Raw genomic sequence first — 1,153,433 nt, forward strand, 5'->3', positions numbered from 1 at the left:
AGAGAGCTTAAACCACTCTCCAGAGCTACACAACACTGAAGGGGTGGAGCTAGGATTTGAATCTATGTCTATCCGTTTCAAAGTCTCTCCCATCACATCACTATAGCTTGGGAACTTGGCCCAGGCCAAGGATGGAATGGCTCTGGCCTGGCCTTCTCCATCCAGGCACATCTGGGCTCCCTTCTGGGTATCAAATAAGTTAACCTGGAGCAGAGTCAGAGGAGACAAAGAGAGCAGATGCTGGATATATTTGTCATATGAGAAATGATAGCAGGAACTAGAGTCTTTCGGCTCTGGGAAGAGAACGCTCTAGGGATGTGGCAGCTGTCTTCAAATATTTGAAGGGTTGTCATGAGGAAGAACGATTATTATTCTGAAAGGCCTCCAGGGGCAGAAATAAAGGTGATGGATGACAATGACAGGCAGTCAGATGTCAGCTCAATAAATGAGAGACTCTCCCACCAGGCACAACTCGAAAGATGGGCTGCATGGGGAAGATGAGAGCTCCCTGTCACCAGGGTGTCCAAGAATGGGCAAGTTGACTCTCTGGTGGCAAAGCTGTGGAAGGAGCTCAAGGACTGGTGGGCCAGAGGACCCAATTCTCTTAAAGGCCTTTGATGGCTCTGATCCCATTCTGTGGTCTATTATACTTTCGATGCCCTAGTATGACTTGAAATAACAATGCAGTTAGTAACTCCAGCCCCATAGTTAAATGGCGCCCCTAAAGAACATCCCTGGAAGTAAAAACATAGTCTTCACAGTGTCCCACAAGGTCCTACATACGATGGCTCCATCTCTGTCATTCCACTTCAGACACAGGGGTCTCCTGGCTGTGCTTTGAACAGGCCAGACGCACTCCCACCTTAGGACCTTTCTACTGGCTGTTTCCTCTCTAACGCTTCACCCAAATAACCCTGTGCTTACTTCCCTGGCTCCTTCACATAGTTTCCCAAATGCTCTCTTTTCAGAGATAGCCTCCCTGAAAATTCTGTTCAAAATTATTTCCCACCCCTACATTCCACATTATTTCCCATCCCTCTTACATCTGCTCAATTTTCTTCATAACGTTTTACAATTTTCTAACATACTGAATAATTTGCTTATTATTGTGTTATTATTTATTGCTAATCTCTGCCCCTCCCCCACCCCACTATGATGAAAGCTGCACCAGGGTAGGATTTTTTTTTTAATCATTTTGTTTACCATTGACTCCCAAGCACATAAACAGTGTCTGACACAAGTACTCAACAACTATTTTTGGAAATAGTGAATGAATGAATGAATGAATGAGAATTCCTTTAATGCACATTCTCCTCCTTGGGAGGAAGTTCTTTGGTCAGCCTAAGCGAAGAGGAAGAAACTGCCCAGCATGGTAGCACATCTACATTCAGCTGTGAAACATGGTCCAAGTCAGCAGGAAGAGTTGTTTTAATAGATATTCCAAGAATTCCCTTTGTGTTTTAGTGGTAACAAATCCAACTACTATCCATGAGCATGCAGGTTTGATCCCTGGCCTCCCTTGGCGGGTTAGGGACCCAGCATTGCTGAGATCTGAGGTGTAGGTTGCAGACACAGCTTGGATCTCAAGTAGCTCTGGCTGTGATGTAGGCCAGCCGCTGTAGCTCTGATGTGACCCCTAGCCTAGGAACTTCCATATGCAGAAGGTGTGGCTCTAAAAAGACAAAAAAAAAGATATTCCGTTCTGTAGAAAATGGAAGGTATTGTCTCCTCCAGCGATGAGCTGATCTTAAGGACTGGTGCGAACCAGGGTACTGTATGGAGGACAGAGGGATTACTGAGAAAGTAGATGGAGAGAAATCGTAAAAAGGAGGGAATTCCTGGATGCTCCTCCATGGGGCACTCAGCATAGATGGTAACAGGCATTAACCATTTAGAGACCTAATACATGGCAGGCACTCTATGAACCCCTTTATCATGGTTATCTCTCCCTTTAATCGACCCTATGAAACATGCCCTATTATTATCCCCATGTTACAGATGAGAAAAGAGGCATGGCAAATGAATGATTGTCCCCAAAGTCATTCAGCTGCTGAATTCTAAATTCCAAATCTTTTTTTTTTTTTTTTCTTTTTCTGTCTTTTTGCCTTTTCTAGAGCCGCTCCTGCAGCATATGGAGGTTCCCAGGCTAGGGGTCGAATCAGAGCTGTAGCCGCCGGCCGACACCACAGCCACAGCAACACCAGATCCGAGCCATGTCTGCAACCTACACCACGGCTCACGGCAACGCCGGATCCTTAACCCACTGAGCAAGACCAGGGATAGAACCTCATGTTTCCTAGTCGGATTCGTTAACCACTGAGCTGCAACGGGAACTCCTCTAAATCCCAAATCTTAAATCCTCTTAGTGGCAGGGGGTCCCAAGCTTGGCAGTCTGGTTTAGGAGCCTGCACTCTTAACTGCTAAGATATACTACCTGAAAAAATGAACAATTAAGCATTAGTCTCTGAATTTTGTGTGCTCCTGTCATTGGCTGAGAGTAAGGTACCCCAGCTGTCAACTGTACCTATACTTACTCTGCCAGCAACATGGGCTTCCCCAGCTACTTAACAAAGCCGTCCTGCTTTCTCTGACTTTCTGAATGGCATGGCATTCAGCCTGAAACAGATTTCCCACTGGCACAGACAAGACAAAAACACGAACATTTGGATAATATTTTAAAACTTATAAATAGAAATATTTTAATTTGATCCTCACAGCAAATATGTGAAATATTATAAGCAACCTCTTTCAAAAAGGAGAAATCTAACACACACAGCTGATGAGCTAGGGAGTGCAGACTCCGACCCCAGTCGGGGTCAGCGCAAGATCTGGTGGTTTGGCCCAAGCTCCAATGCTTTTCTCCGTCACACTATGCTGCTTCACCACACATGCTTGTCTATACCACCCCAACCTCTAGAATCCCCGCTAGTCTATTGGAAATGGGATATTGACTCTGAACCACTGATCTTAGATTAGAAAGGAGCTGAGTACGATGCAGCTATGCTTAGGTCTTCAGAGGCTCCAAGGTAAAATTGGTGAAAGATGTGAATCTGGGCCTATTTATTCAAAGGATAAATTTGATGACTGTATACAATGTGTTAAGCCTGTGTTATCCAATGCAGGAGCCACTGGCCACATGTGGTTTTTTTTTTTTTTTTTTTTTTTCTGTCTTTTTGCTGTTTCTTGAGCCGCTCCCGCAGCATATGGAGGTTCCCAGGCTAGGGGTCCAATCGGAGCTGTAGCCACCGGCCTATGCCAGAGCCACAGCAATGCAGGATCCGAGCCGCATCTGCAACCTACACCACAGCTCATGGCAACGCCAGATCGTTAACCCACTGAGCAAGGGCAGGGACCGAACTCGCAACCTCATGGTTCCTAGTCGGATTCGTTAACCACTGCGCCACGACGGGAACTCCCACATGTGGTTTTTGAGCAGTTGATTTAGTAGTTGACTAGTGTCACTGGGGAACTGAGTTTTTACTATTACTTCATTTTTGTTACTTTATATTTAAAATTAAAAATGGGAACAATGTAAAATACATTTCTATTAATACAGTTTTATTGTTTTGGTAGAAGTATCTTTCACTTTAGGTTTCCCACTGCACATGTATAGTAATGCCCTTATGTGAATGCCTTGTTTCTACTAATACACATAAACACAACAATGATCTAGCAGGATGGCTTGAATAATTTTCTTCTCTACATGCAACATTGTAGTATGTTTCTTGGAATGCTTTATTCCAACAGCTCCAATTGCAGGGATAACTATGTAAACGGTAATTTATAATTGAACTGAAACACGTGCTAATATTTTAATTATGCTGCAATTAAATTATTCTTTAGCATAAAAATAAGCATGGACAAGATTCTAAAATTTAAAACAAAAGCAGACTACTGATGCAGAACTGAGTGGAGATAGAAAAGCCAATACTATGATCAGAATAGAAAAGAAAATAAGACACTGGAAGAAAAATACCGTAAATTTTACAGAGAATGGCGGTTGCAATTTGCCACAGCAGAAAAAAACAAAGATGATTTCTGTTTTGTTTTAAAAAAAAAAGATAATAGACAAACATTAGAGATATTTATAGCAAATACGGTAAATTAGATAAGTTCCTTCTCAGCAGTCAAAAAATAATTGACTAAACTAGTCACCTGATATCAGAATTAAATATCAATCCATAAAAATTTTAAAGATTTTTAACAGACTCTGAGCTTCTAATTTTGGCTAGCTATGAAATGACTTAGATTCTTATATACGCATACACAAAACTATTTTTGACAGATAATAGAATGAATTATTATTCCAATTCCGAAAAAAATTTTTGGCTGTGCCCATAGCACGCAAAACTTTCCAGGCCAGGGCTTGAACCTGCAACACAGCAGCAACTGGAGACACAGCAGTGACAACACTGGATCCTCAAACTGCTAGGTTACTGAGAAACTTTTTTTTTTTACTTATGAAAATTATAAGGAAAATACTAAAAGCGACATTATATAAAAAGTGGAAGATCTTTAATTAAGTTAGCAAACTATTGTCCATGGGCTATAGAGCTCTAACAACATCAAAGATCGATTATTACAAATTTGAAGGATTTTTTTCAGCTTTTAATGAACTGGGAAATCTAAGAGACCCTGCTCAATTAATACGTGCGCACATGTCATTTCAAATTTATAATAAATTTTGTCAACCTGTGGCCTAAAGTATGGAACTTGTGGCCCAGATAGTTTTTCATCTTTTGTACATATCAAAGAAGAATTTTACTTAGCTGTAGGAAGGAAGAAATGTTTCAGTCACAACACACGATGCTTTAGCTACGCCAGATTTTTTTTTTTTTTAATCCTGATTTTTTTGGAAGTTTTAAACAACGGACTGATAGTCTATTGTTTCATTTCACTGTATGATATATATTGAAAACATCTGGACTAAGTTTCTGAAGCAGTCTTTATGAAAAGTGTCATGTTTGCAGTTGTTAGAAGTCTTTAGTACATATATGTAAATGTTATGAATCACTGTCAGTTTACAAATCTGTTGAAAAACACCAAAGACAATGAGGTCAATGATCTTGTGGGGTTTTTGTCCAGTTGAGTCATGTTGTAAAAATTTACAGTAAACTCCAAAATTTTCTTGAAACAAAATTCAGTAAGTCAAAGACAAAGCACGTCAGTGTGATTAACCCTTCCTAGCCAATATCACACTACATATGAATGAGCCAAACTTGAAGTTTCATGGAAAGGAAAAGCTTTGTGACCCAGGTTTATTGGTATGAGAATTTGCTAAGATAAAAATTCCATTGCACGCACATACCAAATAAATAAATAAATATTCCATTACACATATCAATAATAATTATTTTACACATTTTTCTAATGGAAATACATACACCACAGTTAGTAACTAAAATTGAATGAATTATGTACTTTGGCTGCAAAAATGACAAGAACAATTTGAAGGACTATTTTTGGAGTAAACTTAGAACTGCTTTTCAATTTATACAATATCCTTTTGCACCCAGGGTTAATACTGTGTTTACACAAGAGTTAATGAATCTATTATGGACAGTCGTAGTTTTGAAATGGATATGCAAGTTAGCTTCAAAGCTTAATTAATTGCTCTAAAAATGATGGGCCAGTTTTGTCCATGTGAGTTTAAATATTAAAGTAAAATAATATTTTTGGTATTTAATTCCATTTTTAGAAAACTTTTAAGTAAGCTTGGAACAGTGCAAGTATATGACTATATTTTTTTGAGAAGAAATTTTATGAACTCTAAATGTGGATCCAGTGTTTCTGATGAAACTTTGGTTTCTGAGTTGAGATGTACTGGAAGTGTAAAATACCTATCAAGTTTTGAAAACCTGATGTGATAAAAAGAATGTAAATGATATCATTGGTTATTTTCCACACCAATTAAGTAGTAATGTTTGGATGTACTGGGTTAAGTAAAACATTATGAAAATGAATTTCCTTTGTTTCTTTTTATTTTTTAAAGTGGCTACTAAAAATTTTTAAATTACATGTGTCTTGCATTATATTTCTATTGGACAATACTAACTCTTTGAGTTGGTCAAAGAGGATAGAGAGGTGAATAAGACCTTTCTATCAAGAAGAAAGCTAAGCACAGACATCCTATTGTAAAATCATGTGGAAGTTAAGCGACAGACTCCAAAAGACGTGGAAGAAGTCTCAATGAGAGTGCCTAACTCAGATTGGGGAAAACATGGAAGACTTCTTGGAGGAAGTGATAGCAGGATACGGCCTTAAAAGAGGAGTAAGTAATAATAAATAAGAAAAAATAAAAATGGCTTTCCAATTGAGTAGTTATTATCCGCAAAGACCTAAAGAGGTAAAATTGTATACTCATGTAGGGTATAAAAGTGGATCTGGTTTACTAGGTTGTAAATGTGAGAGTGTGGCCAGAGACTAGGGTGGAGAGGTAGCTGGATCCTGATAGGCCTTGTAGACCATGCTAGCCTTGGGACTAATTCTGGAGGTGATGGCTCATGGCTTAAGTTGGATACTCAGGCAGTAAACTCTGTAAACTCTAATTCCAGGAAGTTTTTCTTTCCTAATCTGTTTCACTGGGGAAGTGGGAGCACTGATCATTTTCACTGGTTGGATGAACAAGAATGGTAGGGACCATTCTTGTGAGATGAAATTTTATATTGTATGGCAGCTGGTTTCATGTCATTGGATTCAGGTCTTCCCCATGCATATGTCAAACACAGCTGATTGGTTTCAGAGCCTGAAGTCTTAAATTTCCGCAATTATTTATTCCACTGATTGCTGTCTGTTATATATTTGTTTGTGATTTAGATTGACCCACTGGAGTATAAATTTCACAAAGCAGTGTCTCTGCTGTGTTCACCACTGTATCCCTAGCACCTATGATAGAGCCTCACAGATAGTACGTGCTCAGTAAATGTTTTTGAATAAGTAACACATTAGATAAGATGGTAACACCTACTGGTAACATGTAGTAGCCCTACTGCAGTCTGTAGATACCTGGATAAGACACCTAAAGAAGGCAAATTCCATCAACACATTATCTTTGAAACATGTTGACTTAACAGGTTCAAAAAATGAAGGCAAGCAGAAAGCCAAGGGAGGAAAAAAATGCACATCCAGAGAAATAAGGGAGCCTAATGTAGTGGAAGAATGAGGACCTCACACTCAGACCAACACGGGTTTCAGTTCTCAACTCAGGTTTATACTTGCTGTGTGACACTGTGTAAAGTAACTCACATCTCTGAGCTCAATTTCTTCAACCTTAAAAAGGGACAGTAAGAGTTCCCACCGTGGTATAGTAGGTTAAGGATCAGGGGTTGCCACAGCTGATGTGTAGGTCACAGCTGTGACTGGGATTCAATCCCTGGCCTGGGAACCTCCACGAGTGTGGCTGAAAAAGAGGCAGGGGCGGGAGGGGGCAGAAAAACCAGCAGTGTTTTGACACTGGAAATAACACATTTAAAGTGTGTGTGCCAAAGGACAGCTAGTGTTAGCTTCTGTGTAAGACAATGGAAAGTGAGGGGTTTGCTTGACTGTTTCCAACTTTTCCTCCTTCATTCTGGTCTAGGAGGAGCCTTCCAATCATTCTCATGCATGTGGCTTTTCAGAGGAGGTAGTTTCTTTGCTCAGTGCACAATTGGCCATTTCCTGGCCTTGTATGACAAGTGAATAAGGCCAAGCATGGATTGCCCAGGCTGCTGATACCAGAAACCTCTCTCAGGATATTTTCCAGGCACTAGGAAATCAATATCCACTGTCAGGCAGCTTCAAAGCTGATTACCTTGAAATGAATGGTCATGCCTCCTCTTTAGGTCTCCATTCTCCCCTTGTTCAAAGGATTGGCTGCAATACATTAGGTCCCTAATTAAGAAGGATGATGCTCAGCAAATGACTCCTCTGAGCAGAATACTAAGCCACTGGAAAAGTTTTGGGGCAGGTCTTCTGGTATCCACACAGAGGGACCATATGTGAATAGAGTCGATGCTGCCTTAATTGGTCATGGTGTAGGGATTATATTTCACCGCTCTGCTGGGAGTAATAAAGTCTAACGTTCTAATCAGTGTGGCAGCCAAGAAATGGAAACTTAGAATCTGAGCTGCTCTGCTATTCAGCCAGAGCCGGTGAAAAGGAAATGGATACTGCCTCAGCTGTTTGAAAATACAGACCCTTCACCTAATAATAAAAACACCCTCAGCAGGATGAAACCAGACCCTACATCTAATAATAATAATATTTCTGGAGTGAAGCCAACCTCGACTCAAACCTTTTGTCATTTACTATCCGTTTAGCCTAAAGGATTTTGTTTGGCCTTTCTCATATTTGGTTTCAACATTTATCAAATGGGATTATGAAAAGTACGTTAAATAAATAATTTCTCATAACTGGCAAAGTTTCTGGCACAGAGAAAGCTTGCAAACAATGTCTCTTTCTCTTTCCCTACTATTCACAATGTCTTTACATTTTTCAGAAGTTACCAGCTTGAGGTTTGAATGGACATGAGGGTCTTTACTGATAAGCATGCCTATGGTTTTGAGCAGATTCCCTAAGGTTTTTATTTTTCTTTTCTTTTCTTTTTTTTTAACCTCAAAACAAGGCTATCACTTGTAAAAATCCTGTAAAAATCACTGGTCTTTATCTTTCTTTTAGGGTCTGGTTCCTGCCTCTCTCTGTACCTTTCTTAACTACTGTTATCTTCCTCATTCGTGGTACTGTGGCTAATCTAACCCTCTCTGTTCCCAAACATGTCAAGTTTATTCCTGCCTCAGATACTTGTTGTTTGTATTCTCTCTGCTCTTTAGCTCTTCACATGATAAACTCAGACTAATGTCACTTCTTGGTCTGGTTTTTCCCTCATCTCCCAATCTAAAGAGCCTCCCCTAGTCACTTTCTATAAAATGTGTAATTTGTCTACTCAGGCAGTTATAGATTGCTGTATAGATTGAGTGGCTTAAGCAATAGACATTTATTTCTCACAGTTCTGGAGGTTGGGAAGTCTGAGACCATGGTGCCGACCAATTCAGTTTCTGGCGAGAACACTTGGTTTGCTGATGGCTATCTTATTGTGTCCTCAAGTTGTGGAGGAATAGTCATCTCTTGTTCTTCCTCTTCTTATAAAGCCACTAATCCCATCATGAAGCCCCCACCCTCATGACCTCACCTAACCTTCCATCTCTGGAAAGTGCCATCTCCAAATACCATCGCATAATGGGTTAAGCCTTCAATATATGAATTTTAGGGGGATACAGTCCAGACCATGGCAGTACCACTACGTTTTATTGACCCCAGAGCATTTATCCTTACCTTGTCCACTAGTGCATTCTCTTACTTATTTTATTATTTCTCCAGTGCCACATGAGGCATGGAAGAATGCTCCATCCATGAGCATAGAAACGTAGTCTTTTCACAACTGATGCATAACAATTAGAACAATAACTGGCATATAGTAGGTACGCTAATTACTGCAAGAGTGGATAGATGGATAGATGGATGGATGGATGGATGGATGGATGGATGACTTCTAAGTGTATCCTTGTGAGGGAAGGAAGAAAGGGGTTCCCGCCGCACATATTTATATATGGGGAATCTGAACCTTGGACAGGTTCAATGCCTTGAGAAAGGTTTGGGCACAGTGATTAAGCACAGTCTCTGCAGCTGACCACGTGGTTCAAATCCCAGCTTTGCCACTTTCCAAACTATGTAATTTGGGCAATACTTAACCACTCTCTTCCTCAGTTTCCTCATCTGTAAAATGTTAGTAAGAATAGTATATTATGGCAGACTTAGAGCTGCTTGCCAATACTCTGGTTTTCCTCTTTCAGGTAGATAATAAGACATCTCTTCTATGCCCACTCAAAGTTAAGTAGAGCCACAAAATGAGAGCTAAATGACTGAGTTATTTCCATGTGGACATTTTTAAGAGTCAATGTCTGATTTGTCTTTTCCTTTTATCCGACATGAAATCTGAAACATTCTAGATGGAGGTTTCTCTATTGGCTTGGGTCCTGGGGTAAAGAGAAGGTGGAACAGAATGCCTATGGATGTACAATAACATAGAGCATGAATGAGAAACAAACTGAGATTTGGTAGTGATTTGTTATCCCAGCAAAATGTAGCTTAGCCTGACTAATACATATACCAAATCCTTGAGCTCCTGTGATGATTAAATCAGTTAATGAGTATCATGTTTAGAACAGTGTCTGGGACATAGCAGGTACTATGTAAGTGGCTGCAATTATCATTACCTTGTTAATGTCAAAGCTGGGATTGGAACTCAAGTTTCCTGGCTGTTGTTGTGTCATGATTTTCACTGCATTTTGGTTATTCCAAAATCTATGGAAGAATACCTGAGAGGAAGAAGAAAGACCAGCAGAAGCCTCACCCTCACATGCCTGCTGCTTCTGGTTCTAAGAAGCCCAGCTCTGGGAAGGAAGAACTGCTCCTGGACAAGTTTCTAAGACCGTGCAAGAGCAGGGCCACTCTGGGCAATGATTTCATGGTTTGGGGAGAAGGGAAGTGATCCATTTTCATGGGTTTCTTCCTCAGCAGATCATCCTTGCCCATCTTTCCCTCTCTCCTTGGGACCCAGATTAAAATTGTGCCTTGAAGGGAAATTTCCAAGCAGCACTGAATGGCTGGGCTCTCTCTTGTCAACAGAATGGACAGCTCACAGTATGAAAGGAGGATAAGAACATTTCTTGGCAATTCACTCTGTGAGGAAACTGGGTTCGAGAATTGTGTTGATGCCTCTGGAAAGCTTGGCGAGGCTTGAAAGAAAATTACAGTGCATGATCCAGTCTGGTCTGTGTTCTTTCTAATATAACAATGACGGATTAATAAGCATCAAAATAATCAAGGTTGTGGGTAATAAGAGTGATAACTAGCTACTATGGAGTGCTGCTGAGAAATACGCCAGGCCCTGCTCTGAGTGACTGTGCACCTTAACCCACACATTTCATCTTCATGGAACTATCTGGGAGTTAATAGTATTATCATCCTTATTGCATGTACAAGAAACTCAAGCACAAAAGAGCCAAGGAACTTGCTACTGGCCACCAGTAGCAAATCCCAGCAGTCTAGTTCCAGGGTCAGTGCTTCCTATCACCATGCTGTGCCATCTCCCATCTGTTTTGTTACACAGTTCCGCATTTCCAAGGCTTGGCACGTGCTGTTCCCTCTGAATTTTAAAAACTTAGATCCGGGGCTCTCTTATTGTGGAGCCTGCTATGACCTCTACTCTCACACTCCCCTTTGTCTTTCTCTTTCTCTCTGCCTTTATTATGACGAATTTCACTCTAAGCCATGTATACCTTAGTACGTCTTAATGATCTTAGCATCCTTTGTGTCTCTTGCAGACCCTGGCACAAATAAAGGCTAAAGCAGTGATACCAAATTGATACCTAAGGATCTGAAAACCATGGGAAAGCAGCAGAACATGGCAACAGAGAGCATGTGCTCTGGAGTCAGTCTGCCTGGCTTCAAATCCCAGCCACTGATTTTCGTAACCAACAGGGAGGACCATGGCATGTTTATTTATATTCTTCTGTGCCTCAGTTTGTTCATCTATATAATGGGAATGAAAATATGCATATCTCAATGAACCCTTGCAAGGATTAAATGAGATGATGTAGCAAAGAGCTTAGCCAGGGTCCCAACACATAGTAAATACTTAATAAATGTTAGCTCCTCCTGCCTGAGCATCCTGGTACATTTCACCCTGAAGATGCACTATATCTATGCCTAACACTGACAAATAAGAAAATAGCTCATAAGACGTTGGCCAAATGATAACAACATGGCAGACTGAGAGGTATAAACCGATTGATCTGTAAAGTTGCTACACCTCAGTAATTTAGTTCATGCCCAACAGCAATCAGCATGTGCATAACATTTTTTTCCATTCAGATGGATGGAGGTTGAGCAGTCAAAAATGGTGAAAAAGAAATAACCCTGAGAAAACTGATTATACTATTACCAGTTATTTCCTGGAAACATAATAATGCAGCTTTCATTTTTTCTTTTATATGCCCATCTCCTACTGCAATTGAAAATGGTACATGCCTTTCAGACCCAAAAAGAAGCCTAATTCTGAAAAGAAATGGAAACAAAACAGTGGTGTTTAAGCACATCCATTCTGATTGGACATGAATTATAATGTATTATGCTCAGACTGCAAGTGGTATTTCAAGTGAAGAATGTTCAGTATTCAAGTTTAGATTATTGACCCAATAAACAAAATGGATTATCCAAATTATTTTAATAACTGGATCACAGATTAAGACAGGAAACCAAAAGGCATCACATATCCTAATCTTTGTGTTAAGATTAACGGATAAAATACACAGAGCACGTGTTTGGGATCAACATGCTAACTGTGCTAACTGGAAAGGGAATGGAAAAAAATCCCTTTGCTTCCTAGTTCCTCAAAGAAATAGATGAAAAATTTGGAAATTTATCTTGTTCTACGTGAGGCTGCTACAGCCCAATACTGAAAGAAGATTTTTAACATAAAATTCTCTTTGGGCCTAGAAACTCCCTTTGAGCACCACCTTCTCTCTATAGAAACACTCCTTCCATATCCAGCCCGCCTCCTACACCGCTAGTATTGGAAAATCAAAAGTTCTGAGAAGCTGCAAGCTGTGTTTAAGGGTCCAGATTTTTAATCTAGTAATGTAGATCCAAAGCTAGTCTCAAGGCTTAGTTCTAAAATGCTATGTGGCCCTGGGAAAGTTACTTAAGCTCTCTGCTCATGAGATGTCTCACTTTATGATGGAAATAATAATAGCACCTAGATCATGGTGCTGTTGTAAGAAAATAGTAAATCAATATGTCTCAGACAAACTGAGCTCTCAATACATTGTAATCATTATTATGTGTCTTGAATATATTATTCATAAATATCCTTAACAAAACAGAAAGAAGTAATAACAACAGTAATACACTATACTTTCAATGTTATAGATTCAGTGTTTATCATTTTTTTGGTATGTCAATTCCTCTTTTGGGGGGATGTGCCCACGGCTTGCAGAAGTTCCTGGGCTAGAGATCGAACCCAAGCCACAGCAGTGACAATGCAAAATCCTTAACCACTAGGCCACCAGGGAACTCTTATAGGTTAAGTCCTTTGATCCTTATAATAACCCATTGAGGTAGTCCTATTGGGTAGATATGAAATGACTTTTCCAGGTCACACAGCTGGTGACAAGGGATGTGAACGCTGACAGTCTGATTCCAGAGCATTAAATCTATATTCACTTCTTTTGAGCACTATGATTGAATTTATTCACCAGTCACTCAAAAAATATTCATTGTGAGTCTACTCTAGATCAAGGAACATTCCAGCTTTTGCAATACATGACTAAAGAAGAGCAACACAAGGGCTTTCCCTTACAAAAATTTTAATATATGTAATAAATATGTATATAGATGTACTGTTTTTTTTAAGCTTGTCCATGTTCATTTCATTCATAGGAAGGTTGATGAATAATATCTGCCAGGTCTACAGGTCTTTATGAAGCCTAAACATTTATTTCTTTAACCTTTCCCTCTCCAGCTGAAAGTATCTGTACTTGAAATCCTAAAATCTTGTAAATTCAGCACCAGGGACAGCAGACTAACTCTCCTGGCATTCGAAATACATCTTGTTTTTCTTTCAGAATTCATGAAGATCTGGTACTTCAGAACACACACACACACACACACTCTTAGGTATTCAGTCCTTGGAACAGAGAGGGAAATTTGCATCCACAAAGCCACACAACTGAAGTCAGGAGCTCAGTTCCTAGAACTAATCTATTGATAATTCATCCCACTTCGAATGCACTGTCACCATCAAGCAGAAGAATTACGTATACATTCAGTGACATGGGTGTGGTATACGATGACAATTCCTTAAATAGGAATCAAGGTACTCTGATTTAAGCTCCAGAGGACTCATTATTTAGTCATTTAGAAAGATTTATTTCCTAATATTATTATTTACAATTTCCTACTTCCTGTCTGTTTCCTAATATATTTGAAAGCATGGGTGAAAAGAAATTTCAAGGTTCATTAGAGGAGAAACAGATCCAAATTACTACTGACCCTGCCTTAGACACTGAATTTCTTGAACCTCATTGAATATATGAGAATTCTTTCCGGCTTATCAGTCTTTATTAGAGATGATGCTGTCTAATCATCCCACAGGAAGGTGACTCACTCACAGTAAGTGTGTTATCAGTCTCTAAAGACATGTCTAATCTAGATGACATCATTTTGTCTGGAAGATACATTTTAGGTGGATGGTCCCCAGAGCTCATGAAAGGAAAACTTTCCACTTACTGTGCTCCTCTAATCCCATTCAATTAAATAGCTCTCAGACGCTGGAAGGGAAAGGAATGTGATTCTGTGAATGAATAAAGAATTATAGATTTAATCACTCAAGACTATATTATAACAGTGCAAAGCTCTTTAAGGAAGTCTCTATAGATATAAATAAGGATATCATAAATCTTTTTCCTCCAAGCTATTTTCAACAGTCATTCAAGTTCTACTACATACTAGCTATGTAGTCATGGAAAGTTACCAAAGTTCTTTGACCTTAAGTCACCTCTTCTGAATAATGAGGACTGTTTGACCTACAGTTCCTCATTGGGGCATTAAGAGGAATAATGAGATAATTTGCCACCACTGGTGTAGAATAGTGGCAAATAAAAGCAATATGAGGAAATGAGATACAGTTGACTAACTCGCCTAAGGGAATTTAAATACATTTGCTGAGAAAAAGAATGAAGGAACTCTCCCTAAAGACTGGCATAAGGATTTTCCTTGTTCTGCCAATGAAATTCTTCAACTGCTCCAGTGCTAAAAAGCTATGAGCTTTGGCTTAAGAACTGACCTCAAATTCCATCCCTATCACATATTAGCTACCATGCCTCCCACCTTTCCAAACATTTACTTCTCTGGGCTATAAAAATATAATTATTTTATCGGAATATGGTTATTATTATATTTTGATAAAGAATCCAACCAGCTACTTGGATTAAGAAGTAGAGAAACAAGAGCCTGAACTATTAACCATTATGATTAATAGTTCAGGCTCTAGCAGCAGTTTGGGTTAAATTCTATGGTTAACCACTTTGGGTTTAATTCTATGGTTAATAGTTCAGGCTCTAGCAGTGGTTTGGGTTTAAATTCTAATTTCGCCACTCATAAACCAAGTGACTTTGGACAAATTTCTTAATCCATCTGAGCCTGGATTTACTCATCAGTAAAATGGGAATAATATCAATAACTATTGTATGAGGGTGTGATGATGATTCAAAATATTAATATGTGTAAAGCACTTCGAACAGTATCTGGTGCATCATAAGGACTCAATAAAGTCAGATATATAGAAAAACAAAGTATGCCAGACCAGATATAAAGTAGTCCAGGCCTTTCGGGGGAGATATCTCCCTTTATATAGTTCCCAGACAGAGGACTAAAGACAGAGAATCCTTTCTCCTCTGTTTATTATGAAACTATGTCTTATTTTTCATTCATTTATTTTTCTTCAGGCCATTCCTTGCTCAGATGATGACTCATATGGTGATCATGATTACAGGGGGAAAATCATGTCAAAGATAATTTACGTTACAATGATGATGCATGAAGGAGTGGAATTCTATAGAGAGATGAAAGGGGGTCTTTGGGAAGGAGCAGAAGACCAGGCTATAAAGAAGAGTGAGAAAGAAGACATGAAACAAAGCTCCGCGCTTTCCTCCTAACATTTACAAATGCTAGACCTCTGCTGATTCAGCCAGTTCACCCTCTTTCCTGTTGACATCAGTTCAGAGCATAGACACACACGATGCATCACCAGAATGAGCAGATAATGGACCTGGAAGAGGTCCTGACTCACTCCTGAGAAAGGGAGAGAGACCCAGGAAGGAAGCTCCTTTTTAGCAGAGACGTGAGGTCTGGAGGCCCTCCTGGTGCTGTGGGAGGGTTACAGGAATATTATTACAGCGGCATCTACAGGATTGTGGTCTGAAGGACAGGTGCTAACCCCACACACATTTCAAGGAGACAAGCTTCACTAGTAGGTCTATGTTCCCGGGCTCTATATTCTCCACTCCGCCTCCATGAAAACTTTTTTTGGCCGCTCCCACAGTATGCTAAAGGCCAGGGATAGAACCCACTCCACAGCAGTGACATTGCTGGATCCTTAACCGGCTGAGCCACCAGGAAACTCCTAACATTTTTTTTTTATATTGCCCATTAATTAGTGGAGTTTTGGTCTGCTATGCCACTTATTAGGGTTTTGTGGTAAAATTCAGAACATGAAGAATGTGAACGGAGAGACAATCCTGGAGATCCAAAAGAAAGAGAAAGAAGTAAAAATAAAAGCTGCAAAGAGTGGGTGTTAGAGTCCGAGGGATTTCATGAGAGTGAAGGTCAGGAGCATAAGACGGGTGAGAAAGAGTGAAGAGAAAGATGAAAAGGGATTTTAAAAAGTTATTCTGGGAGTTCCCGTCGTGGCGCAGTGGTTAACGAATCAGACTAGGAACCATGAGGTTGCGGGTTCGGTCCCTGCCCTTGCTCAGTGGGTTAACGATCCGGCGGTGCCGTGAGCTGTGGCGTAGGTTGCAGACATGGCTCGGATCCCATCCGCGTTGCTGTGGCTCTGGTGTAGGCCGGTGGCTACAGCTCCGATTCGACCCCTAGCCTGGGAACCTCCATATGCCGCGGGAGCGGCCCTAGAAATGGCAAAAAGACAAAAAAAAATAAATAAATAAAAAAAAATAAAAAGTTATTCTGGGTTATAAAATGGATTTTTATTGGTCTTCAAGAGAGCCAGGCATAGTTTATAATTCCTTTTGACTGTTAGACTGGCCTTTTAAAAATATGACTTTCTTTCTCTCTCTCTCTCTCTCTTTCTTTCCTTCCTTCCCTCTTTCTTTTTCTTTTCTTTTCTTTTCATTTCATTTCCTTTCTTTCTTTGTCGCACCAGCAGCATGGGGAAGTTCCCAGACCAGGGACTGAACCTGCATCACAGTAGTGACCTGAGCCGATGCAGTGACAACACCGGATCCTTAACTTGTTGTGCCACAACAGAACTCCACCTATGACTTTATTTAGAGACTGATCCAGTGTTCAGTAATCAGGGTGATGTATGCGCACCCTGAACTTTGAGCTTGAGCCTCACTCTCTAAAGACATGGACTGGGATATGCAAGCCCCTTGGCTCTATTTAAGGCAAGTTCCTTTGTTTTACTACCAAGAACTCCTCGTGAAGGCAAATGAGAAAATTTCAGCAAAGTTTATTTAAGCTTTGGAAATAAAGTTTAAAAATGAATAAATCAAAGCCCTCAGTCTTTTCCTGATCCGAAATAGGCAACATCTCCCTTCTACCCCTATTCTCTATGGGGAAGAAAAGCCAGTCGATAGCCAACCTGATTAAATTGGATGAGAGCTGACATGATGTTTGCATCATCAGGGAAATTACTAACTCTAATGATAGGACACGTATATCCCTTGATACAGCTGCAGGAAAAATTGGTTTTCTCCCTTGCCCACAAATGTCCATGCTGAAGACTCACAGACGGCGGGGTTCAGCTCGAATGGGAGACCACCCAGGGGTTTCACAGACTGGTGTTTGATAGCCAGGATCGAACAGCCTTGGCTGGCATAAGCAGGCTCCAAGAATTGATGAGAAAGTGTCTTGGGGCTACATCCTGTGTCTTGGGATGGGTGACGCTGGGCTGTGACTTCAAGTTGGGACAGAGTCAGAGCTGGCCTAATGAGAGGATGCGACTGTGCCAGGGTGAGAAGTGGTCCATCATCCACTATACTTACCAGTCTGAACTGTATACAAGAACCTCCAGGGAATGTTTTTTGGAAATAAACCTTCCTGTGCCTTACCTGTTAGAGACCCTGATTCAGAAGATTTCACGTGAGGCTTGGGCATGACCCTTTCATAAGCTTCTCAGGTGATTCTGGTGAAGCTTATCCACAGGGTGGAATCTGAGAACTACCAGTTAAGACAATCACAACTATTCTCTTTCAGACCAACCAATTACGAAAAATGATTCCACTTGCCACAAATTAGTCAAGCAGGGACTTTTGTCTTTGATTTCTGCAGGTAACTCTTTCCAGGACAAAATGAAGGAAAGTCTCACAGTCTCTCTTAAAAGGCCATGCAGTCTTCTCTTTAAAAACATTTCCCATCAAACATCAAACAGAACTTTATTGTCAACTTATATTAAAACAAATGTGTTTTGCCTTGTAGGTGTCCTCAAGCAGATCTTAAGAGACGTTCATACAGACCCAAGAATGCAGTATTACAGCCATGAGGGAGTCGGGGTGTTAGGGGGAGTGCAGAGAAGTGGAAACCAGAAACAAACATCTCAATGTCAAGTATAGATGGTTCCCCTCAGGATTTGGGCTATAAAAGACCAGCATTGCTCTAAGCTCAAATCAGAGGATCCAATCAAGATCAGGAAATCAGGGCAAGTCACTGCTCACACACGCACACACACTGCTCAAGGGCAGTGAGTCCAGGAACTTAAAGGTCCCAGGTGACAAGAACCAGGAATAGTGAGTGTAAGAAGGTCAGGGCCTTGATCTCATTGGGACAAGCAAAGAAACATCATCTCTGATTGGCACACAGCAGTTCTCAAATGCTGGCCCCTGGACATCAGCAATAGCCAAGGAATGAGTTTAAAATACAGATTCCCAAGTTTCCTGGTGGCCTAGAAGTCGAGAATCTGGCATTGTCACTGCTATGGCTCAGGTCACTGCTGCGGCTCAGGTTCAACTCCTGGCCCAGGAACATCCACATGCCATGGTCACAGCCAAAAAAATAAAATAATTTTAAAAATAAAATAAAAAATAGATTCCCACCTCTTCACCTTGCTACCTTTTGTCTTATTTATGCTAATCATTCAGTAAATCCGTAAACACATATAAAGTGCCTACTATGTGCTTGCCAGGTTGCTCACTGCATGAGAATAGAGACTGCATCTGTCTTCTTCAACCTCAGTGTCTAACACAATGACTGAAAACAACATGCATTCATTTCAAAAAGGGTGGTGAGTGCTTACTATCTGCCAGACTGAGCTGGGCACTGGGATAAAATGATTAATAACACACTCCCTATACCAAGTCTAGTGAGGCAGACATCCCAGAGGTCTGGTTCACAGCAACATGACCAGTGCTTGGACAACATGCACAAATATTTCTTACCTTCTGAATCCGCTCCACACAGGAGCCACGGAGTTTATATTAAAACCTGAATCTAGCCATGGCATTGCTTCCAGGCAGTCAATACAGCTCCTCTTCTACATGGAGTCCCATGCAGACAGATGTCTGGGAAAGAAGGTTTCACCACCAAATAACTCTGGAAGACTCTGGGAAATATTAAATAAAATAATTCAAGTTTCTTGAAGGTAGGACTTCTTGGACACTGTGACACAAATGAGCCTTGTAAATCTCCAAAAGGGAAGGGAGTGGTATTTCGCACTTTCTCAGTCTTCCCTCACAGTGGCCCTTTTTAGGTACATCTTTTTTTCTTTTTCTTTTTAGGGCCATACATGGGGCATATGGAAGTTCCCAGGCTAGGGGTCCAATTGGAGCTACAGCTGCTGGACTACACCACAGCTCACTGCAATGCCAAATCCTTAACCCACTGAGCGAGACCAGGGATCGAACCTGCATCCACATACATGGTTCGTTACCGCTGGACCACAATGGGAACTCCCTCTTTTGGGGGCACATCTTGAAGGATTAGTTCTCAGAGAACAGATTTTGGGAAATTCTACTGACTGCATCATGGACCAGCTCTGTGGCACAACCTCTTCTACTCCCACCATCTCCTGCCCCAGCCTCTGCTCCCACTCTCATGCTTGCACTTCAACAAAACTACAGCCTTTCTCATTTCTGTGGGACTTCAAGGCTTCTCCAAGGAAATAAAACTCAAAAAACCTCTGGCCGAGATAAGAATTGCCAGACCCTTATCAGCCCATCTGTCTCACTGTAATTGTTACAATGTTACTAAGGACTGCCCCACCCCAGCAACTCCCCACCCCTACTCCTTACCTCGCCCCTATGGGGGCAACATATGACCCCAACCAACCAGCAAGTATATCCAAAGACCCCATTCTTCTCCAACCAATCAGCAGGTCAGCAGGTATATGGCAAGACCACTCCCCGCACGCCTTTGCCTCTGGGCTATAAAAACAGACACACTCATGTGCCCGGAGTCGGCTCTCTCTGATTATCAGGATGTTAACCCACCGGGTTAACAATGTCTCTTGCCTCAATAAACTTGTCTTTTCTACATCTTGGTTTAAATCCGGAGAATTCTTTTTCCACCCGCATGCAGAGACCACAATGATTTCCAAGCTTTGCTCATGCTCCCGTCACATTCCCCAAGCCCCACAACTTCTTCCAGGACATACAGAATTTGCCTGAAGGCTATGGGTATCTATGAAGAACCAGCTCAGCCACGGCTCCCCCAGAAGCCTCTGCTGTGTGGGTGCCTCTCTGCTTGTCCTCGAAGCGCTCTCTCAATCTCATATAGCACCCCGTGTGCCTTGCTGTCATGGTCCTGCTAGACCAAGAGCTTTTGGAGGGAAGGAATCTTTACCAGGCTTTGCTTCTCTCTGATCTCTGACACCCGAGCTTCCAAACCTTGACTGGCTAATTCTTTGTTGTGGGAGGATGTCCTGGGCACCCTAGGATGCTTAGCAGCATCCTTCACCTCTACTCACTAGATGCCTGTAGCACCACACCATCCCTGAAGCTGTGAGAACCAAAGATTTCTCCCGACATTGTTTGATATTCCCTGGGAACAACATCATCCCTCGTTGAGAACCAGTGTCCTGTATTCAGCATAGTGCCAGGCATTCATCAAACCCATACTTACTAAATATGTACTACTTCAGGCTCTGTGCCAGGCACAGGTAACACAACTCTAAGCAATCACATGCCCTTGTTTTCACAGTATTGAGTGGCAGGAACTGAACAGTAAACAGACATTATTAAGATTGTGATAATAGTCATAGTTCCATGAAGACTGAGACAGCCTTGCCTATTTTGCTTATTTTTATAGCCCCCCTTGTAAGACAGTGCGTGGTAGATACTAAGTGCTCAATAAATATTTCTTGATGTATCAGCTTAACTAATATTTATATTTATTATGTGCTGAAACTGTTCTACACACTTTATGTATATTAAATAACTTTAGCTTCTATGAGGCTCTATTATTATACTTATTTTAAGGGTAAGCAAAGTAAATCATAGAATTGCAGGTAACTCGACCACGATTGTGTAGCACGTGCAAGGCAGAGCCAAGAATCAAACCCAAGCAGCCCAGTCGAAGCTCAAGGGCCCCATGTGTTGTTTCCAAGGATGACGAACATTGACTGAACTTTGCTTTTTGCTAGGCGTTATAACACAATCAGCTGTGTATTTTATTCTCATCCTTATCATTTTATAAATGGGAAATTTATAAATTTCTCATCTGAGAAAACTTGAAGTACAGAAAGATGAAGTAACCCGCATTCTCTTATAAGTGTCAAGGGCCTGAGTTGACATTTATGCTCTGTCTGATCATGGGGACTTATGCCCTTAACTACAATGCTTTACCTGCCTTGAATATAAGGGAGTAATAAGTAACTCTTAGATGAGCGAGGAACAGTGTCAAAATGCTTTCATCTCTCACAAAGCAGAGAGCCTGATACATGCATGGTGTCCCACTCATATGTCCTGAAATGATGGCAACGAAGCATGAGGGATGGGACACTAGCCTGGGTCTAGTCACATCTGACTTGCCCTCCTGGCTCCACCTCAGAGTTGTTGCGTGACCTTAAAGACTTCACTCCCACCCAACTCGAACCTCACAAAACGAGAGAGGTTGGATTTCCTAAGTTCCCTCCAGCTCTGATGCTGATTTCAGAAGCCACAGTCCTGAGTCAACCCAGAGAGCCCTCTTTCTATCTTGGAGGTGGACCAGGTAAAGCTCCTCCTCTGACAGTGCTGATTGGTTTATTCATCTCCTGATGCAGGTGCTGTTTTGGTTGCCTAGCAACACTTGGACAGAGACTGCCAGTTCCCAGAGGAGCAATAAATGAATGAGCAGAGATATGCACGCTGGGAGCCGTGGCCATAGCCAGGGCGGAGCATTGCAGAATTTGTAACTCCACTTGTCCTAAATGTGCTTTTCCTATCATGCTGCTAGAGCAGCCTAATGGGGAATATTTGACTGGGGCAGGAGGAAGAGAAAGTATTTTCATTCTGGAGGTGGCAAAAATCCTTCTGCACAGTCTTGGGGAACTGTGCATCATCCCTTCTGCACATTCCCGCCCACCTACAAGGAGGTGATCGTATCACAAATATCACAAGCACAGGTGTGTATTTCATTTTCACTAATAAAAGATCTCCTGCTCTCTTCCATGTACAAAATTACTGTCTCCTCTGTGCTACCTGCTTATAAATGTACATCCCAGGTTCTGAAATCCAGGACAGGTCATCTAAAAACTGGCCCGACTGATCCTCATGATCACCCTGCCAAACAGGCAGAACTGAAATCAACAGATAGGAAAAGCTTCAGAAAGGTTAAAAACAACGATTCTGAAATAATGCAGAGGTGGGTTCAATTCTTGACGTTGCCACTTAGAAAGTATGCCATGTTGAGTAAGTCTCCGAGCTTCTTTGAGTCTCAGATTCTCAGTAAAATGGGGATATTAATACCTATCTCAAAGTGTCATTGAAAGAAGACAAGAGAGGTTGGCTAAACTCACAGAGGCTGGTGCATAAGTCCATCATCACCATCATTAATGTTATTGTCGTCTAGGATAACACACACCACTTAGGTATACAGCTGAGATTTGAACCCAGATCTCTAGTCATACCAGGGTAGAATTTTGTCATTATGCCATATCTCCTTTGCAGTCAAATGTTCTACCACTGAGCTATATCCCACTTCATACATCCTTTGAAAGGAAAAACTCTAAAAATGTATTCTTTGAACAACTATTTATGAACTACTATGGGAGAGTGATGAAAATTATACCTAACTTTTAGATAGTAGTTTATAGACCAGGGACTGCAGACATCCACTCTCTAAATATCATGGTGATTTCTCTGATGTCTGGATGGAGATAGTTTTGGGAAAAGCAATTGTCTGCCTCTGCAAGTTAAACTGTTCTTCTCCCAAGGGCTTGAAAGTCAGGAAAGGGAGCCCCATCCCCCAGTGCACTGAGCACCCCCCTGGGGGTGGAACTCAGCATCCAGGCTCCAGGACACATAGAAAGGTCACTCATTTAGTGTTTCTCTCTTCTGTTTGCTCTGACCAACATAAAGAACTCGAAGTCCATCATGGAAGGACCACTGTGAGCCCAGATGTCTAGAGTCTGGGCTGAATCTATTCTTGCTGATATTGAGGTAGAAATATCCAGCCAAGAGTCTCTTTACCGCCTCCATTAACACATGCACTAAAATTTAAATCCAATTATCAAGTTTCTTTTATTACTCGCTTCTGCTTAGAAGAGCTGAGCTGAATGGAATCTTAGAAATCCTATTTCTCTCTCTCTCTTCATCTCTCTCGGTCTCTCCCCCTCCTTCTCTCTCTTTCTCTCTCCTCTCAACCTTCTCTCCCTTCTTCTCTCTGTTTACTCCCAGCCCTTCTCTCTCTAGGTCTCTCTCTACAAGTCCTGATCCACACCCCTCCCCACCACATGCACACAGATTGCAATGGCCCCGAGCTACCTCTGGAAAACACTAGTGCCCTGGGAAGTACAGTCAGAAAACCATGCACCAGGCCCAAACTCCTCCTCACTCCACCAAGAAAGAACAGAGACCCACAGAGGAGAAGTGACTTGTCCAAGGTCACACAGCCAGACAACCTGACTCCAGGTCTAACGCTCTTCCTTCTGCATAGCACTAAATATGGAAACTTCCAAGTTTCCATTCTAAAACCTCCCATTTAAAAATATCTTAAGGTGGGATTTCCTGTCGTGGTGCAGTGGTTAATGAATCCAACCAGGAACAATGGGGTTGCAGGTTCGATCCCTGGCCTTGCTCAGTGGGTTGAGGATCTGGCGTTGCCGTGAGCTGTGGTGTAGGTCACAGGCATGGCTCAGATCCCTCGTTGCTGTGGCTCTGGTGTAGGCCGGTGGCTACAGCTCCGATTCGACCCCTAGCCTGGGAACCTCCATATGCCGTGGGAGCAGCCCTAGAAAAGGCAAAAAGACAAACAAAAACAAAAACAAAAACAAAACAAAACCCCAAAACAAACAAACAAACAAAAAAAACTTAAGGTATTGTTTGAATTAAAAAAAATGCAAGGATTGGAGTTTTTAAATTACATTTTGATTGTATCAATAATAATGCAAATATGGGAATTCCCGTCGTGGCTCAGAGGAAACAAATCTGACTAGCATCCATGAGGACACAGCTTTGATACCTAGCCTTGCGCAGTAGGTTAAGGATCCAGTGTTGCCATGAGCTGAGGTGTAGGTCACACACATGGCTTGGATCTAGCATGGCTGTGGCTGTGGCTTAGGCGGGTGGCTACAGCTCCAATTTGACACCTAGCCTGAGAACTTCCATATGCCGTGGGTTCGGCCCTAAAAAGCCAAAAAAAAGCCAAAAAAAAAAAAAAAAAAAAAGCAAATACAAGCTTATACAAATCTGAATATTACAGATAAGGCTAAAGACTTCTTTGAAATCTACCCACACAAACACACATATAATGAAGTTGTCTCCTTGCTATCTTAAAAAATAACCATTGCTAGCAACTTTTTTGTGCTCTTAGAGTATGTGTGTGTATGTATACATATATATGTGTGTAGGTAGGTAATATACATATATTTATAAATGAAACAAATTATGTACACTGCCTATATATATACTATCTATATCTATATATACTACGTCTGTCTGTCTGTCTGGATCTGGACATCTCTATGTCTCTACATCTAGATAGATAGATAGACACATACTATAACATTTTTCTCCAGTTTGCCTTATGCACTAAGTAGTTTTCCTGGACTATTATTAGAACATATTAGCATGGATCTACCTCATTATTTTTAGTACTTTACAATAGTACACATATTTGGACCTACTGTGCTTAGCCATTCCCCTACTGAAGAACAGTTAGGTGGTTCATCATGCCTTGAAGGACATCTTTGTACTGTATACGACTCCTTTTGCATGTGAGCGAGCCTGTCACTAGGGAAAGATTCTAGAGATGAAGTAGCTGGATCATGGGATATTAAGTTTTTAACATTTTGATGTGGCTTCAACTTCTTCCTGTTGATACACATGGTCTCTTGAGGGGGACTCCTGACAAACTCCTTCCACACCAAATAGGAAATGAAATAAAATATCTTCTTGAGTAAATAATACCATATGCACAGGAACAGATGGGTCTGGAACACAGAGGATACACAGAAGGAATACGCTGATGTGTACGACAAAGGTGCCTTATTTGAAAGGTGCCCAGAGCCCCAGCCTGAAGAAGTCCAGCCTGAAATTGTGTCCCAGAGTTCCCCCATAAATGGGAAACTTTGGGAAAAGGCATTAAGTCTCCAGAAAGTTCTTGTGACCATATAAATATCCTATCTTAGAAGGGTGACGCCTGAAGCCATTAGCATGGATTAATTGATCAGTTTACCCAACAAAGAGGTGTAACAACTGGAGCACACAAGTTCACTTCTCTGAACAATGATAACTTATTATTGTTACAAAACTTCAGAGCATTTTGTAAAGTCAAATAAAATAAAATATGTAAAATGCCTTGAAAGGACCTGACAGTACACACTTGCTATAACATAGTTTTGAATATTGGCTCAGAGAAACAAGGAACAGAATAGATACATCAGGCTGGATAACTGGTTAGGATTGGAGAACATTTGGCTCTGGGGTTCCTAATCCCATGTTGGTTTTAACTCAAATGCAGCTAATGTTGAGATCACAGTACTTGCTAGGCACTTTCGTGTTTAAGCTTCACAACAGTCCTGTAAAGCCAGTTAGATTACCTTATTTTACAGGTGAAGAACCCACAAATTGGACAAGCGAAGAGGCTGGGCCAAGACCACACAGCCAGATAGGAAGCTGTGGATCTGGGACTCAAACCTCAGTTCAGTGGTTCTCAACCCTGATTATACAATGATGTCACCTGAAGGCTGACCAAAAATGCCTCTGCTACCCAGGCCCCATGCCCTGTCGACTGATTTGGTTGGGGCATCAGGGACCCAGGCATTGGAGCATTTTAATATCCAGAGGTGATTCTAACGTTGAACCAGTGGTGAGGACCAGCGACTAGGCATTTTTATTGCCCATCCGTTGGACGGAGGCTGGTCTTAGTGTCTTGCTGCAGCTGCTTTCTCGTGAGTCGCAGAGGCAGATGCATTAGAATATTACCTTGAAAGTGACTTGATCAGCTAAAACCTTCAAGTGCCCTTAATTATAAAAGAACACCCACTGACATCTGCCTCCCCTTAAGGGGAACTCCAAGGACTTGGAAAGTTATTTTCCTGGTTGCCATGACAATCTTTTGCAACGTCAGCAGAAATGCTCTGCACTACAAACAGGCAAGCATGACACCTTTATCTCAGAATCTGCTCAAAACCTTTAGCTTAGAATCGGCCTCTGCTCCAGACCAGGTCACATCCACTTTGAGCCTTTACTTAGGCATTCGGAAAAACAACCATAGGTGTTAGGACAGTAGAGCCCTCCCCTCATTTTACCAGAGCTCAGAGATGAAATGAATTGCTTCGTGTGAAGTAGTAAATCAAAATTTTAAACTCTTCTTTTATTCTATACTCCACCTTCCCATGTTCCCCAAATAATTTTTAAATCCAAAGAGGAAACAGGTGTAATTGAAAGGTTTTTCCACTTTCACCTTTTATATTTTTTGTAGGCCATTTTTTAAATTAATTTTTTAACACCTGAAGAGTACTTAATATATGCCAGGCATGCTCTAATAACTTTCTATGTTTATTTATTTTTCTTTCTTTCACTCTCTCTCTCTCTCTCTCTTTTTTTTTTTTTTTTTTTTTTTTTTTGCTTTTTAGGGCAGCACCTGTGGCATATGGAAGTTCCCAGGCGAGGGCTCCAATCGTAGCTACAGCTGCCAGCCTGCGCCAACAGCCACAGGCTGTACTTGTAGCATATGGAAGTTCCCAGGCGAGGGGTGGAACCCATGCCGCAGCAATGACCTAAGCTGCAGCAGTGACAAGGCCATATCCTTAACCTGCTGAGCCACTAGGGAACTCCGAACTTCCCATGTTTTAATAAATTTTGTCTTTACTACAACTCCAGAAGGTGTTATTATTGTTGATGTTATTATTATTTATCCCAATTTAAAAGTTTGTAGATAAGAACCCCGAGGCAGTTACAGTATGATTATTTGATATGCATATACGCAGTGAAATGATGACTACCTTAACACTCTCTAGAGAGACTCCAGAGCTGTTCTACTCCTCCAGCTGAAAAAGGAGCATTTTACCCCCCACAGGTATATGAGCATTTTGTCCCTTAATCAGTCTTCAAACATAGCAATTCCTCTCTGACTATGAGGATTTTAAGCACCCTGATAGGTAGAGAGCAGGAAACATGAAGCGAATTTTCTATGACCTTAAAAATCTCACCATAGATGGACAACCAAATTAACTCCGCTCTCGTTGACAAACGTAAACAAGCTATGGTCAAACGGGATGCAAACTTTCCTGCCTCAGGACCTGGGTTCCAGTTACAGCAATGTTTCGCACTAGCTGTATTATGTGACACCAAGCTACGTGTGTTAAAAGCATACACGACCTTTGTTGCCGACACAGTACTGAGTTTGACTTCTCACCTAGACCATACATCATACATCTTGCACAAGCCTTTTTTCACCTACGAAATGAGAATAATATCTCCTTAACAGGGTTGGCATCTGGATATATAAAGCACTCAGCACAATGCAGTACACAAAAACAGTTCAATAAATGATAGCTATTGGAGTTCCTGCTATGGCTCAGTGGTTAACGAACCCAACTAGTAGCCATGAGGTTGCGGGTTCGATCCCTGGCCTCACTCAATGGATTAAGGATCCGGTGTTGCCGTGAGCTGTGGTGTAGGTGGCAGATGCGGCTTGGACCTGGGCTTGCTGTAGCTGTGGTGTAGGCCAGCAGCTGTAGCTCTGATTCAGCTCCTAGCCTGGGAACCTCCATATGCCATAAGTGCGGCCCTAAAAAGACCAGAGACAAAAAAAAAAAAAAAAAAAAAAGGATAGTTATTATTAACATAATCTATAAGCCAGGAATTACCATATAGAAATGTATGTATATAAAGTGAGGGAATTTATTTGAAAGGATTTTGCAAACTACAAAATTTATATACAGGAAAGCTTATTTCTGCAGTAGTTTTGGTTATTATAAGGGCTTGACCATGTTTTTAAAAGATCTATTAATAATAGCAGATCTGGGTTCTTATCAAAAATATCCTTTTTAACCACCCTTACCACCGCCCCTGGAGTTGTATTTCTTAGCGAATGGTAAGAGAATGTGTATATATCTGTCATCATGTGTGCACCTGTAAGTATGCAAATTCCTGTGCTGAACTGTTCCCCTTGGGGAAAGTGTTCTATGATGCAATACATATCTTTCCTTCCTGGATTCATCAGGATTGTTGGTTAAAAACAAGACAAACAATTTGAACTACTAATACAAGAAGGGACCTTAGCAGAGGTAGGAGATTCACAAAATAAATGCGGATGGGAGACAGGCAAAGCATGAAGAGACAAGAAACCGGCAGAAACCAAGGGAATTCTGGAGGCTGGCCAACAAGATTCATGACTGAGTAAAGATCACTGGTCCAGCCCCTTCAGGATGCTGCTGCTGCTACCACTACCATCCCGCTGATCCATCTCATGCCAATTCCTATCTCTCCATCCTTGTTGCTTTCTGGAGAGACAAAGCCTCAGTAGTGAGTATCTAATTGGCTCAACTTAGATGACATCTTTGCCTGAAGGATTTTGGGGGAGTGAGAGGTAGAAAATTGTGGAAGGATCTAGCCCTGGGAATTGCCAGATCCCCACACAATGGAACCCTCCCACCTCCAAATGTGGAGGTATGAATACAAATATTTTCAAGGAAAGCCATCTTTGACCAGCAGTCATTTTACTGATGGAGAAGGTTCAGAGAGGTTATTCAGTGATGGTGTGTCTCGTCTCCTGGCTCTCATCCTCACGTTCTCTCTTCTACACAAAACCCAGTGATTTATAAAATCATAAGCTGCTTCTTCAGCTTTAAAATGTATCTCAGGTGGGGACAGAAGGGACTGATGCTAGGGAGAGCAATTATCTGTTTTCAGGCTCTTTTAATTACCTAAGCCCAGCAATAAGAATAAATAATGCTAGAGGGTAGCTGACCTCCAACACATGATGGGAGAATCTCATTATTGCAACGCCTTTGGTGATATATGGAGAGAACTGGCTACAATACATTGAATTTTCAATAGAAACCATTAAGTGCTCCTGTATCTAATTGCCTTATTTTCTTATTCATAGTGCAACAAAAATATTTTCATTTTCTGTGTCACAATTTGCCTGGTTTCTCATCTAAACGTTTATCTCACTCCCTCTTTCCTCTTTTCTTCTATGTTTAAAACTGATACTAATGATGCTTTTTGAATTTACGGACCCAGTCAAGAACACTCCTTCTATTTCTCCACAAGGAAGTTTCTTGTGCATATTTAAAAACCATTAAAAAAAAAACTATTGTTATGACATGTCTGCAAATGTTAGAATTGGGAGGACCCTTGGAGGAACACTGTTCTGAGCTCCTCATTTTACAAGTGGGGAAACTGAGGCTTAGAAATCATATGCCAGGTGCGTTGAGGCAGAGACTGGCCAAATACCATAATGACTATGCTGGGCTTCTAGGTCAAGCTTTCCTGGGTCCTCTTATGTACAACTATTGCCATCAAATGTCCAATCTGGACAGAAACCATTCAGGAAGTTTCTGGAAAGGATCTGAGGTATTAACTAATCCAGAGTGGAAAGTAGTAGCCAAAGGAGTAAATGCTACTCATATGATATGTAGGTTTTTTTTTTTTTTTTTTTTTTTTTTTTTTTTTGGCCATGCCCATGGCATGAGGAAGTTTCCAGGCCAGGGTTGCAACCTGTGTCACAGCAGTGGACCCAAGCCACTGCAGTGACAATGTCTATCCTTAACTTGCTGAGCCACAAGAGAACAAATAAATAGTTTTAAATTAATTGCCAAATTTAAAAAATCTGCAGTTTTAAGATAATCTGAACTTCTGGCCCTTTAATAAAAATCATCTGACAACTTAGGGTCCATGTTCCCATATAGCAAAAATCAGCTGTTGCTGAGTAATGATTGCTCCCTTAGGCAGGTGGGCAGACCTCAGCCCCCACCCCTCCTTGTTCTACCACATCCTGCCAACTTCACTTGCTACATTACTGCCTGTCCTTGACAGTATTAGAGGGTGTGATCCCTGATCAAGTTGGGTCACTCCTTCTTATTTTTGTTTTTTTTTTTGTTTTTGTTTTTTTTATTATTTTCCCACTGTACAGCAAGGGGGTCAGGTCATCCTTAGATGTATACATTGCAGTTACAGTTTTTTCCCCCTTATTTTTGTTTTTGTTTTGCTTTTTAGGGCTGCACTTATGGCATATGGAGATTCCCAGGCTAGGGGTTGAGTCAAGCTATAGCTGCTGGCCTGCACTACAGCCATAGCAACGCAGGATACGAGCCACGTCTGTGACCTACACCACAGCTAATGGCAATGTGCGATCCTTAATGCACTGAGCAAGGCCAGGGATTGAACCTGCATCATCATGGATGCTAGTCAGATTCGTTAACCACTGCGCCATGACGGGAACCGAGTCACTCGTTCTTATTGACTGAGGTCACTTAGTAAAGGTCATGCAATAAATGGAAGATGTTGGAAGAGAAAGTTGGAGGGTCTCAGCCCTTGGCTCTCTTCTCACACTGCACGTTCTCTCTGGGTGGTTCCATATAGACAGGTCAGGGCACCCTCCAATACAGACTTCAGACTCTCACCTGTGTTCTAGACTTGGGTATCCAGCCACCAACCTTGGGCAGGTCACTTCACCTTTCAGGGCCTTCATTTTACCCACCTGTACTATGGGGATAGCGAGTGTACTTTTCCATCATACTGTTATTATAAGAATTATATAGACAATTAGTTAACATATGTGAAACCATTTGAAGAGAATCTGGCACTATTGTTTTGGGATATCTAATAAGGCGCACAAATGCCAGCAATGGAGCCTTAATTTTCCTCTGCCTCCAACCTGTCTTCTCCATGGTGGTGACAGCACCATGATCCTATGGGTAGCTCAAGACAAAACACCTAGGAGTCATTCTTCATTCATCCATTTTCCTCCTCCCCTAAGTCCAATCCATCAGCAAGCCTTTCCACGATCCTCTCAAAATGTATTTAATTCGGTCCACTCTCCCCATCTTTGCTGTCACCACCTTGGTCTAAGCTCCCATCATCTCTTGCCTGGACTTCTGCAATAGCCTCTTGCTATGCCCTAAACTAGGTACCCCCCAAATTTACATGCAGAAGCCCTAACCCTCAGCATGATGGTATTTGGAAATGGGGCCTTTGGGAGGTAATTAGGTTTAGATGAGATCATGGGGACGGGGAGATCATGATACGATGAGGGCTCTTGGAAGGAGAGACACCAAGAGAGCTTGCTCTATCTCTCCCCACCACGAGGACACAGGGAGAAGGCAACAGCCTACAAGCCAAGCAGAGAGCTCTCACCAGAAACTGACCATGTTGGTACCTTGATCTTGGACCTCTAGCCTCCAGAACTGTGAGAAATTAATTCCTTTGTTAAGCCACCTAGTCCATAGTACTCTGTGATGGCAGTGCCAGCATTGCGAGACTAAGACACCTCCTAACTGGTCTCCCTGCTTCCATTCTTTCTCTTCTGAAATCCGTTCTCCACACAAAAAGCCAGAGTAGTCTTTTAAAACTGTCAGAGTTCTGCTTAAAACTCTTCAATGGCCTATTTTTGTCCTTACAACAAAACTGAAGCTCCTCACCGTGGCCCACGCAGTTCTGGGTAACTTAACTCCCTCCCACCTCTGGCGATGGCCCACTTTCCCCTTGCTCACTACACCGGGCCATACTGGACCACACTCCCAGACTCACAACCACGGTGCGTTTGCTGACCTCAATCAGCCCTGGAATTGCTGGAATCTCCTAGTTCAAAGTGGCCTCGGCGACCATCTCGTTTATACTATCCTAGGCCCATTTTATTGACAATACCCTCCCCTCATAATGCTCACAAGATCTGGATCTGACATTGTCTTATTTGCATATAGCCTGCCCCGACCCCCACCTCAGCAAACACCCTGAGGGCGGTGGACTTTGTCCAGCTCCCTGACGCCCACCCCTCGCCCCCCGCCCCAGCGCTAAGTGCCAAGCACAGGCCAGAGACTTTGCTGTGGGATTTCTGAAGGCGCCTCTTGAGGGCCAGGGAGGTCAGGTGACTTTTCCAAAGCAGGCTTTCAGGGACACGCACTGTTCACACTCCCCAAGGGGCGTCTAGACGCTCTTGGGATGGAGAGTTTGTACCTTTCTCGGTTGCTTGAGCCGGTGAGAGCTGAGTCTAGAAGAAGCACTTTTCCAGCTTGAGGAGAAGAACCCCGTAGGGGAGGCCAGAGAGGCGGGAGAGGCAGGAGGGGCGGGGCCGTCCGTGGGCGGGGCCTAGCTGCTCGAGCCAATGGGGCTCCGCGGCGCGGGGAGGGCGGGCGGCCGAGGGGAGACGCTCGCTCGCCTCGGGGTGCGGAGGCTGAGCGCTGGAGCGGAGTGGATCGACTGGCGGCCCCTTGGCGGAGGCACCCATCCGGCTCTGGGTTCCTGGAGGCTCGCACGGTAAGCAAGGCCCGCACCGAAGTAGACTTTGTGGGGTTTCTGGCAGCAGGGAGTCCCCGCCACCTCCCGCCGGGGCTGCTGGTGGCGTCCGCGCGCCTGGCTGCGTCTCCCCAGGCGCTCCGGCTCTGTGCCCGCGGGATGCGGGGAAGCAGAGGGGCCCGACAGGGAGGCTAGGAGCCGCGGCGTCGCGCTCCCTCTCCGGGCTGCTGCTGCCAGGTCCCGGAGCCAACCCTGGGACAGACAGGTCCACGAACAGGGATGCCTGAGAGTCCTGAGAGCCAGAAAGGCTCAGGATAGTGGCTTCCAAGAAAATCTCCACCTAGCGCCAGGGCCCGGGGAAGAGCTTGCGGGAAGCTGGCGACTACAGCGGCCGGACTTCTGCTCTCCCTAGGTCTTCAGACGCCTCCTGACCTGTTACCCCGGGGGCTAGCGGTCACATTTATCATGCATTTCCTATTTCCAGACCTCCTGGGGCTCAGGAAAAAATCTCAGAATGGTCCCGTGGCCAAGCTAGAAGCAGAGAGACTAGCGCTCGATACAACGCCCCATGTATTTATTCAGCATTTATTGGGCTCCTATTAAGTGCCAGACACTATGCTAAGCCCTAGCATCAGGAAGAATGGCCTTGGAGGAACCCCTGGGACTGAAAAGGACAATAGGAGGAACACTTGCAGTGCACTGTAGTACAGGGCACAGGAGGTGGAGAGGAGGACAAGCCAGGAAGGCTTCAGAGAGGAGGTGACTAGTGGGGGCTAGAGGAGTAGGAGGGTTTGTCATGCTGAAAGCTGAGTGTGTGTGTGTGAGAGAGAGAGAGCGCAAGTGCAGGAATTCCAGATAAATGTTCTTGGGCAAAGGTAAAGAAACTGAAAAAGTCCAGTGTCCTGACTTAGAGCATCAGATAATGCTGTACGAGCTAATCAAATAGGACCAGGGCTTTCGTGGGTAGGAGATGAGCTGTCAGTATGACAGGAGCTAAAACATGCCCAGACATTAAAATGTAGCCTTAAGACTGTTTAGAATTTTGTCTTGGGCTCAAGGAGGGCAGTAAAAGAATTCTGGCAGCTTTGTAGAAAACCGGACAGAGCAGTAGAAAGCTGGTTAGTTGTAGCTAATAATTTTGGCCCCTAAAGTCAGCTCCATTCACCCAGGAACCCTGCTTCCTGGCTTGCAGGCATGGATCATTCAGGCAGGGAGATGGTGCTCATGTGATGCTTGCCTCTGCAACCTGCAGGTCATTTTCATATTGTTTCTGGTGGCTCTGACCTGGACCTTGTCATCAGGGATGGCTCCTGGCGGATTGTGAAGGGTACCTCTGCCTACCTTTTCTGATCTTCTGCTTTTCCCCTCTCCCTGGACTCTTCTTTCTCCCTCACAGAGACACAGCCTCAGGCTGTTGTGAAGAGCAAAGCCTAGCCTGAGAGTCAGATCAGAAAGACACTGTAGCCCTGTGCCTTGGGGACATTATTGACCTTTCTGAACCTCAGTTTTCTGATTTAAAAGGAGATCATCGGAGTTCTCCTTGTGGCGCAGTGGTTAACGAATCCGACTAGGAACCATGAGGTTGCGGGTTCGGTCCCTGCCCTTGCTCAGTGGGTCAAGGTTCCGGTGTTGCCGTGAGCTGTGGTGTAGGTCGGAGACGCGGCTCGGATCCTGCGTTGCTGTGGCTCTGGCGTAGGCTGGTGGCTACAGCTCCAATTCGACCCCTAGCCCGGGAACCTCCATATGCCGCAGGAGCGGCCCAAGAAATGGCAAAAAGACCAAAAAAAAAAAAAAAGAAGATCATCATCTCCACATGTCATAGGTTGGGTTCCCTGGAAAAAGGCTCAGAGTCTCTGAGAATTGCGTGCCGGATGATTCTTGAGGAATGGCCTCACTCTCCAAGGTAGGGGGTGGGTGAGGGGAGCAGGACAAGGCAGAGGGAGAAGTTGATCTGCGATGCAGAGCAAGAGAGGCCTCAACTGGTCTCCTGAGGCGTGAGCCCAGGCCTTTGAAACCCCATGCTGACCGGCCAGTGGGTGCAGGCTGCCCCCAGGGAAGGAGGCATAACTTTGGGTGTCCCTTCAGCAGGACAGTTCCTCAAAAGGAACTCAGCTGTGAGCCTTGGTCTGGAAGGGGGTGACTGGCAGCCACCTTGCAGGATGGGCCTGGGAAGTGGATGAGATAACTGACAGAAGGTGCTTTGCCCTGTGCCCAGAGCAGAGCAGGTGTTTAAACAGTGGTCCTTTTTCTCACCTTTGAACTTCTTGGCTTTGTCTGAAATTGGATTTTGGAGTTCGAGTTGAGCTTATGTGAGGGAAGAACCTTTGCTGACAGTGGCCACAGTGACTACTTTTGAGTGTCTGTTATGCACATGTATTCTCTCCTAGTTATCTGGTGACAATCTAGCTTAGGTACTTTTATTCTCATTTTACAGTTTACCCAGTGTTTTCTAAGATCCAACAGAGATCGGCATCATTTTGCCATAAAGTAATAACCATAACAACAACAGCAAAAATGATAGGACTTATTATGCTCTATCAAGTGATTTCATTGGTGGACTGATTAATTAATTTATCAATAATTAATTCATCAATGTGCACTGAGTGCCTCCTAAATGGTACACACTGTCCTAGGTGCTGGGAATACAGTTCAGTCTATTAGGAGAGACAGAGACCAACAGTAAATACTTTGAGTCTTTCAAAGCAAACTTTGAAGGGTGGGACATTGCACTGCATAGGCAGGGTGTGATGGAGGGTAATAGACCATTTTCCCAATTGATTCTTTCCTGTCCTTCAGTTTCAATATAACCTCCTCAGAAAGGCCTTTTGACCATCTTGTGTAAAGCAGGTCCCCAGCCCCTTCAGGGCACTTGCTCATGCGTTTTATTTACTAGTCATTGTTCCTCCCCACAGGACTGAAGGCTCCAAGAGATCATATAGCACTTTATCCCAGCACAGTGTTTAGCACAGATTTTTTTTTTTTTTTGAGCAAGTGAAATGAATGAAGGGTAGATCCATTTAATGGAGTAGTATCAGCAAGAAGTGATATTTACCCTGAGGTCTGAGGGATGAGAAAGGTCCGGCAATGCCAAGATCAAGAGGCAGAGAGAACAGCTTGCCCAAGATCCAGGAGGTGGAGGAGTGGAGCACAGCGTGACTGGGGAGCAGCTTGAGATGAGTTTGGAGAAATGGATGGGGCCTTGGAAGGCCATGCTGAGCTTGGATTTTATTCAAAGGGCAGTGAAGGGTCTGTGTAGGATGATAAGCCTATTAATGACCATAATATACATTTGTTTGCTGTCTGTCATGCCTTTAGGAGGTAAGCTCCATGAAGAAATGTGCTCAGTAAATATTGCTGAGGTGAATGGATGATATGGTTTATGCTCCTACCAGGTGAACGATGGAGAGGGGAGAAGGGTGGGATCTGGTCACAGATTAGGAGTTTGGTGAGAGAGATGTTGGTGTCCTGGCTGCACAGTAGCAATGGTGTTTGAAACGTAGAGATCGGAGCTATAATTTGGCTGTGAAATGGGCAGGACGTGCTGATACATTAGACGTCAGGAGTATGACAAAAGGAAATATCAGGAAGGGCCCCCAGATTTACGATTTAAGATCGGGTGGTTGCCAAATGCCCATCAATAGGGGATTGGATAAACAAAATGTGGTAATACTTAACAGTGAAATATTGCTCAGCCATAAAAGGAAGGATGTGCTGATACAGGCTACCAAGTGCATGAACCTTGAAGACATGTGAAGCAAAAGAAGCCAGGCACAAAAGATCACATATTATATGATTCCATTTATGTGAAACATTCAGAATAGGCCAATCCATAAAGACAAAAAGCAGATTGGTGTTTTTCAGGGGGGTGGGGAGGAAGGATAAATGGGAGATGACTTTTCAAGGGTAAGTGGTTTCCTTTGAGGGTGATGAAAATGTTTTGAAAGTGGATAGAGGTGGTGGTGGCACACTATTTTGAATGTACTAAATGCTGCTACATTGTATACTTTAAAATGGTTCATTTTCTGTTATGTGAATTTCACCTCAATTACCCCTACCCTGAAAAAAGAGATTGTGTGGCGGGGAGCCCGAATCCCAGAAGGCAGGAGACTAGGTGAGGGATAGGTCATGGTTAGGGGAGAAAATTCACATGCTTTCTTGGAGATGCCCGGAAGACATCCTCACGGAGACTAGCGGGGTACGTCTGGGCTGGAGATGGAAATAAGGGAGTTGTCAGCACTTAGATGTCAAAGAAAATGGATGAGATCTAGGGACAGAGAGTGTAGAAGAGCACATCAGAGCCTGGACCAGTCTTTAATTTGGTCCTCCTAACTACCTGTGAGGAAGGTGCTGCTGTTCTCATTTTCAGATGAGGAAACCAAGGCTCCTGCAGGAATGAACTTGCCCAAAGTCAGACAGTTTGTTCATGTGGTTCCCCTGGCTTCCAGTCCTTTGCCTTTCCCACCTCAGTGTGATGCTATTTAGACCTTCAGCAAAGACCTTCCCTCCCTTCCTCCTTGCTTCTTCCTTCATCCCTCCCTCCCTCCCTTCTTTCCACAGTCCTGACTGAGTGCTCATAGTGGGCAGTTAACTGTGCTGGGTGCATGTTGGTGAAAGGTAGAAACGGCTCTCATCTTGTGGAATTTACCTGGTGAACAAGCAGCTGCAGCTCAGAGATACAGGGGACCGCAGGAGCCTGGAGCAGGGGCATCTATTCCAGATTTGGGGGTGGGAGGAGGCTTCCTAGAGAAAGTGACAGCTCAGCAAAGATTTGTGGCAGAAGCAGAAGAATCGAGCCTGAGAAAGAGAATGAGTCTCTGGAGAGGTCAGATCCTGAACACCTGCTGTGGGAATTTGCCATTCCCCAGTTCTTCAATTACTGGCATTTTCCACTCATCCAGAGGGTCTGTCTTTTCTATTACCCTAGAAGCAATAAGTAGACAGATAGCTTGGTTTGATTTCAAGTGGAAGCTTCAAAGGAGTAGCATGGTAGGGTACAAAGAGCCTGGCTTTCAGAGCCAGGCTCTGTCTCTGTGCAAATGACTCTGAGCAAGAGACTCTGTCTCTCGGAATCTTACCTTTTATACCCATAAAAATGGAGCCGGTCACATCCACTACCCAGTACAGGAAGTGAATGGGATGATGTAGTAAAGTATTGGGACCATAATAAATGTTCAGAAACATGTTGTCTCATTTATTTTATGGAGGGGAAGACTTTCCGAATAGACCAGCGGTCTCCAGACTCTGTACACAGTTAAAACACAGAAATCCATGCTCCCTGTGAAGAATCTGGTTTAGATGGTTTGGGGGCGGAACACTGAAGTCTGTAGTGAGGTGCTTTAGAAAGCGCCTCTGATGATTCTGATGAAGCAACATCCCGGAACCATTGCTTTCGACCCAGTGCTGGAGTCTTTGCTGTGATGCACACGAAAGAGTTAAGCACCTAGAAGCAGAACGTTGCCTTCGAGGAATTATTAGCCAATGATGGTGCTGACTGATGATGTAATGTCTTTGGCCAGCACTCCATTGGTTAAGTGTATTGTTTCTCTCTTTTCAGCTGTGTGAGGAGCAAAGCTGGAGCCCAAGGGTTAATAAGTCTGTGGCAGCAGATAGAGCTATTTTTTCCCCCTTTTCCTCTTCTGCTAGATGTGAGCTTGTAGCATGGCTCAGCTGCACCTTCCTTCTTACCTCCTCCCAAGCACAGCACGTGTCTCCATAGTACTACGGAGGGTGGGGGGGAGGAGGGGGGGGAGGAAAGTGGTCAGGATTGCGTAGGGAAGGGGAACCCTTTCAAAGTTCCACCCAGCAGTCTCTCCTTGCCACAGGGGACAGACACGGGGCACAGATCCTGCTGCTCTGGCCCTCAGAGGTACCACTGGATGAATTGCTAAATGGCCACCTGCTTCTGAGCATTGTTCAAACTGGCGGGATCCTCAGAGCCAGGAGGTGAGCCCAGGGTTTTGGAAGGAAGAATGGGCCTGGCGGGGAGGAGCCTGGGGTGGGTGGGTGGGAACAGCTCTAGAAGGAAGGTCAGACACTGGCTCCTTGCGAAGCCGGCCCCACCTGCAGGGTGAGCCGGGCCCAGAGGAACTCCCTCTCCGTCTCTTTGCTCGAGAACACAATGTGAGGCCGGATGAGGGAGACACTGGTGGGGCGTGTGCTATCCACAGGCGTGCTCTCAGTGTAGCTTTCTGCCAAATGCTTCTTTCTGGAAGGGGAATGCTTTTCTCTGGGAATCAGGGGCAGGAGCGGGTGTCAGGTGAGCACTGTCTCCCTGGAGCCAGCTCTAACCCAGACCCGTCTTTATTTTGTCTGGGCTCCCGCTCGGCCAAGTGCCCTCACTGGACTCTGGGCTGAGGTGTGTCCGGAAATACCTAAATGGTCTCAGGGCTTTTTGATCGTGTCTTTTAGGGGAACCTTTGCATCCCTGACCCTTGAGTTATGGGCGTCTCTTCCTGAAATTGGGCATGTTCCAGGTCGTCTCATGCTGGGGCTCTTGGGGATGGCGGTGGGGGTGGGGGATGAGTTTCTTTTCCTATTATGGCAGTACCGTTGTGAGGATTTTCCTGATTGTGTTTAAGGGGGCGTGCATTATTGCCCCCACCTGAGACTTCTCATGGTGTCTGGAGAGGATCCTAATGCAGGTGTCTGCCTCAAGGTGCAAACTGAGAGGAGTCAAGATGGGGTGGGGGAGGGGAGCGGAGTAACTGGGAAGGGCTTGCTGGCAAGAAACTGGGCTTCATTTCACAGGAATTCAGGGAAACCTTGCATTTCATAGACAAACTATGATGCTATGTCTCTCTTGCAGCCCTCCAAAAAATATGTAAATAAAAGTTCTATTGTTTTTACTTTTCCGAATTTGGTTATCTGTGGAGTATCCTTAGTTTCTTTAGGGAGAGCAGAACCTGCAGTTTTCTCTCTGTGTCTTGTATGACCCTGGGTGTGTATCTGTGGAGTGAACTGCGTTCTTGGCAAGTCGCTGTGCCTCTCTGGGCCTCAGTTTCCTCACTTGTCAGTCACAGAGGTAGGAGGGAGTTGGACTAGCTGAGCTGACTTTTAGGGCCCTACTACTCTGGCTGTCTGCACTCTGGATCATGAAAAGCCTCAGAATCTGAGTCTGTTGGTTAAGTGGATTGGCTGGGTAAAGGGTATTTGCATAAAGGGACATATAGCATGTGTCCTCTGGGTGTTGGGGGCTTTGCGCACGATTTAACTCCTGTCACCCTCCCCATAGACCTGGGGGGAAGTGTGATGAATGATCTGATTTACAGATGAGAGAATCAAGGTTGAAGGGGTTCAGAGACTTACCAAGATCATCACTCAGCTACGGTGGACACTGGCACTTGAACCTGTGCTGGTCACTATGCTGGGGCGGTGGTACATGGCAGAATAATGGAAAAGCTGAGGCTGGAATCCTTATCCTCTGGTTCCTTGCATGCTCTTCATTCTGTTGGAAATCACGCACTCATTTTCAGATTGACTAGTTCTGCCAGATTATTGTGGATTATCCAGTTTTCTTTCTTTCTTCCTTCCTTTCTCTCTTTCTTCCTTTCCTTCTTTCTGTCTGTCTGTCTTTCTCTTTTTAGGGTCGCATCTGCAGCATATGGAGATTCCCAGGCTAGGGGTCAAAGCAGAGCTGTAGCAGCCGGCCTACGACACAGCCACAGCAATGCAGGATCCAAGCGGCGTCTGCAACCTACACCGCAGTACACCGCAGTGCTGGATCCTTAATCCGCTGAGCAAGGCCAGGGATCGAACCTGTGTCCTCACGGATGCTAGTCAGATTTGTTAACTGCTGAGCCATGATGGGAACTCCAGAGTATCCAGTTTTCTGTGACAGCAGACAGTCACTACCATCCTTTGGACCAGGCCCCTCAATTTCTCTCTGGGAAAATGGTCTAGAGAGTTAGGTTACCTTCGTCCATCACTCAGTGAGTTGGTAGATGGCAGGGATAGAGACCAAGATAACTTGCCTTAAGCATTTGAAGGGATATTATTATTAGAGTTTTTTTTCTTAATCGCCACACTTACAGCATATGGATGTTCCCGGGGCCAGGGACTGAATTTGAGCTGCAGCTGCTATTTACACTGCAGTTTTCAGCAGCACAGGATCCTTTAACCCGCTGTGCTGGGCTGGGGATGGAACCCAAGTCTTCCAAGCCACCTGAGCCACTGCAGTCAGATTCTTAACTTACTGCATCACAGCAGGAACTTATGAAAGAGATGAGATCTTCAGGATCTTTTGAATTTAGTTTTGAAGTGCTGGAAGGTTAGAATAAGACTCCTTATGCACCTACTCTATTTTGGCATTGAGGCAGGTGTCTGAGACACAGATGTGGTGGTAAGCAAAGTGTGAGACCTGGTCAGTGTCCTAGAAGGGACTCAGGATGCAAGCTTTGTTTCATGGGTCTAGCTCACAGGTCAGCCATCTTTCCAGGTGGAGGGGCTGCAGTCCTGACCCTTTCTTTCTGTATGGGGCTGGGACTCATTTCTACCCCTGAAAGAACATTTGCCACATGACATGTGATCTTTGCTCTTTGTCTTCCCAACTAGGCTGCATGTTTCCAGGGCACAGCTCCCCAAATGTGGAACCTAATCAGTGGAGCTGCCTCCTGAGGAGGTGGGTGTCAGTATCTTAGATGTGCAGAGAGGTACACCTACAATTAAAAACCACCAAGAAACTATTAAAAAGCACAGTGCAGGAGTTCCTGCTGTGGCTCAGTGGGGTAAGGATCTAGCATTGTCTCTGCAGCAGTTCAGGTGGCTGCTGAGGTGTGGATTCAATCCCTGGCCCTGGAACTTCCGTGTGACATAAGTGTAGCCATTAAAAAAAAAGAAAAGTAAAAGAAAAAGGGCAGGGCGTATATGTGACTCTCTCTCCTTTTTTTTTTTTTTTTTTTCTTTTTAGGGCTGTGCTTGTGGCATATGGAAGTTCCTAGGCTAGGGGTCGAATTGGAGCTGCAGCTACGTCACAGCCACAGCAAATCAGGATCAGGTCTGTGACATACAGTACAGCTTGTGGCAATACTGGATCCTGAACCCACTGAGGGAGGCCAGGGATCAAACCTGCATCCTCATGGATACTAGTCAGGTTCATAACCCACTGAGCCACAACGGGAATGCCTATGACTCTTTTCTTAATCACTATTATGTTAAGAAAGAATTATCCTAATACTTATAGTTATTCTGCAAGGGTGGTGAGCAAAGCTAGCAGCCATGGGTGTGGAAGTTGGAGGGGAGCAGATGGCAGGTAAATGGAGGAAAAATGTGCTGCTGGTGGCACCTGTCCGGTGGGCAGGGATCCAGCCTCCTTGCCCTTGTCATGAGAAGTGGGTGGTAACCTTCAGGCATTGCTCATCTCTAATTTCCCTCCTAGATTTCCTGATCCTCTCTCAAGCAGGAGTAAAGGAGAGGAGGCCAGGGGTAAAACAGAGCTGTGTCTTACTTGTTTTTAAATCCCAAAGCCATAGTATGGGGTGGAAATCATTCACAGCCAAAATACCCTTGAAAATATTCTCATTGTCCGCCAAATCGCGTTATATGCAGTTTTCCTCTGTGCAGACCTGAACAATAATTTCTATGCTAACTAGTGTGTAGAACACAACCAAGAATGGAACTAGAAACTCACACACTAAGTGAAGTAAGTCAGAAAGAGAAAAATACCATGTGATATCACTTATATCTGGAATCTAATATACGGCACAAAGGAACCTTTCCACAGAAAAGAAAATCATGGACATAGAGAATAGACTTGTGGTTGCCAAGGGGGAGGGGGAGGGAGTGGGGATTTGGGACTGATAGGTGCAAACTATTGCCTTTGAAATGGATAAGCAATGCGATCCTGCTATATAGCGCTGGGAACTATATCTAGTCACTTATGATGGAGCATGATAATGTGAGAAATAAGAATGTATACAAGTATGTGTACCTGGGTCACCTTGCTGTACAGTAGAAAACTGACAGAATACTGTAAACCAGCTACAATGGAAAAAATAAAAATCGTTATAAAAACCTGAAAAAAATTTAAAAATGAAAAATGAAAATAAATGCTAACCAAGACTGAAAGAAGTAGCAAAATGAAATTTATATGCAGCTGTCTCGGGTTCCTACTGCTCTGTCTTTGAGGTAACTGCAACATTTTTAACTGGCAAGAAGGGAGGCTACAGGACTGCCAGGTGCTCTTGTTTGCTTGCAGGGTTTGTGCCATTGCGTTTGGATAAACAGCCTCTAATACTTCATATATGTAACTTTTTATATGATAACGAAAATTAAATGAGATAATACATGTAGATACCCCAAGCCCAGTTACAGAGCAGATCTTCAATACACTTACAATGGAAGGTGCGCTGCATCTTAGTTTAGCAGACTTGCCAATGCTGATCTTTGAAAAAAAATTTTTTTTCGTCTTTTTAGGGCCACACCCACAGCATATGGAGGTTCCCAGGCTACGGGTCGAATCAGAGCTGTAGCCACCGGCCTACACCACAGCTCACAGCAATGCCAGTCCTTAACCCACTGAGCGAGGCCAGGGATTGAACCTGCATCCTCACGGAGTCTAGTCAGGTCCATTTCCGCTGAGCCACAACAGGAACTCCCTGGTCTTTGAAGAGTTTTGGTGAAGAACCTGGTCAGCTGTGTCCAGACTGGCGTTTCCTATTGGAGGAAACCATGTCTGTTTGGCTTCTCTGGATAGTTCTCACTCTCACGCCCCTGACTACTGCTTCTAAAATCCAAAGTGGACAAAGAATGAGGTCGGACACTGCACAGACCTGAGTTCAAAGCACCAGACGTTACCAGTAGTTGTGTGACCTTGGGCTGGTTACCTCACCTCTCTGTCTTTGGGCTTTTTCACTCAGGAAAATGTGATCAGTAGACCCCACCTCAAGGGTGGATGGAAGTTTAAATGAGAACCTTTAGGGAGTGCCGGGAACATGTAGAGTAGGCGTCCTGTAAGTGCTAATTTATTCCTTCTCCTTGGAAAGGTGTTGAGGAGAGGTGGTATATTTTTTCTCTCTTCAATCTCACCTCCAACTTCTTTGCCCACATTAGTAGCACTTCTAGATAGCTTTTTACAAGCCCTTAGGAAACCCCGTGTGGCATTACTCTGAGACCGTGTATGCTTACAGCCTTGCCCATCCTAGCACTTCCTCATGCTCGTTACCCATCCAAGCACCGGAAAGCTGCCCTTGGAAGGGAGATGTTGAGCTTAATTCATTTTGAAAGCACCAAGAGCTGAACTAAATATTCTAGGCTGGGGCTGCCTTACTCAGGGGCCAAGTGGCAGGTGATTTGAGGCATGCTACAAAGAAGTCAAAGTATGTCTTTGAGAATTCCGTCATTGACTGTTCATCTCTTGAGTTTAATCATTGAGCATTTAACAAATATTTACGGAGCTCTTATCTTGTGATAGGCAATGTCCCAGTTGCTGAGGACATAGTGATGAATGGTACAGACAAGATCCCTACCTTCATATATTTTATATTCTGGTAGGGAAGCAGAAACTAACTACAAAGCACGTGACATCAGTTAGTGATCAGTGCCATGAAAAAAATGAAACAGGAGTGGCTGTTCCCTTGTGGCTCTGCAGGTTAAGAACTGGACATAGTGTCTGTGAGGATTCAGGTTCCATCCCTGGCCTTGCTTAGTGGGTTAAGTATCTGGCGTTGCTGCAGGCTGAGGCTTAGGTTGCAGATGAGGCTTGGATCCCATGTTGCCATGGCTGTGGCACAGGTCTGCAGCTGCAGCTCCTGTTAGACCACTAGCCCAGGAACTTCCATATGCCACAGGTGCAACTGTAAAAAGAAGAAGAAGAAGAAGAAGGAGAAGGAGAAGGAGAAGAAGAAGAAAAAACAGTGTGAGGGCATGGGAAATGCTATTATAGAAAAGTCAGTTGAAGTCTCTTTGAGAAGTTGATATTTGAGTAGAGGCGGGAAGGAAGTTAGGAAGTGCGTTTTGGAAATATCTGGGGAAAAGAATTCCAAGCAGGGGGAACAGCAAGTGAGTCTCAGGGTAGGTAGAGGCACAAGAAGGGAGAGTGTGAGATGTGACCTGAGAGGTACCTGAAACCAGATTGGTGGGAATCATGGGTTCTGGAGAGAAGTTTGGATTCTATTCTAAGTTGGAGGTTTTGAACAAGGAAGTTACGTGGTTTGACTTATTCTTTTAATTGATTTTATTTTTTAATTGCCATGTGGTAAAATTGACTTTGCCTTGGCCTACAATTCCGTGACTTTTAACAGGTGCATAGTTTCATGGCACTACCAACACCTCAATGAGGACACAGAAGAGTTCCTTCATCCAATAACTTCCTTCCTGCTATTCTTTTATTACCACAAACTCCCCACTTCTAACACTTGGCAACTGTAGCTCTACTTTTCATCACTACTGTTTTTTCCTTTTGTGAATGTCATTTAAGTGGAATCATACAGTTTGTAACCTTCTGAGGCTGGCTTCTTTCCCTCAGCGTAATGTCTTCAAGATTCATTCACGTTGTTGGTGTATCAAGAGTTTGTTTGTTCTTATTGCTGGCTGCTATTCCATTGAAAAGACATATCACAGTTTGTCTATCCATTCACCCCTTGAAGGACACTTGGCTTCTTCCCAGCTTTTGGCAATTATTAATAGAGCTGCTCTAAACATGTGTATTCGGGCTTCTGTGTGAACATATATTTTGCTTCTCTGGTGTATATAGTACCTAGGAATTGGATTGCTGGGACATATGATAAGTTTACATTCAATTTTTATAAGAAACTGCCAAACAGTTTTCTGCCATGGTTATAAGCATTTTATATTATCTTCAGCAATATTTAAAAGTTCTGGTTGCTCTATATTCTTGTCAACACTTGGTGTTTTCGATTTTTTTTTTTTTTTTGTCTTTTTGCCATTTCTTGGGCCGCTCCCGCGGCATATGGAGGTTCCCAGGCTAGGGGTTGAATCGGAGCTGCAGCCGCCAGCCTACGCCAGAGCCACAGCAACGCGGGATCCGAGCCGCGTCTGCAACCCACACCACAGCTCACGGCAATGCCAGATCCTCAACCCACTGAGCAAGGGCAGGGACCGAACCTGCAACCTCATGGTTCCTAGTCGGACTCGCTAACCACTGCGCCACGACGGGAATGCCGATATTTTTTATTTTAGCTATTCTGATAGTCTAGCGATAGCTCACCATTGTTTTAATTTATGTTTCTCTAATGGAAAATTATATTGAATATCTTTTCACGTGTGTTTTAGCCATCCTTATATCCCCTTTGTGAAGTGTCTGTTCAGGTCCATTATTCATTTTTAAGTTGTGTTTGTGTTTCTTACTGTCGAGTTTTTTTTTTTTTTTTTTTTTTTTGTCTTTTCTAGGGCTGCTTCTGCGGCATATGGAGGTTCCCAGGCTAGGGGTCTAATTGGAGCTGTAGACGCTGGCCTACGCCAGAGCCACAGCAGTGCGGGATCCAAGCTGAGTCTTCGACCTACACCACAGCTCACAGCAATGCCAGATTCTTAACCCACTGAGCAAGGCCAGGGATCAAACCCACAACCTCATGGTTCTTAGTCGGATTTGTTAACAACTGTGCCAAGATGGGAACTCTGAGTTTTTTTCTAAATAATGTTTTCTATTTTTTTTTATTATAGCTGGTTTACAGTGTTCTGTCAATTTTCTACTGTACAGCATGGTGACCCAGTTACATATACATGTATAGATTCTTTTTTCTCACATTATCACGCTCCATAATGTCACTAGATGTAGTTCCCAGTGCTACACAGTAGGATCTCATTGCTTTACTCTCAAGTTTTGAATATGCTTTATATCTTCTGCTTACTGGTGGTTTCTTGAATATGTGATTTGTAAATGTTTGATTTGTTTTTAAGGAATTATTCTGAATGCCGTGTGGACAGGAAGTTTTAAGGCACAGGAGTTCAAGTGGAGGGATCAGTGAGTGAACCATTGCACTATTACCAAACCAAACTTGGGTTCACTCCCCCACGCAGAGTAAAGCCAATCTACTACCTCCAGGTTGTGATGGAGGAAAATTAAGCAGTTATCACAGGGCATCAGGCAAGGAGTCCAGGGAATCTAGTAGTCAACACGCCCAAACTCCCCCTGGTTTCAGCAAAGCATTTTTGAAGGCAAGTTAAAGGAGGAGCACCGCCGGGTATGTGATCGGCTCATGCACAGTTCTCTGATTGGTTGGCTGATGGGGAGGTAATAGGGCCACGTCACAGGGGTTAATATTGTCAGTCCTTAGGCTTCAGTAGGCCTGAGGGCTACGTGGTCCTGGTCATCAAATAATAGTGGTGGCTTTAGCATCTGCAAAACAACTCAGGAATTGTACATTGGATACTGTTACCTAAGTCCTTCCAAGAAGAGCTAAAACAGAGGATATGAGGGAGGGTTCTGTCCTGGGAAGGCCCCTTAGAGTCCTTCCCAGTTATAGCAGTAGTCCATGGGCAGAAATGATGGTATTTTGGAGTAAGGCCATTGGGATGAAAGAGGTGAGAAGTGGTCAAAACAAATCTTTTGAAAGTAGAACCATCTGGACGCGGTGATGGATGGAATATGAGGAAAAAGAGGAGTCAAGGATGGCAACATTGCTGGAGGGGCTGAGAATTTCAGTAGAACTCAGGCACCCTCTCTGTCCTCAAGTAGCTCACAGTGGGGTGAGGGGAGATGAACCATAAGCTGTTCACCTGGAACATGACCAGGTGCACTCATAGAGCTCATGTGAAAATTACTGGGGAAGCCCAGGTGACAGAGAAATTGTCAAATGTAAGTTGTGCAAGGCCAGCTCTCTGGGCAGCCTCTCTGAACGTCAGTGTGTATCAGAGATGGCTAGGGAGGTTGGCGACCATGCAGCTGGCTGGGTTCCACCACAAAAGTCAGAGGTCTGCGGTCAGTAATCACCACAAATCACCCAGTGTAGGTGATTGACCGACCACCCTGTGAGAAGCCCCCAGAGGACCTAGCTGGAGTGATGTTACAGAAGAAGTGATGTTTGAGGCGGGTGTCAGTTTTTAGGAGGAATTCTGGCTTGGAGAAAGCTGGGGAAAGAGTGGCCAGGAAGAGGGAAAAGCACAAGCAGAAACTTGGGAGTGATAGGGGCTGGCTGGAGCAGAGAGGAAATGGAGGTTGGGTGATGATGATGAATGACCAAAGGGTACCTGTCTGCTTAGTGATGGGTGGGAGTCACATGACTTCCTGTGCTCAGTGGGTCTAAAGGGATTGCAGCAACTCATCAGCTCCCCCTTTACTAAGCAGTACCCAGCAGTCCAAGAGCTGGGTGTGCAGAGGGACTGCTGTGTTTTCAAAGTCTCTTGTGATGCAGCACCACTGAGGAAAGCCGTGGCTACAGTGAACAAGCTGGCTGGGGTAGAGTAGGCAGAGCTTTGCTGCAGGATGCCCTGTACCCAGTCCTACCACGGGCCTTCCTCAAAGCTCACAGACTCTGCAGCTCCTTCATGCATATCATCCTGGATGCCAGAGCCACATCTTCCGGGGGCTTAACTACAAATATATCGCACAGTTGAGGTGGGCCAAGCCTCCTTCAATGCGTTTTACATGGATTAACCCATTTCATTCTCACAGTAAGCCTGTGGATGAGATAAAATTATTTCCTCTGTTTTAGGGTGAGCAAAGTGAGATGCAGAAAGAGGAATGACAGGCCCAAGGTCACAGTGCTGGGAAATTGAAGTTCAGGAAATTAACTCGAGTAGTTTTGACTTCAGAGCCTGTGCTTTTAACGATTATGCTGCATAAACCCTCTGGAGCATCTGCAGCGTCTGAGGAGGAGAGGTAGTAGTAGCAGCAATAACACACATACAGTAGTTATTGTGTCACTGTTGTGTGTTATTCTTAGGGTTATTCCACATAGGGGCTACTTTTATTTTTTACTTATTTTTTTTTCTTTTTAGGGCCGAACGTGTGCCATATGGAAATTCCCAGGCTAGGGATTAAATTGGAGCTGCAACAACTGGCCTAGGCCACAGCCACAGCAGTGTGGGATCTGACCACATCTGTGACCTACACCACAACCCACAGCAATGCTGGATCCTTAACCCACTGAGCAAGGCCAGGGATGAAACCTGCATCCTCATGGATGCTGTTGGGCTCATACTGTTGTGTTATGACAAGAACTCTTCAATGATAGTTTTATGTTACATAGATTCTTCTTTTCTGATTTTAGCCTTTGGGTTAAAACTTAATGATTTTTATTCTTTCTTGTCTAAATAATAACAGTATATAGTCTATCTTTTTTGAGGTTTGAAAGAGCAACATAAAATGTTATAATACATGATGGTCCCAGAAGTTATTATATGTGCAACTGTTTGCCCTGTGTTACCGTCCAGAGTTCTTGGCTCCCTTAATCAATAGAAGCTGATAAGAGGCCAGGTGAGAAAGTCAGGCAAGGCTTTATTTGGGGCCCCTGCTGCAGCAGGGGGAGCAAAAACAAGCAACAGGCTCCCTTGCTCACTCACTCACCATAGGGAAGGGGGGCAAGCTGGTTTCTTATATGGGGTGAGGTCCAGGGGTCAGGCCAGGGATGGCTTAAGTGGTTTGCTCACCCCTTTCATGTACAAAGGGCATGCGTAGTACTCTGCTTTTGCTCTCTGCTCTTCAGGAGTGGGAGCTGGTCTTTTGGTTTTTTGATATCTTTCTGTCTGTAATTTGCCCGAACTGAGTATACATGCGGTTGTTTTTAGTCCCTTGTAATTTCTTTGTATTTTGTTGCTTGAGGAGATATTTGTCCAGGTGTAGGCACTGCAGCTATTGCAGCCAAGGGTCCTAGGTCCCAGGTCCCAGCCTGTCTCACTGAAATGAGATGGCCCTAGATTATTATGTTTTTAGAGTTCTTCTAAATCTGTCTCTCTGGAGTTCCCATCGTGGCACAGCAGAAATGAATCCGACTAGGAACCATGTGGTTTCGGGTTCGATCCCTGGCCTCGCTCAGTGGGTTAAGGATCCGGCATTGCTGTGAGCTGTGGGGTAGGTCACAGACATGGCTCGGATCTGGCATTGCTGTGGCTGTGGCGTAGGCTGGCAGCAACAGCTCGGATTAGACCCCTAGCCTGGGAACCTCCATGCGCCGTAGGTGCGCCTGTAAAAAGACAAAAGATATAAATCAATCAATCAATCAATCAATCAATCAATCTGTCTTTCTGCTCAACTTCCCCTGCTTTGAGTAGCCAGTGTACTTTCCTGCTGCTTAACTCTTTCTGATTTTCCATGTGTATTTGGCTGAAGTCAGGGCAGGCAAATGACCAAGTAGGTACATGTGCATTGTTTCCTAAGGAAGAATCAAAAGAATCTAATGGGCTTTTCTCCTTTTGTAAAATATAGAAAAAGATGCTGTAAACTTGTGGGCTTTGGGACTTTTTCTCCCCTTATTTCAAGGTTCTCAACAAGTTCTAGCTCCTATAATAAATTACCATAGACTGAAGGCTTAGACAACAGACATTATTTCTCACAGTTCGGGAAGCTGGCAAGTCTGCCATCAGGGCGCGGGTGTGGTTGGGTTCTGTGAGTCTGCTTCCTGATTTGCAGATGGCCATCTCCATCTGGTAGAGGACAGGGAGAGAGGACGCAAGCTCGCTGTGTCTCTTCTAATAAGGGCACAGTTCCATCATGAGGGCTTCACTCTCATGACCTAATGACCTCTAAAGGCCCCATGTCCTAATACCATCACCCTGGGGATTCTGGCTTCATTATGTGGATTTAGAGGAGGGGGATACAAACATTCAGTCCATAGCAGTTGGTTGGTTGAGTTTGCTGTGCAAAAGACATCCAGACAGTGCAGAAGGAAAACTACATTACCTGGGAGTGTTTTTGAAGTTTCCTTTGGCAGAGGGACAGAGGGAGATCTGGGGAGGCTTCCTGAGGGAGGAATAGCTGAGCTGAGTTTTGAAAAACGAATGGAGTTCACTAACCCCGTGAGATGGGAGGTGGGGCTCAGAGGAGAATGAAAGAGGATGGCATTTCAGGGAGTGGAAACCGCATGGGCAAAGCCATACGGCCGCGTGGCAGGAAAGCAGATAAGAGTTGGTGAAGATGACATGAGTGAGGGGCACCTTGGAGGGAGAGGAGGCTGAGGCTTCACCTGGCTCCGCAGCAGCAGGGTCTCAGAGCTGTGTGCAAAAGCTTGGATGTTCATCCAGGAGCAGCTGCGGTGTTTAAGCAGGGCAGTGACGTTAGATTTGTGTTGACACGATATGCTATGGAAATGGGGTTTGGAGGAGACCTAACTGGACACAGGGAGACCAGGAAGGAGGGTTTTTGCAGAGGTCCGTGAAGGAGATTGTGCGTGTCTGAGCTAGAGGCGGAGATGAAGGGAGGGTCGAAAGCATTTCTTTCATTCATTCGCACACCCAGAATAATCCCTTTTGAGGCTGTGTAGGTGGATTTGATGCAATCCCTGTCCTCACAAAGTTTATCACACAGGAACATGAAACCACTCACCATACAAGAGATGGATTCACTCCGTTTCTCGGACTCTCACACATCTTTTGAATGCCTACCATGTACCAGCCCCTTCTAGTTGGTGCTGGAGATGCAACAGTGGGAAAAAATAGAAACAAAACCCAAATCTCTGACATCATGGGGCCCACATTCATGTTGGGGTGGGGGCACAGAAACAATACACTACAAAAGCAAAAACATGTAATATATTGGTGGTAGGGGGGTTTTGCAGGGAAAACTAAAGAAGAGAAGAAGATAAGGATTTGGGGGGGCAGATTTTCAAAAGGACATTTGAATCAAGAGCTCCAGGAGGTGAGGGAGCATTATCTTAAGTATACAAATGTAGAGTCTAGAACACCCACCTGGAGGCATTGAACAGGGGCCTTTGGGCGGAGCAGACCTCAATTTGAATCCCAGTTCCATCCCTATTGGCTGGGTGGCCTCAGACGTGTCCGCTCACTCCCTTGAATGGAGATTTCTTTAGACATTTGATGGGGTTGATGATGCCCATCTCGAGGGATTGCCAGGAGGCGAGACAGAGACCTTTAGTGCGCCGCGCTGAGGCTGGCACCCTGAAAATGCTCGTTACATGGTTCATATTCATGATGGTGGGGACGATTCGGGGGCGGGGGGGGGGGCATTGCCACGGCTTTATGGGAAGGGAGCCCTGGAAGGTGAACCAGGGAGTCTTTGGAGCAGGATTTCTTGAGCAGGGCGCTCTGCTCTGCTGCAGGCTCGGCAGAACAGCCCTGAAGCCCAGAAGCAGAACAAGTCCCAGCAGAGCCCCAGGCTTCCTCCAGCAACCCAGGGGTCGGGCACCACCACAGCTAATCAAGGTATGATCCAGGGAGGGGAGAGAGGTTGAGCTGTAGCCTGGCTCCTAGTCCAGATCCCTAACTTAACCCTTCTGTGAAATGGGATGACTGGCTGTCGGGGTTCAGGTCTCAGGGGCCAAGGGATTTCTTGGTTCCTCCCTCCACCCCGCTTCTTCTCCAGTAAAGAAGGTGCCGCAGCGCTCTGTGGCAGGGGGCGCTGTGGGGCCCGATGTCAGGCCTCGTTCTGAGGCCCTTGAAGGGCTCCTCCTTTCCTCGGAAGGCTTCTCTCCCTAGGCAGGTCCCAACCTCCTGGGAAAGGATGTGAGAAAAGCTTTTTGTAATTAAAAAAAAAAAAAAAAAAAAAAAGTGGAGGTGAAAGCACTGGTGGGCGTGAAGGCGAGTCCGACTTCTTTTCAGCAGTTGGAGCGGCGAGCGCAGCAGAAACGCCTGTTTTCTGCAGGTGCTGGCAGAGCAGCCATCTCCATCGCAACTGTGTGAACACCTCTCCCTGCCTGAAAGTGACAGCTGGAGAGGGTCACAGGGCCGTACTCTGGAAGGGTCGACAGGGCTGCCTGGGGATGTTTGGGTGGAAATCAGATGCGGGGATATGAAAGCTCTGCTTCGGGGGGGCGCGCTCCTCTGAATGTCACATGTCATCCACTGTGAGGTATCATAGCGCCTGGCCTGGGGTGGGGATTACTGCTGCTTGGGTAGGGCCAGCTGCTTCCCAAGCTTAGTTGCTCCGGAGGAGGGAGGGGGAGAAACAAACAGAAAAAACTTGTGGTTAAAGGCCTAGGCTCTGACATTAGACCAGCCTGGTTAGAGTTCCGAAGCTTCCCTACTGTGTGACCTTGGGCAAGTTACTGAACCTTTCTGAGCGTCAGGTGCTTCAGCTGTGAAATAAGGAGACTGGACCTTTCCTTGTAGGATTACTAGGGGTACAGGAGAGAGTGAGGATGCAGGTACAGTGCTTAACTGAGTGCCTGGCGTGGAGCAAGAATTCTGTCCGTGTTATTATTGATATGGTCTGACAAGTATTGTTAGATATCGGGATAGAGGAAGGCAGAGAAAGAAACCACTTTTCTGTGTCTTTCTCTTGGAAGTGAGAATCAAAAATAAGCATCCAAGTTTTTCAGATCTGAGCTCCTCCTTTTACAAAGGGGAGAAGCCCATGGGTGGGGGGGTGATGGAAGGGCTTGCCTGGGGGGATACTGACAGTGGGGTGAGGAGCTAAATCCAATCTGGGCCAAATCCTGACCCCGCACAGAATCAGGGTGACACCTGGGCAAGTTACTCCACCTTTCCGGTCCTTACTTTCCTCCGTATGGGAAGTGGATAATAACAAAGGATTCCTATTAAGACTATTTGATTCACTCTGTAAACACAGTACAATATGTAGGAATCATTCTGTAAATATTATATATTTATAATATCATTGCTGTTATTATCACTGTTATTGTATTGCTATATTTCTGTTCATATTGTTGCTATTATTTTTATTATTACTATCATCATTATTTTTAGGGTCACACAGCGAGCCAGTGGAGGTAACTGCCACCTCTTTTAGTGAAAATCTGCATGCCAGTCTTGCCCACCCTTGCTCCTTCATGTGACCATGAGGTTGCCAGCCTCCCTAGTCTGCAAGAAGGGACTGTGCTCCCCGAATGGCAGCTGAGCCCCCTGTTCCCAGAACGTTCTGAGCCAGTGCTCAGTCTTAGGCTCCCCAAGATGAAGGACAGTGCAGAACCTGCCTCTGAGTGCTGTCCAGTAGGTGCCAGGCCGTCAAGGAGTGTCACATTGATATTGCTGTCCTGATTGTTGAGAGGAGGGGTTGGGCAGCAAACCAGGGTATCACAGTGATTGAAGAGCTACATCTGGAGAAGGACTAGACTGATCCAGAGGCAAGATTTAATTTTGCCACTTATCTACCTGATGTTTTGCAAGTTGCTGAATGCCCCCCCCAGCCTCAGTTTCCTCATCTGTAAAATGGGGCTTATAGTTGTATCTGCATCACAGGGTTATGTGAGGATTAATGAGATGATGCTTGTCATTAAATTAATGCAGTAATTGAGTAAACAGTCAGCCACATAGTGGTTACAAGTATTTTTTTTTTTTTAGGAGAAAAATACTTCCTGGAGAGGGTGAAGTGAGGGATTAGCAAGTAGGCACTGATATCCTGAGAGTTTTAATTTAATTATAATAATTGTGGAGCCAGAAAAAAGCCACTGGCCAAAGACTTAGGTGACCTATGTTCTGTGCTTGGCCTCATCCCCACTTCGCTAAGTGACCCCAGGCAAGTTACTTCCTTGTCTGTACCTCATCCCTCCATCAGGCAACAAAGTGGTGGGAGCAGGGGTGCCCCAGTGAATGGTTCTGTGTGATTTCACAGGCATCCCCCACCTCCCCAGGTCCAGCCCTCCAGGTAGCTGTGTTTCCGCCAAGGTATAGCCCCCAACCCATGGGGTCCCAGAGTCCTTTGACAGGTGATTACTGGGCGCCCAGGGTGCCAGTCCTGCATCCAGGTCCTGCATGATGTGCTGGAAATAGAGGACTGAGGTCCATGTCGTGAGGGGCCTGTCGAGAGGTGAAGCCATTCCTGCTCTAAAGAAGTTGCTGCAGGGTGATGGAAGAAGATGGAGTTGGTGGGGCTAGGGGTCTGGGATGAACATTGAATGGAGTGGTCGGAGAAGAGCTCTGAGGAAGTGGCACTGGACTTGAGACCTGGATGACAAGGAGGTGGCAAGGAGATGAGACAGGGGAGAAGGTTCTGGGCAGAGGGAACAGCAAGAGCAAAGGCCTGAGGGCAGGGGTGGTGCTGGGGAAGGAGGCTGGTTTGTTGGAGAGGCAGAAGGGAGGCCAGTTTGGAGTGAGGAGAAGGGCGCCAGACAGTGTTGGCTTGCAGGCCTTGAAAGAAGCTTGAATACCATCCACACTGAAGGGGGGCAGGTGGGGAGGCCTGAAGAGAGCTTCTAGTTTGGTCCAGGTGAGGGCTGATGATGGTTTGGATGCTAGTGGTGACCTTGAAGTTGAAAGAAGTAGGTGGCCTGGGTGTGGGAGGCTCCAGAGGGAGGAATCTACATCTCTCCACATTTCTAGTTAAACCACTCAATGGGGTATTTATTGAGATGGGGAGGATGGGAAGGGGGCAGTTTGGGTAGGAGAGATGGTAGGAAACCAGGAGTTCTGTTTTGGACCTCATAGATTTGAGGTGCCTAATAGCACACCTTTAGAGTGAACTTGCTAAATTCCTCATTAGGGTGGCACCTGGCCACCAGAAGCACCGCCAGGCTGGCCATCTGCCCTGTGGATGCTCAGACAGAGGCTGTCAGAACTGAAGGTGATAAGATTAAAAGCTGCAGTGCTTACAGTCTCTTTCTATCTCCCTGTCTCTGCCTCCATCTTTCTAGCTCTGTCTCTCCCTGTCTCTCTGGCTTTCTCTGTGTCTGTGCCTCTGTCTCTCTTCTCACCCTTGAATACCTTCATTCAGGTATTCCAAGTGGCTGGTGTTTACCTTCACTTCAGCCCTTCCTTTGCATCTTCAGATACCTTAAAGGCCTGAGCAAGCCTCCCAAATGTCTCCTTTGTCTCTAGGAAGAGTACTTATTTGGCTCCATGTGTTTTCTGACCCAGCAGACAGGACTGCCATGGCTGGACTCTCCTTGACTCTGGGTGCCCTGCCTGCCACCCTCTCCAGCTCAGTGAGTCTGCCGCCAGACCTGGTTCTTCCCATAAACCCACAGTGACGGGCATGCACAGGGCTCCATGGGGACACAGAGCACTTCCCTTAGTTCTAATCAGTTGGTGAGTGAAGATGGTGTCAACCAAAAAAATATGCACACCTTGAAAGCTGAGAGTTATGATTTATATGGTGGACAACAATGAGAACTTAGGCCTGGAGGCAGCATCTCAAGTAACCCTTAGAAAACTGCTCTGAGGAGGCAAGAGGGAAGAGCTAGGATATGCAGGAGTTTTGCAACAAAGGGCAGGTAGGCAAAACAAAAGATGACTTAATAAAAGAAACCTAGACATCTCAAGTTAAAGAATTTAGCGCTTTTCTCTGTATGGGAAGATACCAGGGTCTGGACTCACTGAAGTCATTCCTTTGATGTGCACCTCCGCTCTCTGGGGCCTTACCGGGGTTTTCACATCCTGCGTTTCCTCAGGCCTCACCAGCTCCCTCTGGCAGGTGGCTGCATTCATTGATGACTCTGAGGTCCTTTACTGATAAGGCAGGTGCTATTTGGAAGCCTCCCCAGAGAAGAAGGGGCTGAGCTGAGTCCGAATGGACCGGCTGAAGAATGTAGGAAGGCAAAGGGGAGGCGTGCCAGGCAGAGGGAGCGCGGAGGTGAGACCATTGCGTGTGGGGCAGGGCTTAGGGGCTGGGGAACCTGCAGCAGATCTGGTAACTGAGCTAAGTTTAAGGCGCCCGAGAAGACAGATTCCAGGCTCACAGAGGCCTGAGGCCCCGTGATGTGATGGAAAATCAATAGGCCTCAGACAGACCTGTGTTTGCATCCTTATACCGTGGAGGGGCAGCGCCGCTCAGGGGTTACGACTGTGTCCGTAGGAGCCAGGTTGCCAGGGTTTGAATCACAGCTCTGCCCCTTGTCAGCAGTGTAACTTTGGGCCTCAGTGGCCACGTCTGTATAGTACAGGTAAGAGCTGCACACCTGCCTCATAAGGCTGGAGGAAGGATGGCGTGAGTAAACAGGGTCACGTGCTTAGAACAGTATCTGCCAGACTGTAATTATAGTTACAAGTGGAGTTCATTATTTATCATCTCTGGACCTCAGTTTCTTCTTCTGTAAAATGGGGGTGGTTGTACTTCCTGAACAGGGTTGTTGTGAGGCTGGGGGACCTCTGGTGTGCAGTGCTTGGCTCCTGGCAGAAGGTCAGTAAATGGAGCCACCACCACCAGCTACACTCCCATTACTACGGCTGTTATTATACTTCTGTGTTGGCAGTTCTGGTACCGAGTCCCTGCTTATTACTTCTTCCCTCTGTCCAGCAAGCATCATGGGTTGTTCAGCCTGGAGACTGGATGTTAGGTGCTATTAAATCTGGGCCACGGTTGCCCAGAAGCACTGTCTGCGTTTTGCCAAAGCACTGTGTTTGGCAGTGATTCAAATGCTTTTCTGGCCATGCTGGCAGGTGTGTTGTCTGCCTTCCCCAGCCATGTGAAAGGCCAGCAGCAGGGCCCTCCCTGAGCTGGCGCAAATTAATGAGCATTACACAGCTGACGTTGGGGCCCAGCGCCTGCAGGGATGGAGCTGTGATCAGCACAGGGAAATCCCGAGGCTATTCCACTCTCTGTTTCCTCCGCTCACATGGAGCTTGATTTCAGTCCTGTTCACCGTGAACCTGGTGAGGACAGGGCAGGCTGATGGCTGTCACAGCTGGGTTCCCCATGTGCTCTGCTCTGCTTCTCACCCAGTCTTCATCTTAGGAAGCAGCATAGGGTAGTTAAAACTGGACCCAGGGAGACCCAGACTGCCTGGGTTTGAACTCCGTCTCCACCTCCACCACAGCAGGCCTTGGGCAGGTCACTTCATCTGCCTGTGCCTCAGTTTCGACATCTTTATAACAGGGGTGAGGTTAATAATGGCTTATATCTTCTAAGGTTGTTATGATGATTAAATGAATCAGAGTGAAATGAAACACACTTCTCTTTGATGGGCTCTTGTCCCTTTGTTCATACACTGAGGGAGTTAAACTGGATCCTCTTAAAATTCCACTTCAGAATTTTCGGCACTGCAGTATGGGGAAATGAATTTTTCGTCCACTGACTTGCTGTCCGATCTTGAAAAAGTAACTTAACCCCCTGAGATTTTCATTTTGCTATTTTTTTTAAAGGAAATGAAAACACTTACATGGTGGATTTTGATTAGTATCTGAAGTAGACTATAGATACAGAAAGATGTGTGTGTGTGTGTGTGTGTGTGTGTGTGTCCCAGCAAAGTGTTTGGCACTTCATAGGTGCCCAATGAATGACAGCAATTAACACTGTAGAAGGAAGTTCCACATAGAATAAGAAACAGCATCAACTCCCAAGTCTTTTTCAAATTCCAGATTGGTTCCCGAAAAAGTGGAGGAATGGAAGATAAAGAATCAGAAGGAGGAAAAGAAGGAAGGGAGGGAAGAGGGAAGGAAAGAAAGCACAGAATTAAATGGGATAAAAACAAAAAGATGGAGTAGAAGCTGCCCCACGTGCATTTTCTGAGCAGCCCTACATGCAGAAGGAGGCATGGGGAGCTCTGCTGGGGAAGACTCCAGATCTCTATTGCCCACCATCCAGGGACCCCACCACCACCCGCCATGGCATCCCCTGCTCTCAGCCACACTCTGCACCCCAGCAGCATTCCCAGACCTCAGAACTTCCTGACTTCATTTGGAGAGAATCCAAATGTTCTGTTCCCTGAGCTGCTGCTGCAGTGACATGTGAGAGGCCGTGAGGGGAGGAGAGAGATGGGGTTGGATTCTAGAGCCAGTTCAGAGACAGAATCCACGGAGCACCAGAGAAGCAGCAGAGGGGGAAGAAGCACTAAGGGGGCCTGTGAGTGAAATGGCATTTGGGGGCTTGAGCCAGATGAACGTGACTAGGAGAGGGTAAGGGGGCAAAACTGTTCACCCTCTGGACAGAATCTCGCCCCGAGGGGTCAGCGTTGGAGATGGTCACCAAGGCAGGCACCTCTCCAGCTCCCGCTTAGAATGAAAAAGCCTAGAAATAATACTGTGAACTATACCCCCCCAAACCACATACGGTTTTTATTTTATTTTACATTGGTTTTGAAGAGCGCACCATGGACAGCAATCAGGAGGGCCCCAGGGGACCACTGAGCTTCAGACCTCAGGTTTTCAGGGCCTGCAGATTAGGTTTTTGACAGTGACCTTCAGAGGAAGGTCTTGCTAATCAGAGACAAGCTGGTGTGATTGTCAGACGATGCCAAGCTTCCATCCCAGTCCCACCTGTGCTGCCCGGAGAGCTCTATAAATTCTGTTTGTAAATAAATATCCTGCGACTATTTTCTGGGTAACACCATTACAGTTGCTTTACAATTTTAGGTTAAAAGCTTTAATTTGCTAAAGGTAAATATTCATGGAGTTCCTGCCATGGCTCAGCAGGTTAAGGACCTGATATTGTCTCTGTGAGGATGCAGGTTTGATCCCTGGCCTTGCTCGGTGGGTTAAGGATCTGGCATTGCCGGATCCAGTGTTGTCATGGCTGTGGTGGTGGCCCCAGCTGCAGTTCCGATTTGACCCCTGGCCCCAGAACTTCCATGTGTCACGGGTGTGGCCATAAAAAGAAAAAGCAATAGTCATAAGCACGAACATTTTTAGTGGCCCCCCTGGCATGTCTGCATTTGGATAGATTTCCGGTTGGGGAAGGTGGTTTCTGATAAAGGGCAAGATCTCACTTCTCTTGACCTCAAGGAGACCCTCTCCCATGAAATTTCCTGACACCCTGGCTGTTCTCCAGTGAGAGGAAGGGGGTCGTTGGTGCAAAAGCCCACTCACCTACAAATCTTATCTCTGAAGCCTGAATCCTTGGCTGGGAACCCACAGTGTCCCCTTGCCACTCACAGGAGACAAGGCCGGTGTGAGTGGACTTGAACTCATCAAAGACAGCACACGCTTTCATGTGGCTGGGCTGGGACAGAGCTCGGAGGATGAAAGACCCAGCAGAACTGTTATGTGGAGGCAGAGCTGCTTCCTAGGCAGATGCGTGTGTGACCTTTTTGCAGGAAGTCAAGCATCTCTTAGCTCTGCAACTTGAGCAGCACACGCTCTGGGTCTGAAGGCTCACCCACACTCATCAATATATGGATGAAGCTCAGCCCATGTTGTTTCCATGAATTTTTAAACTTTGGGCTCAGGCAGAAAGGGTTTTAGCAGCTGTTAATTACCCAAATGCTGGTTCCTGGAGTGGGGGAGTGAGGAAAAAAGGGTATCTTTCAGCACTCATTGAGCTAGAGATAGAATTTATGAGTCTCAGTGTTTTTTTCATGGGGAAAGCTCCCTAAGAAATGAAATCAGATACCTCCTTCCATTATTCCAACTTTGGTCCAATTTAGACCAAATTTAGGCTTCTCTACGTCACATAGTCACATATTGAGTCTTTGCGAACCAAAGCTAAGGATGGTTTCATTTTGTTCCTGTTATTTTAAACAAGTTGACTCAACAAATATTTATTAAGCCCCTACTATGTGCAAGGCACATTTCTAAGAGCTAGGGATATAGCAGTGAGCAAATCAGACAAGGGTCTCTGTTCCTGGGGACTTACATGCTATCAGAGGGAGCAGAGAACTAACAATAAGAAAAACAAGTAAATTGGATAGTTTATAGAAGGTGATGCATGCTGGGGAAAAAAAAACAAATGTGGAGAGAGATCCAAAGAAACAGATGTTTTAATGGTGGTCAGAGGAGGCCTCGCTGAGAAGGTGACATTTGACCAAAGATCTGAAGGAGATGAGGGGTGAGCCATGCACATGTCTGTAGAAAGAATGTTCCAGGTAAAGGAACAGCCAGTGCAAAGACAACTGATGAGCAGGCGGTTCAGTCATTGGAATTCATCTTCTCCCTTAATGTTCTAAGAAGTGTGCCAGTCCTTGAATATTCATTATCTGATGTCCCCTTGTAGGAGAGCCAGGCGTGAGCCTATGAAACACCATGCCGTCAACATTTGTGGAGCACTTGAAAGATTAAAAAGCTATTTCCCTTGGAGTGATGGCATTTTTCTGTACCCTGGTTGTGGTGGTGGTTCCATGAATGTGTTAAAATTCATAGAACCATACACCAGAAAGGTCACATTTACTCTACAGTATCTCAAAAAAAAAAAAAAATGTTGAAAAGCAATTTACTGCATTTAATTTTGGTCTACTTAAAGACCTGTAGAGTCGGGAGGCCAAAGATTAGCATAGCCACTTTACAGATCCAGAACCTGTGGCCGAGAAATGTTACCCAGCTGCAAGAGGCAGACCAGCTCTCACAGTCAGATCCGTCCACAGCCCATTCTCATATGAATACGGCAATCCATAGGAATACTTGCCACACTGTGTCCCAAATGAAAGTTGACCCTGCTGCCTGGCCTTCTGGCAGTGGAAACACAAACTGTCCAAAAAGCAGGCAGTGTGATAACAGCAGCTGTGCCAGCTCAATTCTACACACTTTACATATATTGTCACCTATTCTCACAAGAACCCTATGACATAGGGTGTTATAGCTAGGAAACTGAGGCACAGGGAAGTTAGGAAACTTACCAGAGGCTGTGTAGGTGATAGGTAGCAGAGCTGTAATTAGTCACAGACAGTCAAGTTCCAGAGTCCATGAGCTTAAGCTTCAGGCTTACTCCCTCTCCCTCTGTCCAGCTGTGTCCAGCACCAGAGTGCTAAGGCCATGGTGGTCCTTCGTGTGGGTTTGTTAGGGAGTCTTGCACTTGAAGAATATTTTTTTTCTTTTTTTTTCAGTAAGGCTTTTTTTTTTTTTTTTTTGAGTGTAAGGTTCACAACAAATTGAAGGAAGCCACAGAGATTTCCCATATACTCCTTGCCCCAACACATATATTGCCTCCCCCATTATTATCCCCACCAGAGTGGTAGTTTGTTGCAATTGATGAATTTATGTTGATATGGTCACCCAAGATCCATAGTTTGCATTAGGGTTCGCGCTTGTGTTGTACCTTCTATGGGCTTGGACAAATGTATAGGAACATATATCCATCATTATGGTTTATTATGGTACATGCAGAGTATTTGCAGTGCTCAGAGGTCCTCTCTGCTCAGCCTCTTCATCCTCTCCTCCACCCCCGCCACAATCCCCAGCAACCACAGATCATTTTGCTCTTTCCATAATTTGGCCTTTTCTAGATGTCCTATGGTTGGAATCACACTGTACCATAGCCTTTCAGACTAGGTTCTTTCACTTAATAATATGTGTTTAAGGTTCCTCCATGACTTGTCATGGCTTCCATAGCTCATTTTGCTACTGTCCCTCCTGAGGGGGTTCCCAGCAAGGGTCCTCTGTCTGGTGTTGTTTGAAGGGATAGAAGGAGACCCTTTGGTTCAGAAACAAAAGAAAGTTTTATTCTTTGATCAGAGAATGGAGAGGTACTAGCTCCTGCTGTAGAATATACACCCTCAGGGAGAGGCTGTGGGCAGGGCTGATTTATAGGGGTCCTGTCTGCGGGAAGTAGGGCAGAGGTCCCGCGGGTCCAGCACAGCTGTGCCGCTTGCTGTGCTCCAGATGAGCGTCAAGCACAGGGCTTCTGCACCCCGTCCGCAGCCATCCTGATTTAAGGTGCCCTGCGTGCCCAGGGCTTCTGCGACTGGCCTGCCGCCATCTTGGACTGAGGTGCTGTGCCCGGGGCTTTAGCAGCCAGTCGGCCACCATTTTGGACTGAGGGGCCGTGGGCGTGGCTTCTGAGCCCTGTCAGCGGCCGCCATCCTGGATTGAGGTGCCCTCCCCAGGGCTGCTGTACCCCATCCACCGCCATCCTGGACTGAGGTGCCCTGCTGAGGGCTTCTGCCCCCTGTCAGCGGCCGCCCTCCGGGACTGAGGCGCCCTGCCCAGGGCTTCTGCGCCCTGTCAGCGGCCGCCCTCCGGGACTGAGGCGCCCTGCCCAGGGCTTCTGCGCCCTGTCAGCGGCCGCCCTCCAGGACTGAAGTGCCCTGCCCAGGACTGCTGTACCCCATCCACCGCCCTCCAGGACTGAGGTGCCCTGCCCAGGGCTTCTGCGCCCTGTCAGCGGCCGCCCTCCGGGACTGAGGTGCCCTGCCCAGGGCTTCTGCGCCCTGTCAGCGGCCGCCCTCCGGGACTGAGGCGCCCTGCCCAGGGTTTCTGCGCCCTGTCAGCGGCCGCCCTCCGGGACTGAGGCGCCCTGCCCAGGGCTTCTGCGCCCTGTCAGCGGCCGCCCTCCGGGACTGAGGCGCCCTGCCCAGGGCTTCTGCGCCCTGTCAGCGGCCGCCCTCCAGGACTGAGGTGCCCTGCCGAGGGCTTATGCGTCCTGTCAGCGGCCGCCCTCCAGGACTGAGGTGCCCTGCCCAGGGCTTCTGCGCCCTGTCAGCGGCCGTCATCCTGGACTGAGGTGCCCTGCCCAGGGCTTCTGCGCCCTGTCAGCGGCCGCCCTCCGGGACTGAGGTGCCCTGCCGAGGGCTTATGCGTCCTGTCAGCGGCCGCCCTCCAGGACTGAGGTGCCCTGCCCAGGGCTTCTGCGTCCTGTCAGCGGCCGCCCTCCAGGACTGAGGTGCCCTGCCCAGGGCTTCTGCACCCTGTCAGCGGCCGCCCTCCTGGACTGAGGTGCCCTGCCCAGGGCCTCAGCAAACCCGGTCTGCTGCCGTCTTGGATTGAGGTGCTGTGTCGAGGGCTTCATCCCCTAGTCAGCCGCCGCCATCCTGGACCGAGGTGCCCCCTGCCGCCTGCCACACTGAGGTGTGGGCTGCAGCCATTTTGCACGGGTACCTCTGGCCGGAAGGGCTGGGTGTGAGGTCTCTGCAGGTGGTCCCCTCTGCGCAAGTGAAAGACTAAGCACAAGGAAAAAAAGGTTAGATTTTATTTTATTACCCAGACTCTGTTTTTATCTCCTGGGAATTGTTAATGAACTTTGTGCTGGTGACAGTTTCTTTTTAGCACTGAATAAGTTTCAGTTGCCAGATACCACAGTTTACTCACTTCTGAAAGACATCTTGATTTCTTCTAAGTTTTGGTCAGTGGGAATAAACATCCTCTGTAAATGTCCTTGTGCAGGTTTTTGTGAGGACATAAGGAGCACAGTTGCTGGTAGTATGTTAAAAGCGTGTTAAGTTGTATAGAAACCCCCAGACTTTCCTCCAAAGTGGGTGGGTCATCTTGCATTCTTGCCGGCAGTGAACAAGAGTTCCTGTTCCCCATCTTCACCAGCCTTTGGTGTTGTCAGTGTTCCAGATTCTGGCCTTTCTGATAGGTGCATAGTGGTATCTCGTTGTTTTAATGTGCATTTCCCTACTGGCAGATGATGTGGAACATTCTTCCTGTGCTTATTTTCCATCTGCCTATTTTTAGTAAAGTCTCTGTTAAGGTCTTTGGTCCATTTTTTTAAATTTAGCATCATGTGAACCCAGACTATGACAGGAATGGTGGAGGGGAGAGGATGATAGTAAAGATGCTTTGGGAGACAAAATTGACAGGGCCTGGTGGCTGAGTGGCTGAAATTGCTGAGGGTTAAGGAGGAGCAAAGTGGAGACTCAAGTTTCTGGCCAAAGTGAATATGTGGATAGTGGTACCTCCTGGAGGAAGCGGGTTGGGGGAGGGGAGTGCAGGTGCAAAAATTCTTCTGCGGATGAGCAAGGAAGTGAGTCTGGGTGTCTAAGATACCTCTGAGCAGAGAAGTCCAATCTCCTATCCAGTTCATGACCAGTTGCTCATCTTTTCCCAAAGTGGCTGATGCCACTGTGGGGCAGCTCTCACTCTATGGAGTTATTCCTGCTTTGATGCCAAACCTGCATCTCTGTGATTTACACTTCTGTCTTGTGGCTCCATCAACAAGTGAGAAGTCTCCAACCTTTTAAAAATTCTTCACAGTAAAATATTCCTTCCTGCCACAGCCTGGAAGTAAGCCTGCAAAGTTGCTTTCTTTGTGGGGTAAAAAAAAAAAAACCTGCTTTATTTCTCCTGTCTGGTGTGGTCACTCCTTCCCTCTAGTGGCCATTAGTGGAGCTGCATGGGGCTGAGCACTCAGCTTGCTTACTGGATTCTGAGGATTCTGTCCCAGAGCCTTCCTGCTCTTCTGTTCCCACTGCTTTCCTTCCAGAATTCCCCTCACTCCACCTTGTCCCACCAGCAAATTAAGTTGTTCCTTGAAGATATATGCAGTGTGTAGTGTCACAAGAAGCCAGTGACTCACAGAACAGGGAGACACCTCGCAAATCACATAATCCAAATCCCTTCTATGTCCAAGGATCCAAATGATTGTAACAGCCTCCTAACTTGCCTGGATGCTTCTATGCACATACTTTACAATCTGTTTTCCACATAGGGACTGGTCAGACTAGATTATATCTCTTTTGCTTATAACCATCCAATGGCTTACTTTCACACTTCAAATAAAATCAAAACTATTTTCAGGGTGGCTCTTCACGATCTGACCCCTCTACTTCTCTAAACATTTTCGTATAAAAATCTTCTTGTTTCCTGTTTGAGCTGGTCTTCCTTTTGTTCTTCAGAGGTGCTTAGCTCTTTCCTACCTCAGGGCCTTTGCATGTGTACTTCCCTTTCCTCTCATCCTTAAGGCTCAGATTAAAGGTCACCTCTTCAGAGAGGCCTTCCCTGACCATCCCCATGTTAATCTCTATGACAGCACTCTGTGTATTCCTTACTAGCTCTTGCCCCAGTCCATAAATATGTGTCCATTTTCTGCTTCCTTTTACCAGACTGTAAGCTCCCCTGGGGCCTGCAGTGGAAGAAATTATAGAAGGAGACTTCGACTGACATTGGAGTTGGTCAAAAGGTAATGAGATGACTCTTAATAATGAAGGTGGGAAATTCCCACTATTGTTAAGGTCCACCAAAATTCCTAAAGAAGGGATTGTCCTTCAAATCTAATACTTTGTTACCTTTTCTATCCAGTGTTTAAAAGATGGAAGAGATTCAGATCCAATAATAACTCAGCAGCTTGTGTTCGCCTAACTTTCATAGATGGTTATTATAAACTTTGAATAAAGTATTTAAAAGAATCTATTTGAGGGAATTTCTGTCGTGGCTCAGCAGAAAGGAATCTGACTAGCATCCTTGAGGACACAGATTCGATCCCTGGACTTGCTCAGTGGGTTAAGGATCCGGTGTTGCTGTGAGCTGTGGTGTAGGTCACAGATGTGGCTTTGATCCCTCATTGCTGTGGCTGTGGTGTAGGCCATCAGGTACAGCTCCGATTCAACCCCTAGCCTGGGAACCTCCATATGCCTTTTAGGATGCAGCCCTAAAAGGGAAAAAAAAGAATCTATTTGAGGTTCCTGGAGAGAAACAAACGTAGATGGAATCTGAAGGGGATTTGACCTTTTAAAGAAGGGAACTGCACCCACTTAAGTAAGGTTCATATTTATGTGGCCTTTCCCTTAAAAGCACTCCCCAGTCCACATGGCACGACACAGCTAGAACCAAAGCAGAAAGCTGTAGTTTTATTGATTTGACAAGGAGCAGATAGAGTGCAGGCTAACAGAGTGGCTGAAAATGAGGAAATCTAAAGAGATGCCCCTAATCCATGCTCCCAGTGAGATTAACTGAGGCCTCTGTGAAACCTTTTTTCCAGTTTAATCCCTCTTTCAGCCCATTTGCACTTTTCGTGCTGCCCCCCATTTAATCATGAAGGCATTCACCAAAAAACTTTCTGTTTCCAAATCATCCTGGCAGAGTCAGCTTCCTGGGAAACCTGACTTCGCAACAATCTAGTTGATGTTTATAGAACATTATACTGCAATGCAAAAATCCATGTTCTTTTCAAGTGCACATTAAATATTCATAAAGATAGACCATATTGAGCCATAAAATTAATTTCAATGACTGTCAAAGATGTTGAAGGGTTAAAACCTTATAGACTGTGTTTATTAATCACAAATGAATCATATTAAAAGCAACAACAATATGATATCTGAAAGAGCATTGGAGCTTGAAAATTAAACCTGTTTAAATGACACATAGGTCAAAAATAATTAGAAAAGATAAAAATAATTTGAATGATAATGTAAATAAATACATGTCAGATTTCTGGGTTTAGCTAAAGCAGTGCATAGAGAGAAATGCATTGCTTTAAATGCTTGTATTAGAAAAGAGGAAAGTTTTAAAATTAATGATTACATTTAAGAATCTGGAAAAAAGAATGAATTAAAACCTTAAACCCAAAGTAAGAGGCAGTAATAAAAAGCAGATAGAGGTGAAATAGAAAACAAAAGAAAAAATAGAAAAAGCTACAAATTGGTTCTTTAAAAAACTAATAAAATTTATAAATTCCTACACACAGATTAACCAAAAAGACAGAAAAAGAAAATTACCACTATCAGGAATATCAGGGGAAATTACTATAAAGTCTGCAAAAAATGAAAGATTAATAAATATTATGAACAACTTTATGCCAATAAATTTCGTAACTAAGATGAAATGGACAAAATTGTTTGAAATCACATGTTGCCAATATTGAAGTAACAAGAAACAGAAAATACGAATAGTTTATAAAGAGATTGAGTTAATTATTAAACATTTTCCAACAAAGAGAAAATTAGCTTCAGATGGTTTCACTGTTGGATTCTGCCAATAATTTAAGGAAAAAAATCAACATTACACAGACTCTTTCAGAAAATGGAAAAGGTGGGAGCACTTCTCAACATATTTTGTGAGGTCAGCATTATTCTGATACAAAAACCTGGCAAAGACATTGACACAAAAGAAAATTACTGCCCAATTTTTCTCATAAATATTGACATTAAAAAAGTCCTCAATAAAATATTCTTAGATTGAATCCAGCATTTTATAAAATGTAATTCACTATAACCAAGTGGGATTTATCCTAGGAATGTAAACGTTTTAACTTTTTGAAAATCAATCAGTGTAATTAACCACATTAAGCAAATAAATGAGTTTTAAAAAACATAATCCTCTCCATTGATTTAGAAAATCACTTGGCAAGTTCAACATCCATTTGTGATAAAAAATAAGACTACAGGGACTGTCCCAATCTGATAAAGTGCATTTACAGAAAACCTACAACTAACATTGTATTGACAAGAGATATTGAATATTTTCCCTCTAAAATTAGGAACAAGGCAAGGTTTCTGTTTTCATTATTTCTATTCAGAAATAGAAATAATGGAGGAGCTAACGACTGGAATCAGAGAAGGTAAAGAAGTAAAAGATTGGAAAAGAAGAAGTAAACGTCTCTATTTGTAGGTGACATGATTGTTTGAACATAAATCTTAAGAAATTTATAAACAATCACGAAAAACAATAATTGAATTTATCAAGCCAATATATTGCTATTTGGCAAATATATGATGCTGCAACAAATGGATAATAAAACTTAGAAAACAATATATTTTATTATTTTATTATTATTATTATTTTTTGTCTTTTCTAGGGCCGCATCCGCGGCATATGGAGGTTCTCAGGCTAGGTGTCTAATCTGAGCTGTAGCCACTGGCCTGCGCCACAGCCACAGCAACATGGGATCCAAGCCACATCTGCGACTTACACCACAGCTCACAGCAACGCTGGATCCCTTAACCCACTGAGCGAGGCCAGGGATCAAACCCACAACCTCAGGGTTCCTAGTTGGATTCGTTAACCACTGAGCCATGACGGGAACTCCAGAAAACAATATATTTTAAAATACCATCCAAAAAAGCCCCCTCCCCAAATTGTTAGGAATCAGTTTAACAAAATGGGTGTAATACCAATGTATTGAAAAATCACAAAACATTTCTGAGAGAAACTAAAGATTTAATGAGTAGAGAGCTCTACCATGTTTATGAGGCAGAAAATTCCATATTATTGTTATGTCAGTTCTATCCAAAGTGAGCTAGATTCAATGTTATCCCAAATAATATCCTAACAGGCTTTTTTATACAACCTGACTTTATAATGCATATAAAGGTAGGACCTAAAATACCCAAAACGGTCTTTGTTTGTTTTTTGCTTTTTAGGGCAACACCTGTGGCATATCAAAGTTCCCAGGCTAGGGGTTGAATCGGAGCTGCAGCTGCCAGCATGCACCACAGCCACAGCAACACGGGATCTGAGTTATGCTGTGTTTGCGACCTACACCACAGATCAGGATACCACAGCCTATGGTAGCTCTAGATCCTTAACCTACTGAGCGAGGCCAGGGATTGAACCCACATCCTCATGGAAACTAGTCAGGTTCGTCATTGCTGAGCCTCAACAGGAACTCCTCAAAACAATCTTGAGAAAGCAAGTTTGGTTGGAGGACTCACTTTACCCAATTTTAAGACTTCCTATAGAGACACAGTAATCAAGACAGTGTAAGTATCAATGGAACATGGCAGAGAGTCCAGAAATAGATAATATTTCAGTCCATGGGTGCCAATAAAGCCACCAAAATAATTCACTGGGGAAAAATAGTTTAATAAATGGTACTGAAAAACTGGATAAATAAACCTCAACTCATGCCGCTTAAAAATCAAGTTTTTGTGGACTGCAGACCTAAGCGGTAAAGCTAAGACTATAAAGCTTCTATACGAAATTATAAGACCATATCATCATGATCTTTGGTTTGGCAAGGAGTTTTTAAAGTTGTCACAGAAAGGACTAAATGCAAAAGAGAAATTTGTTAAATTGGATTTCATAAAAATTTTAAATTTCTGCTTATGAAAACATGTGCAGGGAGTTCCCATTGTGGGGGAGCAGAAACAAATCTGACTAGTATCCGGGAGGATGCGGGTTTGATTCCTGGCCTTGCTCAGTGAGTTAAGGATCCAGCATTGCGGTGAGCTATGGTGTAGGTCATAGACGCAGCTCGGGTCTGGTGTTGCTGCAGCTGTGGTGTAGGCCAGCAGCTGTAGCTCCAGTTCAACCCCTACTGGTAACTTTCATATGCTAAGGGTGTGGCCCTAAAAAGCAGAAAAAAAAGAAAAAAGAAAAGATGTGCAGATAGATGTCATAGATATTATATATGTACATATAAATGTGTATATATATATATATGCACATATATATTTTTGTATGCATAAGATAATATTCCTAATAACTAAAATATGGAAGTGTGGTCTCATCCTATGGTGTAATTTTTTCTCATTGGGTTTTTTTATCTCAAGACCAATTTGTTTTTCGTAAGAGTTATTTTATTCTGCCAAACTTATGATCATGAAGGAAATGAAGTGGCAAGCCAAAGACTGAGAGAAAATATTCGCAGTATAAATATCTGATACTTACATCAGATATTTCAATTTACAAATAAATTGAAAATATAAACAATTCTTTTAAAAAAAAAATGGAACAAAGACTTGAACAGACACTTCACCAAAGGAGATATATCAATAGACAGTGATCCCATGATAGTTGCTTATTCTCATTAGATATCAGAGAAAATAAATAAAAAACACAATGATATCCTTTTTTACAACCACTAAAATGGCTAAGATTAGAAAGACAGACAACAGCCAAATGTTGGTGAGGATGTGGAGCAACTGGCACTCGAATGAAAGGTGTGAATTAGCACAACGACTGTGGGAAACTTTTGGACAGTTTCTTAAAAAGTTACATATGCCTCCTCTATGACCTAACAAATTAATTTCTCAAAGAAAAAGACAGCGCCTTCCACCTCGCTCCCCACGCTCTCCTTTTCCTTCTCTCATTCCCTCTCCCATCTCTTTCTTTCTCTTGCTTCACAAAAATTCTTAAATAACAAATTCTTAGAGAAGTTCTCTTCAGAATACTCCCCCCCCCGAAAAAAGTGGATATATTTCCGACATCCATCAACAGGAGCATGTAGTAATAGTTCGTGGTTTATTCATCTAGCAGAATACTGTTCAGCGATAAAAAGCAGAATGATACACACAGCATAGCTGAGTCTTGAATCCATTATGTGGAGGGAAAGATGCCATTCATAAAAGGAAAATACACAATTACATTTATTTATATGAAGTTCAAGAATAGTGAAAATTAATATATGATGACAGACATCAGCAGAGCGTCTGCCTGTGAGGACATGTGGATTGGTTAGAAAGGGGCACAGGTGATTGGAGCATAATAAATCTTATTATGCCGTTGTGTACATTTATCAAAACTCCATGAATTGTACACTTAACAGACTGTGCATCTCTAAGTAAATTCTACTTCAGCAAATGTTCAAAATAATCTTAACAAAAAATGTCGCTAGAGTCTAATGGCATGATATAAACAGTCATTTTTCTCAAGGAGATATTTGGATTGCAAATGAACTTTAAAAATCCAAAATGGCTTTTTAAAACTTATACTGTTCAGGAAAGTAATACATGTGCTTATTAATCTGCTGGAGATGCCATAACAAAATATCACAGACTGGCTTAAATAACAGAAATTTATTTTCTCATAGTTCTAGAGGCTGCAAATCTGAGATCAGCATGCCAGCATGGTTTGTTTCCGGTGAGGGTTCTCTTGCTGGCTCGCAGATGGCTGCCTTTCCCTGTGTCCTCATGTGGCTCAGGGACCCACGTGGTAAATGCTCTGGTGTCTCTTTTTATGAGGACATTAATACTATCATGAGAGCACCACCCTCATGGCCTCATCTAACCCTAATTACCTCCCAGAGGCCCCATCTGCAAATACCAACACATCCACATACGAATTCGAACACAATTCAGTCTATGGCTATATATTCTTGAAAATTTGGAATATATAGGCAAGTGGAAAGAAAAAAAAAAGAGCCATGTAGTCACGTTATCCAAATATAATCGCCGTTAACATTCTGATATCTTTTCTTTCCTAAGTTTTGCTATTTCAACTTTTATGGTTTGTAGTCATTCTGTACCTATGATCTTGTATCCTGATCTTTTAAATTACAACATGAATTTTTTTCTATGTCATTAAAACCCCTGTTTGAAGTTCCTCTTTTTAATAGCCACATGAGATTTCACTGAAGGACCATGCTGTAGTTTACACAGTCATTATCTGTGGTCCAACCTTGAGATGCTTTCCAGCATTTTGCTAGTGTAAATCATGCTGCGATAATTGTAGTTGTAGAAGAGGCTTTTTCTGTAACTTCGATTTCTTTTGGGGGATTGAATTCCAGAAAATGGGAATTGTAGGTTAAAAGGGTATGCTCTAATTAGGTGTCGCCAAGTTCCTTGCCAAAAAGAAGTCCCTCTTTACATTGCCCACAGCAGCATGAAGGACAGGGCATTACCTGGTTGCTCTTAAGGGGCTAAGGTTGTTTCCACTAATGTGTTTGCTGGCCTGTTTCCACAGGTGAAAAAAAGACAGCTGCAGCTCCCTTGTGTGCGGCTCCCCTGGCTCTTCTGGCCTAAGACCCTGCCGCTCCCTCTACCTGGCAGCCTGTGTTCTGGGCCTCACCTAGACAGTCTGAGTAGGAACAAGCCATCTCATCCATCACAGCCATGAATTTCCTCCGGCGACGCCTCTCCGACAGCAGCTTTGTGGCCAACCTACCTAACGGCTACATGACAGACCTGCAGCGCCCAGACAGCTCCACCAGCTCCCCTGCTTCCCCGGCCATGGAGAGGAGGCACCCCCAGCCCCTGGCAGCCTCCTTCTCCTCTCCAGGATCCAGCCTTTTTAGCTCCTTTTCCAGTGCCATGAAGCAGACCCCACAGGCCCCCTCTGGGCTCATGGAACCTCCGGGTCCCTCCACGCCTGTTGTTCAAAGGCCCAGGATCCTGTTGGTGATCGATGATGCCCACACAGACTGGTAAGCAGGAACCTGCAGGTGCCCCCACCGCAGGGCAGGAGATGAGATGGGGCTATCTCACTCTTGGGAAAGAGAGGGGAATTGCTGTGAGAGGCTCTATGGTATCAGACTAGCAGGAAGGAGGGACATCAATGCCAGGCATCATGGCAGCTACCTCATGCCACACTTTGTCCAAAGGGCTTTATATTTATAGGTCTGCAATATCTCACTTACACATCCAAAATCCAAAAAGCTCTGAAAGCTAGAAAATATTTTATAATCCATTTGACAGTAAAGCCTAACCTGAAGGAAAGTTAGACTGTGATAGTCATTTTGCCACTCACCGTGCTTGTTCATACGATTCGTTGCAAACATCTATATGTTTGATATGGGGTGCTACCCAGAGCCCACTGAAAGTATCATATAGTATATGGTAGATGCACTATATTAACTTTCTAAAAATGGGAAAATAGGAGTTCTCTTGTTGCGTAGCAGGTTAAATATCTAGCATGTCACTGCTGTGGCTTGGGTCACTACTTAGCTTGGGTTCAGTCCCTGGCCTAGGAATTTTTGTATGCTGTAGGTACAGCCCCCCCCTCCCCAATTTTTTTGAAATGGGAAGCTTAAAATCAGCAATAACTCTGTCAATTTTCTTAACCTGTTTCAGCTTTAGCCATGATCCCTCATTAAATGAGGTTGCTATGAGAGTGAAAGAAGCCAACAGAGGCCCACAGTCCTTACTGGAAACCCTCCAGACCAGTGTGCCTGAGTTTGCACCCCTGCTCTTCCATGTACTGGCAGTCTGGTTCCAGAACCTGTCCCCTTAACAGGAAAAGTGGGCATAAATGACATCCCTTCCAGCCCCTTCTCAGGCACTCCCAACCCTGATAGATGGTAAGTTCTTTGGGGAGCAGAGACTGGACACATGTATCAAGGTCATTGTAGCAGTAATTCCATAGGTAGTTACTGAGCACTGATGGAGTGCAAGTAACAGCCTTTGGTACTCAGGTAAGTAATGAACAGGCCCTGCACACACAGAGCTGCAGGTGGAGGATAGGCATCTCTCCAAATTTTTGGTAGGGAGAGATGATAAACATTATCAGTCCAGTTGGAGACAGAATTTGCAGTCTAGGAAGTAAACCCCAATGTGGAGACATGAAAGCACTATCCAGGACAATTCTGACAGTGGATTATGGATGGCCATGGGGGCTGGAGGGCAAGGTTTCACGCATGTGCTTCCAAAGCTGCCACAGTGGGCATCTGGTAAATGTGTATTACATGAATAAGTTAATCACTCCGTTCTCTTACCATGCCAGATACTTGGTTATTCTACCATGGGTGGGTATACTCCCACTGATTCCTTGACCAGTTAACTCAAGTTGGGATGGTTGAACCTGTACTTTGGAGTGGGAAACATTTACAGTTTATAACATATTCAATATAGTCAACATTAAAGCATATTCAGTGGGTTCAGACATCAGCCTTTATTTTTCCACTAAGAAATCACTTCATCTTCACCAGGGGTGTCCTGTGCCTGGCCTCTGCTCGAAGGCAGTCTGAGTTGTCTTCAGTGATGCTGTTTGCTTGAAGGGTCTTATATGAAGCCTGTTTATCTCTGCTTATGCTCTTATGTAAAGTACCATCTTTAAGGGGTTGATTTCTGTGGAGGTGTTGCTTCCAGGCACCCTGGCATGTACAGTTGTGCTGCTGATCTGCCTGGTAATCAAAATTCCTGCATGGCCTTGGTAGTCCTCTGTTTCTCTTTAACACAGTTCTTGACCTTGATTTTGAGTGTTCTCTCCTGATTGTGTTATCCCTGGCTCAGTCAGGGTTTGCCAGAATATGGTGATGAGGGCTATTTGTCAAAGACAGTTACTTCCTGTGTGGAGGCTGAGCTCATAAATGGCAGCAAGGTGCAATGGTTAGGAACTCAGACTTCAGAACTACGCTGTCTGGATTCAAATCTCCTAAGAGCTGTAAGACCTTTTAAAGTGACGGCACCTAAATAGGAATAAAATAGTGCCGAGAGTTAATATATGTATGTAGGGTTAAAATTTGAGTTTATGTAAATGTTTAGGATGTGTCTAATAGTAAGTGCTATTTAAGTGTACATTATTATCACAGACTATTGTGACCTTCTGCACAATATTAATTGTCTTGACAGCAGGCCCTTGTAGGCATGTGTATTTAATTTCTTTATGCCCAATATTGGGCAAAGTGGATTAGGATTTACCCCCATTGTGCTAAGGTTTTCTGCTGGTTACTCTTCCCTGCTAGCTCTCAGGTAACAAAGTTGGGTCTTATTAGTTAAACTCTGTTCCCTCGGTGCCCATGGAATATGGAATATGGTGTAGGGGCATAGTGAATGAGATTGAAATGCCATGAATAGCCCCAGCCAAGTAACATTTAAATTTTGACTTTGGTCTTCCATCTCTCCAATCTACAGGCATGACTTGTGTGAAGTTCAGGGTGTGCATTGTGGTGGGGGACACAGTTTTAGCCAGAGGAATTTCTCCCAGTCTGTTTCAATCATGCCTTATATGCCCATCAGTTAATTACGTATTGAGAACAGCAGTCTTTTTCTTGCCTCTCAGTGGGTAAAAAGTAGAAATGTGAGAAACTGAGACTCATTAAGTCGCCTGGAGGTTGGCTCTGCACTCACTGGATGTTTGTGATGAGACTTCCTGCCTGCAGACTTACCAGCTTCTCGCATAGAACTCCATCAGATTCTTTAAGAACCCTGCGAGCCTTTTCAAATCTGTTCCCAGCTTTCCAAATTGACAATGGCTGCCTTAGAACTTCCTGAAGAATTCCTTAAGGATGCCTGTCACCCCATAGTAGCCAGCAGGTGGCGGGCCAGCCCCACTGTCTCTGCATAGCTTTGGCAGAGCCTGACTCCCTCGGGGTCAGCCTCCTGCCCAGCCCCTCCTTCATTGTGCGAACTGTCTCCCCAAGAGGAAGAAGTTGTGGAAGGCGGAGAAGCCAGCTCACACAGCCCCTTTCTTCCTCCTTTGAGATGATAATGAGGGGGGAGATGAACCACTGTCTGGACTAAGAGTGAACCCACCGGGAACAATGCGGCTTCCTTTTCTCCCTTGTCAACCACTGTTCCTTCTCTCTGTCATCTCTTTCCCTGTCCAGGACCCTCTTGCAAAGAATCAGGTTTCTTTGGGGTGAGAGAGTTGCAGGAACTTCCCACTCTTGCTTCCTGGCAGAGGCCAGCTTCCAGACTCTCTGAACCAGCCTGGGGCCCCCAAGGATGATCTGATACCCCGCCTGTGAACAGGGTTGAGGAGTGAGGGAGAGGGCTTTTTATCTTCTAGGAGACACAGAGGCCCAAAGCAACCTTTGTTGGGAAGAAGGACTCACAGCTGAGCATTTTAAGATCCCACACCTACTGGGGTTGCCACAAAGGTGAGCCTGGCTACAGCAAGGATGTTGGAGGCCTTTGGACCAGGCCTACCCCCCATTAAGGTCTGGCTTAGTAGTAGATATGAACTAAAGCCAGTGCTCTGCTCTGGGAAGAGGGGAGATCAGTCAGCCTTGGGAACTCCAAGGGAACGGAGAAATAAATGGATTTCATGGTCAGTTTTCTTCACCCCTACTACCTCTCCACTCATTCTCTTGCCTAGAATTTTCTAGGAGTTTCACTCATTCTGGGCCTCTAGTTTTGACTTCCTCTCCTGGTTACCTTTCATGTTACCCTCAGTAACAGCTTCCTGAAATACTCATCTGATCAGTTTCCTCTCAAACCCTTTGGTGGTACATCATTGCCCTTGAGTTCAAAGTCAAAATGGTAAGCATGTCTGCCCTCCTTCTAGTTCTGCCTCCAGCTCTGCTTCCTGCTCTGCTGATTATTCTGTAGGAATAGCAAATGACTTGTACACAAGTTTTCATTTTTTTTTATTTTTTATTTTATTTTATTTTATTTTATTTTTTTGTCTTTTTGTCTTTTTTGTTGTTGTTGTTGTTGCTATTTCTTGGGCCGCTCCTGCGGCATATGGAGGCTCCCAGGCTAGGGGTTGAATCGGAGCTGTAGCCACCGGCCTACGCCAGAGCCACAGCAATGCGGGATCCGAGCCGCGTCTGCGACCTACACCACAGCTCATGGCAACGCCGGATTGTTAACCCACTGAGCAAGGGCAGGGACTGAACCTGCAACCTCATGGTTCCTAGTCGGATTCGTTAACCACTGCGCCACAACGGGAACTCCCGACTTGTAGTTTTCAAACACACTTCCTTGCCTTAGCACATTTTGTGTCTCAATACCTGGAATACCCTTCCTTATCTCGTTCACTGGACCAATCTCCATCATCCTTAAGAACCTCCCCAGGTGTCATTTCTCTGAGGGCTTCCCTGACACACATACCCTGCCAACAGTGCTAATAACTACCACCTTTGATAACTTAAAATATACGTCATTGTGCCACTGTCACTGTATTATAATTGGCTTTAGACGACTGTCTCTTCTGCAAAAACAATACCTGTGTCCCTGGTGCTCAACACATAGTAAATTTTCATTTAGCAAATGCCACTGTGTTCAACCCAGTCCAATCAGGGTAACCTTTATTGGGCATCACTTTACTTTAGGCGTCAGCAATATAGTAACACAGTTGAGGGGTTTCCAGTTTTACTCACCCACGTATGTTCCAGTATGTAGGTAGAATAACTGTAAGGCAGCTATTTGAGATTGTCAAAAAAGACTGAATAGGCAGGTTTTGTTTGTTTGTTTGTTTTACTATTACCACAGGATGTATTGGAACCCCAAAGTTGATTTTCGAAATCAGAACATTGAATATGACCAAAAAAAAAAAAAAAAGAAAAGAAAAGAAAAGATTGTTCATAACCAGGCTCAGGTTGAGTTTACTTGCCTTCTCTCAGATTCACCTGCCGGGTCTCTGGAGCCTGAGGGGCTTAGGGATGGGGGATGTTAGGATGAAGGGAACATAGAGTAGCTAAGCCTTGGCCCCCACCCCTTCCTCGAGTGGCCTCTGGAACCCTCTTCTCCTCTCACTTCACCAGTGGCCCTTTTCCCAGAATGTCTTCTATTTTCTTTCTACAATGACCTATTGTTAACTTCCCTTTTATTCTCCACCCTTCCCTAGAGTTTCTTTTTTCTTTTATTTGTTGAGGAGGAAATGAAAAGGTTTGAAACACCCCTTAGCTGCTTTCCTTCCAGCCTGGAGTTTGTGAGGCTAACACCATCCTACTAAATGATGGTTAATGATACTCATTAAAGCACCTTGTGCATTTATAGATTCACTGAGAGAGTTATTACGCTGTGTGATAATTTGTGTCCTCATCACTCCCACCCCTACCCATGCCTACTTGCTGTCTTTGTATCCCAGTGCCTAGAATAGGGCAGCAGGTAATAGGTGGTAGGAAACGCCTGTTGATGAATGAGTGATGTTGGAGGTAATGTTATTGGTAATGACAAGGGTGATGGTATGACAGTGAAACAGAAGAGTGATCTTTGTGGCATTCTTCCACCCTCTTTCCCCTCTATCACCTACTACTCAGTCAACAGAAAGTCCACTGACCACAGTGAGAGCATTTACACCATGGAAATTGGCAACCGCTACAAACCAGGGCTTTTAGGTCTCCCCTGCGAGCTGATTGTTAAGCATTAGCCAACACATTACTGCTCATTGCACTTCCTGATTTTCCTGGGGAGCGTGTTACAGGTGAGGAAGCAGAGCACAGAGAAACCATGCACTTGCTCATGGAGCCATAGCAGGAGAGTGGTAGGCTGGGACTTGAGTGAGACTAACTTTTTTTTTTTTGCTTTTTAGGGCTGCACCTGTGCATATGGAGGTTCCCAGGCTAGGGGTCCATCAGAGCTATAGCTGCCGGCCTACACTACAGCCACAGCCATAGCAATGTGTGATCTGAGTCGCATCTGCAACCTACCCCACAGCTTATGGCACTGAGGGATCCACTGAGGGAGGCCAGGGATCGAATCCTTATCCTCATGGACACTAGCCAGGTTCCTCACCCACTGAGCCACAACTGGAGCTCCTTAAAAGGCCTTTCTGATGGTGACCTGCCTCCTGCTGACCAGGGCTTCAGTGTTTGGCATGATGTACATGTTGAAAAGCCTTGCTTGAAAAATGAACACACAAATGAATAAACCATGAGCTCCTTGGGAATGAGATCATGACCTCATCCTCGTATGGCAAACATTTGTGTACTTCCATGACCAGACATTGTGCTAAATGGTTTTCATAGATTCTCTAATTCAATCCTCCCAACAACAGTATGGAGTATGACTACTGTTCTCATTTTATGAATAAGGAAAACTGAGGCTCCAAGCCCAAAATGAGAGCAGGCACCAGCAGCATCTGAGATTGGCTCAGGGCATCCAGCCGACAAGCCTGAGCATCCCTGTTCTCTTGTCATTCTTCCTTCTCCCACTGGAGCACAGTCCCTTGCGTGCTGTGTCAGCCCACAGGGCAGGGCTCTGGAGCCTTGTATGTGTGCACAAACCCGCACACACTTGGAATCTGAGGGCGACAGGAGGGAACAGGTGGCAGGACTCTTTGTTAGAGCCCAGTGACCAAGCATAGGATCCTGGTGACCTCACCCTCAGAGGAAAACGTCCACCTCCAGCCAGGTGGCCCACCCGCTGGTGCCACGGACAGCCAGAATGTTAAGGTGCCAGGAGAAGAGGGGGTTCCTATTTCCATCCAGACACTTGTGAGCTCAGGCTTGGAAATTGGACCCATTTGCCGAAATTTCCCTTGAACTATTTTCCTCCTTTTAAAACACCAAGGGAGCTCCGACAGGGTTTTTTCTCTTCTTTTCCCTGTATTTTGATATTAAAGATACGATTTCCTAACATATGGCTGACATGTTTCCCCAAGAGCATTAAAAATGGAAAAGAAGATAAAACGTAGAGAACTCAGGGCAGGCAGGTGGGAAGTTGGGACTGAAGTGCCAGCTCTGCTGCTCATCCTCTCTGTGGCGTCGGCTAAGTGCCTTACCTTTCTGAGCCTCGGTTTCCTCATCTGTAAAGTGGGCTCATATCCTTCACCATACCGCTGGGCTCACAGGGAGGTATGAGACTCCAGTGAGAGCACTCTGTGCCTCTCCTTCACAGGCACTTTTCAGTGTGACAGTTTATTTACCTATAATACAGTTTTGCTCTGGAACATAACCTCCAGGAGGGCAGGGTTTAGGCCTCTCTTGTTTAACGGCTATATCCTCAGAGCCTAGCCCAGTGCCTGGAACTTGGTACAGTAGACTAGATGGAGGATTTAATTAACAAGAAAGTGGGTGCTCTTCCAAGGCTGTTATTATTGTTAAGGGGAAGTTCAGGATTCTGCCCTGGAAGAAAGTCTTTCTCAGAAAGCACTCAGCTGCCCCCAATGTACAGAGAGTAGCAGATACTTCTGTGCTAATCCCCAGGCTCCCTCCTCCTACCTGCCAAGCTGATAACTCAAAGCCTCCAGCCTTCACCTGAGAGGTTGAGCTGCTTCTGGCTGCTTGAGTGAAGGTGTGAGGACTTCAGGGTGCCTTGGCAACCCCTTGAAGCCTTTCCATGGCCTAATTGGTCCCAGGGTGATCAGGACCTTCTGCTTCTCACTGTGCCACCTTTAGAAAGGTTTAAACTCAGAGCTGGCATCCCCAGTAGAGACTCTTGGGTAGAGTTGCTAGATTTGGCCAATAAAAATATGGGATCCCCAATTAATAGTTAGATAAATAATGACTCAGTATAAGTATATCCCATGCAATATTTGATATAGATTTATGCTGCAGAATTATTTGTTGTTTATTTGGAATTCAAATTTAACTGGGTGTCCCTTAGTTTATCTGGCCATCCTACTAATTGAGGATGGCACTGAGAGACAGTGCCCAGCTCTGCTGATGCCAGCCCAGGGAGAGGCTGGCCTTTGCACATCCTTGCCTTCTGGTTGGGGAGCCAGACCAGGCCCTCCCAATCAATCTCATTCTAAGGAAGCAGCTTTCCCTGCCTGTGATGAGGACTGAACAGTCTCAGTCACCAGCATGGCAGGAGCAAAACCAAGTGGACAGTCTGGAGGCAGATGGGCCTCAGCCCCTGTTCTCTTTCACTTATGTGACCTTAGGCAAGTCTGATCTCTGAGCCTCACATTCCTCAGCTGTAAGGCAGGATCGTGGCACATCTAACTGTAAAGTTAGAGATGATGGCATGGGTGGGGCTGGTACAGGGCCTAGCTGCCATAGCAGGCATTGAAATGGTCACTGTTATTAACAATTAATTGCAATCACTAATTGCTAGTGAATATAATAGTACTGGGAGCCAAGGGAAAGGAAGCCACTTGGCATGTTTCTCAGTTCAGCTGGATAGGCTGGAGGGCTGTCTTCCAGAAGCCCTGGAGGAGGGGTGTCTGGTTGCTGGTAGGCTGGCACACTCTCTACTCTAAAGATGGCAAGATGGGGGCTGGAGTCAGTCCCCTCCTCCGTGAGTTTGCCAGAGGCTCAACGCAGGATACACACCTCTTTGTTGAAGACATTTGCTCTAGGATACAAAATCCTCACAGCTCGCTCCACCACTTCCCTATCCCTTAAGACTCTCCTTGAATGAGGGCAGGCCCAGCTTGTTTCTTATGGGGAAATCCAGGGGTGGAGGAGAGGGAGCTAGGAAAGGCCTGATGGGGGCGTCTGGCCACCTTCCTACTCCCTTCATTTGCTGATTTGCACGCACCACCCCATGCCACCTGGAGTGGCACTGGACTTCTGGATGCGTCCTTCCACTCTGGCCTCCCTCCCACTCCCCCCTCCCTCCCGTGGTGCCTGGGGCAGGAGGGGCCTCAGGCATTCCCCAGCAGCCTGCCCTGTCGCCTAGACACCGGTGCCGTTTTCCCAGGCCCGGCCCCTTTTATCAGGGGGACAATGTACGCACACAGTGAGGGCCTTGTGTGGCACCCAGGCCCCGAGCCCTTTGACTTGAGGAATTTTTCAAGTGCTGACCTCTCTCCGTGAGGTCTCCCCGCCATCCAATCCTGAGGCCTCTACCCCTGCGGCTTCCTACCCACTCTTGCAGGGAGAGAGGGCGGGAGGGGAAAACAGTGAAGAGTTGTCTCCTGCCCTGGTAGAGTCTTCATCCTCTGACACTGTGGCTGGGAAATCTGGGGGAAATGTCTTTGAGCAGAAGGGAATGTGGGGAGGAATCTGATGGATGCTGTTTCTTCCTAAGTTCCCCCTTCTCTGCTGATGCCGACTGAGATCTTTCCTCCGTTTCCATATAAATCAAACAATGACAACAGACTAAGGTCCTGGTCCCCAAAAGACTGTTTCCATCAGAATGACATTGAGACTACCAGGCACCACCCTACACCTTCTGTATTAGGGATTTCTTTGTTTGTAAGAAAAAGAAATGACTTTGGCTGACTTGGGCAAAATGGGGGCTTCCTGAACATATGTGAGGGGCTCACCAAATGAAAAGAAAACATGAAAACCCAAGTTTCAGAAGGATCAGGACCCAAGGTTCCACCTGGACCTAAGAGGCAAGGACTTGCGGACAGTGTAGAGAAGTCAGCTCTTGTTTCCTCCCAGCCTTTGTCTCTCTGCTCAAAAATCAAATTCCTAGGCAAGAACAAACCTGGCTGGTTCTGCAGTGAGTCCTGGGGACACTTGGGAACAGCCCCACCAAGTCCGTGTGCAAGAGGGAGGCTTGGTTTTATGAACACAAATGGAGATGGAGATGCTGCTACTAGGAGTCAGAATGCATGCAGGACCCGTAACACTAGGATGGCCCGCTAGAACTGCTGAATCAGAATAACTAGAGGGGAGCCCAGGAAACTATTTTTTTTTCTGCTTTTTCAGGCACACATGGGGCATGTGTAAGTTCCCAGGCTAGGGGTCCAATCAGAGCTACAGCTGCCACCCTATGCCACAGCCACAGCAATGTGGGATCAAAGCCACATCTGTGACCTACACCATAGCTCATGGCAACACCAGATCCTTAACCCACTGAGCGAGGCCAGGGATTGAACCCACATCCTCATGGATACTAGTTGGGTTTGTTACTGCTGAGCCACAACAGGAACTCTGGGACCTAATTTTTTAAGTAATAAAGAGCCAAGTTTAGAAACCATTGAACTAGAGGACCAGGTTCACATTGGTTCCCAACTGGTAGCCAGTGGGGCCATTGGGACAAACAGAGAGAGAGACGTGCCAACTCAGTGTAGCGAGTGGGAAAGTCATCCAAAGACCAGCTGGGCTGCCCGGGGAGGGAGTGAGACCCTTGTCACTTGCAGGTAGTCCAGCACAACTGGAGTGGCCATTTGGGAGAAACAGTGCAGAAAAGGCTCAGACTCTAAAGGGGTCAGCCTACAAGTCCTTAAAGGAGTCTCGGACTTGAAGTTTTTCATCTTTGCCTCTCTGGCTTTGTGTCTCAGTCACTTGTCCTGCCATTGCCCTGCTTTTCTCTGAAGAGTTCAGCTGCTGTGAGTCTTCCCTCATCCTCCAAAATGTGGTTTTTTAGCTCAGGTTCTCCTCTTTCAAAGGAGCCCCTTGGACGCCATGGTCTCTCCTAGCAATAGCTGTTCCTAGTCTTCCAGACTTCCTCTGCCTGGCAGAGGCCAGCCTCATTACAGAACATCTCTCCTCTTGGGGCCTGTGGAAGCCTGCCTGGGACGTGTTTCCTCTGCAGGACGGAGGCTGTCTGATGGCAAGAGAGGGGATGGTGCTTTGTGTCCATTTTCCTGACTTCCCACCTTGGATTTGCAGAAAGGCAAGGGTGTGGTCTTCCTGGAGATTTGCACTGAGCTAATTGCCATCTTCAGAATGAAATTAGTTACGTTAGGGGTTGCCTGGGCAGCTGCTCACGGGAGGCAAGGTGGTCAGTGAGTGAAGGGGCAGGTGTTAGGAAAAGGCACAGGCACAGAGAATATTTCCCTGCTGTAAGGAAAACAACAGCACCAGCTCTATGACAAATATATCTGCCACTTGGTTCTGGCTACAGAGAGACAACAGGGAGCAGCGGGGACTGTCAGGCGAGAACTGATGCCCCTCTGAAGGTAGCAGCGGCCATCCACTCAGCCAGTTTTTGCAATTGTGGGAATACACTGGTGTTGACGAGTTATTGATTTTCAAGGGAAGCCAGGATTTTTCTATGACTATTTTATATGAATTTTCTATTTTAAAATTAAAAGTGGGAGTTCTCACTGTGGCTCAGTGGTAATGAACCCAACTAGTATCCATGAAGATGCAGGTTTGATGCCTGGCCTTGCTCGGTGTTGCTGTGGCTGTGGCTGGCAGCTGTAGCTCCGATTTGATCCCTAGCCTGTGAACTTCCAGATGCCATAGGTGCTGCCCTAAAAAGCAAAAAAAAAAAAAAAAAAAAAAGTATATCATTTAAGTCTAACAAAAAAAAGACTGTGGACTATGAGTTTTGCCTCTTGGCAGCTTTTGATGAAGAAGGCAGGAGTAGATATTCCTCATTTGGTTCTGTCTCTCAGCTAAATTGTAAGCACCAGAGTGACAGGGGGCTGTTTTGTTCAGCACAATTCCTGGGAACTAGCACAGTTCTAAGCACATAGTAGACCCTGGATGGATGGATGGGTGAGTAAGTGACAGGCCCCACGTGCCCTTTCTTTCTCTCTTTCTTTTTTCTTTTTAGGGCCACACCCTCAGCGTATGGAAGTTCCCAGGCTAGGGGTCTAATCAGAGCTGAAGCTGCTGGCCTTCACCACAAATTCTTGGAAACCCCAGATCCTTAACCCACTGAGCAAGGCCAGAGATCAAACCCGCCATCCTCCTGGATACTGGTCAGGTTCGTTACTGCTGAGCCACAAATGAACTCTGCCCCACACCCTCTTTTTAAATTAAATGCAATATTCCCATGGTCCCCTCCTTCTCATTCTCTTTATACCATCTAAACCTCTTTTTTTTTTTTTTTCCTGAATGATCAGGTATTAACCACTTGCACCTTGGTATGAATTATCTTTCAGTGTCTCATCTTTCCCATGGGGATTTCCCTAGGTTGGGTTCTTAATAGATGCTCATTTAATGTTTACTGAGGGAACAGCTTAGCCTTATAAATGTGAACTGGCTTGGTGGAGTGAAGGCAGTGGACTTTTAGAATTTTGTGGAAATGAAGGTGACACAATGTTGTGTCTTTGGAGAGGAGAGGGCCATGGACTGGGAGGTAACATTTAGCATGATCTCTGCAATCAGGGTGAGTGACTGACAATTTTACCCTAAAGGCTGGTGCTGGGGAGGAAGAGGAGCTCCCAGAGGGCAGCCAAGACAGGTTTCCATTCTGCTAGACATGAAGCAGGAGTTCCATTTAGAACAAGGAAGATGCTGCCACCGCCCTCCTCTTGGCATGAGGAAATGCTATTTTACTTCCCCAGCTATTGAAGGACAGGAGGAAAGAGATGAACATTAAACACCTGCCATGTGTCAGGGATATGGTGTCAGGGGGCCTTATGGCAGACATGGCAATGTACTTATTTTTGCAAATGAGACTGGGGCTCAGGAAGGTTGATGTTTGTCTGAGGCAGCCCTAGGAAATAAATAGCAGAGCTGGAGAGGACCTGGGTCTGTTCTGACACTAGCAGTGCCACCCACCTCTCTACCTGAAGGGTGAAGTATGCCCCAGCACCCACCAGTGAGCAACCCACCTGCTGGCATGGATTTGGCAGGTCTCCAGAGGCCTTCATATCTTTGTCCTCACTTAATTCTCATGACTCTATGGGTAGTTCTTCCCATCCCCACCCTGTAGATAAGGAAGCAGAGGCTGCCCCAAATCATGTAGCAGGTGCCAGAGCTGCCAACTCAAATCTAGGTCTTCTGATACATGACTGTCACTCATTTTTCCTGCACATTTAGGGACATGCCCTAGGAAAATTCATCAGCCCCCTGAGCACCTCCACTGTTGCCCAACTCATTTGTCCTTGTCTGTACCTTTCACACAAATACACACACATCCAGACCTTCTCAGATTCATCTTGGCAGCCTTTGGTCCTGGCAAAGGATACGTACCAAATATTGGATGGATGGATGGATGGATGGATGGATAAATTGGACCACTTTGCCAAGGAAGCAGCCCAGGCCCTCAGACTGGGCTGAGTCCATTTCTGTGGGCTGAGTGGTTCATTGCTCTTTATGGGTCTCTCCCTGCTATTAGGTAGTAAGCCCCCTGAGGCCGAGAACTGAGTGATCTTCCCTGTTTGCTTAGAGCCTGCAGGTTTTGGCACACAGTAGATGGTTAGTACAAGCGTTAGTACAACCACCCCAGGTCAGATCTCCCTGCTCCCACATCCTACCTTTAACCTCATTCATTGCATTCATCATTTTCTTTTCATCTGGTTAGTTTCCTGACTTTTCCAAGAGCCTGTTAGCTCCACAAGAACAGAGACTGTATCAATCTCCCCTCCCCAAGCCTAGTAGGGTGCCTAGTCCTTACGGGGCTCAGTAAATAGTGGTTAAATGAGGGAGTGAATAAATGATGTGATTGTGACCAGACACCTGCCCATACAAGTCTTCCTTATTGCTATCAGAAACCAGTGGGGAGACCTCAGCACATCCTGTGGCCTGGGACCCTAGTCTGACCAACCTTACCTTCACAGATCCCTGTGCAGGAATGAGGAGCCTTGTTACCCTCAGAGGGTGCCCCCCATTCTAACTCACTGGAGCCCCCCAGTTGCAAAGAGGTATGACAAGGCTGTTCTGTCATTGGTGGGCCCCATCTGGGAGTGGGAGGGGACCAGGAGTTTTAGTTATTCTTGGGAGTAAATAAATGGAGCTAGAATTGTATCTCTGAGTTGGCCCTGCTTTTGCCACACCTCCACCCATCCAACCTGGCATGTGCCCCTCCTCATCTTGCTAACTGGGAAAACCCTGAGGGTGTCCACCTTCAGAGTTCTCCTATGGGGTCTGTCATCCATCTCCCCCAGCTCTGTCCAGGCTGCAAATGTGCAACGGACATGTTGCAGTTGCATCAGAAACATGAAAATCTGTTTCTAGAGCTGGATCCCTGCCTCCCTGCCCCCCGCTACCCCCCCAACAGGCAGGGCTCTGCCTGAGACAGAACTTTCCTGACCCCTCTTCCCTGGTAAGGGCATCGCCAAGGCCTAGCCACACTGACTCTCCATCCCAGACGGATTTATTAGAAAGACGCTGCTTGGACACAGGTGGATCCTGTTTGTGCTAATTTTCCTCTTCCTTCTGCCCCTGCTACAGCCATGAAAGAGCTCGGTATCTCTCCCCATAAATCTTGCTCACACACCACATCCCGCCTCCCCAAACCAGGGATTTCCCACCCCAGGCAGCACTGGTTTTATAATATTCTCCTTCCTGGTGCCTCTGATGTGGCAGTAAAATATGAGACCACCCACAGAGATGGAAGCTTTATAGAATCAAGAGCTCCCCCCCACCCCTTCCCAAGGCCAAGGACTTGACTGATTGGCCTGCGTATTCAGGGAGCTCATTATGAGGATAACATATTAGGGCATTAGGAAGAGGCCTGCATGAGGGAAACAGAGCCCTCAGGCACAGTGGGGTCATCCATTTTGCCTGAGGTCAAATAGCCAGGCAATTATAGAGGCAGCAACCCCAGCCCCCAAGGCATCTAGAATTCCAGACCATCCCTACCCTTCCCTCTGCCAGACAGAACTGTTCAGAGGCTGCTCAAGCCTGAATGAGCCCCAGGCAAGGAGGCAGCAGTCTGTGTGGCCTGTCAGGAGACAGACTTCTGACTCCCGGCCAGGCAGGGGGATGGACCGCCTGACCCTCAGCTTCAGCCTGAGTCCGTCTGGCAGGCCCTGCAGTAAACATTCCAGAGATGGGCAAGTGTTTCTTGCCCAAACAAGTGTTTTTCCTGGGAAGGTGAGGCCCATGGAGGCCAGAGCTGCTTGGGTGGTATTGGTGTAGGGCAGCATGTTCTGGGTTCCCAGCTAGGATCACGTTAAGGGCTGCTGGTTGTGCATGTTGGACCCTGAATGGTGACCCCACTTTGTGATGGGTGTGGATTTGTGTGTTACAACAGTGTACCAGTAGATGGCAGTAGAGCACCTGGAGCAGGGGATGCCCCATGGCCTCTCCCTGGAAACATTATTCATTTACCCAGTCAGCAAACATTCCTTAGACATGTGCCTGTGCCCTGGCACGTTGTGCCGGATACTGGGGATTCAGTGAGCACTGAGACACGGTTTCGGGTTTCCAGGAGCTCACAGACTAGGTTTGTGGGGGCAGGGGACAGCAAACAACATGTGATTCCAACACGGAGTGGTATGTGTTATAGGGTTGTTAAGCAAAGCCCCCATGGGAGCTCAGAGGAGGAATACGAACCCAGCCTTGTTAGGGGGGTGCTTTCAAGGAAACAGAAAGAGGTAACCAAGCAGAGGAGACAGCAGCACATGCAAAGACTCAGAATCCTACAAGCACAGGAGTCACAGGAAGTTGAGTGTGCTCATGAGGTGAACAGAAAACAGGAGAAGACATGGGCCATAGGTCAGCAGGGTCCAGATTATGAAGGACCTAGAGGGTCTGGACCGAATCCTAAAAATCTTAAAGCACAAGATCTGCCTCACCATTGCTGCTTAGGGGCTCTGTGTGACTTTGAGCTTGTGGGGACTGGTCCCAGCCCTACTGTTCCTAGGGGTTGACACTGGGGTCAATAGGAGGAGGGATATGATGGGTGCGCAGGCCTTCTATGCCAGTGCCACCTGTTTATCGTCAGCATCATCATCAATCACTTATTGCACTGATGGGACAGATCAACATGAGGTGTTCCATTCTGTAACCTCCATAAGGGTAAAGATTACATTTGGGGTCCCTGCACATGGCGCCCGGAGCCACAGAGTAAACACTCAGTGGTTCTTTGTTGTCATTGTCAATTCTGTTTCAGGCCCTGGGCTGTATACTTTGGAGCTTACTATGTGCCAGGAACCATTCTAAGTGCCTTGTACGTCGTGTCTCATTTAATCCTCATTTAACATCCATGTGGAATAATTACTGTGATTATCCCGGCTTTCCAGATGTGGAAGCTGAGGCACATGGATGCTGAGTGAGTTACCCAAGGTTGCACAGCGAGCGAGTGGTGATGCTGGGATCATGTCGGGTGGTCCACACACTCTACTTAGTACCACGGGTGGGGAGGATCTAGTGAATTTCTCACCACACTTTGGCTGGTAGATGTTATCACCACTTGACAAATGAGGACGCTGTGACCTGGAGGGGTTAAGTACGTTTTAGAGTACGCCATGGGTAAGCTAGAGAGCTAAGATTTTGCCCAAGCCTCTGTGGTCCTAGATCCATGCTTTTTCCGGTACACCATTGAATGTACTCATTAGATACCATCCTGAGGTCCCAGGATCATCCAGTAGTTCTAAACCCAAGCCGCAGGGACCCCTGCCCTGAGTCCTGCTCTGGCCTTACTAGCCATGCCCCTTCTGACAGCAAAGGAGGACCCTGCAGATTGCACCCTGAGATCATGCAGTGGGTACCCAGAACTGTAGAATTCACTTCCCATAGGGACCCAGGCCCAATTCCAGGCCGGTTCCCTGATCTATCCTCCCCAGACATGGCCAAAAAACTATTGATGAGAGTGTGAGTGAGGAGATGAAGCTTGGCCACCTGGGCTGGGCTACCCATAAGTGTGCACAAGAAGCCCCAGTGATGCAGAGAGGAGGATGGGAGGAGAATTAGGGAGGATGATGGCAACCAAGAGCTGGCAACTCTCATGCCACCATACTCTGGGTATATCTCCAAGAATTCTGAGAAGTTTAAACTCTGACCCTTCCAGGTCATTATGAAGTTGTATTGGTCAAGGAAGGAAGGTAGACATTTTATTTAAATGTTTCCTGGCTTTAGAAATTTCAGATATTAGGCTTGTGATACCTAGGCTTCTACTTATTATTTTGCCTCAGGCCCTACAAACATTAGAGATGAGCTTATCCCAGTGTTTGGGGTTTATCAGCACTACCTTTAAGGATTCATGATAAAATTCACAAACTATGTGAAAGATTCCCTTTGTATGAGGCTGGTTAGGTGGGATGTCATTTACTGATTATGGGGAGACAGAAGTAGGGGGTGGGAGGAAAGGTGATGGAAGGGTGGTTAGATAGATGGATGGACAAAAGACAAATGAGGTCTGCTTCATTGGACAGATGAACAAATAAAGAAATGAGGGGATGGATAGGTCAATTTAATAAGTCCTTTATAGATTCTATAGGGTCTAACTCAAATCCATAATTACTTCTGCACTATTTGTTTATGTGGGATTCTTTATCTCTTTTGATCCTTAAAATAATGTTTAGAAATAGGGAGTTCTCTTCATGGCTCAGTGGTTAATGAACCCGACTAGGATCCATGAGGATGTGGGTTTGATCCCTGGCCTCACTCAGTGGGTTAAGGATCCAGTGTTGCTGTGAACTGTGGTGTAGGTCGCAGATGTAGTTCAGATCTGGCGTTGCTGTGGCTGTAGTTTAGGCCAGTGGCTACAGCTCCAATTCGACCCCTAGCCTGGGAACCTCCGTATGCCATGGGTGCGGCCCTAAAAAGAAAAAAAAGTTTAGAAACATACCATGTAGTTATTAATCTCTTCCTTTTACAGAGGTTAAAACTGGGATTCAGGGAGGTAAAGCAACTTGGCAGAACCAGAACCTGAGTCTGCAGTCCTCCCCTCCAGTACTCTTTCTCCTCTCCCACGTGACACATTTAAATAGTGAAAAAATCATCCACCCAGGAGGGAGGAGAGAGAAGGAAGGTAGGGAATGTGTCTGGACATACACCTGTGGAGTAGTACCTTTGGGAGAAGGAGAAAAGAGTGAAGCAGTCTGCATCCTTACTCAGTATATTTCTTCTTCTTCACAGGGCCAAGTACTTCCATGGAAAGAAGGTGAATGGAGAGATTGAGATCCGAGTGGAACAGGTAGGTTGGAACTGAGTTGTGCTATTGCCCTGACATTTTCTATACCTGGAGCCATTCCTAGGAGCAACCTGTCCCCATCTTATGTGACTATAATGAGCCAAGATTACCAGAAAAATCCTGGTTTATATCTGGGAGTCTTGTTAAATTCCAGAATTATTTAGTTCAGTGGTTTTCTACCTTTTTGTTTTAGCAACAGAACCTTTTATTCAGAGGGAATCTCCAGAAGACACCCATTTTACAAAACAGAGACACATAGAACTTCTAATGGAAAGAGGCATAGGGAGCCTCAAAGCTCCTTCCGTTCCCCACCATGGTCCTCAAGGCATCTCCCTGAAATCACTTAGGCTGGGCCACACAATGTAGGAGCACAGTGGGTTTTGAATCCAGCTCTCCCATTTTCTAGGCATTAGGCAAGTGAGTCTTTCTGTGTCTCATTTTCTTTGTATCATTGTTGCTGGGACTAAATTATGTAAAGCCTCAAAAGAGATTAGAACCTCAAATACTGGCTCTTGTTATTACCACCAGTATCAACAACCACACCCCTCATTTTATGGGGAAAGAAGCACAGACTTGCCCACGGCTACATAGGAAGTCAGAGGCAGAGTAAGGACTAGACCTTGTGCTCTCCAGATTGAGGGCTTCTCCCCTTCATTCCATGAACATTGTTGAGGACCAACTCAGTACCAAACACTATGCTTATCCTTAGGAGAGCACAGCAGAGCATGAGCTCTGGAACTAGATTCTAGGTTCAAATACCAATTAACTGTGTGATGTTGGTTGAATAATACTTAAGCTCTCTAAAGCTCAGCTTCTTTACTTGTACAGTTGGGGTCATCATAGCGTCGTCATCTTCAAAGGTAGCCGTGAGGATCAAATGAGTTAGTCTAGGAAAAGTACTTAGAACAGCACCGGGTACGTATCAACATTTAGTAAATGCTGTCCATTTATCATAATATCATCATCACCATCAAAGGCAAACAGTTAATAACATAGAAGTTCTTGCTATAAGATGAACTCAGAAAAACACCATAAAAAATAGTGGGGTGTGACTTTTCCAGCACTCTTTGAGTTTGGTGTGTTGGAGGAACAGAAAGCCTTTTTGAGCATCAAATTTGAGTTGGCTTAGTATTAAAACACCTACAGCTTGAATTTCAATTTAATCCTGTGGCTTTCAAGTCAGTCCAGTGTCTACTGGTTTTCCTTCCATGGCAAAGAGCAGGTTATTTTTGTTCATTTAACAAATATTTGTCAAATGTCTACTATGCTAGCTAGCTACCATGTGGGGAACGAGGATATAGAAGCAGAGGCTCTGTCCCAAAAAGCTTGTGGTCTCAGAAAGAGGCAAGATGAGTCTTCACAGAATCTCAATCCAGGTGGAATCCAGGAAAGAGAGGTCCAGACTTAGTGCTGTGGGCACCAGAGGCCACAATTAATTGAGGGAGTCAGAAGTGACTTCGAGGAGGGGGTGGAATTTGAAATGGACTGTAGAGGATGGATAGGATTGCAGCAAGTGGAGATGGCATCAGGAGGAGTGCGTGAGACTGAAGTAGCGTGAGCAAAGACAGGGCGACTGGACATATAGGGTGTGGAATGAGGTGGGGACACACCATCTTCCTCTGGCCTCAGCCCACTCACCCTCCCAAATTCTCTCTCTCAATGACAGTGACCCCGAGTACCTTGCACCTTACCCAGAAGCCGGCACAGTCTCCTGGTTGCCTCCTCCCCCACCACCACTACATCCACCCAGTTAATAGATGCTGCTGCCTCCACATCCCACATCTTAGCTTCTGTCCACTTTTCTCCACTCCCATGATGGCCTAGGTCTTTGGCTGAACCATCATCAGCTCTCATCCAGTCTTCTTAATTGGTGGCCTCCTAACTTCATCTTTTCGTCCACTTCCAATTTATGTTTTGTACTAAAGCCAGAGCGATCTTTGTAAAGAAGCAAATTAGAGTCTTAAAAGGGTTATTAGCTTTAAAATTCTTTTCTCAAAGACCCTTTATTTGAGCCCTCCCATCTCAGTATAGATCAGGTAACCTGATTATTTCCTTTCAGGACACCCCAACTTTTCCTTCCTAGCCCTTTCAGAGTTTTTAATGACATATTTTTTTATTTTATTTTTATTTTTTTGTCTTTTGTCTTTTTAGGGCCACACCATGGCACATGGAGGTTCCCAGGCTAGGGGTCGAATCTGAGCTGCAGCTGCCAGCCTTCGCCACAGCCATAGCAATGCGGGATCCAAGCATGTCTGCGACATACACCATAGCTCATGGCAATGCTAGATCCTTAACCCAGTGAGCAAGGCCAGGGATTGAACCTGCATCCTCATGGTTACTAGTCAGTTTAATTAACCACTGAGCCACGATGGGAACTCTGTGACATATTTTGATGTGGGATTATTTGCGTGAGGATAGGGACCATGGCTGTTTGCATCTTACTCTGTTAAGTAACACAGGGCCTGGGACATACCAGAACGGAAGCAAATATTTGCAGAATTAATCACTGATTGATTCCACAGATTCCAGGCTGCTTGTCCATTTCCAATGGAGATAAATCACTGTTCTTTAATCTTCTCTCAAAAATATGAGTTTTCCATAAACCATCTGGTAAATGTTCAGTTGCTGGCTTAGCTAGCCCTGTCTCGTCCCATTTGTGAAACCCCCAGGAGCATGTTTTAATGTTGTTCTTTATCTCAGTTTTGCCTCTGGCCCAACTCATGTAGATGCAGGAACACCAGAAGAAATTGCCCTAAGAATAACTCACCTATGACACTGGGGACACTCAGCCAGTCTATGAAGGCTACAATCACGCTGGAAAACATTGGCTAATTTAGTCATCTTACTTCTTGTCATCTCTCTCCCATGGCAGCCAGGAGGCAAATCATCCAGGAGACCAATTATCAAGTCATTTGGGCATTTTTCCCTGGAAGATAGCCTTCCTAAACTCATCTTTGAGTCTGAATTGTTTGTCTTTTCCCATCTGAATCGATGGGTGGGTCACATAAGCAACCCCTAGGAATCTCACATGCATCCTCTAGTGCTTAGGAAAAGTCTTAGGATGGAAGCCACTGTTTAGTCTGAGCTGGCCTCACATTTTGGAATTCTGTCTCCCAACTAAGGGCCAAATTAACCAGATAATTGCACTGTCTGGGTTTTGCTGGACAGAGCAAATGAGTTAGTTGTGGTTGGCCTAGAGGAAGCCTCTGCGCCTTCTCTCCACCCTCTTCCCCCTAGTTCAAAAACTGTTTGCCTCAGCTTTTGCAGAGCCAGAAATCAAGAAACCCTGGGGAGGTCAGTGGGGGAACTGCCTCATGTTGCATTCCATTACCCAGAATGCCCTGTTGGCTCTGCAGGGACTCACAGCAGTGTCCTCATAGGGTCGGAGAGGTTCCGGCCAGGGTGGTTGGCATGTCAAGCTCTCCTCTGTTTATATTTGCGGCAAAGGGTCTCTTTCTCCACAGGTACAAGTCACCCCTCTGTGGGACTCGGCAGTGAGGTTGATGAATGGATTAATATCAAGTAGACTCACATCACAGTTCTGAGAGTAGTGCACGAGGACCTGATGGGCAGGCCTTGGGCCTCATTCTTCTCCAATAAAAAGGCTGAAATTGCGATAGACAGTCTTTCCTTGGTTAACGGAGGTACTAAAGCATAAGGAATGACAGTGCCTTGCTCCAGAAGATGGAGAGGAAGGCAGGAGAAGGTGAGGATCCTTTTCTTCTGAAGCTGGACAAGCCACAGATTTACATTCAAACGCCGCTGGCGCCTTTGGAGTGCCAACTTTGTGTGATGCTGGAGTTGAGATGGGGTTAGGTAGATGTATAGGATCTCAGGGAAGGCTGTTGGTTGGAATCCTGTTCATTTTCTGCCCTTTGTACATTTCCTCAACTTAAATGTCTTCTGGAAGCAAAGGCAGAATTTCTCCCTTACAATAATTTAAACAATCAAGACCATTTATTTTTTCTCATACCCACTTCAGCCCACCATCCACAATTCTTTCTTAGAGTCGACCCTAACTGTAGTTAGTGTCATAAAAGCCATGTTATATTTCAAGAAATAATTGTCGAGGAGATAGAGAATGGAATTTGGATGTTAATTCAGTTTTGTGGATTGGTAACAGGTTGGACATTACCCCCATTAGGAAATGACGACTTGATAGTAATTCACCTTGAGAGAAATACATCTAATGCTTTGCCAAAGAGCTCTGCCCTTGGCTCTGCTCTGCTTCTCCTTCTTAACTGTCATTTATCAAATTACATTTGCCGATGACTTAAAGTTAATGGGAGAGAGAGTACACTGGATTAAATTTGATACTATGAAACCGAAGACGGGTGCAGTATAAGGTCCTAACCAAAAACTCAGCTGAAGAAGAGCAGGATTGGGAAGACTTAGCTTATTAAAATGACATGAGGAAAAAGAAAACCTAATTTTTTTTTGGTCTTTTTATATTTTGTCTTTTGGGGGCTGCACCTGTGGCTTATGGAGGTTCACAGGCTAGGGGTCCAATCGGAGCTGTAGCTGCCAGCCTACACCACCACCACAGCAACTCAGGATCTGAGCTGCATCTGCAACCTACACCACAGCTCAAGGCAACGCAGGATCCTTAACCCACTGAGCAAGGCCAGGGATTGAATCCGTGTCCTCATGGATACTAGTCAGGTTCGTTAACCACTGAGCCACGATGAGAACTCCTTAAAATTTTAACTTAACAAATTCTTGATATTTGTGAGAGGAAGTATGGTATGGAGGTTAAGATTGTGGCTCCAGAGTAAGATAAACTGGGGATGGAATCTCAGCTCCACCATATTTCAGCTGGATTGACCTTCCACTTAGAACATCCCTAAGCATCAACTTCTTCATCTGAAAAATGAGGATAATAATTTCTGCCCTCTAGAGTTAATGTTGGAGTGAATAAGTCAGTGTGAATAATAGGCTTGGCAGAGTTTCTGGCATGTATATTAAGCACTCAGTAGCTGTAGTTATGGCTATTACTCTCCCAAAACCTGATGCCACTTCAGGCTGCATTATCACAGTATAGCATTTAGAATCCAGGAACGGGATGGTGGCATATATACATACTCTCTCACATGCTTTGAGTTGGACTCTAAGGAGAGGTCCAGTTGTAGTGTCACACTGGGAGGGGACAGTAGCAACTGGAATGCCTTCTGAAGACAGTGGCTAGAGTAAGAAGCAAAAGATCCGTGCCAGGAACTGGAGATGCTTGGTCCAGAAAAGAGAGGGCTTTGGTAAGACCCACTCTACTTTTTGGGAATATCCACCACCTGAATGAGTGGTTAGAAAGAGTAAGAGCTACCAGATGTTGTGTTCTTACAAGATATGGATAAATGGTTTTTATTGTTGGGAGGGGTACTGTCGTTGCCTCCCTCTTACAGAAACTGAGGCTCAGAGGGAATAAGTGGTTTTCCCAAGGTTGCCTGATTTATAATTGGCAGGAACCTGTTTTTGAACCCAGGCAGTCTGAATTCACAGTCCTCCTTTTATCCACAACATTTGTCTGGTGGTGTTGCTGAGGTCAGGAACAACAATCAAATGTATTGGTTAAATTGCTTTACAGCTATAATCTTATTCCAACCTTACCACAGCCCTTTGCGATGGGTACTATGACTTTCCCCATTTGGCAGGTGAAGAAACTACGGCCCAGAAAGGAGGTTAAATACCCTGCTTGAAATGAGTGATGGAGGAGGACTTTGAACCTAAGTTTAATTGGCACATGTGCTGAATCACCAGCCTATGTGTTTCACTGAGATTAGAGTTCAGGCTAGTGGTACAGTCATACAAGAAGATGGATTTTTAACTCAGTCTAAACAGAAACTGTTCAGCAGTGCTAAGTAATGATGAATGGACCACATCTTTTTGGTAGTTAGGGAGTCCCTGTGCTGGAAATGCTCCAGCAGAAATTAGATGGTTAATTTGGGAAATATCTCACAGGAAATGTATGTACCTAATTGGAAATAACTTTCATTATTTTCTCTTTTCTTTTCTTTTTTTGTATAAGGGTAATGTATTCAAACAGTCAAAAATTGAAAAGGTAAAAAATGGTACCTGGTGAAAAGTCTGCCTCCAACCCTGCCCCCAGCAATCTAGTTCTCTTTAACCATTCATTTGACCATTTATTAGCCAGTTCATTTAACCATTGTCACTCATTCCTTGGGCAACTTTCCAGAGAAATTTTAAATGCAATAATCAAATACACATATATGTTTATTTTCCTTTGCTTTTCATGCATGATAGTTGGTTAGAAAGAAAAAAAAAAAACACCACATAAAGCATTGTGTTTCAGAGGAGTATTGACTAAGGAAGGTTGATTCCAAGTGGGTCGAAAGGGGAAATCATACTACCCGGGTTCACCATGGTCACTGCCACTGTTGCTGGTGGATGATGTGAGCCAGCACTCCCACTGAGGCTGCAGGAGTTGCTACCAGCCTCCTCTAACTTCTGTTGCTGTTGGTGAAGCTTCTGTTGCTACCCCAAGAAGCAGAATGGTTGCCACCAACTTCCTAACTTCAGCTCTTACATGAAGGTCTCCCACTGGTAGAAACTAGCAGGAATCAGTTGTCCAAAAATCTGGGAAGTGTAGAGTTAGGCTTCCAGCCCTTGAAGTACAGGAGAGAATATGGAAGGGTAGGTGTGGGGCTGAGTGGCATAGTCCATCCCTTTAGTGGCTTGTCATCCATACTCACCCTTCTACTTCCCCATACTCTTCTGCACCCTGACTTTCTGCTTAATAAGTCTGAGAGTTTATTCCATGAAAGTATGTGCAGAGCTGCCTCATTCTTGTTAATGACTGCTGAGGATGGTCATCTGGATACACCATAATTTCTTTTCCATAATTTTACTATTAGAAATAATGTCATTTGAAACATTTTGTTAGTATATCCATAAGATTTCTTTCCAGAATAGAAAACTAGTTATAGAAGTATTGCATATATGGGTGTTGTAATGCGCCTTGAGGAATGAAGGATTTTAGCCCCAGCTGCGGGAACCAATACTGGAAGACAGCCCTCAGCTCTCAGCCCTCTTTCAGAAGTGCCTCACTTAGGTGAAAAGAACTGCTTTGCCCAAGGGCGCATCTCTTGTGACCTTGGCTGGCACAGGATGTAAAGACCTAGTTCCTCTACTCCAATTTGAGACAACTCCGAAGGGTTGTCCCAGCTTCAGAGCTCCCTGTGGAGTTGGTGGAGACCTCTGCTGAGACAACAGTGCAGCCCAGCTTTTCCCTCTGCCCAGTCCTGCTTCCTTCCCTTTCCTTCCCTTCCAGGGGCAATGATTCCTAGAATATTCCCTAATGAACCTCTCACAGGCTAATGCTCATCTCCGCCTCCCAGGAAATTTATAATTCTGATAGATATTGACAACTTAGCCTCCATAGCAGTTATACAGATGATGTATAATATCCTTCAGTTTTGGATTTCCAGGACTTTATATGACCCATGGGTTCTGAGTAGAATGTACTAGGACTTTGTATGACCCATCCTTCCCAGAATGCTTTCCTGATTATGGCCCCAGTATTGATGCTGAATTCTGAAGTGCTCCATGATTTGATCTTCCTATTTGACCTCCTTGTGTTTGAAATTCCCCAGAGCTTGGCTTTTCTTTGCAGGGCTGAGTCCGGCAGAACTTCACCCGCTCTGATCCACTAAGCCTTGTTTTGTTAACACAATCCTGCAAGATTTATTTGTTTGGCTTGGCTTAGCCTGACCTCAGACATTCTGTTTTGTATTATTTTTAAAAGCGTGCAGGTCTCCATGGAGGTTTTTTTCCCCTTTTCAAATCTAAGAACCAGCTGGAGGAATAAAAAAAAGCAGGTGGGACCCTAGGGCTATTAGCTGAAACATAACTCATTAGAGAGCAAGTGTTTCTCTCCTTAACCATGACATTGATTGATGTGGGTTTATCACCATCTTGGGCCTGCCTTTAAGCTCACTGACTTAAGGTAATAGGGAAATGGAAAAACAATAATCATGGTGATAGTTGCAAACTTTTATCGAGCATGGACTTTATTTTAGGGGCTGTGTTATGTTCTTCCCATGTGTTAATTCATTTAACCCTCACAATATGCCTGTTGCTGGTGAAACTGAGGCTCAGAGAGCTTAAGTAAATTGCCTGGGCAGGATCACACTGCTAGTAAGAATGTGGGTAACTGGGAATTTGAACCTAGGTTCAGGCAACTCCAGAGTCCCAGTTCTTAACCGAAGTAGATATATCAACATATGTGTTAGGTCTTGAATTTGCCTTTGTCAAGTTCTTTTTTTTTTTTTCATAATATTTTTTCTCTTTCTCTTAATTTCTTCCCCCCCCCTTTTCCTCCCCTTTTTAGGGCTGCACCTGCAGCATATTGAAGTTTCTGGGCCAGGGGTCAAATTGGAGCTGCAGCTGCAGCCTATGCTACAGGCACAGCATTACCAGATTCCAGCTGCATCTGCGACCTATGCCACAGCTTGCAGCAATGCCAGATCCTTAAGCCACTGAGCAAGGCCAGGGATTGAACCACATCCTCATGGATAGTAGTTGGGTTCTTAACCCACTGAGCCACAACCAGAGCTCCTACTTCTTTTTTTTTTTTTTTTTTTGTCTTTTTGCTATTTCTTTAGGCCTCTCCCGTGGCATATGGAGGTTCCCAGGCTAGGGGTCGAATCGGAGCTGTAGCCACTAGCCTACGCCAGAGCCACAGCAACGCGGGATCCGAGCCGCGTCTGCAACCTACACCACAGCTCACGGCAATGCCGGATCGTTAACCCACTGAGCAAGGGCAGGGACCGAACCCGCAACCTCATGGTTCCTAGTCGGATTTGTTAACCACTGCGCCACGACGGGAACTCCGGGAGCTCCTACTTCATCAAGTTCTTTGCCTTTCCTCTCTTTGCTCAGGTTCTTTGAGCATCATTTCACCATCACAAGTTCTTACGAAACATTCTTCCAGGAAAAGACTCCTCCTTTCCTGACTAACCTAATGGCTCTGACTAATCATTCTGATGTTTTTGGCTTATTGCTGCATAGTTCCCCTGTTACCAGTTCTGTTTGTTCTTTGTTTTCCCCCAAGAGTTAATGTTTACTGTTTGTCTTTAGGTGTAGCTATATGTCTTTAGACTACACAAGTAGTGTTTATAGCTTAGACTCTGGCACCAGACCACCTGGGTTTGAATCTCAGCTCTGCCTCTTCCTGAGTGACCTTGAGCAAGCACTTTGTCTTCTCTGCACTTCACTTTCCTTGTGTGTAGCATATAAATTATAATACTAACAACAACAATAAATACCTATAGAGCTGTGAGAATGAAATAAATGATCACATGTGAAAAATGCAAAGCAGATCATGGCACATAGAAAGTGTTCCATAAGTGTCAGTAACTATTTTTACAATCACCTTCATATCATTGAATAGAATACATGTTGCTTGAGTGGTTTCTAGGTGAGATTGCTCAGAAATGGAAAGAATATACTCTAAAGAATTTTGCTGTATAGTTGGGGGATACGAAATATGAATGGTTCATGTTTATATGTGTGTTTTTATTATTGATATGTTTATCCAATACCATTTCCCATCGAGACATGGCACTCAGCTGACACCTAGTGTGAACTTCCAACTTTTCCTTGAGAGTAGATAGCACATCCTGGTCAAGATATTCAGTGTCTGTTGAGTGAGTGTGTGATGATGGTGGTACAGTCAGGGAAAGGTGGAGCTAGAAAGGGACTTTAGAGATCATGTAATTCAGAGGTTCAGAGAGGAAGTGACTATTCCCAGCACACACATCAGTTTACTGTTGGAGTTCAAAGTGTGAAGAACCCAGGCTCCCATCTCCCACATCATTGTTTTTCCCACTATGTTTCTCCGTTTTCCAATGTTGTCCTTTGCGTTCCCTTTTAAAGAAACTACTAGTCCCTTCTTATGATTTTTATAGCAGACAAATTAATATTACTCTCCAGTCATGCAGTTCATATATTCCACATTTACTTGCAAGAGGCTTTCTTCTTTGAGAGAGGGCAAGGGGGTTTGTCTAGGAATGAGTGCTGAGCAACGGCTAATAACCAATGAAGGGCTCCAAACAGTGCAGCAGGGGCAATATTGAGGCTATGGTTGGATGAAACCTGCTAATTCTAAATGTAACAGGGACTGCTTTGCCAGTTGGATGACCCTTCATGGCTCACCTCCCTGGTGTGGCTGTAGAAAGGAGCAATGGGCATGAAAGCGAGTCCATCTTCTTGCACTGGGAAGTGCTGGCTTGTTCCTTAGCCTCTACCTGCCATGTTTGCAATTTACCCTTCCTAACTAACTACCACTCCATTAGCACTGGCCCTGGCCCCGTTAATATCATTGGTAGCTGAGACTCCAATGGAAATTAAGTAGGAATTCTGAAGAAGTCAATAAGCCCTTTAATTTCTTGAGGGTTGTATAATAGAAAAGTAAACAAAATCTGTCTTATCTTAACCTGCTCTTTCATTTCAAGAAATGCTCACCGAGCACCTGCTTTGTACTTGGCCTTAATGACAGAGCCCTCCACTCTCAAAGTGTTCTTCTGGTGGGAAGTTAGACACTGGGGGTGGTGACTTCATACGCTGGCGTGAGGGCTGTCACAAAGATCTGTGAAGAGTATAGAGGAGCACCGGAAAGGGAGGGATTGCCAACCTTGCCTTGGGACACTCTTAGGAAAGGCTTCTCAGAGGCTTGGGGGTGGGAACTAGCTGGGTGACAGGCCAGGAAGGAGCAGATGTGAACATCAGGGCTTCCCACTAAAGAGCATGTTTTAAATCTCAACTTGTCACATGTGGGGGAAAATAGCCAGAGTGTAGGCTGCATGCAAAAGGCTGGTGGGACATGAAGCTGGGAGAGAAGATAGGGAACAGTCTCTTTTCAGGGTGGGCTTTGTAGGACAAGGCATGAGACTAGAAATTGTGTCCCAGAGGCAGTGGGACATATTTATTGAACTTTTTAAGCCATGGAGTGATGTGATCATGTTTCCATTTTTTGATGCATGGGCCGATAGTGGTTTTAGAAGATAGACTGGTCAGGATTGGTGACATGAAACTGGAGGTGGGGAAACTCAGCTCTGGATTGGGTGAAAAAGACATTCTATTCTTGAATATTATGCTTGGGGAGGAGGTTCACGGAAAGGACTTGATAAAATGCATGCGTATTCCTGCCTCTGCCTTCTTTAGTTCTTTAAACTTCATTCTCATACCTGTAACTTGTATTTGAGAATAGGAGAGGTGACTTATTATTTTCCTTAAAACAGAGAGGATGGAACCAGATGCATAAGATGTGTTTGAGCTGGCATTACATAAAAACAAACCCGTCAGCTGCGTTTTATTCACCAACTTAGTCCCGTCCACTTGCTCTGACCCATTTCACACCCGCATTCCAGCTTACTCTCAACCTACCTAATCTCTGGCCTCGTGATTCCTTCAACTTCTTATGTTCTCCTTCCTCATTCCCTTCTGCCCCTCCCCACACCACTTCTCCAGCTTTGACCTTCAGCTTTGACCTTCAGCTTTTGCTGGGCCACTCTGTACATTTGCAGTCAGCTCTGCTGTCATTTCTGCTATTTGAGGTCTGGCTCACTCCCTGATGAGAGGAGACCCGCTGGGCTCACCCCAGCCCTGCCAGCAGCCCTGCCCGGATGTGCTTGCACACAGGCTTTCAGTCTTTGCACTTCAGTAGGAATCAAGGGTTATTAATTAACCCAGGGTGGAACCTATTATGAAACATCCCAGAAAGCTGGAACAAACCAAAGGGACTTCTGAACTCACAGCAGGAAAAATGCCTTTTAATTGACTTGGATGACTTCACCACAAAAATCTGTCTGGCTGTTATGCTAAACTGGAAACTAATCTATTAGATTGTCTAAGGAATCTCCCAGCCCACCCTGGCCAGAATCTCCTGAGGAGGGGAGTGGGGCTGACACATAAACAGGACATATGCTTTGAAATGGCTTCTTTTGGATCATACCCAGTCTAGCTGCATTTTCCAGGCCCTGGGAATGAGAAGAAAAGCTGATATCTGAGAATGGAGTTTCTATGTCCTACAGTATGTATATTTAATATCACATAGGAGCTTTCCTCAGATACTGCTTCCTTTAGAATCAATTCAGCCTACGCTGAACCTGTCTTGGACCACTTCTTCCAGAGAGTTTAGAGGGTGACATGAGATAATTTCCACGGATGGTGTTGTCATGTGCATGATAGCTGTGGAGCCTGGACTCGGAAGGTATTAGTGAAAATAGCCAGTGTTTAATCACGTGCTTACTAAATGTCGGGCACACGCTGAGCACTTCATGCAGATTAGTTTATTTATCCTGAACACTTCCCTATGAAGAGTAGGTACTCTAAGTTTCCCCGTTCTTCAGATGAAGAAACTAAGATAAAAGAGGTTATGTGGCTGACCCAAGGCCACTTGCAAGTGGCAGAGCTGGAATTCACAGTCTAACTGCAGGTGCAGTTTTACTTAAGAAGGTGTATCCTGGAGAAGTAGAATCTGAAGACTTGGTGAATTTCTTCTTCTTTGTAAGGGCTGGCTTGTGCATTAGACTGCTGCTGGACCCAAATGTGGCTTACAACGTCCTCTGTGAGCTAGCCGCTGCCTACCTTTCTTCAAGGTTTAGCTCAGCTATTTTGACTCTGCTTCTCCTGAGCACCCCGTCTACCCAAGCAGGCGAGGTGCCTCTTATCCCTGCTCACATACCTTGGGCATGTTACTGCCATCACATTTACTTTGAAACTATTCGTTCACTCACCTGTTACTCCCTCCAGACTCTGGGCCTATAGAGAACAAGGGCAGTATCTTTATTCAACCTGCAGATGTTTACTGAGTGCCTGCTAAGTGGTAGGTGCTAGGGCTGCAGCGGCAGTTAAAACAGATGTAGTCTCTACCTGATAGAGCTTACAGTCTAATGGAGGAGAGACATACTAATCACATAATTGATCTCTCCCCCCACCCTCTCTCTTGCACGCATGTGCACACATGCACATGCATACACACACACATGCACGTGCACACACACACTGTAATTACAAACTGACTAGCAACCGTGGGAAAAAAATATACAACGTTATGGTAGCATGCAGTGGGTAGGATACCACTGGGCACATATTCAGGTGCTTACTAGGTGCTTCAAGTACCCAGATACATAATATGTGTGCAATAAATACTTGTCTAACTTATCTGAAATAGGGGAAAGTGAAAAAGCTACAGAGAAAATATTGGATCTGGTATAGAACTTCCCAGGAAACAGACTCACCCAAGTATTCTTCTACACAGTAAATGACACAGGTAAAGCACTAATCTGACAATAGTGATACAGGTAAAGCAATGCTTGTCATTAGGTGAGCACAGGTTGCCAGCCACTGTCTGAGTTTATCTGTATACATTTAATCCTTTCCACGACCCCACCACGGAAATATTGATGGAACTGAGACTTAAGACATTGAAGGTCCTGCCCAGAGCCACCCAGCAGTTGGTGGGAGAGCTGAGATGTAGGTGATCCAGAAGCCCTGGAGCCCACACCACTGACCCTGCATTTATCACCTCTCTTTGTCCTTCTCTCAAACTGTGACTAAACACTGGATGTTCCTTGTTCAAAGTTATGGTGCAGGTTAGAGTAGAGCCAAACCACTCTCCACCCTTGTCTCCTCCTTGCCAAGTTAGGCTTTGGGAATTCTTAGGGGAAGAATTTGATAGTGATAAGAGGGCAGTGCCAGACAGAAAGTGGAATTGAGCCCCATATAGGGGCTTCAAGAGTTGCATTTTGGGGGTTCAATGTTTATGGTAAAGGAAAGAAGAAAATTTTATTATTGAAGGTCAGTTATGTGCCCTTCATCACTCTAGTGCTTCTCACATATTGCTATGCTTAGTCCTATTATTGTTCAGATGAGGAACTTGAGCCTGGAAGTGGTAAAGTAGGTATTTGCAGGGTCGGAGGCAGAATTGTCATTGGAACCTGTGTCTACCTGGTTCTAAAGCCCAATTCCCTTGTCTCACCTGTTGCCCAGCCAGATCTGGAAAAAAGACTTGCTTCCTCCATCCCACAGCACTTTTTCAGATTGATTTTCTCAGAGTCTACAGGCAGCCCATCTGGGTTTTCTAATCTGTCTTAACCTGTGTTGCTGCAACTATCTTTGCTCCCCGAGCAACAGCCCTGGGGTTTCCTTCATGAGCTTCTGGGTGCATTCTCAGCCTGTTTAAAATGGAACTGAATCAAGTGACCTCCCCACCCACCCCACCTTGGGAACTACATTCTGTCCAGACAGGGAGGAGACAGGCAGCCCTCCCCTCTAGCTGCCAGGAAAAGCAGGGGAAACAGAGGGGTGGAACCTCCCATGGCTGGGCCAGCCAAGTGCCAAGAACCCCAATTTTGCATTCATTGGACAGAACCTGGTTTTGATCACCAGTCACACTTTGCTTATTCTTATGCAGCTGCTTCGGTCTCTCTCTATTCTCCATGGTCCAGGCTCCTTGATGTCTATGGGATGAAGGCCAAATTCTCTAGGCAGCACAAGGCCCTCCCCAAAGGCACCATCCTGGCTTTCTTACCACCTCTCTTTTCCTCTCTCTGCTCAGTGGTGCCTCCAAGGGTCTATTGGAGGAGCTAGTACTTAATTCATATTGTCTCTCATTTATAGTGGCTTTCCCTGAAGTTCTGCATCTTGGTTTCCAAATATGTTGTTTCTGTGAATATCCATCTGTCTGTTCTTCCATCCACCCATATACCTGTTTATCCATTTACCCATTTCTCTAAAAACTCTCTCCCCACTCCTTTTTTTTGGGGGAGATCTCTAATTAGTTTAGAAATGGGTTGCTTTCTATAAATACCTTCACCAAATTTGTATTTCATAATATTAGTAACAGTGATAATAAAAATAAACAACTCCCAAATATAAGTGTTTGGTACACACACACACACACACACGCCTGATGTTCTCCCAAGATTTTGGTATATATAACCTCACTTTATCCTTACAGTGACCTTTGGAGTTATCTATTACTATTACAGAAGAAACTAAGGTTCAGAGAGGTCCAGCAATGCAACTTACAATTGGCAGAGCCAAGATTTGAACTCCTGGCTCCCAAGCAGCCCAGACCCTGTATAACACTGTATTCTCCTGACTCCCGCTGCTAACTCACCCCTCATTTAGGATATGCATTCGATATCCCTACCACTCTCTGTGTGGCTTCTGGCTTTTAGTAATCCTTACTGCTCTTTGCATATATTTATTGGGCAATGACATTAAGCGTCTGAAAGTAAACAGGCTCATTTCATTAATTCTTATTACTACTCTGTAGTATTTTACTTAGGTGAAGCAAAGTTTTTATTGCTTCTAAAGAGAGATGAAATATTTCAGGACAACTTGATGTGATGGACAGAGCTGTGCCTTGGGTCAGAAGAGCAAGGAATTGAATCCTGCATGGCTCTTATTACTATGGCCTTGGGCATGTGATCAGAGTGTTCTAAGCTTCAGTTTTTTGAAATGAATGTATACTACTATGTTCAGCACATTTGGGAATTTGGTTTATTGTAGTTAAATCCAGGAGGGCCCTGGATCTGTGGATCTGGGCTGACTCATTTGTAAAGGAGGAACTGGCAGGTGCATGAGTGTTTCCTACCTGCCAGCGCCCCCCCCCCGCCAGGAGAACCCCGCTCAGTGAAGCAGGCTCCCACTGAGTTAGCAGCCTCATTCTCCCACGCCCAGGGTGGCAAGAAACTCACTGGTACCAAGAATTTTGTTCTCACATTCTGTGGGTTTGATATGTGTCTACTTAAAAGGGATGGTAAATTATGGATAAGGTGGTTGGATCCTGGACAGATGAGCTGAATTGGTAAATACATGATAGGAATGAACTAAGACCCACCAAAAACAGAATGCTGAAGTCCACTAGAGCAACTGTTTTCTACTTGTACCCTTTAGAACCAGGTGTTCACAGGGGTACCTGGGGTAGCAAACTGTTGAGCATTCTTGGAAGAAGAGAGATAGGGAGAGAGAAAGAAGGGGGAGGAAGAGGGTAAGGGAGAAGAAGAGGAAAGAGAGGTGGAGAGGAGAAAAGAGATACTTCTTCTGTATCAGTAATTCTCAACCAGGGGTAGTGCCCCCCGCCAAGGACATTTAGCAATGCCTGGCAATCTTTTTGGTTGTCACAACAGGGGGATGTGACATCTGTGGGTAGAGGATAAGGATGCTACTAAGCATCTTACCACACACAAAGAAAACCTCCCACAACAATAAATTAATTATCCAGCTCAAAAAGTCAATGTTCCAAGGTTAAGGAATCTTGATCTAGACTGAAGCAGCTTCAAGACTATACCTTTTGTGCAGGGAGCCCTGTGGTACCCTAAAGACAGGAGGTTACCATCCTGTTTCTGATGATGTGGACATCCCAGACCACTCCAGAGAAACTTCACCTTTCACTCCCTTTCGGTCCTCACAGTGGCTTCAGTACAGGATAGGACAGGGAACTTCTTCATTCTTATAGACCTAGACACCGAGGCAGAGGCTTCTGTGATGTCCCTAACATCCCACAGCAAGGAAGTTCCAGAATGGAATAGAAACCCCAAGCACAGTGATCTTTGCAACACTGCCCATCTCAGTAAGTGTGTCCCCTGGCTGGGCACCCAGCAGTCCGACAGAGACCCAGAATGAGCTAAAATCTTGAAGGGCTGGACCAGAGCTGTGCCTTGGGTCAGAAGAGCAAGAAATTGAATCCTGGCATGGCCTCTTATTACCTATGGGCCTTGGGGCATGTGACTCAGAGTGTCTGTTGTAAAGGTACCCAGTATTTGTTTTAGGGGATAAGACATGCGGACACAGAAGGAAATGACTCTTATGAAGGAATAAGTGTATTATATTCATAGTCTCCTAAAAGCAGAAGGCACGGCACACCATGATGTCAGGGCCACATGGGGTGGCACCATGGCTGGTCAGGAGGCAGAGGGAGCCGAGGGCAAGAGCCTTTATTGTGGTTTCCCAGCAAGGAAAGGGTAAGGCATGGTAAGCAGGTTCAGGATTGGCTAATTGGAATAATTTCAGCAGGCTCTGAGGTATAGGGATTGATTGTCTAGTCCCTGGTCCTGGGTTGTTAGGGAACAGGGAGTGGAGAGAGGATAGCGGCCTGGAGTGTGAGAGTCTGGTAGGGGAGGTAGTTGCAGTGGGCTCTGGATTGGTTGTCTTGCATTTGGCAGGTGCTTTCTATTTATTTATTTATTTAAATTTTTTTTTTTTTTTTTTTGCTCTTCAGGGTGGCACCTGTGTCACATGGAAGTTCCCAGGCTAGGGGTTGAATTGGAGCAGTAACTGCTGGCCTACGCCACAGCCGCCACAACTCGGGATCCGAGTCTGCAACCTACCCCATAACTCACAGCATCACCGGATCCTTAACCCACTGAGCAAGGCCAAGGATCAAACCTGCATCCTCAGGGACAGAACCACTGAGCCTCAATGGGAACTCCTGAGGCCAGTGCTTTCTCTAGCAAGTCTTTAACCCCCTCTTGTACTGGTTAACTTTGCGAGAGGCAGTCTGTCCAGGGTCAGTGAGGCTCCAAGGTGTCAAAGCATGGGAATACAGAAAATAAGACCTGGTACTTAAAATAATACCCTGCCTTAGCTCCAAAGCCTCACCACACTGCTGCTTTTTAAGAGTCTTTTAAACAGAACTTTTTTGTTTCAAACTAAATCTTATAGAAAACCCAGTATTTAAGTTAAAAAATAAAATTAGTGCTCCATTTGATGTAGAACTCCCTGAATCCTTTGAACCTCCAGGAAGTGTCCGAGGCCCATCCTTAGACAGCCTCTTCAGAACTTAGTTCTCCCACAGTCTTCATCCTGCTGCTCTACCTTACCTTGGGTTCTTTTTTGGAAGAAGCCTAGCAGAGGAATTAAGAGCAAGGGTCTTGGAGCCAGATCACTTGTGTTTGCATTCTTAGTCTGTCACCTTGGGTAATTATATTTAATCTCCTTGTGCCTTAGTGCTCCCACCTATAAAGTGAGCATAATGATAATAGGACCTACTTTATGGGGTTACTCTCAGAAGCAGTTGAGTTAACAGATGCAAAGCCTTAGAACAGTGCCTGGCATAGAGTCAGTGCTTAAAAAACTTACAGATTGTAATCCTAATATAAATATGAATCATGATATTGGATAATAAATAGACCATATCACAATTCTTATATTGCTGCTAGAACTACAAAGGTGAAACAGACCATTGCCAGTCCTGCTGCCACTAGTCATGCTCTTAGTACTATGACTACTTTCATCTCTACCTCTCCAAAGACCACAACCACTGCCTCTCCTACTTTGCTTCTATTGCAGCTGCTTATACCATTGTTCCTACTGGGATAACCCATTGGCCCCATTGCCATGGGACATCGCTTCCACCAAGTGAAAACAATGTCATCTGGGTCCTTAGAGTCAGAGCCAATGAGAAGATGCCAAAAATGATAGGAGCCATCACAACTGGGCCACATGACACTCTTTCCCTGTGTCTCTTGCAGCCTCTTTGCACTTCCCTTGCTCTGGGTTTAGGGGATGTTTATAAATAGCATAAAGTCCCCAGACATGTAGAGCTGATGTTGATGAAGTTGTACAGTGATTCTACATTTATGAGGTGTTTTCTCTGAGCTTGCAGGGTCAGAAATGACCCAGTATAGCTCTTTGTGGCACTGGACATGCAAGTGCCATCATGAGTCAAGAATATCATTGGTCCAGTAGCTCAGAGAGCTCCCCGCTCTCTGGAATGTGGAAAGAGAAACCTTGCTGCCTCTGCTTCTTGACATGGGAGTTTATTGACTGCAGGGGGCTCTTCCCTGACTGCCCCTTGCCATCCTCATTTGGGGATTAGGTTCACACTGGCTCTTGACTCTATCTTGGTCATGCTGTCTTGGAGCTACTGTGGCCTCTTGGGAAGAAAATGAGCATATGAGAAGGGCAACTCAGCCTTTCAAAATGTAAGTCTCTACTGAGGAAAAGGAATTGAGGAAACATCCCTTCTGCAAGGAAGAAAGCCGCCTTGGGCTCCCCTTTCCTGAGCCCAGCCTTAATCTGGAGATATTTTACAGTGGACTTTTGAAGGGGTGACCAGTTCATACCAAGCTGCCTTAAATGCTTGGACAAAAGCCTATGGGGACTTGCAAATCAACCCCGGGAAGAGAAATTAGCTATGTCTTGTCTCAGAACTCCCAAAGCCTGCTCCAAAATAAACACATAAGCTGTGCCGGCAGGGAAAGCATGAGCCTTTTTTCTTCTTCATTTTAGAAACTCCATGTGTGCATTATTTTAAATAGGCGCCAGCACACGAGGCCCTTTTAACAAGATTGAAAACAGATGGGGCCTTAGGCTGTTCAGTAGCTCTTAGAAACTGACATGGGAAGTGCTAAGCCATCTTGTGTCCAGGCGACGTTCATTTTCTTCTTGAAGCACAAGTCTGGCCAGGCCTCTCATTCCCAGGGAGCAGGAGTCTGCTTCCTGCATCAGGTGTGTCAACCAGGGGAAGGAAATATCTCCTTTCACTGCATTTACCCGTGTTTACATTTACTTAACCCTTTGGCAGCTTGGGAGAAAAGAGGATTGTGCTGGCCTTGGAGGCCCCATGCTTCTGGAGCTGGAAGCATTAAGTTTTAACTTCCTTATTATAAATGGGATTATGACCCTCCATAGCTCAATGCTCTCAAAAAGCTCCCAGTCTCACTCATTGATAGCCTGTCCTTTCCGTGTCTACAGGCCCTTCATGGTTAGACCTCTCTGGCCTCTTCCTGCTCCTATCTTTCTTGCTGACTCTGATCCAGCCATACTGGCCTTCTCAATTTCCTTAAAATCAAACAGCAGAAAACAACAAATGTTGAGGGTGTAGAGAAACTGGAACGCTCATACATTGCTAATAGGAATGTAAAGGGTACGGCTGCTGGAGAAAACAGTAGGGTGGTTCCTCAGGAAGTTAAGCAGAATTACCATAGGGTCCAGCAATTCCACTCTGGGTATATACCCAAAAGAATTGAAAGCAGGGACTCAAAACATGTTTGTAAATCCATGTTCATAGCAGCATTAATCGCAAGAGCCAAAAGGCAGAAGTAACCCAGGTGTTCATCGACAGGCGAATGGTAAACAAAATGTGGTATATCCATGTATTGGAATGTATTCAGCCTTTAAAAGGAAGGAGATTCTGGCGCATGCTACAACATGGACAAACTTTGAAACCATTATTCTGAGTGAAATAAGCCAGACATAAAAGGACAAATACTGTATGATCCCACTTGTATGAGGTGCCTAGAGTACTTAAATTCATAGAGACAGAGAGTACAATAGTGGTTACCAGGGGTTATGGAGAATGAGCTACTGTTTTGTAGACACAAAGGTTTTGCTGGGGAAAGATGAAAAAGTCCCGGGAATGTGGATGGTGGTAATGGTTGCACAACAATGTGAATGTATTTAATGACATCAATTTATACACTTAAAAATAGTTTAAATGATAAATTTTACGTTGTGATTATTTTACTACGATGAGAACAAATTTTAAAAAACTCAAGCAAAGAGGTTCCTGGTGGCCTAGCAGTAGGGACTTAGGTCACCGCTGTGGCTTGGGTTTAATCCCTGGCCCAGGAACTTCCACACGTTGTGGGCGCAACAAACAAAAACCTCAGACAAGCACGCACTGCCTTAGGGCCTTTGCTCTTGCTATTCTCTTTGCCTGGAACCCTCTTTCCCCAATGGCTCAGGTTCTTTGCACAAATGTCACCTCCTCAGAGGCACATGGCCACCCTCTCTGAAATTGCACCCCACACCACGCACACTTCTCAGTTGCTCTGTGTCATGTCACCTGCTTCACTTCTCTTCAAAGCGTTTAGCTGCTGTTTCCAGAGTGTCCACTACCAAGCCTGGGCTGCCAGAGGGCAGTAGAGCCTCCACATCTGGCATTCAAGCGCAGCTACGTTCCTCAAGGCCCAGGCGGAGGGAGTGGCCAGTCCTCATCTTGGTGCAGAGCTTTATCCTGGTCCTCTGGATGTGCAGACTAGATTGAATGAAGGGAAAGTAAGAGGGGAGACGGCTGGGAGGCAGCTCCGGGAAGAGGAATGAGGCCCATGTGCTGGGTAGCAGGAGGTAGAAAAAGAAGGCTCAATGCTGTTTTCACTCCTGTAACACTGAAGATGGTGCTGGACCTGTAAAATGAAAATAAATAAATAAATAAAAGCCTGTTAAGGTCCAATAGATCATTTTATTTCTCTGAGTTTTGATGGATGAGATGTTCCTGTCATCACATTACAAGTTTCAATTTGGAAAGAAAACTACAGAAATTGAATTACATCAGTCTTATTCAAGCTCTTTCAGTGTCTCCCCTCACCATACTTGGCAGGGTCATGCCCACTGCATCTCTGGCCTGGTACCGTCCCAAGCAGTTCATCCCAAAGCTCCAGCCCCACAGTTACCTTCTCACCTTCAGTTTGGCACCTGCCTGTGATACAACCACTGAACATGGACTCTGCTTCTGCCCCCCAATAATCTCCAAGTCCCTGAGCCCATCCATCATCCACCTGGGGAAATGTGGGGACACTCACATCTGCTTTGCTTAGTCCTTTAAACACACTTTTCTGAGCATTCAGCAGAATGGTGTTTAAACCTCTGGAACCCAGCTCAGCGATGAGGAGAAGTAGATGTCAAGGGGATATGACCCGTCATTCTTTTCTGTGAAGCCAGCTAAGCTCTGCTCTTAAAATCTCTGAACCTTTGCCCCATCTTTCACAGGCAGCAAAAATTGTTGCAAGTGGCAACATTTGTTCCTAGGTCTCTCAACCTTAGGGAAGCTCTGGAGATGGGGAAAGATGAGTCTCAGGTTGTCTTCCCACTCTGTCTCCCTTCTTCTCCCCCCCTTCTCCCCCCCACCCCGGCTCCTTCAGTGAACACCTCCTATACTTGGGACAGCATCAAAATCTCTCCCTCCTTGAAGTTTTTCCTGGCAGAGGGAAAAGGACAATGGATGTTTTACTCTGGTTCTCAGGTGCAGTTGTTTCTTGGGGATCTGAACAGGAAGGGAGTGACTGTCAGGAAGGAATTAGGGCATGCCTGAGTCTTCTGGCTGCCAGCCACCAGAACCCTACCTTAACCCCAAACAAATGTCTATCTAGGCTTTGGAGAAAAAAACCTGGCCAATAAGAAATTCCTTAAGGAGTTCCTGGCATGGCTCAGCAGTAACAAACTCAACTAGTATCCATGAGGATGCGGGTTCAATCCTTGGCCTCGCTCAGTGGGTTAAGGATCAAACGTTGCCATGAGCTGTGATGTAGGTCGCAGACCCGGCTCTGATCTGGCATTGCTGTGGCTGTGGTTTCTGCCAGCAGCTGCAGCTCTGATCCGACCCCTAGCCTGGGAACTTCCATACAACATGGGTGCAGCCCTAAAAAAGAAAAAGAAAAGAAAAGAAATTTCTTAAAGATCAGAGTGATGCAACTATTGGTGAATTTTCTCAAACTCAAATCCTTGATTTCTTGCCTTGCTAAATGTGATGACGATGACAGTGATGATGAGGATGAATCACTGATATAGGTGAAGATGATGATGTTGGTGATGAAGATGGTGATGGTGCTAACATCTTACTGTCTCATGCAGAATAAATTCCTTACCACGGTCTGGCTCACTGTCCCCTCTTTGACCTTGTCTCTTTCCATTCATGCCCTCACTAGCCCTGTTCTAGGCACAAAGCTTCCTTGTTGTTCTTTGGACTCTGCTCACTTGCTCCAGCCTTAGCGCCTTTGTGCTTGCTATTCTCTCTGCCTGCAAAGCTCCCTGCTTACTGATATGGTCTCCCTCATTTTGCTCATATCACTGATCAAGTGCCACCTTTTCCTGACCCCTTGCTATTTTCCTCTCCTGACATGTTATTTATTGTTATTGGTTCATCTGCCCCATTAGATACATTCTGTGAGAATAGGGATTTTTGCCTTTACTTTTGTTCTGTGTCATCAGTCCCTATTCTTGGCATAGTAGTTGTTCAAAAATAAGTTGTTAAATGAATGGACTGATGGATTTTCAAGTTCTCACTCTCTTGTTCAGAGGCTTTGTGATCTTGGCCAAATCCTTTGCTCTCTCTGCTTTTCAGTTTCCTCATCCACTAACAAGGATGCTAATACCTACTCTCCTATCAAGAGGTCATTATAATGATCAAATTAACATAATCATGAGAACTAACATTGATTACCCACTCATTTTCCCTTAGGGACCTCACCAAGAGCTCTTAAATGGATTAATTCATCTAATGCTCACAACTGCCTTAGCAGGGGACCATTCTTAGCCTCATTTACAGATGAGGGACTGTGGCATAACCTAAAGTCACATAACAAGAAAGGGGTAGAGCTCAGATTAAAACTTGTGGGGTCCAGTTCTAAAAACCATTATACACCAAACAATTCTAAATTGCAAATCACTTCTGTTGATTTTTATAAAAAATAATATGGTGAACTCTAATTTTGGGCATTTCATTACTTGAACATTTAGGAATCTAGGTCTTATCATTTATTTTTCTGTATGTTTTGATATGTTTTTGTGTATTTGTCTCTTCCTTCCCTGCCTTCCCCACAAACATACACACACACACAGGAGTATTATGATTTTTTGATACGCAGAAAGTACCTTTGCATCTGCCCGCGTAAATGGGTGCTTTGCATGGCGGGTGGGCTGTACTTCCAGGCAGCACTCACTGACCTAGTGGCCCAGGCCTTCACTAAGATGCTCTGTGCAAGATTTCTTCCTCTGGAAGGGCCACTGAATGAGTCTGCAAACTTTCAAAGCCTCTTTTGTCTGCAAGGTGAGTCTGTACCAGCGGAAAAGAGCTCAGCCCTGAGATGCCAGCCAAGGAAGTCACTGAGCCCACCAGGCTCTCAGAGCTAAAAACACGGCCTGTGCTGGGAAACTGACAGGAAGCAGTTCTTGCCGACAGCAGGCCTTGGGCTGCCTGCCAAGTTCTTGCCCAAGTGGGGCAGTTAGAAGAAGCAGAATGGTAAAGGAGGGACCTGTGGGCTTCCCCAGCAGACACTGTATGCTGACGTGCAGAAGACACGGGAAGGTGTAAAAATGACAGCTCTGAGAATTAGCACATGAGTCACCCCAAGTAAGTCACTTGGTGCAGTGTGTAGGGTATCGGCCTGGGTTTGGATCCCAGGCTATAACTTTGAACAAAGTCACTCTGCTTCTGGCCTCACTTTTGATGTCTGCAAAATGGGCATCTGTTCTTTTGATGATATTCACAGAGGACTTGTGCTGTTTTGCCAGACGCTGGTTTAGGTGCTGGGATAGAGCCCTGAGCAAAACAGACAAAATCCCTGCCCCTCTGAGGCTTCTATTCTAGTGAGAGAGATGGACAATTAAATATTTAATTGGGATGATTGTAATTACTTATGGCAGAGAAGGGTAAGTGCTGTGGGGGAAGTGTAAGCAGAAAACAGAGCTCTGGAGTTCCCGTCATGGCTCAGTGGTAGTAAACCTGGCTAGTATCCTTGAGGACTCGGGTTCAGTCCCTGGCCTTGCCAAGTGAGTTAAGGATCTGGCATTGCCGTGAGCTGTGGTGTAGGTCATAGATGTGGCTTAGATTTGGTATTGCTGTGACTGTGGCTAACAGCTACAGCTCCAATTGGACCCCTAGCCTGGAAACTTCCAGATGTCACAGGTGTGGCCCTAAAAAAACAAAATAGACCGAAAAAAAAAAAAAAAGAATGAAAATAGAGCTCAGATTCAGTCCTTGGCCCAGGAACTTCCATATGCCACTAGTGTGGCCATTAGGAAGAAGGCAGGAAGGAAGGAAGGAAGGAAGGCAGGCAGGCAGAAAGAAAGGAAGGAAGGAAGAAAGAAAGGAAGGAAGGAAAAAAAACAAAGCTTGGAGCACAGCAGGTGCTTTGTGGGGAGGTACCATGGAGCAGAGGTGTGCTGCCAGCTGTGGGAAGCAAGGCTTAGTCGTGGTGGGGGGAGGGGAAGGATTGGCGGCTCAGTGTGTTTGACGGTGGAAAGGAGGCCAGTGTGGAGATGACAGAGTGAGTGGGAACAGGGGAGCACAAGGTGATTGGGGGCAACATCAGAGAATCTAAATCATGTAGGACCTCACAGCCCGAGTAAAGCTTAGTCTTCTGTATTTAATACTATTTTTATTATTATTGCTGCTGTTGTTTATCCTTTAAGGAGACTCTTAGACTCTGTGAGATGCTATGAAAGAACTTAAGAAGTGGAGAAGATCACAGTACAGGCAGAATGCTGATTTTTAAAAGGAATTTGTTAATGACACAGTTTCCTTCCCAAGAGTAAACATAACAATCTGTTAGGGATTAAGGTGGAATTTTGATGAAAACTTGCTGGAGGACTCAGGAATGCCCTAATCCTACCTTGACAGTCACCACCACCAGTTCCTACAGTAGCCAAAAACACAAGGAGGAAGAGCAATTAAGAGTTGGAATACCACTAAGTGTTAGCTGACCAACACCCCCCACCTCCACCTTGACTTTGCAGGGCTGTCTGATAAAGCTGCCCTGAATCAGCTCCATACCAAAGCAGCCTCTTACCTGCCTTTAAGGCTAAAATCTCATTTTTAGATGTTACCTACTATGTATGTATTACTAAATAGTTCCAAGGTACAACAGACACAATCATGAGAAGAGAGAGCAGGACATCTGAGCCTCTTTGGAATCGGAGGGAGAGAGTGGCTGAGAGCTAGTGATGGGTGCTGAGGTTGGCTCCTCTGAGGAGCTATAAGGCAGGAGAGAGTAAGTTAATGTGATGACCACACAGCAGGAGGCACTCAGCTTCAGAGAAGCCAGAATCACACATGATTGCCTGGCTTTTCCACCCAGCAGTAACCCTGCCCACTGTGTAATGTGGCATTGTGATGTCCTGACCACTAGATTAACAGTTCCTCTTCGTGAGGAGCAGTGGGGAAGGTTAGAGAATAGGGAAGAGGGTGAGACATTGTCCTAGCCTTAGGAAAGGCACCGGAGGCTGCCCACCTCTGCTATCAGCTCAGTATCTGTGTTCTCTTGTCTCTCTGCTCTAAGGGCGTCTAATGCCATGGAAAGGGTCATGCTCTAAGAGTGTAGGGTACAGTCTGCACCAGATGGCTCTTCACTAGCCAACAGGAATTTCCACTATCTCATCAGCCACCCTTGGATTCCAGAACAATCTGTCTGCCAGCATGTTGTCTTTCTCAGGAACTCTGGACAACATGTCTTTGTGTCAAAATCCTCCTTCAGTCAAGCTTCATGGTCAAGGATGATAGCTGCTACCTCCATGTTCTCACACACATTTTTGGTTTCTTGTGAGCATTCCAGTCACTCATCCAATTCCAAGTCCCAATTTCAGTTTCTTTCCCATTGATCTGGTGGCCTAATAGCATCCTTCAACTTATGACAATAAAGATGATTACAATCCTCTTTGTCTACCCTGTCATCAATATCGTTATCATCACAGATGCAATTATTGGTAACTAAATATGAATACCTTGTGCTTTCAGTAATGTTATCTGCTTGGCATCACACACTTGCCAGGTGCCAATTCCAGTCAGAATCAGCAAAAGTCCCTACAGGAAACTGAAAGCATTCCAGTGTGTGTGTGTGTGTGTGTGTGTGTGTGCGTGTGTGTGTGTGTGTGTGTGTGCGTGCATGCGCGCGCGCGCCCGCGCATGTGCTCACGTGCACTTGTGGGTGTGTGTGCATGTGATTTTTTAGAACTGGACATGTGTTTAATTATAGACAGGTACTCATGTTTCCTTCTGATTTAGGGTGCTATAGAAGAGATTTTGTTAATGGATATGATTTCATCTATATCTAGCACTGATAACAGAGCCTGGAACTTAGAAAGTGTTACATATTTGTGCTTAAATATCTATCACTTCCCTATTCTGTGGCCCTTAGTGTTTTCCAGTGGTCCCCCAAAGATGACTACACCCTCATCCCTGGAACCTGTGAAAATGACACTCAAAAGGGAGTTGAAGATGTTATTATAATAATGGACTTGTTATATATTGTAATAATGGTTATCCCAGTGGGCCAGTCTAACCACAGAAGCCCTTCAAAACTGAGCACTTTCTTGGGCTAGAGAGAAATGTTGCAGAAGGAAAGTCAGAAAACTGGAGGAATGAGAAGGATGTGACTTGCCATTACTAGTTTGAAGATGTAGAGTGCAACGTGGCAAGAAGCATAGACAGCTGTAAGGAGCTGGGAGAGGGTCCCAGCTGACATTGGCAAGGAAGTGGGACCTCAGTCCTACAACTGCAAAGATCTCTGATAATCTTGGAAGCAGATTCTTCCCAGAGCTTCCCAACCCAGTAAGAGCCCAGATGTCTGATACCTTGATTTTTAGCTTTGTGAAACCCAGAATTGAGAAACCAGCTCCACTAATATCGACTTCTAACCTTTAGAACAGAGAGATTATATATTTGTGTTTTCTGAAGTTGTTACATTTATGGTAACTTGATATGGCAGCAATAAAATACTAATGCACTATAGAATGGCATTCACGTTCATTCACAGGGAATTCATAATCCTTCTGAATTGGTCTCCCACCTACCTTTCTAGCTTTGTCCTATTGTGTTCTTCCATATACTCCATGCCCCAGCTGCAAAAGACATCTTACCACTCCATTGACTGGAGAATCCTGTGTCCTCACCTGTGCTTTTGTCCATGGAAACTTGGATTGTGCCTTTCTCCTCCTCTCTGCCTGGAAGCACCCTCCCCATTGTATGGTCTAGTGGATCTGGCAATGGACAGAGTTTCAGAAGGCAAGTTATTTAGCATATGTGTGTTTCCATTCATCTATAAAATATAAAAATAACACTTCAATCTATATATTTTCAATACCTCCCGTGTAGCAGGAGCTGGGTATAAAGTGGTGGACAGCTTTCTAATAAAAATATAATTGTGTGGCATTCCTTTTTCTAAGTGCGCTGTGATAATAGTTTTTTCCTTCTGTGATCATTGGGAGACAATGGTTGCAAAAGAAAGAGAAATGAAAATAAAAGGAACCATGGATATAATTGACCCAATTGATTATAACTTTCATTTTGAAGATGAAGAAAACTAAAATGGGAAGAGAATGTGGGGGTTGCCTAAGGTCATACACTGGGTCAGTGTTAAGTCCAAGATTTAGATCCCTGGACCCTAGACTTCAAGACCAACTTCTTTGCCATAATTCTTTGATTCTTCCATGTGCATATTTAATAAAACATAAACAAATAGGAAAACTAAAGATAGTTCAGAACTTTCAGATATCTGAAAACTTCCCATATCTGGTTTTAACAAGGGTAGCAAAATACAGAGGCCCTATATAGCACTGATATTGTGCCCATCTTTAATACTGTCCAAAGATAATATCCTTCAAACATATTACATGGCTAGTTTCCCTCCTAAAAACAGGATCTTGACCATCATAGCCTTCATTTTCCAAAGCCATTGATGATGACATTTTTCTGTTAAAAATGAGGGAAATTTTTTATTTTTTTATTTTTGTAATTTTTAATGGTTTTTATTTTTTCCATTATAGCTAGTTTACAGTGGTCCGCCAATTTTCTACTGTACAGCAAGGTGACCCAGTCACACATACATATATACATCCTTTTTCTCACATTATCCTCCATCATGCTCCATCACAGGTGACTAGATATAGTTCCCTGTACTATACAGCAGGATCTCATTCTTATCCATTCCAAAGGCAATAGTTTTCATCTATTAACCCAAAACTCCCAGTCCATCCCACTCCATCCCCTTCCCTCTCCCCCTTGGACCACAAGTCTCTTCTCCAAGTCCATGAGTTTCTTTTCTGTGGAAAGGTTCATTTGTGCCATATATTAGGTTCCAGATATAAGTGATATCATATGGTATTTGTCTTTCTCTTTCTGGCTTACTTCAGTTAGTATGAGAGTCTCTAGTTCCATCCATGTTGCTGCAAATGGCATTATTTTGTTCTTTTTATGGCTGAGTACTATTCCGTTGTGTATATATACCACATCTTCTTAATCCATTCATCTGTCAATGGATATTTACGTTGTTTCCATGTCTTGGCTATTGTGAATAGTGCTGCACTGAACATACAGCAAAGAAATTCCTTTAAATACCCCGCTAGCAACAAATAGGTAAAAAGTAATGCAGATGAGATAGCGGGCTTGAGCTTTCAACAAGGTAGGAAGAAGTTAAAATAATAGGGGATGTTTAAAACTGTGCTGAAACTTAAAAGTTCCCTTAGAAAGCAAAGAGAAATTTGTACGTAAGTGTGGCAAAGGTGGAATGGCGCAGGCGCCATCCCTCAGTACAGGCAAAGACCCAAGTCACAGAAGTGCTGGCTTCTTCATTTATCAACCTCCCAGCTGGCATCACACTAACAAGCTGTTGAGAACTGTTTTCACTGTCAGGGAGGCTGAGGGGGCGGAGCTCTTCAGTTCTTTTTTTTTTTTTTTTTTTTTAACATTTAAGAGAGATGGGGATTTCCTGAGGATCTCTGGGAGGTCTGGCTGCAAGGGTGGATTGTGGTCTCATTTAGTGAGTAGTAGAGCATATTCTGCCTGATGTTACATCATAAGGAAACATCCAATCAGTTTGTTCAGGGCAGAGCATTTGAGGTGCTCTGGTTGCCCAGTGTCTGTGTGTATTTTGGAGGAGGTGAGTAGGAAGACTTTTTATCTGATTAGCAGGTGAGGGGACAAGAGGTGGGGTCATCCTACCTTGTCTTCGGACCTGTTATCCCTGGGGAGTATTTGGACTGCTTTGCTCTTAGAATATTATACTACTTGATGTGAGGACACTGTCAGGCTGCAGTAACTGAGACAACTTGAAACAGACTTAAGGATAAACAAATAGACTAATAGAACAGAATAGAGAATTTGTAAATAGACTGCCAGATATGAAGTGACTTGGTGTTTGGCAAAGGCATCAATGCAATTCTATTAGGAAGGAATGGTCTTTTAAAAAAATAGCAACAAGTTATTTGAATGACCATACGCAAAAACAACTTATCTTACATCTTATGCAAAAAATTAAATCTACACGGTTATAGACCTAAATGTGAAACATGAAGCAATAAGGCTTCACGTGACCTTAGGATAGGCAAAAAAATTTTAAGATAAATACAGTAAGACACTAACTTAAAATCATTAATTTTTTTATATTCATACATATGATTCATATATGAAATTTTCATTTTAAAAATTAATAAAGCAGCAAGTTCCCACTGTGGCACACTGGGTTAAGAATCTAACTGCAGTGGCTTGGGTCACTGCAGAGGAGTGGGTTCGATTACCCAGCACTGTGGGTTAGAGGACCTGGCGTTGCCACAGTGGCATAGGTTGCAGCTGCAGCTCATATTCAGTCCCTGGCCCAGGAACTTCCATATGCTGTGGGTGTGGCTATAAACAAAAATAAAAACAGATAAAAATAAAGCCAACAATTGAATATCAGAAACCAAAACATATTTTAAAAAATTAAAAATTATAAAAGTAAGAGGACGAGCCACAGACTAGAAAAAGATATTTGCAAATGAATGTATCCAACAAAGAATGTGTATCTAGACTATATCTTAACATACCTATTATATACTTATTAATAAGAATACATATTAGTTAAAAAGTGCAAACAAGAAATTACAAATATGAATAGACTTGAACAAGCATTTCCTCGAAGAGATTATCTAAATTTCTAATTAGCACTTGACAAGGTCCTTAACATCACTAGTTATTAGAGAAATGCAAATTAAAACTACAATGTGCCACCACTTAAACCCCTATCAGAATAACACTGGCAATACGAAGTATTGAAAAGGACATGGAGGAGTTCCCGTCTTGGCAAGGCAGAAACAAATCCCTCTGGGAACATGAGGTTGTGGGTTCAATCCCTGCCTTCACTCAGTGGGTTGAGGATCTAGCATTGCTGTGGGCTGTGATGTGGGTCGCGGATGCGGCTCAGATCTGGCGTTGATGTGGTTCTGGCTTAGGCCGGCAGCAACAGCTCTGATTAGACCCCTAGCCTGGGAACCTTCATGTGCTGCAGGTGCAGCCCTAGGGGGACAAAGGACAAAAAAAAAAAAGAAAAAAAAAAGAAAGAAAGAAAAGGAGAAAAAAGAAAAGAAAAAAGGACATGGAGCAACTATAATTCTCATATTGTTTGTAGGTGTTTAAACTTACTAAACCACCTTGGGAAGTTTTTCAGTGGTATTTTCTCAAGCTAAATATATACCTGTCCTTGACCCAGCAATTTCACTCCTAGGTATATACCCAGAAATGAGTGTCTTCTCCACCGAAAGAGATGCATAAGAATGTGCATAACAACATTTTTCTTAATAGCCAATGACTAGAAATAGTCCAATGAAACACTACACAGAAACAAAATGATTGCTTCTAACCACAACTGCATGGATGGCTCTCACAGATATAATGATGAGTGAAAAAAGGCACATACCAAAGAGTACATACTGTGAGATGCCATTTATATGAAGTTCAAGAACATGCACAACTGAGCTATGGAAATAGAAGACATTAAAGTGGGAGCATCACAGTATGAAAGTTGATATCAGCTATAATGAGGATGAGGGAACATTCAGGGAAGCTGGAAATGTTCTGTGTTGTCATCTTGAAATGCATTATACAAGTAGAAATCAATGAAAATTCATCAAGCTTTAAACTTAAAATTTGTGAACTTAATTTAACTATGCCTCTTTTTTTGAGACATTCTTCTAAGTTTACACTATGTGTCTTTAATTTATCAAGATCTATCTTTAAATAATTTCACACCATTTCACAAATAGTGTAAGAACCTTTTAACAGTATATTACCATTACGTTTTCGTGTTCTTGTTATATGTCCTACTTCTGTATGTGTTATAAGCTCCCATAATACAGCTCCAACAATACTATTCTTTTGTTTAAACAGTTGCTTATTCACCTTCAGATACAGAGAAGTACACTGAAGCAAAAGAACATACTTCCTAGAGTACTTTCAAATGCACTTAAATTTTTTTGTTAAAGTATGGTTGATTTATAATGTTCTGTCAATTTCTGCTATACAATAAAGTGACCCAGTCATATATATACATACATATATACATTTCTTTTTCTCAAATTATCTTCTATCATGTTCTATCACAAGTGATTGGATATAGTTCCCTGTGCTGTACAGCAGGACCTTATTGCTTATCCATTCTAAATATAGTAGTTTGCATCTACTAACCCCAAACTCCCACTCCCTCCCTCTCCCCCTTGGCAACCACAAGTCTTTTCTCCAGGTCTGTGAGTCTATTTCTTTTCTGTAGATAGGTTCATTTGTGCCATATTTTATATTCCACATATAAGTGATATCTTGTTCTTTTTTATGACTGAGTAGTATTCCATTGTGTATATGTACCATATCTTCTTTATCCATTCATCTATCAATGAACATTTAGGTTGTTTCCATGTCTTGGCTATTGTGAATAGTGCTGCAGTGAACATCGGGGTGTTTGTATCTTTCTGAATGAAAGTTTTGTCTGGATATATGCCCAGGAATGGGATTGCTGGATCATATGGTAGTTGTATGTTTAGTTTACTGAGGAATCTCCACACAGTTTTCCATGGTGGTTGTACCAATTTACATTCCAACCAACAGTGTAGGATGGTTCCCTTTTCTCCACACCCTCTCCAGCATTTGTTATCTGTAGACTTATTAATGATGCCCATTCTAATAGGTGTGAGGTAGTATCTCAATGTAGCTTTTGATTTGCACTTCTCTCATAACTAGTGATGTTGGGCATTTTTTGATGCCTGTTGGCCATGCATATGTATTCTTTGGAGAATGTTTATTAGGTCTTCTGCCCATTTTTTATTTGGGTTGTTTACTTTTTTGCTGTTGAGTTGTTTGTATGTTTTGGAGATTAAGCCCTTGTCAGTTGCATCAAGTGCATTTTTTATGGAAGAATGTAAAGTGAAAATGAGGTGCCTACATGTATGGACGCCTATGACAACTTGATCCTAATTCAATTAAGAAGAATTTGAAGAAAACAGTCATCAGAGAGATTAGAAGTAAAATAAGATAGTATACATTGTCCAAATGATTATAATTTCCTATAGAATCAATTTGCTTTCAGAAATATAAAAAAGTTGATTATTTTATAGACATTTTAAACAGAAAAAAATTGTATTTACCCATATTTTTACCATATACAAAATTCTTCATTTTGTGTCAATATAAATTTCCCTCTGGTATTATTTTCCTCCTGCCTGAAGAACTTCCTTTAACATTCCTTAGACTCGAAACAAATTCTCTCAACTTTTATTTGCTTGAAAAAGTCTTTAGTGTACCCCGATTATTTTAGAAGGTATTTTACTGAATATAAAAGTCTAGGTTGACATTTTTTTTCTCCCAGTACTTAAAAGAAGCTGTTCCACTGTCTCTTAATTTGCTGCTTTCTGACAAGGCATTGGCTGACATTCTTATCTTTGTTCCTCTTTATATAAAGTATATTTTCCCCTTCTGATAGCTTTGAAATTTTTCTCTTCATCACTGGTTTGTATTAAGCTTATTATTATGTGCCTTGGTATGATTTTCTTTATGTTTCTTCCTTGGGACTCATTAAATTTCTTGGGTCTGTGGATTTATAGTTTTCATCAAATTTCAAAGATTTTTGGCCATTTTTCTTATAATGATCTTGATCATAAGGAAAGATCATTTTCCTTATGCTCTTTCCTCTTCTTCTTCAGTTACACATATATTAAACTGATATTGTCCCATAGCTCACTGAGGTTCTTTTTTTCCCAGTATTTTAAATCTGCCTTCATTTTCTATAAATTTGTATTGCTTTCTCTTCATGTTCACTAGTATTTTCTTTTATATTGTTTAATTGATATTAATCCCATATAATACATTTTATATTAAAATATTAAATTTTTAATGTGTAAAAATTTTCTTTTTCCATTTTTTAATTTTACATTTCTCTCTGTCCTCTACATTGTTGAGAATGTGGGATATATTTATAATAGTTGTTTTAACTTCTATTTCTGCTCTTCCCATCATCTCTCTCATTTCTGGATCTTTTCTTGATTTCTCCTCAATATGGTTTATATTTTCCTGCTTTCTTTCATGCCTAGTAATTTACAATCAAATGCCATAAATTTTACATTGTGAATTTAACATGTTGCATGCTGGATTTTGTTGTATTCCTTTAAATAGTGTTGTACTTTGTTTTTACTTGTAAATTACTTGAATAAATTAGATCCCTTCAGGGCATGCTTTTTAAGCTTTTCTTAGGACAAATCTAGATTGAGTGATTAATCATCCCAGTCTGCCTGGGAACAAGGGGTTTCCCAGAACATGGAACTTTCAGTTAAAAACTGAAACTGAGGGGGCTTCTGAGAAGTGGTACTTTCAGTTTTAAAATTGAGAAAGCTCCAGGTAAACTGGGACACACTGGTCATCCTAGATCTAGGGTATCCTGCAGTCCAGGTCTAATTAGCCCCACTACTAAATTTTTGAGAACTCTACTCATATTACAAGGTCTTTACATTCTAGCTGGTGAGAACATGAACTATCCCCAGCCCTGTGTGAGTTCTGGAGAATGTTGAGTCTACTGTTTGTTGATAGTTCTTTCACTGGCCCTGCAAACTTTCCTTTCATACGTGCTCAGATTAGTGCTCAGCCAAAGACCTACAGATCTGCCCATGGAGGTCTTTTTCTGTGCAACTGTATCTTTACTCTACAAATTCTAGCCACTTCAGCCTCCCTAAATTCTGACCTCTGGACTCTTCAGCCCACTGAGACTGCTGGGCACTGATGGCATTCTCCCATGCCTGGCAACGGCCTTAAGGCAGCCAGCTAGGGCAGTCTCAGGGATAATTCCATTTGTTTCCTTTGTTCAGTGGTCACAGTCCTGCAATGTCTGCTGTTCAGTGTCTGAAAACTATCACTTAGTATATTTTGTCTGAGAGCCTTAATTATATTTGCAAAGACCCTGTTTGCACACAAGGTCACATTCACAGGTATCAAGGTTTGGGACTCGGACATATCTTTAGGAGGGTACAGTTCAACTCACTATAGTTTCTATGAGAGGTCTCCAAAATTGGCTGGTCTTTAGGACTCTACCAGGAGGGTCATCATGCCGTCTTGAAGGAGAGATGGCTGGATACTTGTATGTTCATTTCCATGGCTGTTGAAGGTTTCAGAAAGCTAAATACAGAAGGGTGCCCTTTCCTTCTGTACTTGACCCAACAGAGGCTTGGTTCTATATATAGGCACCTACCCAGGCATCTACCTCCTGTAATAACTCATAAACCAGGACTAGGAAACAACTGTAGACGCACAGATCCAAACAAGATGAACTTCTGACTTGTATACCTAGCTTGAGGTTGTCTTCTACCCGGATATTTCTCTTTCCATTTGGGCAGCAAGACAGTCCCCTGGGTCTTTGCCATTTATAAGCTGGAGGTCCTCCCATCCAAGATTCTGATTCACTCCCTTTTATCATATATTTAGTACTGAGCTATCCTGTGTTGCAACTTTCTTCTAATTTCTTTTTCTCCATTTACACAATTAACAACTTTTCTTTCTAATTCTTTGTAATGTTGCCAGTAAAGTATCAACATGATGGGACTGAATTTTTAAGACATTAGATTTAATAACTAGGTCATTACCACTATTTACCAACTTGGCCTCATTAACAGGGCTCTTTGCTTTTTACCTTGCCACATCAAAATGAAGTTATTAATTAGAGCAAGAGATGCAAGCACTCTGGGTGTGCTTTAATGCCATCTGGGGAGATGCATAGGTCTTTGGTCATAATTCCTGGTAAGTAATTCCAAGGGGATACATTTAAATTGTCATCAAATGATATTTCCCTTCAATGTAAACTTGTTTCTCTCTTTAAGTATGTTATTTTAGGTACCTAAAATTCCCAGTTGTAATCCACTTAAGGCCTTGCCTTATTCAGCTAAATGGTAGGGACAGTGAGGTGTAGCAGTTGAAAGCACAGGCTGGAGCCAGACTGCCTGGCATTAAATCCTGGCTCTGCTACCTACTGTGTGACATTGTACAGGTTATTTGATCTCCCTCTGCCTCAATTTTTCATCTGGACATGTGTGAGGATTAAGTGAATTCATACGTATAAAATGCTTAGGGCAGTACCTGGCACATAGTGAGTGTTTCATGTATGTGAGAAGTTATTTTTATTCATTAAATCCAAAGAAGTAGCTTTTGGCTTCTTTGTAAAAGGCAGTTTAGTACTGTGTATTTTTTAGGATGGGGTTACAGATTGACTTGTATCTCCCTGAAATTTGTATGTTGAAGACCTAACCCCCAGTACCTCAGAATGGGACCTTATGTGGACCTAGGCATTTGGAGATAGGATCTTTAAAATGGTAATCAAGTTAAAGTGAGGTCATCAGAGTGAGTCCTAATCCGGTATGACTGGTTAAAGAGGAACTTGGCTACAGAGGGAAAACGTTGTGTTGAGACGTAGGGAGAGGATGGCCATCTACACCCTAAGCAAAGGAGCCTGAAACAGGTCCTTCCCGCACAGCCCTCGAAAAGAACTAGCTCTACCCACACCTTGATTTTGGACCTCTAGCCTTCAGAACTGTGAGAAAACATTTTCTGTGTTTAAGCCACCTAGTGGTGGTACTGTGTCATGGCAGCCCTAGGAAGCAGATGGTTATTAGCAAATCGCTGTTACCAGGGAGCATATAATCAGGTGGAAGGGATGTTCATAGGATTTTGGTCACGAGCCACAGAAATTTACTGAAGCTTGCACAAACAAATAAGCCAATAAAAGATGAGCTTAGAAGGATATATAATTGTAAAATCCAAGTGCAGGATTATAGTTGGCACATAAACATCAAGAGTACTCCTCCATCTCTTGCCTCTGCCTCTTTCTTGGTGACCAAGAAGTTTCTCTCCATCCCCACTACCCCACCTGACCCCGGTTTTCTGTGCTTTCCCAATCCAGACAGAAGAAAACATGGTCCCCACCTGTGCCCAGATTTGTGTATTAAGGATACAGCCCCCTAGAAAGAAACTCATGGATCAGTCTGAAGTTCCAAATTCTCATGGAAGGGCATTTTATTACTCCACGCTGAGTCAATGCCAACCCCATCAACCATGACCAGGAACAGTATTTCAGTGCTCAAATGTGGGACTTCCATTGTTACCACGTGGATGGAGTAAGGGGAGGGGCCATGACCAAAAAAGGAAAGAGTGGGCAGATAATTTGAGAAGGGTTCTGTTAACTTGATAAGTGACCCCATAACTGTGATGCTGTATCAGTGCAGAGCATGAACTGCAGAAATCCAGAGAAGATGATATATTGAGTAGCATTTGGCCCTTGAACTCTTGGAGCTAGAGTTGCTTCTTCCACCTTCAAGGAGGTAGAAATTAGTAGTGATGTAACCCTACAGGTCACCATGCCTCTCTACACCTCAGCTTCCTCATCTTTCCAAAAAGGAGATAAATAATATTCCTCATTTCCTAAATTTAAGGTGAGGTTTAAATGTGTAGTTGGCATATTCAGGTACCTGATAAATGTTAGAAGTTGTTGGTGTCACTAATATTTGATGAATGTTTATTGTTTTACTTTCTCTTTCAGGCTGAATTCTCAGAATTGAACCTAGCCGCCTATGTTACCGGGGGCTGTATGGTGGACATGCAGGTCGTGAGAAATGGGACCAAGGTTGTGAGGTAAGGAGGACTATGATGCAAAAAAACCTTCATTTGAGAGATGTGTATGGGATACCTCACATGGCCAGCCTCTGTCTATTGCTTGCAACCTAACTCCTGTACTGCATGTGCTTTCACATACAGAGTGTCTGCTTCCAGAGAGTTTTAGGTGTTATTGCATAGGAATGACTAATGGCGCAAATAATATAGGGAAGAAACCATGCCCTGGGCTTGAAAGAAAAGACTTGGGCTTCATTCCTGGCTTTGTGGCTCTATTAGGGAATATTATTTAGCTCTTGCCCACTGGTTCTCGTCTGCAGCATGATGATAGCCCATGGAAGTAGAAAGCATGTATGTGAGAACACCTTCTATTCTAAAATGCTATACAAATGTAAGAGTTTTTTAGAATAGGCTGCATCCTGCTTCCAGCAATATGGCAGAATAAATGTTCAGAGAATCCCCTCCCAGGACACCATATTGAAAAGTACTGGATATAATATTTTTCAAAGAATCTGTTTATAGTATATGCTGAGCTGGAGGAGAAGTGAGGAATTCTTCAGAAGCCCAGAAATGTCAAGAAAGTATAAATCTACAGGAGAGATAAATGTATATTAAAATATTTCTATCTAGTTAAGCACCCAGAGAAAGATACAGAAGAAGTTTTTTGAGAGTTTAGATTAGGGGAAGAAATAGGATTCAGATTTGGGAAAGTGAAGAAAACAGGAAGAAATTTCAAGAAAAGGTGGCATTTGATCTGTCAAATGGTAAAATATGGGTATTCTGTTTGTTCTAAGAATAGGAAACAATATTTGTACAAACAGACAAGCAAAAACAAGGAGAATGGGAAATTACGATAATGCAACTAATTCAGCCATCATTTACTGAGTCCCTGCTGTGTGTCAAGGAAGACGTTATGTGACTTCCTATTTCTAGTAATGGTAGACCAACTCTAGATTATCTGAAAACAATATAAAGGTGGTTTCATATAATGATAATCTTTAAAGGCTTTAAAGAATTGACATGCAGTATGGAATTATGAGGAAAAGAAGAATGGGGAGATGGAAATACAGAGAGATCAATGAGTACAAAAGCTAAATTTTTCTAGAGTATTTGCAGAGTATAGAAAATTTGAACATTGGTTTTGACAGCCTAGCAGGTGCAAGGGAGAAAGAAATCAATTCCCAGGATTACTCAAGGTGTAATGGTAGGCTGTACCCCAAATAAGCTGAGGTCCCAAAGGACTACATCTCAAGGTGAATGCAAGTCACTTCAGCTTGAATTGCACTTTGCTTGGTCTTCTAGGAAAGCTCAATTATTAAACTTAGTTTATGATAATCTCAGACATGCCAGAAGTAAAAGTAAATCCTATGTAGTGGAAAGCATTTTCATCCTAGGCTTAAAATAATAATTCAAATAATTTTTTGTAAAATAGCTAGCACAGAGTCAAAAATAACCATGCACAGACACCACGAGTAAGAAGAGACAGGAGCTATATTCAGAAAGAGACCCTCAAAGACACCAGATATTAAAATTATAAGACACATGCATTTTTAAAAGAAAAAAAAATCCTACTACTAAGTTGAAAAGAAAATCAGGTTGGAAAATATCTGCAGGGAATAGGAAACTATAAAGATGGCACAACCAGGACCCTGGTGGCTCAGCAGGTTATGGATCAGGCATTGTCACTTCTGTGGCTTGGGTTACAACTGTGACATGGGTTTGATCCCTGGCCCAGGAACTTCTGTATGTTGCAGGCACAGCCAAAAAAATTTAATGACAAACTAATTTTATTAAAACTGAATAGAACTTATAGAAATGAAAACTATAGTAGCCAAAATTACTGGAAGTGTTGTAATTAATGGTATATTAAACACCATTGAAAAGATGTTAATGAAGTGAAAAGTAGATCTAAAGAAATTATCCCAAATAAAGCACAGAGAGAAAAAGATTGGAAATTCAAAAGGGATGGTTAGATCTCCTGAGAAGGTCTAACATTCATTTAACCAGAATTGCAGAAAAAGAGGGAAAAGTGAATGGAGCAGAGGCAGTATAATAAGAAATGATGGCTAAGAATCTTTCAGGAAGATACCAAACCACCAAAATCATAAGCTGAACAAATTTCAAACAAGATCAACAAAAAGAATTCTACCACCAAAACAGGATAGTGTAAGTGCAGAAAGATGATGAAAAATAAAAAGTTAGCCAAAGGAAAAATCAAGATGATTACTTGATTGGTATAACGGACTGGCTCCCAGGCAGCAGGGATGCAAAGATATCTTCATTGTGCTGAAAGAAAATAATCGCCATCCTCAGGGAAATGTATTTTCTGAAAGATGGCAAAATAAAAACACAGTTTTTTAAACTTCTCTCTTAGTGAGAGAAGCCCCTCACTAAGGGGAAATTGTAAAGTATGGACTTTAGGCAGAAAGAAAATGATCCCAGAGTAACATAGATTAGTGAGAAGACATGAAAAGCAAAGAAGGTAGAAATGGTAATAAGCATTGTTTTCAAACAACAGCAACAATAATAATATCTTACATATTTAAAAATTCAGGAAAGATTAAAATACACAATAGTCAGTTAGTAGGGCTGGGGCTAAATGGAATTAAAGTATTCTGAGGAAGAGAGGAAGGTCAATGTATTGATTAATAACAGATTTTGAAAAATTGAACATGAAAATTAAAGAAAAATTAAATGTAATCTCTATGGTAATTTCCAAAAAGATAGACACAGAATGTAGTACTTTAAAATGATGGGAGAGAGAAATAGAAATAATAAAAGAAGATAAGAGAGAAAAACCAACAAAGAACAGGATTTATAAATAATGACGAAGATGATAGATTTAAATCCATATATATCAGTAGACTGATATTCTGAATGATGTGTACAGCAGTACTGGTTATTAAAATATTGAAACTGTTCTGTGCAAATTGCTAAATAGTCTCTGCCCTGAACCCACTGAATGCCTTTAGCCACCCTTACTTACCCCATGGATGGGTATGGCCATTGGACTACTCTTTTGTCCACCAGTTCACCACACTCCTGTCCCCAATCCCATATCCCTGTTTTGCCCGTGGTCAGAGGATGCCGAACATTATAGGGAAGATACACCTTTGGAAGCCGTAGTGGAACCCATAAAGCAAATGCCTGGTTCCCTTTGTCCTTTCACGGCTGTTTGCCTGGGAGTCCTGTAGAGTCGCCCTCTCATGGTCACTTGTGAGAACTACAACTTCCTCAAAGTATCCTACAAGGTGCTAAATATTTGTGTCACCAATACATATCAGTGATTATATTAAATGTAAATGAACTGAAGGCTCTAATTTACAGAGCATCTGCAGCAATATTTTCAGAGTATATTTCTTTAAAATAAAACTGTATTCCCGTCAAGAGAGTCATCTAAAACATAAGAATATAGAAAGTTTAAAAGTTAAAAGATGGAAATAAAAATACACATATTAAATAAGAGTATAAATTAAATATTAAATAAAGTATGAATAAGTTATATATATACACACACACACACATATACATACACATACATGCACACACCATGTAACTACGGGGCAAAGGAAAGCTAGCCAGCGCAGTTGTACCGATATCAGAGGGAAAACAGACTTCTAGGTAAAAAGCATTACTAGGGGATAAGAAGTAACCCATTAGGATAAAGGATTCCTGGACATCCCAAGCCTCATTCTTGACCTGCCATCTTCCAGAATTTATTAAAGTGCTTATAAAAATAGATTTATAAAGCTGTTTCAAGTTATTCTTAATTAGCTAGTCTCCCAGCATTTAGGAATGGCAGGCTTTGAAGATATTTATAATGGGTTGAGTTGTGTGCCTCCAAAAAAGACGTATGCCTAGTTACCCCAGAGTGTGATCTTATTTGGAAGTAAGGTCATTACTAATGTAATAAGATAAGGTCATACTTCAGTAGGATGGGCCTTTAATCCTGAATGATTGGTATCCTTATAAGAAGTGGGAAACGTGGACACAGACACAGGGAAAAAGCCATGGGATGATGGAAGCAGAAATTACAAGCCAAGGACTGCCAAGGGTTGCCATCCATCACCAGAAGCTAGGAGATGGGCATAGAACAGATTATCCATCAGCCCTCAGAAGAAACACCAATGCTGCTGACACCTTGATTTCAGACTTTGAGCCTCTAGCACTGTGAGAGAATAAATGTCTGTTGTTTTAAGTCATCCAGTTTGTGGTACTTGCCAAAAAAGCCCAAGAAAATGAGTGCAGTAGTGCTTTTCAGATTTTAATGTGCATACAAATACCCTGGAGATCTTGTTGAAATTCATCCCCATCCATTAGGTCTTCAGGTAGGACCTGAAATTCTGAGTTTCCTACAGTTCCCAGATGAAGCCAATGCTGCCAGTCCTGCAGAACTTGATTTGAGCACAGAGGTTCCCAGATGCTGCTGATGCTACTGATAGAAGACCCTACCTTGAGTAGCCAGGGCCGTGAGGACAGTGCTGATATAGCCAAAGCCCTGGGTTCAAGGGTCCATGGGGACGTTAAGATTTATTTTGTCCATTCCCAGGATGGTGCGTACAGTATCAGTCAGGTTGCTTGTTTTGGCAAGCCACAGGTTACCAAGTGCCAGACCTGCAAGAATGTTCACACAAACCAGGTAGCCCCATCCTGACTCAAACTTTGTCCTGGTGGTGAAGAGTCAGTAGAATCTTCCTCTGCATATGGCGCCATACCAAGTCCTAGCAGGAATATCGAGCAGTGCTCTTGATTTGCAGTATATTCTTCTGAAAAGACTTAGGTGTTGCATTGCAAATACCCTTAAGCACTTCCAAGTATGCAGTAGGGGCAAGGCCTAGATCTTACAAAGTCTCGCTCTTGGGGAACACCTTCAGGGAAGATGACCAGGAGGGATGATAGAGCAGACCACTGCTGTTTTTCTCTAGCACCTATTCCTCCTGCTTTGGGGAATAGCACCTAGCTTTCCCATTGGGGCAGCACCTACCCAACTTGCAATCTGTATGGTATCTAGAGCTGACAGCAATAACCAGCCCTAGAATCAGAATATCACACTGGAAGGAAAAAAAAAAAAAAAAGACTGGGACCCAAGCCAGGCCAATGAGAATTCATGTGAGACTTTCACTGGAACTCTTGGGTGTGAGACACATGTGTTCTGCTGGGGCTGCTTAGCTGGTAGGATGGACTCCTGGAGCTGCTGTGGCCATGGCTCTTTCTCCTTGACAGGGGGATATGCTGAGAATGAAGCCAAGGCAGAGGAAAACAAGGCCAAGATAGAGAAAGAGAATCAATGACCTGATGATATTATTCAAGGCCTTGGATCCAGACTCATCTCCAAACTGGAGCCAAAAAAAAGGCCTTTTGGATGAAGCCAGCTTGAATTGCATATACAGAATTCATGAATTTTTATTTATTTAACAAACACTTTATAGCATTTCCTACATGCTAGGCACTGTTCCAAGCACTTAACATGTATTGACTCATTTCATCCTTTCAACAACCCTATAAAGTTTGTACTATTATAATCCACTCTTTCTAGATGAGGAGACTGAAGCACCAATAAGTTGGGCAAAGGAATCAAGGTCTTCAGCCAGTAAGGAACAAAACTAGGATTCAAGCCTAGGCAGTTGGTCCCAGAGCCTTTGTGTCTCCACTTACTGGACTGCCTCTTTAACAAGGGGGAGACTGTTTCATATTTAGAGCTACTTAAAGAGGCAGTGATTTCCTTATTATGAGTAGAATGCAAAAGTATAATTACTCAATAGCCAAATATTGAAGGGATCCAAGAATCTGAATTTTAGGCAGTGGGAATTTAGTTAAAGGAAAGGGCACTAATTAGTAAAATGAAAATGTGAAGTATAAAACTAACTGATAAAGGTAAGTATTTGGTTAGATTAGAATACTACAACAGTGGTGTGTAAAACACTTCTAACTCTAGTAAAAAGGTTAAAATACAAAAGTATTGAAAACAGCAACTGCTACAATGATTTGTTAATGAATATACAATATAAAAAGTATAAATTGTAGCATCAAAAACATAAAATTTAGGAAGAAGCAAGTAAAAGAGTAGTTTTTGTATGATTGAGGTTAAGTTGTTATGAGCTTAAAATATACTTATAACTATAAGGCGTTTTATGTAAGCCTCATGGTGACCATAAAGCAGAAACTTTGGTACTTACACAAAGCAGAGCACACCACTACAGAAAAGCATCAAATGACAAAGGAACCCAGCAAGAGAGGAAGAAAGGAACAAAGGAATGGCAAATCAGCCAGAAATCAATTAACAGAGTGGCAACAGTACTTTAAATAACTACCTTAAATATAAATGGATTAAATTTTTCAATGAAAAGGAAAAAGAGTGGCTGAATGAATTAAAAGAAGAAAAGATCCAACAATATGCTGCTTAAAAGAGCATAACCTACTTTAGCTCACTTTAGCTCTAAAGATACACATAGGCCAAAAGTGAAGGAATGGAAAAAAAGATATTCCATGCAAAGAGAAAACAAAACAGAGCAAGGTAGCTATGCTTATTTCAGACAAAATAGACTCTAAGTAAAAAACTGTTATAAAAGACAAAAAAGACATTATACAATGATAAAGGGGGTCTGTTCAAGAGGATACAACAATTGTAAATATATATGCACCCAACACCAGAGCACCTAAACATATAAAGCAAATATTAACAAATATAAAGGGAAAAGTAGACACCAGTACAGTATTAGTAGAGAATTTCGGGACCCCACTTGCAACACCAGATAGATTACTCAGACAGAAAATCATTCAGACAGAAAACATTGGATTTGAACCACACTTTAGACCAAATGGACCCAACAGACATACACAAGACATTCCATTTGAGAGCAACAGAATATACATTCTCAAATGCATATGAAACATAAATCATATGTTAGGCACAAAACAAGTCTTTAAAAATTTAGGAAGATTGAAATCATGTCAGGTATATTTTCAGACCACAGTTGTATGAAAGTAGAATAAATCATAGGAGGGAAACTCATCTAAAACTAAAAAAATTCTGCACAGCAAAGAAAATAGTCAACAAAATGAAAAGGCAACATACAGAATGGGAAGAAATATTTGCAAGCCTTCTCTCTGAAAAGGGGTTAATATCCAAGATATATAAAGAACTCAAACAACTTAATAGCAAAAAAACAAGTAACCTGATTTTTAAAATGGGCAAAGGACCCGAATAGACATTTTTCCCCCAAATTAGACATACAAATGGCCAACTGGTATATGAAAAGATACTCGGCATCACTAATCATCAGGGAAATGCATATCAAAACAACAATGAAATATCATCTCATACCTAGTAGGATGGCTGTTATCAAAAAGTCAAAGGATAGCAAGTGAGGATGAGGAGGTGGAGAAAAGAGAATCCTTGTGCATTGATGGGAGTGTAAATTGGTACAGTCATTCTGGAAAACAACATGGAAGTTCCTCAAAAAAATTAAAACTGGAGTTATATGGCTCAGAAATCCCACTTCTAGTGATATGTCCAAAGGGCATAAAATCACTATATTGAAGAGATATCTATGTGCTCATGTTTATTGCAGTACTACTTATAGTATCCAAGGTGTAGAAACAACCATATGTCCATTGGTGGATTAATGGACATGTGTATATATGTACATACAGACACATATATAGGAATATTATTCAGCCTTTAGAAAGTATGAAATCCTGCCTTTTGTGATGACATGGATTAACCTGGAAAACATATGCTAGGTGAATTAAGCCAGACACAGAAAGACAAATACTGCCTGATCTCATTTTTATGTAGAATCTAAAAAAGTTGTACTTATGGTAACAAAGAGTAGAATGGTGGTAATTAGTTGCTGGCAAGTGGGAGAAATGGGGGATGTTGGTCAAAGGGTACACACTTTGAGTTATGAGTAAGTTCTGGAGATCTTGATAATAATATATCATATACTTGAAATTTACCAAGAGGGAGTTCCCGTCATGGCTCAGTGGTTAACGAATCCAACCAGGAACCATGAAGTTGCGGGTTTGATCCCTGGCCTCACTCAGTGGGTTGAGGATCCAGCGTTGCTGTGGCTGTGGTGTAGGCCGGCGGCTACAGCTCCGATTTGACCCCTAGCCTGGGAATCTCCATATGCCATGTGAGCAGCCCAAGAAAAGGCAAAAAGACCAAAAAAAAAAAGAAAGAAAGAAATTTACCAGGAGTATTGCTCAAGTGTTTTTAGCACATTAAAAAAAAATGTTTCACTCTGTGAGGTGATAAGCATGTTAATTAACTTGATCATGGTTGTCATTTCATAATGTATACCTAGATCAAACCATGTACCCCTTAAATATATGACAAAATATGTTGTATGCCTTAAATCTATACAACTTTTATTTGTTAATCATACCTCACTAAAGCTGGGGTAGGGAGGAGAAGAAAAAGACAACACTTGGATTTGAGCCCGGGCCTCTGAGTCTATGCCAAGTGTATTTCCAGTGTCTTCAAACCCTGGAATGTTATTCTCTTCCTTACATTACCTCTGTCCACACCACAGCATCTGGTCCTGTTGAGCCCACCCCAAGTTGGCATGAGTGGACTCTGAGTCTGTGCAGAAAGCAGGAGGAAATAGAAATTTCTCCTGGTGCTGAGTGTGGCTCAGGTCCACTTGGGGTGCAGGATGTGTGTGTTATTCTCTCTTAGAAATCTGTCACTCAGACCTCAGATTCTACCTCTCTGAATGTCAGATTTTTCATATGTAAAAGATAATAGTATTATATTCTACATAGTTTTTATAAGGATTAAATGAGATGTTGTATGTGAAAGTTTGTTCCTTCATTCCACATATGTTTATTAAGGGCCTACTATGTTCCAGGCTCCATTCTAGATATTAAGAATTATATCAGACAAGGGTTAGGCGGAAAACAAAAATCACCCCCAAATAGTTTAGAGAGATTCTAATGAAGGAATCACTTACAGAGGCATATGTGGAGCTCAGAGAACATGAGGCATCGAATAGTAACAGCAAGAAGCGTTATCATCATTAGGAGAGGAAGGAGAATTATTAGACTAAATCTGGTAGGTTTAGGCTAGACTTGGGCAGGAGGGACATGCAGTTGAAGCAATAGTTTTAGAGGAACTTGGCTACCTCCAAAGTCATGGCGCTGAAGCCGGAAGAAGCACCACCACCTCTGCCCTCCATCTCCTGCTGGGGCCTCACTTGGCCCAGTGAGCAAGAGAGCCGATTGATGCTGTCTACAGAGGGGCTCAGAGCAGCGCAGAGAAGAATGGCGTCGGGGCGGGAGGGTCCCCAAAGAGAATAACTCTCAGGAATCACCAGTAAACAAAACAGTCCGCTTTTCTGCTCGGCCACGTTCTACTAGTGCTTTGTAAATCGCAAAGTATTGCACACGAGTTGATTAAATCATGAATAATTATAGTAATTAAGTTGATAGCACCCCTTGCTCTGGTTTCTGTCAAACACCCAAACCGAGGGTGGACTGCCAGCCAGCTCGAGGTGCTCAAGAGCAACTCAGACAATCCAGGTTCTCAGTAAAGTTGCATAATTCTATTTAGAGAGCAGAGCAGGGGCCATTCCAGGGCATGTTAAGATTCATGCCTTGTGGATGGCTGTGGCCATTCTGGGCCCAAATTCAAGCCTGGCTTCACAATGGAGCAATAAAAAAAAAAAAAAAAAAGGGCAGCCGTGTCCATACAGACAGATGGGATTCGAAATACAGGACAGGAGAAAGCAAGAATGAAAAACACCCAAGGAAGCAGACGTTAATGAGGCCCCAGCCTAATTACGCAAGCCCTGCTTTCAGTGTCCAACATTAGGCAACACTAAATTACAGGCACCCGTTCAAACCACAGCGGCTGATAATGTGTCTCTGCTCATTAGAAGGTCAGACCTCAGAGAAGGTTGAAGAGAGGGAGCCAGAAAGCAAAGTAACATAGGACCTTGCAGAAAGGCATTGAAGACTCTTAAAAACTCTACCCCCATAGCCACCCCAGGCTTTTAGTTTCCAGGGAGGATGTTTGGGGCAAGATGGAGTTGTGTGGGCCTGTCCCATAAGAGAATTTATTTTACAAAATCTTAGAGGTCCAGAGTTAGTAGAGTTCCTTAGAGTTTTCTGTGTGTCCTCTTTTTACAGATGGGCAAACTGTGGCCCAGGAGGCAGGGAGGAGGCTGACTTGTCTGAACCCTCCTAACACATTAGTTTTTGTGTCAGGATCAGCTCTCAATCCTGAGAACTCTCAAAACATCCCGTCGAAGAACATTATAAAATAATGTTTACTTCACACATAATTGTTCAAAGTCTTCCAAGCTTCCTGAACTTGGAATTTCAAATTCCAGATACTCATTCATTCGACAAATATTTATTGAGCAAGTTCAGAGTGCCAGGCACACTCCAGCAAGTCACAAAGAGCTCAGTTTCTGCTCTCCTTTCTTGGTGCCTGTGTCTGTTTGGAAAAGTGTTCCCTTCAGTTCTCCTAAGTGGTTACATACCTACTGAGCGTTTCCTACTTTCCGTTTTTTTTTTTTGTTTTTTGTTTTTTGTTTTTTTTTTTCATTTATTAAAGATGTGCCAGGGGATACAACCGTGAAAAAAATAGACAATAGCTTTTGTGGAACTGAGATTTAAGCTACAGAAAACTGACAACAAAAAAGAAAACAAATATGCGTTCTAATGGCAGATCATGAGAAAAGGTTGAAGGAAAAGGAGATGGAGAGTGACTGGTACTTGAGGTGGGTAATCAGGGAAGCCTTCTCTGAGGAGGCAACTTGAGTAGAAACCTAAATAAAGTGAGCAGAGTGAGCCCTGTGGATTTGGAGGAGGAGCTTCCCTTCTCTGTCTTTGTCTCTCTGTCTCTCTCTCTCCCTCTCTTGACTGAATGGATGTGCACACAGGTAAGGGGCAGCTTTGGGGCCAGAAGAGGCAAAGAAGGAAGGCAGAGACCTCCCTTGGCCTGGTGCACTCCTGTCCCCTTCTCTGCCTTCTTCCCCGAAATCGAATTTGGTGCCCCTCCTCTGTGCTCATAAAGCATCTAGGACTTGCCCAGGTAGGCTGCAGGTCTTCATGGCCAAAAGCCCACTGTGTGGCAGAGCAGACTGCTTGGGATGGGTCCAGCTCTCCCTTCTCAAGCTGGGAGGCCTGCATTAGTCTCTCCACCTTTCTCACTCTTGGTTTTCCCCATCTGTAAAGTGGGAGGAAGTAGTCCTTACTTCCGAGAGTGATCCCTATGAGGCAGGTAAATGGCGCCTGGTAGGCAGTCCTTGCACCTGCTCTTCCTCCTTCCTGAAACACCTTACAGATGTTACCACGTTACACATTACACCTCTCACTTCCTTCCAAATTTCTGATCAAATGCTACCTCCTCAGAGAGACCTTGCCAGACTATACTGTCCCTGCACTTGAGGCTCAACTGTGCTTTTTTTTTCCTTCAAGCATTTATCACTGCCTGAAATTATAGATAGGTAAATAGATAGATGGATGATAGAAGATTGATTGATGGCTGATAAATTAGATATATTAATATACTGCATTAATGCAATATTATTGTAATAATGTATAATATATAATAATATTATTATAGATTATATGCTTTGTATAATTAGATACATACATTAATATAATAATATTAATATTATAATTATAATGTATATTATATAGTAATTATGTATTGGTAATATAATTATTATACTGAAGATACAGATAAAATATACTATTATGTAATTTATTTTATTGTATTATTTTCTAGAACAGAAGAACAGGTAGGCAGTGACTTTGTTCTGCTTTACTGTAATCTCAGCTCCTAGAACAGGGCCATCAGTTTCTCAATAACTGTATGTTCAATGAGTAAAGGGATGAGCCAGCCCTGAACCAGTGGCTCTGTGTTCTTGCTCTTACTGCTCTTCCTGGATTGTGACAGATTCAGGAGAGCAGTAGTCATTACTTACTTCTCATGTCTCCTACTGGACTGGACCTTCCTTGAGGATCAGGTTAAGGACAGTTTTTCCAAGTTTTACCCTCAGCGTCTGGCACAGCGCCGAAATCTTTGCTGAAGGCATTCAGGACCGGCTGACTCTTCGAATGAATAAGAATCTCACAACTTTGCAAAGTAAAAAGCTCACGACTGAGAAGACTCCAGCCAGCTTGCACCAGGCGCGGACTTGCTGACCGGCACGCCGCCCACCGCCTTCTCTCCCGGGGAGGGGACGGGGTCTGGGAGGCCAGGGACAATGAGGCATTGAGGGTCCCAGCAGAGCAGCCTTGGCGGAGGAAGGCCCGATCTATCTCTTCGCCCAGGGCCTTTGCCCTCGGCACTGCAGGAGAAAGCAGAATCCCTGGGGACTTACAGAGGTGGGGCGTGGGAACGGGAAGAAAGCAGCCCAAGAAAGAGACAGTGAGAGCCTGTAAAGAAATGCCAGGCTCTGCTGCCCATGTGTCTCTGGCCAACAGGCCAGTGGCAGATCTGCCAACTCCCCCAGGAGAGGGAACGGCATGCTAACAGAGAAAACCAGTGTGACTCCTGATTCCCAGGATCATAGAAATTGGGGATCCTATCGGAGAGACCTGGGAGGCCACTGGAGAACCCCTGCGTTCCCTCCCAGGAATGGCTCCAGCGCTGGGCCACACTCTGCCGTCTCAGGGCTCCTGCTCCCAACCTGACACAATCCACTGCAGGAGGAATTGCCCCATGGTCACTTCCCCCTTTTGCCTTTGGCATCCTGTTTCTCATTCAGACGTAATCACCTTTTACTAAAAGGCTACTTGTGCCTAGGGACTTCTCAGTGGCAGGTAATTTGATCCCTTTTTGAAAGAAGTGAAAGGACACTTTCTGGGAAAGGTAATGCCTAGGTCCAAGGTCACACAGCGAATGAGGAGGGGAGTGGGGTTCAGACTCCCATGATTTCATATCACACCACCCTTCCAGCTGGTCACACACCTTGGTACTGGGAACAACACTGGCATTGGTATCAGGCAGTCCAGGGTTCACATCTCAAGTCCCTACTCGCTGTTTGTATGCCTGCACAAGGAACCTCACTCCCTGATTCCCACATTATTCAATTGTAAAATGCTGGTGTTGCCTACTTTGAGGGCTGAAAGAGGGAGTCTGCGAATGCCGGAAACAGAGTGAATGTTCTCTACATGGCCAGCCTTCCCCTTCCTTGCCCTCCCACCCTGCATGCTCTTCCTTTCCTGACTGCTTTTTATTTTATTTTCTGCATTTGGACCTATCTCCCCAACCCAGACTGGGAGGTCCTGGAGGGCAGAAGTTGTGCTGCTTTCATCATTGCAACCAGCTGGTATTGTGGTACTTGATAAGTGTGGACTGGGTGCCAGGTTTGAGCCCCACCCTGTGTGAAGCCCCAAGCTTGCTTTCTTAGAAATGCTTGTGGTCCTCCTTTGCTCTGAAATATATAGTGACTCAAAATGGTATGTAGCATCCCCATACTGCAGATGCAGAAACTGAGTCACTGAGTAGCTAACAACTCCCCTAAGAAAGAGGAGGTTACGTGACAAGAGTTGGAGGCAGGATTTAAACCTAGGAAGGCTAATTCTACACCCATGCTCTTAAGAGCTCTACTATAGTGCCCCCGTGTGATTGAGTCCTTGGTCATGACTAGTCCATTTTGTGCCATTTCATAAGTGCTCTATGCCTGCACAACCTATTTCCTCAGTTAACTCAGCTTTGTATCTTTGGATTTTCTTTTAAAACCATCTTTGTCACTTACCTTAGGCAAGTTGATGATCCTTTCTGTGCCTCAGTTTCCCCAGATACAAAACAGAGATAATGATAGTTCCTAACCCGAGGTGTGGTTGAAAGAATGAAAGAAGCTAATTCACTAAAGGCACTTACCACAGGACCTACCAGGTACTTAGCATTCACTATATCTTAGTTGTTATGAGTTATTTCCCTCAAAGCATGAAACTTAGCTTAGCCTTGGGCTGTACACTCCGATAAATACTTTTGTCTCTGCCAATACACAGTGGGACTTTGAACTTGGATACTGATACTGTTTGCCATTCTTGTCAGTGTCATACACATTCTTTTGCCTTCTGCCAGAGTGAACTGAATACCTGCTTTGTGTCAGGCTCTCTGTGAGGTACTTCCTATGTACTGCATTACTTTGTATTCTTGTCCCCATAACGCAGATGGAGAAACTGAAGCTCTCAGAGCTTATGTAACTTGTCCCTAAGGAACCCAGCAAGGCAATGGAAAATCTTAACTAGTCCTCCACATTCTCCCCACCCCACCTCTAATCTATTCTCTATACCACAGCCAGACTGATTTTTTTTAATTAATAGACTTTATATTTTTTGAGGAAAAGTTGGTATTTTTATTTTTTAATATTCTTTCTTAAAATATTATTTTCCATCATGGTCTATCCCAAGAGACTGGATATAGTTCCCTCTGCTGTGCAGTAGGACCTCATTGCTTATCCATTCTAGATGTAATAGTTTCCATCTACTAATCCTAAACTCCCATCCGTTAGACTTTATGTTTTTAGAGAGGTTTTAGGTCCATAGCAAAATTGAGAGGAAAGTACACAGAGTTCCCATATACCCCCCTGTCCTCCCCCCCACACAACCTCCCCCATTATCTACATCCCTATGGGTAGTACATTTATTGCAATTGACAAAGCTACACTGAAACATCATTATCACCCAAAGTCCTTAGTTTATATTAAAAATTGGTGTCATACATTCTGTGGGTTTTGGCAAATATATAACAGCACAAATCCACCATTATAGTATCTTATGGAACAGTTTCACTGCCCTAATAATCTCCTGTGCTCTGTTTATTTGTCCCTCCGTCTTCCCTAACCCCTGGCAACCACTAATATTTTTACTGTTTCTATTGTTTTGCCTTTTCTAGAATGTCATAAAGTTCAAATCATACAGTAGTGTATACTCTTTTTAGAGTGAGGGTTTGTTTTTGTTTTTATTTTTGTTTAATGGCCACACCCATGGCACATGGAAGTTCCTGGGCCAGGGATTGAATCTGAGCCTCAGTTATGGCAATTCCAGTTCCTTTAACCCACTGTGCCAGGCTAGGGATCAAACCTACACCTTCGAAGTGACCCAAGCTGCTGCAGTCAGATTCTTAACCCACTGCACTATAGCGGGAACTCAGAGAGTGAGCTTTTCAAAACACTAATTTGATTGTGTCATTCATCAGTTTAAACTCTTCCATACATTCCTTGTATTCTCAGACCAAAGTCTTTACTGTGGCTCCTGTGGTCTGGCCTCACACACCTGCCAGCCTCTTGCTCTCTCTGTATCCGCCATATCAAATCTTGCTCAGTTCTTCCACACTCACCCTTTCTTTCCCGCCACAGGTTTTCACATATTCTGTTCCTTCTGCCTGGAAAGTTCTTTCCTCCCCATTTCACCTAGAAAACTCCTGCTCATCCTTCAGATTTCAGCTCAGGTGTCACTCAGGAAAACCACTTAACCTTCCTATATGATATTCACTGTGCCTTGTACTCAGCGGCTTGGAGTCTGTCTTCATTGACTATATTCCTTAAATGAAGGAACTATATGTATAGCTATTTAAAGTATTTACTGTGTCTCAGGCACTGCTGGCCTAATTCTTACATCCTTCTTGCATGGTCAGTACATAAACTATATTTTATAGATGAGAAATTGAGGCTCAGAGAGGTTCGGTATCTTACCCAAAGTCCCACAGTCATGAGGGGTGGAGTTGGCATTTTTATCCAGCTCTGTCTGAATTTAAAATCATGTTCTTACAACTATACCATGCCGCCTGACTTTTTCTTAATGCTGGAGTCCATGTTTGAGCCTGTATTGGTGGCAGGGTACTGGGACTTTCTGAGTGGGTGGCTGGCTACTCATTTCCAGGGGCTGGGGGTCAGAGAAGAGGTTGGTGCCATTTAGTAATGTACAGCAGCAGCTCTGCAGTTGGGCAATCACAGCATTTGTTCACCATATGATGGTTTGGCTCCCATTCAGCTCCCCAGGGAGAGCCATACAGCCATCTTTTATTACCACCCTCTGTGCTGAGAGAAAGAAGCACAAAGAGATAAAGTGACCCTGTGGCTTGCATTTGCTTTGGGCGATCATGCACAGCTCTCTGACTGCACAGCCTACATCCTCCTTCCCCTCATTGAGGGCTCCTACCTACATCAGGGCAAGGCTGAGACCATTCTTTGTCGCTTTCTTCCAGCCAAATTCATACTCTCCCTGAGCTTCTCCCACCTAATGCTGAGGCAGGAGAATAGTAAGGGTCATTGTGTAAGGTTGTGCATCTTGTGCACTGCTCAAAGACATATACGATGCCCTTCAAGTGGGGGCTGAAAATTATCCAGTTCTCTGCTCATCTATGCCTTAGCTTGGATCTGCCTCTGCCCTTTTCCTAATAAAGACCATCAGTCAGCCCTGGGCTCTGACAACCAAACACCATCTCTCTCTGCATGGAATCTACATTCACTAGGATGTCAGTCTCTAGACCCTGCTGACACCAGAACTCCTGCAGCCATAAATCACTCGTCATAGTTAATGTTGACTACCCTTCCGTCTAGGTTTGGAACTCCTAAGCAAACTACTGGGACTAAGACTCTGACCTTTGGGGTCAAGAACAAAGCATTTTTGACTAAGTGTTAAGATCACAGGCTGCAAAGTTAAATAAACCTGGATTCAGGTCCTCCTTCCACTACCTACTGACTGTGTGACCTATGGACACTCACTTCACCTCTCTGAGCCTCAATTCCATCATCTGTGAAACAGAGTGGTGCTTATAAAAATTAGATATAATAACTAAAACTGAAAAAAATGTCTAATATCAGCTGGTTACTATAGACTTGCGTCTGTTCTGTGCATTTTTTGTTTTGTTTTGTTTTGGGGACCACAGCAGCAGTATATGGAGGTTACCAGGCTAGGGGGTCGAATCAGAGCTGCAGTCACCGACCTATGCCACAGCCACAGCAACGCCAGATCTGAGCCGCATCTGCAACCTATGTGGCACCTTGTGGCTATGCCGGATCCTTAACCTACTGAGCAAGGCCAGGGATTGAACCCAAATCCTCATGGATACTAGTCGGGTTCTTAACCTGCTGAACCACTATAGGAACTCCTGTTCTATACACTTTTATGGAGATTGATTGCTTTAATTCTCTGAACAATCTGTTTTCTGTATGAAGAATCTGAGGCACAAAAAGATCAACTAACTTGCCCAAGGTCACACAGCTGCTAGATTGGTGAGGCTGGGATTTGAATCAGGGCTCTGATCAGGCCTCTCTACTGACTCTCAAGCAAAGCACATAGAGATCAAGTCCAGACCTGGCATGAAGAAGGTGCTCAATAAATAAAAGCCATTGCTGTTATCAGCAGTTGCAGCTGTAGCTGTAGCTTCCAGGATCAGAAGCTACCAGCACATGAAATTTTATAAATCATCTACTGTGTCATGTGGTGCTCAAACCCTATTCCCCAGAGGTACCTCCTGGTCTCTTTTCAGATTGTTGCAGGGGTTTAGTGGGCAGGATTCCAACTCCCCCTTTTCCCATCCCTGCCACTTTCACCCAAAGAATTAGTTCCACTTTTATCGATGTGTTAAAATTCCAAGTAAAACTTTGTTGAAAAAGTATTCTGCTGCCAAGCAAGAGTTTTAAAATGGGCCCCAGCCTAATCCATTTATCTTTAAATAAATGTGCCACAGAAAGGGCAGGCATCTTACTCAAAGACACACAGCGAGTCAGTTGGAGACCATGCCAGAGCAGAGCTATTTCCTGATTCCCAGAGCAGTGGCTTTTTGCTAAGCCTCGTTCAAGGTCTTGTTTTTTCCCCTCAAGTGGCAACCAGGAGAATATATTTTGTTCACATTTCCCAGACCCCCTCATTCCAATGCGCTTTCTCCCAGTCTCCGAGCACACCGCCTGTGTCTGTGTCTGACCTGGGTGCACCCTCTAATGCAAATGCTGACAGGTGCCCCCAGTCCCAGGCAGACTGACCCCAACACCGCCCTGCTTCACAAAGGCAAGCTGGGGAGGCTGGCCTTGCACTCCTGGCTCCATCTCTCACTGTGCCAGTCAGACCTGAGCTCAGAGAGGAGGGAGAGCTGACCAGTTCGTAGTGTTAATGGCGTACATTTGAGAAATGCTAAACCAACAGTGTTTGGAAATTCGGGCCAGCAGCCAGGTGCAGAGCCGGCCAAATTTCAGCTGGGTTGGGAGGGGGTGGTTACTCTGAGGCGGAATTAGTGTCTTTTAAAAACTGGATGAAGACATTGTTTATTCAAGACCCTGGGAGCACAAAGATAAAACATGCATAATGGATTTGGGGTCTTTCCGCAGACAACTCTCCTAAACTGTCTTGATCATCATAATAAAGAATCAGGGCTGTCCACTGAGGCCTGTTGTGTGCCCAGCAGCTTTGCATGGATCCTCTCCCAGCAGTAAACTGTATGGCACAGGTTTGGAAGCTGAGGTTCAGAGAGGGGAAGGAATTTGCTCAGGATCACACAGCAGATGGAAAAGAAGCCAGAATTTAATCAGATTTCTCCAACTCCCAAATCCTCATTCTTTTGATTAAGACTTGGTCTGAAAGCTAGGACCCTGTCCTCTAGGGTTAAGAGCAAAGTGGTTTAGCCTGGGTGTCACGACTAACCACTGGATTTAGTTGAAGACCATTGAGGTACTCTAATATGGGATGAGCAGCATACTAGATACAAAAATTAAGACAGCCTCAAAACACTCCAAAACAACCAATGAATTTAGGCTGTTAGGGCAGATTATCATGGCAAGGAGACCCAAGACTCTGTTAATGGGTACAGAAGTAAGACTGGACATTCCCAGGTAGGGTCTATCTAATTATTTCTCTAGGCTTGATTGGCCTCAGCACAGTATTATATGCTAAGTCTCATCTACTCATCCATCAGTGAACATTAATGGAAAGCCTTCTGTGGGCCAAGCAGGAGGCATTGGTACCCATCGGGGCACAGGGTATACATAGCCATGCAGAGTTGACAAGTTTTGGTATTCAGAGACACACTTGGGTTCATATCCCATCTCTGTTCTTTTGTGACTGTGGGCATAACGTCACTCTGAACTTTCATGCCAATCACGTATTCCACAGTGGTTTAAGGGCAGGGGCCAGCATGCTTTTTCTGTAAAGGGCTAGATAGCAAATATTTTCATCTTTGCAACCCATATGGTCTCAATCCCCACAAAGTTCTGTGGTTGTGGCATGAAAGAGGACATTTGCGATACATAAACGAATACGTATGACTGTGTGCCAGTAAAACCTTATTTACAAAAATAGGTGGTAGTCTGGATTTAGCCAGATTTGGCATGTGGGTCAGTTTACAAATGTCTTGTTAAGGGTGTGGCCTCTGGGTTCTAATCCTGGCTGCACCCTTTGCTGGCTATATTGACATCGGACAAATTACAAAACGTCTCTGTGCTTTAGTTTTATCATTTGCAAAGTTGGGGGTGATAATGATTCTTCCCTTATAGGAAGGTTGTGAGGAACAAAATAATACTTGTAGTACTTTAAAAAACCATGTCTGGCCTGTTGTCAGCCTACATCAGCATTAGCTACCCATAGGGAGAGTAGTAGATGTGAGGTGATAATACCAGCCCTTTGGGACCTTGGGTGGGAAGGACCAGATGATGTCGTTTATGTGAGCTCCATTAAGGCATGGGTTTTTTAGTGTTTTGTTCTTTCTTTATCCTCCTCTAATAAAACTTATTTACAAAACAGTTGCCCAGACATGGGCCATACCTTATCAATTTGATTTTTTTAAATGTTATTTATCTTGATTAAATTTGGGGGCACCACCCCTTCAAATTTTGTGACCAAGTGAGAGCTTCACTCATGTCACCCTCATCCTGGGCTGGCCAGAGCTTAGAGCAGTTCTGGCAATAGTAGACATTCAGCTAATATTTGCTGAATGCATGAGGTGCCCAGGCACAGGGTCTGGCACCAAGTGGATCTTCAGGTAAACAGAAGCTTATATAGTGTTTGCGTGTCACAAGGGTTCAGAACTCAAGTTTGGGAGTCAGACCGCCAGGGTCCATATTTGGGTCCAGCCCCTTACTGTGGGACTTTTTAAAGTTTCTTAGCCTCTCTGTGCCTCAGTTCTTTTATATGTAATATAAAGCTAATGACAGTACCTACCTTATAACGATGCTGTGGAAATTTGTATGAGTTGATCCACCTAATGTGTTTAGAAAAGCACGGGACACATGATGAGCACTCAATGGATACTAAGCTCTTTATTATTTTTTTCCTGGAATTACAAGTATTATTTTATTCCTGATAAGCAAAATGGCAGACATAAATAGGACATCTAAAGGAGAACTAGCTAGAACTGTTTCAGAAAAGTGGAATTTTCTGTTCTTGAAACCTTAGTGAGCATCAAAACTAGCTGATAAGCTTGTCTAACCTGCAGATTCCTATTTCCCACTCCTAGGATTTGGATCCATTATGTTCATGGCCCCCAAACCCCCTTTTACATCTTGCCAGGTGAGTGTGCTGCAGGACTCTCAGCAGCACAAGTTAAGGAAACGCCAGATCTTTGGTTTCCAGGGAACAGGATCTCTCAGGCCTTACAACTTCCTGAGAACAAGCAGATCAGCCACTTCCTGCCTCCTTTTCTCCCTCCATGTCCCTGGGCTGGGGGGAGGGGGGAGCTTTGCTTCCAGATGGGGTCAGTTTGTTTTAGTGGCTGCCAGGCCTTTCCCCAGGGCCTCCAGCTGTGCAAACCTCTGCCTGTCCTCTCTCAAGAACTTCCAACTCATGTATTGAGGGCTCCGCTACACCTCTCAGCTGAATGGGGGACACTTCTGCTGGGGGCACCCTGCAAACTGAGATGTCCCAGGAGACCTGACCCTGTGGTTCTTGACTGTCAAAGGGCAGGATACCAGCATCTCTCCTTCAGGAAAGCTGGAAGCTGGGGACAGAGCTGTGCCTAAGGGAGGGCAGGGGTGAAGGGGAAGGATTGTAGCCTCTGTAGCCACATAAACCACAGAGCCTAAGATAGTGGCTCAATGTGCATGTACCTCTTCGGTCCTGGTGGAACTCCTATGAGAATTAAAAGGGGTAATGAAGGCAAAGCACCCAGCCAGTGTCTGGTACCCAGCAAGTGCTCAGAGTGCATCTGTCTGCAGAGAAGCAGGGATTTGAGGTGGGTCAGGAAAGGTAAATAGACCTCTTCCTGCTTGTCATCCTTCCTCTATCTGACTGCCTTGACTCTGTGCCCCAGTCTCCAGGACGTTTCTTGTTTTTGCAAGTGTGGTTTTCACCTCCCAATTAGATTGTAGGCTCACCAAGATCTCAAGCTAGAGTAATACTCTGTGTATGTGCTACCCATGCAAAGTTTATTGAGTACCACCTTTGTGGAAAGCAGCTAATGGTGGGGAACTCTAGTTTCTCTTTCATTTGAAAAAAAAAATTTATATCCCTCTTTATTTCATAACTAAATGAAATAACCTGGGAAAGTGTCTGACCCATCCTGGGCCCAAAATATTGCTTTTTAAAATGAAATTATTACAAATTATAGCTGGCAAGAAATTCCAAGTTTACTTGATTCCACCCAGTGGTTTTACAGATGAGAAAACTGAGGCTTAGAGAAAGGAAGTGGCTTGCAATTGGGGGTCCTATCTGAACCAGAGCACTTAGAAAATGGTATGAGTGTTTGTTTTTACCTTTCTCCCAGGCATAGTATATACCTTATACCATTACAGATGGGTGGGACAGAAGTTTATTCATTTCATACAAGTGATGCTTTTGGACCTTGGAGCATAATTTCCTCCCAGAACTAGTTGAGAAGACCTGAGCTAATGGGTACCAGAGCTGTGGCTAGCCCAGGCAACTTATTCCATCTGAAAGCTTCCCACACTGGATGAGAGTCACAGTTCGTGGTTAGTGGTGTGGAAGGAAGAAACTATCCTATTACTTGTCCAAATGCTTGGTAAAATCCAAAGACCCTACAGCCATAAGGAGCTTTGTCCACTTATTTGGAAGGCGGTAGAGAAAACTACCAGTTGTGGAAGAAAATGCCTTTAAAACCTTAAGAATTTGAAAATGCCTTTAAAAGTTCTTGGTTATTGCTGTGCATTTAAGGTAGACTGACTGTTATGGGAAAACAAACAAACTAGATAACCTAATATAAAAGAAGCTCATTTCTCAGTCATTTAAAGTTCAGTGGGATAGAACTTCAGCAGAGTTGGTTACTCATAAGTACAGCCAGGCCCCTTCCATGTTGTGGTTCCATCATCTCTAGGCCCTCAGAATTCTCTGTAAGCATCTACATCTGCTAAGTGATGAAAAAGACAAGGTGGAAGACTACTGGGGAAGGTTTTTAGGGGCCAAGCTTGGCAGAGCTATACATCATTATTATGAGCACTTCGTTTATTCCATTGGCCAGAATGGCTGCACACAAACACAAGGGCTGCCAGGAAATGTAGTCCAGCTGGATACCCAGGTGAACTAGTTTGGAAACAAGCTTGGCCCAGTATTTAGTCTCTGCTACACTTTGTAAGTTTGAACAGTATCTGGTCTCTGCTACACTTCTATTACCCATCTTTAAATGCAGGAAATGAGGTCTGCTTGTGTCATACGATTGTGCCAAAGATCAAGAGAGATCATGGCTGTTGGAATGCTCAGAAGGAGAAGTACAGGTGAACTGCTACTGTTATTAACTATACTGCCTCCTAAATGCCTGGCCCAAGGCCAAGTACATAGTAGGTGCAAAACAAACCTTTGTGCAGCTGATGGTCTTACTACCAGCCTCCTGAATGCATGCTTTGCCTCATCTAGCAGGCGTTTGGTTCACACACACATCTTCTCGACAACCTATCCATTTCAATCAGTCATTGCCCATGGCTCTGCCAGCTGTGAGCTGGAACACAGGAAGGGTTTTATCTGAAGCCAGAGACATCTTGAAAGGATGAGGCCTCCCTTCTTGTGTCCCTGGAAGACTGCCCATTGCACCTCACATTCTTTTCAGCCTAGAGGCCAGTGGTAACCATGAGCTCACTGATGGACTACCACAGCCAGCTATGGAGGCTGCTGCTGGTGCCTGAAGCTTATGGCAGGTGGCCTATAGATCTTGTTTCTTCTCCCTAACCCCTCCAGGAGCCTCACTGTTGCTCATAGGAGAAGGAATAGGCCTTAGATACTATCAGAGGATGATACTTAGTGGTGTGCCCAGCTCGCCATTCCATATTTAAATGGGCATTATGAATGTTTAAGACAGAAGTCACTGCTGAGATAGTAACAATAGTAACAGCTTATACTTAGGTAATGTTTACTAGGTGCTAGGCATGTTAACTCATTTAGTCTTCACCATAACCATAGGAGATAGGCATAATTATCATCCCAGTTTCGTAGAGAAGAAAAGTGAGGCACAAAATTTTCACTGGCCTTACCCAAGATCAATCACAGGAGCAATCACAGGAGTTAAGGCCCATTCTCTGTGGTTCACTATAGTCCCTGCCACTCCTTAATGCCTCCCAGACTTAGAGGCTGTCAATTGCCACTTCTTTGTACTTGAAGAGCATTAGCGAGTGCATTGCTTAAGATGGGACACTGGATCCAGACCACTGTAGTTTAAATACTGGCTCTGCCACATTTTAGCTGTGCAAGCTTGGGTAACTTATTAACTACCCTAAACCTCATCTGTAAAGTTTGTCTAAAATCACTGGCTCTTTTTACCTCCAAGGGCTGTATTTAGTCCAGGCTGCTAGTTTGCAGCCTCTGACTTGAGGCATATTCAAATATGCTCTATTTGCCAGTAGAAGTGAAAATGACCCTGCAGTAGATGCCAACAGATGCGGAAATTGGAGCTTAGAAAGTTCAAGTAGCTTTTCTGTAGTACATGAGGGTACCAGATCTTCCTTTAGAAGCTAGGTCTATAAATCTACCCACTAGCTCCAACACCCTTTTATTTGCATGTTGTGTGAAAGCCTTTGTTCCTAGAACCTGGTGTGGATGCTTTGGAATGAATAGCTCTACCACTTATTTAGCAGGGTGACTTAAGAAAAGTACTTCCTGAGCCTTCATTTTCTCATTTTTTTTAAAAAAGGCTAATGACTATTTTCCATAAGGTTGTGATTTGGAGGTATCAGCCAATCTTGCCTGAAAAACCTGTTTTGCCATCTCACAACCACCCCCAGAAAGTATCAGTGGCATGGCCAACTCCTGACCGTCTTGCTGACTCCTTCTTAGTACTCACCTGGATTTAAAAGCTCTCACTGGCTATGTCCTCCCTCATCTCAGCCAAGCCTGGGATTTGGGGATTGCAGGGGCTAACTCATCACCTTGTTTTTAAATGCCCTGTATGTTTGCTTGTCTCCCAAAACTACCCTGGACTCAAAGGGTGCATATGTAGTGCTCAAGAAAATATCTCAAGCACCAAGCCCTATGCCCTTGCAAAATGAATGTGTTTGGAACAGCAGCAACCCATAGGGTGGCATGGAATGTGCCATCATTCCCTTATCCTTGGTGGGGAATTTGGAGCAGAGTTGGAGGGCTTGTGCCTCCCTTGTCATCTGCCCCAAATAAGCTGTGCAGCCTCCCAGTTCTTGTAGAAATCTTTTGGCCCCTCCTTAGGGGGGACTATACTACTCTATGGGTGTGGCCATTGTCTTTGTGGAGCTTAGTCTAATAGGGAGGCTGACATGTAATTTAAAACAATCATCTAATTATAAAGGTCTATGCAAAAGTCTGGTTAGCAAATGCTGTCTCCATTCAAATATGTAGGGTGTGGATTTTGTTTTGTTGACTATATATACATGCCTTAGAATAGTGCCTGGCACATAGTAAGTAGTCAATAAATAGTCATGGAGTGAACAAATGACCATGATATCTACTGGATTTTGAAGGATGAATAGAATTTTGTGGGGAAATTTGCCTAAGGCTTGGCAGTGATCAGGATGAAAGGGCTGGAAGATGAAGAATAGAGGAGGATTTGCTCAGAACAAGGATCTATGAAGATGGCCCTGGGCTAAATGGCAACTTAAGATCTATTTATTCCATTTCCACTCTCTCTTGATTCAAGTCCATCTTTATGTGCTGGTCTCTGGGTTTTCACTGGAAAGTTCCATTGGAGAAAGAGCCAAAACAGCACACTCTCAGAATATTTTAGCTGGAAAAGGCCTCAGAAGTTGTCCCATCTAACCTCCTCATTTTACCCATAAAGGGACCAAGACTTAATAGGGGAATTAACTTGTCCAAGGTCTCAGGCTGGTTAGTGTCAGGGCCAGCACAGGAAGCCAGGTTTTTAAATTCAGGTCTATGTTCTTTCCATTATATGAGGGGTTTCCAAGCCATTTCAATTTATTTATTTATTTTTATTTTAAGCAGCAGAACTTTTTCCCCCCAACTAAAAGCTTATATGGATAAAGTCAGAGCTGCCCTGGAAGAAACCACATGAAGGGCCAATGGTGGGTCCAGAATCTCCATCATGGACCAGCTTCCCCTTCCTTACATGTAAACTCTTTCGCTGATAAAGACCGTTAACCGGAGTTCCCATTGTGGCACAGCAGAAAGGAATCCGACTAGGAACCATGAGGTTGCGAGTTTGATCCCTGGCCTCACTCAGTGGGTTAAGGATCCGGCCTTGCCGTGAGCTGTAGTATAGGTCGCAGAAATGGCTCGGATCTGGCGTTGCTGTAGCTGTGGTGTAGGCTGGCAGCTGTAGCTCTGATTAGACCCCTAGCCTGGGAACCTCCATGTGCTGCAGGTAAAAAGACAAAAGACAAAAACAAAACAAAAAAAAGGCCACTAACAATTTCTCAATCTTGTAGAAATGCATATAAATGCTGCCTCAATTCCTTAACCCCATTCCTGCCTACAAAAAGATTTCTTCTAAGTCCCGTTTCAAAACCACTGCACTGTAGATAATACAAGTAAAGCTCTTAGCAAGTGCCTGGCACACAGCAAATGATCTATTAATGTTCATGCATATCATTTTTATTGTGCTTTTGGCTCAGTCCATAGAAAGCAGAAGAGTGGGGAGCTGCTGCTTGCGGGCCACCTACTGTGAGCCGTGCACCGGACTGGACCCTTAACCATACTTCCTTGATTTTTCCTAACAAGGTCAATACCACCATCTCCATTTTATAGCTGAGGACACTGAGACTCAGAGAGGTCAGCTACTTGCCTGTGGTCACACAGGTAATAGGGACTAAGCTGGGACACCAGCCCAGGTTGCTTGACAGCCCAAATCCTTCCTTCCCAGACAGACAGACAGACAGAACAAATTAAGTATTATTTCATTCAGACTAAACTGCCTATTATTGTTTCATCTGGTCCTGACAACAGTACCATTCCTTCACTCGGTGCATATTTTTGAGCACCTACTATGTACCAGGCACTCTGTTAAGCCCTGTTGCAAGCATATGCTGCATAGGCAGGAGGACAGACATCAGATAACTAATTACAAGTGTGATGAGTATTACAAGGGAGAAAAGGAGTGACTTTTGGCATGTATTTTTTTCATTTTTTAAAGTTTTATTAAAGTCTAGTTGATTTACAAGGTTGTGATAATTTCTGCTATACAACAGAGTGATTCAATTGTACGTGTACACACATCCATTCTTTTCAGATTCTTTTCTCATGTAGATTGTCACAGAATATTGGGTAGAGTATTATTAACCTGATAATATGTACATGAGGAAACTGAAGCCCATGTAGGTTCAAGCCTTACTCAAAATCACAAGGTAAATAAAGTAGCTGAAATTCATTGTGCTCACTACATGCCAGGCATTTTTCATGAACTCACTTAAATTCTCTTAACAACTCTGTGAAGTAAGTACTGTTATTCTCTTCATTTCCCAAAAGGAACCTGAGTCACATAGCATAAATTAACTTGCCTGAGGTTGCAGGGCCAGGAAGTGGCTAAATTGGGATTTGAACCCAGGGAGACTGGCTCCAGAGCCTGAGTTCTCAACCCTTTTGAATCCTGGTGTGACTGTCTCCCCTGCTGTTGTTTCTGCAAGAGAGAGGTGGAAACAGGCTCACAGTTCCCTCCTTCAGTGCCCCCTGGAACCCCCTCCATGTGTAACACTGTAATCGTTGTGGCTGAGAGCTCTACTTCAGAAAAGCCAGGATTCCTGTCCTGGGCAGAAACGGCCCTCCAACAGCATCCTGCAGCAAAGCCTGGCCTGGGAAGAAGCACCTCCCTGAATAAGTGGTGCTTCCCAAGGGTGGGCCTCAGATCTCAGATGATTAGAGAGAGATTCATGCTTTGGGAATCTGGGACCTTAGAGGAGAGGAGAGCAACGTTCTGGGTCCTGTCTCGCAGAGGCGGGAACCAGGTTGGGATGCTCACATTCCTCAAGGGCATGGGTGCTCTTCTGGTGAGCAAGTGGCTTGGCCAGGGTAAGGGTCAGGAGCGGTTCTTCACAACCTCCCCAACCTCAGGGACTGAGGCTTTGGAAATCCGAAGAGCCAGGAAGAGTTCTCTGAGGGGCAGTTCCCACAGCCCAAGCCCCTGAGAGAGAAGTGGGCTAAGCAGGGCCCTCAGGAGGAATAAGGGGCTCCTTCTCATATTCCTATAGGGGGCTGGGGTGTAGGTGGGACACCACTGGAGAATATATGATTTCTGAACCCTCAAATTCTAGTCTGAACCCTCACAAAGTGATATCTCACACATTTTTAAAAACTGTTTTAGGAAAGTTAGTGTGTTCCCTTGTATCATCTCATGTGAGCCTCAGAGTAAGCCTCTGGTCTTTCATCCATAAAATGAGAATTATGCTCATTAAAGAAGGTGGGGAGCAAAATGAGGTCAGGTTTAGAGCAAATTTCACAGTTTTTGTCCCTTCTCACAAAGTTGTTTAAAATCATCAAAATGCTTTAAAAACTAAAAATAAAAAAGCTATGAAGCATTATCTTTTTCTTTTTTTCTTTTCTTTTTTTATTACTTAATGAATTTTATTACATTTATAGGTGTGCAACAATCATCGCAACCAAATTTTTACAGCATTTCCATCCAAAACCTTCAGTGCATCCCCCCACCCCCCAACCTGTCTCGTTGGGAAACCATAAGTTTTTCAAAGTCTGTAAGTCAGTATCTGTTCTGCAAAGAAGCTCATTGTGTCCTTTTTTTAGATTCCACATGTCAGTGATAGCATTTGATGTTGGTGTCTCATTGTCTGACTGACTTCACTTAGCGTGATAATGTCTAGGTCCATCCATGTTGCTGCAAATGCCATTATTTCTTTCCTTTTTATGGCCGACTAATATTCCATTGTGATTATGTACCACATCTTTATCCACTTCTCTGTCAATGGACATTTAGATTGTTTCCGTGTCTTGGCTATTGTATATAGTGCTGCAATGAGCATTGGAGTACACGCATTTTTTCGAGTCATGGTTTTCTCTGGGTAGATGCCCAGGAGTAGGATTGCTGGATCAAATGGTAGTTCTATTTTTAGTTTTCTGAGGAATCTCCGTACTGTTTTCCACAGTGGTTGCACCAATAATGTAAATTATTCCCACCAACAGTGTACTAGGGTTCCTTTTTCTCCACACCCTCTCCAGCACTTATTGTTTGTAGACTTTTTGATGATGGCCATTCTGGCTGGTGTAAGGCAGTACCTCATAGTGGTTTTGATTTGCATTTCTCTAATAATGAGTGATGTTGAACATCTTTTCATGTATTTTTTGACCATCTGTATGTTTTATTTGGAAAATTGTTTGTTTAGATCTTCTGCCCCTTTTTTGATGGGGTTGTTTGTTTTTTTGGTATTGAGCTGTAGGAGATTAATCCCTTGTCAGTTGATTCATTTAGAATATTTTCTCCCATTCTGTGGGTTGTCTTTTTGTTTTGTTTAGGGTTTCCTTTGCTGTGCAGAAACTTTTAAGTTTAATTAAGTCCCATTTGCTTTCATTTTTTTTTTGTCTTTTGTCTTTTGAGGGCCACACCCACAGCATATGGAGGTTCCCAGGCTAGGGGTCCAGTCAGAGCTGTAGCTGCTGGCCTATGCCACAGCCACAGCAATTCCAGATCCAAACCGCATCTGCAACCTACACCATAGCTCACGGCAATGCCAGATCCTTAACCCACTGAACGAGGCCAGGGATTGAACCTGCAACTTCGTGGTTCCTAGTCAGACTCGTTTCCACTGTGCCACAATGGGAACTCCAAGTCCCATTTGTTTGTTTTTGCTTTTATTGTCATTACTCTAAGAGGTGGATCTGAGAAGATGTTGCTATTGTTTATGTCAGAGAGTGTTTGGCCTATGTTTTCCTCTAAGAGTTTTATAGTGTCTGGTCTTATATCTAGGTCTTTAATCCATTTTGAGTTTCTTTTTGTGTATGGTGTTAGGGAGTGTTCTAATTTCATTCTTTTCCATGTGGCTGTCCAGTTTTCCCAGCACAACTTATTGAAGAGGATGTCTTTTCTCCATTGTATATTCTTGCCTCCTTTGTCATAGATTAGTTGACTGTAGGTGCATGCGTTTAATTCTGGGCTTTCTATCCTGTTCCACTGATCTATAGTTCTGTCTTTGTGCCAGTACCATACGGTTTTGATGATTGTTGCTTTGCAGTACAGTCTGAAGTCCAGGAGCCTGATTCCTCCCGCTCCATTTTTCTTTTTCAGGATGTCTTTGGCTATTCTGGGTCTTTTGTGCTTCCAAACAAACTTTAAAATATTTTGTTCGAGTTCCATGAAAAATGTCCTTGGTAATTTGATAGGAATTGCATTGAATCTGTAGATTGCCTTGGGTAGTATAGTCATTTTGATAATGTTGACTCTTCCAATCCAAGAGCATGGTGTGTCTTTCCATCTGTTTGTGTCATCTTTGATTTCTTTCATCAGTGTCTTATAGTTTTTCAGAGTACAGGTCTTTTGTCTCTTTAGGTAGGTTTATTCCTAAGTATTTTATTCTTTTTGATGCAATGGTAAATGGGACTATTTCCCTAATTTCTCTTTCTGATCTGAATATCTATGCACCCAACATAGGATCACCACAATATATAAGGCAACTGCTAATAACCTTAAAAGGAGAAATCAACAATAACATGATAATAGTGGGGGACTTATCACCCCACTTACAGCAATGGACAGATCATCCAGCCAGAAAATCAATAAGGAAACACAGGCCCTGAATGAAACATTAGACCAGATGGACTTAATAGATATTTATAAGACATTCCATCCAAAAGCAACAGAATACACATTCCTCTCAAGTGCACACTGACCATTCTCTAAGATTTATCACATCCTGGGCTCCAAATCAAGTCTCAGTAACTTTAAGAAAATTGAGATTGTATCAAGCATCTTTTCCAACCACAACACTGTGCTACTGGAAATCAATAACAAGAAAAAAAACTGCAAAAAACACAAACACGTGGAGACTAGACAACATGCTACTAAGCAATCAATGGATCACTGAAGAAATCAAAGAGGAAATTAAAAAATACTTATAAGCAAATGACAACAAAGATACTACACTCCAAAGCCTATGGGATGCAGCAAAAGCAGTTCTGAGAGGAAAGTTTATAGTAATACAAGCCTACCTCAGGAAACAAAAAAAGCTCAAGTAAACAACCTAACTTTACATCTAAAGCAGCTAGAATAGAGAAGAACATACAAGACCTAAAGTTAGTAGAAGGAAAGAAATCATAAAGATCAGAGCATAAATCAATGAAATAGAAACAAAGAAAACCATAGAAAAGATCAACGAAACGAAAACCTGGTTCTTTGAAAAGATCAACAAAATTGATAAACCCTTAGCCAGACTCATCAAGAAAAAAAGAGAGAGGACTCAAATCACTAAAATTATAAATGACAAAGGAGGGAATTCATGCTGTGGCTCAGTGGTTAACAAATGCGACTAGGAACCATGAGGTTGCAGGTTCGATCCCTGGCCTTGCTCAGTGGGTTAAGGATCCGGCATTGCCGTGAGCTGTGGTATAGGTCGCAGACCTGGCTCAGATCCCGTATTGCTATGGCTGTGGTGTAGGCTGGCAGCTGTAGCTCTGATTTGACCCCTTGCTTGGGAACCTCTATATACCACAGGTGCGGCCCTAGAAAAGACAAAAAAAAAAAAAAAAAAAAAAAAAAAAAAAAAGAAAGAAAGAAAGAAATGAAAAAGGAGAAGTAACAACAGACATCATAGAAATACAAAGGATTGCAAGAGCCTCCTATATGCAACTATATGCCAATAAAATGAAAAACCTAGAAGAAATGGACAAATTCTTAGAAAAGTACAATCTTCCAAGACTAAACCAGGATGAAATAGAAAAGATGAATGGATCAATCACAAGTACTGAATTGAAACTGTGATTCAAAAACTTCCAACAAACAAATTCCAGGATCAGATGGCTTCACAGGCAAATTCTATCAAACATTTAGAGAAGCGCTAACACCTATCCTTCTGAAACTATTCCAAAAACTTGCAGAGGAAGAGACACTCCCAAACTCATTCTGTGAGGCCACCATCACCCTGATACCAAAACCAGACAAAGATACCACAAAAAAAGAAAACTACAGGGCAATTTCACTGATAAACTTAGATGCAAAAATTCTCAACAAAATACTAGCAAGCCACAACCAACAATACATTAAAAGGGTTGTACATCATGATCAAGTGGGATTTATCCCAGGGATGCAAGGATTCTTAAATATCTGTAAATCCATCAGTGTGATACACCACATTAACAAACTGAAGAATACAAACCATATGATCCTCTCAATAGATGTAGAAAAAGCTTTTAACAAAATCCGATACCCATTTCTGATAAAAACCCTTCAGAAAGTGGGCATAAAGGGAACATACCTCAACATAATAAAGGCCATATATGACAAACCCAGAGCTAACATCATTCTCAGTGGTGAAAAGCTGAAAGAATTCCCACTGAGATCAGGAACAAAACAAGGATGTCCACTCTGGCCACTACTATTCAACATAGTTTTGGAAGTCCTAGCCACAGCAATCAGAGAAGTAAAAGAAATAAAAGGAGTCCAAGTTGGAAAGAAGAAGTAAAACTATCACTATTTGCAGATGACATGATACTATACCTAGAGAATCATAAAGGTTCTACCAGAACACTGTCAGAGCTCATCATGAATTTGGTAAAGTCTCAGAATACAAAATTAATACCCAGAAAACTGCATTTCTATGTAATAACAATGAAAGAGTATTCTTTTTCTGTCTCATATTAGTACAATTAATTCAAGTCCTGAAGTGATCCCCCATATGCCTTACTTCTTTCTTTAACATATTATTATGGTTTTGTCATCCACCTATTTATCTAAATCTTACTTGAAGGCAGTTTTTAGCCTCTTATCTCTTATGACAAGACGCTGCTAAGTTTACTTTAAATGAAAGAAGTAAAAGGATTCTTCTTCTTCTTTTTTTTAACCACAAACATACATAAGTTTCATAGTCATATTTGTACACGTGTCTTTCTTGACTTCTAAGTTTGGTTCTAACTCTCAAGCTGACCCATGTCTAGCTATGACTAGCATTCATTGAGTGTTTTTCTACATGCCAGGTAATATTTTAAGTGCTTTACACAGATTAATTCATTTAATCCTCCCAGCAACTCTTATTAAACATACTGCTAGGAGCTGTACTTTACAAACAAGGAAGCTGACACACAGAGTGGCTAAGAAACGTGTCTATGTGTCAAGGCAATCAGGCCCCAGAGTCCCTGGCTCTCAGGCACTAGCTCTGCTGTCCACCCCCCACCCCCTGGGAGCCTCATACTCAGAACCCTGCATCTAGGAGTCACTGAGAAGTGCTTGTGAGTTTCATTTAAGGTCATCCCCTTCTCTAGTCTTACCTTCATTGTGTAACCTGGGGAAATGAGGCTTAGAGATGTGAGATAATTGGGTGGGTCAGGAATGCTTTCACCACATGTAACTGAAAACTGGACATGTAGCAGTCTAGGCAATAAAGACTTTTTTTTCTCAAATAATAAGGGTCTAGATGTAGGTGTTTCCAGATTGGGCACAGTAAGAGAAGTTGCTGTCAAGGATCTAGTTTCTTTTTGTCTTTCTGTCCCCCATCCTTAGCGTATTGGCATTTTGTTCTCAGGCTCAATACCTCAGTGTCTGTATTAGTCTGGGTTCTCCAGACAAACAGAACCAATTGGAGCAATCTATAAGTATATTGCATATTTAAATACAATATATGGATTTTATTTTACAGTGTATACAATATATTATAAATATTTAGGCTATATATATTGCATGTAAACAGATATATATATTGCAGGAATTGGTTCACTTGATTATGGAGTCTGAGAAGTCCAAGATCTGCAGTCATTAAGCAGGAGACCCAGGAAAGCTAATAGTATAGTTCAAACCTAAGTCCAAACGCTTAAGAAGCAGGAATGCTGATGGTGTAAATTCTAGTCTGAATTTAGGTCCAAAGGCTGGAGAAGATGGATGCTCCAGCTCAAAGACAGTCAGGCAGAGAAAAAGAATCACCAGCTCACTTTTTCTGTTCAGAGTGGAGCAAGTACTTTCAGTCAGCCAAACCTGCTTTATTTTCAAAATCTTAGCTGCAAGGGAGTCTGGGAAAGAAGTTCCCAGCATTCCATCCTCCACAGGACAGGAAGATATGCACCCTAGTAGGAGGGTGGATTTCCAGTTGTGTTAGCTTCCTTCCACCCCAGGAAGCACAAGAAGCTTTGATAAATCTCACACCAGTGGGACAGTCAAGAGCCAGGAAAGTTAGAACACCTCCTGGCTACCACTACTACAGCTCCCTTGGAAGGAAAGAGCCTACTCAGAGAATTGATTGATTTGGAGAAAATACTGAAACTATGGCAAAGGATTACTGCCCCTATGTGTAAATAGTTCTTATAAATCAATAAAGATGAATATCTCAATAAAATAAGCATAAATATAAATATAATTCACTAAAAAAGAATAAATGGCCTGTAAACATTGGGAAAAATGATGCTAAACTTCAGTCCTTATTAAGGAAAACATGAAGGAAATCAGGAGACTTTTTTTTTGAGAATCAAAAAGATTGACTTCATGTTGTGAAGGATAGAGGAAACTGGCCTTCCAATGAGCTATTGAAAAAAGTGAAAATTAATACAAGTTTTCTAGAGGACAGTATAATTTTAAGTTTTTATAGCCCTTGTCCCATAAGTTCCCTACTAAAAGCTTTCAGTAAGGAAAAAGTTTAAAAGTCCAAAAATGTATAGTAATAGAAGCATTCTTTCCAGGACCTGTAATAATTTTTAAAAATCTAAATGGTCATCCAAACATATGCTGTCTACAAGAGACCCAGCTCTAAGGACACATACAAACTGAAAATGAGAGGATGGAAGAAAATATTCCATGCAAATGGAAATCAAAAGAAAGCCAGAGTAGCAATACTCATTTCAGACAAAATAGACCTTAAGGAATGTTACAAGATGGGAGTTCCCATCATGGCTCAGAAATTAACAAACCTGAATAGTATCCATGAGGACACAGGTTTGATCCCTGGCTTTTCTCAGTGGGTTAAGGATCTGGCATTGCTGTGAGCTGTGGTGTAGGTCACAGATGCAGCTTGGATCTGACAATGCTGTGGCTGTGGCATAGGCCAGCATCTACAGCTCCAATTCACCCCTAGCCTGGGAACCTCCATATGCTGCTAGTATGGCCCTAAAAAGACAAAAGGCAAAAGGAAAAAAAAAAACACAGAAGAATGTTACAAGAGACAGTCATTACACAATGATCAAAGGATCAATCCAAGAAGATGTAACAATTGTATGTATATAAACACCAAACATAGGAGAACCTCAATATTTAAGGCAATTTCTAACAGCCTTAAAAGGAGAAATTGACAATAACACAATAAGAATGGGGGACTTTAACACCCACTTACAGCAATAGACAGATCATCCAGACAGAAAATCAGTAAGGATACACAGCCCTTAAATGATATATTAGACCAGGTGGACTTAATGATATTTATAGAATTTTCCATCCAAAAGCAGCATACACACTCTTATGTGCACATGGAACATTCTCTATGAGCAGCTAGATCACATTCTGGGCCACAAATCAAGCCTTAGTAAATTTTTAAAAATTTAAATCACATCAAGCATCTTTTCTGGCCCAGGCTATAAGACTAGAAATCAAGTACAAGAAAAAAATTTCAAAAAACACAAACATGTGGAGACTAAAGAACATGCTACTAAACAACCAATGGATCACTGAAGAAATCAAAGAGGAAATTTAAAAATACCTAGAATCAAATGACAGCAAAAACACAACAATCCAAAATCTATGGGATGCAGCAAAAGCAGTTCTTTTTTTAATAATTTTTATTTTTTTCCATTATAGCTGGTTTACAGTGGTCTCTCAATTTTCTGCTATACAGCAAGATGACCCAGTCATACATACACATATACATTCCTTTTTCTCACATTATCATGCTCCATCATAAGTGACTAGATATAGTTCCTGGTGCTATGCAGCAGGATGTCATTGCTTATCCATTCCAAAGGCAATAGCTTGCATCTATTAACCCCAAATTCCCAGTCCATCCCACTCCCTCCCCCTCCCCCTTGGCAGCCACAAGTCTGTTCTCCAAGTCCATGATTTTCTTTTCTGTGGAAAGGTTTATTTGTGCTGTATATTAGATTCCAGATATAAGTGATATCATATGGTATTTGTCTTTCTCTTTCTGACATACTTCATTCAATATGAGAGTCTCTAGTTCCATCCATGTTGCTTCAAGTGGCATTATTTTATTGTTTTTTATGGCTGAGTAGTATTCATTGTGTATATATACCACATCTTCTTAATCCATTCATATGTTGATGGACATTTAGGTTGTTTCCATATCTTGGGTATTATGAATTGTGCTGAAATGAACATATAGGTGCATGTGTCTTTTTTAAGGGAATTTTTGTCCAGATATATGCCCCAGAGTGGGATTCCTGGGTCATATGGTATTCTATATTTAGTTTTCTGAGGTACCTCCATACTCTTTTCCATAGTGGTTGTACCAGTTTACATCCCCACCTATAGTGTAGGAGGGTTCCCTTTTCTCCATACCATCTCCAGCATTTGTTATTTGTGGAATTTTTTTTTGGTCTTATTTTAATTTAATTTTTTTTCCCACTGTACAGCATAGGGATCAAGTTATTCTTACATGTATACATTTTTCCCCCACCCTTGTGGACTTATTAATGATGGCATTCTGACTGGTGTGAGGTAATACCTCATAGTAGTTTTGATTTGCATTTCTCTAATAATCAGTGATGTTGAGCATTGTTTCATGTGCTTGTTGGCCATCTGTATATCTTCTTTGGAGAATTGTCTATTCAGGTCTTTTGCCCATATTTCAATATAATTGTTGGCTTTTTTGCCATTGAGTTATATAAGCAAAAGCAGTTCTAAGAAGAAAGTTTATTGCAATACAAACTTACCCCAGAAAACAAGAAAAATCTCAAATAAACAACCTAACTTTACACCTAAAGCAACTAGAGAAAGAAGAACAAAAAAAGCTCAAAGTTAGCAGAAGGACAGATATAATAAAGATCAGAGCAGAAATATATGCAGCAGAAATGAAGAAACAATTGAGAAGATCAGTGAAACTAAAAGCTGGTTCTTTGAAAAGATCAACAAAATTTATAAACCCTTAGCCAGACTCATCAAGGAAAAAAAAGAGGACACAAACCAGTGAAATTAGAAATGAAAAAGGAGATGTTACAACCAACATCACAGAAATACAAAGGGTCATAAGACACTACTGCAAGCAACTATATGCTAATAAAATGGACAACCTCGAAGAAATGGACAAATTCTTAGAAAGGTACAATCTTCCAAGACTAAACCAGGAAGAAATAGAAAAGATGAATGGACCAGTTGCAAGTACTGAAATTGAAACTGTGATTCAAAAACTTGCAACAAATAAAAATCCAGGACCAGATGGCTTCACAGGTGAATTCTATCAAAAATTTAGAGCAGAGTTAATACCTATCCTTCTGAAAATATGCCAAAAAGTTGCAGAGGAAGGAACACTCCCAAACTTATTCTATGAGGCCACCATCACCCTGATACTGAAACAAAACAAAGATACCACAAAAAAAGAAAAATTCAGGCCAATATCACTGATGAATATAGATGCAAAATTCCTCAACAAAATGCTATCAAACTGAATCCAGCAATACATTAAAAGGATCATAAATCATGATCAAGTGTGATTTATCTAAGGGATGCAAGGATTTTTCAATATCTGAATCAATCAGTGTGATATACCACATTAACAAGCTGAAGAATAAAAACCATATGATCCTCTCAATAGATGCAGAAGCTTTTGATGAAACCCAACATCCATTTCTGATTAAAAAAAAAAAAACAGAAAGTGGGCATAAATGTAGGCATACCTATATTAACATATTAAAGACCATATATGACAAACCCATAGCTAACGTCATTCTCAGCAGTGAAAATCTGAAAGAATTCCTGTTAAGATCAGGAACAAGACAAGGATGTCCACTCTCACCACTTCTATTCAACATAGTTTTGGAAGTCCTAGCCTTGGCAATAGGAGAAGAAAAAGAAAGAAAAGGAATCCAAATTGGAAAGGAAGAAGTAAAACTATCACTGTTTGCAGATGACATGATACTATACCTGGAAGATCCTTAAGACACTACCAGAAAACTATCAGAGCTCATCGATGAATTTGGTAAAGTTGCAGGATACAAAATTAATAATAGAAATTGATTGCATTTCTATATACTAACAATGAAAAATCAGAAACGGAAATTAGGGAAACAATCCTATTTACCATCACATCAAAAAGAATAAAACACCTAGGAATAAACCTACCTAAAGATGCAAAAGACCTGTACTCTGAAAACTATAAGACTCTGATGAAAGAAATCAAAGATGACACAAAGAGATGGAAAGATACACCATGTTTATAGATTAGAAGAATCAATATTGTGAAAATGACTATACTACCCAAGGCAATTTACAGATTCAACATAATTCCTATCAAATTACCAGTTGCATTTTTCACATAACTAGGTCAAAAAAATTTTTAAGTTTGTATGGAAACACGAAAGACCCTGGATAGCCAAAGCAATTCTAAGAAAGAAAAATGTAGCTGGAGGAATCAGGCTCCCTGACTTCAGACTATACAACAAACCTGCAGTCATCAAAATAGTATGGTACTGGCACAAAAAACAGAAATACAGATCAATGGAATAGGATAGAAAGTCCAGAAATAAACCAAAGCACCTTTGCTCAATTAATTTATGACAAAGGAGGCAAAAATATACAACGGAGAAAGGGCAGTATCTTCAGTAAGTGGTGCTGGGAAAACTGGACAGCTACATGCAAAAGAATGAAATTAGAACATTCTCTAACACCATATACAAAAAAAAAAAAAAAAAAAAAAAAACTCAAAATGGATCAAAGGTCTAAATGTAAGACCAGATACTATAAAACCTGTAGAGGAAAACAGGCTGAACATTCTGAAATAAACTGCAGCAACATCTTCTCAAATCCACCTCCTAGAGTCATGACAATAAAAACAAAAATAAGCAAATGGGACCTAATTAAACTTAAAAGTTTGCCCAGTAAAGGAAACCATAAACACTGCAAAAAGACGACCCACAGAATGGGAGAAAATATTTGCAAATGAAACAAGGCCCCCTTCTGAAGCAAGGGTCTTTAGAACCAAGGACTGGAGCTTGGGGCAAAGGTGAGCAAGTAGAGGTGAGGCCAGAGGAGCAGTGAGGAAGGAGATGTGCTAATTTTAGCATCTCTGATAGAGAGTCGCTCCAAGATCTCCATAATGTCCCCTCGCACATGCTTAGCTCTATCTTCCAGCCCCTGCCCCAGTGACTGCAAGGCTAACACAGGCACTAACAGACTTCAGATTGCAGCAAAATGCTTGAAATCTCTGCTGCTTTAAATAGAGGTGTTTGGCACCGTTTGGAATGGCAGGGCTGGCAGAGCTAGACCCTCAGCATTCACCCTAGTTTAAGGCTCTGTGACAAAGCCACTTGGATGCCAGCTTTCCCTTCAACCTCAGTGTCTCTAAGGCAGAACTCCTGATTGTTTCTAAGCCAGGCGATACCTCCTGTACCTGAAGTCTTCCAGCTCAAATCCTGAGGGCTCTAGGATTCCTGCTCTATCCTTTCCGTTATTTACCCTGTCTCTTTCACCTCCTTACCTTCTTCAGGATAAGGATTTGAGATACATTGTTAAAAGTGTATTCCATGAGCCCTTTATAGAATTGTAGAACTCTGTCACTTAAAAATAATATAAATAATAATAGCTCTATTTTATTTGGTGTCTATTAAATACCAATCACATTACATGTGTATTGTTTTCTTAAAACAACCCTATGGGATGGCAATATTTGAAGGTTTAAACAGGGACTTGACAAAAGAAGATATTAAAAAAAATGGCCAATAAACACATGAAATGATTCCAGACATCATTAATCATCAGGAAAATGCAGATAAAAGCTATAATGAGATATCAGATTAAAAAGTCTGACAGTGCAAACTGTTGACAAGGTGATGGAGCTCATACACTGGTAATGTGAAATTACTACCTCTTTGGAAAACAGTTTTCGCTATTTCTTTTTTTAAATTTTTTTAAATTGAAGTATTGGTGCCCATTTCTGCTGTACAGCAAAATGACTGTTATACGTAAATATATATATATGCGTGTATATACATTCTTTTTTATATTCTTTTCCATCATCTATCATATCTATATTCTCTGTGTTATACAGTGGGACCATGTTGTTTATCCTTCCTAAATGTAATAGTTTGCATCAAACTCCCACTCTGTCCCTTTCCCTCCCCCAACCCCATTGGCAAACACAAGTCTGTTTTCTATGTTTATGAGTCTGTTTCTGTATCATAGATAGGTTCATTTATGCAATATTTTAGATTACACCTGTAGGTGACATCATATGGTATATTTATCTTTCTTTTTTGATTTACTTTGCTTAGTATGATAAGCTCTAGTTGTATCCATGTTGTTATGAATGGCATTATTTCGTTCTTTTTTGTGGCCGAGTAGTATTCCATTGTATGTATGTACTGTATCTTCTTAATCCATTATCTTTTGATAGACGTTTAGGTTGTTTCCACATATAAGCTATTACAAATAGTGCTTCTATGAACATAGGGGTGATGTATCTTTTTGAATTATAGTTTTTTCTGGATGTGTTCCCAGGAGTGGGATTGCTGAATCATGTGGTAATTCTATTTTTAGTGTTCTGAGGAACCAATATACTGTTTTACATAGAGGTTGCACAAACCTACATTCCCCCCAATAGTGTAGCAGGGTTTCCTTTTCTCCATACCCTCTCCTGCATTTGTCATTTATAGACTTTTTTTTTTTGTCTTTTTGCCATTTCTTGGGCTGCTCCCGTGGCATATGGAGATTCCCAGGCTAGGGGTCGAATTGGAGCTGTAGCTGCCGGCCTACACCACAGCCACAGCAACACAGGATCCGAGCTGCATCTGCGACCTCCACCACAGCTCATGGCAACACCAGATCCTTAACCCACTGAGCAAGGCGAGGGATCAAACCCGCAACCTCATGGTTCCTAGTCGGATTCGTTAACCGCTGAGCCGCGACGGGAATTCCAAGTTATTTACAGACTTTTGAATCTTGGCCATTCTGATGGGGGTGAGGTGGTACCTCATTGCAGTTTTGATTTGCATTTCTCTAATAAGTAGTGATGCTGAGCATCTTTTCATGTGCCTTCTGGCCATCTCTATGTCTTTGGAGGAAACGTCTGTTTAGATCTTCTGCCCATATTTCGATTGGATTTTGTTGTTGTTGTTGAGTTATGTAAGTTGTTTATATTTTTGCTCGAAATTAAGCCTGTGTAGGTTGCATCATTGGTGAATATTTTCTCCCATTCTGTAGGTTGTCTTTTGGGGTTTTTGTGATTTCCTTTGCTATGCAAAATCTTGTATGTAAGTTTGATTAGGTCCGATTTGTTTATTTTTGTTTTATCTCTATGGTGTTGGGAGACTGACCTAATATAACATTTGTATGATTTATATCAGAGAATGTTTTGCCTATGTTCTTTTCTAGGAGTCTTATGGTTCTTATGTTTAAGTCTTTAAGCCATTTTGAGTTTATTTTCTGTATGATATGAGGTTATGTTCCAATTTCATTGATTTACAGCAGCTATCCAACTTTCCCAGCACCACTTGCTGAAGGGAGTTTTTCCCATTTTATATTCTTGTCTCCTTTGTTGAAGACTGGCTGTAGGTGTTTGGATTTACTTCTGGTCTCTCTATTCTGTTCCATTGATCTGTATGTCTATTTTTGTACTAATACCACACTGTTTTGATTACTATAGCTTTGTGGTATTATCTGAAGCCTGGGAGAGTTATGTCTCCTGTTTCTTTTTCCTCAGGATTTCTTTGGCAATTCTGGCTCTTTTATGGTTTGTCTGTTTCTTATAAAGTTACATATGTATATCTCATATAATCCATCTATTCTCCTATTACATTTCTTCTCAAGAGAAATAAAATACATATACTAAATGACTTGTGTAAAAATTTTCAGGGAGTTCCTGTTGTGGCTCAGCAGGTTAAGAATCTAACTAGCATCCATGAGGATGTGGGTTTAATCCCTGGCCTCACTCAGTGTGTTAAGGATTGGACATTGCCATGAGCTGTGGTGTAGGTCACAGATGGCTTGGATCCTGAATTGCTGTGCCTCTGGCATAGGCCTGCAGCTGCAGCTCTGATTCGACCACTGGGAACTTCCATATGCTGCAGCAGGTGCAGCTCTAAAAAGACAAAAAAAAAATTAAAAAAAAGAATTTTCATAGCAATTGTATTCATAGTAGGCCCAAGCTGGAGATGACCCAAATGTCCATCAGCTGTTGAGTGGAGAAACAAAATGTGGTATATGCACATAATGGAATGCTTCTCAGTGATAAAAGGTAACAAACTACTGAGAGGTATGGTGAGTAACAACCACTACAAGCTTATTGACATAACACATTTGATGTCTCACATTTTCTGTGGGCCAGAAGTCTGGGCACAGTTTAGCCAGGTAATCTGCAAGACTGCAGTCAAGATGTCATCTAGGGCTGGCTTGGTTCTTATCTAGAGGCTTGATTGGCAATGGAACCATTTCCAAATTCATGCAGTGTGTTGACAGAATTCATTTCCTTGTGGCTGTAAGACAGGGCCTTGGTTTCTTACTAGTTATCAGCCAGAGGCCACCCTCAGCTCCTAGAGGCTACTCAAAGTATCTTGTCACCTGGCTCTTTCTGTAGGTCCTCTCACAACACGACAGCTTTCTTCTATAAAGCAAGCAAGGAAGAAAGACAGTGAATCCCCTGAAAAGACAGAGTCTTGAAATATGATCATGAATGTCACATCACCTTTGCTGTATCTAGAAGCAAGTCCCAAGTCCAACACACATTCAGGGGAGTGGATTATATAAGGGCATGAACACCAGCAGTCAGACTCAGGTAGGCTACTTCGTAGTTCATCCTCCACAACACAGATAAATTTCAAAGACATTGTGTTAAGCAGAAGAAGCTAGATACACAAGACTACATACTTGTAATTTTATTTATATGAGATTTTACAATAGGCCAAACTAATCTATAGTCACTGAAATATCAGTGGTTGCCTAGAACCAAGGGAATGGGTCGGGGGTTCATTGTAGAGGAGTTACAAGGCAACTTTTTGGGTGATAAAAGTATGTTTTATTTGGTGTGATGGTTATATAGGTGTATACATTTGTCAGAGCTCATCAAATTGTACATTTTAAATAAGTAAAATCTTTCCTCTATAGAATATATTTTTTAAACAGCCCTCTGAATTGCACATTTGTATTTCCATTTTACCTATGAGGAAAACTGAGGTCCAGAATTTGCCCATAGTTACACAGCTGGCGGAGCTGGGATTCTGGGCCAGGTCTAACTACAAGTCCATTTTCCTCTATGCATGGCTTCTGATTTTCCTCCAAGTCGCCAGTGTCACAAAGGAGAAAATGGAGACATTGAGAGCTAAGGAAACATTCCTCAGACTTCACAGAAGTTGCAGAACATTTCAGTCTTGTATTTTCTTATCCCAATTCAAGAGTTCTTTGTACCACTGGGTCTGGCGGACCTCTTTAAAGCCTTGTAGCAGATTTTAAGAGTTATTATTGCATTTTAAAATTTGTCCATATGTGTCATTGTGAATACACTTAACAGTGTTGTTCTCTTAAAGTACATAATCCTCTGAGCCAGTTCTTTAAAAGAACAACATATGGTCATCCATGAAGATAAAGGCTTCATGCTGTAACTGTTGGTTGCTTGCCTTCTTTCTTGCCTCCTAAATCCTGAGTTTATCTAGATGTTGGCCATATACTTCTAGGAAAGATAGGTCCCCCCTAATGCCAAGGGGCGAACCTTGGTTTGTTTCAGCCAGTTGTGGTCAGTCTGTTCCCACAGAGAGAGATGTGTTTAGGAAAGAGCCTGAAATGCAGTTCTGACCAATAAGCCCTGAGAGGCACCTGCTAGCAGATTCCGGAAAGTCTGCTATGCTTCTTAAAAGCAACAAAAGGAAGGGGATTTTTCTCAAAGGTATGAGAGTGGGATGCCTCACTGATGATACGAAGGGGTAGTGTGAGGACAAAAGTCCATGTCTGCAAATAGGAATGAGAAGGACATTTAAGTCCTTAAGGATGATGCTGAGCCTTTGATTCACTTACAAATGTGACTGCCCACCTCAGTAACGTAATACATTTTCTTTGTTGCTTTAGTCATCACTTTTATTTGCAGCCATAATCATCTTGCATACAGAAGATATAAACAGATATTGTCAAACACATTTTTGGCATCCAATTCCATAGTGCATAAAATTCTTTTAAGCACTTGTATGTGCAGTACATTCACAATTGGTGGCAGGCAATTCATGCTATACATAGTGTGAATAATAATATTAGTTTCATTTTTAGAAATGTTTGGTAATAGCTGAAGATTAGGGAAAAAACCTAATTCTCTGTTTGTAGGGAATTGGTTAAATAAATTAGGATAGAGCCATATAATGAGATACAATTACGAATAAAGAAGGATCTCCATTTGTACTGATATGAAGTTATTTCCGAGAAATACCAAGTAGAAAAACTAGAGTCGGAACAGTATACAGAATACTTTAAAGTGTATGGTCATGGAGAAACATCTGAAGTTCATTGCCGGGAATGTTGTGGTACAGGAAAGGAACTTGGTAGATGGATGCAAGACCTCCCCCATAGATGGGCCCACTGAGGACAGCAAGTGATGGTGGGACTATAAGAAGCTGTGCTACTGGCAACGGCAAGAAAGCTATACATTGTGGTGGCGGACCAACAACATGGAAATGGCTCACAAGATCATTGTCTTGGGGCCAAACCATCAAGGATTGGGTGGGGTTGCAGGAGGGCTGCTGTTTGTGGTCTCATATACATAAGATACCTATTTTCAAGATATTAAAGAAATTTTTTTAAAAGACGTGCATGGAAATTCTGCCATGTCTCACAAATAAATGCTACCTACCCGTCAGCATCAATGTTTAGCTAACACAACTAACATTTATCTGGGCTTGCTTTGTGACAGTTACTGGTCTCGGCTTTTTATCCAAATTGGCAGATTCAGACCTCATAGTGGCACTATGAGGTGTATGTCATTGTTATTATCCTCTTTTTTTTTACAGATGGGTAAACTGAGGCGTAGAAATTTTGACTAATATTCCAGGATCACACAGCTGTTAACTGGTAGATCCAGGGCTTAAGCCAAAGTCCATGTCCTAAAGGATCTATTTCTAAATTGACTTCTGGGATTATTGAAAGGATTAAGTGAGTTCATGTGTGCTTAGCTAGTGTTGGCCTTAACCGCTAATTCCCAAAGAGTAATCCATGCATCAGCAGTGTTAGACATTTGTTAGAAGTATATCTAAATTCTTAGGAATGTTGCCTAGGTTCAGCTAGACCTGGTTTTACATGATCGTTCCATGCTGACATGTTCCTTAGCTGGGTATAAGTGTATGTGAGGTCCCACCCAGAAAGGGAAAAGAATAAATCCATGCCAGCTGAACCTTGAGGAAAGACAGCTTAGTATTGAATATGTAGCTCCCACCTTGCTTTCTTGTCCAGCAGGTATTTATTGACCACCACTATGGACTTAGCAGGAAATTATCCTGTGATCTGTCAGTGATGTCCTCCATGGGCTTAGGGGGTACCAAGACCCTACCATTCCCAGGCTGGCTGTGCCATCTGTACATACCAAAACCGGCAAAGAACTTCCTCCTCTCAACACAGCTGCTCCCTGGGACAGAGATCTCAAACTCCTTCCTTCTTCAATACCCTTCACATCGTAGATGCTCAGTAAAGTCTGTTGATGCAGAACTCACCACGGTTTACCTGGTAGCAGCTGTCTTTTTTGCAAAGAGCACCTAATAGGTGTTCACAGCCTTAGCTATTCCTTAAAGTCACCAGGAGAACTTCTAAAAACCCTCAGCCTGGGCCATTCACATCAGAATATCTCAGGGCAGGGGAAGAAGGGGGAAGACAGACAGGATGTGAATAGTTTTAAGAACTTCCAAGCGATTCTAAGGTGCAGCCATGATCGAGAACCCCTAAAACTAGTGTGGAAAAGCCACACTGCAGAGGGTTCACCTGATAACTGCCAGTCCAGCAGAAGTCACATTTGGAGCCACAATGGGTGAAACCGAGATGGCTTCCTCGAAAGTCACCCTCCACTTCTTGGACTGAGCCTGTGAGCTGAGCTGAAAGCAGCCAGAATCTTGTCTTAAGAAGTTCCTGTGCACAGTGGAAGGTGCAGCTGGAAGCATTTACTCTAGAAACACTGACTGGGTGATAGTCCTAAAAATTATTGCCATATGTCTCCAGCAGGGAGGGCAGGGCCCACAGTTGTTCCTCCACCCTCTGTAGCCTGTCTTTCATTGGCTCTGTCATAACCCATGGGAAACCCCAGAGTAACTTCATTAGGTTAATAATTTTATTGAGCATCTATTTTTCCTTGCAACAGGCCAGGCCCTGGAAATGCAGATATAAATGCCAGCATTACCCCTTCCCTGGTGGAGTTCACAGTCTAGCAGGAGAAATGAGAAGTAAATCCACAGGTAGGATATGCTGTGATAAGGGCAGGATGGAAAGTAGTACAGAAAAGTGAGGGCTTAGAGGAAGGAGTGAGGAGGGGGCTTCGGGGGCTCCTGAAGGCTTCTGAGAAGTTATAACAACACTGAGGTTTTTTTCTTCTTTTGAAATACTCACATGCATATTTTTTTTAATTAAAATAACTTTAAACATAGAGTTGAACACACCAATTTAACACATGTTAACATTTTGTCACATTTACTTCAGCTCCTTTAAGAAAACCAAGTCTAAACTGTTTTAAACACAGGAAAAGTATAGAGACTAATATAGCAAACAAAAAACACCCGTATACTGAGGTGGTGAGGCGTGGCCACTGGCTCTGCAGTAGGATATTGGAGAGGTGACTTAACCTCTCTGTGCCTCTATCTTATTAAAACAAAACAAGTACCTCAAAAGGTAATTGTCAGAACATAGAAACGGACTCACAGATATGGAGAAAAGACTTGTGGTTGCCAAGGGGAGGGGGGGAAGGGGTGGGATGGACTGGGAGTTTGGGGCAATAGATCCAAACTGTTACACTTAGTATGGATAGACAATAAGGTCCTGCTGTGTAGCACAGGGAAGTATATCTCGTATCCTGGAATGGACCATGATGGAAAATAATATTTTTAAAAAGTGTGTGTGTGTGTGTGTGTATATATATATGTATGTATATATATATATGTATGTATGTATGACTGAGTCACTGTGCCAAACAGCAGAGTTTGTGAAGGGTGACTCGCCATGGCATGTAAATCAACTATACTTTAATAAAAAAAATTAATGTTAAAAAAGGTAATCATCAAGATTAATTAAAGTAAAGCTCTTTAAAAGGCAAGAATTCCTTGCACACAGTATATGTTTAACAATACTAGCTGTTGTTATCCAGGTGCTCACGACCCCACTGGTCAAATCTTAACATCCTGCCGCATTTGTTTTAGATGAGTTTATGAGGAGAAGTAGGATGTCATAGATGTTTTTAAAGACCCTCTCTACACGCCCCCTGTTCTGATCGCTGAGGAGGAGTACCAGTTAGCCAGGATGTGAGGGTGGGGATGCCCCCTGCAGGGCACGGGGCAGTAGAAAGCCTGACATCTGAGCAAACCCTCTAGTGTGGTCAGAGAGGAAGGTGACCGGAATGCAGGGGAGGAGGCTGGAGAGGCTGGGCACATCAGGGGAGACCATCGGGAGCCTAGACAGTGCCCTTGAACCCCACCTGGGAGCCCATTTCCCACCACAGAAGATCCAGCCAACTCTCTCCTCTCTCCCAGGAATCCCTCAGCATCCCTTTTAATGGCTCCTTTTAAAACATACACCGAAAAAGGAGATGCAATGAAGAAACCTCACCCACACTTGCTTTCTCAGTCTGGAAAATTCCACTCTGTATGGGCTAGCTTTGAGAGAAGAGGGGAGTCCCAGGGGAGCTGCAGGAGGGGGTTTGGGCCCCCTGAAGTCATTGCCTGAGTGCCCCAGAGGCAGGAAGTGCGTGATTTAGGGCTGCAGCTCAGCCAGGAGCATTCAGCCTCCCTTGGCCCCAAGTCTGTTTCATTGAACAGTTAGTCAGGGAAAGAAGTCTTTCTGGGAACTCTGTACCCACCAGGTGGATACTTCTTACTGAGTAAGCTGACAAGAGAACCCCCAACTTGTCCAAGTGTTGACCCAACAGCAGCACAGAGTGGTTCGTCAGACATAGATGTTTGTGGGGAAGGCCTTGGGTATAAGTATACACTAGCCCCCAGCCTCGGTTGGAAATGTGCTCTGCTGTCACCCCGCAGCAGTACCATCATTTTTTATCTCAAAATGGGCTTTCCCCCATCTTGCCCTCCCCTCCGCTTTGCCAGCATCCGTTCCAGCCGCTGCTGAGGAACAGCTGCTCTGAGGCCCATCTCTCATCAGCTGCCTTATCTCCCTGATGGATAATGTTCCCCTTCCCCTGCAGTGGCAGCCTGGCAAGAGGCCCGCCCCAGTGTGGAGCAGGCTGCCGACAGCGCTTGAAGCCCAGGCAGCTGTTGGAGAGCGGGCCGCCCTCCTGGCCCCCACATGGGGTGAGGGGTAACCCCCCTGCCTCACGGAAACATGCCACCCTGAGGCCCCACAGCCATGGAGATCCACACCTCACAAACTCAGCCACTCCAGGTGCACCCCAGCACCGCTTGAATGCAGTCATCATTCTAGGTGCTGGGGAAACAGGTCTATGGGTCCTGCTTCACAGGGGTGGGTACTGTTTATGGGAAATGTGTGTTGTATTAATAATATAGTCTTCTATATTTCATACTTCTGTGACCCAGAGAGTTATGTTTAACCATGCCAGGTCTTGGTTTTTCCCTTCTGCAAAAGGGGCTAATGATAGCTTTGTATAGATACTGTGGTTCTCTGCCCAGACCTCTTTTGCCAGCCAGTGCTCCCATCCCCAGCACTGTGAGTGCCATGGTAATGCACTATCCCCCAGAAGCCACGAGGTCTCATATTTGTACCTCTGGCCATCTCCAGATCCTTTGGCTTATGGTAACAGCATCCCTGAGCAACCAAAGGGCTATCTCCCTCTGCTACCGCTCCCTCTCCCATCAGGGGAGCTGGTAACTGACTGATACTGGGGACTCCAAAGCCTGGGCCTCTTTCCTCAAGATGGGACAACTCCATGGAACTACTTATGCTCCAGAAATCTCTATGGATCAAGCCAAGGCTAGACCTTCCCCACAACTATATCCATCCTCAACCACCTTCCTGTCCTGCCTTCATCTCCTTACAGCTTTTCCTCAAGAGCACACCCTCCCTCCATGAATCATGGGCTTTTGGAAGCCTGTTTTGGATGCTGCTTTTAGTACCCAAGACAAGTACCCACCTCACAGGGGCTTTATATGTGGATTTAAAAGCCCCTTGTAGGTGCCTGGAGCTCAGCAAGCACCCAATAATCAGTGATTATGATTCGTATATACCACTGCTACGTGACAAAATGTCATAGGGGAACATGGACAGATATGGCAGAGAGGTGGGTGTTGAAAGCCTGGGTTCCAAGTTTGGAATTGGAAGCAGTTATCCCAGGAAGGGCCCTTGGAGGTCACTTCCCATCTGTCCTCTTACCAGTGAGGAAACCTACATCCAGAGAGGAGAAGCTGTAAAGTCAGAGACCCACGCAAGGCAGGGGCAGAGCTGGGACTAGACTGTGTTCCCCACCCCACTCCTCCTGCTCTTTTGGTGACTTGGGGATCCTTTGTCCCTGCTAGTGGTGGAGGTGTTTCTGACTTTAGGTGGGCCAGGACTCTGAGAAGGGAAGTCAGAGCACATTTTATTTCTAGTACTGCACACCTGCCAGGCACTCAGGGAAGTGGTATATACAGACGTACATACAGCCAGCCCCTGGTTGTTCAGATTTTTATCTCAGGAAGTAAATAATAATAGTGTGTTCTCCAGTAGATGTTTTATTAAGTGTGAGCTTTGAAAGACCAGTGAGGGCAGGCAGATGGGCAAGAGTATTCCTGGACTCATTTTTTTCTGTATTAAACACATGGGAATATTCTTTTTTCTTTTTTTGTTTTTTGTTTTTGTTTTGCTTTGGGGGTCCACACCCATAGCATATGGAGGTTCCCAGGCTATGGGTCGAATTGGAGCTTCGGCTGCCGGCCTACACCACAGCCACAGCAACACAGGATCCGAGCTGCATCTGCGACCTCCACCACAGCTCATGGCAACACCAGATCCTTAACCCACTGAGCAAGGGCAGGGATTGAACCCGCAACCTCATGGTTCCTAGTCGGATTCGTTTCTGCTGTGCCACAGTGGGAACTCCCATAGGAATATTCTTAATTTCAACAGTGCTCTCTCAGAATAGTCTGCTGTCCTTTGCTTTTTTCCCAAGGATGTACAGAGTACAAATATGAGACACTGTGGCTTCCAGGGGATAGTGAGATCCCATGTGGTTGGAATACAGAGTGCATATTATCTAGGTGACCACAGATGGCCACAGTGGAACTGGAGAAGTGGAGCTTTTCAAACCAGATCAGACCCAGGGCTCTGTGTGTCATGCTTCAGTCTGCATACAATGGGCAGCTGCCAAACCCTTTGTCCAGGAGAGCAGCACTCAGATGTGTGACCTGCAAAAATATCTCTGGGCAGTGTGGAGAGGAGACTTGAGAGGCAGGGCAAGATCCCTGCTCCCAGATGGTAGCAGCTTTGAACAGGTAAAGAGTTAAGTAGGACCAGAACTTGTAAGCTGTCAGGCGACGCTGCGTGGTAATATCCACATGAGCAAGACGTACTGAAGGTGACAAGAACGGAGGACAGGGAGAAATCACGAGGCAGTGGTGGGATTTGAGTTGGAAATTCCGAGGGGCAGTTTTCTAAGCACAGGGAGTGGTGTGGACGGAGTGCAATATTGTTGGGTGGAAAATGAGTGCGGGAGACCGCGGGGCTGTGGACCTGGGTGGAAGGGTGTCCTGGGAGCACAGAGGAGATGGAGCTAAGGGGAGGCTCAGGCCACTTTCTGGGAGCCCCAGGGGAAGAAGTGTGAACTCCTTCCTGTGGGCAGTGAGGCTACTGTGGGTTTTGAACAACAGAGTGGCAGGAGGGAAGCAGGATTTCAAGCTTAGAGAAGGAGCGGAATGCAAGAGGGGGGATGGGAAAGTGACCCCCCAAGTTGGAGACCATACACTGCCTGCTTTCAGGCCATATTCCCCCATCCAGACATGTTTGGTTTGCACACACAATGTGGTCCCATATTTTTTAACAGGAAATTTCACACAAAAGATTTCACATAAAAGCCAGGTTTCTGGCTTCATTTGAAAATCGGAGGATTTGTTAAGACTGCACCAAGTATTTCCACGTGGCTGCCATATGCTGGAGCTGGGTCACAACTGCTCCCTTTAGGTGCAGCCTTGAGTTTCATTGGAGTTTTTCCCATAGCAGTTCTGCTTTATTTATTTTTGGTGGCAATAGGTGTGGTGATTTTTTAAAATTTTTGAATGAGCCATCAGCATTTAAGTAACTGAGAATTTCCTATAAATATCTAGAGCTTCTTTAGAAAGTCATTAGGGCCACCTCGGACCTCCTTCCTATGAGGCCTTTACAGCTAGAGCCTGGGCCATTTTCCATGCAAGACCCCCCACTTCTAGCTCTCCATGGAGGCCTGTGTTAGCTGCCACTTATCATAAGGTTGGGCTTTCCTATAGGAAGACAAAATACTTTTAATGCTCAAATCGTTATCAAAAGTGGGAAGATGAAAGAGTAAAGGACATGCATGCTTCCAGAAAGGGTTGGAGAGAGTGTTGTGGGAATGAAGAGTATTCCCATGTTTAATTTGGGAACCGTGAGATTATGTGTTAGAAGAAGACCACTGAGGGCACTGCTAGAACATATGGGCCTGTCCTCTCCCCTCTCCCCCACCAATGTGACATTACCTGCTTGGGCCCTGTTGGCATTTAGCCTGGGAATCCTTGGGGTGGAGGCTGGGGAGTGACTTCACACCCAGTCTGGATTCTGAGCTTCAGAGAGGAGGAGGAGGAGGAGGGACTTGGGACCCAGGGTTAGGAGCTGAGAGTGTGCTGAGATGTCCTGGGCATGAGGCAATAGGAGGGAAAACCAGGGTGGGAGAAGAGAGCAGGAAGTGTAGGGAGAAATCCTAGACACTTCTGGAGGGGAGTTGGCTCCCTACATAGGGGGGTCACAGACGGGAATCATAGGTGACTTCAGGATGACAGATCCTGGGTTTCTGAGAGCATGGGGGGTGCTTTAAACAAGTCAGAAGATCCCCCGAGCTGGGGGAAGCTGATGACCTGGGGTCCAAGCACGGCGCATCTGAGGTGATGAGGACAACGGCGCATCTGAGGTGATCAACATGGTGGCATGTTGATCGTGCACATCAGCTTTGAAGCATGCAGGTCTCACGTAAACCTTGTTCTTGTGCAATCACTCGGTGTCTTAGTTTCTTTTTTTAAATTATTATTTTATTTATTATTTATTTACTTTACCTTTATTTTTATTTTTAATTAACATAGAGTTGACTGACAATATTATACTAGTTTCAGTTATACAACATAGTGATTTGATATTTTTAGGGATGATTGGTACCTTCGTTTCTTGAAAAGTAAGAGTGTTGATAGTCTTCTTATGGGGTCATTGTGAGGATTAAAGATAACACAGTTAAAAGCCTAGAAATGACTCTTGGTACAGAGGAAGTGCTCTGTAAATCTGAGTCATTCACACCATGGCCTGTGAGGACAAGGTGGGTAAACACACCAAATGGAGCTGATTTCACAGAGCAGGGAACCAACACTGAGCCTTGGAGCAGAGCCCTAGGAGGGGTGAAGACAGACAGCACAGTGAGGGGCCAGGAGGAGGCAGCTGGGAAGGCAAGAGAGTGTCTTCAAGGCAGGAGGATGGAGATCATGCCAAGGAGTCCACAAGGACCAGGGTGAATTTCCCCCAGAAGACACTCGGCACCGTCTAGAGACATTTTTAGTTGTCGTAACTGGGCCTGGGGGTGCAGTTGCATCAAGTGGGCAGGGGCCGGGGATGTTCCTGACACCCTGCAATGCACCAGGCAGCCCTCCAGCAACGAAGAATTATCCAGGTCCAAATGTCAATGGTGCAGAGAGTGGGAAGCCCTTCTCCAGAGCCAGCAGACTCCAGGTTTGACACGTGGTTCCACCAACAACACCTGTATAACCTTGGCAAGTCCTCATACTCTGTGCCTCAGTTTCCTGATCTAGAAAATGGGGATAAAAATCACAGCTGCTTCAGAAGATTCTTGACAGGCTTAAATGAGTGAAGATATGCAGAAGGCTTAGAATAGAGGCTCATTGTTTTTTTTAGAAATTGAGGGCCTAGCAGCATCCATTTGATCTTAAGTATGACCACAGAGCAATTAATGTGGAAAGTGGACTGTCAGCCAGATGCAGAGGGTGTGGAGATGGGTACGTGGGAATCAGGGCTGGCAGACACAGACTGTAGCAAGAAGAAGAAGGGAAGGAAAGGCTAGTTATGGCTGCCAGGGCTAGTGGAAGGGACTTCTTTTATTTATTTATTTATGCCACATTGTACCGAAAAATGGAAAATTTCAAAACAAATCACCCACAGCCTCAGCACCTTCACAAATTAGTGATGTTCCAACTCCCCTTCAGGCCTATCATTTTTACAGTGCGTTAGTCATAACACACATTCTCTTTTCTGTTGTTTTATGACACGTGAAATTATCCCATAAGCATTTTCCATGATGTTACATCATTGTTACATTTATCATTTTTTCCAAAATGAAGATAAACCTCATTGTTTTTTCCTAGTTGTAAAATGGCTTTGTGCTTTTTTTTTTTTAATGTGGAGAATACCAAAAAGTCTGAAGAAGAATGTAAAAACCCCCACTTCCCATCCCACCCTTCAGAGACAGCCAGCCTCACATTTTGATGAACATCCTTCCAAACAAACCCCCACGTATTTATCTGTGTGTTGAACTGTTAACTCTTTTACGTAAATGTGAACATTTCTTAACTGTCAATTCCTTTTCAACCTTGACGCTAAGGTTTTCTTATTGTTGGGGTTGGGGTTGTTTGGGGAAGTGCGGAGTGGGCTGTGGATGGAGGCACACAATAACAAAGGAAGCCAGGAAGCTGCTGGAAAGAGGAAACACTGGGGCGTGCAGTGGATTCGTTTCCTGAGGCTGCTGTAACTCAGGACCAGAGGTTGGGCAACTTAAACAACAACAGAAGTCTATTCTTCCATGGTTCTGGAGGCTAGAAGTCTGAGCTCAAGGGGTCCTCTGGGCCATGCACCTTCTAGGTGAGGAGCTGTCCTTTTCTCCTCCCAGCCTCTCATAGTGTCCAGCAGTCCTGGACATTACTTGATGTGTGGACACATTACTCCCGTCTTTGGCTCCTTCATCACATAGTCTCCTCTTCCTCTCTCTGTGTCCATATTTCCCTCTTCTTGTAAAGGTCCCAGTCATTGGATCAGGGCCCGCTCTGCTCCAGTATGACCTCACCTTAACTTGATTAAATCCACAAAGACCTGTTTTCAAAGAAGGTCACACAGACAGGTAACAGGACTCAGGACCTCACCCTATCTTTTGGGTGGGGGGTTCTCAGTTCAGCCCATAACATGTAGGATCCCCAGGGTGATGGAGGAGGAGGATAGAGCAGGGGGGGAGCAGCAAGGACGCCTTTTCTGAAATGAAAGCAAAGAGACTGGGTTCAAGAGACCAGGATGCTGAGGCTGAGAAGGAAGACAAGGAAGCCTACTTCCTCCGGCAACTCGTTTCTGTGTTTTATTAACCTCCTAGTAGTTTACAAAGAGAGCCCCGGCATTCATCAGAGAGCCTGCCTGTTCGTAAACCCCGCTGGGCCCCTTCCCCACCATCATCACACCCTGCAGCTGGCAGCTGCTGTGCGGGCCCCACAGACCTCACTGCAGCATCCTGTTGTCCACTCCTTTCCAGATTCTTGGTTGGCTGCCACCTAGTTTCTTTTAGGCCAGGACTAATTTCTTGCAGCCCTCGGGCTGGCGGGAAGCATCACTAATTCCCAAAGTCCTTCCATATGGCCCATTCAGAGCCCTCTGTCTGCCAAACATACACATCACCCCCGTTCTGTCCTTGCTGCAGGTAGTGGTCCTTAAGTCTTCAGGAGCGTAGTTATCCCCTTGCCCCCTTTCCTTGAGACACCTGTTTTTGCTGGTTTGCTCAGTTCTCTCTTTTTTTCTTTTTTTTTTTAAATTTCAAATGATTTTTATTTTTTCCATTATAGCTGATTTACAGTGGTCTCTCAATTTTCTACTGTACAGCAAGGTGATCCAGTCACACATACACATATACATTCTTTTTCTCACATTATCCTCCATCATGCTCCATCATAAATGACTAGATATAGTTCCCAGTGCTATACAGCAGGCTCTCATTGCTTATCCATTCCAAAGGCAATAGTTTGCATCTATTAACCCCAAATTCCAAGTCCATCCCACTCCCTCCCCCTTCCCCTTGGCAACCACCAAGTCTGTTCTCCAAGTCCATGATTTTCTTTTCTGTGGAAAAGTTCATTTGTGCCGTATATTAGATTCCAAATATAAATGATATCATATGGTATTTGTCTTTCTCTTTCTGACTTACTTCACTTAGTATGAGAGTCGCTAGTTCCATCCATGTTGCTGCAAATGGCATTATTTTGTTCTTTTTATGGCTGAGTACTATTCCGTTGTGTATATATACCACATCTTCTTAATCCATTCATCTGTCAATGGATATTTAGGTTGTTTCCATGTCTTGGCTATTGTGAGTAGTGCTGCAATGAACATACAGGTGCGTGTGTCTATTTCAAGGAAAGTTTTCTCTGGATATGTGCCCAAGAGTGGGATTGCTGGGTCATATGGTAGTTCTATATTTAGTTTTCTGAGGTACCTCCATTCTGTTTTCCATAGTGGTTGTTGCTCAGTTCTCTTAGTCTCCTTTCCTCAGATTTGGAACCTAAGCTTGAATTTTCAGAGGTGGAGGAAGGTGGAGAAGGATTGTAACAAGTGTGGAGAGGTTATGAGGACACCTGAAGTCTCTGCCGTGGGTGCAGATGTCAGGAAATCTGGAGCCTTCCCAGGCATGGCCGGGGTCAGGTCTGGGTGTGATGGATCAGCATGTGACCAAAATCATCAACATCGTCCTCCTTAGTCCACCTGGCTCTTGGAGAACAGGGGCTACTACAAAACAGCAGTCAAGTGGCTGAGAATAACAAGGTTTCTGCTTGTTAACTTAGGTCTCAGGCAAAGATCAGCTAAAATCTGTTGCCATGTCAGGCTTCTGCATTTTTGTTTTGTTTTGGTTTTGCTTTGTACTTTCTAAATCCTCACCTGCAGCATATAGAAGTTCCCAGGCTAGGGATCAAATTGGAGCTACAGCTGCCAGCTAACACCACAGCCACAGTAACACCAGATCAGAGCCGCATCTGTGACCTTCACCACAGCTCACAGCAACACCAAATCCTCAACCCACTAAGTGAGGCCATGGATTGAACCTGCATCCTCATGGATACTATTCACATTCATTTCCGCTGCACCAAAATGGGAACTCCTGCCACTTCAGGCCTCTGCATGTTAAGAGAATTATTACACTTCCGCAATGGTTAAAAGTCACTCAGTCTTTGCTCCCATCCCCATTAACACTGAAGCATCTAGTAATCTCCCAGCAAGGTTCACCTGCCCATCTCTACCATTTAATCATATGCTGTCCTTGATTTCCTCTCCAGTGCCAGCTGCCACTAAGAGAAAGACCTGATATCAGAAACCCAAAGAATATAGCTGATAGTGAGTCTAAACAAGAAACCCCAGGGACAGCCTCCAGCCAGAATGTGTCAGTTCATATAGGACCAAAGGAGGCCTTCTTGCCCAGGCATGAAAGACACAGGGCTTGGCCCCAGTGCATCAGTGGAGACAGAAAGGCAGGAAGGGGTTCATGAGGGTTGCAGGGAATTTTTACCCAACCTCATCTTTTGCCGCCACCTCATCATACTCCAGCCTTAGAGCCAATTGCAACTCTGCCACTTCCTCCAAGTATCAGTGAGAGCAGTGGTGATGGCCACCAGACCCAATTCACATGCATCGGCCAAAACCAAAACTTAATAGCTCCCGGAACTCGGAAAATAAGGGCAGCTCTGGTGTCAGGCTCAGCAGGATTCAGGGACTCAATGATATAGACTGGCTTTTGTCTCCCTCCCTGCCTTGTTCCCAGTGGCACATCTGTTACAGATGGGATTCCTCCATGGAGCAGGGAAATGGTATTCATCAGCCCAGGTGACGTCACTCCGGCTTCACTGGCCACTCAGAGGATTGTGATGGGCCCGTTGAACACCAGCGACGCAGTCCTTAGACCAGTTACTGCCCAGGGAAATACTCTAATTGGAGAGTATTTTATCATGGGGTCTGTTTCTCCCCCCACCAAAAAATAGAAAGACACTGAGCAGATGAAACAAAACCAGCACAGTCCACTACACCCCTCACCTCAGGGATCTGTTCATTCAGTTGCAGGTGCAGTCCCTTCACCTGGAACCCCCCCCCCTTTTCTTAGGGCTGCTCCTGCGTCATATGGAAGTTTCCAGGTTAGGAGTCAAATTCTGAGCTCTAGCCGCCGGCCACAGCCACAGCCACAGCCACACCGGATCCAGGCTGCATCTTCAACCTCCACCACAGCTCATGACAACACCAGATCCTTAACCCACTGAGCAAGGCCAGGGATCAAACCCACATCCTCATGGATGCTAGTCGGGTTTGTTACTGCTGAGCCACAATGGGAACTCCCTGAAACCCTTAAAACCCTGCCTGTGTGACAAACCCCTGCTTTTCCCTCATGACCCAAGCCCTCTGGCACATACCCATCTACTCCCTCCCCAGACAGAGCGGGGCCACCATAGTGTTTTGTATGTGCTTCTGCTGTTTCACTCACATACTCATTTGTTCTTTTAGCAAATCCTTATCCTTTAGCATTGCACCCACCTCCTCTAGGACTATGGCTTTGTGAGAGTAGGGATATGTCCCAGTCATTTCAGGACATCCAGCCGCTCCTGTCTGTCAGGGCCTGACACTGCTGGTGGCCACATCCTCAAATGTTAGGGTGACATACAGGAATTGGCTGTTTCCCCACTGTATAGGTTCTCTATACCAAAGTTCTCTTGGTACTGGGTATGGAGGGAGGAACTGCATGCTGGAGTCATTAATTTCTCTGCCTTCTATGCAAATCCCTCACATCCCAGGCTGTCTGGGAAGACATTGTGCATTCTGTACAGCAACCATTGGCAGAACTTGAACTGTGACACATGCCTGGCTTGCCCTAATACGTTACACACAGAGAGTGTTTATCTCTCACATATTGTATCTGAGAATCTTAAGTGGTCATGGGGTCCAACTTGAATTCCCTGGGCTTAAGACCTTCTTGGTGATGCTAACATACCTCCAAGAACACAGGACTTGTTACCTTGTAAGGCAGCCCCCTAGTTATTAGGGGCCACATGTTTACCCCTGACTACTTTGGCCATCAGTCCTAATTCTCTTCTCTAGGACCACAGGGTCCTGGGACCACTACTCCTCCCAGTGGCCATTCTATTTCGTGTTCACTCATTCTTTCATGTGTACATGTGATCATTAATGCCGTCACTCATTTAAAAACATTGATAAGGTCTGTTTTGCCCAAGAGAGGCAGGTCCCCTGTTCTCATTGAGCTGATATCGTTACAGGGAGAGACAGACAATAAATAACCAAACAGATAAAACAGGAGAAACACAGTTGTCAAAAGAGCCGTGGAGAAAATAGTGCAATATGAGGGTTGAGGAAATTTTCAGTAGAGCAAACAGGACAGATGACTTTCAGGAAATGAATTTGAGCCAATGAGTGATAAGAAGGAGGAACCTACACATAATTTGGGAAAAGAGCCTCTGGGGGGAGAATTAGAGGAAGGAGCAGTTGTCATTGTGGTGGAGGAGAGGGAGGGGAAAGTAGAAATGCAGATGGAGAGGTGGGCAGGGGCCAAGGTGAGGATCTGTCATTAGAAAGAGGGAAGCCTCTGAACTTTCTTTTGTGGTTTGGTGTGTTGAGAACCTGACATAGTGTCCGTGAGAATGTGGATTTGATCCTTGGCCTCAATCCTTGAAGATTAAGGGTCTGGTGTTGCTGCAAGCTGCAGCATAGCTTGCAGATGCAGATGCAGCTGGGATCCGGCATTGCCATAGCCATGATGTAGACTGCAGCTTCAGCTCAGCTTGCAGATGCAGATGCAGCTGGGATCTGGCATTGCCATAGCCATGATGTGGACTGCAGCTGCAGCATAGCTTGCAGATGCAGATGCAGCTGGGATCCGGCATTGCCATAGCCATGATGTAGACTGCAGCTTCAGCTCAGCTTGCAGATGCAGATGCAGCTGGGATCTGGCATTGCCATAGCCGTGATGTAGACTGCAGCTGCAGCTCCGATGTAAACTCCCATATGCCTTAGGTACAGCCTTAAAAAGAAAAAAAGGAAATAGGGAAGCCTTCAGAAGTTTTGAGTAGGGGCATGTATAATTTTGAAAGAGCACTTTGAAGGTAGAAGTTTGAGGTAGATTCTCAAATCCTTGAGGACAAATAGGAAGTGGCCATTACTTTATTTCAAAGAGTAAGAAAGATCTGATTTAGAGGTGAGTTCTAGATGCCCTGGAGAGACAGCACCATAATATCTGGGACTGAGGTTGGATGGCCCAAGACGGGCCTTGAGACACTCCTCGTGGAAGGTGGTTTGGGAAGGACAGCTCCTTTTCCTAGAGAGCCAGATCTCCTCCACGCCCAGGCCGTGTTCTTCTTATGAGTTTTCCACAAAGATGAAACACTAGGAGGCTGGCCAGCACGGGACTTTTAATGACTTCCTCCTGGAGCAGAGTGGAGTTGCCCCAGTGAGGCACCAAGTATGCTGGCACTGTTGTCTGTGAGGGAAACTACACTGTTGGTAGAGCAGGCATCCTGCTGTTGGAACTGGGGCCCAGGAGGACCCTCAGAGCAGCAAAGCAGAGAGAAACATCACAAGCAAAAAGCTTGGGAGCAGTGGAAAATGTATTTACATGTTTTATAAAGATTTCACAGCCATCAAAAGGCAAGGAACTTGGAAAAACTTTCCCACACGTGACCAATGAAGGAGAGTATCCTAAGACACAGAATTCACATCAGTGAGGAAACAGGGATCCCCCACTTTTTTTAAATGGGGAAATATGTGAGCAGACTTTTATAGAAAAGAAAAATCCATGTGGTTAATAAAAGTACTCAACCTAACTAAAATCAGAGAAATGCAAACTAAACCAGAAGTGGGATGCCAGTTATCTTTGGGGGCAAATTGTTAATCAAATATAAAAATGTATTTTTTTAAAACTCTCTGCTGGTGAAGCTGCAGTGAGATGGATGTTATCGTGCTGTGGTGATGTGCACCTTTAAAAAGGGATGCTTTTCACAGAGAGCCCCAAACAAATTGAACCCAAAGAGGCCCACACCAAGACATATTATAATAAAAATGGCAAAAGTTAAAGATAAAGAGAGGATTGCAAAGGCAGCAAGAGAAAAGAAAAGTGTTAATTATAAGGGAACCCCAATAAGGCTATCAGCTGATTTCTCTATAGAAACACTACAGGCCAGGAGGGAGTGGCAAGATATATTTAAAGCACTGAAAGGAAAAAATTTGCAACCTAGAATACTCTGTCCAACAAGAATATCATTTAAAATAGAAGGGGAAATAAAGAATTTCTCCAACAAACAAAAGGTAAAAGAATACAGCAATACAAAACCCATTCTAAAAGAAATACTGAAAGGGCTTCTCTAAATTAAAAAAAATAAATAAAAGAGGAAAACCTAAGATGGAGGAAATCACAATTGGAAAGCAGTCACTTAAATAAGCCACCATACTGCTCTAAACATGAAGATGTTAAAAGAAAAGAAATCAAATTCATACAGTGTAGGCAAGGGAAGTAAGAAAATGTAGATTCTTTTTCATTTTTTTTTTTAAAGGATGTGTCTGAGCCTATATGATTATCAGGCTAAAGCAAGCAGATACAGGAAGAGGTTAACATACTTAAAAACAAGGCAACCACAAATCAAAACCAAACATAGGAGTTCCCGTTGTGGCTCAGTGGTGAACGAATCCAACTAGGAACCATGAGGTTGTGAGTTCAATCCCTGGCCTTGCTCAGTGAGTTAAGGACCCGGCATTGCCATGAGCTGTGGTGTAGGTCGCAGATGCGGCTCGGATCCCGCATTGCTGTGGCTCTGGCATAGGTCAGCGTCTACAGCTCTGATTAGACCCCTAGCCTGGGAACCACCATATGCTGCAGGTTCGGCCCTAGAAAAGGCAAAAAGACAAAAACAAAACAAAACAAAACAACAACAACAACAACAAAAAACAGACATTACATTCACAAAAATTGAAAAGTATTCAAACATAAAGTAAATGGAAATTGTCCAACCACAAAAAGAAGGGAAGAAAAGAGAAACATAGAATCAACTGGAAAACAAGGTTTAAAATGGCAATAAGATACGTATCTATCAATAATCACCTTAAATGTCAATGGACTGAATGCTCCCATCAAAACACACAGAGTGGCAGATTGGATAAAAAAGCAAAAACCTTCAATCTGCTGCCTCCAAGAGACTCACCTCAGGGCAAAGGACACTTATAGATCGAAAGTGAGGGGATGGGAAAAGATATTTCATGCCAATTGACCAGACAGGAAATCAGGAGTTGCAATACTCATATTGGACAAAATATGAAGGCCATAAAGAAAGACAAAGAAGGACATTATTTGATGGTTAAAGGATCCATACAAGAAGAGGATATTACAATTGTCAATATACATGCCCCTCATATAGGAGCACCCAGATACCAACAACAAATATTAACTGACATAAAAGGAGAAATTGGTCGGAATACAATCATAGTAGGACACTTTAACACCCCACTGACATAAATGGACAGATCCTCTAGGCAGAAAATCAATAAAGCAACAGAGATTCTAAAGGAAACAATAGAAAAGTTAGACTTAACATTTTCAGGACATTACATCCAAAAAAAATCACAATATACTTTCTTCTCAAGTGCACATGGAACATTATCAAAAGTTGATGACATATTGGGACACAAAGCTAACCTCATCAAATTTAAGAGTATGGAAATTATTTCAAGTATATTCTCTGACCATAATGGCATGAAATTAGAAATCAACCACAGGAAAAGAAGTGAGAAAAAACCTACTACATGGAGACAAACAACATGCTAGTAAAAAACCAATGGATCAATGAGGAAATCAAGAAGGAAATTAAAAAATACCTCAAGACAAATGATAATGAAGACACAACCACTCAAAATCTATGGGATGCTGCAAAAGCAGTGCTCAGAGGGAAGTTCATAGCAATACAGGCCTTCCTCAAAAAAGAAGAAAAATCTCAAGTTGACAACTTAACCCACTACCTAAATGAATTAGAAAAAGAAGAACAAGCAAAACCTAAAGTCAACAGAAGTAAGGAAATCATAAAGATCAAAGAGGAAATAAAATAGAGATTAAAAAAACAATAGACAAAGCAATCAAACCAAGAGCTGGTTCTTTGAAAAGGTAAACAAAATAGACAAACCTCTGGCTAGACTCACCAAGAAGAGGAGAGAAAGAACCCAAATAAAATAAGAAATAAAAAAGGAGAAGTCACAACAGATACTACAGAAATACAAAAAAAACCGTAAGAGAATGTTATCAACAATTATATGCCAACAAATTCGACAACCTAGAAAAAATGGACATCTTTCTAGAGACCTACAGCCTGCCAAAACTGAATCAAGAAGAAAGAACAGACCGATCACTAGAAATGAAATTGAATGTGTCATAAAAACACTCCCTACAAATGAAAGTCCAGGATCAGATGGCTTCACAGGCGAATTCTACCAAACATACAAAGAGGAACTTATACTCATCCTCCTTAAACTTTTTCAGAAAGTTGAAGAAGGAACACTCCCAAAGACATTCTGTGATGCCACCATTACCCTAATTCCAAAACCAGACAAAGATACAACCAAAAAAGAAAGCTATCGACCAATATCTTTGATGAATTTAGACACAAAAATTCTCAACAAAATTTTAGCCAACCGAATCCAACAACATATAGAAAAGATCATACACCATGATCAGGTGGGATTCATCCCAGGTTCACAAGGATGGTTCAACATACACAAATCAATCAACATCATACACCACATTAACAGAAGAAAAGTCGAAAACCACATGATCATCTCAACAGATGCAGAAAAAGCATTTGACAAAGTCCAACATACATTCATGATAAAAACTCTTACCAAGGTAGGTATAGAGGGAACATTCCTTAACATAATCAAAGCCATTTATGAAAAACCCACAGCAAATATAATACTCAATGGAGAAAAGCTGAAAGCCTTTCCACTAAAATCTGGAACATGACAGGGATGCGCACTCCCACCACTGCTGTTCGACATAGTTTTGGAAGTCCTAGCCACAGCAATCAGACAAACAAAAGAAATAAAAGGCATCCAAATAGGAAGAGAAGAGGTAAAACTGTCACGGTATGCAGACAACATGATACTATATATAGAAAACCCTAAGGACTCAACCCAAAAACTACTTGAACTGATCAACAAATTCAGCAAAGTAGCAGGATATAAGATTAACTTTCAGAAATCAGTCACATTTCTGTATACTAACAATGAAACTTTAGAAAAGGAATACAAAAAACATAATACCTTTTAAAATTGCACCCCAAAAAACCAAACACCTCGGAATACACCTGACCAAGGAGGTAAAGGAGTTATATGCTGGGAACTATAAAACATTAATCAAGGAAATTAAAGAAGATGTAAAGAAATGGAAAGATATTCCATGCTCCTGGGTTGGAAAAATTAATATTGTAAAAATGGCCATACTACCCAAAGAAATCTACAGATTCAGTACAATCCCTATCAAATTACCCATGACATTTTTCACAGAACTGGAACAAACAATCCAAAAATTTATATGGAACCGCAAAACACCCAGAATTGCCAAAGCAATTCCGAAGAACAAAAACCAAACAGGAGGCATCTTTCTCCCAGACTTCAGGCAATATTACAAAGCTGCAGTAATCAAGACAGTGTGGTACTGGTACCAAAACAGACAGCAGACCAATGGAATGGAATAGAGAACCCAGAAATAAACCCAGACATCTTTGGTCAATAAATCTTTGACAAAGGAGGCAAGAATATAAAATGGGAAAAAGACAGTCTTTTCAGCAAGTATTGCTGGGAAACCTGGACAGCTGCATGCAAATCAGTGAAACTAGAACACACCCTCACACCATGCACAAAAATAAACTCAAAAATGGCTGAAAGACTTAAATATAAGACAGGACACCATCAAACTCCTAGAAGAGAACATAGGCAAAACACTATCTGACATCAACATCATGAATATTTTCTCAGGTCAGTCTCCCAAAGCAATAGAAATAAGAGCAAAAATAAACCAATGGGACCTAATTAAACTGACAAGCTTTTGCACAGCAAAGGAAACCCAAAAGAAAACAAAAAGACAACTTACAGAATGGGAGAAAATAGTTTCAAATGATGCAATGGACAAGGGCCTTATCTCTTAAAATATACAAACAACTTATACAACTCAACAGCAAAAAAGCCAACAACCCAATTGAAAAATGGGCAAAAGACCTGAGTAGACATTTCTCCGAGGAAGATATACAGATGTCCAACAAACACTTGAAACAATGCTCAACATCGCTGATTATAAGAGAAATGCAAATCAAAACTACCATGAGATACCACCTCACACCAATCAGAATGGCCATGATTAATAAGTTCACAAATAACAAATGCTGAAGGGGGTGTGGAGAAAAGGGACCCGTCCTGTGCTGTTGGTGGGAATGTAAACTGGTACAACCACTATGGAGAACAGTATGGAGGTATCTTAAAAAACTATACATAAAACTACCATATGACCCAGCAATCCCACTCTTGGGCATATATCTGGACAAAACTACTTGAAAAAGACACATGCATCCGCATGTTCATTGCAGCACTATTCACAATAGCCAAGACATGGAATCAACCCAAATGTCCACTGATAGATGATTGGATTAGGAAGATATGGTGTATATATACACAATGGAATACTACTTGGCCATAAAAATGAACAAAATAATGCCATTTGCAGCAGCATGGATGGAACTAGAGACTCTCATCCTGAGTGAAGTGAGAAAGAGAAAGATAAATACCATGTGACATCACTTTTATCTGTAATCTAATACACATAAAGGAAACTTTCCACAGAAAAGAAAATCATGGACTTGGAAAATAGACTTGTGGTTGCCAAGGGGGAGGGAGAGGGACTGGAAGGGACTGGAAACTTGGGGTAAATAGATGCAGAATGTTGCCTTCAGGATGGATGAGCAATGAGATCCTGCTGTGTAGCACTGGGAACTCTGTCTAGTCAGTTATGATGGAACACGTAATGTGAGAAAAAAGAATGTATATGTGTATGTGTAACTGGGTCACCATGCTGTACAGTAGAAAAAAATATATAAGTAAATGACTTTTAAAAAAGAAAAAAAATAAATAAGGGATGCTTCTTTTTTGTTTGTTTTCATCTTTAAAGTTTTGTTGACTTCTACTTGATTTACAATGTTGTGATAATTTATGCCATACAACAAAGTGATTCAGTTATACATGTACACACATCTACTCTTTTTCAGATTCTTTTCCCACATAGATTATTATAGAATATTGGGTAGAATTCCCTGTGCTGTACAGCAGGTCCCTGTTGGCCAATTTTTAAGTGCCTTTAAAAAAGTTTATACCGTTTACCCCAATAGTCTCTCTTCTTAGATGACCCTATCTTAAGGAGATATTTTTTAATGCGTTTTTAAATTAAAGTATAGTTAATTTACAGTGCTGTGCCAATTTTTGCTGTACAGCATAGTGATCCAGTCACACACACACACACACACACACACACACACACACACTCTTTTTCTCATACTATCTTCCATCATGTTCTATTCCAAGAGATTGGATATAGTTCCCTGTGCTGTACAGTAGCACCTTATTGCTTGTCCATCCTAAATGTAATAGTTTGCGTCTACCAACGCTAAACTCATACAACTCAACAACAACAACAACAAAAACAAACAACCCAATTGGAAAATGGACAGAAGACCTAAAAAGACATTTCTCCAAATTACGGAAATAGTTCTAAATGAAGAGGTTGATTTGTGTGCCAAGACGTGCATGTGTGAAATATTGGAAATAGGATACTTTATAATAACAGATGATTTATTGGCTTAATTTGGTATATCCATTTGGTGCACTATTAGGCAGCCACTAGAAATGATATTTTTGAAGATATTTTGATAGGGAAAATACATTGTAATGTGCAGAAAACAGCAAAATCATAATTAGTAGAAAGCATGAAATCAATTTTTAGTATGAATGCATATTATATGCATAAAAACAGATTACTGGATCACAGTGTACATGTAAGGAAACACATAGAAAGGTTATTAGAATTTTCCCTGAGTTGAGAATTACAGGTAATTTTGTTTACTTCTTTGTTTTCCAAGGGCGGGCTGTTGGTTTTTGTTTGTTTGTTTTTGTTTTTGCACAATGAACATATATTAATTTAAAAATCAGATAACAATATAAAATGGTTATAAGTCAGGTTCCTACGAGACACATGCCCCCCTTCATCCCTTCTTCCATTTCTCTTGCTCTAAGACCTAGCAAAGTGGAGGGCAAAGAGCAGGAGGCAGGAGGTGATCAGGGAAGCAGGTGCAGCTTCAGCTGTGCCACAGTTTTGCTGGGTGACCTGGAACATGTCCTTGCTGGCTACATGGCTCGATATCTGCATCTGTAAAATGCTCTGGTGGTACTGGTTTGTCTCTAAGATTGCAGTAGGGATGTACACATTGTAGTTCTAAGCTTCTAACCCTACCCTAAGCTTAATCACAGTGACATCACTGCCTGTTCACATGAGCACAATGCCACCTACACCCAGATGTCACCATCCACATGGCCATCCTCAGGACCAGTTACAACTTAGCCAGGGAGACCCTTGCCCTTCCCTCTGGGAACAAGGAGGTGATGTTTGTGCACATCCTTCATTCCTTCAACATGTCCTTATTATGCCCCTGCTCCCAGGCACCAGCCCCTGGGGGCACCATGAGCCCCAAGCTCAGAGATTCAAAAAGTGTCTTCACTGGGGGCAAGTCCTTTCCCTTTGAGAGCTATTTTAATTTACATTTGGATTATTTTAAAGAGATACAGTTTATTTGAAGCTAAGTGTCTGACTCTGGATGAGCCAAATGGATCACACCATTTTGAATGTAAATCACCTACGAATGTTGAGTGTGATTTTCTCATGTGACTTAGAATTAAGGAATCCAGAAACAAGTGGATCCATGGCAGCATGAATGAAACAGTGTGTGAATCCACCTGGAGCCATGTAATAGAGGAAGAGCATGTGGAGTTGGAGCCAGGTGACCTGGTTCAGACGGGCTCTCCTGCTTCCAGTTTTGTGAGTTGGGGAAGTTCATGACTTCTCTGACGTGCAGTGTTCCCACCTGTAAAATAGAGAAATAGTCCCAACCTTACCCAGGTCTGCTTGTGAGCATTAATCAGGATCGTATCTCCAGAGGGACCTGGCAAATAGCCTGTTGTGTTCTTACCATTGCAGATGTACTCTTCCTGCTTTACAGAGGTTGCTATTTGTGAGGACTCAGTGACACATGCATCCCCTAGAGTGCCCAGTAAAATCGCAGTATAATCTCTGAATTGATGACAAATGAAATATTTGTTCAATGTGGAAAATTTAGAAACAGCCTTAAAAAGAACTAGAAGAAAGCCTGAGTTGTTTTCAGTGCTTGTACTTTGCAGTTGCTATGCGTTAGCATCTGATCCTCATCCACACAGGCCCACCCTGTCCCCGTTCTGAACTGAGGTGCCATCCCCAGGGGGCTGTGGCTCGATGTCCTGATTGTTCCATCAACGTGAGGTACTGCGAGGTATGTTAACACTGCTGTTGGCCCCTCTCTTGGCAGATCCTTCAAGCCAGACTTCATCCTTGTCCGCCAGCATGCCTACAGCATGGCCCTGGGCGAAGACTACCGCAGCCTGGTCATCGGCCTCCAGTACGGAGGGCTGCCTGCCGTCAACTCCCTCTACTCTGTCTACAACTTCTGCAGCAAGCCCTGGGTGGTAGGTGCCGGGCGAGGCTGACCGGAAGGAAGGGGAGGCAGTGTCTGGCCTCCAAGCCCTGAAGTGGACCCATTCCCCAGCATGGAGGCCTAGTAATAAAAGGAGTCTTTTTAAAGCAACTCAATAAAAAGCTTGGATCCCAAACCCCTTCTTGTAATTATTGCCTAACAGAATTATATAGTGTATTATGACACAGTGTTATTTTACAATAATGCTAGTGTTAAGAGGGGGGTACCATACTGCTCATACTGATATTTGAGAGTATCATTTTTGTTAAAGCTCAGTACTGTTTATTGAGCACTTACTGTGTCCTAGAAAACTGTGCTGCCTGGTGCTCACACTGTTGCTATCCTATGAAGAGAGCGTCATTGTTCTATCTTACAGAAAGTAAGATCAGCTTTAGGGCCGTTTTGGAACTCCCCAGGGTCATGTAGCCGGTGAGGGGTGAAATCTTCTTTCTCTAACACCCAAGTTTCAATCCCTCCCCCACTTTTATTCATTAGTTTTATGTTCATTCATTTGATTGGACTGTCCATCCAAATATTACCTATAAGAGAAGGTTTTCCTAAAATACGACCCCTTCACTCCCCCAAATACTCTATTTTTTTCTCCAATACTTATCTCCATCTAGAATGATCTATTTATTCATTCATCTGTATTACCTGGCTCCCATACTTGAAGTAATCCATTGTGCCACAAATATTTATTGAACACCTGCTGTGTTTCAGGGACTATTGAAAGTCCTAGGAAGTTGGCAGTGAGCAAACCAGGCCAAAACCTCTGGATCCTACATTCTAGTGAGCAGGGACACATGCAGTATGTTAATAAACATGCCACTTATTTTATATGGCATCTGATAAGTGTCAAGGGGGAAACAAAGCAGAATGGGGAAGAGAAAATGTAGGGGTTGGGAGGTATGTGGAATGTGCTCCATCTCATCCACATCTTAGCCATGTCTTCTCTTGTTGTCTCTGGTTGGTCTCCTGGTGATAGGGCAGTGGTTAAAAACAGGGGCTCTGGAGCCAGACTGCCTAAGTCCTGGCGCCTCCATTTATGAGCTGTGTAGCCTTGAGCAATTTGCTTGACCGCTCTGACTTTATTTTCCATATTTGTAAAAGGATGATAAAAATAAGGCCTTCCTGAGAGGGTTATGAGTTAATACATGTAAAGTGCTTAGAATGTTGGGGGCATTAAATACACACTCAATAAATGGTGACAGCTATTCTTGTCAATAGTACTAAGAATGAGGTCTCTGCAGAGTTGGCACTCAATGTATATTGAGTGCATACATGCATTAATTTAATTGATATGGATAATCTTTAACCACTATTGCCATGGCTTTGGTCTCTGTCTCATTCTTTCCTAACTAAGCTTTTCAGCTTACAACATCTCAGAAAGGATCCTAGGAGTTCCTGATGTGGCTCAGTGGAAATGAATCCAACTACTATCCATGAGGATGTGGGCTCAATCCCTGGCCTCGCTCAGTGGGTTAAGGATCCAGCATTGCCATGAGCTGTGGCAAAGGTTGCAGACACGGCTTGGATCTTGCTTTGCTGTGGCTGTAGCGTAGGCTGGAAGCTACAGCTCCAATTTGACCCCTAGCCTGGAAACTTCCATATACTGCAGGTGCGGCCCTAAAAAGCAAAAAAAGAAAGCAAGCAAGAAGGATCCTAGATGATATTAGTTCACCCTTCTTTTTTTTTCCACATAGTCATGGTGCTAGTAGCAACTATCACTCATTAATATTAGCTGTGCTATGCTGAGCTCTTAACATGCATATTATATTTAATTTTCAAACCATCCTGATGAGTAGGTATTTCTAATATCTTCTATTATTGTACAGATGAGGCTACTGAGCCTCACGTAGTCAGTAGGGTGAAGCTAGACATCTCAAAACTTGTGCGCTTGATTATGGAATTACTCTTCTTCTCTGGACTTCAGCTTCTTTATCTATAAAACAAGGGACCCTCCCATTATTTCCCATATTTCTGAGGTCCCTCAAACTCACTAAATTGACACCATGTGGTACCACAGCTGCAGGCTATAACCCAAGAGTTTGCAGATCAATCCTGGCCTAATGCAGAAAGTTCCTAAGTTACCTGTTCTGTGTGAGTTCTTAGTATCTTATTCCTTCTTCCTGATCAGAATCTACCTTGCTCTTCCCTGCTTATGTCCACCTTTCAGACTTCTGATGGCCTGTGATAGATCACTTTCTAGCCTCCTCTCTCACTGTCCCTGGCACCCAAGGCCATAGCCATGGCAGCTACTGTCTCCAGGGGACAGTTCTTGTCTACAAAATGTTCTTTCATTGCTCACCTGGAGTGGCCTTCTTTCTTCTCTGTCATCTGCTCCAAGGAACTGTCCTCACCCCCACTCTGTCCCTCCTCCAGGTCCACAACCTCCTTGCTTTCCTCCAGCAAGACCTTATTATCTCAACCATCTGCCCATAGGCTGGCTTTCCTCCGTGTCTGGACTGCATGTTCAGCATGTAGCCCCAGTATTAAAGTGCAGTGCCTGGTACAGAGTGAGATCCCAGGGATGCTGAGAGAGGTGGGCGATGGAGGAGAATCTTAAGTCTCAGGTCTGCCTTTTCGGAGGTTACCTTGTATCTCCAGAGACAGTAGCTACTTCCATGGCAAAATAAGGAAGTTGCGGGGGTGGGGGGAAGCACGGCATGGAAGGGATGCAGTTCACCCTATTGGAAGTGAGTAGGGAGAGAAAATAGTGCTAATATAGCCAACATTGAAGTGTACCTATGAACCAGGCTTTGCTTTTAATACACTGTATATTTAATTTTTACAACAATCCCATCAAGTGGGATCTCTTGTTTTCTCCATTTACAAATGAGGGAACTGAAGCTCAGAAACTGAAGCTCTTACACAGCTAGTAAGTGGTAGAGGATTTGAACCCAGAGTCTACACTATACTATGCAGTATGCCTCTCAAAAAAGAAGGTCACTGCAGGCAGGAAACATGGCATGAAGGTCAGCAAGTTGTGCTTGTGTGAAATGCTAAGAGTGTAGTAAATGCTGATTAAATGTGATTGAACAGAACTTAGTGGGCCTGATGAGAATGAAGGGGTTGGTGCAACCAGATGATAGAGAGGATGAGTGTCTGGCCAAGGACTCTGGCCTTTATCCCATCAGCTCAGAACAGACAGATGCTTTGAGGCCTGGGATCAAGGAGGTTTTGCCATACTGTTTAGCAGTGGTTGACCAATGTTCTCTCATCTTTTGTCCTAGTTCTCTCAACTTATTAAGATCTTCCATTCCCTGGGTCCTGAGAAGTTCCCGCTTGTGGAGCAAACATTTTTTCCCAACCATAAGCCAATGGTGAGTGCCTTTTTTAACTTTGCTTATTTTTGTGATACGGAATAAACACTGATATCCATGTTTTCAAACCATTTGAATGGAGGAAGTGGGCTCAGGGGCTGCTCCATGACCACATAGACTCTAAAGAATAGCTGTGACATCCTATAGGAATACTGGACTTTCCTAGAGAAAGAGTCAGGTCTCCAGGTGAAAATTCAGGCACTATAGCAGATATCAAAGATGGACAATATTCTTTGGGACATCCAGAATTTTCAGCAAATCAGGGGGAACTTGAGCTGGCACGTTGGAACCAAGGGTTGATAATAAAGTGAAAGTTGTTCACTTGAGCCCTGTGGAGAACCTGGTTTCAACTCTTATTTCAATAAAAGCAGTAATATTTTATTTGCATTGATCATTGAAGGGAAGTTTCCTTGTGCATTCTTTTTGCATTATAGCTTTTGAATATACCTGAGGTTGCATCTTGGAAGTGGTTGGAACTTATTTGGAATATGTGGGATGGCTTCCCATTTGGATGGTGGAAAAGATGAATGTCTTTTTGGATGGGGTGAAGAGCTCTCCATCCTGCAGCCAGAAGTTGAATGGAAGAATTCTGGGCAGCTCAGATAACCGTGACATACCTGCTTGTATGGTCAGTGGTCTTGTTGAACTGGTCAAAGGAATGCAGGGCCATGGCCCCATACATGCCTTGCAAGGAATGTGAGTCTTGGGGAGCAGAATAGTTGATAGGGTATCCAGTAATCCCTGATGGGGATGATGGCCTGCTGGTAGACCCCGAGCTTAGACTGCTGAACCCAACAATCCTGTTTGGAGACACTGATGGGTGTCTCCAGGTGGGAACAGTCTAACCAGGCAGAAATGTTTCTCACTGATTATCTTTCCCTTATATCTGGTCCACTGAGAGGAGTCACAGAATCCAGCATGTACTGATTAGAATAAGAACAGTAAGTGGAACCTGGCATATTCCAGTATAGTGACAACACAGTGGAGAAAATTCAGGGTTTAACATCAAACCAGTCTGAGTTCGAATCCCAGTTCTTCCTGTTGACTAGGTCTTGGGTCTCTGTGAGCCTCAGCTGAAAACCGTGGATGATGTGAAACCACCTTATGGGATGGTTGAGGTTTAATGTGATCATGTGTATAGGGTGCCGTGCCTGACATACGATAGGTTCTCCAAGTAGGGTAGCTTTAAAATAGGGGGAAAGCTATACCCTGGAACACTGTCAACAGTGGAATGAACATTGGTGAGGGGTCTGCAGCTAACCCAGCCCATCGAGGGTGACAGGCCCAGTTGTAAGTTCAGGGAGCGGTTGGCTGGCTGTAGTGAGTTCCTGGCATTCCCGACTAGGCCAAGCCATACTCGGAATTTCAGGCAGGCATTTGGCATTGAAGACTGCTATTTGAGCCTCCCCCATCCCCCCTGACTTCCACCATGTTGAGATTCTTAGGAAGAAAACAGGGAAGGTCAAGTCAGGGCCCCAGTCTGGGAATACCTGTGCCACTAATAGGCAACTAGAGGTCCAGTTTCCCTGGCCATTGAATCAGGGAGCAAGGTCAGGGCTGGATTAGTAGCTGGGAGGAACTCTAGGGTCCACTCTGGAAAAGGCACCTGCCTTGGAAAAGGGCTGGGGCAGGGTGGGCCCACACTGTAGAAGTGAGCGGGGGGGCGGGTGGGGAGCGTGCACAGGCTGGGAGCCACAGCAGGCAGGACCCGGCTTCCGAGGCCCCCTGTGGTCTCTCTAACCCCCAACGGCGGTCAAGACATAGGAGGCAAGAGACTGAAGGTATGTGATAGAAATAAAACCACTTTACTGTTTAGAATAAAGGACACACTATAAAAAGTGAACATTATGCAACATTACAAGACAATATACATTCACGGAATATAAAATTCATAAATAACATGGAGGAAAACTGTAAACAGTGCTACAAAATTTAGCAACAAATACATTCCTTCCAGACAGGGTTTTCTCTGGTTGGTTTCTCTCCTTCACTTCTGGGTCTCAGGACAGCAGACTGGCTGAGGAGGAAGGTGGGGACATAAGGGGATTTACGAAGCCTCGCCCCTTGGAGGATGAGTCCTCCTCATGCTTCCCAAGCAAGAGCCAATTTGGAAGTTATTAGTATCCATCCCCCAGCACTGCCCCTATTTTTTTTGCTTTTGCCATCAGATTTTTAAGTGTTTTTCCTGTGTAAAATTATTTCAGTGATATTTTTACTTTAGCAGCCAGGAGCCAAATACTTGGGCGTCATTTTGGGGTAATCCGTATTGTTGATTGGCAAACACATGACAAAAGGCAGGATCAGGGAGAGTCTTGTCTCCTAGGGACCACAGTGTCTCTGAGACAGCTGTTCCAGCAAGTCATTTGTTTTTTAACTGCTCAAGAACCATGGTATGAAAGATGGTGCTCATGGGCTGTACCTTGACCATTGTGATGTTGGGGCTGGGGCTGGGTCAGAATAAAGCACAGAATTCTTATCCACCCTGGCCAAATGGAGCACTGGCCTGAGTAGTGAGAGCATGGGTGTGGTGCTTCCTGGATCGGGAGGCAGACGAGATGGCCAGAGGAGGCCAAGGGCTCTTGGAATAACAGCTCCCATGGCCCTGGACTGTTAGGAGAAATCATGGCTTCCCAGTGGGGTGGGCAAACAGATGGGGGAAAAAGGATGGGAATGCCCAGCAGACTGCCCAGGGCCAGTTGATGCAGAGCAAGGATGTGAATGTACTTGCTCTTGTTTCCCTCCTCCTTCCTACTCCAGAAAACACAAGGATGCCAATAGGAAGGAGGCTGGAGGAGTCTCAGGGGCTAGTTCCTTCTAGTTTCTCCAATTTGCCAGTCTGGCTGCCTGCACAGTAGAAGTATTTACCCTCCATTCCATTGTAGAATTTGATTCAGGAAAATGGCGGCATGTGGGTTTCATTTTTTTTTCTCTTAAACACAATGTACACATATTACAGCCTACACATGACATAAGATTTAGCAAAATAAAACGTTCACGATATGAATGAAATACAGAAGTGTCTCAGCTACATAAATGACTTTAAATTATACAGTAAGTGAACAGGTGAAATAAACAAAGCTATAGCTTATAGAAAGCTCAAAAACCGCCCTCTGACAACATCACTTTGCAAAGGACCCTTCTTTAGGCCCAGGACCTGCTGTTCTCCTTGCCAGGGCCTGGCAGATGGGGCTATGGTTCCACCAACTTTTCAGCAAGGAAACTTCAGATGATTCATACTCAGGCCTCACCCCAAGCCCCTCCTTGTGTGAGTGGAGTTGACCCCACCAGCAACCAAGAATAACCAGATGCCTCATGGAGGTCACACTGATGTCCAGTTGTCGGGGGGAGGGGGCATTTGTGCAGGTTGGGTCAGGGATTCTACCTTGTAGGACTCTGAGGTTCAAATAAAGAAAATCTTAAAACACCAGATCTGGGGCTCACCCCTTAAAAAGCACTGGCCTGATCACCTCAGCTCCTTCTGCTTACACTGCCCCACTGAGAGGACAAAGCATCTCATTTCCTGTATGCCACATGTCACAACCACATGATGAAAGGTACTAGGTAATGAAATTGATCCTAAGGAAACCAGATGCCTCTACTGCCTTCCCACTCTGGAGTTCTGCCAACACTTTGCCTGGGCATTTGTGTGTGTGTGCAAGACAGTACAATGTGTTGTTTGCTTTTTTTTCCTCTTGTTTCAATTGACAGCTCTGTTTCCTAAAGTGGAATGAACTGAAGATGCAAATACTAATAGAGGATAAATACCCATAATTTGAAAAGAGAGACAAAGCAATCATGTTAAATGTTAACCATCCTACCATCTCCAATTCTGTAAAATATACATTATCACTTACTCTTGGCATCTCACTTTCAACACTAAAACTTAAAGTAATTTTATTTAATCAGAGAATTTATATTATAGTTTTATTTCAAAAACACAGCAAAAACCCTATAGTGGATTGCAGAGTCAGGCTTTCTCAGTGACCACCAATTTTAATTCTAGGAGGCGAGGACCTCAGATGGTGGCATTCACTCACCAATAAGCTGGAGGAAGGAAGCAAGTTGTCCCCAAACCTAGGAAAGGTGGCCATCTAAGACAGGACATTGCAGCTTTTCTTCTTGCGCCCAGACCCCTGACCCATACTAACTCTCATCTCCCATCTGAGCCAAGCCAGTAAGGCAGTTAAATGAAGGCCCCAACATGAAGCAGAAGAGGGATAGAGGTCAGATGACCCCAATTAGAGGGATGCTGAGGGTGCTCAGTATTTCAAATTTTAATTAAAATGAAAAAAGTCAACTTGGAATGTCATGATTTTCTTCAAACAAGCAATGACAACAAAATAGAAGAGACTAAACTATTGGCATATTTAACAGCATTGAACAGAATTCTGTGTCCTGTAAAAAAATTAGCTTATGTCCCCACATGGGTATATGCAAATGTGTATGCAAACACGTCCCCCCTAGGTGAGCTAAACGCTACTTTGGAAATAGTATTCTCTACCCAAATCTACTTGGCTATATCTGTGGATAGTGTACGGTGTGTATATTTCTCCAATTTACATAAAGGCAAGCTCCTGGCCAAGTCTCCCAGAGTTTTCCAGGAGGAAATCTTGTGGGAGGCAGGGAGAGGAAAGACATTCATCTCAGTCTTTCACCTGAGCTTTTGTACAAGGCAGGCAAATTGCCTCCTGACCTCAGGCAGATGTTTAGATCTTCACCAACTGAGAAAGTTCGGTTACTCTGGCCTGGCTGCTTGCTCCAGCCTCAGAAACATCTGGTCAACCCAAGCATCCCTGGGCTGGGGGAACTGTGTGTGTGCTGCGTCATCCAGACCCTCTTGCAGGTCCTTCCTTCCCTCCCTCACTCTCCCATGCAGACACAGATAGCCAAAGTCTGGCTGGGACCTGCGGTAGCATCTCCTTGGTGTATAAGATCTTCTGCGTACCTTGAGTCTATCTGCTTGCTGCCCTTGACTGATTCGAAATAGTTGGCTTTTCAGCAGCTTCCTTGTCTGTGTCCTTTATGTACTGGGGAAGAGGGAAGAGAAGGGCAAAGGGAGGAGGGCCTGGGAGATGGTGAGTTGGGGAAGAAGAAAGAGGAGTAGTATTACAATGCCCAAATGGGACAGTTTTTCAATTTTCGTTTTCCTAAAAAAATATAGATTATATTATCACGAAGAAGAGGAGTATACATTCCTCATTCTTTCTGGCATGGCACCAAAAATTCCCAGGTAGAAACAGGTGATGTCAAAACCAAAAAGAAGGGGAAGGGGGGGGCAGGAGGATGGTTCCAAATAAACTCCATATGACAGCACAGATTTTCCTTTAAGTGTTCGAAGTGCTAAATTTGCGAGAAAACAGGCACTAATTTCATTGTCATCATCTGGGAAGAGTTAGTGTCCAAGGGAAGCTCAGTGGGAAGGGAGGGAAGTGAGGTGGGGCAGGGTCTGGCGCTCAGGGGTCTGTGGCATTGATGATGCTTTTGTCCGGGGGGGCCCATCCTCGGTACCAGCTGCAATAGCCACCCTTCTGCCGGATGCAGGCATAGTGTTTGGACTGGTAGCCCGGGTAGCCGAAATTGGAGAGCATGTCTGTCCAGAGACACTCATTCTTGGAGGTCACAAAGCAAGGCAGGTAGTAGCAGGATTTAATCTGCAATTAGATAACAACCAAAGGTCGGTGGACTCTGCCGTGGTGGACCTAGGCCTGAGGATTGCCCCAGTCTGGAGTCAGAACCTGGGACCAATGTAAGTGGAGCCCAGCCACATCACTCTCTTAGTGAAAATAATATAAATAACACTTGCCAATACTTACTGAGCACCTACTCTGTACCAGACATTCTGCTAAGTGCTTCTATATTATTCTAATTCTCATAACAGATTTATCCCCCTTTTACAAATTAAAAAATAGAACTTCAGAGAGGTTAAGTAACTTGCTCTAGGTCACACAGCCAGAAAGTGATAGAATTACTTTTGAGACAGCTTTTCCCTGTCAAATGGTGACAGGTAAAAATGAGAGCTCTCAGCTGTTGTAGGGAATTAAGGAATTAGAATGATTAAAGCATGAACTGTAAAGTCTAGCTGCCCCAGGCTGGAAATCAGATTTACTGAGCTATGTGACTTAGGCCTATTTACTTAAGCTCTCTGGGCCTCTGTTTCCTCGTTTGTAAAATGGGGGTAACAGTAATTTAAACTATTTAATTAAAACTATAGTAGTTGTGGTCACTATTATCACCATTTTGCAGAATTGTATTAACTGAGAGAATGGCCCAGCTCCCTCCCACAGCAGCAAGACTGTGTGCCCTGACCCTGTGCTTGGGTCAAGGAGTCAGGCCAGGTTGAAGAGTAACCCCCTGCAGCAAGTGGTATCAGCAGTCCTGCGTCAGCTTGCCCACCTGGGGGTTGCCAGTGGGTCAGCTGCCAAGTGGGTCCACTTGGGACTGCTTGTAAGGACCTGCCAGCATAAGGATCTTGTACTTGCCACAACCTTGAGCTGCGGGAGGGCGAAGGATTTTGAAGAGCCCTTGTGCCCTAGCAGTTATCAAGTGGGCAGCACAGATCACAGCAGAAAGGCATTCTTTCCTTGCCTTCTTCACTGCTCAGCCTGGGTGCAACATTCCTCACCACCCCTGCTCAGACCTGCCCCTCTGCCCAGGCCTGACATGCATACGCTTCCCAGCCCAACAACCCAGTGCCCAGCACTGCAGGAGCTGATGGTTCTGGGATTGGGAGCCAGCACTTCCCTTGGCTGTTATTGCTGTGGCTTACCTTGCAGTTACAACCCAGATGATATCGATAGTTCAGCCCCTTGCGCTGGGAGAGGGTGAGCTGGTCCCATCTCTCCACAAAGTTGCACAATCCTGTGTACATCTTGCCATCATAGACACGGCCTAGAGGAGGAAAGGGATGACAAGGAGAAAGTTGCCAGTCCAGAACCCAGCCAAAAAGAAAAGAATTCATATCTACTGAGGAACCCCTTAGACCAGGACCTGTGCTAAGTACTTTTCAGTCCCATGATTTTATTTCATCCTGCCCAACACTTTTTAGGGTGAATTGTATCCTCATTTTCAAATGGGAAAAATGAAGCTCAGAGAGGTTAAATTATTTGCAGGTCTCAAATCATATAAGCACTGGAGCTGGGAATGGAGATCAGCTGTTCACCTCCCATGCCAATGGCTTTTAGTCTTGCTTTTGTTCTTGCCTTTCCTACACTGACTGTCTAATGGTTGACAGCATTCAAAGATAGACCTAATAGATTGACTATGATGTGGAGAGGAATAGGTATTAGCAATTTCTTTTTATTTATAGTGAAACTGAGAAATTGCAAAACTAGGAAATTTCCTCCCCAGAGGCAGTAGTGGAGCAGAGACTAAAAACCAGCCTCACTGGAGGAACCTCAAGATCCCACCACTGGCCAAGCAAGATGGACTCAACACTAGATGCTCCTCACAGTTCAGTGGTCTCATGGCCAAGGTTCTGAGGACACTTCTGGGCTACTCCTCCCCCATCCTTCTCAAGTGAAGGAACAGTGGATCTCAGCCAAACCCTAACCCAGATGCTAGAATGAGCAATTACCTGTCAGCAGGTACTGGTACTTGTTGACTTCTAGCTTAAGGCCACAGAGACTTTCAGAAGCTTCTGTGTGGATATACTGCACATGGGGCATCTTGGTGAAGCCTCGGTACATCTGTGGGCAGAAAGAATATTATGAGAGAAAACCAGGGCTCAGGACACATGCTGTCATTTGAGCAGTGGGGTCTGATTCCCCTAAGAGGCCATTGTGTGGCCAATCACTGACCTACCTACCCCAGGGCCCCCAGTCCCGAGACAAGGCCACCTGCTCTTCTCTTATCTGAGCCATGGTTGGTGCCTTCCTGAAGAAAGCTTCCCATCCAGGCAATCACATCACACCTCCTATTCCACTTTATAGATGAGGAGCCTGAGGCCCGGGCAGGTTAAGCGGCTTGTCTAGAGTCACACGGTTGGTAAATGGCAGAGGCAGGAATCCAAGCAGAGGCATCTGCTCTTAACTATTACCCTACGCTGTCTCCCACTGCAGCCTCACGAGTTCATGCCCAAGGGCCTCTGATGCAGGCAAATGCCATTTATAGCTCTTGTGCCTCCTCTATCAGCTTGCACTCAGAGCCACTGGTGTGAACATAACAGAGGCTGAACCCACTTGGTGATTCCAGGTCAAGTCCATGAGTGTTACATGGGCCTGGATCTGTCGAGACAACTGTTACCATGTGAGTTGGTGGGGGTGGGAGTGGGCACCGAGGTGTTGCCCAATCCCATTATCCCTCAGTTCTCAGAGTATACAGGCCCTGAATGACTGGTGGTCCCTGGGCTTATCCCAAGAGTTTCCAATAAGACAATGTCTCTACTTTAATTCCTGGCATGTGTTATTAATTTACTTATGGTAATTTATCAAAAGCCAGACATCACCTCATTTGTGTCTCATCTAAGTGCCTCCCATTCAGTCTAATGGGCTGTTTTTTTTTTTTTTTTCCCTCCCTGTCTTCTTTTAAGTGACGACTGGCTGGTGGGGGTAGTGGTCCGTGAGGCCCTCTGTCATCACAAAGGGTCTGTTGGACCAACAGAGTTTGGGAGCCTCTGCCTTTTCAAGCGGAATGTTGCTCTAATTGTGTGCAACCATTGGTGCAGATGCTTTTAATTTACCTGGCCCCCCTTCTTAATCCTCTTCTCCCAGAGGTTCTCTAGCTGAACAAGGAAATGGTTAAGAGCAACAAGAAGCACTGTCCTCACTCAGTTTTCACTTGTGCCCAGGGGGAGCAGGGGCATGTCACATCATACCCCTACTTCTTCAGTGATGGATGGTGCCTCTCTGGCTTTAATAGGAACCATGCTTAAGATGCTGCTGAGTACACATCATCAAGTGTGGCCTTGGACAACATCCCCTATACTCACTCCTGGGCCCAACAACTTCTCATTTTGGTGTGGCCAACCTTTGACTTTTTGGCAAATGTTTCAACTCAGCACTCACTCTAGGTCTTTCAGGCCAGCTTATTGGAGCCTCAGTTTATTCTATGTTATTCTGTCCCTTTATCTCCTCTCTGCTCTGTGGGTAAGAATCAAACTCCTGCCTGGTAAGAACTTATCTTGAAATAAGCTTGGCATCACTGCAGCTTTTGAATTTTAAGAACCCTATATTTTAACGTGGTTTCTAGCATTTGCACACCAAATCAAAATCTTAATACACTGCAAATGACTGAGTCTGACAAATACAGAGCTGCTTTTTAGGGTAAATTCTGAAAATAACAAAATGGTAAATGTATGGTAAAGCCAGGTTTTACTTATTGTCTTTTCTTTGTAATAATCCATCTTGACCTGAATATTAATCCTAAAGTATTATTAGGTCTATAGTCATAGAGAACTAGAATTGGTTTGAACTAACCATCTCTGTAGGAGGTTTATAATGGGCTTATTATGTTCTGACATCAGAAAATCTGAGACCTCAGCATTGAAAAGGATATTAATCTAATCCAGTTGATGCAATGGAGGATTAATGGTAAATTCAGGTTCTGCAGACAGACAGCCAGAGTCTGCATCTTGTCTCTGCCATTTATTGGCCTCTCAGAAAGTTGCCTACCCTCTTTGGGCCTCAGCTTTTTCATATGTAAGATGGGACAAGGTACTTATAAGGTGGGTTTTTTTTTTTTTTTTGAGAATGAAATGCCTTAGAATAGCACTTGCTACACATTCAGTAAGAGTTAGCTTAAAACTAGTTGTACGGAAGTTAGTAATGAGTGGAGGGAAGACTTTGGTCCTCTTCTTCCTACACATCTTGCCCAACCCCATCTTTTAGTGCGAGTGGTTGAAGTGGGTTTCAGACATAGGCACATTGCCCTTCCCCTACCCTCGCCCCCAGCTTTATTGAGGTAAATTAACAGATAAAAAGTTAATCAGTGTAAGATGTACAACGATGTTTTGATGCATATATACACTAATTCCCACAGTGAAGCTAGTTAGTGCATCTGTCACCTCATCTACATAGTTAGCTATGTGTGAGAACACTTACCATCTACTCTCTTAGCAGATTTCTAGTATCTAGTACAGTATTGTTAACTACTGCCACCATGCTATCCATCAGAACTCCAAAACTTACTCTTGCTGGGGTGCCACAAGTTTTTACCCTTTCACCAACATCTCCCTAATTCCTCCACCTTCTAGACCCTGGTAAAACACCATTCTACTCTCTGCTTCTAAGAATTTGACTTTTTTAGTTCCCGTCGTGGCGCAGTGGTTAACGAATCCGACTAGGAACCATGGGGTTGCGGGTTCGGTCCCTGGCCTTGCTCAGTGGGTTAAGGATCTAGCATTGCCGTGAGCTGTGGTGTAGGTTGCAGACTCGGCTCGGATCCCACGTTGCTGTGGCTCTGGCATAGACCCCTAGCCTGGGAAACTCCATATGCCGCAGGAGCGGCCCAAGAAATGTCACAAAGACAAAAAATATAAAAACAAAATAAGAATTTGACTTTTTTAGATTCCACAAATGAGATCATGCAATATTTGTCTTTCTGTGTCCGGCTTTTTACACTTAGCATAACGTCCTCTGGGTTCATCTAAGTTGTCAAAAATGAAAGAATTTCCTTATTTTTAAAGGCCGAATAATGTTCCATTATAATATTCTACCGCAACATATGTGTGTGTGTGTGTGTATATATATATACACAACATATGTCTATATCATATTGGACTCTACAAGCCTCTAGGCCTTGCTTCGTGATACTATCCACACAGAGTTCCAAGATGTTAACTTCCCTTGGGGTGAAAGGACAAATAATGTGAGAAATGCCTGAGTTTGGGGAGTTTTACCTATTTCTTATGGAATGTCTGGTCTTCATTCTATAGTCACAGCATAACATATCACCACTATGTCAGATATTTCTGGCATGCCCATGGAGGATCAGCACTGCACTGGATGCTGCTTTATATCTTGAACTCATTTAAACTCATGACTTACTCTCATAAACGACTGAGTGTCTGAGTCATTAGATACCTCATGAGGTACCAAGTGCATGGATCTTCTCTCACAGAATGGGCTCTCTAGCTGGGGAGGCAGAGCACATGGGAACGGAAGGAGGCTCTGCTGAGGGCTAATGCAGGTCCTGAACTATAAAGTCACAGGCATTGGGAAGAGGAGAACAGTTCCCTGTGGGCTAAGGGGTCAGAGAGGCTACCAGCTGGAGCTTCAAAGGCGAGAGCCTGCTATTGCTCATTTGATTAGACAAAGCCCTAACGGAAGTCCCTGGGGGCCAAGCCTTCTCATTGTCCAGCAGATCTGTCTAGACCCGAGTCAAGACATGCACATGACCAGCAGGCCTCCCCACGGGACCTTCCCAAGACTAGCTGGGATGTAATGTCCCCTACATACTGCCCCCTAGACCCAGCCTAAGAACATGTCTTCATGACACAAGCTACAGCTCCAGGACAAGCAGACCACTTTCTCATGGGCCTGATAAGAGATAAGGTCCCCAAAGATTAGAACATCCTATTCTGGAGACTTCCACCTTTGCACCATAGCCCAGCACCTCAGCCCCAGCCAGTCTCCAGGTTTGGGTTTGCAGTGTGCTCCCTCAGCATTCTAACACCCTCCCTGCCCCCAACACACACCTGTGGGTTTCTGTACACTCAAGATATGCCTGAGAGGAGGACCAGAGGCTCTGGAATTAGCATGTGGGAGAGGGTCTGCTTGCCTTTCATCTGGTGAGAAGTTTGGGGGGAGCAGGTGGGAACTCTGAGAGAGAAGAGAGAGGTCAGACAGGGCGGCTCAAATTCTCACGTTTTCTGAGTTCCTTTAGTCCTGCTCTAAGGGAGCCCTTGCCTTGCCTGTCTGACTCTCTAGGGTAGACTCTAATCCACCAGAACAAAGCGCCCAGGGACCAGTGCCAAAACTCCTGCAGGCTCTGCGCTCTGGACACTCCTCCTTCCCTCCTACAAAGATTTTTTCGATACACCCTTTGCAAGTCAAGAGCTACAGTGTTGGATGACAAACCCACAAACCCAAGCTAACCTCCTTTTGTTCCCTTGGGGCACTAGATACAAATAGGATGGGGGGAGCCCCCACAGTGTGTAGGAATGATGAATCAGCCTGCTGCTTCACTGCTGTGTAATCTCCTTGTAGGCAAAACCTCTGGTTTGCTGCGTTCTAGCTACATGATCTTGACTATATAACCTTTCCAAGTCTCACCTGCAAAGTAGAGGCTAATTCCATAGGGTTGCAGTGACAACTAATCCATGTGTGGCTTATCAGGATGCATGGTACAATGCTCATTCACCGTGACTTATATGGAGTCTTATATTCATTATAACAATTATCTTTGTATCTGGAGCCCAAAGCTCAGTGCTAAGCACAGAGAGGATGGGGAGGAGGGAAAGAGAAAGCAGGGAGGGAGGATGATCAGATAACCTACTCCTGGATCCCATACCTTCTTGGATTAGCAGACCGGTAACCTGGAGACCGGCAGAATCCAGTGGCCTCTCTGGGTAGAAGGGTAATGACCAGTTCTGTGGGTAATCTCATATTGGGCTGTTAGCAGGGGCAGAGTTGATAAAAGATATTAGACAGTAGTTGATGATCAAAGTAAGATGGCAGGGAGTTTTGGCGGGGGGGTCATAGAAAGAACACGCAGGATTAGAAAGGAATCCTGACACTTCAGCTTGGGAAATAGAACTGCCTTTAATAAAATGTGTGACTTTGAGCAACTTATTTCCCTTTGAGCCTAGATCACAAGTAAAACAAGGGATTTTATTTTATCTAATGCCCAGCACCCTGATCCATGGACCTGAGAAACGGTGAATGGCCAGCATAAGACCAGCATTTGGAGTGGGTGTGTGTGCTCTGAAGTGGATAGGAAAGGAAGTATTATTTGGCCTCTAAACATCTCCTCAGTAGCTGTTCTTACACCCAGTGTGAGTGGAATGGGACATTCTGCCCACAGCAAGGGCCTCTGGTCAACCTGGCTTCCAGGTCCGGAAGAAGGGAAGCTAAGCAAGCTGAGGAACTCTGCCCAGCTCTTCCCCTCCCAGCTCTATGCTGGCTACCAAGCATCTCACAATGGGAAGGATTGTTCTAGAGCAGGCAGGGAATGCACCTCCTGAACCTCTGCTTTTGTTTAATCTGCTTTGGCATTTGCTCCTCAGCCGCCAGGGGTTACACAGTGGGTGTTTTGGGTTGATACTGCTCTTGTTGGTCCCCCTCCGCCCACTCTTCTTTCCCCGTGGCTGTCTGAAGACATAAGCTGGTCCCATGACCAGGCTTGGGCAGCCAAGGGCAGCTGGCCAGGGCTGACTCTGGACATTACATAACCAGAAGGCTGTGGATGTTTCCAAAATTGAATCCAAAGCAACAGGTTCCACAAACTCAGTACATCTAATCTCAGGCCTCAGGACACAGGAATAATGCATAGGAGGTCTGCCTCTGAGATGGCTGAGTACCACCTATAGGCTGTGTTATTCCTCCTCTCAATTCCATCCAGGGGGCATCAAGGCTTGTCTCCTCTGGGGAGTTTCCTCTAAGCTAGTGGAAATAAGTTTCCTCATTCCCTTATTAGATGAACAAGCATTCACCAAGTCCCTCTAGCCTGCCGGGTCCCACCCTAATTGCTAGGAATGCAAATACGAGCACTGAGTACAAGGCTGGCAGTCCACTGAGACCTGGGCACACCCCATCTTGAACCTCTGATTAGTCATGCACATGTGTCTTCTCTCCCCGCCTGAGTGTAGTTCCTAAGCATAGGAAGCACGTCTTCCTCGTGGCCTCCAGGGCTCCCGGCACAGAGTGCTGCACGTAGGGAGGCACTGACAAAGGTGGGATGTGGCCAGCTGCCAAACTGTTCAGAGCAGAGGCCCAGCTGGCTGCTGAAGCACCCAAATGAGCTCCTGCTTAGAAGTAATGCAGCTGGTGTCCCAGGGCACTTAGAATCCTGAAATGCCTGAACCAGGAGGGCTCTTAGGTATACCCAGTCCAACCCCGCACTGTTAACAGATGGTAAAACTGAGCTCAGGAAAAGGGATAATTCTAAGGCAAGTGAGCTAAGTGGAAGGAAAATAGGGAAAGAGGGCGCAGTTCCTACCTGGGTTTGAAGTTCCTGTGATCAGCACAAGGCAATGTGAAGTCTTGAGGGGTTAAACCTAAGTTGTGACCTCAGTGACTACATAAGACCAATAGGCATTGTTGAATCTCAAAAAGTCAGACCTTGGAAGAGCCCAGAGAGAGCATCTAGTCCACACACCCCACCCCCGATGTTACAGATGAGAAGACCAGGAAGAGGCAGGGCCTTGGCCAGTGTCTCAGAGTTACGAGGTAACAGGGCTATCTGCTGTCTAGTTCCAGAGCCCAGCTTCTTTACAGCTGCCTCTGAGGGACTCTGCCTGCCTTAGCTCTGGATGAAGCATCCACCACCCATCCCTTTCTGCTGCCTTGCCTACATCCTCTCACACCAGGTGTAGGACTGGGGCTGGGGCTCAGACACTGAGCAAACACACACCAGAAGTCAAATCCTACTTGCCTCCATTGGCCAAGACTCACTGGCAAAAAAAAAAAAAAGAAAAGAAAAGAAAGAAAAATCCCCCCAAACCTTCATGGGGCCTAGGATTGGGCTGCGGCCACTCACCTTCATCTGCTTGATGGTGTAGACCAGTGTGCCAAAGGGCCCCTCCTTCACCAGCTTCTTCCCCACCACCTTGGCCCGGATCACTGTAGAAAAGACAAGGTGGAGACAGGGAGGTGAGGGAGGTGTGAACCACATCAGGGATCATGTCTCAGATGGGCATCCAGCCCCCGGAGTACCTGGAATTGCTTTCTTTGTAACTTTGAGGCAACTAGATGATAGTGTTTATATGAGCAAGAATTCAGATAAGAGGCACTGGGTTAGGGTGGTCAGGGAGGAGTGGAAGAGAAAGAGAAGGCAAACATTTTTGGAATTAATTTCCCTAAATGTTCATAGTTGCTGGTTGGAAATTCCTAGGCTGCACTCACCCCTGGAGGAGTTTCTTGACTCTGTGATTTCACAATAATCCAAAATCTACTTCCCCTGTTAGAGCCTCTTGCCCTTCCTCCATTGCACATCTGAAAACCCCGTGGTCTCCTAGACCTATCCTTTTTCTACCAGGACCTCTTTCTGAGCTCTCCCTCATTGGGCTCTTCCTTTGCATGCATTAATTTTGTCCCATCTTAATACACCCACAGGGTTGTGATTCATGCCAGCTTCTCTCCATGCCCCAGTTGGCACTCTGATGGGGTGCTTGGTACTTAGATGCAAGGGATGCAGTAGAGAGCAGCTCAATGAGGATGTGGTGGAGGGGGAAGCAGTTGGAAGCAGAGGCTCAGGAACCAACCAAACTGTTCTAATCTCAGCCCCGTTCTTTATGGCTTTTATGACTGTGGGTGGGTAACTTTGTTTCTGGCCTCCAATTTCCTCTTTTATAAAATAAGATAGTAATGATAGCAGTTACCTGGTTGAAAGGATTAAGCAAGATAATGCATGTGAACTCCTGGCACCGTGTCTTGGACAGAGTGTATATTAGATCAGTTTTATTAATATCACCATTATCATCACATCATTGACAAAAATGGAATGGGCTGACCATGGAAGTTTTGTTTCCAGAAAAATAGCTCCCAGAATTTCCGATGTGGCAGCAGGTTAAGAATACGACTAGAATCCATGAGGATGCAGGTTTGATCCCTGTCCTCATTCAGTGGGTTAAGGATCCAGCATCACCATGAGCTTCGGTATAGGTCGCAAGTGTGGCTCAAATCTGGCGTTGCAATGGCTGTGGTGGGCAGCTACAGCTCTGATTTGACCCCTAGCCAGAGAACTTCCATATGCCTCGGGTTGTGGCCCTAAAAAGATAAAAAAAGAAAAGAAAAATAGCTTCCACTTATCACACACCTACTATGTGCACATAATGTTAACATCTACATCACACAGCTGAGGAAACCCACAGAGAAGTAAAACCACTTCCTTTTTCTGAGCCTCAATTTTCTCAGCTGTAAAAAGGGTGTATACTACTTGTGTCAGGTAACTGGAATGAGAATTAAATGAAAAATTTTATGAAATTTCTTACAACATGTGGTTAGAAGTGGTTCAGTAAATTTTAGTTGACTATGAATATGAAAATAGACAGACCCAGTGTGACAAAGATTGGGAAAGAGGCGTTTACTATGTGCAGTAAAAACACAGAGAAGAGAAGGACTGCCTAGGAGATTATAAGAGACTTCTTTTTCTATTATACATGAAGAAGAGGTACTCAACAGCCATCTTCATTATTTGTTAAACCAGCAAATGGACAGGTCTTGAAGACAGAACTCGAAAACTGCAAAGAAGTTACATTTATTAGCCCAGCCAAAGAAAAAAAAATCATCTCATAACAGGAACTAGCAACAAAGTCAGGGCGGGTTGAAGTGGTGCTGCCAGCGGGGCAGAGAGCTTCTCCATCAAAGGGGGCTGGGATGCTCCCATGCCAGGACCTTGACCAGAATGGAATGGATTTTGCATGTAGAGCAGCTGTGTTTTGAATTGCAGCTTGAACTCTTCTAGCTCTAGGATCTTATCACTCTTTCCTACCTCACATTGCACTTAGCCCTGAAAAGATTAGGTGCTTAGTAAAAGTTTGTTAAACACATTACCTTAAAACACACACACACACACACACACACCCTGCCTATTCTGGTAGCTTTATTATCCACACACACACACCCTGCCTATTCTGGTAGCTTTATTATACACACACACACACACACACACACACACACACACACCCTGCCTATTCTGGTAGCTTTATTATACACACACACACACACACACACACCCTGCCTATTCTGGTAGCCCTGAAAAGATTAGGTGTTTAGTAAAAGTTTGTTAAACAGATTACCTTAAAACACACACACACACACACACACACACACACACACACACACACACCCTGCCTATTCTGGTAGCTTTATTATCCTTCCCCATTTTGGATGCTTCACCAGGTTTCTCAGTTCATAGACTCTAACTCTTAAAAATTTCTTTAGTAAGAACTACTTCCCCTAGCCCAACTGAATCCTAACCTCTTGCTCTCCAGCTAAGCTTGGAGACTACTCTCCCAGTCAGACATGAAGTCAGGACCCAGATGAATCAATGGCCCCTCCGGACCTTACTTGCCAGGGATGGCAAGACACAGAGACCATTGGCAAAGTTAGCAGTTTAGTGGAGGCAGCTCAAGTTGGGAAGAGGCGAGTGGCTGTTTCCAAGTCTGCTGTAGAAACAAGAGTTTGTCAAGATCCCAGGCCAAGTCCCCTAAAGATTCTGCCTCTACCCCTGTGTCTAACTTTAAGACAGCATCCTTGGCAGGGAGCCATCCTCCCAGAGGCCCCAGGGACTCTTTCCTCTACATTAACTCCCACAGGCAGGTTGTAACAGCTTAACTATTGGGCAGAAGGCATCTCTGCCAGGACTTTTCTATTGATTCTTCCTGAATCGATTTGGCTCCATCTTCTGCTGCTTCATTAATACAGGAGGTAAATGAAGGAGGGAGTCTTTGCCTTGAGGGAAAAAAAAAAAAAGCAAAAAAGATTCCTTTAAATAGCAAGGTCTACCCTTTCCTGGCTCAAAAATGGCTTGACTTCATTTGGACTTAACATGTCATAAGCAGACTTGTCCTATAAAGCTGGGTACTTCTGGAAGCTTCTGCATGCAGAGTGAGCCAGTTCCTTCCTTACCCTGAAATGGCCTGAGCTTGGAACATTTTCATCTGAGAATAGTTCAGGGAAAAGAGAGTAAGGTTTTGTAATCAGGAAGCCACATATGAGTTTGAGTTCCACCATTACAGCACGGTCTCAGGCAAAGTCCTGTGTCCCCAGAGCTCTTTCCTCCTAAATCTCTCTGATTGTCTTGGCCCAGTGCCCCTCACGTGGCTTATAAGTGATGTACTTATTACTAGTGGAGCAGCAACATGACATAGAATTAAAGAGCCTGGTCTCTAGAGCCTGAGGGCCTGGGTTTGAATCCCAGCACTGGTGCTGTGTGACCTTAGGCAAGTTAGTAAGCCTCTCTGTGCCTCTGTTTCCTAATCTATGACAAGACAATACCTCATAAAGCTGCTGTGAGGGTTAAGGAGTACAAGCACTGAGAACAGCATGTGGCCCATCCCAAATCCTATGTGTTTGCTGTCACTGTTATTGGTGTTATCACCACTACTGTGACTTCTGTACTATGTCGAATCCTGAGTATCTTGAGGCTTCTAACATGCACTGTAGGCTAAGGCCTTAGGATAAGGAGAAAGACAAGTTCGTCAAAATACCCTGGACTTGTAAAATATCAGGGAGAGGTAAGGCAGCACATACTAACTTGTTAGAGCAAACTTAGGCCTGGAGCACCCACTCCACCTATCCCAACTCATCACTCACCTGTAACCCAAGAACAACCTGCCAGGACCAACAAGATCCCACACTCATGGTCCAGAAAGACCAAGGCCAAGATGACCCAGTGCAGAGGCCACACCAGTGTTTTCCTTACAAAAATAAAACTGCATTAAACTTAACTAAAATTAAATAACATTCTGCTCTTCCAAATATATTTGCAAAGTCCTTCCAAAATAAAATCGTTGGCCAACCCCAAATCCGCCTATTTGGTCTGTGAATTAATATGTCTTTATTTGCTTCAGTTTTTCCTCTGCAATTCAAATATGTGCTATTTTGTACTTTCCTCTTTGGCAGCGAGGATGCTCCCAAGGCATCCGCTGGCCCAGGGACCAGAGTCGACAGGGAAGGTGGAGGGAGGTCACGGTTCAGCAACGACAGAAGACAGTTTCCAGACTTAGAGCTGGCAGCGTGTGTGGCCGTTCCCACTACCTTGATGTGGTGGCTGGAAGCCACCTTTACAGAGGACTTGGCTGAACACATGTTGTCTTTATTCTCCTCCATGCTGGAGAGTGGCCCCTAGATTGTCTCCCCAGTGTCCTCCAGCAGCTAAATCAACATGGGTGTGACTGGGTTGGTGTGCAGGAAAATGAGTTGGGTTCTATTGGAGGTGACAACAAGAAATAGAAGTTCCATTTCCCACCTCCACGGAGCACAGTCTAGTGGGAAGACAAAGTTTACAAGTTCATGGCTAGAGGGCTGATCTCCAAGGTACAGAAGCACTAGTTAGAGAAGTAGGGATGAGGTGCAGCATGAATCTTAGCCTTGGAGTCTTTTATGCTGCTGAGCTTCTGGGGGTGTGAAAGTGAAAAGAAAGCAGAGTGAAGAGTATTTTAACTGTAAAGCGTGTAAGAAGAAACTGACCAGACTCTGTGTACTTATATGATTGGCACACAGAATATAAGTATGTGGGACCCTCTTAAATACATCATACACTTTAGGATCCAGGTGCAAAGGTATACCTATGGAATTATCTTTCCTTCCTTTAAATATTTTTTATTTATTAGAAGTATAATAAGAACTTGCAGAAACAAGCAAAACAAGGCACATCCCTTCCAGAAATAATTGCGTGCTGCCCGCCCCCACCCATTCATGGTAATGTAGACCACAAGCAACATAAGTTTTGAACAAATACCAGTTTTGATGCCAACAGGATTCTGTGCCCAGTGCAGCTTGCTGGTGTGCCCAGAAATTGCACATCTGCTGTTCATCAACATATTCAGAGAGGGATAAAACACCCATAAGCTGGCCCCTGCCTCTCATCCTCTCCTTCTACCTCCTACCCAATCATCTTCAATCAAACCCAGACCTTTTTACTCCAAACTTATTGTTGGACTTTCCTACTGGTGAGCTGGAAGGCTGAGTTGGGCTGGATTTGGGATCAAGGAGCCTTAAACTGAATTAATGTATACCAACTAATGAAGACTCTGGATTCTGGCCATCTGAGCATCCTGTTAAGAGCAGTAGACCCTCTCCATGATACAGGAGTTGATTCAGCCACCTAGTGGGTGAGATATTACCTCTAACACACACACACACACACACACACACACACACACACTGCCCCATTTCTGTCTCCCAAAGGCCCTGTAGGATGCTTTTACTAGCTTAAGATATGGTCTTTAGGAGGAGAGGGAGGATAAAAGGCACACCTGACTAGTAGATAGAATGGATTTCTCCAAAAGCAAAAGTCACTATTAGTGTCAACCCTGGAGAAGGGGCTACTCTGACAGCAGCAGGCAGGATCTAAGTGGGTGCAAAAGCTTGGACTCTGGGCTCACCTGTCTCTTGGACTTGAATTTAAAGGAAAAGAGGGATCTACAAGTATTAAAATTGTGCCTATTTCCATGGAAGCACCCCAGAAATAAGGAGGGAGGGATGCCTGCAATCCAGCTTGTCTGATGGGCACCTGATGTTTTCCCAGTTGTCATCCTCAAAGGATGGCAAAGGAAAGGTCATTTCTGAGGCCAGAGTACTCAGGGTAAAGGCAATAAGCAAGAGACCCCATAGCTCACCTGGCTCAGCTGCTCAGCAGTTCTCACTTCCTGTGCACCGAGGACAGGCAGCATGTTCACCTCTGCAAGGAGGGCAGAGCTCGGCTCCCTTGCTCCTCCAGCTGCCTACCCACTAATAACCCTTAGTTCCTTGCCTTCTGTTGCATTAGGAAGGAGGGCAGGAGCTAGAGCATGTTGGTAACAACTACCATGCATCAGACCCTCCAACGTGCCAAGCAGTGTGTACATGTCATCTCACTCTGTCCTCATGGCAACTGTATGAGGTGCTGTTATTGTCCCCATTTTCCTGGAAAAGAAGGACAGATATCCTGAGGGCAGGTTTGTATCTCACTGGGGAAAAACGCTGGTGGGTCCCTGAGAAAGCAGACTGCCTCAGAACCTTTCCATGAGATTTGTACTGATTGCAAAAGAGTTCATAATTTTTCTGCACCTCCCCACCCTCCACTGTTAGCACTGCTAAGAATCGGAAAAGAGGACTGGTCCCTAGAAGGAAGGACCCCCTTATAATCCACTGACCCCCCACCTCCCCTTGACCGCCCACTTCCCTTTCCAGTTGCTCATATACACATCCTCTGATTAGTAATAAGAATCAATAAATGAGTACCTCAGCAATATAACACAGTATCATCTGTTTAGCATCCTGTGCTCCCCAGCCAGGAAAGGAAGGAGAAAAACAGAAAACACAAAACCTGATGATCATGAGGTTTCTCACAGCACTACGAGTCTACGGTTAATCAGAGTGATGAATCAGGTGGACCATGCACATGTAGAAAAGACTTTGTAACCCTGAAGCCAAACAGATGATGTCCTGCAGTGTTGCTGATGGTGAGCACTCTAGATTCTCAAATGTACTAACCAGAGGAAGCCAGCATTTCCTCATCCCCCAAGGATCTTTAGCACTCACCTCCAGTGGCCTTTTCAAGCTCCCTCTCAATTATCTGCTGCCTTTTGGGGGATATATTGATGATGTCCCTGTTTTAGGAAAGGGCCTTCGGAAATGCGGGGGGAAGATCCCTGAGGGGCCTGCCTGATCTGAATCCTTCTGGTCCCCAGCCTGTTTGTCATCCCCACCCCAAGCCCCAAAAGCCGCTCTAAAACTGAAAGGTCAGATCAAGAAAACCCCTGTGGAAGTGGCTGTGATACACTGGAATGAATAAGCATGGAGCACACAGGACCTGGATGAAGTCACTGCCCTGTCACCTTGGGCAAGTCACTTCCCATCCTAGCGTATAAATCGGTATGATGGTTACCAAGCTCAAAAAGTTCTTTTGATGACCAAGTGCCCCTCCCCACTCTATGGAAGCAGCTCTCTCAAGGTCACCCATGACCTCCACGTCGCTCAGTCCAGTCAGCAGTGGATTCTTCATCCTCCTCTTATTCACATCCAGCATTCATACCATCTGTACACCTGGAAATCTAATAAGATATCTCAAATCTGCCCCATCCTAGAGCTCCTAGTAAAGGCTCTCACCCACGCCTAGGCTTCCCATCAGCTTCCCCATCTCAGGAAATGGCTAACTTGCTCCTCACCAGCACCCTGGCTCCTTCCTACTTTGCTTTCACCCCAGACCACCCACCCTCTCTGGGCCTGTGCCTTTGCTACGCCCCTGCTGACAACACTCTTCCTCCAGTAGCCTCATGGCTTCATCCCTCACCTGGTTTCAGATATCACCTGGTCACTTGCATGATCCCCCAAATGCTCCCTGTATCCTCTGGCCAGCCTTGCTGTGCTCAAAGCACCAGCTACCATCTGCCACGTTATATAGACCTTGTTGTTCATTATCTCTCCTGCTAGAATGTAAGCCTCACAAACGTTCTACTATGGCTGTAGGCCAAGCAATCAGAAGAGAGCCTGGCAGATAGCAGGCCCCTAGTATGTATTTGCTGAGTACATGAAGCTAAAAGTGCTGCACACATGGAAGGCGATTTTAAAACATTGACAAATAACTCCTCTGGGCAAGTTCTGGACAATGACCAAGTCTTTTTGAGCCTTATTCCATCGGATGGGAAAAATGACAGGTCCCAGTTCATGGGGTCAGATAAACATCTGTCCAGTGATCATGCATTGAGTAGTGTATGAGGCTCACGGGAACCCAGAGATACATGAGGCCCTGGAGGATCTTAGGCCAGAGTTAAGAAAGAGAAGGAAGCAGGTGAAGGGCATTTGAGTCTGGCAAGCACAGCAGTATGAGTAAGTACCAAGAGGCAGGATGCTACAGAGAGGGGCGAAGCCTGTCCCAGGGATGGTGTCAGAAGCTCCCTGGAGGTGGCGGTGGATCTGGGCCTTAGCCCATCCTGGAGAAGAGACTCGGTTTCTTTATCTGAATCCAGAGGAAGCAGAAACCTGGACCAGACGTGGGGAGGGCCTCAGGAAAACATCTGGGAGTGAGCAAAATCCCGCTTTTCCGGGAAGATGGCCCTGGAGACCTTGAAGGGTGCAGGGCAGGCAAGGCAGCCTGTGTGAGGAAGAAAGCTCCTCAGAGAAGTCTCACAAATAGGCTCTTCCTGCCTCCAACCCCAATCCCCTGAGGGAACGTCTCTCTGTCATTTCAAAGGCCCTTTTTGTTGATGTCAAAGCCATGACCAGAATGTTAAGATGAACTCCCAATCAAGATAGGGAGTCTCCAGTTCAAAGCCTGTCCTGACTAACTCTTTCCGTTAAGTAAAAATATTAATCTTGGTTTTATTTAAGCAGGTTTTTTGGCAAGAAATGAACCCCTGTGGCTAAAAATAAACCCAAATACACACACACACTCAGAAAAATCTGGAGAGCTGCAAATCATTTCAACCCAAGTTTCCATCTCAGGGAAAGCTATTAAAACCAGGAGGATATTAAAACCCCTTTCTGCACAGAGACTCTTGTTTCTTGGTGCCTGCCTGTGTTCTGGGGTCCCCCCAGGCAAGGCTGTCCTGGGGATGCCCTGTCCTGGGACTCCTGGCAAAGGGGAGGAGGCGCCTGGCAGGGTCCTTGCTCTCCTCACCTTGTAAGCACTACATTTCTGCTTGAGTCGCCAGGAAACACACAGGGGCCCCTGCTGACGTCTGTTGTATATGAAATGAAGGGGCCAGAGAAAGGAGGAAAGGGAACATAGGCCCAGAAAGGCCAGGTTGCCTGGAACTTTGAGATTATCCAAAAAGGAACACAAACAAAATCTACATTTCACTCCTGCTTTCATGTTTTAGGTGGTGACCTTTTTTAAAGTTTTCAAAAGACAAAATTAGCGAGTCACTACCTAGGCACATCCCTAGTCTTGGGATTAATACATTTCATTTCTTTCATTTTTTAAATTATAGTTAATTTATATTGTGCCAATTTCTGCAGTACAGCAAAGTGACCTGGCCATACATACGTATACATTCTTTTTCTTGTATTATCTTCCATCACGTTCTATCCCAGGAGATTGGATATAGTTCCTCGTGCTGTACAGTAGGACCTCATTGCTTATCCATTCGAAATGGAATAGTTTGCATTTATTCACCCTAACTTTAATGTAAACTTTCTAAATGTAATCATTTGTATCTACCAACCCCAAACTCTCAGTCCATCCCCCTCCATCCCTGCTCCCCCTTGGCAACCAGAGTCAGTTCTCTGTGTCTGTGAGTCTGCTTCTGTTTTGTAGACAGGTTCATTTGTGCCATATTTTAGACTCCACATATAAATGATATCATAAATACATTTCATTTTTAATCCAACCACATGTAAAGTCAGCTACTCTCAATTTCTTCAGTGGCCACAGCTGATTTGGGAGCATGATAAGGAGCATTTGGCCTAGGACAGGGCAAAGTCACAGAGCTGGCTGATTCCTGGATTCAGGCTGACTCACCTGAGGCTTAATAATCAACTCTTCAGGAAGACGGTGTTTGTATGATGTAGGTTTCTAGATGGCCAGTAAGCAAGTGCTTACCAAGTGTTTACCAAGCATGATTAGAGTCACAGAGGCTTTTGCTCTGCAAAGTGTGGTCAGAGGGGAGTGTCAATACCCCAAAGCACATAAAATGGGAAAGGTGATCCTTCTCCCACAGTTTCCCCCAATTCTTCCAGGAACAAATGGGAGCAACAGTCCCACTCACTCACACTGCACCCCTCCCCCCACCAAGCCTCCCTGGTTTCCCAGCATTGTCAGAACTATTCTGAAGAGCTCAGAAATGTGTACACTGCTGTCCAGAGCGGGAACTCTACCTTAAGTCCTACTCTCTACAGCCTCTGTCACCTCCCATCATATCCCCTCCACTGCACAGACCTGTCCTGTCATGCCCTTGTCCCCATGAGAATGACTTCTCTCCATGGATCTGTCCACACATCTGTCTTCCTGCAAAACCCATTCAGCTGAAAATATTACCTCCTCCTGGAAGCCTTCTGTCCATTCCAGGCCATGCTAGTCCCTCCTGTCTTCGGCTTGGCTTCTTTTCTTCCCAAATGGGTGAGTCAAGGGGTCCTACTACAGGAGGCCCCAGTTAACATGTCTCTGTGGAGGTACAGCACCAAGATTCCATCCACAGATGAGAAAATCAAGGCTCAGCACCCTAAAGGAGGTCACTGTTACAACTTGGAACTAATTCTTTCCCTCACGCTGTTTTTCATTCAGAAGTGTTTGAAGGACCACATGCCCCAGGTCCTGTGCTATGCCTTGGGGTTCAGCAGTCAACAAGCAGAGGAAGTCCCTACCTTCAGGAAGCTTATTCCTATCTTGTGAGATAAGAAGACAGGCGGTCCTAGTGTAGAGACACACCTGCCACGCTAGACATACTCTGTGCTTGGAGTGCTGACACCGCCTTCCTGGGCACACTTTGAAGAGCAAAAGCCTCTGTGACTCTAATGCTTGGTGAGCACTTCGGTGCAGTCCCCTTCCTGGCCTCCTGGAAGCCCAGATCACAAACACCGTCTCCCTTCAGAGCTGTTCATCAAGCCCCAGGTGAGTCAGTCCCGAAACCAACCCTGGTGGTTCCATGTACATGTCTGGGGAGACATCTGCCTGAGCTGGGGACTGAGAAATTATCAGCCAGAGAAAGCGAAGGAGACAGCATCAGTTAGAAGAGGGAGCCAAGGGAAGGCCTGGAGGCCGGAGAACCTAGCCCATGACAGAATGACCCATGTGACAAGGGTCAGGGAGGGTGGAAGCCAAGAGGTAGGCAGGGACATGTAGCCTGTAGGGTGGGTCTAACGAGTGACAATGTCTTTTCTCAGGTGGGTTCCAGCTTTGAGGGCAGTGATGAAGACATCACTTTTTGTCTCTGCCGGAAGCCCTTGGGATAACATGTGCCCAAATGGGTGGGTCCCCAGAGCCTCGAGAAACCCTTAGAAACAAGATCAGGCCTTGCTGGCCCCACTCAGCGTCAGACTCACCAGAAATCCCAGTCCAGTTCACATCCCACTTAAGATCTTCAAAGTTAAGATTTAATGAATCTGTCTCCCCCACACCCTCCTCTCAAGCCCATTAACCTCTTCCAGCAGTCTTGCCTTGAGTGTTTTGGCTGGCTCAGCTCCAAGGTGTCCCAAAGTCTATAGTGCATGCAGACCTTTGGAAGCCTCTACCTGCCTCCGTTCAGAGGGGCCGACCTGCTCACTGTCATCAGGCAAGGGGTGCTCGGAACACCCCATTCCAAGTTCTCCAGCCCTCCCCTGGGGCCCATGGGAAACTTTATCCCACACAAGAGGCCACCAGAATAGCAGCCTGGTCTTCAACCACAGCCCCTTTGAAGCAGTGCCCAGAAAAATACCGCGCCGACGAATGGTTCTCAGAACTCGGAGCTTTCAGGTCAGGTCATTTTGTGAGACCAGAACAGCTGGCAACATCTCAGGAGTTGTCTATAGTATTTATTTTACTTTTCTGCTAATTGAGATTTGTTTGCTAGGAGAGCCAGGGGACTCCAGGATAGGTCCAGGATCGGGAAAGCCAAGGGACCATTAGGCTGAGGGGACCTCCCTTGTTTGCACACCAGACCTGCAGATGCATCTTTTGCAAACAGTGACTCTGTTCCCAAAATGCACCAGGGATGTGTAGGAGACTTTGTCATGGTTTGAGTGAGTAGCAGTGTCTGTTCCCTGCTCTGTCTCTGGGGATTATACAGCACAGATGCCAAGAAGACCCTGGTAATTTATAACTTAGCTGTTGGGTAGCTTTTAAAACAGTCAAGGCGTGTCTCCTTTCACGTCAACTTCCCTAACTTCAGCCAGAAAGACTGTGGACACCAAATGGACATGGCTCGGAGGGTCCCATTGTAAGCAGGTGCTCCCCTACCCCAACTCACTCAGAACCTCCCCACTGGGTCACAACCACAGTACCCAGGACACTCAGGCCGAAACAGGTATGAAAAAAAACAAGGCCAAACTATAGGTCTTCAAGTTCCAAGACAGTTATCAAGGATAGCTAACACTGAGAGTTTGGAGGAATGGCTGCAGATAAGATCTAAGTGCCTTTTAAGGAGGCCAATCTCTGTCCTAAAGAAAATAAATAGGTAAAGAATGTTAAGAAAATAAATAAGGAAAGAATGTTAACTGCTGCCCTCTTTGGTCAAAGTAGGTAATGGCAGAGTTATGAAGGCTTGCCCTGGCCTAACAGGGTGATCAGGAGGTGGCATCAGTGGTAAAGACGAAAAAGACCTCCTACCCCTTGAACATCTTCTGAATATAGTGCACAGTACCTGAGCCTCTTGTTCATTCAGTATTTCTTGAGTGACTACTACATGCCAGGCACTGTGTCAGGTAGTGGAAACACATAGGAAGCAAAACCTTACACGTTTTATATCTAATTCTTAAAACTAACTTGCAAGATACCTAGCATGAATTTCTCTTGGGTCAATAAAGAAACTTGACTTAGGAGAGATAAGACACTTGTCAGAGGTCACATGGCTAGGAATTAAATCCACATATACCCGACAGCAAAACTCATTCATCTTCCTACAACTTGACATTGCGCAAATCTGAACATGCAGCTAGCAAGTCAAATGCATCAGAAATGCAGAGAAAAGGAAAATTCTTAAGGCTGAATTATTAGAGAAGGACTCACGTAAGCCAAGATGCTGAGAACTTTGAGGTGGGATTAACTTCCCCAAACAGAGAAGCCCAGTAATCAGCCTAAAGCTCCATGGTTTAGAGGTGGGGAGCACCCATCTGAGGGCCAAGGAAATGGGCAGGAGAAACAAGAAAACTTTTCTGGAGCCTTAATTTTCACCCTGATCTAACTTTGCTCAGCTGCAAGGCCTGGGGGACTTTTGTACATGTCATTCCCTCTGTATAAGATGTTCTGCTTCCCTTTACCTAGAATTCCTATCCGTCTTTTATATTTCAACTCAAAAGACACTTCCTTAGAGGAAGTTTTCCCTGACCTCTCTCCCAGCATCAGACTAGAACAGGACTCCTATGAAATATTCTCATAGTCTCCAGTTTGTAAGTATATGTTTGCATGTTCATTTAAATAATGTCTTATTCACACACACATGCGCGCACACACACACACACACACTCGCACACACTCAAATTGTGCTGGGATCATGCCTTGTTTTGCTCACCTTGTTATCCTCAACATCTCACACAGTTCCTGGAACACAGATGTTCAGTGAACAGTTACTGCATGAATAGGTGCCTGACATCTCTTCCTGCTTCCCCAGCAGTCTACCCTAACCTTCTACTGTGCAGCCATCCCCCCTGTATACTAGCTGTAATTTTCCATAGCCAATTCCTCTGCCAGGAGCTAACCAAGAAGAATATGTTGGTTTTAGTCACGGAAAGAGAATGGGGTTATTCCAGGCAGGGGCAACAGCATGAGCAAGGGCACAGAGGTCACATGGCTAGGGGACCACGAAGACCTTGGCTGGAGAGAAGCAGAGGAGCTCCTTCCAACCCAAGCAAATGTCAGGTTCTCTGGATGGAGTTTGAACAGGGGACTTCTCAGCACTGTCCACAGACTGGGTCCGTAGATAGTGGTGCTGCTTCTCTGTGCCCAGGTCCTTGGCTCTCTGAGAACTACTCCCTCCATGTCCTGTTTTGATAACCTTACACTGGCCATACTTAGGCTTATGGGTATCCTGGAGAATGGACTTGTGAACCCAGCCCATTGACTCTTCCCAGCAGGGCAAATACATAACTCTTCAAGCCTCAGTTTCCTCATTCTGAAGAAAAGTGAATAGCATATTTGTGAGGGTGGAAAATAATAAAGGTGGAAGCCATCTGGTAGAAGTTTTTCAAAATATACCAAGTCCCCCTCATCTCATCCTTCCCTTACCTTCCATCACTTCCCAGTATGAAAGCTGAGTCCCTCCCAGCAGAGTTGCCTGCAGACCAAATGGGGCCAGTGAGTGTTAGGAACATGGATAACCCCACAGGCAGTTTCCAGATCTTGTGCCGGAATGGACCCCTGCACAGACCCAGCTCAGCTGTGTTTTCTGGTTCCACCCGGAGTGTACCTCTCCTGACAGAGCATCCATCTGGCTGCCTTCTCTGAGGGAGGCCTGGCCTGATAAACAGTGCATGTGCTAGATCACAGCTAACTCTGTCACAGGATGCTGGCTGGCCACAGAGCACCCTCAGTACAAGTGACCCACCACCACCTCTGCTGCACATCTGAGGGCTGGCAGGGCTTTACCCTTATGGCATGTAACCCAGAGCTTCTTCCCCTGCCTGTCCATGGGCAGCTCATGTGAAAAGGTTGTTGGCTAAGATAGTTTCTAAAGCACATCCCCAACCAATGCTCAAAGATGCTGCCGACTGGAGTGACACAGCAAATAAGGACACATTTTCCTTGATATGCCTGCAGTTTTGGAGAATAAGTAATGGGAGTATCAGAGATGAATACTTTTGGCCAGACATTGCCATAAAAAGCAGGAGAATGGTCACTGGAGGTAGTGCCCAACTTTCCCTACTGATAAGAATACTCATCGTCATTCATTATATTGGGTCCTGTGATCCGTCAAGCATTTGCTGTGCACATTTGGTGTTCAATGCCTTTTGTGGATTATCCCATCTGAGCCTCATTAAGACCCTTTAAAGTAAGTGCTGACATTAGCCCCACCTTGTAGAAACTGAGGCTTGTAGAGAATAAGTGACTTTCCCAAGGTCATCTAAGTAGGAAATAGGCCAGTCCAGGCAGCCTGACTCTGGAGCTGATGCTTTCCACCACAGGGTCTTACTTCCCTTCCAGAAGCACATGTGTGGTCACAGTGTAGAGAGAGAGGCTATTTCACAGGTCACGAACTCTAGGTTGAGTGGGACGTTCACAGTCACTCATTGGAACCTCCTCTGAATTTCTTCTACAGTCCTATCATCTCAGGGTTAATGTATAACATCTCTGACTAGGGCAGCCTGTTCCATGTTGAGCCATTTTTAGCTGTTCCAAAATTCTCCTTTATACTGCCTCCATGTGCCTTCCTCCAGCGAGTCGACATTTTAGGCTTATACAAAACCAGACATTTGAAGAGCAAGGTCATGTGCTCTACACTGTTTTCAGGATAAATGTTTTCATAGGTTTGGATGGCCTTTCCCTACCTATGACTTGATTCCAAGTCTCCTTCTCTGTCTCACTTAGGGTCTTTAACTCCTAGTGGTGCTGGTGCAGGGTGAATGCAAATTCTCAGGGGCTGCTGATCAGTGTACAAAGTTGAGAGGGCCTTCACTCTCCCCACTCTAGATGCTTTTACTGCCAGCAGTGAAGTCTAAAACTTCACCACCATCCATTAAAAACCCCTCGTGTTTTCAAAACAGGGTCTGTCTCCCAACTTTGACATGACTTAATAAATAACTCAACCTGCTCTGCTAAATAACTGTACTTACTTGGGTGTAGAAGTAAATAAATTTGGGGTGAGGGAAGTCTTACTACATAGAAAGTTTTGAGTAGGAGAAAGAACCCTGGGCCAGGAATTGGTTGAGAGGTTCTCTTTCTGGTTCTTCCACTCTTTTGCTATGCAAGTTTGACAAATCCCCTTATTCTCAGAGCCCTGCCAGTTTTTTGTTTGTTTGTTTGTTTGTTTGTTTTCCCAAAATGAAGGAGTTGAGCTGGATGCATTTTAGGGTCCCTCACAACCTAAGGAGCTAAAGGTTATTTTACCATCACCTTATATCTCTAATTCATACATTTCCCCTGAGTTCTACTCTCTCCGTTGGTAAAGGTCCAGGATGTCATGTTCTTACCATTCACTGGGTCTAGATTCACATGTCTGAAGAGTTGATCTAACTTGAATAAGTACTTAGGATATTCCAGGTGCCTCTTCTGGTGTCCTCTCAAAAGCCTTCCTTGGCCTGTTATGTGTCTGGATGATTGGCAGTTGCCAAAACTGGGCACAGCAGCAAGGACAGAATTGGCTCCTAAGTCACCCACCCAGTCCATCAACTACATAATTTGAGTAACCCTCACCAATCTGTTTTCTTTATGAGCCGTTATCTTTTGGGTGGGTGGGTGTGTGTGGTAACATACTACTTTCCAGGCTGACAGTCCAGCAGAGGGTTTATATCCAAGAATGTAAACAAACCTGGGGTAATTTCAGTGCCTGAAGTCATTATGGGAGCATTGGACGTTAATGCCAGGTAGGGTCTCCTGCTCTGAATGTTTCGTAACTACCTATAGAAAAAGTCTAAAAAAAAAAAAAAAAAGCTGAAAAGAAGCCGTCTGCATTAACCTCCCAATTGTATGGTAATCTAAGGTAATAAAAATATTTCCAGGATGGCTTCTCCATGGGGACTGTGCTCAAATGACCTCTCACATACTAAGTGGGGATATGCCACATCTGTGAAGATAAAATTCCACCACCCTTGCCTGCCGACTGAGTTCAACAGTAGCTAAGACAGTGATCCCATCGGCATGCCGATTTTCCAGCCCACTCCGATGTGCTGAGTAATTTAAACTACTCACCTCTCCTCTGGGTCCTCCAGTCCTCCTGGAGAAGGAGACAGGGCACCATCCACCCCCATCCTTCCTGGATGGCTTATTTTAGATGCTCCTTTAGCTGCTCAGAAAAGCTGTCTTAAAACAAAGGGAGCCTCTCTTCTACTCAACCTCCAGCCCTCACGCCTCGCTGAGGATATACTTTGAGGCATAAAGGCCAAACTGCCACCTTGCTCTTAACTTCAACCTCAGTCCCACCTGAACCCAGCCACGCTGCATCCCAGCTCCAGAGGTTTCTATTTTTGAAACAGAAGGAATATTCAGTATTTTTCATCTGTCAATATTTTCTTTACCTTCATCTCCCTCCTCCTTCCTCCTGCTCCCGTGCCCCTCATTGGGGGTGGGTGGCGTTTAAAGTCCAAATAGAAACAAAGCCCAGTCCAGTCTGAGGCCAACAGATCATGATGTTCTGAGCGGATTTTACTATGTGCCAGCAAAGACGTCAGCAAGATCTACAGGAAACACCTTGCAAAATCCACTGGGAGAAGCAGAGGCCACCAAGAAGTGCAAGGCAGATACACTCCAGTCGCTGTGTGACTGGCTCTCGAGGCTGGGATGCAGGAAATGGCTGTGGGATTCCAGACCCTCGAAAGTGCAAACATACAACTCAGGGGGTCGGGGGAGGGTTGCAGTTACCTCTGGTATTTTCCACTGGGAATTTCTTTAACTTGCATATCTGTTTCCAACTTCCTATGCATGATCTGTGCAGAGGGGACCCAATAAGAAAGATCAAAAGCAGCTTCCCAAGGGCCTATTCCAGGGTTTAGCAGAAACAACATTTTTTGTGAAAGGGGGCTGCACAGTACAATGTCAGGAACACGAGGACTTGGGCACCAAAGAACCTAAGGTGGAATCTCAGCTCCAACTTCTACAAGCTGCAGACTCCGGACAAACCATTTAAATCTCTCAGCCTTGAAAATGAAGTTGCCTTATCTGGATGTTGTCAGGATGGAGTGAGACACTGAACGTACAGTGCCTGATAAGCAGCAACCTTGAGAAACAGTGGTGGTGTTTATTATTTCACGAGAGGCCCATTTTTACAAGGCAGTGAAGAGGCTGGAGGGAAGTAGGAGAAACAGTGAAACAGTTCCAAGAAGAGAGAAAAGAAAATGCAGAATACTAGCTGGGACCCATATGGGGCACTGAAAGCTCACAGCCTAGCTGCCAACCCTCCCCTCACAAAACATTGGCTGTCCCACTTACTTTTGCTAGGGGCATTGTGATTTCAGGTCAGGTTGAAACAAGGGACATTAACAGGTATCAGTCCAAGTGAATGAACACCCCAGAGCAGTGCAGAGAGGCCCAGCAAGAGGCAGGGAGAGGAAGCATTGCTAGAAATGCTAATGAGTAATTAGGTCCTTCTGGATCACATGTGGGTCCCTTTCTACCTGAGTGGGAGGGGTTCAGGCCAAAAGTGGTCTGTCAGAGTGTGTGGGTAGTCCCCAAACCTTCTTGCAGAGAAGCTGTGTGTGTGGGAAGCCAGCCCTGATGTGCGAAGTGAGGACTGCGAGCCATGGAGCTGGCAGGCCTGCTCGGGCCAGGGTCAGCAGCCAGAGCCCAGCATTGTTCTGGCCGGAGGAGAGAACGGCCTGTGGCCAGCATTCTGTGGGGAGGCCATGGTAGAGTGAAGGCCAGATGCAGTCCACCTAGGTCTGATGGAAACCAGGGCTGCTTTTCATGAAGCAGGAGGTGGGGATACTGGCTAGATGGAGCATCTAACACCCATCAATCCCCAGGACAAGTGGTTGCACATGAAATGTTGAGGGTGCCTCTGCCCCTACCCCACCCCCCACTGTAATGAAATGCCAGTTGACATACCAGCTAGACAAAGGGGGCATGTCCCTATGCTCTATCTGTTATTCAGTAACAATTATGGGTATTCTTTCAGCACCCCAGGAACAGGAAGCTGGCGGCAATTCTTTGAACCACCAGGTGTGATCAAGAAAGGAAGGTTCAAACGAAGAAGGCATTAGTTTTAATGTTCAATACAACTCATGCCTCTCTGATTTGGGACTGGAGTTAGCAATGGTGGGGGGTGGGGGCCTGCTAAGAAGTGCTGGGCTGAATTTCATGGTTCCTTTTTTATCCCTGCCCCATATCCTTCAGCAGTACACTCTGGTGCATCAAAATGGTGCTAGTTTCAGCTGGTCTCTTGCACCAAATTCAAGCCCACCATAGAGAGCAAGCCGGTGATCTCTTCCCCTGGGTAGTGGAGAGATAAGGAGTGACTAGCTATCCAGATCCTTGTTTTTGTCCTGCCCTCCCTCTTCCTGGGGACCCCTAATAAAATAGGAAGAGTGTGCATTTCCTTACGTGATTATCTCCCACAGCTCGGCCAGTGGACTCTTTGGCCCCAACACCACTCCACTCTGCTGGCCTCAGCATTGAATCTGGAAAGGCTCAATTCAACATGCTAGGGAGCCAAACACATGGAAGCAATGCATGTGGGAGAGCGATACACTTAGTTTCCAGGGCCAGTCTGTGGTGGGTAGACAAGTCCTGGCCGAGTCATGAAACCGTAGTGCCAGCCACCTGGATCACTAACCACAGAGTAGTCATGGGCAAGTCAGTCTCATCCCAGGACGTGTTGCCCCAACTGGGAAGCAAAGAGATTGCATAATGGCCCTTAAAAATCTATAAGTCCATGTGGCCCTGCCTGTGGTCTGGAAGGCTCATCTAGGTGGGCAGGAGAGGCTTCTTTAAATTCTGGTCCTTCCTTCCTGGGTGCAGCAGTTGGCAAGTGGCTGGATTGCTGACCTCCTTCTGAGGCTCTAGTGCAGTAGCGGACAGATGGCAGAATCTCCCAGAGGCTTATATCTCTGAAAGATCTGCTGCTTCACATCAGCTTAAAAGTATTCTGTCTTGAGAGGCTGTCTGCTCCTAAGTGGCCCTATAAGAACTCTCCTTCTTGAGTTTCGCCCACTCTAGGCTGGAGCACAGGAGCTAAGCTGCAGTCCACCATTGTCTCTGCTAGTTGGATAAACTGGGGCAAGATTCTTTACTTGTCTGAGCCTCCATTTCCTCATCTTTCAAAATAGCATGCATTCCTGCATTTAACAAATATCAGAGTTGCAAATATGATCTAAGCAGTGAGACACACAAGTAAGGACTCTGCTCTTTCAGTGCTTAAATGATGATGGCAGAGACAGAACAATAAACAAATACCCAGTAAGATGTCAGGTGCTAGAGAAAAGGAGATAGAGAATGGGGGTGGTGGGTGGAACTGTAAGATGGGGTGGGCAGGGGAAGGCCTCTCCAGGGAGGTAACATCCAAGTTGACACCTTCATGATGAGAAGGAGCCAGCCAGTGAAAATCTGGGGACAGAGTGTTCCAGGGAGAAGGGACAGCAAGTTCAAAGTCCATGAGACAGGGACAGACTTGGAGCTTAGAACATTCAAGGGACAGCCAGAAGGCCAGTATGGCCACAGCAAGGCAAGAGGAGACAGAGGCCAAATCCCACAGAGCTTTCTAGAACTCATTATGGAATTGGGAAGCCACTGGAAGGCTTTAAGTAGGGTAGTACCAAGATCTGAATGACATTTTAAAAAGGTCACTCTGGCTGCTTTTCGGAGAATGGAGTGGAGGGAGGGATGGAGTGAAAGCAAAGGAATTAATAATTGTCATCGCCCCCCCTTCCCTGCCCACCTCCCAGGGTCACTTTAGGCGCCCATGAGATTCATGCTGACACCTAGAGAAGTCCAGAGGCACGAGAGGAGGCCTGTGTCCTCACATGTTTTAAAATCTACTTTTACAAGTAGGAGCTTGCAGGTCCTGGCACCAGCTCCTTGGAACTGTGTCCCTGTATGGATTTCAAGGAAATAGGGTAGGGCAGCAGATTCTACCCTGCTTGAGCTATGCAGCTGTCCAGGCACAGATGAATTCACATATTTAAACTGGGAGCTTTGCTCTCAGCCACGCCTGACTCTGCTTTTGCTGCTGGTGCCGGACGGGGGTAAGCTAACACCCAGCAATGTAGAGAAACCGACACTCCATGCAAACTCCCTTGCCGAATTCCTGGCAGAAGCTCATCTCTCCTGGCCTCGCTTTCAGGACTGAGAAGGAAAGAGAAGGAAAGCTGGAGGTTTGTTCACTTAGGGATTTTTAATTTCAGAGTGGGCCCTTGTAAGGATCCTTGTAAGAATCATGGTCAGCAAAGCCCTGTACCCCAAGATGAGATCCCAGGGCTCAGAGCAGGAGAGCTGGAAAACATGCTGTCTGTGGAGTTCCAGCCCTTTTCCTTCTGCTGGGCTTGGAAGCCAGCGTTCTGGATTCAAACCCATCTCCACCTCTAGACGTCCTCAAGTGGAGTGAGAGGAGAGTGGAAGCAACCTCTCAGGGCTGTCACAAGGTCGAGTAGGAGAGCAGATTTGAAGAAGCCTAGCTCAGTGCCTTCACTCACTCACTCACAGGACTCTGGGTGACAAGCTTGGGCCTGGATAGTGGACACCCTGGTGCTTAGCAAATGTTTGGAGAAACTGAAGATGCACAGTAAATTGTATTCCAGCTAAAATGCACTATCTAAAATGCCAGGGAGTTCAGAGAAAAGAATAATTAAGATGACATAGTCAGAGTATAGAGTTTTTAAAAAATTACTGTTAACATCTTAAGACCTCAATTGCCTGTGATCTGTACAGTAAGGACACTGAAATTTCCCAAGGCCTCACGGCTAGAATTTGACAAAAGAGAGTAAGGTATCTGTTTTTCTGCTACAGTTCCTGGTCCATGCACTTACCTGCCAGTTTCCTGGGGCTTTATCTATGCTCTTTCTGTCTTTCTTTTTTTCTTTCTTTCTTTTTTCTTCCTTCCTTCCCTCCTTCCTTCCTTTCCTTCCTTCCTTCTTTCTTTTTGTTTTTTTAGGGCTGCATCTGAGGCATACGGAAGTTCCCAGGCTAGGGGTCGAATCGGAGCTATAGCTGCCAGCCTACAACACAGCCACAGCAACTCAGGATCCAAGCTGTGTCTGCAACCTACACCAAAGCTCACAGCGACACAGACCTTAACACACTGAGTGGGGCCAGGGATCGAACCCATGTCCTCCTGGATACTAATTGGTTTCATTACTGCTGAGCCACAATGGGAACTCCATATGCTTTTTATTTTGTTACATTATTTATTTCTTATGTAAATAGTACAACTTTACTGAAGAAAAGTTGGGGAAAAAAGAGGCAGACAAAAAAAAAACTATATGACAATTTTTTAAATAACCTAAAATAAACTCTTACCACCCAGTTATAACTATGCTCCGTATTTATAGGTTAACCTTCAGTTTTTTCCCTTTGTTCATATAAGCCTATGGATATAGGTTTCCTCCTTGCCCCAATAACAGCATCACATAGAACATACTTCTTGGTGATCTGGGGTTTTTTTCAGTCCTAATATATCAGTCCATCTGGCTCGGCCTCATCCCTTTGAAGAGCTGTATTGTTTCCAATTATGTGGATACAGCACTTTTATAAACAACTTTGTGATAAACATCCTTGTGTGTTTATGTTTGTGTATATATACACATATGTACATGTGAATGTTTATATACAAATATATGCAAACACACACACATATGCATACACACATCTTAACATACTTACCTGATGACTTCTCTGAATCTAGAAGTTATCACCACTTTTTAAGCCCATAATTTTAATATTAACCCAAGTCACCAGTCACTTATGAGCTGACTACTCTGCAGACATCTAAGCCTCACACTGAGCATAGGTGAGGAAGCATCGGGCACGGTTTCTCAGGTTGTACAACTCAGTCCTGTCTCCCCCCATCCTCCCACCCCACAGCCCCTGCCCCCGCCCCACCTAGGCCAGCCAGTGATCAAGTCTGAAGGACATCCTACTGCCTGAGTCCTATCCCTCTTCTGCCTCATTGGGCCCAGTCTGTTATTTCAAAAGTTTTACAAGGTTTCAGTAAACGTCCCAGAATAGGCAGGGCCAAGAGGAGCACAATGGTTTATGTCACAAAGTCAGTGGTTAAGGCCATCACCCCACATGAGGTTCCTTCCTGCCCCTGCCTGCCCCTTCTTCTTATAAAAAGCTCTCTACTTGGAATGGACAGTTGTAGTAGGCTGCACGGTGGGGAGCATCCCTTTTGGTCAAAGAGTGAATGCAAACTGCTTTCCCTCTCTTTGCTCCGTATCAAAGGCATTTGCCTCAAACACTGGTCTGGAAGCAAAAGAATGACATCTAAAGGAGAGGAAACAGACCAGAAGGTTTCTCGTGAAGAGAGCCATAAGAATAACCTATTCAACTAATAAAAGTAACTTTCTTCTCTATGTGTACAGGGAACTGACACCATACACATACATCTCTAACCAAGCTGAACTCAGTGATTCTGTTTTGGTACAAACTTATGTATATTTTATTATAAATATATTGTTTTCCTCAGTTTTAAAGGGTCCAGTCAGTTTCTCCTACCCATGATTCCTGAGTGAGCCTAGGAGATACTATCTCATCCTGTATGACTGTGGTGCCCAAAGATACAGCATGTCTTGGTTGTGTTGTCCTCTGCTTTCCTAAAACAACCCAGCTGTTTCCTCTGGGGCTGTCCAGTGAAGAAACGGGGACCTGTCCCAATGCTAAAGGAAGGCCTGCTCAGATGGAGTTACTGAGAGATGGCATTGTATTCTCGAGGGATTTAAGGGCTCTCTGACTTTCTAAATGGGACTTTTTGCCTTTCTATGTGCTGCCTTCCTAAGATGCCACTCCATTACCTTACATCCATAGGTGTCATAGGATCCTCCCCTGCAATCGCCATATGGGGGATTGTAAGAATACCTGTTTCATAGGCCTGAAGATGGGGGCTCTGAGCTGGACTGACTTGCCTGAAACAGTGTGGATGACTAAGGATACCACCCAGGTCTTTTCACTCTGAGTGAGGTGTTCCCTCCCCACCCCCACAAGAGCCCACCAAGCCTCTTCCGGCCTCAGCCATTCACTGGGCTATGTCCAGAGCTCAGCATTCAGGGCCCAAGTTTCTCTTGGCAACACTTTTCCTTCCCTCCACTTGCTATTCCCACTAGCGCTGGTTTACTCAGTCCCAGACCGCCCCCCTCCAGGCCTGACCAGCTCTGTGCCAATCCACAGCACCCCAGCCATTTCTGGGCTGGGATATAGAAGGTCCACTGCATCCTGGTTTCTCAGAGGTGACTCTCTTTGGCAACCCCCCAGGTGCAAATCTATTTAGAAGAGAAGCAAAGGAAACCCACCCCACCCAGAGTCCCCAATAAGAACCCCCCTCCTACATCCCCTGTGGCAAGTGCCAACAGGTCCCACCCACTTCAGGTCCCTCAGTCAGAGAAAATCCAGCTCATGTCCACAGGAGCAGGATGGGATGAGCCCACCACAAGACACAGGAGTTCCTCCCTCAAACCAGGAGCCAAAGATGTGTGCCTGGGAAAGGGGCAATTTCCTGCTGCTGTCCCACAATGGTGCTGTACACCTAAGTCCAGGGTATCCGCTGAGTCCTTACTTTCCCACCATTGTTCTATTATCTGATTATAAAAATAATGTCACATCATGAAATTTCATTTTATAGAATATACTGATCAGAATTAAAATCACCTAGACTCCCACAAACCAGAGATAACCAGTGCTGATGTTTTGGTATTTATATAGATATCCAAAATTTCTTCTTTATATATTTTTATAAATAGCCATATCATTTTTTTAACCAACTGGTTTCTGTTGCTCAAAAGTGCATCATGGGAATCTCTCCACATCGTTAAGTAGAGGCTACCTCAAGCCATTGTATATGGCTACTGAGAATTCTACTGTATGAATGTATCATAATTTTAGCAATCTATTCATGATTAATCCTTTTTGTGTATAAAGTTAGCAACAATGCAGCTGTGGACCTCACTGCTTAAGTATTTCTTTGACTAGATTTCCAGAAATGAGACTGCTGATTAAAGGGCATGTTCAGTTTTGAGGCTCTTGGTTTTCAATGGCAGCCTGTGGAAGTGACAGACCAAACTCTGTGAGGATGGAAATGCAAGCACCAGGATTCTCCACACGGCTCTGCCCAGACCAGGGACATTCTCTGGAAATCCCCAGAGGCATCAGCACAGGGAAACAAACTAGTTGCTGGTGGCAGGCAGGGGGAAGGACAGATGGGAGGGTTCCAGCTTCTCAGTCATTGAAGCAGACAGCTCAGGGCAGTGAGCCCCCCCCCCAACCTGGGGCGGGGCGGAGGGGGGTGCTGCTCACGAAGGTTCCTTTGTCTTTTCAAAGCATCCCTCCGCTGAGGGGGCATAGGGTGACAAGAGGGGCTACATGGGGCAGTTATGAATACTGGAAGCTGTCTCCCCTGCTCCCCAGTCAGCTGCATGACCCTAAGGAAGGGCTTCATCTCTCTGGGCCTCTGTTTTCTCATCCAACCTGACATTCTTAATTCTTTCATCCCAGAACCAGGCTTAAGACCAGAGCAAACAGATCTCCACCCATCCTCCTTCCATTCATAAAGTTATTTACCTTTCTTTGGTCTCTCCAATATATCTATTTTTATAAACTCTACCTCCTTGAGGAGCCACACCAACCTTTTCTTGGCTTCTGCTTGTATTAGCATAGCATTAATGACATCTTAGTGGTTACCGAGAGAGAGGAGCTCTTCATTGGAAAGTAAAGGACATGCTTTTCAATCCAGCCTCAGTTCAACATTTTCTGAGAGCCCCTGGCCTTGCTGACATAGCTCACCCTTCGTCCCATCAGCCCTGCATTACAACTGGGATCTTTCCCATCTGCAGTTGGGGAAACTGAGGCTCAGAGCTTACAACAATTTAGTCAAACTTACCCCATGAAGAAAAGACAGAACTGAGATTTAACCTCAAGTCTCTTTGACTCCAAGCTCCATCTCTTTCTAACACCCTCCACTGTCTCTCCAATTAGACCTACAGAAGGATTCTAGGTGCCCAGAAATAGTCTCATGCAAGGCTGAGATGGAAAAGCATGAAGTCACCTGGATTTCTCAGATTGGTCATGCTTGGCTCAGGGGCCCTGAAGCCAATTAACACGTCTCTCCCTAATTTCTATCATCTATAAAATAAGCAGTGAGAGAATTAATTAGCAATGTCTGGCAAAACCTGCTCAGCCTCTTTATCATTCACACAGTACTTCTCATCCAGTAAGTCTCCTTTCCTCCTTCCAAGAACCAACACCTATAGACTTGGATTACAAATAGGAGTGAGTGAGCCTCTGCAATCCTCTATCCCAGAACATATCCCAAACCCCCAGCTCCCCAACCCCTGGTACTTCCTGGACCTGGAAGTACAGGTCCTGATGATGCCAGGACTTGAATTCTCTGGGGTCTGTGCCCATCCCTGCAAATGTGTTGCAGAATCAAGATGTTCCAGTGAAACATGAGTCAGGAAAAATCTCAGGCTGACTCTCAAAAGTGTCCCTCATCCTAAAATTAAATGAGGTTAAAAAAAATGCCAATGAGCTGGGTGCCTATTGGTTCCTGATACCAAGCCTTGTTGCCAGGCTTAGCTTTTCCAGGTCCCCAAGTGGTGCCAGGAGCTGCAGTAGAATGGGTAGACGGCAGAGCAAGGACAACACGCACACACATGCACACACACACACACCAGTGGATAAAGAAGGGAATGCTGGAAATGACCCACGGTCATGTTGACAGAGAATGAGGATGGCCTGGGACACAAGCCAGCCTGAGCTAGGGCCTGGCCAGGCAGGAGGTCTGACTCACTACCCTGGCTGAGCCAGGAGCAACACCTACACTGCACCTTTGTGTGAATCAAAAAAAGGCACCCTCTCTACCCTCTCTAGGAGTTGGCAGCCTATAGCACACACAGGGAAAAAAAAAAGCTGATGAGTTTCCAAGGAAGCCATGTGGTAGGATGGGTACCACAGAGAGCCAGCACATCATGACTGTAGAAACTTCCATGGGCCCATGGCAGAAGAGGAAGTCGGGCAGTGAATGGGCGACAGTGAAGTTAATACACTGGCCACTTCAGAATCCCCCTCTTCTGTATTCTGAACCTTTGAAAACAAATGATGAGGTGGGAAAGGGGGACCTCAACTGTGCTTCCTGTAGGTCTTCATCTGTCCAAGCTGGACCGGAGGAGGTGGGAGGGCAGAGCCACAGCTGAGAGGAGGACAGGCTGAACCAAAGCCTTGAGAGTAAGTGCACAGCCAATTGCTCTTTGTGGCCTCAGCACCTCGCCCATTGCTTGGAATCTAGTAGGTGCTCAGTAAATCTTTGTTCAAGGAATAGATGTGTCCACAGCGAATGTATTCATGGATCCTCTGCACAGTCATGGAGGCAGCCAGATGGAGATGATGGTGACTGAGGCTCATGCCTGGTGGTGTCAACCTATGACATGGCTGGCGGTTGAGGAAGAAGACAGAAATTGACACATAGCTTTCAGCTTCCCACCAGGCATGGAAAAAGGCCACAGGTCCTGCTGACATGGCGCCCAGCCCTCTGAGTATCCTGAGATGCCTTCTCTCTAAGCCTCTCAGACCTGTGGCTCCAGGATCTTCAGCCACCAGAGCAGTAGCTCCTTGCAGGCATAACCCAGCACCAACTCAAGGGAGGCCAAGCCTCTCCAAGTCAACACAGATAATTTCCTCTTTCACTACCTCATTCCCTACTGGAAAAAATAAGGAAACAAAATTCCCTCGGGCAACCTGAAACCCTGTGACCGCCCCCCCCCACCCCAGCCAAGTGGGGGATGCAGCTTCACCTTCGTCCCCTCTACTTTCCTCGGGCTCACCTATGCTCAAGCCCAGAGGCCAGCCTTGGAGGTTATTTATAACTGTGTCAGAGGAGAAGGAGGCAGGAAATAGGAAATTATGAAGGAGGGGGTAAGAGGAGTGGCAGAGGCGAAGTGACCCTGCTGGCTGGGAATCCACTGCCTGCCTGGCCCATGGCGTCAGAGCCCCAGGACAGGGAATTCCTCCCCAGCCCACATTCCTCCCAGCCTCAGAGCCCTACCTGCTGCTCTCTTGCTAGCTCTGTCCCCCGACCTCAACCCCCAGGCCCAGGTGGAAGCCGTGTTGTCCACAGGCTTTTCCTCAGTCTGGCCACAGGCATGGGGGCTTTTTGACGGGAGTTAATGGGGCAGAAGCTGGGGCCCCAGCCCTGGGGATGGCTGAGCAAACACCCAGTCTTCTCCCTCTGCTGGCCCCACTTTGCTCTTTCCTTCCCTCTCCCAAGGAAACACCTTGAAAGCTGGGATCATTATGGTCAATGCCTAGGACCCAAGACCTTTTCAACAAGGGCATCAAGGCCCCTTCAAGGGGAGGTGATACACCTAGAATCGCACAGCCAGAGGGAGCAGGGCCAGGCCTGGGGCCCTATCCTTTGGAGGCCTTGGCCCCTTTTTCTACACCCCACACTGCCCTCAGAACCTTGGTAGCCAAGACCCTTTGGTACTAGTGTGAACATAGTGGATCCACTACATAGGCTAGGAGTATCTGTCCTTGCTTTGCCCAGAGCCACAAAACCAGGAGATAAAATCCCTAGTTGACCACCTCAAATCCTGTGTAGACTGAGGCAAAATAGCCAATCCATTCCTTCACCAAACTATTCCAAGCAGGCACTGAATTTGCAGAGGCACTCACTTTCAGACAATTTCACACCAAGTTAGGTTATTCTTTTTGCTATCGTTTTAACACACCATCACCAACTCAGTGATTCTCTAGATAAGTGTTCTGAGTTGGGTGGATGATTATAGCTGGCCTTCAGGGAAGTCTCTGAACCCTAGAAATATGTAGCTTTAATATTTAATCAGGTAGCTTTAATCAGGATTTCCAAGAGGCTAACTGTAAAATGGTAAGATGCTCATCTAAGAGAAGTGTAGATCAGAGACGTGAGAGCTCAGACTAAGACTACTTGGGGACCAGGGATGGGGACACACAGGTAAGCCCCCTCTGCTGCTCATGACCTTTTTTCCATAGTACTTGTGCCCTGGACTTTCAGGTCATAAATACTTCATACGGCCACATCTCCTTCCATCAAGCCCCTAACAGTGTAAGCAAGATACAAGGGTTTACAAATCTGATGTGTGCCAAGAACTGGAACTGCCAGAATTTAAGATTATAAAACAAGTCAGGGGCAGAGGATGGAACCTTAGTCTGGCCAACGCCTGGCCGTGAGGATCACTCAGTCTCTTCCTCTTCCTCTTCCCACCCCTATCCGGTGCCCACTCACACTGATGCAGCCATTTCTGCTTGGCAAAACCCCAGATAAGCCATATGCAACACAGATGGTACTGATGGCTGTCTCCTCCCCAACTCGGCAGTCTCAGGGCAGGCAAGTGGGCAAAAGTGGTTTTCAGAATCCTCAGCTGGGCAGTGTCTCGCCAACAAGGTTTATATGTGTTTCTTAGGAAAAATTAGTTCCTGGATCAGATGTGTTTAAGTTAAATCGGTTACCATGCAGCAGGTCTCCTCAGAGCCTTTATTCTGCTGATGGCGGTTGCGCATCTCCAAGGGAGACTACAGTAAACAACTTTACCAAGTGTGTTGGCTTAAAGAACATTTCTTACAGCCGGTATTCAGAGGATCACACCCTGGAAAACACTGCTTTAGGCTCACCCACAGTACAAGGAAATCTTTCCTGCCCGTATCCTTACAGTTCACCTGATAAATTATAAGAGGTAGCAATGCTGAATTTTTGCCAGGAAGACAACCCCAATTTTTTGAGCCAAAAAAATAATGTAGCCTTCAGTAAGGTCCTAGGAACTCTGTGTTAGGGGATGGATCCAGGTCTGATGGCAAATTCAGAGGTTCCCATCTTAAGGCTTTGATGGACTGGAATCTTCAAAGTGCCCTAGGGAACAGTGAAGCCCTGATAATAGGACAAAAAGAAGTAATGCCCATCTTTCTGGCCTGGTGGTATAGCAGGTCCCAAGCCAGAAATAGGGGGAAACAAACTGAACCTGCCTTTCCCTGGTATTCTAAGTGCTTGCTGTTCTCCTTGCCAAAAATAAAGACACCGGCCTCAAGACCCTCAAGACTGCAAAAGTGGACAAGCAGAGGTAACAGAGGTCTCTAGCCTGCAGGAAGACGCAAATAACTTCAGTCTGAAGTCCTCTTGATACAGAGCTCAGAGTCTTACTGGCTAAGGGCTCTCCCAATGACCCATTTTCAGTATTTGTTTATTCCTATAGTTCATCTCATTTATTGAGCACTTACTAACTGGGATGGCCTGTGGTCCAGAATACCCATCAATTTCCAGGCAGTGAGGCTATTCTTAGTTTTCTGAGGTCTATTTAAAGAGTGTTAATCCTCTCAACCGCACCCTCTGCAATTAGGCACATACCACTTTCTAACCTGGTACATTGACCTCGCCCAACTGGGAAGGCAGAAAGGACAAGTGTTCTTCCCACCCTCCTCCACTGGGCCAGGAATTTGGCCTTCATGGGTTAGAGCAGCCTGGGAATCAGCCAAGCCAGAGGAGATGTGTCTGGACCCCCTCAGCACTGGGGTCCAGAGTTTCCCTGGTCTGGTCCTTACTGGCAGCACAGTGAGGCAAAAAGTGCTAGAAATCAAAAGGGTCGTGATCCAGGCAGCACAATGGGATGGTAGAGAAAGACCATGGACCAGGGAGCAGACATACCAGCTCAAACACCACTGTGCCATTATATGGCGGGGTGACCTCGAACATGAATTGTGATTAAGAGCTCAGACTCTAGAGTCAGACAGGCTCCACCACATACTAGCCACATTTTAAGCACGTTACTTAGCCTCTCTCAGCCTCAGTTTTCAGATCTGAGAAGTGGAATGGTGGTGATGATAATAATTCCTAATATGAAACTTATAGTAAATAGTAGAATTGATATAATATGTACGTAACATTCTCAAGACAGTTGTCAACCAGTGTTAGACCCAATATTTAATTCCTCTAAGCCCAGATCTCTTCATCTACAAAATAGAAATGACCACCTTCTCATTGGGTGGTTATGAGAGTTTAAGGAGGTAATTTGTGGGAATGTAAAAATGATTCATTAGTGTCAGATATTATCAAATAATACTATTATTCCATTTCCAGCTCTATCTCTTAGGCCAAACTACCCCGCCTTTCTGGATCTCAGTTTCCTCATTTGTCAAGTGAGAGCAGGACTCAGATGGCTCTACAGTCTCACAGCCCAAGGACCTGCAGCCTGAAAGTCACTTGTAGCAGAGTCAATAGCCTCAGAGCCTTTACCAGCCCTAGTGCACTCCCAGTTTCCCCCCATCTCAGTGCATAGCTCATAAAACCACTAGAAGGAGGAAAAAAAAAAGATGGCTTGCATTACAAATACTGTCTTGCCTTGTGCTGTCCTATTAATGTGTGGCCATTAACCACATGTGGCTGTTAAGCACTTGAAATGTGACTAGTCCAAGCTTAGGTATGCTACAAGTGTAAAATATATATTGGATTTCAAAAACTTAAGGAACGTAAACCTCATTAATAATTTTTAAATTGATGACATGTTGAAAAGATAATATTTTGAAATGACAGATTAAGAACGATATTGAGATTGATTTCACAGGTTCCCTCCCCCCTTTTATTACTGCTACAAGAAAATTTTAAATTACGTGCATAGCCCACGTTTGTGGCCTGCAGTGTTATTTCTCCTGGAAGGTCTTGGTCTTGCCTCACTCTTTCTCCTCTCTGCTTGTGGGTAGCCCAGTAAGAAACCCTTCTTCCAGGGATCCTGAAGGAATTTGAACTATTTGGGGTTAACTTTTTAAAACAAAATAAAACACAGATGTTAACTATCCAGGTGGGGCATTAAATTTTAAGAGCCTCCAGGAATCTCCTCTGGCTAAAGGGGCCCTGAATAAATAAAATCTGTCAAGCTGCCAAAGCACCCACGACGTATGCACCCAAAGTCTGACATGTGCACTCTGGTTTCCATGCCACCTCTTGGCTTCTCAGCTTGGAAAAGGATGGGCAATGGCTTTGGTCATATTTTCCAAGACGACTGCCATGGTTTAACCTGCTATCTGCTATCTTAGTAGCTCAGACCAGCTTTTTCTCATTGCTCTGGCTGTGCCCAACCAGGAAAACTGGTTTTCCTTTTTTCTCTCTCTCGACACACACGTAAGCTAAGTACACCACTGCCAGGAAAGGCTGGAAGGCTCTCTTTCTCGAATGCCCTCGTTCATTCGAGATAATTTATGCACGCCTACTAGGCATTGGGCAGTGAGATGGAGAGTAGGATGTGACTCCCTGTACTCCAGCTGGCTCACCGTCTAGGGGAGCACCATGGCTGACACTTATCAAGCCCTTGCTACATATCGGCTGTAGGCCAAGCTGGCAACTCCCATCATCTCTGTGAATTCTCCCATGACCCTTTAAAGTTAAAAGTACTACTATGGCATCCTCTATTTTACAGGTGAGGAAAAGGAGGCTGAGAGGATTGACTTGTCTAGGATCGTAGAGCTAGCCTAGCAATTACTGGAGCCAAGGTTTGAACCAGGCAGTATAACTTTAGGACCTGTGCTCTTAACCACCTCAGAAAGTGCGGAAAGTAAGATACAGAACATGGGTGCACCTGGGACACAGAGGACAGGTGCACTATTTTGCCTGAGAAAGCAGTTGGTCCTATTTACTCAGAGATGCTGCAACCCAAAGGAAATTCAAGAGATTATCTCAACTCAAGGTCACAAAGCTGATGAGCCATAGGGCTGAAGCTGGCCCAAGGACATGTTTCATTTGGCTCACACATGTTGTATAGGTGTGTGTTTCTTTTTAACTGAACCATAATTTTTTAAAAAATCAGATTTCATGTTAAAATCTTGGGTTTCGAGCTTATCCTAAGAGGCTGGATATCTGGCAGTATTGGACTTACATTCTGATAGATTGGAGCTGGAGAACAGCCATCCCCTTCAGAAGGGACATGAACTATTCCATTTGCCATAGTCACCACCATTCCGTACTGCTTCCCTACTCCAAAGTCAAAGATAAGTCATTAGTTCATCATATTTGCCCACTGTTTTGTTGTTTGTCTTATAATAAAGAAATGATTGTTAGTACCCATTCAAAGTGGGAAAACAGGAGACTAGAGAAACACATATATGCTTTTTTGTACAGCTGAGTAATAAATCAACATATTTAATATGCAACCATCCAGCTTCCAGCGACTAGCTTCGGTTGGCATTTGGATTTGTCATCCGACCTAGGTGAGAGGTGAGGAAACCCAGTCCAGTCAAGAAAGAACTGGAACCTACACCTACACCTGCCTACCTCCTGTGCAGTCTTTTCCCACTGCACCCATTTTGCTTGGAACTGTGTCCCAGAGAACAGCCTGGATGTCCGGGCTCTCTCACATCTCTCAGTCCTTCGTGAGATCTTCAGATGTCTCTGTTCTATTGTTGGAGAGAGGAGTGGACTGGGATTGCCCAGTAGGGCACATGTTTGATCTGAGTCTTCTAAACCCTCTCCTCATCCATTTAAGCAAAGGTTCCATCAGATGACACATGTCTTAATCACAGGTTTTTATCCAAGCCAATCATGCATGAAGGGAGTTTTGTTCAGGTGTGGATGTTTGAGCCAAGCCATTAACCAAATTTTCTGGAGGACGGGGCTGCTCAGAGACACCATGGTTCAGAAAGGCCTTGTTCCCATCAGCAATGAGTCTCAATTCCACCTCTTCTCTCTCAGCTTCAGTAGTGGTGTTAACAGTGTTCAAAAGAATTTTTACCAAGCCTTCCCACAATCAATGACAGAGACTGAAGTGCCCTTGATTTTTAATTCTAGCCACCTACCGGGTTGGCAAGCTTGCTATCTGTTTGGCACACCAGCTCTGCTCCAACAGGAAGCCTGGTGGTCAAATATGTCATCTGACAAAGTATGTCAGTTCATTAGTGGTTTTGTTTAGTCAAAGCCCTCATCCACTTTTACAACCACAGAGATTCTGGCTCTTGCCTTAATAGACCATATTTCTAAAGAAGTTACCTCCTAAAAGGTGTTGTTGATGTATTTATGTGCTCAATTATGCTGCTAGATTAAAGAGCCCCTTCCAAAGGAGCTTCGAGCCAGAAATACTGGACACGTAGTAGGCATTCAGCAAACTATGAGTTACCATCAATGTGTGTGGAGGGAAAGGTGTATATATGCCACAAAGAGCCAGTCCTGCTATTTCACAGATAAAACTCTAAAATCCAGGGAGTTTGACATCACTAAGGTGATTCTAGAATTAGGAGATGACCTACTACTAGATGCCAGGTATCCTAACTCCAGGCTAGTGCTTACTCCTAGACAAGTGAACATCCCCCAACCCTGGGGTAGATAAGGACAGGGCTACGGACCTGACACCCAAGTTCAGTATCGCTATTTCCCAGGTCCTGCCCTTGGCTAACCCAGCATCTATCACCTGTGACTACCAGAGGCAAATGTGCTAGAGCAGTCTGATGAGGGACAGGAGGCATCTAGCCCTTGAAAAGACTTGAAAGACTTGAAAGACATTGGTTCCAATCCCGAGCTCCTGAACCACACCAGTCCTCACTGCCCACACCTGTTCAAGGGGAGCAATGACCCCTCACTGTCCTGCTTTCCTCAGTGGGAGGTTGTCATCATCAAATATGATCAGGTAGACTTAAGACTCTAAACTGTGGAGAATCATGAAAATATAGAGGGGAACTTTGTTGTTTGTTGTTCTGTCCTGTGGGAGGCGGTGTGACAAAGTGAAAGAACATTAGACTTCGGTGGGAGAGGGGGGTGTCAAACCATGATTTTGAAACACAGCTCTCTGTATGTGACCCTGGAAAACATCCCATCTCCCCTTAGAGTCCCACTTTCCTCACCAAACATAGAGTGAGAATACTTGCTCTGCCATATAATATAACACTACTGCTAAAAGCTAACATCTGTTGAGCTTTTGGTGTGTGGCAGATTCTGTACAAAACATTTTCCCCAAATGTTTTCACTTAGTCACCAACCCAATGTGGTATGTGCTGTTATTCCCCCTATTTTTCAGATGAGGAAACTGAAGCCAGAGTACTAACCCATGCTCTGTGATGCAGAGCTCACAGAGCTATTATGTTTCCAAATCTCAAAGTCTCTGTCTATTCATGATGATTAAGTCTAGATCAAAACGAGATCCATCCTAATCCATGAACTGCAAGCACCTTAGCCAAGGTGAGCCCTCATGTCAGAAAACCACATCCTCAGGATGTTTGACCCAGGTTGTAAGGCTCTCCTTCCCCATACCCTAACCTGGGGGTTGCAGGAGCCCTGAGATTTAGGGATGAACAGTCCTCCTCTGCAGGCAACAGGGCTCTGATGGGTCAAAGGTGGCAGAGGGGATGATCGCCTGGCAATGTTTAATGTTTCTGGTTCTGGAATGGCTCTCATCTGCTCAGATTTCCCCTCTCCCTGCCCTCCCCACACCTTGTCACCCAAGGACTCTATTTTTCCACCTGATGAACTTTACCTTGGATTCTCTGAAGCCAAATCTTTCAGCTTTCCTTCCTTTCTCCATCCTCCACAAAGAGCAGGTGGCCACAGGCCTGGGACCATGAATGACACCATTAGGTGATAGGCTTTATGTGAACATAAATCAGAACTGGGTGTTGGGCAGCATGGACTGTCACTTCTGTGGTGGCCAAACCATCCCAGTCTTGTAGATGGCTTCTGATGAATCACGAAAAGTTCTCCTGGCCCCCTCCTCTCCTCTAGACACTAGTTTGTTAGCAACCTAGCCCAAAGCCCTCTTAGTCCCACTATGGCTGGGATAGACACCTTGTCACCTCCTGTCAAATGCTATTTAGTGAGTCCCTTTAGCTAGAGTCGGTACTCATCTTCTCCAGCCATCAGAGATTCATATAGGAAAACAAACACCTGAGCCCATGTCACCTCCTCTGAAAGGGCAGGCAACTCAACTAGGACATGTCAGTTACCCATCGCCTCCTCCAGCCCTATTCTCAGCACTGGGGGCAACATGTAAATGGCAAGGGTGGGAGATGGGTGGACATGTCCACAGGTGGAGAGATGGCAAACTGGTGTGAAAGTGAAGAACCATTCCCAGAGGAGGCAGAACAGCAATCTACAAGAGGTCCGTGAGTTCTTTTCAGCACTTTAGTGAGCCAGCCAAAATCATACACTGCCATTATCCAATAATCCATGAGAATGCTTCTCAGGCTTAAGAAAGCATCAAGGTTCTTTGCTTTGGGCTGAAGTTAATTGTATTAGCTGATTATACCAGAATAATGACTGGCTAGTGTCAGAAGTGATAGATATAGTTTAACTGGGTTGTTTTTTGGGGATTTTTTGGCTTATGAAGGTTCCCAAGATAGGGGTCGAATCTGAGCTGTAGCCACTGCTCTACGCCACAGCCACAGCAACACCAGCCACAGCAATGCCATGTCTGCGACCTACACCACAGCTCATGGCAATGCCACATCCTTAACCCACTGATTGAGGCCAGGGATCAAACCTGCGTCCTCATGGATAGTAGTCAGATTCGTTTCCACTGAGCCACAATGGGATCTCCTTAACTGGGTTTTGTAATGGAAGAATAACACCTGAGACATGAAGTTGTGATGGATAATTTTTTCCAAAGATGAAATCCACTGGAGGAAAATTATTAAAAATAATCTGTGCTATTGAAGGCTTAGAACCACTGAATGGAAAGAGTGATGGTTAAGAATTAGAAATAGGGTGTGAGGCTTGGTTTTGTTAAGACTATTGTAGTTAAACTGGGGACAGCAGGGGAAGCAGGGGCTGGAGAGGCTGGCTATGGAAGATAATCAAAGAGAAGCATACAGAGGACACAGTAGGAGTCAAAAAACCAATATGGGGTTGTGAAAGGGTAGCACCTTCTCAAATTTAAAGAGTCCTAGCCCTTGGTCCATACTGATACAAGACACGGGTTTTGGAGGTAGACTAAGCAAGCATAGGTTCCAGTTCATCTGCTTCTTAGTGGTGTGGTCTTGGGTGGGTGATTTCACCTCTCTGGCCTCAGATCCCTCACTAGGCAGCTGGGATGGGCAGTCTCTACCTCTACCATAATAGGGTAATTGACATGCAAAAAAAAGGAGTTTGGTGTAGTGCCTGGAGCATAGCAAGTGCACTTCATTGAAAGGCAGTTATCATTTTTGATGATCCCCTTCTGTGGAGCATTTAGAAATCCTCAAATTTCTTTCTTTGGGAGGGTGGTAGAGTATTTTGCTCTGAAGGTGGGGCTGGGCTTATCAAGTAATGCATAGGGCATAGCAGGTGCCTCCCATCTTAAAGGGGCGAGATGTGTCCCTCTGGGTGGTCCAAAGCCCTTAGGTCAGCCCAAGAATGACTCCCTCTGGGAATTTTCCAAGCAACTTTGGAGACTTGATTTTTCCTAAAGATGATTTTTTCAACATGTGTACAATTGGGGCACAATGTGACTATTCTGCATCAGTGCCAGAGAGCGAGCAGGAAACTGGGATCAAGTGATACCTGGCAAATAAGTTAATGAGGGGTATTCAAAACCAAGGGGCCTTGGCCAAGACCCAGAGAAAGAATAGGAACTTCACTGGAAGGGCCAGTGAAGAGAGGTAGATGACAAGGGGGGTAGGGCCCAGACTGGCCATTGAGAGAGCCACTTCATGACACTTTATCCCAAGAGTCCACTGAAAGGGTCTCATCAGGACAGTGAAATTCTCTCTTAAACCAGCCCTTCTAGCACCCATCAAGATGAGACTCTAGCATCTTTCTTGGCCAGAACCAACCTCGCCCCCTCTAGGCTGTCCTTCTCCATCCCATGGCCATCCCACCACTCTCATCTAAGCACCATCCAAATTCAAAGACAAGGGGAGAAGGGGGACAAAGGGATGCATCCCCTTGCTGTCACCTTGAGCCTGACCAGGCCCAGTCAACTAGGGGATATCTTTGAGTCAGCAAACAAGCCCCTGGGCTTGTACACATCTTTAAAACACAAACCTGGGTTCATGTCAAACCCCGAAATCAAGCAACTTAGTGTCATGAAAGGCCCATGGCTTATTATTAAAGCAAAAAAGTAAAACCATCTGCAACCAAATTAATCCCAAACAGCAACAAGACAAGGGCCATGGCTTTCCTGGAATGTAAGCCCCATTCTCCCTACAAAATGCTCCCATCAGCTTGGTCTAAGTGGCCTTCATATTGCTCCCTTTCAAAGAAACAAAGGGATAAGCAAAAAGGGTAAAAAAAAAAAACCTCACAAAGTCAATAAAAGTCATAAATTGTTTTCCCATTTGAAAGAAGCATGAAAGGATCTCCAGCACAGGGCTGTTAATAGCTGTAATAGTTCCTCCATCTCTGCATATTGCTTATCTGAAAAGAACTGTGTGAACACAGCCACTCTGGAAGGCACATTGTCAGGAACTGTTAAAATGTAAAATGCATGTACTTTATGTCAATTCCAAATTGCGTATTTGCCATAGAGAAGTGTTTGTGCATATGAACAAGAAGATTGTACAATGACTATTTGCAGTGCTCTTTGTAAAGATGAAAAGCTGTTAGAAACCTAGATATGTAATCGGTAGCGGGATGACTAAATAAATATATACCTATACCTATAGGGCTATTATATTGTTATAGTACTACAGAGTAAATAGCAATACATGGTATATAATATGATATATAACATAATGTAATGTGATATGTAATATAGTAGTTGATTATATTTTAGAGCCAGGCTGCAAGGGTTTAAATACAGGTTCTGCTACAACCTTGAATAAGTTACCTGATTTTTCTACACCTCAGTTGCCTCATCTGTAAAACGGAGACAACAGTAGCTTACCTGCCTCATGGGACTTTTGAGATAATTAACTGAGTTAATGCGTGTTAATTATTTAGAATGGTGCCTGGCACATAGTAATCACATAATTAGTTTTTAAAATGTATAACCCTATGGAATGCTACACATTAAAAAAAAATGAAGCCGATCTATATGTACATTAACTGAGAACAATCTCTAACACATTGTTCATTGAAAAAATAGAATGCTGTATGCGGTATTCTACTCTCAATGGTGCTCTACCACTCATGTTTCCAAGGGAAAACCACTGTGAGTTGTCTGTGGGTACCTGTGTATGTAAAGAATACCTATGTATCGTGTCCTTTACATACATAAGGAGCAGAAGAAAACATCTGGAGAGAAAAGGGAAGAAAGGATCTGGGGAAGGGACTAGAATTAGAGGAAGGACTCAACAAGGATTTTACCCTTATCTGACTTAGATGGATAGATAGATAGACAGACAGACAGACAGGAAGACAGGGATGGATGATGGATGGATGGATGGATGGACACAGAGGTACACACAGACACATACACACATGAACATAGAATGAATATATACTATCCTTGTAATATTTTAAATGCAGATAAAAATTAAAGGGCCAAGGAGATACAGATTATTATTCCCCTTCTATAAATGAGGAAACTAATGCTTAAAAATGGCCAATAACAGGCTTCAGTGCACACAGTCAACAAGCCCCAGAGGAAGGATTTAAACCCAGTTCTGCCCGCCCCATGGCCTTTCCATCACCCACACTGCCTCTCCAGGCCACCCAGGAGTTGACCATGACAAAAGCTAGAAGAAGGGGCCTCCTTGTCCATACCGCCTGGAATGGTAAAAACTAAATGCAATGGAGAATTGTGTTGTTGTTTTTGTTTTTAATTAATGAACCTGTTGGAATGTGCCATTCAGCAGTGGAGCTGAATGGTTCCTGCTGTTCCTGCAAAACAAACAAAAGTCCCTCCACCCAGGCCACTTCTGTGGCCACTTTTCTAGCCTTATCTATCCAGGGATTGTGAAAGGGACACAGAACTGTGGGAGGGGCACCTTCCCTAGCCAGCCCAGGACCCCATCTCCGGATTCTCTCTGGTTTTCCTCCCACCATACTGGCTGTCTATATAGACTGGGCACCTTGTCCTGGGAGACCCCTACTCATCCTCACTCAGAAGGGGAAGAGGATTGAGGGCTAAGATCTCTTGTCCCTGTCAGCTTTACTCTTCCCTGGGTCTCAGTGAGATAAACAGAGTCTTTTTTTTTTTTTTTAACTTGGACTTGGTGGCTTTGAGAGTCTCTTCCAGTTCTAATAGCCAAAGAACATTAAAAACATCCCTTTATTTTTCTCTATTTATACCCTAAGACGATGATAATAATAGTAATTAGTTCTCACTCCCATAATATGATGTTTAATTAAAACCTCTGGCCAGTTTGGCTGTCTTCATATTTTGTAATGAAAACTCCCCAAGTCGATACGTAGGGCGTTCTTCAGATATTAACTGTCCTTTGCATCCTGGTCTTAGGAAGAGTTGCCGGCCCTAGAAGATCAAGGCCAAGTGAAAACTGAAAAGTTTTGAAAGTCTGGCATAACTAAGAATGGGTGTAGTCTTACCATAGAGTAGCTGGGTGACCCTGAGCAAGCATGATCTCTCTGACTCAGTGTTTTCCATCTGAAAAAAAATCAGGGTAATACCTACTCTTAAGGATGCTGGGTGGACAAAGGACATGGGGTCTGCAAAGTGCCTGCACCCAGTGGGAGTCTGAGAGATGTCCCTTCTTTCTTCCTGCGCAGAGCAGCTCTCCTCTTTCCAGTTACTGAGATGTCTGTCGACAGCCTGGGTTCACTTCCCAAGTGACTGGCTCCTCTCTGAAGTCTGATCCTTTTCATTTTCCTTAAGTCCAGTGTACAGTATAATTGTGTTTGTGAGTGAGAGGGAACAGACCGGGCTTTTTTGAAAATGGCTTCTTTGCTAAAACCACAACCTCAGATCTGATACTGAAAGAATCTGCTGGCACTGGTCCCTGTCAAAACAATTTGGAGACATCCAGAGCCCATCCTCCAGGGCTGGCAGCCGGCCCCCAAGCTGAGCCTCACTCTCAAATTCTCAACAGGCTGGGCGGGCGGGCCTCACAGCCCTATTCTTCTTCTCTGCAAAGGAGGGTTTAGCATTCTGAAGCAAAATTCTCTCTCTCTACTGCCCCTGCCCCCCTGCAGAATCCCCCCACACACATACACACAAGCATGCATGCACACACGCACGTGTGCACACATACCCCAATTTTCAGAAGACTCTTGGCACTGTCCACCCCTTCCTGAGCTGGATAGAGCTGTGAAGCAGAAAGCAGGCCAAGGCTGCCTTCTTCATTCCTAGTCTCCTCCCTTCCCTCCTCCAGAGTCAAGGTTTTGTCAAGAGTTTCAGGGGCAATGACTGGTGGGGAGGGGGCCACAGACATCGTGGCTGCTGCCAAGTTCTTTTCTTTCCCCCACAGTATGTTTTATAAGCTGGCATGTAGTTTATTCTTTTCCTAAACACTTCGTTAGGGTGCAGGGCCTGGAGTTGCCATAGAAACACCTTTTAACTCCTCCTCACCCAGAAGGCAATGCCAATCCCCAGGGCTTTGAGGGAGAAAGGTAAAAAGAGACACCTGTGGATGAGGAGAAACGAAAGGGAAGACCATGGGCGGGTTCCTTAGAGAGGACCCTCGCCTGGCAACATGGCACCCAGCCACGAAGAGAAAACAGCCAGGAAGGTTCTGGAAGAAGAAGCTGGTGTGCTGGTGCTTGCATCTTCCATGAGCTACAGCATTGACTGGCAGGGTTTAAGGGTCAAGGGGAACGAGAACATCAACACATTTCTCCAGGGAGCGGACAGGCAGAGTGTCAGCCCAGACTGGGAGCCACCTACTGGACGCCAGCAGGGTACTGTAAGGCAGCGGAGGTCAACAAGCAGGCGGCCCACACCCACACCTCCCATTTTTAAAAGCATTATCTCATCCCTGCCACAAGTGCAGTGCACCACCAAACCCAGGCAGAGCCGTCTTGGATCGGTGCCAGCGGTATCGAAGATTTTGTTTGTTTCTTTTTTATTTTTGCTACCACAATGTTCTGGTGTTTGGGTACTTCCTAGTAACTTTGCTTTCCTCTGGACAGTCTATTGAGGAGGGGGATGTGGGTGCACGTCTTGAAAAAATCCAGAGAAATTATGAGGAACTTTCTGTGTCAGCCCAGACACACAGCAGGAAACCCAAGCAGTGAACAGGATCAAGAGTACCCCCCTTGGAAGTGGTCTCCTTGCTCCTGTTTCCACTGCTCACTGGTGAACTTCCAGGGTGAAAACGCAAAGCCAAGGGCAGAGGGAAGACTTGAGGTCTCCCTCTTCCCACACACAAAAAACATCCAAGTGAACACACCCAAAACATTGTCAGGCAGAGGAGGACACTCTGACGCCACCTGACTCCTGGCCCCTAGTATATGCTCTTGACTGAGCAGGATTGGAACGCACTGCCACCAGCAGCAGCCACTCCCAGCACTGCTCTGGTGGGAATGACACCCATGGGGTGAGGAGAGAAAGGTCATGTAATATTTGGGTGGGGGCTCCAGGCCTCAGGGAGCCTAAAAGTATCCTTCCAAGCGATCCACAAACCCAGGGGCCAGCCACATTCCCCCAGGAGAGAGAAAGGTGTACCTCACGGGCCCCAGGAAACCACTAACACAGGTGACCCCAGGTTACACAAATACCTCTGCCTGCCAGCTGGACTGACATAGTCCCCAGAGCTACCTCCCCTACTTCCCCTGGGCTCACCAGGCCCACCAGAAGCACCCCTCCCAACCTCAGCCGCTCCCCTGCCGGGTTCCTGCCTCCTCCCCCTCCTCCCCTGCAGCACACTTGTGGAGGCCCTCACCCAGGACCCAGTGGAAAATTTCCTTCCCCCTTTATGACTGCTTAAAACACACATGCTCCATTCTTCACCTCTGAATCGACACGGGCAGAGGGTGGCGAGACTGTCCCACCCCACCCCCAGCACACACACACACACACACACACACACACACACACAGCAGGGGCCACTGGACTTGTATGCTTTATGAACTGGAAAGGAGAGGAGAGATGTTTTCCAGCTGCTACTCCATCTCTGACCATCCAAACACAAGTGTCCTGAAAACTCCCAAACAAGTTCTCCCAGGACACTCTCAAGGCCCTTGATAAAAACTGGTTCTACTTCTTACCGAGTCTCTAATCAAGATGCTAAGTCTGATTTGAAAGAGTCACCATGATGTGACCCCTGGCATCTTTGTTCTCTTGGTGACAAATCCGTTTTCCATTGCTGTGTCCCCCTCCCCACACACATTCAAGGAAAAAAAAAATAACCTTCCTGTGAATTCTCACAGCTATATGATAAGTGATCCCTCACACACGCCACCTTCTGCTTGCTATCAACACTCTCAAACACAGTTTCTCTGGGGAGGGTCAACCCCAAGGCTTTCTTCTCATTTTTCTCCTTAAATCTACCCAAACTGGTCAGGCCAAGAAGCTCAGTTAGCACTTGCCTAGGGAGTGTGAGGCTCGGTTGGGTCTCATTGAAAAGAATTAAATTCATGGGTGCAGGAGATGAGGCAAACTCAGAAAACTTCAAGTTTCTCCTGCAACTTTCCCTGTACAAGTCTGGCGACTTTTCTTTTTTCTTTTTTCTTTTTCTTTTCTTTTTTTTTCTTTTTTTTTTTTTTTCTTTTTTTAAAGATTCACCGTCGCAGCGTTTTAGTTGGCATTCCAAGTTTTAGAAACACTCTCCCCACCTTGCTCCCCCAGCCCATCCTCCCAAGAGAAAAAGGAAATTTTCCAGATGTCAAAAGGACTATTAGGGACCTCACGCCCTAAAAGAGCATAGTTACAAGGGGTTCACTCTGGTCCAGTGGATTTCTCTGCAGGGCATCTCCCCCCTCGGTCAAGCCAGAGCCCCCGCCGCAGGAACCTGAGTATCTCCAACCCGCCCGAGCCTAGGCAGAGAAAAGGAGAGGGGTTCGCCATGCCACCCAGAGCAACACCCAAGTCTGGCTGCAGCGCGCGAGCGAGAACCGCGGGGGCTCCTGCGGGGACACCCGGAGCGCTTACCGATGTCAGAGTTGCAGAAGGCGTCCTGGGGGTGACTGGGCGAGCATGTGCACGCCTCGGCGCCCCAGTCCCCCAGACTCCAGCTGCCCAGGAGCACGACAAGCCCGAGCCAGGGAGTCATTGCCGCTGCCGCTGCCGGGCTGCTTTCGCCTCTCCAAAGTTGCGGTACACGCCGCTGGCGGGGTCGCTGCAGCCTGAGCTCGCCCGCCCGGCCGTGTGGAGCAACTTTGGCTTCGGGTACGCCGCCCTCCGAGTGCCCAGCGGGACGGGCTGGGGTGAGGCGAGGTTGCCTCGGCGCTGGCACACGATTCGGCGAGTGGGCAGTCACTCTGGGCGAAGAAGCGGGAGCTGTAGCAAGAGCTGGAGAAGCCCGAGGAGCAGGAGGAGAAGAAGCTGTCCCAGCGCCCGCCTGCTGCCCGCTCTGCGCCGCAGCCCGGCGGCCGGGTGATATAGAGCGCGTCCCCCCGGCACGCCCCTCTCCGGAGCGCGGGGCCCGCCCCCTCCGACCAATGGCAGAGGCGCATTACCTCATCGGCCCTCCAAAAAGGGGGCGGGGCTGGGGGCTCGGGGCGACGGGGCGGGGCCGCCCCCGGACAGTTCAGATCCTTATAGGGAATAATGCTGCTATGGGCACGCGAGTGGGTGGGCTGGACGTGCCTCTGATACGCGCTTGCAGAGAGGCCGTCAGAGCGGCGCCCCCGTCCGCTTCTTGCCTGCACCCTCGCCTCTTGCCCACCCTGCCCTCTGGGAGCCTCTGACCCAAACCAGAATCAACTGCCATCCACTCCAGCACCAACCCCTCTGGCAGGTTAGAGGTGGCCCTGGCCCTGGAGATTTTGTGGCTGGTGGAAAGGATAGCTGATGGCTCTCTACCTTCTCTGGAGAGTGCAGACTCTGGGGAAAGAACTAGGTTGATGACCTATCACCACACACCCCCGCTACACCCCTTACCTCCATCCCTGACTTTCCTGCATGGAAGGGAGCCATCTGCTTTTTGGAGCTAACAGTAATAAAAGATTGTTTCCTGGGTTCAGACAGAGTAAATTGTGAAGTCATTCAACAAACATTGTTCTGGATGCTGGCATGAGCAAAAGAAACTACTCCTATGGAACTGCAGGCTATATACATCAGTAAATACATAGGGTGATTTTCTAAGGTGCCATGAAGAAAATAAAACAGAATAATGAGCTAGAAAGGACTAGGAAGGGCGCTGCTGTCTATGGGATAATAAGAAGAAGTCTGGCTGAGGAGGTGACATCCTGGCTGAGATGAGAATGAAAGCCTCAGCCATGTGGCAGTCTTGGTGGAGAGAACATCAAGTGCAAAAGCCCTGAGCTTATTTAAAAAAAAAAAAAAAAAAAAAAAAAAAAAAAAAAAACAGTTAAATAGAAAGGGCAGGAGAAAGGAGTAACCCCATCTAGGGCAGACAGGTTTCCATCCTTTAGCAAAGAATTTGGGGTGAACTGACCCCAAACTGGGATAAAAGTAGATCATGGAGAACTATTAGCTGTAATGGATAACTGCTAATAACTAATACTATGACCGTTTTTATTATTCGGTAACACATTGATCCCGCCTTATATTTTTCACACCTCACCTCATTACATCTCACAATAATCCTTTTAGATAGGAAAAGCACAAAGTATTATTCACACTTTCCAGATGAGGAAACTGGCACAGTAAAGTGACGTGACTTGGCAACCATCCAGGAACTCGATTCACCGCTGCCACCTTAAGAGGGGCATTTATTTTCTTGGACCTTAGCAGCAGTTAGCTCTAACTACCCAAATGCCCCTTTGCATCTGGAGTTTTCTTTCTACTCTGTCTCTCTCCCTTTCTCTCCCAACTCATCCCTTTTGGAAAGAGGCTTAAATGATTTGGTTATAGAAATGCTCAAAGTTTGGAACAAAATGAGGACTGGGACTATTGCTCAGAAATGCAAGTTCAACCTTTACACCTCAGAGAAGAGACGTTGGAATGGCAGAAGCAGAAAATTTCACTGGAAATGGTATTTCCAAGAACATTTTTAAATTCCTTTTTTTCCCTTAAAATTTTTTAACTATAAGGAAGGGAATCTAGTTTCCACATTTTTCTGTCTTCTCTCCTTCCCAACTTTTAAGACCCTCCCCACCTTAATTCTAACTATAGCCCAACTCAGAGAGATCCCCTTTTCTCAGTGTTTACTTTAGAACTTTGCTCCTTGTTTCTTGAGATATAGTTGTACTATTTCCCCAACCACACTAGAAACACTTTGAGGCTTGAAAATTTTGGTCACACTGCTTTTTTGCCCTAAGAGTGCAAAATAGGGTCCCAGGAGGCATGGGTATTGGTGTGGACAGCAGCCCATTGAGTCTTAACCAGTGGGCACTCGGGCCACTCCAAGAATCCAGGTTGAAGGAGAGCATACTTGGCGGGATTTGAGGGTTTCCTTTATCCCTGCACAGTGCCAGTCATGTGGAAGGTTTTATAAGCCTTTCCACACCAAATCCACTTTGGATAAGCATCTTATTCGATAGACGCCTTCTTTTCTCTTTCTTTTAATTTTTCTCCAAATTACCAATAGTTTCTCCAAGGGAAGGCTCGCCTAGAATATTAGTATCAGAGAAATAACTTTTGCTGAACTTCAAGCAGCAGGGCTTTATAGAAAGCTTCTGATTATGTCCGCTACTTAATTATGTAAGCGTAAGGGGAATCTGATTGTGTTTCCAGCTGAAAGGTAATGAAATTGCCTTTTGGTTTATTTCCTCTTGCTCTCTATCCTAAGCTGTCTTTGGAGTTCAGCTTCCAAAGTCGTGCAGTTCTCCCTAATATCTAATCCCAGGGACTAGCCCCTGCATATCCATGTGAGGTCAGTTCAGTCCTCACCCTGAGGAAGACAAAAAAAAAAAAAAAAAAAAAAAAGCTTCATGAATCCTTGCAGAGGGGAGCCCTACTGCTGAGGTCAACCCCTCTGGCAAGCAGACCTCACAGCCATCAATCCAGATGTCATGGTGTCTATAGACCTAATAATATGTAAGAATTGCTTTTTCAAGGCCACTTTATAAGCTGAATGGAGTGGATGTGGGGCTAATGGTAAGACTGAGATACCAGCTCCCCACTTTCCTCTTGACAGCTAAGAACAATGGTAGATTTATAAACCCCAGAAGGACTGAAGAAGTTTCTAAATCTGTCTGGCCTGTCCTCAAACCTACTAGGATGGCCTGGTATTCCTTTTCCTGGAACTTTCCTCAAAAAAAAAAGAAAGAGAGAGTTCATGTCCACCCCCTCTTCCAGTCCCAGAATGCTGAAATTTATGCATAGACATTTAGAAGTCCTGAAAAATGACCTCAGAGACTACCCATCTTCATTTTATAGGTGAGGAAAATAAGATTGAGACAGGTCACAGAATTGCCCAAAGTCTCACAGTCAGCTAGTCAGTCAGCAAAGCCAAGAGTGTGCTGCAGCTGCCTGATTCCTCATGTAGGCGCTCACCCACAGATCCAGGAGCCTCGGTCCCCCCAGCTGCAGTGCATGACCTAATGTTTATACTCTTCTGCAGCCACTCGCAGTCCTGAGCCTGCATGTCAGATCTATAGATGAGTTTGTCTCAGAGTCCCTTTGCACAGTGCCCAACAAGTAAAGAATTTTGCCTGCACTGACTAAATAGTTCTGTTATGATAATAATCACCTCTGAGCCAATCAGAATGAATTAGGTTTATCTCTTGTGTGTTTATTTTTCCCTTTCTAAACTATCTAATGCCCTTTGAAAACATTTCAAACATATTGCTACAAAGAGATGCATGAGAATTTTCTTTCTCAAGGACAAAAAGAGGCTGGAGTGAAAAAAAAGGAAAAGACCTGAGATTTGCTCCAAAGGTTACTGCAGAACAGTTGTGTGTGTGGACAAGTCGCCTTACCTGTCTAAACTCAGTTTTTGTGTTAATGGGATGAAGGGTTTATCCCAGCTATCTCCAGTTTGCCCACTGACTAGAAAGTCTAAGAATCCGTGGAAAATTCTCAGGGCAAGGTGAATGTTGACTGAAGGGAAAATATACCTTACCTTTAAACAAGTTTAAGACAAGTATAATGTGACCAGGACTAAGGCACATCCATCGATCTCTCAGTCAACACTTGCTGAATTCCTGTTCTGCTCTCTGCTCTCTCCCCTAAGACACAGGCTGAAAACAAAGATTGTGATGATGATGCGAAGAGGTGAGATTGAGGGCCTTGTTCTTGATAGAGCCCCATTGTAATTACTTCTTTATCTGTCTGTTTGCCACTTGGATCATAAGCACTAGAAGGTCAGGAAATATGTCTTTTATTGTCTCCTTACCTTATTCCAAAATTCACTGAACTCCTACACTGCCTCAGGTCACGGCTTAAACGTCACCTCCTCTAGAAAGCCTTCTCTGATTCCCAGCCCTTTGTCAGTCCCCTCCCATGTTACGCTGTTCTTTCTTTCACACCACTTGTCTGACTGTAATGTGATTGTTTACCTTCCTGGATTGTAAGCCCCTTGAGGACAATGTTGGTAATAAAGCAGTCAATAAGTTTTGGGTGGTCCCACCATGGCACAGTGGGTTAAGGAGCCGGCATTGCCATAGCTGTGGCGTAGGTTGTAGCTTCTGCTTGGATTTAATCCCTGGCCTGGGGACTTTCATATGCTATGAATGTGGCCAAAAAAAAAATATATATATATATATATATATATATATTAGGTTAATGGATGAAATTGTTTGGCCCCACCGACTGGTTCAGTCAGTGTTCAGATAGGCAGGTGGTAGCTCCTTGGAGAGATCACAGTCCTATCCCTCTGGCCAGTGCTAGGGGGCGCTGTAAGCCAGAGAACACCCATTCCTTTAGCCAGCAGCCTCAGCCAGTCTCACTGAGAAGGCGGGAGAAGCACAATTCCACGCTAGTCAGTGGGGTGTGGGTGCGTTTGAGTGGGTGAAGCTAACCCCTCCTGTCTGCAGTGGTCACAAAGCTCTCAGTCAGCATCCCGTCTGGGGCCACAGCTGCCCAGCTTCTCCACCCCCAGGCTGGCCACATGTCAACCCAAGGGGATCTGTGCTCTCAGGAAGCTACAGACTTGTGAATCATGGGTTTGGGGGGATTGGAGAGATTTGGGAACACAGGAGAAGATGCCACAGTCCTGTTCTTCCAGAGCAGGGCTGGCCTCTGGAAATTAAACCCAGAGAAGGTGCTGACAAGATGTGTGTCGTTCCTGTTGCCCTGCAGCAAAACACCTCCTCTCCTCCCTGCTCCTTCTCCTCCAGACCCCAGCCACAGTGCCTTCCCCCAAACCCACAGTCCATCTGAAAGTCATTACATTCAAAATAGCCTTCTCCAAGCAACAGACAGCCATGGTCCACCCATCACCATGAGCCCTCAGCGGGGTTGCTGCCCAGCACTTGGGAATTATGGACCTAAGATGGTAGGTACTTCAGGTTTTCTCTGTGTCTGGCACCAGCAGGGAGTAAACACCTTTCCTCATTTCCATCTGGAGCCAATTTCATGGTAGTAAAATTGCAGGACGTCTCTTGCCCCAGCTCTCCCCGAGACCTGCAGGCAGGGACGACCCCTCAGTATGCATCTGGCTAAATTCACCTGAATGCAAGAGTTTTCACATTTCTTTCTTCAGAGAGCGACTCCCAGGGATTTTAAGCCAGAAAACACATGTGCATGGTGGAGACATTTTTACCCTGTTTTCTGGGGTGGTGGGAGATGGGAAACAGAGCTAATATTCCAGAACTTGCTCTTTTTTTTTTTTTTCTTTTTTTTTAAGTGACTGTGTACTCAGTTGGTCGATTATTTCTGTGAAGGGTAATATGAAGTGGAGACAGAACTTCTCCTCCTCAACCCTGTCTTAATGTCTTCCGTATGCCTGTAGAGTTCATGTGTTTTTCCTTTAAAAATGAGTAGCTCCTTTGCGGTTTCTTTGAAGGTTGCATGCTCAGCTTTGCACAGAAGACTCCCATGAATGTCTCTGCCTGGTGCTCTTATGGCTTGGGAGGGAATTGGATGGACAGATGAACATAGATAGGGTCAGTCTGCCGTCAGACTGGGCTGGAGATCCTATTTCTGCCAAGGCACCTGAGCTCTCTTGGTGGAACCTGCTGGGATTGAAGCTGACTTGTCCTGTGTGATGGGGATGCCCAAAGACCATCTGATGCCCTTGATCACGTCCTTCTTTAAACTCTGATGCAAAGGCTTCACTCTGGGGTTTTGCTTTCTACCTTTCCAATTGTACCTTCTCAGTCTTCCTGGCAGATTTTTCAGGCTCCTCCTGCCACTAAAATGTAGGTGTTTCCCAGTTTTCTGTCCTTGACTCCCCTCCCTTCTCTTCCCTTTTAGCCTCCACACTCTCCCTAGCTAGTCATGCCGTCTCCCCTGGATCCACCTACTGCTCTGCTCTGTGCACTGGGGCAGGCACTGGAAGCAGCAGCATTGTTCTGAGCTCTTGACTAGATCCAGCTTCCCCCTGGACAGTCTCGCCTGCAGGTCCCATGGCCTCCCTAAACCCTAAGGGTCCAAACTCATAGTGTTTTCCTCTGTCTCCTCTGGCGTCACCCGTCCTTGCCAGTGGTGCCATCATTCACCAAGTCCTGTGGATTCTCACTCCACATCTCCTCTAACCATCCCTTTCTCCCCATTCCCACCATGTCTGCCTTGGATCAGGTCCCCATAGAGTCTTTCCTGGCAACTTCAATGGTCACGTAATTGCTCACTCTTTCCAGAGTCTTTCTCTATTACTTTTCACCACTGCTCGTATAAAGTTTTTCAAATAGAAATCTGAAATCATGCTGTCCTTTGCTTAAAATGATTCATTTGTTCTCCATGGCTTTCTGAACAAAGTCTTAAAATCCAAAGAAAGGCATACAAGGCCCTCTGTGATCTGGCTCTTCCCAGGGCCCCACAGAGGGGACTATTCACGGGCAATACAGTGTGATTGCTACCCCTGCAGTTACACAACAGCAGGTCTTGTCCTTGCTTATCCCTCCAACCTATGCCCTCATTCCCATCTTCCAACCTTTTACATTCCAGCTATTAGTTTCCTGCCTCTAAGGCTTGTTCACACTGCACTCTGCTTAGAATCCATCTTCCACCAATATATTCCTGATCCCTCCATCTCATGTGTCAAGATCTTTATCTTTCCTGATTCACCTTGAATCACCAGCTCATGGATGTTTTCCTGACTCTCTCTGCCTCAGCAGAACTGACCACTCTTCCGAGGGCTTTTGTCCTCATTTCCCGCTCATACCACAATCCCCCAGATAGCCACCGGTGCCTCCCACACTCTGTTGTCCCTAGCAGTTGATACGTTTTTCTCTCCCTTAGAAGAAGATAAATCGGGAGCTTTTTTCCATCTCTAGCATGGCATCTGCACAACATAGGCATCTACCATATATTGAGAGAATAAGCTAGCCATTGAATGGCAGAGAAAATGGAGGGAAGGGTGGTCAGTGTGTCACTTTCACAAATTCACCATGACGGAGGTTCTGGAGTCCAGTGTCTTCGGTCCAGAAACTCAACTAGATTCAGCTCCCAGAGTTGATCAGTCCCAGGGACATTCTAATTCATAAGAGACCAACAAGCCCACCAAATTCCGCTGTCTTGTTTTCAATGAGAGATTAATTGTCATGTAGGTAGGGCACTCATGTGCAATGTGACCCTTATAGTTATTCCCTAAGAGTTTTGTATAAAGCTAGTTTCTCATCAGAAGTTATCTTTGGTGTGTACAGAGTCAGAATACAGGGAATGAGGTCAGAAGGTCTGTCAGCTCTAAAATTCTCCTTTTCACTGAGGAGAAGCCTCGTTCAAGACGGTGACAATGCTCACACCTGCTGGCAAGATCCCCTCTCACCAGACAATGACAAGGCCAGAGACATATTGCCAATTTTGTCCCCTTTGGACTTTCCATTTCTCCACTCCTCCCTTCTTTCACCCTGACTTTTTCTGCACTGAGAATATCATGACACATTTTGTTTCTATATTTTAGATTACAGTCACCATGCAATATGACCTTCAGGTAAACAAGTCTGGCTTCTGGATTTTGAACTCTCCCTTTACTCTGTCTTGATTTACTGTCACAGACAGATAAGCACATGCATGGTGTGTGAATTTATAGCTTCAGCGCTCAGAAGACAGAGTTCTTTCCAAGTTGTGGGGAACTCTTTGTTATCGTTGCTCCACTGACAGTCTCTCTTTGCCTCACAGCTTGTATGTCACAGTGTGATCATCAACCCTTCAGAGGAAAGGTACAGGGTTCCTTCCTTCCAATTTCCTTAGACATTGACGGGTGTCCACTATGACACAGTAGGCACTGGAGATCTAACAGTGAACAAAGCACAGACCTGCCCTCAAGGAGTTCCCAGTCTAGTGGGAGAGAAAGAGGTGAAAGCAATAGTGGGTGGTATGAACTACAACAGGAGGGTCCAGTGTGCCATGAGATGCTGGGCCACACAACCAGGGAGTGGGGAGGTGATTGGAAACCCATATTTTGGTAAGACAGAGGGCCAGAGGTGAGAGAGAACTGTGGGTCATCAAATCCAACCCCCTCATCTTACAGATACAGAAAAAGGCCCAGAGTGTGGCCTTTTATATGGTCGTGCAGAATTATTGGCAAAGGCAAGACAAGAACTCAGACCCCCTAGTACCTCATCATCTTCACATCACTCCAGGCTCCTCTAATTCAGTGCTGGACCCAATAGAGAGATACAATAAATAATTATTTCCCTGCCTTGTAATGTTCATCAACCTTGGGGTGGTAAGCTGAAAAGATTTCTTTTTTTTTTTTTATTTTCCCACTGTACAGCAAGGGGGTCAGGTTATCCTTACATGTATACATTACAATTATATTTTTCCTCCACCCTTTCTTCTGTTGCAACATGAGTATCTAGACAAAGTTCTCAATGCTACTCAGCAGGATCTCCTTGTAAATCTATTCTAAGTTGTGTCTGATAAGCCCAAGCTCCGATCCCTCCCACTCCCTCCCCCTCCCATCAGGCAGCCACAAGTCTCTTCTCCTAGTCCATGATTGAAAAGATTTCTAAGACAAGAGCAAGGAAAAGGAACTTACAGTAGTGGAATACCTGCTCTGTACAAGGCATTTTCAATATGGTGTCTCTTCCAATCCTCACAACCCTAAAAAGTAGATATTATTTTATGCCCATTTTATAGTCCAGAAAACCGAAGTCAAAAAATGACATAGCATGTCCATTTTCTTACAAGGAAGAGAGTTGTAGAGCTATGATTCCGTCCTAGAGATGACTTTTCAAACCAGCACTCTTTTTGGAGACTCCAAAGTCTCTATGCCCATAGGTTCATGAAGTGCTGGGGATTCCTCTTCATCTTTTGGATGCTCACTGAGCACTCAGACCTCTTGATCACTGTGTGAAGGAGGGGCAGAAGGAGACATATACCTCCCATGGTACTGAGGGCCAGCAAGGGAGCTTTATCAGCAGGCAAGTGAGGTGCATCATTTCTTGTTTGACCTGGTCTGCAGGAGAGAAAAGGCAAGAGAAATTATAAGGCCGGCAGTATCTGGGGAATGGATATGTCCTTCCTTACTCTGAATTTGAATGGATGCTACCAGAAAATAATACCTGTAATGCCAAAAAAGGGCCCAGAATTCAAAGGCAAGCTGATAGAATAGTGACCAGAATGTTTAAACAGCTATTGAATATGGCTTAATTTCCTCCTGAAGTTTTAAGCGTAAGATGGAGTCAACATACCAGGTTTTTGTCTCAGTTCTATCACACACAATAGCTGAGTGACCCACCATGAATAAACTAATAAACCCCCTCTCTTCAAGTGTAGAACCAGGGGTTTAGATTTTATAATCTCTCAAAACTCCCCAATGGAGTATTCTCAAAGGCAGACTGGCAAGGGGGTTAGGGTCCCAGGTTTGTGATGTCAGTACACCTGGGTTTTGATCCTTCTTCACTTTTTCACTGTGGCCTGGAACAAGCTCCTTACCCTCTCCTTTCCTTAGGTGTCAAGTGGTAAAATGGGGGAACAGTTCATATCTCACAGAATCTTCATGAGGATCAAACAAGGTTCAGTGATTAAGGCCTGGGCACAGTGCCTGACATATGGTGAATTCTCACTGAGAACCTGTATGGACCAGGGTGCGGTGCTTCATGCACAGAGATGAATGAGGCCCCTGCTGGCAAGTCTCCTATCGTCTAATAACCTGTGTTTATCAAGGAAGAACATATTCCCATATCCTATCCCCTTTGACTATGAACATAGTACTCAAAGGAGGGATGGGGGAAAGGAGGAAGAAAAGAAAACAAAAACTTGGTAATAATAGCTAATTCTTAGAGAATGCCTCCTGGGTGCAGGGCATCCTTCTAGGCCGTTTGTATATAAATTCCTGCTAATCCTTTTAGTGAAAGCTGTGAGGTACACCAACATCCCCCTTTTTCCTTCAGTTATAGAAACAAAGGTACAAAGAGACTAGGTAACGTGCTCAATTTTATATGGCTAGGATGCAGCCGTGCTGGGATTTGAATCAGAGCAGTCTGGCCCAAGAGCCCATGCTCTTAGCCACCCTGCCAACCTGCCTCTTCATGGTGAGGGTGAACATGCAGAAAGTAGCAAATGTACAGGGGGCTGATGCCCAGTGTCTGTCACTGGGTGGGTCTTCCTCCCAGAATGCCTTGCACCCATCAAACAAGGCGTGTCAGAACATGAATCAGCTGTGGTCCCTATCCGAAGGACGCTTAGGGCAGTGAGTACATCAGTGGACCCTGCTGAAGAATAACACTCATGGGGTCAATGTGGTTTCCACCTTGGGATGAGCACAGAAGGTAGAATCAGAACATTTATCCAAATCCTGTCTCTCCCATCTACTGAGTTTCCCCTCTAAACTTATATTTATTCTCTATAAAGTGAGGACAAACATTTAATTCACAGAGGTAGTTTTTAGGATCAAATAATAAATAACTAACATTGACAGAGGATCTGTTATGTACCAGGTCCTCTTTATGTACTTTACAGGTATACATGTGTTTAATTCTGAGATATAGGGGCTGTTATTATCATGCCCATTGTATAGAAAATGAAGTCTAGGTACAGAAAGGGTTTAGTCACTTAGTCGAGATCACACAGTTAAAAGTGGTGGAAGCAGAATTGGAAGTTCTGTGTCCAGTTCCGTGCTGCTTACCACCTCTCTGCGCTCTGGTGACTGGTGGAAAACATTTTGCAAATCCTAAATTTCGTTGTTGTCTGTTCTCTCATTTCCATGTCTTAAGTTTTTATTCATGCTGTTCCCTTGGCGCTGGAGTGCCTTTCCTCCTCTCACCCGGCTACCTCTTATGTGTCTGGAGAGGTGAAAAGTAAGGTTCAGGGGCCCCCAGGAGTGTGCTGGAGCTGCCTCATACTGGCTTGTGAGAGCTGATTATTAAATTTTCTGGAATTTTGGCAGTCAGTTGTTAAACACATCCATTATTTAAAATATGATTATGTAAACTTAAAATCAAACAAATTACATTAAAAATATGAGTAATGAATACTTAAAACTTACCACTTCACCATTGTCTTATTATGTTATAGTCTCATCTATGCTCTTGAGGTTATTTCCAGCTATTGTATCTATATGGCAGAAACATTCTTCCTAATGCTGGGATTTCCCTCGTGGTGCAGTGGGTTAGGAGTCCGGCACTGTCATTGCTTTGGCTCAAGTTACTGCTGTGGCATGGGAAAAGAAACGTTCTTCCCAACTCTGCATTCAGTGACATCACACTGATAATTTAAAATTGGCTTTTTTGCTGTTGGGTTGTATAAATTGTTTATATATTCTAGAGATTAAGCCCTTGTCGGTTGCATCATTTGAAACTATTTTCTCCCATTCTGAAAGTTGTCTTTTTGTTTTCTTTTTGGTTTCCTTTGCTGTGCAAAAGCTTTTCAGTTTGATTAGGTCCCATGGGTTTATTTTTGCTCTAATTTCTATTGCTTTGGGAGACTGACCTGAGAAAATATTCATGATGTTAAATGGGCAAAAGACCTGAATAGACATTTCTCCAAAGAAGATATATAGATGGCCAGCAAACACATGAAAAAATGCTCAACATCGCTGATTATAAGAGAAATGCAAATCAAAACTACCATGAGGTACCACCTCACACCAGTCAGAATGGCCATCATTAATAAGTCCACAAATAACAAGTACTGGAGGGGCTGTGGAGAAAAGGGAACCCTCCTGCACTGCTGGTGGGAATGTAAACTGGTACAGCCACTATGGAGAACAGTTTGGAGATACCTTAGAAACCTATACATAGAACTTCCATATGACCCCGCAATCCCACTCTTGGGCATCTATCCAGACAAAACTCTTCTTAAAAGAGACACATGCACCGCATGTTCATTACAGCACTATTCACAATAGCCAGGACATGGAAACAATCCAAATGTCCATCGACAGATGATTGGATTCGGAGGATGTGGTATATATACACAATGGAATACTACTCAGCCATCAAAAAGAATGACATCATGCCATTTGCAGCAACATGGATGGAACTAGAGACTCTCGTACTGAGTGAAATGAGCCAGAAAGACAAAGACAAAAACCATATGATATCACTTATAACTGGAATCTAATATCCAGCACAAATGAACATCTCCTCAGAAAAGAAAATCATGGACTCAGAAAATAGACTTGTGGCTGCCTGATGGGAGGGGGAGGGAATGGGAGGGATCGGGAACTTGGGCTTATCAGACACAACTTAGAATAGATTTACAAGGAGATCCTGCTGAGTAGCATTGAGAACTTTGTCTAGATACTCATGCTGCAACAGAACAAAGGGTGGGGAAAAAAATATAATTGTAATGTATACATGTAAGGATAACTTGATCCCCTTGCTGTACAGTGGGAAAATAAAAAAAAAATTTAAAAAAATAAAATAAAATAAAATTGGCCACGATGGGAGTATTCACACCAATGTAAATGGCAGATGCTAAAAACCACCTTTTGTCCTGGAGAGTTAGTTTTTAAATATTTACCAGTACAGCACTACCATTTCTTAACTGTGTCATCTTGGACACATAACCCTTGCCTCAGTTTTAGCATCTGTAAAATAGGAACAACATTCATGCCTGCCTCACAGAGTTGTGAGGAGCAAACATGATATAGGGGAAGGACTTAGCAGAATACCTGGCATAGAGTCAGCCACCAAAGAGGGGCCACTGTCAATATCATTATTAAGGCAATATAATTATTCAGCATCATCCCCTACAAGTAGCCTTTCCTTCCACCCAAACTGGATTCCACTATTAGAGATTATCTGCGACCTGGCATTCATCACACTACACTGAGATTGACAGTTTCTGTGTTAATTTCCCTTTTAAAGAAATAAGCTAGTTGATGAAGTCTAATTGAGTTTTCTCTTCTGGGCACTTAGCACAATGCCAAACACAGGGTAGGTCCTCAACAAACTGTTAGATTGGATTATTAGTGAGGAAAGCATTCAGAAGCTACTAAAAGATCAAAATTAGGGAACTTGGAAATTTCTCTAATTACATTACAAACTTTTAAGAAATTCTTCTCCATAACCGAGTACTGCTGGAATACTGTGTTTGGGGTTCATGCCTTGGGAGTACCTTATAATGTGGTCATTTTGGAATTCCAGGAACTAAAAGCCCCTGACTTGATGCCCAGTCAGACCCACCGCACACTGAATTCTTTTATAACAAGTTCTCAGTCTGTATATTATAGACCCCCTATGATAGTCTTAGCGTGTCAAGTAAGAATATGACCAGTAACTTTCCAAACTGCTTGAAGGTAGCTGGAACTGCCTCTGCCTCGAGTATTTAGAGAAAAAAGATCTTAATGTCATATCAACAAACTCTAAAAGAGATTGCACATACCTGGAGTGCTTTTCAAGGCCTGGGAGCCAGTGATCTGAGGCTGATTTCAGGGAAAAAGGAGGGGAGAGGCCAAAGGCATGTTGAAAAATCATTTTTTGTCTGTTGTTCCTTTGTATGAACTGGTTGCTGGCTTATGCAACACCCAGTAATTAAAATGGCTGGAATGCTTTGCATTTTTACAGCAACGTGAAGGCGGCTCAGAAGCCTGGAGCTGGAGCCAGCTGGAGGCCCAGCGAGCCTTCCCTGGCTGCCCCTTGGCCTGGCAGAGGTGGCTGGCATCTGCTTTGGGGTGGGGGTGAGAGTGGCAGGGAGGAGGGAGGAGGTCAAGGAGGTCAGGAAGAGCCCCACTGCTCTTCCCTAGTCAGGTGCATCCAGGTGTACTATCTTTAGAAGGAAGACAGGCATGGGCCACCCACCTTCTGGAAGTCTGTAATGCTTAGCGGTGCTGCCTAGGAATGGTAAACAATGATAATGGCGATCCTTTTTAAAATATCTACGCTGTGCCAGTACAGGCCCTGTTACATATATTATCTGATTACGAGGGAAAAAAAAAAAAAAAAAAAACCTCAGATCATATCACTCTCCTGCTCAGAACTCTCTCTGGATCCCTCATGCATTTAAAATGAATTCTAGGTGTTTCCGTCCTGGTGCAGCAGAAATGAATCCAACCAGGAACCATAAGGTTGCGGGTTTGATCCCTGGCCTTGCTCAGTGGTTTGAGGATCCAGCGTTGCTGTGAGCTGTAGTGTAGGTTGCAGACGCCGCTCAGATCCTGTGTTGCTATGGCTCTAGTGTAGGCCGGCAGCTGTAGCTCTGATTTGACCCCTGGCCTGGGAACTTCCATATGCTGCCAGTGCGGCCCTAAAAAGCAAATAAAATAAAATGAATTCTGAATGCCTCACCCTTCCATCCCCAGCATGATGCTGTCCCCACCATCACAGCCCTTACAGCCCCCACTCTCCCTCCAGCTCACCATGTTCCTTCCCACCATGCTGGCCTCCCTTCCATCCTTTACCAAGCCCAGCTCGGCCCCTGCTCCAGGACCTCCTCGCTTGGCCTTCCCAAGTCCTGCCATGGCCAGTTCCTTCTCATTATTTGGCTTCCAGCTCAGATGTCACCTTCTTAGAAACATCTGCCCCGTTGAAGTAGCAAAACCATCCCTAGTCACTCATGCCTCCCATTGCCTGCAGGTTTATTTCCTTTTCAGTCCTTTTTGCTATCTGAAAAAAAATTATATTAGTTTGTTTATTTTTTACTCATTGTCTTTTCCATCTAGAATAGAAGCTCCTTGAGGTCAGGGCCCTCCCCTCATCTGTCTTTTCTCTAGTGTATCTGCAGCTCTTGGGTCAGTACTCAATAAATATATGAGGATGTAATGAATCTTCACAACAACCCAACAAGCGAGACATCATTGTTATGATGTTCCAGGTAAGAAAGCTGAAGCTCAGGGAGGTTAAATCGCTTGCCGAAGGTCATCCCATAGGAAGTGATGTCCCCAAGGTCTGATTCCCAAGCCCATGCTTTGGGATGAGTATGCATATCCTGCCTCCATGGACAGCTGCTTTAGAAAATATGGAAAGATGGTGTCTGCATCATAAGGGAAGGAATCAGGACTCAAGGCTAACTCTGAGTGCGTTAGTGATACAGTGGTGATGGTACTAAGAAATAAGAATATAGATCCTTGAAGGGAACTCACCACAGTGGTATTCTAATCCAAGTTTTGCCACCTGTGCTACTTTGAATGAGTTAATTACTGCCTCTGGGCATTTTTGGAATGGACAGAGGGTATCTGATTCCACTGTCCCCGGACGATTACATGGCAGTGTGTGAAGCCCCAGCATTCAAATGTGCCTCTCCTGCCCTGGGATGGAGAGGCTGGTATGTTGCATGGATCACTAGCGTGGGAACCATACCACAGGGAAAGCTGCTGCCTAACCTTGTGTGTATATGCTGCCTGTGGGTAACTTTGGAAATAAGCAGCTAGATATAGAAGTTGGCTTTTAAAGCTTTTTGGGGTACTCAAGGAAAGGCACACTTGGCTAAGAGAGGAATTTCATCACCGCTCCTCCCATTGTCTGTGCATTGCATCCCTGATAAAGCCTGGCTGCTCAAGCTGGCCTTCTGGCCTCAGAGTCTGCCCCAGCCTCAGCCCCATTTCCAGGTTTCACTCTAGCCAAGTAGGATCTGTGCACTTACTCACCATAACATGAATTGTATCTTCTCCCCATGGTTGGCTTTTTTTTTAATCTTTTATTTTGATGTAATTCCTATTGATAGAAAAATTGAAAGAATAGTTCAGAGAATTACTAAATACTTTTGCGTGGATTCCCCTAAAGGTTAACATATTACTGTATTTCCTCTTTTCCCTCTCTCTCTCTCTCTCTCTCACACACACACACACACACACACACACACACACACACACACACACACACGGTTTAGGAGTCAGCTGCAGACATGATGCCTCTTTACCCCTAAATATTTCAGTGCGTATTTCCCAAACACAGGCCACCATTAACTTCTGCAGTGTGGAACAGCTTAGCCCCTGGGGTTTGCAATCCAAACCCCAACTCTACTTCTTACTAACCCTGAGCTTTTATGCGGAAGATTCCACTCCCCTGGACCTCCACTGCCTCATTTATAAATTGGGGTCACTAAGAGCACCTACCTCATAGGGCCAGTGTAAGAATTAAATGAGATACCCCATGTTGAGGGCTTGGCACTGTGCTTGGGATGTAAAAAGTATAATAAGTAAATGGGAGTGTGTCTTTCTAGAATGTTGTGGTTTTTTTCTTCTTTGAAATTGTTTGATTTCTTTGGATTTCTCCCTCTCCTTCAGGCCAATTCTCATAAGAAAAAAAAAACCAGACAAGTTCTGTCATTCATTCACATCTTATTTATTGAGCACCAAGGCTGGGTTTGACCCTTCTGGTTATTGAGATAGAGCACCAAACAAGGCAGACACCTTCCCTATCCTTAGAGTTGCGTTTTCATGGTGGTGACAGACAGTAGACATGGAAGCAAATTGATGGACCATTTCAGCGGGTCATAGGTGCAATGAAGATGAGAAAACCAAGTGACTCTGGAGCCAGGGAGCATGAGGGGGCTCTTGTGATTGGGGAAACCAGAGAAGACTTCTCAGTTGAGATCAAAGTTCTACTCAATCCTTTTCATCTGAGAATAGTTGCATGTACGGTGGGATGCATGAGAGTTTTAAATCCTCCCCAAAGGACGTGATCGTGGGAGCAAATACTTCTCTACCACTTGCTTGGAGTCATGCACTTTATACATACTATTCTGTCAGCCTTCTTGGACTTCTTGTGAAGTAGGTATTATTTGCCTCATTTCATAGATGAGGTTCAGAGAAACACGTTCCTTGGCCCAACAACAAAGGGAAAGTCAGGAGGGTCCTCTGACTGAACCTCGCACCAAAATTCCACCTAGAACCACAATGTCAGCTTCTTGCTGCTCACAAGGATAAAATAGCAGGTTCTCTTTGAGGAAAGAGTGCTGTGCTAGATGTCAGAGGTGCCTTTCTAACCCCTGCTCTGCCACTTATGAGCTGTGAGCGTTGGTATAACCCTCCATGACATCGGATGGCCCCTTGCATCCCCTCCAGCTGTAACAGGTTAGTTCACCTGGTTTTTTAAATCTTCTGCCTCCTCTTTGATGGAGAGAAGTAATGCAAAGAGGGAAGAGAATTAGGAGGAAAACTGATGAGCTGTGGGTATCACCACGAGCAGGAGAGCCGGTCTGCCTTGGTAGGGGCACGAAGCAGAGAGATGACTCCCCTGCCTCCCAATGTCCAGCCCAGTGCTCTTTGCACAATAGGAGCTCAGCCCTGCTCTTTCTGAGTAAATGCAGCTGTTCTCTTATAGCAATTAGAGAAGCCGTGACGTTGTTTACCGCCACACCTCACGCAGCATGCAAGTAGCGCCAGCTGAGATGCGCTGTTCTATTTCAGGACTTCTGTTTTAAGCAGGTCCACTGACACATTAGAGTTTCCAAAGTACAATGGATGGGGAGAGCTACCATTGTGCTTGGTTGACGATATTAGTTATCTATTCCTGCATGACAAAGCTACCATGCCCTTAGTGGCTTAAAACAACACACATTGATTGTCTCATGGTTTCTATGGGTCAAGAGTTACCACTGCGATTAGTCAACGGTATTAGTAATCTATTCCTGCATGACAATACTCCCATACACTTAGTGGCTTAAAACAACATGCTTTTATTGTCTCACAGTTTTTATGGGTCAGGAGTTACCATTGTGCTTAGTTGATGATATTAGTTATCTACTCCTACATGACAATATTACTACACACTTAGGGGCTTGAAACAACCCGCATTTATTGTCTCATGGTTTCTATGGGTCAGGAGCCCAGGCCTGGCCGAGCTGGGTCCTCTGCAAGGCCACAGTCAAGATGTTGATGGGGGCTGCAGCTTCGTCTTCCTTGCTCACCTGATTGTGGCACCATTCCATTTCCTGTGGACTCAGTTTCTCACTGGCCATGGGCCGGAGTTCTCCCTCAGTGCCTTGCCACGTGGCTCTCTCCACAGGCAGCTCACTGTACGGCAGCTTGCTTTTCCAAAGCCAGCAGGGCAAGGTCTCCTCCCCAGATGGGCATTACAGTCCTGTGTACTGTGAGCACATACACGCAATCATACACGTCCCATTCCCTTTGCTATATTCTTCTGCTGAAAACCATGTCATAGGTCCCGCCCACACTCAGGAAGGGAACTATGCAAAGATGTAAATACCAAGAGGAGAGGATCACAGAGACCACATCAGCTTACCCTCCAAACAGAGTGAACAGAGTGATCAAAATGTTGAAAGCCCTATAAAGCATGGCGTACAGAGAACATTTGAAAGCCCTGAAAAATTTAACTTGGGAAAAAGGAAAATAATAATAATAATAATAAACACATATTGCTTTAACTGGGGACTTTTTATATATTAGCTCACTTAACCATCATTCAGCCCTATAAGGTAGATACTGTTATCATCCTTGTTTTACAGATAAGGAAACAATTGTAGATAGTACAAGTAATACAGCAAGTTGACACAGCTATTGAGGAGTACTGCTGGGAGTTGAACCCAGGCAGTCTGCCACCAGGGCTTATGCCTAGCAAGAGCTATCAGTCACTAGAAGATAAGCTTGAGTTTCCTTTAAAAGATACAGGGACCAAAGTGTGAAAGCTACCACATGGTAGATTTTTTGAGGTTTACCTGGAGCTCTGAGTCCAGATTGGAAGGGCATAATTAGCAGGTGCTGAGGAACAGGTGTCCAGGTTAGACTAAGAAGTATGCTCCTGCATAGCACAGTCCCTACCACTCCCTATTGTCTCTTCAAATGAGGCCATAGGTTGGTTATTTCTCATACTGCTGTTTCAAGGCCTCAGATGCACTGTGGACTCCTAGGCCAGACATTCAGGCAGTATAAACCTGTGGTCATAGGAGGAAGCCAAAGAGGAGCTGTGCCTTAGTGTGAGAGGCTCAGCTGTTATAGGAAGGGAGCCATAGGACAAGGATGCAAGTATCAAGCAGGTCAGCTTCCACTGTGGACTGAGAGAAAGTCCCTTGCCTCCCTGGATCTTTACCTGCATAATGGCAATGGCGGTTTCTGGTCCAACTGGTCTTGGGAGGATCCAGTGAGATCCTGGAGAATGAACTAACTCCTAAACATCCTTCAAGGCCCATATGCATAGTCTAAGCAAAGCCACATTCCTTGTATTAGGACTCCAAGACCTGAAAACCCATTTGTTTTCCTTCTTACTATGGAATTTTTGTTCAGAAATAGTTTTGAAGGAGGAAAAAATCCCAACCCTTTGAGAAAATAAGGGGAGGGCTCTTAGAGGGAAAGCTTCATTGTAAGGTAAGAAGTTCTTTGCAGATGCTTTTTTGTTCTTTTTTTTTTTCTTTGGCTGCATCCACAGCATGCAGTAGCTCCTAGCCACTGCAGTGATCAGATCTTTAACCCATTATACCACAAGGGAGCTCCTTTTTAAATTTTTTGTTCTATTTTTAAAAGAAAGTTGTTTTTCAAGAGAATGAACAGGAAGAGGATGGAGAGAAACATAGTCTGCTGTGGATCTACTCTGCCCAAGAATCCCAAAGTAGTCCCTGGAGAAAGGAAAATGCATCAGAAAATGATCCTAAAAGCACTTGTGCCTTGGCCCTGCCTCAGCCCATCATCAACAACAATAATGATAGGTAAACTTAGGTAGCATTTGCTATGCACCAGGCACTGATATAAGTACTATATTATTAATTCCTTTAAGCCTTAGCTCAGCCCTGTGGGGCAAAGACATCATCAGAATCTCATTTGATAGATGGGAACTGAAACTCAGAGAGGTTAGTTAACTCAACCAAGGCCACAAAGCCCATCAAAGACAGAACCAGTATTTGAACTCTTGTAGTCTTTCTCTAAGACGCATACCCTTAACCACTAGCTACTCAGACCCTCAAGGATTGATTGAGCAGGTACATGGATAAGGTACCATGCGAGGTCCCAAGGGGATGAGAGGAAGGAGGAGGGAGGCATAAAGAAAGAGCTAGACTCTAAAAGTTGAGTCTCCCAGGCAAAGTCCACTTTCTGACTGTGGAACCTCCAGCAGGACTGTGAGCAGCCAGGTCTTTCAGGTTTTGGTAGTTCCAATGCCTTATATAAGTAAAAAAACAATTATAGAAGGGCAGAGAAAAGGAGAGATAGAGGGAGAGAGTGAGGAAGGAGGAAGAAAAGAAATACAAGTAATAATAACTAATTATAATAGCAACTAGCTCTTAACAAGTGTTTATTATGCCAGCTACTACGAAGTGCTTTATATTAGACTATTTAATCCTCATAATAATGACCCCATGACCTGGTTAATATTACTACCTCCATTTGAAGGATGAAGAAACTGAGGCATGGGAAGTTCATTAGCTTGTCCAAGGTCACACGGCTAGTAAGTGGGGAGCCAAGATTCCAACCAGGCCGTGTCATTTTAGTACCCAGACTCTTGGCTGGTAACAAAAACAGTAAATATTTGAGGTCAAGGTGTAATCCCTCCCATACGCTGGGTACTTGGCCGATTACAAAACTCTGTGGTGCAGTGTCCAAGGGTGGAGATGGGGACAGAAATTTCCGGGGTTCTCAGCCAGTGATTCTCGGCTAACACTTAGGTGGAAAATGCCAAGGCAAGTGGAAATGTAAAACAGAAACCAGGGCAGCCAACAGTGCCCTTTGGGGGCCTGGTCCACTCAGGTGTAGCTCACACTTGTGCAGCTATACCCTGGCCATCTGTAATTTTACTCCCCAGGGCACACTTCTGAAATACCTAGCTCGTTTACCTCCTTGTCCCCCCAGGGCCAGCTGCAGCTGTGAAACCCAACCCAGTTCAGCAAAGCACAAACCAGATGCAGTGTCCACCCATGAGCAGTGCACACCCATGAGCTGGTGAAAGAGAACAGAAGTCAAGGCAGCAGGTGTCAGGGGGCTCCATCTGGGCCCACCATTCCTGTATGGACTTGGCAATGCTGGAGGCAGAACACAGAGGTGTGCTCAGCCTTACCAAAAGAGGGAGCTCTTTGTTCTGGCTCCCTCTGCCATGTTCCACTTTTCTGCCCTGGTTATCCCACTGCAGGTAGGGGATAACCTCTATCGTAGCCAGTACTGCCCAACCTCTGTCGTAGCCAGTACTGAGGATTAAAGGAGTTGATATTGATGGCATCACAATTGTAATCTGTAAAGTGTGTTCAGCTAGTAATCATGCTTTTCCTCTTAATGGGTTTCCTAGGGAGGCAGTATGTCTTGGAGAGAAAAGCTTAATGTGAGAGTTTGATTCCTGGCTCTGCCCCTAGCCAGCTGTGTGCCCTTGGGGAAGTCATTATGCTTCTCTGAGCCAGGATTTCCTTTCCTGTGAAGTAGGAATAATAACACCCAGTTTAGAGAGTCCTGGTGAAGATGAAATGAGATAGTGCCTGACTCATAGAAGAAACTTAATGAGGAGTGGCGAGTAATACGGTGTCTTACATCCACCGTTCTCCACCATTGTCCTTCCCTTAGGGCAGCCTTATCTGACCTGAGGGACCAGATAAGGATCTACAGTTACAAGCCAGCATACATAGAGTTCTTTGCAGCCTACATCACATTTTACATTTATTTGGATGATCATCTGATTACCATCAGCCTCTCTCACTAGCCATACATAGAGGCAGGGACTGTGTCTGTCTCAGGCCATTGCTGTAACCTTAGTACCTAAGACAAACCTGGCACACAATAGGTGCTCAGTAAATATATGTGGAGTAAATTTGTGAAGGAAATGAGCACTATCCCAATATGCTGGTATATTCCATTTATTTGGAAGGTAGTGTTACAAATAGGTTTTTGTTTTTGGTAATGAAAGTCCTGGAGTTTATTTTCTTTTTAAGAAATAATTAAAACATGTCCAAGGTTATCTTTAAAATAGCGTCATCCTCATTAACAGGAGGTTTGGTGGGAATAGTGATACGGATGATCAGGGCCTTGTTGTACTAGTCAAATTCACTTGACAAACAGAACCAGGCAGCTAGACACCTGCTATAAGCCCCAGAGCTGACACCACACCTTGGAAAGGATAAGGAGAGGAAGGTATTGGGTCAGCGAAGTCAAGACCACCCAGGATGGAACCTCCAGGCATATGGAGCTGCCCTGGCATTGTCAAGTGGCTCAAGTGCCCTTCCCAATGTCTCTTCCCAGCCAACACATGCACTCAGAAGGCCAGCTCTTTGCTCTGGTCCCCTCCTGCAGCCAGCACCTCCCCACTTCCAGTACTTTTGCCACAAAGCCCACTCCCAAGAGCTGCCACTGAGACAGCATGAGGTTGGAGCCTCGTGTTCCTGGGTGAGCAGAAGGGCCCCACCCAAGTGGGTCAGGCAGGACAAAACGGTCCACAGTGAGGTACACCTGCCTGGAGGCTGGAGATCTCCCAGTCAAAACTAATCACCGCTCACTGTCAGAAACACCCCCTAGAACTTTCACAAATCTCCTGGGCCCTAATAAGTGCCAAGGTCAACACTTAGCCTTTCTTGTTTTCTCTGCCTCTTGGCCGCTGTCTCTTTCCTGAAATAGTGGAGGGAGAGGCAGTTGGGGGAGGGAGGGGGCACAGCTAAACAAATAAAGGAATTTCTGTCCCTTTGAGTTTTATTTTGATGAGGGAAGGCACAGAGGGACCCAACTGCACTCTAACAAAGGTTGACTCCCCTGCTGAGAGCGTAAGTCCTGACCCAGCAAAAACAGATCTAAGGTTAAACATTGTATGGCATAATCATTCTTAAAACTTAGGAAACTTTAACGTTATTTTTTTTAAAACCCTGACAAAAATAAAAATGAAATGAAAACAGTGTCATCCTTTGTTGATTGCTTTTCAGTATGTTTTCTTGGGTGGGGCAGCAGTTCAGTGCAAGCCCAGGAGGTTACACTCTACCCATCGTAATCCCATGAGAATGTCTCCCACGGGAATGTCATCCGGTGATTAGGTCTTGATGGAAACAGAAGGTTGAAAAATGTGGACTTACATCACAGATCCCTTTTGCCTGGCCTCTGGTCTAGAAAATTGAAAATGAGAATGTCCTTGTCTTTCCCTCAGATGACGTGAGCACTGAAAAGTTAATGCCCTAAGATCCTAGGGTAAGAGCACAGAATTATCTGCTTCCTGCCATAAAACTTCCTGCCTCTAGATGCTGTTTATCAGTCATTTAACCCTAATGTGTTTTGACCAGAGGGTCCTGATAAGAGAAAAGTCTTCACATCTCTATTACAGCTTATATCCCCCGCCTTTGCAGTAATTTAGTGTTTTTCAAAGGTTTTAGGTGGTATTCCCATCAACTTTTTATCTAATAACACTTTAGTACAATAAGTAGTATAAGAAACTTAACTAGCAAATCAAATCTACAAATTCATGTATATTATTCCTTAGATATTCTCAAGGCTAACACTTTAGTGAGAGAAAAAGTCAATCCAAAGAAAATACTAAGTAAATATTAATAATAAACTGTTAGGATAAAATGGCAAAAATGAATGTAGAAAGCTAATGTATGAGCTTTAGGAATGCTGAAATTATTTCTTATCTCTCTTCCCACTAATTTATGAGTTTCTTTAGGATAGAGACTGCCTTTTATTCTTTATATCCCAAGCACTTAACACAGTGGCTGATACATAGGAACTCAATAAATTCAGTGAATGTGTGATGTGAGGTGCAAAAATGATGAGTGAATGAGTGAATGGAAGGACACTCTTGGCATCTTGGGTTTTGACAAATCCACTGATATCAGGGTCTTCCCAGAAGTGCCTTGGGAACAACAGTGTATTTTCCTTCCTAAACACGTTTCTGTGTGATAATAATTGGTAAAAGGACGTTAGGCTGGCCCCAGGACATGAAATCTAATATGCCTACATGCTAACTTCACCTGCTTTGGATTCTTCCCACTGGACAGAATTTCCAGCTCCCTGGAATAAAGGAAGAGCTGAGAATATCAAAATGCACAGCTAGGGCACTTCAGGCAAGACACCCTAGCTGTGGGGCCTTAGATATGTCACTTAATGTCTCCTTCTCTGCAGAGTGAAGGAGTTGTTGCAGGGAAAGAAATTATGATTCTGGGGGGTGGGGTTTGATTCTGAATTTGAAACCTACAGGGAAGGTAGCCAAGAAGAGGTACTTAAGAGCTGATGCAAGGTCAGATTCAGGCCTAAAGAACTGACACCTTGGCGTTCAGCGATCATCTATGCAGTCAGCATTGTGGGTCACTCTGGGTGGTAACATCTTTGAGGTCACCTGTGGCCACTCCCAACTTTAGGAACTTTCCTGTGTGCCTGTGGGACAGGAGGGTGGCTTCTGCTACTGGGGCCCCCACTATCTCAGAGCGATTGCCAGGGCAGCCTTGTCATGCCTGTCAGGCATGTTGTTCCACTTGGAATTCTTTTTTAAAAAATTTTTAAATTATAGTTGATTTATAACATTCTGTCAATTTCTGCTGTACAGCAAATTGACCGAGTCATACATATATATACATTCTTTTTCTCACGTTTTCTTCTGTCATGTTCTATCGCAAGTGATTGGATATAGTTCCCTATGATGTACAGCAAGACCTCATTGCTTATCCATTCTAAATGCAATAGTTTGCAAGTACTAACTTCAAACTCCTAGTCCATCCTCTCCCTCCCTCTCCCTCTTGGCAACCACAAGTCTGTTCTCCATGTCTGTGGTTCTGTTTCTGTTCTGTAGATGGGTTCGTCTGTGCCATATTTTAGATTCCACATCTAAGTGATATTACCACTTGGAATTCTTATGTCTCCCCCTAGGACTGCACTTTATAGTTACTGAATGCTGTTTATGTCCTCTGTCCCATCTGTTCTCCATGGGATCCCAGAAGAGGTCCCTTAGGGTACTGCAGAGAGAAATGGTAGCTCCAGGTCATGTGGCTCAGTAGATGGAACACCTGCTATGAGGCAGAGAGCTCGCTCAAGGGATTTGGAACCAGACCCCTGTGTTCAAAGTCCAGCTCTACCAGGCACTGGCTGTTCAACCTCAGAAAAGCCAAATCTCTTCTCTGGGCTGCAGTTTTCTCATCTGTAAGATGGGGCAATAGGAGTATCTACCTCATGGGGCTGTTATGAATATTGAATGAACACTACCTGGCACAGAATAAGTGATTGTATTTTATTACCTCATAGGTTATTTTGAGGATTTAGTGAGATAGTGGATGTCTTCATTTCCCAGGGCTCCCTTAATAAAGTACCATGATCTGGGGGGCTTTAAACAACGGAAATTTATTCTTTCGCATTTCTGAAAGCCAGGTGTCCAAAATCAGTATCAATGGGCTGAAATAGAGTTGTCAGCAGGGCTGTGCATCACCTGGAAGTTCTAGTGAGGGAACTTTCCTTCCCTCCTCCAGTTTCTGGTGGCAGCCGGTATTCCTCATCTGTGGCTTCATCTCTCTGACCTCTTCTTCAATCTTCACAGGGCCTCCTTCTGCTGTGTGTGTGTGTGTGCGCGCGCGCGCGCGTGTGTGTGTGTGTGTGTGTGTGTGAGAGAGAGAGAGATTGAAAGAGAGAGAGAAACCTCTCCCTGCCTGTAAGGATACATGTGATAGCATTTAGGGCCCATCCAAATAATCCAGATTAATTTTCCCATCTCAGAGTCCTTAATTAATCACATTTGCAAAGACCCTTTTTCCAATTGAGTTAATATTTATAGGTTTCAGGAATTAGGATATGATATCTTTGGGGAGCCATTTTCAGCCTATCACATGAATGGCCCTTTACAGAAAAGGTTTGCTGACCCCTCTTCTAGAAGGAAGGATAGGGAAGCCACTCCCAGGCTGGTCAGCTCCCACCCTCTGACTCTGAATTCTGGAGGCCCCTTAGCTCACTCTACGTCTACATCTGGCCACACCAGGGTTCTCCATTTTATTAAACACTTTCTAGGACTGTATATGCTTTCCTTACCTCTGACTCCCTTCCGCTTGCAAAAAATAATAATAAAATTACACCAACATCTGCAACATTTCTTGACCTTCTGGTCCTACTTTTATCTCCCCCTGGCCCAGCACTGTCCTCAGGGACAAAAAGAATGAGAGCCTTTTTTTCAGCAAACAAGTTCTGTTTTCCAGAGTAGGACTCTTTCTTCACCTTATTTTGCAAGCTTGATGCCTTTTCCTGATGTCCTAGGAGGGTTTTGCCCTACCCTCTTTGGGCTGAAACTGCTCTCTCAATATTCTAGTCCAGTCTCATGTAAGCAACCTCCTTCCTGGGTAACCTGTTCATTCCCCAAGCCTTGTACAAACCTGGCTCCAAGCAGCAGCTCACCAAGAAATGTATTCTCCCTCCCCTTTCCAAGTTGGATCATGGAAATAAAACTACATTAGTTACCAGGCTCCACACTGGCTGGTAAAACTAGCACAAACATGGTGATAAATGAACATTTGCTGTGGCAGTTAATGCATACCACACAAGCTCACTGGTATCTGCTTCATGTAGAGTGTGCATCTTTTTGCACAGTCCACACACTTATAAATGAATAAGGAACATTTTTCATCTCTTGGTGGAGTATTTGAAATAGTGTACGCTGCCTATGGGCATCAAAATTCTGGGAATCATTATGGCATGTGGTCCTCCCTGCAAGGAAGGAAGACAGGTGTTGCTATCTCCATTTTAAAGAAGGGAAACTGAAATTCAGAAAAGTCAGGTAAGTAAATGGCCTCGTGTTAGAAAGATAGTAGGTGGCAGACTTGGTCCTGGAGGTCATTCCCCACCTAGTGTTTCTACTGGACAGGGTCAGGTCCACCGAATAACAAAGTATCAAAAGCCTGTCCTGAGAGTTGGAAGACTGTTCTGGTGTCTTCTCTGTCACTAAATCGGTCAACGAACTTTTTTTCTCTGGTATTAAGTTTTCAGAATTCTTCCATCTGTGTGGTGGATAACTTCGGGGGGCCAGGCTGCTTACAGAAAATAATAAAAATTAATAATAATATGGCTAACATTTCATTGAGCACTTCCTATGAGCCAGGCGCTGTGCTATGTGCTTTACATGGATTAACTAATTTAATCCTCACAACATCCTTATGAGTGCTCTTATTAGAGCCGCTTTATAGAGGAGAAAACTGAGACACAGAACAGTTAAGAACCTTGATTCGGGGCCCAACGCCTACTAATTGTGGAATACAAATGCCAGGAATAAGGATGTTTTTATATTATATAGATGAGTGAAGGAAGGTTTCTCTGTTGAGGCGGACACATAAATAAAGTCAGAGAGAGAGCATGTGGATATTTGGGAGCAGAGTTTTTAGACCAAGAGAATATCAAGTAGAGAGGCAGGCTGTAAGATGGGAGGATCCATTGTGTGTTCAAGGAACAGCAGGTGAGCAGCAGGAGCAGGTAGGAGATGAGGTCAGGGATGGGATGGGTGGGAGGGACAGACTGTGTAGGACCTTATAGTTCATAGTAAAGAATCTGGCTTTTGTTCAGAGAGAAATGGAAAGTCCTTACACTGCTCAGAGCAGGAGAATGCCACTTGATTTACATTTGAGAGAATTACTCTATCTGCCATGAGGAAAAGAGGCTGATAAGAAACAAAGAACAGATGGAGGAGATTACTGTGGTCCAGGAGAGATGATGGTGACTTGGACCAGGGTGGGTAGCAATAGACCTGGTAAAATGTGGTCTGTTCTGATTTTATTATAAGGTGTGGCTGACAGAATTTGCCAGTGGATTGGATGTGGGGTATAAGAGAAAGACTTTGGGGATGATCAAATAAAAGGAGCTGCCATTAACTGAGATGGGGAGGGCTGCAGGTCTAGCAGTGGGAGGGGTTGGAAATCAGAGTTTGGCTGTCAGTGTATTTAACTAGCAATGCCTATTAGGCAGCCAAGTGGAGATATTTAGAGGGAGAGAATTGTCTGGTCATATAAGTTTGGGAGTCACCAATATGTAGATGATGTTTAAAGTCATGAGACTGAGGTTACCACGGATGGATGTGGATAGCGAAGAGCAGAGACCAGAATGCTCAGAGTTTAAAGGTCAGGAAGATGAAAAAGAATCAGTAAAGGTGACTGCCAAGCAGTTAGTGACAATCAAAATTAGTGTTCCAGTTGTCCCCACTGTGGTGCAGTGGGTTAAGAATCCAACTGCAGGAGTTCCTGTCATGGCGCGGTGGAAATGAATCTGACTAGGAACCATGAGGTTGCAGGTTCGATCCCTGGCCTCACTCAGTGGTTTGAGGATCCGGCATTGCTGTGAGCTGTGGTGTAGGTTGCAGACGCGGCTCAGATCCCCTGTTGCTGTGGCTCTGGTGTAGGCCGGCAGCTATAGCTCCAATTAGACCCCTAGACTGGGAACCTCCATATGCCCCAGGTGCAGCCCTCAAAAGACAAAAGACGAAAAAAAAAAAAAATCCTACTGCAGCAGCTTGGGCCGATGCAAAGGTTCAGGTTCAATCTCTGCCTGGTACAGTGGGTTAAAGGGTCTGGTGTTGCCCAAGAATTTCCATATGCTGCAGGTGCAGCCATCAAAAAGAACAGTGTTCCAGATGCCAAATAAGGAAAGTTTTTCAAGAAGGTGGAATGAGCAGCTATGTCAAGTACAGCTGCTTGGTAAAGTAAAATGAGAGATAAAATTTGATCATTATATTTAGCAGCATGGAAGTCATGGAAGACCTTGACAAGTGGAGGGGTGGGAGTGAGTTCAAGAGAGAACAGAAGAGAAGCAGAGCTCAGAAATATAGACCTTTTGTTATAAAGAAGATTAGAAAAATTGGGTGGTAAATTGGAGAATATAGTTGAGAAAGGTTTTATTTTGCCTTTTTTTTTTTTTTTTTGCTTTTTTAGGGTCACAGCCACAGCTCTATGGGTGGGTGGAAGTTCCCAGGCCAGGGGTCGAATCAGAGCTACAGCTGCCAGCTTATGCCACAGCCACAGCAACACAGGATCCAAGTCATGTCTGCGACCTACACCATAGCTCACGGCAACACCATATCCTTAACCCAGGGATTGAACCCACATCCTCATGGATCGTCACTGGGTTCATTACCACTGAGCCATGATGGGAACTCCCGAAGTTTGTTTTTTTTTAAGGGAGGTATTACAATAGGATGTTTGAATCATGAGGGGAATGATTCAATAGTAAAGATAAATTGATACAGCAAGAGAGGAGAAATAGGTGGAACAATATCCTTGAGTTGGTGAAAGAAGTGATGCCTAGAGCACAGTGGAAGAGTTTGCATGAGTAGGAGCTGAGTTCACCCAAAGGAACAAGAGGGAAGGCACAGTGTATGGCTATAGGTACTGGAAGGTGGGTAAATACGGTGGTGGGAGCTTGGGCACTGATCTCTTCTGATTGCTTCCGAAGTTTTCAATAAAATATGAAGCAAGGTCATTATCACCAAAAATCTAGAGGAGAAAGACGTATTAAAAGTGTTACAAGATAACTGCAATGTATACATCTAAGGATAACCTGACCCCCTTGCTGTACAGTGGGAAAATAAAAAAAAAAATGTTAAAGGTCATTAAAATGAACCAAGAGATTAAAAAAAAAAAAGTGTTACAAGAAAAGATTCAATGTTAAATATTTGCCTTAAAGAATGGGAGAGGGAATGGACTAGGGAGATATAATAGAATGATATAGCCTCAGATGAGTCCTCAAGTTGACCATCGTATGTTTCTTCAGCCATGTTCAGATGTGGTATGTTCTGATCACCTTTACAGCTGAGGGCAAAATAAGATGAAACAGTGATGTTTGTGGGTAGGAAGGCAAGATCAGTTTTGAACATATGTTTGAGTGCCTGTGGGATTAGATGGCCAGGAGACAGTTGATTATTATATGACCTGGCACTCAGGAGAAGGTCTGGGATAAAGTTAGGGTCATCAGAAAAGAGATGGTATTTGAAACTGAGAAAATAGGTGAGATATCTAAGTAAGGAAATATAAAGAGAAGAGGATTAGGCACAAATTTGACAAACACTTTCATTTTAGGAAATAGAAAAGAGGGAAGTATCCATCAAAATAGAGAAAGGAGCTAAAAAATTAGATGAAAATATTTTTCCTGAAGTTTTGAAGTGAGACAGTTCAAAGAAAGGGAATGAAAATCATTCAGGGATGCCAGGAAGAAACAGAAAGTCCCCTGGATTTGCCCAGAAGTAAGCTGGTACTGGGTTATCTCAGAGCACTTAGCAAAAGTGCAAAGAAAAGGAACTCATGAGCAAAAACATAAGGGACATGAAATAAAAGACCCCAAAGAACTATGTAAAAATAATAGGAACTATAGAAAGAGAAAAAGGAATTACTGTAAGAGAAGAGAGACTAAAAATATAACAGAAGAAAATGTCCCTGAACTAAAAAAGACCTGAATCATCTGATAAGGGGGGGAGGGGCTCTCTGAGTCCTAGAAAGATAAATGATAAAAATAAATACAAAGACAATCTGGTGAAAATTCTTTGCTCCAGAGTAAAAAGAAAAATTTGAAAAGGTTTCAGAGAGATTACAGGCTACTTATGAAGGAAGAAAAAGAGAAGAGGACTGGCAACAGGGAGCTCATCTGCAAAACTGGAAGTTTCAAGACAGTGGAACAATTTTCTCAGACTGATGAGAGAAATGTATATAATTCAAGATTCCCTTACAGAGCCACAATGTCATGCATATTAGAGGGGCTCTAATATAAAAGAACTTAAAGTATACCAGCCATATACTCTTTGTGAGTGAATTACTTAAGGATCTTCTCCAGTTAAATGAAAAATTGATCAGAACGAAGATCCAAGATGATTAAAGACAAAACATACAGGTAAATTGTGTGTGTGTGTGTGTGTGTGTGTGTGTGTGTGTGTGTGTGTGTGTGTGTGACATGCATGTGCTTGTGTGTGTTTAAAGTCACGAGCAATTCTTTGAGGGAACAATCCCAGGAAAGTAGGGGGGGCAGAAGTTGGATTGCAGGGGATGTGAAAGCAGTACCCAGAGAATGCTTCTTCAGAAAATAGGGAGATAAAACAGGAAGGGATGATCACTTAAGGGATCAAAAGAGCACCTGACTTTGTTCATAAATCAAAACCCAAAACTGAAACAACACAAGGATGCCCACTCTCACCACTGTTATTCAACATAATATTGGAAGTACTAGCCACAGCAATCGGACAAACAAAAGAAATAAAAGGTAGCCAAACTGGAAGAAAAGAGGTGAAATTGTCATGCATGCAGATGACATTATACTATACATAGAAAACCCTAAGGACTCAACCCAAAAACTACTTGCAATGATCAACAAATTCAGCAAAGTTGCAGGATATAAGATTAACATTCAGAAATCAATCGCATTTCTGTACACTAACAATGAAATATTAGAAAAGGAGTACAAAAATACAATACCTTTTAAAATTGCACCCAAAAAAATCAAATACCTGGGAATACACCTGACCAAGGAGGTGAAAGACTTATATGCTGAGAACTGTAAAACATTAATCAAGGAAATTAAAGAAGATGTAAAGAAATGGAAAGATATTCCATGCTCTGGATTGGAAAAATTAATATTGTAAAAATGGCCACGCTACCCAAAGAGATCTACAGATTCAATACAACCCCTATCAAATTACCCATGACATTTTTCACAGAACTAGAAAAATCCAAAAATTTATATGGAACCGCAAAACACCCAGAATTGCCAAAGCAATTCTGAAGAACAAAAACCAAGCAAGAGGCATAACTCCCCCAGACTTCAGATAATATTACAAAGCCACAATAATCAAGACAGTGTAGTACTGGTACCAAAATAGACATAGAGACCAATAGAACAGAATAGAGAACCCAGAAATAAACCCAGACACCTACAGTCAATTAATCTTCAACAAAGGATGCAAGAATATAAAATGGGAAAAAGACGGTCTTTTCAGTAAGTGTTGCTGGGAAACCTGGACAGCTGCATGTAAATCAGTGAAACTGGAACACACCCTCACACCATGCACAAAAATAAACTCAAAATGGCTGAAAGACATAAATATAAGACAAGACACCATCAAACTCTTAGAAGAGAACATAGGCAAAACATTCACTGACATCAACCTTACAAATGTTTTCTCAGGTCAGTCTCCCAAGGCAACAGAAATAAAAGCAAAAATAAACCAATGGGACCTAATAAAACCAACAAGCTTTTGCACAGCAAAGGAAACCAAAAAGAAAACAAAAAGACAATTTAAAGAATGGGAGAAAGTAGTTTCAAATGACGCAACTGACAAGGGCTTAATCTCTAAAATATACAATTTATGCAACTCAACAGCAAAAAAGTCAATAACACAATTGAAAAATGGGCAGAAGACCTGAATAGACAATTCTCCAAGGAAGATATATAGATGGCCAACAATTACATGAAAAAATGCTCAACATCACTGATTATTAGAGAGGTGCAAATCAAAGCTACTATGAGGTACCACCTCACACCAGTCAAAATGGCCATCATTAATAAGTCCACAAATAACAAATGCCAGAGAGAATGTGGAGAAAAAGGAACCCTCCTGCACTGTTGGTGGGAATGTAAACTGGTACAACTACTATGGAAAACAGTATGGAGATGCCTTAGAAAACTATTCATAGAACTACCATGTGACCCAGAAACCCCACCCTTAGGCATATTTCCGAACAAAAACTTTCCCTGAAAAAGACACATGCACCCATATGTTCATTTCAGCACTATTCACAGTACCTAAGACATGGAAACAACCTAAATGTCCATTGATAGATGAATGGATTAAGAAGATGTGGTATATCTATACATAATGGGATTCCACTCAGCCATAAAGAAGAACAAAATGTCATTCACAGTAACACGGATGGAACTAGAGACTCTCATACTAAGTGAAGTAAGTCAGATAAAGAAAGACAAATGCCATGTGATATCACTTATATCTGTATTCTAATGTGTGGCACAAATGAACCTTTTCTCAGAAAATAAAATCATGGACTTGGAGAATAGACTTGTGGTTGCCAAGGGGGAGGGGGAGGGAGTGGGATAGACTGGGAATTTGGGGTTAACAGATGCAAACTATTGCCTTTGGAATGGATAAGCCATGAGATCCTGCTGTATAGCACAAGGAACTGTATGTAGTCACTTATGATGGAGCAAGATAATGTGAGAGAAAACGGAATGTATATGTATGTGTGGGACTGGATCACCATCCTGTACAGTAGAAAACTGACAGAACACTGTAAACCCCTATTATGAAAAAAAAATCATTAATAAAAAACAAGCATGTTTGTAAGCCAAGGAAAAGGAGTTGTAAAGGTGGAAAGTGTACAAATATGTGCGACAACTATGACACACAGCAGATTATTAAGTCAGTGCTGATGATTTGCAAATAGGATCTCTTCTATTCCAGAAGACACAGACCTTTGATTTGCTTGGCTTTGGGAAGGAGAGAGACATGTGATTGGTTAGAAGAGAAGGAAGAAAGGGGAAGGAAGGGGAAAGAGGTGAAGAAAATAGTTTGCTATGGATTCTCAATAATCTATCAGAATTACATACCTAAAGCATGTGTTTTAGTATAAGTATATTTAATTCTGTAATATGGGAGCACAGCAGTCAGTGCATCATTTGGCTGGGAGCTGTCTAAGGGGTCCAATAAGACTGATAATTTTTTTGAGGAAGGATGAATTAGAGCATATCTGTACATCCTAGACTGAGCACCTGGAGGAAAGCATCAAGACATTGGGTTCTCAGTGGTGTGGAGGGAAAAAGTGGGGAAGCCCCATGGAGGCAGGGATGAAACCCAGGACAAAATCAGGTAACTTTATGAAGCACTGCAGAAGGGTGGGACCGTGTGCATGATACACTGGGTATGGCCTTCTCAGGTGCACTGCTCTGGGCTCAAATCTTGGGTGTTACTATCAGAAATGATTCCACTGCTCGAAGCATCACTTCCTCATCTATAAATGAGAATGATAACACAGCTCTTGCCGAGTGTCTGTGACTATCACATGCATTCAGCAGGTTGTTGTGGAGAGCCCACTGTGTGCCAGGCTTTGTTCCCAGGGCTGGGGGTTAGTTGGTAAAGAAAATATTCATGTTTCTCCCTCTGGGAGCTTCCACTCTTGATGATCATCATGAGAAGAGCAAGAAAAGCTTCAAGCACAGAGCTTGGGGCATGAACAGCACAAAAACTGCTCAGTAGATATCACTTCCACTTTATCCCTTCCCAAAGTGGCTTCCACAAAGGATCCTTGCCTCACCTCATTTCCCCAGCGTCCTTCCCCATCATTGGCAGAACTGTGTGGCTCCGAGTACCTCCCCTCCAGTCTCCATACCACAAAGGTGCTACCTCCCTCCGTTTTCAGCAAAAATCAGTGAAAACCAGTCTGTCCTATCTGGAGACAGAACTAGAGGAAGAAGCCTAGTGCTTAGGGCCTCCAGTGTTCCGGGACCGGAATCAGGCCCTGCTTGTAACAGATCGTCATCGCATCGTCGCACCCTGCTCCCTTCCGCAGGTTTGGCTCCTTGCCCCCCTCCCGCCCCCCGACATTCTTCCCTGGCCTGTGTTTGATCGTTTAGCTCCAGTCACTTGGAAACACAAGATCACACACTTAGCAGTTTTGATTTTTTTTTTTTAACACCCAGTCTTTGTATCCGTGCAAAGGGGTACACAATCCCTAGGTCCTCCTTCCCCTTCTGCAAGTCCTTTCCCAGGCACTTCCCCTCATCAGTAAGCTTGTGCTCCCTCCCACATGCCTCTGCACTCCCGGGGGCCTCCAGTCCCACGTGTGGCACTCCCTCCTCACCATGTGATGTTCATCCAGTGTCACCCTTTCGCCTGGATAGTCATTTTCTCATTATCACCACCCCAGACCCAAATTTGTCCTCTGCTTTCCTGTTTCCAATTAAACCACGTGCTATCAGGAATCCAGAGAGGAAAATGACAGCATTTGGGTGGAGGAGGGATTCCCACTGACCAACCTTGTGGACTTGGCCAGAAATATTCTGGGGGTGGGTTGAAAGCTGTGGAGACCCTGGGGCAGATGACGTGGGCGGATGATGTTTGTGGCGGGTGTGAGGCGGGTGCATTTTCCTTCCTTGTCTTGTGCTTTCCTTTCACAGCTGCAGTTCCTTGGAGCCCTAACATTCCAGAGCTAATTTTAGGTTCTTGGGACTGGCTTGTTCTAAGTGACCCTGGCCCCCGCCTTTCCCCTCTGCCTAGTGTATTCATTCTGGCCTCTCACAATCCACACTCTCTGGCTCTCTTTCAAATCAGAGAGGAGTAATTGTAATCCAGGTCCCCCCACTGGCTCAAAGACCCTCAGGAAGCGGGAAACTGAATAGAGGGGGCGTGAGATGGGAATCCTGGAAGGACAAAAGAGAGTGGGGGAGGGGAGCGACTTCCCACCTCCCAAATAAGGAGATGGTGTTTATGGCATCAATCATGAGCTCACAACCTCAGAGTCTTTGAGAGACTATGAGGGAGGATGAAGGTGTAGGAATGGGAAAGAAGACAGGTTGATGGATGCCTGCCACCAGCCCTCACCCCCACGCCACCGCTGTTCCTACAGCAGGTGGACCTGAGCCCACCTACTCGAGTGGTCATGCAGAGAGTCTCATGGGGTTCTCCAATCACAAGGTAGAGTTTTAAAGCAGAAGAGACAGACATCTTCCTTTTCTTTGTGCCTCTCATGCCACGGTGGGGAGAACCAAGGCCGGAGGCAGAGGTGACTTCTCCAAGGTCAGGTCTGAATGTGAGGTTACCTGAAGCCAGAGCTGGAACCAAGCTGGAACCACTAGAGGCTGAGCCTCCTTCAAATACTGAGCTGCTTCTTTGTCGTGTGAGAGCAGGTTGCTGAGTCCTCCATCACCATCAGCAGTGGGGCACCTCCCTCCTAAACTTGCTTTCTCAGTGCAGCCTTTGCCTGCTCTTCACAGAGGTGAAGTGGAAACTCTGAGAGGAAGTGAGGTCTGTGGGGACATGAGCGGCACCCCACCATGGGCCCATCTGGGGCGTGATGAACACTCACAGAGAAGGGAAAATTCTTTTTTCTGTGCTTGATCCTTGTCTCTTAACATCAGAAATATTAAGACCTGGGTCTTGGAGTTCCCGTCGAGGCGCAGTGGTTAACGAATCCGACTAGGAACCATGAGGTTGCGGGTTCGATCCCTGGCCTTGCTCAGTGGGTTAACGATCCGGCATTGCCATGAGCTGTGGTGTAGGTTGCAGACACGGCCCGGATCCTGCGTTGCTGTGGCTCTGGTGTAGGTTGGTGGCTACAGCTCCGATTCGACCCCTAGCCTGGGAACCTCCATATGCCGCGGGAGCAGCCCAAGAAATACCAAAAAAGACAAAAAAAAAAAAAAGACCTGGGTCTTCTAAAAGTTTCCCATGAGGACAGAACTTTCCAGTGGCTTCATGGGGACCTCCCAGTTCAGCAGCCACTGGTGACTCCCATCACTCTCCTGACATGTGGGATCCGCAGGGCACATGCACAGACCGTCTGGATTTGAATCCCAGCTTTTCCTTGGCTTCCACATCTGTAAAATGGGAGTAACGAGTAAAGGGCTCTTGAAAACTAAATCAGTTCACATGATAGATACAGTGTAAAAATTTACCATATAGTATTTATAAGATTAGAGTACTTTTATTAATTTACTGTGTGTTATACATAAAAAAAGATGAAATGAGTTCATTTTAAGTTAGTTTATACATTTAGCATATAGTAGCATCTAATAATTGCTGAATAATGATAGTTGTTATTATAACTATAATTATTGAACTTTGGTCCCTCTGAGAGCTAACCCTACTCAGGTTCTGTTCCAGGCAACAGCAATAAAGTAACTGTCACAGTAAATAAAGTCACACGAATTTTTTGGTTTGCCAGTGCATGTAAAAGTTATGTTTATAGTATACATAACTTAATATACTATTAAGTGTGAAATAACAGCATTGCACCTAAAAACCATTATGCTTACCTTAATTAAAAATTACTTTATTGCTGAAAAAAACGATGTTATTTGAGCCTTCAGCAAGTCATAATCTTTTTGCTGGTGGAGGGTCTTGCCTCGATATTGATGGCTGCTGACTGATCGGGGTGGGGGTTGCTGAAGTTTGGAGTGGCTGTGGCCACTTCTTAAAATAAGACTGCGGCAAAGTTTGCTGCATCCATTGACTCTTCCTTTCAGTTGGACACTTAAGAGGCCATTGTATTGTTATCAATTGGCCTGATTTCATTATTGTGTCTCAGGGCATGGGGAGGCCCGGGAGGGAAGGATAGAGATGAGGGAATGACCAGTCGGTAGAGCAGTCAGAATACACACATTTATTAAGTTCGCCGTCTTACATGGTGGAGGTTTGTGGTATCCCAAAACAATAATAATAATAATATCAAAAATCAAATGATTACGGATCACTGTAACAAATATCATAATAGTGAAAAAGTATGAATATTGTTAAAATTATCAAAATGTGACACAGAAACACAAAGTGAGCAAGTGGGAAAATGGGGCCAGTAGACTTGCTCAACCCAGAGTTGCCATAGACCTTCAATTTGTAGAAAACACAGTATCTGCAAAGTGTGATAAACGCGGGTATATGCCTGTAATGATCTCTCCAGTTTAACTCATGCTTCCCAGTTTACCAAGCACTTTCCCATGCATTCTCCCCATTTGAGGTATCACAAGAACACTTTACCACTCCCCCCACTTTACAGATGGGGAAGCTGAGGCTCCAGAGACACAGTTGCCTTGCCCCAGGTCAGCCAGCAAATGCCGAACTGGGACATGCCCCATGTGACTCTTAGGCAAGGGCTTCTACCTTACCTTGCTCTGCTCATGACCAACTCTATTCTCAGATCCTATCCGACTTCCTGGTTAGATACTGCGATCCTGACCCTGGTGCTGTTTATGTCCTCAGGAAAGTGACCTCTGCAAGGTCCCACGGCTTGGCACGCCAAAGCCAAAATAGAGCCCTCGTCTCCTGAATTTCCAGTCTGGCACTATTTCCTCCTCAACCTTTTATCTGGTTGGCCTGTTTCCAGTTTAGATGCATTATTACAAAGAGAAAGACTTTGTTGTTTGTTTTTTCCACTGAATTAAAGGAATCAAAGCCACTGCGTCAGGAATTACAGCCTGAGTGAAGAACATGTGGACACAGGGATGCAGGTTCAATCCATATTTCACGACTACAACCACAGAGCCTATCACTCAGGTCACTTCTCCTTGCACCGTCGAGTTCAAACCCCTGGATCACCCCTTCCTCAGGAAGGAGGCAGCCTCTGGAACTAGTGAGACAGGGGAAACTGATGCTAAGACCCTCACTGTGGAGAAAGGTGCTGGGGCTGCTGCTGAGTCCTCATTCCAGTTATGTGTCCTTCAGAAGCCCCACAGGACTCTGCTGTCAGGTCTTCTCTCCCTGCAACCCCAACCCTGACAGTATCCTGATGCAGTTATTTTAAGGAAAGTTCCACAGGCAAAACCTCACAGGGACACTGATGTCTGAGGGTTTGGCTCTTCCTGCCTCCCATTGGAGACTGGTTTTGAGGTTATTTCGCTGAATCACTTGGCAAAAAGTAAATAAATAAATGGAGGAAGGAAATCTTGCTTAAAAGGAATTCTGTGACTCCCCCCAAAACAAAGCAGCTGTCATCACCAAAGTAATCTGCAGGACCTGACCTCCCTGGGACCTGTTTCATCCTGAGGCACCCCTACCAGAGAAGGACCCATCCAGCTTTATACCAAGCACTCAAAACTGGGCTGTCAACCCTCATGGGCAAGCTAGCTGCGTGCCTCAGGCTCCAGATGGCCCAACATTCCTGTGGTCATCCCCTCTCCCCAGGTAGGAGAAGAACCAGAAGTGACCACCCCTGGGGCCTGACATCATGTGAATGTATGGACTTCTTTGTGGATCACCACCTACTTTGGTGACTTGTGCACATGGCTTCTGCCCCTTGCCTCTTGTTCATGTCCCATTATTTTCTGGGGCTCCTCCCTCCATAAAGACATGGAGCCCGTGGCAGGAGAGCATCAGCACCTGATCCTGGGTCACATGACACCTTTGTGCAGAGTTGAGGCTAGCGCAGAAGACGAGGTTCTGTGGACTCTGACCTCCAGAACCTGGCAGCAGCCACTGTCCCCTGGATGGGAGAGCTGGCTAAACCTCCATATGCCCCGGCAGCTCCCCCTGCCAGAGAGGGCAGGGAAATGGGAACTTTGGGAGAAACATACAAGGAGACCCCTTGCAGCTTCCTGACCAGTTTGGAGCCTCCCGGTCCATCCCTGGGCAGAGTCTTCTTAAAGCATCTCACAAAGCATCTCTTCTGTCCTGCTTCAAATCCTTTTGTCACCCAGGCCCAGGCCACTCCCAATACCCCTGGTATTCAAAGCCTCCGACACTTTCCCCATCTTCTCTCCCAGTCCATCCTAACGCTGCCCCTCTGAGCCCATGGAGGGGGGGGCGGACAGGCAGAGGTACCTCACTCTGTGCCTGGAGAATCCCAGGAGCCTGGGTCAGGGGGGTGCAGGCTGGAGTAGATATTCCCATGGGTGCCTGGCTTCTGTCAACCTCCCCTGCTGTGGTGGAAGGAAGGCCAGGTCTGGGAGGCACTGCCCCACACGTCCTCTGGGATCCTGGGCAAGTGGCTCGCTGTCCCCGACCCCTATTTCCTCACCTCCCCTGGCATCGATAGGGAAGAGCATAGCTCCCAGCACATAGGCGGTACTCAGGAAATGTTCTCTTCTCTCCCCTTCACCTGAGCTGCAGGGCGGAGGAGCAGGATGCGGGGAGAGTCTCTGCTGGGATGTTTAGACTCCAGTGAAACACTCAGGGCTGCAGGCAGTGCTGGCAGGTGGTGGGTGGACAGGCAGGTGGGAACATCACCCCTCACCACCAGCTCTGTCTAGACAAGGGCCTCGGAATTGCTGAGTCTCAAGCTTGGAAGGAACCATCTTTCCAAAAGGTTAAGTAGTCTAGTCAGAGGCTGATTTGAAAACACTCTTCTGTTAGCTTTTCCATGATCCAGAGTTTCATCCCAGGCAGATCACCCAGGATCGCGAGTTCATTGTCAGCTCATTGTCAGTGAGCTCATTCCTCAGGTCCCAGGCTTTCTCATATTTGGTCTCATATAATTTTCTCGAGAGACCCATGGTAGGACCTTCATTTCGCTGTGAGGGAAATGAGGATTGAGAAGATTAGATAATTTTCCCAAGGCCACACTAATAATTTCATTTCACAGGTATTTGTTGAGCACCTAGAGTAGGCCTGGAAGTACAGCAGTCAGCAAGGTCGTGTGAATTCCCAACTGATTCTGGAGCTCTTCTGCCTCTGCTTATTGCTGCCTCTTATTGCTGCTTCTAGATGCCACAAGTAAATAGAGGGCCTGGCTAACTTAGAAAGATATTGAGAAGTTGGGGGATATAATCTTTTCGAGTTTAACATTCTGATTAGTGGTTTGTCACGGGAGCTGTACTGTCCCTCGGGGTGTATTTTGGAAACTGGCGGGAAGGCTTTTGGTTGTCATCACAAGCCCTGGGCACTCTGAGCACTTGGTGGGAGGGACCAGGTTTGTGCACGGGAGAATTGTGCACAGTTGAGAGCTGTCCCACACAACCAGAGAGGTGAAAACTCACCTATAATTATCCAAACCAAGAACCTAACTCCACATTCAATTTAAACACAAAGCGTTGGAATGGGAAGCCGTTTTAATATACACCACCCCCACTTAAGGTAATCACCGTATAAATTAAGGGAAGGCTGCACTTTATTTTGTTTGAATCTTACCAAGGGTAGTTTCAAGAAATCATGTCACCCATGGCCACCCTACTTCTGACCTTTGAGTTGCTAATGAAACATCTGAATCAGTTCACATTTGCAACTGTTAAATTATTGGCAATTCTATGCATAAGTGCAAGCGTCAGACTATTTCATTACATCTTCCGGTGTAGTCACAAGTGAGTTCTTATAAATGGAAACACATTTTTATTATGAATTATTTTTATTGGTTATAAATTGTTTATCTTTGATTTCTTCTTTATATTACACTGCGGACACTCAGTTAATTTTTTTGAATTGTGCTTATAGGTTAATTATGAAATTTATTTCAATGTAGTACAAGAGGCACTATGGGGTATTTGTTCATGGAAAGGGGCATTGGGTGTGAGGTGGTGGGAGTGGGGTCACTGCCATAGGTAAAAGGTCATGAGCAGCAGAGGGGTCATGAGCTCTTCCTCATCACTCTGCTGAGAACAGAGTGGAAGCTGTGCTTGTGGGACTCGGGGCATGATTTCCTGGCCAAGAGAGCCGTTTGTGGTGAGAGTTAGGTAACAGATTGGACAGAGCACTGAGGTTGGCATCAAAAGATATGAATCTGAATCTTGGTTCTGCCACTTCCTGACACTGAAACCAGGCCAAACCTCGCTGGCCTTTGTCCCCACATGGTTGGCTCAGAACAAGGTGATCTTGAGGGGGAACATCCCGTGGTTCTAGGAGCCATCTTCAAGGGTTCTCAAGATTCTTTGTGCTTCTGGTACAGCCAATGTGGTGGGTCTGGAGGCCGGAGGCGAAGTAAGACGATCATCCACCCAGTGTGGACCTGGCTATGCCACTTTAGACAGGCCACTTTCTTTCTGAGTCCTAGTTTTAGCCTCAGGAAAATGGGAATTAGAACCATCCTACCTTGTTAGGGTTATGATAACATTTGGGCTTTAACAAGCATCTGCAAAAAGTGCTGCAACTCAGTAATTCTGAAAAAATGTTAGATATTCTCTTCCTCCAACCTCCCCCATCTTCCCCAAACTCTCCAGATTATTCCCGACCTCTGTCCTTTGATCCTAGAGCCAAGCTTGGGAGGGAGGAAGTAGAGTCATGCCCCCAACTTATCCTGGAACAGAGAGCAGAGGTTATAAGTCCCCCTACGCTGGGGAGTTTCCACCTCCTCCTCTGGCCAGCTGTGGGGTCCGTGGGGAGCAAAGTGACTAAGATAGTGAGAATTTCTGGAGTACTCTCTGGCCCTGGCCCCAGGCTTCACCCACTGGGAAAAGCAGAAGAAAGTGGTTTCTCAGCCTGGACGTTCTCCACAGCCCTGCAGCCTGTGGAGACTCTCACCTTCCCTTTCAGCATCAGGTGTAAAACTCTGTGGTATGTTCAGGAGTATTTGAGAAACTGCTGGAACTCTTAATGAGGATCTTAGAGCAGGACAGGGGGAGTCAGTGGAGGAGCCTGTTTGCCCTGCTAGTCCTGAATCTTCTGCAGCCGGAGGTCCACAGCAGCAGAGGGCGGCCTGAATGGCCTTGGAAATGTTCAGTAGTCCAGGATCCTGTGGACCACCAAGGTATGGGGAAGGGGGAGGAAGCACAGGCACCTGCCACAGGACAGCCCTCCTGCAGCACCCCCTAGAGGGAGCCCTTGGCAGCAAGACCTTGGCACCCAAGCTCCACCCTGGAAGCCTTGCTCCCACCAAGGTGCCAGTAATACAGGCCAGCTCTTCCAGAGCCTTTTGTTTCAACAGGCATCAAAACTCTTGGAGGGGAGTAGATTGCCAACTATGCCCGCTGAACATCTTAGGACAAGGAGAGGTTGAGCAGACTGACTATGGGACACCTGAGTAGCACTGTGCTAGACACTGGCAACTCGGACCTGAGGAGACACAGTCCTGCTCACAGGGACCCATCTCTCAGTGGAGACCAACAGTCCAGGAGGGGCAGAACCACACCAGCCATGGCATGAACCTGAGGTGTCTTGGAGTGAGAGCCTGGGAAGGAGGGGAAGCAAGAAGGGCTTCCTAGTGGAGGTGATGCTTGAGAAGAGTTGTGAAGAAAGAACAGATCCATGGTTTGGAGAAGTGAGAAGGCATTCTAGGCTTCGGGAACAGCTCATGCAAAGCCCTAGTGTGTGGAACACCACCGTGGCTTCTGGTGGGTACAGGAGAGTAGAGGATGAAAAGAACTGCTTTGGAGTCAGACATGCCTGTGTTCAAATTACTGCTCTGCCGCCTGCAGCCCATCACCCTCTCTGAACCTCAGTTTCTCATCTGTACAATGAGGATAATTCCTCACTAGAATATAAGCTTTATGAGGGCAGGCATCCCATGTCTCTTATTTTCTCCTGTGAGCTCCTTCAGCACAGACTGAGGGAGCTGGAACAACGCCAGGCCCAGGTGCTCCCTCAGTCTGTGCTGAATGGATGATTGGGTGAAGGACACTGCATGTGAAGTGTCTGGCACAAAGCAGATGCTCATGAACAAAGTACTTTAGAACCATTCATAGAGCTGGGGGTTCTAAGGATGACAGTGGTAAGGTGGTGGGGACCTTGCATGCCAGAAATTCAGACTTTTCCTGTAAGCAGTGGGGGACGATGAAGGTCTCTAATGAGCCCCTGGATGACTAGGTATAAACCCTTGCTGGAAAGTCTAATTGTGCCTACCCACGCAGGTCCCCACTGTGGTGGAGCCAGCCCTCCCTGAGACCCTTCCCCAGGAGGCTCCCTGGGTAGTGTTGTCACAGGGCAGTCAAGGTCTTCCAGAGGTCCCCCTGGAGATGACCTGAATTAAAATTGGGAATTTCTGAAGGTGACCATATGTCAGCCCCTTGGGTCTGTCCAGGGACTGGGAAGAATCACCTGCCTGACTTGAAGTCATGGGATCAGTATCTACTGGCTCTCAGGACCTGTGACCTTTCACCCTTCCATGTATTCTGGCCTCTTGACCCAGCCAGGCTCTAATATTTGGTTCACAATGAGGAGAGGAGGCTCAGCAGAGATGGGCCAGGGCAGTGCTCCGTCACATGTGTCTTACTCAGGCCCTGAGGTTCCTCTTGGCCTCTCCAGGAGGCTCTTGGCTGGGCGCCCTGCCAGGAGGAAATCCATGTTGTTTAGGCCAAATCCTGACCCTTCTCACGCCTTAAATGGCCCTAGTTCTGAGGGAGGCCAAGGCTTTCCCGAGTCCTCAGCTCCCTGATGGTCCTGGGGCTCAGTCTCACCTCCCTCCCACACCCCTTCTATCAGAAAAGTCTGCTTATGACCCCTCCAACAAATACCTGGGGCACTCACCACCCCTGCACTCCTCCCACCACCATGGCAATCTGTGTCAGAGTCTCTCTGGATGCAGGAGAGATTCTTGACAAAGGAATCAGGATTCCAGAGGGGTATAAATTATTGGGCAAGAGCACAAACTCAATGATAGGGACTTCTGAAGGATGCCAAGGATTCAGTGATATGAGGCTTGGAAAGGGATAGCAGAGGCCCGGCACACGGCCAGGGCTCAGTGAAAAGGTGACTAGTAACAGTAGTACTAGTAGTTGTTGTAGTGTGGTGGTTAGTAGCAGTAGTGGCAGTAATAACAGCAGTATTAGTAGTAGTTTTTGTAATTTACTGAGGTAGAGACACTAGAGAAAGGAAAATGTAGGAACACAAAAACCTAAGGAACTGCAGGTAGTCCAGACCTGCACCCTTGTCAAGAGGAGGCTGCAGCCAGAGACAGGTGAGCTCAGAGGCAGCTCCTAGGAGGAGGTGAGCTCGTAAATGAGAAGGGCAACTTCTTGTGAGAAGAAGGGAAAGGGATGTTCCAGATTGAGTCAGTGGACCAGAAAGAGGAGCCCCAGGGTGGCTAGGGAACATGCACCCATATTTAGAAAGCATCGGCTTGACATTTCCTATGTAGTCAGTGCACAATAAAGGCTTACTGGTGCTCCTGGAGTTCCCTTTGGTAAGATTCATCAAGTTCGATATCTGGGGACCTGAATATACTCATTCAACAAGTATTTATTGAGCACCTACTAATTTTTTTAAAGACTGTTTTTTTAAGCTAATGTAGGTTCACAACAGAGCTGGGAGGAAAATGTAGAGATTGTCCATATAACTCCTGCCCCCACACACGCATAGCCTCCTCCATCATGAACATCCCTAATCAGAGTGGTACATTTATTGCCAAGGATGAACCTACCTTGACACATCATAACCACCCAAAATCCAAACTTTACATTAGGGTTCACTCTTGGTGCTGTGCACTCTATGTACAGTGGCATGTATCCTTTATTATAATATCATACAATGTATTTTCATTGCTTTAAATATCCTCTGTGCTTTGCCTATTCGTCTCCCTCTTCTCCATATTCCACCCCTAACCTCAGAACTACTGATCTTTACATTGTCTTTGTAGTTTTGCTCTTTCTAGATTGTCAGACAGTTAAAATCATACAATATGTAGCCTTTTAGATTAGCTCATTTTACTTACTAATATACATTTACAGTTCCTCCACATCTTTTTAATGGCTTGATAGCTCATTTCTTTCTAGCACTAAATAATATTCCATCATCCAAATTACCACAATTTTCTTATCCGTTCACCTACTAAGGGGCATCTTAGTTGCTTCCAAGTATTGGCAATTATAAATTAAGTAGCTATAAACATCTGCGTGCAGGTTTTTGAGTATACATAAGTTTTCAGCTTTTTTGGGTAGAAACCAAGGAGCATAATTGCTGGATTCTATGGTAAGAGCATGTTTAATTTAAAAAAAATCAAAAAACAAAAAAACCCCTGCCAAACTGTCTTCCAAAGTTGTATCATTTTGCATTCCCAACAGCAATTAATGAGAGTTCCTGTGGCTCCTGTTATGTGGATATCCTTGTTAGCTTTGATGTAGCCAGTGTTCTGGATTTTGACCATTCTAATACATGTGTAGTGGTATCTTATTGTCTTTTTAATTTGCATTTTCCTGACGTCATAGGATGTGGAGCATCTTTTCATATGCTTCTTTGCCATCTGTCTGTCTTTTTTGGTGAGGTGTCTGTTAAGGTCTTTGGCCCATACTTTAATCAGGTTGTTTATTTTCTTGTTGAATTTTAAGAGTTCTTTGTATATTTTGGATAAGTCCTTTATTAGATGTGTCTTTTGCAAATATTTTGTCTCAGTCTGTGGCTTATCTTATTCTTTTAACATAATCTTTCACAGAGCAGAAGTTTTTTCTTTTTTTCTTTTTTCCTTTTTTTTTTTTTTTTTTTTTGTCTTTTTGCCTTTTCTAGGGCTGCTCCCATGCATATGGAGATTCCCAGGCTAGGGGTCTAATCAGAGCTGTAGCCACCAGCCTATGCCAAAGCCACAGCAACGAGGGATCTGAGCCATGTCTGCAACCTACAGCCCAGCTCATGGCAACACCTGATCCTTAACCCATTGAGCAAAGCCAGGGATCGAACCCGCAACCTCATGGTTCCTAGTCGGATTCGTTAACCACTGCGCCATGACGGGAACTCCGGAAGTTTTTTCATTTTAACTACGACCAGCTTATCAATTATTTATTTTGTGAATTGTGCCTTTGATGTTATAACCTTTTATAACACCTAGAGTATGACAACACTATACTCTAGGTCATCCAAGTTTTCTATATGTTATCTTCCAGGAGTTTTATGGTTTTGCATTTTACATCTAGGTCTACAATCCATGTTGTGTTCATTTTTATGAAGGGTGTAAGGTCTGTGTCTAAATTAGTTTTTTTTTCCATGTGGATGTCACTTGTTCTAGCACCACTGGTTGAAGAGACTAACTTTGCTCCACAGTATTGCTTTTCTCCTTTACCAAAGATCAATTGACTCTATATATTGGGCTCTCTATTCTGTTCTATTGATCCATTGTCTGTTCTTTCACTAATATCACACTGCCTTGATTACTGTACATTTGTAGTTAAATCTTGAACTCAAATAGCATCTGTCCTCCAACATTGTTCTCCTTCAATATTCTGTTGGCTATCATGGGCCTTTTTCTTCTCCATTTAAATGTTACGATCACTTTGTCAATACCCAAAAGATAACTTGCTGGGATTCTGATTGGAAGTGCTTTGAATCTATGAGTCAAGTTGGGGGAAAAAACTGGCATTTTTTTTTTTTTAATGGATGCACCCAAGGCATATGGAAGTTTCCAAGCCAGGGACTGAATCCAAGCCGCAGCTGCGACCTGGGCTGAGCATAGAGCCCACACCTCTGCAGCCACCCAAACCACTGCAGTTGGATTTTTAAACCCCTGCACCATGGTGGGAACTCCAAAAGTGGCATCTTGAGTCTTCCTGCCCTTGAATGGGATAGCTCTCCATTTATTCAGTGCTTCTTTATAGGACCTACTAAATTTCAAACACTGGGAAATTTAACTGTCAACACATCTTACCCTCAAGGAGCTTATCATTTGTTGGAGAAGAAAGCTGATTAAAAAAAAGAAAAAAACTAAAGAATATGCAGAACATATTGTTTTTTTCCTTGGGGAAGGATTATTTATACTTAAAAAAAAATCAGAACATATACAGAGCACCAAAGCACTTAGACAGTGCCTGTCTGGAACATGGTAAGTGCTCAATAAATGCTTACTATTATTTACCGAGCTCTCATCATACCAGTCTGGGAGTAAATAATCACTGTGGACATCATATGGCAGGATTTCCCTACTCTGTTTTCACCATTTAAGCATTTTAGTCCCTGTCTAGGAGGACTTATCACATGGGCCCCAAAATTTGTCCTCTTGGCAAACAGTTGTCTCTATGTCTCCTGTTCTGATTCTTCAACTTGGATCCCATTAATGTCAGTACCTTCTGTTGAGGTCACCACCAGAAACTGCCCACAGGCCAGTTCTGCCAGGCACCCTCTGAAGCCCGTGTGCTGCCTGACAACGGCTTAGGCCGGGGGGCGGGGGCAGACCCTGACAGAATGCTGTCCCCTCCTACAACTGCCAACGCCTGGGACACGCCCCCCCCCAACCCCAGGGAAACACTGGAGAAGCACATCCTGAGGCTTTCTCTTTTTTCCCCTCCTTTATTAAAATGTGCATCACCCTCTCCCTGGAACTCGGAATTAAATTCTCAGGGCCAGGACAGAGGGCATTCTGAGTGGCCATCACCAGTCTCTGGGTATTCACTGCTCTGCTGCAGCTGCTCCTCAAGTCACAGTGACCTCCAGTGGTTGCTGCTCAGTCTTATCTCATTTGACCTACACTTGGTCCTTCTCCTCCTTGAAACACTTCCTTCACTGGGCTCCTGGGTACCACACTCACCACATCTTTGCCTCCCTGGCAGTTCCTTCTCCATCTCCCCTGCTTGTCCCTGATCATCTTTCCACCTCTTCACACTGCCGGGGTCTGGGTTAGGCTCAGCGCTGTACTTCTCTCTTCCCCACCGACATCCACCCCTTTGCTCGTGCGTTGCTCTCACCTAGTGTCATGGTTTTAAAAGCCAGAACTCCAAACTCACAAATCCAAGACAGCTGCATGGTGTCTCCGAGGATGTCTAATAGCCATTTGAGTTCACTTGTCCAAAATGGAACTCCCGGTCTTTCCCCCTAAACTGGCTTCTCTCTCAGTCTTCCCATCTTACTTAGGCCACTCTGTCTCCCACCCCAAACCTCTGAATCTCCCTATAGTGTTCTCTCTCTCTCTCTCCCTCCTCAGTCCCAATCTAATCCACCAGTAAACCTATAATCCTTACTGTCAAAATCTATCCAGGATCCAACTAGCTCTCGCCTGGCTATTGCAGTCACCCTCTAATTGGTGTTCCAGCTTCTGCCCCTGCCCGCTCTCATATATTCTCACAGTGAAGAATGAGACTGAAAAATGTGGGTCCGCCCTCCCACTGCTCCAAAGTGTCCAGTGGCTCCCATCTCACAGAGTCAGCCAGGTCCTAACAGGCACTGCAGGATCTACACGCCCTGTGGTTTCTACACTGCTCCCTTATTTCTCCACCATCATCTCACAACATGAAAGGGACTTAGAGCAAAGCGGTCCAAACACTGGCTGTAGTTTAACACAACAGATGTGCTCCAATTTCAGGGCCATCGCTCTCACTCCTCCCTGCCTGGAATGACCTCCTCCCAGGTATCCACCTGGCTCTGTCCCTCCCCATATTCAGACTTTTATTCAAATGTCACTTTCCCTAGGTTTTCCCTGGCTCCACTATTTAAACTTGAACCCATCCCCATCTGTGGCATTCTCTATCCCCTTCTGCTTTTTTTCCTCATATCCCAGCTAAGACACTATAAATGACACATTGGTATGTCTATTGTCCGTCTCCTACCTCATCTACCTTATTCGCCACTGTGTCTCCAGCGCTTATAATAGGACCAGCGCATTTAGTAAGTGTTTAAAGAATGAATTTGTGAGAGATACCACTTAGGATATCAACACCACCCCCACCCCCTTCAATCCTGGTCATTGCCTTGAACTCCACATGTGAGCACTGATTCTCATTGCACTTGGGGATGTTCTCACACTCTCTCCCAAATTCTAATATTCCATCTGAGCTGACCCATGCAATCTAGGGGCTGCCTTCTCACCGACGGAGGAGAAGGCGTGGATGTGGTTGCCCATGACTGCTGCGCCCCAGCCAGACAAGTGCACTTTGCACAACAGCTCAGACTAGACACCTTCCAAGTTATATCATGATTATCTACATGGCAATCAGTCTCCTCCCCAAAGATAGGGAGCCCCAGGCACTCATCCTGGTACCCTCTAGAATAAGCCCAGGGCCAGTAATATAGACAGCATCCCTACATGTTGGATGGAGGAAGGAGGGAAGGGTGGGGGGAGAAATATATATTCCCATTCCCCACTCCAGGGAAAGAGAGAAAGCCGACTTTATTGATGCAGATACTCTTCATTGAACGTTGACCATACCCCCATTTGTTCTTGTTTTTATAATTCTCCCTAAGGTAATTGCTGTCAGCTTTGCTCTATTGATGAGAAAGCCAAAGCTCAGAAAGGTTGTCATCAGCCCTAGGTTATAAGTTTATAGCTAGCAGAACTGGCATTTATTTGAGATTTTTCTTGTTTTTTAAGGAAGGCATGTATCACTATGAACTTCTCTCTAAAAACTGCTTTTGAGGCCTACCATAGATTTTATATGATTGTGTTTAGAACTGGCATTTGAAACCAGCTCTGCCTAACCCCACATCCATGCTCTTCTTCCTGAGCAAGGCCTCAGTTCGCATCTCCCTTGCACCTGGGCCACTCCTGGGCCATGCACTCTTGAGTGAAGAATGACTGAGCATCTATTATGTGTAGGCTACTGCGCTAAGACACCTCAGGTGGGTTGTTCTATTCAATCCCCATATTATGAGACCCATATTATCCCTTTTCCCAAATGGGGAACCAAGGGCCCACAAAGTTCCGTACCTTGTTCAGGGTCATCCAGCTGCTAAGTTTCAGAACTGGATTGGAACCAGGCTTCATTTGACCCCAACATGAAGCTCTTTCCACTGCACCACAACACCCAAGACCCAAGGCGATGTCCGGGCTGGTTTGCTCCTGGTGATGGGCGTGGGCTATTAAGAGCAAGGCCTTAATTCACATCTCCCTTGCACCTATTAGCTTTTTGCTGACCCGGCTCTGTAAACTGTGGCCAGTGCGTCCTCCCCCAGGCCAGGCCAAGGGAAGAATCACAGGAATCAATGGCCAGGGCAGGCCCAGTACAGGTCAATCTCCACATCTGGATAAACACAGACGACAACATGCCTCTCCTCTGACAGTGGTTCATGGGCTCTGAAGGCTACTTGCCACAGTGAGAGTGCAGAAAAATAAATCTTATCAGTGTGGTGGGTGATTGAGAGCTCAGACTTTAGAATCCGAGTTTTTGGATTCAAATAGAAGCTTTTCATTATTTGTATGATTTTTAGTTGTTTCCTCATTTCCTCTGACCATCACTTTCCTCATCTGTAAAATGGGGTTAATAATAGAATAATAGGATCTCATAAAGTCATAGATCAGATTAAATGAGAGAATGTTAGGAATATGCTTGGAACAGTACACTTACCAGTTTTTAATCAATGGCAGCCCTAATTATAATCATTTTTAACACACATGGATTAAGAAAGATTGAACAGTTCATTAAGCAACTAGTGAATGGGGAAAATAATCCAGACCTCATGGATACCACCTGCCACCTTTTTTTGTTCTTGGAAAAAGAGCACTGGACCTGGAGCCTAAAGGTCCAAATTCAGTAGGCTGTGTCCTACTTGCCTAAAAAAGAAAAGTGATGATACTGAAATCTGCCCCACTTAGCCCCCAGGATTCCCATGAGGCTTGGACAAACAGTAAATGTGGAAATATTATACAAAGCATGACATACTGGGGAACTGTTAGCTAATATGTTAAGATGGTTTCCCTTTCTTGTCCCCCACCCACCCAGGCTCTCCCTAGCCAGCAAGCCTACCTCCCACCCTTTTTGGCTCTTAGCTGCCCTGGAATCAGCTCCCAGAAAGGATTCAGAGCACAGCACAAATTGTCCAAATGTTGCTTCCAAAGCCTCTGGCGGCTCAGCCTGGCCCCAGCCCTTCCTCCTTGAAAATGTCTGGCCTAATGGGAAAGAATGCAGGCTGGCAATTCAGTCCCATTCGAGTTCACCAGCATCCCTTGAGTGCCTTCTCTGTGCCAGGCCCTGGGCACTGAGAATCTGAGGTTGAGCTAAATGATCTCTGGCCTCAGAAGCTCACAGTCTAGTGAGGAAATGGTTACATCACGGACAAAGATGATATGATATGATACAATAACAATAGAATAACCCAGAGGAAGGCACTGTATGCAGCATGGAAGAATCAGAGAAGGCTTCCTGGAGGAGGGGACATCTGAGAGGAGCCAACCCTCACCCAGCCATGTCCCAATATGAAAACCTTTATCCTATGGTGAAGGTTTCGTCACACTGGCACGTCCTCATCCCAGTGGTCATAGATCTGTCCACACTACAAGCTAGAGGAGGCTTTAAAATATCATTTCATCCAGCTGTCATTTCAGAGAGGCACAGAGAGCTGAAGTGACTTTCTCAGGTCACCCAGCTAGGTCTGCTGGAAACATCAGCAACTTTCATGTGAAGATCGGTGTTTCTTCCTGGGCATCCATTTCCAATCAAAGCAACTCCGTGGTTACTTAAAGCAACTGGTCTTAAAACTAAATCCAGAGGGGATTCCTAGAGTTCACTTTTCTTTTGCTCATTGTTCTTGCACAGCCCTTTAGGTTTACAAAGTCTGTCATACCCTCCCATTCCTCCAAGCAACCTGTGAAGTCACTATCATTTAGCATATTTTACAGATAAGGAAACTGAGCCTGGACAAAATCTTTAAGATGTGATTATGAAAATGAGGAGTTCATTTCAGAAGTTAGGGAGTCCTGAGTGAACATCATGATTCAACTTCAAATTGGAAAGTCAGTTTTATTACCCAAGAGTATGTAATGATTTCCTAGCCCTCTCCTCTTTTCTCCCTCTTTCTTTTATTTTTTAAATTTAATTTTTCTTTTACATTGGAGCATAGTTGATTTATAATATTGTGTTAGTTTCAGGTGTACAGCAAAATGATCCAGTTATACATATACCTATATCCATTTCTCCTTTTTCTTATTCTTTTATAAGGTTGTCTTCTAAGAAGTAGGAATTGCTCGTTGGCGCATGGCTGGAGTATGGTCTCTGGACTGGCTTTGTCTTTTCTGCCTTTTGGTTCTGCCTCTGTCCTCCCTCTCTTCCCTCTCTTCATAGCTCACTATCCCTCGTTTTCTCTCTGTGTGTGTCTCTCTCTCCAGTACTTCTCTGTCTGCCTCTCTTTCTATCTCCCTGCCTTTTTCTCTCCTCCATCCCCTCTCTGTTGCTCTGTCTCTGTCTCTCTGTCTCTTCCCTCTCTCTTTCCTTCTTCCTCCCTCCCTGCCTGCCTGTCTCTCCCTCTCCCTGTCTTTCTCTGCTCTGTGTATGTGTGTCTGTCTGTCTCTGTCTGTCTTTTCTCTGCTCTCTGTACCTTCCCCTCCCAGGAAGGCTATGCAGGTACTCAGAGATGCCACCTGGCTCTTCTCTGACCAGCCCAAGGTTGTGCAGTCTCTGCCTCCTGAAGACTCTCTGGGTTCTCAGCCTCCAGTTCCTAGGCCAGTGGGAGGGGGGAGCCATCAAGAAATCTGGCCAGGCCCCTGCCAAAAGCCGCACATTCCGTTGGCAGGAAGGGAAAGAGGTGTTGAAGAGACAAACAGGAGGCATTGGTCAGTGACAGTCCGCCTCCCAGCCCTCCACCCCGAACGTCTGGTCTGAAGAAGTGTGGAGTCCCGCCCTCCAGATGTGTGGCCTGAGGCTGGAGCACTTTTGGGAAAGAGAGCAGTGACTTTACAGCAGCCTAAGCAGGGGGAGCAGAGGGCATGGATGGGGAAGCAAGAGTCAATATTGGTGTAAGGCGGAGTCTGCACTCTTAGTCTGCTCTGTATGGGGAGCTGGGTGCTGTGAGCTTGGGATTTAGAGGGAGAAGAATAGAAATCCAGTATGCCCCTTCATCCCCACTGGCTGGCTTCCAGTCCTCATTCTTCCCAGTGGTAGCCGTGTGCCTCTGGACCACTGGATTTCCTTCCCTGGCACCTAACTGCTTACCTGTCAGATGGGAACCATGATTCTTCCCTCCAAGAGTACCTGTAATGATCACTTCTCTAAAATGCCTGGCACAGAGGTTGGCAATGCCCAGTGCTCCCTTCCTCCATGTTCCGGAAAGTCCTCCTGGACAGTCCAGCTCCCACTGCTCTCCTACCCTCTGCTCCCTATAGCTCTTTATTGGTCTCTACCCACCCACTGATGCTGCCTCCAGGCTACCTTATTGCATGGGTCATAGCTGCACCATTATTGTTACTGCTATTGCCATTGTTGTTGTTTTTGTTGTTGTTACTAGTTCTCAGATCATTTTCTACTGACACCTGGTCTCCTTGCTGACACTGCAAGCCACTGGTTCTTGCTGATAGTGTCTCAGACTAAGAGGGAATGTTCACCACTGAATATTGGGTGAAAGTGTAGACCCAGGTTGGAATTTGACCTTTTCTGCTTATTTGTTGTGTTCCTGGGTGACACTTTAATGTATAAAATGGGGATCATAAGGGCAGGATTGGAGTCTGAGGATTAAATATGATGAAGAGCTTTGAGAACTGTGAAGCCCTCTGCGAATCAGGGTTCTGAATTCTAGCTGTTGTGACAGGGCATCTTAGCTCCCTTGGCATCTAGCACAGGGCCAGGCTATTCTGTAAGCAGAAATGGAATAGAATGGAGCATCTGTCACAGATCAAGTGTTCCCACTAGTGACTTTCTGTTACAGTTAAACTTGGGCAGGAGCTTCTGGGGATGCCAAGCCTCTCAGACTCAGAAAGATTTCAAGAATTAGACGTCTGCCACCCATTTCCACATTTAGAAGGGAAAGATGAGTCCCCAAAGGGGGAAAGAGATTTGCTTACACACAGAGTGGTTTGTTCTCTAGTAAGACAGAGAGGAGATGGCATCTTGGTTTTATTGATCCCGGACTCCTGAGGGTAGGGTAGGGATATACAAATGCTCTCCGACAGCAGGTTTGCACAGAGGAGAGGAGGTGAGAGCCAAGAGTGGCCTGGGAGGGCATGAAATGGGTCTCCTCATTAATAATCCTTTCACCAGGCTGGCAAAGTGCATCCTGTTTCTCTTCGAGAAGTTCAGGTGCTTGAGATTACACGACTAGAGGTGCTCAGATTTGGGATTCCAACTTAGGTCTTTCTGACCCCAGAACTGGGCTGCCTCTGAATGACATCAAGTAGAAAAGTTGCCCCAAAGAGGAGGCTTGGACCCAGGAAGACCAGCTCACTGCCTCCCAGGGTGCCTCAGGTTGCCCCGTCTCCAAGAGGGAAGGAATGGTGTTGGTGGGTGGAAGATGGGGAAGGGGCAGGGGCGGCTGATAGCCCAGGTGGGCCTCCAAACTCACCTGTGCTAATTGGAGCCCACGGTGAGGGAGAGCTGAAGATGCTTGTCACCTTAGCCCCAGGGATACCAACAGCAGATTCCATCTGCTCTGGGTGGGAAAGTGGCTTATCTCTGCTGCTCTCATTTTCAAACATGCAACCAATTTGCTGAAACTCCTGGAAACCATGAGACTTATATCTTCCCAAGCGGGTTGCCACAGCCAGCAACAAAAGCAGGCTCAGCAATCAGCTTCCTTTGTCCCTTTCTTCCTCCGCTCCCTCCCTCTCCTCTGCCTTCAATCTTACTTCATCTTGTCTGCCTCCCCTGCTTAGGAGAAGATCCAGGTTGCTGATTGGCCAAGGGTACAAGGATGGCTCAGAGTTGTCCACAGAGGCCATTGAGAATTATTCCTTAAATCCTGTTCTGCTGGTGAGGCCTTGTATGTTCAGAATCAGAGCTGGAGTATTTGGTCTTAGACCACTGTGACTTCCAGCATGGGCCCACCTCCTCCACCAGCCCTTAGGAATCTATTAGTAATTTCCTATATTTCCCAAAGTCATTTGTGAATCATACCTTGGTACTCATGTAGGGGGTTACTGAAATAGCTAGCATTAGAAATTCAGATTATCTCATTGATCAACTAATCAATAACATTAGAAGTCTCTGATTAATCCAAAGGGTTTTATTGATGGATAATTATTCATTATTATTATTATTTTGTCTTTTTGCCAATTCTTGGGCCACTCCTGCAGCATATGGAGGTTCCCAGGCTAGGGGTCTAACTGGAGCTGCAGCCACTGGCCTATGCCAGAGCCACAGCAATGTGGGATCTGAGCCGCATCTGCGACCTACACCACAGCTCACGGCAACACTGGATCCTTAACCCACTGAGCAAGGCCAGGTATTGAACCTGCAACTCATGGTTCCTAGTCGGATTCATTAACTACTGAGCCACGATGGGGCCACAACGGGAACTCTATCATTATTATTTAATATACAATTGGCTGTGCTACTTTGTGTAAGTTTCTCCATTTAAAACTTTTTTTATTGTAGTTGATTTACAGTGTTCTGTCCATTTCTTCTGTACAGCTTTGTGTGAGTTTCTTTTTTTTTTTTTGACAATGCTGCTTAATTTATTAATTTATTATATGTACAAGTATCACATACCCTGGGGAGATATGTATATGGATGAAAGAAATTCTTCCGTATCCATCTCTTGGTCCATGTTCTCTTTGCCCTCAACTCTCTGTTGGCTGAGACTTGCACATCATGGGATGTGAGTTTCTTAATGTCTCTGTTTCCTGCTGTATAAATGGAAGTTCTCATACTTTATAGGGTCCTGGTGAGGATGAAACAAGCTGATACACATAAAATTTTTAGAACCATTCCAGGTTCCTGGTAACTTGTCATTCTTAGCTGTTTCTGTTGTTTCTGCTGTTAGTGTTTCTGTTAACCTCATGAGTAGATGTAATGTCTCAAAGCACCCTGTGCATTGTGGGAAAGCTGTCAGTAAGTGCATTTTGCAGGTGAGAAAATCAGCCCAAGGCGGGGAAATGTGCTTTGCACTCAGGCAGAGCTGCGTTCAAACCCCAGCTCACCTGCTTCCTTGCTGGGTGGCCTTGGGTGAATTGCTTTTCTCCTCTGAGCCTGTTTCCTGATTTATAAAGTGACTTAGAACATGTCTCTCATGGCCAGAGTAGGCATTCAGACTGAGCTTCCATTGTGGCGATGGCAATTGTCACATCACTTTCTGTCCCTCCAGACCTTTCCCCACTTCTCTCGGCTGCCCAGCCAGCAAGTATCAAACATCTGATTTGAGCCTGGTCTTCTGCCCTTCTGTCCTCTGCTTTTCTGAAAGTTTCTTCAAGACCCTGTGAGAGCCCAAGCCAGGACCAGGAGCCATTCTGAGCTTTGTGGCCAAGTGCCTGGTGGTTTAACTTCCCATCTGGCAAAATGGAAAGTTTTGAACCAGAAGGGTAAATATCTGAGTTAAAAAAACAACTAGTTTCCTCTGTGCTTTATCTCATTTATCAGTTGGAGTCTGGAGCACTTTGGCTTGGGACACTTGCTATAATCTGCTCAATAACAGACCTTCAGGAGACCCTGTGAGAAAGGCACCCATAAAATGAATTCTGTCTCCATGAATTTATCTGTTGGCAAATAAAAGTTTGTACTAATGCTTAGAGTTGAATAATTTTTTTTAAAGCCTGTCCTACAAGGGAAGGGCACACACTAATACAGTATAATGGTCAAAATCCTCAGGTTTGAATCCCAGCCCTGGCACTTTCAGCAAGTTGCATAACCTCTCTGTGCCTCAGTTTCTTCCTCTGTAAAACAGGGACAGTGATATGACTGCCTGTGGTTGTCGGGGGACAGAATGGGGAACCAATGTCAAATGCTCGACACAGTTCTTGTCTTAGTACCAACCTGTTAGCATAAACTTTGCATCCCACCTCTCCTCCCTGGTGCTCTGGTGGAAGACTTTTAGAACCTAATCTTGATGCCCAGGATAGAGAGCCAGGGTCTCCCTTGCCGTCAGACACCTGGAAATAAAATTAGCTGAAGCCCAAATGGGAACATTTATCTACAGGGCCCCCTTTAATGGGTCCCAAACCTTCTCCCTCCATCCCTTTGCCTGCCACCCTTCCCTCCATGGATAATCCATGCCTCAACTGATGTTCCTTTTCCTTTTTTTTTTTTTTTTTTTTTTTTTTTGTCTTTTTGCCATTTCTTGGGCCGCTCCCGCGGCATATAGAGGTTCCCAGGCTAGGGGTCTAATTGGAGCTGTAGCTGCCAGGCTATGCCAGAGTCACAGCAACATGGGATCCAAGCCACGTCTGCAACCTACACCACAGCTCACGGCAACGCCGGATCATTAACCCACTGGCAAGGGCAGGGATCGAACCCGTAACTTCATGGTTCCTAGTCAGATTCATTAACCACTGCACCACGACGGGAACTCCTGATGTTCCTTTTCTTTCTTTTTTTTCTTTTTCTAGAGCCACACCAGCGACATATGGAGATTCCCAGGCTAGAGGTCTAATCAGAGCTGCAGCCACTGGCCTATGCTAGAGCCACAGCAATGCAGGATCTGAGCTGCATCTGCCACCTACACCACAGCTCACAGCAACGCCGGATCCTTAACCCACTGAGCAAGGCTAGGGATCGAACCCGAAACCTCATGGCTCCTAGTCAGATTCATCAACCACTGAGCCACAACGGGCACTCCTGATGTCCTTTTTTCCTGGAATGTCCTGTCTTCCCTTCTCTGGCTGACAAACTTCTACTCATTTACTGGTATTGGCTCAGATGTACCCCCCCCCAAAGCCTGTAAACTTGAATTGGGGGCTCTGGATGTCACACTAAATGCTAAGCCCAAAAGGGAGCCAGGGAGTTCCCGCCGTGGCTCAGCTGATGTGAATCTGACTAGCATTCATGAGGTTGCAGGTTCGATCCCTGACCTCACTCAGTGGGTTAAGGATCCGGCATTGCTGTGAGCTATGGTGTAGGTCACAGATGTGGCTCAGATCTGATGTTGCTGTGGCTGTGGTGTAGGCCAGTGGCTACAGCTCCAGTTGGACCCCTAGCCTGGGAACCTCCATACGCCATGGGTGCGGCCCTAAAAAGACAAAATAAGGGGGGGGGGTCACCAGCTATTCAGAATAACCTGGTGGGATTCACTTTTATGGGAAATGAGACATCAGGAAGGACTTGGTTTTATTCAGGGTCAGGCAGAGAGAGTTTCCTTTTGGCATTCTGCCTCTACCAGAGAGCAGGGGGAGAAGGAGTCCACCTATGATGTGCTTTTTTCCCCCATCCAGTATGACTAAAAACTGTTCTATCTCTCTCTCTCTCTCGTTTGAGCCCTTTTCCTTCTCCTTGATGAGATAAGCGTGGATTCTATTGAGTGACATAGTGTCCACACTCATGGGAGCAGACATTTTTCAGGCTTGTGTAGCTATTTGCACAGTCATTGGTAATGGAGTTGCTTTGGCCAGAGAATTCTGCCTCCCAGGGACAGTCTGTTCCTCATAGGTCATTGACAAATCCAGAGCCCACTGGAGAGCACCTATCTCTAGTCTGCAGGTAAGCTGGGAAGGTAAGGAGAAACTCAAGGAATTGACAGATGTAGAGTGCTTAGCACATAATGTCTGGTACAGGGTAAACATTAGATAAGGGGTAGTAATTGTGGCTTTTATAACTGTATTAGTCAGAATAATTAATGCTCAGCTGCTACAACACACAAACCCTTGAAATCTCAGTGGCTTACCACAAGAAAGACTAATTTCTTGCTCATATGACATCTGAAGTGGGTCAGGCAGTCTTCTCTCATCTGGTAGCTACAGCATCTAGATCACGTAGCCTCAACAGTCACAACAGAAAAGAAGGGAGAGATGGAGGAGGAAGAGCAGCTCTTAACTGCCCCCTCTTGGAAGCGATGCCCCAATCCCTTCACTCATAGTCCTCTGGCCAGAACTGGTTCAAGGGCCCAAGCCAGATTCCAGGGGAGGATGGGAAATATGGGGGGCACTGGGGTTATTTGGTGGTTAATACCATCTCTGCCATAATTATTAAGTGGGTTGGAATAGATTTGCCCCTCACCTTGTTTCCAAAAAGATTTGGGAACGATGAGACCATGTATAGAAGAGATTCACGTTACTTAGCCACACTAATCTTTATAGTTTCCTCTTGGGCAAAATGGTGATAATAAGAGTACCTACCTCATAGAGTTGTTTTGAGGTTTGGTGATGAATATGATAGCACATAAGTCCAGGTGGACCTATTTTGACTCTTCTATAAAAATATTATTTGGGTCAGGAGCTCAGGTCAAATGGGCTCGGTGGGTCTATAACATCATTGAACATATTGAATTTAACATAACGCAAGACCCTGAATTGTCGTTTGTAGTTCTCCTCTTTTTATGCTTCTGTAGATGTTTTTTTGGACCTATTATTTTATTTTCAGAGAACCGTGTCTGCTTGGTTTACTGGTGTGACCAGAGCCTAGCACATTTCCTGGCCCTGCTGTCTCAGCACACGTTTGGTGAATAAACAAGGGAGTAGCATTTAGGTTTGATATGGAGGAACACACAGGCTTCAAACAAATAAAGAAGGTGCCAGTTCTGTCTTTGAGGCCCCTTCAAAGGAGGCTGCATGTTACTTTGGGAATCTGGATCCTTGCATTCTCAAAATGCTTAATATCCTGCTTCTGACTTACAGTGTAATGCTGATCAGATTTCTTCCATTCCTGCCTCTGTTTCTCCATCTGTAAAGTGGGAGGCAATAGAGCACAATTTTTAAGGATATCAGTTCTGGAGTCAGACTGCCTTGGTTAAAATACTGGTTCTAACTTTTACCCATTGTGTATTTGGGGACAATTACATTATTTTTCTAAAGCCTTTCCCCATCCATGAAAAGGACATGCTAATGGTACCTACCTAATGAGATTGTTGTGCGAACTCAAGGAGCAAATCTGTACACAGCATTAGCACTGTTTGTCTGACATGAATCCAATAATGTTGGGTAATATTATTAAAATGAAAGGTGGGTATACTATACTATGGAATACTATTCAGCAACCAAACAGAACTACTGATACAAGCAACAGTAGAAATGAATCTCAAAAAACTATGGCGAGCAAAAGAAGATAGACACATTTGTTCTATATAATTCCCAGATGCAATTATACATTCTATATAATCTATTTTTTGTGAAACTCTAGAAAAGACTAAATGAATCCACAGAGGGAAAAAAAATCCAGATACATGGTTGCCTGTTGCCTGGGGCCTGATGAGAGAGTCTGTGATGGTTAATTTTATGTGTCAACTTGATTTGAATAAGAGATGTCTAGTTAGCTGGTAAAATAGTCCCTCTGGATGTGACTGTGAGGGTGTTTCCATAAGAGATTAGCATTTGAATCTGTAGACTGAGCACAGAAAATCATCTTCACTGATGCAGTGGCATCATCATCCAGTCCACTGAGGGCCTGAATAGCAGCAAAAGGCAGAGGAAGGGCAAACTCACTCTGCACTTGAGCTAGGACATCCATCTTCTCCCGCCCTTGGGCATCAGTGCTCCTGGTTCTCGCACTTTTAGACTCAGATTGGAACTCACCCCATCCACTCCCCAGGTTCTCAAGCCTTTGGACACAGATGGAATTACACCACTGCCTTTCCTGGGTCTCCAGCTCACAGGCAGCAAAATGTGGGAGTTCTTGCCTCCCTAAGTGCATATATATATTTTATATATATATAGTAGGATATCTACACCCTATGCTGTTCGCTAGAGAAGCCCGACTAATACAGGGTCTCACTATAACAGGGACACAGTGGAATATTAGGGGTGATGGAAATGTTCTGTACCTTGATTGTGAGAATGGCCACTTGGCTGTATCCATTTGCCAGCACTCATGGGCCTGAACATTTAAATCCAATGCCTTAATTACATGTCATTTATACTACAGTAAAGTAGATTTAAAAATTAATGAAAATCAGCGGGTTAAGGACCCGATGTTGTCTCTGTGAGGATGCAGGTTTAATCCCTGGCCTCGCTCAGTGGGTTGAGGATCCAGTGTTGCTGTAAAGTGCAGTGGAGGTCGTAGATGCAGCTTGGATCCAGCATTGCCATGGCTGTGGCATAGTCCCCAGCTGCAGCTCTGATTCGGCCCCTGACCCAGGAACTTCCACATGTCACAGGTATGGCCATTAAAAGAAAAAGAAATTAACAAAACAAAAAATTTAGAATGGTAGACTCTGTGAGTTCTAACTTTAATTCTGAAAGATCCTTCCAGGTATGACCACCTACTCTGCCCACAAAATAGGGCTTGCTGACCAGGAGCCCTTATTCTCCAGTCCTCCCACTTGGCCTCTGCCTTATCTGTGCTCACCTTGGTCCCATTCTCTGCCCTCAGTCCAGCCAACTACAACTCTCTTCTTTGTCAGTAAATCAAGATAAGATGCAGGCTGGAGTAGCATAAGGTCCTAGACATGAGTGGGAGCCCCAGTTATTAGCTCATGATGGGATAAAAATGTCGGCAGCCCCACGTCCACCCCCGCTGGGCTGGGGGAGCCAGTCACCCCTAGGCCACTAGGGTCTGCTGACCATGATTCATGAGCCAGCGTGGGAGGCAGCAGGGGTCAGCTGACGGTGACACTTCAGGGTCTGGGCTTCTTTTTCTGGTTATTAGCAATTGTGTTGGGAAGAACTCAGACCCTCCCCTTTTAGGTAATCAGAACTCTCAGAGCCACCCAATTCCTAGATTAGATAAAGAGGGAAGCTGGAAATGGGATGGAATGATGCTCTAGGCGGTGCCAGGTGATTTACACAAATTCATTTGCTTCCCACTGCTTCCCACCCCAGTGGGTATGAACTGCTAGTAGTAGTAATGATGATAATAACAGCTAAGCATTAATTGAGAAATTTACTGTGGGTGGGCACTTCTTTAAGTACTTTACATTCATTACCACAGGTAACCCTCATAAGAATTCTGTGACATAGATACCATCATTATCCTCCTTTTGCTGATTAGGAAATTAAGGCACAGAGAAGTTAAATAACTTGCCCAAGGTCTCACAGCTAGAAGTAGCAGACCTGGGACTAGAATCCAGTGTGACTGATGCCAGAGCCTGCAGACAGCAGATGCCCCACGTCCTGCCCCTCACCACATCAGTCAAATGGCCAGAAGCAGCGGCCTCTGTAAACACCCCCAGGGGAGAACCCAGAGGCAACAGGAGTGTGCCCCTCCCCTGTTCTGCCTCCCACATCTTGCACAGGTGTATCTGATCAGGAGCCCAGGTAGGCACATGAGAAGGAGAGTGGAAAGTACACTCACTGAGGACCATGTCTACCTGGGAGGCAGCTTTGAGCTGGAGGAGTCAAAGGCCATATAAAGGGTACAGAGGGTATTAGGCAGGAGTCTTGGATAAGAAGTAGCAACAACAAATGAAAGTAAGCAAGCTTATCAGGAATTTATCCTGAGACATATGGGAAATGTCACATGGACTCCAAAAGCAACAATAAATTAGGAATGGTCCAGAACCAGGAAATACTTCAGGACTTCCCCTTCATCACTGGTCTCAGCCTCTGTGCATCTGCTTTATCCTACTCCTTCCTGGAAGATGAGGTTCCTCTTCTCAGATCCACACAACAGGAAATATGGCTGTCTGTCTGTCTGCCTGAGAATTTCTTTCTCTTTTCTTCCACCACGTCCAAGTGCCCAGGTAGAGCTTGGTTGAGCTTGGTCAGGTGCCTGTTCTGAGTGAAGGAGCAGACAGCCTGGGATGTGGCATATGAAACCATAGCTACCCATCCTCTTTCCCCACCCATCTGCACCACTGGAGATAAAGGTGGGCAGTTAAGGTGATGGGGAGGGGGGAGTTGTTGGTCCATAGTCTAACACTTCCCAAGATATATCCTACATATGTCTATCTACTACATACCACCACTGGCCTAATCAGGGCTCAGAGATTCTTCAGATTCCACCAGTGTGCAGAGATGCCCCCAAGTTGTTGACACTTAGACACTGGATGAGGGATTGCATCTGTTCACCCAGCCCACCCCTCTAAGGCAGCAGATTCAGCCACTGTCTATACACCCAGAGACCATGGCAGCATCAACCCTCCACAGCGTTCACATTTTTCTGGACCTTTTCTCACTCAGATGCCATCTCTTCTAGAGTCTTGGCTTTTTGCTCAGTGCAATCCTGGAAGCTGGCCCTTTAGATTAATTGCCAAATTCTCAGTTTCCACACTGCAAATCTCTGTTCTCTCGATCAGGCTTTGACTAAGCGTGGCTCTGTAATCCTAGAGTGTCCCTCCATGTCCAAACATCATCTGGAGGGCCATTACCCACTGCCTGAAAACTCAACCTCTAGCTCTTTTTGGCCAGGAAGCTGTCTGGGCTAGTCTGAGAAGCCCATGTCGAAGACCAAGAACATCACATGGGCTTTAGTCACGCGTCCTTGGCCAAACTCTTGGGCTTCGGTTCAGCATTCTCTAAGTTTGGACTCTGCACTGAGCCACACAATGGGATAAAGAGATGAAGAAAATAAGGCTGTTGCCTTTAAGAAGACCACAGATAAGGCCAAGGTGGAGCTCAGGCTGGCGCTGGCCATATTAAATGTTGAGTAGCAAGCAAGAGCCAGCTATAAGGAACGGCTCTCCTGGGCCCAGGCAACCAAAGAAGAACTCATGACAGTGCAGAAAAGTCAGAGACAATTCTGATCCTGGCAGAGGAAGCTGTAAGATAGGAAGTCTTTGTTAGTTTCTCCTCCATGGACACAATAAGGTATTCATGCTATTCCCCTCGGGACTTAGGAAGCATTTTAGGCCCAATAAAGGTCTGTGCGTCATCATAATTGTGTAATATGGCTGCCCTCATTCTGTCCCACCCCTGACATCTCCTGGTTAAGCAAGATAAAGTTCTGTTGATGCTTTAGCTGCTCTGGCCGCCATTAATGATGCTTCCTTCAGTGGCCTTGATTTGGCCTTCCAATGAGCCAGAAATCTGGGGGCCACTTCCTTCCATCAATCTTACCCCCTATTTTTTGCCATGGTGTAAGGGGATCCATCAATTCACCAAGTGAACTGGCACAGACTATCAAAAGACATTGTGATAAGAGGAGAAAGCAGAGCCTCTGGAGTTTACCTGCCCTGAGTTTGAATCACTTACCAGCTGGGAAGTCTTGGACAATTAAACTCTCTGAACCTCAGGAGTTGTCCTGTTTTGTTTTTGTCCTGTGCATAAACAAAGACTTATGGAAATACCTTTGTAGAGTTGATGTCAGGATTAAATAAAAGAGCTTACATAAAGCCCCTAGCACCTTGCTTGACCCCTGGTAGATAGATGCTCAGTAAATATGGTTCCTATCTGTAGGTTCTAAGCAAGTTCAGTGAAGTAAATGGACATGGTCCCCACCTTCAAGAAATTTATGAACTCTATCATAAAGATAGGTGGTTCTTTATTATAAAGGCGAGTGATTGGACCCATGTGTGTGAAACAGCCCCATCTGTAAATGTAGCAATAAGCTTTCTGGCTCCATAGCCTATGCTTTTGCCACCTCACTTTGCTGCCTGTACCATCTCACTGACATAAATGAGTGTGAGGAGTCATCAGGAATCAGAAGGTGGTAGAAAGAGGGTCGGATTTGGGGTCAGGTAGGTTGGACTCTGACTGCACGATGATGGGCAGATCACTCTGTTTCCTCATTTGCAAAATGACACCAATAACAACTTCTGCTTCAAGAGTTCTTTATAGATCCATTGGTTCAGCATATGGTCATTGGAATCCTACAGTGTGCTGGGCACTGTCCTAGGTACTGGGGATGGAGACTTGAGCAAGAGACACTAGCTGGTCTTGGAGTGGTTCCCTCCCTGCCTTACTATCTAGTGAGAGAATAAGGTCATGTACTTAGAATTACTTCCCAAGCAGGGATTTGTCATTCATATTAAGCAAGTAAAAGTGCTTAATGCATTACTTAAGTGCAGTTCTGCAGAGATTTGATAAAAGCAAAGCAACAGGAGTTCCCGTCATGTCTCAGCGGTAACAAATCTGACTAGTATCCATGACGACCCGGGTTTGATCCTTGGCCTGGCTCAGTGGGTTAAGGATCTGGTGTTGCCATGAGCTGTGATGTAGGTTGCAGATGAGGCTCGACTTGGATCGCGTGTTGCAGTGGCTGTTGTATAGGCCAGCAGCTGCAATTGCGATTCAGCCCCTAGCCTAGGAATTTTCATATGCTGTGAGTTTGGCTCTAATAAGACAAACAAACAAAAACAATAATAGTTAACATGTGTTAAGCATTTTTTCTGTTCCAGGTGCTATGTTAAGCTCTTTGCATACTTTTTCTTAGTAATTCTCTCAAAACCTTGCAGGTAGATATCATAAATCATCTCTGTTTTACCCATTTTACACATGAGAAAACTGAAGCCTGTTTTACCCATTTTACACATGAGAAAACTGAAGCCCGGAGACTTTGCTAATTAACAGCCAGTTGAGCAGTGGAGCTGGTTTTCAAACCTAAGCAATCTGCCTTCAGAGCCCCTAGTCCTAAATACCACACCATATGGCTTCTACTGCCTCTTCCTGTTGCCTCTGGTTGCTTGTATCTCAGGAACATATTTAGAAACATCTGGAAGTCTCATCAAGGACTTTATCAGTTAAGTGTGGGGAATTTAGCCCACAAGGCTCTGTTGTCTAGTCAAGCCTGATCTTGATTCTGCATGTACTTTAGACCAAAGACAGGTGCTCACTGCAGGCCTGGGGAGCAGAGCACCATGGTATTCATTGGCGAGGCCTCCCAGCCTTGGCAGTTACCTCACCCTTGGCCTTTACATCACTGCTGGCCAGGCCAAGAGCCTGGGTTGTGTCCTGAATATAAAAGCCTGACCATAGGCTTTTATGAAGCTGTATCTTTCTGAGAACTTCCTGGGTATCACCTCACTTGTCCTCTATTAACTTCCCCTAAAACTGTGGCTGGCAGCCTCATCCCAGATTTATAGATTGTGGAGCTAAAGGCTCCAGAAAGAGGAAATGACCTCTTCAAGGATACCTGGGACAATTTGATGCAGAAATGCCTCCAACAGCAGGTTTCCTGAATTCAAGTTACAAGATGTCCTCTGAAGTATTAAAGGCCAGAGACCTCAAGTCACACAGTTAGAGGCTGCAAAGGTCAGAGAGTACGTCTGAGTTCCTGACCCTCAATTTAAGACCCTTCTTTTGCACAGCACTGCATTCATTCTTCCACTGAACAGATGTTGATCGATCACCTACTATGTGCCTTAGTAGGCAGCTGAGATACCAAAGTGGATGAGACAGGGGTAGTCCCTGCCATTACAGAGCTCCGAGGTCAGCCGGGGGGACAGCTGGTTAACAAGTCGTTACAACTGTGATGAATGTTATAAAGGGAAAAGTACACAGGTTCGGAGACCATGACATACCTTGTCCAGGAGATCAGAAAAGGCCATCCTTGAAAGTAATGTTTATAGTGACATAAGGATGAGGGAGAGTGAAGGGGAGAAAAAGATGCTCTAGGCAGAGGCGCTGCATGTACAGCCAGAGAGGGCTTCTTCAGGCATGAAAGGGAGAGTGAAAAGGAGGGTGGCAAGAGATGTGGCTGGTGAGTCAGCAAAGGCAAGATGAGGAAGGCTTTGAGGTCTGTATTCATTTTCTATGCTGTGTAACAAATTACCATGATTTTATCAGCTTAAGACAACAGCCACTTATTATATCACAGTTTTTGTGGGTCAGGAGGGGCCAAAAACCAAATTTATCAGCAAATCCATCATTCATTGGTGGATGCATGTTAACCAGACTCATAAGATTGTTGTATAAAAGTGAAGTGAAAACTAAAGTTAATTAACACTTAGACCAGAACACTCTTGAAGACATTGCAAGAGTTCATCTTCTCCCATAAAGACCATAGGAAATCAAATTGAGGTCAGAATGTGCAACTATTAATTCATAATGAGAAAATAAGCTGAAATGAGAAAATCCTGGAATCTGCATGTCCAGCCCATTCTCTCCCTGAAAGCAGAAACACACGGGAAGCACAGAATACTCAGATGGCTCTTTAACAGCTGTCTTACAAGTGTTAGAGCGAAGGAAATCCATCAAACCGAGTGTTTAAGTGTAGGACCAGACTAAGACATCCTAATGCAGCCACCTTGTAATACATTCAGGTGGGTCTTGGAATGAAAAAGAGTTGACATATACTCTCAGGAAATGGTAGCCATATTACAATGACTTCTTTGTTTTAGACAATGTCACTTTTTAAGGGCACTAGACCAGTTAACTTCCAAGTTCTCTTATGGTGCCAATGAACTGTGATTCCAAGGGCATCTATTGCTTATCCTGGAGTGTAGTCTGCCCACATGAACAAGCTAACCCTTTCCCATCATCATCAGCAGCAGCATCATTAGTAGCAGTATTATGGAAAGCAGTCATTATCTATGGGCTGCTGCCTACATTTAGGACATGCTATTAAACGCTATCAACATTAGCTCATTCAGTCCTCACAACAACCCTTTTGGATAGTTGTTCTCATTCCCAATTTGCAGATGAATAAAGGAGAAACTGAGGCTTGTAACGATAGTGTAACTTGCCCAAGGTCACTCACCAGCCAAATGAAAGAGAAGGGATTCCAGTTACATGCAGCACAACACTCTGGCCCTCTGCAGCACAGGTAGAAGGGACCATGCTTGGCGTACCTGCTGAGCAAGTGCGTGCCATAAATTCAGCCCCTTCTCTCCCACTCAAGAGAGTGGATTGGATTGTGAGTCAGTGAGAATGATGTCATTATAGGGGTAACCTTGAGCCCACTCTAATTTATTGAAGGAGGAAGTGTTTGTACACTTACTACTTTTTGTTCTAATTGAATGGCTGCTGGCTTGAAACTTTCCATGGTAGTAGGACCTCCCTCCCCATCAGTGCAGTCCCCTACTCTTTTGTAGGGTCCCACAAAGGTACATGACATCTTCCCATAAGACAACCTGGCAGCTGTAATCATATGTGCGTATCAGTCACCTTTTTCTCTTTCACTGTCACTGTCTTCCGCTGTTTATGTCCATCATCCACATGGCTACCTGGCATCAGTGTCCCACAAAATTAAGGCCATGTGTTTGTACCCAGGTCCTGAAGTAAAACATTCATTCAACTAACATTTCCTGATGGTCTACTTTGTACCGGCTACTGTTCTCATGCCTGGGGAGAGAATAGTAAACAAGACTGATAGGTCCTTGTTCTTAGAGCTGATATTCTGGTGGGATGTGAAGAGCAGACAGTTAACCACAGGCATCTGAATAAATAAACAAGAAAATTTCAGAGGGAGATAAGAAACATAAAGAAAAGAAATAAGACCTCCTGCCAGGTTGAAGAAGCACTAGATAGGATGGTATGGTAGATGCTGTTGGTGCTCTGCCTCATGTCTCCTTGGCCCACCCTTGAGTTCACTGCTACCTGCAGGGATCAGTTCCTAGGCACATCGACATCATCTCACCACACTTCCTCTTTCCTTCTGAGGGCTCTCTTTAGTGTCACAGGCATATGGTCTGGCCACACTCAGAGATTGACTATCCCCAGGGCAACCTTCCACCAAGGAGGGCAAGAGCCAGTGGATAAATACTCCCAACTTCTCCATCTCTGTGGACAGTTCTGAGACATGTTCTACATGATACCTCGGAAATCCCCAGCAGGACTGAGCAGTTTCCCGTGTGTGTAACCAACTCAGTAATACACCCTGTTAATACACCCATCTCTCTTAACACTCTCCTGACTCCCTCACTCATACTTCCTAGGATCACCTTGCAAATACGCCACCTACACCAAGTATCTTTCAGTGTCTGGTTGGAGAGAATCCAACTGAGATATATAGTTAAGGATGACCTCCCTGACAAAGTGATGCTTGAGGTAATACCCAAATTATGTGAAGCAACCGAGATGCAAAGGTCTGGAGGGGAGGACTTTCCAGGTAAAGGGAGGAGTGAGATCCAAAGCCCTCAAGCCTGAAAAAGCTGTCTCACTCAGGGAACAGAGAGAGCTGGTGAGAGATGAAGTCAGAGAGGGGGGCAAGGGCAGGGCAGGAGAGGGAGCTTGGGTTTTATTCCACATTTAATGGAAGCATTGGAGGGTGCTAAACAGGGGAGGGACCTCAATTGACCTATATTGTTAAAAGATTCTTCTGAGTGCTTTGCTGAAAAGAGGCTGTAGATGTTACGAGTAGAAGGTGGGGAATCACTTAAGACACTAGTCCTGCTGTGACCTGAGTCCCAAAGTTGCCCTTAAACAGTTCAGTCAAGTTTTGCCTCTAATGCCTCCTCTCATTTGAGATTCTAATCCAGCCAGAGACCAGACAAGCCCAGGTACCATTCTACAGCCTTTCTATCTTCTGCTCTCCTAACCACATCTTCTCCCTAGCACCTTCCACCTTGTAAAATATAAGCTCCCATATATGGAGATGCAGACTGATGCAGGCATAGATGGTGGAGGAGGGAAATGTGATCTGTATCAACAGCAGTTAAAGCACAATGCTGTTCATCATGTCAGCCTGGGTGTCTCCAAGTCCTGTGTCACACACCACCCATATGTGACCACTGACAGCAAAGGCCACATCTCATGGGCACAACTCTCTAAGGTCAATGTGGATACAGAATTCAGAACCCCTCTGAGTACCCCTAGAAGAATCCACACTGAGTTTTATGTAGGAAATCTAGACTTTATTTTAGATCTCACATTTTCACCAAGATCCTGGACTAAGATAAGAGAGAGGTGAAAAGGAGGCTAGTTCCAGGAAGGAGCCAGATCAAGCAAGACTTTTATTTTCATGCTCAGGAGCACTTGTTCCTGTTTGGGGTTGTGCTAAAAATAATAAGACCCAGGAGTTCCTATTTCGGCTCAGTAGTAACAAACTCGACTAGTATCGTGTGGATGCCGGTTTGATCCCTGGCCTCGCTCAGTGGGTTAAAGGATCTGGCATTGCCATGAGCTGTGGTGTAGGCTACACACATGGCTCAGACCCACCTTTGCTGTGGTGTTGGCTGGCAGCTGCAGCTCCAGTTTGACTCTTAGCCTGGGAACTTCCCATATGCAGGCCCTAAAAAGCAAAATAATAATAGTAATAATAATAATAAAATAAAAACTACCCATAACCAAGGACAGGGCTGAGGTGGCCACAGTCAGATTAAAGCAGAGTCAGTCTAAATATTGACTACCTGTACGAGTTTCCATAGCTGCTGTAACAAATGTAACCACACACTTAGTGGCTTAACACAGTTTAAGCCACACTTGCAGTTTTAGGGGTAACTAGTCTAAAATGGGTCTGCAGGGTGGATCCTTCTGAAGACTCCAGGGGAAAATCTCTCTCCTTGTCTTTTCCAGCTTCTAAATGCCACCTGCATTCCTTGACTTCTTCTAGTTACTTCAACCCCTGCTTCCATTATCACATCTCCCTCTGTGAATGAATCCGTTATGACGACCCTTATAACCCTAGGGGGCCCACCCACATAATCTGAGGTAACTCCCCACCTCAAGGTCTTATTTAATCACATCTGCAAAATCCTTGCTGACATGTCAGAATGTAGGGATTAGGATGTGTACATCGTTGGTGGGAGCCATTGTTCTATCTACCACACTAAGTAAGTGGGTTTTCAGGCGTAGAGATTGGAAGCTAAATTGCATGTTGAGCTTTATAAGAAATAGTTAGAATCTCTTGCAGGGCCTCAAACAGCATCCCGTCACTAGCCAGACAGTCCTGGTGGGAATGGCTCTGTGCAATGCATCCCTACTCATAAGAAACCAAAGCACATTCTACTGGCATCAGTGCTCAAAAGCAACCAAAAGATCTCATGCATTGAAAGGAACCCCTTGGACCTAGGTCCTAATCTCCACACATATTGGAAATATTTGGCCCACCTAGTCCTCTCCATGTTTGTCTCCTCACTAGGGTCAGGCCCTTCACCCGGATTAGGGCAACCTTGCTTCCCACGGTCATAGCATTTTTAGCAATATGTCAAATTTCACTTTTTTGTCTCCCCCACTTGACTGAGCTCATTTGGGGCAAAGTGACTGGAACTTACTGGGTATTTAATACACTAAAAATAAAAACGTTATTGAGGTATCACTGTCCGTAAGGCACCATACTAAGAGCTTCACATGGCTTATCACTTTGAACCTTTAGGACTCACTTTGAGTCCTATTAGGTAAGTATTCCTAGCATCTCCCATCTTATTAAAAGAAAAAATACACTGAGGCACAGAGAGGTAAAGTAATTTGCCTAAGATCACCCAGCTAGGAAAAGGCAGAGCCTGGGTTGAACTCTGATCTTCTGACCCAGAGTTTATGCTCTGGAACAGTTTCTATCCTGGAAGGGATGAATGAGTATTATTAAAGAGCATTGGCTTAGGGTCCTAGAAGATGTAGGTTTTTTTCCCTGCTTTATCACTCCTTGCTGGGTAACTTAGGAAATCTGCTTCCCCTCTCTGGGCTTCTGTTTCAACAGATCACAATACAAGGGGCTCGCAGAAAAGAGCAGGTTTGCTCTGACACTAGCCATCTGTGTTTCTAACACTGGTAGCCTGTCTGGCCACCTCACCTTGCTTTGACCTGAAGATATCACGCCCATGAGACGTGGCATTTGCTTTCACATGGCCGTGGACCGTCAGCAGCACCAGGGCCAGGTTCCCAAGACCCCATCACGTGGCACGACCAACAGCTCCCCGATCCCCCGGGGCCTCCAGCAGGAATACAGGCAGCGGCCGGCAGCCGCAAGCATGTGCTGTTTCTGTGGTTTCTACTTAGAACAGTTTCCTATTTCAACCTGCCAGTTCCTTAAAAGCTGAGGTTGAGGTTTTGCCGAATGACTCCACTCTATTTTCATAAAGGGGTGGAGGGGCTCCTCCTGGGAGCCAAGCCCAGAGCAGAAATTCCACATGAATTAAGTGTATAGAGAACTTGGAAGTCTGTCTCCTGGAGAAATAATAGTCTGGCTGGTGGTGACTTTCAGAGAGTAGATTTCCTCCGGCAGCCAGCTTCACAGGCCCAGCTTGCCTAGGAGGCTGCCTCACTTCCCTTCTCTGGCCTCGGTTTCCCCAGCTATTACACGAGGGTATTGGGTCGTCCCTCTAGGTCTCCGAGTGAGACTGCTCAGTGTATATTAAGACAATTTCAACAGCAGTAGCTAACACACTATAGCACTTTCTGTGCTGTTCTAAGCACTTTATAAATATTGATTCTCTTAACACTGGAAATATACCCATATTACAAATGGGAAACAGAAGTGAGAGTAACTCATTTGCTTTGCCCGTGGTCACATGACCCATAAGTGGCCAAGTCATGATCGGAACCCTGGCAGTTTGGCTCCAGAACCCACCCTGTTAGCTGCCTAAAAATACTAAGCCCTCCTTGGGGGAGGATAGCTTAATATTGAGCAGAGTGCTGTCAGACTTGTCTCAGAGAACCCAGGTTTGAGTCCTGGCCCCATCATCTTGGTAACTTTGGAGATGTCACTAATGAAATTCCTTGAAGCCTCAGTTTTCTCATCTATAAAATGGGGCTATTGGACCCAAACTGCTAATCTCTCAGTGCCTGTGGGGGATTTGAAGTAATGACTATTCATGAAGAAGCTCAGAAGCAAAATCAACAGTCTCCTAATAGAGGCTATTATTATTATTATCATCATTATCATCATCATCCCCATTGAAGTCTGATCTCCATACCCTCTACTCACCTGCACTTCCACTCCCACCATCACCTAGGTCTGCCATCACAAGGCCTAGTTAGAATCCTATGGTCTCAGAGCCCTCTCCCTGGCCTGGAGTGGGGAGGGGGACAGTGCCTTCTTGGCAGCCTTGAGTTGGAGTAGATGACCCTAGAAGGGCTGAGTGTCCCCCCCACCCCCCTGAGTTTGTCTGCAGGCATCCACACATGGGCACCTATGTGGCCAACCTTGGCCACTGCCTCCAAACAACTTGTGATTTCTGTCTTGAAACCTGCTCCTCCTAGGCTTCCCCATCTCAGTAAGTGCCCTGACCCTCTACTTAGGTTGCTTAGGCTAAAACCTTCCATGCCTCATTTTTCTTCACAGCCCATATCCAGTCCATGAGTATATTATGTTGACTTACTGACTCTACTCCCTAAATGTTCCCTGATTCTGCCCTCCTCTGTCCACCTTGCTACCACCACCATGGGTCAGTGGGAGGTAGGTAGGAGGAACCACCGTCTTGTACTTAGTATACCCTGGTAGCCTCTACCCAGCTTCCTTTTTTTTTTTTTTTTTTTTTTTTTTTGCTTTTTTTCTTCTAGGGCCACACTTGCAGCATATGGAATTTTCCAGGCTAGGGGGTCAAATCGGAGCTGTAGCCACCGGCCTACACCACAGCGACAGCAACACAGGATCCCAGACGCATCTGCAACCTACACCACAGCTCACGGCATCACTGGATCCTTAACCCACTGAGTGAGGCCAGGGATCAAACCTTCATCCTCATGGATCTTAGTCGGGTTCTTTAACCACTGAGCCCCAAAGGGAACCCCTCTGCCTTAAGCCTATTCTTGATGCAGCTGGAAGAATCTCTTTAAGAAGACAAAATACTTTGTGTCAGCTGGCTACTTAGAACCCCCCATGGCTTCCATGTGGACAAAGATTAAACTCACAGGATATCTAGGCCCTTTGGGAAGTACTTAACCATCTGGCCTTGATTTGTGCCAGTGTACCCCTTCTTTCTCATTTGCTCCTGCCACACGGGCTTTCTTTCTGTTCCTCAGACAAGTCTACCTCATTCTCACCTCAGGACCTTTGCACCAGCAGTCCCCTTGCCTGTAGTGCTCTACCTTTACAAGTTCCTGTGCTTGACCCTTTGTCATCACTCAGGTTTTAGTTCAGATATTACCTTCTCAGAGAGGCTTCCTCAACCACCTTGTTTAAATATATTCCCTGCTCCCCAACCACTCCTCTTAAAGAGTTGGGTTTGTTAGAGCTTTAACCATCATCTGACATTGTTTTGTTTGTTTTTTTACTTGTTTACCGCCTGTCTCCATTGCTAGAACCATCATGAAGGCTAAGATACTTGCATATTTTTGCAGCTCTAGCTACAGTAAACCACCAGTGGGAATGGGGGCGGAGATCTGGCACATGAAAAGCCCTCAATAAATATTGGTCAAATGAATCCAGGAACTTGCTGTGTGACCTGGAGCAAGTTAACTCTCTCACTTTAGTTTCCCCATCAGTTAAATGAAGGAGAAGGAAAAATGCTACAGGGTTCTCCTTGTTCTGACTCTGGACTCATAAGTTCTTATTGGGATGGATGGATGGACAAACAGATGGACAGACAAATGAATGATTTCTGGAGGTTTCATTGAAGCCATCCAGGATAAAGGAGTATCAGGAAGATGAGGATGGAGAAAGAGGGCAGATAACTCCAGTGGGAATTTTCTGCTCCTACCCCAATTGAGATGAATATGACTCCCTCCTTCATCTTTTGCTCACCCTACAAACTGCCTTTCCTCATGGTTGCACCAGGGAGATGGCAGCAGCAGCCTCTTGCCAAGAGCTCTGCCCAGGAGATAAAAAGAACCAAAGGAATGTGTTGGCAAGGCTGGCATCCCTGTCCTCTCAGGGGTGTAAACGGCTTTCCTGCTCCCACAGGTTCAAAGAGCACTTCATTTCACAGAAAAAGTACAGCTAATAAGAAACAGATTCTCTGGCTCTGGCCACAGCTCTGAGAGCCCAGGAGGCAAAGGAAAGCCCCCCAAAACCTGGATGTGACTGTCTGCACTGCAGGGCCTTCTCACCCCACCTCTTTGGAGCCACAGAGCTGTCTCAACAGCAGAAAAGAGGGGTTGCTGAGAGGTGGGGGTGAGTGCAAAGCAGAGTCCACATAAATGATTGAGAAGAGCCTTGGGGAAGGGGACTTCTGAGCTGTGGTCCTTCTAATCACTCAGGCTGAGTCTTTTCTTTTAGGCCTGGAAACTAAGTTAGACAACACCTTATTATAAGAACAGTAACTTCCTTGTTCTGGGAGTTGCAGAATACCAGCTGTAGCATGGCACAGTGGGAAGGCCATTGGTTTTGAGGCGGCAAGACCCGGTTTGTGGTCTCCGGGCCTCAGTCTTCTCAGCTTTCCAGTGAGCACACTGGTAGTGATCACTGAGAATACCCATGCTGCTATCCATCATGCAATAAAACAAACACCATGTTGAGGCCCAGGGGACCTGGGTTCTAGCCTTGGTTCTCCTCCACATACACCCTGGGCAATGCAGGCTGGGGCAATGAGTCTTGGATGACAAAAAAGGCCTAACCTCAAATCCTGGCTCTTCTCACTTTGTGAGTAGTGCTTGGGTGAGTCACTTAGCATCTCTGAACCTCTACTTCCTCATCTGTAACCAGCACCAATACAGCGAACCTCATTGGCCTAGGGGGAGGATTATGAGAAGAGATACCTAAACTACAAAAAATAGCACTTAGTGGATGCTTGAAGATAAGGCTGGAGCCTGGTTTTCCCCAAGGTTTGTCACCAAACCAGAGGACAAATCCAGGCTGGATCCATGGCCGAACAATACGATAAAGGTAACATAGTAGAGTGATTGTGGTGTCCCATGTTCTGTTATCAGAATCTTACTCTATCCTCACAAAAAGTACATGGGGCAAGGACTGCTGTTTTCCTTAAATAATTGGAACCAGGACATAAACAGAAAAGGATAGACTCCAGAAGATGTGCTAAGTCATTCCTCTGTCCTTCAAAGCTTCTTGTAGGCTTCACCCCTCTCCTCTGAGTGCCTGCCTACCTGCTGGAGCTCAGACTGTATCCAACCTTCCATGGGCTCTAAGTGTCCAACCTGGATGGCTCTCTGATTTCCTTTGCCCTGCTTTCTCTCCATAGTGTTAGAAGAAATATTTCCCTCATTTATCAAATGTTTCTTGAAACCTACTGTGTGCTGGGCATTTGTGATACCATAGTGAACAGAATAGAAAAAGAAAAATCCCTGTCCTCATGGAGCTTATATTCTGAAGGGGCAGTAGGGGATAAAATAAACAGATAGACAAGGGAAATTTTTTTCATTTTTTAAATGATTTTTATTTTTTCCATTATAGTTGGTTTACAGTGTTCTGTCAATTTCTACTGTACAGCAAAGTGACCCAGTCACACATATATATACATTATTTTTCTCACATTATCCTCCATCAGATTCCATCATAAGTGACTAGATATACCCTGTGCTATACAGCAGGATCTCATTGCTTATCCACTCCAAATGCAACAGTTTGCATCTGTGAACCCTACACTCCCGGTCCATTCCACTCCCTCCCTCTCCCTGACAAGGGAAAATATTAAACATCAAGTCACAGTTTCACTGGGATTAGTTTATCAAGGATTAGTAAGATACTTAAAGTACTTTGGTTCTTACAATATTCATTATAATATTAAACACTAACTATGTACCAGACATTATGCTAGGAACTGAGATTAAAATGATGAATAACACGTATGCCTTGCCTTTGGTGAAGTCCTATTCTGGAAAGAGGAATAGGCATATTAAATGATTTTAACATATGGTGCTAAGAACTGTTTTGGAGAAATTTCTTCCAGTACCTCAAAAAGGAGATGAGGGAAGAGCTAGGAGCCTGAAAAAGGCTTCATAGAGAAGGCAACATCCAAGCTTGCAACCAGACAGAAATGTAGGGACTTCCTGGAAATAATAGGCAAAAATATGCACAGCATATTTGGAAAAACAGATTTCACATTCCCATGTAAGTGAAGAACTGGGTGAATGAAGGAGAGGGATGAAACTGGAGAGTATCACAGTAACTCTGGGTGTTATCAAGTAAGTGATGAAGATTAATAGGATATTTCTAAGTAAGAGCAAGACCCAACCATACATGTATTTTACTTATGCATCTTCCTCTTCACTAATCCTTTCTTCAGCTGTGTCTATACTGTTAGACCTATATTTTTGGTGCTTAATATGAGTAATTTCATCTTATTGCTCTGGAATTTCCAGTTGATTTTTTTTTGTCAGTTTTGTTTCTCTATAAAAATTTTCCATCTTTTCCTCTATTTTCTTTTTTTTTTCTTTTTCTTTCCTTCTTCTTTTTTTTTTTTTTTTTTTTTTTGCCATATCTGTGGCACACAAAAGTTTCTGGGCCAGGAACTGAACCAGCACCACAGCAGTGACAACACTAGATCCTTAACAACTAGGCCACCAGGAAACTCCTCTTCTATTTTCTATTTTCTTGAACATAGTAAGTATTTTCACAATCTGTGGTTGATGACACCACCATATGTTTCACCTGTGAATCTGTTTATATTTTCTACCTTTGCTTTTGTTTTTTTCAGTCCTTTGGTCTTGTCTCCCAGTGTGCTTACTTTGGGTCAGCTGTGCACCAGTGGCCATCTCTTGTTCAAAGAATAGCCTAGAGTTTTTTCCCCTGGCAGAGCATTGAGGGGAGGACAGAATTCTCCCAAAGGGCAGAGGAGGCATAGCAGACATCATCTGGAGAATCTCCGGAGAGATTCTGATAGTGAGGGCAGGATGGCAAGGAGGATTTCAGAAAGAGGATATGGAAGAATGTGGGTGACAGGGGTGTGACTCTCCAGCCTGGGCCCCCTCCATAGTAACTGCCTCCTAGCCAGACTGGGAGCAGTACGGCATCAATCACTTTCCACTCCGCCCTGCTCCAGCTGGGAAAGACATCCTGGCTGTGTAAACTAACCTTATGAGTCTAATTCCAAGAAGGCCAAGGAATTTGACAGGAAACAACACAAGCTAGTCTCCTTAGATCTTTGTCTGGGCTTGACGTGATTGGGTCTGAAATAGCTACAGAGAACCTCATTATTAAACGTTTTAAACCCACAAAAATACACACACTTTTGCATGCACAAACAGGAAGGTTTAAGACAAGGCCACCAAAAGGGTGAGGCCATACAGGCCCCCACACAGGAACTGAAACCAAAGCTTCGATTTCAAGTCAGATCCCTGGTTCTGGAGGATTGTTTGACAGGCCTTGTCACTCACATTCTGAAAATCTGTCTCCACAGCCAAGAATCCTTCATAGCTGTCCCCACTCTCCATCTTGACTGTTCTTATGTGTTTGAGGAGGCTCAGAGGTGGCTGTTTTCTAACGCAGAGTGAGCCATCTCTGCCAAGAGCTTGTCTTGCCAATCGCTTCCTTGGCCTCAGCCCTCAGCTTGCCCAAGTCTGACATCACTCTTCCCCCCCATCGACACCTCCAGAATAAAGAGCCGCCACTGAGACTATGACTTGCCAGACCTGGTCACACTCTGTCTCAGGTGTTTCTAGCCGACAGCTTTCAGAGTGGCGGAATCCTGCACAGCCATGCGTACAGCCCTCGTTGCTAAGGATGGCCTAGAGACCCCAGATCTCCTCTGCTGGGGGGATGATCATCTGGTTAGGGAGGAATGGATGATGTCGGGTCCTGGTCCCCCAAAGCCTGAGGGGTCCCAGCCCTCGTGCAGCTAGGAGCGTCAAGGATCCTCACAAAGAGTCTTTGCCTTTGCTGAGTCTGGAATGAGTCCCGCTTTGGTGCTGAGGTAGACAGCAGGTATCTAATCATGGGCTCAAGGATCTGATCTGGCTGAGTTCACCTACTGCTGCTGCTCTTAGCTCTATGTCCTTGGGCACATTGCTCCATTCTTTATCTCTTCTTTCATTATGTAATATGGAGACAGTTACATCCTAGGGTTCTGTCAGGATTAAATTAATTGATACATGTAAATTTCTTAGAACAGTCCTAGGATTGAAGAGTGGTCAGTGAGTAATAGCAGGAGAGGCAAATGAGAAGTTAGTAGTTAACGAATACGGAGCTTCAGTTTATGGAGATGAAAAGCTCTGAAACTAGATGGTGGTGATGTTTACATATCTTAATGCCACTGAACTGCACACCCAAAAATTTTTTTAGTGGTAAATCTCGTGTATATGTTACCATACTTTTTTTTAAAAAGTAACAGCTATTATTATTACCTCATGGGGTCACCCTCAGCTACTCATGGAGCTTTAGGGCAACTTGGCCACCTGGAAGTAGGAAAGGCCTTTTGCCCCAGCATGGAGTTTAGGTTCTATACTGTGCTCTCCAGCACTTTCTCCCACTGAAGAGAATTAAACTCTTAAGTCCTGCATGACTTCTGCCAAGGAACCTCGTTACCTGGGGAGTTCTCCGAATGATAGACAGACACACAGACATATCAAAGAGTTGGACACATGGAAACATGCCCCAGGAGACAGACAGGAAAGGCCACCGAAGGGATGATCTAGGAGAGAACCTTGGTCTCCGGAGATGGGTGCTTCAACTGCTCCAGGTGAGACCTTGAGTAAAACTGGATAGAGTCGGGGAGGAGTTGCCAACCACACTCTCATTATATGGTCCAGGTCTTGGCTCAGGCTTCACCCGTCTTGCAGCCTGTCTCTCCTCTAATCCTCTCCAAAACCTCACAAGCCTTCCCAGGCTCTCAGGCTTGGATAAGAGCCACCTCCTGCAGAGGGCTCCCCATGCAACTCCAGCCCTCCCCAGGCTCTGCACTGAGCATCACAGCCTCAGTCTATTACTCAGTTCTAGCTCAGTTGTTGTTCACCAATTCTTTTGTGTGTGTCAGTTGTATCTCCTCTTTAAAGATGGGAGCTCTGGCTGCACTCCTCACCTCACACACTGCCCCTAATTGTGCAGACCACACTTCCACTTTCTTAAACGATGGCAAATTGATGAATTTTTAGAAAAAAAAATGTATGAGTTCTTTCCCATCAGTAGTTCCTAAAGTATGCTTTCAAGAATACCAGTTGCATAGAATATCAAGAGATATTATGAGAAAAGAGGGTTCCATAATCTAATATATTTGAGAAACACTGAGATAAATAAAAATAAATAGGTTTATTTATTGCAGGACACATCAGAGACTAGGACGTGGTAACAATTACTTTAGCAATGTGCTGAGGCAGCTCTCACCTGTTCAAGAGAGCCAGTTCTGCGCATCTCTTCCCAAGTCACATTCATTCATGCAACATAGGTAACTTGAAATTGGCCATAATGGGAGTATTTACACCACAGAAATCAGCAAACACTGCAAATGTGACTGTTTTTTTCTTTTTTCAAAGAGCTGGTTTATTTGCACATACTGAATATCACTTCAAGACAAGACTACAGCATGTAGGTTTTCCTAGTACATTTAACTTTCTCATCTTGTGGGAAGTATTTTGAAGGAAGTAGTACTCCACAGAACATCCTTTGGGGAACATTGCCCTATGCAAAGATACTTTAACTAAATGCCAAGGGGGAAGAGTGAGAGGAACTTAGATTAACTGAGCATCTGCTATGTGCCTGGCAAGATGCTGGCTCTTTATGTACGTTATTTTATTTAATGTTCACAATGACACTGGAAAGAGATACAATAGTACCCACATTTTACAAATGAAGAAAAAGATCAAAGAATTTTCTCAACTTCACATGATGAGTAGTCAGGTCATGAGCTGTCTTTAGAATCTGGTCATTTACAGTTGACAGAGATACTTGTAGAAAATAACAAAAAAGTTTTAAGAAAAGAAAATTTTCTTAAAAAGTTAGAAAAGTTACTAAAAATCCTATCTCGTCTTCTTCCTATTTATCATCTGCCATGGGTAAAATGTCCTGGATTTCAGAATCTCCTGGGCACTTTTTAAAATTGCTGGTGCCTGAGCTTCCCCCCTCCCCAGGGCATTTCTATTCCGTATCCAGGATCAAGAACCACTGAAAATGATAAAGACTCTGACAGGAGTTCCCGTCGTGGCGCAGTGGTTAACGAATCCGACTAGGAACCATGAGGTTGCGGGTTCGGTCCCTGCCCTTGCTCAGTGGGTTAACGGTCTGGCGTTGCCGTGAGCTGTGGTGTAGGTTGCAGACGCGGCTCGGATCCCACGTTGCTGTGGCTCTGGCGTAGGCTGGTGGCTACAGCTCCGATTCAACCCCTAGCCTGGGAACCTCCATATGCCGCGGGAGTGGCCCAAGAAATAGCAACAACAACAACAAAAAGACAAAAAAAAAAAAAAAAAAAAAAAAAAAAAGACTCTGACAGACCAGGCAGACTAACTCTTATCTTAAAGACGGGAAACTGAGGCCCACACAGGGAAAATGGCCTTTCCAGAGTCATGTACCAGGTCAGTTGCAGAACATTAAACTAGAGCTTGGGCCTCTTGGCCCTTGGGTGATTCACTTTCCTTGTAGCCTGAAGGGTCCAGAATTCACTGCTTAAAACTCCTTATTTTAGCTGAAAAACAAACTCACTTTGGATAAGGAAGGGTTGGAAACTTTTCCACCAAGTAAAAGCTGACGTCATCAGCTCAGGGCACTCAGGGAAGCATGCTCTTCCATGCAAGGAGGCCACCCTGGAGGTGCAAACAGATTCAGGCCACACAGTCTCTACAAGCACCCTGAGCTCATCTTAGAGGAAGCCTCCTTCCATTCTCAAATGACTGGGTTACCAAGCAAGCTACCGAGGGGATTTGTCCAGCAGCATTTTACTTTCTGTGCTATGATTTCCCTTAATTCTGAAGCATAGCTTGGTTGCTTCCTGTTCACTGAGACATGCTGTCACGTCTGAATGGAGGCAGCCTACCTGGGAAAGAAGAGTCAAATGTTTCAAACAGAGGTCTTAGGTGATCCCCCCAGATAAGCTGGGGCGCACTGAAGGCATGAGAAGAAGCAAAATAAGGCTCTGAAAGTGCTCCCTGCAGAACATGAAAACTGGGAGCGTATTTTTTAAAAAATCTTAGGTAAAACTTAAAGCTCACAAAACATTTTCTGTAAACCATGCAGTGTTTAATATTGAGCTAATAACTTCCCAGTTGTACTTCTGAAGATGATTTGAGAGTAGAAATTATCTGGTGACTGACTGAGTTAATTTGATGTATATAGAATTATTGCCCATAAATCAGTTAAATGTTGGAGATGGTCTATTACAGTGACTGGCTTCAACTTTAAAATAGTTCATTCAACCATTTATTCACCCATTCAATAAATATTTATGGAGCATCTGTTCTAGTTTTGGGGATGCAGTGATAGACAAAAAGATGGTCTCTAAACTCATTAAGCTTAAAACTCATGGGGAGGAGGCAGATGAGCAAATTAATAAGAAAATAAAGTAGTGGACACATGCTATGAAGGAAGTGAGCAAGTGGAAGTGATGGAGGCAAAGCCTGGGGACAGGGATGGTACTTTGATGAGAAGGTCACAGAAAGCTTCTCTAGCTGCAAACAAAAACAAGAAGAACATTCCAGACAGAAAAACAGTGTACGTTAAGGCCCAGTAGCAGGACAGAGCTTGACTTAAAGAACTCAAAGACCATCAGTGGGGCTGAAGCACAGTGATAAAGGGACAAAGAGAAGGAGATGGTGTTGAGTGGATCAGCAGAGGTCAGGCCCTGAAGGTTTTTTTTGTTTGTTTGTTTGTTTGTTTTTTTATTCCAAGTGCAAAGGGAAGCCACTGGAGGGTGTCAAGATGACAAACACATCAGATGTCCTGGAAAATACATGTGGACCCCAAATCACATGTCTTGTAAGCCAGGACGCTCATCAGCTCTCCCCCTCTGGCTGACTGTTATAAGGGGACCGATGTACTTTTGCTGCAATGAATTTTCTTCCCCTGTCCGTTAATGAATTCAGTCCATCAGCACCTGCTTACATGCAAGGCATTTTATTCCTAGACTCTGGGCATAGTGAGCAAAACATACCAGACAAGTCCCAAGGAGCTTACATCTAGTGGGAGGGACAAACAATAAAATTAGTCCTATAATATGAAATGGTGCTAAGTTCTATACAGAATATAAAACAGTTATGAAGAGTGCATAGGGAGATGGGCAGAGAAGGAAGCCAGGTCAAGTGAGATAGTCGGAATAGGCTTCTCTGAGGAGCTACTTGAGCTGAAGCCTGTATCCAAAAAAAAGCCTCCGGCCATGGGATAACTAGAGTGTACTCCTGGCCAGGGAAAGAGCAGGTGCAGAGGCAGCCTTGATTGGAGGGTCAGGGTGTTTCTGCTCAGCTGCAGAGATGCATTTAATATGGATGAGGTTAGCAGACTGGGGTTAAAAAGCCAGAAGGACCATGAAGTGGGCAGGAGCCCACATAACCACCATCAGGTTGCCAAGCCAGAGTCAAGGCTGGAAAGAGGGGACAGGTCGCCACGCTGAAGAGCAGGTATCAGATACCCCAACAGAGGATCCAGCAGGTCTTGTCCTGTACGTCACTCTTCATCTGCCTCTGACCATCGACTAAATCCTGGAAGCATGAATTTCCAAAAAGATATTCAAATTTACTCAAGATATGCATGTTTCAACAAAATTACATGAGAAGTCCATTGTGGTCATTCAAATGAATTGGCAAAGAGGGAAATTATGGGTAATACCCAGAAGTATTGAAAAAGCCTCTCAGCTTACAAGGAACTGATTCATTCAAATGATAGCAAGTTAATGAGAAGGAGAGGGCATAAGCAATTATTTTGAGGACACTTGCACAATAACCCAGAGAAGAACAAGAAAGCCCTTGGGAAGTGCAGGAATGCTGAAGAATCTCGCCTCTCTATTAACACAGTTACTCTCCTCCTCTTTCCACCTCTTAAAACCAGCTCCTCTTTCTTACTCCTAAGTTTTTTCTCCCATAATACTTTTGCTGGTGCTTAGCTAACTGACCCCTTTTGTCCACTGTTAAGCTGTTGAACTTTAGACCTGTTTCCCATTGCTCATGGATAAATTCTTTCTGTATTCCCAGAGTAAACTCCCAAAAGAAGAACTCTGATTGGCTCAGACTATCTCTTTGCGCTGCATGACTAACCGTCCTTGGCCCAGGTGATCACTCCTGCGCCAGTCGGCTGTAGCAGAACTCAGCACTGGCCTATGTGTGGTTCTGATAAAAATCCTGGGTGCATTATTGTCACGGGTTGTGTAGGGTGACCTACTCATCCCATGTGCCTGGGACTTTCCAGATTTTAAAACTGAAAATCATGTCCCAGGACCCTCCTCAGTTTGGGACAAACTGGGTCAGTTAGTCACAGTACAGTGGTGGGTGGGACAGTTCCCTACAGAGTTCTGCAAGGACAGATGGTGAGCTGGACACCTTTGGCATCCAGGATGTGGGAACGTCAGTGTTTTTATCCACTGATGGTGGGAGTGAAAATAGTTATGACCTTTCTGGGGCTGGGGGTGGGGTGGGGGGCATCTGTAAATATATATGAAAAGTAAAAAAAAGTGTGGTTTTTTTTTTTTTTTTTTTTTGTATTTTTAGGCCACACCCACAGCACATGGAAGTTCTCAGGCTAGGGTCAAAATGGAGCTGCATCTGCCAGCCTATGCCGCAGCCACAGCAACTTGAGATCCAAGCCATGCCTGTGGCCTACACCACAGCTCATGGCAATGCTATATCGATCCTTAACCCACTGAGCGGGGCCAGGGATCAAACCTGCGTCCTCATTGTATACGAGTTGGGTTTGTTACCACTGAGCCACAACAGGAACTCCAAAATATGTGGGTTCTTTGACTTAGAAGCACTTGAATAATTAACCAGAAGCACTTGAATAATTAACCCAAAATAATCAACCCAGGGTGTAAGGATTCACGTGCAAATCCGTTCATTGAAGCATTATTCATAAAAGTGAAGTAATGGAAGTAACCTAAATAAGTGAGATAAACCAGAAGTACTTCGCAGCCATTAAAAATAACGGTGTAGCTTCGTAAATATTGATACAGAACTTTGCCATGACATATTCTTAACAAGAAAAGGAAGTAATTAAGTATTTATTATTATAAAAAATAATCACATTTATGTGAAATGGAATGCATCAGAAAAAGCTGTGGAAGAATTCTCTGGTGGCCTATCAGTTAAGGACCTGGAGTTGCCACTGCTGTGGCTTGAGTCACTGCTATGGCACATGTTTGATCCCTAGCTTGGACACTTCCACAGGCTGTGGGAGTGGCCAAAAAAAAAAAGTTGTGGAAATACCCAGGGTGAGATTAGAGATGACATTTATCTTTAAACTATTTTGATTTTTCTGAATGTTTTGCAATGCATAATTATTCTTTCTGTATTTGGATTTTTTCCCATTTTTTAGACATAAAAAAAAAATCCTGAACCAAGAAAGCCAATGAAATAGTGTTTTCATTTAAAAGATGTTTTTATTTTCCAATTTTGTTCTGGTCCATTAATTTTAGGACACATAGGGGCTTGATTCACGTTCCAACTGATCCACTTGGGTTTGGTTTTGTTTAAAAACAAAAACAATGTTGACTCCATCTGAATTGCATTTATAGAAAATTAATATTGGGGTTTGGTTTAGGATTCAGCCAGTTAAGTGGTTGGTTCCTATTCTTGGTTCATGGTTTGATGCCGTTCAAGTCGTTCCTCAGAATTCCCACAATAACCCTGAATAATTGGAATGAAGGCAGAAAGGTTTAGAGCATGAATTATCCAGAAAATTTCTGTGTCTCTCAGCCTGAAAGGACCTGCAAGTGCCCATTTCCCCAGGGCACAGAACAAAGCCACAACTGGGACATTTCCAGAAGGCCTGCTCACCCTAACCATTGTGTGGCCAGAACCGCACTGCCCTGGGACCTTGGCTCCACTGCGCTCTCAACCTCTGCTTGCTCTCATGAGACTGGAGCCAGCCCCACTGCCCAGCAGGCTTTAGGGGCTTCCCTTTTCCAGTCCAGGCCTGTGCATGGTCACCCAAAGCAGCTGCGCAACCCTTGGTAGAATTCCTGCAGCGTGATGTAATCATTCAGCCAAAGCTGCCAGGTCAGAAAATGGCTTGCTTAAGGACGCAGTGAGTGGTGATCGGAGCTCAACATGCATCTTGCTCCTTTTTAACTTTTTTAAAAGGGTGTGCCTGACTGTGTAGAACACTTGGTACCTTTTTCTTAGAAGGAAATGTAAAGATGAGAGGGAGGCAAGCATGATGAAGGTCAGTTCCTGCCTCAGACAAGCTGCTTCTGTGAAGTGAGTTGGGGCAGTACATGCACCCCAGCCACCAGACATGGTCCCTAAAGAGCCCTGGAGGACCCTACTCCCTGATGCTTTCCTAGAAACCATGTGTGCCTCAGCTGGGATGGTTTTAGAGCTATGTTCTGGAACCACCAGGTGGGTAACCTTGGGAAAATATCTTCAAGTGCACCTCAGCTTCGTTTGTGAATAAGGAGAAGATAAAGCCTGCCATTGTTTATGACCCCCATGCATCAACATTTCTAAATGATTTCAGTGCTAAATACCCTTTATCATTGATGTTGCCCCCTCCTGCCACCCCTGACCTGGATGCACCATTGCCTGCCACTGACTGCACACTTATCAATAATAGGTGATCTTTGATCTTTGTTTCATTCGATGTTATGTGATGATAACACACAGTCTGATGCTCGGCACGCAGATGAGAAACACTGTGGTTTCTCATCTGTGTGCAGAGTACTGGCAATTTACAGAATGTTTCCATAGGCCTGTTTCCTCCTAATTCTCAGACTGACCCTATAAGATAGGTACAATTTTGCCCATTTCACAGATGATGAGACAGAGGCTTGGATAAGTAAAGTTCCCAGGTGCATTTATGAAAATTAGTGCCTCCATACTCTTCCCTATTAGCTCAGGTCTTAAAGCATTGCCTCCAGAGATTATCAGAAAGGAGAAGACAGACCAAACTGTTAGTGCTTAGAGCTCATTGGTACAGAGAGGAGAGACAGACGAAACACTTCTATTTCATACCAGGCGCTCCCACATCTTAGCTTACTTGCGCCTCCTAGAAGCCTCTAGAGGCAGGTACAATCCCCAGTTCATGGGAGAGGACACCAAGTATCCAGAAGATAAAGTTTACATACGTGGAGGCATAGAGACATATAAAAGGCAGAGCCTAAAATTGAAGCACTGATCACTTTGAGACAAACGCCCCTCACCTCCCTTTTGTCACAGTGGCCCTGAGCCCAGGGAAGGCTTGCCAGAATTGCTGACTGGGAAGAGAGTAAAGATTCTGAGCTTCTGGGCAAGGGGTGTTTGGGAAAAGGAATGCTGGGTCCCATGCTTCTCAGAATCTCTAGTGGTTCCAAGTTGAGGTCTAGGGGTGAGAGAGATGACTCACGTATTCTCCACATGGCCGGGGTTTTTCCTGACTTACATTAACCCAAGCCCCTGATCAGTTGTGTGGCAAGTGCCCACAATTTGTTCCTATGGGAGGTGAAGGAACATATCCGCATCCGCTCATGGTTTCTCAGCTTGCATCATTGGAGAGAGTCTGGGACTGGGAATCGTCGTTAATTCATTCATTACCCATCATGAGTTTTCATCAATATGATTATTTTTATTATTATAGTAATGTGTGCTCATGTTAAAAATTCAGAAGATGCTGAAAGGAGGACAGAAAAAAATCAAGTCACAGGAAGATCATCTTAAAGGGAGATGACATTCAGATACAGATAGGATGACATAGGAGGCAGCGGGAGGAAGATGGTCTCTTGGAAGAGTGAGGTGAGAGGCCAGGAGTGTCCAGCCCTCCAGGGGATGATAGGGTGAAGGGCCATTAGAGTTGGAGGGAGTGATTTTGGAGCAGAGAGAAGAAGAAGGATCAGGTCTGGGACAAGTTGCAGGACTCTCCTGGAGAAAGAGCAAGAGCAGACAGCAGGGTGCAGATGCGACTGACTGGTCAAAGGCCAAAGGGAGCCTCAGAACTAAAGGCTCTTAGTTAATGAGGTGAACATCAGTTTGCTGCAAGTGAATTCTCTTCACTTGCTCCTCAGTTGTCCCCTCTCTTCCCCTTAGTCTTTCTTTTCTCCCCCTTGGTCTCCCCTTTCTGCCTCTTTAACATTTCTTTTCATGCAGTTCTGCTGGCAATTAATTATTTCAGCTTTTGTCGATGTTTACAAGTTGTTTTTGCCTTAATTTTTTAAAGATTTTTTGGGACAGAATCCTACTTTGACCATTTCCTATTTCAGTGCTTTAAATACATTATTCCATTTTCTTCTGGCCTATGTGGTTTCTACAGAGAAGTCTGCTGTCATTCTTGTCTTTGTTCCTCTGGTCTTTTCTTTCTGGCTGCTTTTTTTTTTTAATTTTTATAAATTTTTTTAGGTTTTATTTTTTATTGAAGTATAGTTGACTTATAATGCTGCGTTAGGAGTTCCTGTCCTGGCACAGTGGTTAACGAATCTGACTAGGTACCATGAGGTTGTGGGTTTGATCCCTGACCTTACTCAGTAAGTTAAGGATCTGGCATTGCCATGAGCTGTGGTGTAGCTTGCAGACGCGGCTTGGATCCCACATTACTGTGGCTCTGGTGTAGGCCAGTTGCAACAGCTCTGATTTGACCCCAAGCCTGGGAACCTCCATATGCCATAGGAACAGCCCTAGAAAAGGCAAAAAGACAATTATAATAATAACAATAATGTTGTGTTAGTTTCTGATGTACAGCAAAGTGATACTTTTCATATTATGTTCCATTATGGTTTATTATAGTTCTCTCTGCTCTATAGTAAGAACTTGCTGTTTGTTTTTTATATATATCTGCTAACTCCAAATTCCCAATACATCCCTCCCTTCTGTTCCCCTTTGGTACCTACTCATAAGTTTGTTTTCTATGTCTGTGAGTCTATTTCTGCTTTCAAATACATTATACAAATAAGTTCATTTGTATCATATTTTAGATTTCACATATAAGATATATTTGTCTTTCTCTTTCTGACTTACTTCACTTAGTATGATAATCTTTATGTCCATCCATGTTGCTGTGAATGGCATTATTTTATTCTTATGGCTGAGTGATATTCCTGCATGTGTGTTTGTGTGTGTTGTGGTGTGGTGTGGTGTGTTGTGTGTATACCACATCTTCTTTATCCATTCACCTATTGATTTGGCTGCTTTTAAAATACACTCTTTCACTGGTTTTCTGCAATTTGATTATAAGTTCCCCAGTATGATTTTCTTTGTAGGTCTTTTTTTTTTCCTATTTAAATTTCCTTCGGCATCTTAGGTTTAAATTTTCCTTCAAATTTGCAAAATATTGTCTATTAAAAAATTTTTTCTGTACTCATTTCTTCTTCTGAGACATTTGTTAGATTACATGCTATTTTCCCATGGCTCACTGAGTCATTATTTTCTTTTTCTCTCTATGCTTTGTATTGGATAGATTCCATTATACCCAATAATGGTAGATTCCATTATACCCAATAATGGTAGATTCCATTATACCCAAGGGTAGAACATCTTCAAGTTCACTGATCTTTTCTTCTACAGTTGTAGTCTGTTGTTAGTTAATCCGCTGTAATTTATTTTTTCATCTCATATTTTGTATTTTTCATCTCCAGAAGTTCATTTTTTATTCACCTTCCATTTATTTCCTCATCACATTTGTGTTTTTCTTTATATCTTTGAACATATATGTAAGACTCACAATAGCTTTTTATTAATTCTTATCTATTAATTCAACCATCTCTATCATTTCTAGACCTAATTTTATTAACTGCTTTTCTCCTGGTTATGGGTTATATTTTCCTGCTTTGCATGTCTTTAATTTTTTATTAGATGCTAAATATTGTGAATTTTATGTTGTTGGATGCTGGATTTTGTTGTATATATTTCAAGACCATTAGATTTTGTGCCAATGAGAAGTTAAGTAACTTAGGTTAGTTTTGTCTTTTAGAGAGTTTGTTTTAAACTTTGTTATAACATATCCAGATCAGCCTTTATTTTGGAACTAATTTAGCTTCATTGTTAAGATGTGACCCTTGTCTTGGAACTACAGAGTCTCTTTGCTCTGGCTGTGGGGAACATAAGCTATTTCCGTCCCTGTGTGGGTTTTGGAAATTATTTGGCCTACTGATTTCCAGTGTTTTTCTCCCCAGGGTCTGAGAGTTTCCTATTATGTATGCTCAGATTTGTATTCAGTCAAAGACTCAAAGGAACTCCCTGAAGATTTGGGACTCTCTCTCTCTCTCCCTCCCTCCATCTCCCTCTCTCTTTTTTTGTCTCTCTGTACTTCCCTGCTTTCCAATGCTCTGCCCACACATCCTAGCTGTCTCAACATCCCCTAACTGCATGCTCTGTCTTCTTAACTTGGTGAACCTGTCAGGTTCTGTTTCATTTTCCCTTCCCCATACTGCAGCCTGGAAACTGTCTACAGGCAGTAATCTGGGCAATCATAGGGCTCACCCTGTTTGCTTCATTTCTTTCAGGGATCTCGGTCCTGTGCTGTGTGTTGTCAGTAACTGAAAACCATTGGTATATATGTTTTGCCCAGTTTTCTACATGTTTTGTGATAGGGAAGTTCCCATAACAGTTAAATCATTCATGGGTGGAGTTAGAAGTTTCCACTGAGACTTTTCAAGCAGGAATGTGACCTAATCAAATGTATGATTGAAAAAAAAATATTGCTTCCCTGTGAAGAATGGATTAGAAGCAATAGTGGATTCTTGATGGCCAATTCTGAGTCTGTTGAGGCAAGAGATTATGTTGACTTACCTTCAGGGAAGCAACAGTTAAGATGAGACAAATTGAGCCATATTAAAAACATTTGAATTTACAGGTCTCAGTGATAGATTGCATGTGAGAGACTGATGAAGGAGAAGTAGTTATCAAGGATGACTCCCATTTCTTGATTGAGCAAATGAGTACATTATAATGTCATTTACTCTAACAGAACAATATAAATTTGGAGTGAAAGACCATGAATTCTGTTTGTTGAAGCTATGTTGCCTGTGAGACAGTCAAGCAGAAGTGCTGTGTAGGATTCTTGTCTAGAACTCAGAAGAGAGATCTAGGCTGGAGCTGATTAATATTATATAGTATCTAAAGCTACAGGGAATAGATGATGTTTTTCACTTACTACCTGCAATCATTAGCCATATGAGTGTTTGCCTAATCCTCTTAAATTGTGAAGCTTAGGGGACACATTGGTGGTACATGGTTGGTGCTTAGTGAGTGTTTGTCAGGTTCTTAACCCACTGAGCCACAACAAGAACTCCTTAGTGTGTATTTTTGAAAGGGACAATGACTACTGAGGACTCCTTTCACACTTCTGAGCTTCCCATTGCCTCCTGATTGTCTAAAATGTCACCTTAAGTTTCATTGTTCTTGTTTGTTTTTCTGGTTGCAGGCAGACTTTTCAATTAGCTTGTTAGTCATAAGTAGAGGGTCATGACTCTCTCTTGTTCACAAAAGCATTTGTGTCATGTCAACCTGGGTCTCATGTTCTACCCTGGAGCTGGAGTTGGGATCGGCTAAGCAGGAGGCCACATCCCTTCCAGGGTGGCTGCTGTCAAAGCTTGGGCTGCTTAAGGGAAATCTGCAGGGTTTCCAAGGGACATTTAAGCCTTGGAATTTAGTGGCCTTATATGAAATTTCAGGCAGAACATTTTAATTATTAAAAAGAGCCTTATTCTAAGGATTAGAGGACCTGTGTTCTGGGCCTGAGATTCACTACAATGTGTTTAGAAAATAACTTCCCATCTGTAGTCTCCAGTTTATCCATCTAAAACTGGAATTGGGTTAGCTGACCTGTGAGTGACCTTCCATTTCTGACATTCCAAATAATTCTATATGCTGGGCAGTATGACTCATGGGCCATGCCTCAAGGTGCTTAAACGCCCATGATTAAAGTGGAGAGTGGACTGTCCTTCTGATATCCCACTAAGATATTCTATTTCTTATAAATGTGCTTATATAGAAATCTGAAGAGCTTGTAGATTAAAAACAAAGATTCCACCCTAGACTTTATAACTGAAACAACTCTTAAAATATTAGTACTTTCTCCTGAAATGAATCTTATATATATTTTCAGTCTTTCCTCATCTTTTGAGTCCCAAGAGGGGATGTGACTTGTCCAAAGTGACACAGTGAGTCCATGGTTGAACTTAACCCCAACATCCCTGCAACACACCACCCTAAATCCCACAAAGCTGTTTCTCCACCACCACCCCCCACTTTGGCACTACTTCCTGTCTCTGCAAGCTCTGCTGTCTCCACAGTGGAACATTCCTGTACAGAGGGGATTAAAAGAGCAGGGGTGGAATGCTAAATCTCCCTGCCCATTGGCAATAGCCTATCTCCTGAACTGAGCCCAACAGGCCTTGGGTCAGGGGAAGCCAGCAGCTCTGAGTTGTCAGAACCAACTTCAATCCACATGCCGTGGGCTATTCACACATACACTGTTTTCTGTCAGGTAAAGCCCCAAAGCAAGTGCTCTGAGGTGGGTACACTGCTGAGTTTGGGTGTTGTACCTGGAGCCTTTCTGGGCCAACTCTGTCAATGTGCCCTCCAAGCTTAGTAGAGCCATTGGAGTCCCTGGGCCAAGCTTTGAGTAAAGTCAGGCTAAGTTTCAGAGTGTCCAGAAACAGGCCTCAATGTCTGGTTCAGTGGAGAAAGTAAGAGGTCCAGATGCTTGCCTCCAGTCAACCTCTTATTAGGTTTCTGACCTTGGACCTAGATGACCTGTTGGAGCCCCCTGACCTTGGGTGGATAAAATAGAGACTGTGTGACCTCACTGTCATAGAGCAGACTATCCACTTTCTCCCATCTTGTGCTCTGGGTATTTGTGGAAGTCTGATGCCCCATGTCTTCATTACATATGGAGAGGATAAATAATACTCTCTAGTTGGCTCTCAGTCACCCACTAAAGAGTGCATTAAGGGTATGGATGCTCTAAAATTCTTACAACAGCAATGAGTATTTCCAAGCTCATTTACTAACTGCCTAAAATGATCTGGAAGATTTGCTCAGTACTAAGGATAACAGAACTAACAATGTGCCATCATTGCTCTTAAGGGACTTTCTAATGATGAAGAAAAACAAACAAGGATTATTATTATTTACAAACTATTGGCTTCTAAGGAGAGTAGGTCCCACAAATAGGATGTTGATGAGTTCTTTCTTGGGTCTGGGATATCTGGGACAAGCTGATTTGCTCTATGGAAGAAAGAATGAGAGAAATTAGGGAAGGGAATAAAAAGATGGAGGGCAGAGTAGATATATGCTGGCAAAATAGTGTCTTGTGTGAAGTAAAAGAGAAGCCCTAGTTAGTGTCTCAGAGAAAGAAACAGAGGAGAAGACCATATTAAGTGGAACTTTATGAAGTTACATGATGTCAAACTTCCTTCTAGACATCCCCTAGAAGTCTTCAGTAAAATCTTCCATGTAATTTTTTTTCCCTGAGTAATATAAGTGGTGCAGAATCCTATGTCCCGGAGAGCCTGAGGCCGTATCCATCGCCACAGTAATGGTGTGTAACAAATAACCCCCAAACTTCAATATATAATAGTAATTATTTATTACTTATGAATCTGAGGTCATCTTGGATTCATTAAGAGGATCTTCTGATCTTGACTAGTCTTGCTCACATGTCTGGGGTCAGCTAGGTGTGGGCCAATTTATGGTATCCTTGACTGAATGACTAGGGCATCTTGGCTCTGCTCCATGTGTTTCTCTTGTTCCAACAAGCTATCTCAGGCATGTTCTTATGTTGATGGCAGAGTTACAGGAGCGCAAGTGCAAGTGCTTGTTCAAGTCTATACTTGCTTCAACTCTTTTAACATCCCATTGGCCAGAGTAAGTCTGATGAGATGACCAAACTCATAATCAAGGAGTGGAAAATATATTTGCCTGTTAATAGACAGTGACTGACAGCATTCCAAGTCATGGCTGTCCTTTCAGCCTGAGGATTACTTGGAGCAGAGTCCCCAGCTGGCCCTCCATGGACACGTAGCATGAGCAAGAAATAAGCCTTCTCTGTTTTAAGATATGAGATTTGGGGTATCATTACTTCAGTAAACCTAGCAAATCTAGCCTATCACTACTGATATAACCATCTTATATTGATTGCCTATAACATGCCAAGAACTATGTTAAGAACTTTGTGTATATTTGGTATTTATTCTTTCAACAATTTATTTATTTATTTATTTATTTTTCCACTGTACAGCATGGGGGCCAAGTTACACTTACATGTATACTGTATACATTTTTTCTACCCTTTGTTCTGTTCCAATATAAGTATCTAGACATAGTTCTCAATGCTACTCAGCAGGATCTCATTGTAAATCTATTCCAAGTTGTATCCGACAACTCCAAGCTCCCTATCCCTCCCACTCCCTCCCTCTCCCCCTGGGGGGCCACAAGTCTGTTCTCCAAGTCCATGATTTTCTTTTCTGTGGAAATGTTCATTTGTGTTGTATATTAGATTCCAGTTATAAGTGATATCATATGGTATTTGTCTTTGTCTTTCTGACATTTCACTCAGTATGAAAGTCTCTAGTTCCATCCCTGTTGCTGTAAATGGCATTATGTCGTTCTTTTTATGGCTGAGTAGTATTCCATTGTGTATATATACCACATCTTCCTAATCCAATCATCTGTCAATGGACATTTAGGTTGTTTCCATGTCTTGGCTACTGTGAATAGTGCTGCAGTGAACATGTGGGTGCATGTGTCTTTTTCAAGGAAACTCTTGTCCGGATATATGCCCAAGAGTGGGATTGCAGGGTCGTATGGAAGTTCTATGTATAGATTTCTAAGGTATCTCCAAACTGTTCTCATTTAACAAATATTGAGTGTCTCTTTTATGTCTAATTCATCCTCACGAAAACCCAGTCAACATTATATCAGAGTTGTAGGTAAAGGAACTGAAGCTCAAATGGTAATTCACCCAAAGTAATATAGACAGTAAGTGTCAGAGCAGTATCTAAACACAGGTCTGTTGAATTCCAGTGATCAAGCTCTTAGCTACTCTATTCTATTATTTTTCTATTGATGCCCCTTCATGGGGACTGTCACAGGAAAAAATAACTTGCCATTGGAAGTGGATTTAAATATATTGGAGTACTTAGTCAGGTGCATTTAAAGTAAGAAAGAGTCTTCTCCTTGGTCAGGCTCCCTCACGCATTTTTGATCCACACCCTAGTCCCACTTAATGCCTATGACTTTTAACACTACCTGGCATCTCCATCAGTGATTTATGTTTCCCCAGACAGAGATTGTCTTTCCCCAATGTTAAATCTTACAGCCAAGCTACAAGGAGACACGTTGTTAAATGTTGGCTTGGCAGCAAGAAGCCTGCTGAGCCATGGGCCAGGCTCTAACCAAATATCCTCCAGGGGAGGGATGAATCAGTGCAGAGAGACAGGAGACTCAAGCCATAAGCCAGACCATGATGGGAAACAGAAGAGGAGAAGAGAGAATGGAACAGGCCTGATAACCCCTCTCCTTCTCCTTCCCCTTACCCTAAAGAGAAAGGAGAGAGGAGATAGAAGGATTAAGGTGAAAATGAGGTAGGTTGGAATACCAGTTTTTCAGCCACTCAGGATGAGAATTCATTTATCCTTTCATCCAAGAAGCATTTCTTGAGCATTTACTCTGTGTTAGCCATCATGCTAGGGACTGGAATATACCAAACAGTCATGGCCCCCATTTAGAGGGGATCACAGATTGGTAAGAGAGTCAGACTTATAAACAAGTTAAAAGATGTTTACTGTACTCCCTTCTCTGAAACCCACTGAAAATAACAAAAAGAATAAGAATAATAAAGAAAATTCCATCTTCAATAAAACTAGGAAATCACTGCAGGCTGAGATGATAACTCCTTACTAGAGTTCATTCCTGTCTTTCTATAATAGAGAAGAGTGGGTAGGGAACAGCTTCCCAGGCAGGGACCACATTTCCCAGCCTCCCCATTGCATTTTATTGAGTTCTGTGATTAGTTCTCATTGCTGGAATGTGAACAGAAGTGATCTGGGCCACTTAACAACCAAGGTGGTTAAGAGATAGGTGATATCTTTCTTCTCCTCTCCTCCTCTTTTTTCTTCTTCTCCTTCTTTTTTTCTCTCTCTCCCCTTTCTCTTGTACTTCCCTTGGAGTACAAGGGCCTCCAAGACCCCACAAATTAGAAAGAGCACAGGCCAGCTACCCACTAACCAGGAACATCTACATTAAACTCATGCAAGTGATAAATGAACTTATATCAGGCTAAACCATTGAAAATTGGGGATGAAGTTGCTTATTACGGAGCTAATGCTACTCTGAATAAAACAGGCTAGGAGTTCCCGTCGTGATGCAGTGGTTAACGAATCCGACTAGGAACCATGAGGTTGCAGGTTCGATCCCTGCCCTTGCTCAGTGGGTTAAGGGTCTGGCGTTGCCGTGAGTTGTGGTGTAGGTCGCAGACGCGGCTCGGATCCTGCGTTGCTGTGGCTCTGGCATAGGCCAGTGGCTACAGCTCCAATTCAACCCCTAGCCTGGGAACCTCCATATGCCGCGGGAGCGGCCCAAGAAATGGCAAAAAAAAAAAAAAGACAAAATAAATAAATAAATAATAAAACAGGCTAAAACCAGTATCTGCCACAGCTTGAATTTCATCAAAGGAAGGCAACAGAAGGAGTCATATGTACTGCCAGGTTTCCTTGAAAGTACGAAAGAGGATCCCTAAAGGCTGGATACATGATCACTTGTTGGAGAGTGAAGGAGCAGAGGTCTGGGTGGGCCATGGAAGAGTGAGCTTCTTTGTAGTGACTTAGTGCCACAAGGTGGGAGGGCAAGGGAGACAGAGCTGAAGGAGGCACCATATAGGTAGCTAACATTATTTTTTCAACCCTGACTCCCACTCCCATTCCTTAAATGTCTTAGAGGTAAGGTAGAATAGAGAGGGAAGCAACAATCAGACTTGCAGCTAGTCACCAGAAAAGGTACACATTGATGTTAAGTGGCCAACCCGAGGACCCAAGAGCTATGGGTCTTCCTTGTGACCCACGCTGACTTCATCCCTGGGGAGATGCTTGGAAACCCAGAAAGATCATATTTGGTAACAGATTCTAAAAGAATCTGAAAGACTCAAGGGGAATCTCCTGGCAGCCCCAGCTCACTACCTCATCTCACCCCATTATATCCCTGAGAAAATAACGGACATTACTTATTTGGAGTAAAACATTTCCAAAGTAAAACTACAAATAAGCAGATAGGACCTAACATGGAGTAACGAAAATTGAAAACAAAAATAAAACTCTTATAGAGGGGAAAATTTAACATCAGCAAGATGTGGAATTTATTCAGTTGATAGCAGAGCCAATTATATAGACAATAGAGATTTTTTAATGAAAGAAAAGAGAAAATAATAAAAACAATAAAATAAGATAGAAGGCAATACTTAGGAAATACAAAGGGTATTCAAATATGCATACTGAGCACTCCTAACAAAAAGAACAGAACAGTGGAACACAAATGTATTCAGAGATATTACAGAAGAAAACTTTATGAACTAACAAAATGCCTGAAACAACAGAATTTAAAAAAAAAAATAGCCTCAATATATCATGGAATTTTGATGGAATATTTAGATAGTAAAATAAAAAAAAATTCTAAAGAAAAAAATTCAGGCCAATCTGTGACTGTACCCTTTAATGCCAAAAGACGTGGTAGCAATGGGTACAACTGAAGGTAGTGAGTGTGTTTCTCAAATTGGATAGTGGATCTGGTTGTCTTCCATGAATAAAAGTAGCAGAAAAACATTCACCAGTACACAGATCCAGAGAAAATGGCACACAGCTCTCATAAGTTCATGGTGGGAGTAAGAGGAATAGGAGACTTGATAATGAAATCTAGTCCCCAAAGGTATAGCAAAATTACCAATTTAGGAATGGAAAAGCTATGAAATGCATGTGTTAATGATGAATGTTACATTTATTTAAATGTAGAACTAAAGCTAAGCAGCTGTGGGGGTTATGGTTACAGAACAAAATGTAAATGTTCTAAACCACAGCTGCCTTATAAAAAGAAATCACTTAACCAACAACAATGGCAGAGGAAGGGATGTGGGGAGACAGACACATGCTTTGATTTTTACATCCTACATGGTGGAGAATCCTTGAATTAGATATAAAGTAAAATTGATAAATCAAGAAATAAATATTTAAGTGCACTGTTTAAAGTTATAAGAGTGACCACTTCAAGGACTAAAAACAGACTATAAACCTTCCAAATCATTAGAAGGGGTGGGGACGGGGAGAGAAACCTCATAAAGTGGGAGAGCGAGAGAAAGGGCAGGGGAGGAAGTGGGAGAATGAGGGAGGGAAGAAGGAAGGAAGGGAACCACATAATAAAATACAGAAAACAAAGTAAACATTTCATTTATTTTCTTTTCTTTTTTGGCCACCCTGTGGCATATGGAGTTCCCAGGCCAAGAATCAGATCCGAGCTACAGTCATGACCTAAGCTGCAGCCACTGCAAACACCAGATCCTTAGCCCGCTGTACCAGGCTGGGGATCGAACCTGTGTCCCAGAACTCCCAAGATGCCACTGAGCCCATTGCACCACAGCAGGAACTCCAAACATTTTACTTTTTTAACAGATTTTTGGCCAAACTTATTGATAGAGTATTAATAGAAACAGAATATGCTTTTCTACAAAAAATAAAAATGTCGAACCAGTAAAAGGTGCAAGTTGCAGAACAGTAGGTTTATATGACCCATTTTGGGTGAAACAACTAACTAGACATACACACATCCTCATATATGCTTACTTACATATAGAATTTCTGGATGCCTTCCAGAGAAATTGCTAATAATGATTAGCTTGGGGAGATGGAGCTAGAAGGACTGGAGGGAAAGAGGGATTTTTATTCTTCACTTTGTACAGGATGCACATGTTACATCTGTATTTTTAAATCTAACTTAAATATCAAGGAAGTATAATACAGTCTGAAAAATGCCATAGTGGCAGAATGTACAAAGGGCTTTGGGAGGTGACAGGAGGGAAGAGCTAATTATGCCTCAGGGAGTTAGAAAAGGCTTCAGAAGGTAGATGACATGTGAGCTGGGCCATAATGAATGACTCCCATTTTTTGAGGTACAGATCAAGCAGACAAGGCAGAGGCAACAGAGGCAGAAAAGTACACGTATTTTTCACAAATGATGAGTGTTCCTGGGGTGCTGGGAGCACGGCGACTTACGGGCTAGAAGCCTGAATTCGCTCCTCCCTGGGACTGAATGCAGGCTAATTGACAAGTCGTGCAGAAGTCTGAAAAGAATGCAACAGAAAGAAGAAGACATTTCTAGGGGAAAGATGAAGGCTGGCCCTCCTCTGAGCCCCAGCAAGAGGGCAGGCAGGAAGAAGTGAATTCTCAGAGCCTCCTGCACTCCAACTCAGTTCAGCTCAGTTTCCCAGCCCCTGCAGACACCTGTCTCCCACACCCCACCCTCTCACCCCCAGGAGAAGGCAGGGGCTGCTGTCAGCAGTTTCTGAATGGAAGGACCTAACAGCTTGTGTGTTTGGCTGAGACTCTTTTGGTTGCATGTCTGTTTCATTCTTTTCTCTCTCTGCAGACCAGCTTTTCCTTATTTTTATTTATCTTATTTGCTTTTCCGTTTGCAAATATAGACTAGAATGGCAAAAAAAAAAAATGACCACTGAAGCTCTAGGGTAACATCATATCCCTGCTGCAAGGCTACCAAACATCCCATTAGTTTTGCTGTTTTTGTTTCAAATTCTCTAAAGAGACCATCGGATTGGCCAGCATGAGTCAAGGGTCCAGTCTGGTCCAACTGGCTCTTATCAAGGGTCTGAAGTCCAGGGGAATTGATATAGGGCCGCAGGAGACTACTTTATGCATGTAGGTGAGGGGCAGTTTTTGTAAAATGTGAGGAGGGCCTAAGGATGTCTTCTAGACCCTGTCCCCACTGGTGGGCATCATAACAAATGGCTGTGTTCCTTCTGTGTGTCCCTCTCCCTCTGATCCAGGCCCCACTTGTACTGAGCACCACTTTTCCCCTCTCATACCTGAGCCTGGCTCACAGCATTCTGGGGGCATCTTCAGCCAAGTGCTCTTCCCCATAATTACCTTCCTCCCTCTTTTCCCTCAGGTCTCAAATGCTCCTGCAAAATCTTCCTATCCCTGTTTCACCGAGATGTCAGGGTAGATATAGAAATGCTCACCCTTTCCCAGAATGCAAAAATCTCTTTTTCTGTTAAATATGACCTTTCCTAATCCTTGTCAGACACATGAGCACATGGCTTCTTTTTAAAATATCCCAGAAGAGACTACAAGCAGCTGTGGCCAGCCATTCCTCGATTCACACCCAAAAGGAAGATCTTCCAAACAAACCAGTAGCTCAAGCTCAGCTTGGTGGGTGGCATCCTCCTGGCCGGTCTGATAGGCACAGCAGCTGCCTAGAGCTTTCTTCTCGATTTTGAATCAAGCCATGTTGATATTTCATAGGGTCCAGAGTATAGATGAGGGGGCTGTTCCCCCCCCACCCCACCCAATGAGGTCCTACTGATCAGTCTCTGTGAGGCTGCAGGAGAGGGAGGAGAAGTTATGAAAGAAAAACAAGAGGCCAACAGCCATAGATGAGAAATGAAGCTTTGAAGAGGGGCATATTCTACCAAGACATTACCCCCAAGCTCCCTCTGTATCACCATTTTGGCTTCCCCTGCATCCCGAGCCCACATCCTCCCCATCCTAGGAGGCTCAAATTCAATGCCAGTTCCTATTTCCTGCTAGTCCAGCCTCTTTCTCTGGAGTGTTGTACCTGCAGGCCTCTTGCTCCTCTTTGGGAAGAACAGGTACATGTTCTTCCGTCCCACCTGGGCGGAGGACACAAAGGCAGGGTGGCCTCTGCTCTGAGGCCAGAACGCTGCCTCGCCTTCCTTGAGTCTTTAACTTCTCACTCCCTGCCTTCCTAGAAGTGCCTAATCTGCCTTCTGTCTGCTAGAACTCTCACCTGGTACAAGGATGTGGGGCAGGTGAACCACCCCCTAACCAGCACCCCCCTACCTCCTGCTAGACATGCTGGGGACAATGCAAAAAGTAAATCAAGGACGTTGGGAGATGAATGGGAGCTCATGAGTGCAAGAAAATGCATGACATTATTGCTGTCTGTGTGAGTGGCCCAGATCCAAATAAGGTTATATCTTGGGTCCACCTGAGCCTCAGAAATCCAGGAATGCCAAAGCAGTGAGAAGAAGGTTAAGAAAGAGGCTGGACCAGACAGTCTATCTTTCTCGTTGACCGGCTTCATGACCTTGAGCAAGTGAAATTCTCTGAGCTTTGGTTTTTTCACCTATAAAAAAGGGCTAAGAACAGTTGATAATAAAATGTAGCTGCTGTAATTCTTGTTACTTCACAACAGAGAAAGCAAGTATGCACCCCAATTCCTGTTTGTGCCATGGGATGCCCTGAGGCAAACTCAGAACCTGGTGACCTCCTCCAGGCCTTCTGGTTAGAGTGGATCTCAGAGGACCTGATTAGGATGAATGGATTCCTGTATATTAGCTGTGGTCCTCACGAGGGCCTGTGAAATGGGAATCATTATTCCTGTTTTACAGGTGCAGCAGCTGAGATCCCAAGTAGTTTGGTCACCCAGTCACCCCAACTCTTATATGGTAGAGCTGGGATTTGAACCAGGTCTGTCAGGCTCTAAGGCCCAAGGCTGTTCACTTTCTATCCGCACTGGCACTCATGCTAACACCACCCAGGCTGCTTTGGCCACTTCCCTAGATGAGACTTTTCAGCCGCCAATCTTAGCAGAGACCCTGCCTTCCCTAAGCCATCCCTATGATCTCCTATTCCTGCCACCCCCACCCCACCCCCCGCGGCTACGCCTGGCCCTACCAAAAGCTAGAAGAAGAGGAAAAGAATTTTCTTCATGCTCATTATTTGCCAGGTATTTGTACCACTAACCCTAAAAGATATGTTATTGTTACCATTTTACAGTTAAGGAAATTGAGGCTTGGGGGCTTATGTCAGTGGCCCAAGGCCCCAGAACTAACACATGAAAGAGCAAGAATTCAAAGCTGGCTTTGCTCACTCCCAGGCCATTGTCCAAGGCTGCCTCTCCCAGGACATCAGCGCAGGTATTTTACCCACCAAGGGCCACCTCACGTCAGCCCCAGGACTGAAAACAGCCAGGCACTGGATGCAAAGGGATACTTTCATCCAGTGAGTAAATTTGGAAAGAAACATGGCTAGACAGCCCCCAGGTGGGGAATTTGGGAGGAATGGGAGCAATGGAGGGTGGGACTTTGCCTGAGGGCCAGGTATAAAAAGTCTTCCTAAAAAACTGGGTACAGAGACTTGAAGATAAGACATGGGCTACCATCCAAGCCTCAGGATTTAGGAGTTGTTTTCTAAATTCCTATCAGAAATCCCATAATTTAAAAGGACTGAAAGCAGTTCATTATGTCCTGAGCAGCAGACAGTGGGGATAAAGAGGTTTCAGGCTGCCCATGCCAGCTAACAAAGGGAAAAATATTTCTCTTTCCCCAGATGCTAACCAAGTAGCATTCCCCTGAGCAAGACTTCCTACCACTGAAAAATATATATGTATGCCAGTTCTGAATCAGGAAATAATGAAAGCCAAATATTCACCCAGCCATCAGAGCCAGAAGCCTGGGATAGGACCCCAGGCTAAGGACTCAGGAATGGGGTTTATGTTTTTGATGCCACCCATTAACCCTCAGTTTCATCATCTATAGAATGGCCAGCATGGAAGTGGTGTTGAAGGCTTTGCTGGATGTTCTGATAGAGGTATACAAACATAAGTAAGTGTTTACTCAGCATCAGTCAAATATTTATTGAGTGCTGTAATGTGCACACTGACAGTCACTGGGACTATAGAGTTGAACAAGACAGACACGGTCTTTATTCGGGAAGTGTCCTGAAGCCTCACGGAGACAGTAAATAGAAAATAAAAGCAGTTTGTCATTGGACTGTGATTGTGCCAGGTGCTATGAAGGTGACTCAAAGGATGACCTGACCTGAGAAGGATTCCTCAAAAAGGTGGCATTTGGACTGAGATGATAAGATGAAAAATCACGGAGTTCCCATTGTGGCACAGTGGTAATTAATCCGATTAGGAACCGTGAGGTTGTGGGTTCGAACCCTGGCCTCACTCAGTGGGTTAAGGATCTGGCGTTGCCATGAGCTATGGTGTAGGTCTCAGACGTGGCTTGGATCTGATGTTGCTGTGACTGTGGCATACGTAGGCCGACAGCTGTAGCTCTGATTGGACCCCTAGCCTGAGAACCTCCATATGCTGCGGGTGCCGCCCTAAAAAGCCAAAATAAAAAAAAGAATAAATATCACAATAGCTAACACTTGTATAGCACTCAGGATGAACCAATCTGTCCTCATACCTCAAAAATTAGTTGGGATTTACACTAAAAAAAGATGTGGCGAGAGAATTCTAGACAAGTGGAATGGCATGGACAAAGTCCTTTAGACGAGAGGAAAATGACAGGTTGGAGGAGATGAAAGACTAGAGTGAGGAGAGAGATTCAAAATGAGGTCAGAGAGGCAGGTGGAGTCATGCAGGATCTTATACATTTTGGAAACCAGGCAATGTTTTAAGCAGAGGAATGATGAGATCAGAGAGCAGTGAGGAAGCCATTGCAGCGGGACTTAGGCGATAACAATGGAAAGTGAGAGAAACAGGATGGATGCAAGATATATTTAGGAAGTAGACTATAATGGGTCTTCGTGCTAGATCGGTGCCAAGGATAACAACCCTTTCTGCCTGAACACCTGAAGGGATGTCAGTGCCAATTCCCTGACAGAGGGGAAGCTGGAGGAGTGCAGGGTCAATGAGGAAGAGCCCATCAGCAATGGCATGGCAGAAAACAGTTCTGGTTTGAGAGTCAGGACCCCTTTTCTCTAGTTCTGGCCCTGATGCTATTTAGTTGCATGACCCAGGATGAGTCATTTCCCTACATCAAAGTTAAATGTAACAATTAGACTGAATTATCTGTAAGTGCCCTTCTAGCTCTAGCCTCACATCGTTCTAGAGGAGGTATTTCAAAACAGGTGACTTGGGAGCTGGATTCAGGACCCATGGCTGTTCTGTTTGACCCACACAGAGTTTAATCATTGGTAAATTCCCATCACAGTTCAGATTTCCATCTTTTCTTGAAAAAAGAGAGATCCACAATACTGAGTCTTAATACACATCCCCAAGTGGCAAAGATTAGCAGGGGTTGAGTAGCAGCTGTTGTTTTGAAGAGCTCTGCCTCTCACCCCATTGCCCACGGTCTCCTCCTACACAGGTGCATGTCCTGCCCAGCCCTGTTCAGGGGATCACCCTTTTTCTAGGTGATAATGAGAGAATAGATCAAGTCATCAGCTATCTCTCCAGCTTATCCAACCTTAATTAAATAACCAGTATTCATCTGCTAAATTATTTGTTCTGATTAAAAAAGAAATAATTTTTAAAACAAAAAATAAAAATGAAACAAATAATATAAAACCCACTTGTAACTCCACTACTCAGAAAAAAACACCATTAAATTTGAGTGTGCTTCCTACTATGCTTGTTTTGTGAAATTGTGATCATTTCACATAGAACATTTCCCTATGATGTTGTTTTTCACTCTATCGTAACAGGACCATTTTGCCATAGTATTAAAGATTCTTTGAAAACAAGATGGTGAATGTATAATATGATGGATAATTTAGGTTATTACTTAACCATCATTTCTTAACTTGGTAGATGTATCTCAATTCTGATGTTTTTTAAGACAACTTCTTTGAAGGGTCTAAGGGAACCATGTTCAATAGTTCCCTGGTATCCTTTGGGGACACGTTCCAAGGCTCCTAGTAGATGCCTGAAACTGCAGATAGTACCAAACAATATATATATTTTATGATATTTTATATTTGATGATAATATGATTGCTATTACATAAATACTATGTTTTTTCCTATACATACATACCTAGGATAAAGTTTAATTTTTAAAGTAGGCACAGTGAGAGATTAACAGCAATAACTGATAACAATAAAAGAATTATAACAATATACTATAATAAAAGTTATATCAATGTGGTCTTTCTCTCTCCTTCAAAATATCTTATTATAAAAATTTAATGCCTTTTCCATCTTAACTAAGCACTTATCACACACTGTGGCTGTAACTTTTGTGGTTACCAAACTAGCCTGGATTTTTGGTTTCCTTCTTAACAATTTTATAAATAGATTCTTACTGTGGATCCCAGCCACCCCAGCATACAATTTCTTTTTCTTACTAAGTCAAGAACTTTCACCTTTTCGCTCAGAGGAAGCACTTTACACTTCTCTTTGGCATTTTCAAATTGCCAGCCTCACTATTCTTGTATCTGGGGTCTATTATTAAGTAAAGTAAGGGTTACTGAAACATAAACCATGAGAACCCATGGATAAGAGGGGACTACTGTATTTTTAATGCTTTAAACCTGTTGTTAAGTCGCCCTCCAGAAACTTTGTCCCATTTTTATCATCCATCATCTGTCACATTTTCCTAATAGTGGATGTTAGCACTTTTAGAAACATCCCCTCAAGAAGCTTTCCAGGTGGGAAACAGGAGGCATGTGAGAAAACTCTGCTGTCAGTAGAAACCTTGCCTTATTGAACAGGGATTGGCAGATTTATTCTGGAAAGGGCCAGATAGAATAGGAAAATGCCCCTGATAATGTTAGTTTTCTGCTTTTGAGCCATGAAGTCTCTGTAGCAATACTCAACTCTGTAGTCCTGAGAAAGCAGCTGTGGATAGTATATAAACGAAGGGGTTTTCCAGTGAAACTGTATTTACAGAAACAGGCAGTGGGGTGGAGTTAGCCCTCAGGCCATGGTCTGCCCACCCCTGCTTTGTCTCATTCCTTCCTCCTTATCATCTTCAGAAGTAGGTAGGGAAGGAATGAGTGTGCCTTTTACACAGAGAAATTGAAGCTCTGAGAAACCAAGTAATTTGTTCATAGCCAAGTAGCTAGTGGTTAGAAAAGCTGGAAACTTGAACCCAGATATTCTGACTCGTAATTTAGAGTTTGTCTACTGAATAGTGAACCCTTTTTTGTGAGTGCATAGTAATGTGAGTTAAGTAAATAACCATAAATGCAAAAAAAAAATCAAGGGCATTAGTTAGTCTTAATGGTGATATTTGATGATAATATGGTTGCTATTTCTGAAAAGAGCTTGATGATGGTGAAAAGCAGCTGAATGAATAAACTCTTTCTATTGAAAGTATCAGAAGTGGTTAAAAGCAAAAGGAAATTCATCAAGTTCTCTATTTTAGAGACCCAGGGGCAATGACTTCAGGCACAGCTGGATCCAGGGCCTAAAATGATGTCATCAGGGTGCTGTCCTTCTCTCCTCTCTCTTCTCTGCTGGTCCTTGCATCAGTCTTTATGTCCAGACAGGAAGGCCTCTGCCAAGTCTAATTGTATTCAAAAGAAAGGAAGAATCATTCCCTTGACACCATATTTCAGAGTTTCACAGAAGGACTCTGATTGTCCCTTCTTGGGTAATGTGCCTGCCATTGGATCAATCCTTGTGCCCAGGGACATGTAGTACTCTGACCACTGTCATCAGGGAATGTACTATCATGTTTGATGCTGCATTAGGATTACATGGGATGTGGGACAGGTTGTTCCCTTTAGGAATGAATAATAGCTACCAAAAGACCACTAATGCAAGCAAATAACAATTTTAAGAACTCTACATCCACCTATTCAGTGAAGGCTCATCTATTCAAAGAGCCTAAGTACTTCCCTAGTCTGCAAACCTATCTCATCCTGCTCCTGTACTACTAGCCATGAGGGAAAAGTGAAGGGTGTTATTAGAGGTTGAATTGTTCCTTCTCAAAAAGATATGTTGTGGTTTTAACTCCTAGTACTTCAGAATGTGAACCTATTTAGAAATAATGTCATTGCAGATTAATTACTTATGTTAGGATGAGGTCCTCCTGGAGTAGGGTGGACCCCACATCCAGTATAATGGGTATCATTATAAGAAGATGGCCATGTGAGAACAGAGACCTAGGAAGATTGCCATATGATGACTAAGGCAGAGATCGAATGATGCAGCTGCAAGCCAAGGAACACCTAAGAGTGCTGGCAAACCACCAGAAGCTAGGAAGAGGCAGAGAAGGATTTCCCTCCAGGTTTCAGAGCAAGTGTGACCCTGACAACCTTTGATTTTAGAATTCTACCCTCCAGGACTGCGAGAAAATACATTTCTACTCTTTTCAGTCACCCAATCTGTCACAGCGGCCCTAGGAAATCAATATACACATTTTAGGCAGAAGAAATAGTGCAAGTAAGGGCTAAAGGGATAAAAAAATGTGGCCATGGGAACCTCAAAAGGAGAGCCTGATCACCTACCCCAGAATGTGGATGGCAGTGAAGATGGTACAGCAACAGCCTCCACTACACTCAACTTCTCCCTGACAGAAGCAGAGCAGGACCACAGTATTGATGTGGCCATGAATTACTCCATTGGCACGACCGAGACAAGTTCACTTTCATCACCACTTGCTATGAGTCACCATTCTGGGATTTTACTGGCTCAGCTTCTCCCTCTCCTGCAATCCCCTCACACATCTACTTGTTGGCTCTTGAATGGATGACCTTCTAGTCTTCGGAGGAAAGACCCTAATATAGACATTTTCAAGGGCTTGGGTCCGCCAATAAAAATGACAACTCCCTGGCTTCAGGTGCCCAGCACAATCATGTATTCTTAACAGAATGTGTAACAGACAGCCTCATCAAGGCACTTCCCAAGGGCATATTTACTGAATGATAACCTAAGAGGACTCCAGGAGAGCTCCACGGGAGCACCTCTAAGAGGTTGCTTCATGTGTCTCTAGAAGGACATGTGCCTGCTTGCAGTCCAGGTATCTGCTCTGTTGGTATAGAAATATACACAATGGTATATATACACAATGGAATACTACTCGGCTATAAAAAAGAACAAAATAATGCCATTTGCAGCAACATGGATGGAACTAGAGTCCTTACCTCTTTCAATTCATTGCTCAAACATCCCTGTCCAAATGTGGCTCTCAACAACTGTATTTGAAACTGCATTTACCGTGATCAGAAAGTATGAAATGAAAACACTCTTCTTTCTCCTCAAAGCCTTGTTTGCATTCAGGGGTGTCAAACTACTTAAATAACTAAACTCCAATCTAAGTGTTAGGGCTAATAAAGATCACATATGGTCTAAAAAGAAAATGAATGTGGAAGAAGCCTGGCCACCTCTAGGTGCTCATTACTGCTACTTTCTTTCCTGCCTGAATTCCAGGATCTTCCATCCTAGGGATGGATGAGTCACCCTGTATCTCACACCTGGCTTCCAGCAATAACCTCCAGACTGGTCTCCCTACTTCCGCCCTTGCCCCTTCCCTACAGTTTATTTATTCTCAAAACAGCAGCCAGAGGCTCCTTTCAAAATATAAATCAGAGTAGGTCATGCCTCTGTTCAGGATCCCCAAAGGTGCCTGGTATTCTCACAGCAAAATCCGAAGTCCTATACGGATCCACACCCAGAATTTCTCACTCTCAACATTATTGATATTTGGAGTTGGATGATTCTTTTTCTTTCAGGGGGCTGTCTTATGCATTGTAGGATGTTTAGCAGCATCCTTGTCCTTTATTAACTAGATGCCAATAGCACCCTCTCCCAAAGCTGTGACAAAAATGTCTCCAGACATTGACAAATATCTCCTGGGGTACAAATCACCCCTAGTTGAAAACCACTGTCATCCACCATCTCAACCTGTTACCTCTGTGATCTCATCTCCTATACTCTCTCACCCTCACTCCACCAAGCTACATTGGCCTTTTGGCCATTCCTTAATCTTGCTAGCGAGCTCCCACCTCAGAGCTTTTCCATCAGCTTTCTGCTTAGAATCCTTTATCCCTATTCTGAGTTTCCCGAGACTCTTTCCCCAATGCTACGTGACTCTCCTACCTCTTTTTTTTTTTTTTTTTGATTTACCCCATACATTATTTTTTTTCTACTGTACAGCATGGTGACTCAGTTACACATACATACATACGTTCTTTTTTCTCACGATAGCCAAGAGATGGAAACAAACAAATGTCCATCAACAGATGATTGGATTAGGGAGATGTGGTATATATACACAGTGGAATACTACTCAGCTATAAAAAAGAACAAAATAATGCCATTTGCAGCAACATGGATGGAACTAGAGTCCTTACCTCTTTCAACTCATTGCTCAAACATCCCTGTCCAAATGTGGCTCTCAACAACTGTATTTGAAACTGCATTTACCGTCCATGCCTCCAAGACTCCCTATCTCCCTCACCCTGCTGTTTTTTTCCATACCACTTGTTACTTTCTGGTACTTACAGCTTCTTAAATTCTTTTTGTCATTTTTGTACATCTCCCTCCACTAGAATATAACGTCCATGAAGACAGGAGCTTTGTTTGCTGTACTCACCAGTGTATCCTGAGTGCTTAGAACAGTTCCTGGCACATAGGAGGTATTTGATAAATATTTGTTGAATACAGTGATGTGCTACTGAGAATGGTGGATTGAGTCCACAGTTATGACACTTAACACAGTGGAGAAAGCACAGTCTTTCCAGGTAGGCAAAGCTGAATTCCAGTCTTGCCCTGGTCACATACTGCCAGGTATCCGTGGTCCTCTGCCCTTCTAAGTCTTGGTTTTCTAAGATGGTAAATGGGATAGCATGTATGTCCATGATTGTTGGGAAGATGAGCAGTTGTGTAGGTAAAATCATTTAGGGCACAACCAGGCACATAGTAGATACTCAGTAAATGCTAAGGTTATTATGACAAAAGTGCTAAGTGAAACGTGGAGAGGATTATACAGCTCTGAGCCCTAAAGGATTAGTAGAACTTGGCAAGTGAAGATGTGTGGAGAAGAGAAGGAACCATGTTTTACTACATTCACAACTTTCTTCTGGAAATGGGAGGAGTAACTTCACCCAGCCTACTTTTCTAGAACTGGAATGTTTGATGTAAGTAATAGCCTAAACATATGGAAAGAACCTTAAAAGAGAGGAAAAAATAAGTTTGATGATTCTTTGATTCGTTTTTATCACTATAATTTTTGAAATATAATTGGTTGACAATGTGTCAGTTTCAGATGTACAGCAAAGTGAATTAGTTATGCATATATCCATTCTTTTGAAGATTTGTTTCCCATATAGGTTATTACACAGTGTTGAGTGGATTTCCCTGTGCTATGCAGCAGGTCCTTGTTGACTATCTATTTTATATATAGTAGTATATGTTGATCTCAAACACCTGATTCATCCCTCTTGCTGTGACCTTTCTCCTTTGGTAACCATAAGTTTCTCTCTCTTTTTTCCTTTTTTTTTTTTCTTTTTTGTCATTGTGTCTTTTAGGGCCACACTGGAGGTTCCCAGGCTAGGGGTCTAATCAGAGCTGTAACCACCAGCCTATGCCAGAGCCACAGCAACTCCGGATCTGAGCCATGTCTGTGACCTACTCTACAGCTCGTGGCAATGCCAGATCCTTAACCCACTGAGAGAGGCCAAGGATCGAACCCACATCCTCATGGATGCTAGTAGGGTTTGTTAACCACTGAGCCATGATGAGAACTCCCATAAGTTTCTTTTAGAAGTCTGTAAGTCTGTTTCTGTTATGTAAAATAAGTTCATTTGTATCACTTTTTTAGATTCCACATGTAAGTGACATCATATGATATTTGTCTTTGTCTGACTTCACTTAGTATGATAATCTCTAGGTCCATCCATGTTGGTGCAAATGGCATTATATTGTTCTTTTTTATGGCTTAGTTATATATATATCACATCTCCTTTATCCATTCCTCCATCAATGGACATTTAGGTTGCTTCCATGTCTTGGCTATTGCAAACAGCACTGCAAAGACTGTTGGGGTGCATGTATCTTTTCAAATTATGGTTCTCTCCAGACACATGCCCAGGAATAGGATTTGTGGATCATATGATAGTTCTATTTTTATTTTTTTTAAAGAATCTCTATACAGTTCTCCATAGTGGTGGTACCAATTTATGTTCCCACCAACAATGTAGTATGGTTCCCTTTTCTCTACACCAATTCTTTGATTCTTGACATTAGACGTTAATCTTAAAATATGCCATGAGCATAAGAGAGGGGATAAAGAATGGAGTTGGACTTGTAGCTTGGCCATTGAAGTTTATGACTCCGAACAAATAGGAAAATCTGAATCCAAAAGCATGAAACTGATGTGGTAAATTGTGTTGAGAGGATCGCCTTCTGGAACAGGGAGTCAACCTAGACTTATGAAGGCTTTGTTGGGCAAAGCAGGTAAACCAGTTGGTCAGTTTGTGCAAGCAATGGTATGAGAGTGCCGTCAGCCAGATTCCATCCCTTTCAGCAAGGTACATTGAAATGTAACACGCAGAGCTAGGTGCTGACAGATTCAGAGACAAGTAGATCTTGACCTCTGTTTCCATGGAGTTTAGTGTTAGGCGGGGGACACAAACAAAGAAGCAACAAACTCTACTGTCATGGAAAATTAAACAATTGTAAGAATTCAGGCAGAGGCAAGTGGTTAGAAGAGAGTAAATGATTTTGCCATAAATAATTAAAGAAAAATGCACAGAGAAGGTTGCTTTTGAGCTTGAGCCACAGGAAATCAAGAAAAAATACATGAGGATTTGACTTAAATGAGAGATTTGTCCAAGGAGCCACAGGGAACTATAGTTTAGAAGTAAGTAATCCGACCATCTCCTTGGGGCAAGAAGGACCCTTCCCACACAGGGCTCAAAGATCATTCATTCATTCATTCATTCAATTACAAAATATTTACTGAACCCTAAATATTTACTGAACACTGAACTATTATGTGTAGGTATTGAGGTACCGGAGATACTATGATAAACAAGACAGACTAGGTCCCTGCCCTCATGGAGCTTATAATCTAGTGAAGAAAACAGAAAAGGAAGATGTAAACAAATAAACAAGATTATTTTGGAGAGCAGTAAGCACCAAGAACACCATGGCAGAGGCTTAGTTCCCCTCTCAGGATCACCAAGTAAGCTGTACACTCCACCTCAGTAGGATAGAGAGTAAGGAGTATGACAAGGGGCTCAGGATATTCTGGAAATTTTTCTCCTCGTAGCAACAGAGAAATAAGGAAAAAATAGTATTAGGTCCTCCTCCCAAAAGATTTGGTGGGAATCCCCTAGGCAGTGGGCTCAGCGTCACATCTAGAGCAGGCAGCATTAAGATGTTAGCTAAAGAACAGGAAATAAGCAAAGAAGAGAAGCCTGCAAGTGAGAAGCAGGAGAGTGTCCTGTCACACAAGTCAGGAGTGAAGAGCATTTTTGTGAAGGAAGGCACGGCCCTGAGTCACTTCTGAGGGAAGAAGTAAGAAGAAGAATGAGAAGGTCTCTTGATGACATTGACGACCTCAGCAAGAGCATTTTCGGTGGATCCGTGGGGGAGGAAAAAGCGTTGGAGTCATGGTCTTGCTGGTGCTGATTGTTAAAGGATCTGGCCTGCGTGTGACTAGGCCGTGATGTGGGATCTGACAGCCCACACTTTAAGAGAGTTGGGAATAGATAAGAAAGGTCTAGAGAGAGGAAGGGACTCTAAGAACCCCCAGTGAGGTCGTGCTTGACTGGCATGGGCCACAGTCTGGACTCTCTGAGTATTTCTCCTCCTTCACTGCCCTGTCTCCTGTTCCACATCCAAATTCAGTTCCAACATCTTCTGTGTGATTGTGACCGTTGCAACACCACATCCCTGTTGGAACCCAAGCTTGAGTCTTCCCAGCTCAGGCCTGTGCCAGGAGATGCCTATCCAATTGCCAAATCAAACCCTCACTCAAACCACACCCGCTTTTCAGTTCCTGGGAACCTCCTGCTTCCCTCCAAGGGCTCATCTTCCTGTGACACTCTAACAGAAATGAGCTCTTGGTAGCTCTCTAAACAGTTTACATCTCCTTGACTTTGACCAAGCTGTGTCTTTCACAAGCAGTCCCTTTCTCTGAGTTCACATCATCATGTATGGATGTATGTGTGTACCTAATACACACATGCAAAAAACTTTTCTGCAACTTGCTTTTCACTCATATCTTATGTCATTTTGATATGACTCTAATCCTTTCTTTTTAATCATTTCAAGATCTTTCTTGGTGTGGATGGACCACAGTTTCTTCAGCTGTTCTCCTACTAATGAGCCCCCAAGTCTTCTGTGAACAATTGTGTGGGAAGCATCCTAGCATGAAGTTTTATACCCATGTATATTTCTACTCATTGTTTAAAAGTCAGTTCAAGGATCTCCATTTCTGAGAAAAGTATCCCTGATGACCCAGAAAGAGTGAGTCCCTCCCCATGTCCCTTAGTCCTGCGTGCTTGCATCTCTGCTAAGCATTTTCAGGGGTGTTTTGAAATTCCCAGTAAAAGTCTTTTAGGCATTAAGCTCCTTGGGGCTGGAACCATGCTATTCATCTCTGAATCCCCTGAGTCTAGCATAAAATCTGCCACAAGATATGAGTCCAAAAGATATTTGTTTAATTAAATTGCAAAGACCTTAGGATTTGAAACCAAGTCTAGAGTTCGAATCATTGTGGTTCTGTCTTTTACTGTGCCACTTAGCCTCCAAGCTTATTTTTCTCATCTGTGTAAAGGGGGAGAAAAATACCCAACCATGTGAGTTGTTGAAAGGATGTAATGAGATCACGTGGCACTCAGCCTGGCACAAGGGTGATGTTCAAGGATGAACACTATTGTGATTGGCATGTGTTTGAAGAGAAGGCTAGACCGAGACTTTAGGTTGGCACTGGGCCCCTTCCACGCACCTCCAGGTTTTGCTGATAGGGAAACTCCCTGGAACCAGCAGCATTTCCCTGACAAATGCCCAAATAAATCTTGCTGGTGCCAAGCTGTCTGGGACATAGTATCTTCACCCAGCTCCTTCTAAATATCAAAGCCCTTCCCAAGTGGAGATGACTGGCTTCCATCGCCTGAGACACACCTTGATGGGCAAGCCTTGTGAACATCACCCGAAACCTTCCCAAGTCTATACACTATTCTGTGAAGGTGAAAGACTTGATGGAGGGCATTCAATATTGCTCTTGATATGGATGTAACTAGGGTAGTGGTTGAGGAGGCTCCTCAGGGGAGATCTTGGGCTGGTATCATCTGAGATGCTTTCTAGGTATGGATCCTGGTGAGACTTTCTCTTTTTCTTTGCCTTTTTACTCCACCATCCCTTCCTCCAAAGTCAATTCTGGGAGCTTAAAGAGTGTCCTGGACCACTGGATAAGGGTTGATGACACAATAGCAATCTGAATAAGAGCTGAACAATGTCTTGGGGACAAATACTAGTTCTTGCTAGACAAATCACCTGTGGTCCTCGTGGAACAGCAACACCTGAGCACTGATTCAGCTCCTAGCCACTGATGGGGCTCCCAAGGCAGAGGTGGCAACCTGGCTCCCTCACTTGGTCCCTGTCTGTCATCTTGCCTCTCCCTCACCACTAGCTTAGGAAGGTTTTCATCAAGTCTTCAGTGAGAATAAACAGAACACAAACAAGAAAGTGGGTCTGTTAGCCTTCACTTAGCTGAGTTGACTTTTAGGTTGACGCTCATAAATGTGGTGCCTTTGATTTCGGGTTCCATAGTAACCTCCTTTCCCCAAAGCAGAGATTCATCTCTGTAGATGTTGCCCTTTGTGCAAGAGAAGAAATTTAGTGTTCTGGGGTTGGGGGAGGGGTACAGAGTTGCACGATGCACACTTTTCATAGCATCTCTGGTGGCAACCCAGCACACCAAATGCTAGCCATCTCCTGGCCCCCAAATCAGTCCAACCTAAGCTGTCATATCTGAGGCAGCTGACAATAGCCCCACTTATTTGCCCAGTGATCCCTGCAGGGAACATCAAGGGAACTTGCTCCTGGCTCTGCCTAGCAGAGCGCCGAGTTGGGGGTGGTTTTGGAAGGAGACTCTGGAGGAGATAGTGTTTCATTAGATGTTGTGTTAGGTCTAGAAACTATATGACAGGCCAGAGGGTGGATGACAAAGAAACAAACCAATAAGACTATGATTCTGTCTGAATGCCCAGCCAGATCAGTGCCAGAAGAGTTCTCTAGTCCGTTCAGACTCTGACAAACCCAGAGGCCTCCTGGGACATCACAGAGTTTTCTCTCTGCCCATAATTTCTGTTTTAACCACATTTTTGTTCTTTATGTAAGATAAGATCCTGGTAGAGGGGGAAGGTGGCCTTAGAGTCAAAGAGACCTGTGTTCACATAACCCGTCAGGTCACAGTGACAATTAAATGAGATAATATATATAAAGCACCTGTGAGTTTGGTTCCAGTGGACGTTAAGGTCACAAACTCATGATGATGACGCTGATGATGACAATGAAGCAATTGTTATGCAGTTATCACTGTGTGTGTATTTGCTTATGTCTTATCTAGATATGTACTTCATATATTCACATGTGCCTGCCTACACCATCATCCATCTTCCCCCCATCCTGGTCATTTCCACCATCCCCATTATCCTATAAAAGGGAATGATGAAACCAGAGATATTTCTGTGACATCTCAAAGGATCCACTCATTCCATCCCACTGATTGGAGTGGCAAATCCCATGATTCTGTGTCTGAAGCCTTCATCATTTTTCTACCTAGCAAATATTTTTTGTGAGTCTCCTTTGTGCCAGGCATTATTTTAGCAACTGGGGCACAACAGAAAATAACACAAAAAGTCTCTACCCTCATAGTATGAACATTCCAGTAGGAAAGACAGATGACCAATATGCAAACCATGGTCCAGTCTTTCTGTCAGGACTACTCTCTTTTTTCTGGTCCATGTCCGTGATTTCTACCAATCTGTCTTCCGTCTCACTCATTTGTTCTTCTGCCTCATGGAGTCTGCCATTGATCCCTTCTACTGTATTTTTCATTTCAGTTATTCTATTGTTCATCTCTGTGTTTGTTCTTTAACCTTCTATTTCTTTGTTAAACATTTTTTATTATTTCTATCTTTGCCTCCAGGTTTTTTTCCCCCGAGATCTTGGATCATCCTTGTTATCATTACTCTAAAATCTTTTTCATGTAGGTTGCTCATCTCCATTTCACTTATTTGTTCTTCAGAGGTTGTATCTTGTTCCTTTGTCTGCAGTGTGTGTTTCTCTGCCACTTCATTTTGTCTAGCTTTTAGCCTTTCTGCAGGCTTGCTTCTGGTATCTGCCCTCATCTCGTTGTGCCTTCCTCTTTGTCTTTGGGTGTAAATATATATATTTTAGTAGCTTCCAATCTATTTTGTTGATGGTTGTTCAGCAGTTAGTTGTCATTTTGGTGTTTCCATGAGAGGAGGTGAGCTCAAGTCCTTCCCCATCTTGTCTCCAGGCTCCTCTCTTTATTGGAACATCCCTTTCCCTGTCCTCCCACCTCTGACCCCAACTCCAGAATGTTCTTCAGGGACAGATGAGATGCAGAATTGGGTTCATTGGCACTCTAAGAATTCACAGCTTGGAAAACCTCAATCTCTACTAAGCTAGAAACCTGGCATCACCGTTGACTCTCCCTTCTCTCTCTTCTTTGCCCTCCACATCCAGCCCAACTTCATCTGGGTCCATCTCCTGCTGCCACTGCCTAAGCTCCTGGGTCTCAGAAGTGGCCTTCCAGCCTTTAGTCTTATCCCCAGTGAATCCAATGTCCAAAGGGGAGCCAGAGCAAGGCTTCCAAAGCTCACTTCCAGTCATACTTCTCTTGAGCTCAGCACTCACCAGGTGGCCCCTTTGCACCCAGGACAAAGTTCAGACCCCTCAGCACTGTTCTGCATGATCAGGCCCAGTCTCACTTCTCTGGCATCATTTCATCTCTCCTCAGCCTATATGCAGTAAAATCTTCAGCCATATTAAATTCCAGGAGCTTACCACCTTTCTCTCATCTCTAGGACTTTATGTGTGCAATTCCTTCTGTCTAGAACACCCCACACACATTCACCCTGTTTAATCCCCACACATCTTTCAGCTTGAACATAGCTTCCTCCAGGAAGCCTCCCTGACTCCGTAGGTCCTGGTGAGGTACCCCTGCTGGGCACCCAGCACTCCTCTGTCATGGCACTGGGTCCTATTCACTTGTTGGCTCATCTGCCTTCCCTAATACACAGAGATCTTTGAGGGCAGGGGAACTCTCATGTGCATTATGCCTGGAACATGGAAAATAGACTTGGTCATTTTCATTCATGTGAAGCCAGGGCTTTGCATCAAGGCCCACAGTGGTGAGGGTCCTGTTCAGCCATGCTGGGTGGGCAAGTCTTCACTCTACTGCTATGCCTCTTTCAAGAGAGGGGGACAGTTTGGGAGGAGAAACCACATGGCTTCTTCTTCTCCATTTCCCAACACAGCTATCTCCTCCCTTCTCTCTCTCCTACCAACTATCCACCGAGAACCCTTTTCCAAAGCATGGCACCCCACCCTGCCTTTGCCAAAGAACATCCCACCCACCCTCAATCCCAAGAAATTGCATTTATTTTGTTTGCTAAACCTACTCTATAAACGAATACTGAGGGTTTTGTTTTTGTTTTTACATTATCCAGAAGGGGACCTAGATCAGACTCCTCAGGGAGATCCTTTTTTGTTTTATTTACACACCATTTGGGGTCCTTGAAAGTGGATTGGGCCCCATCTTAGCCAAGTGCAAGCCATGATAGAACAGTCAGCCCCTTTTTTCTGTCCATATCAGTATCAGTGGCCAACTCATCTTTGGCCTGATGGGAGGGGACAGTCTCCACAAAGCTCTCTTTCTCTGCCCATCTCTACACTATATAGAATTCCCAAGGAGGGGCCTAAGTCTGACTCCTTGCCCAAGGCTGAAGGGTTCCCTAGGCCCCACCCAGTTTCTCAATGTGAGAATCACCCAACCGGCTGCCTCCCTGGTTCTTGGTCTGCAGAAAGAAAGGGCTGTTGAGAGTAGCTTCAAGTTCCCACAAGGAAGGTGCCAGCTCCAGACAGCATAGCTTTGTACTTGGGAGAATCTGTCTTCTCTCCAGGCAAAGGGGACTCTGTCTTGTAGAGGGGTCTGAGGGAGCAGCAAAGCATGGCAGGGCTGTCCCTACTCCAAGTAACAGACAAACTGGAGACACACTTCTGCCCTCAGGGAGAAGACTCCCAACCAAAAACTTAACCCAGGGAGCAGCTGTTCCCAACCTTCTCCAAGATAATCAAAATTTCTCTCAACTCCACACATCAGTTTCTCTACTCTAGTAACTGTTAGTTTAGAAAATAGCCCTAACTGGGAATTTGGGGTTAATAGATGTAAACTATTGCCTTTGGAATGGATAAGCAATAGATCCTGCTGTATAGCACTGGGAACTATATCTAGTCACTTATGACGGAGCATGATAATGTGAGAAAAAAGAATGTATACATGTATGTGTGATTGGGTCACCTTGCTGTATAGTAGAAAATTGACAGAATACTATAAATCAGCTGTAATGGAAAAAATAAAAATCATTATAAAAAAAGAAAATAGCCCTAAACCAAAAGATACCATACATCTTAATTTTGTTGCTAATCTATGTGTATGTAAAGATAGAGATATATATGCCCACAGGTTGGCAATATGTTGTCTATAAATAGGGCTTATATACATCTTTTTTATAAGTACAGCTCCTCAGGGGGCTACACATTGTACTTTGTCTTCTACCACTAGTGAAAGGACAAATCCTACCACTGGCTATGGCAGATGGGTGAGTAAAAGCGAAGGAGAGTAGACATTCCTAGACATTTGTTTGGACCTTCATAATTATACCTTTCTCTGTATCAACTGCTATTCTCCAGAATTTAAGGCTCGAAACCCCGGACAGTTCCCAATTTGTATAGACTCATGGACATTTAGAAATGTAAGAAATACTTGAGATCATCCAATCCGGATAACGCTGGAGGACAAACATGATTCAGGGTCTGGTGTGTGTGTGTGTGTGTGTGTGTGTGTGTGTGTGTGTGTGTGTGTGACTGTGCATGGGTGAATGTGGGTGTGTCAGTGTATATATGGATGTTACTGTGTGTGTTTTTGTAGTCAATGGAAAGATTGAGTAGGGATGCCCAGCACCCTAACCAATACCCCCAAAATTAAAAAAATTGTGTAAACTGGAAAAAAAAAAAAAACTTTGAAAACAACTAAGCAGTTTCAAGCTAATTTAACCTCATCACTTCACAGCCATGGAAACTGACTTGCTGGAGAAAGAGATGTACCAGATAGCTTTATGTGCCAGAGCTAGAAACCAGGTCCCCTGACTTCACCCTGTCCACCACACTTTCCAATAGAATTGTTCTCGCCATTCTCGAACATCTACAGTGGTCACCTAAGTGGTATGCTGTCCAACCTCACCTTTTATAGAAAGTGTGCCTACCCGCTCATTCCCTCACACTCCCCACTCCTTACACTTATCTCATTGTCCCAAACATTTGTCTCTTCATTCATTATGAAAGTAGCACATACTCATTGTATAAAATACAATCTCCTATGGTATGAAACACACACACACGTTCTGCGGGAGCAATTCTCTTGCGCAGCCTGCTTCCTGGCAATGAATGACTGGTCTCCAGAGGGAGCAGATGAACCAAGATGGGCCAATCAGAGTTCTTCCCTGAGATTGTCAACAACAGAATGGAGAAAGGGAGTCATCCCTTTCCAATGGCTAAAGCTGTTAAGATGGGCAACTTGCCTCATGTTAGACATCTGCAGCAACAAAAACAATGTGAAATACAGAGCAATAGAGTTAAGAGACATAGAGTGTCCCTTTTTCCAGCTTTTCTGGAGCCTAGCTTCATCTCTGGACTTTCTGTAGCATGAATGTTTAATTCCCCCTTGGATTTTGTACACTCCCTTTTATACTTAAATTCATTGATTAAGGTGGAGTCTCATCCCCCAGTAACCCAAAGCCAAAGAACAAGAGTGTAACCACATCTCCTCAACTTTTTTGGCATTTACTTCCCAAATCTCTATTCTCCTTTTTGTTAAATAATTTACTATAAAAACTGGTATACATGAAGGAGTTCTAACTTCTAGATTAGGAACTAGAGAACTTAGAATCATATAAGTTAGAGTCAAAGGTAGAAAGAAACCATAATCATGGTTTCTTTCTTTTTTTTTTTTTTACTTTTTTTTTAATTTTCCCACTGTACAGCAAGGGGGTCAGGTTATCCTTACATGTATACATTACAATTACATTTTTCCCCCACCCTTTCTTCTGTTGCAACATGAGTATCTAGACATAGTTCTCAATGCTACTCAGCAGGATCTCCTTGTAAATCTATTCTAAGTTGTGTCTGATAAGCCCAAGCTCCCAATCCCTCCCACTCCCTCCCCCTTCCCGTCCCCCTCCCATCAGGCAGCCGCAAGTCTCTTCTCCAAGTCCATGATTTTATTTTCTGAGGAGATGTTCATTTGTGCTGGATATTAGATTCCAGTTATGAGTGATATCATATGGTATTTGCCTTTGTCTTTCTGGCTCATTTCACAGCAGCACCATCATACTAATTCTGAACTGCCTTCTTGGGCCTCAGTGTACAAGAAAATTAAACTCCCATCATATTTAAGGAATATTATTTTGAGTCTCTGATATAAAGCAAAGGTATTTTCCCTCATGGCCCAAGATGGCTACTTCAGTCCCTGCCATCACATCTGCATTTCAGCCACTAGGACTGAGGAAAGAATGAAGAAGAGAGGGAAAAGATATGTGCCAGCTCCCCCTTAAGGAAGTTTCTCAGAGCTGTCATATGACACTTCCACTTAAATCTCACTTGTCAGAACATGGCCATATGGCCACATCTAACTTGAATGGAGTCTGAGAAATAGAGCCTAGGCAACCATATGTACAACTACAAAGCAGTAGTCCTTTAACCATTGAAGAAGAGGGGAATGGATATGAGAAAACAAAGTGCCTGCCATTGTTATCATTCTTACTTTTAATAGCTCTACCATCTTTCTTAATGGTTACTTCAACTATTGCGGATGGAAAGAGTGGTTCTCTCATGGACCCTTCTCCTTTTCCCATCTCCTTCTTTGTACATGCCTTGTATTTATGACTCCACACTGATGGTTTGCAGAGCAGAGAGAGTAGAATGAAACTCAGAGATTGGGGCCAAATGGATCTATTAGAGTATTCTGAAACAGAACTGTGATTCAATTTGTGTGTTCCACAAAGATTTTTGGCCCTAACTTTAGCCAGCCTACCAGTTCATAAGGGATGACAAGCTAGAAAGTGTGAATGACTCAGTTCTTACATGCACTACTCCCACCTCCATTTTACTACAGAAATATCTTGTGGTGGGACCTTCATAAGGGCAAGTCTGATGGACTCATCATTCATTTGTTTATTTGACACATAGCTTTTAGAGGCAGGGTAATGGTTAAAAAGACTAGCCCTAGATTCTAAGAACCTCAATGCAAATTCCAGACCTTCAGGCCTGGGGAAATCACTCACCTGTCTATGTCTCTGTTTCCTTATCTGTAAAATATAGATTTGCCTACTTGCTTCATAGGATTATTGAAAGATTACATCAGGTAATTCATGTCAGACATATAATAGTAAGGGCTCAATAAATGCTCACTATTTTTATTTAAGGCCTGTTATCTTCCAAAAGTGTAGGAAGTACAAGGTTGAGTCCTTGCAATTATGTGGTGTCTAGAAGTATAGGACCCCGTGAGCTGGGACCCACTGTGGATCTGATGGGAGTGATCAGTAGCAGCATCTGAACACTGAGGCTTTTCATGGAGCAGACAGCAAGACCCAGAGGGCAGAGGGCCATGGGAAGCTAAAACCCATGCTTCCTCTTCCTCTTCCCTGCCCTCCTCCCCTCAAAGACCCACCTAAAACATTTTGTGTACTGTGCCTTATGTTTGGGTGGTCCCAAATCCATGCTCTCTCTCAGTCAGTGCCTTTAAATCAGTTATTGCCTCCTTGAAACTAGCAGCTTCCAACAACAACAAAAACAAAACAACACACACAGAAGTGGAAGGAAGAAGGGAGGAAGGAAAGAAGGAGAAAACAGCGACTGTCACTATTGTTGAACAGACAATAACAACTTCTGCAGTCTTTTTTTAATTGAGGTATAGTTGATTTACAATATTATATTATTTTCAGGTGTGCAATGTAGCGATTCAAAATTTTTATAGATTATACTCCATTTATAGTTATAAAATATTTTCTATATTCCCTGTGCTGTACAGTACATCCTTGTATCTTATTTATTACATACATAGTAGCTTATACACCTTCATCCCTTCCGTAGACTCTTTCTAACATGTCTAAACAATTGTTTACTTTTAAAAATTCCTCAGAAAACTAAATATAGAACTACCATATGATCCAGCAATCCCACGCCTGGGCATATATCCAGACAAAATTATAATTCAAAAAGATACACCCCTATGTTCATTTCAGCACTATTCACAATAGCCAAGACATAGAAAAAATATAAATGTTCATCGACAGAAGAATGGATTAAGGAGATGTGGTACATACATACAATGGAATACTACTCAGCCATAAAAAAGAACAAAATAATGCCACTTTCAGCAACATGGATGCAACTGACAATTCTCATACTAAGTGAAATCAGTCAGAAAGAGAAAAACAAATACCATATGATGTCACATATGTGGAATCTAAAATATGGCACAAAAGGACTTCCCATTGTGGCTCAGCAATAATGAGCCTAACTAGTATCCATGAGGACATAGGTTTGATCCCTGGCCCCACTCAGTGGATTAAGGATCCAGCATTGCCATGAGCTGTGGTTTAGGTTGCAGATGCTGCTGGGATCCTGTGTTGCTGTGGCTGTGGTGTAGGCCTGCAGCTGTAGCTCTGATTTGACCCCTGGCATGGAAACTTCCATATGCTGTGGGTGTGGCCCCAAAAAAGCAAAATAATAATAATAACAATAAATAAAATATGGCACAATGAACCTATCTACAAAACAGAAACAGACTCACAGACATAGAGACAGACTTGTGGTTGCCAAGGGAGAAGCAGGGGAGGGAGTGGGATGGACTGGGAGTTTGGGGGTAGTAGATGCAGACTGTTCCATTTAGAATGGATAAGTAGGACTGAGGTCCTACTGTACAGAACAGGGAACTCTATGCAGTCTCTTGGGATAGAACATGATGGATAATAGAATGAGAAAAAGAAAGGGACACAACACTGTAAATCAACTATAATTTTAAAAATGATAAAATAACACAAGGATCTTGACGTATACGTTACATTTCTACAATGATGTGGTGATATTTTTCCAACATTTATCTCATCACTCATTATAAAAGTAATACATACTCATATAAAATCCAAACACCAAAATGAGTATAAAATAAAATGCAAGTGGCCCGTGTGTATACAGTAGTCACATCAAGAACATATTTAATATGCTTGAATGAAAGACAGACAGAATGGAGAGACAGAGGTAAGTAAGTTGAGCAGTGCAAGGAAGTTCCTCCCTCCTTTCTTCTCAGTGAGTGTGTTCTCTAGAAGAGGCTCCAGTTGTGTTCCTGCCGCTTTCACAGGAACTGATAACCAACTGGGGGACATTCTAGTGTTTCAGGACACAGAGGGTATTTTTCATGCATCAGTGTACTAATTACTTTATCTAGTACTAAATGGGAAAAACAGAAATCTGTTTCAATATGGGAGGAAAACACTGAGAGATGGTGGGAATATATGCTGTATTTCATGGGTGGCATTAGGGACTTTCAAGGGTAATTTTTGCCATATACCTCTTTTGTAATTTTATTCTCATACTTTAGAACCAAAATCCCTGGATAACATACAACCCCTTCCTTCCTTTCTTGCCTCTTCCCTCCCTCTCTCCTTTCTGTCCTTCCTTCCTTCTTACCTTCCATCACTTTTTCCTTTAATCTCAGTAGGATAACACTTTGAAAACTATTTGACAATTAGTTTTCGCTTAACAAATATCTTAACACATTTTTTCATCAGCATTGAGTAGCCTGTAGAATTAAAATTTTATTAAACCAGCTCACTGACTGTGCAAAAGTGCTGCAAAGTCTTGGCACACATACCTTTGTACCTTTACTGGAGTTTTTTGGTAGGATAAATTCCTTGAAGTGAATTGCTGGGTCAAAGGGTAGGCACATTTTAATTTGCTAAATTGCCTTCCAAATGTATACCAGTATATACTTTGGTGTATATTCATTTTCCTCTCCATGAGCAGTCACAGAAAGGGTCTCCCCTGTCTTATATTTGGTTAGTTTTCTGGTAAAGTGAAGGTCAGTCAAGGTCATGGAAGGTGGGATTCAGGGAAGTCTTCCAAGAGGAAGTCACTGTTAAACTAGACCTTGAGGCATGGATGGCATGATTTTCAACCCAGAGTAACAGGCAAAGGACATGCCAGGTAGAGGCTGGTATATGAAGTCAAAGAGGTTCCTGGGGCATGGCTGAACAGGGAAGGTGGTATGTTATACTTTGTCAAATTGTGGGAAATAAGATGGTCTAGGCCCCAGCCCTCAGCATGGCAAGTTCAGACACTTAAATCAAACACACAAAAACAGACAAGCAAGCAATTACATTCTAATAGGGGAAAATAGACAATCAACAGAATGTAAAATCAACCATATGACATCTTATATGATGATAAGTGTTATAAGGAATAAAAATCAGAGAAAGGGGACAGAGAATGTGCATGGGAAGAGAGCAGGTGGAAGTTTTCAATAAGGTGATCAGGTGACATTTCATAACAACCTGTAGGGAGGGAGCCTTGCAGGTTTCTGTGGAAAGAGCATCCCAGGCCCTCAGGTGGGAGGGAGAGTGTCTGGGGAGTTGGAGGAAAAGCAAGGAGGCCAGGTGGCTGGAGTAGAGCAATCAAGCAAGGGGTGCAAGTAGGAGCTGAGGTCCAAAAGCTATGGCTCTGTGGTCCTCATAAGGCTTGGGCTGGTTTTCAGAGGCAGATGAGAAACAATTGGGAGGTCCTGAGCAGAAGGTTGACACAGTCTGACTTGTGGTGTGAAAGGAAGAATTAGGGCAATTCTAACATTTTGACCTGAGAAACTGGAGGGATTGAGCTGCCATTAAGCAGGACAGGGAGCAGTTTGGCATTGGGAGGATATTCAAGGGCTCAGATTTGGATATTAAACATGTGACTCCTATCAGACTTCAGAGTAGAGATGTCGAGTAGGCAGTTGGATGTGTTAGAAAGAATTCAGGGAGAGGTCGGGCTAGAAATATAAACAGGTGAGTCATCGTCATGTAGATGGTCGTCAGAGTCATTAGACTAGAAGAGATCACCGCAGGAATGGGTATGAAAGGAAAAAGAGAAAAAGTCGGAGAGCTGACCCCTGGAGCCCTTCAATGTTACAAAGTCAGGAAGGTGGGGAGGAACCTGCAGTGGAAACAAAGGGAGGTAGAACGTAGGAAACCGGGAGAAGCAGGTGTTTGAAAGAAGAATGAGAGATTAAACACGGCTGCCCGGTCAAGAAAGAGGAGGACTGAAATGCTGCCTACTTGAGTTCCCCCTGAATACAATGAATTACTTTTAACCAAGTGCCGGTCATGCTTCCCTGGCCTTGGATGGAAACCATCACACATTGTAAGTCATCCTTCAGGTCCTGACTGGATGGTTTAACTTGTAAAGGGGTAGCTTATTTCCGAGTCCTCAAGTGGGATTCTTAACAGAAAGGAGAGCCCATGTTATATGTAGACCACTGGACTAAGAAGGAATGAGGTCAGGCAGCTGGGTTCCAGTGCTGGCTTATCCACCTGTGTCTCGGGTAACCTTGAGAGCCTCTCTAGTTCTCAGCCTCCTCACGTGCCATGTGGTGGGTGGTGAACAGGGAAGCCTTGGGCACTGAGATACTCTTCATCTCTGCTACTCAAGTCTAAAATTCAGACACTTACCTCTCCCACAGTGAGGGCCAGCTGCATAATTTGCAGGGTCCCCTGTTCAAAATACAGGGGGAAAGAGCGCTGTTCTAAGTACTAAAATAGAAAACATTTTCCTTTCTCTCAGTGTCTCTCTCTCTCTCTCAACTTGTCATGGTGGTTTTTTATTTGCTACTTAATGTCATTCTAAGTACAAAAATTAAATAAAAATTTTTGTTATTTGAATGAACCTTACCACTTACTTTTACATTGTATAATGCCAACTTTAAATGCAAATGTATATATAAACTTTTAATTCATATGCAGGATCAATGAAAGTACAAAATTCATATTTCATAGTTCATACATGCATATGTATTTTCTTCTCACAAGGATAGTGTAAATGAAGCTCAAAACTAACTCAGCTGCTTTATTTCACTTCCTGATATGTGTGCACTCTCTACTTTTGGCTTACTGATGAGTAAGAATGGACGGAAGAAGGAACGATGGTTACTTTATCTTTCCCTTTTTCTCCGTGTCTTTTTCAGCCTACATTGTTGACTAGTAAGTAAGAATATGAAAGGGTTTCTTGGTGGTTTGTTTTTCTTACAATATCATCACCTTCTTTCTGCTTTTGAAGCAAGTCAAGTTCTGGTTCAAACAGAACACATGGACTCTGGGGGCTGCTGGAACTTAACTGCTTAACTAGCTGTAGATGTAACGCACTTACCTGTGCTCACTTGGAGTTTCCCTGAATCCCCACACATCACAGGTCCACTAGGACTCTATGCTTCTCGGGCACCAAGGAGGCTGTAAGGATTAGAACAGCGAGGAACAGCAGCAGACATGCAGGTTGCACACGTTTCCATTGCTCACACACATACTGTCCCATCAGTCATCACTTACAAAACACAAGTTAAAGTGCTCAAATTATTAAGACTTTCAAGATGACAATAACCAGGGAATTAAACCAAATGTGAGAGGCCTTCTGAGTGAGAGCCCTGCACTCAGGTCACATGTCCAGGAAGCCAGCCCACTGTCAGGCTCCCTCCTCAAACAGTCATGGCACTGATGACACTCCCCTGTAAGGCTTGGTGTTCTTTGTCTGTTTTCCCCATTAGACTGAGGAATCTCGTTCAGTTATAGCACCAGTACCTAGCACAGTGCATGGTGTGTGGCAGACTCTCCATAAATGTTAGTGAGATGAATATTCCTGTAAGAACAAGTCATTCTCTAATGCCTAACCCATGATCATTGGTGGATCTTTCCCTTGACATATCCCATCTTTTCTCATTTTATTCACTCATTCAGCATTTTTCAGTGTACCCCCAAGAAGCCACGGTCTAGGGAAGAATAGATACTGAAACAGAAAATTCATTCATGCAATTCAGTTCTAAGCACAGTACCTGGTACATAGCACATAATCAATGAATATGTATTATAGGTAAGACACAGTAAAGTCTAGTGGAGAAGACAGATAATTTGGCATTGAAAGTGGAGTGAGTTATATCATGGAAATTCACCGAAGGTACTGTGGAGGCACAAAGACAGCATAGCTAACCCAGCCTCAGGCTTCCAGGAAAGTTTTTCAGAGGAAGCGTCTTCTTAGAGGATGGTATGCTCTGAAAAGAAAGGCTTTCCAAGCAGAGTGAGCAGCATATGGAAAGGCATCAAGAAGTGCAAGAAGAGGACTATCTGACACAGTCGTTTGCCATTGGAGCAAAGTATTATGGGAGGAGAAGTGAGAGATGGGGAGAGAGGTAGGTAATTAGGGCTCAATGTAACAAAAGCTATGGCTGCGATTCAAACAAAATGCTCTATAAGAACAGTGGGAGGAGCTGTTAACTTCATAAGGACAAAGACAGTTGCATTCGGTCTGAAGGATGAGTCTGAGTTTGCCTTGGAGAAGCGTATGAAGAGCCTCCTAAACCAGGAGAATGGCCTGGCATTGTAAAAGCCCCTGTTGTCTTTAAGAAATGGTAAGAATTCAGTGCGGCTCAGTGGGGAGGATGCTGAGATGCATTATGAAAATAACAGCTCAACACTTACAGAATTTACTATGTGCCAGGCATTGTGCTAACACCATTGTATTAATTCATTTCCTCTTAATGACAGCCTTAAGAAGTAGGTATTTTTATTATGCCCATTTTACAGATGAGGAATTTGGAAGATTAAGCAACTTGGCCAAGGTCCCATAGCTAATTAAGTGGCATATCTGAGAGTCAAGCCCAAGCCTATGAGATTCCAAAGCTTGTGCTCCAAACCACTAAGTGTATTGGTCCCATAGTTGCTTGGCAATAAAATCAAAGCAGTCAAAGAGCTTTGGAGGGAAATGGTGAGTTCATTTTGGGGCATCCAAAGAAGGTGCTGAGAATGCAGCTATATACAGACATCTGTAGCTAAGGAAATATTAACGGGCTGTAGATAAGGTCTGGGAGTCATCAGCTAATTGGTAGTTGCTAAAACCATGAACATGAATATGAATTAAAAAGAAAAGAAGGCCTATGACAGAACCCTATGCAATTTGGACGTTTAAGAGCCAGTGGAGGGAGCAAGAATGATGAAAAGAAGCAGCTACAGAGGTAGGAAGGGAAAGCAGGGGGGTGCTACCTAGAAGCCAGTAGGCACCAATGTCATATGCTACAGAGATAGCCAATCAAATGAGAATTGCCAAAAGGACTATAGAATTTGCAAATGATCTCACAAGTGACCTTGTGCAGAGCAGTTTCCTGAGACTGGTAGATAAGGGGGGAAGGAACAATTGACAGATTTATAACAAAATTTAGTATGACTTCTCGTTTTTCACTATTCATGAAATAAAGAAAATCATCCTTCGTCAAACTACATTTCCTAACTTGAGGTACGGGAAAATGCAGTTGCTTTTGGAAAATGCAAGAGGTAATGTGGCTGTAGAGTATTCGGCAAGCCACTTCCTTCCCTTCTTGGGGCCTCAGTTTCCTCACCTATAGATGAAGATATTGGAAGAGACAGACTCTAAGTTTTCTCCCTGATTCAAAATTCTATTCTCTGCCATTCCAGATGCTCTTTAGAGATCCTGGTGTTGATGGGGAAGTTGAAATAGGACTCGGGTGTGCTGAAAAAGAAGCCCCCCACCCCTCTTTAACCACTGCAGTTCCCCTTGTGGTCTCTTCCCTCTCAGTCTTGTTTTCTCCCCAGTCCTCCAAGACGGCTATTGGAGCCAGTGATGAGAAACACATGTTTCTGGGCAGCTCTGGTGTTGCGCAATGCTGCCAAGGGGAGGGCAAAAAAGAAAGAAAAAAAAGAAAGGAAGGAAAGAAAAGAGCTTTGGTATTCTCAGCTTCCACAGACAATTCCCCCATTGATGTGCTGTGAGTCACGGCGGGCCGCCAGACCATCGTGGTTTCTGAATCACTTCCTCCAAGAGAGGCTCTCCACTTGTTCCTGGGCTGGCTTTGGTCAGGGCTGGAATGCAAGGAGGTTGGGCCCTTCAGAGTGCCTCTGCCTGCTTTCCTCTTTGCTGGAGCTCCAGCCACAGAATGGAGAGGCCTGGATGCAAGGAGACAAAGAGGCAGGTTGAACCTGCTTGTTGCAACTAGTGGACCCCTCCTTACAGAACTAAAACCATGGCCCCTCCCTGGTCAGAGTTGAAAGTGAGGTGAAAATCCAGTTTAAAGGCCGCAGTTTTCTCCAGTGCACACCGGACTCAGCCGATCTAGGTTTTCCGTCTTCTCCACCTTGATTCCCTGGCTGATGTGGGCAGGGCTGACAGCTTTTGGACAGACGTAGATGTAAAGTGGATCCTGGCCAGTCCTCCAGTGACTCACATGAAGGTATCTCAGACTGCATCTCCTGGTCGCCCATCTTGCAATTTCTGCCTTTGAAGATGAGGATGTGAATGGCCTGGGGTGCCCTCAACACAGTGGTACTCAAGTCAGAGTCTGTTTTAATTTCTTGCTTAGAATAGGCTTCACTCATTGGACAAAGAGTTTAATCCCAACTCTGGGCCACATTTTGTGTAGGCACTAGGGATTCCAAGAGGAAATGGATGTGGCCCCAGCCATACAAAAGAGAAAGACTAGGGAAGTCAGTGATGCAAATTCAGTGTGGCAGGTGCTCAGACGGGAGTGACCCAGAGGAGATCTTCAGACAGACTTGGGACAGAGGAACTCAGGGAGGGCACAAGAAAGGTTTGTTGGATTGAATAAGGCAACATTTAGCGCCATCTTCCTTAGTCCATCCACCAACACCCTCTCCCTTCAGCCCCTGGTCCCAGGACTTTCTAAGTCAGTACCTCGACTGAACCCTGGAGATGAGACCCACTCGCAGCCCCTAAAGTAGATGAAGTGGTCTCTCCCCTCCATGCCAACAGAAGGCGCTGTTTCCCAGACACCCCAGCAGTTGGGACTGTTTTAGAATGCCGCCACCTTGTGGGCACAGCGAGCCTTGCCCGTTTCACAACGAGTGCCTCTGGGGAACTTAGAGACGATTGGCCTGGAAGCAATTCTTCAAAGAACAGGGTCAGGCATGGCTACTTACCTGATTGCAGTTACAGGTGAAGGGTAAAAGGAGCACATTTTAGGCACTTCCCCTGTCCACATCAGCTGACTGAAGTCTCACCTTCAGAAGGTGGATTTGGATGAAAATCTTCTTTAGAGCAAGCATCATATCTTAACTTTCTCTATATCTCTCCTAGCTTCTACTGGAAGGTCAGGCAGGTAATAGGTGCTCAGCATGTAGATATTAAACAGAATCAATTACTGTAGATAATCAGCCAGAATGATAGCAAGGGCCCTCTCTGTCTTGTGTCCATGTGTATCTAGCACCTAGCATAGTGCCTGGCCAAGCAAATACAGGTTGAACAAGTGAATGAAATGAAATAAAACACTTAAATCTAAAGTTCTAGAAACAGGAACATTGTTTGCTGGAGGAGAATATAGAGTTTGTCTTGTATTGTCTAGTAGAGCCTCCTTTTTCTTGAGAACATCCCCAGAAATGTAAAATGACTACCTAAGGTCGTTCAGCGGGAACCTGTGGGCATGTAGACTGCGCTTGCCTGGCAGAGTCTGCCCACACTTAAATGAGGAACAAAGCAGTGCAGGGCCTTTGTCTAGAGTTACAGCTGATGAAAGAGCTTTCCACTGAGGATTTCTTAATTACCTTTGCAAGGACTCTAAGGCTGGCCTGTGCTCCTGGGAAAATAAGGAATCCCAGCTAGTGCATTGTATGAAAAGGTAAGGAATGGCTAGCTGTCCAAGGAATATGGAAATAGCTGAAACCAGGCACCAGCCACACAGAATGTGATGCAGGAGCTGCCATAGTCATGTTATAGGGTCATGCGGAGCTTTCGTCTCCCCGGAAAAGCCTGTGAAATAGTACAGCCCATGTCCTGAAGGTGGGAGAACTTGAGCTCTAGGATGGGTGATGATTATGCAGATAGAGAGCACTCTGGCCAACATGTTAGAACAGTGTCTGGCCATCTCCCCAGTACACCCCCAAAGACCTCATTCTCTCCAGCTTACTCTCTGCCCTGTGCCACACTCCCCAGCTTAGACCTTCAGTGGCTCTCCATTGCCCACAGGATAGAATCCAAATACCTTCACCTCCCTTTACCATCTAGCCCCACTCCACCTCTCTAGCCATATGGTTCATCCCTAACTGCCTGGTCCTTAATACTTTTATCACACTGTTTGCCAGTCTTGAGTGGCCTCCAGTCCTGGCTCCCCCATGAATACTCATTGTGACCTTAAGTAAACCACTTAAACTCTCTGCGCCTCTTTTTCCTTCCTTGTAAAATGGAGATGCCAGTTGCATTTCCTGGGGTGGATCAATCGAGCTCAGCATGTGATGCCCTCTGAACAGTGCCTGGCATGCGTATGTTCTCAATATTTAGCGATAGTTACCACTACTGTCACTGAACCCCTCCCCCGTGCTTCCTCATGCTCCCATCCCTTTGCACATTCTATTCCCTGTGTCTGAAATGTCCTTCTCTGCCCTCTCTGGCAGATGGACATCTTTCTTCAGAATGCAGCTCAATGTCACCTGTAGCTGCAGGGAACGTTAATTGTGCCTTCATCTCTGTACACACCCCTACTGCATGTTCATCGAAGTCCCATTGGCGTCCTGAAGCTCCTCGCATGGGGTAATGGCATCTTTTGATCATAATGCCTCATGGATCAGTTGGGCAACTTCGTAGTCATCCCACAGGCTGTGTGAATTACAAAGCCCTTGACAAGCATGAAACATATATTTTTATAATTACGGAGGGGATGTCAGCTGCCTGGCTTTTGACCTGCCAGGGCAGGGCGAGCCTGTTCCCAGAGCCCCAGCCTCAGCAGGACTGGGTCCCCTTCCTCTCATACACACAGGCTTACTCTCCAGCCCTGCTCGCCCACAGTTGCTTCCCAGGCGCTGGCAACTGAGTGCCTTGTGCACCCAGCAGTGTCCAGGGAGGTCATGAGCTGACTGTGAGCACACAGAGCCCAGGCCAGGCTGCCAGCAGAGCCAGCCCAGGAGCCCCCACCCACTCCTCACCCACCGCCTTCCTCCAATTCCTCCCAAACTCTGGGGGCCTCCCAGACTGCCTTCCTCCCCACCCACTCTGCCTGGCTTGGGCTATGTTTACAGTAAAAATGGAAAGATCCCCTCCTGACTCCCCACCCACTCTCCCTTATTCCTCCCTCCCTCGCAACTCTCTTTAACATCCTCAATCCATCTCAGGGCATTTAACAAGCCTTCCTTCAAGCATTCATCAAGCATTGTGTAAAGCACTTACTCTCCGCAAGGCATTGTGGGAGACTCAGCAATGAATAAGACACAAACACTGAGATGGTGAGGGAAGGGCAGACATTTGTTGAGAGTCTGCTGTGTGCCTGCACAATGCCAAATACTTAGGTTATTCCCCTGAAGTTGCACCTCTGAGGCAGGTTCTATTATATAATCCCCACTTCACTGTGGACCCAGCTGAGATAAGGAAACTTGCCTAAGTTACTCCACTACTACATGGCAGAGAAAAATTTAAACCTGCATCATTTCCCTAAACCATACACTCAGGTAGCATATGGCACAGCAAAACAGTAAACACATGTAATATAGAGATAAGTGGGATCCAGAAGCCAGCGATGAGCATTCTAAAGGCTATTTCGAGCCAGATATTGTCTGTCAGCAGTCATGATACATGTCCAAGACTGATGAATTACTCCTGTATTCTTCAGCCTGAAACTTGTTGGGATAAAAACTACAGATGATTTTAGTTATATGATGTCCTCCTGTTCCCTAAAGCAGACAACAGGAGACAGGTGGTAGCAAGAATGCTAACGACAACTTATAAAAATAAATTATATGAGAGTTTCAACTGAATGCTTTATGTGTGCTAAGTCAGGTACCACAACAAGCCAATGAAGCTGGTACTGTTATCACCATTTTAGTGATAAAGAAACCCTGAAGCACACCAAGGTGAAGGAACCTGCCCAAGATTACAGAGCTAGAAGTTCTGAGCTGGGGTTTAGACCTGGAGAGGCTGGCTCTGGAGTTTGGGCTCCTGGTAACATTAATGTACTGTCTCTTAATGGCTTAAAATGCAAATACCCTATGCTGGACACTGTGTTTGATGACACTGGAGATTTGGTGGCAAACAATCATGCACGGTCCCTGCCCTGAAGCAGCCCAAGGCCTAAAGGGGGAATCAGCTATAAACTGGCAATTTCCATGCAGTACTGTCAGTGCCCTGGAGGCTGCAGGGCACAGGCTTAGGAGTGGGCTCTGGAATTGGGCGGAGTTAGAACCTCTGTCCCTCTACTTTCAAGCTGTGTGATCTTGGACATGTTAACCTCTCTGTGCCTCTACAATACCAGTACCTACCCTTGAGAGCATCATTCTAAGGATTAAGTGAGTTAATACAAAGAAGTGGTTACCATAGTGTGACATACTCCTTAGGTTTGATTCCTGGTTATATCACATCCTAGCTGTGTGGCCTTGAACAGGTAGCCTAGCTTCCTTATCCATAGAGTGAGAATAATAGTATCTACCTCACAGAGTCATCATCAAAATGGAATGGGTTAATGCATGGAAAGCACATGATTTGTGAATATTCATTGTATAATAACTGGCACTATTAATTGGGTCTGTCCTCCTAGATGTCACCAAGTGTTACAATTACTGAATATACTGTGCTTCCTCATACTTCCCTTTGCATATGCTGTTCCCTGTACACGAAATGCCCTTCCCTACTTTTTCCATCAGAGAGACAACCACTCATTCTTCAAGGTCCAGCTCAATGTCCTCTATGTAGCCTGTTATGGCTCCTGCAGGGGAAATTATGCTCTCATCTTTGTACATATCCTTACTTTTCAGCACCCACCCTTGTCCCTGACACAGACATAAGGCTAAGTTCTAAGGAGACCCTGACACTTTTGTCCTACTTCCCCACTGAGTTGTGTTGCTTGGGATCATAGAGGACTGTGAGTGGACTCTGAAATTAGTAATGAACTTAAAAATTAGATGTCATGTGAGAGAATTGCCAGAAACTTCCCCCAGTCTATTACGAATATGCACTTAAACCATATTTAATATCGCATTAGTCTACTATTCTGTGTTATATATTGGCTAATGCTCTAGTGCCTCTTATTTTCTGATACAAATCATTTGTATTCTGGTTGAGTGTGTTTTGTTTGCTTGCTTCTGAGACCCTGAAGAAAGTATAATAAAGGTATTAAGCAGGAACTAAGAAAGTCTTACAGTTAACTCTACATTCTCTCATGTATTCATGCTTGTATCCATTTGTTCACAAGGATTTATTATGCACCTGTTATAACAATTATGTAGAGGGAGTCAGTTTTATATTATATCTACCCTCAGATGTGCAAAGAAAATTTATCTTCTATAATTTCATAAGCATCCTCACCCCACAGATGGTGGAGAAACTTGATATCTCAGCCTCTTGTAGTTTGAACAATCTCTTTTCGGCTTAGAAAATTCAGTCTACCCCCAGTTCTCAGTCCCCAGCAGAGCTGGGTGAAGTTGTCTCTTTGAGATGACCTGATTCCTTTAGGGAAATGCTCTCCAGTTTTCACTCTTGCCCTCTCTCTCCTCCCCAGGATGGTATCTGGGTTTATAGACCACCTGTGTCTCTGGGACACTGGGTAGGGGGCATTGAGGGCAAGGCGAGAGAGGGTAGAGGTCTTCCAGCCTCATAATTGTCCTTGGCTGGTCTCCACCAGGGGGGATACAGTTTTGAACTTGGCCATGGTTGGCTGGCAGCTGTTGAGGAGCAGTCAGCATGATCTTGTCCTAGACATTTGGCTGATGAGTGACACTGGAGCATGACTCCTGGGCATCTGTCCACTGAGCACAGACAAGGACCCCAGGAGCATGGCCTCCTGCTACCCTTGCTGACCAAGCCCCACCTTGCTCTTGCTGATACTTCCAGCCCTCTGAGGTGTGCCTGGGCTCTTGTATGGTTTCCAGCCTGGGCAGCCTGGATAGGAGTGGCCTCTGGCTGAAGGGTCACTTGGCCTGATGGTGGCAACCTTTCTCAGCGAGAGCGCTGCCCCAAGTCTCTGCTAACTTCTGAATCCCCCTTAGTACTTAGAGAAGCCTCTGGTTTCTTTGCATGTCACTCAAGAATTGAGGATAGCTCTGAGAGCAAACGCAGGCTCTCTCAGGCTGAGACTGACAGAGTATGGGGGAGGGTTCTGCAAGGAGATCTTTTCCCAGAATCCCAAACAGCAGTGGGGCAGAAGCCCCCCACCCTCCTCATGAGTTTTCTGCACAACCCAAGAAGTTCCCCTGCCTTGACACTTCAGCTCAGAGACAATGTCGGTAAACCCCACTTCTCACCCTTTGCATTTCTCTGTCTTCTTCCCACAGTCCCCTGAGGTGGAGACGGTGACTTTGTTCTTCATTCTCTCTGGCAGGGACATCCCTACACCATAGCTTCCACCCACGGGCATTCGCTTCATGGTTCAGCATTTTTTAAAAAGCGGAAGAGATACCCACTCTATCCCTTGAAAGAAACTCTTCATCCCACTCCCCATATTTCAATACCATCAAAAGTAATTTAGAAAAGTTGGAGTTCCCGTCGTGGCGCAGTGGTTAACGAATCCGACTAGGAACCATGAGGTTGCGGGTTCGATCCCTGCCCTTGCTCAGTGGGTCAAGGTTCCGGCGTTTGCCGTGAGTTGTGGTGTAGGTCACAGACGCGGCTCGGATCCTGCGTTGCTGTGGCTCTGGCGTAGGCTGGTAGCTACAGCTCCGATTCGACCTCTAGCCCGGGAACCTCCATATGCCGCAGGAGCGGCCCAAGAAATGGCAAAAAGACAAAAAAAAAAAAAAAAAAAAAAAAAAGAAAAGTCTGTTTTCACTTGATACTATGATTCTATAAAAGGCTCAAAAATTCCTACTCTGAATATTAAAATCTGGATAGAGACCCCCCCCATTACACTTATTTGCTTGCTTTTTGACTCTGGACTAAGGAAGTCTCAGTTTGCTCATCTGTAAAATGGGAAAATAATAGAACCCACCTCGTAAGCCCTTAAGAGGATTAAATGAGAGGATGGAGATTTAATGCTCAGCCCATGGGAAGTGCTTAATAAATGTTAGCTGCTGGAATGCTTCATTGCTGTCGCATTCCTTATCCTTCCCAGGATGAGCACATGCTCAGCAAGTCACAGGGAGATTTCACGCAAGGAAATGCAAACAAGAGGACATTCCACATTATTACATTTCAAAAAACGCACCCTTGGTTCAATGTCAATTGTTCATGGAACAAGTATCACTAGTTGGATTCCGTGGGCCAGAGATCAAGGGATGGGAAAGGAAGCTGGGAGCGCTCACTCTACTCCTCCATAGCCCAGTGAGCACAGAATTTGCAGGCTTGAAAAGTGAGGCTCAGAGATGTTGAACAATTGTCTCAAGATCACAAAGCTAGTGCAAGGCTGAGTCAGAATTTGCATCCAAGACTTTCTTTCCACATTCACTCAACTCACTGTCCTCCAAGCTCACTTCCCAACTCCCGACCCCCAGCCTTTCACCCTCCTGATTGGAAGCTGTCTTCCACCTATGGGCAAACTTAAAGTATTCCTGTTGGAAGCCTCCACCCAATATTCAGTAATAGCCTGAACCCTGCAGACCCTCCAGAGCTGCTAACTCTGGGTTTGGTTGGAAGTAGGATCTCAGTATATTTTTCCTACTTGTTTTCTTACCTTTGTCTTACTTTGTTCTTACCTTGTTTTGTTTATTTGTTTGTTTGTTTAAAGAATGAGGGGAAAATGTATCCAGGCTGGGAAAGTCAGTGGCGGGAAGGCAACTTGATAACTGATGATTTTCTGAGTGCTTCAGCCTGAAGGAAGCCAACAGCTGCAACATATTGGTTACATGGAAATCATTAAGTCATTCTGGGAAGGAATGACAAATGTGTGTGCCTGTGTGAATATGGTAGACATGTGTTTACATACAGAGCGAGGCACCCACAGAGGGAATTGCTTCAGTATTACCTCCAGGCTAAGAGGAGAAAAAGAGAAATACAACTAAAGCCCTAGTGCAGGAGAAGATTCTAAAATCAAAATCTTGGTTAGTGTGAAGCTGAACTTGGAACTTAGGGGGAAAGCATCTATTCTTTGGCATCTAACCTGATGGGGACTCCTTTTAACAAAAAGCAGCAGTGAGGTGGAACCACCCTGGACAGGGTGTCAGGAACCCTCAGTTCTAATCTCTTCTCCGTTGGTAACTAGGGTGTGGCCCTGAGGAAGCTTCTCCCCCCTTTTGGGCCTCAGTTTTTCAAATGCAAAATGAGGGGGTCTGACAACATGGTCTCTGACGTCACTTCCTGCTCTGACATTCTATCATTGTGTAATAAATTTCTGTAGCATGATTCTGTGAGACTGAGCTTTGGCTTCTTAGAAGAGAGCTGCCTGTTCATCCCACCCCCACCCAAAATATGTTTCCTTTAGTAAAACTAGATTTTTATGGAAACCTCAGTTTGCCTGGTTGTATATAATCATTTGCATTCACTATTGTGTTATGCCCCCAAAACTTTTAAAGATGACTGTAAGGATGTAAGACAATCAGAAAAAAACAAAAAGTTTTTTAATGTTAAAGTCACTTCCAGCAAAGGTGCTCACATCCCAGATGTGGATGCACAGAAATGGCTCATGGACAAAGAACTAGCTTTCTAGGCTTGGCTTCTGAACTAGGCATACTTGGACCTTGAGGCACTTGAATGCATACTATCCCTGGGCCATGAGAAACCTGGCTGTTCTATGTTGAGTATCTATGTTGAGGTGAGGACTGGGGGAGGAGGGGGCAGGAGCCTATTGTTGCTCAGACCCAATGTGATCCTCTTTTTTTTTTGCCATTTCTTGGGCCGCTCCTGAGGCATATGGAGGTTCCCAGGCTAGGGGTCCAATGGGAGCAGTAGCTGCCGGCCTACGCCAGAGCCGCAGCAACGCAGGATCCGAGCCGCATCTGAGACCTACACCACAGCTCACGGCAACGCCGGATCCTTAACCCACTGAGCAAGGGCAGGGACTGAACCCACAACCTCATGGTTCCTAGTCGGATTCGTTAACCACTGCGCCACGACGGGAACTCCCCAATGTGATCCTCTTGATGACCCTAAAGGTAGATAGAATTTTCATCTCAGTCTTAAAATAAGTGACAGAGTCAGGAGCCACACTAGTTCTTTTACATTCCGGTTAAATATGCTCTTAACCATAGTACTCTAATGAAGACTCTCACACTTGGCACTATTAATATTTTAGACAGGCTAAATCTTTGTTTGGGGAGTATTATGAAGTGAATGTTTGTGTCTCCCCAAAATTCATATGTTGAAGCCCTAACCGCCAATATTTGAAAGGGGGGTTAGGAGTTCCCACTGTGGCTCAGTGGGTTAAGTACTAAGCATAGTCTCTGCAAGGATTCAGATTTGATCCCAGAGGCCTAGGTCACAGACGCAGCTCAGATTTTGCATTACTGTGGCTGTGGGTTGCTATGATTATGGCACAGGCCTGCAGCTGTAGCTCCAATTCGACCCCTAGCCTGGGAACTTCCATATGCCATGGGTGCAGCCATAAAGAGAGGAAAGACAGACAGACAGACACACAGAAAGAAAGAAAGAAGGGAAGAAAGAAAGATGAAAAGAAAGAAAAAAGGGAAGAAAGAAAGGGAGAAGGAAATTGAGAGCTTTGTAAGATAATTAGGCTTAGATGAGGTCAAGAGGGTGGGACCCTCATGAAGGGATTAATGTCCTTATAAGAAAAGGGACCCTTATAAGAGCATCCTTATTAAGAGAGAGGGGTTTCTCCCTCTTTCGCACTCACATACCTAGGAAAGGCCATATGAACACACGGCGAGAAGGCAGCTGTCTAAAAGCCAGGAAGGAGACCCTCGCCAGGAACCAAATTTGCCAGCACCTTGATCTGGGACTTCCCAGCCTTCAGAACTATGAGAAATAAATGGGTGCTGCTTAAGCAGCCCAGCCTACGGTATTTGGTTATACAGCCGCTTAAGCAGACCGAGAAGGGGCACCGTCGTGTGCATTGGAGGGTGTTTGGGAACATCCCTGACCTCTACCCACTAGATGCCAGTAGCAATCTCTCTAGTTGTGACAGATACGTCTGGGTATTGGGAAATGTTCACTGAAGGGGAAAATTGTCCCCAGGGGAGAATCACTGCCCTAATGTCAGTCTAAGGTAAGAGGGGAAAATGGCAGCCCCCCGGGAACATCCGATGCCATGAATTTTATGAAATCCAGCCTGCTGACCTTGCCTTCCCAACCTTGTCAGCCTTCCCTCTTGGCTTTCCCCATTGATTTCTCATTCCCACAAGGCTCAGTGAGACACTTGGGAAAATATTTTCCAAAATAAATTTCAAGTCATTATTCGACCCAAACCACCCAATTCTATGGCCCTGCCCTGTCTACTAATGTTACCGCCCTGTCCCTATTTAGACTGAGGTTTTATAACTGAGCAGCCCTTCACCAGGGTTTCCCTGCCCTGCCACCTCCTGCCTGAGTCATCCTGTGATGTCACAAGCCTAGATTTATGATGTTGGCCAGCGTGGTCCCAAGGATGACTGTAGATGGGCCCAGCCTGAAGCCCAGCTGTGAAACCAGTCACGTTGCATTCCATCCCCCCACCACCCCATTCTTCCATGATGTAGTGGAAAGACATGTCCTGGGAGTCAGACAGAACAGGGTCACCTCCAAGCTCTTCTCTTTCCTTTCTGCATGACCTTGGACCAGGAGGGCTTATGAAGTCTCAGTTTCCTCATCAGTAAACAGGGATGTTGGAGGATGAAATTAAATAACCTAAGTGAAAGCACCTGAGCTGATATGTAGCAGGGGTCATCAGCATCTTAGTGCCCTGACTATGATGCCTAACAAAACACCCCAAAATTCAGTGGCTTTTAAAAAATAACCATTAATCTCACTCTCACTGGCTGGGTGGGAATTGGCTGATCTAGACTGGGGCTAGCTGGGCTTGGCTGCACACAGACCAGCAAGCCAGCTGGGCACGTTCTCCAAAGCCAATGCAGCAGTACAAGAGGCCACACCCAAGCACTCAAGCTCACATTCAGCCACTGTTTTTGTCATGTCTACTGGTATCCTATTGGCCAAAGCAAGTCAAAGGGCTAAGCCCCAAATTAAGGAAAGGACACATATTGCTCCTCTGGTGGAAGAACTTACAGTTCCTTGCCGAAAGGTATTGGGACAGAGAAGGGTGGAGAATTAGGAACCGTGATGAAAAATAGTACTGTAGATGATCAGGAAGTATTTGCTTCCTTATTTCCAACTTTCCTCCATGCCCAGGGCCTCTTGGTTTCACTTAAAACTCACCATAGGAAAGAATGAAGAATTCAGGCACATTGTATGACCAATGACTGTCAGCACCTCAGCAGTCAAGAGTGCTTTCCTAACCAAGACAAAAACCATAATTGCTCACCATAGTGTTTGCTGTGTGTAGGGTCTATGTTCAGCCTCTCCTCTGTGTGTATTATATCACTAAATCCTTGCAGCAGCCCCCCAAGGCAGGTGGCAGGTAGCAGTCCATTCCCATTTTACAACTAAAGAAACCAAGGCTTTGAAATTAACCTGCCCAAGGTCATTAAGTCCCAAAGAGGGCCTTACAAAGTCAAGTCTCAAATGCAGACATATTCCACAAATGCCCCCTGAGAGCAGAATGCTCACTGGGACCAAAAGTTTAATTAAGTCCTACTTTCCTCAAATGCCAATCATTAGTCACCAACTTTATAATTTATACCATATTTATGTAGTATCTATATTATAATTTATATAATTCATACAGTTATTGATCATTCTTTAAACTTGATCCATTTTAACTTAAATGTATTGTAAAAGAAACTCAATATGACTACCATAAATGGAAAAACCAGTATCTCCTGCCATAAACAAAAGAAGATAACCACAAAAAAAGGTTTAAAAACAAAGCAACATTATGAAATTTGTGCCAGATACTCTTGTCTGCTGTGCAGTCCAAGAAGTCTGCAGCTGTGGCAGACACTTAAGGAGCACCAAACTGAGGCTCTCCTTGCTGGAATCTGAAGGCTCCAAAAGTACTTGAAAAGAAAATAACCTTCTCACCATATGGTTCAGTCTATCTGATGCTAATCCAAGCATCACCAAAAAGTCATTGCAAAGTGACCGGGAACTCCAGCCCAGCCTCATATGTCTGTGGCCTTAAAGGAAGAACCTTCAGTAGGTTCTGAGGAAAGACCACCAAGGGACCCCTTGGATTTGGTCTTCATAGATGGGAAGAGGCATATTTTTGACGGCAGCTCCCAAGGGCAAAGGTCAGTTTTCTAGTGACATGGAGACTAAGTGGAAGAGAAAAAATTCAGACACTCCTAACAGTTGGCCAGCCCAGCCCCAAGGCTTTGCCAGTGATGGATGTACAGATCGGGGCTAACTCCAACCTGAGAAGATTCCCCAGCCAAGCACGAGGCGGACTTCAGGAGTCAGACCTTGTCTTTCATCCTGAGAACTTCTTACTGTCTGGGCAGAGCTGCTCACCAAAAATCCCTCCCACAAGCCCAATAGGTCTTCACTCATACCAACTGCTCTGCCTAAACTACCCGCCATTATCATGTCTCCTCCAAAGCGGGACCATGGTGGGAGAGGGGACATTGTTATGTGCTATCACTGTATTCCTACAATATCTGCCTCCATTCTTCCCATTGTTTATTCGTTTCTCAGACTCTGCTCGGGAAGGCAGTCCCATCGGAAGTGCCTCAGTCCTCCACTCATACATGAAAAAACCTTACCCAGAGTCTGCAGGGCCTAGGAAACCTTCTCACAGTCTTCCTGCTTCTGTAATGGTGCATTCACAGCCCTCCTGGAGCACCTCTAATAGTACATTCTGTTCTGTATTTATGCACCTATTATCCCAAAAATTGCTGGTGCAGAGAAGTGCTCAAGAAATATTTAAAACTGAGGCATAAACGGCTATTACCATTGCTAGCACTAAGCAAGCGAGTGGGTAGGCATCTCAGTCCACCACCATCTCAGGAGGACTCGTGCACAAAACGGAGCTGGATTTTCCTACAATCCAATTTATTTCCCATTTTAAGCACCGGCCTGGACAAAACTCAGAAATTTGGGGATCCCGCTCCTTCTCCCAGAGGTGTGCCAAAGTTTTGGAGCTTGACGTTAGTTCTCATGGTTTGAGAGGCAAGAGTCAATGTCAGTCTCATTGGTCCAAGAGACGTACATTGCCCTGTGGTGTTCAGTTGATGGTCCATATAGATTGGGTCCAATTCATCCCAGCCTCCGCTCTGCTACATGTGTGCCCCTCCTGGATGCACAGGATTCTTTCTGCTCTTCTCAGACCTTATAAGGCACAGGAAATCCTGTTGGAGGCTCTGTCCACCAGGCATTTCATGTAGCCATTTCTTCTCTAGAATCTTGCTCCCTCTCTAGTGATAGAGTGTACTGCCAGGAAATAGTACACTGGTCCCCTCTGTATCTGAATCCCACAGAACCTCCTTGGGGGCTGCCACCTACCCCAGGGCTCATGCTTGGGAAGCAGGTTCAGCTCCCCATCTCCTGCCCCCCACTAATGCTTTAACCTCCTCATCTGTCCCCTCCCCCCAATCTGAGGAATCCTTTTTCTCATCTGAGGTGAGAAGCCTTGCTCTCACTCACCGTATTTCTCCCAAATCTGTAGCCTACTAGACCAGGAGTCAATCTGGTTCTCCTAAGGACTTGGGTTTTTGAAACTCGAAAGCCAGGAGGTGCTTCCTCTCCTCTCTGCTTTCTCTCGTCACTTCCCTTTCCTGGGGCAGTGACCACAGCATGGCCAAGTGGTTCAAATCCAGAAGGGTCTCAAGAGAGAAAGGACAAACTAGAGTGAAAAAAAACTACCAGCTGACTTTCCAGAAGTATCATCCAACCTCACAAACATTAAACAAACATGAAAGCACATGTTCCTTTTAGAGCAATAAGTTAACACAGCCAAGTTTAAGATACAAGGGGATATTTTTCTGCCATTTCTAGCCCTTAGCTCTCTTTTAACTGTTCTTTGGCTTCAGGAAGAATATGGGGTACCTTCTTAATTTTTAAGAAAAATGTTCCAGAGGAGAGAATGTCACTGTCAAAACACCCATTTTTACTGTGTCCGAGCTCCCTCCTGATGGTGCTCCTTTTGTATTTTCTCTCAGATCTGGAAACTGCTCTTCTCCCCCCATATCCTCTTGCCCCCTAACCACTTCACACCAGGATGTTTGAAATCCTTCTCAAGAATTTAGCTGGAGTTGGAGGTGGGAGGGGCCTGGGAGGTATAGAGGCTCCGTGATTCCAAAAGAGACCTGCCCTGTGTTGCTCCCCGACTCCCTCCACTTTCTGGGAGCAGAAAGAGGGGAGAAAGTCATCAGGGCTTTGACCCTGGGAGGCTCCCACGCAGCTTCCCCAGGAGTGGAAGGAGGGAGCAGGCTGGAGGTGGAGAAAGGCTGCTTGTGCTCTTCCAAAGGGGATTTCTTCACTTCCTGGCAGGCTCCAGTACACAAACGTGTTTGTTTAGGAGGGGAAGGAATGTCATTGATTGCTCTGGTGGTGGTGGTGAGGGGAAAACAAAAATAATCTGCCCAGCAGCTCGCTGTTTCCTGTGCATGTGTCTGTGTGTGTGTCTGTCTGTAGGCCTGGAGAGCTCTCTGCTTGTTTGGACTGGAAAGGATTCCTCTGGAAGAGTTAAATAGAGACAGAGCTGCAGAAAAGGCACCCTGGGGGCTCCTGACACTCACCTGGCAGGACAGCTGCCACCTGGCACCCAGAAGAAGGACCTTTATTCCAGTTACAGCTTCCGGGAGTGATGGAGAGTACCAAACCCTTTGCCAAACCCTCTCCACAGTCAGTGTCTGGCCTTTTGGATGTCTGGCTTGTAGGGCCCTCTGTTATGACTCTTGTCCCCTCAGTAAAAGGCGAGATCCCTGAAGGAGAGCAGCTCCAAAAGATTCCTCTCTATTTCCCTGCCTAGCAGAGTTTGGGTGCATAGTAGGTACTCATCATGTTTATGGAGCTGAACTCTCCCTCCCACCATCTGTCTTATCTCTTACTTTAAGCATGTTCTCTTTGTTAATGCTCTGAGCACATAAGCATTGTTATCCCCATTTTACAAATGAGGAGCTTAAGCTCAAGGTCAGCTTCGTCCAGCAACTAAAATATTGGAGCTTTGAAATATTGGGATTTGAACATGGGTCCTTCTGCTCTCTTTTCACTACACCTCTCTCCTCTCAGCCTCTCTTCTGTTCTTCATTTGTCCTCCCTTTAGGAGCCTGCTCTGCCTGCCCACACACTCATTTTAATTCCCCTCCTACACGTTCTCAGAGACCTTGCTTAGTGGTTTCAAGGGCTCTCTGGGTCTCAACAGAGGATGTAAAGAGACCCCTGAGGGACAAGATTAGGTGGCAGGAAGAAAGTGTGAGAATAAACTTCATGCCAATCTCTGCTCAAATCTCACCCCGGGTAGAGGGCTTTCCTATTCCTTTTTTCTTTTTTTTTTTTTTAAGTCCATCTTTTAAAATGTAAATCGTGTGCATATTTTATATCATGTTCAAATGAATCCACATAGTCATACAAGTATAATTTTTAAATATATTTAAAAAACACAAATAACTAGTGACGTGTTGAGATACATCCTCAAGTACTTTGATAGGACGCTGACCATAGTTCAGAGCCTTTTGATTCCACAAGAGTCCTTGGATGATAGTAGAAGATAGCTTCTCCTTGGTTTCAGAAACCCTGGGATAGAAACCAGGTGCTCTGCCCCTCTGCACCTGTTCCCTCAGCTAAAAATAGGGGTAGCAAAATCATACCAGCATCATAGAGTCAATGGGTGTGTCAAGTCAGAAAATAAATACAACATGCTTCTTAAAAGTATGGAGCTCCTGTTATGGCTCAGCAGAAATGAACCCAACTAGCATCCTTGAGAAAGCGGGTTCGATCCCTGACCTAGCTAAGTGGGTTAAGGATCCAACATTGCTGTGAGCTGTGGTGTAGGTCACAGACGTGGCTTGGATCCCTCCTTGCTGTGGCTATGGTATAGACTGGCAGCCGCAGCTCCGATTGGACCCCTAGCTTGGGAACTTCCATATGCCACAAGTGTGGCCCTAAAAAGAAAAAAAAAAGAAAGAAAGAAAAAGCTGATGCATTAATTCTTACTCTGGCCCTAATGCTAAGTGTTTCACCTGATGTCAAATCTGTTAATCCCTGGAATAGCCCTATGGGGCAAAATGCTATATTTCCCATTTGATGGATGAGGAAACCAAGGTACAGAGTAGAAGAAGTCATTGCCTAAAGTCATACACCTCTTTGTGGATGAACTGGAATAGAACCCAAGGGCTATAGCTTCATAGCCAATACTCTTGACCACTAGATAAATTATCAAGTACTGGCCAAATGACATGCACTATATCACTATCTATAACTACCCAGTGAACAAATGGAAAGGAGTGCCAAAGACGTCCACAGCAGTCCTGGGTCCTACGAACTCTGCATGCATTACATAAATAGAAGATGAGATTAAGAAAACACAATGAAGCAGTGATTGCCCTGGCTTTTTGGTTTATTTCTCTACTGGTAATATATCAATCCTTGAGCCAAGCTGAACAATAGATAGGAAAGAGAAGGTTAAGGAGGGCATCTTCCAAACAGATGCCTAGAGGGCTTGTGCCCCAGCACTGGATGTCCTGCCCCAAACCCTGGAGTACAGAGCTACAGACCCACAGCTGCCAAATTGGAGGGCAGGAAGGAACTTTGGAAATCATCTGGCCCATCCCTGACAGTTGACACACAAAAAAGCAAGACCCCAAAGGGAATATAACTTGGCCAAGGTCACACTGCTATTTCCCTTTAATTTAGGATTGACCAAGTACTGCCCACTCATAAACACAGTTCTCATTTATGGATGAGTCTCTGAGACCCCAAACGAGTTAGTAATGTTCCTGAAGTCACAGAGCTATCAGATTCTAAATGTCTAGGCAAGGGCTCCAATGGCTAGAGCACGCTGCCCAGTGGGGAGAATAACCCATGTCCATGTGGCCAGTTCAAGTGTCTTTTCTTAATGTAAGCTGCCGTCTCCAGTGTCGTGGGAGATTCACCACCCACTCCTTCTGCCACATCCCTAATGCCAGTGCTGGAACACCCAGGGCTCTATGATGTGCCAGGTGACATGGGATAACACCCATGCACATACCCCAACACCCCTGTGTTGTGCAATGAAGCCACTGGCCCAAGAGTTGCTGTAACACCATTATCTGCCCAGGGCAGCCCCATCTGCCAATCTGCAGCGACTCTCTGGCGCCTGGTGAACTAACAGAAGGGGCGACAAGATCCTGGCCCTTCACTATCTGACTTGTTTTTGTAGGAAGTAAAAGTAAGAGCCAAAAGCAAATTCCTCACTTCATAGACTATTAAATGCTGCCTTTGGTGGTATAAAAAGGGCTCTGGCTTGGGCAACACAGACTTTGGGGTAGAGATGCTATAGTCTGATTACTCCAGATTCAGATACTACATTGCCGCTTATTACTATGTGACCTTGGACAAGTTGCTCACCCTTTCTGGGCATCAGAGCCTTCATCCATTAAGCAAAAATCTTAAGAGTGCCCACCTCATAGGGTGGTAGCAAGACTAAATGAAATAATGAATGAAGAGGACTTTGATGCCTAGAACATAAGAGCTGTTTGATAAATCTTTAATTATTGCCAAGACCTTAGTAAAGACTGACCACCTGTATTGCCTGTCTTGTATCAGGTAGTTGCCAAAGATCCTTCCTGCTCGAAGAATCTGCGAATTGACTCCAGATGAATTTTGATTCTCTTCCCCTTACCCATAAAGGAACTTCAGGCTCCCCAGTCATAAGCTTTAAGCAGAGCTGTGCAGATATGCTCAGATGATGTAAAAGCCTGAAGAGCTAAGGATTGCAAAATAGCTGCCAAAAAAAAAAAAAAAAAAAGACACCTGAAGCATCGTCTGGCCTTTAAATGATCATAAAATGCCTCTTGGTCTAGGGTTAGCGTTAGTGTTGGGTATCAGTGTTGCTGTTGAATTGGGGTGAAGTTCAGCCTCAAGAGGCTTGGCAGAGTGGTGTGCTAGACAGACCTGAGTTTTCAGGTGAAGCACCCCTGTATTTGACTTCCCATAGAAAGGCAAGCCAGAAAGGAGCCAGGACAAAGGGGTCTGATCTTTCTCCTGGCAGCAGGAAAAATCCACCAAAAGGTTTTAAGCATGACAATGTGCCTAAGAGGTAACTCTCTGAAGTGGTGGGAGTCCTCTATCTTGATCACGTGGTAGTCTTGCAGCTGCACACGTCTATAAACAGTTTTAAATCCCTACTCTTTAGATGTATTCCTTCTACTGTATTTAAACTATACAGCAGTTTTTTTTTTGTTGTTTTTTTTTGTTTTTTTTTTTTTTGTCTTTTGTTGTTGTTGTTGCTGTTGTTGCTATTTCTTGGGCCGCTCCCGCGGCATATGGAGGTTCCCAGGCTAGGGGTCTAATTGGAGCTGTAGCCACCGGCCTACGCCAGAGCCACAGCAACGCAGGATCCGAGCCGCGTCTGCGACCTACACCACAGCTCACGGCAACGCCGGATCGTTAACCCACTGAGCAAGGGCAGGGACCGAACCCGCAACCTCATGGTTCCTAGTCGGATTTGTTAACCACTGCGCCACGATGGGAACTCCAATACAGCAGTTTTTAAAAGAGAAAATTGTGCCCTGGCGAATAAGAGGCAGAGCCAATACTCAAATCCACAAGGGCCAGGGCTAGGATGGAGCAAGTGAGGTATGATCTTACACAGGCAGGGCCAGATCCTGACTTTATTTTAAATGTTTGTATGTTGTTCATCATGAACTGTTTTGTGTTGATTTTTATTTTTTAAAATATAGTGCTACACATTTCCTGTTGTGGCTCAGTAGGTTAAGAACCAACTAGTATCTATGAGGATGCAGGTTCAATCCCTGGCCTCACTCAGTGAGTTTTTAGGATCCGGCATTGCTCTGAGCTATGGTGTGGATCGCAGATGAGGCTCAGATCCCGCGTTGCTGTGGCTGTGGTGTAGGCCGGTAGCTGTAGCTCCAATTCAACCCCTAGCCTGGGAACTTCCGTACGCCACAGATGCAGCCCTAAAAAGACCAAAAAAAAAAAAAAAAAAAAAAAAAAAGGTGTATGTGTGCACGTGTGTGTATATATATATACATATATAAAACACTACAGTATGTATTTTGATTACTGAGTTGGGGGCACCCCCTTCAACTTTGTATCTGAGACAAGTGCCCCACTCTCCTTAGCCTAGTCCCCATCCTGATCATTGAGCCCTTGCCCTACCCATGGCACATGCTCTTAACCACCCCACACATGGCCTCCCCATTGGTCAGCGGCACCATCATGGTTTCAAAGAGATACTCAGACCAAGAAGCCGATCAAGATTGCTACAGAGGAGTTCCTGTCGTGGTGCAGTGGTTAACGAATCCGACTAGGAATCATGAGGTTGCGGGTTCGGTCCCTGCCCTTGCTCAGTGGGTTAAGGATCCGGCGTTGCCGTGAGCTGTGGTATAGGTTGCAGACGCGGCTCGGATCCCGCGTTGCTGTGGCTCTGGCGTAGGCCGGTGGCTACAGCTCCAATTAGACCCCTAGCCTGGGAACCTCCATATGCCCTGGGAAGCGGCCCTAGAAAAACGCAAAAAGACAAAAAAAAAAAAAAAAGATTGCAGCAGAGACTCCCAAGAGCGGCTCTGGAAAAGTATAAAAAACGTTAGAAAGTGTTTAAATAAGTCTGTGGATGATGCAAAAGATAGAGAAGGAGGAGCTGTTGGGGCCTGGCCATTAGGGAAAAAGGTTAGCTGTCTTAGAAGAAGACATTCTCGCCGGTCAGCCTCCCCCCACCTCGTGCTGCCTGCCGGACAAAGCCGGAGCTGGTTGTCCCAGGGATCTGCCCCAGTCGGTTTCTTTCCCAGCTACGTTTGTAATTATCAACCACTCAACACAAACATTTTGATGATGGTTTGTATACATTATAACAAAGACAGCAAACGATTCTTTGCATTGCACAGTGCCTTAGAGTTTGCAAAGGCTTTTACATATGTTGCCCAGATGTCAGCTGGGCCTCTTTCCTTGCCCTCTGAGATCTAGATGTAATTTTCTTGGACCTTTATCCATTTCACAATCTTCCCTAAGATCTATGCAAGACCGGGAAACCTCCACTTCTACCTTCAGGGCTGCCATTCTGCTCTCCCTGACACAGGTCCCACCCTCGAGCCTAAGCGATTCCTGAGTGTACTGGATTCCACCAGACTCAGGGAGCACCCTGGAAGGATGGCACCTGGGGACTTCCTCTTGCAGCTCCCAGACTCTGAGCTCCTTAACCTTCTGGGTCTGAGTCCCTCCCTAGAGGGCCCCCAGCTCACCTGGGCCTCTCCTCAGGGAGAAAGGAGTTTCTTCCTCCAGGGAAAGGCCCCAGCTTTTCCATTTCAATTAGAGAAACTGAACACACAGCAAAGGAAATATTCTTAGTAACAGCACAGGTTACAGGAAGGGGAAATCTGGCCCCTCCCAGATGGTAGCTAAAGATTCCCGGGACTTTTTATCTTCCTATCTCCTTTATTGCCAGAGGAATTGTGGAGGTCCCCGCTCCCCCCAGATCTTCTCTTCCAACTTCTTTTCTCCAGCCCCTTTTGGGTACCAACTTGGGAACGTGCAGAAATCCCCAGGACAAGCAGATGACAAGGATGCTCCAACCAGCCCCTCCTGGGTCTCTCCCTGCCTCTCTCCCCTCAGTTCTCCTTAATATTGAAGAGCTCACTTTGTGAATGAAGGATTCAAACTTGTTAATTAAACAAGGACACTAAGTGGAACATTCTAGAAATACAAACACCCCAGGGAAAGGGGGAAAGGCAAAAGGACTTGCCCTCTGCACCCTGGAGCCTTTTGAACCTTTATCTTGCCCTCCCACTTTCTCCAAAGGGCTGAGGCCTGAGCCTAGTGGGCAGCAGGCTGAGGGTGTGTGGGGAGGAGAGCTCTGGGTCTCCTAAAGCTGCAGAGAGTCCCCAGGGGCCAGCTGGCTCCTTGGAAACATACTCCCCATGTTTGTACAGTTGAAGCCAGGGCAAGAAAAAGGGATGCGAGAGAGAATGTGTGTGTTCTGTCTATGAATCTGTGAGAGTGGCTGTCTCAGAGTTTCTGTGTGTATGTCTGCATGTGTCCATGTGTCTGGATGTCTTTGGTGTACACGTGGGTATGTGTGCACGTGGGTACTGGTGTGTGTCTCTGCACAGGGATCTCCATGTTTCTGGTTGCATGTTTTCGTTTGCCAGCTGCGTGTGTGGATGTCCCCCTGTCGTTAGCAGGGTGGTATCTATATGCACAGAAGTCTCGGCTTGTGGGTGTGTCTGCGTGCCCGAGGAAGGTGTAAGTAAAGGTTGTGGGTGTGTCTGATGTGTAGGTGTGCATATGTGCACGGGAACAGGGGTATATTAGGACTCAGAGCAGCACAAGCAAATGTACACACTGTCTTTGCAAAGCAAGTCATCTGTTTTCCTGGTTTTGTTTTTCTCCTCCCTGTGGGCTCCGGACCCTCCTTGAAAACAAAGGGAGCTTAAAAAGCAGCCTTTCCTGTGTTCCCAAATGTTCAGAATGCTGCGGTGAACTTAAACAGTGCCAGCTCGGATGCCCAGCCCTGCCGCTGCTGCAGGAAGCCACCAGCCCGCCGGGCTACCCCCGCCCACTTACATAACGTGCCTGGGAGGAGGGTGGGCAGGAAAGGGGAGCCACCCAGTGCACTGCACCCCAACTCCTGAGCAAGCACCGGACCTCCATGGGAACTGAGATCCCACGTGAGGGCATAAGTGAATCATCTGGGGGCTTCCTCCAAAGGGGAGCGGCAAGTGATGGCACCTTCATGGACTTGCTACCAACCAACCAACCAGCTAACCGTACTTTCCTTTCCATTTTATCAAGTCAGTTCTAGGGAGAAAGCAGCATTTTAACCATTTCAACACAATTTTCTGGATACATACTATGTGTTAGACACTGTAAAAGATAAAACAACTCAGCTTCACCCCCCAGGATCCATGTCCCTCACTCCCCACTTAGTCCCTCAGTGTCCTTCACAGCAGCATGAGGAGATGGGGCTGGATATTTCCAAAGCCTCTTCCAGACTGGAAGTTCCAAGATCCTCAGTGTAGCACCTTCATGACTCCAGGCTTCTACACTTCTCCTTTCTTCAACACCCCTGGCTGGAGCATGTCAGCCTGTTCCCTTCCCTCCCACCTCTGCCCAAAAGCTCATCTGCTTTCTTCCCTTTCTTTCTTCCCTCTGCAAAATAAGCCGTCAGTCCTCCTTCACTTGGTGTAAATTACTGACAACTCCTCTCCCTTTTCTGCACTTTAATAGGGTCCCCAGCTCCTACCAGGGCAATTAAAGTCCTCAAAGCATGGCTCCACCCGTCTCTCCAACCTGAGGTCCTACCTCATCCCCCACCTGCCTCTTCACACTGGCGGCACCTGCTGCACACACACCTTCCCCACACCAGCCTCTTCTCCAACCCTTCCCACTGCCTGCCTGCAACACTATTTCTTCCCCTCACTCCAACCAATTCCCAACTCTCAAGCTCCTAGTCATCCTTCAAGGGCCGTCTCAAACACGTCGTCCTTCATCAGGCCTTCCCTGATGGCTCCCGTCCCTTTCCCCATGGAGGTGAGCTGTCTTTTATGAAATCCTTCATACGAGGCAGTGTATTTGGACTTTGCTTTCAATCATCCCCATCTTGTATAGTCCCCACAACGTGACTGAGATTCTTCAAACTTAAAGTCAGAAATGTGTCTCTTATGCGCAAATCCCCATGCACACCCTCTCGTCGTGAGTGCTCTGCAGTGTCTGTAAGTGTCGTGGTCTGCATGCGGCTCTCGGGAATGGGATGGCAGGAGTTGGGTAGCCTAAGTGGAAAGAATAACACTGCTGGGGAGGGAGGTGGGCAGAGAGGAGGGGAGGAACCTCAAAATCACAGCATTGGTCAACCTCAACAGGCCTGGGACCCTGAAATCCCTCATAGCCAAAAGGGCCTGAACTTGGAGAGAAAGATCATGAATGCTGAAGTGGGCTACTTATTCCATCCAGAGCACAACTTTTCCAAGAAACAAAAAGCAAGGCAAGCTCATGCAGCAAGAAGACTCTGAGCCAGGGGTGGCAAATTTGAGTGCCCCTGGGCTAACGAATGACCAAAGCCAACAGGGAAATGGGGGTGGGGTAGCGAACAGGAATACATGCCCCATCTAAAAGGACCTGGCTCTGCCTACAGAAATGCAGGTGCACAGGTGCCCAGATCCCTAACAATTATTCAAGAAAAGCCCCATGTCCAAGTTTTTATATGAAATCTCCCACTTTATAAATGTTAGCAGCTTATTCAGTTTTTGAAAGATCAGCAACACTGGGTGGTCCCAGTGAAATAGATTCACAAGCCACGTTCAGCCCATGCACTGCCAAATCGAGACCTCTGCATAGGTACCTGCCAGGTTACTGGGTAATATGATTGTGCCTGGCCAGGGCTAAGTTTGAAATCCACACAAACTAGAGAAGACAATGACCATTCTGCTAAATGGACCTGGTGCAGAAAGGGAGCCTACGAGGGTAGAATGTTTCAAACGTCTTCATGGTCTTTGCTTGCCTCCTCCTCCCTGGCATCTGTCACTCCTTGGCCCCCGGGCATTCAAGTTTACCACCCCTGGCCCCCGAGCTCTCTCATTGCAGCTTGACACTGCCTTGCTTTTCATTTTGGGAGAAATTGTGCTCTAGATGGACTAAATAAACCGCTTCAGTAATTCCTGATTTTTACCCCAGGCACAGTCCCTTTGGGGTATGGGAAATGTTCCCTTGGCTATCATGACAGTCAGAAGGCTTGGATGGGTCACCAACTTGCTATGACTTGAACAAATGACTTCCCTTCTGAGCTGAAGGTTCTCTGTGCAAAGAGTCGGGTGGACGGGAATAACCTCTGCAGTGCCTTCTAACCTCTAGCAGAGGAACTATTAACCCTTGATTATGCAAGGACCATGCCCCACAGTGGCAAGAGGGAATTTCTGTTGACAGGTTCCAGGCCTGGGAGCCCAAGAAACAGACTTTGACCCTAACTCACATGGCAATGGCCTCCTGCAGGCATCTAGCCAACAGACCAGCCAAAGTTCTCCCATCCCTCTGTGAGGAGTAGTAAGCATATTTTACCTACAGTGTGGCACAGGCATCGACCATCAGAGGGCTACTGGATAGGTCCCTGGAGGTGCTAGATGGTGGGAATTCTAGGATGTTGGCCCAGGGAGAGGCCAGAGAAGCTGAGGTGGTGGGAAGGCACCCCACAAATGACTACCAATGGGAACGAAGGTATTTAACCATTGTAATAATGGGTACAGCCAGGCAGGTGTGTATCCATTGAATGTCAGCTCAGCCCTCATCAGAATACTGCCTATCCCATATACAACAAGGCAGACCCGGATGCTGGCAACAGAATGAAAAGCGAATCTGCCCCCAACCCCCAGCCCCTGGGGACCTCACGGCACCCACCTCCCCCTCACGAGCTTGCTTTACTCCAGGCCACCCCCGCCCGTGGACATTGGCAAAGAGCAGGCACCATTCCAAACCCTGACTTCATGCTGACCATCAAATCCCCAAACCAGGGAGGGAGCAATGATGTCATTGTCCCTGTGTTTCAGAAAAGCAATAATCAGACGCAGAAGAGGATCGACTTTCAAGGCAGAAGGCCAAACAGTTTATCTTGGCAAAGGCCTCTGAGGATTGCCTCATAGAAAGAAAGGGCTGGCATGTGCATGAACATCATTTGTTATGAGCTGGGAATCTGCAGTGTCCTTGGAGTCAGGAAAACCTCGGGGACCCTGTTGAGATGGAGGATGTCGAATCTGAAACAAATGAGTATTAGTGTCATCTCTTCCCGTCAGAACCCTCTCTTGGGGAGGGAGGGGGCACCTCAAAGCTCAAGGAGGAGCCTTTTTCCAGCAAAGCTATGCCACTCCACCCTGGACCCAAGTCCTCTCCCATTAATATAAAGATGTCACCAGTTAAATTGGAGTAAGTGCCACAAAGGCAGGAACTTTGCTCCCTGCTATATCCTGGCATCTGTACACAGTTGAAAGATCAATAAATATTTGCTGAATGGATGACTAGGAGGAGAGAGCATGGATTGGGGAGTAGCCTCCTGGATTCGAGGGATCCAGGGGCATATCCAGGTCTGCCAGTCGGGCTTGGCTGGGCAGGCTGGGGTGATGAGGTGCAGCCATTGATTGGTTGCATATTTAAAACCGTCAACCATACTTCTCCCGTGATTCACAATCTTGCCTTCATGCTTCTGCTAGCCTTTAATCTTACTTGTAACAGTTATCTGGTCAACCTTTGGTGGTAAACACTGTTGAAAAGGCCCCGTTTTGGGAAAATAGGTTCAGGGGGAACAAGTCTCCCTGACCCCTACTTCTGCTGGGCTCTAACCCAAGCTCCATCACATCAGTGACCTTAAGCATGACACCTCCCCTCTCTGGGCCTCCATTTCCCCTTCTACAAAAAACAAAAACAAAACAAACAAACAAAAAAACAAGATAAACAAGAAGTATCCAGTGTTCTGAACTTTCAGAAGGAATTGTCTAAGCTCCCTTGTAGAAACAGAAGTCCATAGAATCTCCCCTAAAAAAATGCAATTCTTCGCAGACACAGGGGAACATTTTTGCATCCAGTATCTTGAGGTCCACCTCCCGTGTAGCCTGGCAAGGGAGCCCAGGGTCAGAGCCTTTTGGACATACTGATCTGTAAGTTCCTCCCAGCTCTGACTTTCTGGGATATTAACTAAAGTGTGACTGTGAGAAAACGCATTCCAGCTGCTTTCCTCTGAGGGCCGTCCTTCCCCCCTGCCGCAGCCAGGCTCCCTCTCACCTGCCCCGAGGGAATGAAGGAGTTTGAACTTAACTAATAATGGCCCCAAATACAGCCCCTAGTTTCCTCCAGACCCAGACCTCAAGTCAATAAAGGTAGCCCTCACGGAAATGAGGTGGAAAGCAAAAGGAAATCCAGGCAACTCAGCCTAAAAGGAATTTCCTCTTCTCTGCTTCTCCTTCCAATTTGGTCTTTCAAGGTTTGACGAAGGTGGGGCTGGGGGTGGGAAAAAATGCTAAGAGATTTTTTTTTTCAATTGAAGCTCAGAGGAGGTAGAGATGGGCGACAAAATAGAGAGGTCAGGCACAGGATACAGGGCAGAGGACCCTGATGAGTATGGGCGGGACCTCTGTGCATAGTCCAGGACAAATAGGACTTTTCCAACCCGCTAGTTTTTGCAAGCTATTTACAAAGCTGGACTAATCCAGCCCAGCTGTGAGACTCTAAGTAAACAAGGACTTCACTGAAGGATTAGAACTCACCCCCAAGCCTGTCCTTACAGAGCTCACTCCATCCTTTCTGTAGGGGAGGCAGTGAAATGTCAAGGTCAGGCAGGTGAAGATGAATCTGAGTGCAGGACTCACTCTTATCTGTCATCACTCTCAACCCTGGCAAGTCTCACTTGGCCATCAGATGGCCACACAGAACTGAGTCAGGATGCGTGTTCCCCTGCTTCTGAGCTGAGTAAATTTGGGGTTGTGGTTCTTCATCTCTCTGAGCCTCAGTTTTCCCCATCTACAAAATGGCAACAATAATGCCCAACTTCAAGACTCACTGAGCAGAATAAATGAGGAAATGAAAGTAAAAGGGCTGCAGGCAGTGCTCAACACAGTTGGTCCCCAAGAGATGCTGCAAGCAAGCCCCTCTCGGCCATTCCCATAGTCCTTTTGTCCTTCTCTCTGGAGTCAAGATTAACATATTCAGAGACTTGAATGAATTAGGAAAGAGGGATCTGAAATAAAAGAGGTGATTTGGAAAAGGCAGCACTCCCTACAAGCTGAAAGCTGTCCCCACCCCAAATGCATGGTTCAGCAAATGAAGCATCAACTGGACCGAGGCCCCATTTTCACCCCCTCAGCCAGGCACCCTTGTACAGATCAGTACCCACACAGCTATGTACAAACAGCAACCACAAAACTCAGGCTGCTTTGCCTACCCTGGGGCTGAGATTTTTTTTTTTTTTCCTGTTAGAGCTCTGTCATCAATCCCCTTTTAAAATGCCTAACAAGGTTAAAATTGGAGAAAGTCATTTTCACCTTAGTGTGAATGAGTTTCTGTTCATTCCTGACCTGACCTAAGAGGCAGAAAACTACAAAGGTAATGAGAACCCAGCCTTACCTGGCCCTCAGGAGGGTTCTATGCTGCTGTCCTGCTGTGCCCACAGGCACTAGGCTTAGAACCCCTATCATCACTTCTGCTGCACTGTCTTGGCCAAAGAAAGTTACAAGGCCATCCCAGATTTGAGGAGGGGGAAAATGGACTTCATCTCTTCTTGTAAGGACCTGTAAAATCACATTGTAAAGGATGTGGATTTAGGGAACCATTAATTAGGACCATAAATGCCATTGATCTACGTTGAACTGGGATTGTGTCAAATGCTGCTGGAGCATATTTTTTCCAAAACAGAATTTGGGATTAAAGGGTTAATAATGTGACACGATATTTTCCAATGGAGCTCTGTTAGGAACTCCAGAAGGCATGGTTATATTTATACCTCTACATCATCCTAACACAGCCTAACCCAGTGACCTCCCCTCCTCGATGATTATCCGACCAATTCAAGACCTGGTATTTTAGGACAGGGATGGAACTCATTTGTGCATTTGGGGGTCAAAGGCTGGTATTTATTAGCAGGCTTATGAATTTTATAGGACTTCAGACCTAGAAGCCATTTAAAGTAATACCTTTTACTTTATAAATGAATAAATTAAATTTGAGAGGTGAAGTGACTCAGCCAAGATGATATGGTTAAGGAGACCATTGTAACAGACATGCAAATCCCTAAGCATCTTGTTAAAATGCAGAATCTGAGCAGGTCTGGGATGGGCCTTGAGATTTAGCACTTCTAATGAGAGCCCAGCTAACAGTGATGCTGCTGATCCTAGAACCATACTCTGACCGTCATGGCGCTAGACCTCACAGATTCTAGAAAGAGGATCAGCAGAGGGGAGCTGGTAGGTAAACATCTAAATTTAAGACCTTCTCTCTTCTTTGCAGTCCTTCCCCAAGACCCATTTTACCAAGGAGTAGCTGAACTTCAGAAAGGAGGTATTGGCACTGGACCACCCCCTGAAATTTTTCAGAAAGGGCACACTTTTCTCCATCACTAGGCAGCTTGCAGTGAGATGAGCTCAAGGAGCTATGGGCCAATGCGAATTCCTAGTACCTCAAGGTAGAGGCATCCTTTCCTGCTGGAACTGTGGGTGGTGGTCCATCTTGTCACTTGCTGGGGACTCATGGTGCTGACCAGGGGTCTCTACGTCCCGAGAGCTGAGATTGTCTTGTCTGGTTTGTGATTTCGGAGCTTGGCAGCCTCTGTTGTTCTATTATGTGGCCTCTGAACATTCCGTCCAACTGCCTTTTGGCACGCCACACGTTTTCAAAATGAAAGGGAAAGAAATGAACATTGCCCTTGCTCATTTGCCTAATTTAAAAGCCTCTAGAAGCTTTTTTCAGAAGAGGAAAAAACACCATCCATCTGAAATGGAGGAAGCACCTCATCAAGGAGCCAAGCTGGAAATGAAGACATCAGTTTCAAGGGCCGACATATTAATGGACAAACCTTGCGCCCGGTTTGTTTTTTTCCCATCCCCTTTCGGCTTAGGAACCACTGCCTGTTTGGACGCTCTTGTGCTGAGAGGAAAATGCTTTTTTCCTAAAGGGGAATCTGAACCTTCCTCACCCGCCTTGAGAATCGGTGTCCTGCAGGTTCACGTTAGTTGGGTCCCACTGCAGACATTTACTGAGGGGCTACGACGTGTCAGATGCTGTGCTGGATTTATTCATTCATGCAGCAAAGACTTAGTGATCAGGGACAGGCCCCTGCTATACTTCCATTCACTCAACAGCTGACTGTTGCCAGGCATCAGGCCAGTGCGGGGGTTAAGGAGGGAGGGAGACAGCCTTGGTCTGGCTATACCTAGTCTAGCCAGAGACACAGTCGGTAGGTCATCTTTATTGACATATTGCACTAAGTAATTACTTGTTGCGAAGAGGGACCACAAGAGAGTGTGGTGCTGCAAAGACAGAAATAAAAGAGGTCTCGCTCAGATTCATCCTTCCTTTCTGTTCCCTGGTCCCTGCCTCAGGTCGGGTCCTCCCTGGTGGCACAGCCTAGGGACGGTGTAGTGGGGAAGGCAGGCCCACCACTCATAGGCCTCATCTGGGCCCTCTGCTTGACCCCAGCCCCTCCTCCCTAAACACACACACATACCCCCCTGTCTTCCAGACACCAGCCACAAGGGTTGTTTCCCAACTGCACATCTAATGGTGTCATTCCCCTACTAAAAATTCTTTCCTGGGCTTCCCATCATTTGCAGGATTAAGTCCAAACCTCGCAGAAGAATTTACAAGGGTTTTTACAGTTTGGCTCCAATCCACTTTTCAGCCCCATGTCCACTCCTGCCCATCATTCATCCTTCCCTCTCCCCAGAAAAAAACATCCTGGAGCTCCCCAGGACCACTCAGGGTGGTGGTGGGGGCTCTCTAAAAAAAATCTTTTATTATAACAACGTTCAAACCCATTTGAAAGTAGAGAAAGATGACGAATCTCCGTGTATCTATCACCCAGTTTCAAGACACACCCAGTCTTGTCCCCTCCACACCCCACATTGGATTATTTTAAGGCAAATCGAAGACAGTATGTTTTTTTTTAATCTGAAAATACCTCCGTATGTATTTTTGAAAGAGGAGGATAGTGCTTCAGGTTTTTTTGAGACTCTAGGTTTGTTTTTTAAAATTCCAAAAGAGGATGATCAAATTTGTGGTACAGTTTTAATTTGTTCATTTAACAAACCAAAGTTTCTAATGCACACACACAGAGTACAATGACTGGGTGTATACCCTTATTCTGGAGGGAGCATTGAAGAGTCCAAATCCGAGGTCCCTGACAGCCCTCCTCCCCAGGGTCACCCTGGACTGAACTTCTCCCCCGTGCTTGGCCCTCCATGAACTTTCACTCCTTTATGCCTTTTCCCTGGTGGACACGTCTACATGGAAGGCCCTTTCTTCTGTTTGGCAAATAGCTGCTTGTCCTGCAAAGCCCAATGCAAATGTCACTTTGTTCATGACACCTCTTCCAGCAACCCCCTCCCCCACAGATGACCTTGACTCTTTTTTGTTTCCATAAGCATTTTCTTCTTAATTCCCTTGAATGTTTACATTGTTGAGTTGAAATCATTAGTTTATAGATCTGATGTCCTCAATCGCCTGTATGTCCCTTGAGGGTGGCCTGGGTCCTCTCTGTGTCCCTGGGGCTGGTGGGAAAGGTAATTTGCTTCCAAAGCATGTATCCTGGTCTCAGCCAACTTGGGCAGGATATTTATTCAACCTTGGTTTTCTTGTTTGTGAATTAGGCATAATGGTAGCACTGTAACAGGACTCTCATGAGAATTAAATGAGATGTGTCTATGCAGCTGCTGTGAAGCCCACCACTGGTAGATAATACATAAGTGTTGGCCTCTGTCATCTCTCAGCATAACTGCTTCCTTATATCCAGAGACATGTCTCGCCCTCAGGTACAAGACCCCAGTGTCTATTCGGGTCCTGGTAATATTCCCCTTCGTGGGAGATGGTGGAAATTTCCCTGCTTATCCTGGTCTGCAGTCCCTGCAGTGGACAGCTAGGAGCCAGCTTGCTGAAGTGCTGCCCCAGGGCCCCACTCGCCCCTCACCCTCTGCCTTCCCCAAGCAGGAGAGCAGCCTGGGGAGCCTGCACCCTTCCCAGAGTCCCTTCCACAGACGCCCGGCCATGTTGCTCCCCCTCCACCTCCCAGCTGGGTACAGAGTGCTTCCCTCTTCCTGGGCTGCTCAGAACTCTTGCCGCCCAGAACTCCAGGAAAGTCTTGTCTTGCAGGCCAGTCATGGCTCAGGTGAAAGGTGCATCTCATTGCTTTGCTTCCTGCTGCCTCTACTCCTTTACCTTCTCTCACGACTTAAGGGGATGCCAGGCCCCATTGGCTCCCCCCACTTTGTCGTTGAGATGCTGTCCCAAGCTGGTCTGGGCACTATCCCTTCTCCCCCACCAGGTGCCAAGGGTGCCTTTCTGGCTGAGCTGTTCAGCATGGAAGAAAGGGCAAGAATGAGCCCAGATTGGCTCTTCTCTCCCCACATCTCCACTCCCTGCTGGCTGGTGGGAAAAAGACTGTCTGACACTTTCTCTGAACACTGGGGTGACGTTAGCTGGATTAAAACTGCAATGGCCAGCCTTTGAGACCAGCATTCTTCTTTTATTAGAGCACCCTCTCCCCCATAGCACGTGTCCAAATGGAGCACCATGGCTGGTTCTCACTTCCTCTAGAAGGAAGCAGAGCTGGGATGGAACCGAGGCCCCGCCGATTATTCTCACTGTGACTCTGTGTGTGTGTGGACCCCACTTCCCCATCCATCCATCTCATAGGGCTGTTGAGAGGCTCCAGGGGAAACGCTCATCAGCACTTGGCAAAGCGTCAAGAGTCAACGCCTGATAAAGGGTGGGTGTATTTTTTAAGCTTCCAGCCTTTCTTCCTCATTGAACAATTTTTTTTCAACATTTATCTAGAACTTGCAGAATAAAAGGCTCCCTGGAGTCAAGAGCTGCTTCTCTAGGGCAGGCACGGCATTGTATTCCATAAAAGAATTTTTTTTATTGGAAAAGACCGGGGCTGGGACAGAAATAATTCTGATTCAGAAAAGCACCCTCACTCTGGAGTCGAAGACTTGATTTCACAGCTGAGCCTTCATTCCGTAGCCTTGGGCAAGTACCTTGTCTCCATACCTCGGTCTCTTTATTTATAAAGGATGGTAGCTGGAGACTGGAGACAGGCCTCTCCAGCCTCAGCTTTCCTCTGTAGGCAGTGAGGGGGGTCTGCTGTGCTGTTTGATCTGGGGGGTCCTTTCCCACATCTGACCCCCTTGGGTGGGTCAGGGCTCACCCCTCTGACAGGTCAGGCAAGAGACCTGACATAGGGTGATGAAGAAGAATGGGGGTGTTGGTGGCTGGGATAAACTTGAGGCGTCATCATATCCTTCCCCTGTGTCCAAGCAGCGCTGCCTGACATCAACCCAGGAAAGAGCTGGAATTACCCTCAACCAGCTTTCTTTGGGGACCCAGAGTCCTCACTTCATGGTGTCCTTCCCTGTTGCCAACACATATCCATTCACTGTAGATTTATGGCCACATAGGTAACCCATTAAACCCCTGCCAGCCTCTAACATGGAAGCCCAGTTTCCTCTTGGCAGGTATCCTCTTAGAAAGCCAAGAGCAGTGAGGGAGAGAGACAGAGCAGCAGCTGCAAGAACAGTGTTGGGTTAACAGACCAATACCATTAACCAGCATGATCCTAGCACTCCCTGTGTGCCCAGCTAAGTGCTTCATGTATGTTTTCATTTAAACCCTGAGACAACCAATGTTGCTTGTACTTTCAGTCTTATTTATACAATGTGTATGTACTTTTAGCCTTGTTTATAAATGCAGAAATGGAGGCACAGAGAAGTGAAGTAACTTGCTCAAGGACACACAGCTTAGCAGTGGTAGAGCCTGGTGCTCAGCCCAGGCTAACTGTACTTTTAAGTGCTCTCTCTTCCCTGCAGCCTCTTCCATAGATGGAAGGAAAGGAGAAGGAGGGGCTGAGGAAAGGGCAGTGCTTCACGAGGTGGGGGGGCCCAAATGAGAACGCAGATGCCAAGAGAACACCAGTCACCTGGAATAGCAATACAGGGGAGAGGGCACCTCTAAGAGCACCATAACAATGAGGGTGGTGGGAACAATAACAGCCTCCAAGTTTTATACAGCCCTCGATACTCTCCGTTTCTCCATTATTTGATAAATTCAGTCAGCAGATACTGAACACCTGCCATGTACTGGGCAAGCATTGACCAAAGTAAAGACTGGCCTTGCCCTCCTGGTGCTCAAACGAACAAGCATGAAAATCAGTGTATATGGGCCATTTTAGCTTTGGGATTATAATAATCCACACCTCAAAGCTTCCTCTCTGAATGGCCTCAAAGTTAGCCCTGAGGTTTGGGAAATTAAAGGAATTTTCAGAAAGGAAGGGTTGCCCTTATAAGGGGGAGGAAGCACCAGAGATAATTTTCTCTCTTAACTCTGTTCATGGGTCCCCAATCCCAGTATTTCTCGGTACTTCCTTATTTGGCCCCTAAACATTTTTTTCCCTCTTAGCCCTTGTCTTTATCAACTTGTTCCTAGGACAATGAATTCAGGAAAAAATGTGCCAGAAGCAGAGCTCCTGCTGGCTCCAATAATTGGGCTAACAATCTGGCTTAGGCCCTCTGCTTGTAAGGGTGAAGAAACAGCAGGAATGAGGCAGACAAGGTTTGACACACAGGATGCAAGTACCTGCAAGCCAGTGTTGATTTGCCAGTAAAAAAAAATCCTCCTCCTTCCCAAGCATTATAAATTGGTAAGATGCCCCAGTTGGGCATTATAATTATTTCAGACCATGGCATTGCCAAAGTCTTACCCTTGTTCTTTGAAACTTGCTAAGACATTTATTTGCCTTCATCTTGGCAGTCATCTAGCTCATTCCAAGGTGAATTTAAAAGCCAGGCACCATTCTTACAATGGAATATTACTAGGCGATAAAAAGGGATGAGGTACTGATACACACTAACATGGAGTGTGTTAACATGTTAACTCACTAACATACACACCTTGAAAACATAGGCTGAATGAAAGAAGCCAGTTACAAAAGGCCTGTATAATTCCATTCAGAAGAAATTTCCAGAATATACCAATCAATAGAGACAGAATGTAAACCATTGGTTGCCAAGCGCCAGAAGGAGGGACAAATGAGAGTGACTGGTAATGGGTATGGAGTTGCTTTCTGTGTGATTAAAATGTTCAGAAATTAGTGATAGTGGTTGCACAACTCTGTGAATATACTACAATCACTGAATTGTACACTTTAAAAAGGATGGCTTTTATGGTGTATGAATTTTATCTCAAATGAGCTGTTATTTTTTTTAAAAAGTCAGGCACTGTTGGAGTTCCCTGGCAGCTCAACAGGTTAAGGATCTGTCATTGTCACTGCTGTGGCTCTGGTTACTGCTGTGGTGTGGGTTCGATCCCTGGCCTGGGAACTTCTCCATGCCATGGGCACAGCCAAAAAAAAAAAAAGAGAGAGAGCCAGGCTGTATCACTGCAGCTGTAGTAGCTCAGATCTCACAATATTAAATAAAAGGTTATGCGCGGTTTACAGGGTGGAAAAAAACAGGCAGCATGCAGTCTTCAGGGTATGCTGGGTATATTTCTGCACAGAAAAATAAGTACATAGAGTCATTCTGTAGATAAGGACTATCAGATCAATCCATTATATCAATTTGATGATAATTTTTTTAATAATTTCAAAGCAGATTTTTGTAACCCATGGTACGAAAAGGAAAACTTTTCAAAAGAAAAAAAAATGTCTGTAACTGCATCAGGTGGTAATTTGCAGCTTTTGGAGTTGATTCCAAGTGAATTTTAGTTCAAATCATCCCCAGAGATTTTCTGACCAGGATCCAGCTCTATGTAGCATGTATTTTACATACAAACTTCTTCTACAATATCTTCTACAATAACCTTAACAGCGACTGTGCCTATTCTCATTTACAGAAAAAGAATTGAGAACTGAGTTGCTCAAGGGTGCGCCGATAGGAAGTGACACAATCGTATTTAAACTCATCTGTCTGGCTTCAGAGCTTAAGTTCACTCTTCCTCCTCATTCCAAGGCAGTCCATGAATACCACTTCTCTGAACCAGAGGAAATGCTAAGTCCCTTTGCTTACGGCCCCAAGTAAGCAGGTTCTATGCAACACCAACAAGAGTCCCTTTAACCCAAGCATTCCATTTATCTTGGATACGAAGACATGACACTGTGCACATAAACTGAAGTGAAGAAATGCAGGTACTGAAGGAGCACAATTATTATTTAGCTATTTTCTGGAGTAACTAAGAACAGTGATTTCCCATATTAAGGATCATCTGATTGTAAAGGGGGCTATTCCCCACCTAGAGATGGAGCTGGAACAAGATTGTGAATAAAAGTAAATTATGATGGAAAATCTAGGGGATTAGAATCACATGGCTGCGTATATCCGTGAGATTTAGGGTGATCTTTAGAACCCTGGATCATTCAGAACCTTCCCAGAGTCACAGTTTTGCTGGGTGGTGTCTGATTGTGAGCAGCACCCAAGAGACTCCTCACGGGAGGAGAAGCTGGCAGCCCAAGCCTGTTCGATGCCATCAACATCACAGGGGTGAGTACAAGAAAAGTGTATTTGCAGACAAATTTTGCCATCCTATCGGTTTGTTTATTTTTGACTATTCTGTTTCTCAGGGAAACAGGAAATGTAAGGGAAAGGAATGTTTGTATTTTGGTAGGGCAGGTTTAGTTTAATTTTTCTAAATATGCTACCAGTACTTTTCCAAGACACACTAAAAGTAGGAGGAAGTGATGCTGAGAGTCCAGAGGTGGGGTTCTAAGGGCAGAGGGCATTAAGCTGCACAGTGAGGCCACAGGCCTCATTCGGCAAACATTTCCTGAGTCCCTCACATGACAGACCTGGATCCCGGGCAGAAACGCAAAGGGAGGAGGCACACGGAACCTCTTTCTCGGGCACCTGGGCGGGTGGTGGGACCGTTGACTAAGGTCGGATACAGGAAGGGGAGAGACATTTTTGATGGGAGGTTCATGAGGTTGCTTGGAGGTACCTGTGGGACCATCTGGAGGCTGGGTTCAGGAGGCAGGTCTGTAATTCAGGAGAGGACTGACGGTTTGGTGATGAGCACCAGCATACAAAGACCTGCAACTTCTCTCAGAGCTTACAGACCAGTGAGGGAGTCAGACAGTGTCCAGCAAGCAGCAGGCAAAGCTGAAGTTGGTAGATGCAAACTGTAACATTTGGAGTGGATGGGCAGTGGGCTCCTACTGTACAGCACAGGGAACTGGGTGAGATCGGGTCACTTTGAAAAAACATTGTAGATCAACTATACATTAATAAAAAAATTTAATAAAATAAAATAAAAAGTGACAGAAATACTGAGAAAGGGGTGGGCTGGCCATCACCTGACCAAGGGTGGAGGTGGGGGTTGAGTGTCAGCTGCTTGGGGAAGTGACACTGGAGCTGTGATTGGGTGCATGCATAGGAGGAGCAGGGAGAGCATTCTAGGCAATGAGAACAGTATGTCCAAAGGCACTGTGGCGGGAAGGAACAAAGCTAGTATCAGGTCACAAAGAAAATCAGTGAGTCTGTTAGCAAGAAGCTGATGGGGAAGCCTGGGTAAGGTGGATTTTGGAAGGAAAGGCTGGGGCCAGATCACAGAGCCCTGTAAGCTGTGGTCAGAGGTCTTGACAGGTTTCGGTCACCTAGGTGGTATTTTATAGATTTGTCACAACATTAAAGGATTGGAAAGGATTGTCAGAAGTCCTCTTGTCCATTCTGCTTCCTCCAAACAGGACTTTCTTGGTATATGGTGCTTCAACTCCAAGGAGATTCTGTCAGTTATTACATACCAAGGTTAAGGTTTATCAAGCAGCTGTCAGGATGTTTCTGTTCTCTCTTTTGAATGAATCTTTTTTAGTGCCTGATACAATCCTCATTTCTGGGCTGCCCCATTTCTGCCAAACTTCCCCATGTTCCCTGCTGCAAGATGACATCATCTTCTTTGCCTTCTTCTCTCCCAGTTCTATGTCCCAGGAATGACTGAGTCCTGTCCACCAGCCCTTGACACTCCCCTTTGCCCCTGAGATCACAGATGCGGAGGGAATGGGACCTGGTATGGATGGCTGTCCTAAGAGGCGCCAGGCCTTGGACATCCCCTAACTTGATTTAAGCCACTTTACTGGCAGGGACCATTTAGTGACGGACATCTATTATAATGTCAATGGGAAAACCAAGTCCCAGAGTGGCCAGTGAGTTGCCCAAAGCCGCCAACTCTAGGTGCCAAAACTAGATGTGAACTCTGGGGGCTTCTGGCTCCATGGCTCATGCCCTGAGCTGCTTGGTTATTATAGTAGCCAGTCTTGTCCTAAGGAGTCTGCTGGCCTCCACTCACCTTCTCCAACCAAATCAACCAGTGGACACAGTTCTGGGCACATTTAAGCCCTAGATGATGGACAGTGTGATTATTCAGAAGCAGCACTGTGTGGCAGCAGGGCAGTGGACTCTGGCTGAATCCTAGCTCCTCTGTTTTCCTGCTGAGTGATCCTAGGCAAGAAACTTCAACTTTCACAGCCTTCACTTCCTTGTATGTAAAATGAGACTGAAATAGGATTTACCTCATAGAAGTCAAGAGATTTAAATGAGGCGATGTATACAAAGGGCTTAGCTGCATTCCTGGTACACTGTAAGTGCTCCAAAAACAGGAGCTGTTGTCAACAGCATCCAGAAGAGTCTTTCTGAACCTGATTTGTCTGTGTCTACCCTCTGCACCCAACCCTTCAATGGCTGCCCAGTGCCCACAAAACACATCCCAAATTCTTTCCTCTGGTGTAAGGGTCCCCCAAGCTTGCCACTGCCCATAGAGTCACCCTAATTCCCACTGCTTCCCTAATGAGCCTCTACTCAAACCAACTTTATTAACTGTCTGACCTTGCGTATATGCAAGTAACATCTCTCCCTGTCAGGAGAGGCTTTGTCTAACACCCATGTGACAAATACACTACAGACACAGTCTACCACCTGCCAAGCCCTGCATGGAGCATGGAGATATGGTGGTAAACAAAATATGCCAAGCACCTGGTTTAGTCAGAGAACCTACAGGGGAGTTGAGAGATGGACGCAAAGGAAGTAAACATACAATTACAAATGGTGGCTATGTCTATGAAGAGGAAGTTCAAGGTATAATGAAGATTAATTAGAAGTACCTACTTTAGACCATTGGTCATAGAAGCACTCTCTGGAGATAGAGCATTTGAGCTGAGACTTCAAATATGAAAGAGAGTTGAAAAGAGTGCTAGGTGGAGTCTTTTAGAGAAAAGGAGCAGCATGTGCAAAGGCCCTGTGGCTAGAGGGAATGTGGCCCATTCAGTGAAGAACTGGAAGCCCCTTTTGGGTTGGAACATAACTGGTAGGCAAAGGTTGGGGTGGGGAGGAGGGAGAAACACAAGATAAAATGGAAGAGGTAGGCAAGAATAGATCAGACAGAGCCTCAAAGGCATAGAAGGGAGGCCCAAGTCCTCCTTGAAATCTTCCCAGATAGTTTTCATCCTTGGTTTCCTCCTCCAGAGTCTTCCAGGCCTTGTTTTTTCCATCACTTAGCCACAGCCAGACACCTTATATTTAAAACTCCAGAGAGTCATGAGTATAGAGGGAGTTGCTTCCTTCAGTGGAAAGCTGCACCAGACCACTCAGGTCCCAGCTCTGCAATTCCTTGTCTTGACGATGAGGTTGACAGAGCACTGATCTGGGCTCATACTGCTCCGACTCCAACCCTTCAAGAGAATGCCCAACATGAGCACTGGGCCACCCCCACTTATTTTGGTTTCTTGGGAGACTTTTGAATAGGGCCCTTATCAGGGCAGGGATCTCTGGTTTCAAAAATTGATCTGCCCCTTCTAACAGGATGTCAGGCCTCTCACGCTATTGGGCAGTGCTGAACTCTGGAGCACCCGGGGGCATGTGAGCAGGGACAGGGAGCCCGTGAGAGACTGGTGCAGGCTTGCCATCCCCAGGGGAACTAAATAAAGCTATTGTTGGGAAGGGAAGAGAGAAAATAGCCGACAAGATGTTTTTTGTCCTCTGTGACCTGTCTGTGTTCGGGGAAGGGCTGGCATGTTGGAAATGAGTGGAAATGAGAACAGCCTTTGAAACCCATTCAAATGGCTTGGGAAGGGGAAGGGTGGGGAGAAGATCTGGATGGCAGGGGAGAAGCTCCATCAGCTTGACTGCCTGACTTTGGACGAATGACTTGCCTCTGACTTATCTATCGTATCAGAAAAGGGAAGAAGGCTAATATATGTAAAGAGCTTGGAACCATCCCTGGCCTTTATGAGACTCAATAAATGTAGTTGTTATTAGCTTGGGAGAGCATGTGGTGGGTGGACGCAGCCAGTGTGCAGTACCATGGCACCCTCGTTCGTTTCCTGAGCTCTAACAAGTGACTTAAGAAACCTATCAGAATGTCTCCAATTCCGCTGATTCTCCCCTTGAAAAGCTCTTGGCCTGGCCAGTAGGAATTATGACACTAGTTTATAAGCTCATGTGTCCAAAGATATTTAGTGGTCTTGCTTGTATTAGCAGAAAGAGAGAGAGAGGAGTTTCCTGGTGGCCTAGCTGCAATTAAGGATTTGGTGTCGTCACTGCTGTTGTGGCACAGGTTCAGTCCCTGGCCCGGGAACTTCCACATGCCCCAGACACGGCCGAAAAAAAGAGAGAATCACACAAATGCCTATTATATGAAAATGGCCAAAGAACTGCAGCCCATGTATTCTGTGGAGTATTGTGAAGTTATTAAAGCTCTTGGATCAGGAACATGCCTACTGATGTGGGGGAGGAGGTGCACATGGCGTGATGTGAAGTGAAAAGAGCCATTTTTGAAAAAAAATCAACCTCAACCATATATGTGTATACATGTTTGCAGAGATTGAGCATAACAAGCATTGAGCAGGAATCACCATGCAGGTGAGATCAGTTACCTGGTCTGGGAAGTGGGGGAGAAATATAAGAGAAAAAAAAAAAGATTGTGGCAAAAATAGGAAAAAAAATTATGATGTAATGTTAAGTGAATAAATATAAAATTCTATCTCTAATATTATTGTGAAATGTCCCTTTTTATTTTTTTAACTTTGTATTATAGTTGATTTACAATGTTATGCCAATTTCTGCTGTGCAGCAAAGTGACCTGTCACATATATATGACTATATGTGTGTGTGTGTGTATATATATATGTATATATATATTCCTTTCTTATATTATCTTCCATCATAGTCTATCTAAAAAAAACTGGATATAGTTCCCTGTGCTGAACAGTAGGGCTGCATTGCTTATCCATTCTAAATGTAATAGTTGGCATCTACTAACTCTCACTCCCAGTCCACCCCACTTCCTCACCTCTCCCCCTTGGCAGAATATCCAGTTTATAACCGGACATATAGACGAGGATTATAAAGTAATGTGGACTAAAACAAACATTGATTTGATTAGATGATGAAGTTGTAGACAATCCCTGAATTTCATTAAAATCATTTAAAGGCAATATTTCAGTTTTTTAAATGTGTCATTTAAACACAATGAAAACTCTTGAGAGTACCCCACTCTCTCCATCATCCCCATGCCAGTCCAAGCCCAACCAGTATTGGTTGTAATCAGTTCCAAACTGGTCTCCAGCCCTTCAGTCTCTCCCCAAACAATTTAACCTGCCCTCAGCTGGCAGGTCACACTCCTGTCCCAGAACTGAGCTATTTCCCCAGCCCATCCATGCAACCTAAACTCTTCCCTTCAGTTTTATCTCAATAATCTGACCCCAAATTGCCTCTTCTTTCTCCCAGCACCAGCCCAGAGCCTTGCCTGGTTCTACAAAGAAGGCTCTTCTCAACCAAAATAAAAAATGGCAGGGGGTACCCTTGTTAAATATCTGATGTTGTCACGGTAGCCGCCCAGCTTGCTGCTGTGTCTCATGTTGGATCCCTGACCTGGGCACTTCCGCATGCCGTGGGTACTGCCAAAAAAAAAAAAAAAAAAAAAGGAAACTTTCCCCTAGTATCAGGAAAATTCATTTCTTTAAACATGTATTCAAAATACTTTCTTTGAAATATCTTACTGTAAATTCTCAGATTTTTCTAGATGGACTTTCTGTGCCCTAAATCTAGATACAGTTTCTACTCTGACTGTTTCTGACCATTCATAGGTTCCTCCAGTTTCATTTAAGAATGATGGAGAAGGGCAGCATTCAAAAGTATAATTCCATTTAGCAACTATGTCCAAAATAGCCTTATTGATTATAAACTTATATTAAGTATCATAAAATAAATCCTTTCCTCCCATGAGTCTTTGTTCCTTAGAGCTCAACCCCCATCATGGAAGGACCACAAGACTATGCAACATTCAGCCCTTGAGGAATGCTGAGTCTTCCTGCTGCCCACCCACAAACTACTCATCCTTCCATTCTTCTGAGTCTTCCTTTCCTATGGAGACTTGCTCCATCCACCCAGACTTACCCACCATGCTTCTTGTTCTGCTCTTCCGTTGTACAGTTCATCTTCTAAGAGAAGAAATCTTATCAAGGAGTTCCCACTGTGGCTCAGAGGGTTAGTAACATTGTCTCTGCGAGGATGCAGTTTCAATCCCTGGCCCAGCTCAATGGGTTCAGGATCCAGCATTGCCACCGCAAACTGCAGCATATGTTGCAGATGTGGCTCCAGTCCAGCATTGCCCCAGCTGCAGCTCCAGTTCGACCCCTGGCCTGGACACTTCCATGTGTCACAGGTGCAGCCATAAAAAGGAAAAAAAAAAGAAGAAATCTTATCTCAACCTTCTATGTGTCCTGCACAACATAAACCACAGAGCCAGCCACATATTTCTTATTCAGTTAGTGCCTACTGAATTGATTTGACTTGATATTATTTTATTGATCCTTATGATTAGGGAAAAGTATTTATTGCACCCTAGAGATGCGTATGGTCCCTAGGGAAACATGCCTTGGTAGAGTACTTGATTAAGAGTCAAAATATACATCTTTCACTGGTTCTGCTACTGTGTGGCATGAAAACAATCACTTCACTCATTAAGATTCAGTATCTATGAGGACACAGGTATAAGTTTCCTATCACTGGTCTAATAAATTTAGCTGCTTAAAAGAACAACTCTTTATTATCCCACAGTTATGTAGATCAGAAGTCTGGGATGGCATGACAGAGCTCTCTGCTTGGGGTCTCATCCAGCAAAAATCAAGACGCCAGCATGCAGCATTCTCCTCTGGAGCTCAAGATTCTCTCCCAAGTCCATTCTTGTTATTGGTATCATTCAGTTCTTTGCACCTGAAGGTCTGACTTTCCCATTTCCTTGATGGCCGTCAGCCAGGGGCTGCCTTCAGCTCCCAAAAGCTGCCCACATGCCTCCTCAACTAGTCACCTCCCTCTCAGAGTAGGGATGGTGTGTTGAGTCTTCTCATGATTTGGATCTCTCTGCCTTCCTCTTGTGTCACCAACCTGAGAAAGTTCTCCACTTTGAAGGGCTCATGTGATTTGATTAAGATAATCTCCCTATTTTAATGTCACCTATGCATGTAACAGAACCATCATTGTATGACATGGTATGACAATCTCATCACACTCACAGGCTGCAGAGAAGAGAGCAGGACATCTTGGGGTGCATTCCACCTACCCCAACGTGGTAACATGGAGGTAGGCAAGATGATTGCCGAGGGTCTTACAGATCAAAGTTGCCAACCTGTAATTATCTCTGCTTCTTCCCTCTGGTGTAACCCCCTGATTTTCCTTCATGGACTTCCTTTCACTCTCTCCCATAGCATTAATCAGATACTGCCAGCTGGAGCCTCTGCTCCCCTTCCACCATCATCCAGCCTTCCTTTCTCTGTCTCCTCACCCCATCAATCCAGGGTCATCTCCTTCCTCCCCTCAGTTCTACTCCACACTTTTAATTTGGAACCTCCACTTGGTGCTAAGCAGTGCACAGTCTTTATATCATTTCTTCTTCCTCCAACAATCCTGTGTGTAGGGCATTACTGTCCTCATTTTGCAGATTAAAGAACTAAGGTTCCAAAAAGTTAAATATCGATTCTGATATGAAAGAGTTTAACGCTGACATCCAGTTCCTTCCAGTGCCTGTCAGCATGTAGGGACATTATTGGGCTGATGGAGAGGAAGACAGAGCACACCCATTTCCCCTCACCTCAAGCTCAACCTTAAAATCAGATGGAGATGGAAGCCCAGCAGTGACCTGGGCAGTTCTTGGACTGCTGGAGGAGGGAGTGTCTAAGGTCTGTGACTGAATGCCTGGGTGGACAGCTCTGCTGGGGAACAACAGCCACTTGATGAAAAGTACACCCACTTGGAAGTTCCTGTATGGTGCTGCAGGTCAAGGATCCTGCATTGCCACAGCTAGGCAATGGGCTACTGTAGCTTGGGTTTGATCCCCAGCCCAGGAACTTCCACAAGCTGAGGGAGTGACCAAAAAAAAAAAAAGAGAGAGAGAGAGAAAAGAAAAGAAAAATGCACCCATTCATTCCACTTCACATCCCTCGGGTTGGTAAAATTTAAGTCTTTCAACTTCAGGTATTGGGATCTCTCTTCCTGCCTAAGTGGGTGCAACCACTTTGGAGAGCAATTTGGCAACATCTAGCAAAGCCCTGCCCCAGAAATTCCCCTCATATTTGTATTGTTTATAATTGGAAAAATAGAAATTACCTAAACGTTCATCAGCAGAAGATAGACAAATGGTAATGTGTTCATAAAATGGAATACTATGCAATAGTTAAAAATGAATCTGAGCTATATATATCAGCATACATGCATCTCTCCAACATAATGTGCCCCAAAATTGTACAAGAATAGATTCTTTTGATGCCACCCACTTACATAAAGTTTAAAAATGTGTCATGTATACTGATTGGGAATCATATGTAATAGCTACAGTATGAATAAACACAAGGGAATAATAGACACTGAATTTATATGATGGTTACCTCTGGGATGGAAGGGAAAGAAATGTGATAAGGAAGAAGTACATCAGGGATTTCAGCTGTTTGGACAAAGATTTATTTCTTAAGCTAGGTGATGTCCACACAATTGCTCTTCAAGTCTTTTTTCATATGTGAAATAGTTCATATTCCATAACTCTTAAACTGACAAATAATTACCACTAGGAACAAGCTTCCCACTTATAACATTAAGTGGAAGAGCAAGAAGCAAAATTAGTGTGCATTATATTCCCAATTTTGTAAGAACAGAACAAATAGAAGAAAAAAATTAGATTTAAAAAAACAAATAAGACCAGCAGATAATATGCCAAAACTGTTAAGAGTTTGAGGGTGATTTTTTTATTGTCTTCTTTATATATAACAACAACATAGCACTTGATATATATTTCCCAAACTTTTTAGAGTAAGTACATATTGCTTTTGGAATCAAAAACAAATACTGCCTTTTTTATTAAAAGGCAATTTACTTGTTCACACTAGACACCAGGGTATAACAAATTTTAGCCTGAAATCAGGAAGGACATTTCTTGTTCAGCATCTACTGCAGGAAACCCTTGTGCTAGATCTTAGAGGAAACCATTCACTTCGAGCTTGGAGTCTGACAGACCCAAGGTCAAGCCTCAGCCCCACCCCTTCCCAGGAGCTGCCTTGAGTCTGCTTGCCTCCTGGGGCCATCTTGGGGATAAGATGAAATGAGGTCCATCCAGTGGCACTGTAACCCACAGCAGACCCTTCACAGCAGTTACAGCAGCTCCAACATGTCAGACTAGGTGCTGGGCACCAAGAAGGAAGAGCTGGGTTCCTCCTCTCAAAGGGTCCAGAGCATCAGGGGACAATTTGGGAGAGGGTGACAGCCACCAGAACAGACAACTGTGTGGCATAGAGAGTGGGACATGATTACTTCTGGCTGAGGTTGATCCAAGTGGAGGGAATGGTATTATTATTAAAGAAGGAATAACTTTGCCTTCAAGCAACTCCAAATATACTTCTAGAGACCAAGCAAACCCATCCCAAACAACATCTGAACAGCATGAGGAGGAAATGCATAGCCTCAGTTGGAACCTGGTCCCCTCACTTCCTAGCTGAGTGAGTGTGGGCACGGGCTGATCGTTTGGGTCCCTCTCCTCTGTCTCCTAGGGAGAGGCGTGCATGCCTCGTAGGTCTTCTGCAGAGGACTTGTGATTGAGGCACAGATTCTTTTTGTTTGTTTGTTTTTGTTTTCCCACTGTACAGCAAGGGGATCAAGTTATCCTTACATGCATACATTACAATTATATTTTTTCCCCACCCTTTGTTCTGTTGCAACATGAGTATCTAGACAAAGTTCTCAATGCTACTCAGCAGGATCCCCTTGTAAATCTATTCTAAGTTGTGTCTGATAAGCCCAAGCTCCCGATCCCTCCCACTCCCTCCCCCTCCCATCAGGCAGCCACAAGTCTTTTCTCCAAGTCCATGATTTTCTTTTCTGAGGAGATGTTCATTTGTGCTGGATATTAGATTCCAGTTATAAGTGATATCATATGGTTTTTGTCTTTGTCTTTCTGGCTCATTTCACTCAGTACGAGAGTCTCTAGTTCCATCCATGTTGCTGCAAATGGCATTATGTCATCCTTTTTTATGGCTTAGTAGTATTCCATTGTGTATATATACCACATCTTCCGAATCCAATCATCTGTCGATGGACATTTGGGTTGTTTCCATGTCCTGGCTATTGTGAATAGTGCTGCAATGAACACACGGGTGCATGTGTCTCTTTTAAGTAGAGTTTTGTCCGGATAGATGCCCAAGAGTGGGATTGCAGGGTCACATGGTAGTTCTATGTATAGATTTCTAAGGTATCTCCAAACTGTTCTCCATAGTGGCTGTACCAGTTCCCACCAACAGTGCAGGAGGGTTCCCTTTTCTCCACAGCCCCTCCAGCACTTGTTATTTGTGGATTTATTAATGATGGCCATTCTGACTGGTGTGAGGTGGTATCTCATGGTAGTTTTGATTTGCATTTATCTTATAATCAGCGATGTTGAGCATTTTTTCATGTGTTTGCTGGCCATCTGTATATCTTCTTTGGAGAAATGTCTATTCAGGTCTTTTGCCCATTTTTCCATTGATTAATTGGCTTTTTTGCTGTTGGGTTGTGTAAGTTGTTTATATATTCTAGAGATTAAGCCCTTGTCGGTTGCATCATTTGAAACTATTTTCTCCCATTCTAAAAGTTGTCTTTTTGTTTTCTTTTTGGTTTCCTTTGCTGGAGGCACAGATTCTATATGGAGCACCTTCCTTGGGTCAGGCAGTGTTCTAAGAGCTGGGGTTGCAACAGGGAATCAACCAGGCCAGGAGCTGACCTGCTGCCCTCCAAAGATCATCCAGGGCAGTCGTTCAGCACTGCACCCACACACTGCAGCCCATAAGTGTCGGTGCCTATGGTGGGCAGGACCACTGTTATTAAGAAAACTCCTGGGGGGAGGGGAAGGGAGTGGAATAGACTGGGAATTTGGGGTTAATAGATGCAAACTATTGCCTTTGGAATGAATAAGCAATGAGATCCTGCTGTATAGCACTGGGAACCCTATTTAGTCACTTATGATAGAGCATCATAATGTGAGAAAAAAGAAAGTATATATCTGTGTGACTGGGTCACCTTGCTGTATAGTAGAAAATTGACAGAACACTGTACACCAGATATAATGGGAAAAAATAAAAATAATTTGAAATTAAAAAAATAAAGGAGTTCCCATTGTGGCTCAATGGTTAATGAATTTGACTAGGAACCATGAGGCTGCGGGTTCCATCCCTGGCCTCACTCAGTGGGTTAAGGATCTGGTGTTGCTGTGGCTCTGGCGTAGGCCAGCAGCTATAGCTCCAATTAGACCCCTAGCCTGGGAACCTCCATATGCCACGGGAGCAGCCGTAGAAAAGGCAAAAAGACAATAAATAAATAAATAAATAAATAAAATTAAATAATAAAAATAAAATGTTGTTGGGGAGAATATCCTAAGGCAGAACCAAGACAGGAATGTTTAATCTTCCATATTCATTGAGTGCTTACAGTGTAAAGGCTTCCCATGTAATGACTCGTTTAATCCTCACAGCAGCCCTGTGGGATGGGTACCCATCACCCTCATTTTACAGAGGAGGCATGGTACAGATCCATGCCGTCACTCGTCTGTGGTTGCCCCAGTGGTAAAGCCAGATTTGAAACCAGTCTGTTTGCTCTGCTCTACTCTGGTGCTCACCCCAGACAAGCTAGTTGTAAGAGCCCGGAGCTTCCTTTGGAAGCTGAAAGCATTGGCATTTAGGGTGTTTGAGCCACAGTGGGATGACCGTCTGTCAAAGCATTCTTTGGGGGCTCCTGGCAGTGCCCAAAGCCTCAGTGATGATGCTCTGGTATGCTGATGAGTGGTCTCCTCTTTTCTCTTTCAGCTCACAGCCCCACACTTCCCCGTGGTGGTCAAGCTGGGACACGCCCATGCCGGAATGGGAAAGGTATGAGAAGCAGCGCTTACACTTCTCTCAGTACTCACACAGCTTCCCCAGACTACCTGTTCCCCTCTCCCTGTACCCCCACCACCCCCATCTTAGCCCAGTCACCCAGAGAAGAGTGTTAGAGGAGCCCCAAATTCACTCCCTCCCCTCCCCAAACCACCTCCCGCTGAGCTCCCTCTCCAGCTCAATCCATACTTGCCAGACCTGACCTGCAATTGATAGCTAATTGGTTCCCACAACTGTGGATTCAGAGAAACGGATGTAAAGCATTTTGTGCATGATGAGTCTTTTGTTCCTATCATCCTCTCCACAGCTACACATCTTACTCATCTCTTTATCACATGCAGGGTTAGCACCGAAAAGGTGGTGGATGCGTATGGCTCTGTGGAAACAGTTTCCGTAAAAGTAAACACCATATTTTACACAGTCGCAGCTGACATATTATGACAAACTATACTGATCAGATTCCTGCAGTTGCAAGTGTAGAAATGCAACTCCAGTTAGGAGGCAAAAGATAATTCATTGGTTCAAGCATCGTGTAGTCTGGGATAGTTTTTGATAGATTCAGCCAGAGCTGGATCCAGAAGCTCAAATTTTATCATCAGAGCTCTTGGTTCTGTTCATCTCTACTAGGTGTTTTCTTCAGAGAGTCAAGATACATGGCTGCTGGTGGCCCACTCTGGTCCCTAAGCTCACCATCTCAGAGGAAGTGACTTGTCTTTTTCCAGAATCTCTATATACATCTCGTGGAGGGATATTGATCAGTGCTATGTCTTCTGGAGATTTACTCCTACATAAGGGGAATGAGGGTGGGAGCTACCATACGTCACCTCTCACGCTTCTGGCTCCAATAGAAGCATGTGAGAACTTGCGGATTTCAGTGCCTGCTATTCCCACTGGGGGGACCTGATCCCAAGCAGAGACCCAGCATGGGTGTCCTAGATAAAGGACAACAGGGGCCAGTAGAAACTTTGCTTTGGGTAGGCCTATCCCAGCCTGAATAGCCCTACACCCTGCACCTTTGTTCTTCCCACCCCATTATGCCTTCAGGATCCCCTCTTCCCACCTAAACTCCATTCCCTTCAAGCAGCAAAGGATAAAGAGGGCCAGACAAGTCAGAGTGTGAGCCCAGCTCTGATGTTTGTGTGAACCAAAGCAAGTTACCACCTAACTTTTCTTGGCCTCTTCACTTGGCAAATGATGATACTTCTTATAACCACCTTTAAAATGAATGTCTATGTATAGTATATATATAATACATACATTTTTATATATGATGTGTGCATGTGTTAATCCCATCCTCCCAATGAATCCCTCTCCCAGACAGTTTCCCCTTTGGTAACCATAAGTTTGATTTTGAAATCCGTGAGTTTGTTTCTCTTTTATAAAGTAAGTTCTTAGGTAACATCTTATTAGATTTCACATATAAGTGATATATGATATTTGTCTTTCTCTGTCTTTACTTCACTTAGTATGATCATCTCTAGGTCAATCCATGTTGCTGCAAATGGCATTATTTCATTCATTTTTATGGCTGAGTCATATTCCACTGTACCACACGTTCCACCACATCTTCTGTATCCAGTCCTCAGCTGATGGACATCTCTGTCCTTTCCGTGTCTTGGCTATTGTAAATAGTTCTGCTCTGAACGTTGGGGTGCATGTATCTTTTTGAATTATGGTTTTTTCCAGATATATGCCCAGGATTCAGAGCATTAGGCTCTTATATCCGCTATATCTATATCTCTATATCTCCACTGCACCCCCATGGAAACCTCAGACTCTAAACATCCCAGACCATGCCCATTTTCTTTTCAGACAGCCCACTGCTCTTCCTCGTCTTCATCCTCCTCCTCTTCTGATGACCATCTACCTCCTCAGTAGGAACCACCAGTCCCTCCATTGTCTTAAAACAGAAATCTGGGAGTCATCTCCCCTCTCCCATGTCCAAATGGTCATCAGGTCTTGTCACTTGCCCTTTGCTAATGTTTCTCAAACCTGTCCCTTTCTTTCCACCCACAGCCACCATCTTGGACAGCCTTGGTAAAGTTAGAAGGTTCCTAAGAATTAAATTCCATTTCTAAAACTTAAAATAATCCCAGACAGGAAATAAAAAGAAGGAAATACTTAAAGAGACTGACGCAATGCTTGGGGGAGGAGGTGCCTTTGAGAAAGTCAGGTCCAACAGGGACTCCCAGAACGTGGAAAGAACACATCTCTAAGGATAAAAAAAAAAAAAAAAAAAATGTCACCGGCTGGAATAAACTGAGGTTTGCAAAAATGCTGAGATCAAGGGAAAAGGGCTTTTCTCCTTGGGAAGAGAAAAGTATCAGGAACAGCCTGGACATGCCGACTGAGCAGATGATGTCATGTTCATGGCTGAGGGGGAGAAAGACAAAACAGTAACTTCTACAGTATTTCCACCTTCTCTCCAGAAGAAAGATTATCTGCCTGGAGAGAAGCAAAGAGAACATTGCTAGGAGGAAACTGGTGAAGAAGTTATCAATCAATTCATTCTTACTGGAAATATACCCAGGACCCTGTGAATGAAATTCCTGGCCCTCTTCAATTATTTTTTGCCCCTTTGTTCATATGTATTAATTGGTACCTACTCTGTGCTGAGAATCAGAGGAATAAGACCCAAAAGGACCTTCACTCTCAAGGAACTGGAGAGATAGTCAGAAAAAAACAAGTATGATGAGTGCTAGGGGTCGGATAGAAGGTTGTGCAGGGAGTGTGGAGATTGAAGGAAGGAGCCTAAGTCCCCCTGTGGGATGGAAAGATGGAAAGAAGTTTCGCTTTAGGGGCACCGCCTGGAGATTTAAGTAATTCTAACAAGAAAGACTCAAAGACAAGAGATGGACCAATACTCTCTTGTGTTAAAACAAAGAATAGTGGATGTCACAAGGCTCAGAAATCAAAACGTGGTGAAATGCTCTGCAGTTTGGGGAACTCTTAGCTAGTCAGCAGATAATCATAGGGTACACCATGAGTTCTTAAGAAACCAGTAAGTCCAGACCAGTGGTTCTTAAGGGAGTGGGCATTCTTCCCCCAGGCAGCATTTGGCTGTGTCTGGAGGCAATTTTGGTTGTCACAAATGGGTGTGGGGGAGGTGCTACTGACATCTGGCATCTACCAGGTGGGGCCAAGGATGCTGCTGCACACCCTCAAATACCTAAGACAGCTCCGACAACAGAAAGAATTATCCAGGCCAAAACATCAATAGCGCCAAGGTTGAGAAACTCTGGACAAAACTAATTTCACTTCCTTTTTTGAAATTTTTACCAGATTAGAAACCAGAGGAAGCAGTGGTTATTATAGAGTTCAACATGTTTCAAAGTCTGTTCCAAGGGATTATAATTAGTCAGGATGCTAAAGGCTATTTTCGTCAAATATGAAAATTCCATGTTAAAGAAGGTTTTTGGTGCAGAACTTCTCAGAGTCATAAGTCTGTTCATGTACGTCCTAGGGGTACAAGAACATAAAAACTTGTGCAGAATTTTCCAGATTTACCTGACTCAAGAAACTTTTGACCATTTTTTAATTGAGGTGCTTGTCCTTTCATTAATTTGTAAAAACTCTTCACACACTAAGAACATTCATCCTCTGTCATACTTTGCAATGATCTTCTTCCATTTGATAGTCATGTGTCCACCTTATTATTCTGTTTTTAACCATTTTTAAGTTTTTTTAAAATTGTTGTAGTCAAATGTTTCCATCTTTGGGAGGCAATATGTTATAGTGGCTAAGGGTGTTGATTTGAATCTACTTATTAGCTGGGAGGGCTTAGAGAAGTTACTTACCCTCCCCCACCTTAGAACAAGGAAGTTAATAATGGTATCAACCTACTAACCTGGTTGTGAAAATTAAGAGACACTATGCATGTCAAACACATAATTCAGTGCCTGTAATACAGTAGGTACTCAGTAAATATTAGCTGTCAATATTATTGAGAATGTCTGGAGCTGCACTGGGAACCTGAAATTTAATTGAAGTCAATAGAGGAGATATGACTAATCAGCATCCTCTGTCATTGACTTTGTTTCATTTGGCTACAAGTTCAGGATAAGTTAGGTGAATAAGGAGTTGCCAAAATCTTTGTCCATAAACAACTAATAAATAGATGAAAATGGGCTAACCTCGTTCATCACTAGGGAAATGCAAATGAAAACCACAATGAGATGACAGTATATAGCCACTAGAATAGCTCAAATTAAAAAGACTAATAATACTAAGTGTTGGCAAGGACATGGAACATTTGGAGCACACACACAGAGCTAATCAAAGTGTCAACTGCTTTGGAATACAGAAGATCCTTTTTTAGGTATACCCAACCTAAATGCATGCACGTGTGCCCCAGTGTTCACGGCAGCTTGTTCGCAATTACCAAAATCTGAACACAGTCCATGTGTCCATTAGGAATAGAACAGATAAATAAATCTCGGTATGTTAAGACAAATGGAAAACTTCCAGCAAAGAAAATGGATGAACTACAACCATATACAACAACGTGCATGAATCTCACAAACACACACTGAGTGAATTAAGTCAGATACAAAACAATGCCAATTTGTATGATTTCACTTATACAAAATTCAAAACCAGGGAGACTCAATGATAGTGTTAAATGGGATGCATATCTAGGTGATGACATGTTTAAGAAAAGCAGGAAAGTTACTACCATCAAAGAACAAAAGTTACCTTCGTGAAGGAGGGAGGAGTCATTGCGATGCCGCGGGAGAGGTCCAACTTGTAGTACTTGACTTGGTGGTAGTTAATGGATGGTTGCTTTGGGATAGTTCATTGAACTGTCATTTTTATACTGGGCGATTCTTTTTTTTTTTTTGTCTTTTTAGGGTGGCACCTGTGGCATATGGATGTTCCCAGGCTAGGGGTCGAATCGGATCTGTAGCTGCCAGCCTACACCACAGCCACAGCAACTCAGGATCCAAGCCATGTCTTCGACCTACACCATAGCTCACAGCAATGCTGGATCCTTAACCCAACGAACAAGGCCAGGGATCGAACCTGTGTCTTCACGGATACTTGTCAGGTTTGTTTACCACCGAGCCATGACAGGAACTTCTTTTTTTTTTTTTTTTTTTGGCAATTTTTGGTATGTGTTATATTTCAAACTAAAATAAGGTTTTTATATATTTACTTTTTTTAAATAATTTTTTATTTTCCCACTGTACAGCAAGGGGGTCAGGTTATCCTTACATGTATACATTACAATTACATTTTCCCCCACCCTTTCTTCTGTTGCAACATGAGTATCTAGACAAAGTTCTCAATAAGGTTTTTAAAATGTAGGACCTAAATGGAGATCTGATATCCAAAACATAGTGAGAGTCCTACACTACACTGGCCCTTCCACGACTAGAACTTTATATTAGGTTCTGGGCTGGAAACCCGTTCTGGATGTTTGAGGGAGCCATTGCAAATGAGTGTGTCCAGGGGGAAATGAACTGAACAATGGAGGGGCTGGAGACAGTGTGGCCGGCATCCTCAGAAATACGAGAACTGCCACGGGAGGACAGGCTGGACAGATTCTATATAATAGGTAGCAGGTAGAGTGAGACCAGGAGTTCCTTTGTGGCACAGCAGGTTAAGGATCCGGCATTGTCACTGCAGTGGTGCAGGTTCAATCCCGTACTTGGGAACTTCCACATGCCTTGGGTATAGCAAAAAAAACGGGGGGGGGGGGTGCGAAGCTAGAGAAGAACGCATGTCAGTAGCGTTTAAAGAGCAACTTTCAGACAATCAGAGGTGAACATTAATGGGATGAACAGCCCCTGAGGGGAGCAAGCTCTCATCAGTGCAGAATTGGAGCAAAGACAAATACTTTCTGGAGAATTTCAAGAGGATTTAAGCATTATGTGAGATTCTTAGCCTGAGATGTTTGAACCCTATGAAACTGAAGCCCATCTATGCATGTTTACATGTGGATGAGTGTTTTTGGGAGGAAGGGTCCATAGCTTCTTTTATCTTTTCACAGAAGCCCATGACCCTCCCAAAGTTTAACACACCCTGAAGATGACTCCTGCAGTATCTTCCAAAGCGGAGAATCTGTGGTTTGGATCAATACTATGAGCAGTCTGTTGAAAGGAATGACATAATATCTATTATCATCACAGAAGTCAAGTTCAAAGCCAACTGCCAGTGTAGTGTGGGGTAATGTTTATAGAATCTAAGAGCGGCATTTGGGTTTGAATCTGGATTGACTATTTACTAGTTGTGTGTCCTTGGGCAAGTTGCTTAGTCTCTCTGTGCCTCAATTTCCTCGTCTCCGATATGGGGATATTAATCTCCCTCCTGGAGATGTAATGATGATAGAATTAATCAATCCTGGCTGAGGAAGCTGCCTGCTCAACACTCAGTGAATGGGAGCTTTAAAAACCCATTACAAATATAAACTGTTATTCTGATTACCTAACTGCCTACTCCACTGATGACTCAACTAAGGCGAGATAAGCAGTTACTCATAATAAACAAAAAGGAGAGGAGAATTAAATTCTGGGTAAATTCTTAAATTAAGGAAAACAGGCTTCCAGCACCCCCAGGAGAGGCCAAGATAACAAGCGAACCCCACCCTGGGAGTCGCCTTATCCTTACTTCATAAATTCACAGACTTTCAGGGCTTGAGTCCCAGCACCTCTCTTAAAAGATAAAATCCTGAGGCCCCAGAGAGGAGAAGGGTCTGGTCCAAGGCCACACAGCAAGGAAGCATCCCCAGTAACAGAACAGGAAGGGAAAAAAAGTCCTTTGAGGTTATTCGGCTCCATTTTATACTTTTGAGATAAGAACAGTAGTGAGAAGAATAATAATAATAGTCAGAATAATAATGAAAGCTAATGCTCTATGGAGCTTACTCTGTGCAGACACAGTGCCTTTATAGTTTACTTTATAAACGACTCATTGACTGCTATCCTCATGACCACCCCATGGGGAAGATAAAGATACTACATGAATGCCCATTTTAAAGATGAAGAAACTGAGGTACAGGGAGGAAGTGATGGAGTTGGGTTTCAATCTTGGGCAACCTGGCTCTAACCTGGCCATGGTCACAGGTCAATAAGCCCCAATGAAGGTATCCCCACACTTGCACAGGGTTTGTTGTTCTAAGAGCAGCCTAGAGTGATGAGGGGCAGGGCTGAGGTTCCTTAGAGGGAGCTAAGACAGATGAGAGCAGGAGAGTGTCTCTAGCCTGTGGGGGGTTCTGGGGAAGGAGGTTCAAGGTCTCTGCCTGTCTCTTCTGGGGGATCTAGGTGGCCGCTCCTAAATGTGCTGTTTCCAGCAGCCCCGGTGTCTTACACACCTCTGCTTGGCCAGATCCACTGCCATCATCAGCTCCCAGCGACCTGGGCTCTACTCCCTTTTCTCCAGCTGGCTCACTCGGTGAGCCTTCCTGGTCCTGTCCATTTTTTACATGGGGGCAGGTGGCCAGGTGAAACAGTAATGGAAAGAAAGGACAGGAAGATAAGCAAATGGGGGAATGGAACCCAGGGGAACAGTTAGGAAATCAAATGCTCCCGGCACCTGGGAGACCACCAGAGAGGGACGTCATTCTGGGTTTCATGCTCAGCAGAAGCCAAGTCAGGTGAGAGCAGGGGAGAGGCTCCCATCTGCAAGGTGTTCCAGGGAAGGAGGAAGAGGGAGAGGGACCCCCCCACGCCCCCCACCACCCTCCACCTCCCACCGTGTCCCTCCTCCCCCCAGACAACCACTGCCTCCTTTACTCTCTGCTTCTCTTGAGCAAAAGGCACACACTTAAGAGGGTTCTGTCCATCCTTTACATCTTAGTGAAAATTGTGCTCTGCTCCTCAGAGCCTCTGGCACGAGGTTGCCCTCCCTATAAGCCCGATAAATACCGTCGATCCTCGTTATTCATGGATTCTGTATTTATGAGTTCATCTACTCACTGAAACTTATTTGTAACCCCAAAATCAATTCTCACAGCATTTTCAGGGTCATTCACAGATGTGTGCAGAGTTCCCGTGACATTCACGTGCTCCTTCCCACATGAGGTCAACTAGGAGACATTCTGCCCTCTTGTTTCAGCTCATACTGTAAACAGGTGTCCTCTTCTCGGTTTATTTAGTGCCACGCTTTTGCATTTTTGTACTTTTTGTTGATTTCATGGTTTAAAATGATCCCCTGGTGTAGTGCTGACATGCTGTCTGGGTGTTCCTAATCCCAAGCAGGCTGTGATGTATCTTATGGGGGGAAAAATACATGTGTTAGATAAGCTTTTCTCATGTATGAATTATGGTGCTGTTAGCTAAGAGTTCATGAAGTTAACGAATCAATCTTATATATTAAATAAGTTGTCTTTAAAAGGAAACAGACATAACAAGACTATGTGTTGATCAGCTGATGAAAATGTGACCAAAGGTTTGCAGGAACCTGTATTCCCCTAGGAGCAGTGGCTCAAGATTCACTATTCATTCTTGGCTGAAATGTTACAGAACATAACTTCTGTGAATAATGAGAATCAACTCTTTGTGTGTGTACATATGTCTATATCACACACACACACACACACACACACACACACACACATATTCTGTAAAAGTCCTAAGGGTATCCTTCTTCCTTTGGATGCCAAAACGCCACAATTCTGAGCACAAACAAGCAAACTAAAACAGTCATTTCATGACTTTGTCCAGCCTGATGTTTGTCATGTTGAAGGTGACATCACCTGGATCATTGACTCATTGTCCTTACAAGCGGTTTAAGACTGAGATTTCTCCTGGTGGCACCCCCTCTTCCGATGCCCACATCTCTGCACCATCCTTGGTTGGCCTGAGTTCAGGAAATCTGTGTCCTCCTGCCAGCCTCACACTCCTTGGAGCACTCAGTATCCACCTGTGCATGTCATTTAAAACACATAAATGCAGGATGTCAAGTATGTCAACTCTCCATGATTTTCCTCACCAATCACTTAGAAGAACTAGCTAGTAGAAATGCCTAAAAAGTATGATGCTCCATGTGAATGTGTGATGGGGAGGTAAGCAAAGGAGAGTGTGAGCTTTGGACTTGAACCTCGCTGGGGTCTGATCTGGACTCTGCCATCTGCCAGCATGGTGACCTGGAGCAAATTCCTTACCTTCCCTGGGATAACACAAAGCAGATTGGATGTGATGAACAAAGGTGCAGCAGCAGGTGCACCAGGACAAATGCCTTCAACATCTTCTCTAAACTTCAGAGGCATCCTGAGACCTATTTCTGACCCCAGCTTTGCAGAAGTTCCAAGAGTTGTTTGGTCCAAGGTCACAGGTAAGTGATGGAAGCAGGATTTGAACTGAAGTTGTCAGATCCTTCAGCCCTTTTCTTTCTGCTGCCTGGGACCCTCGGAACGCCCTGGTGGAATCATCTCTTCCTGTTATAAGGCAACCAGCCAACTTAATTGGAGAGTTGATTTATAAAGAATCTCACAGGGTTCCACCCAAGAAACATGTCAGTATCTTGGAGACTAGCACTGACCTTTGCATACGAACTGCTCTTGTTTTCTGCTGGACTGATCTCACCCCAGGCCTGAATCCAAGAATAAGAACACTCATGCAACAGAATAAGAAGAAAAAGAAGAATATCACCCCTCCCCCAGCACTATGTTTTAAAAACAGTGTATACTCCAATCACCTACAGGCCTCATTTTGTCAAGAGGGACAGAGACGCAGGAACAGACTCATCTGGAAGGAATAAATTACCTGCTCTGGCATGCCCTGATCACACCGCTCCTCCATGGAATATTTTTGAGCTGACAAACTGAAAAGTAGTGGGATTTCCTTTTTCTTTTCTCTGCTTTCCTGGCAACCTCTGTTGACCCATCCTAGTACTGTATGCAAGAAAGCTCAGAGAAGTCATCACTTAGGAGGCCCCCAGAAAGAGAAGGGGGTACACCTCGCCTCTTGGGTGGGGCACTCAGTGTAATTTCCCAAATTTGATGACCAGTTCCATCCTTTTCCCCCAGCATTCAACAATCATATGCAATTTACAAAGCACATGCACACTGGGAGTCTGCTCAGGCTCCAGGAGTCTACTGATGAGGGTATGGTTATCATGATACCCATTTAAGAGATGAGACCAGAAGAGATCAAGGAGGTGAAATGAGTTGGCATGAGGTCGCACATTGCATGCTGTGAAGGCTGCATGTTCTCTCTACTGGTCCTGGCATCCATACCAGGGGAGGGAAGCCTCCAGAGATTTCCCCAGCCTGTCTGGAATACAGCCTGTGTGCCCACTGAGGCCTTCCTTGGCCAGAATGTGCGGGCTCATGTGATTGTTACTATCAGCAGGCAGGAGAAGTGGCGTTCTGAAACAAGCAGACGCCACCTGCCCACCTGCCTCATTATGGCTGCAGCCCAAGGCAGCTTCCCACTATGCTTCCTGCAAACAAGACCAGCCCCGTCTCTGGCTTCTTAGAAATAAATCCACTCGCAGACAGCTGGCATCATTGCTGACAGGTGGCAGGGTTGTTTGTGGGAGAAAGCCAGAGGAAGATGTAAACAGTGGCTTATTACATTCTGGAGTGTGTGTGTGTGCGCGTGCACGTGCATGCACATGAATGCATGCACACACATGTGTTTGGGGCAATGTGAACAGATGTCTTAAACACAATTAAGTATCTTCTATTAAACCTCCAGACAAATAAACACTATTGGCAGACCCTGTTCTCTCATCTTGACACCTGTCCCCCAGCACAAAGGAATCTCCACACCAACACCCCATTCTCCAGTCATGAGGCCAGAAGATAGGAGAGAGGCCATTTGGGACAGTGAATGCTGATCAGGCTTTCCACATCATGACACTTATGGAAAATGCTTGTATTGAGGATTGAGTAGGTCAATGGAGGGGGCTGCCAACAGCTGAAGAGAAGAGCCTAGGGTTCCCAGCCACCCTGAGGGATAAGGGAGCAGCTGCAAGGGCACCTGTTGGGATGCTCTGGGCGATGAGCCAAGTGAGTGTAGCCCCTGAGTTGGACAGGCCTGAGCCCCTCGACAGCCTTGCTCCTCAAAGAGGGAACTTGGTAGAAGGACGGCATCACCTGGGAGCCTCTTCAAAATACAGAGCACAGATGTATCATGCTGAATCAGATGCTACATTTCAACAAGATGCTCAGTGACCTGCATGCTGTTCTGCACACCCAAAGGTCATAAACTCAGATGCCCCCAGGTCAAGACAGTTACCCAAGAGTGCAAATAGGGGCTGAGATGACCCAGGCCAGGCCAGCCTACATGGATGCCACACACAACTCAGCCCCAGCTGGACAAAGCCATGCAAGCCCATGTAGGCCTGATCATCTGGTCTCTCATTAAGAGGCCAGTTCTCTGGGTCTCTGATATGAATTCCTGATTTTACATATTGAAAACTAATTTTAAAATCTTTTCATGGAGTTCCCGTCGTGGCGCAGTGGTTAACGAATCCGACTAGGAACCATGAGGTTGCGGGTTCGGTCCCTGCCCTTGCTCAGTGGGTTAACGATCCGGCGTTGCCGTGAGCTGTGGTGTAGGTTGCAGACGCGGCTCGGATCCCGCGTTGCTGTGGCTCCGGCGTAGGCTGGCAGCTACAGCTCCGATTGGACCCCTAGCCTGGGAACCTCCATATGCCGCAGGAGCGGCCCAAAGAAATAGCAAAAAGACAAAAAAAAAAATCTTTTCAAACACTGTAGGGGCCAAATAAAACAAATCTGTAGCCCACTGAACACCCAGTTTGGTGCCTCCAACTTCAAACTCAGTGTGGTCTCGCCCTCTCTTTACAAGGGGCCATGGTGTCTAACAGTTAATGCTACAGATTGGGCAGTAGCCCCAGGATTTCAAATCCCAGTTCAGCCACCTCCCAGTTCTATAACCTTGGGTGAGCACTTGACTTAGAGTCTTTGTTTTCTCATCTGTAAAATGGCTCTAATAAATCTCCCTGATGGGTGAGGAGTTACCCTGCAGACTGACTGAGATAAAGCACCTAAAATTTTGTAGATACCTTGAGTTTCCTCATGGCTCAGTGAGCTAAGGACCCGGCATTGTCACTGCTATGGCTCTAGTTAAACAGTTGTGCCACGGGTTCAGTCCCGACCCTGGAACTTCCACATGCTGCAGGCCCAGCCAAAAAAAAGAAAAAAGAAAGGAAAAAAAAAGTTATGGATACTTAAGAGACATCGGTTCACTTCCTCCAGGGCCTAAATGCTTCCTATACTTTCTGGTGCTTACAGATCATGGGATCTCCATAAAAAGCAGATTCTGACTCACTAGGCCTGGGTGGGGCCTGCCTGGGAGTCTGCATTTCTAACCAGGTGATGTCAATTCTGCTAGTCCCTGTCAACTAGTCATGCTAGTCAGGGATCAGCAAACCTTTTCTGTACAGAGCCGAATGGTAAACATCTTAACCTCTTGGGCCAAATGGTCTGTTGCAACTGCTGGACTCCACTACCGGTGTAGACTCCTCAACAAGAGTAAATGGACGAGTGTGACCATGGTCCAGTGTAACCGTATGGACACTGAAATTTGAGTTTCATGTAACTTTCACATGTCATGGGCTATCGTTCTTCATTTGTTTTTTTTTTTTTCCTCAGCCATTTAAAAAATACGCTTAATTCATAGGCCTCACAGAAACCAGCAGTCATTCCTGCCACACCCCCACCCCTGCGCTAGATTGTAAGCTCACAGGGTGCACAGGCTGCACCCACATACTCCACCACCTCCCCTCAGGGTCTGGCCAGGGCCCTGGACAGCGGGAAGCCCCTTCCTTCACCCTGTGTGACACGCGGGGCCCTGGGAAGCTGAGGTGTTGCCTTTCAGAGCTGGCACTTTCAGGTGCCTCCCTTCCCTTCCATTCAATCTCACGGCCACACTGTAACTCTCTAAACATGCGGGCAAAGGAATCAGTGACCCAGAGCTCAGTAAGGACAGAAGGAGTTTTGATTTATTAAGGGGAAAAGCAAAGGAAAGGAACAAGCAAACTGATAAGCAGGATAATTAGGCAGCTCCCTAAACAGTCCATCAAACCTCCACTGTTCCCATCACTTCCCGCCACCCCTTCCGACCCCTGGCAGCATGTGACCCAGGCAGCCGGGGCGAGGACATCCTTTGGACTCTGGGTCTCAGCCTTCAGAAGGATTGGAGGAGGGGCAAAGGCTTTTGAGAATTTGAAGTCAGGTCTCTTGTGTTCATTCAACCAGATTAATGGATCTGGTGCCCAGCTGTTCTGAGTCAGGCACTTAGTAAATGTTTATTGAATATTTTGGTAAATATTTATGAATACTTGTTATGTGCAAGGATTTGGCTAGACCCTGGAGTAGAGGACTCAGAGTTAAGATCCAGACATCCAAAAGACAACGGCCCCTGAATGCAGAAGATTTATACATGAAAGACACAGGCTCACACTAGACTGTAGTCTAGTCCAAGGCTTGGCTGACTACCACCCACAGGCCAAATCCAGTCTCAGAACTGGTTTTGTTAATAAAGTTTTATTGTAACACAGCCCTGCCTATTTGTGTGTGTGCTGTCTGTGGCTGCTTCCACACTATAGTGTTAGAGTTGAAACATTCTTATGGCCTGCAGAGCCTAAAATGTTTACCACTGTACTCTTCACAGGAAAATTTTGTCAATCCTTGGTCTAATGCAGTGCTTTTCCAAAAATTTGTACAGCAAACAACAAAAAATAATATATTTTGTCTTGCCATTTGATTCCCAGATATTAATTATGTAGTGAAGAGGCAAGTTTAAAAGAATATTTGCCCTTTCTATGTGCAAGACATTCTGATATGTTCTGTTCCAGATTATTTCATTACTTAAAATGTTGGTTGTGGGGAGTTCCCGTTATGGTGCAGTGGGAACATATCTGACTAGTATCCACGAGGACACAGGTTCGATCCCTGGCCTTGTTCAGTGGGTTAAGGATCTGGCATTGCCATGAGCTGTGGTATAGGTCACAGATGCGGCTCAGATCCCGCGTTGCTATGGCTGTGCCATAGGCTGGCAGCTGTAGCTCCAATTCGACCCCTAGCCCGGGAACTTCCATACACCTTAGGTGCCCTAAAAAGCAAAAAAAAAAAAAAAAAATGTGACCCATTAAATTGACTTGAGCCTGCAGTTTGAAAAGTACTGATTTGTTCATTCATTTACTCAAGAAATATTTAATTTATTGACTGCTTCCCACATGCCAAGCACTATTCAAGGCACCGGAGATGCCTTTGAACACCACAAAGTCCTTGTCCTTACGGAGCTACATCCTGTGGAAGGAGGCAGATAATAAAAGAATAAACAAATTAAACCGCAGTATGTCAGGCGATAAGAAGGGCTCTGAAGACAGAAACAGGATAAGAGGGACAGAGCATGACTGGCAGCGGGGGGTCGGGGGGTGGGCAGTGACCCAGGAAGCCTTTCTGTGACGTGACATGTGAAGGAAGGAGAGGGTGAGCCATGTGCACACGTGGATGAAAAGCACAGCAGAGGGAAGAGCATGCACGAAGGCCCTGGGGCAGGAGTGAGGGCTTGAAGTGAAAAGTGATAGGAAGCAAGGCTTGTGAGTTGGGGAGAGGTGGTGGAAGAAGATCGTGTAGACAGCTGACTACCATCAAAGCAGAATGAGTTAAACTCTGTAGCAGGAATACGAGCTAAGTGCTAGGAAAGGAATCCAGATACAATGAACCACAGCTGAGGGAATCCAAAAGTCACCTCTTGTAAGTGTGTGTAGGGACTGTGCTGAGGCGACAAATAGACATGGATCCTCCTTCAAGGAGCTCCCTTTCTCATGGAGATAGAGGCCATGCAAGCAAGTAAATCAAAATAGAGGGAAAAGTCAGGAGAAGCAGGAGCACCTTTGGGGATCCCCAGGGAAGACTTCCACATGACAGGAAGCTTCAGCTGCCTCTCAAAGGATGAAGAGACATACTGCAGGTTCATAAAGCCGAGAAAAGCATTAAAAGCAGTGGGAACTGCTCACACAAAAGCATAAAGGCCCAAGAGAGGATTACAAGCTGCCAGGTGTGGTAGGAACAGTGGTCCTCAAGCCTGGCAGGGCGTTAGAAGCAGTCCAGAAGCTTTGAAATTATACTTCTACCCAAGGCCCACCCCAAGACTCTGCCGTGATTGGCTAAAGGAGGGCCCGGTCACTGGAATTTTTTATCACCAGGCGATGCTAAAGTGACACCAGTATTTCAGAGCTCTGGGCTGGAGAGAGACCCAGAAGGGTAGGCAAGGCTGAGCAGGAGTCAGAGCCAGATCAAAGATGCACTTTATGCTGCACACTCTACAGTGGGGACTTTGTCTTCTAGGTAAGAGAGACCCACTGGTGGGTTTTAAGCAAAGAATGGGCTTTTTTTTTTTTTTTTTTTTTTTTTTTTTTTTTTTTTTTTTTTTTATTTTTTTTTTTTTATTTTTTTTTTTTTTTAATTTTATTTTCCCACTGTACAGCAAGGGGGTCAGGTTATCCTTACATGTATACATTACAATTACAGTTTTTCCCCCACCATTTCTTCTGTTGCAACATGAGTATCTAGACATAGTTATCAATGCTATTCAGCGGGATCTCCTTGTAAATCTATTCTAAGTTGTGTCTGATAAGCCCAAGCTCCCGATCCCTCCCACTCCCTCCCCCTCCCATCAGGCAACCACAAGTCTCTTCTCCAAGTCCATGATTGATTTTCTTTTCTGAGGAGATGTTCATTTGTGCTGGATATTAGATTCCAGTTATAAGTGATGTCATATGGTATTTGTCTTTGTCTTTCTGGCTCATTTCACTCAGTATGAGATTCTCTAGTTCCATCCATGTTGCTGCAAATGGCATGATGTCATCCTTTTTTATGGCTGAGTAGTATTCCATCGTGTATATATACCACATCTTCCGAATCCAATCCTCTGTCGATGGACATTTGGATTGTTTCCATGTCCTGGCTATTGTGAATAGTGCTGCAATGAACATGCGGGTGCATGTGTCTCTTTTAAGTAGAGCTTTGTCCGGATAGATGCCCAAGAGTGGGATTGCAGGGTCATATGGAAGTTCTATGTATAGATTTCTAAGGTATCTCCAAACTGTTCTCCATAGTGGCTGTACCAGTTTACATTCCCACCAACAGTGCAGGAGGGTTCCCTTTTCTCCACAGCCCCTCCAGCACTTGTTATTTGTGGATTTATTAATGATGGCCATTCTGACTGGTGTGAGGTGGTATCTCATGGTAGTTTTGATTTGCATTTCTCTTATAATCAGCGATGTTGAGCATTTTTTCATGTGTTTGTTGGCCATCTGTATATCTTCCTTGGAGAAATGTCTATTCAGGTCTTTTGCCCATTTTTCCATTGATTGATTGGTTTTTTTGCTGTTGAGTTGTATAAGTTGCTTGTATATTCTAGAGATTAAGCCCTTGTCAGTTGCATCATTTGAAACTATTTTCTCCCATTCTGTAAGTTGTCTTTTTGTTTTCTTTTGGGTTTCCTTTGCTGTGCAAAAGCTTTTCAGTTTGATGAGGTCCCATGGGTTTATTTTTGCTCTAATTTCTATTGCTTTGGGAGACTGACCTGAGAAAATATTCATGATGTTGATGTCAGAGAGTGTTTTGCCTATGTTTTCTTCTAGGAGTTTGATGGTGTCCTGTCGTATATTTAAGTCTTTCAGCCATTTGGAGTTTATTTTTGTGCATGGTGTGAGGGTGTGTTCTAGTTTCATTGCTTTGCATACAGCTGTCCAGGTTTCCCAGCAATACTTGCTGAATAGACTTTCCTTTTCCCATTTGATGTTCTTGCCTCCCTTGTCAAAGATTAATTGACCATAGGTGTCAGGGTTAATTTCCAGATTCTCTATTCTGTTCCATTGGTCTGTCTGTCTGTTTTGATACCAGTACCACACTGTTTTGATGACTGTGGCTTTGTAGTATTTCTTGAAGTCTGGGAGAGTGATGCCTCCTGCTTGGTTTTTGTTTCTCAGGATTGCTTTGGCGATTCTCGGTCTTTTGTGGTTCCATATAAATGTTTGGATTGTTTGTTCTAGTTCTGTGAAAAATGTCATGGGTAATTTGATAGGGATTGCATTGAATCTGTAGATTGCTTTGGGTAGGATGGCCATTTTCACAATATTGATTTTTCCAATCCAGGAACATGGAATATCTTTCCATTTTTTTACATCTTCTTTGATTTCTTTGATTAAGGTTTTATAGTTCTCGGCATATAGGTCCTTTACCTCTTTGGTTAGGTGTATTCCGAGGTATTTGATTTTGTGAGGTACAATTTTAAAAGGTATCGTATTTTTGTATTCCTTTTCTAATGCTTCATTGCTGGTATACAGAAATGCAACTGACTTCTGAATGTTAATCTTATATCCTGCCACTTTGCTGAATTTATTAATCAGTTCAAGGAGTTTTGGGGTTGAGTCCTTAGGGTTTTCTAGGTATAGAATCATGTCATCTGCATACAGTGACAGTTTGATCTCTTCTCTTCCTATATGGATGCCTTTGATTTCTTTTGTTTGTCTAATTGCTGTGGCTAAGACTTCCAAAACGATGTTGAAGAGCAGTGGTGAGAGTGGGCATCCCTGTCTTGTTCCAGATTTGAGTGAGAAGGCTTTCAGTTTTTCCCCATTGAGGATTATATTTGCTGTGGGTTTATCATAAATGGCTTTGATTATATTCAGGAATGTTCCCTCTATACCCACTTTGGCGAGGGTCTTGATCATGAATGGATGTTGAACTTTGTCAAATGCTTTTTCTGCATCTATTGAGATGATCATATGATTTTTGACCTTTTTTTTGTTAATGTGGTGTATGATGTTGATTGATTTGCGTATGTTGAACCATCCTTGAGAACCTGGGATGAACCCAACCTGGTCATGGTGTATAATTTTTTTGATATGTTGTTGGATTCGGTTGGCTAAGATTTTGTTGAGAATTTTTGCATCTATATTCATCAATGATATTGGGCGATAGTTTTCTTTTTTGGTGGTATCTCTGCCTGGTTTTGGAATGAGGGTGATGGTGGCCTCATAGAATGTCTTTGGGAGTATTCCTTCTTCTTCAACCTTTTGAAAGAGTTTAAGGAGGATGGGCACCAATTCCTCTTTATATGTTTGATAGAATTCACCTGTGAAGCCATCTGGTCCTGGGCTTTTATTTGTAGGGAGTGATTTTATGACCTCTTCAATTTCATTTCTGGTGATTGGTCTGTTCAGTTGGTCTGTTTCTGCTTGATTCAGTTTTGGCAGGCTGTAAGATTCTAGAAAATTGTCCATTTCTTCCAGATTGTCAAACTTATTGCCATATAGTTGTTCATAGTATTCTCTTATGGTTTTTTGTATTTCTGCTGTATCCGTTGTGATTTCTCCTTTTTCATTTATAATTTTGGTGATTTGGGTTCTTTCTCTCCTCTTTTTAGTGAGTCTGGCCAGGGGTTTATCAATTTTGTTCACCTTTTCAAAGAACCAGCTCTTGGTTTTATTAATTTTCTCTATTGTTTTTGAGTCTCTATTTTATTGATTTCTTCTTTGATCTTTACAATTTCCTTCCTTCTGCTGACTTTAGGACTTCTTTGTTCTTCTTTTTCTAATTCATTTAGGTGGAGGGTTAAGTTGTCAATTTGGGATCTTTCTTCTTTTTTGAGAAAGGCCTGTATTGCTATAAATTTCCCTCTGAGCACTGCTTTCGCAGCATCCCATAGATTTTGAGAGGTTGTGTCTTCATTATCATTTGTTTCAAGATAGTTTTTAATTTCCTTCTTGATTTCCTCATTGACCCATTGGTTTTTTAGTAGCATGTTGTTTAGTCTCCATGGAGTAGGTTTTTTCTCTTTCCTTTTCCCATGGTTGATTTCTAATTTCATGGCATTGTGGTCAGAGAAGATACTTGAGATAATTTCTATGCTCCTAAATTTATTGAGATTCGCTTTATGTCCCAATATGTGGTCAATTCTTGAGAATGTTCCATGAGCATTTGAGAAGAATGTGTATTCTGATTTTTTTGGATGTAGTGTCCTGAAGATATCAATTAAGTCTAACTTTTCTATTGTTTCCTTTAGGATCTCTGTTGCTTTATTGGTTTTCTGTCTAGAGGATCTGTCCATTGATGTGAGGGGGTATTTAGGTCTCCTACTATGATTGTATTCTCATCAATATCTCCCTTTATGTCTGTTAATATTTGTTGTATGTATCTGGGTGCTCCTATGTTTGGGGCATATATGTTGATGATAGTAACATCCTCTCCTTGGATGGATCCCTTAATCATTAAATAGTGTCCTTCTTTGTCTTTCTTTATGTCTTTTGTTTTAAAGTCTATTTTGTCTGATATGAGCGTTGCAACTCCTGCTTTCTGTCATGTCTATTGGCATGAAATACTTTTCCCCAGCCTTTCACTTTCAATCTATATGTATCTTTTGTCCTAAGGTGAGTTTCTTGTAGGCAGCATATTGAAGGTTTTTGCCGTTTTATCCACTCAGCCATTCTGTGTCTTTTGATTGGGGCATTCAGTCCATTGACATTTAAGGTGATAATTGATAGATGATTATTTATTGCCATTTGATCCTCGTGTTCCAGTTGATTCTATGGTTCTCCATTCTTCCTTTCTTTTTTTTTTTTTTTTTTTTTTTTTTTTTTTTTTTTTTGGTTGGATGGTCTCCTGTTATTATCTGCTTGAGTGTTTTTTTTTTCATTTTTTGCAAATGCAATATTTGGTTTTGGCTTGTGGTTGCCCTGTTTTTTAAGTATGCTAACCCCTTCCCATAATTGTGTGTTTTAGCCTGATGGTCCTGTAAGTTCAAACACTTCATTATTATATTAAAATTAAGAAGAGAGACATACATACAAACAAAAAGGATTATTTACCTCCTAACATCCCTTGCCCACATTTTATGGTTTTGATGACTCTTTTATTTTTTTCTTTTTAATTTTATTTTGTTTGAAGCATGTTCATGATTAAATCTGTATGCTGGCTTATTTGAATGACTGCTCTCTGATTGTATCTTCCTCTGTCCTAGTTCTTCCTCTTCTTCTTCTTCTTTTTTTTTTTTTTTTCTTTTTTCTTCCCTTTCCTTCCTTTCTTTTGGTTTAGAGAAGCCCTTTCAATATTTCCTTTAACCTGGGTTTTGTGTTGCTGTATTCTTTAAGTTTTTGTTTGTTGGGAAAAATTTTTATTTCCCCTTCTATTTTAAATGATATTCTTGCTGGATAAAGTATTCTAGGTTGCATATTTTTTCCTTTGAGCACTTTAAATATCTCTTGCCATTCCCTCCTGGCCTGTAGTGTTTCTGTAGAGAAATCAGCTGATATTCTTATGGGGTTCCCTTGTAGGTAACATTCTGTTTTTCTCTTGCTGCCTTTAGGATCCTCTCTTTATCACTAACTTTTGCCATTTTTATTATGATGTGTCTTGGTGTGGGTCTGTTTGGGTTCAGTTTGTTTGGGGCCCTCTGTGCTTCTTGTATCTTGAATCCAGTATCCTTTAGATTTGGGAAGTTTCCAGCGATAATTTCTTCAAATATATTTTCCATTCCCTTATCTTTTTCTACTCCTTCTGGAATTCCTATTATGCGTAGATTGGCTCGTTTTATATTATCCCATAGGTCTCTTATATTGCTTTCCAGTTTTTTGATTCGGTTTTCTGTCTGTTGACCAGATTGAGTGATTTCCATTATTCTATCTTCCATATCACTGATTCGTTCTTCTGCATTATTCATTCTGGTTTTTACTGCCCCTAGTTCAGTTTGCATCTCTGCAAATGAATGTTCTAGTTTTTCTTGGCTCCTCCTTATATTTTCTAGCTCCTTTCTGAGGGTATCTGCATTGCTGTTCATATCTTCTCTTAATTCCTTCAGTATTTTCACTATTTCTCTTTTGAACTCCAGGTCTGTCAGACTGCAGAGATCAGTTTCATTGTTGACTGTTTTAGGTGAGTTCTCCTGTTGGTTTGACTGGGGGTGGTTTCTCAGCTTCTTCATCTTGCTTGTTGTCTTCTTTCTCCTGAGGGAGTTGTACTCTCCGTTATCGGGTAGTGTTTGCCTTGTCACTGCCGTGGAATATTTCCTGAGGGCTGTCGTTGTTGGTCAATCTTTTTTTGAGGCAGTGTGGCTTTTCTGGAGTGTTGATGGGACTAACAGTGTTTCTTTGAAGCAAAGGAGGACTTCCTGAGGGCAGACAGGACTGGGAGGTCCACCCCACGATGGTAGCAGATTTCACTTGGTTCTCAGCACCCCCTGGGGTCTTGGGCGGGTAGCAGGGCCCTTGGAGACTCAAGAGGTTCCTCCCCAGGGCAGCCCGATTCAGAAAGACCGTCTGAGATCTTTTCCCGATTCCGCCAGGCTTGTTGCAGCTTTTCTGGGCTGCAGGGGGTCCTGCCTGGAGCTGGCAGTCCTATGCAGCTGGTCCACTAGGTCTCAGCACCCCTTGGGGTCTTGGGCGAGTAGCAGGGCCTTTGGAGACTCAAGAGGCTCCTCCCCAGAACAGCCCGATTCAGAAAGACCGTCTGAGATCTTTTCCCAATTCGGCCAGGCTTGTTGCAGCTTTTCTGGGCTGCAGGGGGTCCTGCCTGGAGCTGGCAGTCCTATGCAGCTGGTCCACTAGGTCTCAGCACCCCTTGGGGTCTTGGGCGGGTAGCAGGGCCCTTGGAGACTCAAGAGGCTCCTCCCCAGGGCAGCCCGATTCAGAAAGACCGTTTGAGATCTTTTCCTGATTCGGCCAGGCTTGTTGCAGCTTTTCTGGGCTGCAGGGGGTCCTGCCTGGAGCTGGCAGTCCTATGCAGCTGGTCCACTAGGTCTCAGCACCCCCTGGGGTCTTGGGCGGGTAGCAGGGCCCTTGGAGGCTCAAGAGGCTCCTCCCCAGGACAGCCCGACTCAGAAAGACCGTCTGAGATCTTTTCCCGATTCCGCCAGGCTTGTTGCAGCTTTTCTGGGCTGCAGGGGGTCCTGCCTGGAGCTGGCAGTCCTATGCAGCTGGTCCACTAGGTCTCAGCACCCCTTGGGGTCTTGGGCGGGTAGCAGGGCCCTTGGAGACTCAAGAGGCTCCTCCCCAGGGCAGCCCGATTCAGAAAGACCGTTTGAGATCTTTTCCCGATTCGGCCAGGCTTGTTGCAGCTTTTCTGGGCTGCAGGGGGTCCTGCCTGGAGCTGGCAGTCCTATGCAGCTGGTCCACTAGGTCTCAGCACCCCCTGGGGTCTTGGGCGGGTAGCAGGGCCCTTGGAGGCTCAAGAGGCTCCTCCCCAGGACAGCCCGACTCAGAAAGACCGTCTGAGATCTTTTCCCGATTCCGCCAGGCTTGTTGCAGCTTTTCTGGGCTGCAGGGGGTCCTGCCTGGAGCTGGCAGTCCTATGCAGCTGGTCCACTAGGTCTCAGCACCCCTTGGGGTCTTGGGCGGGTAGCAGGGCCCTTGGAGACTCAAGAGGCTCCTCCCCAGGACAGCCCGACTCAGAAAGACCGTCTGAGATCTTTTCCCGATTCGGCCAGGCTTGTTGCAGCTTTTCTGGGCTGCAGGGGGTCCTGCCTGGAGCTGGCAGTCCTATGCAGCTGGTCCCCTAGGTCTTAGCACCCCCTGGGGTCTTGGGCGTGTAGCAAGGCCCTTGGAGACTCAAGAGGCTCCTCCCCGGGGGAGCCCGTCTCAGAAAAACCGTCGGAGAATTAGGTCGATCTATTCACGGCCTGGCTAGGCTTGTTCTAGCTTTTCTGGGCTGCAGGCCTTTTCTAGGGGGCTGGTGGTGTTTGGTGCTGCTCTGTGGAAGTGTAGCCCCTCCAAAGGGCAAGCAGGCCTGTGCAGGGAGAGCCCCTGCGGTGGTAGGCTTCAGGCAATTGTTGAGGCCAGCCCTCCTGGATGGCAGGCAGCCCCAGGTTTGGCGAGAGCGTAGGGGGTGGCGGGGATGGGGGGAGGGAATGCACTGGGAAGCACAGCTTTCTGCTAGCTAGCGGGCCTGTAAGCTTGCTGTGGCGTGGGGGGTATTCTATGGGGACCCACCCCTTCTTCTCTCCCCTCCCCAGCACGGGCGCAGACCAGGCTCTTCTCCCAGGTTCCCTCTGAGGCGGCTTTCCACTTCCCCGCCCCTAGAGTATTGCTCCCTTCCTCTGCGACAGCTTTGTTTTCTAGTCTCCCAGGCAGTCTCTGCCCCGTCAAATGGTTTAGAGACCTCCCAAGCAGTTTCCGCTCTTCCCCGCCCCCCTAGCCCGGGGACTAATCTCTGGAGCCGAGGTCTCGGTGCCCAGCCCCCACCCAGGCGGCGCCCCCCGGCCCTTTCTTGGGGACTAACCTTCGGAGGCGAGGTCTCGGTGCCCAGCCCCAACCCAGGCGTCCCCCGGCCCCCTCTCGGGGACCAACCTTCAGAGCTGAGGTCTTGGTGCCCAGCCCCCACCCAGGCGTCCCCCGGCCCTTTCCCGGGGACTAACCTCTGGAGCCGAGGATTCGGTGCCCAGCCCCCACCCAGGCGTCTCAATTTTTGGTGACTGTGCCCGTAGTTCAGATGGTCCGTTGGGTTCTTGATCGTTTTTCCGTACTCCGACTTACTGCTACACTCTTCTCTGCATCTGGAGATTCCTCCGGTTCGTTTGATCTTTCCCCCGGTAGGAGACTTTCCAGGGTGCGGGATCCCTTTCTCCTCCGCAGTTCCCTTTCGGGAGCGCCCGTCCCGCTCGGATTCACCTTCTCTCACTCTCCTCTTTTCTCCCGTTCTGCCCAATAATGTCACGAACTTCTTGCCGTTATTGGAGTTTAGGTTCCTCTGCCAGCGATTGGTTGTTGTTCTGTGCGAGTCATTTCTTCTGTAGATGTGCTTTTTTTGTTGTGTTTGTGGGAGAGGGCGAGCGTGTCCCCCTACTCCTCCGCCATCTTGTCCTCCCGCCCAAGAATGGGCTTGATTGGATTTATAAGGTAGAAAAGGCACTCTGGCAGCAGTGTGAGAGGAGAGGGGACAAGGGGTGGGGGGAGGTTAGAGCCTCTAGGAGCTGTTAGGAAGACACTGAAACAGTACAGAGAAGAAATAAGAGTTTGCAGCCAGACAGGAGCTGAGGCAGGGAGGTGGGAGATAAGGATGCGGAGATATGGGAAATGCAGAACTGAAAGAATTAAGGGCCTCCCAGATGCCGGGCAGAAGAAAACTGAGAAGGTAATGATTCCATTCACTGAAAGAAGAGATCAAGAAGGATAGGCTTGAGGAGGGAAGATAATGAGTTCAGTTTTTGACGCTTTGAGCTGGAGGTACCTGTGGAAAATAACAATAATAGTAATCACAAGCCATTTACTGAGCACTTACTAGGTGCTGGGCCCTGTGCTCCACGCTCTATTTGCATTGTTTTTGTTTTTGTTTTTGCTTTTTAGGGCTGCACCTGGGGCATATGGAAGTTCCCAGGCTCGGGTCTAATCAGAACTGCAGCTGCCAGCCTACACCACAGCCATAGCAGCACCAGATCCAAGCCGTGTCAGCAACCTACACCACAGCTCACAGAATGACAGATCCTTAAACCCACTGAGCAAGGCCAGGGATCAAACCCGCATCCTCATAGATGCTAGTCGGGTTCATAACCTGCTGAGCCGTAACAGGAATTCCTGCATTGTCTCATTTAAGTTTCACAACAGCTCTATGAGACCGATACTTTGATGGTCTGCGTTTTATGAAGGGGAAAACTGAAGCTCAGTAAATGAGAAAAATGATGATATGTTGTTGTACACACATGCCACTTTGCAGAGCCGGGCACGTGGTGAGTGCTCAGAGAAGGGGAGTAATAGTAATGATTACCATCTTCTCTCCACCATGGGAAGGAAGCAGAGGCCAAGGCTTCAGGAAAGGAAACTAGTCATATTTAGAAGGCTTGTCTACATAGATGCATAGATTACAGATATGGGATAGAGAGATGTATATTTACATGCTTTCGTGTGTATGTCGCTAGACCCATACTCCATCTGTTGCTGCTTTTTCTTTTTGGCTGTTTAATTAGGTATCTCAAATGCCTCTTAATCTTACCCATTCTCTGGTCCTATCCCACACCCACCCCATAATTACTTTATTTCTTAAATTTTTCTCCTAAAGCTAATCTCAGTCTCCTCGCATTTATTCTATTCAGCAAGGGAAATTGTGTTGCTGGCCATGCAGCCAGAGTAGGGTTTTTTTCTTGCGGAAAGAAGGGAAACTTTATTTTTTTTTTTTTAATATAACTCCTCTCCCCTGTTCCAATGCCAAATAAACAAAGCTGCTATTCATTTCAGCATCTCCCCATCGCTATCGTGCCCAGAGTCATTTTATCAGCAGGGCCTCTTGGGCTGTCTCTCTCAGAGCTTGGAACAGCAAATATGAATGTTCTAAAAGTGAGTGCTGTGAAAATAGAACCCCATTTAATGAGGCCACCGAGACCAAGGCTGTTGCTCTCTTGGTGAGTGTAGAAGCAAACATTATGTTTAAAGTCGTAGTCAGAAAATGCCACCTTCTCACACACGGCCTCAGCAAAAGCACCAGCCAGCTCATCCCTAGTTTGTGACTCAGGGGCAAGAACTGAGACAACTGGAAGGAAACTTAGAATCAAGCTGCCACTCCCCCAAAGACCCTTTCCTCATATTTGGAGAAACCACCCTCCCTGATGTGTCCACATGGCCCTGCTCCTCTTGCTACCACACCCCAATATCAATGCTTACTCTGCCTTTGTCCCATTCATGGACTCCTGAGTATTGAGTTGAAGGCATGGAGTCCAAGCTCCCAGCCAGTGCTTCCTCAGCAATGGCCTGGCCTTGCTCTTCGGTCTCTGAGCCTTCTGTCTAATAAACACTCAAAATACAACGAGATCCATGCAGAGCAACTCCAGATGAAGGAAGATTTAGAGTTCCACCCAGCAGGTCTCCTTGCATGGGTCCATGCCCACAGAGAAGGAGCCCCCAAGCTTCTCCAATGTACCTTCAGGATCCGTGGAGTCCAGGTTGAAAACAATTCCCTTAGGTCAAAAGAGTGCCCAGAGGTCATGGTCACCATCTATCTGTTCATCTGTTCATTCAGAAAATAGTTCCCAATCACCTAGGATACACAAGGAGCAAGGGATACAGTAGTGAATGTAACAGATGAGTCCCTGCTCTCATGGAACTTAAATTCTCATGGGGGTATAGACAACTAAGGATAATTTGAGACCATGATAAATGAGAGAAAGAACATAACACTAAGTGATGTCGAACGTGACGGAGGAGTGAAAGAGCTGCTTTGGATTGGGTCAGGAGAGGCCTCTCTGAGGAGGACAGAGAGCAGTGGAATAAAGAAAGACCAGAAGAAGTCATTTGTGATGGAAAATTATGGAGGATAATGTGAAAAAAGAATGCATATGTGTGTGTGAGACTGGGTCACTTTGCTGTACAGTATAAAATTGACAAAACACTGTAAATCAACTGTAATGGAAGAAAAAAATCATTTTAAAAAAAAAGAAAGGCTAGAAGAAGGAGCCAGTGATGAGGCTATCTGCAGAAGGAAAGGCAAGTGCAAAGGCCCTGAGGCAGCACTGAGCTTGGCAAGTTCTAGGAACTCAAACGGAGAGTAAGGGGGTAGATGGAAGGAAATGAGGCCAGAGACATCAGCAGGGCCAGGATACGCTGGCCCTCATTCATGCACATTTACAAATCACTAGTGGACATGGGTTGAGTTCAGACATTTTGGGCGCCCACCATCACAATGACTTTGTTCCCTGCTGAAATGCAGAGGGCCTCCAACCCAGGGAAGTTTGACTTAGAACCTTTTGACTTTATGATGGTGTGAAAGTGATGCACATTTGGTAGAAGCAGTACTTCTAAGTTTGAATTTTGATCTTTTCCCAGGCTAACAAAATGTGATCCAATACCCTCTGGTGATGCTGGGGAGAGGCATCTCAGTCAGCCCGTGACCGTGAGGGTGAACCACAGACACATTTACAACCATTCTGTGCCCAGACACCCATACTGTTGCTCATTTTCAGTACCATATTCAGTAAAGTACATGAGACTTTCAACACTTGATTGTAAAATACACTTTGTGTTAGATGGTTTTGCCCAGTGATAGGCTAGTGTAAATGTTCTGAGCATGTTTAAGGTGGGCTAGGTAGGTGAGGAGATTTAAATGCATTTTTTACTTAATATTTTCATCTTGTGATGGGTTTATCATAACCCCATTGTGAGTCAAGGAAGGTCTGTAATGAAATTTAGACATATTCGTTCCTCATAGAGAAAAGGGCACTGGATGGGGGAGCCAGGAGTTCTAACTTTTGGAAAGTCCTTTTCATTCATTCCAGGATTTCTCCTCTTCCCAGAAGCTCCACCACCAGAAGCAAAGTAACCTTGTCTCTCGGGGAGGGTGTGGGGTGGGACTTTAGAATCCTCTTCCGCAACATGAATTGACTAGGTGACATCAAAACTCTCTTTTCCAATGAAATACCACATGGAACTTGAAATTATAACGGACATAAAAATAGTATTTTATTAGCTGTTATTTTCATTCTGTAACTGTTAATTTACAACATCCACTATCAGGTCCACCAGAAGATACCAAGTCTCCTTTGATAGACTTAGTCTTGTATCAGCCTCAGCACCCAAATATTTTGTGTCCTTGGAGAACATGGTTTTGAGAAAATCACTAGTGTTTTACCAGCTTGCTCTGCAGTCTCAGGTTCTTCTCTAAATAAACCAAGATGGAAGGAGAAGCCTTACTCTGGGGCTTGCACAAGAAAAAAAAAAAAAAGCATTATGTAGGAAGCCCAAGTTAATGTACATGAAACATGAGTGTGTTTTTTGGATACTTGAAAATCAAGTTTTTAAATATATTAACAAAACAGTAATCAAATTTTTGTGTCAACACTTCAGATCCTTCCATGAAACACTGAAAAACAGTCAGCACAAGCTGTCTTCCAGCCAGTGCTGTTCTGGTAACCTGGCTCTCTGGGGGTAAAAATGCCCTAGTTTGCAGTGTTTGCCAGTGTCTAGGATATAAATCCTTCCACTGGGGACAGTTTGAATTTAACAGTGTTTAATAACTGGTTCACAAATTTCTAAACATTTAACCATTGCCTCTTTTAAGTTAGTATGAGCCAGCTAGAGGACACCACTGCTTCCAGCCCTCATACATAGCTGGCATTTCTGGGTAGAGCCCTTTGAATGCCATCACCCAAAAACTGACACCTTCGGTGGCACACAAGGTGCTGAGGCCTGGGGCTGGAACCTGGGAGGGGCAGTTAGAATGGCATGGAGAGTAGAGGAGCAGAAGCCCAGGAGCTGACATCCTTAAGTCCAGGGGCTGGCTTGTCATAAATGGCCAGAGTGTGACCCGAGGGACAGGCATGGTGACACTTATGCTAAGTCCTCCCAAACCCACCTGCACTTTACACACCTCAGATCACCCCTCAGCTTGTCATCCCCTTAGGATTCATCCTTCCAGATCCTGCTGAAGCAACTTCTCCCCTTTAAAGCCTTCTATCCTCCGATTCTCTGAGCCGGTGCTGGACCTGGCCTAGCTCCCTCTCGTTGCACCATCTTACTGCCCCGTCGTTCTGCATCTGCTTGCCCACGTTCTGGGCCAGAGCTTCTTGAGAGCAGAAACTATGGTTGGAGCCCTGGTGCCTATCATAGGGCCTGATATATTTGTTAATTTCTCAACAAATATTAATCAAGCCCCTACTAAATGTCAGGCAGTATTCTGGCCACTGAAAATACAGTGAAGATAAAATCAAAATCCCTGGCTCTGTGAGGATTTTGATTCAAGAAGATACTCAATACATATTATTGTCTCATAGATAGTCCCCTATGATCATTTCTCTTAAGAAGACTGAGAGGAGAGCTTTTATTCATTTTATTTTAACTCTAGCATAGAAACAAAACATAAATAAGACCACCCTTCATAGTCATTTTTTTTCTAAATAGAATTTCTTTTTTAGGGCAGTTCGTTGGGGTTTTTTTGTTCATGTTCTTGTTTGTTTTTGTTGTTGTTGTTGTTTGTTTTTTATGACTACACCCATAGCATATGGATGTTCCCAGGCCAGGGACTAAATCTGAGCTGCAGCTGTGGCAATGCCAGATTCTTTAACCCACTGCACCAGACCAGGGATCAAACAGGTGCCTAACCCAAGCCTCTGCAGTTGGGTTCTTAACCTACTGCACCACAGTGGGAACTCAGTTTTTCATGCACAGTCAAATTGAGCAGAAAGTATAGAGATTTCCCATATACCCACTTCCCCACACATGCAGGGTCTACCCTGAGATCAACATCCCCCATCAGAGTGGCACATTTGTTATAATTGGTGAATTTTATTCAACACTAAAAAAAAAAAAAAAAAGAGGTATCAAGCCATGAAAAGACATGGAGGAAAAGTAAATGTGTGTTATTAAGTAAAAGAAGCCAGTCTGGGGAGTTCATGGAGCAGTGGAAACGAATCCGACTAGAATCCATGAGGATACGGGTTCGATCCCTGGCCTCGATCAATGGGTTAAGGATCCGACATTGCCATGAGCTGTGGTGTAGGTTGCAGATGTGGCCCGGATCCCATGTTACTGTGGCTGTGGTGTAAGCTGGCAGCTATAGCTCTGATTCGACCCCTAGCCTGGGTACGTCCATATGCTGTGGGTATGGCCCTAAAAAAAAAAAGCAAAAAAAAAAAAAAAAAGAAGCAGCAGCAGCCAGTCTGAAAAGGGTACATATTATATAATTCCAACTATGTGTAAAAAACAAAACTATGGAGACAGTAAAAAGTTCAGCAGTTGCCAGGGGCCAAAGGGAGAGTGGAACAGGTAGGCAGAGCGCAGAGGAGTTTTAGGGCAGTGAAAATATTTGGTATGATACTGTAACAGTGGATACATGTCGTTATGCATTGGTCAAGAGCCGTAGAGTTAACCAAGAGTGAACTCTAATGTAATCTAAGGTGGGTGATAATGATATGTCCCTGTAGCTTCATCGTCTATGGTATTTTATTTTATGGGAGTATAGTTGACTGACAATGCTGTATTAGTTTCAAGTGTACAGCAAAGTGAATCAGTCATATATATATAAATACATCCATTCTTTTTTCCCAGAAAGCTTATTACACACTATTGAATAGATTTTTCCTTTGCTGTTCAGAAGGTTCTCGTCCATCATCTATTTTATACAGGAGTGTGTATGTTATTCCCACCTTCCCATTTCTTCCCTCCCTGCAACAGGTTCACCTATGGTAACCCTAAGATTGGTTTTGAAATCTGTGAGTTTGTTTCTGTGTTATATATAGTTCTTTTGATTTTGTTTTTCAGTTATGATTTGGGGATATCCCAGGGCCTATTAACGTACCTTGTCATAGATCAGGAATTATAGAAGGAGGCTGCTGGGAACATATTTATCTACTGTCAACCATTAATATTTTAGGCTGTGTGTTTTTACAGGTTAGGCAACTCTGGGAGGAAGGTAAACAGATGAGGTAAGCTTAAAATTTCCTGGAGACAGGATGAGAAAAAGGCTCCAGACTCATCCCCAGTAGCTATGGCCTTGTGTGAATCCCAGCTCCTAGGATGGAGAAAGATCACAGATTAGCCCAGGGTAGCCAGTACCACTGCCTACTAGTTATTCTGGGCACTGGGGACCAGAAGGAAGACAAAGGGAAGGAAAGGGAGAAATTGCAAAGACAGTCAAATGAGGAATTCTTTTGTGGCTCAGCAGGTTAAGAACCCAATACAGTGGCCATGAGGATGCAGGTTTGATCCCTGGCCCCGCTCAGTGGGTTAAGGATCCTGAGTTGCCACAAGCCACGGTGTAAGTTGCAGATGTATCTCAGATCTGGTGTTGCCATGGCTGTGGCATAGGCCTGCAGCTACAGCTCCAATTTGACTGAGGAGGCATAGTTTTTGCTGCTTCTTAGACTAAAATACCTAGTTCTAGGAGAACCTAAAAAGTCCTCCCCAATCTTCCCTCTGCGGCACCATAGCTCTAAAATTGGGGTGATCTATAGTCATGATTTATAACAAACCTGCAAGTCACCTGTTCTGTTTTTCACCCAACATTTTTAAAACAACATGTTTTAAAACACATGCACACTCCCTCTCTCTTTGCTTAAATAAATGCTTTTTAAATAGCATTTTCTATTACTATCATAGAGTATGAGTTTTATGGGCCAGAAAGTTTTTCCTAATACACATGGAAATACATACCTAATTGTTAGACGTTAACTGTTCGTTGGTATACCCTCTAAGTCATCCTGTGGACTGCCAGTGCCATGCACACTGCACTGCTGTGCACTGGTAGAGAGGAGTCAGCAGACTCAGAGACGGTCTCACTCCTTGATTTGTGAGCAGCCTTGAGCAAGTCATCTGCCCTTTCCTGGGTATCAGTCGCCACATCTGCAAAATGAGAGGGTTGACCAGATGCTCTCTGGGGTCCCTTCAACACAATGAGATTCCAAGCCATTCACTGAATAAATGAACAGTCATTCAGGATAGAGGTCTCAGCACCCTGCCCTCCCCCCTCCCCCAAAACTTCCCCCCACTACCCTGTTATACCCTATTTCCCTACGGCAAGAGAAGCCTATGCAGATCCAAGCCCAAAATGAAAATTAAGTTTTTTTAATTAGAAGAAAAATATCTCAATTTTCCCAAACCTCAGCAAGGCTCTCTTACTCCTTTAACTCTGGGGAGGTGAGTAATAACCTTTGCCAGAGAGTCACATCCTAACCCCCACAAAAGAACTCTCTCTATTGTTTTTGAAACATGTTTGCAGTGGCCTTTAACATCTCAGTGTTTCACAAGGGAGCCAGACAGACAAGGAGTCTAACCATCCCCTGGCAGGACCCCCACACTCAGCATCCTCCTCCGCTGTCTGGCTGGAGACAGATAACACCCAAATCCTTCAGAAAGTCAGCATGTTTTCAGACCCTCCCTAAAAGGGCAGTGTGTGGAGGGAAGGGGGTTAAATGCCATGTTTAATCGACCGTGGAATCTGCACATGAGCAAGATTGGGTGTGGCATTGCTGGCTAACACACCTTCAGCACTGCCTGCATTAAAAACCACACTACAGACAACTGGGAGAGGGGCCTCCACACTCGAAAGGTATAAGCCACCAGGGCCAGAAAAGTAAAGGAAATAGCTTGACTCCTACTTGAGGATATTGACTTTACAAAATCTCTGGATACCTTATCCATAAAAGTATTTATAGTTAATCACAAGCAGCTTACATTCATCGCTGTGGCCAGGCACTGTTCAATTGTTTACATGTTTTATCTCACTAAATATTTGTGGTAACTATACAAGGCATGTATAAACCATGTTTTATAGTTGAGAAAAATCAAGATTTAGAGAAGTTAAGAAATTTCTCAAGGTCACATAGCTAAGTAGTAAAGTCTGATTGCCAAACTCATGCTCGAGGCAATGCCTTCCATGTTATGGGCTATTTTGTATTTTTTAGAACTCTTATGCATCTAGTAATAACTATCACTTAGAGAAATAGGTGGATAGATTAATAGATTACAGAGATAGATAGATAGATAGATAGATAGATAGATAGATAGATAGATAGATAGATAGATAGATAATAGGTATAGATAGAGACATCATTCCCAATCTCCCGATTCTGTGAGGATGGGCATAAATATTATTATCTCCATTTTACACCTGAGGAAACTGAGCCTCAGAAAGATTTAGAACTCATTCTAGGTCATGCATTTACAAGTGCCTAAGCCAGGATTTGAACCCATATCGACCTGATCCTGTAGTCTGTGCCTTCACTGTGCTACCTGCAGAATTTCATCTGATTTATCTAACAACTTTGTTACTTGTGTGGGGGGAATAAAGTGTGAGGTAGTCGAGTCCATATCCTATTAAATGAGCTTCTACAAACCTGACCAGACTGATCAGCTTCTGGAAGTCCCTGAAAATACAGTCAATACACAGTAGTACATTCTGTATCACACTCTCCTGCTTGTGTCTTTTGATGCACTTGCAAGCCAGCTGTTCCCTGCCTATTTATATTTATCTTTGACTCTACCTAACTACCTCTTCAGCTATCTGCTTATTTATTCTCCACCTCCCCCCAACTACTATATTCCCTTGCTTCTGCTTTATTACCTTATTCTCAGTGCCTAGCACAATGCCCTCAATAAATATTTGTGGATTAAGTGAATGAACACATGCTCATGATTAAGTGAACAGTAAACACCCCAAGTGGTATAGAACCCTGCAGGGGTTCAAAGAGGAGAAAGAGGAACTTCTGTGAGCTGGAGTGGACCAGAAAGGCCTCTTGGAGGAGGTAATGGGTTTTAGGGCTTTGATGGGTGAATAGGTGTTAGGTAGAGGAGCAAGGAGAGCATTCCAGGAAGAAAGGCCACCAGAGCAAAGGCACAGAGAGCGCAGGCTGGCATCATCCAGGACCCCAAGGCACAGCTGCCTCAGAACAGCTAGAAACAAAGTCTGTGCGTCTGCTCTGGTCACCCCAGGAAGTCCCTAATAGCCTTGTCTTTCCCCTCTGGAGCTGGAATCACCCAGAGGACTTTATTCGCCTTTGACTGTCTAGTTCCCTCTGGAACTGGGGACCATCCTCATTAGCAGGCTTCCCTGACACCTCCATCTGTGTATAAAACGACCGTGCCTCTGGCCCAAACCAGGGTTGGCAAGAGAAGGAGGGGGTGGGGAAACCACATCCTCAAGGGGCTCAGCAAACCTGTTCTTTGGGGGGTTTCATCACGTGGGCATATGGAGAAGTAAAAGCAGCAGGCTCTGGGCCCAGACGGTCCTCTCATTTACTGTCTGTGTGGTCGCAGGCTGGTTACATGACCCCTCTAAGCCTCATCTGTCTCCTGCAGGGCTATGGAGATGGTAATCCCTACCTCCATGACTCCAGAATCAGTACTCACTGTCCAGAGCTGCTGCCTTCTCCCCTGGGCATAAGTGGAGCATGTCAGCTCCACATGCGGAATGTTGAACTTCAGTCCATCTCAATTTTTGGTCAAACATGCCCAACAAAAAACACTTTTCTCTCCCTTTTAATGTTAAGAACCTACTGAGAGTTTAGAGAAAACCATTCCCATAAGCTCCATGCAGGCAGGAATCTTGTCTCATTTGGCACCGTATGTGATCCCTAACCCCTAGAACAGTACCCCGCACCAAGTAGCCACTTAATCCATGTTTGTTGAATGAATGAGCAATCTCCCTAGTCCTCCTGTCACACCTGCCCTAGAATGCCCAACCTTGGATCTGTCCAGCCATGGACCTTCATCTCTTCTAAGCCAAGACCACTGGTGCTACAACAGCAAATGTATGGTCTCCAGCCCCAGGGACCCCCAGTTGTCTTGGCAAAGCTTTTACATCTCCCTTGTCAGCTGCCTTTCCTATCCCCACTCCACTGTACTCTGCAAGCCCCACATCCCTCCCCCCAAAAGAGGACACACACCTGTGTCACAGGTCTCACTGACCCCACCTGTGATCTCTTTGCCTCTGCCCTCACGTGTGTACACCTTCCAGTGACTCTGCCCTCTCCCACACCTACCTCCCCTGTCTCAGTGGTGTCTTGTCTCTTGTTCTGAGTTCATTTTCCCTGTGAGCTGTGGCTCTCATTTCCACCCATATCCTCTGAAGACTTGGCCACCTGTCTGTTCTTCTCACCCCTGGTTCTCAACGCTGCTCCTCCGCTGGCATCTTTCCAGCACTGCCGCATGTTCAAGTCTCACTGGAGTTTGCAAAGAATAGGCATGTCTTTGTGGAGCCTGTGTGCCTCCCCTGTTCTGTCTTTCTAGCCAAGGTCCTTGAAAGAAGAGCCTGCAGTGCTGTCTCCACTCACTCTCCAGTCTCCTTAATCAGCTCCCACCACTCCCAAAACATCTCTGACAAAGATCATTCATGCCCTCTGGACAGACAAGCCTGAGAAAGTCCTAAGGCCCCTGTTATGCACCTTGGCCATTTGTCGTGGTTGACATGTCTCCTGAAATAGTTGTTTGCCTCGCCTTCTGGAACACCGATCTCACCTGCCTGGCCTCCTTCCTCTCCAATCAGACCTTCTTCACCTCCCTTGCACTCCCTTCTTCCAACCATCTGTCCAGGTGCCCTCGGTCCCATCCTTGCCTTTCCCTCCTTCTCACTGTAGGTGACTCCTTGGGCCTGCACTGTCCTATTTGGTGGCCACCAGTAACACATGCCTGATGAGCCCTTAACACGTGGCTCAGTTGAGATGGGCTGTGAATGTAAAACACACGTCCAGTTTCAGAGACTTAGAATACAAAGAGAGAGAATATAACATATCTCATGCATAATTTTTACAAGGATTACATATGGAAATAATAAATATTTTTAGACATTGCTCTAAATAAAATATGTTCTTAACGTAATTTCATCCTTTTTAACCTCTTTCAATGCAGGTACTAGAAAATTTAGAATTATGCATGTGGCTCTACAGACAGCAGTGCCTTAGACAATCACATCTACTTCTAAGGTCTCACCTGCATCACAGTAGCACCTAAAGTAATTCAGCATACTGATAAGGAGTTTGCTCCACTGTCTGGGTTTGAATCTCAGCTCTGCCACTGATGAGCTTGGTGACCTTAGGCAGGTTACTTAGAGCAATGCCGGCCGCATGGAAGGTGCTGGATAAAAGCCTTTCTTGTAGAGAAGCAGCCATGCACGGTAGTGACAGCTGGGAGCTCTAAAAGCAGACTATGGACAGACATCCTTCTCCTTTGCTCACCAGCTATATGACCTTGAAGCAATGCCACCACAACTGCCACCACCACCACCACTGACCCAGGGCCTCATTGCCACATGACCGTGGTCCCAGCATAGAGGGCTCCCAGCAGTGGCTGCCATGTGGCTGCAAGTGGTCAGCACTCATCGCTCGGTCCTCCTGCTTGGCTCCCTCAACCACAAGCATCCTCTGCATTTCCCTGCCTTTCTCTTCCATCTGCCTCAGGTCAGCGCTGCATCACTTCTGGTCTAAACTGTAGTGATCATTGCCTAAAAGTCCACCAGGCCTCTTGTCTGGCCTCTCCCATCCATTTTCCATTGTCTACTGAAGCCCAAGTCTGAAAACCCAGAACTGCTACATCCCTCCTCTGCTTAAAACCTGGCAGTGGCTCCACTTAATCCATGAACAAAGCCTCCACATCCCTCAGGATCTACCAGCCCCTCTGGGGTCCTCTCTCAGCACCGGCCTCCTCATGCCCAGGGCTCCTCACACCCACCCCCTCTCCAATCCCCAAACATGCCAGACAGTTCCACACTCCTTGCTCCCCCCCCTTTTATCTTCCATGATTACCCCATACCATGTCAGCCTCATCAACACTAGACTCAGCACAAGTTCAAGAGTTTCCAGAACTTCTCCCTGTGCGTTCAGCAGATGTGACCCCTGGCTTTGTGCCTACACTGTGTCTGTGCCGAGCTCTGCCGCCCCTTTGGCAACCCTAGGTGCCATATCAGCCACACGCCTGACTCCCCTTACAGACCGTGAACATCCTAGAACTGTAATGGTGAGAATGAATTATTGAGGGTGTGCTACGTGCCAGCACAGCCTGAGGGCTGGACCCGGGTTAGCTTACTCCTCTTACCTAGATTGCATCTGAGCTGGGTACTAATTTCTCCTTTACAGTTGAGGGAGCTGGGAGACAGAGGTAGAGTAACCCCCTTTGGCACTTGGTGGGCCAGAGTTCAAAGCCAGGGGTTAAGTCCACACTCTTAACCCCAGTGTACTTTTTTAATTAACGTAATAGCGACACATTAACATTATGTAAGTTTAAGGTGTACAACATGCCAATTTGATACTTTCATGTCTTGCAATGTGATTACCACCATAGCATAGCTAAAACCTCTATCACATAATTATCCCATCACATGATTATCATTTCTTTTTCGTGGTAAGAACATTTACCATCTACTCCCTTAGCAATTTGAAATATGTAATACAGTACCGTTGGCTATAATTACTCTGCTGTGCCCTGGCTCTCCAGAACTTCGTCATCATCTAGTTGCACACTGATACCCTCTCACAACATCTCCCCAACTCTCCCGCCCACCCCCGCCCTGTAACTACCATTCTACAATGTTTCTATAAGCTTCGCTCTGTCAGATTCTACATACAAATGATCATATTGTATTAGTCTTTCTCTGCCTGACTTGTCTCACTTAGCATAATGCCCTCTATGTTGTCACAAATGGCAGGATGTCCTTCCTTCTCATGGCTCAATTTTATGAGCACACACACACACACACACACACACACACACACACAATTTTCTTTATCCATTCATACACTGACAGACACTTAGGATGTTTCCATATCTTGGCTGTTGTGGATAATTCTGCCCTCGATTCACTTTTATAATCTGAGCTTGCATGATTAATCGGGGGGGGGGTGTTGTTTTTCTGAGGACTGCACCCACGGCATGTGGAGGTTCCCAGAGTAGGGGTCCAGTTGGAGCTGTAGCTGCCGGCCTACACCACAGCCACAGCAACGTGGGATCTGAGCCACGTCTGCAACCTACACTACAGTTCGTGGCAACACTGGGTCCTTAACCCACTGAACAAGGCCAGGGATCGAACCTGTGTCCTCATGGATGCTAGTCAAGTTCATTTACCTGCTGAGCCACGGCAGAAACTCCTTGCATGGTTAATTTTGAAGCCAGGAGTTCAGAGAGGGAAGGTTACTTGCCCAAGGTCACCCAGTGAGGTCCCATCCCAGCTGGAACTGGAGTCTCTGTCCAGGCCTCCTGGCTCTCAGTGTTCTTTTTCTTGTTTTGGCTTGGTCATGTGCCCTTGCCATGAAAGCCCAGGCCAATGGCCCTGACCGGAAGGAGGGACCTTGGGCAGCTCACAGACATGGCCCGAAGCAGTGAAATGTCTGCAGAGAGGCTGAAATAATAAGCCTGGCTGAGGGAGCATCTGCTTTGTTTGCTTGGCTTGGTGTGTTTTCATTACAAACAATCTGGAATCTGATCCCGCCTGGGAGGCTCTGAGGCTCCCTTTATTCTCCTGTTGGGCAGAAGAGAGAGTGGGGTGGAGCAGCTTAGCTAAGAAGTGCTGACAGGGAGGCAGAACCATCAAGCCCAGGGTCAGGGCACTCCCCACGAAAGGCCAGACAGAGCGGGGTGCTAGTCTGGGACCTGGGGGAGACAGGCTTGCTGTCAGAGCCCATCACTGGGTGGGGGAGGCTCATTTCACAGTGAGTCACACCCCTCCCAGCCAACCAAGATGGTGCCTTGCCTGAAGGTCACGTTCTCAGACCTCAGGAAGGAGATCTACTAAGGACAGCTTCGGGCAAGGAAAAAGCAGAACTTAATGAGCTCTGCAAGGAGCCTGCTGCCCTCTCTTCCACCCACAAAGCAGGGAGTCATGCAAAGAAGGTAGGAACGTGCAGAAGAGAGGTCCATTTGGGTTAAGGGAAGATTCCAGCAACTTTTATAATAAAACCAGTAATAATGACTCTACTTGCTGTTCATTGTGGAAGTTCTCTTATGAGGAACCACTGAATAAATGCCTTTTGGAAAGAAACATTAAGAGACAAAAAGGTTGTCTCTTCAACACAACCGGGGCAGTTCTCTTTGTCAGATAATGGAATCATTGAGTCTGGGATTGAAAGAAGCATTAAAGGTCATGACGGGCCTCATGCTTGACTTTGCTCCTGCAAAACACCCTTTTCCAACCAGTCAGCCATGTTGCAGGCTCTGTGGAGGGTGTTGGGGGGCAGTGAGCATAAAGAATTTGAAAAAGCAAATGTGTGAGTACAAATAAAGATGTGAAAGAATGTGGCTTAGCTGTGCAGGGACGTGGGCTCCTCAGCGCCAAAGCCCAGAAGTAGACAGACTTGCCCATCAAACACAGACATTGCCGGGCTGCCTCAGGCTTCCCCGCGTTGGGCCTGACCCCAAAAACTCACAGCCTGGGAAACAGAGTGGACTACATGCTATTTGGGGGAAAGACAGCTCCCTAAGAGAAAGGAGAGGAGAATGGCTGGACTCCTACATTTGTCCTGTTTCTCCTTCAGACCGTCAGATGGAATCTGTCACTTCCCCAGAGGAGGAAGGAACGACAGGGACACACAGGCCAGCAGCGTTGCTCCTCCACAGAAGCTGCAGTTTTGGGGAAACAAGAGATTTCCCCTAGGAGCTCTCCCCAACCTAAAGGTATCCTGCTGCTGAAGAAGGTGACCGAGGGCCCCCAAGTCCCTTCAGAGGGAAAACTTCTGCCTCAGACAAGAACCTCGGCAGGAACACCTTCCTGTAGACCCACCCACGGGCCAGCAAATAGGTTTAGACGGCCCACAGCCAGTGAATACATCATCCCTGTATAGGAATTATTTTGGCTGCAAGTAGCAGAAAATTCCACCTCAGACTGGTTTTAAACACTGAAGCCCAGGTGTCTCAGTGAAGTCACTGAGGTCCTAGGCTCATCCAGTCTCCGCTGGCTGTCCTCAAGCTCAGCCTCATGCCTGGGCAGCTTCCTCTGTCCTACACTGGCTGCTGGTGGCATTCTGGTTAAATGCCCCATGCCTCCCTGTTCACGTTTGTCATGGAGCTGGGTGTTCCCTGGGACTGATTGGGCCAGTTATTCACACGTCCAACCCTGGGCCACTGAGAGAACAGTGCTGTGTTCTGACTGGCTTGAGATAATGAGGATCCCCTCTTGTGTAGGAAGTAGCCTCACATCCCCTGAAACCCGTGGTTGGGTAGAGGTGGGGAGATACCTAAGCAAAACTGGGGTTCTATTAGAATGGAGGAAGAGGGACCAGAGGTTGAGTAGACTCTGAGATGGGGACCTGCTACAACATGCGTGTTGAGATCTGCCCTTGGGATCACTGCCTTGGGAAGTGAGGGGAGCAGGGTTAGGCGAAGGGAGAAGCTGGACTGCAGTGCAGTTACAACAGGGACTTCAGCTGACTACATAGGGAGTTCCAGGGCCACGATGGCCCTTCGGTGCTGTCCCAAATCATGGCAGGGGGCTGGGCCATTGAATTCCTGCTCCTGTCATTGGATGTGGGCTGCCCTGGGAATGTGGTGTAAGCTGAGGCAGGCCTTCCCCCTTAGCTAAGGCCAGCTCCCTGGAGAGGAGCTCAGCTGTGAGGCCTCAGCAACCCCCACCCCAGGCAGCTGGGGGAATGGGTTCCTCTGTGCTTAAGGACACACCACAGCCACCTGGTGCAGAAGGCAGCAACCACCTTAGAGCCCTGTCTCTGCTGTAAACCCACGGCAGAGTCTGGGGTGGCCCGGCAGCCCTTCCCATGATGCCCTGCTCTGAACACCCCCAGCTTCCCCTCAGCAGCCCCAAGAAAGAGACATGAGGCACTTTCTAAACTGTACAGCATAAGAACTTCTGCCCTGGCCTCTGAGCTTCCAGAACACTTTGGCTCTAACTCTCTCCCTGTCTAATTTCAGTTAGTTGATTTGGGTCTGCTCATTTCCTCACCTGCATTCACCCCTGTGCCTAACGTGGGACCTGGCATGGGGGAGGCACAAGTGGAGCATAGAGAAGGAGTGAGTCTGTGTTTGGTGAAGCCAGGAGAGAAGACAGGAAGGGAGGAGGGGAGAGAGCAGGAGGGAAGGAGCTGGACTCACCTTAAGGACAAGAATAGGGCGGAAGAGCTGTCATGTGGCCCCTGAATGACCACCTGACACATTCTCCTGGACAGAAAAAGCTCAGAGTTCTGGGGAGCCTAAGCCCCATTTGGCTTTCCAAACAGGACAGTGTCTCAGAGAAAGCTCTGGTTCTCCACCTGCCTCCCTGGCTGTGCCTTCGTCCTCTCTGCTGCTTCCCTCTAATCTCCCCAGCCTCTCACTCAATCCTCTGACCCCTCCTCTGTCTCCTCTTCCTCCTTAGGCTGTTTCACTCTGTTCAGTGGCTTTCTTCTATACATCCCTGGCTCCTGAATTTAAATCCCCGGGTGAGCCCTCCCTTCTGAACTCTGGTTCTTGTACAGCCAGATGTCCACCAGGACCTCTGAGAAGGGACCCAACTGAGCACTTGGTTTCCCCCCAGACCTGCACTTTCCCCAGGTTTGGAACAGGGGCAAAGCAGGGGAGGGGTCCATCCTTCCCATTGCTCCACTCCAAAGCCCTCAAGTCACGTTTTACTCCTGCATTTCTCTCACATCCCACATCCTACCTGGCAGCAAATCCTTTCAGCTCTACCTTCAAGGCATTTTTAGAATCTGCTGCCCTGGTTCGAGCCACTCATATCTCTCACCTGTGTTGTTAAAGTAGCCTTCCATCTGGCTTCCTTCCCTGCTGTGTAGCCCTCACTTTAGTCTTTTCATGCAAAGGGGTCCTTTTAAACTATAAGCCAGATCATGTTATTCCCCTGCCCCAAACCCTCCCTGGCTCCCCACACCATTCAAAGTAAAAGCCAAGTCCTCCCTGTGCTCTTAGACCCCACACGACTTGTGCCCCTGCCTCACCACCCTGACCTGCAGCTCTGACCTTGGTCCATCCCACTGCATCCACACCAGCCTTCTTACTACTCATCAGACACACCCAGCAGTTCAGGGTCAGCCTCAGGCCTTGGCATTTGTCCTTCTCTGCCTGGGTTAAGCCTGTTACTCTCCCCCTCACTTTCTCTGGGTCTCAGCTCAATGCCATCTTATTAGCAAGGACTCCAACAAACTCTATGTAAAAGCACATCCCCACCCTAACCCCCAGTAAGCCAACCCCCCGGGCCTGGTTTATTTCCCTCATAACACTCATCTCTACCTAATAAGTCATATATTTGTTTACCAACTTCTCACGCAGCTCCAGCGGTATATCCCTGGTGCCTATGACTGTGCCTGGCTTATAGTAGGTGCTTGGTGTTTATCGAATAAATGGCTGGGCTTTGGACTCAGACAGACCTTGATTGGAATCTCAGCACTTCCATGTGCCAGCTCTGGGTCCTGCGGCCAACTACGTAACCTTGCTGAGCCACAGTCCTTTCTTGTGCGAAATGAGGAAATAGTAGTACTTACCACACAGGCTTGCTATGAAGGCTTTGCGAATTAATATATAGCTGTTAGACTATCCCCTGGCACATAAAAAGTACTCGTCGGGAGACGATGCCATGGTCCATCGTTATTGTTATTACCATCATCGTTATTATTTATTCACTAGATGAGTCACATGGTCCCAGCCCAGTGCCCCACCCCAGCCCCCAGTCTTGTCTCTCCAGTCAGAGGTGGAGTGGGTGATTCAAGTGGTGGCAACCAGCCTTGTGAGTCAGCCCTGAGCCTCAGCTGGGGTCCCCTGCCACAGGCTGCCTTGGCCAAGGGGCCCTTGGGTTGAGTCACTGGGGCCACAGTTCCAGCTGGGGGACACTTCAGCTGTGGAGTTTGGCTGGCAGAGTGCGCCCTCCCCAGGTCCTTCCAGAAAGAGACTGGACACCTGCCCCATCATACTCTCAGGAACTACCCTTTGCCAATTCAAGTCCATCTGTCAGTAGAGCTTGCAAAAAGCCAGACGAGGATGGGGTGGGGGGGCGAGGGAGGGGGAAGGAAAGCAAAAAAAAAGAGAGGAAAAGAAAAAAATTGCCTCATTCCTCTGCTTTCAAAGCGGAGCAGTGTCATGAACAGATGGTGGGGTTCTGAACTCACCAGGCCAGATTTGCCTCTCCATCCCTCCACTTACTTGCTGGAGGACCTTGGACAAGTCCTTTGCTTCTCTGAGCCTCATCTGTGAGATGGGGAGGATAACATCTCCCTCTCAAGGTCACTGGGAGGATCAACTGAGTGGACATACATTGTCTTCAAGTCCCACATCCTGCATGAAGCTGTCTCGGATCTGCCCTATGTGGTCTCTGGGTTTCAGTAATTTTGAAAAATTCCCAGTCTTCCCACTTCCACTTAACTCCCCATTTCCCCCACCTCCTGGAGGAAGGGGAGGGGCCAATCTAAAACATCCTTCCTTCCTTCAGTCAATAGCTCTGTATTGAGCACCTACTGCATGCCAGGTACCATGCTGGCACTGGCTATAGAAATCATGGGCTAGTGGGAGAGGCACATGGGGTATCAATAAGCAAATACACAATTATAAACTTTCCTCAGCACTAAGCAGAAAGTCAGGTTGTTAACACAGAGAAAAATAGAGTAGAGCTGTCGGAGAAACTTCTGAGGTGGTGACATGTAAGCAAAGGTGTGAGGAATGGGAATAAGCCAGCTGTGCAGGAACAAGAGGGAAGAACCTTCCAGAGAGAACAGTGTGTGCAAAAGCCCAAAGGCAGGAGGAGCTGGGGTAGTGGAGGAAGTGCCAGGAGGCCAGTGCATGTCTCAGGCTGTGCAGAGCCCCCGAGAGGAGGCTGCAAAAGGGGCCGGGCAGACGTAGGACCCACCTCCTGAGGTCCCTTGTCTCAGGGATCAGGCTTGCACTGCCTCTCCCCCCTCCCTCAGAACAGTTGCCTTGTTAATTTTTTACAGTTTTATAGCTGTTTACAGAGACAGGGCTCATGTGGTTACATCACGGCTGGAAGCTCTTAAGGTTGTTTGTGAAGATTAAATATATGTAAGCAGTGTAGTACAGTTCCTGGCACATAGTTAGTGCACAATAAGAAATAGATATCTTGGGAGTTCCTATCATGGCTTAGTGACAACAAACCCAACTAGTATCCATGAGGACTCAGGTTCAATCCCCTGGTCAGGGATCTAGCATTGCCGTGAGCTGTGGTGTAGGTCACGTATGTGGCTCAGCCCCATGTCTCTGTGGCTGTGGCTACAGCTCCTATTTGACCACTAGCCTGGGAACCTGCATATGATGTGGGTGCTGCCATTGAAAGCAAAAAGAAAAAGAAAGAAATAGATATCTTGAAAGAATACATGTGAAAATATATGTAGAAAGCCCCATGCCAACATCCACGGCAAACTGTTACTTTTTGATTTTAAAAAAGACTTTGGGATTTAAATTCACCTCCTCTTCATCATCACAACAAAGAAAATTAGACTGGAATTCATCACCTAACCTGGGGAACCTTCCCGGGAACCAACCCCAGGGTGCATCAGGGTCCCTATGCTGCAAGCCTGACCTCCTGCACTGGCCTCTATTGCAATCATCCGTCCATGTGTCTCTCTCTCCCATGGACTATGAACTCCTCAGTGGCTGGAATTATGCCTTGACTCTCTGTTCAATACAGCATTTAGACAACATTTTAATTTATTTCAGATATGTTTAAGGACTAGTCCAAATCATCTTCTTACTCTCACTGATAACCCACATTTGAGCTAAGAGCATGGTCCTGATGAATCAATCTCAAATAGAATTTATATCATTTTAAAAAGCACAATGTGCCTATAATTTCCCTAAAGTAGGGACTGGTTTAAAGTACAAACAGGCTTCTTGAATATCCCACCCCCATGGGTTTCTCAGACCCACGTTTCACATGAGGAGCGGACTGGCTCTTCGCCAGGGATGTTGCACCAGAGGCTTGTATTATTCACTGCTGGGGGAGGATGTCAAAAGTAATAACATTAAGCCCACGATTCCCAGACCCTGCACCCAATGCCCTAGGGCAGCAGAGTATATTTTAATTTTTCTAAGGGAAACTCGGTAGTTCTCGGCATCGGTTAGACACCATGCAAATTACTAGCCGAGGTGGTTCACAGTTTCAACATTAGATCACAGCATGTTCCTTTCAGTGACGTCACATATTTGCAAAAGTGGGATTTTGATGATGGTTGTGCTAAAAGGCAATTACTATATGAAAATCAGCGTGAAACAGGAAACGCGGCCGAAGTTTCCACTATGATTCTTAGGTTTGGGAATTTGTACACATCCCACTTGTAAGTAATTGTAGTTATTTAAGAATGAAATAAAAATATGTTAATTGTGTATTTCAGTTACTAAGTTATTAGGACATAAATATTTATTAAGCTATTTAGTGCTAACTCCTTAACAAGTACCACTTGGTACTTGTTTTGGCCTTAGAATGCTGTGAAATCGCTCCTGAGACGGGCACCGTCAATTAAGAAAGCTTGGGAACTCCTGCATTAGGTTATCTGCAGCTCCCATTTACCTCTTTTAAGCTTTTGATGCCAAGCTCAGGAATTAATTCTGAGCTAAACTCTGTGAACATGGCCTGATGGTAATGATATAAGCACAGAACCTACATATAGTCCCGCCTTCAGAATCCAGGAGCTCCAAGACTGGGAAAATTTTACTGGGAGGGGAAAAAAGAGATTAGATTGTCTCCTTCACTCCCTCTAACTAGTTTCTTAACCAGTGTGTACCACTTTGGAATGAGCTGGATGTCTGCCTTCCTGTTATAAAAACAGAAAAATAAATATCCATTTGTGTGCCAGGGTTATGGTTTTATTATCTCGAACTAGGAGTGGCCTGAAAATCCAGCCGGCTCAACCAACTAATTATTACCAGAGAGAGAGACCACAGAGCAAGTGTTCTGAAAGTACAGTTATTATTTTTGGTAGACCTCCTCCTAGCTTTTAGCTGATTCGTAAATAATCTGGTTCGGTAAATTGCCTCACGTAGTTATCTTTGAAAAAGACAAGTTTGCCTCAGCCATCATACCAGATAGAGCAAGGTCCAAACCGGGCCTTCCACAGAAACCTGACGGAGCTGTGTTTGGTTGGGATGAGCCGCTGGTCACCCTTGCCTGAAATGTTTTCTAGGCCATTGAATCGGGCAGTGGACTTTAGCTGCCCAGGTGCTTCTGTATCAGGGTTGATTCCAAACCATTTTCTTTTTCTTTTTTCTTTTTTTTTTTTCAGGATAAATATTCTTTTTTTTTTCATTTTTAAATATTAAAGTATATTTGATTTACAACATTGGGCCAATTTCTGCTGTACTGCAAAGTCACAAACATACATACATTCCCTTTCTTATGTTATCTTCCATCATGGTCTATAAAGAGCCTGGATATAGTTCCCTTTGCTATACTATAGGACCTCATTTCTTATCCATTCTAAATATAATAGTTTGCATCTACTACTCCCCAGCCTTACCACTTCCACCCCTGCCCCTTGGCAACCACAAGTCTGTCAAACCATTTTCTAGGAAGGGTCTTGGCACCATTCCCCATGACCCCTCTAAGGAGAAGTGCCATTCCCCTTCCTCAAGCCTGAATCCTATTAGCCCTCAGCTTCCATAAGAAGATGTCATAGCAGTTTTCTGTTAATGTTTGTGAGTCTCTTTTCAATAGGCAGTATCAGCCTCAGGGCCATTGCCCTTCCTTTCCCTCTGCCTGGATTCTCTTCACCCAGCTCTTCCCACAACTGTCCCCTTCATTCATTCTTTCAGCAAATATTTTTTGAGTCTATAGTGAGCCGGGCACTGTGCAGAGTGTCAAGGGTATGAAAGCATATGATAACAGTTAACATTCAGTGAATGCCCGTAATGAACCACGGGTTCTTCTAAACCATTTACGTCTATCTCATTTAATGTTCAACAACCATCCAAGTCATCCACATTTGACGTGGAGTAGTTGCTTTATATTGACAAATTACCCACCATTTTGGTGATAAGGAAAGTGAGACACAGAGAGGCTAAGTAACTTCCTTGAGGTCACACAGCTAATGAGTGATAGAGCTGGGATTTGAGCTTACATTCTTCAACACTCTGTTATATTGGCTCCCTAGCAAAGCTCAAGGGGCCCTGGTCTTACTTGGCTTACATTTGAATGTGGAGAGAGAGACATAAACACATTAGTAGATAAGATATAAACATTAGCAGCCAAAGATGGTAAGAAAAAAATAATAATTCAGTAGAGACTTCCCAAAGTGGGCAAGGAATACCAGGTAGTTGGAAAAGCTTCTAAGGGGCCATCTGGGCTGACACCTGAAGAAACCAGCCATAGGAAGGTATTTAGGAAAAGTATTCCAAGCAGAGAGAATAGCAAGTACAAGGCAGTGTGGCAGGGCCAAGTTTGGCTGAAAGCAAAAGAGAGAAGACCAGGAACCAGATCATATAGGCTTTTCAACCTGGACAGCACACATGTACCTGAGGAGCTCCCTAAAATGCTGATGCCTTGGCCCACACCCAGAGACTCTGAGGAAATCAGTCTGAGGTTTGGCTTAGGCAGGAGGAATGTTAAAATGATATGATGGCAGCAGTCCAACCAGGGTGGTGATGATGGTGCCTTGGACCAGGGTGGAGCCGTTGGAGATGTGGCGTCTCTCCTTCAGCCACTGCTCTCTCCACAGAGTCCACCTGCGGTCCGTGGGAAGCACTCACATCCTTAGATAGGATGCTCACCTGCAGATGGCCTGGGAAGGAGTAAGCACCAGCCACACATCAATTGTGCTGGATGTCCTGCTGAAACTCCTACCAGACGTAGCTTCTACAGAGGAGTGGTAGGCTGGCATAACTTTTTCCTAAGAAATCACCATCTCAGATTTCTAATCTCCAGCAACCCAACTTTGTTATATCAGCAGAGGTCACTCTGTCGGTTCTTGGCCATAGTGGTCTCTGTCACAGCTCATGTTGGGAGGGGGCATCTTTGTTCTTGCTTCAGCTCTAGCTGAAACAGTACCTTCATCGGAGTTGTCCAAAAAAAACAGAAGCAATAGGAAGTGTATATATAGAAAGAAAGAGATTTATTTTAAGGAATTGACTCACATGATTAATTTGCCCTTCTAAAGTACAATTCAGTGGACTTTTAGTAAATTCACAAAGAGGAACCATCACCACTATACAATTCCAGGACTTTTACCATATAGCCATTATCAGTCACTCTCTATTCCTTCTTTCCCTCGGCTCCTGGCAACCATTCATCCGCTTTCTGTCTCTGTGGATCACCAGCTTATTATAAAGTAAATCCCACATATTTCAGTGTTAATTTCTTATACGTAGGACTTCTTTTTTAACGTAGCCAAATACCACCTAAAAGCTTAATAAAAATTCTCTAATATCTAATACATAGTCAGTATTCAATAGTCCTCTGTTAATTGATTTGTTTTCATTGTATCCAAATAAAGTCTTCATATTTCACATGATTAATATGACAGAAGTCTCTTTTGATCTATAAGAGTCCCTTCCTTCTGTTTTACTTTTCTCATCATTTATTTTTTGGAAGAAAAAACAAAGGTCGTTTTCCTACAGAATTTCCTGCCTTCTGAATTTGGCTCCCTGTTGTTCCCTCTAATGCCTGCCTTTTCTTTAACCTGGTGGTTGGATATAGAGACTTGATCTGATTCAGGTTCTGGAGTTTGGCAAGAATACTTCTTAGGTCATAGTGCGTGTTTCTCTTGCATATCTGTAGACATAATCATGTCTGACTGTCTCTATTTTAGGATTTAAGACTGATCTGTGGGTTCAGGTGTTGTTTGCTTGATCTACACATTAGGAAGTTCTCCATCAGTCTTTCCCAGTGTCTTGGTATTGATCACTGTTGCCTAGATCTGTTGTTGCATTAAGATTATTGTTTCAGAAAATAATACTCTAATTCCCTTACTCCTTCTGCATTTATTAGCTGAAATTCCTCTAAAAAGAACTTTTCCTCATCAATTTGGGTGATTATGCAGGAGATAGATTTGGCACTGGATGAATTATTTCATAAATAACTGTAAAAAAGAAAGTGTTCAGGGTCAGCAAAGAATCTCAGCAACGATCCAATTAAAAGATAACTTTGGTTGAGCACCTTCTAGGTACCAGGCACTATGCTAGAGAGGTCCTTTGACATTCACTATAATTCCATTTAAAAATCATAATAATCCTGCAATGTAGTTGTTATATTTAACAGGTAAGGAAACTAAAGCTCAGAGAAGTGACTTAGATAACGTCGAAGAGCTGGATCTAAAATCCAGCTTAGATAAGGTCAAAGAGCTGGCAAAATCTTGAATGACAGCTGAGAGGGAGAGTTAACAGGTCAGATGACAGAATCAATATTGAATTCCAATCAAGACTGGAAAAGATTTTTGAGATTAAAACCACTAATGTCAGAATTCAGCAGGTTAAGAATCCAGCATAGTATCCATGAAGATGTGGGGTCGATCCCTGGCCTCACTCAATGGACTAAGGATCTGGCATTACCAAAAGCTGCACCATAGCTCTGGTATTGCTGTGGCTGTGGCAGAGGCCTACAGCTGCAGCTCTGATTTGACCCCTAACCTGGGAACTTCCATATGCCACAGGTGCTGCCATAAAAAGAAAGAAAAAAAATTTTAAGCCTACTCATGTCCAAGCGTGGAGAGATATGGATTATCAGTATCTTGTGTTTAAAAAGTGATCTAGAGATATTAGCTTAGAACAAGCTCCATATGTCTCTTAGAAAAGCTAATATGTTATCTAGCTGCATTAATGGGAGCAAAATAATTAATAGGCACAAAACTCCATTCAGATAAAAATCATAAATCTTGTTCCCTATTGCATCCCCAGCTCCCAATATAGTATCTGGAAAAATAATCAGCAATTCTCTGAAAAGAAAAAAAAAATGGGCACTCAATACATATCTGTAAATACTTAGATATATTTGTTCAAATATTTAGCAAATTTACTGAGAGTCTATTGTTCCCTGTTGTTATAGGTGCTTGAAATACAGCAGTACTCATGCAGAGCTTAGGCTCTAGTGGAATAGCAGGGAAGAAAGACAGCAAACACATAAGTAGATATGTGGTGCTCTGGAGGAAAAGTAAGCAGGGTGAGGTAGGAGTGCTCGGTGGAGGAGTAACCTCACATGGTAGTCAGGGAAGGCAGCTCTGAGAAGGTGAGGCTAGAAGGGAGACCTGAGTGAAATGAGGCTGTGAGCCAGGCAAGCAAGAAACAGAAAGTGCAAAGGCGCTGAGGCAGGACTAGGGCAGATATATTCCAGATAGAGCCTGGTGACCATCTTATCCCATCTTAGCCAGTGAAACCACATAGGTTATGACAGTGACAAGGGGAGTATTTTAAGGTAGATAAGGGTCTGAAACCAGCTCGAGAGAGTGACTTAGGCACAGCTGGGTGACTCTCTTCCGGTGAATGAAAAGTAGACACAAGGCAGAGGGCCAGAACTTACTCTGCATGCTCACTAACTGGGACCATTCATTCCCTCTTAGTCCAGTATACAGTAGAACAAGCTCCCTAAGATGGAAATGAGCTGGCTTGCCCAGGAGTGAGCTCCCTGGTTTTGGAGGTGTTCAAGCAAATACCGAGGCTGTAGAAGATGATTTTCCCATCCCAGGCTGGGATTTGGAGTAGGAGGCCTCTGAGGTGAACCCCAATGAGGAGATATGGAATTGTGTCTTGACTCTTCTGCGCAGTTTCTCTCCTGTTTTCACTCTCCCTCCTCACTCACCCTGCAGACAAGCACAGGTGTATGCAGACACACTCCTAAGAGGGAGGTGAAAGTTCAAAAGCAGGAGAGGAGGAAAATGTGAGAAACTTACCTAGGATATGGTGAGGGAAAGGAGAAGGAGGAACAGGAAGGCAGGGATGAAGATGACACGGGAAGAAAGCAGGAGGAAGGAGACGCACTGAGAAGAGGTCAGGGAAAGTGGAGGGAGGGAAGCAGGTGAAAGGGAGAGATGGGGAAAGATGGGAGAAGTAAGAGGCGACAAAGGAAAACAAAGCGACAAAGAGGAGACAGAAGTTAAAATAAGAGGGAAAGGATGGGAGCACCCAGTGGATGTAGAGGGATGGGGTGAGGAGGAGGAGACTGAGGGAGGCGAGGAAGGAGGAAAGGAGAGAAGAGACAGGGAAGGGGGTGGGGAGAGGCAAGGATGTGAGTCTTCGAATCAGGGAGTCCAAGGCTGGCACAGGTTCCCCAGAGCTGCAAATGGATAATCTTGAATCACAGCTCATTTAGGGCTTCCTGCTTTCGGTTTGTCTCTGTGAACACTTGGAGGGGTTTCCAGCTAGTAAATAAAGCAGAGTGCCAAGCCTCCCTCCCTAGGCTGGCAGCCATTCCACCATCCCCAAGGCTGCACCTCCCTCTATGGCCTGAGCACTAGCCCAGAGTCCCCTCCAGCATCTACTCACCAAGCCACCTGCTCCCTTCTCCAGGGTCCCTGACTTCACCAGATCTCAAGGTTCACAATGGAAGCTGTATGCCTCTTATAAGTACCATGCTCACCCTAACCAATTGTGCAACTAAAGCTACACTGGGAAGCTGTAAACCACTGAGGGTGTGGAATCCAGCCTGAGCATTTACAGAAAAATGCACCTTATAAAACATGTTTCCCTGAAACACATTTTCTTTGCTTTTTTCCAAGCCTCCTTATTTGTCCCTGCATCCCCCTGCCCCCTCCTAAGTTACAAGCTTATCTTTATCCTTCTTAAAATCAATCCAGCAAACATGTTTGGAGTATCTGCAACATGGCGGGAGCCAGTGCTACAGCTTCCATGGGACATGGTGTCTGTCCTGAGGAAGCTCACAATCTAATGGGGAGACAGACACGGGTGGAGCCAGCGCTGGAGCCAGAGCTGGTTTTACGGGGCTCAGACATCACACAATTGGAGAATAAAGTTACTAGCCACTGTAAGAGAAACCTAGGTTGTGCTCAGTCCTGGAGGGGGCAGGAGGAGCACCCCACCCCACTAATATAGGAGAGGGGGGCTCACAAATAGAAGTTGGGATGACCACTAATTAGTTAATTTATTAAATTCCTCTGTGTACACTTTCTCTCTTTGATTTATTTTGTCTGTCCTGTGAATAAATGAAAGCATGCATGATGCATACAACAAATATTTACTTAGGGATAAAGTTCAGCTGCTGTAATAAGGCGTAAGGTGCTTAAACAAGCTAGGACTTTCTCTCACATAACAGTCTCCTTCCGTCCTGTTGTCATCCCTTCCCGGAGTCCCTTCAGATACAAGGTCTACAGTATTGCTCACTCCGGCCAGCAGGACAAGGACAGGGAGGAAGTGAAAAACATCCCCCCAACAGTTCCCTGTTAAGGCAGACCTAGAAGTTCAGACCCCACTTCTGCTCACATCCCATTGGCCGAAATGTGATCACATGACCACACATGGGTGCCCAGGAGAAGGGGAAGTGTAATATTTCTTCTCTATGGTCATGCACCCCCAGATCAAGGCAATTCACAGCTCTTGAAGAAGAGAATAGATGCTGTAGACAACCAGAAATCTCTGAGACAGTCTGCAGGTATGCTGTGCTGTCTAGGAAACCAAGGAGCAGAAGTAGTTCTGGTCCTTTCCAGATCCACCCAGTGACTAAACTGAATTAGACATGCTGTCTCTGCAAGCTCTCACCTCCATTCTTTCATTTTGATAACTCTGATGCTCTCTACCGGCTCCCAGATGTTGGCTGGGAATGAAATACTATGACCACCCAAGGGGCAGCTGTTGGAAAAAAGGCAACATAGACTACAAAGAAGTTGCCAGGGGAAAAAGGGAGAGAACAGTGATGTGAAGACAAGTTTCAAAAAGTTAAGCATTGACAGAACAATGTAAATCAACTACAGTAGAAAAAAAATTTTTTTCTAACTTATACAACTCAACAGCAAAAAAAAAAAAAAAAAAAAAAAAAAAAAAAACAACAATCCAGAGTTCCCGTCGTGGCGCAGTGGTTAACGAATCCGAAGAGGAACCATGAGGTTGCAGGTTCGATCCCTGGCCTTGCTCAGTGGGTTAACGATCTGGTGTTGCCGTGAGCTGTGATGTAGGTTGCAGACGGATCCCTCGTTGCTGTGGCTCTGGCGTAGGCCAGTGGCTACAGCTCCGATTCGACCCCTAGCCTGGGAACCTCCATATGCCACAGGAGCGGCCCAAGAAATGGCAAACAGACAAAAAATAAAATAAATAAATAAATAAACCAACAATCCAATTGAAAAATGGGCAAAAGACATGAATAGACATTTCTCCAAAGAAGACATACAGACGGCCAACAGGCACATAAAAAAAAAATACTCAACATCACTAATCATTAGAGAAATGCCCTAAATCAAAACTACAGTGAGGTACCACTTCACACCTCTCAGAATGGCCATCACTAACAAGTCAACAAATAGCAAATGCTGGAGAGGGTATGAAGAAAAAGGTACCCTCCCACACTGCTGGTGGGAATGTAAATTGGTACAACCACTATGGAAAACAGTATGGAGACACCTCAGAAAACTAAATATAGAACTACCATAGGACCCAGCAATCCCACTCTTGGGCATATATCTGGACAAAACTTTTCTTGAAAAAGATACATCCACCCATATGTTCATTGCAGCACTACTCACAATAGCCAAGACATGGAAACAACCTAAATGTCCATTGACAGATGAATGGATTAAGAAGATGTGGTACGTATACACAATGGAATACTAGTCAGCCATAAAAAGAAGAAAATAATGTCATTTGGAGCAACCTGGATGGAACTAGAGACTCTCATACTAAGTGAAGTAATTCAGAAAGAGAAATACAAACACCATATGATATCACTTATATCTGGAATCTAATATATGGCACAAATGAACCTTTCCACGGAAAAGAAACTCATGGACTTGGAGAACAGACTTGTGGTTGCCAAAGGGGAGGGGGAGGAGGAGGGAGTGGGATGAACTGGGAATCTGTGGTTAATTGATCCAAACTATTGCATTTAGAGTGGATAAGCAATGGAATCCTGCTGTATAGCACAGGGAAAACTATATCTAGTCACTTGTGATGGAACAGAATGGAGGATAATGTGAGAAAAAAATATATATGTGTGTGTGTTTATGTGACTGAGTCACTTTGCTGTACAGTAGAAAGTGACAGAACAGTGTAAACCAACTATAATGGAAAAAAATAAAATCATTAATAAAATTTTTTTAATTTAAAAAAAATTTAAAAAAAAAGTTAAGCAACTTCATATGCCATAGAGTGCCAAAGCAGGATGAAGACTGAAGGGAACTCTACTGGACTTGCCAATGAGGAGGTCAGAGGTGACCTTTGCCAGATCACTTTCAGTAGAGTGGTAGGGAATGAAATCCAGAGAGTGTGGGCTTAAGGGTGAGTGGGAAATGAGTCATAGAGACAAAGAGAGCAGTGGTAACTGAGGTATTAAAAAGCAGGAATAATTTGAGATTAGTGGATCCATGATCATGTTGATCCAACGTATAAAGAATCAATGAAGAGCAAGAGACTAAAAATACAGGGCAGAAATATAGTTCAGCTTCTTTAACAAAGACTAAAATAACAGTGACTTAAACAAGATTAAGATTTACTTTTCTCTCATGTAAGAGTCTGAGCATACATAGTCAAGGGATTGATCTTGACTCATGGTGTTGGAAATTCAGGTTCCTTCTACTTTATTAGTCAGCCATCCTCAACATGCAGCTTCCATCACGTGGTTCAAAAAGGCTGCTCCAGCTCCCACCATCATGGACACATCCCAGCCAAGTAGAAGAAGGAAGGAGGAAAGGGAAGATTCCCTTTGTCTTAAAGTCACCACCCAGAGGTCGCTCGTATCATGTCTATTCACGTTTTCATTGGCCAGACTTGTAGACTTGGCCACATCTGCTTGTAAAGGAGACTGGGACAAAGTAATCTTTAGTTGAGAAACCAGATGCCCGGATAAAACTAAGGCAGTCAGAGCCTTAGAGGACCTAGAACAAAGGGTGGGTTCAGCCTCCAGTGTAAGGCACCCTGCCATGGAGGCTGGAAAGCACAGAGAGCCAAGAGGGAGGAGTTTTGCTAAGCCTCTCTCCCCATCATTGTTTATGATCTGTTGGGTGGAACAGCAGGCACACACCTGCAGATACCCTGAGATGGTGCAAAGAGCAGCTGTGTGTTATAGTTTCATTTCCAGCTCTGTGCTTAGCTGCTACATGGCCTTGGACAAGGAGAGAAATCTCTGTTTCTGCATCCATTAAATTGTCATAATAATGCCCGCCCTGCCTATCTCACAATCTAGTCCCAAAGGAACATGCTTGTTATGAAGTTGGGGCAGATCTGGCCGGGCATCATCATGGAGGCAGGGAGTGGCCAGGGCACTGCAGAGCTGAAGGGCAAGCAAGAAAGGGCTCAGAGAGGCTGTAAGGACAGGACCACCTCCAACAAGGCTGCTCAGCACCCACCCAGCCCCCAGGGGGTCTGGCCTCTTCCCCCTGCTGGCCTAGCTTCAGAACCCCTCTGCTGTCCTAGTGAGGATGACAGAGGAGGGGGCACCCACCCAGCTATCCACAGGCACTGGGAGTCAGCCTCTGTTATGTCTTGAGATTACTGTCATGGAGCCTTGGCCTTGTCCCCTGCTCCTGGCCTTGGAAGCTCTCCTGAGACCGCTCTCTGACCCTGGGGCACCGCCCCATGTTCCTGGCCTCAGCCCAGTAAACAGTATGAGTGAGTTTCTCCCCAAGGGCTTTGGCCTAGCAGAGCTAGTCATGTCCAGGATGCACACTCACACACACACACATGCACATGCACAGCACACATGCTGCCTGCACACACAGAAACACTACCCACCACACACATCACATATGCAAACAACATGCCACACATATACACCACACACACACACACCACACACACACACACAAACACGTCTTTTACAACCCTCGTACACACCCTGCACTTGCACATATACACATGCACACTCTCTCCTTTCAAACTGACCTCTCCTTATCCCATATCACACCCCTCCAGCCAGCTCTCTACACAACTGCTTAAATGATTTTTTTCTAAAACACAAATTAGGCTACATTCTTGTTTAAATGCCTCTCCTTCAAGTGGCTTTCCAGAGCCTTCGGGCTAGTGTTCTATCCCCTACCACAGTGTAGAGGCCTTCCATGGCGTTTTCCCTGAAGACCCCCCTCACCCTCCTGCTCCCCCAATCAGTGTGAACCACTCCCCTCCACCAGTTCCTCCTGCCTCTGCTTTGTCCATTCTCCATCCTTTTCAGAGAATGCACCTGCTCTGAAGCCCACATGAGAATCACGCTCACTCTTCCAAACCCTGTTCAGAGCTCACCCTTCTATAAAGATTCCCTTAACTCCCCAAGTGGAATGTTGCCTTTCTCTTCCACAGGAAGTAGTGGAGTGACTTGTATCTTATGACTGCCTCCCCAGCCAGGCAGATGACCTTCTCAAGGTCACTATACATGCAGCCCTGGGTCTCGGCACTGGATGGGTCCTCAAACACTGGGTGGGTGGTGCTCACGCCCTCATCCTCCCACACAGATCAAAGTAGAAAACCAGCATGACTACCTGGACATCACCAGCATGGTGGCTATGGCCAAAACCTATGCCACCACCGAGGCCTTCATCGACTCCAAGTATGACATCCGCATCCAGAAAATTGGATCCAACTACAAGGCTTACATGTGAGTCCCTGGGCAAGGGCTGGGGAGCTGGGAGGAAGGGCAGGAGCAGAGTGTGGGCGGAGCAGAGATTAGAGATGCCTGTCCAGCCCTGTCACCCCTGCCCCAGGGCAGAGACCCCATAGAAACATCATTATTCTCTTTGTCTCCTTTACTGCCCTTCTTCTCTGGTCAGTGTAGCTGAAGGCTGCTTTTCCATCATGGCCTATCCCACAGTAGAAATCTGTCCACCCAAATGAGGGCAGACAGACTCTTGGCATGTTTGCAAGTGTATACAGGATGTATGTCCTACGAGACATATGTGGAAGAGAGACTTAGGGACAAATCAAGGAGGGCCCTGAACGCCTTGCTGAGGGTTTTGAATTTTCCTCTCTTCTCTTCTGAGCAGAGCATGATCTGACATGTATTTATAAAAAGATGGCTCTGGGGCTAATATCTGGGTTGCAAAAGGGTTTCTCTGGGACTAATAAGATCAGGTAGGAGATAACATCAGATTTCTTTGGCTGCACGCAGTAGAAACCACAGCTGACTAATTTGGTGGGGGTTTTTTTTGTTTGGTTGGTTGGTTTTTTGGAGGGAATTTATAAGAAACTTAAAAAATTAACTAACTATAAAAAAGCTCAAATTATCAATTTTAGAAATATTAGGATCCAGGGTAGCCCCAGGCATCTGGGTAGTCAGAAGTAATAGACAGTCTCCATTGGCATCCCTTTAGGAAGTGAATCTGCCCTAATCATTTTCAGGGCTTAACTCAAGATCGTGATTCCATGAAAATAGTGCTGATTAGTCTGACTGTGGTCACGTGCTTATTGGTTAGAGGATGGTAGACAGCCAGCCTGGAGAGCCCCACCAAGGTGGCCTGCAGTGTGGGCAGGGTCATTATCCAGTGGAAATAGAGGTTCCGTGACTAAAAGAAAAGGAACAAATGCCAGAAAATTGAACACACATTCTTCCCAGGGGTGGTTCAGGCAAAAGATGACGCATATTGGAGCTGTGGTTCCAAGGATGAGAGGGTAGAGCTCATGACTAGGTAGAGACCTTAGCCTTTAGAGAGATCTTATCTGCCCCAAGGCCTCTCTGTCTCACTTTGGAATGCTGTCAGTTCCACTTGAAGTGATAAGACCCCAGAGAGACGACAGCATGTGTGGAGCACTGATTGTCTGGCTCCACCTTTGAAGACTGCAACTGCTGGCTCTGGTCAAGTGGAAAGTCTAGGTGCTTCTGGTGATGCAGCTGTGCTCTAGGTCAGGGACAGCAAACCACAGCCCACAGGCCAAGTCCAGCTTCCACCTGTTTCTGTTAAATAAGGTTTATTGATCACAGCCATATCCATTTCTGTATTATCTAGGGTTGCTTTTGCACTGCCCGGATTGCCTAGACTGGGGATTGGCAAACTTTTTCTGTAAAAGGCCAGATGGTAATTTTAAGCTTTATGGGGTACACAGTCTCTATTGTAACCACTCCACTCTGCCATTGCCTGGGAAACTGGAGAAGATGCAGCCAGTTGACCTATAAGGAAATATGCCCAGAAAAGGGATGGAGTCAAGGAATACTTCTGGCCTGTCTTGCCAGTCACTCCCTTCCATCCATGAGTAAGGCCAGACCTGTCTCTGCTCTCAGATGCGCTCAGGGTGATAAGATCAGCACGCCCCCCCCACCCCAGTTCCCCCAACCTCTCTGAGCTGGAGAACATTCCAGTGCATGGTCCAATGCATTCTTCCATCCGTCATGATATCATTTCCCTCCTCTCCTCATTGTTAGTGTTTCCACTTGACATTGACGACACCTTGTCCCAGTTTCTCTTCTTAAGGATTACCTCATTGCCGCATTCTTTATGCCGAGCCTTTCTGCCCCAAGAGTTCCAATTTGTCATTAGTTGTGGCATTTCCTGAACCCTGGGTTGGCCCATGTTCGAGCGAGGGGTTTTATGTCAGGCTTCAGTGTAGAACGCCTTCTCCACCCCTGACCATTCAGTGTCCCTTCTGACCCACTTCCTGCCCTGCACTCGGACCTTTGTGCTTGTTGCTACTGGGTGTCATTGTTTCTAAGTCCTCTCAGAAGACAGAACTAGGAAAGAAATATGTGTTTCTCAACCCATATGTGTGCACACACACATGTCTATAATTATGTTTGTATATATCCATCTATAGCTAAAGCTAACCAGCATCCCTGTGGATGTCTCGGACTTTCATCCAGTGCCACATGATTCATTTTAGCCTGTCCAGGTTGCTTGGCTCTAACTTCCCACCCCAACCAGGAAAAGCCTGGCTCCCACCATCTCCCATCCATTCACCTCTTCATTCAGTCTCAGTGTATGTGTACAGTTGTAGAACCATCAAGCTGTACCCCGTGAGAAAGAATGTAACCAACTGCAGTACAGGACCTATATACAGTTCCTTTTGTACATAGTTATACTGTCTCCACGAATGTTCAGAGTTATTTAAATCAGCAACACTCATCCCTTCCCTTTTCAACAAGGGCATTAGCATGATACATGTGTCATAAACGTAGATTATTTTGTCACCGTCTACATTCCACCCTATATTCCAGCAGCTGCATCGCATTTGGGCCACCCTACTCCTTTCCCTAAACCTGTGATGAGCTCTGCCATGGAGAGTCATGGTTATGAGCATAGCATTTCTCAGATATGGTCAGGTGGCTTCTACTATTTAGTGGGAATGATCGTAATAATAATAATGTCCACGAGTTCCCTGATGGCCTCACAGTTAAGGATTCGGCATTGTCACTGCTGAGGCTCATTGTCACTGCTGTGGCTTGGGTTCAATCCCTGCCCCAAAAACTTATGCTTGCTGTGGGCATGGCCAAAAAAGAAAAAAAAAAGAAAAAGAAAAAGTCCCTCTTATTAGGCTTTGTGAGGCTGAAATAAGCCAGTGCTTTCAGACCTATGTCTCTGACATAGAAAGCACTTACTAAATATCAGCTCTCACTGTCATTATCTTCTTGGAAGGAGACCAATCTGCCTTGTATTCCTGCTGCTTATGGCATGAGAATGCTTTCTTTCTTGTCTACACATACCAAAAATTAATAGTAGCACCCATTGTACTAAGAAATTTATGGGAATATTTCCTTTATCCACACAATGCCTTATAAGCATGATACTATAATTATTTCTATTTACTAAAGATAAAATAAAGATTCAGAGATGTTTTCCATGGTCATATAGCTAGAAAATGCTGGAACCAAGATTCAAGCTCACATCCATCTGACTCAATGGTCCATCGCATCCTTACCTTCCTTTGTCACCATACAGATCTCACTCTACCAAATCCTGCCCATCTTCCCAGGTACATCTCTGTCACTACCTTCCGGGGTCACATTAAATGACTAGTTTCTCCTTTGTTTCCTGGGATTCTTTATGTCTCATGTGCACTGCAAACCCTACCATGCCTAGGTAGGTTAGTCAACCTTTTAAAGTAGTGAGGAACCCAAGGAAGGGGTCATCTCTGCACACTCAGACCAGTCCTGTACCCAGGACAGAGGGGCCTGGTGATTTTTCACCAAATCGAATAACATTGGACTGAAGTAAACTGATGTAAAGCTTATCAACGTCACTGCAACCCTAGTCATTATGGCTCCTAATGGCCACCATCTATTCTCAGCATCTGCTGTCCTCAGATACATTTTATTTTCCCTTCTAGAAAGATGTTTTTGTAGCAGTTCCTCTCCTGGTTTACCTTTTAACCTCAACTGCATGCCTTCCCTAGGCCATAAAACAAATTACTTCACCTCTGCCACTTTGCTTAAATCCATTCAGTCTTTGCTGAATCTAGATACACATTAGAGATAGTTTTTCTGGACTTCTCTTCAGCATACACAGTCCATTACCCAGTGGGTAGTTACTGAGCATCTACCACATACCAGGAACTGACCACTGGACACTAGAGGTGAAAAGCGATGAGTCAAACATGCTCCCTGCCCTCAGGGAATATGGCACACTAAAGCAGTCATTACAAGTGAGATGCAGGAGTTCTCGTTGTGGCTCAGCAGTAACGAATCTGACTAGTATCCATGACGACAAATGAGGGTTCGATCTCTGGCCTCACTCAGTGGGTTAAGGATCTGGCATTGCCATGAGCTGTGGTGTAGGTCACAGACACTGCTCAGATCCTGAGTTGCTGTGGCTGTGGCATAGGCCAACAGCTACAGTTCCAATTCAACTCCTAGCCTGGGAACTTCCATAATCCACAGGTGCAGCCCTAAAAAGACAAAAAGAAAAAACAAGTGAGATGCGCATTATTAAACATTAGTATATGGTGTATTGTAGGGGGTTCTATTCTTATTGGAGAAGGTGTGCTGTCAAAAGTCACATTTCAGATGGAACGTGAAGGATGAGTAGGACTGAGGGAGGCAGAGGTGGAGATGAAGACTGGGTCGGGCAAAAGGAAGGAGATGTGTGGAGGCCTAAACACAGGAAAGAGCCATGGGCATGGTCCGAGAGAGGTCAGTTGTTGCTGGTGCAGAAAAGGCAAGGGAACCAAGACATAATAAGACAGGCAGAGGCCAGGCCCTCCTGCTCTTCACCATGGAAGAGTAATCCCTTCTGTCCATGGGTCCTACATTTTAGGGCTCGTAAAGAAAATTTCAGAGTCACCAGGGGCTATACTGCCCTAATCCTTCTGAAAAACAGAAGACCCAAGTTTGGAGGATTTAATCTGATGGTGTAGGCATTTTTTAAATTTAACTTTTAGATTTCAAAAGGTGGCTTAGAAAAAGATACATAAGATACAAGTAAAATAATCAACATAAAGGTAAATAAAAACAAAAAAATATAAATCTAAGACAGGATGTGTACCTAAGAATTCACATCATCATGTAAGCCAGGTTTTTGAATCAGAGCCTCCTAACAACCAGTGCAAAAGGGAAAGCAAATCAATGAAAAGCATCCCTAATGATTTCACTGTGTTATTTGTCCTGCTGTAGGAGAACCTCCATCTCTGGAAACTGGAAAGCCAACACAGGTTCTGCCATGCTGGAGCAGGTGGCCATGACCGAGAGGTAAGAGGCAGAGGAGGTGTTTAGGAAGAGGCACCAGCATCGTGGGAGGTGGATGGGGATACAACAAGGATCCTGTAGGAATGCCGTCTCACGCTTTGACTGGGGTCTCACCACCCGAAGAGCACTTTCCTAGGCACGATCCCCTTTACTGCCCATAATAGCCTGCAGGGCAAGTTTTATAATAACCCCATTTTACAGATGAGGAAGAAAGTCTAGAGAGGAACAGTGACTTGTCCGGGGTGACAGAGCCCACCAATGACAGAGCTGAGAATAGAACACTGATCTCTTGACTCTAAGTCCAGGGGTCTTTCTGTCCCTTCCCAGCTGCTTCAGAGAGAGGGTAGGCAGTCCTCAAGGGTCCCTCTCTGCTCTGATGGCTGCATGGAAGCATCTCTGTTAGGAAACCAGAGCTACTGGAGTGTTCACTCCTCTCTCAGATTTACTCCTATCCCAACATGAGGAGGGAGAGGTTGATTCTCCATGAATCATGAATGCGGCAGGGGCGCACTCTGGCTGAAGGTTCCTCAGGTCTTTCTCCTTTTAAACAACTCCTATAAGTGATCCTTACCCACAGAAGGGCCAGTTGCTGGCTTTGGGAGCCGGCAGCACACACACATCCTTCCCTGTGTGCCCAGGGACCTCTGCTTGCAAGCGTTCAATGACAATAGATAGTGCATGGGCTTTGGAGTCAGAAAGGTCTGTTCAGCGAACATGTACTGAGTGCCCACGGCATGCTCTGTGGTGCCGAGCACTAGAGGCCAAGAGAAAAGAGCCATTTGTCCCCTTTAAGAACTCTGCGTTAGTTGCAGTGTTCTGTGTCAGAACACAAATCAGATTGGTTTGAGCCAAAGGGGGGGATATATTGACTTATGGCAATGAAAACTCCAGAGGTACAACTCCAGGTAGGACTTCAGAACTTATTCTACCCACTTTAGTTCAGCTCTCTTCTGTGTTGGCTTCATTCAGCCAACTCACTCACATGCTGACCCATGGTGGCTCCAGGCTTACATCCTGACAGTGTCAAGTCTAGCAAAAACATCTTTCCCAGGAGTTCCCGTCATGGCTCAGTGGTTAACGAATCCGACTAGGAACCATGAGGTTGCGGGTTCGATCCCTGGCCTTTTCAGTGGGTTAAGGATCTGGCGTTGCCCTGAGCTGTGGTGTAGGTTGCAGACATGGCTCAGATCTGGTGTTGCTATGGCTGTTGCATAGGCTAGCGGCTACAGCTCCGATTAGACCTCTAGTCTGGGAACCTCCATATGCCGCGGGTGCAGTCCTAGAAAAGGCAAAAAGACAAAAAAAGAAAAGAAAGAAAGAAAAAAGAAAACATCTTTCCCAACCATTTCAATCAAAAGCTGGAATTGAGCCTTATTCACTGATTGGCCTGGATTCGATCACATGACCATCCCTGAACCAATCACTATGGCCCAGAAAGCAGCAATGCTGTGATAAGATAGGCCTATGTCATGTCTCTGGCCCTAGAGATTGAAGTGGGACCACCCCACTATAGCAACAGCGACTGAGAGACTTAGGGTCACTGTTCTCATGGAACTTCCAGTTCAGGGCTCTAAGTTGAGAATGTATCATGAATGAAAATGCATGGTCCTGCCCCTTCCAAGCTGTGTTACATAGGGTAAGTTAACAACCCTTTCTGAACTTCTTCAACTATAAATTGGAAGTAACATACCCAAGTCAGAGGAATGAGAGAGGAATGTTCAGTACCTAAGCCAGCGCTGGCTCATGGCAGGGAGGGACACTAAATGTTGGCTTCCTTCCCTTCCTGTCAATCCCAGGTGGCAGCTGCCACCTTCAAGGTGGGTACCCACCTATGCTAACTAGTCTCACCAGGGGAGCTGCGCTCATTACCTGGCACAACTGAATCACCTGGTCTGGGGCAGTCACATGCCTCCCCCAGTGGGCATTCATGGGACAGTCACAGCCCTTTTCTCCATGGCCTTTCCAGAATGTGAGCCCAGCCTTCCCCAGTGCCTCATAAGCTGGACAGATGTCTCCAGCAGGTCACTATCTCCCTGGCTCTGCTCGGTACCAAGCCACATGGGCCATCCCTGCAGGAGCCTCCCATGGGAATAGTCTACTCAAGCCTGGAATTTCTGCAAATTCATGGGCAGTGCCTGCAGTGCCTCAAAGGGCATTAGCAGATGGGATGCCAAAGCTGGTTCTGGGAGCACTTCAGCCAGGATCTTTCCTCCTTCCAGGATTATGGCTCAGACACAAATAGATCTCAGAGCAGGCCTGCCCTGTGTGACCCTGCAGAGTGGGGAGAGAAGCAAGAACATTGACACAAAGTCCCCTGTGAGTCCAAATCCAGCCACCACAAGGGAAGCCAAGTGCCAGGCCGGGAAAACTTCTCCAGATACAACCATCCCCTTGTTGTAGGGTCAAAGTCCAGCGCTGAGATCTTTCTCTGCAAAGCAAACGGGCCTTGCAGCCATCGAGTGGCTGGAAAGGGAACAAAAGCAGTGGGTCCAGAGGGCCAGGCCCCCAGACCAGGGAGGCGCAGCCTGCCAGGCTCCCCTGCCTCCATCCCCACAGGGAGAGAATGAGCCCTTTGTCCCCATAGGCTGGGGCTGGGAGGGTGGCCCCGGAGAGATTCCTAGGTCCCTTCACGCAGGATTCCCAAGGGAAAAGGGTTTCAGGGAAGCTGGGTATCCAAGACAGCTCCAGATGGGAGTAGGGCAAGCTCCCTATTACTGGGGAGCCAGCAAAGTGCTAGAGGGGTAGGCTCAGTTCACAGAGATCTCTCCCAACTCTTGTTCCTTCTCCCCCTCATCCTTCCTCTACCCTGCCTTCCTAGCTCCCTTTCTAGTCTCTCTCCCTCTCTGTCTCTCTCTCTCTCACTGTCCATCTGTGTTTCTGCTTCCCTTTTTACCCATTCTGTCTTTCCTACTGCCTGTGTCTCTGTCTTTCTGCCTTTCTGTTTCTCTTGCTGCTTCTCTGTCTCTTATGTCTTGTCTCTCTCCATCTCTGAATGGGCGTATGTGTGTCGCTACCTGTCTCATGGCCTGTTCTTCTGTGTGCATCTCTCTGTGTCTCTCCCAACCTCTGTCTGCCTCTCTTCCTCTCCTCCCTGTCCCTGCTCCCCATTCCTGCTCCCCATTCCACATGCTCACTGTCTGTCCCTCCCTGCAGGTACAGGCTGTGGGTGGACAGCTGCTCAGAGATGTTTGGGGGCCTGGACATCTGTGCTGTCAAGGCTGTCCACAGCAAGGATGGCAGAGATTACATCATTGAGGTGAGAGGTGAAGGAGGAGCTCCTCCTGGCCTGGCTGGACTCCCAGGGAGGCACGTCAGTGGGAAGGAGTCCAAGTGTGGCCTTCAGCGTGGTCAGCTGTGTCTTAGCCCATGGCTGGGGCACATGGTGCCAAGGCCTCAGCAAGTGACTCCCAGAGGCTTCTCACCCACCACCTTCAATTACCACCCCCCAGTCCCCACCCTTGGCCACATCTAAAGCCTTTGCGCCCAGGGACTCTGAGCTGAGCCTCCAGAGCTCTAGGCAGGAGGTTTGGCAGTTTTCTGCAACCTGTGGCCCCAACAGTAGGAGAAGAGCAGTAGCTAAGAATTGGCAAGATTCTGTCTCCTTGGGCCTCTTCTATTTTCTCAGTGTCCAAGTGTGTAAAGAGGGCACACTTCCCTGGTCACCATGCAGAGATTCCATCATCTGTTCATTCAACAAACATGTACTCAGGAGTTCCCTTAGGCTTGGTGTGGGAGAGCTCAGGAGACAGAGCCAGTAAGCAAGACAGACATGGGGTGGACAGGCCGGCAGGAAAGAATAGTAAACAAGTAAGGGCGCTGAAGGTTAGGAACGGAGCGTGATAGAAGGAAAATTAATTGTAAGAGAGAGGCTCAAAGGGGCTCGGAGTCCCAGACTCTCCCCCTCAACTTCCTGCAGCCCATGCATCCCACAGGCCCACAGTTCCTGATGTCCTCCAGAGCTGTTGCCTACAGGTCTCTGTAGTCTTTTCATCACCCTCCCCACACCCCCACAACTTCCTCTCCACCTTCTCCCAATCCCACAATGCCCCTCTCCCTCCAGAGGCCCCAGCCTCCTCCAGTCCCACAATCCCCATCTCCCCTCCATGCTGCCCATGTCTCTCCTGGCTCCACAGTCCCCATCTCCCTGCATAGCTCCCCCTATGTCTCTTCCAATCCCACAATCCCCCTCCCTCCATGACTCCCCCCATGCCTCCCCCAATCCCACAATCCCCCTCCCCTCCATGACTCCCCCCATGCCTCCCCAAATCCCACAATCCCCCCTCCCCTCCATGACTCCCCCCATGCCTCCCCCAAATCCCACAATCCCCCCTCCCCTCCATGACTCCCCCCATGCCTCCCCCAAATCCCACAATCCCCCCTCCCCTCCATGACTCCCCCATGCCTCCCCCAAATCCCACAATCCCCCTCCCTCCATGACTCCCCCATGCCTCCCCCAAATCCCACAATCCCCCCTCCCTCCATGACTCCCCCCATGCCTCCCCCCAATCCCACAATCCCCCCTCCCTCCATGACTCCCCCCCATGCCTCCCCCCAATCCCACAATCCCCCTCCCTCCATTACTCCCCCCATGCCTCCCCCCAATCCCACAATCCCCCCTCCCTCCATGACTCCCCCCAATGCCTCCCCCCAATCCCACAATCCCCCCTCCCTCCATGACTCCCCCCATGCCTCCCCCCAATCCCACAATCCCTCTCTCCCCTCCGTGGATCCTCCCTTGCCTCCCCCAATGCCACAGTCCCCCTCTTTCCTCCATGGCTCCCCATGTCCTTCCTCACTTCACAGTCTCCATGTCCCATCCTAACTCCCTTTCCCTGCCCCCTGTCCCCTGCCCCCACCACCCCAGCCCAAGGCTCTCCATTGCTTCCTCTGAAAATGCCCTCTGGCTCAGAGTTCTCCCTTCCCTCCCTAGCCTCGCCACTCCACACTCACACCCCCCAGAGCTCCTTACGGCACTTCCCTTCCATGGCCTTCTCCTCAAACCACAGCAGAGAGGCAGTGCTGACACAAGGCCAAGACACGTGAGGGAGAGCCCTGCGGCTGCCCCCCTCCCTGGGGTGTGGGCGGCTAATGGGAAGCACATGGCCGGGGTGACCGCAGGAGCCAGCCAGTCCTCCATCCCCGCGTGTCTGCTCCACACCCAGGACCCACAGCGCGGCAGGGCCAGGTGACTCCATGGATGGGAGCCCTGCTGTTCGCCCCCAGCCATGCCAGGCGGGCCTTCATACTCCAGCCTAGGGAGGAGCCAGCTTGGAAGTGAAGGGGAGGGAGTCTAGGGTGGACACCATTCCTCTGCCCACACTCACCCACCCCAGAAAGACCAGGTAGCTTCCAAGGATGAGTTGCATCTATACTTGCAGGTTCAGTCCTGCTCTAGAAAATAGCTCTCCCCTCAAGTCCCCTCACCAACCCCTCCTCAGAGGACATTGAAGGAGCTGAACTGCTGGCCTGTGTACTTGCTTCTAAGCAAGCGCCAGGCTGCTCCCTGGAGGAAGAAGGCTCCCACCTTCCTGAGGATGCCTGGGAGCTGCAGGCCAATACTGGGGGTATTGCCTCTCCTGAGACCCTTCCTGGCCCGCCTGCCTCTGCATCTCTGCACAGAGACCACCAGACATGAACACAGCTTTGGCACACATGCAGTCATGGATTCATTCATCCATTCATTCATCCGCTATTGAGCCCCTGCTCTGGACACCAGACCCCAAGCCAGGTGACGGGGATACAGCAGTGAACACAATAGTAGAGACACTGTCCCTTAGAGCTTCCACCTGGGAGGCGAGAGGCAATCAGCAGATGAAGGACCCCTGCACTCCCTTCCCCTCCCTCCTGGGAGTGCAGCCCCTTCTGTCTTGCTTCAGCATTATCTCTGCCCTCAAGAGCTCCTGCATCTCTGAGTTTCCTCAAAATTCCCTCTCAGGAAACAAAAATTTGTACCCGAGGGGCCAAGGCTCCCTACCTCCAGACATTCAGAGGGTCAGGAATGAAAGACCTTTCACATTAAAATAAAAGAAAAAAAAAGTGGGTTTGGACTTTAAAAAACAAGAAAACATCTTCCAAAAATGTTACAGGAGGGAGGGGAAAATGACTTTTTAGATTTTCTTTTTTTCTTTCAGAAACATTGCAGAGTTGTTTCCCTGGCTTTTCAGTTTAGAGTGGGGTCAAGGGAGATGGGGAGCTTTTTACCAAGAAGATAAAAGATATTTTTTCCCCAGTTGGGGAAAAAAAAAGACAGAAGAGATCCAAAAATACTGATTTCTTCAGCCGCCTCTGTGGTGAGGACATAAAATTTGTGGGACATGTTTTGTGAAGGTCCTCACAGTGAAATACTCGGGGGAAAGACCCTTGAACTTGTCCTCCATGACCTGTCCAAGCAATGACATTGCTCACTGGAAAAAAATGTTTCCCTGGGGAGACCAGAATGTCCACTTCCTTTGGCTATGTCCACCGTGGGGACTCCAAAATGCTCTGACCTCAGGTTCCTTGTGGCGGCTGTTTTCCACTGCAGGAAATATAGGAAACAGAAACCGGAACAGAAAGGGGTGGGCAGGTTCAGGGGAGAAAGGATAGGCCTGCGCACACTTAGACTCCACGGTTATAACTCAGCTCAGCCCACACTGCCTGAGAGACTGTCCGTGTGCCGGGCACTGGGATCCAGGATGCCAAGGACCCAGGCCCAACTCATAAGGAGCTCAGTCTGAAGACACTTTGCAGGACTGTCCGTAAGAGCATCTGCATTCACATCCTTGAGTTTGCTCTTCAGCTTCCCAACCATAGTAGGTGCTTTAGACTCACAGGCTCCTGAAAATCCCAGCTGGAAGGGTTTTTGCAGCTGCCCAAACCCCTCAGTTTACAGTTGAGGAAAACAACAGGCACATAGAGGAAAAGTGACCTGCCAAGATCACACAGCAAGTCTACAGTAGAACCAAAGCCTGGAATCCAGGTCTCCTATTTCCACAGCAAAGAGAGCTGCTCAGTGATGGGTGAGACTTGGAAGGACCATGCATGGCTTGCCAGCAGACTATCCTTGAACTTGCTACTTCTCTGATTCAGCCTTCCCACCATGACAAGGATAATGATAGTACCTGTGTCAAAGATCTGTTTTGAAGTTTGTGTGAAATTATCCATATCGAGTGCTTAGAACAGCACCTGGCACAGTGTAATGAAATATAGCCCTTCTCAGTATCCTTATCATTATGGACAGGACTTACTGTGAGGGTTTTTCATTCCTCCATTCAGCAGGCTCTTATTGAGGGCACACCTGTCTAACAGGACACAGGGCCTATCCCCAACTCAAGTGTTCACAGTCTGGTTGGGGACACACATAAACAGGAGATGACAGCACCATGGGGTAAGCTCTCCCACAGGACAAGCAAAGTGAGGACAGCAGGAAAACAGACGAGGGCTTCCCAGAGGGAGGGCTGGCCAGGTGTTCCCCTATGGGTGAGAAGGAATGAGTCTGATAACAAGTGAGCAGAGGGAATGACATGCACAAGCACCTGGACAGGGGAGAGAACCTGGGGACTCCAGAGCTTAGGAAAAGGGGTGACAAGACAGTTCATTTGATGGGGGCGGGTGGGTAAACAAGCTGCATTCCCGCAGTGAGGGAGGAGACAGAGGGGCTGCCCAGGCCCTATTCCCCCTTGAGAATTCTACAGCTGCCCGTGCCTGGAGAATTACCTGGATCATTGGCAGGCATGACTTTGGGCAAGTCCCTTCCCATCTCTGGGCCTTGATTTCCCCATCTGCAAAAAGAGCAGATGTTCAAATATGATCTCTCAGGCCTCTTCCCAATACAAGTGCTGTGCCTGCTTTGAGAAGCAGCCTGCTCCCTGTGGAAGGCGTTTGTCTCCAGGAGTATATTCTGCCAGAGCCCCAGAGAACAGGCCTTGCCTCTTCTCTCCCAACCCTGGGTCAGCGCCAACCCATGTCATTTTTTTTTTTTTTTTTTTTTTTTTTTGGTCATAACCAAGCCCCCACCTTCACTGCTTCCAGTTTGGTGGAAAATCTTGACCTTGGGCCAAAGTTCAAAGGACTAGCCCCAAGCCTGAGTGAGGGCCAAGATGGGGAAGAGGCAGAGGCGGAAACCAGCTCCCCAAAAAAAGAGCAGAAAAGGTCAGCAGAGGCTCTGAACCCTTGGTTGCATGTCTGAGGTCCAGCAAATGTAGCCTGAATTGAACTGAATCCAGGGAATTGATTTAGACCCAACTGTGGGCAAACTGGTCGTCTCCACGGGGGTCATTCCCAGCGGAGGCGCTGGGCTGGGTTTTGCATGGAGAACATTGCCATCTAGTGGTCACTTCTGTCCTGAGCGCTGAGCCCGCCCTCCTGAGCTGCACTGCTTAGCTGCCTGGCATGAGGGCTCCCTAGGCCTCCTTTCTCTTCCACAGGTGATGGACAGCTCAATGCCCCTGATTGGAGAACACGTGGAAGAAGACAAACAGCTGATGGCCGACCTCGTCGTCTCCAAAATGAGCCAACTCCTGATGCCAGGGGGCACAGTGCCCTCGCCCCTGAGGCCTTGGGTAATGTCTTTGGGAGTAAGGGAGACTGTGTAGCCATGAGAAAGGCCTGGCTGTCTGAGAATGGGAGTCCTGAGCCAGAGGAAACACCCCCATAGGGGAATTAGCCTGGGGATAAAGGAATGGGGTGTGGGCTGGCTTCTGGGGGGAGCTTGTACCCCTGCTCCTGACAGGGGAGTTTGGGAGGTTCCAAGGGGCCCTTCCTCCTCCACCATCTTGGGTAGAAAAACCTTGTTTCAACCGGGCTTTGGGTGTGTGTAGGCAGAGGTTATTAACATAAGAAACCAGTTGTCCCCTCACTGCCCTCAATCCGGGGCCTGAGCAAAGAGCAGGAGTGTGTGTGTGTGTGTGTGTGTGTGTCCGCACATGTGTGCATGAGCATGTACACGCATGCCCTCCCAGGACACCAGTCAATAGAGACTATTGCATCTCCCATTTGCCCATCCTCCAAACTCGACACGCTCCCACGGAGTTCCTCCCTTCCACAGTCCTCACCATGAATTACTAGATCATTCTCCAAAGAATTTGCTAGCTGCCTGGCTTTCTGGAAAAGCAAGTCTCAAAACCTGCACCCCCTCCCCCGACAAAAACACACCCGTGATAACAGATACAGGAATGATGGTTATGCTCTAGGGGGCTGCTGGCCGGGAGGAGGCACAGGGCGGCCTTCACTGGAAGCGTTCTATCTGGATCTGCACGGCAGGCACACGGATACATCCACATGTAAAATCTCGTGCTATATACTTACAACCTGTATGTAATTTTTACCTTAGTAATGAACAGGTATTTATATATCCCGCCCTCCCATCCGGGAAGTAAATCACTGTGGTGATCTCTTCTCTTGCTCTAGGCTCCTCAGACTAAACCAGCAAAATCCCCCGGGCAAGCCCAGCTGGGGCCTCCACTTGGACAGCCCCAGCCTCGGCCACCCACACAAGGTAAGACCCACAGGAGCCACCCACTGAGAGAAACCATCCAGCGAGGATGTTGAAATGCACTGAGGACCACAGGTGACTTCCAGAAGGCACTCTGGAAAACTCCGTCTTAATACTTTATCCCCAGATATGCAGAATGAAGGAGACTATGAGGTTTGTCACCCCCTTAAAGTCAGGAAAGGAGTAAAGTCCCTTGTGGTCTAGCAGGTGAGGATCTGGCATTGTCACTGCTGTAGCTCAGGTCACTGTCATGACACAGGCTAGATCCCTGGCCCAGGAACTTCCACCTGCCACTCGTGAGGCGGGAAAAAAAAAAAAATCAGGAAAGGAGGAAATGAAGACAGAAGGCAAATGTATTAAGCACCTTATATGTAGCAGGCACTGTGCTAGGGGCCATCCCATTTATTTTCTCATGTTCAGCCTCCCAACTTGTCAACAGCGAAAATGACAGTATTTCCTTTCTACTGAGGTGGATGTTGAGGCTTTGTCCAAGGAAGTGCAAGAAAATGGCAGGTTAACAAGTCTGGCCTTCCAGATCTGGAAAGTGCCTGGAATATTGTATATATCCTTGTCAGTTGAAATTGTTCCCCAAAAGATCTCTCAGCATTACTGCATAACTGCTGCCATTATTAGAGAATGGATGAGCTATTGATGACGAGATGAAAAGAAATCGTGGCAATAACTAACTTCTCTCAGGCTGCCACCTGCTCAGGTGTTCCCACGCTTGGGCCTGGGGAGGAGACCAGCCCATCCTCTCTTACAGTCAGAACCCTGTGGGCACACTCACTGCTCTGGTGCCAGCTTGGAGCCTCAGGGCAACTTTGCACCAAGAAGCCAGGCCAAGGAGTTCCCCCTTGTGGCTCAGCGGAAATGAATCCAACTAGTATCCATGAGGATGAGGGTTCGATTCCTGATCTCACTCAGTGGATTAAGGATCCAGCGTTGCCGTGAACTGTGGTGTAGGTCACAGACACGACTCAGATCCAGAGCTGCTGTGGCTGTGGTGTAGGCCTGCAGCTGCAGCTCTGATTCAACCCCTAGGCTGGGAACTTCCATATGCCACAGATGAAGCCCCCAAAAGAAAAAAGACAGGCCAGGCATTTGCACGGTGATCTTATAAGGCTCTGCTGGATCAAAAGTGGTACTGCCATTCTGGCCTTCCCAGTCGCTTTTCTCAAAGTAACAGATTCATTGCTTCTTGGGAAAATCAGCCTTGAGCACCAAATGGCTTCCTTTTCAGTGGGCCTTAGATAAAACACCCCATTCATCTTTCTTGTCTATGCTTCTCTTGGGAAAGCAGAACACATTTAAGAGACGGGAAATGGCATGACGTACACAACTGTGTACCAGCAAACACTGTGTTCTGCTTCAGACACAGGTAAACATGCGCTGGAGTCCACATCCAGGTCAGTCTCAGGCAACTTGCATCCCGTCTTGGAGCCTAGTTCCCCCAGTGATAAAGGAGGAAACGACGGCTGCCTCACTTGTTACGGGGAGCTGCCTGGGAGATTAAAAGTGAAGTGACCTGCAAGGTGTCGGGGGTGGAGGTGGTGCTTAGAGGGGCTAGTTCTTACTACCACTGATTTACTGTTAATAACTATTTCTATAACCTGTATATTAAAAGCCGTCTTCCTAGAAATTATAATATACATGTTGTTCTTAATGATTAATCCCATTAATAATCCTTATAACTAAGGCAGCCCCACTGCCCTCCTGCTGGGCAATAATTCTATAATTATAAATGTTCAAAAATGTCTTATTCACCACTCTTCCAGGCTCTCACTGTACCTCTGCCCTACCTTCTCCTTTCCCACTCTGCCCCAGGACTTACTTTTTTAAATCACATTTGAACAGAGCACTTTTTAAACAGAGAGCTACTGTATTCTGGTTTCCTCTCCAGCCCAGAGTAGATACGCACTTGATAAAGAGATATTATTTTAAGGTACATGAGGCTAAACACACTTTTAGTGAGTTGAAAAACAATCAATTTAAAACCAATTAAGGTAATTAAAGAAAATGCTCACTGAATTACTACTCAGATTAAAAATAACCAGCTAATTAAAACACAAAGCTTTCATTGAGTTCCCCAAATAACAAGATCACATTATTAACTTGTTTTTTTAACTCTCTACTCATTTTCAACTCAAGTGAAGTTTTCTTTTAATGAACCTCATCATTTTTTAGCACCCATCCTGCACTTAGGCAAATATTTTCTACATATAAGTTAGCGTTTTCTGTTTGCACTCAAACAAAAAATACTAAATTGTTTGCTGAAAAGCTGAAAGAAATAACTAGTGTCTCTTGATGAACCCCAGCTGTATAATAGGGACTGAATGATTAGGTAATGAATGAGTATCCAGGTTTTCCAGGATATCATCAGCCTTGTGGGGCAGAGGTGAAAGGAAGGGCGGGAGATTTAATATAAAAGTGGAAAACATGTTTTTTGGACCTGCAGTGGGTTTTCTTTAAAAAGTCATATTTAAAAAGCAGTAGCTTTGGGGAGTTCCCCTTGTGGCTCTCACACTAGTATCCATGAGGATTCAGGTTCGATCCCTAGCCTTGCCGTGAGCTGTGGTGTAGGTCACAGTCACGGCTCAGATCCCACATTGCTGGGGCTGTGGTATGGGCCACCAGCTATAGCTCCAATTCAACCCCTAGCCCAGGAACTTCCATATGCCATGGGGAAAAAAAGCAGCCCTAAAAAGCAAAAAAAAAAAAAAATTTAAAGCAAAAAAAGTCAGGAGCTTTGGCTTTCCCACTGTGGCACAGTCGGTAAAGGTCTGGCTTGTTTCTGGGGCATTGCTGGTTCCATCTCTGGCTCAGTGGATTAAGGATCCTGTGTTGCCACAGCTGTAGCAGCAAAGGTCAGAGATGCCACTCAGATTCGATCCCTGGCGTGGAAACTTCCATATGCATCAGTGTAACCAAAAAAGGAAGGAAATAAATAAACAAACAAATAAACAAACAGGAGCTTTTACATAAACTTCTAGGTTTTCAGATTCTCTTGGTAGGGCGGGAGCTTTAGAAACAATGGACCTGCAGAGCAACGCTCACTGACATTCGGTAACAGCTGATCCCTTGGATGGAGCAAGGATCCCTCCATTTGCCTCAGGCCCTACTCCTCCCTAGTGGCACTTCCACAGTGACACAGTGTCAATTGCCATTTTCTTCAGACTTGTATCTCTTTAGATAAGTCTCTGAACTGTGTTTGTACCTCAAGTGGGAAAGTTTTTTAAAACCACAAGGTTTTTCTGACACTTGCCTGCTTCATTTACTTATGAATCTGCCTGGCCCTATAAGTGTTTGAGTTTTGTTATCAATGGATCCTCCAATCTACTGGGACATATAGTCATGAAAGAGGTTAAAAATGAATCAAGTCATGGGCAGTCCATTGCTAAATCGGTGCAGTAATTCAGTCTAACCTGGAAAATGTCACGCAGGCTCACAGAGATTCAAATTGGGAGGGATGTTTGATGACTATAGTCCTTTTATAAACAAGGGTCCAGAGAGGAGTGACTTACCCATGGTCACATAGCAAGTTAATGGCAAGGCTTGGAGTCAGGACCTAGGGCTCTGCCACTAGATATGCAGGTCGTGCCCTCTGCAAAGAGCCCAACTGGGACAATCCGAGGGGGGAGGTTGGCTGAAATCTAGTCCCTGTTCCCTTTGCACCTGGCTCAGAGCTGCTGCCACTGGAGGAAAGCACCTTTTCTTAATTTGCACAAAGTGCCGCCCTGTGTGGTATAGTAAAGAAAAGAAAAAGAAAACAGCTTTGAGTCAGAGAGATCTAGGTTTGAAACTAGGCTCCTTCCCTTGCTGGAAGTGACACTGAGCAACTCACAGGGACTGAGTTTCTTTGTACAATGAGGATAGTAATAATGCCTAACCCACAGAGCTGTGATGGTGCCCAGCCACAGCCAGGACATAATAAAGGGGGCCCAGTAGACACTTGTGGAGTTCACACTGGTGGAAGCCACACTATGAAAGGGTTCACGTGGAGTTCCCCATTGGGCTCAGTGGGTTAAGAACCCGGCTAGTATCCATAAGGACACAGGTTTGATCCCTGGCCTTGATCAGTGGGTTCAGGATCTGGCATTGCTGTGAGCCATGGTATGGGTCACAGACGCAACTCAGATCTGGCTGTGGCACAGGCCGGCAGCTGCAGCTCCGATTCAACCCCTAGCCCAGAACTTCCATATGCCACAGGTGCAGCCCTAAAAAGATAAAAAAGAAAAAAAGGGGGGGAGTCTCACAGATGACCTGGAGCCCATTTTAACTCCCAGTCTCCTATCCTCTCAACAAAGCATGGTGAGAATAACCCTGGTGCACCCCACTCCCCGGGAGCTGGTGTGTCCGAGGGAAGAGACCAGCAGGCAGCTAGTCTGCTTCAGCAAGTGCCTTTCACAGTCAGCAGTCCTGACACCTGGGTAAGAGGGTGAGGAGAGTGCACCTTGCTTGCTTGGGGCCTTAGAATTCCACTCAAGGTTATTTCTGGCAGCTGAAACCTCTGAGCTTGTGATACCCCTTCATTTGTAGGTAAAAACCTATATACTCTGTGCAGCGAGATGAAGCCAAGCTCCTCAGTGGGCTTTCTGTGGTCACCCCTTCTGGTTATGAAACCTTACCGAGGCTCTTTCCACCTTAGTATGATGAGATGAATGGTGTCTTCCCACCAACCTCTCTCTAGATCAAATGACATATTGTTTTTGAAAGATCTTAGAAAAGTTTAGAGAGCTATCCAAAAGTAAGGGATAATTATTTCCATTGTTTCAAAAGTAATACATCTTCAGTGTGGAAAACATCAGTGAGCAGAAGGAAGAGAATGTGAGTCCCTCGTGATGGCACCACTCTTGTCATCATTGCTCATTGCCTCATTACTCGGAGGAGGAAAAGCAGGAGCACCACCTGGGAGCTTGTTAGTAATGCAGACCTCACCTGTGTCTGTCTGCTTGGCTGCTGTGACAAAATACCATAGACCGGTGGCTTCAGCAACAGACATTTATTTTCTCACAGTAATGGCGGCTGGAAGTCCAAGATCAAGGTGCTGGCAGGGGTGAAGCTTCTCCCCAGGGCTTGCAGAGAGAACCTCCTCCCTGTGTCTTCATGTGGCTTTTCCTGTGTGTGTGCAGGTCCCTGGCCTCTCTCTCTTCTTTATAAGGATGCCAGTCCTATTGGGTTAGGGCTGCACCTTTATGACATCATTTAACAGTAATTGCCTCCTTTAAGGACCTATTTCCAAGTATAGTCACAGGGAGGTTTTGGACTCCAACATACGAATTTTTTAAGGGGACACAGTTCAGCTCAAACACCACTCCAGACCTACTGTATTAGAATCTTTATTTTGACAAGCTGCCCTGGTGATTCATATGCCATTAAAGTCTGAGACACACTGATTTTAAAGCATAACCTCCCAGTCTTTCTTTTTTACTTAGCTATATATAGAGAGAGAGAGATATGCAAAAATGGAATTAAACTAAATAATGTTTTATAAGCTGCTTTTTTGGTCTAGCAGTATATATTTAGCCACCTATTATCCACAATATCCCATGTCATTTAATATTATTCTGCCATGTCATATGATAACCATAGCATTTTCTATTAGGTGAATGTATCTTAAAGTTCCTAGTCAATTCCCCTGTGGTTAGGCTTTTGTGTTGTTTTCAGCTTTTCACTGTTACAAAAAACACTATAATTAACATCCTTGAAGCGATACTTGTGCACAGAGATATTTATCCTTAAAAAACTTGAATGTAATGACTTTTCCTCCCTGTAGGGGGCCCTCGCCAAGCTCAGTCTCCTCAGCCCCCAAGATCTGGAAGCCCCTCCCAGCAGAGGCTCTCCCCACAAGGCCAGCAACCCCTGAGCCCCTCATCTGGATCGCCACAGCAGCAGAGATCACCAGGCTCTCCACAGCTATCCCGAGCATCTGGGGGCAGCTCTCCAAACCAGGCCTCCAAGCCAGGCACCACCCTTACCTCACAGTCCCGGCCCCCTGTGCAGGGCCGCAGCACCTCCCAGCAGGGTGAAGAGTCCAAGAAGCCAGCACCACCCCACCCCCATCTCAAGTAAGTGCTTTGGGAACTGAGAAAGCTATAGGGGTGGACCTCTAGGGGTGTGGGCAGAGGTGGGCTGGCTCAGGGTCAAGGACTTGGAGTCAAAGGAAGACTCAGAGAGGCCTCACTCAGACTTTAAATGGGTAGAAGGCAGCCTGGAGCATGGAACTTGCATGGCAGGCAGGGCCCAGGTGGTGAGAGTATAGATTAGGCCCCTTTGTGAGCCTCCATTTATCCATGTAACAGTTATCTCCTGCTACAGAACAAACCACCCAGAAACAGCAGCTTTAGAAAATAAGCATTTTCTTTGTTCTTTTTTTTTTTTTTTTGTCTTTATAGTGCCACATCCATGGCATATTGAAGTTTCCAGCCTAGGTCAAATCAGAGCTATAGCTGCCAGCCTAAGCCACAGCCACAGGAATGTGGGATCCAAGCCAAGTCTGTGACCTACACCACAGCTCACAGCAACGCCGGATCCTTAACCCACTGAGGGAGACCAGGGATCGAACCCATGTCCTCATGAATATCAGTCTGGTTCACTGAGCCATGACGTGAACTCCTGTTCATAATTTTTTAGTTCAGCAGTTTGTTCTGAGTTTGGCTCAGCTAGAGGATCTTTTGCTGGTCTCTCCTGTTGCCCGGTAATGCGCAGCTGTATTTGAATTTCAGATAAACAATGAATTACTTTGAGTAGAGGTATACCCTCAAATATTGTATGGGATATACTTATACAAAAAAAGGGGGGTTTTAATCTGAGTTTCAAATTTAACTGGTCTCTTCTGTTTTCACTTACTCAATGTAGCAGCTCTCCTCTCCTGGGATCACTCTTGCAGCTACAGTCATCTGGCCACTTATCTGGGGCTGGATGGTCCAAGAGGGCCTCCTGCACACATCTGCCTGTTGGTGCGGCCTGTCCACTGAGCCTCTCACTCTCCTTGGGCCTCATCCTCCAGTAGGCTGGGCCCAGCTTCCTCACATGGTAGAATTAGGTTCTAAAAAGCGAAACTAGACACTTCAAGGCCTTTGAAGCCGCACGATGTCATTTCATACCATCACATGGTTTTGGTCAAACAAGTCACATGGTTGAGCCCAGATTAAAGAGGTGGGGAGACAGGCCCTTGATGGGAGAACCTGCAAAGTCACATTGCGAAAGGCTAAATTACAGAGACGGGAGGAAGTGTTGCTGAATTTTGTAAAAAATCCATCCCGCACATACACATCCTCTTTCCTGTTTCCGCTCAAGCCCATCTCCCTCTCTCTCTCCGTGGCATGTAGAAGTTCCCCCGCCAGGGAACCCATCTCAGCACCCAAACTGCAGCAGTGACCATGTCAATTCCTTAACTGCTAGGCCACCAGGGAAGTCCTCAAGCCCATCTCTTGGTGTGAGGTCAAAAGAGAGATCCCACATGTGTTTTCTTTGGAAAGTTCCTTCCTTCCTTCATCTCCAGACACTAATACTAAGAATCATAATTTCATCACTAACCTCTATTATCTACTTACTGTGTACCAAGCACTTTACCTACTTGGTTTGTTCTTCTTAATTCTCACAAGCTTAGGAGTTACTAGCTATTCTTATCCCCATTTTACAGGTGAGTAAGCAGAAAAAGAGATTGATAACTTGCCAAAGTTTCCACGGTTAAGAAGTAGAAGAGCTAGGGTTGAACAGAGGCCCTCCAACCTAGGGGTCATGCTAACCATAGCTTTTCTACATTCGCGTGGTTCCAAGGTCTAAAGGATGGGGATGTTTGTATTGAAACCCTCATGCCCACCTCATTCCCATCCAGTCACTTCCTGCCCCCTGCTCCCCAGAGGCAACCATTTTGGTTAGCTCCTTGCATGTTCCTGCCTTATGCAAACACAAAGATATATGTTCTGATTCCCCCCGCTTCTTTATGAAATCAGCAGTACTCACTATCCATGCCATCCTGCTCCTTGCTTTCACATTTAACAATAAATCCTGGAGCTCTTCCACTCAGTTCATTGACATTTTCTCGCTCTCACAACTGTATAGTATTCCAGGTATAGTTGTACTATAATGTATCTAACTAATCCACCAGAAATGGAAATTTGGTTTGCTCTTATATTAGAAGGCTGCAGTGAATAGCCTTGAAAACACGCTGTTTCTTACATGCGTGGGATCAGCTGTATAGAAAATACCTGGCATAGTATCGCTGGATCAAAGGACACGTGCATTTTTAGTTTATCAGCATGTGGTCCTTCAGCAATAGGCATAGCGGCTGACAGCACAGACTCTAGAGTCAGACCACCTGGGTTCAGTTTCAGCTCTGCTGCTGAAAAGCTGGGCGATCTCAGAAAGTTACTCACCCTCTCTGTGCTTAAATTTCGTCACATGCAAAACAGGAACAATAGTACTTACCCCACAGGGCTCTCATAAAGATTAAAACGAGTTTAGGCACAGTTAGTGCTTAGAAGGCTGCTGGCACCATACAGGTGCATCTGTGACAGCCTGTCATGTGTGAAAATAAGCACAGGACAGATGAGGGCTTTGGGATTTAAGCCAGGTTTCGAAACCAACCTTACAGTAATCTAGCTAAAAACACTAAAATATTTTGCATTGTTGCTCTAAGGTATTATTTGGTTCAGTTCGAGTCAGCAGGTATTTATCGGATGCCCACTCTGGATAACACCCCTAAAAGGCCCTGCTTGGAAGAGGATTTCAGTTCTCTAACGTGATGACAAGGCCATGTGTAGATCTCTTCCCATGGTTGTCACCTCCCCTGGACTGTGAGCCCCTTTGAAGGCAGGGCCTGGATCTCATTTATCACCTAGCATTAGGCTTGCACAAAGGGTCAGACACTGGTGTTCAAATAGTAGCACCATGAGAATTCCAGAATGGGCTGGATCCAGCAATAAAGGCTCCAGGGAAGAGTTGGAATTAAAGCCCAGAATGTCGGGGCTAGAGAGGCCTGGGGGTGGGTGAGACTACGAGGGTAAGGAGGCCCTGGGCAGTGAGTTGCTTGCTCACAGCCAGAGGGGTAGATGGCAGACAGGTCTAGAACACAGACTCCTGAGTCCTGAACTGGTGCTAGAAAGCATAAGAGAAACAACCATAACAGCACTTGATAGTACAGCACTTTACAGTTTACCAAGTGGATTTATACTTAGAGGCAGGAAAGCTGCTCAAGTCTCCCACTGGTCACACCTGCTGTCTGAGCAGCCAGGTTCTATGGAAGGAATGGGGGGCTTGGATGCTGCCCTGTTACTTGCTGTGTGCCCCAATTTCTGTGCCTAAAAATGGAGGCTACCAGTAAGCACCTTGCAGGTTAATTGTGTGGAAGCATCATGGAAGCTTTGGGATGTCTGGATTCTGGTCTTAATATCCTGTTGGGGTGGGGCTAACCCAGTTGGCTTGCAGTCAAGCCCCCCGACTCATTTCCAGGGGTCCCCAGGCCTTGTGGCCCCCAATCTCCCTTGCCTTTCTGTTTCAGCAAATCCCAGTCCCTGACGAACAGCCTCAGCACATCGGACACCACCCAGCGCGGGACCCCAAGTGAGGACGAGGCCAAGGCCGAAACCATCCGCAACCTGAGGAAGTCTTTTGCCAGCCTGTTCTCTGACTAGCCCCGTCCAGTCTGGGAGCGGGGTGCTCGTTACACTCCCCGCCCTCCTGCTCCATCACCCATCTCAGCCTTGGTTCCCGACGGAACAGAATGGAGGGCCTGAGAATATACTTCCAATGCCTTTGATCCAGGAACTGAGTATCCACATGTGTTCCACTCCCCTTTACAGTGACGTTCTGTCATTGTCCAACTGAGCGCTGGGCCTTTGAGAGCCTCCAGGTTCTCCAAACAGGCCTTCAAGACGGGCGTCACCTCAACCTGCCCACCCAGATGCTTGCTTCCCTGCCTCAGATAACCAAGTGCACTGTCTGTGTGTGGCTAGTTTTGACATTTCTTGTTAGTGTTTTGCTTGCCTTTGGGAAGGGCCCCTCTGAGCCTTGCCCCACCTCTATCAAGTGCAGACTGTAGTCAGACCTCAGCAATGTAGGAGGCAATAAGCTTTTGACAGTGTTTTGCAAACAAAAGGAGAACAGCCCAGCCAGGGAAACCTACCATCTACCCTGGCTAGTTCATCCAGGCTCAAGAGACAGCCCCGCAGACCAGGCAGGCCAAGGTCCCATCATACCCACCACCAGTGGATCCCGAGCACCATGAAAAAAATCCAGATCCTGTGTGACACGTGAGGTCTTTCACAACACAACAGAAGCAGGGCAGACTTTGCAATGCTGTCACGCCCAGGTGCTGTCCTAAATGGGACAGCCAAGAGCAGACCACGGGTTCTCTTAGGAGTCATTGCCAGTTCCCAGTGGGGGAAGATGCCTTCACTTCCCAAGGAAGGAGTTAGATTAGGGCTCCTCCACCCAGTCTGCATTACACCGCTGTTTGGTCTCTCTGAATTCCCACCAGGACTGTTGTTTCCTCTTCAAGGATATGCAAGGAACCAGAGGCAAGGAGCAGATCGATGACACAGGATCAGAAAGTGCAATGAAGTCACTTCCAGCTCGGCGTTACACAGACTGTGTACAACAAGGCATTGGTAGGTTACTCAATTACAGAACGGTCCCCCTGGTCAAACATGTTTAGGAAACACTGTTTATATTTTAAATTTTTTTAGAAGGATAGTAGATGTTACAGGCTCTGGGAATTCCTGCAGTAAAGAAATTAGCTTTAACTTTAACCCACACTTATTTGACAAGTTAACCACAGAGCTGGAAAACGTAGGCCTGTCTCCCTTTCCAGTGTTCTTCTCCCTACATCAGACGCCTCGTGATCAGATGGAGCACAGGGATGTCCCAAACCACCACGCACCTGGTGCTAGAAACGTTGTAGGTGCCAGAACCAGCCTCCTGGTTCCAAAAAGAGCTGAGGATATTAGACAGCCACGCTAGCCCCTTCCAGCCCACTTTGCAACATGAGGCATGTCTTCCCCTCACTGTTGCCAGGGAAGAGAGAGAAGAAAGTAAAAAGGAGTGTCCTTGGCTTGGAGCTGCATTCTGAGTAAAAGCATGCGGGCAACTTGTGGGGCAGGGGGTAGCACCACAAAACCACGTGTTTTAGGAGATTAAGAACGCAGGAAATACATGAGGCAATTGTCACTTTTCTACACCGGAAATTAAGATCAGAAGATGAACTCAAGCTGTCTCACCCCATTCTCACTTAGTAATAAAATACAGCCCAAGACAAACAACAAAGTGGTGATAGGCTAGACAAAATTTCTCAAAGCGTGGGTCACCGCCACGGGCGTAGCCAGCTTCATTTCACACCAAAGGAGCTAGACTTACTGGTCATAGGCCCAGAAGCTGTGTCTTTGTCAGTCTCCTAAGTGTTCTGAACGCGTGTTGAAGTTAGAAAACCGCTAACGAGAAATGCATGGGATTGCGGCTACGCGAGAAATGGTGCTGGTGGATCGTTACAGCCGGCACCCTCTCCTTTGCTGAGCAACACTAGTGGCTCCAAAAACAGTGATTACATGGCTTAAATGTTCCCACTTTCCTGTATTCTGTCCCTTGTCCCTAAAAGCATCCCAACATTCAAACCCTATTTCCCAGATATCCCAGTACAGTCACACAGGATCCTTTATCAGGCCAGGCACCTCGGTTTTTATAACCATGTGCAGGTGATCCATGACATAAGAATGAGTTTTAGAATCAACACATTGAAATAAATCTTCTGGTTGGTGTGTGCATGAATGTAGAGACCACTGAGCCCCAGATGGATGGTTTCCTCACACGGGCACATGTTCCCCCAAACACTCAACCTTTAATCATTGGGGCATTTTTTAAATGAGAAAGGACAAAACGAAGGCAGGCGGGAGTTACACTGTAGAGATTCGGAAAGGTTGTGTTTGTTATTTTTTGCTTTGTTTCACAACTTGGACCCAAAGAAAAGCTAGCATTTTCCCTCCAAGCTGACTCGATGAGGCTGAAACATGACAAAGATTCGTTTGGTTTGTGCTGACATGCAGCACAACGAACAGGGAGTTTAAAATGCGGCCTCAGTGGACTCCTCCACCAGCCGCAGAAAAGATCTTCTTCCAGACCTTCCTCCTGTCAGCGTGATAAAAGGCACTGTCGTTTGATGAAATGCCGAGTCAGCTTTCGAGGGGCACTGGGACGTCCGTATTCTTTCTCTTCCATGAATCCCCTGTGTCCTCTTCGTCGTCACCACACCGCCCCCTGGCCCAGTCCCTGCTGAGGGGGCAGTCAGGTCTACCTTTCCAGAACTACGGGGGTGATGGGCCTTCACTCCCCTGGTAACAAATACAGTAGCAAGTCCCATGAGCCTGAATATCAGCTACTTTCTGGAAGTTCTCATCTGAATCTGCTGTGAAAGGAGCTCAGGGGAAAGATAGCTGGTGCAGGCATCTCGTGAACAAGCTCTGTGGGCACAGCATTGTTCAGCGCCCGGCAGGTGCCTAGGATGTGTATTAGGTTGGCAACTATGAAATAAATAAAATGCAAATGAAGAGTGAAGAAAAAGGCTGGTTTTCTAAGAGTATCAATGTGAGGAAGTCACTTGCCCAGGAACAGAATCAAACCAACCGAGAAATGAATAAAATGAGATAGGCTGAAGGACATCTATGGCCTTTTTTTACCTATGGGAGCAAGCAGAGGGCCATGAGACCTCCCCCATCAGCAAGCAGAGGACCGTGAGCAAGCAGAGGGCCCCCATGAGTGGGGCCCCCACAGAGGCGTGTTGACAGGCTGGGAGCAAAAGGGGCGCAGTGCGTTGTCAGCATCAATCAGGAGGGATGGCCAGCAGACCAGGACAATAGCAAAGCTTGTCCAGCTAAGACTCGGGACCCAGGGGTCCCATCCAGCCCATACACTACACAGCAGACCACCGCAGAGCTCTCCAGACAGCAGAGCCTAGCTGGAGTCACCCTGCAGGCACCCCGTGTCCTTTCAGAACCACCCCCCCTCCGCCCCCCGCCAGCTCTCCTGCTTCATCCAGCTTCATAAAACAGGTTGGTGGCTCCTTTGGTTTTATGTGTTTAGAGTTGGTGAAAGGACACAGGTTCCAGTCCCAGTGTAGTGAGTTTAGTCAGCCTCGCAGACACAAGCAGTAATTTAATTATGCCGGATGAACAGCTCGGGGCCTAAGAGCATCTACTCGTGTGTCGCCTGGTTTTCTTTATCTTAGAGAGCACGCTGGCTGGTTAACTACACCAAGTGTCGACAGCTGCCCCCAACTCCAAGGCAGTCACTCATTAAATCCAGTTTCAGTCTAGTATTTAGACTCTAATAGAAGGTGGCCCTTTTGGTTTGGTTGGAACCAAACTGGAAGGTTGGGTGACAGGCAAGCCAGAACCGTCCGTTACCAAACACAGTGTATAAAGGGCACAGAGGCTCCCTTGTGTGTCCACAGACAAAATGTGCAGCCATGATAGATAAGACTTTTAAATTGTTCAGAACACTCTCGACTGGCAAGCCCCAAAGAAAAACAAATTTTTTTTAATTAATGTGTCATTTCTTTGGAGAGCCAATCTGAAACTAAACATTCTTTCTAAAATTGTGTGTGTCAGAGAGAGAGAAAGAATCTTGAAAATCGTAAATACTTTTCATTATTTCTATTCGGACTGGTCTTCCCACTTGTAATTTCGGTTTCCAAACTCTCATATTTTAAGTATCTGCACTCTGTGGTCCTTTGCTGGGTCTAGAGCAGAAGCAAGTTAGCATTTCCTTGTCTCTCAATTAACATTTTACCTGCTTTGCTATGGAATAGTAGAAAACTTAAGTACAAAACCTACTGGGGAGCCTTAAGAGACATTTAAATTAGTTAAGATTAAACCTTTTGGAGGTTCTCACTGTGGCCAGGCAGGTTAAGAACCTGACTAGTACCCATGAAGATGAGAGCGCGATCCCTGACCTCGCTCAGTGGGTTAAGGATCTGGTGCTGCTGCAAGCAGTGGTGTAGGCTGCCGATGCAACTCTCATCCTACGTTGCTATGGCTGTGGTGTAGGCTGGCCGCTACAGCTCATATTCAGCCCCTAGCCTGGGAACTTACATTTGCTGCAGGTGTGGCCCTAAAAAGCAAAAAAAAAAAAAAACAAAAACAAACAAAAACCAACCGTCTTGTGCTGTGTGACCTAACTAGTACTTCTCAATAATCTTATCCTCTCCATATCTTCTAGAGTCATCAAGAGCCTATATTGAAGGAATAATAACTGTGCTCACAGCACAGCAGAGAACGGGGCCTGCCTGGCTCCTCCCTGAGGCTCTGTAATTCAGCAGCAGAAAGACAAGCCTTGGCTCAGGGCCCTAAGTATAGGGAGCAAAGGGGAAGTGTAGGAATTACAGAGATACTAAGCTAAGCAGTGGTCTCAGGAATTGGAGAGCGTGAGAGAGGACAAAATTCAACCGTTTATACATAGAAAATCATAAAATCTTATATTGGAGAGGATCTCCCATGATTTGATTTCCAGCCATGCCAAACCATAGTTTTCATTTATGGGGGAGGGGCGGGGGGAGGCAAGCTTCTGTTAATAAAAATAACTAAGAGGGAAAACAAGGCAACAGAGAAGGTCTTTAAGACTACAGGCCAGCGATGTGGAGCCGCAACTCCCTAAACTGGTCAGCGCAGCCCTCTCACCTATCTTCCTTCACAACGGTGATGTCAGAAAGCCTCGCATTGAACTGACTCACACTGAATTGACTTCATTCTCATTGCACACCAGCAGCACATAAAGCTCAGCCGTCTCCGTTGAACGAGAAGAATGTAGATTTGACAAGCTCCTAACTATAAATTAAGCTAGTCAAGAAGAAAGGTTTTGACGGTGGTTTTACGAACTCAGAATAAACTATTGTGAGAGGACGGCCAATTTTAGGTGTGTGACACACGGCTAATATATGGAGAGATCTGTCACGTAGGCCAGTAAGTCCAAGGTGAGTCCTGCAGGACATCAGCATGCCTCACAAACCTCTCAAGGACCCTGCGACACGACTGCATTGAGAACTGTTTTACAAAACATGGTGCTTCTGCTCATCACTATGCCCTTCCATTCCCACTGCACACTCTCCCCCACACAGTGCAACCTAAATCGCAAGGCCACAAAGACGTGTACTGGAGAACCAGGATGTTTGGAGCCCATCAAAGTTTCAGGGTGATTCCTTCAACCCAGACACAATTAAAGCCATACGGCCTCTGGTGTCCTATAGCTCAGATATGCTAAAATACCATGGGAAAAAAAAAATGTCAACAGCCCCAAACCTTTACCTATACCTTAAGCTACTAAAGATGACAAGGCCTCTGGAAAATTGTTTCATTGATTGAATTTTCTTCACTGTGACAGAAAAAAAAAAAAAAAACATGTGTAGCAAAACCCATGTGTATGTAGGACTCTAAAATATCCTTGCAGCACATAACATCCCAAGCCATTTCCTTATATGCAAAATAGGTTTTTTAAAAAAGCAGGAAGACATTGGCAATATTCCTAAATATTTTCTGTAAACATTAGGATTTTATTCCTGTGTTGTGATTCAGACTTTAATTTGTCACTGTAGCATGTTTCTATAGTTGTTTGTAGGCTAAGACATTTGTGTTTGGGCTCTTTCTTGTTGTAGAAAAAATAAAACTTGAATTCTGTGTATTTTAAGTCTTAAAAGCAAATGTTCTTCAAATAAAAGGCTTTCTTTACAGAACAAGTACCTGAGCGGCACTCAAAGCAGTGCGACTTTGTTGTTAAAGTATGTCATCTACTTAGATTACAAATTAGGCATCAAGTATTCAAAACACAAGGAAAAAGAAACCAGAACTCCAGAAGAAGCCAGAAACAAGAGTCCCCAACGACCCAGTGGTGGTCACGCAGCGCTGCTTCAGAGCCCATAGGCATCAGCATGGAGCCTGAGGAACGGCTGCAGAGCAGGGAGGGTGGGGTGGACTGAGCTGGTGGGTGTCTAGAGCACTCACCCCAGGTCCAGTTCAAGCCAACCAGCTCAGCTTTTGTTCCTTTATGAATCAGCCTTCTGCAAATGTGAAGAAAGGGTGCCAGTAGAAATAAAAATAAGCTGCAACAATCTGACGACGGTGAACAGATTCTCGGATCCTTTGAAATGTCCAGGTCATGTTGTAAAGCTGTTCTGAATACTTATCGCTTATCTTTCTATAATAACAGTCAAGACTGCCGGGTAATTTACACTTAATTTTTTTTATTCTCTTGTAGAACATTATCAGTGACCAACTTTCATTCTGGAGGGTAACTGAGAGGGGAGGTCAGTAACCCACTACTCCCAAGGCCAACCCCGTCATGCAGTAACCTTGGGGCCGCACCAGCCCTGGAGCTTTAAATGTATCTACAAAAGGCTCTGTGAGGGCATTTCTCACCACCACAACCAGAAAACACTAGAGGTAGCACCCCAACAAGATGACATCTATAGTTTTTTAAAAAACAAAACCAACTAAGCTCCAGAGTGAACTTAAAATCAGTCACATGAAAGGTAGCCGGCTGTCAGTGGGCCGACCCCTGCTGGGCCTTAAGGGGAATCTGTCATTGGGGCCACCTCGCCCTGGCAAGATGGGATTAGGTCCTGGAAGAGGGCCGATTGGATCAAAACGTGGTCGGAGTGGAGGGAACTGGCTGGGTGTCTCTCCAGGCCCCGGGATGAGTGAATTGATTGGGTCCCCAACATAGGGAAGGGTTATTCTCTCATCGTATTCACCACCAATAATTCCTGGAGGAAGGAGAGAACTGGGAGGAAAAGGCCTGGGGTGCAAGGGGTTGGGGTAGAATGGAATGGGGTGGGGTGACGACGGCAGGAACATCACATGCCGCCCTCTCTGAGCTTCTTTTCTTTGTTTGTGCCTCTTCTTGTACAGCTGTAGAAAAACAAGCACAAGACAGGGTGAGCAGGATGTCTCTCAAGAGCTCCTTTATAGAACTTTCATATAGAGCTATCCTTTCCTTTTCCCACATGCTCAAGGCAAAGAAACCAGTGTCCAGAGAGACCTTTTACTGGTTTCTGTCTGCATGAACAAGGGAGCAGTTGTGCACACAATGCCAAATGAACTCTATTCTTTAACCGCACTGCAACTGAGCAGCAGTGCCAGTCTGGAGTAACAATATACCCCAAGGAGGGCTGAGTGACATGCACTCTCAAGACTGCAATCCAGAACTCTCACACCCACAGGCAATTAAGTTAGCCTTTTCTCAAAGCGGAAAATTTAAACATCTGTTGAAAATATCATGCCACAAAATAGAAAAAGTTAAGGTACTGGCAGGTGAGTGGGGTGGTCAGCACTTAAGTTTACTGTCTCAGCTAAATTATGTCCCTAATAGACCTCTATTTAAGTAACAAAAAAAAAGATGACTATTTTAGAGGATGGAATGTATTCCTACTATGTATTCTGTACATTTGAGGACTTTCATTGAATTTTACTCTCGGGAGTCCTTCACCCCAAGTTTCTCTTCCTATCAATGTCTTTTATGGTAGGCATCTGCAAATAAAACAATGTAACTTATTCTCTTCCATAATGTACCATTCAAACTAGCTGAACAGCTGAAGACTCCTCCAGCATAAAAACAACTCAGTATTTTTGCAAAAGAGGAAGAAGGGAGACTATTTTATATTAAGGTGAAAATAATCAGTGTTAAGATTTTTTTTTGCTGTGTAATTACAAGAAATAAGGACTGAATCTAAGATAAAAGCTGAAAACATTTTCATTTCCTGAAAATTAGCAATACATTTAATTAAAACAGATTATATTACATCATTATAAAAGCGGAAAGTATGCCCTTAATGTTTTCATTCACTAGTTGTTTCTGTGCTATTAACATTAGTCTTGATATTTAAAAATACCTACTTCTTTCCAATCTGTGTCTCGACCTCTGACAGTACCATCTACAAAGTAAGAACAAAAAAATAAAGATTTAAAAATGCTTCATTCTTCCAGCATCAAGCCTATTTTCTACTCTATTCAGAAACAGTCTAACTTGGTCTAATGGGCTGTTTATATTGCAGAGAACACAGAAATGAATGGGGAGAGTTTTCAGGACATAGAAAAAGGTATGTGAAGCTCAGAATCTCTTTATAATAATGCTATGTTATGATATTTCCTACTCTTAAAAAAAAAAAGCCTACAACTTAAAACTTCTGCAAGCTGAGTAACTAAGACCTCAGTAAGAAAGAATCCTTTTCTTGTTAACATGTCATCGTGGCAATCACCTCGAAAATCCCGTAGATATAAACACCTCCACAGAAGTTGGTCATTTGAAGCAATATAGAGGTCGCGACAAACTGCAGACAAAGACAGCACAGAACGAACATCCAAAAGGCGGAAGATCCGTAGTTTCAGCTCCAATGGGAGGACCACCAACCCAAACACATCTGGCAGGTTCAGTGCTAAAAGGAAAATAAAGAATAGATATCACCAAGTGAAGAACGTCCAGTTTTTCCCACATAGTCAACCAACTGTGCCAACTTTCTAGAGAGATGATAAACTAAGTGGTAGTCAATTATCCAAGCATATGTCATCTATAACAAACTCTTATCCCCAGGTTGACTATATTACTAGTACTAACGCCAAGATCCTTGTTTCCTTTATGTTTTAGTAGAGAGACAAGTTATTTTTAATATAGATCAAATAAATAACTATGACGATTTCTAAATACTAGCCAATGGCCTCTCTTGTTTCAAGCAGTCATCAATGCAACAAAAAATTCTCTTTTCAACTACAGAAAATGGATAATTCACTGGCTTCTATATCTGGTTCCTAATGCTACCACTCATCAGCTGTGTGCCTTGGACAAGTTATTTAAACTCTAATTCAATTTTCTTATCTATAAAATGGGTTCATAATATTACCTACTTCACTGAGTTGAAAATTAAATGTATAAATGCATAGAGAGTGCTTAGAATAATGTTTGGCACATAATAAGCATAATAATAGTTAAATTACTATTATCTGATGTCTAGCAGGCTGGAAAAATAAAGGCCAGGGGAGGTGGGAGGGTGGAGGTAGATAAATTCAGAAGCAAACCAAGAAAGGAAAAGAATAATATATTCCATAGTCAAATAAAATTTGTTTATTATTGACTCCTCTGAATATATGGAATATTCTTCTCCAATAGGGGTTTTTTAATTCACACTATTCTTTTCCCTCACCACCAAAAAAGAAGAAAACTATGGTGATAATAGTTTGGCACCATGCACCTTGAGACCTAAGACATTATTTTTCTACATACAGATAGCAGATAAAGGCCACACATCTATCCATATAAACCAGACCTTATTTACCAGCTAAAAGACTGTGGTAGATTATGACTCCACCCTATCACTTCCTACCCTATAACTGCACTTGCCCTTCCCACTACTGCCATGTTGGGCCATCCTGACTTGCTTTTTCCAATGAAATATAAGTGGAAGTGGCATATCTTTCTGAACAAAAGTTTTAAGAATCAACACGTGGTTAGGCCACTGGTCCCCTTTTCTCTGTCCCAAGAAGAGCAAGGGCTAGATAAGTACTCACTGCTCCTTCAGCTAAAGCTACCCCCACACAACAGGTACATGACTGAGAAGTAAATGTGTGCTTTAAGCCACTGAGATTTTAATGTATTTTTACTACAACATGAATAAGAGAAAGCTAATGCAAGGTCTTTGAATGAATTATAAACCTTATTGAATTACAGTTTCATCATCTATAAAATGAGAAGAAAATCTACTTCAAATCGATGAGCATTAAATAAGAATGCATGTGAAATATCCAAAGTACCTAGCATAGAGTCCAATAAATAGTTTTTTATAAAAAGTAGACCCAATTTACAGGCTATCATTATTTATTTATGTATTTATTGAACACCTATTTTGGGTGAGACCCTGTGCCAGGCCATGAGAATACAAGGGTGAATAAGATATTCCCTACTATCAAGGTATTCATAACCTTAGGTGGAAAGAAATATCAACAATTATGATACACTGGGAAAAGGGCGACAATAAAGATAGGTACAAAATGCAGTGGAGCTAAAAAGAGGAAGTGAATAGCAATTAAGGAATTAACATTTAAGCTTAGTCTTAAAAGAGCAGAATTTCACTAGGAGGCAAAAAGAGGGAAGAGTCACATGTCATCCTTAAATACACGTGAACTTACTGTTCTTTCCAGCCATTCAACCTGTGATGATTTATCACCACTCACCTTGTCGGGTAAAGGCTAGAAGAGGATACACCAGCTGGTCTTTGAAGAGGCGAGAGAGCTTCTGAAGATCTTTGTATATCTTGGCTACATTTTCCCCTAAAACATTTTCTTAAAATGAAAAATCAAAACACAAAATCAAGTGGAAAAACCTGAAACGATGTCCTCTACTTCTGCCAAACCAAATCAAAGCGGTAAGTCAGTCTGCATAAATAATTCCTATATCAACATAAATGAACTAAAGTCTCTAGCAGAAGAAGAAGTAGGCAGTGGGTGACTCTGAACACTGAATCATCTTTAAACAAAAATTTTTCCTTCATGGACCTATTATAAAAGTAAAGAGGAACTCATAAACAAAAGGATAAATAACAGTACCCAATACATACCAGATACTACACTGTAAGACAGTAAAAGCTGATTAAAATGACTTGTCAAATAAGCAACACATTCTTACCCAACATAAAAAGTACACATTGAAAATATTTAATATAAACTTGTAATCTAACAGTATTAACTTTCTTCCTCCTTTTTCACTTCCTTTTACCTTATTTAACAGCAACCAGATAATCTGAGCTACATTCCTATAAAAGCTGATTTTAAAACACAGGCTCAGGAGTCAAATCTACTCCAATCCTAAATTCTACCATTTACTAGCTCTTTGACCTTGAAGTAACTTAATCTCCTCTAGACCTTTTTCCTGATCTACAAAATGAGAATAACCTCTATTGCTATAGTATGTAGAGTACTTCTACTCCCCACAGCCAGGTCCCCCCCCCCACTATAGAAATAAATATATGGCATTGTAGCAAGGAATTTCAGGCTCTTCTGGTCTTACTGGTAAGACCATCTTCATGGATTTATCAGTCCATGTTTTCTCAACAGAAATAGTACTACTCCCAATAGGGCAAAAATCCCAGCTATTACACTGGTTTCCAACCCTCCAAAGGACCACAGTAACAAATAAATATACAGTTCCTCTACGGAATGAACATTTCATGGGTGAGAATCATTTGGGAGGAAAAATATGCATGAAGTCTCCTTATGGGCTTGGTAATTGAAAAAACAGTTAAGAAACACTGGTAGTAGGACATTAAATGTTCAGAGACCATTATAAATATGTATTCCGATGTCTCCTTTTCCTATCAGTTTTAGTTTATGTAAGTCTCTCAGGGCCTTATCTCCCCCGGAACTAACAAAAATAAGTCTCTGGACCTTCAAAGCAACGATCTAGATCTAGGCAGCCTTCCTTAAAGCCAGCCCCCCACGCCGTCATGCAACTCCCCATCTGGACTGTAAAACCTGCCTAAGTTTTCTGTGAGGATAGAGTGGAAAATACATCAGTAATGGCATATATCCAGCAGAAGACAAGTACTTAAGAGATGTTCATTCCTCTCCACCCCATCTCTTCTCCTTCAACTCTCACACCTCAGTATTAACTCAAAAAAGCAAGCCTGACTTCTTTGCATCTATTCACTTTCTCCAATGTAGGCATAACCATGCCTAGAATGCAAAATTTTGGCAAAGTTTCTGTCTGCATCAAATAGCAACCAAATTTATATAAAGTAAGCAAACATTGTGGGCGCAATTTTTCCTTTAATAATCTCCAATAATGAAGTTGCATTATACGGTTTCCACAAAACACAGATCTTCTTCGTACTGGTTAAATACAATGCTAGAATATCCTCAAAGATTAATTCTGAAATTATGAAACATCAGGGGTGTGTGCTGTATTAAATATTAGTATCATTCCATATGGAAGTATAAATATACTTCAGCATCCAAGACCCTAAGAAAAAAGGGAAAGAAACTAAAACTTGGCAACACTGTTTTGAATCTGCTTTAATCTCATTCAGAAATTTTGGGTCTTTGGAACACTACTGCCCTATTTTGTTTTGTTTTGTTTTGTTTTTTCAAGTGAGCCTCTCAAAGCTTCATTCCAAAAGTTAAGTCATGGTTATACTACCTGATTCCTCTTTGCAAATAAAAGATTCTGGCAGCAGCTGCAGTCTTTTCACACTTCTAATCTCACTGTTGAGTTTTAGGGTAGCTGTAAATAAGCAAAAGAAAGATGGGAAAGTTTTGTCAGTTCATTAATTGCCTTCACTTTTTAGTATGGACCCGCATGTCCTTGCCCCGGTATACGAAGGACACATGACCCAAAAGCACTTCTCTATGCTTATTTCCTTCCCTCACGGCAAAGTGCAAACCTACGTCACATTAAGTAAAATCACTCAAAAACACCACTACGGTATCACCAAGTATCACCAACAGCACCTTATTAGTAACTGAACATATGCAGCAAGGGTAACAGGAGACAGTTAAACACAATTCAGTCATTATGTCTAACGCGGTCACTAAAAACTCCATCTATTTTTTATTTAACCCTTCCTTGGCAATGAGTCTTCCCCTGTTTATTAAAGGAATCCTGCTGGTTTTCACAGTAGCATCCCTCTCTAGACCCAGAGGACCAATATTCTTGATATCACCAGAGAGTTCATTTTTTAATCCTATATACAAAGGCGCACTTCGTATCATTCCAGGAAAGAGCCAGTGACGGGCTGGTGCACGTGTGCACCGAGCAGGATGTCTCAGGTGAAGCAAAGATTTCAGGACACACTGCTCCTTTTCAAAGAACCACGCCTGGAATGGTTCTGGAATGGCTGTCTGCCATGCAAGTCCACAAGGAGCTGAGTTGCCAAGAATTAGTGAAAGAACAAAAATCAGAAACCAAGACATTTAGCAGGTCTTCTCTATGTTAAGCATCTTAAAACTAGTAAATACAGGTTAATAGACATGTGTTGTTAAAATGTTTTTATGAAACACAGGCAGAAATCACATTCACTAACTGATAACTGCAACCCTGCAAGTGGTAAGTGATGAGCAGCATGATTAGATCCTGCTGAGCCTCTGGGGAAAAGACTGCCCAACTAAACGTCCCGTCTGCTAACGGTGACGAGTTGCTGAAGAGACTTCGAAGATCGTTGTGCCATCAAGATGTCATGTCCTAACAAATGTGGAATACCACCAAAGATGTTAGAGCTGAAAATCTGAGATTTTTCAGTAACATGTCAGAGCTCCTTCATGGCTCAGTGGGTTTAGGGATCCAGCGTTGTCACTGCTGTGGCTCTGGTTACAGCTATGGTGCAGGCTCCACCCCTGGCCGGGAAACTTTCACGTGCCACTGGGGCAGCCAAAAAAAAATTTTTTTTCAAAGAATCTAGTGATTAAAAAGAAATAGAAGAATTTATATAAAAGGGGACCTTAGAACTACATTTCAAAGATCAAATCAATGGAAGTCAGTGGCTTTCAAATAAACTTTGGCAGAAAAAAACATTTTTTAAACAAGATTTTACAAGGGACCTCACTAAACAAGACAGACAGACATGTTACTGCTCCAAGTTTAAGAAATGACAGGGGCTTGGCTAAGCCTCCTCCTTGCTTCCATCTCAGCAGAAGCTAGTACCTGCAGAACATGTTGAAAACCACTGAGCTGAGGCACAGCGAAGCAACTGTCCCTGCTGTACAAAAGATGAGAGGTAATGAAAAATAAAAATGCAGTCATTCCTATCATACCATACTCTCTAAAGGGTAAACCTCAAAAGTCAAAATACAACAAAAGAGTTGAGTCACTAAAATGGATCTCCAGGATGTGTGATTATGAAATTATTCTGCAGACCCTTGGGAGCTGGTATAGGTCTCTGGGAGGCATCTGAGCTAAAATGAAACACAAAAATGGAATGTATTGCTATCCAGCAAAATTTCCTAGTGTGAGAGAGAACCAGAAAAAGAAATTCTATTCAGAGTGACCTTGGTGGGTGGCGAGGGGAGGTCAGGGGATAAAACACACACATACTGAGGCCTCAAAACCCTCAGCGGTACTTCTATGCACTCAGAGATCCAAACTGGATAAAAAGTGACCCCGGCTCAGTCTCACCTCTCACTATCTCTCAGTTCAAGACCTTGCTTAGAAAAACAAAAATAAAAAAGCCATCCACAGGCATAAAGAAAAAGCATTCTTCAGAGAGTTCATAGGTACTAGACTCATCTCACTCCTGTTATCACAACTCCCTCCTGGAGCAAAAAATTGCAAAGTTAAGACAGCAAAAACGTATCGCTGCCCCAAGAGTGAGGACTGCTGGCATAACCATCAGCCCATATTCTTTAGCCTTTCAGGCCCATGTTATCAGTGGTCTCAGGATTAAGCAAAGCTGAGGAAGCCTCCTATCACGACAGCCAATTCCCAAAGTGGCTATAAAATGTTTGGAGAGAAACACGTGAGGATTCATAAACTAACGACCAGGACGAGGCATCCGATTACCGTTTATGACGATGAGGTTTCCCAAAGGCACACAGGTGAGAGCAGCAGAGCCGCCCTCACAGAGAGGATGCGTGTACTGCAGCTTATACACGCCCCCTGACCTCCAGTTCTCGGGCATGGACACGGCTCTGGCTTCAGTCCCCTGGGGAATGACATGAAAGGGAAACAAATAATGAAGAACATAGTACTGCTGAAAAGATTAAAAATCCAAGAGGCCCCTAACTCGTCGACAAACAAGCATTCCATACAGTCCCTTTAATCAAAAATCTATCAAACCTTAATACTTCTACTAATAATACCTTGAGAGAAAAAATATTACATTATCCACCATCAAAATTCTTGTTCAAATAGATAAAGTAACATCAGAGGAGTTCCCGTCGTGGCTCAGCGGTTAACAAACCCGACTGGTATCTATGAGGACTTGGGTTTGATCCCTGGCTTTGCTCGTGGGTTAAGGATCCAGTGTTGCCATGTGCTGTGGTGTAGGTCGCAGACGCAGCTTGTATCCAACGTTGCTGTGGCTGTGGTGTATGCCGGCAGCTGCAGCTCCAATTTGACCCCTAGCCTGGGAACCTCCATAAGCCTCAGGTGCAGCCCTAGAAAAAAATAACATAAAGCATAATATGACATAACATAAAATAACATCGAGATAGACTGATTCCTCCTGACAAAGTCTTGCTTGTCTGCCTAGCAAAGCCAGAGAGATCATCACTCAAGACCCCAGCACAAATACCATTCCCTTTGTGAAGCCTTTTTCAAAACAAAGCCTGGTTTCTATCATTCCCACTCTTTTTCACCCTCTAACATTCCAATCATACTTCTATTGTTAGATACTTCTACTGTTAGTTATAATACAATGTTGTTTGCTTTTTATTTGTTTCTGTCTCCCACTTGGGGATTCCTTGAGGACAAGCACTGTCCTGATATCTTTATGTTCTGCTTCCTGGCTCAGGGCACGGCATGGAGTGCATGTTCAATGGTCAGTGAGTTAGTCCATGTCCCTGCTACTGATCACCAAGCCCACAGGCCAGCAGCACAGCTATTAGGTGGAATGTGCTCACACGGTATCCCAGGCTCCACCCTCCTCTGTGAATCTCTGGCATCCTATATACGTAGATGTTTCTGCTACAATTTAGCCAATACAGTAAAATGGTTTGTATACTTGTCTTTCCTGCTCTTAGACTGTAAGCAACCTGACAGCAGAAACAAAGCACTGCACCTGACATTGGTAGATACTTACCAAATGCATAAGGAATGAATGAATGACTATAAGCAACTCCAGGAAAAGAAAAACATCCCTCTTCCTAACTGAATCCTGTTCCGTTACTGGCAATTCATAGAGCCACTAACGAAAAATAACCCAGTCAGCACCTATCTAGTCCTGCCCAATCCACATGCACTGACCATATTTTATCTACATATGATTACATATCATCTTTTGGGGTTTTTTAAATCATAATTGTCATCAATTCTATAATACTAATTAAAAGCTGACGAGGAAATGAAAGAGGAAAAAAGAAGGAAAAGAGGGAAGGGCGCATTTACTGACTGCCTACTGAATGCCCATCGTTTTGTGTGGCACTTTACATTAATACCCAGACACATTTAATAGAGAAATCTAGAACACCACCCCTTTGCTAATAGGAAACCTAAACCCTAACAGGATGCTTGTTTTCTGCTTATAGTCTTACCTGAGGCATGTAACCCGACTCCAACATGAGCAGATGTATCGACACTATCAGAGCATCGCTGGGGCTGGAACAGTCAGCTGACTGGTACAGGGTCTCTAATGAATGCGGCACTTGCCCTTCCACCGATTCGCTACAGAGCATTGGTTCTGAGGGATAGAAACCTGTGCCCTCTTCCATATCCACAACATCTTGATCCGGCTCGGCTTCAGAATTTTGACTAGGCCCTGACTGAAAAGGATAACAAAAACAATGAATTCATTAAATAGACTTTCATTTTTTTTCCACATATATATATATAGTCTTTTTTAGGGCCACACCCGCAGGCGGTATATGGAGGTTCCCAGGCTAGGGGTCGAATCAGAGCTAGACCTGCCGGCCTACCCACAGCCACAGAAGCACGGGATCTGAGCCACATCTGCGATCTACACCACAGCTCCTGGCAACGCCAGATCCTTAACCCACTGAGCAAGGCCAGGGATCGAACCCTCGTCCTCCTGGTTCCTAGTTGGATTCGTTAACTGCTGAGTCATGACGGGAACTCCAATATTTTGTATCCTAAGTAAAGTGAGATTAGTGTTCAGAGCCAAAGCATGGCAGTGGGTTCTGAAATGGTACACATTTCAAGCGAGCCCCCTAAACAAATGAGCCAGGAATCTGCTCCTCCGTCCTGAACTCATCTCCATTAATTCTGCCTGGTAACCAGAAAACCAGGCTAAAAACCTGGAAATCATCCTAGACTCCCTCCTCGATGACCTTGCTAAACCCCACCCGCCTCTGATCAGTCTTCAAAACTCCTCGGAATCTACCTCCTAAATATCCCTGCAATTTGCCCCTTCCTACTCCAGTGCATTTCAGACTTTCTCTCCTAGCCTCCAGCAGTAGCTTCTTAAGTATCCCTTAACTCCACTTTCTTGTCTTCCAATACATTTCCCCCACAGCTGCCAGGGGTTTTCAACCATTGAGAATCCAATTACATCCTATGGCTCAGCCTAAGCTTGCCAGTATTTCCCCAGTGCAGACAGCACTGCCTTGGGGCAATGTGACCCCGAGTGATCTTAGGAAAACAGAGGTCTATGATCAAACAAGTTTGGAAAATGCTACGTGTCACAGCCACCTAACCTCACCCTGTATATTCACAAAATACATGTTGGTATTATGAAGCTCTGAGAAGTCCAGTAAAAATAGAAAGTGTGCATAACATTTAACCAAGAAACACTATCTTCCTTCCTGTACACTTAGCATCCCCATAACACTTACTTATAATCTTAGGAGACAAGCTTTTCATAGAGGACACGCTGAGAAATGCAGTGCTACAAAATAAAGGCCAAACTCCTAAACTCCTTAGCATACAAAGCCCTTCTTCACCGGATCCCTAACTCTGTATCAAATTCACGTTCTGCACTCCCTTCCCCCCATCCCCACCTCTTCAGGTAATACAGAGCCCCTCTCTGCCTTGCACAGGCCTTGATTATTGCACTTTATCACACTGCGTTCCAACTTTCTGATTACACACCAATACCTCACCTTGACCACAAGCTTATTAGACAGACGACATGTCACCCATTTTTTAACACCAGCACAGTACCTGGCACAGTAGGTACTCAATAAATGCTTGTTGAATAAATGCTAAAGATAATATCTTACAATTTTCTTCAGTGTTTTCTAATTTGCACCACACAAAAATTCCGTAAAACAGGCACAAGACAGATGTCGCCTTTTTACATATGCCGTAATTTTTATTTGGATTAAATAACATAATCAAGGTAACCAGTTAATAAAAATTTGAAATGAACCAAGATCTCCAGACTCACGGTTCAGGGTTTTTAGACATAATATACTGCTTCAGTAAGACTGAGTTACCTATGCTAATTTTGCTCAGAAAGACTGTTTCCGAGGTATGTGCTCAACTCCTAATGCAAAGCACATGTTTCTTCTTTTAAAATTCATATTTCCATTAGAAAAGGAGCAGAGGAAATTAAAATTACATAATATGAGTGAAACAGTGGAAGAATGTAAAGGAGCAAAAGGCTATTCTCCCAAAATCCCTGAGGATCTAAGCTCAGGTGACTTATGGAAAAGATCCCGATTCACTTGTTAAAACCTAGAAGCCAGTGACAACCCACACTACCTAAAAATGAGGCTCCATCATATTTCTGAGCAAAGGAGAAACTACTTATTAAAACCACTTAACATCTATTTTAAATGATCTTAATTTTTTCCATTATAGCTGGTTTACAGTGTTCTGTCAATTTTCTACTGTAGAGCAAAGAGACCCAGTCACACACACATACATTCTTTTTCTCACATTATCCTCCATCATGCTCCATCCTAAGTGACTAGATATAGTTCCCAGGGCTATACAACAGGATCTCATTGCTTATCCATTCCGAAGGCAATAGTTTGTGTCTATTAACCCCAGATTCCCAGTCCAACCCACTCCTTCCCCCGCCCCCTTAGCAACCACAAGTCTGTTGTCCAAGTCCCTGAGTTTCTTTTCTGTTAACACCTATTTTAAATTATTAATTACAAGCATACCTTGGAGATACTGTAAACTGGGTTCCAGACCACAGCAATAAAGCAAATACTGCGGCAATAAAGCAGGTCACATAAATTTTTTGGTTTCCAGGTGCATACAGTAGTTATATTTACACTATACTGTAGTTATTAAGTGTGCAATAGCATCATATTTAAACAGTGGACATACCTTAATTTAAAACATACTTTATTGCTAAAAAATGCTAAGCATCATGTGAGCCTTGAGCAAGTTGTAACCTTTTCGCAAGAGTAACATCAAAGATCTCTGATTACAGGTCATCATAACAAGCATAATAATAACAAAAAAAAGTATGAACTATTTTGAGAATTACCAAAATGTGACACAGAGACAGAAGTGAGCAAATGCTGCTGGAAAAATGGCACCAACAGATTTGCTGCCAGAAAGCTTCCATTTGTTAAAAAAAAAAAAACAATATCTACAAAGCATAATAAAACTTAGTGCAGTAAAGGGAGGTATACTGGGGAGTTCCCTCCCGTTGTGGCTCAATGCTAACAAACCCGACTAGTATCCATGAGGATGCAGGTTCGATCCCTGAACTTGCTCAGAGGGTTAAGGATCCGGTATTGCCATGAGCTGTGGTGTGGTCACAGACCCAGCTCAGATCTGGCATTGCTGTGGCTGTGGTGTAGGCTCGCAGCAGCAACTCCAGTTAGACCCCTAGCCTGAGAGCTTCCATATGCTGCACATGCATATGCGGCCCTAAAAAAAGCAAAAAAAAAAGAAGAACGTATACCTGTACATATGCTCTTTGCTTTTTAAGCCTAAATTTGGTCACTTACTCCATTACTGACAGTCATGTGGGAGGGAATATATGTGGGGAAAATATTTTAAAAGGTTACTCTAGACTGATAATGACAGGGGAGGAAGATATCAGTCTCCTCTGGTGCGCTTATCAAACCTCACTCCTACTCTGTGAGAAGCACTGACGTGTCTGAGCCATCCTGATACGATATAAATACTTACCATATTCTTCATGCATGTGGAAGTGAGAAAAAAGTGTTTCGCCCCACCTCTAAACAGATCATTTGGTGTGTGTCATTCACCAAAGAGGGGACAAGGGACTGGAATGCAACTTCGAGCTAATATTAGCGTCTGACACCATGCTCTCCCTGTTCCTCAGTAAAGACTCGGAGAGTCACTTTGCCGTACAGCAGAAATGGACAGAACATTGCGAACCAACTAAACTAGGAAAAATACAAGTCTTAAAAAAAGAAAAAGGAATAAAACTGGAAAAAGAGACTCAACAGGTACTAGATGAATTCCCGGATGAAATAAGAAAACCAATTTATACTTAATGACAAAAGCAAAATTTTCCTATTATCTCAGGCATTACCCATCTATTTTTCTTTTCCAATGCTCCATTCTACATTAATTAGCAAGGAGAGCATACTATTTTAAGTACTTAAAGCATTATTTATGAGATTTCAAGCTCAGTTTCCACCCTAAGATTTTTACGGTCATCCTATACGAGTCTTAGAATACAAAACAACCTGCTTTTAGAACTGAAATTACTAACTTGAGGCAACACTAATGTCTCGAAATTTTGCAAAAAGAAACTAGTAAAGTAACTCATAAACACCATGAAAAGTTCCATCTTAATGGATGATTTTAACAGTGCACAGAAGTGAAGGGGAGTGGGTCCTTCTGCCAGAGTCTCTGAATGAGTCTCTCAGCAAAAAAGATTCAGAAATGTAATTTAACTGTCTGGCTAAATATACTCATTCATTCCCTAGACTATTTCTACGAGACAGAAGCTCAGAGATACATCATAATTTCTGGGGAAATTTCTGATCTTTATAAAAACTTTTTTAACACTTAATTTCTCTGGATGCTATTACTAAAAATCTAGACATAGATGATTCTCATAACTTACCGATCAGTTAAAAAGCATTTTTAATATCTGTCTATACTTAATGACATGACAGGACAATGAATACCTATATTTAAGGCCTGAAAAACAAAGTTAAACAATTATAAGATGGCATATGTATTGGTATTAAAATATTAATAAAGTGATCATTTGTGCCAAACAAGAAATCAAACGGCAGGGTAACAAATAATGAGATGTTTACAAAGCAATAAAGATGATCAATACAAAAAAACTGAAAACACTTGGGCTGCAGTTGGCAGGGCCTTGGAAGATGGGCAGACATGTGGACAGGAAGGCAGGTGGGGGGAAAGGGAGTAGGCTCCAGGCTGGGTGGACAGCGAAAGCAGAGAGCGAAGCACCAGGCTGTGTGTGCATGTGCGGGTGTGAGCAGGTTCAAGTCCACGTGCTGGCTGCTAGCAGGAAAATGAGGAGCGAGAGGTTGGTCTAACTGGAGATACAGTTTACTGGAGGCAAGAACAGAACCAGCCCCTGAAAGGTTGCAAGGCAACTATTCAGAAAGCCTAAAAACTAGGTCTGGGGGATACACAACATTTTCCTCCTCTGTAACATGAGAGGGTTGAACGGGAGATCGCTGGTCTTTTTCAGTTCAAAAATCAGGAGCACAGGCATATTTGTGACACAGAGTTACCTAAGAGCAGGGAAACAATAGAATCAAAAATGCGCACTAAGAAGATGAACCCAGAAAGCAGACTGAAGAACACACATTAGAAACCTGGAATGGAAAGGGCTTGTTTAGGGGCTGGATCTCAGGAATCAGAAATCACCCCAAGGTTTGAAGCCCACGATAACAGGAGTACCACTGACAGAGAAGGGAGCTGGTTTGGGAAGATAAGAACATCAGTGCACATATTTTCAAATTTACACAGGCATCTAGATTCTGAGGTGACAATTCTTAAAACTTAATAATTTTTAAATACACACACCCATACATACACACTCTGATATATTACTTAGCCATAAAAAAGATGAATTTCTGCCATTTGCAACAACACAGATGGACCTAGAGGATATTATGCTTAGTGAAATAAGTCTGGAGTTCCCGTCGTGGCGCAGTGGTTAAGGAATCCGACTAGGAACCATGAGGTTGCGGGTTCGGTCCCTGCCCTTGCTCAGTGGGTTAACGATCCGGCGTTGCCGTGAGCTGTGGTGTAGGTTGCAGACGCGGCTCGGATCCAGCGTTGCTGTGGCTCTGGCGTAGGCCGGTGGCTACAGCTCCGATTCAACCCCTAGCCTGGGAATCTCCATATGCCGCGGGAGCGGCCCAAGAAATAGCAACAACAACAATAACAACAACAACAAAAGACAAAAAAAAAAAAGAAATAAGTCTGAGAGAGGAACAAAAACTCTGTTATCACTTACATGCGGAATCTAAAAAAAAAAAACCAAATGATCTATATGACAAACAGAAACAGACTCACACAGATAAAGGCAACAGACAAGCAGTTACTAGTGGGAAGAGGGGCACTTTAGGGGTATGGGGTTGAGATACAAACAACTATATACAAAATAAACCACAAGGATATATTGTACAGCACAGGAAAATATAGCCATTATTTGGTAATAACTCTAAATGGAGTATAATCTATTTAAAAAATGAATTGTTACATTGTGCACCTGAAACTAATATTATAAACCAACTATACTTCAATAAAAATAATTAAAATAAAAATAAATTTCCTAAATTATCTAGGATTGGGTAGAATGTTTAATTGATAGATCATACTCCATACAATGGATTTTTTTTTTTTTGGCCATTAAGAAATGATTATTGAGCATAAAACAAATAAATTACTTTTCTATAAATATAATCTGCAGTCTACTGATGATAATTATTCTGACTGGTACAGAATTCAATTGAGCTATCAGTATGATTCATCGACTACTCTATTTCTTGTCTTAATATTAATACCCACCATGCTGTCATCATTCCAGACATCAGATTGGGCTGCCTGTCCTTGGAATGAATCACTCAGTTGTTCATCCTGTATGCCGGATGGACTGAAGCTGGCGGCCAAAGAGGGTTGATCATTATTCTGGAGTGAGGAATGCTCTGAATCTGTGGATGAAGGTAAGTTAGGTGCTGGAATGGCATCTTCAAGAATCAAACATATCAAGTCCCCAGAAACAATCCCATATGAAGCCAAGGTCTCTTCATCTCCAGTGAGGGCATCCTTGTTGTTCAATGTAATTGCAAACCGGGCATCAGAACTGCCAAGAAAGATGGATAAGGATGGTAAGAGCTACCTGTTACTATGACCCTCAGTAGTACATTTGGAACATATATAAGGTACACGGTACGACGACCCCAGCAGAACTAATGAAAACAAAACAAAAATGAGAAGAATGCCAAAGCTTGGAAAACTATCAAAGTCATTTGTTCCTATCACCAAATGCCTAGGTTATAGATTCTAGCCTGGGGGATAGGATCAGTAATTCTCTACCATTAAATCCATGTTTTCGTCAGTTTTAAGATACACTTTTTTATACTGTCATCTTTGAAATGGGGATGCTTCTTTAAAATCAATGACATGTCACAGCTTTGTGGATAGCATTTTTTCATTGATTGTGACGTCAGAATGTACATCTTAAGATTGACAGCAATTGAGAAACAGTGAAACACATTCTTTTTAAAATATAAATTATATCACATCATTCCTCTGCTGAGAATCCTCCAGTGGCTTCTGTGTGACCTTGGAATAGAATTCTTAACGTGGTCTCCAAAGCAACATCTGACCCACTTCCCCTCCTCACCCATCCTCTTACACATCGTTCTGTTCACACGAGCTTTCTATCCATTCTGCAAAAACAGATCAACCTCAGGGCAACCTTTGGGCCTCTGCATTTGCTCTTCCAGTTCTTCAAATGACTGACTCCTGCTCATCATTCAGGTCTCAACCCAACTGCCACCTCTTCAGAAATGCCATCCACCCAGCCTCCATCACTCTATTCCACTCTTGTGCTTTATTTTTATTCTATCATCACTATTTGAAAATACACTTACTTGCTTATCATCTCTCTTCCCTACCATTACCACTAGAATTTAAGTTTCATGAGATCAGGTACCTTGTCTGTCTAGTTCAAAGCTGTATCTCCAGCACTTGGCAGATAGAAGTATTTGTGGAATAGCTGTAACATTAAGCATTAGATGGAAAGATCAAGATGAGGCTGAAATCAGAGCTACCCTAGTCAGTATCCTTCCAGGACCATCAGCTTATGCTGATTCCAAAATACCAGTCCTATGTTAAATGAATATTCATCACCACAAAAAGTCAGATGAGAGCATAGAGATGACTGAGTATACAATTCACTCCTTCTACTGATAAGCTCATCCTTCTCACTGAGAACCAATTATGATGTCTTTTATATGGAAGACAAAACAAATCCAAAAACCCAGGGCTGAACAAGCTAAAAGCTCAAACTAGTCTGAAGCAATGAGCTCCCTCCTTTCTGCAGTACAGATTATCTGAATTTGAGAGACTAACCATCATTTCATCACATGGTGGTGAGAAATAATTAACAAACCATTATAGATCATTTTATAAGATATTCACACACACCAATGCTGAATTCATCAGGTTAACAAAGGGTGAAGTCCTTGGAAAATCATGTTCTGTTTATTCATTCTTATAATACTACATTTTCAAAAGCGCTCCCAATAATTCATTTATGTTTTTGTTTTCCATGTAAATACATTTTTTCTTACCAATTAAAGTGTCTTTGGTAGAGAAATTACTGCAGTTTTAGAAACTACTACTGCTTATGAGAAAATAAGTAGCTTTGCCTCTGTTTCCAAATGTTTTGATAAACACTGAAAATCTGCCAACTACCCAGAAAAACATCATCCCATTTTTAGCAAAAAAAAGAAAGAAAAATATCTCAAATGAACTATGTGTTTATGGATCACTTGTCACAGCAAAAGGTTCTTTTTTAAAATGGTATCCAGTACGATGTTCGTTCAAATATCTATTTGTAAAAAAGGTAAAGAATTGTCTACTTAATAAAATGTCAACCTTCCCTCGTTTTTAGAAAAAAAGAGCTATTTCTAAGTAACATATGGTTTTCCAGAATAGTTTAAAAATGGACCTGTTTTCTGAAACTGTGGGAGAAAAAAGTTAACTTCCACAGAAAATGCCATCCTAGAAACTCCAGGCCTTTAAGAATTTTTTTATGGCAATCCCAGATCCACTTGCTCAGCAAGGACACTTTAATGAAAGTAATAACGTTATAAGGACACACTTTTAAACTGCCCATTTATTATAAAATGAACATACTTTCAGAAGAATGAATTTACTTTCACAAGCTGAAGCTTACATTCCTTGCAGTTAAGCAGCCTCAACTGTAAAAACAGACCTGAAAGAGAAACTAACTTGGGCTCTTGGGTAAACAAAGCATCATACTGAGTTTCACATCCTTTCCAGATTGTTCCAACTAATTAAAAATAATAATAATAATAATAAAATATATATACGTATACATGAGAATACTTTAAAAAGAGAAGTTGGTTTTGACAATTTATGATGGGGTGATGACGCCTACATGCAAAACTCTTAGGTTTAACACCAAGCAAAAAACAACTGGCATGTCAATTAATATAATGCTTAAAAGGAATGATGTCAATCCCTCATTTTCTGTATTTGTTTAATCTGACTTTGAACATAATATTGTCTTAACTTGAAAAATGAAAGGGTGAAAAGTTTATAATAAGGCCTCATTTTACTGAATTCCTTAAAAAAAAAAAAGTAAATTTACAAAAATCTTATGAAAGGAGCCACTTATTTAACAGAAAGGTTTTCTTTTGAAGAATTCATCTAAAAGGCCCCAGAGAACATCTTTTGTATTTTTTCTCAGCACACTCAAATTCCAAATTCGCTAACTCAGTATTTGAAAAGAACCACCCCTACTTTTGGCCCTCTACTCCCAGGGTATGGTCCCCAGAATACGCTTTCGGAAACAAAGCAACCCTATTTGCAGCCTCATAAATAACAGAATTTGATCCATTATTTCTCAATGTCACTGCCCGCTAACTGCAAGGTCTCCAGGATCATCATAAGGGTAACAATGTAAATTACTTCGTTTTCAGCGAGGAAAAAATAAACATATCTTGTCTAGGAAAATAATGTTATTTAAACAGATACACTGCACTTTGTAAAACTTCGCAAAGAGAAGTCAAAGTGCTCACTGCGGGGCCGGGTACACACACACTTAACCGAGTCTTAAAGCTACTGCAGCCTCACCGCAGCGGTAAAAGTCACAGGTGGCCTCGGACAGAGGGAAGGTTTCTTGCTTGTTCTAGTACTTTCCAAACTTTTAAACTGAAATATTCCGACAGCTGGAAATGTGAACTTAAATCGCTGGAAAGGTTTAACCCAAGCCAAATCCATAATTTCCAACTATTTCAAAGGGCGTGAGAATGTGTCGTCCTAGCCTATCCCTGTGTACGTTTGCTGCAAAAACAGAAGCGAAGGCTCACCCTGGAGGGGATCGGGGCCCCCGGGACGCCGAGCCATGACCTCCGGAGCTGGGACCCCGCGAGCTGCAGCCCGAGCGCCGGATGGTCCTCCGGTCGGCGCGCGTCACAGTCGCAGGGTCGCGGGCCCGGCAACATCCCGTTCCCCGCCCGGCCTCACGTGACGGCCCGGGGCGTACCCGCACCGCCCCGCGCTCCTCCCCGACCTGCCGCGCACCCCCGCCTCTCCGCGGCGCGTACCTGTACCCACAGGTGGGCAGCAGGGCCTGACTCAGGTGCGCGCGCAGCTGCCCCAGGGTCGGCTCCGCTTCTGGCATCTCCAGCGGCCAGGTCCGCTTCTGAAGCCGGACCCGCAGCTTCATGGCGGCGCCAGGAGGACTCAGGGGCCAGACCCCGAGGCGGCGACGACGATGACTACGGCGGGGCCGGGCAGCTCCCGCCTCAAGTGGCGGCGGCCCTAGAGTGGCGACCACCGGCGCTATGGGGCTGCTGAGGTTTAACGGAGAGAAGGCCCTGCCGCGACGGACGTCCTGCCGGCCTGTGTTGGGAACATGAGCGCTCCGCCCCCCAAGGGCGCCCCCTGGAGCCCACCCTGCTAGGGGCAGCTGGAGGCCTACGCGCAGCCAAGCCACTCTGGGACTCGCGATCGATGACTCGGCGCGCAACGGCGCCCCCTGAGAGGCGAAGAGCGCACTGCGCAGGCGCCGAGGCTGCCACCGGGCTCGAGTATCGCGGCTTTTGCGCTGGTGGCTGGAGCGCCACTTTTCAGTCGGACCTGGAGAAAGTTAACGCAGAGGGGGATGTTACAGGCGCGACTACTAGCCACTCTGCAAGGCCCAGGTGTGCCTGGTTCTTACCCCAGTTCCTCCATGGCGCCTGACTCTGGCACCTTCTACTCAGAAACCTTAGCCTGAGCCCAGGCTGTAGTAGTTTCCCCCGATACAGCAAAATTGAAACAGTTCGTAGTCAGAGATCGGTGTCAGAGTATATTGGTAATCTGGCGGTGCATAACAGTCAACCAAAGCTTACCACCTTAAGACAACAAACGCTTATTGTCACACGGGATCTATAGGTCAAGGCATTTGGGTACGGGTGGCCGTATGGTTCTGAATCTCTCAGGAGATTGCAGTCAAGATACATGTCAAGGCTGCAGTTATCTCAAGTCTCGACTCGGACTGGAGCATCTCAATCACATGATTGTTGGCAGGAGGCCTCAGTTTTTCACTGCATGCACCTCCCTGTGGGACCATCTGAGTGTCCCAATGGCTTAGCCTCTGGCTTCCCAGAGGGACCAAGGTAAATGCCACGATGTCTTTTAGGATCTAGTCTCAGAAATCACATACCATTACTTCAGTCATATTCTGTTGATCACAAACCAAGCCTTCGCTGTGGAAGAATCAGCCCAAAGACATGAGTACCAGTAAACAAGGATAATTAAGGGCCATCTGGGAATGTGGCTACCACAGAGGATCTGGCAATAATGATGGTGAAGGTAAGTTAGATAAGGAAGAGAGTTATCAGGTTTTATCCTTGTATGATAGCCATTTTCCAAATCGTTATAAGAGTTGAATAAAGTTTCTCCCAATAGGTGGCAGTGCTTGTCCACATTCTGACCTTCATTGAATAAATATGTATTGATCACCTGCTTTGTGCCAGATATTATCCTAGGTGCTGAGAAGACATGTTCCTACCCGGGCAGAGCTTACGGGTACCTGAATCAACTCTTGCAGTAGAGCCTAAAAAGTGTCTTGTTTATGCTAAAGATAAGAATAGTCCTGGGGATTGGGATACGTAGAGAAGAGATGCAGTCCAGTTGGGTTCTTTAGTGGTAGGCAATATGGGCTTGAGGAAGAGTAACAGGATCAGGGTGGCTCCATGTGACCAGAGTTGGCACAGTGGCTCAACGTGGACAGAGTGGGTATATCCCAGATAAAGAAGAGCCTTGAGGTAAGCAGAGGATTTGGGACACATTCTAGAATCTATGGGAAGCCATTGGAGACATTTAAGCAGGGTTCTTAGTTCTGAGCAATAGAGGCTGACTCTGACTAAGTAGAAAGAGAGCATATTGAAAGGATACTGGATAGCTGGGGGATTCTGGGGAGGACTGGAGAAGTGACTCCAGGTTAAGCTTCCAGGAATGATGCTCAGAACCAAGCTGAAGAACTGGCCTGATGAGGAAACTATCCTGACTGGGACTGTTGCTGCTGTCCCACCTCACACTGGAGGGAACTGCTGTCATTGCTCCAAGAACCACTGGGGAATGGCTGTCATCTTCAAATGCCACATGTTTTTGCACCATCAAAATGCCAAGCTTCCAGAAGAGCCCCTTTCCTCACCTTGCTCCCTTGCTCACCTCTTAGTCAGAGGCTCATAGGGATGCATCTGGTTGAGTGAAACTGAGTCCTGGCTGCAAAGCAGCCCGGAATTTAGGATCTGAACTCCTTTCTTGGGGAGGCGAGACTTATATGAGCTTCCCCAGATCTAGGAAGGCTGTTCAAAAGATGATGGGAGGCTGAGGCTGTGGGTCTGACAAGTGTATACCACAATGGACGGGGGTCAGATCTGAAATGTGAAATCTATCACTGGTAGAATATGGGAGAAGTATTAGGTCAGGGCTTCTCAGCCTCAGAACTTTGACATTTGGGCCTCAAGTCCTTGTTGTGGAGAAGTATCCTGTACCTTGTAGAATATTTAGCAGCATCCCTGATTTCTCTGCACAAAATGCCAGTAGAACCCCCTCCCACACTTGTGAGAATGAGATGGTCTCTAAACTTTTAACAAATGTCCCCTAGGAGGAAAATTCTCTTGACAACCACTGGACTAGAGACCAGCCCAGTTAGGAGGCCCTTTGGGTAACAGAGAAGAAAAGAATTGGTGGGAGGGCAGTAGAAATGGAGACAATGGGATGAGGAAGGAAGATGTTTCAGAGGTAGAAATACTGGATCCTGGAAAATGGCTGTGTGTGGAGGCTGTATTAGGATATAGCTTCAGCTCCTCAAACAGAGATCTGCAATAATAGCAACCTAAGCAAGATACGTTTATTACTCTCTGAAATAACATTCTTGGAGAAAGTAGTGCAAGGCAAGTGTGGTGTCCATCTTTAGAGACTGTCTGCCACAGTCCACCTCTTCGTACACATAAACCTGGATAAGTTACCATCCGTAAAAATGAAAATAGTAACAAAACTCCATCAGACAAGTATGCTGTAAAGATTCAGTGAGATAATACCTGTTGTTCTGGTTTTTGTTTTAAACCACTAAGCCTGTGGTAATTTGTTAGGACAACAATAGAAAACTAACCCACCACGGATCTTTGTCTCAATCCGTTGCCCAATAGGGTGTAACAGTAGGACCACAGGATGTAGGAGGGTCCTGGAAGAGAACCAGAGCATCTCTAAGGCACAGCCAAGATTTAAGGTACTCTGGAAGATAATCCCCCAAAGCCCCCAAGGTCCCGGAGAATGTTATATACTTCTTCCCTCAACTATCTCCCTCCTTGAGAATTGGTTTTTCTCTTTTTTGGAATGTCACCTTACTGTCTGCAAGCAATAGGCACTGCAACTTTCAAAGCGTTCGGAAATTTGAATTTCTTTTTTTAATGGACCATTTCATAGAATATTACAAAGGGATGATGTCACCCTTCCATGGGAGTCCATTCCTTGGCTCCCTGCAGGCTTTTTTTAAATAAATGTTTTATTTTTGGACAGTTCAAATTTATAGAATCATTGTAAAGATTTACATACCACATACCCAATGTTCCCTGGTATTAACGTCTTAAATTAGTGTAACGTGTTTGTCACAACTATATAATGGACCACTGTAGATATTTTTATTAGCTAAAATTCATACTTATTCAGATCTCCCACTTTTTTCCTAATGTCCTTTTTCTGTCCCAGGATCCCATCCAGGATGTCACATGACATTTAGTAGTCTCATCTCCTAGGCTCCTCTCAGTTGCCTCAGTGTCAGGCTTTCCTTGTTGTGTTTGACTTTGACAGTTTTGAGGATTCCCAGTCAGGTGGTTTGTGAAGTGCCCCCCAGTTGGGATTTGTCTGATATTTTCTCATGATTAGACTGTAATGTGCTTCCGGAAAGAAGACCACCTAGGTAAACTGTCCTTGTCACCACATCCTATCGGCAGTGCATGCTCTCATTGTGACCTCTCACTTTTGATGTTAACCCTGATTGCTTGGCTTCTCCACTGTAAAGTTACTCCTTTCCTTTTCATATTGTACCCTTTGGGTGAAAGTCACTATGTGTAATCCATACTTAAAGGGTGGGCGTTACGGAGTTCCTGTGGTGGCTCAGTGGAAACAAACCTGACTAGTATCCGTGAGGATGCGAGTTCGATCCCTGGCCTCACTAAGTGGACTAAGGATCTGGCATTGCCTTGAGCTGTGGGATAGGTCGCTGACGCAGCTTCGATCCAGGGTTGCTATGGCTGTGGTATAGGCTGGCAGATGTAGCTCCAATTCAACCCCTAGCCTGGAAACTTCCATATGCCATGTGTGTGGCCCTAAAAGGAAAAAAAAAAAAAAGAGTGGGAGTTATGCTCTATCTCTTTAAGAGTTGCGTATCAATATAAATTAATTTCTTCTGCACCGGAGATTTGTCTCTTGCCTATTTAGCCAATCATGTATATCGATTTGGACTTAAAGATATTTATTTTATTTTTTTAATTTTATTTTTTATTAATGAATTTTATTACATTTATAGGTGTACAACAGTCATCACAACCAAATTTTATATCATTTCCTTCCCAAACTCCCAGCCTATCCCCCTAACCCCAACCTGTCTCCTTTGGAAACCATAAGTTTTTCAAAGTCTGTGAGTCAGTATCTGTTCTGCAAAGAAGCTCATTGTGTCCTTTTTTTAGATTCCACTCCATGTTGCTGCAAATGCCATTATTTCTTTCCTTTTAATGGCTGGCTAATATTCCATTGTGTATATGTCCCACATCTTCTTGATCCACTCCTCTGTCGATGGACATTTAGGTTGTTTCCATGTCTTGGCTGTTGTATAGAGTGCTGCAATGAACATTGGAGAATGTGTGTCTTTTCGAGTCATGGTTTTCTCTGGATAGATGCCCTTAAAGATATTTATTTTATACTTTGGCTTGTAGTCCAATACTACTGCATTTACTTTGTTGCTCCGATTTTCCAGCTTTGGCCATTGGGTGGTCTTTCAGTTGACTATTTGTATCTACTTGACATCATTGAGGTCTTTATTTCATTTGTTTTGTTCTGTTTTTGAGCACTTTTGTGCTTTCTGGCACTATAAGATGCTCTAGGATCATCCCGCACCCATCCTAGAGTCAGCCATTTTTCCAAGGAGCCCTAGTTGCTCTTACTGGAGAAGGGTGTTAGATGTGTCCATTGCTATTAGGGTGGTATTACTTCTAGGCCTTCTCAGCTGACACAGCAATGAGATACACGTGGGTGTTTATGATTTCTATCCGTAACTGTCTGTGTCTACATTAAGCTAAGCATGAATTCATTGTGATGTTTTCAACTCTAATCCATTCCTACATGGATGCATCCGGATTCCTCCTTGCTTATCTGTAACCTCCCAATCCACCTGTGACGAACCTGGCTCCCACCATCTGCCATCCACTTACTTAATTGTTCCATTCCAGTAGATACATATAGTGTTTTTAGAATTGTGAACCCACACACCTGTGGTCAACAACATTATCAATTACAGTGCTTAAATGGCAACTCCTGTTGCCTTTAGTCTTACAAATTCCATTCACTCCTAAAGTTACATAGGTCAGTACCTTATTCCCCCATCCCCTTCAGCAAGGTTGTTTTGTGCATTTACAATACACTTAGATTCTTTTGTCACATTCTTCTTTCCATCCTGGATCCCTAAGTCATTTTTTAATACATACATTTTTACATGTATTCAAGTTTACTCTTTGCATCGTAAAGTTCTATGGGTTTCAACAAATGCTTAATGACTTGTTTCACCATTATGGTATCAGACACCATACTTTGAGCAACCTGAAAAAACTCCTGTGCTTCAACCCCTCTCTACCACCACCCCCTCCAACCCCAGGCAATCACTGATCTCTTAACCATCTCTTTGAGTTTTGCTTTTTCCAGAATGTCATATAATTGGAATCATACAGTATGTAGCATTTGATAGGTACCTGATAGACTTTTTTACTTAGCCATACCATGTAAGATTAATCCATGTCTATTTGTAGCTTCGTAGCTCATTTCTTTTTAGATCCGAATACCATCTAGTGCTGTGTGGATATACCACAGTTTATCCATTCAGCTATTGAAGGACATCTGACTTGCTGCCGTTTGGGGAAATTATGAATAAAGCCGCTAGAAACATTTGTGTTTGTGCAGGTTTTTACATGGACCTATGTTTTCATATCAGTTGGTTAAACACCTGGAAACATTAGTGCTGTGTCATATGAGAAGACAAAGTTTAGTTTTGTAAGAAAGTGCCATACTTTTCCAAAGTGGAAAAAGTTCTTCATTCCCGACAGCAATGAATTAGAGTCCTATTGCTTTGTTTCCTCATCAACAGTTTGTACTATCAATTAAAAAATAATAATTAGCCATTCTAAGAGGTGTAGAGTAGTATCTCATTGTTTTAATTTGCAATTTCTAATGACAATGCCAACTGACTCATATGCATCTACATATCTTCCCTAGCGAGGAATCTGTTCAGATCTTCTGCCCACTTTCATTTGGGCCCTTTGTTTTCTTACTGTTGAGTTTCATTTAGTTTTCTGGATATAAATCAAAATTCTGTGCATGACAAAAAAACCTTTATCATCTAGCTCGAAAGCACGTTCTTGAGTCTGCCCCATGACCCCTATAGACTGCTCCTACTGCGTTACCTGAAAAGCCTCCCTCGCCTGCCCCACATCCCCTCTACATCCTCTCCCACCAAGTCAGGTTTCCTCTGTGCTTTTCTCCATGCTAATCCTTCCACCTGGAATACCTTTCTTACCCTTCTTTTCAGCAGTGTGTTGCTCCTTCATTTTGCTCCAAGGGTATTTGGAACAACCTTTTCAATGGTATCCATCCCGTCACAGTGCAGTGATCTGTACATCAGCCTTTCTCCAGTCCTAGGTTATGAGTTTCTCAAGGGGAAAAGGCAGGTCTTACCCATCTTCAGCAACACTCGGCCCCCACCTCCAATCTTGCTGGGTAAGCAAAATTCAGAATGACATAAAGGTATCCTTATCTCTGAGATCTTGGTTTACCTGTTTAGAAAAGTAAGATTCTTATTCTGTCTCTACCAGAGATAGTCAGATTGGCCTCAGTTTCAGTGTTTTCTTACAAATCCAATCTATTCTCTTGAATCTTGAGCTTTAATCTACATACCAGTAATTCTCACCCTTTAGGGTGTCTCAGGAGGGCTTTTTAAAACACAGACTGCTGAATCCCACCTCCAAAGTTTCTAATTCAGCAGATCTGGACTGGAACTTGAGACTTTGCTTTTCTAGTAACTTCCAGGTGATTCTACTGTGAAGCCACACTTTGGGAACCATTGGTTTATACCATGTGGTCTTGCTGTGGTTGTTTGGGTTTTTTAACACTTAGAAAAGACTTTTGAGGTAGCTGTGCTTCGTGAGAAGTTGAAATAGGCTTTTTAAAAATTTTCTGAGTTGAGGAGTTCCCCATCGTGGCTCAGCAGAAATGAATCCAACTAGGAACCATAAGGTTGCAGGTTCAATCTTTGGCCTTGCTCAGTGGGTTAAGGATCCGGTGTTGCCATGAGCTGTGATGTAGATCTCGTGTTGCTGTGGGCTGGTGGCTACAGCTCTGATTCGACCCCTAGCCTGGGAACCTCCATGTGCTGCCAATGCAGCCCAAAATAAAGTAAAATAAAATTTTTGTGAATTGAAATTAGAACCATACAAATTAGAAAAAAAATCTTCAGTGGTTGTTGAAATGATTAAGATGCTATCCATGGATGAAATGAAGATGTCTAGAACATACTGAATGAAAGAAAGAAAAATATTCTTGGAAAAGCAAATTAGAAGGAGGCACACAGGAGCATTAAGGATTTTCAAAAAAAATAACGTAATTTGTTTCCAAGCTCAAAAAAATACTTTTTTCAGATATCTTCTTTCTATATGGGAATAGCCCAGACGTTCTAGAAACCAAGAAATAAGATGCTCATTCCCTGTATCTTGACATCTTTCTTTAATGAAGATTCTAGCTATTTAATTATGATTTTTCTTTTGGAGTGTTAATTAAAGGTATCCCTTGATCTGCAGAGACTTAACTGTCAGCAGTTAGTAAGTTAAGTAATTTATCTTACATCTAAATTGCCATAGTAGGTAGGCTGGATAAGTAGGAGTTCCCAGCAAATCCTCAGTTAAATCTGAAAAACTAAAATAAATAATGAAACTGGATATAGTGCTGCTGGCTTTGGTTGTTGTTTTCAATAATGAATTTGGGAAATTTACCCTAAAATGATTCCTTGAACCGAAAGGAAGGCTTCGGCTGATTTCTAAGTTTCCTTCCAAATGAAATGAAACAAACTGTACTCCCTTTTTCAATCGTTGTTTCCTAAACTCCAATTATTTGAACCCCTTTTCCAAAATTATCCCATCCCCCACATGAGCTGTATGGTTATTTACCTTTTTCCCTAAAAATCAACCCACTTCTTAAAGCACATGTAAATTTATATAAAAGGGGAAACTGTATAAAAGGAAGATGTTTATTAATTTCCAAATCGAAGATAAAGATAAAAATAAATACCATGAAAACTAAACTTTGCACATTTCTTAAAGGGAAAAGTTCTTTAAAATATCTTTTAAATTATTTGTTGAAAATACTAGAGGCAGGAGTTCCCATCGTGGCTCAGCAGTTAACAAATCTGACAAGTATCCATGAGGACTCGGGTTCGATTCCTGGCCTTGCTCAGTGGGTTAAGGATCTGCTGTTGTCGTGAGCTGCGGTGTAGGTCACAGATGTGGCTCAGATCCTACCTTGCTGTGACTGTGGTATAGGTCAGCAGCTACAGCTCCAGTCGGACCCCTAGTCTGGGAACCTTCATATGCCTCAGGTGCGGCCCTAAAAAGACAAAAAGAAAGAGAAAGAAAGGAAGAAAGGAAGAAAATAATAGAGTAATAAGTAAGTAATACAAGTAATAAGGCATCTAATTTATTGACATGATAGGAAAAACTTCACAGGTGCTAGCTCACATAGTTGAATTCTCCTAATGACTCTTCAAAGTAAATGTGACCCACTTTTACAGACGATACTCTGAATCCCAAGGAATTAAGTAAATTACCCAAGGTCCCTGGAGTCTGGGTGGGCAGCGCAGGTCTGTGTGAGGCCAGAGCCCTCAACAGCTGCAGGATGGTGTCCCCCACTTCGTTCTCGCTCCCTTATCCTTCATCCAAGCCACTCTTCCAGAGAACTCTCTCCAAACACCCCAGGATGCATATCAATGACTAGAGTTTCACCAAGACATGGTTAGATGCTCAGGCCTTTTGTGCCAAAAAGAAAAATTAATACTTGCATCGGGAAAAATACTGCCATTTCACAATTTTCAGCTAAACTGACTTTAGAGGAGTTCTGAGAAGGGAAGTCATTAATAATTCGAAAAGGAGCAGACACTTAGAGATGCTATCTGTGGTCCTACCCTGAAAGATAAAGATGGTAACTATGGTAACTAGGTCGGCCAAGTTATCAAGCCTCATACTTTCAGAATGAATCTCATCCACTAAAAGTCCCAAAGTATTCTGGGCAGTAGTGGGCGCCATCCACTGCAGGCACCCTGACCGGGGGCACCGCTTACTGTCCCCATAAGGAAAATTCTTCCTCTTCCTCATCAGTACAACTGAACACCTTTTTCAAAACACTGGAATTCTTGACTTAAGCATTCTGATAAAGTAGCCATAACAATATCACTCTGTGTGTGTCTGCGTGTATGTGTGTGTGTGTGTGTGTGTGTCGTGGGAAAATAATTATTGCATAGGTGGCATTGTCTGCTCATCTGGGTAGAGGCTGAAGTGTTCATTCATGCCATTGGGTAATTGAAGTGAGGCAATTATGTATCACATTTTGAAAGAGGCTTTTAAAAATATCCACCACTAGATGATTCAGACGTAATTACCTTGTCTTTGCGGCAGGTGAGTTCAAGGCTCAAGTGGAGAACACATCAACTTCAAAGGCAGAGGGAATCGAAGGTGCTTCCCAGCTTTGGACACTTCCCCTGTTTGAGGTAAGAATCATGAACAAACTTCAGGTCTCTGCCGGTGCAGTCTTCCAAGGGAATTACCCTCTCACTGGAGATGTCCCAGATCTGGCAGGACACCTCGAACAGCCATCTGTCACATACCCTGAATTTCTATTATCTCTCTGGGTTTTTCTGTGTTTTATTTGTTTTTTATGTCACCCATGCCCACCCAGAAGACTATGAGTAGCTCTAAGAAAGAAGCAAGAGTTGATTTGGACCACAGGTTTAGTTTTGCATCCTTCGGCAATGTTAAAAGGGTTGCTCAATAGTCTGGACTTATTTTTGCCTCCATTCCAGTGGGGAACCCAGCACAGGGACAGAAAATTCCAATTTGTCTCTTAGCCGGGTGTGATTAAGATTAGAGAGCTGCCGTGATCTCTGTGCTCTGGGACCAGGTCTTAAACCACATCAGTGACCTAGATCCTCCCAGAGCAAATGACCTTCTCATCTGCCTGATTTGTTTAACTTGTCTGTGTTAAGTACATCGTATGGAGTTTGGAGGGGAAAGACTTGGTGTCAACTTTCAAGGCCCTGGTCATTCAGACGAGTAGGCTGAATCCCTTGAAATATTCTCCAATTCTGCACATATGCCATAGCTGTTGATTTAGACTTCTTACCAATTTTATTATTTGTCTTAACCATTAGGTTGGAATATTCTTATAGACTAGACTTCTTTAAACCGATTGAACTTGATTTTTCAACTTTGCCTCCCTCTATTTTAAAGGCTACATTTTATTCACTCATCACTCCCTTTAATAAATTTTTCCAGAGTCTCTCAAAGCCCTCCTTCATAAGCAGTAACAGTAAGTCAATCTGTCTCAGGAGTTTTCTAAGCTGTGTCTGAGTTTTCACATTTCTAGTCATCAGAATGGCTTAGGCAAGAGCCATCTAATTTAGAAGGGTTATTCTGTCCAGATGTTGTTGGTATAGAAATGTAATGACTTCTGAGGTTTTGAATATTGGAGAGAAGCAATTCCTCAGAAACAGAAAAATAGGTAACTTGCTGACAGATTTTTAAATCATCCTGGATCTCCTCTTTTAACAGGCAACTCACCTTGCCCTTACTTGTCAGCCAAATTACTTAACCTTCTAGGAGTCATCTCCTTGCTTGACAAGGTTCTGCCCATAAATTATCATCCTAACCAAACAATTCAACTGAGAGTTGCATTCAATTCATCCCTTTATAGCCCAGTAATTTCATCCACTCGTAAAATTTCCAGAGGAAAAATATGTGTTTTCAGTGTGCCGTTTTCAGTTCCTGGATCTCCATCAAAGTGGCCACTTTAGAAACTTCTTTGAACCAAGAAGTGAAAATGGATTTTTGCTGCTGGAAGGGAATTTAAAATTCCATTTGTGCCCAAGAAAATACAAAGGGATTTACGCTTTGACGCTTGAAAATTTCCAGGTGCTTAATGAGTTTTTCCACACATAAGATGGTGTCAAGCAACTCCTATTTAAAATTCCCAGATGAAAATGAAAAATCTAGCACTTATCAAGTTATTAAATGGAAAAAAATCATAAGCACTAGAATTGGAAGTCAGGAGAACAGGACTGATTTCCAGGAGTCTGACTTACTCTGTGATCTTGGACAAGTCATTCAGACTTTCTAAGCTTCTGTGCCCACGTCTGAAATTGGGGGGAGGGTAATATTAACATCTACTTCAAAGAACTATTGTGAGTTTTGTGAATTATAAAGAAATACAGAGTTATTATTGTAATTTTTATTCCACTTGCAAGTAATATCTCTGCTTTGGTGTATTGTACCTTTTCGCCCTAGAAACAAAGAGCTATTTATTAGAGGATGGTTTGGTTCCTCATTTTTTTCAACTTCTTCTAGAACCTTCCTTAGTTAACCAGAATCTCATAAGCTAGTCTGTTTGTCAGTCAGCAAATATTTATTGAGGTCCTACTATGTGCCGGGCGGAGATGAAAAATTTCTCCCTTGCTTTACATCTAATCTAATGGATATAGACTTTTTGGCCTAACATTCTTTCCCATTGCTTTCCACTACTATGAAAATGTTTTTCTCTTTTAAAAAAATCCCTCTCCTTAATAACCTATAATGGAAAATGACCTAAATGTATATGTATTTATACACACATGTGTCACTTTGCTGTACACCTGAAATTAACACAATATTATGAATCAACTGGATTTCAGTTTTCAAAAAAATCTCTCATGCCAGCCTAGGCAGATGCATCCACGTACTATTCTTTGCCTACAGTGCTATCAGCATGACTACCCATCAGAATGGCCTCCCCATTTGTTAAAATGTGGAAATACCTTTATACCAGTTGGTAAATAGCTACTAATCCAAGTCCCAGGAGTGTTCCTCTCACTCCCATAGTCCCGTCTCGCTCTACCTAGCCCCCCTCTCCAGGACCCCTGGACCACCCTCCCGGAGGACTAGATGAAGGAAGGCCTGGCACAGGTGGTAACTGGACCGAAGCCCCACATCCATTCTAACTGAGTATGAGATGTTAACATCACTTGCCTCCCCGAACGTGGAGGACTTCACTCTTCCTTATCCCACCCCTCACATTCCCTCCGACCTTCAGATTACTCATTGCTTGATCAGAGACCCTCCTCTCCTCCTGGAATGCCTTCCCCTTCAGCGCTCACTCTCATTCCTTTGTGCTTCCCCTAGTGTTGTCTTCACTCTGATCATCCTCAAGCCATGCCCCCCGCACTGCTGTGCAGCTTCTTCCCGTAGGTTGTGCTGTGTTACCCAAACCAGCCCCGTAGGGCTGAGACATCACACTGAATGTGCTAAAACATGGAAATACCTCATTATCTAATAGTAAATAGTCACTCCTCTGCATCCCCCACCCCACCCCCCAGGACCCCATCCACACAGGCCACTCCTCCAAGACGTGCCCTGTCCTGCGCATGATCCAGTACCTAACCTCCCGGCTCTGCTCTGAGACTGTGGCCAACATCTCTGCTGATGCATAATGTGCTCTAGCAGTGACTGAGTGATTTGTTAACCACCTCTGCAAAGAGCCATGATAGAATGTAGCCGGGAATAAGGGCTATTCCTTTATTTATGATTCATTGATTCATTCCACCACCACTTACCATTCACTGTGTCTCAGACACGGAACCAGGCTCTAGGATCTCCAAACGTCACCTTTGCCCTCGTAGCACTTACTTCTCACAGGGTAGACAGAAGATAAGTAAGAAAATAAACTTCAGACACATGAATAAACACCTATTGTGACTGAGGGTTCAGAAGGAAATGGGATTAGCTTAGGAAAGTCAGAAATGGCTTCAGAAGGAAGGCTGTGTTTACCTTGGACCTTAAGCACGCACAGGGTATCTGCAGGGCTAAGTAGAGGAGACGAGCATAAGCATAGCAGTAGTCAGGAAACATGGGGTGAGTTTGGGGACTTGTCTGAACAGAAGTTACATGGAGGGGGTTCCTGGCGTATCAGGTAAGAAATGTAAGCAGGTTGACCGAGCCATCCTCTTCTCACTCCTGAAGGTGGCTTTATGCACTCAGAACAGACAAGACCCTTTTCTCAACCTCATGCCCTCTAGAAAAATACCTTCGTGAGCATTCACCAGTCTGAGCAGAGGTCCCCTGTGTGAGTTGGGCAGCCTGTGCTCTAGACAAAAACACCAGCTCAAGGGGTGAGTGGGCAGCCCTTTCTCTCCCCTCCGAGCTGGGTACACTAGTGTGGGGTTTTCCTAGAACACTTTCCACTGGCCCCACTTTGTGCTAGAAGCGGGTGTCTCTCCAGAGGGCACCTTTTCTCATTTCACACGAAAGCCCAAGGTAGGCTAGCAGTAACCCTACTCAGAAACTCCACGCCCTAATCAGTCTGCCCTGGTCAGTCTGCTCTGCTCCTTTCAAATGGACTCTCTGGAACATCCCTTTGTCTGCATCTTCCCATTCCCACCTCTATGGCCTTCCCTGTAAGCCCACACAACCCCCTTTATCAAACCTCTTACTTATCTTGGCCAAGCACAGCCTTTGCTCTCTGTCTCTCTCACCCCCCAACACACACACACCCCTCTTGCAGTGACCTTTGCCTTCATCTAGACTATTCCTGAATACCAGCCCCTCTTTGAATCCGTCCCTGCCCCAGCTGGCCAGACTCCTCCCTCTGCTAACCATAGGGCTCCTACAATTTCCTCTTCCTTGACCACCCCCACAAATGCTTCCCTGATTTGTTTCATGTTCGTGTGTTAAATCAGTGGGTATCTGTGTGGATGCAGTAATGACAGCTCACCCAGCTTGTAAACTTCCAGAGCTAGAAAACAAGGCCTATAAATGTATTACTCATGCAGTTGTCATTAAAAGAAACCCATGTTGCTATTCATGTGCAAGAGCACACCTGTGCTTCAGTCTTCAAGAAAATGGGGTGGCGTTAGTTCACTGTGTCTATTAATTCAATAAGTATACATTGAACATTGATTCAATGCCAAGAACTAGGAATGTGACTGTTAATAAGACGTTTATTCTTATTTGGAGAAGATGTTTATTTGTTTTTGTGTGTATCTAACTATACACACCAGGCATTGTACTAGACTCTGAGTTGTAGAAGCAAGACACAGTCTTTGTGATGAAAGGACAGACAGGTAAAGACGATCACAATGCAGGATGGTCCATATTAAGATCAAGGGCTGTACCAAGTACTGTGGGAACTCAACAAGCTTACTGGACCCACCTCATAGTCTCTAGGAAGAGACATCACTTCATCCATTCAGTCAATCAATAGCCACCATTGCCTACTGTGTGCCAGTCACTGTTCAAGGTGCTGAAGTGAAGAAGTCCTTCTCCATGAAGCCTAAAAATTCCAGTAGGAGAGACAGAAAATAAGTAACTGTAGACTGTGCTACATGATGGACAAGTGCTTTGGAGAAAAATAAATCAAGGGGAGCATGGGGAATACCAGAGTCATGGGTGGAGGGTGTTTTGTATAGAGTGGTTAGGAAAGGCCTCATTGAAATAACCCTCGAGATACCTGAAAAAAATGAAAGCCCCAGCCTTGTCATTGTCTGGAGGGTGACTGTGCCAGACAGAGGGAACAACAAGTGCAAAGACCTGGGATACAGGCTGTTTAGAGTGCTCAAAAAAGATCAGGTCAGTCAGCGAGGATGGGGCCAGGAGAGCCAGGCGTGTGTGCCACGGAAGAGCCAGGCGTGTGTGTTGAGGAAGGGCGGTCCACGAGGAGGTAGAGGTGTAGAGCAGGGCAGGGACTTGTAGCTGGTGGAAGGGCTTTGGCTATTTCACTGAGTAAGATGGGGAACCATTGGAGGGCTTTAACAGGACAGGAGGTGCGGGTGACAAGATCTGACTTTTTTTCTTTTTTAGGGCTGCACCACGGCATTTGGAAGTTCCTGGGCTAGGGATCTAAGCCACAGCCACAGCAACATGGGATCTGAGATGCATCTGCAACCTATGCTGCAGCTGGCAACAATGCCAGATCCTTAACCATGAGCGAGGCCAGGGATCACACCAGCATCCTCATGGACACCGGTCGGGTTCTTAACCTGCTGAGCTACAACAGGAATTCCTGACTTTCACTGGAGAAGGCCCTCTCTGGCTGTGGTGTGGAGAATAGCCAAAAGGGGTCAAAGGAAACAGAGAGACCATATGAAATGATACTGACTTGGTATAGTGGTTGGGGATGTAGTGGTAGAAGAAGTGAAACTGCCTGCAAGCTCATCATGTGTCAAATGCTCAGATGGATGCATGTGTGTTGTACAAAAGTAGAAGCACAGAGGAGAGGATAATGAGCCGAAAATGGCATGGCGAGGGAGGCTTTCACAGAGGGGACATCGGCGCTGGCCCCGGAGGATGCATTCACCAGACAGGTGTGCATACGTGACCCAGAGGCAGACAGAGAGATGTATGTGCATATGTGTGTGGGGGGGGGGGTAAAGAAAAAGTCCTCAATCATGAGAGAACTGACAAATTGAGGAATAGCAAACAACTCAGTGTGGCCAGCCCAGAACACTACCAGGACAGGCTAGGAGGAGGAGCAGCTTGGAAGAAGTTTGGAGCCAGAGTTTAAACCTGTCCTGTAGGCAAAGGAGAGTCATCAACTGTCTTTAAGCAGATAAGTGGTTGCCTCATCTTTTAAGACTACCGACTCATTTGTTCTAAAATGGTCAAGAAGCCCCCATTCCACCCCATTATCCTTCCCAAGGCAAATCCAAATTGTTATGTTTACTGTGAGGCTCTCATATTGTATTGCAGTACCTTCTGTGTTGCTTTGTAATCACTGGTGTGTGTGTATACGATTCACCCACTAATCCGTGGGAAGCAAGGTCAGGGCCTCCACGGAGGTCGTCTCTACATCCTTGGTGCCTCGAACATGTTGTGTGTTCGATAAATGATGACTGGCTGGATAGATGGATGGAGTTCTGAAAGTAAGCGGGGAAAATGAGAAAACCTGGAAATGCTAGATGGAGTTGATCAATGAAGAAGTCAGCAATAATAACGGAACCATAAATGTTGGCTAATTGCAGATGTGTTCAAAGATGGCCCAAGTCCTCTGGGGATGTTTCCTCCTGTGGAATCTCCATATCTCACCCGCTTACTCTATGTACCCTGGAATCAAGGCGAGGGCTACACAGAGGGCTCTGGACTATGGTGAGTTGGATGCTTCAGAACCCAGGCTGCAGCCCCTCTAGGTGGAATCTGTGACCCAAACCCAGGAGCTCATGTTGGGCTGTCTCATGACTGAGACAAGCTCTGTAGTGGGGTGATCCAGAGCTGCTGATATGGCTGGGTAAAAAAGTGTTGCAAAAAAAAATAATCACCTTGAATGATCGGCAAGTCTAACACAGCCGAAGATTCATATTCCCTCTTGTCTCCCTCCCTCCACCTTCTGCACATGCACACACAATGAGCATCTCAGAGCATATGACACGTGTAGAACAGGATCTGGAAAGAGCAAGGGCCCAACCAATATTGCCTACTGTTACTTTTACATGTGTGCATGGACCCCTCCACAGTTACAAATGTCCGCATGTTACAGATGAGGAAAGTGAGGGGCAGAGAAGTTTTTTAACTTGCAGAGTCACACAGGCTAGTAAGTGACAATGTGGGGATTCAAACCTAAGCTGTCTGATAGTGCCTTTGGCTCCATCTTCCCATCCTTTACATTCTGTCTTTACATCCCGATATTACAACATTAGTCCTGGTATTAGAGAGAAAAAAAATCTGCTCTTCTTCATCTGCAACAAGGATGGAGCGAGTGGAAGTGAGCTTACGCTGCAAAGTAGAAAATAAAAGCAAAGCTTCCTCCCCGAGAGGGTTAAAATGAAAAGATCATTCTTCCTTACATTCTCAAGCTCTTTAGTGTGGTAGAGGGCTCTCTTTCTCCATGAACTCAGAGAAATGTGTTCTGCAGAGCTTACCGTATAAATCTGGGTTTCCTCCAAGATTAAACGGAAGCAGTGTTCACTAAACCTTTTTGGACTGTGGGATCCTTTGAGAATCTGATGAGAACATGGACCCTCTCCCCTGAGATAGGCATCTATACACACACACATACACACACACACCCCTCACTCACAACCTCTCATTAGAATTTCAGGGGGTTTGGGAGTTCCCAATAGTCCATGGGCCTCAGGGCCCAAATTCCTGAACTTAAGGAATCTGGAGGACAAAAAGGACAATGTGGAAAAGCTTTTTGGAACTGGCCATCGGGCATGGATTCCAGAGCCAAATGGCCCAGATTTGACTACTGATTCCCCCAGTTCTTAGCTCTGTGACTTAGGCAAGAATTGACCTCTTTGAGGCTCAGTTTCTTCATTCGTAAAATCAGATAATGATGACATGTTGTACTTTTCCTATAACACTGTCTGTCCTGTGTTAACATTCTCTCGTGCTATTAGCTCCATGGTCTTGGACAATTTCATTGGTCCCTCTAAGGACCAGTGTTTTCTTCTGCAAAGCAGAGACAATAATACCCACCTTGTAAGAATCCTGTTTTCTGGAGTTCCCATCGCAGCTCAGCAGTAACAAACCCAACTAGTATCCATTGAGGACATGGGTTTGATCCCTGGCCTTGCTCACTGGGTTAAGGATCCAGTGTTGCCATGAGCTGTGATGTATGTCACAGATGCAGCTTGGATCCCTCATTGCTGTGGCTGTGGTGTAAGCCAGCAGCTACAGCTCTGATTCAACCTCTAGCCTGGGGACTTACATATGCCATGGGTGCGGCCCTCAAAAGACCAAAAAAAAAAAAAAAAAAAAAAAGAATCTTGTTTTCCAAGTATCTAAGAGCATGGCTTATTAAACTTCAGTTGTCTGTTTAATGATATCATCATCATATTTATTATCAGTAAACATTTTCTTTGGTTGCTTCATAGGCGTTCAAGTTGGGATGGAGATAATTGAGCAAATGGTCAAGAAAAGAGACATTCCAAATTTAAACGGTTCTGAGTCTCTCGAATTTCTGAAAGTGGATTATGTGAACTACAATTTTACAAAGTAAGTAAAAGAAAAAAAAGCATTTTTAGCAGGGAGGTTAATCTTTAAAATCCCAAGGTTGTCGATGTACCACCATCAGTTGAGGTGTAACTCCAGGAAGTGCAGAGTAGAAATTAACTAGCCTTTGGGGAGAGGCTTATCAGATACATCGCCCAGGAAAGAGGGGTCCATGGCATTGACAAAGCCTGTGGTGTTTGGTTCGGCACACATGGGTCCCAGTCCTATCTCAGCTTCAGGCTAGTTGTGTACACCTGGTGAATCTGCCTGGGGTCTCAGTGTCCACACCGAATTCCTAAAATGAGAATTCCACGCAGATGTCAGCTACGGCTCCCTTGCCCCAGAATTCTAAATGAAATTCTTGTTCATTCCATTGCCACCCCTACCGCCACAAACTACATGCAGAGTTCAATCTCAGTCTCACCAATTTCTCTCATCAAGTCTTATCTTACTGAAGTTTCATCAAGACTTCAGAGGTCATAGGAGTGGGCCACAAAGCACATGGCCTTCTGCCCTTCTGCCGTCTAGACCTTCCCTCCTTCTCGGGAGCAACCTAAATATCTTCCCCTCATCTCATGTATAGCAGTTCCACCCACTCCTGGGTACCAAAGAATCTCCCTGTGTACTCTAAACACTTTTCCAAGTAATCATCCCACCCACAAACTTCTCTTCCTAAGAATTCCGGTGGAGGCCATAAGCTTTTCTACCATGTTACAGCAGTAAAATCCAATGTCAAAATCAGTAAACGGTAAAAACCAGATGAAGTAACAAACGTGAAGATACTTGATAAAACTGAAGCTGCTGCACACCGATTGGTTGATAGCCATAATGATGCCATAAGGTCATCACCGGAAGAACAATGAAATTGCCACACTGATGCCGATCCTTGTTTTACCCAGCCTAGAGTTCTGAGACTGCATTTGTTACTGACCTTCTCAGACAGAGTGGACCCCCAGCTGGGCCCTTCCCTGGCCCCATGCCTCTCATACCAATTGAAGGAGACCAGATTCAGAAAAGCAGAGCAGAAACTTCATTCATTGCTCAAGGGATGGAGAAGGGAGAGCTTGTGCTCCAAAGACACCTTCTCCCAGAAGGAGGAAAGGGGGGGGGTTTCCTTAAGGGTAAGAGACAGGTGCATCCTCAAAAACTTGGGAAAAGGGCAGAGATTTCCAGGCACAGCCATGCGTGGGCAGTCCCTCAGGCTCCCTCCAATGCGGAGCTAATTGTGCTTAGCAAGATCCAAGTGCCCCTCCGGGCAGAGGTGTTAGCGTGGTGATGAAAAAAGGCGTCTTTTGGACTTTTCTCAGTATCCTCGGCACAGGTACTGCTCTTGCAGTTAGGCTGGAACCAGTTCAGGGCAGCTTCGAGGTGTAAGTGATAAACATCTCTGACAAACATCAGGTATTTGGGAACAAGAATAGAAATAGATAAAAGCAGAGGCCTTTCAGCCCTCTGGGATATGTATGGGTGATCATACAAATTACAAAAAATGGTTCAGCTGAATATAACAAAAAATTATAGTGACCGAAATTCATTTTTCTTTCATAAATGATAACAAATGAAACAGTGGAAGAATCCTGTGGAAGCCCCACAATTTCATCAGAATACAGCCTTTTTGTCTTTTTTTTTTTAAGGGCCGTAGGTGCGGCTAGGGATCCAATCGGAGCTGCAGCTGCCAACCTGCACCACAGCCACAGCATTGTGGGGTCCAGTGCAGCTCTCAGCAACAGCTCCTTAACCCTTTGAGCAAGGCCAGGGATCAAACCCTCCTCCTCATGGATACTAGTCAGGTTCTTAACCCACTGAGCCACAGAGGGAACGCAAGCAACCTTCCTATATTTTTCTGCCTCACCATCTGTAACTCTGGCCTCTGACCTCAAGGTTGCCGGATGGTCTAGTATGACAGATGCTCTAATCTGTGATAAAGTTGGCCAGTCAACAAAGATGTATTGAGCCCCTACTGCATGCTAAGGTTTTGCTCCAGGCATAGGATATACTGTAGTGAACAACACAAATATGCCCTTAATGTCCAGTGAGAGAAATAAACTTGAAATATGTATTTACAAAACTAATGATTTAATTACACTGGTGATAATGCCACAGCAAAAAAAAAAAAAAAAAATCCAGGGCAATTCCTGTAATACCAAGTGAAGGTAAGGATGAGGAGAAACAGCTATTCTCAGGCATTGCTAGTGGAGCAGATAAACTGGTACACTAACTTCGGACCTGTGCTGTCCAAACCAGAGCCGCTAACCTCATTTGCCTAGGGAGCGCTTGAGGTATGACCAGTGCAGCTGAGAGCCGTACTTTTAATTTTTTTAATTCCAATTTCAATTTAAAAACTCACACTTGTTTCAGTTATTGAAGAACTTTTAAGTCTGGAACAATTTGAGTATGTAAGTTTACTCTTTCAACTGAAAATTTTATCAAATTTGAATACCAGTCAAGTATTTCTGATGGAAATCCAACATCCAGATTGAGGTGTAACATAAGTATAAATGCATACCGTGAGTTGAGGCCTTATTTTGGAGAAAGGAAAATAAAATATCTCATTAATAATTTTTACATTGGGAAGTTCTCGTTGTGGCTCAGTGGGTTAACAGCTCAACTACTATCCATGAGGATGTGGGTTCGATCCCTGCCCTTGCTCAGTGGGTCAAGGATCCAGCATTTCCGTGAGCTGCAGTGTAAGTCACAGATGCGGCTTGAATCTGATATTGCTGTGGCTGTGGCCTAGGCCTGCAGCTGCAGCTGCAGTTTGACCCCTAAACTTGGAACTTCCATATGCTGCAGGTGTGGCCCTAAGAAGAAAAAACATTTTTTTACATTGATTACATGTTGAAGTGATAAAATTTTTCTTTTTTAAAAAAATGAAATATTGCCATTTGCAACAACATGGATAGTCCTAGAAATTATCATACTAAGCAAAGTCAGACAACAACAATCATGTGACATCACATATATGTGGAATCTAAAAAAGATACAGGTGAACTTATTTACAAAACAGAAACAGACTCACAAACATAGAAAACAGAATTACACTCACCAAAGGGGATGGGGGGGGTAAATTAGAAGTTTGAGATTAGCATACACACTACTGGATAGAAAATAGATAAAACAACAAGGACTGACTGTTTGGCACAGGGAACTATAGTCAATATCTTGTAATAACCTAAAATGGGAAAGAATCTGAAAAAGAATATATGTGTGTGTGTGTGTGTATACATAACTGAATCACTTTGCTGTATACCTGAAACTAACACAATATTGTTAGTCAACCATGTGTCAATAAAAGTAAATAAATAGATAGTATTTTAATGTTACTAGATAATGTTAAATTACATATGTGGCTCTCATTATGTTTCTATTGGACAGTGCTATTTTAGAAGGTCATTTACAAGGATTTTTTTTTAAGGCATGCTTTTTGGGGAGTTTTTTGTTTGTTTGTTTGCACCTATGGTATGTGGAAGTTCCTGGGCTAGGGATCAACCCACCACAGCAGTGACCCAAGGCACTGCAGTGGCAATGAGGGATCCTTAACCTGCTGCACCACAAGGGAACTCCTAGGCATGCTTTTTGACCCAACAATTCCACTTCTAAGCATCCTCCCTGAAGAAATGTATACACAAACAACATATATGAAGTTGTTCACTGTAGCATTGTTTGTTTGTTTGTTTTTTCCTTTTTAGGGCTGCACCTGTGTCATATGGAAGTTCCCAGGCTAGGGGTTGAATTGGAGCTAAAGCTGCCAGCCTACACCACAGTCACAGCAACACGGGATCTGAGCCACGTCTGCAACCTATACCATAGCTCATGGCAACGCCAGATCCTTAACCCACTGAGCAAGGCCAGGGATCAAACCTGCATCCTCATGGATCCTAGTCAAGTTCATTAACAACTGAGCCATGAAGGGAACTCCTCAACGATTTTTTTTTTAAATGCTGCGTCACAGCTTGGATTCCTCTGCAGCAGTTACAAAGAATGGGTTAGACCTGTATGTATCAAAATGAGACTATCTCCAAGATACATTAATCTCTACCATCCTCCTCCCACCGTGATACTCAAGATATTTGACACAGAATAGATAGAGAAGAATGCAGGAAAGGGGAAATAGCAAATAATCATTACTTATCAGCTATCACATTTTGCAATTTTTCCTAATCTGAGTTCATAACAAAGCTTTCTCCCATGCAACAGTTATACACGGACGATCTCATTTTTTGTCCTCCCAGCCTCCCATGAGTAATGGTTCTTTTGAGTGACCAGCTGAAAGAGCTGAAGTGCTTTACCCAAGGTTGTACAGCTAGCACAAAATTTGGCTCCAAGCCGAGCGCCCTTTGCACGATGCGTGAAGTGCCATAGCCTGGTGGTGAAGAAGCCTAGAGACAGATTGAGGAGGCCTCCAGGTCTGGTTCTACCACTTACATCTGACTTCACCAAGTTTCTAATCTCCTCATCTCCACACTGCAGAGTGCAAAAGCAGCAGCAGCCTCAGGATTATATTAAGGGTTAAAATGAGCTAAGGCGTGTAAAGCGCTTACCGCAGGGCCTGGCAGGTAGTAATCGCTCAATCGATTGTCGTGATGCACGGGGGCCATCGACCTATGTACATGTGCATACCACCCACTGCCTCCTAGTTACCTGTGTAACAGCTCAGAGACTCCTAGGGAAAGCTAAGGCTCTAAAATAAGTTTCTCAGCGGTCTCATCATGGCTCAGCAGTAGCATCCATGAGGATGTGTGTTCCATCCCGCCCTTGCTCAGTGGGTTAAGGATCCCGCATTGCCTTGAGCTGTGGCGTAGGTCGTAGATGCACTAGGATCAGGCCTGGCTGTGGCTGTGGTATAGACCAGCGGCTGCAGCTCCGATTCATCCCCTATCCTGGGAACCTCCATATCCCGTGGGTGCAGCCCTAAAAAGACATAAATGAGTAAATAAAGTTTCTCAACTTGGGAAGATACTGTCCACATAGGAGGCATTGGGAACAAGAAGAAGGCATGCTTTTTTTTCATTGATGTGTAGTTGGTGTATAATATTATACGTTTTAGGTGTACATATAGTGAGTCACAATTTTTAAAGGTTATCCTCCGCTTATAATTATTACAAAGCGTTGGCCATATTTCTCGTGCTGTACAGTATGTCCTCGTAGCTTATTTTATACATAATGGTTTGTACCTCTTAATCCCTTACCCCCATATTGCCCCTCCCCAAGGAAGGCATGCTTTTGATTGTCCCAATGATGGAGGGGGGGCCGCTTATTGGCGTTTAGTTGGTACCTATGCCAAATATCCTGCAATGTGTATAACAATCCTCTACAAAAATAGTTGTCCCATCCAAAATTCTAATGTTCCCCCCACAGCCACCGCCAGTTGAGAAACACTGGAAAAGCCCAAGGAAAAAATAATGGTGGCAATGTTATACCTCTTTTTTTTGTCTTTAAAGAAGCTAAAGTAGATTGATTTTTTGCAGATTTATTACTAAACTTGCTCATTTCCCCTCTCAACTTGATTCAAGAAGCTTCCTGCCACACTTCCTCCTGGAATGAGGGAATTAGAAGGCAGCGCTCAGAGGCTGCACGGTAGACCTGAAGGTCCTTCCTCTACAGGAATTCACAGTCATCCGTCTTGAGAGTTCTATGACTGCATTTGCAATTTTGCTATGCTTGTTCTGGAGGTGCTAGAAGAGTTGCACTAATGCCTCTGTTTCTTGTTTTACAGCATAAAAATCAATGCCTTTTCATTTCCAAATACTTCCCTAGCCTTTGTGCCTGGGGTGGGAATCAGGGCACTGACCAACCACGGCACTGCCAACATCAGCACAGACTGGGAAATCAAGTCTCCGCTTTTGTGAGTATTCCACTGAAAAGGCTGCTACTGGTCTGGGGAGAAACTGAGCGAAAAATCAAAAGTGTATGAATTTGCCCATGTCTTTGACATTAGATTTCTTTCCTTCAGCCGTTTAACCATTTTTCTCAAGAGCATTTTTCCAGGAGAGATTTAAATCAAGTTATCTCAGAGTTCCCATCGTGGCAAATCCAACAAGGAACCATGAGGTTGGGGGTTCGATCCCTGGCCTTGCTCAGTGGGTTAAGGATCTGGCATTGCCGTGAGCTGTGGTGTAGGTCGCAGAAATGGCTCGGATCTGGCGTTGCTGTGGCTGAGGCATAGGCCAGCGGCTACAGCTCCTATTGGACCCCTAGCCTGGGAACCTCCATATGCCGCAGCTGCGGCCCTAAAAAGACAAAAGACCAAATAAATAATAATAATAAATAAAAAAATAAATAAATCAGGATATCTCTTCTGGAGGTAGGGAGGAGGGGGCTGAAAAGCATCCTTCCCTTAAAGGCAGAGCAACTGGTCCACATGTTGTTTAAGATTCCTAAGAACCAGAAGTCCCTGACCGTTAGAGGCAGGGACATGTGCTGAACACTTCAGAGCAGTGAGTCAGGTCTGACCTTGAGCTAGTCATTGAACACACTGCCCCATCTGTAGGGGCAACTGATGAGAAGTAGAGCCTTCTTACCTCCCAAGGAGGTTGGAAGATGGTAGTCGGCTTGAGCCCCATTCTCCTCCTACCAAAATGCCTTTGCACCCTCACACAGAAAGGAAGGATCAAATTCAAGGTATGAAAACCACCCACTATGTGCAAGTCACTGTCCCAGGTATAAGGTGTAGGTCTGCCCTGGTTGATGCCCCGTAATATCACATTCATTCATCCAGTTGGTCATTCAGCAACCGTTTATTGAGTGTCCACCATATCCATGCATAAATGGTATTGAATACCATTCATCCCCATCTCAGGAACTCCAGTCTTGTAGACAGTAGAGAAATGACATGCTCCCCCATAAGAAGCATAGACTCATGAATTATCCATTTCTTCGCTCACTCATCAACCGTGGATTGAGTGCTTATTCTGTGTCAAGCCTCAAGCTAAATCCTGGGGCCTGGAGACAACACCACTCCCTCGAGTTCACAGACGCTGTCCAAGTATCAGCCCCATCTCTGCCCCTCCTAAACAAGGTGTGACCAATTGTACCCCCACCTTCTTTCCCCAAACAAGCATTGTATATGTATGGTGCTCAATACATGCTCAGCCACTGTGGGGGCTGAGCACTCAGGATGAAATGACTGTAAGGTCCCTAGAGCTGTCCCCGTTCACCTATTCATTACTTCCTTTGTTCAGTAAATATCCATCCACACCTCCTCTGCTCCTGCCTGGTGCGGGTGCCAGGAATCCAGGGGTAACAAGTTCCTGCCGTCCCAGAGCTTAGAGTCTGTGGGTAATCAGAGAAACAAGATCCACCTCCACCCCTGCCCAGGCCTGGGCAACCTTGCCCGTTTTCTCTCAATAGCCGAGACACAGGAGGAGCTGACCTATTTCTCTCTGAGGTCTACTTCACGGGTAATGTTATCCTGACCCAGAATAACTTTGGTCACCCAATCCTGAAGCTCCAAGACTGCCACGCCCAAGTGAGCCATGCTGACGTCTCATTTTCTGGAGAGCTCAGGTAAGCAGGAGCGCCATGGTAGGCAGTATCCAGCCTGGGGCTGGTGTCTCAGGCAGTACCTGGTGGTGGCTCTTAACCAACAGGTAGAACCCTGGGTAAGCCCTTTTTTATCTTTTTGTCCTAGTGTCCTATATAACTCCTTTGCTGAGCCCATGGAGAAACCCATCTTAAAGAACATAAATGAAATGGTAAGTCTTTAGAGGTTATACAGCTACAGTAACATGCCATCAGGAGCAGCTCTGCCCTGCTTCAGTTAGCTCTCAGCCAATAAACCTTTCCCGAGCACCTACTGTGTGCTAGGCACCATCCAAAGCACTCTCACATACGTTATCCTTTGCAACTTAATGATGGTTTCTCAAGTGCCTACTATGTGCCAAACTTACAGTACATGCTGGGGATGCAGAGATGAATAAAACAGCATTCCCTTCCTCCAGTCCTCACCACAGGGTGAGCAAACAGTCAAAAGGAGTTTACTTATTGTGAATCTACTGCATGTTCGGCACTAAGCTAGAGCCTGTTGAGGATATAAAAAAGGAATAAACATCATCTTTGGGGGGAAACTCAAGTTTCTGAAACAGTAACCAAATAAGTACTTGAATTCTGTATATACTTTATACGGTCTTTAGATTGAACTGAAGGGGTTCCGAGAAATGGGAAAAAGTAAATAAATCGAGCCTGGAAGTATCCTGGGAGATATTTTTGGAGGGTACAGGACTTGAATTGGGTCTGGAAGTCTAGGTAGGATGTGGATGGGTAAGGAATGGGAAAGAAGATAGGATATATCCAGCCAAGCAAAAGAGTAGTCAGTGTTTGAGGAAGAGAAAGATGGAACTGGCCTTGTGCTCTCTCTCCAGTCCTGACAGTATCTTTTCTGAACGCTCCGTATTTCTGGAATGACAGGAGAAGGGTGAGGAGGCCTGGAAAAGAAGGGCAATCCCTTCCTGGAGAAGAGGGGCAAGATGGTATCTGTCTGTCTCCATCCCCCTGTGTTCAGTTCAGGGCTTGGAAGGCAGCAGGTGCTCAATGAACATCAGTGAGGAAGTCAACACACGAAAACCTTAAGTGGCTTGTCCAGTAAGGTTGCCCGGCCAATCAGGGAGATCTGAGTTCTGCAGTCTTTCTCCATCCTTACCTGAAAGGTGCTGAGTGCCGGTGAACATGCCTATCAAAGAGTGACTGGAAAATAACACTATCCCCTTCAAGGACCCCACACTTGTTCATTCCTTTGTTCAAAACAAGGCCTGGTTCTTTGGCCTCTGACAAGAAAACAATAGTTGTTGGCCTGGAGCTTGTATGTGACTTAGAGACAAAGGGCTTTGCTTCCCTCTGGAAAAGGACACAAGTGTTCCCACCACACTGTCTAGATTTCAAATCCTGCTGATAACAGCTCCTGGCAACTCACTTACCCTCCCTAAGCTTCTGTTTTCCCTTCTGTAAATGGGAGACAGTAGTGCCTACCTCCCAGGACTGTAGTGAGGTTAAAACAGCAGCAGCTCACATTTGCTGAGTGCTTACTCTGAGCTGGGCAATGTTACATGAATTGCCTCCGTTTCTATTCACAAGAACCTGATGAGGTAGAAAGAGTTACCATCCCCATGTCGCAGGTGAGGAAACTGGGGCAGAGAGTACAGTTAACTTGGCAAGGCATTCAACCCCTGGCGGCCAGGCTCCCCAGCCTCTGCTGGGCACCCCCACTCTGAGCGCTTAGCACACGCCTGGCACATGGCACCAACACTGGTCCTCTTCCTCCTTCCTAAAGATGTGCTAGTGGCTGATTCGAGATTCATTTGCTGAAGTTCTCATATGACTCAGTGGGTTAAGAACCCAGCTGGTATCCATGAGGATGCAGGATCGATCCCTGGCCTTGCCCAGCAGGTTAAGGGTCAGGCGTTGCTACAAGCTGTGGTGTAGGCCTTGGATGCTGCTCGGATCTGGTGTTGCCATGGCTGTGGTGTAGGCTGGTGGCTATGGCTCCGATTTGACTCCTAGCCTGAGAACTTCCATATGCTGCAAGTGAGGCCCTAAAAAGACAGAGAGAGAAAAAAAAAGATTGATTTTCTAGTTCCAAAAAGGGGTTCTGATCTAAAATTAGATGTCCCATCTAATGGGCTCTCAAACCAGCCCAGCAGGGAAGTAAAGGACATGCTGTAAGGCTCCCAGCGGGCAGGGGGCAGGACACACCTATGGTGGAGGTGGGAGGTGCGGAGCCCTGCAGACGGGGAGACTCAGCAGGGCCAGCAGCAGGTTCCTCAGGTGTCACAGCACCAGCCTGGACTGGGCACCTGTCCTGTCATGCCGCAGAAAGGAAAGCCAAGAGCTTGTTTTTTTATGGGGCTAACTGGGTGTAGTCCTGGTTGCTGTGAAGCTGAGCCAGCATTCAATGGCACGCCACCCATGCAGGCGTAACTGGAGGCCCAAAGGCATCACCTAATTTAAGGGAAATCCAAAGGGAGACAGTCTCCTAACCAGAAGGAAGGAAGGCCTTTGTTGGCAGGGTTCAGCCCTGAAACTGGGGGTTCTGGTGCTGTGTGATAACCTGCATTTTTTCAATTCCTTCTCTGGCCAGCTCTGTCCCATGGTCACAAGCGAGGTGGAGGCGCTGAATGCCAACCTCAGCATGCTGGAGGGTGAGTCTGAGAACTGTCTCTTCTGGGTGCTGCTCCACCTACCTTCCCACTCAGGGTCTCTCCAGGTTTGCTCTGCTCCAGCTCTCCCCTCTGCAAGCTAGCGCCGCAGGAAGGTGCACGGGAGGTGCACAGGGAAGGAAGGTGTGCAGGGTCTGCTCTTTTCTGCTGCTAACCAGCTTCCCTGCAGGGGCAGGGGGCTTCAGGGGCCTAGAAGCACTAGGCGCAGGACAGAGAATTAAACTCTTGAGAACTTGAATCCCAGCTCTGGCACCAAATCCATCCTCTTCAGAATGACTAATGCTCACGCTGACCAGTCATCCCCAGTTCTGACCCCTGCAGTGGCTCCTCTAGCTGCCTTCAGGATCAAGTTCAAATGCCTTAACGTGGACTGCAAGACCCGCCCACCATGCTCTGGCTTCATCTTGCCTCTTCATCTCCAGCAATCAGCTGCTTCCACTGCGTCACACCCTTACCTTCAATCTTGTTGTCCTCTGCTTAGAAGAGCCTTCTCTCCCCTCCATCCATTTATTCACTTAAGAGATGTTTACTGCATTTATATTTCTGTATCAGCACTGTGCTAAGCCCTAAAGGAGAAAGTCCTTTCTGCTCCCTACCCCTCAGCCTTCCCTTGTCTGTCTAGTCCATTTTATCCTTTAAGGCTCAGCTCAGGCATAATCTCTCCCAAGAAATCTTACCTGGCAGCCCGCACCCCAGAGTTCTACCTCCTCGATGCTCATATGATCCTTTGGACAGACCTGAGTCTCTGCACTCCATCCACTCATCCCCCAGTGGTGTACTGAGCCCCTGTCATAGGCTGGGGACTGCTCTTGGTACTGGGGATGCAGTAGTGAGCCTGGGAGACAGAAATCCCTGCCGTCCTGGGACCAGTGAGAGGAGACAGCCAGCAAGATGATAAGTAAAATCTTTGGTATCGTTGTAATAACTGGTAAGGAGAAAAAATAAAGCAGGGAAGGAGCTGGCAAGGGAGTTTTGTTTAACATGGCATGTCTGGGAAAGGCAGCACCCAGCAGGTGGCATTAGAGTAAGGCCCTAAATGAGGGAGCAAGCCGCTTCTAGACCCGGATGAAGAGGATTCCAGGTAGAGGAAACCACAAGTCAGAGGCCCATGTGGGAGCACATGTGTTGGAGGAACTGTGAGGAGCCCAGACCAGGGGCAGAGGGAACGAGGGGGAAGATAGCAGGAGATAAGGTCAGAGAGGGCAGAGCAGATGCCACGAGGGCTGGCTCTTGGTCTGAGATGGGAAGTCTCTGGAGAGTCCTGAGCACAGCTTCCCTGGCCTGACTTGTATCTTTAGGAGATCACTCTGGCTTCTGCGTATTCCTAGTGGGAAAGGAGTCAAGGGTGGAAGCAGGGAGGCCACTTAGGAAGCTCCTGCAGTGACCCATATGAGCAAGGAAGGCAGCAGCCTGGATGGGGTGATGAAGGTGATGAGACGTGTTCAGGTTCCAGATGTACCTGGAGGGTAGAGACAGTGGTATTTGCTGACACATGGAATGTGGGTCCTAAGGGGAGAAGAAGATGACCCCAGGGTTTACTCTGAGCAACTAGAAAATTGCAAGAAGGGAATTACCAATTCTAAGATGGGGAAAACTGGAAGATTAGGTTTGTAGTAGGCTAAGTTTCAGGTCTGCTCTTATGACTTTGTACTATAATTTGCTGTTTTTATGTCTGTCTCCTCCTCCAGAGGGCAGGAACTTTGCCTCTTTTCCGTGTCCCCAGCACCAGGCATAGTGCCTCACCCACACGAGCTTAATAAGTATCAGGTTGATGAAGGGATAAAAGGAGATGGTAGCTGGACAGATGGGTTGATCTGCAGTGGATGCAGATGGATGAATTTTACAAGTGGATTAGGGAGGAAGGAAAGAAAGAGAAGACGTAGAAAAGATGAGGAAAGAACCAGTTGAGGATTTCCATGTCTTAGCTTGCCGTGGGCAAATTTCTTTACCTCTGGGAACCGCACTAGCCTCCCCTATAACGTGGGCCCAGTCCTGCTCCTCTCACAGCATGGCGATGGGATCCACTGAGGCAGTGACTTTGAAAGCATTTTTTTAACCATGGTGATACAGGCTGGTATTGTTCTCTCACCTCAGCAAATCGCTTCCTCTCTCCTTGTGTCTCATCCCCATCTATGGATTCAGTCAAATGTGATGTGCACGGAGAAGACGAGGCCCGCAGGCACTTCCCCTAGAACAGGAAGGGCGTCTTCCTGTCACAGAGCATGGCAGTCAGGAAACCAGCCCTCCCAGGCCAGGCGGGAAACCCCAGCTCAGCACCACTGCCCCTACAACCTGCCACAGACTCTGAAATCCATCCATGCTCCCCGGAGCCCCACTTACTGTCCTCTGGTCCCCTGGCCTTCTGCTTTGCTCTGAAAATGATAATACAAAAAAAAAAGAATTGAATTAGTAGCCCTGTGCATGAAAATTTTCTTGGCCTCTCCAGCTTAGGGAATTTTATTCCTATCTGTCTGTCTGTCTCTCTCTTTAAAAAATATTTCTGGGAGTTCCCATCATGGCGCAGTGGTTAACGAATCCGACTAAGAACCATGAGGTTGCAGGTTCGGTCCCTGCCCTTGCTCAGTGGGTTAACGATCCGGCGTTGCTGTGAGCTGTGGTGTAGGTTGCAGACACGGCTCGAATCCTGCGTTGCTGTGGCTCTGGTGTAGGCTGGCAGCTACAGCTCCGATTTGACCCCTATCCTGGGAACCTCCATATGCCGTGGGAGCAGCCCAAAGAAATAGCAAAAAGACAAATAATAATAATAATAATAATAAAATAAAAATAAAAATTTTAAAAGAATAAAAATAAAGTTCTAACTGCATAAAAGGCTGTAACATAAAACTTGAAAGTCATTATACTAACCTCATATATTTAGCTTGATATTGATAAATGACTTTTGTGGGTTTAGTTTTCTTTCTTTTTTTTTTTTGAAGCGTATATGCCTTGTGCACGTGCACATGTGTGTGCATAAAAGGCTGCACATCAAAATTTTACTGGTGTTTCTCTCAAGGCAGTGTGATTCCTTCTTTTGACTTATCTACTTTTCCTGGGTTTTGAAAACTAAGCATGCATTACTTGTGAAATAGGATAATGGGATTTTTTATTATAGTTGATTTGCAATGGATAATGGTTAACTCCTGTTTTAAATAGCAGAGGATTAAAAATTATATTGTTCTGGGTAAACATTAATCACGTGTTGTACTATGCCTTTAATGAATATAAATGTTCTTTTTTCTTTGTTATTTAGTTATAACCAAGATTGACAACTATACTCTGCTGGATTATTCCCTAATCAGTTCTCCAGACATTACAGAAAATTATATTGAGCTTTATTTGAAGGTAACTTTATCATCGTCAGAGTCCTAATCATCAGAGTCCACAGCCAGTATTCATGGGACAGATGTTATGTGCAGAAGGAAATCTAACTACATTCTCTTCCAATAATTTAATGTTCTTTCAAGAAACATTCTCCTGTTTATGCTCTTTCAAAAGGTTCTTGAACATTTTCTTGATTGGCAAATTATTGTTTGATTGTACAATATAGCTCTGCCTTCTTCAGGAAAAGTAGCGTGATGTCTTTGCCTCTGGGAGTAAGGTTTGAGGCTAGAAGGTGGCAAGTAAAATAGTCTTATTAGAACTCAACAAATCAGTAGATTGTCAATATTCATACTTCTATTAGCCTTTCAATAAGGTTAGTCGATTTAACCTGCTGAGCTCAGGACCATTGACACATGAGAATGTTGTTTGCTGATTCTGTCAAAGGGATGAACTGTGCTTTTCCCCCAAAGTTAATTGTCACTGTTTTTTAAAACATGTATTGGCTTACATTTCAATCATCCAGAGTCATTGAAATCAATTAAATGTTACACAAGACACCTTTCTGTAATACCAATCTATAGCTAATGAGAATGCCACAAAAATGCTTTGAGCCCTTTAGTGTCCTGGTTTCTTCTGAGTCTTTCTATGATGCCCCAGACACTCAGCGGTCATGGATTTTGAAGTTCAAAGTTTTGACACCTCTACATGGCACTTCAGGAACTATTCAGAGCTGTCCCCTCCAGCAACATGCACCTGGCTTCCTTTCTCTGAGAAGTTGAACCACAAGGAACTTCTCCCTGGATTACACCCCAGGAGGGACAGACACACTCAGCTATGCCCAAGAAGTCATCAGAGCTTTGCAACATAGTCCCTAGACCAGGAGTCAGTGAACTCATGGTTTTCCATCCCTACCGAGTTTCTGGAGTTTTCCTGATTTTGACTTGAGTGGGTCCACCTTCTTCGGTCCTGCATGTTTGAGCCTTCCCCTAATTGGTCTTTCTCTCTGTTTTCCCCGTAGGGTGTATTCTACCCCCTGGGAAACCTCACAGATCCCCCCTTCTCATCAGTTCCTTTTGTGCTCCCAGACCGCAGCGACTCCATGCTCTACATTGGAATCTCCGAGTATTTCTTTAAGTCTGCATCCTATGCCTATTTTACAGCTGGGGCTTTCAATATTACTCTCAGCACAAAAGAGGTGAGCGGAGCTAACGGATGATGACCGTTGGCACCAGCATTTAATCTTATTATAAGTATTCCATTAGGGGTTTTCTATGTCCTAATTCCTATTCCTGAGCCTTTGGAGACTGTCCGCCCTAGTAGGACAATGAATGAAGGGATTGCAGAGTGAATGCTGTGACTAGCTGGGGAGTTGCCTGGTTTCCAGTTGTACTAATTTCAGTCTTTTATGATACTAGACCCCACTCTTCTCGTTTGATCTTAAATAATACCAAGAACTCCCTCTACTGCTTATTAGCTGTGACAAATACCTGTGAAATTTTGGCAATTTCAAGGTACTTAACTTCTCTGTGTCAGAGTTTCATCATTTGGAAAATGGGAACAATAATAATTCTATACTCGCAGGGCTGTCATGGACATTAAAAAGGTTTAAATGTTAAAGCATTCAGACCAATGCCTAGCACAGAGTACATGCTCCGTAAGTGTTGCTTCTTATTATTACTATCCTTTGTGTTGACAACATAAAGATTTCTCCTGTTGGTAATTGCACCTGACTTACTACAAAGACTCGTAAGTAGCACAGATACTCACTGATTCTCTTTAATGAGAGCACTCTCTCCAGCCAACAGCAGTTTTAATTGAGTATCTGTTATGAATCTGTTCATTGTCTAGGTCTTAATCATACAAGAAATTATAAATCTTATGTTCCAAATGGTGGTGCCAACACCAGCTCTCATTCAGTGCTAAGAAATAGACACTTGCAGCAACATTCTTGAAAACCATTCATCTGTGAAGAAAAATTACTTATGGGTTATATGTGTCAGTAATCTCTGAAAATTAGGATACTAACACAAGACTTACTGTTAACCACTATAAAATGTTGACAAAGAGATCGTACATATATGATATCCACTGTGTTTCCACGGTTAAGAGATGCTTTTTCAAAAGCAGAGTAACTTCCTATGTGACCTAGGGCAAGTTACGTCGCTTCTCTGGGCCTCAGATTACCTGTCATTGGGCTATAAAGTGATCTGTCACCTTCAAAAACTAAGCATTTTGGGTACAACAGCTTTGTGATTCATTAAAATTATAGGGAACGCTACATTCTCCCTGAAAAGATAATGCAAGTACAAACCTTACAGCTACGTGATGCTCTTGATTTTCCAGATTACCGACCATTTGATTCGAACCTCTCAAGGCCTTGGCAACATGCTCTCTCGGGTGAGTGCTCAGGGTTTGACTTCTTAATAGTGTATTTGGTTTTGTTGCAAATCCTTCTAGAAGACTTGTAGGTTCCTTGTATTCCTTTTTGGTTCAAGCCTGAGTCTGTATTTCCATTCTTAAGAGGTTTTTTTTGTTTGTTTGTTTTTGGTTTTTGTCTTTTTGTCTTTTTAGGGCCGCACCCTTAGCATATGGAGGTTCCCAGGCTAGGGGTCAAATCAGAGCTGTAGCCGCCGGCCTACACCACAGCCACAGCCATGCCAGATCCGAGCCGTGTCTGCGACCTACGCCACAGCTCACAGCAACGCCAGATCCTTAACCCACTGAGCGAGGCCAGGGATTGAACCCGCAACCTCATGTTTCCTAGTCGAATTCGTTAACCACAGAGCCACGATGCGAACTTCCAAGAGTGTTTTTTTTTTTTTTTTTTTGTCTTTTTGCTATTTCTTGGGCCGCTCCTGCGGCATATGGAGGTTCCCAGGCTAGGGTCGAATCGGAGCTGTAGCCGCCGGCCTACACCAGAGCCGCAGCAACGTGGGATCCGAGCCGCGTTTGCAACCTACCCCACAGCTCACGGCAACGCCGGATCCTTAACCCACTGAGCAAGGGCAGGGACCAAACCCACAACCTCATGGTTCCTAGTCGGATTCGTTAACCACTGCGCCACGACAGGAACTCCGAGTTTTTTCTTTTAATCAAACATTCGCAAATATTCACCAAACAGTACAAGGTCCTAATAAAGATACTGTCAGTTCACAAAATAAATCTCTTCCTTCTATAAGTTTCCACCACACTTGAAATAATTATCTGAAATGGTGAAGGAAGAAACAGTGCCCGCATTGTGACTTCAGAAAAGCATCCATTAGTATCATGCTGTCATAGCACCTGGTGTCGGGCACAGCATACTGAAAGGCTCGGGTTTGCCCTGCAGCACAGAGGGATGCTCGTGTGCCATCCTGGGTTTGGGGCAAGGATCTTGAGTCAGACAGACCTAGATGTGAATTCCGGTTCTACGACTTAATCACCCGGAACCTTGAGAAAATTACTTAACCTCTCTAAGACTCACTTTCTTCAGTTGTGAAATGGGAATTCTGATAGAACCTGCCTCACAGGGATTTTGTGATGATTAAACGAGATAAGACCAGAAGGCCTGACGTGGTGCCTGACACACAGCAGGTGTCCAATAAATGCCAGCTGTTCTTATTATTTTGTTGTTATAGGGGTTTTTTGTTTCGCTTTGTTTTTTGTTTTTGTCGTTTCAGGGCCGCACCTGCAGCATATGGAAGTTCCCAGGCTAGGGGTCAAATCAGGGCCTCAGCTCAGCTGCCAGCCTACACTACAGCCACAGCAACCGCAGATCTGAGCCTCAACTCTGACCTATACCACAGCTCATGACAACGCCAGATCCTTAACCCACTGAGCAAGACCAGGGATCAAACCACGTCCTCATGCACACTAGTCAGTTTCATTACCACTGAGCCATGACGGGAACTCCTGCTATTGGCATTATTTTTTTTCTTAGGGCCACACTTGCGGCCTATGGAGGTTCCCAGGCTAGAAATGGACTCGGAGCTACAACTGCTGGCCTGCGCCACAGCCGTAGCAACACCAGATGTGAGCCACATCTAAGACTTATACCACAGCTCAAAGCAGCACTGGATCCTTTAACCCACCGAGCCATGCCAGAGATTGAACCCTCATCCTCGTGGATACTAGTCAGGTTCTTAACCTCCTGAGCCACGACAGGAACACCCATTGTTATTGGTATTACTATTAAAGAGCTTTTTAAAATTCTAACTGCATGCCGTAAGATTTAACCACCACAGGTCACCCCAAACTTGTGATTTCCCCTCTTCAACCTACAACCCCTGATCTCTGTTTCTTCCCCCGAATGTGGCAGATTGCAGAGCTCTACATCTTGTCCCAGCCCTTCATGGTACGGGTCATGGCGACAGAGCCTCCCCTGATCAATTTGCTGCCTGGTAACTTCACCCTAGACATCCCCGCCTCCATCATGATACTCACCCAGTCCAAGAACTCGACTGCAGAAACCATCGTTTCCATGGACTTCGTAAGTCTGTGGGGTCAGGAGGGCCGCCTACGGATACTGATCCTGTTGAGCGATAGACACCAACTGGCAGGGCCTAGTGATGTTTGCAGGAGTGGGATGTGATGCATCAACCAGGGTGAGGACGGGGTCGAGACTGCATGGGGGTAGGTACGGAGGCCAGTGTTCACACCTCCATACCTCGTAAAATAGCTCTCCACCCTTCTCCACTTCCTGGGTGCCTCTCCCTCTGCTGCAGTTACGCTGATTACCAAATTTCTCTGTTCTTGAAATAAGTCAATCTCTGTGGAGTTCAAGTTTATTTGAATAGATGAAGGTCAAGTGCAATCCAAGAGAAAATGACTAGAACAATGAACCTAAGCAAGATCACACACACACACAGTACATGGGAAAGAGAGATTAGGGGGAAAGAAAAAATCATTTAAAGGAGATCTTCAAGCCCAGAGTCTTTATAGTTAGTTTCCCCACCTGCAAGACAATATTTTCAGGGCTCTTTCTTTCCAGTATCTCTCAGAATAAGAGGAAAAGTGAAGTTCAAGTTTCCACTCTAGGTAATGATATCAGTGGCCAGAATGGCCAAATTCACTCATCTTAGTAAGGAATGCTTTTGTCGTCCGCAGGTTGCTAGTACCGATGTTGCTCTGGTTATTTTGGGACAAAGACTGATCTGCTCTTTATCGCTGAACAGGTAAGCTAGGTTGATACGATTGTTGGATGGTAGTAATAAGTGAATCAACAGGCCACCGAGACAAAGTGAACGTTAACAGCAGGTGAAGTTACCATTGGATAGAACATGAATCCCTTCAGTGTTTCTCCTGGAGTAGCCCTGATAATTTCAAAGTATGGACCTAACTGAAAACTGTGTTATAAGGTTTTTCTTTTTTCTTCGCATTCTAATACTCAGACAAATTTGGCAGCAAAATAATTGTAAATATAATTCCATAATGTAAATTCTCCTTCTAATGGTACGCAATAGAAAATAAAATTCCGGAGCTCCTGCTGTAGCCCAACAGGTTCAGCAGCATCTCTGTGGCCCTAGGAGGCAGGATCGATCTCCAGCCTGGCTGAGTGGGTTAAAGGATCCAGTGTCACTACAGCTGCAGTGTAAGTCAAAACTGTGGCTCAGATCTGCTCCTTGGCCCAGGGAACTCCATATGCCATGGAATGGCCAAAATGAAAATTAATTAATTAAATTACACTAGGTTCCTCTTCAACGAACTTAGAATGGATGCTAGTAAAGAAAGAGCATGAAACTTTGAGGTCAAAGAATGAAGTCTCAAATCCCTGCTCCCTGGTTCCAGAACTTGATCAAGTCCTTATCTGTAAAATAATGAAGTTGGACAGAATCACCTCTGAGTTGCCTTCAGCCTCTGATACTCTGATCCCACTGCTAGAACATAGAGTTGAACAAGACCATGCACCATGGCCTGGCTGGCTCTCAAGTGCAAGCCATGCCTTGTGAAAGGGCTTGAGCAGGTCATATACACAGACCATGGAACACTAATTGCCTCTGGGAAGAACCATCTGCAAAGCCCATTTTCCTCAGCCCTATAAAGCCAATAGTTGAAGCCATGAATCAAACTACTTAGGAGGGAGGATATGCCGAATGATCAGGTGGCCTCGACTAAATCTAAAAAAGGAGGAAGAGGAAGCAATAAAACAGACAAAGCGGAGTCTGAAAAGAATGGGAAACCAGCAGAGGGGAAAGTAAGCTAATCACCATAAGTCATCTTGATGGTTAGGAAAACTATTGTAAAAACATGGAAAATGTTTTCAATAAAATCACATTCAGTAGAAAAAGCAGGATCCGGAACTGTGTAAACACAACAGTTGGCCATGTGAAATAGCTTTCCGTCTGGACAGGGAAGTCAATTACAAATGAAGGGAAGTGTTGGCTCTGAGATTATGAGTTATTAGTTGTTTTCTTAAAATTTTCTTTATACCTGTGCTGTTTTCCCAATAAAAGGTACAATAAAAACAGAAAGTAAGGAGTTCCTGTCGTGGCTCAGCAGTAATGAGCCTGACTAGTATCCATGAGGACACAGGTTTGATCCCTGGCCTCACTCAGTGGGTTAAGTATCTGGCATTGATTGCCATGAGCAATCATATGGATCATAGATGAGGTTTGGATGGCAGGCCAGCAGCCACAGCTCCAATTTACCCCTAGCCTGGGAACTTCCATGGGCCATGGGTATGGCCGTAAAAAAAAGACAGAAAAGAAAAATCATTTCCTGTAGATAAAAGATTTCACGAAGGAATTTTCCTCCACTTTATCCAGACCTTCAATACCAGTACTGATTTCTCCATTAAACTCAATAGGCACAGTGCCCAGAGCCTACAATGCTTTAGGGACCCATGAATGTTTTAATATGTTTTAAAATAAGAATTTAAAAATCAATACAATCCAGAATGTATTATACTTGTCTTTATAACAACACAGCTTTCAAAGATAATTTTTAATAATTTTTTTTATGGAAGACATGTTCCTGAAAGCCTCAGGCTACCAGAAGTCATAACATAGCCCTGTTTCTGCAAGATCAAGGCTGATAAAATTCTGAACCTTGATGGGTGATCTTTGAGATGGCAGTTTTAAAGGTTGAGAGGATGGGGGCCAGAAAGCAGAAGGTGAGGAGGGAAAGGATGGAAGGTGAGGAGTTGGCAGTATCTGAGCGAGTCTGTGAGAGAAAGGAGAGATATGGAAGGCGGTTTGCCTGAGCCGTGGGGCTGTGCATTCAGGCGAGGCCTCTGTCTGAACACTGAGGCGAAGGGCTTCTGGGAAAGGGGAACTCAGAACCTGGAGTCAAGGGGAGCTTGAGGGCAGGGCTGTTCACTGAGGCAGCAAGCTCAGAGAAGGCAGAAACTTTTGCACTTGAGCAGGGGGCTGGTTTACTGCAGGATGGGAAGGAAGGGTTTAAGGACAGGGCTTCCGGCTGTGGCAGGCGGTGGGAAAGTTGCAGAGACCAGGTTTGCCTCTCTGCTTAAGTCGGGCTGACCGTCATCTCCAGTGTTCCCCCCACTAAAAAGCTGCACGTTCAGTGGGCGTAGCATTTATCTTTGGAGTAATTGGAGAAACTGATGGTAACCTGCTAAATTCACATCATCCAAAGAAATGTTGGCATCCATTCTCCTCTTCCTGTGGTCCACAAGCCTGCCTTGACCTTGGGAATGCAAACCTGAAATTAGGACTCCTGCCTTCCCGAAGTCTCCTCCTGTGACCTCCTTTAGACTCATATCCCAGGAAGATCTCCTGCACCCTTAGGCCTTCGTGGGGTCTGAATAGGACCACCGACTATTTTGTGAAGCCCAGTGCAAAATGAAAGTGCCTACTCCTAGTTCCAAAACCATGAAGAATTTCAAGATGGAGACAGCAGGGGTTAACACCATGCACGGGGGCCCTTCTGAGCACTGCTTAAGGTTGCATGCATTGTGTCTGAGGGCGGCTCCTGCAGCGGGTGCTACAGCAAACCTCAGGCAGGGACTGGGGAAGGCAGATGGGCAGGGTATCACTCAGGCCTCGGGCAGCCAAACCCAGAAACCAGACTGCAGAGGAGCAGGGAATCTCCCTGTGGCTCAGAGAGTTAAGTATCTGGCGTTGTCCCTGCAGTGGCTCAGGTCACTGCTGTGGCACAGGTTAGATCCCTGGCCAGGGAACTTCTGCAGGTGTAGCCAAAACAAAACAAAACTAGAAAGGAGCAGAGGCTGTACTGTAAGCATAGCCTCAGCCTTTGGCAGCAAAAGCAGTGGCCTCACCTCCCACACAGACCACCACAGCCAATGCCTCCTCTCCTGGGCCCTGAAAGCTGCTTTTCGGGAGGAGCAGGTTTGGTCCTAGGTGACGTCATGGAGACACAGCAGGAAGAGATGTAAAGTGGGTGGGGACCAGTGAAACACTCCTGAGAAGAACCAGGGACCATAGGATCTCTGAATACCCCCTCCCCAGAACACCCCAGCCTTCCCACCCACCCCTGCTGAGTGTGTCTCTCTCTGGAGCTGCTCGGGGCTGGCTCCACAGACATGAGATGCAGAAATCAGAGGGAAGTCCAAGGTGGTGCGTTTACACAGGTGGTGAGATCACAGGCTTGGAGTCAGACTAGCTGGTTCAGGTTCCAGCCCAGATTCATTAGCTGTGGGAGCTCAGCAAAGTTACTTCACCTCTCTGGGCGCACTTTCCTTTTCTACAAAATGATGTAATAAAACCTACTTCGGGGATGTTGTGAGGAATACATGCGTTAGTACATGCAAAGTGCATGGTAAGTGTTCAAGAAATATTGGCTCTGCCTATTATTATTATTATTTAGGGGCTGGCCTCAGGCAGGGAAGGAAGCGCTCAATTACACAAGATAATTTCAGTTCTATTCAGAATCACCTCACCTCCCTATCTCCTGTCCAGTGATGGCTATTAGAGAAATAGGCTTTTATTCTATTCATTATTTGTTATTTACTATGTATTATACTCTTTATATCATCTTTATCATTGAGCCTTTACTCTCTGCCGGTCCTGTGCCAAGCACCTTGCATATGTGAATTCATTTAAACCTCACAGCTCTGTATCTCCAGGGTCTGGCACACTACTCAGTTAGTGTCTGCAGACAGAATGAATAGTCCTGGAGGTAGCTGACTATCCCCATTTTACAGTGTACAGAGGTCAGATCACTCATGTTGGCCAAAATAAATAGACTGCCAGATATTTCTCAGCAAAGATGAGTTTATTTGGGATCAGGAGAGAATGGCAATTCTGGGTCCGCAACCACGGTGAGCCATGAGCAAGGGCCCACGTGGCAGGGGGCAGGGGAAGGAGAACCCTTGCATGGAGGGAGAAGGAAGTTGGGAGGGTTCTAGTAAACAGAGTCTGTGGCTTTTCTTGAGCTGAGTCCTTGCCAGGAAAGGAGTTCTCCCTTCTTCTCGTTGGGCTCTGTTCTTGTCCCAGGGTGAGAGAGCACCCCATTCTGGTCTCCTGACTCTGTCTAACTGAGCTTATTTATTAGCAATTTTTTTACACTACTCACAGAGCTGTTGAATGGCAGAGCTAGAGCTCGAACCTAAGTGAGTCTTCAAAGCCACGAGCACGTTATTCTGCCTTTAATGTGAGTGCTAAGACTCAGAAAGTGAGACTTAGACCTACCGCTTATGAAATAAGCACCCTTGCCTAGAGGAGGAAACCACGAGCACGGCGTCAGGCTAAATTGAAAGAGGCACCATGTGCTTTCTCAGTGTTAAGTATCGATAGAAAAAGAGAGGACACTGGCACTAGGTGTCCTGAGAGAGAAAAAGCATACAGCCCTTTTCTCATGGGGTTAAGGAATGAGTGAAGGGAAGAATAAACAAAGGAAAAGCCAGGAGTACTAAAATAAACTTGTCTTCTTTAGGTGCATGTGACCCGTTCAGAGCAGAGGCTCTGGAGTTGTGTGTCTCATTTCGAGTTCTACCCAGTCATTTGCTAGCTGTGTGACCTTGAGCAAGTTAATTAACCTCTCTAAGTTTCCGTTTCCTCCTCAGAGCCCTTGTGTAGAGTGTCGCATGGGTAGAGGTGAGAATGAATGAAAAACACAGCACCCAGCACAGAAGCAGTGCTCAGGAAACATTTGTTATTTCATTCTCTTTGCCCATTCTCGGATCAAAGTTTGGCCAAAGAAGAGGGAGGAAATAGTCCCAAGAGACATGACAAGTCAGGAGGGTCCTAAAAGCTGTGGAGGTGGCCCTCAGAGTCGTAAACCGATTCTTCTATCTCTTTCTACACTTGAGGCTTTTGTCCCAAACACAGTTCTATTTGGAGGGAACTCCAAGCCAGTTTGGTCCACGTAGTAAACATTTTCGAGACTAATTCAGAGACCAAATTAAACAACACTTTCCCTTTTATGGTCTTCATACAGATGACTTAATTCTAACCCTTTGTCTTAATCACATGCAAAGCTCAAGGCAATTAAATGTACGTTATTTTTCAACCATTTAGAGCTGGAAACATTTTTTGGACATTTCCATGATTGAGAATTTGGATGCTCCTAAACTGCACCCCACCCAACTTCCATACACACACACCACACACACCACACGCCTCACAACCCCTCCCACACAGCATCCTCGGAAAACGCAAATATAGTTGACTACAAGCAGATAGTATCACCACCTAACTCCACCTCTCACAGCTCGGGGAGATAAACATTTCCCAACATGAGCCATCTGGAGAGAAACCCAGGAAGGAAAACAGGTCTGGGAAGAATAGATTCGGTTTCTGTTGGAACAGCGCTGAGACAGGTCATCAGAGCTCAGGCTGAGCAGCTGGGTGGACTCCATCCCCACCCTCCCTCTGAGCTACTGCTGAGGCCAGGCAGAGGGGTGCTACCACAGTGGGGGGGCCCTGCTGGAGGAGGAGCCTGAATGACTTCTTCCCCTTCTCCCAGACTCAGGAAATTTCTAGACTGCAGAAGGCAATGGAGGAATTCCCGTTGTAGCTCAGTGGTAACAAACACAAATAGTATCCATGAGGTTGCAGGTTCGATCCCTGGCCTCGCTCAGTGGGTTAAAGATCCAGTGTTGCTGTGAGCTGTGGTGTAGGTCGAAGGTGCAGCTCGGATCCTGCATTGCTGTGGCTGTGGATAGGTTGGCAGTTGTAGCTCCCATTTAACCCCTAGCCTGGGAAACTTCATATGCCTCATATGCAGCCCTAAAAAGACAAAAAAAAAAAGAGTAGACAATGGAGTTAAAACAGTGGGGGGAGTTCCCGTTGTGGCTCAGAGGGTTAAGAACCGACTAGTGCCCATGAGGATACGTGTTTGATTCCTGACCTGATCAGTGGGTTAAGGATCTGGTGTTGTGGTGAGCTGTGGGGTAGGTTGCAGACGAAGCTCGGATCTGGCATTGCTGTGGCTGTGGTGTAGGCTGGCAGCTGCAGCTCTGATTTGACCCCTGCCTGGGAACTTCCATATGCTGCAGGTGTGGCCCTAAAAAACAAACAAAAAACACCAGGAACCTCTTCATAATCAAGAAGATCCTTTAATTCTGGAGTGGGCTTGGAGTTCCTGCTGGTGCACATTGGGACTGGCAGCATCTCTGGAGTGGGCTCAACGCATTCCTCCCCTCAAAATTTTTCATCATTAAGGAGTTCCCTTGTGGAGCAGCAGGTTATGGATCCACCATTGTTGCTGCAGCAGCTCAGGTCACTGCTGTGACTTGGGTTCGATCCTTGGCCTGGGAACTTCTGTATGCCATAGGAGCAGCCCTCCCCCAAAAATATATATATATTTTTTGTATTTGGATTAAATCCACAGCCTAGGGTTTTCAAGCTCTTCACCTTCTGGCTCTATCTTACCTCCTATAGCTCCCTAAAATGAACATTCTGCTTTAGCTGACTCAGCCTCAAGGTGACTTCAATTCCAAAGGACACTTTCCCACCCGCCATTTATCCTTACATCCCTTCAGTGAGAATTTACGGAACATCCCTCATGTGCTCTGCACTGATCTTGACACAGAGCGTTGCGAGAAGGACAATGGTGTCTACCTTCCAGGTCCGCAGCCTGGTGAAGGGAAAACTCAGATTAACAGCTAATTATAACACTGGATGCTGAGGGATGGATGCTTACACGTGGTGGTACACAGAGCGCTTCTCTCAGAGAGCAGTTTATCTCCCCGTATTACACGCACACTCGCCTCCAACCCATGCTGGTCTCCTCACCTTTTCACACCTTCTCAGAATTCCTGCTACAACTAGTGCACTGTGTCGACACACCAAGGAGCACCTGCATGCAGGCTGCTTTGTATTGTTCTCTAATTCCTTCTTGTACGTATAGCTTCTCCCTACCCCTCATAAATATAGACAGAAACAAAATTCTTCACGTTGCTCAGCACATAACCAAGCATAGGGGAAGCACCTGGAAACCTCTCGACCTGCCAGTCCTTTCTCTGTGCTGCCGCCAGAGTGATCGGTACAAAACCCTGCCATCCACCACCTTCTTAGACACCTTCCATAGATTCCTTTCTTTTTGGATAAACATCAAAATTCTAACATGGCCTGGGAAGCCCAGCCCGGTCACCTGCTGTCTGTCCGTCTGCTTCACTTTGCTGTGCTCTCTCCCTAGCTCTCTACTCCCGCCATGGGGCCTTTGCAACCTCTGCCCAGCCCCCTTCCCTCTTCCTTCCCCATTTTGCCTTTTTTGATCCTGCCCATCCCTCATATGTTAGCTCAAGGACATAGCCCTTTCCTTGGAAACTTTCTGCATCCACCAAGTTAGATCAGGTTCCTTTGTCATTTGCCTCAATGAACTCACTTCTTTCCTTCAGAGTATTTATCTAGCCTGTAATTAAACCTTCATCAGTGCAATTATTTTGTTAATGTCTGCCTCCCTGCTAGGCTGTAAATTTCATGGAGCAGTGACTGTGTTTGGTTTTTCTCACAAGCGTGTCTCTGGTCCCTGTCCCAGGGCCAGCACACACTGGGTGTTTGATAGGTTTCTCCTGGGAGAATCAGTGAGTGAATGAGTGACCACTAAGTGCTGAAAGTGCCATGCTCTGTACTCAGTCCTAGGACGACAAAGTGAAAGAAGACTGGATCTCGACCCACAGGGAGTTTTATAGTCAGAGGGCAAAGAGATAAGCAATTTTTACAGGAGACTGAGTGCAGGGATTGCTTTTCAACGTCTGTCACGGCCACAGAGTTGGAGGAATGGCGTTGTGAGTTCCTGTGCTTTGGTCCCCTTGGCCTTCATTATGTCATATTTGCTATATTGGCTTAGATTATTTCTTTTCTTTTTTCTTTTTATTTTTTTCTAGGGCCACAGCTGCAGCATATGGAAGTTCCCAGGCTAGGGGTCGAATCAGAGCTTCAGCTATAGGCCTACATGACAGCCACAGGAACACTAGATTCAAGTCACACCTGTGATCTACAACACAGCTTGTGGCAACACTGGATCCTTAACCCACTGAGTGAGGCCAGGGATCAAACCCGCATCCTCATGGACACTATGTCAGGTTCTTAACCCACTGAGCCACAATGGAAACTCCCATATTGACTCAGATTATAAAGGGCCTTTTGCCATGCTTAAAAGTTTGCACGGAGTTCCCCTCGTGGCGCAGTGGTTAATGAATCCGACTAGGAACCATGAGGTTGCGGGTTCGGTCCCTGCCCTTGCTCAGTGGGTTAAGAATCCGGCGTTGCTGTGAGCTGTGGTGTAGGTTGCAGACGCGGCTCAGATCCCGCATTGCTGTGGCTCTAGTGTAGGCCAGTGGCTACAGCTCCGATTAGACCCCTAGCCTGGGAATCTCCATATGCCATGGGAGCGGGCCAAGAAATAGCACAAAAAAAAAAAAAAAAAAAAGTTTGCACTTTAGGGAGTTCCCTTGTGGTGCAGGGGGTTAAGGATCTGGCTTTGTCACTGCAGCTGCTTGACTCGCTGCTATGGCACTGGTTTGCTAATTAGATCCCCTGCCTGGGAACTTCCGAATACCATGCACTTGGCCAAAAAAAAAAAAAAAGATCACACTTTAGCTCTAGTTTTCAATCAGGGCAATAAACCTTCTCCAAAACTTTAAAAATAGGCTATACTTTATATGTCTGCAAGGTTGGGCTATTTGAGCTCCCTTTCTTCCCAGCCATTCTGTGGTTCTGTAATAAAAATTAGCTTCTAGTAGCAGGGCCAGGTTAGGGGCCAGGTGGAGCATGAACGGTCAAAGGAGTGAAGTTGGTCGCCACCTAGTGGTCTGAATTGAGCTAGTGCGTTTTTCAGAACCAGGACGGGAGGAATTGGCTCTTTGCTCCACCCCTTTCTCTGCAATTAGTGAATATTGGCCGTTAGTAAACTAACCTGGTAAATACACCTAGAGACTAGGAAGTAGGTAGAAGTAATACGGCCTTAGTAGGAAAGGATAGTTGGTTCGTAGGAAGCTCCAGTGGTCCTGAGGTAACCAGTCATGGCTGAGGCTTTTGATGAAAGAAAAGAGGAAGCTCACAAGTTGTTCCACTTTTACATAAGCCAGCTTTCTAAATTGCTTCTAGATTGCCCATCAGAAAAGACAGGGTAACCACGGGAAGACATCCCCCTCACGTTTCACCAGCAGTATCTTCAAGTGTCTGTTCAACTGCTCAGCTTACTTCCTTTAAGGATGCCCTAAGGATTCTGGTCCTCACTTCCCATTAAGACCTATCTGAGCCACAGAGCCTCTGATGCCATTTCTGATCCTTATCAGAATCAACAGTCTTTCTGGTTTTTACTCTTAGCTGTCACTTTGAAGAAATCTCAAAACCTAATTCATACTAGCATGATAGTGGCTGATAATAAGCAGCTTTGCCTCTTTCATGAATATCCGGTCCTTAAATGTCACAACAGAAAGATGACTGAAAGAGATAAAGCCTGAATTAAATCTTATGCAATTAAACTATTTAACTGTCAACGAGAAAGGAGAAGGACAATTCCGGAAAGAGCAAACCACATGAGCAAAAAAGTAAGGAGGCCAGAAGTATCATGGAATACGCAAGAGAATACCTCAAAGTTGTCTTAAGTCTTAAGGTCTTTATGGCCTTATCCACTCTAACTTTTGGAGGCCCCATCCCAAAACATATGCCACGTGTTCAAATGCAGTCCACGGTAAATATAATTTAATAACTTTAAGCCAGGCTGAGTTAAAGTGACTCGTGACCACCATGTTACTTGTTGTAGACATTTATTCATTCTAATTTTTCAGGATTTGGGGGTATGCATTTGAAGCCAATACACTTCAACCTCAGGTAGCTAGTACCTGATAAATAAAACAGCATAGCACTACTCAGTTCAGAGTTACTGTGTATAAAATTCAAGCTAGAGAATGAAAGATGAGAGCACAGAGGCACCTGCGAGCCAGGATAAAGAAGGCCTCATGTGTTATGTAAGTCGCTTGGACTTTTTCAAGCCGTTAAAGAATTTTGAACAGGAGAATGTCCTCATAAGACAGGCGTGTATCGTAGCTCACTGTGGGGTGGTGTAGAAGTTGGAGTGAAGAGAATCAAGACTGGAGACAGGGAGATGCGTTGGAGGGGTGATGCAGAAGTACGGCCCTAGACTGGGGCAAAGAGCACCCTGGGAAGCTAAGGAGGAAACAGGATGAGGCAATGCCCTGTAACAGAGGGGAGCTTTGGGATGGGCATGGAGAGATCTTATGCAATTAAGATTTACCTGTCAATGAGAAAGGAGAAGGGCAATTCCAGAAAGAGGGAACCACATGAGTAAAAAGTAAGGAAGGGAGTTCCCGTCATGACGCAGTGGTTAACAAATCTGACTAGGAACCATGAGGTTGCAAGTTCAATCCCTGGCCTTGCTCAGTGGGTTAAGGATCCGGTGTTGCTGTGAGCTGAGGTGTAGGTCGAAGACGCAGCTTGGATCCCGAGTTGCTGTGGCTGTGGCTGTGGCCGATGGCTACAGCTCTGCTTCGACCCCTAGCCTGGGAACCTCCATATGCCACGGGTGCGGCCCTAGAAAAGACAAAAAGACAAAAAAAAAAAAAAAAAAAAAAAAAGAAAAAGTAAGGAATATACAAGGAAATACCTCAAAGTTGTCTTAAGATCTTTATGGCCTTATCCACTCTGACTTTTGGAGGCCCCATCCCAAAACATCTTGCACTTATTCAAATGCAGTCCACAGTACATATAATTTATATTTAACTATAAGCCAGGTTGAGTTAAAGTGACTCGTGACCACCATGTCTTCTCTCCTTTAACCTTTTCCTATTGGTTTTTGTTGTTTTGTTTTCAGATTCCGCCTCTCTTTGCCAGAGTCCAACCGCAGCAATATTGAGGTAGGAAACAGAGCCCTCAGTCTCCACCCAGGGAAAAATAAGAACTCTCCTACATATTGGATGATTGTTTTTTATGCCTTTGAGTGCAGGCTTTAACTTAAAATTTCTGGAGTTCCCGTCGTGGCGCAAAGGTTAACGAATCTGACTAGGAACCATGAGGTTGCAGGTTCGGTCCCTGGCCTTGCTCAGTGGGTTAAGGATCCAGCGTTGCCATGAACTATGGTGTAGGTCGCAGACGCGGCTCAGATCCTGTGTTGCTGTGGCTCTGGTGTAGGTCGGCAGCTGCAGCTCCGATTCAAACCCTAACCTGGGAACTTCCATATGCAGCAGGAGTGGCCCTAGAAAAGGCAAAAAGACAAAAAAAAAAAAAATTCTTATGTAGCTACCCACCCACCAAGTCCATTAACTATTAAACAAGAGAAGAACTGTCCAATTCACTTTTACCTACTCAAAAAAAACTCAAAAGACTGATAAGCCATTGTGTACTATTGGGGGAAAAAACAGGCATTTTCAGGGACATTTCATTTTTTATATAAAGCAATCCTCTAGAGTTAAAATTAAGATTCAGACTACCAAAAGGTGATGCTAGATATGCATTATTAGGCCATGATTAAGTTTGCTCTTCTAAGGCTTTCTACCCATCTCCTAAAAATAGATCAAGACTAGTTGTATAGATGCCTATAGGGCAGGGCCTAGGATGGTGACCTCCTGATTGCAAGAGGTCATCCCAGCATATGACTTGGAAACACCCCTTGCCTAAGCTTCAGAAAGATCAGCCAAATCACTAATCGGCATCCCTACCCTCATGTCATTTATATTCTAGAGCACTGGTTCTCAGCTAGGATCAGTTTTGCCCCCAGGAGGCATTTGGTAATATTTGGCAAAAAATAGCAGTGGTATATACTGGGCATTTTACATAATATTAACTTGTTTAATCCTGATAACAACCTTTTGATATTAGTACTATTATCTTTATTTTACAATTGAAGAAATTGAGGCACAGATAGGTTAAGGAACTGCCCAAACATCACACAGTAAAGTGTTAAAAACAAGAGATAAACCTAGGAAGACTGCTTCAGAGCCACCCTTCCTAAGTTGCGAAGAGGTTCTTATTATTGCCAGGTATATAGGATGCTCAAAAAATATTCATTGAATGAATTTATGTTCATCACAGTCCACTTGCTTTTGTTTGTTTTTTCTTTTTAGGGCTGATTATGGAAGTTCGCAGGCTAGGAGTCAAATTGGAGCTGCAGCTGCCAGCCTACACCACAGCCACAGCAACCCCAGATCTGAACAGTATCTGCCACCTATGCTGCAACTTGCAGCAACACTGGATCCTTAATCCACTGAGCAAGGTCAGGGATCAAACCTGTATCCTCATGGATACTAGTCAGATTCTCAATTCGCTGAGCCACAAGGAGAACTCCCATTTGGTTTTTTGTAGGGGGGGTGTGTGTGTGTTTTCCATTTGTTTTTAATACTTGAATCTTCCCAGGAACCAGCAGCTTGCTAAGATCATCAACTACCCGTAGTTTATTAAAGATAAATTGGACGTCCTGGTAATGCCATTAACTATAGAGCATATCATAATACAAGACAACTCCTGTAGCCAGTTCCCAATAAATTAATGGAAGACTACTAATTAGGATATCTATTAGTTATTCTCGATTGTCTTACTTGAGAGATATCTAAGCTAAGATATCCATGTTTGCTGCCACCATGTGGTCCCTCTGCATTTGTTGTCACCCTGATCCAGTGTAGAGAGGAGCAGCAAGGTCCATCCTCAGAGAGGAAGAAAGGTTAGGAAACTCTGTAAAATGGCTGGAAAGCAAGAATGTCTCTATGGGGAGATGCTAATTACTGCTCTTTGCTGATAAGGTCTGGGAGACCACATGTCCAAACCAGGCATGGTGCTTTCAAAATGCCCCGATTTGGGCAACTATTCAATTTCCCCTTTCATTTTAGGTCCTGAGGTTTGAGAATATTCTGTCCTCCATTCTCCACTTTGGAATCCTCCCACTGGCCAATGGTAAGGGATTCTTGGGAAACAATGTGACCTTGACGCTAATGGTTGGGGACTGTCTGGGACTTTCCATCCTGAAGCTTGTACTTCTAACGTGTTGCTAGGAATCCAAGCCGGTGCCGGAATTTGCAAAGTCTGTGCCATCAACAATGCAGTTTTGAAATTAGATATTTCAGGTCCAAGCCTTGTTAGCAACTCTACCTGCAGACTTAGGAAGAACAGCTAACTCTGGTTAAGGAGACTGAAACCACTCTCCTCAGGCCATCAAGCATCTTGTTTAGGTCAACCAGAAAGGAGATTGTGCTCCCATGAGGGTGTGTCTACAGTTCTTAGGCAAAGACCACCCACCGTCTAGACAGACACAGTTCTTTTTGTTTGGTTTTGGGGGTTTGGGGCTCATGGCATGCAGAAGTTGCAGGGCCATGGAGCGAACCCCAGCCACAGCTGTAACCAAGCCACAGCAGTGACAATGCTAGATCCTTAACCCAGTGAGACACCGGGGAACTCCCAGACACAGTTTTAATGAATGACGATCCCAGGCCTTTTCCCTACACTGCAATCATTCACAAACTGTAGCATCTTGAGTTTGGCTTGGTTGAAATATGTTTTGTATTAGAGACCAAAATATTCTCAGGACCCACTCGTTATTTTCAAGTTACAGATTGGACAAATTGCCAGTATGATTCTGGCATCCAAATGCACTTAGGTGCAGGTGCACTTTTATTAAGCACAGATTCATTAACCTTTCAGGTAAATTCTAGGGACATATCAGAGAGAATGAAAACACAGAACCAGGAAGAATGGGAAGATACATTATCAAAAGCTGCTTGTTAATCTCTTAATAAAAAGTTTACAAAACCTTCCATGCCCAGGCAGGTCCAATTGTTCTACATATTGTTGTATATTTTAGCAAAATTGCAGCAAGGACTTCCTCTGCCCAACCCGCACAAAATTTCACTCGTCATTCAGATATTGAAGTTCTTGAGGTAAGAATGGTCTTAATTGCTCCCTTCCTTTTCATAGTAGAATATTCTTCTTCCTATCTTGCTTACTATTTGCTTTTTCCAGCCCAAGGAATTTTATAAACAGGATGCTTAGCTCTTAAAGCTTGCAGTTAATACTGAAAAGCACTTGAACTTGAGTTTTAAAATCAGATCAGGAGTTCCCATCATGGTGCAGCACAGACGAATCCGAGTAGGAACCATGAGGTTGCAGGTTCGATCCCTGGCCTCACTTAGTGGGTTAAGGATCCTGCGTTGCCGTGAGCTGTGATGTAGGTTGCAGACGCGGCTCAGATCCCATGTTGCTATGGCTCTGGCGTAGGACGGCAGCAACAGCTCCAATTAGACTCCTAGCCTGGGAACCTCCATATGCCGAGGGTGCAGCCCTAAAGAGACAAAAAGACAAAAAAAAGAAAAAAAGAAAAAAAAATCGATAAAAGAAAAATTTAGACCAAGTCCGATTTCCCTTCACAGCCAAATGTATTCACACCCTGCACGAGAAGATTCACCAGCGCACTTTATTTCATTTATTCCTCAAGATAACCTGTGAGGTTGGGATTATTGTCCCATTTTATAGATGAGGAAAGTAAGACTCACAGAGGTGAAGTGGCTTATGTAGCTGGAAAAGGGCAAGGCTAGGACCAGACTGGCCCAGTTGATTCTCAGTCAGGAAAATTTTACCTGAACCAAAGACCCTACTCTGGATGCAGGGATCTGTTGTGAGCTGTTTCCTGGTTGGTCATTATTAACAAAATTCAGAATATTCCCTTTTTTTTTCTTTCTCTCTCTCTCTCTTTTTATTTATTTATTTTTTTTTTTTTTTTTTTTTTTTTTTTGCTTTATAAGACCCCACCCACAGCATATGGAAGTTCCCAGGCTAGGGGTTGAATTGGAGCTGCAGCCGCTGGCCTACACCACAGCCACAGCAAGACAGGACCCGAGCCGCTTCTGTGACCTACACCACAGCTCACAGCAACACGGGATACTTAACTTAGTGAAGCCAGGGATCAAACCCAAATCCTCGTGGATACTAGTCAGATTCATTTCCGCTGCCTCACAATGGGAACTCCCAACTTCAGAATATTCTTAGTCTTCCCTCGGGTGCTTTTTGGCTTGGGGAGGTGGACATAAAATGCTGACAGAGTTCTCCAAACCTATATACTACCCTGCACTCCCTCTCCCTCCCCGTGTCCCCTTCCGTAATTGTTTAAGTCATATAACATGACAAGAATGCAAAATGGTCTGTTCTATGTCTAAAGCACTCACAAGGGGGATGGGGTCGGGGAGGCTGTGGCACAGGAGAACCTGGTGAAGAAACCACGCTGCCCTCACCCCTCAGGCAAACCCAGATGTCCTGCAGGGGCCCCAAGTTTGACATTATCTTCATTGTTGCCTCCCTTTCAGGGTTTCCTTCTGATTTCCACCGACCTGAAGTATGAAACGTCCTTAAAGCAGCAGCCAAGTTTCCATGGTTGGGAAAGTCTGAACCTAATAAGTGGACAGTGGAGGGGAAAGCCAGCCCCTTGACTGCCTGTTTGGAGTCCATTCTGGGAAGTAAATGGCCCTTAATCCCACAGCTCCTGTAACCCCAGAGCAGGAAGACAGTACACACTGGAATTGTAAAGTTCTTGCGAATTGCTGGAAGTTTTCTTTTTCAAGCCAGGGACATAGAGGGAGGCAAACTGGGTAAAAGAGTTAAATCAGGATGTGTGTGTGTTCCCATGTGAGTGTGGTGTGTGGGGGGGGGTGAATGTGTGTTCATGTTTGCGTGCATGTTGTGTGTTCCTCTTTCTATAAGATTCTGAGGCCAAGAGTGAAGCATGTACTTGTAAGGAGGCTCGTGAGAAACTCTCAAATACAGATTTGCATCTTTTGTTATCAGAGGAGGTCCCTCCAACCCCTTCAGCTCTCTAAGGCTCCCCCTTCCCTACATGTTGGATTTTATGTTTTATATTTACTGTTACTGTCCCCTGTATTTAATTAAAATCGTTTTCTAACAATGTCAACTTCGTCTTTTTATTTGCAAAACTTTCTGCCTGGGATTTTTTTTATAAAATAAGATAGGGAAGGAGGAAGATAATTTAGTGTCCTAAACGTTGACATAAGCTGAGTTTGTATAGATTTCAGGGCTTAATTTAAAAACATAGTACGGTGTCTCTTAAATGCTTCCCGTGAGAATCAGAGTGATCACAGGAAACTCTGGAAGTTCTGTCACTTCTTTAAGTTTTAGGTTGTTTTCCATCCCAAACTAAGTGAAATGGCAGTGCAGAGGACTAAATCTAGATAAGTCAGGTTTGATTAATGTTATTAGAGCACCCAATCAATGGGGCGAAATTGGGGCAGAAGAGGTAGAAAGGGGAACCAGTATGGGTAACCTAAGAAATGAATAGAAACCACAAACTTTGCTTTTGTGATGCTGACAATCCCGTGGGTTAATGGAAGAGAGCTGTTTCCTGGAGGGTTTACCAAGCCCTATGCCCATTACTTCCAGGGTGTCATTTCATTTAATCCCACATCCACTCTGTGAAGACCTATGATCTCATTTAACAGATAAGAAAACAAAAGTTAAAAGAGAGGAATCACACAAAGCCAGTAAACAGCAGAGGTAAAAAATTCAATCCAAGCCTTTCTGATTCCAAAGTCGCTGTTCTTTAATATGAGGTAGGATTAGAAATTGAAAGCACTTAAATCTCAGTGATTACTGGGAAGACGAGACACTGCGTATAAAAGCACGATCCCAGAGCAATTAGTCATCAAGGAAGGCTAAACTGGGAAGTCTACAGGGACTGCCATTTACCCCTCTTTGTTGGCACATCTGGCCCTAATAGATGCCCCCGTCCGTGTGGTTGGAATAAATGATAACTGTCACGTTTCATTCTTCGGAGTGCGCTTTTCTGACAGAAACGTTATTCGATGTGCTCGCAAATTCATTCTGAAACGTTACAAATATTCCATCGTGACGTTTACTTAAACATGTTTCTCTATCTCAGCTGCAGCATCTCTTTTCCCCTCACGGCTAGGGTATAAATGCCAAGCAGATGGATTCATTAAACAGTTGGACCTGATCCAGATTCAGTGTGTTTTCCAGGGCTGCAAAGCACTTCCAAAACGAAGGATAACTAGATCATACTAAAAACGACTGGATTTTGCTTAGCTTTCGATTAGAAGAGAATGACAAGTCAACATCCAAAAAGGTAAACGCTAGAGGACAGTCTAACGAAACGACCCAAAATAAAAAAAGAAAGAAAAGCGATTAGGCGACGAGATTTGAGCCTCGGCAGCTGCCGTCGCCCATCCTGCGGCGGAGCCGCCGCGCCTGCGCGTTGAGTACCGGAAGGCGGTGTTTCGTTCCGCCGGACAACGCGGCAGCCGCTCTTCAAAGCGAAGCCGGGAGTTTTTGTTGCGGTTGTCGCCACCATGAGTCGCAGTTATAACGATGAGCTGCAGTTCTTGGAAAAGATCAATAAAAACTGCTGGAGAATCAAGAAGGGCTTCGTGCCCAACATGCAGGTGAGGCGGGGGAACAGGACTCAGTGCCGGGGCCTCCCTGACTCGGCACCCGCGGCGCCTCCCTGCCGGCCTGACCAGGCCTCCTGCGACCCCCTTCGAACCTCTCACGCCGGGGTGCCCCCGCCCCGCCCCCAGCAGAGTTCCTCCCATCCCCCGACTTTCACCCCACCTCACCCTGCAGCCTCCGGTCACCACCGCCCGGCTGGAGAGGTCCCCAGTCGAGAGGACCAGCTAAGCGGAGTAGTCTAGGGAATCCGAGTAAATAAGAAATTGGGCTTTGCAGAGTGTTTTCGCATAGAAGCCTCATAAACGCTCCCTAAGATGCATTCCACTCCTGAGCCTTAGAGACTTTAGTGGTCTTTTACTAGGAGGCCAGTCTCCAGGGTGGAGTTGCTGGAACTGATCTCTAGCTCCCCTGAGTCATGCAGATCTTTTATTTAGCGTTTACAGACCTTTGTTCGCTGAACCATATTTTTAGCATTCACTGCTCTGTGTTGGTGTTTTTGTTTTTTGTAATTGACATATTGGTTTTTAATATAACGATTTTGCTTCTCACAACAGCCTAGAGAGTTCACTGGGCAGGGTTGTTTGTTTGTAATATGCACTTCACAGAAGGGCCTCGATCAGTTGGTTACACAGCCTGCTTTATTCATGTAGCGAAGCTCTGCTAAGACTTTTTATTTTTTATTTTTTGTCTTTTGAGGGCCGCATCTGCGGCATATGGAGGTTCCCAGGCTAGGGGTCAAATCGCAGCTGCAGCAGCTGGCCTAGCCATAGCCACAGCAACACGGGGATCCAAAGAACCGAGCCACATCTGCAACCTACACCACAAAGTTCATTGTCAACGCTGGATCCTTAACTCACTGAGCGAGGCCAGGGATCGAACCCAAATCCTCATGGGCACTAGTCAGGTTCATAACCCGCTGAGCCACAACGGGAACTCCAAGATCTGCTAAGACTTGATGTCCACTTCACTTCTTTTTCCTCTGACAGGATGATACATTCCCCAGTGCAGACTTGGGAGCCCAATACCAGAGAATTTGAAAGCCTAGGCTCTCTTTCTCTTGGACTTCCTTGCCAGTTTGTGCTGATTATTTTCCGTTAAAGTGAGGAAAGAAGACATTTGTGAGGTTTTGGTGCATATGTTGTTAGATAGCTTTGAAATCCCTTAAGGTATTCTGCAAGGCTATTAAAGATTTGTGATCCTGCATCTTGGTAAAAGTTCCTAATAGCCACTCCACCCTTTTACTCAGTATTAAAACTTACTGCATGTCACCCTATGTGCAAAGCACTTAGCTAAGGGAAGGAAAAGGTCCATACTCGTAAAGCTCCCTTTCGCTCTGTTTTTCATTTGGCCAGTTTCTGTTTATGGAATTTGGTTTTTGAATAAAAAGTAGGAAATCAAAAGCATATGATTGAGGTTCCCATTGTGGCTCAGCGTGTTGAGAACCCAGTGCTCTCTCCGTGAGGATGCAGTTTCGTCCCTGGCCTTGCTCAGTAGGTTAAGGATCCAGCATTGCCACAACCTGTGGTCACAGATGTGGCTCAAATCTAGTGTTGCTGTGGCTGTGGCATAGGCCTCAAGTGTAGCTCCAATTCAACCCCTAGCCCAGGAATTTCCATAGCTGCAAGTGTGGCCATAAAAAAAAGAAGGAAAAAAAAAAGGCCTATGATCATCAAGAGGATTATAACACACACTGTCATGGTCTGGCAGCAATTCTGGCTTAACTTCTGGTGCACATATACTGCTAATTCTCCATAGGAGCAGGTTTGATCGTGCTAGGTAGCTCTGGTTTAACTGAACCCTATTACCACTTCTCCTTTGGGAATGGAGAGTTGAAATCTTGATATTTTGCTCTTAAAAAGTTACTGACCTTGGATTTCCCTCGTGGCTCAGCAGAAATGAATCTGACTGGTATACATGAGGACACAGGTTCGATCCCTGCCCCGCTCAGTGCATTAAGGATCTGGTGTTGCCGTGAGCTGTGGTGTAGGCCACAGACACAGCTTAGATCCCAAGTTGCTGTGACTGTGGTGTAGGTCAGCAGCTACAGCTCCGATTCAACCCTTAGCCTGGGAACCTCCATGCGCCATGGGTGCAGCCCTAAGAAGACCAAAAAAGGAAAAAGTTACTGACCTTTATACTAGGCTTGAGTTGTATTCCCATTCTCTTAAGAATAGTGAATTCCACGATTAAAATTCTCATCTCTTACTTAATCTCCATCCTCCTGGAAGACCCATGTGCTGCACTAAAAATTCCTCTTCGTTCCTTAAGAACACTTCTTTCCCATCTTTATGTCATCTTTCCGTTCAGCTCCTAAATGTGTTGCTTCTCCAATATTGTCTCTTGTCTTTAAAAAGCCAGCTCGAATGATGTTTGCAGAAAGTAAGCAAACTGTAAACCCCCACTGCCCTAGACTCTTGAGCCCCTTCTTCATCAGATTCTTCTGTAGTACGCTGTACTTTTAATATAGCCCTTGCCTCATCGCACTCTACGTTTCTAGTCTGGGATGCATCCTAGACTGGAAGCTCCTTGAAAGCACTGTCCAGCATATTCTATCTCCCTTACCACCCAGTACAGTGCCTGGCACATAATAAATCCCCAGTAAATGTTTGCTTAATTAATAAATGTGGGCACTTCCAGTTGTGGCACGGTGGAAATGAATCCAACTAGGAACCATGAGGTTGCGGTTCAATCCTTGGCCTCACTCAGTGGGTTAAGGATCCGGCATTGCTGTGAGCTGTCCTGTAGGTCACAGACCCAGGTCGGATCCTGCTTTGCTGTGGCTGTGGTGTAGCCCAGCAGCTACAGCTCTGATTTGACCCCTAGCCTGGGAACTTCCTTATGCCACAGGTGCAGCACTAAAAAGCAAAAAAAAAAAAAAAAAAATACCCTTTAGAAAATTTTGCTGGAGACATTTTCCACCACCTGGTATTGTTATTCACACAGTGGTTAAGATGCAGAAGTCATCTTTCTGATAAATTTCCTTTTCTTATCCAGATGATTGTTAATTTTTTGGTTCCTCATTACTAGGCAAATCCTTCGTAATATTTGATCTCTGATTAAAATGCTCTGGCCTGGAGTTCCCACTGTGACACAGTGGGTTGCGTATCCAGCATTGCCACAGCGGTGACATAGGTTGCAGGTAGATGCAGCTTGGATTCAATACCTGGCCCAGGAACTTTCATATGCCAGGGCGGAGGGCGGTTAAAAATTAAAAACCCGGAGTTCCCATCGTGGCTCAGTGGTTAACGAATCCAACTAGGAACCATGAGGTTGCGGGTTCGATCCCTGCCCTTGTTCAGTGGGTTAAGGATCCGGCATTGACATGATCTGTGGTGTAGGTCGCAGACGTGGCTCGGATCCCGCGTTGCTGTGGCTCTGGCCTAGGCCGGTGGCTACAGCTCCGATTCGACCCCTAACCTGGGAACCTCCATATGCCGCGGGAGCGACCCTAGAAAAGACATAAAAAATAAAAATCCTCTGGAACGTGATGTTACATAATTATATCTTCCATTGCCTTTTGTATGCCTCAAGCTTTCTCAGCCTCTTAAAATTATGTAGATTGTAAAACCAAGCACACAGCTATATGGCTACCTGCTAAAATTTTTTTACTCACTATTTACCTAAGTACTGATTTATAAATCAGCATAGGACACAGTAAAGTGTAGTGTGCTGTTGTCTTAGACGGTGCTCATAGATTAAATGACTGCGTTTTTTTTTTTTTTTTTTTTTTTTTTGCCATTTCTTGGGCCGCTCCCGCAGCATATGGAGGTTCCCAGGCTAGGGGTCTAAACGGAGCTGTAGCTGCCAGCCTACGCCAGAGCCACAGCAACGTGGGATCTGAGCCGCGTCTGCGACCTACACCACAGCTCACGGCAACGCCGGATCGTTAACCCACTGAACAAGGGCAGGGACCGAACCCGCAACCTCATGGTTCCTAGAAATGACTGCGTTTTTATGTTTAGAGCCGAGGTTTTGATTCATTTAATTTTTCAAAACCTACTGTTTTTTTTTTTTTTTTTTTTTTTTTTTTTTTTTGGCTACAGCAGGGGTATGTGGAAGTTCCCGGGCCAGGGGTTGAACCTGAGCCACAGCGTGACAATGCCAGGTTCTTAGCCCACTGAGCCACGAGGGAACTCCAAAACCTACTGATAGTTTAAAAGCACAAGAATACTGAGTCCAGCCTTAGCGAGAGCATTGTTGGAAGACTTTTCTTTATTACACACACAAAGTATTTTACCTGTCGAACTTCTAAATATGGCTTTGAGAGTAGGGGGATAAACAAAATGATTTGTGAACATTGCACAAATATTTATTCAAATTTATTTATTTTGCATTACTTATGAAGTTGCTGTATTTCTCTCTAAATCTTTTATTATGATTGATTTACAGTGTTCTATCAATTTCTGTTATACAGCAGTGACTCAGTCATGCATATATATATTATATATATATGTATATACACATACACATTCTTTTGCTCACATTATTCTCCATCATGTTACATCACAAGTGACTAGATATATAGTTTCCTGTGAAGATATATTTAAAGATAGGAACATCTCCCAGTCTTTGATGGGAAGTTTTCTGCTTAAGGTAATGTGAAAGTGTTTTATAAAGAGTAAAGCAAAATAAATATTTCCTACAGTGTTTGTATTCTATCCAGTACTTATATATCAGGTATATATGCTTAGACATAATTTTTCCTTTTCTTTGGTACCAGGTTGAAGGAGTTTTCTATGTGAATGATGCTCTGGAAAAATTAATGTTTGAGGAACTAAGGAATGCCTGCCGAGGTGGTGGTAAGTAAATTATAGAGTTTTGCATGTGGCAGTATAAGTAGTGACTACCTTTTGGGCTGAAAAATGGTAACTCAAACAATTTTAATTTAGAAATACAAAAGTATTATCAAGGAGTGATTAAGACTTGAAATGAGACCAGAAATTTATTACTTATTGATGATCACATTGTTAGCCACCTGGCCTTGTAGAAAACACTTGGAGCTAAGTGGTTTCACGCCTGACCTTGGACATTAATAACAAGAGCTACCATTTATTGTGTACCTACCATGTGCCAGGCTCTTTACGTAGATTATCTTATGTAATTCTTAGAGGAACTCTAAGAGGAAGATAGCTCCGTTTTACAGATAGGAAAGTCAAGGCTCAGTAAGGTTAAGTCATCTTAATTCATCCAAGATTACAATTTCCCAATGACAGAACCAGAATTCAGATCCAGGAGTGGTGATTACAAAGTCAGTATACTGACTCATTGAACTTCGCTTATCTCATCTGTAAGAATTTATTGCACCTGTCTTGCAGGACTGTGGGGAAGTTTAGAGATAAATGTATAGAACTCTAATATAATACTCTAATGGTGATGGTAGAATAGAAATCTAGTTTTAACCCTTTTATTTTTTAGGTCAACAAGCTAAATCTCACCCCCCTCCCCACCAGGGTGTGCTGACTTGTCTGAAATGACTACAGCCAGTGACAGAGCTGAGATTAGAACCCCAAATCCCCTGACTCTCAATCCAGAGCTTTCCCAGTCCAATTGCTCTTCTTTGTCATTTAGAATAAACCAGTACTTATTTTTTTTAATAAATAATATGGACAAGTGAAAAAATGCTTTTTTTATGTTGACAACACAAGGAGTAATTTTTGCATTTCCCAGTGCAGTATTTGCAGGCTGCCCCCTCGTGGTATGCACACAACACTGACAGCATGTTGGTGATTAGTCTGCTTGCCCTCACCTTCCCGTGCATGGGCTGCCTTCTTTCCCACTTCATTGCAAACACCCTTTTATGCTTTGTTGTAGCAGTCCTACCCACTACCCCTTCATTTAACGCAGTCTAGGAAAGTATGAGTGTACTTCTACTAAACAGCGAATGTGTCCTCTTTTCTAATACTGAAATTTTGTCTTCAGGCGTTGGTGGCTTCCTGCCAGCCATGAAACAAATTGGCAATGTGGCAGCCCTGCCTGGGATCGTTCATGTGAGTCTTAATAGAGCTTTAATCCCATTCTCTTACAGTCAGAAAGTTTGTGGAATGGATGAATGGCCATGCCTCACTAATAGTGGTATCATTTAGACAGTGACCTTCAAATACCTAGAAACAACCATGGGCTTTAAAGAAATAATTGAGTCCAGGTAACATCTTAGTTTCTGGTTGCCTTTGGCTAGAATCTCTAAGTGTCTGAGAGCCTTTGGAATAGATTTTATTTTCATGTTTCTTGTAGTACACATTATTCCTGGGTCAGTGTACCATCATTGAAGTGTCTCTGAGCCCTATTCAAGAGGATGATTGGAGAAAGAATGGAAAGAAGTTTAAGGGTTAGGACCGAGGGGAGGGACAGAGGACCTGCTTGGGAAAGGAGGGTGGAGGCGACAACAGGGAGAAAACTGGCTGACACCACAGCCTAACACTCAGATTCCACCACTAGAGGTAGACCTTAAATCCATTCCACAGACATGTTTTGAGGTCTTTATGCCAGTTACCACGCAGGGCACTTGGGGGAAGAAATGAAAAGATTTGGTTTGTACGTTTCGTTGTCTGCGTGTCTGCATGTGTGCTTACCCTGATTGACCTCCATTCTTCCTGGGTCAGGATCCTTTTCTAGGCCCCAGATGTAGAAAGTATACGGTTTTCTTACCATCAGGTGGATTACACTTGTCTGTGATTCTTTAAATACTGAGGACCTGTATAGATCGGTATTTCCCTCCTGTCAACTGGCCACAGCCACCGTTTGTTGGTGTCTAAAGATCATCTTTGTTTTTTTGTTTTTGTTTTTGTTTTGTCTTTTTGCCATTTTCTTGGGCCGTTCCTGCGGCATATGGAGGTTCCCAGGCTAGGGATCGAATCGGAGCTGTAGCCGCTGGCCTGGGCCACAGCCACAGCACTGCGGGATCCAAGCTGCATCTGCGACCTACACCACAGCTCATGGCAACACCAGATCCTTAACCCACTGAGTGAGGCCAGGGATCGAACCCGCAACCTCGTGGTTCCTAGTCAGATTTGTTAACCACTTAGCCATGACAGGAACTCCCCTAAAGATCATCTTTAAAATGTAATAATACGGGAGTTCCCGTCGTGGCACAGTGGTTAACGAATCCGACTAGGAACCATGAGGTTGCGGGTTCGGTCCCTGCCCTTGCTCAGTGGGTTAACGATCCGATGTTGCCATGAGCTGTGGTGTAGGTCGCAGACACAGCTTGGATCCTGCATTGCTGTGGCTCTGGCGTAGGCCGGTGGCTACAGCTCCGATTCAACCCCTAGCCTGGGAACCTCCACATGCCGCGGGAGCGGCCCAAGAAATAGCTAAAAATAAATAAATAAATAAAAATAAAATGTAATAATACGTTAAAGTTAGTATGTGGTCCTCCTATATCACTTTCTACTGAGGCTTTTCTGTTTTCACTTTTCTTAGTTAATAGTCAACCTTTATTTATTAAGAGGTTTCCCCACTATATTTAGCTTTGTGATTAGAAGTTTTTACACCTGAGTTCCACCAATGGAGAAGAGTCCATGAAGACAGAATCTTAATTTGGGGAAGGCTTTAACCCCCAGCCTATTTGAGAATTAGTGTCAGGCCCACCAGCCAACCTGAGTGCCAGATTGAGGAAGCTGTGTTTCATTTTCTTATTCTTTCAGCGTTCCATCGGGCTTCCTGATGTCCATTCTGGTTACGGGTTTGCTATTGGTAATATGGCAGCCTTTGATATGAATGACCCCGAAGCAGTGGTGTCCCCAGGTAAGGTCACTGCACGTCTGCTGGCAGGTGTGTGGCTTCTCTCTGAATCCGGCCCTTCTTACATAGCACGTGGCTGCTTTTTCTGTGTGCATGTTAACCTCATATTCTGTCACATCTTTTCCTCTACTGAGAGAATTGATTGTGGACACCCAGAGGCTATTAAAATATCAAGTAAAGCGTATATTTATTGAAAATTATTTGCGCTCCTACTGAGTGCCAGGCACTATTCAGACATTGGCTACAAAACAAACTGAAACACTCTTGGCAAGTTAGGTTTCTTCTTTATGTCCCAGTTACGTCTTGGCCATATTGGAACTAATAGTGTTAGCACATAGCTTTATCGTGAGGATTCAGTGAGTTAAGCTGTGTTAAAATACTTAGAACAGTGCTCGGCACTTAGGAAGTACTCGGTGATGTTTGCTCTCCATATCATCATTGTTGTGCTGCCCTCCACTGCGCCACCCACAGCATGTGGAAGTTCTCGGCCGGGGATCAAACCTGCGCCATGGCAGTAACCAGAGCCACAGCAGTTATAATGCTGGATCCGTAACTTACTGAGCCACCAGGCTCCAGTATCATCATTGTTATTCACTTTTAGTTCTATCCCTTTTTTTTTTCTACTGTAGGGGGTACTTTCACTGGAAATATTTCATACCAGAAGTAAAAATCTTTGCTTTTAGAATCTGAAAAAACAAAGTTTAAATTATTTTCGCTTTTTTTTTTTTTTTTTTTTTTTGCCATTTCTTGGGCTGCTCCCGCGGCATATGGAGGTTCCCAGGCTAGGGGTTGAATCGGAGCTGTAGCCGCCAGCGTACGCCAGAGCCACAGCAACGCGGGATCCGAGCTGCCTCTGCAACCTACACCACAGCTCACAGCAACGACAGATCGTTAACCCACTGAGCAAGGGCAGGGACCGAACCCGCAACCTCATGGTTCCTAGTCGGATTTGTTAACCACTGCACCACGACGGGAACTCCTAAATTATTTTCTGAGAGTTTTACCACCAGCAGTGGTGGACACAGTCATTTCAGAGCCGTCTTCTGCTAAGAATAACAAGAGAGGCTGCATAAAATTTTTAAGACAAAACCAAAAACACATGTGTTGAGGCAATAAGAATTTGTGAGGCTAAGATCCAGAGGAAAGGTGCAAAGGCAGCCCAGCATTTAGCAGTTTTTCTCTTGTAGTAATGGCAGACATCAGTCACTAAGGCTACAGATAAATGATTTGGGCAGTCCAGCCTGTCAGCAAATCTGACAGCTTGACCTCTAGTATTTGTGTGTGCTTGTGTGTGTACCCACATTACCGTGCATCCAAGAATGATAGAACACGCTTTTTTCTTTTTTTTTTTTTTTGAAGTGCACATAGGATGTTTACCAAAACTGACCATGTACTGAGCCATAAAGCACGTCTCAAATTTCAAAGCATTGAAATCATAGAGCACAGTTCTCAAACTTTTAGGACTTAAGACCCCTTTTTGTCCTTAAAAATTATTAAGGGTTGATCTCAAGGCTTTTATCAATGCTTACCTTACTAGGAATTAAAACTGAGACATTTTTAAAGCAGTAATACACAAATACATGTTTCATTGGCCATCAGGGCAAATGCGTTATCACATGTCAGGTAGCCTTTGGAAAACTTCACTGTATGCTAGAGAGAATAAAAGGCTAATCATGTCTTAGCATTATTATACAATTAATCTTACAATCCTGGAAAGATCTCTGGACCACACCTAAGAACCACTGATGGAGAGAATATTATCCTACCACAATGGAATTAAATTAGAAACCATAAACAGTTTTTTAAAAAACTAGAAAAAAATTATAAATTAGTAAATATGCATTTAAATAACCCAAGGGTCAAAAAAATCATAATGGAAACTATAAAATAATTTTAACTGATGTTAACAAAAAAATATCTGCCACAAAATCGTGTATTACTGTTAAAACCATACTTGGATAGGAATAAATAGCCATAAATGCACAAAAAGAAAAGGAGAAAGGCTATAGTATCAATGATGTAAATCTCAGAAAGTTAGAAAAAGAACAACACACAAAATTAAGCCCAGAAAAGGTAGGGAGATAAAAATAATTAAAAGCAAAATTAATGAAGCAGTATACAATGGGAAGGATCAACAGAGCCAAAAGTTGGTTCTTTGAAAAGACTAATAGAATTTATAAACCCATGATAAGAGTCATCAGTAAGAAAAGAGAAGTCCATCATTCACGTTTTAATCTCTAGTCAGATGTCACTCATTGTCCATTACTGGCTCCCTGGCCTATGAAGTTCCTTTAGTATGTGTGTTACTTTTTTTTTTTTTTTTTTTTGTCTTTTTTGTCTTTTTGCCTTTTCTAGGGCCGCTCCTACGGCATATGGAGATTCCCAGGCTAGGGGTCGAATCAGAGCTGTAGCCGCTGGCCTCTGCCAGAGCCACAGCAACACCGGATCTAAGCCGCGTCTGCAACCTACACCACAGCTCATGGCAATGCTGGATCCTTAACCCACTGAGCAGGGCCAGGGATGGAACCCGAAACCTCATGGTTCCTAGTTGTTAACCAGTGTGCCACAACGGGAACTCTAGTATATGTGTTACTTTCAATTCAGAGTAGCCACAGAGAACCATTTTGTTGGCCACTTTGTTGTTGTTGTTGTTGTTGTTGTTGTTGTTGTTGTTAGTAGCTTGGCTTTGTGTATGTGTGTGTGTCTTTTTAGGGCTGCACTTGTGGGCCAGGCTTTGAACTTGTGTCCGTATGGATCCTAGTCAGATTCATTTCCGCTGAGCTATGATGGGACCTCCTAATTTTTTTTATTGTAGTTGGTTTATAATGTTCTCTCAGTTTCTGCTATACACCAAAGTGACCCAGTTATACATATATATACATTTCTTTTTTCTTTTTTCTTTTTTTTTTTTACTGTCTTTTTGCTATTTCTTGGGCCGCTCCCGCAGCATATGGACGTTCCCAGGCTAGGGGTCGAATCAGAGCTGTAGCCGCCGGCCAACACCACAGCCACAGCAACACCAGATCCGAGCCATGTCTGCGACCTACACCGCAGCTCACGGCAACGCCGGATCCTTAGCCCACTGAGCAAGGCCAGGGGTCAAACCTGCAACCTCATGGTTCCTAGTCAGATTCATTAACCACTGTGCCACAATGGGAACTCCTACATTTCTTTTTTTCACACTATCCTCCATCGTGTTCCATCATAAGTGATTAGATGTAGTTCCCTCTGCTATACAGCAGGATCTCATTGCTTATCTACTCCATATGCAGTAGTTTGCATCTACTAACCCCAAACTCCCAGTCCATCCCACTCCCTCCCCTTTCTCCTTGGCAACCACAAGTCTGTTCTCCAAGTCCATGAGTTTGTTTCTTTTCTGTAGATAGGTTGATCTGTGCCATGTATTAGATTCCAGATATAAGTGATATCATAGGGTATTTGTCCTTCTCTTTCTGACTCACTTTCACTTAGTATGAGAGTCTCTAGTTCCATCCATGTTGCTGCAAACAGCATTATTTTTTTCTTTTTTATGGTTGAGTAGTATTCCATTTTGTATATGTACCACATCTTCTTAATGTGTTCATCTGTTGTTGAACATTTAGGTTGTTTCCACGTCTTGGCTATTGTAAATAGTGCTGCAGTCAACATAGGGGTGCATGGGTCTTTTTTTAATGACAGTTTTGTCCAGATGTATGCCCGGGAGTGGGATTACTGGATCACATGGTCGTTCTATATTTCGTTTTCTGAGGTATTTCCATAGTGGTTGTACCATTTACATTCCCACCAACAGTGTAAGAGGGTTCCCTTTTCTCCACACCCTCTCCTGTTGGCTACTTTAAAACTTTTTTTTTTTTAAATAATGACTATCTTTTAAATGCTGTATCAGTGGTGGAAAACCACAGGTTACAATGCCAGCAACCTGGTTTTGCTAATACTTGACTAGCTTTTCTGTGTTTTGTAGGTGGCGTCGGATTTGACATCAACTGTGGTGTTCGCTTGTTGAGAACCAATTTAGACGAAAGTGATGTCCAGCCTGTGAAGGAGCAGCTTGCCCAGGCTATGTTTGACCACATTCCTGTTGGGGTGGGGTCCAAAGGTGTCATCCCAATGAATGCCAAGTAAGAGCAAAACAGAGTGAGAGACGTAATAACCACGTGACCCTCACATCCGTTTCCAGTGTACAGTGCTTAGGAGATGGGGCGTGTTGAGTCACCTTTCAGAAGTGGCAATGGGAGTTCCCATCGTGGCGCAGTGGTTAACAAATCCGACTAGGAACCATGAGGTTGCTGGTTCGATCCCTGGCCTTGCTCAGCGGGTTAAGGATCAGGCATTGCTGTGAGCTGTGGTGTAGGTCGCAGACACAGCTTGTATCCTGCATTGCTGTGGCTCTGGCGTAGGCTGTTGGCTACAGCTCTGATGAAACCCCTATCCTGGGAACTTCCATATGCTGTGGGAAGCGGCCCTAGAAAAGGCAAAAAGACCAAAAAAAAAAAAAGAATTTATAATAGAATCATATCCACTGATGTTTACTGAGCACTTCCTATATGCAAGGCACTGTGCTCTAGGGTATGTGTACAGCATTTTGTGTAGATAATAACCCTGATCTTATCCCTAATTTATAAGAAAGGAAAGTGAAGTTTAAGGAGATAATAGTGAAAAAAAGCTAGGAATTCCCTTGTGGTACAGCAGGTTAAGGATCCAGCATTGTCAATGTAGTGGCTTGGAAACTCCACATACTACAGGCAAGTCCAAAAAAGTAAAAAAGCTAGCAAGTGAAGTCAGGATTCAAACAATGATCCTTTGGCTTCAGAGGCAGTGTTGTGACCCCCACTGCCCTTGGTCAGTGAACTTGTATTTATCGACAACCTTCTCTTTTGAATGATGGCCCTAAGATGTCTCTTTCCAAAGTGGAGGAGTTCCCGTTGTGGCTCAGCGGTTAGTGAACCCGACTAGCATCCATGAGGACGCAGGTTTGTTCCTTGGCCTCACTCAGTGGACTGAGGATCTGAGTTGCAGTGAGTTGTGGTGTAGCTTACAGACACTGCTCGGATCCCACATTGCTGTGGCTGTGGCATAGGTCAGAGGCTACAGTTCTGATTGGACCCCAAGCCTGGGAACCTCCATATGCTGCAGGTGTGGCCCTAAAAGACAAAAAAATAAGGTATTTCCAAAGTGGAGAGTTAAATGTAAGGCTGCAGCGTGACTTCCCTTTAGATGGCTGGTGATGTCCTGTGTCATGGCTCGTATAAAGCTGTGAACCTTCCACTTTGCTGAAGGATGTGCTTAATAAGTATCTTTAGTATTTTCTGCTTTATCTTTAAAATTCATGTGAATTTTGCATCCTGTTCAATTATTTGTACAGATATTAATACTACAGTGTGTTTTAGTTATCGCCTGCTGTACAGCTCCCCTTCACCAAAACAATGACTTGGAGTAAAATCGACATGTTTGGAAAATCCTTATTCTGTGATTTTATGTGATCCCTGACTTGCAGTCCCACTTTGAAAAGTGTACCTAGAACGTCTAAATAAGTTCCAAGCATCTGTACAAATATTTTAGATAGGAATTTTGTCCTAATAAGTAATGTTTGAAATGGGTTGTTGTGGGGAGGGCAGGTTGATCATTGTAATCTCTCCTGATAGTATTTTGGAAGAGGGCTGGGCCTTTGGTGAAGATCGGAGCTTTTTCCTTCTAGGAGTTTAACATACGTGCACCTCAGCTTCAAAACGCAGGCTACATAGTACTTCCGTGAAGGTAGGAATAGACCTTGAAATTTAACCTGAGGTAGCTTTATTTATTATTTGTAGTTTTTCATAAGTTATTGTGGAAAGGTGGTGTTGCTGCAGTAAAGTTAGTGGTAGATAATGATATTCATGAATTTTCTTTGGCTGCTTATTCACTCCCTCATAGAATTCAGGATCAGAGAGGCAAATCTAATGTAAGATTTGAAAAGTACAGGGAGTTGATTAAATATCAAGAACGATAATTATCTGTAATACGGCATTTATTATTTTATATTCTTTCCTCAAGACCAGAGTTGCGGAGAGCATGAACTCGGTCTCGAAGGGGGTGCCTGATCACAGGCGGGGTCATTAAATGGAGTGCTCCCCTCTGCCCGTGGAGACGTGGTCGTCCTTAGGTTCCAGTCTGCCTTGGCTGTGGCATGACCTGCCCCTTGTGTCTCATGCAGAGACTTGGAGGAGGCCTTGGAGATGGGTGTGGACTGGTCCCTAAGAGAAGGCTACGCCTGGGCCGAAGACAAGGAGCACTGTGAGGAGTATGGAAGGATGCTGCAAGCTGACCCCAATAAGGTCTCTGCCAGGGCCAAAAAGAGAGGCCTTCCCCAGGTAACACTCGCTTTGGAGGGGAAACATGTTCATTTTTTTCATGTTTTTACTGGGGGAAGAAAATCTGTCTTCTCTTATAGCAAAAATATCCCGAGGTTTCTCACAGCCTAACAGAAGGAACACAAATTTGTGTATGCTTCTTTCTTATTCTTTTAAAAAGCTATCAGGAGTTTGTAGTTGTTCTTAAAATAAATCAAGGTGTGAATTTGAAGTGGATGGGAGGAAAATGGGATGTGATTATAAGGCTTAAAATGTCTACCTAAATTCCACATGTACAAACCTTGACAATCTACAGATTTGGCTGAATGTTTTCTGGCATCTGAGATGAAAACAGGTACTTTGTCATCCATGGTGTCCATGAGATAAAAATATTCCAGATGTTTGAAATTTACAGCTAATTGCGATGGCTTTGCCTCTGATTCACTGTGACTGCAGGCAAGTCTCTCTTGCTTGTTGGGGTCTCGTTTTTTCAATCAGAAAATTGAGATAGTTAAAAGTAGGGAATCTCTGAAGAACTCTTCCAGCACTTCCCTCCTCCGAGTCCTTAAATCGTCTCTTAGCTCCGGTTATGGGATATATCCTTTCAGGGATGGATAGTGGTAGGTTTAAATGAACTCAGATATTTCAAAAATCATTTGAACTTGGACCGTGTGTAAGAGTCAGCATTCACCAGAGTTCATCCCAAAATTTGACCCTTCTCTCCATGATGTTTAAACTGTCCTGTGAGCCATTTGATGATCTGCATTTTAGTTTATGAAGCTTTTAATGTGTTGTGAGCACTTTATCAAGCAAATAATGATACAGTAAAATTCAGGAACTGCTCTGCATTATTTTAGTTGTATATAGTATTACTTTAAATGAATGAAGCATTTCTAAGCTTAGAAGTTTTCTTGTTACATAAAACAGTGTTTTTGTGGGTTTTTTTTTTTTAATTGGTTGTTTTTACCTATTTGTAAAATAGGTAAAATCTGTGTAAAAATGCAGGGATTTTCTCCAAACCAGAATAAAAGCTATTTTATTTAACATTCTCACATTTGCAGCTGGGGACTCTGGGAGCCGGCAACCACTATGCAGAAATCCAAGTTGTGGATGAGATTTTCAATGAGTATGCTGCTAAGAAAATGGGCATCGACCATAAGGGACAGGTGTGTGTGATGATCCACAGTGGAAGCAGAGGCTTGGGCCACCAAGTAGCCACAGGTATATTCTGGACCTAATATTTGTCTTGGTGCTAAAGTGTGCATTTTATGGGGAACCCCATAGAGATTTAGGGGAGAAAGTGTTGGAACTGTATTGGGTAGGTTTTTACCCTTGTTCTAGCGGTGTGACCTTGAAGAGGTTAACTTCACTGGGCCTTAACTTCATTGTCAGAAAAAGTGGGAAGAATAATTATTTCATACGATGTTGTCAAAGGCTCCAGTTACTATGTTTACTTGTACAGGTTACTGTTACCATCTGGCCAACAAAGAGCAATCAAGACCTTAAATTATGATATATGCAAATTGTCTTAGAAGCTATGCTTCATGAGTAGATGATATAGTGGATTCAGTGATGAAATAGCAAGGACCCTGCCCTCAGATTGTCTCATGAGAGAGATGTCAGGTTCATTAAAAGAAAAAGGCAGAAGGTAGTACTTGATCAAATACTCAGAAGAGACAAAAGTGTTTAGGGAGAAGATTTTGGAGATGACTTCAGGGGCACCAAGCATTTGCTTTTTGAATAATCACACATGAAGGGCATTCATGGTCCAAAGACATTGTGAACAAAAGCAGGAGAAAGGTCACTTTGGACAGTTTGTAGGATGTATGAAAGGAGTTATGAATATAGGAAAAGTTATATGGACACATAGAAATTGTTATAAACGTCTAAATTGCAATCATGGTTCATCTTTGAATGTACATGAGTGCCTCATGAGGTGTAGAGATTTTTGTGCAGATCTAGCAACATGTCTTCAGTTCTTTTAGGTTAAGTCACTAAAGATTACTTTTAAAAACTGTGATGGTATTAAGACATATTTTACTACTTCTATTCTCATTTACTCACGTGCCAGGAAAGGAGTGCCTGCGACCATGTTACTATTTCTCTACACCTCCCATTCCCCTTACAACCTCCTGGAGGGCAGATTTTTCTGTCTGAAGCCTGCATAAATTATGTTACACAGCTCTGACAGAAGATTCTCAATAAATATATATCTTAACCAATAAATAGATGAACTCAGAAACACTTTATAGGGAAAGTTGTGTTTTACTTGTTTTTCTAGAATGAGTTTGAATGTAGCCTACCTTTCTATAGGAAGTCGTGATTATAAAGGGAAGGTGGGCTGGTTTGGACTTGTCACCCTCTCATTTCAGATGCCCTGGTAGCTATGGAAAAAGCCATGAAGAGAGACAAGATTATAGTCAATGACCGTCAGTTGGCTTGTGCTCGAATCGCTTCCCCTGAGGGGCAGGACTACCTGAAGGGAATGGCAGCGGCTGGGAACTATGCCTGGGTCAACCGCTCTTCCATGACCTTCTTAACCCGTCAGGTACAGTCGAAGTTGCTCTATTGATCCCAGTTGTATGTGATGAAGCTAAGTGATTTAAAACACAGTTTACTCGAAAGCCTGTAGAATTTGGCTTTGGAAATGTTTGTAATAATTATTCAGAATATCGGCAGAGTGTCCACACTTTGCTGTGTCCACAAGTTAGTTAGTTTAAGCTAACTCAGCAGGGTATGAGGAGGGGGGAATGAGGGGAGAAGAAAAGCCAAAATTATTCCTAGAATTTGCCTTCAGCACTGGAGAGGGTAGATGTGCTGTTCACTGAGAATCAGAAGGCTGAAGAAGCACCCTCAAGGGCAGGATCAAGAGTAGCCAAGCAGGAGTTCCCATTGTGGCCCAGTGGTTAATGAACCTGACTGGCATCCTTGAGGACGAGGGTTTGATCCCTGGCCTTGGTCAGTGGGTTAAGGAACCTGCGTTGCTGTGAGCCATGATGCAGGGTAAAGACGTGGCTCCGATCTGGCGTTGCTGTGGCTGTGGCTGCAGCTGTAGCTCCAGTTCGACCCCTAGCCTGGGAACTTCCATATGCTGTAGGTGCAGCTCTAAAAAGACAAAAGGAAAAAAAAAAAAAAAAGTAGCCAAGCAGCTTTTCAAGTTGGAATTGATGGAGTAGAATTTGCTGAGTGGTCCAAGACGGTTTTTGTCCTTTCCGTGAAGATGAATAATTCTGTTCTTGACCGCTAATCCCTCCCTGCCTTCAGGAACAGACCTTCTGAAATCAGTAAGTTCTGAGGAGCTGGTTCTGGCCGCTTTTAACACGCTTTTTCTTTTAGGCATTTGCCAAGGTCTTCAACACAACCCCTGATGACTTGGACCTACACGTGATCTATGATGTCTCTCACAATATTGCCAAAGTCGAACAGCATGTGGTGGACGGAAAGGAGCGGACTCTGCTAGTACACAGGAAGGGCTCCACCCGGGCTTTCCCTCCTCACCATCCCCTCATTGCCGTTGATTACCAAGTACGTACTAAGCCATCTGTGGTTTTAAGGGCATGATGTAGACAGTTCTAAATACGGAGGAGTTTAAGCAGGAAAGCAGCAGTTGTGACAAAACAATCAGTCATCCATGAGAACAGTGATGTCCAGTCGTCTCTGAAGCGGTGACTCCCCGTCATCTGTGCTTGCTGTATAGCCGCCTCAGAAGTGCTGCAGGGAGAATATTCTACTCCCTTAAGATGCATTAAGATTATTTTTAAGGAGTTCCCATCATGGCGCAGTGGTTAACGAATCCGACTAGGAACCATGAGGTTGCGGGTTCGGTCCCTGCCCTTGCTCAGTGGGTTAAGGATCTGGCGTTGCTGTGAGCTGTGGTGTAGGTTGCAGATGCGGCTCGGATCCTGCGTTGCTGTGGCTCTGGCGTAGGCTGGTGGCTACAGCTCCAATTAGACCCCTAGCCCAGGAACCTCCATATGCTGCAAGAGCGGCCCAAGAAATAGCAAAAAGACAAAAAAAAAAAAAAAAAAAAAAGATTATTTTTAAGGCCTTTGAATGATTAGAAAACAGGATTAAGATTAAACTCAGTCTTGTTTCATTCCTCTTACCTTTTGGTGTCTGGCCCTGTTAGAGTTAGACCCTTAACCTACAGCCATTTCACAGATGAGGAAGCAAGCCTGAGAGGGCAGGCGCCTTGCCCGGAAGGGTTCTTCCTAAAAACACGTTGCTCTTACCTTCAGTCTGTCTTCTGCTGCCTTCCCGGTCCTCACACTCTTCCTCCCACTCTCTTCCCTTCCCTCTCAGTCAGCAAAGATTCTTAGGCATAGGAAACTTTGCTAAATTTTAACGTGTTTGATTTGTGTGATTCCTCAGCTCACTGGACAACCAGTGCTCATTGGTGGCACCATGGGAACCTGTAGCTATGTTCTCACTGGCACTGAGCAGGGCATGACTGAGACCTTCGGAACAACCTGCCATGGTGCGGTGAGTATGAAAACCAACCGACCTAGGGATGCCTTCCTCAGTTTCGTCATTGTTTTGCATTCTGACGGGTAAATGCACTTAACATTAACTGAGTTGAGGTTAGGATCTGTATTGTCTTCTACCTGAATTTATCTCCATGATATGTACTGTCTAGTGGACTCACTGAGGTCACCAAGTGTTTTGACCTGAGGGCGGTCATTGTAGGGCCAGGGACTGTTCAACTCTGAGAGTCCACAAAATCCAGACCAAGAAATTGTCCCACTGGCATAACTGATGTAACTTTACCTGGTACAGATTTACTTCAGAGTGTATCTCAGTGGTTCACAGACCTGGCCATTAGCGTACTTTGCTCCTTACTGGTGAGTACACTCAAGATTGGGAGGCTGCAGTTCCCGTCATGGCGCAATGGTTAACGAATCTGACTAGGAACCATGAGGTTGCCTGTTCGGTCCCTGCCCTTGCTCAGTGGGTTAACGATCCGGCGTTGGCCTGAGCTGTGATGTAGGTTGCAGACGCGGCTCGGATCCTGTGTTGCTGTGGCTCTGGCGTAGGCTGGCAGCCACAGCTCTGATTAGACCCCTAGCCTGGGAACCTCCATATGCCACGGCAGCGGCCCAAGAAATAGCAAAAAAGACCAAAAAAAAAAAAAAAAAAGATTGGGAGGCTATGCCCTGTTTTGCAAATCAGGACACGTGTAGACTACACATCTGTTTCAATACATTGCCTCTTCTAAGCCTGGGATTGGTAAATTTTTTTCTGTAGAGCACCAGACAGTAAATACTTTAGGCTTTGGGGCAATAAGATCTCTATAGCAGCTATTACTTCCTTGTGCTGTTGTGGCGGAAAAGCAGCCATAGACAATGCTTAAATAGATGGGTACTGCGGAGTTCTAACACAGCTTTACTTACAAAAGCAGGTAGTAGGCCAGATCTGGTTGGCCTACAGACCAGTTTGCCACCCACTGTTCTAAGCCATCAGAGTTCTTAACTAGTGATAGAGTGGAAAAGAGAAACTGCCTAGGGTACCCTCTTGATAGGACAGACCCTCACATACTCATTAACCCTACTTTTTCCCTCTGATCTTTTCTCATTCCCAGCTGCCTCTCAACTCCTAACTTTAACCCGGGAATTGAGACCATCCCACACACTCATTGGCAATGTCTGGGGGCATTTTGTACTGTCACAGTTGGGAAGGGGAGTTTTGCTACTGGAATCTTGTGGATAGAGGCCAAGGGTTCTGTTGACTACCTTACAAAATATAGGACAGTCCCCACAACAAACCATTATCTCATCCAAGATGTCAGGAAGTGCTATGATTGAGAAACTGAAACCACAAAGAGGGGAGTTCCCATTGTGGCTCAGCAGGTTAAGAACCCAACATGGTGTCTGTGAGGATAGGGATTCAGTCCCGGCCTTGCTCAGTGAGTTAAGGATCTGGCATTGCTGCACGCTGCGGTGTAGGTCACAGATTCAGCTCAGATTCCAGTGTTGCTTCGGCTATGGTGTAGGCTGGCAGCTGCAGCTCTGATTTAACCCCTAGCCTGGGACTTTCCATATGCCGCAGGTACGGCCCTAAAAATAAAAAAGAAAGAAAAAATAATCACAGCACAAAGTTTTTGTGATAAGAGATACACTGTTTATAGTTTAAAATTAATATATTTATATTGAATTGATAATTAACAGTAATCAAAAATACAAAACTAAATCTTTAAATGCTAAATGCTTCGCAGGTACAAATTTGTTTTCTGAAAGGATATGATAAGGCTTATGACAGAAGGTACATTATAAGGTTGATAGGGTAGGAAAAGATTGTTTTTTAATTCTTTTTTCAGTTAAAAAGAAATCAGGGAAAAGGTATATAATCCTAAGGGTTTAAATAATTGCTGGGATTTAACATAAATTGGAATATAGAATTTATAAATGAAGTTCATTTCTTTCCCAATTTAGGGTCGTGCACTGTCCCGAGCAAAGTCAAGACGTAATTTGGATTTCCAGGACGTCCTAGACAAATTGGCAGATATGGGAATTGCAATCCGTGTTGCCTCACCCAAGCTGGTTATGGAAGAGGTAACTGAAATTTTGATAAGTGTTTAGCATAAAACTGTTTATAATTTATGCCAGCACATGGAGACAGCAGTTTTTAGTATTGCTAGTACAAATTTTAAAAAAAAAAAAACCTCAATTACAAGCTATCAGTGTCTTCTCTTTTGTTGAGAGATTAATTATGAGCTGGGTCCATAAAGGTGATTTTTACTTTTTGTATATAGTCTTTGTCTACATTTTAAGCTTTAAAATAGTTTGAGCCAATTCATTTTAACCTTTCTTTTGCATAGCTGTATACTTAATGTTTAAATTTGAAAGCAAATATGAAAAGGCAGGGGGAAATATTTTGAGAAAATGGGATTTTTTTTTTGATTCACGAAGAAGCAAAGATTTTGTTTAAATGACATGTACGTATATGTACATGTATGAGCATATTTAAACTGGAAGCAACATAACTCCTTTTAAAAGTTTAAAAGAAAAACAGTCATCCAGAAAGTCAGTGCCTTAAAACAGCTATTACTTCCTTTTTTAAAATGCACATTGCCGTTTTTCCCCTGAATGCTTTTTTAAAAAACTGGCTGTAATCATAGTTTATGAACATTTTATAGTTCTTTTTAAATTTAGCACATTATTATAATATTGTTTATGTCACTTTTAATGATTGCCAGATATTACAAGCTAAGTACCGTAAGTTTCTGCCCATAGTGAACGTTCAAGTAGTTTCCAAATCTTTGCTACTCTAAATTAAATTAAAATTTGGGTCTTCATGCATGAAACTTTTCTCCAGATATTTTATTAATTAGAGTGAAATCCCAAAAGCGGAATCACTGGGTTAAAGGTTAATGATAAAGCCTTATTTTTTATAACTTTAATTTTATAACTTAATTTTTCACCTGATTTTAATTAAAGAGGTTTAGAAAATACAAAGAAAACAGAACATCTAGAACACTACCAACTAGTGATAATCACTATTAACATCCGGTGTGTTTTTTACTTGAGACCAGCTCAGCAGGTTGGGGCTGAAGAACGGGTGCTGTGAAATTTGAGGGAAAAAAGTTAACCTAAAACAAGACACAGAGACATTTATCTTAAGTAAAAGTGGGAATCGAGGACTCAAGGTCTCAGGGACCAACAGCGCTGCCTCAGGAATCCACTCTGCTTTTACTGTGCTCTGGAGGATTACGTCCAGTGGGGGGGGGGGGGGGGGTGTAGATGCAGGATATGGGTTTTTTTAAGTTATTTTAAAAGTCACATAGCCGCTTGCTGATTAAGCTTTTATTCTGACCTTTAGGCATTTAACTGTTGTTAGCATTGAGGAAGCTTGGCGTCAGCTATCTGTGCATATAGCATTTTAGAGAATCACCATTGTGCTTCTGCAGAGGTTCTGCCTAGGTTTGCACCTTGGTTCTCCTTGCTAATGCATATCCTGTTAAAGACCCCTCATAAACCCCTTGGGGCCATGAGGCTCATCTTCCCCTTATTCTTTAGAGGACTTGTCATGCTTGTGCGAACGGTGTGCCTATCTGCCCAGGTCCAGCGTGCCTAAACCCAGGCATTCTGTCCTCATTCAGCTGACCCTATGAATAACTTATGCCTTTAGGTCTTTGTTATTAAGCCTAAGTCATTTACCAGCACTGTGACTGTTTTTCAAGCAGGAAGATGGGGTAAAGTAAAGCAGGACAAGGTGGAGTTTTCAGCATAGAAAATAGAAGCAAAGAAGCTGAGAAAAGATTGTAAAAACATGTCTCATGACATATTTAAATGTTTTACATATGATTTTTTCACTCATCCAGCTAATACTGTTAAGCATCTGCTATAGTTAGGAACTATTTTAAGTCTAGGGATACAGCAATGATTAAAAACAAACATGAAATCCTGTCCTGTGAAACTTAGTAAGATGCACAGTGTGTTAGAAGATGGTAAGTGCTGCAGAGTGAAGGTGGGAAGGGGGATAGGGAGAGACTGGGAGGGGATGCAGTTTTAGATTAGAGAGGGTGTACTGAGGGGAGTGAGGAAACAGGCCAACAGGGCCTTGGGTGATGGTGGGGAGAACACCAAGTGCAGAACCTCGAGGCCAGGTCACGCTTGGATGTTCAGGGAGCAGCCCGGAGGCCAGCGTGGCTGGAGCAGGCAAGAAAGAGGAAGAGGGAGAGGCGTCAGATCGTGAGGGTCCTTTACAGAAGTGGTTTTGCTCTTACTCTGAGGAGATGAGGGGAGGACTTTGGAGAATTTTGAGCAGAAGAATAGCATGACCTAACTGATGTGTTTGTATGCCTTTGAGAAAAATCTAGAAATTAATAATGCAGGAAAGAGGGGGGAATTACTGGAGCAGTGTCCTTGAGTAGATGAAAAGAGATGGGATTGGGTGGGGCTGGTCTTTGCTAGAAGTCTAAGTAATTCATCCTTAATAAAAGAAGAGAAGGTACAGATGCAGGTAGTCAAGGAAGATAAAGAGAGAGAGTTTATGGAGATTCTGCTTTGGTTGTTTCTGGTTTTGTTTGTTTTCAATATAATGGAAAGTAGAGGCAGCAACAGAGTGAGGGTGCAAGAGAAGGTATGAAATTGTTGTCTAAGAGAGAGTAATTGGCCTAATGAAATTTTGGGTGACTGCAGGACAGCATCAAGAGCCCACTTGAGCTAAATTCAGTGGTTAGATGTTTTTCAGTCACATTCAGCTGTATAGGTGTAGGCATGAATTAGATGTTGAGTTTCCTTAGCCAGGGTTGCAAGTAAGGTGTACTGAAAGAGAAACAAGGTTGTTGAGAGTGTTGCAAAGGGCTTGTAGGTCTCCTGGGGTGAAAGGATTGTTGGAGGTGGAGCACAAGGGTGAGTGAGCTGAGAACCTAGACTGTGATCACCAGCCTGGGTGCTGGAAGCTGAGACTGTGGAGGAGTTGTAATCATTGGTAATGAGAAGTTCTGGGGTATGACTTTGGGAGTGCAGGGCTGCGGTAAGCATTGAAGGAGCAGGAATTAAGGAACTAGAAAGCCAGAGTTCCCATCGTGGCCCAGTGGTTAACGAACCCGACTAGGAACCATGAGGTTGCGGGTTCGATCCCTGCCCTTGCTCAATGGGTTAACGATCCGGCGTTGCCGTGAGCTGTGGTGTAGGTTGCAGATGTGGCTCGGATCCCGCGTTGCTGTGGCTCTGGCGTAGGCCGGGGGCTACAGTTCCGATTGGACCCCTAGCCTGGGAACCTCCATATGCCGTGGTAGCAGCCCAAGAAATAGCAAAAAAAAAAAAAAGGAACCAGGAAGCCAAAGTACAGAAAGGATTCCTCTTCCTGGACATTGAAATCAGTCGGAATTATAGCAGGAAAGAGGGACAGTGACCTCGGTGCTAGAAATCTTCAGGTCACCGTGGGGGTCAGGCTCTAGCAGATTAATTGGAGCAAGAAGAGTAGTAGGTGGTATAAATGATGAATATAAGATTGAAAACTGGGGGGGAAGGAGGGAGAATGGTCAGGAAAGAACCATAAAGAGCAAGGACCCCATCCCACTTCCCAACCTAATGGCATGACCCGGTTTGGGAGAGAAAACAGCTACCACTTCAGAAAGTTGAAAGCAGAAGTAATACCCTCAGGGGAGATCCTCATTTCAGCAGGAACGAGTTGGTGAAGGGAATGTCTAAAGAAGAAAGGAAGAAGGTTTTTGCTTTGACTCAGTAGAAGGAGTTCCAGAGACCACAGAGGACATGTTTCAGAAATTGGAAGAGAATGGAAGTTGGGCTAGAAAGGAGCGTGTACAGAGCCCGTGGGAATCAGTCGACGAGGCCAAAGCTTGCTGTGTTGGCATGAGTGGAGATGCAGGCTGTGTGTGGTGAGAGTTGTTCTAATAGTGGCAAGACTGAAGGAAGGGGGAGGTCTTACTAGAAACTCACAGAAACAAGTTGGGTGTGTTTGTGTATTACATATATGTGTATACATGTGCATATGTAGTGTTAGTTATATATATGATTTTAACAACCTTTCTTTATTCTGAAGGTAATAAATGTTCATTCCTAGAATTCCGACAAGTGTAGAAAGATATTGTAAGAGGAAATCAAAATTGCCGACAACTCCGCCATCCAAAGACAGTTACCACTAACAGGATGATTGGGTACATTTCCCTCCAGTTGGGTATTAGTGTGTATGCTTTGTTCAGTTACATTTACTGCTTTTCCTACTCCTACCAGTGATACATGTTCTTCAGGGAAATCTAGAGAAACACACAAAAAAATTTTTTAAATAAGATGAGAGTGTTTACCATACTACCCTCTTACCAACACTGAGTTTAATCATCATTTAAATCTTTGCTTATTTGATAGACAAAATTTTAAAAAACCCTCAGTACTGTTTGAATGTGCATTTCTTTCATTACAAGTGAAGGTTCATGCTTTTAAAGGTTCCATTTTCAGTAGATTTTCACAATGTTTATCTCTTCCTCTGCAGGCACCTGAGTCCTATAAGAACGTGACCGATGTGGTAAACACCTGCCATGATGCCGGAATCAGCAAGAAGGCCATTAAACTGAGACCGATTGCTGTTATCAAAGGATAGAGCCCTGACCTCGGCACCAGACACCGCTGCCCCTCGCTGAAGCGGAAGTGGACTGAAACTCTCTTCAGACATCAGACTGGAGACCTGCCAGGTTCCAGGGTATGCGGCTGTAGCCGCCTGTTCTAAAACGGCTGGGCAGGGAGGCGCCTGCTTCAGGAGCCAGTGTTGTAAACTTACCTTCTGGGAGGAGTCAGGTGGCCCTCATTTGGAAAAGAATGTATATACTTCCTCCTTGATTGTCCCACAGTTTTTAGGAACATCTCTTGGGGGTGGGGATAGGTTAGGAAGCTGCCTTACTCAGAGAAGTCTAATCAGAATGAGGCTCTTTACACCAAGCTCTGTTTCCAGCCTGAGAGGTGTCATGAAGAATGTTCTATTAAATAGAATGGCTTTGGAATGTTTCCTTTTGCCCTCCTTTTGTCACTTTGTCCATTCATCCACTCATCTACCCCCTTCCCCTGCCCTGAACAAAACCCTAAATACATACCACTCTTACTTGGAACATATGCATGGGTCTTAGGCCAATGGATGATGGGACACAGTGTGGAGGGAGGTATGCGGAGGTGAAGGGTGGGGACCCAAAAGAGAAAAGAACTCTTCATAGATGGTTGCTGCCTTTGTTCTTCTCAACATAAGGCAGGGTTTTGACTTACCTGTAAGAATAGCATCAGCTGGTGTCTGTCATTAATTAGGCCTGGTCTGGCAGACTTTGCTTGAATAATAACTTGCACAGCAACAGCAGAGAACCCTCATAATACTGAATGTCTTTACATTTGTGATTGAATTATTATAAAAGCATCAAGTGTCCACAGCTGCAATGTTAATGGTCACTCTGTGTTGACAGGTTGACTAATCAGATTAGGTGTCCTGTACTGTGACACCCAGAGACGTTATAGTTATAGGTCATTAAGGCCATGGTTGAGTCCAAGCAGCCAGTAAAATAGAAGAATCTAATAAAGTTGTAGTACATTGTTATATTTTGTGCTTAATATTTTATAGCTTAGGACAATTAGTATTTTTACTTGATTCACTTTGGGCAGTGTTGCTGTTTTCTGATTTTCTCCCTGGTTGCTTTCAGAGACATAGCCTAAGAAAATATTCTTTTCTAACACCTGCCCTTCACTTATAATAAAACCTCCATTGGAGTATTTCTGAATGCTATTTGGAAGGCTGGAGAAAAGTTTAAAAATCATACTTCCTCCAAAAAACATACGATATGAACTAGCTCATCTTTATTCTGAGTGCTCGGTAACGTTAATGGTTTTGATGATGGAGTTTGGAAGTTTTCAGTAAGTTAGTAATCTTAACACAGTAATTACACATCACTTAGGCCTTCAGATTGGACCTTTGTGCACAGAGGACTTAAGGATGCAGGTTGCCTGTGAATGCCGGAGGGCATTTAAAGATGAGAAACAAGCTTCTAGTAGGTGCTCGATTCTCTCAAGGTGAGGCCACACTCAGTGTCTGTGTGGGCTCGCTCTCACTGGGTTTCCCCAGGGCCGTGTCATTTGAAACTAATTCATAGCTAAGTCCCTTCCCCAAACTAACCAATATCAGTGCAAGAAATGCTGCAGATCGTTGTAAATACATTCGTTAGGTTTTATTGGATGCTTTGAAAGTCACTCTTCAAGGAGGGGAGAGGGGAGCAGGTGAGAGAAAGAGGAACAGTTTGTGTGATGGTGTTTCTATTTTAGAAGCTTTTCTTAAAGGAGGCATATCTACCAAACTTGGCCCTTGTAATGACCATAGAAATAATGGTTAATATTTTGAGTTCAAAAAGAAAAATGTGAACATTGTTTTCCTTGTTCTAAAGATGTTATTTTCCCATCTGAGGCAAAAAGCCACTTAAAAATGAATGTTCAAACGAAGCTGAGGTAACCAGCAGTTTTTATTGCCCTGAGTAGTAAGAACATGTCTGGGCGCATGGACACAGCCGGGACCGTCCCTCGATGAGGCACTGTCTGCTTTTCCCAGGCATGAAGGTGAGTCTTACTGCTGTGCATGTCTTGGTCCCTTTTTCAGGCCTCTAAAGGGATTGATATTTTCAAAAGCACTGACATTCACACATTGATCACGGGCCATGTCCTTCCTGTCCTCAGTGAATGGTTTCGAAAACCAATTCATTAGATGAGCAAAATATGAAAACGCAATAATTTTTTAATTTTGTGAATATTTCCTGGAGCAACAAGGAACTGAAGGTTCAAATACTGAATAGATCTTACGGATCTACAGATGCTCCCATTTTGATCTTCATCTAACCTTTGAAAACTTAAGTACAAGATAACATGGTTTTTTTTTTAGCTTTTCCTATTCTTTTCTGCTTACGCCTGCTTTTTTCCCCCTCCTGTTCATTATAAAGTTTCTTTCACCTATTTCTGAAAATTGCTCATAAGCATCATTGCACAGCTGAAGCATTTACAACTCTCCGTGCTTGATATTCCAGTACACAGCTCACATGGCCCATGCTGTCCTACTTCTTACCTATGTCCTCCTTTTTTCATCTGCTCCATTGCTTGACTCTGAGATTTTCATGTTGTCCAAGAGAGCATGATTCATATCCATCTGTATTGGTTGAATATGAAGATACTGTTAATTATTAACCAAGCACCTTGGACTATGCTAAGTTGTAATGATAGATTCTGATCTTTAAAAAGCTCTTGCTTTAAAACTAATATCTAGTAGTTCCCATTGTGTCTCAGCAGATTAAGAACCTAACATTATGTCCTTGAGGATGCAGGTGTGATCTCTGGCCTTGCTCAGTTAAGGATCCGGCATTGCCACAAGCTGTGGTGTATAGGTCACAGATTCAGCTCAGATCCCCAGTTGCTGTGCCTATGGCGTAAGGCTGGCAGCTGCAACTCCAATTCCACTCCTAGCTTAGGAACTTCGATGCTTAGGATGTGGCCATAAAAAGGGGAAAAAAAGAAAAGAAAAAAAAACTAATATGTAAAACATTATCCCAAGGAGAAGGTAATGTTATGAGGGGGACGTGGCACAAAGACTTGAGTAGTGATTGAAGTTGTACCTTGCAGATAGATAATGCGGTAAATGGCCAGTGTGCCGGGCATATAGTGGGAGCATTAAAATGCAGTTTACCCAGCATTTTTACGTACGGTTTTAGTCCTTAATAAATGAGGCGGGGAGGGAGGATTGTGTGAGCCATTCACTGGGAAGTCAGTGGGGTTGGCAAGATAAGGTCCTGTCTATCCTCTCATCACAAATTAAAATGTCGCGGCAAAGGGCTGGTAGCTTGCCCAAGGGCACCAGCTGAGGACCAAGTCAGGCATAGAGAACCAGGTGTTCTGGCTTCCAAGTTTAATGCTGCTTTCTTGATGTCACACTGCTTCATTTAACCATCTTGTGCTGCTGCTTGTTATCAGTGCAAGAACCAGCCAGGCCAGTCTGGAACTTTTAACAGGGAGCACTCACAGATATTTCTTTTAAATGGGATTAGTCTGCTTACTCAGCCTTGTCAGGCAGGTCAGAGATCTTGCCCACCATTAAGGAGTCTGTGGCAAAGCCTAAAGGTTTTATTCTGCTTCACAAATGTATATTAAACAGGTCTCTCCTTTTGCCTTGTGTCCCGGTCCGCAAATAAGGAAACGCCAAGTAGCCTCAAACGCTGAGCATCTCCAGGGACCCCAGGACCCTATAACCATGTACCCCGCTTTAGAGCATTAGCTTGAGAAGGACTTCTGGAGTTTGCCTCATCTCTCCTGCTTCATGTTTTTTTCCCATGTGTATTCAGGCACCAAGACACCTGCCCAAGTTACCCCTTCCCTCGCAATTTCAAATCGGTGTGTTACCGACAATGGTAGTTTTATTTTTACGGTGAGCAGAGCACGGTGCTAGGTCCTAAGGAACTTCACAAAGATTGTCACACTTTTCCTTCAAGAACTTAACAGTCTAGTTGAGAATGTGGAACAGATGTGCATACCTTTCAAAAAAGGCAACTCAGGAGTTCCCGTCGTGGCGCAGTGGTTAACGAATCCGACTAGGAACCATGAGGTTGCGGGTTCGGTCCCTGCCCTTGCTCAGTGGGTTAAGGATCCGGCGTTGCCGTGAGATGTGGTGTAGATTGCAGATGCGGCTCAGATCCCATGTTGCTGTGGCTCTGGTGTAGGCCAGAGGCTACAGCTCCAATCTGACCCCTAGCCTGGGAACCTCCATATGCCGCAGGAGCGGCCCAAGAAATAGCAAAAAGACCAAAAAAAAAAAAAAGGCAGCTCAAAGCAGTTTAAGTGTAGAGTGATAGGCATGAAGAATACATGCTGAAGGAGAAAGACACTGATTCCCAGCCCGTCTCTGTACACGGCTACACTGCTGTAGAGGAGTGTTTGCACACTAAGCCTCTGCTTCCCCAGCCCAGCCCGTCCTTGATTCCTGATCCTGGCTGTGCACTTACCACTCCAAGGACACTACTCCTTGTGGGTTACTGTGTGATGAACCAATTTTAGTTTTTACTTGACCTCTGGAGGATTTGATACTATTTATTTGAATCACTCTCAGAACACTCCCTCAAAACGTTGGCTGGGCTACATTCTGGCCCTCTTCCCACTCTGCACATTCTTCATGGCTTCAGCTATCACCCATGGCTGGTGACCTCACGTTTACCTCTCCAGCGCACATCTGCTGGGCAGCTTTACCTAAAGATCCCATAGACATCTCAAAATCAAGAAGTAAATTCAACTCATCATTTTTCCTTTAAAAAAATCTGTTCCTGGCAGTCTCAGGGAAGACATTACCCCCAGCCAATCACCTAAGCCAGAAATTAGTGTCTTTTTTTTTTTTTTTTTTGGTCTTTTTGCCTTTTCTAGGGCCGCTTCCACGGCATATGGAGGTTCCCGGGCTTAGTGGTCAGATCGGAGCTGTAGCCTCTGGCCTACACCAGAGCCACAGCAACGCAGGATCCAAGCCGCGTCTGCAACCTTCACCATAGCTCACAGCAATGCCAGGTCCTTAACCCACTGAGCAAGGGCAGGGATCGAACCCGCAACCTCATGGTTCCTAGTCAGATTCATTAACCACTGCGACACAACGGGAACTCCCCTAGTGTCATTTTTGATTCCTGCCTCTCTTACCTTCGTCCAGGTCTTGCCACTTCTAATCCTTAGATATCTCAAAAATACTTTCCTCTCTTCATTTTCCGTGCCTGCACCACTTAGCTGTTCAGATCCTTATGTCATCTCTCAGACTGCATTAGTTGGTAGCCTGGTCCACTTAAATCCTTTTAATAGAACCCATGTGTTTCATAGAGAACTACCCCACCTCCATTTTCAATTCACATGGTTCGAGTGGACTGACTCTCTTCCCTGACTCAGACCTGCATACTCAGCTTGATGTCCTCCATCCCAAGCCTCCAGCCCCAGTAACTGGTTGAGGAATTGGCATGTGATCCAGTTAGAATAAAAGCTACTCCTGGGAGTTTTTCTGTTACCCAAGAGCACAGCGCCCTCTTTCCCCTGGCATTACTAAGAGGATGTGATGTAGGCCCAGGCCTGTTGACAACCATTTCGCCGTATGAGCAAACTTGCCTGAGGAACAGAACCCACAAAAGGGAAAGCAGAGCTGAAGGGTAGAAAAGGCAGAAGCCCCTGTGACATAAGATTTGAACTTATCTGTGCCCAAAAGCAAGATGCCCTTGGAACTCCCAGGTTATGTGAAAGGAAAAAAATAGATCTTTGTGCTTAGGTCTGCTTGAGTTGAGTTTCTTACAACCATACGCTCTCTGGCTACAGTGATAAGATGATGGATGTATACAGAAAGGAAGGAGTCAACGGAATCCATGACTTTGCAGCTGGGGTGCTGAAAGAAGGATGGCTCCCCTCTGGAAGATCAGAGAAGTGCTAAGGAAGACTGGCTTCAAGAGAATCGTGACTTGAAAATTCCACCACTGAGGAGGCAACTGAAACATGTATTACAGGAGTTCCCCTCGTGGCTCAGCGGAAACGAATCTGACTAGCATCCGTGAGGTCAAAGGTTCAATCCCTGCCCCTGCGCAATGGGTTAAGGATCTGCTGTTGCCGGGGGCTGTGGTACAGGTCACAGACACTGCGTGGATCTGACCTTGCTGTGGCGTAGGTCAGCGGCTACAGCTCCGATTTGATTACTCCCAGTCTGGGAACCTCCATATGCCACGGGTGCAGGCCTAAAGAGACAAAAAGGGAAGACTCTAAATGGTTGTTAGATTTCAGAGAAATGAGATTTTCGGGACTCAGGTTCTGAAGATCTAGCAGCAGAGCATGAGAACCCTCCCTATTAATCTTAATACCTAACATTTATTGAGCATTTCCTATGAGCTAGAGGTTGTTTTAGGATGGAAGTAATTGAGATAGCAACTACTAGCAGTTATTATTTTTCCCAATAATAAGGAACCTGAAAAACTGCAGATCTGAAAGAATCAATAGACATTTCTTGAATTGTTAGTCGTGGTCCCTAAACTTTTGAACATTAGGGACCTTCTTTGAGAATTTGATAAAAGCTAGACTAGACTCTCCCTGTAAAATGTACAGTCCCACGAAAGTTTGCACATAACTTACAGGGTTTACGGAGGTCGTCCTTGTTAAAGCACAAAGATGTGTGTGCAGGAGAGAGAGAAAGAGACCGGAACATCTTATTGTGGCAGGAATTAAATGCTCAATGATGAGGATGTGGAATCAGCTTGAGGGGGCTTCCCCCCCCCGTCAAGTTAAAAACAACACTTAGGAACAGTGTATATCCAAAATAATGTTATTAATAGATGATAAGCTACCGAATGAGTTCATAGTAATAAATAAATGAATAAATGAAAAAGTAAGGAAAGCTCTTCTCAGTAAATATGGAAGGACTGAATGGAAAGAGAGTAAACATTTGGCAACCACTATGGAGGTGACTGATGCAAGTAGGAGTGGTCAGTAAAAACTAAGCAAGTTGGTGCAAGTTTGATGAACAGGATATTGGCATATTATCAGAATACGTACCCCCTGGGCGTTCCCGTCGTGGCTCAGTGGCTAAGGAATCCGACTAGGAACCATGAGGTTGAGGGTTCGATCCCTGGCCTTGCTCAGTGGGTTAAGGATCTGGCGTTGCCATGAGCTGTGGTGTAGGTCGCAGACGCGGCTCGGGTCTGGCATTGCTGCGGCTATGGTGTACGCCAGTGGCTGCGGGTCCAGTTCGACCCCTGGCTTGGGAACCTCCATGTGCCTCAGGTGTGGCCCTAAAAAGACAAAAAGACAAAAAAAAAGTCCCTCCTCCCTCAACTACTGCTCAGTTACAGAGGGGAAAATGGTGAATTGAAGGTAGAGAAGCAGACACCAACATGACTGGTTGATCAAAGTTAACGTGATCAGTGGTGGGAAGACTCACGTCTCCCAGAGTGAGGCAGAGGAACACAGCACCATCTCGGAGATGCCCTGTCGAGCACGCGTGCCCTGAGTCTGGTCCTGGGCAAACATCCAAAGGACCCAGTTGGAAGGTCCTCCTGCAGAAAGATGGCCTATACACTCAGAAAACTATCAAGGAAGTGAAGGATGGAGAGGCTAACAAGCTGTTTCACAGTAAGGAGCCTGAAAAGACATGAGGACTAAAGGCAGTGGATATTCCTAGATAGGCTCCTTGGAAAAACTGACATTGTTCGGACAGTTGGTGAAATTTGAGTAGAATGTGTAAATTGGCTAGTAGTGATCTACCAACATGGATTTCTTGATTCAGTGGTTATGCAAGGTCGTGTCCTGTGTGATGTTGTGATTTATAATGACAAATATAAGTTTGCTCCTCACCTCTAGGTTCTGGCACAGAGCTTCTAAACTGTTGGAATTTCCTAGATGATGTGAGTGATAAAAGTGCCTGTTATTCATACCAAGCCCCTTTCAACCACATCAGAGTTCATATTAATGAGATGACTTTTGGAAAGCCCCTAGGGAGGGGGCTGGTTGCCAGGGGAGCCAAACATGAGACTAGAGGGTTAGAACTTTCAGCCTCAACCCTGGCCCTTCAGGAAAAGGAGAGGGGCTGGAGACTGACTTCAATCACCAGTGACCAATGAAGTAATCATACCTATGTAATGAAGCCTCATGAAAACCCAAAAGGGACTCAGAAAGCTTCTGGTTGGTGAGCCAGAACTCATCCATGTACCAATAGGGTGGCACACCCCAAATGCCACAAGGACAGAAGCTTCTGTGTTCAGGACCCTTTGGGACCTCTCCCAGTTATCCGTGTCCTCATCAAGCTGGTCATTGGTACACTTTAATATCCTTTGTAATAAACCAGTAACCTAGTAAGTAAACTGGCTTCCTGAGTTCTGTGAACCACTAGTAAATTCATCGAACCCAAGGAGGGAGTGATGGGAACCTCTGATTTACAGCCAGTTGGTCAGAAGCACAGGAGACCACCTAGCTTCAGTGGCATCTGAAGCTGGGGAAGTCCTGTGGACAGAGCCCTTGACCTGTGGGCTCTGATGTTATCTCCAGGGAGATAGTGTCAGAATTGATTTACATTTGTAGGACACCCAGTCAGTGTCCACTGAGAAGCAGAGAATGCTTGATGGTATTGGAAAGCATAGACCTTATTTGGGAGTGTGAATGAAAATTAACAGGAGAGGGGGGAAAAAAGAAAGAGGAGTTCCCCGGTGGCTCAGCAGGTTAAAGATCTGGCATTGTCACTGCTGCGATGCAGGTTTGTTCTCTAGCCTGGGAACTCCTGCGTGCTGCATGTGCAGCCAAAAATTTAAAAAATAAAAACGAGTTCCTGCCATGGCACAGTGGGCTAAGAATCAACTGCAGCAGCTCAGGTCACTACAGAGGTTCAGGTTTGATCCCCAGCCCAGCTCAGTGGGTTAAAGGATCTGGTGTTGCCACAGCTATAGCTCAGATTCAGTCTCTGGCCAGGGAACTTCCATGTGCTGTGGGTGCAGCCATAAAGAAAAAAATAAAATAGATGTTTTAAATAAATTTTAAAATAAATAAACTGGAGTTGGGAGGCCAGAAGGGAGAGCTCTCATGCCCTACCACTTGCCATGCTTTGCAGACCCAACAGTAAGAAGGTTACTACCTTCCTAGCCAGGAGGCGGAAGGAAGAATTGCTCCTGGCCCAGTGACAGCTGATCCAAGAGGGACTGTCACAGCTCAGCCAATGGAAAGCTGCTATACTAGGAGCTCCCAGTTTTCTCCTTTGGATTCTTTGTGACGGCCCCTCCAAACTTCCCCTTCTCTTCTGTGAAAAGACTCATCTCTATTCTCCCCAAAGGAGACCAACAGATGAACCGCCCAAACCCAGTCAGTCTCACAGTCTCAACTGTAAGAAAGAATACATTGCTGTTGTGAATTTTAGAAAGACTGGTTACACATTAGAAGCCTAGTTTGTAACTGTTTCCATCATCATACTTAAGAATTTAATCAATATCAAGTGACTTTATGCTGAATAGAATTTTCCTCAAATTGGATAGGGTAGCTGTGTTTCTCTGCAAAGCCATCCCTCACTTCCATTAGAGAATTGATTTGCACATGGGTTAATAGTGATACTAGCACTTTTTAGTTTGTAGAGATCTTTTACTTAGCCTCATTTCACCTTGACCACAACTTCGTGAGATGGATTAGGAGTTACTATCCTTAATTTTCCAAATGAGAAAATGGGTTCAGAGAGGTCGTGTCATTTGCCACCCAAGGAAGCACAACCAGTAAGTACTGAAGTCAGGACAGGAATCCAGATCCTTCCCACTTCGTCCAGGTGCAGCCTCTGTGGGGAACACTTTGCCTTCCCTTCAGATGTCAAACCAGAGTTACATCAGGAAGTGTTCTACGTTCTGAATCAAACTTGGTTCCTGTGACTGGGAATGGAGGTGGATGGGGATTCCCCCTTTCCAGCCAGGATCCCAGTTTTTTCCACTTGTCCCTCGTTTTCTTACGTGGATGTTGGGCTGTGAGTTGAGTAACCATGGGTCTCAAACAAGAAGGGCTTACAGGGAGACTTCTGTCAGTTTTCAGATAGGCTGTTCTGATTGAAGTTTGTTCAGTCATTTGAATCTTCATGGCCGCTTTAGAACAGTAACCGAAGACATGCTGGTTGAAAATAAGAGGGAAACATAACTGAGTTACAAAAATCCTGGCTTTGTTTTTCTTAGCCTTAGTGCCAACTGAAACATATTTATACTTGTTTGACCCTCTTCTCTTCCTAAAGTTAAGCTCCATGTAGGCGGCCAGGAAATGTTTGCTAATGGATGAATGGATGGGTGGACAGATGGATGCATGAAGGCCAACCCGATATGGTTTGCTCCCACTTCTCTGGATGATATGTCACTTAACCTCTCTAAGCTTCAAGTCCTCATCTTTAAAATGGGAACAATATGTAACACATAACTTAGAGGATGGTTGTGAAGAACAGATGAGACTTAATACACAGAAGGGCTACCCTGCCGTCTAGTAGGCCTTGGAGAAATGGCAGCTGGTGACGAATTTCTGTCATTAGAGGTCTTTTAAGAGAAAACAGATATGCTTCTACCCTGCATGGTCTAATCCTTCATCTCCCCAAAACCCCCAGGGTTGAATCAGGTCATTTCCCAAGGCCCTTTCTAGTCCTAAGACTCTGAGATAGGATTCCTTCTTGAGAGATGTTTCTACGGTCAGGAAAATGAGACATATCTTCAGGAGTGGCCCCCTCAAAGCCTGCTCTGCAGGCGAAAACTGGTTTGGAGAGTTTCAGCCTCAGGAGGCACTTCCTTCTGCTGCATCTGTGGTTTCATTTTGGCCATGGTTAATGACAGTGAGTAACCCAACATGAAAAGGCTGCTGACAGGTTTTCAGCAAAGGCTACAGCTAAACAGCTACAAAAGGATTAAAAACCAATCTCAACACCCAGAGAGCCTGCACAGGAAACACATACACAACTCAGCGATGATAATCAGAACTGGGAATGGTTCTAGGGTTTCATGGATCAATAAAGAAAATATAAAGCAACGTCAGGCCCTCTGCTGGCCTCCCCAGCAGCCTGTCCCCCTGATGTGGAGATGAAAGGGCTGGCGATGGCTGAAAGCAAAGGGTCAAGAAGGGGTAGAATCTGCCTTTTTAGTGATCATTCTGCAGAGAGACGGAATCCACATTTCCATCCAAAGTCCCATTCCCAGGGTGACAAGTGGGCTTGTTATCCATTTGGGGAGAAGACAATGATAACTTCGGAGGCTTTGAAGAAAACCTTTGTCTGGACAGAAACCACTCAGAAAGCTTTTGAAACACATCATCTGAAACCATGGCTGACTTGGTTATGGCTGAGTAACGCTGACTCATCCTATGAAATGCTTTCCCCAGCCTGGTGGAATTTTGCTCTCAAATTCAGGTAAGGCTTATTATAGCACCTGGAGTCAGGAGGATGCGCCCCAAGTTCAAGTGCCCTGAGTTGAGGTCACATTACCCACAGATCAAAAACGGCTGGGCCAAAGGAGCAGACCCCATCTCTCCAGATCTAGATAACTGAAGGGCATCTTAATTCTACTCACCTCCAAACCCTGTTTCTTTTTTCCTAGGTTATTTTATTCTTCTTCTCATCTCCAAATAGTTTCACAAAGGGGAGAAAATACTCTTTTCTTCCTTCTCACCAGCTCTTGATCTAGTGCATTTACATACCAGTTGCTTTGTTAAAGCTATTCTGCATGAGAATATTTTTTAGCCCTAGAAGCTACAGAGAAAAAGGAAGTTAATTAATTATTGAGCATCTCTTATTTGCTGCCAGACTCAGGCATGGTGTGTTGTATAGATTATCATTATTGAATATAATAAACCCTGGCAAACTTCCAGAGTTACTTCTAGTCACAAAACTATAAAATATGAAAGAAATAAGAATATCATTTTAAAAAGATGTTTGGCTACACTTGCAGCACATGGAAGTCCCCCGGCCAGGGATCAAACCCATGCTGCAGTTGCAGCCTGCGCCACACATTTGCGTCAACACCAGATTCTTAATCTAATGTGCTACACGGGAACTTGCTCATTAAAATTTTTATGTCCTCAAAAAAAAAATTTTTAAGGACTTTTTAAGTCATTAAAAACCTAGCCCAATGTTTTTTTAAACCAGACAGTACCTAAGGAACAATATTAAACCCATAGGTCCTACTTTTGGCATAGCCGTCTTCTCATTTTCATGGCTGCACATGGCAGACTCTGCTCCATCTTCACTGTTAAAGTGATTTAAACACTCCTTTTCATCTTAACTGGTTATCTTCCAACCCACTGCCTTCCTGGTACCTTAATGTTTCCAATACCTAGGACTTTCACCTCCACCTGACTTCAGGCTCCTTGTAGCCTTGTCACCTGTCAGCCTCTGCGTCAACTAGAACTGTTTCACCTCTGACACCTGAGGCTCAGAACTGTCTTTGACATACCATCTTTTCCCCTGTCTGGTTTCCCTTTATATCACCCCAGCTCTCTTCTGTTCACCGTGAAGCAGCTTGAAAGGGCTGGTTTACCTCTGCTTTCCCATCCCATCCCTTTTATGCTCTTGTAAAGGTCTCTAGTGATCTTTTAATGGCCACATCCAAATCCTCTCACACTCAAACTCCCTCCTGACACTTCTGATTTGCATGATGCTGCCACCCACTCCCTCCTTATAAAATGCTATCTACATTTAAGTGCCGTGATCTCACACCAGCCTGATTCTCTTCCAACCCGTCCGTCCTCTTCAGAGACATTTCCTCTCCTGCCACTCCTTCAGGGTAGGCCTGCCCCGGCCTTCTTCTCTCCCTGGGAGATCCCATCCACTCCTGCTACTACCTGTATGTGTGTGTCTAACCATCTGCAGCTGCCCTTGACTTCCCTCCGGCCACGTTGTCAGCGTTTGCAGCTGCTTGTGAACCAGAGTAGCCTTTTGCTATTTCAAACCCAGCATCTCCCAAATGAGACGTGTACCTTTACCGTCTGGTCCTCTCTGGGTTCCCAACTTCAGCTGATGGGAACTCCCTAGAGTCGTCTCCAACTTCTCCCTCCTCCTCTTCATCCCCAGCCCCATCCTCTGAGGGGCCAAGACCTACCAATGCTACTCCCACATTGTCCCCCAACCCGTCCCCTCCTTCCCCTGCCCACCGCCACTGCCTTTGTTTAAGCCTTCACGTCCTCTTTCTTAATTACTGCAATACCCTACTGATCTGCTGCTTCCTGCCACTAGAGTGATCCCCAGCCACAGCGCTGAACAGTTAACCCTCTAAGAAAAAAAAAAATCAATAATTCCCTATTACCTAAAAATAAAGTTCAAGTTTTTTGAGCCTGGCCTCCTAGAACTTTGTCTCAGACATCATTTCAGCTTCTCTTCTCCAAACTCGGTCTCTGCCTTCTGGGAAGGAATCCAGTAGATCTCCCCTCCCCTCAATCCTCTGCCTGGAGTTGTTCCCCTTGGATTCTGTGTCTGAAATTCTCATTCCATTTCCACCGGTCCAGTGCCCCATCCCCCAGAGCCTTTCCTCCTGGTCCCCTACTCACTTGAAACTAGAACAAATCCCTCTTTTCTCTGTATCCTCACAGCGTTTTTCATTTTTGCACCCCAGTTATAACACTGATACCTTTTTCCCCCACATATTGAGGTGAAATGGGTCCATTTTTCCTCCAGATTGCAAGATTCTTCAAAGTCCACTCAGCAAAAGATTGGGCAGCTTCCCTTTTTAAACAAATTAAGCATCATAATAGCAACTGGGACTCAAAAAACAGTAAGCTGCAGCTCTGGGACTGGATCTCTCTAGTGGGAAAAGATGATGCAGAAACACAGAGCCACTGTAACTATGAGGCAGGAAGTGGTCATGTTTTACCAACATTTGTCTTGCCCAGCCTAAGACTTTGCATATGACAGAAGAATGGCATTTCCTAGCTGGAAGTCCTAAAAAAATCATGCAGTCTAATCTCCATGAGCATAGGGAACTGAGGTCCCTGAAGTTAGGGACTCGTCCAAGGTCACCAGGTCTGTGAGAGACCAAGCCCTAGGGCACCCTCTCCTACGCCCCCACTGCAGCTCCTCCTTCTTTGCCCCCTCAGTGTTATGAACCACAGGGAATATTCTTGCTTTTTCTTTTTTGGCCACCGGAGGCATGTGGAGTACCTGGGCCAGGGATCAGATCCAAGCTGCAGTTGCTACATAAGCCGCACTGTGCCGGGTGCTCCCAAGATGCCACTGATCCCGTTGTGCCGCATCGGGAACCCACAGGGAATATTCTAAAAGTGATACAGCATAATCAATGGATATGCCTAGGTTGAGTGTCCAAAGAAACAGGGAAGAGCTTGAAGGACTTGTAAATGTTTCTCCTTTCCAGGCATCATTCCCATAAACCCCCCTGCTACTCTGTTGCTTCTGTATAACCTGTTGGTAGTTCATTTTGTCTTTTTTGAGAGTCAGACTGTTCCATGGTTAATTAAGTGTTCAATTACAGGAAAGGGAAGATCGACATTTTTTTTTTTTTTTTTTTTTTTTTTTTTTTTTTTGTCTTTTTTTTTTTTTTTTTTTTTTGCTGTTTTGTTATTGTTCTATTTCTTGGCGCTCCACGGCATATGGGGTTCCAGGCAGGGGTCGAATCGGAGCTGTAGCACGGTACGCCAGAGCACAGCAATCAGAATCCAAGCGCGTTGCAACTACACAAGCTACGGCAACGGATGTTAACCACTGACAGCAGGATGAACGCAACTCATGTTCCTATCAATTCGTTAACCTGGCCACGAGGAACTCAAGATCGAACATTTTAAAAGTTCTCATTCCTGGATTGAAATGCTCCATCTGTAAACCATCAAGAGAGTTCCAGAAAAACTACCTGATTTAAAAGTTACATATTTGAGATGACATTTTATTATTGTTTTTCCAAAAGGTTTCTCAAAATCATTGCTTTAGACTCAGTAGGACTTTAAACAAACCACATTAAAAATCACTCAAGGCATTTTATCCAGGAAAAAAAAAATCTCCTTTAAAACTGCCTTTGTCCTTTTCTTTATAAACCACTCATGTCAGCAAGGTATATTTATTCACACATTATATACACATATTTTGAAGAAGTAAATGAAGAAAGAGTCTTTATTTCTTTTTTCCTGCATTAAAAGCAACCATATAACTTGTACAGATTAAACAAAATATGCTCCTTTATTATTATTCCTGCTTTAGAAAAGAGAAGGTCAAGATGGCCACCCATTGGCTGCAGCAAAATAAAGGAATGAAGAGTTGTTACTACCACCCATCAAAGTCCCCTAAAAAAAAGTCTCTCAAGGTTCTCAGTTAACAACTTGGTTAATTAGCCTCTCCTCCAGGAAAGTAACAAGGGTATTTCCACCCCCCCCTTTTTTTCTAATTAGGAAATACATCTCACTTATACTCCCTTCACTGAAACCCCCATTTGAAATAAGAACCTGCCTGGAGAACAAAATGGCTACATTGCAAGGGTTGGTAAGAAAGTAACCAAATAATGGGTAAGAGAAAATAGCTGCTGGAGTTCCTCTGTGCCACAGCAGGTTAAGTGGGTTAAGCAGCTCCATTTGCTGCTGTGGGGCAAGTTTGACCCCTGGCCCAGGAACTTCCACATGCCGCGGGCATGGGCAAAGAAAAGAAAAAGAAAAAAAAAGAGAAAAAAGGAAAAAGTTTGGTGGAGAATCATTGCACAGCATTTATCTGAGCAGCCAGAAACAATAGAATCCCATTATAATTCATCATTACAGGGCGTTCCCATCGTGGCGCCACGGTAGTGAATCCAACTAGGAGCCATTAGGTTGTGGGTTCAATCCCTGGCCTTGCTCAGCGGGTCAAGGATCCGGTGCTGCTGTGAGTTGTGGCGTAGGTTGGCGGCTACAGCTCTGATTTGACCCCTAGTCTGGGAACCTCCATATGCCATGGGTGCAGCCCTAAAAAAGACAAAAAATTAAAAACTCATCATTATAAATATTAGTAGTTATACATTTCAACATGGATTCGGTATTATTCTACCGGTGAAGTCATGTCCCCTAGAACCTTACAGTAGAAGGCAGAATCCTATTAGAATGTGGTTTACTCCATCCTCCTGCTGAAACCCTGAAGAAATCACACTAACTCCATCTAGAGATCACTTCTAACCAGGTTTACTCTCCCTAGAACTAAAAGATATAGCACTGGAGTTCCCGTCGTGGCACAGTGGTTAACGAATCTGACTAGGAACCATGAAGTTGCGGGTTCGGTCCCTGCCCTTGCTCAGTGGGTTAACGATCCGGCGTTGCCGTGAGCTGTGGTGTAGGTTGCAGATGCGGCTCGGATCCAGCGTTGCTGTGGCTCTGGCTTAGGCCGGTGGCTGCAGCTCCGATTCAACCCCTAGCCTGGGAACCTCCATATGCCGCGGGAGCAGCCCAAGAAATAGCAAAAAAAAAAAAAAAGATATAGTACTGTCTCCAAGCACTAACGCTACTAACTTAATCATTGGATTGTAGCTTGCAGATGGTGAAGGTCTTTCAACTACACTCCTGTGGAATGGTCGGACAAAGACGAGGAACCTGAGCTGGAGGGGGTAAGTAGCATTTGCTCAGTCACCTAGCTAGCCAATGACAGGGCAAGGAGAGCATGGTCAGGGGGAAAGCAAGCCTGGGCTTTGGGGTCAGGCCAACTTAGGACGGGCCCTCAGCCCACAACCTGGGCAAAACATGTCACCTCTCTGAGGTTACATTGTCTATCACCTTCGCCTGGATCTTTATAGAAATACCAAGGAGTGCAGCGGACTTAGGAAAGCATGCAACATTTCCTTGAAGTCTGTTCTGCAACCCAGCTTCCAGGCCATAAAATATGTATAATTTTTTTTAGCCGTAAAATATGTATAATACCCACCTCTCAGATTTACGAGAATATAGGACAAAATGTGAAAAGCGATCGATAAAATTTCTGGCACGTAAAAGGTGTTCACTGCTTATTAGCTTCCCTCCATTCACACATCTGTAGAAAGGGGGTAGTAAAAGCTACCTCAGTGCAGGACGTAAGCGGAATAATACCTGGAAAGGGCTCACCGTTGTTAACTGTTCTTTGTCCTTGTCCTGCCCCACCCCCACCGCAACGCTGTCTCCGTGGAAAGGGAAATTCAGCTGTACCAAAAGACAACTTTAGAGAGGAAGCTTATCTTCATAGGTCCAAAAGTATTTGACTTAGCTACTGAATTTATAATTGTTCTCAAAAAAAAAAATTAAGTATTTTTAAAAGCTCACCCAAGTCAATAGACAATTTCACTAGACCTGGAAGCCCTCAAGGTGATGAAAGTCTGAGAATGTCCCAACTCAGTCCTTCCTACTCAACCAGCTGAGCACTTCGTTGTTTTGTTTTTTTCCTCAAATCAAACTGTTGCTTTAACCAAAGGTCAAACAGAGTGAGAACTACAAGGGGGGATGCAAAGAAAAAAAAATGGGGGAAAATAGGCAAAACTGATAGGAAAAAATCAGTTTTCATAGAAATCTGAGTTCTCTGCCAAAAAGATTACTGACACTAACATATGTTGTTATGTGTTAAATGCTATGAAGTGTCCAAAAGATCCCTTTTTGATAAAACAGGATGTTTGAAACATGTAATGTCTTTTCCAGCAACGCCATTCACACACTCAGGCAACTGCACAGGCTGGGCACGCGGCGTGCTCTGGCGAATGTGCTCTCAAGTGTCAGCTTAGAGTCACCTTCATCCAAAACACGGTGTCAATGACATTTCTCATCAATTCCCGAAGAAACGAATGTAGGAAAACGACCCTTTCATCTTAAAGGCTGTCATTGATTTAGTGAGTTTTGGAAGGTCCTCCTTTGGTTTTGGTTGGATTTGTTTCAGTATTTACATCCCGAATTTACCCACCTCGCTGACTGGGCAAATTCCCATCGTTTTCTCCCCTTTGAGGCGTTGAGGCTGGTACAGTTTGTGTTTGTGAAGCACCTTTAAGTTACAGGCACATAACCAATAAGAGGGGTGGGACTGGGGATGGAACAACCAGAATGTCAACATCTTTTTCTCCCTTTAAAGTACTCGTTTCTTTTTCCTAAGATTTAGTTCTGGAGAGGAAAAAAAAAAAAAAAAAAAAAAAAGCAGATTGCAAATGCAAACCTCCGCCAGAAGTAACCTTAGACCGGACTCCAAACGCACGCGGAGCCGCGGGCGTGGGTCCGGGCCGGCCCGGCGCTCGCTAGCTGGCCCCCTCCTCGGGCTCGCTGCTGGGCGAGGGGGCCGACGAGGCCTTGGACTCGCCGTCGCTGTTGCATTCGGCCCTGCGCGGGGGGGCGGCGTCGGCCGCGCCCTCCTGCCCCCGCGCGTGGCGCTCCAGCAGCTCCTGGAGGTGCTTGATGTAGCAGATGGCGGCGCGGAGCGTCTCCACTTTGCTGAGGCGCTTGTCCGCCAGCTCGCGGGGCAGGTGATCTCGGAGGCGCGCGTACCCCTCGTTCACGCAGCGCACCCGCTGCCGCTCGCGCTCGTTGCGCTTGCGGAGAAAGGCGGGTTCGAAGGCGCCGTCCAGCGGCAGGGGCAGGTAGGGCCGTCTCGGGGCGCAGCCGCCGTGCGTCCGCTCCCAGCGCACAGCGTCCAGACTCCAGGAGACCCTGAAGGGGTCCCGCAGAGGGAGGCGGAGCAGGGACCCTGGCACGCCCACGGGCACCGGGCGCAGGTGGTAGGGCAAGGTCAACAGGCCAGCCGGTTTGCGTTTCTCCATCATTCGCCGAAAACAAACAGATCACCCCAGAGATGAATCTCTCAGCAGAAGATGAGACTGAAAATCTTCAAAGCGGGGTTGTTGGTCCATTCAAAGCAGCGGGCATAGCTGGGCTGCTTCTGGAGAAGTTTCTGGGGCCGGAAGGTAGGTTCCAGAACAGGCTTCAAGGAAACGTTGCATGAGTCCCTAAGTTCATTGCACTCCTTGATATTTTTATAAAGATCCAGGCGGAGGTGATAGGCAAAGACTCAGAACCACCCCCTCCTCTAATCCACACTTCAAACCCCCGTCTTCCCTTCGGATCGTCTTCTTTCAAAAGATAACAAAAGGGGTTCCTCTGCTCCGTCCCCTAGCCTGGAAATGTGAGCGCACACCAAACACTGAGTAATCTCCCAAAGCCACCAAAGCTTTTCAATTACTGTTAAGTCCACCGCTCTGGGTCTTCAAGAGCATGGGAATCCTCAAGGTTTCAACCGCTCCTCCCAGGAACCAACAGATCTCCTGGCGGCTGAGCGAAAGTTTACCAGAGGCTTTCTCCTTGAAAATCAAAACTTGACTGCCCTTTGTGGTTTCCGGAGTCCAGGGCTAATGGAAAGAGCTTTTAGACTGTTTGCAAACTTACACTTGCTCTTTCATTTCTGGAGAGGTGGAGAGAAGGCCTCATCAAAGGGAAGACTGCTCCCTTGTGGTTATAGAATGTGTCAAGTCAAGGAGGACTCCAGGGAAAGCTTGAGGGTTTTCTTCTCCAAAACCAAAACTTTTAAAAACTCAACTGGAATTTTTTTTTTTTAAGAGAACAGGCAAGACATATGCTTTAGCAACGCGTATAAGGATCTGCATGTTATTGTGCAGAACGGTGAGGGGGTGATGTATTTGTTGCTTTTAAAGAGCACATCAAAAGACCAAGCAGAAACAAACACTTTTAGCCTGTTATTTCTCATGGTGCTTACTGTAAACACAGTTTAAACACTGCTTTCCGACCTCTCTAATCCCAACCAGGATATAAGGACATCTCTTTCCATAGTGTAAAGAGTATATTTCTATTGTATTTTTTTTTTGGTCTTAAAAAGGTGTATAATTTATTTTCTCCCTTGGGGGTAAAAAAGCAACATTTGAAAGGTAGAGAGACCCAGTTCCAAGGAGAAAGGATGATGGCTTTGAAGACTTGTCTTTTTAACACACAAGCAAAAAATGAATAATTAATCCACCGTGTTGGTGAAGGGCTTTGAAGATGAAAGTGTCATTAAAATCCAACTGTACTGGTTAATGTCAAAGAATGTGTTATCACACTGAAAAATCACATTTCCTGTTCTGCAAACCAGCACATTAAAGGCAGCTTCTACTTTAAAAGTCCAAGTTAAAAACAAGAGAAGCAAAAACCCCCTACGTTTATGACCAGACTTTCTGCCTGTTCCTCAGGAGCCAAGGTGTCGCCCTGACATGTTTTTTTGACAAGTCCTATGCTTCCCTGTTTACTCTAAATGATCTGCCCGAAGCAATTGGAAAACCACTTCCATCAAGGCAAATAAAATAGAAATAATTATTGCTTTCAGGCATAAGTTAGTCACCTTTTAAAAAGCGCAGCTCCGTTTGAGGCTTGTACCAGCAAACAAACAAATATGTCATCTTGATTTCTCAGTAGAGTTGAGACCTATCAGGAGAAAGCCTCATTGCATGAAAAGCCCATCAGAGAGGCAGAGAGACTCTTAGACTTTAGGGAGCTTTTTGGACATGTCAAAGATGTTGGCCATTATTCTAAGAGTAATGGGAAATAAATGGGATGTTTTGAGTAGAGGTGACATGCTAAGATTTTGTTTTTCTAAAAGATCACTGTCTGCAGAATGGAGAGTAGACTGGAGGGGAGCAAAAGCGAGAATAGTTAAAGATACCATCTTTCATCCTCAGATTGCCAAAAATTTAAAAGATCACTAACATTCAGGGCAGGCAGGGATTTGGGGATGGGGTGGGGGCATAAATTGTTACAAGCTTTTGAGAAAGTAACTATTAAAATTGATGGTGCACGTGGCAAATCCTTTGACCCGGAGATTCCCTACAATGTTATCCTGCAAAAATAAATACACCAGTATAGATTTATATGTACATTAACACTCACTGCACCATTGTTTGTAGTGATTAAAACAAGAGAACACATGAAAATAGCCTGAATGTCCATCAATAGGGAGTGGGCTAATACTTTTAGGATATTATGCTATCAAAAATAATGAGTAAGGGAGTTCATGTTGTGGTACAGCGGAAACGAATCCGACTAGTATCCATAAGGATGCAGGTTCGATCCCTGGCCTCGCTCAGTGGGTTAAGGATCTGGTGTTGCTGTGAGCTGTGGTGTAGGTCGCAGACATGGCTCGGATCCTGCATTGCTGTTGCTGTGGTGTAGGCGGGCAGCTGTAGCTCTGATTCAACCCCTAGCCTGGGAACTCCCATATGCCACAGGTTTGGCCCTAAAAAGCAAAAGAAAAAAAAAAAAGAGTAAGATTTATATGTAAGAACTTATAGAGATGTCCATATTATGTTAAGTGAGAAAAAGCAAATGGCAGAGTAACATATGCAGCATGAACTTAAACTACTCTGTGTGAGGTATGTGTCTTTACCTGTGGTTGTGTGAACACAGAGAAGGAGGTAGAGAGACACACACTAAACTTTTGTCATTAGTTGCCTAAAAAGGGTGGCATTGGGGATGGAGGTGGGAGTTGTTCATTTTTCTTTTTTTTTTTTGTCTTTTTTTTTTTTGTCTTTTGTCTTTGTTGTTGTTGTTGTTGTTGTTGTTGGTATTTCTTGGGCCGCTCCCGCGGCATATGGAGGTTCCCAGGCTAGGGGTTGAATTGGAGCTGTAGCCACCGGCCTACACCAGAGCCACAGCAACACGGGATCCGAGCTGTGTCTGCGACCTACACCACAGCTCACGGCAACGCCGGATCCTTAACCCACTGAGCGAGGCCAAGGATTGAATCCACAGCCTTATGGTTCCTAGTCAGATTCGTTAACCACTGAGCCACGACGGGAACTCCATCTCATCTAGTGAAGTTTAAAATACTAAGATAAAATGTACAGAAAACGCAAATGATATCCTGGTCTGACCCAAATCAACAGATTTAATCATTATAAAGTTCTTGGACTAGGTGTTCTGGCTTCTTAAATTCTGTCTCTGAGGAAGAAATATCTAAGGGATTTTCTTCCCCTAGTAATACCACAATCAAAAATGATCCGATGCTGGAGTTCCTATCATGGCTCAATGGTTAACGAACCTGACTAGTATCCATGAGGATGAAGATTTGATCCCTGACCTCGATCAGTGGGTTAAGGATCTGGCGTTGCCATGAGCTGTGGTGTAGGTCACAGACAAGGCTCGGATCCTGGGTTGCTGTGGCTGTGGTCTAGGCTGGCAGCTGCAGCTCTTATTTCACCCCTAACTTGGGAGCCTCCATATGAGATGGGTGTGGCCCTAACAAGAAAAAAGACCAAAAAAAAAAAAAAAAATCCGATCCTGATCCTCTACTGGTCTTTTTACAGGGTTCAAGTAATGCGATACTGTACCCACATGGCCATAAAGAATGCTGATAGGAGTTCCCGTCGTGGCGCAGTGGTTAACGAATCCGGCTAGGAACCATGAGGTTGCGGGTTCGGTCCCTGCCCTTGCTCAGTGGGTTAACGATCCGGCGTTGCCGTGAGCTGTGGTGTAGGTTGCAGACGCGGCTCGGATCCCGCGTTGCTGTGGCTCTGGCGTAGGCCGGTGGCTACAGCTCCGATTCAACCCCTAGCCTGGGAACCTCCATATGCCGCGGGAGCAGCCCAAGAAATAGCAACAACAACAACAACAGCAAAAGACAAAAGACAAAAAAAAAAAAAAAAAAAAAAAAAAAGAATGCTGATAGTCTTTCTACACTTTCTGAGGGTGAGCGTGCATTTGAAATAAGTGGCTTTTCCAGTGAGAGAAGCACTCACATGATGTGTGTTTTTGTGTGTGTGTGTGTGTGCACGCGCGCTCGAGTAAATGGGGAGGGACTGTCTTCTTACATACCAGATCAAAAGAAAAGATTCTGATTTCCCATCACCTCCAGTCAGTTTTGATCCAGACAAATGTTCTCTCCAACTTAAAAGATGTCTTTCTTCAGACTGGCTCCATCAAGTCACAGATATGCAAAACTGCCAAGAACTCTTGGGACTAGGTTTGTGTGGTCCTATTTAGATCTGCTTGTAAGGAGGGGAATGGGATTCACCACAGGTCAGGGGCAGTAGATTTAGGAATCTCTCTAAGGCCGAAGAAAACATCCATCCCTGAAACTCAGACAGGTCCCTCATCATCGGCTTGAAAAATGTGAGATAAACTTAGCTCTTCTTATGAAATATTTGGTAAGTATTGTAGATTTTGGTTTCCTAAACCCACAGCAGAGAGGGGTGTATACCCGTCTGGCCCCACACCTGCAATTAGCGTCAGCTGTCACAGGGGGAGCAGGGCAGCGTTTTTTTTCCTTTTTTGCCCATCCCTCAGCATATGGAGTTCCCCAGCCAGGGATCAGATCACTGTTGTGACCTATGCCACACTGTGGCAACACTGGGTCCTTTAACCCACTGTGCAGAGCTGGGGATCTCAGACCTGTGTCCTGGCACTACAGAGAAGCCAACAGTCCTTTTGCACCACAGCGGGACCTCCTGGAAAACATTATTACTGTTGTGTTTTTTGTGTTTTTTTTTTTTTTTTTTTTTTTTTTTTAAGGCTGCACTTGTGGCATATGGGAGTTCCTGAGCCAGAGACTGAATCCTGCAGCTGCAGCAAGGCCAGATCCTCGAAGTCATTCTGCCAGGCTGGGGTGGAACCTGCACCTCCGCAGCAAACCGAGCTGCTGCAGTCAGGTTCTTAACCCACTGTGCCACGTGGGCACTCCCAGGAAACAGATTATTATCTCGTGATATAAATGAAATTCCTCACAGATGTAGTTAACCGAATCTCAAATTGATGATCAAACAGGATTCTGTTCAGTTGGTCCTTTTCTATGGAGCCCAGGTATAAACTATCTGTGTTATCAAGTGCAAGATCCACCAGGCATGTTCTTGGATATGACTAAATTTGAAGACTCATGAAGCCCATGTACCATGTGCCACATTTAGCAGCAGATTCATCTATCAGGATTTAGGTCAGGAAGGACAGCTCCAAGCAGGGCAGAATCGGATGTTTCACCTCCCTAGGGGCCTTTGCAGTAATCTCTGCGGAAATCTACACAGCCGCTCCCCCCAAACACACCTGCAGCCAAGTGACAGCTCAGGTGCAAGGAAAGACTATGGCCATCAGACCTGTGTGGCAGCTGCCCTGCCTTAGAAGTCCGGTACCCTTCAGGAGCCAGCATTTCTCAAAACTACCCTACAGGCATAGCTGCCAAGGACCTCACCGCCGCCAAATTAAAGAATCTTCACACTCCGGAGAGCCCAAAGCTATGCTCCCCAATCAGGTACAGTTATGTCAGCTGAGATGCAATCTACCAATCAGGTAATTGCTTTAATATAAGGCTGCCTAACGACAGAGTTGACATTCTATCTTTACTGGATTTCAGAGCAACAGATAACAAAGTTAACTGAAGGTCAAATTGTCATGTAGAAGAGGAAAAAGTTTATTAATCTTTTACCCACAACTTTACATTCTTTTCTTTCTTTTTAAATCTTTTTAGGGCCACGTCTTTGGCATATGGAAGTTCCCAGGCTAGGAGTTGAATCAGAGCTACAGCTGCCAGCCTACGCTGCAGCCACAGCAATGCTGGATCCCACGCTGCAGCTTGCGGCAATGCCAGATCCTTAATCTGAGGAGCAACACCAGCAATTGAACCTGAGTCCTCATGGATGATAGTCGGGGTTCTTAACCCGCTGAGCCACAGCCGGAACGCCAACATTCTATTTTAAAGATAATGTAATTTTGCAACAAGATTTAAAGAACCATGAATATTGAGGTACAATTTATTGCTGTTCCCCCCCCCCGGTCTTCTCAAATACTATTTGCATTTTAGCCTTGTCTATTTGGTCTTTTGTCAAATAGAAATGTAAAAATTTGATGTGATCAAATCCATAATCCTTTCCTTATGCCTTTTGTCTTTTCTCTCTTGTTTAAGGCTGCCTTCTCCTACCACCCATTGTAGACGTCCTCTCCTTGTCTATGTGGCCTCTTGGTGTGAATTAGAAAAATGCATCAAATTCAAGGCTTGGAGAGTGGAGAGCTGACTCTGCAATTTATATGAAAGAACTATTAAGCCAGGATGCCCAAATTTGGAAAAGAGGAGGAAAGTAACATGTACTTTTAATATCTGAGAGAGAGGAAAGCCTTGGTATTCTAATTTGGGGTTGGGTTAAATACACAGACTAATTTGGAGATAATTTACTTTTTGTTTTCCACATTGAATCTCCCCTATATGAATCCATAGCAGAACTCACTTATTCTTATTCAGGCCTTCTTTTTTGTCCTTTAATAAAGTTTCTTCATGTAGCTATTACATACTTCTTGTTACATTTTCTCAAGATCTTTCACAGTTTTGGTTGTTGTTGTGAATAGAATTTTTTTCAAAGCTATTGATCTATTTCATATTAATTTTTAATCCAGTCATTTCACGGATTTCTCATTAGTTTTATTTTATTTTTTTTTCCTTTTTATGGCTTCACCTGTGGCATATGGAAGCTCCCAGGCTAGGGGTTGAATCAGAGCCACGGTTGCCAGCCTATGCCACAGCCACAGCCACAGCCACAGCATCGCTGGATCCAAGATGCATCTGTGAGCTACGCCACAGCTTGTGGCACCCACTGACCGAAGCCAGGGATCAAATGCATCCTCACGGACACCATGTAGGGTTCTTAACCTTTGAACCACAACGGGAACGCCTCTAATGGGTTTTAACTGAGAAAATCTACATACAGTTAATGCTCGTGTATTAAATATGTAATTCAATGAGTTTTGATATATGTGTACACATGTGAAACAACACCCCAGTCAAAATTGTGTTGAAGGTTACTTTTTAAAGACGATTTTCTAGGATTTCTTAAACTATAATCATATTGTCTACAAATAGATAGTTTTGTTTCTTTTTTTCTAATGTAATTATTTATTCTTATTGAATTTCGTTGCTTAAGTTCTCTAGTCCAGAGCTAGCATCGTTGTATTTTTTTTTTATGGAACATCTTCTAATGTTGCACCAATTTATTATTTGCCCCGTTAAAATCTCCAAAACAGGGAGTTCCTGTTGTGGCTTAGTGGGTTAAGAACCTAACGTAGTGTTTGTGAGGATGCGGTTTGATCCCTGGCCTCGCTCAGTGGGTTAAGGATTCCGCCTTGCCACAAACTGTGGTGTAGGTCACAGATGCAGCTTGGATCTGGTGTTGCTGTGGCTGTGGTGTGAGCTGGCAGCTGCAGCTCCGATTCGTTCCCCTATACCAGGAACATTCATATGCCGAAGGTGTGGCCTTAAAAAGAAAAAAACCAAAAACTCCAAAACAGATCAGAACAATATGTTAGTTAAATTAACCTTGAAGCCTGGTGGTCCCGAGGCCAAAAACTCATTCTTGACTCTTTTCCTTTCTTCAATGAAAACCATTTCAATATGGCTAGCCAGAGGTTATGCAATCAAATAGCAAATCATAGATGCTTCAGATTCTAAAAAACACCCTCATCAAAATGAAAGAAAAAAATTGCTCCCATCATCAAATTGCTAAGGATAAATTAAAACCCAAAGTTTAAACAGCCTGACACTGTAGGTTTAACTCCACAGATCATTCCCTACCAATTTCTTTTTCTGCTCAATCTCAAAAAAGGGGTCATACCACCAAGCCTGTGCAGAGTCAGGGGTCACAGCCTGGGTGATTCTCTACTAAAAGTCGTGTAGTTTCCTCAAATCTGAGAAATGAATTAGTTCAACATCATGTGTGTTGTATTTTTTAAGTCCACAGAACATGTGAGATTACATCCCATTTCTAGTCCCATATCCACTACATTTTTTTAAGCTTTTCTTTTTCTGTATTTTTAGGGCTGCACTCATATGGAGGTTCCCAGGCAACACCAGATCTTTAACCCACTGAGCGAGGCCAGGGATTGAACCTGCATTCTCATGTATACGGGTCAGATTTGTCTCCACTGAGCCACAATGGGAACTCCCCCTATATCCGCAACAATTAGGAAAACAAGCCATTCTGCTGCCCTTAGAGAAGTTAAAACAAATACTTGGAACTTAACCCAAAGAAATTATGTTACAAATATACTAGCATTTAATCTTTTATGCCCATATAACGGTTTCCAAAGATCAAAGCAGAAAATCAGTGGTATCCAAGAAAAGGAAGACAGCCTCTCAGAATGGCCATCAAAAAAATCACCCAGGGACTCAGTAGCTTAAGACAAGAAGCATTATTTAGTTCTTGAGCCTGAGGGACAATGATTTAGGCTGAGTTATAGCATATTCTAGCAGGGCAAACTCAGAATCAAGGGGCAGAAAAAAGGCTCCACCTCTTCCTAGGATGAGCTATAAAGTCTGCTTGCCAAGGGCATGGTTACGAGAGGAGTGAAGGACTGGGGCTGATAACACAATCACGCACTCAAATAATTGCACAGTTGGAACCAGGGACCTTTCAGGGGCTCAAGAACCACACGGGGCTAGTGCCTCCCCATGTTGGACCTTTCAGTGCAAATGTCACTGGCCTTGCAATTCTTCAAGCCCATCAGGGAGTCTCTTGACTTAGGGCCTTCATACTTGCCCATCCCTCTGACTGAAACACTCTTCCAAGTAAACACACGGGTCACTGCCTCACCTGCTTTGGTTCAAATGTCACCTTTCCCATGATGACCTCTCTGTCTACCCTCTTTAAAATTGCGGCTCCTATTCCTGAGCACTTTCTGTCCATATTCCTTGCCATATTTTTGTGGAATTTATTGCCATTTGGTGTATTTTATGTATTTATTTATTTTTTTAGGGCAGCGCCCATGGCATATGGAAGTTCCCAGGCTAGGGAGCTAATGGGAGCTGCAGCTGCTGGTCTACACCACAGCCACAGCAACACCAGATCCTTAACCCACTGAGCGAGGCCAGGGATCGAACCTGCATCCTCATGGATCCCAGTTGGATTTGTTAGCACTGAGCCATGGTGGGAACTCCTGTTTTAATTATTTATTTGTTTATTTTCTTTCTTCACTATAATGTACGCTCCCTAACGACTACTTTTTTTGCCTCTTTGGTTCACTGCTGTCTCCCCCTTGCCCAGAGCACATATTTATTGAACACAGTCTAGACTTTCCAATCCTTTCTGCAAATATTACATAAATGTCAGAATTATGTTTTGTAATTATAATTAACTGTATCAGATTCTCAATCATGAGTCCGATTTAATCAGGGAAGAAGAGATTTACTCACATAAAAATCTAAAACCTCATCCTTCCAGACCCTCCTTAACATGAGATATCAGAAGCAGGATTTGAAACCTTAATTGGAGTCAACTGAAAGAAAGATATCCTGAGAAACCCAATTCAGGCCATAATTCACCCATTAAAAACACCTGTCTTTAGAGCCAGACAAAAATGTGTAAAGGTAATTTGCTCTTTGCTTCTCTTTGCCATCCAGCAAAAATATTCACAGTTGTTATCTGGTTTGTCTTACATACAATTATCTTTAAGTGTGATATTGATCACCACCCTACGTCTGTGTCCCACAGTCTTTCTAGTACTTGGGTTCTTTGATCTTTCTTTCTTCTTCTTTTTTTTTTTTTTTTTTTTTGGTCTCTCTTTTTTTAGAGTCACACCAGCAGCACATGGAGCTTCCCAGGCTAGGGGTCTAATTGGAGCTAGAGCTGCCAGCCTACACCACAGCCACCGCAACGCCAGATCCGAGTCACGTCTGTGACCTCCACCCCAGCTCACGGCAATGCCAGATCCTTAACCCACTGAGCAAGGCCAGGGATTGAACTTGCAACCTCATGGTTCCTACTCGCATTCGTGTCCACTGTGCCATGATGTGAACTCCTCTAGCACTAGGGTTCTAAAAGAGCAGCTACACGCTTCATTTCTACTTGTCTAATTGTCAGCAATTCTCCCATTGTTTTTGTCGTCTCCATGGCACCTTGGTGTCTCCCTAAAGTGGTAAGTCACCCTAAATCAGCTCCTTGGACCAGCTGTGGGCAGTCATTTTGCTGTAGGTCTCCAAGTGAATAGTTATATGAATCAACAGGCGTAGCTTTGAATTAGGCCAGTTTGATTTTCATTCATTCGACAAATATTTATTGAGAACCTAATATGTGCTTGGTGTTGTGCTATGTCATAGAGCATTAAGTAAGACAGACATGGATCTTATCCCCCAAACTTAAAATCTATTTGGCAAGAGAGAAGCTTCAACAATGAATGACAATAAAGATTAGGGCGATGAGAGAGCACACTGGACCTAAACTAGTCTGGGCATAGAATTAGGATGCTTCAGTTTTCGATGACTCTGACTTATTTTCTTTTTAAATCAACTTTTTTTTCCTTTCCTTTTTTTTTTTTTTGTCTTTTCTAGGATCACATTCATGGCATGTGGAGGTTCCCAGGCTAGGGGTCGAATCAGAGCTGTAGCTGCCAGCCTAAGCCACGGCCACAGCACTCCAGATCTGAACCGCATCTGCAGCCTACACCACAGCTCATGGAAATGCTGGTTTCTGAACCCATTGAGCAAGGCTAGGGATTGAACTTGTGTTCCCATGGACTCTAGTCAGATTCGTTTCCACTGAGCCATGACAGGAACCCTTAAATCAATTTTTTGAGGAATTTTTACATACAATAAAACTCAGTAATTTTAAGTGTACTATTTGATGAATTTTGACAAATGTATGCAGTCCTGCAACCATTCCCACAATCACCATGACATCACCCCAAAAGTCCCCTCATGCCCCTCTGCATCAGTCTCATTCCTCCCACACATCCTCGACCCCTGAGAATCGATTATCTGTCTTTTATTACTGTAGTTTTGCCTTTTCTAGAATTTCATATAAATGGATGCACATATTTTGTTCTTTTGTATCTGGTTTCTTTTACTTAGCTTAATACTGTTGAGATTCATCCATGGATTCATAGCTTGTTCTTTTTTTTTTTCTTTTTTTGGTACCACCCACAGCATGCAGAAATTCCCAGTCCAGGGACTGAACCCAAGCCACAGCAGTGACCTGAGCCACTGCAGGGACAACCCCAGATCTTTCACCTGCTACACCACAAGAGAACTCCAGCTTGTTCCTTTTTATTGCTGAGTAGCATTCCACTCCCTAGATATATGCTCTAATTTCTTTATTCATTCACCAGTTGGTGGACATCTGCATTGTTTCCAGCTTGAGGCTATTATAAACAAAGCTTCTATGAACATTTGTGTACAAGTCTTTGTACGTATGTTTTTATTTTCTCTGAGGTAAACACCTAGAAGTCTAACTACTGAATCATATGGTATATAAAATTGCTAAGTTGTTTTCTAAAATGGATATAGCATTTTGCATTCCCACAGGAAATTGTCAGGGTTCCAGTTGTTTCATAATTGTACCAAAACTTGTTATAGTCAGTCTTTTAAATTCTGGCCAGTGTAGGAGGTGTGTAATATTACCTCACTGTGTTTTGATTGGCATTTTCTCTAATGAGTAATAATTACTCATCTTTCTGTGTGCCTAACTGCCATCCATATATATTCTTTCATTGTTGTTGTTTTTGCTATTTCTTGGGCCGCTCCCGCGGCATATGGAGGTTCCCAGGCTAGGGGTTGAATCAGAGCTGTAGCCACCGGCCTACACCAGAGCCACAGCAACGCGGGATCAGAGCTGTGTCTGCAACCTACACCACAGCTCACGGCAACACCGGATCCTTAACCCACTGAGCAAGGTCAGGGATCGAACCCTCAATCTCATGGTTCCTAGTCGGATTCATTAACCACTGCACCACGATGGGAACTCCCATCCATGTATATTCCTTGGTGACATGGCTGTTCAAGTATTTTGCCCATTAAAAAAACAAACAGGGGAGTTCCCGTCATGGTGCAGTGGTTAACGAATCCAACTAGGAACCACGAGATTGCAGGTTCGATCCCTGCCCTTGCTCAGTGGGTGAAGGATCCGGCGTTGCCGTTGCCGTGAGCTGTGGTGTAGGTTGCAGACGAGGCTCGGATCCTGCGTTGCTGTGGCTGTGGCGTAGGCCGGCGGCTACAGCTCGGATTCGACCCCTAGCCTGGGAACCTCCATATGTGAGGGAGGGGCCCAAAGAAATAGCAAAAAGACAAACAAAAACAAAAAAAAAACCCAAACAGGGCTGTTTATCTTATTATTGAGTTTTAAGGGTATTTTATACACTCCAGATACAAGTCCCTTGTCAGATACTTGTTTTGCAAATATTTTCTACCTATCTCTGGCTTGACATTTTATTTTGACTTTTAAACTTTTTAAGACCAAAAGTTTAAATTTTGTTTATTTATTTATTTTGCTTTTTAGGCTCGCACCTGTGGCTTGTGGGAGTTCCCAGGACAGGGGTCAAATTGGAGCTGCACCGCCGGCCTACACCACAGCCACCAGCAACGCGGGGTCTGAGCCATGTCTGTGACCTACACCACAGCTCATGGCAATGCTGGATCCCTAACCGACTGAGGGAGACCAGGGATCAAACCCGAAACCTCATTGTTCCTAGTCAGATTTGTTTCCACTGTGCCACGACAGGAACTCCCCAAAAGTTTAAATTTTGATGAAGTTCAATTTATCAAAATTTAGAGGTTCCTGATTTTTGGATACTTTTTATTTACTTTTTGCGTTTTAGGGCCGCACATGTGTCATATGGAAGTTCCCAGGCTAGGGGTCGAATTGGAACTGCAGCTTCTGGCCTAAACCACAGCCACAGCCATGCCACTTCCAGACTACGTCTGGGACCTATACCACAGCTCATGGCAATGCCAGATACTTACCAGTGATGCCAGGGGTCAAACCCAAATCCTCATGGATACTAGTCGGGTTTGTTACTGCTGAGCCACAAGGGGAACTCCTGGAGGTCCCTGATTTTTGTGTCCTATCAAGGTTACAAAGATTTTCTCATATGTTTTCTTCTGTAAGCATTATAGTTTTAGCTCTTAAATTTATCTGACCTGATTTTACACTTCCAAAATTAAATAAAATTGTTTAAAAAGAATAGGCATGGAAAACCAGGGAGAACTAATTTAGCCTTTATAAGACACATCATCATTCCCTAGGCCCCTGGATGGATGTGGCATTTTAGGGGATATTGTCTCTCACTTCCTTGTGGTATGATGACTTTCTTGATTTAGGTATTGTTGCCAAATAAGGGAGGAAAACTATTGTGACGTGCCAATGTTCAGTGATTAGCTCCCTCAATTTGGAATATTCTTTCTCCGTATGAGAGGTAAAGGAAGGGAAAGATTATACGAGTTGACACCACTTCAGGCTCTCATCCAAAACACTGTATGTGCATCTGTCTTTCACAAGATCTAATTCTCAAAACTCACCAGTCTCCACTACTCGGCAAGCTGTCGAAAGTCAAGACCTGTTATTTTGCATCCCTTTGTTTGAGATGTAATTCACTAAATGTCTTCGGAATGAGAGAATTCCTGGGTCTCTACAGTTCTGCTGGTGAATGGCAGCGTAGTGTGGTGGTGTTTCCATGTTCAATTGCCGTGAACTTGGGAACATTTTCCTTTAAAGTCATCTCAGTATCCCAAGGGCTTGACACAGTGCCTGGCATGCAGTAGGGGACGAAGAGCAAAAAAAGGAAGAAGGAAATGTACACAAAATCCCAAACCCTGCACTCTATGACTTCAAGCAGGGAAGCTGAGTAACCTATAGGTGTAACCTGTGTTGACAAATACTCGGGATAAAATCCCAATTCCTCCTGGGCAACAACAGCCAACATCTCTGGGTTAAGGCCCTTGTTTCAAACCTTGCGGGCATGTGTGGACTTACGCTTTCCTAACAGGAGAATGACACGAGGACTGAAACCTGAAGTCTGGGGGATTTATGGGACTCAGAACCCACTCCCTCCTTACACGTCAGCCCTGGTTGCTTAGCAACAGGGTCGATAGCTCGGCGCTCGACTCGACCCGGGCCGACTGAGACGCGGCGCTCCCGGCCGATCCTCAGGCGGCCCGGCCCCCTCCGGCCCAGGTCCCCGCGGTGCGCACGCGCGGCAGGAGACGGTGGGGTGGGCTGGGGAGGGGCGAGCCGGCGGTGGGCGCTGCTTGCGGTTCCCGGCGGGGAGGGGCGCACGCACGAGGGAGGAGCGGCGGGCGCGGAGAGTGGCTGAGGAGTCGGAAACGCGCCTTGGAGGGTGCGGCCCCGAGGAGACCGCGGGTTGGGCCGGGCGGGAAACGTTAGGCGAGCGGCCCTCGGGGCGCGGGGTCGTGCGGGAGGGGAGGGCCCCGCGGCGAGCTCTGCCTGGATGAGGAACAAAGCGGTGGGGCAGGCGCGTGCGCCCCCCGCGCGGCCGGCAGGTGGGCTGCGCGCGGGCCTGGCCGGGGCGGGGCGGGGCGAGGGCGGCCTGCGGGCCCCTTGCCGGCGGCCGGGCGAGCGACTTGGCCGCCCTTGGGAAGCGGTGTCCGCAGGCCCGGGCTCTCCGGCGGCAAGGGGACGTGGGCTGCATCCTTCCCGTGCTTTGGTGACCGCCCTTGTCCTCCCTCTTAGGTTGCGCAGTCCCCCTCCCGAAGCTTCTGGAGGAAAGGCCCCGGGTGTCCCCCGGCATGCCCCATCTCGCGGCGGGGTGCGCGGCCGCGGGCCCTCGGGAGAAGTTGGGCGGCCCCGGGCGGCCTCGGGGGCGAGGGGCCGCGTTTGTGCAGCGGTTGTAAGCAAGATGCGGTAGCACGTGACCCTGGAACGCAAACCCTGATGCCGGTTCCCCGCCACCTGTGTGCGCCTTTCTTTGACATTTGGCCCCCAGCAGATGCATCACAGGTGAGTAGCTTGGTGGGCTCAGCGCTGGTGACATCTTTGGAAAACATCTAGAAGATGAGACTTGAGAGTGTCTTTGTTTTTGGTGCCATTGGGCAGGTTACAGGTGCGATTTGCAAATGGATTTGTGTCCCAAAGGGAACAAAAAAAATCCAGAAAGTAGTGCTGAGTTGAGTTTACTCTCATTAAACTTGATTTTCTCCAAGTGTGAGTAGTCGTTCCAAATAGCTATACGTCGATTGTTGGCTGTTTAACATTTTATCTTTGCCTTTGAGTTATATGCGCATTTAATAAAATTTTGATCTAGATTTCGAAGTGTATTCTTAGCTCATCACCATGCTTCACCTTGAATTTTGTTGGTCCCCATCTGGCTTGGCTGGTAATGTAGAGAAATAAAGTTTTTAATTCTGCAGGCTTCGTGTTAATGTTGAAAGTAGTTTGTGGTACCAGGCCAGTACAGTGCAGAAGTGTACCAAAGACATATAGCTACATTTGGCTGTTCTTTTTAGGGCCCCTTTCCTAGGTTGTATGTTGAGGACAAGGAAGATTAAGAAAAAAATTCTTTCCAGTTACTGAAACTGTCCATTGCATTTGCAAAATGGCTGCATTTCAGTTAGCTTTTTATATGTCATTATAAGAAGTTATAAGATCAACAGATGGTTCATGCATAGGTCACATAAACTAGAAATGATGAAGGGATTGATTCTGCAGCGAAAGCATAGGGGAAAAGAGTGAGCTTAGGATCTTGATTTCTGGCTCTTCTCCCAAGATTGCTTCCTAGAATCCCACATGAGAGAAGTAGCTAGAATAGAATTGCCCTTTGGAATGAGCGAGCCTTGTGAGGCTCATACTGTAAATTCCTTCATCTGCTTTCTCTCTGTGGGATACTAGTTACCTTTGGTTTATGACTGCTGAGGTCATCACATTTTAGTGACTCACGACAAAGCAGAAATCTGCTGAGCCTCTCACATTAAACTCTGGTTTGAACTGGTTTGAGAAGGCCTAGGAGTCAATTTAGAAACACCATTTTGATTTTTATCTTGAGATTAAGTATACAGATTAAAAGTCAGATTTTCAGCATGCGATCTGAAGCTACAGACGTTTAATTGTACTTTAAAAAATCTTTTTTCAAATGAGATGCTGATGGATTTATCTTTTAAGTATTTATTGAAACATAATTGATTTACAGTGTTATATTTTCTGCTGTACTTAAAAAACTTACTGTAACTTTTTTTGTAGATCATTACTGCTCTTGTGATTATAAAGTTTTAGTTAATGTTTGCAGCTATAAAGAGTTACAGGAAAAGTCTGTTTTAAACCATCCCAAGCCCAGAAACTTTGACAATTAAGGTAGCTATGGTTTCTTTAGGCTGTAAGGATTTTTGCATTCTTATACAGCATAATTAAATATGTTATTAATGTGCTGTCCTTCATAAGATGTATCTCATTTGCCATGTGATTCTTATTGTCTTTTTAGTAAGGGTGAGTTTGCATTTCTGTATCTAAACCAGATGCATATTTCAGAGTGCCTGCTCTATGCCAGGTACTACCTTCAGTTGGCTTTGTACACTTTATTAATGTCTGGGAGCTTAGTTTTATGAGATACCTGGCCTGGGGTAAGGTTGAAGCCTGTGGATATAGAATAGTGCAGGAACAGGTCTGTGTGGGACTTTAAACATACCCCACAATGTAAATACACGGATCCTAAAGTGTTGGAACTATAAAAGGCAAAAAGGTTCTTTTATCATAATTGTCTTTTTCTGTCATAGTTAAGAGCTCAAGTTTTTTAAATTAGGCAGACGTGGATTTAAATCCCAATTCTGTGATTGACTAGTTTTGCAAATTAGGCAGACCTGGATTTAAGTCCAGACTCTGCCGCTTAACCAGTTAAGTAATTTTGGCTTAATTTTCTCAGCCTGGGTCTCAGTTTACTCATCTCTAAAATGGGATTAAGAATAATGCCCACCTCACAGTAGTTATAAAGATTAGATTCAATAATTACATGTTTAGGCACACACAGAAGAACTTGCATGACCGTGAGACCCAAGATAGGGATTGGAGGTCACTGGTGACCTTTGGATAACCTCTTGGGTAGCCTCTTGAAATTATGTTTATAATATGGCAGTCTCTAAATTCTGACATAGAAACTAATACTCATTGATAACACCCTCCAACAATGTCTTGTTCAAATCAGTATTACTCTTATTCTAATGACAATGCTAATGGCACTACAAGATGGATTGCATAGAAAAGGCAATTCTTAGGTTCTTCAGCCTGCCAAAAATGATCTGTAAATAAAACAAGTTTGGTGTAATGAAAAACTTTTTTGCTGGTATCTTGTGGCATGATCGATGTTCTTCCACTGCACTGCTGTGTGATTTGGGGCATATGAAGAGCCCTCTTTTGAGTCTCTTTCCTCCATTATTTTGAAGAATTGATGAGAGGATATGAAGTAATTTTTAATAAAATATTTAGCAAAGCTTATCTAGTGAACCTTGATATGGGGAGGATGTTACTAAGATCATTGATTAATTATTAAGGTCTCTATACAGAATTTTAATAAAATGCTGATCTGTGGAGAAAATGTGATGTACTTCTTCACACATTGATAATCTAATTCAAACCCAGTGTCACTTTAACTCCTAGTAAAAAGAAGTAGTAAAAATTCTTTGACTAAGTTAAAACAAGCTGTCTAAAAAAGTCCTGGTTGAAGTAATAAGCCAGTTGGAGAAAATGTTGCGAAAGGAAAAACTCAAGTGAATTTAAAAAAACAAGTACTCTAAGGATTGCAGAGTTTGTTTTAGTGTGCTTGGGGTTTGGAGCAAAGCACACCTGAATTCCGATTTCTGCTGTATGATGGCTGAGTTAGTGACTCTGAATCTTGGTTTCCTTATCAGTGGAAAGAACATGACACTAGCTTTCAGAGAGCTTTGAGCATTAAAATGCAGTCTGCAGTTGGTCATGTTCCATTTCCCCTCCTCCGCTGTTTCAGGTTCTTCAGTAACTTAAAGTCAGCTGAGGTAATTATTTACATAACTGGTTGTATCTGCTCTTTCTTAGGATGAATGAAATGAACCTGAGCCCAGTGGGGATGGAGCAGCTGACCTCATCCTCTGTGAGCAATGCCTTGCCAGTCTCAGGGAGTCACCTGGGCTTGGCTGCCTCACCCACACACAATGCCATCCCTGCTCCAGGTGCGTGGTAAGGGAGAGCCACCGAATTCCAACACTCAAGTGCCTTATCACTTCTAACTGGAGCCTGGAGGGAGTCAGAGCCCCTTTAAGAGCGGGAGGAAGAAGCCCAGCAGGTCTGAGGGGTGGTTCCACGTGCAGTAGCAGTTTTTGTGTGTCCTGGAGTTCTAGTTGGATAGGAGTAGCAGGTTTTTCTGGTCCTTCTCTTCTTGGGTTAGTAGCCCTCTATCTAGAACTGTAGTTGACTTAGTGTTTTTTCTAGATTACCCACTCCTCTGGTTCTCTCTCTTAGCATTCTGTCCCTGGTGTATTAGGAGAGAATCACAGTTACTGTAATAACTATTCCTGGAAAACATGAGAAATTTTGCTTCGTTTTCTGTCACATCTGAAACTGGGAACAACCACAGATTCGCCAGGCCTAAACTGTGGTCGAAAAGGAGGTTTCTGAGATGACGTTCCTGCCTGGAACTCACCATGAGCCTCAATGGGCGCAGCAGTAGGAGGAGAAAACCTCATTTTTCTCAATGACTGTACTCGTAGAAGCTTTTTATCAGCCTAGTTCCGTTTTTTCTTTCTGTTGAAATGGAAAAGGAAACAAGTAAGCTGTTGAGTCTCACACTGGTAAGCTAGTGATTGTGTATTGGGCTTTCTTCAACAATATAAGAGTTCATGTTTTAAGCGTATTTTGTTTATTTTTTTATTATTTAAAAAAATTTAAAAAAAGAAAAAGGAGCTCCCGTCGTGGCTCAGTGGTTAATGAATCTGACTAGGAACCATGAGGTTGCGGGTTTGATCCCTGGCCTTGCTCAGTGGGTTAAGGATCCGGCATTGCCGTGAGCTGTGGTGTAGGTCGCAGACGCGGCTCAGATCCCGCGTTCCTGTGACTCTGGTGTAGGCCTGCGACTACAGCTCTGATTAGACTCCTAGCCTGGGAACCTCCATATGCCACAGGAGTGGCCCTAGAAAAGGCAAAAAGACAAAAAAAAAAAAAAAGAAAAAAAAAGAAAAAAGAAGAAAAAAAATTTATGGCCACACCCATAGTATATGGAAGTTCCTGGGCCAGGAATTGCATCTGAGCTGCAGCTGTGGCAGCATCGGATCCTTTAACGCACTGTGCTGGCTGGAGATCCAGTCTGGGCCTCTGCGACCTAGGCCACTGACGTCGGATTCTTAACCCACAGTGGGAACTCCCTTAAGAGTATTTTAAATCTGCAAGTGGTTTAAATCGTTCTCTACAGAGAAATTACCTGCTTCATTAGTAAAAGGTAGTGGTTAAATAAACTGTTAAATTAGGGTCTCTTCACATTCCTTTCAGTGTTCACAAACGAAATTTTTTTTTAAAGTTCCTAATTTACTTGGTTATCTCTTAGGCATTCCATTTAGTGGACATTCTTATTAAGGAGGAAAAACCTATTTAAAAATACTGCCAATGGCAAAATAATGCAAATCAGCATCGCCCAAGCTGGTGAGTGTTCGTTATGATACTTAGGCGCAGAGTCGCTTGAGCACTTTGGGTAGGTATAATCCGAGGTAGATATAAAGTTTAAATTGTTTAAAATCGTGACGTGTAGCACATATAGAGAAGACTGTATGAAAACATATATGTATAGTTTTACATCTAACTTTAGAAGATTTCCGGGTAAAAAACATCTGTGGTATTTTTTTCTAGTGAAACATTCTTACCATATAAAATGGAAAATATAATAACATAAAGAAATTTTTTTGGTAGTTCCCATCGTGGCTCAGTGGATTATGAACCTGACTAGTATCCATGAGGATGGGGATTAGATCCTTGGCCTCACTCAGTGGGTTAAAGATCTGGCATTGCCGTGAGCTGTGGTGTAGGTCACAGACGCAGTTGGGATCTGGTGTCAGTGTGGCTGTGGCATAGGCTGGCAGCTGCAGCTCCGATTCAACCCCTAGCCTGGAAACATACATATGTTTCAGGTGAAGCCCTAAAAGGCAAAAAAAAAAAAAAAAAAAAAAAAAAAAATCAAACACCTGTAATATCACTACTCAAAGGCCACTCTGAACTTGGACATTTCTTTGAACTTTGATGTATTTCTTCCCATTCTGTTGATCTCTAAATAATTTTTTACTGGCCGCCTCCAAGGCATATCGAAGTTCTTGGGCCAGGGATTAAATCTGAGCTGAAGCTTTGGCAACATCGAAGACTCTAACCCTCTGCACCGGGCTGGGAATTGAACCAGTGCCTCTGCAGTGACCCGAGCTGCTGCAGTCAGATTTTTAACCTACTGTGCCACAGCAGGAACTCCAATAATTTGTTTTCTTAAATCGTATTTAAACTAGGTTTTTAATTGTAATGTTGTAGTACTTAATGAGCAATACACACACCTGGATGATCAAATTGTCACTTTAAAACTAACTTGAGGACTAAATTTAGGGCTTGTTTGTGGACGTCTGCTCACCACTGCCCATGTGGGAATATAAAGGGCTACTAGGTGAGATTTTTGCCCATTGCAAAAACCTTCCTAAGAGTTTAGCCAGTGATTATAGAGAGAATTTTAAAGTACTTCTAATTGAGAAGAAACTTTTTTTTTTTTTTTTTAATAGGCTTGCCAGTGGCGATTCCAAACCTTGGTCCCTCCCTGAGCTCCCTGCCTTCTGCTTTGTCTCTAATGCTTCCAATGGGTATTGGGGATCGAGGGGTGATGTGTGGGTTACCTGAAAGGAACTACACTCTGCCTCCACCACCTTACCCCCACCTGGAGAGCAGTTACTTCAGAACCATCCTACCTGGTAAGTGTTAACGGTTGTTGGGGAATTGAGAAGAAAAAAAGTTCAGCCAACCCTTAACCTCAGTCCTTGAAGACTTGAATGACACTTTTTCCTATTTATCACTCTTATATATTAATCTCAGGAAAAAAGTTGTATGTGTGTTCCTTTCCTCTTAGAACATGCAGATAGAATATTATTAATATAGTGGTTTGACTAAGCCTAATTTTTTTTTTCTTTTTTTCGTTCTTGGCTGCCCTGGGTGACATATGGAGTTCCTGGGCCAGGGATCAGATCTGAGCTGTAGCTACCGCCTGTGCTGCAGCTGCAGTGAGGCCAGATCCTTTAACCCACCGTGCCTGGCCAGGGATTGAACCTGCATCCTGACGCTACAGAGATACCAGTGATCCCATTTGGCCACAGTGGGGACTCCTGACTAAGCCGAATTTCTTAATGACACATAAACAATTTTTCTGTTTCCTCCTCTTAGCACCTCCTTGGTTCAGTTTTCATAATTCTGCAATTGTAATTCCTGCCAACCACATAGCTTCCTACACTATCATTGTTTATTATAAATTAAAATTTATGGAGTTCCCGTCGTGGCGCAGTGGTTAACGAATCCGACTAGGAACCATGAGGTTGCGGGTTCGGTCCCTGCCCTTGCTCAGTGGGTTAATGATCCGGCGTGGCCGTGAGCTGTGGTGTAGGTTGCAGACGCGGCTCGGATCCCGCGTTGCTGTGGCTCTGGCGTAGGCCGGTGGCTACAGCTCCAATTCAACCCCTAGCCTGGGAACCTCCATATGCCGCGGGAGCGGCCCAAGAAATAGCAACAACAACAACAACAACAACAAAAAGACAAAAAAAAAAAAAAAAATTAAAATTTATTGGAATTCCCTGGTGGCCTAGTTGTCCCTGCTATGTCTTGGGTCTCTGCTCTTTTGCAAGTTTGACCCCTGGCTTGGGAACTTTTGCCTTCTGGAGTCACAGTCAAAAAAAAAAGAGAGAGAGAGGGGAATCACTCATAATCCCATCATCCATCTTTTTGGTGGACTTGATTCCTCTTTTATTTTCATGTATAGGTTTTTACTGTTTTTCATATTTAAGACTGTAGTACTATCTACAATTTCTATAATTGTGTACCCTTTCTTCATGTAATACTTTTCTCTATTTTTACATAGCTGTTTTCACCACCTGCTACATGGTTTTCATAATTATCTTTTTTAATGACACATTATATTCTTCTGAATGGATATTATATGGTTTATTATATCAATCTATCGTTGGACAGTTTTTTCCAGTTTTTTTTCTTATTAACATTATACTGTGCAAATATATGTATATATACTATTTACAAAATGCACTTAGAGACCATTACCATAAGTGGAATTGCTTGTGCAAGAGGTTGTAAACATTTTTGAGGTTGTTATTATTATATATACTTTATTTTTTTGGCCATGACATGCAGTGGCTTAATGTGGGAACTCGGTTCTCAGGCCAGGGATCGAAGTCGGGCCACAGTGGTGCAGGTGCCAAAGCCTGACAACTAGACTACCAGGGAACTCTCTATTATCATAGGTACTTTCAAAAGAAGTTCTAGAAATTTACACTCCTACCGGCAGTGCAGCAGGTACCATTTCACCACATCCTCACAAGCATGAGTAGTCAAAAAAAAAAAAAAAAAAAAATTTTTTTTTTTTTTTCACCTTTTAGGGCTGAATCTGCGGCATATGGGAGTTCCCAGGCTAAGGGTCTAATCAGAGCTGTAGTCGCCGGCCTGCATCACAGCCACAACAACGCAGAATCCGAGCCACGTCTGCGACCTACACCACAGCTCATGGTAACGGTGGATCCTTAACCCACTGAGCAAAGGCAGGGATTGGACCTGCATCCTCATGGATGCTAGTCAGATTCATTAACCAGTAAGCCACGACGGAAACTCAAAAAAATTTTTTATTTTAATAAAGCAAGTATAATTGTGGCTTTTTTGGTTTGTTTTTTTGTCTTTTTAGGGCCGCACCCTCGGTATATGGAGGTTCCCAGGCTAGGGATCTAATTGGAGCTGTTACTGCCGCCCTAGGCCACAGCCACACCAGATCTGAGCCGCATCTGTGACCTACACCACAGCTCATGGCAACACCAGATCCTTAACCCCCTCAGCAAGGCCAGGGATTGAACCTGCAACCTCAAGGTTCCTAGTCCGATTTGTTTACGCTGCGCCATGTCAGGAACTCTACTCATGGCTTTTTTTTGGCCATGCCCAAGGCATGTGAAAGTTCCTGGGCCAGGGATCGAATCAGAGCCACAGCAGTGGCAGTGCTGAATCCTGCTAGGCCACCAGGAAATTCCAGTTATAACTTGTTTTGAGTAGGGCCTAATGTTTTATGATAGTCTGATAAGTTAAAACTGAGTTATAGTTGATTAAATTTTATTTTTCACATGGAAAATTTGTTTATAAATGATTTTACTTTTTTTTTTTTAATTCTTACAGAGCAAATTTTAGTATCTTAGCATTCTGGGATTCCCAACTTGTATATACTAAAGGTAGCATTTAAATGATTACTTTCTAGTGACTTCAAAGGAACATAGTTTTTATGATTTGAGTTTTCACAGGAAAAACTGAATTATGATACGTGGTACGTTGTTATATCTGTATCAAAACAGAGAAATAGATTATTTTAGTTATATTTGTAAGGAAAATAGATTTTAACATTTGGAATTCTTTATATTTAACAATTTTCTGAAAAATTCCTGATATCTCATCTTTTCCTTTTCTCAGGCATTTTATCTTATTTAGCTGATAGACCACCTCCTCAGTATATCCACCCCAACTCGATAAATGTCGATGGCAATGCAGCGTTATCGATTGCCAATAACCCTTCAGCACTAGATCCCTATCAGTCCAATGGAAATGTTGGCTTAGAACCAGGCATTGTTTCAATTGACGCCCGCTCTGTGAACACACATGGTGCCCAAAGTCTTCACCCCACCGATGGCCATGAGGTGGCCTTGGACACCACAATCACCATGGAGAATGTCTCCAGAGTCACCAGCCCAATCTCGACGGATGGAATGGCGGAAGAGCTTACCATGGATGGTGTTGCAGGCGAGCATACCCAAATCCCAAATGGCTCCAGAAGTCATGAACCTCTCTCTGTGGATTCTGTGAGCAGCAACCTCGCAGCAGAAACTGTAGGACATGGTGGTGTGATACCCATCCATGGGAATGGCCTGGAGCTCCCTGTGGTCATGGAGACAGACCACATTGCAAGTCGGGTCAACGGGATGTCTGACAGTGCCCTCAGTGACTCCATCCACACCGTGGCCATGAGCACCAACTCTGTAAGCGTGGCACTCTCTACCTCACACAACCTCGCCTCCCTAGAATCTGTTTCCCTCCATGAAGTTGGCCTCAGCCTAGAACCTGTGGCCGTCTCCTCCATCACCCAGGAGGTTGCTATGGGGACAGGTCATGTAGATGTGTCTTCAGACAGTCTGTCTTTTGTACCACCTTCACTGCAAATAGAAGACTCCAATTCAAACAAGGAAAATATGGCAACCTTGTTTACAATTTGTGAGTGTGCTTAGCCTTTTTCTTTTGGAAATATTGGTGGAAAGGGCCATCATCCCTAACAGGTGTAGTCGCAAAGTTAGGTGTTGATTAAGGGGGTATAGAAAGTAACGAGAACCTTTGGAACTTTGATTTGCCTGTGTGTTGTCCTTTGTGTTAACATGGTGCCTTTTCTCAAGGAAACCAAGTGATCCATCAGTAGAAAGATGTTTTGTTGGTTCTTAAAACATCTTCCTGAAGTAAGGAAGCATCGTCATTTCTGTATTTTACAGATAAGTTTAGCCTCAGAATACTTAGGGATGTTTCCCAAGGTTTCCCAAATATAGTTAATTATAGAAACTTTACTGAAGTTAGAGAAATTTCAGTAAGGTATTCTGTGTGACATGCCGTGTGCTTTTTCCACATAAGACAGATTCGTTAGATCATGTGTATTTGTTTTTTTATCCCCATGGAAAAATGTTGGTGAATACCAATGAATTTTTTTTTTTTTTTTTTTTTTTTTTGCTCAGAATGCATATAAATTACCACAGTTTGGCACATGAAGCTTCTTTTTATGGGGCCACAATACAAAAAGTGTAAAAATAGTCAATTTTGAGAGTTCCTATTGTGACTCAGCAGGTTAAGGACCTGATGTAGTCTCTGTAAGAATGTGGGTTTGATCTCTGGCCTAGGTGGGTTAAGGATTTGGCGTTGCTGCAAGCTGCAGTGTAAGTCGCAGATGTGGCTTGGATCAGAACTGCCGTGGCTTTGGCATAGGCTCCAGCTTCAGCTCTCATTCGACTCCTAGCCCAGGAATTTCCATATGCTGCAGGTATGGCCGTATAAAGAAAAAAAAATCAATTTGTTGGCGTCACTGCATGCTTCATTCATGCAGGAAATGTGTTGAGTGCTGGTAAGGACAAACCTCTGTGCTAGATGTGGCATAAAAAACAATCTGTAGCAGACAGCAGACGCCTTTACGGAGCTTATGGTCTGAAGGGAAGCACAGGCGAGTGGACAGGCTGCTGCAGTCGGGAGAGATGGGATTAAGTGCAAGGGGCTAAAGGGGCCTGCGGGGAAGCACCTGACAGCCATGGAAGGGGCAGGGAAGACTTGCCGGTGGAGGCCACACGCGTGTATCACAGACCCGGAGGACAGAGATGTCAGTGGAGAATCACGAAGAACAGTGTCCAAGACGGGAGCTGGCACCCATAATTTCCTGGAACTAAAAGACTTGGGAATGGTTCAGAATTGCTGGCGCATAAGGGGAGGGTGGAGAGAGGGATGTGTGATGAGCAAGGTAGGAACCAGAGCATAGAAGTCTTTTAATACCAGTCGGGGGTTTTAAGGATCGAGGGGGTTGGGGTGGCGGGTTCTGCTGCCATGTGAGCTTAACTTGCTTGTTAGGGGCTAAGAGGTACGGATGATGCCATGATTTAAGTGAAGGGTGATGGTTTCCAACCACCTAGAGGAGAGGTAATAAGCATGAAGAAAAGTGGAGGATATTTACAAAGGACTCAGTAGGATTTGTTGATTGGGTGAAGGTGGGGGAGGGAGGGGTTAGAAACCCCTGGTTCCTGGCGTGGGAAACGAGGTGGATTAGTGCCCACTCCTTAGATAACGAGTGGTGGAGGAGGAGCAGATGATTATTTGTTTTCTTTTTCTTGCTGCTCCTGTGGCATCTGGAAGTTCCCAGGCTGGGAGTCAAATCAGAGCTGCAGCTGGGGCCTCCGCCACAGCCACAATGGATCTGGGCCACATCTGTGACCTAAGAGTCACAGTTTGTAGCAGCAACCAATCCTTAACCCACTGAGTGAGGCCAGGGATCAAACCCACATCCTCACAGACACCGTGTTGGATTCTTAACCTGCTGAGCCGCAGTGAGAACTCCTATTGTTATTTTTGATGAGTGATGGTGAGTCTAGTTTCAGACATGCTGATTTTGGTGTCTCATGATCTCTAGAGATGTCTAGTGAGGGTTGGAAATGGACCTCAGAGCTCTGTCTGTCCAGAAGTATTTAGAGACCCTCAGCATTAAGATGTTAATCGTAGCCGTGGAAGTGGGGGAAAATCATCTAGTAAGAGTCTGGGTTGATAGGAAGGCGGGGGATGTTGGTGTATAGTGGCGGGGGAAGAGCTTCTAAAGCAGGTTGAGCAGGGTGGTCAGTCAGGTAGGAAGAAGCTTCTGGTGCTGCAGAAGCCAAGAAGTGGGAACATCTTTTTGTGTTAACCCTTCAGTGCCTTAAATTTATAATTTTAAAACATTTTAATTTAGAAATGTAATTAATGTAGGATCATTAATTTAGCAGAAGGTAAGAGGTGGCTTAAACCAGTTGTTCCTTTTTTAAGTGGGCAGGTAGAACATCTAAGTATTTTTTTTAAATGAGATATAACTCACATACACATTTTAAAGTGTACAATTTCTTGGTTTTTAGTATATTGACAAGGTTGTGTAGCCATCACCATTAAGTCCAAAACTTTTTTTTTTTTGGCTGTGCTTGCAGCATTCAGAAGTTCCCAGGTCAGGGGTTGAACCCTTGCCACATGAGTGACAGTGCCAAATCCTGAACCGGCTGAGCCACCAGGGACTCCCCAATTCCAAAACATTTTTGTCACCCCTGTAAAAAAACTCTTAGGAGTTCCCGTTGTGGTGCAGCAGAAACAAATCTGACCAGGATCCATGAGGTTTCAGGTTTGATCAGTGGGCTAAGGATCTGGCATTGTCATGAGCTGTGGTGTAGGTCAGTAGCTGTAGCTCTGATTGGACCCCTAGTCTGGGAATTTCCTTATGCCACGCATGTGGCCCTAAAAAAAAAAAAGAAGGAAACTCTTATCAGCAGTCACTTTCCCTGCCTCTCCCTCCCATCATCCCCACCCTCCCATTCTCAGGCAACCCCTAGCCTACTTTTTCTGTGGGCTCCCCTACGCGACATTTCAGATCGATGGAACCCGAAAACATCTGGCTTTCTTTGACCACTTTCCCTTGACATAATAATGTGACGGCTTATCCATGTTGGAGCATGTGTCAGTACTTCATTCCTCTTTTTGCGGTGAATAATATTCCATTATATGGATATACCACATTTTGTTTATTCATTTGTCATTTATGAATAATTTGTTTCTCTTTTTGGCTACTCAGTGCTGCTGTGAGCATTCATGTGTAAGTTTTTGTATGAGCGTGTTTTTAAGTATTCTTGGATATACGTCTAGGAGTGGAATTGGTGTGTTTAGCTTTTTGAGGAATTTCTAGACAGACGCATCCAAAGTGGTTGCCATTTTTCGTTCCCAACATCGGTGTATGAGAGTTCCAATTTCCCTACATCTTTGCCACCACTTTTATTATAGCCGTTGTAGTGGGTGTGAAGCAGCATCTTACTGTGGTTCAAATTTACATTCCCTTAATGACTAACGATGTTGACATTTTTATGTGTATGTATTGGCCATTTGTCTATTCTTGGAGAAAACCTCTAAATGTTTTTCACGGCAACGCGGGATCCTTAATGTACTGAGCGAGGCCAGGGATCGAACTCGTAACCTCATGACTCTTGTTGGATTCGTTTCTAGTACACCACGACGGGAACTCCCGATAGTCAAATAATTTTTTTCTTTATTTTTAGGGCCGAACCTGCAGCATATGGAGATTCCCAGGCTAGGGATCTAATCGGAGCTGTAGTCGCAGGTCTACACCACAGCCACAGCAACACCAGATCCGAGCCTCATCTTCAATCTGCACCACAGCTCAGAGTAACAGTGGAGCTTTAACTCACTGAGTGAGGCCAGGGATCGAACCTGCAACCTCATGGTTCCTAGTTGGATTTGTTTTCACTGAGCCACAGCGGGAACTCCAGTCAAAGAATTTTTAATCAAAAAAAAATTTTTTTTTTTTTTTTTTTTTTTAAGGGCCGTACCCGAGGCATATAGAAGTTCCCAGGCTGGGGGTTGAATTGGAGCTACAGCTGCTAGCCTTCAGCACAGCCACAACAACTCGGGATCTGAGCTGCGTCTTAACCCACTGAGTGAGGCCAGGGATCGAACCCACGTCCTCATGGATCCTAGTCGGGTTTGTTACCACTGAGCCGCAATGGGAACTCCCTGAGGAAGTATATTATTAGTGCTTTGCCCAAATATGAAAGCTTATTGATATTTTATGCCATTTAAGTAGTAATTTCTAATGGATTGCTTAGGTAAAACACCTAGAAAGCTGTGCTGCTCAAAGTGTTATGTATCACAACTATTTTGTGAATGAATTTGCAAAGTTTGAACACAATCATTGACTGGATAGGGTCCCGAATACTCCTAAAAAAGGAAAGAGTAGAGCAGACTGTTTATGGACAAAGAGGGCACTCCTGAGCTTGTAGAAGTAAAGTTATTGTAAGCTTAGAACACAGCATGTGGGAGTTCCTGTCGTGATGCAGCAGAAACGAATCCGACTAGGAACCATGAGGTTGCCGGTTCGGTCCCTGGCTTCGCTCAGTGGGTTAAGGATCCAGCGTTGCCGTGAGCTGTGGTGTAGGTCACAGACGTGGCTCGGGTCTGGCATTGCTGAAGATCTGGTGTAGGCCAGCAGCTATAGCTCCGATTAGACCCCCTAGCCTGGGAGCCTCCATATGCCGCAGGTGCAGCCCTAAAAAAAAGGCACAGCATGTGAAGTCTGCATGTTTTCTAACAATACAAAAAGACTATATGAACAATAAGAAATTAAGAATGTTGAGCAAAAGGATGTAAGAATATGATTCTACCTGCTGTCCTAAAGAGCAGGTTACAGTTTTTTTGGTGTGTGTGTATGTTAGGAATCTGTCATCAAAACCTGGTCAAGGAGTTCCCGTCGTGGCGCAGTGGTTAACGAATCCGACTAGGAACCATGAGGTTGTGGGTTCGGTCCCTGCCCTTGCTCAGTGGGTTAACGATCCGGCGTTGCCGTGAGCTGTGGTGTAGGTCGCAGACGCGGCTCGGATCCCGCGTTGCTGTGGCTCTGGCGTAGGCCGGTGGCTACAGCTCCGATTCAACCCCTGGCCTGGGAACCTCCATATGCCGCAGGAGCGGCCCAAGAAATAGCAACAACAACAACAACAAAAAAAGACAAAAAGACAAAAAGACCAAAAAAAAAAAAAAAAAAAAAAAACCTGGTCAAGTAGTTTGTTTATAGTGAAGTAAGAGAGATCAGCGCTGCAGCTGGCTCTGACTCCCTTGTATTGTCACCTCTGTTTGGGCTTTGCATGACTAGAGCATTTCAGCTCAGTTTCCTATTATAGTTTGGTAGAATTGGAATCTTTTTGGAGTTGAGGACATCACGTCTGAAGGTATTACCACTTAAGCTAAGGAATAGAGTTATTGCCTAAAATAATGTAGTGTGGTTTTTTTGTTTGTTTGTATTTAGGGCCACATCTACTGCATATGGAAGTTCCCAGGCTAGGGGTTGAATTGGAGCTACAGCTGCTGGCCTGCACCGCAGCCACAGCAACGTGGGATGTGAACTGTGTCTGAAACCTCCACCACAGCTCATGGCAATGCTGGATCCTTAACTCACTGAGCAAGGGCAGGGATCAAACCCAAGTCCTCAGGGATACTAGTTGGGTTTGTTACCACTGCGGCCGAACTGGAACTCAATGTATTGTCTGGTTTTTTTTTTTTGCTTTTTGTTTTTTTGTTTTTTGCTTTTTAGGGCTGTACCTGCGCCATATGGAAGTTCCCAGGCTAGGGGGTCAAATCAGATCTGAGCCACAGCCACAGCAATGCAGGATCTGAGCCATGTCTGCAACCTACATCCCTGACCTACTGAGTGAGGCCAGGGATTGAACCCTCATCCTTATGGATACTAGTCAGATTCGTTTCTGCTGCGCCACAACAGGACTCCATGTAATGTAATTTTTGATCAGTCTTTCTCTTATGCACTGAATAGGAAACTTGTTCCATTGGATCAAAAGGAAAAAAAATCAGACCTTGCTGAAGAAAGATGTAAGAGTGGGTATATATTTTAGTGTAGGAAAGTGGTATTTTGATCATAGTAGCTCTACTAGAACCTTGCTGGTTACATTTTAGTAATTCACACGTAAATAGAAAAAGTAGGTGGTCATTTGCCTGCTTGAATTGACTCCACTTGTGTCTCACATTTCCCATCCACAGGGTGCACCCTCTGTGACCGGGCCTATCCCTCAGACTGTCCCGATCACGGACCGGTGACTTTCGTTCCTGACACTCCAATAGAGAGCAGAGCAAGGCTTTCTCTCCCAAAGCAGCTTGTTCTCCGCCAGTCAATTGTGGGAGCAGAAGTTGGTAAGAACCTTGGATGCACGAAACCCCGTCAAGTCTCCTCTTTTGTAGGGTAGAGTTGTTAAAGTGGGTGTGTATAATTTGGTGATCACTCGGTTGACCCAAAAGTCAATTTCTAGCTGAAGATTTATCCTTTTAGAGAATATTTGTCTTCTCCAGTGGTGTTAGTAAGTAAAGTTGAAAATTTTGTTGAGAAGGTTTCCCTTTCTTAGAATCAGAATTGAATGCTGGCCTGAATCTAAAGACCTGCCCTTTAGTCTCAGCTGTATCATTCGCTAGTAATTATCATGACAAAACACCTTTTTTTTTTTGGACTGCACTGTGGCATCTGGGAGTTCTCAGGCTAGGGGTTGAAGCTGCCAGCCTACATCACACAGCAGTGCAGGATCTGGGCCGTGTCTTGTGACTTACACCACAGCTCACAGCAACACTGGATCCCTAGCCCACTGAGCGGGGTCAGGGAACAAACCCCTTCCTCGTGGATACTAGTCGGGTTTGGATACTAGTCGGGTTCATAACCCACTGAGCCACAATGGGAACTCAAACTTAGTTTCTAAAATTTAGAAAAGAAAATAAGGAAACAGTTTCTTTTATAAAACATGGAAAATTCACCATCGATCACCTTGCTAAGATATTGAGTGGATATTTATTAATTTGTCTAATACTTCTTAGGAAAAAGGAGTGAGACGTGTAGACTGCCGCAGTATGTTTATTCCTATTTGGCTTAACATGTTTCTGAATTACTGCCATTTCTTTGAAAATTGAAACTAGGTTGATTGTTTTTCCAGGTGTAGCTTGGGCACAAGGACAGATGAAAGCATTAGATGAGATGGGCATTGGTACCTTGTGTATGAAAGCGCGTCTAGGAATTTCTGATACTGCTTACTCTGCCTGTTTCTTCTGAGCTCCCAACTAATCTGTTCATTGCTTTTTCCTTATTTATTGGATAGATAAATGGATAGAACCTATAAGACCTAGCTGCCTCTAAAAGTGCTGGAATATCAGTATTTCTGAGGTTCATTGAAAATAAGATTCTTTGTGGCATTCCTGTAGTGGTGCAGCAGAAGCGAATCCAACTAGGAACCATGAGGTTGTGGGTTCGATCCCTGGCCTCCCTCAGTGTGATAAAGATCTGGCATTGCTGTGGGCTGTGGAGAGGGTCGAAGACTCGGCTTGGACCTGGTATTGCTATGGCTGTGGCATAAGCCAGCAGCTATAACTCTGATTTGACCCCTAGCCTAGAAACTTCCATATGCCGCATGTACAGCCCTAAAAAGACAAAAAAAAAAAAAAAAAAAAGAAAAAAAAAAGAAAAAAAGAGAAAATAAGATTCTTTGCATGAGTTAAGCTGCTCTCTTTTCTATTCTGTTAGATGTTTAAGTCGTTGATTGTGTGGTTGGTATCCTTCCACTGACAGGTGTATGGACTGGAGAGACCATTCCCGTGCGGACTTGCTTCGGGCCCCTCATTGGCCAGCAGAGCCACTCCATGGAAGTAGCAGAATGGACGGACAAGGCAGTCAACCATATCTGGAAGGTCTGTGTTGATGACGTCCCTGTGACTTGTGGACGTCTTTATTGTAACGAGGTAGTTGCAAGTGGTATAAAAGTCAAAATCAGCCAAGATTCCTAATGACGCATGCCCACCTGTCATTTATTTAATACTTTCTGTTCCCGCTGGTCAGATTATCATACATAGCAAACCAGGTAGTGAATGTAGAAGATAAACTGTTTGGTCTCCATAACCCAGTGATTCTTCAGGTTTGTTACTTGTGGCAGCCAAGGCCATGGACTCTGTATGTTAAAAAAGTCTTATTTTATAATCAGCTAAAACATTCCTCAAAAGTTTATCTTGGGAAACAGTTCTAGAATTCGTTTTCTAATGAAACGGGCTAGAAACATAAGGTTTTGATATGAACAGCTCTCCCTATGATATATTTATGTAGAATCCTAGTCAGGGAGTTTCCTGATGGCTCAGTAGGTTAAGGATCTGGTGTTGTCACTGCTATGGCATGGGTTCTATCCCTGGCCCCGGGAACTTCTTCGTGCAACGAGAGCAGCCAAAAAAAAAAAAAAAAAAGAATCCTAGTCAGTAGATGAGGAATGATTCTTGCAAAATTGAAGTCTAGGGGAAACGGGTCTTGTGATAATTGGAAAGGTAAAGTGCCACTGGCATTGGGGACTCGAATTGTGTTTTCCGGAAGAAAATGGAGAAGAATGCTAGGTGCACTGGACAGACAGTCAGTGGTTGTTCTCTGACCTTTATGTCTGTCCATGTGGTAGGTAATGAAGACAGTTGGGCTGTTTTTTTATGTCTTTTTCCAATCAAGCCAAAGTGAATAATTAAAGCAACGTGATTTGACGTACTGAGCACTAATTGTAGGTCTCTCATGGTCTTTGTTTTGTTGCTGGAAACAGGAAGATTGGTGAAATGACAAAGATGTGAGAAGACAACTGTATTTTCACACTGACGAGGAAACTTGGTACCTCCTGCAAAGTAGATGAGATACTGCTAGTCTAAATTGAGTAGCGTCGCCGGTTCATTTGATGTGTGTATTTTTCTTCTGTTGGCAGATATACCACAATGGCGTCTTAGAATTCTGCATCATTACAACGGACGAAAATGAATGTAATTGGATGATGTTTGTGCGCAAAGCCAGGTAAGAGTTGAGTTGGATGAAAGAAATAGCTGTAATTCAGATGATTTTCAGTAGGAAGCCTTGCATAAAATAGGGGAGAACCAAAGAATCCAAATAGAGTGGTGTCGGAACATGCTTTAAGGCTTAAGGTTTTTGCCCTTCTTCAGTAGCTGTTGACTAATGATGATTATAAGTCAAAACACAGGAAACTATCCTTTTGTATGAACGGTTGATTCAATTTACCAATGCAGTAAGGAATGATACCGTCACCACTGAATTTGCAAGTGGGTACCTTTTCTTTCTTTCTTTTTTTTTTAAATGGCCATACCTGGAGCATATGGAAGTTCCTGGGCCAGGGATTTAAGTTCAACCTCAACTGTGACCTATGCCACACCTGTGACAATGCCAGATCCTTAACCCACTGGGCCCCGCCCAGGGATCAAACCTGAGCCTCAGCAGTGAGTCAGGTCACCACAGTCAGGTCACTGTGCCACAGCTGAAACTCCGGGGGAACTTTTCTTTATATTAGTCAATCTCCTAGGCTGCTGTTTTGATTAATTCTTGTTCAGCTATCTATTTCTGCATCTTTGTCATACTGTTTTAAGACCTCATTTTATTTACTCTTCTTGCTTCCAGTAACAGACTCTAGGGTTTTTCACTGTAAAGTGCAACCGACTGATACAGCGAAGTAAGAATTCTGTATCTATACAAGTCACTCCTCATAAGAAGTGTAGAAATGGGAGTTCCCGTTGTGGCGCAGTGGTTAACGAATCCGACTAGGAAGCATGAGGTTGCGGGTTCGGTCCCTGCCCTTGCTCAGTGGGTTAAGGATCCGGCGTTGCCGTGAGCTGTGGTGTAGGTCGCAGACACAGCTTGGATCCTGCGTTGCTGTGGCTCTGGCGTAGGCCGGTGGCTACAGCTCTGATTCAACCCCTAGCCTGGGAACCTCCATATGCTGCAGGAGCGGCCCAAGAAATAGCAACAACAACAACAACAAAAAAGACAAAAAGACAAAAAAAAAAAAAAAAAAAAAAGAAGTGTAGAAATGGCCCAGAGAAATGATATCTAAATGTTCGTGTAGTGTTTTACTGTAGGGATATAATACGTTTAGTATGTATTTCAGCATTCATATGCGTGATCTATTAAATGTGATAACTTAGGAACCGGGAAGAGCAGAATTTGGTGGCTTATCCCCATGATGGAAAAATCTATTTCTGCACCTCACAAGATATCCCTCCTGAAAATGAACTGCTTTTTTATTACAGCCGGGATTATGCTCAGCAGATTGGTAAGTTTATGTAAGATGTGTTTGTCATGAATCTGTTATAGTGAAAACCCCAAGGCCCAGTAGTAAAGTTGTGGTAATGATTTATACGTAAGCTGAAGTAAAACACATGCCTTTGTATCTGTAGAAGTATTACCACTATGTTGAAAGTATTAAAATCTGTGAGATTCTTCACAGGTTGAATGTTATAACCTAGAAGTAGTCATATAAAGTGAACCTTTGCGTTAGGACTTTGATTTGGGCATTCTGAGGTTCCTGAGTTGTTTTGAACCATTGCAGTTTAAGTTCATAAAGGACAGCAAAACGCCTCAAGTTGATTTAACCCTCATAGGCTTTTTCTTTGCATTGTCCTGATGACAAGTGATGTTTAGGAATTTTTTTCGTTTTTTTTTTTTTTTTTTTTTTTTATGGCGATACCCATAGCATGTGGAAGTTCACAGGCTAGGGATTGAATCTGAGCCACAGCTGTGACCTTTGCCGCAGCCGAAGCAGAGCCAGATCCTCCCCACCCTGGTTTTTAGGGCCACCCCTGTAGCATATGGAAATTCCCAGACTAGGGATCGAATCGGAGCTACAGCTGCTGACCTGTGCCACAGCCACATAACATGGGCTCCAAGCTGCATCTTCGACCTACACTATAGCTCACGGCAATGCCGGATCCTTAACCCACTGAGCAAGGCTAAGGATTGAACCTGCGTCCTCATGGATACTGGTCAGATTAGTTTCCACTGTGCCACAGCGGGAGCTCCCGATGCCAGATCCTTTAACCCCCTGTGCCAGGCCAGGGATCAAACCTCTGCATCTGCAGCCACCTGAGCAGCTGCAGTCAGATTCTTAACCCACTGCATCACAGCAGGAATTCCCAAGAGTTTGTATGTACTATGGAGTCTTAAGTTTTTTTGCCTCAGAGAGATGCCTTATATTCCACTATTTATCCAGTGTTTCCTATGTGCCTGACACGCTGTTTGAGATGCTGGGTCTAGAGCATTGACCACAGTGTTTACTTTTACAGGCAGTGGGCAAGCAGGAAATTTTAAGTATCAGGGGACATTGAGTGAATTTTTTTTTTGAAGGTGTTCCGGAACACCCGGATGTGCACCTCTGTAACTGTGGCAAGGAGTGCAGTTCGTATACAGAGTTCAAAGCCCACCTGACCAGCCACATCCATAACCATCTTCCGAGCCAGGGCCACAGCAGCAGCCACGGGCCAAGCCACAGCAAAGAAAGGAAGTGGAAGTGCTCGATGTGCCCCCAAGCTTTTATCTCTCCTTCCAAACTTCATGTCCACTTTATGGGTCACATGGGTATGAAGCCCCACAAGTGTGATTTCTGTAGCAAGGCTTTTAGTGACCCCAGCAATCTGCGAACCCACCTCAAGATACACACAGGTAAGTTTTGTTGGACCCTCAGAGTGGAATTTTGTAAAATTAGAAATTAGTAAGGGCTTGGCAGCAGGATGGTCTTTTGCAGGTAGAGTCGAGCTGGGATATTAGAGAATGAATCCAGCGGCTGTCAGCGGGACTTCACTGCGCCGTGAATCTTGGTGGGATAACTGTCTCTCCTCAGAGTATGCCTTCCAGTTATTGAGATGCTCCACTTTCCAGGTGTCCCCACTGTTGTTTGAAGCTGACTGAGAAAATGAAGTTAATAATCGGGAAGTGTTGTTGTGTTTTGTTTTTTAATGACTTCTCACTGTGTATGGCGGGTTCATTTTCTCTGCAGCTTTATTGAAGACTCTTTATTTTGATTGTAGGGCCGCACCTGCAGCATATGGGAGTTCCCAGGCTAGGGGTCACATTGGAGCTGCAGCCACTCTCCTGCGCCACCGCCACAGCAATACCAGATCCGAGCTACATCTGCCACCTACACTGCAGCTCATGGCAACGCTGGACCCTTAACCCAATGGGCGAGTTCGGGGATTGAACCCATGTCCTCATGGATACTAGTTGGGTTCATTACTGCTGAGCTATTACAGGAACTCCAGTAATCAAGAAATAAATGCGTGTGTTTGGACTTAAAGGGAATTTTATGGAAACGGCCTGAACTCCCCCGTCATAGCTCACTGTGGTCAACAGCCAAGCCAGTTTCTCTCTTTTGACTTTTACTCAGTAAATACTGCCAAAATTTGTTTTTTGAGTTTCTATTTTCTGTTTTTTTTTTCTTTTTTGGGGAGGGGGTGGGGTGGGTCCTTTTAGGGCTGCACCGGCAGCCTATAGAGGTTCCCAGGCTGGGGATCAAATCAGAGTCGTAGCTGCCGGTCTACGCCACAGCAGTGCTGGATCTGAGCCTCGTCTGTGATCTACACCACAGCTCACAGCAGCGCTGGATCCTTAACCCACTGTCTGAGGCCAGAGGTCAAACCCGTGTCCTCCTGGATACTAGTCGGGTTCATTAACCACTGAGCCACTGTGGGAACTCCGGGTTTCTATTTTCTAAACTCCATGCAAACCAACTGCTTTCTCTTAGCACTTACTTTTTTTATATGTGCTATAAAATAACTGCTTTAGTTTAGTTTTCTTAGCTGGGTATTTGTTTTCCAATTCTTCCTCATCCTTTTGCAATCAGATCAACAGAGACTGTGGCTCCTAAAGCCTAAAATTCTGACCTTTGAGAAAAGGTTTGCTAACCCCTAACTTAGAGTAACTTATTTCTGCATTCTTTTTTTAGTTTTTAATTTTTAATTTTTTTGTCTTTTTTTTTTTTAAACCATTTCTTGAGCTGCTCCCGAAGCATATGGAGGTTCCCAGGCTAGGGGTCAAATTGGAGCTGTAGCCTCCAGCCTACACCAGAGCCACAGCAACGTGGGATCTGAGCCACGTCTGCAGCCTACACCACAGCTCACAGCAACGCTGGATCATTAACCCACTGAGCAAGGGCAGGGACCGAACCCTCAACCTCATGGTTCCTAGTCAGATTCATTAACCACTGAGCCTCAACGGGAACTCCCCATTTCTGCATTCTTAAAAGGATTTTATTTCATTCTTGATTTATGAGATTATAAATGTGCGGGTGTATGCTCTGTATGCTGCGGGTGTGGCCCTGAAAAGACAAAAGCCAAAAAAAAAAAAAAAAAAAAAAAAAAAAAAAAGGACTTATTGGAGTTTCTGTTGTGGCTCAGGGGTAACAAACCCAACTAGGACCCATGAGGACTTGGGTTTGATCCCTGGCCTCACCCAGTGGGTTAAAAAGGATCTAGCATTGATAGGAGCTATAGTGTAGGTTGCAGATGTGGCTCAGATCCCATGTTGCTCTGGCTATGGTGTAGGCAGATGGCTACAGCTCTGGTTCAACCCGTAGCCTGGGAACTTCTGTATGCCATGGGTTCAGCCGTAAAAAGACGGAAAAAAAAAAAAAACAAAAAAAAAAACTGTGTGTGCTGGGGGGGTAGGGAAGCAGTCATAGGTGGTCAGATGTGTTAGTTTCACCGCCTTCGGTTGCAGAATATAAAGTCGGTGACTCTGAGGAGTTCAAGGGATACAGTCCTAGAACGTGCAGTTCCAGTTACCAGTCCCTTCTTTTTTCTTTTATTTTTTTTTTTTTTGTCTTTTTTTGCTATTTCTTGGGCCACTCCCACGGCATATGGAGGTTCCCAGGCTAGGGGTCAAATCGGAGCTGTAGCCACCAGCCCACGCCAGAACCACGGCAACGCGGGCCGCGTCTGCAACCTACACCACAGCTCACGGCAACGCCGGATCCTTAACCCACTGAGCAAGGGCAGGGACCGAACCCGCAGCCTCATGGTTCCTAGTCGGATTCGTTAACCACTGCGCCACTACAGGAACTCCCCCTTCTTTTTTCTTCTTGCCTCTGTCACATCGCTGTGAAGTGTGCCTCTTCATCTTGAGATGCTAGTGGCTATTTTATTCACAGGTCAGAAGAACTACAGGTGCACTTTGTGTGACAAGTCTTTCACCCAGAAGGCTCACCTGGAGTCCCACATGGTTATCCACACGGGGGAGAAGAATCTCAAGTGTGATTACTGTGACAAGCTCTTCATGCGGAGGCAGGACCTCAAGCAGCACGTGCTCATCCACACACAGTAAGTCCCCCGCAGCCCAGACGCTCCCCCTCCTCGTGGTGAACGAGGGCTTACAAGGGGGGCCTCATCGTCTGTCTCCTGCCTTGGCACCGGGCAGTGTGCCTCCTGTGCTCTGCATAGCCAAGCAAAGGTCAGAAAACTAAGATTTTGGTTTATCCTGGGAGATCTCACTTGTTTGTTTGCTTTTTCTTGTTTTTCACTTCTACTCTCTGTAGAGGATACTCTTTTTTATTTTCTTAGAATTTTCAAAACATAGTTTCATTAACACATTTTTAAATATTTATTTTTGTCTTTTGTCTTTTTAGGGCTTCACCGAGGCATATGGAGATTCCTAGGCTAGGGGTCTAATCGGAGCTACAGCTGCCAGCCTGCACCACAGCCACAGCAAAATGGGATCTGAGCCTTGTCTGCAACCTACAGCACAGCTCACGGCCACGCCGGATCCTTAAGCCCTTGAGGAGGGCCAGGGATTGAACCCGCGTCCTTAAGAATACTAGTTGGGTTTGTTAACCACTGAGCCACGACAGGAACTCCTCAAAATGACCTTTTAAAACAAAGGCTTCATTAGGCGTTTCCATTATTTATTTATTTATTTATTTTGTCTTTTTGCCTTTTCTACGGCCACACCTGAGGCATATGGAGGTTCCCAGGCTAGGGGTCTAATTGGAGCTGTAGTCGCTGGCCTACGCCAGAGCCACAGCAGCACGGGATCCGAGCCGAGTCTGCGACCTACACCACAGCTCACGGCAACGCTGGATCCTTAACCACTGAGCGAGGCCAGGGATAGAACCTGCAACCTCCTGGTTCCTAGTTGGATTCATTTCCGCTGCGCCATGGCGGGAACTCCTGGTCTTGGTATTTTTAAAAAGCTCCCCCAGGTGACTCTAAGTCTGCTGTTAGGGTCCAGCGCTCCTGAGCTGATCCAAATGAAAGACTTGTTCTCACAGTATCTCTGGCTAGTGGCTGTAATGCTTCTTCCTAAACATAAAGCAGAGTTATTCTCTTCCTTGACCTTGGCTTTCTGTTCTTTCAAGTGATGTTTAAGTTTGCACTTGCCTTTTTTATAGCCATTTAACAGCATAATGAAATAGAAATCATTTTGAGATTAGTTGTGTAACTGTTTCTCTTCTTTTGGGTAGGAAATTGGCTTTATCAGATACTGACCAATGAAAACAATTCTCTTAAATGTGGATCTTGACATTTTCTGACGATGATAAAATATGAGCCTCTGACAAACGTTCATGCTGTAAAAGTTGTTTTTGGACTGTCAAGACTTTACGCCAGTGTTAAGTAATTCAGAAAAGAGCATGGTTCACTACAAAATATTTTTGAATGAAACTTTAGGCTTCCTATAGAGATCATTGGTAAAGTTTTCTGACATTTTTATCTTTAATTTTAGGCATTTCAAAATGCGTATATTAGTGTTGGAATTCATTTTCTTCACCTGCTTAGAAAAGAAAACCACTATAGCCAAATGAAGGAGGAGTCCCGCAGGAGCATAAGGCATGGGGCTTTGTTCTCCTCTGAGAAAGGAATGTGAGAGCAGGAGCGGGGCACTGATTCCCTAGCAATCTCAGTCCCATGGCTTTAGATATCACTTGGGGATTTATAGCTCCAGCCTTGTTTAGCTAACCATCCACTCAGCATCTCTGCTGAGCACCTCAAACCTGAGAAGTCTGCTGGGCACCTCAAACCTGAGAAGTCCAAAGCTCAACCCTTTTCTTTAAAAAAAATTTAATTTAGTTTTTATATTAGCATATAGTTGATTTACAATGTTGTGTTAATTTCATGTGTACAGCAACATGATTCACTTACACATAAGCATGTATCCACTCCTTCTCAGATTCTTTTCCCATATAGCTTGCTATATAATATTGAGTAGAGTTTCCTGTGCCATGTATTCAGCCCTCGTTGATTAACTATTTTATGTATAGTGGTGTGTATATGTCAATCCCAACCTCCCAATTTCTCTCGCCTCCCCATACCTGTCCCCTTTGGTAACCATAAATCTGTTTTCAAATCCTGTGACTTTATTTTGTTAATAAGGTCATTTGTATCCTTTTTTTTTTTTTTTTTTGGATTCCACATACAAGTAATGTCATATGATACTTGTCTTTGTCTGATTTACTTCACTTAGTATGATAATCTCTAGGTCAACCCATCTTATTGTAAATGGCATTGAGGTGCCTGAATCTTTTCATTTTTCTTTTCTTTTCTTTTTTTTTTTTTGTCTTTTGTTGTTGTTGTTGTTGTTGCTATTTCTTGGGCCGCTCCCGAGGCATATGGAGGTTCCCAGGCTAGGGGTTGAATCAGAGCTGTAGCCACCGGCCTACGCCAGAGCCACAGCAACGCAGGATCCGAGCCGCGTCTGCAACCTACACCACAGCTCACGGCAACGCCGGATCGTTAACCCACTGAGCAAGGGCAGGGACCGAACCCGCAACCTCATGGTTCCTAGTCGGATTCGTTAACCACTGCGCCACGACGGGAACTCCCCTGAATCTTTTCAAAACAGAGTTTTGTCTGGATCATATGTTGGCTCCAACTTCAGTGGTGACACAGCTGACTTCCCTGCTTCTGGTCTTCTCTCTCCTCATTCATTCCCCAGCACACACACACACACACACACACAGTGGCCAGAGGATCCATTTAAAACATAAGTCAGATGCACACACAAAATTCTGTCCACTGTGATCCAGTTAAAACATAAGGGAGATATGGTGCCTGTCTCCTCTGTTGGGTTCCTATCATACTGGTTAAAAGGTCTTGGTACTTGGGTGCATGTCCCTCTTTATCTTTTATTCCTTTTCTCATAGGCTCCTCTGCCCACATTGGGCCTCCCCTTGCTGCTGCTTCAGCCTACTGAAGATACTCCCGTCTCAGGGCCTTTGCACTGGACTGCCTAGAATCTTTCCCTCTAGATATCTCCCTGTCTTCCTTCTTCACTTCTTTCAGGTTTTTGCTTAAATTCATCATCTCTTCAGAAGGGTCTTCTCGAGTAACTCATGCGAAATAGGACTCTATCATGCTTAACCTGGCTTCCTTTTTTTTTTTTTTTAGGGCTGCACCTGCAGCATATGCAAGTTCCCAGGCGAGGGGTCAGATCTGAGCTATAGTTGTTGGCCTACACCATGGCCACAACAACGTGGGGTCCGAGCCGCGTCTGCCATCTATGCCGCAGCTCATGGCAATGCCGGACCCTTAACCCACTGAGCAAGGCCAGGGATAGAACCATGTCCTCATGGCTACTAGTCAGTGTATTAACTGCTGCGCCATAACGGCAACTCGCTGGCTTCACTTTTATAGTACTTATTACTATCTGGTATCATGGTATATATTTTTAATTTGTTTATGGTTTAACTCTCCCACTAACGTGTAAGCCCCGTGAGGCAGGGTCTGAGTATTTCCCGTCCTGTAGCTCCTCAGAATCCTTCAGCACCATCTCCTGCTGAGAGAAGGTGACAGAAATGCTAAGAAGACCAGGCTTCAGAACTTGCCACTGCACCTCACACTCCATCAAGGATTTTAATCCCCTTTTATCTGTTTCACATATCGGGCTTTCATGAAGACATAGGGTTCAGCTGCTCAAAAAGTTAAAAAACTCCTGCTCTGTATGGTCCCTAGGTTCCTTTTCAGCTCCACAATGTCTAGGCCAGGGTTACTTGACACTACTGACATTTTGAACCAGATAATTTTTTGTTGTAGGGCCTGCCATTAACACCCATAGCATGATACTTGGCCCGTTGGCAAACGTTTTCCAGTCTGACTCTTCCAATTCTTGGTGAGAATGTGGGCAGCAGGACCTCCCAAGTGGCTGTTGATGAACACATGTGTACACCCACGCTGGGAAACAGTTCAGCATTATCTCGTAAAATCGAAGATGTGTGCGTACCCTTGATCCAGCTTGCCTGTCCTGAGTACAAGCCCTCGAGGAGCTGATGCATATGCAACCCACACAGCAGCATCGACTGTGTGGAGCAGCCTCGCCTGTGGCGCTAGGAAACTGGAAGCCATCAAAACACCCGTTAACAATAGAGCCAGTGGCACGGAGAGGTTGTTGTATATTTATAAGTAGCTTATGGCCATGGAAGGGAGCAGACAGCTGAGACTCACAGCAAAACTTGATTGAATCTCAGAAATATCATACTGGGTGGAAGAAGCAAGAGATACATACAGTATGATCCCATTTACATAGACTTCCCAAACAGGCAAAATCAGGCTGTGCTCTTTAAACGATGCAAATGTTTTATGACTCTTCTGTATGATTTATCTCCTTTAAAAAAGTTTGATCCTAGATGTGTAGGCCTCTGGCAAAGGCCCGGGGTTGTGCAGAGTAAGTGTGTGTGTGTCATTTGTAATCCCAAATCAAATGTTTTTCTTGTGTTCCTCTTAGAGAGCGCCAGATCAAGTGTCCCAAGTGTGATAAGCTGTTCTTGAGAACAAATCACTTAAAGAAACATCTCAATTCACATGAAGGAAAGCGGGATTATGTCTGTGAAAAATGTACAAAGGCTTATCTAACCAAATACCATCTCACTCGACACCTGAAAACCTGCAAAGGGCCCACCTCCAGTTCATCGGCGCAGGAGGAGGAGGAAGATGACGACTCCGAAGAGGAAGAACTAGCAGACTCTGTGGGGACAGAGGACTGTCGGATTAACAGTGCTGTGTATTCAGCAGAGGAATCGCTCTCCACACATAAATGAAAGAAAAAGAAGCCACCTATTTTGGATGGAAAATACAAAGGGAAAAACACACATGACCGGTTGTCGACTACAGTGGTTTTTGTATGAAATGATTTCTGATTTCCTTCCCGCCCGCAGTCAAAACAGACCACCGGGGAATGGATAAAGCACTTAGAGGGGAGTTTCCTAATGAAGACACTTTTAAAAAGATTGGGAAAAGAGCATGTGTCCTCATTTTAGGTGGTATGTGGGGAGGAAAGGGTAGGCTTTTGGGATCTGTTCTGTATTTAGATGATGATCTGGGAGATACATTTGTACTTGAGTCAAAGCTGCCCTCTGCCCAGACAAATCAGATTTATTTTAAATTCTTTCTCTCTTCCACATTATTCTGTCTTCCTCCCAACCTGCTGATTTCATAGCACAGTCATCCTGATGACCGATTGTGGTTCTGGTGTTTGTGTTATGCAGATTGTTGTGACTTAAGCTCATCCCAGAATGGATTGAAACAGAGCAGTTAAAGCTTGTTACTTTGAAGCTAGCAAGTGTAAAGCACCACCTGCCTTAATCTCTCCTGGCTGCTTGGGAGTTTAGGGTAGATCTTGCTTCCGAGATTTTCAGCAGGTGCCTAGAGGGCAGATAAAAAAGGAGCAGTCAGGCAGGAGGACCCTGATGGAGAGAAGAAAAGGAGAGACCCCTGGGCCGCTGTTCAAGAAACCAGCTCTGCTGGAAGCCGTGGTGAGACCTGCTCCTTAGAGATCTTGGATGGTGTAGACGTGTCTCTGTCTCCAATGAAGCCTCCGGCACCCAGACACGGGATCTGGAGGTGTAGTGAGCCAAGTAACGCCTGCTGCATTGTCTCCTGAGAACAGGCACGTGTGGACTCAGCTGGCAAAGTGGTACCTTGGCCCATGGAAAGCAGGGGAGAGTGACCCTTTCTATCTGGCTTGCCTCGCCCTATGACCAGGATTGAGACACCGTTAAAATGTTGCCAACTCAATGACAGATGACGTATTGGTGCATTTGCAAGGCCGGGCCTTCCCAGTTGTCTGTGTGAAGGACCTCATTGGTTTCGCGTGGCGGATGCCAAAGAACTTGGAAGCCAGCATGTTTTCAGGGTCCCAGCCTAATTCATCGACCCCTCTGATCTTTCGCCTGATCTCTCACGCTTATCCTGCTTTCAGCAAGAAGCAAACACGCCTAAGTTGACGGTTGAGGGAACATACTGTCTTGCTCTAAGGCACAACCTCTGGGCTGGAGTAGAGAGGACTCTGGTGGGAAGGTTTTGCTGCTAACGTATTTATGGAATGAATGTATTTCATTCAAATCTGTATTCCTCTAGGAAGGATTAAAATAAAAACTTTTTTAAAAATACAAGATTTCTCTTGTAATCCCATTTTGTGGAAGGAGAGGAGTGCGTCTCTTAGGGAAAACTCAGGTACAACTTGAGTGTTTTCTTTCTTTTTTTTTTTTTTTTTTTTTTGTCTTTTGTCTTTTTTGTTATTGTTGTTGTTGTTGCTATTTCTTGGGCCGCTCCTGCGGCATATGGAGGTTCCCAGGCCAGGGGTTGAATCGGAGCTGTAGCCACCAGCCTACGCCAGAGCCACAGCAACGCTGGATCCGAGCCGCGTCTGCAACCTACACCACAGCTCACGGCAACGCCGGATCGTTAACCCACTGAGCAAGGGCAGGGACCGAACCCGCAACCTCATGGTTCCTAGTCGGATTCGTTAACCACTGCGCCACGACGGGAACTCCTTTTTTTTTTTTTTTTTTGTCTTTTGTCTTTTTTGTTGTTGTTGTTGTTGTTGCTATTCTTGAGTGTTTTCTAAGGTTGGAAGTGGAGAAAGTATTTCCTGAGTACCGTAGCTTTGAAGTTATATTTTAATGTGCTTCTGCATGGCAGTGCTTAGACAGACTATCCTTCCTGCGTCTCCAGCTCCCGTCTCCTGCCCCCTTCCTTCCTGAGGTGGTGCCTTGACTTTGATGCCTCCTTGGAGAATTGCAGGTCTGTTGTTGAGGGAGTGGGTGTTGGTGGTCGCCAACGCTGGGTCGTGAAGCCTTCATCAGAGCAGCTCTCTGAGTGGGTCTGAGGCCGCTCAGACTTCTGACCTGGTAAAGGCAACCTGGTGGCAGCCACTCCCTTAGGAAACCATCAGTGCTAGAACTACAAGCTCTCTTTCTCCCTTGAGTTCAGTGGCTCGTGTTGGGTTAAATTTCTTTATTTCCCAGTGCTGGGTGAAATGCCCCAAATATTAAACTTTATGTTTAAAAAAAAAGTAGTAATTCTGGGAAATGGTTTAAGTGAGAATGTAGCTGTTACTGCTTACTTAAAACTGTGTCTTCCATTTTTTACCTCTTAGACTTCAATGGCATATACTGTCATTCTCACAATATGAGTACATTTTGGGGTGGGGGACATGCCTGCAGCATGTGAAAGTTCCTGGGCCAGGGACTGAACCTGCACCACAACAGTGACAGTGCCAAGTCCTTAACTGCTAGCCTACCAGGAAGGGAGCTCCGAGATGTGTAGATTTAATAACTGCCCCCTTGATGAGATTTTACTCTGAGCCTTCTCTGCCCATTGCAGGTAGCCTCGTCTGTTGCTGCTGTTGGGATCAGTCTGTTATGGAGGAAAGTTATGTTCAGAGATGAGATCCTATGTGCATGGGCTCCGGAGCCCTGCTGAGTGTTCTCCAACCTGGGCTCTGCTGTGTGCTGGTTTGTAAGCTTAGTCGAGTTATGTAACCTCTAGGCCTCTGTTTACTATGCTTTACTAGTTCCCTGCTTAAGGATCCGGCCTCAGTGCTGTGGCTTGGGTCCCTGCTGTGGCATACTTCCACATGCTGCAGGGTGGCCAGGAAAAAAAGTTGCCATTTCATAATATTGTTTGGCATTAATTCATGTAAATGGCTGGCACGGTGCTCCACGATCGGTAGACACTGGCTGATACTCTTCAGTTTTAGATCAGCCTAGCAGAGATTTCTTTCCTTAGCAGAAAGGCTTGTTCATGACTCAGAAAGTCCTCGATTTTAGTGATACAAGTAAAACTGGCATGATTTCAGTTTTGAAGGCCAAAGCCCTGGAAACTAGTTTGGAGTCTTCTTTGTCGATCAGTATATGTATGTTTGGTGTTTCCTTCTTTTTACAAGGTGAGTTGCTCGTAATCTCGCACATGTGTTGAGCTGAGGTCCACAGTACGTCAGAGGACATAGAGGTGGCAAGAACTAGTCTCCTTCAGCGCTTTCAGCTGCTCGACCTGTGTAGACACTTCCTGGTAAACCTTCCTTTGTGTGTGTTTTAGGGAACATACACATGGCCAGAAGCTGTCACCACTTATCAGCTATGTAAACTTATATCACTGATCACCACGCTGCGTCTTAAGAGTCAAACACTCAGAAACATACCTTCAGGTATATAAATGATACCGTCAGTTACGGGCAGAATTGTGTTCTCTCGATATGCATGCATTGAAGTTCAGACCCCCAGCACCTGGCAATGTGAGTGTTTTTGGAGATAAACTCTTCACAGGAGTGATGAAGTTAAAATGAGGTCCTTGGGGTAACGTCATCGGGTATGACTGGTCCCCACATAGACGAGATTTGAACAGACCGCACCGAGGGAGGACCAGGAGAAGACCCAGGAGGAGATCGCTGTCTGTAAGCCCAGAGGAGGGCTGGGAGGAAGCAGCTCTGCCCACACCTTGACCTGGGACTTGGGGCTTCCAGAATCGTGAGAAAATTTATTTTGTTTAAGCCACCCAGTCTGTGGTACTTTCTTGTGGCAACTTTGGCAAACTAAACCCTGTCCAGCTGAATGTACCATCTTTATGGTGGTTGCTTCTTGAGGAGCAACCTGGAGAGCAGTGGTGACACTTTAACCTCAGTTATGCAAATCGTGGGCAACTTAATGGCAGTAACAATCTGTAGTGGTGTGGTTTTTTTTTTTTTTTTTTTTTTTTTTTTTTTTGTCTTTTTGCCTTTTCCAGGGCCACTTCCCACGGCATATGGAGGTTCCCAGGCTAGGGGTCCAGTCGGAGCCATAGCCACCAGCCTACGCCAGAGACACAGCAACACAGGATCCGAGTGGTGTCTGCAACCTGCACCACAGCTCACGGCAACGCCGGATCCTTAACCCACTGAGCAAGGCCAGGGGTTGAACCCACAATCATGGTTCCTAGTCAGTTTCGCTAACCACTGCGCCACAACGGCAACTCCTGTAGTGGTGTGTTTTGCCACTGGCAGATTTCTGGACTACTGAAAGGGATGGCACTGTAGGTTTTTTATTTTTATTTATTTATTTTTGCAATATAATTTAAAAAATTTTTTGTTATAGTTGATTTTCAATGTTCCTTTAATTTCTACTGTACAGCAAAGTGACCCAGTCACATATACACACACACGCACCCCCCCCCCTTTTTTTTTTCCATTTTCTGTCAGGTTCTTACGCAAGAGACTGGATACAGTTCCCTGTGCTGTAGAGCAGGACCCCATTACCCATCCATTCTAAACATGACAGTCTGCATCTACCAACCCCAAACTCCCTGTCAGTCCCCCCCTCTCCCCCGTCTCCCTCAAACACAAGTCTGCCCTCCATGTCCATGATCTCTTTCTGTTTTGTAATAGATTATTTGTGCCATATTTTAGACTCCGCATATAAGTGGTATATGTTATTTGTCTTTCTGACCTCACTTAGTGTGAGTCTCTAGTTCCATCCATGTTGCTGCAGATGGCATTGTTTTGTCCTTTTTTTATGGCTGAGTAGTATTCCTCTGTGTGTGTGTGTGTGTGTGAGATCTTAATCCATTCATCTGTTGATGGACATTTAGGTTGTTTCCATGTCTTGGCTATTGTCAAAGTGCTGCAGTGAACATGGGGGTGCATGTATCTTTTTCTTTTCTTTTTTGCTTTTCAGGGCCATTCCTGTGGCATATGGAGGTTACCAGGCTAGGGGTCTAATTGGAGCTACAGTGTGGGCCTATGCCACAGCCACAGCAACGCCAGATCCGAGCCTCATCTGTGACCCACACACTGAGTGAGGCCAGGGATCGAACCCACAACCTCATGGTTCCTAATCAGATTCATTTCTGCTTTGCCGTGATGGGAACTCCAGGGGTGCATGTATTTTTTTAAGTGAATGTTTTGTCTGGATATGTGCCCAGGAGTGGGATTGATGGATCATATGGTAGTTCTATATTTAGTTTTCTCCGGAACTCCCATGCTCTTTTCCATAGTGGCTGCAGCAATTTACATTCTCACCAACAGTGTAGGAGGGTTCCCTTTTCTCCACCTCCTCTCCAGCATCTGTTGTCTGCTGACTTGTTAATGATGGCTGCTCTAACTGGTGTGAGGTGGTACCTCATAGTTTTGATTTGTATTTCTCTAATAATTTGTGATGTTGAGCATTTTTTCATGTGCCTGCTGGCCATCTGAATGTCTTCTTTGGAGAAATGTCTATCTAGGTCTTCTACCCATTTTTCAATTGGGTTGTTTGCTTTTCTGTTGAGTTGTATGAGTTGTTTGTACATTTTGGAGATTAAATCTTTGTTGGTTGAATGCAAAGATTTTTCTCCCATTCTGTGAGTTGTCTTTTTGTTTTTTTTAATGGTTTTATGTTCTCTGCAGAAGCTTTTGAGTTTGATTAGCCCTACTGGTTTATTTTTGTCTTTATTGTCATTATTCTGGGAGGTGGGTCAAACAAGATGTTGCTGTGGTTTGTCAAAAGAGCTTTCTGCCTATGTTTTCGTCTACATTAGGTATCTAGACTTAACATTTAGGTCTTTAAGCCATGTTGAGTTTATTTTCGTGTATGGTGTTAGAAAATGTTCTAATTTCATTCTTTTACATGTGGCTGTCCAGTTTTCCCAGAACCATTTATTGAAGAGACTATCTTTCCTCCACTGTATGTTCTTGCCTCCTTTGTTGTAGATTAGTTGACCATAGGTGCTTGGGTTTATTTCTGGACTTTCTCTCCTGTTCCCTTGATCTATATTTCTGTTTTTGCGCCAGTACCACATTGTTTTGATGGTTGTAGCTTTTTAGTATAGTTTGAATTCAGGGAGCCTGATTCCTACAGTTTCATTTTTTCTTTTCAGTATATTGTTTTGGCTGTTCGAAGTCTTTTGTATTCCCATACAAGTTTTAAAATATTTTGTTCTAGTTCTGTAAAGAATGTCATTGGTGGGGTTCCCATCATGGTGCAGCAGAAATGAATCTGACTAGGAACCATGAGGTTGCGGGTTCAATCCCTGGCCTTGCTCAGTTTGTTAAGGATCTGGCATTACCGTGAGCTGTGGTGTAGGTCACAGACGCAGCTTGGATCTGGCATGGCTGTGGCTGTGGCAAAGGCTGGCAGTTGTAGCTTGGATTAGACCCCTAGTCTAGGAACCTCCATATGCCACAGGTGCAGCCCTAAAAAGCAAAAAGCAAAAAAAAAAAAAAAAAGTCATTGATAGGGATTGCATTGAATCTATACATTACCTTAGATAGTATTTTCATTTTACTGTATTGATTATTCTAATCCAAGAGCATGGTATATCTTTCTGTTTGTGTCATCTTTGATTTCTTTCATCAACATCTTACAGTTTTCAGAGTACAGGTTTCTTGTCTCTTTAGGTAGGTTTATTCCTAGGTATTTTATTCTTTTTGATGCGTTGGCAAATGGCGTGGTTTCCCTGGTTTCTCTTTCTGATCTTTCATTGTTAGTGCATAGAAATGCAATCGATTTCTGTGTATTGATTTTGTATCCTGCAACTTTACCAAATTCATTGAGGAGCTCTTAACAGTTTCCTGTAGTGTCTTTAGGATTTTCTAGGTATAATATCATGTCATCTGCAAACAGGGATAGTTTTACTTCTTTTCCAATTTGGATTCTTTGTATTCTTTTCCTTCTTGAGTTGTCATGGCTAGGACTTGTGAAACTATGTTGAATAACACTGGTGAAGAGAACAGCCTTGTCTTGTTCCTGATCTTAGTGGAAATGCTTTCAGTTTTTCACTGTTAAGAATGATGTTAGTAATAAAAAAAAATTCAAAAACAAAAGAATGATGTTAGGTGTGGGTTTGTCATAAACGTCTTTCATTATATGGAGGTAGTTCCTCTCTATGCCCACTCTCTGGAGAGTTTTGTTTTTTTTTAAAATCATGAATCGATGTTGAGTTTTGTCAAAATCTTTCTGCATCTATTGCGATGATCATATGGTTTCTATTCGGTTTGTTGATGTGTATCACATTGTTAGATTTGTGGATATGGAAGAATCCTTGCATCCCTGGGATAAATCCTACTTGATTGTGGTGTATGATCTTTTAAATGTATATTTGTATTCAGTTTGCTAACATTTTGTTGAGGATTTTTGTATCTATGTTCATCTGTGATATTGGCCTGTAATTTTCGTTTTTGGTGGTATCCTTGTCTGGTTTGGGTGTCAGGCTGATGGTGGCTTCATAGAATGAGCTTAGGAGTGTACCTCTGCAACTTTTTGGGAGATTTTCAGAAGAAGAGGTGTTACTCTTCTCCGAATGTTTGATAGAATTCAGCAGAGAAGCCATCAGGTCCTCCGCTTTTGCTTTTTTTTTTTTTTTTTGTCTTTTTTTTTGCTATTTCTTTGGCCGCTCCCGCGGCATATGGAGGTTCCCAGGCTAGGGGTTGCATCGGAGCTGTAGCCCCAGCCTACGCCAGAGCCACAGCAACGCGGGATCTGAGCTGCGTCTGCGACCTACACCACAGCTCACGGCAACGCTGGATCCTTAACCCACTGAGCAAGGGCAGGGACCGAACCTGCAACCTCATGGTTCCTAGTCGGATTTGTTAACCACTGCGCCACGACGGGAACTCCCGCTTTTGCTTTTTTTTTTCTTTTGTCTTTTTGTCTTTTGTTGTTGTTGTTGTTGTTGCTATTTCTTGGGCCGCTCCCGCGGCATATAGAGGTTCCCAGGCTAGGGGTTGAATCGGAGCTGTAGCCACCAGCCTACGCCAGAGGCACAGCAACGCAAGATCCGAGCCGCGTCTGCAACCTACACCACAGCTCACGGCAACGCCGGATCGTTAACCCACTGAGCAAGGGCAGGGACCGAACCCGCAACCTCATGGTTCCTAGTCGGATTCGTTAACCACTGCGCCACGACGGGAACTCCCGCTTTTGCTTTTTAATCACATTTTCAATTTCAGTGCTCACGATTGGTCTATTCGTGTTTTCTATTTCTTCCGGGTTCAGTCTTGGTGGGTTGTATGTTTGTGACTATCTGTCCACTTCTTCTAAGTTGTCCATTTTATTAGCATACATTTGTTCATGGTAGTCTCCCATGATCCTTTGTATTTCTATGGTGTCAGTTGTAACTTCTCCTTTTTCATTTATAATTTTATGATTTGAGCCCTCTCCCCTTTTCTCCTGATGAGTCTGGCTTATCAATTTTGTTGATCTTTTCAAAGAACCAACTTTTGGTTCCCTTGATCTCCTCTATCGTTTTCTTTGTCCTGATGTTATTAATTTCTGCTCTACTCTTTATGATTTCTTTCATTCTACCAATTTTGGGCTTTGTTTTTCCTTCTCTAGACGTTTAAGGTGTCAGGTTAGGTTGTTTGAGTTTTTTCTTCTTCCCTGAGATTGTATTGCTATAAACTTCCCTCTCAGAACTGCTTTTGCTGTGTCCCATAGGTTTTGGATTGTTTTATCCTTTTTTTTTTTTTCTTTTTAGGGCTGCTCCTGTGCCTGTGGCATATGGAAATTCCCAGGCTAGGGTCCAATCGGAGCTATAGCTGCCAGCCTACACCACAGCTCACAGCAATGCAGGATCCTTAACCCACTGAGCAAGGGCAGGGCCAAGGATCAAACCTGCATCCTCATGGTTACTAGTCGTGTTTGTTACCACTGAGCCACAACTGGAACTCGTAGATTGTTGTACCTTCATTGTCCTTTGTCTCTGAGTATCTTTTAATTTCCTCTTTGACTTCTTCAATGACCCATTGATTATTTAGTAGCATATTATTTAGCTTCCAGGAGTTTGTGGGTTTTTCCTTTTTTTTTCTTTTTTCCTTTTTTCTTTCTTTAGGGCTGCACCTGGAGGTGTATGGAAGTTCCCAGGCCAGGGGTCTAATTGGAGCTACAGTGGCTGGCCCACACCATAGCCACAGCAATACCAGAGCCGAGCTGCGTCTGTGACCTAAACCACAGCTCACGGCAACACTGGATACTTAACCACTGAGTGAGACCAGGGATCAACCTATATCCTCATGGATCCTAGTTGGGCTCATTAACCACTGAGCCATGGAGGGAACTCCTGCTTTTTTTTTTTCCCTTGTAGTTGATTTCTGATCTCATAGCATTGTGGTCAGTGAAAATGCCTGAAATAATTTCAATATTTAAATTTTTTAAAAATTTCAATATTTTAAAATTTACCAAGGCTTGATCTGTGGCCCAAGATGTGATCTATCTTGGGGAGTGTTCCATGTGCACTTGAGAAGAAGGTATATTCTGCTGCTTTGGGGTGAAAAGTTCCATGGATATCAGCTAAGTCTATTTGGTCCTACGTATCATTTAAGGGCTGTTTCCTTGTTGATTTTCTGTTTGGATGATCTGTCCATTGCTGTAAGTGGAATGATAAAGTCCCCCACTATTCTTGTGTTACTGTTAATTTCTCCTTTTATGGCTGTGAGTAGTTGCCTTATATATTGTGGTGCTCCTATGTTGGGTGCATATATATTTACAATTATATCTTCTTCTTGGATTGATCCTTTAATCATTATGTAATGTCCTTCTTTGTCCCTTGTGACCTTCTTTATTTTAAAATCTGTTTTGTCTGATATGAATAGTGCTACTCCTGCTTTTCTATAATTTCCATTTGCATGTAATGTTTTCTTCCATCCCTCATTTTAAGTCTGTATGTGTCCTTAGATCTGAAGTTGGTCTCTTGTAAGCAGCATATGTATGGGTCTTATTTTTCTTTCATTTTTCTTCTTTCTTTCTTTCCTTCCTTCCTTCCTTCCTTCCTCCTTTTATTTTTGCTTTTTTAGGGCCGCACCCAAGGCATATGGAGATTCCCAGGCTAGGGGTCCAATTGGAGCTACAGTCGCCATCCTACACTGTAGTCACAGCAACGCCAGATCCAAGCTGCATCTTCGACCTACACCACAGCTCACGGCAACACCAAATACTTACCTCACTGAGCAAGGATGGATTGAACCCTCAACCTCATGGTTCCTAGTCAGGTATGTTTCCACTGTGCCATGAAAGGAAATCTGGGTCTTGTTTTTCTATCCATTCAGCCAGTCTGTGTCTTTTAGTGGGAGAATTTAATCTGTTTACATTCAGTGTAACTGCAGATGAGTATGTACTTACTGTCATTTTCTTAATTTTTTTTTTTTTTGTCTTTTTGCCATTTCTTGGGCTGCTCCTGTGGCATATGGAGGTTCCCAGGCTAGGGGTCTAATTGGAGCTGTAGCCGCCGGCCTACGCCAGAGCCACAGCAACGCAGGATGCAGGATCCGACCCACGTCTGCAACCTACACCACAGCTCACGGCAACGCTGGATCATTAACCCACTGAGCAAGGGCAGGGGTCGAACCCGCAACCTCATGGTTCCTAGTCGGATTCGTTAACCACTGTGCCACGACGGGAACTCCCCCTTCCTCTCTTTATTGTCCTCTCTTGTGATTTGCCTACCCTCTTTAGTGTAATGTTTGGCTTGCTTTTTCTTTTTCATGTGTGTGACCATTATAGTTATTTGATTTGTTGTTCCCATTATGTTTTGATGTAACCATCTATATGTGTGCAGAATTGTTCCTGGTAGCTGGTCTCTTAATTTCAAGTGCACTTTCAATGTTTGGCATTTGTCCTCTTCTCATGCTTGCTAGTTTTGATATATTCGTCAATGGGTGATTTCCTGCTTTTATATTATCCTTGCCTTTACCAGTGAGCTTTTTCTTTTGTAATATTCTTGTTTCTAATTGCGGCTTTTCCTTTTCTGCTTAGAGAAGTTTCTTTAGTAATTGAGGTAAAGATGGTTTGGAGGTGCTAAATTCTCTTAGCTTTGCTTGTCTGAAAAACTTTCAATCTCTCCATCAAATCTGAATGAAAGCTTTGCTGGGTAGAGTAATCTTGGTTCTAGGTTCCTCCTCTTCATCACGTTCAACAGATCTTACTACTCCCTTCAGGCTTGTTGTAGAGTTTCTGCTGAACAATCAGCTGCTATCCTTACGGGCTTTCCCTTGAATGTGATTTGTTGCTTTTCCCTTGTGGCTTTTAATATTTTTTCTTTGTATATAATTTTTGTCCGTTTGATAAGAACATGTCTCACTGTGTTTCTCTGATAGTTTATTTTGTATGGCATTCTCTGTGCTTCCTCAGCTTGAGTGAGTGTTTCCTATATTAAGGAAATTTTCAGCTATCATCTCTTCAAATATTTTCTCTGGCACTTTGTCACTTCTCCTGGAACTCCTATGATGCAAATGTTGGTACATTTAATGTTGTCCCAGAGGCCTCTCAGACTCTCCTCAGTTCTTTTCATTCCTTTTTCTTTAGTCTTTTCTGTGGCAGTGATTGCTACCATGCTGTCTTCCACCTCACTTCCTCGTTTTTCTGCCTCCATTAACCTGCGATTGGTTGCTTCTAGAGTATTTTTTTTTATTTCAGATATTGTGCTATTCATTCTGCTCTTTAAATCCTCCAGCTCTCTATTAAACATCTCTTTTAAGTTCTCCATCTGTGTCTCCTTTCTTTTTCCAAGATCTTGGATTAGCTTTACTGTCATCACTCGGAATTCTTTTTTAAGTAGATTGCCTATCTCCTCATTATTTAGTGGTTTTTGTCTTGTTCCTTTGTCTGAAAGCTACTTCTTTGTCATCTCATAATGTGTACCTTTCTGTTCATCGTCCCCTTGAGAGTAGGTATGTAGATGGAGCAGCAGGTGCCCAGTCGTGGAGGTGTCAGGGGTGGTAGCAGTTCAGGCGTGCCCAGAGCATGTGTTGGGAGCAGCAGTACTGCACTACGTCTCCTGGAGCTGGGCGACTGCCAGCGATGGGGGTCGGTGAGGCAGGTGGTGGTGTTTCCCAGTTCGGAGAATTGCTTCCTTAGCATGTGGGGGCAGCAGTTGCTCCTGCAGCCCCTCCTGCTACCGGGGAGCTTTCAGCACTATTTCCTATAGCTTGAAATGTTGGCAGTTGCTCCTGCAGCCCCTCCCTTTGCCGGGATGGCTCTCTAGCTATCAGGGCAGGCGCCGCCATTCTGCCATCACCACCCTTGCTTGGCGACTCCATGGATCTTTCTCTAAAGCCACATGGGTGGGGGACTTCTCCCTAACTGTTACTAAAAGGCTGTCTCTGTAGCTGCAGGACGTGTACTTCTGGCGGTCCCTTGCCTTCCTGGCCGTTGGTAGGCGTGCTCTCTGTAGCCACTGTGGATCGGAATGTGGACCGGTTGTCCTCGCGTGGCTCACTCGGGGCTGAACGCGTGCAGCTGACATGGCCCTCGCAGGGCCACTGGGAGGGGCCCCGTAGCTTGTGTTTTTCTCCATCCAGGGAGCCCGCAGCCCCAGCAGGGAACATACACTGGCAGCACTCTTGGCTCTTTTTGGTGCTGCTAATGTGAGCCCCTGCAGGGCAGCTGGGCAGTGCCGTGGAGTTTGTGCTTTTCCCAAACGGACAGTTTGCAGCTCCCGTGGGGAAGGGCTGCTGGCGGCCTTCTCTTGACTCTTTTGGAACTGGTACCACTAGTGCAAGCCCCAGCAGATCCACTGGGCAGAGCCACCGAGCTTGTGCTTTTCCTGGATGGATAGTTGGTGGCTCCCTTGGGGAAACAGTCACGGCTGCTGCTAACGTGAGCCCCTGCAGAGCCGCTGGGTGGAGTCGCGGCCCCTGTGTGCAGTTTGTGGCTCTTCTGGCGCAGGTCAGGCACCGCTAGTGGGGGGCCACCAGCACGAGCCGGGAGCTTATGTTATTCCCCCAAGTGGTTATTCTGCCTGCTGTTTCTCTGTGGCCCTAAGGGCAGGGCTGTTTCCCAGCCATTGCTAGGCAGCCGCTGCTGCCGAGCGGCTCCCAGAGCTGAAGCAGACAGTGACTGCAGCCTGGGAGGGTGTGCGGGGAACACGGCTGTAGTGGCGGATCCCCCGCCTTCCTTCCAGCACCCCCAAACGGTGGCGTCTGGCCTCTAAGCCCCCCTGAGCCTCCACTTAGACACTCACTTGTCGTCACCCTGGATTCCAGTCCCTCCAGGCTGTTTCTCTCTCTTTCCACAGAGCCAGCCCCTGCTTTCTCTTTGAGTCTGATCTCTCAGGCCAGAGGTTTAGTTCCCGATATCTGCTGGCACCTGCCTACGGTGGCCCACAGCACCGCCCATTTGTGGAGGGTTGTTGCCGTTGTAACTGCCTCACACAGGTTTTGTCTAGACTCCTCCTCCATCTGGGCCAATCTCCTCGCTGGTGGGGAACGTCCAGGCTGCCGGAGCTTCTCTCTTTCCAGCTCCCTCCTAGGGGTGCAGGCCCCATCTTGCTTCCTTTTGCTTCTTTCTTCTGTCCTGTCTGGTCTCTCTCTCTCTCTTTTTTTTTTTTTTTTTTTTTTTTTGTCTTTTTAGGGCCGCACCCATGGCATATGGAGGTTCCCAGGCTGGGGGTGGAATCGGAGGTACAGCAGCCGGCCTACACCACAGCCACAGCAACTTGGGATCCAATCTGAGCCGCATCTGTGACCTATACCACAGCTCACAGCAACGCCAGATCTTTACCCACTGAGTGAAGCCAGGGATTGAACCCGAGTGCTCATGGATACTAGTCAGGTTTGTTAGCTACTGAGCCACGATGGGAACTCCCTATCTGGTTACTTGAGGTTTTTCTTGTTCCATCATAATCCTGAAGTCTTTTGTCAGTTTTTAGCAAATTTTTTGTGTGAAGAGTTCCCACATGTAGGTGTCTTGTCTTTTTTTTTTTTTTTTTTTTAGGGCCACACCCACAGCATATGGAGGTTCCCAGGCCATGGGTCCAATCTATGCCTACACCAGAGCCGCAGCAATGCCAGATCCAAACCGCATCTGCGACCTACCCCACAGCTCACGGCAATGCCAGATCTTTAACCCACTGAGCGAGGCCAGGGATCGAACCCGCAACCTCATGGTTCCTTGTTGGATTCATTTCTGCTGCGCCACGACCGGAACTCCTGTAGATGCCTTTTCAATTTATTTGTGGGAGTAAGTGAGCCTGACATTGTACTACTCTGCCATCTTCCTCCTCACAATATTGCAGCTTTTAAGGCATCGTAGGGGAACAGAAAAATGGCTGGGACTTATGCCCTTGTCCTCTGGAAACTCAAGATCTTGCAGAGATCTGGATGCACAGTTGGGTCACTTGAGGAAGTGAGAAGAGTCGTTGTCTAGCTCTGCCCCAGGCCTGCTGATGACGTGGGCTCCCCGGTTGATCCTGAAGCAGTCAGCCACGAAAGATACAGGTGCAGACATCAAAGCCTAAGGCAAGCCAGACCACAGCACAGGTTGCAGGCACAAGTGGTGTAAAGATCTAGGAGCAGGAGTGAAAGATAAGAATAGTAAAGAAAACTGGGAAAGCCTGGATGCAGGGTGTGGTAAAATAAGGCTGAGGAGGAGTTCCCACCACGGCACAGTGGGTTTAAGGATCTGGTGTTGTCACAGCTGTGGTGTAGATTGCAGCTGGGGCTTGGATCCATGTTTCTGGCCTGGGAACTTCCATATGCTGCAGGTGCAGCCAAAAAAAAATTTTTAGAGTAAGGTTGGGGCAGTGCATTTGAGATACAGGACTAAAAATTTTAGAATGACTAGTTTACCACATCGACAATTGCTTTTTGATATTTTAATTATGATGATTGTGTTTACTTGTGGCAGACATTGTTCTAAATGTTTCATAAATAGCACATTTAATCTGCAGACTCGTACAAATTAGAGACTGAGGTGCAAGAAAGGTTGAGTCACCGGCAGTTACCCAGCTTGTAAGCGGCGGTCTGCCCCTTGGCCCACCAAGCTTTATTGATTCTTCACTAATGGCCTGGCTAGGAGTTCCCATCATGTCTCAGCAGAAACAAAGCTGACCATGAGGACGCAGGTTCCATCCCTGGCCTCACTCAGTGGGTTGAGGATCTGGTGTTGCTGTGAGCTGTGGTGTAGGGCAAAGACACAACTCAGATCTGGCATTGCTGTGGCTGTGGCGCAGGCCAGCAGCTGTAGCTCCGATTGGACCCCTAGCCTGGGAACCTCCATATGCCATGGGTGTGGCCCTAAAAAGACAAAAACAAAAAAACCCAAAAACCCAAGAATAATGGCCTGGCTAGAATTAGGATCTCACCATGGCATATATGTAAGCTGCAAGTCTTTCAAGATGATCGCATAGAACATTTAAATTAGTCCATTTAGACAAGGAATATTTATATACATGAATTAGGGAGCTCATGGTAAGCGTGTTTTGGTTGTTGTTTTCTGTTCTGCAAACACACACATACATACACACCCCCACACACAGCCACCTCCTCTTTTTGTGCTGCTACCTACTTGCTGAGGCACAGGCTGGGGTTGGGCTGCTGGGATGGGACAAAGATGTGCTGATGGAATGAGGAGAGAAAGTCGCTTAAGGAGAAAGGTACTAACGTTGGGAAGTTTACTTCTTGACCAATCTATCGGTAGACAACTCCAGCCCCTCTTAGCTAACATGATCTAGGACTTTTTTGGACACATTTATTTGTAACAGCAGTAGTATCTTTTAATTTAACATTTGTTTAGTTCTCATAGAGCATTATAAAAGATTTTTCTCATATTATTTCTGGTAATTACATTAATCTAGGTACTTTTCCATTTTACACGCTTTTAAACGTAGTCACATAGCACATATCTTATTAACTATTTAATGTCTGCAGGATCTGTAACAATGTCCTCTTTTTTATTCCTGGTGTCGATAACTTGTGTGTGTTTTATGATCAGTATCACTCATAGGTTTATCAACTTTCTTAGTAGTCCAAAGATTCAGTTTTTTGCTTTGATGGTTTTTTTTTGCCCCCCCCACCCCCACAGCACATGGAAGTTCCTGGGCCAGGGATGGAATATGAGTTGCAGCTGAGCCAGCTCCTTAGCCCACCGGGAACTCTGATTTTTTTTTTTTATTTTATATCTGTTTCTATGACACTACTTTCTACTCCTTATTTCCTTCTGTCCACATTTTCAGATTTAAATTGCTGATCTTTTTTCTTCTTAAGATGGCTGCTTAAATAACTGATTTCATTTTTTTTCTAATATGCAACGAAGTCTATAAACCATCTTCTCAACATAGCTTTAGTTGCAGTCTATAAAATTTTGGTTATACTTTCATTGCCATCTGGTTCAAAGTATTTTCTTTTCTTTTCTTTTTTTTTTTTTTTTTTTTGTCTTTTTGTCTTTGCCATTTCTTGGGCCGCTCCCACAGCATATGGGGGTTCCCAGGCTAGGGGTCTAATCGAAGCTGTAGCTGCTGGCCTACACCACAGCCACAGCAACGTGGGATCCGAGCCGCATCTGCAACCTACACCACAGCTCACGGCAACACCGGATCCTTAACCCACCGAGCAAGGGCAGGGATCAAACCCGCAACCTCATGGTTTCTAGTCGGATTCGTTAACCGCTGCGCCACGACGGGAACTCCATCAAAGTATTTTCTAATTTCTGTTGTGCTTTCTTCTTTGACCCATGGATTATTTATAAATGAATTGCTTAATTTCCAAATTTTTAGGAATTTTTCTAGTTGATCTTTTCTAACGGATTTCTAGCTTATTACCATGATCGGAGAACCCTGAATAATTTCAATTCTTTAAGAGTTGTTTGATACTTGCTTTACAACTCTCTATATACTCAATTTTGGAAAATGTTCCATATGGAAAGAATGTATTCCTGGGTGCAGTGTTCTACAAATAACTATTCAGTCAACTCTGTAATCATGTTAGTGTGCTGACTCTTTCGTCTGCTTGTTCTGTCCACTAAGAAATGTGTATCAGGAGTTCCTGTCATGGCTCAGTGGACATGAATCCGACTAGGATCCATGAGGATGCAGGTTCAATCCCTGGCCTCACTCAGTGAGTTAAGGATCCAGCGTTGGCGTGAGCTGTGCTGTATGCCAGCAGCTGCAGCTCCTATTCGACCCCTAGCTGGTAAACCTCCATATGCCATGGGTGTGGCCCTAAAAAGACAAAAAAAAAAGTATATTAAACATTCCCACTGATTGTAGATTTCTCTGTTTCTTCTTTTAGTTGTCATTTTTTTTTTCATTTATTTTGAAGCTGTGTTTCTGGATCTTAAAAAATGTAGAAATGTATCTTTTGTGTTGGGTGGATCCTTTTATCATTATAAAAAGGATACCATCTTTATAATGTGTCAAAGTCTATTTTGGTATTAAAATAGCTGTATCACATTAATTTGATATTTGCATAATGTATATTTCCCACTTTTTTTTCTGTCTTTCTGTCTTTTTAGGGCCACATCTACGGCATATGGAGGTTCCCAGGCTAGGGGTCTAATTGGAGCTGTTGCTGCTGCCCTACACCACAGCCACAGCAATGCCAGATCCGAGCTGCATCTGTGACCTACACCACAGCTCACGGCAACGCAGGATCCTTAACCCACTGAGCGAGGCCAGGGATCAAACCCGCAACTTCATCGTTCCTAGTCGGATTCGTTTCCTCTGCACCACGCAAGGAACTCCTATTTTCTCACTCTTTTACTTTCTTTCTTTCTTTTTTTTTTTTTTTTTTTTTTTTTTTTTGCCATTCCCATAGCATGTGGAAATTCCTGGGCCAGAAATCAAACCCACACCACAGCAATGACCCAAGCCGCTGCAGTGACAACATGGGATCCTTGACCCACTGCGCCACAAGAAAACTCTTCCATCCTCCTACTTTCAACCCTTCTGTATCCTTATGTTTAAATGTGGCTCTTGTAAGTAGTATATGGTTTGTTATGCAGTTAAGTAGTTACGGTTTGTTTGTTTTTGGCTACACCTGTGGCATGTGGAAGTTCCCGAGCCAGAGATCAAGTCCAAACTGCAGCAGTGACAATGCAGGATCCTTAATTGTGAGGCTACCAGGGAACTCCTTGTTTTTTTATACATTGGGATAAACTGCCTTTTAATTACTTAAACAACTTATATATATTATACTATGCATGTATTTGGATTTAAATCTTCCATTTAACAATTTGTTTTCTAGTCCATTCTTTATTCCTTTTTCTCTCTTCTTTTGAATTAATCAAATATTTATTATTCATTCCTCCTCCCATCTTTTGGTTTCTGTATGTTTTTTCATAATTTTTTCTTCTTTTTTGGCTGAGTCTGTGGAAGTTTCTGGGGAGGAATCCAAACTGCAGCTGTGACCTACACCACAGCTGTGGCAATGCCAGATCCTTAACCCAATACACCACAGTGGGAACTCAGACATTCTGTCTTAAAATACTTTTATTTCATCTTTTTTATTTATTTTTTAAATTTTATTTTCTTTGTCTTTTCATCTTTTTCTAGGGCCACACTTGTAGTATATGGAGGTTCCCAGGCTAGGGGTCTAATCAGAGCTGCAGCTGCCGGCCTACACCAGAGCCACAGCAACATGGGATCCGAGCCGCGTCTGCAACCTACACCACAGCTCACAGCAATGCTGGATCCTTAACCCACTGAGCAAGGCCAGGGATCAAACCCACAACCTCATGGTTCCTAGTCAGATTCATTAACCACTGTGCCACAATGGGAACTCTTCATCTTTTTTAAAAAACAGCTTTTTTTGAGGGTAATTTACTTACCATAAAATCCATCCTTTTAAAATGTACAATTTAATGGTTTCTAATATGTTGAGGTGTGCAACCATTCCTGCCTATTTTAATCCTGTTCTAAAATATTTCCATCATCCCAAGAAAGATCTGTTTTGCCATTGTGCCCACCCATTGCAGTCACTCCCCTTCTCATCCCAAGTCCCAGGAAATCAATCCACTGTCTCTACAGAGTTGTCTTTTTGGGGAATTCCCTGGTAGTCTAGTGGTTAAGACTTGATGGTTTCACTGATGAAGCCTGGATTCAATCCCTGGTCTGGGAACTGAGATCCCACATCAAGCTACGGTATGTCACAGCTAAAAAAAGAAAAAAAAAAACTTGCCTTTTCTGATAATATAAGTGAAATCATACAATATGTGGTCTCTTGTGTCTGGCCTCCTTCACAAAGGCCCACTCTTGTTGCAGTGTGTCAGTGGTTCATTTTTGTTTATCACGGAAGAGAATTCCATGTATGCTGGACCAGTGCTTGTCTATTCATTCACCAGCTAAGAGACATCTGGATTATTTCTACTTTTTGGCTATTACAAATAATGTTGCTGAATGCTTGGGTACAAGTCTTTGTGTAGGCATGCTTTTATTTACTTATTTTTTGTCTCTTTGTCTTTTCTAGGGCCTCTCCCTTGGCATATGGAGATTCCCAGGCTAGGGGTCCAATAGGAGCTGTAGCCCCTGGCCTACACCACAGCTCACGGCAACGCCGGATCCTTAACCCACCGAACAAGGCCGGGGATCAAACCCACAACCTCATGGTTCCAACCACTGAGCCACGACGGGAACTCCTAGGCATGTTTTTATTTCTCTTGTGTATATACCTGGGAGTGGAACTGCTGGTTTGCATGGTAAATTAATTAATTTATATTTAAATTTTTTTTGCCCCACTTACAGCATATGGAAGTACCTGCGCCAGGGGAATGTGAGCCTCAGCTTTGACCTATGCTACAGCTGCGACAATGCCAGATCCTTAACCTATGACACTGGGCCAGGGGTAAAACCTGCACCTCAGGAGCGATCTGAGCCGCTTCTGAGGTAATCATCCTTAACCTGCTGCAGGAACTCCTATTTATTTATTTATTTTTTGGCTGTGCCCGTAGCATATGAAAGTTCCCAGGCCAGGGATCAAACCTGCACCACAGCAGCAACCTGACCCACTGCAGTGATAATGCTGTGCCACAAGGAAGCTCCTACATGGTAGGAGTTTTAGGAATTTTTAACTTTTTAAGAAACTGCCAACCTGTTCTACAAAGTGGCTGCATTACTTTACATTTCTACTAGTTATATGTGAAAGTTTTAATTTCTCCAAATCATCATCAACACTTGTATTTTTGATTATATAACCTTTCTAGTGGACGTGAAGAGGTATCTTTATTTTATATTTCCCTCAAGATCAGTGATACTGAACATTTTTTCCCCAATGCTTATTGGCTTGATGCCTTTCATCAGTTTGGGGAAAAAAATGTTTTTTTGTCTTGTTTTGCCTTTTCTAGGGCCGCACCTGTGGCATATGGAGGTTCCCAGGCTAGGGGTCAAATCAGAGCTGTAGCCACCGGCCTACACCAGAGCCACAGCAGCTTGGAATCCAAGCCTCGTCTGCAATCTACACTGGGTCCTTAACCCACTGAACAAGGCCAGGAATCAAACCCGCAACCTCATGGTTCCTAGTCAGATTCGTTAACCACTGAGCCATGACGGGAACTCCCTGGTTTGGGAAAAATTTTTAGCTATAATCTCTTTGAGTATTTTTTTTTTTTTTTTTTAGGGTCACAGGTTTGGCATATGGAAATTACCAGGCTAGGGGTTGAATCTTTAATCCACTGAATGAGGTCAGGGATCAAACCTGCATCCTCATGGATACTAGTCAGGTTCATTTTTGCTGAGCCACAACAGGAACTCCTGAATATCATTCTTGGACATCCTTCCCAGATTCCAATTACATGTGTTTTAGTCGTTTGTACTGTGTCCAGTATGTGTCTTAGGCTTTTAAAAGACTTCTCTTTGTATTTTAGCCTGTGAATTTCCTATTGACCTACCCTCAAGTTCAATAATCCTTCTTACCTTCTAATTTTTCATTAATCCCATACATAAAATTCTCTAATATATCAATTCTAAAATTCTCATTTGATTCTGTATAGATTTCAATTTTCTGATGACATAGGCAACTGTGTTTTCTCTTTTCTTAGAGATGATAATCTTGGCTATTTCAGGAGTTCCCCTTATGGCTCAGTGAGTTAAGAATCTGATGTAGTATCTGCGAAGATGTGGGTTCAATCCCTGGGCTTGCTCAGTGGGTTAGAGGTCTGTCATTGCAGCCAGATTCGGTGTAGGTCAAAGACAGTTGTGGCTTGGATCCCGTGTTGCTGTGGCTATGGTGTAGGCCAGCAGCTGCTGCTCTGATCCAACTCCTAGCCCAGGAAGTTCCATATGCTGTAGGTACGGCTGTTAAAAAAAAAAAAAAAATTTGGCTATTTCAAAGTCTGCGTTCAGTGGAAGTCAATTGTGTGAATTCCTCTTCGGTCTATTTCTCTTTTGATGCTGCTGTGTCCTAGTGTGTTTTGCCGTTTTTGATGGGATGCTGGAGATTGTTTATGAAAAACTGTAGACGAAATTGTCCTTTTCCAGAGATGATTCACATACCCCCTGGCAAACAACTACAGCAGGAACATCTCAATCTAGTCAAGAACTGGTCTTATTCCAGACTGGGCTGCTTTTTTTTTTCATTTTTTAAAGTTTATTGGATTATAATTGGATTTACAGTGTTGTGATAATTTGATAATTTCCTCTGTACAGCAAAGTGATTCGGTTATACATGACTGGGCTTCTGATTTCATGAAGCTGGCTCTGCACCTGGCTCACCTCAGCTTCTCAGGCATAGTCTGGGGTCATAGTGAGACACGGAAGTGTTCTTGGAAAATGTCCCTCCTTTAATTTTTTTTTAAATCTTTTTGTCTTTTTGTCTCGCATGGTGTATGGAGGTTCCCAGGCTAGGGGTTGAATTGGAGCTGTAGCCATCGGCCTACGCCAGAGCCACAGCAACATGGGATCCGAGCCTCATCTGTGACCTACACCACAGCTCATGGCAACGCTGGATCCTTAACCCACTGAGCAAGGCCAGGAATCAAACCTGCAACCTCATGGTTCCTAGTTGGATTCGTTAACCACTGAGCCGAGACGGGAACTCCTTCTTTAGTTCTTAAGTTCGGTTTTTGTCTTTCTGGCACTGTGAGACTGCTGGATGCTCTGCTGTACTTTTCACCTGCATTTTCCCCCTTTTAGTTTCTCACCGCATACAACGTAAAAGTAAGTAAATGCTTGAGAAGAAAACCCGCTTAAGTCACTGTTCTACAGGTCTCTTCTCCCAGGATCTGTTCCCCTCGAGCCTTGGGTGCCTGAGAAATTCTCCTGTGACTTCAGATAGATTTTGCATGCATTCTGTTCAGCCTGTCTCGTTTTCAGCAGAACAGGATAACAAGCTCATCTGTACAGCTAGAAATGGAAATGTAGAATGAGCTTTCTTTTTCTTTTGGTTTTTAGGGCTGCACCCATATTTACTGGGCATATGGAAGTTCCCAGGCTAGGAGTCAATCGAAGCCGTAGCTGCCTGCCTATGCCGAAGCCACAGCAACTCGGGATCCAAGCCATGTCTGTGATCTACACCACAGCTTACAGCAATGCTGGATCTCTGACCCACTGGAGAGGCCAGGGATTGAACCCACATCCTCATAGATACCAGACGGATTCATTTCTGCTGCATAGCAACAGGAGCTCTCTGGGGTTTTTTTTTTGTTTGTTTTTATTTTTTTCTTTTTGGCTGTGCTGCAGCATGCAGAAGTTCCTGGGCCAGGGATCAAACCCAACACCACAGCAGTGACAACACCAGGTCCTTAACCCACTGAGCCACCAGGGAACTCCAAGAACAAGTTATTTGTGAACCCAAATTCTGGATGTTTGCTCTGACAATGTATTTTTTTCTGTTTTATTATTTTACTTGCCATGAAAAGACCAGAAAAAAGTATGTACTACCATTAAGATGTCATGTTATTTGAGCTTTATAACATGTAGTTGGGGTTGTCTTGAATAATTAAGGCCTTATGGTTACTCCTGTGTAATGCTTTCCCCCGGCCAAATAGGTCAATTCTGCTTTATAATAATTGGTCTCAGAGTTCCTGCTGTGGCACAACGGAAACTAATCTGACTAGTATCCATGAGGATGCGGGTTCAATCCCTAGCTTCGCCCAGTGGGTCAGGGATCCAGTGTTGCCGTGAGCTGTGGTGTAGGTTTCAGACGCACCTCGGATCCTGCATTGCTGTGGCTGTGATGTAGACTGGCAGCTGTAGATTTGACCCCTAGCCTGGGAACCTTCATATGCCATAGGTGTGGCCCTAGAAAGAAAAAAAAAAATTGGTCTCAGTGAATTTGAATTCCACTATATAATTAGCTGGAGGCTACCTCTATCTAGATTGAAGTTTTTTTTAAGTTAGTGTCCTTTTTTCGCTTCCACAGACATGATCGACCCCGTGGCATTTCCACATACTCCTAATGAAAACACCAATCACGAACAACCTACCAACGATGAAGATAATGCTGCATCTTGTTCTCCCACTTTCCATGCCAAAGAGGCACTCCTGCTAGGCCGCAAATATTTGGGCTCAGAGTTAACCACACTTCAGTGTGGTATATTCCTGTGGTAGCAAGCAACTGGATCACTTTTCTCAGTCCAGATGGCATGATTGAGTTTCCTTTTAAATCCACAACCTTGCCTTGTATTTGAATCCCCATGCTGCCCAGGCCCCTGGGTTTGACTACCTCTGTTTCTTGTCTGCTCAGATGTTTCACCCACTGTCTGTGCTGGCTTTTGGCAGCAAACGCAGGCCTAGGCCAGTTCCTTGACCCCATGTGCCCAGGTCTAACAAATAGCTGCGGAGGCACATTCTCTTGGCTCTGAATGCACCTCCCTGCTTAGCATTCATCAGACCTAGGACTTTCTTTTTTAAAAAATCTCCATTTTTTTTTTAAGGGTTGTGGGTGTGGCATATGAAAGTTCCTGGGCTAGGGTTGAATTGGATTGGCTGAATTGCCACAGCCAGAGCAACGCCAGATCTGAACCACATCTGCAACCTACACCACAGCTTACGGCAACACTGAATCCTTAACCCACTGAGTGAAGCCAGGGATCAAACCTGCATCCTCATGGACACTATGTTGGGTTCTTAATCTGTTGAGCCACAGGGGAACTCTTAAATCTTTTTTTAAAAGATCCAACCCCTAGCCTGAGAACTTCCATATGCTGCAGGTGCAGCCCTAAAAAGGAAAAATAAAAATAAAAATTAGAAGAAAAAGTATAGTTGATTTACAATGTCATGGAAACTTGTGCTGTACAGCAAATTGGCTTGGTCATTCATAATACACATTTCTTATATTATCTACCATCATGTTCTATCCCAAGACATTGGATGGAGTTCCCTGTGCTGTACAGTAGGACCTCATTGCTTATCCATTCTAAATAGATTAGTTTGCATCTACTCACCCTAAACTCCCAGTCCCTCCCACTCCCTCCCTCTCCCCCTTGGCAAGCATGAGTCTATTCTCTGTTATCAGACCTAGTACTTTCAAGTGGGAAGTAGAAATCTCAACCTTATTTTACCATTAAAATTTTTATATGTATTAAATATGACATTTTTATTATATGTTTAGGCAGATCCACATCTATATAAGAGTGAAATTGCTTTTTATACTTAACTTTTCCTGAGAAATCAAGGAAGATGCATTTTTTAAAAAATATTCTTTACAGGAGAATACAAAATTTTTGTTTTTGGCTGCACCTGTGGTGTCTCCCTCCAGCTGTGTGACTAATCTTGATTTTTTTTTGATATCTAATTAAATGTCAAATCAAAACCAGAATATTTACTCCATCCTTCAATCTGCTAACCATTCTAGAGAGATTTTGGTGAACCCAAGTTGCTACATGTTTATACCAGTGTCTGCCTTGGAATGACAGTCTTTAGAATTCACACTAAAATAACCGAAGTTATATTCAAGAATTACACAGGAACTATTAACGGTTCATGAACCAATTGCTCTTTTATTCTACCAAGGTAGGATTGAGTCTCATAAATCAGACTAAAACTCCTGGTTTTATTGATTTTGTTTATTTATTTATTTACTTGTTTATTCATTCATTCACCTATCTATCTATCTATCCATCCATCCATCCATCCATCCATCCATCCATCTATCTCTTGGCCACCCTGTGACATATGTAGTTCCCAGGCCAGGGATCAGGTCTGAGCTGCAGTTGAAACCCATAGCTACACCAGATCCTTTTCCCACTGTGCTGGGCTGGAGCTCAAACCTGCATCCTAGGAGTCTAGAGATGATTCTGATCCTGATGCATCACAGTGGGAACTCATTTTCTGTTGTTTGTTAAATCTCGATTTTATTGATTTCTTCTCTGAACTCTGAACTTCATTCTATTGACTTTAGGTTTTGCTTGGTCTTCTCTTTCTTTTATGTGATAGGTTAAGTTGCTTATTTGAGATTTTTTGAAGTTCCGTATGAACTTCACTATAAGAACAGGTTTTGTGGCATCCCATAAGTTTTGCATGGTTTTGTTTTCATTTTTGTTTGTCTCAAGGTGTTTTTTGCTTTTTAGGGCCATGCCTGTGACATATGGAAATTTCCAGGCTAGGGATTGAAGCTGCAGCTACTGGCCTATGCCACAGCCACAGCAATGAAGGATCTAAGCCGCGTCTGTGACCTACACCACAGCTCACTCGTGATGCTGGATCCTTGACCCACTGAGTGAGCCAGGGATCTTGAACCCTCATCCTCAGGGATACGTGCCGCAATGGGAACTCCTGTCTCAAGGTATTTTTTAATTTTATTTTTGACTTCCTAACTGACCCATTGTCTTTTGTTTTTTGTTTTTCTTTCCTTTTTAGAGTCACACCCGTGGCATATGGAAGTTTCTGGGCTAGGAATCGAATCAGAGCTGCATCTTTGACTTACACCGAATCTTGTGGGAATGCCAGACCCTTAACCCACTGAACAAGCCCAGTGGTTGAACCTGCATTCTAATGGATATTAGGTTCTTAACCTGCTGAGCCACAATGGGAACTCCAACCCATTGGGTTTTTAGCAGCATGTTGTTTAGTAGCATGTAGCCAGTTTTTGCTCCTTTCTTTTTCTGTGGCTTCATGCCATTGTGGTTAGAGAAGATACTTGAAATAATTTCTATATTCAAATTTGTTAAGGTTAGTTTTGTGCCTCTATATGTGGTCAATCCTAGAGAAAGGTCCATGTGCTCTTGGAAAGAATGTGTATTCTGGGTTTTTTGGATGTAATGTCCTAAAAATGTCAATTATGCCTAACTGTTCTATTGTGTCATTTGGGAGCTGCATTGCCTTGTTGATTTTCTGTCTAGAAGATCTCTCCGTTGATGTGAGTGGGGTGTTAAAGTCTCCTGCTATTACTGTATTCTTATCAATTTCTCAAGTCTGTTAGTATTTGTTTTATATATTTGGATGCTCCTCTGTTGGGGGCGTATATGTTAATGTGTATAATTTCCTCTTCTTGAATTCTTTTATCATTAAATATTATGCTCTGTCTTTCTTTATGGCCTTTGTTGTTAGGTCTGTTTTGTCTGTGTGATTCCCACTTTCTTGTCATTTCCATTCGCATGAATTACCTTTTTTCATCCCCTAACTTTCAATTTATGTGTCTTTTGCCCTAAGGTGGGTCTCTTGTTCTTTTATCCAGTCTGCTACTCTATGTCTTTTTTTTTTTTTTCTTTTTTAGGGCAGCACCTGCAGCATATGGAAATTCCAGGGCTAGGGGTTGAATCAGAGCTGCAGCTGCAGGCCTGTGCCACAGTCACAGCAACACTGGATTCCAGCTGCATTTGCTACCTGCTCCACAGCTTGGGGCAACACTGGATCCTTAAACCATTGAGTGAGAGAATGTGAACCCACATTCTCATGGACACTATGTCAGATTCTTAATCTGCCAAGCTACAATGAGAATTCCCATTCTATGTCTTTTGTCTGGAGCATTCCGTCAATGGACATTTAAGGTAAGTATTGATAGATACGTATTTATCGCCTTTTTTTTTTTTTTTTTTTTTTTTCCTTTTCAAGGGCCTCACCTGCGGCATACGGATGTTCCGAGGCTAGGGGTCAAATCACAGCTACAGCTGCCAGCGTATGCCACAGCCACAGCAATGCAAGATCCAAGCCTCGTCTGTACTACACCACAGTTCACGCCCACATCAGAACCTTCAGGCAGTGATGAAGCTGGGGATCAACTAGTCCTCATGGATACAAGTCGGGTTCATTTCCACTGCTCCAAGATGGGAACGTGTGTATTTACTACCATTTTAAACCTCGTTTTCTAGTTGACTCAGTGTTTCGTCTTTGTTCCTTTTTGTTTTTTGGTTGGATGATTTCCTTTTATTTTATGCTTGTGTCCTCTTCTTTTTGGCTGTTTTGGATATATTGTTTTTGATTTGTGGTAGCCTTGTTTTTCAAGTGTGTTAGCCCCTTCCTATATCTGCTTGCTTTAGACTATAGTCATACAGGCTCAAACACATTCTAAAAATAAGACTCTAGATTTTCATACTCTCCCCTGTATTTTATGATTTTGATGTTCTTTTTTACATCTTCATGTTTATCTTTTTGCTGTTACTTTTGTTTATCACAACTGATTTCACAAATAGCTTCCCCCCCCCCATTTTGATCTGCATACTGACTTATTTAAGTGATTACTTTCCAACTGTGACTTCCTCCATCCTATATTTTCTTACTTCTTTCCTATTTAGAGGAGACATTTCAATATTTCTTTTAGGGTAAGTTTAGAATTGTTGTAGTCTTTTATTTTTTCTTTGAGAATTTCTCATTTCTCCCTCTATTTTAAATGATAATTTTGCTGGGTAGAGTGTTCCAGGTTGCAAATTTTCCCTTTTAAAACTTCAAATACATCCGGCCACTCTCTCCTGGCCTGTAACTTTTCTGTAGAGAAATCAGCTGATACTCTTATGGGGGTTACCTTATAATTAACTATTTTTTTACTCTTGCTGCCTTTAGAATCTTCTTCTTTAACTTTTGCCATTATGTCTTGGTGTAAATCTGTTTGGGTTCAACTTGTTGAGCCCTCTGTGCTTTTTGTATTTGGATATCTGTTACCTTCATTAGATTTGGAATTTTTTTTTTTTTTTTTTTTTTTTGCTTTTTAGGGCCACACCTGTGGCATATGGAGAGTCTCAGGCTAGAGGTTGAATTGGAGTTGTAGCTGCCAGTCTACACCACAGACACAGCAACACAGGATCTGAGCCTTGTCTGACTAACACCCCACTGAGCCAGGCCAGAGATCGAACCTACATCGTCATGGATGCTAGTCAGCTTCGTTAACCACTGAGCCACAATAGGAACTCCAAGATTTGGAAATTTTTCAGCCATAGTTTCTTCAAATACATTTTTACCCCACCCATTTTTTTTTCTTTTGGAATCTCTCTTATGCGTAGATTGGCCTGCTTTATGTTATGCCATAGATCTTGTATTGCTTTCATTTTTTTTAAATTTAGTTTTCTGTCTGCTGCCTGATTGAGTGATTTCCATTCTTCTTTCAAGTCATTTTTTTGTTCCCCTGCATTATTCATTCTGCTGTTCAATGCCTTTAGCTCAACTTTTGTCTCTGCAAATGAATTTTCTATTTTTTCTTGGCTCCTCCTATTTTTAGTTCCTTTCTAATCTGCACTACTATTCATATCCACTCCTAATTCCTTCGATATTTTCATTACCTCCTTTCTGAATTTTGCGTCTGTTACTCTGCCTAGGTCTGTTCCATTATTTTCTCCTTCAGGGGAATTCTGTCTTGTTCTTTTAACTGGGAATGGTTCCTAGGCATCTTCAATTTGCTTATATTTTTCTTACTCTGTTGAGCTCAGGGAAAACAATCATCTCCTGTGGCCTTGGAGGGTTATGTGTGTGTGGGATCATCTCTGGGTGGCTTGTGAGGACTAACTCTTTTCTCCCCTTGGTGTGAGTGCTGTTACTCACTTGGATGCTTGGTGCCTCTTTCCTCAATGAGTGCAGGCCATTATTCCTTTGGTGGGGGTGTGAAGGTGGAAGACCTCCCTGTGCTTCCAGGGAGGTGGGGGCAACTGGCTATGCATGCAGGTGGTGTCTGGTCCCTGAGCCCTTGGCAGTGGCATTGACCCATAGCTCTTGGCAGTGGCAGCAGGCTACTCCTGGTCAGAGGGCCCTTGGCAGCGTCAGTGACTATCAGCGAGGAGGGCCAAGCCCAGAGGCCTTGGCAGCAGCAGTGGCGGGGCGTGTCCATTCACAGGGAGGTGGTGGCAACGGGCAGTGCTCAGTTGAAGGTGCCTGAATGGTGGCGACCCCTGAGGTAACTGGGGCCACGTGTTGTGTCTGGTCCCGGGACCTCAGTGGTGGTGGGCTGTGTTCACCTCTGGAGCCTGGGATGGCTTCGTCAGTTTGCAGCTGCCCCTGCAGCTCAAGCAAGAGGCCCTCTGCCGCCTGAGAGCCTGTGCTTGTGGAGGGAAAGAAGTTCCCATGGCGGTCCCATCCCCCCTTCTCTTGCACTCCCTAGCCCTGGCCGCACCACCCCCTAACCCCCTCAGGCTGCTTCCACAAAGCTGGTCCGAGTCCGCTCCCCAGAACTCATCTCCATGGCCTGTTTCAGTGCCCAGCACCCACCTGAGTGTTTGATGCTGTGGTCTCTTTGGCAGTGGCATCTGTCATCTGTGCAGCCCTCTGCTTTGCCCTCCTCAATCCGGCTGCTGAAATTTCTCGGAGGCTTTGAGGTCCCCCCTTCATCTCAGCTGATCAGTTGACCTCCCAGCGCGTGGATTCCTTTCCTCTTCCACAGCCCCCTCTCGAGAGTGCTGCTCCCATCCTGATTACTTTTATTCTATTCTCTCGCTTTTTTTCCTTTTTCTTCTACCCAGTTAGGCTTGTTCTTTTTCTAAGTCTGGGGTCTTCTGTCAGTGTTCAGTAGATATTCTGTGTAAATTGTTCTACAGGTAGATTTTTTTTTTTTGGTCTTTTTGTCTTTGTTGTTGTTGTTGTTGTTGCTATTTCTTGGGCCGCTCCCGTGGCATATGGAGGTTCCCAGGCTAGGGGTCGAATCGGAGCTGTAGCCTCTGGTCTACGCCAGAGCCACAGCAACGCGGGATCCGAGCCGCGTCTGCAACCTACACCACAGCTCACGGCAACGCCGGATCGTTAACCCACTGAGCAAGGGCAGGGACCGAACCCGCAACCTCATGGTTCCTAGTCGGATTCGTTAACCACTGCGCCACGACGGGAACTCCCAGATTTTTTTTTTTTTAATGGCTGCACTTGTGGCATATTCCCAGGCTAGGGTTGAATCAGAGCTGCAGCTGCTGGCCTACACCACAGCAATGTCAGATCCGAGCCACATCTGAGACCTATGCCACAGCTCATGGCAATGCCAGATTCTTCAACACACGGAGCAAGGCCAGGTATCGAACCTGCGTCCTCTTGGATACTAGTCTGGTTCATTACTGCTGAGCCGCAATGGGAACTCCCTAGATTACCTTTTTTTTAGCGTGTTGGTGGGAGGTGATCTCCATGTCCCACTCTTCCACTGTCTTGATCTCGCCTCAATTATGTTTTTATTATTTCTTTACCTACTTTTATGCTCTAATTATTGCATATCAAAAATTATAATAAAAATATGTTCATCAATACTTTACAGGAACTTTTAGTCTTTAGATAAGGTTTGTTACACAATTATTTATCTTTTGTGTATTTAATATTACTATTATTAGCCACGTGCATGGCTTATGGAAGTTCCCAGGCTAGGGACTGAATTAGAGGCACAGCTCTGACTTACAGCAGAGCTGTGACAATGCTGGATCCTTAACCCACTGTGCTGGGCTGGGGATTGACCCTGTGCCTCAGCAGCAACCAGAGCCACCACAGAGACAACCCTGGATACTTAACCAGCCACACCACGGTGGGGATGATGTTTTGTGTAGTTTTGTTTTGTTTTGTTTGCCCCCCAGCATATGGACTTAGATGGATCCTTTAACCCACTGTGCCAGGTTGGGGATCAAACCTGCATCCTGGTGCTGCAGAGGTGCTGCTGATCCTGTTGAGCCACAGTGGGAACTCCTCTTGTGTGCATTTTAATATTTACCTCTTCCCTTTATTCTATGGTAGGTCTCCTGACAGGAGGTTCTCTCAGTGTTTTTTTATTTGAAAATAGCTTTCACTTTTCTTCTTGAAGGATCATTTTCCTAGGTATAGAATTCAAATTTGGTTACTGTTTTCTTTCAGCACTTTCTATAGTCTTTTTTTTTCAGTTTTCAATTATGTTTTAACTATTTGTATGCCCTGATTACTACATATCAAAAATTATAAAAATTGTAACAGGAGTTCCCACTGTGGCACTGTGGGTTAAGAACCCAGCTGCAGTGGTTTGGATCAGCAAGGGTCTGCACCTGGGACTGGCAGAGTGGGTTAAAGGATCCAGCATTGCAGCAGCTGCCACATGCTTCAGCTGTGGCTTGGAATTGATCCCTGGTCTAGGAACCTCCATATGCCTCAGGTGTGGCCATAAAAAAAGTGTTGGAGTTCCTGCAGTGGCTCAATAGGATTGGCCGTGTGTGTCTGAAGCACTAGGATGCCAGTTCAATCCCTGGCGCAGTAGGTTGATGACTTGGCGTTGCTGCAGTCGTGGTGTAGGTCGCAGCTGTGGCTCAGATCTGATCCCTGGCCCAGGAACTCCATGTGCCACGGGGTGGCCGTAAAAGAAAAAAAATGTTGATCAACATTTTCTAGGCACTTTTATTCCTTAAATTTTTTTTGGTCAGAGAATTATTTATCTTTTGTGTATTTCATTATTACTATCACTGTGAGGTAATCAGCTGTTCATGTTTTGGGAGAGGGTCTTTCAGATATAAATACAAGCATTCAAGCACTTCAGTAAATACATGCACATCTTTTCAAGTTAGTGTTTTCATCTCCTCCAAATGAATACCTAGAAGCAGAATTGCTGGATCATGTTAGCGCTGTTTTTAATTTTCTGAGGACCCTCCATGCCATTTTTTATACTGGCTGTACCAACAGTACACAAACGTTCCCTTTTTCCAGATCCCTGCCAACCCTGTTAACAGTTATTTTTGTCTTTTTGGTAACAGCCATTCCAGCCAGTGTGAGGTGACACCTCGTTGAGGCTTGGATTTCTGTTTACCTGATTAGTGGTGGTGAATACCATTTCATGTACCTGCAGCTGTGTCTTCCTTGGAAAAATGTCTTATTCAGAACCCTGTCCATTTCTAACTGTTTTGGTTTTTTGCTACTGAGTTACATGAGTTCTTTACATATTTTGGATCTTAATCCCTTATGAGACATGTAGTTTGCAAATATTTGTTGATCAATATTTTCTAGGCACTTCAACTCCTTAGATTAAGTTTTTGTCAGAGAATTATTTTTTTGTGTATTTTATTATTTTTTTGGCTGCGCCTGCAGCACATGGAAGTTCCCAGGCCAGGGATCAAACTCAAGCCACAGCTGTGACAACACTACATTCTTTAACCCACTGAGCCAGGCCAGATATCGAACCTGGGCCTCAGCAGTGACCTGAGCTGCTGCAGAGGCAATGCCGGATCATTAATCCACTGCACCACGATGCTGTCTCTGGTGGCAGTGTGGGTTCAATCCTCAGCCTGGTACAGTGGGTTAAAGGAGCCAGTGTTGCCAAAGCTGTGGTGCAGGTCACAGCTGTGGCTCAGAGTCAAACCCTGGCCTGAGTACTTCCATGTGCTGCAGGTGTGGCAAAAAAAAAAAAAAAAAAAAAAAAGGCTTTTCTATCATTAGTCTTGGAAAGTTTTTAGCCAGTTATTTTGCATGTATTGCTTCTGTCCTATTCACTTTTTCTCCTCTTCTAGGGAATTACATATCTTTTTCTTCATTCTCTTTTCAGTCATATCTAATCTGTTAAAGCCATTTATGGAGTTTGTCATTTTTATTTATTTTTGTCTCTTTAGGGCTGCACTCGCGGCATATGGAGGTTCCCAGGCTAGGGGTTGAATCAGAGATACAGCTGCCAGCCTACGCCACAGCCACAGTACAGCAACGTCAGATCCAAATTGGGTCTGTGACCTAACATCACAGCTCATGGCAATGCCAGATCCTTAACCCACTGAGTGAGGCCAGGTCTCAAACCCACAACCTCATGGTTCCTAGTCGGATTCGCTGTGCCACGATGGGAACGCCTTTTATTGTCTTTCTATGCCAGATTTTAAATTATAATTTCTAGTTCTTGGTCAAAATATATGATTTGCAAATATTTTCTCCCATTCACTAGGTTGCGTTTTCATTTTGTTGGTGGTTTCCTTTTCTGTGCAGGTGCTTTTTAGTTTGATGTACTCCCACTTGTCTATTTTTACTTTGGTTTCCTTTGCTTTTTGTGTCAGAGCCAAAAAATGCCAAGGCCATTGTCAAGAAAATTAGTTTTCTTCTAGGTTTTATGATCTCAGGTCTAGTGGTCGAGTCCATCCTGAGTTAATTTATGTGTATGGTCTAGACAGAGGTCCATTTTCTCAACACCATTTATTGGAGACTGCCCTTTCCCTACTATGTGTTCTTGGTCCTTTGTTGTAAACTGTTTTTATGTATGGGTTTATTTCTGGGTTATTCCATTCTACTGATCTGTGCCTGCTTTTATGCCAATATCATACTCTTTGGATTACTATAGCTTTGAAATCAGGAAGCAGGATGCATTTCACTTTGTTCTCTCAAGATTCCTTTGGCTATTTGGGATCTTTTGTGGTTCCCTACAAATTTTAGGATTGTTCTATTTCAGTGGAAAAATGCCATTGGAATTTTAATAGGGGCTGCATTGAACAGGCAGATTGCTTTGGTTAGTTTGGGCATTTTAACAGTATTCATCTAATTCATGGGCACTGAATATCCTTCCATGTATTTGTGTCTTCAGTTTCTTTCATCAGTGTCTTACAGTTTTCAACAGAGGTTTTTAAAACCTCCTTGGTTAAATGTACTCCTAGGTGGCTATTTTTTCCAGGTGTGCCCGTGGTATGTGGAAGTTTCCAGGCCAGGGATCGAACCCACACCACAGCAGTGACCCAAGCTACTGCAATGACAACACTGGATCCTTAACCGGCTGTGCCACAGGTGACCTCCTAGTTTATTCATTTTGATGCAACTGTAAGTGGGATTGCTTTCTTCATCTCTTTTCTGATAGTCTGTTATTGGCGTATAGACAAAACAGATTTCTGTATACTGGTTCTGTATCCTGCAACTTTTTGAATTTATTAGCTGAAAGTTTTTTAGTAGAGTCTCTGGGATTTTCTATACATATTATGTTGCCTGCAAACAGTGACAATTTCACTGCTTCCTGATTTGGATGCTTTTTATTTTTCCTAATTGCTCTGGGTAGGTAGGGTCTCCTCTATTCTGTTGAATGCAGTGGTGAATGTGGGCCTCCTCGTTCCTGATCTAGAGAAATAAGCTTTCAGCTTTTTATCACTGAGATGTTAGTTGTGGACTTGTCGTATGTGGCCTTTATTAATAATGTTCAAGTACATTCCCTGAGTATCCACTTTGTATGAATTTTTATCACAAATGGGTATTGGATTTGTTAAAAAATTTTTTGCATCTATTCAGATGATCCTGTGACTTTTATCCTTCCTGTTAATGTGGTGTGTCACAGCAACTGATCTGCAGGTGTTGAACTGTCCTTGCATCCCTGGGTAAACCTCACTTGATCATGGCATATGATCCTTTGATGTATTGTTGAATTCGGTTTGCATCTGTATTTATCAGGGATAGGGGCCTGTAATTTTCTTTTCTCATGACGTCCTTGTCTGGTTTTGATATCAAGGTAATGCTGGCCTTCTAGAACTAGTTTGGAAGTATTCCCTCCTCTTGTATTTTTTGGAAATGTTTGAGAGCTGTTGGTATTAATTTTTCTTTGTTTGGTACACTATACCAGTGAGGCCATCTGGTCCCGGACACTGGTGTGCTGGGAGGTTTTTGATTACTGATTCAATATCCTTACTAGGTGTGTTCAGATCTTCTATTTCTTCTTGACTCAGTCTTGCTAGGTTATCCAGTGTGTTGTCTCAAGAACTTTTGTGGAGTTACCATTGTGGCTCAGAGGGTTAAGAACCTGATTAGTATCCATGAGGAGGTGGGTTGGATCCCTGGCCTCACTCAATGGGTTAAAGACCCAGTGTTGCTTCGAGCTGTGGCGAAGCTCTCAGGTGCGGCTCAGGTCTGGCATTGCTGTGGCTGTGGCACAGTCTGGCAGCTGCAGCTCTGAGTTGACCTCTGGCCTCGGAACTTCCATATGCCGCAGGTGCAGCCCTAAAAAGAAAGATTTCCGTTAAGTCAAGCCAAAGACTTCTCGATTTTATCTTTCCAAAAAACTGGCTCTTGTTGGATTGACCTCTTTATCACTACATAACGTCTCTTTTGTTAACACTGAATGTCATGCTAAGGACAAAAAAGTCATGCCCCTTGTAAAAAAGCAGCACTTATGCCACTTCTAAATCATGAGCATTAACTTGCAGCTCAGTCAGGAAAGGGCAGTCCCTGGGGAACCTGCCTCTGTTCATGGTCTACTGTGCAACCTTGGCCTAATCACCACCTTTCCAGGCCTGGGTTTACCCATCTTTTAAGATTAAAAGATTTCCTTATTTTAAAATTCTATGAAATACTACGTATTTTATAAGCCTAGATTACCTGTGACAGATGGCATGCTTAAGGAATTACTTTTAAAAATTCTTTATTATCCCTTTCCAGAAATGCAAGTGGAGCCCACCACACCACATGCTTGAAAGGTAAGCACAAAGACCAGCCTTGTTTTGCTGCCACTGTAGCTGCAGAGAGGAATGTCAGGCAGTTCTGTCAGTCATTTTCTTGGCTGCGGCAACGCAGGAACACCTTTAGGCCAGCTTTTAAAAACCGAGTTATGATAAATAAAACAGGAAATTGTATGATCTTCATTAAGACTCCATTGGTGTTTCTGAGCTCCTGTTCCCAAAAGGGCCACTAATAGATGAATTTCTTGTATTGCCAAGAACAAGCCTCTCTCGTCTTCCAAATGCTTCATTTACTAAAACAGAAATAAATAGTTAAGAAAACAACTGTATCAGAAAACTAAGGGATTGCAATATAAAAAGACTAAAATGCAGAGATGAGCAATGAGGTTCTCCACCCTGTGGTGGTTTTGTTTTGAAAATATACTGCCTTCTAAGTTGGGAAAGTAACCTACTCAGCAGGACAAGATAATGTTCTGAATTATGTTTTAAATTGGCTTTTTTTGCATTTTCTTTGATAACAGGTGTCTAGTCCCTCAGAGCAGCGACTCCTTCCCTTATTCTACTTCTGATCGTTGCCTGCTTTCACCCTCTCTCTGTACCATGACCAGAACAGAACCTTTTTTTTCTTCGTGGGAGGTAAGATTCAGGAATCAGATAGTGGGACTACGGCCTTCCTGATTACATCAATGTAAAATACAAGCAGCAAGGCTCCTCTGAAGGGAACAGACTGGCCTCTTTGGGAAAGCTGGATTTTGTAGGAAGTAGCCGAAAAGGCAGATTTATTCACACGGGGAAGAGGAGGGCCATTCTTTGAGACCATACTATATATATATCCTTCCAACTTTCCTATAAAATCTTTCAATTTTTAAAGTCAAATTTTGTCATAAAGATTTTTTTTTTTTCCTTTTTAGGGCTGAATCCACAACATACGGAAGTTCCTAGGCTAGGAGTCAAATTGGAGCTGCCAGCCTGTACCACAGCCATGCTGGATCCAAGCTGCATCTGACCTTCCCTGCACTTTGCAGCAACACTGCACCCTTAACCCACTGAGCGAGGCCTGGAATTGAAACCCACATCCTCAAGGCTACTAGTTGATTGCTGAGCCACAACTGAAACGTCAGAGATGTTTTTTAAATGAACTACATCTAAAACTGTGAAGATAAACTTATTTGTATTCCAGTTTGACCCTGTTTATTCCCTGAGCAGTCTGTACTACAGGACGCACACTGGCTCTACCTCTGCAATCTCCTAAAGGTACGCAAGCTGCACATTCTGTTAGCTCTTACAGAACTCATCCAGAAAAAGCACAAAATTAACATTCTTACCTGAAGCGACTGTGCTTATATCCCAGACCCGAAGCCCTTCCTTCTGACCTCCAAAGGCATAAATAAATGGCAAATCAGGGCAACAGGAAGAACAGAAGAGAACTCCCTGAGAAGAAGAAACATAGAGCCAGTGATTTCAGTCTTGCCAGGGAGCCCCAACCTCTATCCCTACTCCTGTCTGCAAGAACCTATGATTTGAATGGTTATTCAAAGCCGACTCGCCAGTATCTCTTTCGAGCTTCCTGCAAAGGTAATTCAATTGGGAAGGATTATCACTACAATGCAAAGCTGGACAAGTTCAGCATGATGGACGGTCTGGGAGGACCGAGTATACTCTGACCACTCAGGTCTCTCATCGCCATTTATCACTGTGATAGGGATTTCCTAGTTAAGCTCTTAGATACTCCCAGAAACTTCCATCTTCCAAGTAGTGGTGCTAATACCAGATAGCATTATTAAATCATCTTTTTTTTTTCTTTTTTAAAGAGCTGTGCCTGCGGCATATGGAAGTTCCAGGACTAGGGGTTGCATGGGAACTATAGCTGCCAGCTTATACCACAGCAACGCCAGATCTGAGCTGCCTCCATGATTTATACCACAGCTCACAGAAAAGCCAATTGTTAACCCACCGAGAGGCCAGGGATTGAACCTGCATCCTCATGGATATTAGTTGGATTCGTTTCCACTGAGCCACAAGGGGAACTCCTAAAAAATTTTTTTTAACTTTATTACTAGGTAACACACATGCATCCTAGAAAACAGTAACAAGAAAAAGTATGAAAATCACTTAGATAATCAGCTGTTCATGTTTTGGGACAGGGTCTTTTAGATATTTATCTAAGCATACAAGCACATAAGTAAAAATATATGCATGTGATAATACTATGAAAACTGCTCTTTAACCTGCTTTTCCACAAATATTTATATACATACATATATACCTATAACTTTAAACAGCTGTGTTGTATTCTAGGTCTGCAATTTTTATAATTCCGTCCCTGGTATAGAGTATGGACTCAATAAATATTGATAAACAAATGCATTCCAGTTATTTCTAGAACTTTTGCTACTATATAATAATTTCAATGTATTAAGAACTAGTTTGTATTCAAAGAGGTAGGTGATAAACTGACCTCAACAGCTATGGTGCCCTAAAGGTTCAAGATTTCCTGGGCTGGTCCTGATTTTAGGGTTAAAAGTTGCGGCTCTTCCACCTGTGTCCTAGAAAACCACCTCCTTTCCTTATCATCTTTGTTTTCAACAAGCGAACTGTTAATCATATGATTTGGAAAAGGAACCAGATAGCCAATGAATTCTCCCAAAACCATCCAAAGTTATAAAACTCCCATGGATGTGATTAACCCGCAAACTAACTTCCCAACTAATTCATAGTCTTACATGTAATGTTTCCTAGAGAAAGGCTAACAATAGGTCAGAAACAGAAATACCCAGGGATATTCTTACCATTTTCATGTCCCTAGAGTGAACCAGACTTGGCCTGTCTCCTAATATGTCCCAGATCTTCACGTACTTGTCTGCGGATGCGGTCACAAGACAGCCCTTGATTTGACTGCTTAGATCAAGACCTAAAGGAACATAGGATCAGTGCGGACTCTCACTCTGAAACAGATTTACTTCATCCTAAGGTAACAGAAAGGAACAGTACTGCTGCTCACCAGAGATCTCATCGTTGTGTGCATTGAGTGTAAAAATTGGCTTGTCTGAACGTGCATCCAAGTTATACACAAAGCCGTCATCTGTACTGGCCTGGAAAAAGTCAAAAGGATGGGCAAGATAATGTTACACGACAAAATTTAGCCATGGGTAAACAGCACAAATCATTGTGAAAATCAGCTATGGACCTGACTTACCTGAGGAGCTTATTAAAAATTAACATGGACATAAAGAATTTACTTCTGGATAAGCCGAGCTGGCTCTTCCATGGACTAGTTCAGCTGATCTATGAGGCAGCCGGATATGTATGAGCAGTGACATGGACTAGGGTGAGAGATGTGGATGCTACGTCCGTGAGAACAGAGGGGACATGGTCCAGGATCACAGAGTTAAAAGAGCAGCGTGTTGAGGACAGAGGCCCAGAGAGCACAGCCACTTACGGCAGAGGCTGAGGAGAAGCTCACAGAAGAAAGAATCGAAGGGGGGAGGGAACAACAAAGAATGTCAAGGAAGCCAAAGAAACAGGGGTTCTGAAGAAAGGAGTGACAATGCTGTCGATATTCTGACAAAGAGATTTAATCAGATGAGAACAAAGGCAGAGAACACGCTGAAGAAATGAAGGGACAGACCTAGTTAGGGATGGGCGAGAGAGACGTGAGCCTAGAGACGGGCCAAGGGCAACAGTCAGGACAGGAAAAAGGGAGGGAAAAAAAGGAAACTGACGTAATCTTGAAGGTGGGGCTATGGATGGGGACCAGGAGGAGGAAGGTCTATCCTCTGAGACTGGAGCGAAGGAGGTCAGCCATTTTTTGGATCACTTTCCATTTCCCTAAGTACCTGTGACTTTGGCGCTGATGACGACCACTTGTTAGCAAACAACCTAGGAAATATGTGTACCTGCTCACTGAGAACCAAAGTTCAACACAACATTCAAATGTAACTGGGACTTCACTCCTGATCATTTTAAAATGGAATCTGGCTGAGGCGGCTCAGCTGGGAACTGCAGGCACCTTTGGGCGGAGCTGAGATTAAATGTTCCCAGAATCACAATTGCAAGAACCTTATTAAAACTGGTCACATTATTTTAAGAAAGCTTTTTTTTTTTTTTTTTAAAGAATTCTTTCCCTCTTTTACAAAGCACTATGCATTTGCTCTAGGAAAATCAGGAAATATATGGATGTATAAAAATTTCTTTAATCTTCCCTTCTGGATAAAAGCTGGGGTTTATTTTTCCATGGACTGAAATGTCAGTGACATCTTTGGATGCCACATGGAAAACCATTATCCTCCCAATATTTAGGGTATTTAGAGTGAGCATACACTTTCTTCCTATCTAGGAGCTAGTGGTACATTAAGAGCTATATTAATTAAATGGGCTAGCATTCTCATCATCGGAGCTCCATTTAAGTACTAATATCTACTTGTTTTTAAATTTTGGGGGGCCATGCCCATGGCATGGGGATCAAACCTGAGCCATAGCAGTGACAATACCAAATCTTTAACCACTAGGCCACCAGGGAACTCCTAAGTAGTAATATTTAAATAAAAATATTTTCTTGGACTGACTGAACTACTGAAAAAACACAGTAAGAATGTTAGCCATGCTTAATATTTCAAATAATTTTACAATTACCAACTAATTATTACGACTAATGTGGCACACTTTGGAATGGTTGCAAATAATCAAAATCACATACATACACTTTACTGTTTTTTCTGCAGCAAATCCACTGTTCTCTTGTTTAAAAAATATATATTTTATCCCCAAATCCAAATATTGAACACTGTTAATATAGGAAAAGCTCTTCAGAGATTCTCTCTATAATGGAACTAACTGTTAATAACCTGGATAAACCAACAGTAACATGCACATTCTTACCAAAAAATGACAAGGGGAAAAGTGATTCCAAGTCACTCTCTCAATCTGCCCACTGAATCGCCACATTCGATGGCTTTCATCTGGACTTCGGCAGTCATACAAAGCCACTGACCTGGACACATTCAAGCAAAGTTGGAGTTTTAAGAAATCAATTCCCCTCTATGTTTTAAGTTTATTATAATGAAATGGTAATAAAACAACACTGTGAAATCAAGATTCAATGACTTAAAGCCTATTTTAAGGTTCTAAAAGAAGAGATGAGTGGATTTCTACTAATTGGGGGACTCTGGTCCTGTCACTTGAAGGCAGTGGTAGCTCTGGCTGTCACAGTGGCTGTGACCTTCTCCAGACTGAATCCTCTCTAGTCCTGAAAGAACAGCGCAGTTTCCCTTTCCCAGTAGGGCTCAGAGCCAGATAACTCCTGTCTCAGCAGGTTACTACCTTGGGGGAAGTGATGGATAGACCTTTGTAATTCTGCATGCATCCCAACTCAAAACTGCCAGTACTTTCAAAAGGATAAGGAATCAAATGACGACTAAGTTGTTTTCTGTTCCTACCACCTACCTCTCCCCCTGGAGCCCCAGGTTTAAAAAGGAGCACACGCGACCAGCCAGGCCCCTGTGCCGGACTGCAAGTTCCTACCCTAAAGGCAGGGTTCAAATCCCACTCCATGTGAGGTTGGTTTTGGCCAAGTGAGTAGGACAGACGTGTGTGTGTGTGTGTGTGTGTGTGTGTGTGTGTGTGGCCAAGTGAGTAGGACAGACGTGTGTGTGTGTGTGTGTGTGTGTGTGTGTGTGTGTGTGGTGTGAGCCCAGGTCTTAAGAGGCCTTGGCGTCTCTCCTTGTACTTCCGATCCCACTGTGACAACACATATGGTCCAGCCTGTTGGTCCCCCGTGGATGTGAAACATGAGGAGGCAGCCAGGTCTCCAGGTCCAGCTAAACAAGCCAAGATTAGCAGAGCTACCAGTTGAATCTGGCCTAGATGAGCTCACCCTCACAGAGGATGAGAAAGAGATGTTCACTGCTTTAAGTCACTGAATTGTGGAATGGCTTCTGCCACCGCCATGGCTAACTCACACACACCCTCTGAAAAGCAAAGCAGCTGCCAGTTAGAAACTACCTTATCATAACGGAACCATACTCTCTTACAGACCGAAAGGATCAAGCTGACAGGACAATGAGTACTACTAAAAATTTAAACAGGACCCTCAAGTAATAAATTCCATCTACGCATCAAGTGATACCTTTCTGGATTAGTTCAAGAGGATAAAAACAGCAGTAATAATTCCTGAAATGCTTTCTTACTTGTCATATGATCCAGAAATCAGAGTCTGTGCTTCAAATGGGTGAAACTGGAGAGTCTGGACCTAAAAGAAAGGAACATAAATGAACAGGTTAACGTTTGTTCAGTTTTGGTAAACGTGCCCAATAGCTGGTAATAACCAATTTGACAGTATTTCTACAAGTTTTTCCCCTTGAAATTCAATACTATTTAAAGAAATATGAATGCACTGCCTAATCAAAAAGGCAAAACATACTTGGGAATAAAGGCTGACTCTTAAAGAGACAATGCAGCATTCTCCAAAGTGTGCTTAGCAGAACACATATGCCCTTCAAATGTTAATTAGAAGAAAAGGAATTCCCATTGTAGCTTGGGGGGTTAAGAATCTGACTAGTATGCATGAGGATGTGGGTTCAATCCCTGGCCTTGGTCAGTGCGTTAAAGGAACCAGTGTTGCTGTGGCTGTGGTGTAGACCAGCAGCTGCAGCTCCTATTTGACTCCTAGCCTGGGAACTTCCATATGCTGCAGATGTGGCCAAAAAGCAAAAAAAAAAAAAAAAGCAGAGTGGACAAACTCCCTAAGCAACCCTATGGGTTTCAGAAGTTTCACAATGTGCATCATACCTAAGATCCTTGAGTTCTGGAGTAACATGTTAAATTCTTTAACCCCATCTGGTGACAGATACGCCCCTTCACCCCTTTCTAGGAGCCTCTTAAACATGCTGCAAAGCACTGATGTCCCCAGTCGCTTCACCTTTCCGCATCTCTGAGATGGGTCACTGTAACTATCAAAAAGGGCTCCGTGAGGGCCCGGGAGACAGCATGTCAAAGCACTCTGTGATTCACAAGCCCAGTCTAAACGTTCAGGATTATTTGTAGCCAATCCACGTCTCAGATTTTTTAGCATCCCTTTTACCCACTTAATCATCTTACCTTGTCCGTGTGTACGGCAAGGCTTGCCGCTGGCTTCCCCAGAGACATATCCCACAGGATTACGGTGTTATCAGCTGATGCACTTGCCAGCACATTTCTGAGAAAGGGAGGAAACAAATCAGGCCATCTTTTAAAAATCAGGAGCATTACATATACGAATTCCATCTACAGTACCATCAAAAGAATAAAACACCGAGGAATAACCTTAACAAAAGAAACGCAAGACTTTCAATATACTGCAAACTATAAAAGACTGCTGAAAAAAATTAAAGAGTATATAAATAACTGGAAAGGAATCTCATGTTCATGGATTAGAAGACAATGTTAAGATAGAAATATTGCCAACTACAGACGGATCTATAGATTCAACCAATTCCTTTCAAAATCCAAGCTGACTCTTTTGCAGAAAACTGAAAGCTAGTTTCAAAATAGATAGGAAGGGATTTCCTGTTGTGGTGCATCAGGTTAAGGATCCAGTGTTGTCACAGCTGTGGTGTAGGTTGCAGCTGTGGCTCGGATTTGATCCCTGACCCGGGAACTTCCAGATGGTGGGTATGGCCAAAAAACAAAAATCAAATAGATATGGAAACGCAAGGGACCAGACTAACCAAAATAATCTTGATAAAGGGAGAGCAAAGTTGGAAAGCTCACAGTTCCTGATTTCAAAACTGACTGAAAAGCTATAGTATATTCATAATGATGTGCTACTGACATAAGGACAGACATACAGAATAGAAGAGTCCAGAAATAAACCCTCAATTTAGGCCACAGGTTTTTGACAAGGGTGCCAAAATTACTCATCACTGAGAAAAAGAACAATGTTTTCAACAAATGATTCAGGAACAACTGGATATTCTCAAGTGAAAGAATGAAATTAGACCCCCTACCTCACACCGTACACAAAGAGCAATTCATCAAGTTCCCATCATTCAGTGGTTAACGAACTCGACTAGGATCCATGAGGACGTGGGTCTGATCCCTAGCCTTGTTCAGTGGGTTAAGGAACCAGCATTGCCATGAGCTGTGGTGTTGGTCACAGATGTGGCTTGGATCCCACATTGCTGTGGTTGTGGTATAGGCCAGAAGCTTTGGCTCCAATGTGACCCCAGCCTGGGAACCTCCACATGCTGTGGGTGCGGCACTAAAATAGCAAAAAAAAGGCAATTCAAAATAGACCACAGATCTACTACATACAATAGCTAAAATTATAAAACTCTCAGAATGGGTATAAATAAATCTTCACTGTGGGTCAGGCAATGGTTTCTTAGATATGACATCAAAAGCATAAACAATAAATAAATAAATTGGATATCTTCAACATGAAAAACTTCTGTGCTGCGAATGATACTACCAAGAAAGTGAAAGACAACCCATAGGACAGGAAAAAATATTTGTAAATCATACATGCAATAAAAATATATAAAGAATTCTCAACTAAATAATAAAAAGACAAACGACCCAACTAGAAGATGGACAAAGGATCTGAATGGACATTTATCCAAAGAAGATATACAAATGGTCAATAAAGATGTGAAAAGATGTTCAACACCATTAGTCACTAGGGAAATGAAAATCAAAAAAATGGGATCCTATTTCACACTCATAGGATGGCTATAATGAAAAAGACAGACAAGTGTTACCAAGATGTAGGGAAACTGGAACCCTCCTACATCGCCGGTAGGAACGTAAATGGTAGAGACATTACCACGTAACCTAGCAATTACACTTTTAGGTATGTTTCCAAGAAAGTGAAAACACATGTCTAGGCAAAACCTGTTCACAAATGTTTACAGCAGCATCATTCCTAACAGGTGAAAAGCAAGAACAAATGAAATGTCCATTAACTGGTGAATGGATAGGCCAAATGTGGTGCATCTACACGAGAATATTATTCAGCATAAAAAAGGATGACATACTTATATATGCAACAAATGGATGGAGCTGAAAACATTATGCTAAGTGACAGAAGCCAGATACAGAAAGCCATAAACCACATGATTCTGTTTCTAGAAAATGTCCAGAATAGGCAAATCCATAGAGACAGAAAACAGATTAGTAGCTGCCAAGGGCTGGAGGAGAGGAGAGTTAAGAGTAGCTGCTAAAGGATAAGACACGCTCTCTGGATCAATGAAAATGTTATGGCATTAGATAGCAGTAATGGTTGGAAACCATATGTGAATGCACTAAAAACTACCGAATTATACACTTTAAAAGAGTAAATTTTGGGAGTTCCCGTCGTGGCACAGTGGTTAACGAATCCAACTAGGAACCATGAGGTTGCGGGTTCGGTCCCTGCCCTCGCTCAGTGGGTTAACGATCCGGCGTTGCCGTGAGCTGTGGTGTAGGTTGCAGACGCGGCTCGGATCCCAAGTCGCAAGTCAGTCTGGTGTAGGCTGGCAGCTGTAGCTCCGATTTGACCCCAAGCCTGGGAACTTCCATGTATTGTGGGTACAGCCTTAAAGACAGGAAAAAAAAAAGTGTATTTTATGATATGTGTACTTGTTGGGTCATAAAGTACGAATGCATCTCAATTTTTTCTTCCTTAAAAAAGAGCACTGAATGCTATTAACAGCAAAACCCAGCATGTCTACCTCTTAGGGATCAAGCGCTGATAATGCAACAACTCAAGGCTTTAGATCTACAACAGAACAAGGCTTTAGATCCCAAAATAGGTTCTTGCTGCTGCCACCTGCCTGCCAATGAGAATGAAACAATCAACCTCAAAGGGTTGCTCTGCCAGCACCTGGCTGAGTGACTGGCACGTAGTAGGCCCTTGATAAATGTTAGCTGCCTTCTAAAAATATAGATGCTCCTAAAATAAGCTCATTCTTCAACATCCAGCTTTAAAACGGCTTAACACAAAATTAGGTTATTAGTGACAGTACTGTTTTTGTTCAGAAAAGCAGTATACTGCTGAATACTGCTGAAATCCAATGTTGATGGGTTTGTTTTTAGATGTTTCTTCAGTAAGTTACTACCATTATACAAATGACTTTTGAGTTTTTTAACTTACACTTCATTGACATATGCAAGGTCTCTCAGGAGGATCATATATATTCAGGTCATGCTAGCTTTTCTCTATCATTAAGTCTCACATACAGGTCATTTTTTTTTTTTTTTTTTGGTCTTTTTAGGGCTGCACTTGAGGCATATGAAGGTTCCCAGGCTAGGGTCAAATCAGAGCTATTGCTGCCCGGCCTACGGCACAGACACAGCAACTCGGGACCTGAGCCATGTCTGTGACCTACACCACAGCTCACGGCAACACTGGATCCTTAACCCACTGACTGAGAGGGGCCAGGGATCGAACCCGTAACCTCACAGTTCCTAGTTGGATTCATTTCCACTGCGTTATGGCAGGAACTCCAGGTCATAATGTTTTAAGTCCTTGCTATTTTATAAATTAAATAGCATTTATTTTTATTTTTATTTTTTTGTCTTTTTAGGGTTGTACCCATAGCATATGGAGGTTCCCAAGCTAGGGGCTGAATCAGAGCTGTAGCTGCCGGCCTATGCCACAGCCACAGTAATGCCAGATCCGAGCTGCAGCAACAACCTACGCCACAGCTCATGGCAAGGCTGGATCCTTAACCCACTGAGCGAGGTCAGGGATCAAACTTGCGTCCTCGTGGATGCTAATTAGATTCGTTTCCATTGAGCCTCAAATTTAGGGAATTCCCTAAATTAAGTATAATTTAAATCCCTAGTAACTAATTTATTTACATACAATGCCTCTCAACAGAAGTTTAAATTTCACAGTACATTCTTCAACCTACTCATTCCGAAAACATCTGAGATTGCTCTCACATTAAAGTTCTCAGTGTCTGAGGCTTTAAAAACTCCAAAATCAAAAGCTTCTCAAAACTATACTTGGAAGAAGAGCACTCCAACAAGAGCATAAATTAGCAGAGAACATACATTTTTTTTTTTTTTTTTTTAACTGGGAACATTTTACTAGAAACCGAGGGCCCCACCAGCAACATGGTCATCAGGTCACTCCACACCATAATCCCAAGCTCTGTGCATCAGAGTCCAGGACCTAGTTTAAAGAACACTGCACTTTTTCAGCAAAGAAAAGAAGGAAAACCAAGATCTAAAATAAGATGCAGAAGGAGTTAATAAGGAGCAAAGAAACAGGGTAGCACGGAGTCAGAGAGACGTGAGTGCAGACGGGGAAGGCAGGCGTACAGGTGCCCACAAGGGTCTAAAGGGAACTAGGGAACTGCTGGGGAAAGGAACGGATGAATCAGCTGGAATACTGCTGAGAGGCTGTTCCGTTAGGAAGAACTTGTGGTTACTCAAAATAACAGCTGCTATGTGATAAGAATTTATAAATGAGAGTGGGTTTCTAAAAGCATGGTACACTCCATTGTAGGGTTTCTCACTTATCTGCCCATCAGACAATATCAGGCCCGATGCAGGCAAAACCCAAACAACTGCCTGTAGCCTGGGCAGACTGATCTAGGAAAGCTTTAAAAACAAACAAAAAAAATAAGGCACTAAAAGATTACTGGGCCTCTGCTCTGGAACTACTGACTCAATCTTGGGGGACTAGGGCCCAGGAACCTGTACTTTAAAGGGTTACCAGAAGTTTCTCATTTGCTAAACAGAAGCTAAACCTAAATGACTTTATCAGGTCCACTTCCCCAATGGTTCTAATGCTGAAGAGTTCTGAACACAAACAAGAAGACAGCATACCCTCTGGTAAGCTCACCACCCAGGATCTTCCTTAGAATGCTCACAAAGTGTCCAGTGTAATAGAAACGCTTAAACAAGGGTCACGGCTAATCCACTCTGTTCTTACCCCCTAAATAAGTTGTCCTCAATCCAATACGTACCTTCCTTGCCTTAAGAGCCCCTCAAACCAACTCCAAAGAAAAACGCCTTCTGGGGTAATTGGTGTTTTAAGTATAAAAAATACGTGGATGACATGCAAAAGAATTAAGTTAAACCCTTACCTTACACAGTATACGAAACTTTATGGATCAAAAACTTAAGACTTAAAACTATAAAACTTCTTGGATATAACACTAAAAGCACAGGCAACAAAAGTAAAAATGAACAGTACTACATTAAAATGAAAATTTTTGTGCATCAAAGGACATTTAATAGAGCTAAAGGTAACCCACTGAATGGGGGGAATATTTCCAAATCATAAATCTCATGAGATTAATATTCAGAATATTACATAAAGAACTCTTGCAACTCAACAACAAAATACCAACATTCTGATTAAAAAAATGGACAAAAGGACTTGAATAGATATTTCTCCAAAGAAGACCTACAAACGGCCACTTAGTACTTGAAAAGATGATAAGTATCACTAATCTTTAGGGAAATGCAAATCAATACTGCAATGAGGTATCAACTCACATGGTTCAGAATGGCCATCATCAAAAAGTCTACAAACAATAAATGCTAGAGAGTGTGGAGAAAAGGGAACCCTCCTGCACTGCTGGTGAGAATGTAAATTGGTACAACTACTATGGAGAACAGTATGGAGGTTCCTTAAAAGACTAAATGCAGAAATACCATATGATCCAGCAACCCCACTCCTGGGCATATATGAAAACCATAATTTGGAGAGATACATGAACCCTAGTGTTCAAGGCAGCACTATTTACAATAATAGCCAGGGCATGGAAGCAACCTAAATGTCCATCAAAAGAGGAATGGATAAAAAAGATGTGGTACATATATACAATTTATGGCGTATTGCTCAGCCATAAAAAAGAATGAAATAATGCCATTTGCAGCTACATGGACAGAACTAGAGATGATGATACTAAGTGAAGTGAGCCAGACAAGGCAGGTATGATACCACTCATAGGTGGAATCTAAAAAAATGACACAAATGAACCTATTTACAAAACAGAAACAGACTCACAGACTTAGAAAGCAAACTTACGGTTACCCAAAGGGAAAGCAGGGGGAGGGGTAAATTAGGAGTTTGAGATTAACATATACACACTACTATATAAAAAAATTCAGGAGTTCCCGTTGTGGCACAGTGGTTGGCGAATCCAACTAGAAACCATGAGGTTGCGGGTTCGATCCCTGGCCTTGCTCAGTGGGTTAAGGATCCGGCGTTGCCGTGAGCTGTGGTGGAGGTTGCAGACGCGGCTCGGATCCCACGTTGCTGTGGCTCTGGCGTAGGCCGGTGGCTGCAGCTCCGATTGGGCCCCTAGCCTGGAAATCTCCATGTGCCGCAGGAGCAGCCCTAGAAAAGGCAAAAACACAAAAAACAAACAAAAAAATCAACAAGGACCTACTGTACAGCACAGGAAAATCTACTCAACACTCTCTAATAAACCATATGGAAAAAGAATCTGAAAAAGAATGGATACATGTATGTACGTATGTGTGTGTGTGTGTGTGTATATGTAACTGAAGCACTTTGCTGCTGTACACCTGAAACTAACACAACATTGCAAATCAAATGTACTTCAGTAAAAAATGAAAATTATAAAAACAAAACAAACTAAAAAAACTACAATGAGATACCACTTCAGAGCAGTTACGATGGCTATTATTAAAATAACAGTAAAAAAGCAGAAAGTAGCAAGTGCTGGAGAAGAGGTGGAGACACCGGAGCCCTTGTGCAGTGCTGGTGGGAAAGTAGATGGTGCAACTGCTGCAGAAAACAGTATGCAGGCTCCTCAAAAAGGCATATGATCCAAAATTTCCAGCAATTTCAAAATAATTGAAAGTAGCGACTCAGATATATGTAAACCCATGTCATCTGTACCTATGTAAATAACAGCAGCGTTGTTTACAAGAGCCAAGAGGTGGAAGCAACCCAGCTTCCACAGACAGCTGGATAAACGTAAATGGAATATATATACAGTGGAGTATCATTCAGCCTTAAAAAGGGAGGAAATCAGGAGTTTCCGTTGTGGCTCAGAGGGTTATGAACCCGACTAGTATCCGTGAGGATGTCGGTTTGATCCCTGGGTTAAGTGGATCAGCGGCCTAGGATCTGTGTTGCCTTGAGCTGCAGTGTAGACTACAGACATGGCTCGGATCCTGAGCTGCTGTGGTGTAGGCTGGTTGCTGCAGCTCTGATTCAACCCGCAGCCCTGGGAACTCCCATATGCTGCAAGAGTGGTCCTAAAAAGCCAAAAAAGAGGGAAAAAAAGAGAGAAAAATCCTGCTACATGCTACATTATGGATGAGCCTTGTGCTGAGTCCAATAAGCCAGTCACTAAAGGACAAACACCCTATGATTCCACTTATATGAGGTACCTGGAGGAGTTGGCTCAAGGACAGAAAATAGAACAGTGGTTGCAAGGGTCTGGGGGGAGCAGGAAATAAGGGAGTTTTTGTTTAATGGGTACACAGTTTCAGTTTTGGAAGATGAAAACGTTCTGGAGTTGAATGGTAGTAAACGTTGTACAACAATGTGCAAAAATGTCCAATGACTTAAATGTGGTTAAAATGATTAATTTTATGTTACATATATTTCACCGTTTTTTTTTTTTTTTTTTTTTTTCCAAAAGAATATGTGGATGAGATGTTGTAAAAACTAAATGAAGTGAGAAAAATGTCTTCCATGAAGAAACAATTCTACTGCACGACCGGCACTGCAGTACACACACACTGTTTTTTCCCAGTGGTGTTGCGGGGAGCGGGGGGGGGGGGGGGGGGGGGGGCACTTGGTCCCCAAGCTCGTAATGAGCATCTACCGAGCAAAGAGCTGGCTGCGGGGCGGGGGGGGGGGCGGTTTGCAAGGATACAGACAGCAGAGTTCCTGCCTTCAAGCAGAGTACACCGCAGGAAAGGAAAAGAAGGCATGGACATGAGGCAAAACAACATAGGGAGACAAGTGTGGACACGAGGTAGAGTCACAGTGGCCACAGCCTTGAAGAGCCCTTCCAGTGGCCTTTCTTTTTACCTGACCAGCTTATTCCAAGAGAGGTCAAGGATAGCATCGGTGTGACCGTCCGCTGAGGCATCCTGTAATAATTGTTTAGTTTGGTTACTTTGGGTATTAAAGTACACCCCCAAATAAAACTGGTATGTTAACAGAAAGATTCTTTAAACCTTAAGATAATTTTAAGTAAACTTGCTTGAAAACCTAGGGCAAGAAATACCTTGCCTGTTACTTTAGAGACACGTGATATTCTTTAAAGGGAAGAAACTATGCCAGTTCTTAATCTACGTGCTATAATTTTACAAATCAATTTCCACCCCCTCCCCCCCCAACAGACAGTTTTAAAAGCTACAGGAATTTATGGATATTTAGAATTCCACATACTCAAGGCTAAATAGAAATATTTTGAGTTCAAAAATAGCATATTAATGTGAACAGCTACCATATATAAAGGAGGATCATAATCTAAGAGTAACTGGTTTTGTGTAGGATGAAGACTGTGCCAATGATGGTTTTATGTAATCAGAAATCAATTTTTCCTTGGATGGACTTTTTGAAACTATAAACTACAGCAATTTCATAACTGCCTGTCCTACTCCACTAAAAGTGTCCTACTGAAAAAAGCGTTATGTTCTCCTCCTCTGTCGCCACCCCACAAGCCTATCTCCATTTGTAATTAGAGTTTAAATCTCTGTTAGCTTGTTTACCTTCTTTCCTTTCTTTTTCTTCTTTTTCGACAGCTTACTTCCGAGGGTGAAGACTGGCTCTAAAGAGTCCACTATATCAAGGTCCCACACTTCAATGACAGGGGTCATGTTTCCCACAGCAATGTAATTTCCTACCAGAGGACAGAATGGATTTATGATTTAAAAAATAATTTTTTTTCTTTTTTGGCCGCCCCGCAGCATATGGAGTTCCCTGGCCAGGGATCAGATGTGAGCCACAGTTGAGGCAATGCCAGATCCTTAACCGACTGTGCTGGGTGGGGGATTGAACCTGTTTCCTGGTGCTTCAGAGATGCCACTGATCCCACTGTGCCACAATGGGAACTCCAAAAAATAACTTCTAATGAAATACATTACACTGCAGAGTAACTGAGTCATGGCTCAGAGCAGTTTCAAACTTCCATATGCAGGCACATCACCTGGATGTTGTTAAAATGTAGGTTCTGTGTGAAGAGGTCTTGGTGGGGTCCTGGCCTGCATTTCTAACTGGTCCCAGGTGATGACAGTGCTGTGCTGCTGGTCCGCAGACCACAATTTGTGTAACAAGGGCTCAGTGTCCTGATCCAAGGTCCTCACTTGTATAATGAGAATGCCCCTCCCACCCTCACAGGCTGTTGTGAGGATGAGGATCTGATCACGTCATGAATATGAACAAGCTTTGCAAACAAGATATAAGGTATGAGCATAAACAGTTTTCACTCTTCTTAAGAAGGATGACACGGGCAACTAGTAGGGTGCAGCTATAGCGAGAGGGACGAACATGAGAGCCCAATTCTCTCTCTGTTTTGGTTTTACTTGTTGCTTTCTAAAGAGAAGAGCGTCATGCACTAAATTCTAGCTGGTAACATCAGACACATCATGCCGGTTTACACTGACTGGGCTTTTTTTTTTTTTTTTTTGGTCTTTTTTGCCACTTCTTGGGCCGCTTCCTCGGCATATGGAGGTTCCAGGCTAGGGGTCCAATTGGAGCTGTAGCTGCCAGCCTACGCCAGAGCCACAGCAACACAGGATCCGAGCCGCGTTGCGACCTACACCACAGCTCACAGCAACGCCGGATCGTCAACCCACTGAGCAAGGGCAGGGACCGAACCCGCAGCCTCATGGCTCCTAGTCGGATTCGTTAACCACTGCGCCATGACGGGAACTCCCTGACTGGGCTTTTATGAGACCTTCACAGAGATCTGCTGCCCCAAATGCTTTCAGGCCCCGTCCTTCTGCCTACAGTGGAGCAGCTACCTTTTTAGCCTGTGGAATGTCTGGAGACATGGAGACCTAAAACAATTAAGCGACTGTGTTTTGAGAACTATACAACTACATAAAATAACATTAATTTCATAAAACATCAACAGTTCTGAAAATACTCAGAAAAAACAGGTAACTTATGTGTTAGGAAAAACACAAAGGAACAGACCACTGAACGATCTTAAGTTTTCTTATTACCAGTTGAATCATCTGGGCTGGGATCAAAATTCAGCCATTCCACACTCAAAGGGTACGCGACAACAGGATATCATGGTGTACGTAAAAAGAATCTTCCTCCTGATTATAAACTGCAAAGATGGGGGAAGAGACTTTATTACATCAGAATAAAAAAATCATATCACACTCAAAAAAAGATACTCCCTTTTAAGCCTAAGGGAGGCACATGCTTAACGTGAGACATATGTGATGACATTAAAGAGATTCCAAAGTATGTGCTGCCAGGCAAAAGTTTTTCATGTCTAATATATTCCCATGCCCAGTGTGCCCGAAGGGGAACAGGAACACTGACAGGGAACTAACATGAGCCTGAATACACCAGCTGCAGGCTTCCTGGCTACCACGGCTCCACCTTCTGGTTTAGCTGTTACAGAAAACAAATGCTCACAAGGCCTCCGTAAGTAGTACTTCATTATTATTTTCATCTTTTTAAGGTCCATCTGGTTATAAGTCAAGAACAAATCAGCACTGGAGAAAAATAACTCATTGAGAAATCTAAATGCTTGTCAAAAATAACTTCTTTATTATTTATTATTAAAATAAGAAGTCTTTCAAATATCATATAGTGAACACTGACAAAAAAGAGCCCAAGTAATCAGAAATTCCAATATGCATTTTATTAGAAAGAAGCATTATTACTTATTTATTTTTGTCTTTTTGCCATTTTCTTGGGCCGCTCTCACGGCATATGGAGGTTCCCAGGCTAGGGGTTGAATCGGAGCTGTAGCCCCCGGCCTACGCCAGAGCCACAGCAACGTGGGATCCGAGCCGCGTCTGCAACCTACACCACAGCTCACGGCAACGCCAGATCCTTAACCCACTGAGCAAGGCCAGGGATTGAACCCACAACCTCATGGTTCCTAGTCAGATTCGTTAACCACTGAGCCATGACGGCAACTCCGAAAGAAGCATTATTAAGATAAGCTACATTTTATTTATTAGGGCCACATGTGAGGCATATGGAAATTCCCAGGCTAGGGGGTGAATCGGAGCTGCAACTGCCAGCTTATGCCACAGCAACGCTGGATCAAAGATGCGTCTGTGACTGACCTACACCCCAGCTCATGGTAACATAAGAGCCTAAACCCACTGAGTGGGGCCAAGGATTGAACCACGTCCTCATGGATAACAATAGGGTTTGTTACTGCTGAGCCACAACTGGAACTCCAAGCTAAAGATGTTTAAAACATTCTTCAGACCACTGCACCTGGGAGAGATCTTGGGGTGGGCAGCTTCCATGTAACGTTCTACATCAATTTACAGTGAGAATGTGCGTTTAACGATTAGTTCATGGTCCTGCAAGAACCTCAACTATGGTCAATGTTCCCAGCTTACACATTTTAAATAAAAATGATGGTGCTTTAAAATAATCTTTTAGGGAGTTCCCGTCGTGGCGCAGTGGTTAACGAATCCGACTAGGAACCATGAGGTTGCGGATTCAGTCCCTGCCCTTGCTCAGTGGGTTAACGATCTGGCGTTGCCGTGAGCTGTGGTGTAGGTTGCAGACGCGGCTCGGATCCCGCATTGCTGTGGTTCTGGCGTAGGCTGGTGGCTACAGCTCCGATTAGACCCCTAGCCAGGAAACTTCCATATGCCGTGGGAGCGGCCCAAGAAATGGCAAAAAGACAAAAAAACAAAAAAACAAACAAACAAAAAATAATCTTTTAGCCATGTCAGATTTGATTTAAAGTGCCATTCTGAAATGACTACTGAACAGAGATACACGGGGTAACCTGGAGTTTCACACCAAATCCAAATAAAATACATCGTTAATGACCTAACTTGGAACAAAGTAGGAATACAATTGCTTCACTTCGACTTATCAGCTCCTATCTGATACTCACCAGATTCAAAGAAATGACCACAGTAAATTCTCACATGAGAACGTATAAAAATTAATAACGACAAACTGTAATAGTTTTAATTTTCTGAAATTAGCATTGGTCTTTTAAAAACTCCAACAGGGTTTACATTTGAAATATGTAAAAAATTCAAAGATAATTACGACAATAACTTCACATTGAAGTATTTACTATTTAAAGCCTTTCTGGGGAGTTCCCGTTGTGGCTCAGCAGTAAGGAATCTGACTAGTATCTGTGAGGACAAGGCTTTGATACCTGGCCCCACTTGGTGGGATGAGGATCCAGTGGGGTAAGGATCTGGCATTGCTGTGAGCTGTGATGTGGGTCTGTAGTTCACAGATGTGGCTTGGATCTGGTGTGGCTCTGGCTGCGGTGTAGGTTAGCAGCCGCAGCTCCAATGTGGCCCCTAGTCTGGGAGGTTCCATGTGCTGTGGTGCGGCCCTTAAAGAAAAAAGAAAAAAAAAAAAAGCCTGATTTTATAAAGAGAGTACAACAGGTCATGGGATAAAAATGACCTAACTGATGGATTTCCTGCAGGCAGCCTTAAAGACCTCAGAGGTACAGAAGTCCTAGCTAATATATGGAATAAGTGACAGAGTAACCTAGAAGACGCCAATAAACATTAAACCTAAAGGTTTTAATTTTCAAACTGTGTAACTGTGCTTCCTGTAATAAAAGGCATCAGCCTAATAACCTCTTTAAAGCTTCAGAATTTTAGGACAGACGAACAGAAGACCCTGGAGAAGGAAAGCATCCGGGCAAGAATGGCCCTGAGGACATGCGCAGAGGAAGGGCCAAGAAAAACAAAGGGCCATTCTGGAGGCAGAACACGCGGACATCTTGAAGTTCTATTTTAAGACAACAGTTACTAATGGTTGATGAATTCATATCAACATCGAGATATATCTGACTTAAGAATTCCAATATAAAAAGAAAAATTCAAATCACTGCCCACTCTAGATTCAAAGCACAGCTGACTGACCCTTGAACAACGCAGGGGTTAGGGCGCTGACTCTTTGCTCAGTAGAAACTTTCCATGTAACTTAGTCTGCCCTCCACAGCCCAACCAAGCTCGTGTCGTGTTGTTCTGTAGTATTTACTATTAAAAAAATCTGCGTGGAAGTGGATCCGTGCAGTTCAACCCTGTGTTGTTGAAGGTTCAGCTGTGTTCGCCTCTGGCTTATGAGCAAACATTGTCTGAACGGGGAAAGGGACCAAAATGTTTTGGTTCCAGAAGAGAAATGTGGGCCTCTACCTTGAATATTTAGGAAGAAAATACAATGTTTTGCAAATGGGGAACTATTTGAAATGACTCTGTGAAAAAAGCAGGACACATTTTATTAAATATAATCTCTGCCACATAAAGAAAAAGCAGCCAGAAAGCAAACAGGAAAAATGCAAGGGGGAGTTCCCGTTGTGGCTCAGTGGTTAACGAATCCGACTAGGAACCATGAGGTTGCAGGTTCGATCCCTAGCCTTGCTCAGTGGGTTAAGGATCCAGCGTTGCTGTGAGCTGTGGTGTAGGCCAGTGGCTACAGCTCCAATTAGACCCCTAGCCTGGGAACCTCCATATGCTGTGGGAGCAGCCCAAGAAATGGCAAAAAAGACAAAACAAACAAACAAACAAACAAAAAAACCCCAAAAAACGCAAGGGTAACAAGTTACCTCAGGTTAACATGATTTGTAATTTTTTCCTGCATTTTAAAATAGTTTTACTTCTAGGTTTTCTCCACTGAGGGAAAAAAGTGAAAAACTGGCAAATATGTTTAAATAAAAGATTGAAAAACCCCTATTAGAACCTGATCTATTTCTGTAACTAACGTCAGGTACCAAAATGACACATGAGACTACACACACCCAGGCACAAGAGCCAGGAAGTCTGAACACCATGTAGAATTTAACTAGGTAACCACCTTAAATGAGATACAGCAGGATCTGGTGTCTAGAATCCACAACAGTTACCATTACATTATGTTAATATCACTTCAGTAGAGAATCCTTCCACTTACCATGCACCTCTAAATTGCACTGGTCCTGTTCAGCTCTGCCACAAACTATGAGATTGTCACTTGGCTTAATCAAGAAATCTTCACGTTCGTACTGTTCCTAGTGGAGGGAGAAAATGCCACGGACTAGAATCAGATATTTCATAAGGTTTTCCAAGCACGTAAGCAGCATAATTAGACGAGCCATGTCAACATTACCGTATCTTTCAGAGTAACGTAAGGATCTTGGTCATTACTCCCGTAGACTGTAAGACCCAAGAGAGATTCACCGAGAGTTTCAGTGTCTGTAAGAATTCATAAAACAAAACGAATAAAATAGTCATTCTGATAAAAGCATTTTTTCCTGAGGTATCCCATCTTTTAGACTTAGATCCAACCATCTATTTCATGACTAACTCTGGATCATCCATAACTGGGAAAGGAAATAGTGGATAATAATAAATAGAATTTAAAAGCCATTTATATTTGACCCTGGAACGCACATCTGATAGTCTTGGAATATGCGATCTTTCACTAAAAGAATCAAATCAAACCAAGAAACCTCCTTTTGGAAAAGATGAGAACTCTACTCACATCCTTTAGATTGCTCCTTGTAATCGTTATTCAAAAGTGCTGTAGAGGAGTTCCTGCCGTGGCGCAGAGGAAACGAATCTGACTAGTAACCACGAGGACACGGGTTCGATCCCTGGCTTCACTCAGTGTGTTAAAGATCTGGCGCTGCCGTGAGCTGTGGTGTAGACGGCAGCTGTAGCCAACTCAACCCCTAGCCTGGGAACCTCCATATGCCGTGGGTGCAGCCTTAAAAGCCAAACAAAAAAAAAAAAAAAAAAAAAAGAAGAAGGGGGCTGTAGAGAGGTAGTCATGCAAACCTGGAAATAAACAGGTCTCTAAAACACTGGTATCAACATAATAAATAAGGGTTGCCTGGTCAAATAAAATTTGAAAACGATAGGTTTCATAAAGTACATGGGTTTCTTTATTCATGTCTCAGAACTGCTGATATGTTAACTTGCCTACTGAATCTGCAAAGAGGGGCTAGAATATGTCTTTTCCACCAAATTTACCTCAAACTGTACTTCTCTTATGGCACTACCTGCAAAGGTGACACAGAGTAGACCTCAAGAACCATAAAACTCAGCAGAAGGAAGTCACTCTTACTTTTCAGGGGAAGCTATTTTAAGGAGGCAGAACTAATACCGAGATGGGAATTTCTACTGAATGAAAAAAGGCAGTGCCAATATTATGCAGGGTATGGAGAATATTAAGGAAGTTTCTGAATGCCTTCTCTCCGGGCTGATAAGCTCTTCTTTCTCTGTATTCCCTGGCACTCTGTCCTAGCAGGATGGAAGAAACCCAGGGTCCAATGGACGAATTATCCTGGGCACCTAATGAAGTACACTGAAAAGCATGAATGCTTCAGAGCCGAGAACGTTCAAACCTCAGCCCTGTTATTCACCAGCTGTGTGACGCTGGTGAAGTTATGTCATCTGTGTAAGCCTGTTTTCTCTTTTTAAAAGGGAGGTAATAACTCCTTTTTCATAATTGCAAGAAAAATGAATTACAGATTATCATAACCAGACTTACAATAAAATACACAATATTAATTTTCGCGTTTGCTTTTTAGATTTTATTTTATTTTTTTATTTTTTTTTTTGTCTTTTTATTGTTGTTGTTGTTGTTATTGTTGCTATTTCTTGGGCCGCTCCCATGGCATATGGAGGTTCCCAGGCTAGGGGTTGAATCGGAGCTGTAGCCACCGGCCTACGCCAGAGCCACAGCAACGCGGGATCCGAGCGCGTCTGCAACCTACACCACAGCTCACGGCAACGCCGGATCGTTAACCCACTGAGCAAGGGCAGGGACCGAACCCGCAACCTCATGGTTCCTAGTCGGATTCGTTAACCCCTGCGCCACGACGGGAACTCCTGCTTTTTAGATTTTAGATTAACGGGTCTAAACTAGTTGAGGTAAACATGCTGTCTGCCTTGAGGCTTGAGCCAGGTTATTCGACTGACATAAAGGACAAGAGAATTCCAGAATCAAGCCTTGAACACTAGAGGCACGATCTGATGCACTGAGTTTGTGAGGAAAAACCAGCAGAAGTGAGTGAATTCGAACCTGGGTCGCCTTCCTCATCATATTTATCTAGGTCGTACTCGGCCAGCTCATCATCATCCAGCGTCCTGTCATCCTCTGGGTCACCATCCTCCAGGGGCTCCCGTGGTCGGGCCTGGGTACGAGCGCTCTGCATGCCATCCTCTGAAGGATCGCCTGTCTCCTCCTCATCACTGCCGCCTTCCTCTCTATGAAAAAAGAAAAAGTGAAAGTTTGCCCAAAAGGCACCGTTCAGTAACAAGACCACCTTGTCATCAATACTTAAGATTTATATTTCATCTGGACTTTACTATAGGTGTCGACATTCCGAAACTCACTGTAATTTTTCCTTTGCTTCAGCAATGAGACGTTTCACTTCTTCTTTACTAAGCTCTACCTACAAGAGAGCAAACATTATGATATATGTAAGGAAATCATTATGTCTTTGAATTAAAAAGAATTTGCAAACTAATGTAAAACAGTCAAGAGACATCAAAAGTCAAATGTCAATCCAGAGTCTCTATGTTCAATGTAAATAGTACAATGGAAACTTGCACAACATTGTAAATCAACTATACTTTAGGAGTTCTCACGGTGGCTCAGTGGTAATGAACCTGACTAGTATCCAAGAGGACTCTAGTTTGATCCCTGGCCTTGCTCAGTGGGCTAAGGATCTGGTGTTGCCATGAGCTGTGGTGTAGTTCAAAGATACCACTAGGATCTGGCGTTGCTGTGGCTGTGGTGTAGGCCGGCAGCTACAACTCTGATTAGACCGCTATCCTGGGAACTTCCATATGCTGCGAGTGCAGCCCTAAAAAGACAAAAAACAAACAAAAGCCCCTATAAGTTAATAAAAAATAAATAAATAAATATAATGCAAATGGAGTTTTCATAGGTCCTTACGATTAAGATCTGTTCTCATCTAAAACTGTTCAAAAATCATGTTCTGGGAGTTCTCGTCATGGCACAATGGTTGATAAATCTGAGCAGGAACCATGAGGTTGCGGGTTCGATCCCTGGCCTTGCTCAGTGGGTTAAGGATCCCGCGTTGCTGTGGCTGTGGTGTAGGCCGGCGGCTACAGCTCCAATTCGACTCCTAGTCTGGGAACCTCCATATGCTGCAGAGCAGCCCAAGAAATGGCAATAAGAAAAAAAAAAAAAATCATGTTCTGTCTACCCCACTCCAGTCTTTTTCAAAGAAGATAGACTTGTATAAACTCACTTCTATGAGAGCCCATCTAATTTTCTTCCAATTACCTGGACTCCCTGGCACCTTCTCCCAATCCCGCCCCCAACCCCCTTGGATATTTCCTAAACACAACACCCTTGCCTACGTCCTCTGCTGTTTTTGCTATTATCACTGCCAAGTATTCACTCATCATGATGTCACTTCCTTGCAAAGTTCATTCATTCTCGAGACTAAAACCATCTTTGAATCTATTATTCCAAACTTTCCCTTCTCCAGCCCTATATCTTCCCAGTTCCATTTTCCCAATTGCCTATATGACTATCCACTTGGACATCCCGCTCAAAACTGAAGTCACTCTCTTCACTTAAAAATTGGCACTCTTGGAGTTCCCGCCATGGCGAAGTGGTTAACAAATCTGACTAGTAACCATGAGGTTGTGGGTTCGATCCCTGGCCTTGCTCAGTCGGTTAAGGATCCGGCGTTGCCGTGAGCTGTGGTGTAGGTCACAGACACGGCTCGGATCCCGCATTGCTGTGGCTCTGGCGTAGGCTGGTGGCTGCAGCTCTGATTAGACCTCCATATGCCGCAGGAGCGGCCCTAGAAAAGGTAAAAAGACAAAAAAAAAAGACCAAAAAAAAAAAAAAAATGGCACTCTTTCACCCAATCCATGCTTCAGTACCTTTGAAAACAGCCCTATCACTACTAAATCATAAGCTCCTTGCCACTGTGTGTTCTGCCCAGGTAGGGGATACTTGGTGATAGATGATGAACCAATTGATCGCCCAATTTGCATAAAAATGTCTCTAATAATACAGAAATCTTCTATTGCTGGATAGCTCCAGGAACTAAAAGTTCCTCTCCTTCTTTTTACTGTTTTTTGGCCACATCCGTGGCATATGGAAGCTCCCGGGCCAGGGACTGAATCTGAGCCACAGCTGTGTTAATGCCGATCCTTAACCCACTGCACCGGGCCAGGGATCAAACGCTCATCATCACAGAGGCAACACTAGATCCCTAACCCATAGCACCACAATGAGAGCTCCCTAAAAGTTCTTAAGTTCAATCAGAAGATACTTTTTTTCTAATTTCTTTTATTGGTTTAAGTTTTCCTTCCTGGGATTTTACAGAATAAATTCAATCTCTTCTTCCTATAAACTCTTCAAGCAATCGTTCCCAAATTTGTCTGCATATCAGAATCACGTGGGGTAATCTTTTAATAATTTCAGGCTATAGCCCACATTAATAGATCACAATACTTGGGAGCCTATATTTTCAAAGCTAAGTATTTTTTGAAGCTCCCCAAGTAGTTCCAATATGTAGACATATTTGGAAATCACTGTCTTCAAGTATTTGAAAGGCTATGTGTTCCTTTTAACAACTCTTACCTCCTTCGATAATTTTTAATATGAAATCTCCTCCTGTCCCTATTTTATACATATGCACTGAATGCCTACAGTGAGCCAAACACTGAAAAAACTGGTGAATAAAACAGTTTGTACCCTGGTGGAACTGGCCCAATAACATTAAAACAAACATGTCCCCACCCTTGCTTCTTTCATAGCATTTATTCCCACTGACATAGGATTGATACATGCACATGTCAACTCCCTAAAGGCAAGGTTCATGCCTATTTCAGGACCCTGAACAATGCCTAGAACAGGGAAAGCACTTTAAAGTGCCACATTCAGGGAGTTCCCGTTGTGGCTCAGCTGTAACGAATCAGACTGGCATCCTTGAGGATGCAGGTTTGATCTCTGGCCTCGCTCAGTGGGTTAAGTGTCCGTGTTGCCATGAGCTGTGGTGTAGGTCACAGATGCGGCTGGGATCCCACGTTGCTGTGGCTGAGGTAGGCCAGCGGCTACAGCTCGGATTTGACCCCTAGCCTAGGAATTTCCATATGCTGCACACGCGGTCCTAAAAGGCGAAAACAGAAGGGGAAAAAAAAAAGGCCACATTTACCTTTCACCCCCACTGCCACAGCAACATCCTGAAACAGAGCAGGCCCATTCCCCACCCCTCCACCCCTCCATTCGCTGCCTGCTTTCTGTCTGCTGAAAAACTTCAAAGAGTAAGCTTAATCAGAGAGGTGAGAAGATAACGGAAGCAAAGGAAAGCAGTCAAACAGGACAAAATAGTAAGTCATTAAACAAAGTTAAGGACCTTTAAGTTCCTCCTCAAGGCAATGGATAATATTCTGAACCATATCCTGAGGGCAGTTTTGTAGATACTGAAACCCCACCAGGTGGAAGAAGTTAACTACACTGATGACCAGACTGTAGTCATGACAGAAGCTGCCATAATTCTGAGAACTAGCCTCAAAGAAATGGGAACAAATCAACCGGAGAACTGAAGAACTGAGAACTGAACCCGAGAACTGAAGACTAACTGCACTTAAACCAGTCTAAATGATGCTGATCAGACCACTGCATGACCAACTTCCAGAGGACCCTCAGAGTCAACTGTACTGCATACAGCCCCCTCCCTCGGCCTCTACACCCCTGAAACTCCCCCTTAAAGCTCTTGCCCACTATCAGACGGGGAACTTGGCCATTGACTTGAATCCACCCTCCTTTGTTAGCCTCCTAAATAAAGCAAACTTTTCTTTCCCCAAACTTGTCTCTTTATCGGCTTTAGAACAGGGAGAAGCTGGACCCCTCTTTCTGTAACAATCTCACTTGGGCCATTGCAAAAAATTCTCAATTCAACTCCCAGCCTCATGAAACCATAGTCTCCACACCAGGTTTTCTACCCCATAGCTTTCACCCAGTGTATTCCTCTAAATGCCTAGCAAAAGAGTGGAAATGGAGTTTAACATACGTGCCCCCTCCTCTCGTTATGCCTGAAAAACGCACTGGGATGGTGGGCGATGACATGGTACAGTCAAGAAGGCTTTGGGGCAGTTCCCATTGGGAGCAGCACCCCGCCCCCTTCCTTCCAGCCCGTGGGATCCACGTGTGTACGAATTAGAGGGAGGGGCTGGGCTTGGGAGAAGGACGGTCGGGGGGCAGTGGGCTGATCCCAGGCCCAGGAGTCCCAGATCCTCAGGCCGCAGCCCTAGTGATGACAATCAGGCCACAGTCGGCCTCACCCCAAGTCAGTTCTACGAGCCGCGCCAGGGCCGTGCGCTCCGGGTCCAGGCTTCCCAGGCGGCGCGGACCCACGATGCTGCAAAGAGCCGCTCCCCTTACCTCCCAGGGCTACCAGGCCTCACCTTGTCTGGCGTCTCTTTGGCCACGCCGCAGCGGACCCAGGCCACGCACGTCACCTGGCGGCTGCGGTTCATGGTCTTCTGCGCAGCGACACCTTTTTGCTAGACTTGGACCCAGCGGGTGTAGAGTCCCGCAGTCGCCCCTCAGACAAGCGCCGCACCACACCTGGGCAGAGCACAGGCGCGGGGCACTGGCTCCAGGGCCGTCGGCGCCCGCGTCTGACGTCACTCTCAGGCGCCGAATGTGAAACGGGGCGGGGCGGGGAGAGAGTTGGAAGTGGAAGCAGGGCGAGAAGAATCCACGTGGGCTGAACAGTGCTGGCTGCGCAGAGACAACGTATAAGATCAATGCATTGGGAACTGTAGGCATCAGAGGCAAATTTCCACTGAGCTTTATTTTGCTTCTATAAACTTAAGGCTGACAAATAGTAGGGGTTGGGTTTATTTTTAATAGCTTTCTCCAAAATGAATTTATCACTTCAAGGAAATACTTCTGCCCTTACATTTCGTTACATTTTTGGATGTCTTACCTTAAAACATTTAACACCTATTTTATACTAAGTATACAGTAGTGGTTGTAGCAGCAGCGAACACAAAGTGCTTATTAATGTGTGAAGCACTGGTTTAAGTACCTTATGTTTTTTGTTCTTTGAGTTCTTTTGGCCGCACCAGGGTCAGGGGTCGAACCTGTGCTACAGCAGTGGCCCAGGCCCCTGCAGTGACAATACTGGATCCTTAACCCGCTGCAGCCACAAGAGAACTTTTTAAGTACCTTATGTTAATTTGGTTATTTCTTAACCCTGTGTGGGAAGTCTTATTCCCATTTTATATATGGGGAAACATCAGTTATCTTTCTGGGGTCACATAGCTGGTAAGTAGTTAGGATATGAGCCCAGTCAGTGTGACTCCAGATGGTAACTATAATCTGTATTTAGGCTTCTCAGCTAAGGTCAGAGTCACCCATGAAAATGTCAGTGACGACACTTTAGAAAGTTTTAGCATCATGTAAAGGTCTGGGTTTTGATCTCTTGAGTGTGTGACTCTGTCCAGGCCATTTGCCCTCTCTGAGCTTCCATCCGTCTCTCCTACTTCTAAGGCAGGCAACAAAAACAAGACGGAGTCTGCTATGGAGGAAGTGGTACTTGAGCAGCATGTGGTTTGCACCAGCTGCATTGTCAGTGGGCCGTCCACCTGTGGGCTCAATTTGTGGACACTTGCAACACGTTTTCCTCACATAGGATATTTTGCTTGGTTCTTCTTCTTTTTTTTTTTTTTTGCCTTTTCTAGGGCTGCTCCCACAGCCTAAGGAGATTCCCAGGCTAGGGGTCTAATTGGAGCTGTAGCCGCCAGCCTACGCCACAGCCACAGCAACATGGGATCTGAGCTGCGTCTGCAACCTACACCACAGCTCAGGGCAACGCCAGATCCTTAACCCACTGAGCAAGGGCAGGGACTGAACCCGCAACCTCATGGTTCCTAGTCGGATTCGTTAACCACTGCACCATGAAGGGAACTACTTGCTTGGTTCTTAAAACAATACAAGAACCTTACTGATGAAACAGGGTCAAGAATCACCTCTGTTTTATTAGAGGTAAGGAAGTTTAGTGATGAAAAGCCTTTCTTCTTTGAAATCACACACAGTTGGGGACTGACAGGACTACAACTAGACACCAGCAACTCTCTACACTCAGCCTGATGCCCTTGGCATTTGCCCAGCCTGAGGAAGGATCCTCTCAGGAGTGAACTGCTAGAAGAAAAAAATAAAAATAAGGAGTAAACTGCTAATCCTTAGAATAGTTGGACTATGTCTTTCTTAGATCTCTGTTAATCTAAACTGATTCCTTTGCGGTTTCTTTGCTTTTGGTCCATGGTGAAAGGTGATATGACAGGTTGTATTTTTCAGAAATGGCTGTACCATAATCTTCCTTCAGACATGTTTTTCCACAACGTAATCTTGATGCTCCCCTGTCAAAACATGGAGTCTAATTCTCCCCACCCCCAACCTTGAATTTGCATAGGTTTATGACTGCTTTGACCAACATGGCATATGACAGAAGTTCCAAGGTTAGGTCATAAGTGAGATGCAGGTTTTGCCTCCCTTCTGCCACCCTCCACACTCATGCTTGTGCTCTGAGCTACCATATAAAAAGTTTGACTACCTGAGGCCACTATGTGGTGAGGAAGCCAAACCACAAGGAGAGGCCACAGTGGATGCTCCAGTAGACAGTCCCAGTTTTTGAGTCACCCAGACGTATAAATGAAAGAGCTTCAGATGATTCCAGCGCCTCAACACTAACCACCCCCTCCTCGGCCTTTGAGTGTTTCCACCTGAGGCCCAGACACCCTGGAGCAGAGATGAACCCTTCCCACTGCGCCCTGCTGCAAATTCAGTCTGACCCCTCAATCTGTGATCCTAGTTAAATCGTTGTTTCAAGCCATTAAGGTTTCTTTAATCCTTCCATAATTCTCTCTTTCTTTCTTTTCTTTAGGGCCGCATCTGTGGCATATGGAAGTTCCCAGGCTAGGAGTCAAATCCGAGCTACAACTGCCAGCCCATGTCACAGCCACAGCAACACAAGATCTGAGCTGTGTCTGCAACCTGCACCACAGCTCACAGCAATGCTGGATCCTTAACCCACTGAACGAGGCCAGGAATCAAACCCACATCCTCATGGATCCTAGTTGTGTTTATTACAGCTGAACTATGACAGGAACTCCCCGTAATTTGTTATTGTGATAAAATATACATAAAATAGAACATGATTTTAATGATTTTTATTTATTTATTTATTTTTGTCTTTTTGCTATTTCTTGGGCCACTCCCGCGGCATATGGAGGTTCCCAGGCTAGGGGTCGAATCGGAGCCATAGCCGTTGGCCTACACCAGAGCCACAGCAATGTGGGATCCGAGCCGCGTCTGCAACCTACACCACAGCTCAAGGCAACTCCAGATCGTTAACCTACTGAGCAAGGGCAGGGATCGAACCCGCAACCTCATGGTTCCTAGTCGGATTCGTTAACCACTGCGCCACGATGGGAACTCCTGTTTTTATCTTTTGTCTTTTTAGGGCCATACCCAACATATATGGAGGTCCCAGGCTAGGGGTTGAATTGGAGCTGCAGCCGCCGGCCTATGCCACAGCCACGCCAATGCTGGATCTAAGCCTCGTCTGCGACCTCCACCACAGCACATGGTAATGCTGGATCCTTAACCCAATGAGCAACATCAGAGATCGAACCCACGTCCTCATGGATGCTAGTCGGTTTGTTGACTGCTGAGCCATGACAGGAACTCCGAGGTCATTTTAAAATGCAGCAATAAGGAGTTCCTGTATGGTGCAAAAGGATCTGCAGCCTGGCATGGTGGGTTAAAGGAGCCAGTGTCGCCGCAGCTTTGATGTAGGTGGCAACTGCAGTTCGGATCTGATCCCTGGCCTGGAAACTCCATGTGCTGCGGGGAGGCCAAAAACTAAAAAAATAAAATTAAAAACATGCAGCAGTAATAACTGGAACAGGCAAGAACCTGGGCTATATTAAAACAGAGCACGTGAGTTAAATTATTCGTAAAGGCTGATTTATTAACACCTAGCTGGGCTTAGGTGGGCACATCTGGTCCAAGGGACTAGGCTTGTATTTGAGTACTTGCCTCCTGATCTCTTCTCGCTGGGAGTTGCCCTCTTAGGAGCCAGCTGCCATCCATAACGATGCCTGGTGCAGAGTGGGGACTTGGTAAATATTTATTAAATGAATGAATAAATTAAATAATAGTAGGTAGAGCAGGGCTCTGGTAACTGTGGGCTTGCTAAACTTACACTTTTTCACTGGGCTTAAATCTGGTATTCTGCCACTTCCACCCAAGCTGTGAATTCCCTTTAGAATTGAAATCCAACTGCAGTTGGCCCTATTAGTTCCTTATAACAAGGAAGGAAAGAGATGGAGTTTAAGTAGTTCCATTTCTAAGCCTGATTCTTGGGAACACTGAAAGCATATCTTGTGCAGAAAAATCTCTTTGCCAGAGGCCAGAAAAATGTACTTGGTAGCACGTTGGCTATTCTTAGAGGTAAGGCCCCAGAGGGTTGGACCTGGGCCCAATGCAAGGCTCTCATTACACCCTCTAGCTCAGTGCCAGGTATAATTAGCCTCATAAACATCATTTCTGCATGGCCTTGAGTGCTGCGAAGGAAATGAAGTGTGTAGGCCCCCCCATTACTCTAGGCTCAGTTTCTTGCTAACCCTACAATATTAGCTGATATGGAGTGGAAAGAATAATACTAGCTACCGGTTACTAAGACCTAGAGACTTCTCCTACAAACAGATTTCACAGTGACAAAGTCAACTTTGTTTTTCTAGAACTGAACTTTCTTTCCATTTTCATGAGAACAAGAGCCACGAGGGTTTCGTCACGACAGTAGAACAGACGTCTATCATGGCACCTGGCACAATAAATGCTGTAAATATTTGTTGAATGAATGAATGATATCAAAGTCCTAAACTGAAGTCTAGAGATGTCAGGCAACTTGATTTGTGTCGCATAATTAGTAAATGACAACACACTGTCCTGACTTGGCACAAAATCCTTTCCTCTATGCCTCAAATTTTCTGGTGGATTCTTTCATTCTTCATCCATTCATTCCTCTGTCAGGACTCTTCTGGATGCGAGGGACACATTACCCAACTCTAATTGCCTTGGGCAAGAAATGGAATTTACATGCTCCAAGGATGAAGAACACAATCACATAAATGGCTTCAGACTCTGCTGGATCCAGGGGCTTAAGCCATGTCATCAGGATTTGACCTCTTTTCCATCTTCTGTCTTCATGTGCCAATGCGTGGGCTAATTTCAGCCTTCGGCAGCTTCCAGCTTCCTTACTACTTGCAGGCCTGGCAGAAAAGCACATGCTTTTATCCCCCCTTCTGTCTCTTGTCTCCTCGGTTCTGGACGAGTCCCTTGCCCATTCCTGAACCAGTCATTGTAGTCAGGAGAAGATGCTGTCTTGCTTGGCGGGGCCTGAGCCATGCGTCTGGCTCTGGAGCCAGGGAGGGAGTCAGCTCTTTTGTGGAGCACGTGAGAGAGGCGGGGAAAGGAGAGTTCTGTAGACGAGAATTGGGGTGCTGGTCCCAGCAGTGGGGTGGCAAGAAGAACTGCTGCTCAGGACATTCATCAAGTTTTCCCCACCATCTTTGTGCAGAGCTCCATCTAAAGGAGCTGCAAAGAGGAATATGACATAGTCCTTCCCCCAAGAGGAGTTTATACTCTAACAGAGGCCTGGAGGGGTAAAGTCAAGAGAAAACTAAGATGTGCAAGCAAATGTGGCCGCAGCAGCCTGATGGCTGACGCACCTCACTCCCCGTCCAGCTGCTGAATGACAGCTGAGGTTTCTGACCCCTTAGCATCCCCCAGAACCTCTCTGCGTTTCCCCAAACCCTTCCTCCTTGATGCCACCACGATCACCCCCTCTTAGAAAAACTCCTTTCCCTAAGTTTCAGGCATATTTCTGGGTTGCACTTCAGTGTTTGTTCTAACTTCAATCCCAGCCCTAAAAAGCAAGCAAGCAAGCAAACAAACAAAAAACCGAAAAAGAAAAAAAAGAAAAAAAATGGAGTTCCCATCATGGCGCAGTGGAAATGGATCTGACTAGGAATCATGAGGTTTCGGGTTCGATCCCTGGCTTCGCTCACAGTGTTGCAGTGATTTGTGGTGTAGGTTGCAGACGAGGCTCAGATCCCACGTTGCTGTGGCTATGGCGTGGGCCGGCAGCTGCAGCTCTGATCGGACCCCTAGCCTGGGAACCTTCATATGCCGCGGGTGCGGCCCTAAAAAGCAAGCAAGCAAATGAACAAACAAACTTCAATCCCATAGGCTTTCTTTTTTTTTTTTTTTTTTTTTTTTTTTTTTTGTCTTTTTGCCATTTCTTTGGGCCGCTCCCGCGGCATATGGAGGTTCCCAGGCTAGGGGTCGAATCGGAGGTGCAGCCACTGGCCTACGCCAGAGCCACAGCAACTCGGGATCCGAGCCACGTCTGCAATCTACACCACAGCTCACGGCAACGCTGGATCGTTAACCCACTGAGCAAGGGCAGGGACCGAACCCGCAACCTCATGGTTCCTAGTCGGATTCGTTAACCACTGCGCCACAACAGGAACTCCCCATAGGCTTTCTAATTCCAGTGCTACCTTGGTTTTCTGCTGAGTTCTCTCCAGATGACCAGCTGGGATCTCAATCCTAGATATGGGGCTGGAGAAGAGTGAACAGGGACGAGACAGGTGGAGAGGTGGGGGGCAGCCAGATGGTGACAGTCTTGCAGCTCGTGGCGAGGGAGGCTGGAGGCTGTGACTAGGGGGCATCTGAGAGACGAATGACATCTCCAACGTATGTTTTCACATCACCCCATCTCCTGTGTGTAGAATGTGTGATGGGGGCCAGAGTGAAGGTGGGGAGAACCATTAGGGGCTGGTGTATGGCTAATCTATGCAGAGATGATGCCGCATGGACTGGAGAGCTGCTGACTGCGGGATGGAGGGAAGTGGGGAGAGAGTCACCTCCTGATGGGAGGGCCTGTAAAGAACAGGTGGCTGTATTTTTCTTTTCTTTCTTTCTTTCTTTTTTTTTTTATGGCCACACATGTGGCATACGGAAGTTTCCTGGGCTAGGGGTTGAAATGGAGCTGCAGCTGAGGTATACACCACAGCCACAGCAATGCCAGATCCGAGTGGCATCTGTGACATAAGCCACAGCTTGCAGCAACACTGGATCCTTAACCCACTGAGCAAGGCCAGGGATTGAACCTGCATCCTCGTGGATAATAGTTGGGTTCTTAACTGAGAACTGAGTTAAGCCAGTTCTCTGCTGAGCCACAGCAAGAACTCCCAGGTGGCTTTATTTAATTTCCACAAAGGAGAAGGCTGATCCAAGACCACACACCATATATGGGTCAAGTTGGGGGTCAGAGAGAGTCATCACCCAACTTCAGTCTTGCGTGGCTCCCTCCACACCCACACAGTGCCTTCTGGAGGGGAAGGCAGAGATGTGTGTGCAGGGAGGAACGAAGCTGTCACCAAAGGCCCAGATGGAAGAAGTCAATCACATCCCTGCCATCTCAAGCTCCACTGAGGTGGCATTCACAGATATTTCTAAGGGGACAGAACTTTATTTCCATTTTCATGAGAATGGGGACTGGGAAACAGATCCAGTTGTTCACAAGAAGAGAAAGGATGACCGGGGCAAAGGTTTTGCTCTCCTTGCTTCAGGATGCCCACGAAGAAATGACGTGACTTTCAAGGATCCTGAAGACAAGTTCGGGGCTTCTCTGGCCAGCCTTTGATAAACATCGGTGGTCACCCAGGTCAGGTGGAACACACGTGTTTGCCTCATTCAGCAGACTGTGCTTGAACCATCTTAGGCTCCTCAGAGCTTGATGGAGAATACATGCCAAATGCACAGACATCCTTGTGAAGGACGGATGGGTAGAATGATGTAGTCATTGTCTGGCTATGAGACATTCCAGAAGCAGAGATGTCAGATTCTAATTACAAGGGTCGCAAGTCGAGTGTTCACTGCTATAGCTTCATGCCTAGCACAGAGTAGGTGCTCATTAAATATTTGCAGAATAAATGAATGGGTGGGTAAGTGAGTGAATGACTGAGCTTCCGCAGTCCTCCCTAAGGACTCATGCTCTCCTCTGGAAACAGTTTTTATTTTTTTTCTCTTTACTGCTGCACCTGCGGCATATGGAAGTTCCCGGGCTAGGGGTTGAATTGGAGCTGCAGCTGCTGGCCTATGCCACAGCCACAGAAATATATTTTTTTAATTTTTAAAAAATGATTTTTATTTTTTCCATCATAGCTGGTTTACAGTGTTCTGTCAATTTCCTACTGTACAGCAAGGTGACACAGTCACACATACATATTTACATTCTTTTTCTCACATTATCATCTCCATCATAAGTGACTAGATATAGTTCCCAGCGCTATACAGCAGGATTTCACTGCTTATCCATTCCAAAGGCAATAGTTTGCATGTATTAACCCCAAATCCCAGTCTATCCCACTCCCTCCCCCTCCTGCTTGGCAACCACAAGTCAGTTCTCCAAGTCCATGATTTTCTTTTCTGTGGAAAGGTTCATTTGTGCCGTATATTGGATTCCAGATATGTGATATCATATGGTGTTTGTCTTTCTCTTTCTGACTTACTTCACTTAGTATGAGAGTCTCTAATTCCATCCCTGTTGCTGCAAATGGCATTATTTTGTTCTTTTTTATGGCTGAGTAGTATTCCATTGTGTATATACACTACATCTTCTTAATCTATTCATCTCTTGATGGACATTTAGGTTGTTTTCATGTCTTGCGTGGGTGAAGAGTGCTGCAATGAACATGTGGGTGCATGTGTCTTTCTCAAGGAAAGTTTTGTCGGGATATATGCCCAAGAGTGGGATTGCTGGGTCATATGGTAGTTCTATATTTAATTTTCTAAGGTGCCTCCACAGCAATATTGGATCCAAGACCTACACTGCAACTTGTGGCAACAATGGATCCTTAGCTCATTGGATGAGGCCAGGCATTGAACTCCTGGAAACTGTTTGAGAACCTCATCCATGTAGAAGTGTGGCCCCACCTAGTGGACACTCCAGGACTGTACCTGGAGCTTGAACATTTTCTTCCTACTTGTTCTTTCTGTTGTCTGCACTTAACCCACAGAGTGAGGCCAGGGATCAAACTCACATCCTCATGGACACTACGTTGGGTTCTTAACCTGCTGAGCCCCAATGGGAACTCCTAAATTGGTATTATTGTAATCGTTGTTGCCTTTCTTCATTTTTATACCTGGAATTTTTGAAATGGACATGTCTTGGATTTCTCTTGATCACCCAGAGGCCCCGATCTATGCCAAGGTACCAAGACTGGGAGAAGTTAGACCCCAGAAATCCCTATGGAGACTAAAATATCAATGAGGAGGCCCTATTCTCCAGGGAGGCCCTGTAATGACATAGCTGAGGGGGTCAGCCTGGCCGTGGGGTGTGGGAGGGATCTGAGCTCATCGCTATTCTGTTCATGATGACCTTCCCTGTGAGCCAAGAAACAATAGGGAGGAAGTACTGACTCAGATTCCTTCAGTACTGAGGAGCACATGGAGCCGCAGACCCGTCTCCCCAGAACAGAGCTTCTTTCTCTACCTCGGCCCTACTGACATTCCTGGTTGGGTCCTTCTACCCTGGAGTCTGTCCTGTGCATTGCAGGATGTTTAGCAGCATCCCAGCTCTGCCACTAGAGGGCAGCAGCATCCCCACCCCAGCTGGGACAACTGAAAATGTCTCCAGACTTTGCCAAATGCCCCTGGGGGCAACATCACAGCCTCCTCCCCACACACTGAACGACCACCATAGAGTAAATGGAGGGAGCCACAAGGTGGGCGGTTTGCTAAACCAAGTCCCAATCACGTGCTTAGTGCCCCTGGTCAGATATTTTTGGAAAAGTCCATGATGATGGTTTGTGCATAGAGGTGGCTGGGGTGGGAGGCTGACCTTGGATTATCTGGATAATTGATTAATGTTCCTTCTCCATGCTGCATTGCAGGCAGGGCCCTGATCACCTTTGGATGAAAAGAACTGCTCTTTTTTGCAAAGAGCAATTTTGCAAAAAGCAAAAAACCATGTTTCATTAATAGGTATATAGTGACATAATCTAAAGGCTGAACTCCTAGGAGTGTGGGGCATTCTATAAACATCACAGCTTCCTGTTACAACTTTTATGCTCTCAAAGGACCTTTCTATGGAAAATGTTTTAGATGGTGAAACGCCCTCCCTTTCGTGCCCCCCCCACCTCCACCCTCCCAGCCCCAAGTATCTTTCAAGCCATTCATAGTTCTTTCCCTTTAATCTGTTTCTCTGCTTCTGCCCCTTGAGTGACTGGTCCATCCCACTTAGAGCACAAGCTGCTTTTGGCAAACCTCACACGTGCTTATGTGGTTTTATAAGAAGCCCTTAGCTTTCTGTGTCATCTCTCCCAAGAATGGAGAGATTTATACCTAATGCTTGATAAAGAAGCTATTTTCTAAAGTCATCTGCAAAAACAGGTGGCTGGCAAGGGCGATTGCTTATCCAGGGTTCCAAAGCTTTCTTCACACTGCACCCCTGGTGAGAGGCAGCGGGAAAGAAGCCGCCCAGCGGAGGGAAGGTAATTTACCCGACATTCCCAGCCGGCTTGAAAAACATCTCACACCTCTAATCAGGAGAGAAGTGACTGGCAGGAAAAAGACACACAAACACTTATCAGAAAATGTCTCTGAGAACATGGAGGACTTAATATGCCTTATTACGGCTGAACAAATAAAACATTTTAAGGGTCTTCCTTCTCCCACATGCCATCCTGGTCCACTCCCTATCTACGGACAGTCCTGACCATCTATAGATGGTCTCTTCAGGTGTGTTTTGGGGTATCCTCTGTGAGATGCCCAATGCAGTCACAGTGGCCTGGGAGAGGCGCATCTCAGAACCCAGCAGGCTTGGCCGTCACCTGAGCCTCCAGTACAGTATGGAGGTTCCTCAGAAAACTAAATATAGAACTACCATATGATCCAGCAATCCCACTCTGGGGCATATATCCAGACAAAATATCCATTCAAAAAGATACATGCACCCCTATGTTCATCACAGCACTATTCACAATGGCCAAGACATGGAAATAAACTAAATGTCCACAGAGAGATGAATGGATTAAGAAGATATGGTAAACATATACAATGGAACACTATTCAGCCATAAAAAAGGACAACATGATGCCTTTTGCAGCAACATGGATGGAACTAGAGATTCTCACAGTAAGTGAAGTAAGTCAGAAAGAAAAAGACAGATACCATGTGACATCACTTATTTGCGGGACCTAAAACATGGCACAGATGATCCTATCTCCAAAACAGAAACAGATCACGACCAAAGAGAGCAGACCTGTGGTTGCCAGGGGGGCCAGGGGAGGGAGTGGGATGGACGGGGGGTTGGGGGTTGGTGGATGCAAATGGTAACATTTGGAACGGATGGGCAGTGGGCTCCTACTGTACAGCACAGGGAACTGTGTGTGACTGGATCCCTTGCTGTACAACAGAAATTGAAGAAGCATTGTAAATCAACCATGCTTTAATGAAAAATAAATAAGAGAGTTCCCACTGTGGCACAGTGGAAACGAATCCATCTAGTATCTATGGGGACCTGGGTTGGATCCCTGGCCTCGGCTCCGTGGGTCAGGGATCTGGCGTTGCCGTGAGTTGTGGTGTAGGTTGCAGATGTGGCTCGGATCCTTTGTTGCTGTGGCTGTGGTGTAGGTCAGCTGCTGTAGCTCTGATTCGACCCCTAGCCAGGGAGCTTCCATATTCTTCAGGTGCAGCCCTAAAATAAATAAATAAATAAATAAAATGCAGATCCCAGGGACATAGGTCTGGGGTTGGAGGTGAGAGTCTGCGTTCCCCAGAAATTCCCTGTGAGGCCACAGCTGTCTGTGGAGCCCCCTTGGAGAGGCGAGGGGACAGAGCCCTTCTTTTAGAGACAGGACACACGCTTGTACTGCTGGAGAAGTAGGGGTACAGCAGAGGCCTCTGACTTGCCCAAAGCTGCCAGCAACAGCCAGAGGGAAGGAAGTGTGGGGCCAGTTCTTCTGGGCTGTGTTACTCATTCCAAGTAGCAGCAGCAGCAGGAGCAGCAGCAGGACGGTACCTTCCTCATTGGACAAGTAAAGGATTTTACCCAATGGTACAGAGCCTCAGTTCCTGCTGCTCCCTGTCTGCCATCCACTCCTCTTCCTTTTTTTTTTTTTTTTAGGGCCGCACCAGAGGCATATGGAAGTTCCCAGGCTAGGGGTCGAATGGGAGCGCAGCTGCTGGCCACAGCCACAGCCACAGTAACACAGGATCCAAGCTGGCATCTGTGACCTACACCATGGCTCACTGCAATGCCAGGTCCTCGACCCACTGAGCAAGGCCAGGGATCTGGGTCCTCATGGATCCTAGTTGGGTTCGTTACCACTGAGCCATGACTGGGACACCCCACTTCCCTTCCTTTAACTTCAAACAAGCAGTGCGGTGCCCCCCCCCCGCCCCCCGCAAGGTCAGAAACAAAGGTTAGTCCGTGTGATGCAAGGCTGGCACACACACTGCTCCTGGCACACAGCTCAGCCCTGAGTCCACAGGTATGGCCAAAGTCGTTCAGCGTTCTCTCTTCCCACGGCCTGGACATCACAGCTATTTACTTACTTCCTAATTTTTCTTAAAAAAAAATAGCATATGCTGGGCTTTCTTAGTATGCTCTCGTTCCCCTGAATACAGATGTTTTGAAGATGAAGATGCTGTGTGTACAGCACGAAATGGGAGAAACAGAGCTGAGTTTCAGCTCAAGTTGGCCCATGAAAAAAAAGAACAACAGAAAACAAACAACTCTCGCTCCCCAGCAAAAGCAAAAAATAAACATATGCTTGAGGAGTTTCTGGTGGTGAGGAGTTTATTCTTGGGAGGTTTCTGAAAAGTTGCAGCTAAGGGCAACATTTGTGTTTAGGGCAGTCTTGGCAGCAGCAAACACACCAATCTCTTGTCCCCACACATGGAAGTCAAAAGAAGAAGCCTGGTTACTGCGCTGTAGGAACTGGGCCCTGAACGCCCCTTCTGCAGTCTCAGAGGGAATAGAGGGGGGCCTTTGTCTTCGCCCTCTGTGGGCCTTCTCTTGTTTAAAAAGCTCGAAGGGGTAGTTGCCTTTGAAGTCTTTCTCAGCTTTAACAAGAGATTAAAAACCAAGCCTCCCAGATTCAGACAGTTACCCTGGAAAGAGGAATAAATCCAGCTACCTGTTAACAGCCACACTCTGCTCCCCACACTCTGAGGTAACAGAGGAGTCTTGGAGGCCAGGCGATGCCTCTCAGGGGTGCGCCCTGGGGAAGGGATGTCACAGAGCCACGGTTTGGGGGTGAAACCAGCCTTTAGGAAAATTTCTCCCCATGTTTTCTCTACTTATCAACAAGGCTGAGGACCCGGGCCAATGGGACCTTGGTCCAATAAAAGCCAAAAATCTGGAGTTCCTGTTGTGGCTCAGTGGGTTAAGAATCCAACCAGTATCCACAAAGATGCGGGTTCAATCCCTGGTCTCACTCATTGGGTTAAGGATCCAGTGTTGCTGCAAGCTGCAGTGTAGACAGCAGATGTGGCTCAGATCTGGTGTTGCTGTGGCTGTGGTGTAGGCCGGCAGCTGTAGCTCCCATTCTACGACCCCTAGCCTGGGAACCTCCATATGCTGCAGGTGCGGCTGTTAAAAAAAAAAAAAAAAAAAAAGGAAAGAAAAGCCAAAACTCTGAGTTGGGAAAGGGGTGGGCTCAAAGGCATAATGGGCCAATCATGTCTCCTGTTGGGCCCGTCGCCCTGCTGAGTGACCTCAGGCCCATCTGCCGAAGAGGTGTGGGGGTGACCCCAGGGGGTGAGTCCTCGGGGGCCTCTGCTCACCTCCCACCACTTCGTTTTGCACCAAGAGTCAGCTTAACAGCAACTGGGTGCCCAGGTTGTGTCTGTGTGTCAGGGAGAACCTTGAGGGACCCCCGTTGTTCTCATCTCTGTTCCCAGTGAAATCAGTACCCATTAAATATTGGCTGATCTGAATGCGACCCGTACAGCACTCAACACTCCTTCCTCCCCCAACAAAACTCTCAACGACAACTACTTCCAGAGGAAGCTGACCTTGGCCAATACCTCACCATAGATACACACAGTTAACCTTTGTTTTAGCCCATAAGGCTTCTTCCTACTCTTCTGAATGGTGATCTGAATAGTCTTCTTCTTTTTTTTTTTTTGTCTTTTGTCTTTTTAGAGCTGCACCTGTGGCATATGGAGGTTCCCAGGCTAGGGCTCTAATTGGAAGCTGTTGCTGCCAACCTATGCCAGAGCCACAGCAATGCCAGATCCGAGCCGAGTCTGCGAACTGCACCACAGCTCACGGCAACGCCGGATCCTTCACCCACTGAGCAAGGCCAGGGATCGAACTCGCAACCTCGTGGTTCCTAGTCAGATTTGTTTCTGCTGTGCCATGATGGGAACTCCCTGAATGGTCATTTTTTAAAGCAGCAGAGAGGAGAGAAGCATTAGATTTTCCCACCTCTCTTTACAGGAGGCAGTAAACACAGAAGCGTGGCAGAGAGCAAGGGCTGGCTTAGAAATCAGACCAACCCAGGTCCTCAGATCAGCTCTGCACTTACTTTTCAGCCTTGCTGCCTCCACCTCAGTTTTCTCATCAGTAAAATGGAAATACAGGTCCTTATCAGCAGGCTGCACAGTGAGGACTGGGAGAGAGTGTATCACGTATTTGCTGCAGTAGCTGCTTCTTGATAAAAGCTCAGCAAACGCCAGAACTTGCTATACTGTCCGGGTCAGAGCAAAGCTCGGTTTTACCTGTTTTCATCTTTATATACATTGCAGTGTCTTTCCGTGGTAGGAATGCATACGATTGTGCTGTGGTGGTCCTTTATCTGCCAAGAAATCATTCTCTAAAACCAACGCTGTTCTGTCATGCCGATTTCTGCAAAGACACGAAAGAGGAACGTGACATATTAAGGAATGGGATACACACCACTCTTGCCTGCATTGCAAATGATATTTCAGTCACAGAGAAGCATCTCTGATGCCGCACGCAGAGGTACCGTTCTGGGGTACTGCTTGCTTCCATCATCTCTGGGATGAAATGTGACAACGGCTGACAGTCACAGAGTAAGATTTCCTATCTCAGAGCTCGGAGCAGGCATCCCCGGGGGCGCCAGGGAGTGAGGCTGTCAAGAGTGTCATGAATTGAACTGGAACCTAAAGGGTGGCTCCTCAAACTCAACAGTGTAGTAAGAGGGGGGCTGTCAGGCTGCCTCCGGCTGGATGGCTGACAGAGCCATTGCTGGCCTTTGGGGACTTGAGGCTGTGGAGGAGATGGATTTAACCAACCAATGCTAAGACTGGCGGCGGCTGGCTCCAGGGAACGGATAAACCCTGGTTCAGCTCTTGCTTCTCCCTGCTTGCCCAGCCCTGGGTGCACACAGTGTTCTGAACTTTGACAGAACCCCCCTCTCCTCACTGCTGCAAGAGGGCCTCCCTACCTCCGGCATTGTCAGGGCAGTGACATTCCTACTCTGTAGGTGGGAAGCCTGAAGCTGCTGGGAAACCCACTCAACAGGCACTTGTGGCCAAACGAATGCACCGCTTATGGTTTTTCTGTTTGGTTTAAAAAATGCTTGGAGCTCCCGTGGGCTCAGCAGAAACCATTCCGACTAGGAACCATGAGGTTGCAGGTTTGATCCCTGGCCTTGCTCAGTGGGCTAAGGATCTGGCATTGCTGTGAGCTGTGGTGTAGACTGCAGACACGACTCGGATCTTGTGTTGCTGTGGCTGTGGCTGTGGCAGGCAGCTGTAGCTCTGATTAGACCCCTAGCCTGGGAAGCTCCATATGCCTCGGGTGTGGCCCTAAAAAGCAAAAACAAAGAAAAGAAAGAAAAGAAAAGTAAAAAATGCTTAACAGGAGCCCTGTTGTGGCTCAGTGGGTTAAGAACCTGACTAGTATTCATGAGGATGCAGGTTCGGTTCAATCCCTGGCCTCGCTTAGGTGAAATCTGAATTCCACCTATACTTGGGTGAAATCTGAATCTTTGAAGACACCATCATTGGGTTAGGGATCCAGTGTTGCTTCAAGCTGCAGTGTAGATCACAGATGTGGCTCAAATCCTGAGTTGCTGTGGCTGTGGTGTAGGCCAGCAGCTACAGCTCCAATTTGAGCCCTAGCCTGGGAACCTCCATCAGCCATGAGTGTGGCCTTAAAAAAAAAAAAGACAAAAAATGCATAACAGATGTGGCACTGACACATGTAATTTCACATACCTGGATTTCTTTCTCCTCTTAAAAATGGCCCTCCCTATCTTGATTGCTTTACTGAGATCCATTTTTTTTCCCTTTATAAAAAGAAGTCCCATTTTTCAGTGCCTGAATTGCTTCTAGCTACTTCTTCTCTTCCCGGCTGGTGAGGTTTTGTACAGCATTTCTCTTCCTTCTGTATTAGATAAGTGAGAATAATGACTAGGTCTGCTGCCTCACGAACTGAATGAGGATAAATAGGGTGGCAGGCTTTAATAAAATGCAGCACTGGCAAAAAGTGAAGGCCAGGAGGTCTTTATAAATACTATGGAAGATCTATCAGGATTGATTTCTTTTCAGAGGCCAAATGGATGATTAGTATCAGAAGGGGAGAAGTGACAAGACAAAATCCTTGAGTTGTGAGAGACCTTTAAATTCGACTCCTCTTTATTGCTTGAATAAACACTTCTATCCAGCAGTTGACCAGCATTCTCTTGAATACTTCCTGTGATGGGGAACTCACTACCCCTGAAGAGAACTCATTCCATCTTCGGAAGATTTTGTTCTGGATTTTAAACGTTCTTATTTAGGAGTTCCCACTGTGGCACAACAGGATCAGTGGTATCGCTGCCGTGCCAGGACGCAAGTTTGATCCCCAGCTTGGCGCGATGGGCTAAAGGACTGGTGTAGGTCACAACTATAGCTTGGATCTGATCCCCGGCCCAGGAACTCCATGTGCCGTGGGGTGGCCAAAAAAAAGAAAAAAAAAAGTTCTTATTTATACTTAGGTGAAATCTGAATCTTTGAAGAGACCATCGTTGGAATAGCTCTAATCCCTGCGGCCACACCGAACGAGGCTAATTCTTATCTGTGACATCTCTCCCTCTGTTGGAAGACAACCATCATGGTCACCCAAGGTCTTCTCTTCTCTGGGCCAAACATCTGTTTCTTCAGCTGTGCTTTCACTTTCTGGTTCTTGCCTTCTGAGGAGGCTGTAGTTTCTCTGTCACCGTCATTAAGAGGAGGGGGCATTGGTCATGTTCAATGGCTACCCTGTCATCTTTCTATGTTTGTAGAAATCCCGAGGTGTAGGTCCTGTCTCCCTCATTAGCAGGAAGGGCAGAAATTCCTAGGCTCCCTTGGCTAAGACACAGTCACGTGACCCTGGTTCTGCCAACGGGATGCACTGGAGTGAAACTCGGTTCTGGCAGCTGGAGGCAGAAGTGTTGAGCTTTTCCAGGCAGGCCAAGCCCCTGGTGCAGGAATCATATTGGTGTTCGCTGCAGCAGCAGTCATGGAAATCAAGCTCCTGGAAACTGCAGAACTGCCATCATTAATTCCTGCCATCACAGTAACATCTGGTGGTGGCAGTGACAGCAATGACCTCATCAGGTCTTTTCTGTGTCATGGTAAGTTATTCCTTTTTTTTTTTTTTCTTTCTTTTTTTTTTTTTTTTTTTTTTTTTTTTTTTGTCTTTTTAGGGCCGCACCTCTGGCATATGGAGGTTCCCAGGCTAGGGGTCGAATGGGAGCTACAGCTGCCGGCCTACACCTCAGCCACAGCAACACCAAATCTGAGCCACATCTGCAACCTACACCATAGCTCATGGCAACGCTGGATCCTTAACCCACTGAGTGAGGCCAGGGATCAAATCCGCATCCTCATGGATACTAGTCGGGTTTGTTACCACTGAGCCACGATAGGAACTCCGTGGTAAGTTACTATTGTTATTATTATTATTTTTGTCTTTTTAGGGCCATCCCCATGGCATATGGAAGTTCCCAGGCTAGGGGCAAGCCAGCCTATGCCACAGCCACAGCAACACAGGATCTAAGCTGCATCTGCGACCTACACCACAGTTCACAGCAGCACCGGATCCTTAACCCATTAATCGAGGCCAGGGATTGAACCTGCGTCCTCATGGATACTAGTCGGGTTTGTTACCACTGAGCCATGACGGGAACTCCCAAGGTTAAGATGTTTGTAAAACTCTACCATTAAAATGATTTTTCTAGCCCTCTCTGAGTCATCAAATAGCTTTTATTAAATCCCCTTTCTTCTCAAATTAGCCAGAGTTGGTGCTGTTGGGAACCCTGGTTCGTCCAGGCCCTGAGTTGAAAGCATAGCTCCAGCGGGGTCCTTTCCAGAGCAGAGAGAACTGTCACAGCCTCATTCCAGCCATCCTGCTTCTACTGGCATAGACTGTAGCTAAATTAACTCTCCTAAGTGACCACGTCACACACCTGACCTCTGTTACACTTAATGGTCAACTGAAACCCTCACACTTCTGGGGCCGGGATTCATTCCCTGGTCCAAGGAATTTCTAGGAAAACAGACTTGATGTATTTTCCTATTGCTTGTTCAACAGAAAACGGTGGTCTGCGCTCTTTCCCCGCCCCCACCACCATATTAATGGATGAGAGTGATTCCTTTGAAGGGTTGGAAGTGTAGTTATTCCCTTGACAGGGAAAGAAGGCGTAATTACGGATGAAATCCTGGCCCTCTCCCTCCCCCACAGCACATACGCTGACAAGTCTCAAGGTCACCCAGCAGCCATTTGAACTGGATGCTTCATTCACTCCTCTCCACTATCAAAGTGTCTTCAAGTGAACGCAGAAGGACGGCTGCCTTTGATTGTTCCCTCTTGATCCTCGTTGGTCCCTACGGCTCCCGGGAGTTCTCTGTGAGTTCAGAAAGAAGCCTCATAAAAGTCTTCAAATAAACAAGAATCGTCTCTTTTCCTTCGACTGCCAACCCTGAAGGAAAAGGGGAAAAGACAAGTGGGAAAGGCTGGGTACTTAACGCCCCGGCGGAGAGGTGGGTCCCTTCTGCCTCTTAAGCCATCGGTAAACATACTGCGAAATAGATATATTTCATTTAGACCAAAAGCAGAGCAGGAAAAAGTGAGGGTAGTATAGAGTTCTGTGTGGATAATGCCTTAGGCATAATTCAGAACCACCCAGAAAATTTGAAATCATTTCCCCAGGTGTATTGCTGAAATGTCTTCACGGTCGGGGTCAGAAAGAAAGGTTCATCGTAATCCGTAAGGTTGCAATTCCCGAAAGCCCAGGGGGCAGGACAAATGGCACAGGTTGACCGGGCAGCAGAAAGGGTTAGAGATGAATCTCCGACCTCCAGACTTTACATTTTTGCTCCTCGCGGTGTGGTGCCTGGACCAGAAGCACTGGCATCCCCTGGGTGCTTGTTCACATATAAGCTCAACCCAGTCCCCCGGAGTCAGCACCTGCATTTCAGTGAGATCCCCAGAAATGTGTGTACAGAGCGAGTATGAGAAGCATTTCCAAACACTGTGAGATGTTTGGAAAAGTCAGTCCCTCATAGAAGGAACTCACTTCACAGTGGAAAGACCAGTTAGCCCCAGTGAGAGCAGTGGACCTCAGCGATCCATCGCCAGCACTGACTTTTTGGACGAATGTCATGGGGCAGGAATGCTGAGGGATGAGGGGTCGTGTCCAGCTCTCTGGAGATGTAATTGCTTTCGGGAGCTCTGACCAGAGAGGCAGCTGTCAGAACCAAGCTGTCTTACTGCCATCTTCCTACTCTGCTTGTGCCTTTGGGAAAGAGGAGATGGGACACTGGGGGACACTCTTCAGCAGTGAAAAGAACAGATTCTTGGTACCTGCCACATCCTTGGATGGACCTCAAGGGCATTGCGCTGAGTGAAGAAAGCCACCTACCGATGGCTCTATTTATACACCATTCTCAAAACGACAAAGCTATTGAGATGGAGAACAGATCAGTGGTTGCCAGGGGTTAGGGATGATGTGTGTGCAGGAAGGGAGTAGGAGGGACTACAAAGGGGTAGCATCAGGGTCATCTTTGTGGTGATGGGACAGAGATCATGCTGGTGGTTACGCAAATCTATACACGTCAAAAAATGGCAGAGAGCTATACACTCACGTTTCGCCAATGTCCACTTCCTGGTTTGGTTTTATACTAGAGGTACTTGAGATTTGGGTACCATTGGGAGAAACTGGGTGAAGAGTACATAGGACCTCTCTGTACCACTTTTTTTTTTTTTTAGGGCCACACCCATGGCATATGGAAGTTCCCAGGCTAGGGATTGAATCAGAGCTGTAGCCTTCAGCCTATACCATAGCCACAGCAACATGGGATTGGAGCCACATCTGTGACCTATATCACAACTCACGGCAATGCTGGATCCTTGACCCACTAAGGGAGGCCAGGGATCGAACCTGCATCTTCATGGATACCAGTCAGATTCATTTCTCCTGAGCCACGACGAGAACTCCCTCTCTGTACTATCTTCACAACTTCCTGTGAATCTATGATGATTTAAGAACAAAAAGTATAAAAAACAAAATGAAAGGAGATGGCAGTCATGAAGCCACGATCTGGTGAGATGCACCCTCATGATAAAATACCCTTGGAGCCTCACTGCAAGGCTTTAATTTGGTTTCCTGTTTTACCCACGACCTCGTCATACACAGAAGTCCCTTTTCCCAAGCCCTCCTGGGGGCAATCCAGAATGTGCTGTTACACTAAATGGTGTCACCACCATTCTAATACGTAGAAATTTGTGATGTATAAATGCAGTAAGAGGAGTGTGTGTGACATGTCCTGGACTACGTGATAGAACATCAGCTCAGAACTGCTCTCCTTTGGAGTTGAGGAAACAGGGTCACAATAGCCCAGTCAAGGTCACCCAAGTTGCTGATGGTGGCCATGGGCCCAGAGGCGAGATTTGGTGCCCAGCCCAGAGCCCCTCTGTTATACCACCTGCCTCCCCTCCTCTCAGCTTAGTCTCAGCATTTTGAGATGGTGTTAAAATTCAGAACTCATCCAAAGGTTAACTCGGAAGAGCAACATCCCCAGAACACATCGGCGACATCAGGGCATCTCTTTTAATTGTCCATTCACGCAGACAGATTGTCTTTTCATATTCAGAGCTAAACTGGGAGATGTGTCCTTTTGCGGGGCGCTTGTTATCTGACTGCCTCATCAGGAATGGGAACTAATGTGCAATGTGATTGCTGAGTTCGAATTCTATTTTTTTTTTTCCTATGAAGCAGGAAGTTTAAAATGTGCTGGGTTATTTTTAAAGAGGATGCAAAAATAGGCATCCTACCAGCTTCTGTCACAGTTCCATCTAAAGGCACGTGTTGCTTTATTCAAGGCATTGGCCAGCTGAGAGGAACGGGGGTGACCTGAAGTCCTCACCAGGGAGATTTCCTGGTAGAGGGATGGGGAGTCAGTGTCTACACACTTAAGTGGCAGCAAAGGACATGGGCTTAGCTGCTGACTCGAGGAGGACAGCGATCCTGGGTTTTTCTGGCGTCGACATCTAGCAGGTTGTTTCATTTGGGAATTGATGACTCCCTCGTCCTCCCCAAAGAGTCTTGGTCCTCAGCCCTGGACTGAGAGTTGGCCACGGTGGGTCTGCTCCCTGCTGAGTCATTTATGAGGCCTTATGTCCCATGAGTCACAAACGTGATCTCACCTTCTTGAGTAGATGAGGAGTTTGGGAGAATTAACCACTGCAAATCTAGTACTTAGGAAATGGTCTTTTGTGAAAGCAAGTCTAGTTGAACTTGGCTTCCATTAAGTTAGACATTTTTTTTTTTTCTTTTTTGGCCGTGCCTGTGGTATGCACAATTTCCTGGGCAAGGGATCGAACTTGTGCCACAGCAGCGACGCCAGATCCTTAACTGCTCGGCCACCAGGGAACTCCCAAGTTAAACATTTCTCCATCACCGACTTTGTGCAAGGCACTCTACTAGGGATGAGGTTTGCCACCGAACTGTTTTGGGGGGGATCTCCCCACACCCCCTGGAATAGCAGCGAAATCCTAAAGAATCATAAACCACCATGGGAATCACTGTAGAAGAAAGTTCCCAAAATGAATGGCAAAATCATTAACCTTCCTTTCCTTGGGTGAGTCATCATTTTCTCCTCTCTGCTCAGTCTAGGGGTTCGCAACATACTTGCTCTGCTGCTACAAGCGCAGGACCCGCACAAACTATCTCCTCTAAGCTTCCCACCAACCTTCTTAACTAGTCCTATTTAAACCTGATTTCTCAAAAGCAGAAAATGAGAACTAGACTGCATAGTAACTTGTCCACTGTGTCAAAGTGAGTTGGGGTCGGGGGTGGGGGTTGCTGAATGGGCTGGGAAAGCCAGGGTTTCAGGCCTGCATCAGAAGGTTCTGGGTGAATTTCTCCCTGACTTGAACCTTGAAACGGACATGCCAGGAGGCGGTTTGCTTTCTGAGGGGGGTGTCCATGGGGCGGGGGTGGGTGGGAAAGGGAGTTAGAAGTGGCAGGATGTATTTCCGCCACTGCACATCTGTGACTCAAGCTGGCGTACACAGGGCAGGGGTGGAGGCGGGGGAGCGCTGGATTCTGAAAAAAGGCAGAGAGCCCAGGATGGGGAAAGGAGATTTTTCTCAAAGAATTGCCTAGGGCCCTCACCCTTTCTCCACACGGAGAGCCCAGGCCTGAGGTTAGTAAAGGCTAGATAACACAACCTTGAGGAGGCGACACCAGGTGAAACATTACCCAGCTGGAGTAAAACTTTTTGCCTTGGGCTTCACAGGGAAAAAAAACCACGTGAGCCACAAGGAATCACAGAACTACAGAATCTTGGGGTGGTGGTGGTGGGGCCCTCCATCCAGTTCTAACTGACTGCACTTTCTTCTAGCTTCTGCCTGGACCCCTTTTGTGCTGGAAGCTCACACTTTGATCTCTGTTTTGGGGTGAAGAATCCGTCTTTGGGGAGAACGGATGGCACTCGAGCATGGTATGTATGAGGCCAATCACACATTGCGGGGAGGGGGCAGCAGAAGCCGAGTCCAGACCTTCGTGTTTATTCCCATGTCTGCAGGCATGTACTTCTGGTTTCTTACTGCCAAAGAAGGGGCTCAGGGGAGCCCTGTGTCAGGCAGGCTGGCTCCCCTGCCTCCCCCAGATGCTAAGGGCTTTGGCACAGTCGCTCAGGACTGGAAGACAGAGCCCTGGGTTGGACAAGCAAAAGACAAATGCCGCAAAAGGAACACATCAAATGCCTTGCTCACTTGCTCACAGAGGGTGATGCGCTGTCAAAAATAAAGTGACCTTCTGTTCTCCTGGCCCGACCCAGAGTTCTAGCCCCGGCACTCAGGTGCTTCGGCTGCTTCCTAAAGAAGAAACAGACCTGCGGATGGACCAGGGTATTCACCAGACCTGAGTTGGACCCAGGCTAGGCGAGGAGCCAGAGGACACCAGCTGGGGACTTGGTTTGACCTTAGTGATGATGGCACCCAAGGGGAAAGCTCCATGTCCCTCCATAGCCCTCGTCCCTCCCCCCAGTCCCAGAATGCTGCCACCAGCCACAAACATCACTTCAGGCTAGCCTCTGCTGGGGCCATGCCCTGCATTTCTCCAACCCTCCAAAGCTTCATCTAGACACTCAAATGACAGCAGGAACTCCAGCCTCTGCAGGTGAATTGGCTGCAGGAGGCAAGAGGCACCTCTATGTCCTCTGCCTGATGGGAAGCCCCTGGGCAGCACCCCGCAGTGGCGCAGACCCAGGGGACTGGCGCTGGGTTTAGCCAGGTTCCAGTTGGCAGTGTGGAGGGCGGTCAATGACACGAGCACTGATCTCATATGCAGCGTCTTCGCGTCCCTTGTTTTGCTTGTTTGTTTGTTTTTTTGCCTTTTCTTGAGCCACTCCCACTCCCGCGGCATATGGAGATTCCCAGGCTAGGGGTCTAATCGGAGCTGTAGCCATCGGCCTGCACCACAGCCACAGCAACACGGGATCCGAGTCACGTCTGCGACCTACACCACAGCTCACGGCAACGCCGGATCCTTAACCCACTGAGCAAGGCCAGGGATCGAACCGCCACCTCATGGTTCCTAGTGGGATTCGTTAACCACTGCGCCACGACAGGAACTCCTTCACGTCCCTTGGTTTTTGCTGGGGGTTGCATTTCCCCAATCTCTTCACTGAATGAAGTTCTCAGGCTCCTGCTGTGGGGTAAGGAGCTGACTGATACCATACAAACAAGGCATGGCTTGGGAAAATCATTTTCTTTTAATGACAGAGAAAGCACACCAAACTAGAACAGAAGCCCGTCAGGAGTTGCCACCGTACAAATCAATGCCCAGAGGCCCTGAACTAGCATCAGACATTCACAGGGAAGTCCTTCGCGGTTAAGGGAACATCCTCGCAGCATCTCTAAGGACAGGAGGTGGGAGGCAGCGATGACTCAGGATGCGCTGGGTATCTGTTAACTTGGACTCCTCTGCAGGCAGTTTTTTTTTTTTCCTTCCTCAGTGGATGGCAGGGGCTGGGGAGGTTTGCAAATGACCAAGTGGAAGAGAGGCTTTGTGTATCAGCATCACAGAAGAGCCAGTGCTGCAGACAGATGTGGCCTAGGTACTGCAGGGGTCATACCCATGCGACAAGACTTGGCTCTGGTCCTCCGAACAATGGCTCAGGGAGCTACTACAACAGATGAATAGCAGCTCCTTTAGAATCTAGGGTTTGTGCACAAGTTCCCAAAGTCATGCTAGGAAACAGGTGGCTCAATGAAACTTCGCCATCCCAAACGGTAAAAGTCACTCTCTTGGTTTTTACTGCATGTTATCTAGGTTTCAAATGGAAGGACAAGAGGAAAAAAAAAAAAAGGTGGCAACTCAAAAACTATTTGGAATATTGTGGCACTTCACTAATTTCTTTTGCTTATAATATATGGCAGAGCAAACGGAACCCTGTCGATATAAACTCTCATTATAGATAACCCTATACTGTACACTCTCAGAATACAGAAAGAATCCATCCTATCATACATATTTCATCTTTAAAAATAATCTAACATAGTCGTATTCTCTGGCTAGTAACAAACTATTGACATCTTCGGAGAATACAGAGAAAACTCTGGGATTCATAGTAAATTCTCTGACGTGCCCCGCTCCCCATTCTCAATTCAGCATCCTCTACGAACGCATTTCTGCAAAAGCATCCCCGAATCATTCATTAACTAGGAAAGGACATGGATATGTTAGTTTCACTAAATGGACTTTTAGCAAGACGTGATGGGACATTTTTACCTTGGCAAAAATGAAGCACAAACATACTATCTCACAGGTTCGGGCCCATGCAAATGCATGTTTTTTGTGTTTTTTTTAAATTTTTTTATGGGGGGGAATTTATTCTCACCCCGAAACCACGATCAGCATGCAGGGTTTTTTCAACTATTGAGTTAGAGATAATTATTGGCAGTGCACCTCTTCCATGTAACCATGATTACTAAGGCAAGGTTATTATTTCACCTTGTTTAGAAGATCAGCAATGTCTTGTCAGATGCATGTTGATACAGTGCAGACCTGCGACTTACTGTTTAAAAAAAAAGAAATCTCAAAACACAGATTCCCTAAACACAATTCAATTGAAAATGAACGGTTAAGCTTTTAGAAATAGATTGGAAACTACAAGGCTGCCCTGTTTTTGTTTTTGTTTTTTTTGTTTTTTTTTTTAAATGAACATTTTAAAAAGTTCCCACCCCTAAAAATTTTGCCAAATGATGTCTTCGTTATTCGTGTCAGTCTCACCAATTTGCCACCATGATTGATTCTTGCTGAACTACAGCTACTAAAGTCCTTAATATGTCATAAATATAATGCTTGTCAGGGTCAGGACAGGGACGTGCTCCTGGAACCTGAAGGGCTTTTCGTTCTCAGTCCACCCATTGGACAATGGTCCCTGGCCACGGGTGTTCAACTGCCCCAGGGGTGCTTTCAGATGAGGTCAGCTTGGCTGCCTCACGTTGACCTTCTAGCTCCGGACTCAGCTGCGATCTGATCTGCAGGCCAGTGGCATGTCCTTTGTTTCTCAAGAGGAGCCCCTGGGAGCTGCATTTGCTTATTCAAGAGAAGCTGAGGCAGTAGAGGCAGCTCCTTGGCTCAGCCAAAAACAGATGCCAGGTGAGATTTCTATGTTCGTGTGAAGCCAATGCGACAGGTGAACTGGCACGTCCCCGGGGAACATTCCCTGGACGGGACGCTTCATACGACAGAACCTTTGGAAGATGACAAGTGGATCGACTGAATCCTGATGGCCAACGTCCTCTGTAAGTCCTGGAGCACATCCTGGCCCGTCCCTTCGCCATTTTTGTCATATAGGAGCTGCTTGAATGCTTCGTTTTCAATGAGGACCATCATGTTTTTGAGAAAGTAGCCTTCACAATACGCCGAGAGCTCTGTGACCCCAAGAAACTGCGGAGAGTGGAGAGGAAGCAGGAGATGGTTATATTGCTGAAAGCACCTGTTTTCATATATGATAAGGGCGACTGATGGTGACATTGGCCCTGATTCTGCATCCTTTGCTGTATGCATACCCATGGGGATGGGACCCTGCAGCTCCTCCCATCGAAGGGCTGAATCCAGTTTTCCACAGCTTGGCCTTGTGAGTTGCTCAGGCTAAGAGAACGTGGCTGACATGAGATTTGCCAGTTCTGAGCTGGCTTCAAGTGGCCGTGTGTGCTTCCGTGCTCTCTTGCAGAACCCTGCCTCTGCCTCAAAAACAAGCCCCAGCCAGTCTGCCTGCAGCGTGAGCAACCACGTGAAACTGAATCAACGGCGACAGCAGCCAGCCAAGATCAGCAAAGCCAGCCGCAGCCGACCGGCCAGCTGACCTCGGAAGCAAGGCTGGCTGAGACCAGAAGAGCCCAGCCATGCCGCTGACTTGTGCTAAATAAGCACCCACTGTTTTAACCCTGGGTCTTGTGTCTCTTTGTGCCACTACTGATAACTGGTGCACGGATGGAGCTGAGACCAGAGTTCTAATCGCTTTACAACTATCCGTTAACTCAGTTCTCACAACAATCCTCCGAGTGGGTGCTGCCTACCTGCCCCCTGCATTTAGGGCCGAGGTTCTCAACCTGGGGTGATTTTGCCTCTCCGGGGACAGCCAGAGGTCTGAATACATGTTTGGTTGTCACGGCTTGGGGGTGGGGTGGGGGTGGTATGGGCACCACTGGAATCCTTTGGGCAGAAGCCAGGGACGCTGGTAAACATCCCACAACACAGAGGGCAGACCTCTCGGCAGAGAATCATGCAGCTCACGTTTATCAACAGTGCCAAGGATGAGAAACTGATGGAGAGACACGGTTCCTGAGACTAAAGCAATATGGGAAGGATGACGTTGACCTGCCTCACTTTAAAAGCCCAGGCAGAAGGCCTGGCAGAGAGCAGACACTGAATGCGGATCTGCTGAATGTATGAATGAACAGTTAACTCCCGGAGTGCCCATACCAGAAGCAAACATTTACAGACAGCACATGAGGTGCCGGGCACTGTGTGAGGCACTTTACAAGCATCCCCGCCTTTAATCCTCAAATTTCCTTGAGGCAGGTACGATTAGCACCTCCCATTTACAGGTGAGGAAACGAAGACAAGAGTGGCTTGCAAACATTCACATGCGTCAAGGGCAGCACCAGGAGCTCAACGCTGGCCACTCAGGTCCTGAAGGCTTGAGTGTTGTCTAACCCTTAGGACGCACTGCCTCCACCCTGCTACCGTGCACGGAGGAGGCAAGGAAGCTTGGAAGCGTGCTTGGTGGAGTTCATGTTTGAGATGCAAAAGCAAATGCGGACATGAGGGTCGGCTGTTTGTACTTAGATCTCTTCTAGTTTTCAAAGCTTGAAAGTCTCTATGGCAAGGAGCCGGATGCTCAGAAGTTAGTGACGTGTTCCCTGAAATGAGAGCCCACTGCTTTGTTTAGAGGCTGAATTGTCTAAAGGTGGAATTCAGTGTTCTGAACCTCCTAAGAGTCTGTCCTTTGGCCAGAGAGGCGCTTTAAGCTGGTCGATGCGGAATATGGGTGAAACTGGGGTGAGGCAGTGCCAATAGGGTGATGGGCGACTGAGTGGAAGACCCGGCCTCAAGTTGGGGCTCCCCCACTTTTCTGAATATGTGACCAGGGCTGGGTCACTTGGCCTCTGGCTTTAAGTTCCTCATTTTCCAAATGGGAACTATGTCACTTGCAGCATAGACTTGTGGACAGAGGGATTGGTGGGACGTAATTTACAGCAGGACTCTGTCATCTGCCACACTTGGGGAGGCAGGTGAGGAAGGGGCTAAGGGGGGAGGGGGGTCCTGGAATCTGCCTGAGTTTTTATTCCAGACTTTGCCACTTCTAGCTGCCTGCTGTTGGGCACGTTATTTAATCTCTGTGCCCACTTATTGCTGTCCATAAAATGGGGGAAGATAATAATACCTACCTAATATGCTATTGCTGGCATTAAATGAGATAAACATGGCATATTCAGAACAAAGGCTGACTGCAGTCAGCACTCACTCGATGTTAGCTGTCATGATCCATGCAAACAATTTGCACTATTTACTTTCATCTCACTAATTGATATCCAGGCGCTCAGGCAGACAAAGTAGGTGGCTAGGCTGGGATAAGGGGAGTTGGCTGTATCTACAGAACCTAGTTCAGCTAACTGGCCCACAGAAGGACCAAGCCTATAACCTTGAACTTGCTGACACCAGGGGCTAATTCGCCGAGCCAAAGGCCTGTCTTCATAAAAACCATGTGCAACTTTGGGCCAAGTCCAATGACTTCTCTGGGCCTCAATTTCCCAAGCTACAAAATGAGGGGGTGTGGGAGTTCCTGTCATGGTTCAGTGGTTAACAAACCCGACTAGTATCCATGAGGATGCAGGTTTGATCCCTGGCCTTGCTCAGTGGGTTAAAGATCCAGCATTGCTGTGAGCTGTGGTGTAGGTTGCAGATGTGGCTAGGATCTCGAGTTGCTGTGGCTGAGGCTGTGGCTGGCAGCTGTAACTCTGATTCGACCCCTAGCCTGGGAACCTCCATATGCTGCAGGTGTGGCCTTAAAAGACAAAAAAAAAGGGGGGTGTGTGGAGGAGGGAGCACCACGCTCTGCAGGGCATTGGGACATACCAGGTAATTCTGTGGTCTCCGAGAGGCTTGGAGGGCCTGGTGAGGTTTATCAGGTGCGCGGGCTTGTCATCACCCAAATGTTCACATAGATGCATAGCATCCTGGAACTGGAAGAGCTCTTAGAAATGCTCTCCTTCTTTCAAGAAGGAGAAATGCTCTCCTTTTGGTGTCACAGAGGGAAGGCCTCCCTGTACCCGTGGGGAAAGGGAGGCTCAGAGTTCCCCATCTCTGACTCTGTGGACACAGGCTGCCTCTCTCTCCTGACCACTCCCAGTTGCCTGCTTTGTGCAGGAGTCTGTCTCATCACAAGTTAGCATAACTGGAGAATAATAAGCACAATAAGTACTTACATTTATATTTGGTGATATTTACTGAATGGTGGCTTTACATCAGCCAATTACCGACGGACCTGGACTGGAGCGCTCATCTCCTAGACCAATGGCTGACAAACTAAAGGTCTGTGGGCTAAATGTGGCCCACCACTTGCTTTTGTCAATAAAGTTTTATTGGGACAAGGCCATGCCCATTCACTTATGCATTGTCTCTGGCGGCTTTTGCACTCCAAGGCAGAGCTGAGTAACTTCAAAGTGAATGGCCTCTGTGAAAACATTGATCTGGCCCTTGACTGAAGAAATTTGCCAACCCCTATTCTACACAATGATTTTGTCATGTGCAGAGACCACGTCTTACTCATTTCTTATTCTGATGTATATACAGCTCCTGGTAAATAGTGGTAAACAAACACCAGTGAATGCATCCCCTGGTTTTTAAACCCATGTTCTTCCCAACACGGTACCTCACTGAGCTTACTGCATTAGCTTAGATTCAATCTGATAAAGCAGAGGTAACCTTGCCAAGAATTTGCTGGCATTTGAAACATGGTTGTTAGTATCTAATTGCCTGCATTTTTAGGAGTTCCAAACCCAGTTGGTTTCTTTCTCGTCTCTTTCACTAGACTAGCCTCTATCTGTAGCACAATCTGCCAATAAGAGAATCCACATGGCAGGTGATCACTAGTGGGCGCTGCAGTATCCACAGCACAGGGGAGGCAGCGCAGAAAGGGCGAAGGGCGCTGGCAGTGCCCTGTGCTCCACGCAAGTATCGGGAAGGGCAGGCGCTATCCTTGGAAACGTTCTGGGGTGTGGCCTGGGAGGGAGGCAGAGGCTGGTGTCTGATAAAGACCACACTATGGCTGCAGAGGCACACAAATGAAGGAGGCATTTCTCTGCCATACGTGTTCTGAGCCTGCAGCACAAACATTCCCAGCCTGGGCTCACGTTGCATTGGGCTGCATTATTAAATAACAAGAGAGCTGAAGACGCTGCCTGCCCAGGAGGCTGAAATGATTCAGATAGGACCGTGGAAGGTAGGCCTTGCTGCCAACCCCAACGTGGGGTTCACCAGGCAGTTTGAGTGAAAGAGGTCAGGGGACGGGGGAGAGGGCGCTTAGACGAATCAGGCTTTCTTCCCAGGTAGAGAGATTCGCTGGATGCTTTTTTTGCAAAGTAATTTAAGATTAAAAAAAAAAATGCTGTGTCCTAAGAAACCAGATTTTGGTTAAAAACCCTCATTTAACTAAAACACTTGGTATTTGTGGGTAGGAAGCAGCCTGATTTTACTGATGACCAATCAGAAAATCTTTTTGGAGCACCAAGGATGACTGCAAATATTTCAAACATTTATTAGGCCAGACGGTAAACACAAAGATGCACCTGTGCTTTGAGTGAGCCCGACCTGGGTTTACCCTTCTGGGCACGGACCCCAAAGAACAGGAAGCAGGGACTGGAACAGATACTGACACCTCTGCTCACAGAAGCCTTATTCACAACAGCCACAAGGGGGATGCAACTCAGAGAGCCACGGATGGGTGAATGGATAAACATGGCATGGAATAGTATTCCATACACACCATGGAATAGTATTCAGCCTTAAAAAAGAAATAAAATTTGGACACATGCCACACCGTGGGTGAACTTTAGGGACCCTGTACTAAGTGAAATAGGTCAGCCACAAAAATAAGCCAGACAAGTACTGTAGGATTCCATTTATCTGAGGTACCCAGAGCCATCAAATTCAGAGACAGAAAGTTGAATGATGTTTGCCAGGGGCTGGGAAGGAGGGGGGAATGCAGAGAGAGTGTTTAATGGGCACAGTTTCAGTTTGGGAAGATGGAAAGTTCTGGCGTTGGGTGATGGTGACAGGGGCACAACAATGTGAATATACTTACGCCACTGAAATGTACCCTTAGAAACGGTTAAAACCGTAACTTGCACATGATGCATATTTTACCACAATGAAAAAAATCTCAGTGATAGCTGTGTGACCTTAAGCAAGTTACTTCCCCTCTCTGTGCCTCCGTTTCCTTATTATAACATGGCACTAATGAAAGGGTGGTGGTGAGGATTAAAAAAAGGTAAGGCAGCAAGAGTTTAAGTGCAGGGACCTGCAAGTGGAACGGGCTCGGGGAATGTTGGCTCAAGACAGAAAATCACATCTCAAATGCAACTTGTTTTTTCACAATGAGCAGAGAGAGCATTACTCTCACCAGCTGGCCCTCTGGAGACCGTGGATGTGGGAGGCGTGTGTGCTGAGCATCAGTTACACAAAAGAAGAGCACTTGGTTTGTTTTAAATTAACTCTTGATCTTAATTCATTTCACTGTTTCTCCCCAGCACATGCTAATCCCCGTCCTGAGTACATGAAACAAAATGAAGTGGTACCTGGACTCATTACCTTCATTGTCTTGCTCCCAGAAGTCCCACTTGTGAAATGAGTGAAAACCTGGAGTGAAGACTGGCCTGGGGGCTGAAATCACAGCGATTGTCCTGGGAGCCTTTAAAAATACAGACTCCTGGGCTCCGCTGCATAGATCACTGGGGATCGGGGCGGGGGGGGGGGCGGCGGGCAGAGATTCCAAACTCTCCCCAGGTGACTCTGATTAGCCGTCGGGTCTTGGGTCCGCCGGGCTAGGGCTCCTTGGCTTTCGCTAGTGTCTCTTGACAGCCTTTCTCAACCTTGGCACATCCGAGTATCACCTGGGAAGTTGTGAAGGCTACCTTTTTCCCCAGGCTCCACCCCCAGAGGTTGATGAATTGATCTGTGATGGGTCCCAGGCATAGGGCGTTTGAACGCCCAGGTGATTCTACCGTGCAGACAGTACTGGGAACCTAAGTTCTAGAATAATGGTTCTCGCCCGTGAACAATACCAGAATCGCCTGGAGGGCCTGCAAAGCCACAGACGGCCAGGCCTCACCTCCCGAGTTTCTGATTCAGTTGGTCTAGATGGAGCCTAGAATATAGATTTATTTTTTAATTTTTAAAAAATTTTATTTATTATTATTATTATTTTTTATGGCTGCACCCATGGCATATGGAGGTTCCCAGGCCAGGGATTAAATCAGAGCCTCAGCTGCAGCAATACCGGATACTTTAACCCACTGTGCCGGGCTGGGGATTGAACCCGCACCTGCCAGCGACTTGAGCCACTGTAGTCAGGTTCTTAAGCCACTGCTCCACAGTGGGAACTCCTAGAATATACATGTCTGACAAGTTCCCAGATGTGCTGATGCTGCTAGATGGGAGCCCAGACTTGGGAGAACCACTGTTCCAGAACCTTGCTGCTCAAGCTGAGACCTGGGCCAGCCGCAGAGGCTTGACCTGGGAGCTTGTCAGACATGCAGACCAGGGCCCACCCCCGGCCTGCTGAATCAGAGTCTGCGATGTGATTCACAGGCACGCTGGTGTTGGAGAGCCACTCCTTTAGAAACTTCTGGGTTCCTGCTTTCTTTGTGTTCTGGAGGGGTGAACGAAGGGAACGAACGACCCTCCTCTAGAGCAGGAAGCAGACCTTGGGAGGATGGGTCCTGGATGCAAAGGCCCAGCATCCGTGCTGGCCACCTGCTCAGAGCGTCTGCAAAGACAGCCTCTCCCAGCTCAGTGCACAGGGTAAGCTCAGGCAGCAAGAGTGCGATGGATTACCTTTGCGTGGTTGTAAATATCCACACAGTTGTCAGTATTGATGCTCTTTGCGCAGATAATCTCACAGTGTCGCTGCAAAGCCTCCAGCTGGAAAAATTTGGCGGCAGACAGAAGCTAAAAACCATAAAAAAAAAAAAAAGAGCCTATTAGAGGTTGGGAGACAGTAGGAAAGCAACGACTGTGGGGAGAAAAACCCTCATCTCCCACAGTGGTACCCAAGGTGACGACACTGGGAATAAAGTGTCGGTTGTCATGCTACAGCACGGAGGTTACACTAGAGGACGAAGACCCTGAGACCATGTGGGAGATGGCGGAGGGCAGGGGGGTCCAAGTGAATCAATTTTGCATCTATTACAGCAGGAGGTCAAGCAAAACTGCCTAGAATTGTTCTGTCCAGAAATCAGGGTGAACGCTCTTATTTATTAACAAGATGGGTTATTATCCATGTGGCTCCCTCCCTCCACTCATCCAGGTCTCCCCACACAGATGTCACCTCCCGTCTCCTCCCTCCACCAGCGTCTGGCCCCCTTCTCACACCAGACATGAAGTCATGCCTGCCGCCCTCCCCAGAGTCTGGGAAGGCAGGGACCTCTGTCCCTTTGCATCACTGCTGTGTCCGGTGCTGAGCACACACCTGGCCACAGGAGAGGCTGAACAGAGGCTCTGGGGAGGGGAAGAAAGGGCTGAAGCAAGAGTTCTAAGGGACTGCTTTTGGGAAAAGGACGTGGGGCCAGGGTGGGGATGGCCGGGTGTGGGGCTTTATATACATTATAGCCCATTCTAATGTATCCGCGGGCTTTGTTCTCCTTAAGGGACAAAGTCTGGGACTTTGCACACATCTGGCATTCTGAGTCACATGTACAAAGCCTGGCTTGGACATTTCATGCCATCAATGAAACACTGAACCCATGTACCCCCAGTGACAGACAGGAAGACAAGCGAGGCCAGGGGAGCTGGGTGGGGAAGAGCAGGCTGAGTTCTGAGAGGGAGACAGGAGTCGGGAAGCCTCTGTAACTGGCTCTCAGCTTCTGCCTCAATGGACATGCTGAGGTTTGAAGAATGCTTTTAGATGATACAGTTCTCTGACAAATGACAAGGGAGAAATGGTCAAGGATACTTCCCGATGATGCTCCTTGAGTCCCAGCTGTGCCTCAGACTCTTCAGTAAATTTCCTTTACTCCATCCCCGCCTAAAGCCAGTTAAAATGGGGTAGCACTCAGCTGCTCTTGAAATGGATCAGACTAGTGCACTCAGCCTTCTAGGGAGGGGCTCTGATGAGAAGCCCTTGGGAGAAAGGAGGCAGGCAGGACCCCAAAGCCTGCATCTAAATGAAAAGCCCATGTGTGCCACCCACTCAAGGACACAGCGGACCCCTTACCTCCATTATCTCATTGTTTTTGATGAGCAGTGACTCTGGGCCACCATAGTAGAGATACTGCATGACCAGCTGGAAGAAAGGAGACAGTGAGCAAAGGGTCAATGGCACACAGACACAATCATCATAAAGCCACCCAGTCAAAGCCTCAGGCTACGTGACACTCTGCATCCACGCCTCCCTGCCTGAGGACCCCTCCTGGGGTGGGGGTGGGGCACTCCCACTTGATCACTGCCTTTGCAGAGAAGCTCCATTTAAAAGTTTTATAGGCTGGGTATTTTTCCTTACAGCATGCTGCGATCTGTCTCCCCATGGTTCTCTCCCAGGGTCAAATTAAACAATTCTAAGCTCTGTTCCCTAGGACGGGTTTTTCCCATTTACAGTGGATAATTATGGGCTGTTCTCCCACCTCTCACCCCATCAGGCTGCCCAGAACTGCGGGACACATGGTGTGGCTTAATGACCCTGTTCCCCCTTGGATCATGGCCCAGTTTGACTAGAGACCTCTTGTTCACGTTCCAGTGCGTGACTCTGGGCCACCAAAGGACCACCTGTTCCTTATTACAACTCAGCCAGATCCAAGATGAAGCCATTGGGGGTCCATGATCTTAATGGTTCATTGATGGTGTGAACTGTCCAAGCCAGCCTTTGTACATGTGAGTCAGGATCCCCAGATGGTGTGGAAAGTCCCAGATCTTTGCAAACTGGTGTCACTTAAGTGGAATGAAGCCCTCGGATGTGTTAGAACGGACTATCACTACCTCCCATGAGACTAAGTGTTCATTGCTTACGTGGTGTGTGTGTATCCTTTGGAGTTGGCCACAGTCTCCACCACTCTCTGATGTCTACTGCCTGCCTGTATGAGACACTGATTCTACCTGCCTGGCCCTAAGGCACCTGTGTTGGAAAAATCTGTAGACTGTTTACATCCTATCTTTGGGTATTTATAAAATGAGCTGTTTGGACTGGGATGCCCTCTATGATCCCTTCAGACTCTGATAATCTGTGACCAATACAGGGCAGTGGTTAAGAGCAAGGACTCTGGAGTTGGGCTGCCTCCGTTTCTGAGGTCTGCCTCAGTTTCTCAGATCCGGCTCTGTTGCTTGAAAGCTGGGTGACCTGGGAGTTCCCGCTGTGGCACAGTGGGCTAAGAATTGCTGCAGAGGCGTGGGTTCGATCCCAAGCCTGGTGCAATGGGTTAAAGGATCCGGTGTTGCCACAGCTGTGGCATAGGTTGCAACTGTGGCTCGGATTCAATCCCTGGCCCAGGAACTTTCATACAATGGGTACAGCCATTAAAAAAAAAAAAAAAAAGATGGGTGATCTGAATTAAGTTAGACTCTCTGTGCCTCAGTTTCATCATCTGTAAAGTGGGGATAACATTACCTACCCCATGGGGTTGTGATGAGGATTGAATGAGTTAACATATGTAACAGGCATAGCAGGGGCCTAGCAGGTACATGGCAAGAACTCTATAAATGTTAGCCTTTTAATTTCCTCTGTGGTTGGAAAATTTTTTTCCAGTAGTACTTCTTCTGCTATGTGCTGCCACTTTCTTTCTTGGGCCATTCAACATCCTTTGTGACTGACCTCAATCGAGTATTGCATGTGTGTTTACAGCAATCGTTTTTCAGCTCATACAACTCAATACAAAAGAACAAACCAGCCAATCAAAAGTTGATTAGAAGACCTAAGTAAACATTTCTTGAAAGAAGATATATAGATGGCCAATAGGCGCATGGAAAGATGCTCAACATGGCTAATTACTAGAGAAATGAAAATCAAAACAACGAGGTATCACCCCACAACACTGGTCAGAGGGCTATTAATAAAAAGTCTACAAATAATAAATGCTGGAGAGGGTGTGGAGAAAAGGGAATGCTCCTATAGTATTGGTGGTAATGTAAATTGGTACAGCCACTATGGAAAACAGTATGGAGATTCCTCAGAAAAACTAAAAACAGAGTTGCCATATGATCCAGCAATCCTGCTCCTGGGCATAGATCCAGAAAAAACTATAGTTTGAAAAGATACCTGCACCCCTATGTTCATAGCAGCACTATTTACAATAGCCAAGACATGGAAGCAACCTAAATGTCCATTGACAGATGAATTCATAAAGATATGGTATATATATTCAATGGAATACTACTCAGCCATGAAAAAGAATAAAATAATTCCATTTGCAGCAACAGGGATGGACCTAGAGATTATCATCCTAAGTAAGTCAGACAGAAAAACAAATCAAATGATGTCACTTATATGTGGAATCTAAAAAACGACACAAATGAACTTATCTACAAAACAGAAAGACTCTCAGACTTGAAGAACAAACTTATGGTTGCCAAAGAGGACAGATGGGGGAAGGGATAAATTAGGAGTTTGGCATTAGCAGATATAAATTGCTATATGCAAAATGATAAACAAACACCAAGGTCCTATTGTACTGCACAGGGAACTATATTCAATAACCTGTGACAAACTATGACAGAAAAGAATATGAAAAAGAATATGTATCTAAAACCGAGTCACTTTGCTATATAGCAGAAATTAACCCGATTGTAAATCAACCACACTTCAATAAAAAGGATCATTATAAAAATGTACATATATTAATCATGTACAGTTTTCTTGACATAAAGTTCATATAACAAAAAATGTTTTGGGGAGTTCCCGTCGTGGCGCAGTGGTTAACAAATCCGACTAGGAACCATGAGGTTGCGGGTTCGGTCCCTGCCCTTGCTCAGTGGGTTAACGATCCGGCGTTGCCGTGAGCTGTGGTGTAGGTTGCAGACGCGGCTCGGATCCCGCGTTGCTGTGGCTCTGGCGTAGGCCGGTGGCTACAGCTCCGATTCGACCCCTAGCCTGGGAACCTCCATATGCCGCGGGAGCGGCCCAAGAACCAAGAAATAGCAACAACAACAAAAGACAAAAAGACAAAAAAAAAAAAAAATGTTTTGATTTAACGTACACAGTTCAGTGGTTTTTAGTATATTGACATTGTTGTGCAACCATGACCTTAATCTAATTTTAGAACATTCTCCAACACACCCAAGAGAAACTCTGTGCCCATTAGCAGTCTGTTTCCTCCTTGTGCCAGACATGACAACCGCTATACTGGACATTTCATATAAATGGAATCATACAACACATGCTGTTTCGTGTCTCACACTTTCACTTGGTGTGAGATTTTCGAGGTTCACCCTGTTGTCACAGATGTCCCTCCTTCACGTCTTTTGTACTGCTGAACAATATCCCATTGTGTGGATGTACCACATTTTGTGTATCCATTCATCAGCCGATGGGCGTCTGGGTTATTTCCACTTTTTCGAGGTTATGAATACTGCTGCCGTGGATTGATTTACTTTTTTGGATCTCATCTGCCGGTCTGCCCTTTTCTCCTCCTCATCTTGACAGCATCTGCCTTTTATACTCTGATTGCTCCCAACCATTTGCCTTGATCGGAACCTACCAGTGTCTCTTTCAGGCCTCTGCTTTTGCCCATGCTGTTCCCTCTGCTCGATGCCCTTCCTCTCTTCTCCAGCTGTTGAACGCTGGCCCCTCTTTCGGGATCCAGCTTAGTGGTCACCTCTGGGCAGCCTTTTCTGATGTGCTTATTAGATCTCTTCGCTGTCCCCCATCACACACTGGAGAGCGCATCGCCCCCAACGGCAGTGTTATTTCTTGCTGGAGTCTGAGGGCACGTGCCATGCCTTTTCCATCTCTACCTCCCCAGTGCCTGCGGCGGGCAGCACACGTTAATCAGAAACACGATTCCTCCCCTCCCTTGTTTGTTTGACCACTGGCCGCCTGCTGAGCGGTGGTGGCTGAGGCTTGGTGAAATGATAACGTAGCATTGTTTACCCTCCTCTCTCTCACCCTCAGGGGTCATGAGCATCTAAAATACCACGTTGGCAGATGTTGGGACCTTGGCTTTATTAAAATCCATGTATTCCCCGAGCACCTCTCTTTTATAAAGGCCAAACCAATAATAATAGCGGAAAGAACCATAATAGTAACTGCCCCGAACACAGGGCCTCTCCAGTTACAAATCAGCTCTCCATCACGTCGTCTCATTTCTTCAAGCTTGGGCTGTTGACTGGAAATGCTGCTTTTGTCATAGATGGAGATCCTGGGGCTAATGGAATTTAAATTGGGCTGTGCTGTGCCACCCTCAGACTCAGCCAGCACAAGCCTTTCCTACGTGTGTGTGTGTGCATGTGTGAGAGACAGAGAAATGGACCCTTGTTAGGTCAAAGGGCCTGTTGATGGAGTTGTTTTTCTTGGCAGCTGTCAACCTGCAATGAAGTGGGGTGTGAGCGGTGGCCGCAGCCTCAGCCGCGTGGGGCTCTCACCCGCATGTGATGTTAAGTGCAGTCTTGTGGAAAGGAAACCCCACGCTGTCTCATTTACCAAAATTCTCCTGTCAGCACCGAAGTGAAGTGAACAGGCCCCTGGGAACCTCCTTCTGGGTCAGCGTCAGCCCTACTGGCCCCTTTCAAGCCACAAATGAGGCTTTTCTTCTTTTATGGGGCAGGGGCAGGCCCACAGGAAAGTCCCCGAGCTCTGCTTAATCTGCCCTGCCCGTTACTGTCACTCGAGGCGAGTGTGGCCGGGGAACCTTCCCCAGTCCAAAGCAATCACTGGCCTCTGGTTCCTCTGGGCCCTGCCTTCCCCCGTAGGTGTCTTATTCCACCACTCCTCACGGCAAACATTTATTGAGTGCCTACTGCAAGCCAGGCTCTGGTGACAGGAACCCCCCCAATTAGTCCCAGGCTCGATGGCATATGTGCCCCCTCCCTGAGCACTTGGAGAGCCTGGGGGCCTGTGCACAGTTCCCAGCGTCTAGCTCCTGCTCCAAACTCTAACAGGCCTTTCCTTGGGGCTGTGTGATTTTCAGGTAGGGTCCAAGGCCCCACAGCAGGGAGGTGCTTAAGAGATCAGGTCTGAAACCCACACACCTACAGTCAATCAATCTTTGACAAAGGAGGCACGAATGTACAATGAGGGAAAGACAGACTCGTCAGCCAAGTGGTGGTGTGGAAAGCTGGACAGCCACGGGTAAATCAAGGAAGTTAGATCACACTTTCACACCTTACACAAACATAAACTCAAAATGGCTTATAGCCTTAAATATAAGACATGATACCATAAAACTCCCAGAAGAGAACAAAGGCAAAATTTCTCTGACATCGACCATACCCATGTGTTCTTAGGTTAACCTCCCAAGGCCATAGAAAAAAAAGCAAAAATAAACAAATGGGACCTAATCACACTTCTAAGCTTTTGCACTGCAAAGGAACCCATAAACAAAACGAGAAGACAACCTACAGACTGGGAGAAAATATTTGGAAGTGATGAGACCATTAAGAACTTCATTTCCAAAATATACAAATAGCTCGTACAACTCAATAACTAAAAAAATACAACCTGATCAAAAAGTGGGCAGAAGACTCAAACAGACATTTCTCCAAAAATGACATACAGATGGCCAGTGTGCTCATGAAAAGATGCTCATCATCTCTAATTATCAGGGAAACGTAAGTCAAAACTACCATAAGGTACCACCTCACACCTGTCAGAATGGCCATCATTAAAAAGTCTACAAATAACAAATGCAGCAGAGGGTGTGGAGAAAAGGGAACCCTCCTTCACTGTTGGTGGGAATGTAAATTGATGCAGCCACTATGGAAAACAAGATGGAGGTTCCTTAAAAAGCTCTTTTTTTGGTCTTTTTAGGGCTGCACTCTTGGCATATGGAAGTTCCCAGGCTAGAGGTGGAATGGGAGCTGTAGCTGCCGGCCTACGCCACAGCCACAGCAACACCAGATCTGAGCTGTGTCTGTGACCTATACCACAGTTCACGGCAACGCCAAATCCTTGCACCCATATCCTCAGGTATAGTGGTTGGGTTCTTCTTTATAGTGGTTGGGTTCTTTTACTGCAAAAATGAGAATTCTGGTTCCTTAAAAAACTAAACATAGAGTTACCTTATGATTTAGCAATCCAACTCCTGGGCATATATCCAGACAAAATTATAATTCAAAAAGACATATGCAGTCCTATATACAATATCCAAGACCAAGAAGCAACCTAAATGTCAATCAATGGAGGACTGTCTAAAGAAGATGTGGTACATATATACAGTGGAATATTACTCAGCCATAAAAAAGAATTAAATAATGCCATTTGCAGCAACATGGATGGACCTAGAGATTATCATACTAAGCGAAGTAAATCAGAAAAAGACAAACATCATATGACATCACTTATAAGTGGAATCTAAAAAAAAGGATACACATGAACTTATTTACAGAAAAGAAACAGACTTACAGATAGAACGGATTTGTGGTTGCCAAGAGGGAGGAGGGTAAGGGAGGGATGGATTGAGAGTGTGGGATTAGCAGATGCAAACTATTATATATAGAATGGATAAACGACAAGGTCCTACTGTACAGCACAAGGAACTATATTCAATATCCTGTGATAAACCATAATGGAAAAAGAATATGAAAAACATTGTATATACAAGTTTCATGGAAACTTTCAGACCAATGGCTGCTACCATTCTGGAAAGGTCAGTGGGCACTTTGCTCTCAGTAGAAAATGCAGTCAGGAAAACAGGCACTTGGATGTCTGAGAGCACGCTGACTCCCCGGCCCGCCTCCTCTCTGCTCCCTCACCCCAGTGGGATGGAACCCTGGCTGGATGGCACCAGGCTGGCCTTGTCCTTGGAAACCCCTTTCTGCCTTTCCGTAATGCACAGTTCAAAGTAATATATTATGCACGGCTTTGTGCTTAGCAGGGAGGTAGTTTATCAGTTACGGATTAGAAAAATAACAACTCAAATTTTGCCAAGTTGAACATTTCCTCATGTTGTCCTAGTTGCTCATCTCTCCAAGAACTCAAGACATAAAGGTGATGATGATTAACTTGTTAAAAATGGGGAATATGAGGCTCAGAGAACAGAGTGTTTTGCTCATGGTTATCCTGGAAGGATTCTTTATTTTGAGGTTCCAACATACCCAAAGGAATGCATCTCTAATGGTGGAAGGACAGGCACCTGGGTGGGCTTTAGCACTTTAGTGCGAGGACAATTGACCAATTGCTCAGAGTTGCCCCTGCTGGACTTTGAGTCCCTGGGTCCCAGCACAGTGTCCAGCACATAGCAGGTGCTCGATTAATGCTGAATGGATGGTAAATGGGCGGGGCAGTTGAGGATGGGGGCCAAGTGTACAGGAGACTGAGCTGATTCAGTACAGGGTCCACAGGTGGAGGGTTGGGGGACCTGTTGTTGCCAGGCACCCACCAGCAGGGTTCCAGGCCATGGTGGGGGCTCACCTGAAAGATGGGGTACTTCACGTATCCGATCTCTATGCAGGTGCTGTCGTTCGTTGGTTTGCTGGAGAGGAGCGCTTTGAACCTGAATGAGAACCCACAAAGGGAGATGAGAAGGCCCACAAACACATCCACAGCTTGCAAGAAACTCGGCTCTCTGATGACAGGAACACGAACGTCTTATTTCCCCGCCCCTGCTCTGAAATACAATGACCTGTCTGTAGGTTTCTTAATTTAACGCCCCCCTTCTCATATGATACCATAATCCAATCTGAAGTTAAACCTCTATAGTTAAAACCAATGTTTGGAACTGGTAAATGATGTCCCAAACAGGTGGCTGGAAAAGAACAAAAGCCTTCTGAAACCCTGTTGACTTTGCAGGGCCCATCACAAAGGCTGCCTCTCTTATGGAACCCTTCCTGAGCTCAGGCATGACGCTCCTCTAGGGCCCACGGAGCTCTCCGCCTCCCTCCTCCCTCCTCCCACACAAGCTCTGCTCCAAGAAGGCAGGGACTTCTGCCCTTTCTGTCTGGGCTACATCCTCAGAGCCTGTGCCAGGCTGGAGCTGATGCATCATGGGTATTTAATCAACACCCGTTGACCACCTAACCACCTCCCTAAGCACGACCTTCTGTCTGGGGTTTTAAGGCTATTTCCTCACCACAGACTAAATTAAGCTCCTTGTGGGCAGAGACACAGTCAATGGAACACAATGATACTCAATACATTTAGGAATAAGCTAAGATGTGCCTCTTTTTAAAAATGAAACTCTAGGAGTTCCCAGGATGGCACAGTGGAAACAAATCCAACTAGGAACCATGAGGTTGCTGGTTCAATCCCCTGGCCTCGCTCAGTGGGTTAAGGATCCAGCGTTGCCGTGAGCTTCAGTGTGGGTTGCAGACGTGGTTCGGATCTGGCGTTGCTGTGGCTGTGGTGTAGGCCGGCAGCTGTAGCTCTGATTAGATCCCTAGCCTGGGAACCTCCATATGCTGCAAGTGAGGCCCTAAAAAGAAAAAAAAAAAAAAGAAACTCTAAATTTGAAATACTTTTAGATTTTCAGAAGAGTTGTGAAGATAGTAAAGAGAGTTCCAGGATGCCCTTCATCCAGCTTCCCCCAATGCTAACGTCCTGCACAGTCATGGCACCTTTGTCCAAACAAAGACATTAACATTGGCACACTATTGGTCTGGTTTTTCTGTGGTGTCATAACTGAAAACCATGTCAGGGACAGCATATTTTTCTCGTGGTGGCAAAACAGACATCTGGAGTTTGTATTTGGTTTAGGGGTGACACGGGAGGTGTCAGGAAGCTTTTAGGAAACCAGGGCCCACTGGATGCACACATTCATTAGCAAACTGGAAGTGGTTCTGTTTCTGGATCCTGGTGTCCTTGCCCTTTGCTCCCCCCTCCTCCCCGGCCGCCCGCTTCCTCCTCCTTGCAGCATCATTCTCCCCTTTGCCCAGCCTCACTCATCCCTGTTCACGTCCTGGTATAATGTGGTTCTAAACAGTCAACTCCATCTCAACTCAGATTGAAAGGAGGAGGAGGGGCCACAGCAGCACCGGCAGGAATGGTGTTACACAGTCGTCACCTCCGGAGTTCAGGAAAAGTAAGGTCAGAACCTGCGTATTTCAGGTGGCTTTGCCAAAGTTCCCTGGTATCTGGGGAGCAGGCCTTTCAAGGCTGCAGCATGTGAGCTTTCAGGTTGTTCATGGCACGTGGGCCCCTGGATGAGGGAGCTACCCTCCAATCCACGCCCTGCTCATGAAGCTCTGTGCCTGGTACATGCACCGTCTGCCCTGAGGACCCACATCTTGTCTAAGCCACACAAAGGCTGCTGACTACGCTAGTGGCTGCACTCTTTTTCCAAATTGTGATTAAAAAACATATAACATGGAAGTTCCCGTTGAGGTGCAGCAGAAATGAATCTGACTAGGAACCATAAGGATGCGGGTTCCATCCCTGGCCTCGCTCAATGGGTTAAGGATCTGGCATTGCCGTGAGCTATGGTGTAGGTTGCAGACGTGGCTTGGATCCTGTGTTGCTGTGGTTGTGGCAGAGGCGGGCAGCTGCAGCTCCGATTGGACCCCTAGCCTGGGAACTTCCATAGGCTGCAGGTGCAGCGCTAAAAAGCAACTGCCCCCCCAGACAAAAAAACCTCAAAAACCAAAACAAAACAAAAAAACAAAACGTACTGTCTTAATCACTTTTACGTAATGTTAAAACAGTAATACTCACGGGAAGTATTTTCGCATTGTCATGCGATCCGTCTTCAGGACTTAGCCTGTTCTCATTAAACAGCTCCCCATTCTCCTCCCCCAGCCCCAGCCCCACCCTTCTACTTGCTGTCTTTATGAAGTCGACCAGCCTAGGTTCAAGTTCATATAAAGGGAATCATAGAGTATTTGTCTTTTTGTGACAGGTGTATTTCACTTCGTATAACATCCCCAAGTTCATTCGTGCTGTAGCATGTGTCGGAACTGCCTTCCTTTCTAAGGCTGAAAATGTATGTAGACACTACCACTTTCTGTCCATCCCTCCACTGAGGGACTTCTGAGTGGCTTCCACATGTTGTCTTTGGGAATCATGCTGCCTGAATGCAGGTGCATAAATGCCCCGGACCCTTGGATGCTTAGTTTTGAAAAGAGAACCTGCCAGTTCAGTGACAATACCACCGAAATTGAATTTCCGAGAACAGTTATGGCAATAACCGCCCTCATAATTCAGTGCTTTGGAAACTGATGACACATACCTTGGAGAGGCTGTAAATAACAGCACCTTGTGAGCATAGAATGGTCTTCCTTCCACCAGAAAGGTAACATCTGACATTTCTTTATTGTTAAGGAAATGAGGATCTGAAACAGGAGAAGGAGAGGAGGGTGGCTTTAGCGGAGAGAAGGGTGAGGTTTGGATTCCTCTTTTGGAAAGTGTCAACAAGAGAGGCTGTGGTGATAAAATACTCATTGGAGAGACAGTAACCAAATGACCTTTCTTTTTATGGCTGCACCTGTGGCACATGGGAGTTCCCAGGCTAGGGTTGAATCAGAGCTGCAGCTGCCAGCCTCCACCACAGCCCCAGCGACACTGGATCTGAGCTGTATCTGCCACCTACGCTGCAGCTTGTGGCAATGCCAGATCCTTAACACACTGAGCGAGGTCAGAGATGGAACCCTCATCCTTACCGACACCATGCTGGGTTCTTAACCCACTGAGCCACAGTGGGAACTCCAGAAATTTGATTTTTCACAGGAAATCTTCATAGCTTATTTGTGATTAAAAGTAGCATGTCCCATTAGAAGACTCGCCTCCAGTACAGATCAGATGACTGTCAGATATGGAAGGTGACTATCCACCTACCTGGCCTCAAAGAAGGCTACCCACCCACTTCACTCCTTCCCCAGCCCAGAGCCTGCCTCATGGCAGTGGTTCTGAAGAGCTGCCTCCGGCTGCTGTGTTCCAGGTGATTTGAGATCCAAGCCCTTCGCTCAGGGTAGAGGCAAAAGAGCCAGTTCCCTGCCCTCATCTCCAAGAATAAAGAAGTTGTATAACTAGTTGTATAACTAGTACTCTAGTACTTACAGAGCATGCAGGATGTGCCAGGCACCATGTAAGCTGGCACTTACACCTCATTCATTCCTGGGAGAGGGGGACCCCTGTGAGGTGTGTGATGGGGGACACTGAGGTCCAGAAGTTACAGTGACTTGGTGCAGCGAGTGGCAAGTGGAGAAGCCAGGATGTGAACTCAGACATTCTGACTTGAGGGCACTTGTGTTGCTAAGCCCTGGGATCCTCCCATTTGTCTGTCATTTTAGCCATTTTTCCTGGGGCTAAGGAAGGTGTCACTTTGTCCTCCTCTAGACCTTTCCATGTCGCTGGGAAAATCCACCAACACCCCTATGGACTCCTACCCCCACCTGGCTCCACCCCATTCAGTTTTTAAATCAGGCTCCTGGCCTGGCCCCTGGCCTAGACTCTGCTGTATCTTGGACTGAGAATTTGCCTTCCTGGCTGGTTCTCCTCACTCAGCCCCTGTGCCACCCCAGGTGGTCCTGGGGGCCTCGCCTCATATTTCTCTGTCAGTACACATAAGCCACTTCATCATGTCCCATTAGAACAAATTTTAATTTAAAACATATCAAAAAAGCATAAAAAGTCAAAATCAATCGGAAACCCACGATTGTTAAAATTTTTCATTAACGAAATCCAACAAAGGAGTTCCTGTTGTGGCTCAGTGGAAATGAATCTGACTAGCATCCACGAGGATGCAGGTTGAATCCTTGGCCTCGCTCAGTGGGTTAAGGATCTGGCATTGCCATGAGCTGTGGTGTAGGTTGCAAATACAGCTTGGATCCTGTGTTGCTGTGGCTGTGGTGTAAGCCAGCAGCTACAGCTCTGACTCAACCCCTAGCCTGGAAACCTCCCTATGCTGCAGGTGTGGCCCTAAAATGATTAAAAAAAAAAAAATCCAACAAAAAGCAAGCTTCTGAAACTATCCAGGTAAAGGGACCAGAGGCTCCAGGGGAAGGCCCCAGAGTTGACTAACTATCTCTTTTCCACTTGCTTTGAAGCTGTTACCCGTGTGGAGTGACCTGCTCCCTCTTCTCAGCAACCTGCCTCCCTCTTGCCCTATCTTTCTCACTCTCACTGTCCATGCCCAACTAGCCCCCACTCCCACTCCCCAAACTGCTAATATCTCTGGCCTTCAGCTCTTCTTACCATCCTCTCCCAGAGTTCATTGTGAGGGAAGAGGACAATGTACTTTCAAAAAGTCAGGTACGTGCTCTTCAACTTGCCATAGTCCTCACCTCTCTCTATTGTCTTACACCAAACCCATTTCATTCATTTATATGACCTGCCTGGCCCCAAAGAGATGCTAGTTTGGGATCTTTGTCTCTATTCACTCTTATCTTTCCTTTAAAGTCCCTAAGGAGCTTCTATTTGGACACCTTTAGTTATGCTAGCTTGAAGCGCTATACTGAAGCTACAAAATACAATATGCTCTATTTTCCACTTATTAATAATGATATCATGCCCCTTTTCTTTCATATTATAAGCATGGAGCCTCTGCAGCCTGCCTTTCTTGTCTTGGTGTTAACAGAAGAATTCCAAGTGTGGCCTGAAAACCAGGCCCTTTTAATTGCTGGTGCACGAAATCCAGAAGGGAAAAAAAATGTTCCCTTCTCTTCTACAGCTACAGCAAAGTAGATTTTATGCTGTGTCATTGAAACAGCCCTTGCAAATGTTTGCTTTAACAAGGGCGCCTTGTAAGGCGCCAGATGTCAGATTATTGCTCTGTCCTGGACATGTAACTTCAGTCTCAAGTCTGCTAATTTGATTGATCCTTATAATTTGTTGCCCTGATAATATTTTAATTAACACCTGTTTTCTACCAGGTAGAACTACTTGCAGTTTTGGTACATTCTAGTTTGTCCATGTGAATTGGCATAAAGAAAACCAGACAAGTGAACTGCTTAAGTTTTTCATTTTAGCACCAAAGTTGTATCATTTATCTTAACAGGTTATTCATGACAGGAACAAACATGCTTTAAGACAGTTCCATGAATTCAGCCTTTTCACTAATTTAAACTAGCTAATCTGTTCCAGAAGTAGGGGTTTTAGGAGTTCCCACTGTGGCACAGTAGGTTAAGAATCCTACTGCAATGATTCAGGTTGCTGCAGAGGTGTGGGTTTAATCCCTGGCCCAGCACAGTGGGTTAAGGATCTGGCGTTGCCGCAGCTGCAGTATAGGTCACAGCTGAGGCTTGGATTCAATTCGTGGGCTGGGGACTTCCATATGCCATGGGTGTGACCATAAAATAATAAAGCAAGAGGAGTTTTGCTAAAAGGTAGAATTTTTCAGATGCTTCCACTTCTCCGATGGTTCCCAATTTTACAGGAAAAGGACAAAGGCAGTAAGAAAGTCCCCAACCTTCATGGGGAAGGGAATCCTTTATCTTTAATATTTTATATCACCCCAGGCAGCAGAGAGACAGGCTCTTGCAACAGAAGGCTCATGTTTCTGGCTTCAAGGCAGCTGGGTACTTGCCTTTTTTTCCAGGCTGATCAACCAGGTTGCAAGTTGACCTGGGATCCTCTGAATGAAACCAGTGCCTGATGGAGAGGTTTCTTCTGGAAAATCCCAGAATCCAGGACTGCAGAATGATGGGATTATGGCTTTGGGGCGGGGGGGACCTGGCTTCAAGCTCCAGCTCCACCTGACCTGATGCTGCAGGCTCTACAGAGCCTACCTTTTTTAGCTGTGTGTGACATGGGTGCCTGGTGGCCGGAGGACTGCTTGAGAGGGGCTAGGTCAGTGGCTCGGTGGGGCCGGCTCAGTGCAAGTGTTCAAGAGGATAGCAGTGACTGCAGCTACCCTGATGGGATTTCAGGGCGTCGGGACACCTCAGCACAGGTCTGTTTCCCCCGCACATGCGCATGCGTGTGTGTGTATGAAGCACGGGAAGGAAGCGACTGTTGCTTGACTCTCCTTCCAGTTCCGTGCAGGACTTCCATTAGGGGGACCCTGCTGGCCTGTCCCCTGCTTGTTCCATCTCAGGGCGGAGGGACTCCCTAGAGGGGAGGCTATGGGAGGCCTTGGGCCGCCTGTCACTGCCTATGACTGCAGGAGAAAGGCACTCAGTTGGAGGGATGAGCTACTGGCAAGTCCCCTTGTCCACATCCCCAAGACCGTTTGCTCTCCAAACGGTGTAATCACATAACAAAGGTGGAATCCTGATCTCCACCTGCCTCACTCGTGTATCCACCTTGTCTGTCCTCCGAAACGCCTGCCTTGTTTTCTTCTTTTTGTTTTCGTCTTTTTAGGCCCACATCTGTGGCATATGGAAGTTCCCAGGCTAGGGGGCGAATTGGAGCTGCAGCTACAGCCACAGCAACGTGAGATCCAAGCTGCCTCTGCGACCTACACCACAGCTCACCACAAGGGCGGATCCTTAATCCACTGAGCGAGGTCTGGGATCAAAACCGCATCCTCATGGACACCAGTGGGGTTCATGACCGCTGAGCCACGAAAGGAACTCTCCCACCTCCCTCCTGTCCTTAAATCACAAAGCCACTGTGCCGCGCGAGCGCAGGACCCGGGAAGGGTGGACTCACCCAGGCGTGAGGTCTGTTTCCGTTTGATCTCCGTGAGCTTGGGGATGGGGTAGGGCCCGTAGCAGTGAGTGAAGATGACACACAGTTGCTGGCTGATCACTTCGTTCTGTGGAAAAGAAAGACTGGCTGACACTGCGAGGGCTTCATCGAAGCCGCTGCGCAAGATCGGGTCCCCCGCCCCTCCCAGGAGAGAGGAGCCCACAGAACTACTGCAGGTTCCAAGGGACATTCCTGGACATCACACATTCACTTTGCCCAACAGGCCCTGGACTTGCTTGCTCGGTGTGTCCACTGTCATTAATGGCAGGTTCACTGGTGGAAGTTTAATTTGTAATTAAATCCTTTTTTGCTCCGGTCATCTCTTTACTCTCCAATGGGAAGCAAGTTTTGTAACTCACAGAATGGAAAAAAAGTTTCCACCCCCCCCCACACCTTTATTAATACTCCAAAATTCCGGCAGCAGCTAATTATCCTGCAACTAGCAGCAGGAAGCCCTTTTGGTCCTGTGCCTGTGCTCTCCATTAGTGAGACACAAATGCCCCTGATTTGGCTTTTTTCTTTATTTGATTCTGGTGCTGAGGCATTTCCGGAGCCAGGAGTGCTCCGCTGAATCACTTTCTCCAAAAAGAAAAAGTGCATGTGTGGGGACATAGTTCTGCGATGCAAAAACTTCAGCTGCCCCAGTTGCTCAGGGAGCCTGTTTGGGATCAGCCTCCATCCTTCTCGTTTTTCCTCCTTTCCCAAAGGGTCCCATGCTATTCATTAATCTCCCTCTACCTGCAGGTGTGCGGGAGGGAAGCCAGGAATCACAGCATTTGGATGCTTTACATTGGGTGGAGGGGGGTTGAAACTAGGGGCTAAAAACAGTGTTTAGATAGACATTTACCATATGTTAGGAAAAGTAGGTTACAACACAGTTTGTACCATGTATTTCTGGAAATAAAATCCTACCTATATATTTGGGTTGACAGGTATGTATAGAAAAAGGTCTAGAAGAATAGAGTAGCTACCTTTGGGTTTGGTTATGATGTTTTTGCTTTTTATCTATATTTTCTACAACAAACAAGTGTTGCTTTGGTAATGAAAATAATAAAGGTTATCTCTGATTTTAAAACATAGGTTTGAGACTACTAACGACGCCAGTGTTCACGCTACTCTTGAATCTACCGTGGTCCTGAAAGCGAGGGATTACAGCTCAACCTACAGAACAACATCTAACCCTTTGATTAAAGTGGATGCGACCCTAAAAGCCACCGTGTCACCTCAGACAGGTGTCAGGGAGGACCAATCATATTAATAGGACAGAAGAGGGAATTCTGCTTTCAAAGATGACGCCTTATAACCAAAAGGTGTTACTTGTTTCTCTCACTTCACACTCACAGTGTGGCCGTCTCATGGCTCCAGCAGTGGTTCTCAAAGTGTGGTCCTTAGATCAGCAGCATCAGTATCACCTGGGAGCTTGTTAGGAAGCCACATCCTCAGGTCCCATCCCAGACTTCTGACTCAGAAACGCTGGGGATGGGGCCCAGCAATCCATAGTTTAACAGGTTTTCTGATGCTCTCCTGGGTTTGAGAAGCCCAAGTTTCATGTACTGAAATGCTACCTTGAGTGTGACCTGGGCTAGGGACTGTAAATTTGTTTCCTCTCGTCTGAAGCTTGGCCACACAAATGAGTTCCATCATCCCGCAACAGCCATGTTGCCTGGAAGCTTGCGAGAAATGCAGACTCTCTCCCTAGGCCCACTGAGTCAGCATCCGTGTTAACACACTCTGCAGGTGACTCCCAGGCACACTAATGCTGGAGAAGCCCTGGGTGGCAGGTAGAATTGTGGCCCCTAGAAGACTACATGTCCGAATACCTGGAGCTGTGAATGTCCCGAGATGCCACACTGTGAGTATCTTTCAGGGCAAAAGGGACTTGCAGGAGTCATTGAGGTCACTCACTAAATGACCTTAAAAGCGGGTGAGTACTTTGGATTATCTGTGTGAGCCCAGTGTAATCACATGAGCCTTTAAAATTAGAGGCAGGAGAGGAATTCAGAGGGGATAGGGAAGAAGATGAAGTTAGAGGGACTGGAAGCCTGAGAAGGACTTGAAAACACTGGGGGCCACATGGTGAGCTCGAGAGGGAATGCAGGCCCCTGACACTAGGAACGAAATGACCCACCAGCTGACCCCCAGTAAGGAAATGGGACCTCAGTCCTACAACCACAGGAACTAAATTCTATCCAAACCTGAATGAGCTTGCAAGTGGATTCTTCCAGAGTCTCCAGAAAGGAACCCAGACTTGCCTTCACTCTGAGATTTTGGTCCTGGGAGATCCTAAGCAGAGAGCCCAGCGGAGACACGGTGCCTGGACTTCTGACCCAAGGAAACCATGAGATAGTAAACGGGTGTTGTCTTCAGCCTCTAAATTGTTATCATTTGTTACTGCAGCAGTAGATACTAACACAGCTTGACTAGAGTCTGTCTCAGGTGGACCCTATTTTGTTAACCTTTGATGACCCCAGAGTGCCAGACACACCACGGACGCTCAAAGAGTACTTGCAGATCCCAAGAAAGAAGAGACCTACGACCTGCAAAATGCTCTGTGCAGACTGTGTGACAAACGGCTCTGGTCTCACTACCTGCACCCAGGTTTGTCTTGGGAGCCTTATTGATGAGTCGGCCCCTGTCTCGTCAACTCTGGGGAAGGACTGAAGATCAATTTCCTGAACTTGGTGACCCCCTAAAAGAGGCCTGAGCAACCGGGGGTCTCTTCTATGGAGGCTTTTTGTTTGTTTGTTTTGGTGGAGGTTGTTTAATTCAATTCAATAGGTACTTATTCAGCATCTTAGGAGGTGACCCACCCTTTGAAAGGAGCTGTACTGAGGGCAACAAAGGCGGGCAGAGCAAGATTCCGCCTTTCCAGGGACTCTAGGAAGCTTGGCCTTGCTTCCTAGCTTCAACATGGGTTGTATCTCCTGAGAAAGTGAAGGCTGGCCATGTCCATTCCAAATGGGCAATCCTCAAATATTAGAGAAACTACCTTGGAGGAGCTTACCCCCCTCCTCCTACATGATTCTAGCATAGAGCCTAGAAAGTGAGGGTGGGGGTAGTAAGTTGGCAGTGGAGAGACGTGACCAACCAGCCAGGCGATCAAGGTCAGCATCACCAGTGATGGGTCCTATTGAGAGGGTGTACCCTTGATGTGACGAGAACGGCCCTTCACCTCTGTGGTCTTACGACCTGAGTCTAAATCACGAGACAAACATGGCATGTTCCATTCGAAGGGCAGCCTATAAAATACGTGACTAGTCCTTCTCAAAAAATGTCAAGGTCACCAAAAAACAAGTCCGAGCCAGGAGGAGCCTAAAGAGGCATAACAACGAAATGTAGCATGTCCTGGATGGGATCCTGGAGCAGAAAAAACATTAGATGGAAACGGAGGAAACAGGAACGAAGTTTGGGATTTAGCTAATGCACCCATGCTGGTTCACTAATTACACCAAACGTGCCACACTGACGTAAGATGTCAATAATGGGGGGAAGCAGGTGAGGGGTGACGTGGGAACTTTCTGTACTGTGTTCTCAATTTTTCTATAATTCCAAAATCGTTCCCCCAAATGAAGTCTACTATTAAAAACATCTACCCAATAGGGAAATGGCATAATGACGATGAAAGCACTAGACGTTCAGAAGAGAAAGGGAAAGAGGACAGGCTAAGGATTAGAGTGCACATCCATATCTTGATGGGTTGATACAGAAATTATAAGTGTCTGAAGTGGTTCTAAATGTATGTAGATGAAGTATTTAAAGATAACGATGTCATAAATAGGGGAGGGTAAAGGGATTTTAAAGTGGAGTTTCTATCCTTCACTTGAACTGGTAACATCATGACACCAGTAGATTGTGATTATATATGTGTGTGTGTGTGTGTGTGTGTTAAATAACACTGCAAGCAACCACTAAAAAAACTATACAAGGAGACACATTCAAAAATACTACAAATAAATGGAATTTTAAAAATGTTCAAGTAGTCCACAGAAAAGCAGAAAAAGATAAAAACCAAAGATAGACCAAACAGAAGACCAACAACAAGACGGCAGACTTAAAGCCTTAAAGTATCAATAATTAAATAAAATAGACATGGTCTCAAACGTACCCATTAAAAGACAGAAATCGGCAAAGTGAGTGAAAAGACCAAGTATATGCTTTTTACAAGAAAGTTGCTTCAAATATAAAAATAGGCAGGTTTAAAGGATGGAAAAATATATCGCATGAATATTAATCAAAAGAAAGCAGGAGTGTATATATTAATATTAGATAAATTAGACTTCAGAGAAAAGAAAATTAGCAGAAGCAGAGAGGGGCATTATATAATGATAAAAGGGTTAATTTAGCAAGGAGAGAGTGCAGTCCTATATGTATATGCACAAAACAACAGATCTGCAAAACATATGAATCGAAAACTCATAGAAGAAATAGACGAATCCATAATTACAGGTGGAGATTTTTTTTTTTGTCTTTTTGTATTTGCTGGGGCCGCACCTGCAGCATATGGTTCCTAGGCTAGGGGTCTAATCGGAGCTGTAGCCACAGGCCTACGCCACAGCCACAGCAACGTGGGATCCAAGCCGCGTCTGCGACCTTCACCACAGCTCACGGCAACAAAGGAGCCTCAACCCATTGAGTCAGGCCAGGGATTGAACCTGCAAACTCATGGTTCCCAGTTGGATGTGTTAATCGCCGAGCCACGATGGGAACTCCAATTCTCCCTAAATTGATACAGAGGTTTAACACAATTCCTATCCAAATCTCAGCAAGGCTATGGTTATTATTATTAACATGGTGAATCTGTTCTAAAATTTATATGGAAAAGCAAAGAACTAACATAACTAAATTAATTTTGTAAAATAAGAATAAAATGAGAGGAACCAATTTACTCAGTTTCAAGATTTATTTTATAGTTAGAGCAATCAAGACTGTGCAGTAATGGTGGAAGGACTTAGATCAATGGAACAGCATGGAAATCTCAGAAAGAGACTCACACAAATATGTTCAACTACCTTGACAAAGGTGCAAAAGCAATTTGATGAAGGAGAGAGAGTCTTTTCAACAAATGATGCTGGAGCAACTGACTATCCACTGGCAAAACAAAAATAAAATACAGCTTGGATCTAAATCCCACACATCATATGAAAATCCACTCAAAATGAAAATGAATCACAGACTGAAATATAAAACATACAACTATAAAGCTTTCAGAAAAAAAATCCAAGAGAAAATCTTCATGCTTTGGGGCTAGGCAAAGTGTTCTAATACTTGACACCGAAAGCATAACCTTCCTAAATGGAAAAACTAATCAATCAATTGGATATCTTTAAAATGAAAAATTCTGTGAAAGACCCTGTTAAGAGGATGAAAAGACAAGTGACAGAGTAGGAGAAAGTATGTGTAAACCATGTAGCTGACAAGACTAGAATCTAGAATATACAAAGAACTCTCAACATTCAGCAGTGAAAAACCAAACACTTTAGTTAGATCATGGGCAAAAGACACAAAGAGACATTTCACTGAAGAGGATATACTGATGGTAAATAAGCACATGAAAATATGAGCAACATCATTAGCTATTTAAGGAAATGCAAATTAAAATCACAATGAGATACCACTTACACACCATCAGAGGAACTAATGTGAAAAATAGCAACGCGGTGGACCTAAAATGATCATACTATGTGAAGTAAATCAAAGACAAATATCATATGAGATCACTAACCTGTGGAATCTAATAAGAATGATGCAAAAGAACTTATTCATGAAACAGAAACAGACTCAAAGATTTTGAAACCAATGTTACAGTTACCAAAGGAGAAAAACTATGGGGAAGGATAAACCAGGTGGGTGGGATTAAACATATATACACTACTATATATAAAATACATAAGTAACAAGGACCTCCTGTGTAGCACAGAGAAATCTACTCAATACTGTGTAATAACCTATATGAAAAAAGAATCTGAAAAGGAATAGATATATGTATATGCATAACCAATTCACTTTGCTAGACACCTGAAACACAACCTTGTAAGTCGACCATATTCCAGTAAAATTAAAAAATAAAAAGAAAAATAGCAATAGCATCAAACAGTGGGGAAACTGCATTACTTGTACTTGGCTGGTAGGAATGTAAAATGGTGCAGCCACTCTCAAAAACAGTTTAGCGGTTTCTTTAAAAACTAAACATACAACTACCATACAGGCCAGCAATTGCACTCCTGAGCATTTATCCCAGAGAAGTGAAGACTTAAAATTCACCTCAAAAATCTGTGCAGGAATATTTATAACAGCTTTATTTGTAATAGCTTGGAACTGGAATCAACTCAGATGTTCTTCAATGATTAATAAACTGTGATTTGTCTATGCCATAAAGTACTGCTCAGTGGTGGAAAGAAACAAATTATGAACATATGCAACTGACCTAGAGGAATCTTTACAGAATTATGCTGAGTGAGAAATTCTAATCCTAAAAAAGTTACATGTCATATACTGTATGATTCCATCTAACCACATTCTTGAAATGACAACATTAGAGAAGTGGAGATCAGATTAGTGGTTATCAGGGCATAAGGAAGGAGTAGGGGCAGAAGGGATATGGGTATGGCTATAAATGGGCAACACGAGGGATCCTTATGGTGATGGAAATTTTCTGCATGTTGACGGTTTAACATCAATATCTTGGTTGTGATTTTTTTTTTTTTTTTTGGTCTTTTTACCTTTTTCTAGGGCCGCTCTCACAGCATATGGAGTTCCCAGGCTAGGGGTCTAATCGGAGCTGTAGCCACCGGTCTACACCAGAGCCACAGCAACGCGGGATCCGAGCCGCGTCTGCGACCTACACCACAGCTCACGGCAATGCCGGATCCTTAACTCACTGAGCAAGGCCAGGGATCGAACCTGCAACCTCATGGTTCCTAGTCGGATTTGTCAACCACTGAGGCACGAGGGGAACTCCCTCTTGGTTGTGATATTTAACTGTCATTTTGCAAGATTTTGCCAATGGGGGAAACAAAGTATCGTTCTTATTTTATTTTATTTTTTTAGAACTGCATGTGAATCTACAATTGTCTCAAAATAAAGTGTTTAATTTAAACACGGTATCTAGTCACTTTTGATGGAACATGATGGAGGATAATGTGAGAAAAAGAATGTATATATATGTGTGACTGGGTCACTTTGCTGTACAGTAGAAACTGACAGAACACTGTAAACCAACTATAATGGAAAAATTAAAATCATCAAAAAAACTAAAACACCTCAATTATTATTATTATTATTACTATTTCGTTTGTTTATTTTATTATTATTATTTTTTGGTCTTTCGTCTTACTTTAGGGCCGCACCCACAGCACATGGAGGTTCCCAGGCTAGGGGTCGAATGGGAGCTGTAGCCGCCGGCCTAGGCCAGAGCCACAACAATGCAGGATCCAAGCCGCATCTGTGACCTACACCATAGCTCACGGCAACGCTGGATCCTTAACCCACTGAGCGAGGCCAGGGATCGAACCTGCAACCTCATGGTTCCTAGTCGGATTCATTTCTGCTGCGCCATGACGGGAACTCCCTCGATTTTTAAAAAGTAGGAAAAACCCTAAACAAGTATACAAACCACTAGGCAAAAACCAAAAAACAAAAACCGCACAGCTCATGCCTCACCCTTGTCTAAAGCCTCCAGTGGAGTTCCACTCAGTCTACACGGAGGAAAACCCCAACGTCCATCACAGAGAGAGGTCCTGTGGGATCTGATTTCATCTCCTACGCTTTCTCCCGTATCCCACTGCTTCCTGCTGCCCCAGCACATCAAACACACTCCCACCAGAGCCTCCCCTCCTGCTGTTCCCTCAGCTTAGACTGCTTTTGCCCCAGACCTCTGCCTGGCTGGAAGCCTTCCCTTACTTAGTGGTTGTTCAAATGCTACCTCTTCTGGGAGACTTTTCTTAACATCCTGTCTAAATTAGACCTTGCCTCCCCCGCCCCCCCCACCGTTGTCCAACTTCATTTTTTTCCCCATGGCATTTATCATGCTCTCACCTTCTTTCACTGATGTATTGCCCTGCTTACTGTATGTCTGCCCCACCCCTAGACACAATAAGGCGTAGGAGGATAAAGAACATCACGTCACCCCTGTAGCCAAGTGGGCACTCCTGACTGCGGAATGAATAAATGCCCAGAGGAACTAGGTGTGGCTGGAAACGGGCCAGGAGCTCTCTTTAAACAGATGCGTTTTTTAAAAATGACGCTATCGTTCTACTCCTGGGGAAATCTAGAGACACTGCATTCTTTTAAAGATAAAATTTAGTCGTGGGCAAGAAAGCACACTGGCAACTAGATTTTAAGTAATGCATGACTGAGCACAAGTCGAGGAAGGGCAGAAAGCAACCGCTTCACTTTACAGGATGGTTGTATTTCTGTGATTTGACCATAAAGTGGATTTATTTGTGGGAATTCTATATTCTTATCCACTACTCTGATAAAATCAAGTATTTGTTCAGACAGAAGAGCAGACAAAATTTGAACAGGGAGGGAGAAGAAACAGTGCTGGCCAGCTGTGTGATGGAGGCATGGCTACGTGTGTTCCCCCAAAGGACACTTTCTGAGGGCAGAGCTTTGCAGCACTTTCTCAATTCTCTGAATTTCTCTGCTACCATCTCTCTCCACACAGGGATATCACCATGCTTGGGGAACGTCTGACGTCACACTGCAGCTACAGGAAATTTACCACCTCTTTTTATCCTTCTGTGGTCTGTGCACATGGTGTGTAGTACCACATCTCACCGGTAGGGGTCGCCATGGATGCTCCCCAATAAGGGCCAACCCAATTCTTGAATGTTCCTCTTTCCCAGATTGCCCCCTCTAGATAAGGAGCTGTCAAAGCCTCATTCTGGCTCCCCCCACCCTCCATAATATAGCTGACAGGAAGCAGGCTCTAGGCCACATCTCCCCACCCCCACCCCCACTTTCTTCCAGGCCTCCAGCCACTGCTGTCTGAGCTGCTGGCTCCCCTTTGTGGGGCAGGGGCTGAGTGGGGCCTAGGGGGTCAGCTGGGGTACTAGCAAAATTCTATTTCTTGGTCTGGGTGCTGATCACATGGGTAAGTTTACTTTGTGAAATTCATTAGGCTCTAACAGTTATGATCTGGGCACTTTGTGATGTGTGTCATACTTCAAAATAAAGTTTACTTTAAAAACCCATAGGTTAGGTTTCCTTAATCAAAGGATGGTCTTGATAATTTCGATAATCCCCACTATAGGCTGTAGAAAGAAAGAACAAAAATAAAAACCTAGACCCTGGAAACAGACCTAGCAATGTTTTTCACTAAGATGGTTTCTTAGGTAATTTCAGGCCTTACTTCCTTCTTTTCAAGCGTGTGGGGGTGGGGTGGGGTGGGGAGTGAGGGGTTTTGAAATGCTTTCAGCAGGTTTTGCTTTTTGTGAAATCGCAGAGGCTCATTAACAGAGGGCCAGCATACCTGCTCCCATTTTGGGTCTCAGTGGGGCTTGACATCAAGCACAAATCCTGCCCCCAAGAGCCCTGAGACTGTGGTGCTCATGAGAATACCTAATGGGACCCACTCTGGACCCACTCTGGACCCCAGGCCAGGGGCTCTGAGGCTCAGGAAGAGCTGGGTGTGTCGCTGCAGGGCCATTCCTGCTATCCAGAGAAGGCTTCTCCACACTGCCCCTCTCCACTCGTTGGCTGAGCCTGGCAGGGAAACCTAAGCTGCCCTTTTGGTTCAGAGGCTTATTTCCCCCAGACTTCACAGGCTCCACTGTCTTAGCGGAACCCTAGAGTTCTACAAAGGCTGTTCTGAGGCAAAGGGATGAGGCTGGTGCTGGAGCCAGACTGCCTGGGTTCAATCCTAGCTCGGCCACTTACCAGCTATGTGACTTTGGGCAAATTAGTCACCCTCTCTGTGCCTTGGTCTCCCCGTCTGTTAAATGAAAATAAGACCAGTACTTCCTTCAAAGGTTGCCTTTAAGGATTTATTTATTTATTTATTTATTTTTGTGTTTTTGCTATTTCTTTGGGCCGTGCCCAAGGCATATGGAGATTCCCAGGCTAGGGGTCGAATCGGAGCTGTAGCCGCCGGCCTACACCAGAGCCACAGCAACGCCGGATCGTTAACCCACTGAGCATGGGCAGGGACCGAACCCGCAACCTCATGGTTCCTAGTCGGATTTGTTAACCACTGCACAACGACGGGAACTCCGCCTTTAAGGATTTAAATTTATTTATTTATTTTTTTATGATTACACCCATGGCATATGAAGGTTCCCAGGCCGGGGATTGAACTGAGCCACAGGAGCCACAGCTGCAGGATGCCAGCGGATCCTTTAACCCACTGTGTCATGGTGGGAACCTTACCTGTGAGGATTAAATGAGTGAATCCTTATAATGTGCTTAGAGTAGTTCCAGACATATAGTAAATACAAAATATATATTTTAAGGAATTCCCTGGTGGCTCAGCAGGTTAAGTATTTGGCATTGTCACTGCAGTGGCCCTGGGTCACTGCTGTGGCACAGGTTTGGTCCTTGGCCTGGGAACTTCCATGAGCCATGGGCGTGGTCAAAAAATACATTTTAGTTTTAAAAAATTCTCATTTGTGTCTTGAAACTATTCAGTACAAAAGGGTTCTGAGGGCAGATGAGTTTGGGAAACACTTGATTGTCTTTGTGAACTAGGATCTTCAAGGCTGTGGTAGAGACACTGGGGTATCACAAAGTTATCCTGAAGGGAGGGGCCAATATTTGGCCTGTTCACAGGTCACTTTTCATGGCTGGTTGGTACCTGGGCTGCAATGGGACATTAAATATTTTGATATCCTTTGCAAACGATGCAACAGACAAGAGCCTAATCTCAAAATATACAAATAGCTCCTACAACTCAACAACAAAACAAACAACCCAATTAAAAAAATACGCAAAAGACCTGAATAGACATTTCTTCAAAGAAGATATACAGATGGCCAACAGGCACATGAAAAAAATGCTCAACATCACTAATTATTAGAGAAATGCAAATAAAACTACAGTGAGGTACCGCCTCACACCAGTCAGAATGGCCATCATTAACAAGTCAATAAATAACAAATGCTGGAGAGGGTGTGCAGAAAAGGGAACCCTCCTGCACTGTTGGTGGGAATGTAAATTGGTGCAGCCACTATGGAAAACAGTACAGAGGTTCCTCAGGAAACCAAATATAGAACTACCATATGATCCAGCAATCCCACTCCTGGGCATCTATCCAGACAAAACTTTCTTTCAAAAAGGTACATTCATCCCCATGTTCATTGCAGCACTTTCACAATAGCCAAGACACGGAAACAAACTAAGTGGTCACCGATAGATGAAAGGATTAAAAAGATGTGGTACATATACTCAATGGAATACTACTCAACCCGAAAAAGGACAAAATGATGCCACTTGCAACAACACCCATGCAACCAGAGATTCTCATACTGAGTGAAATGAGTCAGAAAGAGAAAGACAAATACTATATGACATCACTTATATGTGGAGTCTAAAATAGAGCCCAAATGATCCTATTTACAAAACAGAAACAGACCACGGACAGGCAGAACAGACTTGTGGTTGCCGAGGAGGAGGGAGTGGGATGGATGGGGAGTCTGGGGTTAGTAGAGGCAAACTACTACATTTGGAATGGATAAGCAATGAGGTCCTACTACACAGCAGAGGAAACTATGTCCAATCTCTTGGGATGGAACATGATGAAAGACGGTGTGAGGAAAAGAATGTATTTATACATATATGCCTGGCTCACTATGCTGTACAGCAGAAATTGACACAACACTGTAAGTCAACTATAGCTCAATTAAAAATATTTTGACATCCTCCTTGCTGAGGGGATGGTTTTTACAGAACAGTCTTTGGGAAATACGGAAGGTGCCACACCCCCTGGTGAGGGCATCTTTATGATGGAAGTCAGTCACTAAATGGCAGGGACAATTTGACTCTTTTTTTTCTTCCCCCACTTTTTTGGCTGCCCCCGAGGCATGTGGAAGTTCCTGGGCCAGGGATCAAGTCCGAACCAGAGCTGTGACCTATGTCACAGCTGCAGCAACATCAGATCCTTAACCCACTGTGCTGGGCCAGGGATAGAACTGGTGTCTCCACAGAGACAAAGGGATCATTAGCCCACTGCGCCACAGCAGGAACTCCCAGTCTGACTTGTATTACCTTCACAACTAGCCAAAGAGTTAAATACTGCTCCCACTTCCAGGTGGGGACACTGAGGCAGAGGGACGTTAGGTAACTTGAGTGGGTCACCAGGCTAGTAAGTGGCAGAGCTAGGTTTGAACTGCCAAAGTTTGGCTCCAGAGCCCATGCTCTCAACTCCTGTGCTGCACTGTCCCCTGTGCCCCACTGAGAAGCCCTGGGATATGTGACAGTGGTCCATGAACTCCTCAGGGCCTCTTAGGCAGACTGGTCCCCTGGTGATGCCATGGCTGCAGAGGCAGGTCATTTGTCACTTTCTCCCCACCCCCAGCCCCCACTGTCTGGCTGGGGAATGGGCACGGTGCAAGGTCCATTCTCAAAGTTTACCACCTACACACAGCAAGGCCACAGGGCCCACCAGCATGGACTGGAGGTCCATGTGGTATGGCCAAACACATGACCACAAAGAGAATTTTTCCAGGGTTGATCTCTAAGATCCTGAGGGATGGCCTCATGTTTGAAGGGGCTGCAGTGTTGCCCGTTGCTGAGAATATAGGTCAGCAGGAATTCGGAGGCCTGCGAGGAAGGGGTGCGCCTCAAATGCTAGGTTTGTCCAATCGCCTGACCTGAAAAACCTTCCCAGGGCCTGGCTTTCCAGGGACCCTGGCAGGGTCTGCATCTCATCAACCTAGGGGGTCTGCAGCCACATGCACAGTGCCATGACTACAGAGTGCAACCCAAGCGCAGGGCCAGGCTTGGGTGGCACTAAGATGGGAACCTCCGGCCTCGCTCTCTGCCTGCAACCACGGTGGCCTCAAGCCCCTCGTACCTTGCTGGCTTTCAAGATCTCGAACATCAGGGGCAGGCCCTGGGTGATAAGCTCCTCCGTGTACTCTTCCTCCTGAATGGTCTTAAACTCCTTCAGCAGACACTGAATGAGAGGCCTGCGGTGCTGCTGGAAGGCGATCCGCAAAGACTCCAGCCACGTGTGCAGCGTCCACGGGACACCTGGAAAGGGGGCGGGCAGGGGCGGGGGAGGGGAGGGAAGGGAGGGGAGAGGAGGCAGAAAACAACCAGGGAGAAGGCATGTGTTTATCTGGAAGCTGGCCTCTCCCCGGGGACATCACCAAATTATGAGATTTAGAGGCCGACTTCCAATGCATAGAGGTACGGTTGGTTTTTTTGCCCCCAAAGACTTGCAGAAGTTGAAATTAAAGGTCATAACTCGATTTCCTTAACTACGGTGTCCAGCTCTGCATGCTTCATGTGTTATCAAGGGCTGCGTTTCACGAAATATAATCATTGCCTAGAAGGGCGGAGTAATAACGCAGGCCCTTGATGCACATGCATCCTTCTGACTTCCTTCGTCTCCGTGGCCTCTCCATCCGTGCTCAGGGCTCGGAGCTGGGGAAACATGCAGGCAGACCTCACCATCTGCCGCTCTGGCCAGGGCAGATATTTCCATCTGAATGTGAAGACACAGGAGGAGACGGCTGCTGCTCCCGTGTGCAAAACACTTCCATCTGCAGGCACTTCATCAGGTCTTCCTCCCTTAATAGAAACCTCTCCAGCAGCTGATTGCTGCGATTTGCTTCTTGTCTCTCTTGGGGAGGCTGAGGCACTCGCTACTGTTTATAACGAGTGCACCATGCAGGGGTCTCGAGCTGCATAATCGTGCTGAACAGGCTCCTAAGGCAATGGCATAAACGCCCCTCATACGAAACAGCCACCCTCTGAGAGAGACCTGTTTCTAGAACAGCACTGGGGGCCCCCTTTCAGGCCTCAGCCCACTGTGACCTGCCACACCCTGCTCCATTCTGCTGTTCCTGTGCCATTAGATGGGAAGGATGTCCTAGCCTGTCCCCCAGACACACAGATGAGGTGTCCCCTGGGCTAGCTCACTCCATAAACAGCCATCCCTAGCCCTTTCCCGAGGATGGCTCCGGCCGAGACGCTCAGTGGGTGGAGCTCCGTGGGAAGGTCTGCCCTCATCCTAGCTGATGCCCGTGGCCGCTTCGTGGATTTGGGTGCCCTATGCAGCGATTCCCCAACCACTGGGAACCACCTGGGATGATTGTTAAATATAAAGATTTCCAGCCTTTATCCATCCAGACCCTCGACAGCAGAGCCTCTGGGTGTAGGGCCTGGCAATCTGCATTCAGACAAACTCCCCAGGTGATTCAAATTCCCAACTCAGCGTCCACGGTTTGGGAATCATAGACGGGTGACCTGAGGATGGGGCTGTGGGGCTGGTAGGATGCTGGGGTCTAAGGGGACAGTGCGGGGACTGAGCCTGGAAGTGCTCCAACCAGCAAATGAGAAGCTCCCTGGGCCGAGTAGGGTGGGTACATGTGTGTGCATGTGTGTGTGTGTGCGTGTGTACGTGGACATGTGTGTGATGTGGAGCCAGGCGGAGGCACCGTGCCCAGCCAGGGAGGGTCCCCAGACTGACCTATGCTCCTGATATCAATTGTGACATCCACGTAGCCATGCTCAGCGCTGTGGTACATGGCCTCCCTCAGGGCTCTGAGTTTGGCCTTGCTGTTGCGGCTGGCACACAGGGGGGGCGGGGCTGTCTCCGCCAGGTCAGTCCCCTCGGCCAGAATCTCCTCCAGGGACAGGATATCGCTCTTCTCCTTCTCTGGCTGAGCGAGCAGTTTGCGGAACACATTCCTGTCAATCATAAACCCAGAGAGGAAGACACTCAGAGAAGGAAGGGTGGTGGCGGGGGCGGGACGGAGCAGGGAAGCGGGGCGACCGCTGGCTTGGGATGAGGGAAGGGAGGGGCCAGTGCCGGGGCGGTGGCTTCGGAGGCCTGACCACGGGTGCTACGTTTTGTGGATGGAGGAGATGGTGGGCCGTGACTGGCTGGACTTCCTCGAGGACAACTTGGGGCTTGCTGTCAATATCTGGAAGGTTCTAGAACTCTGCCCTTTGAACCCTCTGCCTGCCCTCCCCCCACAGTGAATTTGCTTCAGGTGGGGTTATGTGTAATAAACTCCCAGGGGGGTAAATTCTGAAGGAATCGTGGATGGGAAGTCACCCAACATGAGAGGGTTTATTATTTTGTTAAATGGATCCGTCTCACTTGGCGACAGGCAATGTGACGTGCTCTGACCAACACTGGCAACGCGTGATGTCTCTGGGAGGTGAATGCCAGCTGGGAAAGGACCAAGCAAGCCAGGTGGCTTGGACGTGCACTGCATGGAGGTGGCTCTTACCAGGAGGCTGGCAGTCAAGGCCACTCCGGCCGGGCTGGGGCCTGGGGCCTGGGGCCTGGACTGCCTCTGGGCCCCACATCCAGAGATGTAGTGTAGGGTCTGGGCTAGGCCTGGGAATCTGCATTTTTAACAAGCACCACTGGGGACCTTGTGGCTTTGGCCCATCCTAGCCTACCTGTGTCCGTGGGCTGCGGCCTGGCTGAAAGAGTTCATATCACCCTGAGGGGTCGTAGAAATCCCATTCCTGTACATGGTTCCTATCAGGGGGTCTGCGCCACGCTCCAACAGCAAACTAACCAGCTCAAAATTTCCTGCAAGCCCAGAAAGGGGGGTTTTACAAGAGAATAAAGCAAATACACAGTCACAGACGCATCAAGGGTGGTGGAGCCCCTGGGCTGGATGAGCATCGGCAACTCTTACCTACGGCGGCTGCAAGCTGGAGGGGCGTTTCTGAGTAGTTTTCCTCGCCGTGCTCCACAGAGCCCTCCACCTTGGCCCCGGCATCCAGGAGGAGCTGCAGAGGAAGGGTGGCCATTGAGATGTTTAAAGGACACGCACGTGAGGCGACGACGTCAGGAAAAACTGGGGGAAATCAGTGTGATGCCAGAGTTCCTGCCCCCACTCTGGGTCCGTGACCATGCGGCACAGGGTGAGGGCAACTGCACTTCGGAGGAAAACTGAGAGCCTCTCGAATCTTCTAGGGCCTCAGACCACTCAAAGTGTGGTCCCCGGACCATCGCACCAGCATCTCCGGGAGGCTTGTTTGAAATGCCGGCTCTCAGGCTCCACGGGAGACTGAATGAATGAGAATCTGCATTTCAACAAGTTCTCCTGGTGATGTATATGCACATTCAAGTTTCTAGAAGCACTGAGCTAGAAGTTCATGGCAATAGAGGGCCGGAGAACTTCCTTTTGGGGTCGGTCACACAAAGCCTCAGAGAGGATTAGTGGGAGGTCAGAACCACAGCATCTCAAGAGCTCTGGAGGATTTGGGGGACCACCTGGACCAACCAGGACAAGAATCCCTTCTAGAACACCCCAGGTGGCTCTGAGGATAGCTCAGCAAGTGCGAAGTTTCCCAGCTAGCAAGATCAGTGAATAGAGTGGCAGAACGAGCTTCTTAAAAATGAAGGTTCTGTCCGTGCCGAGCTCACTCACAGTGAACATGCTGTCAGCACCATGGATGTGAAATGAGGGCAACATCTGCTTCTCTGCTACCTGTCCAGGGCCACAGGAAGGGGCTGCCTACTTGGCATTCTATGATGTGTGCACCTGCAGTGGAAAAGTGACCCGACTTTTGTTTGGCTTTGCTTGGCTGCCCAAGGCTCCTATTTCTGATTTAAAGACTGGGGATGCCACTGGGGTAGCATCTGCGTCTACAAGGCCACCCTCCGACCCCTTCTTTCTTAGATTCCTCCACTAGGAGTAGGCTGATCATGATGTTCTAAAGGCAGCAGCCAGCTCTCCGTGTGACATGTCCCATGCTCAACCTCCCAAAACATGCCTGTGGATCTATCTTAAGGATGCTCGTGACCAAGGAAACAGCAAAGGAGCCCTGTGCAATTCCATCATTGCCTGGTGGTCCCTGGCACACTATTTCCTGCTCTAATTCTAGGAGGCTTGGACCACATAAAAGGGGGTGTGTTCCTGATATACCCGAAGCTCAGCACTCACTGAGGGGCCAGGTGTGGCCAGGAACCTGAAGGCTGGTCCCTTTTGTTCCAGTGACACGAAGACCAAGTGTAAGATCTAGAGTATGCTGGATGGCTATTCATTCACTGAGCACCAACTCTGTAACAGCCAGAAAGGGTGTAAGCAAAACACACTTATGTGGACGTCTCTCCATCCTCGGGGAACTATTTGAGAAGACATATGAAGACCCTATTCCCGCACCTCTTGGATGGGATTCTCCATAAGTGGGATCCAAGCCAGTGTCTTTAGAAAATGCTTCCTTGATGCCTCAGATGCTTCTTTCCATGGGCTAGAAACCACTAGACTCTATGCAAACATTGGGGTCACACCTAAGGGAAGGCTCTAAGGTCTGACACCAGCCAAGTCTTATGTTCATGTTACGACAAGGAAAACGAACAAATCCACAAAATCACAGCTCAGGCCCCACCCCCGAGCAACTGGGAACGACTTGGTAGGTTTGGCACTCTGTGTGTGAGGCTGCATGGGGGTATGTGATAAGTTCATATTGGTTAAAGCCGAGCCATATAGATCATTGCATATAATATCTTTAGTCATATGATATGAATGGACTATATTTAACCGCAATTAACCAATACGAATCTCTTAGGGAATATGCATGCTGGGAGAGGAACAGATTTGTGCAAGAGGTGAAGAGGTGACGTTAAAGGGCAAATGTGGGGAGGGAAATACGTTAATACCTGAACTACAGGAATATGTCCATGCAACACAGCAAAAGTCAGAGCCGTCCAATGGCGGGTCTCGGGGTGGACGGATGGATATTTATGAGGAGTACTGACAACCTATAAACAAAGTGAAGTTATTTTCAAAATGTGACCTTCGCAATACTCAGACTAGCAAATCTGACCTATCCGTGGCTGGGTACATGGGCTAGAGATGTATACAGGACCTCCTGGAAGGTACCTTGGGAAATGCTGGCCATGCGGGGTAGTGACTTTACGTCCTCCGTGCACCATGAGGACTCCTTTGCTTTTCATCTGAAAGAGTTCAGTGGATGGCTTCTGACTGTCTCTAAGGTGCCGCGGAGACGCTGTGAATGGTGGCGATCATGGGTCAGTACCCCTGTCTGTCTCTTCCTGCTTAAGGGAAGGTGGTGCGTCTGAGAGCTACAGGCTACGCCACATCATCACATGCACATCTCACGGGACATTCTCGGTGGTGGCAAACCCCAGGCAGGGGGAGGTCTGCTTTGAGCTTTCAAGCCAAGCAGGACCACCATCCGTCTGATGGAGAAAGAACATCACCATGTGGTCACAGCTCACCTCCCACTGTGCTCATTTCACACTTCTGCTGGCTTCCTGGTTGACAAGAACCCTCATGCCCCTGGAAACCTAGCTGCAAACCTTCCCTGGACACACCACGAACAAGCAATCAGGTATTAGTCTTCCCATAGGAGAGCCTCACAACACCCCGGGCCAAGCGAGAAGCTGCAGGACAGCTGACATCCTGCACGACTGCCACCCACACGTGGCTTTTCTTCCAGACAGTCTTGGGGTGATACCTGCTTCATTCAGAGCAGTGGAGTTCACTCATTACCAGCTGGGGGAAGACCTTGCGTTGGGAGCTATGGGACGGGCTAGAGGACCAGAGAACCTCACCGGGACCTAAAGCTGAAGAACCCTTGTAGGGATCTGTGTGGTGGTTGGGGATTCACAGCAGGGAACAAAAATTCCCCTCATACTGAAACATTCAAGATCCCAAATGGTTCTGGAGCCAAAACTGTGTCTGTTACCTGCTTTCCTCAGATGAACAGAAAGCTCACTAATTAAAAAAAAAAAAAAAAGCAGCACACTACTAAGACTACAGGAGCAACTAATTCTGAACTAAAAAGATTCCTGGGATTGCTGAGTTGGGACTGCAGCATGTCAATTAGTCTTCCCAGCCTCTGAGACTGCTAATATTAGGCTGCTGGAGGCCACGGTCTTAAGACGGTATAGAACATGGTGAAAAAGTATGATTTCAGCTATTAGAAGCCTTAGTGGTAGGGGGAGACCAATATTAACTGAATCTCAAGCTGATGCTACTCGCTGCTATTTATTTCTTCCAACACCTCTCTGAGATGGGTGAGAGTATTCTCCCATTTTGCAAAGGGGAACATTGAGGCTCAGGAAGGTTAAACTGCTTGCCTAAGCAGAAAGCAAGTTACTAAGATGCAGCCGTTTTAGAATTTGAACCCATGCGTCAAATTCTAAAGCCTGTGGGGGTATGCTGTCCCCTAGACCACACTGCCTCAAGGAAGCTTTGCAAGTAGCTTTAAGACCTACGGCTTCAATCGGCCGACCAGGTAAGGCAATCAGGATTCAGTAGGGGAGAGCAGAAGATCTGGGGGCGCTCCACCTTAGCTCAGGGGAGTCGGGCCGGCTTTGTATTAGGCAGAGGAAAGGGCTGAGGGCTCAGGAGAGCTCTCTCTGCCTGATCTCAGAAGGGAGAATTGGAGACGGAGTACAGCTGAGCAGAGGGAGAAGCTGGTGCTCCTTGCAGCATCGTTGGCTGTTTTAAAATGAAACCTGCTTGTGGGCAGCTCCTGGAAGTTTGGCTGGGCTGGGGCCTCAGGATGGAGGGGATCCAACATGGTCTGATCTACTTGCTGGGCTGAGCACCCCCAGGAGTGGCTTGTGGGAGAAAAAAAAAAAAGCCCCCCTCTCTTTGCTTGCCTTCCCCGGGGACTGCCAGGCCCAGGGGCTCTGCAGCCGTCTGCACCCTCACCTCCACATTCAGGTCAGCTCCGGCATCCAGCAGCATCTGAACCATCGCCTCGTCCCCACGGACGCAGGCATACATCAGGGGGGTCATGCCCTGCGGTGGGTTAGAAACCAGAGAATGGAGAAGGTTTACAAAAAGGTGGCTGTGTCGCTCGACAATAACAAATGGAAAATCTTACTTGCATGAAGGAGGCTATGCTTGTATTCAAAATCCAGCATTTTAAAGGAAAGGTACAGCTTTCTGACGGGGAAGGTTATAATCCTCCACATGTCAAAAACCAAAATGGAGCCAAGAACGGAACATATTGCCTTTTTTTTTTTTTTTGCATTTATCTTTGCTTAAGTTGGAGGAGTTTCATTTGTCTGTCTTAAGATGCAACCAATCTAAGCATGTTTGCTAACAAAACAAGTGGCTGGTTTCAACTGAACGTTCTTAGGAACTTTCCAGATTCGGCCCTAAGCCATCTAATGGGTAAACACTGTTTCCTTGACATTTTCTCTTTCACAATGTAGCAAGTGTCACCTTGCTCTATAGAAGCTGCTGGTCAATGTCAAGGGCAACTGGATGCCTCTGAGTACCTCCCTTCACTGGCATCTGCTTTGACATTATTATCTTCAAGCAAAAGGCAAGTGTGAGGAATGGCTTTCAGGAATTCCATATTTGCCCATGATTCCTGCCTGTGACAAAGTACCAAAAGCAACAGAAGTAAGGGGCAGATTTTCCAATAAACACTATTGTGAAGACGGCTATTTTGGAAAATGTTCAAGTTAGAGCCTGATTTCAAACCATACACTAAAACATTTCCAGTTGGATTAGAGACATGGAGAAAAATTAAAACCATAAAAGACATTTAACTGTATCCATTTCTAGGCATAAAAGTAATGGGAGAAATCACAAAAGAAAATCATTATTTGGGAAAAAAGAATGGATATGTTTATATGTATGACTGATTCACTCTGCTGTAGGCCTGAAACTAAGACAACATTGTAAGTCAATGATACTCTAATAAAATTTTTAAAAAAGAAAATCATTACAATGTGGAGAACATGAAATTGAAAACATAAACAAAATTAAGAGGTAAACAATACATTGAGATATACTGGAGGGAAAAAAAGGAGCTCCCTGGTGGCACAGAGGTTGGGGACCTGGTGTTGTCATTGCTGTGGCTTGGGTTGCTCCTGTAGTGCAGGTTCAATCCTTGGCCTAGGAACTTCTGTATGCCATGGTGTGGCCAAAAAAAAAAAAAAAAGAGAGAGAGAGAGAGAGAGAGACATTTGTCACATTCTAACGAAGGGTTATATGCCTAATATGTAAAGAGCTCTTCAAAATAAAGAAGAAAAATAGTTAAGCTCCAATGAAAAATAGGCCAAAGATAAGTAAAAATTAATAACGTACACATACATATTTGGAGTAAAAATTAACAGGGTACACATACATAGTGTATAAGGAACAGTCTCTGGAAAAGTAATTTGGGATCAAAAACCTTAAGATAAGTTGATGTGCTTGAGCCACCATTTCCACTTGAAAAAAAGTTCCCTAATAGTCAGAGATTTTAACAAAGACTTGTGTAAGTATATTTAGCTCAGCATTACTGATATAAGTAATTAAAAACAATCTAAATATCCAACAACTGAGGTATGGTTAACTAATAAATGACGAGGCCTTTTAATGTAGCCATTAAAAGTGATTTTAAAAGAAAAATACTTAATGATATTGCAAAGTATTTTTAATACAAAATAGTGAAAAAAAGCAAGAGATAACAAATCTCTGTTTTTAAAAAATAACACGTGTGGAGTTCCCATCGTGGCGCAGTTGTTAACGAATCTGACTAGGAACCATGAGGTTGCGGGTTCGGTCCCTGCCCTTGCTCAGTGGGTTAACGATCCGGCGTTGCCGTGAGCTGTGGTGTAGGTTGCAGACGCGGCTCGGATCCCGCGTTGCTGTGGCTCTGGCGTAGGCCGGTGGTTGCAGCTCCGATTCAACCCCTAGCCTGGGAACGTCCATATGCCGCGGGAGCGGCCCAAGAAATAGCAACAACAACAACAACAACAAAAGACAAAAGACAAAAAAAAAAAAAAAAAAAATAACACGTGTGTGCGTGTGTGTTTTAGGGCTCCTTGGTGTTGCTGGAGAAAATTATCAGCTGTTATCCTGTCCCTGGAACTGGAACTGAGCGCATGAGCTGCCCACATGCGAAGCTCTCTCTGTCCCTGAGACTTTCCATCTGCGGCTCACACTGGAAGCTGCTGTTTGCTTCCTCTGTGTCATCCTCACCCACGTGGGGTGTCTCCCCGATAGACACACAAGCCCCTCACTGCACCTCCATTTCAGGGCTCTGGGGGATGGCTGCCTATCTCTGACATGCCTCCTAGGGTCCCCCAGGACGCCTTTTGTGCATCTTAAATGTACCCTGAAAGTTTGCTGAAAATCTGCCTGGACTTGTTCTGTGATGCAGTAACAGGCCAGCAGAGAACTAATTTTAACTATGCCGGAAAAAGGACTTAAAGGACACATGCTAAATATAAACGATGGTTATCTGGATGATGGCATTATTTCCTTTCTGGAATAGGCCTATTTTCCTCTATTTTTCCATTTCAGCTGCAATGATCACGTGCAACGTCTATAAAGATGAACAAGGGTATTTTTATAAGATATTTTGAAAACTCAAAAAAACCTAAGGAAAAAAAAAATCCGCCCTAAGTCACCAGTAGGGGGAGCTTTTGTCCGGTGCCTGCTCTTTCCATCTTGCCCAGGGGCTGGGTGGTGCTTATGGTGGAGGCGGGGGTGGGAGGGGGTGGTGCCTGTTCAGGCACTCGGAGGGACTCAGTACCTGTTCGCTCATGGTGTTGATCCCATCCGGCCCCAGGAGAGACACCGCCTGCTTCACCAGGTCGGTCCGCCCGCAGTTCAGCATCCGGAAACCCAGGTCCTGCTTAAACTTGGCTTCGATGGCCACTGCGTCCAGCTTCCGAGAAGCACAAAAGCAGTCGTCGGCCCTGAGGAAGGGAGAGATGGTCAGTGGGGCGAGGTGGCTTCTCCAGGGACTGGTCCTTAAGGGCCACAAGCGTTGGGAAGCACCACGGAGATTTTTCCACGTGCTTTTCATGTCAATGCCTGTTTCTAGGCTCTAGTAGAATATGCGTATCTCTTGATCCTTTGTTCTTTATAACTGCGGGTCATCTGTTTCCTCTCTCCTCTGTGCTCCCATAGCATCCCAAGCTAAGAACAACAATGACTAATATTATTATTTCGAAGGTTTACTATGGGCTGGGGTCTCTGCTAAACTCTACATGAGTTAATTCATTTACTCTCCACACAACCCCAGGAGGTACATACCATCATTACTAACCCTTCTTTTAACCATGGGAAATAGGCACAGGTAAGGGACATGCCCAAGGCCATGCAGCCAACAACCCGTGGAACTGGGATGCCAAGGCAGTTGTGGAGAGCTGGCCTGGATACCTACTGGGTCACCCTGTCCCCCATCACAGCACCTACTATGCCTCTTTCCTTGTCTGACATCCCTTCCAGGCTGGGGACGGGACCTTGTGCAGTGAGTCTCTGCATCTCAGTGCCAGACAGCACACAGCCGCGGAGGTGTTAACAACGTGAGCTGAATGAACACAGAATGGCTGGAGTCCCGACTCGCAAAGTGGAAGCAGGGTGGAGACCTGGAGATGAAATGAGCACCAGGGATGAGGTGCATCAGAGACCGACCAAGCCAGCCGGGCGCGGCAACTGAGGTTCGGGAAGAGTGGGGAGGAGAATGGACAGATTCAAGAAGGGGATACAAATTCTGTTTGTAAACGTACTTTATTCTCATGGTGACTCATCAAAGCCAATCATCAAGCATTTACTGAGCACCTGTTGTAATGATACCCGGAAGGGGAGGGGGCACAGGTACTGGTCACAATAATGCCGTGTGGCATATGCAGTGATGGGGGTGACCAGAGACATGCACCAAACAGAGCCTAGGGGATCCAGCAAGGCTTCCTGGCCTGAGCTGTATCTTTTTATTTATTTATCTATTTTTGTCTTTTGTCTTTCTAGGGCTGCACCTGCAGCATATGGAGGTTCCCAGGCTAGGGGTCTAATCGGAGCTGTAGCAACAGGCCTATGCCACAGCCACAGCAACTTGGGCTCCGAGCTGCGTCTGTGACCTACACCACAGCTCACGGCAACATCGGATCATTAACCCACTAAGCAAGGCTAGGGATGGAACCCGCAACCTCATGGTTCCTAGTTGGATTCGTTAACCACTGAGCCACGACGGGAACCCCCCCTGAGCTGTATCTTCAATGAGGAGCTAGAAGGATAGAGGGTAGGAGAGCTTGGAGCAGGGCTGGTATGAACAAAGGAATGAAGGGCTCTGAGAGGGCACTATAGTGATTTTAGTATTTCTGGGGCATAAACTTCCAGGCAGAGTGCCAAAAGCTGGGAAGGGAGGGGCTTTATTTAATCCTAAGGCTCCAGACTTTATCCGTAAGAGCCGCAGATGGTTTCCAAGCAGGCAGGGGAGTGGTGGGATGGTAACTCTGGGAGAGAGCGGAGGATGGCTTGGAGGGGAGCTGACCCTAGGAAAGGAGAGATGTGTTAGTGTTAAACTCACTGAATGGACAGAAACCACGCCCGAGCGTGAAGTGACAAGGGGCTGAGAGAAGGCAGCGGGTGCTGGGGTGCGGCAGGGGTCGGGGACTGTGTTTCTCTATGTGCAAGTGCCATTTCTCAGATGACTGGCACAAACCCTGCTGGGAACCCTTGTGCCACATGCCCTCGCGACAGTGGGAGTCAGCCCCATCCTGGACCCCTCCTTACTCCTGCCCCTTGCTAATTCTGAGCAAGGAACTCTGGAATTCCTGCCTCTAACTAAGCCGCTTTGTGGCTTTGTGTTTGTGATGGAACTACCATCTTTTTTATCCTTGGAGGAAATGCCTAAAGTTTGTGGCCGTAGAGCCAGGATCTGGGGAAGAGGACCTGAGGGGGGACAGAGAGAGCTTCAGGATGGGTGTGCCCTTGACTCTTCACGAGGTTCCTGATCTGTCATCCATCCCCGCTGGCAGAGGAGTCATAGCAGAAGGCTGTCCCCAAACAGGCAGCCGTCACATGTGGTAAGGCTCTTACAAGGACACGAGGGGTTTGCTTATGGCCACCAGAGGGAGCTGATGCAGTGAAGATGGAACCAGAGAAAGAGGACGCGGGGTCTTGATTTGGGATCTCATCTACACGCATTCCTCAGGAACCGGCTATCAGGCCAGACCTCCCAGGGCCTATGTGTATGAGAGCCCAGGGATGAAGTGAGAACTTACTGAGGGACCTGGACCCGGGACTCCGAGGTTAAGACCTTTTCATGGCAGGTGAGGGAGCCAAGACCAGCCCAGGTGGAAGATTCTCCAGGGAGGCTGGAGAGCTCCCCAGGTTGAGGGGCTGCTTAGGGACTTGGGCCTGGCTCTAGACCATGCATGAGTCCCAAGATGTGAACTTCGAAGGCACAGAACTGGGGCAGGCGGGGCTTTGCCCCAGGACGTCTTGGTCCAGTTCATGGGAATTTGGACTTGGAACTTTCATAGCTACGGTTGCCAGGTTTAGCAAATAAAAAATACTTCAGCAACTACTTGGTGGGACAAACTTATTCTACCACTTTGTTCACTGTTTATCTGAAATGGAAATCTGTTTCTCTCTTTCTCTCTTTTTTTTGGCTGTGCCCGTGGCATGCTTCCTGGGTCAGGGATCAAACCCACGCCACGGCAGCGACCTGAGCGACAGCGGTGATGGCATTGTATCCAGCATCGCTGGGCCACCAAGGAGATTTGTTTCCTCTTTTAAATCTGGGAGAGGGCAGAGCCACTTGCCATGATCTGAGAGGCCCATGAGGAGAGACCATGGACCCCACTGAAGTATAGACAGCACGCATCTCCAGGGGAAGAGGAGAGACCCTTGGTAAGGCAGTGGTCTGCATCCAGGGGACCCGTGTTCCATAGAAAATGATTAGGGAAGAAAGTTTCGGCAGAATAAAAAGGACAGAAGGAAGAGGGTGAGAATGGCAGGGCGAGTTCCTGGGGCACAAGCCCCGGGGGTTTTTGGAGACGGAGGGGTGGGGGCTTGCAGATGTTGTACTAGAGCATCTGGAGCCCCAGTGTACGCAGATCTCTAGGAGGTATCCAATTGGATTAACTCTAAGGAAAATCTTTCTTCCAACAGACCACTGTCTAATTCTGGAAGAGGTGGCTCTGTGCTCTCTCCTTCTTGGGGAGCAAAGATGCTGTGAATTGTCCCTGTCACTGAATTTGCAATTTCCTCTCCTGTCTGTGTCCAAGTCCCTTCTGTCATCCGCAATGCCTGATTGATGCTCTCAAATGAGCATCTTTTCCCAGAGTCACGCTACATTCCACGTGACTGCAGGAATGTTACTGAGGCACCTCCTGGGCGTGCAAGCTCATGGAGCAGAAAACACAGATCCCAGCCCAGCCGTGTTCACCAAGCTCCCGACTGGTAAAGTGATAATTCCGGGAACATCAGGAGAAGTGTTTACCAGCTCCAGAGGTCCTTGATTTTAATTAGAGAGAAATGGCAAGAAAATTACGGTAGCTAAGATGATAACGACGATAATTGTTATTATAGAAAGCTAATATTTATTGAATACTGTTGCAATCTAAGCCCTTTCCATGTATTCACTCATACAACCATCACAACAAGCCCACAATGTAGGGCTGTTAGGAGCCCTGGTCCAGAGATGAGGAAGCTGCCCAAGTCACAGAGCTAGTAAGTGACGGCTCCAGGATTTGACCCGGCTGATCTGACGCCCCCCACAGCCTGACCCCTCAACAGGACCTGGCACTTCTCCATGGTGCTGGCGTGTCCACACATACAACTGCCCGCTGGACCAGATCTCTTGGATGTCTCTGAGACTGTCACACTGAGAATGTCAGCCTCTTGGGGGCAGAAGCACATCTATCTTGTTGTCCATTGTATCCCCAACAGTGCTTGAAGCATGAGGGTATTAACTGATGGGGGGGCTGCACATGACCCACTGCTCATTGTTGGGAGCAGACCCCTCGGAACACCTGCTTATCAAGAATCCCTCAATCATACACAGTAAGTGATGGTTCTGGTTCCTGAATTTTGCCAGCCAATGGCAGGCAGGCAAACGAAAACAGGTAAGAAACGTTTTCCATAAAGGTCGGTGAAGACATGGCTTTCTGTCCACCTGGGCTGGTGAGAAACTTTACCTCTGCAACGTCTTAATTCCTCCAGCATCCCTGTAAACACGACTCAGAGCACCACTGACTCTTTCTGGAAAGTCTCTGAAGGATCTGCCCTGGAAGACCAGCAGGTCCCCCTGTGCCTGCCTAAGTGGAGGACTTATTTATATAGGAATCTATGAAGCCAGTCACCTGGGGCATCATGAGAAGGTGATGATGTGGTGGTTTCCCTCTGAGTGGCTTTTGATGATGTCCTAAAAAAATCAGATCAATTTAAATAAGAGGTCAGCTACCAAGGTGGTCAATTTCTCTGATTTCTCAGGGGCCCGGGCCCCAAGAGACTGGTTCAATATTTCCCACCACTTCGGGAACATGACTTCAGAAAGCTGTTTCCCAGGAGGCCTGCGGGCTTGACGACAGCCAGGGATGGCTCTGCCTCTTTCCTCCATCGGAAGGAGGTGGCACTGAGGCAAGAGCTGACATGTTCTACTGATCTCCTGATGCTCTCCAAGTGCCAAATGCAAGGTGAGGATGCCCCAGACATGTTTTATTCATTTATTATTTTTTAAAGCTAGCATGGAAATGATGAGCATGAACTCTGGTTCTCCCAGCACTACTATTTAGCAGCTATGGGATCCTGGGGCAAATTACTTAACCTCTTTGTCATTTGGTTTTCTCACCTGTAAGATGAGCTTTCAGTAATAATACCTTCCTCGAAGGATTTTGGGTGTGGATTCAAAGAGATAAGCCATGAGCAGTGTGTGGAAGAGAACAGAGCTTAGCACACAGCTCTCATGAAATGTGGGAGCTCTTATGATGATTATTGCAAATCACAGAGCAAGGTGCAAATGGGAGAAAATACACTCTGTTTCAAAGAAGCAAATGCAGAGACATGGAGACTAAAGAGTATTTTAGTAAGAGCATTCTTTTTTTTCTTTTTAGAGCCGAACCCACGGGACATGAAGTTCCCAGGCTAGGGGTCACATCGGAGCTGTAGCTGCTGACCTACACCACAGCAATGCCAGATTGGAGCTGCGTCGGTGACCCACACCATGGCTCACAGCAACACCGGATCCTTGACCCACTGAGCAAGGCCAGGAATCAAACCTGTGTCCCCATGGATACTAGTCAGGTTCGTTTACACTGAGCCACGAGGGAAACTCCAGGATGCATACTTATTACAACTCTATTATTGTTGTAATTGCAGGTCCTCTTTCTGGGGATTTCATCAGGCCACCTGGAAGCCCCCCATCCCATCCTCCAGCCATGTGATCCTCCAGGGCAGGTCCTTCTTTGCTCCTGAGGCCATTTCCAGCTGTTCTAAAGCCTGGCCCCTTGGAGCCCAGGCCTGGCTGCAGCCTCTCCTTGGCTGGGCCTTGTGCAGTAGCTCTGCGGTTGCTCCTGTGGCTCCTCAATTCCCTCTCCTTGTGCTTCTGTTCTTGTTCATCTGGGTCTTGCCAGGAGGCTGGCAACCTGAGCAACTCCCAAGGCCCCTCTCAGAGGCAGCAGCCCAGGGTTAGCCCGGGGCCCGTGTGAAGGGAGGAGCCGCTGTGCCCCGAGCAGGACTCAGACGGAGGTGTCTGGCTGCGGCCGGGGGTGACTGAGAGAGGATGAAGCCCCACGAGCCATGATTTGGTTTCCAGTTTGGCTCTCCAAGGCCAGCGGTCAGATTAGTTGCCTTGGAACAGGGTAAAGGTGTTAGCAATAATCAGAGAAATAGTAAATATTTACAGTTTCCCTCACACACCAGATGTAAGGTAATAATAATAGTAACTACAGACATTTATAGAGAGCTTTCCACGTGCTAAGCATTTCACATGTAAGAGCCCAACATGACCTCAAAACAACCCTGTGTCCTAGGCACTGTTTTCTTTATTGTATAGATAAAAACCTAGGCAGGGAGGTTATGTCACCTGTCCAAGGTCACACAGCTTATAGGTGGGGCTTGCTTCAACCCAGGCAGTCTGATTCCTGAGCCCATGCTTATATCTTGCTGAAACCATGAAACCCCCCCAACAGGGTTCAGCATTCCCATTTTATAGATGAGGAAACAGACACCAAGAGGAGTTACGTAACGTGTGCTAAAGTTACTCTGTGCAGCAAGGAGTGCTCACTGTCCCCCAGTATCCACTCTCCACTCCTTCCTTAGAGACGTACAGACTCTGCCCTCTCGGATTGTGGCTGCGCACTTGGCCATCCAGCTAGGTATCATTCCCTCCGGTGGTTAAATTCCCACTGACAAATCATGTACAGAAGTGTGGCAGGAAACTTGCGTGTCCTGAGGTGCACAAGAGCCAGCTGGTACTGGTTGGTGCAAGTCAACCATGTGTACGGCCCCTGCTCTGTGTTCAGTGACGTTGCAGGGCTAGCCTGAAATCAGCCACAGTGGAAGTATTTACACCATGGAAATTGGCAAATGCTACAAACCATTGGCCCCACTGCCCTCCTGGGATGGCGGTTGTTAAACATTTACCAGCACACCACTATCTATGTCACTTGCTTAAAAGGAAGCTCCTAGGCCTGGGCTCCCCCTGTATCCCATTCCCCAGCTGATAAAGCAGACATGACAATGTCCTAGCTCTGACCAAGCAGGTGAGCCCAATGCTTCAGGGCAGGGCCAGCAACCTTTTTCTTAATGGGTGAGACAGTCACTGTGTTAGGCTTGTAATCCTAGATGGTCTCAGGTTGGCTGCTGGAGTTTGAGAATAGCCACAGACAATATGTCAACAAATAGGGTAGCTATGGCATTCTCGTCATGGCTCAGCGGAAACGAATCCTACTAGGCATCCATGAGGATGAGGGTTCAATCCCTGGCCTCAGTGGGTTAAGGATCCGGTGTTGCCGTGAGCTGTGGTGTAGGTCACAGACACAGGTTGGATCTCACAGTGCTGTGGCTGTGGTGTAGGCCAGTGGCTACAGCTCCGATTTGACCCCTAGCCTGGGAACCTCCATATGCTGTGGGTGTGGCCCTAAAGAGCCAAAATCAAACCAAAACAAAACAAAACAGGGGTAGCAATGTTCCAGTAAGACTTTATTTGAAAAAATAAGAGAGTGACCAGTGGGCCATAGTTTGCTGACCTTTGCTGCAAAGGAACTGCAGAGCAACAAGATGGAAAGATCGTGGGTCTCCAAAAGGTCTTGCAGAACCATGTTGCCCCCTCAGACTGATCTATTACACGAGGCAGAAATAAACATCTACCTCAGTTAAACCTGGTACTCTGCAGTCACTCTCTTGTCATCTACCTCATACGGGAGCCGAGAAAGGAATTACCCCTTAGGACTACCCTCCTGAGAGGTCACGAAGGAAGATGCCTTTCCTGGAATTTAAAGGGCCAGATCTGGCTGCTTTTCCCTGTTTTCTAGTTTCTGGAGCTCTAGATGATGCTCTAGTTTGTAGGTCCAAGGCAGGCACAGAGCATATAGGAGAGTAGGCTTCTGGGGCTGCTGACCCGCAGGACAAAAGCAAGACAATGCCCCTGAGTGTGCCTGAGGTTACACAGACCAGGCTGTCTGCGGGGGCAGGGGTGCAGGGGTGGGGGTGGGGTCCTGCTTGCCCAGCTCTAGTTTCCCAGTTTACTGAGTACCTGGAGGAGGTCAGCCTTTGTAGAAACAAGGCCAAGCATTTACCAGTTCACATTTTTGCTTCAAAGCTGTTCCAGAGGTTCCCAAAGAGCCACAAAGAAAGCCACACTCTGTTCCTGCCGTGAAGCACAGGAGTCTGCCGGGAAAAGGTAGACTTTTCCTGGGTGCAGAGGGGCGAACTCTAGGCCAGGGCAGTCCTAACACCCACGCTGTTGGCTGGCACAGGGTTTGAAAACCGCTGGAAAACTTTGATATGGGGCATATACACGCCTAATTCTTCCTGTCTGACTTCCAGCTGGTCCACTCACTGGTGTTTCTGGTCTGGCTCTGGGACATCTGAGTTTGGACCCTGGACTAGTGAAGGGTGACATAGGTTAAGTTCTAGTATCATAGATGGGTGTTAAGGAGCCAGTATTTTAAGAACTCTTGATTCATTCATTCTGATTACCTACTGTATGTCAAACATTGTGCAAGGCACTCTAATTGTGTCCTTGCTCTAAATACTTTATTGGTTTCCATAATAATAATAATAAAAATAATAATGGCAAACACATATTTATTTATATGTACCAGGAATTACTCTAAATATACATATACACACACATAAACATATATATATCTGTGAATGAGCATATGTATACACACACACACACACACACACAGATATACTAGTCACATATATAATCTTATCTAATCCTCACTCTAACCCTAGAAAATTTATCTTCATTGCTTGGAAGAAGAAACTGCAGCACAGAGAGGCTAAGAAACTTGCCCCAGGTCACAGAGCCTGGAAGAAGTAAGTAGAAGTGAGATTTGAACCAGGTAGGCTGTTCTTACCACCCCATCCCCTGACTCTCTCTGCTCTGAAGCCCTTCAATGTTCAATTAGATTCTATTCAAATGCCACCTGGGTAACTACTAGATGCCAGGTCCTGGGCTGGGTGCCAAAGAAACAAAGATTCCCAACCAAAGGCTTCAAATTCAAGGCTCTCTTGCAGGTGCTCTTCTAGAAAGTTCCCTCTCTCTCAACCATTTCTTCTTTCTCACTCTTCCAGCCACAAGGCCTCTTCCCACGCCACACACACATTTTCCTGCGGCTTTCTTGCCTACCTGCATGGTGCGCCCCTCACTGCAAATCCTCGCCCCTGAATCCTGCTTTCCTTCAAATTGTGTTCTACAGCCAAGTCCCAGATCACAGCTTCTGACCTGCAGAATCCCAGAAGGTCGGTGCTGAAGGAGAGCACTCAGCTCAATGCTTTACCTTCCTAGGATCAGGAAGCTGGCAGCCTGAGAAGGGTTAATTAATTTCTATGCTCCACAGATGTACTTAGGACAGAATCCATGTCATCTTCTTCTCTCCTTTTTTTTTGGAGGTTTCCAGCCTAGGGGTCGAATCGGAGCTGCAGCTGCTGGCCTATGCCACAGCCATGGCAACGCGGGATCCACGCCACATCTGCCACCTACACTGCAGTCACAGCAGTACCCAATCCTTAACCCACTGAGTGAGGCCAGGGATCAAACTCATGTCCTAATGGATATTTTGTTACCCATGAGCCATACCAGGAACTCCTATGTCCTCTCCTAGGGTCACTGAGCAAGCCTCTCTATGGATAGCTTTAGGTTTTGCGGGACTGTGATTTCAACCAGGGGTGATTTTGTCACCGAGAGGACATTTGGCAATGTCTGGAGACATTTCTGGCTGTCATGACCAGGCAGGTACTACTGGCATCTAGGAGGCAGAGGCGGAGGATACTGCTAAACATCCTACAATACAGAGGACGGCCCCCATAACAAAGAAGGATCCAGCCCACGATGTCAATAGTGCTGAGGCTGAGAAATCCTGGTGGAGGGAAATACAATTTTTTTGCATCATCTCTTATAGATCGGGCAGTTTCCATTACAAGATCCTGTAAGCGTGACAATAAAACGGTGCCTTCAGAAATGAATCGTGAAATGGCAAATCAGAGGACTATAGCTAGGCCTCCCTCGGAGGGAGAGAGCCCCCATTCCCCCTCCTCAACGCAATCCCCCAAGGAAGCCAAGTTCTCTTTCAGAGGCTTCAAGTCCTCCCATTGATGAGTTTTTCCTTTTGGGTAGCAAAAAGACGAACAAATCGAGACTGTTTTGTGCTGAAGTCAGTCACACTGAGATTTCTGTGCACCTTTCTAAGAAAAAAAATTATATGATTGCAGCAAATGGAACATGTAATGCTTGCAGAGTTCCTGGGAGAAATCTTTGTCCAAAACTCGTGCCCACTTGCTGTTTAATGCTGCCACTAAAGTACAGAAAAGAGCCAGCTCATTAAACCTGCCTCCAATAATGTAACAAAAATGTGATTCCACATCCTCCTCCCAGCCAATCTTTTCTGCCTTGTGAGATACAGCAAGGGGCCTGGAAAGCTTTTTCCTCCTTAGAAACACATGCTCAGTTAGTGGCAAAACCCGGTGTGTTTACTTCCCGGCCAACATAGAAATTCTGGGTCTGTTCAAATATGTGAAAAAAGACTTATCTCAAATGCAAGGGCTACAGATACTTAGGAGAATGAAACTAGTGTGTTCACATCTGAATGTGTGGTCATGTCACTTTGAGTAGAAAGTAATGAGGCAGAGTCACACATTTCTTACTTTGGCATCATGGTTTGTTTCAAAAATGTCGAATATGAGGCCTGTTCCTACAGAACGGAGTCACCCTTGATTTTTGGCAAGCCCTTGCCATATCCCCTTTTGGCATAGACTCATTTTTGTCCTCCAGAATGTTTACCTCCTTTAGGTATTGGAGGACCTGAATTTTTAGCTGGGCACATGGCTGCCCTGATAAAGACTACATTTCCCAGGTTCCCTTGCAGTTAGACATGACTAAGTGCTGACCAATAGGGAGTGAGGGGAAGTGATGTGTGTAATCCCTGGGGCATGCCCTACCCCTCTACTTTCCTTCTTCCCACTAGACAGAGCGCCCAGCCCTATCAGGCCATGCAGGGAAAGGTATCATCTAAGGGGCCACAGAGCCACAAGAGGGAAGGTGCCTGGGTCCCGACCTGCAGTTGTTGAAATAGCCCAGACTGCCTGTGCTTGGATTGTCAGATGAGAATTTTCAGCTCCTATCTTATCCAAGCCACAGGTACTTTGCATGTCTGTTACAACTAATGAATTAATATCCTGATTAATCCATTTCACAAATTGTTTTTAATTTTTTTTCTTTTTATGGCTGCACCTGCAGCATATGGAAGTTTCCAGGCTAGGGGTCAAATTGGAGCTGCAGTTGCAGGCCTACTTCTCAGCCCCTGCAGCGTGGGATCTGAGCTCCATCTGTGACCTATGCTGCAGCTTGTGGCAACGCCGGATCTTTAACCCACTGAGTGAGGCCAGGGATCAAACCTGCATCCTCATGGACACTATGTCTGGTTCTTAACCTGCTGAGCCAAAATGCCTACTGCAGTTTTTAAATTTAAATCAATTCAGGAGGATTTAAGGTATCTATTCACCATGTATCCATCCATCCTCATGGCTACATGAGGATGCAGATTTGATCCCTGGCCTCGCTCAGTGGGTTAAGGATCTGGTGTTGGCGCATGGTGCAGTGTAGGTTGCAGATGCAGCTTGGATGCCACATTGCTGCGGCTGTGGTATGGCTCCAAAAAGAAAAAAAATTAAATCAATTCAGTGGAGCACACAGGAAGCACTAAATATATGCTGACTACTGCACTAGGTGCTGGAGATTCAAAGATGAAACATCATCTTCCAAGGAATTCTAGAAAGAATGGATAGTCTTTATAATACTTTTCACAAGTAAATATATCAATTCTTGAAGTGTTAGGGCAAAGTTCTAGTGTTGCAACTCCAAAGTTCACTGCAGTCGCACCAGTCCCATAAAGTGCTCTATGACAGGTTTGCACATTTTTTTTCTGTCAAGGGCCAAATAATAAATATTTTAGGCTTTGTGGACCATGCAGTCTCTGCCATAACTACTCAACTCTGCCGCTGTAGGGAAAGCAATCATAAACACTGCTAAGCAAATAGTCATGGCTGATTCCCCATACAAGGTGTTTTACAGAAATAGGTGGTAGGCAGCTATAGTTTGCTGACTCTTGCTCTACGGTAAAAGAATAGGACAACCTTCTCTTTGGAATTTACAAGAAATGCAGGGTGTTAAAAGCCCAGAGAATTTTTTTTAAAAGGTCTGTTTCATTTTATTTAAGCCATGTTTCCCAAATTTATGGAACCACTTAATTAAGTAATGGTTATTCATATCCCAGAACTGGCTTTCTGAATGTGCTCTTGCACACAGCGGCAAAGTAACTTTTATTGTTAATGGGTAATTCTAGACACCCCTAAAATATAGAGTAGAACAATGACCACCCACGTGCTCACCAGCCCCCCAACCCAGCTGAAAAAATAAAGCATTACAAGTACAAAGGCCTCTGCAGGCCCCGCCTGATTCCATCCTCTCCTCTGCCTTCCTGAGGTTACCCCTCCACCAACTTGACACTTATTGCTGTCATGCTTTGTATTTTCTACTGCTTTTACAAATTCCTAATAATATATAGACTGTTTTGCACATTGGTAAATGTAATTCTAGCATGGCACACAAATCCTGCCTCAACTTGTTTTGTTTTGTTTTTTTCACAATACTATGTATCTGGGATTTAGTTACAAAATAACCATTGGCTCTAGGTCATTTAGTTTCATTGCTATTTGCTATTCCACTGAATGAACCCACTAGTATTTATTCATGTTTTCCTGTAGAAAGCTTGTTCTTTTTTCTTTATTCTGCTATTACAAACACTGCTTCTCTGAAGCACATCTCCATATGGGAGAGTTTCTCTAGGGTATAGACCTAACAGTAGAATTATGTGTTTTCAAGTTTACTTGAAAGTGGACCCCTCGGGTGGTGGTTAAGAGTTCTCCCTATTCCACATCTTTGCTCAAATCTGATACTGTCAGACTAACTTTTTTGCCATCTAGTGGGTATGAAATGCATACCAGGCGTGATTTTGGAATCGCATTTCCAGGACTACTGGTGAGGGTGATCCCTTTCTATACATTTCTTGAACTATTTCTATGCTCATTCTTTTTTTTTTTTAATTAAAAACAATTTTTTTTCTATGTTCATTCTTCACAGGGATCTTTGGCATTGATGATGCTGACAATGGACACTAACCCAAGAAACTGACGGGCATCTGAATTTCTAAGGGGAACTAAGGCTGGGGGCTGGTTCCTTCAAGGTGAACCAGTGGGCTTCAGTCAAAAGTTACTTTCTCATTTCCCAATGCTGATTCTTTGAAGTTACTTTTTTTTTTTTTTTTGGTCTTTTTAGGGCCACGCCCATGGCACATAGCAGTTCCCAGGTTAAGGGTGGAATCTAAGCTGCAGCTGCCAGCCTATGCCACAGCCATGGCAATGCTAAATCTGAGCTGCATCTACGACCTAAGCTGCAGCTGGTGGCCACACTGGCTCGTTAACCCACTGAGGCCAGGGATCTAATCAGCACCCTCATGGATACTAGTCCATTTCTTAACCCACTGAGCCACAACAGGAACTCCTGAAGTTACTTTTTTAGTGAGGAGAACCTGGGCTTTGGAGTCAGACCTGGTGCACATTCAAGGTTGGGCACCTTCTGCATGGGATCCCCGGCAGGTTTCCCATCCTCCAGGAGGCCCAGTGTCCTCCGGTGTGAAGTCTCTCATGCAGTTGGGGGGAACTGAACACAGCACGAGAAGCACCCAGGATGGCCAGTGTCCGACCCAGGACCTGGGGTCATCAGTTCCCTCTGTCCTCCTGTGAGATACCGAAGAGGATGTGAGCTGAAGCTCCACTTCCTTCCTACCCCCCTGCACCCCTCATTTTCCTGCACAGGGGAAAGTGTCGCTACCATTCACATGCAGAATGTCAGACCACGAAAGTAAATAATCTTCAAGCTAGAAAGGACCTGGAGATCACCTAGGCTGGTGGCTTTTAACTTTTCATAGGGTGATGAAAGGCAAGTTCACTTTGGAAAAAGGGCACAAATGGCCCAAATTTGTAGTCAAGGTTTTGATGACTACAGCTTTCTGAAGGATGGGACCTGCTCCTTCATGGTTATCCAAAGCACCTTTGTCATGGCCTTACACCAAGAACTTTGTACTCAGGACATGGCTTTGTAGTACATAGTCGGTTGCCTGGCTAATTGCTAAGGGAAGACAATGTTCCCGTGTCACAAATATTTTAACCTAGTGTTTGGGAGCTTTGTTCCCAGATGAGTAAATAAGCATCATGAGTACAAATTTAACAGACTCAAAGTGGGGGGAGGGGGGCTTTTGCAAAATCCCTGTTCCCAGGAAATCAAATCCCATATGGCAAACTACATGCTCTGCAAAACCGCCAGCCTGAATGTGACGCCCCAGTTTGGAAGTGAGCCTCCAATGCCATTTCAGATGTAGTTCTCTAGGTTGCTCTAAGCACCAAATGTGTTTGTTTTGCTTTTAACGCTTTGGAAGCTCAGAACAAATTCCAAGTGTTGGCAAACTGTTGGCTGCCTCAATCTGGTTTCCGCCCACACCAGGCTGCTGAGACTTTGTGAAGGGCACGGGTGGCTCCCGCACTGCCAAGCCCAGTGGCCTCCTTTTGGTCTGCATCTTCTGCCCACGGGTCAGCCTTGAATTCTGATGACCCCTCCCTATCCTAGCTTCCTGAGTTGGCTACCGCACGTTCTTCAGGCTTTTCTCAGACCTGGGAGTCCTCTTTGTCTCATGATGACACTTGATGGGTCCCTTTCCTAGGCTTCATCCCCACACATGACTTCAATGGCCACCCGTTTGCCAGGGTCTTCCTCAAAAGCCTCTTTAGCAAAGACCTCTCTTCTGAGTTGCTCCACACCTGAATCTCACCTGTCTACCTCTGTCTCCATGTTGACACCTTTTTGCATCTGAATCAGTCCAGGAAACATCTGAGCCCATCACTTCTAGGATCACAACATACTTGTAACAGCCCTTTGTACCATTCACTCATTCACCAAGCATTTACTGTGCCTCAGTTATGTGCCAGGCTCTGTGTTAGGCTGCACAATCAAGGAAATTGATTTCTGGCCCAACCCTAAAGAGAGAAGGAAGCCACTGTCTCAGATAAAGTCCAAGCTGTGACTCTTTCTTCTAGAATATCTCCCCAAACCTCTGCTCACTTGGATAAGACCCCACCAATGAGGGGCCATGTGTGCTGCTGCACATGTCCTCCTTCTCTTCTGTTATCTTCTCTTCCTGCTGTGACCCCATCGAAGGTTGCAAAGGCAGCTGGTGATGGACGCCCAACTGCTGTGGGTGAGATTCAGGACTCCAGCCAAGGATGGCCTTCACATCTCACCCTTTAGAGGAACTATAAAACCTAAGTCATCCAGGGGAACTCTGATGGTGAGCCCCCCCACCCCACACCAGCCAGTCAGCCCTGGCTGACTCTTTTCCTGCACCCAGAAGGGATTTAGCCACCATCAGTGACAGAGGGGCCAAGACACACCTGACTTCAGCCTGGGCTACAAACCATATCCCCAAGAGCAGATGAGCACATCTCTTCAAGGTCTTTATTTTTCCTCTCTCTGAGGGGAAGTTGAGGCTACTGTTTTTGGCGATCTGAAGGAGCTGACCTTCTTGGCACACACTTGGGGAGTAAGGCTAACCACAAATATTGAATGTGCATTTACTAGAACACAAGTATGCGACATGGTTTCCATACTACACACCGTTCAATGGTTTACATATATATTATTGTACATAATACTTCCAATAACCTCACGAGGTGGGCGTATTAGTGTCCCTATTCCACAGATACAGAAAGTGGGCCAGAGAGTGAGCAACGTATACAGAAAGAGTAAGGAGCTGAGCCAGAGTTTGAACCCAGGCTTTCAGGCTGCAGGGCCTTCGGTCTGTTTCTTCCCTAATGAGATGATAACGTGAGCACTTAATTCCTGGCATCCTTCCTCTGCTGGCAGAGGCTGACATGGACTCTCTCATCTCCATGGACAACCAGGCGGGCAGCATCGGGCACTCATTTTCAAAACTGAACCCATGATTACTTCTCCGACATTGTCCTTGTCCTGGATTTGTTAGAAGCATCCCTAATTACACACTCCCCCAAGACAGAAACCTCAGCATCAACTGTTAACATAAAAGTTTGATGAGAGGACTGGGAGGTGGACGTACATGCTACCAAGTCCAAAGTCAAGTAAGTTGCCCTCCCATCTGCCCTGCCGTGCGATGGGCTGGATTGTGTCCCCCTCACAATGGAAGTTCTAACCACCCTATCTTGCACCTGTGAAGTCAATGTAGCTTTATTTGGAAATAGTCTTTGCAGATGCGACCAAGTTAAGATGAGGTGGTTACGGTGGGCTCTCATCCAGTATGACTGGTGTCCTTGACAGGAAGATGGACATTTGGACAGAGGAGCAGAGGGAAGACAGCCACATGAAGAAGGAGGCAGAGATTGAAAGGATGCTGTCACAAAAGCCAAAGAGTGCCAGCGGCTCCCAGAAGCTGGAGGGAAAAGGAAGTCTCCCCCTCCAGACACTTGAGAGGGAGCACAGCCCTGCCAACCTTGACTTTGGACTCTAGCCTTCAGAACCATGAGACAATAAATGTCTATTGTTTTAAGCCACTTAGGCTGTGGTACTTTGCTACAGCAGTCCTAGAAAACCAGTCTAATCAGTTTTCTAACTGCCCTCTTTATCTACAAGTCTGGATATGGGTTTCATATCTATCTGTCCAGAGACATTTGAAGTGCAGGTAGCAAATACTCATGTATATACTTCACACAAGGGTGGCACCTCATGCGCTATTCTTTATGGCCCTTTTCACTTATAAATACACCAGGACTAATTTTAAACACTGTGGTAAAGTATATACAACATAACATTTACCATTTTACAATTCTTTTCTTTTTTCCTTTTTTAGGGGCGCACCCATGGCATATAGAAGTTCCCAGGCTCAGGGTCGAATTCAAACCAGCTTATGCCACAGCCACAGCAACACTGGATCCAAGCTGCATCTGGGACCTATGCTGCAGCTTGCAGCAATGCCAGATCCTTAACCCACTGAGTGAAGCCAGAGATCGAGTCCACATTCTCATGGATACTAGTCTGGTTCTTAACCCACTGAGCCACAATAGGAACTCCACTATTTTACCACTTTTTTTTTTTTTCTTTTTTTTTTTTGTCTTTTGAGGGTCACACCCGTGGCATATGGAGATTCCCAGGCTAGGGGTCTAATTGGAACTGTAGCTGCTGGCTTATGCCAGAGCCACAGCAATGCCAGATCCAAGCTGCGTCTGTGACCTACACCACAGCTCACGGCAACACTGGATCCTTAACCCACTAAGTGAGGCCAGAGATGGAACCCACAACCTCATGGTTGCTAGTCGGATTCGTTTCTGCTGAGCCACGATGGGAACTCCTGTTTTACCATTCTTAAGTGCACAGTTCTGTGGCATTAAGTACAAGCACATTGTCATGCAACCAGCACCACCATCCATCTGCAGAACTCTTCCATCTTCCCAAACTGGAACTTGGTACCCATAAACATGAACTCCTTATACCCCCACCCCCCAGCCCACTAGGGCCATCCGTAACACTGCTCACCCCTACATGTGTCCCCAAGTCCTGGGGTGTCTATCGTCTCTGTTTCTCTAGCATCCTTCCCCATCGATCAATCCCCACTGCTCCTGCATCAGTCCGCTGTCAGCATCCCTTACTTAGATCCCTGCAAGAGTTTTTTGACTCCACGCTCCTGCCTGCCTCAGTCCATCCCCCATGCCACCACCAGCCCCTCTTTCTAAAATACACCTTTTTTTTTTGTTTTTTTTTTTTGGTCTTTTTTCTAGGGCCACACCTGCAGCATGTGGAGGTTCCCAGGCTAGGGGTCTAATCGGAGCTGTAGCCACTGGCCTACACCACAGCCACAGTAACACAGGATCCGAGCCGCGTCTGTGACCCACACCACAGCTCACAGCAACACTGGATCCTTAACCCACTGAGCGGGGCCAGGGATTGAACCTGCAACCTCATGTTCCTAGTCAGATTCGTTAATCACTGTGCCACGACGGGAACTCCTAAAATACACCTTTGATGTCACTCCCATACTTAAGCATCTGTGACGGCTCCTACCTCTGCATGATACAGGCAAGTCTTCGGCATGGTGTAAAAGATGGTCCCCGGGCTGAATTTAGCCAAGCTTTCTGTCCTGCATCCAGCCTGGTCCAGGGCCTGGCCCAGAGGATGCGCTCAGAGCATGTTGGTTGAACCCTGTGCTCTCCGTTTGGGTTTGAATTCCTTATGTTTCCTCCAACACACATTCCGACCTTGGCCTTTGCATATGTGGCTCTCTTGGTGTGGACTTGCTTTTCTAATGGCCTTTCCCCCTTTCTCTCCTCTCTTCACTTCCTCTGTCTGATAAATCTGATTATTCTGCAGGATTCAACTCTAACGGTACCTCTTGCATCTCTAACTCTCCCAGACCTAGAGCTTTAACTGCCTTACATTAGAGCATTGACCAGATTTTTCTGTAATTCCTTTGACCTCTCTGCCTGCCTGCCCCCACACCCCAGTCTAGGCCAGCCACGCAGTGGGTGCTCGGTCTGTGTGTCCTGAGTGCAGGGCGGCTTCCACAGCTCGCTTGGCTCCTGGACCCGGCTCCATGGCCTGTCCCTGACACCCTTATGGGAGAGGACAGTTGAACCCCAAAGGGACCCTCCTGGGATCAGGGAGAGGGCATTTTCCGTCTTCCAGGAGGCGCTAATGCACTGATGTCAATGCAGGGGCAGCAGGGGCTCCAGGAGGGTCACCTCCAGGTGCACAGCACGGGTTTAATGTCCGCTGGAGGTGAAGGAGCTGGCATCTCGTGGCTGCACCTTCCTGCCGGCCCAGCCGGAGAGGCCGGGGGAGCTGTGAGGACAAGGGTGCTCAAGGGGAAAGGAGAGAGTGGGTCTGACTCTGGGAGAGGCCGGGGAGCCTTCCAGGGCCCCACGGAGCCAGGCGCAGGGCCCAGGGGCTTGGCCTCTGCAGGTGACCTTCCCAGGGAAAGAAGAGGGAGGCCTAGGTCTGAATTCAGATGTCAGTGTGGACTTGACTGAGGGATACGGCGTGGATGCGGCTCCGGATCTCCCACCCTCCCATCTTCTCCAGAAGCCCCTGGCCAGGACGGCGAGTTTTCCTTTACAGCAGGAGTGTGACACTGCCCCTTCCTCTCCAAGGTCCCAAGATGCTCTGGCCCTCCCTCCTCCGTTCCTCTCCACCCCACACTCTGGTCCGCTTTCTTTGTAACAGTGCTCAGACTTGGCGAGATCATCTTGCTCATCTGTTTGCTGTGGTTTCTTGTCGGCGTCTCCCCAGCAGTGGGTCAGCGTGGGGGCCCTCCAGTTCAGAACAGACCTGGCTCCGCAAAAGGGGGAAGGGACGCGGGGAGAGCCAGCGCCTTTGGCCACCAGGAGCTGGAGTTCCCCTCATCCTCGTGATCCTCTCCTGAAAGGGCCACAGGCGCGGACAGGGACGAGGACCAGCTGCTCCAGCAGCACCAGGCCTGTTTCCTACATGATGGGCAACAGCTGGGTTTCCCCTGACCTGGTATCCCCGGGCCCCACACGGGGTCTGATGGGCCATCAGCACCCCACGTATGCTTGGTACATGAACTCGAACTTGCAGCTGTCATCAGAGGGCTCTGTAAGAGGCTCCAGAATTTCAGTTTAGGTGCTTTAGCGGCATAACCTTTGCCTCAGAACCTAATTTGGCCCAAATCAGAAAAACAGCAAAACCTGTTCACCTCACGAGGTGCTCAGGAGACCTGGGAAGGGTTAAGAGGAGCAGAGCAAGCAGTGGTGCCATTTATTAAATGCGTATGTGACCCCCCTACCCAGGGTCCCCAGGCCATGAAGCAGGTGTCACCCCCACTTTTACAGGGGATGAACCTGGCCCTGTGAGATGGTCAAGGTGACCTGTTAGAACGCAGCAGACCCAGATGAGAGCATCTAGTGTGAAAAGTAACAAAAGAGCAAAGGGAAGACCATAATGATCCAGGTTCCCTGTGTTCCGTCCTGATACTCTTAGCATCTTACCATCTTCAAACTTACCCATGCTGGACAGCTCAAAATCTGGTTTGTATTTAAGAAACACTTCCAAAAAGACGAACCATTTTCTGGACTGAGCCCATTGTCCTAACAACTCTCAATTGCTGTTGGCAGGTGCTGTTTATCAGCCAAGACAGGATTTGAGAACACCCTTCCCTATCATCATTTTAACACAGCCTCGCTCTGGAGCAGAAAATCTGCCTCCTTCAAATATGGGGAAAACAATATTTTCTATGCTTTGCATTTCTGAAATGTTTCAAAACCAACTGTTAATAAGAAAACGTACAAACCCTACTAAGAAAATGTACAAACTCCAGGAGGTATTATTCGCACTTTCCTTTATTCTAACGTCCCTCTTTCCTACTTTCCAAAGAGCAGGAAAAAGAAGAGAAAGGGCTAAGTTTCCCAGGTTTAGAGTATCTGATACGTGAATGAAGGGAGAATAAATGGGTCACCCCTGTCAGCGTACAATCTGCAGCCACATCAAATGGTCTTCCTTGTGTATAAACCCGATCGCCTTGGTGAGGCTTCACTGTAGCAGAATAAAAACAAAAGCAGAGCTCCGGCAGGCCTGGCCAAGGTCACTGTGAAAACCCACACAGCCCTAGTGTCAGACCTGGGCATCCTTGACTCTGCTTGCTCTGTCCCAGCTGCTATGTCCAGGCTGCCTCCTGCTGGGAAGCCATGGCCAGCTGGGAGGTAACTGTATGTGCTAATAGTCACGGACACCGCAGCCGCCCACACCACGACTCAGGTCCTTGCTTCTGTGAGAACGCCAAACTACCCACACTTTTCTAAGGCGGATTATTTGGTGGAGGCGGGGGTGCTCAGCTCTGTCTGACTCAGAGCTAGAAGCCTGCCCAGCCACTTCGAAGATGTGGAGGAGGGTAGAGAGACAAGTCCATTTGCCCAGTCCTCTGTCCTACACCTCATCTGCCTCCCAGAAGCTGGGTGACCTTGGACAAGTTTCATAACTGCAACTAGCTTCAGCCTTCCTGTCTGTAAAATGGGATGGCAAAGTCTGCCTTGTGGAGTTGCTGGGAATGCTACACCATGAAGACAGGTGCGAGGCGTAGGGTCAGTGCCCGATGCCTGGTTCTTGGATATCTGATCAAACGAGACTTCTTTGATGCCATCCCTGAAAACTGGAGACAAGAATTCCTGCTTCACAGTGCACTGAATGTGGCTGGAAAATATATGTATGTTGCCTAGTCTGAAAAATAGGTTTGCTTAAAAACAAAACAAAACAAAACAAACCTGCCTCATCCTATCATGTACCGACTTTAGTTAATGGAACTCATGTTGACTATTTAGGAGACATGTCCAATGGAATACTATATTTTAGCTTACTCTTTGAAGATGATTTCAAAATGATGAAAATTTAGCTGGAACACTCCATTAGAATAGTTTCTACGCACAAATCATCATCCTGGAGACAAAGGAGTCAAGAAGTGAGAGACAAGCGACTAAAAATAGCCTAGAGACGCAAGTGGAACTGACTTCCTTTGTTTCCTTGCTCTTCGTACATCCTGGCAGGTGACCATAATCACGCCCTGAATGGCAGGGCTGAGGCATCAAACTGGACAGACACTGAGACTGAAATCCCTGGTGTGACCGTCAGAACAACACACACGTGGTCACTGGACCATGCAATAAATGCTCTGTGCTGCAGGGGGGCACCGAGATGGACAGAGGCCCTTGGAGCTCATGGTCAGGCTATGGACTTAGGATAAGACATAGAAGTGTCCAGAAGAAGGCTGTCAGCATCCCCCAAGACAGCTGAGTCTAGGTCTAGTGCAGGGACCAGAAAAGTTGGTGATATTGCTGGGTATCTGGGTTTGATTTCTGGTTCCTAACTCTGTCTTCATATCTGTGCAATGCTGGAAGAATTAACCTAACCTTGCTGGACCTTGGTTTCTTCTTCTGTGAAATGGGAAAGCACTACTTTCCCAGATAACAAGAGTATTTGGTTTGAGGCTTAGATGAGACAGGGTTAAGATAAAGCAATACCTAGGTAGGAGCCTCCATTATTTGTGCAGGGATAGTAGAGACGTGAGACAATGCTCACTTATAATGACCATGTCATGAGCGCTTACATCCTTTTAGGGAACTGGGCGGGTCCTTCATATTCACCATCCCGCTTGGTGCTCACGCCAGTCTCCGAGGGGGCTGCTATTATTACGCGCATGTTATGGGTGGGGAACCTGTGATCAAAGAGTTTCCTACGAGCCACAAGGATCTCATCTTTGGCCCCTCCACCTACAAGCTGTCTCACCAACAGCTTCCCAATCTGTCAAATGGGAAGCTTATACTAACCCCAGGAGACTGCTTCAGGAATGAAAGGAGACAAGTAATGAATGCAAGTCTCTTGGTACAATTAACAAGTAGCGCATAGTAGGTGCTCAATAAATGGCTGGGCCCTAGTTTCTCTCCCTGTGACCTGCTGTTATTCTAGGTGACAAGGTGAGTGTAAGGGATGGTGGCACAGCCAGCTTCTGCCCAGACAGAAACCTGACCAGAGTACAACTCAGTGGTTAGAACTGGGGGCCGGGGGTGGGGGTTTGGGCTGCCTGAATTCATATCCCAGCTCCACCACTTACAAGTCCTATGATCTGGGGCATGTTACATAACCTGTCTGTGCCTCAGTTTCCTTATCTGTAGAGTTGACATAATAATAATGCCCACTTCATAGGGCTTGGGGAACATGAGACATGAATTAATCCGTGTAAAGCACTTAGAACAGTGCCCGGCATGTGGTAAGCATTCAGTAAATGCCTGATGACTTCCATCAGGCCCCTGCATGTTCTTGGGCTGCAGTGGGCTATGCTTTATACTGCGAACCCTCCATTTCCTGGCAGGCCCCCAGTCAGATCCTGGAAGGGTGGAAATCTGCCGCCTGGCCACATCATGGACTAGATGAACTTTAGAGGAGAGGGCACTTCTCATCAGGTGGGCTGCAGGGACTTGAAAATGGTGCCAAAGACCATCTGGGCAATAGCACAGAAAGTCAGGAAGACACACACACACACACGTACGCACACACCTACCTCTTGAGTTTCTAGGCTTTCTGCTTTTAGAGCCAGGGTTTGACTCCGCTGAGTAAACGTTCATTTCTTCCACTTTGGATAAAAATGAGCACCCATGCATGGGGTCCCTGAGGGGCCCATGACTAATTCCCACCCCGATGCGGGAGAGACCTGGGTGCAGGTGTGACAAATGGAGGGAGAGGGTGTCCCCATGCGTGTCGTGTGAAAAAACCACAGGCGCACTTCTCTCACCCACCAGGAATTATACTCTGCGTTTGTTAGAAAACTACAGCGACAGCAAAATTTACTCCTAGTGGAGAGAGGGAGAGAAGAGGGTGGCAGGGTTGCAGGGTGGGAAGGAAGGAGGGAGGACGGGGGAGAAAGGAGAGAGAGAAAGAGTGGGAGAAAATAGAAGGAATATGCACAGGCTCTAGGCCACCGGTATCTTGTAATCCAAGAATCAGGAGCATCCCCAGGTAGCCTTGCTCCTCGTCCTCCTCCATCCCTGCACCCTGAAGGACCTGCTTATTGTGAAGCCCACGTCTGTCCTTCAAACCAGCGGAGCCTCGATCTCAGCGATGGCAACGTGTGCCCGCGCACACCGCCCTGCGGGCCTTGGCTGCGAGGGCTGGGCACTACCAGCCGCGAGTGCCGCGGGCGGCGCTCCCCGCACCGGGACGCGGGCTGGGTGTGCGCGACGGGCGCCCTCCCTGCTCCCCCCGCAGCCCCCAGCTTCCCCGCCCGCCTCCCTACCTGAGCTGGCGCGGCTCGCAGTCCACGCCGGGCAGCAGCAGCCGGGCGGCCTGGCGGACGTCGTCGCTGTCCATGGAGAAGCTGCGGCGGTGGCCGGCGTGCGCCACGGCCACCCGGATCCACTCCATCAGCGGCGGCAGCACGAGGAAGGGCCTGCGGCGGGGGAGGGACCGGAGACGCGTTAGGGCGGCCGCGGCGGGGGCTGCCGGCTCAGCCCCTCCCCTCGCCTTCTTCCCTCCCCCCCACCCCCTTTTCCCCGGAGACCCTGCCTCTGCATTCAAAGTGCGAGAACCTTTGCAGACATCCGGACCGCACCGGTGAGCTCGGGGCAGGCTCTCCCGAGTCTTTGGGCCTCAGTTTCCTCATCTGCAAAACGGGGATAAAGTGCCTGAAAGGATACGATGGGTCTTCAGTGAGTGGACTCTCCCTCGGCGATCATATAAAGGAGATGACTCACACAAAGCAAAAGCACAGGGTCGGGTGCTTAGCAGAAAATCCAATAAACTCCTGGGGTTATCAGGACTTGGGCCCCCACGCTGGGCCCCCGTTTTGGAGCGTCCTCCAACTCTCCCTTCCCAAACCCCTAGCTGCTCCCTATCATCCTTCTGGAGCTCGCCCAGGCCTCAGCTCCGCAAGCACCAGGCTGCCGGCAGGCTTTAGCATCTGGAAACCAGCAGCCTTCCGGGAGAGCCTGGCCCGGCAGCCCGGAACAGCCAGCAAAGTGCAGGGAGGAGGGGGCGGCGCTTTGGGGCCTTGGCCACACCCCTGAGGCTCCGTGAACCTCAGGTTCCCCACCTGCTAAAGGGATCACAGTAGGGGGTGCAGCTTGCAGCAAGAATTGGCTGAGATGCATAACATAAGAAAGGGAATGTATGTATATGTGTGACTGGATCGCTTTGCTCTACAGCCGAAATAGGCACAACATTGTCAATCAACTAAATTCTACGGAAATGGAAAAAATTAACTGAGATAATGCCTATGGCTGAACTATAATTTTCCAAGTGTAATACACTCGTGCCATCTTCCTATTTCTTCCAGTGATTATTATAAACTCCATCCTCACATTAGGGAGCTTTCGGAAAATACTAACATTTGAGTCCTATCCCAGGGATTCTGGTTTAATTCATCAAGAACCTGGATAGACATTTTTAAAACCCATGTGAACTTAATGTGCATCAGAATTATCTGGATGGCTTGTTAAATGCAGATTGCTGGCCCCCACCCCCAGAGAGTCTGAGTCAGTAGATCCGGGGAGGTGGCCAAGAATTTGCATTTCAAATGAGTTCAGGGGCGATGCTGATGCTGCTGGCTGGGGGCACACTAAAAGAACTTAATGTACTGTAACGGGGCCTGGGAATCCTCCTGGTTTTGCGTGCGTGGTGTGGTGTGGTCGGTGTGTTGTGTGTTGGTGGTGTGGTACAGTGATGGATGGTGAATAGGGGAGGAAAAAAAAAAAAAAAAAAAAAAAAAAAAAAAAAAAAAAAAAAAAAAAAAAAAACTGTGTGTGTGGAGAGAGAGAGAGAGAGAGAGAGAGAGAGAGAGAGAGAGAGAATGAAGATTCCCTTATCTTCAGTGATGCTGGTTGAGTGGGGTCCATGAATATCATTTCAATAAGCAGTCCCCCGATAGTGATTTAGGTAGATCAAGGGCCACACTTTGAGAAATGCACAGTATCGATCAAAAAGATTCCCTACATTCAGTATGGCTATGAGCGGGTGAGGCACATGGGATCTCTAGCGTGCACAATTTAAAAAAGGCCAGATCATGCCAATGTGTTCTAGCAGCTCTCCTGCCTCCCCCTGGCCCTGACGCTGCCATTCAGCCCAGCAGAGCTGCCCCAGGGGACAGGAGAAAAAAAGAGGGTGGTAAATAAAGGGTTCATCTACCCCGGGCAGCAGCCCTTCAGAGTATGTAGATGTCATGAGCTTCCACCATGTTTTTGGTGAATGCAAAACCTATTTACCTAATGTTAATATTCAACAGCTTTTACATTCATCTCATTAATCCCATCCGTGATCTCATCTAAATGCTTAGGACCAACCTATAAGCTAGAGATGATTATGCCCACTTTCTAGATCAGAAGAATGAAGTTTATCGAGGTTAAGTAACACGCCCTGGATCACAAGGTTAGCAGGGAGAGCTGAGCCGGGAGTTAGATCCAAGACATGTGACTACAGAACCCAGGAGCCGTAACCCCATGTGACACCAATGGTCTCTTGTCCAATTTCCCAGCATGCACTTGCTACCCCAGGCAAGCCAGGCTGGTTACGGACTTTTTGATGGCATGCCATTTTCATTCCTGCTCAATCCCCCCTCTGTAATACTGTCTCCAGCCCTTTAAAAATCCACACCTCACTCAGCCTTCAAGCACAGTTCACATCCCCCCTCTCCCTAAACATTTCTCCTGAGGACTCCTCCTAGCTCGGACCCCACCCATGGAAGCCCCCACCCCAGTGGCCTTATTCCCTGGCCTTGCAGATGCCCCATTAGAGTGTTAACTCCACAGGGCAGGGACCTGGGGCTGCTGGGTTCACTGATCCAACCCCAGCCCCAGTCCCAGAACAGAGCCTGGCAGGCTGTGGGCACTTAATAAATAAAGTGTTCATGAAAAGGACTAAGCTTTATCAATTCCTCACTGGGAGAAAGAGAGAAAATCAAGTTTCTGGATGCAGGGACCTGTGGGGCAGGCTCCCAGGGAATTTCTGCCCAGATCCGCCTGCTGCTTAGGTTGTCGTGCTCATTTTCTCATTCCCTCCATCACCTAAACTGAATCAGGCACTCAATAAACACACACGGACTTGAAATTGAATTGGACTCTACAGTCTCAGGTGAGCAGGACTTATTTTTGTCACCATATCTCCATCACCACTGAAACCGGCTCTGGGTGCTCAGAGAACACCCCTCGGGGTTGTCATTTCAGAGGCAGCACCCCTACGCCATCGCCAAGCCTCTCCTTTGCTCAGCGCCCCCGAAGCAGAGCCTGCAACTCCAATCCCCGAGGGGCTGCGTCTCTGGCACAGACTGCCCTTCAGCGGCTGCCTTTCCTGTTAGATGCTGAGGCCCGGGGCACACAGCCCGCTTCTGATGAATGCTGAAGACGAGACAAAGAGCCTCGACCGCCTTCAAAATGACACCTTTCCCAAGACAGCCGGCGAGCACCAGCATAAGAAACCTTGAACCCCAGGATTCCAGCCTCCTCTGGAATTTTCTGTGTACTTGTTCTCGCCTTTCAACATTTTCTTCTTTCTGTCACTCTGACCTCAGTGGTTTTTAAGCTCATGAGTTCTTTGGCAGCAACTCATTTAAAAATCTCCTTATCTTGTCTCCTCAGAGGGAAAGAAAAAAAAAATCATATTATTTGTGGTGTTTTTTGGAGGAGTTGGAGATGGGAAAGAATCCTAGGGCCTTGAGGTAAGAAGAGGGTGGAGAATGCTGAGGGAAAAAGCCTCCTTCTCCTGACACGGTTTTTAAGAAAACCATGTTTTACAGGCTACTGACTTTGAAGTTGTCTATAGGCACCAAAACCTAGAGGAGGCCCGAGGAGCTCATGGCTTTGGGAAGTGGATTCAACCTTGGAATCGTGAGGGTGGGGTGGGGAGAGCGTGTGAGAATTGCCAAGGCCCCGATTTTACCCCCGAGTTTTGGTTCAACAGGTCCGGGGGGCCTGGGCATCTGCATTCTAAATAAGTTCCTTTGGGAATTCTGGAGCAAGCCAAATTTAATAACCCCCGATGAAGTGGCTTGAGGTAACCAGAGCAGGGGCAGGGTGGGGGTGGGGGCGGCACAGTCGATCAAACAGGACTGGGGGCTCCAAAATCATTGCTACCACGTTTGAAGAAAAGGTTTGTGAGGGTGGGCCCAGAGGTTCTAGAAGGGAAGAGAAAGCCGTGATGGGTTCTTACAGGGTCAGGAGAGCATGTCAGCTTAGGAAGGTTGTTGAGCCCAGACTCAAGGAGGATGTAGACGGGTGGGGCCTCTCTGAAGTGGTGAGAGGAGAGTTGGTGACGAGCGTGACAGTCCAGCATGGAAAGGAGTCTCCCTGGGTGGGGTGGGTGCAAAGCGGGAGGGGGAGGTGTGTGGGAGAGGCCTGGTTTGTTCAGAAGTTTGCAGAACTCATATCCAGTCCTAAATCTGCCCAGAGCTCACAGCAGGCCCCTGGTTCTGGTCTTGGACATCTGGGCCCCTGTGTCTCATCTATGAAGTGGGTGGGCTTAGATCAGAGGGTCTATTCAGGGGTTGGCAAACCTTTTCTGTAAAGGGCCAGCTTGTAAATAGGCTTTATGGGCCATGCAGGTTCGGCCGCAACCACGCAACTTCGCTGTTGCGGTGAGAAAGCGGCCAGAGACATAATGATAGAACCAGCTATGTGCCAGGAAAACTTGATTCATGAAATTAGATGGTGGGTCACAGCTGGCCACCTCTGGGTCTGTTTGATTCCTCCCTACTCTAAAATTCTTTGATTCTATCGAAGCAGTCAGCTGCCTGGGGGCTTAGGGTGAGTCCAGGGTATGGATCAGGGAAGATGGCAGGAAGCACGTGAAGGTCCTGATGGTGGGCATGGAGAGCTTTGGAGAGCCAGAAAATAGGGCTGTCCCACAAAAAGGTCGGGGTTGGGTTGGGGGCACATGGAGCTACAGGCGTATTCAGAGGTACCTTCAAGGATAAAACCCCAACCGGGCCATGGGTGTGTAATGGCTGAAATGCTATCTATTAATGTCATCTAGTCATCCAACAATCCTTTAGGGAGCACCCATATTGCAGGCCTGCTTCCAGGGTCTGGACATAGAGTGGAGAGTGGGACACAGCTACCTCCTCACAGGGCTAACCTTCTAACAGAGGGACAGACAGAAACCCATAAGCCAACAAGAAGTAAAGCAATTACAAACTGATCATGGTGCTGCGATAAAGAATAATCAGGGTTGAGGTGGTGTGGTGGGAAGGCCTCTCTGAGGAGGGACAAGCCTCTGATATGTGAAGGATTGGCCAGATGTGCATGTGTGTGTAAGACATGGATGGCCCAGGCAGCAGTAATAGGCTATGCAAAGGCCCTGTGGCAGAAAAGACCTTTACAGCTCACCAAGGGCTTTCACATGCATCATGTCTTTGATCTTCTAGGACAGATGGGGTAATGAGGAAGAAGATGAAGGAAGGGGCCGCAAGCCAAGGAATACAGCTTTGGGAGCTGGAAATGGGGAGGAAGACTCCGGAGGAGCCAGAAGAAAACAGCCTACTGACATCTTGATTTTGACCCAGTAAAAATGATTTTGGACTACCGACTTCTAGAACTGCAAGAGAATAAATGTGTGTTGTTGTCTCTTACCAAGTTTGTGACAATCTGTCACGGTAGCCACAGGGGACTAAGCCAGGGTATTGATGGGGTCACTGCAGGTTAGGTTGGGGGACATGGTGGTGGAGACTGTGAGTCAAGTATTAAAACTGGAGCAAGGGCATCCACGGGGCTCTGGAATGATCTCAGACACCTAAACTGCCTGGCCCCTGAGGCCCAAGACAATACTTGTTGATCTGGGCTGAACTGTGTCTGCCTCCAAATTCCTATGTTGAAGCCCAAACCCCTAGAACCTCAGAATGTAACTGTATTAAAATGAGGCCATTAGGGCGGGCCCTAATTCACTATGACTGGTGTCCTGATAATAAGAGGAGACTGGGACACACAGAGAGACACCGAGGGACACCCAAAATGCGGCAAGAGGGCAGCTGTCTGCAAGCCAAGGAGAGAGCCCTAGGGAAAAATCAAACCTGCAGACACTTGGATCTTGGAGATCCAGCCTCCAGCACTGTGAGAAAATAAAGTTCATTTGGGAGTTCCTGTCATGGCGCAGTGGTTGACGAACCTGACTAGGAACCATGAGGTTGTGGGTTCGGTCCCTGGCCTTGCTCAGTGGGTTAAGGATCCAGTGTTGCCGTGAGCTGTGGTGTAGGTCGCAGACTCGGCTCGGATCCTGCATTGCTGTGGCTCTGGCGTAGGCAGTGGCTACAGCTCCGATTGAACCCCTAGCCTGGGAACCTCCGTATGCCGTGGGAGCAGCCCAAGAAATGGCAAAAAAACAATAAATAAATAAATAAATAAAGTTCATTTGCTCAAGCCACCTAATCTGGGTTAATTTGCTATGGAGGCCCAAGCAGCTAAGACGCCTATGGTTTGACTTAAATTTTGCCCTGCCCTTGAGGTTCTGGCCTGTAGTAGAGGAACTTCCACTGGAAGCTCACACTCTTTAGAGAGCTGATGGTTTTGCCTCATTTCCTTCAACCGAGTGACCATAGTGGATGATTTCAAAGCCATCTGGAGGCTGTGCCATGCGGAGGTTAGAAGTTTGGGCTTTGGAGACAGGCTAAGAGCTGGATTCCAGTTCTACCTTCAAGCTGAATGACCTTGAATAAAGTACAGTTGTCCTTAGGTATCCACAGGGAATTTTTTCTAGGACTCCCATGGGTTCCAAAATGCTCAGGTCCCTGACGGAAAAGGTCTCTGTACAGTTGGCCCTCTGTACTTGTGGGTTCTGCATCTGCAGATTCAACCAACCATGGAAGACTGACTGCATTTCAATGGCGGTGCCTCCGTTCTCACCAGGAAAATGAGGATAATAACAGTACTTACTGCAGAGGGTCTGGTTGGTTGAATCACGCCCCCCCAAATGTCACATCCTAAGCCCCAGAACCTGTTAATGTTTTTTGTTTTATTTATTTATTTTTTTAATGGCCTCGCCCTTAGCATATGGAAGTTCTAGGCCAGGGTTGAATCTGAGGTGAAGCTGCAACCTACACCACAGCTGTAGCAATGCCAGATCCTTAGACCCACTGCACCGGCTGGGGATTGAACCTGCTCCTCTGCAGCGACCTGAGCTACTGCAGTCAGATTCTTAACGTATTGAGCCACAGCGGAACTCCAAACTGGACAATATTATTTGATGAAATGGACTTTGCGCATGGATGATGTTAAGGCATTATCAGGTGGGCCGAAATGAAGAGGAGGCAAGAAGGTCAAAGGAGGGAGGAGATGTGGCAAGAGGAGCAAGAAGCTGGACCAATGCAAGGAAGGGGCCATGAGCCAAGGAACACAGGCGACCTCCTGACACTGGAAAAGACAAGCAAATAGATCCTCCCCTGGAGCCTCTAGAAAAACCCCTGCTCTGCTGACAGCTTATTGTTAGCCTAGTGAGACTGATGTCACACTGCTGACCTCAGACTGGAAGATAATCAATTGGTGTTGTTTTAAGCCTCCATGTTTGTGGCAATTTTTAACATCAGCCACAGGAAATGAATAGAGGGTTATAGTAAGAATTGAATGGGATGATGTACCCATAGCCTGATGCCCAGTACCAAGAAAGTGCTTGTTACTGGCAGCTGTCATCCTCATCATTGCTAACCTTGCTTTTAGCATCACTCAATCTTCTCTTTGCCAGGTGGAGGAAAAGGCCTTGCTACACAGAATGATGCTCCCATCTTCTCTTTGCCGATTGAAGCAAACCTCTGCAGTTTTGTGGCCCTGACTTTTCACGTTTGTTATTTGTTGAGTCTTTCTTAGTCTGGAGAGGAATTTAGATGTTTGACTGTGGTTTGGGAAGCGCATGATTTCAGAGACACACAGGGAGTGAAGAACAAGCAGCAGAATGGAGAGTAGACAGTATCCAGTGCTGGTTTCTATAGCAATAGTCACTGCATTTGTGGGACCAAAGCTAGGGAGATGGCAGAGGTCAGAGGGGACCATGGCTTGTTACTATAGTGACAGCCCTACTGTGCAAAGTATGATGGGCTTGCCGGAAAGGGTGCTTCCTGCAGACAGCCCAGAATGGGAGGAGGCAAGGGTGAGGGCTAGGTCAGAGCTTCTCAAATATTAATGAGCATATGAATAGTCTGGCATCTTTTTAAAATGCAGATTCTAATTCAGTGGATCTGGGGCAGGACCTGAGCTTCTGTATTTCTAACATGTTCCCTGGCAATGATGCCGCTGCCAATTTATCGACCACGTTTAAATAACCAGGCCCCAGAGAGTGTTATGACTCAAGCCAGAAACCAGGGATGGTGAATTCTGTTACTGTGTTTTTAGGGGGAGAAGGTGAGGCCAGGGGAGACAGAGCTATAAGAGTGGCAAGAGGCCCAGGAGACGGAAAGGAAGACAGAGCTTGTTTGTACTTGGATTTCTTTCTTTTTTTTGTGTGTGTGTGTTTTTGCTATTTCTTTTGGGCCGCTCCCGCGGCATATGGAGGTTCCCAGGCTAGGGGTCGAATCAGAGCTGTAGCCACTGGCCTATGCCAGAGCCACAGCAGCGCAGGATCCGAGCCGCGTCTGCAACCTACACCACAGCTCACGGCAACACCAGATCCTCAACCCACTGAGCAAGGGCAGGGATCGAACCCGAAACCTCATGGTTCCCAGTCGGATTCGTTAACCACTGCGCCACGACGGGAACTCCTGTACCTGGATCTCTTGATTAAAGCTGGGGCTGTTGGATTGGCTGAACCTAGATCCCAAACCTGCACCAAGCTGTAGGGAAGCTGAAAGAGCAAATGTTTGGTGATTCCAGTTTTTACTGGGGGAGCTGGGTTCTGCTCCCACCAGAATTCTCCTTTAGTTTTCCAACAATCTGAAGAAACACAACCTTAGAGAAATGCAAATCAAAGCTACAATGAGGTACTACCTCACACTGGTCAGAATGGCCATCATTACAAGTCTACAAATAATAAATGCTGGACAGGGTGTGGAGAAAAGGGAACCCTCCTACTCTGTGGGTAGGAATGTAGATTGGTCAGCCCCTATGGAAAACAGTATGGGGGTTCCTCAAAAAACAAAAAATAGAACTACCATGGGATCCAGCAATCCCACTCCTGGGCATATATCTACAATTCAAAAAGATTCATGCGCCCCTGAGTTTGCTGCAGCGTTATTTGCAATAGCCAAGACATGGAAACAACCTAAATGTCCATCAACAGACGAATGGATTAAGAAAATATGGTACGTATACACAATGAAATACTTTTCAGCCATAAAAATACTACTCTGTCTGCAACCTACACCACAGCTCATGACAGTGCCGGATCCTTAACCCAATGAGCAGGGCCAGGGATTGAAATAATGCCATTGGCAGCATAGAGATTTTCATACTAAGTGAGGTAAGTCAGAAAGAGAAAGACAGACCACAGGATATCACATATATGTGGAATGGAAAATATGACACAAATGAACTTATCTATGAAGCAGAAACAGACTCATAGACATAAAATAAACTATGTTTACCAAAGAGGAAAGAGGATGGAAAGATAAATTAGTAGGAGTTTGGGATTAGCGGATACAAAGTACCACATATAAAAAGATAAAACAACAAGGTCCTACTGTATAGCACAGGGAACAATATTCAATATCCTGTGATAAAGCAATATGGAAAAGAAATGAGCATCTGTGTATATGTATGACTGCATCACTTTGCTGTCCAGCAGAAATTAACATGACATTGTAAAGCAACTATATTTATTTATTTTTAAAAAAATTTTAAAAAATTTTGTCTTTTTGCCTTTTCTTGAGCTGCTCCCATGGCTATGGAAGTTCCCAGGCTAGGGTCTAATCGGAATTATAGCCACTGGCCTATGCCAGAGCCACAGCAACCCAGGATCTGAGTCACGTCTGCAACCCACACCACAGCTCATGGCAACGCTGGTCGTTAACCCACTGAACAAAGGCAGGGATTGAACCCGCAACCTCATGGTTCCTAGTCGGATTTGTTAACCACTGCGCCATGATAGGAACTCCGTAAATCAATTATACTTTAATAAAAAGAGAAAGAAACACAATCTTTCAGACTTGGGGAGTCCATACCAAACCAAGGGCCCATCCCATTTTCTGACAGGTGTTTTGTATTCAGGATAGTATTTGGCATCACCCTGGAAAAATAAAGCCTTGAAAAATATACTTTGTGATGGTAAATTTTAACTGTCAACTTGGCTATGGTCAAACACATATTGCCCAGATATGTAGTCTGGATGTTGCCAGATGGTGAAAGCATTTTTTAGATAAGATGGACAATTAAATTGGCAGACATCGAGGAAAACAGTTTATCCTCCATAAGGTGGGTAGGCCTCATCTAATCAGTGGAGACATGAAGAGAAAAAAGATTGGTCTTCTTGGAAGAGCAGGGAGCCTGCAAGCTCATTGCTTCATTCCCCTCCCCTGTCTTTTGTCTTTTTAGGGCCGCACCTGCGGCATATGGAAGTTCCCAGGCCAGGGGTCCAATTAGAGCTGAAGCTGCCAGCCTACGCCACAGCCACAGCAACAGGGTATCTGAGCCACATCTGCAGCCTACACCACAGCTCATGACAATGCCAGATCCTTAACCCACTGAGCAAGGCCAGGGATCGAACCCCCGTCCTCATGGATGCTAGTCGGGTTTGCTAACCGCAGAGCCACAATGGGAATTCCCTCATTGCCTTCAGATCTGAGCTGCAATAATGGCTCTTCCCTGGGTGGGTCATATGCACATCGTATTGGTTGTTTTTCTCTGGAAAACCCTGACTAATACACACCTTCAACAGGTGCCATGGGACTCAATGGCGTGCAGAGAGGCAGCCTCTCTTTCTATGCTGATCCCACCACCTCAGCATCCTGCACAACTGGCCGGGGCAGGGAGGAAGCCCAGGAGTTGAATCACACAGAGCACCACTTCCCAGCATCCCAAGTGTGTGCACACACCACTCGGGAACTGAAACAAAGGTGTCGGGGGCAGGAGAGGACCAATGATTTTAGGGAAGAGTAAGCCATTCTGTGCCAAAAGGACAAGTCCCTTGCTATGGGAACGTCCCCTCCACTAATGGGTGATTATACAAATCTCCTGAAGTGGGACAAGTGCCAAGAGGTTGGGACAGGGGGTGATTTCTGCTAATGGCACCAGCCGGCACGTGCTATGGATCCCCCTACCTTCTCTGGCTTTCCTGTCACACATTCTCAAGAAGGTGAGTTAGAGGTTGAGGGTGGATGGTGTGCTGAGGTGCAAGCAGGTTCTGGCCCAGCAAAAATGAGACACAAATCTTAACAATTTCCTGGCTGTAGACAGACAGCTGCCCCTCCCCCAGCCTTCACCTTCCCTCCCATCCTGGGGAGGGAGGCTTCCTCCTCCACCCCCGCCCTCTGCTTCCTTGGGGATGTGGCCCCATCGCTTCTCTCCCTGCGGTTCTGTAACTCAACCTCCTTCACCTCCTCTCTGTACTTCTCCATCAGTACTGATGCACTCACCATGCTCCCGTCTCTCACAATTTCAATGGGAGAGAAGCAAAAATGATGAAGAGTAAGAGTTCACAGTCCTGGAATTTCAATCGGGGCACTCTATCTAGTTTTCCATCCTTGGCCCAAGGAGTTCAAAATCACCTAGGTAACTGGTTAAAGTGCATACTCCTGAGTTCCTGCCGTTCACTGGATGTATTAGTTTCCTGCGGCTGCTATAACAAATGACCATAAACTTGGTGGCTTAAAAGTAAGGAACTTATTCTCTCCAGGTGCTGGGGGCCAGAAGTCCAAAATCAAGGTGTCCCAGGGTTGTGCTCCCTTCAGGGAACCTGGGGGAGAGCCCATTCTGTGCCTCTTCCAGCTTTTAGTGGCTGCTGGCATCCCTTGGCTTGTGGCCACATCACTCCCATCTCTGCCTCTGTGTTCACATCACCTTTTACTCATCCGTGTGTATCAGTCTCCCTTGTCTTATAAGGACACTTGTGATTGGATTTAGGGTCCACCCAGATAATGCAGGATAATCTCGCCATATCAAGACCCTTAACTGAAACACAGCTGCAAAGACCCTTCTTCTTTTTTTTCTTTTTAGGGCCGCACCTGCAGCATATGGAAGTTCCCAGGCCAGGGTCGAACTGGAGCTGCAGCTGCCGGCCCACACCACAGCCATAGCAATGCCGGATCCGAGCCATGTCTGCAACCTACATTGTAGCTTGTGGCAATGCCAGATCCTTAACCCACCAATTTAGGCCAGGGATTGAGCCCGCATCCTCATGGATACTAGTCAGGTTCTTAACCTACTGAGCTGCAATGGGAACTCTGACCCTTCTTTATAAAATAACATTTATTGATTTCAGGGGACCAGTTATCTTTGGGGGCCATTATTCAGGCTACTATACTTGGCATCTGCATCCAGCCTATTCTCTGCTGGGGTTTCCAATGACTACCTGAGGCCAAGGCCCTAAGGTCTAGAGACGGCAGCTCTGAGCTGCAGGTGCTTGGCAAGCCCAAGGGCCTTCCTCACACACCTCGTGGGGATCAGAGATCCGCCTGCACTGCTCATCTCTACACCATTGGCTACAGCACAGCTGAGCCTGGCCAAGGGCTGCAGAGACCTCTGTGGCGGGAACCTGATCTCAGGTGGGTGGAATAATGATGGGGCCTAGGATATAAATGGCCCCGGGAGGGGAGCCATGGCTTCAGAGGTGGGGAAGCCACAGGCTCTCTCTGAGGCTGCTGCAGAAGCTTCCTCGAAGCCTTGGGCACAAAAGATAAACATCCAGGAGCAGCAGAGGCTGGACAACTTTGCATCCTGGCAGCAGTGGCTCAAGAAGCCTAAAAGGGAAGGGCCTGTTCTCGTCAAGGCCAAGAGGCAAGGCCAGAGATGGGCTCCTGGGGTCACCTGGGCCTGCCCCTGCCTCCAAAGGGATTATTATAAAAGTCTTCAAAAGGCAGCACATGGTCTTACAAAGAAACCCACTGCAGCTTTGAATCTGATGCTGGCAAGGAGGAAAGAACATACAGCCTGAAGTGGCCCCAGGCTCCCTCATTTGCTGTGGGACCTTGGGCAGGTTACTGAGCCTGAACGTCTCTGTGCCTCAGTTTCCTCACACATACAATGGGAGAAAGAGTAAGGCCACCCCACAGGATTGTCGTGCAGGTTAAGTGAGAGCATTTCTCTAAGGTGCTCAGCACCTAGTAAATGCTTAACAAAGGGAGCTGTTATTGAGGGGTCTATAGATGTCAGCCATGGTGCTGCGTGTTTTTCTTTCATTGGCTCATTGGATAAGGATGAGAACCACAAAGAAAGTACAGTTATGATCTTCATCCTACAGATGATGCGTGGAGGCACAGAGAGGTAATGTAGCTTGCCCAAGGGTACACAGCTATAAGCAGCAGAACTGGAATACACATGCAGACACATGGGCCCGGAGCCAGGGCTAGTAACCATGGATTCTGTCATTTCCAGGCAGAGGCTACGGCACATGCAGGCACATGCAGGTAGGGGCCTAGTGCTTTGGGGGAACTCAGCTTGGTGCGGCTGGAGCTGAGACAGAGGAGCGGGTGGTGGAGGAGGTGGATGAGCAGGAGGTAACAGGGAAGAATCACATAGGGAAGAACTCTGGGAATAAAACTGTAAACTCCTAATACTTTAATTCTCCCTGAGAACTGTAGTTGACAAACAGAAAGTCAGAACAGTATTGGAAAAGAAATATCAAAAATGGTTTGACAAAAATACCTCTGAGAATGCAAAACAGTGGGTTAACATAACTGTTCGTTTAGAAAGTTAATGTAGAATTTTTTATACTCTGGCTAAGACTACCGGGTGTCCTCTAAAAGTGCCCTCGTCTACCTCCATAACCAAACTCCCCATCTTCAGCTGGGCTCAGGACCACCTAGATAACATTTTCCAGCCTCCCTTGCAGCTAGGAGACTGCTTCTTCACAACGACCCAAGCAGAAGTTTTTTGTGAGACTTCTAGAAAAGTCCCTAAATAAGGAGGCCCAGTTTTCTCTGGTCTTTTTCCTTTCTGCTGACAGGAATGTAGACATAATGGCTGGTGCACAAGCAGCCAAACTGGACCATGAGGTGGAAGCCACATATTGATGAGGGCAGAGAAAAAGACAGAAGAAGGACAATTGCATAAGTGGACTTACCTGCTTGGAATCCTTCCTCCCTCCTTTCCTTTTTTTAAAGGCCACACCTGCAGTATATGGAAATTCCTGGGCTAGGGGTTAAATCGGAGCTGCAGCTGCGGCCTATATCACAGCCACAGTAATGCCAGATCCAAGCCACATCTGTGACCTATGCTGCAGCTTGAGGTAATGCTGGATCCTTAACCCACTGAGCGAGGCCAGGAATCTAACCCACATCCTCACAGACACTATGTCAGGTTCTTAACCCACTGAGCCACAGTGGGAACTCCCCTGTCCTGGATTCTTAATTCCAGACTTGGTTTATATGAGAAATAAACTTCTCTCTTGTTTAAACACCTGCTTTTGAGTTTTCTGTCACTGAGAGCCAAATCTAATTCTAAATGTCACTCATACCAGTTGCCATAACATTAAATCTTATTTTTCCTTTATTGTATGACCACAGATTTGAGTTTCTGTCTGTTTACCAAAAAGACAAAATATTTCTTTTTAATAGTTATCTCTGGAGTTCCTGCTATGGCACAGTGGATTAAGGATCTGGCGTTGCTGTAGCTGTGGTGTATGTTACAGCTGCGGCTTAGATTTGATCCCTGACCCAGGAACCTCTATATGTCATGGGTGTGGCTGAAAAAGAAAAAAAAAGTTATCTTCTAAAGATTGACTTTCTAACCTTGAGACTCTATTTGTTCCTGGAAACTACATTTATTAAAATATTTGCTACAGTGAATTGTTTGTTTACTTAAAGGTGTAAACTACGTCATGGGAAATTAAGTTTGTTCATTAACCCTGGAAGTTTTACTGACAACGGTTTTGGGCTCATCATAATTAATTCCCCAAATCACAGTACAGATACTCTCAGAAACAGAAACATATGTCAAAGCCTTTATCATTGCAAAAGTTCTTTTGTAAGAAATTTCAGCTACTCTCCCCAACTTAATGAGACAGAGTTGATGTGCAGGTGTAAGGGGTACAGTGAGATGCTTTGATATGTTCATATGATATGATCACTACAGCAGGGTTAGTTAATGCCTCCCACACCTCACATAATTACCACTGCTTTTCTTTTCTTTCTGTCTTTCCGTCTTTTTTTTTTTTTTTTAGGGCTGTGCCTATGGCATAGAGGAGTTGCCAGGCTAGGGGTCAAATCAGAGCTATAGCTCCTGGCCCATGCCACAGCCACAGCAATGCAGGATCCGAGCCACGTCTGCAACCTACACCAGAGCTCATGGCAATGCTGGATCCCTGACCCACTGAGCATGGCCAAGGATCGAACCTGCATCCTTGTGGATACCAGTCAGATTTGTTTCTGCTGATCCACAACAGGAACTCCACCATCTCTCTTTTGTGGTGAGAACACTTTAAAATCTACTCTCTTAGCAACTTTCGAGTACATAGTCCCCATGCTATCTTTAGATTCTCAGAATTTATCCTTTTTATAACTGAAAGTTTTTACCTTTCAACCAACAGCTCCCCAGTTGCCCCAAGCCCAGCTCCTGGCAACCAGCATTCCATGCTCTTTAGATTCCACTCAAGCGAGCGCATACAGGATTTGTCTTTGATTAGCATAAGGCCTCAAGATCTATCCATATTGTTGCAAATGGCAGGATTTTCTTTCTTTTTCTCTTGGCTGAATAATATTCCATTAACAGATCAATTTCAAAACACCACATAGACTCTCCTCTTTCATCCAAAAGAAGAGGGCATAAAGGCGAGGCTGGGCATGGTCCAGAGGTTCCCCCATGTGTCCTTGGTGTCTTTGCCCCTGGGCTGTGGCTTCAAGAAAATGATATTCTAGTTCCCTTGTAATAAACCCCTTGAACTCACATGACCCCGCGTTTGGCAGTCTGACAGGATGGATTAAATTCATACTCCAGCCTTGATCAATCAGATCCCTGCTTTTCAAAACACAGACTTAAGACAGCTGATTCCCTGGGCCTCTACAGAATGACTCAGGCATTGAGTCAGAAGCATGTTTTGGAGCAGGCGCTGCCATAACTAGCCGTGTGACTCGTGTACCCTTGAGGCTTTGTGGGCTTCAAGTGTACTCGCTGGTAGAGCTAAGAGACCAGAGAAGCATACTTCTAGCTTAGGATAATAGTATCATATTTTGAAATAAAGAAAGAACAGACCTACTGCTAGGAAGTTGGGAGAACAAAGCCACAAAGGAAGCTTCCACTAGAACTTTCTGCTCTGATGGAAAGGGTCTGAATCTGTGCTGTCTGATGCAACAGCCACGAGCCACCAGGGCGACTGAACACTTGACATGTGGCTTGTGCGACTGAGGAGTTAAATTCTTTTTTTTTTTTTTTTTTTTTTTGTCTTTTTGCCATTTCTTTGGGCTGCTCCTGCGGCATATGGAGGTTCCCAGGCTAGGGGTCGAATCGGAGCTGTAGCTGCCAGCCTACGCCAGAGCCACAGCAACGCAGGATCTGAGCCGTGTCTGCTACCTACACCACAGCTCACGGCAACGCCGGATCGTTAACCCACTGAGCAAGGGCAGGGATCGAACCTGCAACCTCATGGTTCCTAGTCAGATTCGTTAACCACTGCGCCACGACGGGAACTCCGGAGTTAAATTCTAACTTTATTCAGTGTTAATTAATTTTCCTGTCAATGGCCACATGGGGTTGGTGGCCACTCTATCGGATGGCACAGAGCCAAGGGATGGCTCTCAGTCAGCGTCATTCCAGATAGCAGTCCTGGTGGATGGGGTAGTGGAAAAGGGCTACGGTAGATACCGGGCAACCTCATTTTTGACCCATTTTTTTCTTTCTCTTATCATCATCTACAACATCATCTTCATTATTAGGATTTGATAGCATCCACCATGTCTTGAGTGGTTACAATGTTCCAGGCTCTGTGCAAAGAGCTTAAACATATACTACTTCATTTAATTATAATAACAAACCTGGAAGGTAATTTTTTTTTTGTCTTTTTAGGGAGGTACCCGTGGCATATGGAGGTTCCTGGGGCAGGGGTCAAATCGGAGCCAGCCACAGCCACAGCCACAGCCACAGCAACGTGGGATCTGAGCCATGTTGGTGACCTACACCACAGCTCATGACAATGCCGGATCCTTAACACACTGAGCAAGGTCGGAGATCGAACCCACGTCCTTATGGGTACTAGGTGGCTTCGTTACCATCATGAGCCATGATGGGAACTCTGGAAGGTAATCATTTTTTATTTTTGGCCGCATCTGCGGCATGTGGAAGTTCTTCGGGCCAGGGATCAAACCTGTGACATGGCAGTGACAATGCCAGACCCTTAACTGCTTAGGCCACCAGGGAACTCCCAGAAGGTAATTATTTTTATCACCTGTACTTGCAGATGAGCAAACTGAGGCTTTTCAAGACTCAGTAACATATACCATACCACAGGTACTGGGGCAGAGCTGGGATCTGGTCCCAGGTCTACCAGGATCCAAAGTCCTGGTGCTTAGACATTCTTAGATGGCTTCTCCAAGGACCAGTGTGGCACTGACCGAGTCATTGACAAGCTTCAGCTCCTCATCTGTGGAGGAGGAGACTGGGCTATACAAACTCTAAGATCCACTTAAGCAGGAAAGGGTCATGATTCCTATACCCCACCCCACCCCACCCCGGTGGCCACTTTTATATAAGGAATGCTACTGTTTACACATATGACCATGTGACTCCAAAAGTACCTGACTGCTCTGAGCACAGTTCAATGATTTCCCTCGATAGAACCCTAGACTTGGTTACAGGTTTTTGTTTGTTTGTTTTTTGTTTTGTCTTTTTGCCATTTCTTAGGCCGCTCTCACGGGATATGGAGGTTCCCAGGCTAGGGGTTAATCGGAGCTGTAGCCACTGGCCTACACCAGAGCCACAGCAACGAGGGATCTGAGCCGAGTCTGCGACCTACACCACAGTTCACGGCAACGCCGGATCCTTAACCCAGTGAGCACGGCCAGGGATCGAACCCGCAACCTCATGGTTCCTAGTCAGATTCGTTAGCTACTGAACCACCACGGGAACTCCCGGTTACATGTCGTTCTTAAGAGCCGCCCCAGGCAATCTGGAGCACCAGAATGATCTAAGAGTATCAGCCCTGGACTGAACTTGCTGAAGTCAGAAAAGGTCCTTTTAAAATTAGACAGTGAGAGCTTTATTTATTTATTTATTTAATTTTTGTCTTTTTAGGGCTGTACCTGCAACACATGGAATTTCCCAGGCCAGGCGTTGAATGGGCGCTGCAGCTTCGCAGCCACAGCAACACAGGATCCGAGCCAGCGTCTGCAACCTACACCACAGCTCACGGCAATGCTGGATCCTTAACTCATTGAGCGAGGCCATGGATACTAGTTGGGTTCTTTACTGCTGAGCCACGACAGGAACTCCCAGATGACAAGAGCTTTATAATGCATGTTTCTCTTTTTGCCTCCAAGGCCAGGAACTCAAAGCTAAATTTTGTGCTCAATTGCTATAATAAACCTCAGGAGAGATTTTTCTGGTATAATGGTCTTCCTTAGTGTTAATGATATATAAATATTTTTGTATTGTTACCCTTGTTTTGTGGTTCTGTTACATCTAACCCATACTGCGAATCTAGCTCAAATCTTTTCCAGAGTTAGATTAGTTATAAATGATGAGCAGATAAACATCATCTGTTCCAGACTGTGCCAAAGCCCCTAGATTAACTGGGATAATAACAGCAAAAAAGAGAATGTCGGGTTCCCTTTGTGGCTCAGCGGTTAACAAACCCGACTAGGATCCATGAAGATGCGGGTTTGATCCCTGGCTTCAGTTAATGGATTAAGGGTCTGGTGTTGCTGTGAGCTGTGGTGTAGGTCACAGACGCAGCTTGGAAACTGTGTTGCTGTGGCTGTGGTGCAGGCTGGAATGCAGCTCTGATTTAAACCCCTAGCCTGGGATCCTCCTTATGCTGCAGGCGTGGCCTTAAAAAAGCAAACAAACAAAAAAAAGTGAGAGAATGTCACTATGTAGAATGGGGGACGGGTCCTTGGAATTGTAGGGAATGGAAATGGGATAGAATTCCTCCGTAAAAAGGAAGATGGAGAAAGGAAGGAAAGAAAACAGAGATCCCCAGAGAGCCTTACAAATCAAGGAAGAGGCTAGAGAAGGATGAGAGGCAGTTGTGGTGGCTACGCAAAACAACCATTTGGCCATTTAGCAGATTTATGGAATCTCCACGTGTGTGAGAAGAAAACACACGTGCAATTTACTCCTCAAACTAAATGCTACCAATTTTACATTCTGCTGACTCTGGACATGACAGATAACAGAAACCAGGAAAGAAGCTTGTGATTTTACCGAAAGGAAAGCCCAGAGGGCTGTTTGTTAAGCTGGACTTTGGTGCCATCAAGGAAAGGATTCCTTGTCTAGGTTAATATTCCAGAGCCACCCTCTCTGTCCACACAAGCAAAATATTCAGGGCTGATGATCTGATGGGATGGAGAGGAGTCTGGGTGGGTCCCCCACCGCCTTCCCAGGACCTGTCCACTCCTCTCAAAAAGTTCTTGCAGCTTCTCTCTCCAAATCAGCTAGTGGAGGAGCTGAGGATGAGGGGCCAGCCCCAGGATAGGCAGAGTAATTACCAACCAGAGGAACCAAAGCAAATCTCATCCAGGGAGGATCCCAGGTCAGGGAAGGGAATCACAGCAGGGTCAGGAGCAGCACTTCTCTGAGATGGAGGGATACGGGCTGGCAAGTGGGGTCAGCTGTGTGTGTGTGTGTGTGTGTGTGTGTGTGTGTGTCTGTCCAGATGTGTCTGGGGTGTGGGCATCCGCTCTGAGTGGAAGCTGGGTGCATGGTGAGTGGATAAGGCAAAGATGCCACCTAACCCTTAGATCCCTCTCTCACCTACAGACTGAGAGCACGTCCACTGGTCCTTCTTCACAGGGCTACCGAGAAGATGAAGTAACAGGTACGGAAGTACAATTATATGATTTACATTCAGGCATCTTAATGTATACCAGGCATCTAATACATCTAGTCTAAGTTGCTACCAACTTAAACATCGGATTAAGAAAATGAGAAAAGTCGTCCCACTAACCCAGACCTCATCTCCTCAGGGTCTTCCAGCCACAACTGTAGCAATGCCACAATATGCCTTCAGGGGGCGCTCCTGCACATATGCTTGGCACGCAGGCTGAGTTCTCAGGGCTTTTTTTTTCAGGGCTGCACCCACAGCATATAGAGGTTCCCAGGCTAGGCGTTGAATCAGAGCTACAGCTGCCGGCCTACACCACAGCCACAGCAATACGGGATCCTGGCCATGTCTGTGTCCTACAACACAGCTCAAGGCAACGCTGGATCCTTAACCCACTGAGCGAGGCCAGGGATCGCACCTGCATCCTCTTAGATATTAGTCAGGTTTGTTACCACTGAGCCACAACAGGAAGTCCCTGCCCCGTCTTCTCCTATCAGCTCCTTACGCCTGTTCTCATTCTGCTTCCAGCTTTCCAGCTTCTCAGTCTTGCTGCCTTCTTCTTTGCTCATCCCTGGGGGCACTCCCAGCTGAAGCTTTACTTTATACACATCTGATTATACACATGGTCTTACACCTTCCAACCTTCTGGCTCCATTGCCCTTCTGCATCCTCTCAGGATAGAGATCTTCTTTCCCAGGCACAGCTCCTGCATTGGGCTTGCCTCAGTGCTGCCAGCAGGAACCAGGGCCACGCAATGAGTCAGACATGAATCACTCTTCTTCTGGAATAGCCAGGGGGCAGGCCCAAGTCATGGACACATCATCACAATGCTTGGGTGTTGACACCATTGCCCAAATCACTAGAATGGGGATCACTGGCATATTCATCGCGTTTCCCCCTCTGTGATACCAGTACAAGGAGTTCAAAGGAGTAGGTGCTAAATAAATGTTTGTCAAGTTAAACCGGTAGCTATTTCCAAGAGTGCAGGTTCTGGTGTCAGTCAGCTTTGAGTTTTAATCCTGGTGCTGCCAGTCAGCTGGGTCAGTGGCCAAATCTCAACAGGTCACATGGCCAGTGAGCTCCAGGGTCCAACCTGGAAGTGGGGAACAGGTGCCCTTCAGGCTTGCCTGGCACAAGAAGGTGCTCAGTAAATTACAACTGCTTTTGCACAGTGAAAGTTGCATCTGAATTCGAAATTGTACTGGTTGGTTCTAGAAGCCCCAAGGAACTAAAGAAGGAGTGGTGGTGGTAGGTCCAGGGAGCTGCCCTCCATAAATCACAGTAACTTACAAATCAGTAATTCAGGGAGCTGAGATCAGCTCCAGAGGGGTCTCAGCTCTTGGAGCTGGGATGGGAAGGAAGCCTCAAGGGCTGGTGGCTTGGTTGGACAGTCCCTTGGGAAAAGCATTAGAAGGAGATGAAAAATGTCACCTAGGCAGTTGGGCTAGATGGCTTTTTGGAGTCCCTCCCCAACACTATGCATTTAACTGATTGGCCACTGATATAAGAGTCGAGGATTGGACCAGTGCATTATTTTCATACTAATTTTTTTTTCTTTTTGGACTGCACCCGCGGCATATGGAGCTTTCCAGGATAGGGGTTGAATCTGAGCTACAGCTGCTGGCCTAAGCCACAGCCACAGTAATGCCAGATGCGAGCCCCATCTGTGACCTACACCACAGCTCACAGCAACGCCGGATCCTTAACCCACTGAGCGAGGCCAGGGATCGAAACTGCAACCTCATGGTTCCTAGATGGATTCGTTTCCGCTGTGCCACGATGGGTACTCCTATTTCATAATAATTTCTTTTTTTTTTTTTTTTTGCCCTTTCTAGGGCTACTTCCCAAGGCATATGGAGGTTCCCAGGCTAGGGGTCTAATCGGAGCTGTAGCCACCGGCTTATGCCACAGCTCATGGCAACATTGTGCCACGATGGGAACTCATAATAATTTTTTAATCCTAGTTTTTCTCTTTCATCCTTTCAATGAATGTACAAATGAATCCCGTGAATTGCTTAGCTCAGATTCTGGTTTCTCACTTTACTACGGGTGTCACTGGAAGGTTTTTTAAAGACTAAGTAAAATGATAAAAATAGTTAAATGCAGTTTATTTTCAGTTGTGTTAAGGGTAAGACTCCACCTAAGAGTTAAGGTGAACCAGACTTGAGGAAAAACTATGTTAAAAGGGAGGTTCAGAGCCTTGGCCAAGTGCCCCAAATAAATCCCAGTGACCCTCAAAGATTTCAGACTCCAGAAAAGCCAGAAAGGACACATAAATGACGGGCTCGCATTAGGACCACATTCCTCTTGAGTTTAGATGTCCCCTGTACCCGATCCACCACCACGATGAAACTACTGCATGCGGGAGGGGCTGGCCAAGTGTCAGACTTTTCCAACAATCTCCAAGGGTGCGCCAGTTCCAGAACCGGTGAACTCCCACACTAACGGGTTTTAAAGCTGCTGAATGAGACTATTCATAGGGCTTTTCCATTTGTAGATAATGAGGGCAGATGGGAGATTTTGCATGTTTCAACAATTGTATGCAGTCTATACAGCAAAATGAGACCCAATTCTTTTTTTTGGGGGGGGGGTCTTTTTAGGGCCACACCCACGGCACATGGAAATTCCCAGGCTAAGGCTCGAATCAGAGCTGTAGCTGCCGGCCTACATCACAACCACAGAAACGCGGGATCCGAGCCGCATCTGCCACCTACACCACAGCTCACAGCTGGATCCTTAACCCACTGAGTAACCCATATGGCTTACTGGCTCACTTCCTTTATTTCTCTGTTCAAACTCTATTTCCTTAGAGAAACCTCCCCTGACCATTCTAGCTAACATAGCACCTCTCATCACTTGCACCTGGTTCAAATACCCAGCTTTATTTCTCTTTATGTCACTTACCTGTGCTGATATTGAATATTTATTCATTTGTTCCTCATCTGTTTTCCCCCCCACACACTGAATTTAAGCTCCATGAAGACAGGTATTTTGCCTGGCATAGAACAGGTGTGCTATAAATCTATTGAATGGATGAATAAATACAATGAGCACCTGCTATGTACCAGCTTCTACACTTGGTGATACTGCAGGGATCCCAGCCCTCTATAAATTCATGAGCTAATGTGAAAAACATGAGAAAAGGAGCTTATTTGAAAAGCCTTCTGATAAAGGAAGGTACACAGTCTTATGGAAGGATGCCTCAGAATCTTCTGGAGCTGAAGAGGGTAACCGTATGTTAAGATATGCCATCCTGAGCCTGGAAGGCGGAGAGAGAAGGGCTCAGAAGAAGAATCCAGGCAGAGAAATCCGACGAGGAAATGCAGAGCAAGCTCGGGACTCTGTGGGGATTGGAGGAGCTAAAGGGATAAGCGGATGGGAGCCACTGTGCAGGTGAACCTGGGAGATGAGAAATGCATCATTTCCCATTGCCCATGCAAGGCAGGGCCATTCATGGGGCAGGCCAGCCCATCCCTTAACTGGTTCCCTATTTACCAGCTATCTCTTTGGAGCAAGGGTCCATGCTGAGTTTTGTGGAAGGTGCAAGGATTTAAAACCTGGACCCTGGTGTTCAACCCGGCAAGTGAGTTTGGGCCACACATCCCCAATTTCCCAGGGCAGACTGCCATGTCTGTTTGTCCTTAATTATCCTTGCAAACTAGTTAGATCGTGACTTCTGATTGGTGGATTGGAGCATGAAGTGGCCGTGAAGGAAGGCAGGGCGGTGCAAGGCTGACCATGGGAAGTGCCTTGTGGGATGTTTTTGTAAAGGGCTCTGGGGTCTGAAGAGAGACAGGGGCTCTGGGGGAGGATTCTGGAAGCAGTGGAATCTGCACTCAGTCAGAGTCGGTGGTCCTTGGTTTTGCCTATTTAGGGTTTCTTTCTCCCAGCCCCCCAAAATGTTCCTTCCATACCCTCTTGCCATAAGGGACTGAGGAACAGCCTCTGAGGGGTGGGGTTCTGTGTAAGGAACTTGTAGAGAGCAGTGTGACAAAGGGCCGCCAGCAGGGCTAGATTCAACCTTGGCGTTTGAACTTTCCAGTGAGAACAATGCCTGGGAAAAGATGCACCTTCTTTTGCCAGCACACCCCTGCCTAAACCTGGGCAGGCCTGAACCTGATCTGCTACATCTTGACAGAATTCCTCATGCCAATTTGGAAGAACTGAGAACGCTTTCCTGGGCAATGTCTCTTATCCACAGGGAAAACCTGAAAACAGAGCAAACCCTTCAAATCGAGAATTATAAACAAATACGACCTTCAAACAAACAAACGATTCCTGGAATCGTGACTTCCTCAGCTCTTGCAATGAACTCGGTACACAGTACCAGCTCAAAACTTGCTTTCTGAGGATGCCAGAATAGTCTTCTCTATTCTAGAAGCGATGCGGGAAGGAGGGGGGAAGGGGATTTCCAGGGATCCCTAGAGCAGCCTTTCTCTTTTTTTCTTTTTTCTTTTTTTTTGCTTTTTAGGGCCCCACCCGCAGCATATGGAGGTTCCCAGGCTAGGGGTCAAATCAGAGCTGTAGCCACCGGCCTACGCCACAGCCACAGCCACGCCAGATCCTTAACCTGCTGAGCAAGACCAGGGATCGCACCTGCATCCTCATGGATGCCAGTCCGATTCCTTAACCGCTGAGCCACGTCGGGAACTCCAAGAGCAGTCTTTCAATTTGACCCCTCACTGCACAGCTTGGGGCAAATCTCACAGCTTTTCTCAAGTCAGTCTCTTAAGTTGTAAAAAGCAACCCTGACTGGTCTTCCTACTTCCAGAATCCAGGGAGACTGCACGTGTAGAAGGCCCCCAGGAAACTGTGAAGCGCTCACTCCAGGAGATTCTGATCCTGATTGCAGCGGAAAACCCTGCAGGCTGGGTGGTGCCACTCCTGATGTTTCCCACAAGGCCTTTCTTCCTAGAAAAAGCAGCAGCACAGGATCCGGCTGGGGAAGCCCATGTCCCAAGGCTCTCCTTCTTTTGCAATTTCTTCCTCACATGGGCCATCAGAGGCCTCATCAATTAACCCCTCTGTTGCTCTGCTCCAGACAGACTACTCTTTTGATTATCCCTTTCCTCTGCTTTGGTGTTTTAGTCATGCCACTGTGGGCAGTTTTAAAAGAACAGCAATTCACACCCTGGAAACAACCCAAATGACCAGCAAACTGGGAACCATTAGGCAAATTATGGCGCCTTCACAAGATGGAATATTTTGCAGTCATTAAAAATGATGTTTATGAATGTTGTGCAGTCATGCCAGGATAATGCTTATGGCACTCCAGTAAGCGAAATAAAAAAAGATATATATACACAGGACAACTATTTTAAAAAGCCCAATTTGTCTTTAAAAAGAAAGATAAGAAAATATACTGAATAATCATGTTGGCTACCTCTGGGTAGTGGAATTGTAGATAATTTTAATTTTCTTTCTTACATTTTTCTGTATTTTCTAAAATTAAAAAAAAAATGAGCATAGGAAGTTCCTGTGTGGTGTCGTGGGTTAAGGATCTGGCATCACTGCAGCTGTGGCGCAGGTCACAAGTGAGGCATGGGTTCGATCCCTGGCCCAGGAATTTCCACATGCTGCAGGTGCGGCCCCCCCCCCCCCCAAAATGAGTGTATATACCTTTTCAGTAAAAAGATATGATCACATAAGAATGTGTAGTTATGGCACCTGTTTGTAGTTGTAAACATAGCAGTCCATGAGGACAGCAAAATGGATGAAGGGAAGAATGTGATTAAATCAATGAAACTAGGGAACTGTGGACTGGGACACATGGAGACAGGTGCAGGCTTCGTCTGGGAAGTCAGACTTTGAGGAATGAAAAGGCAGCCCCAATGCTGTGTGGCTCAGGGCAAATGACCATATTTACTGCCTGGGTTATTTTCCATAACTTGTGAACGCTAGCTATGTGCTGGCAGCTGTCAATATCACTATTTCTGAAAGGCTAAGAAAAGAGGACAAATCTGACACAGGGGCAGATGGTGTGAAAGCAGGCTGGACCCAGAGAATGTTCTTCCTCTCTCTCTCTCTCTCTCTCTCTCTCTCTGCCTTTCTTTCTCTCTCTCCCTCCGCAGGACTTTTGGCTCCCAGCACTCGGGCCACCCCCAGCCCTTGTCATCCAGGGCCAGCTTTCAGTTTGCACTAGGCAGCTTCAAGGGCTAATTTTTGCCAATATTCTTTAAACATGTTTTTCCCGTTCAGGACATTCACATGCAGAGCTGGAGGCCCCCGACACAGGGCAGGCAAAGGCCTGCCAGTTCTAAGCAGATGAGAAAGAACCAAAAAATCCAAGGAGGGTGATGTAACTTTCAGGACCATCTAGCAAAGAAAGGAGGCCACTGCTGCTGTCTCTCCCCAGGGGACAAAGAGGGGGCACTCTGTCAAGCCAGGCACTTGTCACCTCTCTTGGGACCTTTGCAGGAACCTGCCAACTGGTCGCTACGTCACCCCTGCTCCGTCCTCCTGCTGCCATGCCCTCAGATTGATCTTTAGATCCCTGGGCACTCTGTGCCAGGCCTGGCTAGCTGCCAGAGAGACCAAGAGATGATCAAAGCCCAAGGCCTGCCAGCGAGGAGCTCAGAGCCTGGCAGCGAACACAGACATTTGGAAGCAAATGATGCCAGAGCGATGATCAGGGCCACACAGGATGGGTCAAGAGGACACAGGCTCTGGAATCACAGTGCTTGGGCTCAGCCTCTGGCCCAGCCACAGACTAGCTTAGCTGTGTGACCTTGGCTCACTCCTTGGACTTCTCTAAGCCTCATTCTCCTCATATGTAAAATGGGCAGAGAACAGTATCTCAGAGGGTGACTGGGACATTTAAGTGGGGGAACCTGCATAGCTCATCACAGGGGCTGGCTCACGCTGGCACTCAAGGGTTGTTCTGCTTATTCACAGAGGCCTTCACGGGGGCTGCGGGCAGGGGGTGAAAAGCTTCCACAGAAGTGAGGATCCAGCTGAGTCTTGGAAGCATTTGCATTTTGCTCACGCTTCTCGCTTTGTCCAAACCTCTACCCTAATCCCACTGCTGAAGGAACAGAGGCCTGTCACCACCTGCAGGAGGTAGTTTTCTCCTATAGATTTTCAACTCAGAGAGCATTTTCTAAATCCTTGACTGTGGGGGAGGCCCAGCACCACCTAACTCCTAGGGGCTTGAGGCAGACAGGACCCTCTGCGGGGCCAGCCGCCCAGCGGCTGCTGCTGGATGGCAGGACACGGCGGCCAGAGGGGTAGGGCGGACATGTGGGGCAGCAGCTTTTCACCGACCCGTGGAGAAGTATTTCAGCAGTGTAACAACTGGCGAAACATCTGCACTTCTGCAAACCAGCTGAAGCTCAGCCTGGCAGCTCATCTAACACAGCTGGTCTACGGTACCTGCTTCCCTCAGAGCCTTTGCCTGCAGCTTCTCCTACCTAGAACACCTGACCTTAGCCATCTTTTTTTTTTTTTTGGCCAAGCCCATGGCATGTGGAAGTTCTGGGCCAGGGATCGAACCCGTGCCACAGCAGTAGCATTGCTGGATCCTGAACTGCTAGGCCACCAGGGAACTCCAAGACCTCATCCATCCCTCAAAGTCTGACTCAAACTCTGCCTTCCCTAAGCCCCTCAGCAATTTATCTGTACCTCCCTTCTGACTTCTGGCACTTTCCTTCTTTGATGATAAATAAGCTGCTCAGGGCAGGAGTCTGAGAGGTCCCCATCCCCCCAGCCCTCCAGCAAGGGGCCACTGCTGAGTCCTGTGAACTTGGGCGGGTTGTTGATCCTCTCTGCCTCACTTTCCCCATCTATAACCCGGGGGTGACAGTAACCATACCTCCCTCTCAGTGTCACTATGAGGCATACATGAGTTAATTCATGTAAAGTGAATTTACTGGTGCCCGGCCCACATAAGGATCTGATGAACAGGAGCTCTTATCGTTATTATGCTTAGAACAGGCCCTTGAGGCTTGTGCAAAGAACAAATGAAGCATGAACAACTGCATAAAAAGTCCAAGAGTAAATAAAACAAGTAATTAACAATATCAAGAAGTACCATAAAAACTGAAAAGCTCAAGTAGCACTGAAGTAATTTTTTTTTTTTTTAATAACCACACCTGCAACATATGGAAGTTCCCAGCCTAGGGGTCCAATCGGAGCTGCAGCTGCAGGCCTACGCCACAGCCACAGCAATCCGAGCTGCATCCACAATCTACACCCGTTTGCAATAACGCTGGATCCTTAGCCCTGGTTTGAGACGAGGGATCAAACCCGCATTCTCACGGGTACTATCTTGAGCTCTTAACTTGCTGAGCCACAATGGGAACTCCACTGATAACGATTTAAGAGGTAGGGAGTTCCCATCGTGGCTCAGTGGAAACGATTCTGACTAGCATCCATGAGGATGCAGGTTTGATCCTTGCTCAGTGGGTTGGGGATCTGGCGTAGCCTTGAGCTGTGGTGTAGGTCTCAGATGCGGCTTGGATCTGGCATTGCTGTAGCTGTGGTGTAGGCCGGTAGCTACAGCTCCGATTCAACCCCTAGCCTGGGAACCTCCATGTGCCTCGGGTGCGGCCCTAAAAAGACTTAAAAAAAGAAAAAAGATTTAAGAGGTAGGTTCTATATCTACATAAGCAGCAATTTCAGGAGGTTAACATGTTTCTGAAGGTTTTAAATGGTTATCTCATCAGATGAAGTGATTTGATTCTCATGATACTATTTATATTCATGATACTTATTAAGGCCTAGTCCAGGGAAAATACTAGAAGGAAAAGGGAAGAGGTGGAGGAACCCATTAAAACAGGAATGTCCCTCCTGAGGGATTTTCAGGCTTTTATCCTTTGCAGGGTCTCCTGTGCCCACCCTCTTACGGCCAACAGCTTTCTCATCCCTGTGGCACGGCACCCGGTTGACAGAGTAAACGCTGGACCGAGCTTCCTATCTTTGCATCCCAGCTCTGCCCCCCACTAGCTGTGTGACCCAGGCAAGTCACACAACCTCTCTGAGCCTGAAGAGCCTCAGAAGAAGAGAGAGATAGCAATAGTGTAAGATGGTGCTACTACACTCGTAGGATTCTTCTGAGGACCCAGTGGCTAATGCACTTATTAAGACCTGGCGTGTCATAAATACTTGGTACAATTTGGTGGTGGTGATAATGATGACGATGGCTACTTTAAAAAAGCAGAACTCAGCTCTAAGAGAATCAAAACACGGAAAAAGGAAAAATGCTTCAGTAGGTGATCTGGTCCCCCGTCTCCACACTTCGTACCTTACTGCTTCGGGAGTGCTGATTACCGTGGACTCTTCTTCCTAAGAAGGAGACACTACCTGCATCGCGTCTCTGTCCAGTGACATCCGAAGGAAGTTGCCCTGATGTTAGAAAACGCCTCACCCTACAGTATCCAACAGAGGAACCACTAGCTGCATCTTAGCCACGGAGCATTTGCAAAGGCGCCAGCTGTACTCAGGAACTGAAGCTCTGGCTTCATTTCATTTAAATTCATTTAAATTTCAACAGCTTCCCGTGGCTGGTGGTTCCTGTACTGGACCAGGCAAAGGTAGTTCCTTTGTCTTTGTGTCACGGAGGAAAGGTTTTCCTTTCTTTTCCCATAAAATAAAGAGAAGTTGGTGTCAGACAAGACCAGACTGCTGTGACAGCCAGGTAACGGGGATTCAGAAAAGACCCGGATGTTGAAATGACCAGGTGTAGTGCACGCATGTAATCACATGAACCTTGCCTGTTGGGAGAGGGGGTGGTTTTTCAAACTTGAGCCCCTGAGCTTGTTACATGTGGTTGGGAGCAACTGCTCCCCCCTTGGCTGGGTGCTGGGGTGGCGGGGGTGGGGGGTGGGGGGTGGGGGGGACCTCCCGGGCAACCGAGTGTTAGTTGTTTGACAAGCCCTTGGAGCTGGAGGTGTTTCACAGCCCTGGCGCTGGTGTGGTTTAGGACCTGCCCTGATGCCTCTCCCTAGGGAGCACACCTGTCAAATCTTGCCTCACCTTTCTCCTGCATGCTTGTGGCTAATTTGCTAACCCTGAGCCTCTTTAGAGGCGCCGGCCACCTTGTTAGGTGGAAGATGATCATTATCTTTGGAGGCTCAGCGCTTCCCCTTTGCCGCGGCTGCAAAGCCTGAGAGTTCTGCAGGCTGCCCGCAACTGACCTCTGGAATCTCTTCATTTCAGCGGATTGCGGAGGGATCCAGCATCTTACGAGGTAAGGGCATGGAGGCCCTGCAAGGCTCGACCCAGACCCCAAAGCCTCGGAAACATGTATTAGGCGCCTGTCATGTGCTTAAGGTCTCCCAGAGAGTCAAACATCACCAAAAAGGCTTGTTTCTCGCCCTTAGGTAAATTAAAATGGGGGTTGGGGAAATGAATGACAAACACCCCCAAACGACAACATCTTGTTATTCACAGTGGGCTCCGTGGACCGGCCGCTTCAGCACCACCTGGGAGCTTGTTAGAAATGAAGCATTTCAGGCCCCACCCCAGACCAAAGGAATAGGATCTGCATTTTAATGAGATCCCAGGGGATTCAAATGCACTTTAACACTTGAGAAGCCCTGCTGTAGTATGCATCTAGGTTATAAGCACCATGACAATGAGATTAATAATGGCCATTATCTATAAGGAGCCTGATAGGTGCTGCATTTTAAGTGCCTCCTACCTATTCACAGATACTAGCTTCACAACAGCCCTCTGAAGCAGCTTCTAGGACAGCTCCCATTTTTCAGATAAGAAAACTGAGGCTCAGAGTGGTTAAGGAACTTCTTCAAGGTCACAGAGCTCATACGTGTTAGAAACAGGATATTAACTCAGGCATTCTGGCCTCAGAATAAACATATCCAGAGATATAACTAATGTGCCATGAAGGTCCTTAGCATGACCTAAAAAACTTCCAAATAGCAATTTTCCCACTAGCAGCAACTAGACCTAATCGTCTCATCTGTAGGTGAAAGCATTTCTGCCCCACAGGCTGAGTAGAAGGGTTAAATTCAACTCTAGGTAAAGTAGCGGACATGGCGCATGGCACACAGCAGGTGCTTATCCAGCGTTCATTACCGTCCTTTAGGCATCGTTATGCCTCTGTCAGGGGAGGGCTCCTGAGGTGTCAGACACAGTTCTGGTCTCCTCACCTCCCTTCTCAGAATCACTTCTAGCTCCTCACTGCTTGTAGCGAAAGCCCTGACACTCTGGCAGGTCTCGCCACTGTCTTCGCTGTCTAATTTGTTGCTGCATCCAATACCTCTTCAGAACAAGGTCTCTCTTTCTGATCGCTCATCTTCCTGCTCCCACGGTATGCACTCTGTTCCCTTAGCGTCTAGCTTCCTTTCCTCGAGCCAGCTAGCATTTATTTGATGTTTTTGATACTCCCAGACCTGCCCAAATGTGCAGCTTGCTCAACTTTACTGTACCTTGGTTTCCTTATCTGTGAAATGGTGAGAGGGGAGGCTAGCTCCTGCCTCATGGGTTACTGTGAATACTGAATCAGTCAATACACATAAAGTATGTAGAGTGGGACCTGCCACATGCTAAGTGTGGATCCAAATCTCTTATAATATCGAAGAAGAGGTCAAACTGGCTTAAGGAAGAAAATAATAATCCCTGCCATTCATGGATCACCTGCTGGCAGTGACTATGTGTGGCACTTAGGTAAGTTAGTTCATTAGTCATCAAAAGAGCTCCACGAAGTAGGAATAATTATTTTTTGTGTACAGCTAAGGAAACTGAGGCCTGGAGCATGTGGGCAGAAGAGCCAGTGCCAATCTGGGGGCTGCTGGAGTTGACACTGGCAACACGGCTCTTTGGAGCCAGAACACATAGGTTTCGGAATCAGTTCTGCAAACATTTATTGAGCACTTACTATATACTAGCCATCGAGCAAGGCTCTGGACGTTCAGTGCAGATTGAGGTGGTAGGGAAGGGTTCTTGGAGGATGTGATGCCTAAAATGAGTCTCGAGGGATGAACTGATGGGCGTCATGAGATGCTGAAGCAGAGGGGAGGCGGTGGTCCAGGAAGAGGGCAAAGCATGTGCCAAGGCACTGAGGCACTGCCTTGTAAATCTACTGAAAATGTGCTTATGACTCCAGTCAAGTCTATTCATCCCTTCAGGTCTCAGTTTTATCACCTTCAACATGAAGCATGTTTGACATGCCTGTTCCCAGCTCTCCCTTGCCTTTTTTTAAAAAAATTGAAAGGTTTAATTTTTTTGCCACTGCTGCCCATGGCATGATGCAGAATCTCAGTTCCCAGACCAGGGATTGAAGCCAGGCTGTAGGAGTGAAATCGCCAAGTCCTGACCATTAGACCACCAGGGAACTCCCTCTCTTGACTTTAAATTCTGTGACTACTGATGGAACAGTCCATAGAACAATCATGCTTTTGAAGGCCATTCGATGAAATAAATCAGCAAAACTGCATGCACTATAGGGTCCTTATTTTGTGAAGCAACCAAAAAACTTTTGAATATACACAGAAAACTAAGATTGGAAGGAAATATCCCATATGGTCTCAGGGCTTATTCCTGGATGTGGAGACTATGGGTGATTAAAAGTTTATTGTTTTCGAGTACTTACCATATTTTATTTAATAAGTGTATTAGTTTTATATCCTGTAAACATTCATGTAGATTATAAAACGATTCTAGAGGTTAGGGATGAGGTTTCCCAATATTATTACTTCTTTAAACCATAGCCTATCCACAGTGAAATAAGGACAGGCTGCATGTATGCATATGGAGGTTCCCAGGCCAGGGGTTGAATTGGACCTGCAGCTGCTGCCTATGCCACAGCCACAGCAATGCCAGATCGGAGCTGCATCTGTGACCTACACCACAGCTCACGGCAACACTTAACCCATTGAGTGGGGCCAGGGATCAAACCCCTGTCCTTACAGATACCAGTCAGGTTAGTTTCCACTGAGCCACAATGGGTACTCCCTACACTGATATTTTTTTATTCAATTCTACTTAATTTTTTAAAAATGCAGGTTACACCCCATAGCATCTAGAGTTAGCTACTTTTTCAAGAAAAGGGCTAAATAGTATTTTCGGCCTTGTGGGCCACTTGGTCTCTGTAACAACTAACCACAAGTGCAAAAGCAGCCATAAATAATATGTAAACAAGTGGGTATGCTGCGTTCCAATATAACTTTATCAAAACAGGCAGTGGGCCAGGCTTGGCCTATGGGTATAGTTGGCCAATCTCTACATTGCATTGATTTAATGGCCCATTAATGGGCTGTAACCTACCGTTTGAAAAATACTGGGATTAGAGTTGCTTTCATCCTGGCCAGATGAAATAAATTGTAGCAATGCTCATGTCACAAATAGATCATGCTTTAAAATTTTGTTTCTTAAGTTAATTATTTAGACTTCAAGATGCATTTTTTTTTTTCATTAGAACCATGTATATAACGGTTGGAATTCCAGGCTAGCCCACAAAAGCCCACATGGCCCTGCAGAAAACAGGTCTAATGTGTGGTTCTCCCACTCTGACATGTTCCCATTCATCCACTGACTCCGAATTTCTCTGGGACCCACTAGCACTGGATGGACATTTGAGGGGACTTTTGTGCCCGATGTGACCACCACCCTTAGGAAGAGGAGAAAGTAGCAATTCTTTCTGGGGGCAAAGGCATTCATCCCAGCTTAGGATGCTAGGAACAAACAGCCCTCCTGTCTCCTCCTTCTTGTTGTTGAGGTTCCTAGTGTGTCAACCCAAGGAGTCCTCATGTTGGGGAGTATTAACTGTGGCGTGGATGCCAATCAGTTATGAGCTGTGTGGCTCATATTGGTCAAAAGTGCTGAACTGTGCAAATGATTCACTTGCATGTTATTTACAAAAAACAAACAAACAAAACAAAACAAGAAAAGTCGAGTAGGCGAGTATAGTAGGCATTGGTCAACTTAACTGTTTTTGGGTGCCCATAGCCACTGATGACCCTAGTGTGATGACCTCTGTGGAGAATTTCCTATATTATTAGCCCATGGTTCAACAAGGTGTAGAAATTCACCTTCCCAGACACCCTTGCAGTTAGGGTGCAGGCATATGATCCAGCCTCCACTGATTTGGAAGCAAGTGGTGTGACATAAGTGGACCATGACAGGGGTGGTGGCAGATACATTCTGCTTTAAGGAATAATGGTGACAGAGGTCCTGCTGGGAGTGTTCAGTGCCCAGCATCAGTAGCGTGAGTTCCAGTGTCTGTGGCTGTGAGGTCTTGGCCAGAGCAGCCCTGGGATGCAACCTGGGCACTGTGCCACATTGTATGGCTTTGAAGCCTGTTTTTCTAGCTTCAATATCTGCGGGAAATCTTAAGTGCTACTAAACGTTTAGACACATGGGACTCTCCTAGGCTACACTTGCCCTGCAGGACATCATCAGATGCTTCTTTTGGTGGCACCCAGTTGTCCTGGAGTTATCTTCTGCCCAACTCAGGTGCAAGGAGATGAGGTTCATTTGGGTGGTTATGGGGACTGCCCTGCTTTATAAACCCCAATGTCTCTTGTAAAAACGCCATAGAAACAGGTTCTCTGCAAGGGATACTGCCAATGAGTTCAAGGAAGCCCAAAGCTCTGGATATTTACCCAGTGTTTACACTATTACAAGGCCAGATCTAATTTACCAATATGGGGTCATTTTGATCATAAGCAATGTTGCTTAGTAACACAGTTGATGTTGCAGTTTTTATCAGGTTTCCAGGGGAACAGAGCCAGAGAATTAACCCAAGGTCAAATTCTCATGTAGTGGGGAGAAGGATTTGTTAACCCTCTGCCTATACGGGGCCTGCCAGAGGCTTTCTTTCTGCTTTAAGCGAGCTCAAATTTTGCAACTAACCATTCCTCCTGGTAGTGTGCTGTAGGTATCAAGGATCCCTCTGCTCATTTGGGCTCTGATATACATTCCTTCTCAGGAAAGAATAGGGAAAAGTTATAACTAGAATGCCAGAAATTTTGCATTAACTCTGGGTATGTCCACTGGAGTGTGTTAATATTTGGATATCACTTGTCACGTATTGATGGGCTGGGGTGAGATTTAGTAGGGTTTTTTGGGGGAAGATGTATTTGGGGACCATTAGCTTCTAACGTCTGTTATAGTTGCTTCATTAACTCTATTTCCTCAAGTGTAAATTCTTCTGTTTGTTAAGACTGTTCTGTTTCTCGCATTTAGTTGTCCTCGTCTCGTTGGGGATTGGGGATTGTATACTCATGTCTGTAGCTGAGATTTCCCTGGTAGGCACTTGGCCGCCTCTATTTGCACAGCTCTGCTTACGAAAGGGACAATAGCTGCCACTGCCCAGGTGTAAATTCTGGCTTGTTTTCCATGAGACTCTGGGAGGACAGAACTACCTAATGGTCTAGTCTTCTAGGTGAATCTGATTACTGTTTCTCTCAGGCACGACCAGTGACTCCAGGCAACAAAATAGTCCTATTTATCCTATTCTTTGAAAATGTTGTGCTAACAAATACTGAAATCATTCACAGCCAAACACATCTAGGAAAAATCACCAATATTTCTAGTAATGACATAGGGCAGGAAAATCTTGTCATAGATTTAAGATAATTCTATTAAAAAGCAATAGCCTTACGTGGCCCCTGCTCTTAAAATGAAGGCTTTACATTTATCATTACTATTTGGGAAATAAATAGAGCCTAATCATAATCTTACAAAATTTATCAGAGGTGGGTTTTTTTTTTTTAGTATCTGGGGGACCTGAAAGATTTCAGAAGCTCAAAAATTAGTAGCCAAAGTTCTGGAACAACTTAAACTACAGAAATTTCATACTGGCACTGAGCTTCTTCAAAAACCCCACAATGAAAAATGAAGCTATCCAAAACAAATGTAGCAGCTGGAAAGCTGTGCCCACATGAAAGAGTGAAATGGTTCTACGGAGGCCTCGTTCCAAATACTCCAGCCAAGAAAGGCTCTTCTGACAAGCAGGGATGGTTTGAGGTACAAAACAACCCGTGTTTCAGTCAACAAATATGTCCCAGGCTTTTTGCTTGGCTTGGACAAAAGTACATAATCCTGAGCGCCTGTTCCCGAAGAACTTGCAGTCTATGGAAAACCTCCTAAGTACCTCGGCCTTGCTTGACTTTGCCAGCACAGAGATACAGAGTGGAGGAAATGCTGTTTGATTTAGGGGAGAATAGGGGACAGACAGAGAGAGAGAAAACAGGTCCAAATTAAAATCCTACTTCCCACCGGAAATGTTTTGTTTGTAAATTTGGGTTCCAAGCTGGTGTAAACACTTGACTGAAAACAGAGCCCTGGCTCCTCTGAAGCCCTTTTGTGTGCTTTCAGATGCTAATAATCACCAACACCTGTTCTATCACAGAAGGGAAAGAAAGAGCTTTTCATCTAGAAGGAATCACACTCGCAAGCTTCAGGGACAAAGATAATAGCATTTTAGATGCAAACAAAGAAAAAGAAAAAGAAGCAGCTACTTTTTGGGAGATAAGGGGAGCTCCCTTTGTGCCAGCTATGGCACTGGATGTCTACAATTGCTTACACCCAATCCCAGATGGCTGGTCTTGTTTTCATTTTACAGTTGAAGAGTTTCAACAGGTGAAATGACTTGTTCAAGGTCTCAGAACCAGAAACAGCAGAGCCGGGATACAGCCCAAAGTTTGATCTGACTCCCAAATCTGTACTCTTTCCAGAGGACTGAAATGATCAGAATTCAAAAAAAAAAAAAAAAAAAAAAAGCCAATTTCTTTCTGTTTTATGTTGTCTCCTGAAAATTCAATCAAGAAGGCATGAAAAGACTGAGATAATGGACTCCTGACAAATTCTGGGACACGTTCTTTTACTCTCTTCTCTTTGTGGCTCATGCCTCTTTAAAACTTATCTCAGAAGGTTTGGAATCCTTAGACGGTCTTCTTAGACTTACAGCCCTTCAATGACACTCTGAATTCTGAAATCGATTCCAGAAGGGAAGATGGAAACTGCATAGCAGAAAATGTAATGGGAAGCATGCAACTGTGTTGAGTGGGGGTCAGGGAGTGTGTCATAGGATGAGATTTATATTTTAGACGTTTCAGTCTAGTGGCCATGAGGATGGAGCTGCTCAGAGAATATTAAGCCTTATATATAAGGAGGCCATTTAGGAATCAAATGCAGTAATGGCAGTAAGAGGGAGTGAGGGCTTGAACCATGCAGAGGCAGTGATCTGGGGAGGAAAGCATAGGGAAATGGGGGATGCACAGACGGAGAATCAGTGAGATCTGCTGACTGAGCAGCTGGCTGCAGGAAAGAGGGAGGGAGAAGAAGGAGTGTGGGGGGAGTCCCAGTTTTCTGGGTTGACGGCGATGCCATTCTTGGAGACTGGAGAGAAAGGAGGAACTGCCGATTTGGGGAGAAAGATGCTGGCTTTCGTTTCGAGGTGGTTGTGAGCACGCCCGATGGAAAGGGTTCATAGGCAGCTGGATCAATGGATCTGTCCACGCTTTCATTCTACACTTTTTTTTTTTTTTTTTTTTTTTTACTTGGCTGCACCCCTGGCACATGAAGGTCCTGGGCCAGGGATCAAATCTGAGCTGCAGCTGGGAACTATACCACAGCTGTGGCAATGCTAGATCCTTAACCCGCGGTGCCGCAGTGGGAACGCCTCATTTTACAAATATTTATTGCCTTTGTGATAAAGACCAGATGTTGAGCATGGCATTAGGTGTGAAGTGATAACCAAAGGGATGTGTTCTGTGCCTTCACAAAGCTCACAGGCAATAGATAGACGTGTGTGTGTGTGTGTGATGGAGAGGGGGTCAGCTATGTAGAGGCAAGCATTGAAGAGTATATGAAGAACGTGAGTCAGAGAAACTGCCCTGTTGTACAGGCTATGGGGATGGAGTGGGGGCTGAAGAACCAGGTATCTTTAAAGGGCCAGGCCAATGGTTTCCGTCCTGTCAGCCATCACGATTCTTACGCACAGAAAGCGAAGTTTTGGTGTGTCTGACTGAGGTGGTTTTCTGCCCAGGGACCACGGGCATGTTGCCACCTCTCCACTTTGGGCATGTCTGGCACATGAAAATATAGGCACAGGGTGCCCACAGATTTGGCCTGGAGAGCAGATGATGTCATCCTCTGATTAAGTTAGTTCCAGACTGGAATGAAATATTGATGCTCACTTGGGATTCTTGGGGGAAAAAAAAAGAGGCAACTTCTGTCTCACCCACGCTCCATCCTCTTAACTGAAAGCCAAGAGACATGGTTTAGGAGCCCAATTAAGCTCAATCCATCCTGGCAGAAACATGGCCTCGAATGAGCATTTCAAAACCACTTGGAACCATTGAACAGAGAAAAGAAAAGGGCACTGAGCCCAAACTGGGAGTTGTTCAGCTGTGTGTGGATAAGATCTACAACAACAGTAACACGAGGGGACACTTATTGAGCACTTACTGCATGCAGGACACGGTTCAATGTGTTCGATCTTCAAACAGCCCTAACGAAGGATGTATTCTTAGTAGCCCTGTTTTGTGGTTGAAAAAACTGAGGCCCAGAGAGGTTAAAGGCACTTTCCCAAGACACCCTGGCTTTCAACTGGAAGAGCCTGGATTTGAACCCAGCAGTCTGGATCACAGAGCCTGCTCTTTTAACTGCTCTTGATAAACAGGGTCACTTCTGCAGTAGTTAAATGGGAGGAAGGGCCTGAATGGTGACACACTGGGAATCTTGGGGTTTTCCAGGTAGGAGGGGAGCCTGGCAACCACTTAGTGCAGCTGCTGGTTGACAGATGAGGAGGCTGAGGCTCAGGGAGGTGGACAGACGAGCAGCACAAGCTGGGGTCAGAGGGAGTTTCCTCTTCCTGGAAACCCTCCTTTCCTTCCCTGCCGGGAGGATTCTGCTTCACTGGAACAGCTGTGCTGTCTCCCGCCCACCCGAGACCCAAGAGGCCATTTCTTGCTGAGCAGGTGTTCTGGTTTCCGCCTGGAGTCCCCAGGGCAGCCAGGATGAAATGAAGATAAGACATATCCCACCCAAAGAGCTGGCATCCGCCAATGCTGCCTTTGCAAGGAAGACCCCCGCGTGGCAGAGACCCTTCTCTCTCCGAATGTGCAGACCCACCCTTCTGAGCCAGGCTGCTTTACCCCCCACTGGACAAGCCCTATGAAAATCCATTTCAAATATCTCATCCAGGTCTCAGATATGCCCCAGCAGGGCACACGGTTCCTATCTAGACACCTCCTATGAGCTTCCGGAAACTGGGCAGTTCTGACCTCCAGTATCCCTCCCCTCCCCAACTCCGGCACCACCCTGGAGGTGGTACCCACTCATCACAAGGTGGTATTGGCCAGAAGGGAGCTTCTCTCTTTGGCCAACCAAAGCCAAGACGAGACTTACCTTTCCACCTGGAGGTTGACTTTGGAGGGCTCCACGTTGGGATTTTCCCATTCCATCTGTGGGCAGTGCATGAAATAGCAGAGGGTGTACAGGGCCTCCGGCTCCCAGTAGAGCGCCCCCTGCTTGTGGTGCAGGGGGGTGCCGTTGCCATGGTGCTTGGCGTTGAGGGGCTGCAGGTGATGCATTGCTCGGGACACCAGGTCACCTGTGGACAGAAGTAAGATTTGATTTCAGATCCTTCAGGCAGCCAAGACTCGCAGAGATGTGCCCGGAGATCTCTGCAGAGATTCTGACTCTGGGATTCTCTCATTCTCTCTCACTCAGTGGAGTGCTCCCATGGGACCTCCAGGCCACACCTCGAGCAGAGAGGAAAGCATCTGTTCATTCATCACCCAACGGTCAAGGCCTTACCAGGTTTGGGGTGCTGCAACGGTCAAGGCCTTACCAGATTTGGGGTGCTGCTTCAACCACTGAGGGGGCTACTAAGATAATTCCAGTCCTGCTCTTCTGGAACCCATTGTTCCCAACGAGGCACAGCAAGCCCCTGGCTTCCAGCCTCCCTCACCTTGGGACACACCCTCTATCACATCCTCTGCTGTAACCAGTACTGTCTTCCTTGTGGCCACAAGAACAGACTTTATCATCTCTTGACTCTGAGCCCATGCATATACCGTTCCCTCTCTCCAGAACATTCTCTCTCTCTCCTCTTCTCCAGGCTAATTCCTACAGATCCTCCAGGTATCAGCTTATACATTAATGTCTCCACAAAACCATCCTGGAATCTCTCCCCAACTCCTCTGTGTCTAATATCACACTGTACTTCCTTTGTTACGGCATTTGGTGCGTGGTGTCACAATATTCTTTTTCTTTGTCAATTGTTCCCAGCAACAGCAACCCAGTCCCAAGTGACACTTACGATGCAATAGCACATTTCCGAGTACTTTAATTCATTTAATTTTCACAACAACCTATGAAGTAGGCAACTTTATAAACCCATTTTATAGATGAGGAAAAAGAAGGCCAAAGAGATTAAGTAATTTCTCAAGGCTGCAGAGCCATGAGTGGCAGAGCCAGGTTTTGAACCCGGGCACTCTGGATCGAGAATCCATGCCTTTTTTAAAAAAACTTTTTGTTCATTTATTCAGTCATTTTTCATTCAAAAACGTTTATTGAACACAATCATATAATCAGGAGGATATTGAGTTGATCGTATTTTGTTATTGGGTAAATTGTTCTGGTGTTCAGATTTTATTTATTTATGGCAGCTTTATTTTCTGTTTTTTCATTAAATTTTATTGGAGTGTAGTTGACCAACAATGTTGGATTTGTTTCAGGTGTACAGCAAAGGGAATCTGTCATACATATAAATGCATCTGTTATTTTTTCCCAGATAGGTTATTACCAGCTATTGAGTAGATTTTCCTGTGCCATACAGTAGGTTCTCATTAATCATTTATTTTATACAGGAGTGTGTATATACAGAATCCTTGCACTTAAACATGCACCTTGAGGAAATGCTATAAAATTTGGTTGTGATGATTGTTGTACAACAATAAATGTAAGAAAAGTCACTGAGTAATTTAAAAAATAAAAAATAAAAATTAAAAAAATATAAACAAACATGCTCCTTGAGAGGCATGTTTTACTCAGCATTGGCAAACCCTGAGAACACTCCGGTCTTGTGTTTTCTCACAGAGAAAGCAGCCTTCTCCTTAATCACAAAACCTGTGTGCTCCCAGGTGGCCTTGGAGGGAAGCTCTTTCTCTGCGAGGCTGGGTGGACCCAAAGCCCAGTCTTTTCTTGGCTAAGATAGTGTTTCCCAAACTTGGTTGTTTGTAAGTGAACCTTCATGAGTGTGGCTCCGTCCCAAGCACCACCTGTACTATTATTCACTTAATTTTCAATGGACTCACTCTGTTTTTTAAAGTCCATGTATCTAAAAAGGAAACATTGGGAGTTCCCGTCGCAGTGGTTAACGAATCCGACTAGGAACCATGAGGTTGCAGGTTCGATCCCTGGCCTCGCTCAGTGGGTTAAGGATCCAGTGTTGCTGGGAGTTGTGGTGTAGGTCACAGATGTGGCTTGGATCTGGTGTTGCCGTGGCTGTGGTATAGGGTGGTGGCTACAGCTCCGATTAGACCCCTAGCCTGGGAACCTCCATATGCCTCGGAGCAGCCCTAGAAAAGGCAAAAAGACAAAAAATAAATAAATAAAAAGGAAACTTTATTTCCATTCCATAAATGGAAAATCAGTATCATTTGCCATAAACAAAAGGTCATCGTAAAAGTTAATTAGATGAAAAAAAATGGTGTAATTAATTTATGGCTGAATTTTGGTCTGGCTTTCTTTTGTTATAAATAACAAGTGAGAGAATTGTTAGGGGCTCATATCAAGTGGAGCCTTCCTTCTTTAAGCAATTAAAATTAAACCGGAACTTAAAAGAATCACTCCATGACCAATGCTATTTAAGACTCTGCCCCGTCCCACTTGAAATCATCTCATGCACAGGGGAGATGTTGCACACCTGGGGAGACACTCATCTAAGGTATCTGTGATGGTTAATTTTATACATTAACTGGGCTAAGCTTTAGTGCCCAGCTGGCTGGTCAAATGCTAGTCTAGACGGTGCTGTGAAGCTCTTTTATAGACGTGATTAACATTTAAATCAGTAGATTTTGGAGTTCCCGTTGTAGCACAGTGGAAACGAATCCAACTAGTAACCATGAGGATGCGGGTCTGATCCCTGGCCTCGCTCAGTGGGTTAAGGATCCAGCATTGCCACGAGCTGTGGTGTAGGTCACAGATACAGCTCAGATCTGGTGTTGCTGTGGCTGTGGTACAGGCCAGTGGCTGTAGCTCCAATTCAACCCCTAGCCTGGGAACTTCATATGCTGTGGGTGAGGCCCTAAAAAGCAAAAAACAAAACAAAACAAAATAAACAAAATCAGTCGATTTTGAGTAAAGCAGATTACCCTCCATAACGTGGGTGGGCCTCATCCAATCAGTTGAAGGAAGGCCTGAGGAGAAAAGATAGAGGACCCCAAAGAGGAAGGAATTCTGCCTTCAGACTTCTGACTGAAACATCAACTCCTACTGGAATTTAACCCCCCATTCTAGCCCTGGTGGGGCAGGGGACTGTCTCCCCCATTCCCAATCCCTCATTGCCCAGATGAAACTAGGCCTGCAGAGCCAGTTCTCTGCCATCCAGCTGTACATTTTAACAGGACACTGTACCTAAAATCCAAATGCAAGAAAGTAAAGCTCAGTAAGAGGCAGGAGCTTCTCCTCCGAAGGCCCAAAGCCTGCCTTTTAGGTTATTTCCTGTCTGAGGGATGGGCCACTTCCTCAAAAGAAGATTGGCAAGAGGACTATTCACTTCACTTGTGGGAGTCAGACTATAGAGATGAGGTTTCAGCTAAAGGCAGAAATGGCAAATATTTCCCTTTTCCTTCCACGTCCACAGCAGACATGCTTAATCAACCACAGAGCTCTTATCCACTGAGCATAGATGCAGCCTTAAAATCCTTCTTGAAACAGGATTCCAGGTGGTCACTATTTCTGTTCAGGGTTGTCTGAGGAAAGGAAACTTTCATGTTGCCAAAGTCCTAAGACCTCATCAAGATGACCTGACCAGATTACAACCCATTAAGCTTAATATCTGGACAGCAATGCAGAGGTTTAACAGATAGCAGGGGAGAGGGTATTGCTTCCTGACACCCCTCTACCTCTTACCAAGTCTCACCTTGAGCCTGATCCTCCTTCTCCCCATTTCCCACAGCAGAAAATATATGCGAGAAACTCAAAAAAGAATCAAAGAAGGAAATTCTCTTTTAGAGGTAGGTGGGCAGGGAAGATCCCAAGACCACCTGCAGATGGAGAACGTGAAGAACCACGGTTCCGTGTGAATAGCAGTCCCAGCTGCCATTCACCGAGCACCTACTTTGTACCAGGCACTGTGAAAAAGCACCTCCCGTGCACTGCTTCTAATCTTCCAAGGCTTATAGTGTTTGCCTTATATTTTTTCAGCTTCACAGCAGATCTGCAACCAGGGTGACTTTTACCTCCCAGGGGCAATATCTGGGAACATTTCTGGTGTCACATCTGGGGGGCTGCTACTGCATCTAATGGTTAGAGATGCTGCAAAACATCCTACAATGTATAGAGCAGCCCCCACAATAAAGAATTTAGCCCAAACGTCAATAATGCCCAGGTTGAGAAATTCTGTTTTACAGAGAAGGAAATCGAGGCTTAAGGTACAAGGCAGATACAAGATTCTCAACCTGGCCTGTTGGACTCTAATGCCTGTGCTTGTCACCCTACCCTGACCTGAGTCCTTCTTTCAGAGACAGACTGCTGCAGCTGTGGCCAGCTTCAGGTCCACGATGGGACAATTTAGCATCATGCGGCCAAGGTGTTTGGGAACAGTCCTTACCCTTGATTCGGTAATTCCATTTCTGGGACTCTGTCCTAATACAGAATCCAAAGTACAGCAAAATCTTCACGCACAAGGATTTTCACTCAAACCTCATTTACAGGAGCCAAAATGTGACAAAGAAACAAACGTCTGAAAATCAGAGCATGGTTAAATAAACTCTGGTATGTGCTAAAAGAATAAACTTGGGCAGTTACTAAAAATGTTTACCCAGAGCTGCAATAAATGAAAAAACTCTTTGTGTTAAAAGGGTAAGTGGAAAAGAAAGTGAAATTCAAAACTGCACACAACGTGATTAGGATTATGTTATTAAAAAAAGATGCGCGGAGTAAACACCAGAAAAAAAAATAGCAAAATGTTGACCAAGGATTTCTCTGTCTAGTGGGATTGTGGGTAACATTCCCGTCCAAGTTTTCTGTCCTTTCCGAATTTTGGATTACAGCATGTGCTACGTGGTATTATCAGAATAATAAGCTTACCGAGGTGGGCTTTATTTTCTTGTACCTTCCATCTAGGGTCAGGTTAGGGTACACTCATCTTTCCATCGGTCTTTCTTGAAAGCACTCATAAGCTCAAGATAAGAAAAATCAGAAGAGAGTGGAAAAGAGCAGAGGGTCCATGTTTGGGCTCCTGTACCACCCCTCCAATTCCCGAGATCTTGGGAAGGCTTTGGTCTTGGTTGAGCCAATCATCTCTTCAGAGTATCCTTCAGCTTGCCCTGTACTTCCAGGTTCCCTGCTTTTGTTTTTGTTGTTTTAGCACCTGATGGTGCCCTCCCCTTCATCCTCTCACCTCCTGAAGACCTTCAAGGCTGTGATCAAATGCCACTTCTTCCATGGAGCCTCCAAGATGCCCCTAGTCAGAATCAATCTCCCTTTTTGTACACCCACAATACCTGCTAGTAAAGTCTAACACGATACTTGTTTAACTCAGACATGTTTTAACAGGTCACACATCTGCTTCCCCCACTGAAGTTCACAGGCAGAGACCACGACTCATTCGTTGTCCTGTTCCTGGAGGAGCAGTGTAGTATAGTGGTTAGGGACAAGCTCCCTGGAGTCAGACTGGCTGAGTCTGACTCTTCAGCCTGCCACTGACTAGCTGCATGACCTTGGGTGAGTTTGCTTCTCCTCTGTATACGGGAATGACTATGACCTTTGTGAATTTTGTTGTGTGGATTAAATTGATAACACATATAAAGTAATTAGCATTGGACGGAGTTCCCATCGTGGTTCAGTGGTTATCGAATCCAGCTAGGAACCATGAGGTTGCAGGTTTGATCCCTGGCCCTGCTCAGTGGGTTAAGGATCCGGCGTTGCCATGAGCTGTGGTGTAGGTCACAGACTTGGCTCGGATCTGGCGTTGCTGCGGCTACAACTCCAATTCGACCCCTAGCCTGGGAACCTCCATATGCCACGTGCGCGGCCCTAGAAATGGCAAAAATAAATAAATAAGTAAAGTAATTAGCGCTGGTTTCTTCGTTTGAAAAATGTAATAATAGCACTGAATTCCATATTAAATGAAACAATCCTATAAATCACTTAAAACATTTGAAATAGGGTCTGACCCATTGTGAGTGTTTAATAAATATTCCGCCCTCTTTCTTTTTCTTTGGATCAACTTCATTGTCCTCGTCTGTTTCATCATCGTGACCACCACCGTCATCTCTACCAGCATCATCTTTGTGAGCATCACCATCAATTCCATCATCACCAGCAGTTCCACCATCACGACCACCACCACCCCCCCCCCCCCCCCCCCACCACCCCACCCATCATCACCAGCAGTTCCACCATCACGACCACCACCACCATCGTCGTCTTGCCATCATTGCCATCATCGTGCCCACTGTCGTTGTTTTCATCACCGTCCTTTCTATCTTCACTATCATCACCACTCTCATCATGGGTACGATCCCAGTCTCCAGATCGGAAGCCTAAGGGAGGCTTCGGATGAGGGCTGACCATAGGAGATGGAACTGGCACAGGCACAGGGAGTCTGCCATTCCTAGCTCCACTTCTAATCCTACTCTATGCATGTGCCATCTGATGATTCACCTGTCAGCTTCATGGACCCCAAACCACAAAGCCACTGTCACCAGCTGCCCCGAGTTTGGTTCTGGGAACCTACTAAGAATCGACTTAATAATAACCAGCTTTCCCAAATGGCAGCCATTTGAGTCACCATCATGAATTTTCACCTATCTGTGTGTGGCAGGTATAATTTACTTCCTTAACATTTTTTTGTGTGTGTTAAATTGGCTCATTCTTTCACACAATAAATTCATTTTAAAAGGAAACTTCATAACAATGCCATGAAAGGAAAGCCATTATTTTTTATAGGATCCATAAACATTCAGAGCAATTAAAAATAGACAGTGTTTGTGTATCGCTTCCCATCATCTTCCATGCTTCCCTTTGGGAAACGCTGCCCTAACCTGCCTGACCCTGGCTATCAGGGCAGCTTCCGCTAAGCTGACTTCCTGCACGCCCGTGTGATCCCCCTGGGATAAAGGGCCACACATTCCAATGGGAGGCTCCTTTTGCAGAAACCTGTGCTGTGACAGCACCTTCAGTTCTTTCCTCGCTCTTCATTTCATCATGGTCCGCTACCACGACAGTATCTTTTCAAAACTTCCCACAACCCCGGGGGCACGAGGTATCATCACCCTCTTTGCACGGATGGTAAAACTGGGGATCAGAGTGATCAAGGCACTTGCTCTAGGCCACACAGCACAGATGGGGAAATTAAGGCCCTCTCCAGCATCATAAACTGTGGTTGAACTGCCTCACTGAACCTCTCCCCTTGAACAAGAAAGAAAGAAAAGGCCACATGTAACCCAGGTCATTGGTATCAAGTAATGAGAGGAGATTTGTTTTAGAGGAGAGGCAGAGCTGGAGGAACAGGGATGGAGAACAGAAGACTGAGCTCTGGGTCCAGCAGGGAAGTTACCATTCATGCATCAAATATGTACTGAATCCTACTGTGTGTTGGACATTGTTCCAGGTATGGGGGGTTCAAGTGGTGATGTTTTAAAAAAAGTGGTGGCTCTTGTGACGTTTACAATCTTGGTGGGGTGGACAGACAATAAAGAAAGAGTATGTCAGGTGGTGCGAAGTGCCATGAAAAAATTAAAGCAGGAAGTGCGTATAGCGAGGAGTGGTGGGGGAGGGTTAAGTGAGTGGGGCTGTCACAGGAGGACCTCTCTGAGGAGGTGACATTTGAGCAGAGGCCTAAATGAAGTCAGGAAGAGCTCTGTAAATATCAAGGGAAAAGCTTTCTAGGCAGAAGGAACAGGATGTGCAAAGGCCCTTTGGCGAAGTGGAGTGTTTACGAAATGCCAAGAGGTTGATGGCCACTTTACCACCTGAAAGGGTCAGAGGTGCATTCTGGAGGCAGCAGGACCTTCTGAAATGAGTCCATTTGCATTCAATAGACACCCCCCCATACTTACCCAAGCAATAAGGGCTGCTTTTCTTTCCTTTTCTTTTTAAAATAAACATCTGCTACATTATTTTATTATTATTATTATTTCTCTTTTTAGGGCTGCACCTGTGGCATTTGGAGGTTCGGGGCTAGAGGTTGAAGGGGAGCTGCAGCTGCCAGCTTACACCACAGCCACAGCAATACCAGATCCAAGCCGCATCTGTGACCTACACCACAGCTCACAGCAACACGGGTCCTTAACCCACTGAACGAGGCCAGGGATCGAACCTGCATTCTCAGGGATGCTAGTCGGGTTCATCACCGCTGAGCCACAACAGGAATTCTGTTTGGGGCTGTTTTTCTTTCTGGTGACATAGAAGAGAGACAGTCCAAACACACTTTCTATGCACACTTGCAAATTAATGGCCCCGTTGTGATGGACTTACTGAGAACACTAAGTTCCCAGTTTAGTGTGAAAAGAAAAACGGAAGGCATTTTTCTACAAAGCCCTCACTTTTTTTCCTATTAAACAACAGAAGGCAATTACTCTAATTAATGACTGTTTAATGCCAGTTTAATTGGGAGCTTGGGGGCAAGGCTGGGACATTGGGCAGAAGAGCTGCATCATGATCTCAGAGGACACAAAGATGGGATTGATGGGACCAAATAAGAATCAAGTTGGTTCAAAAGTGAGAAGAGTCAGGGCCTCTGCTTTCCCCACGGCCTCAATGCTGGAGGCAGGTGGACCTGCTTCCTGCAGACCTACCCCTGACCTGGGTCAGGTAATGAGACCTGGTCTGCCCGCCAGACTCTAAGTTCAGCGCATCACCTTGCAAATTTCGTAGCACCCACAGTTAAGAATCACCAGCCCGTGTCAGTTTGGGGACCTCTATGGTCTTCTGCTCAGCTTCACATTCAAATAATTTGACATACAGAGGCTCAGTAATAGTTTTCGGAGTTCAAAATTCAGTGCAATAGAGAATTTAATATTTGACAAGAGTTTTATTACAACTTCCCCTTACTGGTAGCATTTTCTTCAGCTTTTGTTTCACAGACTAGTTCAACTGTGGGTCACTCATTTATTCATATGACATCCAGTAGATATTTCCCAAGCTATGAGCGATGTGTTAAGTGCTTAGAATGCAAAGCTGAATGGGACACCGCACAGTAAAGTAGCAAAAGATGAGTTCTGGTCGTGGCTCAGCAGGTTAAGAATCTGACATAGTCTCAGTGAGGATATGGGTTCGATCCCTGGTCTGACTCAGTGGGTTAGGGATCCAGTGTTGCTGTGGCTGTGGCTGTGGCGTAGGTTGCAGCTACAGCTCTGATTCAACCCCTAGCCTGGGACTGTCCATATGCTGCAGGAGCGGCTGTAAAAAGGAAAAAAGAAAAAGAAAAAACTGGGTTTGAATTGTGACTCTGTCACGTACGAGCTGTGTGGTCTGGGGCAAAACATTTATACTGCCAAGTCTTAGTTTTCTTTTCTGTAAAATGGGAATAATAATACCTTTCATGTATTTACAGCACGTGGCACATAGTAGTTGGTCTGGAAATAGTGGATGTATTTTCATCCCAAGTCATAACAGGCTGGACAGAAAAATGTGCTCTGGACATCACCACTGATGGGTTTTAATATGATGCCCTGAGGATGGACGCAAGGGCAGATCAGGGAGAGGGCTCAACGGGCAGGGGCAGTCTGCTGTCTAGGGGCTGGTGAAATACCTGGTGACCTTTGTGAATTTTCACGTCTTCCATTTCGCTTTGAGAAGAGCATCTGCAATGCATCCTACAGAGCAAACGGCAGAGCCTCAGACCTGACCAACATCCTGACCTTACAGAGGGGGGCGCTCATGCCACCTGCATCAGGTAGAAACACCGGGGCTCCCCCATGCCCCAAGACAGGGAGTCAGGTCTAGTGGTGAAAGCTCTGCCTCAAAAACTGGATTCAATTTCAAGCCGTCAGCTCCCAGGTGAGGTTGCTCTTGATAAGTTGTTTGTCCCCTTTGTGCCTCTGTTCCCATGTCTTTGGGGATAATGACAGTGACATTGGAACTAACTAATGTAGATTTTTTTCATAGTTTCCTAGCTTAACAGCATCAGTTGCTGCTATTATTATCATTGGCTATTATTATTGTTGGCCCATGGCCAGGGGCTCTGCTCTCAAACCTGAACAGCCCGATTCAAGAAGAGCAGGGATGGCTGGGAACAAACTCTCTCCATCTTGTCTTTGCTAGAAAAATTGCAGTGTCTGGAATCTGCACTGGCAGAGTAACCTTTGAATATGAAGAAACAGCTCCCTATGTACACAGAGAGAGCACGGCTGTATTGATTTAGACCACAGAGCAAGCCAGTCTAAATTACAGTCAGATCAGAAATGAAGGCAATTTTATTACCTTCTGCTGCCAACAACATGGCTTATCAATGCGCTTCCATGCACACTTTCTAAGGAGCTGACTTCATGAACCGAAGGAACCCATTTGTAATTAGCAGCATCCATCTGTGCCAACAATTCACATGCAAAAGTCAACATTCAACAAGAATGGCAGCATTTAATTTACAGAGCAAATTGTCTTTAAAAACAATGTACATGGCAAGCGGCTCCCGCAGGCTGCCTGCATAGGTGAAGTGCAGATTTGTTTAGCAAATCCTCTCCTCCCGGAGAGCCCCGGAGTGGAGCAGGGCCCCAGCCCTGTGCTAGGAGGGGCCCTTAAATATGCCAGGACAAACTTCGAGGACTCCAACAAAGAATGTGTGGGGGCCTCTTCCAGGGTTGCGCCCACATAGACATGAACCAACCCTATAGCCAGATTCAGCCTTTCCAAGGTCATGGGCATGCCTTGGAAATTTGCAAAGTCCCAAACAATATGGCTTTTTTCTCCCCTGAGATGTTTTTTTCAAAGGAGTTGCTCCGATGGCTATGTCTGATTGCCTGGGGGGCTGTTAATATGCAGCTCTTTCCTTACCCAATTCCAACTGTTGCAGAGATCTCAAAATATCCCTCACACATCACTACCTCAAAGTAACGGGTCATCCGAGCTGCTGCTAGATCTTGTTTTATCATATTCTAAGCATAGAATTACCATACCATGATTTAGGTAAAAATATGTTGATAATGTCTTTTCATATAATATAGCTTCCTTTATAAACATATGTGCTTTATTTTTTGCATTTAAAAATATTATTCTTGGAGTTCCCGTCGTGGTACAGTGGTTAGTGAATCCAACTAGGAAGCATGAGGTTGCGGGTTCGATCCCTGGCCTTGCTCAGTGGCTTAAGGATCCGGTGTTGCCGTGAGCTGTGGTGTAGGCTGGCTGCTGCAGCTCCAATTAGACCCCTAGCCTGGGAACCTCCATATGCCGTGGGAAGTGGCCCTAGAACAGGCAAAAAAAAAAAAAAATTATTCTGAGGCAGGGTCCATAGGCTTCAAACTGCCAAAGGGGTCCACAGCATTCAAAAGTTTAAGAACAATCATACAACCAACCAGGAGCTGGGAGACCCTGTAACTGGAGGCATCTCATGCCTTAGGGGGTTTGATGAGAATGGAAGCACAATTTCCAAATTCGGGTACCAGGAAAGCAACTCTGGTGACTGCAAGGACCCCTGAGCTTGAATCAGTTACTGCTTCCCTTTTCAGAGTTGCGTGCCCTATATTCAAGGGAGGGAGGGATGCCTGTCCTGGGGGCACAGGGAATTCTTGGGAAGAGGCACAAGTTGCCTTGGGGTCTTGAATCCTTTTCTAGTTCAGAATTTTCTAGAATTTCACACCAACTTATACTTTAAACAACTCTGGCATTTCTGAGATCAATGCTCCAGTCCCATTCAGAACTAACACACAGCTACATTTGACAATTAATTGGATCGTAGGTAAATACAGTTTTTTTCTTCTTTGTCTTTTTAGGGCCTTACCCACGGTATATGAAGGTTCCCAGGCTAGCGGTCTAATCGGAGCTACAGCCACAGCAACGTGGGATCTGAGATGCGTCTACCACCTACACCACAGCTCATGGCAACGCCAGATCCTTAACCCACCGATTGAGGCCAGGGGTGGAACTTGCATCCTCATGGATGCCAGTCAGATTCGTTTCCACTGAGCCATGATGGGAACTCAAATACAGTTTTATTTTCTTCTGGTTGGTCAGATGCAGAGAGCACGGCCCTGTATTAGGGGATGTGTAAACCTGGCTACCATGGCTCAAACTTGGGACTCCTCAACATTTTTCCATCTTTCTGTCCCCTTCTCTCTCTCTACCTTCCTATTTCCTGAGGGCCAGTTATGTGCCTGGCAGTATTCTTGGTGTTGGGCTTACATCAATGAACAATAACAAAAAAATCTCTACCTTCCATGAGCATATATTTTAGTAGCGAGAACTAGGCAATCAAACAAAATGAATAAACGATGGAGTGTGACTGGGGCAAGCAGGAAGGGGACTCATGGCTCATGGTCATCGGGCTTCTTGCTGGGGAGATGAAAGGTTCTAAAATTGATGGTGGTTATGGCTGCCTAACTTGTAAATATACTGAAAGCCACTGAATGATGATACACTTTAAGCAGGTAAACTGTACATAAATTATATCTCAATGGAGCTGTTTTTGACAAACAAAAATAGAGAGTATGTCATAGGATACCAGTGGGGGAGAAAGATAAATCAGTGAAGAGGGATTAGAGTTCTTGGGGCATTACTTTTTTTCATTTTTTAATTATAGTTGATTTACAATGTTCTGTCAATTTCTTTGTACAGCAAAGTGTTCCAGTCATATGTACATGCATGCATATATATGTATTCTTTTTCTCACATTCTCCTCTATCATGTTCTATCACAAGTGACTAGATGTAGTCACTAGTGCTAGATATAGTTCCCTGTGCTATACAGCAGGATCTCATTGCTTATCCACGCCAAAGGTAATAGTTTGCATCTACTAACCCCAACCTCCCAGTCCATCCTACTCTCTCCCTCTCCTCCTTGGCAACCACAGGTCCATGAGTTTGTTTCTTTTCTGTAAATAGATTCATTTGTGCCATATGTTAGACTCCAGATATAAGTGATATCACATGGTATTTGTCTTTTTCTTTTTTTTTTTTTTTTTTTTGCTATTTCTTTGGGCCGCTCCTGCGGCTTATGGAGGTTCCCAGGCTAGGGGTCGAATTGGAGCTGTAGCCACTGGCCTACACCAGAGCCACAGCAACACAGGATCCGAGCCGTGTCTGCAACCCACACCACAGCTCACGGCAACGCCGGATCGTTAACCCACTGAGCAAGGGCAGGGACCGAACCCGCAACCTCATGGTTCCTAGTCGGATCCGTTAACCACTGAGCCACGACGGGAACTCCTGTCTTTCTCTTTCTGACATACTTCACTTAGTATAAGAGTCTCTGGTTCCATCCATGTTGCTGCAAATGATATTCTTTTGTTCTTTTTTATGGCTGAGTAGTATTCCATCATGTATATGTACCACATCATGATCCATGCATCTCTTGTGGACATTTAGGCTGTTTCCATGCCTTGGCTATTGTGAATAGTGCTGCAGTGAACACGGGGGTGCAAGTATCTTTTGTAATCAAAATTCTGTCTGGATATATGCCCAGGAGTGGGATTTCTGGGTCATATGGTAGTTCTACATTTGTTATCATTTTAAATAGGGTGGTCAGGGAGAGCCTCGTTAGGAGTAACATTTGGGTTAGGATTGAAGGTAAGGAGGGAGAAAGCTATATGGATATCTGGAGGAAGAGAGTGGTTCAGGAAGAGGGAACAGTAAGTGCAAAGGCCCTTAGGTACACCTGCCATGTTCAAGTAACAACTGGGGCCAGTGTGCCTGGAGTTCAGAGGTCCTCGAGAGAGAGGGGGAAAAGATGTCTGAGGGACACAGGTGGGAGAGGCTGGACACAATTCTGAGAACTTTGGCTTTTCCTATGGATCAGATGGGAAGCCAGTGAAGGTTTCTGAACAGAGGAGAGATGTGATCCCACTGCGGTGATCAACAGCGTTTACAGCATTTACTGTGTACCAGGCACCATGGCAAACACCTTAATGGGCATTAGCTTGCCCAATCTCCACAGCTACGCTCTAAGTGAAGTATTATCATTTTCTCTCTTTTAAAGAAACGGAAACCGAGGCTCAGAAAAGGGTAGGACCTTGACATCCATCAGAGGCAGGGCCAGGAATTTTATCAGCCTGCCTAATTCCAAAGCCCTCACCTTCCCCACGGCGGGTGGTCAATGAGAGGAGTCACCGGGCTGGTTACCCCAGGGCAGCTGGCCCCCTGGGCACAGAGAGCACAGGAGAACCAGTATCCACTTACTCAGTTCCGCGATGCTGCCCACACGGGTGGCCAGCAAGGATTGCTCGATGGTCCTCAACTCGGACTGGCTGAACATGGCTAGCTCTCCCGGCTTGCTGGTCCTCTGCGGGTCTCTGTGAAGGTTCAGGCTGTCTGGCAGGCAGAGCACTCCTGCAGTTGGTGGGGAGAGGGAACAAAAGGGGAACAGACTGTTATTTTTCAGTTAACCGAAGGAGGGGTGCAGCAGCTCACACAGCCTCAAACCGCACCAGAGCTGGTACCGCAAAGTCAACGTGGGAACCCAAAGTCAACGTGGGAACCAACGTGGGAAAGTCAGCTCACACAGCCTCAAACCGCACCAGAGCTGGTACCGCAAAGTCAACGTGGGAACCCAAAGTCAACGTGGGAACCAACGTGGGAAAGTCAGCTCACACAGCCTCAAACCGCACCAGAGCTTGTACGCAAAGTCAACGTGGGAACCAACGTGCATCCTCTTAGCAATGATGTCGGCTCTTTTAAAAGGTCTCCTCTATGTCCTGATCTCCTGGTGTTCACCTATATGCACATGTTTCCAAAGGACACAAAGAGAATCCTTTCCTCATGTCTGGAAGGGATTCTATCTGCTCAGAGACACCCCTTGAGAACCCAGTGGTCACTGTCCCATTCTCCATCCCAGAAGCAGCTGCTGGCCCTGGGCACCTGGAGGAAGTCCCTGCTGGCAATCTCCTGAGGGCTTGCTGTACTTGCTCAGCTCATTTAACTCTGGGTGGTTGGGCTGTTATCTGTTAGACAAGACTCTGGCTTCTCCAAAGATCTATATATGTCAGCAGATGAAGAGTCCCCACAGACCTTTATAACTTGTATGGTGAATGCATGGGAAATCTCTGGAATCCAATTATTTCCACCCTGTCCTTTCCATTCCATGAACATTTATCCAGATCCTGAGAACTTACTTTGGTTGATTATTCAAATAGTCACTGTTCCCTTCACCTCCCCAACCTCCACAGGCACAGGGTGCTTCTTTGCTTCTTGACTTTGGGCTTGGCTAACTTTGGCCAAAGGTATGTTAGAGACCTGATGGAACCGAAGGCCTGAAAAGCACCTATGCAGCTGAACTTGCTCTTTTGTGCTTTTGCCATCATCACAGGGGAAAAAAAAAAAAAAAAGGTCCTGGCTAGCCTGCTGGTCTAAGCAGGGTGAGAGATACTCAGAGAAGATCCAGTAGCAAGTTGTAGCTTAGAGCTGCCCCACAATAGCAAACGCTAATACTGGGGTTGTTTGTTATTCAACCTTATTATGGCGATAACTAACAGATACACCTACCAAGCATCAGTCACTGGGGAGACAGTGAATAAGGTAGGCAGGCATTGTGCTGTGTTAGAGAATACAGTGAAGAACAGAATACACATACCCCCTGTCCTCATTGGGCTCACGGTCTAAATGAAGGAGACTGACCATTACACACATAACCACAAGCCCTATGATACATGCTCTATGGTAGAAGGAGAGGAATAAATAGATATCTTAGCAGAGACCCGAACAAAGAGTTGTTGTCAATAAGAAACACTTATTGAGTGCCTACTGTATTCCCAACCCTGCTAGGCATCCTAGAGATGCAAAAGAAGCAGAAGACACATTCAAGTAGTATACACAGTCATTGCAGAGACAAGACTGCCAATGACAAAACAACTGGGATACAAGAAAACAGTATCAATATATAGGTACTGTCTGTCCGGGTGAAGGGACAGACAGAACGAAAAGGTGTGCAGTCAAGTCCACTCCTCACCCTGTTTGAACTACAAAAGATCAGCAAACAAAGGCTCCTCCTTTGAAGGTGGGCAGGTGTGAGGTGGCACCTGTCACATGCCTCTGTGGCCCTTGCAGCCTTATTAGGCTCCAGTCACACTGAACCAGTCACTTGTTCCTGAAGGTTTTACCTTCTCACCTAACAGGTTGACACGGTGGGAAAGCATCCATGGTTGATGTTTTTCTCAGGAATGATGAATAAATGAATGAACAATGCAAACAACCACTAGATTTTAATGTTCCCATAATCAGGAAAGTGCTCAAATAAGTTTCTGAGATTGTCCTCGAAACATTCTTTTTCAAACATTTTGGACTCAAAAATAAGAATGTGGAGTTCCCATGGTGGCTCTGCAGTTAACGAACCTGACTAGGATCCATGAGGACATGGCTTTGATCCCTGGCCTCACTCAGTGGGTTAAGGATCCAGCGTTGCCATGAGCTATGTTGTAGGTTGCAGACATGGCTCAGATCTGGCATTGCTGTGACTGTGGTGTAGGGCGGCAGCTGTGGCTCTGATTGGACCCCTAGCCTGGGAACTTCCATATGCTGTAGGTGTGGCCTTAAAAATCACACACACACACACACACACACACAATCACCACCACTACACATATTTTTCATGGTTTCCATGAAAAAAATTCAAGGAAAATAATAATGATCCTTACTATGTATGAGGCACTCTCAATTTTTTCCTTTTTACTTCTATCTTATCAATAAAGATGCTGTCTGCAATACAAAAAGTGACTTCATGATCCACTGGTGGGTCGTGACTGGCAGTTTGAGAAACACTGTGGACTGGGCCAGTTCACAACTTGGCATTAATTGGACAATACAGACTGACGATTTCCTGGACCCTACTTAGTGCCCTGCTGGGCTCCACAGGGAGGCAGAGATGACAGAGAGGCAATCTCTGCACTTGAGGATGCTTGAGCTTTTCAGGAAAGACCAGCCCTTCACAGAAATGCCTATCATCTGAGGCCAGCTTTTTGCCTGTCCTTTCCTTTAACCAGCTGGGTCATCCCCCGATCCCCCCAGGCAGGGACGCCCTGAGTCATCCTTGCTTCTTCTTGTTTGCTCACCTGCCCAGACATGTGGTCAGAGGCCAAGTCAAATAGCGGTTGCCATGGCAACGAAGCTTGGGTCAGCCCCCTCATTGGACATCCCTGATGTTCCTGACTCTGATTCAGAGATGTACCTTTAAAAGCTCTCATGACAAACGACGCCAGATGACCATGACCCAGTGTGATAAGTGACCCAAGATTCAAGAGATGAGGTCCTCTGCCGAGGGGAGGGGTGGTGGTCAGGGGGCTTCGCAGTAAAGGAGACCTGCGAGTGGAACCTGAATGTCGGGGAGGAGGACGTTCTCTAATTAACAGTACCCTTGGCCTTGACACGTACTCACAGGATCGCCTGCTTGGTATTTGCATCATGTGTAGCCAATTCTTATCTCAGACCTGCATCGGAAACACTGCTTCACAGGTTGGCACAAGCAATGAGACTTAGAGTCTGGAACTGAGAGCTTCAGTCCTGGCTTTGCCACTTCCCATCTACACCTAGCCTTAGGCATAAGCTAAGCTAAAGGCATAGAGCCTCTCGAGACCTCAGTTTCTTCTTCTGGGAAATGGGGGTGATAAAATGGCCTTATCTCCCTCATGCTACTGCTGGGGGTAGGGGAGGAAATGAGACAATATGTACCAAGGTATCTTGCATGTGCTGAGCACAAGTAGGTACTTGACATGTGTTAAGTGAGATGCAAATCAGTTAATGTGTATAAGCCCAGCTTTGGACTACTTTATGCTTTTTCATAAGAATAAATAACTTCCCTTGGAATTATTCTTCCTTCCTTGAGAGAGCTATGAAATTTAAACGTGAAAATATAATTATTCAAAGAAGCTTTTAAAGCTAGATTACTGGGATGTGGGACATCTATAATTGATCTATTATGTAAAGATTATATACCAGGCTTTTCCTTTTTTCTTTTGTTTTGAGGATTCTATATGGGGTATACACATAAACTAGAGTTATCATTTCTTTTGTATAAAAATTAACGAGGTCATTAAGAAGGTCCCAGCATCATTTTTTTTTAGTGTCAGACTCAGGCCTGAGTTTTTGGACAGCTCATCAATTTCCATTGTGAAGGACAGTCACAGCCTGGTGATTAAGACTCAGGTTTAAAGACAAGGGGACCCTATGGTTCAAATATGACTTTGATTGGACCTGAACCAAATAATTTCCTTGGAGAGCAGGTGACCGTAGGAGAGGGTCTACAGTGTTGAAGGGGTCATGGTCTTCCTGAAATTCTATTTCTTTGGAGTGGGTTGTACATTTGTCGAAGGGAGATCCATTCACATTCTCAAAAGGATTGGCAGGTGCTAAAAGAGGATGAAGTAATGCCTTTGAAGGTCACAATGTCCAGCCAGAACCCATCTGGGACTGATGGGTCACAGGTGGGACAGAGGGGCTGGGCATGATCAGGGGCCCTTGATAGAGGCTGGCTCCAATCAATACTGCCCAGTCCCCTGGGCAAAGCACTTCCCAGATCCCGAGTCAGCTTCCATGTCTGCAAAGAGGGGTGAAAAGATCCACTTCATCAATTTACTGTGGCGATTAAACAAAATAAATATTTAAGGCCTCCAGCTTATAGTAAGCGCCTACTAAATGGCCTGGTCCCACAAATATCTAGTTTTGTTTATTTAATGTCTGGATTCAAACAGTCTTGCAGATCATCTTTCCAAAATCTTGTGCAATTGGAGACAGACAACTTTTGGGTTAGGTCATTTAGAACAGAAAATATGAGAACTTCCCACCAGGGTGGGCCCCTGGACCAACCATAGCTGGCATTCTGTCTCCAGTGGGGGCAATCAGGGCAATTCCTGGATGCCCACCTTCCTATGTGGATAGGATGGCCGGTTGGCAAATACAACCCTGCCATCCTTCCCCTCCTCTCAGCGTCTGTCTGTCTCCATTCTATCACTGGATCAGGATGCTATTTACCCACCAAGAGAAAACCAGCAAGACAGCCATCAGCACTCATCCATTCTCCCCTGGAGGCTGATGATGGTGATGGAGGAGGAGCTACATAGGTTTTGGCATCCTGGACCCAGGCTTGGGTTCAGCCTTGTCTCTCTCTGGCTGTGAGAAGAGAACAGACTCTCTTAAGTCCTGCCTGCCAAGCCCGGCCTTGTTTTCTGCTACATTATCCTCAGAATTTAAAGTGGAGGGTCCTGGCATCCATCCCAGCTCTAAGAAATGGGGAGGAAGCAGGTGGGGTGCAGCAGACCAGACCCCGAACAGACATCAGACAGACCCGGCTGGGTTCAGATTCCTGCCTTGCCGTCTCCCAGCTGTGTGGCCGGGGGCTTGCACATGGCTCCTCTGGGCCTCTGTTTCTCCCTCTGTAAAATGTTTGATACTATCTACCCCCAGCGTGGCTGGGCGGCTGTAATAGGATAATCTACATGGACAAGTTGGCACAGAAAAGGAGGTCGATAAATGTCTGCTAATAAACCAAGTAAAGTTCTTCGAAGCTAAAGATTTAGGAATTCAATAACACGATGCCAGAAGGCTTTCTTTCACTGTTCAATTTATTAGGAAACAAGATAGGAAGTTATCAGATTTTTAAAAAATGTTTGCACAATTGGCTGGGAAGCTCCTTTGTGTTTTAAGAGACTTGGCAGTGGGAAACAAATTCAGGGCTGGCTTGGCGAGCCCGTTCATCTGTGAGAGGCACGCTGCACTCCAATTAGGGTAAACTCTGACCACAGTTCATTTTTTTTTTCTCTCCCATAATGAGTTACATCCAAAGGAAACGTTCTCAAGAAGTCTGAAGCCAAACCATCAAAAGAAGTAAGAGATGGAAAACACAAAGATGAAGAATTTTCAGAAATGGGTTCAATAACATGGCTCTCCTAGGAGGCTGAGGTCCACAGGAGGAATAAGCATGCAGACCTTAAAAGAATATGAAGATAATCTAACAGATCATTCATTCATTCAACCACCAACACTGAGCACCTCAAAGACAGCAGGACATGTTCCTGCTCTCATCCCACTGGGCCGGGGAGATAGACAACCCCACCCTGCTACCCGCTGAAACACTATGGGAGAAACACCAGTGCAGAGGTGTGCCTGGGGTCCCCATGGAGCACAGTGGGTGAGCTTGACTTGACTGGGAGTTTCAGGGCAGCTTTTCAGGAAAGCTTAGTGTTAGAGCTGGGGCCTGGGGAAGAAGATACTTGACAGCAGAGGTGAAAGAGTGGATTCTGGAGCCTGAATGAATGCTTGGGTTGAATTGCACCCGTGCTGCTCCCCTGCAATGTCATTAAAGATGGTGCTTAGCCTCCCTGTACTTCTGTTTCCTTGGGAATAATATGGGAAGGGTCATAGTATAATCTTCATAAGGCCAATGGAAGAGTTAATACATGTAAATCCTGGCCCCTATAAATACCTCAGTAAATGTGATGCTGATGATTAGAGAAGGACATTCCAAGGAAGAGCAAAAGCCTCTTATGTGCTCTGCATATAAGAGGCTGGAGCAGGAGTTCCTGTCGTGGCTCAGTGGTTAACGAATCTGATTAGGAACCATGAAGTTGCAGGTTCGATCCCTGACCTCGCTCGGTGGGTTAAGGATCCGGCATTGCCGTGAGCTGTGGTGTAGGTTGCAGACGAGACTTGGATCCCGCATTGCTGTGGCTCTGGTGTAGGCTGGTAGCTACAGCTCCAATTTGACCCCTAGCCTGGGAATCTCCATATGCCAAGGGAGTGGCCTAAGAAATGGCAGAAAGACAAAAAACAACAACAACAACAACAACAAAATGCTTAAAAAAAAAAAAAAAAAAGAGGCTGGAGCAGAAGGTACAAGGTGGGAATGAAGGGTGCAGAAGGTGGGAGAAGGAGCTGGACCGGGAGGCAGCTGGACCATGGAGGACACTGGGCCAAAAAAATGTTTGGACTTAAAAACTCAACCTTTACCTTCCAGCTACTGTGTTTCTTGCTCTCTTGCCTTTTCTCAGCTGAAATTCTAGAAAGAGTACTAGACACCCACCATGTCCACTTCTTCCTCTCCCTCATCATCACTCTACCCATTAGCTCTGTTTCTGATGGACACTCAGCAAGTTCATATTCACCCTTCAAGGCCCAACTCACATGTCACTTTTAAGACCTCAGTTCTTAGAAGCTTCCAATCCAGAGAGGAAGATCCTGAGACAATAAGAAAACGCTATACCCATGCTCTAGCTGGTGGGTGCTGAGGCAGAGAGAGGCGGGGACAAAGCTGTGTGGGGTCACAAAGGAGGAAGTGGCCCAAGGTGATTCCACAGTGACCTGCCCCACATGACCCAGATGCAGCCAGCTTTCCCTTGCAGTCAGCCCAGGAATGAAGGGGGTTAATTAAAGTCTGGGTCAGAGTGTCAGCTTTGCAAGCAGAGCACAGAGGCAGCCATGCTGTTATTAAGACATCGTACATGGTATGCGGTGCACAGAGACTGCGTGGTGATGCTGTGGCTCTAACACTGATAGCAGAAAAACAAGGGAAAAATACTCTGTTCATTCATTCATTCATTCATTCAGTGAGTATTAGCTGAGGTGCAGTTCTAGGTACTGAGGATCCAGTAGCAAATGACTGGAATCCTTGCCATCTCCATATACATGTTTCAAACACATTATTAGAACATGTAGCCAGTTGGGTTGCAGGTACCATGGAGGAAAACAGAGTAGGATGCAGGGGTGTTGGGTGGGGTAGCAGGTCATATGGACATTCAACGACAAACTTGAAGGAAGTGAGCACGTGACCAAGCCGATATCCTGGGAGAAGAGAAGGCCAGGGAGGAGGATGGTAAGGAAAAGGCCCGAGGGGATGGGGATGGCTTGTTGGAAGAAGGAGCAGAGAAAGTGACGGGAAAGTAGTAGGCGAGGAGGCCAGAGAAATGGTGAGGGTGGACTGGGTGGAGTCTCGTGGGTGACTCTGGACATTAGCTTTCACTTTGAGTGTGATGGGAGCCCCTGGAGGGTTTGGAGTAGAGGAGGGATGTGATCTGACCTTTTTTTCTGGGGGTGGGGGGGTCACTCCAGCTGGTGGGTGGAGAACAGACTGTAGAGAGCAGCCATGGCAAAACCAGAGCAGTTACGGTGGAGACAGTACAAAAGCGATTCTCAGAACAAAATGAAGGAAAAGCTGATGGAGTGGCTAATGGGGTGTAGGGTGTAGAGACAAGAGAAGAAACTAGAACAAGTCCAAGGTTTTTGACCTCTAGGACTGAAAGGTTGGGTTTACTGTTTGCTGAAATGGGGGCCTCTGCAGGAAAGTCAAGTTTGGGGAAAAGATCAGGAGTTCAGTTCTGGTCACGTTCAACTTGAGACATGCCCTGGACACTCAGGTGGAGATGCTGAGCAGGCTTCCCTTCCGGGCCGTAATGCCTCATCATGTAAGACCCATTGTGGTCTGTGCTTCCCCCAATCCTTCTTTCTTCCTCCCTGTCTCTAGTGAGTGTAGTTAGACATCCTTACAAGATTGTTGGTTACTTTCTTTTCTGCCCCTTTTCTCCCAGGGTTCTCCCTTTATTGCATCATCCTTGTAACTTCCCCCATAGTCCAGAACTACATCCATCTCGTAGAGGCTTAAGAGGAGAGAGAGACTCATTTCTCTAATTTTCTCCTCTCCTGAAATGCACCTGGGGCCTGGAGGGCTGTGAGCTTCTGCTTCAAGTTCCTGACTCTTCTGAGAGGTATTTTAGACCTCCAGCTAGGTCTTGGGTAGCTGTGGAAATGGCAAAGGTTGGTTGGATTTTGGAGATCATTTGGCTCCTGGACTATGGACTGTGGCCACTTGGAAGTTTTCTGAAAAGCATCTGTCTCTCTTGTTCCCTTACACAGCAGTGACACACATGGGCACAGTGTCATGCAGTGGTGATAAAACTCAGCCCTGAGTGCAACTGACAGGGAAGCTGCGTGTTAGGGTGTTTTGACGTAAAAACTAGTCTTTGACTTTTCAATTAATATGTGGCCACAGGCCAGAGTGAAATAGTGAGGAGGCAGCTTTTTGGACAATGGGTACTTTCTTCTTCTACATCAAGGTGGCTTTGCAGCTTTCTCTTGAATGCTTATAATTCAAATGCGTTCACCAATCCATCCACTCAATCATTCATTTATGCATCTACCCATTCAAACTTCCATGTTATAGTGGATCATTCTTTAGTTAATTAAAGGGTAATTGATTTTGAGCATCTATGATGTGCTTTACATTGTGCTAAGCAATAGAGATACAGCAGGAAATAAAACAAAGTAGCTGCTTTTATGGAGCTTCTATTCATCTATCTAGTCATCCATCCATCTACCCTTCCTCTCTCCCTCCCTCCCTCCTTTCCATCCTTCCTTCCTCCATCCCTCCACCCAATATAATGTGCCAGACTGGAGCTATAATGAAAAGTAAGACACAGACCCTGTTGTTAATAAATTCATAACCTAGTGGGCTAAGTACACATGCTCATGAGTGTCACAGGTGCTGTTAAGAGAAGCCCGTACATGCTGGTACAAATAGAATTTGGATATTTCACCGGAGTGGTGTGTCAAGAAAGGATTCAGAGATCAACCATCCTAGGGTCAGTACTAAAAGATGAGCTGGTGTTCAAGAGCTGAATTGGGTGGAGGGTGGGGAAGAGAAGGGTATGGGAAAGGGCAAACCAGAAGGACCTGCACAAGCCAAGGCACAGAGGCAAGAAAACTGGTGCATTGAAGGGACTGTAATAAGCTCTTTTTATACATTATTTGATTTGATTTGCTAATATTTTGTTCAGGACTTTTGCATCTATGTTCACAAGAGATGTTCCTTTGTAATTTTCTTGTGATACTGTTGTCTGTTTTGGGTATTAGGGTAATTCTAGACTCACAGAGTTAGGAAATACTCCCTCTTCTTTTATCTTTTGAAAGAGGTAGAGAATTGGTATAATTTCTTCCTTAAATTATTTGGCAGAAATCACTATTTGGGCATGATGATTCATGTTTTAGAAGGTTATGAATTGTCGATTCAATTTCTATTCAAATTATCTATTTCTTTTGTGTGAGTCTTAGTAGATTGGGTTTCTCAAGGAATTGGTACATTTCACCTAAGTTATGAAATTTGTGAGCACAGAGTTGTTCATAGTATTTATGTATTATTTTTCAATGGGATCTAAGTGATGTCCCCTCTGTCATTTATGATATTAGTAATTTCTCTTTTTTTCTTAGGCTGGCTAGAGGCTCATCAATTTTATCAATTTTTTCAAAGAATCTGCTTTAGTTTCATTGATTTTCCCTATATATTTCCTGTTTTTAATTGATTTCTGCTCTAATTCTTATTATTTCTTTTCTTTTTCTTCCTTTCGATTTAGTTTGTTCTTCTTTATCTAATTTGCTAATGCAAAATCTAAGATTCTTAGATCTTTCTTCTTTTTTAATACATGAATTTACTGCTATAAATTTTCCTCTAAGCACTGCTTTTGCTGCATCCCACAATTTTTTATGTCATGTTTTCACTTAGTTCATAGTATTTTTAAAGCTTCTCTTGAGATTTTTTTTCTTTGACCCCTGTGTTATTTTGGGTCAAAATACCCAGAAGTATTTTAACTTCCAAGTATTTGGGATTTGCCAGCTATCTGTCTATTACTGATTTCCAGTTTAATTCCACTGTGGTCTGAGAACAGACCTAGTATGATTTCTATTCTTTTAAAGTTGTTAAGGGGTGTTTCCTGTCCCAGAATGTTCTCTATGTGAGCTTGAGAACATGTATTCTGTTGTTGTTGGATGAAGTAGTCTATAGATGTCCACTGTATACAGTTGATTATGGTGCTGAGTTCAAGTATGTCCTTACTGATTTCCTACTTGCTGGATCTGTCCATTTCTGAGAGGAGGGTGTTACAGTCTCCAATAGTCAGAATGGATGTGTCTATTTCTCCTTGCAGTTCTATCCAGTTTTTGCCTTTTATTTTTACAAGGTAATGTCGGCGTTATTTTTAGCTATTTCTTTCCCAGGTTAATTTTAATTCTGAATCATTAAGTATGTGAATACAGTTCAACTAGTGAAGGTGGTCATACTAGAAAAAAGAGGAAGGAAATGATGGACAATAGCAGTGATGAGGTCTAAACCCATTTAAGAGACTTCCTAGATTCATCATTTGAATATACAGTATGTGCCCTGGAATAAATTTAACTGTATCCTTCCCTGCTGCCAACTTCCCAGTGCTATTGTGAGACTTCCTTAGTAAACACAAGTTGAATTAATGAACGAGTCCTGGATAAAGTTCCTGATGGAAAAGAAAGACAAGTTTTAAAAAAGGTGTTAATGATATATTAGCACCCCACTGAGAATTTCTCCCTGTTAGAGAAAGAAAGGGGGCTAGAAAACGGATTTCATACCAGCTGTCAGAACAGTTTATGCCAAGGACAAATATTCACAGATTTGTCATCCCTGGAATGTCTAGAAAGTATTTCCAGGTAATTGTGAGCGTACCTTCTACAGTGGAAGTCTGTGTATTTGGCAGGATTCCAAATGGAAATCTCTTTCCAATGGAACTTCCGCCGAGTAAGAGCACAAAGATCATCTATAGTCATAATAAAGGCCCCCAAGGCCTGGTAAGATCCTGAATCATCCAAGAAAGATTAAATCACGTTCAACCAAGCTTTAGTGTTAAGTATATTTAATTGTATTCTAACTCTTCAAAGACTGATTATCTTTAATTAAATAGCCTGGTGACTACAGACTTATCACTTATTTGATATGATATGGTGAGGAACTATTCACTAGAATCTTTAATAAGTTGAAATGCCCTATGGCTGACCACACAGAATGATAGAGGTATGAGAGTGTGTGTGTGTGTGTGTGTGTGTGTGTGTGTGTGTGTGTGTGTGTGTGTGTCTACAGACATAGAGGAGATTAAGCCAAGATTTTGAGAGCTGGCTAAATGCTGCTGTTAACAAAGTGTAGATGCTAATGGCATATAAAGGCATAAATCTGCCATTTGCAGCCATGCATGTGTACGGTGATATAAATAACTAACAGCGCTTTCACAATCCATCGAAAATACGAAGATTACTAAATTGCCTTTTAAAAACATTAGAATCCCATTAGGCCCAACTTCAGCAGCTGATTACAGAGCAAAATAAACCTCTTGAGGACTCCAAATTCTCATTTGTTGCTGCTGTTAAAAGGTACCACACTTTCAGCAAGGCCATGGGCCCCTGGAGAAGAAAGCTCATGGTCCTTGCTGGCAAAGAGGGGCCCTATCCAGCTACACATCTGGATAAGGATGCTTCTGGGGAGATGCTTCCTCCTAGCACCTGTTCTGGGGGTTCTATCAAGAAATACATGATGTAGCCCAGGTACAACAGAATGTTTGTCAATTTTTAAAAATTATATCTCCCCCAGAGGGGAGAGGGGGAGTCAGGGATGGACGGGGAGATTGGGTTTAGGAGATGTAAACTATTATGTTTAGAACGGATAAGCAGTAAGGTCTTGCTGTATAGCACAGGGAACTTTACGCGATCACTTGTGATAGAACATGATAGAAGATAATATGAGAAAAAGAATGTATATATATGTATGAGTGAATCACTTTGCTATATAGCAGAAATTGACAGAACATTATAAATCAACTATACTTTAATTTAAAACTTTAAAAAAAAATTATGGCTCCCTCCCTACAGGAAGTCTATTTTAGACATTTTCTTCCCTCTCCATCCCCCACCTCCACTATATTCATCATGTCTTTTTTTTTTTTTTTTTTTTTTTTTTTTTTTTTTTTGCTTTTTAGGGCCACACCCATGGCATATGGAGGTTCCCAGGCTAGGGGTGGAATTGCAGCTGCAGCTGGAGGCCTATGCCACAGCCAAGGCGATTTGGGGTCCAAGCCACATCTGCAACCTATACCACAGCTCACGGCAATGCCTGGTCTTTAACCCACTGAGCAAGGCCAGGGATTGAACCTGCGTCCTCATGGATGCTAGTCAGATTCGTTAACCACTGAGCCACAATGGGAACTCCTTCAACATGTCTCTTATTTCTGTACTTCTGATGCTTTGACACCAGGGGCCTTGCTGCCCTTGGAGGGTCCGCCCCTCCCTGGCTTAGTGTTCCCGGAGAGAGCAAACAACTTGCCAGGGAATGTGCTTTGCAAATGTAAACCAACCATTCCAGAGCCCACACTCACAATCCCCTCCTTAGTCAGGCTGGCACTCCAGACTACTACTCATCTGCCATAGCCACACCTGGGCCAGGTACCTGACACCTGGGGACAGCCATGCCCCAGAGCCCACTGAAAGTAGCCAATCCGAAATCTGTTTCCCCTGCCTCCCAGTAACTTTGCTTGGAAACTGAAATAAAGGGCTTTGCCCACATTTCCCATGATTTATTTATTTTATTTTATTTTTTTATTTTTAAGGCCCGCAACCATGGCACATGGAAGTCCCCAGGCTAGGGGTCAAATTGGAGCTGCAACTGCTGGCCCACACACCACAGCCACAGCACTGCGGGATACGAGTAGTGTCTGTGACCTACACCACAGCTCACAGCAGCACCGGATCCCCAACCCACCAAGCGAGGCCAGGGATCAAACTACATCCTCATGGACACTAGCTGGGCTCATTACCGCTGAGCCACAAGGGGTACTCTGCATTTCCCACTCTTTCTCTGCCTTCTGACCCACCCAGGTGCTTCCTTGTGTCCTCCCTAACCCCTCCCAGGTGTGCCACGCCCCCTCCTCTCAGGAATAGAGGGTAGCAGACTATGTTTTCAGTGGCAACTGTCCCTGATCTGTCGCCTCACCATACCTCAGATTTTCTATAAATATACCCTATTGTAAGACGTCCCACCCCATGGAATTTTTTTTTTTTTTTTTGTCGTTTTGTCTTTTGTTGTTGTTGTTGTTGCTATTTCTTGGGCCGCTCCCGCGGCATATGGATATTCCCAGGCTAGGGATTGAATCGGAGCTGTAGCCACCGGCCTACGCCAGAGCCACAGCAACGCGGGATCCGAGCCGCGTCTGCAACCTACACCACAGCTCACGGCAACGCCGGATCGTTAACCCACTGAGCAAGGGCAGGGACCGAACCCGCAACCTCATGGTTCCTAGTCGGATTCGTTAACCACTGCGCCACGACGGGAACTCCCCCATGGAATTTTCATAGGATAGACAGATACACTATGTAGCTGTTTAGTATTGGGGCCCTTTGGAGGGTCATAAACCATTCTATCCCTAAGGGTTTTCTGCCCCCAAGAACCAGTTTTCACTCCCTTGGCTTTATTCTGCTGTCATCGAAAACCCACAGTGAGCCAAACCACACTGCCTATGAGAATAACTTGGAGCGTTTTAAAAAGTACTGACATCCAGGCCCCACCCCAGACCAACGAAATCAGTGTCTTTGGGGGCAGAGCTCAAGCACTAGTATCTTCTCAGCATTCTCCCCCAGTGTCCTCTTGTGCATCCACATCGAGAACTTCTGAGTTAACCCAAATCACAGTTGCTGCCTCACCACGCTCCTCCCCAGGCCTGCCCTCACACATCAAGGTAAGGGGAACCACAGGGGAAAATATATTTGTCAGCTGAAGAGCGGATAAAGAAGAAGTGGTCATTTATACACTGGAGTATTACTCAGCCATGAAAAAGAATGAAATAACACCATTTGTAGCAACATGGACGGACCTAAAGATTATCGTACTAAGGGATATACAGTGAAAGACAAACATCTTATGACATCACTTACATGTGGACTCTTAAAAAAAATGATACAAATGAGCTTGTTTGAAGAATAGAAACAGACTCAGAGACTTTGAAAACAAACGTATCGTTACCAAAGGGGACAAGGTGGGAGAGGCATGGATTGGGGGTTTGGGATTGGCATGTGAACACCGAGGAATGGTTGGCCAACGGGGACCTGCTGTATAGCACGGGGAACTCTACTCAATATTCTGTGATAATCTATATGGGAAAAGAATCTGAAAAAGAATGGATGTGTGTGTATCTGAATTCCTTTGTTGAACAGCAGAAATTATCACAATGCTGTAAATCAACTAGATTTCAATACAACTTAAAAAAAATGACTCAGGGCTTCATGGCACTTCTGAGAGCTCTTCCCCATTGGATGCAGGAATTTGGTATGTATGTGTAGATGTGTGCTGGACAATTGCTCTAATCATCTGTAGGTGGGTGAATGGTGGCCCTTAGGAGCTATATCTGAGTCCTAATCCTGGGATATGTTTTATTTGTTTAGAGGGTCCAGCAGATGTAATTCAGGATCTCAGGATAAGATCATCCTGGCTTTAGACTGGGCCCTAAATCCAATGATGTGTCCTTATAAGACAAAGGCAGAGGCCATTCAGGACCCAGAGACATAGGAGCGAGGCCGTGCAAAGACAAAGATGGAGACTGAAGTGGTGTGTCTACAGGCTGGGGAAGACCAAGGATGGCCAGCAGCACAGCAAGCTGGGACAGAGGCACGGCCCAGATCTGCCCGCAGAGCCTCCAGCAGGAAAAAACCCTGCAACACTCTGATGTTGAATTTCTGGCCTCCAGAACTTTGAAAGAATACATTTCCCTCATAGTTGTTTTAAACCACCCAGTTTGTGGCAAATTGTTACAGCAGCCTTAGAACGAACTGATTTCTATGTGATTTTAAAGGTCTCGTTCTGCCTGGAGCAAAGTCTTAAGGTCATGACCACTCTCTCCACTCCAGCCACGTTCCATGGCTCCCTACTGCCTAGACGATAAGATGGAAACTTCTTAAGCAAACATTTAGACACCTCTGTGGCCTTTCCATAAACTAGCTGCCCCATCGAATTCACACCACTCCCAAAGTGGCAGAGGGACCCCCTTTCCTTGCTATGACTCCCCCTCCCCCCACCCCCGCCCTGCATCTCCATGCCTCTGCTCCCATGGCTGCTCCCATCCAGAAGGCCCTTCCTCTGCTTTCTAAAGGGAGTGATCCCCCCTTTCTTCAAGGCACCATGTAAATGCCACCTCCTTCAGGAGTTGCCCCAGAACCCCCTCCTCGGCCTGCAGCAGGAGGTTCACAGAACTTCCACATGCATTGAGTGCTGTGGCTGGAGAATCATGATATTGATGAGATGCAATAGTTAAGATTTTATGTGACAATTGCTACCAGCCAGGCACTAAGTGTTTTACATGTATCAATTATTTTAATCCTACAACACCCCTCTGCAGTTGGTACGATTATTGTTATTCATTTACAGAAGACAAAACTGAAGTGTGTGTGCATGCACACACACCCCCTCCCCGTCTGTGTGTGTGTATATGCAAGTACACATGTATATATACATACAACACATACACAATTCAGCTCTCCATCCTACTGTGTGTGTGTGTGTGTGTGTGTGTGTGTGTGTGTGTCTATGTGCATGATCGAGTGCCTTCTGGTACAAAGATTTGTGCCAGAGAAAAATGACATGCCTTCTGCCCGGGAGGAGTTTCTTGACAGATGTGAATACCCATTTTGAAAATTTGTGTTCTGTTCTATTATTTATAACTATTATTTCATAGTTATGAAACGACAGACCTTGAAAGCTGGAAAGCCTTGACACCACTAAATCCAGCTCCCGCGCCTGGGCAGCTCAGATGATTTCTGAGTGCCTTCTATGTGCCTGGCCCTGGGCCTGAGATTCTGAAGCCAGAGCCACTCCCCACGAGAGCTTATTGCTAAACTCTTTATTTCAGAGATAAGAAAACTAAGGTTTAACCAGAGAGGTTAAGTAACTCTCTCGAAGTCACACTAACTTGGTTTAATTCCATTTCTGGATAATGAAAAGCCACTTCCAGTTCCAGAGGTGAATTATCAGTTAAAAACATTTTTTAAATCAGTATAATTAATTTATAATGTTGTATTAGTTTCAGGTATATAGCAAAATGATTCAGCTTTAAAATTTCCAGGTCCTTTTCCATTATAGATTATTCTAAGATATTGAATATAGTTCCCCACGCTACACAGTAGGTCCTTGTTGATGACCTGTTTTATATACAGTAGTGTGCATCTGTTAATCTCAAATTTCTAATGTATCCCTTGCTGCTCCCTTTCCTCTTTGGTGATCATAAATTTGTTTTTGTTTTTCTTTTGGCTGGGCCTGCACATGTGGAAATTCCTGGGTTAGGGATTGAACTTGTGCCACAGCAGTGACAATGCCAGATCTTTAACTGCGAGGTCACCAGAGAACGCCCATAAGATCATTCTTTACATCTGAGAGTCTATTTCTGTTTTGTAAATATCACCTGTATCCTTTGTTTTAGATTTCATATATAAGTGACATCATATGATATTTGTCCTTTTCTGTCTGATTTATTTCACTTAGTACGATAATCTCTAAGTCCATCCACGCTGCTGCAAACAGTATGACTTCATTCTTTTTTATGGCTGAGTAATATTCCAAGTGAATTACCAATTTAATTTTGAAAGACTTATCCTATAATCCTACATTCATAATACCATGTGGTAGGTAAGATAATGGTCCCCAAGGATGTCGACTTCCTAATCCCTCGAACCTGTGAATAAATCAAGTTACAGAGCAAGAGAGGAAGGAATTCAGGTAGCAGATAGAATTAAGGTTGCTAATGAAGGGATTGTAAGATGAGGACACTATTCAAGACTATCTGGGTGGGGTCCTTCAAAGGGAGAAGAGGGAGGCAGAGGAATCCATGTCAGAGTGATGCAGTGGGATGCAGTTTAGACCGGCCATAGCTGGTTTTGAAGATGCAAGGAGGCCATAAGCCAAGGAGTGTGGGCAGCCCTAGAAGCTGAAAAACCCCGAGGCAAGGGGTTTTCTCCTAGAGCCTCCAAAAGGAACACAGCCCTGTGGACATCTTCGTTTTGGCCCAGTGAGACGCATTTTGGACTCTGACCTCCAAAAGTGTACGAGCATAAATTTATGTTGTTTTGGGCCATTCAGCTTGTGGTCACATTTGTCACAGCACACAAAAGGACTAATGCTCCCTATAATTACACTGAGCCTTATAAAACTCCTTAGGGTGCTGGGGGCCTGGCAGAATCATTCTAAATGAACATCACCTATCTTTCTAGAAGTCCAGGCATCTAATTTCACTTTAATACTTTAAAACGATCTGTTCTCAGTCTGGACACTGTCTCAGCCTTTGCTTTTTTTCTCCTCTGGGTAAATTCCAGTGTTTAATGCAGAAGCAGAGATGACCAAAGAATGCCATTTTTCATAGCTTTCTTCCTTGGTTCTTCCAGACACTTCTCTCACTGCTTTTAGATCATCGTCTCTGGCATTTTATTTTCAGAAATGCTCTTGGCGTTCATTCCTTGCAGCCCATTGAAGACGTGACCTTGAGGGCTAGTGCTGCTCTCCCCATGGCCCCCAGACTACTTTCATTTTTCAGTTTCTGCTCAGAGACTGTGGTCTGCTCTGGAGATGTGCTTATAATTCAAGATCCCCTTGATGTGGAGAGAGGGGAGAGGGGCTCCCCGAGCGAGGCTGGGCTCTGTGTTCTGGCTGGAGAAGGGGGAATCACTTCTGCCCACGAGGGTCAGAGAGTTGAGGTGGGACCAAGCCACGTCTGGGAGAAGGACGCATGCATCCACCCGCTCAAGGGAGGGAGCTGGAGGTGGGGGGGGCGTGGCAAAGGGCTCCTCTGGGATCTCAGAGAATAAAAGTATTGATTTTTCTGACACTGAAAAGCTGTCCCTTCTGGGAATGTGAGTGTCTATGAGAAATGCTTCGTCATCTGGCATCGAACAAATATTCACCGAAGATCTTCTTAGTGCCAAGGGTTGTGTTGGGCGTATAGATGATGAAGATGGTTTTGACGGTAATGATGGTGCTGGGGTGATGATGATGGGGATGCTACTGCTGCTGCTGACGGCGATGATGCTGATGACAGGAGCTAACCCCCACTATGTACCAGGCACTGTTCCAATTGCTTCTGACAAACCTCACACCTTTTATATCTTTAGGTTGTGGGCGTGAAGTGTACGCTGAATTACCAAATACAGAATGACTTGGTTTTTACCACCCTAAGCTCACGAGTAAGGGTACCATAGAGGGGAGGGAAGACGGGCCAGGTGACATAGAAAGAGGAACAATCATTGTGACCAAAAGAGACAGAGCCGTGGTTAGGCACATGGGCTCCAGAGCCAGACAGTCTGGGTTTAAATTCAGCTCTGTTTTCTTTTAACTCTCTGGTCCAATTCATGAACCTCTCTATGCCTGTTTCCTCATTTGTAAAGTGGGGGTGATCAGAACAGCATTTACCTTGTAGGGCTGTTTTGTGTGTATCCATACTGAACAGTATCTGGTACACAGTAGATGCTTAATAACTGTCTCTTGTTATCATAAGGTGCTCAGTGGAATTCATCTAAGCCACTCAAAGGCCTATTTGGTTGCTTCAGGTTCCTAAGCTGGCTTCTGTGCTACACCAGTTCTCGGCATTGAATTAGGAGTCTTGGCTGCCTCCATCCTTGCTGCCATTCCGAACAATAACATCCCCGCACCAGATTTCTTCTCCTGCATCTTTATCTCTTCCGAGTCAAGGAAGACGTCAACAAATAGATGACACTGGAGCTGAGTCTTTAGGAATGTGTAATTTTAAAAAGAGAGAAGTTAATTAAAAAAGGAAGAAGGAGGAAGTTCCCATGGCGGCTGAGCAATAACGAGCCCAACTAGTACCCATGAGGATGTGGGTTTGATCCCTGGCCTCACTCAGTGCATAGGGGATCTGGCAAGATGCAGCTTGGATCTGACCTTGCTGTGGCTGAGGTGTAGGCCGACAGCTGCAGCTCTGATTGGACCCCTAGCCTGGGAACTTCCATAGGCTTCAAGTGCAGCACTAAAAAACAGAAAAAAGGGAAGAGGGAGCTAGCAGAGGAATGTAGGGGAGAGAGGTGATTCCTGGGGAAATGATGGGCAGCAGGCTGTGCGAGGGATAAGGCAGAAACCCAGGCATCTGGAGGCAGAACTACAGGGTGAAAACCCCCGACTACCCAGATCACTGCCTTAACAGTTTACAGGGTCAAAGGGAGCCATTAAAGTTTCCAAAGCTTTATAAACCCCTAATTGTTATGTACATCCTGGAGGGAGGGCGGTGTTTATCCTGGTGATGGCATTAGGAGCAGAACAAATGGTAATTGGACTAATAATGGCATTAATAGTCATAGCAGTAGTAATAGTACTAGGAGTAACAGCAGCACTGTAGAAACCCAGGCACCACCATCACCATCAGCAGCAGCAGCATCTTTCTCACAGTTACTTTATTTTATTTTATTTTATTTTCCCTCTGCACAGCAAGGGGGTCAGGTTATCCTTACATGTATACATTACAATCACATTTTTTTCCCCACCCTTTTTTCCCCCACCCTGTTGCAACATGAGTATCTAGACAAAGTTCTCAATGCTACTCAGCAGGATCTCCTTGTAAATCTATTCTAAGTTGTGTCTGATAAGCCCAAGCTCCCGATCCCTCCCACTCCTTCCCCTTCCCATCAGGCAGCCACAAGTCTTTTCTCCAAGTCCATGATTTTCTTTTCTGAGGAGATGTTCATTTGTGCTGGATATTAGATTCCAGTTATAAGTGATATCATATGGTATTTGTCTTTGTCTTTCTGGCTCATTTCACTCAGTATGAGATTCTCTAGTTTCATGTTGCTGCAAATGGTATTATGTCATTCTTTTTTATGGCTGAGTAGTATTCCGTTGTGTATATATACTATATATATACTTAATGGAATACTACTCACAGTTACTTTTATTTAGTACTTACTCTTGGACGTCAAGGCCCCTTCGAGAAGATTGAACTCAAAGCCTCTGGTCAAGGCATGAATTACCAGACCCTTATCATCGCCCCACCTGTCTCACTGTAGGGCCCCTTCCCCGACCTTGAGCAATGTGTCCTACTCTTCCCTGCCTCCTCCTAGGAAAGGTATGTGTCCCAATCCTCACCCTGCCCCTATCGGGCCCTTGTACACCTCCAACCAATGAGCAAGCGTGTCATAAGACCCCTCTTTTCCCAGCCAATCAGCAGGTGAGCAGGTCTATCCTGAGACCCCTCCTCTCCCCCGGTTATAAAAACAGACCCACCCAGGGTCAGGTCTCTCTGATTATCAGGAAGTTGGCCTGCTATGTTAAAGTCTCTCACCTTGAAAAGCTTATCATTTCTTCACCTTCTGGAAAGTTCTTTCTGACCTGCATGCACAGACCAAGACACTTTCAATGTGGCATTCTAAATACTTTATAGAGTCTCATCTCATTTAATCTTCACAGTAACCATGGGAGGTAGCTGCTATTATTATCTCCATTTTACAGATGAGCAAACAGAGGCAGGATAGAGTTATGTGACGGGGGCAAAGCTGCAATTGGAACTTGGAGATTCAGGACCTGGATGCTTGTAGGAGTATGTTAGTCCCAGAGAGGACCTGTGCTGGCTGACCCAAAGAGAAAGGGACATTTGGAAGCAATAGATTAAGAGGCACTGGTACCTTCAGCAGAAGCAGCTGAAGAGAGGAAGCGCTTCCCTCAAGTTCAAGGAGCTCTCCTGGAGGGGAGCCCCCAGGAGGTGATGGTGGGGTCATGGCTGAGCCTTGGAGGTTGTGATGGAGGGGGGCCTCTCTTGTGCCCTCTGCCCCCTGTCAGAGACAGGGTCCTGGGGTGGCTGTGCCCATGCTAGTCCCACTCAGGAGCCCCCTCTGCAAGCCCCCCAACGGGGGGGGGGGCCCTGCCTGGCCATTTCCCGAGAGGGCTGGGGGTGGGCTGGGTCTCTGAGTCCCCCTGCTTCCTGCAGAGCCCATGAAGAGGGGAAAGGCACAGAGTGGCTGAGCCAGTATAAGCAGCCTGGCTTCGCCCTGCCCCCACCCAGGCTGGCTGCTGGCCAAGTGGTCCAGCAGGACACATGGACTAAGGTAAAATGTAATTCCCCCAAGTGCACTTTGGCCCTGCTGCCTGCGAAACATGACACATCGCCCTTCCCAGTCACCAAGGGAGGGGGGCGGAGCTTCCGAGGACAGCTGGAGGTCCAGACAGCCTCGGTCTGCAAATGTCCCTGAGAGGGGACCCTCATGCAATTGGCGGCCCTGGCCACCCCCTACCCCCCAGCTTCCCCGGGTCCTGAGAAGCGACGGTCAACCTGTACCCTCTCTCTGCATTCCCTGGCTCTGTTAGTGACAGCTCCCCGTGTCCCCGATGGTCCCCTGATAGGAGACAAAGCTTAAAAGGCCTGTTTTGCAGACTCCAGGGGGACTTTCTGTGCTTTGATTAAGAAGGATCCTGGGGCCTTGCTGGAGGAGAGGATGAGCTGTCCTGATGGTGGCAGACAGGAAAGGGAGTGTGCCAAGGCCCTCAGCAGGCAAGGGGGGTGCTGCTTGGGGACAGCTGCTCAAGCCAGAGGGAGGCAGTACTGGAAGAGGGAGGCCTTTGGGAATAACTTGGTGTTCTGGCACAGTGGGAGAAGCCCAGGCTTTGAAAGCCTGCAGGAGAAGTGTTTATTTATTTATTTATATTTATATTTATTTTAATTTTTTAGGGTGAGACCTGCGGCAAATGGAAGTTCCCAGACGAGGGGTCGAATCGGACCTACAGCTGCCAGCCAACACCACAGCCACAGCAATGCCAGATCTGAGCTGCATCTGAGACCTACACTGCAGCTCACGGCAACGCCAGATCCTTAATCCACTGAGCAAGCCCAGGGATCGAACCTGTATCCTCATGGATACTAGTTGGGTTCGTAACCTGCTGAGCCACAACAGGAACCCAGATAGTGAGAGGCAGGTTTACTTAGGGCACCTGAGGACCTCTCAGCTCCGGGTCCTGCCAAGCCTGAGAGCTGGGGCCACTTGGCTCCCTGGCCACAGGTGGCCTGGGCTGGCGGGGTGGCCTTCTGTCAGCTGGCTGAGGGGACTTCCTCTGCTTTCTGGTCAACTCCTTGTCCCTGCCTTTCCCAGACTGCTCACCAGTGACTCAGCTCAATACCCTCTGGGCCCATCCTGGCATTTCTGTCCCAGGGCCACTTTTATGGGAGAGTAGAGGCCTCCGCAGCACTCATTTTTGTAGGCCGGATCCTAGGCTGCCAAGTGAGACCCTAGGAATTGTGCGATACTCTCAGATCTCCTCTGCTTCCAACCGAGACCCAGGATTCAAGGTTCAAGTGCGTCCCACACTGCCTGTGTACTTGGAGCTGAACAGAGCTGGGCTCACACCTGTCCTCTTTCCTTACTTACTGTGTGGCCTTGGACCAATCCCCTGACCCCTCTGAGCCTCAATCCTTAGGCTCGTGAAACACAGATACTAATATCTCCCTTTGCAGGTGTTGTGAGGTCTAAGAAGGTAACAGACTTTTAGTTTGCTTGGGCTGTCATTAACACAGGATCAAAAACTCAGGAGCTTAAACTAAAGACATTTCTTCTTATCTCATAGTTCTCGAGGCTGGATGTCTGAGATCCAAGCATGGGCAGGGCCAGTTCCTTCTAAGGGCTATGACAGAGAAGCTGTTCCATGCCTCTCCCTGTGTTCTGGTGGTTTGCTGGCAATCCTTGGCATGAAGCAGCTTCACCCTGATCTGTGCTTTCGTCTTCACGTGGTGTTCTCTCTCTCAGTGTGCTGTCTGTGTCCAGATTTCCCTCTTTCATGAGGCCATGAGTCACACTGAATTAGAGGTCCATCCTAGTCCAGTATGACCTCATCTTTAATCACATCGCCACAAACACGATTCAAACCATAACACACATGGGACGATACCAAGCACAGGATGGAGTCTCCAAAAATGCCAGGCCCTTTCCTTTCCCCGTGAAAGAGGAGTTGGCCTCAGGGGCTGAGACAAGGTTGCAGGCCCCTGGGGATGCTTTGTTGGTGGATGCAGGTTCTGCTTGTTGCCACCTGCAAGTGCCATCAGCGGTCCCCCTTCATGCTTCCGCTCGACTCTCCCATCAGGCCATCCTGCCCCGGAGAGCACCTCTCTGTCCCACACTGAGGCCACCTTGTGCATGATGGCTCCTGCCTGTGACAGTGTAGGGAGAGGGCCAGGCTTGGCAAGAAGAGGCCAACCCATGCTGCATCTTTCTTGCTCATCCTTTCCCACAGGGACCCTGAGTTGGGAGGTCCCCAGAGCCACCTCGGTTGCCAGGTGACTCCTCTGGGCTGGAGCTTGGTCTTTTCTTTTCTTTCTTTCTTAGGGCTGCACCCAAGACATATGGAAGTCCCCAGGCTAGGGGCTGAATCAGAGCCACAGCTGCTGGCCTACCCCACAGCCACAGCAACACTGGATACAAGCTGAGTCTGCCACCTACACCACAGTTCACGGCAGTACCAGATTCTCAACCCACTGAACGAGCCCAGGGATCAAACCCACATCATCACGGATACTTGTTGGGTTTAACCACTGAGCCAGAAGGGGAACTACTGGCCTTTTCAATCATGAAGAGCATTCTTCTCTCTGTGGCTTGGCCTGGGGAAGCTTAGCTCATCTCTCCAGCCCCAGGGGTGACCATGCTCCCTGTTTGTCTAATGTCATTCTGATCCTAACAGCAGCACTAGTGAGAACAACACCCATTAAACACTGATGCCGGGTGGCACTTATTAGCAGAATTCCTTCCAGGCCCTCAGCTCGGTCCACAGGGCAGCTGCCTACTGGCTTATCTCTGGGAAGGCGAACGGCTGCCTAAGGGCATGAAGCTAATAAAATAAGCTGAGAAGTCCGCACAGGTGCTTTCCCGGGAAACAGCCCCGAATGCGCTGGCTTGAACTTTGACCCTGCTTTCTGGTTGTGTTGAGTGTGGTGGGTGGGCCTGCTCCAGAAGAACTGGGGGTGGGGAAATGCCTACAGTAGAGGGAGGATGAAGAGACGACAGCAGGGGAGTTCCTGTCGTGGCTTAGCAGGTTAAGAACCTGACTAGTATCCATGATGATGTGGGTTTGATCCCTGGCCTTGCTCAGTGGGTTAAGGATCTGGCGTTGCCGTGAACTGTGGTGTAGGTCGCAGACGTGGCTGGGATCTGGTGTTGCTGTGGCTATGGTGTAGGCCAGTGGCTACAGCTCTGAGTTGACCCCTGGCCTGGGAACTTCCACATGCTACACAGCCCTAAAAAAAAAAAGAGAGAGTGAGAGAGGACACTGGGGAGGCAGAGGACAGTCTGGAGGCCTGGGGCATAGGATGTCAAAGTGGGAGAGGGGGTACTTGGACAGTGGCCCCCTTGCTTCTGGCCTCACGGGGGTGCTGGGCTGTGCTGGGACAGGGTCCGGCTTTGGAACTGGGAAACGCCAAATGCACATCCTTTCTCTGCCTCCCGTGGGGCACCCGGGCAAGGCACTCCCGGGACTCTGATCCGCAGCCTCCCCGCCTGAAGATGGAGAGAGGACGGCACACACCACGCAGGGCTGTGGCAAATCCCTGGATGGGCAACATCACCCCATTGTTCGGGTGGGAAAACGGGTAATAAATTACTAGGAGATTTCTGTCCGTGGAGGTGAGAACAAAGCATAACAGGAAAGGGGCGAGTGGGAGGGCTTCTTGCCACTCGCAACATCTAAATTCTCATCCAAGGGCTTCAGAAACATAATTTGATACAGGCTCCTCCGAGAATTGCTGCGTTTTATAACCTGCTCCCCAAAGCCCCTGGACCCCATGGCTCAACCCAGGTCTTGAATGAAAGGTTTATCCCTGTGAACTCCTCCGTCCCACTCACTGAACTGTGCTCAGTGGGGAAGGGACTGACTGGGTTCCATCCGCCTAGCAGTGCCAGCTCTTGGCCCAAGGTCAGGTACAAAAAGAATGTCTGGCTGGTGTTTGTTGAGTGAATAAATGAAAGAATGGTGAAAGAATGCATGTATTTAAAAGAAAATTGCACACTTCTGGTACCAGGTTCCCTCCTGCTGAGTAATGCTGTGAGCAGACTTGAAGAACAGAGTGTGATAACAAGGCATGTGGACCTGCTCACATCAGCAGGGCAGCCGAGATGCCAAGGGGTGGTGCGGCTGAGGAGCTATTCACCTGGGCGATGAATGAATGCATGAATGAATGAATGGAGTGTACAGCTGGTCCTCTCCTTACCTTGGGTCTTGGAGTCAGGCTGACTCCTTGGCTACAGAGGCCCCACCCACTCAGAGGTACCGTTACTATCACGTGACAATGACACCTGTAAAGGTGTGGCCCAGCGGGCTATGGAGTCAGGCAGAGCTGGGTTCTAACTCTGACTCTGCCTCTCACGAGCTGTGTGGTCTCGTCCAGTGAGTCAGCCTCTCTGAGCTCTTTCCTCACCTACACCAGGGGCTATGGATAGCTCGGGGAGGTTGTGAAGACAGAATTAGTGAGGCCATTAGTTCAAAGTTCTCAGCCTAGTGCCGGAAACGCTGCATGTGGCCAGCACACAGCAGCAGCCTTTCTCCCCTGCTCCTCGTTGTAGGAGGCTTTGCCCCACAATGCCTCAGTTTCCCCTTCTGTAAAGTGGGGTCCATGGTATCTGCCCAGCTTCCCTCATAGGGCTGTTGAAATGAGATGAAGAAAATGAAAGTGCTTTGTAAACATAAATGCACCAAAAGGGCTGTTTTTATTTTGCAGTTGACTCCCACGGGCATGTGTTCCAATTTGATTCCTAAGCGCCTCGGGAGAGAGCATGCTGGGTGGCAGATATGCACCTCCCTCTCTCCTGGGCGTTATCATTTCTGTTCCTAGATCCCAAGGAGTCCAGAGGCCACCATCTGTGCGGACTCCCCCAGTCCAGATGGAATAATATTCCTATCAACGTGGATAGAAGATGCCCTCCCCAAGCCACAGCACCCAGTAACTGCGCATCGAGTCGGGGGCTATTCTCCCTCAGTGACGATGGTCAGACTGTTGCCCAGGATACTTGCTGGGCTTACTCCCCTCCTGGGAGCTCTGAGTGGCCTTGGAGACTGGGAACAGGCACCCTCAGTGGAAACCCACAGTCTCCTTAAGCAAACCTGTGGTCCAGCGATACACCTGAGAAAGTGGACCGCAGCTAAAGGACAGCTGCCCTGTCTTCATTGGAATCTGGGGCCGACTCTCCTGTCATGTCAGGGCGCCTGGAGCAAGGTGTGTTTAAAGAGTTGACAAATCCACCTATGAGTGGCTCTCACTTTTGCAAGGAGTCTATATTCGCTAACTATTGTGTATAAATAGAATTTTTATCAAACGATATTTTAAATGTTTCAGGGCATCGCCCTATGAGACAGAGCCCTGTAACCTGCCACACACCTTAATTTGTTTTAAATGATGCAATGCCATGTTTTTTGGAACTAGTCCATTAAATGGGGACACTCAGGTTGCTTCCACTTGGGAGCTATTACAAAATAACAACAACAACAACAACGGAAGTTCACGGATATCAACACATACACACAGTCCTGTGAAACCTGTGTTATTCTGAGGGTGATTCCACAGAAGTCAAAGCACTGGATCAGAGCCAGAACCATTTTTTAAATGGCCTTTGACAAGTGCTGCCAAAGTAGTTGTCTAAAGGTTGTGCCCCAAGTCATGTACCTTGGTGCCAATTTTACCACCTCTTCCCCAGCGTTAACGCTTATTAGAATTGGCAGGATCACAGCCAAGTAATATGTTGTCAATAGAGGCATCAGAAAGAGAGCTTGAGGTGTCTTTTTCTTTCTTCTTGGAAATCATTGTCACCTCTGATTCCTCTTTCTTTCTTTTTTTTTTTTTTTCTACGTCTTTTTGCCTTTTTCTAGACCCATGGCACATGGAGGTTCCCAGGCTAGGGGTCCAATCGGAGCTGTAGCCGCCGGCCTATGCCAGAGCCACAGCAACGCCACCCACACCACAGCTCATGGCAACGCCGGATCCTTAACCGTGAGGCCAGGGATTCGTTAACCACTGAGCCACGACGGGAACTCCTCCTCTTTCTTTTTAAAACCCAACTTTCAATCACTTCCCAAATCTTACAGTTTCCTCTTTCCTGAGTTCTCTCGTGTATGTTTCCATTCCTGTAAGTTGACCCCTAGGTCAGGCCATAAACATCAACTGCTCACATTGCTCTAATGACCTCGTAGCCAAGGGTCTCCCTTGAGTCCCTCTCTCCTCTGGGTTCTCCTGCCAAATTCCTTTCTAAAATGTCCTAAAAGCAACGTTTTGGATGGTGGCGATGGTTGCATCGCCCCGTGAATGTATTAATCTTACGCTTTAAAAATGGCCAAAATGGTCAAATGGTCAAAAGTTGTGTCTCTTTTTACCACAATTTAAAAACCTTTGGATGGCTTCCCTGCCCAGAAATCTTCAATGGCTCCCTGTACCAACCAGACAGGGTTCAGAGTCCAGCCCAGGCTTTTCAGATTCTCTGCAATCGTAATGTAGCAAGCGTCATCATGACTCACATGAGCCAGTGCCGAGTGGAGCAATTTATAAGCATCATCTTGGTCCCCCCTCACCCCGTTCTGATGAAGTAGATATTATTGCTATTCCCATGCTCAGATGAAGAAATCAGGGCACAGATTTTTTTTTTTTTCCCTTTTAAACTTAACTTACTCGTGGTGTCATTCACATACATCACAGCAGCGTCCATTTTAAGTGTACAGCTTGATGAGTTTCGACAAATGTACAACCTAGACAACTAGGACCCCAGTCAAGTCACTGTCCATTTCCATCATCCCGCAAGTTCAAGGACCGAGGCTGCCAGCTAAAACAGCTCGCAAAAATGCAAAGGAACTGGTTGAGAATTGAACCCAGGTCCGATTCCGAACCAAACTCTTGGCTGCTCTGTCCCCTCAAATCTCCCACCACCTTCTAGCTGCACCTTCTCAGATGGGATGTGTCCCCCTGCAACCAGCTCCTTGTCCCTGAGCCATACCTTGCACCGGCCCCTCTGCATCTTTCCCACCCTGGAATGGGGCTCTTCTCCTGCTTGACCGAGTCCCACTCCTCCGTAGGAACTTGGCTTTAATCTTTCTCCGCTAGGAAGTCCATCTGCCCTGACCCAGCCACACAAGGACAGGTCACCGCTCCCCTGGATGCCTTGTTATCCCTGTCACCCCCCTGCTTGCTGCTCAAAAATAAATGCTGTCTGTGTATTTCAGTGATTTTTAAAAATCTGACCTTTCCCTCTCATGAACCAGATGATCCCTGATGGTCTTTCTGGCAATGCCTGTGGTTTTGTATGACTGCAAAAATGTAGCTGGGGTCTTTGTCAGTCAATAGGTTTCCTCAAAGATTAACTTCACTGGAATGAAAGGGGGTACAATTAAAAGAAATTTTTGCTGCAACATTTTCCCGGTGCCACAGAATTTATGCAGACTTATTCCTTAAGTGCAATCAGCGAGAAGGCAGCCAGGTCACATGAGACACCAGTGAACGTGGCAGGTAACAGCCTTTCCTTTTCCAAGGATGCTCCCAGCCAAGTTAACAAAGCCTGGCACAGAGGTGTGGCTGACCTTTTCCGAACAACTGTCAGTCTGGAGGGTAGAGGCCTCAGGTCTGGGCAGCCAACCCTGTGTAGAAATGATGAGCTGAAAGGAACAAATGAAAGGCAGAATACAGGCAGCCAAACAAGAGGGCCTCCTAGTCCCTGAAAAATTCCTTCCCTTCTTGTCCATTTGCTGAGCCCAGAGGCAGGCACAGCTCTGGGCATGGGGGATACGGTGATAAATGGCATGACCTCCCTGGCTCTGAGGGCCTCACAGTCCAGAAAATGACCCCCACCTAAGCCTTTAGCCACTGAACCTCTGCTGTGCGCCAGGCCCGAGGGTCTGGGGTGAGGAAGAGCATTTCTGCCCTTGAGGAAAAGCTGGGAAAAGAAAGATGTGGGTACATTTTCTTTTTTTGTCTTTTTGGGGTTTTCTTTTAGGGCATATGGAGGTTCTCAGGCTAGGGGTCAAATCGGAGCTGCAGCTGCTGGCCTCCCCCACAGCCACAGCAACACCAGATCCGAGCCGTGTCTATGACCTACACCACAGCTCACGGCAATGCCGGATCCTTAACCGAGGCCAGGGATCAAACCCACAACCTCATGGTTCCTAGTCGGATTCGTTAACCACTGAGCCACGACGGGAACTCCAGTATCTAACTTCTTAGCGTTGCTATGAAGGTTAAATTAGTCCATGTAACATGCTGAGAATAGTGTCTGATACTTGGTGTTCTATGAACATCAGTGCTTATTTGCTAGTTAAGTCCCTTGGGAGGCCCAAGGAGGATGGGTTGCTTTGTTTTGGGCTTGAGTGGCTCCAGAAGTTTCTCACTGAAGGGAATACTTAAGTTGGGCCTTGTAGGATGCATAAGAGTTGACTAGATAGAATCTGTGTGTGTGTATGTGTGTATGTGTGTGTGGTGTGTTAGAACAGGGGTGATCCAACTTTTCTATAAAAGGCCAGACAGTAAATACTTTCAGCTTTGTGGTTCAGATAATCTCGGTGGTAACTACTCAATTCTGCTGTTGAGTAAAAGCGGCTGTGTTCCAATAAAACATGCTTTGCAAAAAGAGGCCCTCAGGCCATAGTTTGCTGGTCCCTGAATTAGGGGACTAAGGGGACACAAACCCAGATTTACGGCGGTACTAGGCCTGGTCATGCCCACTGAGATGAATGGTGTTTTTTGCAGAACTGATCCTCAGGCATGGCTCTTTTCCACAGTTGACTTGTAAATATTTCCTTTAAAATTCTTCAAACCAACTAGTGGCAAAATCAATGCTCAGATAATCATCTATGTGCTGTGTGTGTGTGTGTGTGTGTGTGTGCTGTGTGTGTGTGTGTGAAGAGAAGGGAGGGAGAAGAGAGAGAGAGGAAAACATCCCAACGTCCTTCCTTCCTGATTCACACCATTCCTGGGAGCCATGGAGTTTCAAAGTAGTAGCTCTGGATGGCACAAAGGCCACCTCTTCCAAAAGTCCTCAATACACACCCCCTCGAGGAGGGGGGCAGGACGCTGGTGCTCAGAAGCCTCTGCTAAGACAACCCCTCAGGGCTCAGTCGGTCGTGGGACCCCCCTAGAGGTGTGATGAGGAAAGGCTGGACCTGGGGGTTAATGCACATGTTTGCCAGTGTCAGGGCCACTCAGAGCGTCCCCTGACCCTATACCTGGGCAGAATTTTCAGACATCATCTATGGAGGCTGCATAGGATTTACAAATGCAGTGTAGCAGAAAAAGTACAGGCTTTGGGGCCAGATTCACACGCCAGCTCTGCCATTTCCCAGGTGAGTGACCTGGGGCTCTTCTCTGAGCCTCCGTTTCTTACCTGTGAAATGGGTTGTTAGGAGACCTGACTGAGGTCATGGATAACCAAGGAACAGTGTCTAACACATTACTGAGAATCTGAGGATCAGGTTATCTTTCTGCTCTCTCTGTGTACCTTCCAACCAGGTATTTTCCTGCTCCCGACTCAGGTACCTACCCTCTATGGCTCAGGTATTCTGCTGTCAGAAGCTTGGAATCAGAAAAATCCCTGCTGCCTCTGCATGCTTCAGAGAAACATTTAAGACAGTAAGATAGATACATGAAGTCATTTCTTTAGATTAACCATAGAGACAATATATTTTCTTTCATGTTTCAGTCCTGGAAACATTGCTTTCCAGAAAAAGTTATATTGTATGCCAAGAGAATATGAAAAAAAAAAAAAAAAAACAACAACAAAGAAAGAAGAAGAAAACAGTGATCTCATTTCTTGCCCTACAGGTGTAATCCCTCTTGGGCTGGCAGAATGGCTGATTTATTTGCAAGGTTGGGTTATTCTTCCCCAAGTTCAAGCATCTCTTTTCACTGCTGCAACCTACAAAGGGCAAGAACAGATAAAGAGACACAAACAGACCTAGTCAGAGTCCCCCCAAAGAGCTCCCCTATCAAGAAGCAGGTGGCAGAGAGACAGAAAAAAGAGGCATTAAAGGATGAGCATCCACACACAGCGAATGGCTCCATTACTCTGATCTTGGGAGGGGACCTGTGCTCTTGTCACCCACAACCCAGACTGCCCCAGACAACAGGGCAGCAGCAAGGGAGGACTAGGGTCTTGAGAGGGGGTAGCCAGGGGCTCTGCTCTCATAGCTGGAGATGATGATAACATCACTGGTTATGCTTTTCCCCACCAATTAAAAAAAAAAATCTCCTGGGAACCTGGAAGGAGCAGTATGACAGAAAGGAAAGAGGAAATGGATTTGAAATCAGAGGGCTTGTGTTGTTTTGCCTCATAGGCATCTTGTGACCTTGGACTGGTTATTTACCCCTATGATCCTCAGTTTCCTCATCTCTAAAATGGGTACAATATGACCTACCAGCCCATGGTTCTCATCAGCATTAAAGGAAAGAATGTGTATAAAAGCCTTTTGGTAAAGCCCAGAGCCTCCTGCAGCCTCCTCCATCTACCAGACAACACCCCTCGATGTCAAAGGGCATCTCACGCATAACACGTCCCACACGGACCGCTGATCAATGCCCATCCCCCACCCCACTCCTCCACCATCTTCCCCATCTCAGTAAACACCCTCTCTCCATCCCTCGATGCTCGGCACAAAACCCTAGGAGTCAGCCTTGACTCCTTCACCCTCGCACACACCACATCTAGTCCGTCAGCGCATCCTGTGGCCGCTTCCTTCAGAATAAGCTCAGAATCTGTTTGCTTCTCAGTGCCGTCACTGCTGTCCCCGAGGCCTGCCGTCCATCTCTGACTGGGATGATGGCTGTCCCATCAGGACTGGTCTCCCTGTTTCCCTCCTTGTCCCCACTCTCACTCAGGTCTATTCTCAACACAGCAGCCAGCGTGATTCCGACAAAAATATCAGTCAGACCCCATGGCTGCCACTGGCCTGGGGTAAAGCTGAAATCCTTAAGATTCGGGAATGGGGTCCCTGCACCACCTTCCCTAACTCGCCCTTGGGCTGTGACGAGGACTGGAACCTCTCCTTCAACATCACATGGCCCTCTCCTTCCCCGCCTTCCTGTGTGTATGCACATGTCACCTTCTCAGAGGCTCCGGTCTGAAGTTGCAGCTTCCATCTCATTATCTTTGCTCTTCAACCCACTTTGTTTTTCTCCACTGAGCCTTTCTGATCAGACATACGATCTCCGTGACATCTCATGTGTTCACAGGAAGCTCAGCGAAGGTGGTGGGGTGGGGGGTGTTTCTTGTGTTTCTGGCACCATCCCCAGTCCCCAGTGCCTAGAGTAAATAGTGTATGGCACAGAGTACAGACGCAGTGGATGCCCATGGAAGGATTTACAGATGTTTCTCTTTCTTTTTTTTTTTTTTTTTTTTTTTTTTTTTTTTTTTTTAGGGCCACACCTGTGGCATATGGAGAGTCCCAGGATAGGGGTCAAATAGGAGCTACAGCTGCCGGCCTACACCACAGCCACAGCAACACAGGATCCAAGCCGCATCTGTGACGTACACTATAGCTCACGGCCACGCTGGACCCTTAACCCACTGAGCAAGGCTAGGAATGGAACCCAAGTCCTCATGGATGCTAGCTGGGTTCATTCCACGGAGCTACCCCAGGAACTCCCATGGATGTTTCTTTATGAGGCAGAAGCACACGTGCTCTTTCTGGTTTGTTCTGGATGATAAGCAAACGACCTGGACCCATCTCACCAATGCCATCACCTCTGTACCAGCAAAGAGCTCCAGGCAGGCACTGCGGAAGCCGAGAGACCAAGTTCGTTCTGCTTCTAGCTGATGGCAGTCGGGGAGCTGCCAGGGGCTTGCTGGGAAGGGGAGGAGGCTGCAGGAGAGAGGCTGGGGATGGGCACCCGGCAGGGGGCCCGGCAACAGGCAGGGAGTGTCTGCAACGCCAGAGGGTCTGACCCCCTACAGGTCCGGGGAAGAGCAGGGGCCAAGGAAACGGCAGGTGGGAGCTGTCCACCCCGACATGCCTGCACATGAAAGTGGATTAAAGTCAGCATCAAAGTGAGCTCTGGAGGGGCCCGGGAAGAGGAGGCGATATCCTACACCAGATCCTCAGCCTGGAGGGGAAGATAAAGGAGCAGGTGGTATGCGCTCAAGTCGCATTTACTGGACGGAAGGCAGTAAATGGCTGTGAAGTCATTTCCCAAGTCCGGACCCGGGAGCTTCTTGTCTTTTGTTCCTCGAGTCACCACCCCATCAGAGCCACCTGCCCACACCCTCTCAGACAAATCCGAGCCTTGAGGAGAGCAGGGCAAGACAGACCCCACCAGGCTGAGCTCCCAGCCTCAGACCGCCCTCTCCCCAGCTCCTCCACCTCTGCTACCCTGTAAGTCAACACCGTGGGGGGAACCTGTGGAGGCAGCAGCTCTGCCTTGGAGGCTGTGGCAGAGATGAAAGACCAGGGGAGATAACAGGACATGGGGCTGAGGGCCTACTCGGCGCTTACTGTCTGGGGGTGGTGACCCTGTGTCATTCTGGTCCATCAGTGTCCACTCTCCCTGCTTCTGCAGCGGCAGCCCAAACTTCCTCTGGAGGACCACTCCTCTCCCACTCCCTTTGCAGGCGTTGTGGCCACTTCTGTCTGCTCTAGCTGCTCATTCAGAGCATCCATTCCCCCCAGGGGTTAGGTCAGGGATGGACGTAGTCCCCCATTCAGAGCCAAAAGGTGCACAGGGACCACTGAGAGAGAGGCACTTTATTTTCTCTTCATTTGGCTTACTCAGAGCTGTGATGGAATAGCCTGGAAACCAGAGGCTCTCTTGCCTCCGGGAAGAGTGAGATTTGGAAGGCTCTGGGAGAAAGCAGAGCTGAAAACAGGAAGGCAAGTTCAAGAAGTGGCCAGAGGTGGGACCCAGGGACACTGTCAGGGTTCCTGGATCCAGCTGTGCCTGAAGCTGGAACCCTGGGTATTTTGTTGGTTATTGAATAAAGACATTTGAATTTATCTGGTCTAAGCAGGATTCCTTTGGCCAGAAGACTCCACGTGGATGCACAGCCACAGGCTAGAGCAAGTCAGTTCACCTCCCTGGGATTCAGTGCCTTCTCATCTCAAGATTGGGGTGTGGTGGGGGGAACCTGATGACCTCCCAGCTCTCCTCCAGCTCTGCACTGTGCATCTGTGCAGAGGGCCGCCACCATTGCCTCAAGTCCCGAATTCCTAATGATTGGGGGAGATGTGACCTGGTGTCCAGAGGGAACCAGGCCATGGGGACACTGGGCAGGGTCAGGCCTGGGTCCTGCATGGTCCCGTTTTTATGGGGTTAATGGACATCACAGAGCCTTCCAGGTACCTGCATCTTACATAAGTCAGTCACGCCATAGGCGGTCAAGGAGTCCTCGGCCTTTTCTGGAAGCTAATAGCAGAAGGTGTGAACTCAGGGGTCCTGCTGAGCCCTTGTGAATAGTTATAAGGCAAGGCTTCCTTTTTCTCTAAAGCAGGGATTCTCATCCCCAGCACTACTGACTATGGGTTGGATAATTCTTTGTTATTGGGAGCTGTTCTGTGCATTTTAGGATGTTCAACATCATCTCAGGTCTCTAAACATGACATACCAATAGCCCAAACTCCTCTTCAGACATTGCCACATGTCCCCTGGGAGGCAAAGTTGCCCCTAGAAAATCACCGCCTAAAGGATGCTGATAACCCAGAGGACACCTCTTGGTACCCAAACCTCTAACCTTCCTTCTTCCCTTTAAAACCTATCCATCTATCCATCCATCCTACTCTCTTCTCCTTATCCTTGCCTTTGGATTCCAGGAATGGATCATGCAGCATCCTGGGCTTTGTCTTTGGGTGTGATCCCTGCTGCATCCCAGTGGTTCATTACTGTTTTTGTGGTCATGGATTCCTCTAGGAAAGTGATGCAGGGGACCATATCCCAAGTCAAATGCCACCTGTGTGCACATTCCCAGGACACCCCCCTCCCAACACACATATCATTCTGTTTATGATGTCAGATACTCCTCAGACCCCTTATAGCAAGAGCCATGACCCTTCACAGTTCATGGGACTTAACCCTTTCAGACCTTCTAACAGGCGCAGCCATGACTTTGTCTGATACAACAGAATAAACACAGAATTTAGAGTCCAAAGACCTGGCTGGATTTGGGGCTCTACTAGTTAATTAGATGTGTGACTTTGGACAAGTCATCTGACCTCCAGTTCTAGAGAACTAGGGATGCCTCATTGCTTTAAGGCTGCAAGGAAATACAGGCATCATCAAATCCAATGATCGGAGTTCCTGTCACGTCTCAGCGAAAACGAATCTGACTTGCATCTATGAGGATGCAGGTTTGATCCCTGGCCTCGCTCAGTGGGTTAAGGATCCAGTGTTGCCGTGGGCTGTGGTGTAGGTTGCAGACATGGCTCTGATCCTGCATTGCTGTGGCTGTGGTGTAGGCTGGTGGCTACAGCTCTGATTTGACCCCTAGCTTGAGAACCTCCATATGCCGTGGCAGTGGTCTCCCAGTGTCTGTTCTCTCCACCTTTCATTCCACCTGACAATTCTCTTCCAGGTTTATCGTCCTAGAGCACAGCTCTGGGCATGCTCTCCTCTGCTGAAAAGCACTCACTCCATGGCTCCCTATTTCTTAGAGGCTAATACTTTTTTGTCACCGGATGCCCCTCACAATCAGGTCCTGTTGTAGCTTTCCACCTGCCTAAACTCTAGCTTACTATTTCTGCTTCAACATTTCCTGGGGTTTTTACCTTTATATCTTTGTCCATGCTGCTTCTTCCACCTGGAATTCTTATTTCCATCCAGCATTTAAGGCTACCTCCTCTGGAGGTAGACACAGCCTGTTCCTACCCCAGGTTCCTATAGCATTTGGCATCACATGCTCGGCCTGTGTCCCGCGCCAGTAGCCTCTTACCTAAGGACCACCCTCTGCATAAATGTTGAGAACACGGGGTCTGGGATTGACTGTCTTAGATCAAGTCCTGGATGCCACTGGCTTCCTCACTTCTTCAACCAACCTTCTCTTCCTCAGCTGAGAACCTGAACTAATAATAGTGTCAAAGAATTATTGTATACATTAAACTCTGTGTCAGGCACTGAGCCAAGCCATAGGCTCTCACATAAACTATATAGGTCAAGTCTAAACAAGATACTTATATCACGATGCCTGGCACAGAGGAAGTACTCAATAAATTTCAGTACGATCACAGCCGTCATTATCATGCCCTGAGGAGAGATTAGGGAAAAAGACTGCTCTGCAGGGCTAAGGTGAAATGATAATGACCAATTAAAGGACGTGGACCAACTTCTAATTCTTCAGTGGCCTTCAGAGAGGGAGGAAATTAGAAATAACAACAAGAAACACCTACTTTGTGCTGAGTATGTGCCAGGCACTGTCCTAATCATTTTGTATGCGTTTACTCTATGGTTCTCACTCTATAAGGTGGAGACCATCAGCTCCCTTTTAGAGATGTGAATACTGAAACACAGAGAGGGCAAGTAACTCATCAGAGATCACAGAGCTGAGCTGGTCAATCCCAGGTCACAGGGCTCTTGAGCCCCCCTACACTTGGGTCCTAACAGTGTTGCGTTTGTGATGTCTCTGGGGACGGAGACCTTGGGTGGCTCCTCAAGAGGCGTCCTAGATCCAGAAAAAGATCTTGGAAAAGGCCATGGAGGAATGTGAAGGGAGCCTTTATGCAGGGCTAAGCGCTATTTAGCCTGAGCTCCGTCACAACCGCCCGGGACCCGCTACCACTCTCCAGGGCTGGGAAACATCTGGAGCCCAGATGTGCCCCTTCTTCCCAGGGCCAAGTAAATGTATGTACGTTGGTTCTCAAAGCATTTAAATTCTTTGTAGGAAGGACGGAGAAGGAGGGCAGGGAGCAGGGCTAGAAAGAACAGCTCTGGGAAGAAACTCAAATCCCATTTCCCTGGTTAGTTTCAAAGTTCTGGAGGATCAGGAAAGTCAGAGGTTGCTCCTGATTTAGGCTGTCTTAGGGCAAACCGAAAAGCGGGCTGAGCCCCAGGCCATTCTGAGGGGTCAGAGGCTGAGAAGGGGGTAACCAGGACCACCAAGTCAGGAAACTACTCTTGGATGCTTAGATGATGATGAAACCAGAGTGGGTGGAGATGAGACGTCACCCCAAATACATAAGTTATATAATATATAAAAATGAGGGGAGAGATGAGACTAGATTCTTATCTGAGATACAATCCTTCCTAAGTTTAAGTCACTGTCCCTTTATTCAGATCCTTCAAATGATGGAAAAGGAAGAAAGTTCAGCCCATGTTCACTCTGACTGTCTTAATGTACCTGGATTAATTAATTCCTTGCTTTGAAGAGTTGTTTATTCAAGCCCCGTCCCCACGCATTCATTCAAACACTAACTATGAACACCTACTGTGTGCCACCTGCCAGACCACACACGGGAGTCACAGCAATGCACTGGAGCCATGTGGCCCTGACCTCCATGGACCTGACCACGTGGCCTGGTTTCATGGGCTCCCAGCCCAGTACCTCCTGCGAACTCCTCTCCAGTCAGAAGCCATAACTTCTGAAGTTCAAACAGGAGCATGTCATCTTAAAAAAAAAAATGTGTGACAGATCACCAAGCCCAATAGTTTCAGCTCTGGGACTAGAATAGAATCCCGTGTTAAACCAGCCCAAGTCACTTAGCAGGAGTGGCAGAGCTGGCCCCTGGGCTATAACACACCCCTCTGAACTGTGCTTTGAGGAGAGGCAAGGCTGAGCATCACCACTGTAGACAGCGCTATTAAATGCAATGTGAGGCTCTCGGGGAGGATTTTTCTCGGGGGCCGTTCTTCACCACCCTGGGTCTTCTCCGCAAAGGGCTCACAGGAAATCCCCTCAGCTTTCAGCATCAGCCAGAGTTTTGCTTATCCTGATCAACAGGTTTGTTGGATGACCCCTGGGATGGGGTTTCCCTTTTCACAATGCCCTCCTGGAAGCTCAAAACCCTGTTTAGAGCTCGGCAAGCAAGCGTAGATAAAGAGTGGTAGAATTTTCATTATAAAATCCATCTCATTCCTGGACCCTTTCTGGGTCTTCACCCTTGTTTCCCTTTTATGTCTGCCATTAAGTTCACATTTTTCTATCTTGCCCTATATTACATAACCTTGACAGCCAACTTCGGTCCTTTTGGGAACATGATAGTGGGTAAAATGGCATAAACAGAATGGAATGAAATAGAATAAAATAACAGTTTGGAGTTTGAATTTTTTGAAAAATTCCAAGTCTACCCCTATGCCAAGATGCAGACCCCTGGTATTCACACTAAAATACAAAGAGAACACTCTCGCATCTCCTTTCCAAAGGTCCGTCAATACTGATCGGTTAATCTGCCCATCTCAACTGAGGTACTTGGCAGGAGCGAGTTTTAGTGCCAGCATGTCTGCTAACCCGCGTGACCTTCCCAGCCCAAGAAAAAATAGCGCCCATCACTCTTTTCCCACCAGCAAGCATTAAGCGGCCGTCAGCTTTCTGCTCCTTTGTTTTTTGCAGTGATGTGTCTTGACCCGCCCACTGAACTCCGTATCACAGACGCACGCTAGATGGGACAGCCAGAGAGAAGCCACAGGCCCCCTTGACGGTACTCAGGTCAGAAATGAGAGGTGCCAGTGGCCTTTCTCAACCCTCAGGGCACGAGCATCAGCGCCTCGGGTTTTAAGTACAAAGGCCCAGCACAGTCAGACACAGGGCACCGTTTTATTTACATGTCCCTGAGTTGCCAGTGCCAAGCACCAGTGGTCCTGTGGGCACAGCTGATGTGGGATTTCCTCCAAAACCTCGTCCCCCAACTGGGAAAAAAAAAAAAAAAAAAAAAAAAAAAGCTGATTTTTTTCTTTTAGCTCAATTCAACAAATATGTCTTGAGCACCTACCTGTGACCATCCTATTAGGCACAAGTACATGGCCATGACATGAACAAGGCGTAAGGGTGCGTGTTCGAGTGCAAATAAGCAAGTTAGTGAGTAGACCCAGGCATGCACGCACCTTCGTGCAATCCCTCATTCCTGTATGTTCCCCTGTCTTCGGGGATCTCACCTGCCGGTGAGAGACAGGGAGACAGACATCTGCCTGCAATCCTGGCTGTCAACAGTCCACTCATTTCAACAGAGGCTCTAGAATGCAGCTGAAGTCGCACCTCCGCAGGGAAGCCCATTCTGATCCCTCCGCGGCGTCTCCCCCACCCCCCAGGCAGGTCTGGTGTCTCATGGGTCTGGTGACATTTCTGGTGACAGTACATAACTGATGTCAGGGGCCATACACCTGACCCGTGTTATGCTTCATATCTGCAGCCTGAAGGAGTGAATGAGGAGTACGTGAGAGAAGGGTGTTTGTTTTCTGCAGTAACAGTACCACAATTATCATTTTTGAGCAGTTACTGGGAGTCAGGACTGGTGTTAAATACTTTACACATATTACCCTATTAAATTATTTCTTTTTCTTTTAAATGATTTTCACTTTTTCCTTTATAGCTGGTTTCCAGTGTTCTGTCAATTTGCTACAGTACAGCAAAGAGACCCAGTCACACACACATACATTCTTTTTCTCACATTATCATGCTCCATCCTAAGTGACTAGATATAATTCCCAGGGCTATACAGCAGGATCTCATTGCTTATCCATTCCAAAGGCATATCCTATTAAACTCTTATCTACAAGAGCCTTACAAACTGGAACTCTCACTATCTCCATTTTGCAGACAGTAAAACTGAGACTCTGTGTGATTGTCTGACATGTCCAGGCTTTGCCTCCAGGCAAAGGAGGAGCTGGGACTGAATCCAGGCCCCCTGACACTCAAAGGTTACAATGAGGATTCAATGATTCAGTGATTTCCAAGGTGGTTTTGGCTTTGGCCAAAACGTTAGGTTCTGTGACTTTTCAGAAAACCAACATCTCCAGGTCACAATTTAGGAGGGTGCGGGGTGGTGGAGACCCAGCTGGGTGGCTCCCTGGTCACATCTGACATCTCTCTGTGCCTGGGGTGCCTCATCCGGGAGGGGCAGGCAAGGGACTGAGCAGCCCAGGTCAGCCCTGAGCATCGTCAGCTGGGCCTGGCCAGCCAGGGGTCCCTGCTGGCCAGCCAGTCCCTCTGCCCTGGCCGGGTCCCCTCCTTTGTTTGTCTCTCTCCCCAGCCTCCTGAAGGAAGTGGTGGCTTGACACCGCAAAACAGGCAAATCAGGGCCGAGGCTGCTGGGAGAATGTTTGCATCTTGCCCCCTCTGGCAGAAATGCCATCTATTGCTTTTTTTTTTTTTTTTTGGTCTTTTTAGGGCCACACTCACAGCATATGGAAGGTCCCAGGCTAGGGGTTGAATCAGAACTACAACTGCCAGCCACAGCCACAGTGACGCCAGATCTGAGCCGTGTCCGTGACTTATACCACAGCTCATGGCAACACCAGATCCTTAACCCACCGAACGAGGCCATGGAATGAACCTGCATCCTCATGGATACTAGTCAGGTTCATTACCGCTAAGCCGCAACGGGAACTCTGCTATCTATTGCTTCAATCCCACCTAGAACCAATATCCAAATGCCAACACAGTGGGCTCCAGGGGCCTGGGAGCTGTAAGAATGTTCTCTGGCCAGGCCAGGAGGTCCTATCCTGAGGCATTTCGCAACTTTCAGCTAGTGTGGCATGCTCTGCGGCCAGCATTCACTCACTGTGGCCTGGGTACCTGGGGAGGGGGGGCAGAGAACCCGTCGGCACAAAGGAAAGGATATGGGCTTTGGTGTCAGAAGCCTTGGGTGTGAGGCCTAGCTTTATCACTGACCTCTTTGTGCCTCAGTTTCATTGTTTTTAAAAATGAAGAGAACAATAATACTGTCTTAAGAGGTTTTGCCGTGCAGAGGAAAGGCAATAACCCAGGTAAAGTCCCTTCCCCATGGGGTCTGGAATAGAGGCGCTGTAGGATTCACCCCGGCTCCCATGCTCCTGAGGGGCTGCAGAGCAGGAAGGGCCCTGGTCAGATCCGGGTTCTACCAGGATCCCCCTGGGAGCTGTGTGGCGAAGGACCAGAGGGGACAAGGCTGGACACGGCACTGCCAGGCAGCAGACTGGTGAGACAGGAAGTGGCTTCCACTCCCCCTTGGGTTCTGTCTGCTCCTGGCTGCTCTGAGAGCCTAACTGGTCAGGTTAACCAGGCTCTGCAAGTGATTTCCGCTGTGACTGCGGAAATCATGCCCACGTGTGGATCGAGGTCTCATTACTCCCAGCCCACAGGTGAGGAACCTGGGGCCGAGGAAGATCAAGGCCAAGTCATACTTCCGTGCTGAACCCAACTGCACACAGAGACTGTTTTCCTGAGCTTTGGGAGATGCTGTCCCTTAAAAGGTAGCAGGGGGAGGTCAACATGAAGGGGTGTTGCGACTTCAAAGTGCAGCCGCTGTGGAAAACGGCATGCAAGGTCCTCAAAAAACTACAACTAGACCCCCCACACGACCCAGCAATTGCCCTCCTGGGTATTTATCCAAAAACCTTCTCCAAAACACGAATTTGAAAAGATGGCTGCACCCCAAGGTTCACAGCAGCATTATTTTACAATTGCCAAGATACAGAAGCAACCTGAGTGTCCATCAGCAGATGAATGGATAAAGAAAATATGGTGTATATACATGTACATATCTCTATCTATACATATATGTAGATACATACAGTGTGATACTAATTAGCCATCAAAAAAAGAGATTTTGCTGTTTGCAATAACACGGATGGACTTTGAGGGTATCATGCTAAGGGAAGTAAGTCAGACAAAGAAAGACAAATACTGTCTGATATCACTTATATGTAGAATCTTAAAAAATACAACGACCAGTGGCTATAACAAAAAAGACTCCTAGATATAGAAAACAAACTAGTGGTTGCCAATGAGGAGTAGACAGGGGCGTAGGGGCGATACAGTGGTAGGGGATTAAGAGGTACAAACTACTATGATAAAATAATTAAGTTACAAGGCTATATTGTACAGCACATGAAATACAATCGATATTTTGTACTAACTCTAAATGGAATATAACCTTTTAAAATTGTGCATTTCTACGCTGTACACCTGAAATATTATATTGTATATCAACTGTACTTCAATAAAAATGGTGGTATAATCAGACAATGACATACTACTCAACAATAAAACAAGAATGAGTTTTTGCTACAATTTGGGGCGAGGTGGGGGGGGGAGCAGTTTCAAGAAGCTAAGCTGGGATGGAGTTTCACAGCAGAGTTGAACTAAAGCTGTAGTCAGGGTGCAGAGTGAAAAGTCATCCTGCGAACGAAGGGTAAACTCGGTGTTAGGAGAGCTGGGCAAGTCAGGAAGCAGGCTGAGGTTGTGAGTGTAAGTGGGAAAAGCTGAGTCCCTTTGTGATGGAGTCAAGGTGTGAGCCAAAGAGACCGGTCCCTTACAACACTAGTTTCCAGACCTAGAATCAGCATCGCTCTTGGGATTTGTACAAAAACACTGCTCCTCTGGCTCCAGTCTGGGAGAAGATGTTTCAGTGGGAGGTAGTGGACCAGATGTCTCTGTTAACTTCAGTTCTAGGGGACAAGGGGGGACTTCGGCTGCCCTAGGAGGCTGGGAATCAAGCACCACATGAAAGGTTGGTAATATGATGGCAGCAAGTGGAGGTTCACCACGTCTGTCTCTCTAATTCACTGCATGTGTGGCCATCCCCTCCTTACCTGACCCTCCAGGGCCAAGGGCATCCTAACCTCTAACCTTTCTGGATTTCTCTCAAATGCCCTGCCTCCCTTCTGTGGCTGACCCCTCCCCTTCCCAACATCACTGGTCCAGCTACAGGTCCGTGGTCCCAGCCTGTATGCCCTGGGGCTGAGCCGCTTCAGAAAACGGGCTCTGATTTCTTAATCTTTGCTCCAGCATCTCTGCTTCCCATACCTTTTAATCATTCAGAAGGAGCCTGCTGTTTGGAGCAGTTCTCTCTTAAATGTGTTGATGTCTCCGTTATAAATCTTCCATGCTGCTCCGTCCCAAAGGTCCGACTCAGGGTCACACCCTCATTAGAGAAACAGTGAGCTGAGCTGCAGTGGCTCTCAGCTGCAGTGGCTGCCTGGGAGCCCTGCACAGGACCCAGCTTAGAATCCATGTCCAATACGTGTGGGCTGAGGGGGCTCCTCTTGAGCCTGGTGCTGGAGGTCAAGTACAGAGGGCTCAGCCACCCCACTCCTAGGAATACACCCAGCAAGAGAGCAGGCAAACTGGCACCAGGAACATGTTCTAGAACATTCACAGCAGCTCCCCCATGGGGAAGCCCCCATCCGATACAACCTAATGTCCATCGAGAGGAGAATGGACAAGTCAAAGTGTGGTTTCTTCATCCCATCTCCATGCCATCAAATAGAGCTACACACACAACAAGGTGAATCGGACGAACTCAATACTGAACCAAAGAAACCAGGCACAAAAGAGGACATCCTGTGTGATTCTGCTTTGGGGAAGTTCGCTGCTGGAGGCGTCAGGACAGCACCACACAGTCTGCTCTGGTGGTGAAAATGCACCAAGCTCTACGTGTTGATGGGTGCATTTTCTGTATGTCTATTACGCTTCAAGGGAAAAAAAGAAATCTCAGCCCAGAGATGTTTATGAATGAAAAAAAAAAAAAAAGGTACAAAGGATCCAAAAAACTTCCACTTGGCATCCCTCTGTTGCTCCCTTGGCTACAGACTTGCTGTGGCCTCACCTTGGTCCCTAGGCCTCCTGGGGCCCGCGTGTCAGCGGAGGCACTGGAACGGGCTGACCTCTGAGGTCTGGCAGGGACCATCCCTGCTGATGGCGCTAAGGGATGTTAAAAGGCCAGGGACACACCCACCTGCCTCTCTTGGTCTCTGACTTCGCTGAACACTCCTGGAATCAGCCAAATATATGGGACCCTCCATGCTCAACTTTGTCACTACGACATGTCCCGCCAGCCTGTGACTCCCTCTGAGGACCATTCAGCTTCACACCGTGAGGGCCCAACCCCAGATATGGGATCAGATAAACTTCCGCTGAACGGAACCGCTGGTGTTCAAAGCGTGCACAACGCTTACTATGTTTGTGCCAGGCACTGTTCTAAGCCCTTTCCAGGGAGGTTTAAGCTACCAGCCCATTTTGCATTTCTAAACTAAAGAACAGAGAGGTTGACTGAACTGCCTAAGGTCACACAGCTAGGATGGGGTTCAAACTGAGAGAGCCTGGCTGCAGAGTCCATGTGCTTTACCCTCTTCCTAAAGCTGGTTGGGGGTTGATTTGCCCTGACTTCTGGTGAGGCCAGGGCCTCTACTGTCCTGTTTGTTCCACCCCACTTTCCCTTCCACCTTGCATAGGCCTCCATCATTTTTCCTCTTGGTCTGTATCCCCCTAGACTGAGGAGGCCTTGAAGGAGCACCTGTCTACATCCACGGCAGTTGCTCAGCACCCTTTCTTGTATAACTATCTTGCCCTGTCTCTGCTGCAGAAATAACAGGGGTGGATAGAAAGGTTGTGTTCTAGGCTCCGTCACATGAGACATGTTCAACGGCCCCTCAGCGTTTTCTCTTTGGTTGCAACAGCCCTCCTGGTTGGCCAGCTATTTTGTCTTTAGGTTCACAAGGTGATGAGGAGCCCGGGGTTCTTGTTCACCACCCTGAGTCTCAGTTTCTGCATCTGAAAAGTGGGGAGATTATGTCTGCTCTGTCTGCTGCGGAGAGCGAGGTTACCACCAGGTCCAAGAGGAAGGTCCAGGAGCCTCAAAGGCTGGGGTCAATTTGCAATTGCACAGAAAGCTTTAAGGCCAGGGAACCAACCCTTCAGAACTCCAGGCACTAGTGGGGAGTTGGCACCTGCTATGCCATTGAGACTCACAGTTTTATGAGGGGGCATCCTTAGTCCCATTTCACAGAAGAGGATGCTGAGGCCTGGAGAGCCCACCCACCGTGGGTGTCAGGATGGATGAGCCCAGGGAGCCCCATGGGTCCATCACAAAGCCTGATCTGCTGGTTGGCGGAGGAAGATGCTGCTGCTGCTGAATTGCCTTTTGAGGGTTTCCAGGGCCATTTGCCACGTGTCCCATTTGCAAAATGGGGCACTACACACTGGGGACAAAACTCACACCAACTCAAAGTGTTGCTGCTCTAAGGATTCAATACAATGAGCCAGGTCAAGGGCTCAGTTACAGAGCTCAGTAAGCAGGTGTTATTCCTACTACAGCTACTTCCTCTCCTCTGCACCCCGTCTTTTCTCCCCTGGAGCTGCAGGGGGAGTCCCCACTTCTATTCCCAATCCTCAGATTCCAGGGAAATGAAAAGCAGCTCCTGGAAGAAGATCAAAAGCTCACCCAGATGATCCTTCTAGATCCCCAAATCTCATGATCCCTCTCTTAGCCCTAATACTTCTTATTTGTATGACTTGATGCTGGTTACTTAGCTTCTCTGTGCCTTAGTCTCCCATCTGTCCAATGGGGTGATATCTTCCATTGAATTCTCACGAGATTCCTCTAACAATAGTTGTCAACGAATAAATAAATGTTTAGATTAACCCTTGGCTCAAAGCACCATAGAAGGGTTTGCTATTATAATTAATCGCACCAAAAGGACCTGTGGAGCACCAGCTGCATGCTTACAGCCCCACTAGCCATGCATCAGACCAGTCTACCATTTATTATTTGGAGTTCCCGTTGTGGCTCAGCGGAAACAAATCTGATGAGCATCCATGAGGACGCAGGTTTGATCCCGGCCTTGCTCAGTGGGTTAAGGATCCAGCATTGCCGTGAGCTGTGGTGTAGGTTGCAGAAGACACTCAGATCTGGCATTGCTGTGGCTGTGGTGTAGAGCAGCGGCTATAGCTCCAATTCGATCCCTAGCCTGGGAAGCTCCATAGGCCATGGGTGCGGCCCTAAAAAGACAACAAACAAACAAACAATTTATTACTTATTAAATGCCTCCCTCTGTGCATGGCACACTTGGCACTCCACATCTATTCTCTCTGACAGCAGCAATTCCCAACAACTGTTCTAAGGTGCCAGGGATGCAGAGGGGAATAAGATGCCCCCATGCCAGCCTTCCTCCCCTGTCACCCCTGTTTTAGGCCAAGCTCTCATTTCACCCAGGTGGCCAGTGAGGCGTCAGGCTCACCGCAGCTTTCCAGATGGCTCCATGCTTCCTCCCCGAGTCCCCCGTTCTGGGTGGGTTTCCTCCTCTCTGGCCACTATTCCAAGTAGCCAGCCGGGGCCCAGCCAGCCAGAGCCAGGCACTGGGAGAGGTGCCACCAGACCAGGGTCGGTTAATCCTGCCTTTAATTAGCAGACGCGCTAAGTGACGAGGCCCAGGGGTCACCCCACAGATGGGGGCCTGCTTGGCTCCGAGTGATAAATTGGGAGCATCCAGGTCTGCGAAGGGCCACGTCCAGGCAAGTTCTGTGCCTCCACTTCTCACACCTGCTGTTAGTCACCAGAGCACCGGGGATGGGGTAAGGGAGGGTGGGAGGGGTAGGCAGAGGGGTCCAGGGTCCCGGGTCAGGGTCCAGGTCCCGAAGGGGACACAGAACAACCACCTCCACATCACACAGGGGCTGTGAAGGTTAAATGGTACACATGGTTTTAAGGCTCCTAGAAGACGGGTGGATACAAACAGTCAATTAATGTTAAACATCAGAGAGAAAGAAGCAGGAAGAAACCCACCCCTCCCTCCACTCCCATGGCCTCCTCTATTTTTCCCATGGCACATACAGTATTTATGGATTTCTTCCTTTACTTACTATTTTCCTCCCACCCAAATGTAAGCCCCACGAAGCAGGGCCCCTTCCATCATCTCTCTACCCCACTTGCCTAAACACAGTGCCCCGCACAGAGCAGATGCTCAATAAATACTCGTTGCATCTTCATAAACAACCACTGTCTTCCTTTCCCCGAGCGGAAATCCTCCCAGAAGCAGCTCATCTTACAGATCATCTTTTCCCACCCAGCCTGGTCCACGTGGGTCTGTTTGTTTTCAAGGTCACCCTGCCCCAGCCTGCAGCCCTCCCTGCAGAGGGCCGCTCACACGCAGCTTCCTGGCTTGTCTGCCATCCCTGTGGCCCTGGTGGTCCCCTGCCAGAAGCCAGAGCCCCTTCGACCCTACCCACTCGCGAGGTCACTGTCTGGCCAGCATCCCCCTCTCTCAGCAAAGCGGGAGAGAGAGTGCCTTTCTCCTGCCAGGCCCAAGGAAGTGAAAAATAAACACCCATGCTGGCTGGCTCCAGCTCCCCCTTCGAGGCTGCCAGAGAGCGCTTGGTCTTCAGATTTCCCCCTTTTTTGCGTGCTTCATACAATGCCAATTTCCTGCTGCTCAGCCTTCTGAGGGGCGCGCTTTTGCTTTAGTTCAGCCGACCTCAGCTGCTGCAGGAAGGGCTTGGCTGCAGAAGGCCAGGGGCGCAGGATGGATTTGGCCTGTCCTGGCTGTAAAAAGCCTGGATGAGTTTTTGCAAAGCCCGAGAATCTTTCCAGTCAAAGCAAAGACAAGGGGGGGGGGGTGTCTCTGCAGGCGCCTCCCTTTGCTTCTCTCACGCAGCAGGACATGGGGGCGGCCGGGGTGGAGGGGGTGCCACTTTCAGGCCCGGTCAGGCAGATCACATCTGGAGGGATGGTTGGTGGCCACATCTGGAGCCTCTACAGCCAGCCATGCCTCTGCTCTTTGTGCGCTGGTGGGCAGCAGGCAGCGAAGTGGCTGCAGAAAGGGAAAGTGTGCGTGGAAACAGCCTAAACAAAAAGAGGAAAGGACCTTTTTTGTAAAACCAAGCGTGTTCTCCTGGTCATGGCCCTAAAGCCTCTGAGAGAAAAGCGGGAGAAAAAGGAGTGTTGCTTCAAGAAACTGGTTTACTCAGGAGCCCTGAGTGGGTCAAATTATAGCTTGGGTCTTGGCATGTGTGCACGCCTCTGTGTTTGTGTGTGTGTGTGTGTGTGTGCGTGCGCGCGCACGCATCTTGGGCTGGGGAATAACGTGGCCTCTCAAGCAGGTCTCAAGTTTAGCTGCTTCTAGAGTCAATAGATAGACTCAGTTCAGTGAACAGTCATCGAGTGTCCCAGCTGGTGCTGAGGACAAGAGGGTGACAAGACAGCCCAGGGCTGCCAGGAGCTTGTAGGCTGTCTGCCACATTCCAGGCAAGCTTGGCTATGGGTATAAGATGCCCACAGGGAGCGCCGGCCAGAAGTGGGGATGCCTGCTGGTCTCCGAAACAGCACAACAAAAAGGCTGGCATCCGCGTGGTCCTCAGGAGGCTGAGGCCGTCCGTCTGTGCAGCTGGCTCCCCTACCCTCCTCGGCTGTTCACTGCGCCCCACCTCTGCAGACACAGCTCCAAAGCTGTTAGAGTTCAGTGGCTCATCCCACTAACAACACAGGCGGCTCCCGCCTTCTGTCACCCACGTGCTGTCTGGCACTGTTCTCAGTGCTTCACTTGAATAAACTGATTTTTATCCCCCTTGGCAACCCCGTGAGACAGATGCCACAGACACACAATCCCTCTTCCATCTCCCTGGGGCCCAGATGTTTCAGAGTTAAGAACTTTTGAATTTCAGAAAGTGATACGGCGGATATACTGTAGATTATCAATGCTCAGAGGGGCAGTCCCCTGAACGCTCCTGCAGGACTAGCCTCCCTTAGAATAATCCAACCCCAGACAGCCTTGGGTCCCCCGGGCTAGGTTACACTGCCAAATGAATTCATGCCAAGTTCAGGGTTAAAAAAAAAAAACAAACTCTCTGGTGTGCACAGCTCCAGGGGTTTTGGAATTGCAGATAATGGAGTATGAAGCCCTGTTTGCAGGGAAGAACAAACCATGAGAGGTGGAGCTGGTGAATGTAGAAGCAGGCTGCCCATCCAGGCAGCCTGGCTCTGGACCCGGCTCTCAGCTCCACACACTTCGCGGAGAGCTTCTCAAGAGTTATCTTCGGGGACGCACAGGTCTGCAGGCGCCGCTCCCAGGGTGCCTTCCCAGACCCTCTGCTTTTCACACACTTCTGCTCCTACCCCAGGAGCCAATCACACGGGTTTCTGAACACACCAGGCTCTTTCACTCCTTTTCGCCTTTGCAAATACTCTTCCTACTGCTTTGAATGTTCCCAACTTCTCTCACTGTTTGGCCAACTCCTATCCATCCTTTAAAAGCCACTCACTGCCCTTCCTCGGTATGTGCCTTTACATGCTGACCCTAGTTGGCCCAGATGGAATTGCTGGATCCTTCCTGACCCTGCTCAGAGCTGCACGCATGGCTTCTTGTTAACGCGCCAGAAACACCTTCTGCTGAGCATGAACTGGATGCTCTTTGGAATCTGGACAAGCCAGGCATCAACGCCCAAGCCCACACCCCTTGGAAGTCCAAAGACACTCCATCAAGTTGTTTGCTGGGTCTCATTGGTGGTCACTGCAGCCTCCAGCTCCTCTTCCTCTGAGTGGTCTCACTCACAGGATGACCCTCCCATGAAGCCCACCACGAATCCACTCCACAAAGCAAATGTGAGAAGAGTAGCTTTGCTGGACATACGCCCTGGGGGTGCGGGAGCAGAGGGGATGTTCACACCGTGGGAATACAACCCATCCCCAACCGAATGTGGGGTCTTGCTATCTATCTATCTATCTATCTATCTATCTATCTATCTATCTATCTATCATCTTCTTTTTAGGGCTCCACCTACAGGATATGGAAGCTCCTGGGCTGGGAGTTGAATCAGAGCTACAGATACAAGTCTACACCATGGCTATGGCAACACTGGATTGGGCCACATTTGCAATCTATGCTGTGGCTTGCAGCAATGCTGGATCCTTAATCCACGGAGGGAGGCGTGGGATCGAACTCCCATTGTCATGGAGACTATGTTGGGTTCTTAACCCTGCTGAGCCACAATGGGAACTCCCAGAAGGTTTTGTTCTTTTTTTTTCTTTTTTTTTGCTTTATAGGGCCACACCTGTGGTATATGGAAGTTCCCAGGCTAGGGCAAATTGGAGCTGCAGCGACCAGCCTACACCACAGCTACAGGAATGCAGGATCTGAGCCATGTCTGTGACCTACACCACAGCTCCCAGCAACACCGGATCCTTAACCCATTGAGTGAGGCCAGGGATCAAACCCGCAACCTCATGGTTCCTAGTCAGATTTTTCTCCACTGAGCCACTATGAGAATTCCGGGTTTCATTCTTTTTTTTTTTTGTCTTTTTGCTATTTCTTGGGCCGCTCCGCGGCATATGGAGGTTCCAGGCTAGGGTCGAATCGGAGCTGTAGCTGCCAGCCTACGCCAGAGCCACAGCAACGCAGGATCCGAGCCGCGTCTGCAACCTACACCACAACTCATGGCAACGCCGGAACCTTGACCCACTGAGCAAGGGCAGGGATCGAACCCGCAACCTCATGGTTCCTAGTCGGATTCGTTAACCACTGCGCCACGACGGGAACTCGTCATTCTTAAATGTCTGCTCAGGACAATTTCCTGATGCCTGCCTCCCCCACATCTCCCAAGTTTTCTCCTCTCACTGGTCCTTCCCCTGCCCTCTGCTCCATCTTCTTAGGAGCAGACCCAACTCCTGTTTCCTCCCTGCGGAGGAAACTAACCAGCTTTTCCCCTGCTCAGCCCTCTAATGCCCTCCCATCCCATTCCTGGGGCCACAGGCTCCACCTTCTATCTCAAGCAGCTCATCAAGGCTTTTCCTCAAAGCAAGCAGCATCCGCACAGGGGATGCTGAAGGCAGCAGCTAAAATTGACAAATACAGTTCAGCTTATTACAGTGGTTTACTTGTCTGTCTCCTTCACACTGCTCTATTTTGCTCAGCTCAGTGGCCTTAGTCTCTAGCAAATGCTGGGCACATAGTAGGGCTTCAATAAGTGATTATGAATTGAATAAATGAATGATAAATGAAGAATAGCTCTGAGAGGCAGAACGAAAGGCAGAAAGATTTATTTCATGCAAGAGCACGAAAGACATAAACAGACAATGTGTGTGTGTGTGTGTGTGTGTGTGTGTGTGTCTGTGTGTGTGTGTGTCTGTGTGTCTGTGTGTTCTGGGAGTGGGAGTCATGCTGTCATGCCTGGAAATATGTAAGTTAGGAAAAGGTGAGACAAGGCAGGCCCTTGAAGTCAGATGGGCAAGCCTAGCATCTGAGGTTTGAGCCAAAGAAGGTAGCTTAGGGATCCAGGGACACCAGTGGTGAGCCTGACCTCGGGGGGAAGTGGTCCTAGTTGTGACATTGTCCCCTCTGGTATGTAGATGAGGACGGAGCATCAGGGGGTGAGGTCGATCCTCCAAAACCCCTTTCCCCTAAGAAGGACGCCTGTACTTTTCAGAATGATGGGACTCTGCCTTTGCTTTTAAATTTAAGGGCTGCATGCGCCCCCATGCTGTACTGGGGACAAAGGTATCAAGGGGATCATAGTTGGGGGTCAAGGGTACAGAGGCACACAGATAATCCTAACTCAGAGCGAGCAGCCTGGGGACCATGAATTTGTGCTCTAGAGCCATGCTCCCTAGTAAGCTGCTGGCGTGGAAAAAGAACGGTGCCTGCCGTTTCAGGAAACAAAGGATGTTGCGGCCATCAAGCCATCAGCTCCTGATGCTGCTGCTCCTGATGATGCACCCTGACAGTATTCAGAACGGAGAACCCCAGGGTGCTGGCCCTAGAAGCTGAGGTGAATATCAAAGGAATGGTTTCAGTGAGCCCAGACTCTTGCATCTTCCCACACATAGAAAAGGGTGACTTTCTTTAAAGGTCTGGTTTTCTTTAACTAGCAGTAATCTTTCGATGTTCCAATTACCTGGGTTTCATTTGTTTTCGTTTTTGTCCAGAACTCCCTGGCTCTTCCCTAACCTCTTCAAAACAGTCCCTCAAAGCCACTCGAGAGGTTGTATCCCAGGCTTCACGCCTCAGCAAGCCCTCCGAATAAAACCGAATTTTCAATTTTCTTTTGTCTTTTTGCCTTTTCTAGGGCCGCTTCCCACGGCATATGGCGATTCCCAGGCTAGGGGTTGAATCAGAGCTGTCACCGCTGGCCTACACCAGAGCCACAGCAACGCGGGATCCCAGCTGCGTCTGCGACCTACACCACAGCTCATGGCAACGCCGGATCGTTAACCCACTGAGCAAAGCCAGGGATCGAACCGGCAACCTCATGGTTCCTCGTCGGATTCGTTAACCACTGCGCCACGACGGGAACGCCTCCATTTTCAAGTTGTGCATTTTTTTCAGTCAGCACTGAGCTCCACCACCTGAACACATGACCTGGCAAAAGTCCACTGACCTCTGTACCTCAGGTCCTTCCTTCCTAACATGCGCCTGGTAATGGTGCCTATTTCACCGGGCGGCTGGGAGTTTCAAACAAGTGAATCTGTATCAAGTCTTCAGAAGACCGGATGGTTTGCAGCGTGTTCTGCATGAGTTTGCTATATGCAAGGCATGATGATAGTAATTACCATGACACGGTGACACATGCTATGGCAGTTCTTGCCATGGCCCCTGAGGCACGCGTGATCTAGCCCCTCTTTAACCTCAGCTCTTAACACTCTCCCTAGACCAGGCTTTCTCAACTTGAACATAACTGACATTTTGGACTAGAGATGAACTTGGGGGGAGGGGTGTGTACATGGGATGGGGGCGCTGTCTTGTGCACTGCAGAATGTTTAGTAGCATCCTTGGCCTCTAGACGCCATAAGCGTTAGAAACACACCTCCTTGGAGTTCCCGTCATGGCTCAGTGGTTAACGAATTTGACAAGGAACCATGAGGCTGCGGCTTCGATTACTGGCCTCACTCAATGGGTTAAGGATCCGGCGTTGCTGTGAGCTGTGGTGTCGGTCGCAGACGTGGCTTGGATCCTGTGTTGCTGTGGCTGTAGCTGTGGCTGGCAGATACAGCTCTGATTAGACCCCTAGCCTGGGAAGCTCCATATGCCATGGGTGTGGCCCTAAAAAGACAAAAAGACAAAAAAAAAAAAAGGAAACACACCTCCCACCTCCCCCCTTTCTCCCTCCCCAACCCTCTACCCCCGCAAGTTGTGTCATCCAAAATGTTTCCAGATATTTGCCAAACATCCCCTGGGCAGGAAAAAAGCACTTGGGTTAAGAATCACTTATCATGACACACTGATCTCCCTGCTGTTTCTCAAATGAATAAGCTTACTCCAGCCCCAGGGTCTTAGCACCTGCTGTTCCCTCTACCTGGGATGCTCTTCTCCTAGACAACCAGGTTAGCTCAGTCCCTCTGCTCAAATGTCATCACCCCCTGAAAGGGGCCTCTGACCACTGCAACATGCAACACACACACACACATACACAGGACATACATGTTTCATGGCTCTCAAGCTCCTTTTCACCCTTCCCCTCTGCAGCTCATGCACATGTGATGATCTGCATGGTCCATGAGAGCTGGCCTGAGGCAGGCCCAGTGCAAGGCGAGGCACAAAGCCAGGCTGCAGCCGCCCCGAATGTGGCTCCATCAGCCCTGGACTGACTCAGGCAGGCCATGGAGACACTGTGTCTTCCCCTTGTTTTCAGAGAGGGGGCAGATCTTCCCACAGTTCTACAGAGAGTTGGTGGCAATCGAGGGACCAGAATCCTCATCTTCTCTGATCCAGGAAGGAAGAGCCTTCTCTAGATGCAAAATTGAAAGTGAGGCTGGTTGAGGCCCTGTAACACAGCATCAGAGGAAGCCCATTATCTGCAAAATGAGGGCAGAAGCCCATTGTGGGGTCATTGAGGAGATGAAATGGGAATGCTTATAAAGCACCCAGCACATGCCTGGTACAAAGTAGGAGCTTACGGCTGGTGTCGTCATCACTGTCGCAAGTACTTGTCCCACAAGGAGTTTATGTGATTTAGGTCCAGGCTTTGGCATCTCCGTGTCTTAGTTCTAATCCCAGCTCTGTTCACTGCTGGCTGTGTGATTCTGCACAAGTTTCTTAACCCCTCTGTGTCTCAGTCATCTTGTGCATAAAATGGGGGTAATCACAGAACCTACCTCATAGGAAGCTTTTAAGGATAAAATGAGATCATGGGTGCAAAGGGCTTGGCAGGGTGGCCGGGACATGGCCAGTCTTTAAAGGTTGTGATAATCACCATCATCACAACCACAACCATCATCATCACTGTCACCATCACCACCATCACAACCACAACCATCATCATCATTGTCACTATCATCATCATCCCATCACCCTTATCACCATCATCATCCCCATCACCCTTATCACCCTTATCACCATCAGCATCCCCATCACCCTTATCACCATCATCACCATCAGCATCCCCATCACCTTTATCACCCTTATCATCATCAGCATCATCCCCATCACCCTTATCACCCTTATCACCCTTATCACCATCATCACCATCATCATCCTCATCACCCTTATCACCATCAGCATCATCCCCATCACTATCACCGTTCTCATCACTACAACTTGCCACAAAGTCCAGCTCAGTTACCAGGCCCTCAGAAGGATCCCACAAATCTGCCTGTTGACTGACTTTCACATCCCCACCCTGTGGTCCCCAGGGAAGATTTTGTTCCTCCCAAAATACTTGCTTAGAGGATCTCTCAACTCTCAAAAACAACAACAAAACCTAAAACACCCAAAATTGTTCCAAATACATGAGAAATCATGGGAGGGCTGAAAAATGCACTCAAGAAAGATCATTTTATTCATTGCACATTCAAATCTCACCTCTGTCTAGAGGCATTAATAAAAATCAGAAAAATAAGTTTCCGTGAATAAAAAGCCAGTGCAAAAATTACAAAGGTTCTCAGGGCTGCAGAGGCCAGCTCTGTCCTCTACTAAAGGGATTTTGAGACTGAAGTTGATTGCAAGCTCAGGATTCTCTCCAGGGGCCCAAAGGGAAACGCAATCATTTAGGAAGGGCTCGGACTCCTCCTCCTCCTCCCCCCGCAACCCCGGACCCATGCAGAAGGTCTTGTCCTGAGACACTCTCTTCTTTGCCCCCACCCATGATGCAAAATCAAGGGAACTCTCCAGAGAAACCCTGGCTCCAGCTGGAGCTCCTTATTTGTTCATCAGCACCCTTTAGGTCTAGCCAACGTTGGAATCTCGACCAAGGGGAACACTGGATTATGCCAGGAGCACCACACTCAAGATTCCCAGCTCCCGCCCGGTTTATTTTCTTTCTCTGGAGGCTTCGGGGCTGCTGTGAAATCTCTGAAGTTTGGGTTTCTGACTCCAGGCTAATCCGCATCATTTATCTCCCTCAACTTCCCCACCTGCAAAACTGTCTTTCTTTTTCCAGGCAAATGTGCAAGAGGAGTCTCAAGTAGAAAGCTGATTATTCAGAAGCCACTTTCAAATCAAGGATTGGAAAGACAGGAAAGCTGGGCTGTCTCTGTTTCCCACGGCTGCCGTCACGAACTCCTACCAACTGGGTGGCTTAAATAACCGAAGTCTCTTCTCTCCTAGCCTGGAGGCCAGGAGCCCTAAATCAAGGTGTCACCGGAGTTGGCTCCTTCTGGAGGCTCGAAGGCACAGTGTGTCCCAGCCTCTCCCAGCTGCTGGTGGCTCCCAGTTAGCCCTGGCGTTGATTCCATGCCAATAGCTGCCTCCCTCCCATCTCTGCCTCTGTTCTCATGTGGGCTTCTCCCATCTGTGTCTGTCCTGTGTGTCCTCTCTTCTTATGGGGACACCAGTCCTATTGGATCAGAGGCCCACCTTAGTCTAGTTCGACCTCATCTAAACTCAGGACACCTGCAAAGCTCCTATTTCACATGAGGTTATGGTCTGAGGTTCTGGGGAGACATGAGTTTTGCAGAGACACGACTCAACCCAGTAGAGGGGGCAAGAATTTAAAGAAATTAACTCTGCCCACAAGGACCCTCTCGAGTGCCATGCACAGCCTCCAGCCTCCTGCTATCAGATGGAAAGGGAGATGTCGCATTAGCAACAGAAGCAACACCGTGACTGTGGCCCCTCTGAGGGAGGGAGAACTTGTGTTTTCAAACCATTTCCTCAGTGAGTCCATCACTGTAAACTCCTAATGACCATGAGAGAGAATGGGCTTCCTCGTCATCCAGTGAGAAAACAGCTCAGAGAGGCTAACCACTTGCCTAAGGTCACACAGCTGCTAAGTGGAGAGCTGGGCCCAGAACCCAGGCTTTCTCCCCCTAGTCTAAGGCTTTTTTTCTCTTCCCGTTTTCTTCTGAATGCAAGAACAGGCTGGTGAGTTTGAAGCAGAAAACAGGTAGCTTGGAAACCTGTTGGGATTTGGGGGAGAAATTGCCTCCTGTGACACTAGCCACTTTCTGGAACACAGTAGCCGAGCACCGGCAGGGCAGAGGGAGCCAGCTTGTTTTCCCTTAAAAAAGAAAATCTTGTTTTCCCTTAAAAAGAGAAGCCAGAGGTTGCTGGGTCCCCTTTCCCGGTCTTCCCTGAGACTAGCACCTCAAAATGCTGCTGCAGGTTCACTAGGCTCATTCCTTTTCACCCTCCAGTGCCGCTGTAAAATCTGATGAGAGGTGAAGGTGAGGAGCTGATGTACCCCTGGAAGATGGGGCGATGGGCCAGCCTGCAGGGGGTGCTCTAGGGGCCGGGCGCAACCTGTCAACATTGCATCGCACAGGGTGGACCACAAGGGGCTATGCGTGCCAGCCAGCAAGCCCGGGTTTCCCTCCGAAGAAAGGGCAGGCACAATCCTGTCTGTTTCATGAGGGCTAATAAGCTGGAGTTTGATAACTGGCCCCTTTGCTCCCATTTGCCTTGTGTTTTGCTGCATCTGCTATTCCCTCTGCCCAGAATATTCTTCCCCCAGAGAGGCATATAGGTGTTTCCTCATTTGCTTCAAGGCTTTTCTGAAATCACGTCATCTCTGAGGCCATCTCTGACTGGCCTCCTTAAAATTGCAGCCCCAGCACTCCCCTAGCTCTCCTCCAACATCCTATGTATTTTAGTACCAAATCTTGCTTATGGGCTATCCCTCCAGATTGTCAGGTCCACAAGAGCAGGGATTTTTGTCTATTTTACTCACTGTTGAATCTCTAGTGTCAGCCACATTTCTCAGGATGCATTAAATATTTGTTACATAAATCAATACACAGATGGATGCACTTGCAACGGGATTCAGTAGGGCAAAAAGAGGCTCTGGATTCAGATTCTCTAGACCTGCCTAGTAGGGGACTTTGGGCAAATCACTTAATGGCTCTGGGCCTCAGTCTCCTCATCTGTAAAAGGGGGATAATTCAGTGCTACCTCATAGGGTCGTAAAGAGAATCAAGATGAATCTGAAGTGCCTGGTGCACTGTCAACACCCCTCCCCATGTACATCAGCTATTTTTTTTTTTTTTTTTTTTTTTGTCTTTTGTAGGGCTGCACCCATGGCATATGGAGGTTCCCAGGCTAGGGGTCAAATTGGAGCTGTAGCCGCCGGCCTACACCACAGCCACAGTGATGCCATGTCTGCGACCTACACCACAGCTCATGGCCCACGCCAGATGCTTAACCCACTGAGCGAGGCCAGGGATCGAACCCACAACCTCATTATTACTACTCAGGTTCATTAACCACTGAGCCACAATGGGAACTCTTTTTAATTTATTTATTTTTTGTCTTTTATATCAGCTATTTTTTTTTTAACTAATGGATTTTTCTTTGGCTGAACCCACAGCACACAGAAGTTTCCAGGCCAGGGATTGAACCCACACCACAGCAATGACCTGAGCCACAGCAGTGACAATGCCAAATCCTTAACCGCTAGGTCACCATCACATTCCTACTACTAGATTTTGATTATCCAGGAGAGCACGAGGAAGGGGAGACACGCCCCCATCCTCAGGGGCCTTAGAGCTTCAAGGCATCCACCAAACTACCAGCCTCTATCCCAGTGCCTGGAATGAGTGGGCGTGCAGAAGGTGGCAGGTAAAGAAACATAAAAGCCTCATGCTCAGGGCGCCTGGCAGGGGAGGTTCCTTCTTTTGGGGCCTCATTCATGGGGGGCAGCAGATAACTCAGGAATGAGGGGTGTTGGGAAGGGTGTGTCCAGAGGCTGGCTGTCCATTCTTTCACCCTACAGGGCCCTCCTGGCCACAGATGCTCCCCTTGACATGTGGGGTTAAGTCCTGGCTCTGCCCCCAGCTGGCTCCATGACTCTGGACCCGGTCACTTGAGCACACTGGGTCTCAGTTTCCCCATCAGCAGCATGAGGGAGTAAGCCCCCTTCTAGCTGTGACATTCATGGGTCCCTGGTAGAATCCATCAACCCAGCCATGCTGAGTTTCCCCCGTGAAGACTTTCAGGAGGGGGCCCGTGCCACCAGACTCATTCAACAAGTATTGATGGGGCTGATGTCCCATCCCACTGCCAGCTGCCCAGAGGCTGTGGACCTCGGTCTTGGCCCACACACTAGCCTTCAGTCCCAGCTCTGCTCCTGCTTGCTGAGCGACCTTCCCAAAGTCACTGACCCCATTCCCTTCACCTGTAAAATCACAGTAAAACCCCTTTATCCCACAAGGAAGGGTGACAGTGAAATAAAAGAGCCGGCATAAAGCACTGGCAACAGTGCCTGGCACACCGTAGGGACCCAGTAGACATGACTCCTTCTCGTCCAGCCTGGGAGGAAGAGACAGCCTCAGCCATGGTGACGACAAGGAGGAAGAGGATGAAGAGAGCGGCAGGAAACCTCTTGCAAAGTTAAATGCATCGTGCATTTCCATCTTCACAGCACTGTCATTCCCATTTCACAGAGGAAGAAACTGAGGCTGGGCAAGGTCCAGCAAGACACTAATGGACACAGAAGGAACACAAAGCCATTTCTTCCTGTTGCCACAGCCTCTGTTCTTACTGCCACATCCTGATTGACTCTCATGGGGTGAACCCTTGAGCCACTGCTTCTCTTGGTCCCCGTAGCCAAGCAGGAGATACGGAAGGAGGGACAGGGCATTAGGGCTGGCACACAGGAGGCAGCTGCAGCCGTGCCTCTGGTGCTGTGGGTGACACTGCTGCTTTTTATCAGGCTAAAGAGGGCCAAGTTACTGCTGTCTGCCCAGAAGGACTCTGGCTCTGGGTTGGGAGCTGGGATGGCTCTGAGCTTACAGAATTTTTTCTGCGCTAACAAGATTGAATGCTGTGAATCTGTACCTGGAGACCCTGTCCATTAGTTGATTAAAAGCCATAGATCAGTCTGCCTGGGACCTGCCAGCGCCATTATGAACAAGAAGTGTCAGGAAATCCTTCGGCATAACCAATGTCTTTGAAATTGCCATGGTGACAGTCAATAAAACTTGGGAGTCTATCTTTCGGCAGGCTGGCTCTGCAGCCAGGCAGTAAAATTTGGGACAGCTTTTGAAGCAGTTTGTATTTAAATGATCCTCAAATGCCATATCTCAAATTTCCACACCCTCGGATTAAAAACAACGACCGCCGTCCAAAACGCGCTTGTCAAACAATTATTCCAGGCTAATGTAAGTGGTTGCCAACAGTATTAAGGGCTGCCTAGGATCTCAGAGGGGTTTAAGACTACCTTAGTGGCCACATACATGGTCCCTGGAGCCAACTAACTGTCCAGGTTCAAATCCAGGTTCTACCACCTCCTGGCTATGTGATCTTGGGCCAATTACATAACCTCTCTGTGTTTCAGTTTCTTCATCTATGAAGTAGGAATAAAACTTAGTAGCTATTCAGGGAGTTGTCAGAATCAGATGCATTAGTATGGATGTCTTAATCCATTTGGGCTGCTAAAACAAAATGCCACAGACTGGGGGGCATATAATCAGAAATTTAAATATCATAATTCTGGAGGCTGGAAGATCAAGAAACTGGAGGCTTCGGTATCTGGCAAGGACTTGCTTCCTGATTCATAGATGACCATCTTTTTGCCATAGCTTCACATGGTGGAAGGCATAGGGCAGCTTTCTTGGGTCTCGTTTATAAGGGTACTAACCCCATTTATAAAGGCTCCCCACACCCTTAGGACCTAAGCAACTCCCAAAGGCCCCACCTCCAAACATCATCACATTTGGAGTTTAGGCTTCAACATATAAATTTTAGTGGGGACACGATCATTCAATGCATAGCACTGGAAAAGCTTAGAATGGTCCCCATCATGTGACGTGTACATCTATTTATTTAATAAACATGTATAGTGCACTGTGTCTCTAATCATTCATGTCTCTCTGATCGATATGCTCTGGGAAGGCCCTTCCTTACGGGTTCTAAGCTGGACCTCGTGACTTCATTCAGCCACGAGAATGCAACAGACGTGCTAGTGTTCCAGTTCTGAGCTAGATCTAGAGAAATTCTGTTCAGCTCCACTCCCTCTTTTGTCACTCTAATGCAGCCCTGTGAATGAACCTCAGCTAGCCTGCTGCAGGATGAGTAACTGTGCGGAAGGCCCAGATGAGGCTCTGGGCCATCAGATGTTCCATTGGAGGTCATCTTAGACCTGCCTGTGGCCAGTCGTCTCCCAAACCTGTGCGAAAGCCCAGCCCAGGAAGTAGCAGAGCTGATGTCCTAACCGACAGCTGACTCTGAAGATGCACGAGACCAGAAGAACTATCCAGCTGTCCCCAGACTTATGGGCATTAATAAATGGTTATTATTTAAGTCATTTGGAGTTTGGGATTTTGTTAAATAATGATTTTTATTTTTTCCATTATAACTGGTTTACAGTGTTCTGTCAATTTTCTACTGTACAGCAAGGTGACCCAGTCACACATACAAGTATATTTTCTTTTTCTCACATTATCATGCTCCATCATAAGTGACTAGATACAGTTCCCAGGGCTATACAGCAGGATGTCATTGCTTATCCATTCCAAAGGCAATATTCTGCATCTATTAAACCCAAACTCCCGATCCACCCCGCTCCCTCCCCCTCCCCCTTGGCAACCACAAGTCTGTTCTCCAAGTCCATGATTTTCTTTTCTGTGGAAAGGTTCATTTGTCCCATATATTAGACTCCAGGTATAATATGGTATTTGTCTTTCTCTTTCTGACTTACTTCACTTAGTATGAGAGTCTCTAGCTCCATCCATGTTGCTGCAAATGGCATTATTTTGTTCTTTTTATGGCTGAGTAGTATTCCACTGTGTATATATACCACATCTTCTTAATCCAATCATGGTTGTTTCCATGTCTTGGCTAGGTGAATAGTGCTGCAATGAACATGTGGGTCCATGTGTCTTTTTCAATGGGGATGGTTTCTTATGCAGCACTACCTATCTGTTACGGGACCAACTACATACTGAGAGCTGCAGTAGGCAAAGAGGAAACAGTGGTGAATGAGATACTGTTTATACCTTCAGAGGTTTGGTGACTAGTCAGGGAAACAACACCAAAAAACAATAATCACTTTACAATTGGGCCTTGAAGGATCCTTCCCAAGAAGGAAAAGGGGCTTTCCAGGCAGACCAGCATGAGCAAAGGCACAGAGGCGTAGAAGTATCTCTTCCCACCACTGCCATTCTCCAGTGAGCAGGGGATCTGAGCATCCCATACCTCGACAGCAAAGGAACAGGGAGGAGAAACAAGTACCGAACAACCTTCTTTGTGTCAACACACGAGCTCACTTTAGATGGGGTCACATAACCATCTCAATAGCTTAGATGGTAAGATTTTTCAGAGATTAGGAGATTTTCTTAAAACCATGGAGTTAAGAGGTGGTACGGACCATCTCCCAGCAGTGTGGCACCGTACTCCAGCTTTGAAATCAGAGACACAGGGGTTCAAATCCCTCACTAGTTTTTGTTTTGTTTGCCCCTCACTAGCTGCATGACCTCAGGCTAAATATGACCCACCCGCAGATAAGGTGACAAACCAAGAGCTGAATATTTAGCAGGCATTTGTTATTATTATTTATTATAATTTAAAGCAATCTGATCTAACAGAGATACAAACGTTATAGGAAAAGGAGAGAGTAAAGTAAAGGAGTGAAAATGTTTTTCTCCCTGCCCAGCATGGCCTTTGGGGCCTGGAGTCCAGAAAGCAGGGGCGGCCACCTCCTCCTGCCCCAAGAAGGACACCAGCCCCATCCACACGAGGATCTGCCTTCCCACCTCCAACGTGGCTGCTGCCTGCTGCACCAGGGCTGCCCCAAGAGGCAGGGCAGACGCATCATCAAGGAGACATGCGCAGCTGAATCACTTCCCAAAACTTGCAGGCTGCACACAGTCCTGAGACTCGCAGGCTGCACACAGTCCTGAGACTTGCAGGCTGCACACGGTCTGTCCCCACGGGGTTCCTTAAACCTCTGGGCCCTTCTGCCACTTCTAGGAGAGTTCTGCATCAGTATCTATCTCAGAAACCCTGGATGAACCTACATTTGTCCTCAAGAGTTCAGTTTTCTATCTGGGAGCAAGGCCAGCTTCATGGGTCTGTGACCTTGTGCTTCGTTTAATGCTCTTCTGTTACCATCTTGAATTTCTTAACAACTGTGAACAAGGGGTCTGCCTTCTCATGTGGCATTGGGCCCTGGGAACAGGCAGACTATCTTCCTGGGGCCTATTCAAGTGTGGATTCTCTGGGTGTACCCCCCACCCCAGAGCTGCATCAGCAGGGACCAAAACTGAAGACCTACGATAGATAGATTTGAGTACATATTAATTGAATGAGCATTTATTAGCACCTACTGTGTGCTGGGTACAGGACTAAGAGCAGGAGTATGTATAAAGAATTTTGTGTTTCAAGAATTTTGCACACCCCAAGTACACTGTGGCTTCCCTTAAACCTGTTCCCTTCTTCCTGCCCCCTAAGCTTCCCAGTCAGTAAGGGGTGCCACCATTGTTTCAGTCTCTCCGGTTGGAAACCCAAGAGTCTTCTGGATTCCACCCCCCATCACCATTTTGTGCATAAGAGTAGAAAGTCCTGTGGGTTTTACCTTCCAAATTTAGCTCCAATCTGCATTTCTCTCTATCCCCACTGCTACTGTTCCTCCAGGCACCATCCCTTCTTGTCTGGGGGCTCCAACAGTGCCCCCCCCGTTTTTTTGCTTTTGTAGGGCCACACCCTCAGCATATGGAGTTTCCCAGGCTAGGAGTCAATGGAGCTGTAGCTGCCGCCTACACCACAGCCACAGCAATGCCAGATCTGAGCTGCGTCTGAGACCTACACCACAGCTCATGGCAATACCAGATCCTTAACATACTGAGTGAGGTCAGGGATCAAATCTCATGGTTACTAGTCAAATTCCTTCCCACTGTGCCACAACGGGAACTCCTGCCTTTTTGCTTTGTTTTGTTTTTTTTTATTGAAGTATAGTTGATTTATGGTGGTGTGCCAATTTCTGCTGTATAGCAGAGTGACCCAGTCATACATAGATATACATTCTTTTTCTCATACTATCTTCCATCATGTTCTAGCCCAAGGGATTGGATAGAGTTCCCTGTACTGTACGGTAGGACCTCATTGTTTATCCATTCTAAATGCAATAGTTTGCATCTACCAACCCCAAACACCCTGTCCACTCTCTCCCTCTCCCCCTTGGCAACCACAAGTCTGATCTCTATGTCCATGAGTCTGTTTCTGTTCTGCAGATAGGCTCGTTTGTGCCATATTTTTTGTTTGTTTATTTTTGTTCTTTAGGGCCACACCTGTGGCACATGGAGGTTCCCAGGCTACTGGTTGAGTCAGAGCTGCAGCTGCTGACCTACATCACAGCCACAGCAACACAAGATCCGAGCCATATCTTCAGCCTACACCACAGCTCATGGCAACGCCAGATCCCTGAGCGACTGAGTGAGGCCAGGGATCTAACCCACATCCTCATGGATACCAGTCGGGTTCATAACCTGCTGAGTCACAAAGGGAACTTTCTGTGCCATAGTTTAGATTCTATATATAAGTGATATACGATATTTGTCTTTCTCTTTCTGACTTACTTCACTTAGTATGAGAATCTCTAGTTGCATCCATGTTGCTGCAAATGGCATTATTTTGTCCTTTTTTATGGCTGAGTAGTATTCCATTGAATATATGTACCACATCCTCTTAATCCATTCATCTGTGGGGGACCACTTAGTTTGTTTCCATGTCTTGGCTATTGTGAATAGTGCTGCCATGAACATAGGAGTGCATGTATCTTTTTGAATTAAAGTTTTGTCCAGATATATGCCAGGAATGGGACAGCTGGATCATATGGTAGTTCTATATTTGTGGAAAATAGCATGGAGGTACCAACAGCCTTTTATCTGGTTTTCCCACTTTCATTCTTGCCCGAGCCCATTCATTCTTTCTTAACAGAGGAATTAAAATGTAAATAAGGTATTGCTCCCTTGTTTAAAAACCCTCTAATGGCTTCCTCTTCCCTTTAGCAGGAACTCTCAGCTCTTAACCTTGGCCTCAAGCCTCAGGATCTAGTCTTCCAACCTCACCCTACATTACTCTCCCATTTGGTCATGACTACACAGACAACCCGGCCTCCTTTTAGTTCTCTGAGCACACCAAACTCTTCCCCCATTTCACAGTCTTCGCATACGTTGTGCCCTAGACCTGGATCCCTTGTACCCCGCTGTTCCATATGAGATGGTCCTTTTTGAACAGAAATGTCATGGCCTCAGAGAAACCTTCCCTCACCACTCTGTCTAAAGGTGTTTCATTCAGCCCTGCCCCATTATTCCATATCACATCTGTTTTTTAAATTATTACTAAATTCATCACTTATCACAATTAGTGATTATTTTATCGATAGGTTTCTCTAAATTTTTAAGAATCTCTCCTCCATGGTCCACCCCTGGGGACTGTAAGCTTCATGAGGGCAGAGACCTTGTGATCTGAGTTATTCTCTCTTTTTTTTTTTTTTTTTTAGGGCTGCACCTGTGGCAAATGGAAGTTCCCAGGCTAGGGGCTGAATTGGAGCTGCCGCTGCCAGCCTACGCCACAGCCACAGCAATGCAGATCTGAGCCGCATCTGCAACCTACCACCACAGCTCATGGCAATGCCAGATCCTTAACCCACTGAGTGAGGCCAGGGATTGAACCTGCATCTTCGCGGATACTAGTCAGGTTTGTTACCACCAAAACGCAATGGAGACTCCCTGAGTCATTCTTAACCCCAATACCAAATACAATGACTGGCACATAGTTGGCCAATACATCTTTGCTGAATGAAAGAATGAGTGGAGGCAGGGAGGCAGGAAAGAGCACGTGTGTCTGGTTGTCTGGGTGGACAGGACGCAGGCAGGAGTCAGATTCCAAAAGCCTTGTCATCCCTACTAAGGGGCCCAGACTTTGGAGGCAGTGGGAAACCCATGGAGAATTTAAAGCAAGACACGATCTGTGTTTAACAGTGTGATGGGGCGATTGTGCGGAGGATGAATTAGAAGGGCCAGGTCAAGACAGTTATTTATGAGCTCCAAGGAGCACATCCATCCATTTCCCCAACCCCTTCCAAGTGTTCAGGACCACAGGAGGTGCCGGGAGGCAGCAGGAGGGTGGCCGGCATTGCAGACAACCCTGCCTTCAACCTGATCTCAAAAGGCTCACCTTCGAAGCCTCCGGCTGGAAAAGAAATGAGGGCTCCACCTCGCACACGGCAAGGTTGAGAGTGCAAAGAGCTATCGAAGCGCACCAATCTCATCTCAGATTACATCGTGAGCAAGAGAAAGAAAATTCGTCCTCTACGGTGCCATAGTTTTCTCTCTTTAATGTCATTTCTTCCAAACCTATCAAAGCAGAACGGGCCGTTCGTGGTGTCACATAATGTTCTGGGGCTGCTATATGGGGTTCGTCTGCCTGGTGCAAGAGCACCATTTCCAAAGCTGAATTCTTTGGCCTGAGATACCGGAATTATTTCACATGCCCATTAAAAAAATACATATCATAACCCAGAGGGGGGAAATGAGAATTTTCTTCAACTCCATTATGGGAAGAAAAACACTGAAAGAAAAGAGAGAGCAGAAAAGGAAAGAAAGAAGGAAAGAAGGAAGGGAGGGAAAAGAAAGAGAAAGCGAGAGAGAGAGACGTGGGGAGAAAGAGAGAGAGGGAGGATGGGAGGGAGAGAGAGAGAAATAGGGAGAAAGAATCCATAAGAATAAGACAGAGACAAGTAGCCCCAGGAAATCCTTCAAATCATTTCCAACCCACCCCCATGGGCAATTCATGATTCAGAATTCCAGCAACCACACATTCATCATTCGGACAGCAAAGCTTTACTATTAAGGGGAGAAGAACATTTATTAAGCACTTATTGCATACCAGCCACTGTGCTAAATTCATCACTGAAGTTAAATCTCACATCTTTCCTTTAGAAATGGGTATCTTATTGCCCTCATTTTCAGACGCAAAAACAGAGATCTGAAAAATGCAGTGATGTGGCTGAGGTTCGCGGAGGGAATAGGACTGCGGATGTTCTTAGGCTCCACCGCGCTGCTTGCGACGGCGGGGCCCCTCCCTCCAGAAGCTCAGCGCCTCCTAGGCTGGGAAGGAAGATACAGGCAAAGAAAGGAGAAGTGGGGGAGAGGTTCCTGCAGCCTGACCTTTCCATGTGTTGGGATGTCCATTTGCTGGGGGTCTCGCATGCCATCTGGAGACAAGATGCTGAGATGGGCAATTTAAATCTAAAGAGTTCTGCTTCATCAGAGCGGTGCGGCTGGTCCCTGCTCTGTGAATCAGACCCACATGGGACAAAGAGAAATCGCACTGCAGAGGTTCTCCCTACAGCGCTGTCAGGGCTTCCCGGAGATCCTGGGTCCAAAAGCGCTGGACTCTAGACTGGCCCCACCTGCAGTTCCACCAGCGGGAAATGGAAGGGCTCAGGCACACGAATGCCTCACCTGAGGTCACACAACCGGCAGGTAGCAGCCCCAGGGTGGCCCCAGGCCCCCTGGCTCCGGTCAAGGCCTCCTTCCTCAAGCCTTTTACCTCTTAGTCCCGGGTTTCCTCATGCTTCTCCAGCTACTGCTTGGGTTTGTTCATTCTTTCATTCGAGAACTCACACCTTAGTCCTAAAGCCCCACAATAAACAAACTGCAGGCCCTGCCCCCGCCCCAGCGCTCCTTGCAGATGTAGCTGATGGCAGCGGGTGCTTAAAGGCCTTGCTCTGGGCTCAGCTTGGAGTTTTGCTTTAAGTTTAAATGATTTTTGTTCCAGGCTCTTCTAATTTCTTTGAAGACTGCCCTCTTTTCTTTCTGGAAGCCATTTACAGAGACGGGAGTGGGTGTCAGGGCGCAGACTCTGAATGGCGACCCCTGGGGGCAGAGCAGGGAACTGGCGGTCAAAGACGTGGTTCCCAGGAAGCCAAGGATTTAGGCAAAAGAATCACAGAGCTGCTGCTCCTGGAGTTGCCCCTGTAATTACACACCTTCATTCATTTATTCACCAGAGCAGCCCCTCAGGTCAGTAAATGATCCCCACTTTGGGAGGTGAATTAACCAGAGCTGAGAAGATTCGTATTTGGTGCAAGGCACAGGCTTATCTTCAGGGATGGAGCCTGGTTTGGGAGGTGGATTTTTTTTTTTTTTTTTTTTTTTTTTTTTTGGTCTTTTTTTGTTGTTGTTGCTATTTCTTGGGCCGCTCCCGCGGCATATGGAGGTTCCCAGGCTAGGGGTTGAATCGGAGCTGTAGCCACCGGCCCACGCCAGAGCCACAGCAACGTGGGATCTGAGCCGCATCTGCAACCTACACCACAGCTCACGGCAACGCCGGATCGTTAACCCACTGAGCAAGGGCAGGGACTGAACCCGCAATCTCATGGTTCCTAGTCGGATTCGTTAACCACTGCGCCACGACGGGAACTCCCGGGAGGTGGATTTCTAATTCGGGTCAGCTGATTCCATTTCCATCTGGGCCTCGTTATGCCAATCTCTGAAATGGGGATTACAGAACTTGCTTTCAGAGGGTTGCTCTGAAGTGCATGGAAGATCATTTCAGAGAAGTCCTTAGCCCATGCTTAGCCCATAAACATAAAAAATATTTGGGAGGAGGGGACCCTGGGACCTGCCCTGACCAACCACGCTGGGGCCACCTGGACGTGGGTCAGAGGTTGAGGCTCAAGTTCTCTTTAGCTTTAATAAGCACGTTCAAAAATACATTTTTAGCTTGCAGGAGGCTTTCACAAAGAGGCTGTGCCTGGCGCCTCACATCTCCCCCTCTCTCAGTGGAGGAGACTGGGGGGCGGGCTCCATAATTCACGGGGACAAAACCATTACATGGTTGACCTGAGAGTTCCGTTGTGAGCCTTTCTCCCTGGTAATCGTGAAAGTTAATACAGTGCAGGAAGCGCTGCAGCTATTTGAATTTCAAATGCGGCAGAGCTGCTGGAAACATCCCTGCATGCAGGCGAGGGGACCTTTCACTGCCTCACTACCCCCCCACCCCCAATGGCCTGGGGTGCAGGTGTGGGGGACTTGGATTCTCCCATAACCACCAACAGGCAGGGCTCAGGGAGGGGGAAGAGGGTTTAAAAGGCCTCCACCTCCTTTTCTTTGCCAGGGCACAGGTGCCTGGGACCAGGCATTCTGTTCCCCCATAATGTTCTGGGACAGACTGTTCTGGAAAACAGAGTGTTCTGGTTAACTGAGAGGGGCTATGGGATCCTGGGAGGATGAGCACCTTCCAAGTTAGAATCTTCTTCCAAAAACGCTACGCTCCCAAAAAGCAGAGCACTCTTATTTGGAAGGCACCTTCCATAGCATTATGTCATGGGATCTTCCCAACTTCCCCTGGAGCAGAAGTTATATCCACACTTTTTTAGATGAGGGAATTGAGATCCTGAGAAGTTAAATAACTTGCTCAGGCCTTCACAGTTTGCCAGCAAGATGGGTGGGATCTGCACAAATCTTCAGAATTTGGGTCCAGCCTCTTCCTAGGGCCCTGGGTCTACTGGACGCTCCATTTGATGGACGCTATTTCTTCTCTGGGATTAAACTTTGTTGGCATCAGTGCTCACTCTGGGGACAGACACAGGCTGCAGGTTTGATGACCCCAGAGGGACCTGGCCACCTCGTGGTCACCTGGGGTTTGCCTTCCTGCCCATATAGTGGGGGACACAGGGTAGAAATGACCCTGGCTTCAGGACTGTCTCATGTACTGGGTCCATGCTCTAGCACACACTGGATTTCCAGTCTCTATAGTTTATCAAAACCTGGCCATGGATGTGCCCATTCCCGCTCCCCGTCTGCATGGAAGGAGGTTCTTCCTAGGCTCCAAACTGTCCCTCCCCACACGAGCTACCCCAAATCCACATACCATTTAAGTAAAGACAGCACTATTCTTCAGAATACATTTCCTGGCCCACGGTTCTACCCAGACTGACCCCCAGCCCCTCCTATCTAGGAACTCAGAGCCAGAAACCACTTCTCGCCTAGGAGGAGGTCCCCAAAGGCTCTAACTTCTCTTCCTGTGCACTCACACAGCACTTGGCACTATGTTTACCATGCCTCTGTTTAAGCACTTTCTCCTGCCTGAAATCCCCTCCCATCTATGACAGGCAGAGTTATAGCCCCCAGAGATGGGGCCAGAACCTGCAAATATATTCCTTTGCATGGCAAATGGGACTTTGCAGATGTGATTATATAAAGGACCTGGAGATGGGGAGATTATCCTGGATTATCTGGATGAGTCCAATGTGATTACAAAGCATCCTTGTGACAGGGAGGTAGGAGAGTCAGACAGAGGAGATGGGATGACAGAGGCAGAGGTCAGAGAGAGAGAGAGATTTGAAGATGCTATGCTATTGGTCTTAGAGATGGAGGAAGGGCCACAAGCCAAGGAATGCAGGTGGTCTCTAGAAACTGGAAAAGGCAAGAAAGGAGATTCTTGCTAAGGCCACCAGAAGTCACACAGCTCTACTGACACTTTGACTTCAGGGCTGCTGACATCCAGGACTGTAAAATAATCCATTTATGTTATTTTATATTTTATTTTATTTATTTATTTATTTTGCTTTTTAGGGCTGCACCTGCAGCATATGGAAGTTCCCAGGCTAGGGGTCGAATCAGAGCTACACCTGCCCACCTACACCACAGCCACAGCCATGCCAGATCCGAGCCGCATCTGTGACCTACACCACAGCTCATGGCAACACTGGATCCCCAACCCACTGAGTGAGATCAGAGATCGAACCCACATCCTCATGGATTCTAGTCAGATTGTTTCCCCTGTGCACAATGGAACTCCTATATTTTCATGGGTCCCTTATCACCTATCCTGGAAGCATGACTAACTGGGAGGAAAGAAAGAAAGGAAAAATTGGGGAAAGAAAAACCCAGAGACTTTCTTATTTGCTACTCTAGTTCTTAAAGTTTTAAGCCTCACGAAGAAAAGCTAGAAGATCTTAGGATATTTAGCCAAATAAATATCAAATAAGCTTTCAAAATCATTCCTCCACTATTAACAGGACACAATTAAACAGCAACAACAACAAAAAACGTTTGGCTTCCAATGGGCAAAAAAGGAAATGCAATCTCTAGTCTTCACTACTTTTCAAACACAAATTAGGTTACAGCCCAGAGAGGAGGAAAGTGATTAGATTTAATACCCTATTAAATTCCAACAGGACCCAAATTATTTTCAAAATTTCTGGCTTAATTGGAAAAAAAAAAGAATCCAAAATAAAAACATTCACTCATTCATTTGTTCACTCATCCATCTGTTGAGCTAATGCTTACTGATCACCAGCTACACACCCCATGCTGGACCCAGGAGACGCAAAGGCAGGATGAGCCCAAACTGTCCTCAGGGGTAAGAAAACAAAAGGCTGTACACCAAGGATGTAAAAAAAATGTGATTCCAGGGCCCTCCTCCCAGACCCACTGCAATCAGAACTTCTAGGGTGAAATCGGAATTCTGCATTTTAAGTGAGCACTATGGGTGATTCTTAAGCACTTAGGTACCTTAATGTTTGAGAACCACTGGCCTGCTGTCCCTGCACAAGCAGAGACTGGCTCTATTTCTTCCTCTGGCTCCCGGCTCAGGGTGCAAGTGGTAAGCTGGCTTCAGACTGAATCCTAACCTCAGCACTGCCCAGCCCTGGATTTGTGCAAACCACTTCTAATTTGGAACCTCATTCTCCCCGTTCATAACATGGGAGAAATACTAAAGACTTGCCAAGGTCATTGTGAGAACTGAAAGGGTCTGTGCCCTAGGTTCAGGATCCAGCATGGCGCACGCATTGACTCCATGCGGCCGTCACCTTCTTATCTTCCGTCTGGTGGGGTCTTGCCCCCTCCACTCACTTCCACTGTCTCTTTGTCCTCCTCCTCCTTTTCTCTGTCCCCTTTCTTTCCTTCTTCATTTAGAGAGACTCATCCTGGGACTCACAGGTTCCTGGAGCTGTTTTAGGCAGTGGAGGCATTCAAGAGTGTCATCACGGCCACGGTTCCAAGCCCAGGGGGACATACATTCTCATGGGGAAGAGTTTATAACAACACGTGAACAGACAAGCAGAGAAATCAAGGCTGGGCTAACTCCTACAAATGAAACCAGGGCGGCACAGCGACAGGGTGAGGGAGGGACCCTAGGAGAAAGGAAGGAAGGAAGGAAGGGGATAGGGAGGGAGGGAGGGAGGGAAGCTGCAAACCTCTTTGAAGAGGCAGCACCCAAACAAAGCCTGGAAGGAGGGAAGGGCTTGGAGATTAGAACCTTCCAGGCAGAGGAAAGAGCATGGGCGAATGCTCTGGAAAGCAGGCATGAGCTTGGGGCGCTGGGGAGCTGAGAGAGGTCAGTGTGGTTGGATGGAGGAGGCAGAGGTGTGACAGGGGAGCTGAGGTCAGGTGGAGAGCCTTACAAGCCGTGTGATGGGCAGAATATTTACCCAGTATCAGAAAGGATGCTGACCCCGGTGCTGAAGCGGGGCCTGGAGACCCCAAAGATGCCAAGTGTTAACCATTCACTGAGGGATTATGCAAAGCTGTGGGAGGTGGAAGGGTTTCTCAGGTAAGGAGCCGGACAAGACTTCTAATAATCGGTATCGCCTTAGCAATGAACACGAACTCCATATCAGGCCATCAAATAAGTTATGTAAAGGCATATAGGTTTCAGTTTAGACACACCAGGAGGCCACCGATGGGCGGAGAAACAGGGGAATGATGTCAGCAGGAGGACATTTTTAAAAACCCAGGTGTTTGCTACGTATGGAGGAAGGGCGGGGGTCAGGGTGGGAGAAGGCCTCTGTGCTGATTCGGGAGAGATGGGGGAAGGGCAGTGGAGGAGAAGAGGTGGGGCTGGCGGGGGGGTCTCAGCCCCCACCTGTGTGGTACCCAAGGTGCACTGGAGCGCCCCCCTTGCCCCCCCGCACTGATGGGCTCCCAGGCATCCACAGGGGCTCATCAGAGGGGAATGTCTGACCTGACCATCCCAGCCAGCAAGCAGACAGACAGGTAGAGGTGAGATTTCTGACCTGCCGATGCCTCCCCAGGAGTGAGAGACCGAAGGTGAGAAGTGAGAGGCTAATTGATCCAAATGCTTCTTTACTCATTCTGAACATTTCCCGAGCCAAAGTTCAGACCCAGCTCGTGTCAAAATGAGACAGCCAACCTTATTATTAAGCCAAGCATGTCTGGCTAAGGTTAAATCCTGGAAGAAGTGAAAACATAGACATCTGAAGTGCTGTGATCTACAAATTACAGCACCATTAAAGATGAGCAATTATTAGCACCGCACATGCATGGGTGCCGGTCTTTTATGCTTATAAGCCACAAACAAACTGTTTGTTCTTCAAGAGACAAATGTTAGCCACACTTCCAGGGCTTTTAACAACCACAAGAATAAAATAAAGCGAGGGATGCCTTATGTTTGTAAAGCACATTCCCCTTTACTAATTGCCTAATTCTGACACAGGCGGGGGTGCTTTCTTCAGCTAAACAGATATTAAATAAGAAGTTTTTTAGGTTTTTTTTTTTTTTTTTGTCTTTTTAGGGCCGCACCCATGGTATATGGAGATTCCCAGGCTAGAAATCTAATCAGAGCTGTAGCCGCTGGCCTTCACCACAGCCACAGCAACACGGGATCGGAGCTGCGTCTGAACCCACACCACAGCTCACAGCCACGCCAAATCCTTAACCCACCGAGTGAGGCCAGGGATCGAACCCACAACCTCATGGTTCCTCCTCGGATTTGTTTTGGCTGCGCCATGACAGGAACTCCTAAATAAGAAATTTTTGGAAAGTTGGTGCCATTGCTTGGCATTCAAAGTTCTTTCACCCAGAGCAAGTGCTTTCTGAGAGGCAAGCAGCTGTAGCCTTCTGGTGCAAGAATATATTTTTGGATCGAGATAATCACTTCAAAGGACCTGGTGCTAATATGTCATTTTGTCCCTTCCTTGGTAACAACTTAGGGGTCACTAAATGGAATGGCTCCCAAGAACTCATGGGGGAAGTGGTGGCGATAATAGCAGTTTATTGGTTTAAAAAAATAAAAAGAGAAAGCGGGAGAAGTTCGCCGAGGGCTGGTGCCTTTTATCTGCTGTAAGATGTGTTTTCAGAAAGTTGAGATATTTGCATTTCCTGAGGACAAAGCATTGAGCATGTAAAGAATATTCTAACATCTCTCAAGGCTGCAGCACTGAGTTTCTGACAGGCTAAGAGAACAGGGAAGCAGGAGAAGGGCAGGCTCCATCTGAGAGTTCATTCATTCACGCAGCCCCATTAGAGTTCAGTGCCACACCCCTACCTAAAGGAATCCATCGCAAAGTTCTGCTGAGCTGATGTAAGACAATTTTTTAAAGGCAATCTTTTTCTTTGTTTGTTTACGTAATGATTTTTTATTTTTATTTTTCATTGTAGCTGGTTCACAGTGATCTGTCAATTTTCTACTGTACAGCATGGTGACCCAGTTACACATACATGTATAGATTCTTTTTTCTCACATTATCATGTTCCATCATAAGTGACTAGACATAGTTCCAGGGCTATACAGCAGGATCTCATTGCTTATCCATTCCAAAGGCAATAGTTTGCATCTGTTAACCCCAAGTTTCCAATCCATCCTGCTCCCTCCCCCTCCCCTTTGGCGACCATGAGCCTATTCTCCAAGTCCATGATTTTCTTTTCTGTGGAAAGGTTCATTTGTACCATATATTAGATTCCAGGTATAAGTGATATCATATGGTAATTGTCTTTCTCTTTCTGACTTACTTCACTTAGTATGAGAGTCTCTAATTCCATCCCTGTTGCTGCAAATGGCATTACTTTGTTCTTTTTTATGGCTGAGGAGTATTCCATTGTGTGTATATATCACATCTTCCTAATCCAATCATCTGTCATGGACATTTAGGTTATTTCTATGTATTGGCTATTGTGAATAGTGCTACAATGAACATGTGGGTGCATGTGTCTTTTTCAAGGAAAGTTTTGTCTAGATATATGCCCAAGAGTGGGATTGCTAGGCCATATGGTAGTTGTTTGTTTGTTTTTAATCTTTACAGCCATACCTGTGGCACATGGAAGTTTCCGTGTAAGGGGTTAAATCAGAGCTGCAGCTGTCTGCCTACACCACAGCAATGCCAGATCCAAGCTGCATCTTTGACCTGTGCTGCAGCTTGCAGCAACACTCAATCCTTAACCCACCGAACGAGCCAGGGATCAAACCTGCATCCTCATAAATACTAGTAGAGGTCTTAACCCACTGAGCCACAATGGGAACTCAGCAATCTTGTGTCTGTGGCCTGGAAGGGCAGGACATGATGACTCCCCATGCCCAGGAGAATGGCTTCTAGACCAGCCCATCCACACTTGCCAATGCATGAAAAAGGGGTACCATGTGAGTCCCCCAAACTCAGTCCCCTTCATGTTTCCAGAAAATAACAACACGTGGAGAGTTTGAAGTGACTGTAACTGAGAGCAGAGTCGGGGATACAGGAGTGACTCAGGGCCTTGGGCCTGGCTGTATCACCTCAGAACCGAGCTGAGCCCAGCTCAGGGTCTCTGCATCACCTCTGAGGGGCCTCTGCCTTAGAGAACATCCTCAGGAGAGACTGGAGGGGACCAGAGGAAACAGGCGAAGTGCAAACCAGTCCCTGTGGTTCTAACTGAACAGCTCCAATCAAGGTCAAGGCTGTTTGGAGGTAGCACTGGGACAATGGTAAGAAATCGCAAGCAAGCCCCAGTACTCACTGTAGCAGGTTGAACGGCGGCCCCCCCAAACAGATGTGTCCACACCCTATCTCTCAGACCCTGTGAATGTGACCTTCTTCGGGAAAAGGTTCTTTGCAGATGTAATTAAGTTAAGGATCTTGAGATGAGGAATCAGCTTGGATTATCCAGGCGGGCCCTAAATCCAGTGACAAGTGTCCTGATAAGAGGAGAGCAGAGGGAGGTTGGAGACAGACAGAAGAGGAGGAGGCAGCATGACCAGGGAAGCAGAAACTGGAGCCACGTGACCACAAAAGAGAAGAAGCTGGAAGAAGCAAAGAACTGAGTCTCCCCCAGAGCCCCAAGTGAGTGCTGCCCTGCTGACCCCCTGATTTTGAACTTCTAGCCTCCAGAACCAAGAGAGGCCTCGTTTCTCTTGTTTTAAGCCACTCAGTTTGTGGTAACATGTTATAGCAGCTGCAGGAAACTAACACCCGTCATCACAGGCCGTTACCCAAACGAGCTTAGCACCATCGACAGCCCAAGCTCTTCCAAGAAGGCCCGTGGACCCTTAGGTGCTCAGGGGTGGCTTTCTGCCCTCAAGCTCATATACAAATTCTGTGTGACTGAGTAGTTGCACATTTTTCAGGGGAAAGTGTGGTTTTCATCAGATTTGCAAATTGGACCAGGACGCCCCAAAGCACCAAACACCACAGATCTCCATGAAGGCCCAGGGCCATGCAGGGTCACACAGCTCATCATTTATTCACTCTCTTAGTCTAGAAATCATCCTGCAAGGATTTTATGAAGCATCGAGTGGGCCAGGTGTGCAGCTGTGTGCTAAATAAGCAGAGCTGGGAGATTTCCCACCGCACGCTGGGAAAATACAGACACAGAGAGTCCAACATCTGGATTTTCTGCCCCGATTCCTGTAGGCCTTGACTGCTCACTGCATCTGGAAGAGTGTGGCAGGCAGAATAAACATCCCGGAAGCTCCGAGTCAGTCACAGGCTTGCATATGTTACCATGTAAAGCCTTCGCACCCTCCCAAGGCTCTAGAGAAATTCCAGCATGGTGACCCTACTGCCTGTCTCACCCAGGCGTGGCCCCCAGTCCTTGTTCAGGCTGTGTGACCCAACTTGTGGGGTGGAAACCACCATCCCAGAGCCAACCGTGGGCCATGCTCCGATCCCCGCCTTCCTCAATACTCCCACCGGCCTTTCCTTGGGCCTCTTTGGGTGTCTGTCTCATTCTTCCTAACGGGAGACAGTTACCCATGGATAAGCTCCTTGAGGGGGGCTTGAATTCTCTTTGCCTGGCATCCCTCCGGCACCTCAGAGAGCGTTCAGTAGGTATTTCCTGAATGAGGAAATGAGCCCAAGAATGGCCTTCCTTCCGCCCTGGCTTAGGAAGAACCATAAAAACTCTGTGTGGCAGATGTGGGAGTACAGGTGCATATGCCCTGGGCTGACGGCATCAGGACTGGTTGCGTGTTTGAGGAGGATGCCCTGGAAAGGCAGAGAAAGAACTGAAAGCAGTCTATGCTTGCACTGTCCCGCATGGCACCCGCTAGCCACATGAGCCAGATAGTTAAAATTGTAAAAAGATGACAATTCACGTTCTCCGTTGCACTGTCCATACTTGAAGTACTTAAGAGCCACACGTGGCTAAAGGCAATTGGACAGTGAGGCTGCAGAACATTTGCATGGGTGCAGAACGTTCTATTAGCACAGGACTACACCCTCTGGCCCCATAATTCCACTTGGAATTACATCCTGGGGGTGGGTGGCAGGGGGACGATAAAGGAAGAACAAAGTATCCTGTGCAGATGGAGTCATCGTTTAAAACAAGGTAACGTTGGAAACTCCCAAATGCTTCCACAGAGGACACTGGCTAAGCAAACTTATTAACATGAAGGAAGAAATAACAATCCCTTCACATCTGTATTTGTTCACTCGTCCAACAAATATTTTTCTCCCTCCCTCCTGCCTTTCTTTCTTCCTCCCTCCCTCCTTCCTTCCCTTCATTAATTTTTTTTTTTTTTTTGGTCTTTTTTAGGGCTGCTCCCTCGGAGCTTGGAGATTCCCAGGCTAGGGGTCTAATCAGAGCTATAGCTGCCGGCCTACACCACAGCCACAGCAATGCGGGATCTGAGCCGCGTCTGTGACCTACACCACAGCTCATGGCAACGCCGGATCCTTCACCCACTGAGCAAGGGCAGGGACCGAACCCACAACCTCATGGTTCCTAGTCAGATTCGTTAACCCCCAAGCCATGACAGGAACTCCCCCTTCATTAATTTTTGGCCACACCCATGGCCTGCGGAAGTTCTCAGGCCAGGGATCAAACCCAAGTCACAGCAGTGACAACGCCAAATTCTTAACTGCCAGGACACCAACGCATATTCAGTGAGGACCTACACTGTGCCAGACCCCGTGTCAAATGCACGTTTGGTGCTAAATGCCACACAAGTCAGAGATCTGATAGAGCGGGAGAGCCAGATGACAAACCAGCCAACGAATGAATCAAGAAGATTCTTATAACATGCGAAGTACACCAAAGAAATAAAAAGCCAGAAGCCACAGAGAGTGACGGGGGCTGGGGGGTGGGGGGGCATCGTACCAAGGATTCTCATGTGTATCACTTCCCTCACCCTCTGAAGATGCAGTGGCTTCTGTGGGAGAACATGGATTACAGTCAGGGCCTGGGACTGTGTGCACACAGGATCACGTGTAAGCAGCAGGAGAAGTGGCTGGTGTGGCCCAACGAAATTCCCCATAGGAAGACATGTGCACGGAGCAACAACACAGGAAGAGAATTCAAAGGCGCTTTCATGTAATTAACATTCGGCAAGCATGGTTTTGGTCTGTGTTTTTGTAATGCTGCTGAAGTTCAGAGCTTCAAAGACACTTCTGCTAAAGTCTGCAGGGCCCCAAAATGAGGACCACAGGGATGCATTTATGGGGCACAAGCTGGCCATCTTGGGGGGGTGGCTTCTGGTCACACTCCGGAGCCAATGTGCCTTTTCCAGGCTACCTGTCCTGAGCAGAATGAATTATTTTCTCTCCCATGTTCCCACCAGCCTTTATTCCTAATTCAGGCTGGGTTCTTGGACACTGAGTTAGAGTTAGCATCTGTTCCCTGGGTCTGCTTTAACTATCTGGATGAAGCATCTGAGACTGACAGGAGCTAATGTATAAATACCCCCCAGCTGTCCTGCCCCACAGGTAGGATAATCCTAAGATATATGTTCTTACACTGGCTGCCAGTTTCCCTGGTGGGAATAACCCCCTGTCACCCACTGTGGTAGCCGGCTTGCTAACAAACCCTTTAGCAGTGGCCTTGTCTTCCTCAGCTCAGTCTTGATTCTTCTACTTTAACCTCCCACATAAATCTTTACCACTCAAGTCCTTGCTGAAGGTATGCTTCTGGGGAAACTCAACCTAAGACAAGGTTAAGGTGGAAACCTACCCTATGTAATGTTGTTATGCGGATTCAGAGGAGAGAACAGACATCACACACACCCAGAGTGGCACATGGTAGGCACTCAGCAATGTGGACTTCCCTTCTGTAGGGACCACTCCCCGCTCCATTCTATCTGTTCCCAGCACCGTCTTGCCTACTGAGCGCTTCAAAGCCTTCCCGGGCTGCCTATGTCATGCTCTACTATTTCCAAAGCAGCTGCTGGGTAATTACAGATTCTAATTATAACTTATCTTTATGATTTGGATAAATCCATTAGAGACACCTCTGACAAACCCCCATTGCTCATCTTGTCTTGAATGTGTTAACCACACTCGACTGTGAAAAAGAGGCAGGCAAAGAGGTGTGCTTGTTAATGAGGGGGCCTGAACAGGAAGCTTTTCGCACCATAATCTCATTAAGGGGGACCACACCAATTGAAGGGTGTGTCAGACTCTCCCGAAGGAGCTTAGTGAAAGTGCATGTTCCTGGGCTCTTCCTGTAGAGATTTGGATACAGAACATCTGGATGGAACCCAGGAATTTGCATTTTAGCAACTTTCCAAAGGGATTCTTAAGCAAGGGACCCCCCCACCACAAGACACACTTGAAGAAACATGGCCCCTTTGTTCTTTCTTGGCACTAGAGGTCACTGGCCCAGCATCTGGATCAGAGTAAACTCCCATCTATCCATCCATCTAACAACTCTTGTTGGTCACCTCTTCTGTCCCAGCCCTGACGCTAGGCACTGGGACGACTGTAATATTTGTCAAATGAGAACAGGATCCATATCTGCCACTTTTAACACATCAGGAACCAGCTTTCAACACACAGTAGGTCCTCAGTGAAGACTCAAGGACTGCCAGGGCCTTCCCAGCATCAAGGAAGGAGTTTGGGGGCCTGCCTCACTGAGGATTCAGTAGTTTTATGGTGAGTCCAAGAGATTAAAATGTACTAGAGGTTCTTATACACAAAATCAGTTCATAACCCACTTTTTTCACACAGGTATCCTTCTCTCATAAACAGAATAGAGCTATTTCCTTCTCTCCCAATCCCCCTCAGTCCCCTCAAGCCTCCGAGTAACTTTCGCCTTCTAGAGCTTTCCATCCTCAGGACCATGTCTGGCTACACAAGGGAGAGAGAATCAGGTTGGAATCCACACAATGGATGTGTCTGGACACAGGGTGATTGACCTACTTGCTGCCCAGGAAAAAAGCTACCATTTACAGTTCTTTGGGTTGACTTATTTCAAAGCACCTACTATGTGCCAGAACTTAGCAGACTTAGGTGACTATGTGTCTTAGCACACGTGACTAAGCCAAGCCTCCTTATGGGACAGAATGAGTGTCTGTGCAATCCTTTCTGTGCTGTCACCCACTAGTCAGCCACACACAGGAACAGAAATCAAATCCAGTGAGTAATTTTTTCAGCCGAGAACCACAGCTCCCACCAGGGTCTGCCAGACTTTACCTTCCACCCCTCCAGGTCATGTAAACCCTGATTCATTTCCTGGAAATATCTGGAAGAAGCACAAGTACGTCCATGTTCACATGCGTCTGGTGAGTATTTCTGAGAATGCACATCCAGGAAGCTTTTCCATTTATTTTACAAAGTTAATTTAACGTCACCTTAAAACCATATACTGTAGTATGCTATAAAAATTGTAATAATGAGTCTTGACTAAGATGAGTTCATCCCGATAATAAAATGTGGTTTAATGTTAGGGAAATAATATGGTTCGATCACACTGATTGATCCAAAGAGATAAACAAACTATTTTTCTCTGCAGATGATAAAACGTACTTCATAATCCGCTTTATGAAAACTAGGAGTGCAGGACATTTTTTGACGGTTATGGGGAATGTCTCTGTGACTAATAATCAATATCCTACTTAATGGTGAAACATTAGGATTCCCCCTAAATTCAGAAACAAGAATAATCGATCCTTCATCATTACTTTTTAACATTATTTTAGAAGTTACAGCCAATACATTGAGGGAAGGATGGATGGATGGATAGATGGAAAGGAGACAAGTACTAGAAAGTAAGGGCTCAAGTTGTGACTATTTGCAGGTGTGGTGACTTTTTTTTTTTTTGTCTTTTTAGGGCCACACCTGCAGCATTTGGAGGTTTCCAGGCTAGGGGTCGAATTGGACCTGTAGCTGCCAGCCTATACCACAGCCACAGCCACGCCAGATCTGAGCTGTGTCTTCGACCTACACCACGGCTCATGGCAACGCCGGATCCCCAACCCACTGAGCGAGGCCAGGGATTGAACCTGCATCTTCATGGATGCTAGTCAGGTTCATTTCCTCTGAGCCACGATGGGAACTCCACGTGGTGACTGTTGACACAGAAAGCCAAAAGCGTGGGGAAATGGGTACTCTTGAGCACTGATTATTGGAGTATAAATTGTGTATAATTCTCAAATGGACACTGAAACAACAAACATCAAAAGCAAAAGCCTTTTTCATACATTTTTAGAAATTTTTCTTCAGGAAAAAAAAAACTGAGATGCATGGGTATATTTATGTTTAAAGATGTTCAACATTATGCTATGTATAAAAACACAAAGCAGAAACAATCCAAATGCCCAGCAAAAGGTGACTGAATAAATAGATATGATTTCCCTAGAAGGACAGAATATATAATGGTACTTTAAAATTGTATTTTAGGTGAGAAATACATATTGTGAGAAAGAGGCCATGATATACCACTAAATGAAAAAGGCATGATATAAAAAGTAGTCTTAGGATAATCCGATTTTGTAAATTATAGCTATAAACATAGCAAACAGACAAGAAAGACTCCCCACAAATGTGAAAAGTGATTCTCTTGGTGATTTTGTTACCTTTTCTTTGTATTTACTGGTAAATAATTAGAAAACAAAACATGCTTATTTAAGAAATAAGTACTGTCTGCCATGCTTGGTGAAGACATGCCTGTAACTCATAAGGTTACACCCACAATGGAAACCCAGTGCTTGTCCATGGCCAGTGGCTGGCTAACAGCCTTTTCTGCATTATGGCTGACTTGGACCCCGTGTATCTGAGAAGGAAAACCAAATCTACACAACCATAATACAGACTGTCTGGTGCGCTGAGCCCTGAAGAAAACCTAACCCAATGATCAAATCGCTCATAAACCACCGCTCACTTAGTGGCAGCGTGTGGAGTTCCAATAAATCAGCAGTTTCTGTGGAGCTGACCTTGCAATTTGAACCTAGCAGGTGAGTGCAAATGTCAGAGCTTCCAAGAGCCCAGCCCGCTGGCCGAGGAACCATTTAGCCAGGTGAGAGGATGAGACAGCTGTGATTCACTGCACTCGTCACTTCTCTATCTCCCAGTGAAAAGGGCAGACAAGAGACTGAACATTTGCAAATGGTGTGTTTGGAGAAGTGTGGTTGACCAGTTATCCATGTTGAACCCAAAGGAAGGAGAGACCCAGAGGGCTACTGACCTGACCCTTTGAGGCTGAAGAGGGGGAGGGGAGTGGGAGCCTTGGGAAGGGTGCAACCAAGGATCAGTTGGTCCCATCCCCTTCTCTTCCACAGATGCCACCCAGGCTGGGGCAGGGTGACTCAGAAGCAGAGCAGAGATGGGAGGAGTGGAGACCTGCCAGCTGATGCTAAAGGAAAACCAGCACTTTCTGTGTTTTAAACCAGAGAAACAACCCCATATCCCCTTCCACCCTCCTCCCTAACAAGAAGTCCTGCTTGAAGAACAGTAACCACTGACCCCCTCCCTGAGCTTTTTTCCTGGACCTTCCTGCCCTGGATGCTGAGACTGGAGACTTGGTGAAGCAATACAGCAGCGATGTGACTTTGAACACGTCTCATCACCTCTCTCAGCCTGTTTGCTCATCTATAAAAGAAGACAGACAACAGCATCCACCTCGCAGAGTTGCTCTGAGGATCAACGGTATGAGTGCTGGTGGCTTATCACAGTCCTTGGCACCTAATGTTATTAGACTTTTTTGTTGCCTCCTATCACATCCTATTCTATTCTACTTATTTTTTGGCCACAGCCACAGCATATGGAAGTTCCTGGGCCAGGGATCAAACCCATGCCACAGCAGCAACCCAAACCACTGCAGTGATACCACCAGATTCTTAACCCACTGTGCCACAAGAGAACTCCAAGACTTTATTATTTTAACCCAATGCTGCCTCTGCACACTGTATGGTATTTTGATTTGGAGTGTCTCCAAAGCAGACCTTGAGGCAGAGAGTTGTGTGTGAGTCATTGATTCAGGAGGTGATTCTAGGATGTGAGGGAGTGGGGAGAAAAGCCCAAGGTTACTCTAATGAGAAGGTTACATTATAGGGAATTGGGGCTCAGCCTTGATGGGGACCCTCTGAGATGCTGTGAATGTACCCAGAACTGTGCCACAAAGGGGGTGAGGATGCTGGGGGGTTATCACAAATTCCCATCCTTCATTGGTGGAGGGTCCCTCCTGGGGTGTCAACACCCCACACTTCCAGCTGGGGTGCAGGCTGAACCCATCCCAGTGGCCAGAGGACACAGAGGGCAGACACACAGGAGTGCCTAAGGGGGACCAAAGACACAGGTGGGGCACTGATGGCATCCGTTGTGGGGGAGAGATGGTGCTGGCCAATGCGATCCCTGGATGTGGTCTGTGCCGAAACCTGTGAGCAGGTCAGCTGGTCTTCCTTATTTCATTCATACATTAGTTCAGTTCTTCCATACCTCATCAACCCATTCGCCAAGCACCTAGCGAGCACTACTGACTGCTGGATGCCAGACACAGCAAACGGATCAAAAATGAAGGAGGTGGGTTTTGAAACGCAGAGAAGAACGATCCACGCAGAGGGACCAGCACAGCAAATCTGGGAGGAGAAGTACCCACGGTGTGGAGGAGGGGGCCAAGTGGTTTAGCCTGGCTGGACAGAGGACACATGAAACAGTGGGATGAAGACAAGGAGGGCACGTGGCTAAGGCTGCCCTAGAGGATTCTAACTCTTGTGAGAAGAAGCTAAGTGCTGGGGACACACCAGGCGCATGGTGAACGCTCCATCCATTCTGGCTGTCAGAATGAGACTTTGATTGTAACAACTGAGGGCCACCACAGATTTCTACTGAGAGAATGGTGAGTATCTGGGGAAGATGGCTGCGATGGGCTGAAAAATGACCCCCTACCGCCAGCCTCCAAGGTCTCCCACCTCCTAATCTCTGGAACCTGTGAATATGTTACCTTGCACAGCAAAAAGGCACTTTGCAGGGTGATTAAATTCAGAATCCTGAAATGGAGAGATCATCCTGGATTACCTAGGTGGGCACAATGTCATCACAGGGGTCCTTATAAGAGGGATGCAGGAGGGTCAGAGGTCAGAGAGGAGAAGGCAATGTGATGATGGAAGCAGAGGATGGAGCCAGGGAATGTTGAAGGCCATTAGAAGTGGAAGAGGTTAGGGACGGACTCTCCCCTGGGGAACATGCACGAGGAAGCAGTACTGCTAACACCTTGACTTTGGGCTCTCAGACTCTCTTTAGACTTCTGATCTCCATCACTGTAAGAGAAGACATCTGCGTTGCTTTAAGCCCTAGAGTTTGTGGTAATTCATTGCAACAGCAACAAGAAAATGGATACAAAAGCTCTGGGGGCAGGAGGGAAATGGATGCAATTGAGAAAAGAGCAGGAGTAAGGGGACCATTGCCAGGTCTCATGGTGACCTAAGGATCAAGCCATGGCGGGCATGGGGAGTGGATGACTGGAGAGGAGTTAGGGGACAGGACCCCCAGGGCTTGGCAGAGATGGGAGGGTAGGCAAAATCACACCCAGGTTTCTGATTGAAATGAGCAGAGACTGGGGGCGGGGGGGTAGGGAAGGCATGGAGGAAGCCAAGGTCCAGCCCTGTCACCCTGTCACCCCCTGGGGTCAAGGCAGTGCAGACCCTCCTCTCCATAATGGCCACCTTTCTTGCAGCACTAACCTTTAGCAAGGCTACTGTGTGCCAGTGAGCTAATCCAGAGAGCCAGCCTGGTCAAGACATGCAAGTCAGCCCAAGTCACCCCGGAGGGAGGCTGCAGGAACCACACCTGGATGTTGCCTGGATGGCCAGGGAAGGAGAGGGTGAGGATTCAGGGTGGGAATGCAGGAAGAGAGGTGAGCAGCAGCCCCCAAGATCCGAGCTTTGGAACCGACCCTGCCATAGTAGGCAGGGAGCCCACCCCAGGCTTGTAGCTAAAATCAGTTCACATGTCGATTTGCAGGCTATGTCCCATCAGGGCTGGGGAAGGTGGCCCAGTGGATGTGTGCTGACTTGCAACAAGCTCGCAGCCATCACTGCAGGCGTGGAGTCACCACCCCTCCCCCAGTCCCCTGTCCCCATCCATCCACCCTCAGCCTGCCCAGACACAATGGGGCCAGCGGGCCACTATTTGGCCCTAGTTCTGTCTTTGATGAGTCTAAACTGCTCCAAAAAGAGGGAGGTAGCTCTCCTGTGAAGTGCTGATGGCACAAAATTGGAGAGAATAGTAAATAAAAAGGAAACACCCAGGAGAGGAACCGAAAAGGAGATGCCAGCATTTATGCAACTAGGCCAGAGTTCTGTGAGTCCCTCAAGGAGAGGGAGAGGGAGGCGGGGTGGTGGTGGGGAGCGGGAAGCCCGTGCGGGAAATGCAAATGGCTTCTCAGTGCAGAAGAGATCCTCGGAAGGCTGAACTCCAGGCGTCTCATTAGGCTGTGATGGATGGTCAGACCCCAGAGGGCAGAGGGCTCCTCCCCTCTCCAGAACTAGAGGACTTGAAAGACTACCACCTCCCAGGAAGACAAGGCAGGGAGGGAGGGTCAACATCTGAGCATCCCCTGGTGCTGGAGCTGAGGATGCAGGCTGGATGGCACTGCAAGGAGCTCCCAGGCTGCTGGGGGCACAGACAGGGAAATAAATGAGGGCAGTGAAGACCCTGGGGAGGGTCTGATACAAACCTAGATGGCATATGGTGGGCATAGGGACCATCCTGGAAAGAGGAGTCTGTGCCCCTGGGTGGTTCAGAGTCTTTAGAGAATAGGAGATTCTTTTGGTTTACTTGAGGTGAAATTCACATACCGTAAAATGAATGATTTTAAAGTGAATGATTCCATGGCATTTAGTACATTCATAATGTTGTGCAACCACGACCTTGATGTAGCTCCAGAACATTTGCATCACCCCCAAACATTAGCCTGTACCCAGTAGGCAGTTCCCATCCACACCCCCACCCCAACTCCGACCCCTGGTAGCCACTTGTCTGCTTTCTGTCTCTATGGATCTACCTTTTCTGGTCATATATCCAAATGCAATCAGGCAAGAGGTAGCCTTTTGTGTCTGGCTTTTTCTACCCCGTGTAATGAATTCAAGGTTTATCTATGCTGTAAAATGTACTGGTGCTTCACTCCTTTTCATGGCCGAACAACAGAGGAGGTGATTCTGATTCTTGAGCTGATCTTGAAAAATAAGTAGGTGCCAGCAAGCCAGGGAGACCAAGGGGGGGATGGTGTTCATGGCAGAGGAGGGGATGGGGCAAAGGCAGGAGGCATGAGACAGCAGGGTCTCCTCTGGGACCGCACGGAGGTCAGGATGGATGGCAGGGGGAGCAGCAGCAAACACGCAGGCTTGGAAGGTGGGCAGGATACCCACGGACCAAGGAGGCTCTCTGCTTAGGTAATGGGGGCCACGGAAGGCAAACCAGGCTGTGACATGACCATGATGATTATTTAGAATGCCTGGCATCGGCCACCAGCAAGACATGGAATGCTGTAAGACCAGCATTCCATTAAGAAGAAGAAGGGGTGTGGCAAGGTGAAATCTACTCGTTGGACAGAACTAAAAACAAACAAACTGGTTTTCCCCTTTGCCCAGATACAGAGATGCCCAGAGTCATGGACCATGTTTGAATCATGGAGTAGGCTTGATGGTCTAGCCAAAGACTCTATGTATGACTCAGGAAGACAAAACTAGAGAACTGGTGAAAAAAAATACGGGTGTAGAGGCATAGGGAATGTAGTAGGTAAAGTGTGCCATGTAAATGCTCAAAAAGGACACCGACTTCAATGAATTTTAAGTAGCCAGTGGCTCGTCCTGCCCATTCTGCTGAGGTCAGTTCTCTGCTTCACCAGCCTCAAGAAGAGTTTGCTCACTGCATTCAGGTGCAAACTGCTCACCCCTGTGAAGGTATGGCGTCTGCACTGGTTCAACAATATAGTAGGTGTTTCTATATCCTCAAAATTATATGGAATTCCTAAAAATCTGGTATGTACTAATAAAATGTTATCTGTCATAACTCAAGTGTTGTGTGACACAGGAGCAATCAAGGTTTTTTTTTTTTTTTTTTTTTTTTTTTTTTTGGTCAATTGCAACATAATCTGATTGGAAGCATGCCTTCTTAAGTCTTTTGTCCTTATAGACAGTTATGGTTTTACTCTGGTGCCTTTGCAAAAATGTTTCCTCTTCAGGAAGATTTATAGAAAGGACTTTTTTTTTTGTCTTTTTGCCATTTCTTGGGCCCCTCCCGAGGCATATGGAGGTTCCCAGGCTAGGGGTCTAATCGGAGCTATAGCCACTGGCCTATACCTGAGCCACAGCAACGCGGGATCTGAGCCACGTCTGCAGCCTACACCACAGCTCACGGTAACACTGGATCGTTGACCCACTGAGCAAGGCCAGGGACCAAACCCGCAACCTCATGGTTCCTAGTTGGATTCGTTAATCACTGCGCCATGACGGGAACTCCAGAAAGGACTTTTGACAAATGCAGGGCTGCATTTGAGAAAAGAAGTCCCGGCTGCAGCGTGGACCACAGAATGGATGCAATTCCTATTCTACAGATGGGAAAATGGAGACTCAAAGAGATTAAGCCACATACCCAAGCCTTAGAGGTAATAAGTGGAGTCTGGCTTTTTTCACATAGCAGAGCTGCAGTGTGAATCTGTATTTGGCTGATTCCAAAGCCCCCGAACTTTCTGTGGAGCCAAGTTGCTTTTTAATCCTTTCCCTGCAGCTCCCACTCATCTCCCCCAACTCTGAATCCACTCAGCACATCCATGGGAGACAGAATGAGAGCCCAACCATAGCACAGAACAGCGATTCTGCCATCTTGGTGTTCAAGTGCAGGGGGTGGGAGTGGAGAAGGAAGAAACAGGGGAGGACGAGGATGTTTTCCCAGTAAACACTTAAAATTCCCCGGCAGGCACTGGAGATGCTGCTGAATGGGAATTAGACCCCGGCGTCAGGAGGATGAAGCAGCCTCAGATAAGGTAACCAGGGAGACGTCCCTGGGGTGCAGAGTCAGAACCGTGTATGTTTTTTACGCCACTTAAGTGCCTGCTCTGGCCTCTCAAGGTAATGGTATTAGCGGATCCCTCCTCCATCATGTGGCTCAGCTTATGGTACCATGGTGGGGAGGCAGAGGCAAGTTAACAATTTCATGGGCAAATCTGGGGCTTTGGGGAGCTCCTTAACTGGCACGCATAAAGCAGCCCCAGAGGCAAACAAAACCTGCCGTAATAGCAAAACTACCCAAAGAAGCCAACTCGGGGGTGAGATCAGGCATCATTCAAAGCAAGACAGGCGATGGAGGAACCATCATTTTAATGAAACAAAAACAGCATCTTCTTGGAATGTTTCTCTAAATGAGTCCAGCTCGCATTCTCAAGGCCGAACAGCCCAGGCTGCTGAGGACCAGGCTTGGAATGGCATCAGGTGGTCGCTGAACTTGCATTTGAATAATTCAAAGTGACTCAGCCATCCTTTTATTTAAACAGAAAACCTGATGTCCAGGCGTCAGTAGGCATCACAGGCTAGAAATCTGGACCTCTGTGCCATGGTCCCCACTGCAGTCAGATTCAAATCCTCGCCTGCCCCACCCCTGCCCCACCCATTGCTATTGTGATTCTCCACTCTCCCCACACAATGCAGTGTTTTATCCCTCCTGAATGCAGGAAATACTGTTTCTTTCTGCTCTCATTGGGTTCATCAGGTGGCTAGAGAACATGTGACCGTCAGCTTTTCAGGCTCAAGCTCCTTTTCCTGGCATGGAGCTATCATGCTCTGCAGTTGGATAATGCGTGCGGAAGCTCTTTGAAAACTGGTATCCAGCATATTGTAGTTCTCATTGCTACAAATACTTTTTGTGTCTCTGGGAAAGCATATTTTGTGACACAAGAAAAACGAGAAGGCAGAATTCTCATTTATTTAAAAAAAAATCTTATTATGCCTAGGTAGTGTAAATTGGCTGTTTTTGCCCGCACAGCATCCATTTTTCCTTCTCCTAGTAATGCATAATTATTTCTGGGGGAAAGGCACGTATTCTTCACCTCTGCCACAACACCTGACTCTAGGTTGTGCATAGGACAGGGGTGCCAATCAGTGTATTTTATTTCCTTGGACAGAGTGATGTGCAGATGTCTTAAAGTGAGTGAATTGTCAATTTTATTGAAACCATTTAAATGAGAAATACCCTCTTCCCATGGATATTGTTATCTGTAAGGTTCGTGTAAGCTTGGAGCTCCTGGGGGCGGGGGGGGGCACCATGACAGAAATGAAGCCAAACTAAGATATGAAACGACAGAAATGACTAATTCCTGAAGACATCATTTGTTCTCCTGGAACCAGCCATACCTGAAGCTGGATTGTTCGGTGATGGGAGCCAGTTAGAGCTGGGTTTCTGCTCTTACAAAGAGTCCTGACCCATATAACTTACTGTAGTGCTTTGCAAAGAGAAGGTGTTAAAGAAGTTGTCTCTTCATTCAACCTATTAGCAAATCATGCTGAATCTGTCTTCAAAATCTACCCCAAATCTTATCACTTCTCATCACCTATGCTTCTGCCATCAAGGTCTAAGCCACCAATAGCTCCCACCTAAAAGTACTATGACAGTCTCCCACTGGGTCTCACAGCTTCCCTTCTTATCTCTCTCCAGACTGTCCTCCACTTTGTCAGCAGGTAGAAAGATCCCTTTAAAATCTAACTCAGACTGCCTCATTCTTCTGCTCAGAACCATTCAATGGCTCCCATCTCACTCTGGATAAAATCCAAAGGTGTCCGCCAGCTATAGGACTTTATCATGAACTTAGAACGAGGCAGGGCCAGCCCAGCTCCCTCGCTGACCCGTCTCCCATCACCCACCCTCCTCCTCGATCTCTGGGCCCCGCCCATGCTGACGCCCTTGCTGGTCCTTGTCTGTGTCACATCCGTGTTCATCTTAGGACTTTGCACCAGCTCCTCCCTGTCTGCAACCCTCTTCTCCCAGATCATCCTGCCTCCCTCTCTCTGCACAAACTTCACCTCCTTGAGGCCGTCCTTAACCACCTCATTCAAATTAGCCCCCCTCACTCGCACTCCCTCGCCTTACTTTATTCTGTCGCACTTTCTGCTACTGGATGTTATATACTTTTCCACATGTATATCGCTCATCTTCCCCGCCAGAGCACATAAGGACAGGGAAACAGCCTGAACTGCCCACTGCTGTGGCCTGGGGCCCAGAACAGTGCCTGGCCCATGGCAGATGCTCAATAAATCTTTGTCAGGAGGCTGAGGAAGGGCTGAGCGTGTGCTGAATGACCTTGGGCAATTAGCAGCCTCTCTGGTCTATCAATTTTTCCCTGTGTGAAGAGAGAGATTAGATGAGATGGTTTCAAAGTACAGTTCACCTTCAGGCTAAGGGCACTCAGGGGCCACTTCTCTGTTTCAATGGAGCAGCTCAATTTTTATTTCTATATATTGGATTCCACAGAAGAAACAAAAGTGTACCGCTGTTGTGAGGTGGCTGAGATGGTCTGGATGACTTCCGGGCTGGACCTGCAAGTCCACAGTGAGTTCTCATTTCTCTAAGTCATTTCAGCACTTTTAACATGTTCTCTTAGCGGAAGAGCTTGGCAGGCTTTTTGTCTTTGCCTTAAATTCAAAGAAAGCCTAAGCAGATACTCTTTCTCGTCACTAAAGAGCACAGAGGGGTTACTGGCTTCTCATGCAAATGTATTATCTGGTGGGTATTTGCCAACCAAACCCCTCTGCCATGGAGGTCCCAGCAGAGAGGTCCCCATACTTTGTGTGTTTAAAGGAAATCCCTTCCCTCCTCACGTGGCAACAAATCTCTCCTTTTTCTTTTACTGCCTGCAATTTAGAGAACTTGGCAAATTTCTCTAAAACTACAGAGATGTTAAGTTTAAACAGGAAGAGAAAAATCGATCCACGCATGAGGCTAATTAAAAAGCCTCTCGGTAGGACTGTGCTTCTTGCCTCTTCTTGCACCTTCTCTTGGAGGCAGAATTTTCCTCTATAGACTCAGCATATTGAGAGATGCACGAGATTAAAAAAAGGGCTCGGAGTGAACCTCAGACAATGACCCTGCAGGGGCCTTCCCCCAGGAAAGGGGCTCTGAGATCTCACCTCTCTTTTACAATAGCTTAAAAAATTGGCAGAGGAGACAAGAAAAATTGAGAACCAAGGCTTATGTAATTGGAACGGTATTGATCCAGGCAGCTCTCTTGGAGAATACCTACATTTGGGGGCAGGAGAAAGGAAGGCGGGAGATAGAAGAAAAGGGTGGCCAGGGAATGGCTTTTGTTTACTTCATGTCATTCACCAAGGAGCTTCTGGAGGAGAGAAGAGGGTTTGCCTGAGTCCTACAACAGAGACAGAATGGAGCTGTGATTCCAACTCAGGACCAAGTTCAGGGTTCTCTCCAGTGCACTGCACCACCTCCCAGGAAGCCCAGGAACAGGTCAGGGATGCCAAGGATGTGGAAGACTCAGGAGGGATGGTGTGGTCAACTCTCAAGAGCAGCAGAAAGATCAAGAAGGATATCACTGAAAATTCACCACTGGATTAGCAAACTGGGGTCCCTGAGGGAGCAGTCAAGTAATTGGGGACCCTTATTTTGGATTTCATCCTTGTGTGGGGACAATGGAGCAGGGCCATCATCCCACATGCAAATCCGGCCACAACTTCCCCTGCTGCAAATGCTTCACTGCTTCCCATAGCCAACCTCCCAACTTGACCTACTGGGCTTCTGTGACCCCCTACCCTCGTCTCCCTCCTCCCTCCTGAAACACTGCACTTTCTTAATACCACTTGACTGGGCTCGCTTGACTCAGGATGCTGTGTCTTGGCTTGCCCATGCTGTTCCCTCTACCAGGCATGCCCTTCCCTCAACTCCTCACCTACTCCTGTACCTTCATAATACTCTGGTTCTTGCAGCATGTGTGCAAAAAAGCATTTTTTAAGGCCATAAGTCAGGGTTGGCAAGTCTGGACTGAAAACGATGATGACAGTGACAATGAAATTAACACTTACTGAATGCCCTCTCTGTGCCTGACTCTAGTCTGTGTTCATTGTATAGTAACTCATTCAATCCTCATGACCATCCTGGCTGGTAAGGTGCCACTCTTTCACAGCTAAGAAGCCAAGACATAGGGAAGTTAAGTAGCTGAGGGTAACAGGATAGAGAATGATGGGGTGGTGATGGGGGGTGTTAGGAACTAAATATGTGTGTACCCTCTAAATTCATATGTTGAAACCCTAATTCTAATGTGACTATATTTGGAGATAGGCCTATAATGAGGTAATTAAGGTTAAATAAGGTTATAAGGATGGGGCCCTGATCTGATAGGATTAGTGTCCTTATAATAAGAGATAACATTAAGTGTATGTCACCTCCATCCTCTCTCTCTCTCTTTCTCCCTCCTGCCATGTGAGAACCCAGCAAGAAGGCAGCCATGTTCAAGCCAGGAAGAGAGCTGCCACCAGAAACTGATCGGCCCCAAACTTGGTCTTAGACTTCTAGCCTCCTACAACTATGAGAAAATGCATTTCTGCTGCTTAAGCCACAGAGTCTACTGTATTACTGTTAGGGCAGCCTAAACTGACTAACATGGGCAGCAGCAAAAATAAAGTTCTCCATGCAGTTCTCTCAAAGGAGGTAGCATTTCAGCTGAGATCTAAATGAGGAGGGTGGGGGTGGTCCTGGGGATATACAGAGAAAAACAATCCAGGCAGAGGGAAGAGCAGGTGCAAAGGTCCTGTGACAGGAACCATCTACGTGTTGGGAAAACAGAAGCGTCATGAGCAAAGGGAGACTGGTACTTGGAGGGTCTGGAAGTGAGGCAGAGGCAGACATAGAGGACTTTCTGGGCTGTTAAAAAGAAGCTGGATTTTATTCTCAGCACCATGTTGGCTCATGAGGAGCCCAAGCAGGTCAATGCCCTGAGAAGTGGGATGGGGGAGGAGAAGTTCTCAGAACAAACCACTCCCTCCCTTGCAGGCTACTGCACACAGCCGTGCAGGCCACATTCCACATCACTCTATGGAGGGCTATCCACCCAGGCTCTGCTATGAATGGGGCCCCTGGAGCTGGGTAGCCCAGTGACATGCTTGCCCTATCCTCACATTTGTCTCTCAGAGCAGGCATTCTTGAAGTGTTTTTGATTTTTAATTGAGTTCCAGTGACCCACTCCCATTAATGGCACTAAATGATCATCAGACCACCTGCTACCCGGGAACACGGGAGTAGGGAAGCAGCCGAATTGGGGAAAGAGGAACACCCAAGAGAGGCTCCACGTCGTTCCTCCTACGGGCACTCTCCTAATGCCAATCCAACCTCTCTCACCCAGAAAGGCAGTGAGGGAGAGAAAAGACAATCCAGGCAGTGTGGGCAGGTTTATCCACAATGCGGTCAATGCGCAGAAGTCAGGGAATATGGCCAAGATGGGAGACAAGAACTGGATTTCCTGAGGGCTCAGCGGAAGGGGAGCATCTTAGGTCTTGGGTGTGATTCTGCCATATCAAGGGTAATTTTGACTGTGAAACCATTTTCAAACCCAGTGGCTGGGTGAGGGGCTGCTCCACTGTGCAGATCAGAGGCTGGAAGGGGTTGTCAGCTCTTCCGTGTCCATTGGGCTCTGGCTGTGCACCAAGATGAGGTAGTGCTAAGATTCATAAGAAGGGAAAGTCCATGTTAAAGGGGATGGAAGAGCATAGTAGGGGAGGTGGCACATGAGATGCCTCTTGAAGGAAAGAAAAATGCAATGAATTCCTCAAATATTTGACTATGGAAGACACTGAGTCCCAAAGCAGATGGGCTCAGGATTCTGCCTCCAATGGGCTCACCTTCTGCCAAGGGAGCAAGATCATATACAAAAAATCATAATAGCAGGCAGTACCTGCTGTAACAGAGTGATGCCCAAATGCCACAGATTGAAAAAAAGACGAAAAGGCAATTCTGTCAAGAAAACAAAGGGGATGCTATAGACAGGGAGCGCATTTGAAATGTTCCTCAAAGACAAATTCAACAGACAGAAAAAGGGTGTGGTAGTAGAAAAATGGCCCTCTAAAGATGTCCATGCCTGAGCCTTGGGACCTGGGGCTCTGTTCGCTTAAAAGGCAAAAGGGACTCTGCAGATGTGATTAAATCAAGGATCTTGAGATGGGGAGAGCCTCCTGGAATATCTGGGTGAATTCAATGTAATGCTAAGCATTCTTACAAGTGGAAAGTCAAGATGGCCAACAGGCATATGAAAAAATGCTCAGTATCACTAATTATTAGAGAAATGCAAATCAAAACTACAATGAGGTACAACCTCAGTCCAGTCAGATGGCCATCATTAATAAGTCAACAAATAACAGGGTTGACTTATTAGAGGAGAGGAGAGGGTGTGGAGAAAAAGGTACCCTTCTCCACTGTTAGTGGGAATGTAAATTGGTACAACCACTATAGAAAACAGTATGGAGGTACCTCAGGAAACTAAATATAGAGCTACATATGATTCAGCAATTCCACTGCTGGGCATATATCCAGACAAAACTTTCACTGAAGAAGATAATGCACCCCTATGATCATAGCAGCACGTTCACAATAGCCGAGACATGGAAGCAACCTAAATGTCCACCAACAGATGAACAGATTAACAAGATGTGGTACATATATACAATGGAATATTACCCAGCCACAAAAAAGGGAAAAAATGCCATTTGCAGCAACATGGATGGCTCTAGAGACTCTCATACTAAGTGAAGTAAGCCAGAAAGAAAAAGACAAGTACCATATGATATCATTTATTTGTGGAATCTAAAATATGGAATAGATGATCCTATCTAAAAATAAAAACCAACCAACCAAATAAACAAAAAAAAAAAAACAGAAACAGATCATGGCCAAGAAGCGCAGACTTAGGGTTCCCAAGGGGGAAAAGGGAGGGAGTGTGATGGATGGGCATTTTGGGGGTTTGGGGGATGTAAACAGTTATGTTTGGAATGGATGGGCACTGGGATCCTACTGTACAGCACAAGGAAATGTGTGTGATTGGGTCACGTTGTTATACAACAGAACTTGATGAAACATTGTATACTTTAATAATAAATTTGAAAAAATAAGAGGAAGGTCTGAGTCAAAGAAAGAGATGTGATGATGGAAACAGAAATCAGAGTGATGTCACATGGAATGACTAGCTGGGCCCTTACTGGCTTTGAAGATGGTGGAAGGGGCCAATAGCCAAGGAATGCAAAAGTCTCTTAAAGCTGGAAAAGGCAAGAACTAGAGTATACCTGGGAGCCTTCAAGAAGGAATACAGCCTTGATAATACCTTCATTTTAGTCCTATAAGACCCATCTTGGACTTCTGACCTTCAGAACTATAACATAATAAATCTGCTTTTTAAAAAATTTTTCTAGCCTTTTATTTGGAATCATCCAGTTCCAAAGATTTAGTTTGTTACAGAGAACAGACAGAAGCTAACAGGGAATTCCAGTTACAGGAGGGAGACTGTTTTCACAAACATTAAATATTGCATTTACTATTTCACACATTTGCATGTAATTTGCCTGTAATTTTATAATTCTTTATGACATCTTTCTTTTTTGATCCTTATAATTTTTTAAAAAAATTATAGTTGATTTACAATGTTGTGCCAGTTTCTGCTGTACAGCAGTGATCCAGTTACATGCACACACACACAATATAACACACACCTCATATACACACACATCCAAAGATATACATTCCTTGCTCTACCCATGCTATCCATTATATATACATTGCATCTACCAATCCTAAACTCCCAGTCCATCACACCCCCTTCCCCTCGCCCTTGGCAATAAATCTATTTTTAAGCCACTGAGTTTGTAGTGATTTGTTATAGCAACAATAGGAAACTAATATCACAGGGAAGGGTATGTCCAGGCAGGAGAACAGCACACACAGAGGCACGGAGACCTAAAAGGCACAGTTGGGTTTAGCAAACAAAGAAGGGTTTGGCCACAGAGTATATGCACAGATTTGCTGGAGGTGACACTGAAAAGTATTTGGGGCCAGGAGCCCCAGGCCTTTGACGCCATGTCTGAAACTTGGGAATGTGTCTTTGATGCCATGTCTGAAACTTGGGAAATAGGGAGTGCCAGGAGATTTTGAAGCCTGGTAAGGTAGGGAAGTGAGCTGATCAGATCTGTACTTGAGAAAGAGAGCTCTAGTGGTGATAGTGCAAAGGGTGTGAAGGAAAAAATAAGAAGGCGATGAAGCACAAGAAACCCCAAGATCTATAACTTGGGGGTTGTGGCTCATGGCAAGCAGAAATCCTGCTTCTGACAGGCTGTAGAGGCCAACCTATAGCCCAGCAGGGTGTCCCCCCCATACCAGTGCCCACCCTCCCAGCTGTGAATGGGAGGGCAGGGAGGTTTCATCTGAAGGGCCAGCTCCAGGGCCACCTGGAGGGTTGTGATCACACTCAGGCTCTGTGGGGGAAAGTGCTGACATGGATTAGTCATGTCTGCTCAGGGCCTGTTGGTGGAGCTGGTGGCATGGGTGCAGCTGCCCTGCTGGAGACACGGAAGGAGTGAGGTGGTTCCCTTGGTAGAGGTGGTGGGGGTTGGGAGTGGGGATGGGAAGGGGGTGTTGAGACAGAGGGTGATGGTGGGGCATTAAGACAGGAATGGAGAGAGGAAAGGGGTAAGGGTGAGGCCAGTGGGGGGTGCCAGTCCAGCTGGGGCCAGGATGTGGCCCCTTCCCTCGGCCTGCTGATACCTTCGATAAAGTCCACAGAAACTCCTGGAGGGACGGGAGGTCTTTCAGGAGAGGAAAGGGGACGAGTTCTGTATTCTGACAACAAGGGACTTGCAAATAAAGAAGCAAGTGTGGACACTTGATAAAAATCACGGGGAAGCCAGTGGACTCTCCTCTCACAGGGGTAGGACTGAAGTCAGGGAGCCTTGGGTGGATTGCGGTTATGCAAAATGGGATTCTGGGAAAGCTTTTAAAGCAGCTTTACTGCTTTTATTTTATTTTATTTTATTTGCTGTGCTGTGCTGTGCTTTGCTTTGCTTTCCTTTGCTTTTTCGGGCCACGCCTTCGGCATATGGAAGTTCCCAGGCTAGGGGTCCAATCGGAGCTGCAGCAGCCAGCCTACACCACAGCCACAGCCATGCCAGATCCCAGCTGCGTCTGTGACCTACACCAGAGCTCACAGCAACGCCGGATCCTTAACCCACGAGCAAGGCCAGAGGTAGAACCTGTGTCCTCCTGGATACTGGTTGGCTTCGAAATCCAGTGAGCTACGAAGGGAACCCCTACTGCTTTTTTTTAAAAGCAGGAGAACGACTGCTCTAAAGCAGCCCCACGGACCTCTAGCTGAACGCGGGGCCTTGTGGAAGTTCAGGATCTTGCCCAAGGTCATACAGGAAATTGCAGAGCAGAGATGAACACTCCCATCAGCTCTCCCTCAGGCCGACTCCCTTCTCGGCTGTCCAGTTTCTCTCAGAGCGTTCACAGCCCTGTCCTCTGTGCAATACCTACCATGTGGCGGGTGAAAAATGTCCTCCCCAGTTTAAACACTGTGAAAAGTCCCGGGAGTTACAGCACGTGGGCTGGGGTGGGGGACAGGATGCAGGGCTGGAGTGACATACAACAGCCAGGCACTGGTTTCCACTGTGCTGGCAATCCCCAGAAAACCATCCTAGGATAAGCTGAGGAACCTTCTAGAATTGTCCCTACAGGTGGGGCTGTGGATCATTCCAGAAAAACTGAATTTGGCAGAACTGGGGCACTCACATAACTGGGTTAGCCCAGGACGCACATAGGAATTAAACACAGATTCTTCAGGTAAGTCAGAAAGAGAAAGACAAATATCACAGGAAATCACTGATGCCTGGAATCTAATATACAACACAAAGGAACCTACCTACAGAAAAGAAACAAACTCATGGACTTGGAGAACAGATTTGTGGTTGCCAAGAGGGAGGGGAAGGGAGTGGGAGGGACGGGGAGTTTGGGGATAGTAGATGCAAACTATTGCATCTGGATGGATAAGCAATGAGATCCTGCTGCACAGCACAGGGAACTACATCTGATCACTGTGCTGGAACACGATGGAGGATAATGTGGGAAAAAGAATGTATATAAATGTATAACTGGGTCACTTTGCTGTACAGCCAAAATTGACAGAACATTGTAAATCAACTCTAATAAAATTTTAAAATTAAAAATAAATAAAAAATAAACACAGGTTCTTCAGGCTGTATCAAAAAGGGGTATGGGACTTGGCATATCAGGGAATTCCGTGTGAGCCCAGCACAATATCTTAGCCCATGACAGACCCTCCATAAGTAACAGTAATGCCACTGATGGAGAATGAGCTACGAATGGGCACTGAAAAAGCTTTGCACAGACTATCCCTATGAGGTAAATAGCAGGGGCACCCCCATTTTGCAGCTGAAGATACTGAGGCTCAGAGAGGCTGAATAACCTGCCTAAGGTTGAACAGTGGGTTGAATGATAGGATCCTTGAATGTGGCATTTGGAAAAAGGGTTTTTGCAGATATAATTAAGGATCCTGAGTTGAGCTCATTCTGGATTTTCTGGCAGGTGTGAAATCAATGACAAGCATCCTCTTAAGAGACAGAAGATGAGAAGTGGAGAGAGAGATGCAGCTACAAGCCAAGGAACGCTTGGAGCTGCCAGAAGCTGGAGGAAACAAGGAAAGATTCTCTCCCGGAGCCTTCAGAGGGACAACACCTTGATGTGGGGTGTCTAGCCTCCAGAACTGGGAGAATAAATTTCTGTGTTTTGAGGCACCAAGCTTGTGGTAATCTGTCACAGCAGCCTTCGGACACTAAGTGCAGGTCACAAGTCCAGTGGGTGGCAGAGGGAGGGTCCGTTTGACCCCAGTGACATGCTTTTTACGGTGAATGAATGGATCCACACTTGGGCTGACGAATGAATGAGGAAACCTCATTACAGCAGAAGATCAATATGGTTTCAATGACAAGATGCAGAGGAGGGAGATCCAGGCCAAAAAAAAAAAAAAATCAATTGCATTTCTTTGCCTTCAGATATTACATTTGACACTCTTAATTCTGCCTGTTCATTTATCATTAGGGCTCCTGCGCTCAACAGAAAGGGGAAATGGGAACGGAAGTAAGAGGGACACTGGCTCGAGCAAACTGCTTTTCAACCCGAATGTGAGTAGGTCACTCCTGGAAGGAGAGCAAGAGGTATGCAGAGAAGTGACAGGTTTCTTTTTTTTTTTTTTTTAATTTCTTGTCTTTTTTTTTTGCCATTTCTTAGGCTGCTCCCGCGGCATATGGAGGTTCCCAGGCTAGGGGTTGAATCGGAGCTGTAGCTGCCAGCCTACGCCAGAGCCACAGCAACGCGGGATCTGAGCCACGTCTGCGACCTACACCACAGCTCATGGCAACGCCAGATCCTTAACCCACTGAGCAAGGGCGGGGATCGAACCACAACCTCATGGTTCCTAGTGGGATTCGTTAACCACTGGGCCACGACGGGAACTCCGTGACAGGTTTCTTAACAAGCATCTGTAACGAGGCCTCCTGATGAAGTGTTCATTCTTCCAAAGGTCAAGGGCCTCAGACATTCATCCTCTCTTCTCCTGTCTCCCTACCATCTGATCTCCTTCCCCCAGGCCTAAGGGAGGGGTGCGGTACCTTCGAGGCAGAGGAAGCGCCCGCCGGCCTGATTTCTAGAACCTGCGTCCAGGCTCCCAAGCTGCAGGTGCTCAAGAAAAGGAAGCGGGGCATATACACTTGTGTCTATAGAATGACAGGCTAACAGGCCCCTAACCTGCTGGATAGCACAGGGAACTCTCCCCAATATCCTGTGATGGCCTCTATGGGAAAAGAATCTGAGAAAGGATGGATGTGTGTACACGTGTAACTGAATCACTTTGTCGTGCAGCCGAAATTCTCACGACGGTCCATCAAACTTTAAAACGTGAAAGAAAAAAAGAAAGAAAGAAAAGGAAGTAGACAGTCAATACCTCTTTATCTAGGTGTCAGTTCTTGAGGTCATGCTTCAACACCGCACGAGAAGCAGAGGGGAAGACGGGTGACTTTCTTCCCATCGCCACCAACACCTCGACCCCCTGGCGCCTTCCCTCCCGCTCTGGGCTTCGTTATGCTTCGGGGGGGCCAAGCACTCGTTCAGGCTGCGGTTCCTGACCACAGACTTTTCCAATTTGCGGCTGGGCCTGCCTGAATTATTTTAGACGCTGGAACTTTTTCCAAACTCCCATTACTGGCTGGCTGTGAAATAGAGCGTAACATGCCAGTCTTTTGTTTTCTTTTTTTTCTTCTCCTTCTTCTTTCATTTCCCATAGTCATCTGATATTGTAACAGATTTCAGACTCAAACTGTCAGAATCTGGGCTCAAACACCTCTCAGCCAGCCTCTGAAGGCCAAGAGGCCGCTTGGTGTGATGCAAAGAACCTTGAACTTGGGGGTCACACAGGTTGACGTTCAAACCCTTGGTCCACCATGTACTGCTGCTGTGGCCTAGGCCAGTGTTCTAATCTCAGAATCTCATTTAATAGTTCCTGAGTTCTCACCCTGTGGCTTCGTGGCTCCTCTCTGCTGAAGGAGGCAGGCCATAAACAAATAAGAAATACCAGAAGTGATACGGGCTACTCAGAGAATTAAAATGAGCAGTAGCAGAGAAAGTAGCTGAATTGTAGCTTTAGACGGTGTGGCCACGAAGGGCCCCTTGGAGGAGGTGACGTTGAAAATAAGATCCGAGGGACAAGAAGCAGCCAGCTACACAAAAACCAAGAGGAGAAGCATTCCTAGAAGGAGGAACAGCCAGTGCAAAGCCCCAAAGGCTGAGCCACACTTGGAAATTCAGACAGAAGCCTTGGGGCTGGAGTATAGTGGGTGAGGAATAAAATGGCGAAAGATGATGCTGGAGAAATGTAGGGACTAGGTCGTGGGGGGTGGGGAGGTGCTTCAAACTAGGATGCAAGCTCTGATTGACCAAGGTGCCGGAGGAAATGAGAACCTCTGTCTACACTGAGTTTTGAATCTCAAAATCCAACAAGGGGAGTTACAGCCATGGAACCGACCCCAACTGCAGTGGCTGGGTCACTACAGAAGTGCAGAGGGTTAAAGATCCTACAGTTGCAGTGTAGATTGCCACTGCAGCTTGGATTGGATTCAATCCTGACCCAGAACTTCCCTATGTTATGTTAAAAAAAAAAAAAAAAAAAGTCCAAGAAGGAAATTAAACAATTTCACTACATTATTGATGGTAACACATGTATTTGATTTCTCAGTGATATGCCTATAATGCAGGTGCATGCTCAAATTTGGGGGTGAGGGTATGTAAAAATAGTGTAGACATCACCATTGTGGGGCTTTGTAAATAAGAGTGAGGGGTGGGATGGTGAGCCTGCCAAGAGTTTTAAATAGAGGAATGATAGGAGCTGGTTTTTAAGCATCACTCCTTATAGAACGGAGCAAATTCTCCTGGTTCATATGACCCACATGACCCACACAGTGTCTGGAACCCCCAGCAAGATGATGCAGGTAACACCATGTCTACTGCTTACAGCAAAGCTGTCTGCAGAGTCTAAAAGGTATTAGAACTATTACCAATTATCAAATTATCTTCATTACACAAAACAGTCTAATGAAAAAAATTCATGCTCAAAAATTCTACTGGCCTCTTAATTTTCACCTGGTCCACCATCCCCTCCTCTTATCAACACACACTCCCTCCATATTTAAAAGGGCCGTTCCGGAGTTCCCGTCGTGGCTCAGTGGTTAACAAATCCGACTAGGAACCATGAGGTTGCGGGTTCGATCTCTGGCCTCACTCAGTGGGTTAAGGATCTGGCGTGGCCGTAAGCTGTGGTGTAGGTTGCAGACGCGGCTCGGATCTGGCATTGCTGTGGCTCTGGCGTAGGCTGGCAGCTACAGCTCTGATTAGACCCCTAGCCTGGGAACCTCCATATGCCGCAGGAGTGGCCCTAGAAAAGGCAAAAAAATAAAAATAAAAATAAAAATAAATAATAATGAAAATAATAATAAAAGGGTCCTTCCTTTCCCAGCCATGTGTTCTTTTCTTTCTTGTGCTCCTGATCAAGTAGATCAGAAAATAATCTGCTTATTTCTCTTTTTGGAGATCCATAGTGTACACTGGGTATTAAAGGCACTGAGAAGTTCTGCAGTTTAAAAAAAAAAAAAGAAAAAGAAAGCCTATTTAACTTTGCCTAACTTAGTGGATTTCAACCTGGGGCCATAGACTGATTTACTCAGGGAGCTTTCTAAAATCCTCAGGCCTGAGTCCTGCCTCTCACTGGGGGCTCATGGGTGCAGACTGGACAGCAGGAGATGGCAAAGCAATTGTGCAGCCATAATTGGGAATCACTCCTCTAACTCGACAGTTTCTAAACTTCCTTGCCGGAAGGTTGGTTGGTTGGTTGGTTGGTTTTTTATATACACCTATTCAGTTCCCCATGGAACTGAGCTGGTGTTCTACGGAATACATTTCGGGGAATGCTGGACTAAGGCAGCAGTTTCCAAATGTGACTGCATATTAGAATCAGCAGGGACTTGAAAGAAGTTCCACGTCGCTGTTGCCACCCCAGACCTACGGCACTTGGAGCTCTGGGGTCGTGGCCTGGGAATCTGCACTTCCAACAGGTCCCCAAGGTGATGCTGATGATCCTGGGGGCTTGGGGGCCATCCATCCAGGTAATGCAGGCACCAGACAGGTGGGCTGGAGGCTGGAGGCCACCGAGTGAAGGTCAAGTCCTTCAACTCAGAGCTTCTCTACCATGTGACTTCTGACTGCCTCCCACCTCAATCCCATGCTGCCGCCCCCAGCAAAAGCACCCTGACTGAGCAGAGGACCAGGCTTGAGTCTGACTGCGTGGTCAGGGATAGAGGCATCTTCATTAATCTGTGCATCACCTTACAGCCCCTCCATCGACCTGCGCCTCGGTTTTCTCATTTGCGAAATAGCAGAAGAATCTCTGAGGCCCTATCCAACCTCCTACATCTCCGTTTTCCTCTGTTAATGCCTTTCACGACTGCATCGCCCCTCGGAAGATGCTAAACACAAAGGGCTCTCTTCACGGCCTCTCTCAACCTTGCAAGACTCACGTGTCCTGCTGGGATGAGTAATATCCAACAGGAAGCGTATGGGCTCAGGCATCCAAGCCCGACTCAGTCTATGCGCTGTGTGGCCTGGAGCGTGTTAACTTTAATTTGCCAATCCTCAGCTTCTCATCTACAAAACGGAGAGAAGTTTATTACACCCCCGCACGGGCTGTTGCAGGAATACAATGAGGGGTTGTAAACAGAGTGCAAGCAGAGTGTCTGGCCTCCATGAAGAGTTCGGTCAGTGTCTGCTGCTGATGGAGGCGGTGAAGGGGAGGAACAGAGCCCCCGCTCCCCGTAAACACTGTCAATTGCGGTAAGAAGGCCCACTTCCGAAGGACACTGAAGCTGCTGGTCTCTCCGGATGAGTCAGGGTGTGCTGGGGCACTGCATCCTTGACCTTGGGCTCCCAGGGCTCCAGGCCACAAGCGGACTGGTTCTCAGGCCCCAGCACCAGTTGAACCAGTTGAACAGGGCTAGATGCAGCTCAGGTCCTAAACCACGCCATCCACTCACCAGGGGACTTAAAATGCACCCCCACTGGGCAGGACTGGTCAGTCCTGCAGGGCTGAGGGACGAGGTGAGGGGAAGCCCCTGGCATAACCCTGTGTGGTTCCCCAGGCCCCTTGAGCTGATGGGACACAGGATCAGAGATGGTGGCTCAGAGGCCGAGAGTCCTCCCATGGATGGGAAACCTGAGGACCAAGGGACAACAAGACTCAGCCAGGCATCACAGCTGGCTGTTTGGCGTCTCTGAAGGAAAGGAAGAAAGAAGGGGGTGCTAACATTTATTGAGTGCCTACCCAGTGAAGAGCCCACAGGCACTCAGGCAACATTCAGGGATGGCCAGGCTCTGTACTGGGTGCCTTGTACATAGCATGGCATTGAATGCAAGTAAGACACCTGCAAGGTAGGTACTGATGTCCCATCCCGAGGAGAAAACTAAGGCTCAGCCAGTGAAATGAATGAAGCGCCTGGCTCCCATACCAGCTCTGCCACTGAGATGCTGTGTGACCTCGGGCATGTTACTTAACCTTCCTGTGCCTCACCGCCCTCATCCGCAGATGGAAATCACAGATTAAATGTAAAATATACGGGTAGAACCCTTGGAGCAGTGTCTGACACTAAGTGCTAGTAAGTGTTAGCTATTCCCTAAATCCAGCCCAGCTCTCCTCCTCTGCCTAGTCCTGTATTCCGAGACATGCGTCCTTCTCATCAGCAGTCTTCCCCAACCAAGCTCCTCAAGGCTGCTGAGTATTTAAACTGTTTCCTGACAGTCTTTACCTGTGCAAATTAGAAACGTCAACATGTGCCTCGAATGAGCTAGATAAGGATGGGATAGCGGTCTTCAGGGCTCTGGGTCTTAACAAACAAAAAAAGGACCAATGATATCAATTTTTTTACAAAGCACCTGATGCATGATTTCCAAATGACCGCTCTTCGCCTTCCTCTCCTTTATGCACCTTGCAGTTCAATTACCTTTCTCAGAAAATCTCGGCCACACAGAGCACGCTCGTTTCCTCACAAAGCTGCAGACATTTTTAGCATCCGCTTGGGGTTTTATTGTGGAGAGGACAATACACAGCAAGAGACAGTTTATCATATTTGGTTGGCTGGCCCCTCATTGTTCCAGCTGACAGTTTTATTTATTTCATGGCAAAGACAGGTTTGATGGGGAGGGAGGTCGGGGTGGGGGAAGGCACTCCAGGGCTTTGCAGTCCAGCCTCCCTGCACCCATCCTCCACCTCGGCACAACATCCCCGGGAAAAAATCCCAGGCCACAACCCCAGGCGATCTGGGCATAAATCCTCTGGAGTCAGCGATCCAGTGAGTGTTTCAGGGCTTGTGTCCCCATGGTCCAGCTGGACATATAGAGGACTTCCAATCATGGCCCCTCACCGGCACTTCTTACACTGGTTCTTGCCTGGGGGGTACTAGCAAGGCCCAGCAGATCTCATAAATGTCCCCGAGAGTCTTCACTCCTGCCTTAACTCACGCCCCCGCCACGTGATGGCAGTGCCTTTCACTGAAGCACAGGACATGCTTTCTCTCCCCCTTGACCCTGGGTTTGACCATGTGATTGCTTTTACCAACAGAAGGCGGTGGAAGGGACATTCCTGTCCCAGCCTGAGCCTTCAGAGGCCTTACCTCTTGCACTTCCACATCGCCATGAGAAGCGAGGTTGTACTGTTCCCCGAGACAAGCCCCAAGATGGACCGCAGGTGGAGGAGATCTGAGCCCAAACCTCAGCATGTCCCAATGGATCTGTGCCCCAAGCACAGCAGCCCAGCCTAGTCAAGCCTAGAACATTTCAGCTGCCTTATCTCCCCCAGAGATATGGGAGTGATGCTACATAGCTGTCACTGTAAGCCACCCAGTTTCAGAGTGATCTGGTCTGCAGCAATAATTAATCAACGCAGGAGAGGAGAAGGAGCAAACTACTCTGTGCTGAGCCAAGGGTTTTATACACATTGTCACATCTAGGCCTTCCATGCTTAGGTATTTAATATCAGACACCCATTTTACAGATGAGTAAACAGAGGCTCAAAGAATTACTTGACCAAGATCCTGCAGGGGCAAGCTCTGTTCTAAATGCTTTACATGTATTAACTCCGTGAATCCTCCTGACCGTCCTAGGATGTGGGCAAGGTTATTTTAAAGATAAGGAACTAGGAATGGGAAGGTCAAGTCACTTCCCCAAGGTCAAGCAGCCATGGAGCAGCAGAACCAGAACTTGGAGGCCAGGCCCTCTGACTCCAGGGCCCAAGCTCAGGGGCCACCATGGAGTGAGGGCCTAGTTTGGAGGAGACTGGCTCAGAGCTCCCAGAGGAAAACAGCTGGGTCTTCTAGATCACTGAGTCTCAACCGGGGATGGGGTGGGGGAATCGGAACAAGCACGCTGCTTATGTGCTGGGTGTCTGCTGTCCCCCATTAGAATGGAAGCTCCATGAAGACAGGGATTTCTGCCCATTTTCTGCCCATATCTTCAGTGCCTAGCACAGGGCCTGGCACATCCCAAACACTCCTAAGCAGCCCTGAACGAGTGACTGAAGGAAGCCCTGGTGAACAGGGGCCATGGATGACAGGGACCGTAAAGCTGATCTGGCTCACGGCTGGTGACTCCTGGTCACAGCAGCAACTAGACTCTGAGGCCTGGGGCAGTGGGACTAATTCTTCAAGTAGGGAAACCAGGGCATCTTTTGGGAGCAGCCTGGTAAGTAACTGGCTCATCTGTGGCATCATTCAGGCACAGGCATCATTCTGGGCACCCTGTGTATGGGAACCCATCATACACAATGCTCTGGGACAGGCACTATTGCAACCTATTTTACAGATGAGGACAGAGATACCCAGAGTGATGGAGACACTGTGTCCCAACTAAGAAGTGGCAAGGTCAGAATGACAACCCTGGAGTCCATATGACTGCACTTCACTTAACTGCTACCCTATGCTGCCCCTCCAACAAGGAGCAGGCAAAGAAGAGAGTTTTCAAGGTCCACTGGACCACGCCCCTGATCACAGGTGGGAAACTGGGGACGGTGTGGGAGCATCATGCCTAAGTCAGGAGGCCGGTCAGGAGAGAGTAGGGACCAGCCCTGGCTCTCCAACAGCCCAGCTCAATCCCCTTGTCATGGGACACATGGATGATGGGCTCTGGGAGGCCAGGGAAACAGAGGAAGCGAAGGCCACCAGCTCCAGGTGGGGAGGGGCTCCTGGGCTGGGGTCAAGGCCAGGCCTATGTCTGTACAGTGCAGCCTCCCCACCCCAGCCCAGGGACTGGCGTCCCCTCCCAGCATGAGCTGGTGTGTCATCAGAAGGCTGCTGTGGCTGCAGCCCAAATTCCCTCAAGGATTTCTGAGTCTGCTGTTCCTTTGGATGCTGGGCAGGACAAACCTGGGCAGCCGTGTCAGCACTGACCATTCACCCACCCCCACTGCTCAGACGGTGGCTGCCCTCAAGAAAGAATGAGGCTCGGAGTCGCTGTTGTGGCTCAGCAGGTTAAGAACCTGACTAGTATCCATGAGGATGCAGGTTTGATCCGTAGCTTCCCTCAGTGGGTTAAGGATCCGGCATTGCTGTGGCTGTGGCATAGGCCAGCAGCTGCAGCTCCAATTCGACCCCTAGCCTGGGAATCTCCATATGCTGCAGGTGTGGCTCTTAAAAAAGATCAGAAAACAAAAAGATGAGGCTAAACAAAGGAACAGATGTGCATAATTTCTAGAAAAATACAAGTAAACAAAAACAGTGACCATTTGACTATTTAATGATTATATCCTATTCAATGCAGACAATGACCTGAGAGATTGCCTGCCTCATTATCCCCATTTAATAGATGTGGAAACTGAAGTCAAGGGCGAAGGTCACACCGCTTAGGTAACCTCAGCTCTTACGGTGGCCTGGGTACGCGCCTGGCAGGTACTGAATCATGACAACCCTATGGACAGGCCCTACCATCATCCGCATTGTACAGAGAAGGAAACTGAGGCTCAGAGAGATTAAGCACCTCGCCCAAAGCAGCAGACCGTAAACTGACCACCCCAGACCCTGATACCTAACTGTCAGGCTATACTGCCTCTCGTACCACCAATGCAGCAAAAATCATGGTACGCAAATAACTGGAGTTTGGAAAGCACTGCCCTGGTTCACTGTGGCCGCTCAGGTGATACTACGCCTCATGGGCATTCTACCATCTGTCCTGTTCCAGCCCATTCAGGGCTGGCCTCTTGGGGGACACCCCACCCCCACACCAAGGCAGCTCCTCAGAACAGGACAGCCCAGCACACAGGTTCAGTCTCCTCTGCAGGTGGGGAGTTCAGGGCTGCATCTCTGAATCTTAGGTAGTCAAAGCTGAGAGATTCCTTAGTGTCTAGTTTGGAGGTTTTTCAATGTTTGTTTGTTCGTTTTGCTTTTTAGGGCCACCCTTGCGGCATATGGAAGTTGCCAGGCTATGGGTCTAATTGGAGCTGCAGCTGCTGGCCTATGCCACAGCCAGAGCAATGCGGGATCCGAGTCACATAAGAGACCTACACCACAGCTCAAGGCAGTGCCACTGAGCAAGGCCAGGGATCGAACCTACATCCTCATGGATACTCATTTCCACTGCCCCACAATGGGAACTCCTACTTACTTATTTGTAACCCAGAAGCTTTTAATCAAAATCTCCCTCAGAAACCTGATAAGCAAGGAGTTCCCATCACGGCTCAGCAGTAACGAACCCAACTAGTATCCATGAAGATGAAAGTTTGATCCCTGGCCTTGCTCAGTGGGTTAAGGATCTGGCATTGCTGTGAGCTGTGGTGCAGGTCGCAGACACAGCTTGGTTCCTGTGTTGCTATGGCTGTGGTGTAGGCCAGCAACTGAGCTCTGATTCGACCCCTGGCCTGGAAACCTCCATATGCCAAGGGTGTAGCCCTAAAAAGACAAAAAAAAAAAGTTTTTTGTTTTTTTTTTTTAATTTAAAAGTGAAGATGCTGGTGCTCCTGGCTGGGACAGACACTTGGTTTCTTCCACCTCACAGCAGTCCTTAGGATACTGAAGTCTGAATGTTGGGCTTTAGGTGGCTGTGGCCTGAGAGGTCCAGGATGCTGGCTGGGGTGGCCCAGGACCAACAGGGTGGAGGAGCAGCCCCATCTGAGATTGTCTGGGGCCAGGCTGGTAAGGCATGAGTTCTCTGGGAAGAAGAAAGCAGCATGTTTCATTAAGTGGATTCACTCATTTCACAGAGGTAGCCATGGCCAGGCAATGGTCATGAACACAGCTTCAAAGGTCTCCCAAGCCATGAGTAAACAGCTGAAAACAATTAGAATCCCAGGGCTGCCATTCTGGATTTTCAGCTTGTGCACCGCACAATTCTAGAGCGTGTCATTCGCCCAGAAGTACACTGTGATTGGTATCCTCTGGGGTTGTGCAGTGCACAACCCAGCCAACTGTACACCATGGCCCAGACAGAGGTGCCTGCTAAGGTGCCAATCAAACCAGCACTTTGTCTACATCACTCCAAAGATCTGCTCACCAAAGCAGACTGCTGCAGCAAAATAGCATGGTACTGAGACTGTACCAACCTGAATTTGCCACCTCATACTGGTGGTGCAAGGCCTGGGGGAGTTCCTGAACCTCACCAGACCTTATTATCCTCAACTACAAAATAGACAATAGTAATAGTGCTTTCCCTGTGGTGATTACAAAACTTACAGGCGTACAGACACATGAGTGGTGCCTCAAATGCAGCCAGCATCTGGGACACAGTAGCTACTGTGATGAATAGGCTTGGAGTGGGGAGAGGGAGCCACAGTGGAGGCCGCCCCAGCCAGGGAAGAGGGTGTGCCATCCATCAGGGCCCTCCGTGGCAGTGAAAAAGCACCTGCCTCCGATGAGCATCGCTGCACCATTAATCAGCGCTCCCCAAGCTGGTAAGAAAACTGGGTATGCATTATTCCTAGAAGCCAGAGAAGTCCCAGGAGAGCCAAATCCAGCAGGTCATTCACAAAATACTCTATCTTTCGGGGTGCTACGTGAGATGCCGGAGCCACTTTCAAAGGCAATCTTGAGAGCAGATCTGTCTCTATTATGCTTTTGGGGGGGTGCTTTTTAGGGGTTCCCAGGCTCCAATTGGAGCCATAGTCACCAGCCACAGCCACGCCGGATCCAAGCCATACCTGTGACCTATGCTACAGCTTATGCAACACTTGATCCTTAACCCACTGAGCAGGGCCAAGGACTGAACCTGCATCCTCATGGTTACTAGTTGGATTCTTAACCCATTGAGCCACAACGGGGACTCCTCTATAATGCTCTTTAAAGAGACAGGAGGCCGTGATGAGGAAAAGCTCACCAGCGGCAATGGGGAGACGGCCTGGCCGCCACACTGCCTGTCCCGAGCAGAGACCACGTCTTCACAGACCCATTTCCCAGCGTGCGATTTCACCGGCTCCTCTCATCCTGCTCAAGAGCACAGAGAAAGATTTTGCTGTGAAAACAAGTTCTTCCCAACAAATGGGACGCAGATCATTAGAATAAAATCCGGGTGCCATTGATTTTGGTTTCTCTATAAATTCCAAAGACTTGCAGGCATTTCAGCGGTCCCTCTGTCTGTGCTCTTCTGATCTGGGGAGGAGCCCGGGAAAGGAGGGTCTCACTGGCATCCTCAGTGTTCCGAGTAAACGGCAGCCCTTTGCAGAGATGTATTCCTTGCCTGGCATTTCCTTTGCCCTCTGGGATCTGTGATTAGAAAGGGCCCCTGACCATTCCACCCGTGCCCTCAGAGAGCTGTGTTATTTTTTTTTCTTTTTAGGGCTGCACCTGTAGCATATGGACGTTCCCAGGTTAGAGGTTGAATCAGAGCTGCAGCTGCCGGCCTACACCACAGCCACAGCAATGCCAGATCCGAGCTTCACCTGTGACCTACGCCAGATCCTTAACTTACTGAGCGAGGCCAGATTTTGAACCTGCATCCTCACAGACACTATGTAAGGTTCTTAACCTAGTGAGTCACAATGGGAACTCCTGTATTTTTTTTTTTTTTAATGAGGATTGTATGCTGAATGGGTGGAGGATTTTATCATTGTGGCGCAGTGGAAACGAATCTGACTAGCATCCATGAGCATGCAGGTTAGATCCCTGGCCTCGCTCAGAGGGTTAAGGATCCAGCGTTGCCATGATCCGTGGTGTAGGTCGAAGATGAGGCTCAGATCTTGCGTTGCTATGACTGTGGTATAGGCCAGTCGCTACAGCTCCAATTCGATCCCTGGCCTGGGAACCTCCATATGCTGCAGGTACGGCCCTAAAAAAAGACAAAAAAAAAAAAAAAAAAAAAAGAATAAGGAGAATAACATTTATTAAGTGTGTACTCTTGGTGAACATTTGATAGACATGATCTCATTTTATTTTTCCCGTAGCCCCAGGAGGTATTATTAGGCATCTATAGGCCCATTTAAGGGATGAGAAAACCAAGGCTTGGTGGAGGGGTGAAGGCACACCCTGGGCAGATGGAGCTGGTAGGGAGCTAGCACCACCCACCCCCGAGCTTTCTTATGGATTCTAGAAATTGAGGGAGCCTGGTTAAACACCCACTGCACGTCTGGCCTGTGTCATATGAGGCACAGGGAGGTTCAGAATCAAGACTGTACAAGTGCAGATCAGTCACTAACGGGCTATAGGCAATATGCACACCTCTCTGCCCTCGTCAGGCCTCGGTGTGCTCATCTGTAAAATGGATCACAAGCAGTGAGGAGGAGTCATGACATGTGTCATCTACAGACCACGCCGGGGACATCACAGGTGCCGTGGTAAAGGATACCCATGCAACAGATGCCTGACTTGGACCCAGGGCCTGTGGGAGCCCTCTCGGCAACACGAGCGAACGGGAGAAGAAGGAGCTCAGATCAGTGCCTAAGGCCAGCTGAGGCTGGGGGCCACCCCTCCCCACCTCCCAACATTATAGCTGGGGAAGGGGACAAACCCAAGTGCTATTACTCTCATGGAAATTGTTGGCCCCATGGGTTTTCCAATCCACTGGGCCAGCCACAGAGACGTACACCCAGGAAAAGGAGGACCTCGGGGATTAGCAGAGGGGCAAGGATGTCATTAGCAAGAAATTCTGTCTCCAAGGCCTCAGGTAGGGTAAAGGCAAGGCAGGAGGAGCCAGCAAGGCATCCATCCCTAAGCGGTTGTTACCTACTGTGTAAAAGCAGAGGTCAAGGTTAAAAATGCCAGCATGGGGGTTAAAAAAAGAGAGAGGTTCCTTTTAGACCTTATTATTTAATTTGGTTCATTATGCTCTTCCTTTATATATAAGCTGGCGATTCTCAACTAGAGGATTTCATAGATGAGGAATTTCTACCCAAAGTGGAAACTGATATTAGGGACCAAATTTGTGTCATATCAAAATGACAGAGGCAACCACTAATTAGATCATTAACATTTTGGATTCCTTTCTTTTTTTTTCCCCTGACCACGCCCACAGCATGTGGACGTTCCCAGGTCAGGGACAGAACCTGTGCCACAGGGGCAACCCAAGCCGCTGCAGCAACCACAACGGATCCTTAACCCACTGTGCCACAAGAGAACTCCTCATTTTGGATTTCTTAAAGGACATTTGAACATCAACTCAAGATCAAGCTCCAGTCTTTCAACTGTATATATTTTGCAGTTCTCAGGGGGAAACGCACTGCTCTGTTCCTACCGCTGTCTCACTTTGCCACAGACAGTGGAGACCTTGGGTAGGGACCCGTGTGCAGACCAGCGATCGGCCGTTCCGGGTATTGCATCTCCCCCATCCCACCATATGGGAATACCGGTGACTGCTGAGGTGGTCTCTTTCCCATCCTTGCTGGGTGTTAATGTAATCACCGATGCAGAGAGCCAGCTAGGAAGGATAGAATCTGACATCCCACAAAGACAGACAGCTAAATAAGTCATAGGGCTTGCAGACAGCCTGGCTGCCGGGTTATGTAATCACCTCCCTTGGCTTCCTTTCCGTTGGTCTATTTCCCTGTTTGGCCTTTTTTGTGCTTCTGCTTTCTGAGGCTGAGTCTCTACAATAGGCAGGGAAAATATTGGACATGAAAGAGAACCCATTTGGGAGCAGGGTACAGACAGCCACCTCATTTGTCTCCCTCCCAGGCTCAGAACCAAACCCCAGGTTTCCATGGGAGCTGGGATGCAGCCACAAGAAAAGTCCTGGAGCTGCGTGGTCCTGCATGTGAATGTGGAGGGTAGGCAGCCTGGCACAGGCTGGGCAGGACACAGGGCCTGGGCCTTCCCCGACGGCTGGTGGCTCCTTGACAAACTCAGTTAATGCATTTTAATTTGACCAGGGCTTTTTGAAACAGGGCTGCGGAGGCAGGAAGTAATCTATTCCCTGCCAATCCATTTTCCTCCGGGCGCCGGATCTACATGTGAGAACTGGCAAAAGGAGATTAGTTTGGGCCTATCCTGGCAATAAACTGGGTAAAGGTCACTCTACCCCAGTAATTCTGGTGCAGGGGTGTGAGTCTCTTTGCGGGCTCTGTGCGTCTCTAAATAGTAAAAACGAGGGTAGCGCTGGCCACTTTCCAGGTAGTAGATACCACGCTTTGAATGCTTCATCTCAGGGAATCCTTCTGCACCCTGGGCAGTAGATCCTATTACCACTCCCACATCGCAGAAGAGGACCCTCAGGCTCAGAAAGGCTCGGTTCAGGGGAACAGCCACACGCGTGGAATCAGATACAAACTTCAGCGCACCAGCTTAGCCAACAAAGAAGGGCAGAGGGTAATGATTCTGCATTTCCGAAACCAGCTCGTGCATAAGCGTGGCCTGGAGCATTTGTTAAAAACACAGATTCCTAGAGTTTCCGTCATGGCACAGCGGAAATGAATCCGACTGGGAACCATGAGGTTGCAGGTTCGATCCCTGGCCTGGCTCAGTGGGTTAAGGATCCAGTGTTGCCATAAGCTGTGGTGTAGGTCGCAGACACGGCTCAGATCTGGCGTTGCTGTGACTGTGGCGTAGGCTGGCAGCTGTAGCTCTGATTTGACCCCTAGCCTGGGAACCTCCATATGCCACGGTGCAGCCCTAAAAAGACAAAAGACAAAAGAAAAAAAAAAAAACCCAAAAAACCACCTAAAAACAGATGCCTGGGCCCTGACCCAGATCTCTTCGATCAGAAATTCCGGCAGAGAGGCCTGGCCACTGGTCTGGTTAATGAGCGCCCCAGGCGATTGCATCACGGAGCACACAGCAGTGTTTATCACACACGTATAATCAAGTAATACAGACAGCATTAAGAACTTGCTGGACACACAACGTTAGCTGCTGTAATATTAGTGGTATGATTTTATTACCATTTGGAGGGCAGGTGATCCCACTCAGTCTTCCAAAAAATGAGCTCAGGGCCAAAAGGCAGAGGAGGTGGGGCTCCTGAGTCTTCCTGCTTCCTCCAGGGCTCCTGGCCCCTCAGTGGGCTCCCCTCCCGGCCCCGAGCGTGAGCCCAGTGTTCAAAGACAGCGATGGGGTCAGGCTTTAACACTACAGGGAATGAGCTGAGGGTGGGGAGCTGTGCCCCTGATGGGGAAGCTTCTTGAGGGCTTGTTTCCATGTTGCTCCTTTTTTTTTTTTTCTGGCCACACCCACAAGCATGCAGAAGTTCCCAGGGGGCCAAGCATCAAACCCATGCCACAGCAGGGACGACTCTGGATCCTTAACTCACTGAGCCACCAGGGAAGTCCCACAAGACTCCCTTCTTCATGGTCTTAACCATCATGTCACCATGTTACTTAAATATTGTCAGAAAGCAGTCACTCTCAGAAAATGTGCTTGGCGGCCCCTATACACTCGTCCTCCCCAGCCAGCTGTGCTTCTGTTTAAAGATATGATATCACTTTTACATGGAATCTAAAATGTGGCACAGATGAAATTATAGGACAGAAACAGACTCAGACATAGAAAACAGACTTGTGGTTGCCGGGGTGGGGGCAGTGGGATGGACTGGGAATTTGGGGTGAGTAGATGCAAACTATTCCATTTAGAATGGATAAGCAATGAGGTCCTACTGTACAGGACAGGGAACACTATCCAATCCCTTGTGATAGAACATAATGGAAGATAATACAAGAATGTGCATCTATATATACGTGTATATGTGTGTGTATATATATATATGACTGGGTCGCTTTGCTGTACAGCAGAAATTGACGTAACGTTGTAAATCAACTATACTTTAATAAAAATTTTTTTTAAATAAAGATAACTGGTTTTTAAATGCATCTCCTAACACACTAGCCACCACATCATCTGCACCAACAACAGAAGAAAACCTAGCTGCAGTGGATCTGCTTTGAGAACGGATACATCACACTTTGTGGACAGTGTCAGGGATTTTTCCAGTGCAATGTAAATGCTCACGGAATGCACTGATGTTAGTTAGACTTAACCCCCCTGCCCCCGCCACACAAAAGATGGGATTGCACTGCCGCTCATTTAGGGTCATACAGAACACAACCCCAGTCTGCGCTCAAGTCCAGACTCCTAATGTTTTACTGGTCATACCGATTCTTAGAAGGAACTGGGAAGCCAGATGGTGCCTTGTGAATTGCACAGAGCTCCCTGAAACTCCCTGCTGAGTAAGTCCTGTGCTGCGTCAGTTTATACTCTCTGTGTAAAAGGGACACACTCACCTTGCCCTGCCCCCTCCAAGTCCCCCTCAGCCCCAAGATAATGGTCTCCTAAGTTACATGCCCTGGATGGTAAAGTGAGACCGAGCACCGTGAGAACCCGTGCCCATGCAGCGCCCTGGAGGCAAGAACCAGAAGTGGGAAATGAAGAGGGAGGGATGTGGCAACAGGAAATGCAGCCTCTGAGTGGCTCCAGAAGCTAGCGTGCTTGCTTTTTCATTGTGCTTTGCTTCTGGGAACCGATGGGAGAATTTACCTAGGAATTCACCTCTGGCCTTCTCTGTCAGTTGAAAGATGCCCACTTGTCCTGCCAATGAGCTCAGAGTCTTTAAATTTTCCTCTGGGATCCAACTTGTGCTGTCGTGCAACTGCGTTACCTAACCTCTGCGGGGACAAGCCCATGGCCATGGTTAAATTGCTCTGAAAAATGATTCTTTCCCAGTGAGGACAGGCATGCATAAACACTAGCTTCTGCAAACAAATCTGGGTCTTGCCTGCACATGGCCACCCAGGATGCCATGGCATCTGTCACTGCCCGATGGGTCAGGCTTTCTTCTCCTAGTGGGCGCCCACCCCAGCCCCACCCCAATGCCAGGGCAGATGGTTTACATAAGATGGCTAGGCTGTGTAATGAAAAGGTCTGTAACTCATATAAAAGCTAAGAAAGCAGCAGAAAGAGCAAAGGAATGAAGGGCCCGCCCATCCCCCTGCAGTATGTTCTCAGCATCCTGAGATTTTCTCTGACGGCATTTGTTGCAATTATGATTAAGCAATACTTTATATCTAGATATACGGAATTAAATAGTGAGCCTAGGGAAGGATCACATAAACATGTCAACTGAGTCTAGAACAGAGGTAGCATTACAGAACAGTGTGGAAAAGAGGGACTGGTCATGCCATGGCATTGGGACAAATGGCTCTCCTCAGGGGCGAAAAATGAAATTAGATCCCTACCTCACACCACATACAAAAATAAGTCACAAACGGCTTAAACACTCACAAGTGAAACTAGAACAACAAACTTCAAAATTATGAGAAGGAAACATAGGAGAGTAACTTTCCAATCATAGGTCTTAAACAAGAAAGTTATAATGAGGAGTTGCCGTCATGGCTCAGTGGTAACGAACCTGACTAGTATCCATGAGGATGTGGGTTTGATCCCTGGCCCCACTCAGTGGGTTAAGTACCAAGCATTGCCATGAGCTGTGGTGTGGGTCACAGAGGTGGCTCCGATTCTACCTCTAGCCTGGGAACTTCCATATGCCTAACAAGTAGCCCTAAAAAGACAAAAAAGAAAGGAAGGAAAGAAGCTTGATCAATTTGACTGTAATAAAATTAAAACCTTCTGCATGACAAAAAGCCTAAAGGACAAGTCTCAGTGATAAGCACTACTCTGGAAAAAGGCACTTGCCACAAACAGGACAGGATGAAGAATTAATTCCCAAGGTGTATTGAGAATCCCACAGAAAACACGCAGGTAAAGAATAGGAACAGGTATTTTGTTAATTAGGAGACCTGAATGTTCAGAAAGCTTGAAATCATGTTCCACTCACTAGTGATCAGAGATATGCAGATGAGAACAAGGCTGAGATGCCATTCCACATCCAATCAGATTGGTACAAATTAAAAAGTCTAATAATACCAAGCATTGGTGAGAATGCAGAGAAACAAGGACTCTCAGAGGTTGCTACAGTAAACTGATACAAACACTCGGGAAAACAAGTTGTCACTGGTCAGCCAAGCTGCACATGCACACGCCCTCTGATTCAGCAATTCTACCTCTAGGAAAAACTCCCACAGGAGCGGGAAGGCAGGCACACCATGCTGATCACTGAAGCCCTGAGAGAGAGCAAAGGGGGGAAACTGACTGAATAGCTTGCAGCAACCGAATGAGTGCGTGAACTCAATGTTTCAACACAAATGTATCTGAAAAACAAGACTGGGTGAAAACATTGAGTTGCACTGCACATCACCTCCAGTTTGATGTTACATATGTAAATGGAACGGACCATCCATGATTTATGAACAGAGAGAGAAAAATATAAAGAGAGATTGGAAGACTTGCTCCAAATTCACGATCATAGTTGCCTCTTGGCAAGGGGGGAAAGGACCAGGAGTGTGGCTAACAAGATGGACTGTGGCTTGACGAAAGTCTGTTTCTTCTTTTATCTGAGAAAATCATGCAGATATGAGAAATTACTCACCATCGTTAATTCTACTGAGTGTTTTATATACTCCCCGTTTTTCTGTGTGGTTTTTTTTTTTAAGATTTTGTTTTTTCTATTATAGTTGATTTACAATGTTCTGGCAATTTCTGCTGTACAGCAAAGTGACCCAGTCTTACATCTATACACACTACTCCCCATTTCTAATTATTGAAAGGAACATTAATTCCAAAGGAAATTAAAATTCATTATGTGAAAAAAATATCACCCATGTCACTATTTATTTCAGGTCCACCTCCCAGGAGGGCGGAGCTTGGGACCTTGTATTTTGCTACAAATGCAGAGCTGAGCAGGGTGTAAAGCTCAATGAATGGAACTTTTTACGGCATTCCTTCATTCAGTCCTCGCAAGAGTCTTAGAATTCCTTCAACTGTACGGAGGAGAAAGCTGTAGTTTAGGAAGGTAACTAAGCTCACAAGGCTAGCAGATTTTGAACTGGAGTCTAACTCCGCATGAGCAGGCAAAGTTCAGAGGATACATGTTGCATGAGAAGCAGGAGGTTGGGGAGAAGGTGGCGCAGAGCACATGAGCTGCAGGCATTGTTCCAAATTCTTCCTATGCAGTAACTTATTAAAACAAGACCAGAGCCCTATGAGGAAACATGCAGAGGACACCGAGGAGAGGCAGGGGGTGGGCTGGGTTGTAAATGGTCTGAAATGCAAAGGCTGGGCACATTTGATCCAGGACCTCCGGGAATTGAAGGGGCGGTGTCAGGAGGAGGTCCTGCTGGACTTGGGAGCTAACAGGAAGCACGTGCTTGCCCTAGCCACGCCTGCACCTTCACGGCAAATGGTCCACTGTGGGACACACCCAGGTCCTGTCCTTTCTCTCCCAGTATCCATCCAGGGCCAGCCTTCTGGGGCACATCCTACCATGCTCTGAGTGTCTCTGGTCACAATCCACTGCCCCACATATGGTTTCCATGCTGCCTTCTGTGAATTACTTATGCTCTCTGTGTCTTGGCTCCTTCTCGGGGAAAAAAAATGGGAACTGGAAGGACAACAGGTACAAGAGGGCAGGTAGCTGGGAACGGACAGATCTGGAGTGAGGGAAGTGACCAGGGCTGGCCACTGCTGGGGTGGGCGGCTGTCCAACAGGACCTGGGAGTGTGGCCAACTTGGGAGGCCATAGACATATACGGCAAGATCCTCTGATGGGAAGGTGGCAACACCCACCAGATGGGGGTAGGGGGCTGCAATTAGGGAAATGCTCAGACACAGCACAGACTGTGGCCTCAAACAGTGCACAGAGTAGTTGCTCAATAAATACACTTAAAACCAGTTTGGAGTTGGGGGTGGGAGAAGTTCCTGTTGTGGCTCAGCGGGTTAAGAACCCGATTGGTATCCATGAGGAAGTGGGTTCGATCCCTGGCCTCACTCAGTGGGTTAATGATCTGGTGTTGCAGCAAGCTGTGGCCTAAGTCACAGATGTGGCTTGGATCTGGTGTTGCTGTGGCTGGGGTGTAAGGCTGACAGCTGCAGCTCCAATTTGACCCCTAGCTCAGGAACTTCCATAGGCCTCAAAAATGGTCCTGAAAGAAAGAAAGAAAGAAAGAAAGAAAGAAAGAAAGAAAGAAAGAAAGAAAGAAAGAAAAGCAGTTTGGAGCTTCTGGCTAGGGGTGCAAGCAGTCCAGGTAAATGCCCAGGGTGTGTGTGTGTGTGTGTGTGTGTGTGTGTGTGTGTGTGTGTGTTGGGGGGAGGAAGTGTCAAGGCCACAGGCAAATAACCTAGACCTCTAGAAAGTGTGAGCAGGGGACCTAAAGCCCAAACCAGGAATCGGAGACAGAAGCCCCGGCATAAGAAACAGGTAAACCAGTGGGGCAGAGACCAAAGTTTAGCGTGTATGCAGCTAGGTGTCCGGCATGCTGACAGGTGAGGACATACTTCCAGATGCCACGTGCTGATGGGGGCAGATGTGGGGGGTCTGCAAAGACAAACACCCGGATCAGAGACTGGGCTGGGCCAGGTGTGCAGGTGGGTAGTGCTCATGCTCCCCAGGAAGGCTGAGTAAAACTTAACGGTGAGAATGAGGGTCCTGGAGTTCCTGTCGTGGCTCAGCGGTTAACGAACCTGACTAGCATCCATGTGGACTTGGGTTTGATCCCTAACCTCCCTCAGTGGGTTAGGGATCCAGTGATGCCATGAGCTGTGGTGTAGGTTGCAGATGTGGCTCGGATCTCGTGTTGCTGTGGCTGTGGTGTAGGCCAGAGGCTACAGCTCTAATTGGACCCGAGCCTGGAAACTTTCATACGCCATGGGTTTGGCCCTAAAAAAAGACAAAAAAAGAAAAAGAAAAGAATGAAACCTCTTGGACTTTGCACAAAGCAGCCTCCAGGGCTGTGTTGGCTCTGCTGGGCATCATAAGAAGAGCCAACAGTGCAAGTTCTTTGCAAAAGGGCTTGATGGAGCAATGGTTAAAACCCCTGGCTTTGGAGGCAGGCAGCCCTGTGTAGAAATCTGGACCCTGCTAGCCGTGCAACCTTGAGGAAGTGACGTCACCTCTCTGCACCTTGTTCATTTTTTTCTTTAAATGGCCACACTTGTGACATATGGAAGTTCCCAGGCCAGGGACTGAATCCCAACCACAGCCACGACCTATGCCACAGCTGAATTTGGACTCTTAACCCACTGAGCTATAGGGGGAATGCCTCTGCACCCTGGTTTTATCATTCATTCATTTGCATTTATTAAGCACCTGTTAGGACAGGTATCAGGACAGGGGTGAGTCTGTAAAGTGGGGTGGACTGTGCTGAAGATTAAATGACATCACCTCCGTGGAGGGCACCGCACCATGAATGGCCATAGTCGGGGCCACTGGGGAAGCCACGGTAAATGCTAGAGCCCAGGGTTTCCATCATCGCCCAGAGCTCTTTGTTCCTGACTCCACTGCTACTTAGCACAAGAGTTGAAGGAGTTCCACCTCCCTGGCTCTCCCTGGCATGCCTGCATCCCAGTGTGCCTCTGCCTGAGATGTGAAGTCAGGCTGAGAGACTTCCCTGCCCTGCTCGTCCTTCCCCCTGGAAAGCAGAGCATTCTTCCTGTGACCTCATTAGAAAACCCCAGAAGATTTATTTTTAAGATGAGGCGTGATGACTGCATTTTGCAGAGTAGGAGCTCCCAGGGCTGTCTGATCGCCCCCAGGGCCCCTCAAGGAAGCCTTTCCTGAGTCACCTACATGCCAATCACCAGCGTCCTCAACGGCTGCTACAGAGGTGCCAACAGAGGCCCGGGATGGACGCATCCTGCACACCTGCCATCCCCTTTGCCTGACCAACGAATCTCGTTCTGAAGACCATATCTGGAAAGAGCCAAACCGGCTCATGGTTTCCCATCTATCCGCTGATGACCTCGGGCCTTTTGGTGATGGGGCTTCTACAGGGAGAAACGGATACCAGAAAAGAAGATCTACCTTTTCTCTATGAACGCAACCTACACTTTTCACTTCCGTTCACTCTAGTAAACACGTCTTAACACGTGTGTGACGTGTACCACGTACCTGATGCTGGGCTTGGCTCATCAGCAGATGTGGTTCCTGCCTGTATGGAGCATGCAGTCTTACAGGGGAGACAGGGGTTCATGGGGAGTTAATCGGGCACTATGCAGTATTGACCATGGTCATACTCAGTCCTCCCTACACGTACTCACTGTTTGGGCCAAGCTGGTTTACCCCCAACCCCTCGAAGACACCCCCTCCCTTGTGAGAGGTGGTAAAGCCTGATGATCAGGATCCTGATTTGGGTGCCACACTGTCTGAGTTTGAATCCAGCACCGTGACTTTCTGAGCTATGTGAACCTGGGCATGTTTCTTAACTTCCGTGTGCCCAGTTTTCTCATCTGCAAGGCTGCAATAAGGGTGACACTCAGCTCTTTGGGTTGTTTGAGGGTTAAATGAATTAACTCATCTGAAGCTACCTGTGCCCTATATACAGCACATGTTATGTAAGTTCAATGAGTCAAGTCACCCCAAACTCAGACCTTTTTTCCCAAATCCTAATCACTGGTTTTTGTTTTCTTTTTTGTTCTCTTTATGGCCGCTCCTATAGCATATGGAAGTTCCTGGGCTAGGAGTTGAATCGGAGCTGCAGCTGCTGGCCACAGCACAGCCATGGCAACATGAGATCTGAGCCACATCTGTGACCTACACTGCAGCTTGACGTAATGGCAGATCCTTAACCCATTGAGCGAGGCCAGAGATAGAACCTGCAACGTCCAGGAGACTATGTAGGTTCTTAACCTGGTGAGCCACAACAGCAACTCCCCAATCACTTGTTAAAGTCCAATGTAAGTCCTGCTTCCTCCAAGAAGCACCACCTAAGGTCATCAGTCCATGGATTCTCTCCATCCTTGGAAGTACCATGTCAGCACTAACCAGTCTGACTGTGGTGGCTGCGCTCCAAAGGTGGCCCCAACAGACCATCCTTCTCAATGCCATGCCCTGGTGTAGTCTCCTCCCACACTGAATTAGACAGGGCTTTGGCCATAGACTAAGGCTTAGCAGCTTCTGCTTTTGAGCTTTTGGGCGCTTCTTAATTGATCATGTAAGAAGGTCAATTATTGTGCTGGAAAGACCATGTCAAGAGATCACATGGAAAGGCCATGGGAAGAGCCCTCTACGAGGGGAAGGGAACAGACACCTACCTACCAGGTGTCCTGGCATCCCTACTGACCTCAGACTTAAGATACTGGACATGTCAGTGAGCTGTCCTAGGGGGCCCATCCAACAGAGCCCCTCACTGCACAGCTCCAGCTGTGACATCACTGGAGCAGAAGAACCACCTGGTTGAGCTCGGTCAACATGCAGAACTCCTGGAGATAAGATGCTTGTTAAGTCACAATCGTTTGGGTGGCTTGTTATGTAGCAACTGATAACTGAAATAGTCACTCTGGACAGGACTATTGGGAGAAGACTCAACCCAGGAGTTTGAGTTGCCATGCCAGTTTCAGAATCTACAGTCTACACAGGTTCTTGATGGAGGGGTGGGGGGTGGGGAACGTGTGTGGGCTCAGGTGTCAGACTGCATGGGAGTGAGTCCAGACTCCATCATCTATAACGATGTGACCCTTGCAGAGTATTCCTGCTCACATCTCAGTTTTTCTATCTGTAAATGGAAAAATAGGGCTATTGGAAGTGTAATTGAGATAAAAGATGCAAAATGCCTGGTACATAAGAATTTAAAATTTTTACCCATTATGGGGGAAAGACTGGAGGAGGTAGGGAGTTATAGCTTGAGTGACACAGTTTCTTTAAAAAGTCTTTAATTAAACATTTTTCCTAAATATTGTTGCATATTTATTGAGATTAATCCCATTAGCCTCTGGCTCCATTTCTAACCTCAAGCATCCAAACAAAGCTGGCTCGTCACGTCCAAGGTGCAGAGGTATAATTCTAATTACCATAGGTTGATACTTACCTGCAGCCCACATCCATTGCTTCAAACCAGGACATCAGAAAAGTTGAGCTCTGATGGCCAGTGCTGGTTCACTTCAATATGGAAAACATACGCTCTGAATGCTTTGCCTCCAAGGAACACAAGACCTGAGCAAGCCTGTTTGATCTTTGTTAAATGAACGTATCCACAGAAGAACTGAAGACGACACTTTGGTTTCTAACGACCGTCACCAATATGCTCATGACCATCCCCTGGTTTTGGCACTGATTCTGTGCCAGATGCTGTGCAAAGCACCTTCCTGAGGGCAATCTGGGAAATGAGGTTGGGGACATAAGGAACACCCAGCAAAGGAGACCCTTTGGTGGTACACAGATGACACTCATCCAGCCCCCAGCTGACCAGGCTTCCAGCAGAAGGGAGGAAGGGGAAGTGGGGATGGGTGAGAAGCGGGGGTGGTGGGGAAGAGGAGGAGAAGGAAGAAGGAATCCTCAAACTCTTCGGTGGAATTAAAACCAAACCCAAAAAGGAACGAGGCTCTTGTAAAAGACGCTGGAGAACAGGAAAGGCTCTTACACATCTTCATCTCCTAGAACCGAGAGCCTGATGTGTTGACTGTTCTCATACATACACATACTTACATCAGTGCAAAATTAATACTAACTGGCATTAGTCAGAAGTTCCCGAGTCTCACATGAGAGGTGCAGGTGGTACAGGCTGTTCAGAAGAAAGGGAGTCATTACTCCCGTCTGGTGGGTCTAGGAAGGTTCCAGAGAGGAAATGTGTTTATTAATCTAGCCTTCTTTCTGGCAGAATGGGTGCTTCAAGATCCTGTTGAACAAATGAATGGACCTACTTAAACACAGGGCACCCACCCTGTCCCCTTTCTTTGCAGCACCTGGAACACGTGATACTGAATCATCACTACAGCTGGTATGCCTTCCCCCTGAACAGCCCCCCACAAGCTGGCAAGGACTCTGCCTGTATTGTCACCACGGAGTCCTCCACACCTAGTCAGGCACCTGACACACAGCAGCTGCTCAGCAGAGAGCCCCTGCCTTAGGGACAGAGACTGGCTCACATCAAGAGGGCACAAGAGCCTTGTCTGCGGGAGCGGGCTTGTGAGGATGGGAAGGTTTCACATGGGTTTGGAATGCAGCTGCCTGTCTTATCCACACCATTCCCCCCGCCACACACACACACACACACACACACACACACACACACACTTTCCATTTCCTTCGACTTCTCAGTCTCTCACCCAGGGAGGCCCAGGCCACTGTGACATATCAAGGATATCGCTGTGACATGACACAATTAGAATGCTGTGTGTGGCAGCTGCAGTCAAAGGATGCAGCAGGGAGAGGCTGAGCAAACCAATCTCCCAGGGCCCCGGGGATGCACTCTCTCCCTCCACCCCCGCCCCCCACCCCCAGCCTGGTCTGCAACAAAGGCCGAGGAAAGATCGGAGAGTATTGTTAGCTCACTGGGCACAGGCTGATACAGGACAGAGTTGTGTTCTTTTAGGTTCTAGAAAGGTCATCCAAATCCCTGAAGATACCGAGATGCTTCCCCCAGGCTGATGCTATGACCCTGTGGATAATAACACCCTTCCCTCTTGTTTAGTGGATTTTTTTTTTAATCTTTTCTTTTAGGGACGCACCTGCAGCATATGGAGGTTCCCAGGCTAGGGGTCCAATCAGAGCTACAGCTATCGGCTACACCACAGCCACAGCAACATCAGATCCTAATCCACTGAGCGAGGCCAGGGATCGAACCTGCAACCTCATGTTCCTAGTCGGATTCGTTTCCACTGCACCATGACGGAAACTCCTTGTTTAGTGTTTTTCACACACAAGGGTCTTCACCTACGTTATCTTATTTGAACAGTCATTCGGCAACAAAAATATAGGCCAAGCACTCTGCTGCAGGCTGGGGAGAGAGCCACAGAGAAGACAGCAAAGTGCCCACCTTCATCAGGGCAAATGAGGATGTCGCTGGTCCAAGGATCCCACAAACAAAGGCCAGCTGACAACTGATCAGCGGCCAAAGGGAGGAATGCAGCTCTGTGTAGGCCTATGAGAGTGGATAATGGGAAATCTACCTGGTTAGCAGGTGTGGTGATGGACTGAGACCTGAAAGAGGCATGGAGTCCATTAGGTAAAAAGGAAAGGGACGGGGGAAGAGCATTTTAGCAGAGGGAAGAGCCTGTGCAAAGGCCCTGAGGCAGGAGAAAACGACCTTGAGAGGGCGGCAAGGCCAAATTCACCTTTTCCTCATTTTATAGATGAGAGGCTAAAACCCAGAGAACCACACAGCAGAATCAGGATCAGAACTCAACCTTCTGACGCAAAACCTGGTTTTGTGAAACTCCATGGAATCTTCAAAGTTCCCGGGTCCCCTTTCCTGGGCCTGCCGTGGTCCAGGGTCAGGCTGGGCTGGACGTGCTGGTGGGGGTGGCAGGAGGGTGAGGGCAGGAAGCAGGCCAGAAGTGAGCAGGAAATGGCAGAGAATGCCCATTCTCACAAGCTTGCCCAACTTGAGTCTGGGCCTGGAGAGGGTGGGCCATAGGGAGGGTGTCTACAGCCATCGCCCCGTGAGCTGTCCTCACGGCAGAGCTGCTCTGAGCCTCACTTCCAGGGTAGCTGGGCCAGGACCAAGGTGGGAGGTTTTCCAAGGAACATCTCAGCCCTGCCGGGCAGAGGCCTGCTGAGTCAGAAGGCACCGCACCCCTGGAGCCCGCTTCGCGGAACCCCACCCTGGCCAGCAGGAAGGAAAGACAGGCTTCCCAACCTTGATGATGACAGTTAGGCCAGTCTGTCATTCCGTGACACTCAGATAACTCATACTTGTCATGCAGGGGGAGGCTGCTTGAGGGAGTCGGGAATGCAGAGATGAGCGGGGCCACCTATTTGTCTCTGTCACCGAGGGGCCCTCCAGTCGCTATCCCAACTCCTTGTTTTATATTTGTCACAGCGCTCATCACTGCTGGAAATGATCCCTTGGGTTCCGCTGTCTGCTGTCTGCCAGCCCAGGGGAAGGTAAATGCCATGAAGACAGCCCGTCGGACCTGCCCTCTCACTGTTTTGTACATTATCCCACTAGCTTCCATCACCTCCCTAAAAAGCTGGGCTTTTGCTCAGCATAGAAGCTTCGCTCAGAGCCTAAATCCAATGCAGGGAAAGTGCAGAGCCCAGCCCCAGGATGGAACAGGGAGAAGTGGAAGCAAAGCGAGAGATGCCTGAGAAAAAGCAGCGTGATCTGGTGATGCCCTGCAGGGCTGAGGAAGACACAAAGTCCAAGCTTGCTTGCTTTCCGGGTATAACTCCTGATCCCACAGTGACTCCGTGGTGAATAAAAGCTATAAGATTGGTCAGAGTCAGTGAGGCTTCAGGCAGTAGAGCCTGGAGGGCTTCCTCCCAAGGCCCCTTTTCAGGTTCAAGGCACTCTGCTCCCAGCGGCTGAGACCCTTTCCAGGAACTGCTCAGTTTAAGGTCAAGGTCATGTTCTCTCCAGGGACAGCTGTGTCTAATGACTGGCCCATGGGAGGTACACTGGCCTGGCCCCCATAGCTCTGAAGGCACATTCTAACTTCAGAGCTCCCTAGGGCACTAGCATAGACTTCAGCTGCAGCTCAACTTCCCCACGCACCCATCTCGGCTTTCCTGGATTGATCCTGGCACCTCCTTCAACCATTCTCCTGCAGGCAAATCTGAGAATCTCCTTTCCAGGAAACCCAACCTAAGACACCTTCCAAATGCACCTGGAAACCAAGGAAACCTGACCAGAACCTCAATTTTTGGTCATTGCCATTGGCTCCCAGTCACCCTGTTCCTCTACCCACTGAGAATGGGGGTTTTCTGTTTCTGGCTAGAAATGGTTCCCATGCTAGTTAAAGACATAGCTGGCTTTTTTTTTTTTTTTTGTCTTTTTAGGGCCACACCTGTGGCATATGGAGGTTCCCAGGCTGGGGGTCGAATGGGAGTTGTAGTTGCTGGCCTACACCAAGCCACAGCAATGCCAGATCCAAACCAGGTCTGTGACATACACCACAGCTCACGGCAACACTGGATCCTTAACCTGCTGAGCAAGGCCAGGGATCAAACCTGCATCCTCATGGATGCTCGTCATATTCTTTTCCCCTGAGCCATGACGGGAACTCTCATAGCTGGCTTTTAGAGTGGTGAGTTTGAAACCCAGCTTCACCCTTCCTGGCTACATGACCCTAAACAAGTCTTTTCTGTATTCTCCTTTGTAAAACTAAATTTTCTTCAGGAAACTGAAGATCACACACATCCATACACAGAAACCTTCAGAACATGGCCCATTACTTTCAAGTGTCCCGGACACATTAGCTCTCAGCCATGGCCAGTTTTACAAGGTGTACAATTGTCCTCTCTCCCCTAGAGGGACTGCAGGTGTTCAGGTCTGCAGCCCAGCCAGCCCAGCACAGCCTGGGCCTGATGCTAGTCACTGGATTGATGGTAAACGGATGCACACATGCCTGGATGCAGAAAGTGATGCCTAGATACAAGGAGTGATGCCTGAACGCCGGATGAGATGCCTGGATGCGGGGAGTGATGTCTGGATGCAGGGAGTGATGCCTAGATACAGGGAGTGAGGCCTGGATGCTGGAAGCGATGCCTGGATACAGGAGTGATGCCTGGATGCTGGGAGCAATGCTTGGATGGGCACTGTCTTGCTGTTCCTCCTTACCAGTTTTCCAGAAGGTTTCAGAATGAAAGACCTTGAGCAGATGGAAGATACTGTTATTATCTGAACTATCTGAAATGTGTTTATCACTAATTCAGATCAACTAGGGACACGCCATTTCCATAAATCAACCAACCACACGATTGGCCTGCCCACAAAGCATGAAGACGACAATCATAACCATGTGTATTTATGCAGTGCCTTTGTTCTGCAAAGCGCCAGTCGGTGATCATTATCTCATTAATCCCACAGCCATCTCGGAAAGGTAGGCAGAGAACAGGCGCCTCTCCCCTTGAATAGATGGCAAAATAATACTGACGTTAATAGCAAATACTTACCACTTATTCTGTGCTGGGCCGTTTTTCAAGTGCTTTATATGAATGAACTCACACGTAACTCTGTGAGGTAGTTGCTATCGTTCTCCTCGGTTTACAGAGGCCACTAGGACCTAGAGAGGTTAAGGAATTTGCCACGGTCGCCCAGCAGGACTGGAAGCGGGCTCTGCCAGTAGACTGACCGGACTGCCCTACTCCTGCGCCCCCCCCCAGACTCACCGGTCACCAGGACAAGTGCAAAAAAAGCTTGAAGACACAGTGACAGTCTCAGGCCAGCTCTCCCACAGAAGTGAGGAAAGCTAAGGGCTTCAGCTTCAGGAGGGTGTCTGTGCCCCAAATGTGGCACGCACCTGCTGGCGGATCCTGCTCCCAAACCAAGAGCCACTAAGTAAGCTATTGAAACTGTTGCCTGAATGCGCATCAGAGCGTGACAGCGGGTAGAGGAGACAACATGAGGACACTGGTAGCGATGGCAGGCAAAGTGCCCAGAAGAGGGACACAGATAAGCACGTCTTTCCCCCATCTCATCATTGCCACCCATCATGCAATGAATGCAGGCAGCAGCCACAGTATCTTTTCAAATGCAGCCAAATCCCATCCCCTTCTAAACCCTCCTCAAGCCAGTACCTTTCTCCTCAAAGCCCTTACCTCCCCCCTTCACCCAATCTCGCTGAAGATCCAGCACCTCCTCCAGGAGGCCCTTCCTGGATACCCCACCAGAGGAAGCCCCACGCTTCTGTACAGCCCTGCTCGAATTCTCCCTTCCGTCTGCTCACTGGCTGCCAGCGTTCTTAATTTATTTATTCATTTATTATCTTCCTCCCCTAATTAGCATGCAAGCCCCATGCGAGGGTAGTGTGTGTGTGATCTGGTCATGATGTAACCCCAGCCTGCAGAACAGTAGGATATGCAGTTAATATTTGTTGAATGAATCATAAGAAGTAAGATTTACAGAGCAGTTAGTCCACGCTAGGAACGAGCTCTGTGATTAACAGGAGTTAGCGCCTTGAATCCTCCCAATACCCCGCTGCAATAGTCCTAATTATCACCCCATCTTAACAGACGCGGGAGCTGAGGCACAAGGGGTTAAACATCTTGCCTACAGGACAGAGCCGGGGTGAGAATCCAGGCAGTCCGGCAGCTGGTCCTGGCTCCATACCCCACGGAGGTCCAGGTTTCTTCCTGGCCCTCGGGCTACAGCCTCAGCTCCTTGTAAGGATGAGGAAGCCTTGGGTGAGCAGATCGAATCTCCTTTCTAGCCTCATTCTGGCCATTCCCTGATGCACCCATGAAGTGCCAGTCTCGTGGAACCTTCTGGAAGACCCTGCCCTTTGTCATCTCCACCTCTGTCCTTCTCCACCTGGTGTTCTCATCTGTCTTGACCAACTCCTTTCTCGCCCTGCAGGGGTTCCAGCTCACAGTTCCGGCTTTGCAAGCTTCTCCTAAGGCTTGGGTCAAGGGCCCCCTCTGCATCTTCCTAGTGCCCTGCATGGCCCCAAACCCTGTATGCAGCCCACTCCAGTGGGCACGTGTGTTCGCCTCCCCCCACCCAGTCACTTGTCGCATCAGAAATGCACGACAGCCTTGCAGGTGCTGGGGACACAGCAGCGGGCAAACCAAAACCTCCAACCATGCAGAGCTGATGTTTGCTCGTGCAAGTGACTCTGACAGGGGGAAAAATACAATATAATCTCGGGGAGAACAATGGAGACAAAAGCAAAGGAGAGGGAAAGAGAGGAATGGGGGCAGTTAGAGGAGCGTGGTCAGGGATGGCCGTGCGTTCACTAAACCAGTGGTCTCCAATTTTTATGATCATATACCTGTAATTCTTAAGAATACTTGCCTAGTATATGAATATATATTTAACCATAGACTATCCTAAGCACTGCTGTACCACTCTATTATACAGTGCATTACAAAATAGACACAAAATATAAAACTACCAAAAGGATGGGGGGAAAAATGACTAGGAAGAGATGTTCTGGAACGTTCCTCCTGCCCCTGGTGCATCATCCTGCCCACTTGTGTGTGCCCCCTGATTGAGAGACCACTGTGGCAGAATGTCAGCTCAGCTTCATGATAAAAACGAAAAACACGGAGTTCCCTTGCGGTGCAGCAGGTTAAGGATCTGGTGTCGCTGCAGCAGCTTGGATCACTGCTATGGCGTGGGTTCGATCCCAGCCCAAGAACTTCCATGTGGTGCAGACATAGGCCCCTGCCCCCCAAAAAAGGAAAAACACAAAGAAACAAAGTAACAAGGTCACTCCCTGATTCCGGCTAATGCCACAAAGCACACACCCCAAAATAATCTCTCAGGTGACTCAGGGAATGGGGTTCAGTGGATGCTAGTGTAAGTCAGCCTCCGACAGGTCATTTCCCAATTCTTGGTCTCAGTTTCCCCATCTGTAAATACAGGGTGTGGTCTAAATCCCCAAAGGCCTCTGTGAGTCTACACTGGCCCAGAGATCCAAGTTCATATACCCTCAGCCTGCACCACACCTCTGTTCCCCAACCCAGAAGGCGGGGCCGCTCGGTCCTGTGGCAACAGGCAGCCAAGCTCTGGTGTGGGCAGGTCTTTCATTTGCTGGCTTTTTACTGATTTTTACTGGTTTACTCAGAAGGAAAAGAATGCAAACAAAGAAACAAAGGCACTCCATCTCTAACCCCAGCGAATTATGCAGAGATTCAAGGGAGTAATGAAAACCATAAAGCATTCGCTGAAATAAGAGCTCCCAATCTTCCATAATCTTTGGTGATAAAACGCAAAACAGCAGGCCAGTGACACCCACTCATAAATCCCGGGTCCGTTTACCGGTGCTCAGTTCAGAACACACTTGCCGGAGCTGAGAACCTGTTCTGCTGTTTGGCACGCCTGCTGAGGTCAAGGGCAGGTCCTTGAAGTGTCACAGGTGAATCTCAGCATCTTCGACGCCAGGGCTGCAAGGGACCTGGGAATTCTGTTGCTGCAAAGTGTGCAGACGGTGGGGGTTTGCTGGCTCGCTGGACTGTGGCCAGACACTATCAGGGTGAGGGTGGATGTGAGCAGACCCATTGTTCTGGTCAGGAATCTGGGACTCCAAGAAATCAACTCATCCCAGAGGTACACAGGGAGGAGGAGAGGCAAGACTCAAGGCCAAGGCTTCCTGGCAGCCTGACCCACAGACCTTCATTCTTCAAGAAGGTTCTATTAGCTCAGGGCTGGATCAGTCTTGGTCATCTCTCTGTCTCCCACTCTCCAAGCACAAGGCTTTGATAGTAGAAGGAGGTGACTAATATTGAGGAAGGGATAGAGGGAGATGAGAGAGGGGGATTCAATTTGGGGCCTGACCGCCAACGCTGGGAACAACGCTAAACACCACTGTTCACCGAGCCCTTACCTCCCATCAGCTGGAACAACCAGTGCTTTAAATGCAGTGCCTTCCTATTCTTTCTGACAACCTCTGGGGAGGCACTGTTATAATCCCCACTGTTGAGATGAGGAAGGGCAAACAGAGGCACAGAGAGGTTCAGAAACTTGCCCAAGGTTACTCAGCAGGTAGGTGGTCAATCCAGAACGTCGGCTCTGATGGCTCACATGCCTGCCTGCTGCTGGGAGCAGAAATCGGACTTCCTGAATTCTTTCCAGCACCCTCTTCTACCCTGCACTGCAGGCATGGGGGTAGCTTTCACATTACATGAAGACAGCATCCTGGTGACTTCTGTGACCCTGCCTCCTGGGGAACCGGATGTCTTCCACAGGGTGGGGTGTGCAGCCGCCCAAGTGACGGAAGCTCCACTCTCCCAAAGGCAAAAGGAGTCCGTGTAGACATGGGCATACACAGCGGGGCATGGATGAGAAGGAAAAGCAGGAGAGACAGGCTGGAGTGTGGAGCTGAACCAGGAGGTTCACAGGAGGAAGCACCGAGACAGTGGGCTCCATGGACCGATCACTTCCTTGCTATAGGACCTGAGCTCAGGTCCTCATCTACAAAATGGAGATAACAGAGTATCTACCTTATGGAGTTGTTACAATGATTAAACAGTGTGTATAAATTGCTTTAAGCACAGGGGCTGGTGTATGGGAAGTGCTCCACAGGTTATGGTGGTCCAATCAGGAACTGATGTGTGAAGTGAGGGGAGGCAAAGACACGAGCAGGTAAGATGTAAGGGGGGAGCAGTCGCATCGCCCCCTAAGCTTTAAATAACACATGGTTATTAACAGATCTTGTCTGAATAAGGCCACAGCAAAGGCCATCATTAAGTGACATGCCCAAGGCTGGGTCATGGCGTTTTCTGGGCAGGGATCCTGGCTGAATCATCTGACACTCCAGCCCCGGGCATCGGCTTTGCAGAGTGGGCATTCTGCGGATATTTGAGAAATGTACAAGCAACGGGTCTCCTGGAGTCCGTGATGAGATTCTATCCCTACTTTCTCCATTGGCTCAGTCCCCAGTTACCTCCCTCCTTGCCGATTCCTTTATCTTCTTCCCACACTTCTTGAGCATCTATTGTATGTCATGGTCCTGCCAGAAACTGGGAGTATTAAAAAGAGTTCAGCACAGGGCCAGAAAGGAAGCAACCAGACGTAAGCATTGGACAACCAGAGGGTACGTTATGTAGTACACTTAGCCACATCCCAAAGCCCACCCCAAACAAGGTCTTCCCTGTCCTGTGTGGGCTGCGTGTGAAATCTTAAAAGGGCTCTCCCTTCTCTGTCTCTCTTATTCCCAATTCTCAACAGGCACATGCGAAGAAGGCCACCGGATGGGCTCACAGTGCATCAGCAGTTACTCATCTCGGCAGTGGAGCAGCACAGCTCAGAACCACAAGGAGAAACCATACTGAGTCTGACACGTGACGGTCCCCTTCCTCTGATCATCACTGCCAATAAACAGTTCCAAGCCTTCAAGCAGCAAACACGGGCCCTTTAAGACCCAAGGCACTTCCGAGGGGAGGCAGGGGGATTTCGTGTGGCAAGGTGGGTTCCTTGAGACGTGGAAGAGCAGATGGAGTTGAGCATGTAGAGGTGCATACACAGGACTCACACACACAGAGACAAAGGAGGGCTCTTGACTTGGCCCCTGCCTACGGGAAGGTGAGAAGTAGGACCAGCAGAGAGACAAGCTGGGCTGTGAGGCAGTCTCAACAGAGCCTCAGCCTAGCCTATCGGGTGTACGGAAGCCAGAAGGACCCTCAAAGCTGTGCTGAGCAGATGAGTGGGGGGCTCAGCTTTTTTTTTTTTTTTTTTTAGTTATTGAAAGTAGATTGATTTATAATGTTGTGTCAGTGTTACCTGTACAATGAAGTGATTCAGTTATGCATATATAAATATATATATTCTTTTTCAGATTGTTTTCCATGATAGGTTATTTTTTTTTGTCTTTTTTTTTTTTTTTTTTTGCTATTTCTTGGGCCGCTCCCGTGGCATGTGGAGATTCCCACGCTAGGGGTCCAATCGGAGCTGTAGCCTACACCAGAGCCACAGCAACGCGGGATCTGAGCCTGTCTGCAATCTACACCGGCAACGCCGGATCGTTAACCCACTGAGCAAGGGCAGGGACCGAACCCGCAACCTCATGGTTCCTAGTCGGATTGTTAACCACTGCGCCACAACGGGAACTCCCATGATAGGTTATTATAAGACATTGAATATAGTTCCCTGCGCTCCACAGCAGGTCCTTATTTATCTTTATATATAGTAATTGCAAGGGCTGCCTAGGGAGGGGACATGACTTCAGCCTGGATACTTTTTGAGCAGAGGCAATTTCCAAAGACGGCTGTGAGCCCAGGGCTGTCCCAGCAGCCCTCCCCATGGCGAGGAGTGGCCTTCAGTCCTGGAGGGTCCTGGGCAGCATGCCTCTGTGCCTAAGAGCCCTGGCCAGAGTCACTGACTCTTTTTCTCCATTGAAGAGCAGAGAACAGGGCAGTGGTTGGGCTGTTGGGCTCTGGAGTCAGGCAGGGCTGGGCTCCAAAGGAGGACCTGCCCCTTACACCTCTAAGCCCCTTCCTGTAAACTGGGGGCACTGATAGGATCTCCACATTCAGCTGCTGTAGGACTGAATAAAACCACACACGCAGCTGGATACAGCACTCACTCAATAAAAGACAGTTGTGGTCACTATTACAAATCCACAATAGGGAGTTCCCGCTGTGGTTCAGCAGGTTACAAGCCTGACTAGTATCCATGAGGATGTGGGTTTGATCCCTGGCCTCGCTCAGTGGGTTAAGGATCCGGTGTGGTATACGTTGCAGACATGGCTTGGATCCCTCATTCCTCTGGCTGTGGCTGTGGCGTAGGCCTGCAGCTACAGCTCTGATTCAACCCCTAGCCTGGGAACGTCCACATGCCATAGGTTTGGACCTAAAAAGGAAGCAAACAAACAAACAAACAAATGCATAACAGATGTGGACACTGCTTACTAAAAGCAAAAAACAAAAAAACAAACAAAAGAACCAAAAAAACCCCAAACCCACCATAGAGGTGGACACTGCGTACTTCAGCTCACAGCAGTCGTATTTGTGGTTCTTAGTCTCTCAGGGTCTGCAGCATACATGCGAATTCATCAGATATTTATTCAGGGCCTACAGTTCTATGCAGAGACCCACAGAGGTCCCAGGATCCATGAGAAAGGCGGGCCCTCGTGGAGGTGAATAGAACAAAAGAACCAACATGCTTGTAACACAGACCCGAGAGGAAGGAACATATAGCTTAGCTGGGCAAGAGGACAGAAGGGGCTGCTTGGGAGTGGGGAGGTAGGGGAAGGGGAGGGCTATTTTGGACAGAATGATCAGGGAAGCACCTCTGGAGACAGAAGTGGGGATGGGAACCACGTGGTGTCTGGGGGATGCGGTCCTGGTGGTTGGGAGCTGCTTGTCATTCGGGAAATAGCAAAAGGGCCCCCGGCTTAGAAGGCGTGAACGAGGAGGAGGGCCCTGGGAATGACGAGGCAGTCAGGCTGGACCATCCAGAGCCTCGAGCTGGGCTCTTCCTCTGGGGGACAATGGGACAGATGCCCCTGGCAAGTTTTTAGCAGGGGAGCAAGACCGCTGAGGTGGCACAGGATTCCAAGACACAGGAAGAGAAGTCCATTAATAAAAATCTCCCTCTGGGTATATGTCAGCAGAGGGAGAAGGGAGGGGATCCCAGAGCTGTCAGGAGTCTCTCGAGAGCACCTGGCCCAGCTCCTCGCCTTCCAGCAACTCAGGGACGAATATCACCAGGTTGTGAATGTGGACTCCGAGCCCAGAGGCATCGAGAGATCTGCTGAGGGTCCCTGGCCAGAGAGAGGCAGAAGGGGGTCGGGGCCCCTCGCTCCCCCTCTGGGAGTGCTCCTCCAGCCCAAACCAAGGAACGGATGGGCCTTGGGGTTTGCTGCTGTTCTGGTCTCTTTTCAGGCAAACCCTAACACTAACACAGGTCCCTGTGTAAAGAAATATTTCAGGGAGGTTTCTCATTCACGGCAGCTGAGGTGCCAGTTAAATGGTTACTGGGGCCTCTACCCAGACTCTGTTCCAAACACCAGCAGAGGCCAGAAAGACTCAACCTTCCCCCAGAGTCACCTCATTCCTCTATTCAGGAGCATCGTGCAGGACCCAGGAGAGAAAACAGCCTGACTCTCAGGTGAGTTTGGATACCAGAGAGTTTCCGATGTGTGGAATAATTAATAATTCACCTTAGAGGGACTCTGCTCCTACGTGTTTCAAACGAGTGATGGCTGCAGAAAAAGCCTCAGAAGATTCAGGGCCAGAAGCCCAGAAGCCGCCAGCTTAAGTTCATCTTGACCCCACCAGGGCGCAGGAAGCAAAGGCTCTCTTGTTCACGTTCTGTACACTAAGCACCACTTGCAGGCGGGGGGAGTCAAGAATTTCCATCCCCCCAGCCTGGGAGGGGCTATAATGCCAGGGACACAGCGCCACGTGGGGAGGGTCCCAGCCCCAGAGGGTGAGGAGAGGGGAGAGGATGTGATCAAGGCCTCAGAATCTACCCCCCCACCACAGGGCCAGGCAGAAAGCACTGGCAGCTCCAGGAGGGGCCTGACAGGTGCAAGCAGCAGGGAGAGAAATGTAGGTTAGGCATCTAGGGCAGTTCTGAAGCTGGAGCCTGTCTGTCGGGAAGTCAGGCAGGGGCCATAGGAGACAGGAAGCAGAACAGGCAAAGGACCAAGCGGGCCTCAAAGCCTCTGATTTGGAAAAGGAGCAGAGGGAGGAGAAGAAAGAGCTGCTCCCACGAAGCAGAGAGAGGGATGCTGGGGAGGCCGGCTGAGGAGTGACAGACACAGGGCTGATGGGTACAGGAGCCGAGCATCCCTTCCTACCGTGGAGACACATGGAGACCCAAGACCGGGCTGCTGCCCCCGAGACTCACTAATAATTCCACGAAAAGTCCTCTCCACCAGAACGAATGCCTCCCTCCCATGCCTCCTGCGCTCCCTGCATGGACTCCACTCTAGCACATTTATCCTCTCTGACTTTTATTTGCTGGGTTGTGCACTCCATTCTCCCACGTATATTTATGGAGCATGAATAGGGCACTGGGCTGGGGGCTGTGAAGGATGCTGAGAGCTACATGATCATGACTCTCTCAAGGACGGACAGCTCAGGTGCCTGGGAGCCCAAGTCCCCGCTCCATCCCTTCCTGGCTGTGTGCCCTTGGGCGAATTCCTCCAGCGGTCTCCATTTCTGTTCTTGTTCTCTGGAATGGAGGGGCTTTGGGATGGGGATGGAGGATGGGGAGCCTGTAAGGGCAAACAGGGGTCACGTCAGGGCTTCTGCATAACATCATAATTGCCATTTATTGAGCACCTACTAGGAAGTGTCCAGAACTGTTGCAGATGCTTTATGGATATTATTCCTAAACCTTACCATTATCCCGCAACGTGGGAACTGCTCTCCATGCATACACATGCAACAGTCAACAGAAGTGACCTTGCATGGTGCTTGGCACATGGTAGGAGTGTGAATAAACACTGTTTGTTGTTGTTGTTGTTTTGTCTTTTTAGAGCCGCACCCATGGCATATGGAGGTTCCCAGGCTAGGGGTCGAATCGGAGCTGCAGCTGCCAGCCTAGACCACAGCCACAGCAACATGGGATCGCACCCACCCTTGTCTGCAATCTACAACACAGATCATGGCAACGCCAGATCCTTAACCCACTGACCGAGGCCAGGGATCGAACCCTCGTCCTCATGGATACTGGTAGGGTTTGTTAACCCCTGAGCCAAGACAGGAACTCCGAATAAACACTGTTAATTCATCCTCTCGATGTATATGCATGTTTACTCTATGCTAAATGTTTCTTGGCCAGTGGTTCTCAACCCAAGGTGACCTTGCCCCTCCCCCAGGGAACAGTCAGCAAAATCTGGAGAAGTTCTTAACTATCACGACTTGGAAGGGGGGCCGTGCTGCTGGCATATAGTGGGTAGAGGCCAGGGGTGCTGCCTGACATCTCACAAGGCACAGGGCAGCCCCCTCCACGGGGAGTTATCTGGTCCAAACTGTCAATAGGGCTGAGGCTAAGAAACCCTATCCAGGCCCAGGAGATCCCGCGCTGCAGCAAACAGACTGGGATTCCTGGAGCTCACATCCCAGACAGATCGTGGACAGATGTCAGGTTCATGTGCAGCCGTCTGTTGGTACAAGGGGCTAAAGACTAAAATACAGTTGGACAGGGGTAAGAGTGATGGGGTCACTAGGGACAGAAAGGGACATTGAGGAGAGACCAGGGGGGCCAGGGGCGTGAGGGCTGAACCCATAGCTCCCTGATGTGAAGGTAGAGGCCCCAGGCTGGGCACACACACATCTTCAGGTGAAACAGGAAGTGACTGCAGCTGGGACACAGGGAGCACAGAGCCAGTGGTCGGAGATGAGGTCGGAAAGTGACTGGGATGGTTCAGTAAGTCGTGTGGACCTTACGGCCCCGAGGGACAGTGCACTCCTTGAGGACACAGGTCATGCCCTCATATGCCACCTCTTGGTGCCATGCACTTGCCGGAACAAAGCCGAGGACGGTGCCAAGCTGACTTGTATTTTGGCTCAGGGCAGGCAGTTTCCTGTATTATGAAATTTGCATAAGACAAATTGTCCCCACTTTGTTCTGGTTGGGGGCAGGAAATGAGTTTAAAGGTGCTTTCAGTTTTCATTCTGTCATTGTTAGTTGGCTGTCATTCATTTCAAGAGAGAGAATACAATGATAAGTATGGCTGAGGCCTGAGTCACAAGACCAAGAGCTGCTTCTGAATGGAGTTTCTACATTGTCTTCTGAGGCCTAATGAGAAGACATATCCATTCATGGATCCAACAGGTAGTTATTAAAGACGAGCATACAGCGGAGCTGAGGTGCTGCACAAGAGGATCATGCACAGATTCTTCTCTCCAGCAACTCATGGGGGTGGCAGAAAAATTAAAACAAATATCTAGTTAGTAATATAAGTTACAATGTACCAATCAAAGAGAATAAACAAAGAACGATGAAGAGTAGAGGCCTATGTATAAGGCAGGCTAGTGTATAACTTTCATCTCACCTGCCAACTCTGATCGACGGTGGTTGTCTAGAACAGTGTTAAGAAGGATTCTGAGGTTGCATATGAACTCCGTGAGAAAAAGTGCTCGGCTCAGTTACTTGGGTCTGCCACGAATAAAGAAGCCAGGTGGCAGGTGTTCCAAGTATTTTTGCCATCCGAGCTTAAATGGAGATCAAATAAGGGGAAATGTAGCTTTCGCAGTGAATTATAACCTTCCTTTCAATGCTTAACATAGAAATATAATTGATATGTTACACATTAAAGTGAAAATGGAGAAGCAGTAAAAAACTCGATTTCATACTGTTGAGTATATATTTATCTCTTCAACTCTAGGAGTATTTAAGAAATAAGAGAAAGAGCATGGAATTTTTTGCTGCAAATGATGAACTCTAAGTAAGACTCAGCCATGGTGTTACCACTTAAGATCCAGGGGCCGAGCTCTGGACTGAGGGTCCCTTCCCAGCCCACCCCGCCACCTCCTCTCTGCACAGCTCCACAAGAGAGGCCGTCTTGAAGGGCCTGGCAGGAGAGCCATGAAATCTCTTCCGAGAACTGGATTTGCCTGTCAAATCCTTCTTTCCCCGGGGCCTGGCCAGACAGGCAGAGCAAGACATCCTGCTCCTTCCTGCCCGGGGCCCTCACAAGACTGGTCAGCAACAGGTTTGGGGCCAACTTCCTAAGTCTCCTTTCTCTAGGGTTCTTTTTTTTTTTTTTTTTTTTAAAGGGCCACACCCGAGGCACATGGACGTTCCCAGGCCAGGGGTCGAATTGGAGCTATAGCTGCCAGCCTATACCACAACTCACGGCCACACTGGATCCCTGACCCACTGAGCAAGGGCAGGGATCAAACCCAAGTCCTCATGGATACTAGTCAGATTCATTTCCGCTGCACCACAATGGGAACTCCCTACTTTCTCTGAGATTCTGTTCATGGCCCTTTTTTCAGGCTATTGGAAGAACTTCTGCTTGGCAAAAGCAGCCCACAGATGGGATTTTGTCTGATTCTGACACAATAAAGCTCCAGAATGATCCTCCCGCTTGCCAGTCAATCTGGGATTGAGCCAAAGGCAGGTCCCAGGATCCGGAGAGAGATGGAATTGCTTTATTAATATCGCCAAGCACAGGGGGAGAGTGTTCCGGATCTGCTGTGCCAGCAACACCTCAAAACACAAACAATGGGAAGGGAGGGGCGGAGGATGAGGAAGGGCGGGGGATCCCCTGGGGCGCACCCTCTGGGGGCAGCTGTACTGGCAGGAGGTGGGCACCTCTGTTGCTCAGGGTGCCAGGTCAAGAGGAATCGCTGTGTCCTCTCACCTAGAGTGACAGCCCTCCAGGGCTCAGGAAAGAAGGGGACAGAACAGAGCTGCAGCTGAGGCATCAAAAGCTTGAATCACACAAGTTCAAAAAAAAAAAAAAAAAAGTCCTGTTTTGAAAGGCAGCCAAAAAAGTACCTTCACAGAGCCAGCTTTGTGCCACCTTTAAACCAAACTATTTCCAGCCGCACAGGCTAAGCAGCCCCACTAGGCTGCCCAGCCCAGAGCCTGGCTGTGAAGCCTTCCGTGCTGCTCTCAAATCTGCAGCCCAGGGACCTGGCTTCATTTTGTTTCTATTTTTGTTTTCATTTCAGGAGAAAGGGCTGAGAGGGGAAGGGGAGTCAAACAAGAATACTACATGTTCTTGAAGCCCACATGCAAAAACAGCCGGGCTAGATGAGCAGTCTGATGTTCAACGTCCCCAGCCAAGCCTCTGTCCTGCACCAGGCCCTTGTCACAGAGCCTCGAGGGGCTGGACAGAGCAGGTGCTCCATGAAGACCTTGGTGGTGCCCCGAGAGGTGCTGGTGAGAAGGCCAACGGAAGCTTTCGTGAGCCCACATGGGCCACCAACGGGGATACCAGAAATAAGTGAATGCAAGCCATCGATTTGCAGGTGGTGGCAAATTTGACATTTGAGGGACTAGAGGTAACGCATTTATACCCACACCTTGGTGAGGCCTGGGGAAATAGCACAGAGCATGTTCAAGTCAGTGGCTGAGATGAATGGATAAAGAAGATGTGGTCTACAGATGCAATGGAACACTACTGAGCCATAAAAAAGAATGCAATAATGCCGTCTGCAGCAACATGGATGCACCTAGAGATGATCAGACTTAGTGAAGGAAGTCAGAGAAAGGCAAATATCACATGATGTCACTTACAGGTAGAATCTTAAAAAAAATGATGCCAATGAGCTTATTTACAAAAACAGAAATAGTGGAGTTTCCCTTGTGGCTCAGCGGGTTAAGAACCTGACATAGTCTCCATGAGGATGCCAGTTCGACCCCTGGTCTCGCTCGGTGGGTTAAGGGTCTGGCGTTGCTGCAAGCTGCGGCATAGGTCAGAGATGCTCGGATCCTGTGTTGCTGTGGGGTAGGCCTGCCACTGTAGCTCCAATTTACTCCCTAGCCCAGGAAATTCCATAAGCCACAGGTGCAGTCTTAAAAAGAAAAAACAAACAAACAAAAAAAAACGGAAAGAAGAGTTCTCTGATGGCCTAGTGGTTAAGGACCCAGTATTGTCACTGCTGTGGTATAGGTTTGATCCCTGGCCTGGGAACTTCTGATGCCACAGGTGCAACCAAAAAAAAAAAAAAAAAAAAACCAAAAGCAAAACCAAAATGCCAGAAATAGACTCACAGACATAGAAAACAAATCAACAAACGTATGGTTACCAAAGGCGAAAGGGGGTGTGGGAGGGTGAGAGATAAATTAGAAGTTTGGGATTAACAGATACATACTAGTCTATATATAAAAAGTAAACAACAAAGACCTCCTGCATAGCACAGGGAACTACATTATATAATAATCTATAATGGAAACGAATCTGAAAAAGAATATATTTTCTATATATAAATATAAAACTCAATCGCCTCACTGTATACCTAAAACTAACACAACATTGTAAATCGACTCTACTTCAATTAAAAAAAAAAAATTTAAGTCCTTGATGGTGATGATCAGAGAGGAAATAACATTTATTGAGTATTATGCATTTTTATATTTTATAGCATTTAATTTTTACAACAATCCTAGGAGGTGCATATGATCATTCCTGTTTTGCAGATGAAGAAACAAAGGCTCAGTGGGTTTGAGGAAGTTGCTTAAGTTCATGTGGCTGGGAAGTGGTGGAGCTGGGCTGAGAGCAGGTTCATCTGGCCCCAAGACCCCTGCTTGTTTCACTATGCCTCCCCACCTCTCAGCGGTACAGGAAATTGTCAAACTCCCTTGCTCAGAACACAATACACAAATTGTGCAAAGCAAAAGGCTCATGTGCTTTTGTTCGAATGGTAAGGTTCAGAGAGCTCAGAAGAGAATTAAAAGCTCAGAAACAAACTCATGCACAGAAGAACTTAATTTAGGATAAAGGTTGCCTCTTATATCCATGGAAAAAGAACTAATTCTTCAATAAGGTTGAAAAAAACTGACTCAGTAAATGAATCTGGATCCCTCCCATACACCATATATAAATGTAGGTTCCAAAGGAATAAAAAAAAAAATGTGGAGGGAAAAAAAAACCATAAAGCTAACAGAAGAAAATACGAGACTATTTCTGTGAACTTAGGGTATAGAAGGGCCTCTTAAATATATCTCCATGTCACAAATCATAAAGCAAACAAACCAACAAACAAACAAAAAAAACCTTGATGGATTTGATTCCATCAAAATGAAAGGCTTCTGTTGAACGAAAGGCACTATAGGCAAAGTTAACAGAGAAGTGGCATGACTGCAGAAGATACAGATATTTGCAATGTCTATATCTGGGTTAACATTTAGCTACTAGCTACCCAAGAAACACCAATAAATCAACATGAAAAAACAGGAAACACAACAGAAAAATGGTCTGTGAATATGAATAGGCTGTTCACAAAAGTGGAAACTAGAATGTTAGCATGCTCAACAGATATCTAGAAAAGGCTCAATTCACTGGAATGAGAGAAATGAAAATGAAAACAATTATGAGAAAACAATGTCTCTTTATACCCAAAAGATTGGCAAAATCGGAATGCTGGGTGATACTAAAGGTTGGAGAGGACATGGGTAAATGGTCACCCATACACTGCTGGTGGGAGACTGGATTGGCATAGCCATTCTAGAGACTCATCTGGTAGTGATTATTGAAATTAAGTATATATAAACCCTGCAACCCAGTGAACCCATGCTGGGGAATAGAACTCAGAGAGATGCCTGCACAGATCTGCAAGGGGACAGGCAAAAATATTCATGACAGCACTGCCTGGTAGTGGGGAAGTGGAAGCAACCAGTTGCCCAACACTAAAGAATGGATGGGTACCTACAATGTGGTGTTATTAGCACATTTCATCAATTATTTCCAGTTTTACTCCTTCTAGGCTCATAGTAGGATTGGACTTCTCACCTCTCATGGAATCGAGAATGGCCATGTGACTTGTTTTGGCCACTGTGGCCCCCTGTGCCATTTGCCAGCTTCTGGACAGAGCCTTTACGAGCCAGTAAGTGACTTGCCACTTTCTCCTGTCCTTGTCGTGGTAAATGGTGGAGGTTCCATCAGCCTATGACCTGAGTGAGATGCGAAGCCACATTCCCACTCACCTGATGGACTTGCAGTATGGCCAAGCAGAAAACCTTTATCATTTTAAGTCATTAAGAATTTGATGCCATTGCTATACCATCCTTTCTGGGTTGATAAAAGTGTGCAGGTGTTAGAAGCAATCAACTAGATGTACAGACAACAACATGGACAGATCTTAGAACCAAACTGAGAACAGAGGTGAAAGTGGTAAGAACAGAACAAGCTCCTGCACAGGATCCTTTCTATAATTCATTAATACACACGCAAAGCAATGCTGTATCTTTTACAGACACATACTCTTTGAGGACATATACCAAACACCTTAGATGGGTACATATAGGGGGGTGGAGATCACAGATGAAGAGGAAATAAAAGAAGACAGAAACTTGCATCGATCATGAGGAAACGTCTGTAAACTTATGAGTAGAAATTAGCTCCCCATTATATCTGAGCTCCAAAAAGACAAGGCGAGAGGTGTAAATAACTTTCTTAAGTGGACATCATGATGCATTTTATGCCAATCGGTCTTTGTGCCAATCACACGGGAAAGCACAGACTTTCCCTTTCCCCACCAAGCTGCAGTTAACCCAGAAAGGGTTTCATCTCACAAGGTCACCATGCTTCCTTGGTACAAAGATTACAGCCACTGCAGCTACCACCAACATCCTGTATCGCTGTGATCTAAGGAAAGGTGTCTGCGTGAGGCGACAGAGCAGCAAGCAAGGGGACTAGAGAGGCAAGAACTGAATGCACCAACCAGTGGCTTTGATAGGCTCTGTCCCCCAGTTTGGGATGGGATCCCAGCTCATGAGAGGATCTCAGCTGAGAATAAATGGCTAGCCAGAATGGCTGAGTGGGCAAGCTAGCAAGTCCTGCTCAGGTCCACACCTGCAGGAGATGATGCAAGGCTTTCAGCCGGAATTTACTGGGTTCTGGGAGGACGTGCAGTTCAAGAGTAGGCTGGCATGAAAATCCACTACGTAGACATGTTATAGCAATGACTGTGCAAGACACACTGGAGAGACAAACTGAGCTCAGCCCAGACCATTCACCAGAGAGGGTCCTTGCCATCAGTTCCTTTCCTTGGTGTAGTATAAAGAGGCTGGGCTTGGAGTCAGGTAGACCTGGGGCTGAATTCAGGGGGTGCCCCAGCAGGAAGCTGTACATCTCTTTAGCAGACTGTTGGCTCTCTGGGGCAGGGACCAGGAAGATTATTTGACTTCATATCTCCAGCACCTCATCAAATGTTTACTGAATGAATAATATAATGAATGAGTGAATTAGTTAATTGATTAACAAATGAATTTTTCTTCCAATGATCTCTATTTTACACATCTTCTTCTCCCCCAGGCATCAAATTAACTCATGGCATTGAGTTATGCCTTGCATCCTGTCAGGCACACAGCAGTAGCTAATAAATATTTGCTGAATTGAACTGAACTATTTATATGCCTTGTATTCCTTCTCCTTTAGAAATCACCAACTTGGATAAATACATTTATTTTATTTGCGCCCCCTACCCGAATGTAAATAATAGTAATTCCTTTCCATTGTCAAACATACGATCCAAGATTCTTTCATATTCGTTATCAAGGTTAATCCTTATATAAACGTTCATTTATTAGGCTCTTTACATAGATAAGTAGGATATGGCTCAAAGAAGGTAAGTCATCAACCCACAGTTTTCTGGAATGCAAGCTAATCCATGTAAAAGAAACAAGGAACTAGAAAATCACCAGTTTGCATAATAATGGACCCAGGTTAAGGACCATCAACAGCGGCTAAGACTTCCGGCGGGGGGGGGGGGGAGATTGTTGGAAAGAAGATATTCATGTGCTCTCAAAATATGCCTCACAGATGAATAGTTACAAGGCGAAAGTGTGTCTTGAGCTCTTGCTGCCTTAACAAGAAATCGAAGGCAATTTCTCCAACTGCGGGACAGCCCCAAGGTCTGTGCTCCCAAAGGGAGGCATTCACCAGCACACGGTAACACCCGTGGGTGTTCCTGCCAAATGTGTGTCATTTCACGTGAACCACAAGGAACCGTCAGACAAATCTAGAACGTGGGACCTTCTACAAGACGCACCGTCTGTTTTGCTTCGATAACAGTCTGTCACGAAAACATAAAAAGGCAGGGGAGCTGTTCTAGATGTAAAGGGGCTTAGGAGATCTAGCCATCGAACGTAATGCTTAGGTTCCTAGATTTGTTAAAAGTTATAAAAGTCATTCTCGGGCCATTTCAGGAAAGTTAAATGACGACTGAATAGCAGATGACATTACTGAATTAATATTAATTTGCTGAGGCATGTTAATATTATTGTATTAATGTTAAAATTCTTGATTGTGATAATGGTCCTATAATTACAGAGAAGACTGTCCATGTGGTCAGGACAGGCAGCCGAAGCATTTGGGGTGAAGATTAGGGATGAAGTGTCATGATAACTGAATCTTGCTTTTAAATGGTTCAGCAAAACAGAAGTGAGGGTGTGTGGGGAGGTGTGGTGTGTACATGTAAAGAGAGAGAAAGGGAAAGAGGGCATACAAATGGGACAAAATGCCAACGGTTGGCGAATCAAGGTAAAGATAAAGGGTTATACAGGTATTCACTGTACTAGTCTTTGATTTTTCCATAGGTTTGAAATTTCTCTCTCTCTCTTTTTTTTTTTTTTTTTGTTTTTTTTTTTTTGTTTTTTTTGTTTGTTTTTTTTTGCCACACCTGCACCAGGTGGAAGTTTGCCAGCCAGGGATCATACCCAAACCACAGGAGTAGCCAGAGCCACAACAGTAACAATGCTGGATCCTTAACCTGCTGAGCCACCAGGGGAGTCCTGAAATTTTCCAATTAAAAGAAAGTTGGGAGGAAAACATGGATGTTCTGATTTTAAGTCTAAGGATTACCCGGGACACAGACTCACCCCTACAGGAGGCCTTTGCTATACAAGCAACCCTCTGCAGGACTATCATCATCCTTTTCTAGCCAGAAGGAATAATCAGTCATCAGTATATGGGGGTTGCGTTCCTTTTCATTCATTAGAAGAATCTTTTCTGTTGATAGGATACAATATGTCCTCAATATGGATTATAAAATGAAGTCTATTTTCCACCCCATTTTCATTTTAATAGTAAAACATATTTGCTAAATATACCAATTAAAGGTTGAAGAAAAGGCCATACTTCACTGGTTAAGCTGCATTTGCACTCATTTGGTTGCTAGTTAAAGGTTTAAGAGAGACGGCAGCTGTCAGGCAGAGGGCTGCCCTCCTCTCCATGCCCTCTCCCCAGCAGGCATGACTAATCAATCACCGAGCCTTTTCCACAGCTTCCAATGGTACCCTGCAGAGTTTCCTGGTGGTAAGGTTTCCTTTTTCCCTTTCCTCTTCATTCTTTTTTTAAAAAAAGACATTAGAGGAGAAGGAAAATATTCACTCTTCTCTTCCTAGGAGACTCATTATATCCAAAGAGCTTCTGTAAGATGTTTTCTCTGGAAAATAGTTCTCAAGGTCCTTGATTTCCTCCTGTGGTTATTCATTCAGTCATCAGCTGTTAACTGCCTACTGTGTGCTGGTGTCTCGAGTGCCAAGATGAATGAGATCCAGGTCTCCCCTCAAAGGCTCACTAAAGACACTGACAGGGGGTTCGAGTGGGGCACAAAGCAAGGAGTGGCCAGCTGGCTGGGAAGAGGAGGAGAGGGCTTCAGAGAGGAGGTGGCATGTTCTCAGGAGCCTTCTAGAAGACCGAGTATGGAAAGCTGCTGGTGGCAGCCATGTCATCAGGGATGGGTGGTGTGTTTGCACGACGCATCCTCCTCACTCAGGCTTCATCAGCTTCCACGGGTACCTGCAGGCACCTCAGCCAACTCCTGGTCAGTCTCAGTGTGAGCGAGTTGCTGGCTGCCAGTATTCCTTCAGAGGCAGTCTAATTCCATGAATGCTACTTGTTTGTGAGGGAGGTCTAACCTTTTCTTTTGTGGTGGGTCAATTCACTGCAGCAGGTGGAACAGGCAGTTGTCTGTTGAGATGTGTGCAGTGTTGAGCTGGACCCACCCAAGGTTGTGAGACAGCTCCCTCCTTGATGTCTGCAATTCCATCCCATCATGGGAACAGCACCGTGTTAAGAGGACATGGTAGGACAGGGGAGGGTGATGGAAACCAGCATTTACTGAGCAGCTGCTAGGCACCCACGCTGGTGGATATTTATATCAGTTCATGTAGCCCTTAGCAAACTGGGGAAGCAAGAAAGAAGTGAACACATCCCAAAGAGAAGTTCCTGTCGTGGCTCAGCAGAATCGAATCTGACTACTATCCATGAGGATGCAGATTCGATCCCTGGCCTCGCTCAGTGTGTTAAGGATCCAGCATTGCTGTGAGCTGTGATGTAGGTCACAGACTCAGCTTGTATCTGGCGTTGCTGTGGCAACAGCCATCTGCTACAGCTCCAATTTGACCCTTACCCTGGGAACCTCCATATGCCACAGATGTGGCCCTAAACAAACAAACAAACAAAATGAAAATATCCCAAATGGCTCTCCTACAGCCAGGTCAGGATCATAATCTACCATTACTATTATTATTGTTATCATTATCATTATCATTATTATTTGTGTTTTAGGGCCTCATGTGTGGCTTATGGAAGTTCCCAGTCTAGGGGTTAATCAGAGCTGCAGTTGCCCACCTACACCATAGACACAGCAATGCAGAATCCGAGCCATGGCTGCAACATACACCACAGCTCACTGCAACGCTGGATCCTTAACCCACTAAGCGAGGCCAGGGATCAAACCTGCATTCTCATGGATACTAGTCTGTTTCATTACCCCTGAGCCACAGTGAGAACTCCTACAATCTGGCATAATTATGAAGCAGGGGGAAAGAAGAGGGCAAAAAAAGATATGTTTTGGTGTTTACTCTGTGTTTTAAGTGTCCACGTATGTGATGGGAAAAGCTCTAGAAAGTTAATTTTTTATTCCCATTTTGCAGATGAGCAAGCTGAGGTTCAGGAAATTGTTAATCCTTATCCCGTATTATCTCTATAAGCCACTTTCCCCTAAATATCTTTGCCACTAACAAAGCGGTATAAAATAATGCCGCTGCATCACTAATTGGCTGTGAGGCAATGTTCCATAAAAGATAAAATAATGAAAAATATGGTATTAGAAAAGGACATAATGGAAAATGAAGAACAAAATTACAAAGATGACCCCAGAGGTCAGGAGTCCAGGAAAGGTTAAATCATCATCTCATCAACATCACACTCCTTCAATAGGTGTTGGTCCTGAGATTCAGATGAAGTCCACCTGACTCTAAGCCCATGTTCTCAAACACTACTAATATTACCCTTCAAATGTGTGCCATCTACTAAGTGCCAGACACTAAAGCAAACCCCACTGTTTGGGCTTCTGAACATGCGGAAGTTATTCTTTAGGCCAAATCTCGAAAGAAAAAAACAGCCTCAATTAAAATTAAAATTAGGAGTTCCCATCATGGCTCAGTGGAAACAAATCTGACTGGCATCCATGAGGACAAGGTTCGATCCCTGGCCTTGTTCAGTGGGTTAAGGATCCGGCATTGCCAAGAGCTGTGGTATAGGTCGCAGACACACCTCGGATCCCGCATTGCTGTGGCTATGGAATAGGCCAGCAGATATAGCTCTGATTCAACCCTTAGCTTGGGAACCTCCATATGCCATGGGCGTGGCCATAAAAAGACAAAAAAAAAAATTACATTTTGGCAGTGCCAGCCTTCAGCAACGATAGCTTACACTTATTTCATGCTTCTTTCTAACAGGCACTATGCATATGCTGGTGGACATCCTGCTGCCCATCCATATTCCTGGTTTCTCTGCTTCCGGGCCCTTTCTGCCACCTTGAATTTATGCATCGCCAGGCAGTTTGCTTTCCCCCATGAAATACAAGCAGAAGTGATTTGTGTCACTGCCTGTCGAAGCCTTTGAGAGCCAGGACATAATTCCCTATCATCTGTCTTCTCTGCTGTACCAAGCATGGAAGCCGGATGCTAAGAGGGAGCTGTAAAATGAAGCAGCCTGGAATGTGTTGAGCCAGCCACAATGGGAATCATCCAGATCTTTGGAGGACTTTGCATAAGTGAGAAATAAATGTTGGTTGCATCAACCTTCTGAGATTTGGGATTGTTACTGCAGCATAACTTAGCCCATCCTGACTAACAGTCATTGAATCCTTCTAACAACTATGATGGGGGTGCTGTGTTATGCCCATTTCATAGACAAGAAACTAAAGCACAGAGAGGCTAAGTAACTTGCCAAAGATCACACAGCGAGTAAAAGGTAAAGTCGGCTGTGAACCTCAAGAATGGAAACTCCAGAACCCATGTTCTCCGTCATTATCTCATATTTCTTCACTAACATTTTTACCAATCAGATATACTGATGCATAAGCATCAAGGTCTATAAGTTTCCAGGTAAACCTCAGCCAATGTTTAAAGAATAAAAGAATTATAAGCACATACAATTAAAGAAACACCAAAACCGCTTGTTTAAAAAACAAAAAAGCCTAGCTTCTGCTTGTAAAGCAATTAAAACTGAACATGGGTTACCATGGAGGTGACTGTTCTTTGGAGAATTGCCTGGAACAATGGAAAACCACTTAAAGAAAAATTCAGTTTCTCTTTCTTTACCCAATTCCTTAGAGTTTACCCCAAAGGGCAATAGACACAATTAAAAGTATAATTAGTGTTCTCACCCCATCCCCACGAATTACATGTTTTCTTTCTAATTGAAAATAATTTTCTTTAACAGGTTCATTATTTTCTGCCTAAATCAAAGCAAATCCTTAATGAGTTGCAGAGATCTTAAGATAAAACGGAATCATCAGAAACCTCACGTTGTGAACTTGCGTGTGTCTCTGAGTCCTCTGTGAAGCAAGGACACTTGTCAAGGTCCCCGTGTGCAGTCCATCATAATCGCTGCTCCTCATAATCCAGGATGCTTGGTTAAAGTGGTCCTTTCCAAAGCAATTTAGTGAATTTCATGGGCACAGGGCCGGTCAGAAGGTCTGCCAGGGAGGGGCATGCCATTTCAACCTGGGGACACTCACAAGCTGGCAGGTCTGGCTCTCAGCTGACTCTCCCTTTAAGTTGAGGGGCTGTCGACCTTTCAAAGGTCAGATGACACTGATGGTGGAAGAAAGATTCATAGTGACTGATAATGACGGACAGGCTGCCTGGGTTCAAATCCCAGCTCCTCTGCATACCAGCTAGGAGATATCTGGGACATAGCGCTTAATTCTCTAAGCCTGTTTCCTCATTTACGAGATAGACATGGCCAGAATATTTTCATTGTTAGAAGGATCAAAGGAGAAGATGCATGCAAAAAGCCTAGTGTAAGACTCCATACAAATTAGCTATCATTTTTATAATTATACCAGAGAACGCTTACAACCCTCTCTTGTTGTTCCCTGGCAGGTGGAGGGACATCATTTATATAACACTCTTGGCTTTTCTTTACTCTCTTACTTACTCCCTCTCTGGGGAGGTAGAATGACTCATCTGGTTAGTGAGTTTGGGAGGAGGAGCTGGGCAGGCAGAGTTCAGTTCCTCCTCCCACCTTCGCCCAGGAAGCCAGCTGCCCACAGGAAGAGAGCCTCTGCTGAACTCCTGCTCTGCCACAGTTTCCCAGGGCGAGGTCTGCGATCTGCTAGCATTGCCCGCGAGTCACAAGTGGGTGCTTACCCATGATTAATTGCAGGGTCCAACAGTAGGAAGTCCTTTGTAGCTGCACATCTAAGTCATGTTCTCTAACTAGTCTTTTTTTTTTTTTTTTTCCTGCTTTTTAGGGCTGCACTTGTGGCATATGGAGGTTCCTAGGCTAGGGGTCAAATTAGAGCTGTAGCCAACAGCCTACGACACAGCCACAGCAATGCTGGATCCTTAACCCACTGAGCGAGGCCAGGGATTGAACCTGTATCCTCGTGGATACTAGTCGGCCACAATGGGAACTCCTCCTAACTAGTCTTGAACCGTAATAATAGCAGTATTTTCCTCTCCATCTCCCCACCATAGCCTATTGTCCACCTCAGCTACATTAGAACCAGTGTACAGAAGGAGGCGCTATTTGCCGGATTCCTTCCCACCTCAACAATTGTCACTGCGATCTTTCTGTTGGGCATTCAAGGCCTTTGATGAGCTGGCTGGTCAAACCCAGCACCCACATTTAGGAATTTAACCCTAGGATATAATCAATCACATATGAAAAGTTATACTACAGGGGCAATCATGACAGAACTGATTACAGCATCAAAAAATGAGAAACAACCTAAATGTCCAACATTGGGGACTCGACCATAAGATACAACGTCATACAACCATTCAAAGCGAAGCTGTCAGAGGGTATGTAACACTGGTGTATATAAAACAGATCAGTAAACAAGGACCTACTGTAGAGCACAGGGTAATTTACTCAATACTATGTAATTACCTATATGGGAAAAGAATCTGAAAAGGATCAGATATGTGTATATGTATAACAGATGCTTTGCTGTACACATGAAATTAACACAACTTTCTAAGCCAACTATACTCCAGTAACACTTCTTCTTTTTAAAAAAAAAAAAAGAGTATGTACTTACAGTAAGATGTTCATAATGCGGTAAGTGGACAAAGTACAGAACAATATATGCATTATGATGCCATTTTTTCAGGAAAACATGAAATGTGTAAAAACATTTGGAAAGGATATACAACAGGCTGTTAACGCTTTTTACCTCTCGATGGTGAGATGGTGGGTCATTTAAATCTTTTCTTTTATCGCTTATGTAAATGCTCAATTGCCCCCCAAGGTACATGTATTTCCTTCAAATTAAGAAAAGAAGGTATTTTTCATTTTTCAAAAAGCCACGTGCGCAGTGGCTGACCGAGAGAACTCAGCCTGTACTCCTTCGCCTCTGATGGGCCTGGCCCCTCTGTGGAAACAGAGCCATCAGGCAAACAGGACTGTACTCAGATCGTCCAGGGTCTTCCCTGACTTTTGTGTTGAGGATCTGGTTGTTCTGACTCTGTTCTGAAAGCAGTGGGGCAGGGTTCTGCAGGAGCCCCGTGGCTAGGGGAAGGGACTGGCCAGGGGGAGACAGTGACCCCAGCAAGGAGCTTAGAACTGCCTGGAAACAACTATCAGGAACTGGGCACCTGGGACCCTGGGGTCTTCACTGCCAAGGTGAACATCCCAACGTAGCATGGCATGTGAGGCCTTTGGATCTGGACCCCACTGACTCAGCTCCAAACACAAAATTCTTGCCACTCCTCAAGTGGTCCAGCCCCTAGTCCCTCTGAGCCCCTAATGAGGTGTTTCTTCTCATCTTCCTCCACCTCTTTCTGAAGCACTCCTGCACCACCAACATGCCCTACACCCACCCACACCCCCTAACGCTCCCTACATCCACCCACACTGCCTGTATCCTGGACATCGATCCAGCAGCACTGTTCCCTCGGTGCTAGAAAGCTCAGAGCCTATGGGGACAATGTGAAAGGCAGCAGGTGCCCAGCAGTCCATCCAGAGGACCCACAGGAACCCCATATGCACCCATCTGGCAGTCACATCCCCCTTCTAGGTCCTGGTCTTTTCTGACAAATCTGGGGACAGGACCAGACATCCTCAACTCTCCACCCCCACAGTCAAGGATCCCAGCACCAAGGCGCTGGCCCATGCATCCCAGCCTCCTAGCTTCTGTCCCTCGAAGTCGCCTGACCTCAGCTTGTGCACAGGCACAGCATCTGACTTTTTTTAATTAGACTGAATGTCATCACCCAGACATGAAGATGATGGCATTTCCTGTGGTGCGGAGGATGGGGGCAGGTCAATGAGAATGACCCCTTCTGTTTTCTACCACACACTGGAGGAAAGAGCAGACCCTGCTGGTCTGGAGTCTAGATACGGGGGCTCTCACGTTTTCATGAGCATCAGAATCCCCCAGGAGGGATTGCCTAAACAAAGACTGTGGACTCTACCCCCAGAGTTTCGGATGCAGTGGATCAGGGGTGGGGCAGAAACTGCACTTTGAGAACCTGTGTTCTGGAGAGAATTCCCACCCCTTTGGCCCCTTACTTGCTTGAACTCCTAGCCTATACTTTCCCTTGTTCCACTCACAATTCTTCACACATGCCAGGCATGTTCCTGCCTCAGGGCCTTTGCACATGCTGTTCCGCTGCCTGGAGGGCCCTTCCTCTGTTATCTGTACAGTTCATTCCTTAACCTCTTTGAAGATCTTTACTAACATATCATTCTCTTGGAAGTTCCCGGGTGACATAGCATGTTAAGGATCCGGCGTTGCTGCAGGTGTGGCACAGGATGTAATTGAGGCACAGGTTCAATCCCTGGCCTGGGAACTGCTGCATGCCATGGGTATGCCCCCCCCCCCAAAAAGTCATTCTCTCAATAAGGCTTTCCCATCACCCTATCTAAAATCACAATCTCCCAACATTTCCTATCCCCATTCCCTGCTTTATTTTTCTCTAGAGCGCTTATCCCTACATAACATACGATATATTTTATTCATTGATTTTTTTTTAGTTTAAAAACATTTTTACTTTAAAATGTAACACTTTTTTCATTAATTTATTTACTTCTGCCTCCCCATCAGAGCGTGGGCCCCATGAGGGCAGGTGGATTTGTCTGTTTACTGCTGTATCCCAGACCTCTATCTGGTATATTGTAGGTAATCAAGCATTTGAGGAAGTAAGAGAGAGAAGGGCCAAGGGAGAGAGGGAAGGAGGGGGGAAGTGTGGGGGGGAGGAAGGAAGCACAGAAGGAAGAAAGGAATGTCACAGACAGGTAATATTCTTGTCACAGTGGTCCATCGACAACGTGGGTGCTGACTTTATTTTGCTGAGTAAGTTCTTTAACATCGACTACCACCTCCTATCCCTTCAGGGCCCCACAAGGTGGACCAGAGGCTGCTGAGCACACGGCAGCCTGAGTTGGACGATACACAGCCCACGTGATGCCACACAGTGCTCTGCGCACCCTCGGTTTCATGAAAGAAAGGCCCTTTTAGCCCCAGTGCTTTTCAAGTATCAGAGAACAGGCTGTTGCGTTCACTTCAAATACCAACTCAGAAAGCCTGGGGCACTGGGAAGCCAAGTTCACCTCCAGGACGCCCACCATGGGCAGCTGGTGGAATGGAGCACCCATGTGCCACGCATTCGCCATCCTTGCAGAAGATGCCCCATACATGTCGTTTGAATTCCTGAAGGGCATTTGCCTGTTGAATGTGCCCATAATATGCTGGCCATCTAAGGGCACACACAGAGTGACATTTCAAGACACTGCCCAATGCACAGGCAGCTTCCCAAGCTGTAATTCAACAAGATTCCTCAGGGTCCTCTGAGCTCCCAGAGGGCAGGAGCTCATCACCTTTCAGTTCCCCTCCCCCCACAGTTGGGCCTCAACATTTATTTGTTGAGCTAATTTTTCCTTTCCAACTCAAATCAAGTTTGAGCTTAAATGGTCTGATTCTTTAGGGTTTTTTGTCCGTGGTCGACTAGGCATGAGGTTGTGGTTCGATCCCTGGCCTCACTCAGTGGTAAGGATTGGTCCCCAGCTAGGGCCGTGAGCTGTGGCAGGTCGCAGACGCAGCCAACGCGGGCTGTGGCTGGCGTGCTGGCAGCGTACTCCAGAGACCTCCTGGAACCCCAGCTGGGCATGGCCTAAAAGACCAAAAAAAAAAGAAAAAAGAAAAGACATGAGTAGGAAGGCAGGGACCCAGCCCACCACAACCTCATGGTTCCTAGTCGGATTCGTTAACCACTGCGCCACGACGGGAACTCCAAATGGTCCGATTCTAAAGTAGGAAGGACTTTGTGATGAGGCTGGAAGAGGAAGGAAAGTGGCAAGAGGCACACACGGTGGTGGAGAGAAACCGCCCGGTGCAGGCTGATTGTTCCACCCAGGGATCCAAGTGGTTGGATGGACTGTAGGACGGTGGCAGTGTCCACGGTCCGACACACCAAGAGTTTGCGAGGACTTCACCCAGAGGATGCCAGTCCCTCAACATCACCGTGCTGGCCACAGCCATCAGGGCTTCCGAGCACTCCTGTCCCCCTGGTGCTAAGGCCCCAGCTCCTGGCCACCTCCCCATCTCATCAATGGTCAGGAAAAAAGGCTTCCTTCCGGTTTTCTCCATAAGGAAGAGAAACGTACTCCTCTCTCTTCCTCTTTCTCACTCCATTCATTCTGTCATTCACCCATTAATCACACAGCAAGTGCCTATAATGGGTCTATTATGGTGCATGATGCTGAGGATGCTGAGATGAATAAATCACATCTCAGCCTCCTTGTCAATCCCCCTCCAGTGGGAAAGACAGACCTGTAAGCAAATCATGCATGTCGCACAGTTCTTCCTTCTCCAAAGGCGGGTCCATGAAGCACTGGTAGACAGACGTGAGCTGGTTCTAGGTGATAGATGGACGAACATTTTTGAGTTATGTGTTTATGTTCACGTATTTTCACAACCAGCTCATCAAACCCACTGAGTAATACATAATTGTGCGCTGGTTGTGTGTTTGATAAACGAAAACTGTTAACATGAAGTTGATGATAATATAAATATTAAAGAAAGCGCAGGTGGCGGGAGGAACTCACGAAGGTGGTATGCAAATGACTGAGGCTTGAGACCCACTGGGAGTGGATGAAAGCACAGATGGTGGGTTCAAATCCCAAGCCTGCTGCTTACCAACGGGGTGACTTTGAACAAGTTATTTCCCCGCCTGGGACCTTGATTTCTTCCTGCATAAAATGATTATGTCTACCTCGTGGATTGTGAGGTAGATAATAAACCCAGTAGGTGCAAATTCATTATTATTTTATTATCATGCCATCATATTCTCCCTGTGCCTGTACAATACGAGTTGGGAAACTGCTGTAGTTGCGGGGTGGGGGAGGGGAGGGGGCAAACGCTCCAAGTTCTGAGCCAGCCATGAGACCAGACAAGGAGCTAGAAAATGGCTTTATTTATGAACCCAAGGAGCTTCTGGGCTCCCTGATGAGAAGGGAGACAGCCAGGCAGCAGAGACCCAGGCTCCCCAGCAGCAACCATCCCAATGGGTGGTCCAGGCCCCACCTGTCTCACTGGGCTGCGGCCCCCACACAGAGGCCTCTGGCCAAGAATGGCAGGTCAGAGCCACGACACAGCAATTCTAATGCCGGGTGTGTCTCCCACCCCACGGGCTCCAGCTCACTGACCTCCAGCAGTTCTGCAGCTCAGAAGGGCCTGTAAGAGCAACAGGCTGGGGCTCCTGTAATGCCAGCAGCCCAGGGAGGCTCAGAAAAGGCCTCTGAAACCAGACAAGCCCTGCAAGGAGTGAGGCTTCGTCTTTGGGCAAGCGGCCCATCTAACTCCACTGTGCACATGGCAGATGGGCACTTCCAAGCAGCGTCATGCCATGCAGCCACAAAGAGGACCATGACCATGTGAGTGAATCCCCAGGGCCTTATGCTTGGGGAAGCAGGACAGTCAGAAGGCTACGTCACATGTGATTACAGCCATCACCTTCCGGAACAGGCAAATAGCCGAGTGTGCACTGCCGGGACCACATCTAACTCTGGCTCTCCCAGGAACCTGGGGGCAAAACACCTATCCCGTAGGGTGTGTTCCTCCACCATTTCATATTTCTGCTCCTGAAAGGATGCCCTCACCTAAGTCACAGGAGGCTCTGAGAACCAGGTGGTTCAGACAGGCCACGACTCCATCCCAGCTGTCTCCCCAGGCATTTCTTTTCTGCCTGCCCCTCTCCCCCCCATGACCATTCTCCACCTCCCTCCCGATCCTTCAGCCAGCAAATCCTGCAACCAGAGAAAAGGCTCAAAAGACAAATGTGATCACATCCTTCTCCTGATATCAAGGCTAGCAGTGGCTCTTAAGTGTCCTTCATAAGAATGAGAAAAGGTGCCCTCTTCCAGGCAGACAGGCCCTGCCCTGGAGCCCATGGCTGGTGAGTGGAGGGGCTTCCCTTAGCTGGCACCCTTGTGCAGGACACAACCTTGAAAACCACCCAGGCAGTCCTGCCCTTCAGGGTCTGCTTACTGCCCTGAGACCAAACAGCAAATACCTCCTCGGGGCCCCTGAGGTCCTGCACCATGTGGGCTCTGGCTACTCCCTCCCCACTACACTCCACCTCCGCCCAGATAGTCAGCACAGTTCTCACATCCCTGAGTGGGCCACAAATGTTCCTCTAAGTCCAGCCAACTCCTGCACATCCTTCAGCCCTTACCTGATGGGTCCCTCCCTTCACCAGAGTCTCACCCAACCCCACCAAGTCCTAGACGGGAGACCCCCACGGCACCTGGCATCCCCCCACCCCCGAATAGCTCTTTCCATGAGAGCCTGTTTACTTGGTTTTCCCCAAGACCCCAGGCTCTGCAAGGCCAGGGACCACCTGCTTGGTCACCACTGTATCTGGGGCACGTCCTTGGCACAGGGAGATATTTACTGAATGAATGGATTCATCAGTTAACGAAGAGGTAAGTGTATGAAACAAAATGGCTTGTCATTGGCAGGACACACAGGATTTGGGATCGGAAGAGGACTCCTATTAACCCAGCCCAACCCATCCTTTTGTGAAAGGGAGGGTGACGCCTTAGGGAGATCCTGCGACTTTGCTCAGGCCACGCATGCCATGCCCGGTCCCCACGCATGCGTGGTCCATTGGGAGGGGGCACTCGAAGACAGGTCATTCTTCCACCTGCCACAGAAGATGGAGAGCAGAAGCAGACAGGACACTCCTTTAGAGAAAGTCTGATCGCAAAATAGTAGAACACAGTGCTTAAGCATAAGGGCTGTGCCATCAGAAAGCCCAAGGATACCTATTAGCCATGTGGCCTTGGGCAGCTAATTCCAGTCTGTAAAAGGGAACCCAGCACGCTGTCTATACCTCTGATACGAGTCGCATCGCCTGTTGGACCACTACCACGTGTTCCTCAAAGTGGGGCATATTTTTTCCCCTCATCTTTATCTTCAGATAGATTAAAATACTGCAGGCACGGTTAAAATACTGCATGCACATTTAAAATTAAGTGTCAGATAAGCATGCACTATTTGGAATATAACTTAAACTTAAAAAAAAAAAAAAAAAAAAAAACCCTTGTTTATCTGACATTCGAATTTCATTGGCATCCTTGTCCTTTCTATTTGCTAAGTCTGACAATCTGATCCCCAGGGCTTCTTCTCATCCAGTCCTCACAACTTTGAAAAATAAGTATTATGCCTGTTTTATAGTTGAAGAAAGAAAGGCTCAGAGAGGCTTAATAACCTGATGAGATTACACAGCTGGAAGCGATAGAGCTGAATGCAAACCTCTTCTTTTCTTCTTTTTTTTTTTTTTTTTTTTTTTAGGGCTGCACCCAGAGCATATGGAGGTTCCTAGGCTAGGGGTCAAATCGGAGCTGTAGCCACTGGCCACAGCCACAGCAACGTGGGATCCGAGCTGCATCTGCAACCTACGCCACATCTCACAGCAACGCTGGATTATTAATCCACTGATCCTCATGGATCCTGGTCAGATTCGTTTCTGCTGAGCCATGAGGGAACTCCTGAAGCTCTACCCTTCCATCTACATGCTCCATGCATGTTTGGGGAATGAGTGAATGAACGAACGAATGAACGCACGAATGCCTGCAGAAAATGAGTAGCCAGGGAACTTGCGAAGTGCCTTCCTCTGAGTCATCACCCCTCTTTGGAATCCCAGCCACATTTCCTCATTAGCAAGATTGCTCTCTGCCCTGACGCTGCCCCACATTTCCTCCTCTTGGGAAAGGGCCAGCTTCTCAAGAACAACACTGATGCTGTGGATGAGGCCAGGTTCTCCCTAAGTGGAAACAAATCTCCCGGTGCCAGAACAGTGGGAGAGAAGGTGTCTGGACAGAACGGGCTGCTCACCACCCTGGGACGCCATCACCCTGGAGCCAGAGTCCTGGAAGCTGACCATCCCCCACCTGCAACTGCCCTCTTCCTCTTCGGCTCAGAGCAGCAGAGCCCTGGACAGGGGTCCCGCCCTCACTCTCGCCTGTGACCTCAGGGAGCCTATGGTGCAACAAGGCAGGTTGACAGAGAGAACCACAATACCTGCCACAGCAATTTGCACCTGCCTCGCTGCTCCCTCTGCCTGGAACTCTTTGTCCAAGATCACCCCTTATTTCTGCCTAAGTGTCACCTCCCAAGACAGGCTTTCCTGCTGGCTTGTCCACAGCAGATAAGGTCTCTTACCTTATCGCTCGGCGCTACCTAAAATCGCATCACATACTGAAATATCCATTTGTTGACTGCTAGTCTCCAGCATAAAATATAAGCTCCAAGAACAGCCTCTTGTTCGTGGCTTTTGTTTTCTTCACCACCACTTTGTCAGCATCTAGAACACTCTCTGGCATACATTAGGCACTCAGGACATGTTTGCTAAGCGAAAGACTGAACGGAGGTCTCTCTGTTTTAAAATATATATATATTTATGTACATAACACATATATGGTATGCGTGGTTTATGTATTTATATACCCATATGTCAATACACACATTAAAAACAAAGACACTAAATTAAAGTAATGAAGTGTTGGGAGATTTTCCGGGTAAACCCTTCTTGAGCATCCCGCTACCACACCTTCTCACAGGCTATTCCCTCTCCTTGAAATGCACAAACCAAGTCATCTTTCAAAACCCAGCTCAGGAGTTCCCATCGTGGTGCAGGAGAAACGAATCCAACTAGGAACCATGAGGTTGCAGGTTCGATCCCTGGTCTTGCTCCGTGGGTTAAGGATCCAGTGTTGCTGCGAGCTGTGGTGTAGGTTGCAGACGTGGCTCGGATCCCACATTGCTGTCTGTGGCTGTGGAGTAGGCCAGTGACTGTAGCTCCAATTAGACCCCTAGCCGGGAAGCTCCATATGCCGCAGGTGTGGCCCTAAAAAAAAAAAGACAAAACAAAAACAAAAAACAAAAACCAACCAGCTCAGATGAGTCTTTCTCCTAGAAGACTCCTCTGACCCTCTCCCTAGCCCTACCCCATTAAAAAGCCTGTTACTCCATCTCTGGGTTCCTCTCTTTCAACTTCTGGTGCTCTCGTTGCTGTAGTTATTAGCCTATATTAGCATTTACTCAGTGGCACATCCTATCATCTCTTGTGGCAGATGGTACTTGACTAAAGATGGCTGTGACAATCTCTCTCATCCCACAGGCTCTTCTGGGGGGTGAACTCCTCACTCTCCCAACAGGGGGGGGTGATTCTTCTCACTCCCTTGAAAATGAGTCGTGCTTTGTGCCTTGGGACTGCTTTGGCCCACAGCAAAAGTGATGCTGTGCCAGTTTGGGGCAGATCCATGAACTGATCTGGAAACTTCCATTTTCTGCCTCTTGGAAGCCGGACATCATAGAAGAAGGGCAATGACCCTGAAACCTCCAATGCTGTAGGAAGCCTGAGCCATGTGGAGAGGCTCTGAAAGATGAGATGCTCTGTAAAGAGACATGAGTGGAAAAGCATCCAGGCACCAAATGCATGAGTAAGGAAGCTGTCTCAGGATCCTCCAATGCCAGACTTCCCAGGGATGTGCATCAGAGATGAACAGCCCAGCTGAGCCCTTCCCAGCTTCCTAATGCACAAAATGAAGAGCAAAATAAAATGACTGCCTTCAGCCATACGTTTTGGAGTAGTTCATTATGCCTTAGCAGTTAATCAAAACATCCCTGAAGGCAAGAATTGATCTTATTTAACGTTACATCTCCTAGCCTAGAAGAGTGTGAGGCTCGTAGTCAGCTCAATAAAATTTGGCTGAACTGAATTGGCTTGGACTGAATTAAATTTTCTCCAAGGTAGGAGGACTCTTTCAACAAATACAGCCAAACTGTCCCCAGTGATCAGCTAATGCTACTACCTGGCCCATGTGAAAAATAAATGGGTAGAGTTTATATAGAGATTTATAGAATATTATCTGCTGCTCTAAACAAAAGTCTTTTATAGGGATGAAATAAAACCACGATTATCCCCAGTAAGTTTTAGGAGTATTGCTGGTTATAACAGTCACTAGAAAAACATAGCATAAAAAAGACACCATTTTTTGTGTCTGGTCCTAGGAACCCCTGACAAATGTCTTCATTCTGTGCAGGACCAGAATGAAAATGCGGTCCTTATGGCCTTGGCTATTCACTCCCGGGCCCTCGGAGACAGTCCGGCAAGCTAGGGTCTCTGTCTCCAATAAAAATTGCATTTGAAAAAAAAAAAAAAAAAAAAAAAATAAAACTGTAAAAAAATCTTAAAAAAAAAAAAAAAAAAAAAAAAAAAATTGCATTTGCCCTCTATTGGCTAAAATTTAGGAGTGACCTCAACTTGAAGGGCTCCCTGTCATGGGATGTCTCCTGCCCCTCAGAGATCTGGCTGTAGGACGCCTCTGGTGGACCATCACAGAGCCCATTCTCTGGACCAGGTTGCCTCTCCCAACACCCTCCCTAACTTCCCTAGTTAGGGGGAGGTACTGCCACAAAGTCCTCTCAGTTCAAACCGAGACCTTCCATCTTCCCTCCATTTGTTTAGGGCCCTTGTTCCCAGGATAGGGGTTGAATCGGAGCTGCAAGCAGCCAGCCACAGCCACAGCCACAGCCACATCAGCTCTGAGCCACATCTGCAACCTACACCATAGCTCACAGCAACACCGGATGCTTAACACACTCAGTGGAGCCAGGAATCGAACCCATATCCTCATGGATACTAGATGGGTTCGTTTCTGCTAAGCCACAATGGGAACTCCCTATCTTCCCCCAAAGTATAAATTTAGCACCCAAAGGGACCTCAGGGCCACTTATGCCAGGGCCTGGTTAAATCCCTGCTCAGGGGCACAGGCCTTTGCTGGACCCCTCCAGTATGCTGGCACAACTCTCGGTCGGCAGCCCCAGGTGGGAGCCCCGATTCTGCCACTGACAGCTGATGGAACCTGAGACAAGTCACATGACCTCACTGGGTTCAGGGAGGCCAAGGACAGCTCATACCTGAGGGGACTACCTCGAAGACTGCTTGTGAAACGCTTAGAAGGTAGCAAATGTTCCATGAGAGGAGTTGTTGTGACTGAGCAGATGGTACGACCCACCGTGGGTGACCGTCTTCCCACCTCTGGGCAGCCTCGCCAGCTCTCCCTTCATCTTCCTCTACCGCTTCCCGCTTAGTTTTCTCTGCGCTTTGCCCACCCCTCAAGGCCCTCCTCCAGCACCTGCCCAATGTCAGCTCAATTTTGGGGGAGAACACACCCCAGCCCTTTTGCTTCCCTCTCAAAGCCTGACTGGTCTAATACAGAACTTCCTTCACCCTCCCACCCCCACCTCCCACCCTGTCCTTGCTCCTAATCCCCACCTTCAAGACTCTGATCACACTGGCCCAAGTGCCCTGTGTGTTTCCTCTGCTTGGCTGTGAGTTCTCAGAGTCAAGGAAGGAATGTTTTATCTTCATAGTTCTAGAGCCCAGCACAGGGTCTGGCCTGAGCAGGGACCCAGTGGATTTGTATGTAGGGTGAATGAATGAATGAATGAATATACAATGCTGGTGAAAACAGAGCACATGACGCCAATCTATCAGCCGCAGCCTAGGAGAATAGTTTTCTTGCTACAGGCTCAGGTTCCCCCCCCCAAATCTCCTCCTTGCCATTCCAGATCCCAATCCCATCGTCTGGAGTTTCTAGATGTTGGAACTGTTTGGTCTTCAGCTCTCTGGGGCCACACCCTCCTCTTGGAGGAAACCTCATTCTAGCATGGGTAACACTTCCACCACCACCACCACACTGACTAGGTCAGGGATGGACACAACCCACACCCTGTCAGAACCAAGGCGCACCAGTTATTCATGGGGACATCTGGAAAGGTGGTTCTCTCCTCCTGGTAGAATATGAGGAAGTCAGGTCTGGGGTAGTGACAGCCATCAGGCCAGCACATGAGAAGATGAGCTGAAGAAAAGGCACACAGGGAGGAAGGAGTGGGTGAAAAGTACCAAGACCAGCTGAAGCCAGAGGACATGACAGAGCCTCAACCCAGCCGCCCCTGAACCAGCCCTCTCTCTGAACCGCTCATTTACATGAGCCAGTGTCTCCCTTTTATGGATGTTGGGTTGGATGTTTTATCACTTGCATCTGAAAGAATCCAAAGATGCCAAGCCATTTTTATCCAAGGACAAAAACCAATACTCTTTCTAATTCTCTTTGTCAGACAAATCCCATAAAACTCTTTCTTCCTAGAGAGCTCTAAAACCAGGGCATGAAGCATCTACTTCTCTTACAAGTACATACATTTTTCAGGTCCACCAAAGTGTCCACTTACTTATAAAGAGTCTCTTGCCTCCATCACAATCAATTCTGCTCATCTTTTCAACCTTGAGACAATTCATGATAATTCACAAACAAGATACTTCACTCTCATCTCTAAACACTTAATGCCTTGCAAACAGGAAACAGAGGTGTGTAAAAAGGGACTCTCCTTCCAGGCAGAGAAGGTCATGAGCAATGGTAAGTGCAGGGGTAGTATCTAGCTGAAAGTTTATCCACTATGCTGGGATGAATGGCCAAGCTGGAAGACTGTGTCTTTCTTTGGAAATAAACAAGGTCCGACCATAAAATCGCGAGGGGGAATGCTCTCTGGTCCAATGCTAATTTCTTTTAAAGTCCCTGTACCAGAGTGATTTTTAAAGCAAATTGCTTTTTTTTTTTAAATCAGAATTTACTCTTTTTAATCAGGTTGTTAAATTAAACCTATAGAAATATTAAATTAAATCTGTGTTGAAGCTCAAAGTTGTGTGGAATCAAGATTATGGTCGTCATTAGGTGAATTTAATGCAGAGGGTGGGGCCTGGGTTTAGCAAATCTTTAAAGTGATCCAGGAGGACCATTCCTCCGTGTTAAAGGCTGAGCTGGCCATCCATGATCAGGGTATCAGCCAACACATCACCTCTTTATGAGGCCTATTACAGTGCAGTGATTTGGGGGGGTTAGGATGAGTCTTTCAAGAAATACTCGTCTGAGGGTGAGGTTTTGGAGAAACCTGACGTTGAAGTCCTTGGATTCACTGGCAGAAAACGGCAAAGTATGGACTAGAAAAATCTGTAGCCTTCTCTGGTGGGCACCTACTCATCCTGAAACACAACAGTGTCATTAACCAGCTACAACAGGCACTGCTGGCTGCCAACCCAATCAGTATCACTTCCTGTCTTCCTCCTTCCTAAAAGAATGCTGAATGGGTAGTGATGGTAGGAAAAATATGTCTTGCTAAAGAACTAAATTTCTTAGCCTCCCTTGGAGAAATGGTGTGGGAGTGGGGGAGGAGCTAATTTTTGGCTAAAGAGATAAAAGCAGGATTATTGGGTGAGGCATCAGTAAAGCACCTTAAAAGAAGGGCTGATTCCACTGGCAGGCACCCTTTCCCCCATCCTTCATCAATGTTCATCCTGCTTAAGATGTGAGAGGTGATGGCTGGAGCTGTGGCAGCCATCTTGGGACCATGGAGATACCTTTAAATGCAAATCACATGCTAAGAATGGCAGAGCAAAAAGACAAATGATGCTGAGATGTTGTAGAACCAGCTTCTTGGCCTTGTGCTGTTATAAGAGAGAAGACCAACTCCCTGTCTTATTTAAGCCACCGTTGGTTTGGTCTCTGACACTAGCAGTCAAATACAAGCTGCATCAGATTAGCCAATTAAAATCAAGTATTCTTATTGGTCAAGAATGGCACCTTCACCTCTGGTCACCTTTAGCAATCAGAATGCTCGAATTGAATACATTGGTTTAGGCTCCAATTCAAGGGGAGCTTATCAAGTGATAGCTTCACTGAGTACAGGGCAGGAAAAGGGACAAAGGAACTGGAAGATCTAGACTCTCCCCTCAAAGAGCCTAGGGTCTAATGGGGAAGGCAGGTGACAGCTACAGAAAGAGATTTTCAACAATATAAGGACCTCTACAGTCCACAGCCAAAGTATTTCAGAGAGTAAGCAAATGCTGTGGGATTTCAAAGAAGGGAAACACTGCTTGTGTTGGGGCAGCCTCAGGACATATATCGGGTTTGGCTTGGGGCAATGCAGGTGAGGAAAGGAGCCATTCCAAGTGGACAAGCAGCTTAAACAGAAGCTTAGAATGAGAATGAAAGTGTTCAGGGGAGAATGGGAGTAGCCTCAGAGGTGACAGAGATCCCAATGAGGCAGGACTGGGGTGCCGGGATGAGGAGCTTGGACTTGACTGTGCAGCTGAGACGGAACTGCTACTGGAGCAAGGCTGATCTGGGGTGTCAGGAAGAACAGACCGAGATGAGAAGGAGGTGGAGGCCAAGACTCAGGTGAGGATCCAGTAAGAAGGCTGACTGTGGCCTGTGGGTAGAGATGGGGTTCAATGGCTCTGGCCAGTGTGGCAGATGGGATGATGGGAGCAACAGTACCACCATCGTCTCTTCAGCCAAGAGTCACTCTGGACAGAGGGACAGAGCAAAATGATTCTACATCATCCCTCTTCTCCTCCCCTGCAGGCAGGCTCCCTGGATGGGAACTTTGACATTCATACTCCTCCACCCCCAAAGAAAAACAGAGTGTGAATCTGGCATCCGTACAAAAAGAAAGATGCTAGCCCCAATCCAACAGATAGTTCAGGATTCTAGACACAAGATCATGATGACTAGAATGTAAGAGATCTCAACTGCCATCAAGAGGTCACAGAATTGGAGTTCCCATCATGGCTCAGCAGAAATGAATCTGACTAGCATCCATGAGGACGCAGGTTCAATCCCTGGCCTCACTCAGTGGGTTAACGATCTGGCGTTGCTATAAGCTGTGGTGTAGGTCACAGACGAGGCTCAGATATGGCATTGCTATGGCTGTGGCACAGGTCAGTGGCTACAGCTCCAATTTGACCCCTAGTCTGGGAACTTCCATATGCCGCGGGTGTGGCCCTACAAAAGACACACACACAGAAGTCACAGAATTTGTAAATTAGCACAACCACTACAGTTGAACAATATGGACGTTGCTCAGAAAATTAAATACAGAACTACTATAGAATTGAACAATCCCACTCCTGGGCACATACCCAGATACAACTACAGTTCAAAAAGATATATGCACCAGTATTAACAATAGCCATGACATGGAAACAACCTAAATGTTCATCAAGAGATAAAGGGATTAGAAGATGTGGTACAGATACAGAAAGGAATAATACTCAGCCATAAAAAAGAATGAAATCATGCCATGTGCAGCAACATGGATACAACTAGAGATTATGGTACTAAGTGAAGTAAGTCAGAAAGAGAAAGACAAATACCATACGGTATCACTTACATGTGGAATCTAAAATATGGCACAAATGAACCTATCTACAGAACAGAAAGACTCACAGACATAGAGAATAGACTTGTGGTTGCCAAGGGGGAGAGGGAGGGAGTGGATGGATGGGGAGTTTGAGGTTGGTAGATGCCAACTATTACAGTTGTAATGGATAAGCAATGAGGTCCCACTGCACAACACAGGGAACTATATCCAATCACTTGTGATAGATAGAACATGATGGAAGATAACAGGAGAAAAAGAATGTGTGTGTGCCTTGGTCACTTTGCTATACAGCAGAAATTGACAGAACATTGTAAATCAATGACACTTTAATAAAAATTTTTTTAAAAAAAGAAATCACAGAATTCTAGGATAGCCTGGGCTTCTGGAAGGTTCCTCGGGGATCATCTCACCCACCAGTTTTCAAAGTGGCTTCTGTACAGCAGGAGGGTCCACCACACAGAAAGGGGATGTGGATGGAACCAACACAACTCTGCTTTTTCATGTTTCATGCATTGAGGGTCCCATGTAGTCTGCCTTCCAAAGCAAAGGGTCACTACTAAGTCTGAAAGCCACTGATGCCCCAGCTCCCTCCCTCATTTTACTGAAGCCCACTGAATCCTGAGCTTCTTTTTTGGTCACTCCCATCGATCTTGTAATGACTCAGTTATGGTTTACTTTTCCTGAAGAGCCTCACAAGCATGCGTCAGTGCTGTTCCCATTCCCGGCTGGACCCCCAGCTCCTGGCACAAGACCTACCACAAGGTAGGTACCCCAGAAGCATCTGCTAAACAGAACTCTGAAACGGGATGGAGGTGACTTTCAGTGTAACCTTGGTAGAGCCACAGTTACTCAAGCCATGGCCATGCCCAGTTATTGCAGGTGACCAAGCTCGGGCATGTGGTAACAGGACATCCTGAGCAACTCTGCTCAGAGCTGCCAGCTACGTGTGGCAGGTCTTAGAGTCTGTGCTCCAGCCCTTCCCATGCCGCTGCCTCCAGCCTGCATTACAGCTCGCCCGCATCTTGCATTTGAGCAATGATTCAAGCTTGTCAAGTGCATCACATCCATCGTTGTCTCTCCAGCACCCAGCCTGGCTGAGAACAGGCACCTGCACTGCCCTCCTGCCTCTCTTCACCAAATTCCTGATTTTTTAAAACATCTGGCAAGTCTTTGAAAATGAAGTGGGGAATGTGCAGATGGTAAAATGACTGAGCTAGAAAAATTCTCCATTCTGGGAAATCTCTGGTGAATCTCCAAGGAGTGGTATTTTTCTGCCTGGTGCTCATTTCTTTTCTTCTCTCTAACATGAGAAAGTTGGCCACTTAAGCCACTTCTGAGGGCTGCATCAATGCTCCATGTACTTATAGAAAAAGGGACTTGTGAACTGTATAAACGAGGGACCACACTGCAGATACCAACTGTGGTTTCATTCCCCATCTCCGAGCCCAAACACCTTTAGAACCAGACTTCCTACCCAGGTCTATAGGCAACAGCATGGTCCACAGGGGGCAGAAGATGCAGGAGAGGGCTCACTGTTGGTTTTATATGAGATTCTAATGATCTCAGCAACTGCATGGCATGGGTCTATGTGTGTGTGTGAGAGAGAGAGAGAGAGAGGAGGAGAGGGGAGAGGGAGAGAGAATGTGGGAGTTGCCTCCACTGGACAGTAAAACTCCCAGAATGACCTTTCTGAAGCCAATCAAATCAGTTTCTTGATGTCACAACTCAGGACTACTTTTTTCCACTAGGCAACTCAGTTCCAGGGCCTCTTTTTGGGCCTACAAAAATACCTGATGCCTTCTAAGTGAAAACTATCGGCTATAAAACATGAAAAGAAAATGGCAAAGCCATAATTAATAGCCGTGTAATTCTGTGGCTACAATCTGCACCACGAGGTCAACATCATGAATTGCTGACCTCCATATTCAGAGCAATTTCATGACAGTTGCGGGGGGGTGGGTAGGGAGGCTGGTTCGATTTTCCTCATTTTGCAAGAATTCCTGACAACACACAACCATGCAAGAGAAACCTGGGCCCCTCATAAAACAGTGAGATATACACACAGCAAAATAATTCCCAAAGCAAAAGCATTACAATTTTTTTCCAGCCAAAATATAAATGTCATGGGGCACGTTCGGCTGTGATGTGGGATGGGCCCGCCAAAGAAAGGGTAGAGATTTGGAAGATGTTAAAACTACCTACATGACGGTCTACAACATTTTAGCTATCAAAACTCGGGAGTTCCGACAGGTGTTCAATTTCTGACAATTCTGCTGAGCTGATGTAGGCGCGTGTGCGCGCACACACACACACACACACACACACATATAGTGGCTGCCTGTTGCCCCCGGTTCTGCTGCAGTAACAAGTACTTCCCCTCACTCCCTCCAAATGAAAACAAACTAAAGCTTTCCTTGATATGTGATGTACGATCAATAACCTCCTACTTCTCTTCTCATAGAAAACTCATTTTACTTTGAGGAAAACATGATGAGTGATTAAGATCCATAACAGAGACCTTGTGAACAGAATACATAAGGATTTCTAGCTGGTCCCATCGTTGCAAAGGAAAACTTCCGGCAAACTGAAGACCTGGCTGGGAGCCTACGCCTCCCACCAGGCCCAGCCCATCTCTCCAGGGACTTAGTGCAACACAGGGCGACCTCTTTGGGGTGGGGCCAGAATAAATTTTCCAGCTGAGCTGAGGCACCCTGGGCTTTGTGAGCCTCTGCACTTGCGTTTTCCTTCAGAAGGCGTGTGCTCAGGCTGGGCCACCAGTTCCTCGAGGAAGTCCCACTAGGAGCCCACGATGGAGGCCCCTGTCTTTGGCGCCAGCTGGAAGCTGGTGAAGGCGCCAGCTGCAGTGTGCAAAGCCCACAGAGGATCTTGATGATCCAGAGTTTATCTCCGCCCATGATCACGAATCTCTTTTCTGAATAGATGATCCATGGGCTTCCTGACTTTCAAGGAGCAGCCTCTGAAGCCCAAATCAAAATGCTTGGGGAGGGGGTGGGTCCAAGGGGAGTCTGTTCCCTCCCATGGCTGAAAATGGAAAGATGGAGGCCACGGTCAGACTCAAGGTTCCACTGAGACCTGAGAGGTTGCAGGGGAGGGAAGAATCACGGGATATGTCCAGGACTGGGGGAGCCAAAGGCTGGGAAATTTCTACATCCTGATGGGTCTTCAGATGGGGCCCCTGTGTACCCTTCACACCATGTAGATGTTCCATCCAGGCTCTCAAAATACTTGAGCACCAACAATGCTCATAGGGTGGTAGTGGGAAGCCCAGAAAGAGCATGGGAGTAGGAGTCAGACTTACTCGGTGGCCTTGGACAAGACCCTTCACCTGTCCCACCCTCAGCTTCCTCTTGTGCAAAAGTAGGGTCTTAACACCTACCCATCCTACTACACAGGGCCGTCATGAACAGAAATAGGAACAGAAATGGGACTCTGTACACCGTGCAAGAATTGATATTAACAAGGCATGGGAGGGTTCAAAGTTACAGCCAGTGCAGACCGAGAAAGAATAAACATCTGCTGTCCAGTGGGCCCTGCTTCAGTTCCCCTCATCTGGCAGGTGAGTTTGTTCCCTCGGGAACAGGGAAGAAGAGGCAGACCTCAGCCAGTCCATAGGGACATTGGGTTAAATCAGCTCAGATCAAGTATCTGAATCAATGTGTCATGCTGGTTTTGCCAATCACAAAACTGAACTAGGTACTGGTAGTGGTGGGAGCTTTTCCTATCCCATCAGTGCCTGGCACCTAGGAACCACTGACCTATTTCCTGAACAAAGGATTGGACAGCAGATGGAGAGAGACCCACAAAACCACCAAAAACGAGTCATAAGAGAAATTAGACAAAGGTTGCTTTACAGCTCCACCAATGCCAATCTGATTAAATCAACTGATTGTTTTCCCCCACCCCCGGAGAATTGACCAGCTGCCTATCTGCACAGCCTAGACAGTCTTAGTGTCATCAGAATATTTAAGGAATTTTCAATGAGTCACATGGCATCCTGGCTACAGGCAGCCAACGCGGTTGATGGGAGAGCCTGAGGATAATGCACCAAGTGGCTGGGACGAGAAGCCTGGCTCCTGCACCTCCACTGCGTGGCCTGGAGTGAGTCCCTGAGCTTCTATGAGTCAGTGCCCATAACCTGGCAGTGCAACTGACACTGACCTCAACGGTGGTGCTGGAGGGCTCAATGAGAGAACACTGGGAAACTGCTCAGCACAGATCCTGGCATGTGGCAGACCTCCAGAAACGGGACCTGGTGTCAGTCACAACTAAGGGAAGAAAACAAAGCCATGTTCTTTTTTCCTGGGGCAGCATAGCATCACCGTGGGACACCAACCTGGGGAGTCTGGGAGCTGAGGCTGGCCCCACCATGATGTCAGGACTTTCTACTTCTAAAGCTCAGGACCTTCTCTCACAAAACTCATTCATCTGCCTGTGGCTGGGGGGCCCCACGCAGCCATCCCCCTGGTTTTCAGGTGAGTGAACTATTCATATAACCTGACAAGGACTATAATTATAAATGTTTCAGATGATCACACAGTGAGACGCCCAACAATAAGAGCTGACGTGCATCAAGCATTCACTCCCCCAAACTAAGTTTGCCAATGTCACATCACTTCATTTTATCCGCAAAATACTCCTCCATGAGGTGGGCACTCTTACAAGGGAGGAAACTGAGGTTTGCAAAATCCACCTGATACCCAGACCGAAGGCAGCGGGGCTGCCCCAGGAGAGGGGGGCAGGCTCCCTCCTGCTCCAAGATCCAAGAGTCTCTGCAGACACAGCTTTCAACCTTGAATTAGAGCCAGGTGCCACCTCACAGGAAGAAATGGCATAAAGGAATAATGAGCAATCCTTCCTTTTCTGTTCTTCAAAGAGAAGCAAGCTTTGAAAAGGCGAGATTTCCAGGGTGGAGATGCAGAAACAGAGGAAGAAGCCTAGTTAGTTAGTCAATGGTTAGCCCAGGGCTCCTGGTTTGCTGTTAGTGAAGATTCATTGATTCATAGTTCATTTCACAGACCACAAATATTTATTCCATGCCCACTATGTGCTGGGTGATTGAGGTGAATAGATCAGACAAGTACCCCTACTTGAATGGACCTTACATTCTATGGCCTCCTTAACCCCCTAAACAAATATGGTTAAGCACCTACTATGTGCAAGGTATGGTATGAGAAACATGAGATGAAGAAGACACAGTCTGACTTGCATGGACTAATAGGTGAGTGAACTATTCATACAACCGGACGAGGACTATATAATAGAGGTTTCAGATGATGCGGCAGTGAGAATCCTGACAATAATAGCTGATGTGCATGAATCCTTCACCACCCCAAGCTAAGTGCATGTAAATGTCATGTCATTTCATTTTATCCCCAAAATAATCCTATGAGGTGGGCATTCTTACAGGGGAGGAAACTGAGGCTGAGAAAGAAAACCTTCCCCAAGGAGGCACAGCCAGTAAGGGATGATGCTGGGGTTGGAACTCAGGCTTCTGACCCTTGGTTACATAACATAATATATTATATTGAAAAAAAATATATTATGTTGACTGCTCTCCATTGCATTAACCATTAGACATCTTGGCGAGTAGATAACACCAGGAGCTCCCCTTGTGGCTCAGCACGTTACAAACCCAACTAGTATCCATGAGGATGTGGGTTCAATCCCTGGCCCCCTGGCCCTGCTCAGTGGGTTAAGGACCCAGCGTTGCTGTGAGCTATGGTGTGGCCTGCAGACATGGCTCAGATCTGGTATTGCTATGGCTGTAGACTAGGCAGGCAGCTGTAGCTCTGATTTGACCCCTAGCCTGGGAACTTCCATATGCCACAGGTGTGGCCCTAAAAAGCAAAAAAAAAAAAAAAAAAAAATTAAAAAATTAAAAATAACTTAATACCCCATGAGTCCCAATATCTCAAAGTCACCATCAGGACTGCTCCTTTCTGTTTATGCACAATTGGTTTAGCCACAAAACTCCTTAGGAAAAAATAAACATATTTCTTTAATCCAGAGGCAAGCAAGTTTTGAACGCCAGACTTTTGAAAGCCACAGGTGGGCATATGGGTACTTTGGCAAGGAAGGTTGGGACGTGCCAGGCTGGACAGGGTTACTTTGGATTCAGAGACAGCTTTGATAAGTTCTACTTCTGCTCCCCTGTATCAGAAATGCCACCTGGGAGATGAGAATGCAGCTGTGGAGGAGGAACAAAAGGAAGAGCTTTGCATCTGGCAGTGAGCAAAATTGCAAATCATGGTGCAGGGGGTGGGGGAGAGCCGCGTTCACCTTGGAAGCATCTGGTTGTTGGACCCTGCATTCTACCACTTCTGCTCCTTTTGGATCCTGGAGGCTGAGCCTCCCAGGATGTCAGAGCAGAAAGAACTTGCTAATCCTCCAGGCCAGTGCTTTTGCAACTCTTATCTGGCAAGAGAATTCCCTTTTCAAATGCATTTAATGTGAAAGTCCAACATAAAACCAGATGAAAGGTTAACAACTCTGAAGAAGTGTGGGGCTGGGGGTGGGAAACCTCGCCTCTTGACCTTTGCCAGGATCCCTAAGGCCTTTTATAGGACCCCAAGGCTCATGAGAGCCCAGACTGAAGTCACTGATTTGGCCCAGTTCGCTCAGTTTGCAGATGGCAGACCAAGGCCTTTTTGCCTCCATTCCCTTGAGAAAACATCACTGTGGTTAGCGCGGTTCCCATCAGGCACATCAGTAATGCTTGTTCACTGGGCCTGAAACAATCCCTGGGGGTTGCAGGCAGAAATACCCCCACAGCTCAGGATGCGGTGGGCGGGAACACTTCACATGTCACACGACCCAACTGATCACTTCCTCTTCCTAGACAGTCCTCTGTTGACTTTGACGATATTTCTGGCTCTTTTTTTTCTTTTTTTCTTTTTTAAGGTCCATACCTGCGGCATATGGAAGTTCCCAGGCTAGGGGTTGAATTGGGAGCTGCAGCTGCCAGCCAACACCACGCCAGATCCGGGGCACACCTGCGACTTAACATGGCAGCTCGAGGCAATGCTGGATCCTTTAACCCACTGAGTGAGGCCAGGGATTGAACCCGTACCCTCATGGATCCTAGTTGGGTTCTTGTTGAGCACAACAGGAACGCCCTGGCTCCCCCTGGCTCCTTCTTAAGGGCGGTTCCTCTTCAGACTCCCTTTTTCAGGTCCTCCTCTTCCGCCCAGGCCAAGGAAGGGCTCCGTCTTGGTCCTCAGGTCTCTTCTCCATTCACTTCTTATGTGACCTTGTCCTTTTGCTAGTTTTAAAAACCACCCACGTGCTCCCAACTCCGAAATTTATATTTCCAAACCATCCTCCCTCCTGAACACCAGCCATGAGTATCCAGCTACCAGTGACATCTCCACCTAGATGCCTAAAAGGCACCTCAAACTTAGCAAGTCCCAATCTGGACTCCTGATCTTTCCACTCTCTCCAAACCTGCTCTTTCCAAGATCCTCCCCACCTAATTTATGGCAACTCCATCCTTCCCATTGTTCAGACTGAACCCTGGAGCCATCCCTGGGTCCTCTGTTCTCTCACACCCCACACCCAGTGCGACATCTTGCTGACTCTTCCTTTCCATCGTGGCCCAAACCCAACCACCTCTTAGCGCACCTCCACTGCTACCGCTCTGGCGCGGCTGCCAGCATCTTCTGCCTGGACTGCTGTTACAGCCTGTACACACCGGTCCCCTTACCATTCCTCTTGCTCCTCTAGAGTCTAGTTTTGCCCAGCAGCCAGTGATCCTTTTAAATTCTAAGTCAGACCTTTAAATCCTAACTCCAAATCCTGCAATGGTGGTGCAGGCCACTAAGAGCAAAAGCTGAAATCTATAAAAGCCTATGAGGACCTACCCAACCTGGCTCCTCAGGCCTCTCTGCTTTCCCTTCTTATCTCTCTGGGCTCTCTCACTCTTCTCCACCACAGGGGCTTCTCTGCTATTCCTGCCTCAGGACCTTTGCACTGGCTGTTGCCTCTCCCCACAGATATTCACAAGGGTAAATCCTTCCCCTCTCTCTGCACCAACATCAAATTGTCAACGAGACCACCCCAAGCACACCATTTATAATTGCAACCCACCATCCCCAGCCCTCCAGATTCCGCTTTCTTTGATTGATTTTTTTCCATAGCAGATATCAACTTCTAACACCCTTTATCACTGACTTATGTTTATTGTTTAGGGTCTCCTTCCACTAGAGTGCAAGTTGTATAAAGACAAGGATTTCTGTCTGTTTTTGTGCTGATGTACGCTAAATGCTCAGAACCATGCTTCCTTCATAGTAGGCACTCCATAAACATTTCTTGAATGAATGAATGATTATTTTGCAGTTTATAGATCACTTTCACATCCAATGATTCCCGTGAGCCTTGAAACTCTCCTGGGTTTTTTCAAATAAGAAAACAAATCCAGAGAGGTGAAACCACTTGCCTGAAATTGCACAGCTTGTTCCACAGAGGGCCTCATGCCTTCTTCTGTCCTTTTTCCTTTTTGTTCTTTTTAGGGCTGCACCCATGGCATATGGAGGTTCCCAGGCTAGGGGTCAAATCAGAGCTGCAGCTGCCAGCCTACACCACAGCCACAGCAACGCAGGATCTGAGCCACATCTGTGACCTACACCACAGCTCACGGCAACACCGAATCCTTAACCCGCTGAGCAAGACCAGAGATCGAACCTGCATCTTCATGGATACTAGTCATGTTCTTAACCCGCTGAACCACAATGGGAACTCCACCCTCCTCTATCTTTAAACCCTCAAGAGCATCTGACTCGACCACAATGGTGCCAATGTCTCCAAGGCTCAGGCCCCACCCAGCTCTCCCCTGCCTCCCCAGACTCATACCCTGACTTGCTGGTTCCGTGCACAGGCTGCTTATTTTTTCCCAGAGGAGTGTTTGTACACTTTCACTCAAATGAACTCATATATCTGGCTTCTAGGGACCAGCTGACATACACATAAGCTTCCAGGCCAGTTTCTGACCCAAGACCCTCCTCCAGAATACAGAAAGGACACTGACAGGCCGCCCACCCCGGCCCTCTGTGAACACACGTATCACAATTGGACATTCCATTAGGAATGAGGGAAGAGGTACAGGCAGACAGCAGGGAGGGAGAGAGGCACTGTGCAAATCTAGAAGAGGCCCTTCTTGTTCTTTCTTAACAACCACGGGCTGAAATTGAAGTTACTAATCGCAACTGTTAAAAAAAATTTTTTATTATAGTTGATTTATAATGTTTTGTCAATTTCTGCTATACAGTGAAGTGACCCAGTTATATATATATATACACACATTGTTTTTCTCACATTATCCTCCATCGTGTTCTATCACAAGTGACTAGATACAGTTTCCTGTGCTATATACAGCAGGATCTCATGGCTTATCCACTCCAAATACTATAGTTTGCATCTACTAACCCCAAACTCCCAGTCCATCCCACTCCCTCCCCCCCACCGAACCACAAGTCTGTTCTGCATGTCCACAAGTTTGTTTCTTTTCTATAGAAAGGTTCTTTTGTGCCCTACATTATATTCCAGATATAACTGATATTATAGAGACTCTCACACTAATTGCAACTTAATAACAGCTTCTAGTCTCCTGCTGAGAAATTTCTTTCAGGCCTGAGCCACAGGAACAGCTACAGTAGCTAGTGTTATTTGTCTCACCCATCACACCATGAATTGTGTATCTGCTCATGATAGTTCCTTTTTGCTCAGGCTACTGGGAAGCTCGAGAGCAGCAAACCCTGCTTCTCAGGTCTTTGGACCCAAGACTTAACACTAGCGGCTCCCTGGTTCAACCACTCACAGACGGCAAGCTATGGGATTTCTTGGCCTTTGTAACCATGTGAGCCAGTTCCTAGAATAAACTGCATTCTGTTTCTCTCAAGAACTCTAATATTCTCAATCTAATATTCTCAATCAGTAGCAGCTTTTTTTTTTTTTTTTTTTTTTTTGGTTTTTAAGGTCACACCTGCAGCATATGAAAGTCCCCAGGCTAGGGGTCAAATCAGAGCTGCAGCTTTTGGTCTACATCAAAGCCACAGCAACACCAGATCCTTAACCCCGTGAGTGAGGCCAGGGGTGGAACCCGCATCCTCATGGATACAGTTGGGTTTGTAACCCACTGAGCCACAAGGGGAGCTCCCAATGGTAGCTTTTACCATTACTAAGGGTTGATAATAGTTTTCCAGTGTGTGGCCTCTTTTGACACTTGGGACTTTCTATGAATACCAGAACCTGGTGGTATCATGATTTCATGTTCTCATATGAAGAAACCGAGGTTCAGAAAGGTCAGGGGCCTGTCCAAGGCCCCACAGCATGGGTACTCACTGGAGGGCTCGGGCACCCTCCTGCACCCCATCCTGCCCCCACCCCAGGCTTCCCAGTGGCTCCCCAGCAGTTCCATATGACGGGGCCATCAGAAGCCATACAATTGCCAGCTTGCTCTCAGTCTATTCCTTAATCCACAGCTCTCATGCTGTGAGAAAGGAAAACCTGGAGCAGCAGCCGAATCCGCAACAGCAGTGGAAACAGGTGGGGAGGCGAGGAGGTGGTTGAGACGCAGAGAGAACCGGACACCCCACAACTGGGCCCTGGAACGGAGCCTTTGGCCTCTCACCTGCCCCAGGCTGCCCATGCTCTGAAGAAGAAGCATCCAGAGACTCATCAACTGGCCCAGAGAATGGCAGCTGCAGAATGGAGAGCAGAGGGGTGGGGGCGGTGTAAGGAAGACAGAGGAACAGATGCAGAGCTGAGAGACCCTGGCATCAGGAGGAGGTGCCTGGCACATCTCCCCTGCCCACCCGGATGGCACACTCCAGGGTGGGAAGAGAATTCCCAGCCTTAACCCATATCCCACAGCAGGCCCTGAAGGTCTGGTGTCCAGGGCGGGGCTGGCCACAGCCACGCCTGGAGGCACGAGGAGGCAGCTGGACCTCACCTCACACCTGAGGAGCTTTGTCCTCAGCCGGCCCTGTGACGATGTGGTTTCTCCTAAGTGGTTCCCGCCCCCGGGGCTGCAGTTTTACCCCTGGGTGGTTATCTGTGAATCAACTAAACCTGCCTCAGGCCTGCCAGCTGCTGGAGGGCAGGGGACACGTGTAGATTTGCACACCAGGGTGCACGCAGGCCAGAACCCTCCAAGTCAGCCCAGCGGAGGGGGGGAAAAACCATGCATGCTCCCCAGTACTGAACAAACACACACACCATCCCCCCTCCCCCCAAAAAACCCCCACTGCATCCAAGCAACCTCAACCTCCATAAGGCTCCAGTCACCCAGCAGAGCTGCCTCTCCGGGTTTGCTTTCAGATGTTAATGCACTCAGGAAACTCAATTTATTCTGCCTCCGGCACACCTGATCTTCCCAGCCACAAGCTAAGGAAGATCTCTGCAAGCTTCCAGATCAGAAATCCTCTGCTGTGAGACGTCTGTAGAGTCAGACCTGAGATACTACACCCAGGTTGTAAATTAATCTCCAAAACTGCTGCCTGTGGATAAGGCGCCCCCCTTTGCCTCCCTTCTGGAGGATGCAGAGACAATGCATCACAGTGGAGGGGAGATGGGCTAAGAATCCAGAAACCTGGGATGCTGGTCCTGCTCTGCCTTGTGACCTTAGGCAAGGTGGTATCTCGCTCCAGGCCCCATTCCCTCATCTGTAAGATGTGAGACTTGAACCAGATGCTCCTTTCTGGGTGTAGGTAGGAGGAAGCTGGAACGTGATGTCCCTCAGGCTCAAGTTCAAATCCCCACTCTGCTATTGCCTTAGCAACTCTGGGAAAGTAAACGTTTCACAGCCTCAGATTCTTCTTAAGTAAATGGGGTGATAGCAATACTCTGACTAGGTCCCCTTCTCACGTTCGTCCTACCCTTCCTGTCTGCTCTCCTTACCGCAGCCAACACGAGCTTTTTAGAACATAAATCTAATCATGGTGTCTCCCTCCTTAAAACCTTTCAAAGGCTCTCCAATATTGTTGGAAAAAGACAGACTCCTGAATCTGGAAGATGCTTAGTCTAACCTCTGACCAGCTCCCCTCACTTGGTCCTCTCATTCCAGCCGCAATGGCTGCTCTCCTCCTCATCACACTCCCTTCTGCCACAGGCCCTTTGCACCTTCTGTTTGCATTCATGGAATACACTCTTCTACCTTCTCAACCAAATACACCATGCTTCAACTCACTCAAGTCTCACTTCTTTTCTCCTGACTATATCAAAAACCTCAAAAAAGACTCCTTCAGCCCTATGTATTGCTCCCTTGCAGCAAGTGTCACAGTTGTAAATTTACATCTGCATGATGATCTGATGACAAAACTAAGTCCACTACGGGCCTGCCAGCTCCATGTGGGAGGGAACCATGCTGCTTAACGTCTAACACAGTGCCTGTAGAAAAAGTCTTAATGAACATAACAAAATCCAAATAAATGCCAACATTTCATAAGCAATTTCTACATGCCAAGCACCTCCCAACAGCCCTAAGAATTAGGTTTTCTTATTTTTCTCATTTCACAAAAGGAAAAACTGAGTAACAGAAAGGTTAGGTCACTTGCCCAACATCACACAGCTAATAAGTGGTCAAATCACATAAGTGCGGCCCCTGGCAAACTATTTAAAGCCTTTCACTCAATCAATGAAGCGAGGTACAGGGAACAGATCTCTAAGCAAGCAGGCTGGCACTTCTTAAGCACTTAGCAGTAGTAATTGCTGATAGATAGTATTATCATGTGTTCAATAATATTCAGAGGATTTTACATAAATCAATTCATCCTTCCCATGACCCTTTGAGAGGGAGTACCACCACTATCCTCACTTAATGGATGAGGAAACTGAGGCTCAGGAAGATTAACTGGCTTGCCCATGTCGCCTGGCTTACAGGTAGTAGGGAGTTTGTCCACCTAATCTCAGAGTCTGGGAAAACCCAGTCTGTGATTCTCAGCGAGGACACAGTCCCCACCATGCCTCAGGTCTTGCATTCAGTTCTGGTGAGAGACCCGTGTTCCTTCTGGCCCTGAGCCTAGCCAGCTAGGCAGAGGATGGACCCAGCTCTTTCCCTGGAGACCACAAAGCTACCGGTTGCTCCAGGGCCTTGGCTGAGAAGGCTCCCTAGCAACTGAGCAGTGACTCACGGGGCAGCTGGGGAAGAGCAAGGCAGTGGGGGCAGAAAGGACAGTCATCAACCACGACCATCAGCACCAGGGCGAGCCCCGCCTCTGCTCCACACACTCCTCAGGCTGCCCTGGAGTCCCTCTGGGAGCCTCTCAGAGGCTCACAGGCACTGGATTGCATATGACCACCTGCTCTGGAGAGCAAATTCCAACTCTACCCCATAATAGCTATGGCATCTTGATGCAGTCACTGAACCTGTCCAAGCCTCAGCCTCCTCCCCAGTACAATGGAGGTAAGAAGCACCCTCTTCACAAGAACAGTGTGAAGATGAAATGAGGTGATGCGTGCGAAGGCCTAGCACAGCACCGGGCTCAGCACCTGTTAGCTCCCTGGTAGATAAAACGAAAGGGGAGAGCAGAGGGGGGAAGAGAGGCACGAAATACAACTTGCCTTGAGCAGCCATTCTTTTGGATTCATTTTTACCCATACCTGAGAGCTTCACACCAATTCACTGGTAATCCATAGAGCACCCACTTCTAGATGCCAAACAAAAATAAAGCAACCACTTCCTAACAGTATTTTTTTTTTTTTGGTCTTTTTACAGTAATTTTTTAAAAAGGATACTAGTTGTTAAGTATGTACTCTGTATGAGACATTGGGAAAAACGCTTTGCACTTTCATATACCTTGGACTTTCATAAACATTCTATAAGACAGTCCAAAGCCAGACTGCCTTGGCTCACATCTGACCGCAACACTTACTAGCTATGTCACCTTAGACAAATTCTTTAACCTTCCTGTTCTTGAGGTCCTAATCTATAAAATGGGAGTAATAATAATAGCACCCGTTTCATAACCTTGTGGTGAAGATTAAAACGGTTAATATAGGATTTTCCTGGTGGCTCAGCAGGATAAGGATCTGGCATTGTCACTGCTGTGACTTTGGTTACTGCTGTGGTGCAGGTTTGATCCCTGGCCCGGAAACTTCTGCCTGCTACGGACATGGCCAAAAAAATAAAATAAAATAAAGAAAATGAAAAATAAAATGGTTACTCTACGATGGCAGAGATGTTTAGCATTCTACCAAAAACTGATGCCCCTCCAACAATGTGGAACTGTGCCCGGGCCTGGGTGCCCTGCCAGGGGCCAAAGGTCCCAGCCCCTTATGATCTGGTGGAGGCCATGTGACTAGACGCTGGTGTTTGGAATGCGGAAAGAATTAATATACCCACACCCAAGACGACCCTGGAAAAACCTTCCAATCCTCCACACTCCTGCTGCCCCCAATCAAGGAAGTTCCTGAGAATCAGGTGTTCCAGAGGGCAGACCCTCCATCAGAGTCCAGGGAACAGAGTGCCTCCTGCTCCTACCTTCAACCGGACTCCCACGAATGAGAAACCAACTTTCATTGTGTTCAAACACTGAGATATTACGGTTTATCTGATGCAACAGCTTGTAGTACCCTAACAAATGAAGAAATGGACACTGAAGTGGGGGGTTTACATATGTAGCGTTGGCTTAGAAGTCTGGTAGTGGGTTATGACGTTAAAGTCTGGAAAACCTGGAGGCCCATGTTATACGATAGTAAAATGTTTGGTTAAACTGTCACCTATGATAACTTAGAAGGCAGAATGCAGGAGAGCCTGTAAGCTCTAGAGAAAAAGATTGAAAAATAATGGTAAGAGAGTTTGCTGACTGTTTCTGGCTGAGTTTAGCAAGGTATTAATTAGGGGAAGAGAGGAGCTCAGGCATAAATTAATCAGTTTGCAAGTAAAACTGGAAAGGAATAGTGAAGATAAAAGAAGACAACTATCCTAGATGCCAAACAAAAATAAAAGACTGAAGAGACTGAAATAAATATCAGACGAAGCATATAAACTTCCCACCTAAGCCTGATGACCTCAAGGTGGCTGTCATTAAGAGAGATAGAGGTATGGAGTTAAGAAAGCCAAGAAGTAGTCCAGGCTTGAGAATCAGGTCTAGGAAATAATTTGGGTCTTGGCAAGCTAGATATGACAGATGAGCATCCTCCTAAATTGTTGAAGGAATTGCATTGGCAAAATCTATAAGCCTGGATTTTAAAGATCTTTTACCGTTAAAGCATTAAAACAATTCTTGGGCCCCTTAAATTTCAGGGCAGGAACTCGGTTACGAAGGATTTAGAGTCTCAAGGAGGTCATATTCCTCAAGACCCATTACAGGTGGGGCCAAGAAGAAGAGTGGACAAAGAAACTCTTCCCACACGGCAGAGCCATGTTCATGGAAAACAATGAACCAGGAAACTGCTCCTAGAGAGCAGAATCAGGGCTTAAGCAAGGAAACTTACCCACTTCTAGGGCTCAATCACACAAGGTCTGCTTGGCAAGATTTCTAGGGCATGATCACACAATGTCAGCTTGGCAAGTTAATGGCAACTACCAGGGCCAGTAACTTCTGTATGTCTTCCACTGCTGCCTTTTCCTAATGAGTTATCCTCCAATATGGTAGATGGGCACAGAGTGGAAGATAATGAGTCTGCTTTGGCTCATGGGTCCCTGAACTATGAGGAGCCACATTCAACCCCATGGACAGGATAATTCACTCAAAGACCTTGAACTTTAAGTTGAAAGCAGTGATTGGATAGAACATGAACATCCTCCCTTAAGGAAAGTGAACCATGTTTTGTGCGTAAGAAGAAGGATGCATACAGGTATTTGGTGGCCAAGGGGGCCACTGACATATCTTGGCCATTGATATGTGGACAGAGTGATGAAGAGACTTTTCAGGCTTAGCCCATAATACTTTTCTTAGGATCCTCCACACTCTCCTTCCTCCATCTACTGGGTGGATAAATGTCCAAGGAAAGCCCTAAAGGCCACATGTTGAGGATAAAATAAGTACACTCTCCATCAGTCTTGATACCTAAATGACCCTCTGCCCCTTCCACCACACTCCTCTCCCAATCAGACTTTAGTGAGTAAGAAATGACCTTCTACTGCATTAGCTCCTAAGATTTGGGGATTGTCTTTTATAATAGCTAATGTAATTGTAACAATTATAATATATAGCACTCTTCAAACAGTGCCTGGCACATAATAAGCACTATACAAGTGTAGCCATTATTATTATAATAATACATCTTACAGATAGGGAAACTGCAAGTTGTGGGTGTGTCTGACTCCAAAGTCAATTACTATTCATATTCACCTCTCAGTAGATGATAATCAGACCCATTTTATAGGTAAGTTTGGTGACTGGCTCAAGGTCATAAATAATAACAGACCTAGAATTAGAGGCCTTTCTTCTATTCAAAGCCATTAGCAACCCCACCCCAACCCCAGATCTACGGGTTGGCCCCCCATTGTTTTCTTTGGTTGTCATTTTCATGTGTGTTTCAGGAAACACTCTATTTACAATGCCCCAGCACTGAACCAGCAAATCTTGAATAGAAAACCAAATAACCCTCCACTGACCCAAATTCCAAGTTTTAATTTACTTTGAGATAGTTAATTAAAAACGTGCTCTGTGAGCATAGACATTGCACGGCTGGCTGTCGAGATAGCTTTTGCTGTTTTTTGTAAAAAGCTGGTTTTCTTCTGTGATGTTTTTGTCCAGCATAGCAAGGCTGTACCATGCAGAAGAACCATCTTGGGGGATGGAGCTGGAGGGTGGGGAGGAGAACGAAGGAAAACTGCTGAGTAAGCATTTGGTTTATGGAGCAATAGAAAAGCCAAAGACCTGAACAACAACTCACCAAACCAGTGCCAGTGAGGCAAGGGCTCATGTTAATTAATGTTTATAAAGTGATTGGGGATCCCAGAAATGAAAGAGACGATTCCAAATCCCCAGCGTATTATTATTCTCACCAGCCTGAATAATCGGTTTTTTAAGGAAGCCATTATTATCGAGTGCCTACTATGAGGCAGTTGTTGTCACACACCTGATCTGATTTAATCCTTTTAATCGCCCTATGTGGTAGGTTTTCTTCCTTTTTTATGTCTTTTTATCCTTTTGTAACCCTCACTGTGCCGATAAGAAAAAACAAATTCAGCAAAATTAAGCTAGAAAGTGGAAGAGCCGAAACTTCGAGGCTAGATCTTTCCTTCTTTTTTTTTTTTTTTTTGGCCATTTTCTAGGGCCGCTCCCACAGCATATGGAGGTTCCCAGGCTAGGGGTCGAATTGGAGCTGTAGCCGCCATGGAGGTTCCCAGGCCAGGGGTCTAATCGGAGCTGTAGATGCCGACCTACGCCAGAGCCACAGCAACTCGGGATCCAAGCTGTGTCTGCAACCTACACCACAGGTCACGGCAACGCCGGAACCTTAACCCACCAAGCAAGGCCAGGGATCGAACCTGCTAGCTCATGGTTCCTAGTCAGATTTGTTAACCACTGAGCCACGACGGGAACTCCGAGGCTAGATCTTTTTAAGTGTAAAGCCCTCTCCCTCTCACCACACCATACTGCCTCTTGCAGTGTGCCCTTCAAATGCTTTCTGCATTTAAAACAAAATTTCATTCAGTGATGTGTATAGCTTTTTCTAATGTCTTCTTTTTTTTAACTGAAGCGTATTTTGCAATATAGTGAAGCACTTAAGTTTATATGTGTGACAAGTGCACATACCTCCGAACCACCTACACCCCTATCAATATAAGGGACAAATATATCATGCCAGAAAGTTCCCTAGTAACACTTCACTAAGGATGCTTTTTTATTTCATTTTATTTTTTTGGCCATGCCCAAGGCATATGGAAGTTCCTGGGCCAGGGATCAAACCTGTGCCAAAGCAGCAACCCAAACTGCTGCAGTGAAAATGCCAGTCCTCCACCTGTTGTGCCACAAGAGAACTCCAAGGATGCATTGAAAAAAAAAAAAAAAAAAAAAAGGCAATAAAATGAGCTAATTTCCTTTGACCAAACAACCTACAACCTATTCATGACTTTAGCACTGAGGCTGTGCCCATGGGGTCAGTCTCTGAAGTGGGTGCACTGAATTATTTGATGTTGGGAATATCAGGAAGGGATATCCAGTTAAAATTCTGCAGCGTGTTGGCTTCATCCACACTGAACACATGTGGATGAGTTAATCGAGATGAGAGACAGATAAGGGATTATGTTGTGTCTAAATTATCACGGCTACCATCACCATTTTGGCTCCTAAAGTGTGTCAGGCACCAGACTGTAATACTTATAATATCATTTCATCCTCATAATTGTTACCTCTACTTTATAGCTGAGGAAACTGAGGCTCAGAGAAGTTAGGTAACATACCTAAGAACACACAGCTGGAAAAATGGCAGCCTTGAAATTGAAATCCAGGGTCTGATTTCAGAGGCCTTGACAGATGTTGATTACAGAGGTTGATAGGTAAATTTTATATCTCAAAGATTGAATGGGCCAGTTATATTCATTCAACAAACACTACTCAGCATCTTCTAGGAGCTAGGTGCTGTGCTGAGTGATATGGGGGGAGATACAAAGATGATGAAGATACAACCTCACTGGAGACGCCTCAGTGTGATGGGGAGTCACTTAAAACAAGGTTGGGGTCAGGATTCCCAGTGGATGTGGAAAGGGTGTGGAAGGCCTAGGTTTGGGGAGGAGAAGAGGGGCTGCATCAAGGAAGGCCTCATAGAGATGCCAGGAAGATGACTCTTGAGCCAAGTCTTCAAGGATAGGGGGCAACTGTCCAGCTCTGAGTGGGGTTAAGGTAAAGTGACTGACACAGACAATGATGTGATGAAGCACTTCTGTCTGCTTCTTATTTAGCTTTGGCAAAATTAAGCCAAATTTTAACACCCCCCCCCCCAGACAGGCAATAGTCACTGAGGTCGCTCAGCTGTTACCCCAGCTCTTCAAAACAGCTGAAAATCAACATAAGAAAACAAACCAGCTCTGAATAAAACAGTCATCACAGAGTTCATGGCCCAAGCCCACACCTTGTGATTCTTGAGAGCCACCGCGTTCTCACTTAGAGCCAATTTTCTTCTGTTTTCTGAGTCCCGTGTGATCTGTCTCATGAGTCCTTGGGCTTAGCAGCAACAAATTAGGAAGGTGGGCAAGTGCAGAGATGGCAGCAAGAAGGAGCCACCAAAGTAGAAAGGCTTGAAAAGATGATTCAAGGAACTCAGAATTCAATAGTTTCCCAAGAGCTTGCTCAACTCGACAGGCATCTAATAAGCTCCAACTGTGTACCAGGCCCTCTCTTAGACTTGAAAGAGGGTATAAAAACATAAAATCCAGTACTGCTCAGTTCAGCTTGATATGAACAAAAGGTATTAGGAGAGAAAGACTGCCAGACCATGCAGGGCCTCGGTTCAGGTGTACAGGTAATGAAGGGCAGGGAGGATGGCCGGAAGGCAGGGAACTCATCCATCACACAGAGCAAGATGCTTAAGTTCCTTGTCCCTATGTTTCCTCCTCTGTATAACAGGGATAATAGTAGCTTTTCAAAGGCATGTGGAAGATTAAATGGGTCAACAATACAAAGTAGTGTTGGATGTGTGTTAGCTGTTAGCGCTGTAGCTCAGGACTTGCTCAGTCCCTAGATTTAGTAACTGCTCAATAAATGCTGATGCACAGATGAATTCACAAATGAAGGACTAAGCGATGCCACTGAGTTAAGCGAGGGGCGGGGGCAGATCATGTAAGGCACAGGCTCCTTAATAAGGCTGGCAGATCAGAAAGACTGTCATGCAAAATAGTTGAAGAAATAGGTTTGATGTTTAATGTATGTTTCAGATACCTGGGACATTAATTACTCATTCCTTACCTTTCTGCCATTTTTAACAACCCCAAGAAAATAGATCACATTGAAATTACAGTGTAGCTCATACTAAGGGATGGTGAAGGGGCCCTGAAACCTAGGAGCTAAGCTCTGTGGTGTGGGAAATGCTGTGATGGCAGCAAACCTCAACCGCCACACAGCTGCCCTGCCCAAAACCAGCTCTGCGGTCTTCTCCTTCCTCAAATGATACTGACTCCAAAAAGGATAAACACAAGAACTGTCTTTAAAAGATGTTAAAGATCATAAAAGTAAAACCAATTTGAAAAAAATCTAGAGGCTACTCACAAGGAGCTACAAGAGGAGCTGGGGTTTATAACAGATCTACGTTTTTATTTTACAGATGAGGAGACTGAAGGCCAGAGAAGGAAGGTGAGTTATGACCCAAAGTCATAACATTAAGAGAATGACAAAGACGGAGGTGGAGCAGGGCCCCCAGATTCCCAAACTGGAGCTGCAAGGGGAATATTCCTTCTTGTGGAAGGAAACATGTAGGAGTAGGAGGAGGTTTCAGTCGGGACAGCAAGGGAAGGGTTTGTGGGGCCAGTAGACTGTAATGGGAGAGGGAAGAATGGGGTGGTGGGCGCAGGGCAATGAGAAGAAAATTAAGCCTCTCTGCATTTTATCGGGGTAGGGTTTAAACAAAGAACTATCAGGCCCAAAGCCCCTGGATTTTGCAGGTGAATCCTCCTCTGGAAGAAGTGGACACAAAGACCAGTGCCTTTTCCCGGATGTTCCCATCTCATCAGGATTTCACAGGTGGAGGTGGGCAGGCAGGCATGGGGAGCCTCACAGGTACTCTCCCTTTCGAGGCTGCGCCCTCAACTGGCAACAAGAGGGGGAAGGGCTCTGGCAGAGAGACCAGAGGAGCCTTGCCGACGGACGTGGAAATCGCCATTCTGTCCCCACCTCACAAGCACGCGCGAGGGCGCGCGCATACACACACACACACACACACACACACACACGCTTTGCATCTTCCTTCCCCTCCCCCAATGGTGATCACAGCCAGGTGAGGGGCCCGACCGCTGGAGGTTTGTTTCAAAGAGATTCTGATGGAACTGCTCGCTTCTGCGCACACTCACGGGCACACTTACATACACCCGCACGGACTCGCGCACACAGATTCTCACATATACGCACACATTCCCATGCACACACTTGGCACCCCCAGAGGCCGGGCAGCGCCCGCTGCATTTCTGCTTCAGCCAGGGGGTAAACTGACAGGCAGCAACATGAATGAAATCTGCCCAGAAAGGCTGCATTTCAGCTCCAACCGCGCAACCTCCAGCCAAACCGCCGAATATGTAACAAAGTTTTATTTCGCTTTTGAGTCTCCAGTTACGCTTCTACCATTTCCTGTGGAAAATTGAAGCTTTGAAGTGTCTAGCTTCGGCTTTCGCAGACGGGCAGGCCCGCCAGCTTGAGCTCTCGAAAACAAGCGCTCCTGGCCCCACCCCCTCGACAGCCAGAAACTGTAGGTTCAAACCCACCCATCTCCGGCCTTCAAAACAGGGGGTGTGAGAAGGAAAGACAGAACCTGCTGGAAACGTCCTCAACTGACAATCCCTCCGGAGCCCCACCCCATTCCCGTCTTGACCCGGTCCCTAGTGGCGCCCCTTAAGCCAAGGGGTGACAGCTGCAGCTCCCTGCCAACTGACAGCGGCAAGAGCTGGGAGGTCAGAATTTAGGGGCTGTCCATTGCACAGCACCAGCTGTGCGCTCTGGCCCTCAAAAACTGCGTCGGAAAAACTTGTGACCTATAAGTCTGACTGCTCCACCCTCTCACCACACACACCTCTCCACGACTGTTTCTAGGCCGAGCGAGCTCTCAAATATCCTGCCTGTACCGCCGTGGGGCCTTTCCACCACCCTCACACGGACAGTGTATCCGAGGGTGCTGGGAAGTGCACGAACTGGGCGGCGGAGGGAGGAATGCCTCCTGCCAGTTCCACGGAGCCCAACTCACGCGCCGGAGTATTTGGCATCTTCAAGGTCAAAAAACAAAAAAGCAAACACACAAACAAACAAAACCCGCAGAGCTCTGGCAGAAATATGTATTAGGCGCAAACGATCGCAAACCTGGTGATCCCCCCAACGTGGTGCGGGGTTCTTCCCACCGCCTGCAGGAGGCGGCCGCCGCCCCGCCCCGAAGCGGGGGCGGAACCTCGAGCTCTCCAACTTGGGAACCCAGCCGCAGCGTAAAGTACTCAGATCCCGAAAGCTGGAGGGGTGGGGGAGGCAGTTCCGACCTCCTCCAGCTTGGCTGTCCCCTCTGAGACTTGGGACAGCAGCGGGCGGCCGGAAGGACACGGAGAGGGGCGGGAGGGAAACTTAGGACGAGAGTTGGCCGGGTTGGGGGGGGATGGGTGCAGGACCCGCGCGGCCACTTACCGCTGGCGTTCTTCCCGCAGATGAGGTGCTGGTAGGGCTGCAGGAGCCCCCAGATCTCGGAGTCGTTGTTGACGGTGTGCTCCAGCGTCTCCACGGTGAACTTGGGCGCCTCGTGGAGCGCGTGGTGGTGGTGGTGGTGGTGGTTGGCGGAGGCGGCGACCGGTGGGGCTGCTGAGGCGGCAGAGGCAGCGGCGGCTGGCGGGGCGCAACAGCTGCTGCCCCCGCTGGCGCTGCTGGCTGCGCTGCAGGCGCCGCCGCTCGCCGCTCCCCCTCCAGGCGTCTCCCGCTCTTTATCCGCCGCCGGGGCAGCTCCGGGGCCCGAGCCCGGGCCTGGGCCTGAACTGGAGCCTGGGCCCGGGCCGCTGCAGCTCCTGGGCAGCCCAGAGGCCACCACCCGCGCGTAGATGTCCCGGAAGAGGCTCTCCATGCAGGCCGTCAGGTAGATGGCTGCGTGCTCGTGGATGCGCAGCGCCACGCGGCTGTCCACCATCCAGCGATACACGCGGCCCACGGAGAAGGTGAGGCCGCAGCGCGCGGATTTGCCGCGGCCCAGGCGGTCGCCACCCGCACTGCTCATGTTGTAGAGGGACAGAGCAGCCAGTGCGGCCGCTGTGCAGTGTGCCGCCAGGCCCCAGGACAGCACGATCTCCATGGCACTCTGGATCTCGTACTTGGTGCACTTGGCGAAGCGCAGGCTCAAGCGCTGTGCCTCTTTGGCGATGCGTACCAGCGCCCGGCTCACCAGCGTCGACAGCTTGGCCAGCGCGTCTTTGGGCAGGCCGCCGGGGGCCACTGGGCCTGCCCGGGGATCCCTTGAGCGCAGAAGCAGCGCCTCCAGCTCTTGGAGGGTCCAGGGAACCTCGTCGAGGTCCGGCAGCAGCCGTGAGCAGTGCTGGCCGGCGCAGTCCAGCCCTTCGGAGTCTTCCACCAGGGCAGTGTTGACAGTGTCAAAGCTGTTGTGCCGGCTGTGCATGGAGTCAGCTAGAGGCGGCCAGCAGCTCCCGCCATACGGGGACGCCGGGTGAGAATCGGAACAGCACAGGGACAAGTTGGAGGAGCGCACAGAGTCCGCCGCGCCACCATAACCCGAGTCCAGCGTCAGATCCTCCAGCGTCCGCACCACGGGCTTCTTACCTCTCCTGGCCATCGCTGCGCCACTTCATGCTGCGGCCGCCGGCGAGCGGAGTGGGAGGAACAGCGAAGAGCAGCGGGCGCTGGGCGCGGGAAGAGCCGAGTCCGTGACGCCTCGGCTCACTTTTCCACCAGCTGCTACTACCAAGTGTTACTACTTTTGGCTACCTCCCTGGGCCGTCGCCGCTGGAATACACTGGGCAGACCAGAGTGTCATCTTCCAGAGCCCGGGCCAGAGCTGGGACGCGCTGAGGAGCAAGCCAGGCCAGGAGAGAAGCTCAAGCTGGGCTCGCGCCTTGCTTGCGAAATAAAAGTGTCTGACCTGCTCCCCTCTGGACCGAGCTGGGCGCAGAAGCCACCGGGCGCTGGCCTCGGTGTTTGTAGGATGGAAATAGACCCTGATACCTCTGCGGCAGCAGCTCTGCCGGCAGCTGGCTCTCGACTCTCGGCTCCCCAGCTCCCGGCTCCCCCGGCTCCAGGCTCCTGGCCCGGGGTTCGCTCGCCGCTCCTTCGCCCTGCACTGAAGCGCAGCAGCGACGGCAGTGGCTGCAAACCCAACCGAGCCCCGCAAGTCCAGGCTGCCAGCTGGGCGGGCGTATGTAAAGCAGGGTGGGCGGAGAGCCAATGGGATTGGAGGATGCTAATTAGTTCTTTTTTTACATATCCTCAGCTCCACGCAGCCCCGCCCCTCAACACAGGCCCGCAGCCGGTGACTGAGGCTGCAGGAAGCGGCGAGCGGGGGCCTGAGAATTGGGGCTGGGGCTGTGGGAGCGTAGAGACTAAGATGCTGCCCGCCCCCGCCCCCACCCCACTCCCACTGCACCCCCTGGTGCTGTCACTGCCCTTCAGGCTTCGGCTCTCAGACCAGGAAAATGGTTAGGTTGAGCAGGTGACCCATCCACCCACCGTGTTGCGTTCCCCCAATGGTTCACAGTGTCTGCCTGGGGTCCTTTTTTGCCCCTGCGTTTCGGATTTCAGTTTCCTTTTTCCTTCTCTAACACACAAAGCATGTTTTTTCTCCCTCTCCAGCCTTCCCCACCTTCGGGTTCCCAGATGCACTAATTCGTCCCTCTTTCAGCCCCAGTATGGAGGGAAATAAAACGAAATGAGCAGAAGGATCAGGGCAATGGATATCACTAGAAGGCCCAGTCTCTGGACATTAGCTGTCTGCTGCCCGGACCTATTAACTACATTCCTTCAGTAGCCGGGAGGTCTCTGAGCCCATCCTCCAGCTTCCTGGGAGTGCACTGGAGGAAAGGCTTATGACCCATTTTGCGATTTTGGTGGGTGTGGTTCCAGAGAGCTCAGCTTTAAAAAGGGTAAGTTTGCAGGGAAGAGAGTTTTCCTTTTTGACTAAAGAAGGATATATGCATGACTTAGTTGCGTTTATGTCCAATGGCATTGTCTTGTTTATCTGTCTCCATCCACCGGGGCAGAAAGTACATCTTATTCACCTGGGGAATCACCAGCTCCCACTGTCTCTGCCTGAGAGAGGAGGATAGGGGAGTCTCCTCCTCCTGCTTAATCTAAATGTCCTTCCCTTCTAGGGAAAGTAGCTCAGATCCTTTACGTTAAAAAACAAAATTCAACTGGGTAAATTTGAAAGATTGATTGGCTTTATTTAAGGATCCCGTCTAGCAGATAGAAAGGAGCTTGGAGGAGGTGTGCAAAGCGAAAGACTTTCATAGACAGAATGGAGTGGGTACAAGGACGTTACACTAGACGAAAGAAACAGATTGGTTATTGCAGGGTTACTTACCTCTAGGGGATGGCAGGGGTCTGTCTATAAGGCAGATTACCTAACTACTGCTGATCAGACAATTCCTGATTGACCACTTTAAGATTCCCTTTCTGGGGAAGCCACAACTGTAATTAAGACTCAGTTTGGTGAAGTGGAGATTAGTGTTAGTGATTCCATTTGTGCCTAGTGTGTCTTATTAACACTCAGTACTGTGTTGGGTATTTCAATTGCTTCCCCCACCTCTGAGGCTTGTTGATTTCTGGTACCTTGTAACACTAGGTTGCTACAGTCTGGTTACTTATAGATTCCACATTGAAATTAGGGTTCTGGAGTTCTCATCATGGCTCAGTGGTTAACAAATCCGACTAGGAACCATAAGGTTGCGGGCTCCATCCCTGGCCTTGCTCAGTGGGTTAAAGATCCAGCATTGCCATGAGCTGTGGTGTAGGTTGCAGACGCAGCTCGGACCCTGCGTTGCTGTGGCCCTGGTGTAGGCTGGAGGCTACAGCTCCGATTCGACCCCTAGCCTGGGAACCTCCATATGCCGTGGGAATGGCCCTAGAAAAGGCAAAAAATAAAAATAATAATAATAATAAGGGTTCCCCATGCAAAGGGCAGACACAGAATAAGCAATCAGTAAGTATTTTTTGTAAATGGGTGAATGAAGGAAGGACATACTTGTGAGCTGTCAGTTTGAATGTTCAGCAATGGACTTTCCTAGATAACCCGAAATCTGGATTTTCCTAGATTGTCATCTTTGTCAACCCAAATCCACCATCACCCTGCACTTCACCACAATCAGTCAACTAACTGGAGTTTGAGGAGTTCCCATCATGGCTCAGAAGTAATGAACCCACAAGTGTCCATGAGGATGTGAGCTCGATCCCTGGCCTCACTCAGTGGGTTCAGGATCTGGTGTTGCTGTGGCTGTGGTGTAGGCCAGTAGCCACAACTCCAATTCTACCCCTAGCCTGGGAACTTCCATATGCCTCGGGTGTGACCCTATAAAAGACAAAAACAAAACAAACAAAAAAATGGACTGGAGTTTGAAATTAAAAGCCATCCCCATTCCTTCACCCTAATAAACCACCATCACTTTGTCACTACCATCCCAATGCATATATATGTTCATCACCTTCTTCTATTAGTGGCTCTAATATTCTACCAACTGGTCTCCTTTCCTGCCTCTTTCTTCTCCAAACCATCCAGTCCAAGAATCTTCCAAAAGCCCAGTTCCTGTCATTACTGTCTTGAAAAAAAATTCAAAGGCTCCCATTTGCCTTCCAGATAAAATTCAGGGATCTCCTCATTTTGTTTCCAGACTCTTTCCATAACATTCCAAACCTTTAATAAGAGATTGTGATGGTTAATTTTATGCGTCAACTTGAGTTGGCCACAGGTGCCCAGATTAAACACTTTCTGGGTATGTCTGTGAAGATGTTTCCAGATGGGATTAGCATTTGAATTGATGGACTCAATAAATTGCCCTCCCCACTGAGGTTGAGCATCATCCAGTCTGTTGAGGGACTGAATAAAACAAAAGGTGGAAGAAGGAAGAATTCGTTACTCCCCCCTCCTTCCTGCCACCTCACTGATTAAGCTGGGACATCTCATCTTCTCCAGCCCTCAGACTAGAATTTACATCACCTGCTCCCCTGGGTCTTGGGTCTTTGGACTTAAACTGTATGATACCAGCAGCTTTCCTGGGCCTCCAGCTTGCCGACATCAGATCATGGGACTTCTTATTCTCCATAAGGACATGAGCCAATTCCTAATAAATCTCTTTCTATATATTTTTTCATATACCAATGAATATAGGGATACACAGTCCTTAATGATCTGTACAATACTTCCCTCTCTAGGCTCTCTGTCATCAAACTAGCATCCTAAACACATATTCACACATAAACACACAGATGCGCTCACACACCTACACAGACCTGCACACACATGAACACGTAGACATACACACACACCCCTATGTTCTAGCCATACTGCTGCAATCACTTGCTGGTTTTCCAAGTTAACGTGTTGTCCCTTGCATCTGATTCATCTTTGCAGATGCTCTTCCCTTTGCTCACATTGCTCAAGGACACTTGTCTTCCTCTTCTAAACCAGGCAAAACTCAGCCCCTAAGATCCAGCTCTAAGATTACCACCAAGGTGAAGTTGTCCTTGACACTGCCTCCTGCCCACTCAGCCCAGACCTGGGAAGGTGTCTCTATCTCTTTCATTTGGGCTTTGTTCCCAGAGCCTTTTCTCTTCTCCTCTGCATTTCCCTGGTGATCTCACTCACCAGTATGCCTTCAGTTACCCCCTATGGGCAGATGATGCTTGAGTGATGACCAGAGCTCAGGAAGAGCACTCCAAGGAGAGCCTCTGCACAGGAAGAAAGGAGACTAAAAGCAATGGACTTAACATTGATTTCTTTTGTTCTAGGGCACCAGATCAACCAGGGTTCCATTATTTCCTCTACCCACTTTCCAATCACGTATCCCAAGTTCACTAATTCAATCTCTCTCTCTCTCTCTCTCTTTTTTTTTTTTTTTTTTTTTTTGGCTTTATAGGGCCGCACCCGAAACATATGTAAGTTCCCAGGCTAGGGGTTGAATAGGAGCTACAGCTGCCACCTACACTACAGCCACAGAAACTGGGCATCCAAGCCGGTCTGTGACCTACACCACAGCTTACAACAACACCAATTGTTAACCCACTGAGCGAGGGCAGGGATCAGACCCACATCCTCATAGATACTAGTCAGATTTGTTTCTCCTGCGCAAGATGGGGAACTCCTCATTTATCTCTTTTATACTCCCTTTCCTTGCCTTTGAAAGGCACAAATAATCACACCCATGTTTTGGGGTTGCTCAATGAGATTTTTTCCATCTATAGTATTTAGTGCTCCACACATGATAGTAATCCCATATATATCTGCTATGATCTGAGACATTTTCTGTTTTCTGCAATAAACACATTTCTTACAGAGTCAGGGGAAAAATGACAAATGTTACATATAAAATTCAAATGATCCTTCAAGAATGGCCAGAAATGCCACTTTGCCTAGGAGGCTTTGCCATATCTTTGTAGACACACTCTTCCCTCTATGCCAAAGATGTACACATGCCTCCTCTCACTTTCCAGAAGGTGCACTCCTTGAAAAGCAGTCTCTTGTCCTCTAATACAGTTCCAGTACTAACAAGCATGCTCCTTAGTATCATGGATAAAGCGAGGCATATGTCTATTTAGTTTGCATAAATAGATTATTAATGATCATGTTAAAAGACTCAGGGCAAGGACCCCAAGCCCTGAGAATAATAAACACAGTAACCAAGTGTTAAATATTAGCCCCAGACTTTTAGAAGAAAACTCAGGTAATGCCAAATTCCATCTCACAGAGATAATATGAATGTTTCCTTCACATCTTTATAATTTTCCCATCTTTTTCTTCTAAGCACATAAACAGTAACAGAGTTGGAGAGCATTCCTGTCATGGCTCAGCAGTAAGGAACCCAACTAGTATCCATGAGGATGCGGGTTCAATCTCTGGCCTTGGTCAGTGGGTTCTGGACCCAAAATAGCTGTGAGCTGTGGTATAGGTTGCAGACGTGGCTCAGATCCCGTGTTGCTATTGCTGTGGCTGTGGTGCAGTCCTGCAGCTACAGCTCCAATTCGATCCTAGCCTAGGAACTTCCATATGCTGAGGGTGCAGCCCTAAAAAGACAATAAATAAATAAATAAACTTTAACAGAGTCGGAACTATTCTGTAAATCACTTTGCATTTTGATTTTTCCTTAAGAAACTTTCTCCAACTTTATAATACAATCATTTCCCCCATGCTATTCCATATTCACCCAAAATATTTTTTTCATGACTACAAAATATTCCAACATATGTTTAGACCTCAACTGTGTGTTCACTGCCCATTTGGTTGTTTCTGTTCGTGCTGGGATGAACTGCTTTGCACGTAAATAACTCTCCTCTTCAAAACTAGAAGTTTTATCTATGTTATCATTGGAGAAATCCTGATTGATGATAAACATACAGGAAAGATATTTTAAAAACAGAAATGACTGGAGTTCCCATTGTGGCCCAGCAGAAATGAACCTGACTAGTATCCATGAGGATTCGGGTTGGATCCTTGACCTCAATCAGTAGATTAAAGATCTGGTATTGCCATGAGCTGTGGTGTACATCACAGACATGGCTCAGATCTGGCGTTGCTGTGGCTGTGGCTGTGGCTGGCAGCTGTAGCTCCAATTCAACCCCTAGCCTGGGAAATTCCATATGCCGCACCTGTGGTTCAAAAAAAAAAAAAAAACCCGCAAAAAAACAAATTACTGAGACGATTTTGCCTAACATATTCTCAAAGATTTATAAAGTCAGTCATGATTAACGTGTGTCATCATGATGGGACATAAACTGGAGCAATTTGGGGAGGGCAGTTTGCCAATATGTATCAAATTGTCAGCGTGCCTTCCTGTGACTTCCCAGAAATCCCATCTTCCGACATTAGCCAAGATGATCCTTGTAGAATTTTTCCAAACTCTACAGGGTGTTCTTCATAATGTTGTGTTAACACAGGACTTTGGGAAACAGCCTAAATGCCTTTCAATATGGCCTGATGAAATTAGCAATATTCATGCATACAAGGAAATATTTAGCAGCTGCAGAGAAAATGATGGTGATCTAATATGCACAAGATATTGGTGAGTGAAGACCTTTTTGAAAATAGGTTTTGGAATTCACATGGAACACGATCCCATTTATGTAGAAGGCTTTGTGTAAAGCTAACTATGTGTATAAATCTGTCAACTTGCCTGAAAGGATGGAAACAATAGCTATAACTAGTCTATTCAATTTCCGGTGTATTTTTTTTTTTACAGGAGTTTTATTTATTCTGTTCTATCCCTGATGTTTTCTTCTTTTTCTTTTGTTTCCTGATGATTTTAAAACTTTCTTCTTTGTATTTCTGAATTTTTTTTACGATAAACAGGTATCATTTTTACCAGAGCCAGAGAGCTATTTTCCAAAGAAAATTAAAGAATTTTCTGCCCATTATTCTGAAGTCTACCTGTCCATCAAAGTGCTGATATAATCTTTCATCCTTCAACATTCTAGAAACCAAGCGGCAAGCATAGCAACCAACCCAACAACCATGACGTGAACCAGCCTCATTCAGCTGGGGCCACACGTGTTGAGCGCTTTCATCACGGCTTTCTAGGCATCTACTGTGCGGGAGCAAACAGGGCCACTTGGATTTGAAGCCTGGCTTCAGTACCTTCTAGCTGTGTATCCTTGAGCCGGTTCCTCAGCCTCTCTGTACCTCGCCATGCCTCCATTCTTGGTCTTTAATTGGAAATCATAACACCACATGCATCAGTAGGTTGGCTGCAAGGATTAAATGAGATCATTGGAACAGTATCTGGTCAGCTCTGTATATGATCTACTAGTGCTGGTTACTTCTGTGATGGGGCAGGCACAGCGCTGGTTGTTGGGGGTCAAGGAGGACACAGCTTCCTTTCTGGGCCCTGCCCTTATTGCGCGTTTAGTTGAAAGATAGATGTTAATACGAGCTGTGAGTGCAATGAGTTTCAGGAACAGGGAAGTTCAAGGATTACACACATGAATTAACATATTATGTATTTTCTCTGCACCATCTCAGAGCAAGCCTGTGGCACATATCAGCTATTTCCTGGATGCATTGTCAGTGTGTGTAAAGCTCAGCCACATCCCTTGGCCACAGGAGTGTCTTTGTGAGTGGAAGACTCTATTAGTAGGTAGAAGACAATTGATGAGTACATGTCAGTTTCAATATGCTTCACATCAGAAAGGGACCTATGTGACTACTTCATCTGAACTTCCTCCTGGAAGAAAGAATTGCAGAGACAACACAATGGCTTGTTTAATTAAGGGGCAGCTTTTTTTCTTTTTTCTTTCTTTCTTTCTTTTCATGGCTGCACCTGCGGCATATGGAAATTCCCGGGCTAGGGGTCGATTCACAGCAGCAGCTGAAGCCTAGGCCACAGCCATGGCAACATCAGATCTGAGACACACCTGCAATCTATGGCACAGCTTACGGTAATGCCGGATGCTTAAACCACTGAGTGAGTCCAAGGATCGAACCCTCATCCTCATGGATACTATGTCAGGTTCCTCACACGCTGAGCCACAGTGGGAACTCCTAAGAGGTAACTTTTAGGCAAAGGGTGTAATTGCATCTTTTAATATAAGGCAGCTCTGAGAGCAGATCCCAGTGCAAGCATGGCCCTCACAGCAGTGATTCTTCATGTCTTGGTGTTGTGCATCCTTTGACAAACTGGTATAGCTGCACACATGTGCATAAATATTATTTGTATACAATTGATATACAATATCTAGGGCTTAATGACCCTGAGAGTCCACCTGTGTATTGATTGTCCATTAACATGATAATCATTATAACCCCTAACACTTACTGAGAATGTACTTTATGCAAGACAGCTGTATTAAGCACTTTTCACATACCTACCCCCCAGCACACCCACTTTATGGATGAGAAAGCTGAGGTGCAAAGAAGCTGAGCAGTTGACACAAAGTCAAAGAGCTATGCAGTGTAGACGTAGAATTTTAACCCACACATTCCAACTGCCAATTCCACTTCCTTAATCAGTACCATGAGGCTATGTTGGGGGCATTTTTTGTGCTGGGGACTTCTAAGGAGGGAACCCTAACCCAAAGTGGGTGAGTCAAAGATGGCTTTCTGGAAGAAGCGACGTGATGGTCAGACTTTAAGGTGGAGTAGGAACTCACCCAGTGTGGAAAATATTCCCAAAAAAGCAGTACTAGCACGAATAACAGTATCAGGGCAAAAGAGAACTCAGGCACTGGGAGGAACTGGCAGAAGGTCGGTGTTGCTGAGCTCAGAGGCAGAGGAAGGGGTTTGAAAAATGAGGCTGAGGAGGAAGGTACAGGCCACAAGAAGGCCCTGGGGACTTTTAAGAAGTTTGGACTTAATCCTGAAAACAATTTAAGACCACAGTTGACCAATATGCCCTACATCCCTGAAATCCCCAAGTTAGTAGATCTGCAAGGTTAACTATGAGAAGCAAGGCAGGGCTACAGTCACTCAGAATAGCCTCCCCCTCCCGCCAGCAGAGCCCGGAGATTTTATGCACACCTGTACATGGCATTACCCGAGCCAAAGGTTTTCCCTTTCCCAGCTCCATAAACCTCTTCTTCCTCAGGACCCAGGCAACACTGTATCGTGAGTGGGCAAAGTATGCACATTAGAGTTAGTCTGTCCTGTGTACAAAGCCCAGGGGCAGCCCTCTCTGTGATTGCTCTTGCCTTCCAGCTGCAAAACTGCAAATAATTGTATCTCAAATTGTCAGGGTTAGGAGAGTTCACTAGCATAAGCTCTGTAATGTGCCTGGCTTGTCTGCGTGAGAGCAACTGATCTCACTCACCACTGAAAAGAGAGGAAAATACGCAAACAATCCTGTATCAGTCAGGAGGTACTAGATTATGCTTCAATAACAAACAATCCCCAAATCTCAGCAGCCTAAAATAGCAAAGATTTCTTTCTTGCTCAGGTGCTAATGTGCATTGTGGGTCAACAGTAGTACTTAGGATCCCAGGCTGTTGGAAGCACCATCCCAATACATGCTTCCAAGATTGATGAGGCAGGAAAAGGGGTGAGGACATAAGAATAACACTCTGACTTTTAAAGTTTTCACCTGGAAGACACATGTACACATCACTTCTGCCCATGTTTCATTAGCTAACGCCATTCCTGTGACTACATCTTAACGTCAAAGGCACTTGAAAGCTTAATCTCACATGAAGCCAGAAAGGGAACGGGAATGTTTCTGAACAATCATACTGGCTACCACAAATGCAGCTTCTGCTCTACCAGGAGTGTTAGTCCACAGGAGGACAGTTTATTTAATTGACAGGCTCTGGAGGAGGTGCTGATCTTTCCAAGTTCATTATTTGCAAGCAGTCTGGTTCTGTTAAAATCTGAGAATGTTGATGTCAAGAGAACAGGAAGATTGTTTCTTGCGGGTCCAGACTCTCTGGCGTGAGGGGTAAATGAAATGGCAAATGAAAACTGCTCCAGAACACTTTCTACCACCCAGCCCACTGGTCTCTCAAGGCTTAGCCAAAACTCCACTTCCTTGGGGAGCCTTTGATGGCCACCAGCACCCCTAGGATGGGTCAAGTTCCCCTATTATCGGCTCCCATTGCACATTTCCTTTCCTTCAGCACATGTGCCCTAATTTTTAATTATATATTCATTAGACTATTTGCTTAATGTCTTTCATCCCAACGAGACTATATGATCTGAGATGGTGTAGACCTATTTGTCTGGCTCACTTCTGTAAACCCCATCACCTAGCACAGAGTGGCTACTCAAGAAATGCTTGTTGAGCATTGGATGGATAGATATCTTAGTGCAGAATCTGCCTCCGCCCCATATGATACAACTGTTTTTATTATTTTCCACCTGAAAGTCTCCATCTCCTAACTAGATTATTTCTCCAGTCGGTGCTTCTAGAAAAAAAAATGAGCCAGTCCCTTCTCCCCAGTGGCTTATTGGTGCATCAGAGTCCTCTACCGAAATGTAAACTCTACAAGGAAAGCATCACTGCTATTTCTCCAGCACCTAGAAAAGTGCCTGGTACTTACTAGGCATTTCATACAAGTTTGTTGATTGAATGAATGAAGGGATCAATAAGTGGGTGGAAACTATACCATAATCCAAGAGAAGAACCTGGAGAGGAATTAGAACCCCTTCCCCTTTCTTTTGTGTCTTCTCTTTTCAGACCTCACACAGGCGAGCCAATGAGGATTACTGTTGGGATCCAAGGCCAGGAATCAATCTGATACTTTTATTCCCCTCCTGTGGAATTCTAAAAATGAAGAGATACAGCCACTGTCCATTGGGAGGTTCTTCTCTAGGTGGGTAGTCTGGCCAGGAAACAGAAATACTCCAGGTGTTTCAATCTGAAGGAACCGAATGCAAAGAATCAGTTCCAGAGGGGACAGGAGAGCTGAGGAGCTGCACGGGACAGAAAGGAGACCATGGACCAAGCAGCGTCAGGAAGAATCCTCTGTCCGTCCCAGGGCTGGAGGGACAGGGAGAAGATGGTGTTACCAGAGCCCAGAAGACAAGCCCTCTGACAGGATCTAGAGCCACAGTGGAGCCGAGCAGGAGAGGTGGCTCCACTTTGGGAGGAGCTACCCAGCAGAATCTGGGCTCATGGATGAGACACAACTACTGCCAGGAACACCGCCTGTAGCCGACAGAAGGACAGAAGAACCCTCCTTTTGTTTCCATCTTCGGCCAGTGCCTACTATTGGCCAAACCCACCAAGAAGGGAGAGGGCAGGGGAGTCTGGGAAAGGTAGTTCCTGTGGTACGAAGTAGACAAAGCAGAGCAGGGATGGGTATGAGCACAAACAAGCACAGAGCCAGCTCAGGAAGACTATTTCAAGACGCATATCTATCATGGCATGTCTCTTAGGAGTACTGCAAACTTTCAGAGGAGGAAGCTCCGATTCTGTCCCCCGCTTCATCGCCACTGTTCTTACTCTGATAAAGTTGTTCATCACTTCCTGTTGGGACTCTTCCCAAAAGTCTCTCTCTCACTGCATCTTCCCCAGTGACAGCCTCATTTTCCCATCCAGACCACTCTGCTGCCTGGGTCCCATGGCCATTAAAAAAAAGTGATGCCGGTCTCTGTCCAATCTTTTTTTTCTTCTTTCTTTCTTTTTAGGGCCATACCCATGGCATATGGAGGTTCCCAGGCCAGGGGTTGAATTAGAGCTGCAGCTACCAACCTACACCACAGCCACAGCAATGTCAGATCCAAGCCGCTGCTGGGACCTACACCATAGCCAGATCCTTAACCCACTGAGAGAGGCCAAGGATCAAACCTGCATCCTCGTGGATACTAGTCGGGTTCTTAGCCGGCTGAGCCACAGTGGGAACTCCTCTCTGTCCAATCTTATTAGTTGACATTTGCTCTGGTTACCAGTGCCCACAACCCCTACAAACTAATTATAGTTTCTTAAATACACTGTCTTGACTTATGCTGTACCCTTTATAGTGAATGTTCTTCCTCTCCCACCCCAAGGTACTCCTATGGATCCTTCAAAGCCCATCTCAAATGATACCACTTTGGTAAGAACTGCTACATTCCTCTTGTCCTCCTGCCCTGTAGAATTAGGCTCTCCCTTTGCTTCTTCAAAGCATTGGGCATGTACCTTCATTACAGCACCTATCAATAATTATTAGCTATAATCAACATCACTGTCAGCAGCTGCAGCTGTCTCCTGCTCGTTTCTCAGTGCATTGGAGTGTTGGTTGAGTGGGGACTTGAGTGAAATAAACCAGAAAAAGACAAATACCGTATATCATCTCTATGTGGAATCTGAAAAATACAACAAACTCAAGAATAAAATAAACTAGAAGTAGAGTCAGATATAGAGAACAAACAAGTGGTTACCAACAGGGAGAGGGTGGTAGGGGCGGCGGGGGGGAAGGGTAATATAGGGGTAGGGGAAAAAGGGTTATTATGGGATTATATGAAATTGTGTTCATGAAACTTCTGAACATTGTAAAGCACTATAGAATTTAAAGAATCAAGGGCGTTCCCTTTGTGGCTCAGAGGTTAACGAGCCCAACTGGGATCCATGAGGATGTGGGTTCGATCCCTGGCCTCACTCAGTGGGTTGGGGATCCCGACGTTGCCCTGAGCTGTGGTGTAGGTCACACTCTGTTTGGATCCCGCGATGCTGTGGCTGTGGTGTAGGTAGCTGTAGCTCCATTCGACCCCCTAGCCTGGGAACTTCCATACGCCCTAAAAAGCAAAAAAAAAAAAAAAAAAAAAAAAAGAATTTAAAGAACCTTTCATTCAATAATAGTAATAAAAAGAGAATGTGGACTTGAGGTCATAAAGACCTATGTTAGAGTACAAGTGGCTAGCAGTGTGATTTTAGTAAGTTTCTAATCACTAAATTTCTACCTATTAATTTTTTGAGGGGAAACCCATAAATGTCTCATAACCAGATAGGATTCTAGTGACATGACACGGTGCACACAACACAGTGCCTGGTACACAGAAAATCTCTAATAAATACCAGTCACTTCCATCTAGGCCTAATCTTTTAATAAAAAATAGGTCATATTGTATACGCCAATTTGTAAACTACTTTTTTTCCTTAAAATATATCATTTTTTCCTGTCCTTAGATGTTTTCTTTTTCCAACTTTTTACTTTGAAAAATTTCATACAGACAGAAAGGTTGATAGATAAAATAAACATCCCATTTATCCTTCACCCAGATTCACCATGGTTAACATTTACTTTCTCTCTGTGTGAGATATTTATGGATATATACAATGTGTGTGTGTGTGTGTGTGTGTGTGTGTGTGTGTGATGTTCTTTTTTTCCTGAACCATTTGAAAGTCAGCTGGCACTTCAGCATGTATCCTACCCTACATTTTCCCACAAAGAGCTGTAGGCCCATTATCACAACCAAGAAATAGCATTAATATAATAACACTATCTATGTCATATTTCACTTGGTCCCCAAATGCCCTTTGTAGTGGTTCTTTATGGCATTTGATGACTATGTAGAATTCTACTAAATGCATGTCCAGTAACTTGCTCGATGAATCTACTGTTGGACATTTAGGTTCTTTCCAGTCTTGCATAATTATACACAGCTCTGAAAAAAAACTTTACAGCTTTTTCTTTATATATTTGAATTCTAATTTCCTCGGGGAAAATTCCTACAATGGAATTTGGCCCTAAGCACTGCAGCGTTCTTCGAGCTTAATGCACGATGCTAAATTGCCCTTCAGGAAAACTGTACCAATTTACACCCCCAGCACTGCACAAGCGTGTCCATCTCTACAACTTGGACACCACTTGCTATTATCATTTTTATATCTATCAATTTAACAATAGATAAATAACAATAACTAACATTTATATACCATTCCCAATGTGCTAAGCACTATTCCAACTGTAGGATATGGACTTGCCTCCTCCCCCTTACAATAACCCTGTAACCTTCCTTTACTTTTTTATTATTTTTTTTTTTTTTTTTTTTTTTTTTTTGTCTTTTTAGGGCCACACCCTCAGCTTATGGAGGTTGCCAGGCTAGGGTCTAATCAGAGCTGTAGTCACCGACCTACGACACAGCCACAGCAACGTGAGATCTGAGCCACGTCTGTGACCTACACCACAGCTCACGGCAATGCCAGATCCTTAACCCACTGAGCGAGGCCAGAGATCAAACCTTCTTCCTCATGGATGCTAGTCAGATTCGTTCCCACTGAGCCATGACGGGCACTCCTTAACTTCATTTTAGAGATGAAGAAATTGTGGCGGAAAATCAGGCAGCCTGAATCCAGAGACTGGGCCATTGCTTACTTTCTGCTGTGACCTCCTTTTTATTTAATCACCCCAGAAGTTGAATTTTTTTCACTCTTTTTTTTTTTTTTTTTTTTTGTCTTTTTAGGGCCGCACCTGCAACACATGGAGGTTCCCAGGCTAGGGGTCTAATCGGAGCTGTAGCTGCCAGCCTACGCCAGAACCACAGCAACACCAGATCTGAGCCAAGTCTGCGACCTACACCACAGCTCACGGCAATGCTAGATCCTTAACCCACCAAGCGAGGCCAAGGATCGAACCCGAAACCTCATGGTTCCTAGTTGGATTCGCTAACCACTGAGCCACGATGGGAACTCCATCATTTGTCTTTTACATCTTTGTTTGTAAGAATCCCCTGTTCATGTCATTTCCTTTTTTGGAGAGGGTAGGAGCATCCTAAGATGTTTGTCTTTTTCCTGATGATTTTTAAGAACTATGTGTAGAACAAAAATGCTCTTTCTCTGTCATGTACACTGCAGGTAGTTCTCCATGACTTGCCATTTTTCCCTATAAATGTATTTGTATGCGTGTTTAGCATAAGATTTTAATTTTCTCATAGTTCATATCGTCAGTTCTTATATTTAATATTGGTAAGTTGGAAAAGTCTGCTCTCCTTTCTAGAGGAAAATTGTTATCCTATATTTTATCTTATATCTTCACAATATACTTAATTTTTTTTTTTTTTCGGCCACGTCTGCAGCACGTGGAAGTTTCTGGGCCAGAGATCGAATGGGTGCCACAGCAGTGACAATGCCAGATCCTTAACCTGTTACGCCACCAGGGAACTCCACGTTTTATTTGTAAATCTTCAGTCCAGCCCAGTTCTCTATGCCTTTGCCAGCACTGGCTTATTTCTAAACCAGACCCCAAATGCCTACCAGGGATCGGAATGGGACATCGTTTGCTGAGAGCTTGGTCCTGGGACACCTCCGCCTTCCTTAAATCTGGAATTGTCATATGCAGCCCCAAAGAGCAGTGCACCAAAGACAAAAGAGGTTGTCATTTCAGTCTGTTTCATAAATGAGATAACTTTTTTCCTTCCTGCTTTTCACCTAAAATATGAAACCCTTGACACGTGTTAGACAATTAAGACAAAAGCCCTGCTTTTACTGGCTTCTCTGAAGCAGGCTATTGTGCAGAGAGCTGTCGTAGTTGAGGGGAAAGCACGCCAAGAATTCATTTCAATTTGAAAGACCTTTTCAGGGCTTTATTTGTTCCAGGAGTTCTTTAAACACTTTAAATACAGCCCGATGAAGAGTTTCAGGCACTGTTTCCATACCGATTATGTCTCCTCTCCTTGAGGACAATGCTTTGCTTCAATACACATTACTGTTTTCAGCAAAGCTTTGATTTTAACATCAGCCAATCCCATTCTTCCTCTTCTTTGCTCTTTGTCCAAATATTGTGGCTGAAACCATTACTCACAAAATGAAACAATTAGTGAATTTTCAAATATACTTCAGGAGAAATACAGCAGCCCCATCGACCAAATAACAATTCGGTGTTTGCTGTGCCTTGCAACACAGTAGATAATCAGTCAGTGTTCACTAAGTAAATTAGTGAAAGTGTGCATGGGGTCCAGGAAAAAAACAAAAAACAAAAAAAAAAGTATAGCTATTAAGTCTGTAATGAACAAAATGGGACATACTCTGAAATTTTTGCAGGGGAGCTTAAGCCTTTAAAATTACAACTTTAATTCATTTACTCATTTAGGTAATGGAGAATTTTCCAATGTGTGATCCATAAAGCATTAGCCCTATGAATTGCAGAGCCAAAAAAATAGTTTTAAAAGTTAGAGACCCATTCTCCTCCTCTTAAAGATTCATTATACATATTGCATATTAAAGTTTCCGTCTATTTCTGCAGCATTAAAAACACGTTGAAATTAATTTAACCTCTAGAGGGGCAGAAGTCAGGTCTGTTGTGCTTATTAATATGTCCCAAGAGCTTCACAAAGTGAATTCTTTATTGCTGATAAAGAATTATCTCTGAAATTTAGTGGCTTAAAACAATACACAGTTATTATCTCACAGTTGAGGGTCCGGAATCCAGGCACAATTTAGATGGGTCCTCAGCTCAGGGTCTCCCAGGCTGCCGTCATCTCAAGCCTGATTTGGGGAGAACCCACTTTCAAGATCAGTTATAGCCCTCAAAAGCATGCAGGTCTTCCCTGGTTATTGGCTGGAGGTTTCAGTTCTTTGCATGGGAGCAGCTCATGACATGACAGCTGGCTTCTCTCTGAGCCAGAGATCAAGAGAAAATACCCAAGATGGAAGCTGTCTGTAGTCTTTTTATAACCTAACATCAGAATTGACACCCATCAGGCCTGTCATATTCTGTTAGATCTGAGTGAATAAATCCAACCTACACTGAGAGGGAGGGGCTTACACAAGAGTGTGATTCTTGGGAGATGGGGTCACTGTCCAGTTTAGGGGCTGCCTACCACAAAGAATGACAGAAAGAACCCAGCATTTTCCATACTTATTTGGCCTCATTTTTTTTTTTTTTAAGTAACAGCTTTGACTTAGAAAAACACTTCAGGAAATATGCGAAACTAGTATGTATTGAGTGCTAGGTCCTAAGGCATAAGACTATATAAGACAATTCCTTTTTAAATTTATTCTTTTTTAAAAAGCAAAAGTTTCAAGAACCTAGCACTGCCCCCCTGAAGAGCTGAGCCCCTTTGAGAATGATTTATCCCAGAAGATGCAGGCTTAACTGATCAGCAATACACATTCTAATCAAAAAAGGTGGGGAAGGAGTCTGTCATGACATGGCCTTCCGATTGATTAACAAATGCCCTCCCCCACATTCCTTACACAACAGGAAAAATTTGGACTGAAATCTTCTAAAAATCAGCAATTCTGCCCTTTACCTTTTTTCCAAAGTTCTGGACGTTTTCCCAAGTCCCAGCCTCTACACTCCCAGCTGAGAAAAAAATCAAAAGGCCGACCTGGCAGATGCTATACGTCAAGTCACCTCTCCAATATCCATTTCTCCTTTCTTCCCTACCCTTAGAACCTTGGTCTGATTTGCATCTTAACGGGATCGCCCCCTAGGTGTTGAATTGAGAATAGAAAACAGAGAGCAAAAGTGAAAACCAGAAGCCCCCTTAGGAAACTACTGCAATAATTGAGGCTCGAGCCACACGAAATATCTTGTTGGTTTCCAAATCATTAGCATGAATATGACAGTGTTACTCATGATTTAATTCAACCCACCACACCTCATGCATAATGAATGAAACCCTTGTCCTCTCCAAAGGGAAGGACCCCAAGTGCTCTGCAAACTGACTTGCTGAGCAGAACACGAAGAAGTCTTTATCTAATTGAAACAGTGGGGGAGATTTTAAATAGGCAACATGCAATTAGCCAAATTAGAATAAACACAGGACACCAAGGCTCACACCCCCTACAAAAATCACAAACAAAAGCAGCCGAGCCCCAAACTCAGGTGATCAGCAAAGAAGAAGATGTGGGACCAGGGCTTTCTGTGGACTTCAAAATAGAAGGGGTCCATCACAAATATTGAGATTTGGATAACAAGAATGGAAAGCTATTTTCCTCCCTTCTACTGCACACTTTAAGCTGGTTTGGGGTTAGGTAAGGCTCCTGATAAAAAGCAGCCAGATCTGATTGGGTCTGGATGAGATGGACAAGCTCAATGGCCATCTATTGGTACAAGAGGTTTGTTGAGGGGTGGAGTGTGGGGCAGGGGTTGGGGGGGAAGTTGGCAGACACTCTTGTTGCCTCCCCATCCCCATTCCTCCTCTCCTTCCACTAAGAGGAAATTTCCCTTTGTTCTCCGTGCTCTGCCAAGACCCTGTGCAGACCAGGCCCTTCCCTGCTCAGGGGATGAAGCTTGATTGGTCTATGCCAGCTGTGGGTTCTTGTTCTCCTTGGCAAATATGGTGGCCATGCGAATATACCTCTTAGCTCACCTACTTTAGGGTGTGTAATTGGACATCAGCCCGTCTGCTATACTCAAAAATCCATCACTGATTGGGTTATGACTCATGCTTCACAGGGGCTGCTCCCAGCCCAGGACACTGTGTGGCAGGATTACTAAGCCTGGCTTGTTCCTGGGAGACGCAAGACTCTCCGACAGGTCACTGCCTTGAGTGTTCCCCAAAGGCTCTGCCAAACTTTCTTGAGGCTGCACTGCAGAATGAGATGCTTCCATCCAACCTTCCTTCCTTCTCTCTCCTCTTCCTCAGGGTCAGACCTACATTGCTGTCTGATGGCTCTCTCAGTCTCTTTGGCTCCTTCCCCATTTTCTATCCCAGGCAAGAAATGTCTAGCTTATTTAATCCTATCTCAGCATCTGCTTCTTAGAGAACCTGGATGAATACACCAAGTAACAAAGCATGGTCATATGATACAATTTTCACCAGTGAGATACAAAGGGAAGTTTGAGATGGGGATAGGGAACTGCCAGGAAGCTTTTCTTTGTTCTTAGAAGGGAGACAGGGAGAAAAACTTTTTTTCCTGCCTCCAACTTTCTGTCATGCAGGAGGCATGGAAATGGCCATGGGCATTTTGGGAACCATTTAATTTGATTCCCAGGGATGTTTTTGCAGTTCAAAGTCAGACAGGTATATGGTTAGGTTATTGCGGCCACCTAGGGTGGGAATGGCCTCCAGAGCCCTCCTATGACCCACCCCTACCGTGACGCTTCACTATCCTTGTACTCTTACGGTGCAGGGCTAAAGATGACACAGTGCCTGGCACCGAAAGGGAGTGGGTGGCAAGAAGAAACAAGGCTTGAAATGGAGGCAGGCAGAACCCAGTTCTGCCTGGAAAATTCCTTTAAACATCAGACATGTCAGTTTTCAAGTGGAGCACCGGGTTCTCATCCATGCCTAATCAAGCCAGGATTTCTCTCTTTCAGGAAAATACTTGGTCATGCAGCATACGTGATTATGAATGCATTACACGTTTTCTTATGGGCATTGCACAAAACAGTAAGGCACTTAATGAATGTTAGCTATTTTATTTCATTTTGCCTTCACTGTTCTATAAAAATGAGTAGAAAATAGAAAACTGATAACGTCGATATTAGTACCATGAAACATAGCTCTCAGAAATGGAATACAACTTGAAGAACCAAGAGGGAGAACATGGGGCAGACAAATCAGTGGCTTTGCAGCCTGTGTTGAGACTTACGGATGTAGGCTGGTCAACTAGTGAAGGGAAAGAACAAGATGAAAGAACACGGACAAGGTATGGGAGCCATAGCCTCAAAGATGATGCGTGAACAGAAATTCCACTGTGCTTTTGCAACTGGGAAGCAGCCTTCCCTCTTTCACCTCTTATAACATTTAACTTACACATTTGCTCATTTGTATAAAAGTTGGGGACTGACTAAAGACACCAAATATCCCCAAGCCTCAGTTTCTTGGTCTGTAAAATGGGGATGATACTAATATGATTATTGTGAGACTTCTACTAGGAAAGGTGCTTGAAAGCATCCTGCAGCGGGTCGGGCCCCTGGTGGGTGTTCAGTACATTTAACTTCCCTGGAATTCCCACCGTAGCTCAGCGGAAACGAATCTGACTGGCATCCATGAGGATGCATGTTCGATCCCTGGCCTTGCTCTGTGGGTTAGGAATCCGGGGTTGCCATGAGGTGTGGTGTAGGTCACAGATGCGGCTCGTATCCCACGTTGCTGTGGTTGAGGCGTGGGCCAGCAGCTACAGCTCTGATTCAACCTAGCTCTGATTCAACCCCTAGCCTGGGAACCTCCGTATGCCATGGGTACAGCCCTAAAAAGACACACACACACAAAAAAAAACCCCAAGATTTTCTTCCCCAAACCAGCTTGTCAAATATGGAATTATAAGCGGGGCAACTTTGAGGGTATTGTTAGCCAGTGTTTGCCAACATTCACACCATGTCCCCAGTCTGTCCAGGGGCTTAGGGTTGATGCTGAGTGACATCCTACACTTGTTCAGAAACAACTCAGTGGTCTGCAGTAGACCCCGCCCCCTGGTCTGACATGAGAGTGTCTGGCAACCCTGTGCTGTGAGGTCCAGGGTGATGAGTGCTCCAGAGGAGGGATGAGGAGCAAGGGAAACACTTGGAACTCGTGTGGGCAGAGGAAACAAGGGAGACCCCACCCTTAGTGCACTGACCCTGAAACTGAACCTTGTAAAGAAGTGCCTGTGCCATGCACATTTCACCCTCACACCTATCCTACAAGCTGAAGATTCTTATTCCCCTGTCACAGATGAGGAAACCGTGACACACAGGTTCCAAGGGACTTGTCCAAGGACACCTGGCAGGACAGCGGCAGAGCAGGGCTAGAGCCCCATTTCCCTGAATCCTTCCCTAGTGCTCTGTAGCACTTACCCTCCCCTTCATAGATTCCATGGCTCTCCCACCTACTCATGGCCAAGGGTGTTTGGGATGGCTCCCCAGGTCCTGCTCTACCCTTATCCCCCAGCCCTTACCACACAAGAGGAAATACATTCTGTATATAATGTTGCTCTCCCTGATAAGCCAAGCATAGAGAAATTCCATTTATGGTCATGGATGGCTAAGGAGACAGGACCTTAAATTCCGAGTCTAAAGAGCTAGGTCTCTATTTTTAGAAGTGCATCGGGAAGAAAACACTCTATCTCAGATCTTCACTCATTCATTCCTTCTGTCCAATGTGTATTGTGAATCCCCTGTGTGTCATGTGATGTTCAGGGCACAAAGATACTGTGATAAACATGGTAGAGGTGGTTCCTGTTCTCCTAGACCCTGTTACTCCAGTGGAAAGACACGCAAAAAGATGAGCAAACAAATTACAAATATTACTGCGGAGGGTGATGAGGGCAGGAGTCCAAATAGGAAGCCGAGGTCGAGGCTAAGACTTGGGGTCTGGAAGTGCCAAGGATGTGATATTTAAGCCTAGATGTAAAGGATGTGGAGGAAGTAGCCAAAAGGGTGAGGAGTCGGGGTGGGGAAGCTTTCCATATGAAGGGAACGGTATGTGCCAAGCCCTGGAAAGTTGGGCCCATTTGAAAAACTAAGGAGACCAGTGTGGCTGGAGCACCTGATAGATGGAGAGAGTGGATGGAGCTGAGTTTGGAGAAGTTGTTGGAGTCAGCCAATGTAGGGCCTTGCGGTCATCGGAATAAGCTTGGGTTTTACTCTGAGAGCCACAGGAAGCCACTGAATTTGAAATGCATTGCTTTCTGGCTGTATTTTTTTTTTTTTTTTTTTTTGTCTGTGCCCTTAGCACATGGCAGTGCCTGGATCAGGGATTGAACCTGTGCCACAGCAGCGACCTAAGCCACTCCAGTAATAATGCCAGGTCTTTAACTTACTGCTCTGCAAGAGGACGTCTTCCTGCTGTATTTTGATGGTACAGTAAACCTGTAGAAATGAGAAATTCTCGATGCAGACATTCATCTCATGGTAGGCTGATTACCTTAATAACTCTCATTCTTCATCCCTCTCTGTATTCATGTGCTTTGTCATGGGACTTTCCAATTCCTCTCAATAAAGATTCACCTAAACATAATAACCTGCATCTGCTAACCCTAAAATATTATGTTTAGAATGAATAAGCAATGAGGTACTACTATAAAGCACAGAAAACTATATATAATCTCTTGTGATAGAACATGTTGGAAGATAATATGAGAAAAAGAATGCGTGTGTAAAGTGACCCAATCATATATGTTATACATATATTATATATATGTGTGTGTGTGTGACTTCGCTGTATAGCAGAAATTGACACATTGTCAATCGACCATACTTTAATAAAAAAAAAATTTTAATTCACCTAGAATCCGGGTAATCACATATGACTTACTTTGAAAGGACTTTGAAAGCTTTCTGGGAGTGGGAACCCTCTGCTTGTCTGTATTTTGGAGAAAATGGCATTGCTTTTGTTGCAGCTACATCTGTATCCAAGGCTGTTCTCATTTCCTCTGTCTCCTGCACTGAGCAATCACTCTGCTGGCCTCCGGGCAGGTAACAGAAAACTCCAAGGCCACGTCTCCTAGCTTCTTAAACTTTGTATAATTTTATGGGAATTATTAATAATCTTAAAAGTAACAGGGGGACCATGTATTGAGCATATAAGCTAGGCATTTCACAGATTTTCTCTTAACAATCCTGCAAAGTAGATACTTGGATAATCAGGATAAGTTATTGGTGGTACCAAGACAACCCCCAAATTCCAGTGGTTGAACACAATGAAAGTTTATGTCTTGCTCACCTCAAAAGGGTTAGGTAACTTTGGTTAAGAGGGGGAGATCAGAGTTCCCGTCATGGCTCAGTGGTTAACGAACCCAACTAGCATCCATGAGGATGTGGGTTCGATCCCTGGCCTCAGTGGGTTGAGGATCTTGTGTTGCTGTGGCTGTGGCTGTGGCTGGCAGCTATAGCTCTGATTCAACCCCTAGCCTGGGAACCTCCATATGCTGCTAGTGCAGCCCTAAAAAGACAAAAAAAAAAAAAGGGGGGGGAGCTCTGCTCTCTGCAGTCAGGTGGGGACCCAGGATGCTTCCCCTTGTGACTAGGCCCTCCTCTGGGGTATCAGGATTCTTTCCACTTAGCTGAAAGATGTGGAAAGAGAATGAGGACTCACATGGTGGAGTTTTATCATCCAGTCCTAGAAGGGCTCGCACTATCTCTGCTTATATTTTAAGGACCAGAACTTGATCATGTGGCCAGACATAATTACAAGTATAGTCACGCTGGGTGTCCAGGAAGAAGAGCAGAAGCAGATATTGGTAAGTTCTAGTAGCCTCTGCCAGAGTGGTTATCCCCATTTCTCAGATGAGGAAAATGAGACTCAGAGAAGATATATCCCATTCCTAAGATCGCATAACACCAAGTGGCACAGCTGGGCCTCAAACCTAGGCTGGTCTGGCACTGACACTGCCTTTTCTTCACTGCTCCCCTTGGTTCCTTTTGCATCTCCTCTTCCACTTTGTACTGTGAACATTAATGAATTTGACATATCACTCCCATAAGATCACTTCCATCTAAAAAATGGCAGATCCCCAAGAGATTTTGCCTAAAGAGGTTCTCAACTTTTAAATCTTTGGGTACACTGTTGGTGGGAATGTAAATTGCTACAACCACTATGGAAAACAGTATGGAGCTACCTCATAAAACTAAATATATTAACTACCATGTGACCCAGTAATCCCACTCCTGGGCATATATCTGGACAAAACTTTCACTGAAAAAAGATACATGCACCCACATTTTCATTGCAGCACTATTCACAATGACCAAGACATGGAAACAACCTAAATGTCCATTGACAGATGAATGGATTAAGAAGATGTGGTACATACACAATGGAATACTACTCAGCCATAAAAAAGAACAAGATAATGCCATTTACAGCAACATGGATGGAACTAGAGACTCTCATATTAGGTGAAGTAAGTCAGAAAGAGAAAGACAAATACCATATGACATCACTTATATCTGGAATCTAATATATGGCACAAATGGACCTTTCCACAGAAAAGAAACAAACTCATGGACTTGGAGAACAGACTTGTGGTTGCCAAGGAGGAGGGGGAGGGAGTGGGATGGACTGAGAGTCTGTGGTTAATTAATGCAAACTATTGCATTTGGAGTGGATAAGCAATGAGATTCTGGTGTATAGCATAGGGAACTATATCTAGTCACTTGTGATGGAATAGGATGGAGGATAATGTGAGAAAAAGAATATGTATATGTATGACTGGGTCACTTTGCTGTATAGTAGAAATTGACAGAACACTGTAAATCAACTGTAATGGAAAAAATAAACATCGGAAAAATTTTTACAAAAATTAAAAAAAAAAGGGAAAGGAAAGAAGCTGGCCACAAGGGATGTGCACCTCACTCATCCATCAAGGTTTATCTGGGACATTCTGAGACTAATGATGTGCCACTTCAATATTGTTGGTGAGTTTGTATGTTGTCCCCCCCCCCACCCCTGGAGCTAGAGAGAATATCCAATTTCATACTACCTGAATGCTCCAGAGCCCTGCCATCATCAGTGTCTATTGTGTATTCTGGTTGTTGAATTTCTTAGGGTTAAAGCGGCTTACAAGGTCCATATAAATGCAACAATGTTAACTATTTGAGGGAGTTTGAGAGTATAATTAGTTAGCTACAGATAGAAAACCTTAGCATTACTCTTTTTAGAACTATCTTCTCCCCAGGGTTGGTGGGGGGGGGGATTTGTTGGGTGTTCTTGTTATAGACTGTTCCTCACATACTTCTTTCATGACACTCATTGCAATTTTAATTTTAGAAATTGTTTGTGAAATAGTTGGTTTAATGCCTGCCTCTCCCTCTGGACTGTAAATTCAATGAAGGCAGAGATCATGTCTTTTTCATTCACCACTTGTATCAGTCAGCTAATGCTGCATGATAAACAATGCCCAAACTTGGTAACTTACAGCTGTAATTCACTTTCATTTATATATCCATGGGTCATCTAGGATGTGATTTGTCTCAGCTGGTCTCCAATGAACTTAACTCCAAGCTGGCAGTACTTTATATTCTTTAGATCACTGACATGTTTTTCTCATGGCCATGACAGAAGCACAAGAGGAAATGAAAGCAAACAAAGTCTCTTAAGTCCTAATCTTGGAACTGGCACATAGCCACTTCTATCCACACCTCCTGCGCTAAAGTAAGCCACATGGCCAAGCCTGACCTCAATAATGTGGGAAAACAAACTCTGCCTCTAGTAGGGGCAGTTGCAAAGTCACACAGCATAGGGTGCAGGTAGAGGGATGGGTCAAGAATTGGGAGCAACTGTGCAAAGCATTACATGGCTGTGCCTGCAGTAGCCAGCACACCAGAGATGTGCTAAATAAATATTGTTTGAATAAATATATGGGGTAGTCTTAGTAAATTTATCTAAGTTGAAAAAAAAAACCCACTGGTTGGTGAGGATTATGTAATGTGGCAGGATAATATATTAAGAGATTAATTTGTGTTTGTTCTTCCTAAATCTTTCCCTCCCTGCAGTTATAGCAGAGAGCCGGGTGGACTTTGCAAGCCTATTTACAGGATGGAAGAGCTGAAGCAACCTGGAGCTGAGAGCTTTTCCCATCTTTTGCTGAAGCCTCAGCCACTTGAAGAGAAAATGTCACTCTCCCCGACAAAGAGAAGGGGGGGATAGAGAGACTTTGGTGAGAGGCTTATTTGTACAGCCAGGGAGGGAGCACTGGCATGGCTTCTTCATGCACAGAGCCCCACACACTGCTCCATGGCCCAACATAGATGCTTCAGAGAAGAAAGCTTTTCCATGTGCCCAAGACATGGAGGCCCTTGTGCCATCAGGAAAGATCCCCAAACCTTGTGACCAGCCCAGAAGCAGGGATTTCTGGACATGAAACTTCCCCTTGGGCTTGAACAGTAAGGATGCTTGACTGCTTCAGCCTCCCAGATCCTGTGAAAACCTTGGAGTATGAAGACATTTCAATAAGGTTTGAGATTCAATTTTCCACATCCCAGGGGGATGAGAGTCTAGTGTTGGGAGGTGACTTAAAGGAAATAAAGAAATTGTTATTTCCTATACAACTGAGTTAGAGAACACATATTCATACCCATTAAAGTATGGAAATTATAGCTGGAAACTGGCAAACCAAGGCCCTGTGAAAGCTTAATGCAGTAATGGTATTTTAATATTTTGATTGTTAGCCTTTTCATGTGAAATCTTATAAATCCATACAAAGGCCTGCGCAGAGCTCCAGGAAAGAGATGCTGATAATAAAATAAAGGACTTCCCTCCCCACCTTCAAGGGTTGGAGGGCTCTTTTGTAAAACCCCACACAGTCCTGGATTGTGAAGTTAAATGAGCAATCATGTTTAAATTATGCAGGTTCCCAGCTGAGCTGTGATGTTTGCACACTTTCTAGGAAGTGACTAATTATAATTAGTGCTTAAATACAAAGACTACCACCATTGAAAGGATAGGAGAAAAATAAATCTTACATGTTTAGACTTTGGTCTCCTAGTGCTGGCTGTTTCTACTTGCTGATGCTGGGCTGCTAGCTGAATGACAGGAGGCAAATGAATGTTGGTTTCCGCACTGCGTGTGAGAAGATGGATCTAGATTGTCACGGGTCATACGAGGACGCCAGACACAGAGCAACTCCTGAGACTAAGAATCTGATGTCAGCTGGACACCTCACCAGGCAGGCAGAGAGGAGCAGAAACAAGGAGCAAGCCATCAACAGAATCAGTGTGGAAGGTCATTTAGGGTCTCAATTTCCTGATTTACAAAGTGGACCGACACACCTGCCCCAAATGTTTGATGTGTGTGTGTGTGTGGTGTGTGTGTGTGGTGTGTGTGTGTGTGTGTGTGTGTGTATTTTGTTCCATTCAACAATCAACAGGCACTATTATTTGAGTGCTTACAAGGTACCAGGCCCTGGGCTGGATTCTGTGGATTTGAGGCAAAGAAGAAACACAGAACTTCCTCTTCTGTGCTTCCTCAGCCTCCCTGATTGTCAATATCATGGTGCTTTCCTCCTTCATCTCCATCACTAACCCTTCACCATCAGGGACAAGGTCCATATCATGCTTACATCGCTAGCATCTACCATTGTGTCTGTAGATACTGGATAAGTGTTACTTGGAAGAAAGAAGGAAGAGAGACCCCTTGTCTCATGTCAATAGAAAAGGAGATTTAAATATGTTAGTCTTATTTAATCTGCACCAATTGGTCTTTTAAAACAAGGAGTGTGTCTGACATTTCTCTTGGTATTCACTACAGGGCCCAGCAATTCTGAGCGTGTAATTATTCATACGTTCCCATGAATATTTATTGAGCCCCTACTTTGAGGAAGGCTCTATAGCAGGTGCTGAGGGCACAGCACTGAACAACACAGCGACCCATCCTGTCTCCTGGGACTTAAGCTGGAAAGGATAGTCAGATCATTAATGAATCATCAGATCAATAACTATGCAACCCAGCATTATGAACAGTAATGCAACAAACATTAGTAACTGCCTAATGAGACCACCGCCTCCTTCCTTCTTTTGCAACAGAACCCTGCTTTTGTTTGGGAGGCCATATCCCCACTTCTGAACAACTCAATATAATCTAGTTGAATTGGACTGAACTGTCATGATGCTGCCATTTCCCTCTGCCAGTCATTGATCTGGAGCAGACATGTGACCCAGTTTGGACCAATAGGCTGCAAGGGAGAGTCTATTGGGGGCTTCTAGGAAATATTTTCATGGGAAAACCCCTTTTGTCCCTTTTCCCATGCTTCCTGCTTGGGATATGATAATGTGATATTTGTAGCTGTGGCAGTCATGTTGTGACACTAAGGGGACACATGTTGACACTGATGATGGTGGGGCAGGCAGATTGAACATACCTAGGCACCTGATGGCATCTGTTGGAGTCTGTAAAGAAGCCCAATGCATAGTTCCTTTCTCCCCATTCTGAGTTCTGAACAAATTGAGAAACTGGATGATGGAGAGGGAGATAAAGGGAAAAATTGTCACCTTGGTTGCTGATAATGCTCAGTATGAGGATATAACTTAATGGAAAAACAAGTTGGGCCTGAGCCCCCAAGTTCGGCAGAGATCTTGGCACCTATTTAGAGATCACACCCAGAGCAGCAGAGACCAAGTGCTGCTTGTGGCGAGTTCAGTCCCAAGAGGATCCTGATCAAATTGGCTAAGCAGATAAGCTTCTCTTCCCCTCCAGGGACAGAGAGAATGAAGGGGAAGAAAGAGGGCAGGAGTTACAGTGATTCAGCTTCCTTCACATGGAATGAAGCTTCAGGAAGGTGCACAGCACATCTCTCCCTCTTCCCAACCACAGAGCTAAGCTACTGCACCAACCCTAATATTGCCTGTAACCCTCTTATTACATGAGACTCATAAACCTCTATTATTTAAGTTACTTTTAGGTGGGTGTTTTCTTCACTGCATCCTAACTCTTCTAAGAACATCCTGATGTTCTGTTTCAAGACACCCAGACTTGTCTAAGCACCATGAACGGAAAGCAAAGGATAGTGAAAGGGATTGAACTTTCACCACCAAAGGGGATCAGAAGGGGTATTTCATTTTTATTTGAACAGAGGTCAAGGCAGTCTAGGAAAAGCATCCCTAAATCTGTGCCATTTAAGCTGGTTCTAAAGGAAGAATGGGAGACATCTTCACAGACTAAGGGGCCAGCAAGTGAGAAGACTCTTTAGGCATCAAAAGAAGGTCCAAGTGGCTGAAGTGGATGCAGCAAGAGGGAGATTCGTGATATATGACATCAGAGAGGGGGTAGGTGCTGGATCATGGCTTTATAGACAAGATGAGGCAGGTTGGATTCCTAGAAAGCAGAAGCCCAGGAGTGTTGAATGTAAGGATGTTTATTTATTTACTTTATTTTATTTTTTGGTTTTTAGGGCCGCACCCACAGCATATGGAAGTTCTCAGGCTAGGGGTCGAATGAGAGCTATAGCTGCCTGCCTATACCACAGCCACAGCCACAGCCACATGGGATCTAAGCCATGTCTGTGACCCACACCAGAGCTCACAGCAACTCTGGGTCCTTAACCCACTGAGCAAGGTCAGGGATCTAACCCTTGTCCTCATGGATGCTAGTCGGTTTCATTACCACTGAGCCACAACAGGAATTCCTGTATGGATATTTATTAAGGAGTGTGAGAGGAAGGGAGGGAAAAGAAGCAGGATTGGGCAGAGGGACAAGTTAAGCTGTGAGGCATGCCCAATAGCAGCTTCTGTTGACCTCCGGGGGAGTTCTGGTTATAGGAGAGCCTTCATAGCTGTATCAAGATAGGTCAAGACAGCTGGAACTGTGTACCCCCATCCCTCATAGATCTATCATTGCATATGGCTACCTGGGGAAGGAGACTGAGATAAGTCCTGAAGGGGCTGACAGCTGAAGACTATCTAATGACAGCATTCTTAGTATCTGCGCAAAAGGTCCATCACTGAAGGCGGGGCCTGAGCAACACATGACATCGCCCTCCTGCTTGGAGATAGCCAACTGCAACGTCTCTGGACACAGTCCTCCACACCTGTCACTTTTGACACCAACTGCAAGTTCAGGGGATTCTCAAAACCACCCTTGGATTTACTAATTTGCTAGACCTCATAGAACTCTCTAAAGGCTGTTATACTCATGGTTATGGCTTATTGCAGGGAAGGACACAGATTAAAATCAGCCAAAGGAAGGGATGTAGCAGGCAAAGTCCACGACTTTGTTCAGGTTCTAAACATGAAGTATCTGCTGTCTCTTCCTGTGGAGTTAGGAGGTATTACCCTTCCAGCATTGATCTATGACAATACACATCAAGTACTGCCAGGCAGAAAAATCTCACCTGAACTTCAATGTCCAGAGTTTTTACTGGGGCTCCATTCTATATGCATTGCTGATTCATTGATTGATAATTTTTCTCAGCTTCTAGGTTGATCAGTATCACACAACCCAAATACTTCCACCTCCAACACACCACCCTAATACACGCTGTTGGACTTTTTCATGTGGAAAGATCAGCTTTCATGGAGTTCCCATCATGGTGCAGTGGAAACAAATCTGACTAGGAACCATAAGGTTGTGGTTTTGATCCCTGGCCTCGCTCAGTGGGTTAAGGACCCTTCATTGCCATGAGCTGTGGTGTAGGTTCAAACGCAGCTTGGATCTGGCGTTGCTGTGGCTGTGGCATGGGCCAGCAGCTGTAGCTTTGATTAGACCCCTAGCCTGGGAACCTCCACAAGATGTGGATATGGTCCTAAAAAGCAAAAAACAAACAAACAAACAAAAACAAAACAGCTCTCCTGCTAAAGAAAGATACTCCTATGAGGTATGACATAAATTACCTCCCAGGAACCAAGGGCAGAGGCCAGACCTCAATTTGGGCAAGGTCAAATTTTTTATTGCACACCTCTACACCATGGTCAAGAATTTGCATTGTATCCTAAGAACCGTGGAAGCCACCACAGCATGGCACATGGTAGGTTCTAAAGAAGTTATTTTGATTGTAAGTTGATGCACCAGGGACAGGATTAATCATTGTGAAGCCCAGATGTCACCCTGGCTTGACTTCTAACTTGCTGTGTGATCAAGGTCAAATCCTTCGCTACCCAGGACCTCAATTCCTGTTAAATGAGAGGGGTGGCCTATTCTCTGAAGCCCCTCCCAGTTTGCACATTGTATGCCTATCTTACTAACTCCTGATCCTATCAAGAGGTTTTCCTTGGGTCCAATTGTTTTAGCCTTGACACCCTTGACATTTTTGACTTTGTTGTTGTGGGGGCTGTCCTGTGCATTGTAGAAAGTTTAGTAGCATAACTGTTCTCTAAAGGCCAATAAAGCCCATCTCCACAGTTATAACAACCAAAAATCTCTCCTGACAAAGTCTCCTAGGGAGCAAATTCCCAGGTTAAGAGCTACTGTTTTAGCCAAAAATATTTGAGTGATTTGCTGAAAGACAAAGGCACATCCTATGTGGTCTTGAGTTAAATGTTCAAGATCCTTGGGCTTCTGCTTGGGATAGGGTGGAAATTGGGCATTAATAAATACTTAATGACTTTTTGGAGGGAGGATTCATGATTCCAGCAAGACTTGCACACCTTGAAAACCTGCACAGGTACAAACCTAGAGACTACTTCCACTACCCTTTAACCTGCTCACGAGCTGATTATTTACTGATACTTGGGTTTTTGTGAATAAAAGCAAAATCACCTCTGCCAAGTCTTCCCCAAAAAAACAGGTTCATCGTCTTCCCTTCTGGCATTTTCCTTGGGCTTTTTCAAGGCTGACCCAGCTATTCAAAATTCCTTCAGAATTCTCCATCCAGTTTTGGCTCTTTATATCAGGTTCTGGCATACATTTCCTGAGTCTATATTAATATGCATTGTGTCAACTTCTGTTCCTGCAAAGAATAACCTCCCACTGGCTTTTTCTTTTTTGAGCCATTACCTTTATGACAGGAAGGAGTTCTTAGAATTGGAAGGGATGCCTGAGAGCAAAGACACTGAGACACTGGAGGCTGTGTTCCACACTTGGCATTTAATAGGGGTTTGGAGGTCTCCACAACTCCCTTCTTGCATCTGATAACTGTTCCTCTCATCTTTTGAAAGACTACCCCTTGATGGGGGCTACTACTCATGTTCCATATTCTGGTCTTGGGTTACCACACACAAGGCCAATACAAAGGCCAGTTTCCTCTGGTCACAGCGATTAGTTCAATGATGAAGATGTGGCTTCAGCTGAACCAATCAGCATTCATCTTCATTTATTCTGGTCATAGATTTGGATGAAACTGGAGTTGCTGGTGGCCTGCTACCCCACCAGAGGAGAAAAAGCCCACATAAGAGAGATGGCAGAACAAGAAGCAGAGAGACATGACAGCATTTGAGACCCCTGGGGGCAGATGTCCTGGAGGCCAGACCATGCATTTCCTTGATTATTCAGGGCCAAAAATTTTATATCCCTCCCCCACCCTGTGCTTTTAAAAAAATTCTCAGACTAGTTTTAATTGAGTTTCTGTTGCTTGCAGGAAGAGTTTCCTGACTAACAGATTAATTAGCTTGACTCCATATTTATAGCAATATCAGGTATTAGAACAGAAAGGGATAGCTGTGTTCACTTGATCATGTGATCATTAAATGAATATCTATCAAGTGTGTACTAGTTCTAGCATGAATAATAGTAATTAAGGGTAAAACTTATGAGTCAGAACTCAGGATTCAAATCCTGGTTTCACCTCTCTGTGGCATTTGGTAAGTAAACTTGCTGAGCCCTAATTTCCTCATATTTTAAATAGATGTTTAAAATATCCATAATTGTCAGGTTGTTGTGCAATTTAACCTATTGTAACATGTTTAACACTGAGTCTAGTATATTCTGAGTTCTAACAAAACGACAGTTCTAAGAGTATATATTATGCACCATAGACACAAAATTTTTCAAGGCTACCCAGCTATCTAAGGGCTCAATATATCCTTACTTTACTCAGATTTATCAAATTTATCATTAAAGAACTAAGGTCTAGTTCACCGTTCATTACTTTGAAGGGGTTGTCATTAAACTTAGCCAAGTAGAGGGTAGGATTATCAGTGCTTCAGGATTCACCTTCTAATATTGATTGGTTTGCATCTGCTTAAGCAACAAAATTCCAAGTTGTGGCAACTTAAGTACATGAAGTTTATTTTTCTCAAACAACTGAATGTTGCAAGAAGGCCATTCTGCTGTGTGGGGACTCTGCGATGCCGTCAGAGATCCTGGATCTTCCTGTTTGCTCTGCTGTCCATGGATGATTAGCTTTTATTCTCATGGACACAGGATGGCTGCTATAACTCTAGGCATCACTTCTGTATCCCATCCAGGGAGAAGCAGGGGGAAGCAGAAGAGGTTATCTACATTAAAAATATAAGAGCTTTCCCAATAAGAGGTTATACATTCTGTGTCCAAATACTGCTGCAGGAAGTCTAGGAATGTAACTGTCTTTATCTGGGTGTGTTGCTACACTGAATAAAAAACAGGGTTCTTTAGTAAGGAAGACAGAGAATGAATATTAAACAGGAAACTAACAGTGTTTGCTATGCTCCTAAGCTTCACTAGGCAGTTAGGTTTGCCTAAACCCCAAAGGGCCTCACCTTATATTTCCTATCAAACTCTTAGTTAAAGACAATTAATTAATTAATCAATTAAGTTGTTTATTCATTCATTTACCCACTCAGCAAATTGCTGGGTACTGGGCTAAGCAATGTGAGATTCTAGAAATACTAAGGGATGATTTCTGCACAGAAGGACCTCGCAGGTTAATGAAGAAGATAGACAGAAGCAAACTGTTACAATATAAATCTGATGGCTGGGGTATTAACTGTAGGTTCCTGGAGCAATAGGAGCATGGTCTAGAGAATGGCAGCTACCTGCACAGGTGAGTCAGGGGAAGCTTCCCAGAGGAAGTGACCTTTGGCTTGCACTTCAGAAAGGGAGTAAGTGTAAGTCAGGATAGGTTGTGCTATGTTGTGGTAATAAGTAAACCTCCAAGTCTTAGGGGTTAGCACAATAAAAGTTTCTTTTATACTCATGTGAAGGTGAATGCAGACATAACTGGTCAGGAGGATCTCCTGGGTACCTTGTCACCCAGGGGTGACTCAGATGTGGGCTCTTCCATCTAGTGGCTCCACTGTCTCTTGGGGCCTCAGAGTCCTCTCCAGGTACTCTCAATCCAGTGGCCACTGAGTGAAAGGAGAATGTGCAGAGGATTATGAATCCAAAACAGATCACTTTAGTCTGAAAGTGCCACACATTTCTGCTTCTATTCTACTGGTATTGGTTGTATGGTCTCACACCCATGGGCAACAACTCTGCAATAGGGAAGGGCCACACCATTTCTGATGACGTGCTAATCATCTCTGCTAATGTAGGACCTTGCTAGGCAGAGAAGAAAGATAAAGGGCATTCAAAGAAGAAGGAGGGAGTTAGGCAAAATCTAGAAGTATGATGTATTAGTGACACAAAGAGTAAGTTGTTGTAGTTGGGTTTCAGATTATAAGGGAGATGCAAGTTATGTCTAAAGAGGAATCTGAAAAGGTAAATATTCTGGGCCAGAGTAGGTTCTGGAAGGAGCTGATTTTCTTGCCAAGAATTTGGCCTTGTCTTGTAGGCAATTGGGAGACATTCAAGGTTTTATATGTAGCTGAGTAGAGGATGGATAAGAAGATGCAAAGATAGGAGGCAAGAACTACATTTAGGAGATGAAACTAAAAGTCCAAGTGAGAAATAATAAAAGCCTGATCTAGGGCAGTGGCTGGAAACTAAAGAGGAGAAGGCTTTGGGTAACACTGCAGAGGGAGAGTTGATTGGACATGACCATGATAGAAAGGAGAGAAGGAAGCTCCAATTTTACACTCTGTACCGCTCAAATAGAATTCTCTTCTGTACTCCCATCTTCTGCCCTTCTATGGCAACTTACACTGAATCCGTAGGAAAATCAAAGAACAAATTTTCTTCTCTTGTCAATTTGGAAAAAAAATCCATGCTGCCTGATATCACTCTGACCCCATCCTTTGAGTAAACTACACCATTCCAGTACTCTTCTTGCTGAATTAGCCCATAACAACACAAAAATGATTGAGGCAGAATACTAAAGTGGATCTGCCACGAAGTTCCCTAGTTTGTTTCCTAACTTTTTCAGTTACTAGCTATATGACTCTGAGGAAATTAAAGGTTTTATATGATTTAATTTCTAATGATATTAGACAATTAATATTATCTATCTTATAAGGCTGCAGCAAGGCTTAAATGATAGAATCTCATATAAGGTATTAGAACAATGCCAGGATCTTGGGTGATACACATTAAACATTGGATGCTGTTATTGCTGTTATTATTATTCAGCAGCTACCACTAGGTAGTCGCTGTACTAGATATCACCACAAAAGAGCTATCTCACCAAGATATAACAGCAGGAACAAAAAGGATTTCTATCCCTGCAAACAAAAGTCAAGGATAGGATGGCTTCACTGGGGGTTTCTACCAAACACACAAAGAAAAACTTGCTGAAAAGAGAGAACTGATCCTTTTCAAACTCTTCTGAAAGATTGAAGAGGGGGGAATACTCTGAAAGTCATTCTATGAAGCCACCATCATCCTGAAACCAAAACCAGACAAAGGTCCTACCAAAAAAGAAAATTATAGGAGTTCCCGTCGTGGCTTAGTGGTTAACGAATCTGACTAGGAACCATGAGGTTGCAGGTTCGATCCCTGGCCTTGCTCAGTGGGTTAAGGATCCGGCATTGCTGTGAGCTATGGTGTGGGTCGCAGACACGGCTCAGATCCCATGTTGCTGTGGCTCTGGCGTAGGCCAGTGGCTACAGCTCCGATTCGACCCCTAGCCTGGGCACTCCATATGCCATGGGAGCAGCCCAAGAAATGGCAAAAACATACACACACACAAAAAAAAAAAGAAAGAAAAAAAAAAAAAATTATAGGCCAATATCTTTGATGAATACAAATGAAAAATCTGCAACAAAAGAGTAGCAAACTGAATCAAACAACACATAAAAAGGATCATACACCATGATAAGTTGGATTCATCCCAGGGTTGTAAGAATGGTTCAACATATGCAAATCAATCAATGTGATACAACACATGGACAAAAGAAAAGACAAAAACCACATGATCATCTCAACAGATGTAGAAAAAGCATTTGATAAAATTCAATCCACACATCTACAGTCAATTAATCTTCAACAAAGAAGGCAAGAATACACAAAGGAGAGAAGAGAGTCTCTTAGCAAGTGGTGTTGGGAAAGCTGGACAGCTGCATGAAAATCAACGAAGTTAGAACACTCCCTCATACTATATACAAAAATAAACTCTAAGTGGCTTAAAAATTAAATATAAGACATGACACTATCAAATTCCTAGAAGAGAACATAGGCGAAACATTCTCTGATAGAAATCATAAGAAAGACTTCTTAGGTCTGTCTCCCAAGGCAAAAGAAATAAAACCAAAATAGGAAGTTCCCATTGTGGCTCAGTGGAAATGAGCCTGACTAGTATCCATGATGCGGGTTTGATCCCTGGCCTCACTCAGGTTAAGGATTCGGTGTTGCCATGAGCTGTGGTATAGGTTGCGACATGGCTTGGCTCCGTGTTGCTGTGGCTGTGGTATAGGCCAGCAACTGTAGCTCTGATTTGACCTGTAGTCAGGGTACTTCCATATGCCATGAGTGCAGCCCTAAAAAGCAACAAAAAGAAAAGAAAAGAAAAGGAAAGAAAGAAAGAAAAAGAAAGAAAGAAAGAAAACGAAAAAAAGAAAGAAAAGCAAAAATAAACAAGTGGGACCTAATCAAACTTAAAGGCTTTTGCAAGGCAAAGTAAACTATAAACAAAATGAAAAGACAACCTATGGAATGGGAGAAAATATTTGCAAGTAATGCAACTGACAAGAGGATAATCTCCAAAATATACAAATAGCTCATAAAGATCAATATAAAAAAAGCCAACAACCCCATCAAAAAATGAGCAAAAGATCTAAATAGACATTTCTCCAAAGAAGACATACAGATGGTCAACAGGTGCATGAAAAGATGCTCAACATCACTAATTATTAGATAAAAGCATATCAAAACTACAGTGAGGTATCACCTCAGATCAGTCAGAATGGCATCATAAAAAAGTCTACAAATAATAAATGCTAGAGAGGGTTTGGAGAAAAGGGAGCCCTCCTACACTGTTGGTGGGAATGTAAAATGGTGCAGCCGCTAGGGAGAACAATATGGAAGTTCCTTAAAAAAAGTAAAAGTAGAATTATCATATAACCAGAAATCCCATGCCTAAGCATATATCTGATAAAACCCTAACTTGAAGAGATACATGCACCCCAATGTTCATAGCAGCACTATTTATAATAACCAAGACCTGGAAGCAAACTAATTGCCCATCAACAGGCAAATGAAGAGAGCAAATGTGAGGTATATATATATATATATATATAAATTAAAGAAAAAGAAGAAAGCACAACAGAAAGTAAATGTTGGTATTAGGATCCAAACCTGGATTATTTGATTCCAAGTCTCCTGTAGTTGTGGTGTATCAACAGTTAAGACAAGGGTTTGTCAGGGTCTTTGGATATATCCTTGAATATTAGATGTTAGACAGAGATGCATGGTCTGGATGGTAGTTGGATTAAATGGACACATAACTGGCTAAATGACTGTGTCCAAAGGATATTGATGAATGGACTGTGGTCTCTGAGGAAGGTTCTAAAGCAAGGTCATAGAACGTACTGCAACGCTGTCTGAACATAGAGGCCTGTGCCATCCATATCTAGTCTGGTCTCCATGTGCATCTGTATGGAATTATATCTGGACAGTCAGGCTGGGCTCAGAAGATGAACTCCTATATTGTATTTCTCAGTATCTGATGAATGTCAAAGACCAGTTTGGTCTGCTGGAAGAGGGAGAGCAATGCCTGAACCAGTCCACCATGCTTTAAGCTCTGCAACTAAGACCAAAGTGAGGGCTACAAAAAGACCATGGAGATTCACTGTTAGGAAGAACTTTCTTAAAGTCAGACAGGGGAGTTCCCATTGTGGCTCAGTGGGTTACCAACCTGACTAGTATCCATGAGGATTTGGGTTCAATCCCTGGTCTGCTCAGTGGGTTGAGGATCTGGGGTTGCCCTGAGCTATGGTGTAGGTTGGCAGCTGTGGCTCCGATTTGACCTCTAGCCTGGAAATTTCCATAGGCTGCAGGTGTGGCCCTAAAAAAAAAAAAAAAAAAAAAGAAAGAAAAGTCAGACAGTTTGTTGATGGAATGGACTGTTGCAGATCCACATAAACCCAGTGTCAGGAGGTTTGAAGGGGTGGGTGAGGGTTGTCTTTCCTACAACAACCTGAAATAACGTCTGGATATCTTAGAAGTAAAAAAAATGGTAAGAACTGGATATTCCATAGACCTGTCAAAAATACATGAAAGCACTCAGCCATAAAAAAGAACAAAATAAGGCCATTTATAGCAACATGGATGGACCTAGAGATTATCATACTAAGTGAACTATAGGGGAAACCTTGGGAGGAGGGATACATTGGGAGGATGAGATTAACATACACACACTACCATGTATAAAATAGATAACACTGACAAGGACCTACTATATAGCACAGGGAGGTCTACTCAATTAATGTTCTGTAATAATCTATATGGGACAAATAATGGATATGTGTATTTGTATAACTGATTCACCTTACTGTAAACCTGAAACTAGTACAACATTGTAAATCAACTGTACCACAATACATTTTTAAAAGTACGTGAAAGCAAAAATGGAAAATATAAAGCAGGGTTCTATTTGTTCCACGGTAATGTAAAATTGCACAAATTTCAGCAAAGTAGAAAATAAAAACGAAGACTATGAACATCATTTTCTAGAGAGACTTGCCCCATCTCGGTTAGCACAAGCCATCTTCTCAGCTGTGTCTGTGCTGTGGGAGACAGGGAGTTTCCTAAAGTCACATCTAAGCAGAGGGCGAATGGCCATTTTGCAGGGATAAAATGCTACAGAGGTTTTCAAGCACTGATGGAGAACCAGATTCAACGAATTTTAGGGTTTCTTTCAATCTTGACCTTCTAGAGTGGACAGTTCCATGTCCCTTTGGTCATTCTGTTAGAGAATCTTCCCAACCTAAATGTGATTCTGTCCAGTTTCAGTTTGTAGAACCAGAGCATTCTGCATGACTGCACAGAGTAGGTGCTCAGTAAATGGTGGATACATATTAGGTGGGAACCTCCTTTCTCCTTGTTTCATGTTTCCAAGTGGAAGGACCACCATTAGAATAACACCTCTTCCATGTTCCCCCAGAGGAGAAGTACCTTGTTTGATTAATGACTTTAACAAAGAGGTAAGCATGCTCCAGTTTCATCCCTCTCTTTTTTAGGGGGGGCCAGATACTCATCCATTCTAAGCAGATCTGTCCTCTGGGAGAGGCCTGTATTTTGGGAATTCAATTCAGTACTGGGAAGTGTTAGCAAGCCAAATAGGCCAGATTCAAGCTATGCATATTGTTTTATCAGCAATAAAAACTGACATTTTTATCTCCATCTGGATGACTCCTTAGGGTTTTCCTCAGTTAATTAGGAATATGGGCAGGGAACAGGGGTATCATTTATTAGCACCCTAAATCCAAACAGTAAAATTATCTTGCCGATGGGCCCTCCAATTTGGTTTACCAACCCCACAAGCTTCATCTTACACTGCCCACTGCCCTCCTTTTATCCTCCAAGAACATCAGGGTGCGTGTAATTTCTTTCACACCCCTTGCTAGTGCATGCTTTTATGCCTTTACTTATGTTTTTCCTTCTGCCTCCATATCCACTCTCCCCTACCCTAACTACCTGATTTGCTAGCCCTTATCCTTCTCTGTCCTTAATGCCTCATCCAGGAAGTCCTCCCTGCCTGTCACCTTCTCACCACTACAAGCTCACACTGAGGCTCCCATATGACTAAAGCTCTAAAGTGAATACACATGCAAGGTTGTTTTAAATATCTACTTCTCATCACCTGATACAGAGACTAAATGCTCTTCACCTCTGAATCCCTCAAAAATCAGAACCTTTCATGGAGGACATGCACAGTACCTTTGTATTATACTGATGCACAAATTAGCCAAGAGTGGGCGATACCCATTCCTGAGGCCAGGCTGAATTGGGAAGGGTATTTACACCAGCCAGAGGTCAGGAGTAGAGTCAAAGTTAGAGCCAAGGAGACAGGACCAAGCATTTAGTCCAAAGGGCAAGGCAAGACAAAAAAATGACAAAGAGAACAGAGGGGAAAACAGACAGAAGGGAAGAGGAAGCCAAAAAGGAATGTAGTGCAAGGAATGGATCAGGGCAGGTAATACAGAATTAAGACTCTGAAGGGCAAATGAGTCTGGCGCTCACCTCGTTCGAGGAGGGGATGAGAATACCTAAGGCTTCAGGCAAAGATGTGGTGACAGTGGAGAGCAAGGAAAATCAAAGAAGTGAGCAGGAGATGCAGAGCCTGGTCCCAGTTCTGCTACTGAACGCATGAATGAGCTTGGAGCAATCGCTTCCTTTTCCTGGGAAAGACTTTCCCCATCAGTAAACCTGAACAATGCATCCTAGATCACTTCTAAGTTCCCATCCAGGCCAAACATATTGTGATTCTTCAGATGCTATTCCACAATATGATTGAAGAGGGTTCTTCTACTATATATATAATATTTAGTCTCCATTTCATTCTTTATAGTCAATCAACCCAAAGTACTTCCTCTATTTTGATCTCGGTTCTTCAGAAATCAAGGAAATTAGGCTAAATTATTTTTGAGATCCCTTCCAGCAATAGAATTTTTACTGTGCTACAATTTTATCCATTTATTGAACATTTTTCTTTGTTCCTCTCTCTGGTTGGCACCCGGGCGTGCTCTCTTCTGAATGAATTTATAATCTAGTTGAAACAATAAGACTAACACCTTAAAAGTGATTGAGGGGAAAATTAAAGCCATTATATAACTTTGTGCTAAACTGTATGCTGCAGACTATAAGGAATTGTCAAAAATGAAGAGGATCAAGAGGAACTAAAGATACCAGGGAACAGTCAACTAATCTATGATGAAGGAGGCAAGAATATACAATGGAGAAACGACAGCCCCTTCAATAAGTGGTGCTGGGAAAACTGGACAGCCACATATAAAAGAATGAAATTAGATCACTTCCGAACACCATATACAAAAAATAAACTCAAAATGAATTAAAGACCTAGATATAAGACCAGATACTGTAACACTCTTAGAAGAAAATATAGGCCAAACCAAACACTCTCCGACATAAACGAGAGCAACATCTTCTCAGATCCACCTCTTACAGTTATGACAATAAAAACAAAAATAAACAAATGGGACTTAATTAAACTTGAAAGTTTTTGCACAGCAAATAAAGCCCTAAACAAAACAAAAAGACAATCCACAGAATGGGAGAAAATATGTGCAAATGAATCGAGTGACAAGGGGTTAATCTTCAAAATTTATAAACACCTCCTATAGCTCAATGCCAAAAAAACAAACAACCCCATCAAAAAATGGGCAGAAAATCTAAACAGACCATTCTCCAAAGTAGACATACAGATGGCCAAAAAACACATGAAAAGATGTTCAACATCACTCATTACTAGAGAAATGCAAATCAAAACCACTATGAGGTACCATCTTACACTGGCCAGAATGGCCATCATCAAAATGTCTACAAACAATAAGGGCTGGAGAGGGTGTGGAGAAAAAGGAACCCTAGTACACTGCTGGTAGGAATGTAAATTGGTGTCACCACTTTGGAAAACAGTATGGATATGCCTTAGAAATCTAAAAATAGAATTACCATTTGATCCAGCAATCCCACTCTTGGGCATCTATCCAGAGAAAACCATGACTCGTAAAGACACATGTACTCCAATGTTCATTGCAGCACTATATGCAATAGCCAAGACATAGAAACAACCTAAATGTCCACTGACAGAGGAGTGGATCAAGAAGATGTGGTCATATACACAGTGGAATATGACTCAGCCATTAAAAGGAACTAGGAATAATGGCATTTTTAGCAACATGGATTGACCTAGAAATTATCATGCTAAGTGAAGTCAGCCATACAATGGGACACCAACATCAAATGCTATCACTTACATATGGAATCTAAAAAAAGGACACGGAGTTCTCTTCATGGCTCAGTGGTTAGCGAATCTGACTAGGAACCATGAGGTTGAGGGTTCCATCCCTGGCCTCGCTCAGTGGGTTAAGGATCCGGTGTTGCTGTGGTGTAGGTCGCAGACGCAGCTCGGATCTGGTATTGCTGTGGCTGTGGCACAGGCCAGCGACTACAGCTCTGATTAGACCCCTAGCCAGGGAACCTCCTTATGCCGCAGGTGCAGCACTGGAAGAGACAAAAAAAAAAAAAAAAAAAAAAAAAAAAAAAAAAAAAAGGACACAATGAACTTCTTTGCAGAACAGATACTGACTCACAGGTTGGAGGGTGGGGGGGGATGCACTGAGGGTTTGGGATGGAAATGCTATAAAATTTGGTTGTAATGACTGTTGTACACCATATAAATGTAAAAAATTCATTAAGCACTTTAAAAAAAGATACCAGGGAAGATTTCCCGGAGGACATAGAAAGTAAGAGGAAGCTAGAGATGGAGGGATGGATGAAGGGATGGAAGGATGGATAGAGGGATGTAGGGATGGATGGAGTAGGATATCCTTAGTAAGAGGTATAGACCAAGCCAAAGTAAAAGACCTAAAGATAATCATGAATTTATGTGGGACTCATTATGGAAAACTGCTCTGCTGGAGGAAGAAGGGGGGAAGAGGTGGAGGCTAATATTGTTGTGTGAGATGCTTGCCGCTGAGAAGTTTTGGTCTGTACTCTTGCAAGCCCTCTCTCTAGGAATCATCCCCATTCAGAGCTGAAGGGAGGGGTAGGCTATCGAGGGCCATGTTTATACCATATGACAGTTTCACCTCCAGGTCACAGGTCATTGGACCAAGGGTGGACAGTGGACCTAAATTCAGTTGATCCAGTTCTTCTCCCTGAAATGTGGCATTGGACACCAGAAATTGGAATAGGACTTTCTGTGGAACGCCTTTGGTGTAGAAAGGTCTAGAGAGGGGAGAAATAGTGAGAGGTGGAAGGGAGCTGAGGAAAGCTGAGCCTACCTGTCTGTGGAGAGAAAAGAGAGGAGGATGCACAAAGAGGAAAAGATAGAGACCCCGTAAGACAGACTCTGAGGCTCCTGGGAGATGGAGCATGTACCTTGATGCCAACTGTGCAGTTCTTGGTTCCTCCCCAAGGACGATTTTTGTTTCCTGTCCCTTGATTTAAATGGTTTCCTATTCCTTACAACAAAAAGAGCCTTGGCCAGGACAGTCTGTTCACAAACATTTTCCCCAATTAATCCTCACATCAATTCAACGAGATAGGTATTTTTTCTTATTACAAATGTGGAAACCAAGGCTTGGAGGGGCAACGTGACCTGCTTACTCTCTTAGCCAGTAAGTGATTGATCAGGGATTCAAACTTAGGCCTGTCTGGCCCCAAAGACCTTCCCACTTCACCACACACCCCCATGGGAGACCTTGTCAGTGTTGGAATCAACAACTGGTCACAAGAACATTTTCTCTGCAACCTGCACAAGACATTTCCCACTCTGGGGAGAGAGTTTTATTTATACATGGGCCACTTCAATTGCTTTCAGTAATTCTGAGATTCTGCTGTACAGGTTCAGGTCTAGAAAACATTTAAAACACACTAATTCAGAATATATGAAAAGTCAAGCATTGTTATTTGTGACTCTTACTGAGTCAAACTCAAAGCAGTCTTGTCCTTAGAGTTATCCGGAGTCTTTTGAAACAAAGAGAAGCTGATCAAAAGAAGATTATAAGAATTTCTTTAACTTGGGGCGTGGGGCGGGGGTCAGGTAAGTAATTCATTCATCCTAAGCAATATTCATTGAATGGTTGCCATGCCTAATTCTTATATTTTAATAACCCATTGGCATTAAAATATACCTTCTCTATGCAATCTGCATTCTAGTCAGACTCAACTCTTACAATCCTCTCAAATGCCATATTACTCACCCTCTATGCCATAATATGTGTGAAAATTCACTTCCCCCCCACCTGTCCAACTGGAAAACTTGCGTTCTTCCTTCAGAATTCAGGTAAAGAGGCACCACCTCCACAAAGCTGCCCTTGGCCTTTAACTCTGCTTCATACAGCTCGGAGCTCTTTCCTCCAGGGTCCAGTAAACCCTGATATTCACTCTTATCACTCTCTGCTATTGAAGCGAGAGGTTCTCCCACTTCCCAATCCCCCCCACCCCCGCCATGGGGAAGTAATTGCTTAATTAGATGCACCAGAGATATGATTAGGCCACATTTGCTTAGTGAGTGCGGGTGCCATGGTCAGGACCACTCCATCCCTCTTGGAGAGGGTCAGGCCCTCCAAGCCTTCGCTTGCCACCCACACAGGGCCTGGGAGGGAGGTAATGCGGTTAACTTTCTTTTTCTTCCACTTCTTTTCTGTAGAGTTGGTAACGTAAGAGAATATGCATCCCTGTGTGTAATGGAGACCAGCCCTACCCTGCAAGTCCAGCCATTGCCCCATCTCTGTGCCAGGATTTCTGCCTGTGCCATGTATATCAGCTGGATGGGGTGTGCGCCATAGGCTGTGCTATCTTTTCAGGAAAGAAATAGGAAGCCCTACTTGGGTTTTCCAGCTTAAGTCCAGCCGTTGGGCTCTGTTTCCCAGAGAAGCCCTCATTTTCATGGTACTTGCTTATCCATTAATAGAGTGGAACTTTTATCTTTTTAATTAATTAATAAATTTATTTATTTATTTTATTATCATTATTATTATTTTTGCTATTTCTTGGGCCGTTCCCGCGGCATATGGAGGTTCCCAGGCTAGGGGTTGAATCGGAGCTGCAGCCACCGGCCTACGCCAGAGCCACAGCAACGCGGGATCTGAGCCACGTCTGCAACCTACACCACAGCTCACGGCAACGCCGGATCATTAACCCACTGAGCAAGGGCAGGGACCAAACCCGCAACCTCATGGTTCCTAGTCGGATTCGTTAACCACTGCGCCACCACGGGAACTCCCTTAATTTATTTTTAATTATAGTTGATTTACAATGTTCTGCCAATTTCTGCTGTACAGCAAAGTGACTCAGTCATACATATACATATATATATATATATATATATATATATATATACATTCCCTTTCTTATAGTATCTTCCACCATGTTCTATCACAGGAGACGGGGTAAAATTTCCCTGTGCTATACAGTAGGACCCCATTGCTTATCCATTCTAAATGTAATAGTTTGCATCTATTAACCCCAAACTCCCAGTCCACCCCACTCCCGCCCCCCTTTTCCCCTGGAACTTTATTTTTCCTTGTTAGGTATTTTTCTTGTGGGTCTTTCCTCGTAGGTCTTTTTCCTTGTTATCTAAACTAGATTCTCACAGTTAGAACTCTGGAGCTAGGAGAATATGGAGCAGGGTTTGACACTAAAATCCCACCCTTCCACCCCCCACAACACTCTTAGTGAAATATTCTAACCCAGTAGTTCTCAACCCTGGCTGCACAGTGGAACCATTTTCCCCACCTGAAATCCCTGTGGGTTCTGATATGCGGCTAAATTTGAGAGCCTTTGTAAAGGAGAGCTTAATAATTCCTCCTACCCTATACCACTTGAGAACATGAGTTCTGCTATAAGGCAATAGAAAGAAGCTTCAGGAATCAGTATATTTAAGTAGAGTTCTGAGTGGCTTGAGTGATTTCACCTCCCTGTGCCACACACCTATCATCTGTGAAACAAGAGCTTTCAGTGAGAACTCTGCTTTTGACTTTGTGGGAGTCACAGACACCTCTAAAATTATCATGCAATCATCATGAACGCTCTGGACATCTCCCAGAAAAATGAACATCCTCACACACATCTTAGCGCCCAGCTTCGGTGCTTGGATCCCGTGAGATGCTGGCCTAAAGGACCATTAAGACCCTTTTCAGCTTTTAGGTTCTTAATCCCAAACTCTTCCATCTGGAGCCAGCAGACTTCACTCCCTTTTCACTGCCGTTCGAAAATACTTGTGCTGGAGTTCCCGTGGTGGCGCAGTGGTTAACGAATCCGACTAGGAACCATGAGGTTGCGGGTTCGGTCCCTGCCCTTGCTCAGTGGGTTAACGATCCGGCGTTGCCATGAGCTGTGGTGTAGGTTGCAGACGTGGCTCGGATCCCACGTTGCTGTGGCTCTGGCATAGGCTGGTAGCTACAGCTCCAATTTGACCCCTAGCCTGGGAACCTCCATATGCCGTGGGAGCGGCCCAAGAAATAGCAAAAAGACAAAACAAACAAACAAACAAACAAAAACCAGAAAACAAAAACAAACAAACAAACAAACAAAACCCAAAAATACTTGTGCTGTATCTTTAAACACTAGCATCACCAAGATGCTCACACCAGGAGAAGCACGCAGCATCTGATAACGATTGAGGGAACTGAAGTTCCAGTTTTTGGTCAAATATTTATTGGGTCCTACCAGGCACAGGCTCTGGGTATATAGTAGTGAGCAAAACAAAACAAAAATCCCCACATTCATGGTATTTATGTTCTGAAGGGGGATTTGTACCAGGGCATATGCTCTTTGAGTAGAACTTCCCATTCTACTTGAAATTTTTTCTGCTTCTGTCTCCATGTGTGTGTGTGTCTCCGTATACCTCTGTCTGCCTGTCTATTGCTTTGATGGTCGAAAAATACATGGGTGGCTTTTTTTTTTTTTTTAATGGCCACACCCACGGCATATGGAAGTTCCTGGGCCAGGGACTGAATCTGAGCCACAGCTGTGACCTACGCCACAGCCTTGGCAACCTGGATCCTTTAACCCACTGTGCCAGGCAGGGACTGAATATGCACCTGCACAGTGACCTAAGCCACCATGGTCAGATCTTTAACCTGCTGAGCCATGGCAGGAAATCCATGGTTGGTTTTTTATAAGACAATGTAATATTTCCCTTACAACTGGCGAGAGATTCTAACCTTGGTCCAGACTTTGGAGGGTCCTATTTGACCTTCCCCTGTCCATGACCTGAGACACAGAGAGAGGAGTCCTGGACGCTAAAGACATAACATGCACTCTGAGGCTGCATGCCATCCTCCTACACCATGCTCTTGGTACCCTTGACCTTGAATCCTCTGCCACCATGTCTCTGAATCCCCAGGGCCTTATAGGTTCTTCTCTGGATCTGATCTCCCAAAGCTGGGCCATGGTGCCGGTTTATGTATCCCTGGACCTGCAAGGGGCAGTTGTTTGAGGGGAGTGTGGAAGGAGCTTGTGTGTGCAGGCTGCTTGCAGAGAGTCAGAGATGGGAAGAGAGGCAGAGTGGGCTGGGGAGGCTGGAGGCTGGGGCTGGGGGCTGGAGGCTGGGCTGTTACTTGACATCTCTGAAATCGGTGGGAACTAAGAATTCTAAATTCTAACCCAGCCTTCCAGGGCAGTTGTATAAAGACATATATCTCAAAGTAGGAAGATAGAGCATATTTTAGTGAACAGTCTCAACCTGATTTTTTTTTTTGGCTGCACACACAGCATGCAGAATTTTGGGGGCCAGGGATTGAACCCATGCCACAGCAGCGACCCAAGTCATAGCAGTGATAATACTGGATCTTTAAGATCCTTAATCTGCTGTGCCACCAGGGAACTCTTGGTTTATAACTTTTAAATATTTATAGAAATGGTTTTGGGGCCTTCATATGTGTCCTTATTCTAGGACCCTTAAATGTTAGAGGAGGGTCTGAGTGAACACATAGAGTATGAATTAACCCTAAGCTGCTTTTCTCCTCCAGTCCCTTATGACAGTCATTTCACAAATAAAATTTTTATTGTAATGAAACACACATACATGTTGAAGTATAAGATGCATAAAAGTACACAATCATAAACACATCCATGTAACAAGCAACTAAATCAAGACATGGGGCATTACTAGCATCTGTGTCCCCTATGACCTCTCCCTCCATTCTGCCCAAAGGTGGCCATCATACTGTCTTTATTTTGCCCATATTTTGGTGGGGGCAGGGGTGCCATGCCTGCTGCATGTGGAAGTTCCTGGGCCAGGGATCAAACCCACACCACAGCAGTGACACAAGCCGCAGCAGTGACAATACCCGATCCTTAACCCGCTGCGCCACAAGGCAACCCCACTTTTGCCCATTAGTGAGCTGTATATAAATGGTATCCTACCATATGTATTCTTTAATATTTGGCACTCCCCTCGATTTATCTTTTTGATGTTCATCCATAGTACTCTGTGTAGAACTAACTGACTCACTTTCAACTTCTCTAGGGTCCCATCGACTGAAGATCCCACCTCTCATTTACTCTTCTATCGCTGATGGACATTTGGATTGTTTTCACCTGGTGCTATTAAGAGTGATGCTGCTATAACCATTCTTTTTTTTTTTTTTTTTTGAGTGGCCTAAGCTATTTTATTGACCTCAGAGCACCCTTTGGATACCATTAAAAAAAAAAAAAAACAAGCATATACAATAAGCACCAGAACTATAGGCAGGCTGGTGCCACCTGACCCCAGGAGAATATTCCCAAAGCGGATTTTTACAAAATGCCAGAGGAAAAAATGAGGCAATCTGGTGCTGAGTCCAGGAGTAGCCAATTGGCAGGAGCAATCGATGAAGGAATGGGCAGGTCATGCCTCTTTCTCGTAAGTGCGAGTGCAAACTGCACTGCCATGGGTGAGTGTCAGGATGAGTTTCCCATCAACTAGTTCCCGAACAAGCATTGTCTCCTGTCCATTCCACTTCTGCACGTGGACAAGTTTGCCTCCATCCAGTGTCACAGTGGACTGGACCTTCCTGTCATCGGCCGTTGTCTCATCAATCTCCACTTCCAGCTTGAAGATGATATCTGTGCTCTTGAAGGTGCTTTGTGCTTTTATGGTGATTGTGTCTCCATTCACTCGATGATTGTGGTAGGCTTGGTTATGTTGGCCACCTGCCTGGTGGCAAAACCCACACCAATTGACTTCATGTAGTCATCAAAATTCTTTTTTTTTTTTTTTTTTTTTTTGTCTTTCTACTTTTCTAGGGCTGTACCCACGGCATGTGGAAGTGCCCAGGCTTGGGGTCTAATTGGAGCTGTAGCCACCAGCCTAAGCCACAGCCACAGCAACACGGGATCCGAGCCGCGTCTGTGAAATACACCACAGGTCATGGCAATGCTGGATCCTTAACCCACTGAGCAAGGCCAGGGATCGAACCTGCATCCTCATGGTTCCTAGTCAGATTTGTTAACTACTGAGCCATGACGGGAACTCCATCATCGAAATTCTTGCTGTCTACTAGCGACCAAGTGCCCACAAAGGCATCTGCCATGATGAGGCTGGGCTAGGCTTAGAAAGAGACGACAGAGCAGGTGTGCAGAAATTCCGGGACCTGCTATGACCATTCTTGTTTGTGTCCTTTGATGTCCACATAAACTCATTTACGCTGAGTATGTGCTCCTAGGGGTGGGGGTTATTGATGACTGTCTTAGTTCATGGACGCACGCATTCAGCTTTACTAGATACTGCGGGAAGTTTCCTCAAGAGGTTGGACCAATTTCCATCCCTACTAGCAATGTGTGAGTGTTCTGGTTGCTCTGTATCCTTAACAACTACCTGATATAGTCAGGGTTTTTTTGTTTTGTCTTGTTTTGGGGATTTTAGTGGGTGTCTATGGATACCTTTTTGTGGTTTTTATTGACATTTTATTGAATAATAATGTTAGTGATTATTAGTAAATGTTATTATAATGTTCTTGCGGACCCAGTAGCCATTTGGATATCTTCCTCTTTTGAAAAGCTTCGGTTTAAAAAATTATGCTTTTGGAGTTCCCGTTATGGCACAGTGGAAATGAATCCAACTAGGAACCATGAGGTTGCCGGTTCGATCCCTGGCCTTGCTCAGTAGGTTAAGGATCTGGCTTTGCGGTGAGCTGTGGTGTAGGTCGAAGACACGGCTCGCATCTGGCATTGCTGTGGCTCTGGTGTAGGCCAGTGGCTACAGCTCTGATTAAACCCCTAGCCAGGGAACCTCCATATGCCGCAGGAGCGGCCCTAGAAAAGGCAAAAAGATAAAAAATATATACATATGCTCTCTTTTTCTTTTTGATCTGTACTTCTTTAGGTATCCCAGATACAAATCCACTGCTGATTACATCTAATACAAGTGTCTCCTACTCTTTGGCTTGCATTTCAGTCTCTTAATGGTGTTTTTAGATGAACACAATTTTTTTTATTTCCATATAGTCCAATTTATTAATCTTTTCCCACGTGGTTAGTGCTTTTTGTGCCCTGTTTACAAAAATCTTTGTCCATGAAGACCGTGAAGGTCAGGAGGCCATGAAGATATTCTCCTGTGTTTTCTCCTAAAAGCTTTATTTTTAAATCTTTTCTATTTAGATCTACACTCAACCTGTAATTGATTTTTGTGTGAGGTGGAAGCCATGACATTTTATATGCATAAATACTTGACACAGCTTGACCATTTATCAAAAAGGCCTTCCTTTCCTCACAGCTCTGCAGTGCCATCTCTATCATCAATCATGTGCCCACACAAGTGTGGATCTTCTTTTGAACCATTTTTTTTTCTTTTAGTACTTCATTTATCTGTCTTTGTGCCAACTACCATACTGTTTTAACAACTGCAGGTTTATTACAAGTCTGGATATCAATTTTGTTGTTCTTCAAGATTATCTTGGCCATGCTAGGTGCTTGCTATGCTGAGCACTTTACATGCCCACATAAATTTTAATTAATTAATTAATTAATTAACTGAATTTTAGGGCCACATCTGTGGCATATGTAAGTTCCCAGGCTAGGGGTCAAATCGGAATTGCAGCTGCTGGCCTATGCCACAGCCACAGCAACGTGGGATCCAAGCCACATCTGTGACCTACACCCCAGCTCACTGCAACGCCAGATCCTCAACCCACTGAGTGATGCCAGGGATCAAACCCACATCCTCATGGATACTAGTCGGGTTCATTACTTCTGAGCCACAACGGGAACTCCCATTCCCACATAAATTTTAGAATCAGCTTGTCAAATTCCAGAAGATTAAAAAAAAAAAAAAAAAACCACCCTGATGAAACCAACTGTAATGGAAAAAATTAAAATGATTAAAAAAAAAACTCTGCTGAGATTTTAATTGGAATTGCATCGACCCTATAGACCAATTTTCGGAGGACTGACATTTTTGTAATAATGAGTTTTCCAATTCACAAAAAGAGAATATCCCTCTATTGGGGCATTCTTTACTTTCTTTCAATAATAATTTGTATTTTACAGTGTACAAGTCTTACACCTCTTTCATTTTATTTATCCTCCAGTATTTAATATATTTCAGTTCCATTGTAAGTAGAATTTGAAAAAGTAATTTTTTTTTCTTTTTATAGCTGCTCCTGTGGCGTATGCAAGTTCCTGGGCTAGGGATCAAATCAAGGCTACAGCTACAGGCTCACAGGATGTGAGCCGCGTCTGCAACCTGCACCACAGCGTGCAGCAACACCAGATCCTTAACCCACCGAGCAAGGCTAGGGATCAAACTGCATCCTCATGGACACTGTGTCCGTGTCCGGTTCTTAACCTGCTGAGCCACAAGGGGAACTGGTAAAAGGCAATTAAAATTTTTTTTACAATAGTACATAGAAGTACAATTTACATTATATTATATATATTATAGTCATTATATTACATGTATTACATTCACCGAACTTGCTAATTCATTTGTTAATTCTAAGAGGTTTCTGTAGATTCTTTCAGATTGTCTGTGTTCATAATTTTGTCATTTGTGTATCATAACCATTTTATTCCCGATTCTTAGATTTTTTTTTTCTTTTTCACTAGACTTACTGTGTGTGTTGAACAGGAGTGGTGATCAAGAACATCCTTGTTTCACTTCCTGATCTCAAGGAGAAAACTTCGAATATTTCGACCTTAAGTAGGATGTTGGCAGAGAGTTTGGGGCAGGTACTTTTTTCAGTTAAGGATGTTGACTTTCGTGATACCTGGTCCCAATTGTCTACTTCCTATGGTAGGATGGTACCTCCATACAATTGCCATTGCCTCAAAGAGGGCAGAGTGGGTTCCCACTTTTTGAATTTGGGATTAGCCATATGGGAGCCTTGACAAGTAGGATATTCGTGACTGTGTCACAGAAACCTGAGATGTGCTCGTGCAGTCCTCCTGTACTCTTGCATCACCACAGGAACATACCCTGGGGAGCCTGGGGCACAGAATGTGACAAGAGGCGCCGAGACAACGCAGTCAACCCATGGACCCGCAAGTTGGATCACAGCTGCCCCAGTCAACCCTCCAATATATGAGCGAGAAGTAAGTGCTTATTGTTTTACATCTCTACTATTTTGTGGTTGCTCACTATTTAGCAATAGTTGGCTAATTCATCTTCTATCCTTGATTTGCCATGAATATTTATTTATTTATTTATTTATTTATTGCTTTTTACGGCCGCACCCATGGCACATGGAGATTCCCAGGCTAGGGGTTGAATCGGAGCTGCAGCTGCCAGCCTACACCAGGGCCACAGCAATGCAGGATCCGAGCCGCGTCTGCAACCTGCACCACAGCTCACAGCAACGCCGGACCCTGAACCCACTGAGCCAGGCCAGAAATCGAACCTGCAACCTCATGGTTCCTAGTCAGATTCGTTTCTACTGTGCCACGATGGGAACTCCTGCTATGAATTTTTAACGTGAATGGCTGTACAGAGACAGACATATAGGAAAGCTAATGTGGCTTCAGCTTCAGGGTACCTCCCTTCCAAGGGCCCTCTTCGAGGCTCTAGGAGAGGCCCTCGTGATGTGTTTCCATGAAGATGTGTTATGCTCACTGTGAAGAAGATGTAACAATCAGCTAAGATCACTGTGTTTTTCCACCCTAGCTTACTCCCATTATACTTCCCTTTATGTCAGGTAGCATTGAAGTGGCCATGAGCCTTTGGGGAGATGTAGGGAAGAGAGAAACTGAGTTTGGACTACACTTAGTTTGTGTTTAATGGGATGGGTTTATGTGGTTTTCAGTCATGTCTGTGAATAGTTAAGTTATTGCTTGCTGTCCTACTGTAGGAATGACTTCCAAGAATACCCCCATTGATTAATAAATGTCATCAATTCAAAGAGTACTTAAAAATATCCACTACACAAGAAAAATTTATATGCCCTGAAATTTTAGAGCTCACATATGGAAGAAATTTGATCATTTTTCTGCCAAATTGACAAAAATCCTAAACATTTACATTTCATTGGCAATAATAAGTTGTAAAGATTAAATCTATTTTTCTAAATAAGTAACATTTTAAAAATAAATCATTCTAGAAAAAAATCAGATTATCTTTTTATTCTCTCCATAGAAAGTATGGCAAAAATACTTATGAAAAGGAGTGACCAAAAGTTTATTCAGCCAAAAAATGTAAGGAAAAATATTATAGAGTTATGTCAGATAATTAAGTCATAAAGTAATTTTTTATTTTTTCAGGATTTATAATGCTTATGGGATTTGTCAGTTTTTTACAATTTGTAATTTGTTGGGATTTCTCTTCTCACACCAAATAAACTTTCACTTCTGTGCCTTTTGCATTTTGCTGATCATTTTGTGTCATTTTTTTATTAATATATTAGAAACTGTGTCTTCTTCAGTCCATAAAAAATGTTGATGTGCTCCTGGATGTTTTAGCAAAGACTTCCTCTCTAATTATTTGATGCTCATATGATTTTTTCCCCTTTATTCTGTGAATACTGTGAATTACATTGATTACTTTATAATGTTAAATCCGCTTTGCATTCCTGGAGTAAATCTCATTTGGATGTGATATCTTCTCCTTTTAATATGTTGCTGGATTTGAGTTACTAATATTTAGCTCAGGATTTTTTAGCTCTATAAGTACGAGGGAAATGAACTGTGTAATTTTTCTCTTTTGGTAACAAAAAAGCTGAGCAGTGTTCTTGTTTTTTTCTGTACTTTTGCCAATGCAATAATCAATAAAAAGCTATAACGAGAACGGCAGAGAGTTTTATTCAAGTCAAACTGAGGACTATAACCAGGAGACACACATTCAAGAAGCACTTGAATTGTGTTCGGCCAGACTACAAAATGAGGTAGGCTTACATAGGCAAACCCCACAAAGCCATGTAAATAGTCAAGAACTGGGATTGGGGCTGGTAAGAAGGGTGCTTGTTAAGCTCTATGTCATTGTTTAATTTCTTGAATACATCATTTATAGCAGTTTTAGTGTCTATATTAACTCCAGTATTTTTATTTCCTGTTGGTTTCTTTATAATGTCTGAGTTTCTTTTCTTCATGGTTTTTGGACATTTTGTCTTGCCTCCAGGTAAGTCTGGTAATTTTGGATTGAATACGAGATATCTATGGCTCTGGATGGTGTTATCTTCCTCTGAATAGGATGATTTTTGTTTCTGGCAAGACGCTAAGTAAAGCCAGCGTGGCCCACGTTAATTAAATTGGTGATTGAACAGATTCAGAACCAGGCTTCGGCCTTTACAAGGGTTGATGTATTTATAGCTCATCCTTTTCTGGATTAGAACCCTGGGGAGCTCTAGCGGAGTGAGTAGAGTAAACACAATGATTCCTCCACCTTGGTAGGCCCTAAACTCCACTTTTGTCTTCTCTCCCCCCCATTAAAATTGCCAGAAGTGATGCTCAGCTTTTCACCTGTCAGTCTTTCCTGTGTAGCTTCTCAGTATCTTAGGTAATGCTTGTCAACTAGCAAATGCCCCGGAGGAAAAGCAGCACAGAATGTCAGCCTCCTTATTCTTTGTTTCCCTTCCTTCTGAGATCTTAGGCTCTTAAGGGCCTCTTATCCGTGGTAGTTTTCCAATATCTATGGAATGATTTTTGAAATTTTCATCCAGCTTTTCCCATTGTCTTTGGTGGGAGAGCTTGTCCGGAACAAGATAACTTTTATGGAACTCCTCAATACCTAACATATATTAAGAGCTTAATATGTGTCAGGTATTGCTCCACATGATACATGGGTATCTACTCATTTAAACCTCACCACAACTCTAAAATGTAAGTACTTTTATTTCCCCCGCTTTACAGAGAAGAGAACAGATAATAAGAGAGATAAGCCAGGCAACTTAAGTTAGAAAACTACACTTAGGTAGTTCCCATTGTGGCTCAAGGGAAACAAATCTGACCAGCAACCGTGAGGACACAGGTTCTGTCCCTGGCCTCTGTCAGTAGGTGAAGGATCCGGCGTTGCTGTGATATGTGGTGTAAGGTAGCAGATGCGGCTCAGATCCCACATCCCAAAGGTGTCTGCCTTTGGGGGGAATTAGAGTCAAGAAGAAGGCACTTAGGGAGAATGACCTTTCAATCAGGGTGAAACAGTCCTTTTTTTGTCAAGCTACAGCTCCGATTCTACCACTAACTTAGGAACCTCCATATGCCATGGGTATGGCCCTAAAAAAACAAATAAATAAATAAACCTACACTTAGCTATAGAACTATAAACTTCTTGATTCTCAGTTCTTCTTTCTGTCTTTAGATTTCATGAGGTGTACCTAATGCCTTCCCATAAAGCCACGTTTTACTTGAGTTAGTCTGAGTGGGTTTCTGTCACTTGCAATCAAATGATTTCTGACCAAGCTCTTTGGACAAGCCACAGCTCCCACTGAAATGCTTCATTAGAATAAAATGTCACTAAGATCCTTTCCCCAAATGGATATAATTTTTCTTCCTGGAGCATCTCATGTGGTAACAGCCTCAGGATCTCATTCACTTCCCTTGTTTTTAAAAAGAAACTCACTGGACAATTCCCTCACACCCATGGTTCCAGCAAACCCATCTGTGAGAAGTAAAGGACATGGTCAAGGGTAGAAGTAGGCAGCCTCCGTGAAGGAACAAAGTCCTCCAGCAAGGTCAGAATTCCATCAAGCTTGTGTTCCAAGGCCCAGAGCACAGCGTGAGCGGGAGAGGTAATTGAACCAGCTGCCAGGAGGCAGCAGCCACTTCCCTCAACTCATTAATCTGCCTCCCTCAGCTCTGAAAGGGACCCAAGGCTTCCATTTTAGAGCATGAGGAAGCATGCCATTTCCACGCATCATTCCATAAAAATTCCCTCCCGGAGCCCTTATCTAAGAAAACCAAAAAATACTCAAGGGAACATTCTCTGCAGCTTCACATAACTCTTTCTTTAGCAAATCTTACCCCATAACATTCACCCAGCTGTTCATTCGCTCCACTGTTTTGGCCCAAAATTGTATCCAGGGGTGGTTTGGGGGTTCATTCCAGCCTACATGGAGGCCTAGAATTTGGGAGAAGCCCAGAGAAAGGTGTCTGCCTTTGGGGGGAATTAGAGGTAAGAAGGCACTTAGGGAGAATGACCTTTCAATCAGGGTGAAACAATCCTTTTTTTTTTGTCAAGATACAATGTGGAAGAGGATGACAGATATTCATCTTATTCAATCGATCTGCGCCTCCCCAGGGTTCAGAGAGGAACTCTGATTTTCTGGTGAGAAAGTAAATAAGAGGCCACTAAGAACTTAGCAAAGGCACCAAAAAGGATTTATGCTGCTTGTCTTGGGGGATTCCAACAGACCCTCTTTCTCAACTCTTGTACTGGGATAATAATGATGATAATGACAGTTCCTTTGATTGAATATTATGTGTCAGATGATTTATGTACATTCTCTCTAAGCAACCTGAAGGGCAGGTATTTTTATCCTAATTTTACAAATGAGAAAATAAAGTTAGAGAGGTTAAGTAATTTGCCACAGTTACTTTGTGAATGGCGAGGTTAGGATTCTAAATTAAAGCCCATACTCCTTTCAAGACACCACCCTATCTTCTGACTTCTCTTTATTGTCATGCCAAAATGGTAATGAGTATTTTAAAATGAGAGCGAATCTATACTACAGCAGAATAATTATTCTCCCACAAAGGAACAACAACAGTATATACTGCCCAATTATTAAAGATTATTTAGTAGGATATTAAGGGGGAAGCTTCTTAGTTTCTGGAATTGAGAGCTAAGACTGAACATAGGTTCTACATACCCAATCTTCTAAATAGAGCCACAAATAACTGGGCCAGTTATCCACCCAGGACTTCATAGGACCTGCAGAAGGACTGGTTCTGTATCAAGAAGAGAGGAGTTGTGAGAGGGCCAGTCAGTTAGTTAGTCACAGGCCTAGAGGGTCCTATTGCATTCGGTGTCAGAGAATTTTTCTTCCATAGTGGATGGGAGGAGTGGTTCCTCACCTCCTAGCACAGAGGTTATCAGTTTTTTTAGACTCAAGGCTCCTTTATGCCCTTAAAAATTATTGATGACCTTAAGGAGTTTTCTTTATGTAAATTCTATGACTATTCATAGTAGTAGCAATTAAAACTAGGAAATTTAAAATTATATACTTATTCACTTAAAAAATAACAGTTAACAAATAACATTATTGAAAAATAACTATTTTACAAAAAAATCAATGAGAAGAGTAGCATTGTCTCAGATTTTTGAAAATCCCTTTAATATTTAGTTTAATAGAAAACAACTGGGGCAAAATAAATAAACACAAAAATAAAACAAAATACAAACTTAAAAACAAAAATAAAAAAACAGGACCTAATTAAATGTACAAGCTTTTGCACAGCAAAGAAAACCATGAAAAAACAACAACAACAACAACAAAAAGACAACCTACAGAATGGGAGAAAATAGTTTCAAATGATGCAACTGACAAGGGCTTAATCTCTAAAATATACAACAAACTTATACAACTCAACAGTCCAAAAAAAAAAATTGAAAAAAAAAATTGAAAAATGGGCAGGAGAACTGAATAGACATTTCTCCAAAGAAGATATACAGATGGCCAATGGGCATACTAAAAAATGCTCAACATCACTAATTACTAGAGAAATGCAAATCAAAGCTATAATGAGGTACCACCTCACACCAGTCAGTACAGCCATCATTAACAAGTCAATAAATAACAAATGCCGGAGAGGGTGTGGAAAAAAGCGAACCCTCTTGCACTGTTGGCAGGAATATAAACTGGTACAACTACTTTGGAAAATAGCATGGAGGTGCCTCAGAAAACTAAACATAGAACTACCATATGACCCAGCAATCCCACTCTTGGGCATATACCCAGACAAAAATTTCACTGAAAAATATACATGCACCCATATATTCATTGCAGCACTATTTGCAATAGCCAAGACATGGAAACAACCTAAATGTCCATCAACAGATGAATGGATTAAGAAGATGTGGTATATACATATAATGGAATACTCAGTCATAAAAAAGAACAAAATGATGCCATTTGCAGCAACATGGATGGAACTAGAGACTCTCATACTAAGTGAAGTAAGTCAGAAAGAGAAAGACAAATACCATGTGATATCACTTATATCTGGAATCTAATATATGGCACAAATGGACCTTTCTACAAAAGAGAAACTCATGGACTTGGAGTACAGACTTGTGGTTGCCAAGGGGGAGGGGGAGGGAGTGGGATGAACTGGGAATCTGGGATTAATAGAGACAAACTATTGCATTTGGAGTGGATAAGTGATGAGATCCTGCTGTATAGCACAGGGAACTGTATCTAGTCACTTATGATGGAACATGATGGAAGATAATATAAGAAAAAGAATATATATGTGTGTGTGTGTGTGTGTGTGTGTGTGTGTCTGCGTGTGTGACTAGGTCATTTTGCTGTATAGCAGAAACTGACAGAATATTATAAATCAACTATAATAGAAAAAATAATCTTACCAAAAAAAAAAAAACCCTGGGTTCATATATGCGCTTCTGCATTCAATCTGTTGCTATGTTTCTTTTTCTTTTTTTTTTTTTTTTTTCCCCCTCCCCTCCACCACCACTGTGGCATATGGAGGTCCTGGGCCAGGGATCAGATCCAAGCTATGCCATGAACTGAGCTCTAACTGCAGCAACACTGGATCCTTAACCCACTGTGCTGGGCCTGGGCTCAAGCCCAAGTCCAGTGCACCCATGATGCTGCCAATCCAGTTGCACCACCATGGGAGCTCCTGAACTGTTTCTTTGATTAAAGAATGTGAAGGAAATCTGGCCTCTCACAGGTATTATCTGGAAAAAAGTAATATTTCATAGCTTTTTATGTGACAGTGGATATTCTTCTTTGATATTATACCAAAACCCAACAAGTGGTCATTTCTTAAATGGAATCTGGAACCACGTCAATCTTTTTTGTATTTCGTTATGTTAAAAACCACTAAGTGTTGAAGCACTATTCACAATAGCCAAGACATGGAAACAAACTAAATGTCCATCAGCAAATGAATGGATAAAGAAGATGTCATATATATACATAATGGAATACTACTCAGCCATAAAAAGAACAAAATGATGCCATTTGCAGCAACATGGATGGAACTGGAGACTCTCATACTAAGTGAAGTAAATCAGAAAGAGAAAGACAAATACTATATGATAACACATATATCTGGAATCTAATATATGGGACAAATGAACTTTTCCACAGAAAAGAAACTCATGGACTTGGAGTACAGACTTGTGGTTGCCAAGGGGGAGGGGGAGGGAGTGGGATGAACTGAGAATCTGGGATTAATAGAGGTAAACTATTGCCTTTGGAATGGATAAGCAATGGGATCCTGCTATATAGCACAGGGAACTATATCTAGTCACTTATGATGGAGCACAATGGAGGATAATGTGAGAAAAAGAATATATACATGTATGTGTGACTGGGTCACTTTGCTGTATAGTAGAAAATTAACAGACACTGTAAACCTGCTATAATGGGGAAAAAAAACCACAGAGTGAAATGGGTAAAAGTAGTCAAAAGACACAAACTTCTCTTTTTAAGACAAATAAGTCCTTGGGATATAAATGTGACAGCATAGTTAACAATAATGTATTGTATATTGGAAAGTTGCTAAGGGAATAGATCTTAACAGTTCTCATCACAAGAAAAAAATTAACTGTGTGTGGTAATGAATGTTAACTAAACACTGTGGTAATCACTTAGTAAATACATATATTCCAAAGTCGCTAAGAGAGTAGATGTCTTCGCAAGGAAAATAATTTTGAAACTAAGTGTGGCGATGGATGGTAACTAGACATATTGTGATGACCATTTCATAATATATACATAGATCAAATCGTTATGCTGTACGGCTGAAAGAAATATGTTATATGACATTACATTTCAATTAAAAATTTTTAGTCCATTGGTCTATGTGGTACTTGGAATGGATCTTTTACCCACTGTTTGGTAACATCATTCATTGATTGGTCATTTGGAAATATTTGTTCACTGAGTTATGTAGACCTCTCAAATTAAAATGTTACATTATACTAGTTAAAAATCACATATGTTATCATCACCCACAGTGACATCAGAAATTTCTTTAAGTACAAGAAGCTATTATTAGTTGATTCTTAACTAGGTTCATGGTTTCAGATGCAAGTTTTGAATTTTATTTTATTTTTTTTGCTTTTTAGGGCTGTATTTGCGGCCTATGGAAATTCTCAAGCTAGGGGTCAAATCTGATCTACAGCCGCCACAACAACACCAGATCCTTAACCCACTGAGCAAGGCCAGGCAGGGATCGAACCCGCATCCTCATGGATACTAGTCAGGTTTGTTTCTGCTGAGTCACAACAAGAACTCCCACAAAATTCCACTTTATGCTTGAAAACTCAGATTTTATCACTGGCAACAAATATTGTCAGTTATTTTTTCTGGAAATGACAGGCTGTCTTTGTACATTTTCAGGAGAATAGTTGCCAAGTGCCTAAGTCAGGAGAGCAGTAGTTTTTATATCAGTCTTTCTTTCAAGTAAAAAAAGTGTGTTCCATGAAAGAAGAGGCCAGTTTAGCCTATAACTCAGTTGCAATCGTATTTGGCTAACTCAACCATATAGGCTAACTCAACCATCACATTCAGCATGTGGTAGAAGTGCTTTGTATGTACTTGCAAGTTTGCCACACAGAATATTATTATAAAGACATACTCAGGGACTGAGATTAAATTTTACTGCTTCATCAAGACACTTAAGTGAAACTGGAATTTTTCTCTACTGCTGAGACTTGGTGGTGAGAAATCCGATGACAAATAGAACATTCAGTTGGATGCTAGTCTACCTAATTCATGCTAATGGGTCAGCAGTTTTACACACCACTTATTTTTGTACTATTAGGGCAACAGTGAAAAGGCAAACAACATTTTAGAATTAGAACAATTTTGACCTTGTGGATCCCCTGAAAGCACCTTGAAGACCACCCAGGAGTCCACAGACCACACTGTGAGAACCACTGTCCTAGTAAATTGAGGGAAAGTGAAGCACCATGAAAATCACTGAGTGGGGGGCTGGGGGAGGTGCATGCAAAAGTGGAGACTGGCTCCCTCTCTGGATGCTTGATGAACTGCAGGCAGTGGGCAAATCCTGAGCTGCCATGGGGTCAGGGGACTTTTGGGAGAACTGGGTATGTGTCTCCCGGAATTTGGGAGAGCTGCAATACAGAACAGAGAATTTTCCCCAGATTAGGATGCCTAGCTGAAAGGGCTGAGGAGCAATGGGAGAGAGAAACTTTGGTTATTTGTCTGCTCAGATGGGGTCCCCTTTTATGGTCTGCATAAGGCACAGTGTGTACTTAGTGGCAGCTCTGTATTGGGAGCAGGCGTGCACCCAAGGGCTTCTTGCCTGGAGATTTCTGAAGTGTAGAAGCTTGCTGGAGTAGCCTGTGATGGTAGAGAGAGAAGGGGCCATGGATGATGAGTACAGGAAGAAAAGTAGGCATTCTCTACCCCAGCCCAGTTCCCTGCAGCCATCTGAGAGTGTCAAAGAGGAAGTGAGAGATCCCCAGGTTTCCCTGGCAGGCAGCAGGGTGAGAGGAAGGGGGAGGAGATATGAACTGTCCAAGGTGCCAAGAGAAGAGATATTCCCCCAAGATGAGGGGCTATTGACAGGAGATAAGAGGGTCAGGGATGGCAGGGCAGCAGGGATCAGGATGAGGCTCAGTATCACCCCTAGAAAACCACCCACATCATCTACACATAGAGCATCTCATCAGACAGAGGCCACAAGGGTAGACTAGTGATTCAGGCTTGGCCAACCATGACACCCCATCTCCTTACTCCTGGGGTGGGAGTAGGGAGACACAAGACCCAAGCAGAGCCCTTCCAAGTATAGATGCTCCCCGACTTATAGGCTTAGGGCTTAGGACGATTTTCCAAACATATGATGGTGCTAAAGTGATACAAACTCAGTAGAAACCATTCTCCAGATTTTTAAATTTGACCTTTTCCTGGGCTAGTGATATGTGGGCCAGTACTCTCTGGTGATGCTGGGCAGCAGCATCGAACTAAAGCTCCCACTCAGCACACAATCAGGATGGTAAACAACCAGATATACTTACAACCATCCTATGCCTAGACAATTATTCTGTTTTTCATGTATTCAGTGGATTAAATGAGATAGTCAACGCTTCATTATCAAATGGCTTTGTGTACAATGATTTTTGCCCAGCTGCATGGGAAGTGTTCTGAGCATGTTTACGGCAGGCTAGGCTAAGCTATGATATTCAGTAGGGTAGCTGTAGTAAATGCATTTCGGCTTACAATATTTTCAACTTATAGCAGGTTTATCAGGATGTAACTCCATCATATGTCAAGAGAGATCTGTAATTCAATCCGTGGTGGTGAGGAGAAGAATTATTTTGTTTTTCCAAGAATCATGGAGTTTTGAGGATGAACTAAGCCTGTGGCTGATAGAGGCCATTTGTAGTGGACAAGCATATGGAAGACTCAAGAGCCTAGAAGGAAATAGAGCTGAGAGTGGAGAGAGAGGGACAGAATGCTGCTGCTGTCATTGAGCCCCTGGGCCCAGCTGTACCTGGGCTGAACTCTACCCCTTGGACTTTCAGGTTTGGGGCCTACTCTTCTTTCTGATAAAACTTTGCTGACTCAAGGTTTTGTTGTGCCTTATGATCCAAAAGAATCTGAATTCACCGAATTCTGGATTCAGCTGTTCCACTTTCTTATAGGTAAGTTTGGGCAAATAATTAAACTTTATCCATTCTTTCATTTATTCACTCATTCACTATAGGACACATATTTATTGAGCATATACTAAGTGCTAGCACTGAACTTGATACCGAGGATGAAATGAAACTACTTGATACCTGTCTTTAAGGTGCTCACAGTCTTCTTGGGAGACAAACAAAAAAGACCACAAAAATAATGAAAAGATTGTTTTAAAATTCAAGGGGAGGCATTCCCATCAAGGCTCAGAGGTTAACAAACCCGACTAGTATCCATGAAGATGTGGGTTTGATCCCTGGCCTTGCTCAGTGGGTTAAGGATCTGGCATTGCTGTGAGCTGTGGTGTAGGTCGCAGAGGTGGCTCGGATCCCGAGGTGCTGTGGCTGTGGCATAGGCCGGCAGCTGCAGCTCTGATTCCATCCCTGGCCTGGGAACCTCCATATGCCATGAGTGTTGCCCTAAAAAGACAAAAGACAAAAAAAAAAAAAAAAAAAAAAAAAGAGAGAGAGAGAGAGAGAGGGAATTCGAAGGAAGTATTGAGAAAGCACATGTCTGTCTGGAAGACGATATCAGGCAATGCTTTGAGCTTGAGACCTGCTGCTAGAGAGACAGGGGATTCTAGACAGAGAAGAGCATCTGCAAAGGCACGCTGGCTGGAGAGGAGTAGGTGCAGAGTGGCTCCAGTGTAGTATATGAAGCCAGGAGTGACCCGCCATAAGCCAGGAGATTTGGGTGGGGCTGGGTCATGACTGTCATGCGAAGGAGTTTGGTCTTTATTCTAAAAGTTGTGGTGAGCCACTGAAGAATTCTCAATAGGGAAGAGATTGGCTAGGACGTTAAAGGTTTTTAAAAAAATAAAATAAAATAAAATAAAATAAAATAAAAATTATTCCAGATGATTGAAAGAAGGCAAGGTGGGAGGAGTGGAGCACTGTGGGGTGGGAAGGCTGTTGAAATTGTCCAGGAGTGAAACAGTGAGTGACTGGGCTGAAATAGTAGCTATAGTAACTGAATGGACAGAACACAGTAGTTTTTGGATGTGGACAAGCAGGGTGAGGGTTGTACATTAGCCCATGGGTTTCTGACGAGAATAGCTCTTGCATTTCCAAGATTCCCACCCTCTCAGAATTTCTGAAATCTCCTCTCAGAAATACTAGCACGCACAGTAATAATAGCTAACATTTGCTAAATACTTAAACACTATATTCTAGCCATGTTTTAGAAGCTTTATTTATTTAGCCATCGTAGGAGTTCCTGTCGTGGTGCAGCAGAAATGAATCCGACTAGGAACCATGAGGTTTCGGGTTCCATCCCTGGCCTCACTCAGTGGGTTGAGGATCTGGTGTTGCCGTGAGCTGTGGTGTAGGTCACAGACGTAGCTTGGATCCCTGCATTGCTGTGGCTGTGATATAGGCCAGCAGCTGTAGCTCTGATTCTACTCCTAGCCTGGGAACCTCCATATGCCTTGGGTGTGGCCCTAAAAAGAAAAAAAAAGAAAATCGTAGCAAACCTATGATTTGTTACTAACTCAGAGAGGGTTAAGTAACTTGTCCAAATCACACGGTAAGCAGCAAGCCAGAATCTGAACCCAGGTCATCTGACACCAACTCAGTGATTTAATGACAATGCTTCACTGCTCATCATATAGGGGTGCCTTGATTGTGCCTACAGTTAGGAAAATCACAGATTCATCCACCCAAAGCCCATCCACTGTCACTTAAAAGTCCTCAGATCTAGAGCTAAGAACACCTGCCATACACAAGAGCCCTAGGTAAATTCTACGGAGTAAGATCAATACAAGGGATTTTCATCATTGATTTTGGTTTCCCTCAACCCCACCTCACAAAGTTGTGACCAGAAGAGGCCAGCTTTATGCCTTAACCCAGTGTTATTACGGCCCTCCCTAAAGGAGCATTTGGAAACATTTTTTCCTAATAGATTTTCCATGAAATGTTGATAATACAGATAGACTGTCTATTTGCTTATTTGTTGTGTGTATATCTGTGCTTTATACATTTAAAAATTAGTAAGATTTTTTTTCCTCTCACCAAGAATCCACTTTCACCTGGTTGGGGGCATACTGTCCACACTGAGAATGTAAACCTAACATTCACATTAACATTAATTAGAGCTGTTTTCTGATATTCATGACCTCGTGTTCATATGTTTATGCCTTCTCTTGAGTGTGGGCTGACTTTTTTCCTATCATAAAAAATGTGGTAAAATAACATAAAACTGACCATTTTAACTATTTTTCCATATGTCCACTTATTTTCTATTAAAGTATAGTTGATTTACAGTATTATATCAATTTCTGCTGTGCACCATAGTGACCCAGTCTCACACACACACACACACACACACACACACACACACTCTCTCTCTCTCTCCTTTTCTCATACTATCTTCCATCATGTTCTATCCCAAGAGATTGGATATTAATTCCCTGTGCTGTATGATAGGACTTTATTGCTTATCTACTCTAAATGTGATAGTTTGCATTTACCAGCCCTAAACTCCCAGTCCCTCCCCCTTCCTCCTTTTTAAGTGTTCAGTTGAGTGGCATTAAATACATTCACCTTGTTGTGCAAGCATCACACGATCCATCTTCAGAATGTTCTCATCATCCCCCACTGAAACTGTACCATTAAACACTAACTCCCCATCCCCTGCCTCTTCTCCAGCCCCTGGTTACCACTGCTCTACTTTCTTGCTGTCCTTATGACTCTTCCTGGTACTTATATACATACATACTAATATACATAATTCCTGGTACATAATATACATACTCTCTGTATGATTCTAAATGGAATCACACAATATTTGTCCTTTTGTAACTGGCTTATTTTACTTGGCATAATGTCCTCAAGGTTCATCCATGTTGTAGCATGTATCAGAATTTCATTCCTTTTTAAAGCTGAATAACATTCATATTATTCATAATTTATATATATATGTTATATCTATATAACACATTTTGTTTATCCATTCATTCATTGATGGACATTTGGGTTGTTCATACCTTTTGGCTATTGTAAATAATGCTACCTGAACATGGGTTACAGATATGTGTTTGAGTCCCTGCTTTCAATTCTTTTGTGTATATACCCAGAAGGAGAGTTGCTGGATCGTATGATAATTCTACTTTTGATTTTTTGAAGAACCACCATTCTGTTTTCTACAATGGCTGCACCATTTTTCATTCCCAGTGGGTAGTTTTTCCTAGGCTGCCTTATTGACTTGCAGAATAAGGCAGAAGTAACAGGATGTTAGCTCCAATGTTAGGTTATAAAAGGCTTGTCCTGGGCACTCCTTGAATCTGCTGACTCTGAGGGAAGCAAACTGCCATGTTGTAAGCTACCCTGTGGAGAGCCCCACACAGCAAGGGACTAAGGTATCCAGCCAACAGCCAAGAAGCACCCAAGGCTGCCAACAGCCACATGTGTGCTTTTGGAAGCAGACCATCCCCTCTCAAGCCTTGAGACGACTCTAGCCCCTGTGGACAGTGCAGCCTTGAGGGAGACCTTGAGCCAGAGACCTCCATCTAAGCCGTGCCTGGATTCCTGACCCCAAAGAACTGTGAGATTATAAGTGTTCACTTGAGCTTCTAAGTTTGGGGTATCATCTGCGAAGTAGCAATAGGTAACTGATATAGTGGGGCTAGATAAAGGTTTATTAAGAAGAGAGAAAGGAAATGGGTTTGTATGCTGCTGCAAATCATCTTGTAGAAGGAAAAATCCAGGAGAGAGAGGAGAGAACTGTGGAGGTGATGCCCTTTGTTAGAGGGGATGCGATCTTGTGGACAGGAGAGGGACTGGCTTTAAACAGAAGCCAAAGTTCATCTACACAATGAGAGGGTGAATTCCCTAGAGAAATACCACGTGACGTTTGCGGTCATGCATCTAAAGTGAAACCAGCAAGAAAGTCTGTGTGATTTTTCTCCAGCCGCATTTAGCTGCCCGGATTTGGACATGGAGTCAGTGATGCTGGACTGAACCAGGGATTCTGTTGCCAGGAAAAGATGACATAGCTAAAGGAAACAAAGGGTTGATAGTATTCTACACACAGTGTGTACTATATACTCCAAGGGTTGTAGTACTTGTAATAGTAGGTAACATGTGGCACATATCGTGTAATATGTATGCTACATGGTATTCTATAGTATTACAATGGTTGGCCATGGATAGTGACATGGTAGAATCAATTAACCGAGGTCCCAGTGGGGACAAAGGATTGTTGGAGTTAGGGTACTTTAGAGAAAGACCCTGGTGATTAGAGGGTTGATACAGAAATCGAGATGAGGGATGGAGTGCAGTTATAGGAGACACCTATGAGAGAGAGTGACTGAGAGAGGGTGGAGGGGCAGGTTGTTGGAAGAAAGAAGTTCAAGGAACTAAAACACCAAAGGTGTCAGATGGGGGGGAGGGGGGATGGATCATCTATACTGAAACTGCAACACGGAGAGGGAGTAGAAATTAATTATAAAGAGGCTATAAATGAAAATGTATTTTTATTGGTGACATCATTAAAAAAATCTACAACCAAATTGCAAAAACAATAGAACTTAATGGCAAACACTCTCTGTTTGGCACTATCTATTCAAAGTAGTTTATGTAGCTTAACTCATTGAATCCTCAGAACCACTCTGTGAGGTAAGTATTGTTCTTGTTCCCAACTGACAGATGAGGAAACTGGCACAGAGAAGTTAAGCTGGAGTTGGAGGAGTTGAGATTTCAGCCCTATCCATCTAGTCTGGAGTCCTTTCTTTTTATCACTACACTGTACTGCTTCCCTCTGCCCCCTTTGTCAATTCTCTCTTCTCTAGAGAGTTCCTAAGGTAGCAGGGTCAATGTGTCACCAAATAGGATATGATCTTGAATTCATTGTTGTGCTTGCTTGTGTGTTAATCTTGCCTCCACAACTAAGAGCTCAGATACACCTGTAATTCTCACTGCCCTCCTCTGAGCCCACATGCATGCACACACACACTCCCATGTGAACACACACACACATGCTTGTACATCCCTCTGCCACACATAGAGCTGGATACGCAGGTGAGCGCCTTCCCAGTAGAGGTGGAATAGGGCAGTGATTGTGAACAGATTATGGAGCCCTCTGCTGGGCTCAAATCCTGGCTCTGCAGTCCTGGGTGGGCTGTGTGACCTTGGGCAAGTTGCTTTTGCTCTGCTGAGGCTTCATTTCTCAATTTAAAAACGGGAACCCTAATAGCCCCTTCTTCACAGAGCTGTTGTAAAGGTAAGTATGAATCACCAAACCCCAAGCAAATGTTCCACACAAATTATTATTGTTGTTACTGTTATTATTACTATTACAATTTCCCCTTCTTTTCCTATCACTCTCCCTCCTTCTGGGCCACTGGCTTTCTTGTAATTCCTTGAATATGTTCTTTCCTGCCTCTTGGACTTGGCATTTGCTGTGGCCTCTGCCTGAATCATTTTTGCTCTACATTTTCATGAGATAAGTTCCTCTGATTCAGGTCTTTGCTCAAATGTCACCTCCTCAAGGAGACCTTAGATGATTATCTTATCTAACACTCACACATGCACCCACCCACGTTTCACTCTTTACCCTTTTACTATTTGCACAGCACTCATGGCTACCCGAAGTTATTATATATATTAATTGCTTATCGTCTGTCTCCCTCCCTAAAATAGAAGCTCCCGTAAGACAAGGACTTTGTATTCCTTGTTCATGGCCATATTCTAGAGCAGGCATGAGAAAACACTCAATAAATCTTTGCTGAGTGCATGTTGAATGAGTAGCCATGACTGCTTCTAATAAAGACCACCATAAACTGAAGGTTTACTCTGTGCAAGGCATTATGCTAAGTACCTGATGTGAAATGCTTCATTTAACCTTCATAAATAGCCTAAGAATTCAGTATGATGGTGCCCACATGAGGGGCAGAGCAGCTAAGGGACGTGCTCAAGGTCACGGAGTAAGTAAATGGAGAAGCTGGGCTTCAGATCCACCATTCTATAGGCAAAGCCTGCAGTCAGACCAAAGACTTCTCCTGCCTTTCCTTGCCAGAACTTTCCCTCTCTCCTTCCAATACACTGTGTATCTGGCACTCAGACATGCTGCCTTCAGGTCCATCAGGGAACATCTTGGAACACACCCAACTTAGCTCCTTGGAAAGGAGCCCCAACTGGGCTGGGAGCGCCAGGCCCTATGAGGCCACTGCTGCCTCACACCCTGCCTGCTGGCATCTCCACATGTTGGTGGTGATTCTAAGGAGAAGCCCCCTGGTGCAGGGAGGTGCTGAGCCAAGGGTCTCAACAGGCTTCTCGTGGTTCAGAGTCTACCTTTGCTGGCCCCCTACCTTCCAGCTGTACCAGAATATTTGGTATTTCCAGAAGAAGTCAAGTTGCCTCTCTACTCTTGCCTCAATATTCTGCTCCCCTGCCTGGCTTGCCCTTCTTGCCTCCTTGTCCTCAAGCAAACTCCTGTCCACCTTTCAAGACACAGCCCAAGAGCCACCTCCTCCATGAAGCTTTCTCTGATCTTCCTCAGGTCCACAGGATTGCTCTTTCTCTGTTTCCCCTCTCTGTGCTGTGGAGCAGAGGAATTAAGTAGGTGGCCTTGGGGTCACGTGAGTTAGAGTCACACATTTGTTCCTCTGCCAGTAAGCTGTGTGACCTCAACCAGTTACTTAAACTGTGATTTTTCCATTTGTCAAATGGAGTCAAAAATAGTGCCTTTGCCCGTCGTGGCTCAGCATTAACGAAACTGACTAGTATCCATGAGGACATGGGTTCGATCCCTAGCCCCGCTCAGTAGGTTAAGGATCTGGCGTTGCCACGAGCTGTGCTTTGGGTTGCAGATGCTGCTCAGATCTCGCGTTGCTCTGGCTGTGGCTGTGGCCAGCAGCAGCAGCTCTGATTCAACCCCTAACCTGGGAGCTTCCATATGCCACAAGTGCGGCCCTAAAAAGCAAAAAAAGAAAAAGAAAAAAAAAAAGATAGTACCTACTGTGTGTATTTTTGTGAAGCTTAAATAAGATGACCCATGTAAAGTACCTAGGACATCCCTGGTATATAGTGAACCCTCAACAAATATTAGCAATTAACATTATTAACTATCTTTCTTAGAGAACCCACCAGTTGGTATTGAAACCTATGTGTTTGTTTATCTTCCTCACTACACTGTAATCTTAGCACACACCTGTACCCCTAGGTTTG

General features: G+C 45.4%; 9 protein-coding genes, 1 long non-coding RNA gene, 1 other non-coding gene and 1 pseudogene across 23 annotated transcripts; 5 read left to right on the plus strand and 7 right to left on the minus strand.

The window, feature by feature from the left end:
* SYN3 (synapsin III) lies at positions 32,774 to 517,028 on the plus strand. Of its 4 annotated transcripts, none has more exons than XM_021091550.1 (15): positions 32,774 to 32,897; positions 38,699 to 38,819; positions 72,048 to 72,507; positions 90,292 to 90,349; positions 127,897 to 127,988; positions 195,579 to 195,735; positions 198,977 to 199,066; positions 433,936 to 433,998; positions 489,852 to 489,994; positions 494,933 to 495,007; positions 498,158 to 498,260; positions 503,410 to 503,544; positions 504,392 to 504,479; positions 510,250 to 510,541; positions 513,979 to 514,111. In XM_021091550.1, the coding sequence occupies exons 3-15, from the start codon at positions 72,197 to 72,199 to the stop codon at positions 514,109 to 514,111; spliced, it is 1,740 nt and encodes a 579-aa protein (XP_020947209.1). In that variant the 5' UTR covers positions 32,774 to 32,897; positions 38,699 to 38,819; positions 72,048 to 72,196. The 4 variants fall into 4 exon arrangements, with proteins under 4 accessions (XP_020947209.1, XP_020947211.1, XP_020947208.1 ...); XM_021091552.1 differs by lacking the exon at positions 38,699 to 38,819 and adding an exon at positions 52,046 to 52,148; XM_021091549.1 differs by lacking the exon at positions 38,699 to 38,819 and adding an exon at positions 65,528 to 65,604.
* On the plus strand, positions 43,551 to 43,644 carry MIR9790 (microRNA 9790). The gene has a single exon (NR_128471.1). It is a non-coding gene; the product is annotated as a microRNA 9790 (primary transcript).
* Positions 200,849 to 257,632, minus strand: TIMP3 (TIMP metallopeptidase inhibitor 3). The gene is made up of 5 exons (XM_003126073.6): positions 257,194 to 257,632; positions 213,701 to 213,783; positions 206,640 to 206,751; positions 205,833 to 205,954; positions 200,849 to 204,717 (listed from the first exon to the last, which is right to left on the minus strand). Exons 1-5 carry the CDS (start codon positions 257,312 to 257,314, stop codon positions 204,520 to 204,522), a joined length of 636 nt encoding a protein of 211 aa, XP_003126121.3. The 5' UTR covers positions 257,315 to 257,632; the 3' UTR covers positions 200,849 to 204,519.
* On the minus strand, positions 406,412 to 417,608 carry LOC102167235. The gene is made up of 3 exons (XR_298408.3): positions 415,045 to 417,608; positions 413,997 to 414,160; positions 406,412 to 411,637 (listed from the first exon to the last, which is right to left on the minus strand). It is a non-coding gene; the product is annotated as an uncharacterized LOC102167235 (long non-coding RNA).
* On the minus strand, positions 520,679 to 541,239 carry FBXO7 (F-box protein 7). Of its 4 annotated transcripts, none has more exons than XM_005655517.3 (9): positions 540,839 to 541,239; positions 537,045 to 537,339; positions 530,684 to 530,911; positions 528,993 to 529,134; positions 526,638 to 526,721; positions 524,678 to 524,773; positions 522,712 to 522,888; positions 522,350 to 522,387; positions 520,679 to 521,365 (listed from the first exon to the last, which is right to left on the minus strand). In XM_005655517.3, the coding sequence occupies exons 1-9, from the start codon at positions 540,958 to 540,960 to the stop codon at positions 520,976 to 520,978; spliced, it is 1,572 nt and encodes a 523-aa protein (XP_005655574.2). In that variant the 5' UTR covers positions 540,961 to 541,239; the 3' UTR covers positions 520,679 to 520,975.
* BPIFC (BPI fold containing family C) lies at positions 541,961 to 593,991 on the plus strand. The gene is given in 18 exon segments (XM_005655521.3): positions 541,961 to 542,090; positions 550,712 to 550,803; positions 557,299 to 557,422; positions 559,150 to 559,270; positions 564,984 to 565,112; positions 566,618 to 566,773; positions 566,898 to 566,961; positions 569,340 to 569,400; positions 572,669 to 572,760; positions 573,758 to 573,934; positions 575,083 to 575,136; positions 577,037 to 577,207; positions 577,825 to 577,892; positions 588,919 to 588,961; positions 590,927 to 590,990; positions 591,895 to 591,945; positions 591,948 to 591,970; positions 593,390 to 593,991. Coding segments are annotated over 16 exon segments (1,521 nt in total). The 5' UTR covers positions 541,961 to 542,090; positions 550,712 to 550,803; the 3' UTR covers positions 593,513 to 593,991.
* RTCB (RNA 2',3'-cyclic phosphate and 5'-OH ligase) lies at positions 595,326 to 620,755 on the plus strand. Its single transcript, NM_001122986.2, is given in 12 exon segments — positions 595,326 to 595,495; positions 600,223 to 600,301; positions 601,422 to 601,489; positions 603,146 to 603,245; positions 607,204 to 607,360; positions 609,433 to 609,589; positions 610,630 to 610,789; positions 611,941 to 612,116; positions 612,905 to 613,093; positions 613,940 to 614,050; positions 615,997 to 616,116; positions 620,522 to 620,755. Coding segments are annotated over 12 exon segments (1,518 nt in total). The 5' UTR covers positions 595,326 to 595,402; the 3' UTR covers positions 620,630 to 620,755.
* On the minus strand, positions 638,724 to 640,226 carry ASCL4 (achaete-scute family bHLH transcription factor 4). The gene has a single exon (XM_003126077.4). It carries the CDS (start codon positions 639,243 to 639,245, stop codon positions 638,724 to 638,726), a length of 522 nt encoding a protein of 173 aa, XP_003126125.1. The 5' UTR covers positions 639,246 to 640,226.
* PRDM4 (PR/SET domain 4) lies at positions 653,368 to 683,923 on the plus strand. 3 transcript variants are annotated; one of them, XM_021091553.1, is made up of 12 exons: positions 653,368 to 653,387; positions 653,895 to 654,161; positions 657,219 to 657,352; positions 659,924 to 660,109; positions 662,862 to 663,656; positions 669,756 to 669,905; positions 671,320 to 671,438; positions 672,476 to 672,561; positions 673,701 to 673,828; positions 674,899 to 675,213; positions 677,696 to 677,864; positions 682,258 to 682,759. In XM_021091553.1, exons 2-12 carry the CDS (start codon positions 654,151 to 654,153, stop codon positions 682,568 to 682,570), a joined length of 2,406 nt encoding a protein of 801 aa, XP_020947212.1. In that variant the 5' UTR covers positions 653,368 to 653,387; positions 653,895 to 654,150; the 3' UTR covers positions 682,571 to 682,759. The 3 variants fall into 3 exon arrangements, with proteins under 3 accessions (XP_020947212.1, XP_005655580.1, XP_013843669.1); XM_005655523.3 differs by lacking the exon at positions 653,368 to 653,387 and adding an exon at positions 653,423 to 653,541 and having other exon boundaries at positions 682,258 to 683,923; XM_013988215.2 differs by lacking the exon at positions 653,368 to 653,387 and adding an exon at positions 653,550 to 653,704.
* On the minus strand, positions 718,100 to 745,917 carry PWP1 (PWP1 homolog, endonuclein). Its single transcript, XM_003126076.4, is given in 16 exon segments — positions 718,100 to 718,446; positions 719,479 to 719,584; positions 720,943 to 721,064; positions 721,155 to 721,245; positions 723,032 to 723,143; positions 724,339 to 724,400; positions 725,249 to 725,345; positions 733,143 to 733,204; positions 733,829 to 733,959; positions 735,287 to 735,346; positions 735,349 to 735,396; positions 739,197 to 739,293; positions 739,392 to 739,477; positions 741,312 to 741,496; positions 741,626 to 741,684; positions 745,688 to 745,917. Coding segments are annotated over 16 exon segments (1,500 nt in total). The 5' UTR covers positions 745,760 to 745,917; the 3' UTR covers positions 718,100 to 718,336.
* On the minus strand, positions 769,568 to 1,086,083 carry BTBD11 (BTB domain containing 11). 5 transcript variants are annotated; one of them, XM_003126078.6, is made up of 17 exons: positions 1,082,824 to 1,086,078; positions 894,017 to 894,166; positions 879,861 to 880,065; positions 840,754 to 840,906; positions 816,951 to 817,116; positions 814,124 to 814,213; positions 812,098 to 812,199; positions 810,128 to 810,221; positions 809,883 to 810,018; positions 808,939 to 809,159; positions 807,316 to 807,494; positions 794,268 to 794,373; positions 789,907 to 790,009; positions 787,158 to 787,239; positions 779,820 to 779,888; positions 778,442 to 778,555; positions 769,568 to 771,769 (listed from the first exon to the last, which is right to left on the minus strand). In XM_003126078.6, exons 1-17 carry the CDS (start codon positions 1,083,968 to 1,083,970, stop codon positions 771,560 to 771,562), a joined length of 3,327 nt encoding a protein of 1,108 aa, XP_003126126.5. In that variant the 5' UTR covers positions 1,083,971 to 1,086,078; the 3' UTR covers positions 769,568 to 771,559. The 5 variants fall into 5 exon arrangements, with proteins under 5 accessions (XP_003126126.5, XP_013843672.2, XP_013843673.2 ...); XM_013988218.2 differs by lacking the exon at positions 812,098 to 812,199 and having other exon boundaries at positions 1,082,824 to 1,086,079; XM_013988219.2 differs by lacking the exons at positions 808,939 to 809,159; positions 809,883 to 810,018 and having other exon boundaries at positions 1,082,824 to 1,086,081.
* On the minus strand, positions 1,131,752 to 1,132,210 carry LOC110260839 (annotated as a pseudogene).

Source organism: Sus scrofa, chromosome 5 (assembly GCF_000003025.6).
Source record: "Sus scrofa isolate TJ Tabasco breed Duroc chromosome 5, Sscrofa11.1, whole genome shotgun sequence".
Taxonomy (NCBI): domain Eukaryota; kingdom Metazoa; phylum Chordata; class Mammalia; order Artiodactyla; family Suidae; genus Sus; species Sus scrofa.

Coding starts and splice junctions, on each gene's coding strand:
- SYN3 (XM_021091548.1), top strand. CDS start 72,197: ATGAATTTCCTCCGGCGACGCCTCTCCGACAGCAGCTTTGTGGCCAAC. Junction 199,067..433,935: donor TTCCCAACCATAAGCCAATG/GTGAGTGCCTTT, acceptor TTTCTCTTTCAG/CTCACAGCCCCACACTTCCC. Junction 495,008..498,157: donor CAGGTGGCCATGACCGAGAG/GTAAGAGGCAGA, acceptor CCCTCCCTGCAG/GTACAGGCTGTGGGTGGACA.
- TIMP3 (XM_003126073.6), bottom strand. CDS start 257,314: ATGACTCCCTGGCTCGGGCTTGTCGTGCTCCTGGGCAGCTGGAGTCTG. Junction 213,784..257,193: donor CTTCTGCAACTCTGACATCG/GTAAGCGCTCCG, acceptor TCTTTTCTACAG/TGATCCGGGCCAAGGTGGTG. Junction 206,752..213,700: donor ACACCATCAAGCAGATGAAG/GTGAGTGGCCGC, acceptor TTCTGCCCACAG/ATGTACCGAGGCTTCACCAA.
- FBXO7 (XM_005655517.3), bottom strand. CDS start 540,960: ATGAAGCTGCGGGTCCGGCTTCAGAAGCGGACCTGGCCGCTGGAGATG. Junction 529,135..530,683: donor AGTCGGGTTACATGCCTCAG/GTAAGACTATAA, acceptor GTCATTCCCCAG/GGGACTGAAGCCAGAGCCGT. Junction 526,722..528,992: donor AAACCTCATCGTCATAAACG/GTAATCGGATGC, acceptor GCTTATTTACAG/CTACCCTAAAACTCAACAGT.
- ASCL4 (XM_003126077.4), bottom strand. CDS start 639,245: ATGATGGAGAAACGCAAACCGGCTGGCCTGTTGACCTTGCCCTACCAC.
- PRDM4 (XM_021091553.1), top strand. Junction 660,110..662,861: donor CTTCAGAACCATCCTACCTG/GTAAGTGTTAAC, acceptor TCCTTTTCTCAG/GCATTTTATCTTATTTAGCT. Junction 669,906..671,319: donor AATTGTGGGAGCAGAAGTTG/GTAAGAACCTTG, acceptor TTCCACTGACAG/GTGTATGGACTGGAGAGACC.
- BTBD11 (XM_003126078.6), bottom strand. CDS start 1,083,970: ATGGCCAGGAGAGGTAAGAAGCCCGTGGTGCGGACGCTGGAGGATCTG. Junction 807,495..808,938: donor AATTGATATCAGGAGCATAG/GTCAGTCTGGGG, acceptor CCCCCTTTCCAG/GTGTCCCGTGGACGCTGCAC. Junction 778,556..779,819: donor AAAACAATGAGATAATGGAG/GTAAGGGGTCCG, acceptor TATGGTTTTTAG/CTTCTGTCTGCCGCCAAATT.